Below are 983,176 nucleotides of genomic sequence, written 5' to 3'. Positions count from 1 at the left end.
AATAGACCCTGGCCATGAAGAAGGTCCTGAAATGCCCATAAACTTTCAGAAAATACAAGAAACATTGACCATGCATGTGAGCGTGTGTAACTAGATTCTACCACAATGACAAAGGTCACTGTTCTTAGAGACAGATGAGGAGACTGGAACTCAGAGAGGTTAAGTGATTTGCCCAGGCTGACAAATAATAAATATTACAAACCTGGACTCAAACCTCAAGTTTTTTTACTCTTAATATTCCTTAATGGGGAATTGAGAATATAATATAATTGAGAAAATGTATTCAGTAGTTTAAGTTTGCCAAGTTTACAAACTCAATCCTATGTTCAGTTGTTCACAGAGAGGTTCACATTTGGAACTGTGGACTTCTGAATATGAGACTACTTAGCAGTGTAAAGAACTTGATTAAGCAGAAGAGAAAGGGATGTGTGTAGATGAGTTAGGTCAATTCAGGGTGGGGAACCTGTGACCTCAAGGCCACATGTGGCCCTCTATGTCCTCAAGTGCGACCCTTTGATTGAATCCAAACTTCACAGAACAAATCCCCTTAATAAAAGGATTTGTTCTGTAAAACTTGGACTCAGTCAAAAGGCTGCACCCAAGGACCTAGAAGGCCACAAGTGGCCTTGAGGCTGCCCCTGATTCATCTTGTATGGTTGTGAGTATGTAACATTTTCAAAGTGAAATTAGGCTTAAATGAGTATCAAGAGTAGCCTTGAAGGATAGAGAAGTCACTGAAATAACATACAATCCTAAAGTTAATTAATCAATGTGTGTATGGTAAAGAGAAATATATCTAAAGGGCAAGGGAAGGAGCCATCTTTTGTGGAACAGATAAAAGAGGTTGATTTATAAGGTTATTGTATGGCTGTTTTTCTGCAATCTCCCCAAATGCTACCTAGTAAGGAGATATATTCTTAAGGAATATGGATGGGAGGCAGAATTCACTAAGGTAGCGATCCCTGTTGGGGAGAGATTGCAACCCAAAAGATCTGGGACTGAAATAGAGTAATATGGGCAGAGTAGAATAGGTAAGGAACTGGAGAGCCAACAGAAAATACTAGAGAGAAGGGTATAGAGAAGGCAAACATTATAGAAAACATTTGGATAAAGATAAAAAGGAGGAGAAACAAGCAATATGGCGGTGTGTATATACTTACAGGACTGATCAAACAGAAAATGGATGATAGGTTGGCACAGAGAAAACAGCTATTCAGTGATGTATTTATTTTCTAAAGGTCTCATCATTAAAAACAGAACTAATAAATTCTTGACTTTTCTTGCTAGCAATCTATCTGTTAGAAAGTATTCTAGACCTAATTCTGGCCAGTTAGGAGGAAATGGTTCCTTAAGTTGAAGTCATGAGAACCTTGGGAGGAAGAAACCACTAAATATACCAAATATTATTACTAAATTTAGTAATATAAATATAAATTTAGTACTAATTACTAAATACTAAAGTCTGTGAAGGATAAAAGGGGATTGCTAGGCACTGTCTGATACATACACTAAACCTCAGGATGGTAGTTGCAAATAGTTCAGGGGGCAAAAACAAGCATCTCACAGCCTCAGAATTTAAAAATTAAATTGACTCATGAGGAATGGCAACTGCCAAGGGCTAAATCCTGATAACTCAACCGCAAATGATTCTGAAGAAGACAGAAAGGGGGAGGGTGTCTACAGATGCTGAGCTGGCTTTTTAGGTAGGTCATTGACTCATTCACATTTTGAAATGACTTGTACAAGAAATGGAAGCAAAGGAGTAAAGTGAGCAGAACCAGGCGAACATTATACACAGTAACAGCAACACTGTGTGATGATCAGCTGTCACTGACTTAGCTCTTAGCAATACAATGATCCAAGACAACTCTGAAAGACTCAGGATGGAAAATGCTGTCCACATCCAGAGAAAGAACTACAGAGTCTGACTGCAGAAAGAAGCATACTATTTTCATGGGTTTTTTTTGTGTGTGTGGCTTTTTCCTTTTGTTCTGTTTCTTGTTCCACAACATGACAAATGTGGAAATATATTTACGTGATTGCACATGTTATGACCTATATCAGATTGCTTGCCTCTTTGGGAAGGGGGGATGGGAAGGAGAAAAGATTTGGAACTCCAACTCTCATAAAAAATGAATGTTGAAAACTATCTTTACATGGAATTGGAAAAAATAAAATATTACTTGCCTGCATATATATATAAATCAAAAAGAAGTGCAAACAAGGACAGTTAAACTAAGGACAAATATGATAGAATGCCATCATCTTATAAGAATAGTGCCTTAGCCTCAAGACAATGCTCTTCCGCTACTGTCCTAGAATAGTCATTGTGTGTTTAGGGTAGAATCAATGAGTTTTGGTCTTTAATGAACAAGTAATGTTGGGGGTGGGGGAGAGAATAGTGCCAGAAAGGCTAAAACCTAGTCTAGCAATAGATGAAGGTAAGGAGTGTTTTGCTGAGGAATAAAACTGCTGTTCTTTCTACCTCTTAACCTCTTTCAGGTGGTACCACTGTTCTCAACTCTCCAGTTTATAGACTCTACTTTCTCTCCAGTCTTTCGCCTGGGGAGAGGGGTTGGGGAGAAGAAAGGAGGTTCCTTTAAAAAGAGAGAGAAAATGGCAAAGAAGATTGCCTGAGGTCACCGCTTCTGACAGCCCAGGACCAAACCTCCTCCCTCCAGAAAACTGCTTGGCTCATCTTTTCTCCAAGTCACTTCAGATTTATTTATTCTCCTTTGCTTTTAGGGAGCTATAATATGTACCAATATAATCCCCTTTGTTTTGAGGCCCCAGCTGGTATTCCCAGTAATTAAGCAGAAAGTCTATTTCTCTCTCTCTGACTACAGTCTTCTTCCCATCTTTATTTAATCCCTCACGGGACATATACACACATATGCACAATAAATACCTAATACTGGCACAGTACAACCCACCCCATGTATTTTTGTACAACTGTGAACTAAGAATGGTTAAAATTGTTTAAAAAAAAACCCACCAAGGATACAACAATAACCACCACCACCACAACAAAACCAACCCAAAACAAAACAAAAACATTCTTAGTTTGTAGACTATATAAAAAAAGATAGTGGGGCAGATTTGGCCTATGAGCCATTGTTTACCAACCCTTGTTCCAAAAGAAATTAGTTTTTATATTTTAAAAATTATTTTATCTTTCCTTTTAATTAATAAGCATTTAATTTTCTCTTCTTCTCATCTCCTCTTCTTGGGAAAAAAAAGGAAAAAATCAACCTTGTAACAAGTGTCACCTCAACGCTGGAATATTAATAGCCTGGTGGTATATCTGCCTGCCTCAAGTTTCTCCCCACTACAATTCATTCTCCATTCAGTCACTAAGGTGATTTTCCTAAAGCAAAGTTCCGTTCTTGTCCCCTTGTTGTTATTTAGTTGTTTTCAGTCAAGTTGGACTCTTCTCCAGCTCATTTTACAGATGAGGAACTGAGGCAAATAGGATTAAGTGACTTGCCCAAGGTCATGTAACTAGTAAGTATCTGAGGTCAAGTTTGAACTCAGAAAATGAGCCTTTCTAACTCCAGATCTAGTGCTCTACCCACTGTGCCACCTACCTGCCTTTCCCTACCATTCCCCCTTTCCCTAAATAAACTCGAATGGTTTCCTATGGCCTCCAGGATAAAAAAAAAAAAAATGCTGTGTCTGGCCTTCTGAGTCCTTCATAACCTAGCCCACTCTTACCTTTCCAGTCTTCTTCAGAGGACACTGGTCTCTTGGTAGTTCCATGAACAAGATATTGCATTTCTTGGCTCTGGGAATTTTCTCTGACTGTCCCCCATGCTTGGAATTATTGTGGTTTAGGAACCCTGAAATGTAAAGGCAAAGGGCACAGGTTTGCATCAAAAGAATTCAACCACTCAAGCCTTCTTGTAGTTCAAATTGTACATTAAAACACCAGTTTAGGTGGGTAGGATTCCTAGTAAGTCCATGCATTTGGTAGGGACAAGACTGACTTTTTATTTTTATAGGGAAAAAGGTTTTGGGAAGATTTGGATGGGATCAAGAAGTGGCAAATAGCCTGGAGTGATCTGGAGGTAACAGACAATGAAGAAATGAACTGGATCAGAGCCACAAGGAAAGGACAGTTGAAAGGATTATTGAATATCTAGGTGGAAATGCATATGAAAGTTCAGAAGCTGGATTAAATTTTTGGTATCCATCCCATACCCCAAGAGAATGCTTTCCCTTCTTAGCTCTGCTTACTGATTTCCCATCTTTTACAAGAAGCCTTTCCCAACCTCTCAATTCTAGTGCCTTCCCTCTCAATTTTTTCCTGTCTCTCCTGTATATAGCTCACTTCATATATATTTGTTTGCGTATTGTCTCCCCTAATGGATTTAAGTTCCTTGAAGTCAAAGACCATCTTTTGCCTCTTTTTATATCACCAATGCTTACCACAGTGCCTGACACATAGTGGGTCCTTAATAAATGATTATTGATTGATTAGGAGTGCATGAAGACATTCTGTAGCTTGTTCCCTTCATCTAATCAATAGGGTGAAGACAGATTGGTGAACTGGAACTTAGTGAATTTAAAAAGCACTGACAAAAATGCATCTTTTCCTGCCTGGCTGCCTTTGAGAGAGACATGCTTTAAGCCCTTGGAGGAGACAGGGCCTCCAGTCTCCCCACCTGTGGCCTCTGTACTTTCCCTCAATGTGCTTATTTCTGCTTTAGGTGAAGGAGTATTGGAGATGACCATGAATTTGTAAGCTTCTGGCTCCCAGTTCATGCCTGGATTCCTAGAAATCAGATCAACAGCAAAGTCTTCAAGAATCTGTTTGTTCCAGTATGGAGGAAAGGCAGTCAATAGACAACTGTAGTAATTCATTGATTATGCTGAATTCAGAGGTGAACTTAGTGGGTCACATGACCTGTAGAAACTGCTTTGGGTTCACTCTCTCCAGGGCTCAAGGTAATTCCTCAGAGGAAAGTGCATCCCTAGCTGTTGGGGGAAACACTATGTAACTTCTGCTTTTACTATATTTTTCCAGTGTAACCCAGCTTTTAAGTGTGCCCTGATTTGCTTAAAGAGGAGCAGGTCATGTCTCTATGGATGGGAGTAGCTTCCTTGATTCACTGCTGTGTCTGCAACCAAACTGTTTGTTCTCCTTCCAATATCTTCTTGGCTATGCCCTTTTTGATTACTCATAGCTACTACACCCAATGTGGACACCATGAACTGGACTGAGTGAAAGGGGAGGAACTTGCTTTCCCCTGCTTACCTCTCTTTTATAGTGGTTTCTATGCTGGGCTGGCTCATTGCAGTCCAATCCCATTTGCAATTCTGACTCCAAGGTAGCCATGGTTCAAACTCTAGGCCTGTGGGGATCTCCTCAGGCACCTAAAACTGAAGACAAATAGCACAGAACAGAAACAAACACCCAGACTCATTTCTCAGAGAAGTTGTAGGGGAGAAGTGTTACTCCTGTCCCAAAGCCCATTGGTTTGGGACTCTCTCCTTCTTAGTAGAGGAGAAAGCCTTGCTCTGCCTGACAGTGAGTTGATGAGGGGCTCTTCTTTCAATGTTTCTGGTTTCCAGCTTCAAGAGAGAAGATGGAAGTGACCAACTTCACTCCAGGTTGCTAAAGAAACTGAGAAAATATGAGGAAGGGGTAATTTTCATCATGTCCCTACACTAGACAGGCTTCTCTTTGGGTGAGACCCAGGACTCTCTTGGTTGAGCTGAGTTATCTCCATCCCATTGGGAGAACTCTTTCATCATTCTGTATTGTCTGGTCTATATTCTCCTGTATAGACCTTCTTTGATTCCTGTTTTGCTACAATTGAGATAAATGGGGTTTTTTTTTTGCTATTTACTATATGTGTTCATTCTAGAAATGGCATTTGATGGCAAAAGAGTCAAGCCCTGGATATAGAACTTGGGGTTCCTCTTCATCTCCCCAAGTGACAAAGCAATCTGAAGTTAAATGGAATCTGATCATATCCCTTAGACAAACTTTTAAGGGATATCATGTTAATGGAATATGAAGATCTTCCCCGTTCATTAATAGGCCTATATGATGGATGTCTTGCTGCTTTGAATTCCTGTCCAACCATGATACATCCTGAGTCACTTAGAGCCCATTGTGGGAGGAACTTGCTTAAGGAGGAGCTTGCTTAGGGGAGGCTTGTTTGTGGGAAGGCTTTCATACCTTCTGGTACTAAGCTAATTGGGCACTGAGTCACGAGGGTTGTGATGCCTTCTGGTTCTATTAACCAAAAGTGTTTATATATTCTGAGGTGAGATTTTGCTTTGGGGATTCACTTATGAGAAGAACCTTTTGATTCCAGTGGACTCTGAGTAGCTGTTTTTTAAGAGTCCTTCCCCAACCTCCCACCCCCAGCCAATACTCAGAAGCTTGAGCTCTTCTAGTCTGGTGATTTATGTAGGTGGTTGTATTACTTTGTTCAGACAGTAGGAGCCCTGTTTGTTGAATATCTGTGTTAATTTCTCTGCTTGTATTTTTTGCTTATCTGTAATTAAAGTGAGATTGTTGACCCTTTTAAAGTTGTCTTTCCTTTAGAAAAGCAGATCAAAGAACCTATACTAGCAGGCCATCCTGGGTGTGCTAGGGTACTATCTAATACACAGGAGCAGAGAAATATGCTTCTAGCTCAGTACCCCCTCTCCCTGAGGAGAACAGGAGTGGTGATCTCTGGCTCCAACCTCTTGCTTCCCCTCCTGGCAGGAATGAAATTTTTCCTTGGAGAAAGGTGGGGGGAGAAGAGGCTACAGATATCTATTTTACCTCCCTTTGAGCCACATGCTACAATAGCCCCCTTCTTCTTACATGTAGGGTCCTCACTACATACATGGGACCCACTTACACACTCCTCTATCCTTACAGAGGTAAGCATAGGAAGGCAAGGCCCTTAGTTCAGTTCATTACCCTGCATGCAGCAGCTAGGAGTGGCCATTCAGTAGCACTACTTTCAAAAAACACAAACAGCCAGTCAAGGAGGTTATCCCCACCTACATAGAGGCATTAGAGTCTGTAAATATTCTTTTGAAAAGCTAACTGATGTTAATTGGTTAAATGATTTTGTGGCACTAATCACTAATGATTAACATTGGGGAGAATATAAAAAATGGAGGCTTTAGATGATTACATCAGAAATGAGCCACCCTTACCTTCTAGAGGTACTCTTTTAGAAGTGTGAATAGAAGATTTAGCTAGCCTAGGTTTGGGAATTCAATATGTTAGTAGGAATGTGGATTAGGAACAGAGGTGTGCTGATAAATGTTTAAGAACTGGCTTTCACATCCTAAAAGCTTTTCAGTTGTTGTTACAGTTGTAGTCCTTACAAAAGTATGCTCCCTGCATTGGGGGTACACTCTCTCCTTACTCACATGTGGTCCCTAGGGAGATCGGTGAAAAGGACTTTCAGTCACCAGGAGTTGTGAATATTTGCCCACATATTCTCTGCACATGTAACACAACTTCAGATGACTGGAAGTCTTCCTCCTACCCCCCATTTAGTGTTTATCAAGTTCCCTGAGTATAGCTCTCTGCTAGGTTTTTAAGATGAGTGCCTTGGCATATGTTTCTCAGGGAGACTTCTTAGTCAACCTCCCAACTCTGTTGGCCCCTGCTGCTATTTCCAGTGTACTGATACAGACTCTGGTCATTGCTTGTACTTTTGATAGGGTCTTGAGAGCTTCTGAATTTCCATGGTTACCTAAGAGAGATGGATTCTTTCTTACAAATTTAAATGGAACTCTTTTGCTACTAGAGTGCCTCAGAGGTGTATGGGGTGCTCAGGAGGACCAACACTTCTGGTATAAGGGCTGGTATGATAGACCCTTTATGGACCTGCTCATCTGTCTTTGGTGTCCACTTGTCCCCTGACTCTCACTTATGGCTCCAAGAAGCTGGAGCATGTTCAGTGGTCATACTCTGGTAAAACTGTATCAGTAGATAGGTTCAACCAGGATGAAGCTAACTGATGGGCCCCAAACTCATCAGTCAGTTAGGGGGTGGGTAATGCTTCCTCCACTAGAGGAATGGGCAGCTAAAAATGGCCATGAAGGTGACTGAAGCAGGTGCTATGGGTCTCTTAGACTTTGGTCAGACATTGGGGACATCAAGGTCATCCACTGTATTCTGAGCCATCGCCAGTCATCTTGTCTTTGTCCTACCACAGGATTGGGATGTGATCTAGACTCTGGTGGCTCTGGAAGAAAGAGTGAGGCTGACAATTTTGTGCAACTCTGTCTCACTTAAATCAAATTCACATGCAAGTCAAGACATCATCCTGTGATGTCATTGGTCCTTTTTGAAAATGAGTGATGAATAACAACAGATTGACCACCTGCTAGATGGTGCAACTCTGAAATGACTTGCTGTTTTTAACCTAGGTACAGAGGTATGTCTTTCGGTCACAAGATGGTTGTGGTATGATATCATTTATCTTTATTCAAGGATCAAAGCACCTATTTCCCTCAAACTGATTAAAGACTTGTTTTTACCTAGTTAAAAAAAAAAAAAGAACTGGCTTGCAAAAAAAAATTGGGCACTCAAGTTTTATCTGCATTATTAAATTTTTATTTATCACTTTCTTTTTTTCCTTTATAAATGGTATTTTATTTTTTTCCAATTACATGTAAAGATAATTTTTAGCATTCATTTTTAATAAGAGTTTGAGTTCCAAATTTTTCTCTCTCCCTTTCTCCTTCCCTTCCCTCTTCCCAAGACAGTAAGCAATTTGATATAGATTATATGTGTGAAATCATGTAAAAACCATTTCCATGTTAGTTACATTGTGAATGAATAAACAGAGCAAAAGGAAAACAACTACCAAAACAAAGAAAATGAAAATAGTATTCTCTGATCCACATTTGGACTTCATTAGCTCTTTCTCTGGATGTGGATAGCATTTTCCATCATGAGTCTTTTGGAATTGTCTTGGATCGTTGTATTGTTGAGAAGAGCTAAGTTGATCATAGATGATCATTGTACAAGGTTGCTGTTACTGTGTACAGTGTTTTACTGGTTCTGCTAACTTCACTCAACATCTGTTCATATAAGTCTTTCCAGGTTTCTCTGGAGTCTGCCTGCTCATCATTTTTTATTGCACAATAGTATTCCATTACATTCTTATGCTATTGTGCATGTTTCTACCTAGATACTCAATCCTTTTAATTGTTCTTTCACTGTGACTCTCTGACCACTTAACTCCTTTCACTGAATGCACCTGGACCATCATAGGCAATTGGTTACTCCTTAATTCCATCCAGATCTTCTCACTGTCTTTTCTTGTATATAAGGACCAATCTTGCCCCAATTTTGCACAGATTCTCTTAAAATCTCACCAGCTTCTAATGGCATCACAATAAACTTGCTGCTTTGGCTAGTCAAATTCTTTCCAGGCAGACCCTTTACATTTCAGGGTTCCCAGCACCCTAAACTACAACATAAGAAGATTTTGACAAATTGGAATAATGGATCAAATCTAATAAAATAAAATGTCTGAGTCAATTCTTTTGAAAATCTTTTTAGTATTAGAGTGAATACCCCTTCTACAAATCTGTAACTCAACCTTTCCATACCTTCATGAGTTACTGTGAGGAAAAGCCCCCAAACAAAAAATCTCACCATCTGGTTGTTCACTGTCTCATGGGAGACTTGCTTGTTATAGGACACCTATACAACTCTTTGTTAGGCCAGTTTGAAAAGCATTTACAATTTAGAAGAGCCTAACAGAGGTTACGATTTACTGGCATAGCCTTTTTGAGAACACTGACTATTTGTATTAACCTACTTCATAAGGTCACCTCCATGGCCTATTGAGGCTTTGGAATAGGACTTTAGGGGAAGAAAGTACTTTATAAGTGGGTTTTATTACTACACAAATAACTGCATTAAATCGATCCATATTCCAATGTTTTATTTCTTCCATATACATGCTGCCCAATAACATCATTTCCATGCTACAGAGTCAGCCAGCTGTGAATAGGAAATGGAACATTTGTACAAGTCCCAGCATTTGGCACAACTTTGTCTTTAAAGAGGTGGCAAGAAAGCAGTTGTTTACTCCAGGCAAGATTTGAAAATTGCACTCCTTGTTGTATAACTGTCAGTCAAAGACTTTGAGTCTTTTCTGTAACACATAAGATTTGGCTTTTCACAAAATAAATACTGATGTGCCCTGGGTTTTCTGGCTTTTAAAAAGATGCACATTTGTCAAAGACAAAATAGAAATATGTCCCTTGTTGTCATCTCTCCTCCACCCCCTGTTGTACTTATAGCAGCTGTGCCTACTTTGTTCACCCTTTGTTCCATTTCTAATGGGCTGGCATTTGGAAGCTTCAATCAGCTTGAAAGAGCATTGAGGGAATGCAGAAAACCAGTTCATCCATGATGAATTTTCCCTTCACTCAGTGTGTTTTTCCTTGGCTCCTGTGACTCTTTCATTTGCCCTGGTAATATTCCATTTTAGTCCTTGCTTTGGTGTGGTGGGGTGGAAAGAGTGCTGGATTTGAGCTCAGAGGACATACATTCAGTTCCTGGCTTCTACCACTTACAAACTACGTGACTGTAAGCAAGTCATTTGACTTCTCTGATTCTCATCTGCCAGCTGACCACTAAGGCCCTTCCAGCTGTAGATCAATGTTATGGGGATGACTCTACTATTGTCCCAGTGTTCTAGCTCCTTTTCCTTTCATATCATTTTCTGGGACAGCTTCATTCTTGATTTTCTCATTTATTGACATTCTGTATTGTATCTACCTCATAGCCCTCTTGGCTGTCCATCTGACTTTTGTTGTCCTATCATGCAACACCTTGCTACCCAGGAGCCTGGCATCCTAATACAAAAAATCCTAGCCACTGAAACACCATGATGAACCGTCCATGATGTTATGATGTCTTTTGGGCTTAGGCTTGGTCATAGGCTTGAAATGACAATGTGCTCTGAAAGAGGTTATTGAGTTTTTTCTTGAAGACTTTCAATGAGGGGGAATCCACTATTCCCTGAACCCAATGGGGCCTCAGATACTTACTGTGTGACCTTGGGCAAGTCACTTAACCTCTGTCTGCTTCAGTTTTTTTCAACTGTAAAATGGAGGTAATAATAATAATAATACCTACCTCATAAGGTTGTTGTAAGGATAAATGAGATGATATTTGTAAAGTGCTTAACACAGTAGTGCCTGGCACATAATAGGAGTTTTAGAAATGCTTGTTAGCTTCCTTTCCTTTCCCTGATGGTTCTTATATATTATACTTTGAAAAGAATAGGACATATGACTGCACTTATCTGAGACAGGAATTTTTACAAGATCAAAATGCCTGAAATGGAACACAAAGGGAAGAAGGTCTAAGGGGCTCATTGGACTGATTGTTACCCAAAGGAAACTGGAACCAGAGTTTTTGCTCTTTGAGCCCAATGGTAAATGGAAGATATCCCCATGGTCAAACAACAGCCTTTTAATCTATGGTATTAACTGAAGTGTTTATCCATGGGCGGATTGAAAGAGAATGGATTCTGATGGCGGAGTAGAAAGACGCACATACACATAGCTCCGAACCCACAACCCACAGAACAGCTAGAGGGGACCAACTCACGGTGAATTCTGCACCCAGAGGCCACGGAATATTGGAGCGAGGGAGAGTTCTGTTCCGGAGAGACCTGCAAACCTCTTGCGGGGGGTCCTTGGCGCTGCGGACTGGGCGCCGGGACTGGGAGCAGAGGGCAGCCCTGCAGCGGCCGCGACACCGTGAGGAAAAGATCTGAGAGGGCTACGGGGACGGGATCTCCAGTGGCCACATGGGTCCCTCCACCCACAGAGGGACCTGCAAACCTCTTGCAAAAGGTCCGTCGCGCTGCAGACGCGGAGCCCAGCCCAGACCTGCGGGCGGCCTCGGCTCCGAGAGGTACAGATCCGAGCAGGCTTCAGGGACGGGATCTCCAGCGGCGGCACAAGCCCCTCCACCCACAGGTGACGGGGGTCGGTGAGAGAGTCTCTTTGGCGGGTCGAGAGGGGAGTGGGGTGCCCCCATGGCTCGGGCCCCCCCGGGAGATAGAAGCTGAGAGGCGGCTGCAGAGAGGGGCTCCCCAAGCAGGCGGGAGCCTGGATCCATTGTGGAAGGTCTCTGCATAAACCCCCTGAGGGAACTGAGCCTGAGAGGCAGCCCTGCCCCGACCTGACCACCTGAACTTAATTCTCACACTGAATAGCAGCCCTGCCCCCGCCAAAAGCCCTAAGGCGGGAAGCAGCATTTGAATCTCAGTCCCCAAACGCTGGCTGGGAGAACCAGGAGGCGAGGTGGGTGTGAGGAGAATATTCAGAGGTCAAGTCACTGGCTGGGGAGAATGCCCAGAAAAGGGAAAAGAAATAAAACGATTGAAGGCTACTTTCTTGGAGAACAGACATTTCCTCCCTTCCTTTCTGATGAGGAAGAACAATGCTTACCATCAGGCAAAGACACGGAAATCAAGGATTCTGTGTCCCAGCCCACCCAATGGGCTCAGGCCATGGAAGAGCTCAAAAAGAATTTTGAAAATCAAGTTAGAGAGGTGGAGGAAAAACTGGGAAGAGAAATGAATGACATGCAAACAAAGCATGAAAAACAAGTAAACACCCTGCTAAAGGAGACCCAAAAAATGCTGAAGAAAATAACACCTTGAAAAATAGGATAACTCAATTGGCAAAAGAGGTTCAAAAAGCCAATGAGGAGAAGAATGCTTTCAAAAGCAGAATTAGCCAAATGGAAAAGGAGATTCAAAAGCTCACTGAAGAAAATAGTTCTTTCAAAACTAGAATGGCACGGATGGACGCTAAGGACTTTATAAGAAAGACAGATATCACAGAACATAGCGAGAAGATTGGAAAAATGGAAGATAATGTGAAATATCTTATTGGAAAAACAACTGACCTGGAAAATAGCTTCAGGAGAGACAATGTAAAAATTCTGGGACTACCTGAAAACCATGATCAAAAGAAGAGCCTAGACATCATCTTCCATGAAATTATCAAGGAAAACTTCCCTGAGATTCTAGAACCAGAGGGCAAAATAAATATTCAAGGAATCCACAGAACACCGCATGAAAGAGATCCAAAAAGAGAAACTCCTAGGAACATTGTGGCCAAATTCCAGAATTCCCAGGTGAAAGAGAAAATATTGCAAGCAGCTAGAAAGAAACAATTCAAGTATTGTGGAAATACAATCAGGATAACACAAGATCTAGCGCCCTCTACATTAAGGGATCGAAGGGAATGGAATAGGATATTCCAGAAGTCAAAGGAACTAGGACTAAAACCAAGAATCACCTACCCAGCAAAACTGAGTATAATACTTCAGGAGAAAAAATGGTCTTTCAATGAAATGGAGGATTTTCAGGTTTTCTTGATGAAAAGACCACAGCTGAAAAGAAAATTTGACTTTCAAACACAAGAATGAAGAGAACCATGAAAAGGTGAACAGCAAAGAGAAGTCATAAGGGACTTACTAAAGTTGAACTGTTTACATTCCTACATGGAAAGACAATATTTGTAACTCTTGAAACATTTCAGTATCTGGGTACTGGGTGGGAGTACACACACACACACATGCACACACGCACACATACATAGAGACAGAGTGCACAGAATGAATTGAAGAGGATGGGATCATATCTTAAAAAAAAAATGAAATCAAGCAGTGAGAGAGAAATATTGGGAGGAGAAAGGGAGAAATTTGAATAGGGCAAATTATCTCTCATAAAAGAGGCAAGCAAAAGACTTATTAGTGGAGGGATAAAGAGGGGAGGCGAGAGAAAAACATGAGGTCTACTCTCATCACATTCCACTAAAGGAAAGAATAAAATGCACACTCATTTTGATAGGAAAACCTATCTCACAATACAGGAGAGTGGGGGACAAGGGCACAAGCAGGGTGGGGGGGAGGATAGAGGGGAGGGCATGGGGAGGAGAATGCAATCCGAGGTCGACACTAGCGGGGAGGGAAAGGATCATAAGAGAATAGAAGTAATGGGGGACAGGATAGGATGGAGGGAAATTGAATTAGTCCTATACAACACAACTAGTATGGAAATCATTTGCAAAACTACACAGATTTGGCCTATATTGAATTGCTTATCCTCCAAAGGGAAGGGGTGGAGAGGGAGGGAGCTAAAGAAGTTGGAACTCAAAGTGTTAGGATCAACTGTAATGTTCTTACCACTAGGAAATAAGAAATACAGGTTAAGGGGTAAAGAAAGCTATCTGGCCCTACAGGACAAAAGAGAAGATGGAGACAAGGGCAGAGAGGGAGGATAGAAGAGAGAGCAGATTGGTCACAGGGGCAATTAGAATGCTTGGGTTTGGGGGGGGGAGGATAAAAGGGGAGAAAATTTGTAACCGAAAATTTTGTGAAAATAAATGTTAAAAGTTAAATAAAAAAAAAAAGAAAGAAAGAAAGAAAGAGGATGGATTCTATGTCCTGACCCAGATTTCCAGACTATACTGTACATGATTCTCTGCCAGCAATGGGCTTTCTAGGGCATGCACTGGTAATAGAAACAGATGATATTATTAAGAACTTGTGTTCATGAGTGGGACCACTTAAGGGAACACTGCTCTAGCCTAGAAAAGAACATGAACTTTTATGTGTGTGTTGGTGACTCAGTAGCAATGCTCTAAGAGAATCCCATAGGAGATGGAATCACATTAATTTAAAGGAAAACTGAAGTGATAAAAAAATACTCGTGTTAGGATTGTAGGACAGAGGGCTAGAGGGAGGGGAGCCTTAGTTATCATCTCGTCCCAAGAACATAGACTTTCAGAATTGGATGGGACCTCAGATGACATTCAGTCTAACTTGTAGGTAACTAAGAATCATGTTTATAAAATTCTCTGAAAAAGATTACCAAGTTTTTTCTTAAAGAATTCTGATGAGGGGGAACCCACTATTTTTAAAATTTTTTTTAAAAATTATTTTATTTGTTTTCAGTTGTCTACAATCACTTCCATATATCTTAGATTTTTTCCCTTCCCTCCCCCTCCTTCCTCTCTCCTTCCCCCCTCCCTCCCTCCCCAAGACAATGTGCAGTGTTATATAGGTTCTGCACGTACATTCTTATTAAATACATTTTCACCTTAGTCATGTTGCATAGAAGGATTAAAATGAATGGGAGAAATAATAAAACAAAACATAACACAAGAGAAAATGGTCTGCTTCATTCTATGATCCAATTCCATAGTTCTTTCTCTGGATGTGGAAGGTATTTTGCCTCAAGAGTCCATTGGGAATTTTTTAGGCCTTTGCATTGCTGTGAAGGACTACGTCTACCAGAAAAATTCCTCACACACTGTGGTTGTTACTGTGTATTGTGTTCTTCTTGTTCTCCTCCTTTTACTCAGCATCAGTTCATCTAAGTCTTTCCAGGCCTCTCTGAAGCCTTCTTGTTCATCATTTCTTATAGCACAATAGTATTCCATTATATTCATGTACCATAACTTGTTCAGCTGTTCCCCAATTGATGGGCATCCCTTTGATTTCCAGTTTTTGGCCACCACAAAGAGTGATGCTATAAATATTTTTGTACATGTGGGACCCATCCCCATTTTTATGATTTCTCAGGGATACAGTCCTAGAAGCGATATGGCTGGGTCAAAGGGTATGCACATTTTTGTAACCCTTTGGGCATAGTTCCAAATTGCTTTCCAGAGTGGCTGAATCAGCTCACAGCTCCAACAACAATGAATTAGTGTTCCAACTCTCCCACATCTTCTCCAACATTTATCATCTTCCTGTTTTGTCATGATAGGTGTGATGTGGTATCTCAGAGTTGTTTTGATTTGCATCTCTCTAATCAATAGTGATTTAGAGCATTTTTTTCATATGACTATAGATAGTTTTAACTTCTTCCTCTGAAATTTCCCTGTTCATAATCTTTGACCATTTATCAGTTGGGAACCCACTATTTCTTGAGCCCAATCTGGCCTCAGTTACCTACTAGCTGTGTGATCCTGGACAAGTCACTTAACCCTGTTTGCCTCAGTTTCCTCATCTATAAAATGAGATGAAAAAGGAAATGGCAAACCATTCCAGTATCTTTACTAAGAAAACCCCAAATGGTGTCAGGAGGAATCAGACACTGAACAACAACTGTTGGGAAACTTTTCTTCCCTTTGAACCTAAATCCTTCTCTTTGTAGCTTTGGCCACTGGTTCTAGTTCTGTTCCTTGACGCCAGGTGGGACAAATCTAATCTCTCTTTCATATGACAGTTCCTAAAATATTTGAAAACAGCCACTCAATTTGGGGTCAAGTGACTTGCTAATAAGTGTCTGAGGCTGGATTTGACCTCAGGTCCTTCTGACTCTATGACTAGTACTCTATCCACTGCACCAGCTAGCTACCCATATCTCTTCAATTCAACAAACATTTATTAAGGAGATAGTATTTGTAACACATTTCTTTAGGTAAAAAGGATACAAAAATACAACATGTATCCAGTTCAGCAAATGCAGAGAATATAAAAAATTATTTCAAAAGGGAGAGAGCCCCAACACCTAGAGAGAATCCAGAAAGGCCTCATGTAGGAGGTGGCATCTGAACTGTGTTTGAAGGAAGCTAGGGATTCTAAGAGGCAGAGATAAGAAGGAAATTCATCCCAGAAATGGGACCTAGAAGTAAGAAAACATAGACCTAGAACTGGGAGGGACCTTAGAGACCATCTGTCTCACTTTACACATGTGTAAACTGAGGTTCAATACTTGCCCTAGGTTATGGAGGAAGTAAAAAAATCAGAAGCAAGATTTGAACCCACAGCTCCTGAACCAGCACTCTCTTTTCATTACACTTACGTGTGAGGAACAGAATTTGGTCATTTTGATTGGAACACTATAAAATGAGACTGGAGAGCTAGGTAGGTGCCCACTTGTGGAAGGTTTTGAACGTTGAAGATTTTGTATTTTATCCTAAAGGCAATAGGGAGCCACTGAGGTTTTTGAGTAGAGGAGTGATGTGACCTGATACATATTGTAGGAATATTGATTTGGCAGCAATTTGAAAAATGAATTGAAAACAGGAAAGACAAAAGCAGAAAGACCAATTAGGAGACGATTGCATAAGTCTAGGTAAGAGGTATTAAGGGCCTAAACTAGATTAGAGTCTATGTGAATGGAGAGAAGGAGATGGATAATAGTAAAAGCTAATGTTTAATTGGTGCCTAGTGTGAGTCATGCACTGTACTAAGCACTTTACAGTTATTATCTCATTTGATCCTCAAACAACCTTGAGAGATAAGTGCTATTATTATCCCCATTTTACAGATAAGGAAACTGAGGCAAACAGAGGTTATGTGATTTGCCCAGCTAGTAAGTATTTGAGGTCAGATTTGAACTCAGGTCTGCCCTGACTGCAGGTCCTATACTCTATCCATTGGAATCAACAAGATTTGGCAGTTGATTAAATATGGAATGTGAGGAAGAGGGAGGAGTCATGGGGAACTCTAATGTTGCAAATCTGAATGACTGGTAGGATAGTATTGCCCCCAACAGAAATAGGAATGTTTGAAGGAGGAATATCCTTTGATATCTGAGGAAAATATCATTACTTAGAAAGCAACAGCATGGAATGATGGATAGAGCTGACCTTGGTACCAGATGGTCTGGGTTTAAATTTTCTCTCACAGATGTTAGTTGTGTGACCCTGGGCAAGTCACTTAGTGCCTCATGCTCTAGGCAAATCTTTAAGGTTGTAACTTGTGGAGAAAGTGCTGATCTGCTTTGATACAGGGAGTTTCTTCAGCCAGGAGTTCTTATCCCTATCCTGTCAATTATTTGCTTTGTCTGATTCCAAATCAACATTCCTTCCATTGCCTTTCTTCATGAGTGTTAAGTTGTGATTTCTTGGTATCAGATGAGATTGGGCTTGTGATTTAATTGGTACAGGGAAATTCTGAGGAGGAGATTCCATTATTCATTACAAATCTCTCCAAAAAGATCTTGCCATGCATTGGGGTGGAAGTATGAATGTGAAATCCAATAGAGTTATCTCTATGCAGTCTTATACCTGAAAATAATAAATCAACTTCTCAAGCATAGGATGGGGTAAGGGATGGATGGAAGGAAGTAAATATGCATTTATTAAATACCTACTCCATGCCATGAATTGTGCTAAGCACTTTATAAATGGTACTTTATTTAATCCTTACAACCTTGGAAGGTAGGTGCTATGATTATTCCCATATTACAGTTGGGGAAACTAAGTTAGATGTCAAGAGCTTTGCTTAGGGTCATGCAACTATTAAATATCTGAGGCCAGATTTGAACTCAGGTGTTCCTGTCTCCAGGTCCAGAGCTCTATCCACTATGTCATCTAGTTGCATGGATAGACAACAGTTTTCCTGAAAAAATTGTTTTTTTAGTGGACTGCAAGATAATGCAGTCTTGGACTCCATCAAGTGGGTCACAGTTTATAGAACTAGGGAGAAGATGACCCCCCCTCCCCCCGTACTTTGTCCTCTTCAGACCTCAATCTTTAGGCACCACAGTTTAAGAACACTGTTAAACCGGAGAAGGTCTAGAGCATAGGTTCCCAAAGTAGTGGATACTACCCCCTCGGGGGGGCACTAGAATGATCAAGGGGGTCAGTAGTAGCCTCAGGTACAATTGGGGGGCATTGAATAAAAATAAAGGGGCAGTGGAAGCATAAGGAAAGAAGAGAAGAGAATTGGGAAAAACCATTTGTACATGTTTCATCTCTTGTGTAACAGTTAAAGTCATAGTTATTACATTATTTTCCAAATAAACACACAAAATGCAAGTTATGATTGATCAGTGGTTAAGTCTGCCAACAGGTCTTAACAAGTAAGTGCTGACAGGCAAGTATGTCACCCATTGTCAGGAAGTCCAGCATTCATCAGCAGGAATATGTGCATGTAATGACTTATTTACATTTTAATGACATAATATTGTGTCGTTAAACATTTCAATGCAGGAAAACCCCACAAATTTACAATAAATTATTAAATATAAGATGTGTCATTTAAAAATTATATATTTTTTGAAATGACAGATTTTTAAAAAATCATTAAAGGGTTAAAGAAGGTAGATTTCAGGGGGGGCACTGAATACTTTTTTTTGAAAAAGGGATGATAGGTCAAATAAGTTTGGGAACCTCTAGTCTAGAGAAAGGCAACCAGATGTATTCCTTGCCTTGAGTCCATGACATAGGAGGTTGATGGTACTAGGCATGTTTAGTGTACAGAAAAAAACTTGGGGAGGAGGATCATGATGGTTCAAGTACTTTAATGGCTATCATATGGAGAAAGGATGAAGTTTGTTCTGTTTGGACCCAGAGGGAGGAACCAAGAGCAAAGTGTGGAAGTTACAAAGAGGCAAATTTAGGTTTCAAATCAGGAAAAACCTTGTAACAATTATGACTGCCCAGAAATTGGAATGGAAAGCTCCAAGAGGTGGTAGATTTCCCCTTCTTGGAGGTATTTGAGCAGAACTTGGGCAATCATTTATCAGGTATGTTATAGTGAGGATTCCTTTGATTCATGAATTAAACTAGATGATTATTGAGGTCCTGTCTCAAATTCTGTTATTCTGTGAGCTACTTATGGGACAAAAATTTAGAAATGTCCAGTAGACCAATGGCTATTAGTTTCCCAAGTCTTCTTTTCTTCATGATAAACAGATCTATCCTTCTTGTTTTATAGATGTGAAAATTGAGGACAAGAGAGGGTACATACTTTGCCCAAGTTCACCAAGGTAAGAAGTAGGGCAGTCAGGATTTTAGCAATGATTTTGGATCTCTTTCCACTACACTGTAATGTCTTTCTCTCATTTTCCTGAAGGATCCAAAGTCCTGACTCTCTTCTCACACAGAAGACCTGAGAGATATGCTTATTTCTCTCTTGTGTTAATCACTAATTATTGAATCAGGACCAAGATTTTTCTCCTTTTCTACTTCCCATCCAATAATAAACCAGTGTGGGAAATCTTTCTAAAAGATTTACCTAGGAAAATAAATTCTAAGTTTAGGCTAATGAGTGGGACCCTGCTCGTTGTATTTACTCAGACAGGTCTGGGAAAATGTGGATTCTCACTTTTGTTAGACAGGTGATATGGAAGTTCTTTGACCAAGAAGTGGGTGATCCAAGTCACATATCCCATGACCCTCTTTGGAATATAACCCACCTCTCATTATAATTCTCATTCTCTCATTAATTTTTAACCAATCAGAATTGATTGCCACCTTCAGGAAAACCTATTCTTCCAAGGGCATATAAATTGTGAGACTATCACCATGAAAGGTCTTTGGCTTTTAAGAGTGCTTTTGACCTTTTTTTTTTTTTTTATGAATAACATCCTAGCCCTATTAATAAAATGATTACATTGCCCAGAAATTATGTCTCTCAAGCTTTTTAAACATCACATACCTCAGGTTTTCATGGAGTTGATTGTATATGGTAAGCCTAGCTCATATTGCTTTCTATATATAAGGGTGCTAAGACATTTTCCCTGTATGTGTACTAATTACTGGCTTTAGACTCTGAGTTCTGTTCTGAATTTTAAATTCTGGTAGTTCTTCACTTACTTTCTCTTCATTTCTGTCAGTTAGTGAATCTGTATGGCTGATCACCAGAGAAACACATTTCATTTTGCAACTGTACTGTCTTTAATGAGAAATTCAGGGTGTAGTATGATCACTGTGTTCTTCTATTTAATTGGGTATATATGAGGGGAAAGGGAAGAGGTATTTATATTGAAAAGCTCAGGTCATGATCTCCATCTCTCCACTACAAATTGTTGTAGAAATTAGTAATCAATTTTGAACAGCTCTTATTATAAGCCAGACTTTTAAATAGTTGTTTTTCTGGCTTGCTAATAAATGTGTGTCTGAGTAGCTTGTTAATGATTCAGGTTGCTAACCAATTTTTTCCCCCAGGTACCTATTGATCTATCTTGAAAAAGCACCACATTTGCTTTCTGCTTATTTACAGAGTTATTATACCTTGTTACTACATCCTATGCTCTAGATCCTTAGCAGCCTGACCAAAGTGACAGAAGTAAAACAGTATCCCATGACTCCTTAGAAATCATGGACCCAAACAGGAAAGTGTCTCAAGAATTCTCGGAGGTCAGGTTTTAAATATAGTATTTTCAGTCTTCCAAATGAATCCCATGTCTATTATAACCAAATACAAGTAGGCTTCCTTTAAATTGTTTTTTTTCCATTTGCTTTCCACTTTCAGTAACACCATGATTTGGCTGAATTTGCTCATGAAGTCTCAGGTGTTTCCTGTAACATCATGATTCACACTTGAGAAACCTACAGTGTCACATTCACTTGGTTTTTAAGACTAGTCGAGTCATGTGTGTTAACTGGGCATGACAGGGATAGTTATATAAGCCCAATTTCTTTGAAAGTTCTCCATTTTGTGTTATATGTCTGAAAAAAGAGATTTTGGTTAAAGCCAAGAGGTTGATTTTAAAGAGGTAAAATACATTTCTTCCAGGCAAAGTCTCTTGGCAACTTTGATTAGACATAAGACATAAAGAGGCAGCTAGGTAGTGCAATGGCTAGAGCACCAAGCCTGAGTCAGGAAGACTGAGTTCAGTCTTAGATAATTGTATGACCCTGGGCAAGTCACTTAATCCCTATTTGGCTTAGTTTCTGATCTGTAAAATGGGGGCAACACTAAAGTAGGAAATGTCAAAACTACTCCAGTATCTTTGTCAAGAAAACCCCATGAATAAGGTGTCATGTGGAGTCAAATACAACTGAACAATAACCAAGACATAAGGAATTGAAGGTAACGTTTTAGGAAAGAAAATCAAAGAACCTTATGCCAAAGTTAGAACAAAGATTTTTATTTTTGGTATATTCAATCATAACTTTTACAGTATTTGGTGAAAGGCTAGAGACTGGCTAAGTATCCCTGATGAAAGTGCAGGAATAGGATCATAAGATCATAGATTTAGATCTAGAAAGGACCTTTGGTTGATGACCTATGTATTAAAGTAAAGTTAAAGTATTTTCATTTTTGAGAATAATAGGAATATTGTTGAATTTGTTGTTTTTGAATTTTCTTGTTTTCCCTTGATTGGGACGACAGACAGAACAAGTGATTTAAAGTAATATGCCCTGATAAACCAAAATTCCACAGTTCATTAAAGAGTCTCTCTGATTGACTGAGAGATCTATGGAGTATACAAGTAGGTTCTGATTAGCTTGAATAATGATTTCCACAAAGTGGTTGCATTATTCTAATTTGCACCACAAATTTCCATTGGTCTGGAATCATATTTTACATAATTAAGACTTCATATAGAGTGAATCCAAATACATACAACCACTTCATGGGATTATTTATTAGCCCTAATTCAGACCTAGTTATACAACTGTGAAGTGACCATAGCCTCCCTGAAGACTTCTTATGCATCATTCCCCTCCACACACTTTACAGTGACGACATTTTAGTCTACTCACATACAACTCTCCATCTTCTGCTTTTGTACTATTGTCTTCCATGACTGTCTCTTATGTCTAGAATGCTTTTCTTCATCTCTGCCTCTTGGAATCCTTGGTTTCCTTTCAGTACTCAACTTAAGTGTTATCTTCTGCATGAGGTCTTTCTGGCATCACCAACCCCCAGTTTCTAGTGCCATCCTCTTCTAGGTTACTGAGTTGCTACTATTTATGTATTTTATTTATACCTATGCAATGTCTGTTTCAAATACCTTGTTTACAAAGATATTTTTACTATTGTTACTGTAGCTTTAAGAGCCAAATGGAATGCTACAGAAATATCTGTGTTGATGTGAAAGCTGAAAAATATCTTTCTATGCGGCTTATAGAATATGAGAGAGAGAGAGGGAGAGGGAGAGAAAAGAGAGAGAAACCTTTTATATGTCTATGAGATAAAACGTGGATGAACAGACTATTGAGAATGATTACTTCAGGGTAACTTAAGAGACTGTTTCCAGTCATGACTGGGAAGAAGCTGGAGAAGGTACAAGAGAAAGGAGATGGCAAGATCTTTTGTGATGAAGAGGTTTTTACCTTTACCTTGCAAATAGTACTTTTGAGAAGAGACTTTGTCTAGTATCTTGAGAGAAATTGAATGACAGGACTGGTTTTCACAGGTAAAGAGAAAGCAACTGACATTACATTGAAAATTTGAGGTGATACTATAACCCTTCACATAGTAAAAATATTATAAATGATTATGCCTTCATGTTTGTTATTTATTTCATTATTAATAAATTATATGTTCAGCAATTTTGATATTTATTTGTTGTAAAAGTTTAAGCAATTTATTACAAGGAAAAAATAGGTGTGCTTTTGGGATAATATATCTTCAATTCATTAAACCTTATATGGATAAGATCACAAATTAAAACATCTAAGATTTAGAATGGAAGTCATGTCGGAGGCCATTGAATCCAACTCCCTTATTTTACAGATAAAGAAATTAAGACTCAGAAAAGTTAAGTGATTTTCTCAGAGTCATGGAGCTAGTAAGCATCTATTGTCTATTACTGCATAAACTTCTTGAAGGCTGGAACTGCTCAATTTTTGTTTTTGTGTTCCCAGAGCATAGACTTAATAAATGATTGATTTTGATCCAGGGTATCCATGTGGGTAAATACCAAAACTGTCTTGGGGGATATTCTCAAATGGAAAATGTTATTCTTGTTTGGAGTCCATGGAGCACTCAGCCATTTTTTAAGCTTAAGGGAATTGAAATGGGCCTTGCTGTTAGGCAAGATGTGTAGCTAGACAGATTACTTTAGGAATTGTATTCTCTAGTTTGGGATTAAGAACTGTTCTGTGTGTTTCTAATAGCCTTACCCTGTTGTATTACTTTTGAATGTGTATATTCTTTTATTCATTTGTAAAAAATTCCCTTCAAACATACTTCTGTGGTCTGAAATGTACACCTGGGTTAAGAAGAGAAAGAGGAATAAATGTTGGAATTAATGCCAAAAGATACTGTTAATGGTTAATGGAGACATGAAAGAAAGATTTTGTAGTAAATAACAGAGCTGTATCAAAACCCTTGTCTTCTGACACCAAATCTAATGCTCTATTCAAAACAGCATATGAAAAATGGAATCCATGGGGCCTGATGTAAAAACTTTCTGGACAGGTTCCAAGAGGACAGCTAATGTCTAAGTCAACTGACTCAAGTTAAACACTTAGGATCCTTCATTCCTTTCGGCTTAGAGTCACTATACAATGTCAGGGGGCTGAGTGATGGAAATGTGTGATATGGAGAAAGTAAAGACTACCCTTGGAATTGTTGAAGCAAAGTAGGTTTGAAATCCTTTCTTTAAAGGGAGGGTTTGACTTGACTAAGGTAAAGGTTGGACTAGATCTAGGCTTCTTAGGTTTCTCAGATTTTGTCATTTAAATAAGCTACTTCCCATGTGCCATGGCCAGAAACAGGCTCTTAGGTTTTTCTCAGAAGTAAGACCATCTGTTCTTACTTGGGGAGAGAATGGGATGAAAACTGGACACCTCCACCACAAAGCATTAAAAGATGGGAATTCTTACTGTCAAGTCAGACCTAAGATTCAGCCCATCATTTGTTTTTCTTTTCTTTTGTACCATTGGCTTTAAACATCTAGTGTAGCTCTTTTGTCTTTCCATTTAAAAAAATGTCTTTAATTAAAACAAGGAAGAGGAAATAATACATTTACACTTCTAAGGAATCACAAAGTTCAAGAGTTCAACACGGCAGCAGCTTTGATGGTAAACAAAAAGGGGCAAGTTCATGTGTTTCAGAAATAAAAGGATTTGCTCCAAATGAATGGCATCATGTCTTTCAAAAGACTGATGTACTCTTAGAAAGTACTTTTGTTATGCAAAAATTAAAAATCCTGGGTAATTAAAAGTTCTCAAAATTCATTGTGTCAGTTAGAATCTGCTATTCTGTAATTCAGAATCTTTCCTAGCTAGCCAAGAATTATTTAGTATTTCTATGTCCTGGTTCTTTCTAATTATGTGTCTTCCAGAAGGTGTATATATAGGGTCAGGGGGACAATGTGAAAGGGAAAAAAATGTTCTTCTTGTGCCCAATTAAGAGAAATGAGGGAACCCCCCATAATACCAGCTCATCAGATACTTTCCAAAGCTAATGTGCTGGTCTATCTGCCTCAGCTTCTGCTGCTCTAATGATTAAGATAAAAGGGCAGTTTCAGTTCACATAGTTTGGAGATTTCCTGCTCTATATGAAAGCCATAACAATCTCAAAATTCAGGAAAGCCAGGTAATGAAAATGAAAGAACTTTGAAATATTTTATTTCAAAATATACTTATTTATGATGCAAAATCTCTGTATTTGGTCAGTGATTTGCAATTCTAAGAGGCAATTACTTAATTTTCATTAGTACCTTGTGCTTCGCATATAGTTAATTGCTTAATAAATATTTGTTGGATGAATATTTCTACAATCTAGTGCAACACTTGAAAAATTGAGAGAAAAGACACAAAATTTCTATGTAGCTACCTAATTAACTGTTTCAATTAACTTTTTCTTTGGTCTTAAATTATTGATTACAGATGGTATTTAAACTTATTATGAAGACAGTTAAATACATCAAATGCATTTTTAAAGAATTTTATGTTTTTGGTCACGTGGGCAGTTTATTGGATTAATATATAGGCAAATGTCATAGATCTAAGGTTGCAGAGGTTTATAGAGCAGGGTCTAGAATAGGAGGAAATGGGGCTGGGCTGCATTCAGAAAATGGCAGACCACTGTCAATGAACCATAGAATCACAGAGTTGTAAATAGAGATGGAAGAGATCTCCGAGGTCATTGAGTTCAAATCCTAAATTCTACAAATGAAGAAAGTGAGATTGAGTCACTTGCTCAGGGTCACACAGGTCATAACAGAGTTAATAGTTGAACCCAGGCACTCTGACACCAGATTTAATGCTCTTGCCACTGTGTCAAAGGAAGGCTCATGGAAGAAGCAGCTTGGCATGTGTCTATACACAGCTCGGTGATGTGGTGAGGAAAGACACAGGAGGCAGGAGATGATAGACCAACTCTGTTTATTGATCTGAGGGTCTGGGTATTTATAGACAGAAACTGCAAGCCTATGTGACATTCTGCTTGTCGCCTGCCCTAGTGATTTAATCAGTCTTAAAGACTGTGAGCCTAGAGGGCATCTATTTTACATATCCCTTGTTTTCTGTAATTCTCTTGTTTGTCTTAGGGAGACACCAACATCTGGGGGGGGGCATGGAGAGCCATTCCAGATGATAAAGAGCACAGTCTCAAAGAAGAGTTTCCCTGGAAGGTCCATCCTGATCTTGTCAACTGCACTCCACCCTGGCCCTCAACTATTCCCCCTTTCTTTTGTTGTAACTGGGAGATAAAGTACTTGGGTTTGAAAAGCTTACCCAAGAGAGAGAAGGCACCTAAGAATAGGTGGTCATACAGAAACAAAAAGAAACAAAGGGATAGATGTAATATAGATATGAGCCAATGGAACAGGGATGCAAAGGGATTTGTATTAGCAACATAATCCCAAATCATGCGTACAGCTTCCTGGGGGGTCAAGATTTCCCTTGGAGGCCTGATCTATAAATCATGTATGGTGGTATTATAATGGACAGGAGTAACACAAATGGCAGTGAACCTATAATCACATCTTATGAACAATCTTGTTTCAAAAATATCAATTTTTGTTTCCTACCATCACGTTTCCCTTAAAGTATCCATTAAATTGTATGTACGGATATAAACCAGTTGATACAGAGGAAGTCAATGCTGCCACAAAGCTTATAATGCCTAAAATAATGCAACTTATACATCTTTTTAATCTTCCTTTCAACATTAACTGATTAAAAGTTTGATCAGATACAGATATATACTAGCCTTCACTTTTGATAGGCATTAAAGCAAACCTAGGACACATAATTATAGATATAATGATAGGGTTAGCTATATGAAAACCAATGTATTCAGTGATAGTACAATGAAAGCATGTTGTTTCCCAATCATAAAAGCAAAAATTCTATCTCTTTCAATTTGTTTCCCAAAAACCTTGGACCCATATGCTACCATAATTACCTCCTTTATCTTCCCTCCCTATTTCACCCCTGTAACCCAAGGTGGATTATGTACAAAAAGTCCATCTATCTTCCTCTCAATCAGTTCCCTCTGCTGCAGTGGTGAGCTGGAGGGTGCCCAGAAGCACAATGAGTGTCTTCACTGTCCTGTCAGTCCCACGATGGATTCGTTGTGGTCTTGACTTATTTTTCTTTCCTCTTTTCCTCGATCCTTATCTTGTCCAATGTATGGCAGAGGTCGGATATTTCTTTCCGGTATCTGGATCGTTTCTTCACCATTTCCTGTGGAAATACAAGTATACCCTCACCCCCATGTTAACCCAGAGCCTGTCTTTGTGTTGTTCCATTTCACCTTCACTTATTATTTCCAATCAGTGAGGTGTGTTTTGCCTTTTTGAAATTTTTGAGCAGGCGTAAGCCACTCTCTGTCTGGTGTCAGGTATACAACACCATGTCAGCTCTTCTCCTTATTCTTTTGCCTTCTTCTCCCCCTTTCTTTTGTTTTGAGGAGAGTTTTTATGTCATGATTGTGATGTTCTACAATGGCTTGACCAGTAGGATTATATGGGATGCCAGTTCTATGCTGTATTCTGTATGACAGACAGAACTTAGTAAAGGCTTGACTAGTTTAAGCTGGACCATTATCTGTTTTTATAATTTGTAGAATACCTAGAGATGCAAAACACCTGAACAGATGATCAATAACAAATTTCGTTGATTCCCCAGTCAGTGGGTGGCAATAGTATGACCTGAATGTGTGTCTAGTCACATGAAGGTATTTATTCCTTCCAAATTCTGGGACACATGTGACATCCATTTGCCATATTTCAAGAGGATTGCATCCTCTAAGACTGATGGAGCTGACAAAAACGGAATGCAATGTGGACGTTATTACAATGCTTCTTGCTTGCTCTCTAGTAATATGAAATTGCCTTCGAAGCATGGAAGCTGACCGATGAAATTGGTTGTAGGAATGCTGTGCTTCTAAAACTGTCAGTGTGAGCAAGCTGTCTGCTTGTCTATTTCCCTCTAAAATAGGCCCTGGCAGTTGTGTATGGGATGGGACCCAAGATCTTTTGGGGTAAGGGATGAAGGTCTCAGCTTCTGAAATTGCTTCCTGCTGAGATTGGATGTAGAACTGTCCCTGTCTTGATGGGTCCTATTCAAGGCATACGTAGCCTGAGCAGTTATCTGGAAGTTGCTGGTTTGCACTCTGAAAGAGACAAACCTGGCATGGAGGTTAGACAAAGACCAAACAAGCACAAAAGGAATATAAATAAAGGACAATTTCCCTGGTATAACAAAGGAAGGCCAGGCTAGGCCAAGGGTAACAGATTTGAATACGAAAGGACAGATTAAGTGGGAAGATTCAGGAAGATCTGGCTACAAATTTGAGTATGAAAAGCCAGGTTAAGTGGTAAGATTACCATACCATAGACAAGATAGCTCACAAGTTATCACTCTTCAGTAGCATAACTGTATTGTCTTAAACAAAAGAGATTTCAAACTTGAACCTTACATCTGAATAGATGTACATCATTGTTTCACATGCTAGTTTCTCCTTCTCTGATTATATTTACTCTGGAAGAAAAACTTCTAGAAATTAAGTTGTTAATAAGTTCAAACACTAAACTTTTGCTTAGGCCATGGAATGACTACAAATTCAGATTAAAAGAGCAAGATCTTTTCTGCTTTATAGATCATTACATATTAATTTATCAATACATTGTCTTGAAAATGAAAATGTAGTAGGCTTTACAAGAGATTTTAAAACATTTCTTCTAAAAGTGTTTTCTTTTGTTTTAAAACAGTTTAAAGGTTGTCCTGATGTCACTAAACTTTTATGAATAGTTGAAAACCTTTAAAATGATAGTTCTTTTTACTTTGAAACAAAAATAAACCTTTAAAATTAAAATCCATTAAAGTTTAGTTGGTATGAAAATGTCCTTAAGTGATATGAATGCCCAAAGTATTACAACAAATCAAATTCTTAATTATCACAGAATTCCTAGTTAACACAAAATGCTTTAGTCAAAAAGGTGCAATATATACTCTCACACTGATAACAGAGACTGATTACAGAAAAACACTACTTATAAAATTCTTTGAACAATGGGGATCTTAGGTGAGTCTTAAGTAGTTTACTTAGATTGCTGAACATACTCTAATTTCAGATAAAAATAATATTAGATTTCCCAGTAAGATTACACAAAAGGGGCTCACATGTTTTGGTCACTTGCTATTGATCATAGAAATTTGCTATAGAAAACAGGGACATGTGACATAGCAAATATGACAGAATAAAACATCCTTGACTTTATTTGAATTCAGATAAGAGCCAGACTCAGGAATAGTCAGGTGGGAAATATTCCCCTTGAGTAGCTTGTGGTATTTCTCTCAGATACTGATTTAACGCAAACAACTATACTCAAATTCAAACTCAAAACAAAAATATTTATGGTCTCCAATGTCTTTTGCTTCAAACAGCAAAATTCACTCATCAGCTCAGAGCCAGACAGTCATTCCTATTCTCATGGAGTTAGGTAAGCAATAAAGATTTATCAGGACTCATGCATAAGGGAATTCCATCAAGATCTTTCCTTTTCAAGTTTAAAACTTGTCCAAATATAAAAGCCAATTGCCAAAAATCCTCTCCATATATTACAACTTCTGAGCAAGTCCTATTCATTGTTTATACTTTGCATAAGCCAATCAAGTTTCTTTCCTAGAGTTGATGACTGTACCTACAGGAATGGTTTCCTAGGGGCCTTAGCAATTTTACAAAATAAAGGAGATTGGTACCACACCCATGCCTGCCAACAACAAGCATACAGGAGGACTGTTCTGAATGGGCACATCTAAATAAAGTTTTCATTCAATTCCTTTCTTTCTACATACAGTAATCAATTAACAATTTTAGGTTTAGTATTAAAACAGTTACTCCAAATAACTTAACAATCTTACAACTTTTAAAATGATAGCCAAATTGTTTTAACTGAAACTTCTTTAACAGGCAAAGGTGAAAATATCTGGTTTTCTAAATGACAATTATAGAAACCAAAACTTTATAAGACAAGGTTAGCAGGACTAATAAAATTTAAAATAACATAACTGGTTTTACACGATTTTCCCAACATCTTTTAGCTTCAACAAAATTAAAATTAGAAATTGATTTCTCTAACACTCTTTCTGGATTGTAGGGGTTACTCAGTTTTTACAATACAAGACTATAACACTTGAGAAGCACAACAGTAACACAAATAGTGAACCTTAGGTGCCATTAATTACATTTCCAAACCATCACATATGAATATTATTAATATAAGACTGAGCTTACTAAATGTAGGGGCTGGTTGGTTTATGATCTCATACTGCGCAAACCCAATCCCTACCCTCAGGGAGGGTAAATTAAATTCCCTACTATTCTTTAGCATTTTCTTCCCTTGTTCTAATCTGGGATGATAAGAGTTACAATTCACAACAGTCCTAGCTGTATGAGTTGGGAATGCAGGGCAAAAAACTCTTAATAGTTCTAACCTTTACTCAAGTAAATTTTACTTCGGTGTCTACTCCTTAAGAACTTCTTTGAAAAAGAGGGCTTTTGAATCTATCAGCTGAAGTGAGGGAGACTTCTGGACAACTATCCAGTGGCGCGAAGTCCCCTCCATTCTTCTGGAGAGTTCAAAAGCTTTATCTCTGCTGAGGTGTCTCTTTTTCAGATCTTTTGCCTTAGTGCCAAGTAATATAACAAATTTAGACCTGTATTAAACGCACAGTTAGGAGTGTCATGTTTCACTTAAAATATGACCAGAATAACTAGTTTTTGGTTATTTCCCATTATACAAAAACTTTTCTCTTTTAGATGAGGCATGAGATAATTAAAATGCTAGTCAGCCTGCCTCTCTGATATGTGGAAAATACTTTCCTGATTTCTTCTTGTCTTTCTCTCCACCTTCCCAACCTGTCCAGGGTTAGAAGGTAGAAAGAGAGAGAGAATTTTAGTAACAACTTTCCAAAACTTTTATGCTTTCCTTAAAACTGCACATGCGTTATTTCCTTGTATACCTTATCTGAAACTGCCTGTAGCAATATAAGATTAGTTTCTCTCTTTCTCCCATACTCCTCCCTGATGCTGCAATCATCAGAGAGAAGGGATGAGGGGGAAAGAAAAAACATGGGAAAGAGGTGAACACACAAACATACTCACAGAGAACATAGAGACAGAATACATATACAGACAATAAAAAAGAATTCAAAAAACCGAGAAAAGATTGTCAGAAATCCTCTGCACACATTAGCTTTATGACTTGATTTCTTTTACTTTGTTCCAAACATACTTTGTGAAATTCAAATGTCCACATTAAGTAATCTCCTTCAAGAGTGGTTTTATCTAAATTACACCAATCAGTAGGGCATAGGGCTGTCTGAGAAATGGTGTCTAGAAGAGACTCAATGTAAGGATTACTTGGTCCATAATTGATTGCCCTTTGTATTAATTCCTTTAAAAATTTAAAATCCAGACGGGTGAATTCTCTTGCAACTCCTCCTGGGTTAATGGGATCTGGGGTTTCTGGAGCAGTATAAAATGGCAGCGGTTCTGTGGGAGCCGGGTTTCAGGGGTGCTGAGGCTTCCTCTGACCAGGAATCCACCTCTTCTCTCCCCCTTTCTCCTTCACCGCATCCGCCTCTACCTGAGTGTTTCTGCCCTTAAAAAGTTATCTGACCCATTGTTAACCTCTTATGAACAGAATCTGCGTTTTGATTCTGTTAACACAGTAAGCTGTCCCTGTAAGCCTGCAATTGCTGAGATTTTACTGTGCCTGTGTGAACCTCAGACAAAGTGAAATGCCCCTGCAAGGGTTCTTCGAGGCTTCCCCTTATCTTAGTTGCCTTGTCACAACTCGGAGTTCCTTTCCAAGGGGCCAGTAGCCAGATGTAGCAGACAGCCTGCGTCCCTATACTGCTCAGTGATGTGGTGAAGAAGATAGACACATTAGACAGGAGATGATAGACCAACTCCGTTTACTGATCTGAGGGTCCGGGTGTTTATAGACAGAAACTGCAAGCCTATGTGACATTCTGCTTGTCTCCTGCCGTAGTGATTTAGTCAGTCTTATCTTAAAGACTATGAGCCTAGAGGACATCTATTTTACATATCCCTTGTTTTCCGTAATTCTCTCATTTGTCTCAGGGAGACAGCAACATCTGGGGGGGCATAGAGCCATTCCAGATGATAATGAGCACAGTCTCAAAGAACAGTTTCCCTGGAATGTCTATCCTGATCTTGTCAACCTCACTCCACCCTGGCCCTCAACAGAATAGAGCACTGGACTTAAAGTAACAAAGTAGAATAAGGAAGAACATTTTCCAATCTTGCTTCAGACACTTACTAGCTGTGTGACCTTAGGAAAGTCACTTAAATCCTCTTAGTTTCAGTTTTCTCATTTGTAAGACAAAGATGACAATAACCAGCCATATGTGAGTGGTATATGTGTTCTACTTACCGTTTAGAGTTGTTTTGATGATCAAATGAGGTAATATATGTAAAATGCTTGACAAACCCTAAAATGCAATTTAAATTCCTGTCACCACTATTACTGTGCTTTGCAAACATTTTTGTTGTTTAGTCATTTTTTTACTTGTATCCATCTTTTCATGACTCCTTTTGGGGTTTTCTTGGCAAAGATACTGGAGTAGTTTGCCATTTCTTTCTCCAGCACATTTTGCAGATGAGGAAACTGAGGCAAACAGGGTTAAATGATTTGCTCAGGGTGACATCGCTGCTAGGTGTCTGAGGACAGATTTGAACTCAGGTCCCCTGACTCCAAACCCAGCACTCTATCTAGTTGCCACCTAGTTGCCCTTTGCAAACCTTAAAGAGCTGTATAAATATTAACTATTATAATTGCCTTGCCACCTTCCTTGAGATAGTCATATCTCAGCATTACAAAAACACCATGAACACTGAAGGTCTCCTGGGGTTGCTTTCCTGGAATGTAAAGATCTCAGAAGAAGTAAAATTGCAGCTGACCCTTATGGATGTGAATGGTGCTATAGCATATTGGCAATAGTAACATGCGAGACGAACAAAAATTGTGTAACAAAAGTTGTCATCATAGCTCTCTATGAGAAGAGGATGAGGGCCTGGGCAGGAACTGGACTGGTCTCCATAAAATACCTTTGGTATTTCCCAAGCCTGCATGCAATTTGAAATAATTAAAGCTTAAAACTCCGTGAAGACTGTAGTGTAAGAATTAGATTGTCCTCTATTACTTTGGACTGTATGTTTGTCCTTTGTTTTTGAAGAGGACCATGACATCAAGGAAATGATGACATGATTTGCAGTTGTGAGTGAGGGAGGACTGTGCAAGGTCACCAGCCTCACTTTCTCCTCCTGAGTCATCTGGATCCAGTGACCAGATATTCTTCAGGATGACTAGAGATGGCCCAGGATGCAATGGGAGACCCTTGCCCAGTACTTTGGGAAGATCCTTTATGGAGGATGTATTGAAATATATGAATGAGAATCATATAGAAAGAAAAAAAATTTAGTTCCACCAAAGCCTTATTTTACTAATGAGGAAACTGAGGCTCTTAAGTGACTTGCCTAAGGTCAAAAGGCAGGCGTGATCTTTTCACTGTTCTGTGTAGTCAAAGGTGTGGGTTGGTTGTGATCTCCATTAGAGGAGGCAATTTCCAGACAAAGAAATTTCAACTCCATGCATGTGTAATCTCTGCATTGGTGACAAAGCATTTTGATGAAAAGTTGAAAAAAATCAATCATATGGATGTGTTTGTTCTACATGATGTTAAACATCTGAATATTTGTAAACATCTTCAATATTCCTGAACTTTGAAACATCTGGATACTTGGTATAGAGCAAACATACACACACACACACACACACACACACACACACACACACACACACACACACACATTGTTTGGGCCCTGATTAGCTCAGAGTGAACTAAATAGCAGTTGTTTCTGTTTTGGGCAGAAACACTGAAGGTCTTTCACCCCTAGATTGACTTTTTTTTTTTCTGATTAGGTCAAACAGACCATTCTCTGCCTCATTCCTTACCTACCTTTACCTAAACTTTTGTATCTTCACTGGAAGACAGAACCATGAACTCTAAAACCTCCATTTAAGGAGGGGGCCCAGAATAGTTTCTCCATTTCTCATCATCTGCACTGCTTTGGGATGTTTCTGGACTTCATAATTCTAGCAGGTGATGTATCTCCCTTGTCTTTTCCCATTAGATTATAAGTTCCTTGAGGTCAGAAACTGTCTTTCTTTTTATTTATATCCCAGAACAATGTGTAACACATAGTAGGTGCTTAATATATGTTTATTGACTATGCACTGCTCCAATTTTTAGGAAATTCTTCCTTAATTTGAGCAAAAAAATCTGTCTTTCTATGACTTGAATCCTATACATATACATACATACATTTAAATAAGATAGAGAACTCTCTTAAGGACCATGCCTTAAACCCTAATCACTGGTTCTCATAGATTTGTCAACTAGGTCCTAACCTCACCGCAGGTCATTGTTTGGTCCCTGGTGGCTCAGAGTGAATGTAAATACTAATTGTTTTTGTTTTGACCAAAAACCTTGAGGATTTTCCCTTCCCAGATTTGTTTTTTTTAGACTAGGTAAAAAGAGGTCATTTTTTACCTCATTTCTTACCTAACCTTAATTGCTGAATGAGTATTGCCTCAGTCAAACTGAGACCTGTGAAAGACCTTAGTTTAAAAAGGCCAAGTTCTCCCACTGCAGCCTGGGCCATCTCCAGTTGTCCTGATCTATATCTTGCCGTTGGAGCCAGATGACTCTGGAGGAGATAGTAAGGCTGGTGATTTTGCATGATCTTGCCTCACTTAAATCCAATTCACTTGCATGTCATGGCATCACCTCCTTGATGTCATGGTCCTCTTAGAGAATGAAGGACATATAACAACAACAACAACACCTTTGTGCAGGAAAGTGTGGGATGATGTTCAAAAAAAAGTAAAATATTTTCTGTTCCCTTGAGTTAGGTGGCATTGTCTGATGCATGAAAATGTGTTGAGCTACTTATCACATTTTTCAAGTGTTCATTTAAAAATACAAGAACAAGGAGAAAGCAAATACCTAATGGTAATGAAATGGTAAAAGATTTTTAAAATCTACCAATGAAAATATTTAGGAATATATTACAGCATGAAACATTATTTGAACTGTTTACTACAGCTCTAGTAGCTACTAAAATTCCTCCATTCTGCAAATATGTAATTCAGGAAGGAACTAAGTGCTTCAGATTCTACAAATGTTAAGACCTATGAGAAGTCTAGGTATTTTTGGAATAGTCAAATCAAAATGCCCAAAGCAAGTTTATTCTTAATTTGGTTCTAATAAATACAAGTAAGTATTTTCTCATAGTTTTCTAATCTATTGTAAAACGGTATTCTGACTAATAATTAGATGTGGGTGGCAAAATTGAAAACTGCTTCTCTCTGGATATTTCATGAATCTTAAATTTTATTTTCTAATCTCAAGGACAGAATACCTAGGTCTATATCTATATTTATAGCTCCTGAAAGCTATATAGTCACACATATGCATATATTTTAAAGCTATAATTAAATTAAAATATACTTATAGAATATATAGATACGTATCTATAAACATGTATCTATCTATACCTAATGTTCTCTTTCTGTCCGTGTACTTTTTCTTCTATTTAAATCCTGTTATTCTACTGTTGTGACATAGAGGTCTTAGAGTATTAAAAAGTTTTTAAAACATCATTTGTTTCTGCACCACTATCATTTCCACATTCATCTTTACCCCTTACAAGGAGCCATCCCTCATAACAAAGAATGAGAGAGGAGAGAGTTAGACAGACAGATAGACACACACACACACAAGCAGAAGGAGAGAGAGGGAGAGAGAGAGACAGAGACAGAGACAGAGAAAGACAGAGATAGAGAGAGACAGGGAGACAGAGGGAGACTCAACAAAACCATTTAATGCATCAGCCAAGTACTATAATACATGAAATGCTCCTCACTCATAGTCCTCAACATCTGCCATGAAGGAAGAGAGATGCATCTCTGCAAAGAGATGGTCTCATTGAAGGCACTTTCTGATAAGATCTTGTATAGGAAGAGCAGCAAGCAGGCCAGTTTGGCAATGGGGAGAATGCATGAGGGGAAGTGACATGTAATCAACCAGCAAAGATAAACTGAAGAGAGATAATAAAAGAGTTTTAAATGCCAAACAGAGAAGTTTGTATTTTACTCTAATGGCAACAGGCAACCATTGAACCTTCTTGAGCAGAGAACAGAGCTAACTTCCTGGTCTCTAGATAAGTGGTATATTATTGTACTTATTTGTAAGAAGGAATACATAGTGCAATAATACTTATTATTGATTAGATATTTTCCTATAGATGCAGATGTGCATATTAGCATGTAAGTATTGCTTTGTATTATTATTATTATTATTAATTAATTAATTTTTAGTTTTCAACACTCATTTCCACAAGATTTTGAGTTCCAAATTTTCTCCCCATCTCTCCCTTCCCCCACCTCAAGACACTGTGCATTCTGATTACCCCTTTCCTTAATCTTTTATCCCCATCTTCTCTCTTGTAGGGCAAGATCAATTTCTATACCCCATTACCTGTATTACTTTTTTTCCCAGTTGCATGCATAAAGAATTCTCAACATTCATTCCTAAAACTTTGAGTTCCAACTTCTCTCCCTTCCTCTCTCCCTACCCATCCCCACTGAGAAAGCAAACAATTCAATATAGGCTATACATGTGTAGTTATGCAAAAGACTTCCATAATACTCATATTGTGAAAGACTAACTATATTTCCCTCCATCCTATCCTGCCCCCTATTTATTCTATTCTCTCTTTTGAATTTGTTCCTCCCCAAAAGCGTTTACTTCTAATTACTCCATCCTGCTATTTGCCCTCCCTTCTATCATCTCCCCCACACCCCACTTATCCCCTTCTCTCCTACTTTCCTATAGCGTAAGATAGATATTCATACCAAATTGAATGTGCATGTTATTGCCTCCTTAAGCCAAATATGATGAGAGTAAGCTTAATGTTTTCCCTCTCAACTCCACACTTTCCCCCTCTATTGAAAAAGCTTTTTCTTGCCTTTTATACTAGAGATAATTTGCCCCATTCTATTTCTCCCTTTCTCCTCCCAATGCATTCCTCTCACCCCTTAATTTTATTTTTTTGATATCATCCCTTCCTGTTCAACTCACCCTGTGCTCTCTCTCTCTCTCTCTCTCTCTCTCTATATATATATATATATATGTATATATATATATACATATATAGATAGATAGATAGATAGATAGATAGATAGATAGATAATCCCTCCAATTACTCAAATACTGAGAAAAGCTTCAAGAGTTACAAATATTATCTTTCTGTGTAGGAATGTAAACAGTTCAACTTCAGTAAGTCCTTTATGATTTCTCTTTCCTATTTACCTTTTCATGCTTCTCTTGATTCTTGTGTTTGAAAGTCAAATTTTCTTTTCAGCTCTGGTCTTTTCATCAAGAATGCTTGAAAATCCTCTATTTCATTGAAAGACCATTTTTTCCCCTGAAGTATTATACTCAGTTTTGCTGGGTAGGTGATTCTTGATTTTAATCCTAGTTCCTTTGACTTCTGGAATATCATATTCTAAGACCTTCAGTTCCTTACTGTAGAAGCTGCTAGATATTGTGTTATCTTGATGGTATTTCCATAATACTCGAATTGCTTTTTTCTGGTTGCTTGCAATATTTTCTCCTTGACCTGAGAACTCTGGAATGTGGCTACAATATTCCTAAGGAGTTTTTCTCTTCATATTTTTTTCAGGAAGTGATTGGTGGATTCTTGAAATATTTATTTTACCCTCTGGTTCTAGAATATCAGGGCAGTTTTCCTTGGTAATTTCATGAAAGGTGATGTCTAGGTTCTTTTTTTGATCATGGCTTTCAGGTAGTCCCATATTTTTTAAATTGTCTTTCCTGTATTTATTTCCCAGTTCAGTTGTATTTCCAATGAGATATTTCACATTGTCTTCTATTTTTTCATTCTTTTAGTTTTGTTTTGTAATTTCTTGATTTCTCACAAAGTCATTAGCTTCCAATTGCTCCATTCTAATTTTTTAAGAACTATTTTCTTCAGTGAGTTTTTGAACCTCCTTTTCCATTTGGCTAATTCTTCTTTTTGAAGCATTCTTCTCTTCATTGCCATTTTGGACCTCTTTTTGCCATTTGGGTTAATCTCTTTTTAAAGGTATTATTTTCTTCAGCATTTTTTTGGATCTCCTTTAGCAAGCTGTTGACTCACTTTTCATGATTTTCTTGCATCACTCTCATTTCTCTTCCTCATTTTTCCTCCACCTCTCTTACTTGATTTTCAAAATCCTTTTTGAGCTCTTCCATGGCCTGAAACCACTGCATATTTTTTTGGAGGTTTTAGATACAGAAATTTTGACTTTTATGTCTTCCTCTGATGGTATGCATTGTTCTTCCTCATCTGAAAGGATGGAAGAAAATACCTGTTCACCAAGAAAGTAAACTTTTGTAGTCTTATTTTTTCCCCTTTTTTGGGCATTTTCCCAGCCAGTACTTGACTTTTGAGTCCTTTGTCAAGTGGAGGGTATACTTTAAGGACCTGTAAGTTCTCAGTTCCTTCAAGGTGGCACAGTCAAGGGAGAGGACTTTACTCCTCTCTTGGCCTGCACTCTGGTCTGGAAGCAACCACAAGCTTTTCTGCCCAGGATCTGTGAGTAGAACTCCCTCTCCAGAACTTCCACCAGCTCCACCACACCAGAGCTCCTCCTCACCCCAGGGCTGCCACTCAGGACTGAGACCCAGACTGGCTGCTTGATTCCCCCAGGGGCTTTAGGCCCAGGGCTCCAAAAATGGAGGCTGTGCCCCAGTGGCTGCTGCTGCCCTGGGCCCAGGGCTAGGACCAGACCCAGCTCCCTTCTCACCCAGGTGAAAGAGCTTTCTCACTGAGCTTTGAAGCTGTCTTTGGCATTTGAGGGTTGAGAAATCTGGGAACCACAGCTGCTGCCTATGATTCCATGCCCTGAAGCCTGCTCCAGTCCTGTCCCCACTGTGCTGCATGGCCAAAGTTGGGTTGCCCTCTGCTCTGAGCCTGGTGTGATAGATCTTTCCGTTTGTCCTGCCAGGCTGTCTTGGGCTAGAAACCTCTTTCACTCTGTTGTTTTGTGGCCTCTGCTGCTCTAGAATTTCTATTATTTTTAATATGTATAGTATTCATGGAATTATATTGTCTTCTCACTTAAGCTTCCATTGTTGACTAGAACATTGCTTTGCATTGTTTTTTTCCCAACATTTATTTGTTTTCATGCAACAATCACTTCCATAAGTGTTAAATTTTTCCCCCTTCCTCCCCCCTCCCTCACCAAGATGGCATGCAATCTTATATGGACTCTACACATGCATTCTTATTAAACACATTTTCACATTAGTCATGTTGCATATAACAATGAAAATAAATAGGAGAAAGCATGAGAAAAACTAAATATAACTCAACAGAAACAAAAAGAAAATGGTCTGCTTCATTCTGTGTTCCAACTCCATAGTTCTTTCTCTGGATATAGATGGCATTTTGCATCATGAGTACTTTGGAAATGTTTTAGGTCCTTGCATTGCTGAAAATTGCTAAGTCCATCAAAATCAGTCCTCACACACTGTGGCTATTACTGTGTATTGTGTTCTCCTGGTTCTGCTCACTTCACTCAGCATCAGTTCACATAAGTCTATAAAAGTATTTCTGAAGTCCACCTGTTTGTCATTTCTTATAGCACGATAGTATTCTATTACATTCATATACCACAATTTGTTCAGCCATTCCTCAGTTGATGGGCATTCCCTTGATTTCCAGTTCTTAGCCAGCACAAAAAGAGCTGCTGTAAATATTTTTGTACATGTGGGTCCTTCTCCCATTATTATGATCTCTTTGGGATACAGTCCTAGAAGTGGTATTACTGGGTTAAAGGGTATGAACATTTTTATAGTCCTTTGGGCATAATTCCAAATTACTCTCCAGAATGATTGGATCAGCTCACAGCTCTACCAACAATTAAACTAGTGTTCCAATTCTCCCACATCTTCTTCAACATCTATTATTTTCTTGTTCTGTCATGTTAACCAATCTAATAGGTGTGATATGGTACCTCAGAGTTGTTTTGATTTGCATCTTTCTAATCAATAATGATTCAGCATTTTTTCATATGACTAAACTGCCCATTCATATCCTTTGACCATTTATCAATTGGGGAATGACTTGTATTCTTGTAAATTTGACTCAGTTCTCTCTATATTTTGGAAATGAGACCTTTATCACAGATACTAGTTATAAAAATTCTTTCTTAGTTTTCTGCATCCCTCTTAATCTTGGTTGTACCATGTTTGTTTGTGCAAAAACTTTGCAGTTTAATGTAATCAAAATTATTCATTTTGCATTTCATAATGTTCTCTATCTCTTGTTTGGTTATAAATTCCTCCATTATTCATAAATCTGACAAATAAACTACTCCATGCTCCCCTAATTTGTTTATAGCATAAGCCTTTATACCTAGATCATGTACCCATTTGGATTTTATTCTGGTATACAATGTCAGGCATTGCTCTGCGCCCAGTTTCCATCACACTATTTTCCAGTTTTCACAGCAGTTTTTGTCAGTGAGTTCTTATCCCAGAAACTGGAGTCTCTGCATTTATCGAACAGTAGACTGCTATAGTCATTGACTACTGTGTCATGTGTACCCAACATATTCCACTGATCTACCCCTCTATTTCTTAGCCAGTACCAAGTGGTTTTGGTGATTGTTGCTTTATAATACAATTTAAGCTCTGGTATGGCTAGGTCACTTTCTCTAGCATTTATTTTTATTAATTCCCTTTATATTCAGGACTTTTTGTTCTTCCAGATGAATTTTGATATTATTTTTTCTAGCTCTAGAAAATTGTTTTTTTGATAGTTTGATTGATACATATAACACTAATGCAATATTCACAGAGCCTATGGTGGCTGTAAATATCCTGGAACAACTCTGAATCGTGAAAAACAATAGACTCTCCATATGGAAGACAGAGTCAAAACATTTATTTAGACACCTGAAAGCCAAATCCATCATAATCTAGACAGAATAACAATGCAGAGGACAGCACCATCCCCAAGCCTTCCCCCTGGTAGGCTTCTCACAAACTAGGTCCATTAAACAAATCACAAGCAGGCTCCCTTAAACAAAGTCACAAACAATCTTTTTCACTCATATTAGCCAGATACCTGCTTGCCTTCATCCTACCTACCTCTGACTGCTCTAATTAACTTCCTCTGTTCTACTCCACCCTTCCTTTTCTACCCATTCTGCAAGTTCCTCCTACCACATGTGACTTAGGCTTCCATGTGATTTAAACAGGTCACATAGACCTATCACTGAATGGGAAAGATCTTCCCAGTTAAATTACCATTACAATATGGCACTGAATAAGTAAATTAATTTAGGTAGAATTGTCATTTTTATTATATGACCTTGGCTTACCCACAAGCAACTCGTGTTTTTCCAGCTATTTAGATTTGATTTTATTTGTGCAAAAGGTGTTTTGTAATTGTGTTCTTATAGTCCCTGGGCTTGTTTTGGCAGGTAACCTCCCATGTATTTTATAATGTCTATGGTAACTTTAAATGGAATTTCTCTTTCTATCTCTTGCTGTTGGAATTTGTTAGTAATACAGAGAAATGCAGGTGGTTTATGTGGGTTTATTTTGTAACCTGAAACTTTGCTAAAGTTGTTTATTATTTCAAGTAGATTTTTACTTGATTCTCTAGGATTCTCAAAGTATATCATCATATTGTCTGCAAAGAGTGATAACTTATATTCTTCTTTGCCTATTCTAATTACTTCTATTTCTTTCTCTTCTCTTATTGCTAAAGCTAACATTTCCAGTACCATATTGAATAACAATGATGACAATGGACATTCTTGTTCACCCCCAATATTATTGGAAATGCATCTAGCTTATCCCCATTCATATAATGCTTGTTGATGGTTTTAGGTAGATGCTACTTATTATTTTAAGGAAGGCTCTGTTTATTCCTATGCTCTCCAATGTTTTCAATAGGAATGGGTGTTGTATTTTGTCAAAAGCTTTTACTGCATGTATTGAAATAATCATATACTTTCTTTCAGTTTTGTGTTGATATGATCAATAATGCTGATAGTTTTCCTAATATTGAACCAGCCCTGCATGCCTGGTATAAATCCTACCTGATCAAAGTGTATTAGTCTTGTGATAAATTCCTGTAATCTTTTTGATAATATCTTATTTAAAATTTTTGGATCTATCTTCTTTGGGGAAATTGGTCTATACTTTTCTTTCTCTGTTTTGATTCTTTCTGGTTTAGGTATCAGCACCATATTTGTATCATAAAAAGAATTTGGTAAGACTTCTTCCTCGCAATTTTCCTAAATAGTCTCTAAAGGATTGGAATTCACTGTTCTTTGAATGTTTGATAGAATTTGCTTGTAAATCCATCTGGCCTTGGAGATTTTTTTCCTTGGAAATTCATTGATGGCTTGTTCCATTTCTTTTTCTGAGATGGGGCTATTTAAGTATTTTACTTCCTCTTCTGTTATCCTGGGCAATTTATATTTTTTTAAATATTCATTCATTTCACTAAGATTGTCAAATTTATGGGTATAGAGTTGGGCAAAATAATTTCTATTTTTTGTTTTAATTTCCTCTTCATTTGGAGGTGAATTCACCCTTTTCCTTTCTGGTACTGGTAATTTGGTTTTATTTTTTCCTTTTTTAAATCAGATTGACCAAAAGTTTTTCAATTTTATTGATTTTTTTCATAAAACCTGCTCTTAGCTTTATTTATTCATTCAATAGTTTTCCTAATTTCAATCTTCTTAATCTCTCCTTTGGTTTTCAGCAGTTCTAATTTGATATTTAATTGGAGATTTTCAATTTGTCCTTTTTCTAGCTTTTTCAGTTACGTGCCCAATTCATTGATCTCCCCTTCCTCTATTTTATTCTTGTAAACATTCAGAGATATAAAATTTCACCTAAGAAGTACTTTCACTGCATCCCATAAGTTTTGGTATGTGGTCTCATTATTTCCATTCCCTTGAATGACGGTATTGATTGTTTCTATGATTTGTTATTTGACCCACTCATTCTTTACAATTAGATTAATTAATTTCCAATTAGTTTTTGATCTATCTTTCTATGGCCCTGTATTGCATATAATTTTTATTGCATCATGATCTGAAAAGGATACATTGACTATTTCTGCCTTTCTGCGCTGGATTGTGAGATTTTTATGCCCTAGTACCTGGTCAGTTTTTGTATATGTGCCATGTACTACTGAGAAAAAGGTATGTTCCTTTCACATTCTTAACTTCTTTCTTATTTATTTTGAGGTTAGATTTATCAAGTTCAGAGAGGGGGAGGTTGAAATCCCCCATTAGTATGGTTTTGCTGTCAATTTCTTCCTGTAACTCTCTAAACTTCTCCTCTACAAATTTGGATTCTGTATCACTATATCACTTTACATATGTTTAGTAATGATATTACTTCATTGTCTATGGTGCCTTTTAAGAGGATATAGTTTCCTTCCTTATCTCTTTTGATTAGATGTATTTTTGTTTTTGCTTTGTCTGAGATTAGGATTGCTACCCCAGCTTTTTTTTTTTAATTCAACCGAAGGATAATATATTCTGCTCCAGCCTTTTACCTTTAACCTGTGTGTATCCCTGTGTTTCAAATGTATTTCTTATAAACAACATGTTGTAGGATTATGATTTTTAATCTATCCTGCTATCTGCCTTCATTTTATGGGACAGTTCATCCCATTCACATTCACAGTTATGATTACTATCTGTGCTTTCTCTCCATCCTATTTCCTCCCTTGTTTATGTTTTTAATTCTCTCTTTTCTCTTCCCATCCTCAAAAGTTTTAACTTTGACCAGTGCCTCCCTCAGTATTCCTTCCCTTCTGTCAGCCCCCTCCCTTTTCTTTCCCTTTTCCCTTACCATTTCTTCCCTCCCTTTTAGCCACCCTCCCCTTTCTTTCCCATTTCCCCTCTCACTGCCTATTGTGCAAATTAGATTTGTACACTTAACTGAGAATGTTATTCCCTCCTTTAATCAAATCTGATGAGAGTAGAGCTCAAACAAAGCTCATCTCCCGGCCCTTCTTTCCATTTACTATAATTTGGTTTTGTGCCTCTTTATGTGATGTAATTTACCTTTTTCTGCCTCCTCCTTTCCTCTTCTCCCTCCACACCCCTTATTTAGGTTTTTTATCACCACAGTATTTAATTTATACCTACACACTCTATCTATGTATATCCCTTTTAAATGTTATAATAAATATGCAATTCTTAAGATTAACAAGTATCATCCTCCCATATAGGAATATAAACAGTTTAGCCTTATTAAATAACAAGTTTTTTTTTCTTTTTTTCCCTGTTTACCTTTTCAATACCTCTCTTGAGTCTTGTCTTTGAAGAGAAAATTTTCTATTGAGCTCTGAAATTTTCATAAGGAAAATCTAGGAATCTCTTACTTATTGAAAGTCCTTCTTCTTGCCTGAAAGATTATCCTCAATTTTTCTGGGTAATTAGTCCTTGTTTGTAGTCCAAGGTCCTTTGCCTTACAGAATATCATATTACAACCCCTCCTATCTTTTGATGTAGAAGCTGCAAGGTCCTGTGTGATCCTGACTGTAGTTCCTCAATATTTGAATTGTTTCTTTCTAGTTGCTTGCAATATTTTTTCCTTGACCTGACAATTCTAGAATTTGGCAACAATATTCCTCAGTGTTTTCAACTTGGAATCTCTTTCAGGAGGTGATCAGTGGATTCTTTTGATAATTATTTTTTGCTATGGATCTAGGGCCTCAAGCTGGTTTTTCTTGATGATTTCTTGGAAGATACTGTCTAGGCTCTTTTTTTCATTGTGGCTTCCCAGTATACCCACAATTCTTAGATTTTCTTTCCTAGATCTACTTTCCAGGTCTGTTGTTTTTCCATTGAGATATTTTTATTTTCTTTTATTTTTTTTATTCTTTAGATTCTGTTTAACTGATTCTTGATGCCTTATAAAGTCATTAGTTTCTACTTGCCCAATTCTAATTTTTAACATATTGTTTTCTGCAGTTAGCTTTTGTACCTCCTTTTTAAAAGAATTATTTTCTTCAGTTAGGTTTTGCATCTTCTTATCCATTTGGACAATTTTACTTTTTAAGGAGCTGATAGTATTTTTAAAATCATTGGTCAATTTTTCTTCTACCTCTTTGATTTGGCTTTTAAAATTCCTCTTGAACTCTTCCAAGAATGTTTTTTGGGTTTGAGACCAGTTCATACTCTCTTTTGAGATTTCAGATGTGGATATGGTGTCAAGGCTGTCCTCTTCTGAATTCGTATTTTGTTCTTCCCTATCCCCCTAATAAGATTCTATGGTCTTTGCTTTTTTAATTTGCTTCTTGCTCATGGTGGTTACCTGGCTTTTAAAGTGAATCTCTGCTTCTGGGGCACAGGGAGCTCTGTCCCATTATTCTTGTGCTGGGAGCTAGAGTCCTGGTTACAGTATACAGGTTTTGTATACTGTAGCCTCTGATTCTTTCAACTAGAAGTTATATAGTGCTGCAGTTTACTTGGTGCTGAGCTGGCTGGTGTGTGTGCCAAGCTCGAGGCCAGGTGAAGTCTAAGTTTCCCTGGGGTTACACTGAAATTCACAGTGTGAGGTGTGGGAGAGGGGTGGTCTGGCTGCTGGAGATTTTCTCCTCCCCTAGGGCTGTACTAACCCATCTTTGCTGGTGTCTGCCCAATTCTTCTGGCTGTGTTATGGCTCACCTGGGGTCCCTGTATTGGTGCTTACTGGCTCCACCCCCCTGGGGCTCAGGATTTCCTGATGATCTGCTGTGGTGGGACTTGCTGGGATGCTTCCAGTCCTGCACTCGTCCCCTTCAGCCACAGCAAGAGGGACCCTTCCTGGTGATCTCCCTAGGCTCTCTGAGCTATAAGATTGCTGTTTTCCTTGTGCTGGTTCCTCTATTACAGGATTTTTCCTGGAGCAATATTCTCTGGGTTTTTCAAGGTCTGCAAGGGAGGGTGAGAGCACTTACAGTTTACTCCTTCTTGGCTCCCAGAAGTTCAAGTAGGTGACTTTCAAACATTTAGTTTGTGGGTTGATAGCCCCAGGAGTAGCTGCTGCCGCTTCCAAGAGCCCTGAGTTTCTCTCTCACTCACTTCTGCTGGACTCCAGCCTTATGCTGAGTGATTTGGGAATTCAAACTGCCACTGGTGATTCAGCCTGCCCAGGCCATTCAGCTCCGCTATCACTGCATCTGCACTGGTGCCTCCTGGGTGCTCTCCCCTCCCCCAGCCCTGTGTAACAGATCCTTCCCATCAACCTTTTGGGCTGTCCTAGGCTAGAAATCTGCGATACTGTCTTCCAGTGGATTCTGCCACTCTAAAATTCATTCAGATTCACTTCTTAGGGGTATCTGAAGGAATTTGTAGATGAACTCAGGTGAATCCCTGCTTTCACTACACCACTTTGGCTCTGCCTCTGTATTGCTAATCAAATCAATTCTACCATTGCTTCCGGAAAGGGAATAACAACTGAGGCTTTTGGCTCCACAGGTCATTCCCTCCCCTGGCCACCACTTCCCTCTATGCATTGTCTTCTTTTATTAAGCACTTTGAGGGTAGAGATCAGAGATATGCTGGTAAATGTTGGAATAGCTGGCCATCTTGGAAAAAAAATGTATAGAGGACATACCTTTAAGTTTATTCTACACCCTCAACATTTTCTGCATTACTTTATAATATATGGGTAATAAACAAAACAATAAATCAAGCCTTCCTCTGTAGTGTTTGCTAATTTCTGAAGGGTAAGTGCTCATACCGAGCATTGGTCAGTCAGCTCTCGCAGCTTACCTCTGGTTGAGTCTGGGTTTTATATTTGTATCCCAGTGCCTGACACAGTACCTGGTACGTAGTAGTTGCTTAATATATACTTTTCATTCATTCACTGAATATTTGTAAACATCTTCAATATTCCTCAGCTTTAAAATATCTGAATTCTTTCTATAAAGCAAACATCCAGTTGATAGGAAAGAGCTTATTTCTTTTGTCATTTCACTGTTGAAGATCCATCACAAGTCTCTATCGCAAGTTAAGTACTAAAGACAAACTTTATTTTTTATCTTAATCTCACATTTTATTCCCTCTACCTTCTCAATTTCATCCCCCACTATAACAACTTTAAAAAAATCAGTCACAGTTAAACTGTTCCTGATGGCCTTTGGTTTAATGACTATTACCATTTCAACCATAAGTCAAAAAGATCAACATAATCTCTACCAGAAGAACTATGATTAAAGTCTCAACTAGATTGGTATCTGACAACCCTCTACTAAACTTCTTGCTTGCTAAGAGCCAGGGTACAGGAGATATCCTACTTTTATTCATACCCATATTATTATGCAGACCTACAGCTACCTTTTCATAATGAGCCACTAGATACATCCCTTACATCGTAGTCAAGAAGTGCATGTTTTAAAAAGTGATTCTTAATCTACTATAATGTCCTATTTCTATATTCAAAAGTCACCACTACCAACCCTCAGGCATTTTTTGTCACATATACTTTCATCAGTCAATAAACATTTATTAAGCACCTGCTAAATGTCAGGAACTATGCTAAGTGCTAACTTTCATCACTTAATTGATCACTTCACCATGTAGATTCTGCCCATTCTTTGGAAGGTTGCTTGAAAGCATGTGTCTTCCTGACCCACTTGGTGTCAGTAGACTCGATTATGGCTCAACAACTCCTATTCCTCCTGCATTGGCTAAGTCATTCAGCCAATGAATATTAATCAGATTTCTACTGTTAAATAAAGCTTCTGGTTCTTTAAACCTCTTTCCAATAACTCAGGTGATTTAACTGTCTAGGAGTTCATAATGAAATCACCAACTTTATCTGAAAATAGTAGGGAGCAGAATACTAAAAAAACCCCAAAAAACACAACAGTTGTGGATTAGGGGGAAACCATGTGTCAAATTTGTTTTCAATGTTGTTTAAAATGACAAATAAAGTGGAAATAGGATTTAGGATTCATCTTGATAAAAAGTCTGATATTTCTATGTCACCTTTGTATATAAAGGCTTGAATCATCTACAAACAAGTGTGTTTATCAGTATACACCAGACTGCAATAAATGCAATAAAGGCCTATTGAAAATTTTCATTGGAAAGCCCTGTATGGGAATGAAATTCCTTGAGAAAGTAAATAGGAACCTCTCTTCTCAAAACGTCATTGTGAGGAGAATACCAGAAAATGTTTTTCATCCTGACTTGCTTATACTTGAGTTTACTTTATAATGTATTTGAAGCAGCATGAGCTAGGAAAAAGGATATTGGCCTAAGAGTTGATGCTCAGTTTCTAGTCTAGTGTGATTTTCTATGTGACATTGGTAAAATAATTTAACTTCTTTCAACTTCTTTGCCTGCCAAATGGAGAAAAAGTCTATTTAACAAGGCTGAATTTTGGTATCTGTTTTTGTATGAGTCCTTTGATAATATCAGAGTAGGGATTCCCTGGTGAAAAATTTTCTAACAATGAAGAGTCATCATGAAGGTCAAATACAATGGTTTATAAAAGATTTGAAAAAGTTTAAATATAAGGTGTTATTGTTTGGAGAACTTTATAAAACATGGAGGTACCTTATCCCAAATCCCACTCATACTGACAAGGAAGGTCCCCAAGAAAAAACAGTTATTATGTCTCCCTGAGGATTCTAAAGGTATTCCTGAGGAGTCTATAGCACGTCTTTCTGTTGTTACTGACTAAAGTCTCCCATTCTGGTGTGTTTTCCACAGTATTAATCATTAATTACAGTTAATATCTTCTCTATTTCATTGATTGACCCAATGTATAATGGCCCAGCATCATTTAATCAATTCATACCAGTTAGCTTTTGCAAAGGAATATTTAGTTGGATGGCTATATTGGCTATTTTTGACATATTCACAAATAGAAGTTATGCAGTATTTTCACCAATAGTAGGGGCACCCCCTACTACTCCCTTATACTATCTTGATCCTTGAAAAGAGCAGGGTCAAAGGAGTTGCTTCAAACATTCCCCCAGTCGAGTCTCACTTCTGAAGGTGGAAGAACTACTGTTCAAATCACTCCCTTACTATAGGACATGGCATTTGAGCTGATTGATTCATGGGCTGGATCTCGAAGGATGCTCACTCCTGAGGGTTATGCTGGCATCCTTCCAGACTCCACTACCAGCAAACTCTGATGTAGGCTCCAGTTCCTGAACCTGTTTTGACTTTTCAAAGTTTATAAGGTCACAACCATCTCAAGTACTACACCTAAGAGCATGAAAAGTAGATATAAAACAGAAAAACAGCTGGGCCACATGTTCATGGGTCGCATGTTGGCCTCTGTAGAGAGGATCTAAGATGCTCCCCACTCAGAGGCTGAGAGTATATCTTCCTTTGATGACCACTAGGAAAGAGAGAGATCGATGTGGCCTGTTATTGTCTTTTGTAAGCACATGAAGTCTGGGCTCAGCAGCCACTCTTAGCAATACAGGGAGCAGATGGAAAACAGTCTCTGAATGCTCCAATGTCCACACGGAGTTTCATTACTCAGAAGAAGTTGAACATGCTGCTAAGGCCTGGGCTCTCCTTAGCCGTTGTTATGTTGTTCAAGAATTTGCAGACTAGGAAGTGAAGGCCAAAATCTGGCTGCTACTTGTTTTTGTATAGCCATCCAGTTTAGAAGGACTTATACATTTTAAAATAAAATGAAACTTTATTTCAAAAATGAAAAAAAAAACATTTTAGTTCAGTAGTACAAAAACAGACAGTAGGCAGGATTGGCACCATGGTTTGCCAATTCCTGACTTCGACAGCTGGCCTAATGAATGGAGGGAAGATGACAAGCATTTATTATAGTCTATGATATGCCAGGCATGTTGTGTTGTTCAATTATGTCTGACTCTCTGTGACCCCATTTGGGGTTTTCTTGGCAAAGATACTAGAAATTTGCCATTTCCTTCTCCAGCTCATTTTACAGATGAAGAAACTGAGGCCAGGAGGATGAAGTGATTTGCCCAGGATCACACAGCTAGTAAGTATCTCAGGCAGGATTTGAACTCAGGTCTTCCTAACTCCAGGTCTGGTGCTCTATCCACTGAATCATCCAGCTGCCTCCCATTCTTTACTCTGGCTGTTCTTAATTCCTTATTGGTTATGTGCACTCATATGCCATGGACCTCTCTATTGCTTTCTGATAACCAATTTAAAGTTTTCAAAGACTGTAGCAATCTATGTAGAGGCACATGCCATCATCGGTATCTATATGGACATTACTATGCTGAAAAATATGTTTTTTTAAAAATAAAGTTATGTTGCTGTCATCAAGCATGACTAAAATTGTTGCATGACCAGTGATCATTTCATGTCCATTAGATACTATTTCCACCAGTGATCAGTGATTTGCAGACACAGTGTGAGATTTTTGTGTAGAACACATAGCTTAATACAATATATAGCTCAGCATAGTGCCTGACACATGGGAAGCTTTATCACTGACTGAGTAACTGATGTAGTACACTTTTCAGTAAATACTCTTCCTAGAACCTGCCCCTGTCTGGCCCATTTCTGGTCATAATACACCAACTTGATCCATGGGCCTTGTGTCATGGCTTGACTTCCAGCTTTAACTTTATGCTTGCATGATTTGGTCCCCACAGCACTTTGTCAAGAGTTGCCTTGTCATTCTGTTCACTTCTGTTTAGCATTTTGCTATGCAGACTTGCAGAGATCCTGTTCTCTGCTATTTTATAAACAGGTTCAGCCTCAGATCAAGGATACCTTGTTTAGCCAGAGTTGATTGTCCTTTGAGATATTATAGTTAGGGTAGAATACATTTTCCTTTGGAAGGGCCTAATTTCATAAGGTTAGAAAAAATGAGCTTAGATAATTTAGCATAAATTTATCATTTTCAGATAAGGAAACCAAATCCCAGAGAGTAAAATGACTTGTCCAAGGTAACAACATAGCTACTTATTAACAGAGTTGGAATTTGAACCTAGGCCTTTTTCAACAGTATAATTCATGTCCTTTCAACTCTAGATATATTGTTCCTTCCTATCAACAGGCCTTAAACCTGATGGGGAAGTAAATATTTTGACATAGGATACATGCATCATTACTTTCCTCCACTGAAGTTCACTCCATCCTTCACTATCACCCTATCCAGATCCTAGTGTCTGTTTTCTACAATAGCTCCTAGATAATTTTCTTTCTTTTCCTAAGGAGTTCAGCACCAGCCTCATATCTTCCTTTATTCCTCAACTACATGAGGACTTAAATTTATGTATTAATGTTTCCTTCAGTATTCTTGCTTGGAAGTTCCTTAATCTCCTGAAGTCTCATGATCTACAACTTCACTCCAGTTGCCATGGATTGGCAAGTCATTGATTGATGAAGTGTACCATTTCTATTAGCCATAGTTCTTCTATCTGACCACATCTGTCTGTCTTTCCTATGCCTTACTTCTCCTAAACCTCTGCATCCTTATCACAACCCATGGGTCCCTTGTAGTAGCACTGAACACAGGATGGGTGCCTACTACCCAGTTCTGGATCTCAATTCCAGGGTTGGGAGTAGTAGTAGTAGTCATGAGTGAGTAGGGCCCTACCTGTGTAGAGAGCAGAGGACAGAGTAGGAAGGCAGTGACCAGACCTCTCCTAGGATCACACCATGTTGGAAGCACTGAAAACTTACAGACATTCAATGAATTGTAAAAGTCTTAGAAGGAAAGGACACAAAAGAGAGAAGTTTGGGTCAGACATGTCCCCCACCCTCAGAGGTAAGCATAAAATCTAAAGTTGATAAATAGGCTAAAAAAATGACCAAGCAACAACAACAGAACCCAACCACAAAAAGCTATTAGGGTGACAGAGAACCTCAAACTCAGGCAAACACACTACAGACAATGTCTGAAAGAAAATGCAGATTAGACACAAGCCCAGTAAGAATTCCTAGAAAAGCAAAAGAAAGAGATAAAAAAAAAAATCAAAAAAACTTTTTGCAATCAAATAAGAATGGAAGAGGAAAAGATGGAGGAGGGGGAAGAATGAGAGCAATTCAAGAAAGTTATGAAAAAAAGAATTAACAACTTGATAGAAGAGCCAGGAATAATACTGATGAAAATAACTCCTTAAAAATCAGAATTGGCTAAATGTAAATGAAGTATACAACTTTACTGAAGAAAATAATTCCTTAAAAATTAGAAATATTTAAGTGGAAAGTAATGACTCCATGAGAAATTAAGAAACAATAAAACAAAGAATGAAAAAGAATAAAAAAATAAGAGAAAATGTGAAATATCTCACAGGAACAAACAACTTGAAAAACAGATTGAGGAGAGACAACTTAAGAATCACTGGACTACCTAAAAACCAGGTAAAAAAATAACCTAGACATCACATTTCAAAAAACTATGTAGCAGAACTGCCCAGATAGCTTAGAACCAAAGAATCCACCAGTCACCTCCTGAAAAAAGAAAGATTACAAAATAAAAACTCCTAGGAATATAATAGTCAAATGCCAGAGTCCCTGGTCCAAGGAGAAAATGCTAAAAGCAGCTAGATGGAAACAGTTCAAGAACTGTGGAGCTGTAGCCAGGATCATACAAGATTTAGCAGCTATCACTATAAAGGAGTGGAGGTATTGGAATATATAATGTTCTGGAAGGCAAAGGAGCTAGGATTACAATAAAAAATAATCTACCCAGCAAAACTGAGAACAATCTTATTGGGGAAAAATGGACATAATTTGAATCCATAGTTAATTAGTTTAATGTTACATTGTCTTTTCCTCTTGATTATCTTATTCCCCTTTTCTTAAACCCCAGTCCTTGATTACTCCCATCAACTGCCTTCTTGGCTCCTACAATCCTTGTATGGTACTGAATGCTGATGGAAGAAGTCATACAACTTTGATGGCTAGGATAAGGACAAATTTGTGTTATGTAATTTCATCCTTGCTCTCCTTGCTAATTCTGAGTGAGCCTTCATGCCACTTTCCTCATTGTTCCACACTTTCTCTCCTTTCACCATCTCTTTAGTAAAGGACCTCACTAAATACTTTGTCAAAAATATGAAACCATTTGTTGCAAGCTCTACTCTTTCTAATTCTATGATTTAGATTATTTAAATATCATCTCTCACTTTGCTCTGGTCTCTGATAAAGTTGGTGGACTTTCTCCTTGATAACATCATCCCCTCTGTTATACCTTTGATCCCATCCCCTTTGTTTCTTCTGGGAATGGGGCCTTTTGTTCATTCCATCCTGATCCTAATGTTCAATCTTTCTTCAGCCACTGTTTCTTCCTCTTGTCTAAAAACATGCCTAAATATCCCCATTGTTAAAAAAAACACCCAACAAACATAAAACTTTCACTTGATCTAGCAGCCCCTGAATTAATTATTCTAAATATTTCCTCACTTTAATAACCAAACTCCATTGGCTCCACTTCCTTGTCTTCCACTCATTTCTCAGTCTTTTGTATTCTGTCTTCCAATCTCATTACTCAGTTGAAACCTCTCTCCAAGGGTTACCAATGATCTATCGATTGCTAAAGCTCATGACTTTTTCAGTTCTCATCTTTCCTGACTTCTCTTGCAGTACTTGGCACTGTTGACTAGCCTCTCTCTCCCTCTTTTTAAAAATTTATGTAACTTTTCAACATTCATTTCCACAAAATTTTGGGTTCCAAATTTTCTCCCCGTTTCTCCCCTCCCCTCACCCCAAAATGCTGAGTGTTCTAATTACCCCTATCACCAATCTGCCCTCCCTTCTAACATCCTTCCCTTCCCTTATCCCCATCTTCTCTTTTGTCCTGTCGGGCAAGATAACTTTCTATACCCCATTACCTGTATTTCTTATTTCCTAGTTGCAAGAACAATACTCAACAGTTGTTCCTAAAACTTTGAGTTCCAACTTCTCTTCATCCCTCCCTCCCCATCTCTCTCTTTTTTTAAAGAAACTCTCTCCTCTGGATTTTCATCTCTTCCTATATATCTGACCAATTCTTCTCAGTTTCCATATGCTGTTCCCTAACAGTTGATTTGACACTGGAATGACGAGAAATGACAAAGGACATTGAGTCCTGCAGCACCCGAGCTGTGAATTACCTGTGCCTGGTGTGTTTTTCATGTGCACACCTATTAGTGTACTTAATGGATGTGTCTATTTTTTCCATAGGTGCTGCATGTAGTTGTATAAGATCATGCCTCTAATTTATGGGGAGGGGAATACATTGCTTCTGTTGGTCTAATGATCTCAGTAAATGTCTCTACTTTTATTGACTTGTAATTACTCTTTGACTATTAAAGAAAAAATGCTACATTGGGACTAGTTTTAGGATATAGACCCACAAAGTAACTTGAACCTGAGGATAGTCACTCCCTGGTGACTTAAGCTTCAAGTATGATTTGGGAGGCATTCCAAAAGAGGTCATATAAATACAAAAGTTAGAGTCTCTTTCCTCAAGGAGCTGACATTTTAACAGGAAGCTAAAGACATGAGGTACCTTTGTGGGGGGAAGGTATTTGTAGCTGAGAGGATAAGGAAACACCTCACGCAGAAGGTGGTGTTTGATGTAAATCTTGAAGGAAAGCAAAGAATCCAAGAAGCAGAGGTGAGAAGGAAATGCATTCTAGACACAGGGTACTGCCAATGCAAAGGCACAGTGATGAGAGACAGACAATTTGGCTGGATGGCAACGTGTATAGAAGAGAGTAATGTGTAATAAAACTGGAAAGGATTGGATAAGCCCAGGTCGTAAAGAACTTTAAATACCAGAGGCATTATTCCTAGAGGTAAAATAGGGAGTTAGTTAATGGAGCTTACTGATGTGGTCAATCATGAACTTTAGGAAAATCATTTTAATAACTGTGTTGAAGATGCCTTAAAATGCGGAGATACTTGAGGCAGGAAGACCAATTAGAAGACTGATTCAATAGTACAAATGAGACATAATGAGGACCTGAACTAGGGCAGTGGTTATCTGAGTGATGATAATGCTTAGCATTTATACAGTACTTTAAGGTTTGCAAAATGCTTTATAAATATTATATCTTTTTATCCTCACAAAAATCCTAGGGGGTAGGTACTATTATTATTCCCATTTTATAGATGAGGAAGCTGAGGCTCAGAAAAGTGAGGTGACTTTATCCACACAGTCAATATTCCAATTTAGGTTTTCTAGACCAAAGTTTCTGAAACTTTTTCCGCTCCTGATTTTTCACCCAAGAAATTTTTATGTAACCCCAGGTAAATAGGCACAAAAATAGATATACAAACATTTACTGATAATAAATCATAAAGAAATTTATTTTAAAAACAATTGTTTGGTATACATATACATTTACCACTTATTAAAGATGAAAGCAAATTTGCATAGTAATGAGTTGGTTGTGCTTGTTTATTTTTATATAAAGAATTAAATCTTGGTGGAATATTTGATACTGCAGGGCATAGAGCATCTTCAACGTTTTTCAGAGTTGATTGATATTTTGATTTTATATTTATATTTTGTATTATATTTATATCTTGTTGATGCTGAGAATGCTATTTTGCATAAATACATAGTACAAAATGGTAGAAGTATATTTAAGGTCATTTCAGAAGTTGTTGGAAATTGTCCTGATCCCAAGCCAAAATTTATTTAACAATTTTTTAGGAAACTCAAGTTTTAAACCTGTTTGCCTGATAATTTGGTAAATTCTTCTTGAAATTTTAATAGCAGGTGGCTGATGTTTTTTATTTCAATTGAGTATGGTTTATGAACCCAACTCAGTTTTTTAGAATCAAAATTTGAAGAGAAGTATTTCTGAAACTATGTCTCCAGGTACTTTAGATGATCAATTATAACTCTTGCAAAGAAATCTTTGGGACAGTTATTTTTAATTATAAAAACATCTGTAGCAGTAAACATTTCTAAAGAACTATTCCCCCCCCCCCATTTTTCCACATGTTAACCTTTTTAGTAAAACTTTCAATTTTATCTTTTAACATAAAATGTCACAAATTTTTCCTTGAAGGGACATGTTTAAATCATTGAGTTTTTTGAAAGTATCTGACAAATAACACAGTTTTAAAAGCCATAAGTCATCATGAAAAAAATTAACAAAATGGATTTCAGCTCAGTTAAAAATATAACAATTTCATCTTTCAATTTCAATAATTTGTTTAAATTTCATCCTCTTGAGAGGCACCTTACCTTGGCATATAGTAATAAGCTTTTGTAATATAAGCCCATGTCTTTCCCAAGGTTTGAAAACAAACAACTGTTAAGAACATGGCTTTTAATGAAGTTAATTATTTTGATAGTACTGCAAAGCACAACATCTAACTCTGGTGATATGTTTTTGGCTATGTTTGCCCCATGATGGATCATGCAGTGAGTAAAAGTGATATATCCATTGCCACCAGCTTTAACTTTTGCTACAAATCTAACATTCTTGCACATTATTTCTCCAACACTGTTTGTACAGACTCCAACTCAATTTTTCCACTGTAATCTTTCTTTCATGAAAAATTCATTGACTTGAAGATTATATATATATATATGTGTATACATACACACACACATACATATCTTCTTCTCTTGTGTGCCTTTACAAAGGGTGACAAAACAATAATTTCTCATGTATACTTCCTTCATAAACATATCTTACATAAAGTAACAACTGTGCCATGTTAGAAATATCAGTTGTTTCATCTAACTGAACTGAAAATTTTGGACTGCCCTTAAGCCTGGTAAAAAGCTGCTGGAATTGGTCATTACTAATTTCAGAAATTCTTTTGGAAACAGTATAATTTGATAAAGGAATTTTATGAATTTTGTCCTCAGACTTTTTCCCATGAACTCTTTCTGACATTTTAATAGCAGCAGATAACATGAGATCTTCTCCTATTACACAGGGCTTTATAGATTTTGCAATAAAATATGAAGTTTCAAAAGATGCAAGTCAATACTTTTCATCTACAGTAACAAATTTCTCAAAACATTGTTTTTCTTTATTTGAAAATTTTAAAAGTCATTCAAAATATTCCTTTGGTTTATTGCAGTACTCTGCATGCTTGGTATTAAGATATTGTTTTAGTTAGGCTGGTTTCATGCGATCTGAAGCCAAAATTTCATTACAAATTAAGGAAAGAGGTTTTTCTACACTATGATCGTTATTAGAAGTAAATTCATATTGCAAAGATGATTCAACATATTTTGTTTTTCTTGTCAATTTAGGTGTACTACAACCTGGTAGTGAAGACTCTGCTGCATTGTCATCAGTATTTTTACCTCTTCTGTCTAAATTTAGCCACTGATCCATAACCGAAAAAAGATTTTTGTCCTAAAATATGAATAAATGTTGCTAATAATTTCTCAAATAAATATTAGTTTTAGTGTATGAAATCACATTTGTTTGTGCTTCATTTAAAAAATTGATATTCACACTTAAATACACATACGATGGTGATGGTGGAGAAATATTATTAAATGGCTTTTCTCTTTATTTTCTGTAGAAGAAGGAGATAACAGTGACTATAAAAATCAAACATTCTAACACAATACAATCCAAAGATATACTAATCTGATATTTACGTGATGAAGAATGATGGTAGGAAAATATTAAAAGTCTTTATTTCCTGTGATTAAACTATTATGTTTCTATAAGAGCAGAAAACTTTATATGTGCAGTGTAATTCATAAACAGTGCAATTCATAACACAACAATAGTGTAGAGTCTGAGCGTAGGTGTCTCTGACAGCATTCATTGTCACTGCATGGCATGAAGGCACAAACAGAGCAGTGAGCATGTTGTGTGCTCAGAATCAAGGCTGTAGTAAAGTCACCTGATTCTACATGGGCAAGCACTGCCAGAAAACACCTAGGATTGATTTTGTATTAATTTTTTGTCTTTGCAGGTTCAGAAACCTTTTACTGTTGCCAAATTTTTCATGACCCCCACATTCAGATACATGACCCCATGTGGGATTTGACCCACAGTTAAGGAAGTGCTGTTCTAGACTCTGAGGCTAGAACTTTAAACATTGCCACCTAGCTGCGATGGAGATAATAGGAGGCACTTGATTTTGAAGAGCTAACAATACCAAGATTTGCTAACTTATTGGATATGGCAAGTGAGAGGAAGAGTTGTTGAAAATGACAGAGATTGGAGTAGCTATAAGAATAGTGGTGTTCTAAACAGAAAAAGTGAAGTTCAGAAGGAGCAGGTGGGTCTTTGGGGGGGGGGGATTACAATGAGTTCTACTTAGAATATGTTGATATAGAGATGCCTATAGGCCACACAATTTGGAATATCCAGTAGACATTTGGGGAGAAGGACTAGGGCTTGGAAGAAAGATTAAGTCTGCGATTAGATCTGGGAGAGAATTAAATCCATGAGAGTTGACAAAGTCACCAACTGAGAAAGTGTAGAGAGAAAAGAGAAGATGCTCAGGACAATGTTTTGGGGTATACCTATACTTAGTATACCTTATATTTAGTGGGCATAACATGGATAGTGAACCAGGAAAGGATACTGAAGAATGGTCAAACAGATAGAAAAACAACCAAAATATACATATTTTGTATTTTGGTATTCAGTTTTCTATGTGTCTATTGTCTCCCAGGTCTCCGTCCTCCATCCCCCAAGAATATAAACTCCTTCGTAAGACAGGGACTGAAAGGCTTTTGTTTTTTGTGTTTATGTCTCCAGATGCCAAGCACATCTTACACACATGAACTTCATAAAAGTTTGTTTAAATGGATGCATTCAGTAATTAAAGTGGACAAGGCTGAAGACAATCAAATGCTGTTACATGATTCCATTATTTTAACTGTTCTTTAAAAAATCCTAATTGTTGTCATGGCTGCCACAGAGGTTACCAAACTACCTGCAAGTGAGGCTAAAAACGTAAAAAGCAAAAAACTACCGGGAGAGTGACTGTTGGCAGTGACGACGAGTAAGGGGTGGGGCAAAGGGTCTTTGGAGCAAAAAGCAACGTTGACAGCCCATGCCGTGGTGATCCATAGACTGCAGTGGTCATGAACTTGGCAAACAAGGTCTGTTTGCAGTAAGAATGAATGAAACCCAATGGGAGATCTACTGCAGGAGGGCGACAAGCTTGTTCTGCCGATCGTTAAGAAAGCTGACAATTTTCCTGCAGAAGAGAGTCTGCCTCGAGAGATGACAGCAAGGAAACTAACACTCCTTTGCAATCTCCAAGACAGACCCTTCCCTGCCTCCTGCTGCAACGTGAGGCATGCAGGCTCATATATCCATTCACCTCAAATCTCCTTTGAGCGTTTAAGGCATTGCCTAGGACTGCACACACAAATGAATGGGGGAAAGGGGATGGGGCAGGAGGGGGAGGGGGGCAGTAAATGAATGGAGCTCGTGAAAAGGATTTTTTTTCTTTCAAATTACGCTGACTTGCTAGGGTGAGACGAAAGGGAAAGGAGGCCCGAGGTGTGATGTAGAAAGTAGGATATGAAGAAAGGCAAGCCGACAGTGGCTGCGTTGTGCAAGGATCCCTTAACTGTGCGCTGTTGTATGTAACCCAATCCAGACCGGCGGGCTCTGCCTCTCAGCTTGGGGAGGGATCCTGCTTGGCTAGCTTGGGGTATATGGGACAGGACGGCAGCTGTAGGTGCTTGGGGGAGAGGTTACAATCAGTAGCTCCTGGTGCTGCTTGCCCATCTGGGTTAATAAGAGCGCCATCACGTCCCTCTCTACATTTATTTGGGGCGGGGCTAAGAGGGAAGAAAGGAGAAAAGAAGGTTGAGAAGGAAAAAGAAATAGAGGAGAAGAACCAGGAGGAGGAGAAGGAGAAAGAGGTGGAGTTGGGGCTCTGGAAGGGAGGAGATAGCAGGCAGAAAAAGAAACAAGCGACAAGTCCGGAGGGCGGGTGGGGCTAGGCGGGGTGGGGGTGGGGGACTGCTCAGCCCGGAGGCCAATGGTGTGGGGAGCTCCGGAGAGGGCGTTGCAGGAAAACCCTGGGAGCTGACAGCCGAACTCCCCAACTCCGCCTTCCTCCTGGCGCTGGCGATCCGGGAGCGGGCTGCCGCTGCTGCTGAGGGCGAAGATGGCAGAAGAATGAGGGGGATGCCGATCTGGCGTGACTCCGCCGCTCAGCAACGTGGGACCCCCACCCTGCCAGGGGAGCCCGGCATCCTCCTTAGCGAGCCTCCTGGTGGCCACTTCGTTCTGGCTGGTTTTGTTACTGGGCGACGAGGATAACGAGAAGACAGAAGCAGATCCACCCCTCGCTCTGGAAGGTCGCAAGCTTTTTGCTTTTGGGGGGCGTTTGGGAAGCGAGGGTGGGTGGGACTCGCAGCCGCGAAGACAGACGGGCGCGTGTGTAGGAGGGGGGAAGCCGGGGACCTACCCACCGCCCCCCGGGGCCGCAAAGGTGGGGAAGCTCGGCGGCGGAGGAGCTGGAGACGGGATGAGCCGGCTATGGAACTGCCCGAGCTGTGCGCGCGGAGCTGGCTGCGGCTGTGGCCGGTGCCCAGCCTGAGGCGGTGCTCCGCTGGGCAGCGGGGCATCTGCGTCTCTGCGGCCACCGGCGGCAAGGGCGGGAGTCTCTGGAGCCGGGTGCAGCAGCGGCAGCAGGAGGGACTGTGAGCCATCCACGGCATCCCCCAACTCGGCTCGGCGCTCCAGATTTCTTGCGCGGCGCACGGCACCCGAGGGAGCTGTCTGGGGCTGCAAGGTCCGGAGTCGGGGGGGTGTATGTGTGTTCGACCCGAGATCCCAGTGGCTGCACTGTTTCGCAGCCATGCTGCCCGGAGTGGGCGTGTTCGGCACCAGCCTCACGGCCCGGGTCATCATCCCACTCCTGAAGGACGAGGGCTTTGCGGTGAAGGCACTGTGGGGCCGGACGCAGGAAGAAGCCGAGGAGCTGGCCAAGGAGATGAGCGTTCCCTTCTACACCAGTCGTATCGACGAGGTGCTGCTGCACCAGGATGTGGACTTGGTCTGCATCAACCTGCCTCCTCCTCTCACCCGGCAAATCGCAGTCAAGACCCTGGGTGAGTGAGCCCTCTGCCCCGGCGCCTTCCCATGACTCCTGCCTCTGAAGCCATGTGCCCTTTCTCCACCCCTCTGAGGTCTCTGACCTTCTCCCCTCCCACCCAACCCCCCTTTCCACAGCCTTTGGGGGAACCTACGTACCCAGACCGTACCAGATACTCTCTCTGCCTCTGTACCCACATTTTCTACCTTCTCAACCCCCGGAGCCTTCCCTTCCCTGGCACTAAACTCTCTTCCTCCTACACGTGTATTAAGAGTGTGTGTGTGTGTGTGTGTGTGTGTGTGTGTGTGTGTGTGTGTGTGTGTGTGCTCGTGCAGGCGTGTGTTGGCGTGTGCAGTCCCAGAGAAGACTGAATAAATGACGCCCCACGTGTTTGGGCTTCTTCTGGGGGGCTGAGAGTTTTGCTCTATAACTCCTGCCAGCACTTTGCCCAGGTAGTTTGTTTTTTCCCCCATGCTGGGTTTGTTTGTTCATAGAGACTTTAGTGTGGAGACTTCTGGGATAGGAAAAGACTGGAGTTATTCTAGTCTGAGCCCTTAGGTAGGCGCTGGAAGGAGATAGGGTGTCTTCCCTGGAGTATTTTCAGGGGCTTTTTGAGGTTAGTCAAACCCAGTTGAACTAGCAAGAAAGGTTTTGGTCTGACTATATATTTATTTGGGCGGTGATAAAGCTACCATTTTGGAGCTATTACATTCTTTTGGGTCATAGTCAAGCCTCAGATTGGGGAATCCAGATAACTGCTCTAAAATTTTATGAGCATGGAAACTGTGGTGTCCTAAGCATAATTCTTTTGTACCCAGGAAGGCAAAAATCTCTCTGATTCCTTTTGAAAGTAGTTGTTGTTTCCTTTCCTAATGTCTTTCAAAAGCGTTTCTCAAGCCTTGCTGTTGAAAGGTTTGATGGTTGATGTCATCATACTTTATCATCCCAATCTCCTAGATTAACATCTCCTTCATACTCTGGAGGAAAAATAACACCTCATAGGACACCGTATTGTTAATCTGGAGTTTTCCCAGGGACACTGCCTACTGTTTACTGGTCCTAGAAAACAAACATTGTCTGATGTGCCATCAAAGGGGTGATATATTTCTTGAATATTGGTTTTTAGTGGGAAACGAGACAGAACATGGTAAAATGATCTCTTACTAACAGAAAGTTGGAGGGAAAAATAAAAAAAAAATACTAGGAACCATTCTACCTATGAAGATTAAGCAAGATCACATTCAAAGAAGCACCCCAGGGGAAAATATTTTTTAAAATAATCCTGGATTCACAACAGGTGAAGGTTGTATAAACTGTGAGTAAAATCATAGACTTATAAGTAGGTTGTAAAAAGCTTTCTCCAGGAAAGAAATCATTTTTACTAGCACATACTAGTAGATATAGTAGGGGTTCTTGGAATTAGAAAGATGCAAGTTCAGATCCTACATCAGACACTTAATAGTTGAGTGACTCTGGGCAAGTCATTTAACCTTTTAGCCTCATTTCTTCACATGTGAAATGGATTTAACAATAGTACCCATCTCACAGGGCTGTTGTGAGGCTCATAGGAGATAATAGGCAAAGTCCTTTGCAAACCTTAAAGTGCTGTATAAATATTAAATACTATGGATAACAGTTTGTATTCAGGAGGTAAGGAGTCTAAGCATAGGATCAAAATTTTTTTTCCTTGTTTTTAAAATATATGCTATTGCAGGACATGGTAGAATGAATGTTTGACATGAAATTAGGAGACCTGGGTTCAAATGCTGACTCAGACTCTATTTACTAGCTGTGTGGACCTGTGCATGTCACCGAAGGTCCCTTTACTTTAGTTTTCTAATCCATAAGAAAAAAGATGATACTAGTACCACCTTTCATATAGGTTTGTTGTGAGGAAAACACTTGAGAGTTGTCATATTGGGGAGACAATTAAATTACTGCTTTGGTTCTTTGCATACCAACATGATAACTGTGTGATGACATAATGTACAGAGGTAGGAATTTGGTATGAAGACTAGTCAATTTCAGGCCAACAAAACTGGTCCATCTAGGAGGAAGTAAAGCTATACCAACAGAATTCAACTTCTGATATTCAATTTTTTTAAAAAAAAAGCATGTGTTAAGTGGTAACTATGTCCCAGGCACTATACTGTGGATACAAAGATAAAAATGAAACTGTCCCTACCCTCAAGAAGTTTCCCTTCTCGTGGGGAGACATGTCCATATGAATACATAGAGAACATAACATCCATGTCCCAGAGTGGGGAAGGAGGTGACAGAATATCCTCTCCTACTAAGGGACTTCATCTCTGGGCAGTTGGTGAGAACCAAGCAAAGTTCTGCAGGGAGAATGAACTCTGCAAGAGAAGGATGAGGAGATGACAGGTTTTATGAAACTGGAGGATATTTGAACTAGAAGTTCACTGGTCCAGCCACTGACTGACTCTGTCTTAAGTCTTAGGACCAAACTAGTTAAGTTCTGGGCAGCTCCTCACTAGGGGCCTGGCCACCAGGTGGTGAAGACTATAAAAGAGGAACAAAAGGATTGTGATCTTTGTTAGTGGAGGATGCATCCATACCCATAAAATCATGAGTCCTTGAAGTCTTAATGTCAATGTTGCCACAAGTATTCAGAGACAGATTTAAAAAAAAATTCAGCTTGTGATTTTAGTGATGTAGGGAACCCCCAGTAAGGAAATTGCCTCTTTTAATGCTGACTGGCACTTGCTCTCTATCTCATAGCCAGTAGAGAGATCCCTAGAGACACTTAGGGGTTAAGTGATTTGCCCAAGTTGACAAGGCCCAAACTTATATTTCTTCAGAGACAGAACTTGAACTCAGGTCTTCTTGACTCCATGGCTAGCTCTTCTCACGATTTCAGGATGGGGGAACCTGTGGTCTCAAGGCCACATGTGGCCCTCTAGGTCCTCAAGCGTGGCCCTTTGACAATTCAAACTTTCTTAATAAAAGGATCTGTTTGGTAAAACTTGGACTCAGTGAAAAGGTCACACCCGAGGACCTAGGAGACCGGATGTGGTCTGTAGGCTTCAGGTTTTCCCCCCTGCACTATTCTATATAGCCTCAACCTGGTGTGCAAAATGCTTCACATACATTGTTCTCTCTCTCGAGCCTGGCAACCCTCCCCCACCCCAAGTAGGAACAACAGTTATGTTCCCAGTTTTATAGAGGGATGAACTGTTGGTCGTAGGGTTGTAGATTTTATAGCTGGAGGGGACTTCAGAGGCCATTTAGCTTAGTAGTGTCAGACTCAAATAGAAATGAGGCCAGTACTGCCTAAATACACATCCTTCGGAGCTGCATATTGGCATTGTTTAAAAACGTAATATTATCTATATTTCATTGCATTTTAATTTATTTTGTTAAATATTTCCCAATTATGCTTTAATCTGGCTCAAAGGGTTGGGGGTGGGTTGCATTTCTGACACCTGATTTAGTTCAGTCCCCTGATTTTTATAGGATTATACCTCCAGGGTGGGAAGGGAGGCCTTCTAGTTCAACCCTCTCATTTTACATATGAGGAAACGGAGGCTCAGGGAAGTTAAGTGACTTGCCTGAGGTTGCGAAGGCAGGATTAGAACCGAGGCCAGATTCTTCAGAGTCAGCATTCATTCCACTGCCAGTTTGGAAGTTCTACCAGCAAGGGTAGGATCTAGGCCTCTCTGATTCTTAAATCCAGCGTTCTATCTATCCACTTTTGCTGCCTGTGCATATAACATCATTCTGTTTGATGGTGTAGATCCCAGGAACAAACATATACAGGGAGTACAGTGGTGATTTGGGGGTCCAGAGCTATTCTGTTAGCTGACATGACCTGATACTCAAATGTATCATGATGTATCTGTGTGGGCATGGGGATGGGTAAGGTTATGTTGCCTCTTGATAAATAAAACAAACTCTGTTATGCATCAATAGTACTTCTTTTGTCATAAAAAAAATCCTAAACAAATATGGTGTTTGTCTTCTTAAAGAGCTTCTTCAAACCCAACATTTAGCAGCTGGGTTTACTGCAGCTCAGAGAATAGAAGGCCTATCCATAAAGCACGATTTAACAGAAGTTGTTGTTCGGGTTTTTTTCCAATTTATCTGTTGTCCTGGTCCTTTTCTTGAGCCTTGCTACATCTCTTTAGTGCCAGTCGGGTTGGAACGCAAACCTTCACTTTGGTGCTACTGGTTTTTGGATGTGGGATAAAGTTATCAGTGCACCTAGATTGGAGCTGGACCTTGCTGGGGTTAGGTCTTGCACTGCCTCAGGAGCCAGTCCTTTTGCTTTCTGCTTCACCACAGGGAAATCCAAGGAACAAAAGCCATTCTTTCAGGAGCACCTGCAGAAGCACAATGAGGTTTTCTTCTTCAGTTGACTCTAGTCACAGTTGGATCTCCAGTAAACACAATGTAGTTAATGAATGCAGCAAAACAGACATTATATTACTCGAGATGGTCTGGGTTGTGCTGCACTCCGCTTGTTTGTATTTAGTGTTGAAATTAAAGTAGACATGGCTATTTATTAGTAGTAGAGTTGTTCTTTTTTGTATGAAGATGTCAGGGCTGACCCACCATCAACAAACAAGAAGCTCTTAGTTGTTTATCTAGAAGGGTTGTCTAGGTCATGCTTTTTTTGCATGGTCATGCAGAATGACCCTTTGGGGGGAATTATAGTCTGGCTACATAGTTATCATTTACTACTACTACTACTACTACTACTACTACTACTACTACTACTACTACTACTTCTACTTCTACCACTACTACTACTATTACTGTTACTACTACCACTGCTACTTCTACCTCTCCTCTTTTTTTCCTCCTTCTCCTGGGAAAGACTTTAGTTTAAAAAGGTCAGTCTCCCACTGCATCTGGGGCCATATTCAGTCCTCTGGATCTCTATCTTGCCACTGGACCCAGATGGCTCTTGAGGAGAAATGAGGCTTTCTTTTCACAGCTCTGCTTCACTTAAATCCAATTCACTTGCAAGTGATGGCATCACCTCCCTGAAGTCATGGTGCTCCTCCGGAATGAAGGGCAAATGATAACAGTACTTTAAAATTTGCAAAGCCTTTTACATATGTTAACTCATTTGATCATATAGGAATCCAATCTTTGATCAATTTTATTATAATTATACATTAACTAATTGTGCTAATTAGCCACTATAACCAGTATTTATCACATTCCCACCACTTAGTGATTTTTTTCCTTATGGAGAGAATTCCGGTCTTCCTAAGTTGGTTATTTACAATACAGGTTTCTTTCATAGAACCCCGTTATTGATAGAATGTGGAAATCAATGTATGTACTGTGGTCCTTTCTGACTTTTGCTCAGTAGACATCCAAGGCTGAATAATTGAGATTCAGTGTTTATGTGCAGGCAGTCTTCGTTTCACTTTGTAAATTATTCCCAGAGCTGCATTGGTAAGCCTGTTTCATGAAGACATGAGAAGTCCTTTCATTAGGATATTAGAATCTTTCTGGCCTGCAGGAGGACTGTTTGTTGTTAGTAATTTGTGTCCTCTGGAATAAGTCATCCTAAACTGGATTTTATTTTTCTGTATCTGCAAAGACGAGGTGGTCATTTCCTCATCTTTTACAAGTGTCTGCAATGCCCTTTGGTATCATCATAGAAAATGTTGCTTTACAAGTACACCAATATCACGATTGGAGAAAAAACAGTGGCTAGAGCCAGCTATAAGGGCTAGAATTAATGAAAAAGCATTTATTAATCACTATTCTAATACTGTGGATACAAATATAAAAATCAGATGGTCCCTGCCCCAATCATAGTCTAATTGAAGAGATCATAGACGTAGGGTGGTCAGGATGAGTGTTTTAGTTTAGAAAGTCTACTGAGTAGTCCATGGAATTGTGGAGAAGTATTCTGACACCCCCTTTTTAGGGCCTGGGCTGGTATTGAGCAGATTATAGTTGTGGTAGGAAGGTAGGTGTTTGGGTGCAAAGTGAAACATGGCTGGGACTATAGAATAGAATGAACTATGTAGGGTACTCACAGTCAAGGTGACATTGGTCTTAGGAGTTCCTGAGTTGAAAATGTTGTCCGTCAGTCAATAAACTTTTATTAAACACATATTAAATGCCAGGCAGCTAGGTGGCACAGTGGATAGAGCACTGGACCTGGAGTTAGGAAGACTCATCTTTCTGAGTTCAAATCTGGCCTCTGACTTAGTAGCCATGTGACCCTGGGCAAGTCACTTAATCCTGTTTGCCTCAGTTTCCTCATCTGTAAAATGAACTGGAGAAGGAAATGGCAAGCCACTTCAGTACCTCTGCCAAGAAAATCCTGAATGAGGTCATGAAGAGTCAGACGTGACTAAAAAAATGACTGACCTGTAACAATGTATACCAGGTACTGTCCTAAGCTTTGGGGATGCAAGTTAAAACAAAGATGATTCATGTCCCCAAGGACCTTACAGTCTAATGGGGGAAGACTGCACACAAAAGGAAGCTGAAAAGGACATGGAGGATAAACCTATAAAGGAAATTGAGAAGAATTGGTCAGATATGTAGGAAGAGATGAAAATCTAGAGAGGGGAGTTTCTAAGAATTTGAGTCAACAGTGCCACTAGAAGTCAGGAAAAGGGAAAGGAAGGTGTGAGGGGGTAGTTCAAAAGGGGGAAAAAACTGTGCTGAGGCCCCTCTTTAAGACTTATCAGATGCCCTAGAGTCCATGGCCCTGCCCTCAATTTGAAAGGTTCGGTCAGAGAGGCAGAGGACTCAGTGAGATTCACCAGACTGATTTCAGTCTTGCAGGATACTGAGATTTCTTGGTGATGGACTTGAGGAAGGAAGACTTTGATAGAGAGATCCAAAGAGGTCCAAAAAACAGGGGGTTGGTGGGAAATTCAAATGGGAAGTGCCTGGTTTGGAGGGTCAATGTTAAACGTTTGTAGGGAAGGAAAAGACATATTAGCTCTGTCTTTAGATAATTATATATTGCTAGCTGCATGACCCTGCGCCAGTCATGTCATCTCAGTTTGCCTCAGTTTCCTCATCTGTAAAATGGGGACAATAGCAACACTTACCTGCCAGGGTTGTTGTGAGAATCAAACAAAATAATAATTGTAAAGCGCTTAGCACAATGCCTGACACATAGTAAGGCTTATATAGATGTTAGCTGTCATCATATCACCAGAGAACAGACACTAAACTGTGGTAGTGTTGGAATCTAGAGCACAGGGAGTGAGCTCTTCCTTAAACCATTCACTAGGCTGCCTGAACTTGTCCCATGGCACAGCCCTTGGAATAAACTCTTTGGTTGCAGAATAAATTAACTTGGAGAAACTGAGCCCTTCTTGCTTGGACAGAAGGAGAGTTTTTCAGAAGCAAGAACAGAATTTAGGACTCCCCTATTCCAAGTTTTTGAGCTTTTGTCCCTGGAAAGCTGACCATATGCCATTTCTCTGCCTTTGTTTTATGTTGTAAGCTGTCATTGAAACCATGTCAAAATAGTTGTTGCCCTGTGGTTAAAAAGTGACAGTTTCTGTTTTTCTTTGACAAAAGATCATAAAAACTCTTGTCCATAGATCTCTTTTAGACATGCCAGATTATGGTGACCAAAAGGCTCCTTTGGATGCTCATTAAGATTTTTAGGGCTTCACCTGAGCTTTGATCTTGTTGCATATTGAGGCCAAGCCAGCCTTTGTCCTAACTTGTTTGAGTTTACTTAGCTGGGAATTTCAAGCTTCCTGTCTTTCCTATTCTTCCTCCAATATTGTCAACAGCTGCTTGAAGGTTACTGCTTTGAGGATCTTATGCTCCCAGAGTCTGGGACAGAAGATGAGGAAGTAGACTGGGTTCAACCCACTAGCTATCACTGTCAACAGCAGAGATGTCCCAGAAAAGGAAAATGCACCTGGATTTTAGTATATTTTCCTTCTAGCATGGGACACCAATGCTGGATTTTCCATGCCTCTTTTAAGGTCCCCTGTGACCTCCTTCCCATGTTCTGTAAATAAATTGCTTGGAAGCATTGACAGATACTAGTAAAGTTCAGATATGTGAAATTTTTAGAGAGTATGAAACAAAAGAAGTTACTGTAATTACTTCAAGAGTCATTAGATAATGTTATCCTCATTGTGTAGAACTGAAATTTTGTTCATTTGAGCCATTACTAAACTGAAGATTTCTGGCTTTGAAAACAAAAAAACCACAATTCTAAAGAACTTGAAAGTTAAATGGAGATGCTGCAGATCTTTGAATTCCTCAAAGTGAAGGGGAAAAAAATCCAGATGATATATTTTGTGGTTCTTACCAGGAAAGAATGAATAGATAGTCAAATAGATGTTTTCAATGACACCGGGGCAGAATTTTATTTAGATGGTGTACATCGAACTAAGAAATTAGATAAGATCTAGCCTACTCTATTACAAAGACATACATTAAGCCTATGCAGAATGCCGTGAGAAACACAAAGCTTAGCTGGTAGTCCCTGCCCTTAACTATAATATACTATTAACTCTATTATTATAACTATATTCTACATGCAAATATATCTATATATAATGACTAACTATATGATATATTATACTACTAACTATGATGTTAGTAGACAGGCTGAAATGAGATAATTCTGCTTAGCAAGATGACCAGTAGTTAAGGCACATTTCAGAATGTCTTAAGGATATCTATGTTTTCTAAACTTTCTCCTCCAAATTTACAGAAATATGGTTAAGTTTTTTTTTCCATAGAAAGAGATTTTAGCCTGTCTGAATCTCTTGAGATTTGGAAGGAATCAGTGGTGATGAATTCAGGAAAGGAGCTTGGGCTGGGGTGAAAAGTCAATGATACTCAAAGAAAATCCTGAAAAGCCCAAGCCTACCTTTATTATTTCCTTGCAGAAAAGCAGTTTCATTTCTAATCTTTATTTCTATTATTTGCTACCTTCATTCCTTAGTTATATTTAAAACAATTGGAGTCTAAGAAGAATGAAGACTGTCTAGTGCTGGTCAGAGAAGCTGGAGTGCTTTACATGGTATGGAGAGTTATATTGGGAGTTGCAATGAACTGAGAACTAGAAGATTGGCTCATTCAATCTCCCCAGGCTTCAGTTTCTTTATGTGTTAAATGAGGAAGGTAGACTTAGGGTATCAAGATGACCCGTGGCTGGGGGGTGTGGGGAAGAAATTAGTTCAGGCTAAGGAGGAATCTTCTAATCATTAGGTATGTTCAAACATGAAAAGATTTGACTTGTGAGGTAATGAGTTCCCTGTCATTGGCAGCATACAAGCAGGGAGAGGTTGTATGCCTCCCTATCAGGGACACAGTAGCAGAAATTACTGAATTGGGTGACTTGAAGTTCAGACTTGATGACTTCTAAGACCATTCCCTTACTCCCAGAAGGAAGTACAGGTAGATTCAGCATGGGTCAGGTCAATAATTCTAACACTTTTTTTCTTTAAATTTCCAGCAGCACAATGTTATTATTGTTCCTTGCCATCAAGACCATCAGATTTTTCCTGATGTGTTTTTAATTGCCACATCTGGGTTTCATACAATTCTCGGGAGATATATGAATGCATATGTAGTTCCAGATATAAATTCCATATGATTTAGGGCACATCTAGCTGATGCACACCCTTTGACAATCACTAGGTTAGACCCCATAGAAACCTGCTTGTGCTCACCCATATTCTAATATCCCATTGCCATAAAACAACACTGGTAAAATGTTCGTATGGAAGAGGTAGGCCTTTGTTTTCATAGGAAGCTTAGAGTCTCATAAAAAATACTTTCAATTTCTTTTTTTTTTTAAATTTATTTGTTTTCAGTTTTCAACATTCACTTCCATAAGTTTTAAATTTTCTCCCCCTCTTTCCCCTCTCCCTTCCCAAGACTCTACACACACATTCCCATTAAACACATTTTGCATAGAAGAATTATAGTGAATGGAAGAAACTATGAGAAAAACAAAACATAACAAAAGAGAAAATAGTCTGCTTCATTCTGTATTCTGACTCCATAGTTCTTTCTCTGGATATGGGTGTTATTTTGTATCATGAGTCCTTTGGAAATGCTTTAGGTCCTTGCATTGCTGAGAAGGGCTAAGTTCATCAAAATCAGTCCTTGCACATTGTGACTGTTACTGTGTATTATGTTGTCCTGGTTCTCCTCCCTTCACTCAGTATCAGTTCATATATGTCTTTCCAGGGTTTTCTGAATTTTGCCTGTTTGTCATTTCTTATAGCACAATAGTATTCTATTACATTCATATACACAACTTGTTCAGCCATTACCCAATGGATGGGTGTCCCCTTGATTTCCAGTTCTTGGCCATCACAAAAAAAGAGCTGCTATAAATATTTTTGTATACATGGGTCCTTTTTCATTTTTATGACCTCTTTGGGATATAGCCCTAAAAGTGGCATTGTTGGGTCAAAGGGTTTACTTTACAATTTGTTGGAAACACTCATCTCCACTCTGCTCCTTTTCAACCTTAGGACCAGCTTGTTGTTCATTTGTGTGGCCTGTCTAGTAGTGATGCACGCTCTATTGGATGAGTTCTCCAGTTGGTCTCTCCAAATACAACTTGAGATCTTTGCCATCTCACAACTCACTGAGATATAGAGAGTATAATAATAACCTATTATGCTTCTCATTTGTGGATTGTGAACAAGGATTTCACTCAGTAGAACAAAACTCTGTCTCATGTGTTCTTTTTGATAGTAGTTTTCTATCTGATAAATGTGAAAATCATTAAGAATTCCTTAGAATAGAAGTGTCAAACGTATAACCTTGGTCACAAGGACTGATTGAGAAATATTTAATAAAATAATAAAAATAACGCAACACAGACAATGTTAATTTTTGGTTTTCTGAGAATTTGCAGCTCCATTTCTGCTTGTTTGATGTCACTGCCTTAGAAGATATAACAAGAGAAGTAAACGTATTTAATGGTCCTCTGATAATAAACATCAAGTCAGGCATAAAACAGGAAGACATATGATTGCCAAAGGTACTGACTGGCAGCTGTGATGGAGGAGATCCAGAGTAGTCTAGGTTCTTTATCTGATCATCATCTTTTATCTTTCCATCTTTTCCTATGCCTCACTCTAAACCTACTCTTTATTCTTACCATGACTTCCATTCTAGCAGACATCAAATTCCAGGTTATGTTTGTGCTATTGTAAAGGTGAGATTAGACCTTTTGGAAATGCATTTGCTGCAGTTATTTTAAGCAGAATAATTCATTTTTTTGTGTTCTTTTTGAAATTTATTTGATATCTTTTATTTTAAAATCACTTATTTCCAAATATAGCATATCTCAAACGTCTTCACTAAGACTTTTGGGACAGCCTATATGTTCTTCCCCTCTATTCTCCACAGATTGCCTTCCTTGTAACAAAGAATAAAAAATTAAGAGGGGGAGAAAAAACAGTTCAGTGAAACTGAGCAAGATATCAACCAAACCTGTTCCACACAGGTCTCCAATTTTTGCAAATAGGTAGGCGCATTTTTTTTACTCCTCTGTATCATACTTGCTCATTATTCTTGAATAGCATTTAATTTTTGGGGGGGGGGTTGCTGTTCTTTCCATTTCCATAGTCATGCACACATTTTTTTTCCTGTTAGTCTTATCCCCAGCATTTAGCACAATGCCTGATATCATGCTTAATAAATGTTTATAGACTATCTCTGCTTACTCCACTTTGTATCAATTCATATAACTTTTACCGTGTTTCTCTGTAATCATCTTAGTCATTGTTTCTTATAGCATACTAATATTCCATAGTTTGTTTAGCCATTTCCCAATCGATGGGCATCTACTTTGGTTCCATTTCTTTGTTACCATAAAAGTGCTACTATACATATTTTGATATAGAATTACTCATTTAGAAATATTGAGTGGCATCTGTCAAATGAGGGTTCAGGTTTCTCTAAAGAAAAGACCTTACTGGCTCCTCTCTGATGTTACATGTAGAACCATATAGCTCTATATGCTTGGTTTTGCATACAGATCTTGGAGGAGAGTCAGGATCAGAATTTATCTGGATGAATGTTAATTGCGTATGCACAACAAGTGGTGAGACACTTCAAAGACAGGTGTGAGTCTAGAAAGGAGAACTGCAGGTTTAGTCAGCTATTCATGGTAAGCTCAGAGACAAGGGGTGGGTCCTACAGGAAACATGGCTTCTGAACAATTCTAAAGACAATTTTGTCCAACAGAAGGATGTATATGATTGTGGATAGGCAAACGTGTGTTTATGTGTGTGCATATATATGTACATGTATATGAAATTATTTTCCCATTATATTTGTATGTTGGTACTGATTTCTTTTTATTTTCTATTTAATTATTTTTAGTTTTCCATATTCACTTTTATAAGATTTTGAGTTCTAAATTTTTCTCCCTTTTCTCCCCTCCCCCTATGGCAGGCAATCTGATAGAGGCTATACATGTGTGATCATATTAAACATATTTCCACATTAGTCATTCTGTGAAAGAAAAATCAGAACAAAAGGGAAAAAGTAAGAGAAAATAGTATGCTTTGATCTGCATTCAGACTCCATATATTTTCCTCTGGAGATGGATAGCATTTTCCATCATGAATCTTTTGGAATTGTCTTAGATCATTGCATTGCTGAGAAGAGCTAAGTCTACGTAAGTTCGTCATCGAACAGTGTTGCTTTCACCATGTCTAGTGTTCTGGTTCTGCTCACTTTCACTCAGCATCAAGTTCATGTAAGACTTTCAAGGTTTTTCTGAAATCTGTCTGCTCACCATTTCTTATAGAATAATAGTATTCCATTATATTCACATACCACAACTTATTCAGCCATTTCTCAATTGATGGATATTGCCTTACTTTTCCAATTCTTTGTCACCATAAAAAGAGCTGCTATAAATATTTTGGCACATGTGAGTCCTTTTCCCTTTTTTATGATCTCTTTGGGATAAGGACTTGGTATATCCATTTGGTCATAGATCCAATTGCTCTCCAGAATGGTTGGATCAGTTCACAACTCCGGCTGGTGCTGATTTAAAATGAGATATAGGAAGATTGTCAATCACCTGTGGGTAATACCAATAAATATATTATTCTTTCCAGTCCAGCTACTCATTTTTGAAATTGTGGGCTTCCCATCAGGGTGTTTGGACAAGTTAGAGATGCCTTGGGTGGTTTGGATTTTTCTGGGTTATTTTATACAAAAGTAAGGCTGCTGGCCCCTGAAAAGAAATTTTTTTTCTTTTTTTTAACACTTAGCAAAAACTTCTTAATATAGTAGAATAATATAAGTCTCTATAAAATATTTGGTTGTCTCCATTCACCCTCTTGCAGTTTAGTTAGCTCCTGGCAATTTGCAGATCTTTTGCTTTAATTAGTCTAGTTTCCACATGCTGTCCGCAGGACCTTAGTCTTTTGATTTGTGCATTTCCCAGTTTGGTTGGTATTGTGGTACCTGTCCCTCATGGTAGAAGTTTTCCAGATGTATGCGCGCACGTGTGTGTGTATGTGTAGGAGTGGGACTTAGCATTCAAGACTCTTATTAAACCTCCTTTGAGAAACCTGGTATACTTAATTTTCAGAGTTCATAAAGAAGGCAGCCACGAACTTTGAAGGTGTTTCTCTTAGAGGAGTGTGTAAGAAGCCTATTAACCAAGTGATTCAGCTGGTTGAGGCAGATACTTAATTAAGTGGTTAGAGGCTTGACATTTGTAGACAAACTAACCTTGGACTCCGACAATAGATTCAGTTCTCAGTGAGTTTAGCTTTTATAGAATAACCGTGCTTACCTCATCTACTCATCCTTAATCATTTTCTCAGCCAGACATGAGTGATAGTACCATCGTACATTTCCATAAAGCTTTATGGTTTACAAAGTGCTTTGAGATTCTTATGATGAGCTTGTTAAATAGAAAGGATAAGTATTATTATTCCAGTTTTTACAGATGAGAATACTGAAGCTCATTGGGATTAAAACTTGCTCAAGGTCTCACAGCTAGTGATAGAGAGATGACTTTCCATTTTGAGTAACACTACCACCACTCTTTTATTGGCTTTTCATTTGTTCAACAAAATTTACTGAGCTATTGCTATAGACAGAGTGCTGTGCTAGGCACTGTGAGAAATACAAAGAAATATAGTCTTCGCCCTCGAGGAGTTTATAACATAGTACTATGCTATTAAATTCTTTAAAAAAAAACTAATTTATTTATTTAGGACATGTTTGTTTATTTATTAAGGACCTGTTAAGTACAGAACACTGTGTTGGGGCACTAGAGGAGATATGAAGTTTAGGTAATACCTGGCTTACAGCTACATAAGGGTTATGGTATAATAGAGGAAAAAGACCCAGAGACAGAGATAAGGCAAAAAATTACATAAGTGCATTAAAGAATTGGTGGTGAAGTGGACAGAGTGCTGGGCCCAGAGTCAGGAAGACTCATCTTCCTGAGTTCAAATTTAGCCTCAGGCACTTAATTGCTGAGTGACTCTGGGCAAGTCACCTAACCCTGTTTTTGGTGGAGAAGGAAATGGCAAACCACTCCAGTATCTTTGCCAAGAATACCAGTCAGAAAGAGTCAGACACAATTGAAATGACTGAACAACAACAAAATTAGAGATTTGTAAATAATTTCATTGTGAGGAGCAAGGTATTGGGGTGAGTGAAGATTGTCACGAGCAGGGAGAATCAAAGAAGGCTTCACTGATCTCCTGGCTCTGCTGCTGACCCTCTGGACTTCTCCACCATGTCGTAGCTGCCTTCTCACCCTGAAAGCCCTGGTCTGCTCATAGGGGAGGAGAGTGCTTTCCCTGCAGCTCCCTTATCCCATTGGCAAATTCCTGGAACCTCCATTTTGAGGATTTGTGAAGACCAGCCAAACTTACTCTTTCACTCCTTTCCCAGTTCTGTTGCTGACTGTCCAGACTTCTGAACCCTCTCTTCTCGCTCCTATTTTTTTAAGATCTCTTTTATGTGTCTTCCCCCATTAGAATGTAAACTCCTTGAGGATTGGACTTTGTTTTGTTGTATTTGCTGGTATACTTGTATTGCCAGTACTTAGTGCAGTACTTGCATATAGTAGGCACTTAATAAAAGATTGTTGACTTGATTTCTTGGAAGAATTGGCTTTTGCATCAGACTATAGTAAATAAATAGAAATTGTGGGCAGTTAGGTGGCACAGTAGATAGAGTGCTGGGCCTGAAGTCAGAAAGATGTATCTTCGTGAGTTTTAATCCAGTCTCAGACACTTACTGGCTGTGTGATGCTAGGTAAGTCACTTAATCCTGTTTGCCTCAGTTTCCTCATCTGTAAAATGAACTGGAGAAGGAAATGGTAAACTACTTCAGTATCTTTGCCAAGAAAACTTGATGAAGAATAGGATATGACTGAAATGACTGAAAATAGCAAGAAGAAATTCAACAAGGAGAACGATGACATTTCAGACACAGAGTACAGACATGGAAGTAGGAAGGTGTGGGGTGTATTTCGGGAGCAGAGAGTGGTCCAGTTTAGCTGAAGAATAACATGAATAAAAGTAACAGCAAAAAAGCCTAAAAAGGTAGCGTGGCACCAAATTGTTCAGGGCCTTGAATACCCAACAAAGGAGTATGAACTTTATTTGGCAGGTCATGGGGATCTACTAAAGATTTTTGAGCAGATGCACAAGATGACAAGATTGATTCATAAGGAGGATTATTCTGGAAGCAGTATGTGGATGGATTGGAGATAGGAGAGAACAGAGGCAGAGAAACCTCTAAGGTATATAGTCCAAGTAGATGGTAATAAAGGCTTTTACCAGGGCTATGATAGTGAGAATAGGGAGTAGGGGATAGATGCAACAGATATTGAGGAGGTAAAAATCAACAGGGTTGGTAACTGATTACATATGAGAAATGAGGAGTACTCTTGTGGACATGATGGAGAATTGTGGATTGGATAGTTTTCTAAATCAGTGGATTCAGAATTACCTGAATGAATAGACCTAAAGAGTAGTAGCCATTTCAATCTGGGAATGTTTCTTGTGGGGTGTCTCAGGAACATGTGTTTCACTCTTTTGTTTGAATGCATGAATGAGTGAATGAGTAAACAGGTATAGGTTAAATCCTTGCATTGTATGTGCCAAGCCTGTGCTAAGGGCTGGGGATACAAGTATTTTTTATCAATGACTTGGATAGGTGCAGATGACATGCTCCTCAAATTTCCAGCTGACACCAAATGGGGGAGGGATACTTAAGAAGGGTTAAATCTCCGTGTTCTCAAACTAAAGTCCTTTCTAGTTCCAACATTCTTTGATTACTCCCATTTCTACAGTTATGGATAAAGTCCAGATGGAAGGGTTGGTACCCTGGCAATTTTTCAGCGGCTCCTAACTACCAGGGTTTTCTTCCTGATATCAGAAATACGAGCATTCAAGGAACTGAAACTGAGCAAAGAACCACAGATGGATTAGGATTAATATATTCTAACCTTCCTCATCCTTCATTTTTTTCTTGGAGATCAAACAAGCTTTATAAAAGTGATTTCATGGATTTGCTCAGGCAGCTAAGTGATACAGTAGATAGAGCACTGGACTTGGAGTCACAAAGACCTGAGTTCAAATTCAGCCTCAGACATTTATCAAGTGTGTGAACCTGGGCAAGTCACTTAACCTCGGTTTGCCTCAGTTTTCTCAGCTATAAAATGGGTATAATAATAGTACCTACCTCCAAGGGTTGCTGTGAGGATCAAATGAAGTGCTATTTGCAAAGTACTTAGCATAGTACCTGGTATATAAGTATTTATTTTCTCCCTTCCTTCCCTACCTATGTAATGTAAGCACAAATAAATGGAAGGCATATTTTCTACATCGTATAGGTGGGAGAACTGATGTTTAACAAGATGGCATGCTTTGATCCCAGTTTAAGAGAGTCTAGTACAATTCTCATCCTTCATCACAACTACCTCCTCTTCCTCATCAATTCTTCTGTCCCATTGTTTCTCAAATAGAGATAATAACAAAGGGCATAGTTATGTAGGAGGGAAATAAAACAGCTCAGCAAAAAGTTGAAAAGAATCTCAATGAGAAAAGCTTATAATAGATGCAAAAATTTTATGCTACAAGAAAAGTTAAAGGACAAATGCTCTCCATTCAGGGAATTGAAACTGAGCAAAGAACTACATAGATGTATTAGGTTTCGTGTACTCTAACCTTCCTCCTTCATTCTTTTCTTGGAGATCAAACAAGTTTTACAAAAGTAATTTAGTGGATTTGTCTAGGCATCTGGTCACCTAGTTTGGGCAAGAAAAGGGGTTATTAGATTAGAACCAATGTAATCTGAGAAGGTGATGATCCAAACATTACTCTGTTAATGGTTTTGTACGTAGTGGCTAATGTGGAGTGAATCTGGATTGGATGCCTAGTCATTTTGCTTTTTCTAGTTTAAGAGCTGCTGTTGGAATGAAATCGTAACTACTAAATAAAAGAAGATAGAAGTTCTCCACCAAGGAAGAGATGTCCAGGGAAAGAATTTTTCAATAATCTTATCTTTGTTTTTCAGTCGTTTTCTCAGTCCTGTTCAGTTCTTTGTGACCCCATCTGGGATTTTCTTGGTAGAGATCTTTGAGTGGTTTGTCATTTCGTTCTGCAGCTCATTTTACAGATGAGGAAACTGAGGCAAACAGGATTAAATGAACTTGCTTAGGGTCACACAGCTAGTAAATAAATGTCTGAGGCTAGATTTGCACTCAAGAAGATGAGAACCTTGCCATCTGTAAAATGAGCTGGAGAAGGAAATGGCAAACCATTCTAGTATCTTTGCCAAGAAAACCCCAAATGGGGTCACAAAAAGAGTTGGATACAACTGAAAAACAACTGACCATAACCTCATCATTAGGAGGTGACAGTTAATGGAATTCATATAACAGATGGGATGGAACAAAGCAATGCACTGACTATTTAGCTCATGTAAAGCTTGGAAGCTTAATTTTGTGAAAAAGGTTAATATTAGGAAAGGGACACATCAGAAGGCCACTGAATGAGAATAAATGCTCATTTTCAGTAATGCAAGAATCACTGGGGCCCATATTTCAAGTTAACATTCCATATCTTTGTACTGGCTCTGTTTTTGACTTGGAAATCTGGGACTGTTTTTCACTTTTCTTTGAGTCCCCCATACTTAGCACAGTACCTGGCACATTGAGGGTACTTATTAAATGCCTGTTAACTTGATTTAACTTGTATAATATTAAAAAATAATTGATACAGGATTGACTTGGTGCAAAGTATGAACTCATCTGCCCAGGTGGCTTCCATACTATTTGAAAGTGAGAGATTGAAGTATTTTTCTTTTCAGGTAAAAATCAAGGTAATGTATTCCATTTTTAGGGCACTGTAAGGTTGCTGCAGGTTTTATTTTTGACCTTCAGTGTGAGAAGATAGTGAAAATATTGGCAGGTATGCTAGTTAGCCAATATTGATCAGTCAATCAATCAATCCATCAGTTAACCAACCAGCATTTCTTAAGTGCTTACTGTGCACTATGCAGATGATACAAATAAATGCAGATGATACAAATACAGTAAATGAAACAATCCCTGCCCTCAAGGAGATTATATTCTAATGGCAGAGAAAAGATATATATATATATATATATATATATATATATATATATATATATATATGCATGCAGAATATGTATATATGTGTCTATCTATATGTGTGTGTGTGTATATATATATATGTATATATATACACACACACATATAATATATAATTTAAATAAGTACAAAACAGCTAATACAAAGTAGTTTGAGATGGAGTGCACTCCAGATTGAGGGGATCAGGAAAGACTTCATGTAGAAGGTAGTGCCAGTCCTGCATTGTGAAAGAAGAGAGGGATTTATGTGAAATGGAGGTAAGAAGGGAGTGCATTCCAGGCATGATAGGTAGCCAATACAAAAGCACAAAAGTGAGAGATGGAGCATTGTATGTGAGGAATAGAGAGAAGGAAAGTTTGGCTTAGACTGCAGAATTTGGGAAGGAAAGGAACATCTAATGAGGCTGGACAGATAGGTTGGGGCCATGTCATAAAGGACGTGGAAAGTCAAACGGAAGAGCTGGATGAAACAAGTCATTCTTATCTCATCCAAATTGTTCTTTGTTTGATTATGTTCCAGATTTTGCCAGGTGTGGAAACTATATCTTAGTAGTTGTTGGTTCATACAGGATGGTTTTGTAAGGCATAAGATCTTTTGTTCCCTCTTGCTTTTTCCTTCTCTTTCCCTTTTCCCTCTGTGTTAAGACTAAATAGAGCAAGTTTTCAGTAAATAGAGATTCTCTGGAATTAGAATTCCTTAACACTCCTCCAGTTGTTATTCCTACCATGCTAGCTTTGTGACATGGGCACACATTAAATGAACTTGCTTAGGGTCACACAGCTAGTAAGGATGTGAGGCTAGATTTGCACTCAAGAAGATGAGAACCTTGCCATCTGTAAAATGAGCTGGAGAAGGAAATGGCAAACCATTCTAGTATCTCTGCCAAGAAAACCCCAAATGGGGTCATGAAGAGTCAGATATGAATGAAACAACAAGAAGAAAATGGAGATAACCATCTCTGCACCTATTTCACCAAGACTTTATGAAGAAATTGCTATATAAACTTTAAAGTATTGTATACATATGAAAGAAGCTGATAATAATTTTAGCTCTAAGTACGAAGAACTCTCCATTACTTATGCTCTACTTAGTAGATTCTCCTTGATGATCTGGGGTCCAGTAAAGTCAAACTTACTAGGGGCTTAGTGTTAGGGCTTAGTGGCTGCTGTTAATAGGGAGTGAGGCAGTATGTATGTAAATGAGAGTGCACACACATGCTAAGTGTATGTTAGTGTGTGCTTCTTAATTTAAAAGCCAGTTTAAAAAAAATTATTGTATTTTATTACCCACAATTCTCATTCCTTCATTAGAATGCAGAATCAAGAATGGATTGGATAAAAATGTCATTACCCTTTCCTAACATTCTCTTCAATCTCCCTCCCCCAAACTCCCCCACAGCCGAATAAATACATCAGAGGGGAAGAAAAAAGAATCAGACAGAAAATGCATTCTGGGCAGAAATGTCTGTGCCATGTGCAGCCTCCTCAGTGCACGTGGCTGTGTTTGCCTGAGACTCACACAGCAACCCCCAACCCCCAGTAGAGCCCATATGGGAGATTTGTTTATACCCATGATGCATCTCTCTTAAAATCCTGGGGCCCAGGTTTACAGCCATTTGGGTATGTAGTTCTCTCGGACTTAATGTGCACAGCTGTTCACATCAAGGGCACCAAGGCAGGCTGCCTTTCTCCCTCTTTGCTCACGTGCACTACATGGTTTTGTCTTGGTAGTTCTAAACAGTCTTTTCATGCTTACACAAATTGGCTTACAGCTGGCAGGCAATGTGTTGCTTTCTCTAGGCTGCATTTGTAGAATAAGTTCTGTCCAGAGTGCAGTCTCTTATTCTGTGATAAGGGATTTAATAAGGACAGTTGACATCTGTTTATTCTTTTACATCTCCTTTCCCCACCCCCAATCCTCTTACTGCCAGGTAGGCTGGCTTTATACAGTCCTGGGGGAAATCCAGGGAGCTATGCTGATATACATCCCTAGGTCGAATTTGACTATTAACCTATTTATTTATTTTTAACTTTCTTTTTTCAACAAATTCATTCAGCAAAGATTAATGAATACCTACTGTGTGCAAGATACTATGAAGGATTGCAAAGAAGAAATGGAGATGGTCCAACCATAAAAATATTTCTAAGATTGTACTGTGGGAATGTGATAAATTATTCCAAGCACATACATCATTTCATTCCACTGAAGAGGAGCTTTGTAGCTTTGGGTAATGCATGTATCAACCAATAAATATTTTCCCCCTAAAAGACTGAAAAGTTGAACAAGTGCTAATTATCTTCCTTTCTCTGCTAGCTTTGAGTACATTTAAATAAATCCTAAAATTGGAAGCCGATGTATTATATAGATGGTATGGAAAAAGGGAACGTGAGTCTTTTGTTTTTTTTTCTTATTTTGGGCTTAAGATATTTCCTGGGTAAAAATGTAAGGATATATTACACACACCCCATTTTTTCACACAGGATTAACTAATGATAAGAGCGGGGGCAACTATGTGCCATAATGTATAGAGTACCAGGCCTGAAGTCAGGAAGATTCATCTTCCTGAATTCAAATCTAGTTTCAGACACTTACTAGCTATGTGACCCTGGGCAAGTCACTTAACCCTGTTTGTCTCAGTTTCTTCATTGGTAAAATGAGCTGGAGAAGGAAATGGCAAACCACTCCAGTATCTCTGCCAATAAAACACCAAACGGGTTCCCAAAGTATCAGACACAACTGAAATGACTGAACAACCACGACAAATGGTAGATTGGAAGGGAATAGGTGGTAGTAGGGGGGAAAGGGGTCTTTGCCCCTGGTATATAGTCCAGTTGCGTACCTTTAGGACTGTTACTATGACCTTCTTTCTCCTCCCACAGACAGATTTTTGGGAAATCTGTAAACATGGATATATGTCCATATTTCAGTATAACACTCTGATGTGTTGCTGTTTCAGAATCAACCCTTGAGCTTATGAAATCGAGTGTTTGAGCCATCTTCACCTCACCTTGTTCACCAAGGCTTCCCTGGACACTGAAAGAAGAATCACAAATTATTGGAAGTAAAAAAAAAATCTGATTATGCTCCCAACTTTTTGTTTACCATCTCCTTATAATTAGCTCCATGTCACACTTTCATTTAATCATACTTGCTCCCTGAACAGCTAACATGGAAATGACATCAAAAAATGACACCACTTCTCTTAGAAGAAAAACTAGTCTAGTTGGTTGGGGGAACCCTCTCAGGGAGAGTTTTATATAATAGAAAGAATGCATGAATGAAAAAATATATATTAAGTGCTTACTTCTTTATGTGCTTTACAGATATAAATGCAAATTACTTGCACTCAAGAAGCTTATATTTTATTGATGGAGTAATGCATACACAAAAGTAGGGGCCAGGAAAGGGTATTTTGGTTTGGAAAATTATAGGGATGGTAAGTGGAGCTGTGGGGAGTACATTGACACACCCTTTCCAGGAGCAAAGAGAGTTGCTTTGATTATGATGCTAGAACTGGAATGGAGGATGGTTGGTATGGGGAGGATACCCAGGCCATGGAGCAGTAGTTGGTTGAAGAGTGAAGTGAAATATGACAAGAATCTAGTTCAGATGTAACAGATGACCATGTTACTTGTTATGATAGTTTGTGGGGAGGTCCCCTTCAAGTGGCTTGTGAGAAGATAGCCAGTGGATGATGAGGTGAAGCATGGTTGGAACAAGGAAAGAACCCAGTACTGATACCTCACTTCCAATTAACAGTAGTTGTGTGACTTTGGGCAAATCATTTTATTTTTCTCTACTGGTTTTCTCACCTCTAATAATACTAGCTGACATTGATACAGAACTTCAAAGTTTGGCGACAGCTTTACTATAAGTATCTCTTTTGAGCCCCACAGTAACCCTGAGGTAGATCTCTGTTTTACAGATCCCCATTTGACAGATGAGAACAAAATCAGTGTCAGAGATAAGATTTGAATTTAGGAGGCCTTCCTGAGTCCTGCACTATCTTGCATGCCACATTGCTTCTTTGCAAAATGAGGAGGTTGGAACAGATTATCCCCAAGGTTGTTTCCAGACCCAGTGTTTTGTGACTCTGACAAAACCCTTCACATCTTATAAAAATGCATGATTAGCTGCTTTATTTTCTTCATTCAACCCCTATCCTGTTTTCCAGTGTTAGCGGGGCATTTGATGGGAATGAGTACAAGTCATTTACGGAACTATTATGTGAGTGCACACAATCATATTTTCAGTTTTAGCTTAAAAGTTCATTTTTGTTTCAAGTCTGATTTTTTTTTTGAGGGGGGAAGGGAAGACATTTGGGGTCAGGTAACTTACCCAAGACCAATAGCTAGTAAGTGTCAAGTGTCTGAGGCTGGATTTGAATTCAGGTCCTCTTTATTCCAGGGCTGGGACTCTACTCACTGCACCACCTAGCTGCCCCCAAGTCTAATTTCTTTAAGGCCCAGCCTAGCTTCTTTTAGACCATGGGTCCATTCTGGTTTATGTCAGTGCTTTTGAGACATCATTCCGGTTAAATCATTCACTTATTCATATTCTCTCTGTCTCTCTGTCTCTCTCTCTCTCTCTCTCTCTCTGTCTCTGTCTCTGTCTCTGTCTCTCTCTCTCCCTCTCTCTCTCTCTGTCTGTCTGTCTGTCTCTCTCTCTCTCTCTCCCTCTCTCTCTCTCTCTCTCTCTCTCTCTCTCTCTCTCTCTCTCTCTCTCTCTGGCATTGTGGTAGGGGCTAAATTAGATACAATCCCTGCTGCCTGCTGGAAACTTGGCAAATCATCAGACTACTTAATCACTAAATCACAAGATTCCTTTGCATCTCCTCAGAGTTGATGCTGGAAGGGACCTTATTGATCACAATATTATTGATCTTGAGCCAGAAGGGACTTCAGAGGCAATATGTTCCAACTCTCTCAATTGGCAGATAAGAAAAGTGCCTTTCATGGAGGCTGAGCAACTAGTTCAATTTAACACAGGTAGTACGTAGCAGAACCTGGATTTCAACCCATGTCCTCCGGATCCTAATCCAAGGCATTTTCCATTGCATCATGCTGAATATACTTGTACCTTTTTCCTTGTGCCATGTAGGTTTGTTTAAAAACAAAATCAAAAAGCCCCCAAAACTTACCACTGGCTGAATAGGTCTACTTAATGCAACAAACATAACTTTAAAGGCTCCCTTAAAAAAATGTTTTTTTCCTTTTCTGTTATACCTGCTGTATCCCAGGAGAACATTCTTCCCTTTATCTTCCAGGGAGTAGATACATTCCAGTAGAATGAGTGGTATTTTGGAAGGTGGCCAGCAAGGTAGCTTGTGTGCATGTGTGAGCACAGACATTCATGGTTGGTGGTGTGGGGGCTGTGGCTTTTCTGAATTTGTAGGTGCTGCTGGTGTCATTGAAATGTTAAAGGTGTCGTATGTCATTTCAGGGCTGCGGGCATCTGAGGTTTGTTTTCTCTGTGGGCTGCATTGGACAGGCTATCCTACCTGGCAGTTGGGAAGGATGCAGCTTTGCCAAAGCACAGGTATCACCCTGTTCGCTGAGGAGCCAAAGAGATTTCCAGGGCCTGAATCTATCTTTGTAGTAGCCAAATTCAGAGGAAGCTAAGGGGAGGAGGGAGAAAGCAGATCTTAACCCTGCCAGGATTGAGTAAGCGACTGGGTGCAGCCATCTTTCATGAGCTGACCTGCCTGTAACCGGTTCTTTCTGCACTTCATTATCCTACCTAACAGAAAGTAAAACACAGAACACCAAGTTAACCATCACAGTTCGGACACTACTCTGCCAGACCAACCTGAAAAATAATCGCAATGAAATTCAAACATTGACTAAGTACCTACTGTTTGCAAGGTTTACACCAAAAATATGAAATAATTTTGGAAGGATTTTGAGATTCCACTTCCTTAGGAAGACAAATTTTCTCTCTTATTTTCTCCCATTACAAGATTCATTGGTTGTTTTTAGTTGGTGGTAGATGATAAAGCTATTAAGGCAAAATGTCATCTATTCTTTATTTACCAACTTCAATTAAATAAGTAACTGAAAAACCATAGTACCAAAATGGGACTCCAGGGGATTGAATTCAGTGCTTTACCTCCACATAAGACAACTTATAGACCAACCTAGGTAGATCACCAGGTACACTGTTCATGGAGATCTCTGAAGAAGACCAGGTCATAGCTGCACTTGCTATTATAAATACTAATTCAACTATTTGCCATTCACTACGATCAGGCAGTATTTCCTAATATCTAACTTAAGTTGAACTTGACTTTTTTTTTCATAGAAATTTCTATTTTTTTTCTCCCAGATAAAACAGACCTATTGCATCATCTGTAGTTTGGGTAATTTGGGTATTCTTAGCATTTTTGACATTAAGGCACATATCCTGTTTTTCAAAATTCTTGTTGGGAGTTAGGAGATTTGGATTCTAGACCTGGCTCTGTCAGGAACTATGTGACCCAAGACAATTCACTTCATCCTCCAGGGCCTTAGTTTCTTTACCTATAAAATGAATTTAGATTATCTGAGGACTTCTGCAGCACTATGATTCTTTCTTCCCTTCTCTCTCCCTTCCTTCTCTCTTTCCTTTCTCTTTTTCTTTCTTCTTTCATTCCTCTTTCTCTCTTCCTTCTCTCTTCTTCCTTTTTCTCTCCCTTCTCTCTTTCTCTCTTTTTTCCTTCCTCCCTTCTTCTCTCCTGCCCTTCTTCTCTTCTCTTCTTCCTTCTTTCTTTTCCCCTTCTTTCCTTTTCTCTTTCCTCTTTTTATTCCTTCTTTCATTTCTCTCTTTTCTCTTCATTCCCTTTCTTTGCTCTCCCTTTTTTCTCTCTTTTATTTCTTTCTCTCTTTCTTCCCTTTTCCTCCCTCCCTCCCTCTCTTTCTTCTTTCTTTCTTTTCTTTCTTTTCCTTCTTTTCTTTCCTTTCTTTCTCTTTTTTAGCACAAGCCAATGGCCTTTGATACCAAGATTCATTTCTGAGCACTTGCAGCCCTCCTCAGAAGCTGGATGCTGCTATCTTGGCACATTTTCAGAGACAGAGAGCGAGAGAATACATGTGTTTGTGTTCACAGAACCACCCTTCACATAATTTGGAGAGTGAAGCTCAGCAGACAGCCTTTGTCCTCCTTCCTTTCCATTGCTTAATGTCCTTCTTTAAGCCACAGGGTAGGGCACTGCAGTTTGAAATTGACACCAGGGAAATCGCTCCTATAGTTCTCCAGACTTGACCTCCCTTGAGCTATTGATGTTGGCCCTAAATACTCCACACGGTCATTTCATCTAGCTCAGATACTTTGTGGAGTAGCCAGGTAACCCAGGAGAGGATGGAATCTAGCCTAGAAGGCCAAGGAGTCTAGATTTTCCTGGTTCTTTGTAATGACAAACATTTTTTGAGAACTGGCAGGGTTTAGTAGGTTGGAAGAAATTTGATGTTATCCAAAGAATTAGATGAGGTCATTTGAATTGGTTTCACTTCTGAGTGGCATGGTCTCCTCTTCCTCTCACACTTGACCAAAGAGAAAGTATGTTGGACATGAGACTTGTGATTCCTCAGTTTGTACTACTAAGCCTGGATGTGATCTGAAAGAAATTAGTAATGCTTGTTTGAGGCTTGTATGAACCAATCTGTCACTATGGTTGTACAACATTGCAATTTGTGTGATCTCAATCCCCCTGCTAGATTATAAATTTGGGAGGCAAAGGACTATTCATTTCAATAAACAATTAAGATCTTACTACATACAAGGCATTGTGCTGGGCCATGGACAGGTAAAGACAATAAACAAATTAGTCTCTGGCTTCAGGGAGCTTTCTTCTGCTCGGAAGGGTATATATAGTGCGTAGATGACTTTGTGTCTATGAAGTAATTTGAGGAAGGAGAAAGCATGAATACTTTGGGGGGTGGGGAAGGCTTCATGTGAAGCAAAGGTACCTGAACTGAGCCTTGAAAGAAGATAAGGAACCTGAGAAGCAAAGATAAGGAAGAAGAATGTTTCAGGCAGAGAGGATGGCTAGTGCCAATGGAATGCCAAGTATGACTAACAAGTAATGGTTCCAATGTAGAGAACATGTAGTGAAATTAAAGAAGTTTAGAAAGGTAGATAAGGGTTAGATAGTAGATTACTTTTAATACCAAATTGAGTAGTTTGTAGTTTTTTCTAGTCAGTGGGAAATAGGAAACTATTGAAGATCTTCTAGCAGGGGAATAATATAGTTAGACCTGTGCTTTACAAATGTTATTTTGGCAGCCACATCTTAATTATTTTCCACTTCTCTACCAGGAATAACCTGGTGACATATATTTTACATACTTAATAAGTGATTATTAAATGATTTGATGAATGGATTCTGACAGGAGCTTTTGGCAAATTAGTTGATTATCTATAGGACATACCTATCCATATCTATTTATATCTAGCACAGCCCTAGGTTGGTTAAAGGAGCTGGTTGATGTTTCTTTTTGGATTTTTCATCATTGTTCAATGATAAGCCCAGCTAGATGGTACCGTGAATAAAGTGCTAGGCCTGGAGTCAGGACTCCTCTTTTGTGAATTCAAATCTGGCCTCAGACACTTACTAGCTGTGTGACCCTGGACAAGTCACTTAACCCTCTTTGCCTTAGTTTCCTCATCTGTAGAATGAGCTAGAGAAGGAAATGGAAAGCCACTCTTAATATCTTTGCCAAGAAAACCCCAAATGGGGTTGTGAAGAGTTGGACTTGACCAAAAAAAATGACTCAAAATTAAAAAAAATTCATCATTATTCAATCAGGTGTCCATCCGAGAGCACTGCTGGTTTATATGTAGGAAAGCTTGGCTCTTTTTATGGCCTCTTATGCTGCCATCTTAGCCAGAAGTCCACACATAATTTTCAGCATAGGTACATGAGCGTGAGTAAGTAATTCTTGTCACTAAAAATAAAGAGCTTAAATTTCATAAATATGTGTGAATTTTGGACTTTTATTAATTGTATCCAGACTTGCTCACTATTTTTAAACTATGATTCTTACATGTTGTTACCCTGAGATATTCACAGCACCAGAGAAAGGCTTTTTTAGCAGGATTAGCTTTCCTATGGAGGCTTAATGGAAAAACAAAAGAAAACAAAACTCCTTTATGTAGAAGTGGAAGCTCTGCATTGGTGGTAGGAATGCTCACATCAGTGAAATCAGAGCCCCATCAGATTATTAGTCCCTTGTAATTGAGGCACAGGGTTTTATTTATTTTTTTAGCTGATTCTAACTAGTTGCCATCTTTCATGATATATAAGCAAGTGTGATAGAAGTCAGAAGACTTTGACATTAGCCCAGACACTACTGTGAGGCCCTTATTTTCCTTTCTATAAAAAATAGGGATAATCATTCCTATCCTGAGGATGCAACTGGATTTTACACACACACACACACACACACACACACACACACACACCCCACCTTACAAATGTGAGGCACTATAATTAAAGATATTACTTTATTAATGAGCATGCTAATCAATTCTGTGTGGCCATGTTTGAGTAGTAGTCTTAATAGACTTAATTCCACTATCCAGAAAATTCCATTCTCCATCATTCTGGAAGAATTTGAAGTTTTGGTTAATAAAATATTCTAGTTTTTTCTTTCCCTATCTCCACCATGCTGGGTCACTCTCCTCAACAAATTAGAATACAATATAAAGACCTCAATAGGAAAACTGCTGGACATAATTTAATCTTTCTATGATGATTCAGAAGGGATTTACGGATTTTGCAGTGACTGAGGGTCATCATGAGAACTATAGAGATTCACTATTCATCAAGTCTGGGAAGCAGTGGTTAATAGAGTTTCACTAGACTGCTCAATAACAAAGGGTTTACAGTATGTGAAGCCCAAACTGCTTTCAACTCCTACTGACTGTTTAACAAACCAGGAAAAACGAACACTTTCTTTTTGGCCTAGTTTGAAATACCATATATCTTCTGTCAGGGGCTCCCAACCCAAATGGTGCCCGAGGCAAGAAATTCCTTTCCGTTTTAAATCTCGATGCAGGATTTGCATGGATGATAATGACTCTGACACAGAATCTCATATGTTGGCTCACTAAAATCTGGGACTAGGTTTTTATTTGCCTGGTGAGAATAAATTTGTTGCCTCTTAAGCTTTTAATTCTTCTAAATATCTGAAATAAGAGGTAGTGTGGGAGAGTGGAAAGATCATGAGGTTTGGATACAGAAGCCTTGAGTCCATGGTTGGGGCTGGGTCACTTACTTGCTATAAGACACCAGTTAATCTCTTTGAGCCTCAGTTTTCTTATCTGTTAAATGGGATTGATCATATTTACATTATCTGCCTTCAGTGTTGGGAGAAAGCCTCAAGTTGAAAGAAGCCTAAAGTGCTATTAATTCATTATTGCCATCACCTTCATGCTCATCTTTAAGATGGAGCTCATTATCCTTGCATTACCTTCTTCCCAGGCTCTTGCAAAGAAAGTGAAAACCAGGGGTGTAAATCATAAAAGAGCTACATAAATATAAGCTATATAAGGGTTTTCTAAATATAACATTAATATTATAAATTTGTGTAAAGAATTTGAATTTTACAAAGACAAGCACTGCAATAGGTAATAGTCTACCTCCATAATCTTGGGCCCATTGCCCTACCTTTCTAGCCTCCAAATTTTTCAATCAATCAGCAAGCATTTATTAAGAACCTATTATAACTCAGGTGCTGTGCTGGGTACTATGGATACAAAGACAAAAGTAGAAATTCTTACCTTCATAGAACTCACATTCTATTGAGGGGAGACAACATTTTTCAAGGTATGTGTTTGTCCTTCGTTGCCGAAGAAGACCATGCCATCAGAGAAATAATGACATGACTTGCACTTGACTTTGTTTTGAGTGAGGGAGGGCTGTGCAGGTCACATATAGGAGAATGTACACTATATACAAAGTATGGTGGGTAAAAGATGAAATGACCAAAGAAACAAAGGTTTGCTCTCCCAAGCAGATTGATTGTTTTTTTTTTAAGCAATGTGTTAGGCGTGTGAATTGCCTAACAAACTAGGACCAGATCTCCTCAGCTTAGGCCTGGACCCTGAATACAAGGGGACACAAACTTCTATACATTAAAGACAATCAAATAAGACTAATTAATTAAAAGGAAACAATACAACATTGGGTAAACTGATTTTTAATTGGATGAAAGATTAGGGACTTTGCAAGTTGGGAGGGGGCAATCCAACAGGTACAGTTCCCTGAATTCAAAAAAAGAGGTATCCCATACCTCCCAAGTGTCTGTAAACAATCAAAGGAGTATGGAAAAAATAGCTGACCATCAGTACAGGGCCAGGCATATGGGTTGTTTGAGATGTACATTTGTGAGAAAACTCTTTGCATCAATTTTTGAATTTGACTGGGTTTCTGGGCAGCATAACCTAGGTCCTTGGTTAAGGGTCTCTAACTAAGCAGCCAGAGAGAGGTGGTCCATTCAGTTTCATGCAGGCTAGGTTCAAACAGTACAATATGGTTTTCTTCCAGTTTCTACAACCAAATAAACTTTTCTCACCAGACAGAATTTGGATTAGACCCATGACTGAATAGAAATGGAACTGAGGTAACTCCAGAACTGAGTCACAAGATGGTCTCCCACAATTTCTGAAATTAACAGCTTGCTGTTCTAATCCCCTTAATTCTCACAAAAGTAAATAAAGATCATTTCAGAAAATGGAAAGGAATGATGAAAAGTTGGAGGGTAGGACCGTGTCATGATTGAGGTCCTATCCAGCTGTAACATTCTATAAATCTGAAACACATTTTCTGAGTCCAAAAGGCAAACTGTTATTTGATTTCATCACATCCTAAGACCATTATACGCTCTTATTATGTAGTAGTTTACAGAACTAGAGTCCATACGCACAGCTCATTTTGCTTGTACCTCAGGAGCTTAGACCCCTCTCCTGTATTTCCTTTTTTCCACCATCAGGGTCCCAGACAAACTAAGACTATCCCAGTCTACCATAAATGTGAATTATTAATTAAAAAAAAAAATACACAGTTAGCAGAAGGAGACACAATCAGTTGAGGTCCTCTATAATCAGTTCATGCTCTTAATATTATGTTGGTTATTTGGATTTGGGATTGACATAACATTAAACCAAAGGGCTCGAAAATATCATTTTAGCATGCATCCTCAGCACACGGAGATTTGGAAAGCCTAGATTAGCCTCTGAAAATGTGGCTCCATTAGATGAACACTCTCCTTCCACTTAGGGAATCTATTTCACTTACCTAACTCCACCACATTACCTGGCCCAATAATGATTGTTTGAATTAATGGAGTCACTTTCTTCAGAGAGTTCAGAACATTTTCCAGACATTATAATCACATGCTTGATCCTTACAAGCCAGCAGGGAATGGGTCTCATCACCCCACTTTATAGACCTTGGGGCTACTTAAAGCTTTCTTGGATGTAGTAAGTACTGTTTAGTATTTTTTATAAATGTTTCCAATTGCTGCTACTTTCTAAGAAGGACTGAGTCTGGATTGAATGAGTTGAAACATTGAGGAAAGGATAACCTTCATCGTAGGGTCTGTGCTGGTCCTCACGTTCATCACCACTGATGAACACTTTCTGCCTGTGAGTCAGGGGCTAGGCAGTGGTGGTCATGAGCTTATAATCTGCCCAGTTTTATAAAATTAATGTAAATATAATATGAAATACAAAGAAACTGTTACAATGAAGGCAGGCTACCATGAATGCTAGGTGAGTTGTAGAGACTAAAAATCATTTAGGAGGTTATTTCCTTCCCTTTGAAGATCTTTTATTACCTCTACTAGACACTAGTAATGGATGGGTTGACTTCTGAGAATGCTGCCTAACAAGGAGCCTGTCTCTGGAGTCTAGTGAAGGTTGTGAGTCTCTATTCTCGATACTTGACTCCCCAGAAAAAGGTCTCCCTTTGAGAATTGATGGAAGAAGGTGGAATGTCTCCTTTTCTTCCCCTTGTCCTCTCTTTCCACAACTAAATAAAGGCCTATTGGTAGCATCTCTTTAAATAATACTCTTCAGCCGTCATCCAACTCATTCATTCCTCATGAATGATTCAAACCTAGATTTTTTTTCTTTTGTGTAGGGAGTATGCTCACATGACTCCCTGACCCTTCCAAGGTTTACCTCTTTGGACAGAGGGGAGGATGAGGTTCTCACTCCTTGCAGCCTGATGTGATTAAATAAAAAAAAAGATGTGAAATCAGAGAAGGAAAAAAATGATTCCAGCTTCCATTAATTTGGCCCCAACTTAGACCTTCCTAGATAATCCTAGGACTTCAGCTTTGTTGGATGAAATGTGCTTAGAACAATTGGGAAGGAAAAGGAATCATATTTCTGGGTCATTGACTCCTTGCTGAATTTCTAGGAATTGCATTTGAAAGCTTGTATTCCTACCTACAATTAAATTGCTGTACTTCGAGGGAATCCTCATCATGACTTAATGCTGACTTAAGGCTATGAGAAAGCCCGACTAGAGAAGAAAAACAACAGCCCTCCCTTCCCCCAACGAATCTAATTAAATTGAATTAAAACACGCAAGTTTCACAGACTCGCTGGGCAAAAAACATGGTAATCAACTTTTAAAGTGAAGAAAAATGTGAGAAAATGTGACTTTAAAATCAGGCAATACAATTCTCTCGTAGCAGTGATAAGCTAGGGATATTCATGGAAATGTTTATGCCATGGAATCAGGAAAAATATTAGAGTTGGAAAGGGAACATTAAAAATCATCTTTTCCAATCATTTGACTTAAAAGAAATTATTATGAACTAGAAAAACATTAGCACACATGAATATTTTTATATGCAGAAGAGGCCAGGAAAAGTAGATTGCATATGAAACAATAAATCTATTGTATATAGCTTATTTTAGAAATGTAGATACACACCAATATATATACATACACATGTACATATATGCATAAATACATGTGTGTATAATATACGCATACAATGTGTATATGTATATATGTGTATGTGTGTGTATACACACTTTTATTTCATAGTGCCAACAGTGCCTTGTTTGTTGTTTACTTCTGAATCTTTTTACTCTTTTCTGTACATTTCTTTAAGTGTTTCACTGACCTTTTTTCTTTAACATCACTCTTACTATCCTCACCAAACTCCTAACCATCCTGCACTCATCCCTCAAAAAGAAGCGGATAAGTAACGTGGAGCAAAACAAAACTGTACTGGTTGTGTCTGAAAATTTGGGTCACGTTAAATAATCATGGTCTACCGAGAAGTGGAAGAAATATTTCCTATGTTGTCTTCCAGAGTAGGAATTAGTCACTGCCTTGATTAGAGTTCTTAAGACTATCACAGTTATTTTTCTTTCCAGTGTTGTGGTCGCTGCATATACAGCTCTACTGGCCCTGCTCATTTTATTCTGTGTCAGCTCATATGAGTCTTCCCAGAGACTCTCTATCTCTTGAATCATTTCTCATGTTAGCCCCCTTATTTTACAGAAGAAGATTTGGAGGCTGAGAGAGGTGAAATTGATCGATCAAGATCATCCCAAGGACATACATAGACTTCACTAAGCTAGCCTGGCAAAGGCAGGAGAGTGCTTAGCTCAGACATCTCCTCCTTGCTCACCTGGCTGTGCTACCTGAGGACTTCTCTCACGGACTTCACCATGCCCTCAGGATCACTTCCCATCTTTCAGCTTCCTTTTGTGTTTTCTCTCCCCTCTTTAGATTTTAAACTCCATGAGGGCAGAGACAGTCTTTCTTCCTTTCTTCTTTTTTAAAAATATGTATTTGTATTGCCTAGCACTTAGCACAGTGCCTTAGCACATAGTAGGAGATTAATAAAAATTGATAAATTGATCCCAGTCCCATGCTTTTTCCATTTTATCAAATTGATTGTCATTAAAGAGGATTCCCAGTTTCCCCTCCCCTGAGCACATGTTCTTCTAAAGAATTGCTGCTATACAGCTGAAAGTACTTGTGTTAAATGTGTGCATCACATGTGTAGGAATATATATGTACATGTATATGCACTCTATCCATATGTCTTGTGGGAAGATAGCTAAAATTATATGAGGCAGAATTGCAGGAACATCTAAGGAAGCAGGAAGCAGATATTCCTGCAGTATGTCAAGCAGCGTCTTAAAGTAGGATGGTCCCTTTGGAGTTAGATTAAATGAAATGAGCCCTTTGAGAATTTATTGCCTAGTACTCTTTAATCATCTCTTTTGCCTGCTCTTGTTAATTATTTTATATCTGCAGCATGATGTATGGGCAGTTACCCCATATACTACTATATAACAATAATAGGTGGGAGGCCAATGCCTTTCTCCCATGGCACTGAATCTTTGTACAGAGAGGTCAAGTGATTTGGCCAAAGTCATTTAATCTGTTGGTGCAGCCCTGTACATAAATCCAAAGAAAATTTTCTCCCACCTGGCTTATTTTTACTGGCTTCCTTTCCTTGATAGAAGTTTCCTTATCCTAATAATAAAGAAGAAAAATTCTTACCTAATATAAATTCTTACTCACTCTGGGCCAGTGGTAGGTAGTTATTATCAAGGCTGTATTAATGGTAGAGTAGGTTTAGAATACTCCCTCAGCCCTGGAGTTTCAAGTCTATATATAAAATTACTGAGCCACATGGAATGCCAAGGTTTAATTACAAGCAATGGATAACATTTGGAAGAAAATGCCAAATCTCCATTGGTTCCATTTTTATTGGAAGGAATCCACATGCAGATGACATGTATCCCTCTGGGTTGAGAAGATCTTCATAAAGCTGGTTCTGACTTCCATGTAGGAGTTGAGTGTCTAGAGAAAGCTGGCAACAATTCTTTATGATCAGCTAGTATTTGTTGAGCAGCTGCTGTGTGCAAGGCACTGTGGTCCGTGACTGAGACACTCATTTGCTGTTGATATTCAGCTGTATCAGTGGAAAAGTAAGGAAAGTGAAGATTACCCCTAAAGTCACTGAGCTTTGTCTGTTTGCCACTGATGTTGATCTGAATCTGAGGGTATTGAGTGGGAGTGGAATTGAAAAGAGAAATGTGTGGTGTGCAGGCTTCTGTCTATTTCATGTGAAGATAGATGCTAATTTCTCATTGAGTGGTAAAGCCCCTATTTTCAGGTCTTGATACTGTTTTCAGCATTGTCTCACTGCCCTGAAGGGCAGCCTGGTACTTTGGCTCTGAATGAGCCACTCTGACTTCATTTGTTCCAACTTGGTCTGGACCACTAAAAGTCATCTGGCAGTTTGACATGGAGGGAGGAAAGAGAAGAAGTGTAGATGTATTCCTCCCCCAGGAGAGCATCTGATTCACTGAACTGTATGGAACAGCAGACTTTAGAAAATGCCATTCTTTTTTAGATTATTCTTATAGTAAAAAACTTGGGTTTTTCTGCTTCCTTTGCTCTTTCTTGCTCTGAATCCATTGGCTAACTTGGAATCATGAAGTATGAGGAGACTTTTTTAATCTATTAAGACTTACCTCCATTAGGAACTTCTCTCTCTCTCCAAGTTTCAGCTGAGTTCTATATTGGGTTAACAAGAAAAGAATGCCTGTATAAATGTTTATTTTCTCCTTTCCCCTATTCCTAACTAATAGACAACTTGGTAAAAATGAATAATAATAACTACCGTATATAGAGTGCCTACTATGTGCCAGCCACTGTACTAAGTACTTTACAAATATCTCTTGATCTTCACAGCAACTTGGGGAGGTAGGTATTATTATTGTCCCCATTTTACAGATGAGGAAACTGAGGTAAAAAGAGGTTAAATGACTTTTCCTGGATCACCCAGCTAATAACAGTCTGTTTTGAATGGATTTGAATTCAGGTCATCCTTACTCCAGTCGTAGTACTCTATCCACTGTACCCAGGTAGGTGCTTGAATTCAGTCAACAAATAAATTTGTGCATTTCTCAGTTAAAGAGACTTAAAAATTAGGTCCCTTCTGCTCTCTCATTTTTACAGGTGAGGAAACTGAGGTCCAGAGTTACTCAAGTGAAGAGACTTGCTCGGTAATGCAGATGATGATTAGGAAAGCTAGGATTCCAACCCAACTTTTAATCAACCCAACTGTGGTTTGATTGTGGCTCAAGAATGCATTTGGGGTTAATTTGTTTCCCTGACCACCCCTCCCCCCAGTTCTTTTAGTGTTCCAGTGAGTGAGTTTATGCATTTTTAAGTGAAGGAAGATGACTGGTGGTACTTGACCTTCTGTGTGCTTAACTCTGCCTTGATATGGGTCTTTGTGTGGGTGTTTCCCATTAATTTGACTGGGCTGCTTCTCGTCTGAATCAGCTTGTTTAGATCTAGCTAGGTTTGCAAGCACAAGATGAAACTAAATATCACATTTGTTGTTGGCTGCTACTTGGACTTCATGCTTGAGGTCAGCCTTTTCAGGCTGCCCGCCAAGCTTTGTGACATTTAATGAAACATCTTGTGACTTTTAAAAAACTACCTTTCATTCCATGCCCTTCTCATTTCCTAGTGCCCTCTAAAAACTACCTTTTCTGCTGAAGTTTGTTTAATTCAATTGCACAGATGCTTATTAAGCACCTACTATGTGCAAAGCTCTGGGGAGATAGGGTATGAAGACTGAGGAGTCATCATACAGGTAGAAGGAGAGCCAAGAGAGAGCACCATCAAAGAAGCTAGGGGTGGGCAGACAGAACTTAGTTGTGGGGAAGGAAGATTGAGTAACTTTGTTAACATCCTTCTGGCTGAGTCCAAAAAAGCCTTTTAGAGCCTGAGGCATTGGCTAGAGATGTGAGCCCTTGAGAATGTGGGAGTTACTGTTGCCCCTTGGAATTCCCTTCTGAGGAAGATCATTGAAGTGGCTGTGAAGCTAGGATTGGCTTTCTCCCAGGAAACACAAGCCCCAGTGAGCACTGACCAGGAGTCTGGAATTACCTAGGTGATCTATTGATAGCAACTTCTGAAAGAATTAGTTCTAGCATGTAAAACTGAGTTCAGATCAGGTTAGAAATAGGACACACATGTGACTCCTAGGAATATATTGTGCCTTGGGATTCCCTTGCCTTCCAAGATCTATGTGCTTCCACTCAGAAGCACATAGGGACAGGTACCCACTGAAGGATGTATCCTGTATATGGGTCCATTTATTTACCACTGTGCGTGCCTGTCATGCTACAAAGTGATAGATAGGGCTCGAGGTCAGTTATTAAGATCAACCTTGGCAGCACAACAGAGCCTCATCCAGTGGCAGCCAACAGTTCACTATGATTGACAGCAGGAGGCAGACAACAGAATTCCTGAAGGCCTCAGCTTGCCCACTCAGGCATGACCCTTAATCCAACCTATCGGGAATGCTTCTCTCAGCATGCAGGAAAACTAAATAACATGAATATTCATCAGGAACTGTCACTCTCAGTCCCATGCTGTTTCTGAATCATAACCATGCAATAAGCACACCTCCGCCCAAAGGAGTGTTAAGAATCCAGTCAGCAAACCAGTCAGGGAGTGAGAAGTTTCAGCTCATCTGAATGTGTGGCTGTTTGCATATGTATAGGGGCACCAAGTCTCACCCTTAAGAGGATACTGTAAGCAGGGTGCTATAAGGAGGTGACCAAGGAAAGACCAGAAGATGCAAAGGCAGGATTGGGGGATATGATGGGAAGGCATATGTTATACCTTATTGTTATTATGAATAATAATATAAATATGAATTGTTATAAATATTATAAATAGTAATTAGTATGAATGCATGAATAATGAATAATCCTTTAGTGCTCTAAGGTTTACAAAGCACTTTGCATCCGTTATCTCATTTGCGTTCCCAATATTCTTAATTAACTCCTGCTGTTTGCCACTTTCCTTCTTCCTAAGTGGATCCTTTTACATGTGTAAGGTATTGATACTGTGTATCGGTAGGGGTGTGGTACAAGGAAGGGAAGGGAGAATGATGCCTCGCTGTCATCACCCTTGTGCTTATAAAATTACTTGACGAAAATCTAATTTATTTGCATATCATGTCATCACCTCCCTGATGTCATGGTCCTCTTCAAGAATGAAGGACAGACAACAGCTGTAAAATGAGCTGGAGAAGGAAATGACAAACCACTCCAGCATCTTTGCCAAGAAAACCCTAAGTGGAATCATGAAGAGTTGGACATGATAGAAACAGCTGAACAATAACAATATTTGCTCTGCCTTATTTTGGCCATTTTTGAAAAGTCTAATTTGATAATAACTGCCATAATATCATAGCTGATATTTATGCAGAACTTTAAGGTTTACAAAATGCTTGACGTATATTACTTTATTCAAGGTAGTAGTTCATAAGATCATAGATTAAGAACTGAAAAGACCTTAGAAGCCATCTGATCCACCCCCTTGCCTTTGAGAAGTTCACTGAAATAATTTAAAGAGCTCTTCAAAAAGTAATGATTATAATAACCATATAACTAAGAGCTATAATAAAAGTTACCAACAACTCAGCTATTACCCTCTTCCAACTGGCTCAGGATCATGAGACCTGAGTTTGACTTGAGGCAAGTCACTTAACCTTTCTTAGGTCTCAGTTCCTTATTGAAAAGAGGGGCTTGGATTTGGTACCCTCTAAGGTCCCCTTCATCTCTAAATAATTCTATAAATAACCTTAAACCTAATACCTCACTGTCTACATGCATAAAATATAGTTCCCACCTGTTCTCCAATTGCCCAGGACCAGTTTTGACTGTTGTTGGAATCTGTCCTCTCTTTTAGAAGGAAAGAACCCTCTCTTCCTCTTAGAATACATGTATACCTACTCTTTTTTTTAATTATTATTTTTTAATGTTTAACAATCACTGCCATACAATTGAGATTTTATCCCCTCCACGCCTACCCCCCACTACCCCCCTCCCTCCCCATGACTGCATACAATTCCGTATAGGTTCTACATATACTTTCCTATTGAGTATGTTTTCACTATAGTCATGCTATGTAGTCAGACTAAAATAAATGAAAGAAATCATATAACAAATCAAAACATGATTCACAAACACATACACATACACAAACATGATCTGCTACATTTTGTGAATGACTTCCATATTTCTTTCTCTGAGTGTGGAAGGCATTTTGCCTTGACAACCACCTTTGGGATTTTTTTTTTTCTATAAGAAGTTTTTGCGTTATTACAAAATTCCAAGTCTACCAGAATAAACTCTCGCACACTGTGGTCGTTGCTGTGCACAAAGTTCTCCTGGTTCTGCTCCTTTCACTCAGCATCAGGTCATATAAGTCCTTCCAGGCCTCTCTGAAGTCTTCTTGTTCATCATTTCTTATGGTACAATAGTACTCCATTACATTCATATACCATAATTTATTCAGCCATTCCCCAATTGATGGACATCCCCTTGACTTCCAGTTTTTGGCAACTACATAGAGTGCTGCTATAAATATTTTTGTACATGTGGGACCCTTTCCCATTTTTATGATCTCTTGGGGATACAGTCCTAGTAGCGATATTGCTGGGTCAAAGGGTATGCACATTTTTGTAGCCCTTTGGGCATAGTTCCAAATTGCTCTCCAGAATGGTTGGATGCGCTCGCAGCTCCACCAACAATGAATTAGTGTTCCAACTCTCCCACATCCTCTCCAGCATTTATGATTTTCTTGTTCTGTCATGTTTGCCAATCTTATAGGTGTGATGTGGTACCTCCGAGTTGTTTTGATTTGCATCTCTCTAATCAATAGTGATTTAGAGCATTTTTTCATGTGATTATAGATATCTTTAATTTCTTCCTCTGAAAATTGCCTGTTCATATCCTTTGACCATTTATCAATTGGGGAATGACTTGTATGATTATACATATGAGTCAGTTCTCTATATATTCTAGAAATGAGGCCTTTATCCCCGAGCTTAGCTGTAAAAATTCTTTCCCAATTTACTACATCCCTCCGGATTTTGGTTGCATTGGGTTTGGTTGTGCAAAAACTTCTCAGTTTAATGTAATCAAAGTTATCCATTTTGCATTTCATAATGCTTTCTATCTCTCCTTTAGTAAAGAATTCTTCCCTTCTCCATAGATCTGATAAATACACTATTCCTTGCTTCTCCAGTTTATTCATGGTATCAATCTTTATACCTAAATCATGTACCCATTTGGACTTTATTCTTGTGTACGGTGTCAGGTATGGGTCTATGCCTAATTTCCACCACACTGTTATCCAGTTTTCCCAGCAATTTTTGTCAAACAATGAGTTCTTATCCCAGAAGCTGGGGTCCTTGGGTTTATCAAACAGAAGGTTGCTATATTCCTTGCCTACTGCATCTTGAGTGCCAAGTCTATTCCACTTGTCTACCTCTCTGTTTCTTAGCCAATACCAAGTGGTTTTGATAATTGCTGCTTTATAGTACAGTTTGAGGTCTGGTAGCGCTAGGCCACCTTCCCAAGCATTTCTTTTCATTAGTCCCTTTGATATTCTGGACCTTTTGTTTTTCCAAATGAATTTTGATATTATTTTATCCAGCTCTAGAAAATAATTGTCTGATAGTTTAATTGGTATGGCATGTATACCTACTCTTAACATTTTTGTCTTATTGTCATCCCCTGGCCATCTTCAAATGGCAGTCCCTACACTGAACTGGCACACAATGATGCGTGTGTAAGGAATAGCTGTGACAACTTAGATATGGCTTGCATTATAGAGAAACATGGACACCAACTCAAGGAACCATTGCCTTTGAGATTGACAAAAAGCTTGATAGGATGTGGGGAGAGACATAGGTTACATCACTGCATTGCTCTCTGCTGTGATCTTTGTGGCATTTCCAGAGGCATAGGTAACTTAGAACAATTTCCTTAGAGTAGGACATGGCAGGGATAAAGGATTGTAACATTTTAAAGCTGGAAGGAGCTTTGCAGGTTATCCAATACCTTCTTTTAAAAAATTTTTTTGTCATGGCTTTATTTTTTCATTTAATATATTTTATTCCCCCCTCCCCCAATTACACGTTACAATACTTTTTAACATCTCAAAAAAGTTTTGAGTTCCAAATTCTATCCCTCTCTTCCTCCCTTCTTTTATAAATAAGGATACTGATGCCCTGGAATGCTAAGTGGCTTGCTTATGGTCTTTATAAAGTGCTTGTATAGTTTTAAAACTCTTAAATATTAATAACTTGAGTTGAAGGAATGATAGAAAAAAATGTGAGCTTTCTTTTGATGACTATCAGTTAACCACAGGATATAGTTTTCTTCTTAGAGACAGTCAGGTGGCCCAGTGGATAGAGCCAGGGACTTGGAGTCAGGAAGATTTGAGTTCAGATTTGACCTCAGATACTTACTAGGTATATGATCTTGGGCAAGTCATTGGTCCTTTGTTTGCCTTAGTTTCTTCATCTGTAAAATGGGAATAATAGTAATGTCTACCTCCCATAATTGTGAGAGTCAAGTGAGATCATATTTGTGAAGAGTTTACCACAGTGCCTGGCACGTGGTCATCATACACGCACATGCGCATGTGTATGCACATGTATGTATATGTGAATACATATATGTATACATCTGCATATACATATATGTGTGTGTTGGTTATTATTAGTAGTAGTTGTAGAAGTACTAGTACAAGAAGTTGTAGTCCTGAACTTTAACTTAGTTTTAACAATCTCTTTTAAACAGTATTTGTAGACTGATTCTGACACATCCATAGATTAAGTTATTATGAAGTGTCAAGGTACATGAATTTTTTTATGATGATTTTGTAATTTTCTTCCTGGTCTCTGGTTAGAGGTGTGGCTGCTTGGCAGATGTGTTGTGGCCTCTGTCATGTGACAGTGCTGCCATGGTTACAGAGAATTGTGTGGCAAGGAAAACATCTTGCATTCCTTTGAAGTAATAACACAGTAGAAGTGGGCTTTGTGCTCATCCTTGTTAGGCAGCTAGTTGTGCTTCCCTGTAGAGATCCCCATACAACTCATAATCTATATAAGAAGCCTACTGAGTAAAGTTCAGAGTTACATACGCATGCATACTTATCATTGCTTCAGAGCAGTGTAGCCTGAGGTTGGCCCACAGGTAGTTTCTTTGGAATGGACCACTGACTCCTAGAAGTATTACAGTTACAATTTGGATCTGTCTACCTGCCCCTTTGCCAGCTAGGTTGTGCAGTGCATAGACCACTGGGCTTGAAATCAGCAAGAGTCCTCTTCATGTGTTCAAATCTAGTCTCAGGCACTTACTAGCAGTGTGACCCTGTGCAAGTCACTTAACCCTGTTTGCCTCAGTTTCCTCATCTGTAAAATGAGCTGGAGAAGGAAATAGCAAATTATTCTAGTATCTTTGCTAAGAAAACCCCAAAAGGGGTCATAAAGAGTCGGATATAACTGAAAAGGACTAAACAAAAACCACCACAGTGACTCCCTATTATGAAGAGTGCTTACCCATTATGCCTTCCTCTGACTTTCACTGCTGGAGCACTTCATTCTGCAATTCTACAAGCATTTGCTGAGTTCCTACTTACTATATCTAGCACAATGCTAAGTAAGGGAAGTCCTTAAACATAGTCCCTGTCTTTGTGAAGCTTATAGCCTAGTTGGGGGAAGAAAGACTAAGGCATGAAATAAGAGACATGGATGGTACATGATTAGGTACTAGAAAGGATGGGGAATAGATTACTGAACTTCAGAGAAGGGATATATATATATATATATATATATGTACACACACATATATATATATATATATATAGAGAGAGAGAGAGAGAGAGAGAGAGAGAGACAGAGAGACACAGACAGAGAGACACAGACAGAGACAGAGAAGCATTGTTCTGCTATGGAAGGAGCGCTGACTGATCGAGCCATTAGAATTCAAGCTTCTTGAGAGCATGGTCCATCTTATTTTTTGTTTCTGGATGTGTATGCTGTCTCCACAACCTAGGACGATGGTTGGCACATAGTATGTATTTTATCTTCTTTTTTCCACCCAAATTTATTAATTTGTTTTCAGTTTTCAGCAATCGCTTCCATAAGTTCCAAATTTTCTTCCCTTTTCTCCCTCCTCCCTCCCCAAGATGGCATGCAATCTTATATATGGGTTCTAGACATACATTCCTATTAAACACATTTTCATATTAGTGAGCATATGGTATGTATTAAGTAGGTATTGTTGAATGAATGAATGAATGAATTTGGAGCTAGAGGATTTATGCTCAGAACTTGCCTCTGGACTTCAGTTTCCTTATCTGTAAAATTTGGAGGGAGAAGTTGGACAAGATCTTCAGATTTTCCTCTGGTATTAGATCCATTGATCCTATACTATTGGTGTGACCATGGGAGAAGAAAGCGTGGCGGAGGTGAAACCTGAGCTGGGCCTTCAAGGACAGCTAGGCTGTTATTCTAAGAATGACCATCAATCAATCCTAACTTGATTTCTCCCATCCCCTGTGCTTTCTTAATCATCTTGCTCAGTAAACAGCATCTTGTTATGGAGTTGGTCCATTGGAAAGGTTTCAAGCTTATGTCAAGCCCATCCCAAGATACTCAGGCCTTCAACATGCAGTTGTGTGATATTTATTTGGTGGTGTTAGAGAGGACTGGTAGATGGACAAGCTATATTGAAATGATAACAAAGTGGAAATAGGTTTAAAAGGTATGTGTGTACATATAAATATACATATATACACACATATGTTTATATATATACACGCATATACGTACCTATGTCTGCCTGTAGTGGAAAGTACTTTGCTTGGATTCAGGAGAGAGCTGGGTTCCAATCCTAACTGACATTTATTAGTTGTGTGACTGTGGGCAGTGACTTAATCTCTCTGATCCTCAGTTAAGGAGAGGGTAATATGTGATGGAATACTACTGTGCTATAAGAAATGATGAGCTGGTTGATTTTAGAAAAACATGGAAAGACTTGCATGAAATAACGAGTGAAACGAGCAGAACCAAGAGAATGTTGTATATAGTAACAGCAATGTTGTTCAAAGAATAATTGTGAGCATCTAAGTCATTGCGAATGTCGTACTCAAATCAACTACAAAGGACCTCCAAGGGAAAGAAGGAATAAATAGAAATATGCATAGTATGGTCTTACGTATTTACATATCTGTGTCCAATGGTGGGCTTCTCTAGTGCAGTGTGGGGGGGTGAGGAAACCAAAAAATAAAATAAAACAAAAGAGATTAATATTTGCAATTCCTACCTCAGAGGATTATGGCTAGAAAAGAACTTTGCAAACTTTTAAAGCACTATGAAAAGGAGCTCTTCCTTTTCTTTTTCTCCTCCTCCTCCTCCTCTTTCTTTTCTTCTTCTCCTTTTTCATTACTACTACTGTTGCTGCTGCTGCTAGTACTACTACTACTACTACTACTACTACTACTACTACTACTACTACTACTACTACTACTACTACTTCTCCTGTCTTCCACACAACCAATCCATGTTTCATTTCTCTGGTTAGTTTTTAACTCCATCCCACAGCAGTATGGTTGTTAACATAGAGAAGTAAGTCTGAATAACTTAGTTATTAGACCTTTTAGGACTATAGTTCCGCTTGTAATGATGTCCTTTGTTCATATTTTTGTAGAAAGGGGGGAAATTCTCTTTGGAACCTCACTCAAGGATTTGTTATAAATTTGGAAGAAATAATTATAGTGGCAGTTTTTTTTAATAGGAGGAAGTCTAAGGCCCCAGTGTGTTCGTTATGTTCAGCTTTTACCTCTTGACAATTTCCAAAGCAGATATATATATATGTGTGTATATATATACACACACGTATATATGTATGCAAACACATATACATATGTGTATATATGTGTACATGTATGTGTGTGTGTGTATATATATATATATAGTCTCACAGCTCATTGGTTTAGAGCTAGGAGGGACTTTCAAGAGCATTTAGTCTAACTTCTTAATTTTATAGATGATGAAACTGAGGTCTGGACTGAGGTCCAGAAAAGTTCAATTATTAGTTGTTACCCTAAAATCACACAGTGATAGAGCTGGAATTTGAATCAAAAATCTGTTCCAAACTGAGCATTCTTTCCAGTGCGTAATAATACTCAAAACAATCCTGGGTGTTTGAGAGTCAAACTATTATTATCCCAGTTTTATGAATGATGAGACAGAGAGATTAAATGACTTACCTTTAAAGGTCAGGCAATTTTTGAGTGTCAAGGCTTGGATTGGAAACAACTTTTTTCTGATTCCAAGGCCAGTCCCTGTTACAATGTGACAATTTCATCTAATTGGCCTGCAGTGTTCTGTTGACCAGGAAGTAGGAGTTTGCACTGATTCTGTGGGGGGCCAGAGAACTGTATTATCCCATATGGATGCTACATCCCAGATGGAACAAAAGAGAAATATCCCAGCATGAAGATCCTTAATCAGCATCTCTCTTTCCCTCCCTCCCTCTCTCTCTCTCTCTCTCTTTCTCTCTCTCACTCTCTGTATCTCTCTGTCTCTGTCTCTCTCTGTTTCTCCCTCTCCCTCTCCCTCTCCCTCTCCCCCTCTCCCTCTTTCTCTCTTTCCCTCTCTCTCTCTTTCCCTCTCTTTCTCTCTCTCTCTCTCCTTCTCCCTCTCCCTCTCTCTTCTTGTCACTCAGCCTAGCACTGACTGGCTTTTGCTACTCAAGTGGCTGGGGATTTCATTCACACTCCACAAGCTGACTGAGGTAATCAACTGCCTTTCAGATTTGTTGTTTAGTCATTTTCAATCACGCCTGACTCTTTATGACCCTCTTTTGGAGTTTTCTTGGCAAAGATACTGGAGCAGCTTGCCATTTCTTTATCTAGCTTATTTTATAGGTGAGGAAGTGAGGAAAACAGGATTAAGTGACTTGCCCAGGGTCACACATTTCAGATAATGCCTTTCAAAAATGAACCTTTACTCTTGAGAGAGAGACTTGGGCTCTGGGTCCAAAATTAAAGCTGAAGACGTTTAATAGTTCTTTCTTTCTTTTTTCATTTTTAACATTGTTTTATAAGATTTTTAGTTCCAGATTTTTTTTCTCTCTCCCTCCCTTCCCTCTCTTCTCCCCAAGGTAGCACACAGTATGATATAGGCTATACATGTATAATCATATGAAACATATTTCCACATTAGTTATGTGAAAAAAGAATAAGAAAAAACAAAAAAGAGAAAATAGAATGCTTTGATCTGCATTTAGACTTCATCTTTCTTTGGATGTGGATAGAATTTTCCATCATGAGTCTTTTGGAATCATCTTAGATCACTGTATTTCTGAGAAAAGTCAAGTCTATCAAAGGTAAACATCATGGAATGTTGCTGTTACTTGTACAGTGTTTTTCTGGTTCTACTCACTTCACTCAGCATCAGTTTAGCATGTCTTTCCAGGTTTTTCTGAAATCCTCTTGTTCATCATTTCTTATAGCACAATGGTATTCCATTACATTCGTATAACCCAACTTGTCCAGCCATTCCCCAGTTGGTGGGATTCTCCTCAATTTCTACTTCTTTGCCACCACAAAAAGAGCTGCTATAAATATTTTTCTGTACATGTGGGTCCTTAAGAAATTCAATATTAAACATAGAGGCATTTTGAGCTTTTTGTTACATGTTCAGTTGCTGCAAATAGAATTCTGAGACTGCTTTGAAAATTGTTTGTAAATTTAGTTACTTCTCTGAGGGTTTAAGATGCCAACATGGCCTATATGCAGATCTTTAAATGACTTCTTAGCTTCTGTATTTGGAAAGACAGAAACTATTTTGAATCATCTAACTCTTTCTAACATGGTTGGCACAATGTAGTCAGTCTGCTCCATTTTGGGTTTAGGAAGGATTTGGAATGTGGCATCTGATCATTTGCTGTTCCTTGCACCAGACACTCCTCCTTTCTCCAGGCCTTCTCATTGGCTGTCCCCCATGTTGGAATGCTGTCCCTCCTCATCTCCATACCCTGACTTCCCTTGGTTCTTTCAAGTACCAGCTAAAAACTTACTTTCTACAAGAAGGTTTTCCTGATCTCTTAATTCTAGTACCTTCTCTATGAGATTATCTCCAGTTCATCCAGTATATATTGTTCATACATAGTTGTTTATATTCTGTCTTCCCCATTAGACTGGGAGCTTTTTAAGAGCAGGAACTGTTTTTTTGTAATGTTTGTTTGTATCATGCTTAGCACAATGCTTGGCACAAAGTTGGCCCTTGATAAATGCCTGTTGTTCTTTCATTTTCTTTTCAGCTGATATTTACAATACTTCCACTTCCACTGAAAGGCAAAATGAGACTTGCCCAGGATAGGACCTCCAGTGCAATGAAAAGTCAGTCAGTCAGTCAACAACCATGGTTCCTTTGTTTCACTGGAACAAAAACATGAACAAGGGTAGCAGTTAAAAAGCATTTAGTGTGCGTGTACTACATGTAGAATCATATATTTATTAAGCATTATGGAAGGATGCAAAAGAAACAGAAGAAATGGTCTCTCTCTTTAAGAAGCTCTTATTTTTACTGGGGAGGTGGACACCATTTTAAAATAGTGACTGAAATACAATTACAAAGCAACATATCAGACATGGCAATTAACAAAGTATATAGATGGATTATGTGAGTGCTGAGGGGTGCATTGTAGAGAAGTCATTAAGAAGCTGTAATAGCTGATATCTAAGACCCCATCTCTCCACCACCAATTTCTTTTTTCAGGTGATAAACGAAGCTTCTGGAGAGTAGTTTGAGGTCAGTTTTGAAAAAGGGGAAGGACGTGGATTGGTCGAAAAAATAATCTTAACACTTAAGTTCTCTGGCGAAGAAAGGGTTATAAGAGAGCTCTGGTGGCTCCATGTATGGTTTAGGGGTTGGGATTTGAGCCAGTGGATATATAGCAGGAGCTCCCTAGGTTTTCAGGGAAGTAGACATCCTTGTAGTGACTTCTCCCATAGAATCTGATTAGCCATTAGACTAGAGGGAAATGGGAAGAGGGGTTCTCCAGGAAAAGAGAACAAACAGAGGGGCCAGAGTTGGGCTTCCCAAGACATTGGCTCTCTCAGAAGTAGTTCTGGATTCTATAGTACTATCTCTCTCAGAAATGGGGTGGAGAAACATGGATGGGTGGATGTGTGGATCCTTCATTAGGGAACAGCTAGGTGGCATAATGAATAGAGTTCTGACCCTAGAGTCAGGAAAACTCATCTTCATGAATTCAAATTTGTGCTCAGACACTTAGTAGCTGTGTGACCCTGGGCAAGTCACTTAACATTTTGCCTCAGTTTCCTCATCTGTAAAATGAACCGGAGAAGGAAATGGCAAACTACTCCAGCATCTTTGCCAAGAAAATCTCAAATGGGGTCTTGCAGAGTCACACATGACTGAAATAACTGAACAACAAAAGCCCTTCATTAGGCGAGGGTTCATTTATAAGAAGCAGCCTGTATCGTTATTTTCGTAGCATAAAATCTTAGGGTTGGAAAGAAATAATTTACTTGAACTCTTTCATTTGATAGATGAGGAAACAGGCCTAGAAAGATGAAATAAATAATTTGTCCATGGTCTTAGTAATTACTTAGTAATAGAACAAGGATTTAAACCCAGGTCTAGTCCAATATGTTTTTCCATTGCCTCATTTTGCCTTTCTTGCTAGAAGCCTATATTTGGAATGGCTTTCTTAAATTCTTTTGTTAAGTTTGTTAAATGTCACAATATGCTACGTGTCAGTATTATAAATAACATTCAAAAGTCATGAATTATGCCAGTTCCTTTTGTGACTTCTTCCTCCGAGTTGCCTCTGATGTTCTTTTAAATCTTTATTTCCACTATAAAAATGCTGAGGAGAAGGGGTGGGGAACCTACTCAGTGTGACCTGTCCCAGGTCCTGTTGTTTATTATGGATGGTCTTATCTAATATCACTTGAAATGAATCTCTAGGATGCAGAGGTAGCCGTTAAATGATCTTGCTGTGTTTGACTTTGCCCTCTGGCCAAGACTTTTTGCTTCTCCCCCTCTCCTAAAGTTCAAAGCCTACTTTGTTCATTAAATGGGTCTTCTCACAGGAACGTTTAGCTCATATGTGGGGAGGGGAAAGCTGTGCTCCACACTGCAGACTCCAAAGTGGGAGATCAGAATCATGGAATTAAAAGTCCCAGATTATCTTCTATTTACATTGTGTATCTCATGTGTGTACACAATTGTTTGCATGTTGCTTTTCCATTAGAATGTGAGCTACTTGAAGACAGAGACCATGTTTTTGCTGGCATGTACTAAGCACTTTGTAAAGTGCCTATTGACCTGATTTGGTTTTAGTGCAGTGATTTAGTATTTTAGTGATTTAGATTTTGACATCGTGATTGTTGTCAAAAAGTCTAGCATTCATTGCATCTAGATGAGCATTACTGATCTAGCTTTTTTCAGAGTTTAGATCTGTGATTTCATTGGCATAGAGAACTCCAGGAGAGGAAAACCTTTCACTAATGCAGAGTGTCACCAGTTCTGCATGTTATAGTTTCAGAGAATTGATAATATACTGAGATTAAGTGACTTGCCCAGGGTCACACAGCTAGTATGTGTCAGAGGTGGGACGTCAGCATATACATCCTTGATGTATAGAAGTATATCAAGATAGGGACTGGATTTATGATTTCATTAGTGTAAGGAACTCCAAGGTGAGTAGGCACTCTCTTCCAGTGTAAATTGGTACCTTCTTTGAAACTTATAGTCTTAGAGAGTTTCCTATATCACTTAGAGGTCAAGGGACTTGCCCAGGGTCATGCAGCCAGTGTGTGACAGAGGCAGTCCTAATGACTTTGAGTCCTGAAGCTTCTCGTTATAAGACCCATGTCTTTATAACTGGAGGGAGGATACCAAGGACCTCCTGATAGCCATCTTAGTACGTCAGTATAATGAATTTCTCAGGTTAGCTAATTGTTATCTTAGGGAAAAAGAAGAGATCTTAGGGGGGAAAAAAGAGTGCAGACTACTCCATAGCGTAATGGATTTGGATAAGATGTGGTAGGAGGGAACAGGGCTATTGAATAGGAATAAAGACTAAAGAGAGGAAGCCCAAGCAGATGCCATATTGGGAGCATTATGTTTGGAACAATGGGGTGTAGATTTGGAGAGCTTAAGAACTCTAAGTCTGAGCTCTTTTTAATTTGTTCATCAGTATGAAATGAGTTAACACAGAGGTTATCCATTCAGCTTGCCTAAAACGCCCTAGGTATCTGCTGGAAAAGTCCATAAACAGGTCACGGCCCACTTGAAGTAGGAGTTGGGGAGCTGGTAGAAGAGAGTGGAGTGCAAAGGCCTCCTGAGAGCTCTCCTTGGTACTGCCTTAGACCTCAGTGCTCAGGTCTAGCCTATTCTGCTAGTTTTGTCCACATCTGTTTTCAACCAGCTTGCCTTGTTTTTACCAATCCTACTTTGATATCTGTTCGTGATTTGAGACAGGGCAGTCTGTGCAGGTTGTGCAGTGGCTGGAATCGGACCTACTTTATTCATCTAAAGGTGCTTATATTTTATGAAATGGAAAAGATGATTCCCATTCATTGGAATAATGTAGTATTCCCCCAACTGAGGCTTCCAAAATGTTCTGTCCAGAACTTGTTTATGTTTTTAAATTTTTGATAAACTAGCATTTTTTACTTTATCTTACAAGCTCCCAGTATAATAACCGTTGAATCCCACTCAGTGTGCAATACACAAAAAAACCCAAAAAAACCCCAAACCGAACCTTCTGATCTAGTTCCTTTTCTTTGGATAGGTATATATTTATAGCACGAGGTTAAAGCCAAGGTTGTGGCATGCTGCTTCAGTGACTTCCTTTTTTCCTCCAACATTCTCCTTGAATTTTCACTGCCAGTGCTTAGAAAAAAAATTCTTTTTGTATTTGAACAAATTCACATATAAATCTGTCTCTGTCATCCAGTGCATTTCATCTAATCAAGGCAACAAGCTGCATGCTTCCTTTTGTTGCGATCTCTTATATGGCCTCTGAAGTGCAGTGTACAGCATGAGATGTTCAAGCTTGCGGTAATGGCCAAATTTGTATGCTGCGTGACTCTGTGGGAGAGATCTCTGCGGCTCCTTTCTATTAAACGTATCTTAGAGGCTGGGGCTGTTTGTGCATTTTTTCTCAGCAGTGTTCAGATTACTTATCTCAGAAATCAACATCCTAATTCTAGGGAAGTAGGGAGAAATGATGGTTTCTCTTCAGAGCATTTCTTTCAGGAAGAACAGAAATACCATCCAACAGAAAAACATATGCAAAATTTCCCCCTTAAGGTCTTCCTTACCTGGCCTTGGATATTTCTCTAAAAGTGTATATTTTGGGTCTGCCAGAAAAAAGAAACAGGTCATACTAATGACTACATTCAGATTATATTCATTTGCCTTTGGCTTGGAAAATAATAATAAGATCTTATTTTTAGAAATAATTATAATTTTCTAGGGATTCTGATGGGGAGAAGGATATTTTGGCCTGAAGATTTTTAGAAAAAAAGACCTAATCTAATTGCAGAGGGCTATTATTATTGTCATTATAGGAGGCCATATGGTCATATACAGTTAGCTGAATGGTAACTCTTAGTTCTTTATTTAGATCCAGATGTATATTTTCTTCAGAATTTAAATATATGTATATGTATGTACACATATATGTATATATTTCTTTTCCCCAATAATTACTTCTATTTCTTAAATAGAAACAGTCATATTTATATATACTAATATGTTTATAGTTATGCATATATTCGTATATTCACACATGTAGACATACTCATATGTGTGTACACATACATATACGGAGAGAGAGACACGAATGGGTAAAACTGGAAGATTGCCTTCTGATATCCTTTGCAAAATTCTGAATACTTTCCTCTCTCATCCATTCAACTCTAAGGAGGCTGGATACTGACTTGTGACTATCTACTTTGTTTGAGATCTCTCTTCAAGCACATGCAAAGTTTTTAGTGTTGAGCTCTCTGAATTTCAGGTTCATGACATGGTATTTAAAAAATTTCACTATTATCCCTATATTAGTATATTAAATATAGAAAGATAGAATTATATTTTAGAAGGTGATGGGAAAATATTAGTGGCAGTGGTTTTAACTTAAAATTTATTTTAAAAAAATAGGTTATGTTTTAAATTCAGATATTTTCCAATATGCTGTTGGCAGAATTTATTTTTGTAGGCTATATCATCCGCAAATGATGTTGTCCATATTTAGGAGGCCTATTGTCTGCAATTATTTCACATTCTTTGCTCTCTTAGAAGCTTCTCACATCAAACCATGAATTCAATAAAGTGGAAATTTAAAATAAATAGCGCTTCATACGGACAAAAATAGGCATGAGAGGGAGAAAGAGAATATTCGGAGATGATAGACAAACCTAAAAAAGACTATATACAGTGTGGAAGAAAATGGAATGACGTGTCTTTCTGAAAGGAATATGACTGTTTCTAGTTAAGAAATAGCAGGAATTGCTAAGGAAAAGATAAATGTTCTTGATAACATGAAAATAAAATGTTTTATACAAAAAAATAAGAAAACCATTTAAGGCAAATATTTCAGATACAGATTTAACAACTAATACACACATATTATTTAAGATCAACAATCCTAGTTTCTAATGGATAGTCAGTGGTTATGAACAGTTTACCAAAAAGAAATTTAAATCATTAATACTCACTTAAAGACTTCTCAGACTCATTACTAAGCAAGAGGTGCAAATTAAACCCATTCTGAGGCACCATACTAGACCTACTAAATTGACAAGAATATTTAAAAAGCACTGTCATTGAATGCCACTGTTATGGAGAATCAGGCAGACTCATTCATTGTTGGTAGAACTCCAAACTGGAGGGTTATTTTTAGAAAGCGATCCAGCACTACACAGCTAAAATTTTAAAATGATTATACTGTTTTATCCCATAATTCCATTTCTGGTGCTAGAGTATGAAAATGTTATTTTTTAAAAAGCTACTCAGAAAGTTTTTTTAGTAGCACCCCTTATTTATGGTTACAAAATAAAGGCAAAAATATATCCAAAAGCAGCTTTAATGTCCAACTACAGGAGAATGTATCAAGTTGTGATACATTAATGTGGTGGCATGGAATGCAGCTAGGTCCTGATTAGCATGAACAATTGATCCCCTGAAGTGATTTCATTTTTCATATCCTCATTTCATATTTCCAGTGACCATATTTTGCATAATTATAATTTTGAACAACATAAACCTGAATACATTTGACCATTTCTTGAGATTCATCTTTCACACTAATTGAGAACTGCCTACAATTAAGATTAGGAACTAAAAAGATGGGGGGGGAGAGAACAAACATTTGTTATTGAGTACCTACCATGTGCCATGTACTGTGCTAAGTGCTTTATAAATATTATCTCATTTTATTCTCATGACAGTCAATGCTATTACAGTTGAGGAAACTGAAGCAGGCAGAGGTTAAGTGATTCGCCCAGGGTCAAACAATTAGTAAGTGTCTCAGGCTGGATTAGTGACTTGCCCAGGGTCAATTAGTATCTGAGGCTGGATTTGAATCTAGGTCTTTCTAACTCTAAGCCCGGAGTTCTATGTCCTCTAGCTGCGTCTGTATGGAAAGGGAATTTCTATGAAATAATTAAAATTGAAAAAAATCAGAGCCAAAAGAATAGCACATAGAACTATGATTGTATAAAAGGGTAGAGCAAATGGGAAATGAGTGGATGAAGAAACCTGGTGCTTAGAGGGAATGACTGAAAAGTTAAGACATCTTATGCACCAAAATCCATTTATTTAAATTAGATTGTGGCAGAGATGGTTTGAACAAGTAGAGATATTTAATATCCAGTTTATAATATATCACTAAAAAGGAAAACAAAGAATATTCATATATGGTCACTATATACAATTTTGTAGAATCAGAGAATTTAGAAAAGGAGGAAGGGACTCGGAGGATCATTTAGTCCAACACTTGCCTTTTTGTGGATGAAGAAAAAGAGCCCCAAGGCCGATGAGTGACTTCTAAGGCCATATACCCTGTTAGAGGTAGAGATCTTCTGCATCCCTTCACCCCCTCCCCAAGTCCAGTGCTCTTTTTAGAAACTTTTCATAAGCAAGTAATTTGGTACACACCAGTTTGTTGGGTTACTGACAAAATGAATTCACGTAAAAGAAATATCGTCATGTCTCTTTTGCGGGTGGTCTGAGCTGAGATTATCAGTCCTACTGATGATCGGCTTCTTATCCTCTCAGAGAATGTATTCCTTTGGTGCAACAATGTTTATTCAGTTGTTTGATGCACCTTTGATTTTGCTCTTGTGGACACTGTCTCCAGCTGTGTAGACAGATAGTATGCTATGGGGTCCTCCTCCTCATCTGGTATGTGTGCTGGGTAGGTATGCTCCAGTGAGTGGAGCGCTTGGCCTGGAGTCAGGAAGACTTAAGTTCAAATCTAGCCCCAGATAGTAACTGTGTGACTTCCCGTTTCCTCATCTATAAAATGGGGATAATAATAGCCTCTTCCAACCAGGGTTGGGAGTTTTAGATGAGATAATATTCGTGAAGCTCTTAGCACAGTGTCTAGGCACATACTAAGTGCTTGATAAATACTTCTTTCCTTCATTCCTGGATCCTGTCATCCTATTCATCCTGTATTCTTCCTAGTTTAGAGAGGTATTCCTCTAGGAAGTTATTCCTCTGGTACCAGTGCACAGACCGTCCCCTTGTCATCACCTGCTTTAACAATATGATTGCCCCACTTCCTTGGTTGGCCATCCATTTCCTCAATGATACCCTAATGCTCACAGATTATTGTGGGTAGTAGGATATAGTCCATGTAGGCTCATTATACATTTCTTGCCTTTGGGACTTCTCCATGCAATTTTGGTTCTTTGGAGATTGTGTTTCACCTTTGCAGCTATGTTGGAACACCAGAAGAGTATGGGTGTTTTTAGAAAATGGGAGCTGCTTGGGATTGTTGAAAAGAATTCCCTAAATGGAATCTTACCCTCCTTCTTCAATTCAGTTCAGTTTGTCCTAGTCATTGAACAATGAGCTGACCAGCATTACTTATTGTTAATGAATGTTGAGGCCTCACTGGGCACACACAGATCATAGTGACAGGCACTATTGGGAGTGAGGGGGGGAAATGGTTTCATTTAAAAAAAATATATAATATTTGTCTGTTTATCATTTAAACCTATTAACTAAAGTCCAATTTGGACACCACATTGTAGCATACAGGTGACCCTGGATTTTTCCACGCCTAGCTGTAGACTCCAACTTCAGAAACATAATACAAAATGGAAAGCTTCAACTCTAGGCTTAATGGTAGATTTGATATCTATTGACCAAGAATCAGCCTAGGTAAGTGAACCAATGCCCACTACATACATACACACACACACACACACACACACATACACATTCATAACAGTTCATAAGTAGCATCTGGTAAAAGGACCTTATTTTACAGATAAGGAAACTGAGGCCTGGAGAGGTTAATTGGTTGTTCATGGCCATAAGTGACAAAGTGAGGATTCAAATCTAAATCCTCCAACTCTAGGTCCCACTCTGTTTCCATCACTGTATTTCACTGCCAATTGTAATCTATATTGGTGTAAATTTTATCCATGCTGACGAAATTACAGATTTATTTTTGAAATGTGATCTAAATTTATTCACATAGATATGGACTGTCTCTGCATGGTATAAAAGGGAATGGATTGTTGGCAAATAAAGAGTGAATTTGAACCTTATAGTTGAAGCAATCTGACCAAGGCCAAACCATCTTAATTTTCATTCAGTGCATGTCTGGATTTTTCAGATAATTGCAGAAGCTCTCAAATTAGCTTGTGGAGAGAGAGCCACAGAGAAGAGCTGTAACTAAAGGTGTAATAGGAGAACAGAGGTATACTGAAGGAATGTAAAATTCTGACAAATGTGAAACATTAAAAAATATTTAAACCAATATTTAATGCCTTAGCAATGAGAGGAACTAATGATCATCTAATCATCCAATTACTGTTTACATTGAAAGCTGTTCCCTGATTTAATGGAAAACATATCTGGTTTTGATTTCAGCAGACATTTGTTAGCAAGATTGCTGCCAGGAGACCAAACCAGTCTTGGAATAAAAGGGAGCCTTGTCTGTTGATTTTTCTAGGAAAGTGTAGAATGTTTCTGTTGTGTCAGAGGTAAGGTCTACACGGAGAGGAATAATATGAGTTATCCTTTTAAAAGTCTTGTGTGTTTAACAGTCTGAATTAACCTGATATCTCAGGGAACATATAATAATAGCTGAAATTTACGCATGCGCCAGGTTTTTTTTGGTCTTTCAGTATTATGGGTATATATGGGTTTTTTGGGTATATATGTGGGTATTAGGACAGCATAAGAGAGGACTATCCCTTTGTTATCCCATGTTCTTATCACATTACCTGACTACTTCCTTTTCTAATCACATCTCCTGATCTTTTATGGCTTTATAAAGCTGTATAAATGCGAATTCTCTTGTTTCTCCTTTTCTTCTACTTCCCTTTATCACCTTTCTTTCCTCCTTTTCCCTTCTTCTCCCTTCTTATGATATGTATAGTACAATTATTATGCCTTCTATATCATGGGGGTTTGGGGAATGGTGCCCCACCCTCATCCCATGACTTGAAATATCTGTGTAAAATTTTTTGGCCCTTCGTGCCATAGAAGAAATTGAATTATTATGGTATTAAAAGATAAAATATATTGATATTATATAATACTATACATACATTTTATGCATTTCTGAGTTTCTAAACTTTTTCTGTGTCATCTGCTGGTCTTCATGCGTTTTCTGTGACTTCCACAGAACGCCTCCAAAATTCCCATTTAATTTCTAATGTCATCTTGAGATATAGCATAACCAAGATGGGGAAAGTCATGATGTGGAAGAGATGACTGTAGATAGGCATGCTAGAGTGAGCAAAGAAGGTGAGTGTCAAAGGTGACAATGATGACCATGACACCAATGGCGTTCCCTTTGTGATACAAAGATCATATAACAGCTTTCTCTCTTCATGGAAACGTGTCATTTAGGTGTCATCCCTGTTCTCCAAAACTAGCATCATGACAGCATAGTAAAACCAGTCTATCAAACAATAAGCATTTATTAAGTACCTGCTATGGAGGGGAGGGAACAAGGATTTATTAAGCACTTACTGTGGGCCACTCTGCTAGGCACTTTACAAATATTATCTCCTTCTATCTGTGCAACAACCCTGGAAAGTAGATATGACTAAGATCTCCACATTACAGTTGAGGAAACTGAGGCAGACAGAAGCTAATCTTTGCCTAGGGTCATACAACCAAAGTGTCTGAGGATGCAATTGAACTCAGATTTTCCTGACTCTGGCCAGTGCGCTCCCTTTCTCTCTGTCTCTGCCTCTGCCTCTCTCTTTCCACACACACATACACACATATTTATATACATCAATGTATATATGTGTGTGTGTATATATATATATATATATATATATATATATATACACAACAAAAGTGAAACAGACCCTGCTTACGTTTTATTTAACAGTATTCTATAAAGTACCTGAGGAGACTTGAGTTCTAGACCTGAATCTGATACTAACTAGAAAGTCATTTTTCCTCTATAGGCCTCAGTTTCCTCATCTATAAAATGGAGAGGGGATTTGGACTTGATCCCTTTTTTACTCCAACATTTTAATTTCATGATGTCCCAATCTTTATTATTAGATCTGGTTTTGGGGGTTGTGCAGCTTCTGTTCCTTATTCACTCCCTTCCCCCAGCTGCTGTAAAAGAACAGCATGATTATCCAGTAGGGTCTAGACCCATAGCCTCTGCAGCTCAGCAACTTTGGAGAGCTCTGCATTTCAAAATTAAATGAAGAGATGAGATAATGAATGGCATGTGTTCAAGAGAGAGCTTCTAATGGATTGTTTGTATCCAGTATTGTAATGTATATTCCTCAGTATGCCCAATGTTATCTTGAAATTTCTCAGTGAATTTGTACCTTGTTCTGAGAGTAGCTACAACCACTTTTCAATTCTTCAGATGGTGATTATCTATATCTATTAGGTCCCATGAGGACTGATTGTGAATGTATATCCTAGAGGAGAGAGTGCTTAGGGGGGACGTTATAGCTGCCTTTAAACATTGTACTAGAATATGGAAGGATTAGATTTGTTCCTTTTGCCCCCAGAAGGTGGGACCCAAACTAGTGGATAAAATTTTCAGAGAGATTGATTCCACCCCCCCACCCCCCCACCCCCGCAGTACAATGAAAAACTTCCCAGTGAACTAAAATGGGACAGACAGGCTCATGAAGTAGTGAACTTCTTGTCAATAGAGGTAGTGAAAGGCTTGATTTTGGGAAAGATGCGGGGAGGATTTGTGCATCAGGGAGGGGATTAGATTAGATGTCTTCTAAGGTCCTTTACAACCCTGAGCTTCCCTGATTATAGAAGAGGCTCAAATGACTGGAGTTGCCCATTTGCTCTCTTGCCCCTTGGCTTTGGGACCTTTTGATGGCTGTGTAAACTTTCTTGCAAACAAATGGCAATGGAAATTGGAGGTATAACTCCAACCAGTCCATTGCTTGTTCACTGCTCTGGTAAGGGTTTTGGTTGGGAGAGGATCTAGAAACTATTGGTTAAAAAGTAGTAGCTATGAATTTCACTTATTTGTGTGTGTACTTCTAGTCACTTATCACTGAAGATAATTAAGTAGATGCAATTTTTTATTTGCTTATTATTGTTATAAATACATTTATATATAAATACATTTCTTATTTTGTTTTGCATCCCAAAGTGAAATTTTTGTAGAACAGAGTACATGGCTTTTTGGACAGTAAAAATACCTTCATGCTAGAGCCTGTGAGCACCTTGAGAACAGAGATTGTCTTTTAGCTTTCTTTGTATCCCTAGTGCTTAGTACTTGGGCACTTAAGAAATGTTATTGTAGGCACTTAATAAATTTTTATTAAGGAACACAATAGGCACTTAATAAATGGTAATCGAGTGTCCATTTCAGCAGGGTATGAGTGCATTTCCTTCCCTAACCAATACCTAAACCTTTAGATTTACTTCAAGTAGGTTGTCAGGATAGGTGCTAGATAGATGCTAACTACATGCTATTGATGCACATCGAGGCACTGATTCACTTTAGAGCTCCAGGGGCTTCTGATAACATTTAATTCTCTGCTTAGTTTTGTATTTGAGTGTTGATCATAGTCCATTTAAACACTGACTTCTAGGAATTCAGCAGTGAGTCAGTCAGCTAGTTGTTATGGGAGATGCAAGAGAAGTTTAAGATTAATGACTCTCTAGCAGCGTACAGTTTGCTTTGGGAGATATGAAAAATGGTTAGAGGGTGTGACAGAAAAAGGATAATAGTGGACTAAATTGTATGATAATCAAATGATCTGTGAGTTCAACAAATTCAATTAAAATACATTTTTAAAAAATTCGGAAGAGTGAAGATGAACTCTGTTTCAGAGAAGTGATGGGATTAAAATCCAGAATGGGACATGTATATTTGTTTTGCTAGATTCTTTGTATTTATTGTGAAGGTTTAAAAAATTATCTTATGGAGAGAGAGAGAGAGAGAGAGAGAGAGAGAGAGAGAGAGAGAGAGAGAGAGAGAGAGAATAAACAGTTTTAAAAAAAAACTTTATGCAGCAGATTGAATTTGAGTGGGACCTTGAAGACTGGAAAGGATTTAGAAAGGTGGAGAGGAGAAAAGACAACATTCTAGGTGACGGTAAGCAAAGTCATGGACACAAGAATGACCGTGATGCTTGGTTGGCAGGGGACGGAGAGTGAATGTCCTTGTTAGATTAGCCATGCTATAACATCTTCCTCAGCCTTTCCATCTTGGAATAACTAACTTAACCAGGAGTGAAGGCGGGGGGAGGGGGGACTAGGTAGTCCCTACATCCTCTTCTAGTCATAACCAGTTAATGAAAATCACATTGATTCGATTAGTCCCTCAAGGGCAGGGACAGTTTCATTATTGGTATTTTCAAAATGGATATCAATGCTTTGTGTATTATAGGTATGTAAAATTTTTGTCAAGTTGATTTTTGTTGAATTGAAGTAAAAGCATACAGTGGCAGAATATGGGAAATCTTGATTTATTTTTATTTTTTCTATAGAGCTCATTTTACTCAGTTGATATATTTTATTATGCAATTATTGAAAGTATTCATTTTCATCCCAGGTCCCTTGGCTTTTGGGCACTTCATTTAACCAGTGAAAGGGCTGGTAACTATCCCCATGGAGATGACTTCACTTGTCTTGTTTCCTGAGTGAGACAGTTACATACGTGTAACTTATGTGTTATGACATACTATTGCTCAGGGAGTACTTGGTGGCCATCTGGTGTGGTATGAGGTTCAGGTCAGGGCCAAGTCCCCTATGAATAAAGGAACTCTTCCTTTCCCAGAGGAGCAGAGCATGGCTGCAGCTGGGGAGGAAATAGCCTTCACCTCAGTGTCTACATTTGAGTTGGAGAGAGGTGATTTTTCATGAAATGTATCATTAGAGGCAGCGGGAGGTGCACATTAAATTAGCTTCTGTCAAGCATCATGTTTTGAAGGCAGGGGAAGAGTATAAGGAATTCTGGGAAAGAAAGTCAGAGCCTTTTAGCTGGCCAAGTTGCATATCCTGTGGCAACATGGGGAGAGTATGATCAACAGTCATTAAACATTTACATTAAAGTGCTGTGATAACTGGTTTGAGATTTTTCCTTATAGTTGGATGAAGGAATTGTTCCTGAAGTATGACTTCAAATGATGAATTATAACCTCAGATGTGTCTAGATATGCCTAGGTCACAGAAGAGGGGACATGCAGGGAGACCCAGGGAATATGTCTTTCATTAATGAGTGCTATGCCCTTCCATTCCACCCTCTGCCCTACATATACCTGCAGGGTCCAGACCTTTTGGCAGACTGGTAAAGCCTGTGAACCCTTTTCAGAATAATATTTGTAAATGCATAAGATAAAATATATAGGATTATTATATTTCAACTTATATTGAAAAAGTTATCAAAAGTTTACATACATGTAAATATATGAATATAGAACTATAAATGCATATGTGTACATGCACACAAATATATCACAAATGTAGTAATAGAAATATATACATCTATATTTCAATATTCTTTCTCTATGTAACGTGGTAACTTTAAAAATGTATATATGTGTGTATATACATACACATACATATGCACATGTGTATGTATGTATATATGCATATACATGCACACATATGTATATGGCAGCTAGGTGGTACAGTGGATAGAGTACTGGGTCTTGAGTCAGTAATACTCACCTTCCTGAGTTCAAATCCGTCCTCAGACCCTTACTAGCTCTTTGACGCTGGGCAAGTCACTTCACCCTGTTTGCCTCATTTTCCTCATCTGTAAAATGAGTTAGAGAAGGAAATGGCAAACCTCTAGTGTCTTTTCCAGGAAAACCCCAGATGGGATCATGAAGAGACATGACTGAAAAGTGACTGAACAATAAATACGTAATGCACGATACACATATATAAATATATATAGTAAGAACATAGACACCAGAGGAAGTTCATGAACCCCAGTTTAGAACTCTTGACCCAGATACAGAAGCAGAGGGAGGATAACAATAGTGAGAGCTAACATTTATATAGCACTTTATATACATTATCTCCCTGAATCTTCCCAGCAACCCTGGGAGGCTGAGATTATTATCATACCTTCCGTTGTTGTTTGTTATTGTCCAGTTGTGCCCAATTCTTCATGTCCCCATTTACAGATCAGAAAACCAACGCTAGGAGAGATTCTTACTTGCCCAGGGTCAATGTAGCTTGAAAGTGTTTAAGGTAAGATTTGAACACAGGTCCAATACTGTGCCTCTAATAATCAGGTCTATTCCTGAAGAGAAAATACAGCTTTTTGAGAAAACTTGCGTAAAGTTATACATAAATTATTATGCCGTGTGTAGGAGGGGGAGAGTGTAGTGGTATGTTTTCCCATGAACTCACTGGAAAATGTTACCTAGGAACAACATTCCAGGGAGATCCCACAGTTCTTCTATGAGCAGCAGTGACACTGTTGTGGTTGGTATTGAGCACTTTGTATCCCTTACACACTGCTGTGTTTATACTGGGCTGATGTGGATATATAGTTTTGCTGTTGCTGCTAATTCCCACGAAAGAGAAAGCCAACCTGCAGGATCCCTCTGGGAGCATTATGACTGCCATGCTGGAGAGCAGGGTAATGAGGAAGGTGGGCTCATTCCCTGTTTTTCTTCTGCGTGAGATCATTTCTATACTGTTTTTCATTCTCTTTGAAGAAAAACGTCTTTAGTTCAAATGGAATAAAAATGACACAGGTTTAGAGAATCATGATATTGTGGAAAGAGTGTTGGACCCAAATCAAAAGACCTGGGATTCCACTCTTGGCTAACTAGTTGAGTGATCTTGGGCAGGTTAATTAACCAGTCTAAGTTTTGATTTCTCCATCTATAAAATGAAATGATTTCTAAGGTCATAGGTTATAGAGCTGGGAGGAACCATGGAGATAAATTAGGTCTGCTGCCTTCGTTTCATAGAAGGACAGCTGAAACTTAGAGAGAGGATCATAGATCTAGAGTTGGAACTGACTTGAGACCTGGTATCTAAGGACAAGAGTTAATTTAAGTGACTTGCCCAAGTTTTCACAGATACTAAGTAACAGAATTGTGATTCAAACCCAGGCCTTTTGATTTGGGATGTAATAGCAATAGTGGTGGTGGTGGAGTAGTAGTAGTTGTAGTAGTGGTGGTGGTGATAGTGGTGGTAGAAGTGGTAGTGGTAACATTCATATAGGTGGTGGAGTGGATAGAGTGCTGGGTTTCAGAGTCAGGAAGACTCATCTTCCTGAGTTCAAATCAATCCTCAGATACTTAACTAGCTTCATGATTCTGGAAAATCATTTAATCTGGTTTGCCTCAGTTTCCTCATCTGTAAAGTGAGCTGAAGAAGGAAATGGCAAACCATGCCATGAAAAGCCCAAATTGGATCAGCAAGAGTTGAACACAAGTGAAAAACGACTATACAACAAAGCAACAACATTCATGTGCATGTTAAGGTTTGCAAAGTTACTTTACGTATATTATACCATTTGATCTTTCCCACAACTTTATAAGGTACATGGTATTTTAATCCTTATTTTATAGATGAGGAAACTGAGGTAGGAGTGGTCAAGTGTTCACCCCTAGGGAATACACAGCTGCTAAGGCAGTTTTTGAACTTAGATCTTCCTGATTCTTAAGGCCAGAACTCTATATCCATGATGTCTTCCTTTCTCATCTCTTTTAATGTCAAGACCTAGGTTTATATGAAACCCTATCTTAGTGAATCTAGAAAACCACATCCTATTTATGGTGATGAATTGGGGTAGAGATCTGTTCATGGGAACTTCAGCCTATCTTTTTCTTCTTGCCTGTCTTCCTGGTGTGAAATGGAGTGAAAACTTTGCCAAAAAGAAATCTAGCTTCAGTATAAAATAGAGATTACTCTGGTGTGACATTCTCACCCTCTCAGTGAATACAGAGAGGCTCAGAAACAGAAGAGAAACCTTAAACAGAAGTAGCTAACTCCTATTCTTCCTCCCAGGAGGCAGCTAGGTGGCTCAGTGGGTAGAGCTCTGGGCTTAGAGTCAGACCTGAGTTCAAAACTGATCTCAAATACTTGCTAGCAAGTTATTTAACCTCTGTTTGCCTTAATCCATTGGAGAAGGAAATGGCAAACTCCTCCAGTATTTTTACCAAGAAAACCCCATGGACAATATTGGCATGCTATGGTCTATGGGGTCATGAATAGTTAATCATAGCTGAACAACTCTCTTACTCACTGCTGTCCATGAGTAGCTTGAGGCTCAGGGGCTACTGGGCCATACCATTGAATCCTTGAAGAAATCCTGGCAGGCTTTACTGAGTTATTTACCTGCCTTCGTAGCTCCATACAAGCCCTGGTCCCAAGCTCTGTCTCTAATTTCTTTCCTCCTTTCTGACTTGGTGACATTTTTTTGGATCCAGGCGCAGTGTACTAGAAAATCCTGCCTATGTTTACCCCTAATAGCTAGGATCCTGGATCTCAGTGGTTAGACCTTACAAACATACATTTTACTTGAGGAGGAAAAAGCATTACATAGTGGATAACTTATTGGAGTTGGAGTCAGAAAGACCTGGGTTCAAATCCTCTCTCATGGTCTTACTATGTGTGTGACCCTGGGCAAGTCATTTAACCTGTGTTTGTCTCAGTTTCCTCATCTGTAATAGCACTTCCCTTACAGAGTTGTGAAGACCAAATGAATTAGTATTTGCAAATCACTTAGCACAGTGTCTGGCACATAGTAAGCACTATATAAATATTGGTTATTATTATTATTAAATATTCCTAGGTGTGTGCTCCAGGGCAAACTGATTAACTTTCAAGGGGATTTGGGTTTTCTGGAAGTTCAACAAATTTGACTAAATAAGCATTTATTAAGCATACACTACATATAGTTATGTACAAAATATATGTGCTTCATATGAAGATATTTGTCTTCTTGTGTAACATGTGGAGGTTGGACCTGTTGGCCCTAAAGGTGCGTTCTAGTTCTCATTTTATGATCCTCTTATTGAGCAAATGGTTTATCTGTCATAGAAGTCCTGATGAGTTTATCCAACTCCTTTATCTTTTAGCACATAGGTGCCTCATGCCTTATTGATGAAATGATCATTTTGGGTGGCACAAAAGCAATGAGGCTGAACGTACCACTTGCTGCCATAAGCCTTTCTGGCACCAAGGTCTAGTTCTTCCTTCCAGGGCTAGGGGTAGGGAACCTGCAGCCTCAAGGGTACACGTGGCCTTCTAGATCCTTGGGTGTGTCCATTTGATTGAGTCCAGGTTTTACAGAACAAATCCTTTTATTAAGGGGATCTGTTCTGTGAAGTTTGGATTCAGTCAGAGGGCTGCACTTGAGGACCTAGAAGGTTACATGTGATCTTGAGGCTACAGGTTCCCTAACCCTGTTAAGCAGTCTGGGACAAAACTCTTAAAACGATGACAAGAACTCAGCTCCCAGAGAAGTGCCTCCTGACTGGACTCTGGAAGTACCAAGGCAGATTCGACATGCTTTCCCAATCTAAACTTTTCCACTTTAGCAGCAATTGACACACTCTTGGTTCTTGCCCAGCAGTGCTGGGAAGTCAGATGTGGGATGAAGCCGCCTGTTTTCTCACTATCAGAGAGGAGTGTGATTCACCCACTACATAGCACAAGCTGTGAAGTCCTCCTAAGGTTTCTCCAGAGATCAAGCGGTTGACATCTGTAAAACTGGAGCAAAGTGGAAGTGCATGCTGGGTATTAGCATGCAAATGAGCAAGTTAGTTAGTGACATCCGGTGGCCATCTCACATTGGAGCCAGAGGCTTTTTTGGACAATGCTATTCCCCCCTCCACACAAGGATAGCTCCGTGGCATCCCTGTAAGAAACTGAGAGAGGTTTCTAACTCATGAGACATGGTGCCTTCATTGCCTTGCCCTCCTAGAGCAGGTGTTCCAGGTTTCTGCTCCACTGGCTTGCTGGGTCATGAATTGGCCTGTGTTTTCCCCTGGGCTCGTCTTGGATGCCACTGGTCACTCATCAGTGCCTTTCTGCTGTAATTTAGTTTATCTGATGGATGAAGTAGCTCATCCATCATACTTTTGGCCTCATACCTTTGCATGGGGGAACATTTAAACACTCAGATGGTTTTGTGCTCTCACTGATGTAGCTTCTCCCTTCAGGGATGATGCTCATAACCTCAATGCCTACTCCTCTCGCACTCGTCTTATTCGTTTGCCCATAAGTTTGCCATAGTCTACCCATTGTAATGGAGGCTTTCCTTTTTCTCCTTTGATCTCACAGAACACATGATTGTTGTTTAGTCATTTTTTAAGTCGTGTCTGACTCTTTGTGACCCCATTTGGAGTTTTCTTGGCAAAGGTACTGGAGTGGTTTGCCATTTCCCTCTCTAGCTTATTTTACAGATGAAGAAACTGAGGCAGACAGGGTTAAGCGACTTGCCCAGGGTCACACAGCTAGTAAGTGTTTGAGGCTAGATTTGAACTGAGTCTTCCTGACTCCAGGCCTGGCCACTACACCACCTAGATGCTCCAGAACACTTGGGCTATCCAACAAATCCTGGACATTTTTATCCCTTGCTCTTGCTATAGGAAGATTTCACAGTTTGTTACTTTTCCTTTGCTTTCTCTCTATTACTCATCCTAACCTGGGAGACTAGAAGGATGCTGATGCCTTTGACAGAAACAGGGAAGTTTGGAAGTGGGGAGGGTTGTTTTTTTTTTTTTTTTTTTGGAAAGTTGAAGAGTTCTTGACACATTGATAGCTAGAGCATCCAGTTTGAAATGTCCAATAGATGATACAGGGCTGAGAGAGAGACAGGCTGGAAATCAAGATCTGTACTGTCACCCTGTTCCTCTCCCCTCTTGGGATAATCTTAAGAAATGATTTCAGTTTACTACTAGGATATGGAGATTGGCAAGTGTGAGAATGATCCATAAAAGAAGCGACAACTGAAGATCATATTCTCCTCCCTACCCCAGAAGGTTCCTCTGATATAGAGGGAGTGCCTCTCTTTTCTCAGTGAAGCTTTCCTGTGCCCTTTTTGGCAGGAGGAGAGGGTGTTGGTGGTGGTGAGGCAATTGGGGTTAAATGACTTGCTCAGTCATACAACTAGTAAGTATTGGGTCTGAGGTTAGATTTGAACTCAGGTCCACCTGTCTCGAGGGTCAATGCTCTATCTACTGCAGCAGCCAGCTGCTCCGAGGTATACTTTTTAAAGAGCCTGCCTGTGGGCTTTGCTTTAGGTTTTTCACTATGTTTAAAAGCAAGTCTGCTTCTTCAGTGGATCCTTGAAATGCTGTGTGCTATTAAGACACCGTTAGGGGAAAGTCAGGCATCTTGGGTTATCAGAGACCGATAAGTGACCTGAAAATGAAGCTTGTATTTCCACTGATGGTTGCAGTTTCTTTTCTCTTGTTTCTCCCACATCCTCCCCCACCTTCCTCTCTTGCTTCCAGTTTCCTTCACAAGGTAGTGACTAGTGTCATTTTGGGGTGAGTAATGCTCATGTTCTTCTGAGACTGCACTATGAGGCTGCTGGGTGTGGAAATAATTACTAGGGAGCCACAGATTATTCTAGGGAGGCTGAAAATGAGGGAGATTTGGAAGGGGCAGGGAATGGTGTTAATTTCTAACGGAGAACTCCTAAAATGAGAGGGCCAGCTGGTCTAGTACATGCCTCACACTGATAGTTGCAATTTCTTTAAAATCTCTTTTCAGATTTTGCCCTGGACTTTCTATCTAATATATGACCTGTCATTATCATTTTGTGTTTAAGTGTTTATGTGGTATTTATTACCATTATGCCCACACCACATCGCCCTACTGGAAGAAATCTGAAAAGGGGGGAATTAATTGAAATTCACTAGGCAAAATATTTACATGATTTTTTTTTAAAAGATAAAGATATTCACTATAGGGTTCCTGTGACAAGGATTAAGCTTTCTAAAAAAAAAATTGTTTTATTTTTTTAAATTACTAGAAATCTATTTTCTCTCCATTCTACTCCCTCATCCTACTGAAAAAAAAAAAAGTTTGTAATAAATGCGTGCAGTCATACACATCAGTTTACCTCGTTGACTATGTTTAAATCATGTGCATACAAATATATTCACAAATATATACATATATACATACATGTGCTTACATGGCTCTGGAGTCAGAGGACTTGGTTCCAAATCTTTCTTCTGAGGTCTGCTATTAATGTGACCTTGAGCAAATTATGTAGTTTTTCTGGGCCTCAGTTTCTCAGTCTGTAAAATGAACAGGTTGGGCTAATTTTTATTAAGGGGGTTTGTTCTGTGAAGTTTGGATTTAGGCCACACTTGAAGACCTACAGGGCCACATGCTTCCCACCCCTGATCAGGACAATCAGCAGAACAATAAATCAAGCCCTGATTTGTGGCATCCGCTGATTTCTGAGTTGTGAATGCTCAAACAATGGGCACTTTGAGCCTTTGGAGCTGGTGTCAGGGCACCCCTAACACATAGGATCATAAGTCTAGTGCTTTCTAGCCCAACTTGTCCATTTTACAGATGAAGGAACTGAGGCCCAGGGAACCTACATAGCTCAAGGTAACACTAATAGTAAGGATCAGAGGAAAGATTTGAACCCAAGCCCTCTGATCCCAGAGTCAGTGCTTCTTCCACCATAAGAGGCTATTTAAATCAGATCACAGAAGTGTATGCTCTCAAAAGAGCTGAAATCAGTTTCATTTCCAAGTACTATTCACCCTTTGAGGCACTGGAGTCTCATCTGCCATATTCCTAATGTCATGTATGACCATCATGTCTGTTCTGAGCTTTGAGGCATGTGGGTTTGCTCATATTAGTATCTATCACTTAATCACCAAACATTTATGTGTCAGGTTGTGAAGTCCTGGAGAGACATAGATTTTAAAAAAATGAAAAAGTTCCTGGCCCCAGAGAACTTACATTCTGCTGGGGAAGACGAGCTCTGCTTGTATAAGCGCATGCACATTAAATGCAAAGTAATTTTTTCTGGGGGATTAGAAAAGCTGCTATTTTTGTTTAGCCATTTCAGTTGTGTCCAACTCTTTGTGACCCCATTTGGGGTTTTCTTGGCAAAGATACTGGAGTGATTTGTCATTTCTTTCTCCAGCTCATTTTACAGAGGAAGAAAATGAGGCAAACAGGATTAAGTGACTTGCCAGGGTCACAGAGCTGGTGTCTAAGGCCAGATTTAAACTCAGATCTTCTTGACTCCAGACCTGGCACTTTATTCACTGCACCACCTAGCTGGCATCTGAGCTGACTTTTGAAGGAAACTAGGAATTCTAAGAGGCAGGGGTGAGGAGGAAGTACATGCCAGGCATGGGGGCCAGTCAATGTGCCAGCATAGATTTGGAGATGGAGTGCTGTGTGTAAGGAGCAGAAAGATGGCTAATGCGACTGACCTGTGTGGTGTTTACTGAATAGATTATCAGGAAGATTTTAGGCAAAATTTCCCAATGAAATCTTCCAAACAGGCATTCATTCAAGATACGCCAACTCCTGAAGCGTGTCAGAGCTTCCAAGTGGCTTTAAAGGGCCAGGTACTTGGAATCCAAGAATTTAGAACTAGGAAACACCACAGAGAGCATCCATTCTAGAACTGTCCCCTTCCCTTACTTTACAGATGAAGGTACTGAGGTTCAGAGAGTGAAGTGACTCTCTAGTTAAGAGTCAGAGTCAGAACTACATACCTGGCTTATAATAAATTTTTAATAAATTTACTATACTGCACAAAAACACACCCTTGTTTAAAAAAACAACAACAATACATTACTACCTTCTCTTCCCCTCCCCCCATCTTTACACAAAGCATTTATCACAGGGTTACTTTGAAATTACTTCTTCATTAGGTTGCTGTAAGTATCAAAGGAGGTAACCAGTGTGAAAGTTTTCTTTGGAAATTACAAGTGTTATAGAAATGTAAAGTGTTCTTGTTATTACTAGTATTAGTGAATGCAAAAAGACCTTTTAAAATAATAAGATTATAGATTAAGAGATGGAAGGGATATTAGAGGTCACTGAGTCTGATACTCTTACTTTACAAATGAAGAAATTGAGACTTGAAGATGTAGTCTAGGCAGTAAGGGACAAAGCTGGGTTTATAAAAATTTGAAAGTGGTTAACTCACTTTGGTTCAATCTCCTGTAAACCAGTCAGGCATCACTGTGGAAAACAAGGTGGAAAAGGGACCCCTCAGCCATGGGCTGCCTGCCTTCCTGTTCTTTTGTTTGGCGCATTGACCAGAGAGGTTTTTCATCCCACTAGGAGACTCTCTGGTTGCTTATTGATTCATATATGGATTGACCCAGGGTTTTTGTTTACAAATCTCCAGGTGAATTGTCTTCTGGGGGAAGCATTCATTCTCTGCTCTGCATGTTCCTCTTGTGCCTGTCTGTGCAAACAATTCTTCCCATTATAGCCGCCTTCCTGCTAGACACCCGCTGATCATTCACTCAGTTTCACGAAGAGCAGAAGCCAGACAGAAGGGGCTCCAAATGGGGCAGGAAAATAGTTGGGCTTCTTGTGGACCTGCTGCTGCTGGCCAGTCTCTGCCACAGTTGTTTGGAGGAGTGAATTTGGTGCTATTCGGAAGGGAGTGTACTTCTGTGTTCTGTGCAGTTAGGAGCTTTTCGTTTCAATTCATTTGTCATGACCTGCCCTCTGACCCAGATAACACAATAAGTGACCCATGGGATCAGTCCAAGGCCTGGGATGCTGAGCAGGGCAAAGTAATGTTCCTGTGGTTTCCTGGCATTCGTTTCTTCTCTTGTAAAGCCAAATCAAGCTGTACTCTCTCCTCTTGTGTACAGCATTCTTGCTTGATACGTGTGGCAGGATTTTTTGTTGGACAATTGTCAACCCATAAAAACAAGCTGGGTCCATTGTGTGAGGAAGGAGGCAGAACTAGGCTGTCTGTTTACTTTCGCTAATTTCTCCCACTGAGTGGGTGCCCCTCAGCTTTGTGGCACCCATTTCCTGCCAATTTTATCTCAAGGGTGTGTAAGGAGGAGGAGCAAGCTGGGGTATGGTGGTCCCTGCCCATTTTAGCAGCTATAAAACACATCTAAGCAAGAGTGCTCAGGCTCTGCCTCATCCTTACTTCTGAAGGGACAGGAAATGTATATTTTAATTTTCTTTAGAGTGACCAACCCAGGGAGATGGTCAATTATTTTATTTTCTTTCTAGTGAGCTTTAGCTACTAATGGAATAAAAGAGTCGAGGCAGAAAATACCGTTGTGTAATGTCAGCTCTCTGACGACAGGAACTAGGTTTTTTTTTTCTGTTTTGTGTTTGTAGCAGCTAGTATGGTGCTTTGCATATACTGGCCACCTAATTGTTGGTTGAATAGTCAGGAGAGGGTCAGGAGAGAAATTTCAGCTTTTTTAATCATTGAATGAGGACCCCTGACACAGAACCCCAAAATTTTAGATTAGTTCTTCAGCCAGATTCTACCTTTTTGAAATATTGTGAACTTTTGTTTGTTTCCAGGTCAGAAATTGGGAACATATGGATAGATCTACAACATAGATCTATGGGATGTGCTATGTTTAGTGTAAGACCAAAGTCTTTTCACCTATAAAGGTAGTTTAGTAAAAGCCAGAATTTTTGAGCTAAAAAGGGATTTTCTAGGGCAGACTTAGGAAACTATATATTCTTTTTCATAAAAAGGAGACTCAGGAGAAGGATGATATTTCTCTGCCTGTGTTTGGAGTGATTTTATGGAAGTGGGAGTAGACAATATACTTGGACACAGAGGGCAGAAAAAGGACAAATGGGTACAAGTTCCAAGGAGATAGATTTTGGTACTATGTACATAATAGAGAATTTTGGAGCAGAGAGAATGGTGAGTTTCCAGTCATTGGAAGTGTTCAAGGTGAAACTAGATGACTGTTGATCAGGAATATCACAAGGGAAATTCTGCTGTGGGTGGGAGATGGGTACTTTCCAACTAAGATTCTCAGGAAAAGTTGACTGCCTGTCTCAAAAATGTGCCATCTTGATGCCTTAGGGATGAGTTGCAGCTGCTTGTCTCTAAAAGCTGACCTAAATTAAGTGCCAATTGGGACTTTGGGATTATTCTTAATACTCTTATTATTTATATCTCAGGAGAAGAGTTTCTCCCTAGGAGACTAGGTGATATATTACTAATGAAATAATCAGAGAGAGTAGAATGTGGAAAGTGGAACGGCTCTTCCTGGGCTATGTTTTACCTTCCCCTGTATTTTTTTAGAAATAGTCAATTACAGCCAGATAGTTCCTTGAAGGCACTAACTTTTTCATTTAAGTGTTTGTACCCTCAGTATCTAGTACAGTGCCTGGTACATAGGAGGCACATAATAATGCTTGTTGATTGATTTTAAAGTTATTGGTGTCCCAGGGGTCAAGAAGGCCCAAGTTCAAATGCAGTTCCATCCACTTCCTAGCTGTGTGATTCTGTTATTGATCTCTGTGTTTCAGTTTCCTCATCTGTAAAATGGGGATAAAATATCACCTACTTCCCAGGAGTGTTGTAAGGATCAAATGAGGTATCGGTAAAGTACTTTGAAAATTGTAAAATGCTATATGATCAATCAATAAACATTTATTAAGTGCCCACTGTATGCCAGGCTGAGTACTGGGTTTTATGCTAAGCATACACACCCTAACTATTATTATTATTAATTGGGAAGGTGGATGAGAGACTAGAGGAAGGTAAAATAACTTGTCTTGCATAGTCTACACAATTTGTTTGGATTTAGTAACCGTTGATTGCAAGTGTAGACTGGTACAATCTCAGAGCCATGTTTTCTTGGAGAAAATTCCTCCTAATGAACCATGCATGGGTGAGCTCAAGTCTGCAAGCTTCCTGAAGCTTTCAGGAGAAAGCCTGTTATTGCTATCTAATCTATGTGTACGCACTGTGTTCCATGACACTGGAGCCTTGCGTGCCTGACTCCCTTCCCTAACTACCTTATGTTTAAGTACATGGTACTACTTTGTATGAATTGTCTTTGTATTTATTCTCTTTAGACTTATATATGTACTCATTGTTTCCCTCATTTCTTCCTTTTGATTAGTGATTGTTTCTTGTTTTGGCTTTGTATCCACAATGCCATGCACAATGTGGCACATAGTAGGCACTCAGGTGATACCTATTGATTAATGGATCTAGTAGGCGTTTAGTAAATGCTTGTTGATTGACTGTCAAAAGCATAATTCACACCCAATTGCAGAATTTCAAAAGGGAGAAACTATTGGGTAGTAATTGGGACATAATAAGTATGAGTGTTCCTTGTGAAGCATCATTGCTAACTACTGTTGACTTCTCTGAGCCTTAGTTTCCTCATCTGTAAAATGAAACGGTCTGACTGGATTGATGTTCTTTAGAGTTTCTCAAAATTCTGAAATTCTATGATGAATTTTATTCTCATAGGTTTATTGAGATTCAAGGTATACACAGCTCACCTACAGTTTCAACTATAGGTTCTCTTGACATTCCAGACCTCAAGAGCAAATTCCTAATGTCCTATTAATGCTACCAGAATTGAACCTAAGGATTGAATTAGTTGTAGGAATGTGTATTTTGAAAGAAAGGAAGATTTTCACGTCTGTGTCTGTAGAGAGGCCTAAAGAAGATGTTCCATAGGATACCTGGGTCATAGTCTGTTTTTCAACAGTCTATTGGTTTATTTTTTTTTCTTTCTTTATTTTTTCTATAGAAATTGTGACTTACAATTTCTGGTTCTAGCCAGTTGAGGCTTCTCAGGGGGAAGGAATCAGCTGTTGAAAAATCAAACCATTATGGATTTCTGTGTCAGATTATAGCATTAGCTAACCAGCCCTGGGGGAAAGTTCATGACTGGCCAGCAAAGCAGCCTTGACGCTTTTGAAAAATCTACTTTCTCTCTCAGAATGTCCCTGTGGCAAAATGGCCTGGGAACTCTTCTGAGACTGTCACAAATGGGTCTAGAAGGGTTCTTTAAAACCATGAGAGAGGTGGGGAGACCAAGCATGTGAGTTTGATATGGATCATCAATCATGATGATCATGGTAAGTGTGCAGGAGTTAATGAAGGGTTCCTATAAATACAGGTGTATACACAATCCTCTGTTTAAATTCTAGTGTTTCAGTTTTCCTTTGACCCAGAGTTTTGTGTTTGAATGGCAGCTTTAAGAAAAGAGACAAAAAAAGGGGAGGAGGGATGGTTTGAATAATTTCGAGATTTCAGGATTTTACTGGTATATAGCCAGTTATTTGGCCATATGTTGGATAAATCTGTGGAGCTAGCAGGGGAAGGAAGAGAAAATTGTGCTTCTCTCATGGAAGGTTTGTGACTCAGGATCAATGCTTTGTTGAATCATAGGGTTGACCTTTTACCATGGTAAAAAGAAGCCCTGAAATTTAAGAAAACACACACACACATACACACACACACACACACACACACACACGCTCCCAAGATTTAAGGGCCCAGCTCTGACTGTTTTACTTGATTGTCACTTGACATAAATTGCCAGGCAGAGTATTTCAACAAGAACACTGAAAAATGCATAATAATATATGCTATTTTTTTGTGTGTGTCAGTGAGGGTGGGTTCGTGGTAAAATTAGTCCAATATTCAGTGCTACTGCTCCATGGAGGTGTTTGGTGCTTTTGATAAGGCTCTGGAGTCCTCCTTGCTTCATTAAATCTTTTCTCTTTCCTTTCTTCTGTTTCCCCTTCCCTTCTTTTCCCCTTAAGTAATTCCTTTGACATTCTAGCTGTTGCTAGGGCTTCTCTCCTGAAGGATTACCAAGAGTACTTGGCTAAAAGCGCTGAGCACTCTGGGAGATGCAGTGTTAGGCCTTGGGTTAGAGGGAGCTTTAGGTGGCGTTTGTCACCCTCTGGGAGACTGAAGTGAGTTCTGTTGCTTCATCAATTTTGTATGGAGACTCAGATTATTTATAAAGTGAGTCCCATGTGTATTTATTGTGCCCAGAGGGTGTTAAAGAAGCTGGAGGCCACACTGGATTCTAGTTTTCAAGCAGAAATTTTGTTGATTTACTCAGTGACTTGAATTCTGGGTACCATCACATGAAGAGAATGTTTTCTCTGTCGGCCCCCTCTTGGCATCTTAATCAGAATGTCAAGTCAAGAGGCATTTGTGAAGAGCTTACTATGTGTCAGACGCTGAGAATACAAATGCAGACCTGAAAGAAACTGTATACCCACTCTCAAGGAGTTTACATTCTGACGGGAGAGACCTACATATGAAAGGGAGATGAGAAAGGATGGAGGGAGAGGGACAATAATAGTATATTATGTTCATCAAGTTTATTATTAGTTTAATTATTAATATTTGTGATTGTCATAGTTAACATTTATGTAGCATTTACAATGTATTAGGCACTGTGGTAAGTTGTTTTTTTTTTTTAAACAATTATGACCTCATTTGATTCCTGGGAAGTAGGTGCTATTATTATTCCCATTTTACAGATTAATATACAGAGGCAAATAAAGAGTAAGTGACTTGCTCATGGTCACACAGCTAGTAAATGTCTGAGGTCAGATTTGAACTGGCCTGGTACATTGTCCACCTTGATGCTGCATGTGTGGGCATGGTGGAGAGAATCCTGGAGAGTCAAGAGTGGAACTTGGAGAGGAATGATGACATGACCCACTTGGATACTTCCCTTAAAATGCACTTCTCTTAAATTGGAGGTTCTGGGAGGAACCGACCAATCAGAGGAAGGGACCATAGGGGTGAAGGGTACCTCCAGGGTGAGGAGGTCACAGGGAAAGAATGAACTTAGAGGCTGAAGTCCTACCTTCTACACAAAGACGTTCTTGGCAATCACCACTCTTACTCATCTCCCCTTGTTGAACTCATAGAGTACTTTCAGTCAGTACTTTGAAACTGGTTGAATGACCAAATCCACATAGAAGTCACTCATGGATCTATATCCTTTTCTCTGTCTTTGGGTTTTTTTAGAGCACTTTGTCTCATTTCCTTTTTTGCTCTCATTGTTTTCTTACTCCTTATCTCATAATATTCTGAAGGTTGGTTGAGATTTTATAATTTTTAATCCTGGCATCCTCAATGTTAAAGACAGTATCAGAAATAGAGTGGATACTTAATAAAGGGAAAGTCTCTAGTAGAGTGCCTCTGGAATCAATAATTTAAATCATTGACTTATAGAATCATTTAGATTTAGACCTGGGAAGGTTCTTAGAGGCTATCAAGTCCAGATCCTTCATTTTACAGATGAGGAAACTGACGCACAGAGTTGATGTGACCTGCTAAAAGTCACCACCTACCTAGTATGTGGAGCAGGATTCCAACGTAGGACTTCCTGCTTCTAAGTTTAGCACTCCATCTCTCCTGGCTATGCTTCTCACTTCCTGAACTCTACTATCATGACTCAACTGTCTCATTATCCTGGAGCTTCCATAAGTACCAGGAGCCTCCTCTCTTGTCCCATTGGTTAGTTTCTTCCAGTACCTCCCTTATGTGGTTGAGCTAAGTGGACTATATTTTATTCCCTTCCCAGTTGGCTTCTAGGGCTCTCTAGACTTTGTCCCATGACCCCATCCACCCCCACCTCTCATTTTCAAGCTCCATGTTTTGGTGTTATTGCACATTTCCACCCTCCTTCTGTCCCCCCTCTCCCTGCACATTAGAATATAAGCTCCCTGAGGGCAGAGTTTATCTTCTATTTTGCTTTTATTTGTATCCCCAGTGCTTAGTGCCTAGCACACAGTAAGCACTTAATAAATACTCTTGCCTTGCCTTGCTTTGTCTATCTACTCTGCTGCCTAACTGGCTCGAAACAAATATGGTACGCTTACTAATATTTGGATGACAGTAAGGATCCAAAAGAATCTCAGTAAGATAGAATAATGAGTCAAATCTGACATGATGACATTTAATAAGGTAATATGCATAATCCTATGCTTGGGTTCAAAAAATCAGCTTTATATGAACAGAATGAGGAAAACATGGTTAGGGTTAAATGAGATAATATATACAACCCACCCTTGTAACTGAAAAGTACTATAGACATACGAATGCTTGGATTATTAGCATTTCTTCTCTCAAGACATAGCTGACTGGGGATTCTGCCCTCCTAGCCATCCTGACAAATCACTAAGGATGTATTTGGTCTCCTGAGGACCTAGAATAGTGCCCCCTTTAAGACCATGGTCCTTTACCTTCCTTGTTTCAAGTCTGAAGCCATAGAAAATGGACCAAATGAAATTCGTTTGAATAATCTTACAACAGAAACAGAGTACAGACTGGGGCTATACTGAGAGCAAGTTGATTCAAGGCCTTTGCTTTCCTTAGGGCACAGTGTGGATGGATCACATATTTACCTCCTAATTGAGTAGATTGTCATTGCTGTTGAGTTGTTTCAGTCCTGTCTGACTCTTTGTGACCCCTTGGCTGGTTTACCATTTTCTTCCCCAGCTCATTTTATAGATGAAGAAACGGAGGCAAACAGGGTTAAGCGATTTGCCCAGGGTCACACAGCTAATTAGTGTCTGAAGTCAGATTTGAACTCAAGAAGATGAGTCTTCCTGACTCCAAATCCAGTGTTCTATCCACTGGGCCATCTAGCTATTGAATCGATTAGGGCATTTCAAACACCAGATCGGGGAATTTTAAATGCCAAGCACTTATAAAACACATGGGCAAATTAGTATCTATAGACTGAGGGGGTTGGACTAAATAATTTAATAAAATTGATGAGCAGAATGCTGTCAGAAAAACCTGGACTTACATGAGCTTTTGCAAAGTGAAATGTACTGTGTAGGAAGTAACAGCAATATTGTAAGATAATCAGCTGAATGACTAAACTCTTCTGAATAATAGTGATCCAAGAAAATTTATGAAAAATGCTATCCATCTCCAGAGAAAGAACTGATGGTGTCAATATAGATTGAAACATACTTTTAAAATTTTATTTTTCTTGATGATTTTTTTTGGGTAGGGTCTGTGTTTTCTTTCACAATATGACTAATATGGAAATGTCTTGCATTATTACACATACATAACCTATATAGAATTGCTTACTTTCTCAATGAGGGGTAATGGGGAGGGAGGAAGGAAGAGAATTTGAAACTCAAAATTTTTACAACAAATGTTAAACATTGTTTTTACATGTAACTGGGGAAAAAATAAAATAATAAATTTAAAAAAATAATTTCTTAAGATTCCTTCCAGTTCTGACATCCTATGGTTCTAGGATTCAGTTGTAATGTGTAGTCACAAAGCAGGAAATAACAAGTTTGTCTACTTCCTCCCCATTGTAAAGAGAGTGGTCTAGGGTAGGGCTTAAGCCTTGTTCACTTATGAAACTTCAATTCTATTTGTGACCTATGTCGCCTTTCCTGTGAGGTCTTTGGTTATAGACTCATAGATTTAGAGGTTGGACGAACCGCAGAGACCTTTTCACCCTAACCCCACCTCTTTTGACAAATGAGGAAATGAGACCCAAGGAGGTTAGCTGACTTACCTAATATTGTTGTTTGTTATTCAGATATGACCATACTGTCCTTGGGGTTTTCTTGGCAAAGATAGTGGAGCAGATTAAGACATACAGAAGCTAAGTGACTTGCCCAGGGTCATACATAAGTGTCTGAGGTTGAATTTGAACTCCTGTCTTCCTGACATCCTGAATGCCCAGCATTCTGTCCACTGAGCCACCTAGTTACCTAATGTCGCACAGAGGTGATAAGTATCAGAGTTGGGATTTGAACTAAGTTCTCTGACAAATAGAAGCACCAGTCCTTTCTATTGACTTCCTTAGGGAGCGTGAATACAGCCTTTGTTATCATTTGAGTTAACAGCCTAAAATCAGAGATCTTCCCATATTAGAAGTAACCTTGTCATTAGTAACCTTGTCATTTGTGGCATAATGGAAAGATACTGAACTTAGAAGACTAGGGTTTTACATATTGGGTGATTATGAGGAAAATGCTGAAAGCTCAAAGCTATTGATATAAATGCAAATTACTGTGACTAATGAGAGCTTCCTCCCTTCCTAGTGACTTGCTTAAGGGCAAAGAGCTGTTTAGGAGCTGGACTGAGACTAGAATCTAGATTTCTAGAGTATGAGTCCTCTACTCTTTTGCATGTGTTTTAGGATTGAATTTCTTTGTAATTAAGTTATATTCCTCAAGCTATATTTTAACATGCATGGGGAAACATGAGTATATGGCAGGTGGTCCTATGCCAGCATGAATCTAGTGACATTATATCCTACTTGACTGATCTGTTTAAGAAAATTGGGAGACAGAGTGAATGACAAAAGTAATTGGTGAAGAACAAAAGGTTCAACTGCAGCATCATGGAATTTTAGAACTAATCGGGACCATGCGGAGCCTATAGTCTAACTAACTTCCCTATTTTTAAAGGGAAAAAGATTGAGATTAAGTGACTCACCCAAGGTCATACAACAGTCTGGTGCTGGAGCTATGAATACATTAAAGACTGGAAGAAAACATTTGTGGGGAATAAGAGATGATGATATGTTCATCAGCTGAACTGACCAAGTGGCAAAGGCAGCACCACAGATAGAGGCTAAATGAATTCCCAGTTTTCTGCACTTTCCATTATACCAAACAGTCTCTTTCAATAGGAGCTCTTAAAACTATAGCTTTTCTCCAAAGGCTCCTTGTTAATCACCTTTAGGGAAATTGCAGTAAATAATAAGGTGCCAGATGTGGTGGTACATGATTATAATTCTTTCTGCTAGGGAGATTGAAGCTTGCAAATCTTTCAAGCCTGGAAAAGCCAATGATCCAGTGTCTATACCAAGTCCAACACTAATGTAATGAGCCCAAACAATTGGATGGCTACCAGGCTGTTTAAGGATGGGCAAACCAGTCCACATAGGGAAATAGAGCAGGTTAAAGCTTCTATTCTGATCAGCATTGGGATCAGCCTGTAGGAGACTCTTGGCACTTGCTGCCTGAGTAAAATAGGAGACCTCATCTGTTTGTCTCCTTCCTTCTTTCCTCTTTCTTTCTTTTCTTTCTTTTTCTTTTTCTCTTCCTTTCTTTTTCTTTCTTCTCCCTCTCTCTTTCTTAATTCTCTCTCTCCCTCAATCCTCACTCATACGTACATATGTATACACACAATCCTTACACACATTACTACATATGCATACATATATAGAACCTGAATAAGATAAGGAGACCTTGTCCTCTTTTCTCTCTCTCTCCACCCCTCTCTTTTCTCACTCTACAACATATATATCTGCACATACTTACATGTACATATATATAGAACACACATATGTATACACACATATAGAACATGTACATGTATATACCTATATACACCTATATGCTGTATATGTGTGTATAACTGGTGGGGGAGCCATAAAATGGGGGCAAAATCTCAATATCTCTAAGGTTCAATGACTTTAAAAACATTAGCGGTGTTTGGAAGAAAACTGTTGTGGTAGTAAAGTGGAAGATGATGTACTAGCAGCACTAAGTTGCTTGCATCTGTAAGAGCAAGGCTGAAAGACACCCCCATCCCACCCCCCTCGATAGGCTAAGTGAGATCCATTTTTAAGTTCTGGCTACCCTGCCATTGATTTCACAGGTCTTTGTGAGAACTGAAATAACTGTTTGGGGCTTCAGTTTCCTCCTCTAAGAAAATAAGAAAAATTAGGCTGAAGAGGACTGGGGGGCAAGGGAGAGGTCCCTCTGGTATCTGCCCAAGGGTTCTTGGCAGCTTCTTACAGAAAGGCGATTCCATAATAAAAGGTGTTTAGTTATATTATTATGATGTTTACAGAGGACACCATCTCTTTGTAGTTTGATAGCGAGTACAAGCCAGAATATAATAACTGACTTTTATATAGATCATTAGCTCATTTTCCCCTCAAAGCAGTTTTGTGAAGTAGGACTGCAGAAATATTGTTCTCGTTTTGCAGATGCTCAGAGAGGTTACATGATTTACCCAGAGTCACATCAATAGTAAATATGTCAGGTAAGATTTAAAATGAAGTCTTTCTTACTCCCAAGTCTAGCCCTCCGTAGACCGTGCCATGTTAAGTCTCATAGACCAAAATGTGAATGTATTTCATCAAGCGAGAGTGACTATGGGAAGTTCAAATCTGACTTCAGACATCTACTAGCTATATGACTCTGGGCGAGTCACTTAATGCATGATTACCTCAGCTTCCTTATCTGTAAAATGGAGATAATAATAGCCCCTACCTCCCAGGGTTGTTGTGGGTTAATAAGATAATCATTGATTGTAAAGTGCGTAGCAGTGTCTGGCACTTAGTAGGTACTACACAAATGTTAGCTATCGTTATTACTATTAGGATAAAACTTCTAATTTGTATGCAAGCTCTGTCTCTGGGATGCGAAAATATGGTCATTGACACAGGAACATGTTAGTGCTCTGTTTCCTCTTAGGCATGTTTCTGAGTCTGTCTTCTGTTTAAGCCAGAGGCAGAAATGCATAATGTTTTGTGTGTCGGTCCCATTTTGGATAAAAATGCTACATCCCAATATGGGAGCAAACGGTGGGGAGATCTTCCTCAACATACATTCTTCCACAGGGAACTTCGTTACTCATTTGTTCCATTATGTCTGACTCTTGGTGACCCTATGGTCACAGCAGGCCAAGCCCCTCCATCTTCCACTATCCCCTAAAGTCTGTCCAAGCTCATGTTCATTGCTTCCATGACATTATCTATCAACTCTTCTTTAGCTGTCCTCTTCTCCTTTTGCCTTGGATCTTTGCTAACAGTGGAATTTTTTCCAATGAGTCCTGCCTTCTTGTTATGTGACCAAAGTATTTAAGCATCATTTTCAATATTTGTCCTTCCAATGAGTAGTTTCAGTTAATTTCTTTATGTATTGACTGATTTGATCTCCTTGATGTCCAAGAGATTCCCAAAAATCTTCACAGGAGAACCCAAAATCTCAGATGGAGGCGATTCTGCTAATTCTGATTTGTGCTGAGGCTCCTATTGGGTGAATAAAGTGCTCAGCTTATTTAAGAATAAAATCAACAGTCAATAGCTAATAAATATTCCAAGAAATTTCACTGAGGAGGGCACAAGCAGCTGGAAGAATCAAGGTGGACTTCTTGGCACTTGAGCTGAACTTTGAAGGCGAGATCAGGACTCCAGGAGGCAAAAGTGAGGAAGGAGTGCATTTCAGGAGTGGAATATAGCCGATGCAAAAGATAAAGAGGTGGGAGAGGAAACAAATTATATTGTATACAACATGTATCCAGTTAAGAACAAATCCCTGAAGTTTGAATTCAGTCAAAGGGCTGCACTTGAGGAACTAGAGGGCCACATGTGGCTGTAGGCTGCAGGATCCCCACCCCTGCTCTAGGTTCAAGGGAGTACTCCCTAAAGACATTGCATCTGAGCTTGGACAGAACTTTGCTCGAGCCTAGAGGTCTTTCTTCAGGAATTACACATTTGGCATTTTAAATGCTATTGCTTTCTATGGCTGGGCCACATTTATCAAAAAGTGGGAAAGCATAAAATTTGAAGAACATGGTTATATAATTGTCCTTTCTCATTTTCAAGGATAAAAAAAAAAAAATTTGATCTCCTTTGCTAGGATTTCAATATATATGAATTTGTCCTCTTTGTAGAGTTTCTTTATCCCTTCGTAGGGTAAAGAGAATGATTCCCTAGGATTTCTTCTTCTCCCCCTAAGGATTAGCCTGTCCTCTCCTATAGCAGCCTCCATTTCGTTTTCTGTCATCCTTGGTTTTGTTATGATTTATTATCCAACCTGTCCCCCACAGTGGTTTCAGTGGAGAACTGTCGGGTGTGGGTGGGTGGCTGGCTTCCAGAACTGACACATGCAATTCAGGGCCAGCACTGGCACCAAGGCTGTTGTTTTGTGTAGCTGAAGCTTCCAACTACCCCTCTCTGTGCAAATGGAAAGTTCACAAGCTCTTCTTTTCTCACACGTGTGGGATAGAGAACCCAGATGTCAGCAAGTGAGGGGGATATCAGATGAATATGGTCTCATAACATCTGTTGTTGTTCACTTACTTCAGCCATGTCCAACTCTTTGTGATTGCATTTGGGGTTTTCTTGGCAAAGCTACTGGATTGGTTTGCCATTTCTTTCTCAGCTCATTTTACAGATGAGGAAACTGAGGCAAACAGGGTTAAGTATAGGGTCACACAACTAGTAGTGTTTGAAGTTGGATTTGAACTCAGGTCCTCCTGACTCTAGACTCTATCCACTGTGCCACCTAGCTCACCTTAGTTTTTAAAATATTACTGATGTTTTAACATGTTAAAATGATCCTCAATGCAATATTAAAGGTGTTAGTGTTCTCAGAATGTATTATTATGGAAGACAACTGCAATCACAATGATAAACGATATGTTGGAAATGTGGTCTTTAGTATATATTCGTCTCCTCCTCACATTCTTGTAGTCCAGCTGTCTGCTCTCCTTGCACATGACATTCTGTCTCCTGGCCTTTTCACTGATACCTTCCATGCCCAGAATTCACTCCTTCCTCACCTTTGTCTCTAAAAATCCCTGGTTTCCTTCAAAACTCAGCTCAAGTACCATCTTTTTTCTACATGCAACCTTTCCTTAATTTCAAGAGCTACTAGGGTCTCCCCCCGCCGAATGACTGTATTTCTTTTGTGTGTACATATACATATATGCATGTGTGTGTTCTCTATTTGCCCTCTTTCCCTGCCCTCTCGCCTTCAAAGAATTCTAACTCTGTTAGGGCAGGTGTTGTAATCTCAGAGCCTAATGCAGTGCCTGATGCTCATAGTGTGGCCTTAATAGCTGGGTCTTGATTGATTATACACACAGCTTACATTGTCTTCCCAACTGACTCATATTCTAGAGTTCTTTAGCTCCCTTTTTTGTATTATGGACACATTTGACAGTTTAGTAAAGCATATGAACTCTTTTCAGAATGTTTGTCTACAATTATAATGGAAGGAAATACTAAATTTCAGTTAGAGGTTAGTGAAAATAAAGATGTAAATTTTTTTGTCATGTACAAGGGTCACAGACTCTTCTGAAATCTATTCAGAGACCTCTTTTTAAAAAAAAAATAACATTTCACCCTAATTACATGTAAAAAACAATTTTTAACATTTGGGTTTTTTTTTTAAGTTTTGAATTCCAAATTCTCTCCCTTCTTACCTCATATCCAGGGACTATTTGTGTGGTTTGTATACCCCAAGTTAAAAACCTCTGATCTTGACATATTTTGTGCTTCATATTCAGAGACGATGCTGATGATGAATACTGTATCTATGACAACAGCCCGTGCTTTCTTTACTACGTGCATGTGATGACTATCCTTTGGCCCAAGGCTTTTAAGTGACTGTTTTTAGGTTGTCATTCATTGTCTTGCTGCTTTTCTTTCCAGGATGCATGATGAATTTGCTTTAAAAAAAAGGCCCATAAACCAAGCTATGTTATCTCCCATTATTGTACCTCAGCATTCACCAGCTGTGCTATTAGAAATTATACTTAACTGCCCTTAGAACTTCTCTTTCCTTCCCTCTGGTGGGCAGCATGACCGCCTTCAGCTATGAGTCATAAAGTCACAGAATATAAGCACTAGATGAGGCTTTAGAAATCACATTTTATTTTTAAGTGCCCTGCATATAGGAGGTGATCAATTCCTAAGAGTTAATCATCCAGTTTAATTGCCATACTTTGCTAGGTGCTAAAGGAAAGGAAGAAATTGATGTGCACTGGAAACTTTTGAACTTGGAAGTCAAAGGATCTGAGTAGATAATATTAGTATAAAATGATATAATATGATATAATATAATGCAACATAACATAACATAGCATAACATAACATAACATAACATAATAATAGTAGAATTTTACAGTTAAGGTTAGCAAAAAGATTATCTCATTTGATCCTCACAACAGTCCTAGGAGGTAGGCTCTATTATTATTATTTCCATTTTACAGATGAAGAAACTGGGGCAGACAGATTAAGTGACTTGCTCAGGCTTACACAGCTAGTAAGTATCTGAGACCATATCTGAGTTCAGGTCTTCCTGACTCCCAAGGGTAGTGCTCTGTCCACCTGGGTAGAATCCTAGCTTTATCTATCACTACTTGTGTAACATTAAGCAATTCAGATATCATTTCTGGGCCTTAGTATCCTTCTCTTTAAAATGGGGGAATTGGCTTAGATGACATCTAAGGTCCCTGCCCCCTCTTGATCTAAGATTCTTCAATATGAAAAGATCCCATAGCTTATTCTCCTTGAAGTCAACCAATGGTAGCCTCCTGACCACACTGCTTTTATTTCCATGTAGAATCTTCTCTACAGAATTTGAGAATCTCTGAGAGCATCTAGTCTAGCACCTTCATTTTACTGATAAGGAAACAGGCTTGGAAGCCTTGTTCAAAGCCATTCATTTAACTACCTGCTTCTGTGACTGTGCCTGAGACATTTTCTGAGCTCCTCCCATTCCAATCCTCTGCTCATTTCTCTCTGACTCTTCCTATTTTGAACCTCTATTAAGGCCCAGGCCCTTTTCCATGTTACCCTTTTGGAGACAGCTCGATGTTACGGTAAATGAAGCTCTAGGCTTGGGGTGAACTCAGGAAGACCTGAGGTCAAGTCTGGGCCTCAGACACTTACTAACTGTGTGACTACAGGCAAGTCACTTAACCTCTGCCTGCATCAGTTTCCTCAATTGTAAAAAAAAAACCTGTAAAAAAAAATTGTAACAGCTTGTATCTTCAAAGGTTGTTGTGAGGATCAAATGAGATTATGTTTGTAAAGCACGCAGCATATTTCCTGGCACATAGTAGGCACTTAATAAATGTTTATTTTCTTCCCTGATTTCTGACCATTCTGACTGATAGTGTGACCAGAGCAGAGATCACTGTGGGCTGGAATGACCACTTCTCACATTCTTATCTTATCCTCAGGTTCTTTACATTCCTTACATTCTCAGCCCTTTACATTCCTTTCAGGGTTGCCTTCAGTGTTTGATTGGTATGGTTATGATGTCAAGTGTTAGTTACAGTTTTTAGGTCCTAAGAATGGAGTTGATGGGGATGCCTTAGGTACCACACCTGCTGGAGGCCTGTGCCTCAAACACCCCCCCACCCCCCTAAAAAGAAACTAAGACACCATAAAGCCACTCACTTGATTTGAAATTTAATGTCTTAGGAATGGTATTCAAAATTACCCAGACCAGACACTGGTACAGGAAATGGATAGAGATCTTCACCCAGAGGAAGGATGAGGGATAGGATGATTCAGAGGTTGGTTGATACCTTAAGAGCTAAAGTCTGCCCTCTCCAACCCACACTCCCTCACATCCATTTTTGAGACCTTCACACTCTCATGTCTGCAGGCAAGAGAAAGATTGTTTAAAAATACCAGGAGGGGATGGGTAGATGACTCAAATGTGGTGGGAGGTGCCATTTCAACCACAGTCATTTTGTTCCAGTGGGAGCCTTTACTAATCACATTAAACCCTCAGAGAAGCTGGTTTTGAAGAGGGATTGGTAGCAGGAAAAACAGGTCAGACAGAAGCTGGAGGGCAGGACAGACAAGGCTATTCTGGTTTTTGAGTAGAGCATAGAGTCCCAAGAAGAGGACTGGATTTGGAAACAGAGGACCCTGGCTTGAGTCCCAGATATCTGTGTGAAATTGAGCAACTGACTCGTTTCTCTCTGGGCCTCACTCTTCTCAGTAAAATGAGGGGGTGGGACTTGGTGATCTAGCCCCTCCATTCTCAAGAACCTAGAAAAGTAGCAGAAACAAGGTTGGAAGAGAGAAAGATTGAATTTGCTGGCCACAGTTTGCCCTAGTGCAGGCCTGTAAAGTGGTCTAAGTATAAGAAAGCAAAGATAAAAATATTTGCTCAATAAAGATGAACACCCCTCCTCAGACCTCCATGGGCAACACTGCTTATTTCCTACCTTGGGGCTTTTACTCAGCTGCCAGCCTTTCTGTGACAGGAGGATTGATATGCTTTCCATTCAGCACTCACACACTTTTGTTTCTAACTCAGAAGCAGCCTGTGCTAAGGTATCATCGATGTTTACAACTTTGGCTGATCACTAACTACCATATTTATTAGACTATTTGACCACTTTTGTCGCTTGGAAAAAATGGGCTTACACTAAAGATTCTCAAGTCCACAAAATTACTTTATGTCTTTTAATCTGACTTTTGACTTGAACTGAATGAAACATGGAATCATTGAATTTTAGAGCTAGAAGAAACATTATAGATTACAGATTCTAACCCCTCTTCATTTTATAGATGAGGAAATGGAGACATCTGGCAGGCAAAGCAATTTTTCCAAGGTCCAACGTTACATCTTGATTCCTGGTGTTATCTTAAGAAGCAACCCCCATCCCCCTATGGTATTCAGTTATACCAATGATCAGACAGTTCTTATATAGTAATGACTTACATTTTTATGGTGATTTAAGGTTTACAAAGTGTTTTCCTCACAACCACCCTGTTAGGTATATGGTACAAACATTCTTATTCCCATTTATATATGAAGAAATTTCGTTTCAGAGAGGTTATGTGACTTCCCCAGAGTCACACAGCTAGTAATGACAAAACTGGTATTCAAACTATGTTTTCTTCTTAATACTGGTCTGTCTTATCACTACTCAACAGAACCAGATAGATGGGAAAAGTAAACCTTTGAACTATTGCTGGTTGATTGAGTTCAGTAGGTAAGATTTGTAGTGGCATTAGTTGGATCTTCTGCCCTCTGAATTCTCATGGTGCTTGTTGTCTATGATGTATCCTATCGATTTATTCTATACCATCCTGTATTTTTCTCTTGGCATTTCATGGAAGAAAGATTAGACTTGTCCTTCTTGACTCCAGAGGTAAAATTGGGACAATTAGGTGGAAGTTATGGAGAAGCTGATTTCTGTTTGTGCAAATTGTGTGCTAGTAAAATGTTTAACAATTGGCTCTTTCAGAAAAAAATGTACACATAACACATTTGCAAGTTTAATCTTCATTATTATTTTCTCCACTTTTGTAAGTCTAGACTACCAATTAACAAACAAGTTCTGATTGGTACCATTGCTGATTTCTGAGGTATTAATGCTCATACTGAAAATTTAACAATCAGCTCTTAAAAGCCCTGGCTCCAACATACATTCAAAAATATGTAAAAACTTTTCAACAATTCAGAAAGTAATGAGTTCACCATCACCAAAAATCTTCAAGCAAAAGCTGAATGACTACGTACATGTTCAAGATGTTGTGGAGGGAATCTCTGTTTGATAGGCATCTCCTTGATTTCTAGTTGTTAGCCACCATAAAAAGAGTTACTATATTTTTGTCCAAATAGGTCTCTTCCCCTTTCCCCACCTCCCTTTGAGATACAGCTGTAGCAGTGGTATTGCTGGACCAAAGGGTATGCATATATTTATAGAACAGGCAACTTTCAAAAGAAGAATTCAAAGCTATCTGTGGTCATATGAAAAAAAAATGTTCTAAATCACTGTTGATTACAGAAATGCAAATTAAAACAACTCTGAGGTACCACCTCATATCTATCAGATTGGCTAATATGACAGAAAAGGAAAATGATAAATGTTGGAGAGGATGTGGAAAAACTGGGACACTAATGCACATTGGTGGCATTGTGAACTGATCCAACCATTCTGGAGAGCAACTGTGCCCAAAGGTTTATCAAACTGCAATGTATTTGGCAATATAACACAATATAGTTGTGATACATTTGACCCAGCAATACCATTAGTAGGTCTGTATCCCAAAGAGAAAGAAGAAAAAGGAAAAGGACCTCTATGTACAAAAATATTCATAGCAGCTCTTTTTGTGGTGGCAAAGAACTGGAAATCAAGGGGATTCTCATCAATTGTGGAGTGGCTGAACAAGTTGTGTTATATGATTGTGATGGAATACTATTGTGCTATAAGAAATGACAAGCAGGATGGTTTCAGAAAAGCCTGGGAGAACTTATATGAAGTGATGCTAAGTGAAGTGAGTAGAACCAGGAGAACACTGAACACAGTAATGGCAATATTTTAAGATGATTTGATGACCAGAACAGAGATCACTGTAGAATGGAATGACCACTTCTGTGTTACCCAGACCAGATACTTCTTACTACTTACTTACCAGAACTTAGTTACCCAGACCCAACACTAGTACAGGACTTAGCTGTACTAGTTTTCAGCAACATGATGATCCAAGGCAATTCAGAAGGACCTATGATGAAAAATGCTGTCCACTTTCAGAGAAAGAACTAATAGTGTCTGAATGCAGATCAAAGCATACTTTAAAAAAAATAGCACTTTATTGTTTTTTGGGGGGGAGGGTTTGTTGTTGTTTGTTTTTGGTCAGGGCCAGCTAGGTGGTGCAGTGGATAGAGCACCAGTGCAGGAGTCAGGAGGACCTGAGTTCAAATCTCACCTCAGACACTTGACACTCGTTAGCTGTGTGACCTTGGGCAAGTCACTTAACCTCAATTGCCTCATCCTGGGTCATCTCCAGTCATCCTGATGAATATCTGGTCACTGAACTCAGATGACTCTGGAGGAGAAGTGAGGCTAGTGACCTGCACAGCCCTCACTCACTCAAAACAAAGTCGAGTGCAAGTCATGTCATCGTTTCTCTGATGGCATGGTCTTCTTTGGCAACGAAAGACGAACACACACACCTTGTTTTTGGTCTGTGTTTTCTTTTATAACGTGGTTGATACAGAAATATGTTTTGCATCTGTATCAATATAGATTCTATATATTATATATATATATATAATCTCTCTGTTTATAATCTCTACAAAATGTGCTTGTCTTCTCAAAGAGGGAGAGAGGCAAAGAGATAATTTGCAACTCAAAATTTTAAAAAATGTTAAAAATTGTTTTTATATGTAATTGAGAAAAAAATAAATTTAAAACAAAAACCATCCTATGGAGTGTTTCACAATGGTATTAGTGAACCTTTCATCTCTCTTTTTTTTAAATAGGATTTGTTTGGTTATCTGTTAAGTAGCTAAAAGCCTCTTCAATGGGAATTCTGTTTCTAATTTTTGGGAGGGCATTTATGCCTCAACAATTCTCTGAGAGCTGCATGTGTTCTCCTTTTTTTGGTATCATTTACCCAGTCATTTGCCCCTTCAAGATGACAGATGTCCCTATAGACATCAGGAAAAAGGAGATATTATACACTGGAGTCTGTCACTGGTTCTGGCTAGCCTCTTTGGTCTTACTAGCCTTTCCTTCCCTCCCACCCTCCATTCCTTCCTTCCTCCTTTCTTCCTTTCCATAGAAGGTAGCACTGTTGTGATGATCATGCACTGGGTGACAGCCCTTAATTCCACAGCACACTCTGTGGGCCTGCTTTCTTGAGGGAAATCGCAAGGGTGGTGACTTTCCCTCAGTTTGGCCAAAAATGTCCAAATGGACATTCCTTCCAGTTCAGCTCATTCTTGGCTTACCTTAGAATGAGGGTGGGGGATGAAGTGAGAGTCAGGGGACTTGGTGTCCTTGGTTGTCTGAATGCCTTTTGTTCCCTTTTGGATACCCTCTATCAGAAAGGATTTTTTTGGCCTCTTAAGCCAGGTTTTTTTCCCCCTTTTTCTTTTTTCTCCTTCTTTGGAGTGGAGAATTCATGTTGATCACTTACTATACTGCAGGCTAATTTTGACTGGTGCTCATATCTCTGGTCATGCCATCAGACAAAGTCAGTCATCAAACAGGCATAGGGCAGTGTTGACTTTCCTCTGTAGATCAGAAAAATTACAGTCCCATAATGCCAAATTCTAGACAGATTTGGGGAGGACTGATTGGCCCATGAGATCTTGCAGTAGAGGCCAGATGGTACTAGGGTAGAAATCAGACTTCAGCTCCAGTGTTACTTTGCCTCTCTTACTAAATGGCAATATAACTCTGGATAAATTATTTCTTGAACCTCAATATAATAACCCATAAAATGATGGGAAGGGCTAGAAGATCTCTCTCAGATCTTTTCTAGCTCTAAAATTCACATCTTCCTTCATACCTACTCTTCCTACTGCTTCTCTCAAGTAATTATAAGAAATATAGTTTGTCTCTGACAAATAATCACTTGCCCACTCAAGCCATCTGGGCCCATATAAAAATGTTGCTTTGGACAGAGAATGGAGGATACAAGTTGTTTCTGAAGTTTGAGTGAGGAAATTCTAGGGAAAAGTTTATGGAACTGACTAGTGTAAGGGAAATACCCATTGAGAAAGTGTGTTGAGCAAGAAGGTCTCTAGCCATTGACTTAGCAGATGGTTTATTGAAGATTTCTTCTTTTTTCTTTGGGCCTTTTGTTTGTTGGTCATTAGTAACTGACCGCTTTGGATGAGCAGCACAATGCAAGCAGAGCTGTCCTCTAGCTGCTTTGTCATGTTGAGTCATTTTTCAGTTGAGTCTAACTTCATAACCCCATTTGAAGTTTTCTTGGCAAAGACACTGGAGTGGTTTGTTATTTCCTTCTCCAGCCCATTTTATGTTTGAGGAAACTGAGGCAAACATACTTGTCCAGGATCACATAGCTAGAAGTGTCTGAGGTCAGATTTGAACTCAGGAAAAGGAGTCTTTTTGACTCCCAGGCCTGGCCCTCCATTCACTCTTCCACCTCACTGCCCTTGTCATGATTGCTTAGGGGTAATAAAATTTGACCTGAAAACATAGATGTGTCACAGGTGTTTTAAGGTGGAATGGGATTTGAACAGCTCTAAAAGTGTCTTGCAGTTCATTAAATCTCATCAGCCAGCCTGGCAATCAGAAATTTGTCAAGATTTCAAAGAGAGGTTAAAAAACATTACATGGAGCTCTGGGTTGGTACCAGGTGTGGTCAATATGAAAGGGAAGGGGACAGAGTCTGGTGGAAAACAAAGGACACATAATTGCTTTCATTCCAAAGCCTCAGAGGTCCTGACAACAGATGAGGCACTAGGCAGATTCTAGAAAGATATTTGGAAGATAATGTTTCCATTGGTTGAAGATGTCTCTTAGGCCTATCACATCTGTAAGGTTTATAAAAGCACTTTGTGGGGCAGCTAGGTGGGACAGAGGATAGAGTGCCAGCCCTGGAGTCAGAAGGACGTGAGTTCAGATCTGGACTCAGATACTTAACTCACTGTGTGACCCTGGGCAAGTCACTTAACCCTGATTGCCTCAAAAACAAACAAACAAACCTCAAACACAAAAGCAATTTGCCAGGATGTCAAGATGTAAAGCTGGAAAAGACTTTAGAGATCATCTTGTTCAAATCCCTCATTTTCCATGTGGGAGCTGAGGGACGTTAAGATTGCTCAAGGGCGGAGCTAGACATGGGATTTGAATTTGGGTCATCCGACTCCAGAGTCAGTGTTCTTTCTGCAGCGAGCTGGTGTCTAAAAGCAGTCAGGCCTAATTCTTGGTCTAAAAGCAACTCTTAGGTGCTTGCTTTAAACAATACTTGTTTAAATACAGATTAATTTTCTGTGATATGTTATTTTTGAAAAAAATTTCATAGAGTTACAATTCTTAATGGGGTCTTTCCTTAGACTTCTACTAGTTCCTTGGGTTCTTTATTCTTTGGAGTGTTTCCTTAGGAGTCATCCTGTTGCTGATAGGCTACTCCAAGGAATTCCCAAGGGTTTCTGAAGTGCCTACAATGTGCTAGGAACTGTGCTGAATTCTGGGAATACAAAAAAAAGTCCCTTCCCTCAAGAAGCTTATAATCTAATGGAGTAGGGGGAGACAACATACAAACAAATGTAAACAAAGCAAGTTATGTACAGGATAAATAGGAAATAACCAATAGAAGGATGGTACTGGAATTTTGAGGGATTGGGAAGGCTTCCTGTAGAAGGTGGGATTTTAGTTGGGACTTAAATGAAGCTAGGGAGGTCGGTAGTTGGAGCATCTACTATGTGCTTGGCTTTGTGTTAAGTGCTGGTGATGTGAATTAGAAAGACAGTTCCTGACCCCAAGGAGCTTACATTCTAATGGAAAATAAAAGGAAGCTGACAAAGGAGAGAGGAAGGGAAGACTCTTTATTTAAGGGCATTATGGAATCCAAAAGAAGTAGAGCTGAGTGGGAAATAACAGATTCAAGCACATGTGCCCACATTTGCTCTTGGCACAGGGACTTCATATAGTGATTAATAATAACTCATGTTTCAATAGCACATTAAATGTTTCAAAGTGCAATCCTCCTAGTAATTGGGCCACTGGGTGGTTACAATGGATAGACTTGGATTCAGGGAGCTATGAGTTCAAATTTTACTTCAGATATCTGCGTGACCCTAGGCAAGTCATGTAATTGCTCTGAACCTCAGTTTCCTCTTCTTTAAAATGAGGTAATAAAAACTACCTCAGGTGGGATCAAATGATTTAAAAATAAAATCACTTTATGGTTTGTAAAGTGCCTTCATAAATGGCACTTGATAATAAAAGTTAGCTATTTTTCTCCCATTTTATAGAAGAAACCAAGACCCCAAAAGTTGACTTGCTAAGTTACATGTCTAGCAAGTAGAAGAAACTCAAAACCTGAACCCTAGTGTTCAGGCTCCAAATCAAATCGTTTTTCCCCCCATATGCACTGCAAACTTGAAAGCATAATATAAATGTTATGATGATGATTAGCATGAGGATGGTGAGAATGATGCTTCATTGATGCCTCCTTTTCGAGTTGTTTCCTTTCACTGAAAGCTTGCTCATTCTACCGCTGATACTATAGCTTGATTTCCATTCCAAGGTGGGCTATGGGTTGAGATGACAACTTATCCAAGATAGGATTGTCTGGGAATCCCTTCCTGACGAAGGATAAGGGAATGTTCTCTTTTCTATGTATGGAGCAGCCAAGTGTGTTTCTTTGGCTCAACATCTGGAGGAAGCAGGTTTCCTATTAGAATTGGATTACAATAGGCTGCTGATTTTTGTTTGTTTGTTTTCACACATTAGGGAGGGAGGCAGAACTGAAGGCAACAGAAGATCTATAATCGTGTCAGTGCTTCTAGGAGGACCATTTTTTTTTACCTAACCTTTGAGTTCCCTTCTTTAGTCTTTTTTTCCCCTTTTTCTTTTCCTTTCACTCAGAAGTTTGCATTCCACTTAACAATGAAAGCATATTCCAACTAGGGTCCTTGGCACATTCTGAAATCTGAAGTAACCTACATGGTGCAATTTCCTATTTGCAGGGCCCAGGGCTCTTTTTTTTTTTAATGAAAAATTAAAAACAACTCAATTGGGTTTTCTTTTTTTTTGAGACCTTGTACTTGATTTTTGTCCTTTATAAGAATTCACCACTGTTGGAAATGTTTTCCTCCCATTGTCTCCTTACCATTCTGCCCCATTCACTCAGCAAGCATCATTGTTTATTTTGGGATTTGGCTTAATAAATTGCCTGGTGGAAGGGGAGTAGAGAATGAAGGAGGGAGGGGAAGGGTAGGATGGAATTTAGTTTTCAGTACCAGGATTATGAATAATGCCTTAAAAAATTTTTTTTCTCCTTTTCCTCGTTGGATTCCAAACAGGGAAGGGCCTACATCCAGTGTATCCTGTTTGGGTCTATGAAATTGTTCTCTGATTTCCTTTCAAATTCCCAGCCTTTCTAGGGTTCTGGGAGTCTAAAACCCCTCCTTGTCTGTACTAAGCCAAGTGGGCCACCTGTGGTTGAAGTATTCAGTCCACATGTTGTCAGGAAGTGCCAAAGGCTGTAAAGAATGGACTGTATCTAAAGGACTGGAATAGTCCATATGGCTGTGGGGGGCTCTTTCTCCTCCACTGAGAAAAACAGAGCAAGGTCTGGACAGTAGCTTCTCAGCCACACTGGGGTTTTCAGTATCTCTATAGATAGTGTGCCCCAAAACTTTGTTTTAAAGTAGGTGTTGGTGTCTTGTTTTCCCAGCCATTACCCATTCTACTGTCATTGGCCTTGGTGTTTGCCTTGGGTATCTGACCATTTTTTCTTAATTCTGTCTGGTAACAAACCTCCCCATAAGCAACTTAATTCCAGGCTTACAAATCCATCCAAATAAAAAGAATCTTTCAGTCAGTTCCTCTTCTTATGTAGTGCTGCCAAAACAAGAAGGTAGTTCTTAGTTCATTTTATTTAGATATAAGAAGAACCTTAGGGATTATCTAGTCCAAAGCTCATTTTATAGATGAAACTGAGGTTCGAGAGTTTTGAAGTAATTTTCTCAAGGTTACAGAGATCCTGTTTTACAAATATGAACTCAGGTTGATAGATTAATTGGCTTACTATTAGAGATTTAGAGCTCCACATGTGGATGTATTAGATTTTAAACATTTAAAAGTCCAATTATAGGACTTACTGTCCTCACAAGGCTGTGAAGACAATGATTTGTAAATCATATATTTATCATACACACACAAATGCGCATATGTACATATATATGTACATACGTACATATATATTTGACCATACTTGTAATTTCATCAATGTAGGGAGAAGGTAAAGAACTACCTCTACCATTATACATAAGTACTTCCTCTGTAACTTGTACTCTTAGAGACCTGCTTAGGGCATTGAGAGATAAGTGACTTGCCCACGGTCAAACTAGTATATGGCAGAAGCAGGGCTTGAACCCAGAACTTCTTGACATGAGACCAGTTTTCTAAAATCATCAACATCAAAATAATAACTAGCAATAAGTAGGAGCTTTAAAGTTTGCAAAGCACTTTACGAATATCATCTCAGTTGATCCTCACAGCCCTGAGATGGTGTTATTATTATTGCTATTTTACAGATGAGGAAACTGAGGCACAGAGAAGTTAAGTACTCATTTAGGGTCAGTCAGCTGTCTAAGTCAAAATCAAATCAAATCTCCAATCCACCTGCGTCTAGTGATGGTTATAATATTGTAAATCATCTCAGCAAATAGTATTGAACATGTATCATGCCTGGCATTGGGGTTCAAAGTTACTGCTGTTTTGTTATCTATAAAATGAGAGAGTAGAAGGTCTCAAAGGGTCTTTCTCATTCTACATGGCTGATCGGATGGGCCCATCGAGGATTCCAAATCGATTGCTTTCCGCTGTATGCCACACACTGTGCCTGATAATAAGAATGAGCAGGCTGAAGAAATTGTGCCTCCAAAATGCTCTTTTCTATGCTTTCCTAAAACTTGCACTGGTTTGTGACCTGATTTCTCCCAGACCTCTTAGCCTCATTTCCCAGACTGCCCTCCACACACCTGCGCTAGCTAGTTTGCATGGCTACTGTATCCTTTACAGCATCGCTACACCAGCAAACCTGTGAAGGGGAAACAAATTTTCACCCCAACGGCTCCATGCCAGGGACCTTTGGGGCTGCAGGGAAAACAACATCCTTCCCATGACTAACATTGTTTCTGGGCAGAATTTTCCCAGTCGTCTCCAACGCCACCCACCCACTTTAAAACAACGGGAGGAACCACAGGGAGGCTTTTGCCTCACTGACTGAGATAAGGCACTTGCCATATTGGGAAGAAATTTAATTAAGCCAAGTGAGACAATTGGAACAGCATCCTGCCCCCAGAAGGAAAGGGAATTAACCTTTGCCTGCTGCTGCTGTGCCCAAGGTCACGTTGAGTCATGTTATGATCAGACTTGCTCCTGAGCTTGAGGGCGGATGCCAGCTGATAAGCTGTCCCTGTGTAGATGCAGGAGACGGCCCTTCTCACTGGGCTCCGGGCTTCTAGCCTTTCTTCTTTTGCGATGTTTGGTCGGGAAGAGTGTATTTCTTGCGTCTTCGGCAGAGGATAGATTGTCTGAGAACAAAGCCAAAGGCTTCTAAGCTGACCTGGGAATCCCTCTGGTGGCTGTCGATCTCTGGTTAGGTAAAGTCAGAGGCAACCTCTATTTCATCACATGGTTCATGTTGAACAAATAGTAGCAGACTCTCATAACAGGACTCTTGATTTTAGAAAGCTGTTTCTGTATAATAAATGTAATCCTCACACGTGGTCAAAATATTTTTTTTAAAGCAACCTTTTGTGAGGAAGATTTAATGAGCATTATTATCCCTATTTTATAAAAGGGGAAATTGAGACCCCATCAAGGGAAATGTTCTCCAAATGACATGCAGTGGTGATTGGAGTGTCCCCATTCTGATCAATACAACACAAAATAAATTACGTTTACGTAGAGACCTCAAACCTGAAGGCTCTAAGTAGCAGTTGGTTAAGAAGCTGTTTTGTTGTGGCAGAAGCAATAGGGCCTAGCTCATTCATATTCACTAGTTCGCCATTGCAAAATCTCTCAAATCAGTAGGTTCGTCAACAAGCATTTATTAAGCATCTACATATGAGGTGCTAAGACCCGAGAACACAGAAAAATACAAGCGAAAAGTTAGACAGTCTCTACCATCAAAGAGTTATGTGGTGATAGAAGACGAAGGAAGCTGAAAGGGGTGAAGGGACTTGGTGGAGAGGTTCTGAGTGCAGTCTAGGAAAGAGTTTGCTGACCTCATGGACCCTGCTGTAAATGGAGGCTCTCAGATGAATTAATCAGAGGGAGAGATCCACTGCAGAAGGGTACTTCTGGTGTGTAATTCCAGGACTGAGGTGATCTTCCTGAATAAAGAGGTTAGAAAAGCCCGTTAACACTACAAATGAAGGGCAGCTCCAAACCCGAAAAAAGAAGGCAGCTGACCTTGGCTGAAACATTTGAAGGCCTGTTGTCAACTGTCAGTGAGCTTGTCTGATAAAGATTTCCTTGTTTGGGGTGGGGGATGGGGAGGAAAGAATTGTATTTACCACAGGTGCCTGCATTTAACTCTCAGAATTTCCTCTTCCCTTCAAATCCTGTGTCTGTGTCTCATATCAGTGACCCTGGGCCATCTAAAGCTATACACCTGGAGCTCCATCTCTGATAGAGCCCATCAAGCTAAATGTGAGTTGAGTACTGACCCTTATGGATTTGTGCCTCCTGTCTTAGACCCCTTTACCCAAAGTTCAGAGGGGCTCCTTACTTTTCTCTGACCATCAGCTGATAAAGAACTCCACAGCTCCTAAAACTGTCTCCTATGGAACTGAGACAGGGTTAACAGTTTATATTAATGGGAGGGAGGGCTCACACCAAAGATACCAGGGATCCCAGAAGAGTAGGAAAGTAAAAATATTTCTGTTTTCTATGAGAAGACATGCAATTCAACTCAATAAACCTTTTTTTAAAGTATCTGCTCTGTGTTGAGCTAAGTGCTGGGGGAGATACAAATTCCCGTCTTTATAGATGTTATAATCCAGGTATAGTATGTGATATTTGTCTTGATAACTATCTCGAATCAATATCTGTAATTCTATCTGATATCAATAACTATCGTTGTGATTGCATTGGTGTGGTTCCAATCCATCGTAAAGCATTCTCTTTTATTTTGACGCAAGCAATCTTCTTTAAAAGATTTTTAAAAAATAAAACAGACGCTTGCCTAGGGACCCTGGGTAGGTTACTGCCTGTCTCAGTTTCCTCATTAATAAAATGGGGATCATAAGAGCACCTATCTCCCAGGGGTGTAAAATGAGATTAATATTTATAAAGTACTTTGCAAACCTTAATGTACCATAAAGATGCTATTATTATTATTGCCATAGTCAAAACATTCATTACTAGTGGTCAATCTTTTGCTGATTGCCTCTGAATACTTAGCTAGGCTGATGCTTAGATAATGGCCATATATAGCAGTTTCCGAGTCTGTGCTCTCATGAACTTTACAGCTTGGAGGACCTCCCAAAACTTTCTTTGTGCTGATACAGTTTTCAGAAACCCAGGGCCACCCTCATGCCATGATGAGGTATGAAAGTAGGGCTTCTGTGGAGGGAAAAAAACCAAACTTGTAGACAAACAGACCTCTCTTTTCCTTTTCCTTATTTTTGCAACTTTTCTTTTCTAAACATTTAAAGGGAAAACTAAGATATACTCAAAGTCTGACCAGGGACAAAGACGCTTTTGGCTCTAAAATATTGTCCGTCTTCTGAGTATGCCTCATAAAATATGATATTGTCTCAAAGACTTTTTAGGGGCAAGAGGAGCTCTTACATGAAACTGCAAAGAAACAGCAAATGCATGTTTGATTTTCCATTAGCTAGGGAGGCATTTTATTTCCTATAGAAATGGTAGCAGACGAGAAAGCAATTAGCGTTAGTGGGTTTACAGTGACGTCCCTGGAGTCGTCATAATACTTGGACCAGATGTCTGTGCTTTACTGGTTCTCTGTTCAGAGAACATGTCAGAGTTATTTCTAATCCTACCCTGTCTCCCACCCTTCTCTCTTTCATCTCTCTCCTCCCTCCCACCCTCACACACAGCACCAAAATAACCCAGTTAAGAGAACAAAATATTCCCTGAACAGCTGAAGAAAGGCTGTTCTTTGGATAATGAACAAGCATGCAGCATTTTGGGAGAGGAAGTCAAGAACAGGGAAAATGGACTAAAGGGCTGAGTCACTTAACAGCCTCGCCTCCTAATTCATCTCCCTTCCCCCACCTAATGAATCTGACCCAAGGGTTCCTTCATGCCAAACTTATCTGGGACTAGATCAGGGGTGGGCAAAGTGTGGCCTCGAGGTCAGATGTGGCCCTCTAGGTCCTCTGGTGGCCTCAAAGTCACAAGGTTTGGATTCTGTCAAAGGGCTGCACCCATAGACCTAGAGGGTCACGTGTGATTGAGTCCAAGTGTTACAGAATGTATTCTTTTGAGGGGATTTGTTCTTTGAAGTTTGGGTTCAGTGAAAGGGCCACACTTGAGGACCTAGAGGGCCACATGTGGCCTCAAGGACACAAGGTTTGGATTCAGTCCTCAAGGCCGAAGGTTCCCCATCCCCGGACTAGGTCTTAAGGTGGATTGTAGGGGGAGAGCAGGAAAGGAAATGTTATATTTCCCTTCTTTGTGTCACTCCTCCTGTCTTCTAAAATTCTCAACCTGCCCCCAGAAAGGAGAATTGAGAGCAAAACCAGGAAAGAAAAGGTGGAGATAGAATGAAGCAGAGAAAAAAGAAAAAGATGAGAACTTTTCCTACCCACATAAACCCCTTAAAGACTTGGAATGCAATTCTAGCTTCTTCATCATTTCAAGTCTTTTTGGCGACCACGAAAACCATTGGGATTAATGAATTTAACTGGCCTGTTTTAGACATTCATTCTGAAGTGGCACTGTCACTTCTTCCAAGATCTGGTTTTCAGTGATTTTCAGGAACATCATGAATCTGTGAAAAATCTTAATAATGACATATTCATGTAGCTTTTTTCAGATACCACATACTTTCACAGAAATCCTCATCTGAGAATTTGAGTCATATGAGTGTCACATGTAAGAGCTATTTAGAGCCAGTATTAGTCTTCGTTTTACAGATTGGGAAACTAAGGCTCAGAGAGGTCATGCAACTTGCCCCAAAGTCATATGGTTAGTAAGTTAGCCAAAGTAGGATTCAAACTTGGATCTTCTGATTCCAAATTCATTATTCTTTTCCTTATCCCCTTGCTGCCTGTTTAGTGAAAGGTTGTAAATCAGAAAGTTTGGGTCCTCATTCTTTCTCTACCCTTTAGCTGTGTGACCCCAAGCAAGTTATATAAATTTTTTGAGCCTCACTTTCCTCACTTATAAAAGGAGAGCTGAACTAGATAATCTCTGAAGTTTCTTCCAGTTCTAAAAGAATATGATCCCATAATTCAATGAATATAGGCAAGAATAGGACTACCCTATACTACAGTGCTTTCTTAATTTATCCCTGCTTTGAAATGTCCAACAACCTCTCCCTCCCACTGTTTTTGTAGTATACTGACCCAGGAGATTTTTAATATTTTCCATATTGAATTCAAACCATCAATGCTCAGTGGTAATAATTGTGTATTGTAGCAGATGCAATGACCTCACCTAATCTGGTCTTTGCTATTCAGTTACTCATTCACTCATTCATTCATCTGACAATCACTTATTTAGCATCTTTAACAGTACAAAGCACTGCGCTAGGTCGTGATACTGAGGCAAAACAAAAGCAGTCTCTGCCCTGAAAGAGTTAATAGACAGCTGCTAACTGACAAGAACACCTGATGTGGAGTCAGGAATTTCAGAGTTCAAATTTTGCCTTAGACACTAATTAACTATATGACCCTGGGCAAGTCACATAATCTGTCTGCTTCCATTTCCTCATTTGTAAAAATGGGGATAATAATAACACCTTCCTCCCAGAGTTGTAATGAGAATAAAATAATATTTGCAAAGCAACTTGCAAACTTTAAAATATAATACAAATGTTTGCTATTATAAGTATTACTACTGGGAAATTTCCACTGATAAATTTGAGGGAATTGGAAAAGTGAGATAATCATATCAAATATTGAAATCAGAACTAGCTCCCCCTAGGAAGTATCATTATTTTTAAAAAAAAAGATCAAGAAGCCACCATAACCACCAACCTGTAGGCCTAATTTTTTATTTTATGAGAATGATCTTTGCTTGTATCCAGACCATTGATAAAAATATGAAAAAGACTCCAGAGCAACTTTCTGCAATAGATATCAACTTCATAGTTGCACTCTGCTGTGTGGTTGGTTATTGTTTTTAGAAGCATTTGACTCTGTAGAGGTAAAAAGGGTACTTGGGGGGCTTTTTGATATCACTGGGATGGGTGCTCCTGACTGATACAGATTGGAATCCATACACGTAGTTTTCATTGTATGAGATTTTTGTCATTTCTCATAAATTTTCCAAAGTTTTACCCCAAATATTCTTCCTCTTGTTTTTTTACTATCCCAGGGGTACTTTACTTAGATTGCCCATCTGTTGTCTCTCATCTCAGTATGTAACTGGCTCACTTTCTTTCCACTGCTTAATAATACTTTGCTTGATGTGTGTGCTCAGAAGATGGCAGAAGGATGCTATCTGTCTTCATATTCGTGTCCACCATAGAGTCTTGTACGATTTTGCCATATTCATGGATTACAGGCTTCTCAGTCTAGAACAGGAAGAGACTTCAGAATCCATCTAGGCCAACCCCCTCATTTTGCAAATAAGGAAGTTGAAGCCCAGGGAGGTTAAATTATTTGCCCGCTTCCTCTCTTGGGGAAGCCTTCAAGTCTTCATTTTTGTCCTGTCAGGTCAAATGCCTTCATAAAATCAGTAGACATTGAGCACAGAAGCATCTTATTTCCTCTGTCTGTCAGTTGAAAGACTGTTTCTGATTCAGTCTGTTGTAGAAAATTGTCTGTAAAAGTGTACCTGTTCCCTTCTCATGTTTTCATTGTGAATGCCCTCTAGGCATGCAGAAATGATTCTCATAAAATTACTTTGGAATAATTTTAAATTAAAATATGTTTATTTTACATTGTCCAGATTTTCACATCTCTCTCCCTTTCTTCCTCCCATAGAGCCACCTCTAAAACACAGTATTTTTCTTTCAAACAGGAAGAAAAAATTTGAGCAAAGTTAAGCAATAAATTTTAAAAAGTCTAACATTATGTATAATGTTCTGTACCCATGGACCTTCCTTCACCTCTACAAAGGAATGCAAGGAGATATCTTCTTCTGTTTCTTCTATGGGGCTTAATTAAGCTTTTCTTTGTAATTTTGTTAACATTCATTTTCTTTTTCTTTTTTGTGTGTGGTTCTTTCCATTTGTATCTACTTTGTTTCCAGTTTTTTTCCTACTACAAAAAGTGCTGCTATAAATATTTTGGTGCATATGGGTCCTTCCTTCTTTTCTTCCTTTTAAGTGCCTCTTTGTTTGGTTAAGAATTCATCTAACTGTAGTTGTGAAAGTGCTATGATCCATTTTCCTTCTAATTTTTTTTCTGGTATGATCTCTAATGTTTAGCTTTCATTTTCCATTTTGAATTTATTATGGAATATGGTTTAAGATGTTGCTCTAAGACTAACTTCTGCTAAGCTGCTCCCTAATTTTTATGATGAGTAGGGAAGACTTTTTACAATCTTTTCAAGACTGACTATTTACATTTTTTGCAATTTGAAGAATGTGAAATAGAACCTCACCATTGTTTTAATTTTCATTTCCCTTATTATTAGTGTTTTAGAGCAACTTTTCATGCGCTTGTGGATAGTTTTTTTAAATAGCAAAGAAAATTTATCAGCACTGTTTACTTGCCCCAGTGGTTTTGTGTTTGTGTGTTGCAATTTATTTTCTAAAACATGTAGAAAATTGTGCTGTGCATTTATTTTCATTTCTTTTTTAAAATTCTAAGTTTCCTAAATGTCATTTTAAAGAAGCACTTCCATATACATAGTAGAACCAAGAGTACTATACATGGAACTTTGAAATTCTTCTGAAAACTCTTTTATTTTACATTGACCAGTTATCTATTGAGAAATGGCTCTTGGTTTTTTTTTATATTTGCATTCATCTGATTGATCTGGGATAGTAAACTTTAATCAGGGATATTTGAGGCAAACATTCTTTCACAATTGACAGTTTCCCTTCCTATCTTAGTTTTTAAAGATTTTCTTAGAGCTTAAAAAGCACGCATAGTTGCTGATGTCTTACATTTTTTTGTTGTTTGTTTTTTGATTTTGGTGTGTGTATTTGTGTATGCAAGCAAGCTTTGTTTTTTTTTTACAAGCACTATCTTTGAATTGCTCTATGCTTTTGTGGTGCCTCCAACACAGATGTCTTCAGCATGTATTTTGTAAATATAGTCTTTATCAAGAAATTTGTCTTTAATGTGGTCTCAAACCTTACTTGCTACATTTGCACAGAGAAGACAAAAAATAGCTGAGATATTTTCTTAGAAGGAATTTCTTTCGTTTTCTGATTTACGGTAATAGATTAGAGACAGTGGTATAGTGGAAATGTCATTTTAAATCAGACCTCACAGGTGATCTGACGCTCTCTTCCTTAATAACCTCCATGGCCTTTGACAAATTACCCATTTCTGGACCTCATTTTCCTCAACGGTATCATGAGGGGTGGGACTAGAAGATTCTGAAGGTCTCATCTGCTACTAAGTCCTATGACACTTCCATTGAAGTGCTATTGCTTCTCTGATAGAGCACTAAGAAAGAGAGACCTTTCTTAGTGGAGGTACAGGAAAAGACCACCACTTATTTGTTTTCCCTGAAAGTGCTTCCAAGACCCATTGTTTAGCAGAAGGACAACAGCAGACATTACCCATTTCCCTTCTGGTATGGGAAAGCTGTTCCCCATATGTCCTTATCATTCTTATACTCCTTGGATCTTCAAAGCATTTTGTAAGTATTAGCTCATCAGCACAAATGCCTGTGGTGGAAGGAGATTGTGATTCATCCTGTTTTACTTGGGAGTAGACAGCATCAACTCCAAGGAGTGATTTAGAGACTTCGGATTTAGACACTACCTCCAAGGTTAGCATTGGATGTTGAGCCATCGAAGGCATTGTATTTCTCAGTTGTATTGCTGAATTCAAATCACCAGACTGAATTTTCTCCCTAGATTTCCCAAACTCTTACCTTCAAAGTGCAGAAATAAAAGCTAGACTCAGTTCTTCAGTTGGGTCCTAATCAGTAATGAAGACAAAACTACTTAGCTCCTGTAATGCCTTTCAGATCCCTGTAGGGCACCAGAAAACAGGAATTGATGATTGACTCATGTTTAACTTGTAGCCTTCTATGCCTCTCAGATTCCACCCCACCCTTTTTTTGCTGTATTCATGCTTAGTCATCTGTTCCCTATTCTTTATTTCTACTTTCATCTTCAAGTAGACTACCGTTCATTCTTATTAAATTTCTCAGAAACCTTCACTGATATCGTATTGATTAGAGAATAAAATAAATTTCCTAAGTCTGTCATCCAGTCAAACTCCAGTGCATTTCAAAACCACCTACCCTTCCTTTTACTCAGTCTATATATAAGCCAAACTTGACCACTTGGATTTCATTATGCCCTCTTCTACCTACGTGCTTTTATAGTCATTATCTCTGATTTCTGGAGTGTTTGCCTTTAACCTCTTTATCTGCTAAAGTCTTTGAGTTCTTTCAAGGCTCAGCCTAGCTACCCCCTGCTACTCGTTGGCCCAGCTACAAGGAATCTCTCCCTCCTAGCATCTCTCATTCCACTGTGTTTGAACTTTTCTTATGCAATTACCATAATTCTGTGTGTATGTATGTACTTCTACACTCATTCCCTTACTAAAGCATAAATACCTATGGAGCAGAGATCAGTCTTGTTTGGCTTTGTTTTTCATCTTTGATTCCTAAATCCTAGTAGAATACCTTGCATCCAGTGGGTGCTTAATATTTGTTGATTTGAATTGAATTCCATAATGATCATCATCATTCCAACAAATATGCTCCAATCATTCTCTTCTTTTTTCATCTTTATTTCTGTGGAACTGGCTCTATGCTCCACTTAGGCATTGGAATAAAGAGACAGTGGTATTATTCTCTTAGACATCAGGGAACTTTTCCTTCAAAACACAGCCTTATGAAGAAATAACTGTGAGACTTCGCAGGGCATAAATTTTTTTTTTAGGATAGAAGTTCACCTTCTTGGAAAATGAATAGGGGCACATATGGCTTTTAGGAAGAGTCTGAAATAATCCAACTGAGTATAAAAAAAAGGAACCCTGGCCTAGAAACAATACCACCTTTCTCTTTTTAAACACATTGTTAACTGTAACTGGCTTCTGATGGAGTGTTTCCAAGATTGGAAGGGATGAATAAAATTAACTTGTGTCCATAGAATTATTGTGAATGGAACGTAGAGATGAGCTCAGGAAAAGGGCTCAGTTGGTGTCCAGTAGGACTATGAGTCTCCTAAATGTCACTCCTTGTTCTCATCCTTGAGTGTTTGTGCTCAGGAAGCAATTCCAGCTGGTGTTAACCCAGACCAGGAGACAGAAATAGTTATTCATATCTAGCAGAAGCAGCGAGCTGAGTGGATCCAGCTATGAGGGCCTCGTTCAACATAGAGCAATGCACTGCCCCGTGCCTCAGATGGAATCTAGTTCTAAATATGTGATCTTGGCATAAAGATAAGCATCCATCTTTTTTGGGGGGGGGGAAGGGGAAGGTGAATTAGACACTGAAGTTTAAAGGTTCTGTTTGTTTTGTCTGTCACAGGATTTTAAGCTGAAAGGGAAGCTCTGAGACCACCTACCTCTCATATTCAGGCTTCTACTTTCTGATGGTATGGCATAATTGACCAGTGCAGAAATCCTTCAGAGGCCTGCCTAGGACATGGTATATAGAACTTGAAAGTAAAATGGGAAATGAAAAGAGATACAGTGATGGGCAAGATAATCTTATCACAGCAGACTGAAGAATGAAAGGAACAGCATCATTATATCTTCTTCTTTGGGGACCTGTGTACCTCTGCTCCTTATAAGCTCTGACAGAACTGAAGGGGCAGGGTGATGGACAGGGCATGGTTCGCCATTAGCTGTGATACAGGTGGTGACCATCTCCTATAAGGGCAATGGGTCTTCTTATAACTGGGTTCTCAGGCCAGTGAAGAAACTGATTTTGAGTCTTCAGAGTGTGCTCATGTGAAACATACTACACCTAGAAATTCTTGGCCTTCCTTATTCAGTGATAGAGAGAGAGAGAGAGAGAGAGAGAGAGAGAGGAAGGGGAGGGAAACCCCTTCTAAACTCCTTAACTTAAACTGCTGGCATTTAGAAACTGTTTCAGTTATCCTGTATTTTCGGTAGATTTGAATATTGGGCACTGTTGGAAAAGAGGCTTGGGTAAGAGGGCCCTCTGCCCACAAGGCTGAAGGTTAGTATGGGTACTTTGCTTCTTTGGGACACATGATGTCAGCTTTGAAAGATGCCAGCCCATGTGTGCTGGGCATGGTATTAGAATTATAGAGGAGTAGGATGTTAGAGATCAGAGAGATCTTAGAGTTCGTCAGGTCTGCCCCCCTCATCTTTTCTAAAGCCCAGAGTGTTCAGAGGACTTTTTCAAAGCCATGCAATGTCTCTGTAAAATATCAGCTTTACTCTATTTACATTTAGAAATCTTATATAAGCAATCTTATACCAGACATAATATCTTACAATGTTATGCATCTTATGTTATAACAATGTATTGTATATAACATGTGTAATTAAATATTATATCTATATTTCATTGACTTGTTTTATGACTTGATTGTTTAGAGTCAGCCTTTCTCATGGACTAGATCATTTCATATAGGCCTATGTAACAGATCATAACAGACCTGTGAGCAAAGCTCTGTGTAATTTTTAAAAAAAGGAAAATAGAATTAGGAGATTTGGGTTCCAGTACCACCTCTGCCATGTATGAACTCTATAATAATATGTCCATATTTGCCTCTCAGAGACTCAGTTTCCTCATCTGTGTATATGGAAGTTAATAAAATTTATTCTGCCTCTCTCGTGAGAATAGAACTTCGAAGTTCAGCCCTCTGTGAACTTTAAAGCATGATGTAAATGCGAATTATTATTTATTATTAGCTTCATTTAAGTTATTATGGCCTCCCCAGACAAACTTGGACCCAGCAGTGATAGATCACTTTATCATTTCATACACCGATTTGAGTGTAAGTCTCGGGTGCAGGCAGCTAAAAAACCTCAACTTTCTTCTTCCTCATTCTTCTCTAGCACCTACCATACAGTGGAAACTCAATAATTGTTGAGTGACTATTCTTAATGAGTAAAAAAGAATGTGATCTTGCCTTTTAAAGAGTTCTGTGGAGTTATACAATATTATACATGCAAATGTATACAAGCAAATGTTCCTGAGAGTCCAACTGTGCAGAGAAACAAACACTATTGATTTTTCTTGGTTGCTTTGTGATATTTAAACCACAGACTCCCAGTGTTTAAAGATCTGTAATGATGGAAATATAGGTTTACATGGAAAAAGATCAATACGAGTTAGCATATGTCAATAGAACCTACAGGGGAAAGTGATTTGCTAATTCAGCCTTAATCCTTTCTCTGCCCCAGGAATTATAGGTTAGAATATAGTATGTAGCTGTAGAGAATATGCTGCATGTTTAGATTCCTGTGAATTTCTAGCCATTCCAGTGAAATAAATTTTAATACATGTTTATGTGAGTGAGGGTGGTTGTGACTATAGGACATGAAATTGTGTGTCAACTCACAAGCACAACTACTGTGCTATATACTTAAGGCAACAGGCAGGCAACAAGCATTTGTTTTTTATATGTATTTTATTTCTCCCCCTTCCCCCCAATTATATGTTAAAACAATTTTTAACATTTGTGGGGTTTTTTGAAGTTTCGAGTTCTAAATTCTTTTCCTCCTTCCCTACTCCCTCTTTTCTTTCTCCTGTCCCCAAGGTAGTAAGCAATGAGATATAGGTTATGCATATGCAATCAGGAAAAGCATTTCCATATTCATCATTTTGTACAACAAAATGTAATTAAAAGAACAAGAATGAAAGAAAGTGGAAAATAGCATGCCCTAGTCTGAATCCAAACACTATTAGTTCTTTCTCTGGAGGTGGATAGTATGCTTAATCATTAGTCCTTTGGGATTCTCTTGAATCGTTATATTGCCGACAATACCTAAGTCATTCACCGTTCTTTATCACACAATTGTTGCTGTTACTCCGTACAACATTCTTCTGGTTCTATTTACTTCACTATGCATCAGTTCATGCAAGTCTTTTCAGTTTTTTTCTGAAATCATCCTTCTTGCCGTTTCTTGTAGCACAATAATATTTCATCACAATCATATATACCATAGCTTTTTTCAATCATTCCCCAATTAATGGGCATCCCTTCAATGTTCACTTCTTAACTATTGACAAGATAAGATACCAGACACTGAGGTTCTTTCTTGAACTGGACTGCCAAGCATTCAAATTCTACTTCAGAGAGCACAAGTCCAGTGCACTGGCCATGTGTTGTTTGAATGCAAAACATACGCTTGCCAAAAAGACTATTTTATGGAGAACTCACACAGGGCAAGTGTTTACATGGTGGTCAGAAGGAGTGATATAAGGACACCCTCAAGGTCTCTCTTAAGAACTTTGGAATTGATTTGTAACATGGGAGACACTGGCACAGGATCACTCAGCATGGCGTACCCACATCAGAGAAGGCACTGTGCTTTATAAGCAAAGCAGAATTGAAATAGCTCAAAGGAAACACAGGATGCACAGATTTAGAGAATCCACCCCAAATGCTGAAATGGACTATTTGTGCCTGACCTGTGGTAGAGCATTCCGAGCTCATACTGGTCTGATCAGCCACAGTCAGACATACTGTAACTTGACTCTAGCATAGTGATGTCATTTTGGTCCTCTTTGAGTCAAAGAACAACAACCCACCAACCGACTTAGCTACCACATAGCTACTATAAATATTTTAAACAAGCATTTACTTTAAGCATTTACTACATGCCAGGCACTATACTAAATGCTGGGGATACAAATACAAATCAAATGAAAGATGGTCCCAGCCCTCAAACTTACATTCTCACAGAAGGAGGGAGAAATAAGCATTTATATAGTGCTGGACCCTGTGCTAAGCGCTTTGACAAATTTTATCTCATTTGATCCTCACAGCAACCCCATGAAATAGTTGAAATTGTTATGCCCATTTTAGAGTTGAGGAAACTGAGGGAAAAGGTGAGGATCACACAGCTAGTAAGTATCTGAATCTAGATTTGAACTCAGGCATTCCTAACTCCAGGTCCAGTGCTCTATCCATTGTACCACCAGCTGCTTCGGTTTCCCCCCAAGAGGGGAAGACAACACATTAAAAAAGAACTGAGAAACTGCTGTGGGACAGGGAAGAGAGGGGGATTAAAGTACCCCAGCAGAGTCATGACGGAGAAGGAATTCTGGAGAATCCCACACTGTCCTAGATATTTAGGATATAGGGACAAAAACAAAACATTCCCTGCCTTCCAGTAATTCTATTAGAGTAATATAGTATGTGCACAAATAGATACAGTACAAAGAATATTTATGTGGGGGGAAGTACTAATGACTGGGAGGATCAGAGAAGGCTTGCCGGAGAAGATGGCGCCTGAGATGAGCCTTGAAGGTAGACAAGGATTTTGAGAAGTAAAGATAAAGAGGGATTTCCTGGAGTGCAGCCATGCACAAAAATAAACAACATTGATTTTACTTGATTGTTTTGTAATATTCTAACCCCATACTGTTCAGCTGGTACAAAAGCATGAGGGTGGGTTATGTAGTAATGAGTTCAGAAGACAGTTTGTAGTCCAATTTGACTGGAATGTAGGGGAATAATATGAAAAAAATAATAATGATAGCTTGTGTTTATATAGCTCGTTAAGGTTTGCTGAGTTCTTTACAAATATCTCATTTGATCTTCACAATAACCCCCTGAAGTTGGTGCTATTATTATCCTCATTTTACAGAGGAGGAAACTAAGGTATGCTGAAGTTAATTGACTTGCCTAGGGTGACAGAAGTGGTAAGTATCTGAGGTTGAATTTGAACTCAGGTCTTCTTGACTCCAAGTGTGACATTCTATCCACTGTGGTACCTAGATGACTTTAAGTAGATGGGAGTTAAGTTGTGAAAGGTCTTAAATACCAGAGGAAAGAAGTTTGAATGAATAAATTGTGACCTTTGAAACAGTAGTTGTCCCTCAAGCTCCTCCAAGTAGTCCCAAAGCTAGAATGAATGAATGAATGAGTGAATGCATAGGGTAGAGAACTCTGGTTGCCCAGCAAGCTTCTTTAGGTTTTATTTTTTTTCAACTAATCTAAGATAGAAAGGAAGCATATATTGATGCCTGGGTAAGTTTTCTAGTCTAATTCATGGAGAAGAGAGAAAGATTGTTTAAGTGGCTTTTTCTGCTAATGTATCTTGAGGGTATGGGTAGTCAACAAGATGCTACTGTCACTTGAATAAAGAGCAATGAGGTTGGATCCCATTGTCTGATCTCCTATCTAGACTAAAGTGTGGGTGACTTTCCTATAGACTGATGGAGGATAAAGGGAGTTAGGGTAGGAGAATGATGAAAGTCCTTTGGGAGTAGGTCTTTTTTGCTCCTTGTCCCCTCTCCCCACCTATGGAATGTGTACGTGCCACTCTCTGGCTCCTGTCTCTCTAGTTCTTATCTGTCCTCTTCCTGCAGCCTGAAGCAAAAACATGAGCTAGCTAAGGGGAAATTGAGTCAAAAGGTCACGGCCCAAGAAAAAGAACTTTTCATTGTGGCAAGAGGAAGTGAGTTGGGTAGATAGACAGTCTTCAGGATGGCCCTTCTGTGTCTAATCAGACCTGTTCTGAAATTACCCAGGAAGAATAACCACATGAGTCTCTACCCATTTTCCAAGAAAGAACCTTCTTTGATAATAGATTCTCACAATAAGGAAGTTCTTAGTTCGTAATCTAACTGTCTACTTGCTATAATTTAAACTAGTTCTCTTTTCTGTGGTCTTCAGGGCAGTGAAAAGCAACGCCCCACCATCACCTGTTCCATTTGCTTTCAGATGCTGGAAAGTTGTAATTATGTCCCCCTTTGCCATTCTTCTCCAGCTAAAAAATCCTAGAATGGTAAAATGAAGATAGCTAAGACTATCTAATCATAGTTAACATTTATACAGCACTTATTATGTGCCACATTCTCTGCTAAGTGCTTTGCAGTTTCAGTTTGTCCTCACAACAACAGTAGGAGCAAGGTGCTGTTATTATCCCCATTTTACAGATATGGAAACTGAGGCAAAACAGAGGTTAAGAGACTTGCCCAGAGTTACACAGCTAGTATGTTTTTGAGGCTAGATTCAAACTCTGGTGTTCTGGATTCCAGAGCCAGCACCCTATCCACTGTGCCTTCTAGCTGCCTCTAAGTATAGCATTGAACTTAGAGGAAGAAGATTAGATGTGCAGTAGTGTGACCCTTGGAAATCCTTTTGTCTTTTGGCCTTAGTTTTTCATCTGTATGATGTAAATAATGATAATAATGTCCTTAAAGGATAGTCTGTGAGAAAGCATGAAGAGCGCTATGTAAGTGGGAGCTACTTTAAATTTCCTCCTAGGACTAATTTTACTCAAAAAACTTTTTTTGAATACCTGATATGTTCAAGAATATGTAAGCACAAAGGGCAATACTACGGATTTTGTAAGATACAATCCCCATCCTCATGGTTTATGTAATTTAGCTTTGCAGTGAAACATGGACACATGAAAATTAATTCATAATACTAGGCCATAAATGCTAAGTGCCAAAAGATCAGTACAGAAGGGGATAATTAGCAGCAATGTGTGATGGAAAGCACTGGATTTGGAGACTGAGGACCAGGATTGGAATCCTGACTTTGTTCCTTACTGCCCGTGTTACTTTGGGCAAATCACTTCAATTTCTCAGGGTTGGGCTAGATGCCCTCTAACACTTCTTTTAGCTCTAATGTGATTCCATGAAGAAATGGCATTCCAGATGGGAGGCAAGCATGAGCAAAGGCACAGAAATAGAAACAAGCAAAGTATATTCATATCAGCCTCGTCAGAATAGAGTTCCTGTTTGACTTTCATAAGCAATGAGGCTAGAATGGTAGGGAGGCCCCAGGTGGTAGGTGCTTTGACCTTTATCATGTAGGCAGTGGAGAATCACTGGAGGTTCTGTGACTTGGGAAGAAGAAGGTGTAGCAGCAGGATGTAGAAAATGAAAGAAAAATTAGGAGTCTGGTGCCATGTTTATAGAAATAGAAAGGGAGGAACATTAATGTAAGAGAACTTAGAAAGGAAGCATTGACAGGTTTTATTGACTGACTATGAGAGGGTAAACAGTCATGAACAACTCCAAAATCAGTCCTATTCTTGTGACATTGTTAAAATTCATGTACTGTTCCATCATTTTTTTTTTAAAAAGATATAGTACGTTTTGTAAAATAAAAAACAGGATTGATCCATACTTCAGCCCAGACTATTAAAAAGACCCATGCTTCCAGTACTGGGATGAGTTGATTAGAAGCCCATCATGCTGACCTCTTTCTTGACCTCTTCTCCATAGCCTATCTTTTACTGCTCCGGTTCCCAGCCAGCCACAGTTGATTCACAAAACTGGAGGGATGGAAGTGGCCATTCCTGTGCAGACGCTTTCCCCAAATCTCTTTTTCTTGACCTCCTACAAGCTTGGAAGTGGCATGCATTGATTTCATTAAACAGTATTGTGCTGAGCTCTGGAGACTCAAAGACAAAATGAAGCAATTTCTGCCTTCAAGGAGTTAACATGCTATTGGGGAAAGACACCCTGAACACAGAAAAGTAAATGCAAAATTGTTGTTTGTTGTTTGTTCATGAAGAGGACCAATGACGTCATCAGGGTGATGTCGACTTCCAAGTCAAACACAAAATATATGTTCAAAGTAGGCACAAAGTTAGTTCCAAGGGTAGGGAAGGGCCCACCTACTAAGAGGTTGGGGATGGGGACAGAGAGGGAAGAGCTTAGGATGGCCTTCCTTTGGGAGGTAGCCTCCCTTTAACCTGAGGTTTGAAGCAAACTGGGGTTTCGAAGAGGACATAGGTATGGAGATGAGAGATGAGAGATGTGATGTCATGTACAAGGAACAGTAAGTAAGCTGGAGAAAATGAACTGTTGGCCAGGTATGGTGGTGTGTGTCTACAATCTCTGACACTGGGGAGACTGAGGCTGGTGGTTTATTTGAGCTCAGGAGTTCTGAGATGCAGTAGGCCAAGCCCACTGGGTGTCTGGCACCAACATAGTGAGCTACCAAACTGCCTAAGGGAGGCCCAGGTTGGAAATGGAGCAAGTCAAAGCTTTGGTACCAGTCAGCAATGAGATTGGGCCCTGTAAGAAGGTGCTGTACTTCTAGCAAGGGGGAGATAGTACCCCTTCCATGCCCCTGCAAAAGAAAGGAAAATAGACTTTTATATTCATTATCTATTGCAGTAGAGCATGTCCAGATAAAGCATACTTCTGGTTTGATTTTTTTGTTTGTTTATTAACATTTTTAAAGAAAAAGGTCTAGGCTCTGGTTAAACAATGTTTCTGAAATATACCATTTAATATCCTTCTGCCTCAGGAAGAGGTGTTCATAGTGTTCTCTTATATTTATGTGTCACTTTTTGTCCTATTTGACCATGTCACCCTCTTATTCCATAAACCAAAGTGGCTCCCTATTACCTCCCAGGATCAAACTTAAAATACTCTGAAATGTGAAGCCCTCCATAGCTTGGCCCCTTCTTCCTTTTCCAATCTCCTTGAGTTAACAAGATAGTGACAGGAATAGTGTCCTATCTCTGAAGCTTGTGAAATACATCACATCCAGGGGTTAGAAATTAAAATTAAATTTGAAAAAGCCCTAGAGTTGAATCATCCAATCAGTTTCCCTCCCTACCTCCACCAAAGTAAGGATGTGCTTGCAGATGAATCCTCTTTAAATCTCATCCCACTTTTAAAAACCCATGCCCCTTTAAAACAGCAGCAGCAGAAACAAGAGTGATGAGCAGTGGAATGAAGGACATGTTTTGGGGAGTAATCAGGTGAAATTGGAAGATCTCTGCAGGCAGCGGGGCATTGACCTGGAAGTGTTGTTGTTTTTTACTTTGGTTTCTGCCTAATGGTCGAGCTTCTCCCAAAGGACAGAGGCTCCTCTGCCTGGGGGACAGTTAGTCTACTCCTCCATTTCTGAGGAGCCTGGGTAGAGGTGTCCTGGATTAATTTTCAGACACTTGATTTAGAACTGCTGACTCATAAACCTCAGTCCTTTCCCTCATTATTGTTGTTCGGTCTCTTCAGCCAAGTCCAACTCTTCATGACCCTATTTGGGTTTTCTTGGCAAAGATACTGCAGCAGTTTGCTTTTTTCTTCTCCAGCTCATTTTTTGAATGAGGAAACGAGGTAAACAGATCAGGTGACTTGCCTAGGGTCTCATATCTAGTAAGTGTCTGAGGCCAGATTTGAACTCAGGTTTTTCCAAGTCAAGGTTGGGTGCTTATCTCAGCCTATATCAAAGGACATTTATATAGAACTTTGCAGTTTCTATTCATTATCCATTGCATTGGAGCACATCTAGGTAAAGCATTTTATTTTGTTTTGTTTATTGACATTTAAAAAAAAAAAGAGACCTAGACTCTGCTTAAACATTCCTGGATAGCCTTCTGGGTCAGGAAATAATGCTTATGATGTCTGACATTTCCCCCCTTCTATTCAATAAACTGCAGTGGCTCCCTATTACCTTCAAGTTCAAACATAAAAAACTATGCTTGGCATTCAAAGCCCTTCATAGCCTGGCTCTTTCCTACTTTTCCAAACTTCTTACACCTTCATAATGCCCCAGCCACCTAAATACATTCTCTGTGAACCAATGATACTGGCCTCCTTACTATTCCTTGCACAGGACACTCTATCTTGCTTCTCTGGGTGTTTCTGCTAGCTGTCACCCATGCCTAGAATGCTCTCTCTTTTTGTCACTGTGCCTTGGCCTCCTTAAAGTCCCAGTCAAAATCCCACCTTCTAGAGGAAACCTTCTTTGACTCCTACCCACTCCCAACCCCAGTCCTAGAATCTTCCCTCTGTTAATAATTCCCACTTTCTCCTCTACTTAGTCTTTCTGTGCACAATTGCTTGCATGTTTTTCTTCCATTAGACTATGAGCTCCTCGAGAGCAGGGACTGTCTTTTGCCTTTTGCTTTTGCCCTATCCCTACTGCTTAACACAGTGCCTGGAACACAGTGGTGTTTAATAAATGCTTATTGACTGACTATATGGTTTTTATCTGTGTCTGTTGCTAGGGCTCCTCTTTAAGATCAAGTTCCTTTACCCTTCATCTCTGACTACCTAAATCCCAACCATTCTTCAAGGTCCGACTCAAGGCTTTCCTCCTCTGAACCTATGAAAGTCATTCCCTTCTGAGCTCCTATTATTACAATAGAGTCAATCTACACTTCTATAGCACTTCACAGTTGACTTTATATCCACTATTTACCACGCTGGAGCTTCACAACTACCCTGCAGGATAAGCAGGGTAGGTATTATTATTCCCATTTTGCAGAGGAGAAAACTGAGGCTTATGAAATTTAAGTAATTCATCTAAGGTATCAGAGGTAAAATTGGAACTGAACCAATCTCTGATCTTCTGGTTTCAAATCTCTTGTATTTTCCATTATACCATATTGGCACTTATAGCATTTACTATCTGGGGTACTCATTTCAGGGCAGGTAGGTGATACAATGGATAGAGTGCCAGGAAGACTCATCTTTGAAGGTTCACCTCTGGTCTCAGACACTTACTAGCTGTGTGACTCTAAGCAAGTCCCTTAACCCTGTTTGCCTCAGTTTCACCATCTATAAAATGAGGTAGAGAAGGAAAAGGCAAAGCATTCCAGTTTCTTTGCCAAGAAACAAGAAACTGAACAACAATAATGCTCATCTCACACTTGCCAGTGATAACCCTGGCATTTTATATTGTTATCTCATTCATTGTTATTTAACTTTTTAAAAGTTAGAAGGCATTGGCTTCTCAGGTCAGCTGTTTGAAGGAAGGTCCTTTTTTCTTGGTTCTATCCTATTGAGCGCGTTGGGTCTGTAGCAGGGGAAGTTGAATGAATGGATCAGTGAGCATTGGCAGAGCTGCTTGTTAAATCCTTAACTAGGTAACATCACTCTGGATCCCAGATTCCTGAGGGGATTGAACTTGATCCCTAACATTCTTTCCAGCTCTAAATACAATGATTTTATAATAGCTACAAGAGTGAGAATTGAGCAAGAACAAATTGCCTTTCATAACCCACAGTTATAGACTCTACTTTTTTTGCGCCCTGGAAGGAGAACAGAGCAAGCTATGTTCCCTTTTTTCTGTATGATGTTTTCAAGGACAGCAGAACCTTTTTGCCAACATGTTGGCCTTTCCAAAATAATAAATAAAAATTTAAAAAATACCTTCAGCTCTTCTACATAGTGGACTTCTTTCAGGTTCTGATACAATCTAGTTATATTGGAACAAAGTAGCACCTAAGGAGAGGCTCAGCTACATATTCTATCTTGATAAACTAGTAAAAGGAAAGGCACATACCTGAGATTAACCCACATTAACATTATAACATTACAAACCCCTCTTCTGGTCTTTTGGTGCCATGAGCAATAGCAGTTGCTGGGCAACTAGATTATCTGTATTCTCCCAGGGTGGCAGAGTAGGGCTAGGCTGTTCCTGTTGTTTGAAAAGTGCCAGGTGTAGGAAATCCCTCAAGCAGGAGGTTAGAACAGTGATACTGTTGCCAGACAACTGGGTATCATCCTGTGGGTGGACTTTCTTTAGAAGAAAAAAAAAAGAGTTTCTTTGTGTAGGTTAATTAGACAGTGGATCAAATCAAATTTTGACCTAAAGGCTTGATTTACTGGGATGAAAAATAAAGATCATCATCACTGTCATCATCATTGTTATTAATTTCCTACCTAGCTGCTCCATTGAACCTTCTCCGTTGTCTCCAGAAACTCATCTTTCTAAAAAAATCAAATCAACTCTGCACTGCCTCAGTATTCCTTGTCCTAGGACCTCTCTCGCTCTTATACCCTAGAGAGGGTATAAGGTAGATATCAGAGAGCTCCTCTTGTATCCTCTATTTAAGGTGGGGACCCAGCTGGGTAGGCACCTCATCATTTCCCACCTGGCTGTAGGACTTCATCATCACCAGTAGATTGTGACCTCCTTGAAGGCAGGATTGCCTTTATCTTTCTTTGTATCTCCAGGGCTTAGCATGGTGCGTGGTACATAGTAAGTAGGTACTTTATAAACGTTTATTGACTGATGGACTATTTTTTTTTTTTTTACTATTATTATTTAATGAGGTGTTCAGATAATACTTATGCTGATGTGGAAAGAGTATTGAGTTGGTAGCCAGAAGACTGGGTTCTAGTAAATTCAATTCAACCAATATTTATTAAATGCCTACTATATACTGGGTATAGAAAGGCAAGGTGATTTAGAATTGGCTCTGATTCAGGAAAAACTGAGTTCAAATGCTGCCCCTGGCACATAGTGGTTGGGTGACCCTGGATAAGTCATTTCACTTCTCAGAGCACTGCCCCCCACTCCCACCCCCTTGCCCCTGCCACTCAAAATTCTAAATTGTGAAAGAGTGGCTAGTTTATATTGGTAGGTGTTATTCTCTCATGTGAAAATTTCCTTTACCAATGAAATCACTTGTGGTGTTTTGGTCTTATCTCTTCAGGGTTCAGCACACAGGTGTTTTTTCATTTGTTTTTTGGTTTATTGTATTTTTAGTTTAGATGTTTGTATTTTTAATTTATAGCTTTTAATTTTTAAAAATACCTTTTACTTTTAGTTTATACATTTGAAAACATGATTCTGAAAAGGAGTCAGTTAACTTTACCAGATTGCCAATGGTATCCATAATATGAAAAAAATTAAGATACTCTCCTTGAAGATTATAAGGTACGGAGAAGCTGATACACATCGGTCATTTGCATTACCTCATTCAGGACTTTCCCTGATCAATGAAATTATAGATTTGTTCCATATCCCTGAAAAGTCCAGGAGATGTCTGATATTCCTCTGATTTGCACCCTACGCAGACCTGAGATTCCTCAGTAGGATACAACAACATTATACAAATACATACGGGTAACAGACTCCCATCCCCTAGACTGGTAACAAGAACCACAAATGGAAAATATTGCTGCATTCAAGGGAGTTGGAATGTGGCTTATTTATACCCTTGGGAATAAATCTTGTATAAAACTATTACTCCATATCTGCAGATAACCCTTGGATCTTTAATAGCCCCAAATGGGCAGAATCCAGGCTTTCACATCAACTAAACAGATATAGAAAAGTACAGTAGTATTTTATTGAGTAAATGAATTTTGTGTTTCATCGAGTATATTTACTGTTTATTTTGAGTGTATTTGTTTTATGTTATTGAGTACACTTATTGAATTCTGCAGTAGGTTTGTTTTTTGTTTTAGTTTAGGAGGTAGTAAAGTATGATCATTCTCATTTTACGGATGAGAACCAAACTTCAGAGCCATGGTGGTCATGAACTGTGAACTCAAGTCTTTTGACCTTCAAGACTAGGGTTCTTGCCTCTACAGAAACACGGAAGCTGAGAGTAGAACACTACTTACCTAGGGCGATTTTAGGATTGCAGAGAATGCTTAACATCATTGCTCTTCAGTTTCCCCATCTGCAAAAAGGCAAGAGCGTTAGACTAGATGTCCTTTGAGGTATCTTCCAGTTCTAAATTTATGATCCTTTGTTGCTGGAGGAGAAGAAGGGAAATGAGTACTGAGCGGGGTAAGAGGGAGAAAAGAGCCATTCCTGAGGGAGGAAAGTCAAAATGGGGGTAAGATAAAGGGGAGGCCAGAAGCCAGATAGACAAACTTGACAGCTTGGCCTCGGGTTGTCCTTATAAGGGAGTAGATTATATGACTTTGCCTTAAGCAAGAAAAATGTAGCTAGCATATGGTTTGCAAAGCACTTTACAAGTGTCTCATTTTATCCTTACAACAACTCTGGGATGTAGCTGCTATTATTATCCTCCTTTTACAAAAGAAGTACTGAGGTTCATTGAGTTGATGTGACTTACCCAGGGTCATAAAGCTAGTAAGTCTCTGAGGCTTTATTTGACCTCAGGTCTATCTGACTCCAGTGCCAGGCTTCTGAATATTGAAAGGTTTCTCTTTATGAATTGGAGAATCTGTGTCTGAGTTTAATCTTTCTTTTGAAAACTCAGAGGATACACCTTTGCATGTGCTTGTCCCTGGTCCTTCCTCTTTGCTTACTCCCTTCTACGGGCCCCATGACAAGGGCTGGGAATTAGATTTCAGTATCCTCCACCCTTTGGCGTAGTGACTTGCTCATACTAACTTTAATATTCAGAAAGGTCTTTAATCTTACCCAAGCAGGAATTCCTTCTACTGACACTGATTACAACCACAACCTGTCTTAGTCGACAGTCTTCTTAAAACACAGTGGCCTCAGTCATCAATTGGCAGCCAACCTGCCAATGTGGTGCTTTTTCACATTGGTAGGTTCTTGTAGGAGTTTGTGATCGATTGGCACAGTCACTGAGAACAATGCCATGTTCATGGAGCATCTTAAGGTTTGCAGTACACTTTTCTGCCACCAGCAGCAGCAACAGCAACAGAATGCGACAGTGGTGCAGAGAAGATGCCACCAGAGCTGGCTTTTGAAGGATAGAAGGAGCTTTAATAGGCAGAGATGGAGAGCAGGAAGAAAGAATAGGCCTTCTGGGGTCCCCAGAGACAACTGAAAGTCAGGGTCACCTGTTCCCTGGAGAGTTACTTCTTTCTAACCCTCAGGCACCTCATCTGTCATATGGAGGTAATAACCTTCTCACTACCTCTCAGGGTTGGTATGAAGAGAGCATTCTTAAATCACTAGAGAAAGGAAAGATCTTCCAGGCATCATGATGCAGTGGAAAGAACATTGGATTTAGAGTTCAAGAACCTGGGTTTGAATCCTATCCCTGCTACTTACCACCTGTATAACTTGTAGCAAGCTACTCCTTAGGCCTCAGTTTCCTCATATGTAAAACAGAGAGGATGGACTAAAACTTATAGGTTTTTTTTACCTGGAGTCCATGAACTTCTTCAAAAAAAAATGGTTGATAACTATATTCTAATATAATTGGTTTCCTTTGGAATCCTATGTATCATATTACATGCATATAAAAACATTATTCTGAGAAGGGGTCTATGGGCTTCACCCAGATGCAAAAGGAGTCCAGGACACAAAGAAAGTTTCCAGTGCTTTGGACTAGATGGTCACTGAGGTCCCTTCCATATCTAGAGCCATGATATTGTAAATCCTGTGAGGTAGGTAGTATGAGTATTATTTTATACTCATTTTGTAGAGGAAATTTCAGCTCTGAGAAAATATGATTTGCCCATGATAACACAACTAGTAATTATTAGAGGTAGGGTTCAAACTCAGTCTCCTGAATTCCACTCTCTACCATAGCATGCTTCCTCTGAGTGAGGACATAGTCACCCCTCTTACATAAGGCATGGAGTATTAGTACAAGGAAGAAAGGAATGAGTGAATGAAAGAATGAAGAAAAGATTTGTGTAGGAGCCTCAGGTGAGCCTTTTTTCAAATTCTGGCTGGACACAACCTCTCTTTCCTCCCTTACCTACAACCAGTGAATGAAGCCCTCTTTTCCCCAGGAAAGCTACAGCTAGATTTAAAAAATGGTCTTAGTGGTATGCAATGCTGCAGGCAGGGAAGATATTGGATAGTCTGGGGTTTGCTGTGTGCCTTCATGTTGATCTTTCCCTCTGATAATCAGGTCATTGTCTGAAGGAGTTTAGTGCAATGTCCCCCCACCCTTTCCTGACTACTTCCCTATCTGTAAAATGGGGATAATCCATCCTCTGTCACTGCCAAGAAGCGCACAGGAGTATGAGAATCTTTCCATCAAAGGTGCTTGCAAAGGGTAGCCTGTTTTAAATTAATTCCAAGAGAAAAATAGGTTTGTCTGCCAGGTTTTACTGCTTAAAAATAGTCTATATTATTTGTAACTGTAACAAGCTGAAGGGGAACACAAGCCAGTCCTTGGGGTTGGTGCTTTACATGACTCTCTCTGCAATGGAGTGAGCGATAAGCCAGCCTTTCCTTCTGCTGGGAGGGAAGAATTGGGTGGCTTATCGCTCTTGGCTGAGTGTGTTGTCATCAGACCCGGCTGGTAAAAATGAAGGCTCTATCTCCTTAATACAAATGGTGGCAGGCAGGAAAGAAGAAAAAAAAACCCACAAAACCCTGATGTGGGGGGAGGAGAAAAGGCTCGAGGGTGAGCTGTCAGGGTAGCTTGTAAACTGTTCCTTGTTGAAGACTTGGCTGTCTCTGTCATTTGGTCTCTTTGCTGGCAAGGTTCTCAGCCCACACCAGGCACAATGCTGATGTCTAAACATGAGCCCAATTCATTATGCAGAGAGGACGGAGGATTGGATGTTTTGTTCTCTGGGGAGACAGGTTCTGTGTCTCACCAAAAGAGCTGATGCTAGACTTTATTTACTCATTTACCTGGAGTAGTATTATATATTTATTTATCTCAAACAGCTAATAAGGAACTCATGCTGATGGCAGTGTCTTCCTGTTTTTCCTCTACAGTTGTATGTGCAGAAGATACATAAAAGAGATATTTCCCACTCCCGCTCTTCATAACCTATTCCAGTGAACTGGAATTGATCTGGAATTGCTGCACATCTTTTAGGTAAAAATGAGTAGTGGCCATTTGAGAGCTGATGGGCCCATGTTCCCAAAGCCCAGACACCACTTTAGGCTAGGCATAGAGTTATGGAGGAGGAACTATATCCCAATGCCCCTTGTCCAAGAAGAAGGAATGAAGGAAAGAAAAAAGGGAAAGAAATAAAGAAGGAAAGAAAGAAAGAAGGAAAGAAAGAAAGGAAGAAAGAAAGAAAGAAAAGGGGCTGTAGGAGTTACTCTGGCCTCATGGACACAAGGCCAGGTGCCTCTGCCTTCAGCTGTCTTCCATGCATTGTTTCCATGCAGCCTGGGAGGCAGGTAGTGCAAGCCAAGCTTCCCATTTCCCACTTCCCTTCCCAGGAGACAGCTGGGGATTGGGAAAGCACAGTTGTCATTGATGGGTCTGCCCTGGTAGCTTAATTTGTGTCTTTCCAAGTGAAGTCAGAAAGTTTAGGTTAGAGACACTCAGACCTTTGCATAGCACATGTTGCATGTAGCTATGATATTAAACATTTGTATGATACTCCAACAAGTCCCAAAAGTACACGGGAAAAAGCCCAGACCCCTTTTCTGCTAGAGTGTGGGATGAGAGCATGTTACCAGGGGTAGGCGGGGGTGGCAGCATATTTTCTCAGTCTTTGTAGAGGGCAGTGTAGGGTTCATTTTTAAAATAGACTTCTATCTTTAAAAGTTGAGGGGAGGTGTGGATAAAGGGCATGGAGGAATGTGTCAATATGTTAGAGGGTCTGTATTTAAAAAAAAAACCCACTAATTTAATATAAAATTGCCTCTTTTTGAATCCTCAGTCCTTAGCACAATGTCTGTCACATAGTAGGTACTTAATAATTGTTTACTGATTGATTAATTAAAAATGTAACATGAAAACAAAAGGCAGGGGTGAAGGTATCAGTAAACAGAGAATGCCCTCCAGGCAAAACTCTGGTGTGGACATAACTTTGGGATTTTTCTTTATCCTTTTTTCAACTTCAAGTGTCTCATGTTTAGTTTTGAGATTCTTGGCATAGTTCTGATGCTTATATTTTATCATCTTATTCATTCTCCACTCATTAAAATTTTGTTGTTGTTGAGTCGTGTCTCAGTCATGTACGACTCTTCATAACCCCATTTGGGGTTTTCTTGATAAAGATCCTGCAGTGGCTTGCCATTTTTTTCTCTAGCTCATTTTACAGCTGAGGAAACTGAGCCAAACAGGCTTAAGTGACTTGCCCAGGGTCACACAGCTAGTGAGCGTCTGAGGCTGAATTTGAACTTAGGTCATCCTGACTCCAGGTCCAGTGTTCTATCTTTTGTGCCATCTAATTAATTAATTGCCTCACTGATTAAAATAGCACATTATAACTGTGGGAAGTTTTATCCTACCCAAACTGCTTTTACATCAAGACCTCTCTATGTCCTCACTTCCCTTCTTTTCTTTCCTCCAGTCTTAACAGGTAAATGGCCTCCATCCTTGCTGATCCCTCTACTTGTACCCTTAATATTAACTCTCATTTCTGGAAGCAAATCTAATGGCATTCTCTGTCTTGATCCTTGACATACCTGTAGTATTTGTCACTGCTGACCAGCCCTTCCTTGAAAGTCTCTCTTCTGTGGGTTTCATCATCATTACTTTCTCCAGGTTCTCTTATTGGAGAACCTGTCTGACCTGCTTCTTTTTGTCTCCTTCACTGGCTAATCTTCTTCCTCACACCTACAAGTGGGTGTCTCCTCTAAGCCTCTAACCTCTTACTTTTTCTCTTCTCTCTATACCAAGGCAGCTAGGTAGCACAGTGGATAGAATGTTGGACCTGGAGTAAGGAAAACCTAAATTCAAATCCGACCTCAGACACTTACTAGCTGTGTGACCCTGGGCAAGTCACTTAGCCCCATTTGTTTCAGTTTCCTTAGCTATGAAATGGGGATGATAATAAGAGTATCTACCTTCCAGGGCTGTTGTATGGATCAGATAAGATATAATTTGTAAAGAACTGGGCACATAGTAGATGCTTAATAAATGGTTGTTCCTTTCCTTTCTAGCCTCCCTTGTGGCGATCTCATTCACTTTCATGCTTCAATAATCACCTCTGTTCATTTGATTCCCAATTTATATAAAGTGCTTTGCAAATATTAAAGTATTATGTTCATAAGGCAGCTAGGTGGTGCAGCAGATACATGTTGTTATTCCGTCATTTTCAGTTGCGTTTGACACTCTGTGACCCCATTTGGGGTTTTCTTGGCAAAGATACTAGAGTAGTTTGCCATTTCCTTCTCCAGTTCATTTTATAGATGAGGAAGCTGAGGCAAACACTGTTAAGTGACCTACCCAGGCTCACTAAGCTAGTAAGTGTCTGAGGCTGGATTTGAACTCAAGAGGATGAGTCTTCCTGATTCCCACCCAAGTGCTCTATCCATCGTACCACTCAGTTGCAGATAGAGTGCTGTACTTTGAGTTAGGAAGATTTGAATTTAAATGGGAAAGATTGCTGCGAGAATAAAATGAGGTGATATTTGTAAAGTGCTTTGTAAACCTTAAAGAGTTTGAAAAATGGTATTATTGTTATCATCATCATTCCTCAATTCTCATTCCTGAGTTCCAGGTCTACATTTACAACTACCTGCACAACTTTCTCAGACAAATGTCTTTCTACCACTTTAAACTCAACATATCCAAAATAATTATGATGGTGATGGTGGTGATATCTAATATAGAGCAATTTAAAGTTTAAGCTAATTTGATCCTACTTTATGAGGTAGAGATGGAAAAACTGATGCCAAGGGACTTTCTCAGGCTCACACAACTAGTAAACATATCTGAGGTAGGATTCCTGACTCCAGGTTCATATTAGCCAACCCCTTTCCTGGCTCTTCCCTTGACTTCCCTATTTCTCTTGATGACACTGACATCTGTCAGTTACTGAGGGTCAAAGCCTTTGGAATCATCTTTGCCTCTGCCCTTTCTCCACCCCTCCACCTAATCAGTAGTGGAGTCTGCCTCCGCAGCATTCCTCCTCTCCCCATAAACTGCCACCATCTTAGTTCAGGTCCTCATGACATCTTTCATGGACTGTTGTGGTCTTGTTCTCTCCAGCATCCAGGAGTTCTGTTATTTTGTTTTTAACATCTTTGTCTGTGAAGTCCCCTCCTTGATACTGACCTTCCCCCCTCAATTCATTGTGAACTTTCTTTCCTCAAATTTTATTATAGCATCTTGCTCATCTCTCTCCTTTATCCTTCTTTCATTTTGCCTTATATCTCACTTATGTCTCTGCTATATTTTCACTATTGGACTGTAAGCTACTGAAGGGCAGAAACTGTCTTTCTTTCATCTTTGTACCCCCACTGCTTCCCAGAAGGCTGTGATTATAAGAAGTTTTTAAAAACAATTTATTAAGTTGCAAACATTATTTCAATTGTTATTCACCAATCTTGTGAGGTAAATAAGACAAATGTCATTATACCTATGTTGCACTGAAGAAACAAATTCATTCAGAGTGATTTGATGATCAGACCAAGACAGAACCTGAATCTCCTGATCTGTCTTTTCTTTTACAATGGATGTCACAACCTTTCACTACCTAAGACCTCTCTGACCATTTGACGTCCACCCCACCCAAGTTCTCTTGGGTCCTGTCTTCTGTTGGACTCCTAACAGGGATAAACTCTAAAGCACTTCTTCTAGCTCTTGATGCACAATCCTCTGAGCTGAGAGAAGATGTCATTTTTTATTTGGAACTACTTAAGGGATGATTCCATGTTGCTTTCTTAGCACACACTCAGGATTAATAGAATGAGCAAAGTTGTCCCTTCCAGGGCACAGCACCAGGGCCAAGAGAGCACGTGACTTGGAGTTAAGTGAACTGAATTCAAGTCCCAGGTCTGATAATGGGAAATCCGTTTAGTCTCTCAATCTTAGTTGCCTCATCTTTAAAATGTGAATAATATTTGTAAACCTACCTCAAAGAGTCATTGAGAAGAAAGCATTTCATAAATTTTATGAGTTATTTTAAAAGGTTTTAAATTTTATTTTATTGGTACAACTAACTATAAATTAATGCCTGGTGAGTGAATGAATAGGTTGGGATCCCTTTGGCCCCCCAGTTCCCCTGATATAAATGTCCTCCTAAGTTCTAAATTAGATAGTTCCTTATTTCTAACTACCCACACCTTCTTTCTCCAGTAATTCCTTTTCATGAAATTAGACTGTGCCTAGGGGATGGCGTGCTGTGCTTGAAACCAGGGAATGTGGGCTCTGTTGGTTCTCCTAATTGCTGTTGACTTACTTACTGGTTTGTCAGCACCAACAAGAAGAGTCTTTGTGTTGGAGGCTATAAAGCAGATGTGGGTGATACAAACAGTTCACAAAACTAATTGCTATTTGATGGGCCCAGAACCAGGAGGGGGAAAAGAAAAACTACCTCTTTTGGTGGGTGGGGTGCCAGAAGTGTGGTGGATGGCCCTCCCTCCCTCTCTCTAAGAGAGCCTTTTGACTGCACAAAGGTATCCTTCTTTCTGATGGCCGAGTCCTGCCTGGACTTTGGCAGGCTGCTTGTCTTCAGGCAACACCTCAAGTTTCTCTGACAGCCAGCTCACTGCTTTCATAGAAGGTGGAGCTGTGTGGCAAGTCGTTGGCTGGTGAGGCCCTTTCTGTGGTGTGTGGTATTTCATTGGGCATGAAACTGGACTCGTCTGGGAGGCTTTGCTTAGGGAGAAGCTTTTATGGCTGTGTCAACTAAAAGTAGATTCTGTTTGGGTATGGAGAACTATCTATCATCTATCTATCTATTTATATCTATCTATCTATCTATCTATCTATCTATCTATCTATCTATCTATCTATCATCTTTCATCTATCATCTTTCTATCATCTATCCATCTATTTATTCATCCATCCATCTATCCATTCATCTATTTCCACACCTATATATATATGTATGTATGTGTGTTGTGTATATATGTCTGTGTGTATACACGTATATAGATACATACATACATATATACATATTTCTTTGACACTATCTCTTCCAGTTCCCTCCTTTTGCCCTTTGCCAGTTTCAAACACCCTGAGTATGGGCATTCTGACCTTGAGATGGTCTCTGCTTCCTATCTGTTCCCTGATATCCCCTCAGTTGATCTGACTACATCCAATACCATGGGAGGCTTGCCCTGCTCTGGAGACAGATCTGGGACAGCAACCATCATAGCAACCTTTGTAATACTTTGTGGTACTTCCCTTTCCCTCTGGCACACCTGCTGCTCCTACTTGGATGCCAGCCCTGGTTACTTCTGAAGCGCCTTTGCTGAGGTCTGGAGGAGCCTGAGGGAAGGGTGATGTTTCCCCAACTCACCTTGTGTAAGTCAGGCCATTTGTCTCTTGTTGAAATGCCCTGGTCCTACCTTTCCAATAGCAACAATAAAATGCTGATAGTTTGCTAGACTGAAAATAAACCTCTTTCTTCCTGGGCAATGGCCAGAGGTCATATAAGACATCTTGGTCCTTGGAAGCAGAATTTTCAGGAGCTGATTTCAAATGAACTTTTCCACTCTGTTACTAGGTCAGAGAAGTCGATAGCACCTATCTCAAAGGCAAACATCAGTCATATGGTTTTGTGCAGCTGAAAAGCAATAATTATATTGTATTTAAAGTCAGGAGTCAGTCAGTCACTCACTCACTCAGCAAGCATTTATTAAATGCTAACTATATGCCAGGCATTGTACAAAGATACAATACAGGCAATGCAAAGAAAGGCAAAAACACAGTCTCTGTCTTCAAGAAGCTCACATTCTGAGGTAGACAACATGCAAAAAACTCTCTTCATAGAGTGTAAAAGGAAGTAATCCCAGAGAGGAGACCCTAATAGTATGGGGGATGGGGAGGAAGGAGGAGGTGGGAAAGACCCCTTGCAAATGTTGTGATTTGACCTGAGTATTGAAGGAAGCCAGGGAAACCAAGAGTCTGACTGAGGCCAGGAGAGAGAGCATTCCAGGCATGGGGGACAGCCCGTGAAAAGGCAGGGATTTGGGAGATTGAGTGTCTTGTGGGGGGCCAGTGTGGTGGTATCAGACCATATGTGAAGAACAAGGTATAAGGAGACTGCAAACAGAGGAAGGGGCCAGGCTGTAATGGGCCTTCGATGCTTAAAAGAGGACTTTATATTTGATCCTGAAGGAGATTTTGGTTCTGGTGTTTGGTTCCACCGCTAATGCTCTGTGTGCCCTCGTGCCCTCCGATCCAATCTCACTGAGTCCGAACTTTGTCAAAACAGATAACACCAGTCCTTTCTACCTCCAGGGGTTAGCATAAAATCCAAATGAGAAAATGCAGCATGAAAGCCACTCCCCTGGGAGCTATTTCCTTCTCTGAGCCTCAGTTCCCTCATCTGAAAAAATTAGGAGATGTTAGATTAGATAATCCCTAACCTCTCTTCCAATGTTAATATTCTATGATTGATTGAATAGATTGATTGATAAACATTTAAGTAGTTATGCTACAGGTGCTGTGGTCGGCACAGGTGATGTACGCAGTAAGAAGTTACCAGCCCTGCCAGTTAGGTGCTTACAGTCTAGCCAGGGGAGATAATATGCCCCTATACCAGCATAGACCAAAAACATAATGGTTGTTTGGGGAGGGGGCAAGGGAGGAAAAAGCTTCATTTAAGAGGCAGCAGTTTAGCTGAGCCTTGAAGGAAACTAGGAATTCTGTATGAGGAACAGTAGAAGGCCAATTTTGCTGGACTATAATGTGAATGGAGGAGAGTAATATGTAAGAAGACTGGAAAGGTGCAGTGCTGCCAGGTTTTGAAAGTCTTTAAATGCTAAACAAAACAGCTTATACTGGATCCTAGAGGTTATAGGGAGACTGAGGTTTATTGACTAATAAAGTGACATAATCAGAGTTGAGCCTTAGGAAAATATTTTGGCAACTTTGTGGAGGATAGATGGAAGTTGGAAGAGACTTGAGGCAAGAAAACCAACTACTACAAAAGTTAGTAGTTAATAAATAATAGAAAATAATAAAAACTATTACAATTGTAATAGCATTGGCTATGATGATAATAGGCCAGGGAAGTGATGACGCTAACGATAGAAAAATTCTTTGAAAATCAGACAGTACTGTAAAATGTAAGACATTATTAATATCATGGGAAACCATCCTGATTTAAGGATTCAAAATTCCAGGTTTCACATATATTCTGTGCATGATAACATGGTTGAAACATTGTTATTTGCCAGAGCTGCTTCAGGCCCTCACCTCTCTCCCCGTCCTGTGTTTGTGTCTCTATAGGGAGGATATGAACAGGCTTCTGTTGAAAGGGAGATTAGCAGGCATTAAAAATGTATTAGCATCTAATTAGGATGTTCTCGCTGCTATAATCAGAAAAGCTGAAAAAGCATAAAAATGTAGAACCTTGGAGATAAAAAAAGCAGGCAACCATATGAAAAATGACAGGCTCACATTTCATAGTACCCAGAGGGTAGCAGAGGACTTTCTTCCCAGCAATCCTGCAAGGTAGTTAGTGCAAGTATTCTTATTTCTTTGGATCAGAGGGGTCCTTTGAAGCCATACCTCAGGAATCTGTATTTGTGCATTGATTCTGATAAATCAACTCAAATACATGTGAGTTATTATTCTTACAAGGTCTTTCCAGCAGCACCAGTTAGAAGGATCAAGCACTTTTTTAAAAGCTCCGCTTTTTAAAACCCACTTGATTCTGACAAATTTCAGATGAACTTGTCTACTATGCAATGACTGGGCTTTCACAGACCAAGAGGATCAGAATTTTGAGCTGAGAAGGATCTTAAAGATTATATATGTTCATGCCTTATTTTTTACAGAGGAAGAAACTGAGACCCAGAGAGTGCCCACAACCAGTAAAGAACAGAAGCAGGATTTACACCTAGGTCCTCTGACTGCAGCAGGAGCTGTGTGAATGAGGCTAGTTTTCCTCTATAGCAAACTCATCCCAGTCTACCCTTCTTCACATGGCGCTAGGAATATTAGGAGCCTTGGCATGTAGAGCTGAATATAGGTCATGGTGACCCATTTTCAGTTTTAGGTTTGAAATGAGACTAGAGACTTAATCAAATTGCTTTGGGATTTTTGTGTTTGGTCTCAAGCTAAGAATCAGCATAGCTCTGTATCTCATCACAGTGTGCAGTATTGACTTTGGACACCCCCAGTGATCTGTGTGTGGTAGGGTGTGCTTATATGTGCATGGGTACTCACCTCAAATATAGAGATGCCTGTGCTTTGACTCCTAAACTCCCCAATTCTCTTTTGAATACTTAAAATTCAGACATGACTTTGCCCATGTATCATCACTGAAAATAGTGAAATACAGGATAAGTTTGCTCTAAAGGAAGGCTTGCCTTCATTCACATGATTCCCATCAGCAGCATGATAGAAAGCCTTGGTTTCAGATAGAAGAGATTCCAGTCTGATTCCCAGCTTTATTATTTCTTGGTTATAGGGAAGTTATCCTGCCTCTCTGGGCTGTGTATTTTCACTGAAGATAAAGACATGGGAGTTCATTAGGTTCATAAAATCAAAGAATTTTAGAGCCAACGTCATGATATCATGGAAAGACCTGAATTTAGTCAGAGAAGCTGGGCCCAGATCTCAGCTTTGCCACTTATTCCCCATATAACCTTTTGCTAGTCATTTCTACTTCCTGGGCCTCAATTTCCTTATCTTACCCTTTGTATACCATGCTTTCCTCAACTGTAAAATGAGGGGGTTAGAGTAGGTGGCTTTTAGGTCTCTTCTAGCTCTAAATCTATGATCCTAAGGTACCTTAGGAGAAGGAAATGACAACCCACCCCCATATCTTTGCCAAGAAAATTCCAAAGGAGTTCACAAAGAATCACATGCAACTGAAAGTATGACTGAACCAACAACAAAAGGCATCTTAGAGGAAAGTGGAGTCTACAGGAGGTCTAGGTGATTTTACCCAAGGTCACAGAGCCAGCTAGTGGCTGAATTGGATCTGAAACCCATGGTTCTAATACCCAGACCATTATGCCATAATGGTAAGAGTTTAGCTCCAAGAATAGATCAGATTAAGTGATTAAGAGTCTTGTTTGCTATAGGAGCTATAGGGAGCAGTGCTGGAGGGGGGGGGGGGGTGTCCCAACTCCAGCACTATGGGATTTTAGGTGAGTCACTTAAACTCTGAGGCACAGTGTCCTCATTTATGAGGATACTGATTCTTAGGATGCTTTCTTTACAGGGTATTTGTGAGAAAGAAGTATGAAATTAAAGGCATAATGAAGAGGGAGATAGCTTTGGAACCAAAAAGTTTTGGGTTCAAGTATTGTCTCCGACACTTAAGTTTATGTAACTCTTGATGTAATGCTTAACTTGTCAGTGACCTAGGCAGCTCTCTAAGACTCTTAAGTTGCAGAGATGACACTGAGCTTATAGGACTGTAGATTTAGATATAGAAAGAACTTTACAAGGTAACTTGTCCAAGCCTTTCGTTTCATAAGAGAAATTAACTGACTTGCCCAAAGTCACAGGATAAACAAGTGGCACAACTGGGATTTCAATTGATAAATACCAATCGATTTTTTAAGTGCCTACTATGTTCCAGGCAACGTGCTAAGCATAGAGACACAGAAAGAGGCAAAAGACAGTCTCTGCTCTCAAGAATCATACAAAATTTTTTTCTTTTTCTTTCTTTTTCTCTCTTTCTTTCTTTCCTTCTTTCTTTCTTTCTTTCCTTCTTTTTTTCTTTCTTTCTTTCTTTCTTTTTCTTTCTTTCTTTCTTCTCTCTCTCTCTCTCTCTGTCTCTCTCTGTCTCTCTGTCTCTGTCTCTCTCTCTCTCTCTTTCCTTCCTCCTTCCTTGGCTTAAAATTAACTCATTTATTAATAACTCACATTGTAAATCATAAAACACTTTCAGTCTTGCAAAACACGTTCCTCACAACAGCCCTGTGAGGTAGGCAGTGTAGATATCATTATTTCTGATTTGCAGTTTAGGAAAATGAAGCCCAGTGATGCTAAGTGATTTTCCCAAGGGGTTACACAGCTAGGGAGTATCAAAGGCAGCAGCTGAATTCCAGTCCTCTGACCACAAGCCTCTTTACACTTACAAATGCAATATTTTCCAGTCACATTTTTATAGTGCCACTGAATTGTTTAATTGTTTTGTGTCCCAATGACCAAAAAAAATTGTCACCTAGTAGCCTACCTACTTGTAAAAAGCTTCTCCAAACTGAGCTAGGTTAGTCCTTGCCAGTAAATTCAAGTCTCTTTTAAAAAAGCCGAATTAAACACTTATTTAATTCACCAGGTTTGGCATCAAATGATCCCCCTCTCCTCCAATCTAAGTCCTTTGATTCTGAATCCAGTCCTTTATTAGCAAAGAATCCCAAATTCAATCCTTATCCCTATTATTTTTATTACTGAAGTCACTGGCTGATATAGTACTCATTCTTCCAAGCAAAACATGGGAGATGGCATCAGGGTGCTCCATTGTTGAAATTTGGGGAGGAAGAGTCAAGTAGAATAGACTGAGAACGGACCAGGAAGTTCAGATGTTTCTGCAAGTGAAGTGAAGGACTGATTGACTGACGTGAAATGTGAATGTGTGTCTGGGCAAGGTTATAAAAAAGGTTTTATCTGTTCAGCCACAGCTTCTGCTATAGTCCAGAATCTATTCCTTGCTGTATCACCTTGTGGTGGTTCTACCTCTGAGAGAACATTTGGCAAACAAGACCCATCTTGCTTCTGTATTATCCCATCTGCAGGAAGGTCTGTCTGGTCAATGAAGATTTTCATCACCTGCTTAGGCTGAAGATGGCCTTGGCTGGAGCATCCCTATAACTGGGAAAGGGCTGGGGGGGAGAGGCCATACCTGATTGTGATTTCTTGTGGAGAAACACAGCTGCAAGGCCAAGCTGGCCCTAAGTGAACGTGGAGTGAGGACTTGTGCATCTGATTTGGCTCCCAGAAGATCTGTGGCTGTCAACAAAAATGGAATGATAAGAAGGAAGGCTTGGGGATGTAGTGGTGACTTTGCAGATTTCTACCATTGATTAGATAAGAAAATGTGTAACTGGAAATGTTCCAGTGGGGAAGAAAGGTTGTGATCATGCACTAATTCTTTTAAGGAATTGCTGGAGCCCTGGAATGTTGTATTGATAGCAACACTGTGGATGACCAGTGATAACCCCTGAGTCAATGGGCCAATGGCCCGTTTGCTGCTATTTGGCATTTCCTAGGAAGTATAATGGAGGAGACCTTTTGCAGATGCTCTCGGAATCTTCTTTGTATCTCCCTGCATAGATTTGGGCTTTCTCCCAAATTTCGTAGTTGTTAACTAGTGGACAGTGAGATAGGTAGCAAGTGGTAGAAGGGTGTTGGAAGTGTAAACTGATAAGGGAAGGGCTACCTATTAATATTCTCTTATCCACTCTCATTCCCAGAAGCATGAGGAAAAAGACATGGCAACAACAACCAGCTTGGAGTTCAACCAAAGAAAGCTTTCAGATCTAGTCATTGGTTATTCTTGCTCTACAGTGAAAGTCCTTAATCTGGAGTCCAAAGAATCCCTCCTCTCTCCTCCCCCTGTCCCTCAACAGGTCCATGGATAGATTTTAGCAGGTCTAAGAACTTGGATGAAAACACACACACACACACACACACACACACACACACACACATGCTCTCACATACACACTCACACTTACACACACCTCTCTTGCTCACTTTATTTTTATGTTGAAGAACTTCTGCCTCACAGTGTTAAAGATAATACTCATCTTTTATGGTGGACTCTTAGCACTCAATGGGCATCTAGGTGGCACAACAGATAGAGTGCTGAGCTTGGAGTCGAGAAGATAGATCTTCCTGAGTTCAAATCTGGCCTCAAACACTTATTAACTGTGTGACCCTGGACAAGTCACTTAACCCTGTTTGCCTCTGTTTCCTCATCTGTAAAATAAGCTGAAGAAGGAAGGGGAAACCACTCCCATATCTCTGGCAAGAAAATCCCAAATGGGGTCATGGAGAGTTGGACACAAATGAAACTGTAACAGCAATTAGTGCTTAAACATTAAGGTTTGACATTTAGTTCAGATCCAGAAAATGAATTAAAACAACTCTGGTTAAATACTTAACTGATCCTTGAGTGGAGTCTTTGCAGGTAGCTAACTACGTCACAAGAGCAGGATGAGTGTATTATTGTGAGGTAGATGATGAAAAGGGCAAATAAATCCCTTCTGAAATTTTGTAAAGTCCTGAGATTAATAACAACCCCAACACTGATAATAATAGCATGGAGAGTTAGGACATCTGGAGAATCTGGGATTAACTTCCTGTGTGACCATGGACAAGTCACTTCCCCATCTGGACCTCACTTCCTTGTGAAGAGGATGGACTCAATAATCATTTTGGTTAAGCAGCACCAGTGATGGACTTGAACTCTGCATTCTGTGTTTTAGACTCTGTTTTCCCACCTGTAAAATGAAGGATTTGGACAAGAAAGGAAAGGGGAATTTATTAAGCACCTACTATGTGCCAGGCACTGTGCTAAGCACTTTACAAATATTTTCTCAATTTGAGCCTTAACAGTAGCCCTGGGAGGTCAGTGCTTTTATTATCCTCCTATCCCAGTTGGGGAAACGGAGGCAAAGCAAGGTTAAGTGACTTACTCAGAGTCTAGCTAGGAAAGGTTTGAGGCCAGATTTAAATTTGTCTTCCTGACTCTGTGCTCTAGAGAGGCTTTTTGGGAGGCACCTGTTATGTTCCAGGTATTATGCTAAGGGGATGAGAATCCAAAAGGAGGATAAAAACAGGCCAGGGGAGCTCTCAACTGTCTTCAAGTCTCACATCCATTGGTTGTCATTTCTTTCATATAGCACTTGAAATTTTCAGGGGGTTCGTATTTATCTTACTATCACAGTTTAGGAAAAGAATCTAATCTTGTGATGAACGTAGTGAAGGCATTAATGCTGTCATTTTGTGGATGAGAAGAGAATGAGGTTTATACTTCATTTTATTTGAAGACAGATGCCTAATGAGTGAGGAGGGAGCAAGCAATGGAGAATAGTGAAATGTTATTGACTGATTTCCTTTCTTTTTCTCTTTTTATTTCTATTTTTTCTTAATTTATCTTCCTTTCTCATCCTCTCTCTCTTTCTCTCTGTCCTCTCTCTTCTCTCTCTCTCCCTTCTCCCTCCTCCCTCCTCTCTCCCCGCTCATGATTCCATCACTAAAGGGAATTCCTGTTGAGATAACCAATACAAATTTGTAACAACTTATACTCTTGAAGTCTATTTCTTCATTTTTTTAAATTAATAAAAAGATTGACCAACACCAGAATCCTGGACAAGATCTAATTTCTGTGGGAATCACTCATCCCTTACCAAGATGCATGTAGTCTGTGACAGAAGAGGGAGATGAATGAGGCAGTGAATCTTGTGGCAAAATGGGGTAAAATGGGTACTCGTGTTTTAGTAGGAGGTCATTTTGATGAAATCCATTGCTTAGGAACAGATTATTTAATTGAACACAGGGTGCCTGAAGGGAAATAAATAACTTCTTGTATACTTAGCTCACAAACATAAATGAATCAAGGGTCACAATGTCACAAGGGTCTACTTGGGGCAGAGTTAATGCCATTTTCTCTGATCAGTCAAAAGTATTTATTAAACAACTTTGACAAAAATCACCCTTGTACCAGGCATTTGTGTTTGGGCTGGATACAAAAGGAACTTAAAATGTAGTCACTGCTCTTCAGGATCTTACACACCATGGACACGAACATACCTAAATCTAAACACATGAGCACTTGGAAAATCCAACATTCACATCAGCGCAAATACGTATCATTCAGAGCTAGTATCTTAGTATTCAGGAGAGGATAAGAGAGGGTCAGAGCCAAATGCTGAGTCAGGTTGGGGGTACATTCTATCTTCTGTGCTATCAAGAACTTTAAGTTGGGTGAGGGTTTGGGGGAGATTGAGGGAGATGGCTTCAGGAAATCCATTTCTGAGTGGGCGAGACACCTACTTAGGTATCTCCAAAGAGTGAATAGGAGAGTTTATGGTGTGACAGCTAGTAGAGGCATATCATATACTAAGCACTAAAGAATAGTGCTAATCTTTTAAAATCATAGTGGCAGAGCAACCAAAAAGCCCCACTTGTTGGGGTGAACAGAGCTAGACAGTGTGGGTTTTTCTAAACATCTTGAGCTACTTTGGAAAAGTTTGGGGTTTGGCAAAACACAAAACACTTTTTCTAAAAGCCTCAATCTTTTTTTCCCTTTTCCATTTTGTACTCATGTTTATTTGGAGGGAAATAAATGTAATCCATATGTTTCAGATTCTTTCATTTAATTTTATGCAGCACTGTTTTCTCTAGGAGCTATTTGATGTTTAAGAAGCTTTTTGATCTTTTGTCTTAGGAGGAGGAAGCAACATTTTGTCATGAAAGGATATAAAACCAGATCCCCAAAGTTCTGCCTTTGCTATAGAATTGAGACATCTGGGAAAGAGCAGATTTCAGACTGGATCCTTTGGATTCGTTTTCAACCTGTTTCTCTAAAGCCTTTCCTCCTGTGGTGAGAACTCAGAGACTGTCCTTAGACTTGGCACAAAGGAGGGAAATATAGTTTTACTTTATCATTGAATCCCATAGTTTTACCACTGTTCAGCTAGAACCGTAAATCATAAATGGTTGTCACTTGGAACTTTCTGAACTCAGGAAGGGATGCTCTACCTCCATGTCAATTTTTAACCAATCAGAGTAGCTCTATGGGAGAATCCTATCCCATAACTCTCTTATCCCTCCAATCATGAGAGTAGTTAATCATCTCTGTGGTAAAGGTAAGAGCTAGTCTGTTCTTAACTACAATTCAAAGGAATATCATATCAGGTTCATGGCTTTGAGGGGGTATGTAGAATGTGTGTGTATATATATATATATATATATATATATATATATATATATATATATATATATATATATATATATATCTATTAGGGGGGAGTAGGGATGTGAAGTTGAACAGTCTTCCTTTTCCAGGTGCATGAAATGGAGTGAATTTTTCTTCAAAGAGCCAGTTTTGCTATTCTTCTTCCCTCTTTGGGTTGTCAACAGGTAATCACAACTTCATGAAACCTATGTGAAAACTGAGTTTATTACAAGAGAAATGAATATGTATGTGGAACCCAAAGGGTTCATAGTTCATCGAGAAGTTTGCATTTTTATAACAGTAGAACAAAGGAAGGAGGAGGTAACACACGTCTCCACCAAAAATGGCATGACACAAGAAGGGGAAAGGTGCAAGAAAGGTGGGAAAGAACAAAACCCCTCCTGAAGGAGAGGAGCAAGGCTATGTCAAAAAACACATTCTTTTCCCTTGGGAACTATTGGACTAAAAAGACAGGATGGTCTGCTTATCTACAAAGGTCTCAGCAACATAAGCAGTTTCTCAACCTAGAGCAAACTAACTGGAGCCTGTATTGACTCCTAAGGGCACACAGGGAGTCCAGCTTGGGATGCAAACAACACAATGTGTCACCTCAGTGGGGATTAGCACACATTCAGAGCCTGCTTCACACTCTGGATTAAGTGTTTTTGGAAACTATGACAACTCAAGAAGGCAAGTTCAGGAGAGCCCTCAACAACCGGCTATAGGAAGAAATCTTGGTGTGTTAATCATAATTACATGTGTGGAGATACTAGAAATACCTGTAGTATTGACTCAATAGTGATCTAGATTTATTGAAAAATAAAAACAAATTGGAAGACAAAAGACTGTTTACATGTCCTGAGAAGAAAGTTGTCTCCACAAGTTGTGTTTTCTAGGTTGTAGAGACATTTGACTTCAGGCAAAAAGAGAGAGTAGACCAGATGGGAAATTTCAGGGAATCTTGGACATGTACCATGTTCCAAACTATACCTTCCCCCACCCAATCTACAATCAGAGCTTCTTTCCCTTGACTTAAGTCTTAGAGCTGAAACCTATTTTGATGGTGGTGGGGCTATTTGTCGAAGTACGGCATTTGATCAGAATATAATAATATCAGAACATTAGATAGATGGAGGAAAAGAAAGACCAACTGGAATCTGATGGTCCCAAATCCAAGTTTCACCTTATAGTATTGGAGAGCAGGTACCAACATGATTAGCTAGTGATGAGTATTGGATTTTTTTAAAGACTTGAAGACAACCTCTTTCTACCAACAGATCACTAAACATTTCAAGTAGGGTCTTCCGAATGCATGTTTGGAGCCTCCTTCTTCCATTCTTCTTTAGAGTCAAAAAAGCAGGAGGATTCAGTGAAAACTCTGGTGGTTTGGATGAAGTCTCTGATGCTTAGGTGCCATGGGAAGACAATGGAGGACTATAGTCATTATTTCTCAAGATGAATTGAAACATAAAGATCATATATTGAAAAATGGTTCTTGTTCTAGTCTAAAGGAATAAATTTCATATACACATACATACATACATGCATATATAACATTGTAACAAAGATTTAAAAGGAAATAGAAAAACATAGTTTGGCAAAACCAACTAACACATTGACTGAATTTAACAATATTCCAGTTGCAATATTCCACTCTCATAGTCCACCATCTTTGTAATGAAGGGAGGAAGATGCATTTTCTCCATTTTTCTCTGCTACCAAGTTTATTCATTATTAGCAGTTTACAGCTTTATGTTTCATTTTATTGTTTTTCCTGCCATATTGTTGTTGTCGTTGCATATGTTGTTTTCCAGATTCTGCTTGCTTTTTTCTGTATCAGTTTGTCTTCCCATACTTCTCCAGATCCTTCATATCCATTTGGAAAGCATGAATTTTGCAGGAAAGTGATAGCAGAGTCATAGGGAGGCAACTTTAGACAAAACTTGGGGAGCACCTGCTGGGAGCAGAATATAGTAACATTTTTTACCTTAGTGGGTGCTATGGGGACCAGGGATACACAAATAATGGAAGAGCCAATAGTCACCCTTGGTGGGTCACTAACTTAGAAGTACAGAATTTGAGGGCTAGGACACTAGCTTCTTTTCACCTTCACCCCCACAACCCATTATATAGATGAAGATTCTTAGGCCCAAAGAAATCAAGTGACTTTCTAAGATCATAGAGCTAATTAGTTCAACTCCATCATTTTACAGAAGAGGAAACTGAGGCTTAGAGGGGTGAAATGATTTGCACCCACAGCATGGAGTCATTGGAACAGGCATTTTCACTTAAGCCCTTTGGCTCCTGCGCTGTTTCCACTGTACCGGGCGTTCCTTACCATTTGTTTTTGGCCTGGACCCTTTGGCAGTCTGGTGAAATCTATAGATGTCTTCTCAAAATGTTTTGGGATGCATAAAACAAAATGCAAAGGATTGCAAAAGAAAGCAATTATATTGAAATGTAGTCATCAAAATATGAAAATACAAGTTCATGGACCTCAAGTCCTATCCTCTACCATGCTGGTTCTTTGACCCCGATTGACCTAAAAATTCTTCTGGCTAATTTCCTGAAAAGTCTAGAAGAATGTAAACTCTTTAAGGACCAGCATCATTTTTCATTTGACCTCTGGAGCTTAGTGTAGTTTCTTGTTCATGGTAGGTACTTAATAAATGCTTTATTGATGTCTGTATTCTCTTCAGGGTTCTCTTCTTTTCCCAGTTCATACTGAGCTACTGGTTAACTCTGAGTCTCTAACCTCTATTGGACTTTTTCTTTCCTTAAAGTAGGAACATTTAACTTTTTTTGTTGTTGTTTCCATCCTGGACCCCTTTGACATTTCTGGTAAAGCCAGAAATTTTTTGGATTTTTTTTGTTGTTGTTGGTTTGTTTTGTTTTTTAAAAGGCAATTGGAAATTTAATGACTTGCCCAGGGTCACATAGCTAGTGTCTAAAGCCAGATTTATTAAAGGGGATTGTTCTGTGAAGTTTATATTCAGTCAAAGGGCCACACTTGAAGACCTAGAGGACCACATGTGGCCTTGAGGCCCCAGGTTCCCAAAACCTACTCTGCCTCCTAACTAAATCCTTGAGTTTCCCCTTTGATCTATTATTCTCTTTAAAAGTCTTTTAGTTTTTCTTGAAAGATTCAAAGAACAAATATTTATTTCTCCTTTATGGTTTAATAATAAACCCTTAACTACTATGCAATAAATATATGTACTGTACATATATTCGTGAGGTCACATAGAAATCTGTGATTTTGCTGGTATGGAGAATTCCAGGGAGAAGGAACAAACTTTAACAATGCAGGTCAGCATTTTGTCAGCAACAAATAGTCTTAGAGAGTTGTCTAAGTGCAACTTAGAGGTTAAGTGACTCACCCAGGGTCACATACCCAGTAAGTGTCAAAGGTAGGGCTTGAACCCAGGTCTTTATGATTTCAAAGCCAACTCTCCATCCACTATTCCAGTCTGCTTCACAGCATTACGTAAATGGATAGAATGATGGACTTTGAGACATGTCATTGAATCCTACTTCTAACACTTACTACCTATGTCATTTAGCCAGCCTCAGGCTGCTCTCCAGGACTTACCTACAGAGTTAAAGACATATTGTGTCCTATGGATGGAGGAAGTTCCCAAGCTTGGGAAAGGTTGATTTCTCATGATTAGCCAAAAATATCCCTACCTCCTCCAAGTCACATTTAAGGGAATGAGGAGACTGTTAGCAGTGATAGCACCTGATAACCTGATCTATAGAATACGTGATCCTTCACCAGCAATAAAAAACTTCAAAAACATACTAAACAGTCATTGATGGTTAGTTAGTGCTCATCTAGATTTGTCAAAGAAACAACTGAAGAGACAGCACGGGAGATGAAGTCCTTTAAAAATATTCTCTTTACATTGATCCCTTTATACTCATGAAAATACCTTATAAAGTCATCTGAGTCATTCTCCCAAGTCCAACAATAACTTTGGGAGTATCAATGCTAATGGTATTTCTCATGTCCAGTTATACTTATGACCTCTCACATTCTTTTTCCTTCCTTAAAGGTATTGGGAAGAATGTCATTTGTGACCGAACAGCCACACCCCTGGATGCCTTCCGGATGATGTCGGCTGCCCACTACTACCCCAAACTCATGAGCATCATGGGCAACGTCCTGCGCTTCCTGCCTGCCTTTGTGCGTATGAAACAGCTTATCCAAGAAGGTTATGTAGGGGAACTGCTGGTGTGTGAAGTCCAGGTGCATAGTGGGAGCCTCCTGGGCAAGAAGTACAATTGGAGTTGTGATGATCTGATGGGAGGTGGGGGCCTGCACTCCGTGGGCACTTATATCATTGACCTGCTCACCTTCCTCACCAGCCAGAAGGCAGTGAAAGTTCATGGACTACTCAAGACCTTTGTGAAGCAGACAGACCACATCAAGGGCATCCGCCAGATCACCAGCGATGACTTCTGCACCTTCCAGATGGTGTTGGAGGGTGGTGTGTGCTGTACTGTAACCCTCAATTTTAATGTGCCAGGGGAATTCAAGCAGGACATAATCGTAGTGGGTTCTGCTGGGAGGCTTATGGCAGCTGGCACTGATCTCTATGGCCAGCGAAACAGCGCCCCACAGCAAGAACTCCTGCTTCAAGATGCTACTCCCGTCAGCAATTCCCTGCTGCCAGAGAAAGCCTTTAGTGACATCCCCTCCCCATACCTACGGGGTACCATCAAGATGATGCAGGCAGTACGGCAGGCCTTCCAGGACCAGGAAGACCGAAGGACCTGGGATGGGCGGCCCCTCACCATGGCTGCCACTTTTGATGACTGCCTCTATGCCCTATGTGTGGTAGACACCATCAAACGGTCCAGCCAAACAGGGGAGTGGCAGAATATCACCATCATGACTGAGGAGCCAGAACTGAGCCCTGCCTACCTGATCAGCGAGGCCATGCGCAGGAGCAGGATGTCTCTGTATTGCTAGCATGGGTTAAGGACAGTGGTGGCCATAGGAAATTTGGGGATGGCAGTGGGGCAGGGTCATTGTGGAGGTGGAAAAAGAATGCAGCTGAATACTTTTGGGAGGTGGAGGAAATGAAACGCTTTATTTGCTGCAAAAAAAAAAAAAAAAAAAAAAGGAAACCTAAGGGTATATGGGGAATGGACCCCAAAGAGGATTCTTTGTGGACATGAACTAACCACATCCTCTGGGCTGTACTTGCCTGGCCAGTAGCCAGGAGTGGTAGCTGGCTGAGCTCAAAGTGAAAATTCCTATATGGTTTATCTGCCTCTTTTGCATTTACTGTGAAAGGTAGAGGGCTTTTTTTTTTTAACCTTCCCTGCCTTCTCTTTGCATCACTTTTCCCTAAATGTGGCTCTATACCCCACATACACATCCATCCCAACTTTCCTTCCCAGATACATGGTGCTGTTAGATCAGGCTGCATCCAATGGTTAGCTCTGTTTGCTGCTGGCATGAATGACTTTTCTGATACCCAATTTTGGCTCCATGTGGTCCTGCAATCTCACATTTCTACATATGCCCATTTTCTCCAGAGGAAAAGGACGAGCAGAATATGTGTGTGTGTGTGTGTGTGTGTGTGCGTGTGCGTGCGCGCGTGTGCGTGTGCGTGCGCGCGCGTTCCTTTCCCTCTCTTCCCTTGCAGGTTGTCATTGAGGGTTTTTCCAAAAATTGGCTTACACTAATAGGTTTCGCCCCTCTCTCCCCTATCCCCTCATAACTTTGATTAGGATAGTTTGATGAAAAGCAGAAAACAGAGCTCACTTTAATTTTTTTTTACAAAGTGGAGGTAGGAGAAAGGGCTAGAATTGAAGAAACCACCTGAATCCATCAACAATTTAAATAACCATACTGAAACCTCACTATAACACTCATTAGATTTTAGTGTGAGGTTGGATTAGGATTTATGGATATCAGAGAGACCACAAATCACTCTCACAAGGTATTGTCTGCCAAGGTGATTGCACAGCTCAAACCACAGATGCATGCAATATTACAGAAGATAGCGCCCAGTGAGGTCCAGGTATACTTGACTAACAGCCCCATCTGCTCTTGGTACCGAATGAGAAAAAGCAGGTGACTTGACATCATAGTTTAACAATGCAGACTGAATTTAAAGCTCACAATACTGTTAGAATTGTCTTGAGCTGTATTAAATCTCTTTCTCTGCACCTGGAAAGGTGAAGAAAAAATGTCCCAGAAAAGTTGCTCAGATTTTTTTTTTTCCTGTGGGCTCGAAAGGGGAAGAGCTGGTTAGTTCTACATATCTCTTTAAAAGAATCCTTTCTTCCCTGCTTCCTTAGAGAAGTAAGGATCATCTGACTTGCCTTTTTTCCCAAGATCTAGGTCAGCCTCCTGATGGATTTTGGGTACGACCTTTTAAAATGAAATCAAAGGGCATAATTTTCAGTGTTTTCTTGATTTGATGGGGTTTGTGACCCTCTGATTTATAACTACCCCCTATCGAAATACTCTGCCTTGGACAAGTCACTTAACCTCTTTGTGCCTCAGTTTCCTATTTTATAAAAGGAAGGGATTGGACAAAATGACATCTATAGTCCCTTCTAGCCCTAAACCTATGATTTGGTGATTCTGTGGGCTGAAGTTTGAAAGTCATTGATAAGATGTTGCTTCCATGTCTGTCACAGACCCATGCTGAGGGAAGAAAGCTGACTTCAGTGGGTATCGCAAGAACTTTGAGCTACTTTTCAGTTAACTGAAAGTAGAATTAGAAGAAATCTCTAGAAGGCATTTGGTACAGTCCGCTGCCACTGAGTAGGTGTGTGTCTAAACTGACTGAGATCATTAGCTTCTTTTCTCTCCTTTTCCTCCCCACCTCTGAAATATACTGTGGATCCCTGGGCTATTATAGTATATTCAATATTAAAAATAAATTGAAATCCTACTGGAAATGTTCTACTGTTTCCAATGAAAAGAATTAAGTTTAAGAATCCTCAAGGTTGAAACAATTCACCCTCTCTGTTGGGGAGCCTAACTGTAGCATTCTGTACATTTTGGTCACTGACCTAAAGCTGTATAAGGAGTTCTAGCCCCTTGCCGCAATAGATTCAAAATGAGAAATTTGGGAGGATTTAGAAATCACCTTGGAATCACGTTAGACTTCTTTAGGAGCTCCATTTCTTTCAGGCATTCATCTGTGGCAGGACCTCCAATCTTTCTTTTCCTGTGTTTTAGAGCTAGGTGGAAAGCTTACCTTTGGGTAAATGGATTCTGTGGGTCTTGAGTGAAAAAAATGCTTAACTCCAAGCCTATTTGAAAAGACATGATTATCAGTAGGGAAAGAGGGAAAGGTAGATTAGACAATTGTCTTTGTTTCAAAGTTCCAAATCACGTGCTAAAATTAGGAAAATCCTTGGGAACTCACCATAACAGTAGATAGATATTTTCAAAGATTTTATGGGAGAAATTCAGGGTCCTTTTTAGTAGCCTGTGAGTGCCCCTTTGAAGATGGAATATGGAAATTTCCTAGTTAAGAAATACATAGAAGTAAACATTTTATCCAAGAAAATCCCAAAGAATGGCTCCTGGGATGCCTCTGGTGCAGGTACAGGAAAGAGGAATGACTAAAGGTAGGAGGGCTCTCTTAGTTAAAAAGTCAGAAATAAAATCCAATATGACTCAGTTCTTGGGTCTTAACTTCTGCCTCAGTGCCAATTAATTCAGAGTCTTTGTCGATGGGGCTTTTTGTATTCATTTGTATATATACTCAAGAACATGAGCCCTGGGGAGCCTTGATCTGAGTTTATCGTACTGCTTTACCTGGTTCTTATCACAAAACTGTTTTAAGCAATAGCTTAAAAGAAAGATTTGTATGGATAGCTTTTGTTTTTACATTGCCTATACTTCCCCTATGAATGTTCTTCCTCCTTTTCCCCACAGAGCTATTGCTTATAATGATGATTTTTTTAAATAAAGGAAAAGAGGAAGAGAAAAAAAAAACAGATCAATAATTTTAAAAAAATCTGATGTATACGTAAGGTTCAGACATGAATCCAAACCTCTAACAAAGAAGCCAGAGGAAGTCTCTTTCCATAGCTCTAAATTCCCTGGTAGACTGGGACTAGAACCCCAGAGGCTACTGGGGCATCTCCTAAACCTGACCCTCTTCTGACTGCTTGCAGTGATACCAGGGGGAGGAGGCTGCCCTTCCGTTTTGCTCTACTGATTTGCCTCATCCTAGCCTGTGCCCCTGCCCAGTTAAGAACTGTGGAATAATACAAAAGACTTCATCTCCAATTATTTTATGGGAGGAAATGGGATTCTGCCACCATAGACTGAGACTGTGAAGGCACCTGTGCATTTATAGGCTGGATGCAGAATTCCCTGACTGAGGGAACTGGGCTACTGCTGCTAGTTCCAAGCTCAAATTGAGTTCCCTGGGGGACCTCCACAATGACTCTTGAAGATCACAGAATGCCAACTGGAAGGAACTTCATTGGCTATTTAAGCCAGATCATACTCAAACTCAGATTCCTTTTATAGCATCCACAAGTGTTTTTTTCCAGCCTCTTCTACTTGAAGACATCCAGAAATGGAGAACTCACTACCTCCTAATCCAACCAACTTCAGCTGTAGAGAGCTCTAAATAATAGTTCTTCCTTTGCATTGAACTTAAAGCTTTCTCTTTATATGCTTTGCCCATTACCTCTAGTTCATGGTCCATCCCTTCCCCTTCTCCACTTTTTCTTCATTTTAATCATTCCCAGTTACTTCAATAACCAAGTCTTTCTATGGCATGATTTTGAGTCCCTTTACCACTCTGGTCACTCTTCCCTGGGTTTAGTCCAGGTTGCCAATGTGATTCCTAAAATGTAACACTTACAAATAATAACACTCCAGATAAGATCTGACTAGAGCAAAGTGAAAGTATTGCCTGTCTTGTTCCAAACATCGTATTTCTCATAATATGGTAGAAGATAGCATTGAATATTTTTGGTTGTCATGTCACATAGTTGGCTCATATTAAGTTTGTGGTATAAACAAAAACACCCACATATTTTTTTCCATATGAGCTATTGCTAGCCATCTTATAAACTCATTCAAATGAATTCTTGAACCCAAATGTAGGATTTTACATTTATTTATCACTATGAAATTTTCTGTTAATTTCTGTTAATTTGGTCCATTTCTCAAGCTTATCAGGATCTTTTTTGCATCGAATGTATTTTCTATTCCCTTCCACTTAATACCATATGAAAATTTGAAATATAATATTTGTGCCTTCATTCAGGTCACTGATAAATATTGTTAATTTGAACAGGGTCAAGGATAGAGCTGTAGAGTGCCACTGAAGACCTCTGTGATCTCCTAACCATCACTTTTTGGGCACACCCTTCACCCAGGTTGCCAGAGAGTTTACTCTCAGTCAAGCTCTTTCTACCTTGTCTCAAGGATATCATAAGACACTTTGCCATATGCCTTGCTTGACCCAATGAGATAACAGATATAAAGAGTAAAATTTTCAGCACTCCGTAAATGCTGGCAATAAATTATCATTTATGATTTCCCACTGAACTTCCAGTTGAAATAACCAAACAGGGCAATTGAGGTTAGTCTGACTTAACATGCCCTCAATGGAACTTTGCTGCCTTTTAGTGATTACACTTCTCTAAATGCTCAGATCAATTCATTTCCCCACTCTGTAGGAGACAACCTTTCATTTGATATACTTGAGTTTTTGGAATGTAACATCATTAACCCAGGGCGGGAAGAGATCTAGGAGGCCAGCTAGTATAACCCCCTCCTTTGACAGTTGAGGAGACTGAGGCCCAGAGAGATTAAGTGATTTGTTCAATGCCCATGGGTAAGTGGGAGAGCTGGGATTTGGGCCTGGAGTCTCTGATTCCACATTCTGTGCTCTTTCTGCTGTGTTATGATGCCTCTCAGGATTGTGGCACTTTTATCTTTGACTTTGTTTAATGGAGCAGAGATCACTCTCTTCCTCTGATGACTTGATGATAATACTTTCCTGTCTGTTCATATATGAGTGATTAAGGCATCTCTGTACTAAACGGTGACATACTTCTTCCTGTTTTGTAGGATACAGCGCTTGACATTGGGCCAAAAAATTATTGAAATGCAAAAAGAAGTCAATTTTTTCCTCCTTTTAAAATGGAAATGTCACTCCCTTTAAAATTTTACTTTCTGAGTTATTTTTGATTGCAGATGACGTAAGAAACCACAGAGCTAGGCATTTTTGAAAGACTCATGATTGACGTATTGGATTCTTTTATTTTTCAATCTGTTTTGTTCTGGCCTAGGTAAAATAGAAAAACAAAAGATCTTGTCTTAGTGAATGGGGCTTTTTGTATTCATTTGTATATATACTCAAGAGCATGAGCCCTGGGGAGCCTTGATCTGAGTTTATTGTACTGCTTTACCGGGTTCCTATCACAAAATTGTAGCATAAGGTTCTAACCAGCAGCTGTGTTCAACAGGGCTTAAACCAAACCAAGAGGGATCTCTCACAAGGGGGGATCATAGACTATTAGAGTTGGAAGGGATATTTAAGTTCATTTAACTTTACTCTTTTATTTTACAGATGAAAAAACTGAGGCTTAAGTAAATGAAGTAAGTTACCCAAGGTTGCAAAACTTATTAGTATCAGGAGTGACACTGAAACTCAGCTCTGTCAACTTCTGATCCAGAATTCTTTGAGGTCTAATGTTGCTTCTATGATCTGGTCAGTGCTTTTGAATAGGCATAGGGCAAAAAGATTAAGGAGGGTGGTGGTGGTGACCACTTAGGGAGAAGATAAACCTGTTTGCAGAGACCAGCAGATAAAAAGATATATCTGTATCATAGTCATAAAATCTTACCACTGAAAAGATACCTTTTCAAGGTCAAGAAATTGTGTACTAGAAAAGGAAAATGACTTGCCCAAGGTCACTTAGATATTGAGCGACAGAATTAGAATTAGAACCCAAGACTCCTGTCTTCTTGACCTATCCCTTTCACTATATCATTCTGTTTCCTTAAAAAGTTACACATAAAACATTCTTCTCTTAGCTAAATAATACCCTATAATGATAGGTTTAGAGCTGAAAAGGACCTAAGAGGCCAGGTGGATCAACCTCTGCAATTTGTAAGTGAGGAAACTGAGGCCCAGGGAAATTGAGTGATTTATCCAAGGTCACACAGGTCGTAATCAGAGGTAGAGTTTGAACCTAGGACTTCAGACTCCAGAACTACTGCTTTTCCACTGTACCAAACTCCAGCTTCATACATCCCAGGAGTGCTTACTAAAAGTCCTGCTTCTGTTCCTACCCCCCTCCCACCCCTGTCATTGAATAAGGAGATGCAGGTGACTGTGTGCATGCGCACACACGCACACGCACACGCACATGCTCTCTCTCTCTCTCTCTCTCTCTCTCTCTCTCTCTCTCTCTCTCACACACACACACACACACACACACACACACACACACACACACACACACACTCACTCACTCTCACTCATTTTTCCTTTTAACTTGCAAAGCTATGAGATTTAAGGACTGCACTCAAATTGCCTAAGAGCTAGGAAACCAGGGTTTGATACCCAGCCTTGCCACATATTGAATGTGTGGAAGTCATCTTATTTCTCTGGGCCTCGGTTTCCCAATATATAAAATGAAAGTTTTGGAGCTCTTGCATTCTATATTTTTACATTGGATGTCCCATTAGAGTAACCTTTCCTAGCCCCCCTTTTTTTAAAGTCCACAACTCAAAATGTCATGTTTCTTTTATACTTATTTTTCCCCCAGGGTATAAGGAGCAGTGAAATAAGATATCTAGATATCTGTAGATTTACAGGGGCATGACCATTCCACAATCTGGAACTTGGCTTTCCTGTTCTCTCCAAACCTATAAAGGTGTAAAGGTCCCAGGGAGAATGAGCTGATTTTCACCATCCTGGGCATTCACTACTGATAGATGGGTGAATTGGTCACTGGTTTTGTCAACTATCAAACGGCTGGTGCTGCCCTTAATATTAGTAGGAACAGTTTCATGTTTAAAAGAAATGAGGACAATGAAGGGGAATGGCCTCTGAAATTAGGTTAGCATTATATCAAAGTGATTAAGTCACTAGAATGGAGATGCAGGCAGTAAAGAAACCTGTTCTCTCCCAAATGGATCAGCTTTCCATTGCAGGGAATAACCGTCAGGTCTTTTGTTGAAGTTGTATTTCAAGAATAGTACATTCTGGAAATTCCTATATCTGTTGTATTTTCCTTCTCCCTTTCCCCCAATATCCTGATTCCCTCAATAAAGGGTAATAAGAACACGATGCATGCTTGAAGTGGGGGGTGGTGGTGTGGAGATGGTGTTGGGAGTGTTGGCTCAGTAATCAAAAGGGTTGAACTGATGTAGATGATCTAAAACACAATTGGGTTTTGACTCAACTGCCCTTTTCCTTAGTTCATTCTTCTGTTGATATCTCTGGATGACCATCTTTCCCCTTCCTCTCCCCACCCTCTCCAGCCCAATCGTAGAGCTAAGCTGCAGAGATGAGTCAGTAGCCCTCAATCCTTAGCCTTGCTCCAAAGCTGCCTTTAGCTCCAGGTTTGGCCAATTGGGCAGGATGAGTGATTTCTGATACTGAGGCTAGTCCCCCATGAAGGGAATTAAATAAGAGGAAGTGATCCCACCAGCCTCTTGACTCATCCCCTTTTCCTTCACATCTCTGTCATTACCATGCCCGGTGCCTTGTCCTAGGGAAGGACTGAGCCCCTTGCAGCTTCTCATTCCTGAATGCTGCCTGGTGCTTTTCCAGTACTGCCTTTGTTGGAGTTTCTTTCCTTACCGACAAACCTCGCATTCATTTTGTTGCTGTCTCATTGTGGAGTATGTATTTATTGTGTTTTACATGTATGCGTACAAATACAAACCTATATATATATGAAAAATGTCAATGCATGAACATAATGTACAATAGATATTTTAAAGAGCTATTTATCAAAAAAGATGTGTGTTATAAAGTAAACAGAGTCTATATTTTATATATGATGTAGATAGAAAAAAATAGCTTTTAAGTTATAGAAGGAATTTTTTTTCTTTTGGTAGCAAAAAAGGACAATGAATGTGGCCATTCTTGGTGTTTTGAGTCTATGCTCTGTGACTGCTTGTTGAGGAAACCTTTCTTCCCTCCCTGGCTTCTCTGAGGCCACTTGCTGTGCTCCGAGGAGGGGCTCTCTTGGCACTGCTCTGGGGAATGTCGCTTGCCTCACTCTGCCACCTGGTATGTGATGCATAAAACATGGTTTCCAGCTGTTCTACATGTTTGCATTGTTGGGATAAAGGAACTCAAAGTGGCAAATAAAGACATAAAAGAAGAATGTCATTCTAGCTGGTTTCCTTTCTTCTATATTGCATGCTATTCCCCCACCATAACTTACCATCTGCACTGGGGGACTAGAATTCATTCCAGAGGTCCTTGGGGAGTGGTTTACCTGGCCAGAACAGGGCTGTGTGATTTTCATTCTGAGAAGAGGAAACAAGAAATGGGAAGTCTCTTTCTGAGCAAAGACTAACACAAAGGCCAGTATCATGAATTAAGTGATCTTTAAATTTAGGATCACAGAATATTAGATCTGCAAGGGAGATCATTGAGGTGACCTCCCTCATTTAATATATTTAGGGAAACTGGGACCCAGTAAAGTGGAAGGCCCTACGTGAAGTTACATGGGTAGTAAATGGCAAAGCTGGATTTGAACAGGTCCTCCCCATCTAATTCCAGTGCTGCTCCCACTACACAGTTGCCTCTATGCCTTCTTATGATACTATAGGAATGTTAATTATTTCAGGCTTACTTGTCACTTGTTAGAGGTTGGTCTGTTTTGGACCAAACCCCTTGGATTAAGGTTGGGACCAGGTCAGTCCAAGGCTATCCCCAGGGAGTATCTGGAATTCCTCTGAGAACCCCTGAGAGATGGGTTAAGTCTGTCCTTCCTAAGGATATGATTCCTGTTTAGTCAGCTGCAAGGTCCGGTTTAATCTGGGAAACTTTAGGGTCACTCTAATGATGACAGCTCCATACTGCCCCTGTCACTCCAGAGACCTCCAGTATAACCCAGGGCTACCTACCCAGTTAATAACTCAATATAGAATATGTAGCTAACACTGAATCAGTCTATAACTGTAAGGGAAAAAAAGATCATTCAACAGGCTACATTTTCTTGTAAAAAGGTAAGAAATTAGAATCCTATCTGATATTAGAAATTCAACCAACCATTCACCCTTGAAAGATAATTTTTAAAAAATAATGTTATTATTTTTTCCAGTTAATGAGTTTATTTTCTCTCTCCAATATTCCCCTACTCCCATTGCATAGTAAAGACGACAAAGAAAGTCCTCATAACACATATACATAGTTAAGCAAAAAAATTTCCACATTGATCATGTCCAGAAATGTAGGTCTCGCTCTTCATTGCAAGACTGTCATCTCTATCAGGAGATGGGGAGCAGCATGTTTCATTTTCAGGCCCCTTGAATTATGGTATGTCACTGCATGGCTCAGAGTTCTCAAGTCTTTCAAATCTGGTTTTCTTTATATTTTTATTATAAATACATATATATTATATATTAACATATATATATAAATATATATATATTTACTATAGCAGCACTCTGTGCCAGTTCATAAAGGTCTTCTTGGTTTCTCCTGAAAACTGCCCATTTCATCATTTCTTATGGAATGATACTATTCCCTCATATTCACATGCCATATTTTAGTCAGCTGCTTCCCAATAGATGAGCAACCCCTTAGTTTCCAGATGTTTTTCTTTTTTGCTACTATGAAAAGAGCTACATAACTATTTTTGTATGTATGATTCCTTTTCCCTTGATCTCTTTGGGGTCATGAAAGATAACTTGTAGCATCATAGCATTGTAAGGTTTTTGAAAAATACTTTTTTCTTCCCCTAAATGTATTGAAGTATAACATTTGTCAATAGATAGAATTCTAGAGTAATCTTTAGGAGAATGAAATCCAAATTTACACTAAATGGGCCTTCTATCTTTCTTTTGGCAATCGTATGAATAATATTAGGGGACATAGGAACATAAAAAAGATTTGTCTATGCTATATCTCAAATCGCTATTTCCCTCAGACTCTTTAAAAAAAGTCACCAAAGAGCCATGCCTATGTTGGACGTTTCTTTATAGGGATGACGTGACGTTATTGCATCTCCTGTCTAAATCTGCACCAAAACCAGTAATGCATAGGGCCTCCAGCCAAATACACCCTTTTCTTGTAGAGTAACTCTAAGCAAGGTGAACTGAGAAGAGACTTTTGGTCTTTTGATAGATAACATGATCTCACTAGCGTGGGTATGCATTCCTTCTCTGATTCAGATAGTAAGCCTTCTAGGCCTTCTCATCCTGGAGGGATGGAGACAATGTGGTGTAAAGGACCTGTAGCCAAAAGACTTGGGTTCAAATTAAAGCTCGGCCCTGGATTGAAATCATAGCAGATCACTTCCCTTTTCTAGGTCTTATTCAATAAAAAATCAAGGGATTGGACAAAGTGACATTTGAGGTCCCTTCCTGCTCTAAATTTATGACTTTTACTAACCTTGCCTTCTGACAAATCTCCTACGGGGACCTTCCCGACACATCATAGGCTTTCCTCTGCTTTCAATGGTAATTTTTGTGTTCTGATGATTTGAGCTGTCTGTCTACTCTCTTTTGTTCTCAATACATGATGAACCACTTTTTTCATGATGATATTATGCATCTTTATATGTTTTATGATACTTCTCCATGTGAAATGTAACTTATCTGATGTAGCTTTTCCTTGGTGATTATAATAAGGACTGAAATACCACTAAAGGCTGACATTTCTTATAAATCTTGCTTTTAAGAGAGAACTCTTTATGTTTATTAAAAAAGAAAAGAAACCCAACACCTCTACTTTCTGTCCCCAGACCAGCTGTGGTACATTCCCGTACATTTTCCATACAATTCCTAAAACATTCACAGAGATACAAGGGGGATGTTTGAGTTCCCTGTGACCTGGCAGAGTTATTGATCTTGAGCTGTTCTCTATCTCATGTAACAAACACCTGCACAGAACATTGTAAACCACAAAACCCTGCATCATCATAAACTGTCATTTTTTTCCTTTCTTTGTAAACCAGAGATAATCATGGTTTCTATCAATTCACAGGCATGCTGTGAATAATGTATTACATAAAGTGTTAGAGCTCTTGATTAAAAATAATGAATAATATTTTACATCTTCCCTTGCATGGACTTTGCATTGTCTGATCAAATGCAAGAAGATACCTTTAAGGTCTGCATATTTTTTCCCTCCCTTAGGAGGCATCTCCTTTCTTGTGCAGGCCCTTACAACCTCTTCTTATCAGTCCTATTGCAATTAACTTGTCTCCTGTCTCAAGTCTCTCCTCATTCCAATGCATCCTCCACTCAGCTGCCAACGAGATTTTTCTAAAGCATTGGCCTGCCCATTCAACCTTCTTGCACCATGAGCTCCATGAGCTCCTTATTACCTCCAGCATCAGAAATAAAGTCCTTTATGTGGCATTTAAGGCTCTTTATAACCTGCCCCCTTCCTACCCTTTCAGTCTCCTTCACTCGACTCGCTTCAATCCAGCTACATTGACCTGCCTCTGATGGCCCTCCCACACCTGGAATGCTTTCCCTCCTCACTCTCTCCCTTCTTCATTTCCCTGTTCTGAGACTCATTTCAAGTCCCCTAAGCTATTCCTATAATTTCTCTGAGATTGTTCTCCATCCACTCTGTGTAATTCTTGTAGTATCTAGTTGTTTGCATCTGGTTTCCCTCATTGGCAGGGACTATAGATTTTTCTACTTGTTTTATCTTTTTATTATTTTTTTAATTATAATTTTAATTTCTGGGCTTAGAACAGTGCCTGGCTCATATTATCTATTTAAGAAGGGCTTGCTGACTGACATCCCCCAAATCCTTCAGCATGTTTGTCCAGTTCAGCCTCCAATTTTTCTTCCTTCCTAGTGCCTCTGTCAGTTCTGTTTCATGTTGGGATGTCTCAATGTGGAGAAAATGACTCGTGTGGTTTTACTGAAATGTGACTGCTCTTGACAATTAGAAGGATGAACTAGATGGCTCTAAGTTCATATTGTACGAGTGGATGAAATTATTCAGGTTCCCCTAAATAACACAATGATGAGGTTCTCTATTTGCTCAATCTATTTACCCTGTTCTTGCCTGAGTGAAAAAGATTCATCTGTATCAGCCTCAGGTTATAGCCCCTCCACTTGGCTAACAGCCATAGCACAGTACCTTCAAGGGGTAGGTAGCCTCACCAGAGGATCTCTAGTCCGTCTAGACTGAGGAGATGAAGTAGACATACTATCTCATAGAGTTCAAGTCAGGTCATGATCAAGTGCCCAGATAGCACTAGATTTTAGCTGAGCCAAAACCTCAAGTTCAAAAATAAAAACCAATTGATGCTAATTGAAACCTCTCAAATACCGAGTACAGATGAGTCAGGCTTTCACTTGAATCTCATTTCTGATTCTTGATCTGTGGAATGAAAGTCAGCCAGATTATGGGATTATTCAGTTCAAATCGGTAAACATTGATTATGTGCCTACTGTATGCAGAACACTATGCTATGTTAAAGAGAGAACGGTCTAGTTTGGCTGGAGCTTAGAACACACAAGGGGAGGGGTATGTGATAAAGTTGGAAAGACAGTGTTTCTAGTTAGTGGATACCCTCACATGCCAGATAGAACAGTCTGAATTTTACCCAGCAGGCAGTAGGAAACCACTAAAGATCTGTACACAGAGGAATTATGTGACCAGATCTGTGCATATAGAAGATGCCTGGCAGTGATGTTAATAAATAGTCACAAATGTTATAATAAATACTTATTTAAAATAATATAAATACCATATATATACAATAAATACATATACAAATAATGGAAATAAAATGCTTTAATATAATAAAATACAAGCACAATAAATATTCATTTATTAAAGGCCTGCCGTGTTCCAGACCCTGTGCTCAGCACTGGAGATACAAAAAGAGGCAAAATACACTCTCTGCCCTCAAGGACTTCACAATTTCTAATGCAGGAGACGACAAGCGAACAAATATATACAAAGCAAACTTTATGTAGGTTAAATAGGAACTAGTGGACAGAGGGAAGGCATTAGAATTAGGAGGGGTTAGAGAAGAGTTCTACTAAAAGATGGTATAGTAGTTGGGACTTAAAGGAAGCCAGAGAGGACAGTAGTCAGAGTAGGAGAAGGTTGTGTTTGTCCGACATTCTTGAAGAGGACCATGACATCAAGATGATGACATGACTTGCAGTTGACTTTGATTTGGGTGAGGGAGGGCTGTGCAGGGTCACCAACCTCACTTTCTCCTCCTGAGCCATCTGGGTCCAGTAGCCTGATATTTATCAGGACGACTAGAGATGGCCCAGGATGCAATCAGAGACCCTGGCTTTTTAGGCTGTGGGCTTACCAAATTCTCACTTTGAGTGAGATACACCCATTCAGTGAATAGGACTCTTTAAGTAGTTACTCAAGGGAGGCCCCTATTAATAAAAGAAAAAAATACCCTAAAAAATCAAACTGGGAGAGGAAGACCCTCTGGGTTCCTGGGTAAAAGAGAAACAGTTACTATTTAGTAATTACATTCACTCTGTGCTAGGTGGGCGGGAACCTGGTGTCCAATTGATGTGCTCCAGGGTAAATTGGTCTTGAGTATTCCAGGTGTGGGGGATGGCCAACAAGAATGGCAGAAGCTGAGACATGGAGAGTCTGGCTCATGGAGCAGCCAGGAGACCAGTGTCACTGGAGGGAAGAGTATGTGGGCCAAGTTATACAACTGTCTGATCACAGTGGCTATGGTTGGAGGAATGTATGACTGTAAGAACTTCAATAGTTTAGGTTAGTCCAGGCTGGATTCCTCTGGAGCATCCATTTCATCAGTACCAATGATTTCAGAAGTCCAGATAACATTCAAGTCAGATTAAATACTTTGGGGAACTTCTTAGGGACTACAGATTGCTCTAGTAGGTATAAGGTTTATAACTAAATTAGGCGGAGATACTGTGCAAGATGAGGAGAAGGGATCTAGAACTCACTTAGTCTCCATAGAACCTTGAGACCAAGACTAAGGGAACCCTCTGATACCTCTATTGCAGAATACAAAGAGAGCATGAGAGAGGAAGCCTCAGATTAGAGTCCCAACTGAAGTCAGGGAAAACATCATGTGTAAAGCAGGCTTGTGCAACATACAGCCCACAGGCCGTTTGTGGCAAACCAAAGGTTTTTGGGAGGCCCCCCAAAATGTAAATTTGCCACTGCATACTCTGTCCTATTTGTCACATGGCCTGCAGCAACCAACCCTTATCAGTCTGCCTCTAATCTAACTTATCTGTGACAGGAAGAAGTTTAGCCTACTTTAATTCTAATGTCAAGTAGTGCAGGTGTGGTATAGAGGAAAGACTATTCTCCTGAGAATCTGGACACCTACCAGCATGAGCAAATTTCTTTTTTATCTCTGAACCTCAGCTTATTTGCCTGTGAAATGAGGGGAAAATGTCTGCATTTCCTGTCACATAAGATTGTTAGAAAAATGATTTAAAAAAACTTAAAATGCTTCAGAAATGTTATTTTAAAAATTATTTCTGCAAATGTTAACATCAGAGTTCAAGTTGTTATATAAATGTTCAGTGGCTGCCTTGTTAGACCATATGGCTTTTTTCTCTTTTAAAGAGTACTTGCTTTGGAAATCTGAGGATTTGGATTTGATTAAATCCCACCTTCATGGCTTACTATTTGTACACCCTCTTGTTTCCTTGTCTGTAAATGAGAAATTAAACTCAGTTATCTCTGTGGTTCTGGAAGAATTTATTGGATTCCTACTATGTAGGTAGGGCTATACTGGGGGTCATAGGAAAAAACAAAATCAACAGATTTCTTATTGAGTCCCCAAGAGTCTGGCACTACTGAAAGTGACCGAACAACAAATGTTTCCTACCTGTGTGACCTTCAGCAAGCCATTTAACCTCTCTGGGCCTCAGTTTCCTCACCTGTAAAGAGATGAGTTTGAATTCAATGACCTCTAAGTTACCTTCCCCCCTAGCTCTATGATTCTGGTTGAAAAGACAACATATTCCTGTGAAACAATGTGAGAACAGCTTTAGTTAATCATCATATTAATCATCATATTGAGTACTCATTATGAGCCTATGGTAAAACACTCCCTCACTTGAATTGGAATGATGTCACTCAGTATAAGTTGGAAATGTTTTTGCTCTTTTTGAAACAGTAATGATAGCATTCTGGACCACCCTTGGTGGCATCAGGAGTAGGTCTGAGTGATGTCATCAAAGAGAACTTAGTGACTTATACCAGGAAGACTTAACCATTTATTGTGACCAGACTAGATTAGTCATCTCTGTTCTGGGAATGTGATAAGAGCTGAAGCTCTTTCCTAGGAGGAAGCAAGTTTAGTATATGGACCAAAAGCAAACATGGATTTTTTTTCTATTAAAATCATATTGATACCCATTTAAAAAATACCAGTCATTCTCCAGTATTATGCAAATCCCATGTAACAAAGAAAAACAATTCAATAAAATCTATCACGAAAACAAATATGCCTGAACATTTCTGCAATATTTTACACCCTTAATTTCTCACATCTCTACCAAGAAGAGGGAAATGTGTTTTATCATGTTTTTAAAGGATCAAGATTTGTGGGGAGTATGACTTTTAAAATAAGAAGAGACAGGACATCTGCTTTTTGTGTTTGAAGTAATATGATGCCAAGCTAAACGACTCCAGGTAAAAATGGAACCACCATCAGGTTGCCAACAGGCTGGTATTTATCACAGTTGCTTCATACCAACATGGAGTTCTATGACTATTTCATTTGTTTTTTATATTGTTGGTCTAGGAACATAATTAGTAGAACAATAAGGTACTAGCTTTCGTGGGGGAAAGTAACCCCTAGCTTAAATTTGCCTGTATTTCTACTTCCCACTAAATGCTGGTTACAGAAAAGACCATCCCAAAAAATGAGGAGCATTTACGCAAACAAATAGCATACAGAAATCAGAGAAGTTATGAGATTAGAATGATACCAGAAAATATGAAGAGGGAATGAGATCTTCTGCTGGGAGCAAGATATAACAGCTCAAACCAAGCGAGAGAGTCTCTGATCTCACCCAAGAGGAAATTCCCTAGTCTCCAAGAAACCACGCTGGAAATCAGAGGTATGTGGAGAAGTCAGCCCTACCTGTCTGTAGTTTCCAGTCTCTCTCCTCACATGTCTGGAACTGGTCCCCAAGAGAGCCTGGCACCATGTCGGTTCTCTTGAAGACTGCATGAAGAATGTCTCTCTTCTCTAAAGACCTCACATTAATTCCTCCTTCTGCGCAATCACACTATGTCATACCAGCATTCTCTCCACCACATAGGAGAGTCTCATGCAAAATGCCCCAGATTTGGCTATAAACCCGGGTTTCATGACATAATTAAAACAATGTTTAAGGAGGACTAGTGTAGCAGTCTTTCTTAATGTGGTTTAAATGAAAATCGGGATTACAAAGTGAAGGATAAGGAAAGGCAATCATCTTCCTCAAGCGACATCAATTATGTTGCTAGAAGAGGAACCCAAGGGGCACATGGTTCAGATAAATCCTCTAGTCACAGTGGGGGAGAAGGGGTAGGCCTTATCATCAAGGCAAAAGGTTCCCAGTTCAGCCCTTATGTTCTTCATTCCCCTAGAAGTGACCTGAGAGGTAGATGTGGCTACTAAGACTTTTAGTTCCAAACCTGGTGAGCTTAGAAGCTGATGCTTCTAAGAAGTTTGCTCATCTGTTAAATGGCGGTAATAGTAATACCTAACACACACAGGGTTACATGAGATAATATGTAAGCATTTTGCCAACCTTAAAATATTATATAAATGATGTATCAGAGAAAGGACTTGAATTTGACTCACTCACTTTTATAATTGGGTTTAATATTTCATTGAAGCAAGTTATTTGCTACAATATTTTTATTAAGTGCTCCAAACCCTCAGTAGTCTACCTGCAGGAGTTTCAGCTCAAGGCTTCCTTTCTCTGATCATATCCTTCTGATTTTTAAAAGTTTTGGTAGTGCCTTTTTTTGTTTCATTTTGTTTTATAGGCTGCATCTCCCTCTCTCACCCTGGGCTAATCATGGGGCAGGTCTGATGCTGATTAATATAGGAAGTTTGACCTGCTTTATTTCTGATCTGGGTTACTTCACCTCCTCCTTAGGCAGCCTGGTAGCCACCCATTCCTGGGAGCTTACCATATTGGTGTCAGACTTAGTGTGGACACCCAGTGAGCTTAGTCCTGCTGCAGCTCAGAACTCCTGAGCTCAAGCATTCCACCAGCCTCAGCATCCTTGGTAGTTGAGTTTGGATGTGTTCCACCTTGCCCAACAGTATCCTTATTAGTATTTTTTAAACATTACAACCATTTCCTGATACATCTTCTACCCTACTCTCCATCAGGGAGTCTACTATGTAATAAGGAAAAACAGTTAAACCAAACCACCCACACAGTGATCACTACCACATGTGACTACATATGCAGTATTTTGGACTCTTGGTTCCCAACATTTCCAAATGAAGAAGGATTGACCACAGTCTTCTTATTTTACTGTCAATCTCTCACCTTTATCCACCCCATAAACCTACCTAATGGGGCCATCTCAGAAGAGACCCCCTGCTACTCTACCCTGATCATCAACCTCACTCTGTTCAAGTCAATCTAATTCAACAAACTTAAGAAGTTTCTATGTGTAAAGTACTGAACTAAGCCCTGGGGACACAAAAATAGATCCAACACATACCTTCTCAAGGAGTTCAAAGTTTAATAGAGAGGAAAAGACATGTATACAAACAATTGTGAAAAAAGAAGTAAAGTGGTATGGGGTGAAGGAAAAGTGGTCACCAAGTGCTCTGCTCTGCTGGTCTCAGCTGGGTTCACTGGATGCTGAGCTCAGCAACTTCACTGTAGGCTTTCCCCACAGCCTGGATTCCCTTAGCTACACCACCACCAACCTTACAATGAATCAGATGTCTCCCTATCCTCCCACATCCAATCCTGGTTCATTCCTATCCTCTCTTTTCTTCTCTCCTACATCTATGTAGCAGAGCATAGCTAGAGAAAAATCCCATAATAATTGATTATGGTCTAAATGTTCACCAAAAGAGAGAGAAGCAGTTCAACTCTCCCTCATCTACAAGGTAAAAAACCTAAAAAATGTGTCCAATAAAATAATGTTCAGTAAATCTAGCAGAAACTGTACCATATGATTTTATGAACTTCATAACTGCCCTGCCCTCAAATCATCTAGAAGCCCATAGACAATAAGAGAGGGAGCCATTAGAGAAATCAGTAACTAAGCTATGACAAACAAGCAGGAGGACTCCCGGAACAACCAAAGACACTCATAAGCTTCCAATGTTTAGCCCAGTGCCTGGCACATAGTAGGTGCTTAATAAATGTTTATTAACTGATAATCTGCAAAGTTCCATATCCCAAAGCAGTAATAAATGACAGCTTCCCAAAGCAAGTCCCACGTTGTTGGAAACTCACAGTGAGGACCTTGGAAGGGGGTTGGAAAGACAGGAACTGGGAGAGACCAGTCATGGCAAAGTCATTCACTGCATCCCAGACCATTGCCAGATGTCCTGACTTTTGTCCTGCCACTGGACTTGTATGATTCTGGAAGAGAGAGCGAGGCTGATGACTTTGTGCAGCTCTGCCTCACTTAAATACTGTTCACCCACAAGTCACTTACGATGCCTTTCATCCTCTTAAAAAATGGACAGTGAGCAACAACTTCAGTGTATACATTGAAAAACATTCTTTTGAAAAGGCATCCATAGGTTTAACAAGATGTCCAAGGAATCCACGACACACACAAAGGTTAAGAATTCATTGTTGTTGTCCTTTGTTTCCAAGAGAACCAAAATGATATCACTGTGCTAGAGTCAAGTTTCCATGTGTCCGACTGTGGTTGATCAGACCAAACCAAGCTCGGAATGCTCTACAACAGGTCAGGCACAAATAGTCTGTGTCAACATTTGGGGCTGGATACTCTAAACTTGCATGTCCTGCATTCTCTTTGAGCTGTTTCAACTCTGCTTTGTTCATAGAGCATAACACCTTCCCTGATGAGGGCGCCTGCAGGTCATCACAAGCAATATTTCAGTTGACCAATTAAGGGGAAGTGTCTCTTAAATGTTGGAAAGGAAATTTTCCTCAAAAGTCTCCCAGAATCACAGAGAGGGCCTGAAGCAGTCCAGCTCAATCCAGAATTCAAGTCCTGCCTCAGAACCTTATTTATTGTGTGACCTTGGCCAAGTCACTTAACCTCTCAATGCCCTGGTTTCCTTATCTGTAAAATGGAGATAATATTAACTTTTATCTCATAGGTTTGTAGTATATACATATAGTTTGGTGTGTGTGTGTGTGTGTGTGTGTGTGTGTGTGTGTGTGTGTGTGTGTGTGTGTATAAAGAGAGAGAGAGAGAGAGAGAGAGAGAGAGAGAGAGAGAGAGAGAGAGAGTGATTCCCAAACCTTAAAGACCTATATAAATGCTGGATTTTTATCATTTTAGAGGTAGCCAGATATCACAATGGAGGATACTGAACCTGAAATGAAGAAGATCTGAGTTAAAATTCAGGCTCAGTGGTTGTCTGATCCTGAGCAAAACATTTAATCTCTGTGTGCGTCAGTTTCCTCATGTGTAAAATGGGATGATAATAATGCTATCTACCTCCTAGGGTTGTTGTGAGAATAAAATAATATTGGTAAAGCACTTTGTAACTTTAATGCCATGTAAATGCTATTATTATTCTTTACTTCATGTTTACTACTACACTCATTTTTACTACTACATTCATTTTTACTTCAATTACTTCCTTACGTCTTTTCCTTCATATGTTCCTTTTTTTCTTGGAGGTCTTGGGCTAGTTGTTTCACTTCTCTGGGCCTCAGTTTCCTCACCTGTAAAATAGATGGTCACTAAAGTGATCCAGCTCTGAATCCTATCCCCTTACACTCCTTCATCTGTCACTTTTTTTGCCCTCTTCTCCTTCCACAACATCTCCAAGGAAAAGTTGTTCTTCCTCTTTCCTAAAAGAAAACTCCTTTTTCTTGTGTGCTGAATTTCCATTGCTTTCTAGTTTTCAAGGGGCCTTGGTCCAGTTTACACCATTTATACCTTCTTTAGTATCTTCAGTCATTTGCTGTCTCCTGGCTGTTTCCATTCAGCCTTCAGATGTGCACCCATAAACCTTTCCCTTGACATTACCACCCATTCAGTTTTCATTTAATACAAAACAAAAATAGTGTATTAGACAGATGGTTTATGAGAAAAGAAAATGGCACCAGCATGAGCCAGTTTAGGATTCCTCAAAGACAACTCACCTCAGACTAACCTCATTTTCTTCTGTGAAAGGTCATTAGACTGGTTAATCAGGGAAAGGCCACAGATTTGTACTTGAGGAAGGAATTGAACTGTGTTTCACAATGGCCTAGAAGAGAAGATGGTGAAATATGGGTCATCTGGTTGGTTTTGGGACTGGTTAAACAACTGGAATCAGCATGTTGTGAAATGGATCAATGTCAGCTAGCCAATGTGTTGTAACTGATAGGAGTGCTTGAGGTCAGGAGACTTGGGTTCTGATGTCACCCGAAATACTGGCTATGCGGTCATGGCCAAGTGATCTCACCTCTCATCAGATTCCTCATCTTCAAGCAGGGATTCTTTACCTTTTTGTGTGTCCTGGACCCCTTGGGCAGTGTGATAAAGCCTTTGTACTTCTCAAAATAGTGTTCTTAAATACATAAGATTATGAAGGAAAACAATTATATTAAAATAAAGTTTTCAAGTTAAAAAAATAATCACAGACTCCAGGTTAAGGTGTTCTGTATTAAAAGCAGCCTGACTCACAGATAGAGTATTATATTTAGAATCAGAAATATCTGTGTTTAAACACTGCCTCATCTACCTAGTACCTGTATGACCCTAAAATTCTAATATGCCTTATATACTTAGTAGCTGTATGACCCTGGGCAAGTCATTTGATTTCTTAATTTCTCCATCTGTAAAATAGGGATAATAATAGCATGTACTTCACTTGCTTGTCAGGATCAAATGAGATAACGTAAATTGAGAGCCTTGCAAATATCAGCTATTATCAGTCAAATGGGGATAACGATACTTTTATTACTTTTCTCACAGCTGTATTCCAAAAGTACTTCACGAGCCTTAAACCACTCTACAAATAATAATAAATAATAATATCGATGGTTATTATCATTACAGCTAGTATTTATATATCACTTTAAAGTTCACAAATCACTTTATAAATATTATCTCTTTTGATCCTTCCAGAAACCCTTAACGATATGTGCTATTATTATCCTCATTTTACAGATAAAGAAACAAACAGAAGTACAAATTAGGGAAGATCTGGCATTGCAGTTCATGTGAAAAAGACTGGATTTTTATTTTTATTTTTTTAGCATATCGTAAGATCAATATGAGTCAACAGCTTAGAGTGGCAGGCCAAAAGACCCACAAAAACAAGGAAAAACCAAACTTCTCTGGGGTAAGGGAAGCAATGAATCCAATTTATTAGGGTCAAACCACAATCAGAATGTTTTGGATAGTTCTGATGGTTTGTAGATAGTTACCACATATGTCAGAGACAAGACTTGAACACAGATCTTCCTGATGTCTATTCTTACACTCTTTCTAGTATTCCAGTCCACATTTCCATTGGTAGATAATGACATAATTTATGTGGATTAACGTTTTCTACCTGCTCATAAACATAACGTATTTAAGGATATTTAAGGATGTTGCCAAGTTGGAATATATCTAGAGGAGAGTAAAGAGAATAGTGAAAGAACTCAAAACCATGTTATATGACTGACTGAAGGAACCTAGGGATATGCAAACTCAGGAAAAGACTGAAAACAGAGATATGATGTTTGCCAGATCTAATAGCCCTTTGGCTACTAACTATGTTACAGGCTTTGTACAATATCTGAGTCTCAGTCTCCTCGTCATTAAATTAGGAAACTGAAGTAGATATTCATTAAAGCCTTTCTAGCTCCAAGAACCTAAGTTTCTAGCTAGTGGGAATCTAATTTAAAAAATGGATAGACAGTTCTCATTCTAAAATTACATTCTTATTAAGCTTTAATCACTTTATGGGCATTGCCTCAGTGAAAGACCTCAGTTTGAAAAGACCATTGCATCCTGGACTATCTCCAGTCATTCTAACTTACATCTGGCCACTGGGCCCAGATGACTCTGGAGGAGAAAGTGAGGCTGGTGACTTTGCACAGCTCTGCCTCACTTAAATACAATTCACTTTCAAAACATGGCATCACCTTCCTGATGTCATGGTCCTTTTCTAGAATGAAGGACAAACAACATTTTTCAGCATTAATTCAGTTTGGGGTGCAGGAAAGGGAATACACACACACACACACACACACACACACACACACACACACACACAACACCTACTATGTGTTAAACAGCTCAATGAACTGGAGAAGAAAATGGCCAAGAGTTCCAGTGTCTGCCAAAAAAACTCCCAATATGGTCATGAAGTCAGACAGTGACAGAAAGGACTGAACGACAACATGTGCCATGCACATTACAGTTTGTGTTTTTGTTTCAGTTTCCTTATCTGTAAAATGGGGATAATAATAGCACATATCTCTAAGGGTTGTTGTGAGGACTATGTGAGATAATATTTAGAAAGTGGTTTGTAAACTTTAAAGTTCTATGTTAATGCTAGCTGTCATGATAACTATTGCTTGATTATTATTTATTATTATCATTTTCATAGTGGTTTAAGACTTAACAAAATGCCTTTGGAACAAACCTATGGAGAAAGCAGTACAACCATTATTATCCCCCAAACCCACACTGTTGAGGTAGGTAGTATTATCATGCCCATTTCATGGTTGGGGAAGCTGAGGTAAACCGAGATTAAGTGATTTGTACAGAGTCACACAGCTAGTAAACATCCAAGACTGCAACTGAGCTCAGGTCTTCCCGACACTAAGCCCAGTTCTCTATCCACTGAGCAACCTAGCCGTCTGTGCCCAGCTAATTTGTTCTTAATTCAGGCTGTCTCAAAGGCTGTGGTAAGGATGAGATGTTTGCTTATCCAATTACTAGGGAAATGATGGATGAAGGAGATTTCAGAGCCTGTGGTTCTTGCAGAACCAAAACCTAGATTTAAAAAAAAGAAAAAGAAAATACCAGTCAATTAGCAAGCCTTTATGAAGCACCTGTTGCATTTCAAGAAATGTTCTACATGCTGGGGATTCAAATCCAAGAATCAAAGAGTCTCAGCCTTAAAGGACCTTACATTCTATAGGGGAGAAAGGAAATGGTGGGGGGTGGGGGGACAGAATGTAATAAAGAAACCCTTATTCTTTTGATTATGAGCATATAAAGAATATTAATCCACACAAGCTGTGCCATTACCTAACAGTGAGAACATAGATGAGACTATTGCATAGAAGAGAAGTTTAGATTCTGACATTCTATAAGTATATGATAACCATGAGTAAAACCATGGGCATTTGCCCTGTCAGTGCTCTAGGCAACTTTCTAATACTATCAGTTGCAAATGAGTTGCCTATTTATATTTGTGGAGAGCGTGTTCACAGCAGGAATATCCCATACTGATAAATCACTGGTCTGGACAAAAGGTCACCCACTTGAATGTTGTGTCCAGGGATTCTTAGAAGGGATATTGGAGCCAGCTCAGACAAGTGAGGGAGAGCCAATTGTATGGTTTTCAAAGTGAGCATTTACACCTTGGAAATCAGCAAATGCTACAAGAGCTTGATTTTTCATGTTGCAGATTTCTAGACTGAAGAAAGTAGTATAGAAAATGTTCATGCAAATTAAACAGTGTGTTATGCATACCTTTTTTTTCAGAGAGCTGTTCATTAAACATTTACCAATACACTTCTCCTTACTGGTTTTCAAAAGCACAGAAATGATTTTTTTCTTTTAAATAGTATTTTGTGTTTTCTAATTACAAATAAAGACAATTAATATTCGTTTTTAAAGTAAAATTTTGAGTTCCAATTTTATTCCCTCTCACCCATCCTTCCTTACTTACTAAGATGGTAAACATTTTTGATATAGATTATAGATGAAGCACAGAAACGATTGTTTGCAACCAGTAGAAGTGGAAAAAACCTATTCACTTTGAAGAAAATTAACCTTAGATGAGTAAACAAACCCTTTCTGAAACACAAAGAGAGAAAATTGGCAATTCCTTTAGTTTGTAAAAGAATCAGGGTATGTAAACCATTCAGTATTAACACCAAACAAACAATGACATCCTGTTTTCACTTTCTCTCCTTCTTGCCCAGTTTAAAGGTTGTATGGACACTTCAATTCTGCTATTGCAAAAAAAAGTAGTTGCGTGGCTAGGCTGCTGCTGACTCCCCTGGACGCTGCTCCAATCAGAGGGACTTCCTCCTAATCCCCATCACAATGGTATTAAGATGTGAGAGGCTTATATAACAATTTTGACTATAACAGTAGTATATATTTAACATGAAGCAAATATTCTGAAATCTTAATTGACCTCCTCAGTATTCCCTACTCATTATTAGGTATCTTGGTTCTTTTTCAATCTAGTGCCTTCCCCTTACCTTCTGCTCTCTAACTTGGAGACAAAATGACACAGATGGGAAGATTGCTGGCTCTAAACTAGCGGTCTTTAACCTTGTGTGTGTCTCAGATTAATTTGTTTTCTATGTTCATAGTTGAAAAAAATGTTAAATATAAGTTAGAGAGAATAAAAACATTTCTTTTTTTTCTCAACCAAGTTCATGGACCTCTGAAATCTTTCCACAGAATCCTTGGAGATCTGTGGACCCCAGGTTAAAAAAACAACAACCCTGTTTTAGAGCCAGAGTTCAAATCCTGCCTCTAACATTTACTATCTGTATGATCAACATTGGGTAAGTTCCACAATCTACCCTGGGGCTCAGTTTCTTGATCTGTAAAATGATGATTATGGTGAAAAAGAACTAGAAAGTTGAGAGGATGTCCATCAATTGGGGAATGGCTGAATAAGCTGTGTTATATGACTGTGATGGAATACTACTGTGCTATTAGAAATGATGAGTAGGTTGGTTTTAGGAAAACATGAAATAATACAGAGGGAAAATAAAAGGACCAAGAGATTGTGGTATACAGGTAACAACAATATTATTTGAAGAGTAACTTGAATAACTAAGCTGTTTTGAGGAATATGATCGTTCAATCAACTATAAAGGACTTGGGAAGAAAAATGCTACTCACCTCTGGAGAAAGAGTTGACATATAAAGGTATGTATTGTATGGTTCTATATATACATAGACATAAATAAATAAAATTAAATGGTGTTGGAGTATGGTTCCATGTATACATAGACATATAAATAAATTAAATAAAACAATGGTGTTAGACTAGAGGACCTCTGAGGTTTCTTTCTGCGCTGACTCTGTGACCTATGTTAATGCCCATTTAGTTTGTGAGCATCAGATATGCACCTCTGTTCTAGTCTGTGAGATGCATCAGCCTTGCTCATGTTCTTTTTCTTTGTTGTTGTACTGTTTTGATGCATTGCTGAATCACATGGGAACGTGTGTGTGTGTGTGTGTGTGTGTGTGTGTGTGTGTGTGTGTGTGTGTGTAGCCCACAAGCTCCTGGCTGCTTCCCTTAGAAAAGCAGTGACCAGCAATACAAAGAAAGCATGGGTGGGAGGGTATAAAAGAACTTCAGAACTTGACTGCATCCAAAGCTCGTCACTGCTTTCCCAACCTTACCAGGACATTTGCTCCCACATTCTCACATAGACAAGATGGTGAATAAACACACCAAACCAGCAAGCTTGACATGTATATACCAGTGCCGACTGCAACACAGACCTTGTGGAAACACCCTCTCCTCTCTAGTCTTAGTGCAGGTGGAACTGCTGGAGTATGAGGTCCTTGATATATTTTTCTACCTCCATACTCTTTACCCTGTATGCCCTTGACCAAGTTGCTTCGTTTTCCTAGGTATCAGGTTCCTCATCTGTAAAATGGAGAGGCTGAGCTAGATGATCCACAGTGACCCACTCATCTCTAGCACTCTCAGATTCTAGGCTGCTAAAATTTTCTTTTGCCTCATCTTGATGGCCTATGGACCCCAGGTTCAGGGTATACCGTAGTTCAAGTAGCTTTTGAAAATTGAGTGGGTCTGATTCCCATCTGCCATCTTGGAGAGGTTATAGAAAAAAAGACAAATTAGTATTTCTTTATGAAAACAAGTTGCATTTTTGTTGTCTCAGAAGCTATTAAAAGAACTCTAGTGACTAGAAAGGATTTGTCTTTTCCTCTGACCACATTGGATGTGAGTAAGTAGATCGATGGCATTGCCACAGACAACATGGTCATGATAATGAATCCTTTTCAATTCTGGAATGTTCTCAATAATAAATAATGTCAGACATCTGTAGAGGGATTAAAGGTTAACAGAACAGTTTACATATATTACTTCACATGGGTCCAACAGGTACCATTCCTATTTTGCAGATGATGAAACAATTTCAGAGGGGCATACTAGCCAATTCACCCTGCTTCCCTGATCGATTTCCCACCTTCTGAACAGGTAGAAGCCCCCACTTCTCTGGGTTATATCTCTGGGGTTACTCATTGTTTTTTCTTCTGGCTTATTGGCTGCTGCCTTTTCATGAATTATACACTTATGCTTCTGTCTCCCATTCCCTCCTCTTGCCCTGGATTTCAGGTTTTTTATCCACTCACAAACTGTTTCCTTTATTACAAAAGCCTACTTTTTTTTTATCCAACTGGTTTGTCCATGGATGTCTCTGCTTTGGGTCATCTTTTAGAAATAGAGTCAAAAGTTAACTATGGATGAGGGCTAACAGGTTTGCCCTCATGGCTGTCTTCTGCCAAAAGTTATATCATCACCTTGTGCATGGGTCATCAGAGTATTTTTCATTTTGCCAATTAAATAAAACTATCTTTCCAAATGTCATTTCATGAATAAAGTTCTGGCAACTTCTTAATGTGGTAATGAGTGTGAGATAAATGATACTAAAGGGTAGAGGTTGATGTAGTCCCTGGTAAACTTGTTCATCATAGTATGGTGGACAAATTCTGGAGTTCAAGAACGTGGGTTCAGATTCTACTTCCGATGCTTATTACCTTAGAGACCTCGAACAAGTCACAACTTTCCTGAACCTCAGTTTCCTCATCTATAAATTGAGGGGGCTGGATTAGATGGCCCCTGAAGTCTCTTTCAGCACTAGCTGAAACATTTGAATTTCATGATTTTCTCTTGTATGATACCCACAAGAAATTATTAGAAACACCTTAGAGACTCATTCCAAGACTAAGGTGTTTATTTAAATATTCAAGCAGACCTGTGACCGAATCTCCTCCTTTAGTTTTATTTCTGTTTTTCTTTGGGATTCCTTATTGGTTATATCTTCTAATTTGCTCATACCTGATTGCACATCCATTTGCTCTAACTGCAGGCTGCTGCAACGGAATAAGCCCTGGTTTTATAATCAAATGTCCCAGATTGGATCTAATCGGTGGGAGTTTCACAAATAGCAAGACTCTTAGAGTGAAAGTGACCTGAGGGAATCCAATCCAACTCCTACCTGACCAAGAGTTTCCTCCATGATAGTCCCTATGAACAGGTGGTCCAGCTGCTCTCTGGAAACCCCAGTGCAAGAGAATATGAGGCAGCCCATTCCACATTGTGTGGCTCTAAGAATTTTTTCCCCCTACCCAGATTTGAAATTAGCCTCTCTGAAATTTCCACCCATTGTTCCTAGTTCTATCCTCTGGAGCCAAGCATAACAAGTTTAATTAATCTTCCATGTGATAGCCCTTCAAATACTTGGAGAGAGCACTCCTATTTCCTTTTCCTCTAAGTCCCCTCTTCTCTAGTGTAAACATCCCCAGTTCCTTCAAATGAACCTCATTATGCCATATATTCAGTCATTTCTTGCTCCACTGCCAATCCCCTCTCCTCATCCTGGTCGTCTCCTCTGGACATGCGTTAGCCTGTAAATATCCTTCCTAAACTGTGGCTCCCAGAACAGAACAGAGTGATACAGATATGTTCCAATCAGGGTAGAGTACATCAGGAACATCACCTCCTTTGTTCTGTACACTATGTTCTCAGTCAATGTAGCTTAGAATGAATGAATGAAAAAGCATTTTATGAAGCTGATAAATCCTGGGGATAAAAATACAAAAGCAAAGATAGTTCCTGCCCACAAAGGAGATTATATTCTAACAGGAGGAGCCAACATACAAATGGGGGGCAGGGAGGGATATTTTGATTTAGAGAGTTGCAGAGATGGCAAGTGAAACAACAAGGGAGACAGAGTTGAACTGATTAAGGCTCCAGAAATGTAAAGGTGGGGGAGAGGAGGAATAGGAATGGAAAGAACCATGCTTAGGGCAGTATGTCAGCTGGTGAAGAAATGGTAGGAGAGAGAAATGAAACATGGCTGGAGCTCATGAGTGTCTGAAGAAATCACCAGTCATGACTCTGGGGCTCCAGGGGTGGAATTCCGAGCAGAAAAAGTAAAGTCTTTGCAGTTGGGGGTTGGAGTGGGGCTCTCACTTTAGCTTAGGAAAAGAGGACATTTAGTTCTTAATTCCAGTCTTCACATGTCCAAAATCAAGGAACCATTATTATTTATTATACCCAAGTATGATTATGATCATATTAAGATAACAATAGATGGGCCAATATGGTCTTAGTAAGAGCTGCTTTCTTATTTTCCCAGTTCCCACAGCACTCTCTTCTGGGTAATTAATAAAGTTTAATTAATCAGCAGCAAGGCGTTACAAGTTACAGAACACTGCCCTAAGAGACAGCAGACTAAGGTTATTTATTGTTCCTCTTGTCTAATCACCTGCTTTATGGCCTTGGAAAAGAAACTCAGATTATCTGAGTCTCTATGTGTTTATATAATGATGATTAACTAACTTGAATGTAGGAGAACATAGAGTCTGTTCACGTTCTTTTTAGTTCTGTAATCTATGATTCTAAGTGATTACTGAAGATGCTCCTTGATCATTATTTGTTTTGCCACCTGTGGGATGGACTGACAGAAAGTTCACTGAGTTGATCAATTCTGTTTGCAATCCTGAGCAACTGGAAAATGTCAGTGCTCCATTATCAGCCACATTGTTCAATGATTAGCTGTGATAGACTGAGCTCTTCTCAGCAATACAGTAATCTAAGACAATTCCAAAGGACTCATGATGGAAAGTGCTATCCACATCCCGAGTAAGAACTATGGAGTCTGAACGCAGATCTAAGCAGACTATTTTCACTTTTTCTTTTTGGCTTTTCTTTCTCATGATTTTTCCCTTTTGTCCTGATTCTTTTTTTACAACATGACTAATGTGGAAATGTTTAATATGATTGTACAAATGACAACCTATATCCTATTGCTTCCTGACTTGGAGAGAGGAGGGGAGAAAAAGGGAGGAAGAAGAAAAACTTGGAACTCGAAATCTTATACAAGTGAATATTGAAAACAGTCTCTACATGTAATTAGAAAAAATAAAATATTATTGTTTTTAAAAAAAGAAAATTCCCTGCCCATCAACTGGGGAATGGCTGAACAAGTTGTGGTATATGAATTAAAGAGAATACTATTGTACTACAAGAAATGATGAGTAGGCAGACTTCAGAAAAATCTGGATAGACTTATATGAACTGATGCTGAGTGACGTGAGCAGAACCAGGACAACATTATACACAGTAACAGCCACAGTGTGTGAGGACTGTTTCTGATAGACTTAGTCTTTCACAGTAATGCAAAGACCTAAAACGTTTCCAAAGGACTCATGATGCAAAATGCCATCCACATCCAGAGAAAGAACAAAGGAGTCACAACGCAGAATGAAGAAGACTATTTTCTCTTTTGTTATGTTTGGTTTTGTTTAGTTTTACTCATGCTTTTTCCCATTTGCTTTAATTCTTCTGTGCAACATGACTAATGTGAAAATGTTTTTAATAAGAATAAATGAGTAGAGCCCATATAAGATTGCATACCATCTTGGGGAGGGAGGGGGAAGGAGGGGAAGAAAATTTAAGACTTATGGAAGTGATTGTTGAAAATTGAAAACAAATAAATAAATAAATTTGGAGGAAAAAAAGAAAATTCCAGTGCTCTAAATAGGATGTAGTCTTAAAAACAAAAACAAAAGTAACCAAAAATGCTATTAAGAAATTAATATTCTTATACTAAAGCCTATTTAGAGATGGAAATGGATCTGTGACCAGCCCATCATCTCTTGTCATTTGATTCCCAGATTACTTCCTTCCATCTTCTTCAGGATTCCTCTTGGGTTATATGTTGTAACCTGTTCACACCCAATTACTATGGCCCCAAACAGTGGAATGGTTTGGGGGTGGGGAGGGGGAGGGAATTGAGGAGGAAGAGAAGGGAATAAGCATTTATATGGTGTCTACTACACATGGTTTGTTTGTTGTTCATCCTTCATTTTTGAAGAGGACCAGTGACATCATGGGGAGATAATAATTTGCTTAGGATTGGAGTGAGGCAGAGTTGCACAAAGTCATCAGCCTCACTCTCTCTTCCAGACTCATCCAAGTTCAGTGGCAGGACAGAAGACAAGAAGACTGGCAACAACCTGGGATGCAGTGGATGACCTTGGCATCTTCTATGTCTGACGAAGTTCTAAGCACTCCACAGTGCCTCCAAAATGTTCTTATTTGCTCATTCCACTGGGGGACATCTTCACATGCTTGAGATAGACAAATCCCTAACTCACTTACCAGTTTCAGGCCTTACTGGCTGCCTTCAATCTGGGTTAGCTTATTTGCTAAGACAGTTTTACCAAGTGTGTGTGTGTGTGGGAGGGAGCGGGGTATACGCCAACTTCTTGGAGCCCTAGGTGAGGTAGGACACAACTGAAGAGAAGAAAAAGATAATAAGGTTGAACTGAAGAAAAAACACATACTAGATTGCAGTCTGGAAATTACTTTTAATGACCCCGTAGACCCTTTAGAAACAAAGGTCCACTAGAAATGAACCCTTGGAAACATAGGTCCATTTTTAAATATGGTCTTTTATACTATATATGTACTACAATTATAATAATGTATATAGTGCCAGGCACTGTGCTAAGCACTTTACAAATATTATCTCATCATTGGGTTTGGAGTTAGGGGGTTCAGGTTTGGATCCTAGTTGCTATTTGAGGTTCAATTTTTTCAACTGTAAACTGAGAAAAGGCGGCATCATAGAGTGCTGAATTTATAGTTAGAAAGATCTGAGTTAGAATTCTATCACAGAAGCTGACTAGCTGTGTGACTCTGAGCAAGCCACTTAAACTCTCTTAGCCTCAGTTTCTACCTCCATAAAATGGGGATAATAATATCTTCTCTGTAAAACCTCTATAAAAGGAGAATAATAATCCACTTCCTTACAGGGTTGTTGTAAGGATCAAATAAAATAATCTAGTTAAGTAACCTGCCAACATTACAGTGCAGTATTAAGTCAACTAATACAATGGAAAATATAACATAACATAACATGACATATATAATGGGCAGGGAGGAGACTCAGTGAATAGAGTGACGGGCCTGGAGTCAGAAAGACTCATCTTCCTGAATTCAAATCTGGCCTCAGTTACTTACTAGCTGTGTGATCCTGGGCAAGTCTCTAATCCTGGTTTACCTCAGTTTGCTCATGTGTAAAATGAATTAGAGGAGGAAATGGCAGACAGTTCTAGTGTCTTTGCTAAGAAAACCCCAAATGGGGTCACAAAGAGTCATACATGACTGAAAAACAACTGAACAACAGCAAAAAATATTCATATAGCACATAAAATTTGCAAAGTACAATATTTTTTTTGTGTGTATGTATCTTTGCCAAGAAAACCCCAAATGAGGTCACAGAGAGTTGGATATGACCAAAAATGACTGAACAACAAAATTATTATATAAGGTCCTTCCAGTTCTATGTCCTACGATCGAGGGAAATGCAGATTAACAGCCTGTAGTTATTTTCAGCCAGTCCACAGAATTCTATAGTTCCTGTCCACATCTATGATCCTACCATCTTTCCCTACTAATCCTCCTCCCCTTTTCATACTATACCCTTCACTGTTCTTTATATTTTTAAGTACTTAGAAAATCTCTCTTACACCAACTGCTTGGTTTTCTTTAAACTAACTTCCATATTTTCTGAAAACTAGGTTTGGCTGTGCCCCTTCCGTTTCCCCCTCCCAAGCACACATACACAAAGAGTATAAGTGAAGGGTTTGTTCTAGAGAAAAAAGATGACAAACCATTTGAGAGTGACTCCTTATCAGGGGTAGTTAATAAGTGGTAAAATGAACCTGTCATGTCCAAGAATCCTTCAAAAAGAAAAAAAATAGGAGAAGAATGGGAACACTGCCAGGGAGGGGAGCCAAGCTTTCCCAGCCCTGTTTTAAGTCACCATAGAGACAGCTGAGAACACAGGACATTATGTTTCACCCTCTAGTCCCCACCTACTGACTTTCTCCACTCCCTTCCCTCACCTCCCAGCCCCCACCCATTCTTTATTTCTATAATCAAAGAAACATCCCTTCTCTGGAGGAAATTCTTGGGGACAAAACTTTTATCAGTCACTCATCAGCTCAAGATCTAACTAGATTTAACTGGCCACCCATTCATTCACCTCCTTGGCTCAAGTCTGTAAGGGCAACTGGCAAGGAACTCAAATCTTGGTTTCTGTCTGGAGGAGATTAGGTACGCTTATCAAGATTAAGTTCTTTTATTTTGTTCTACATGTTATCTTTCACTTGTTGGAGATGGTACTATAGCCAAGGCACCAACCTCTTGAGTTCACCTGGTGCCACTCAGAAGGTTTCTTAGGACTTAGGCAGATCCCCAAATAGTATAAGCTCCAAGTTTGGCTTCTTGGTATTACAGGGAATTATTATTAGTACTGGTGCTATTTTTTCTTAATATTTTTGTTTATAATTTCCCAAGAAAGAAGATCTTTTATGTCTAAACTTTCTGGGTCTAAATTTGGTTTTAAACAACAAAAAAACTGGTTTTAAACAATGTTATATTGTTTAATATACTGTCCAAAATAAAAATTCCTGATTTTAAAAAATAAATAAAAATAAATATGGAAACAGCTCCATATTGATAAGTGTAAGTCCTAAGGTCTATATTAAAATAAAACCATTCTTTTGTATATGTGGAGAGAAGGCTGATCTAAAAATTGTGGGATTTGAGCAACATTGTCAAGGAAACATCCCAATATCTTACCAAAAGGAGACAGCCCAGAAGTCTGAACTCAAGAGCCATGGGATAGCAGAGTTTACAGTCTAATGCCCTTACCTATTATCCTGGGAGGAAATCTGTGTGGCAATGTAGGCTGGCAACTGCTCCTGCAGATACTCTAGCAACAGCTAATGAAGACCCAGAAAAGAAAGTTCTTGTCACCAACGTCTTTGGCAAAGTGAAGTGGTTCAATGTCAGAAACTGATTAAACCAAAAGTATTACCACCCACTTTCCTGTGGCACCATAAGCACTATTGGACCTTTCCATCTGACTTACAGCTGAAAACTTCCACATTTACAATCTCCTCTATTAGAATGTGAACTCTTTGAGAGAAGAGCCAATCCTATTTTTCTGTGTATCCTCATCCCTTAGCACAGTGCTTTGCCTATTGTAAGGATTTAATAAAAGTTTCATTCATTCATTCATCTTCCCACCTTTGCATATAGCTAAAATTCCACCATTAGAGCTTCATTCTTTTGGTTAATATATTGCATTCTGTGAAAATACAAATGCCCCTGGGAGTGGTAACATGAAAAGTCTTTCCAGTCAGTCATTTGCATCTTGATATAAATAGGATGATCCATCACTGAGTCATTTCAGTTGTGTCTGACTTTCTGTGACCCCATTTGGAGTTTTCTTGGCAAAGATATTGGAGTGGTTTGCCATTTCCTTTTCCAGTTCATTTTTATAGATGAGGAACTGAGGCAGTTAAGTGACTTGCCCAAGGTCACACAGCTAAGTAAGTGTCTAAGGCTGGATTTGAACTCAGGTCCTCGTGGCTTCAGGGTCAGCACTCTATCCACTGAGCCACTTAGCTGCCCTAATAGGATGATCCATTCTTTCCAATGTGACAATAACATGATATTACCTCCTAGACCCCTTTCTGAATCCCTAGTGTTTCTCCCTATTCCTCCTATCTACTCCCAGAGTTCTTTCCCTCTTTTAGGTTCACATAATACTTTGTGTTGATTTTTTTATGCATCTCTTATCTTCTCTTTCGTAGAAGTTTTGCCTTATCCACTAGATTGTAGATAACCTCCTCGTGAGCAGGAGTCAGATCTTCTTTTTCTAACTCTCTCAGTATCTATCCTAGTCTTGGCCTGTTTCTTCAACCTCTCTGTATCAAAAACTACTCTCAGCTCAATGTCTTCTAGAAGAAGATCTAATTAATGAGTGAAGTCAAGGTGCTGATGATCAGCAAAACTTAAAGTATTAAGTCCTCCAGTCTTTGGGTCAACCAAGGGAAGCATGAGAGCATGGGACACTGAGGAGTGGTTGGCATAAGTACCATATGGTAGGATAAGAGAGCTGCAGGAAGGGGAGGGAAAGCACCAAAAACAAACTTCAGCTAGTCTAAATAAGTTTCAATAATATTTTACAATCTTGCCCTATGATGAATACAGGTAAAACCCTTACAATTTTGTACTGAAACCTCTATCTAGATACCTTAAATGGTACATTGGAACCATCAAAGCATTAAATCAACCAGAGAAATTATAAAAGCTCACTTTGAAATAGCTCTTTAAGATTATATGTGTATATATATATATATAATGTGTGTGTATGTATGTGAGAGAGACAGAGACAGAGAGAGACAAAGAGAAACAAAGACATAGACACAGAGAGAGACAGAGACATAGAGACAGAGAGACATCCTCAGTCTGGCAGATTTAAAGACATAGGTATATACATATATACATACATACATACATACATATGTGTATATATATATATATATGTGTATATATATATATATATATATATATCCAGCTACACAGTCAATGGAAAGAGGCTGCCCCCAAACATGTGGCGGGCCAAGGCAGAAGACAGTGCTATACCAGCTGTCCTGTCTCCCACAAGCCAGTCACTGGCATCTCCCATGTGGGTGCACTTCATCTTAGATAATCTGGGCATCACCAAACACTTTACACTATATAAACTGGTTTGTTTTTTTTTTTTAAAGAAGGTAAAGTTCTTCTGTCCTCATGGACCATTTATACCTGTGGGTTCTGTTATGATTATGGCTGTTGTTTTTGTTCAGTGATGTCCAACTCTTTGTGACCCTGTTTGGAGTTTTCTTGGCAAAGATATCGGAGTGTTTTGCCATTTCCTTCTCCAGCTCATTTTTACAGATGAGGAAACTGAGGCAGACAGGGTTAAGCAACTTGCCCAGAGTTACACAGCTAGTACACGGCTGAGGTTAGATTTGAACTCAGGAAGACGAGTCTTCCTGACTCTAGGCCTGGCATTGTATCTATTGTGACACGTAGCTGCCCATACAGTTATGGAACTGGGTTGAATGAGGACCTGGAGAGCTCCCCTCATCAATACTGAGTGTTTGAATTTAGTGAAAGGGTTTTGAAAATCATTTGCTTCCTTGCTTCACTCTCTCCAGAACCTGAACTTGCATTTGGGCCAGCCTGTACCTGGCCTAAGGCAATGATCATTTATAGTGATAGTTACCCGAGCCTATGTGCCTCTGATACATAACAGCTATGCGGCCTAGACAAAAACTGAAGACTCTAAATTGCTAATTTGCCAATATACATCAGCAGAGGGAGTATCCATACTGGGAATTTCCTATGTAATTCCAGTTCTGGAATAGCAATAGTAAAGAAATTGCTTATCTATATTGTGTTTATATTCTTAGGAATCCTTAACTAGTAAAGTAACTTTCATTTTACTCAGGACAACTGGCTTGAGTGAATGTTGTTATGGATACCATTTTTGCTGCAGAAGATGATGGGAGAGAAAAGAGAAGGACCCCCCAAGGCCTCAGGCAAAGGCAAAAGTGAGAGGGAGGCCCTCCTTCCATTAACAAAGGAATCTCACTTCTGCCCTTCTCAGCTGGTGTCCCATTTGCCTCTCTAGTGCAGAAATGATCTCTCTTGTAATTCAAAGAAAAAACGTAGAATCAAACCTGAGAATGAGAAACTGGTTTGGACCAACCTAGAGCAGCAATGAATCCAACCTACTAACTCCCCTCCCCCACCCAGTGGTATTTTTCAATAAGAACTTGCTTTTATTGGTATAAACCCCTCACTGCTGACTTGAACTGGAACTCAGTTATCTACTCAAGGCTGGCCTTAGACAATATCGTGGAGTCTTTGAGTTTTGTCTTCAGTATTCCCAGACTCTCCATTCGGAACTTTCTTTGCACCTCAATGGGAAAAGATATTTGTAGCTCTAATTGTTTGTCTGTCTATGGAATATTTCTACCCTTACAAGTTTTCCTCTGGTAAAGTAGCTTTCATCCCGTGTCTCCCCTCAGGACTAATTTTTGTTTTTCTGCCCTTTCAAATTTATTCTGAGGAAAAAGAACATCCATTCCCTTAATTCTGTGGATGCTACCACCCTAATTCAGTTCCTGGACTGCCATAACAACTTCTGAAGTGCCTTCCTTTCAATCTCTGATCTCTTTCCTCCCCAATCTACCCAAAATTCCCAAAGTAGGCATCCTAATATATAGGTGTAATGTTAATTATTTTAAAGAGGGTTAAAGATCTTCCCCACCCATTAAGGGACCGCCCATTAAGGAAAGCTTGATTAGGAGAGCTACGTTTTGTAGGAATGTCCACACCTTTTGTTAATTTCTAAAGAAGTACTGATTCTCAAGGGTTCTGATGCCCTCTGGTTCTAAAAAGTGTATATATACTCTGAGGTAAGATTCTGTTTGGAGGCTTACTCTTTGGAAATGTTTGGTCAGATGAGACCCTAAAGTAACCACTAAACGCTTAGTACTTAGAAAACCCAAATATTGGTACTTCTTTCTCTCTGGTAACTATGAATGTATGTAACGGTCAGATACTTGGATCTGTGATGTACGTATTGCTTACAGTCAGGCAGTTGGAAGCCCTGTCTGTTGATCTTTATTTCTCTATTTGTATTTTCTCTGAAGTTCAGGGTGCTGACTTTTCCTCCTGAACTAAGTGAATGATATATGTGTTTGATTAAGGTGATTGCTGACCCCTCAAAAATTGCTTTCCTTTTAGAAAACCAGATGTAAGAACCCGTACAGCGAGATCTCTTGTGTATGCCAGGGTCCTTGCTGTTACAACGGGTCTGGTCACATAATTTCCTTGATGTGTCTAGCAGAGTGTTGGGCACATAGTAGTTGCTTAATAAATGTTATTGATTTCAATTGAACTGAAAAGCTTCCGCTGGTTCCCTAGTAATTAGAGTACAAAGTATAAACTCTTTAGCATTCAGGGCCTTCCATAACCTCTCCAACGTTCCGTTCTGGCTTAATTTCGGATCCTTACCCTTCATTCACTCTATGTTCTAACCAGATTGGACTAGCAGCTGTATTTCCATAATCTTCCAGCTATCTCTTGCTTCTGTGTATTTTCCTATCTCTGGAATGGTTTCCTTCTGCATTCTTCCCTTTTGGATTTCTTCTCTTCCTTCCCAAGCCAGGTACTAACTTTTCCATAAGGCCTCCTGCTCTGAGAAGAGCTTGCCCTACTTCATCTCTTACACCTTTCTCCTATGCACTATTTTCAAATGTGCTTCTCCTAAATCCTCTTTTTATTTCTTCTAAGTATATAATATATTCAAAATATGAGGACACCTCTTGCCCCAATAAATTATAAGCACTCTGAGGGCAGAATCTATTCTGCTTTTTCACCTTTGAATCCCCAGAACCCAGTACATAATAGAAACTTAAATGTTTGTTGAATTTGACCTTGTTGAACCTGATTCATGCTGAGATGTTAATGACCAGTGGGATTTAAAGTATTAACCTTCTAATATATCCCAGGGGATAAAGGTTTCAGCCAAAGGAATGGATCTCTAATTGCGGAATTTCAGGAATTAGTTCGTGAATTTCAGGAATTAGTTCGTAAGGTTGTTTTTGGATCAGGGTGCCTTCCTTGAGAATTACACCTTCTTGGGTGGCTGCCTAGTGTGTATTCATGTAAGGCCAGCCTTGGGCTCCTAGCAGTCTGAATCAGACCTGACTAGAACAATTCAGATTTGACTTCCTATAGGAATGATGTCTTTTGCAGCTAAAAGAGGACCTTGGCTCTCTTTCCCTTTTCCCTTCCTCATACCTCTCTTTTCCCCCAGGGCTCTTCATGTGCTCTAGCAAGGCCTTTTCTCTTCTTCTTGAAAACATTCCCCTTTTGCAGGGGAGCTTCTTTCATAACCTCTAAAATGAAAGGGAAGGGGAAAGAAGGCCTAGGTCTGTGGGAAGGCAAGCAAGCTGGCAGGAGGGGGCTCTGGGAAAGATGGGAGAGTGAGGAGTGGGGTAAGGGCAAAGGGGGCAGAAACTCCCAGGCCATATGAAGGTTCCAGGTAATGAGAGTGATGGCCTCAGGGGAAGTTGTGAGACTAGGAGGCAGAGACTTTGGTGACTGCGGATGCAATGTTGTGAAAGCTGGGAAGAGGAAATATATGCGAGATAGGACTTGGGTGCTGAGGGTAGGTAAGTAAGGGAGAAGGGCAACTCCTGTAGGTATAGTTTGACCTACCTACAGGGTACAGGTCCCTGGTATAATCAGGAGGCCCTGCTATTAGAGCTGAGAGAAGTAAGAGTGAAGTAGAAAAAGCATCCTCTTAAGGAGTGAGAAAACTTAGATTTTATCCCTACCTCTTCTGTTTAACTGTGTGTGACTTCGGATCAGGCACTTTGGGTATCACTTTTTTTCATCTGTAAAATGGGACAAGCATGGGGATTCAGCTGATAACTTCTTGTTTTAATACCAAAGATGAAGCAAGGCCACAGTAAATTTAGACTAGGACTAAAGTGAATGATAAATATGTCGCACAATGCAATGGATGGAGTATTGGTCAGAAAGACATGGGTTCAGATTCTGACACTTACCCGCTGGGTGACAATGGGTAAGTCACCTGAACCTTAGTTTTCTCATCTGTAAAGTGGGAGTGATGATACCCTTAGTACCTACCTCACACAGTTGTTATGAGACTCAGTCAAGATCATGTATATAAAATTCTTTGTATACTCTCAGTTTGTTATAAAACCGTTAGATATTATTGTTAATAATAACAGTAGGATGAGGTTGGTTTTATCACTGAGAACCCTTTAGTGTATTTGCAGTCCTGATAACAGTTCACATTTAGATGGTACTTTGTAGTTGGTTGGTTGCATATGGACGTATGCATGGATGACTTTGCATCCTCCTTCCCAACACAGTTCTGTTCATGCTGGTGTTTAATAGGTGTTTATTGAACCAAAGCTGAATTATTAATAATAGCTCATATTTCTATAGTACTTTCTAGTTTACAAAAAACCTCCCTCCTAACAATCCTGTGAGGTCAATGATGATATTGCCTTATCTCTAAGATCAGGAAGTCAAAGAGGGGTGAAGTTACTCATCCCAAGTCACGTTGACTAGTTAAGTGGTATAGCTGAGACTCAAAGACCTGGTCTTTTGACTTTAGACCTGGTGCTCATACCACCACCTCTCCTCCCAAAGAGTACTTTTGTCTCTAAATTCTTTGATGTGGTCCAAGAGAATGAAATATGAAGTTGAAGATGGGTAGGTAAAGCTAGTCTGGCTAGTCTGACAAAGATCTGGAGGTTTTAGTGGCCCACAAATTTAATGGCAATCAACAGTGATTCATCAGCCAAGCAAAGTAATGACTTATTAGGCTGCATTGAGAGAAACATGGCATCCAGCAGTAGGGGGTTGTGGCATTCTTATTGTAAGAGCTCTGCCCTTGTGAGACCAGGACTGAAGTACAGTGTTCAATACTGGACTTATTTCACATTTAGGATATAATGTAGAGAGCATAGGGGCAGCTAGGTGGTACAGTGGATAGAGTGCCAGTGTAGGAGCCAGGAGGACATGAGTTCAAATCTCACCTCAGATACTTGACACTCACTAGCTGTGTGACTTTGGGCAAGTCACTTAACCCTAATTGCCTCATCCTGGGTCATCTCCAGTCATCCTGATGAATATCTGGTCACTAGATTCAGATGACTCTGGAAGAGAAGCGAGGCTGGTGATGTGCACAGCCCTCCCTCACTCAAAACAAAGTCAAGTGCAAGTCATGTCATTATTTCTCTGATGGCATTGTCTTCTTTGGCAACGAAGGACGAACACACACACATAATGTAGAGAGCATACAGAGGAGGGCAAACAGGATGATGAAGGGCCTTGAGTTCTTGGGATATAATAGCTAATAGCTTGCATTTTTATGTAAGATTTTAGAGCTTTATTATAATTATTATTATAATATAATAATTACAGAGTTTTAAGGTTCGGAAAATACTTTACAGATATGATCTCATTTGAGTTTCACAACAACCCTGGAAGGTAGGAGCTACCATTATCCCCATTTTACAGGTAAGAGAACTGAGGCCCTCAAGAGTTTAAGTGACTTGCTCAAGATCATACAATTAACAAGTGTCTGAGGTCAGATTGGAACCCAGGTCTTCCTGACTCCAGGTCCTTTGCTCTATTCAATGCACCACCTGGTTGCTATCTAACTAGGGAGAATCAGTTGAAGGAAACAGGAACTTTTGACTTAGAGAGAAAGCTCTTTTCAAGTATATGAAGGGCTGTTATGTATAAAAGAGATTAGGTTTGTCCTGGTAGGGTAGAATCAAAAGAGGTAGATTTAGGTTTAGGCTTAGATATTAGGGAAAACCGCCTAGCAATTAGAGGTTTTGTGTGTGTGTGTGTGTGTGTGTGTGTGTGTGTGTGTGTGTGTGTGTGTGTGTTCATTTATTCAGGGGTGGTGGGGGTGTAGTAGAGTCCTTCTTATTAGAAGGCAGAAACTGGAAGACCACTTTTTGGATATGTTGTAGGGGATTTTTCCTCCCCAAGTATAGATCAGATTAGATGGTTTTTTGAGGTTCTTTATAATTCTGACATTCAGTGATTTTACAGAAGAGGCCCCTGAGAGGTAGGAATACTCACACAGCCATCTTCACAGGGGTTTTGTGGAGGAAGTGCTTTGTAAACATAAAAGCAAAATACAAATGCTCAGAACAAGAGCAAAATATAAAAGTTCAGAACAAAAAGAATATAAATTATAAGCAAATATAAATATAGTCCAGCCTCTGAATTTTATATTAAAGGAAACAGTCCAGAGAGTTGCTGACCTACCCAAGTTCTCATAGATAGTAAGTAGCAAACCTGGGAATCAGACCTGGATTATTTCATTGAAAATCTTATAATTATACTATTCTGTCAAACCCTTCCTTGGTTAATCTCTTTTTAAAAATTAGCCACCAACGATAACCTAAAAGTCCCAATGTCCTTCCCTCCCCGTTTGCTTCTAATTGATTAGAATAGAATTCCCTTTTGCATCCCAGAAAGAGCCAGAGAAAAACTTAGAAGGCCATTACACTTAGAACTAAGAACTCTCACAGACGCTTATGGACACCAAGCAGGCACAGGCGCCATCTTTTGGTAAGGTGCTTCCATTGCTGCATGTGGTTTACAAGAAGGTATCCAAAATACCAACCTGCCCTCTGCTGTTATTGTCAAGAATTGCATCACAGAGTTCAGACTTTTCTAGCCAAGGTTGGCACAATTCAGTCCTAGGAAGTGGGGAAAAAAATTCCCAAATAATTAGTAATGATTATAGTAAATATTCTATATTTTATCCTCATAGTAACTCTAAAATGTTTTCACATATTTACTTGTATGTGTGATGTCTCTACAGATCAAATACAAGTTTTCAGAGGGCAGAGACTATTTTATTTTTGTCTTTGTAACCCTAGCACAATACCTGACATGCAGTAGGGTCATAGATCTAAAGCTACGGAATTCTCAGAGGTCACCCTAGTCCAGGTGCTTAAACAAACATGTTGTTTTAACCATCATAGTTATTCAAATCTCTTTAGCATTAATAGATACCCATAACATAGGATTTCATGTGGAAGAGGGATTGGACATCTTCTATTTAACCCCAGATGATAGAACCAAGAGCGATGAGGCAGAGTTTTAGCTTTGGAAGGAGAAACTTCCCAAAATTTAACATTGGGCTGGGCGTGGTTGTTGTTTGTCCTTTGTCCTTGAAGAGGACCATGACATCAGAAGCTGATGCCATGACTTGCAAGTGAATTAGATATGTATACCTGCAATTCCTGCTACTGGGAAGGCTAAGGTTAGTGGATCACTGGAGTTTAGTGGAGCTGCAGTGCGTTAAGATGAATGAGAATCCTCATTAAGTCCAGTACTAATATAGCGAACCCCTAAGAGCAGGCTTCCTAAAAAGGGGCAAACTAGCCCAGATCAGAAACAGAGCAGGTCAAAGATCACATGCTGACCAGTGACTATCTGCTGTACTTCTGCTCTAGGCAAGATAGGAACAGCTACTCTTAAAAACGAAAAGAAAAAGAAAAGAAAGGAAAGGAAGGAAAGAAGGAAGAAAGGAAGGAAGGAAAGAAGGAAGGAAGGAAGGAAGAAAGGAGAGAAAGAAGAACTTTGCACCAGTAGAATGGGCTGCCAAAGGATGTGGTAGATTCCCTATCACTGAGGTCTTCAGGCACACTCTAGATGGCAATTAGGCAAGGATATTGCAGAAAGGATTACCTGTTCAGATACAGGCTACACTAGATGGGAGATGTCAAACACATGGCCAAGGGCTGGCAGCACTCCTGAAGTGCAACCTAACCAGATTAAAATGTAACTGAGAAATACTTGACAAAATAAGTAAAAATACAATAGAACACAGATAATGTTAATATATGATTATCTAAGTCAATATGCATCCTGCAAAGATCCTTGTGTACATTTAGTAGCCTCCATTTCTATTTGAATTTGACACCACCAAACCAATGAGATTTATTCCAACTCAGTTTCTGTAATATTTTGATTTACACCTGCATGGAGTTCAATGAGAGTTCAGTTTGAAGTTTTAACATCACCTCAAACTTCATTCATCTATAATTAAACCAATCATCCTTCTTCATTCTCCCAGATAGCTCATTGTATAATTTTCCCATTTCTACTGACATTACTGCCATTCTCTGTTAGCTAGGCCCCAAACTTCAAGGTGGCTTCTGACTTTTTCCGCTTTTCCCCATGTCCGATTGTAGTTGATTCTTCCTTTATATTGTCTCTGTCATCCCTCTCTCCCTTTCTATATAACTCCTAGCAGCAAAAAGCATGGAGGACCTTGGAATTTGAAGACCTAGCTTTAAGTTTTGGTTTTGCCATTTGGCATCTTCAAGGAAGAAACCAGGAAGAAAGAGGATTGGAAGAAGCTGAGGAGGATCCTGACTAATCTGAGTCAGGTGGTTAGAGGATAGAAAACCACGTGGCACAGAGAAGGAGGGTCAGAAGAACATGGAAGCCAGGTATTAGGTCTAATGCTCTTCCTGTATTGGGGATACCTGAAACCTCCCACAAGAAAGCAGCTTTCTGTGCTCTAAGGATTGAAGATAATGCTCTGCACCCACAGAAATCATCAGGAAAGAAGTCTTCCAATGATGGATGGAGGAATGAATAGTAGGGGAACTGAGATGACTATACATTAAGCTAATAATAATAATAATAATGAGGAAATCTATTGTCTTCTTAGGGCTTGTGTCCAGGACATAGCAGAGAATCTGCCTTGACTTCTCAGACCTGATCATCCAAAGAATCATGGCTTAGTGGAAAAATTTTTGGAGTCAAAGGACCTAGGTTAGAATCCAGGCTCTGCCTAGGAATCCCTGCCTTCCTTCAAGTCACATCACCCCAACAGTCCTCTGTTTCCTCTTCTATAAAATGCAGAGATTAGACTCTGAGGCTCCTTTTAGCCATGAATCACTACCTGCTCATTTATGTGGAAACAAGTGCTTTATCAGAAGAGAACCTACCTGGCTTTGCTAGAGATCATGAAGTTCTGGGAAAGAAACTAAGTACCTCAGGTACACAGATGGTTTTTAATCTGTGGTACTGCTTGAAGGGGGCAGCTAGGTGGGGCAGTAGATAGAGTCAGGGGCCTGGAGACCTGAGTTTATATTTAGCTTCAGACACTTACTAGCTCTGTGACTCTGGGTAAGTCACTTAACCTCTGTTTACCTTGGAGGCACCCAGGTGGTTCAGTGGACAGAGGGCTGGGCTTGGACTCAGAAAGTTGTTTTTATTGTCCAGTCTTTCCAACTGTGTCGGAGTCTTTGTGACCACATTTGGGTTTTCTTGGCAAAGATACTGGAGTAGTTTGCCTTTTCTTTCTCAAGCTCATTTTACAGATGGGAAACTGAGGCAAGCAGGGTTAAATGACTTGACCAGGGTCACACAGCTAGGAAGTGTCTGAGGCTAGACATGGCCTCATGAAGAGGAGTCTTCCTGATTCCAAGCCCAGTACTCTATCCACTGTGCCACTTAGCTGCTTGCAAGGCAAGTAGAAATTAAGCTAATTAAATTATGAACCAAGTGTTCATTTGTAGATTGTAGATTTCTGAAGTGGTAAATACTCACATTGAAAATTTAAGAATAGGCTCTTAAAAATATTTATTTAATTTATGGAATAAAACAAACATTTCTATAACATATAATAAAAAATATGATTGCACATGAAACTGCAACTTTATTACATACAACTTGCTCTTACTTTTAAATACATAATAAAGTTATTATGTAACTTTCTTCTTTCCCCCTTTTTTCTTCCCTCCCCTTCCCCTAACCTAGAGATGGCTACCACTAAACATGAATATGTATCTAAAATCATTCTATACGTACTTTTATTTATCAGTTCCTTTTCTAGGTACAGATGCTATCTTCCTTCATATGTCCTCTGTGGTTAATTTGGTTATTTATGATAGTCGAAATGACTTAGGTGCTAAAGTTGGTATTTTTTAAAAAATTTATTTTATTTTTAATTTATGGAATAAAGCAAGCATTTCCATAACACAGTATAATAAAAAAAGATGATTGCACATGCAAGTGAAAATCTATTATGTACAATTTGCTATTCCTTTTCAATATATAATAAAATTATCATGTAAATTCCTTTTTTTCCCTTTTTTTCTCTCTCTCTACCCCCAGGTGGCCACATTGGACACAACTAGGTATATATATATATATATGTGTGTGTGTGTGTGTGTGTGTGTACACACACATATATACCTATACACACATATACATATATGTACATACATATACATATATGTAAAATTATTCTATACATACTTCTATTTATCAGTTCTTTCTCTGGATGCAGATAGCATCTTTCTTCAGAGGTCCTTTGTAGTTAATCTGGATATTTATAATAATCAAAATAACATATTCACTCAAAGTTGTTCTTAAAACAATATTGATGCTATTGTATACAACGTTCTCTAGGTTCTGTTCATTTCACTCTTCATTGTTTTGTGCTCGTCCATCTGTGCTTTTCTAAGAGCATCGAGCTCATCATTTCTTATAGCACAGTAGTATTCCATCATGATCATACACCACAACTTGTTCAGCCCAGCTGGTTCTGACAGGCCAGGTTAGGGGTGGATCTAGCATTCTCCTGCAAAGACAGGATGTGAGAACAATCTATAAGTAATTGAAGAGCTGCCCCATGAAACTTAGTTATGTTTGGCATTGTGGTGATTCCCTCTCATCCAGTTTTTGTGGTTTTCCACCTAGTGGGGCCATCTGCCTATTGGTCCTGTCCTTACTTCAAAGGAAATACTCCCCTTATATGTCTGTGAGAAGAAGCTCCTTCAAACTCAAGTTTAGTGTCAAACTTTTAACACCAAATTAAAGGAGACTACAAGGAGCTACCTTGCACAACTAGGGCTAAGGGGAGAATATTAACTAAACACGGGATAGGTACTTAAGTAGCATAATATGTAAATAGTTGGATTTGGAGTCAGGAAGATCTGAGTCCAAATTCTGCCTCAGAGATTTAGTAACTGAGTGACCTTGGGCAAGTCACTTCATTTTGCATTCGGCTACTTTCCTGGACGTATCTCCAGAAACCCATCCAGCAACATGACATCAGTTTGGAAACTCAAACTTCCCTGCCCCTGGGCTCCTCTCCCTTCCTCTGATTGAAGAAGATGGAAGATATACATGGGAGGACTACTCCCAGATGCTCTATCATTTAAGGAGGGTGTCCAGGGAATCCACCTCATTGTGTTCTGCTTGACTGCTTCCCTGGATTCCAGGATCTCTAGAGACTCATCATTTTGCAAGATGAAGTCCCTCTGAAACTCGCCTCTGCAGACATTGCCCATCCTGCCCTCCCAGATGACTTTTCTGCTTTAATTTATGTGTTGTCATCACCCATTATATTGTGAGTTCCTTGAAGGCAGGAACTGTCATGGCTCTATCATTGTATCCCAGCACTTAGCACAGTCCCTGGCACATTGTTGTTCAGTCATTCAGTTGTGTCTGACTCTTTGTGACCCTATGGACTATTTTTTTCCATGGGGTTTTCATGGCAAAGACCCTGGAGGGCTTTGACATCTCCTCCAGTGGATCACCTTTTTTTTTGGTTAGAGTTCTACTCTATGACCTCTGTCTTGGACAGAGGTAGGAAACTCCATACAACATAGTTCTAAGTTTCATTAAGCTACACCAGCCCCTCTGTCATGACTAGGAAGGGATCCAGGAGGGGCTTTTTCTTCCTTCTTTTTAGACAAATAGGGGCTAAGTGATCTGTCCAGGGCAAATGCTTGAGGCTAGATTTGAATTTAGATCCTCCTATCTCCAGCACCAGCATTCTATCCATTTTGCTTATTGACTTAACCAATCAATGCCTGATTCCTTTGCTGTAAAATGGGAATGGTAACAATTAACAACTACCTTACTGATCTGTTATGAAGATCAGGTGAGATAACATACCTTCAAGCTCTATATAAATGTTAGTTATTAACAGAGATGACCATAGAAGATAAAGTAGACAGTTGAGATTATATAAAATTTTCAAGTTTTTTCATGAACAAAATCAATACAACCAACATTAGAAGAGAAGTGGTTAATTGGGAAAATATTTGCATATGTTAGTCATTAAGGTCTGCTATAAAATATATACAAAGGAAAGGGTGCCAGAGACATGAACCATGAAAGTGCTGGAACTTTGGACAAAAAGTTGCCAATGACTAGATGTGGCACTCAAAATACAAACAATGTTAGATAAGTGGCTATTGGTCAGGAACTGTATTCACCCAGGAAGATGGAGCAGCCAAGCTCTTTATAAATGTAAACACTGGAGCAAGAATATTCCACATAAAGTCTTACTTTAGATTCTAGGAGACTTACACATACTTTATGACAATCTTTTTCCATTGCTGGGGCTGGGAATATCCTGGTTATCAGACCATACTAGATTAGGACATCAAAGTGCAGCAAGTACTGGTGAGTGAACTGTCTGTATGACTCAACTTGACTCACCAAACTTCAGCCTGTTTATAGTGGTTGCTTGCATTTCTTGTACCCAACAGGTTCTGAAAGGCATGTATAGTATTAGGGAGAAAAGGGGTGGGGTGGTTCTTCAAGTCTATTTGGACTCATTTGGTAGGTAATGGGTTCATACCATCATTTTTTGATGGACTCATATCTTCCCCAAAGCTGGGATTTCATTATTGGTTATATCTGATGGGCAGTGCACTATTGATCTCAAGATAGTTCCACTCTGGGCCATGGGAAGCTGTTTAAGGTCTTTTAAGTGGTTGCTCAAGATTTTCAGCGGCCATAACTGTAACAAGATACTATCCTTTGTGCCTAATTTTGTTAAACAGGTCCTTGAGTGGAGGGCCTCAGAATAGCCAGCAAGTTTAATGCAATCCCCGACAACTCCTTGTTGGCCTTGGGTGGGAGTTATGCTAGATTTCATGATGGATCTGCCCTTGGCCTAGGGTTATGGGGCTGTATTTGTAGTATTAGAGCATTCAGATCTAGATGGCTCACTTTCTTCCCTTCACTGGACTTCTCATCAAAACTGAGGTTGCTCATAATGTGTCCTCAAAGGAATTTTCCTGTTTCACAGTATCCCTTCTCACATCACCTCCAATAAAAGTCCCCAGCTTATCTCATTCAGAGACTGCCCTCTTCATGACCCTCCACGGAAAAATTCACCTTTCCATGTATATCATATTCAGGGTGATAAGCAACCAGAGCATGCAGTTTAAACTGTGGCATACCATTTCTGGTGCTACACCTTCTATACACAGGGATTATTATACATCTTTATATCTGATGACAGCTCTGGGGTTCTGTCTGAGCCCATTCATCTACCTAGCATGTGCCCTTTTATGTGCACGATGGCTTACATGTGTAGGTTTTCTGTGCATACTGTCATTCTCACAGTTACAGACTCCTTGGGGGTGTGGAGAGCCTCACAGGTTGATTTATAGCACACCATTTGTGCAGCCAAAGTAGGAAGCTGCCTTTCATTGCACCGGAGGGAGCGATGAAGTGATGAGGATCAATGTTTAGATATCTTTCGGCAACCTCTGTAGCCACAGGCCTTGCTAGAAACTGGTGTATAGTTGGCAGCTGGAAGAGAAATGAGACTTGTAGAAGAAAGCATCAGAAAGAGAATTTATAGTGTGCAAGTTTCATAACATCACCAAAATCACATGCTAAAAGTGAGACCAAAGAGAAGCCAATGATTCTAGGAGACAAGCATTAAAAAAACAAAGTTAAACGATGGAAAAAAATAGAATAAAATGTAAGGTATTTCATAGAAAAACAATTGAATTAGAAAACAGGTTGAGAAGATCAAAAATGTAGGAATCATTGGATTCCCTGAAAACAAAGATCAAAAACTCTGTTTCAAGAAATATTTTTTTAAAATTTCCCAGACCTCTTCGAAAAGAAAGAATCCATCTGTCACTCCCTGAAAGAAACTCCCAAATGAAAATTCCTAGGCATATCGTAGCCAAAATCCAGCGCTTTAAGGTCAAAGAAAAAATACTGCAGGCAACCAGAAAGAAAGAATTCAAATAATGAGTAACCAAATTCAGGATCATACATGATTTAGTCCCCATCGTTATAAAGGATCAAAGATTTTGAAATTCAGTACTCTAGAAGGCAAGTGATATAGGCTTACAACCAAGAATAACTTACCCAGAAAAAGTGAGTATAATCTTACAGGGTGAAAAATGGCTCTTTAATGAAATACATGACTTCCAAAGACTTGTAATGAAAAGTTCAAAGCTGCAGAGAAACTTTAATGTGCAAACATGAGATTGAAGAGAAATATAATAAGGTAAATATGAACATACAATAATAAGGGAATGTTTTTCCTTCTAATAGGGAGAGATGATACATGTGTCCCCTATGAACCCTAATACCATCAGGGTCATAGTGGGAGTCCAGTAAGACAGAAGGCTTGGGAATGGTTCTGGTATCACTCAATGACATTAAAAGAATATTGGAAAGGGAAGGGAAGAGGAATATAGTAGGGGACGAAAGGGAGAAAAAGGCTAGGGCACATTATCTCACATAATCAGGATAACGCAAACCAAAGTTGATACAAACAAGGATTGAGGGATGGCGAGAGCTGACATTTGAACCTCATTCTCATCTGAACTAATCAGAGAAGAGAAGAATACATGCAAAATTGGGTACAGAAATCAATTTCATTCAGCAGAAAATAGGAAGGAAAGGGAGGAAGACATAGAAGGAAGGTAGATTAGGGGAGAGATCAGTCCTAAGCAGAACAACCTCTAAATAAGGATGGATTTATAGTTATATATTTTTAACTCTTTTTCATGGTGGTAATGAATTGGAAATTGAGAGGTTACCTATTAATTGGGGAATGGGTAAATAAGTTACAGTATATAAATATGATAGAATATTATTGTGCTATAAGAAATTATGAGGGGAATAGTATAAAAGACTTGATGAACTGATCCAGGATGACATGAGCAGAACCAGGACAACAATGTATACAATGATAACAATTGCAATTTACAATATTGTAAAGATAAATAACTTTGATAGACTTAGGAACTCTGTTCAGTAAAATGACCAACCCTGATTCCAGAGTTCTGAAGATGAGACATGCTTCCTCCCATTTAATAGAGAGGTGAAAGGTTCAGAATGCAGAACGAAACTTTTTTTTAATGTAGTCAATGCAGTATAATACAATATTGTGATTATAGGTATCCTCAGTGTAGTTTATAATCAAATGGGTGATGGTAGGTCTGGCAGGGGTGGGGGGGAGTGGAGGAGTTGATATTGTGGTAAAATAGCACTGTATATTATCCAGTCAGAAGAAAGATATAAATGATAAGTTTTGAAAACAATTCAGTTGAATTCAACAAACTTTTATTAAGTACTTACTACATGCAAGATCTTATGCTAACTTGTGTTTGTCCTTTGTTCTGGAAGAGGACCATGATACCAGGGAGATGATGACATGACTTTCAGTGGACTTGGATTTGATTGAGGGAAGGCTGTGAAAGGTCACCTTGCCTCACTTTCTCCTTTTGAGCCATCTGGGTCTAGTAGCCAGATAACTATCAGGATGACTGGAGATGACGCAGGATGGTCCATTATGCTAACAGCTGAGGATATGAAGGCAAAAGAAAAAATAGCATGTACACAGATGAACATGTTACAAGGGATGATCTGGGAATGTAGAGTTGGATTTATACTCTGCTAATCAACATTTACTTTACTGAGATAACAGAGCAAGTGAAGTCAAAGTCAACAAGCATTTACTAGGCACTTACTATGTGTCAGGCACTGTGTTGAACACTGGGATACAAACACAGTCAAAAAGAAAGACAGGTCCTACTCTTAAGGAGTTTATATTCCAAAGGGGGAAGACAGCACATAAAAGAAAGCTAAAAAAGGGGGTGGATGGGACATAGTGGAGAGTCAGGAGGAGGTCAGAAAAGAAAGATGGATGGTTGGAGAACTTCCTCAAGATGGAGGCTCCAGGAGGAAAAAATCAGTGGGAGGAAGAAACCACATGGGCAGAGGGATTTTCCAAGATGAGATGGCCACAGAGAGGTGAGAAAGCATCTGAGAGATGATGGTGAAGTCTGGAGATGAGCTGGAGATGGAGATGATGGCTAGCCTGAGCACTTCCTCAGACTGGAGGTAACACTGATTGATCAGGCAGAAGTTGTGTTGACTGCTAGTGTCTATCTTCATGATTCATCAGAGTTCTTCCTCTCAGTTTCACTTTTCCACATCATCTTTCTTGTTGCATGAACTTTTACCATACCTCCTAAACCTCTTTGGCATTGATCTAAGAACTACCTAATCTACTTCTCTACTAGACACCTATCTTTGGGGAAGCTGAGGAACTCTGCTACTGCTGTTGTCATGCTTAGTTGTGACCCCACTGGGGGAGGGGGAGAGTCTTAGCAAAGATGCTGTAATCGTTAGCCATTTCCTTCTCCACCTTATTTTACAGGTGAGGAAATTGAGGCAGACAAGGTTAAATGACTTGACCAGGGTCACCCAGTCAGATTTGAACTTCCTGACTTCAGGTCCAGCACTCTATCCACTGACCCCCTAGCTATCAGTCCTAGAAGTAGGTAGTGCAAATATCATTAGTCGCATTTTACAGGTGAGGACTGAGGTTAATTAATCACATTTCCTCTTTTTCTTTTTTTTACTAAATACAGTTACTAGCTTGCTAAATTAGGGCAATGCTGTGGAAAGAGTACATTCTTTCTTTCTTTTTTTTTTTTTAACATCAAGACTTCTTCCATTAAGGCCCAGTTCAGTTGCCATGTCCTCTCTGAAGCCTTCTCTGAGCCTTTTCCCCTTTGACTCAATTACTTCCTACTTAGTATTATGGTTATCTTTTTTCCATTTATCTATCTATTTATTTATTCATTTATTTATTTATCTATTTTTATTTACCAATTATTTATCTACTTTTAAGTCATTAAAAAACTCTGGTTTCCAAATTCTCTCCTTTTTTTCTGCCCCTCTCTATTAGAGTTATCTTTTTCCTTCCCCTCTACCTCCCCTAAAATGGAAGCTCCTTGAGGCCTGGGAATGTCTTTAAAAAATCTTTGTATTATCAGAACTTGGTAGAGAGCCTTAGCCATAGTAAATACTTAATAAAAATTAGTTTAATATCAGCAAAACATTTGATGAAAACTCTTATAATATCCCCACAGAGAAGAGGCAGACTGGATAACAGTAAAGTTTGGAGGATTTGGAATGGGTTCAATTACTAGATTAGACCCAAAGAGGTCTATTGGATATGGACTGATAACAGACTGAGGAAGCAGACCTCAAGTGCAATTTGTCAGGCATCTTTCCATGGCTTAGAAGAATAGCCAAGACTCTGAATGACAGAATTTCAATCCAAAAAGATATTGACAGGCTAGAATAATGATCTTTGTGGAAGAGATGTCAATTGAGCTGCGGCTGGAAGGACTGATGGGTTTTTTAACAGGTAGAGATGGATTGGAAGCAGGCAAAAAGATACATCTTGAGAAATGTCATGGGATCAAGAAAAGGTAGGACAGAGCTGGGCTACACCTTTCTAAGTTTTGAAAGGGCAAAGAGGTATAGAGGATCATGCACTGATATGTCTAGAAAAGTTGTCACTTTCAAAGAGCTCGATTGCAGCGTTCTTGATAATTTATAAGGGGAAGCTAGGTGGCACAGTGGATAGAGTGCTGGGCCTGGAGTCAGGAAGACTAATTTTCCTGAGTTTAAATCTGATCTTAGATACTTTGTGACCCTGGGCAAGTCACTTAACCCTGTTTGTCTCAGTTTCTTCATCTGGAAAGTGATGTGGAGGAAGAAATGGCAAGCCACTCCAATATTCTTGCCAAGAAAACCCCAAATGGGGTCACAAAAAGTCAGTCTGGATTGAATATGATTGAACAACAACCACAGCAACAACATAAGAATTTGTAAGAACTTAAACAATATTGTCCAATGCTTTACTGATTCAATAACTCATTTTTCTATATATTTGAGAAATGAGATCTTTATCAGAGAAAACTGTTGTAACAATTTTTTCACAGTTACGATGACTAACTTTGTATTTCTCTCCAACCTATTTTCCCCCATGTATTCTCCCTCCATCTCTCTCTCTCTCTCTCTCTCTCTCTCTCTCTCTCTCTCTCTCTCTCTCTCTCTCTCTCTCTCTCTCTCTCTCTCTCTCTCTCTCTCTCTCTCTCTCTCTCTCTCCTTTCATCCTATCCATCCTCAAAAGTGTTTCACTTCTGACTTTTACCTCCCCCAATCTACCCTCTCTTCTATCAATACCCCACTCCCCTGTTCTCTTATCCTTTTCCCTTACTACTTTCCTGTAGGGTAAGATAGATTTTTTTACACAACTGAGTGTATATATTATTCCCTCTTTGAGCCAATTCTGATGAGAGTAAGGTCCACATGCTCCCTTTCCCCCTCCCCTATATTGTAAAAGCTCTTTCATGTCAGATAATTTACCCATTCTATCTCTCCTTTTTCCCTTCCCAGTACATTCCTCATTTTTACCCTTTAATTTTATGTTTTTAGATAATCATCCCATCATATTCACTCACACCCATGCCCTCTATCTATGTATATTCCTTTTAACTGAATTAATAATGAGAAAATTTTAGGAGTTACAAGTATCATTTTCCCATGTAGGAATGTAAACAGTTTAACCTTATTGAATCTCTTATGATTTCTCTTTCCTGTTTACCTTTTAATGCTTCTTTTGAATTCTGTATTGAAATTCAAATTTTCTATTTAGCTCTGATTGGTCTTTTCATCAGGAATGCTTAAAAATCCTCTGTTTCACTGCATAACCTTTTCCTCCCCTTGAAAGATTATACTCAGTTTTATTGGGTAGGTGATTCTTGGTTATAATTCTACCTCTTTTGCCCTTCAGAATAACATTACAACCCTCCTGATCTTTTAAGGTAGAAATGCCTAGCTCTTGTATTAAACTGCCTGTAGCTCCATAATATTTGAATTGTTTCTCTCTAACTGCTTGCAATATTTTCTTCTTGACCTGGGAGCTCTGGAATTTGCCTATAATATTCCTCTGAGTTTTCATTTTGGGATATCTTTCAGTGGGATTATTTCAACTTCTATTTTATCCTCTGGTTCTGGACTATCAGGCAGTTTTCTTTGATAATTTCTTGAAAGATGATGTCTAGGCAATTTATCATTATTTTTATTATGGCTTTCAGGTAGTCCAATAATTCTTGAATTATCTCTCCTGTTTTTCTAATGAGATATTTCACATTTTCTTTTTTTCCCATTCTTTTGATTTTGTTTTATTGTTTCTTGATGTCTCATAAAGTCATTAACTTTCACTTGCCTAATTCTAATTTTTAAGGAATCATTTTCTTCTGTGAACTTTTGTAGTTCAATTTCCATTTGGTCAGTTCTATGTAAGTTCTTTTCTTCAGTGATTTTTTGTACCTCTTTTTCCATTTGGGCAATTCTGCTTTTCAAGGCATTCTTCTCTTCCTTGGATTTGTATGCTTCTTTTACCATTTGGCCTATTCTGGACTTTAAGGTGTTATTTCCTTCAGTTTTTTTTTTTGTGCCTCCTTTATCAGGCTGTTGATAATTTTTTCAAGATTTTCTTGCATCACTCTGATTTCTCTTCCCAATTTTTCCTTTATGTTTCTTATTTTTTTTTTAAAAAAAATCCTTTTGAAGTCTGCTATAGCCTAAGACCAATTCATATTTTTCTTTGAGGCTTTGTATATAGCAGTTTTGACTTTATTGTCTTCTTCTGACTTTATGTTTTGATCTTCACTGTCATCATAGTAACTTTCTACAGCCAAGATCATTTTCTGTTGTTTGGTCATTTCCCCAGCTTATTTATTTATCTTTATCTCTATGCTAAAATGTGGCTCTGCTTCCAGGGTGGAGGGAGCTCTGCCCCAAGCTTCAGGATTTGTGTGCAGCTATTTTCATAGATAATTCTGAGGATATGCAAGTTTTTGGTTCTTCAAAGTGGTATGATTTAGGAAGATGTATGTTTATTACTCTGTGCACTGGTCTGTGAATGACCACAAGGGCTTTTTTCTGCTTTGCAACTGTGACCAGGGTCCTTGCTCCCCTACTGCTCACAAACTCTGGTATACTACAGAACTGCATCTGATTATGGGCAATACAACAGAGTCTTGCCCCCAGTGACAGCAAAGGGGCCCTTGTATTTTCCTTCTGACTAGTTGTCTGACACCCTATGGGTGTCAGTCTGTGGGCTGAGAGCTCTGGAAGACATCACTGCTGCCACTGATTCAGTTGCCCTCAGGGCCTATTGTTAGTTTGCTGGGGGCTGGTCTGCCATGGTGCAACCTGCTCTGGACTGCACTCTACTCTCACTCTAGGGCAACAGATTTTTCCTGCCAGCCCTCTAAGTTGTCTTGAGCTCGAAAATTGTTTTATCCTTTCATTTGGTGGGTTCTGCTGCTCCAAAATTTGATTTGAGGTATTATTTAAAGTGGTTTGGAGAGGAAATTTGGGAGAGCAGACAAGTTCCTGCCTTTTCTCCACTATCTTTGGAAGATTATTTCTAAGGAACCTCCCAGATCTAAATCTTATAGCCTTTTAAGGTTGTCTTAATGGTAATCCATATTATTTTTTAAAGTTTAACCACCAGAGGGCAGTAAATTTTAAAACCATTTATTACTATGAAGCCTGGCACATTCTATTGTTAAATCTAGAAACAATTCAGTTTTACAATTAAGGATGCTCACATCTAATTATCCAGCTTAACCTGTGTTGTGACCCTTCAGTCACATCTCCATATGTCTTTTGGACAACTTGAACTAGATATCCCTTAGACATCTTAAATGCAATGTGTATCTTTCCTTCTAACAGGGGTGGAGAACCTGTGGCTTCTAGGCCACATGTAGCCCTCTAGGTCCTTGAGTGTGGCCTTTTGACTGAGTCCAAGTTTTACAGAATAAATTCTTTTATTAAGGGGATTTTTTTCTGTGAAGTTTGGATTCAGTAAAGGGGCTGCATCTGAGGACCTAGAGGGCCATGTGTGACCTCAAGGCCAAAGGTTTCCCACCCCTGTGTAATGGTAATTTAAGGTTAATAGTGGGTGGGGAGAAGAGTTAAAGATCTTCCCCACCCATTAATAAGCCAAAATACCTTTTTGTTATTTTTCTATTGAGGCACTGGGTCAGAGGGTCCTGCTCTGGCTCTGAAAAGTGTATACATACTCTGATGTGAGATTTTACTTTGGGGCTTACTCATTAGACAAACATAGAAGTTTGTCTGGCCAGATGAGACTCTGGGTAGCAGCTAAGGAGGCCCCTGGGCTTTGAAAACCCAGATATTGGTGCTTCTCTCTCTGGTAACTATGTATGTATGGTCAGACAGTTGGATCTATCTGTTGATCTGTGATGTATGTATTGCTTTTGGTCAGAAAGTTGGAAGCCCTGTCTGTTGATCTTTATTTCTTTGTTTGTATTTTCTCTGAAGTTCAGGGTGCTGACATTTTATTCTGAACTAAGTGAATGAATGATATATGTTCTCGATTAAAGTAGATTGTTGACCCCTCAAAGCAGATCTAAGAACCTGTACAGCAAACCCTCCTGTGTATACCTGGGTCCCTGCTGTTACACCCTGAAACCTAAATCTTGCCTCTTCTTAACTTCCCTTTTACTGTTGAAAGTGCCATCATCTTCCCAGTGACCCAGGCTTGCAACCTAATCAATCAGTTTCCAAGTCCTGTTGATTATACCTTTGTATCATCTCTCCTTTGATACTTGTTACCACCCTAGCCTTCATCACTTCATGCCTGGACTATTACAGTAGCTTGCTGGGTTGATCTTCTCCTCTCAAGTCTCTGCCCACTCTAGTCTATTCTCCACTAAGCTATCAAAATAATCTTCTTAAAGGGCAAGTCTGATCATGGTCACTCACAAACACTCCCTCCCCCTCAATTCAATTGTTCTCTGGTATCTCCAAGGTCAAATATAAATTCCTCTATTTGGCTTTCAAAACTCCATATACCCTGGCCCTTTCCTATCTTCCCAGTCTTTTGACATCTTAGTTCCCTCTTGTTACTGTGTGATCCAGTGGCATTAGCATCCTTACTCACATTCATGCATGATAAACCATCTTCCAATACTTGCCTTTCTAACTAGCTGTCCCCTATCCCTGGAATTTTCTCCCTCCTTACTTCCCTGGCTTCCTTTAAGGCTCAGATAAAACCCCACTTTCTACAAGATGTTCCCGACCTCTTTTTACGCTATTCTGTTTTCTACTTGAGATTACCTCCAATTTACCCTGTATATATCGTTTGTACATAGTTGTTTGCATGTTGTCACTCACCAATGACTGTGAGCTAACTTGAGAGTATGGTTTATTTTTGGTTTTTACCTCCTCGTGTTTGGTACAGTTCCTGGCACATAGTAGGGACTTAAATGTTTGCTGATGACTATGACTATAGTTTAATAGTAACTCATTTCTAGAGGTGTGAACAAGTACTTTCCTTACCCCAGATCTGTGAGGGAGACAATGTAAGTATTTAATCTCCATTCCACAGGTAAAGAAACTGAAGCTCTTTGCTACATAATTTTAGGAATGATATAAATGATGTCCTTTCCCTTGTCCGCAATCCCCTCTTCCCCTTTTCCTGTTCCTCTCAATCACTTTCCAAGGTTCTGCTTTCTGGTTCTGAGATGAAACCCCAATGATTAAAATTTTAAAACTTTTCTCTAACCTGCCCATCACATCTCTACGAAGTCTCACCATGCCTGTGGTCCCTTGGAAGAAGGCTCAGGCTAGAGGTTCCGCCCAGGGGGAGAGGGTGCACGCAGAGACTCAGGCAGATGGATGCCTGCGCGGGGTACGGCTGGCAGCCAGACTCCACACCTTGAGGATGCTGAGATGCGGAAACCCGGAGGGGAAGGACCTGGGCTGGGGCTGGATGGGTCTGGGGAAGGGCTGCTGGGGCTCCCGTGGCCCCGCTTTTCTCCATTCCCATTCAAGGACAGAGAGCAAGCCAAGAAGGGCGCAATGTTCAGCTACCACAAGCAGTCCACAACGGTCCCTCCCCGCGCCCAGCCCATTCATTCAACCGTGACTGGGCGGGGCGAAGAGGGGCGGACCTGGCCCAGTCTTCTCCTTCCCCTAGCCCGCCTCCTGTTCTCCGGCCAGCCCCCGGAGCTGCCGTCACTTCCCCCAGCTGGTCCTGTTTCTGCTGCTCCTGCTTCTCGGCTTCCTCGGCTTCCCCGGGCCGCTGCCACCCGCAGGTGACCGAGCCCCTGGGGAGCTGTCCCCTGTCCGCCTGCATCCCCGACCCTCTCCTCCGCCAGGTGAAGGATGGAGCCTCTGAATTCCGAGCGCGTCTTAAGTCTCCCCTTCCCTACCTGCTTTCCTGCATCTGCCGCCGCTCCTTCATTTCCTGTTTATTGCCATGCTCTCTTCCCCTCCGTTCCCTTTCTTCTGGGTTTTTAGTCGCGCGGGTACTAAATGAAATCTCCCTTTGGTCTGCCCCTGTCCGTAGTGTCCTTGGTTAATTTCTGTCCTACCTGATTGCGTACGGCCTGAGCTCCGCAAGTGGGAGCTAGTTTAGTATAATTTTGGGAAGGTCTTCAACATGCTCTGTTAACGTTAGATGCTTTCCCTTAATTTTACCTCCTTGTCTAAAGTAGATGACACTTTTAACTGAGAGGGCGGGGATCCCAAGGAAATGCCTTTGGGGATGGGCAGCTATTTGGGCTTTAGAATTCTTAGGATCATGTATTTGGAGGTGGGAAGGCCCTTCAAGGTCATTTAGTCCAACCCCCTATTTTAGAGTTATAGGAAACTGACACCCAGTGAGAATCTGTGACTTGCTCAAAACCGTACAGATTATTAGTGGCAGAATGAGAATTTGAAGTCAAATCTGTCTCTTTCCACTACTACCTGTGGCACCTTGGGACTCGGAAAACTGCTGCACATCTGGATTTTCCTTGAGAAAATCCTATGATCTCTTTCAGAAGAATTTGGTCATTTTTGTTCCTCTGGAAACGTTGATCATAAAATTCAGAACTCTTAGGTGATCTTAACGCAGTGGCTAGAGCGCTGACTCAAGAAGACCTGATTCAAATCCAATTTCAGATGCTTACTAGCTGTGTGACCCGGCAAGTTACTCAATCCTGTTTGCCTCAGTTTCCTTATCTGTAGAACGAGCTGGACAAGGAAATGGCAAACCACTCCAGTATCTTTGCAGAGAAAACCTCAAATGGGATCACAATGACTGAAATGACTTAACAACAGTCATTATAAATGTCATTTATGTACTCTAGTAATTCATAGGACCATGGGAAAGAATTTTAGAGACTGTTGAGTACAATACTCTCATTTGACATTTGAGAAAACTGAGCCTGAAAGAAGTTAAGTGAATTACCGAGGATCACACAGCCGGTTAGTATCCAAAGCAGGATCTGAATCCATCTTTCTGCTATGCCGCATTGCAGAATTACTGTGTGTACGATACTGAGACAAGGATGAAGGATTATTCCCCAGGGGCATTGACTTATATGCGGGGTATGTATGTACATATACTAACTACGTGACCCCAGAATACTTTTTCAGCTTTTTGAATTCTCAAACGTGCTTTTTACAATTTTTGTATCTCTTCCTTCCCAGCTAGCTGTCTCATTGCTTGCTGCTCACATCAGATTTGCCTATAAGCAATCTTTCTATCTCCTTTTAATTTTTGGTGAGTTTGGAAACTAGATATCTATTAGAATTGTGAGTAAAGTAATAGTAAGTAAGCTTTCACTTCATAGAAACTCTCCTCTTGACATTGACTTAATTAATGTGTGCTCTTTGAAAGGGGGAAAAGCTGTTTTTTTCTGTATATAGGCCTATATAACAATGAACAAATTTATAAAATATCACTGTTTTAGAGTGTTTTTACATAAAGATATTTTTTCTTTTTTATCATCACTTTATTTTTCATTTTTGTCACTTTTGCCAATCTCTTTTTAAGAACATTGTTTTTATCAGTGGCATTAGGATTTTACATGGGTCAGATTTGGAACTGAGAGTCAGGGAGTAAGGGGAGCATAGCTTATATTTGGACTAATAAGGTATATGTTTATGTATATATACATAGATATGTGTGTGCATATATGTATACAATGTATAAATTAATACAATAATATATTATGAATGTATTATATATCATAGATTATATAGCGTGTATATGAATATATACATATGCACATACATGCACATTTACACATATACATCTGTGCATTATCTATTTATATATGTAAATAAATATATAAATATATGTGTTATTTAGATATGTGTATATATATGTGTGTGTGTAATGTACACACACACACACTCCCTGGTTTGAGGTTGCTCTGCTGCAAACTCTGACCAGCTCTGTTCCAATTTGCACCAGTCTGCCTCCCCGTAGGCAGCCCACAAGCACCCTGACTCCAGACAAATGCCGTATTGTCACCAATCGACCTTCACTCTACTACAGATCAGATTCTGAGCTCCTAAGATTCACCAGGCTCAACCTCCCAGTAACAGGTATTATAGTTCTGTACCACCATGTCCGGTAACATAACTACATATAAATGTAAGTACCTGAGGCTTCATCTCACACCCATGTAATTAACAAAAATAAGTAAAAATGATAAAGCCCCATGCTAGTGTGAGTCTGAGGCAGCTAGAGTGGTACAGCAGATAGCACACTGGGCTTAGAATCAGGAAGACTCATCTTTCTGAGTTCAATCTGGCCTCAGACGCTTACTGGCTGTGTGACCCTGGGCAAGTCACTTGTTTAAAATGAGCTGGAGAAGGAAATGGTAAACTACTCCAGTATCTTTGAAAAAGAAAAGTATTTTTCACCAGTCTTTTATATGGGAGCAGATATTTTATTATCCTTCAATTTGATTGCAAAGATAAGTTAGTTAACATACAGTCTTCAGTCTCTTTATTTTCTCTTCGTATGACTCTTTTTCTCTCCAATGCTTCTGTCCACTCTACCACTCTTTTCTCACAGAAAGCATGGCTGAAGATTCTCAGAGAAACTTTCGTTCAGTCTATTATGAGAAAGTTGGATTTCGTGGTGTTGAAGAAAAGAAATCATTGGAAATACTCCTCAAAGATGATCCTCTGGGTGAGTTTTAAAGGCTGATTCAAAGAAATATAGATAAACTATCCAATGAAAACCTTAGAAAAGATCTGGCCATAATTGCCACTTGATATGTTTTTGAATGGAAGGATGGGCATGGGTTTGTATCTTAGAGGAAAATCTGAATGGTTAAACTTTTATTTTTAATCTTATTTTGAGGCAGAATATAAATTTTATTTTTTTAAAAGGAACTTTTAGGTTCCTTTCAAGTCCTTTGTTCTTTCTTACTAGACTATTGTATTGTTTTCATTTATCTGTTGTACCCATTGCCATTGCATCTAGATATATACTTTCTTTCTTTCTTTCTTTTTTGGACTTGGGTTTCCCTGGCCAGAAATATAGGGACTTCTCACTCTGCTCTTTATGGGATCATTGGCCTTCTCTGTTCTCCAACTTGCGTTGGTTTGCCCATTTTCAGGAAACCTAGTGGGGCCCCCTTCTCACTCCCAAGGACTTACCTATTAATTTAGTGAGGACACCTGATCAACTTAGCCCATTACAGACCTGAACTCCTGAGCTTATGATATCCTCCTACTTAAGCCTCCAGGAACAGAGATTATAGGTATACACCTCTACACCTGGCTGGACATCTGTTTAAAAAAAGCTGATCTCTAATAACAGTCATAATACAGACATTAACGACTAAAGAATAAGATCTATCACATTCCATCTTTATGGTTATATGGAGACATTATTTTATGCTATTGTAGTCACTTTGTAGATTGATCTTTTTCCCCTTTATGTTGCATTATTTATATCTGAATATTTTCACATTTGCCATTCTTAACAGTAAGTTAGTCATAATATGGCCAGCTTAGCCATTCTCCACATACTTGGTATTTGGGGGACACACACACACACACACACACACACACACACACACTTGCTTTTGTAAGACAGCCATAATGAGAGACAATAAGTGTGGCATTATGTGTAGATGGACAGCTGTGAAGTCAAGAAAACCCTTCTCAAAGGTTCTCTTTCTGGCATACACTGTTTATCTGACATACACTGTTTATCTGATACTCTTCTGCCTTAGGATTACAAATTACAGATGATTTCTCAGGCTGAATTGGTAAAGGACATTTCCTTGCTAGAAATTCCCCATATTGATGAAATTAAAACACACATACAAACCCAAAACCAAACATAGCACCCCTTCACCCCAACCATGTGTATAATATAGCTGAAAACATCTTTGTAAAATTGGTCTTTACTTTTTTTCCACTTGGGCTGTACCCTGCAGTAGGGTTACTGATTCAAGGATGTGACTAGTTTTATGATTCTTGCTTGGGTGTTGCCCGTATGTGATCCTGTGAATCTGGTAGAGTAATCCCCAGGCAGATGGCTACCTCCTCTCTAAGACTGTTCTAATTTGTACAGTCACCAGTCATAGATGAAAAAATGAGCATTTTTCATCCCTGTCCTTGCCCCAGTCATGGTTACTACATCATTTTAGTTGTATTCAACTCCTCATGACCCCATTTTTGGGTTTTCTTTGCAAAGATACTGGAGTAATTTGCCATTTCTTTCTCCAGCTTATTTTACAGATGAGGAAACTGAGGCAAACAGAGTTAAGTGACTTGCCTAGGTCACACAGCTAGTGAGTGTCTGAGACCAGATTTGAACTCAGGAAGATGAGTCTTTCTGATTCCAAGTCCAGTGCACTATCCATTGTACCACCTAGCTGCCTCAGAGTCACACTAGCATGGGGCTTTATCATTTCTACTTATTTTTGTTAGGGGCAGCTAGGTGGTACAGTGGATAGAGCACCAGTGCAGGAGTCAGGAGGTCCTGAGTTCAAATCTCACCTCAGACACTTGACACTCACTAGCTGTGTGACTTTGAGCAAGTCACTTAACCCCAATTGCCTCGTCCTGGGTCATCTTCAGTCATCCTGATGAATATCTGGTCACTGGATTCAGATGGCTCTGGAAGAGAAGTGAGGCTGGTGACGTGCACAGCCCTCCCTCACTCAAAACAAAGTCAAGTGCAAGTCATGTCATTATTTCTCTGATGGCATGGTCTTTGCCAACAAAGGATGAACACACACACATGTTTTTATTAGTTACATGGGTATGAGATTCAACCTCACAATACTTTAATTTGTATGTAGTTGTGTTGCTGGACATAGACATGTCCAGTCTATGGACTATAATATAGTCCAACTAGGAAGTTGAGGCTGGTGGATCTTAGGAGCTCAGGAATTTAAATCTGTAGTAGAGTGAAGGTTAATTGGGAGTCTGTGCTAAGTGTGGCAACAATATGACATTTACTTGGGAGCAGGGGCCTTTGGGCTGCCTAAGGAGAGGCAGACTGGTGCAGACTGGAAAGAGAGCAGGTCAAAGTTTCATGCTGAGTAACAGTGGGATCACATTCATGAGTAACTGCTACACTTCTAACCTGGAAGAGATAGAGAGACACAGTTTCCTTTTACCTCCCCCTACACAATTACTAGTGATGTTGAACATTTTCCCAAGTATTTATTTACTTTTGGTGCTCTCTCTTTTGATTTTTTCTTTTTTCCTTGGGAGATTTGGTATTTTGCTTGTAAATATGTAATATAAGTTCGCAATAACAATGTGAATTTGTAGTAACTCTTGTGGTGACTTTGAAGTAGTAAATCCAATGTATCACATGTCATTTCAGATCCTATCCAAGCAGCATTGATGTGCATGGTTTTTTTATAGACTAAGAATTCTTAATATGTGTATGTGTGTGTGTTGGACTTATTGGATACTCTTGCAAAGTCTATGGATCTCTTCAAAGAATATTGCTTTTAAATGCATAAAATAAAATATGTAGACTTTCAAAGAAACAAATTATAGTGAAATAACTGTTATAAAAATAGTTTAGTAAAGAAACAAGTTCATGAACCTTTGGTATAGACCAAGACAAACAACACTACTTATACCTTACATTTTTTCAGTGCTTTAAAAATTTCAAAAGACTTCCTTGCATCTCTGATCTTATATAATACTAACTCTCTGAGTGGTTTGCAGAAAGTAGTAATTAACTCTATTTGGGCAATATGAGAGGCCCAGAGAGGGTAAGTAGAAGACCTTTTTTAAGATCTTACATTGAAGGGCAGAGTGGGGGTTAAAACTCAGTTTTCCTGACACCCACTGCTGTTCTCTTTGCACTGCCTCATGTGGACTCTCTTAGATTTAGTTGACCACAGAAGTAGACTTAGAACAGGGTGAATGAGATTTTTGGCTCAGATTCTACCCTTGATTCTCCTGTTGTGGAGTGTTGTATAGATTAGGGTGGGGAACAAGGCAAGGAAAAGAAGAGTACACCTTTTGTTCTATTAGAGAGCTTCCTGGAGATACTTCTGTCTTCCTGATCCTAAAGGATTTTGTCTTTTTCCCAAGTTTTGCCCTGGAGGTTTTTCAGAGTGTATGATAGCCTAAGAAACTGAGAGTTGGTCAGCAGAGCTCAGTTGGAAATGTCATGGATTGCCAGGAAGGTGAACTTCAGGGATCTCAGATTTTCTCTAAGGGTTACTACTCCAGTTTACCCCCAAAAAATCAGTTTTCTTGGATGCCAGATTTGAAGAAAACATTGATCTTATCAACTAATTGTCATGAATAATTAATTTACAAAGGAAGCTACAAGAAGATCAATTCTTCTAGGGGGAGAGTTGGGCAGCCTCCACAGCAGTGACCTTGTAGTCAACTGGGATCTGTGTCTGCCCTGAATGTACACACACAATTGGACTGGTGTTCATTGTAATATCTGCCCTGAGTACAGAAATTCTTAGTTCCATCACTAGTTGTCCAAATAATATCTCTTTATCTGAGAAAATGGGTTATTACATTCTCAGTTGTTCAAAAAAACCAAATCCCTTCTTTCATTGTTATCAACCTCATCTAAGTCTCATTCTAATTCTTTTTTTGTTTTTCTCCTCTTCTAGACATTGAGAAACTTTGTACATTTAGTCAGCGGTTCCCTCTCCCATCCATGTACCGAGGCTTCGTGTGGAAGGTGCTTTTAGGTAGGACTTCAAAGGGCTGCAAGAAACTTAACCTTGGGAGATGTTGGGCACTAAGATAACTTGTAGAATATTTCAACTGCTTCATTAGGTGCCAGGGGTTGCTTGGTGCCAAAGTCTTTAGGGAGCTGGCTAGTTTTCTTCTTAGTGAGAGGAATGTTTTCCTGCCTGAAGTATAGTAAACAGTTTTGATCCTTGATATACTTTTGGGACTCTTCCAGGACTATAAGTCCTGGATCTTCAGTGACTGAATGGGAGGGTAGAACTTTAAAGGCAGTCTGCTCCTTGTGCAAGAAGGGTTCTTTCATAAAACTGTAAGTAATGACTAGGCTTATAGATATTGAGCTAAAAGGGACATCAAAGGTCATCTAATTTGTCCACCTGTATTTTACAGATGAAGAATTAAAGCCCAGAGAAGTTAAATAACTTACCAAAGTTACATAGGTAGTAAAATGAGCCAAAATTCTAACTTAGCTTCTCCTTATAAATCTGTCAGTCTTCACTTGTACAGTCGTTTTCAGTTGTGTTTGACTTTTTGTGACCCCATTAGGGGTTTTCTTGGCAAAGATAGTGGAGTGATTTGCCATTTCCTTCTCCAGTTCATTTTACAGATGAGGAAACTGAGAACTACATGACTTGCCTGGGGTCATATAACTAGTAAGTGTCTGAGGATGGCTTTGAACTCAGGAAGATGAGTCTCACAGACTCCAGCACCACAATTCTATCTGTTGTGCCATCTAGCTGCCCCACTCTTTCCACTGCCCTGAGAGAATTCCTCCAAGGCCAAGTTGTGCTCATGAACTCTTACCACTGTTAGATTTATAGAACATCTACCCTTCCCCTTGCTAACTGTAAGCTGAAGGAAGTAGAATTCTATGAAGAAGATGAAATAATTGGCAATAGTGTTGGAAAATCTTGGAGGAGACTGGAATTATAATCTTTAGATTCTGGTACATAGTGTTAATAAAACAGGAAATGTTCAGTTTGTATTTTGTCAGGCCTTTGAAAGAAGAATCACTGTTAGATTTAGTTACTCAAGAGTGCTGGGTGTATGACATCTTTGTGAATGACAGACAGTAACAGAAATTTTGGCAAGTGACAGACATCACTAGTACATTTCTGGGCCAAGTGGTAATTAATTTCAGAACAGTACACTATTGTTATTATTTCTGACTCAATGATGGATAATATCATGCCTGCCCAGAGTCTTGTCAGAGACCAGAAAGATTAGGACCCTCATTTTCTGTCATAAAATCAATTACTTACAAAGCTGAAAGAAATGCCCCTTCCCAAGTCTAATTTATGAACACATAGGAAATATGTAGAAAATACATATTTGGGGTGGAAACATCTTTTTCATGTGTTTTAAGTCGTAGATGGAGAAATGTCTCACTATTTACCAGACAGGCTGACTCAACTCTCTCTGCAAAGGATAGATTTTTCGTTATCCAAAGACTGATATTTCTTCTTCATGAAGGTTTCTCTAATTTGAGTTAAGCTACAAAAGAGACAGTAAAGACTCAGCACTTAACAGCCTTACTATCTATACACAAATAGTACTTTGTGTGTGTGGGAGTGGGGTGGGTGGGCATTTGGATTAGAGGTTTGGGGGTTAACTTAGGGAAGTCATCTGCCCTGTTGGTATTATGATGGAGTTCAAATGAAGCTTTTTAATCTGTATTAAGCCAAACTTAAAAAATACTTCTTTAGTATTTTTTTGGCTTAATCACAACTTGATAAAATGTCACAGGTGAGTAGGGTGAATGAAGATTATATCAGGCATAGGAACATCCAGAAAATGATTGCCCATAGTGGTCAAAAGTAGAATCACAGATTTGGAATTTGAAGGCACCATGGTTCCCTTTCAGAGGTGTAAGGAAACTGAAGAAATGATTCGTCCCTTGCCAAGGATTACACAACTAATTAATGACAGACCCAGGAGTAGAACCCAGGTCCTGGTGTACCCTGGCCAATTTTATTTCTTCTTCTTATTTCTTCTCTACCATATTGTCTTTCATTCCTTTCAGTTTCTTTTTATTATTGGCTTTTATTTCATATACCAACACCAGTTCCTGATATATCATCTTCATCATTGACCCTTTAACTCTAAGAAGGACAAACATTTACTCAACAACAATTGACAAAATGACAACATAGCATAAGCAAATTTTGGCTCCCTGTAGACCTCTACTTTTATATACTAAGAGAAGAAAATATTTTTGGATAATTTTTTTCATAGCGTTTATTTTTACATCACCTACATATTCCAATATGTCTCTTTCCCTCTTCTAAAAAGTCATCCCTTATAATGAAAATATTTTTAAAAAGAGAAAAAAACCCAGTTCAGCCAACATAACCAACATAGCTAATAGGTCCATCATTATATGTAGGATTTCAATACCCCTTATTCTCCACTTCTGCAGAAAAGGAGTTGGGGGTATAGTTTTATCTCTTCTTGGGAGCCAAGCCTATTCACTATAAATTGATGGCATTGTGTATTGATTGTATTATTTTATTCTTTTCATTTACATTATTGTAGACATTGTGTGTGTATATATATATATATTTCCAAGTTCTGCTTTTATTTTACTTCACATTATATGTCTTTGCATGTTCCTAAGTACTCATCATATATTTCTTATAGTTCAGTAATGTTTCATTAAAGGGCTACTAGATGGCTCAGTCAATAGAGTCTGGGGCCTGGAGTCAGGAAGACTGATCTTCCTGAGTTCGAATCCAGCCTCAGATATTTACTGGCTCTGTGACCCTGAGCAAATCACATACCTTGTTTAGTCATTCCCCAACGGATGGGCTAAAATATTTTACTATATTTGAGAACATTTTTTAAAGTCATTGATTTTCTTGGTATATATAGCTAGCAGTGGGATCTTTGTATAAAAGGGCAAGGCCATTTTATTCACTTTCTTTGTATAACTGCAAATTGTTTTCTAGAATGTTTGGACCAATTTATAACTCCACCAGTGGTGCACTAATGTGCTTCTGGAAAATGTGTTTTCCTAATATGTTCTATGGGATCAGGATTGATTATTGCAGTTGATTTGAGTTTGCCTGTCTTTTACTGTGTTCCCTTGATTCTACTTCCTTCCCTCTGCATCAGTTCATATAAGTCTTTCTCTGAAATCTTCATATTTGTTATTTCTTATAACACTGTCATGGATTTTCCATGCTCAGTATTTGAAGAGAAACACCTGAATTTTGCTCTGAAGGAAATGATAACCTTATTAAATATATGTATATATATTATAGTATATATTATGTATATATAAAACCACTTTCAAAGATTAAGATATATGAATAGAAGACCAAAAGAAAAATTGGAGAAAACAGTATAAAATACCATATTCAAGAATTTTAAAATCTTAAGCCTGTCCTTCCTCTTAACTTTCCAGTTTTGTGGAGAGTACCACCATCCTTCTAGTCACTTAGGCTCATAGGCTTGGATTCATCTTTGACTCCTCTCTTTTCATCGCTCTACATACCTAATCAGAAGCTAAGTCTAATTGTTGCTCGCATAACAAACCTTGTACCTATCCCCCTTCTCTCCATCTACCACTACCAAAGTTCAGACACTTTTCATGCTTGTCTAGATTATTCCTAATTGAATTGGCTCTAATCTCTCCTTTCTAATTCATTTTCTACATAACTGCCAAAATAACTTCCCTAATGCTCAGATCTGACCATTACATTCCCTTAAAATCCCAAGAATCTTTAATAATTCCCCATTGTCTTTAGGATAAAATATTCCTTACTTGGCATTTAATAAAATAAGTATAAATATTTAATATATAAAATATATCATATATAAGATTTGCAATCTGTTATATATATGTAAATATAAAAATATTCCTTATTTGGCATTTAAAACCTGTCATAGTCTGATGTCATCTTAAGTTTCCAGGCTTTTTGTACATCATTCCCCATGAAACACACATTCAAGCCTCAGCAGGCTTCCTTGGGGGACCCAGACTCAACATTCTATCTTCTTTCTCCATGCCTTTTCACAGCCTAATCCCATGCCTTTGATGTACTTTTCCCCCATCTCTTGGAATCTCTAGCTTCCTTCAAGGCTCAGCTTATATACTATCTCTTACTGTAGCTGTAAATGGCCTCCAGCTGTAAATGCTTTCTCTTGCTTCCTCAGATTATCCTGTATATGCTCATTTGTCATATCCTGTAAGATCCTTTTGAAAAAAGAATACTCTGTTTTTGGTTTTGTTCCCCCTAATGTCCAGCACACTTTGTCTATAGTGGGTGTTTAATTTTTGTTGGTTAGTTAGATGAAAAGAGTGTTATATTTGGAGTCAAAGAATCTGACTTTGAGTCTGGCTCTACCTCTTTTGACCTATGAGACCTTCAGCAAACCACCTGAACCTATCAGTACCTCAGACTCCTCACCCATTAAATGATATATATGGGTTAGATAGCCTCTAAAGCCCCTTCCAACTCTAAATCTATGATCCTATGAATATGTCAATCAATCAGTATTTATTAAGCACCTACTGTGTGCCAGGTGCATTGTGCTAAGCACTGGGAATACCAAAAGAGGCCAAGGGCAGTCCCTGTCCTCAGGGAGCTTGCATGTGATCTTTTTGGTGTCATGTAATTTCAAGCTTATACCAGCAATGATGTTATTAATTAATGCCTCAGTGCTTTAAGAATAGGAAAAATGGATTCTTGTAGATAACCTCCTAAGAGTGATCCTCCACAGTTATAAATGTGGTTCTTTTGTATGGACCAAGCTAGCTTTTTTGTTTTCATGGCTTTCTTCTCCTAGCAGCGCCTTCATTAGATAAGAAGGGTTTGGGTTACTGCCTGGCTTTCTCCTCTCTCCTAGGAATCCTGCCTCCTTACCATGAATCTCATGCTCAGGTCATGATGTATCGGAAGGAGCAGTACACAGACGTCCTGCACGCCCTGAAAGTCATTCGTTTTGTCAGTGACTCTACTCCACAGGTGGATGTCTACCTGCGCATGTATCAGCTAGAATCCGGAAAGTTACCTCGAAGTCCTTCCTTTCCTCTGGTTGGTGTCTGCTTTGCTCCGATGTTTTGATGCTCTTGGCCATCCCTCTGCCATCTATAAACAACTAGGACTAGTCTTAAGGCCATCACAAAACTAAAGTCACTAAATAGCAAAGGCATTACTATGCCAGTTTCCTAATGGAGTAGAGGCATAATTGTGAAAGTGTTACAATAATTAGATTGTAATGGAATGCAGATTAATCTTTCCCTCAAATATTTGTGTCCATATTTGCAAGGTAAGTCTTTTTAAGGATAGGGTTTTCTTTCTTTTTCCTTTTTTGAGGAGTGATAGAGCAAGAGAGGGAAAAAAAATGAAACCAGGTAAGGGAATAATGGGGGAAGATTTTTTCTTTCACCTTTAAAATATAATTCTCTCAAAAACATATAAATTATTTTTTTCCTTCCTCTCACAGATTGAATTGCATAATCACTGGGAGGGGAGTAGTTCAGGGCCATTAAATGCAGTGATTTGACTATCAGGTTCAGTGTAATCTAGTATTTATTTACATTTTTAAAAATGTTAAATATTTAAATTTAAAATTCAATTTTAAATGTACATTTATATTAATATTAAATTTATTTAATTTAAATTTTACATTTAGATAATTAAATATTAAAATAGATTTACCATGATTATTAACCTATTGAATGCTTGATATTTGGGTTTTTTTTGGCAAGGCAATGGGGGTTAAGTGACTTGCCCAGGGTCACACAGCTAGTCAAGTGTCAAATGTTGGAGGCTGGATTTGAAGTCAGGTCCATCTGAGTCCAAAGACCAGTGCTCTATCCATTGTGCCACCTAGCTGCCCCGAATAGTTATATTTAACTTGTTCTTTATTTGTAAAATTAATGATGAAGGGTGGCTGATAGACCTTACAGCTAATGACAGTTGCCCATCTTTATTATTTTTGTCAAGGGAAACAGGGTTTCTTTGGAAATAATAGGAATGCTCAAAAATCTCCATTAAATTTCACTTAGCATTAATAAAATGAAGTTGACACTATTGCATAGCTTTTTAAAGATTAATTTATTATGAGTAGTACATATTTAGTACTAGATAGACCTGTTATAGTTTCTGTTACAGTTTTTGATTTATCCCCACTCAAAATTCCTTTTCTTTTATATGGTCCTATGGGCTTTGAACACGGAGCGCTCTCTATTTCTGCACATAGACTCCTGTCAGAAGCAAATCCCTCTTCCCTCCCCCCCACCTTTTAAAGTGAAAAACTGTCTTATGGGCATGTAATTAAGGATTTAGGAAAGTTGTCTTTTTTTGGTTATGACTCTTTGTTATATGCACCTAAATTTGTATACAAGTCAGAAACACATTAAAAGGAGGCCTACAGATGAAAGAATGAAAGAGCTGGAAGTTTTAAAGGACTTAATATTTTCCAAAATAAGAAGATAATATTTAGTTTGGTTTTAACTTTGAAGCATTACCACTGCTTAACTCAGATAAGATTCCAAAGCACTTTCAGCAGGGGGATAATATTTGAGAACAAAAGGCTTTCATGCACTCTTTAATGCCCTCAGAAGTTTTTGGTGAAATTTACTTGAGGAATTTAGCTCCATGTTTTGAATGGCATTTTGCAAGATTTCAAAATGATTGTTTTTTTGATCTGTATAATTTTGGTTCTAGGGCATATCAGATCAAAGTCACTTTAAATTGGTTCTTAAAGGTAGAATAAAATATTGAAAGGCTTTACTAATACTTAGAAGTAGAGCTTTTAAAATATTATGACTTATCCTCTTAACAGTATATAGTGTTCCTTGGTTATAGTGTTGATAACATAGACCGTTTGACATAGTGAATGGAGTGCTGACCTTCAATCAGAAAGACCTGAATTCATCAAATCATAGATTGGAAGAGACCCTTGAAGTCGTCAGGGCCATTGCCCTCATTTTACAGAGGAGTAAGCTAAGGCATAAGAGGTTGAGTGAATTACCAGAGATCACATGGCTAATAAGTATCTGAGGTGGCCCCTGAATTCCTAAATCCAAGTCCATGGCACAACCTACTAGGTGACTTCACTGGCATTTATTAGCAAGTTGAGTCATTTAACCTTTATGTGATTCATGTAACACCCTAGGACTTATTTACTGATTTATAGACTGTTGTAATCTGCATTGGTGGATGGAGTTCAACATGATTAAAAAAAATCATAGATCCTTATTGTATATGTATATTATGGGAACAGATACTTTCAGTTGTAATTTTCACATCCCTTTTGATTAACATCTATGGTCTAGGGGTCCTTAACTCTCTGTATTGTGGTAAAGTCTATGGACCCCTTCTCAGAATAATGATTTTAAATGCATAAACACATAGAATTACAAAGGAAACTGTTGAAATATGGTTATAAATTTTTTAAAAAAAATCAGGATTACACTCCCTTGGTTAAAAACTCTTGATATAGTGTCATTCAAACTTTATACCCTAGGACTCAATCAGCAAGTATTTATTAAGGACTTGCTGTGTGCCACAGATAGCTAGATGGCTCAGTTGATAGAGTGCTGGGCCAGGAGTCAGGAAGACATCTCCCTGAGTTCAAATATGGCTGTGTAACCCTGGACAAGCCACTTAGCTCTGTTTGACTCAGTTTCCTCACCTGTAAAATTAGCTGGAGAAGGAAATGACAAACCACTCTAGTATCTTTGCCAAGAAAACCATAAATGGGGCCAAGAAGGGTTAAGCATGACTGAAAACAACTGAACAACAGGCACTGTATTGGGGATACAAAAAACCTCCCCCAAAACCTGAATGCTTTTCTCCTCAAGCAGCCTACATTGTGTTGGGAAGAAGTATATGTATGTAGGTAAACATAATACAAAGAAAAGAAGATTACATATGGTCTGTGAATCATAAGTGAACTGCTGATAACTTTTCTGGGGTAGACCTACCATAGAACATGTACTAGGCTCACTGAGTTCAGTGAGCTTCTTTCTTAACTGTCTCAGACTTCCATAACTCGTAATCCTTCTTACTCCCTCCCTCAGCTATTTTTTAATGTTGAATTTGATGTGAAGAGTTTCTTATTAACACTATTAACACTTATTAACACCCAGCTATAGCGGGCACCAATCAACCAATGACTTTACCCAAAATGGGATCAACTTCCAACCAAAGCCCTCTGATTTGAAACATTTCTCTACCAATCAGATAGACAAAAAGAAAACATTAATATCCTGCTTTACTTTTTTCATTTTTAGCCCATTTGCTGAATTTTGCACATATTTATAACAACTATTCTATAAGGTGGGAGGTATTAAACTCAATTGGGATTAATTGTGCATAGATAAATATTATGCAAATTTATCTTTAATTTAGTTGGTGATAATTTAGACTATACATTTTAACAAAATACAGTCAATAAATATGTGGAACTATGGGAAGACTCCTGGATTAAAGAGTCAGAGGACCTGGGTTCAAATCCCATCTCTCTTCCATTTACTACTGATGTGATATTGGGCAAGTCACCTAACCCTTTTGGACCTCTTATCCCTCTGAACTAATATGGTACTTTGGGCCTCTTTCCTTGGGGTTGAATGGTCATCCTCACACTTTTCTGTCAGGGTCAGTCTTCCAGAAAAATGCCATTTCAACCCTCTTCCAGCCCTAATTCTGTGATCCTATAAAAAAGAAATAGACAGAAAATAGATTTACCTTGTGTGCCCGTCAAATTCATCTCAAGTGCTATTTCTTTGTGCCTTGTTATCTTTTATTTTTTAATAGTGGTGCTTTTTCTTTTGCTTGTTTGTTGATATTCTTCAAGTCTTTCCATGTTTCCTTGTATTCTATATACACATAAATTTTGTGGTAGCATATAATTGTATTACACTAATATGCCATGATTTGTACTTCCCGTCCTTTAATTGTTGGACATGTTAGTTGTTAAGTTTTTCAGTTATATGGCCATAGCCATGGATGTTTTTTCTTTTGGACAGAAGGTCAAAGGCATCATTTTAGGGGACTTTCATACATGTATTTCAGGAGGAAGATGAATGGCCAGCAAAAGAGACAGAAAGGAGTAGGTAGAGGGTTAGGAGACTCATGATATTGTATACTGTCATAGATGTTTGGAGACTAGAAGAAACTGTCAGCAGTATCAAACGTGATTTAGGTTTGCTACTGGGGCAGCTAGGTAGAGCAGTGGATGCTCTCACTGGGCCCCAGTTCAAATGCAGCCTCAGACACTTAGTAGCTGGATGACCCTGAGCAAGCCACTTAAACTGTTTGCCTCAGCTTCCTCATCTGTAAAATGGGGATCAATAATCACTTTCTTAAGTTAGTTTTCCATTTTTGCCACTAGAGTGTAATTTGATTTCCAAAGAGATCACATGCTTCCTAGTTTTAAGCATTTCTGTCATTTCTCAAGTGTATCTTCTGTAACAGAAATGTATTTGGAATGTTTTTCTTCCCCCTTAGAAATTATAATTCTTAAAATATTGTTTCTTTTAAAATTCTCACAAACATTATATGATCTAATCAATTGAATAATGTATATACAATTGACTTACCTCTCAATAAAAGCTACTTACGTATAATATACACATATACCTACATACATGTATGCAGGTGTGTGTTTATATACCTGCATACAGGCATGCATACAATAGGTATATGTATACATGTACACATACCTGTCTATACACATGTGCATTTACAGACATATATGTAATATATGTATATACATATTTGCTTATACATATAATATGTGTATATACACATAGGTATACAAAGCATATATACATACATATGGGCAACACAATACATGCATGTACATATAATCACATGCACATAGGCACATATATTATGTCAATACATTTATACATGAGTGCACATACATTTACATGCTTACATGCACATACATACAATATGCTTCTGCACATATTCATGTATCTATATATAACACATACACCACAGCTACGCACATATATATCCACCCAGTACACATGCATATACACACTTGTGAACACATATTCATAAGGCATATGGTACACAACACAAATACATGTGTTCATACAACCTACATATCTATACAAATATACATACATGCACACATGTACATTTACACATATACACATATCATTTGTTGTGAGGATCAAATGAGACGATGTTTGTAAAGTGCTTAGCAGATGCCTAGCACATAGTCAGTACTGTATAAGTGTTGGCTATCATCATCATCGTCATCATCTATAGTGAGGTCAAAGAGCATGAAGACTGTAAACAGGCTTTTAGATTCTGCAGTTTAAAGGTCATTGATCACATTAGAAAGAGCTGTTCAGTGCAATGGCAGGGATGGCCTCTCTCTTGTTAAGAGCATCAGAAGTGAATGTGTGGTAGAGATTTGGAGGTAGAGAGTAGATGCTCTGACAGGGAAAAGAGTGAGAATGAAAACTCAGTACCAAAGGGAAAGCGTACTGTCAACATACAACTTGAGAGGCCCAGTCTTGGAGAAAATACAGTCTTATTAAAGAAAAATACATTCTCTCCCTCCTCCCCATCTACTCCCAAATTAATTTGTTCCTTTTCTTTCAGGAACCAGAAGATGAAGTATTTCTTGCCATTGCCAAAGCTATGGAAGAGATGGTTGAAGATAATGTTGACTGCTATTGGCTTATCAGATGCTTTGTGAACCAATTAAATAACAAGTTCCGGGATTCCTTACCTCAGCTGGTGAGAAGTATTTTTTTTATTTTTTTGTTTTGGGCGGGAACAGGGAGCAGGGGGAAATACTGGGGCTAACAGGTGTTCTAGAGCAACTATGATCCTTTAGGGTTGTTTCTGGTGAGAGTTGATTCTCCCCAATAATCATTATTTGTGGCACACATCCAAGTGCCTATAGAAGGGGGCTGAGTGGCCGCCTTTGTATTGGTCAAGATGAGGAATGCTTCTTTGCTTTTTCTTTTTCATAATATCATGGTAGCTTAGGTTAGAGTTGGTAGGGTCTTTGAGGTCATCTAAGCCAGAGCCAGATCAGACTGATGCCTGAAAAACACCCAAGTGCAGGCTGAACCAGATTAAAATATAATTGGGAAATGTTTAAAAAAAATAAAAATACAACATAGATAATGTTCATTTGTGGTTTTCTAAGTCATTCCACTAGGGCAGCTAGGTGGCGCAGTGGAGAGAGCACTGGGCTTGGAACTGGAAAGACCAATCTTCATGAGTTCAAATATGGCCTTAGAATTCAGGGATGGGGAACCTGCCCTAGATACTTAGTAGCTGTGTGACCCTGGATGAGTCACTTAACTCTGCCTCAGTTTCCTCAACTGTAAAATGAGCTGGAAAAAGAAATGGTAAACCACTCTAGTATCTAGCAAAATCCCAGATTGGGTCACAAAGAGTCAAACACAACTGAAAACGACTCAGTAACAACAATATTCCAATGCTAAACCAACCCTCTTATTTTACAGTTCAGAAAACCGAGACCCAGAGATATTGAGTGACTTGCTCAGAATGATATAAGGAATAAGAGGCAGAATTAGGATTTGAACCCAGGCCCTCTGACTTAAGAACCATTACTCTTTCCATTACATCATGGTGCTTCCTTGTTTCTAATTACTTTCATTTTCTCCATTTATTCTGACAGCTTTTGAGGAGTGACCCAGTCACTGTGTATCAGGATATATCTATACGTATAAGGATAACAAATAAGGATAAAGATACTTATTGATTTGATTAAAATAAAACTTTAAGTATTACCTTGATGGAATTCTTACTTCTTAATTCAATTATAATCTCCAGAATTTTTGCCAAGGCTTCCCTAGATGCTCTCTCTGTGTACTCCATTGACTTTGGACAGTTCACTGTTAACTCAAGGTGAAGCACTGGGTTGTGGACCAACCACATTTAGGATGCTTATTCTTTATGATTCTTGAAACTGATATAATGGCATAGTCAGCACTTTTAAAGGAAGAACAGGGAAAAGTGCAGTGCACTTGTATCCAGTGGTAATTTCATTTTTGTCCAAGGCATTTTACAGGTTTCAGATTTTCTATGGAATCCAATATCAGTAGAACTAAATAGTTATGAGATTTTTAGAAAAATCTTTGCTAAGCATAAAGAAAAGCTAACCAGCGATTGTGCTGATATTTGTCTTTGTCCTAAATTCATTCATTTAAACTTTTCTGTTTGGTTAAATAGTATGAGATTCTTTTTTCTTAAACTTATAATATAGATTTTTCCTATTCATCCTCTTGTAAATACAGAGTTATCATTATCCTGTCATCTTCTCAGATTTTTAAAGCCTTGCCAAACAAAACTGCAATCACAAAGCAAAGATCATTCTAAAATCTTAAGGAAGTAGGCACATGATGGATAGAACAAGGACACTTTGGCATCAGAACAAGGACAAAACACACCTGGGTAATGAGTACCCTAAGCATATTTCAGTGTTCTAATTCACTGGATCCCACTAACACCTTCTCTCCCCTTCAGAATGTTTGCTGAAATCTTGTTCTCTCACAGATGAACCCGGTGCCATATACAAAAGAATTTTGTCAAAATAGCATAAAATTATAAGGCACAAAAGAATTTCATAGGTAATCTAGCTCAGGGCATTCTTAACCTAGGACCCTTAAAGAGAATCTTAACCTATAAACCGTGAACTTTTCGCCTCCATATTTTGATAATTTCACTTCAGTGTGACTAGTTTCCTTTGAAATCTATGTATTTTATTTTCTGTATTTTTACATGTATGTTTTATGCATGTATTATTCTGAGAAGGAGCCCACAGTCTTTACTACACTGTCAAAGGGGTCTATGAAACAAAAAGAGTTAAGAACCCTTGATCTATCCCATCTTAGATTATATAATGGATAGAGGTTGCCTTCTTTTTGGTATAGCTATACCAAATCTTTAAAGATTCCCAAGACAAAAAAAAATTTTTGTAAACAAGTTTATTGACCTGTTTCTAGTTATATTCAATAAACATTAGGTCAGCATTATTGTTCATGGTATTATACTAGTTATGCAGGAGGAATATGAAGATGGGTGAAAGTTCCTGTTTATTTTCTACTAGCTAATGCAACATGGGCACCAATATGTATTGCATAAAATAAATAGTAAAGTAGGCAGGAGAGAAATCAAAGTTCCTCATACAATTCAAACTATTTCCTGTCTTCTCCCCCTCCTCTTCCTCCTTCCTTGTCCCCAGCCCACTCGTTGATAATATGGCATAATGGATAGAGATCTCGAGGCAGAAAACTCTACATTAAAATTTTGCTTCTGATACTTAGTGGCTATATGATCAAGGATAAGTAATTTTATCCCTCTGAGAACCAGTTTCCTCATTAATAAAACAGGGCTAGATTTTTGTCCTCAAAAATTTTGTTCTCATATATCATGACAAAATGAGATTAAAATATGTAAAATACTTTGTAGAACTTGAAATGCTATATAAATACTTGTCATTATTAATTCTTATTATTGCTATTATTATTAACAATGATTATTATTGATATTGATATAACTATTTTACATACCTAAGGGATGTATCGTAAGGCTGAAGTAGGATAACGTTTGTCAAGCATCCTGAAAATGTTAAAGTGCTTGATAAGTATCAGATATGATTGCTTTCCTAAATTCTACTTATTCCTTCTTCCTGGAACTGTAGACATATGACATGGAAAACCTGTGCTGAAATTGTACTCTACTGCTTCCCAACGATGTGGATTTGACCTTTGGTTCTCAAAGGCCATGCTTCTCAGCGGAACTCAGTGATGAAATTTTGCTTGCTCAGGAAACTGTTGACTAAGGCCAACCTTAGTGAAGTCCCAGTGACCTGTGACCAAATTCAGGCAGTCTTTGAAAACATGGGCGACGTCACTGAGACCATAACAAATATAGTCTTACAACAATTCTCTGTTGATTGACCAAGTTAGGACTTTAAAATGTGTAAATTTTAATGTTTTCAAGGTTATGATTTGATGTCTTTTTTTTAAAATTTGTGGTCATCATCATAACAATATTTTAACAATTCTCTCTTCCAAGTCTTGCTGACTTCTGCTAACCTTTGGTGTTTTTTTTTTTGCATTAATTATAACTAAGAAACACAAATTAGGGTCATAGAATTGTAGAGCATTTTACAAAGCATTCTATATATTTTAATTTCATTTTGTCATGATATATGAGGACAAAATTTATGAGGACAAAACTGAATCTCAGAGGGATAAAATGACCTACTCATGATTGCATACCGTAGTGATCTATCATTTTGTAGACTGGGAAACTGAAGATCTGAGAGGTTAAGTGAAGTCACTTAGCTAGTTGCTTTCTGAACTGGGACAAGGACCTAGGTTACCAGTGACCCAGTAGGATGTTAGGATTATAGATTTAGAGCTAAAAAGGATCTCAGAGGTCATCTGGTCCAACCATCTCACCTTATAGATGATGCTGCTGAGGCTAAAACAGGATTCTCCCTACTATGTCTTTTTCTCTTCCGGTTTTCCCAGATCTCCCTCCTCATGTCCCATTTCTTCTCTTTTTCTCTTGTGTTTTCTCTTCTGTACTGTTCCTATCCTTCCCCTGGTCCTGACTCTTACAGCTTAAAAAAAGGACTGCTGAATCAGGTTAGCATGATTGATAGATTTTTGCTTGAAGGGACTATGTCTGCCCAGGTCTTGAGTGTGTACAGTATTAGATTTTTAGCCATTTGTAGCACTTGCTTTTATTTAATACTTAGAGGATTTTCAACACATCCTATATATCAGCTGATATATTTTATATCATTGAAAATTTCTCCCATCTCTTTCTGTCTCCTTTAGCCAAAGGCTTTTGAACAGTACTTGAATCTTGAAGATAGCCGTCTCCTGAAGCATATGAAGACATGTTCTGTGGTAACCAAACTGCCTTATGATCTCTGGTTCCAGAAGTGCTTTGCAGGTTGTTTACCTGAATCCAGTTTACAGAGGCAAGTATTTCTTTTGAAGTTCTTGAAGGCTTGGGTTCTGCTGTTGATTAACATTACTAGCTTGTACTAGGCATCTCAAACTCAACATGTCCGAAACAGAACTCGTCATCTCTCCTCTCAAACCCTTCCCATGTCTGGATTTTTCTTTCTGACAAAGGCTTCTTCCAATCCCCTCAGTTCGTAACCAGCATTATCTTCAACTCTTTGCTCTTTCTCACCCATATTCTTAGACGGTTACCAAATTTCACCAATTCTGTCTCCACAATGTTTCTCTTACAAATCTTACCCCTTTTTTCTACTCACACAATGACCACTTTTAGCTGAGCTCATCATCATCTCTCATCCGGACAATTACAACATGTCCTACTAATTGGTCTCCTGGTCGCAAGTCTTTATCTACTCCAGTCAATCGATCAATAAAATTTCTCATTCAATAAACATTTAATAAACGCTTACCATGTGTCAGGCATTGTGCTAAGCAATGGGAATACAAAAAGAGGAAAATAATAGTCCTACCCTTATGGAACTTACAGTCTAATTGGGGAGACAACATGCAGACAAATGTACATAAAGCAAGCTACATACAGGATAAATAGGAGATAATTAACATTGGGGAGACCCGAGAATTAGGAGGCTTCCTGTAGAAGATGGGCTTTTAGTTGGGACTTAAAGGAAAACATAGAGGTCAGAGCAGAGAAGGGAGAGCGTTCCAGGCATGAGGGACAACCAGAGAGAATGCCCAAGCTGAGAGCCGAAGTGTCATATTTGTGGAAGAGCCAGGAGGCCAGTGTTACTGGATCAAAGAGTACCTCTTGTTGAATATGGTGTAAGAAGATTGGAAAGGAGGGGAGCAGGTGGGTAGGTATGGGTGCTAGGTTATGAAGGGCTCCAAATGCCAGAGCATTTTGTATTTTGGTCTTGGACACAAGAGGAAATCACTGGAGTTTATTGAGTTTATTGAGGTTGACATGATCAGACCTGGGTTTTAGGAAAGTCACTTTGGTGGCTGAATGGAGGATGACTTGGAGTGGGGAGAGACTTGAGGCAGGCTGACCCATCGCAGGCTATTGCAGTAATCGTCATGAGGTGATGACAGCCTGGACTGCAGTGGTGGCTGTGTCAAAGGAGAAAGGGGGAAATATTGGAGAAATATTGCAAAGTTGGAATTGACAGGCCTTGGTAACAGCTTGGATGGGGGAAACAAAGAGTGAAGAAATTAAAATTGATTTTTCTTTGGTGCAGATCTGACCGTGTCATTTCCTTACTCAATAAACTCCAGTGCCTGTAGGATCAAATATAAATGCTTAGCTTTCAAAGGCCTTCACAACTTTGCCCCAACCTGCTCTTCCAGTCTCCCCATCCCACACTTGGGGAACCAGCTCCAGTAGCCTCCTCTCTGTTCCTCATGCCATACTCCATCTCCTCTTTGCCTTTGCTCTGGTTTTTCCCCTATGCCTGGAGTGCACAGTCTGCTCGCCTCTACCTCATAAAGCCCCTCGATGATGATGATGATGTTAATAATTACATAATAACCAGACTTTGCACTTTAAGATTTGCTAAATGCTTTATAAATATATCATTAGAGAGAATAAAGATTGTTTCATTTCTAGGCCACTAGGTGGTGCTGTGGATAAAGCACTGGAGTCAGATTTCCATTCCAACCCTGCATGAGATCTTCACTAGCTGGGTGTCCCTGGGCAAGTCACCTCTCTCATTTTCAGGATCCTCACGCGTAAGAAGGGGATGTTAATAACAGCAGTTACCTCCCAGGGTTGTTGTGAGCATCAAAGGAGATTAATATCTGTGAAACACTGTGCAGACTTCAAAGCAACATATAAATGGTAGCTATTACTATTATTAATAGCAATATTGCTATTAATAAAATAAGGAAATAGTAATGTAGCCATTCAGATTATTAATTATTATTGGCAATTATAATCACTAATTGTGTATGCATCTCCAGTGCCAGAAATGTCAGGCGTAGCGTAAGTGCTTAATAAGTAAGTCATTGATTGATTGAATAAACTCCTCAGAAGATTGTTTCTTGTACCTCGTATCTTCCTCATCACCTGGTACAGTGCCTTGAACACAATGGGCACTCAGTAAATGTTTACTAAGTGAATGAAAGAATAAATAAATGAGAAGAGGATAATAAACCATACTTTTCCTGCTCCTCCAATTTTTCTTCTTGAGAAAAAGAATGACTTGAAAACGTCATCTTTTGCAAACAACAAAATGGCACTATTTCTTCTTCTTCTTAAGATAGTATAACATTGCACGATTTATTGTGGTTTCTTATTTGAGGACCCTCAAATCCTAAAGGAGGTGGCACAGTGGATATGGTGCTGAGTCTGAAGTCAGGAAGACTCATCTTCATGAGTTCAAATCTGGCCTCAGATAGCTGTGTGACCCTGGACAAATCACTTAGCTCTGTTTGCCTTAGCTTCCTCATCTATAAAAAGAACTGGAGAAGAAAATGGCAATCTACTACAATATCTTTGCCAAGAAAACCTCAAATGGGGTCATGAAGAATTGGACATGACTGAAAGAACTGACCACCAAATCATAAAACTCACAATGGACACAATTTTTAAAGACTTACGTAGAAAAGCTGCTTTTCTTACTTATGTATGCAGTAGAGCTCAGTTCTGAGAATGGATTTAGAGATGTGTAACTTCACTGCAGTGTCACTATGAGCTGGTTTATAAAGAAAATGAATTGAACATGAGGATGTACCTCCAAACACTATTCCAGTCAATCAACAGATATTGAGCTATAAACCTAATTTTTATTGGTATCTTTTGCTTTTACAATACTTTTATTTCTGACTATATTCCTTCCCCTACACAATGATGCATCTTTTGTTGCAAGGAATCAAAAAAGAAAGATTTTCTAAGAATCATTTCAGCAAAATTAACTCACACATCAACAACATTGGATGGTGTGTGTAGTATTTCACACTTAGTGTGAAGGTGTGTTTTCTGAACTCTTCTCTAAGGCCAGGCTGTCATTATAATTATACAATTAGTTTTATTTTTATTCCCTTTTGCCTTGTTGTAGGCATTGTATGTATTGTTTTGTTGGTTCTGCTTGCTTCACTATATATCTGTCCACATAAACCTTCCTATACTTCTCTGTGTTCTTCATTTAATGTGGTTTGGTAATATTCCATTATATTCATGTATCACTTGTTTAGCCATTCCCAATTGAGCATCTACTTAGTTCCCAATGTTTTGCCCTATAGAAAAGGTTTCTATGAATATTTTGGTTTACATGGGAACTTGCTGCTATTGACCTCTGTGGGATATATATTTAGCAATGAAATCTCTGGGTCAAAGGATATTGCCTCTTTATTACCTTTCATAGAATAAATTTAGGCACCAGATTCTTGTTTTGCATTAATTACATTCAAAAAATAAATTTTATTATTGTCTTTTGTTTTATATCACCTCTATTTCTCCATACATCCTGCCTCCTCTGTTACAGAGAACCATCCCTTATAACAAAGAATAAAAAAGAGGGGGGAAATCTTTCATAAAATTAACCGACATACGGGAGAAAATTCTGACCTATACAATGCACCACCCCTATAATCTTCCACTTTTGCAAAGAAGTGGGGAGTGGTAAATCTCAAATTTCAAAGGGAACATTAGAGATGAGGTTTTTGCTAGATTTATTATAGACTGGCATATCTTGATGGTGTTTTTCTTCTATTCCTTCCAATTCCTATTCATATCTAAGATAAATTCAACTGAACTTGAAATGCTTCATGAATGTCAATTTTGAAATTTAATGATGATTCTCTGACAAAATTACTAGTTAAAACAAGGAATAATTTTGGATTTTGAGGAAATTTCAATAACTTAAAATTCAGTAATACCAGTTAAATGTTTTTATTTTTGTAGAGTTTGGGACAAAGTTATAAGTGGTTCCTGCAAGATCCTAGTTTTCGTTGCTGTGGAAATTTTATTAACTTTTAAAATAAAAGTAATGGCATTGAACAATGCTGAAAAAATCACGAAGTTTTTGGAAAATGTAAGTGCACTTTATCTTTATTTTCTTGTTTAGCAACTATTTTATAGAATTATAGGGGCACGGATAGAGAGATGGAAGCAACTCAGTGAATAGAGCCCTGGACTTGGACTTGGGAGACCCTAGTTCAAATCTGGCCTCAGACACTTAATAGCTGTGTGACTCTAGGCAAGTCACTTAACCTCTGTTTGCCTTAAGCTACTGGAGAAGGAAATGGCAAAGCACTCCAGTATCTTTCCCAAGGAAACCTCAAAGACAGTATTGGTGCATTATGGCCCATGGGGTCATAAGAGTTGGACACAACTGAATAACAAAAGACAGGGAGCTAAAAGGGGCCTTAGAGATACTCTGGTCCCACCCTTTTGTTTTACAGAGGCATTTGTTTTATTTGATCAATAAAACAAAGTAGATTCTCCACCTAACCAGATTCTCCCAGTACACTATAACTCCCAATAATAAATTGTAGTGTTTATTGGACAATTAAGTATCTAGTCAAGGGGAAGGCTACAGATATTACAAATCTGATTTTCAGCAAAGCAGATGACAGAGTTTCTCATATTATCCTTGTGAACAAGATGGCAAGAGGTGGGCTAGATGATACTACCTTTAGGTGGATTTGAAATTGGTTGAATGATCAGTCCCAGAATATAGTAATGGGTCACTATTAGATTCATAAAGGATCATAAGTGCATTGTCCCAGTGCCCTCTTCTTGTCCCTACAGTGTTTAATGTTCATATCAAGTATTAGAGGAAGGCATGGATCACATTGTTAATCAAATTTGCAGATTTCACAAAGATGAGAGAGAGAGCTAGCATGTTAGATGACAGAGTGATGATCCAATATGGTCTTGACAAGCCAGAACATTTGGCTGAATCTAATAAGATGACATATAATAAAAGATAAATTTGGATGAATAGAGGGCTGAATTTGCAGTCATTGAGATGCTGGCTCCAGTCCTGCCTCCCATATTTACTAGCTGTGCAGCCATGGGCAAGTCCCTTTCAATGAACAATGCCTTTACTTTGATGGATGGAATTCCTCCCCACTTAGATAGAATCACAGATGCTTGATGTATTTATGTAAATGTAAACTCTTCTGCTTGGGTTAAAAAAAGTAGCTTCAAGACATATTATGTAAAATAAAATGCAATTTCCTAATGCTCAACAAAGGAAAGCAATTTCACAAGGATCCAGATTATAGGGGTAGGGAACCTGTGGCCTTGAGGCTGTATGGGGTCGGCTAGGTCCTTGGGCGTGGCTGTTTGACCGAGTCCAAGTTTTATAGAACAAATCTTTTCATTGAGGGGATTTGTTCTGTAAAGTTTGGATTCATTCAAAGTGCTGCTCTTGAGGACCTGGAGGGCCACATGTGGCCTTGAGGCTGCAGGTTCCCCACCCCTGAGAGGTATGGCTGGATAACAGTTCATCTGAAAAAGATGCAGGGGCTTTAGTGTACTGTAGTCTCAATGAAGTCTGACTTGTTTTTATTCAGTCGTTTTTCAGTTGTGACTAACTGTTTATGACCCCATTTGGGGTTTTCTTGGCAGATACCAGAGTAGTTTGCCATTTCCTTTTCCAGCTCATTTTGCAGATGAGGAAACTGAGGCAAACAGTAACCAATTAAATGACTTGCCCAGGGTCACATAGCTAGTAAGTGTATGAGACCAGATCTGAGCTCAGGAAGATGAATCTTTGTGACTCCAGGCCCAGCTCTATCTACAGTGCCACAACTACACTCTACCCCTTTCCCTCCTGAAAAAAACACACCCTAATTTTGTCTTTGGGTATGTTAAGAGAGGCATAGGGTTTAAAGAAGGAAGTAATAGTTTCATTGTACTCTGCCTTAGGTAGATCCCCACTGCAATATGTTTAGCTCTAGGTATACCTTTTTTAGGAAGGACTTTAAGCATCCATTCTGGATGGTGAAGAACATGTGGATCATGCTATTGGAGCATCACTTGAATGTATTGGAGATGTTTATCCTGGAGAGGAGGTGATTTGTGGATGGCATACTAGTCAATTATTTGAAGGGCTGTAATGAAAGAAGGTTAGATTTATTTTGCTTCACCTGAAAAGGCAGAATTGGGAGAAGTGGTTGAAAATTGTAGAGAGGCAGATTTCACTTTCAGGTAAGGAAAATCTTCTGACCATTAGAATTGTCTCCAAGTGGAATGGACTGCCTTAGGATGCCATGGGCTCCCCTTTCATTCTTGGCTAGGAGTTCTTAACCATTTTTTGTCATGGACACCCTTTCAGCAGTATGAAGCCTGTGTAGCCCTCTCAAAATAATGTTTCAAATGCACAAGATAAAATATATAGGATTACCAAGGAAACCAATCATATTTTAATAGTAAAGAAAGTTAAAAAAAATAAAACTAGTAAGTTTTCAGACCCCATATGAAGATCCCTACTCTAGATGCCTTCATTTAAATACTAGATTGTCCATTCTTGAGGACATTTAGAGGGGGTTTCCAGATATGGTTGGGACCAGATGGCATCTGAGGAAGTTTCTAATGCTGACATTCTGTGATTCTTCCTTGACTTCCTCGCTCCTCTCTCCAAAGGAAACTTGGTATAAAATTGACCTATGTCTTAGAATCAGATTATACATGGCATCCTTTGGAAGTGATGTCCTGAACAACATGCAGTCATGGATTTGGGGGCATGCAAAATGGTAATCTTTGTTTACAACTTGAGGGGCCTTGGCACAAAAAATTTCTTTTAATGGAACAGGAATAGTTGGAGGTTCAGTAGAGTCTAATGGAACAGGAATCATTGGATATTCAGTAGAATCTAATGGAACAGAAATTGTTGGATGTTCAGTACAGTCTAATGGAACAGAAATCGTTGGAAGTTCAGTAGAGTCTAATGGAACAGGAATCATTAGACATTCAGTAGAGTCTAATGGAACAGAAATTGGTGGATGTTCAGTAGAGTCTAATGGAACAAAAATTGTTGGAGGTTCAGTAGCGTCTAATGGAACAGGAATCATTGGAGGTTCAGTAGTGTCTAATGGAAGAGGAATCATTGGAGGTTAAATAGAGTTGGGAGGGATTCTTCAGGTCCTTTACTATTTCTAGTTTATTAATAAGTCAAAGCCAGCATCAGTTAGGAACTATTGAATCCCAAAGAAACACATGGTATTCCTTTTCTCTGTTGCTCAGAATTCCCTATAGTTAGGTAGCTTCACAAGGATCTGGGAACCCTTCCCTTTTTTGCATGGAGATTTCTTGGACCATCTTATTTGATCCTACTTCCCTTCCCTGCCCTCCCCCTTAGTAGTAATTAAAAGCCTGTTGGAAGGAACTCCATACCACAGTGAATAGGATTTTTCATATTCAGTACTGTGATTGCAAGCATACAGATTTCCCAAGGACTCTTTATTTCTTTCTACTCTTTCACAGATCCCCCAGGACAGTTCAGATGCCATTGTGAGCAAAGCCATCGATCTGTGGCATAAACACTGTGGGACTCCGGTGCATTCCATGTGAACCCTTCCTCACCTATTAAACATCAACCTCGTGCACTCTGACTGAATATGTACTTTCCAGAGGCTGATACAGTTCACTGTAAACATTCTCCTGAGCTGACTAAAAATGCTTTGGGATGTGTTTTCATTTTTTGTTTTTGTTTTTTTATGTTCTAACATGGAAAATGTAAATATTTTTTCAATAAAACTATTTAATTAGAACACCTGTTATTTCTATGATATAGATCAGGGTGCTTTGGGGGGAGCTCAGATACAAATTCAATTCCCTTTGGCAACCTAGGATTTGCAGCTACACTGTGCTAGGTACTGGGAATAAAAGGTGAAAAGAGACATAGTTCCAGCCCTCATGCAGTTTACCTTTCACTAGGGACAATATGCTAAAGCCTAGTGTTGAAGGAGTATTTTTCCTCCACTTAATAGTATTTTTTTTTCCAATTACATGTAAAGATCGTTTTCAATGTTCACTTTTACAGGATTTTGAGTTCCAAATTTTTTTTCTCTCTCCCTCTTTCCCTCCCCTCTCCCTTCCCTCCTCCCCGACATGACTAGCAATCTGATAAAGGTTATCCAGGTATAATCATATTAAACATATTTCCACTTAGTCATGTTGTGAAAAAGAAACAAAAAAGGGGAAAACCAATGAGAAAGAAAAAAAAAGAGAAAATTGTATGCTTTGATCTGCATTCAGACTCCATAGTTCTGTCTCTGGATGAGTCTTTTGGAATTGTCTTAGATCATTGTTTTGCTAAGAAGAGCTAAGTCTATCAAAGTTGGTCATCGCACAATATTATTGTTACTGTGTTACATTCCCCTGGTTCTGCTCACTTCACTCAGCATCAGTTCACGTAAGTCTTTCCAGGTTTTTCTGGAATCTATCTGCTCATCATTTCTTATGGCACAGTAGTATTCTATGACATTCATATACCACAACTTGTTCAGCCATTCCCCAATCAATGGGCAGCCCCTCAATTTTCAATTCTTTGCCATCACGAAAAGAACTGCTATAAATATTTTTGTATATGTGGATCCTGTACCATTTTTGTGATCTCTTTGGGATACAGACCTAGTAGTAATATTGCTGGATCAAAGGGTACGCACAGTTTTGTAGCCCTTTGGGCATAGTTGGAAGGGCATTTTTTAAGAGCTTCTAGGAAACAGCCCAGTCAGAATGGATGCATTAATAAGCAATGCCTCTCTGATTAGGATCAAGCCAGTTACTTTCCAAGGTCTATTTCAGAAGGGGAGAGTCACTTCCTTTTATTAATGTTTCAGAATTTGGCTCTTTGTTGGTACAGTGCTTGCTTGAGAAAGAGCTGGCTCTCTCTCTAAGTTTCATCTTGCTAAAGATACTTTTTTTAAAATAGAAATTTACATTTTTTTTCTACTCAGTTGCAGAATGAAACATCTACCAAATTAGCTCTGTCTAAATTTACTTTTTTGGAAGAATATGTAATCCACACAACAATAACCACCATGATAGCTAACATTTCTATAGCATTTTATGATTTGCAAAGCACTTTGCAAATATCTCATTTTATTTTCACAACAACTCTAGGAGGTAGGTGCTATTATTGTCCCCATTTTGTTGATAAAGAAACTGAGGCTGACAGAGGTTCAGTGACTTTCCCAGGATCACTCAGATTTCCTGACTCCAGGTCTAATGCTCTATCCACTAAGCCACCTAGCTGGTGTTTGTCCAGTTTGAGACTTTCTATTGATAGATAATTAAATACCCTGAGTTGTAATAGCATGTACTGAGAATGAAAGAAAGCAAATTAAGTTTAATAACCCTTCAGTTCAGTGATGCCTATGGTGACTGCTGTGCATTGAACAGGCTTCCCAGATCATGAGACCAGAGTTGAATGAAAATTTACTTTTTCTCCCTTCAGACTTGGGATGGAGAGGAGAGAAGGGAACAAGAAGTTATTAAGTACCTAGTATATGGCACTGTGCTGAGCACTTAGAAATATTATCTCTTTTGATTTTCACAACAATCCTGGGAGGTAGGTGATATTATGATCTTCATTTTATAGTTGAGGAAACTGGGGCAACCAGAGGTTAAATGACCTGCCCAGGGTCACATAGCTAGTAAGTATCTGAGGCTGGATTTGAATTCAGATCTTCTTGAGTGTCTTACTTGAATCTACCCTCCACTCAGTGCTCTATCCACTGTATTACATAGCCCTCACTAAGTATAAGAGACTTGGCATAAAAGATCATAGCCATATAAAAATATCAAACCAGCTATCAGATACGTGGTAGGCTGGATAGTCAAATTGTTTCTACCAAAAAAAAATGTGAACTATTTGTGCTCAGCCTATGGTAGAGCCTTCCAAGCTTGTATTGGTTTTGTCGGTCACAGTTGGATACACTGTACCTTGACTCCAATATAATGAGGTCTTTTGGCTTTTTGAGAACAAAAGACAACAAATCAATAAAAAAAAAAAACAAAAGAAAGGAAGAAATAAATTTTAAAGGGAATACAAACTAGATTTATCATAATTCTTCTATATATTTTCCCCTACAATGATATGCAAATGACTGCTCAGAAAGCTGACAGAGAGGAACAGAGTGTATCAAAGCAGCTGTTATTTCTGAATGTTATCATATGTCAGAGTTTTGTATTTGTTAAAACAAAACAGGGAGTTAATTGCAGAAAAATCTCATTAAGTATCTAACTCATGACCCAAAATGGCATCCCTACCTCAAACTTAAGTAGACTATCTTGGGCTCAGCTCTAAAAGATCATTGTCTGTCTTCGGCTCATTTTATCCCTCCCCAAAATTTACTCTGGGAAAATATAGTTTGTGTTTAATTTGTGTCCAAGTCTTCTTCAAGCACTCAAATTAACAACGCATATGTCAGGTACAGGACAGCCTTTATATCGCCTCACAGAAAATTCAAGTAAACAATACAAAGGATGCATAGGAGCCCATAAACAAAGCAGAAAACACATAAAGAGACTTACAGCAATTTATAAGCAAACATCAGACTTTTCTCCCTCTCTGAGGAGGGCTGCTGTCTCCAGGGTCCTAAAATTTTTCATACTTATGTCACCCTGTGGTTTGGTCTTGTCTCACAAGGTAAATGAACTTGGTACTTCTAGATAGGTAGCACCCTCATATTCTGATAAATCTTATTTACTTTGTCCCAGAATACCAATACAATCTTACGGTATTATTGTGAGGTCTTTCCATTGGACGCATACCATCTGATTAACAGTAACAGTAGAGACCAAAATTTGGTCAGTCAACAAACATTTATTAAACACTTACTAAGTGCTAGGCCTAAAAATAAAGACAAAAACATGGTCCCAGTTCTCAAGAAACTCAGATTCTAACTGAGGAGAAAACACACCTATAATTATATACATTATAAGATATATCCAGTGTAAAAGGAAGCTGATTTCAGAGGGAAGGCCCTGGTGGAATGGATTAGGAAAAAAATCATCAGGAATCTCCTATAAAACATGGATATTGAGCTAAGTATGTTAATAATATTTTCCCCCAATTATATGTAATGACAGTTTTTAGCATTAATTTTTACAAATTTTTGAGTTCCAAATTCTTCTCCCTCTTTCCATCTCTCCCCTTCCCCTTCTTAAAATGGTAAGCAATTTGGTATAGGTTCTATATATGCAATCATGTAAAACATATTTCCATATTAGTTATAGTTCTGAAAGAAGAAACAGATCAAAAGGAAAAAAAATCCATGAAAAAAAGTGACAGTAGTATGCTTCAATCTGCTTTCAGAGTCCATCAGTTCTTTCTCTGGGTGTGGATAACGTTTTCTATCGTGAGTCCTTTGGAATTGTCTTGGATCATCTCATTGCTGAGAAGAACTAAGTCATTCCTAGTTGATCCTCACACAATGCTGTACTTATTGTGTACAACCTTCTGCTCATTTCACTTTGTATAGATTCATATAAGTCTTTCAAGGTTTTTTTTTGAAATCTACCTTGAGCTAAGTATTAGAGTAAGCCAGGGTAGCCATTAGAGAGTAGGGTGAGGAGGGCATCGGGGACAGTCAATGAATAAACATGGAAATAGGAGATGGAGCATCATGTGTGAGCAATGACAAGGAGGCCAATGTAGGTAGATCTTAGAGAACATGGAGGGGAATAATAAGGTGTAAGAAGACTGGACAGGTAAGAAGAGACCAGATCCTGAAAGCTATTGGGAGCCAATGGACTTTATTGAGTTAAGTATGTGATTTGGTCAGACCTATACTTCAGGAAACTCAGTTTGGCATCTGAGAGGAGTATAGATAGGAAGATGGCAGGGAGACCAATTAGAAGACTATTAGAAGAGAATGAGCAGAGAGAAGATGATGTATAGGAGAGATAGAAAGATGGAAGGACTTGGAAGTCTGCCAGTGGCTTGAATCGGGGATGTGTGTGCAGATGAGGAAGTGAGGATGACACTGAAATTGTGAGCTTGGGTGACTGGGAGGATGATCAAAATAGAAAAGTTGGGGAGAGGATTTGGGGTGAAAGATACGGAGTTCTGCTTTAGACTGAGATACTTAGGGAGCATCCAATCTGACATGTCCTAAAGGAAGCACCTGAACTCAGGAGCAAAGTTAGGGTTAGAAATCATCTATGTAAAGATGTTAATGGAACCCATGGGAACCAATGTGTTTGTCAAGAGGGAAGAGAGATGACAGGTCTGGACAAAGCCTTGGGGGTTGCCTACAGTTAGACTGTGTGAACTAGATAAAGATCCAGCAAAGGAGAACCAGGAAAGAGTAATCACAAGACTGAGAGGCTTCTTCCAATACTGGAGGCCTCAAGGAGTAGCATATAGGAAGAAATTAAAAAATAGATGGAAGACTTGGTCAAAGTGATGGAAAGTGACGAGAGGGGATCCAAAGGAGCTGCTGACAATCCTTGTGTCATTGAAGATGGCTTGAAATGACCACAAGACTCAGCGCGGGGACAATGAGTGATTCTGGGACTCTCTTGTTCAACTGAGAACATGGCAGCCTTCCTTTCTTGGTCCAAATGGTAAATTACCAAAGTATAGAGTACTATGAGCTTGGTCTCAGTCTCTCTTTTGTGCTAGTTTTTCACAACTGTGCTATTTTAGGGGGACTATACTTCATGGCTTATGTGCATGTTTATGTTTGTCAGCAAAATGTATCCATTAGAAAATGCTTTATTTTTACTTTGTACTGAAAGGGTATCTGTTTTTCAGTTTTTTCTATTGTTCTGTTTTGCTGTCACACTGTAAGGGAGAAAGATAGTCTCTGAGGAGTTGGTTGGGGGTAAGGTATGTTCACTGTATGCCCAGAGGGAGATTCTTTGGAGGAAAAGGCTGAAACATCTTTGACTTCATCTTCGTATAGTAGGAGTGAGCGGCCAGAGGTGAAGGGAGGGCTTCTCTTACAGCTTCTCTCAAAGATTATAGGAAAGAGTTTTCTTTCCGTTTAGAAAGCTAGAATCCTAATGGCATATAGAAAGATAGATAGATAGAGATAGATAAAGATATCTCTGTATATCTACTGCATTACAGTTTAAATCATAAATATACTCCTTATGTTAGATTGGATGAGTGACTGACAGGGAAATCCCAAACAACAAAATTCAGAGAAACACATAGATTACATTATAAATTCATTCATTCAGCAAGCATTTATTTAAAACTCTACTAAGGAATTCTTAACCTGGAATATATTGATTTGTTTTTTAAAAATTATATTAACAATTGAATTTCAATATAATTGATTTTCTTGTAAATCCTATGTATTTTATTTTATTCATTTCAAAACAGTTCTTTTAGAATGGATCCATAGTCTTCACCAGACTGCCAAAGAGGTCCATGACTCAAAAATGACAAAGAGAAGCTGGTCTACAATGTTCTAGTCACTGTGTGTGGGACTGGGAAAATAGACAAAGTGAAAAAGGTATTCTCAAAAAGCTTAGTCTACTGAAGCCAAGAACGTGACAGTTTTTGGATTAGTCGTTGATGGGGAAATACCAAATCATGTGATTCAGAGACTTCCTTAAACTTTTGTTACCTTCCTCTTGAAAGCATGCTTACTATATCTTTGATTGCTTAACGTTTCTCACAGACTGCTAAATTTATGCAATGTGACAATCTTCTTTTTTTATAGGGTACTTTCATATGTAATCTGTGAGGTAGGTAGTACATATATTATTGACATTTTACAGATGAGGAAACTGAGATTCAGAGAGGTTAAGTGATTCACCTGAGCAAAGCTGGGACTAAAGTCCATTCTTTTTCTTTTCTTGTCTATTTAAAAAATCAACTTTCTTGTATCCATTGCAATCACCTCCCAATTTTCACTCCACCTTTCTCTTCCTCCCATAAACTCCAGCCTTGCAACAAAGAAATATAGTCAAGCAAAATAAATCAATGTATTATCTCTGTCTGACACTCTGCCCCTGTGGTCAACTACCTTTCTGTGGAAGGGAGACCTGTGTTTCACAATATTTAGTTCTCTGAAGTCAAGATTGTTCACTAAATTCATCAAGTACTGATGTCTTTCAATGTTACTTTCATTTACATTATTATAGTCATTGTATAAATCATTTTCTCGGTTCTGTTTACTGCATTCATCATCAGTTCTTCCAAGTTTTCCAAAGTTTCTCTGGTTTCTTTGTATTTGTTGTTAATTATGGTATAATAATATTCCACTTCCAGTGTTCTTTCTATGATGCCCATTTTTCATGATGTCGATATTTTCTTCTTCTATTACTTTCCTTGGCACTTTCAGTTCAGCAACTGCTTATTAGATTCTGACTAGGAGAAATCCAGAGTCTTGCTAAGAGCTACTACAGACAAAGAAGAGATATGAGAAGATAGATCCTCTAGCTCCTTTGCAAAGGTGGGGATCCACACATATGGAACAAAGTGTATAATGTCTAATTTTTCAAAGCATTTTTGGTTTTGCTGAATTTTTCTCTTATTCTTATTAAATTTATTTTTGGTTAGAAGAGCTAGCTTTCTGGGAGGAGGGGAGGGTAAAGTAGAAAAAACAAAAGATACCAATTAAAAACTATTTTTAAAAAAAGAGACTAGATATTTACAAAGCTCTATGTTAGTTGACAGAAAATTACAAAACATGGTTTTTGCAGAAGTTGTAGAATTATGAGAGAGAATATTCAGGCTCATGATAAATGTATTCCTTGTATTAGATCTTTGACTATTAAATGGTAGGGAAATTCCATGTCATAATATTAGACAAAGAGTTACTTCAGTCTTTGTAACCCAAGGCTCACAGAATGCTCCCTGTCTTTTATGATGCACGTTCTGTCTCCTTATGTAATATAATCATCCTGTTTGTCTAGTTCATATAGCAGAATTTTGTCACTCTCTATGAGGACAATGCAAGTTGGAGAAAGTTTGTTGGAAGAAGAACCACCTCTACCTTCATTGGAGCTTAAGATACGTCTGTGATCCCCAGTGAGACAGACATATACCTCGTTAAGGTTTAGATCTATAACCACAGGCTGCTTCTCCTGGTCCAGAGTCAGACTCAGCATTTGGCAATGAATAAAGTTCAGGTCCTGTTAACTTCAGTCAGAGTTGCAGACAATGGGGCAGGTATACACAGTCTGCTTTTGCATTTTGCACTAGCCTTCGAACATACAGTCTTTCAAGATTAACAAGATTTTTGGTGTTTGAAAAGGAATCTGCTTTTCTTTGTTTTCCTGGTTGGAAAAAAAATTAAAAAGAATTTTTTATAGCAAATGCCACCTTTCTGCCCCTGGCATGTAAGAGATGAAGGGAATTTTTATAGAAGAGTTTAGGAGAATTCCTCTTGTTAGATGAAACAAAGAGCATTTGCTCCCTGGGAGTCATGGCCAATTGAAACTGGTCCGTGGCTGTTGGAACAAACTATATCTTTCTAAATCAAATGTTACTTTGCCAAAGTTGATACTTCTATGATTGGCTCAGAATATAAAAAGAGAAGAAAAAGGGATTGATTACTTTCTACTCCTTTCCTGTGAGTTGTTTAATATGGCTGAAATATTCTAGAGACAGAAGTACTAGGGTAACATCTCAACTCCAGCACTTACCAGTTATGTGACTACGGACAAATCACTTTATCATTCTTATTTGTTAGTATCCTCATCTGCAAAATGGGAATAATCAACTTGTGATGCCTTCCTTGCGGGGTTGTATTGAGGAAAATACTTAGTAAACTTAAAAGATTATAATAAAATAACTATTATTGTTATTATTTCTCTCTCCGTGGTACTGAATAGAAAGATCACCCCTTGAACACTCCACTGGAGACCTCCTTCCAAGTTCACATTGGACCATACTTGGCTATTCTTTGGTTGCAATCATTCAACCCTTTCTCATTCTACCTAACCCTACTGTCAAATAGTTTACATCTCTCTATCTTGTCCACATAAATAGGATGGGACAGATTTTGTTAGGGAAATATAGGCATCTTGTGCCTATAACATTTCCTTGATCTTCCAGCCTAATTATTCTGTTGAAAAAAGATAAGGAGGTAAGTTTGGTATGAAATTATATTATCTCATAGGGATCACTGCTTCTCATTTTCGAACCTCCTTTTTCCATTTGGCTAATTCTGCTTTTTAAAGCATTCTTCTCCTTATTGGCTTTTTGAACCTCTTTTGCCAATTGAGTTAGCCTATTTTTCAAGGTGTTATTTTCTTCAGCATTTTTTTGGGTCTCCTTTAGCAAGGTGTTGACCTGCTTTTCATGCTTTTCTTTCATCTCTCTCATTTCTCTTCCCAGTTTTTCCTCTACCTCTCTAACTTGATTTTCAAAATCCTTTTTGAGCTCTTCCATGGCCTGAGCCCATTGAGTGGGCTGGGATACAGAAGCCTTGATTTCTGTGTCTTTGCCTGATAGTAAGCATTGTTCTTCCTCATCAGAAAGGAAGGGAGGAAATACCTGTTCACCAAGACAGTAACCTTCTATAGTCTTATTTTTTTTCCCCTTTTCTGGGCATTTTCCCAGCCAGTGACTTGACTTCTGAGCGTCCTCTTCACACCCACTTCACCTCCAGATCCACCCAGCCAGTGCTTGGGGTCTGAGATTCAAATGCTGCTTCCCAGCCTCAGGGCTTTGGGCAGGGGCAGGGCTGCTATTCAGTGTGAGATCAAGTTCAGGTGCTCAGGTGGGGGCAGGGCTGCCTCACGGGGCTCAGTTCCCTCAGGGGGTTTATGCAGAGACCTTCAACAATGGATCTGGGCTCCTGCCTCCTTTGGGAGCCCTTGTCTGCTGCCACCTCTGCTGCTGCCTCCTGAGGGGGCCTGAGTTATGGAGGCACCCCACTCCCCTCTCGACCAGCCAAAGAGACCCTCTCACCAACCCTTGTCACCTGTGGGTGGAGGGACCCGCGTGGCTGCTGGAGATTCTGTCCCTGAAGCCTGCTCGGATCCGCTCCTCTCAGCGCTGCCCAGCCAACTCAGGGCTGGGCTCAACTCCGGGTCCAAGGTGCGATGGACCCCCTGCGAGAGGTTTGCAGGCTCTCTGGACCAGAAATCTCGTGTGCTCTGTTGTTCCGTGGCTTCCGTTGCTCCAGAATTCGCTGACACTGCTTTTCTACAGATATTCTATGGGCTGTGGGTTCAGAGCTAGCGCACGTATGTCTCTCTACTCCGCCATCTTGGCTCCACCTGCTTCATTTTCGGTACTCATAAAATGTTATGGATTAGATTCAATGGTCATTAAGAACTGTTCTGTCTCTGAAGTTCTGCAAGTTTTGTGAACCATACCATTAATTTGGTCAGGAACTGGAATCAATCTCTCTGGTCTTCTTAGTTTGAAGACTCCATCCTCTTTCCTTTTAGGAAAATTGTATCATTTTCCCTTTTCCAGTTCTATGTCATTGTCTTTTTTAAAAATTTATTTATTTAACTTTTAACATTCATTTTCACAAAATTTTGGGTTCCAAATTTTCTCCCCATTTGTCCCCTCCCCTCACCCCAAAACACTGAGCATTCTAATTGCCCCTGTCACCAATCTGCCCTCTCTTCTATCATCCCTCCCTTCTCTTGTCCCCATCTTCTCTTTTGTCCTGTAGGGCCAGATAACTTTCTATACCCCTTTACCTGTATTTCTTATTTCCTACTAGCAAGAACAGAACTCGACAGTTGTTCCTATAACTTTGAGTTCCATCTTCTCTTCGTCTCTCCCTCCTCACCCGTTCCCTTTGGAAGGCAAGCAATTCAATATAGTCCATATCTGTGTGGTTTTGCAAATGACTTCCATAATAGTCATGTTGTGTAACACTAACTATATTTCCCTCCATCCTATCCTGCCCCCCCCCATTGCTTCTATTCTCTCTTTTGATCCTGTCCTTCCCCAAGAGTGTTGACTTCAAATTGTTCCCTTCTCCCACTGCCCTCCCTTCCATCATCCCCCCCCACCCTGCTTATCTCCTTCTCCTCCACTTTCCTGTATTGTAAGATAGGTTTTCATACCAAAATGAGTGTGCATTTTATTCCTTCCTTGAGTCATATGTGATGAGAGTAAACTTCATGTTTTTCTCTCACCTCCCCTCTTTTTCCCTCCACTAAAAAGTCTTTTGCTTGCCTTTTTTATGAGAGTTTGCCCCATTCCATTTCTCCCTTTCTCCTCCCAATATATTTCTCTCTTACCCCTTAATTTCATTTTTTTAAGATATGATCCCATCCTATTCAATTCACTCTGTGCTCTGTGTGTGTGTGTGTGTGTGTGTGTTTGTGTGTGTGCAATCCCACCCACTACTCAGATACTGAAAAATTTCAAGAGTTATAAATATTGTCTTTCCATGTAGGAATGTGAACAGTTCAACTTTAATAAGTCCCTTATAACTTCTCTTTGCTGTTTACCTTTTCATGCTTCTCTTCATTCTTGTGTTTGAAAGTCAAATTTTCTTTTCAGCTCTGGTCTTTTCGTCAAGAATGCTTGAAAGTCCTCTATTTCATTGAATGATCATTTTTTCCCCTGAAATATTATACTCAGTTTTGCTGGGTAGGTGATTCTTGGTTTTAGTCCTAGTTCCTTTGACTTCTGCAATATCATGTTCCATGCCCTTTGATCCCTTATTGTTGAACCTGCTAGATCTTGTGTTATCCTGATTGTATTTCCACAGTACTTGAATTGTTTCTTTCTAGCTGCTTGCAACATTTTCTCCTTAACCTGGGAACTCTGGAATTTGGCCACAATGTCCCTAGGAGTTTCTCTTTTTGGATCTCTTTTAGGTGGTGATCAGTGGATTCCTTGAATACTTATTTTGCCCTCTGGTTTTAGAATATCAGGGCAGTTTTCCTTTGTAATTTCGTGGAAGATGATGTCTAGGCTCTTTTTTTGATCATGGCTTTCAGGTAGGCCCATAATTTTTAAATTGTCTCTCCTGGATCTATTTTCCAGGTCAGTTGTTTTTCCAAAGATATATTTCACATTATCTTCCATTTTTTCATTCTTTTGGTTTTGTTTTGTGATTTCTTGGTTTCTCATAAAGCCATTAGCCTCCATCTGTTCCATTCTAATTTTGAAAGAACTATTTTCTTCAGTGAGCTTTTGAACCTCCTTTTCCATTTGGCTAATTCTGCTTTTGAAAGCATTCTTCTCCTCATTGGCTTTTTGAACCTCTTTTGCCAATTGAGTTAGCCTATTTTTCAAGGTGTTATTTTCTTCAGCATTTTTTTGGGTCTCCTTTAGCAAGGTGTTGACCTGCTTTTCATGCTTTTCTTTCATCTCTCTCATTTCTCTTCCCAGTTTTTCCTCTACCTCTCTAACTTGATTTTCAAAATCCTTTTTGAGCTCTTCCATGGCCTGAGCCCATTGAATATTTATTTTAGATGTTTGGGTTATAGAAGCCTTGACTTCTATGTCTTTCCCTGATGGTAAGCATTGTTCTTCCTCATCTGAAAGGAAGGGAGGAGATATCTGTTCACCAAGAAAGTAACCTTCTATGTTCTTATTTTTTTTCCCTTTTCTGGGCATTTTCCCAGCAGGTTACTTGACTTCTGAGTGTCCTTTCCATACCCACCAGGCCTCCAGATCCACCCAGCCAGTGCTTGGGGTCTGAGATTCAAATGCTGCTTCCCAGCCTCAGGGCTTTGGGTGGGGGCAGGGCTGCCTCATGGGGCTCAGTTCCCTCAGGGGGTTTATGCAGAGACCTTTGTCAATGGATCCAGGCTCCTGCCTGCTTTGGGAGCCCCTGTCCACTGCTGCCTCCGCTGCTGCCTCCCAAGGGGGCCTGAGTTATGGGGACACCCCGCTGCCCTCTTGATGAGCCAAAAAAAGACTCACTGACCTTTGGTGCCTGTGGGTGGAGGGGACCTGGGTGGCTGCTGGAGATTCTGTCCCTGAAGCCTGCTCGGATCTGCTCCTCTTGGTGCTGCACGGCCAAGGCAGGGCTGGGCTCTGCTCTGGGTCCAGTGCCCAATGGATTTTTTGGGTCAGTTTTTCAGGGCTCTCTGGAACAGAAATCTCCTCCACTCCGTTGTTCTGTGGCTTCTGCTGCTCCTGAATTTGTTGGGAGTTCTTCTTTACAGATATTTTATGGGCTGCAGGTTCGGAGCTAGCATAATGTGTATCTTTCTACTCTGCCATCTTGGCTCTTCCATGTCATTGTCAAGGTTGTCATTGTCCTTTGTTCTTGAAGAGGACCAGGACATCAGGGAGGTGATGGCACTACATGCAAATGAATTGGATTTAAGTGAGGGAGGACTGTGCAGTCAAAAGCCTCACTTTCTCCTCTGGAGCCATCTGGGTCCTATGGCAAGATATAGATCAAGACAACTGGAGATGACCCTCTCTGGTCCTATGAGACATTCCTCTGTTCTCCACGATTTTTCAGAGATCAAAGATAGTGAGTATATAATCATACTGTTCAGTTTTTTCTAGACCCTAGGATATTGTTTGTCTGACCTGGTGAATTGAACTATTGTGGGTGGCTAAGTGTACTCTTGCCATCTTTATACCTATTGTGACCTCACTTGACAAAGCCCACAGAAGAAATAAGGAAGCAAAATGAGAATTTCTTATTCCCCAGACTTTTCCACCATGCCTCAGATGCTTTCTCTCCCTGGAATATTCCCAAATTTCCCTTTTCTTCTATTAATGAGTTCCTCCTGGAGCCTTCATTTTGAGAAGAAAGCCCCTAGATCTGACATCCTTCATTCATCTTCTGACTCTGTGGACTAAATTCCCATGATTTCAGGTAGGATTTAGAATTGGAAGGAACCTTAATGATCATCTAGTCTAGACCTTTCATGGTAAAGATGAGAGGCTCACAGAAGTTGGGTCATTTGTCCAAAGTCACACAGGTAGCATTTAGCATGATCAAGCTTTTAACCCAGGTCCTGTAACTCCAAATCCAGCATGCTTTCCCTAATTCTCTGGCTCTCACTCATTCACATTAAGATGGGAATGATTGAGATCTGGTCTTTTGTACACAGCTGCTTTTTAGATGATTTGAACCCTGGGCTCTTAGAAGGAGGCAGGATGCTGTAGAGAGGGAAAGCAATGCAGAAACATGAAGGTACTGGTAGCAGGACTCACCAACTTGAAAGTTCTGTTCTGAGGGTGTCTGTGATTTTTAAAGAAAGAAAGAAGTGGCCAAATTGTCCAGTACACATTATTCTTGTTGAGGTCACTTTACTTCCGTAGGTCCATTTCCTCATTTCAAAATAGGCCTTATTTCTGAGACAAGATGTGGGAACTGGGTAAAGGTTCTGAAACAGCCCTATCGAAATAATGAAAGCCATCTTGACGAGTAATAGACCTTGGAGTCAGGATCATCTTGGTTCCCATATATACATTTGTACACTGGCTATTTGAGCTATAAGGGACCTCAGGGTTTGTGTAATCTAAACTCCTTGTATACATGACGAAATTGAGGGTCAGAGACAGAAGAGATTTCTCCAGGTCACATAGAAAACGTATGGTCCTCCAGCTGTTAAAGTCTTCCCCACCCTTGCCCTCCCACGTTAGTTACTTTCTATTTGCTCTGAATGTGCATTGTAGCATACTATATATGTGTGTACGGGCTTCCTTGTTATAATGTCATTGCCTTGAGAGCAGGGACTTTTTCATTTGCCTGTATCCCCAGTACCCTTCTCAGTGCCTGGCACATAGCAAATATCTAATAAATGCTTGTTGATTGATTGGTTTGTGGTGGAGTTGGAGCTCTAGTAGAGCAAGCTGCCTGAGAATACTAGAAGTTTCCTTGTCTTGACTCTTTCTTTCCCACCTGGTGAGAAGTCCTCTTTGGATTTCTTCATCACACCCTTGTGCCTGGTGCCTTGCCATCTCTCCTGCATCAGCTTCTTTTTATATGTTATCTTCTCTTATTAGACTGTTAGCTTCTTTCTTAGAAAAAATTTAATTTCTAACTTACAGAATTTATTAACTTCTTAAAGGCAGAGACTGCCTTTTTTTCTGTATTTGTATCCCCAGAACTTTGTATAGTGCCTGGCGCATAGTAGACATTTAATCAATATTTATTGACTGTTGATTTTTTTTTTACTCCAATCAGTTGTCCATTCCTAATTTCATAATGTCTCTTGAAAAGACCCCCTTCTCTCTGACACTGCCACACCCTCGTGCAGGATCTCATCATTTCACGCTTGAACTATTGCAATAACCTGCTGATTGGTCTCCCTGCCTCAAGTATCTCCCTATTCCAGTGCATCCTCTACTCAGCTGTCAAATCCATGTTCCTCAAGAGCAGGTCTGATCACATCACCCCTCCCCCCATTCAATGCACAGCCCTCCCTCACTCAAAAAAAACCAAAGTCATGTGCAAGTCATGTCATCATTTCTCTGATGGCATGGTCTTCTTTGGTAACGAAGGACGAACACACCCACCCACAAGCTGCAGTGGATCTCTACTACCTCTATGATCAAATATAAGATTCTCTGACTTTTAAACCCCCCCACCCCTACCCCCAGCTTCTCCTTCAAAAATATCCCTCCAAGAGTTTTCTCATTAGACAGATAGGGCATAACCCTCAGAAAAGCCTCGGCCCCACTCTTCCATCATGGTGCTGTGGTTGTAGCTCAGCTTGGACTGGGAAAGGTCTGCTGCATACAAGATGCGTTTGTTGTGACCAATGGATGAACAACAGCCATAGAATAACTACATGGAAACATTTCCTTGTCTGGCTTATCATGGTTTGGTGCCCATGCTCATTTCTCTGGCCAGCTGTTGTCTGATCCGTTGTTACGTATGTTAATAACAGGTAACATAGGGTCTCCTTGCCCCAGAGAACACGGTCATTTACCAAATGGAAGGAGGGCAGGGTCTATATTCTGGGTACTTTTCTATAGAGACAAAGGATAGCAATGACCTGTTGCCTCTGGGGTGACAGCCCAGTAGCTTGGCATCCATCACTGGAATTGCCCCGGCCTGCTTTGGGGCAGTTGACTTAACCATGCCAATGATAATGGAGTTAAAACAAAATAAAAACACAATTAACCAGCAACAAGGAAGCCTTGTTGTCAAAGTCACTTTGAAAAGTGAGAGGATGGGGCTGGGCTGACAGAGAACATAGTAAACATTTTAATGAAAGCTTGGAAAAGTGGCCCCAACCCTGAGGCAGTGCTCACTGGAGCCTCTGAATGAAGGCTGTCTCTCCTACAGTACTTAGGTCAGACTTAAACTTGCTATTTTAACCTGTGGGTTTCCTCCCCCAATACCACAGGGCCTTTGTTTATGCTCCAGGGGCAATCCAGAAAGCCCAGGTGTTGCTGAACGAGCAATGGATGGTTCTCTAATGCTTTGTGGTTTTTCTAATGAGCACTGCTGGACAAACTGAAAAGGAAATGTGTAGCTGAAAGGAACCAGGATTATCTGTGGAATCTCTAAGAGAGGAAGGAAAATTTGACTCTGGCTGAGCCTGGGAGTAGATTTTTTTTTTACTGAGATAAATTTTACAAAAATATAGCACGCTTAAGCCACATGGCTGCTGTTGGCCATTCCTTATCAGAACAAATAGTATTAATTTATATATGTTTGCCTCCTGTAAGTTGTTAGGATCCGAAGACTGATACTTTATGCAGCATTGATCCTCTTCATAGAAGACCCTGAACTACAAGGGCTGGAATTGGCTTGGGAGTTAGGGATATGTGTTCAAATTTGCCCTGTGATGCTCAGTCACCATGTATATGACTTTGCACATGTTCCATCATCTGGAAAATGATAGGGTTGGAACAGATGTAAATGTGATCCTTTTGGCTCTAGATCTATGATCCCAAACACATACTATGCTCCTTGCTACCTACCTATTCTTTGTCTTTAAAAACAAGGAGACTAAACTACTGAACTAGTCTCTCATCCAAAGTTATTACTCTTATGTATCAAGGGTGGAGTCAGGATAGGGCTCCAGCGTCCTCAATCCTGAACTGGTTGTTAATTCATAAAAAAACTTTGGCAGATCACCTAGACAAAGAGGCTACCCAATGCAGCAGACCCTGCAGTAACACTCAATAGGTGACCTGTGAGACTCTGCCTGAACGTTGCCAGAAATGATTCATAGATTTAGAGCTGAAGGGACTTTAGAAGTCATCTGTCCAATTTTCTGATTTCCCAAGGTGTCACATAGGCAGTAAACTGCAGAGCTGAGATTTAAACCCAGGCCCTTTGTCTTTGCAGTAGATACAGCAATAGGTTTGGAATCAGGGAAATTCATCTTCATGAGTTCAAATTTGGCCTCAGACACTTATTAGCTGTGTGACCCTGAGCAGATCACTTAACCTTGTTTACCTCAATTTCTCATCTGTAACATGAGCTGGAAAAGGAAATAGCAAACTACTCTGGAATCTTCATGATGAAAACCCCAAATGGGGTCACGAAGAGTCAGACATGATTGATATGACTGAACAGTAGCCTCTGACTTCAAATCCAACCCATTTTCCATTGCACCTGATAAGGGGGAACTCACAACCTTGTAAGAGAGTTTCTCTCATTGGACAGCACTAATTGTTTGACAGTGCTCCATTATATCTCTATCTTCTTTCTTGACCAATGTTCACAATAGGGAAGTTAAATGAATACATTCGCCAGCTCTGAGCTCTGCTATAAACTTTCAAAGACTAGTTTATTAGTTAATTTCATTGAAGTCCTTTCTCTTGGCAGCGTTATTCAATAAATATATTTGATGATTCTGGCTCCTTGCTAGGAAATACAAATAGCCTTCATTTGTACTAACTGCATGTAGTCTGAGTAAATCCTTGTATTTACATGAGCAGACAATTAGCTTTAAGAGTAGAAGTGGAAACAGAAACACAGCTGAACAATCCGTGAGTTGTTCTTCTTTGTTGAACGTTAGCCAACATTCCTTTCTTAGCCCGACTCCCTAAACACCCCATAAGGGGGTTGCATTTAATTAACGTGAATGCTTAATCTATGCTTGTTTGACATGAATAATTGTGGAAGTTTCACAACCTGTCCATATGTATGCAGCTAAGGAGATGGGTCAGGTGCTAGGTAACCCTCCATTAGAATCAAAGAATCTCAATGTGAAGGGGTCTTTGGAGGTCATCTCCACCATCTCCCACCTGAAGCATGAATCCCTACTATTACATCCCTGAAGCAAAACCATCCAATCTTTTCTTGAACTCTCTCACTAATGAGAAATTCATTGTCTTTGGAGGTATTCATTCTACTTTTGAAGGCAAACATGAAGTCTTTTCTAATATTAAGGCAAACTTTGCATCTCTACAAATTTAACCTTTTTTCTTTCTTTCTAGTTTTGTTTTCTGGGGTCAAGCAGAACAAGTTCAATCCCTTTTTCACAGACTGCAATTACTTAAATAAAGTTACCAGATGCTCCCTAAGCCAAATACCTCCAGTTTCTTGGAGCTTTCTATGACCTGCTTTTAGTTTCCCTACAATTATGGCCACTTTCCTCTGGATAATCTCCAGCTCATACATGCCCCTTCTGATATGTGGCACTGAAAATTGGACATATGATTCCAAAGTGATCTGACCAAGGCAGAGTTTAGTGGGACTATAACTTCTTTTATACAAGGCAGTATTCTTATTATATTAAGGCAACCAAAGTTCCAATTATCCTTTCTACATCTTGGGGGTTGGGGTTGGGATTAGGGGGCATGGTGCCCTGAGATCTGGAAAATCCATGTGAAATACTTTGACCCTCCTTCTGTACCAGAGAAGAAGTCTGAATTTTTTCTTTTTCTTTTATGGGGTGTTTAATAGTAACTTATTGCAAAAATTGGGTTAAATACTTGGTCATAGACTGCATTATCTGCTGGCCTTTGTATGTTATATGATGCTTCTATAAAACTCTCCCAAAATACTCACTTAATAGAAATTATGCTGACTCAAAATATATCTAAACTGCAATCAGGAAAGTCACGATGTGGAAGGAGTAACTGTGTTCTTTTGGCTGCCATATTATGGTGTTGATTCATCTTGAACTTGTAATCTATAAAAACCAGCAAGAAGCAGGCCTAGCAGGAGCAGTATGATGAAAGCTATTGGTAGCCTTGCATTATCGAACACATGAATTATCTTTACAGATATGTGTTGTTACATAAGTTTCCTACTTATTTTTCCCTCCATTTGGGCAACCTGGTAGCAGAGTGGATAGAGTGCTGGGCCTGAAGGCAGGAAGACTCATCTTCCTGAGTTCAAATCTGGTCTGAGACACTTACTAGCTGTGTGACTCTGGGCAAGTCACTTAATGCTGTTTGCCTTAGTTTCCTCACCTGTAAAATGAGCTGGAGAAATGGTAAACCAATCAGGTATCTTTGCCAAGAAAACCCCAAATGGGATCATGAAGACTCTGAAAAGATTGAGTAACAATAGCCATTTATCTTCCCAAGATGTGCATGCCTTTCTATTGATGATGTGGGCACTTGTAGGAGAATAGGTCCCAGGTTTATGCAGGAAATACTGTATTATTGCTTTTATTGCTATGCTATTTCATTAAATGCTTTTCTTTTAAATTAGTTTTATGTTTTGCCTGACTTGTAAAGAAAGCACATTTATTGGGGGTTGAGACTGTGGTTCTGAGTGCATAGAAAAGTCATACATGGAAGAAGGGGGTGCTCTGGTGATGTACGGATAAGGAAAGAAAGGCAAGAAAGGAAAGGAACTTGTTCAAAGTCACAAGGTATGTGCCAAGGGGCTGGTCTTGTTTGGGTCAAACCCACTGGGTTGAAGATCTATACCCCTGAGCTAGTGACTAGCAGCTAATGAAAAGCCTTTCTGAATTATTCATTAGTAAAGTATGCCTTCTCCCAAAGCAAGTTTCTGATATAAAAATTTCATACATAACTAGTGGCAGAATAAACAATGTGCGGAAAACCCCCACTTTCTTGGACATCACTTATCCAACATCCTTATTTATCTGGAACATAGTTGGAAATATATGTCTGCCCCATCAAAAAAAGTATCTCAATAGCCAAAATAGTTAGCACAAAGCCCATGCACTTTACTGCATAGGCCAAACTCTCTGATTTCCATTTAAAGAATGAAAATACTAACCTTAATTTATATTTTAAATTTAAATTTAATAATTTAACCTTAATAAATTTTTAAATTAATATTTTTAGCAATTTTATAATTTAAATAAATTTAATTTTTTGAAGAACTCAGATGTTTATCTGGTTCTTTAGTCTCTGCATCTAATATGGAAGTGAAAGGGGGCTGGTTGAATAGTCAAGCAATAAATATTGATAGCCTGGCTGCAAGGGAGAAGGTTAAAAAAAAATCCTATAAAAACATAAACTTAAAACTTGAAACACCTAGTATTATGGGGCCATATAGCTAAGTTCTTTCTAGCTCCAAAACTAGAATTTTATGGTTCTGGAGTATTGCTTGACACAGTAGGGTGTGTGTGTTTGTCCTTCATTGCCGAAGAAGATCATGCCATCAGAGAAATAATGACATTTCTTGCACTTGACTTTGTTTTGAGTGAGGGAGGGCTGTGCAGGTCACCAGCCTCACTTCTCCTCCAGAGCCATCTGAATCCAGTGACCAGATATTCATCAGGATGACTGGAGATGACCCAGGATGAGGCAGTTGGGGTTAAGTGACTTGCCCAAGGTCACACAGCTAGTGAGTGTCAAGTCTCTGAGGTGAAATTTGAACTCAGGTCCTTCTGACTCCTGCACTGGTGCTCTATCCACTGCACCACCTAGCTGCTGACACAGTAGGGAGAGAGTAAGAGAAAGAGCATTTATTAAGTTCCTACTACTATGTCAGGCATTGTTCTAAATACTTTACTAATATTATCATTTATAATGCATTATTTCAGTAAAAAGCAAGTGCTCATACTGATGTACTGAAACATCAAGAAAAGTTTAAATTCTGTTCCCAATATTCAAAGATAGGAGGAAAGAATTACAATACATTTTAGAAGTTTCCATCCTGAATTGTATGAAATGTATATACATATATACATATATATGTATATATATACGTATATATATTTTTAAAGGTAAGCTTCAGTTATCTGGGTCATTTCTTTCCCTGGGAATGTTGGATGAGTTTTCCTATATCTCTCCTTTCACTTGTATCATTTCTCTACTAATGAGAGGAAACCCTATGAAGTTAGAGAGCCTGGGCTCAAATCTTCTGATATTTATTTCTTGTGTGATGTTGGACAAGTCACTTAATACTCCTAGGCCTCAGTTTCCCCACCTGTAAAATGAGGGTCTTGGAGTTGATGGCCTTTGAAGTCCCTTCTAGCTCTAGAGTTACATTCCTCTCATCCCCAGGGCTCTTAACTGGGAGTGGGGTGGCAACTCTGGGAATTTGTTTTTAGTATTTTGGTACCTACATTTCAGTAGAATTGGTTTCCTTTGTAATCCTGTGCATTTTATTTTATTCATTTGCAACCATTATTCTGAGTAGAGGTCCACAAGGCTTCCCCAGACTGCTAACAGTTAAGAACTCCCTCTTAAAGTATCGAGTGCCTGATAGGTATCTTCTGCTTAAGAATGACCCAGTAGCTGAGGAAAACATAGACAAGAGACTGAGACACTTTTTTTTAAAGCCTTTTGTTTGGTTGTTGTTAAAGAAACTGCATACATCATCAGAGACAAACAATAATTTAAATACCATGCAGTTTCTGTATGTACAAAACCCAGGACACAGAGATCCAGTTTAATTGTTCTCCTATTTACAGATAATTTCTTGTTCATGATCTGATCAATTACAATACTTGAAGAGCACAGGATTGACAGCCACCACATTCACTCCTATACAAAGACGAGCTATGTACAGACACTGGGTTAGCAACTGGAAAATGCAGCTGGTTCTGGATTTAACAGACACATGGGAAAAAGCCATTTCAGGTGCCCTTGGCTAACTCTCTGTGCATGAAGGAATGTTAAAGATACCATTCTTTTGAGTGTGTGCCACCATATTGGTTCTGCAGTTTGTAAATGCTTTCTCAAAAAGGGAAAAGAATGAAACTTTGACAGCTGTTTCTATTTCACTGATGATCATGCTGTGAAATTTCTCTAACTGAATGGAAAACCCCAGGTTCAGGGGATCCACTCTGTCCTTGGATACAGAAAAAATATCATTTTTGTGGTGTAGTGCCTGACTTGGAAATCAGGAGGCTTAGGTCCAAATTCTGGAACCACTCTTACTTCCTATGTGACTTACTATGTGACCTAGGGACCTCTCCGAGTTTCAAATTAACGGTTGAAGCTATATGATTTTAAATGTCCCTTCCAATTTCAATCTATTTTAATTGAGGATGAACTGGCCTTACAATGAAAAAAGTAGAAATATACATAGCAATCTTTTTCTTCCAGGACTTTCTAAGGAAAGTCTAGTTTGGTAAAGTTAACCTTGGCTAGAAATATCACATCTTCCCTTCTCCCTTCTTAAAATAATTCAAATTTTCAAATATTTGTTTGGAAATAGCCCATCTTTTTTTTCTTATGATAATCCATATGTCCAAATAGATTTTTGAGTACAGGGAATTCACATCACATAAAAGAAGGCTTCATTTAAAAACCACAGCTTCCTCGGAAGAGGGATGCAGTTTAAACTGAATCTAGGCTACTCCTCTTCTGTCTGAATTGGAATCAAAGTCTTACACAGTAATGTGTATTGGCTCAGTTGACATAGCAATGTGGTAAAAAAGAGAAGACAGATTTCCACAGAGAACTCAAGGTATTGCAAAAACAGTCATAGATTAGAGGGCCTCAGGCTGCAGTCCATATTTGCTACCCATGGCAGATGGTGGGAGTCAGGTGGGTGTAAAAACCACATAAATGAAGCTGGAAATAGCCCACCGTGGCTCTGCAAACACAGTTCCCACTGTTGTCAGAGGGCTGTGAGGATACACATCTGACAGTGCAAATGATGCCTGGGAAAAAGGTGCTTTGCAGGAAGGCAAAAATAAATTTGGTTAATCTTCCCATGTATAAAGTAGACTGTAGCAGTTGGGCACTTGGGGGAGAAAGCCCAGGTATTCTGCTGGTTGGCTCCTTGTGAGGTACAGGAATATTGTGATATCCAGTCCTCAGAGGGCTTAAAAAGCAGAGTGAAGGCATCAGTAAACCCTGGTGGGAGGGGTCTAGTCCACAGAAGATGCCTCCCACTACTCCAGGAGTAGTGTAGGTGTACTGTATCTCATGAAGAAGTTACTGGAAGTTACCGAACATATTACCAATTCCCCTCCATCTGAAAACCAATACAACAGCAGAATCTTCAATACTGGGTATAGGAGTCAAACAGTAGGGCCCTAAACATTTCATCAAGTCACTTACACATTCACATGTCAGTAAGCCTTTTCAGAAGATCTTATTTACAGCAGTATTTTAATACTGTATTAAAATCCTAACACATTCTCCCTGAACCAGATGTCTCCCCAAGACGATAAATAGTGGAACTCAACATCTGAATAAAGACAAAAAGCCTCAGGAATAATATACACACCACGATGGACCCCTGGAATGCTCCTTCCTGATGGCATGGAGGAACTCATGTGTGAAGGTTCCCTAGCTGGTGAGCTCTGCCCTGAGGAACTGCCCTGAGCTGGCCCAGATACATGCCGACCCCCCGAAAGCAGCATGACCCCAGCTGCTGGCAGGAATTCAAAGAAGGACTTCCTTCTGCCACAAATCAAGTACAGTGTGTATAGTGGTGGTGGCTGGGGACAGTGATGGGACTACCTCTCTTTTTGTCTGTGTGAAGGTCTAGTCAGTTTACCTCTAAGCAAAATGTACATGAGGTGGAGAATTCAAAGATCACATTAAGTTATTAGAGTGAGAGGCAAATTTTCATAGATATCTTGGTAGAGCTTTGCTGTTCAGGACTTATAGGATCTTTCAGAAACAAAACTAAACCAAATAGAACTCCCTTGGTGACAGTAACTGCTATGTCCATTGTCAGGGATTAGTTTAAGAGTTGCCTTTTTCATCATAATGCATTGAGAGATCCATATTTTGTCAAGATCAGTGCATTTTCTTTTTAGTGCCCAGATCAGGCCAACCATCTCATAGATAAACTAATTATTATGTGCATTATGAAAGAGATGAAAAAAAATCATGCTGGTTTTAATGGATCAATAGGGTGCACCGTGGGATGGCTGGTCTTCATAGCTGTACAGTTCTGATGCATGCTGAGCTCACATAGAATCCCCAATGTGCCTCCAAGTGAACTCTTCAAAGCAAAAGATGAGAGAATGGAAAGCCACCAAGTGTGGTGATTTTGGAGGAGAGGCCCATCTGTTATATAAGGAACAACGTCAGTGGCATAAACGCTTGCATCCAGCCTTCAAGGTTTGGTGCTGCGCCCTATTCACTTGCAAGGCACATACAACCTTAAAGTGGTGCACATGACAAAAACCAGCATTAGAGCACGTTAGGAAAATTAAGGACACTAGTCAAGCATAGTAGTTACTTAGGCCATTGTGCTCTCAAAGCAGGTCTTACATGTACGTGCCTACAAAGTCATCGTACCTTAATAACATTCAGAGGTGCGTGCATGTGTGTGTGCGTATGAACCCCAGTGACATTCTGATTTCTTAACACTTGGGTCATCTCCTTTGCGTTAAGAAATAAAAATGCCAACTTTATTCATTCTAAGCAAGTTTTGTGGGAAGGAGACACAGCTTTGGTCTGAGGTGATTCTATCAGTTACCCAGGATGAACTTTCTATTTCTCAAGGCGCACACACCTCTTGTGACCAATAGTCGATTATAAACTCAGAAAGAAAAGGGCTTTCCTTTGTGTTTAGTGTATGGAGGATGGAGACAGGGATGGAATGGAGGGAGTGTAGGGAAAGGGGTCACTGAGAGCAGCACTCCCTGACTGCTTTCTCCTCCTAAGGTGCTCCCCAAAGCAGAAGCCACATTTGGTTTGAGTGCTTGGGACTTTACTTAAAAGGCCAGTCTGAACTTTTTTACTTTGTACAGTCATTCCCAGAAAGAAACCCATTGCCTCAGCTTTCTTTGGAGTTGAGTGATAGACGCTTGCGAGGAGAGGATGAGCGTGGCTGAAGACAGAATGAATGCAGTTACCAGCTGGGCTCGGACAAATAGAACACATCCACATGCCAGAAAGTCTTAAAATGAGGACGCCAAGCTGTTGTCCTTGGCCCTGCCAGGGGTGGGGTGGGGGGTATTCACTGTCAGAAGTTAATGTCAGCAGGTCTGATGACTGAATGGTAACCATCAAGTTTACAGATATGTATAATATATATAATCCTCATTATGTTTATTTTTTCTTCTTTTCTCTTCTTTTAAAAAAAGGCAGTTCAGAAGATTTACATGGTAATGGGAGAAGTGAATAATACCAGCACTTATGGTTCTTATAAATTCATGTTTTGAAGACAGCATAGCACTCAGGTGGAATTCAATTACTACGGTCGATGAAACCTAAGGAAACAAAAGAAAAAAACAAAACAGGAAATTGAGTGGATAGACAGGTGATGATATGACCCCTCACCCCTCAAAATTGGGTCTTCAGGCACACTTGTCTTATTTGTAATTCTGCCTTTATAACATCAATTGGTCAGCAAATATTTGTTAAATGCTTACTATGTTCCAGGCACTGAAGACATCAAGTCAAAAAAATAAAAGTTTTTCCCACAGGGAGTTTATATTCTAAAATCTCCAAAAAGTGGTTATCCAGCCTCTGAAGGCCTCCAGTGATGAGAATTTGCACTTAACTCTATTGGACCATAAACTTCTTGAGGATGAGGACTGCACTTTAAAAAACTTTTTATATGCAGTATCCAGTACAGTTCTATGACATAGAGGGTCTAATAAATGTTTGTTGAGTGTAACTGAAGAGGAAAGCATACACTGACGCTTTATGTGAAGCAAGGTCAAATACCCACAGGGGATGGCAAAGAAACTGATGGATGGCTCTCAAAGAATAAGGTTGGGAACTTCTAACACTAAATACCTGATGAAGGCATTTTTATCTGTTTTTTTCCCTCCTTTGTAATTAAAGACAAAGAAATGGACCAACTATCGGTTTAGGTTCCAAGCAGTGAAAGATGCTGCCTCTGTGGGCCTCAGCTTTTCTACGGGTCACACAGGGATGATAAATATCTACTAGCTCTATCTCAAAGGACCATCCATAATAAGCCTTCTGCTTCTCTGCTGTCTTCACACCCGTCCCTAACCTTGGGATGGATTATTAATCTTGGATCTTGTAGTTCTTGTAGAAAAACTCTCATCTTGTTGGGAAGAAGGATTCCACACCGCTTCACTGTTGTCTCCTAACCATATCACCCTCTCCCCCAAACTTCTGGCATTTATATTTTATATTTATATTTTGTATATATTTTATATTTATATTTTGTCTCTCAATACTAGAATGTAATATCCTTGAGGACAGAAACTATCTTGATTGCTTATATTTATATCCCTACAGCTTAATACTAAGAAACAGTAGTATCTGACAAATAGTAAGCATTTAATAAATGCTCCCTCGATATCCATCCATCCATCCATCCATCCATCCATCCATCCATCCATCCGTCTGTCTGTCCGTCCGTCCATCCACCCACTTACCCACTCATCCATGCACCCACCCTGCCATCCATCTATCCATCCATCTATCCATCCATCCATCCATCCATCCATCCATCCATCCATCCATCCATCCACCCACCCATCCATCCACCCCCCCTCCCATCCATCCATCCATCTAGATCTCTATATCATCTATTGGGAGAGTCAAATTAGATTAAACTTTGGAAACTGTAATGTGCAAGCCAAATCAAAGGTCATGATCCTTTTCGGTATTTGGCTTTCCTTCTGGGGAACTCTGATAATCAAATGAGTAGAGATGATTATTTTTTCCTGCTTTTACCTTTTACAGGAATAGTGTTATGCATGCCTGGAAATGAAATAAGCTAGGTATTTAGATTTCTAAGGTATTTTGGTAGCACTCCAGCATGTTTTTGAATTGTGGTTTTATGTACACCTCCCCTTCTAGAGATGATGGCCCAAGAGTAGACTTGTTGTGGATGGCCTTCTGATGCAGTCCTGGCAGTTGTTTATCACCACTGTGTGACATGTAGAAAAGCTGAAGGCCACAGAAGTAGCGACTGGTCTGTGGCCCACTAGCTAGTTCTAGGACTAGAACCCAAGTAAACGAAAATCTAAGGTTCCCATAAAATTGCTTTTAGCTTACATTTGACTTTTTCCACTGAAAAGTATGACACAGTTTCACATCCCTAGAGAATAATCTAATGTTACATTCTTTCTTTGATCCCTAGTCCAGAACAGCAGGCTAGGAGTCAGGAGCCCTGTGGGTCAGTGTCTAGTCATGGATCCATCATTATCTGGCAATGTGACCATGTAGATAAGTCACTTGGCCCCATTGAAGCTCAGTTTCCTCATCTGTAAAATGGGTGATAATAATAGTTGTCTACTTCCTTCACAGGGTTGTTATGAGATTATGTTACAAAACTTCACAGACAATATAAATTCTCATCATTATCTGTTAAAAAAAGTGAGTACCTGTAGACAGGATTTTAGTAAAGATAAAATGAGTTATTTTCAGAGTATTTTGTAAACTCTTAAACACAAAACCAACCAAGTCTACGTGAGGCAGCTTGGCATGGGGGTTAGAGAGCTGGACTTGAAGCCAGGAAGACCTGGGTTCAGATCCAGTCCTGAATACTTCTAAGTCATGTGACTGTGAGCAACTCACTATATCTCAGTTTCTTCATCTGTAAAATGTAGATAATGATACATCATTACAGAATGCTTTGTTCCTTCATCACCTCTGTTTTCCTGCCTTTCTTCCAGACTCCACTCAAATTCAGCCTTCTGCAGGACACTTATTCTGATTTTCCCAGCTGCTAATGGCAATTTCCCTTTTCAGACTTACTATATATCTTATATGTAACAAGATATTCACATGTTTTCTCTCCCATTAGAATGTGGTCCCTTGCCTTGCCTTTCTTTGCATCATTGGTACTCAGAGTAGTGCCTAACAGGTTAAAAATGCTTTGATAAATTGCTTATTGACTGACTGACTCAAAAATGTTTGTCAAGCAACTCTGCAGAGTTTAAAGGGCTGTATGCTTTAAATACCAGTTATTATTATTAATAACAATGATTATTATCATTCCTCAAAACCACACCAAGGACATCAATAATGAAAGCAGGAAAATTGTCTAGTTTAGAAGCTGACATTACTTACTGGCAATTTTTAAAAGTTCTTAAAAAGCATCTACCACCCACCTTGTTAGATGTCTACTTAATTCATGAACTTCCATTTCAGTGCTTTTAAATTCATTGAGCTCCTTCCGAATGGCAGCCTGAAATGAAGAGTGGCCCGTAAATATGTAAATAAGGAAGATGGAAAGAAATACATTATTTTTATTTCAAACAATAAACTTTCTTAACAATGGAAATAAAAGGGATTTCTTTACCCAGGGAGGGAAAAAACTGAACACTTGAGAAGCCCCTTTAGAACCTACAAAAAAACACTTAGATTCTAAATTGCAAATCATGGAGGGAAATGCAATTTCTGGAATTCCCCTCTACCATCTCCCCCTTTTTTTCTCTTTTTGTCTGTTTTTCTCTCTCCCTCTGTATCTGTCTGGCCATCTCTGGCTCTGTCTGTCGGTCTGTCTCTCTCTCCAGACGTGCTACATACAGTCATCCAATCAATAATGGATGTCCATCTCCACAGATAAATCATGACCATGCTCAGGATCAAGTGTCAACCTTTCTTCTTGCTGAAGTGAGTAAACAAAGTTGTTCCCACGTAACTAGGATTCCTTCAAAAACAAATGCAAAAATACACTGAGAAGAGCAAGAGCTCACTAGCTGTCTCCCACTGCCTCCCCCTCCTCGCCATTTTTTATTTATGAATACTTTCTCTTATTTTATCAGCTTTAAGGTAATATACTGTCATCAGCCTCTAGAAGCAGGTATATCTTATGGGGAAAAAAATCACAATATTTTCTCCTCTACTTTTGATGTGTTCATTCCCACTTCCCTGTCCAATGGTGAAGCTAGAACAGAGAGTGCTCAGATCCAGGTGATGTTGGGCACAGTGGGGAGAGGGTAGGGTTGAGCTTGGGAGAGGTCAAGGGTGAAAATAACAGTGAGAAGTTCTCACTTTTTCTTAGGGGACAAGACTTTAACATGAAACGCTACTATAATAGATGCATATTTCATTTTATAGAGTCATATTTCATTTTATGGATAGATTGAGTGGCATGGAAGTTCAAGGTTGGAATACCACCAGGTTCTCAATGACAGCAGATCCACAGGGAAGGAGAAAGAGGCAGAGAGGGGAAGGAGGTGGGGGCAGAGAGAGCATTGTCTTTCACTAGAAAGCTGATTTTGACAAATATATGCTCATCCGTCAGGGTATTACTGTTTCCTCTTCTGTTTCCTGTTCATGTTTGTCTCCCTAGCCAAATGGACACATTTTTGAGGAAGTAGGTTATCTTATTGCTGAAACAATTACACATCATCTTATCACTGTATATTCATAAAGAAATGTCTATATGATGACATCAATGACATCAAGGCTGTTCCTGAAGGGTGCTTTTCCTAGATTTGAAATGACTAATCATGCTATGCTGTGGCAAGAATACTGGACTTGGGGTTATTTGATGGTCTGAGTTTGAGACTAGATTAGACCACTTACTAATAACTATATGACATTTAGTACATCACTTCCTTCCTTGGCTGTTTGCTTTTAAATCCTCATACTATCTATCTTACAAAGTTGTTGTGAGGTTCAAATGAGATGATATTTGCATTATACATTATAGTCAGTGAAATAATTGAAAACTTCCATGCTAGATTTGGAGACAGGGGACATGAGTTCTAACCTCAGTTCTGCTATGTGACTGTTACCCTCTAGGACTTCAATTTTATTATTTTTAAAATGAAGGGGTTGGATCAGACTTCTGGGATTCCCTCTAGTTCTAAACATATGATCCTGTCTTATGTGAGCTCTTAGTATCCTTTGGTAAACTAGCAGTTGCTATACTGATGGAAAAATGAGAGGAAGGAACACAGAGACCTGTGCACTGAGTAGCTCAGTTTTAATACCTGTTCCAAGCCCAAGTGCCATATTAAGAAAGGATTGTTGTTTAGTTGTTTCAGTCTGACTCTTTGTGACTCCATTCTTGGCAAAGATACTGTAGTGGTTTGCCATTTTCTATAGCTGAGGAACTGAGGCAAACAGGGTTAAGTGACTTTCTAGGGGTCCCACAGCTAGTAAGAGTCTGAGACTGGATTTGAATTCAGGAAGATGAGTCTTCTAGAATCCAGGCCCAGCACTCTATTTGCTATCCACCTAGTTGTAAAAGACATAGACCATATAAATTTCTTTCCTGATGTGGAAAGGAAGTTATTCTGTTCTGCTTTCATAACTATCCATTACAGAGCTGTAATTAGAAATTTTACACTTAGGGAAAGCATCAATAAATTCACCTAGGAGAAGGTACAAGAATGGTGGCCCCTCATGAAAGCTTATAATTCATGGTAAGGAAATAATACAAGAAGCAATTAAGATAAATCCAACTTGACTATGTGTGGGGGTAGGTAGGGTGAGAAAGTGGAGTCAGTCACTATACTGGCTTCCATGCTACTGAAGGAGTGCATGTGCTAATTTTTTGCACTCTCTAAATGTTGGTGCACTGGGACAAAGCCTTTGTCCTAGTTATAATTCTGGTCCACACAATGACATCAATAGATTAGGGCCAGGAGAGACAGGTACATGCAGAAAGTACTGGCTGCCCCTTCTACTGCCATGATCATGAAGAAATTCCTCTTGAGGAATTTGTTATAAGATACCCTTCAAAGACTCATGGTATGGAACTACTTTCAGAAGCAATGGCCCAATTTGCCTAAATCTTTAATCCCTTCAATGCCAAGTAGAAATATGGAAATTCTTTAGAAAGACCCAAGAGGACGTAGATAAAAATAAGATTTAGATGTTGCCATTCTTATCAGCAAATCTTCTACAATCCTTTCACTACACCAGGACATAATGAATAGTGAGTATCCTCTCTCTCCCATCCTTTCTTTGTCTCTCTCTCTCTCTGTCTCTTTCTCTCTTTGTTGAATGAAATGTGGGGAGTGCAGGATATATGAAGGGCAGTACCTGGAGCCCAATCCTTGGCAAGAATGTTCCCACTTATGTAGTACTTGGGACTAGTAACCCTTGGCTGTTCTTCAGAAATTATTCCTCTTGCCTTCAATCTAATGGAGAAAGTAGGTGCTAAAAGAGAAGGCAGCAGCAGGAAACGTTTTTTAAGCCCCTACTGTGTACCAGGCACTGCGATAAGTGTTTTCCAAATGTTATTTCATTTTAGCCTTGCAACAGTCCTGGGAGGTTGGTGCTATTATTAAACCCCATTTTATAGTTGAGGAAATGATGGCAGACAGAAGTTGAGTGATGTGCCCAAGGTTACACAGCTAGTAAGTGTTTGAGGCTGGATTTGAACTCAGGTCTTCCCAACTCCAGGCCCAGTGCTTTATTCATTAAGCCATGTAATTGTCTTGATGAAGAAAAGGACCAGACTAACCTTAGCACAGATAGAAAAGTGTTGCAAGGCTAATGTGCATTGATGCTTCAGATGTCTGTGGGACAATAAGTGATTGGAAGTCTTGTAAAAATAATGAATTTTTAGTCAGTGATTTATAATTCAACTTATTTAGAAGTTACTAAGTACCTACTAGGTGTCAAGTATTGTGTTAGGTGCCAGAGCTACAAAAATACAGAGAATGAAACAACCCCTGTTCTCAAGGAACTAATACCGATTCCCTGAAGTTGGGACAGATTGGAGTTGGCACCAATTGTACAATGCACGCTTTCTGAAGAAATCACTCTAACTTGCTTTATCTTTTAAAAATAGGGGTTGGGTTAAGGGTATGGCCAAGAGGTCCACTGCTTCAAGCTGATTCTAAGTAATTGCCTGTCGCTGACTTTATTCAGAAGGTTGGCAAGAAGAGAGGAGGGCAGAGTGCGAGGAGTGGTGCTGGACTATCGGGGACCAGTTGTGAGGAATTAGGATGCCTACCTCTTTTGGAAAGTGTAAGCTCCTAGCCAGCATATCCTTTCATTAAAGATCAACTTTTGTAACAACTTCTGGCTTAGTGTTAGATAAGGAGTCAAAAAGTCTTCAAGTTTAAAAACACAGACTTTTGAGCTTCCTTGTATATACACATAGGTATCTATCTATAAATATAGATAGATATAGATAGATACCTATGTGCATATACAAACACACACACAAGTGTTTATACCTATGAATTTTTAATTGATTAAACTACATAAAATAGGAGGAAGGTTTAGGAGAGTCAGGGTCATATCTTATGATTACTATTAAAATTGCAGTAAAAATTCATTGAGTTTCCACTAATTAAAACTAGTGTTAATGAGGACAGAGGATGGTTTAAAGTTTTCAATCAAACAACCAAACATTTATTAAGGCCCTACTATGTACCGGGCACTGTGCTAAGCCCTGGGAATGCAAAAAGTGGCAAAAAAAAAAAAAATCCCTGCCCTCAAAGAGCTTACAAATATGCAAACATATATACAAAACAAGTAATATATAGAATAAATAGGAAATAATTAAAAGAGAGAAGACACAGGAATTAAGCGGGGTTGGGACAGTTTCCTGCAGAAGATGAGATTTTAGTTGGGGCTTTAAAGGAAGAGCGGAAAGTTAGCAGTTAGGATGGAGGAAAGAATGTGTTTCAGGCACGAGAGACAGTTTTCACTTTTGTAACTCATTGTGTTCAAATAAGTTTAAGTTTTGCAAACTAAAAAGTACTATTGTAATTGCTAATTATTGTCATTATTTTTACTCTATTTTAAAAGGAGTATACTAAATGCAGCAGCAGGGCAAATAAGAATTCAACAGGAATGTTAGTTTTTTGTTTTTACTACCCATAACCATTTAGAATATATATCTTAATTCAAATATTTATCACAAGTGATCTCTACCCCTTTATTAAAGCCAGTCCCCCAAGACCTCTGGTTCCTAGTAGTAACTAGCTTTGTTACTATATCTTGGGCAAGTCATTGAATCTTTTAAGGATTCAATGTCATCCTCTCTAAGACAGGGATTGTAACACTTGATTACAGCCTTATAAGGTTATTATGAAGATCAACTGAGAGAATGTACATAAAAACGCTAAAATACTATGTTGGCTAATTATCAACTGTTAAGAAGGGCACCTAGATTTATAATATTAAATTTTTTTGTGCCAACTATATCAGATTTTTTTCTCCCTTTCTCTCTAGTTAATCCCAAACAGTGAAGTTTAACTTCAGTTATGTACACATTTCTGCTCTGTGTGCTGTTACACATTTTCTTACATATCTATTATGACCAGGCTGTCATTTCTTTAACTATAAAGGAAGGTAACCCATCAGTTACCTCTCAAGTCATCAAAGACATAAATACTGCCTTCAAACACAGCAGGTGCTACAGCCTAGAGCATGAAATGCCAAGTTGGAATTTGGATCATTATCTTTTCTTCAAAACTGGCTGATTCTTAACTTTTCCTATTTCTGTTATTTCTGGAACCATATTTTAATATTATTATGTATTGTCAAATTTATGTGATATATTTTATATTATTTATATCATATATTCATATTTCTGAAACCAATTTTTCTCAGTCACTTAAGCTCAGAACTTTCCTTTTGTCTCTGATTCTTCCAGCTCCCTCATTTTCCACACCCAGTTGCTTACTACATCTTTTTAATTATACTTCACAGATAAATGAAAGAACTGGGCAGCTGGAAAGAGGACTGCAAGGAATATACGGTCCAATTCATACCAGCAAAGGAATCCTTACTGTATTACAACTGATGAGTGGTCATCTGGCCTTAGCTCAAAGACCTTCATAATATGTCAATTAGTCATTAAAAATTAACCTATATTAATAAATAATAAGCTTATTGTATAGCAGGGCACAAGATATTATTATTGTGGTGGTGGTTGTTGTTGATACTATTAGGGCAGCTAGGTGGCATGGTGGATAGAGTACCAGACCTGTTTTCCTAAGTTCAAATCTGACCTCAGACACTTCCTAGTTGTGTTACCTTGGGCAAGTCACTATACCTTATTTGCCTCAGGTTCCTCAACTGTAAAATTAACTGGACAAGGAAATGGCAAACCACTCTAGTATCTTTGCCAAGAAAATCCCAAATGGGTTCTCAAAGGGTCAAGACATGATGGAAACTGAACAACAACAAATTACGGGCCAGGCACTGTGATAAGTCTGGGGATACACAAAGTGGCAAAAGACAGTCCCTGTCCTCAATGAGTCATCCTTTCTGACTCCCATAGCCACCAATCTAGTTCAGACTTTCACTATTTACCTAGACTTCTGAACTGGTCTCTCCCAGTCTCCAGTATCTCCTCCTATCTAATTCAAATTGTTATCAAAGTAATATATTTCTTTTTTAAAAAAACAACCCTATTATTTATTTTTAAATTAAAAAATATTGAGTTCTGAATTCACTCCTTCCTTTCCATTCTTCCCCTGCCCATTGAGGTGAGAAATATGATATCAATTATATAGTGAAATCATCCAAAACATATTTCCATATTAGCCATGTTGAAAAAAAGCAAGAGAAATAAAGACAGTTTAAAAATTATGTGTTAATCTGTACTCAGACTCCATCACTTTTCTTTCTGGAAGTGGACAAAATTTTTTGTTTTAAGTTCTCTTGAATGTTATTGTACTGATCAGAATAGCTAGGTCAGTCAGAGTTGATCATCACACAATACTGCCATTGCTGTGTACAATGTTCTTCTGATTCTTTGCACTTTACTTTGCATCAGTTCATGTAAGTCTTCCTAGTTTTTTTTTCTGAAACCATCCTGCTTATTATTTTTTATAGCACAATAGTACTCCATCACAATCATATACTACAACTTGTTTAGCTATTCCCTATTTGATGGGCATGTCCTCAAATTCCAATTCTTTGCCACCATAAAAAGAGCTGCAGTAAATATTTTTGTACATATAGATCCTTTCCCTTTGATTCTTTGGGATACATACCTAGTAATGGTACTGCTGGATCAAAGAGAATGTATAGTTTTGTAGCTCTTTGGGTACACTTCTAAACTGTTCTCCATAATGGTTGGGTCAGTTCACAATAAATTTTTTTACATTCCTTCCAACATTTGTCATTTTCCTTTATGTTATATTAGTCAATCTGATAGGTGTGAAGCAGTACCTCAGAGCTGCTTTAATTTGCATTTTTCTAATCAATAGTGATCTCTAAAAAATAGTGATCACTATTTTTTTCATATGACTATAGATAGCTTCGATTTCTTCTTCTGAAAACTTCTTATTTATATCCTCTGACCATTTATCAATTGGGGAATTACTTGTATTCTTATAAATTTGACTCAGTCCTCTGAGAAATTTGAAAAATGAGGCCTATATCAGAGAAACTTGCTGTAAAATTTTTTTCCCCAGATTCCTGCTTTCCTTCTAACCTTGGCTGAATTGGGGTTTCTTTTGTGTGCAAAACTTTTAAATTTCAATGTAACCAAAATCATGCATTTTACATCTAATAATGCTCTCTGCATCCATAGATCTAATAGGTAAAAATTTCCATGCTCCTGTAATTTGCTTATGATATCACCCTTTATGTCTAAATCGTGTACCCATTATCTGAATATATGCTGTGAGATGTTGGTCTATGCCTAGTTTCTGCCAAACTGCTTTCCAGTTTTCCCAGCAATTTTTCTCAAGTAGTGAGTTCTTTTCCCTGAAGCTGGGGTCTTTGGATTTACCAAATACTAGATTACCATGGTCATTTACTCTGTACTGTATACCTAATCTATTCCACTGATTGACCACTCTGTTTCTTAGTCAGTACCATATTATTTGATGATTACTGCTTTGTAATACATTTTGAGATTTAGCACTGTTAGGCTGCCTTTCTTCACAGTTTTTTTTTCATTGATTCCCTTGACACTCCTGACCTTTTTTCTTCCAGATGAACTTTGTTCTTTCTTCTAGCTCTATAAAATAGCTTTTCGGCAATTTGATTAGTATGGTACTAAATAAATTAATTTAGGTAGAATTGTCATTTTATTATACTTTATATTTATAATATTCATATATTATATTGTATTTTTTTATCATATTGGCTTGGCCTACCCAAGAGCAATTAATATTTCTCCAATTGTTTAGATTTGTCTCTATTTATGTAAAAAGTATTTTGTAATTATGCAAAGTAATGTTTCTAATGGACAGGTCTAACTGTGCCATTTCTCTGCTCCAACATCTTCAGCAGCTCCCCAGTACCCACCAAGTAGGTGACACAGGTCATAGAATTTAGTATTGAGAGGAATCTTAAGGACCATCTACTCGGTTCCTTTTATTTTACAGATGAAGAAACCAAATCATAGAAAAGAGAAGTGACTCATATTTCCCAAAGCAAGTAAACAGCAGACTGTGGAGTCAAGTTGAGTCCCTGTGAGTTCACCATAGGTGCTGCTTCTGCTACACTCTAGCATTTAAGGCTCTCCTCAATCTGGCTCTAGTTTCCTGTTTCAGCCTTTTTTTCACACTTCTCGTATTCATGTATCCTACATTTTGGGCCAGACTGGATGATTTGTCAATTCCTACTCAATTCTACCTCCACCTTCTTCTGCCTCTGTCTTTGCATGCTTGGAATGGCTCTCCCTTCTACCCTGCAAATCTCCTGTCTCTTTCCTCAAGAACTAGTTTAGGGGCTACCTCTTTCATGGAGCCTTCTCTAATCCTAGACAGGAGTGATTGATTGTTCTCTCCTTGAATCTTGTTAGAGATTATATGCATGACACATATGATTTCTCCCATGGATTCAGTCCTATTTAAATATCACACCTACGGATACTTTATTATCTGTATGACCTTGGGCAATGTTACAACATCTCTGGGAGAAACTGGGGATTGGATAATATGCCCTTTGAAATTCCCTCTCCATTTACCTGGTTATTTGGATACATATCTTATCTTCTCATTAGATTATAAACTCCCTGAGGTCTTGGACTCTTATTTTTTTTCACCTTTATAATTCCAGCACTCAGATATTTTGTAAAAAAAAGAATCAGTTTAAGAAACTACCGAACTGATAAATCCTTGCCCCATCCCACCCTCCTTCCCCTGCCATGTGCCAGGTACAAGTTAGGTGCTGAGGATATAAAGACAAGAAAACAATCCCTAATTCTCAAGGTTTAACATTTTATTGGGAGGACACAACATCCACAAGAAGAAGGATGCATAGAATAAGTATATGTATTTACATACACTTAAATGTTAAAGAAATACAAGAAGAAGCAGGCAGTGGTCTGTGACCCTTGGCATCTCCCTCTTCTTTTCTGTGGAATCAGCCTCCTCTTGCTTCCTGTATTCCCTTCTGTAAAGTGGGTGTGATTGTATTCATCCTTTGTCTATAACTTTCCTAGAGTGGTGAGAATTAGCTCCAGTGATGATCAAAGCTATTTGGAGCTCTGGTAGAAGGTGTGATGGAAATAGCTCTATTATTTTCCCAGCTGTTGGACCTCCCCACCGGTATTCCACTGCCAGCTGAGATTGTGACTAACACTTTGGGGCCTGTCTCATTAGAGAGCTCCCTCACACTAAGTGTGAAATGCAATAACAAATTCATCATCCCCAAGGCAGGAGCCAGACTCTGGTCTCCAGCTATTTTCTTTCCCTCTCCCTCCTTTATGGCTCAGCTTACTTTGTCCGCAGCAGTGAGTCGAGTCCAGGGCTTGTCTGCTCTCCTGTCATAATCTTGAGCATCAGCCACTTCCACATAGTCACTGAAGCGAATGAGAATCTTCCTTTCACGGAGCTCTTCAACCGTGGGCCTCTGACTGAGCTGTAAGGGAGGGGGGAGAGATTAGGTACCTTGTCACAGCATCCAATGCTTTTTAGCTCTGGAAGGGACCTCAGAGACCCTCTGGTTTAATCCTCCCATTTTACAGATGAGGAAACTGAGGCCCCGGGACATTTAAGGGACTTCAAAGTCACATAGGGAGTAATCATTTGGTGGAGTGGAATGTGAACCTAGGGTGAGTGCTCTTTCCTGATACCATGCCTCCTCTGTGCTGACTTATCTAAGGTCATAATTAGTTAGGTCCGGAATCTTGTGCAAAATCTGGGTCTCCTGATTTATAATCTAGAGTACTTTACATTATACTACCAATAAGTGCCATTTTCCATTCTTTAGGCTATTTTTCAGGTTCCGTAACTATGAACACATGCATCACTGAAGTCAGAACATTAACTGTGCAAAATAAACAAATACATTCCAGGGACTGTTCTTGTCCGACACCATTCTGGTATCATGTGGTTCTTGGCTAGGGCTGGAAAGTTTGTTCCCTACTACCATTTGGAGGACATAGGGGAAGCAATGGGCATTGTATGGAAGCCAAATTGGGTAACAAGCTTGTGTAATGCTCCTAGGCCAATGGACCTGGGTAGGTCTAGGTCGAAGGGGTGGAGAACCTATAGCCTTGAGGTCTCATGTTCCCTACCCCTGGAGGTCTCTGGGGTCTAAAGCTGACCTAGAATGCCAGGAGATTATATGCAGGAATAGCAAATGTTCTTAACCTGGATTTTATGAATTTGGTTTTCTTAAAAAAAGGTTTTTGGTAACCAATTTCAATATAATTGTCTTTCTTTGTAATTCTATGCCTTTTATTTCATGCTATTTTATAACATTATTTTGAAAAGGGTACATAGGCTTTGCTAGACTGCCAAAGAGGTCCATGAGAAGTAGCTAGGGTGGCACAGTGGATAGAGCATTTGGCCCCTGAGTCAGGAAAACCTGAGTTCAAATATGACCTCAGATACTTACTAGTTGTGTGACCCTGGGCCAGTCACTTAACCTCTATCTCTTTTCCATTTCCTCAATATTAAAATGGGGATAATAATAGTACCTACCTCCCAGGGTTGTTGAAAGGATCAAATGAGATACTATTTATAAAATGCTTATAGTTTCTGGCACATATAGGTGATGTGTAAATGTTGATTCCCTCCCTTTCTTCCTCCTATGACACACAAAAAAGGTTAAGAACTCCTGGTCTAGAGGGTCCTGGAGATCACCCAATCAGATGAAAATGATCTCCCTAGAGAAGCTTCAGATCAGCTCCAGTCTCACTTGGTTGCCTTAAGACGTAGGGCTGAAGCAGGTAGCATGACTTGATGTGGTGTGCCTTGTTGCAGAAGGCTGTAAGGGGAAGGGGTGGCATTTGAGGTGTCCCCAATTATAAGTTTATTATTATATGATAAAAATAAAGCAAAACATTCATTAAGGTCCACCACTCTTAGAACAACTGAGCAGAAAGGCTTGTGGAGACTCTAACTCCTGTTGTAAGCTCCCTGTCACCATTAGGGCTGCAAGTAAGCATCGCTTTCTTGGCATTTATGGAATTGGTAAGGCTTTCAATGTCCAATTGCCCTGTGATCCAAAATGTTGCATCCACCAAGCTGTTTGTTGCAGGCTTTTTGGCATGAATGGTCAGCTCAGTTTAAAAGCTGATGATGGGAATGGGATCTCTGCCTTTAGGTCAAACAAAAGTCTGAGCAAAGCCTCTTGCTGTGTGGAGTCCATGTAATAAATGGATACAAAAATCTGTCATTACTAAAGATTCAGTTCGATGGTGATAGGGAGCTTAACAACAGGAGTTATAATCGCCACAAGCCTCTTAGCTGTTCTAAGAGTGATGGATCTTAACGAATGTTGTGCTTTACTGCTTTTATCTTTATAATAGGAAACCATTATAATTGGGGACACCCCGAATGCCACACCTTCCCCTTACAGCTTTCTGCAACAAGGCAGGTCACATCAAGTCATGATACCTGCTTCAGCCCTGTATCTTAAGGGGACCAAATGAGACCAGAACTGATCTGAAACTTCTCTAGAGAGATCAGTTTCAGTCTGAATGAGGACTGGGGAGAAACAACTCTGTGTCTGCAGTTGGCTACACACATGGTGTTAGGCTGAGGGGAAGGGAGTATTGGGGAGAGGACATATGGGAGGGAAGATGTACCCATAGCTACTTTCCGCATCACCTGAGGGAATTAGATTTGCCTCCAAGTTCAGGTCTGTGGGGAGCAGTGGGGGCTAGAAGTAGGTCAGGGGGTAGGAGTAGGTAGCAGTTTCTTTCAACTTGTGGGTCTTTACAATAAAAATGTATAATTTCACATGCACCAAAGCCAGAAATTCATTGAGATCAAAGTGCTGCTAGTTTCTAAAAGCCAAAACCAAGACAAGGGAGAAAGGAGGAAAGGAAGGACCATTGTTTTCTCTCTAAGTTTGCTCTCTGGACACAACCAAACTAAAAATCTACCTTACTCAAAGTGAATGTTATGATGGAGGCTGCTACTGCTACCAAAAAGCCTGCTGGGTGCTATATCATTTGCTTTCCTGCCTTATAGAATATTAAAATTAAGTGGGGGTGATTTATTGAGGAAAGCAGGGCTAAGGGGAAGGTGTCTAATAAGCAGGAGTAAGACCAGCATCTGGGTTGTCTGTGATAAGGGCTCAAAAGAAACAGAACTGTGGGACAGGAAGCAATGTAAATTCCCCACCCTGCTCATCAACTTCCTCACCTCTGCTCAGCCTCTCAGCAGTTTGGGGCTGCAAATGGAGATACGTGACCACACTATATTCAGGGAAGATGCCTTCTCATTCTTCCCTCTCTCACACCACAATGTACAAAGTTGTCCCTTCACTCAGACAACCACAATTTAGCTCTCAGGCACCAGTGATAAGCATTTGAGGGTGGCTAAAAAGGAAATGATGACGCAAGAAATGATTTTCTTTGGGAAGTTGAGAGGGGGTTTAAAATCTTGTTTTAGGCGCTTGGAAAAATGATCACAATACTGCTTTTTAGGGTTGTTTCCTTTCGGATTTGCCTGGTCCACCATGAAAAATTCATCATTGTTGGCCTCGACAATGCCAACTTATTGCTTAGGTGTTTACCCTGAGATTCTGTAAAGTTGTGTAAAGCTTACCTCACTTTTTCAAACAAACTTGAAATTTTAAGGAATTGGTGGGTCCAATCATGACTTTTAAATTTTAAAACTTCTTCTGAGTTCCTAAATTTTTTGGGGGGTATCTTAGGGAGCAACTAGTATTTTCAATTATTTCAATTAAACTGTTAGGCTGTACCTTTTAGAGATGTAAGCCAACTTGTTTTATTTGCTACAAAGGAGACCAAGGAAGGGGCAGAATAGAGAACCCAGCGGAATGGGTCCAAGCTGCTTCCTGGAAATAGTTTATGTTTGGTTACCTCTTTAAACTTTTTGCAAAATATTTCCCTCCCAACAGTTTTTTTTGAGGTTAGCAGTGAAAATACTATCATTCCTATTTTAGTGATTAGGAATCTGAGTCTTCAAAAGGTTAAATGGCTTGCCAAAAGTTCATTGAGCTTCATGGGATCTATGATCTCCTTATTAAGTAGGAGATCCACCAGTCAGTCTACAGTCCAAGGTCACGGGGTTAGAGCTGAGCAGGCTGATTCAAACCCAAGGTCCCTTGAATCTAGGCTCAGTTTTCTTTCCACTATATACCACACTGCCTCTCCAATAAGGACTGACATTTTGACAGAACAGTCAAGTAGTGTCAAGTAGTAGTCAAGTAGACTAATGGGACAGGGAATTGTGGTTTGTACTATGTGAGGATGGCAAATGTTTCCAAAGTCTTCACTTGAGAATCTGGCAGAGTTTGATCTTCAAAACAATGGATGAGAATTTAAAAGATTCGAGGCCCTGTTTGAAAGTCTTTCCACACATGTGATACTGAGCAAGTCATTTGTCTTTTGGGGGATGCATCTTCTCTGTTAAGATGGTTTGGCACCATATATTTGGAAAAGCACTAAGGGAAGGTTTGTAAACACAAATCATAATTTTTTAGTAAGGATGATTTTCACAGGATCTCTAAACTGCCTTAAGATCCACTAATAAATATGAAATATTATATATAAGAATATATGTATATATAAATATTAAAAATTAATTTTAGACAATCTCCAAGATTTGGATATTGATTATCTGAAAATGCTGACTATAAAAGGCTAAGGATGTTATGTTTAACAATAATAATAAAAATAATAAAAAATAACTGCTATTGTAAACTTTCACAGTTTACAAACTTTAAATGTGATCCCATTTTATCCTGATAACAACCCCATAAGGCAGGTGCTATTATTAACCTCATCTTACAGATGAGGAAACTGAGGCAGATAGCGATTAAGTGACTTGCTCAGGATCATACCTAAGTAACTGAGGGAGGATTTGAACTCAGGTCTTCCTGACTCCAGATCTGGCTTTCTATTCCTCTATGAATGTGTTTTTTTAAATCTTCTTTAGTGTCATAGATTCATTACTCTTTTCAATATCACCAAAGAACTAACCGTGAATAACTCCATGAAGGGTCTTTATTGTTAAAGAGGTCACTCTGATGGTTTTAAGAGGTTTTATAATTAGCACATATTTTTACAGGCATTATAATACTTCAGTTGCCAAACTATTGAACTGAATGCTTTAAAAACTTCAGGTATTTTTTGATCAATTTACTTAAATCGGGGCCTTTGATATTCCTTCCTTTGACTGAACTCAATATTTGTACTCTTTGAGTAATTCAGTCTGGATGGCAATATAAGTACATTGACAAGAAGGACAAGAAATCATATCACAACAATGGAGAAATCCACAGTCCCTGATTACTGGAGAATTCAGTTTTCTATCTAGATTGGTAGTTTTGAGAGATCCCTATTGAATTAGATTAAGGGCTCATAAGAGTGTGTTGAAAATTTCAAAACATATTTTTAAAAATTCTCTTGAATTGAAAATAAAATAGACAGGAAGTGCCACACCCTCCAGGGGTCTCAGAATCACTAACCTAAAAAATTGGGTGCAGGACCTAGCCAGAAACGAGGGCTGCCCTTGCTAGTGTCATTGAATGGTCACCAAATGACCACTGAAAGCAATGCCAAGGCCCCATAGAAGGAGGAAAGGAGCGGCCTGGCCTCCCCAGTGCAGTGCTCCAGGGTTATCAGCTGGTTCCCTCTCACCTTTCGAGTTAGTCTCCTCTTGATCTCTCGTTTTTCTTCTTGTTCTTCTTGTTCATTCCGAGCTGGAAGAGATATACATACAAGATTCTTTTGATTGTTGGTAAGTGGTCAAAATAGAGGCGTATCATAGAAGATTTATTTACAGATTTATTTCTTATATACTACTCTTACAGGGCACTGCACAGTCCATGAAAAAGTTCTTCTGAGAGTAGGATGGTCCCTGCCTCCAATCTCTTCTGGCCTTTTGCCTTTATTTCATCATATATGCTAGGAAAGCTTTCCAAATTGCCTGTGCTCATTCAGTGTGGTCTAAACAGTACTTGCTGAACTTCTAATTGTGGTTTCTTTGGGTTGCCAGTCCCTATGCAATGAGTAAGTCTGTTAGCCTGGGTATCAGAGGATGAAAATAATCATGATGTTACAAGAAACACATGGAAAACTTTTGAGTAGGCTTTGGGGAAGAAACAGGATAATTTTCTTCCTCCAATGTGGCTGCTGGTTTGCCTAAATGCCCAGACATCCCATCCAGAGTTACATCTTGTAGGTTCTGCTGCCTCACAGAGACAAGACTAGGGCTCATTATGATGTGAGTCTTTTCCCTAACTCAGCAAGGAGGGGCAAAATTGAGGGTACCCATAAGGGATCACCTGCTACAGAAAAAAAAGAAAAAGCAAAAAAAGTGAAAACTGACACTATGATTCCAGTGGAGGTCAGATAGGAGAAATTCCAGAAACTTCTACTTTCAGAAATTCCCTGAATAAACCCTTAGAATTATCCAGATAACCAGTGTGGTGTTTCTGGGTCCAAGCTGTTACAAAGATGTATGCGGTAGCATGTATATCTCTTCATTCTCATACGAAGTGTTCCAAGAAGCTCAGGAAATTAATTCTTGAATGAGCCACTGTAGGGTGAGTGAGTTAGAAGGATTACTTGCTCATTTTTAAAGAACCAGATACAAGATGGTTGAGGAAAGAAAGCCCAGGCTTGGAGGGCAGCAAGTCTTCCTTCTGGTTCACTGAAGGCCCTTACTAAGTAATCCTATCCTAGAAGTCAGTGCAGAACTATGGAGAGAGCACTGGCTCTAAAGTCAGAAGACCCTGGGTTCAAATATTACTTCAGTATGACCTTGGGCAAGTCCCTTAACTCCTGGGGTCTCAGTCTCCTCACTTATGAAATGAGTGGGTTGTATTAGATAATTTCTGAGTCCCTTCCAGTTGCAGCACTAAGATTCTATGATTGCTTGGTACACTTCCCCTCCCCAAATTTTTTGACCAAACCTAATAATTAGCAAATTGATTCTTTCCCACTAGCCTGACACAATGTTTGAAATGACCATTTTTAGGGATTATATTGGATTTAAAGATTATTTTCTATGAGTCACACCTTTCAAAATGTAATATGCCTCTTGGAAAGAAAATACATTAAGCCACTACCAGTCATTAACATAACTTATCATGTATGAATTATTGTTTTGGAAATTAGGGTTACTTCCTAAGGCAGGAGTGACCATGAAAGGTGAGACACTGGAGAGATAAATGCTGAGTGAGGAAGGACGGACGGAAGGGAAGATCAGTAGCACTCTGACCTTCTAGGACAGGTTAGGCATGCATAAGGTGTCCCCTTAGGTATTAGGGGTTTGGAGTAGGAGGACGGAGAGCTTCTGAAAAGATATGGTGGAAACAGAAGAGCACTGGATCCCCAGACCCCTGGCTGTAGAGGCAATAGGTTGCGGTCAAAGTCAAATTTCAAAGAATCACAGAATGCTGGATACCTTAAAGATAATCTTGTCCAATCCTCTCATCTTACAAGTGAGAAAGAGGTCAAATGACTTGTTGAAGGGAGTATAGGTAAGACAGGACTCAGGTCTCCTGATGTCCAGGCCAGCAGTATTCTTTTTTATACACCACATTGCCTTCACTAACCTTGTGTTTTTTGCTGAGAACTAATTAACCTTGCAAATGATTATATGGGACAAATCTCAGGCTAGAAGTTAACTCTCTCTGATTGCCACTGACCAGTGCCCAGAAGCCATGGGGTAGACATTCCATGAATAGCATGGTGGGCTTGGGAATCTTAGCTGGGCCACTAACAAAGCTCTTGAAATAAAAGCCAAAAGTCCTCCCTAAGATTGCCTATAGTCACCTCTCTAGATAAAACACTTTCTGAACAGGAGGGATGTAATAAATACAGGAGTTGTCACAGGGTGGGTCAATGACCTCATTATAATGGTCAGTACCAGTTAATAGTGTTCATTATGTGCTCATATACCTAGGATGCTGCTGAACAAAAAGCAAGAGAAGGGGGTTTATCACTGGTTGAGGCTGACCATTATTTATATATCTCTTAAAGGTTTGCTAGGGTAGCTAGGTGGCACAGTGGACAGAGTGCTGGGCCGAGAGTCAAAAAGACCTCAGTTCAAGTCTAGCCTCAGACACTTACTAGCTGAGTGACCCTGGACAAGTCACTGCAACCTGTTTGCCTCAGTTTCCCTATCTGTAAAATGAGCTACAGAAGGAAACAACCTTATATGGAGTCAGGAAGAGTCAGCCATGCCTGAACAACCACAGCATAGGTTTGCTGAATGCTTCAAACTCATTTGATAACAGTCCTGGGAAGACTGGTCTATAGATATTATTAGCTCCATTTTCTAAATATTGAAACTGAGGCTGAGAGAGGTTGTTGCTTCCTCAAGGTTCACAGATTTGGAACTGAAAGAAATCCAAGAGGCTATCTTGCCCAATTCTCCCATTTTACCAATGAGGAAACTGAGGCATAGAGATTAATTAATTTAGCTAAGGTTACACAGGAAGAATATGATTCAGGTAGGATTTAAATTTAGATCTTTCTAATTCCAACTCTAGTTCTAGAAGTTCTAATTGAAGATTTTGGGCTTTAAAGCCAGATCATCTTCTCTTTTTTCCCCTCTCTTTTACCATAATAGTGACAGTCAACATTTATAGAATGCTTTAAGGCTAATGAAGTGCTTTGCATATTATGCACTATCTCATTTGATCCTTAAACAAGTGCAAGTATTATTCTCACCATTTTACAGATGAAGAAACTGAGACTCAGAGAAATATAGTGGTATTTTCTAAGTTGTTCAGTCATTTTTTTTAGTTGTGCCTGACTGTTCATGACCCCATTTGGAGTTTTTTTGGTAAAGATATTGGAGTGGTTTGCTATTTCCTTCTTCTGCTCATTTTATAGATGAGGAAACAGAGAAACAGGGTGAAGTGACTTGCCCAGGGTCACACAGCTAATAAGTGTCTGAGGCCAGATTTGAACTTAGGAAGCTGAGTCTTCCTGACCAGACTGGGCACTCTATCAACCGTGCCACTGAGCTGTCCCTAAGACATATATAGCTAATTTACACACAGTTAATATAGTGTCATGGTCTGTGCTCAAACCCTGTACTTTGGATACTACAATCCAATTCCTTTTCTCCTTTACTTTGTGGCCCAAGAGGACCCAAAGCATATGGAAACAACAACTACCACCACCACATCTGTCTGAAAGACAGAGAATTCTTTATATTTAAAAAAATTAATTAAAAAAATTCTGCCAGAGTTTTGTCCCTCATGGTTTGGGGTGAGCTGTAGAAAAGCTCTGGATTTTAGAAAATATAAAAGGACCAAGACTTTTGAATTTTGTCAGGCATTGCTTGAGGTAGCAGCGCTTTTGAGGGAAAGCTTCATTTTGAGATGTGGGGTAGAGAGCAGGGGAAAGAAAGTTAAAATAAGCCCCCTTTTTTCTCAACCCCAGATTTCCTCATTCTGTAGCAAAATCTCTGCCGGTTTCAGGAATGGATGCTTTCCAAAGTCCAGTCTTCCAGGCTAGTCTAAGTAACAAACGTCTCAGACAGGTAATAAGCATTGGAATTAGGAAGACAGACCTGGATCTGAGATCAGTTCCTAATTGTGGTACCACAGACAAGTCATTTAACCTCAGTGTGCTTCCGAGACGGGCCTGACTTGCTGTCAAGCTGGGAATCAGAAGGGGCTATGGAATTTTCATCCCCTTTCACAGACAGCCTTTCCACTGCTTCTGAAAGAGAATGCCTACCAGGCTGTTGGACTTGGAATCAGTATTTGAATTCTACCTGAGACACTTAGCTGTGTGTGACTCTGGGCAAGTCACTTCACATCTACTAGACTCAGTTTTTTCATCTGTAAAATGAAGATAACATCTGTCATGCTTTACCTCATGGGCCTGTGAAGGTTGAATGAGATAACACTTCATAAATCTTAACTTGCTGTATAAATGCCAGGAGTTATTATTGTTGTCATGTGGAAAGTAAGCATTTCCACGGAGGCTGTCCCATTTTGCTCAGAGGCAGCGTGATGAAAGGCGAAAGAGAACTGCCTCCAGGGATAGAGGGCCTAGGTTTAAATCCTGTCTCTGACAATACTTCCATGACTTTGGCACAACCTTTAACAGCCCTGGGCTTGTAGGTTCCTTATCTATGAGTTGAGATGCTTTCCCTTGAGGGCCTTAGAGATCTCTCCCAGTTCTGGCTCTATGATGCTCAGCTAGGCCCAGGTGGGAAAGGCTTACCAAAGGGACACTCAAGCTGAACGTTTTTCCTGCAAACTCTGAAATCTCAAAGTATGTGCCAAAAGATGAATATAGTCTTCAGATTTGGGGCCAAGGGAGAAGAAGAAGAAATGGGAAAATGAAGGTGGCTTGCTTATATTTGTGTCTGTTTGATTTCTAAGATAAATGGGAGACCTCGAGCAGGTTCATTATTTCGCTGTCTTTTCCTATCTCTAGTGTACACAATGACGAGTATATAATGGATCAGAGAAGATCAGATGGGAGTGGAAGGGCCCGCCATCATCTCGATGGAAATTTCTCCGAAAATGAAAATCACTTAGAAAAGATTCCAATTCTCTCTTAGGAAATATTGCTTTTACCTCTTGCATTCTAATTTCCCATTCAGAAAGCAACTCAAATACCAGGAAAATAGAAGCTACTCCCTTGCAGTGTGGGAAGCACTGAATGCACCATCAGAATAAACTGAAAGAGAGGAAGGGGGTGGTGAGGAGAAGCCATGTGGAAGGGGGTGAAGATATGATGCTTTGGGACAGAGTTAGTGTGAAAGATCTTTGTACTAGACACTCTTCTCATCTTCCTATGTCCACCCACCTCAGAGAAATCTGGACTGATCAAGCTACTTCATTAGATCAATAAGGAGTTTGATGGCAAAAGTAAAATCAAAGAATTTACAACATTAATGAAAGAGGGAACTCCTAGTTATTAAAATTGGAGGCCACATGTTTTCCCTCTCTAAACTCATATATGTAGACGTATAAATTTTTCTTTTTCCTAGAGGAAAAAAAATTAGAATGTATGAGAAAGATAGCAAAACTACAGAAAGTTTATCTTTTGACCCATGTATCGATATACATACATATTTTGCACACATCCATACATATATATCTACAAAGACATCTGTACAGTATATGTATATTGCAAATGTATATACATACATACAAAATAATACATATACATACATAATAATACATATAAATATACACATGCATAATACATACACATACATATCTGTATATAAATTTCCTGGGGAGACTTGTCTTATGTCCATATGAGAATCACCAAGGCACTTTGGATAGATAATGAGACTTGGCCTCAGAAAGACTAACCAGGGTTTGAGACAGTTACTAACTGTGGTATCATAGGCAAGTCATTTAATCTCTCAGTACCCATGTAAACTCTCTAAGAATATAAATAACAAATGAATTGTTGATTTGCATTCATTGAGGAAGTTTCCATTCTTGGTGTTCTTTATTTGGATAGAACCATTTAGATATGCACACACACATATACACATATATACGTATATACGTGCATACAGACATATGTATATGTACAGTCCCAGTCATTATCGCATGTACATATATGGTATTCTGCACATGCATGTGTGCATATGTATGAATCTGATTTTTATTTATTTACATATTATATTTATATTAAATATTTTATATTCAAAATATCAATATTAAAATATAAATATTTTACATTATTTTAAACTTATTTACATATTTTACTTATTTATCTACATTTATCTGACTATGTATCTATAGACATATACACATGTTTGTGGTATATGTGTATCTATGTATGCATGTATACATGTATACACATTATATAGAAAGATCATACACAAAGAAAGAGTCACATGAAGTGAGATAGCTAATATGACAAAGACTGGCAGTAGATGATGTTGGGGAAGGGTGGAGGGAGAGATAAATTTTGATTTTCTAAATGTTCCCTATGCATTACTACAATGAAAGCTATTGGATTTCATGAAGTAATTGCCTCCTTTATCTTTAGCAGTACATCTTTTAAAATATTTTAATACTAAGTGACTGTTTTCAATAAACTTCATATATTTCTTTGCTTGATCTAAAGTGCTTATTTATTTTAAAAATCCACTATTACAGAGAAAGTAGGGCTTTCCCTGAGGTTCAGCATCAAGCAGGAACATCCTAACGAAGTTGTGGGAATTTGAAGAAACACAGAATCAGTACTTTTCGACACATCTGGTAATACTCTCTTAGGCTCCAATTTGAATGGTCAAAAAAATGAGAAACTTTATCTGTATCAAAATTTCAACCAACTTTACTCTCTCCCAGCTGTTCAGCAGAACCAGCAGGTGGTTCTCTTATCTTGGTGATCAATATTGTTCTCTGATCCCTTTTTAGTTGATTATTGATGTTTTTAAAGTGACCCTCTAAAAAAAACAAAATTCTTTTGCTGATGATTTATTTTCTTCTTCTATTTTACTTGGTATTTCTGGCCATAAGACCATAAGTAAAATTACTGCAATAAGAAAATGTTCACATTTTGTAAGGTTCTAGTGAGGACAGCCACTGATGACTTGCTGTGTTTATTGGGAATTTGTCTTTAGTATGCTCGGATTGTCCCTTAATTTTGAGAATACTCGTCACTACTGGCTCTACCTAGTCAGAGTTGTAGGAGAGAGAGGGAGGGAGGGAGGGAGGGAGGGAGAGAGAGAGACAGACAGAGACAGAGACAGAGAGAGACAGAGACAGAGAGAGACAGAGACAGAGGAGAGAGACAGAGAGAGAGAGAGGAGAGAGAGACAGAGAGAGAGAGACAGAGAGAGACAGAGACAGAGACAGAGGAGAGAGACAGAGAGAGAGAGAGAGAGAGAGAGAGAGAGAGAGAGAGAGAGAGAGAGAGAGAGAGAGAGAGAGAGAGAGAGAGAGAGAGAGACTACAACAGCCTCCAAAGATCAGAGCTCCCTAGGAGTCACTTACGTTTCAGAATGTTCCTTTGCTCCAACTCCTCAGCAGTCGGCCTCTGGCTCAGTCGCCTGCGGAAAAAATCCAGGAAAAGTTTTTGGACCATATCACATCCTTCTGAATAATGGCTATTCTTCACTGACTCTTTTTGACACATGAAACAGGGGGTGTGGAGAACATGCTTGGTCCATCGTGTGTTCTGAAGAGCTGAATCTCCCCGAGTACACTTTTCTTCTCAGTTCCTCTATTTCAAACCCCAGGAAAGGCACAGTGTGTTGGGTCATGGTAAAGCTGACCCTCCTCCTTCCTCCTTTCATTAGCCCCTCCTTCCTTGCTCCCTGCCCCCACCCCCTCTGCCTTCTAGGCAAGTTGAGTGAAACTTAGACTAGACCCACTTCTTCACAGAAATTTCCTTCCTCTCACTGCTGACTTCCCAACCAGGTCTATGACTTCTCTTCTCCCGTTCGATGATGTATCCAACTTTGAGCCCTGTGCCCAGTTTTCTCAGTCTCAGTTGAAACATAAAGAAATTCCCAGTCAACAGAGACTTCACAGGGGATGTCTCAACTACTTAATACAATGGGCCTTCTTTTTCTTCTGGTCTCCACCCCACCACCATCAGGGCTTTATTAAACTGTGAAATGACAAAATGAACAGGATCAGAAATGACACTCTTGTGCCAGGCACGTACTTTATTTTTTTTGCCTTAGCAAATAAAACATCACCAAGGGCCATAGGGTGGTATGACCTCAAGCCAGCAAGGAGAAGAGTAGGAAGAAAAACCTACACATAACTTGAGTAGCAATGACTGGAATGAGAAGTATTAATGGCACCCAAGGAGGTACCCACATACTTTCATTCTTATAAAAAGGTCCAGGAATAGCACTTAACACAGAGCAAGTGGGCATTGACGGAGAGGCTTGTATTTTCTCAAGCTTTTAGTGATTATGAAATAAGCCTGCAATTATCAAGAATTCTCCACTGCCCTTTGTGATGAAGTGTTTATAAGGAGAAAGTTCTGGAAGCAATGTCAGGCTTCCCAGAGTCTTCCATTGGGATTTAGTGATGTGTTGAAATTAATGGGGTTCTAGAAGCACAAATGCTGTTAACTCCTACTGGTTACCAACTTTTACTGCTGGCAAGATTGTTAGCCTGGACTCTGGAAAGAGTTTCTAATGAGAAATTTCAAGCCATGAGGAGTTCTAAAGATCTTTATCAATATCTCTTTCTCTATCTGTTGCCCCAGTATAGATGCCTGGAGGCTATCCCCATAACTAGGCAGTGTGGACAAGTGGACAGGTCTTATCAAACAGGAAAGACTACAGATCTAGATACAGTGATTGATTGTATATTTGTTATCTGAAGACTATCTACATTCAGAGAGACTTAGAGTCAAGGTGTTGGGAGCAGTGATATATTGACTTTACACCACTGCAACCCATGGAGGCTGTGAAGTAAGGCAAGGAGGGGAATGCTTTCTGTACTGGTGGAGGGTATATCCACCCACACTGATGAAGCCACAGATCTTCAGCTACATCTATTCTTACTTCTTTGGATAATCAATCATTGCTTTTAAGTTTTAGTGATGTTAATCCATGATTTTATTCAGAGATGCTGAGGAGAAAAGTAAATTCTTAAGAGAAAGAATTTAGGTTAAAAATAACAAAAAAAAAAAAATCAATTGTTAGTCACTAACTTCTCTGGGTCTCAGTTTTTCTCATCTGTAAAATGAGAAGTTAGAAGGGACAGAGGCCCTCGCATTTCTAAAATGACATGATTCTATGATAAAATCAAGGCGAGAGAATAGAAAAATTGGGTTTAGGATCCACATTTGTTGACTTTTTGCTTGGGATTCTTGTCTATTCCCTTCTCTAGTTTTTATCCTGGCTCCATTTCCTCAGTCCAACCTTGAATGTTTCTTTTCATTTTTCCCTCTTTACATCAGTTTTATTTAAGACACAAATATGTCTTTCTGTGCAATGACTAATGGTTCAAATGATGCTGAACGTGAAAATAACACCTCATATTTATATTGAATTTTAAGGTTTGCAGAATGCTTCGATATGCTACCTCATGTATTATGTACACATATATGTACACACATACAGATTACATATATATGTCTGTAGTATGACACACATGTAATTATACCCGGGACGGTTCTAGGAGTTGGGAAGAGATTTCAGATCTAAGTTGTATGAAGGGAGAGCTAAACCAACCTCTGCTATTGGCAGATTCTTCATGGTTTTGGGTGGTGAGTAGAGAAGGGTGTGAGGAGGAATCATTTGTGGCTTGTGCAAAATATCTTACTGTGATTCCATTACTACATCTCCTTTCTGTCATGATCTTTTCCTCTTTTTACTACTTTCTCTTAGGGCTCATTTTGCTAGGAATAGGGATGGGAGAGGCATAGAATCACTTATCTCCATAGGTGTCGATGGGGTTCAACCAGGGGTCTGCTGGTAAATGTTGGACAACAACCAAAAAAATGCAGGGCAGGACACACTTTAAAATTTAATCTGCATCATTAACATTTTCTTCATCACTTTCTTAAACCTAGACAATCAACAAAACAGTGAATCAAGCCCAGATTTGTGGTGTTTAGTGACTGCTAAGGTGTATATGCTCCCACTGCAAATTTAACAATTCGCCAGCTGTTTGGAGCTGCCTCCATCCAGAAATTTTGTGTCACAAGCAAGACAATCTCAAGGAAAACAGAAGAAGCAAGGAATAGCCCCTCCCCTTTGTCTCAGAGTAATAATTCTGTTGATTACATAGGGATGTCTGATTAATACCATTAATAGCAAGGAAATCATTTCCATAAATCAGATGATGTCTGCTCAGTATAAACCAATGCTAAACGATTCACATTAAAATCAATCTGGAAAATCACTTGTTTCCTGATTTAAATGCTACTCAGTGTCATTCACCATAAGTGGCTTTTCTTTTTCAAATGGAATTTAAAATATGAACCTGGCTTGTTTACCCTCAATTTGGATACTTTGGGCTGTGCTAGTGATTGAGTGAACGAAACTCAGCCAACATATAATTAAATACCTACTATGGACAAAACCCTGCTCTAGCTACTAGGAGAAATACAAGGATCAAATTAGACACTGTTGCAGAAATGACTAGAGTACAAAATGGAACACATTAGATCAGTCAACAAGAGAGATATCAAGGGCAATATGAGCTCTACTGAAGGACTGTATTCAAAGGGAAGGATGAGAGCAGGGGCAGCAGAGGGGATGGTGGAAGAGCATTTGAGCTCAATCTCAAAGGATGGCTAGGATTTCAACAAGCAGAGACTGAGGAGGCAGTCAGAGGGAGAGAGTGTTTCTGGCTTAGAGAATGGTGCAAGCAAAGGTGCATAGCTGGGAAGGTACAGAGCTCTAAAGAGGAAGACTTTCATTTAGGATAAAAACCGTTCGTGGGTTATATCCACCCTTTTCATTTTTGATACTAGTGATTTGGCTTTCTTCCCTCTTTTTAAAAATCAAATTTGTTTATCTATCTATTACCATAAAACCAACTCCTAGATTTGTTCATTAATTCAGTTATGTATTAATTCAATGGTTTTTTCACTTAATTTTATTAATCTCACTTATAATTTTTAGACTTTCCAAGTTAGTGTTTAATTGGGAAAGAGGAGAGTGAATTTTGGTGGCTCAAGAGGACAATTTTTCAAAAAGAGATGATGCATTCCCCTCAAGTATTTGGAGTTTGCTGCCACAGGGGATGGGAGGAAGGTGGGCACCAGAAGGGAAGTACTACTACAGTGGGATGCTGGTTGTGGTTGCATGAAGGAGATCATACAATAGCATTATGGACCAAGAGCTGGGATGGCAATTGCAGTGGGGAGGGAGAAGACTACCCTGGATATTGGGCACAGGACATGTTTGGGGGATGCCAAATAATCACTCTGGTTGGAGTATAGAGTACAAGGAGATAAGGCTACCCTTTAAGGTTAGCCTGGAACCAGAAGATAGAGGGATTTAAAATCCAGGCAGAGGTTGAAATGGGGGATCATTAAAGAGGTATCCTCCCTGTCTCTCAGCTTTCCACCATGAAACAACGAACTGAGTTTAACAAAGTCTGAATATCTCTTCCTTAGCATAAAAGGACCAAAGGAGAAATGGAGAGACAATATTCAGCTGGGAACACCAGATTGCTTATTGCCTGAATCCCAGATATAGCCAACATGGTAGCAGAATGGCTTAGACACAGATAGAACCTTTGGAGCCAGAAGGCATTATCTCTCTCTGTAGATTACACTGATGCCCTAGCAGTCACAAAATCCTTATAACCTCCCTGGTAGGAGCACTGAACACTGTGTAGGATCAGTGTGATTGTACATGCTCATGATGTTTCTGCTTGTTTGACAACAGCAAGGTCACAGCTTTCACTGACACTTAACAACTGTTTCTGTTTTTGCTGCTCTGAATTTAAAGTTGGGTTCTCTGCTGCACCATCAGAATGTGCCAAGAAGAAGGAGAACGAAACTGAATTGACCTTCTGCATATAAACAGCAGAGTGATGTACGCAGCCCCCCTCACAGAAACCATGGGTAGGAAAGTCCCAAGAGGCTGCTCAAGCCTGACAAAAGCTGTTCCCCCAAACCACTCACTTCACAAGTAGTAGATGAAGTATGATTTCCTAGTAAACAACCTGACCCAGTCATTACCCACACCTGCTTTCAAGCAAAGTCTGAGACGGCCATGAGCATGCAGGGAGAGATGACTCCAGAGACAGAATTAGGAGCAATGGTGGAAGTAGTAGACAGGCAAATTTCAACAATGCCTTCCTAATAATTAGAGATGAATGAAATAGAATGGAGAACCCAAGGAGTACCCAGTTACCCTTCAATGTTGTTGTTCAGTTGTGGCCAACTCTTCCTTACCCAGTGGACCATACATGGAGTTTTCTTGGCAAAAACAGTGGAATGGTTTGCCATTTTCTTTTTCAGTGGATTAAGGCAAACAGAGATGGTTTGCTGGGGTTACACACCTAGTGTGTGTCTGAGATTGGATCTGAACTCAGTTTTCTTGATTCCAGGCTCAGGGTTCTATCCACTGAACCACCTAACTGTCCCTTCAGTAGCAATCTTCAGACTGAGGCTGGAGGACACTTCCTTGGATATGCTGCAGCAAGGATTCTGGGTTAGGCATGGGTGAGACTAGATGGTCTCTGAGCATTTAGATCCAGTAATTCTGTGAAACTAAGCATATAGTAATAAGTGTGAAGAAAGGACTTCGTTCTGAATATCTAATAATGATGGTTAACTTGGGACCCTTTGAGAAAGCTTATAGTTTCCATGGCCAGAGGCACTATGTCTAGTAGAAGTGCCAGCCTTTCATTCATTTTTAGTAAGACTTCTGTAAAATATTCTTTCTTTTCAGACTGTATCCACCCTCCCGCCATTCCCTGCTTGGACAAGACACACATTCAACATGAGCAGATCCGCTATGGACTTTTGAAAAGGAGTCTGGGGACCATCAGGCTAAGGTCCCTCAGGGAGGGTAAGCAGCTGGTTGATTTTCTCTTGACTCTGGCTCTATGACCTTCTGCTTTTTCTTTCTCCAAACTAAGTATACCATCTGTTTCATCTCTTTTCATATTGATACACACACTCCAGTTCCTTCCATCCATTTTGGTCATGAGAATCAACCCTTATTCTTGGTAAACTTTTTGCTTTAGCTGTCATCAAACAGCCAGATATTTCCAACTTTTTATTGAATCTCTTTAGATCAAGCTCAAAAGACCTATAATGGAACTTGTCTTCTCTTCTTAGAAACCCACCACTCTTCCTGACTTCTCTGTTTCTGAAAACAGTGCCACAATTCTGTCCCCAAGGTTTATGAACCTTAGAGATACATTAGACTCCTCCTTTTCCTTTAGCCTGCACAACTAATCTTTCAAGATCAGTCAATTTCATCTCCACGAAATCTATCCCATTTTTCACTGACCTCTAACTGAAATGTAGCATTTCCTTCAACTATGAACTTTAAAACAAAGCAATTGAGCTGGAACTCCCTCTTTACCCTTCTCATTGCCACCATACTGATTCAGGCTCTCAGTATCCCTTACTACTGGACTATTGCAACAGCCATCTAACTTGTTACTTGGTCACCAGTCTCTCTTTCTCCTAATCCATCCTGCATTCTGCTGACAAATTAATTTTTCAATTACATATCTCAGATCACATCACTCTAATAACATCAGTGGCCTCATATCTCTTGCTGAAAAAACAACCAAACCTGTAATTTTGACTATCAAAGTAATCACATTTAGGATCCAATCTATCTCTGCCTACAACACCCTTCACCACTGCCTTCCCTCTTTCCCATTTCTATGTGTTAAAATCTTACCTATCTTTCAAGTTCCAGTTTAATTGCTGCTTCCTCCATGAAAGTTTTCCCTCTAGAGTAGGGGTTCTTAAGTTATTTTTGTGTTCTGGACCCCTTGGACAGTCTGATGAAGCCTATGGAACCCTTCTCAGAATGATTTGTTTTAAAGTTCATAATTGAAGGAAATGCTACATTTCAGTTAGAGGTTAGTGAAAATTAAAAAAAAAATGTATTTTTCCCCATCCACATTCATGAACCCCCTGAAATCTATTCCCCTAAGAAATCTATGGGACTAGAGTTTAAGAACCTCTGCTCTAGATAGAAGTGAATTTCTCTCACCTATGAATTTTTATGGTATCTCATTCACAACTCTTCTATGCACCTATCAGATTTCATTTTATAGTACAGTAATCTGTGTATGTCTTCATTCTAGTTTTAGATTTTTCAATCCCTTCAGGGGAAAGGAAACTTGTTATTCACATTTGTATCTTCACTGGCACTTAGCACATTTCCTGGCCCTCAATAATATATAGTTGTCAAATAGATAAATGAATAGACTAGCATTTAAAACATCTGGAATTTAGTACCACATCTGTTTCCAACTAGGTATATGACCTTAGAGATGTTGCTTAACCTTTTTGGGCTTGAGTTTTCTGATATATAAAATGGATATCCTCATCCCCAAGGGTTATAATGATGATGCTCATGAGATAATTGCCATGAACAGTACTTCATGCTTAAAAAAAGCATGCAAAAATAAAAATAAAACAAAATAAAAAAGGATAAAGTGCCAACACAGTTGAGTATTATTCAGCAACTGGGGAAAAAATTCACTCTTCTCAAACTGGAGAGTAGGCAATTCCTAAGTGGAAACCTTTCCTTGACCTTCCCCACGGAGAAGGTGGGTCAGGGTTGTGATCCACACTGCTGGAAGACTATTCACCCAAGGGAAATTCCAGACCCACCAAACGATGAATTGTACAATTTGGCAAAATAGGCAGCTGGTGTGTGCATCTGTTGGGACGTAGCAACTTCCTTCCCAGAGGGTCAAGATGCTTTTTAAATGAACTTCCTTCATTTGACTTCATCCTGCTCTTCTGAGAGTTAGAGCTTCACTGGCTTCAGAGGCCAGTGAGTCAGAAACAGGATATACATTTTCCTGATCTCTCTGTCATTTTCACTTATTTTTCAAATGTATAGTTACAAGTTGGAAGTATTAAGTGGTCACAGATTGGGGCAAGGCATAGAATACAATGAAGGAAATTAATGTTGTGAAATGCTGAGGCCACAGGAGAAGTGGAAATAGTGCTGGGCCATTCAACTAGTACAGTGGAGAAGCATTTATTAAATGCCCACTGTGTGCAAGACACTACGACAGGTACTGAAATGGAGACTTTAAAGGAATAAGACATGGTCCCTGTTCTCTGGGACTGTAAGAGTCTAGTAGAGGAGATATTATCTCTCTATTGCTATTTCTAGGTTTTTGCTTTTTTTGGTGGGATAGGATCTATTATTTCATCAGTGAAGGAACTCCCTTGACTAATAAAGACAACACCTGCTACGTAACTTCAAGGCGAAGTCAAATGACTTGACCAGGGCTGGATTTGAACCCAGGCCTCCCTGATTCTAAGTCTACCTTTTTATGTGTTATGTTACACTGCCTCACATTTGCCTCTTTTTTATCTGTACATCTATATCTATTTGTATTTAACAAATAAGGTGTGTATCTCTCTGTATTGACATATAAACCTGGAATACAAGGAAGAATATTCTAATAAGTTTTTTACTTCAATTACTGAGAGGAAGAGAAATAGCTCAGACAATGCTGTCATCTCTCAATCAGCTTGCAGGCAGCTATGTGACATTCTGGATAAAATACTAGGACTGAGAGTAAGGAAGACTCCAACTTCAATTCCCATCTCACTTGAAAGCTATATGACTGATCACTTAATTATTTCTCACACCCTCAGTTTCCTTAACTGTAAAATAGGGACAATTTGGGAGCTAGGTGGCATGATGGATAAAGTGTTACACCTAGTCAGGAAGACCTGAGTTCAAATCCAACCTCAGAATTTACTAGCTATGTGACCTTGGGTAAGCCACTTAATTTCTGTTTGCCTCAGTTTCCTCATCTGTAAAATGAGGATAATTATAGTTCCTTCCTTCCGTAGTTGTTGTGAGGATTAAATAAGATGAGAATTGTAAAGCGATTAGCACAATGCAGGCACATGCTATATAAATGTTAGCTGTAATAATAACAGCACCTATATTATAGGCTTATTATAAGGATCACATGAGGTATATTTGTAAAGTGCTTTATAAACCTTGAAAGTTATTGTTCTTCAGTCATTTTTAAAATTTGTGTCTGACTCTTTGTGACCTCATTTGGGGTTTTCTTGGCAAAGATACTGGAGTGGCTTGCTATTTCCTTCTCCAGTTCATTTTACAAATGAAGAAACTGAGGCAAACAGGGTTAAGTGACTTACCCATGGTCACACAGCTAGTAAGTGTCTTGAGACAGGATTTGAACTCAGGTCTTCCTGACTCTAGGCTTGGTGCTCTATCCACTATGCTTACCTAGCTGCCTGCTGAAAGTTATATAGTAATGTATAAATTTTAGATATTAACCTTCCCTCTTGATTTCTTATTTTCTGGAACTTGAATGCTTCATATTAAAAAAACCCCACAAAATCATTTTCTCAGAATGGAAAATGTCAGCACAAAATCATTAAGGGAATTAAAAAAGGGGATGTCTGAGTGCATATGCAAGAGGATAAAGGGTAGGAGAGGCATGAGCTTCATCTTCAAGAGAAGGAAACTGCTCTTCCAATTCCCTCACCTGAGACAGTGTGGAGACCATCAAGGAGTTATGTGGGGCTATTTGGTCAGACCTATTTTAGGTCAATGAGTCTTTGTATGTAATTCTTAGGGTAGCATCTACCTCTTTGCTGAGTTTCTTAGATAAGACAGCTTTCAGATCTCAGAATCACCTCATAGGCAGACATATTCAGAGCATCCTCCCCGAGCGTGGCAGCTCTGAGGAACACTGGTTCCAAAGGATTGGTGGAAGCAATGCTGGTCAGCCTGTGTTTTGACTGTCGGATTGCATCCAGGCTGTTTTCTTTATGTATAGTGAGTCAATAGTCTCTATGACTACTAGAACTGATGAAGGACCCTTAGAGAATAGTAATAGTAAACCCCTCCGGTATCTTTGTCAAGAAAACCCCATGGACAGAGGTCTATGGGCTCACCAAGAGCTAGACAGGACCGAAATGACTGAGCAGCAGCAGCAGCCCACCGCCGTATCAGTGGTGTCAAACAGAATTGGAAACACAGGTGCTGTTCAGAACACTGTATGGAAGGATCCCTGCAGGTTACATATTAACATAGAAAACAATGTATTACCATTATCTATGTTCTATTGTGTTTTTATTTTATTACATACTTTCCAATTACAGTTTAATTGGTTCAGCCCTGCTTGGCAGCAATGCAGGCCAGTTAAGCAAATATTTGATGCCTCCGATGTAGAGAACCAGATGCATGATTTCCAGGCAGTAAAATCAACATGAGTTTCCAAGCCCTAAACTAAAGTGAACAAAACGGAATTCCCACTAGTCCAAAATGATTTTGTTCTCCAAACTGCCTCCTACTAGGAATATAAGGAAACACTTCCTTAATATCAAACCATTAATTTGTGACAATCACTGTATAGACAACCAGAAAAAAATATTTTAGAAGTCTGAAGCATTAATATTCCAGAAGACTGAGAGTGAAGAGGAAAAAACAAAGAGTTGAGGGACAAGAGAATTGCTTGAATCGAGTGTCTCTTTTTCTCGGCGACTAAAGCAGAGAATTCTTAGAATAATACAATTCTCTGACCTTTAAGAGTGGTGGGCTTCTTCAAGCCTAAGGCATGTCTGAGGCTCCCAGCAAAGTTGCAGTGAGATGACTGAGATATGGCTAAAATGCCAGCGTTAAATCTTTGCTTTGAACCGCAGCCACATTCTGTGCAATTCAGGATAACATAAGAAGAGACTGATTCTTCTTACAATTTTCTCTCTCTCACTGAAGAAAGAATTTTCTATGCTTTGAGGTTAGTAAGTAATTAGCCACCTAAAATTTAATATTCCCTATCTGTCAAGATTTTTCATCTTTTTTTTAAAGCTCTGTTCAACTGTAGTTTAGCTGTAATATCTTAGATGTCTCCTCCTACTTGGTGCACTAATTACAGGGTTGCTATGGAATGCTAGTCATGTTCTTTTAATGGCAGCATTCCATTGAAATGTTTTCATTTCAATAAAACCCCAAAAGGTATCATGGGAGAGGACCAAGGCAGTAATATTATTCTTAATGTACTTTTTATATTGGTAAGACATTGCTTAAGTAGACAAGGGAACTAAGAAGCCATCTAGTACATCCCACCACCCTCTTATTTTACAGATTAGGAAACTGAGGCCTGGTGAGTTTTAGTGATTTATCCAAGTTCAATTAGATTAGATTAAGTAAACATTTATTAAGCACCCACTGTATGCCAGGGACTGTACTGCCAGATAGGAAGCATCATAAGGATTTGAATCCATGTCTTCTAACTCTAGAGCCCACAGGCTTTTCCCACTGTACCATGCAGATATTACATTTTGAGAGGGTTCCAGGGCTGTGTTGGAATCAGCTCATAGAGCCAATAGTTAAATTTTCAGTGTGATCATTTATACATCAGAACTCAGTAAGTGTTACAAATCAAGGCCTGATTTATTGTGTTGTTGACTGTAGACTTAAGAAAATGATGGAGAAAACTTAAGATTAAACTTAACAGTACATTGTGAGTGATAGAATCCTATTAAAGCTGCCTCCAGCCCCAATATTCTAACTTCTTTATAGGCCCCACTGAACAGCAGGCCCACTGCCCCTACCTAGCCATTCATTCTTCATATGTGCCTCACAGCTCATTAGAACAACAGGTGTGTCCATGAGCTCATATTTCTCACAGAACAGCAGGCGTGTCCATGTGATGGGATCCCAGCCATTGCTTCTAGCTAGACACCGTCCCTAGATCCATTCTTCAGTCTTCCCACAGAAACAGCAGGTAAGTCTGTGCACTGAACCACAGCACAGTCACATCCATCTAGTCTCAGACATGCCCACAATAGCCAGTCAATCAGAAAGCAGGACCACCAAGATGCCCAAGTAGCATGCAGACCCCAAAACAATAGAAGGGACTCCCCAAGTAGGCACCTGAGCAGTAATAGCCAAGAGCTGACCTAGAGTAAACTTATGATGTAGAGAGGCTTATTATAATATCATTATCATACATAACCCCCCCCATGGGTTTTTCTGTATATATTGTGGGTAATCTCATGCATAATTCCACTGTGACTGGGACCCTTCCCCTATTACCTAATCCCTTAACAAAGCCCTCTTGCCTTTTTAATATTCATAATTTCTGTTCTGTACTTGCATATGTGTCCTATAAAAATCCATCTTGCTTTCTCTGAAATTGCTGGTTCCTCTTGGATCATAGCCTGCTTCATGAAAGGTGTCAATCTCAGTAAATGTCTATACTTGGATTAAGGTGGTCTGACTCGGAATTCTTTGAGATGGTTCCATCACAACACATCATGAAACTGTAACAGTGAGTACATTTTTTTTTTTCTTGGAGAGCTGGTTGTTAAACATTTCCCAGCACTCCTGGATAGTTCTGTCAATATGGATCAGATTACCTTGCATCTACATTAAATGTATCTTGTACATTCTCAGGTATTTGTATGGTATCTTCCTCTTTAAAATATGAACTATCCTTGAGAGTAAGGACGGTGTTATTGCTTTTCCCTGTATCTGTATTGTGCACTTAGCATAATGAATGGCACAGAGTAAAAGTCTCATGACTGAAATGCTGAATTTCTCTTTATCCTCCATTCTGTAACCCATTATTTCTTTTTCTTTTCTTTGGTGGTAATCAGAGTTAAGTGACTTGCCCAGGGTCACACAATTGGTAAGTATCTGAGGTTAGATTTGAATTTAGATCCTCCTGACTCCAGGGCTGGTGCTCTATCTATTGCACCACCTAGCTACACTGCATCATTTCTTACGAATTACTATTTAGGGACAATTTGGCCTTTATAGTCTTGGAGTGGTTATAGTCTTGGAGTGGTTTGCCATTTCCTTCTCCAGCTCATTTTACAGAGGAGGAAACTGAGGCAAACAGGGTTAAGTGGCTTACCCAGGGGCACACAGGCAGTAAGTGTTTGAGTCTGGATTTGAATTCAGGTCTTCGGGTTTGGTACTCTTATCTACCACACCACCTAGCTGCCTCTTTGTTTCCTTCCTTCCTTCCTTCCTTCCTTCCTTCCTTCCTTCCTTCCTTCCTTCCTTCCTTCCTTCTCTCTCTCTCTCTCTCTCTTTCTCTCTCTCTCTCTCTCTCACACACACACACACGCACACACACAATGTCGACATTTTATATTATTATATATTATTTATATATATAAAATATATATATAGTATTATATATATATTATTCTATTGTATTATGCCATTCTTCTATGTAACTCCAGATTCATCCTTAGTGTGATTTCTTGTAGTAATAGCTGGGAGGTCCACACTACATACTTACCCAAAGCCTGTGATTTGTGTTGGCTCAATAAATGGGAAGCACTAGCAAACACCTCTCACAGCGCTCCTAATCAAAGTCACTTGAGAAGTAGTCCAGTTGGACATTGGCTCCAGCCCTTTTATATTCTTCTTACTTTCTCCTCCCATCATTTCCCCTATTCCCAAAGTTAAACATGGGCCTTGGCTTTCTTCCCATTAGGGTCACACTTAAGGACCTAGAAGGCTACATGTGGCATTGAGGCTGTAGGGTCCCTACTCCTGGCCTAACCTATACCTGGACAAGAATCCTCTCTACAACACACTCAACAGATGGTATTCCAGCCTTTGCTTAAAGACCTCTTAGAAAAGGGGCCCACTGCTTCTCAAGGCAGGACAGAGCTGAAGGTGTGAGCTTAGCAAAAAGCCACAACTCTCCTTGGCTTCTAAGCAGGGCAGCTTAGGGGGAACATTTTTGTAAGCAGCAGGGAAAACATTCAAGCAGAGATGTCTTTTGACAGATTACTTTGAAAAGTTTTTTGTACGTCATATTACAGAATACCTTCTCCACTCCAGTCCCTCCCTCCACCCACAATATTTAGTATTCTACTTCTAATTTGAACCGAAATATGCTCCAGGCCAAGTAAATGAATACTTTGTTATCCTATCAAAATCTATATGCCTCTCGGGGCCACAAAATCCCTACATAAAATATGCTTCCTAAATAATAGAGAATAAAGAAAAAGGCATAGCCAGACATATCTGCTTTATTCTAATGTTCATAAGCTTTTAGGTAGTCTAAATAGTCTTTGATGATCTCTATACAAAAAATGGCACATCTTCTTTTTTTCAATAAAACTTGGCTAGATAGAGCTGTTTTGTTTTCACTTTTGTTTTTTCAAATGTTATAGACTTTACACAGTCAAGTATCTTCAGCTATATTATAGTGAAGAAGGGAGAAAAAAATCAGGAATATAATGACAAGAAGATGGAAGGAGGGGTAGTAGCTTTGCATCACTACAGGACCTAGAAGTTTCAAATATTTGTTATCTTGTTCATAAGCAAAATGAATGAAGTTGATGATACATTTCTGCCTTGTCTACCCTACTGAATTTGCAAATTCTTGGACAGAGGAGATTGTATCTATTCTTAAATGCCTAAAATATGGTAGATATACGATAAATACTTAACCACATAATGGACTGGTCTCAATGAACATTAGTCCACATTCTTTCTGTCTACCTGTCTCCCTCCCTCTGTCTCTCGTTTTTAGCCCACCCCTCCTCCCTCCCTCCCTCTCTCTCTCTCTCTCTCTCTTTTACACACAGAAACACACACACACACACACACACACACACACAGGGAAACTCAAGCTTAGATTAGCCATAGGAGGATGGGGCAAGCAGCTGCTCAACACTGAAATACACTAGAAGACATTTACAGGGGTCACTTGAAAAAGCAGCATGTTCCCATGTCTGGTTACGTCTTATTTGAAATAGCAGCCCAATCAGATTCCCCTGCCTGCTCCCATCAGCATCTTACAGGACAGGAGCTGATGGGACAATTCTGCCATACTAAGTAGAGGACAGTTTTCTTAGCCCTTGCCCTGAAATAGCTTTCTCAGTATTGTGACCATGCAGCTCTCTCCTGTGATATTAATCTGGAACTGAGCTTGCCTAGATGAGGAGCATCCTTAATGGTACAAGACAGAGACACAAAGACCTTTTCCACAGAAGAGAATAACAAATAGCAAAGCTTCTGGAACCAGACTGAGTGTGATTACCTGCCCTGAGCACCCATAGGCACCATAGACTTGTTGTTCTGTTGTTGTTTCTGTCAGTCCTTTGATGAGAACCATGACATCAGGGAGGTGATGCCATGACATGCAAGTGAACTGGATTTAAGTGAGGCAGGGCTGTGCAAAGATATAGATTAGGATGACTGGAGATGGCTCAGGACACCTTGGTCACTTCAAGCCAAGGTCTTTAATAAGTCTCAGTTTGATTGAGGCAATACTTCTCCAGTGATTAAGGCTAAATAAGAAATGAGGGAGAGAATGGCTTCTTTACTTAATTTCCCACCTCCCCCCCCCCCCAAACCTCTAAAAATCAACCTGGGAGGGGCATACTCTCAGAGATTCTAGCCAAAACAGAAACGCTTGCTATTTACATTCCTTCTGAGTCAAACAGGGCCCAAACAATGTCCGAGCAGAGTGCAAGGGTGTGATACCCTATGTGGACAGAGGGAAAGAAAGAGGGAGGGCGGAGAGAGAGAGGAGAGAGAGAGGAAAAGACATAGAGATACAGACAAAGAAAAAGAAAAGACAGAAAGACAAAGGAAAAGAGAGAAGAGAGAGAAGAAGAGAAATAGAGAGAGAGAGTGAAAGAGAGGGAGAAAGTCACATTGTCTAACTGGCCGTTCCAGTTTGATCACCAGTAAGCATCTTCTTTTTTACCTGCAGAGGTTGTTTGTCCTTCATTCTCCAAGAGTACTGTATATCAGGGAGATGATGACATAACATGTAAGCGAACTGGATTTAAGTGAGGGAAGGCTGTGCAAAGTTACCAGCTTCACTTTCTCCTCAGGAGCCATCTGGGTCCCGTGGTCAGATATGGATAAGGTCAACAGAAGATGGCCTAGGATGCAGTGGGGGACCTTGGCCTTTTAAAGCTAGGGTATTTAACAAATCTCATTTTGACTGAGGCAATGCCCATTCAGTGATTTTTGATCTGAAACTTAACGTATCCAGAACAGAACTCACCTTGCCCACTAAACTGTCCCCTCTTCCTATTACCATCAAGAACTTTGCCATCATCTCAGTCACGTAGGTTTTCTACCTCAGTGTCATTTCATTTCCTCATTCGCATGTACCCCACACATATCCTTTCATGATATCTCATCTATGTTTCCTCTCCACTAACAAAGCCACTACGCATTCAGTACCTTATCGCCTCTCACGTGGAGTGTTGCAATAGTTTTCTAATGGGATCTTCTGGCCTCAAGTCTTTCCCCACTCAAATCCATTCTCTCTTCAGCTGCCAGATATTGATTGTTACTAAATCTGGGTGTGACTGTGTTACTCCCACTACTCAGTAAGCTCCAGTTACCTCTGGGATCAAATGTAAAATTTTCTGTTTGGCATTTAAAGCCCTTCACAACGTGGCCACTTTCTAGCCCTGTATTGTACTTGCCTTCTGATGGGGTGATGGGATCTGTTCCCCATAAAGAAAAGACCATGTCTTTGAAAGCAACCAATCCCTGAATTTTCCCATACACTTCAGCATCTCAGCCTCAGCCCAAGGTACCTGGCTCACCCCACCTCCACCACCTAATTAGCCTACTTGACATTCCTTCCCCTGTTGCACCTGGCCCACCCCAGAGCACTTACTACTCCTTAATCCCACTCAGATCCTTTCACTGTCCCATTTGTATATAAGCATCAGCCTCTTGTTTATTAATGTGTAGGTTCACTAGGAATTGGTGGTACAATACACTTTGCCACTTGACTGGAAGACAGTTTGAGCTCCTTCCAGGCAATTCTGCCTCGTACCCTGATGTTCTCAGGGGTTTCCAGCACCCCCAAACCCCATCACTTCCAGGAACTCTTACTTGCCTTTTGTTATTATCGGCCTCCTTGTCATTATTCATTCACAACTCTCCAAATTTACCTCCCCTTCTACTTACTATCCCCAAAGTCAAGAACCCTCTCCTTTGCTCATCTGTACCTTCCAGCTTTTTGTGACCTTCAAGACCCAGCTGAGATCTTACTTTCTTCAGGGAAATTTTTAAGGTTTTCCTTCTTTCCTCCCAGTTCATTCCCTCTGATGTGACCTTCTATTCATCAAGTACGTCTCTTGTGTATACATGATCATTTGCTTTGTCTCCCTCATTAGAATATAAGCTTCCAGAAAACAGGCACCATGTTTTACATTTCTTTATCTCTCCAGGATTACCACAAAGCCTTAGTAAATTCTTAATAAATACTAGTTGACTGATTGTGTTACCAATAGTGCCGGGAGTATTCTTAGCCATCTTATTTCTCCATATAGAAGATGATCATTCATGAGTTCTTAAAAATAAAACCTCAAAGCTCCCCAGACAAACAAAAAGGAGGGAAAAAATGCTTTCTTCACAAAGCAAACATCTTCCGGTTAGCAAATTGAGCATTTTGTATATTTGTATATTTGAAGTTGCGTGTAAGCCTGCTCCCCTATGTCTTGTACCTCCTCACTGGGAATGTGACCAGCTGTTGAAGATTGCATCTGTTGTTCATCTTCTCTTTAACATCCTACACGTCATTTACTCTTTGGCTAGTAACTCTGGTTGACTTCTAAAAGCTATTGGTGGATCTTTGTTGTTATTCCTGTTTGGTTGTTTCAGCCATGTCCAACTCTTCATGATGCCATTTAGAATTTTCTTGGCAAAGATACTGGAATGGTTCACCATTTCCTTCTCCAGCTCATTTTACAGATGAGGAAACTAAATGAAACAGGATTAAGTAGCTTCCCCATAGTGTCAAGTGTCTGAGTCCAGATTTGAACTCAGATTTTCTGGACTCCAGGGCCCAGGACACTATCCTCTACACTACCTAGCTGCCCCATTGGTAGAACTTAGGATCATAGATTTGGAGACAGAAGGGAGTCTTTAGAGGCTCATGTTACAGAGATGAAATGATTTGCCCAAAGTCCCAAAGGCAGTGAGTGACAGGGTTTGGCTTCAGGTCCCATGACTCCAAGGTCAGTATTTTTTCTACTATACTACATCTAGTAGGGTTAAATTTTTTTTATTTAGATGTTTTGGGGAATTAATTCAACATTATTTCTTTCATTTGCTGCCTTCATAGTTCTGTCTGGCAGATTCTGCAACTCACTTCACTCCCAGCTAATTCAAAGCTTTCTTTTACCTGGCCCAAGTCATCTTTATCCTCTATTTGTCTGCGCAGCTAGTCACTTTCTTAACCAGCCATGGCTTTAAATGGGGCATCGGCACTTCGCTGAAACATCTCTCCAAATTTCTCAGTGAATGAATCTTAAATTTTAAAGGAGAATACAAAGTAGAATACAAAAAGCTTTATGATGATTCAGAGTCATACTCAGAGTTATGACAAAAGTAAATGAAATAATTGTGATTAAGGAACTAACTTAGTGCAATGCTAAACCACAGTTCTGTGAAAATGCACAAATGCCACTTGCCCTCTTTCCCCACTATCCCAATTTGAAGCATTGTAGTTCATTCAGGATTTGGTGCTGTATCCTCCCTACTGACCCTGGTCTCAGGACTGGAGTTTCCCCTCTCCCCTGCCCCACTCCTTTCAGGAAGGATGCTGACAAAGCTGGAGGGTTATCACAGAAACAAATCCAAGATGGCAAACAGAATGGAGCTATCATTTGAAGGAACTGGGAAGAGTCTGTCTTGGAAAAGAGAAGTTTTGGGGGAGGCCATGGCAATTGTCTTTAGATATTTGAAATGATATTTGTCATTTTGGAAAGGGATTAGACATGTTCTGTTTAGCTCCAAAGGGTATTACTAGGAACAATGGGTGGAATAATAATAGCTAAAAGTCCCATTTTACAGATGAGGAAACTGAGGCAAAGAGAGGTTAAGTGCCCTGCCCAGGGTCACACAGCTAGTAAGTATCTAAGGCCAGATTTGAACTCAGGTCTTCCTGACTTTAGGTGTGGCCCTCTATCCACTGTATCACCTAGCTGAACAGTCTCGTAGAAGACAGATTTAGGGTTCCCAATCATAAGTGCTGCCCCGAAGTGGAATGGGTTATGAGTTCCAATTCACTAAAAATCTTTAAGAGAAGACTGGATGGCTACCTCTAGGTGATTTTATTGAAGGAATTTTTGTGTGGGATGGGCAAGATGGACTCTTGAGGTTCTTTACAAATGAGCTTCTTTGATTCAGATCATGTGTGTTCATCATTCATTGCCAAAGAAGACCATGCCATCAGAGGAATAATGACATGACTTGCACTTGACTTTGTTTTGAGTGAGGGAAGGCTGTGCACGTCACCAGCCTCACTTCTCCACCAAAGTCATCTGAATCCAGTGACCAGATATTCATCAGGATGAACTGGAGTTGACCCAGGATGAGGCAATTGGGGTTAAGTGACTTGCCCAAGGTCACATAGCTAGTGAATGTCAAGTGTCTGAGGTGAGATTTAAACTCAGGTCCTCCTGACTCCTGCACTGGTGCTCTATCTACTGCACTACCTAGCTGCCCCTGTGATTCAGATACATGCTGGACAAATGCAATAACCTCCCAAGTTGTTGGTGGATAGGATATCCCATTTCAAAGACTGGAAAATCATGATCAGTCACTATGATGTTTAGGGAATAGTCCTAACCTGGAGGGAGAAGTATTTTATAACTTACTGTCTTTTTTTTTTGAGCTTCTGTGAACAGCCTTTAAATTATATTAACCCCCAGGGGATGGATTAGTTGCTTAAGTAATTAGCCAAATGAAAGATATTTCCATTTTTTCTGGAGGAAGTAGGGGAAAGAAAAAAGAAATGGAGATAGTCATTCCCTCCCCCAGCTCCCATTTTTTGCCTTGTCTCTAATGAATCATCACAAAAGATGTCAAAGGTTTCTGAAAAGCCCATCTCAAGAAAATTCCAGCCACTGGTCTAGCATCAATGGAATTCCCCAGGCTGCCACAAAGAGCAGTTCCATTTGGTCAATGAACGTGAAGAGAAGGGGAACTTTATGACAAACCAACCAAGGTCAAAGGAAATACTTTAAGGACATATAACTGAGGCAGTGTGGTGGTATGGAAAGAAAGCTGCTCTTGGAGTCTGAAGGCCTGAATTTGAGACATAACTTTACGATATATGTGTGCTCGATAACTGTGTGCAAGTCATTTTTCCTCTCTAAGGCTCAGTTTTCTCAACTGTAAAATGGGGATAGTAGTATTAGACCTCAGCAACTCTCTAAGACCAGGAGTTACAGGAGAGTTGCTCATCTGCATCAGTGGAGGGAATTTATATACTGGGAATTCTCTCACACTAATGAAATCACAGGTCCAGACCGTGTGTGTGTGTGTGTGTGTGTGTGTGTGTGTGTGTGTGTGTGTGTGTGTTTGTATTACCACTAGGTACTTGAGAGAGCTGTGAGGAAAGGATATTGTAAACTGTAAAGCACTTTCTCAATGATCATCCTTCTCCTCTTCCTCTTCTTCCTCCTTCTCTTTCTCCTCTTTCTCTTCCTTCTCCTCTCCCCTTCCCCCCAAACCCTGACTTTCCAGTACAAAATAAACAATAAAATCAGATGACTCATTAGTCACCATTCCTTACCAAAGAATTTTTGACATTCATCACCCTTAAGTTAGAGGTGAGATAAGTTCCCCAAGGTGTTAGACACAAAAAAAGCTGTGGACCTCCCAAAGAACTCAGGGGAATAAATGTTGCCAGTTTGGCATTAGTTACAAAAGCCTTTGATGATCTTTCACTTTGATTTATAGGTAACAAATGGGTAGATGAAAGGGTGAAGCCCAACTTACCATTAATATCATCCCCATAAATAAGAAATCTGCAATAAATCATGTCTCTTATGCCCTCAACCCTTAGAACAACCAATTCATGGAGCTAGAATGGGTCCTAGAATTTATTTTGTCCAGTCTCTTCCATTTTACAGCTGGGTCATTTTAGAGTGAGCATTGTTAAGTATGATGTAAAAAATGACCCTCACAAGTTATTTTGTGTTTATTCCCATGAGGCTTCATTCATGTGTCCTGTGTTCTGGAGATGCTTTGTAGAATTCCTGCCCTCCTAATGAAGTGATATGATAATTAAGTCACAGGGCTGTCTGCTGTCAGATCAAATTTGCAGGGATTGGATGAAAAGCCTGCTTCTGCTAATATGATTTATTGCCCCATTTATTAATTGACCTTACTAATGTGATTTATTTCCTTTACTACAGTTCAGTCTCAGTGCTTTATTCTGAACTCAACAAGAAGGTGATATGATACACACAATTGAAGCAAAAGTATTCCCCTAAATCAAACTTCTCTGTTAACACTCAATTTGAATTACAAGTGGAAATGAAAAACATTTTTGATGACCAAAATAAAAATGACTTCCATGTAGCTTGTATCTTTAAGGAAGATCTCTAAAACATGCTACATTTATGTAATTTTTATTATTTGTAAATTTATAATTTAATGTCTCTCTAAGTGCAGAAAGCATACACATGATATGGTAAGTCAGTATGTCTTTAGTCAAGGCACATTACTTCTCAGTTTCTCATCTCCAAAATGAAGGGATTGGACTCAGTGGCTTCTCAGGCCCTGTCCAGCATTAAATCTAAGATTTTATGGGCCTACATAAGGCAGTCTGCAGGTGATAAATTTGTAAAAGCAAATTCTGGTTAATTTGTGCCATGCTACACTTCTCACATTTATCGTCTTCCTTCCTGAACTGAGATTATAATTGCTAACTCCCTCATGGGAATTATTCAAGTAAATGTCTGATCCATTAACTATTGATTAATCAGTCACTAGATAGAAAGGTCTGAATCTGGCTGGCTTGAAATTTCTCTGGGGGCCACTATATCCATAGAATATTCTCATAAAGAAGTTTCTTCATTGTTAAAAGCATGTCAAGAGAATGGACAACTTTACGATGAGCTAATAAATAAAATAAGCATCATTGTATCAGATGAAGTGGTTTAAGGACACACTAAGGTAGAGTTATATAATTTTTGTGAAGGCAACTGGACCATTAACAAAGTGTGGCAGGTACCCTCCTTCTTTAGGGGCATTCATCCTAGAAAGGGTAGTAAATTTTGAAGTATTGTATTTATGAACAAAGAACTTTCCTTTTTTTTTTAAACTGTATTATATGGTGTAGTGTTAACTACCTTTCACTTTCTTTTATTTTCTTGGTGTCTTATTCCATTTGGCATATAGTAGGTGCTTAAGAAATGTTTATTAAGGCTCTCTAGTTGCAGCCTCTTGTAATTTCTAGGATAGTAGTACACCCTCCACCTCCTGCCCCCTCTCTAAGTAGTTTCACAGCAACAAAGCAGGTAAAGTCCTATTTATCTCTTACCTGTTTACTGATACCAGACACAACAGTCAGTTTTTTTTTTCAAGGGGGTACTCTGGAAAACTATTGCATTCCATTTGGAAGGGAGTCCCCTTCACTTCACTGTATTCATCCTTCAAAATTCAGTACTAATGTCATCTGTTCTGGAGAGCATCTAACATTGGGCAACCATTGGTGTGGGAAACTCTCAGCGTGGGAAATCCCTTTCCTTATGCATCTTGGCAACTGTCTGTAACTTCTCAAAGGATCATAGATCTACAACTGGAATAGAACTTTCAGATTCCATCTAATTCAACCCCTACATTTGGGGGGGATGAGGAAACAGAGGTCCAGACATGTTAGAAGGTTGCTCGTGCTTATATAGCTAGTGCCAAGGGCAAGATTTGAACCAGGTTTTCCTGACTTCAAGTCTAGTGCCTTATCCACTATACCTCTTAAGAGTATATTGCCCAAGGATGATTTCAGAAAAACTTGGTAAGACTTACATGAACTGATGCAGAGTGAAGTGAGCAGAACCAGGAGAACACAGTACACAGTAATGACAACATTGTGTTATGATCAATGACTCTCAGCAATACTATAATTCAAGACACTCTCAGAGGACTCATGATGAAAAACACTATCTGCCTTCAGAGAAAGAATAGATTCTGATCTCTCTCGCCCCCTCCCTCCTCTTTCTTTCTTTCTTTTTTCTTCCTTCCTTTTCTCTCTCTGTCTCTCTCCTTTCCTTCCTTCCTTCCTTCCTTCCTTCCTTCCTTCCTTCCTTCCTTCCTTCCTTCCTTCCTTCCTTCCTTCCTTCCTTCCTTCTTCCTTCCTTCCTTCTTCCTTCCTTTCTTCCTGTTTTCTTCTGAAAAATGACTAATATGGAAAAAAAATGTTTCCACGATTGCACATGTATAACCTAGATCAGATTGCTTACCATCTTGGGGAGGGGGAGTGGAGGGAGAGAAGGAGAGAATTTGGAACTCAAAATAAAAAAAAAATCCCTGAATGTTCAAAATTGTTTTTACATGAAATTGGGGGAAAATAAAATATTATTTAAAAAATAAAATAAGATATATTTAAAAAAGAATAATATTGCCTGGGGAAATGAAGTTCAATGATTTATCTATGGTCACACAGCTACTATGCATCAAAGGCAAATGCTACATACACATATTTGCCTGCACATATACATACTTGAATCTAGGTCTTCCTTGCTCTAGGAACAGTCAGTACTCCATACTGCCTCTAGGAAGCATTGTAGATGTATTATATTCAGATAGATAAAGCAATGAAAAGTCTAATAATCAAGGAAAGACTGAGTTTTTCAGTTAAATTCTTTCCACCACAGTTTCAATATATTATCTTTTTTTTCTTCTTTCCTGAGCTCTATTCCTGGTTCTCCAGACTTCCTTTTACACCACATCATAACAGCCTTCCCATTCTAGAAGATACTTTGGCCACCATGATCCCACATAGGGTTCCCTTGCTTCTTAACTTCCTTTTGATGTGTTGTCTTCCCCCGTTAGATCTTAACCTCCTTAAAGGCAGGATTGTATTTCCATTTGCTTCTATTTATGTTTTTAGTGCTTAGCCCGGCACAAAGTAAGTACTTAAGTAAATTGACTTAAAGTTATTTTTAAAATGATCAAGTCCCAACAATTAACATATAAAAATTTCACAAACAAACTTCCCAATTTGGAAGCTTATTCTCTGATGGATGATGTCCCTTATTTAAGTTGTCTAAAAATTGCTACTTGGTTAACCATACATGCAACATTTATGGATATTACCAACTCCTTGTATGATAATAAGTCAAAGAAATGAAAACATAAAACAAATCTAATGAATACTTCTCAGGCAACATGTTGTGTGAGATTAGAAACATATTCCAGATTTAAAATAAAGATACATGGAAACACAGGCAAAACTGCTACCTTGTACATTTCTCAATTACAAAACACCTGGGCTCAAAATATTCAGCATCATGATGCACGTTGGGCAGGAGTTACAGAAAAGCATACAGAGGTGAAATTAACAAGAGAATTTGCTGGTACAGGGGACCATGACTCATCCTGGAAATGATGCTGGTAGAGAACCTGGATAACCTCTTCACTACTGCAGTATGGATTAAGAGGCTGGTTCTTAATGACCAGGAGTGACTCATGTTTCAATTTTATATCTCATCTAAGAGGCAGAATTGTTATAAAAACCAATGTGACTACCATTAATTTTCTTAGTCTCATGAGGAGATGGAAAGTTAGTACCTTCTTAAGCAGCTGGGAACAATACTTTGTCTCCAAGCTAATTCCAAATCCTTCAACTTTTCTTCAGCAATCTCAAAAGAAGCAGCGTGGTAAAGTTTTTGGAGATACTGTCTCTGGGTCAGAAGAACGGGGATCATGTCCTGCCTCTGATATATTCCAGCTGTGCTACTCTAGACAAGTCATTTAACCTATAAGAGGGTGATTTTCAAGTGGAAGAGATGTTTAGCGGTATTGGTAAAGGGAGTTTCCTAAATCAATGAAACCAATGAGGTGCAGTTCAGATCCCATCCTTAATATCTACTTTTATACATTTATTTAGCTTGGTTTTCTATGACTTCCTCAGGTTTTTGACATCCTTTTAAAAATGGAGATGCCTTACTTCATATTCTCCTTCCCACACTTAGTCAAGATTGGATTATTGATCATTTCCTGAAGACAGTCTAAACTTTTCTCCTTCTAGGCTTTGGATTATTTCATTCTATTTGGAAGAGAATCTACTTCACTCTCTACCTGTTGAAACTGTGTTCATCCGTCAAGAATCAGTACATATGTGATATGCTCTAGACTTCTTAAACTTTTTCCACTTCAGGACCTTTCAGCACTTCTTAAACTGTGGGTTTGAGACCTCACTGGGGTTGAGAACCACACTTTAAGGAGTACTGCTCTAGAGAGTAGCAGCAGAGGGCAACTAGAATAGTGGAGGTCCTTGTGACCCTGTGAGGACTGGATGAAGGAACTGGGGATATTGGTCAACATTTGAAACACAAGATATTCTTTTTTAGCTGGAGATGGATATACTGATATACATCCTTTCTCATTTAACCAAACCTAAAACCAAACAGGGTAGCTGCTGCTAACATGGTCATAATCCAGAGTAAAGTGTGCCACTCAAAAATTCAGAGGCATCTCCAAGTCGTAGACAGCCACCTTGTGACTTCCACTCCTGTAAAAAATTATAAGATATGAACAACTATAAAACATTAACCCATACATGAAGAGAGGACCATTCTCTGTTCACATTGACCCTGAATGGAGCTTGTGCCTTCAGAGAACAGAATGCCACTTAAATAATTAGCCAATTCAAAAGGCTTTTTTTGCCTTGAGATATGAAACCCACTAAAGAATAATACTTATCTCTCAGCTGCTTGGTTTTTCCCATGAAGGACACTTAAAAAAATCTTTGTGAATTTAAACACTGAGATCAATTCTCTTTTTACTGGGTGAAAGGCTACACTTATATGAAATTGCCCTTACTACATCTCTCAGAAATGTATGGGGCAGTGAGGCAGCTGGCCCTCACAGAGAAACTGGGCTTCTGAAACACAGGACAAGCTGGGCCTTTGTTTCTGAGTATCAGGCTGTAAGCCCCAAAGTAAAAAGGCTCATGTGACGGACAGAAACCATGAGGCATCAGGTCATGGTTCCTGGTTTGTCACAGGTCAGCCTTCAGTAGTGGAGGACACAGGACCAGGGCTTGCTCCATTTCTCAGATGTAGTCCCTTGATGAGAGGACAGAACTGATGCTAAGATATGTTTATAAGACCCATGTCTATTTTGTAGATATGGTATAGGCTTAAATACCAGAATCTCTACTTGAGTGATTTGGAAATAGTGGATAGAGAATCATTACTAGAGCCAGGAAAGACCTGGTTTCAAGTCTTCCTTCTAACACATATTTGCTGTGTGCCCCTCAGAAAGTCACTTAACCTTTTAGTGCCTGCCGGTGACTGGGAGCTACAGAGGAATTACTGAGCTACATTGGGAGAGGGATATTTTTGCACCAGGAGTTTCCACACCAATGAAATCATAAATAGGTCTGGACCAAAAAAATTACAATCCTGCACCCAAAATGCATCACACGGTACACAGTATCTCATCCGACTCCAATAAATTCATTTAGACAGCTACCTTTTTTTTTTAAAGCAAGAACATTTCCATCTAATACCCTGTCAGTCAAAAGGCAATGTATCCATTGCTCATATCAGCATCTTTAAGGAGATGTCAGCCTCGGCCAAATCATCTCCTTGAAGAATTTGATTATCTTTGATTATCTTCTATTTTACTGTGCATCCAGCTTCAGAGAGATGTCCAGTGATATGGAAGTGGCTCAGTTATCCAAACAGAGCAGGCATTTGTTATGCAAATACTATAGGCTTACTCAGAATGCTAATTCTGCTCATACTTCAATATATGTGCTTGTTCCTTTCATACAGCTGTTCACTGGAACTGAGGGCTTGGTTTCTGATTTAAATTCCATTTCTTTTTGGCCTTAGAGTCTAGAAAAAAATTTTTTAAGCTAAAGTTGGGTTCTTATCATTCATTCCTCAAGGACATAAAGATTATTCAATGAATTTGCATATTATTTGCATCTGGCCTTGTTCAACCTCTCCCTAGTCTATGTGACCTTCACATACTAAAAGACTATCAGGGATAGAGAGTTGCAAGTGGCCAAGAAAGCTGAAAAGCTCTTCTAAAATCTTGGGGGAACGTATTTATTTTTCCAATAATAATAACAATTATATAGAGCTTACAATGTGCTAAGTGATGGGTTATCTCATTTGACCCCCACAACAACCCCAAGAGGTAGGTCTTATTATCATCCCCATTTTACAGATGAGGAAATTGAGGTAAACAGGGTTAAGTGACTTGCCCAGGATCACAAAGCTGACAAGTGTCTGGAGCTAGATTTAAATTCAGATCTTTCCAACTGCAGACTTGGTACTATTGTAGCATCCACAGTACCACCTAGCTGTCCCACACATAGTGATTCTACATGCCATGCACAGGGGAAGCCCTGAAGGGTTTGAATTGAATTTATAGAATAACATGCTATTCAACAGAGTAGCTGCATTGTGGAAAGCACGCTGGTATCAGAGGCATTTAAGATGAAGTCTAGCTTGGCTTCTTACTAGCCTTGTGTCCTTGGCCTCTCTGGCCTCAGTTTCTGTATTTGTAAACTAAGAATAATGACAATACTACTGCCTACCTCCCAAGATTGTTGAAAGGACCACATTTCTTTCTTTCTATCTATCTATCCATCTATCTATCTATCTATCTATCTATCTATCTATCTATCTATCTATCTATCTATGTGTATGCATATGTGCATACATATATGTATATATATATACATATATATACACACACATACATATACACATAACAAGCAGCTAGGTGGTTCAGTGAATAGTGTGTTGGCCCTGGAGTTAGGAGAATCTGAGTTGAAATTTGGCCTCTGAAACTTCCTAGCTAAGTGACCCTGGGCAAATCACTTAACCCTGTTAGTCTTGGTTCCTCATCTGTAAAATGAGTTGGAGAAGGAAATGGTGAACCACTCCAGTATCTTTGCCAAGAAAACCCCCAACAGGGTCATGAAGAGTTGGACATGACCGAAGTGACTAACAACAACTCACACATGCATATGTGTACAGACATGTAATAATAACACAATTACATATATATACACACATACATATTCACACACACACACACATAGTGCTGAAAGGACTATATTTTGTATTTATATATCTGTGTATAACATATATGTACATAGACATATATGTTATATAGAGACATATGTAAAATACATGTATATAGGAAGGATGTATATATACATTCACATATTGTCGAAAGGACTGAAAATTTATATTTGTGCACATTTATGCACAATACAATACATATAGGTAACAACATATCTCCATACCATTACATATATGTATATGCACCCATATAAACAATACATATTATTGAAAGGACAAAATTATGTATCTATGTATACATACATAATGATTATACATATTACAGATGCATATACATACATGTTGAAAGGAACAAAATTTTATGTGCATATATGCAAACATATACATATATATGTAATGATCCTTCTCTACAGCATTATGTATGCTTGTATATACATACATATACATATTATTGAAATTACCAAATTATATGTGTATATATGTATACATGCAATTATATATATAAACTACACACATACACATGCTTATAGATTTACATAGAATTACACATTGCATACATGTAAATATATATCCACATATCATGATACACATGTACATGCATATACATACATAAAACAGCATTTTGTAACTGTATAAATGGGAGTTGTACTTATTTCTGTTTGAAGGCAAAATTCTTCATCTCACAGGGCTCACTTGACTCTTCTTATTTGTCACCCTAATTCCTGGGAGTCCTCCAGCTGCCCCCATGACTAGGAGTCAATGTGGCACTGGAGTATGTCTCTGGCCAAGCAGAAACCATCTCTTGCTGTGGCATCTGCTCAGTAGTCAATGCTCCTGTACTCCCATAAGGTCATGCCTAGGCTTTCAGTACTTTATCTTGCCTTGGGCCATAACATAGCAAGAGTAAAGTCAGGCTTGAAGTACTCTTTTAAAAAACCCAGTCTCTTCAGTGGGATGGGACTTCAGAGGCCATTTATTCCAAATGACAATTTTCTTTATAACACACTTGACAAATGGTCTCCTGTCCTTTACGTGAAGACCTAGTAAAGAGGAACCCACTCCCTCCAGGGGCATCTCATTCCACTTATGACCAGCTCTAATTATTAGGAGTTCTTCCCTACATCAAGCTTAAATCTTCCTCTTTGCAGCTTCTGCTCACTGTTCCTGGTTCAGCGCTCTTGAGACCTCATTGCTCTACATTCTGCTTACCTAATGAACTATATCCCAGTGTGAACTCATAGTACATAACAAAAGGATCAGAGCAGTCCTTTGGTATCTTAAAGAACTGATTTATCAGAAGGAAGAAAAGCATACTGGAATTTGTGGGGATGAGACTATCATCATATATCTGTGCTTTCCGTCCCAATTCTGTACCAGCAAGGACTCTAACATACACAGGAGGGTCTGCTGTACAAGTTCTCAGATCCGCTTTTCTAAAAGGAAAACAATTTTTGAGGCAGTCAACAATCACTTTAACCAAGTACATCTATATCATTCACTTAGTTCAGGGGAAAATGTCAGCACCCAGAACTTCAGGGAAAAAAAAATAAAGATCAACAGACAGGGCTTCCAACTGTCTGACTGTAAGTCATACATACATCACAGATCAGCAGACAGGGCTTCCAACTGTCTGACTGTAAGTCACACATACATCACAGATCAACAGACAGGGCTTCCAACTGTCTGACTGTAAGTCACACATACATCACAGATCAACAGACAGGGCTTCCAACTGTCTGACTGTAAGTCACACATACATCACAGATCAGCAGACAGGGCTTCCAACTGTCTGACTGTAAGTCACACATACATCACAGATCAACAGACAGGGCTTCCAACTGTCTGACTGTAAGTCACACATACATCACAGATCAGCAGACAGGGCTTCCAACTGTCTGACTGTAAGTCACACATACATCACAGATCAACAGACAGGGCTTCCAACTGTCTGACTGTAAGTCACACATACATCACAGATCAGCAGACAGGGCTTCCAACTGTCTGACTGTAAGTCACACATACATCACAGATCAACAGACAGGGCTTCCAACTGTCTGACTGTAAGTCACACATACATCACAGATCAGCAGACAGGGCTTCCAACTGTCTGACTGTAAGTCACACATACATCACAGATCAGCAGACAGGGCTTCCAACTGTCTGACTGTAAGTCATACATACATCACAGATCAACAGACAGGGCTTCCAACTGTCTGACTGTAAGTCACACATACATCACAGATCAACAGACAGGGCTTCCAACTGTCTGACTGTAAGTCATACATACATCACAGATCAACAGACAGGGCTTCCAACTGTCTGACTGTAAGTCACACATACATCACAGATCAACAGACAGGGCTTCCAACTGTCTGACTGTAAGTCATACATACATCACAGATCAACAGACAGGGCTTCCAACTGTCTGACTGTAAGTCACACATACATCACAGATCAACAGACAGGGCTTCCAACTGTCTGACTGTAAGTCACACATACATCACAGATCAGCAGACAGGGCTTCCAACTGTCTGACTGTAAGTCACACATACATCACAGATCAGCAGACAGGGCTTCCAACTGTCTGACTGTAAGTCACACATACATCACAGATCAACAGACAGGGCTTCCAACTGTCTGACTGTAAGTCACACATACATCACAGATCAGCAGACAGGGCTTCCAACTGTCTGACTGTAAGTCACACATACATCACAGATCAACAGACAGGGCTTCCAACTGTCTGACTGTAAGTCACACATACATCACAGATCAGCAGACAGGGCTTCCAACTGTCTGACTGTAAGTCACACATACATCACAGATCAGCAGACAGGGCTTCCAACTGTCTGACTGTAAGTCATACATACATCACAGATCAACAGACAGGGCTTCCAACTGTCTGACTGTAAGTCACACATACATCACAGATCAACAGACAGGGCTTCCAACTGTCTGACTGTAAGTCATACATACATCACAGATCAACAGACAGGGCTTCCAACTGTCTGACTGTAAGTCACACATACATCACAGATCAACAGACAGGGCTTCCAACTGTCTGACTGTAAGTCATACATACATCACAGATCAACAGACAGGGCTTCCAACTGTCTGACTGTAAGTCACACATACATCACAGATCAACAGACAGGGCTTCCAACTGTCTGACTGTAAGTCACACATACATCACAGATCAGCAGACAGGGCTTCCAACTGTCTGACTGTAAGTCACACATACATCACAGATCAGCAGACAGGGCTTCCAACTGTCTGACTGTAAGTCACACATACATCACAGATCAACAGACAGGGCTTCCAACTGTCTGACTGTAAGTCACACATACATCACAGATCAACAGACAGGGCTTCCAACTGTCTGACTGTAAGTCACACATACATCACAGATCAGCAGACAGGGCTTCCAACTGTCTGACTGTAAGTCACACATACATCACAGATCAGCAGACAGGGCTTCCAACTGTCTGACTGTAAGTCACACATACATCACAGATCAACAGACAGGGCTTCCAACTGTCTGACTGTAAGTCACACATACATCACAGATCAACAGACAGGGCTTCCAACTGTCTGACTGTAAGTCACACATACATCACAGATCAGCAGACAGGGCTTCCAACTGTCTGACTGTAAGTCACACATACATCACAGATCAACAGACAGGGCTTCCAACTGTCTGACTGTAAGTCACACATACATCACAGATCAACAGACAGGGCTTCCAACTGTCTGACTGTAAGTCACACATACATCACAGATCAACAGACAGGGCTTCCAACTGTCTGACTGTAAGTCACACATACATCACAGATCAGCAGACAGGGCTTCCAACTGTCTGACTGTAAGTCACACATACATCACAGATCAGCAGACAGGGCTTCCAACTGTCTGACTGTAAGTCACACATACATCACAGATCAACAGACAGGGCTTCCAACTGTCTGACTGTAAGTCACACATACATCACAGATCAGCAGACAGGGCTTCCAACTGTCTGACTGTAAGTCACACATACATCACAGATCAGCAGACAGGGCTTCCAACTGTCTGACTGTAAGTCACACATACATCACAGATCAACAGACAGGGCTTCCAACTGTCTGACTGTAAGTCACACATACATCACAGATCAGCAGACAGGGCTTCCAACTGTCTGACTGTAAGTCACACATACATCACAGATCAACAGACAGGGCTTCCAACTGTCTGACTGTAAGTCACACATACATCACAGATCAGCAGACAGGGCTTCCAACTGTCTGACTGTAAGTCACACATACATCACAGATCAGCAGACAGGGCTTCCAACTGTCTGACTGTAAGTCACACATACATCACAGATCAACAGACAGGGCTTCCAACTGTCTGACTGTAAGTCACACATACATCACAGATCAACAGACAGGGCTTCCAACTGTCTGACTGTAAGTCACACATACATCACAGATCAACAGACAGGGCTTCCAACTGTCTGACTGTAAGTCACACATACATCACAGATCAGCAGACAGGGCTTCCAACTGTCTGACTGTAAGTCACACATACATCACAGATCAGCAGACAGGGCTTCCAACTGTCTGACTGTAAGTCACACATACATCACAGATCAACAGACAGGGCTTCCAACTGTCTGACTGTAAGTCACACATACATCACAGATCAGCAGACAGGGCTTCCAACTGTCTGACTGTAAGTCACACATACATCACAGATCAACAGACAGGGCTTCCAACTGTCTGACTGTAAGTCACACATACATCACAGATCAACAGACAGGGCTTCCAACTGTCTGACTGTAAGTCACACATACATCACAGATCAGCAGACAGGGCTTCCAACTGTCTGACTGTAAGTCACACATACATCACAGATCAGCAGACAGGGCTTCCAACTGTCTGACTGTAAGTCACACATACATCACAGATCAGCAGACAGGGCTTCCAACTGTCTGACTGTAAGTCACACATACATCACAGATCAGCAGACAGGGCTTCCAACTGTCTGACTGTAAGTCACACATACATCACAGATCAGCAGACAGGGCTTCCAACTGTCTGACTGTAAGTCACACATACATCACAGATCAGCAGACAGGGCTTCCAACTGTCTGACTGTAAGTCACACATACATCACAGATCAGCAGACAGGGCTTCCAACTGTCTGACTGTAAGTCACACATACATCACAGATCAACAGACAGGGCTTCCAACTGTCTGACTGTAAGTCACACATACATCACAGATCAGCAGACAGGGCTTCCAACTGTCTGACTGTAAGTCACACATACATCACAGATCAGCAGACAGGGCTTCCAACTGTCTGACTGTAAGTCACACATACATCACAGATCAACAGACAGGGCTTCCAACTGTCTGACTGTAAGTCACACATACATCACAGATCAACAGACAGGGCTTCCAACTGTCTGACTGTAAGTCACACATACATCACAGATCAGCAGACAGGGCTTCCAACTGTCTGACTGTAAGTCACACATACATCACAGATCAGCAGACAGGGCTTCCAACTGTCTGACTGTAAGTCACACATACATCACAGATCAACAGACAGGGCTTCCAACTGTCTGACTGTAAGTCACACATACATCACAGATCAACAGACAGGGCTTCCAACTGTCTGACTGTAAGTCACACATACATCACAGATCAACAGACAGGGCTTCCAACTGTCTGACTGTAAGTCACACATACATCACAGATCAACAGACAGGGCTTCCAACTGTCTGACTGTAAGTCACACATACATCACAGATCAACAGACAGGGCTTCCAACTGTCTGACTGTAAGTCACACATACATCACAGATCAACAGACAGGGCTTCCAACTGTCTGACTGTAAGTCACACATACATCACAGATCAACAGACAGGGCTTCCAACTGTCTGACTGTAAGTCACACATACATCACAGATCAACAGACAGGGCTTCCAACTGTCTGACTGTAAGTCACACATACATCACAGATCAACAGACAGGGCTTCCAACTGTCTGACTGTAAGTCACACATACATCACAGATCAACAGACAGGGCTTCCAACTGTCTGACTGTAAGTCACACATACATCACAGATCAACAGACAGGGCTTCCAACTGTCTGACTGTAAGTCACACATACATCACAGATCAACAGACAGGGCTTCCAACTGTCTGACTGTAAGTCACACATACATCACAGATCAACAGACAGGGCTTCCAACTGTCTGACTGTAAGTCACACATACATCACAGATCAACAGACAGATCCAACTGTCTGACTGTAAGTCACACATACATCACAGATCAACAGACAGATCCAACTGTCTGACTGTAAGTCACACATACATCACAGATCAACAGACAGGGCTTCCAACTGTCTGACTGTAAATCATACATACATCACAGATCAACAGACAGATCCAACTGTCTGACTATGCATACATAGTTACTGCAGAGAGAAGTACCAACAATTGGGTTTTCAAAGCCAGGGGGCTGCTTGGTGGCTTCCCAGAGTCTCATCTGGCACACAAACTTTCTTCCAAAAACTAAGCCCCAAAGTAAAACTTCACCTCAGAATATTTATACACTTTTCAGATCCAGAGAGCATCGCAACCCTTGAGAATCAGTGCCTCGTTAGAAATTAAGAAAAGATGCAGGCCTCCCCTAATCAAGCTTCCCTTAATGTGCAGGCCCATCAATGGGGGGGGGGGGGAATCTTTAACTCTGATTAACATTGCACTCTCACACACACTAAACACAACTGAAGGTCCTCTTTCAGGTATATAACTACATGATAAATGTGCAGTTTTATGTGCAATCATCTTTTTTATTATACTATGTTATAGAAATGCTTGTTTTATCCCATAAATTAAAAATAAAATTTAAAAAAGAATGTAAGTTCCATTTTGACTTTTTCTTTTGTATCTCCATCTCTTAGCACAGTGCTTGGCACATAGTAGAGACTTAATAAATGTTATTGTTTAGTTTTAAAAAAAGAAAAGAGAAGAGAAGGGAGGAGAAAAAATAAAGAGAAAGGATTTGGACACCATGTCAAAGGAAATATCCTATTTCTCTGGTCAATATCTAGTTGATTTTTTTTAAGCATCCCTGAAATGATTCAATTTTCAATTTGGCAAACATTTATTAGTTGCTTCCCTGTAGGCAAAGAACTGTGTTAGGTACTAGGCATATGAAGATGAAAAATTCTAAGTCTCTCTCCTCAGGGTGCTTAACTTCTATTAGGGGAAAAATGGAAGGTGAACAGAAGCATGCCGTATATATTACAGTGTGATGAGGTCAAATGAGACAAAATGTTTACTAACAAAATTGGAGAATTGGAAGAAATATTTTAATTAAAGGGAGGCTTAAAGTTCATGAAAACTTCATGGAAAAACTGGCCACTGGACTAATAACACCTTGTAGGAAAAGAATGATTTTAAATGGATCAAGCATCATGTGGTATCACGAATAAAGCTCTGGCTGTGCCGTAAGGAATACTTGACCTGAAATCCTGCCTTAAATGCATAACAGCTGTGTCACCCTGCGTAAGACATTGACCCTTTCTGAGCCTCCATATCCTTGTCTACAAAACAGGGTTAATGATATAACCTCAAAGAAGTCTGAGGTTCAAATAAGATGGCAAAAGTAAAGTACTACAGATGTGTTTGATATCATTATTATGAGAAGGGAGTGCAATTGCAAGCTTGGGGATAGGCTGCCCATATGTAAGGAGGCTGGATATGACATGTTGTTGCATGATAGGTGATGCGTTTTCTAGTTGAAACTATGGATTCCCACCATTCAAAGGTCACTGTGCTTCAAACTTTATTCTCTATCTGACATTGAGGAAGCAAGAAAATTGGTGCTTCCTTCACTGTAACTTTCAATTATCCTAACACTAATTTGAAAAGTCACATGTATGCATTCTAAGAAATACTTAAATGATGTCTGAAGCTTCATCATGACTGCTCAAAGACTGAGGCACAGTATTTAATAAATATTCTTTATAGGAATATGGTGTTCTTATCTCAAAGATCAAGCCAAAAAACCTGATGATAACAGTGAAAATAGATTTGGATCCTACAGGAATTTGTTTAGAAATGCTCTATACACAGATTTTTATGTGCAAATGTTTCTTAAAAAAACCCACCAAAACAACTTGGCTTGATTCCTTACTGATCTGTGCAATATTATCAATAACATCCCTGAATATACAGCAAGTGTGATAAAGAACGGTTCTGTGTCTCTCTTTAACATTACCCCAAGTAGTTCCAACAAAATCTGTATCTTTCTTTAATTAACTGGTAGAAGTGTCATCTGGAGACCTAGTAATTCTGAGTTTGCTCATGGTAACATGAAAGCAGCAGAAAGGAGGAAATGACTCCAGAGGTGGGTGGCTAACAAAACTAGTAAGTCTGTCCTGGTACCCAAAATCTGTCTGAAAAAGAACAAAAAGGAGAAGACTCAATCCTTAAAGCAGATTTAGGTAGTTAACAGCTTCTCCTGATGGATAGTTTTAGATTTTGAGACACAGGGGCTGTGTCTGTTTGCAACTCAGGTGCGCACTTGATAAATGCCAATGGGCAGTGATAACAAAAATGAGGAAGGTTATTCTTCCTCTTGGGTGGGGAGTGTCTAATGCTTCTGTTGAATGATCACACCAGTTGGGATGGAATTCCAGACTGACAGAGCATGCCTCTCAGTCAGAAGAGTACCTCCTGCCCCTCATCCCAAAGCTTCATTTAGAATCAAAAGGCTTTTAGAAGCTGAGAGGGTTCCAAAGAGGGTTTGGTTTACCTTCCCTACCTTTCCTTTTCTGTCAAATGTTGAAACCCGTAGGAGGTATTAGGCAGCCCTGGGCAAAAGGTTCCCATAGGCAGAATCAGATATTGCTTGGACAAGAAGGAAGAAGTAGAACTCAGCCTCTCTCTAAGTGATAGCACTCAGATTACCACTAGTCATTAGAAACTCCGCTCCCAGAAGTTTTACAGAATGGTTTGCTATCATGTAGACTCTGCCCAGTTGTCTAACCCTGTCAATCCATCAGAGCCCCATGTTGGAAAGTAGAGTTGTTGGGAGATGCCATCAATGGCTGACTAGGTAGGTAAAGGGCAGAGTTCTCATGTTCTTTGAAAAAAATAATTGATTTTGGAAACATGATTTAAAATGGATGGGTCTATATCTGGAGAAAGAACTATGGAGTCTTTCATTTGTTATAATTCTATGCAACATGAAATGTGGAAATGTGTTTAATAGGAATATATGTGTAGAGCCTATATCAGATTGCATTCCAGAATGCTGGAAACTAAAAATAAATAAATAAACTAATAAAAAAAAATGGATGAATCTAGGTGGGGGAGGGGCAAGGGAGGAAACCTGCTGCCTCAAGGCCACACATGGCCCTCTAGGTCTTCAAGTGTGGTCTTTTGACTGAATCCAAACTTTATAGAACAAATTCCCTTTAAAAAGAGGATTTGTTTTGTAAAACTTGGACTCAGTCAAAAGACTGCACCCAAGGACCTAGAAGGCCACATGTGGCCTCAAGGCTGTAGGTTCCCCTTCCCTGGAAGCCATGAAAGTAGGAGTTTGATTGAGAAAAATAAGAAAAAAGAAAAATAAGAAAAATAGCAAACTTCCTGGTTAAATGAAGAATGTTAAGAGTCACCACTACCGAGAGGTGTGACAATGGTTATAAACTTTTTAAAGCTGATTCTTTTTCCTAGCAGCCTGCAAAGCCTTGTGAGAATATAGAGGACAAAGAACTTTGGAGACCATAGAGTAGTTCCAGAGGACCCTGGGGCCCTACATGCTTCCCTTGGCTTATAGTTTTGGGAATGTAATGACCTAGGGCTCGTAATGACATAATGTCATTCATTATATTACGCATAATTCACCCCCAAAGGTCAGCCACCTCTGGATTCAACACAACAGATGGAGTAGGAAGAATGAACTGACCACTCCCTGTGCCAATCAGCCTCAGCTCAGTGATAGCACACAGCTCCTTCCTAATTCACTGACTTATTTTAAGCTGCTCTTTTTACTCGACAGTCTTGACAAGTTACTGAAAGAAGGTGAAAAAAGTCATCTCAATGATACTATGAGAAAGGTTTCCTGTGGGAATAATTCCTCTTGCTTCTGTCTTTGAGCACTGGGGCTTATTCTGCAGATAATCTCTCCCCCTTTCACCTGTCAGCTTTTGCATTCCCCCTCTCCCCCTTTGGGATCATCATGGGAGCCCTAAAGATCCTCACCCTTCAATCAAGGGTCTCCCTGAAGGTGGGACAATTGGCTGCGTTCTTTTCATTGTGTTGAGATTTCCAGAGTTGCTTCAGAGGGCAGAGAACAACTCTGAAATTTCAAAAGTGCAGTGTGACAGAAGACTTACATTTCTCTTGGTTCCTTTCTGTGATATAAAAGCAAAACATTTTGTGCACAGTAATTCCCAGTCAACTTGGCATATCCCGTATAGGGATTTGAGATCAGCTAGTTTGTTCCCATAAATCCTAGAGATCAAAGATTCTAGGCTTTTATGGATGGATGGTACTCAAGTCAGGGGGACAATGGACATAAAGAAAGATAGTCACCTTTCCCCTTGGTTTCCTTCTCATAAATATAGCATGCTGGTGAAATGCCGATGTATCATGGTGATAGGTAGTATATTCAGACAGAACATATGCTGCTGTCTACAGAATCTGGCTAGACCATCTTTTATTTCTCAACTTTGTTCTTGATTTTTACTTTTGTCTGTATGGCTACAAGTACTGGGGCTTGATTTTCATTCTGGGAGAAAATGTCCTAAAACTTCCTTTTTTTTTTTCTGGGGGAGTATGATATGCTCTTTTATTGGCATAGGGAACTCCCAGTAAGTATATTCCCCCCATGAATGCAGGTTAGCACCTACTCTCATTTGATAGTCTTAGAGGGTTCCTAGGGACATTGAAAAATTAGGTGACTTGTCCAGAGCTACGCAGCCAATATGTATCAGAAGCTGAACTTGAAGCTGGTCTTCCTAACTTTAAGACCTATTTTTTTATTCAGTGGTGCCATATTCAAATAGAAATAGATCCCTGTGAGCAGTTGTGAATTTTTCATGCCCCATGGACCCCCTGTGACTTTGATATCTCTGTACTAAATTACACTGCCTACTTATAATATCTACTACTAGTAGAATACTACTACTACTACTACTACTACTACTACTACTACTACTACTACTACTACTACTACTACTACTACTACTACTACTACACTACCAGCTAGCATTTATACAGTATCTACTATGTATCAAACACTCTTCTAAATGCTTTGTGAATATCTCATTTTATTATCTCAACAACCCTGGGAAGAAGGTGTTATTATTATCCCCATTTTAGAGTTGAGGAAACAGGCTAAATGCCTTCCTCAGGGTCACACTGCCATTAAGTGTCTCAGGTCAAATTTGAATTCATGTCTTCCTGGCCCCAGGCCCAGGTCTCTTTCCACTGCACCAACTACAACAACAGTATATTAGCTGTTCATGTGTTCACTGTTCATATAGTGCCTTAGGCTTCGAAAAGCATTTTAAACCATTATCTCATTTGATTCTTACATAGTGAAGCACACTATTTTTATTCCCATTTAATAGATGAGGAAACTGATTCTCACAGAAGTTAAGAGACTAGCTCAAGGACACATAGCTAGCAAATGTTTAATGTGGAATCAAAGCCAGGCCTTTTTGACTCTAAGACTAGGGCCGTAGCCACCATGCACACTTCCTCTACATGCAAATAATAAAAAACATACCCTCTCCCACCAAAAATTAAAATGAGAATCTGGTTCATCCTCACTATTTTCCCACTTCTATACAAAACAGCTGTTTTAAATCTTTATTGAATGTTCATTGCCTAATCAAGGTGACCTTACTAGAGGAGACACACAGATGTGCCGTGTTGGGTGAGCAAGCAAAATTCTAACAAAGCAAAGTTATTAGTAAGCATATCTGGTCAGATAGTCACATTTTGGCTGTACTCACCATCTGCCCCACCCCTGAGAATCTGTGGATTCCCCTGCTTTATTTCTTTCTGTCTGGAATGGAGAACAAGGCAGAAGAATATATATATCATAGCACACCTTCACGGGACCAACTGGTATTACTCCACTTTGGTCACAGAATCCATACCACCATGGGAATCCCTGGATTTCTGCTGGTGTGTGGAACTGAATGAATGAATGAATTAGTGAATGAATGAATGAAAAAGCTTTCATTTAGCATCAAGCACTGTGTCAAGTTCTGGAAATACAGAGAAAAATGAAAATAGTATTTGTTCTAAAGGAGTTCACATTCTAATAGAGAAAGGCATAACACATGGATGTTTTCAGCTGGGGAGGCATATGGAAAGTCCACTTAAGACCCTTTACTTTTCCTCATTTGTTTCAGGTCCCATTTAACCGAGAGCTCTGGTTATTTTTTTAAGTGGCATCCTGTGAAGTCTGAGTATGATGAATGTACAGGCACAGTAAACAAAGTGTTTATATGCTCAGAGGCTGCTATAGAAACCAGAAATAACTTCTGGTGCATGGTCCTTAGCACAGTATTATTCTTGTTTAGTAATTTTTCAGTCAAGTCTGACTTTTTGTGACCTCCATTTGGAATTCTCTTGACAAAGACACTGGAGTGGTTTGCCATGTCCTTCTCTAGCTTGTTAAAACTGAAACAAATGGGATTAAGTGACTTGCCCAGAGTCACACAGTTTTTAAGTGTCTGAGGGCAGATTTGAATCAGTAAGATCCCAGGTCTGGGTACTCTACCCATTAAGTCATTTTAGTACAATACTTGGCGCTTAATTAATGTTTTTTCATTCATTCATTCATCTATAAATCTGTTTCTGGGTTTTGTAGTTTCTATTTCCAACTGGTGAAAGAAGGGGAATATGTATGTTGTGGTAGGGGTGGTGGTCCTGGAGTAGGGAGTGTCTGGATTTAAATCCTGCATCTGACACTTGGTAGTCACTTACCTTCTTGGAATCCCAGAAGACTTCCTAGAATTCTAAGTTTTTGAAAGGTGGCATTTTGTCTCTGTCAGGTGCCATTGCTGCATTGGTTCTCCATGGAACTGAGAGTAAGGAGGATGATATTCCCCCTGACCTAGGAAGGTTCTGGTATAGATGACTTGCCTGGGAAGTTAGACCAGTTTACATTGTATAAATGTGAGTAGGCTGAAACAAATAGGGAGAACAAAGGCAGCTTGGCAGCAGAATGGATAGAGTGCTGGCTTTGGAATCAGGAAGAAGTGAGTTCAAATCATGCATCAGATCCTAGTTATGTGATGTGCATCTTTGGGCTTGGATTCAGTTTCTTCATCTGTAGAATGGGAATAATAATAGCATTTACCTCATTATGGTTGTTAGGAATGAAGGAGATAATATATATGAAGTGCTTTTCAAGTCTTAACATGCTTTGTAAATATTACTTATTATTTTTGAAATCAGAAATGCAAAGTACAAAGTAAGTACTTGGAAAACAGTTTATCACTTATTTCCACATTAGGAAAAATTTCATACTTATAGACCCTGTAAAATAAATACCAATCCTGCCTCACCTCCTTCCAAAAAAATCTCTGACAGCTGCTGCTTGAGACTAGAAGAGAGGTTCTTAAACATTTTTATTATGCTACTTTTCCGGGGCTTTTAAGATCTCCTAATTATTGCCTCAGTCAAACTGAGACTGGGGAAAGACCTTCCCTTAAAAAGGCCAAGTTCTCCCACTGTACTCTGGACCGCTTTCAGTCATCTTGATCTATATCTTGCCACTGGACCCAGAAGGCTCTGAAAGAAAAAGTGAGGCTGCTAACTTTGCACAGCCCTGCCTCACTTAAATCCAATTCACTTGCATGTCATGGTATCACCTCCCTGATGTCAGGGTCCTCTTCGAGAATGAAGGACAAACAGCAACAACTACCACCTCCCTGCTTGCCACCAATGATGTCCTGAATACTTGGTTGGGGCATGGGGGGAGAGAGGGACATGACTGTAAGGGGAGGAAGGAAAGAGGAAAAAGATCATCAGAAAGCTCGAAGCATTTGTAGGCTAGAGCATCAGCAGCAGCCCGGGAGTCTCCATAGGACTAGCTCCAGGAACATGGGGATCAAAGTGGTGACTCTTTCACAATTTTCTTATTTCCTCCATTTTGGGAATCCCTGCTCTAGAACCACATCTAAACAACTCTCAATGCTGTGATGGGTGTGGCACCTAAATTTCCATCCTTCCTCTACAGCTTTCCTAATGTCCAGCTGACATTTTATTCCTCTAATAGAAACTTTCTTCTTTTTTGCTCCTGATTGCCTGCCTACTATATTCTCCTACCTTCCCCTCCCCCATTGTTTGTCTGACATTTTACCTATGTTCTTCTTTATGGAAGTGCTCCTTCTGAAAGCCGTTGACCCATGCAGAGACATCCCTCCCCTAAAGCAGTCCCAATATTAATCCTTACTTCATTGGTTAACCTCAACTTCTCTTGAGATAGAATTCTTCTCAAAGCTCAGGTCTCCTTCTGTCAAGAATACTTGAAAACTCTCATAGTTTGAAACCATTTGGACCAGTTAGTTTTTAGTTGAGTTTCTCTGCCTTCCATATCTGAGAGCTTGGTGAGAGGATACAGGAATGGGAAGAAAAGATGTCAACTATGACCTCTTTCTATTTACTTTATTGTTGTCTACAAGGGTCCAAGTTCATTTCAGAGGTCATTTTCTTCATAGGGATGAAATCTTAACTTGGGAATGGTAAGGAGTACAAGTTTCATTGATATTCATTATTAGCTAGCCTAAGTGCAAGAGCTAGTCCAAATGACTTTCTTCTTAATCTTTCACAAGATTTGAATACACCTTGTCATTTCTGATACTTAACTCTTCTAGTCCTGTTTATTTATTTATTTATTTTGTAGATTAGGTCTCCTTATCTAAGTTGGAAATGCAATGGCTACTCAAAAACCCAAAGCTATTACAATCCATATAGCAACTTAAACCTGCTGGTTTTCTGACCTAAGACAGTTTTTCCCTCCTTAGGCAGCCTGGTGGTCTGCTGATCCTTGGGGCATACCATACTGGTGCCACATTTAGTGGGATTCCCAATTGGCTTCAGGTTATTGCAGCTTAGAACTCCTGAGTTCCAGGGATCCACCAGCCTCAGCCTCCCCTGTAGCAGGGATTACAGATGTGTGCTAGCATGCCTGGTCCTCCTGATCTTTGCACGACAGAGACTGCAATATATGGATACTGTAAATAGCACAAAGGAAAGATGGTGGTTGAATAATCTTTAGGTTCAACCCATAATTCTCAGGACAGAAGATTCAGAACAGTATTCATTCCTGAGCTTTCCTTAGAAATCCTCATATTTCTAGGCTAATATTAAATCAAGTACTTCCTCTCAAATCCCATTGGGTTCCTTCTAACCCAGCTTGAAAAAGGACAAAAAAAGGAAAGAGATGGGCATCAGAGAGGCCAAATCATTTGGTCTTGGAGATAAGGTTATACCACCTTGACACATCAAAATATGACATGCCCCAGGGGATAAGCATATTATTAAAGAAAGAGAAGTTCTACTTACGTATACTGAAATAACTTAGTCTACTATACTGATGGAAGAGTGTGTTACCTGCCCATCCTTTGATAAAACAGAATCACAGAATCCCAGAGTTGGAAAGAACATCAAAGACCACCTAATCCAACTTCTACCTGAGCAGGAATCTCTTCTATTACATCCCCAGCAAAAGTCATACAGTTTTCACTGGAAGGCCTCTGTTGAGGGGGAAATTTCTGACACTCATTCCACTTTTGGACAGATCTAATCCCTAGGACATTTTTCCTTACATCAAGCTTTAATTTTCTTCTTTTAATCTTCTTGTCTCAGAGTTTGGCTCTTTAGAACAAAATAAAACAAGACTAGTCCTTTTTCCAAATGACATCCCTTCACATTTTTGAAAACAGTTAACTAGTTTTCCTCCTTAGGTTAAATGATGCCAGTTCTTTCAATTAATGCACTTATCTTTATTGCTTCCTTTAGGGTGTTCTCTAGCTAGTCAATATTCTTCCAAAAACGTGCCCAGAAAGAGATCAAATAATGTAGATTCAGTTTAGCCTAGGCATGTCACCTCATGATTATCATCTACGTTGGTCTGGACACAACACTTCTTAATGCCACAGAGTTCATAGTAGTTCCCTTTTTTTAGAATAACTCAATAAAATAAAATATCCGTTGTTGTTAAATAATATGTTTTACACATATTCAAAGAAACAAAACAAACATTTAAAAACAAAACAGAACAAGGAACTTCAAACAGCAGCTTCATAGATAAAGAAAAAGAAAGGGAAAAATGGAAAAGAAGAAAAACAAACCCTTTTATTTTTGACTTTCCAACTATCAACTAACAAATCAATTGCTTATTTTATAACTACATGTAGATACACACACAAAAGTTACTGGAATGCTTGGAATAAAATTGTGTTTTATCATTTTTTTTAAAGCAAGTTTCTTTCCCTCCTTAGAGATTGTTAGAAATATGATCACAACAAAGGAAAATCAGCAGCAGGATAGAGAATTTATCAAAGGCTACTTAGTCATTCAAAATCATGGAAAAATGACTGACCACCCCTAAAATATGCACAAAAATATAAAATCTAAATAAAAATACCCACATTTTTCAAAAAGAGCTTTAAAGAAAACAAGAGCTTTAGAAGTTTTAAGTCCCACCCTCCCACTTCCTGTTGGTATTTCTCATCATGGTCAGTAATCACCAAGATTACTTTGCAAAACCCAGTAGGGTTGGCCTCTCTATTTGAGGGGGACCATGTTTACATTCTGAGACAGTAGATTGAGGGTTAATAGGTCATTGTAGCCTTTTCTTTCTCTCTTTTTAAAAATTAACCCCCTCTAAAGTCTAGTTATCTTATTGATGTTCTGCTTTTTTATTTCACTAGCCTTTTCCTCCTCATCTTCAGCTGCTTCTTGGCTTCCACATCCTCATCTCCATCCTCTTCCTCATCATTTTTTTCTTAGTCCTTTTCATCTTCCTCATCTACCTCGTTGTCAACCTCCTCTTCTCCATTTTTCCCATTAATGTTACCATTAACTGCTTCATTTCTGCCACTCTCTATGTCCTCCATGATTTCCTTCTTCTCCCTTAGGACCTTGGTAGAACTGGTGTCCATGGCTATGTCTGACACTTTAAGCAAAGAAGAAACAGTAGGAAAAGAGTGAAAATTTTTAAAAGAGGGTCAGTCTGGATGCCAAGGAGCACCATGGACAGGGGCAATGAAGCAGTCTGAAGCCCAGGGATAGGAGAAGGAAACAACGAAAAGCAACAGCAGTAACACAGAGCAGTGGACAACTACAGTCACACCTAGAGTGGTAAATTCCCAGTGTAGATAGCAGCCTAGGAATTGTGCACAGAGAGCCTTTGAGAACAGCCAGTGGGGAGACCAAATGAGTTTGTCAGGCTTGGCCCGATTTACTCATATTGAGCCTGAAGTCCATGAATACATCTCAACTCTCCACAGGAATGGTTTTCTAGTCACATCTCCTCCATCTTGTACTCAAAGAGCTGATTTTTTTGAACACAAATGTAGGACTTCCCATTTATTCCTATTCATTTTCACCTTATTAGATTTGGCTCATTATTTTAACCTAGTCAGATATATTTGAGAATACTAACTCTATTAGGACTTTGTTAGTTATCTGTCCCAGGTTTATGCCATTTTCATCCAAGTAATTAAAAAATGTTAAATAACACTGGACAGCTCTTGGGGTTGCTTCTTCAGAGACCTCTTTCCAGGTTAACAATGGGCCATTCATTCAGTTTGAAATTCTTCTAACTGAGGTATCATCTAGCTAGCCCAATGGATCCCAACCTTTCTGAATATGAAGATCTCTTTTTAGCACAAATAATTGCATAGATCTATTATAGAGAACCCATATAATGGTGGCACCATTGGCTTCACTTAATTAAGAAATTACATAATGACAAAATGATAATGTTTGATATGTATATTCCTAGATACCTTACACAAAAATCTTTGACTCTCCCAAGATTCCATGTGCTACAATTTAGGAATCCCTAATCTAGTTCACATGTTTCCACCTTGTACCAAGGATACCAGGAAAGACTTTGCCAAATGCTTTGTGGACATTAGTAAACTCGTGTCCACATCAGTTTTCTGGTATATTAGTCTAATTTTTCTGATATGACTTGTTCTTGATGAAGTCATGCTAGCTCTCAGTGATTCCTGCTTCCCTTTGATGCATACAAACCTTTTATTTAATAATGTGTTCTAGAATATTGTCAGGAATTAAAGTTAAAATCAATGATGTAGTTTGCAGCTTGTTAGCATTATGAAACACAAAAAAATCTGTACCTTATACACATAGTACAAAACCTGTATTTTATACATCAAAATTCAGATTTATTGGTATAATTTGTGTTGATATGATATATATCGATACATAGATATATTTTGCATATTTATTATATAAATACACATGTATGCATACATATATGTATTTGTATATATACATATATATAGATATATATGTTAATATATATCTATATTTAAAAGATCTCTTACCCTGAAAGAGGCATGTTTGGTTGAGATATGCAGTGATTTGTGTGTCTTTTAATGTGGATGTTCTGTATTACATGTTACTACATTCATAAAACCTTCAAGTACAGGGGATGTTTTTTATTTAATTATGTTTGTAAGAAAACACAAAAACAACAAAACATGGTTCCACATTCATGTGAGCATGCGATACTTTTTGACAGGGCTGACTTTGCTACAGTGGCTACTCACTGCTCATTATCTGTACACTAAATGGCTTTTCAGGTGAGAATGAGGAGATGATTGGAATAACTGCCATTTTCTCATGGGTGGATTTAAAGTCAGGTCTCTGAAAGGAAATTCTTCTTCTGTCACAGATAGTGCTTAACTTACCCAGTGGCCAAGAAAATATAACTCTCCTTTGTGGTGTCACTGAGAAATGAGAATGGGTTGTCTGACATCCCTACCTGGTAAGCTTGGTACCAATCTGCTGCCTCAGTTCCAATCTCTCCTCATCAGTCTGCCTGGGCAAAATGTTTTTCTCTTCTAACTCTCGCTTGGAGGGCCTGTTGCTCAACTTGATGGCTAAGGAATCCTTTCGGCACACCTTCATAGCCAGAGAACCTGGAACAAGACAAAATAAAAAAATGAACTTTTACCCTTACAAACACCTGCATTCTCTCCCAACAACTAATAAGTGCATGATAATATTGGAAAGAAATAGCCATAAAGAACTTAATACTTAAAAGAGTTTTAGCTTCAGCTCAAAGGTAGATTGATAAATCAAGGTGTTATCGATAGTAGAAATGAGGCATGATCCCTGCCTTCAGAGAACTTATAATTTATTGAGGGTGACAAAACTTACGTTCCCATAACGATTCAAGGACAATGGAATGCTAAAGTAAGCGGAATGGGGCTCAGCAAAGGGAGAAGTTAGGGTAGACTTTGGTAGCTGAAGTAGCCTTCATTAACTTATGAGAGTCTTCAAACGATGGGTAGAGGCAGTAGAGAAAATGGCATGAGTAAAGCTACAGGAATGAAAATGAGTGTGTTATGTGCAGGCAGCTGTGCAGATGTTGGCCTCATTTGATTTGAATATCAATAAAGAGGGTAGACAAGGGGGATTTAGGTTATGGAGTACATCTTGTAGGGAATGGTCTTTGATAGCAGTTTACTTTTTAAGAATTAGTGCAAACAACTACTCAGAGGCTACTTGGCACAATGGATGAGGACTGGATTTGGGAAGTCCTGGCTCAGATAATTAATAGTCTGTGTAGTCACAGTCAAGTTACTTAATCTTTCAGAGTATTAATAATGACACTCCATACATTACAAGGTTGTTGTGAAAGAATTGCTTTGCAGATTCTAAAAGCTTAATTTAAATGAGATATTATTTGCAACCAAAGGAGGCTCCATATGAGTAGGGTTTGATTTTTCATTTTGCGAATTACTAATACCATTGGATCACTGGTTCTTCCCTCACTTATGACCATCATTAACATTCTTATCAGAGACCCTTCAATCATGCTGTTCTCTCCTTGCCTTTGCAAGAAGAAAGGAAAAGAGAAGAAACTCAAATGAGACGGTTCTGCTGGTTATCAGCAGTTCGGTTAAATGGTTTAGAGGGAAAGGAAATTGAAGCTATTGGCCAGCAAAAGTTTTGGGGATTTTCTGTGGATTTTCTTTGTCTTCTCTTTCTCTCCTTTTTTATCTCAAATTAGCAGGACTATAGCTCATGCTACATTCAAATGAATGCCATTTTAACAAGTATTTATTATTCAGGCCTAGAATGATGGATTTTGAGCTTTCCTCTCCTTTCTGAGCACATTTTAAGACACCTAAATAGGAAATTTAAATTCTGGTTTTCCAAAGTTGTTGGTATCTGAATGAAAATGAATAATTACATACACAATGGTTGGCATTAATTACTGAGAATTCTCTGTGACTAAAAAAAAATTATGGTGATACAGTTCAGCCTCTTTAAGAAGATGAAGTATGGTTTCATTTTGTGTTTTCCTAAGCTTTAAGACAACAACAGAAAAACATTGAGGAGGGGGGATCTGGTGAACAGTTTAGACATACTAGTGTATAATGAGCTGTCATCATCTTCATCTTCATCCTCATCCTCCTCTTCCCTTGTGTAGAGGCAGGAGGAATCTTCATAATCAGACTCATGAGGCACGTTTTCTTTATTGTCATCACATTCAATCACAACAGTTGGCACTTGTCTTAGGTCTGGAAGGCCCATGGGTCCCGTTTTTGTGATGCCATCACCAGAATGTAAGCTAGAACTGTGATAGGAAGAAGAACAGGGCACTCTCTGGTCAGAACTAGAAGAAAAAAAAATAAGAACCAACTCAGCCACAATTTGCCATGTGTGTCAAAACTTCCCAGGTTTTTTTTTTTAAAGTAAATAACTACACACAAAAGAATCATCCCACATTAAGAAATTAAAGTATATATAAATTTAGAAATTCATATTTCTGGGGCAGCTAGGTCAAGCAGTACATAGAATACCAACCTTGGGTTTAGGGGGATCTGAGTTCAAATCTAGCCTCAGACACTTACTAGCTGTGTCATGCTGTGCAAGTCACTTAACCCTGAAGGTCTCACAAAAAAAAAGAAAGAAAAAGAAAGAAATTCTTATTTCCAGGCTAGAAAAGTCAAAGATTGGTCAGGCAATTAAAACTACTTTTCTAGCATGCTATTATGCAATGAGCATTCATTAAGCATTTGCTGTGTTTGAACACTGTGCTAAGCTGTTCCCAGAACATTTTTTTTTTATTGTTCCAGATACATGTTTTACATATTGTAGAGAGCCCTTTGGGGGAGGACTCCTGCTATGAAACTAAGAAGCTAAATGATTTGCTCAGGATCAAACGGCCATTAAGGGCCATTATGCGTTAAAGGCTGAACTTGAAGTCAGGTCATTTTGATTCAAAGACCAGCTATCTTTTGGTGAGAATGAAATAGTCCCAGCATTCAAAGAGATTACTTTTTATATACAATATGTACGCAAATAAGTCTTTAGGATGACAGTGCTGAACAGTCTGAATGGTCTGGAATAGGAGGTTTCAGGCCTTAATTTCCTTTTCAACAACAATAACAGTAATTCTGGAACTATTTCTGATTGATCTTATTATCTCCAAATGATGAATAGGTATATACTATTATTTGCTTTGGGCAGCTAAGTGGGGCAGTGGATAGAGTGCCAAGGTTGGAGTCAGGAAGACTCATCTTCCTGGGTTCAAATCTGGCCTCAGACACTTAGTATCTAGGTAACCCCAGACAAGTCACTTAACTCTGTTTCAGTTTCCTCATCTGTAAAATGAACTGGAGAAGGAAATGGCAAACCACTCTAGTATTTTTGCCAAGAAAATTCAAACAGGGTCATATAGAGTTGGACATGACTGATAAATGACTGAGAGACAACATTATTTGTTTTCTACTTGATTCATAGCAAATGGTTAATTTGCCACTATATTGCTTAGAGATCATGTGTTGGATAGCCACTTCATCAAATTTCATCTTCCTGCCTCTATTGCAAAGCACAAGTAAATCTCACTGTAAAGTAAGATAAGGGAATGAGGGACACACTAAAAGTGATACCAGATAGTAATTGGAGACTTCTGCATTGTGTAGTGGCAAAAGGGGTAGGAATAGATGGCTGGAGCTACTGGTAAAAGTTAAAAGGAGGAGGAAAGCTAAGGATAATCTAGGATCCAAACTACCTTTTCTAAGCTACAGTCTTCTATCTTTCAAGTGTCCATCAAGGGTACCAGGTAAGGACAATATTATTGGTTGAATGCAGAGTGAGGAAGGTGCAACGGTGAAATTTTTTTATTTCTCTCTAAAGCAGAAACCACCCGGAAAAAGCAGTTACCTTCTTAGTAAGGTTCAGAGAATGGTCAGGTTGATTTCTGAAGTTCCATATTTCCTATATGATCACAAGCTGAGCAGTTTAGGATTCTTTTGTAAAGGTCCTATATAAAACCCAGCAATGACGCATATAGCTAACTGTCATATTTCTGTAGTTTAACACAAAGAAGGATCTACATTCTTAATTTTTAGCCTAATGATCAAAAATTTTAATTTAAATTAATTTCTACTTCATATATATACATATGTGACAGTTTCCACAGTCATCAAATTTTGGCAATTTAAAAACAAGCAACCTTGTATCAAACAGTGAAAATGTTAAAGAAAAAGGTAGTTTACAGTTTTATTTTTTGGACAAAATATACACACATATGTAAATATATATATACTTATATGTGTACATATACATCCATGTATATATATGTGTGTATATATGTGTACATATGCATATATGTGTGTATAAATACACCCATACTTTAAAGGCCTGCTTCCCCTTGGTTATATGAACTCTAATTTCATGCAACTGAATTTTAAATGGACAAATTATTGACAAATTTTAAAAATCATTTATTTCTTCAAGATCTGCAATGTTGTCATTACACATCTGTCTATTTCTCCTCAAGTACATCATTAATGCCATCCATAAACTATTCTTGAACAAATATTTTATCCTTCACTTGATTAAAGGGGCCATCCCTTGACTCATTTCTTAAAGAGAACTAGGCCTATTTGCTGAATGAGTGTTGCCCCACTCAAAGTGAGAATCTGAAAAGACCTTAACTTAAAAGGACCAGGGTCTCTTATTGCATCCTGGACCATCTCCAGTCCTGATGAATATCTGGTCACTGAACCCAGATGGCTCTGAAGGAGAAAGTGAGGCTGGTGACTTTGCACAGCCTTCCTCACTTAAATCAAAGTCAATTGCTAGTCATGTCATCATCTCTCTGATGTCATGGTCCTCTTTGAGAAGGAAGGACAAATGACACAATTATTTTGCTCTAAAAATTTTGGTCATTCTTATGTTTTGTTCAGTGTGTGTGTGTGTGTGTGTGTGTATGTGTGTGTGTGTATGTGTGTGTGTATGTGTGTATGTGTGTGTGTGTATGTGTTGCTTCCCACTTTTCTTTTTCATTTTCTTCTCTTCCATTTTTTCTATTGTTGCTTGACTTAATCTGATTCTAATTTTTAGTTTATGTGAATGTTTTTCAACAAGTTTTCCAATCTCATTTGGAAAATTATTTTTTAACCCTTTCCCCCTAATTTAGTGACAACAGGCAGATATTCACAATAGTCTGTTGGTAATGAACAGATTCTACAGAGAAGGACAACCGTTAAGGAATCATCATCTAACTAGATATTGTTTCTTAGGCATCCTTTGCAGTTAACAGAAGTGGATTCAGGATAGTGTGCAGCCAACTCAGTACCCTGCACTCTCAGGTAGTACTCAGTGGCTACTGATGTAGCTCTGATGATTTCTGAGATGTCCTGTCTTAGTCCCATGTACCCGCATCCTCACTTAAGTTATTCTTGAAATTGAGAGATTTCTGAAAACAAGAAGTCAATTCATCTCAAGATAGAATGCATCTTTCCTACTCAAGTGTATATGATTAATGAGGAAGTGGGCAATCAAGGTATATATTGTATTTCTAACAAATTTTACTTTAAATTACTTTATCCAAAAAGTAATTTTTTGATGTATTAGGAAAAATTTCATTGTGCATCAATACATGATGGCTTTCTTTAAAACTTTCAATTATCTTATAACTTAATGATATGTCTTACTTTTTTCGATTCAGTTAATTTTCTTCCTTTGTGAATAAATGTTTTAATTACTATCTGCAGTTCCTTAAGCAACTATTCATGTTCTCTCTCTCTCTCTCTCTCTCTCTCTCTCTCTCTCTCTCTCTCTCTCTCTCTCTCTCTCTCTCTCTCTCTCTCTCTCTCTCTTTTTCTCTGTCTCTCTCTCCCTCTCTGTCTCTCTGTCTCTGTCTCTCTCTTTCTCTGTTTCTCTCTGCCTCTGACTCTCTCTGTCTCTCTTTCTCTCTCTCTGTCCCATTTTCTTATCTCACTCAAGCTAGAAATATACTGGCCAATATCAATGCTGATCAGTACAGAAAGTTTATTGCCTTGTTATTTCTGACCTAGGCGGTTCACCTTTGCTTAAGCAGCCTAGTGAGCGCCCTGCTTCTAGAAGCCATATTTATATTGATGCTAGACTTAGCGTGGACCCCCTAATCAGCTTCTCCCACTGCAACTTAGAACTTCTGAGCTCAATAGATCTGCCCTTCTTAGTAGGAGTGTTTCAGATGTGAGCCCCCAAGCTTGGCTACTATTTTTTAGTGACAAATAAATCATTTAACTGGGAAACTAGGTGGCACAGTGGATAGAGTGCTGAGTCTGGAGTCAGGAAGACTCATTTTCCTGAGTTCAATTCTGGCTTCAGACACTTCCTAATTGTCTGACCCTGGGCAAGTCACTTTAACCCTGTTTGTCTCAGTTTCCTCATCTATAAAATGAGCTGGAGAAGGAAATGGCAAACCACTCTAGTATCCTTGCCAATAAAACCTGAAAAGGGGTCATGAAGAGTTGGACATGACTGAAAAATGACCACCACCACCACCACCATGTAGTTTAGTCACTACACGGTACTGACACCTAATGCAAATGAATTAAAATAAAACAAAATCAAAAAAGCCCATTTACTAGGTGAGCTTTTTTAAATTCTGTTTTCTAGATATGTCAATCTTTATTAAATATTGGAATGTCAAAGAGACCCATACTCCATGGAGTTTAATATACAGCAAGAAAATGGACTGCATAAAAGTTGACCTTCAAGGGTGAGCAAAGAATGAGATGCCTAAAAGGCAGCTTTAGAGGTAGGTCAGGTTTCCATTATGTTGGATGTCCAATCTGACAAATGTCAATACTAATTGCATCTTAATTGTCTAGAGTAGAATATTAGGACTGTGTTTGAAGGAGATTAAAAAAAAGACAGGTTCTCTACCTTCATCCTGCTTCCAGTTGAATTAAGAAGTGAAACGTACAAAGGTACAGAACTGGGGATTAGGAAAGTATGTGAATGACACACAGATGGAAGATTTTCTTGGTTATCAATAAGAGTCTGTTGGGAAATAATTAGAAATGAGGTTTGTAAAACTGGGGCACAGGATCATGTCCCTGAGGGCCAGGTAGAGGAATTTGGATTTGGCATGAAAGGAAACAGGGAAGCATTGTAAATTCCTAATCAGTTCTTAATAAGAGGGTGGAAAGAATTATGGTTCTAGAGTTAGAAGTCCTGGGTTCAAATCCTATCTCTGATGCTTATGGCCCTTTGTATTTGGCAAGTCATTCTTCATCTGTAAAATGTGGGTGTTGGATTACTGAGGTCTCTTTCAGCTCTACCGTTATGATCCTATGATCCTAAGCCTTTGTGGAATTTGTATTTCAGAGAGAGGAATAAGAAGAGAAAGTAAACTGGAAACTCTGGCAGTGATTTATTGGTGAGATGATGAGAGGCTGGCTTAGGATGCTGATACGAGAAACAGAAGGGAAGACATTATGCACAAGAACCAGAAAGATTTTTTGATGGGTTGAATTTGAGGGGGGAGAGAAAGAAATTAAATATGGTTCTAATATGTTGAATCTGGAGGACTGGGAGAATAGTGCCTTTTTTCCTTTTTCCAAAATAATAAAAATTATAGCTTGCAATTGCTTTTTTTATTTTTTAATAATATTTTATTTTCCCCAATTACATGTAATGACAATTTTTAACATTAATTAAAAAAATTTTTGAGTTCCAAATTTTCTCCCTCCTTTTTTCATTAAGATAGTAAGCAATTTGATATGGGTTATATATATGCAATTTATGATTGCTTTTAATAGGTATTTTTGTCACTACCGGTTTAAGCCCTTGTTTGCAATAGATAGCTCTGCACAAGAATAGAGACCCTTCTTCCCAATCTGTTGTCATCGTCTCTTTCAAAAAGAAATTGAGGCAATGCTCTAGAACTCAGTGAATGGGTTATTTTCTAGAAATTGAGGTCTACTTCAAAGTTGACTGGGCCAGATTCAATCTAAAGATTGTAAGGGGGAAGAGGGAAGCTTACATCGGTATCCCAAATTTCCATGTTAGCCAGTCCATATCACAGAAGTCTTTTAAATGTTATACTCTCTTTTCCCCCCTTTCATACCAGGATTAGGCTCTGCTGTTTTTTCTCTGATTGTATTTTGTTAGACAACAATGGGTACAGAATGCCCTAGCTATGGCATCCTAAGGGCATCCACTGGAATATCGAAATGAGAATCCTAGAGAGGATTAGGGATTTATGTTGGCTGAAAGAAATCTGACCTGCTGAGTTTACATCTAGATGAATTTCACATCTGCTAAGAGATAACATTTACAGACATGGGTAACATGTTAGTTTGTTCTGCTTGACTTTACTTATTTGTTATAAGGGAGCATTTCTATTTAGGAGAGGGAGGGAGTGGGTAGTGATAAAGAGGTGAAAATAAAATAAATCAAGAACATCAATAAAACATGAAAATATACACAGAAGAAAACAAAGTTCTGAAGGGGACCTAGAAAAATGGTGATTCTGTTATTACAGTGTTAAAATTTAACACACACTAAAAAAACCCCAACAACTAGGTAATGGAAAAGTGGTTTTATAAATAATTCTCTTTTGTTCCTCTTTGTATGTCTGTGTTTGTTGATGATCATTTTTTAAAATTGTAATTAATTAATTAATTTTTAGTTTTCAACATTCAGCTCCACTGAACGCTTTTGAGTTTTAAATTTTCTCCCCCTTTCCCTTTCTCCCCCCTCCTCAAGACAGTATGCAATCTGAAATAGGCTCTACATTGTTGATGGTTATTAAATTCATAATAAAAAAGAAAATTTAAAACACAATTTTTGAACCTAGCAAGGCAGAGAATCCCTGTCTTTCAGAGTACCATTCAGTTAATTGTTAGCTGCCTGGCCCTCATCCCTTCCACAGTCATGCCAACAATGGAAAATGCCCAAAGAGAGCTATATTTGGTGAAACAGTTTTTCTCATGATGATATCTTGACCTAGAATTTATTAAATAATGGCTAGAGTGAGTTACTACACCTTTCAAAGTGCTTTCTTAACCTACTCCCTAGGGATGAGCAAATTCTTCAAAAGAGATTCTTAAAACTACTGGGAATCGGGAACTAGGGTCATTGAGAATGCCAAGTTAATTTCATTCTATGCACTTGTTTTAGTTATGCTTCCTGTTAGGAGACTAGGAACCAAAACCAGTCAACCATTTGTAAAACAGAAGGCAATTAGGCATTTGAATCTAGGCCACTAGGAATGGCTATATTACGTTACCCATCACTTTTTGTTTTTGTCATCACCAGAATGGCTAAAATGATTTCCCCTGCTTGGTTAAAAATTCTAGTAGTGGGGAAGTATTTTCATGAAAGTAGAATGAAAACATTTGAAGGCAGTAATCCACAGCCCCCTCTCTGGAAAATAATCCAAAGCAATAAAGCATAGGTAACCCTGTACAGAAGATATAATGGTACCAATGTGCCATCCATCCTAACCTATGTAAAGAAAAAGAAGAAATTACAGGGAAACATTTGTGCTTATCACGATATTTTTCAGCTCTGCATTCGTGGCTGTCAGACCAGGCCAATTGAAAACATCCATCAGAACACAGGTGAGAATCAGGTGTTTTTGTTGTTCATCAATTAAAACAGACACCAGAAGCATTCATCTTCACTGTATAAGAGGCATGCAAGAAAAGAAGAATGGAAGGACTTTTTGTTCCTAATTCTCTTCAGTTAAAACCAAAGTAATTTTCATGACATAACATACAAAGGATGAAGGTGCTGTAGGTGAAGAGTACTTTGTGACACTTACAGCAGATCTGACAGCCAGGCCATTAGGATTACTTCCATATTTTTTTTTTTGTCTCCAATGAACAAAATAGCTCAAAAATGCAGCACGGAAAAAGCACCAATTTGGATCACAGAAGACCTGGATTCAAATCTTACCTCTGATGCCTATCATGTGTACGATCTTGAACAAATTACTTGAACTTCTTGGGTCTCAGTTTTCTCATTTTTAAAATGGGGCTTGCAGTAGATGGATTCTGAGACCCTTCCAATCCCAGAGCTATTTATCTTAGTATGTGAAAGCAAGGCTCCCCTTGTTAAAATTGGTGGTCCTTACCTTTTCCTGCATATGCAAATGTTTCATGCAAATTTATACCCTGAATTGAATTGCACCCAGTAAATATGGAGTGTGATTGCACTGCTTCCAATTTTGTCAGGCTTAACTCACTCTTCCCCAACTCATTTAGGAACTTGATTGAATTTCATCCAAATAAATGAGAAAACATCCACTGGTGCTTAGAGCTTTCTGAGCATGAGGTAATCGAGTTCGAATGTCATCAAATTCCTATTTCAATCTCTAAGTTATACGTACACGTGTTATATTTACCTTTATCTCTTGAGTTCAGATATCACTCTCTTAAAAAATGTCTTACTGCTGCCCAGTAGTTTTACATCACAGTAATTTCCAGATAATGCTTGTCACTGAGGCCTCCCTTTTAACAGAGGGTTAAAGAAAACCAAAAAATACAGCCTCAACTGATAGTATACACAACATTCCAAACCCACAGTCCATCCTCCCATCTTGCTACTGAAACGAGGAGGTGAGCTTCATACTTTTTGACATAAATGGTGATGTTCTTTTTTGCTGGGAATACATTATTACTTATTTGGATAACACTCAACTCATAGGATCCTAGATTTAGAACTAAAAGGGATCTCAGAAACCAGCAAGTCTAACTCCTGTTTATAGATGAGAAAAGTGAGGAACGGAGACATTAAGTAACTTTCCCAAGGTCACTCAGACAGTAAGTGTCTTAGGTAGGTCTAGAATCCAAATCTTTTTGACTCCAAGTCCAGCACTGATTGACTATACCACTTTCCTCCCCCTAGTAATTCCCAGTTTGAACAGTTGCTCAAAGTATTCCAGAAGGAGCCAGTTTGGAGTGGATACTATATCACATTAACAAAGAGGACAAAGGAGGTATACCTAGCCTAGTGCCCTTTAGATAATATGTATAATAAATATTGAGTTAATATTATTGAAAATAAAGGTTGTTATTCAGTCATTTTTTCAGTTGTGTCCAGCTTTTCTTGACCCCATTTGGGGTTATCTTGACAAAGGTACTGGAGCGGTTTGACATTTTCTTCTCCATCTTATTTTACAGATGAGTAAATTGAGGCAAGAAGGATTAAGTGACTTGCCAAGGGTCACTCCGCTGGTAAGTGTTTGAGGCTGGATTTGAACTCAGGAAGATACAGTCTTCCTGATTCCAGGCCCAGTACTCTATCCACTGCATCACTTAACCAGTACAGAGGACTCAGGAGATACAAAGGTTATGGCTAAATCTGAAGTAGTGATGTCAATGGGAAGGCAGAAGTTAAAGGTAAGTTTTAATTTTCTTCTCTACTCAATTCTCTTATCTCAGTTTATACTCCTTCCACTCTGAAGTGTTTGGCAGGGTAGCCTGGCATGGAGGGAAGTTTTTCATAGAACATGTCATTAGTGGTTATATTAACCACCTGTCAATGCAATTCATCTCAATTTGGTGAGCATTAATTAAATACCTGTTATGTGTGAGGTACTGTACTAGCTATTGGGGATAAAACAAAGTCAAAACTGCTCTCAAGGAACTTACATTCTATGAGGAGAACAGAATATGTACCATAAATAGGTAGAAGTTATTTATACATATATATTATGCACAAACTAATACTGGCAAGGGTAGAGAATAAAGCAGAAAACATTTGTTCCTCCTGTTCTGTCTGACTTCATTAGGGCCAGTTTCCAGCAAAATTTTCATAACAGGTGCTTAATAAATATTTTTTGAAAAGAGAGAAAAGGGAGAACTGCTAAGCTAGAGCATATAAAAGTTTTCTCTAATATCCTTTTCTCACCTTTTCCTCAACTAGGGAGATCAGTTTGTATTTTAAAGACTGAGAAATTGGCAATCCTTTTTTAGAGCTTCCCATCTTTGTCATTTCCCCACCCATCACACTGGGAAAGGTAAATAGCCATATTGATAACTGACATTTACAAAGGTTTTCATGGTTTACAAAGCACTTTCCTTATAATAGCCCTGTGAGGTAGAGAGTACAAATGTTATTATTCCCATTTTCTGACTGAGGTAGACGGTGTAAATATTATTCCCAATTTACAGGTAAGGAAACAGACTCAGGGAGGTTCCACAACAATATGTACTGTACCTCAAAAATTCAATCACTCCCCCATGCTGCCCTCCATGACATTTTAAAGCATGAGGAAGTTGAAGGCTAACTGATTTAGGAAAGGAGAGGTAGATTTTGAGTCATTAGAACTGCTGGCCATTTTATCAGGTCATTTTTGTCAATGACCAGCCTGTGGTCTTCTTCAAAACACAGTGAGGATGAAATATTCAACTTAATTTTTAATGAAAAATATATCAAGAAGGAATATTACTTTCTGCTATCTTTTTCAAGTATAGTCATTGTTAAAATGAGGGGAAAAATACGCTAATCTCTGCAGAGGTAGAAGCAAATTTATTATCTGAAAACATGGCAGTGAAAATCAAATTAAACTTCAGCAGATGAGTCTTTTGTAATTTACTCTGCATCTGTTATGAAGAGAGTGGCTGCTTTTTCAAGGGAGGGAGCAAGCAAGAGGGAAAGCAATTTTTCCTCTTGGGAACCAAAAAGTGTCAAAGATTGTGTTACAAATTGCAGCTCCTGAAGCTGAAATGTGACTGGAATAACTATGGGAGTAGGAGGAAAACAAGAAATCATCCTCTTCCTCAGAATGCCTAGCCTCTGTGCTTATATATTTGCAGTGTGTTTTTATGGCAGCCTCTGTCTAACCTTCTAAGAAAATCAATAGTGTCACCATTGTTTTGATGCTTGCCATCCTGATTAAGATGCTTCCTATGTATGGAACATACTGCTGCCCCACTCTCAATGGGGTCTGTACTTTGAGCTTCTTCCTTGTCATGGTGATGGTCATGCTCTCTTAACTGATTCCTTCTATGACCAGTAACACATGCTTTAAGAATAGATGGTCAGGGTTGAGATGTAATGAATAAAAAATGCCACACAGTCAGATGTATACATCCACAAAGTGTCCTGCACATAGTCAATACTTAGAAAGCATTTGCTACAGAAGGCAATATGTTGGAGTGCAGGGAGCGATAGAGCTAAAATCAGAAAGACTTGAGTTTGAATCCCATTTGTAATCCTAGATACTTATTGGATTTGTGACACAGGGAAAATCTCTCTGGCTCAGCTGACTCGTGCAAAATGATTCCAATGGTAGTTATCTCATGGTTGAGAAACAAATGAGATAATGTCTTTAAAATGCTTGGCAAACTTTGAGGTGCTTTATAAATGTTAGTGGTTATTATTAAATGAATCCTCCGTCCAGATACTTATTCTGTTGTTACTGCCAGTGGTATCAATGAATGTTTTATAGGAGAAAAAAATGATTTCCCCTCCAGACACTTTTTTTTAGAGATTATGTTTGTTCTCTGAACAGTCTCGATGTTTTTTCCAGCTCTTCCTTTAACAAGCCATTATGGCTCTGTTTTCTCAAGCTTCTTGAAATTTTTATGTTTTGGGCTTGCATAAGGTTTTAGGGCACCAAATTTCATAAATTGACTCTTATGCTGTGTAAGTAATCATCTCAATGAGCCCTGAAGGAGTGAAAGGAATCAGCATGAACCTGGCATGCCAAACTACTACTACCACCTCCCCCTCATACTCTGGTGAAACCAACCCAAAATCCTGTGCCCAAGACCTCTGGAAATAGCAGTGACACTCAATGCCCTTGTCCTGCTTCCAGGAGCCAGAGTTACCTGCTGTTGTTCAGTCATTTCAGCTGTATCTGACTCTTTGTGGCCCCATTTGGGGTTTTCTTGGCAAAGATATTGGAATAGTTTACCATTTTCTTCTCCAGCTCATTTTACAGATGAGGAAACTGAGGCAAACAGGGGTAAGTGCTATTTCCTTCTCCAGCTCATTTTCTCAGCCATTTTTCAATCAGGTCCAAATCTTCATGACCCCATTTAGGGTTTCCTCAGTAAAGATACTGGAGTGGTTCGCGATTTCCTTCTCCAGCTCACTTTACAGACGAGGAACTGGGGCAAACAGGGTTAAGTGACTTGCCCAGGGTCACACAGCTAGTAAGTGTCTGAAGCTGGATTTAAACTCAGGAAGATGAGTCTTTCTGACCCTAGGCCTGGCGGTCTATCCACTGTGCCACCTAGCTGCCCTAGTCACAGTTACTAAAAATCCAAAAAAGTAAATTCTAACTACTGAGGTCCTTGGCATTGTCAAATAGTTCAATGTTGGAAATAAATATGATGTTTTAACATGCATATAACTATGTATGTAGTATAGATGGTGTAAATGGGAGGTAATTTTAGAAGGCACTGTGGAGGGTGGAGGTAGGGAGACGGTGATGGTGAAAAAGGCCTCCAGCAGAAGATAGGATTGGAGCTGAGTCTGGAAGGATGTTATGGAATTCAGAAGGCAGAGGTGAGATGGCAGAGCATTTCAGGAATGGGGGATGCTAATGGAAAGGCAGAAGGGAGATAGAGTAGCTTGTAAAAGGAAGAATGAATCTCTACTATCCAGTGCGGCTTGCTTGTAGAATACTTGGAGGGGAGTGAAGAGGAAGAGAATGGGAAAGGTAAAAGAAGTTAGGTTGTAAAGAGTTTTCAACTCCAAACAAAAGATTTCATATTTAATCCTGAAGGTAATAGGGAGCCACTGGAGTTCATTAAATTGGGGAGGGTGGGATGATATGATCAGACTTGCCTACACTTTAGGAAGATCACTTTAGAGGTTGAATGGAACATGAACTGGAGTTGGGGAGATTTGAGGCAGCAGATCAATCAGAAGCCTGTTGCAATAGTTTAGGTGAGAGCTGATGAGGGCCAATGCCAGGGCGATGGAAGCAGTGTTGGAGGAGAGAAGCAGATAGGTAGAAGAGATGTTGTAAAGGTCAAAAATGACAGAACCTGGCAAGAGATTGGAGCATGAGGAGTCAAGGATGACTTTCAGGTTGGGAGTCTGAGTGACTAGGAAGATGGTACAACTCTCTATACTGAAAGGAATATTCAGAAGAGGGAAAGGTTTGGGATGAAAGATAAGTATTTCAGTTTTGGGCATGGTGAATCTGAGATGCTTATGGGACATTCAGTTTGAATACTCAATAAATAGTTGGTGATACAAATATAGATCTCAGGAAGGAGGTTGGGGTTTGATGTTTAGGTCTAGGAATCATTTGCATAGGGATGATAAATGAAACCATGGTTGTTGATGAGATCACCAAGTGAGACAGTGCAGAGGAAAAAGACAAGGGGGCCCAGGATGGAGCCTTGGGGGATACCCAAGGTTAATGGATGGGACCTCTATGAAGACACAGCAAAATGACTGAGAAGGAGAGGTCACACAGTTGGGAGAGATTCAAGAGAGACAGGGTCTTAACAACCTAGAGAGGAGAGAATGTCCAGGAGAAAAGGCTACCCAATGGTGGGCACAGGTGGCAAAAAAATAAAACAAAAGGCTTAGATTAGATTTGGCAGCTGAGAGATCATTGGTGAACAGGGATAGCAGTTTCAGTCAAATGATAAGGATGGAAGTCAGACTGTAGCAGAGGGTTTAAAATTAAGTGAGAAGAGGAGTGATGTCATTGGTTATCGATGACTTTCTCAACCACTCTATGATGTCACTAATAATTGGTCACATGGTTAGGACTTATGGAACAAACATGAGAACATTCCAACTAATGAAAAAAACAGTAAAATAAACTTATTAATACCTAAATTAATTAGAAAATAATAATTTAAGGAAATTTATGGTAGGTACCTGTTATATTTGTATGTAATAATAATTACAAAATAATAAAATAATTAAAATACTAAAATAATAACAATAAAATAATAAAATAAATAATAATAATAACAGTAGACAACATTCAAGAAGTAAGTTGTCATCATGATTAGAGGACTCCCCTTGGAAGCAGGAAGACTAGGAACGAGTCTTGTCTTGGACATTTAACAGCTATATGACCTTGGGCAAGTCATTCAATCTCACAGGGTCTCAGATAACTCTCAAAGACTATGAATCACAGAGAAGGTACCGATCTGAATTGGTAGAAGAAGTGACTTATGCTGATGAACTCATAGGTCTAGTAAAAAATAAAAAACCACAAAAATTCCCATTGCTTATGATTCCCTTAAATTTCTCTTCTTTTGGTTTACATCCAATTCATTTAGGCATTCTATCTAGGACCTGTTTTCACTCCAGAAATATACACAGTACACAAAATTACCTATAACTTGTTTTTTGGATCTACCCACCTATCTATTCATGGATTCTGGGCTTTGACTAGGTAGGATGAAAATTAATTTATTAGAAATGTATTTCTTTTCTTCAGAGCCCTCGATTTAAAGAATAGATGCTTTAATAATTTAACTCAACAGTATCATATAAAGCATTTAAACATCTCTAAACCAAAAAATCAATGTGAGGATGAAACATCAATTTTAATAATAATGGATTGTTCGCAGGTTCGATAACAATAGAAATTTAAATAGCAATAGAAAAGTCACTGATTACATTTTTACAACAAAAACTGCATGAAAGAAGCAGTGTAAAATTTTTTTTTTTTTTTAGAGAAATGCATTGTTGTTCAGGCCTGTCAGTTTTGTCTGAGTTTTTGTGACCCCTTTTGGGATTTTCTTGGTAAAGATACTGGAGTGGTTTGCCATTTCCTTCTCCAGCTCATTTTATAGATGAAGGAACTGAGGTAAATAGGGTTAAGTATCTTGCCTGTGGTCTGACAGCTAGTGTCTGAGGCCAGATTTGAACTCAGGAAGATGAGTCTTCCTGACTTTAGGCCTGTCACTCTCTCCACTGCTACTCCTGGCTGCCCTTTAGAAATGTATAGGTCTTTAGAGACAGAAGGGGAATCTCTTGACTATGTAGAAAAGTGACTCATGACCTTGTATCACTCTCAGATCTCCCTGGTCTCCCAGAAGACAATGAGAATGTTCAGAAAAACTTCTTTTTATCTGGTCAGGAAGGTGGCCTCTTTTCCCCTTGAGGAAAGATCTTGTCAAAATGACACAAACATTTGTTCCATCTGTCCTAAACAGATTATTAAAACCTACTTGTACCCCTGACCTAGTCTAGACAGCCAGACAGAAGCAGGAGACAAAGCACTTGGCAGTGGTGACACAGAGATTTCTGCTGTCTTGCTTAGAATGTCTGATTCACATCTGTGCTCTGGGCCCATTTCCTCTTTGACACCACATTCCATTTAAGACCCTGAGCCTCTCTAGACTTGCCCTCACTCCTTGCATTAACACAATCAAGACAGATAACAAGAACTCGAAGACAGAAAGGATAAATGGGGGAGGGGAGTGGGACTGGTATGGAAATGGTCACTCATGACTTACACACACACACACACACACACACACACACACACACACACACACTCACTTGCACACATATGCACAAACTGATCCTTTTTCCTTTAAGGAATTGCTTATAATGAAGGGAGAATGGAATTAAACTAATCAATTGGCACCATTCAACACATCCTTTAACCATGTCCATAGCAACGAAGGAAGCAGATGTGCATCACATAGGAAGGTGGGACCTTATGGGCCTGCCAGAAAATACCCATTTCATGGAAAAGAAATGTTTACTTCCACAGCAATAGAAACTAGGAATCCCAGAGTAAATAATTTCTGTCCCTCTCATTGGTCAGAGAAGAGGACAGGGTAGGAGGAATCAGTCAATGCATTTTATTAAGTGCCATGTGCCAGGTACCAAGACAGGCATGACCAAACCAAGCTAATCCCCAACTTCACAGAACTTATATTTTATCAGGTAAGGCAATACATTCATGTATGAGTACATAGGAAAAATATACAAGATCATTTTGGAAAGGAAGCCATTAGTGACAGGGGGTTTAGAAAAGGCTTCACGATGCTGTTGAGTTGTGTTTGACTCTTCATGACTCCATTTGGGGTTTTCTTATCAAAGATACTGGTTTGTTTTGCCATCTCTTTCCTCAGCTCATTTTACAGATGAGTATCCAAGGCAAATAGCGTTAAGTATCTTGCTCAAGGGCATACAGCTACTAAGTGTCCAAGGCTGGTTTTGAATTCATGATGAGTTTTCCTGATTCCATCTATTGTGCCACCTAGCTTCTTCAAGGTTTCACATAGGAGGTGATATTTAAGATAAATTTAGAAAGAAACTAGAGACCCAAAGGGGTAGAGATGAGGGGGAAATGGATTCCAAGCAAGAAAGGCAGGCTGTATAGAAAAATGACCATTTTGACTGGATCATAGAGTACATGAAAATTGGTAATATATTAAAAAAAATCTTCAAAATGTAATCTAGATCAAGGAAATTGATGAGATTACTATCTTGGTCCAGAGGAGAGTTGAAAAGGATCTCAATTAGTGTGATAACCATGTAAGTGGAGAGAAAGGGATAGGTATGAGATATGCTGTAAAGGTAGAATAAACAAAATTAAATTTTACTGTGGAAAGAAAAGTGACAATAAATTTGATCAAGCAATGTTGCCCTTCTATACTTCAGTTTGCCCACATGGGAGGAGGCAGGGCATGCTCAAGAGATATTACAGTTATGGGAAAGATGTTTAGGCTTTCAGCTCACTTTCAATAATTCACTCCTCCCTTTTATGCTGGAGGATCAAGAAACTGACCCAAGAATTGTACTGGGTGGTGGGAGTGCTTCTTTAGGGGAAATGAATGAAATAGAGCCAAGGGTCAAAAAGACAGCAAACTGCAAATCAGAGGGACATCAGGACTGCAGGATCATAGGATTTTAGAGCTGAAAGAGGCTTTAGAAACCATCTAGTGTAGGGCTTTTTAACTTCCATAGATCCCCAAGAAAGATGTGGATAGATGTCAGGCAGTTCATGAACTTAGGACAAAAGTTACATCTTTATTTTCACTCTTTTAGAACTCTTACAGAAATTCAGCATTTCCTTAAATTATGAATGCAGGCAACAAACCACAGTCAAAAGAGTCTATGTCAAAAAAAAGTTTATAATCTATGAGCCAATCTAACCCTCTAATTTTACAGATAAAGAAACTAAGACTCATACACGTTAAGTGTTTTTGCCCCAGGTCATATAACTAGGTTTTGTGTGTGTGTGTGTATATGTGTATGTGTGTGTGTATGTGTGTGTGTATCAGTATGTGTGAGTGTGTGTGAACTAAATCAGAGAATTAGCCCCTAGACAAATAAATAACTTTGCAATTAGATTAACAACAACAGCATATAGTTAGCCCATATTCCCTTTTCTTTTTACCAAAGAAAAGGGGAAGGCTTCTCCAGTCATTCCTTCCCCCCTCTCCCTTAGGCCAACTCCCATACTGCTTCCCATGATTTCTTCAAGGCTTGCTTTTATTTTACTTGTATAAACATCTTTTTTAAAAAAGCATACTGTGTTATATATTCTGGGCCCTGAACTCCCTTAAAGATGGATCCTGGGCACAAGAACCCTCCAGAGATGATTCTGAGTGCTATGCTGCCCTCGGGTCAGCTCTAAGTCTAGACCCACTATGGATGGTCTTCCCCTCGGTGTATATAGGAAATCTGACATTACCTTTCCAGTCGCTGCATGGTCATAGCCAGTGTTTTATTCAATTCATCTATCATCCTGCAACCTGATGGCTGCATAGGTAGTGGGCTGGAGGCAGAGGGGAGGTGCTGGCTGTGGCTGCCATACTGGAGCTGGTGCTGCAACTGGGATGGCAGGACAGTATGGTGATGTTGAGCCATGGTCTGCTGGGCACTCTTCTGGGCCGCGTAGGAAGCAAGGGAGAGTTCTGGCCCTCCTAAAGGCATGCAAATCATGACTTTCTTTGGAGGTAGTGGAGGAGACAGTTTCACTGGCAAACAAGGCAATTTCACAGGGGCACCAGGATCTACAACAGAAGGAAGAAGGGAAACATGACTGTTAGGCCTTCAATGACAGCATTTGTGTACTACAACTCCGATATCATACTGCTCCGAAGATGACATTAATCAGTGACGGGTAGCTTGGGACTTCCTCAGTTGTGCTGCTTGCATGTAGAATTCTTTAGATAAATGTCAGTACTACAAGATGCAAGGAGTCTTGGGTAATGGCAACAGATGCCAATGAATGTGCATTACTACCCAACTCCTTCTGATCTCCTCCTTTCAAAGCATAGTTTGGGGCAAAGGACTCTTGGGGACTTGTGTATTCTAAGTACAAAGAAACAAAATTGAGCTGCCTTGTCAGCCAGGGGGCTTCAGCTGTCTTTACCTTCCTTGGAACTCACCATGCAAGGTCAAAACCTCTCCTAAAAGGCAAACAAAAGAGAAAGAAGAAACTAAAGATATTTTAAAAGAATGATCTATTAGAACAGAAGAAAGGCCAAAAAGGATTACAGCCAAACAGGACAGTTTTGAAAGCTACAGGCTGCATTAATTATGTACTTCAAAATAAAAGCAAATTATACATAACAGAGATCTTCAGTTTCATGAACAATCTTATTTTTCTGTTTAGAACAAAAAGTTCAGAATAAAAATAAAAACTTTTTTTTAGAAGAATGATCTTCTCATGTGAGTGACATTCTCCCATCAAACATATCTGCTTTTAGGGTGAAGCAGGCCAAATAAATTGCCCATCTGAGTATGGTGGAATTATTCTTTCAAAATATCTAGATTCTTTCTAAGTATTATTACTGATCTACTCAGAATGATGACAAGGAACTGCTTTCCAATGCCAATGAAAACACAGGTTCAGATACTCATTCATCCTTCCTGCTCTGAAACCAAATTACACCAAACCAATCAAACAAAAAGAACTTTTTTTTTTGAGGCAATCAGGGTTAAGTGACTCAACTCAGGATGACACAGCTGGGAAACATCTGAGGTCAGATTTGAACTCAGATCCTCCTGACTCCAGGATTGGTACTTTATCTGTTCTGCCACCTAGCTCCCTCTCAAAATAAACATAAACAAACAAAAAGGAAAAGTGTCTATACTAGAAGAGTGCTTCAGGGCAGATCTAGTATGGGTCCCCCTGAAAGGTCAAGAGCACAGATCTAAATCTCTTTCTCATTTCGTGCACCATTTTGCTCTTCCTGTGGGAAGCAGTCCGGATTAGATCAGACCCCAGGTAGCTTCTCTCATCAGGTATAGTCCTCTCAGAGAATGAGATGAAACATCCCCAGCTGCTAGGATCTATGAGCCCTGTTGATCGGATCCATACTTGTCTGGATCACTTGTCCTAATACACAGGCACTGGCCTTAAAATGTTGGAATCTCACGTTGAGGGAGGGGCTGGGAGTGAGACTTCAAAACCATATCTTGTAACTCCAGGCTTTATTGTCCCCTGGGAATATGAGGCTACTGATTTTAACCTCCAGTCTTCTACCTGATTTCTCTTCTGTGAACAGGATTTGGCAAGTGGGATTTAAAGCTTGATCTTTCAATTTTCCAACTGACCTCTATCACTTTTGCTAGGTAATCATCGTCATTTGGGATATTCTAGATGGAGAAATGAGGCTAAGTCTGTTTTAGGTTTCTAGTATAATCCATCTGGGGGAGTCAGAGTTAAAGTATGGATCCTAAACTGAGAAGCTGAAACTACTCAGCTGAGGTGAAGTTATTCAACTGAGAAGTTAGTCAGCTGTGTGGCTAATGGATGGCATGAAGGACCCGGAGTCAGGAAGACTGGAGTTCAAATTCTGCTCAGATTCTAAGTACTTCTAGGCAATTCTCTAAGGCTCAACATTGAAGAGCAGTTGTCATCTGCATTGGGAGAGGGGGCTTCCTCACCCAGGAGCACCCACAGTGATGATATCACAGACACAGATGAGAAAAGAAACGATTGCAATGCTGTGTGTGGCAGACTTACTTTGGATCTCACTCTCTTTCAAGGCTTACGCTCAGTAGTAACTGACCCAGAATGATCAACTCCTTTAAAGCTTGGTGATTTCAGCCCAAACTCAGCACCTGCACTGTGGTGAGTCAATAGTCCACAGGTGGGATGGGATGTGCCTCCTGCTGGGAGCACCTGCCTGCCTTTGAGTCTCCCAAGGCAGCTGGTGCTTCTGACTTGGCCAGCCCTAATCCTGACAATCTGACCAGCACAAGGCCCAGCTAGGAGGGCTCAGGAATTGTTTCTCTGAGTGCAGAGTCAGTAGTGCTTAGAAATTAGGTTCATCTCATCACAAGCGGCTGTGTGAAACCCACCTACACACACACACACTCTCTGTCTCTCAGTCACATGCATACTCACACATGCAATCTCATACATACACATCCACTCAAGATGGAGCCATGTAGATGCATAGGGCAATCATACACACACGTGCACTCATGGATGCAAGCATAATATACTCATATAAACATAACACACATATGTGTACACATACACACATTCATAACATTTCTACCCCACTAAAGTACAGCTATAGACAACATTAGTTTCTGAGTGTTTTGCTCAACTCAGAAAAGTTCTCTTTGTATCATCATGGACTCCACAGACATATTTAAATGAACTGTCAAAACATATGCAAGAAATAATCACTAGAACTGAATTAGAGTAGATATTTGCTATTTTTTTCATAGTAGAGGGGTGGTGGGGCGTATCAATCTGTCATTTTATTGGTGTAGAGAATGCTTGTTAAGGAAATATTCTCTACCAATTCTCTCTGTAACTGTTCTGCTACTTATATTCTTAGAGAACCATTTGGGAACACAAATGGGTTAAGTGACTTGCTCAGGTCTTCTCGAAACTGAGGCCAATTCTCTATCAATTAACAACACTGCCTCTTTAGCTGGACATACTCTTATTTAGAGCCTTTGAAACCCCCAGACTGTGAAGAACATGTTGAACGGATCTTCTAGGGAAAGTTACAGGAGGATATGGACAAGAATCCAAAAGGACGGGAATTTGTTGATAGGTGGTAGTGTACACCACTGAGAGGAGAATCCACACTGAGTAGATCCTAGATCCAAGAAGAACTGACATACCATTTTCCAAGTTCTATATTATAATAGAGAACCATGGACACTCTTCTTCCAATCTTCCACCTTGATCTTCTTTTGGATTTTCCACTATTTCATGACAGAAAATGAGCAGGGACAGTGAGAAGAACATAAACTTAAACTTGGTTATTTTGTTACTTGGTTTGCATGGCTTGATGCCCTCTTTGGGTGCAGTGCTTTGGGAATAGAAAATGAGAGTAAAGTTCAGTTGTGCTCAGATAACTTGTATACGAAAGAGGCTGACTTCATAGTTCTTATCACTACTTGGTTTGTACTGGTACATTCTGTAATGAGCAACAACAATGGTTCTACTAGCCTTAAACCCATGTACACCTGTCCAATGGCCCCATAAAGGAAGGAAATCTAAGTCAAGTATCAATTGGTTAGTCAGGTGACAGCATTTATCAAGCATTTACTACTTGCCAGGAATGGTGCTAGGTTCTGGGGATATAAAGAAAGGCAAAAAGATGGCCCTTTGCCCTGAAGGAACTTACAATTCCATGAGGTCACAATATATAAATAAATATGTAAAAAATACATGAAGTATTCCAAAAGTCTTAGTAGCTTAAAACTTATTGTTCAATCCTGTCTGATTCTGTGCAACCCCATATGGGGTTTTCTTGGCTAAGATACTAGAGTGTTTTGCCATTTCCTTCTCCAGTGGATTAATGCAAATAGAGGTTAAGTGCGTTGCCCAGAGTCACACAGCTAGTGTTCCAAATTCAGTTACTATCCATTGAGTCAAATAGTGAGACCTATATGAGGTACATCCCAGGGTACCAAAAGTAAATGTTGATGTGATATGACTGTTGATCTTTAGAGAACCACAGAAAGGGAAAAGTGCCAGAAAGGGAGATAGGCAAATGTTTTCAAAAAGTGAAAGAAGGTGGATTCTTTAGCCTGGAGGTTGGCAAGACTGATTTTGGTTCCTGATAAAATATTAGGATATATTTTAAAATGTGCCTTTTTTGAATATTTAGAAAGGGAAAGGGAGATCACTATATACTAGAATGCTAAAGGAATAAGTCTTAACAGAATAATCTCATTTCCCTTTTTGGCAGGTTTACTAGATGGGACTATCAGAGAAAGTCAAAGGAACAGTACTCTGGGTTTGAGCAAATCATTTGTTAAAATCTTTCATTATATTCCTGTATAAAAGATAGCTATGGGCTTAATGATAGTATACTTAGCTAAGTTACAAACTGGCTAAATTACTAAACCCAGATAATTATAATCAATGGGTGGACATTAATATGTTATACTTGTATATATGTTCATCCTTTGTTGCTAAAGAAGACCATGCCATCAGAGAAATGATGACATGACTTGCACTTGACTTTGTTTTGAGTGAGGGAGGGCTGTGTAGGTCACCAGCCTCACTTCTCCTCCAGAGTCATCTGAATCCAGTGACCAGATATTCATCAGGATGACTGGAGATGACCCAGGATGAGGCAATTGGGGTTAAGTGACTTGCCCAAGGTCACACAGCTAGTGAGTGTCAAGTGTCTGAGGTGACATTTGAACTCAGGTTCTCCTGACTTCTTCACTGGTACTCTATCCACTGTACCACCTAGCTGCCCATATGTTATACTAAAAGCCTTGTGAAGGTTGTAAGATTGGATCTTACCTCAACTCTCTCTCCCTCAAGCACCTAGTACAAGGTTCTATATATAATATGGACTTAATAAATATTTATCACAATAAATAAACTATGATGGAAACACAGACTCAGAATAAAGGAGGTTAGAGCCCCATCGAACTCTTCCCTTGCTATATCACTGTTGGCATGTGATGTTCATTTCTGAGAACCATATTTTAGGAAAGATTTTGTTGTTCATCTTTTGTTTTCAAAGAGGACCAGTGGCATCATGGGTGATGTCTTGATGTGCAGGTTAGTTGGATTTAAATGAAAAAGAAGTGCACAAAGTCATCCGTCTCATTGTCTTTTCCAGAGTCATCCAAGCCCAGTGGCAAGACAAAATTCAGGATGACTGGTGATGGCCTGGGGTGCAGTGGATGACCATGGCATCTACAATGTCTGATCAAGCTCTAAGCACTCCACAGCACCTGCTTCAATCACATTCATGGCCTTTGGAACAAATTGTTCTCATCTGCTCATTCCTTGAAGGTAAGTATTCACATGCTTTGGGTAAGATGTTTCTCTAATTCACCAGTGAGTTTGAGACTTCTTGGTTACCCTCAACCTGATTCAATCCATACACCCAGATGGATTTACTAGCGTGGCTGCTCTATGGCTTCTTGGAGTTACAGGTGAGAGTTGGGTGAAAGGTGTACAGTAAAGCTGATGAACAGCCCTGAAAAGGATTCAGCAAGTCTTCATACCAGAGGTGCTCCTCTGATCCTCCCTGAACATCCCACATACTCCCAAGCAAGGATATTGAAAGACATTAACAAGTTGGAGCACATCCAGAGGAGACAGGCTGATAGGATGAACAGACACAAAACTATGCCACCTGGGCATTGTATAAAGACATGAAGAATGTTTTACCTGGAAAAGAGAAGATCTAAGAAAATAAGACAGTTTTGTTCAATTATTTGGAGGGTTTTCCTGAGGAAGAAATATTAATTTGGTTTTTTTTCACCTCAAAAAACAAAACCAAGAGCAATGGGCAGAAGCTGAAGAGAGGCAGATTTTGACTCAATAAAAGAAATAATTTCTTAACAATTAGAATTGTGGAAAAGTATAATTGTATGCCATGGGACATAGTGAGTCTCCCTATAATTTATATAGATAATGTGATGTTATGAAAATATTATCAGATGAGTAAGCTGAAAGCTTCTGGGTTTTCTAACCAAGGATCGCAACATCAATGAAATCATTGGAGGACTGAACAGCCAGCCAAGTATGGTCCTTTTGGGAGCTATGCTACTGCTGTATTCTCTCCAGGAAAAGAACATGATGCCCTATGTAATGCATTGTGAAATGTACAAATATATTATAGAGCAGGTGGCCTGATTTTGATTATATACAGATAGCTTTTGCCACATCTGTGAGAATCTATCTGTTCAAATATCTTTCCCTTCTAGATGATCAAGACTGAAGTTAGGGAGCAGCAAGGACATATTTTTATAGTAGTATGGCTGTATCATGAATGAATGAAATAGCATTTGTTAAATGCTTACTATGTGCAAAACAGAAAGTGCTCATGTGCATAAATCATGCACAAACTAACCATGCACATTACAGATCCTCCAACCTAAATGCATAATCAGGAGCTGATGTGACCAAATCATCTCCTGGCAGTGAACTCATTGGTCATGACCTTCTCACCACTTGGCTATGCTGATTTTCACTGGGATGAATAGGCATTACCAGTCTCAACCTCTAATTCTTTCCAAGTTGGTCACACCATTTCTTTAACCTAGCCTTCGACAGTCCATGCTCAAGGTCCTGGTTTGATGAAGCATTGGGGCAGGGTTTAGTCAAAGATATTATATAATATAAAAATCAGTAAAAATGTTTTCAGTTGGAAAAATCATAGGAGGCTAGAAGTACAAGAAAGTCTTGTTACAGACAAGGAAGCTGATGCCCAGAACATTCCAAGGTCACACAGCTAACTAATGGCAGAATTTGGACTAGAACTGACACTCAGCCCAGCATTCTTTCCATTAATCCACTGTCTAGTCTTCTCTAATGAATCAATAAGTACAGCTTCGATGATTCTGAGTGGTACATATTGACAAGTTTTAATGTTTGTTGAAATAAAGGAGTAGAAAAATAGCTTAGATTTGGAGGTATAAATGTGATGCATTCTTCTGATGGAGCATTTCTACTGAATGGGGGCATAGTAAAAAAAAGAGCACTAGATTTGGATCCAAGGGAAGGGTCAAATTGCTTTAACTAGTTGTATTTTATTTCCTCATCTGTCAAGTAATAGAGCTGGATGAAACAATCTCTAAGAATCCTTCCATGATTGATCTATGTTTGACTCTATCACCTAAGTACTAATCCTGACTCTACCCCTAGCCGTTTGGGCATGTCTCACCCTCTGTGGGTCTCAGATTATTTATCTCTAAAATAGAGATAATAATATCTGAGCCATGTACCGGGAAGGGCTATTTTAAAGGTCAATAATGTCACTGAGAATACAAGACTTTAAATTCAGTAGATACAATGTTCATTGGCTGATTGATGTAGAATATTGTGCACTCATAATCCTGGTATTATTAATGATGATGATAATGACAAGAGAAGAAATACAAACTTGGCTTGAGGATTTATGGAAAATGGATGAGTCCTCTGCAGTGACACTGAACAAGACTCAGTATATTCATAAAAATGTCTGTGCTGATGGAAGAGAGGAAACAAAACCTCCTGTTCTAGAAATCAAGGAAAATAAACCCAAACTGTGTTTTAGAGGGTGATAAAAACCCCACGAGGGCCATATTTCCTACCTAAGACATTGCCCGTGCTTCCAACTTGAGGAGTGAAATAAAAAGCCTAGATGGCTTCATCAGTCTGTTATCCTCCTAGATTGTAGCAAACACACCAAATTATTTTGGATAAAATTATTATGCCCCATTGTCTCTCCTCGCACCTTCCAGGATGAAGACTGACCTGTGTCCTGGCTGTAAAAAGTCATTTATAACTAACCGATAGCGGCTTATGAGCCCTTCCTCAGTGGAATAGGACTCAGGGTTACGATGACCAGCCCGGCTATAATTCTGCATCAGTCACTATCTAGAAGATGGAAGTACTGAAAGCTAGTATGACTGTGTGCCAACAGCGTGTCTCAGGTGCTAGGTACCAGCAGAGGCAGAATTTAAAGCCTGCATAATTGCTCCCTTCCCTCAAACACTGGGTCAGATTGTTCCAGGGAAAGGAAGGCACTAAATAATTGATATTTGCATTGTACATTAAAGTTTGTAAAGCACTTTCCATGTCCTTATCTTCCGTGAGTGCATTTAGTGTTAGCATTTACATCTTGGAGATCATCAAACTCTGTCAATCAGAGCTTGATTTATTGTTTTGCTGATTTTCTAGATTTAAAAGAATTATGGAAAAATGTTAATACAGATTAAACTTAAAAGTGTGATTCATTTTTCCCCCTGTAGAGCTCACTATTAAACATTTACTAGCACACTCTTGAGTAGAGCACTAATAAAGTTACACATTACTGTTATTGTTAGTACCAATATGATTGCATTTAAATAGCACTTTTACTATTACTTAGTGATATTAAATAGCACTATTTATTATTACTATTATTACTAAGCAACACATTTACAAAATCCTTTACAAAACCTTAGAAGGTAGGTGCTATTATTATTCCATTTTAAAGATGAAGAAACTGAAGCTGACAGAAGTGAAGTGATTTGCCCATGGTCACAAAACCAGTAAATCTGAGATTAGATTTAAACCCAAGACTTTCTTACTCTAGGTCCAGCATGCTATCCACGGCACTACCTAGCTGTTATTTTATAGAACACAAATTTAGTTGTCTCTATTAAGGCAGAGGCAGCTAGGAGGCTCAGAGGATAAAGGGCTAGGCCTGGAGTTAGCATAGACCTGAGTTCAAATTTGGTCTCAGACATTTGCTAGCTGTATGACCCTGGGCAAGTCACTTAACCTCTATTTGCAAACCACTCCAGTATCTTTGCCAAGAAAACACCATGGACAGCATTGGTGTGATCATGATCCATGAGGTCATGATGAGTTGAACACAAATGAATAACAAACTAAGCCAGAAACTACCCTTTTCACAAGTAATAAATAACCTATTGATGATCAACAACTTTATGATTTTGTAAATTATACACATAAGAACATATGATACTATTATCCTTACAGGTTTTTTGGTAAGTATTTTGGAGCAGGGGCCAGGGAAGAAAGTAGTTCCATATAGTGGCAAAAGAGGTAGGGATTTGAATTGATAGCAAAATTTGCCTGACCTACTATTAGCCTATGAATCTGGGCAGACATGAGACCAAGAGAGTGCACAGATGTTGTTAGCTATAATAACTGAAGAGATGGGGTGGATCAGAAAGAGCACTGCTTTGTGTGGACAGACTAAAATGAGCAGGAATTATCAGACTGAACAAGCAGTGACTGAGATGAGGTAGGAGCAAGGTGAATAAAATCATGACAAATACGTTTAGAATGAACACAGAATTTTTACCCAATCCCAGAATACCAGAAGTAGAAGAAAGTCCTACCCCTTATAGCCACTAGAAAGTTTAGAGAATTCATTATTCAAGAGTTTTATAGGATGAAATGACAAATTCTTAAAAGATTTTAACTTTGTGGATGTTAGAATTAAAACAGATTATTGGGGAAGATAGGAAATAGAATTTTATATTTGGAAAGATTTTAGAGTTTATCTTGTTCAATTCCCTAATTTTATAGAAGAGGAAAGTGAGGTCCAGAGAGATTAAATGTTTTACCTCAGGTAATACAGCCACTTGGTATCAGGGACAGGACTGGAATACACATTTTCTAACTTCCATTTTGGGCTGCTAGGTGGTGCAGTGGATAGAGCATTCCTTGGCCCTGGAGTCAGGAAGATGAGTTCAAATCCAACCTCAGACACTTACTAGCTGTGTGACCTTGGGCAAGTCACTTAACCCTGTTTGCCTCAGTTACTTCATCTGTAAAACGAGCAGGAGAAGGAAATGACAAACCATTCCATTATCTTTGCCAAGAAAATCCTAAATGGGGTCATGGAGAATTGGACCTGACTGAAATGACTGAACCACAACAAACTTCCAGTTTGGTACTTTTTCTAATATACCACAGACGTATGATTTCAGGATCATAGGTCCATAGATTTAGCACTGGATGGGGCCTGAGGGGTCAGGTAAGCCTACTCTTTCATTTAACAAGAGGAAACTGAGGCCCAAAGAAATTAAGTAACTTTTTCAAAGTCACTCAGGTAGTCAGTGGTAGAACCAATATTTGAACCCAGATCATGTGATTTTTTTCTGTAATGTATTACAAGTCCCTACATCTAATGTCTTGAGATTGTTATCTGCGTGGTTACTATCCCTTCCTCTAGCTTATTCCATGTGCTGCAGTAGCAGCTAGGTGGCACAGTGGATAGAGAACTGGGTTTAGACTCTTGAAGTCCTGAGTTCAAATTCTGCTTCAGGTACTCAGTAGATGCATAAGCCTGGGCAAAATCATTTAAACTCTGTCTGCTTTAGTGCCCTAACTTGTAAAATGAGCTTACTAGTAATAGCATCTGCCTTTTAGGGTTGTGAGGAACAAATGAAATAACATATGTAAAATACTTTGTGAAGCTGAAAAGCACTACGTAAATGCTAGTTATTATCATTATATTTAGAACTTGACTATTGACCTGGTTGGACCATGGGTTTGACTTTGGATGACAGCTTACATTCTTTTGAAAAACAAATAGTGTTACCAAGGAGAGAGAGAAGCAGAGACAGAGAGAGGGGGGAGAGAGACATACTAAGACTGAGAGACACAGAGAGGGACAGAGAGACAGAGGAAGAGGGAGAAAAAGAGAGAGCAAAGAGAGAGAGGGAGGGAGAGAGGGAGAAACGGAAGGGACAGAGAAGAGAAAGACAGAGAGAGACAAGAGAGAGAGATGAGAGAGACAGAGAGACAGAGAGAGAGACAGAGGGAGAGGGGGGGAGAGGAGAGGGGAAGAGGAGAGAGGGAGAGAGGGAGAGGGGGGAGAAAGAGAAAGAGAGAGAGAGGGGAGGGGGAGACAGCAAGAGCTGGAAGGTTATCTAGTCATTTAACCTTTTAATACCTTAGTTTCCTCATATGTAAAATAAGGTCAATAATACATGAACTACCTTCCTCACAGTGGTCATTGTGATGATCAAATGAGGTAATGAGATAAAGCACTTTGTAACTGAAATGACACATAATTAATTTGTAATTATTTGTCATAAAGTTTGTGGTTTTTTTTCAGGCTTAAGAGGGTAAATGTTGTATTTAGTTTTTCAGTTATGTCCTACTCTTCATGACCCTACTTGGGGTTTTTTTGGCAAAGATACTGGAGCAGTTTGCCATTTCCTTCTCCAGCTCATTTTATAGATGAGAAAACTGAGGCAAACAAGGTTAAATGACTTACCCAGGGTCACACTGCTAGTAAGTGTCTGAGGTCAGATTTGAACTTAGCTAAGATGAGTCTTCCTGACTCTAGGCCACTGTGCCACCCAGTTGCCCAAAGGGGGCAAACAAAACACAATCGAAAATATGGAACAACCCCAATTTCTCCACAGCTTGTAACATATATTAGAAAATCATAGAATTTAGAACTAGAAGGAACTTCTGACACTATCTTATTTAATCTCTCCCTTACATAGTGCAAATATTCTTTCTGCAGAAACCTGACCATCAGCCATCTATCTTCCCACCTGAATTCTTCCATCAATGGAGAGTTTCTTCTCTCAGAAAGCAGCTCATTCCATTGTTAAATAGTTCACCAAATTCTTTTTTTCAGCCTCTCTTTATAATGACATGGTTTCTGGACCACTTATAAGCCTAGCTGCGGTAGGACCGATATCTACCACGGTTCTCCCTGTCATTGTCACCTTGCAATGAGAATTAGTTGAGATCACTGCCTTCCTTGAGGCAGAATCCTGGTGACTTCTAAGCATAAAAGTTCCACCCACATGGAATCAGGGCCCCCTCCAACTTGGTGGAGGTCTGAAGATCAACTGAATCACCACACCCTTCCTGCTGATGAGTCACAAGCTTCCATATGGAAAAAAGAGGGGCCATGCCTCTGGAAGCTAAGGGACACTGTATCCTTGTTGCAAAGTCTTTCTGTGTTAGGCACCATTACCCTCATTTCAATAACTGTTCAATCATTTATGAATGGTATCATTTTACCTCCAAATCAAACCTGCTGATTTTTTAAAAAAAATTATTTTATTGACTATTCTTCCCTGGATACAGTCCAGTGTGTCAATATCTCCCATACAACATGATCCCTGAATCAAACAGAACTCTCCAGATATTGTCTGACCAGCTCAGAGTATAGAGGACCTACTGGTTCCCATACTCTGAATATAACTTCAATATGTTGGTGGTTCAGTGATCTCATTAATATGGGTACTCCCTCCACAGGTACAGATTAGAAGCCCCATATGCTTTCTCGTATTACATGACTCTTGTTTACATCATCTGATAAGTCCTCCATAGGAAGTCCATCTAACTTGCTTGGAGGCCTCTACATTTCTTATTATTAATATTACATGGATGCCACCATAGTACCCAGATTACAACACCAATTATCTCTTGCCCTTGCTGCATGAGTAGCTCACCTATTTTTCCAGGATTCTACCTCTCTGATCACAGTCTTTCCTCTACTTCTTCATGATTCTTCATGATTAAGATGTTAAAGCTTATTCATGTCTCATGTCTTTAGGTTCCCTGAAAGTTTAATTCCTTGGAGATTTTGGTACTCTATGACTCATAGTCATATGGCATCATAAGAATGATGATGCTAAAAAACCCTTGGTTTTACAGTGAAGCTTTGGGCCAGTAAACACTAAGCTATTTCCCAAAACCCTTTACTCTTTTCTCCTGAATTTTGGGTCTAATTCAGTGACCATTCATAGTCTGTCCAAAGTATGTAAGAGACCAGCTCTTTGAGTTGTCTGTTAAATTAGCTGACATGGTTTGGACAGTTAGCATTCTTCATTCCCTTAGCTTTTCCTATGTGTATTATTAGGCTGGATTCTTTTGAGTGATCAAGACTTTCATTTAAGATGTTCTACAATGTTTTGAGTCTGGATGTAATCAACACAATGTCATCTGAACACAGGAGTATTGGGAAGAAGCTCACCATGTAGCAGGAGTTCTTAGCCTGGGGTTTGTCATGTTACTTTAAAATTTTTTTTAATTGTATTTCAGTTTAATTGGTCTCCTTTGTAATCTTACGTACTCTATTTCATGCACTTAAAATCATTATTCTGAGGAGTTCATAGGTTTCACCAGATTGCCAAAGGGGTCTATGATACAAAAAGAGCTAAGTATATTCTTGGTCTATAGGGAACCTTTCTTCCATTTGGACTCTGCAATATTAGATTTTGTTATTTTTCTCAATAATCATATCACACTGTTGACTCATTTCAACTTTGTGATGAAATGAAATCTTCAGATCTTTTTCACATGAACTGCTGCTAAGACTGGTCTGATCCATCTTTCACTTTTGCAACTGAATGAAAAGAGACGTTGTATACATGGCTTTACATTATCCATTTAAAGTTTTGTTTTTATTATTGTTACTTTGGTTTGAAGCTCAGTGTCCAACTTGTTGAGACTTTTGAATTTTGATGGTGGTAGCCATTTACAGTAGTAACCTCTCTCGTCTTTTTTTTAAACTATAAATTTGATAAACAAGTCTTCTGTTTTTTTTTTTACAAGTGATTAATAAAAATGTTCAACATGACTGATTCAAAGATAGAGCCCTATGGCACTCGAGAGACCTCTCTCCACACTGATTAATATACTCCAGTTACTGTTGTTCAGCAAGTGCAAATCTAAATCTATAGGCACTTAGATGGCATAGTGAATAGAGCACTGGGTCTGGAACCAGGGAGATCTGAGTCCAAACCTAGCCTTAGATATTTTCTAGTTGTGTGACCCTGGGCAAATCACTTAACATTGAGTCATTTGCCTCAGTTTTCTCAACTGTAAAATACAGCATTTACCGCTCAGGGATGTTGTAAAGATTAAATTAGATAATATTTGTGAAGCCCTTAGCATGGTGCCTGGCACCTAGTAGGTGCTATATAAATGTTTATTCCTTCTCCTTCTCCCTAAACAATAGGGTTATCATCCATACCTCATTGTACCATCTAGCGTACTTCAATTCATTTCAGTTCAACAAATAACACATCTTCTCGTGGAAGTTTTCTCAATTTTCTGGCTGAAATCAAGACTCACTCTATGTCTGTGTCATTCTTCTGATTTCTAACTTAATGGTTCTATCTAAAAAAAGCAAGCTAGTTTGGCATGACTTATTCTTAGTAGATCCATATCCATCCTGGTTCGGATAACATAGGACAGAGTTTTAAGAAAGCCTGTGGGCTTTAATTCAGGATTAGCCATTAGGAAGTCCACATGGAGTTCTGATATATTAACTTATTAACTTATCTTCTGCATTTTGAAGGGAGAAAAAGCAAACTCAAAAAGCAAAACTCGAAAAGCAAACTCACTAGCAAAATTAAAAACTAGGTTTTCTGGATCACAAGAAAGTGCTGTATACTTGTATGTATAGGGGCCTCCAGGACTACCATTACTCTTTCCCTACAGCCAACCTTTCCTATTAACATGGTAATAATGTCATTATTGATCTACAACTGAGAGTGCCTAGTCCTTTGTGGTGATGTCATAATGGCTGTGTCAACAATCCATCCCTCATTCTATCACATCTTTTATCACCATAATATACTTGAGAAAGAAGACAATTTACAGCCAGAGTGATTAGATCAGAAGGACAGGTTCATGATCTTTCTAAATCATATTTGGTCATTGATACCTGTAGTTAGGCTGAACTTGGAGCATAGATAGAAACCATGATCTTACATGTGACCTGGTCAGACAAGAAATTGGCTGAAAAGTACCTTTGGGTAGATCTGAGAGTATGGATGTGTGAGGTTGTTTAACAGCTAGAGTGTTAAGTAGAAAATACTTCTGAAGTTATTTAAGTTGAAGAAACATCATGCATGCCTCTCTTCCTCATGGGTGCCTGGACTGGGTAGGATTAACTTCATTCTCCCTTTCTTCTGGACAATAGTACAAAGTAGAAAACGCTGTTTTTCCCTCTCGTGTCTCTGTTCTTTTTGTTGCACAAATAGACAAGGTGTGAGTTGGTTCCCAACTTTCAGGGCTAATTTCTGGCATTGGGATTCTATTTTGACTCAATCCAATAAAATCCTGTGGCAAAGGGGAGTTTAGGTTGTATCTGAAACTTTAGAGTTAATGATAAAAGGTAGAATCCTAATTTATAATTAATATTTTCAATAGATGTGCATTTTAATATTAGACTAGGAAATATGAGTGTATTTTATTTGGGATTGAGGCCTTGGTCTTCTTGACAATATCTTATTAGACAACTGTAAATTATACCAAGGCTTTTAGGAAACTGACTATAAAGAATTAAAGCCATTCTTCTCATTCTCCTATTGAAGAAGGGGGCAAAATTCCAGGTACCTGCGGCCCAATTTCCAGCTTCCCTCTTTCTGTTACAGTATAGTGCTGGTTGACAATGAAGAGACTGAGAAAATTGGGATATGTCTTCTGGGGGTAGAGTGGAGAAGCACAGACCCTTGGGGTTGGAAGGGACCTCAAGTCTAAGAAAAGAAGGGGGGAGAAAATAAGAGAAAAGAAGGAAAAAGAAGAGGAAAACTGGGAGAGAAGGAAGAAGGGATGAAAGTAAAACAAAGGAAGGGAGGGGAGGAGAGAAGGAAAGAAAGGAGGAAGGAAGGAAGAAAAAAAAACCAAATGTATAGTTTTGACTATGTAACCTTGAGAATGATCACATAGTTTGAGAGACATATATCTCTGTCTCCATATCTATCTATGTATCTATAACATTAGAAAAATTACCTCTGGTTTAATGGGAATTGGATAACAGATTCTCATTAAACACACTTAAATGCTGGAGTTAGAAATACTAGAGGTGAAAGAGACTACTTGTCAGATAAATTTGTAGTTAACATTCTAACCAACAATTGACCATGTTTTGATAATACAGTAAGTGTCTCTATATAGATAGCACAGCTCAGCCCAGGGCAGGTCCACATTACCCAAAAACCTTGTTTACAAGAATACATGACGGTTTCCTTCCATAGCTGTTTTTTTTTTTTCTAATTGCAGCCAAGTGTTCCCCATGTGATTTGTCCCTGTTTCTCAGCTGTTGTTTCTGAACCTTACAGGCCTGTAATCAGGAGAAATCTTCTTTAAAATTCGAACACAGCAAAATTCCTTCTTTTCACAGACCAACAAGGCTGAGCACTACCAGAACACTTTCTTTTTAAAAGGACTGTATACTGTTTGTCTGAAGTCCAAAAACAAAGGGAAGGGGGAGATTTTTGATTTTTGGAGAAAAGCATCCACCAGTCAGGGTAAAGCTTTGGTTTCAGGAAGACCTGGGTTCCATTGTTGACTCTGACATACACTAACTGCATGACCATGAACGTTAACCTCTCCATTCCCCAGGGCAAATATCTAAAACAGAAATAACAGATGAGTTGCTGACCTTTATCAGTGGAGGGAATTCTTCACACTGCTAACTTTTTTTTTTTTTATAAAAAGAGAGAGGAGTTAGGGTCAATAAGGTGAGGAAGGGTAAAGGGCTAGGAAAGAGGAACTCTTCTCCAATTGGATGAAGAATGTAGAAGGAACTGGTAAGAAAAAGAATGTGCCCCTTTCCATTTTCATCATTTTCATGACAAAATGAAAAGGAGAGCCAGATCTCAGAGACACTTCTGTCATCTTCTCATTGGTCACATACCTGGAATGAAAACCATTCCAGGAACACATTTCCTCTAGAATGCTACCAGACCATTAACCACTGTCACTCTCCATTAGCGATGCTTGGTGTCTCTTAATCTGTCCTCTGTCCCCTTTTCAAAAATGTCACTAGAATAGCAGACACTGAAAACACACATGCATTGGAGAAGTTATGAGTCTCTATACAGAGGTCCAGAATCCTTCCTTTATTAATTCTTTCACTCACAACCTGCAGATGTCTCTGGAGTAATTAGCAACAGAATAGGGCTAATGTAGTTGCCTCATGGTGATGCTGATTCACTATGACTGACTGCTCACTTACATAGATTATGCAAGTCTAATTAAGTGAAAACCCAAAAGGATAGCAAGAGACACGCCACATGTAGATACCTTTCTCTCCTCCCTCATCTTCTTTCCACCATATTTCTAAAGGCTGCTCAGAACATTAGGATAAGCCTATTACCCTTTAAATGTTTTGGTTCATTAAGGCTGGGTATGTAGAGGTAAAGTTTACAGATAATAACAACTTGCTACTCCTGGGAAAGAATAAATTAGGCTGGAGATTTGGGGCTAATTTATACTTCCCTAGTCCTTTTCTCACTTCAAAGAAGACCTGTGTGCACCAGAATGATCTTTGTCAGCAACTGTCTTTCTTCAGGGCTTGTACTTAGAGTAAATCTATGCCCCTACTTATACAAAAGTCCAATGAGCAAAAATGTGCATTTGTAAGACAGAATAAATGACACCAAAATTCATCCAGGAAGTCCTGTGAATTTTTCCTTTGAAATGTTTTTTTTTTTTCATTTCCAATCAGTTCCTTCTTTTTCATCCCCACTGCCACCTCTAGGCACTTTGTCTAGAATAGTTTCCCATCCTAACTGGTCTCCCTGCTTCTGGTCTCTCACTTGTTCAGATTTCATCTTTCTAAATCACTTTCATCATGATGCTCCCTTGATTGGAAAAAAAACCAAACAAACTTAGTGATCTCCTGGGATATAGGAGCATTAAAGGATAAAGTTCAAATTATTTGGGTTAGAATTCAGGTCTCCTCATAATTTGATTGTGTCCTATTATCAAAACTTAGCTTCCATTATTCTCCAACATGCAGTCTTCCACCAACCAAACCATCATCTCCACTGTACTTGGAAGATAAAATGTTTATTCCTAACTCAAAGCTGTTCTCTTCTTTTAGAATGACCATTTTCCTCTCCTGTACTTAGCCAAATCCTATGCAGATTTCAAGGCCTGGGTAGAAGCCCAACTCTTCTATAATACCTCATATAATTATTCTAGCCCACAGCAATCTCCTGCTTCTCTCAGTTACTAATATGCAATGTGTCTGTCACTCATTTAAGGATTTCATCAAATACTGCCTTATATTCTTACTTAACTATTTCTTGTCTGAATGTCATATCCACAACTAGCTTGTAGAAGTCCTGGGCTACTCTGCAAAATTTTAGAGCCTATTTAGATGCCTACAGTGTGAGGCAATCTTTTTATTTTTTTTGATTGCAGGCTGATGATTTCACTGGTGTGGGAAAAATTTGGCATAGAAATACCAATGCACACTATACTGGAGGAGGGGGGAAGATATGTAAATGTTTTTTTTTTTTTAGCATTTAAATAATTATGTCAATATAGTTGATTTCCTTTGCAAATGAATATATTGCATTTTACATATTTAAAAGCATTACTCTAAGTTCACGGTCTTCACCAAACTGCAAAGAGGTCCATGACACACACAAAGGTTAAGAAGCCCCATCTGAATATTCCTTGGGGGCCAATGAGATGTCAAATGACTTCCCAAGATCACACAGTCCACAGTATTAGCGACAGGACTTAAAGCTAGGTCCTCCTGACTATGTCACATTGCATCTTGTATCTTGTCCTAATCGTTTACCATCATAGAGATGCTAAATATCTGTCTGATGAATCAATCAATGAAATTGGGCTCACATAACTTTTGGGAAATACTGCTATTACATAAAGTGAGTTATAATTGTAGAAAAATAGCCTCTTGAAGGAAGTTCAGTACTTTTGGAGTATCATTCTGCCCTTTGGAATGGCATCCTCAGCAAGAAGCTGGGAAACAGATGGGCAAATGATGTTAGCTTTTCTGGTGAGCTGCTATTGGTCTAAAAAAAATCAATTTTCCTGCATCTTAGTTTATTCCATCTGCAGAATAAGTGAATATTGTCCTCCTCTAGCTTAATTTATCTAAAAAATCGCAGTAAGTTGCTTAGACACTATTCGTAAAAAAAAAAAAAAAAAAAAAAAAAAAAAATTCTTGGCTTTTACTGACAAGGGATTTACCTATATAAGGCAGTCTCATCAACAGTGCAAAAACAACTCTCAGAAGTCTTTTTCCCTCACCAATTACAGTCTATTCCTAGACCATAAAGTGATCTTCCTATTTATTTGTGCAGCACAGTTAATTTCTTTACAGGAGTATTTTAATAATTGTAGGCATATTCATTTAGTAGCACTTAAAAATGAAAATGTAGAAAACATTTAGGTGTACATTTCAAAGTCTATTCTCTGTTAAAATATAAATCCCCAAGCCATTTCATCATAGCTTGCTATCTGAGATTAAAAAAATGGAGAAAGACAATCTCATGATAAAACATAATATGGAAAGTAAACTAGACTTTCAGAGCAAAATTTGAAACCCCAAACATTATTGCATTAAAAAAAGAAAGGTGGAAAATCTAGCCAGACTCCAGGTATTAAATAGAAAGGGACAAGAAATCTGTCTTATCTTTGTAAACCTTCCCGAAACTAAATGGAATAAACCTAGAAAGGAAAACACTTTGGGATTTTTCCCATGCATACAAAAGCGCACATTGACAGGTACAAACATGGAGGGGCTCCCTAACATCTTGTGGAAGACTGGTGTGTGTATGTGTGTGTGTGTGTGTGTGTGTGTGTGTGTGTGTGTGTGTGTATGTGTCCATGCTGATACACGAATCCAGACCCTCAAAGCAAGGGACTGATACATATGGAGATATGTCTACATTCTGAAGAGCAATTGCCCAGGAGAGACCCATTCAAATCTCCATGTGGGACTATACTATCCCTTGAAGGGAGGGGGTGGCCCTGGGTCCTTGAGAGATAGTCTTTACTTACCCGTCAAATGGTTGGTAATCCTGGCAATGGGTTTAGGAGGCAGGGCAGGGGGCTGCTTGAGAAGGGGCAACTGTTTCACTGGGGTCTCCTCATGGTCTCCAGGGAAAGCAGCAGTTTTTTTGGGGGGAAGTAGCAGGACTGGCTTAGCTGAAGGATCTTGGGACAGGAGGGCTCCGGACTCACTGGCTGAGGGGCTTTCTTCAGACACTGGAGGGCACAACCACATTATACACACAACAACGTTACAAGCAAGGTAGCAGATACCAGCAGCAGCCAAGACAAAGAACATAGCACATTGTGGACACGTGTTATCAACACACTAAGAGAAGAGAGAACACTCAACTTCATTATACATACCTAGAAAACCAAGAAAAGAAAAACAAAGCTTTGTTGAAAGAAAAAGGAAGAGAGAGGATAACTAGAGGAAGGAGAAAAAAGGAGCAAGAAAAAAGAGAGAGAAGAAAGAAGAGAATGGAAAAGAGAACAAATATTTTCATAGCACCATCAAAAAGGCCCTCAGATTTCCATCTCTATATTTAGAAGTTCTTTGGATGTATTGCACTGGAGTCTGACATCGTCACGCTGGCTGATGGTTATGAACTAAACAATGAGGACACTTCTCAAACCCTAGGAGTTACTCAGAGGTGTCTGTCTTTCCCTCTGGTTTGTTGATGCTTTCAGCAGACAACAGGACAAAGTGGAACTATTACTGACTTGTTTTAGCCAATCATTCCTCTCCTCTCTTTTTCTCTTCTCCCTTTTCTCCTCTCCTCCCTTCTTTCTTCTCCTCTGCCTCTGTCTCTTCTCTTTCTCTGTTCCCTCCCCCTCTCTTCTCCTTCTCCCTCTCTTCTCCTTTTCCCTCTCTTCTCCTTCTCCCTCTCTTCTCCTTCTCCTCTCTCCAGGGCTCTAGAATGGCAGGTTATGATAGTTAGAACACAGAAGGGAGACTCTGCTACCCATGCTGCATATCACAGGCCTATGGAACCCAGTTAGAGACACTCTTTTAGGACCATATACAGTGATGGCTGAATGTTAGCCACTAACTTGGTAATTTAGATTCTCAAGGAGACCAACCTGCCACATGCTTGCTGTCTTACCATCCTAGGAAAGTCAAAAGGTACAAAATTTTCTCAGTGAGCTAGAATCTGGATCTGCAATGAAACCTGTGGGTGAGACAAAATCGTCGGACCAGAAATTGTAGAGTCATCTTTGGAAAGTTTCATTGCAACTTTCCTCCTGTTTTTTATCACTTAGCCACAACATGACCTCATAGAAATGATTTCTTACCCCCTTTTCCTTTATTCAAGCTAAGGTAGTTTAATGTATTAAATTAGTTCAATGTGTCAATAAGAATGCTAAATTATCTCCTTATGTTTAGTCATATTATTGTCATCAGTTCTGGTCATGCAGATGGGAAAGGGAGTCATCAGGGTAAAAAATAAGGCACCAGAAATTCATTTTTAAAAACACACTTCTCTTTTCTCCTGCGGTATCTGCTCCCAAACTGCTTTAAGCTCAGTACATGATATAGAGAAAGATGCTCTACTCAAGTATCACACCCTTTGAGAGGTCCTTCTGCTTGGTCTAGTCCTTGAGGGGAAATGTTCCTTCAAGTGCAAGAATGAGGAACCTATCTGGACACTTAGGTGGATTCTGGACATTCACCACCATCTCTATAACCCTTTAAAAGATGGGATATTTGTACGCCAACCAACATCAGAACAAAACTGAAGCTAAAAGGCAAGAGTGAGACATCCTTCAAGTTATCTGTTAGCAAACTAAAAACTTGAACACCATGAGAAATTATTTTTGGTCCACTTGGAGGGGATTAAAAGTGCATTTCAATGGCAGTGAACATGGCAAGAATAGAAGGTAGAGAGAGCATATTATAAATAGTAAGATCCTAGAATTCATCTGCTCCAAAATAACAGTAGAAATGATTAGGGAAACAAACTATCCCATTGACAAATACTAATGTTGTCAAAAAAAGGAAATCCATTCTTAAAGAGAAAAAGATTTTAAAAGATTAAAAAAAAAAACCCAAACCCCAAACATTATTGCATTAAAAATCTATGAAACAGAAATACTCAAAACCAATACTGTTGCAAACACTAGAAATTAAAACTTTTTTTGCTCCAATATATTGATTAACTGATCGTTCAAGACTCATCTGCATTTCCTGGTTCATCCTCAGTAGTATGGATAGAAACGTGAAGCAAGTCAGGATAAAGAACCCATGCACCATACTACTGAGACACCTTTGCCACCTTTGTAGCCTGATTCTGACCATGACAAGGAAGGCATTACCTGTCCCATCCATGATGTCTGAGGGTTGGAGCACCTCATAAGAGCAGGGATCCCTGGGCATCGGAACTGGTTCCATTTCTGATAGGGCAGGAAGTGAAAGTTGACTGGAGCTCAAGGACTGACCATTCTCCAGCGATCCTTCTTCACTGGATATAGAAAGTTCTCCATCTGGAAATACAGAAAAGAATTCAGAGGCCATTAAAATAAAGGAAGGGGTTTTTGCTAGGAGGAAAGTAGAAGCATCAAAAACCTGGAAGTAGACTTCAATGCTCTTAAACAATCATTATGAAGATCAAATAGAATTTAGAAGAACACAGTGAATCATATGCAGGTTTTGTGTGGATTTTTTCTCCTCCCCTCCCCCACTCTGGGAAACAAGCAATCAAGGCACAAAGGTAGTAGTTCCCAATATTTCTAGGTATGGAAACTTGAGGCAGCTAGGTAGTGCAGTGGATAGAGCACCAGTGCAGGAGTGAGGAGGGCATGAGTTCAAATCTCACCTCAGACACTTGACACTCACTAGCTGTGTGACCTTGGACAAGTCACTTAACCCCAACTGCCTCATTCTGGGTCATCACCAGTCATCCTGATGAATATCTGGTCACTGGATTCAGATGATTCTGGAGGAGAAGTGAGGCTGGTGACGTGCACAGCCCTCCCTCACTCAAAACAAAGTCAAGTGCAAGTCATGTCATCATTTCTCTGATGGCATGGTCTTCTTCAGCAACAAAGGATGAACACACACACAGGTATGGAAACTCAGACTGGTTATTTCACAATCTCTCTTCTCCTTTCTGCCCCCCCCCCCAACTAATATTTTGCAAATATTTGTTTGAAAATAATTTTTGTTTTTCAATTAAAAATTAATTCCATGCTATCTTTTGAAATGACTGGACATGCTGGGGTGTTGTTAAATTAGGTTTGGGAATCCATGAACTTGGGAGAAGAGGGTTGTTTTCCCCGAGAAACCATCGTCAAGTGAGCATACATAGTATTAATTCACAAAAAAAGTCCTTCAGTTCTATTGTCTTCCCCAACAGAATATTTGTCTAGTGTTCTCAACTTGCTCTAAATTGCAGCAGCCCAAGGAGAACCTCTCAGTCATGCAATCCTCCTATCTAGAGATCAGCCAGAAACTGCAAATGTCGATTCTTTATCTTGTTTAAGTTTCCCCTTGCATAAAAGGCAGCTAGTTAACACCAGAGGGTAGATCAAAGTCTATTCCACAGTGGTCATTTATAACATCAAAATTCTCCCAGTGTGAATTAATCCTGGCCCTGAGGAGTACTAGACAACCAGACATAAAATTCCAATGAATTTTTAAAGAGTCCTGAAAGCTGTTCCAGTCAGATGATTACACAAATGAAAAGCCTCTAACTTAGGCCTAGGCCAGAAGCTAGTCATGCAGTTATGACTATGGAAGGGCCAGAGAAGAATTGAATGATGACTTGTTTGTAGAAAGAGAGCACCACTGTAATTTTAACATTAATGCTACCTTACTGACAATTTCCTTTTGCTCTGTTTTCCCCAGTATCATTTATTAGATATGCTGCCAGTGATAAATTGTAGCTGATAATAATGATAGCTAATATTTATATATTAAATATACATTCGAGTAAATACCACGTAGTTTATATTTATATACATTTATAAAAGGTGGCAGCTAGGTGGCATGGATAGAATGCTGGGCCTGGAGTCAGAAAGACTCCTCTTCTTGAGTTCAAATCTGATCTCAGCACTTACTAGCTGTATGACCCTGGGCAAGTCACTTAACCCTGTTTGCCTCAGTTTCTTCATCTGTATAATGAGCTGGAGAAGGAAATGGCCAACTACTCCAGTATCTTTGCCAAGAAAACCATGAAAGTTGGCTATGGCTGATATGACGCAACAACAACACATTTATGTAAATGTCTTATATGAAACATTTGTGATATATAAAAAGTATAATAGCACTTGAGAATTTGAAAAGCATTTTTCATATGTTATCTCCTTTTATCCTGAGTAGTTACTATTATTGTCCCCATTTTATAGATGAGAAAACTGAGACTAAAAGAGGTTAAGAGACTTGTTCAAGCAGAACATTGTTTTCCTGAATTCAAGTCCACCACTCTGAACACTCTATCACCTAGCTGCCACAGTAGCAGAAAACTTTTTGCCTAATTTGAATTATCTTTCTTCAATTCAATTTACTTTTATTTGTTTATTTATTTAACTTTTAACATTCATTTTCACAAAATTTTGGGTTCCAAATTTTCTCCCCTTTTGTCCCCTCCCCCCACCCCAAAACACTGAGTGTTCTAGTTGCCCCTGTCTGCCAATCTGCCCTCTCGCCCTCCCCACCCCTTCCCTTTGGAAGGCAAACAATTCAATATAGGCCAAATCTGTGTAGTTTTGCAAATGACTTCCATAATAGTAGTGTTGTGTAAGAACTAATTATATTTCCCTCCATCCTATCCTGTCCCCCATTACTTCTATTCTCTCTTTTGATCCTGTCCCTCCCCATGAGTGTTGACCTCAAATTGCTCCCTCCTCCCCATGCTCTCCCTTCCATCATCCCCCCCCCCCCCCCGCTTATCCCCTTCTCCCCCACTTTCCTGTATTGTAAGATAGGTTTTCATACCAAAATGAGTGTGCATTTTATTCCTTCCTTTAGTGGAATGTGATGAGAGTAAACTTCATGTTTTTCTCTCACCTCTCCTCTTTATCCCTCCACTAATAAGTCTTTTGCTTGCCTCTTTTATGAGAGATATTTTGCCCCATTCCATTTCTGCCTTTCTCCTCCCAATATATTTCTCTCTCACTGCTTGATTTCATTTTTTAAAGATATGATCCCATCCTCTTCAATTCACTCTGTGCACTCTGTCTCTATGTGTGTGTGCGTGTGCGTGTGCATGTGTATGTGTGTAATCCCACCCAGTACCCAGATACTGAATAGTTTCAAGAGTTACAAATATTGTCTTTCCATGTAGGAATGTAAACAGTTCAACTTTAGTAAAGTCCCTTATGACTTCTCTTTGCTATTTACTTTTTCATGCTTCTCTTCATTCTTGTGTTTGAAAGTCAAATTTTCTTTTCAGCTCTGGTCTTTTCATCAAGAATGCTTGAAAGTCCTCTATTTCCTTGAAAGACCAATTTTTCCCCTGAAGTATTATACTCAGTTTTGCAGGGTAGGTGATTCTTGGTTTTAGTCCTAGTTCCTTTGACTTCTGGAATATCCTATTCCACACCCTTCGATCCCTTAATGTAGAAGGTGCTAGATCTTGTGTTATCCTGATTGTATTTCCACAATACTTGAATTGTTTCTTTCTAGCTGCTTGCAATATTTTCTCCTTGCCCTGGGAACTCTGGAATTTGGCCACAATGTTCCTAGGAGTTTCTCTTTTTGGATCTCTTTCAGGCGGTGATCTGTGGATTCCTTGAATACTTATTTTGCCCTCTGCTTCTAGAATCTCAGGGCAGTTTTCCTTGATAATTTCATGAAAGATGATGTCTAGGCTCTTTTTTTGATCATGGCTTTCAGGTAGGCCCATAATTTTTAAATTGTCTCTCCTGGATCTGTTCTCCAGGTCAGTTGTTTTTCCAATGAGATATTTCACATTATCTTCCATTTTTTCATTCTTTTGGTTTTGTTTTGTGATTTCTTGGTTTCTCATAAAGTCATTGGCCTCCATCTGTTCCATTCTAATTTTGAAAGAACTATTTTCTCCAGTGGGCTTTTGAATCTCCTTTTCCATTTGGCTAATTCTGCTTTTGAAAGCATTCTTCTCCTCATTGGCTTTTTGAACCTCTTTTGCCAATTGAGTTAGCCTATTTTTCAAGGTGTTATATTCTTCAGCATTTTTTTGGGTCTCCTTTAGCAGGGTGTTTACTTGTTTTTCATGCTTTGCTTGCATGTCACTCATTTCTCTTCCCAGTTTTTCCTTCACCTCTCTAACTTGATTTTCAAAATCCTTTTTGAGCTCTTCCATGGCCTGAGCCCATTGGGTGGGCTGGGATACAGAAGCCTTGATTTCTGCGTTTTTTTCCTGATGGTAAGCATTGTTCTTCCTCATCAGAAAGGAAGGGAGGAAATGCCTGTTCATGAAGAAAGTAACCTTCTATAGTCTTATTTTTTTTCCCTTTTCTGGGCATTTTCCCAGCCAGTGACTTGACTTCTGAGTGTCCTCTCCACCCCCACCTCGCCTCCAGATCTGCCCAGCCAGTGCTTGGGGTCTGAGATTCAAATGCTGCTTCCCAGCCTCAGGGCTTTGGGAGGGGGCAGGGCTGCTTTTCAGTGTGAGATTAAGTTCAGGTGCTCAAGTCAGGGCAGGGCAGCCTCACAGGGCTCAGTTCCCTCATGGGGTTTATGCAGAGATCTTCAACAGTGGATCCAGGGTCCTGCCTGCTTGGGGAGCCCTGGTCTGCTTCCACCTCTGCTGCCGCTTCCCGAGGGGGCCTGAGTTATGGGGGCACCCCACACCCCTCTTGACCCGCCAAAGAGACCCTCTCACCGACCCTTGTCACCTATGGGTGGAGGGACCCGCACGGCTGCTGGAGATTCCGTCCCTGAAGCCTTCTCGGATCTGCTCCTTTCGGCGCTGTGCCGCTGAGGCAGGGCTGGGCTCTGCTCCGGGTCTGGGGCGTGAGGGACCTTTTGTGAGAGGTTTTCAGGCTCTCTGGAGCAGAAATCTCGTCCGCTCCATTCTGTGGCTTCTGCTGCTCCAGAATTTGCCAGTTGTTCTTTTCTCTACAGGTATTTTATGGGCAGTGGGTTCGGAGGTAGCATATGTGCATCTTTCTACTCCGCCATCTTGGCTCCGCCCTCTTCAATTCAATTTAAAAAATGATTAAGGGTCTACTATGTGCAAAGCACTGGGGATAAAAAGGAAATTATAATTCATACAGACTTTCAGGGGATTTATAATGCAGGTAAAGCTATGTACACAAATGTTATGGAAGAAGATAGGGTGCAGGGACTGCCAGTGAACCTAGTCCCTTTGCGGGCATGTGCACAGGGCTTCCCAGGCCACCCCCATATTGCTTCTGATCTGCTAACTGCATGAGGAACAGGAGCTTTCTCAATGGCTGCTGAGCCAGATTGAAGAATGCATTCAAAAGGCGCTCAACAGGCTGAGGCATTTTCTTTTCTCTGTCAGGCTATTTTAGAGTGAGGCTAAGCCTCTGGCTGGGGGAAGTGGCCACAAACCTTTGCCTCCTCACCTGGGCACTGACTTGTGGCCCAGGAATTCGGTGCTAAGCTTTCGCTTCTGTTTCTGTTCTCTTTCTTGTGCTTACCAGTAGTCTGCACCTCTGTGAACTCTGAAAGATTAAGACAGTGAGCCACCATAGGTCAGGGAATCAGAATCCAGTGCAGAGGTTTTGGTCAATAGTACAGCCCTGAAGGAGACCCAACCCAGTTGTAGATTTACTCTGCAGCCAAAATGCTAGGTCCTTCAAGAGGAAATGACCCATGAATTGGGAAGTGAACTTTGTGGGGCAGAGGTTTTGTTTGTTATTCAGTTGCTTCTCAGTTGTGTCTGACTTTCTGTGACCCCATTTAGGGTTTTCTTGGCAAAGATACTGAAGTGCTTTGCCATTTCCTTCTCCAGCTCATTTTACCGATGAGGAAACTGAGGCAAACAGGTTTAGGTGATTTGGCCTGGGCCACACAGTTACTAAGTGTTTTAAGACTGGATTTGAGTTCAGGTCTTCCTGATATTAGGCTCAGTACTCTATACACTGCTTTGTATGAACAGTGCTTTAAGTTTGAGTCCCCAAGAGATGAAGTGGTATGGGGAGCATATAGCCTCAGGTTTGGGGGCATGTGTTTACAATTATGATCTTGTTAGATCTGCTCAGTAAATACTACCTTATAAAACTAATAGATGCTGATTGATTGAATGATACTGGGCTGCTAATTACTGTAGGCTATCAATGACATAAGGGAGATAACTATTATTGACAATTAACATTGGGGAGAGCTCATTGGAAGATGGCCTGAAGCCAATGGCATTAAAAAGAATCAATCTGATCCCTCACTGGTGCTGCTAGAACCCTGAGCGGGGAGATGTAGCCTTGTCCTGGGGGACCTGACCTGACTCATTAGTATGAGTATGTGAGAGTTGGAACAAAGATCTTCAAAGCCTTATAATTTATTGTTTAATAATTTCCAGTCATGTCCAACACTTTGTGATCCTTTTTCTGAGTTTTCTTGGCAAAGATACTAGAGTGGTTTACCATTGCCTTCTCTGGCTCATTTTTACAGATGAGGAAACTGAGGCAAACAGGGTTAAGTGACTTGCCCCAGGTCACACAGCTAGTAAGTGTCTGAGACTGGATTTGAACTCAGGTCTTCCTGACTCCAGGCCTGATGCTCCCAAGAGCTTTATAAAACCTGCACAAATAATGATGATACAAAGGAGAGGAAATAGAAGTGAATCCAAAACATTAAGAAGGCAATGGTTCATTGAGGGCTACATGCTATTTGACTTGAATCTGATGGAGACACAGATAGCAAAGACTGAACTGAGCTACAAAATGAGTGGTACCCTACTAGCAAGAAGTATCCAGAATATTTGAAGATCAAAACATAGGAACATGGACATTTTTGGTGCTCTTCTCCTTGAACACCATATTAGTGGCATTCCAAGTTAATGTGGAAGGTAGTATGGTCAAGTAAGAGTAGAAAGTCATATGGTCAATCAAATACCTTCTCTGAGCTAGGCACTGTGCCAAGTGCTGGGCATACAATATCAAAAAATGAAACAATACCTACTTACAAAGAGGTTATCTTCTAATGAAAGGATGAGATGCTATATTGTCTAGGTTATGGAATGAAATCTGAGACATCAGTGGTGATAAATGAGTAGCTACAGTGATGTGCAAAATGTAAAAACAATTTCCATGAAAAGCATCTTAGTTTAAGTTTAGACTCCAGTTATTTGGCTGATTGGTGCATCTGACACTTACTTTATTCCATACACCTACATTAAACTACTCTTAATTTTGGCACCAACAATGCTCAGAAGCTCTGCTAATTATACTTTCCATTATCTACTACAATATGTATATATCTACAGATAAATATCTTTGTGTAACAGATATATGTGTGTGTGTGTGTTACACACACACATCCTGTTGAACTTTTTATCAAATGTTCAAATCAAATCAAATCAAGTGAAATATCCCTGTCCAAATTTATTTTTCAATCACGATTGAATTCCAGAATTTATTAAAATTAATTAAGAATTCTTCTTGGTTATATCACATACACAGGTCATGAATTAGTTTGAACTTTTGCCATTCTTTGGAAACTCAGAATGTAGACAACTATACTCTGCTGAAAGCAGCTAGGTGGTGCGGTGGATAGTGTCAGAGCTAGACTCAGGAAGACTCCGGCCTCAGACACTTAGTAGTGATGTGACCCTGAGCAAGTTACTTAATCCTATTTGCCTCAGTTTCCTCATCTGTAAAATGAGCTGAAGAAGAGAAAGGCAAAGCACTCCTTTATCTTTGCCATGAAATTAACAAAGGGAATCATGAAGAGTTGGAAACAACTGAAAATGATCTAACAACAAAAAACAGCAACAAATACCCAGGCATACAGTTCTTAGAGGACATAGCTAACGGTGCTTGGAACAGGTGCCATTTCTTTGCTTTTGAGTTTGAGCCTGAAGAGATCCACAGAATTCACCTAATCCAACCACAGATAATAAAATCGAGTTTCAGAGTGCTTTTCGTCCAAAGCTAGGAAAATAGTTGTAGAATCCCAATGGCATTCCTTAGTGGGTCGCTTGGAGGGTGACTACTCTGGGGGCAAGGTGAGTACCTTGGACGTATACTCATAAAACTATATGTCGTGAGCCCCTGCTAATGTATTTCCAATAATAGCCAGAAGATGCAGTTAGATTAAAGCAAGGTGTTTACTAAAACTCCCTTAGAAGAAAGACAGTAACAAAACACCTCCCCTATCAATTGTAGGGCGCACTTGGACAAAAGTACACCCAGCACCAGTGCATTCTTAGAGGTCACAAATGCAGAAAGGCACATGTAGGAAACGTATTTGGCCAAGGCACACGTGGGGAGAGCCATACATTCAGGGAACATGTGTGGCCAAGGCATGAGCAAGGAGGGACAACTCATGCCTCCAACAGGTTCACTAAGGACTTCATCCTGAACTGGTACTCTTCTTTTCTGTTGTATACCTCTTGTTGTTCGGTCATTTCAATCATGTCAGACTCTTTATGACCCCATTTGGGGTTTTCTTGGCAAAGATATTGGAGTGGTCTACCATTTCCTTCTCCAGCTAATTTGACAGATGAGAAAACAGAGGCAAACAAGATAAAGTGACTTGCCCAGGGTCATATGGCTGAGGCCAGATCTAAACTGATGTCTTCTTGCCTTTAGGCCCAGTCCTCTATCTACTATGCCACCTAGATGACTGTGATGTATATTACTGACTGCTTTTTAGAATTATTCTCTACCATTCCTTCAGCTGTTGTGATAGCCAAACCAACCCTAAGCTAGTGTCCTGCAATGGTCTTCTAGAAAAATCAGGAACCCTTACCCAAGGATGTGCATAAACCTTCCTTCTTTCATTTTCTCACCAATTTCTGGCCCCTCAAAGTGTGAAGGCTATTTATTCCCTACCCTTACATTTGACTTTATGCTCTAAGTAGAACATACCTAGAAACCACATGAATTGTCTTCTTCCTTTTTTAATCATTAAGATCCATTGATTTTCTCTCTCTCTCTCTTCTACAGCAAGTGCCTGGAACTCTTGACCTCAGAAACTCTTGACCTTGAATGCCTGAGGCAACTTTTGTAACTGGTGCTACCCCAGAAATCTCATCTCTCTGCTAGAAGGACAGAGTCTGGGGTCATATTTTGTGGAGAATTCATAATGTTTCCTCCTTTGTGCAGAAAGTTGGGTTTCAAGAAGCAATGTCCTTGAATTCCCTCCTAGGCTTCATGCAAGCATTGTCTCCCATAGCAAATGCTTATAACCTAAGTCACCAATACTGGTTCTGATTGGTGATTCCCTAATCCCTTACCCCTATACCCCTTGCTACACTAGGAAAGATGCTAAAGGAAAAGGTGAAGAGCTGAGACTGTAAGTTTTGTGAGACTAGGTTGTTTTTTGCTTTTTTAGTCCATAAGGGTGTGACTGATTAAGGTCAACCAACACCTAGAAATACCTTCCGTTCCATTAGTTACTTTTATCTAATGACCAATATCTCTCTCAAGTTGAAGAAAGAAGTTCTTCATTTTAATCAGCAGCTAACATATACTACCCTAGAGTGGTATGTGGTTTAGGAAACCACTTAATTCGACCTGAGACTCCCTTGATTCATCTCCTTTACTTAGTCAGTAACAGAGTTGGGATTCTCTCTTTAGACTCTAAATCCAGTACTCTTTCTCTTGGTCCTAGGGAGTATCTGTTACCTCAACTTAACCAATGAATGATGAACTTGGGTGAAACTCTAAGGGTTCACAGTTTCAGAAACAGAGACCAAGCTTACTCTAGAAGAAGAAGTTATATTGTGAGAATTATATGGATCAGGGTCTGAGGTCCCTGAGTCATGAGATTTAGTTTACAGGGGGAAGAAGCAATTTTAACACTAAGGACTCTTCCAACTAGGAAAGACCCTGCTAGAAGAAGGCTCTTCAGGTGGGTCAGAAAAAAGTCAACATAAAACAGAGAACAGTTTTCACTGGCCCAGGGAGGGGAGATTTTTGGACAGGTATGATCTATCATCTAGGCAGAGATAACTCTGACCTCCGAAAGGGAAAAGTGACTGCCATTGGGATTTGAGAATTGAAGTGGGAGAGTAAATACTTCCTCAGACTATGACTGCAGATTGGGTTGAAGTAGTAAAGAAGGGTATGATTAGGTCCTAGATTCATATGCCCCAAAACTGAGGGCTAGAGGGGCAGATTTCATCCAAAGTGCTGATGCAGTGACCTGAATGGTCAAATCCATGGCAAGGGAATTAGAATTGAATTAATAATAAGGCTAAGATGGGGTTCAAGGTTAAGCAGGAGGATTCTACGAAGAATTATATTAGCAACCACCCTAGCACAAAGGGTGGGCTGCTAGCACAGGTTCTTTGATCAGCTTTGCTAAAGGAAAGACAATTTTAAAGGGGTCAACAATCTGACTTTAATTACATATAAGTAGAAAGAACTGAGTATAGAAAATACAAGCAGATAAATTAGCACAGAGATGCAACAGACAGACTGTCTGAACAAAGTACTACAAGCACCTACATATACCACCTGACTAGTAGAGCACCAACATCTGAGTAGTAAGGAGGCTCTTAACAAATGGCGACCTAGAGTCTAATCCAGGAAATCAAAAGGTCCTTCTCATGAGTGAACCCCCAAAGGAAAATGTCAGCCTCCCAGAATATGTAACAAAGACTCAACTCCTGACTGACTCAGTCAGAAGGCATGAAACCTATGTGACTCAGCACTGTGAATTATCAGGGTTCAAAGGAGAGTAATCCTTCAGATGTTTACAATTTAACCTGAGCCTAGGAAACTGAACTCCAGAAAACAAAACAAAACAAAATTCCACATTGCTTATGTTTATAAGAATGCACAGATACCTTAGAGTTGGTACCAATGACCAGAATAAAAGTATAAGAACTTTTACCACTTAAAAAGCTATTAATTCTTCTTCCTTCTTTCTACCTCCATGTTGTATTTTCTCTGTAGTACATTTTATACATCTCTTTTCTGAATCACCTAAGGGAGTGGTGTAATGTGGCTTTACCATAAAAATGTAAAGGGAGATGGGTGAAGCCATGTATGCTTGCCTTCACAAAGTATTCAAGGTAGGTAGGGGAAGTGGTAATGATAATGATTCAGCAGAAATGTCAGCTGACTAGGTTTGGGTCTGAGTGGTTCTATGCAGTATCTTAGGGCTAAAGGCAGCTGGCAGTATGCCCCCTTCTCTGCAGATCAAAGCTACATGGCATCACAGATATAGACAGAACTATACAGAACAGGGAAAATTAGAGAATACAATGGTATATAATAAAGTGCTTAATGTTTGATAGAGACAACAGGTGCAAAAGGAATTTGGAAAGGCAAAGATCAAAGTGAGTTGATGTCCAGGGAAGAAGTCACAGAAGAGATGTGACTTTTTCTAAGACCTAAAAAATGAGTTAAGTATGGGAAAATGGAGAAGAAGAAGGAAGATGTTGCAGGAGAGGGAAAAGCAGCAAAGGCCAGAGGCTGGAAATGTATTGTATGTGTATGGAGGGTTGAGTTGGGGAAGGGAAGGAAACTAATTTGATTAGAGCTTAATTAGAGTTTCTGTTGGGATATAATAGAAAGTAAAGTTAGATACAACGGCACGAGCTTGTGGAGAACTTAAAAAGACAGTTAGATTTATATAGTAGATTTAGAGCAGAGTGGTTCTAATGAAAATGGTGTTTTAGGAAGGTTAATCAGGCATTGGTATGAATGGAATGACTAAGTATGGGCAGAATATTTAGAAGTGAGGGATTGGGGCTAGGATTAGAATTAGTGGAAATGGAGAGTGACCAATGTCCCCTCCAAGAATCTTAAAAGTCAACAAGGAAATAACAGACTGATTTAAAGTGAGGAAAGAGAAGAAAGAGTTGGAGGTCACAGGATTATAGACTTAAAGCTGGAAGGGAATTTGGATGTCATGCAGTTGAATAATATTTTACACATGAGAAAAACTAAGGTTCAGAACAATGACTTGCCCATGGTTACAATGCAGCAAAGAGTAGCCCCAGGAATCAAAACCAAGCAAGTCCTCTGACTTTTTAGTCTCTTTCCACTTCCCCATGTTGCCTGCTTCCTAATGGTGACTTCACAGTATTGAGGCTGGAAGAGGGAAGGGGCTGTTGAAATACATTTTTTAAAAATTTGTGTCTAGGAGGCGGAGCCAAGATGGCGGAGTAGAAAGACGCACATATGCTACCTCCGAACCCACTACCCATAAAATATCTGTAAAAAAAGAACCACCGGCGAATTCTGGAGCAGCAGAAGCCATAGAACAATGGAGCAGAGGAGATTTCTGCTCCAGAGAGCCTGAAAACCTCTTGCAAAAGGTCCCTCGCGCCCCGGACCCGGAGCAGAGCCCAACCCTGCCTCGGCGGCGTGGCGTGGAAAGGAGTGGATCCGAGCAGGCTTCAGGGACAGAATCTCCAGCAGCGCGGGTCCCCCACCCACAGGTGACAAGGGTCGGTGAGAGGGTCTCTTCGGCAGGTCGAGAGGGGTGCCCCCATAACTCAGGCCCCCTCGGGAGGCAGCAGCGGAGGCGGGAACAGACCAGGGCTCCCCAAGCAGGCAGGACCCTGGATCCATTGTTGAAGGTCTCTGCATAAACCCCATGAGGGAACTGAGCCCTGTGAGGCTGCCCTGCCCCCACCTGAGCACCTGAACTTGATCTCACACTGAATAGCAGCCCTGCCCCCACCCAAAGCCCTTAGGCTGGGGAGCAGCATTTGAATCTCAGACCCCAAGCACTGGCTGGGCAGATCTGGAGGCGAGGTGGGGGTGGAGAGGACACTCAGAAGTCAAGTCACTGGCTGGGAAAATGCCCAGAAAAGGGAAAAAAAATAAGACTATAGAAGGTTACTTTCTTCATGAACAGGCATTTCCTCCCTTCCTTTCTGATGAGGAAGAACAATGCTTACCATCAGGAAAAAAACGCAGAAATCAAGGCTTCTGTATCCCAGCCCACCCAATGGGCTCAGGCCATGGAAGAGCTCAAAAAAGATTTTGAAAATCAAGTTAGAGAGGTGAAGGAAAAACTGGGAAGAGAAATGAGTGACATGCAAGCAAAGCATGAAAAACAAGTAAACACCCTGCTAAAGGAGACCCAAAAAAATGCTGAAGAATATAACACCTTGAAAAATAGGCTAACTCAATTGGCAAAAGAGGTTCAAAAAGCCAATGAGGAGAAGAATGCTTTCAAAAGCAGAATTAGCCAAATGGAAAAGGAGATTCAAAAGCTCACTGGAGAAAATAGTTCTTTCAAAATTAGAATGGAACAGATGGAGGCCAATGACTTTATGAGAAACCAAGAAATCACAAAACAAAACCAAAAGAATGAAAAAATGGAAGATAATGTGAAATATCTCATTGGAAAAACAACTGACCTGGAGAACAGATCCAGGAGAGACAATTTAAAAATTATGGGCCTACCTGAAAGCCATGATCAAAAAAAGAGCCTAGACATCATCTTTCATGAAATTATCAAGGAAAACTGCCCTGAGATTCTAGAAGCAGAGGGCAAAATAAGTATTCAAGGAATCCACAGATCACCGCCTGAAAGAGATCCAAAAAGAGAAACTCCTAGGAACATTGTGGCCAAATTCCAGAGTTCCCAGGGCAAGGAGAAAATATTGCAAGCAGCTAGAAAGAAACAATTCAAGTATTGTGGAAATACAATCAGGATAACACAAGATCTAGCACCTTCTACATTAAGGGATTGAAGGGTGTGGAATCGGATATTCCAGAAGTCAAAGGAACTAGGACTAAAACCAAGAATCACCTACCCAGGAAAACTGAGTATAATACTTCAGGGGAAAAATTGGTCTTTCAAGGAAATAGAGGACTTTCAAGCATTCTTGATGAAAAGACCAGAGCTGAAAAGAAAATTTGACTTTCAAACACAAGAATGAAGAGAAGCATGAAAAAGTAAATAGCAAAGAGAAGTCATAAGGGACTTTACTAAAGTTGAACTGTTTACATTCCTACATGGAAAGACAATATTTGTAACTCTTGAAACTATTCAGTATCTGGGTACTGGGTGGGATTACACACATACACATGCACACGCACACGCACACACACATAGAGACAGAGTGCACAGAGTGAATTGAAGAGGATGGGATCATATCTTTAAAAAATGAAATCAAGCAGTGAGAGAGAAATATATTGGGAGGAGAAAGGCAGAAATGGAATGGGGCAAAATATCTCTCATAAAAGAGGCAAGCAAAAGACTTATTAGTGGAGGGATAAAGAGGAGAGGTGAGAGAAAAACATGAAGTTTACTCTCATCACATTCCACTAAAGGAAGGAATAAAATGCACACTCATTTTGGTATGAAAACCTATCTTACAATACAGGAAAGTGGGGGAGAAGGGGATAAGAGGGGGGGGGAGGGGGATGATGGAAGGGAGAGCATGGGGAGGAGGGAGCAATTTGAGGTCAACACTCATGGCGAGGGACAGGATCAAAAGAGAGAATAGAAGTAATGGGGGACAGGATAGGATGGAGGGAAATATAATTAGTTGTTACACAACACTACTATTATGGAAGTCATTTGCAAAACTACACAGATTTGGCCTATATTGAATTGCTTGCCTTCCAAAGGGAAGGGGCGGGGAGGGAGAGAGGAAGAGAAGTTGGAACTCAAAGTTTTAGGAACAACTGTCGAGTACTGTTCTTGCCACTAGGAAATAAGAAATACAGGTAAAGGGGTATAGGATAGAAACAAGGGCAGAGAGGGATGATAGAAGAGAGGGCAGATTGGCAGACAGGGGCAATTAGAACGCTCGGTGTTTTGGGGTGGGGGAGGGGAGAAAAGGGGAGAAAATTTGGAACCCAAAATTTTGTGAAAATGAATGTTAAGGGAGCCAAGATGGCGTAGTAGAAAGACGCACATACACATAGCTCCGAACCCACAACCCATAGAACAACTACAAAGAAGTAACTCACGGCGAATTCTGCACCCAGAGGCCACAGAACATTGGAGCGAGGGAGATTTCTGTTCCGGAGAGACCTGCAAACCTCTCGTAAAAGGTCCTTCGTGCTGCGGACTGGGCGCCGGGACTGGGAGCTGAGTACAGCCCTGCCGTGGCCGCGGCACCGAGAGGAACAGATCCGAGTGGGCTTCAGGGACGGGATCTCCAGCGGCCGCACAAGTACCTCCACCCACAGGTGACGGGGGTCTGTGAGAGAGTCCCTTTGGTGGGTCGAGGGGGGAGTGGGGTGCCCCCATGGCTCAGGCCCCCTCGGGAGACAGAAGCTGAGGGGCAGTGGCAGACCAGGGCTCTCCAAGCAGGCAGGAGCCTGGATCCATTGTTGAAGGTCTGTGCATAAACTCCCTGAGGGAACTGAGCCTGAGAGGCAGCCCTGCCCTCACCTGAGCATCTGAATTTAATCTCACACTGAATAGCAGCCCTGCCCCCGCCCAAAGCCCTGAGGCTGGAAGCAGCATTTGAATCTCAGACCCCAAACACTGGCTGGGAGGATCAGGAGGTGAGGTGGGTGTGAGGAAAATATTCAGAGGTCAAGTCACTGGCTGGGAAAATGCCCAGAAAAGGGAAAAGAAATAAGACTATAGAAGGTTACTTTCTTGGTGAAAAGGCATTTCCTCCCTTCCTTTCTGATGAGGAAGAACAATGCTTACCATCAGGCAAAGACACAGAAATCAAGGCTTCTGTGTCCCAGCCCACTCAATGGGCACAGGCCATGGAAGAGCTCAAAAAGAATTTTGAAAATCAAGTTAGAGAGGTGGAGGAAAAGCTGGGAAGAGAAATGAGAGACATGAAGTCAAAGCATGAACAGCAAATCAGCTCCCTGCTAAAGGAGACCCAAAAAAATGTTGAAGAAAATAACACCTTGAAAACTAGCCTAACTCAATTGGCAAAAGAGGTTCAAAAAGCCAATGAGGAGAAGAATGCTTTCAAAAGCAGAATTAGCCAAATGGAAAAGGAGATTCAAAAGCTCACTGAAGAAAATAGTTCTTTCAAAATTAGAATGGAACAGATGGAGGCTAATGACTTTATGAGAAACCAAGAAATCACAAAACAAAACCAAAAGAATGAAAAAATGGAAGATAATGTGAAATATCTCATTGGAAAAACAACTGACCTGGAAAATAGAGCCAGGAGAGACAATTTAAAAATTATGGGCCTACCTGAAAGCCATGATCAGAAAAAGAGCCTAGACATCATCTTTCATGAAATTATCAAGGAAAACTGCCCTGAGATTCTAGAACCAGAGGGCAAAATAAATATTCAAGGAATCCACAGAACACCGCCTGAAAGAGATCCAAAAAGAGAAACTCCTAGGAACATTGTGGCCAAATTCCAGAACTCCCAGGTGAAAGAGAAAATATTGCAAGCAGCTAGAAAGAAACAATTCAAGTACTGTGGAAATACAATCAGGATAACACAAGATCTAGCAGCTTTTACATTAAGGGATCGAAGGGCATGGAATAGGATATTCCAGAAGTCAAAGGAACTAGGACTAAAACCAAGAATCACCTACCCAGCAAAACTGAGTGTAATACTTCAGGGGAAAAATTGGTCTTTCAATGAAATAGAGGATTTTCAAGCATTCTTGATGAAAAGACCAGAGCTGAAAAGAAAATTTGACTTCCAAACACAAGAATGAAGAGAACCATGAAAAGGTGAACAGCAAAGAGAAGTCATAAGGGACTTACTAAAGTTGAACTGTTTACATTCCTACATGGAAAGACAATATTTGTAACTCTTGAAACATTTCAGTAGCTGGGTACTGGGTGGGATTACACACACACACATGCACACACGCACACACACATAGAGACAGAGTGCACAGAGTGAATTGAAGAGGATGGGATCATATCTTAAAAAAAAATGAAATCAAGCAGTGAGAGAGAAAGATATTGGGAGGAGAAAGGGAGAATTGAATGGGGCAAATTATCTCTCATAAAAGAGGCAAGCAAAAGACTCATTAGTGGAGGGATAAAGAGGGGAGGTGAGAGAAAAACATGAAGTCTACTCTCATCACGTTCCACTAAAGGAAAGAATAAAATGCCTACTCATTTTGGTATGAAAACCTATCTTACAATACAGGAAAGTGGAGGATAAGGGGATAAGCAGAGTGGGGGGGGATGATAGAAGGGAGGGCATGGGGAGGAGAGTGCAATTTGAGGTCAACACTCATGGGGAGGGATAGGATCAAAAGAGAATAGAAGTAATGGGGGACAGGATAGGATGGAGGGAAATATAGTTAGTCCTATACAACACAACTATTATGGAAGTCATTTGCAAAACTACACAGATTTGGCCTATATTGAATTGCTTGCCTTCCAAAGGGAAGGGGTGGAGAGGGAGGGAGCTAAAGAAGTTGGAACTCAAAGTGTTAGGATCAGCTGTAATGTTCTTACCACTAGGAAATAAGAAATACAGGTTAAGGGGTAAAGAAAGCTATCTGGCCCTACAGGACAAAAGAGAAGACAGAGACAAGGGCAGAGAGGGATGATAGAAGAGAGAGCAGATTGGTCATAGGGGCAATTAGAATGCTTGGCGTTTGGGGGGGGAGGGGAGAAAAGGGGAAAAATTTGAAACCCAAAATTCTGTGAAAATGAATGTTAAAAGCTAAATAAAAAAAAAAAAAAAAAAAAGAAAAAAAAAAAAAGAAAATGAATGTTAAAAGTTAAATAAATAAATAAATAAAGTAGAGGGCCTAGAAAAAAAAATTGTGTCTAATGGTAGCTATCTCTGGGGCAGGGGTAGGGAGGGGAGAAAAAAAAGGAAAAAAGTTTACACAATAACTTTATTATATATTTAAAAGGGAAAGGCATGTTGTAAACAATAGAGTTGCATTTCATATGCAATCACCTTTTTATTATACTATGTTATGGAAATGCTTGTTTTATTCATAAATAAAAAAATTAGTTAAATTTAAAAAAAATGAAATTTTTTACATAAAATGAGTGCCTAAGGGGAGTTCCTTGTACATAAGAGGGAAGTCATATTTCTTGAACTGAGTTGAAAAATTGCAGCATCAGGATAAGGAAAAGCCTCAAGATCATGCTACATGAAGACTGGTTGAAAGAAATCAGAATTACTAGTGTGGGAAGTCTTAGTAGGGAAAGGATGATTCTTTACATATCCAAAGGGCTGTCATGTAAAAGGTGAGATCACCTTTTCCCTTGAACTTCCAAGGGAGAAATGAATGGATGTGGTATTAAGGGAAATTTATTCCTGATGCCAGGGAAAAACCTGCTAATGGTTAGAACTGTCCCAAAGCAGGATGGTTGGGTCTCCAGAGGTGCTGGTGACCTTCTTTGAAGGTCTATTATACAAATGGAGGGGTTAGTTACGGAGTGTGAGACGACATTTATTTTTTTGAAAAAGACTAGTGCAAAGGAGGAGAAGATGTAAAGCCATATATAATGTAGGGAACACTGAGCACAGCATCAATGGGGGGGGGGGGTAGTGGGAAGGAGGGAGTTGAGTAAGAGTCCAGTAATAATGAAGACTCTAGAGGGAATGAATTGAAATAGGTGAGTTCAGAGCAGGTCTTCAGCTAACACAGAAAACAGCATCACTCACAGAGATGGAGCACACATTACAGTGGTGAAGGTGAAAACTGGGAGGGAAGAGAGAGATAGAGGAATGAAAATTGAAGGGATGGTAGGTATCATACATGGGCCAGGTGCAGCAGTCATGCAGGAAGGAAGAAATAGCTCATGGAGGTAGCAGATAAGGTTGTGAAGCAGCCATGATATGAAGAGAATGATGAAGATGGATGAGTTGATTCAAGGAAAGAGAATGATACTAAGTAAGAAGGATGTGGTCTGAAAGGGACTGTAGTGAATCAGAGATCTTGGAAGTAGACATTGTTTTGTCATGGTGAGGTCCATAGTGTGTGTGGTTAATGTAGAGTGAGGTCAGAGAGGGTTCATCAGTCTAAATGCCAAAGTCACAAAAGATCATGACAGAATGGGATGGAGACAATTAATGTGAACAAAGTGCAGGAGTCATCTGGGAATGTAGGGCATGGGGGGTGGGGTGGGTGGCAGGCAAGATTAAAAAGCAGCAGCATTAGGAGAATGCTGCTGATGGATGGTGTGAATGTCAAATAAAACAAAAGAAAGGTGATCCATAATCCAGAACTGACAAAGATTGAAGAGAAACCAAACTTCCTCCTGTTCCATTTCCAATGAGAGTGGAAATGGAGGGAAAGGTGAGAACACCATGGGAGACAGAATCTTCTGGGGGAATTTCAGGTGTGTGCTAAGGTGGTGAGACTGAGGGAAGAGGAGAGAAAGAGATTAAGGATAAAGGGGAATCTGTCCACAACTGAATAGGCATTCTATAAGGCACCGTGCAAGAGAATAGAGACATGGAGGCTAGAATGAGCTGGGTACAAACTGGATAATTGTAAATATTTGGGGGGGAAACAGCTGGAATGAGGATCTAGACCAGGTGAGGTAAGAAGTGGTTAAGGAGATGGGTGAAACACACACATATGTATAAAACATATATACGTACACATACATACACATATGTAAGTATATATATGTGTGTATGTGTGTGTGTGTGTGTGTGTGTGTCTATTTGAAGCAGGACTGGGTGTATGTGTATGTATGTATGAAGTCCACATTTATGTAGCACTTTTGGGTTTACAAAGAGATATCTCCACAAAAATTTTCCCTAAAATATAGGTGCTGCAAGTTGTATTATCCTCATTCTATGGATGAAAAAAATGTGACTTGTCCAAAGTCACATAGTTAAATACATGAAAATTGGGCAAAATGAAAAAGTTCTAAATAGACAGGGAAAAAATATTTGAAAGCAACCATCCAATTACAACCTAATAGTTCAGAAGTTATTGTATGTAGGTTTTTCAGGCAAAATGTTAACTAGACATTAGACCTCGTGTGTGTGTGTGTGTGTGTGTGTGTGTGTGTGTATGAGAGAGAGAGAGAGAGAGAGAGAGAGAGAGAGAGAGAGAGAGAGAGAGAGAGAGAGAGAGAGAAACTTGCAATGAATTAATTTCAAAATGGATGTTTTGCTTTAATTTTTGGCACCATGGAAAATGGTCACTGAAGGGCCTGATGCTAGATTTTACAGTCACCTCTGTAACATTCACTTGTTTCTCCTTTTCTTTCTTGTGCAGGAGATGGGCCTTCAGGGACTTTATAAGGCCTTAAGAACGTTTTGATGGTTACAAACAAAATACACAGATTGTGAACATGGATAGTAAACCAGCTTAACAAACCCCAAGCTGTCAACTAAATGACATTTTCTCAGATGATACTGAAATACAGTACAAAAGAAAAACATGTTTTTAAAAATTCCAAAGGGAAGAAAAAAAGGAATTTACATGATAATTTTGTTGTATATTTGAAAGCAATAGCAAATTGTGCATAGTAGATTTGCAGTTTCATGTACAATCATTTTTTTTGTTGCACTTATATTATGGAAATATCTATTTTATTCCATAAATTAAAAATAAAAAATTCTAAAAATTCCTTTTTTTTTTTGTTAAATAGAACTTAAAATGTTATAGAATAAAAATGAGAAAAAAACTTATTTTCTTTTGAAGACAGGAGTTGGCAACACAAAGAGAGGAAGGTTATTTTTCTCCATCTAGAGGCAGCTTGAAGGCATGGTGGATAGAGCACTGGACCTGGAGCTCAGGAAAACCTAAGTTCAGATCTGGCCTCTGATATTTACTTGCTGTGTGGCCCTGGGCAAGTCATTTTACCTCTGTCTGCCACAGGTTCCTTAACTGTAAAATGAGGACAATATAACAGTACCTACCTCCCAGGGTTGTTGTGAGGATAAAAGGGGACCCTATTTTTAAAGTTCAGTGCTTGGTATACAGTAGGTATTTAATAAATGCTTGTTTCTTTTCCTTCCTTCCATGTGAAGTGATAAATACTTTGTAAAGGAGTAAAAAATAAAGGTTCACACTTCCATAACACTTTTTTTGATTTAGTAATCACTTTGCTCACAATAAGCTTGTGAGCTTGGTAGGGAAGTATTAGCATCCCCATTTTGATATGAGGAAACTGAGGTTCAGAAAAGTGAATTAATAGCCAGTGTCACCAAGCTAGTCAGTGTCAGAATCCAGATTCAAATGCATCTTTTGGTTCTGAGTCCAGTCTGATGACAGTTAATAGAGAAGGTGGTACTTTAAACAGGGCCTGGAAGATACTCAAATAAGACAATGGGGATGTATCATTGAGGATAACTACCACCATCCCTGACAGGTAGCTGAGAACAGGCTGGTGCACACAGTGTATTTCTTCCAGGGATGGAAATAAACCCTAGCACAGGATGTGAGTAAGAGAAAAATTACAGTGTAAGCAGCAGAGAACATTCTGGATTTCCAAGTTTTTCTTTCCTTGTTAAACTTGGTTCCATCTGAGCAGTTGACAGTGATAGATAATTAGAAAGTGAAGCTAAATAATGCCTGTCTTGTTTGTGGCCAAATTGTTTATTTAAAAAAAATAACCACTGGTGAGTGGAGTAATTGGTAAAGCTGGGTTTCCACACTGGAAGAAGTCTAACTAGTAAGATGGTGCTTTCATTAACAGTCAATCTATCAACCAGTATGCATTTATCAAATGCCTGCTATGTGCCATGTACTCTGTTGGGTGCTACAGATATCTACATGAAAACTGCAACAAGCCCTACTCTCAAAGCACTATCATTCCCCTGGTGGCAATAACCCAACAGTGAAGTACATAAAAGTTCCTGAAAGCCTATCTCCCACCTAGGGAAGAAAATGAAAAAATAAGAGGATATCACTGAAGTAACTGTAAACCTTGAAATCACGCCTCTTGGTGACCATTTTCCAAGAAGCCAAAATTCAGGTGGTCTGGTATTGAGGGGCTAAAATACCTCGGGAGAAGGTAAACAAATGTCACGGGGTTTTTCCTGAAACTTTCAACCTTAATAGGCTGAGTAGATGTTACATGTATGTACTTAATTACCGTGGTGATCTCTTTCTGGGTATTCCTTCCCATGATGTAGACGCTAACCCATCCATACTGGCCCATGGTTGAGCAACTCTTGGCCATGGCTTCTAGGAGTAGTGTGAAGCCTCACTTTCTCTTAGCATTCTAAGAGTACTGGTGGACCCCTTTGAGGATGCCACTGGTATCCTTCACCATGGTCATAGGACCAACCTGTCTTCTTTCTCCATTTCATATTTACATGATGTCAAGAGTACCTACCCTCAAGTCAGAAAGACTTGAATTTAAACATAACCACAGATTACTAGCTGTGTCACCTTGGGGAAATCATTTAACTTCTCAACCTATTTCCTCTTCTGTAAATTAGGATAATAATAGCACCTACCTCCCAGAGCTGTTGTGAGGATCAGATGAGATAATACTGTTTAAAGCGCTTAGCAAACTGCCTGGCATATAAGTAAGCACTATATAAAAGTTACTATTAGTGTTTTACTTCAAAGTTCATTTGTTATGTTGTGACTTACTCAAACCCATCATGCACCTCTCCATTGTCTTCTGTGTCATATTCTCTTTCAGTTCTTAGGAAATTGTTGTGTTGTGTAGGTGGCACAGTGGACACAGTGCCAGAAAGGATGACCTGAATCCAGATGTGGCCTCAGACACTTAGAAGCTATGTGACTTGCGGTAAGTTAATCTATGTTTGCTTCAACTTTCTCATCTGTAAAATGAGGATCTTTAATAATAGCATTTACTTCCTATCATTGTTGGGGGTATTAAATGAGAAAATATTTGTAATGTGCCTATTAGCACTGTGCTGGTATGTAGTAGGTGGCATACATATGTTTTTAGTATTATTCCATATTGCTTAGTCATAGAAAAATACCACTAGAAGATTGATATTAAAATATATCTTTTGTGTCTGGGAGAATTGGGGGACATTAAAAGGGCTTTGCAATTTCCTAAAGGCAATAGAACCTGCTTTTCTCTTCTTGTTTAATTTTGGGACCAGCTCACTGTCAATACGTACTGTCTGTCCTGTATATGCACACTGAGGGACAAGCGCGATAGCATGCCATAATTTGAGTGATAGACTCTTCATCCACTTGATTTTTCTTTTGTGAATGGTCAGTCTAAACTCTTCTGAATCACTAAGGACATCTTCTAGCAGACTCTGCAATGTTCTGAGACTTAATGAATTTAGCATGATGTTATCTTCAGAATGAAGCATCTGGAGTACCTCATCATCCCTAAATATCCCTTTTCAGCTTTGACTAGAGATCTCATATCACAATGGAGTGGGGGTTCTTAATCTCTGTGTGTGTGTGTGTGTGTGTGTGTGTGTGTGTGTGTGTGTGTGTGTGTGAGAGAGAGAGAGAGAGAGAGAGAGAGAGAGAGAGAGAGAGAGAGAGAGAGAGAGAGAGAGAGGCCCTTTTTCAATATGGTGAAGCTTATGGGCTCAGAATAATGTTTTTAAAAACATAAAATAAAAGACATTGACTCACAAAGGAAACCAATGATGTTGAGATAAAATACAATTTTTTCCCATTGAAGTTCATAGACCACTTCTAAATTTATCCATGGATTTCTTGGAAGTCTACAGTCCCTACATTAAGAATTCCCTTTGAAAAAAGATTATTTCTATTGTTTTTATTTCTGTGTAGGTTTTTTTCTTTACTGTGTTTATTTATCACAGGGGAAGGATATACTGGGGCAGGGAGGGATATACTAAGGGGGCAAGGGAAGGGGAATCATGGGAAAGTGAGTGATATAAAAGAGCATCAACATTTTAAAAGTGGAAGGGGGTGGGGGGGAAATCCATTGTTTGAGACCCAGCACCAAGATGTTCTGGTGAAATAGAAAAAAGAATAGAAAACTGAGAAATGGGTTTCCTTTTATTTTATCTGTCTGGTGTGGACATTGCTGGGTGAGTTGGCACCATCATGGTATGAGGAAGGAGCCTCATCGTTGAAGAGTCAAGCATCATAGGCATGTGGCCTCCCATGAGTATTCTCATGGCAAGAGGCCGCCCCATAGTCATCATTCCAGGAGGGAGAAGGCACTTCCTGCTGAGGTGAGATGGTGAGATCAAAGACCCTCCTAGTGGAGGAGCTGAGAACAAGTTGGGAGGAATTCTTCTTGGTTGAAATGCAGTGGTCGTTTTGTCAACCACTTCTAGACTTGTTCTCCCATCCATTTTTGATAACAGTCTCTCATATCCTCTTTGTACTTTCTCCCACTACAGTGTGTCTTCCTCACAGATGAAGCATCATGGATGAGGTATATATGGCAGTAATCACAGTTATGCCTTTCTCTGTCCAAGGTATCTTCGGAACAGACTGACTGGATTCCTCACCTCTTCACTGTATCTCTTAACAAGTTGTTTGCATATAAAGCTAACTTCAGGATGCTCTTATCTGACAGATAAAATGGAACCCACCTCTTCAGAGAGATACCAAGCAGTGATCATAAAGGATGGACTGACCCCAGCAAGGAGAAGACAAGGGCACACCTCACCAGTTGCCTGCAGTGCCTGGTCAACCATGGGAGGAAGAGGAGGAGAAAGAGAGAAATAAAGGGATAGAGGAAGAGGGGGAGAGAGGGAGGGAGAGGGAGAGGGAGAAAGCAACAGAAACCTAGAGGGAACAAGTAACCTACCCATTTCTTTTGTTTTTAAAGGATTTTTGGATGATTCTGATGTGTGAATAGGAGATACTTTATTGAAGGCAAGAGCCCTTACAGAAGCATCTTGCCTGCATCTCAAAGAAATCAAAAAAAGAAGAAAAGGTCTTATATGCATAAAAATATTTATGGCAGCTCTTTTTATAGTGGCAATGACTTGGAAATTTAGGGGGTAACCATTAAGCTGGAGAATGGCTGAACAGATGATGGTATATGAATATGATCGAGTACTACTGTACTAAAAGAAATGATGAAAGAGATGGCTTTAGAGAAGACTGGGAAGACTTGTATGAACTGATGCAAAATGAAATGAGCAGAATGAAGAGAACAGTTTATACTATAATAACAACATTTTACCCTACCCAATAAAATGCCTTTATAAAATCAAGACAAAAAAGAAACAAGTGGGACCCTTAAAAATAAGAAAACAAGTTTACATCTACAGAGTCCAATATGTCTGAATGTATAAGGAATTTAGCTAAAGCAAAGTGTCAGATATAGACATCAATAATATCTGCAGCACAAAAGAACACTAGAAACATTGTGGATCGGGATTCTTTTTATTATTCTATTTCAGAAACTACTACTTATGTGACATTTCATACGTTGATTCTATAAGAATTAAAATCTATTAAGCTATTTCTGGTCTTTGTTGATCATCTGATACATTCCAATTCAAATATACTTGTGAAAAATCAGATTGTTGGGCACAACACGTTTGATCAAGGCAAATAATCTTAAATAAAAAAGATTATCCTGGCAATAAAATGATAAACAGGATCCAAATTAGCAAAATTTCTCATTGTCCTTGGACATTAGTTATTCAGACTCTATGCCACCAGAACTACCTTTTTTTTTTTTGTTTTGTTTTTTTTTACTGAGGTTGACATCCTCAGAAGGTCAAGGATGCTTTTGACTGTGTTTTTATTCAAAGCAAAGGACTCACTAATATTAATGAATTAGAGACTTTCTACAATTTCTTATTTGACATTGATTTACTTTCTTAGAGAAAGGAAAAAGTGAGAACAAGTACATTTTTTGTAATTTGCTAAAACATGATTTGAGAGCTCTAAGATACTTACAAAGGTTTCTGTCAATCTCAATAAGCTATTTAATTTCTATAATCAAAGCCATTTATGCTGTTCCCATTTTCATTAAGGTGACAGGGAAAAATAACCAGAAACTTCATTTGTGTACAGATCACATTAATAGATTAGAAGCCTGAAAAAGAAAACAGTGACAACCGATGGGCTGTAACAGGATGATGTCCACTGACCTCCTTTCTGAGAGAAAAGAACCCAACAGTCAGCCCACATGCAAGTGATCAAGGCAATACAAATGCTGTAAGAGATCTTGAGAGTTTTTCTTACACAGGGTCAGCAGCCCAGGTCACATGGAAGAAATCCAGAGGGAAGCATGAAGGACTCTCTGCAATCTCTCTTTCACACAGCCACCCCAGTCATATTCGTAAAGCCCAGGTCTGACCATGTCATTCCCTTACTCAAAAAGCTTCAGTGATTCCCCGTTGCCTCTAGGCAGGATGAAACACAAACTCCTCCTCTCTTAGGCTTTTAAAGTACTTCACAAATCTGTCTTCAAGTCACTTTTCAGGCTTATTACATGTTATTTCCCTTCATATACTCTACCTCCCAGTCAAACTGCAGTTATCCCTTCTACATCATGACTTTTTCCGTTACTGTTGTGATATATTGCAGTTCAGCATAAGAAATTAAATGAGATTTTTGGGGGAGTTTTGAGGAAGCTGTAGACAACACAGAAAAAAGTTTAGAAACTCAGAAATGCAGAAAATATATACATAGTATTGTAAAATATAGCCTATGACCAAATTTTGCAATAATGGAAACACCCCATAAAAAAAGAAAAAAATTCAGACCTCTTCTGGCACAGAGGGAGAGTCAAAAATTTTATGTGAATTTTCCAGATTGGGGGGCGGGCTCTGTACCCCTAGCCTCCTCCCACTCTGCCCCCAACAATGTGGAAGGGATAACTGTAGTCTATCTGCTTCTCCTCACAGAGGACCTTCTGTTTTCTATCTTAGTTCGTTCCTTTGCCCAGGCTAATTTCTATGCCTCCTCCCACCTCTACCAGCTAGAATTCTTAGCTTCCTTTAAAGGTGAGCTCAAATGCCACCTACCAAATAAAGCCTTTTCCAGTCCCTTCAGCTGCTACTGCCTTGTGCCGCAAATTGCCTAAATAACTATTTACTTATTTGCGCATCTGTTGTTTTCCTCCAATGGAATATAGGCTCCTGGAGGGCAAGACTAGATTTGTTTTTGTCTTCGTCTTGGACACAGTACACAATGCTTGCTAATTAATCAATTGATTGATTGGCAAACAACGGAGCCTCTCACGTATAGCAACTTAAACCCTACAAAAGATAGATGAGCTTGACAAACGTACACCGGCATTGACTGAAGCATGCATTGTAAGCTTAAATATGTTCTCTTTTGTGACCCAGGTACAGACAGAGCCTTTGGAGTCTATCTCTCAGACAGCCCTGGCTGTGGTCTTCCGTGCTCACACGCATTGTTAATACTGGCATTTGCAGATTCTTAATTAGTAATTGCTTCAATTCAGTCAGATCTGTTCTACAGAAAAAACATCCACGTTGTGTTATATTTATATAGCACACTGTTCACTTTTGTACTAAGAGGAATGACCAGCTCCTTAGCATTCTATGTAGTCCACTATAATGTGGCACCAATCAGTGGGTCTAAACTTATCTCACCTTATTTTCCTTTATGCCTCCTATGTAACAGTTAAACTGGACTACTAGCTATTCCTTGAAATCATTAGGTCATCTTTGCCTTTGAGCAACTCCCCTGGCTAATTTACTTCATCCTAATCTCTGCCTTTCAGAATCCTGATCTTCCCTTAAGGCTCAGCCCAGGTAGTCTTTCTTTCATTAGGCCTTCCTTGATTCAACTGCCTATTAGTATTTTAGGTGTCCTATGGGCATCTTAAATGCAACATGTACAAAATTGGACCCATCATGTTTCTCCTGAAACCCATTCCTCCTCTAAATGTTCCTATTTTTGCTGAAGGCAACACCATTCTTCTCATCATCCAGGTTCTCAACATCAGCATTATCCTTAAATCCTACTCCACTTTACTTTACATACACAGTCTAATTTCTATTTCTACAATATCTCACATGGATGGATATTACCTAAATTCAGATCCTTTTCACTTTTTTCTTGGGACTATAAACTCCTATATTGGTTTTAAAGGCCTCTCTTACCTAACCTCAACCTACTTTTTTGAATTTATACATTTTTCCAATTTCTACCCTTCTATGGAGGGGCAGCTAGGTGGTGCAGTGGATAGAGCACCAGTGCAGGAGTCAGGAGGACCTGAGTTCAAATCTCACCTCAGACACTTGACACTTACTAGCTTGTGTGACCTTGGGAAAGTCACAACCCCAATTGCCTCATCCTGGGTCATCTCCAGTCTTCCTGATGAATATCTGGTCACTGGATTCAGATGGCTCTGGAGGAGAAGTGAAGCTGTGACCTGCACAGCCCTTCCTCACTCAAAACAGTCAAGTGTAAGTTATGTCACTATTTCTCTGATGGCAAGGTCTTCTCTGGAAATGAAGAATGAACATACAAACCCTTCTATGGTCCTACCAAATCTTCTTCTTGCTGGTCCCTAAATATGACAATCCATCTTCTGTCTCTTTACCCTTGCATTTGCTGTATCCCTTGCCTGGAATATGTTCCTACCTCACTTATGTCTATTAGAATCTCGTTTTGATATGAGACCTTTATCTGAGAAACTGTTTATAAAAATCCTACCCCCTCCAATTTTCTGCTTTCCTTCAGATCTTGGCTATGTTTGTTTTATTTGTACAAACCCTATTTAATTTAATGTAATTGAAATTATCCATTTTACATTTGACTTTGTTCTCTATCTCGCTGATTCATAAAATTTTCACCTGTTCATGAGTCTGGTAAGTAATATGTCCCATATTCTTCTAAATGTTGGCTATCTCTAGGCTGGGGCAAGGGAGAGAAGAAAAAAAATTGCATGATAAAATTGTTTCATATTCAAAAGGAATAGCCAGTTATACATAGTAGATTTGTAGGTTCGTATGCAATTATCTTTATTTTTATATTATATTATGGAAATACTTGTTTTAGTTCATAAATTAAAATTCCTTCGCTTCCTTAGGAACACTGCACAACATTTCCATGAAGCCTATCCTGACTCCATTGGATGTTTGTGCCCTCTCTATCCAAAATTTGCCTTATATTGATTTTGTATACAGTTATATATGGATATATTTTGTACATACTTATACTGATTTTACATATACTTATATATATATGTGTGTATATATACATACACACAAATATGTACATACTTTGTATATACATGTTGTCTCCTCCAATATTCTATGAGCTACCTTAGGTCAGAAACTATATCATTTTAATCCTGGAATCCCAGTGCCTAGCATAGTGTCTGCTCCATAGTAGGGACTTGTTGATCACATTGGTTGATCATTGGTGGATTATTCCCCTCACCACTTCTTCCTGTTCCCCAATAATTTCTCCATTCTCAAAGATTCTTAGAGCACTTCATCTTTATTACTTCTGACCTTGAATTATGCTTATCTGTATTCACATTTTATCCCTCCAATGGGATTTATATTTTTTTGGAGGAGCAGGATGATGATGATGATTCTTTAAACCCTCAGTGCTTCCTGTAATTCCTTGTAAATAGGAGGCTTGTAAAATGTCAATTCAAGCCAACCTTTTATACTACTTAACCCCATATGTGACATGTCACTCTACTCTGGTTCTTCTTAAGTGTATAAACAGATTTAATGTCCTACAGAGTTAAGTGTTCAGATCCTCTCTGAATAAGCTTGCTTTTTCTAAGCCTAATCAGCCCAGTAAGGTTCTTATCCACATTCAGATGATGCTCACTACCACGATGGACAGAAGATAATAAGTTCACATTTATATGTTGATTTACAATTTATAAAGCCCTGTAGATACATTGTAAAGTCTGATAAAATGTAAGTTTCTTGAGGGTAAGGAGTGTTTGACTTTTGCCTTTGTTTCCCTAGTAAGCAGCACTGTGCTTGTCCCAGAGTGTGTGCTTAATTAAGGCTTACTGATTGATGGGTCTCATCTCATTTCCATCATAACTTTGTCAGGTAGGTAGAGAAAATATCTTTGCTCTTTTACAGATGGGGAAACTGAGACTCAGTGGCATAATGATTTATCCGAGGTCACAGAGCTAGCAAGTTATGGATCTGTGACTTGGACTCAAATACTCTGGCTATAAATCTGGTTTTCTTTCCATGGAAGGATACTCCAGAGAGGCTCAATAAAGTGCAGTGAATAAAGGAGTGACCTTGAAATTAGAAGGGGCAGTTAGGTAGCACAGTGGCTAGAGTGCTGAGCCTGGATTCCGGAAGACCTGAGTTGAAATCCAGCCTCAGACACTTACTAGCGGGGTAACCCTGGGCAAGTCACTTAAGCCTGTTTGCCTCAGTTTTCTCATCTATAAAATTAGCTGGGGTAGGAAGTGGCAAACCACTCCAGTATCTTTGCCAAGAAAAGCCCAAATGAGGTCATGAAGAGTTGGATATGACTGAAAACTACTGAACAACAACTTGGAGTTAGAAAGACTTAGGCTCAAGTCCTAATTCTGACATACTAGCTGTATGAACATGGGCAAGTCACTTAACTTCTCAGAGTTACAGGCAATAAGATTAGTTGACACAGATGAGTTGCTGATTTGCATCAGTGAAGGTATTTTTCACATAGATTGATCTGGATAAAATAAACAAATCATAGAATTCTTCTAGATCAGTGACCCTGCACTTGTGGAGAATTTGATCTTACATTCTTTTTTTTTTTTTTTAATTTTCTACTGTAAATCTGGAGCCATACATTTCTTCAGGTTATTTGGACTTGTACAAATTCAAAATCAGTTTCAGAAAGCACGTGCTATTTTCAGTCTGACAGACATTTGTGTAACTCATAGTCTCTTTCTTCAATGGCAGTTTTGAAAGCCAGAACAAAAGACATTTCAGATAAATGATCAGTTGTTAAAGAGATGATGCAGATAGGAAAATGAAAGTGGATTTTTTATTTTCAAAATTAGAAATTGTTTTGGAAACAACTTAAATTGTAGTTTTAAAAAATTGTTCTTGAGATTATGAAATAACCTTTGACCAAAATCATTAAGGAGTTTACTTGACTGTTCCTTAAGTATACAAATGTGACTGTTGGGAGTCAAGCACAGCAGAAGACTGTAGTCTCCAGATTTGGATGTTACTCTTATGATCATTTCTTGGATGATCTTTTCTATGGTTTAAAATTTTATTTTTCATCTATTTATTTACTTAGTTTTTAACATTCACTTTTATAAGATTTTGAGTTCCAAATTTTTTTTACCTCTCTCTTCCCTTTCTCCTACCTTCCTCTCTTCCTTCCCCAAGATGGCAATCAATCTGACATAGGCTATACATATACAATCATATTAAACATATTTCTACATTAATCACGTTGTGAAAAAAGAATCAGAACAAAAGAGAAAACCAAGAGAAATAAAAACACAAAACTAAAAAAAGAGAAAATAGTATGCTTTGATCTGCATTCAGACTCCATAGTTCTTTCTCTGAATGTGGAGAGCATTTCCATCATGAGTCTTTTGGAATTGTCTTAGATCATTGTATTGCTGAGAAGAGCTAAGTCTATCAAAGTTGTTCATTGTACAATGTGACTGTTACTGTATACAGTGTTCTCTTGGTTCTGCTTACTTCACTCAGCATCAGTTCATGTAAATCTTTGGGATGGTGTTTTCAGTGGTTGCTGCCATATCATAGTCCAAAACCTCCTTTATTGATTCTGTTAGCCCTCCTCTGAGTACTGCATTGGTGCAAATTCTGATGCAGCCATTTTCCCTGAGCGGTTTCTCTTGTTTAACTTGGCTGTGTAGAGATCCTTCCCCAACCTATATACACACTGCCATGTGGGTGGTTTGCTGTGCTGTCACTCTGTACCACTTCTACTCTATCCTCATTGCCTTGAAATCTAGCTTCTGCCCCAATAGTTCTGTTGAAATTGCTTTCATAAAGGGCACTTAGGACCTCCTAATTATCATGATCCTAAAGGCCATGTGCTGTGGCCTTTTTAATATTCCTAATTCTCATTGCCTGTCCTGTAAAATCTTACAACAATGATGACCTATTTCTGAACAGTCTACTTCACTTAACCACTCAATCAATAAGCATTTACTATGTTCCTACAAGGTATGCTGGCTGGTGGCACAGTGGATAGAGAGCTGAGGCTAGAATGAGGAATACTGAGTGTAAATCTAGGCTCAGACACTTACTTAGCTATAGGACTCTGGATAAGACACTTAACATTGGATTGCCTTCATTTTCTCAAATGTAACACGGGGATAATAATAGCACCTACCTCACAGGGTTGTTGTGTGAATCAGTGGTGGCTATGAGAGTTGAGCGAGAAATTAGATGTGTGGACTACTGTGGAGGAAGAAATAGCAAGATTTGGCAACTGACTGAATTAGTGTAGTAAGGGAAAGTGAGTAGGTAAAAGTAATGCTGAAGTTATCAACTTAGGAGACTGAGGAAATGGCCATGCTTTCAGCAGATTCAGGCAGGATATATAGGACTACAGATTGTCTACACAGAGATGATAAACCCATAGGAGGTGACAAGACCACTGCAAGAATGTAGAAATTGAAGAGGGAAAAAGAGTTCAGAATGGAGTTTTAGGGAGTACCCATTGGAATGTATGATTCATATGATTAACCAACAATGGAGACTGAGTAAGAGTAATCAGGTAAGAGGAGAACCGGGAGAGATTAGACTCCCAAAAGGCCAGACAGAAAAGTATCCAGGGAGTAGAAGGTGGTCAATAGTGCCAAATACAGCAGAGGGGTCAAGAAGGATAAGTACTGTCAGAACATAATTAGACAATTTATAGACTGGCATTAACTTAGAGCAGAGCAATTTCAATTGAGCGATGGAGTTGGAAACCAGACTACAAAGGGTTGAGATATAAATGAGAGGAAAGGAAGTGGAGGCAGTGAGTGTAGGTGGACTTTTCTAGGACTTTGGTTGAGAAAAAGAGAAAATATAAAGGATGATGATTTGAGGAGATGATAGGACCTTATGAAGATTTTTAAGAAGAGGAAAGATCAAGATATGTTTTGAAGGTTGTAGAAAGAAACCAGCAGATAGGGAGAGATTAAATTTAGAGGAAAGGCCATTACTTGCTGGTGGGAATCAGAGAAGGCTTCATCAAGAAAGTAGCATTTGAGTTGTTTCTTAAATGTGACATTCAGCAAGTGGAAGGTAGAGAGGGCATTCAAGGCTAGGGAAGAGGATAGACAAAGGTGCAGAGTTGGAGAAGAACATAGCATAGACAGGTATCTGGGAGGCAAGAAAAAGGAGCACATGTTAAATGACTTCAGTTTCCAGTACAGTAAAATCTGAAGCCCTCAGCTGAGGGCAGGCTTCAGGAGGGGCTAAGACCAATGTTTCTTCTTCTTCCATCTCTTTAAGCATTTATTTCTCTGTGGTCTCTTTTGTAGGACTCTTTTATAGGTTCTTTGTTCTTTTTCAGAATCCTTAAGGTGAATGTTCCCCAGGTTGTAGCTCCAGATCTCTTGTGTTTTCTCTCAAGAGTTCCTCCCAGCTCTTCCTCTCATTTCTTCCCATGGATCCAACAACAGCTTCTATTCAGACAGTCCCAAATTTGTATTTTTCAGCTCTGCCTGCTCTCTGACCCTCTAGAGCCATATCTCCAGATGCTTATAAAACATCATCTACCAGCTCCTCGAAATTCACTCACCTCCTCCTTAGTTTATTTTTTTAAACTCAGAACTTTCCTTTATTAATTTTGTAAGCAGCACCATCTGTCACTATCTCCCAAGTTCAAAACTTTGAAGCTATTTTTTATACTCTTCCTTTCCCTCATTCCCTTACTCCCAACTTAATTACCTGCCAATTCCCGTCCTATCGACCTTTGCTGGTGGGAATTAGGGAAGGCTTCATGGAGAAGGTAGCATTTGAATTGTTTCTGAAATGGTGGTTAGCACAGGTTCATGTGCTAGCAGGTCATCCTGAGTGTGCCAGAGTGCACAATATCATATTATTCTCCAACTCTGCCTCTTTGTTTATGTTCTTCCATAAGAGTGCCTTGAGTGCCTTGTCTCCCTTCCATAAGAGTGCCTTGAATGCCTTGTCTCCCTTCCACTTGTTGAATTCCTAACCACCAGTAGGTAATGACCTTTCCTCTTTTGGGCCTCACATGCCATTCAGCTTGCACTGCTTTTACATATTTACCATTCATGCTCTTCTATTTTAGTTACCTCTAGCTCTATCTTTCTGTACGTATTTATATATCTCTAACTAAACCATAAATTCCATGAAGAACTAATAGTTTTTTTCTCCTAAAATTTGTGTCTTTTCTAACATTTTCCCCTCCTATCTAGCACCTACCATAGTACACTGTGACTTACTAAATGTTTGGAAGATTTGTTGAATGACCCACCCTGAGCAACTATCTTGAGCATAACTGACATGAACAAAGGTTTGTTATCATAGGATAATTTATCCTGACTCTTGATAGAGGTTTGGCATGTTGATGTGACAAAGGAGAGATAGAAGTAGATAACCACTGTGCTGGGGAAAAGAATAATAATAGTTAACATCTATATCATATCTTAAGGCCTTTGCAAAAGACTTTGATCACAACAACCAAGTATTATTATCTTGATTTTATAGATTAGGTAACTGAGATTAAATGCTTAACACAAAGTCACAAAGATAGCAGGGGTCACAGTCAAGATATGAACCAACATTTCTTATCTTCAAATTTAGCACCCTTCCTGTAGCCATGTTTGTCTCCAAATATACATATACATACATGTGTATACATCTATGTTGCAAGATATGTACGTTTATATTTTACAAAATAATTGATAAATACACATGAAGGCGCAAAGTGTTGTGTGAGGATCAAGGGGAAAAAGATAATAACTGTTTGGGAAGGCAGTAGTGGATAAAGCACTGGGTCGGAAACAAGGAATAACAGTTCAAAGCTGGCCTCAGTCACCTACTAGCTGTGTGACCCTGGGCAATTCACTTAACCTCTATCAGACTATTTCCTCATCTGTAAAATGGCGCCTGCTTCTTAGGGTTGTGAGGATTAAGTGAGATACTATTTGCAAAGCACTTTGCAAACCTTAAAATGCTATATAAAGGCTAGACTTTAGACTCACAAAAATGAGAAAACCTCCTCTGAAACAATGAGTACATGATGGGTTTTATTTGGGATTTCTAACATGCTTTTTTTCCCTAAGGACTTGAAATCCTTTAAAAATGTTTTTAGGGGATCAGGTGTCAAATTAGAGTTATCCTTTAAACTTGTCACATAATCCTTTAATAAAGGAGCGATGTTTATTATCCTATATTTTGCTCCTAGATGGACTTCACTTGGGAATGGTTTTCTCAAATTAAACATAATACATTTTTAGATCTGAAAGTAATTGATTTGTTCATGGATTTTGGTACTAGACTCAGTATATTATTATTTAGAAAAGAATGAAATTTCATATTCTATCATGTAATGAAGTTTCAAATTATCCTAGATCTTAGAAAGTTAGTGCTAAAAGAGATATTGGGGATTACTTGTTGAATGCAAAGTCTCAGTGTTAAAGTAATAACTTGCCAAGATGGAGTCAGGGCAAGAAGGGGCTGAACAGAGAAACTCCTTTTATTTTTTGATTTACTAATGTCTCTACCTTCATTCAATCAGCAAAATGGAATTTAGAATTTTATACTTTACAATTTCACTGCAATATTTGGGTCCCTTCCCAGGGTGCTGAGATATGAATACTTTATTTGAGCTACTCCAGAGCAGGGATTCTTAACCTGTTTTGGGTCCCAGACCACCTTGGCAGGCTATTGATCCCTTCTCAGAATAATGTGGTTTTTTTCAATCACAGAAGAAGAAAATGGTAAATTTTAGTCACAGGTTAGTGAAAATAAGATGCAACTTTTTTGTCCCATCTCAGTTTAATGACCCCTTGAAAGCTATAATATATATATATTATATATAATGTAATAACTTCTGCTTTAGAGGTTAGAATACCTGAGTATTGTGAACATATAGGCAGAGCTGGCTAATAACATAAGAGGATCAGATATTAATACATGGACACCAAAGTCCTCCCTAACTTTTCGCTTTGTCCACTGTCTCTGCTGACTGATTCCTAAAATCCCCCTATCAAAGATTTAATCATTCATTTTGTGGATTTGATCATTATTAATATGTAAATACCCTTGGACAGTCCAGCATTTGTCATCACCAAAATCAGTTTGACTTGGATGCCCATCAATTAGAGAATGGTTGAACAGGTTGTGGTATATGATTGTGACTGAATACTACTGTCCCATAAGAAATGATAAACTCAATGATTTCAGAAAAAACATGGAAAGGCTTGCCCAGAATAATGAAGAGCAAAATAAGCAAAACCAAGAGAACATTGTATATAGTAACAACAACATTGTTTTAAGAATAACTTTGAGTGAATGTTATTTTGTCTCTTATAAATACCCAAATTAACTATAAAGGACATATGAAGAAAGACATTGTCTGCATCTAGAGAAAGAACTGATAAATAGAAGTATGTATAGAATGATTTTACATATATCTATATCTATTTGTGTCTAATGGCAGTTATTCTCTAGGGCGGGGGTGGGAAAGAAAAAAGTAAAAATATTTACATAATTTTGTTGTATATTTGAAAGTAATAGCAAATTGTGCATATAGATTTGCAGTTTCATGTATAATCATCTTTTTTTACTGTGCTGTTATAGAAATTTTTGTTTTATTCCATGAATTAAAAATAAAATAAAAAGGACTTCCCTCTAATGACTGATTATTTCCTCACAGACATCATGCCTACAATTCTGGTAGCTGCTACAGATGGTGGTCCCCAATGGAGAATCAAAAGAATTATGAGACTCTTTCTTCAGTTGTGATCAGTCAAGAGGGAAAATATTTAGCACAATCAAATGCTTTTTTGTCTCCAAGAATATGTCTCTATATCAGTGGTTCCCATTTAGTAGTTTACAAACATATTTGAGGTGGAGGGAAGGGAAGCTGAAAGGGATTACTGCTGAAAAATTTTTTATTACATCTTAAGCAGCAAATAATGGCAGAATATTGAGAAAAGTATATGACATTACCCTAGGGTTCACAAAACTTTTTAAAAATATTGTTGAAAGGAATAAAAAGTGGTTTTCATGGAATGTTGTTCAAAAAACATTTGTTCATGGAACAAAAAATGGTAATAACCATTTTGCTATATTAAAATAATATGGATTATTAAAAATATGGATTAATTAACTGTAATGTATATGAGATAAGGAGAGAAATAGTAAAAAGCCAAGATAGAGGATAGAAAAAGAGACTGGGCTTATGATTTCACTGATACACACACACACACACACACACACACACACACACACACATACACACACACCCCTACACATATACATATATATACACAGACATACATACTCACATATATGTATATATACACATACACATATACACACATACACACATATGTATATATAAAGAAACTCCTACTGATACAGGCAAGCATCTTCTCTGAAAGACAATTGCTTAGAGCACTAAGGAGGTGTGACTTGTTCATGGTCACAAAGCTAGTTATTTATCAAAGGCCTTTGAAAGAGTTAGATTCAAAAGAAACAGAAATACTCTAGCACCTGCACATCCTCCAAATAGTATTAATTCTTGCTTAACTTCTACTTTCTCTTTAATCCTCTCCCAAAACTCTTTAACTTGAAAGCATCCCCAGATATGAACTATCTATAGCTATCTATAAAATTCTTATCTTTCTAGATAGGTGTCATTAACTTTCCCTCATTATCCCTTATTGCTTTTTAAATTATTTATTGAGGAATGTTATCCATCAAGAAAGCTTCCTTTACTTGACCTTTCTGGCCAAGGAATTTTGGATGGAATAGAAAGAATCTCCTCTCATTGTGATGGCAATCAAAATAGGACTTTGTGCTGTTTTTGTTTTAGTACAATCAAGTGCCTCTGATTGAATCTTGACTTTATCAACCCAGAGTCTTTAGGAGTAAAGTACAGAAACAGTATCTTTAACTAGAAACAGTATATGTATTTGTATTGTTAATTATTTTAATGTGATTACAGATCTTTCCCACACATTGATGGGCCTGCCCATTGGGGGAAGCTTGATTAGGGGAGTTGTTTTGTAGGAGGGTCCTAAGTACCTTTTGTTTTTTTCTACAGAGGCACTGGGTCAAAGGGTTGTGCTGCCCTCTGGCTCTAAAAAAAGATATAAATACTCTGAGTTGAGGTTTTACTTTGGAGCTTCGTTTTTTGGTAGGAAGGTATGAGGGCTAGATGAGGACTCTGGGAAGCTGCTAAGGAGCCCGCCTCCCTCTCCTTCCCTGACCCTGCTTTTATGTTGTGCTTCCCTCTCTGGTAACTATGGTCAGACAGTTGTGGTGCAACTGTCTTTTGAATTCAGGCAGAGGAATCCATGTCTGTTGATCTTTTGATTTCTCTGTATTTTCTTTGAAGTTCAGGGTGCTGACTCCCTGAACTCACTGAATGATATATGTACTTGGTTAAAGAAATGATACATGTGCTTGATTAAAGTGACCGTTAACCCCTTGAAAACTGCTTTTTTTTTATGAGTGCAGATCTAAGAACTTGTGATAACAGACCCCCTATATATGTTGGGATGTTTACTGATATACCCATTCAGTCCCTCAAGTTGTAAAATTTGACTTTTTTGCTCTCCTTGGTTAGGGGATAAATCACACAGAGCCCAAGCATGTGTTTCCTCCATGGCCTCATCTTTCAATCAGGATCTGGTTTTCTAGGTGACTATTTATTGAGGATTTCCCATTCTCTACCACCTACTTATAAGCATAGAATTTAGACTTGAAAGATACCTTGGGGATCATCTCATTTTATGCATGAGAAAATGAAGACCCAAAGAGTTTAAGCAATGGCTCCACAGTCACAGAGCTAGTAAGTCCCTCACTAGTTAAGCTAGTAAACACCTAGAAGGTACATGTAGGTGACTGTTGGACATGAAGTCAGGAATACTCATCTTCTTGATTTCAAATCCAGCCTCAGACACTTACTAGCTGGGTGACCTTGGGCAAGTCTCTTAACTCTGCTTGCCTGAGTTTTCTCATCTGTAAAATGAGATGGAGAAGGAAATGACAAATCTCTTCAGTATCTCTGCCAAGAAAACCCCAAATGGGGTCATGAAGAGTCAGACATGAATGAATCACAACAAGAATCAAGAAGTCAACTTTTACTATAAGATATATTTCTGGCATATTCTCTTCACAATGGACATGCCACTGACATTTTGTGATTATTATCTGTAGGCAGAACTCTTATGTAACTGTTAATCAGAGGTGTTTCTTAAAGGGGCCAAATTTTCCTTTCTGAATCTCTAAAAATTTATCTTGAATATGACAACAGATTATTTTAATATTATATAGAATATAACATATCATATAGAAGAGAATATAGTTGTTTTATCACAGAGAGGCATCACTGTAAGGCATTATTACATTGAAAGCATCACGCTGTGGTATACAGAAAGTCAGCTTTGGAGTCAAGATGACATAGCTTTAAGTTTTGTCTTTGACACACCCTGGCTTTAACTACTCAGCAACTACGAATATTAATTATGAAAAATTGCTAGTTTGAATTGGTAGAAAAAATTTCCTCATCAGGTGGCTTCCTACACTGAAGAAAACATAGGTTCCAATTGAAAAAAAATCACTATCTTAGTATGAGTAAATAATCTGAGAGGTTTTAATAGAGGACTTGGGGGGAAAAACATAAAGAAACTGAGTATCTGAGTTGGACTATGTTAAGGGTACCACCAAGAAAAGGGAAAGACTAAGAACAGGTAGGCTCTGGGTTTACTAGAAAACTCCCACAATTTGCCTAGGTATAGCCTACTTATGGGTACTTTGCCTATACTCCTGAAATAATGAATGTTCACTAAAATGTTGGAATAAGGATTGCTGCTTATTCATGGGATGAAAACAAAACTGGTTCTTGAGCTTCCCAAAGACAATGAAATCACTTTTTTTCCCTAAAAGTCTAGCAAAGAGACAGTTAGGTGGCTCAGAGGATACAGCACCAGTCCTGGAGTCAGGAGGACTTGAGTTCAAAAATGGCCTCAGACACTGCATGACCCTGGGCAAGTCTCTTAATTCTGCTTGCCTCAGTTTCCTCAACAGTAAAATGAGCTGGAGAAGGAAATGGCAAATCACTCCAGTATCTTTGCCAAGAAAACTCCAAAGGGATCATGGAGAGTTTGGAAATGACTGAAAAGAAACCATTTACAATAGCAATGTATCTTGAAGATACTATATAACACCATGTGCCACGGTGGATATTCCACAAGGAAATATAAAATAAGCCCTGGGTTTTTTTAATCTATTCTTTAAAACCATACATCATCATAATGAAATAAGGTGAAATAAACAGGGCAGACAGTAAACTGAGAAAAAAAATCTTCCAATATTTACATATGGAAACATCTGTCAAGATTGTGACAAAACATGCTGTTTCCTAGTTTTGTAATTAATCATATAACTAGATGGCAGAAAAACTGTTATTATTTGTGAGGGATTTTTGTTGATTATGGCAATACAATTATTTAACAAAGCCTCCTATCATAGGATAATCTTTTTTGAGGGGGGGGATTGGGAAAAAATAGTACTTCTGGGAAGCTTGCAATAATTTCTCCCCCTTGTTATCCTTTGTATAACTTGTCACTTTAATCTTGTTTATTATATAACTTTTATGAGATTAGTTGGATCTGGGTGCTATGTAAATGATTATTTGTAACTGATATTAAAGGTATAGATAGTTTGGTTTATAACCTTCCTTTTAGTATCACCCAGTTGTATTCACCCACAGTTTCAAAGATAACTTTTCCTAGTAAGACATCAGAGAGTAGTAAACATCGTGGAGGGCTAAAAATGTGACAAATTTTCATGCCTGATGAAAGATGTGGTAAATATTTTCAGTTGGTCAGTCAGTCAAAAAGCAGTTATTAAGCACACATTATGTATATAAGAAGTTCTGAGAATACAAAGAAAGGGGAAAGTCCCTATTTTCAAGTTGTGTTTGTCCTTCATTGCCAAAGAAGACCATGCCATCAGAGAAATAATGACATGACTTGCACTTGACTTTGTTTTGAGTGAGGGAGGGCTGTGCAGGTCACCAGCCTCACTTCTCCTCCAGAGCCATCTGGATCCAGTGACCAGATATTCCTCAGGATGACTGAAGATGATCCAGGATGCACTGGAAGGCCTTAGCCCCTTTAGGCCAAGGTCTATTCAGGCACTCACTTAGGGTGAGGTAACGCCCATTTGTTGAATAGGCCTGTTTCAGAAGTAGCCAAGGGAAGGTCCCTTTAATGAGGTAAAGAGAAAGAAAGACATCAGTGTGCATTCCAATGAGGGGAATGACGTATACAAGTACTACACCAACATACGCCCATTATATATACACACGTATACAAGTACTATCTACATATACATATATGTATATACATACTATAAATATGCGTATATACAGTGACAGAGAGAGAAACAAAGTATTCTTAGAGGTAAAGGCAGGTAGGAGGCCAGGAAAGACGTTCTGCAGAAGGTTAGGGTTTGAAATGACTGTGGAAGGGAGTCATTGAAACTAAAAAGCAGAATGAGGAAGGAAGGAGAGGATTCTAGGCATCAGGGAGATTCAGTAAAAAAAAGAAACTGAAATGGGAAATGTAGGAAGAGCTACAAGCAGGTCATAGTAGCTGGATCACAGAATGCATGTAGGAAAATGAAGTATAAGAAGACAGGAAAGGTAAGAATGGGCCAGATTATTAAGAGCCTTAAAAGCCGGAAGATTTTATGTTTGATCAATTCAATTCAATAGACATTTATTAAGCACCTACTACGTACCAGGCACTAATCATGGAAGCTGTTGTTGTCATTCTTCCTTCATTTTCAGGACTGATCAGAGGTTGATGTCTTGACGTGTACATGAACTGGATTTAATCATGGGGGTAATACTGGAGTGTACTGAGTAGGAGGGGCGATGTGGTCATACTTTATGAAAATTATTTTGACAGCTGAATGGCAGATCAATTGGAGTGGGGAGAGGCTTGAGGCAGACATATCCATTAGATGTCTATTGCAGTAGTCTAGGCGAGAGGTGATGAAAGCTTGGGAGTAGGGTAGTTGTTGTATGAGTAAAGAGAAGGGGCCATATATAAGAGACACCGTGAACGTAGAAATAGAAGTATGCGAGGTGAGTGCAAGTGAGGAGTTTAGGATGACCCTGAAGTTGTGGGAAATAAAGATTTGATAATCATCTGCAAAGAGATGATCATTGAACTCATGAGAGCTGATAAGATCATCAATTGAGAGACAGCAAGGATTTTAAACCTAGAATCCATGAACTCTTTTTTTTCTTGAAAATTTTGATAGCTGTATTTCAATATAATTGGTTTCCTTTGTTTGTGACAAGGTATTGCAGGTTAGGAGAGGGGCTAAGGCTAGATACATTGATCTGAAAATCATCTATATAAATTATTTTTCTTATTAAAATATTTTGTGCAATGTAATAATGAATAAACAAAGGAAACAATTTTTAAAAATCTTGATCTTTTATTTTTATATCATCTTTATTTCCCAATATATCCCTTCCTCTTCCCTGACAGAGAATGATTGCTTATAACAAAGAATGAAAAAGAAAGAAAAGAAAAGCATATTAGCAAAACTAATCAACACATCAACTAAATATGGCAGTATATTCAGTGTTCAACACCTATAGTCTTTCATTTTTGTAAAGAAGGGAGGGAGGTACATTTTCAGATCTCTTCACTGGGGCCACACTTGGTCATTATAATGACAAAGTGTTGAGTTAATTGTGAAGTATTCAACTTCAATGTTTTAATCATAGTATATATTGTTTTCCTGATTCTGCTTATTTTACCATATGTTGTTGCTCAGTTGTTTCAGTTGTGTCCTACTTTTCATGACTCCATTTGAAGTTTTCTTGACAAAGATGGAATGATTTGTCATTTCCTTTCCCAGCTCATTTTAGAGAGGAGAAAACTGAGGCAAAGAGGGTTAGGTGATTTGCCCAGGTTCACATACTAGTAAGTGTTTGAGGTCAGATTTGAACTAAGATCTTCCTGACTACAGGCTGGGTACTGTATTTACTGTATAACCTAGCTGCCTTTCCCCCATGTCAATTCACATAAGTCTTTCCCCTCTATTCTTCCTCTCTTCTTCAGTCATCATTTCTTAGAGTGAAGTAATATTCTATGGCCTTCATGTACCAAAATTTATTTAGTTATTCCCCAATCCACAAACATTAAATAAAGAAATTTAAAGAGATGAGAATCAGGATGGTATAGTAAACAGAGGGCTGACTTCAGATTCAGGAAGATCCCACGATGTGGTGTCAAGAGCCATGACTTGGTATTATAGGACTGGAATTCAAATCTGAGCATTAGTACTTCTTATCTTGGACAAGTCACTGAAACCCTTTGGGACTCAGTTTCCTTTTTTGTAAAATTAGGGAATTGGACTAAATGACCTCTAAGACTCTTTCTAGATCTATGGTCCTAAATTACAGACAGTTGCATAACTGCTCTGGTAGAGGTAAACTCCATACTAGAAGGTCCTTAAACTACTTAAATAACCTTAACACTGTCTGATATAAATACAACCTATTTACATTTTTAAAGATGATGACTTTTTAATTTAAATATCAAGCTTTTTCCTTTATAATAGCAATAGGAAAAAAATGCAGCCTCTGCACAAAAGTTGTGCATTTCTTGTGATTTGTATTTGTCCTCAAAATTAAGTACAGTATCTCCAAAATGATTCTCTAATTTGCTAACAAAAAATTCAAAGCACCTTACTGTATTTTATTAAATGTTTTCTCCATTTCCAAGTGCACAATGGAAACAAGACATTCATTTGAAAGCAATCAGCTCTATTCATTCTTTCCTTGGCTATGTGCTCTCAACTCATCCTCCTCACTTGTGAGAGCTATGTTTGATCACAGGCAGGAGTATGCTGGAGTTAGCTCATATTGGCTCCTGAAAGCTAATAGTTAAAATTTCAGTGTGAGCATTTACACCTTAGAAATTGGCAAAAGTTGAAAATTGAATTGATTTATTGTTTTGTTGATAGTCTCTAGACTTAAGAAAGTGAAGAAGAAAATGTTAACAATACAGATTAAACATAGAAGTGTGTCCTCCCTGCACATATAGATAGACAGACAGATAATTTGGATAACAAGTTGTTAAGCACTTACTAGCAAACTCCTGACTGAGAGGGAAATTATGAGATAGTTGTAGAAGCCTAAGCTTGTCTCCTGAAGAAGAAGAGGAAGAAGAAGAAGAAGAAGAAGAAGAAGAAGAAGAAGAAGAAGAAGAACGAGGAGGAGGAGGAGGAGGAGAAGGAGGAAGAGGAGGAGGAGGAGGAGGAGGAGGAAGAAGAAGAAGAAGAGAAGAAGAAAAGGAGGAGGAGGAGAGTTTGATTTTATCTTCTTTCCCTGTTCTTAATACTGTAGAAACTACAGGAAATACCATTTTATGGAGTGTAGAAAGTGTAAGGACTTAGCGTTAGGAAAGGTTTAGGAATCAAGATACCCAAGTTCTAGTATGGACTTTGCCACTTAATAGGATTATGACTCTGGGCAAATCATTTCATCTTCTTGGGCTTTGAATTATAAAAATGGGTTAGCCTGAGAAGAAAAAAAGTGTGTTCTATTCCATTGCTTTGCATTTATTTCTATTCTGATCCTTATGCTGGTTCAAGAAATTATCTTTTTTGTTGTTGTTCACTTGTTTTTGGTTGCGTCCAACTCTTTGTGACCCCATTTGGGGTTTTCTTGGCAAAGACACTAGAATGGTTTGTCATTTCCTCCTCCAGCTCATTTTACAGATGAGGAACTGAGGCATATTGGGTTAAGTGACTTACCTAGAGTCAGACAACTAATAAGTGCCTCAGGCCAGATATGAACTCAGAACGATGAGTCTTCCTGACTCCAGACCTGGTACTCTATCCACTACACCAACTGGCTGCTGCTACCCATGTACATGGTATACTGATACTTATCCTTGTCTCTATATCTAATATTACTTACCCATTTGCTCATTTTCCCTGACAAAATTGAGGGGTGAGAAAGAGCACTGCACTGAGAAGGGAGAGGTGGAATGGGGTAAAACCTCATGTGAAGATTTACAAAAGACCTATTACAGTGGAGGGAAAGATGGAGTGGTGGTGGTAGGCAAAACTTGAACCTTAATCTCATCAGAATTGGTTCAAAGATGGAATAACACATAGAAGCAGAGACCTCTTACAGTTCTCCCCCCAAACCCCTCAAAAACCCTGAAAAAAATGACTCTAAACAAATTCTAGAGCAGCAGAGGCCACAAAATGACAGACTGAAGCAAATTTTCAGTTCAAGACAATACGGAAGGTCAATGGGAAGGGTCTATTGCACCAGGCTGGGAGCAGAGTGAAGTTTGGCATCGACCTGCATGGACCATGCTTGCATGGACAGAGTGGGTACAGGTCTTAAGGGACTGAAGTGCTGGCAGCTGCTGTGGATTCCAGACTTCTCATCCCACAAACACTCAAGATAGCTTCCAAGGACAGTGGGAAGGATCTGTCACCAGGTTGAAAGGGGAGCATGGTCTGGCTCCAGCCTCAGTCCTAGCACCAGCCTCAGCCAGGTCCCAGTCTCAGGGCAGCTGAAGCCACTGCTGAAGCTTCTGGAGGCAACCACCTAACAAAGTTCAAAAGTCAAGTAATTGGCTGGGAAAATGAGCAAATAAGGGGAAAAGAAACAGACTATAGATTCTTACTTTCTCCAAGAAGAGGTATTTTCTTATGTCATTGATGACATAAGAAAAATCAAAACATACAGTCAGAAGACAACAACAAAGCCAAAGCTCCTGTATCCAAAGTCTCTAAGAAAACTATGAATTAGTCACAGGCCATGGAAGAGCTCAAAAAGGATTCTGAAAATCAAGTAAGAGAAGTGGAGGAAAATTGGGAAGAGAAATGAGAGTGATGCAAAAAAAATCATGAACAGCTACACTAGTAGGGGACCTTAACTTCTCCCTCTCAGAAGTAGACAAATCCAACAACAACAAAAATATAAACAAGAAAGAAGTTAAGGAGATGAATAGACTTTAGAAACATTAGATATTACAGAATTCTGGAAAAACTGAATGGGAATAGAAAGGAATATGCCTTTTTCTTTGCAATACATGGTACATACTAAAAAGTCAACCCTGTATTAAGGAATAAAAAAATTCACAACCAAATGCAGAAAAACACAAATATGAAATGCATCTTTTTCAAATCATAAGACAATAAAAATTACATTCAATAAAGGGCCAGGAAAAGATGGGTTAAAATTAATTTAACACTAAATAATCTAATTCTAAAGAATGAGTAGGTCAAAGAACAAATAATAGAAATAATTAATAATTTTATTAAAGAGAATGACAACAGTGAGACAATTATCAAAAATTATGGGATACTGTCAAAATAGTAATACTTAGGAGAAAATTTATAGCTCTGAACCCTTATATCAATAAAATAGAAAAAGAACAGATCAAGAATTAGGCATGCAGCTAAAAAACCTAGAAAAAGATCAAATTTAAAATCTCCAGTTAAATACCTACTTAGAAATCCTGAAAATCAAAGGAGAGGCTAATAAAATCAAAAGCAAGAAAACCATTGAATGAATAAATAAAACTAGAAGCTGGTTCCATGGGGGAAAAACCCCCAATAAAATAGAAGCTATTGGTCAATTTGATTAATATAATTCATTCAATAATAATTCATATAAATTGCATAGGGAAACCAAGCCAATACAGTAAAAATGACAATTCTACCTAAATTAATTTACTTATTCAGTGACATACCAATCAAACTACCAAAAAAATTATTTTATAGAGCTAGAAAAAATCATAACAAAATTTATTTGGAACAATAATAGGTGAAGAATATCAAGGGAATTAGTGAAGAAAAAATGTGAATGAAAGTGGCCTAGTCATACCAGATCTCAAACTGTATTATAAAGCAGTAAACATTGAAACAATTTGATATTGGCTAAGAAATAGAGTGGTGGATCAGTGGAAAAGATTGGATACACAATAGACAGCGGCAAATGACTGTAGTAATCTAGTGTTTGATAAACTCAAAGACCTACGCTTAATTAAGGTCAAAATAATTATATAATTTAGACATAAAGGTGATGTCATAAACAAATTAGGGGAGAAAGGAATAGTTTACCTGTCATAGCTATGGATAAAGGAAGAAATTATGACCAAATAAGAGACAGAGAGCATTACAAGATGTAAAATGGATAATTTTGATTATATTAAAGATTCTGCACAAACAATGCCAATGCAACCAAGACTAGAAAGAAAGCAGATAGTTGGGGAAAAAATTTTTTTACAGCAAGTTTCTCTGATAAAGACCTCATTTCTTAAATAGAGAACTGAGTCAAATTTGTAAGAATACAAGTCATTTCCCACTTAATAAATGGTCAAAGGATATGACCTTTTCTTAAATAGAGATTTCTTAAATGGAGAACTGAGTCAAATTTGTAAGTATACAAGTCATTTCCCAATTAATAAATGGTCAAAGGATATGAACAGACAGTTTTCAGATGAAGAAATTGATTAATTGTCATACAAAAAAAATGCTCTAAATCACTGTTGATTAGGGAAATTCAAATTAAAACTCTGTGGTACCACCTCATACCTATCAGATTGACTAATATGACAGAAAAGGAAAATGACAAACCTTGGAGAGGATACAGGAAAATTGGGACACTAATGCACTGTTGGTGGAATTGTGAACTGATTTAAACATTCTTGAAAGCAATATGGGACTATGCTCAAAGGGCTATAAAATTTCACATACTCTTTGATCCAGCAATACCACTAGTAGTTATATATCTCAAAGAGATATGAAAAAAGTGAAAAAGTCCTGTTTATACAAAAATATGTATAGCAGCTCTATTCGTAGTGGCAAAGAGTTGGAAACTGAGGGGAAAACCATCACTTTGAGAATGGCTGAACAAATTATAGTATATGATTGTAATGGAATACTATTGTACTATAAGAAATGATGAGCTGGCAGATTTCAGAAAAACCTGGAAAGACTTATATGAAATGACACTAAGTGAAGTGAGCAGAACCAGGAGAACATTGTACACAGTAACAGCAACATTGTGTGATGATCAGCTGTGAATGACTTAGCGATTCTCAGCAATACAATCATCTAAGACAATTCCCAAGGGCTCATGATGAAAAATGCAATTCACCTCCAGAGAAAGATCTGAGGGAGTATGAATACAGATCAAAGCATACTATTTTTCACTTTATTTTTTGTCTTGTGTTTTGTCTTTTTTTTTTTTTACAACATGATTAATATGGAAATATGTTTTACATGATTGTACATGTATAACATAGCAAATTACTTACTGCCTCAGGGAAGAAATAAGGAAGGGAAGGAGCAAGACAATTTGGAACTCAAAACTTTAAAAAGAGAATGATAATTCTTTTAAAAAGTAAATGGGAAAAATATTATTCCCAAAAAAAAGGCAGAGGTTCTTAACCTGGGATCCATCAATAGATTTCAGGGGGATGCGGGGAGTGTATGGAGAGGTCTAGGAACACAGAGGGGAAAAATATACTTCTTTATTTTCACTAACCTTTTATTGAAATTATCATTTCCTTCTATTGTGCTTGTATGCAACACAACATTTATTCTGAGAAGTGCCTAGATTTCACCATACTGTCAAAAAACATTAAGAACTCCTGTTTTAAGTTAAGAACAGGACTTTGGGGGCAGAATCAGGATGGTGTTGTAAAAACACAAGGGCTCAAGATACTTGGGTCCTCCTCCTAATTCTGCCAGTGTAAGAATAGAATTCTCTGGGCCTCAGCTTCCTCATCTCTCAGTGATTAGATGATTTCTAAACCTTGTTCTGATTTTGAAATTCTGTGCTTTCATTCAATTAGGTTCTGTGCTATATAACATTTAGGGAGCCTAGTGTTATTTACTATATATACTTAAGAGTAAGTAAAATTATATTTCTTTAAAATATTCTATAGGGTAGTTTTTCCACTAAATTAGTTTACTCCTATTAAATCTATAAACTGAGTGAATTATTAAAGCTGGCAAAAAGAAAAGTTAAGGGAAAAGCAGTTATATAACTGGATAAGAGCAAGGATGGTAATAAATAATTATAGTTTAAATTTGTATGGCGTTTTACAGTTGGTAAAGCACTTTACAAACACTATCTCATCTTCAAGAACATTAAGGGCCATTATACATCATTACACACAGTTAGTTGTCCTTTCTCTCTTCTAAGGATAGAAGAAGGAAAAAAAATTGCCTAGTAGGATGGGGGATTTAAGTTAGACTTTTAAAGAGGGCTCCAAGATGATATAAGAGCCCAGGGAGCTGGGATGAATCAATGAGATTATGATTTGTTCTTGGGAGAGCTTTTAGTAACAACATAAACACCCCTCAGGCTTAGGTGGTTTTCAGTGCTGTTCTGCCTCTAGGTAAGGGGATAAACTCAGTTTCCCTTGAGATCTCTTTTAGTCCCAATAGTCTATAATAATTTAAGAAATTACCTTAAAATGTTGGAAATTTCCAATCTACATTTAGCTGTAATTTCATTCTATCACTGAAGGAGTTGCTACTTTGTCATTTACTTGTATTTCTTTTAGGCAAAGTAATTGTCAAATATTCCTCTCTCTGTCTCTGTCTCTTCTTTCCTCTCCTCTCCTCTCCTCTCTTCTCCTTTCTCTCCCCTCTTTCATAATTATTCATACTTAAAATGTAGGAATTGCCCCCCAACCCAATATCTAATCTATAATGATATTTCCAGATGCTATAAATTTTTAACATTTGTTGCAGGAAGCTTGTGCCAACGTATCTCCCCCAAAGCAAAACCAATTGAATTTCAACCCAGCAGTGCCTAATCATTTCTTTTACCACTAGATACTGAAAAATAAAAGCAGGTGAAGCTTATTATTCTCTCTAGTAAAAATGAATACATTACATATAAGATGAGTATATGGTCTCCATCAGTACTTACAATGTCCTTAAGAAATTCCTATATTTAAGAAAACGTAAGAGAGCCATGAAGCAATTTCCATGTTAGCTATATCGGAATCACAGATTTCAGAAGTTGGAAGAGACTAGTAGCTCAACACCTATCTCAACTATTATCATCTCAACAGCACTTCTAACAAGTGGAATTTACTCTGACTAAAATTTTTGAGTGGAAACCCACTAATTGCCCAGACAACATATTCTACCTTTCAGTAACGCCCCAAGGTCTCCCAGTGCATCCTGGGCTATCTCCAGTCATCCTGAGGAATATCAGATCACTGGATTCAGATGGCTCTGGAGGAGAAGTGAGGCTGGTGACTTGCACAGCCCTCCTTCACTTAAAGCAAAGTCAAATGCAAGTTATGTCATCATTTCTGATGGCATGGTCTTCTTTGGCAACGAAGGACAAACATGATGATGATGATGACCTTTGATTTTTAGATAGTTTTTCTTTACAATGAACCTGTAGCAGCCTCTCTAGAACCTTTACTTACTGTTCCTAGTCAAGCCCTCTGTGGTCAAGGAGATCCCCCATTCCCATGACAACTGTTAAGATTCAGATTGCTCTTTTTCATAGTAAACACCCCCACTTTCTTTAATTGGTCCTCAGGAGGTCCTCTTTAAAATATTAATTTTGAATTATATTTGCATCCCAAATACTTAATACATATTCTAATTTGGTTGGAATTCCCTATTATTGCCCCCAGATTTTCCCCATTTCCTTTATTCTGTGTTAATTCTTCCTATCCTCTAAGGTCTTCCAGGCTAGCATTTACGGGTTCCATCAGTATATTCTAAGTCCCAAAATATACTATGGCCTAATTAGTTTGTATAATTCTTATCCATATGAATAATAACCATTTTTCTATTCTACTATCTTATTAATATTTAAGCACTGTAAATTCTTATATAAAGTAACCTGACCAAATGAAACTGACTGGCAAAAGATGCATGATGTCATCAGTATGGGAACTGCTTCCACTGACAAAGATCACAACCTCTCCATGCCTCAAGAGGCACCATCCATGAGTTGTTGTGGCTAGAAAAATTCATCACTTTGGCCAACTTTCTGATAATAAGCCTCTCCAAACTTTGCTTATCTAGTCCACATTGATGCTTCGTTATCAACCCTGAATTTATAAATTTTCACAGCATTTGAGAAGTCAAGGTGAGATAGTTCCACTGTGCTCTCTCCTGGTCAGATTGCATTTGGACTCCTGTTGAATTCTATACAACATGCTTTAGAGCATTTATAGGCTAGAGCTTACTAAGAAAAAGGTCCATATGGCATCTGAAATCATGTTATAGGAAGACTGGTTGAAAGAAACTGACTACTCTGTGTAAAAAAGGAGACAGTTTTCTGGAAAAAAATTGTTATCTTTATATCTTTGAGACATCAGCATGTGAAAAAGGGATTCAATTTGTTTTGATTGGCCCTGGATAACTAATGGATGTAAGTGGTTAAAGGGAATATCATGACTCATAGAACCTTAGATTTAGAGCTTTTGGAGGCCTTTTTATAGAAGAGAAAACTGAGGCACAGAGAGGTTGAGTGACTTGCCCAAGGTCATGAAATTAATCAATTTATTAAGTACCTACAATGTGTCAGACACTGAGTAGTAAGTATCTGAGGTGGGATGTGAAACCGTGTGTTCACAATTCTGAAACTAGCTCAATATCTATTACTCCATGTTGCCTTTTGACTTAACAAAAGGAAAAACTTTCTAAAAATTAAGCTCTCCAAAAATAGTATGGATTGTTTCAGAAAAAAGTGAGCTCCCTGTCATTGGCAGATGACTGTTTAATCATCAGAATGTTATAGAAGGAATTCATGTTTCAAGAGTGAGGTGGATCATGTGACCTCTGAGGTTCCATGAAAACACTCCACACATGCCATGACTCCATTTATTAGTTGGAAATAAGACTGACTCCTCTTACCTTTATCATAGATTTCCTTCAAGACTCCTCGCTTTATGAGCTCCTCTCTGCTTTGTCGCATTGATATTTTTCTTTCCAGGGCTATAAGGAAATGACAGAGAAACAGGTTTGAATTGGCACAAGCACATTGTGAAAAGTGATCCCATTTTAACAATCTAAGTTCAGCACGTCAATTCATTACTCATTGCTCCTGCTCATGATATCTCTTCACAGATGGTGTTTTCCTTTGAAACCTCTAGTACATATGCATTATTTCTCACTTAGTCCATGCTTCCTTCTCCCCTGCCACCCCCTCCCCCATAGTTTGAAAATTGATGTGGAAGTGTCAACTCCTTTGTTTCTACTTTAGTGGGTCAGGAGTGAAGTCCAAGGGTAGCAGGAACGGGTAGAGGAACACAGGCCCATGGACTGTCCCACCTGTAGCTCTCCTACTATTTGACTCATCTTCAGAGCAACTGGGTGTGGAATGAACTGCATGCCATCATAAAAAGCTTTCACCATCACTCACCAGAGCCAGAAATTCAAGGGAGCTTGTGAGTAGGGGTCAGGTAGGGAGAGATGTTCCCCTTGGAACAGTAGGAATAACAGAGATGAATTCAAGTGGGAAAAAAAGCCTAGGAGTGTGAAGCTTGGAACAAGAAAGAAGGGCAAAGCATGGCCAAAAAGCAGGGGGACAGCCTGAAAGGAAGCCCTGAGGCCATGTTTTAAACTGTGGAATAAAGAAAACTGTGCTAGCCACTGCCAGAAGGGGCTTAGAGTGCTGAATGTGATAGGCATTTTGGTTAACTTTTTTTCTTAGTCTTAGTTACTTAACAACTTTTTTTTTTTTTGAGGCAATCAGGGTTAAGTGATCTGCATAGGGTCACACAGTTAGTTATTCTCTGAGGTCAAATTTGAACTCAGGTCCTCCTGACTTTGGTGCTATACCCACTGCATTACCTAGTTGCCCCACAAGTTTTTAAAAAGCAGTTAGCCTTTAACAAAAGTGACTTAAAATGACAAAGGAAAATGACCTATTTAGAAACAAGATGGAAAAAAGAAAGAGTAAATATAAAAAGACCTACTTAAAAGCTATTTTCTTGGGAGGCAGAGTCAAGATGGCAGAGTAACAGCATGGACTTGATAGAACTCTCCCCACAAACCCAGCTAAATACCTGTAAAAATGACTCTAAACAAATTTTGGAGCTGCAGAACCCACAGAATAATGGAGTGAAGCAAATCTTCAGCCCAAGACACCCTGGAAGGTTGCTGGGAGCAGAGTCCAGTCCAAGGTGGGCCATGCCAGCACAGACAGGACCTGAGCAGGCCTTGGGGGGGACTGAATCTCAGGCACTTGTGGTAGTTTCCAGACTTCAAAACTCCAAAATGCTGAAGACAAATTGGAAGGTCAGTGGAAAAAACCTGTGGGACCTGTGTAAGAGAGTAGAGTGGTGAGGCCCCAGCCCCAGGGTGTCAGAGAGGATGGAGGAGCACTCTGAGGAGGAGCCCATGGTAGCAGCAGCAGGGGAAGTGGCAGCAGCAGCAACCATTTCTGGAGCTCTAGGCCCACAGATGGTGGAGGGATTGAGCAGCTAGCAGTTCCCCCCAACCCCCACTGGAAGCAGAGAACTACCTGTCAAGTAAATAGCTGGAAAAATGAACAAAAACTGGAAAAAGAATCAGACTACAGAATCTCACTTTGGTGATAAGGAAGACCAAAGCAGAAGATGACAACAAAGCCAAAGCTCCTGCATCCAAAGCCTCCAAGTAAAATATGAATTGGTCTCAGGCCATGGAAGAGCTCAAAAAGGATTTTGAAAATCAAGTAAGAGAAGTAGAGAAAAATTGGGAAGAGAAATTAGAGTGATGCAGAAAATCATGAAAAATGAGTCAACTGCTTGCTAAAGGAGACCCAAAAAATGCTGAAGAAAATAAGACTTTAAAAAATAGACTAACCAAATGGCAAAAGAGATCCAAAAAGCCTATGAGGAGAAGAGTGCTTAAAAAGCAGAATTGGAGAGAAGGAAAAGGAGATCCAAAAGCTCTCTTAAGAAAATAATTCCTTAGATTAGAATGGAGCAGATGGAAGCTAATGACTTTATGAAAAATCAAGAAATTATAAAACAAAACCAAAGGAATGAAAAAATAGCAGACAACATGAAATATCTCATTGGAAAATCAATGACCTAGAAAATAGATCCAGGAGAGACAATTTAAAAATTATTGGACTATCTGAAAGCCATGATCAAAAAAAGAGTCTACACATCATCTTTCAAGAAAATTATCAAGGAAAACTGCCCTGATATTCTAGAACTAGAGGGTAAAATAGAAATAGAAAGAATTCACTGATTACCTCCTGAAAGAGATCCCAAAAGGAAAACTCCTAGGAATATTGTAGCCAAATTCCAGAGCTCCCAGGTCAAGGAGAAAAGATTGCAAGCAACCATGAAGGAAAAATTTGAGTACTGTGGAAACACAATTAGGATAACACAATATCTAGCAGCTTCTACATTAAGGGATCAAAGGGCTTGGAATATGATATTTCAGAAGTCAAAGGAGCTAGGATGAAAACCAAGAATCACCTACCCAACAAAACTGAGTGTAATACTTCAGGAGAAAAAAAATGGAACTTCAGTGAAATAGAGGACTTCCAAACGTTCTTGTTGAAAAGACCAGAGCTGAATAGAAAATTTGATTTTCAGGCACAAGAATCAAGAGAAGCATGAAAAGGTAAACAGGAAAGGGAAATCATAAGGGACTTACTAAAGTTGAATTGTTTACATTCTTACATGGAAAGATCATATTTGTAACTCTTGAGACTTTTCTTAGGGCAGTTGGAGGGATTAAATACATATAGGCAGAGGGCACAGGATGAATTGAATAGGTAGAGATGATATCTAAAAACATAAAATTAAGGGGTGAGAGAGGAATATACAGGGAGGAAAATGGGAAAAATAGAATGAGCAAATTATCTCACATAAAAGAGGCAAGAGAAAGGTTTTTCAGTGGAGGGGAAGGGGGAGAGGTGAGAAGGAAAGAGTGAACCTTACTCTTATCACATTTGGCTTGGGAAAAACATGCATACTCAATTTGGTATGAAAATCTATCTTACCCTACAGGAAAGTAGGATGAAGGGGATAATCTGGGAGGGGTGGGGGGGAAAACAGAAGGGAGGGCAAATGGGAGGAGGGGACAATGAGAAGTAAACACTTTTGAGGAGGGATAGGGACAAAAGAGAGAATAGAATAAATGAGGGGGCAGCATAGGATGGAAGGAAATGTAGTTAGTCTTTCACAACATGACTTTTATGGAGTCTTTTGCATAACTACATATGTATAATTTATATTGAATTGCTTGTCTTCTCAGTGGGGATGGGAGGAAAGGGGGGAAGGGAGAGAAGTTGGAACTTAAAGTTTTAAAAATGAATGTTAAAAATTATTTTTACATACAACTGGGAAATAAAAAATACAGGCAATAGGTGTAGAAATCTATCTGGCCCTACCAGAAAATAGAGAGGATGGGGATAAGAGAAGAAAGGGGAGTGACTGAAGGGAGGGCAGATAGGGGGAAGTGTTAATCAGAATGCATGCTGTCTTGGAGTGGGTGGAGGAGAGAGATGGGGATAAAATTTGGAACTCAAAATCTTGTGGAAGCGTCTGTTGAAAACCAAAAATAAATTAATTTAAAAAAAAGCTATTTTCTTACAATTAGTTCAAATAGATGGTAATAAGGATGGTAAAAGGTAGTAATATCCTAACTCTGAATCTATATCACAGCATTATCCTAGCAATTAGAAGACCTACTTTGAATATATTTTATATGTAACTAACTAGTTATTTACATATTGTCCCCCCTATTAGAATATCACCCAATTAGAATATCTAGAGGTCTGGTACTATTTTTTTGCCTTTTTACCCCAACATGTAGTATAACGCCTGGCACAAAGTAAGCATTTAGAAAATGTTTGTTGACTAGATAGGTTCCAAGCGTTATTAGCTAGTGTGACCTCAGACAAGTCACTTAACTTCATAGATTTGTTTCCTCATGTATAAATAATGATCTCTAAGCTTTTTCTTGTTGTTGAGTGTTTACTTTTAAATCATAAAATTTAAGCCTGGTATCATATTTTTATGGGAAAACTTGCATTCATTTAAGCTAAAATATTTTTTTCTCTGTACCCTCTGCTCCTTGGAGATACACCTAAAATTTCTTTAAACTGAATGAATGCCACTGAGTAGTGTGGGGGTGCTAATGGCAGTGGCAAAGAGCCTCGTCTGCCAAGGAGGGCAGGCATCCCAGTGACCAAGAGAGTCTGGCTTTTGCCCCCATAGCAGTTGTGCTTACATATGTGTATTGAGGGAATTGGTCCACATGACATGCAGTACAATGATGAGACACTAACGTAGAGGACCAGGGGCCTGCTGAAGTCACGTGGTAGTAATAGAGATTGACAGATGAAGGCTGAAATGTAGGAAAACTAGTTTCTACAGCAAGAAACCAGATAGAACACATGTTGGGGCCTCTCTGTAGTCACTGTTCTCCTGTCCCCATCCTTATTCCCACCTATTTGAACTTTCTATCAGAAAATAGTTTCTAAGTAGGCCTTCTTACCTTCACTCTTTCCCCTTCAATCCACCTTTCATCATGGTACCAGACTAATCTTGGTCACGTATATATCTGGGCATGTTACTCCTTGGCCCTCAAACCTTTAAGACGGGTCACTATTTTTTACTGTTGTCTCTCCTTGCCAAAACTGTCTACCCCATCTTCTCCTGTTTCCTGGAGAAGTTTGCCCTGTCAATCACTCTTTCTCTCTTGGCCATTTTCAATCTCTTCCTATCTACTGACTCCTTAACCTACAGACATGTTCAGACTTCTTAAAAGATTTCTTTCAAAATGTTCAGGTAAACTTACCATTCACTCAGGCTGTCAGCTTATATCTCTCCTTTCACTGCCAAACTCCTAGAAGGAATTGTTTATCCTTACTGTCTCTAGTATTTCAAAACTTATTCACTACCCAAGTTGTCACAATCTGACTGCCAATCCCACTACTGAAATAAAATTGCCCTTCCCAAGATCACCAATATGCAGTTATTATTCCCAGTGACTTTCTCCTCTCTCTCCCTCCTCCTTCTTTCTACTCATTCGTAGCTAATTTTCACTTTATTATTTAATTTGACCTATTGTTCTAGTCTCTTGAGTTCTTTTTGATCTTGCTTCAATTATCTAACATACAATATGTTCCTTTCCCAGTTTAATGTCTTTAACATCGCTTTCCATCTAAGGTAGTTCACACTTCTCATTTCAAATAATTCACACACAATTCTTATCTTGTGATACTATTTTCAGAGCCACTTATAAAATTACAAAATAGCTAATTATTGTAGCTTCCAAGTCAACATCACCACTGCCCTGAGGATGGACATAAACCAGCGGCAAAAAAAGAGAATCTAAGTCACCTACTTCGGAATATTTTAAAGGAATATTAGTTTGTTTTTTTAAACACAAAATAAAGGGGGAGGAAGACTTGGGATGGGGAAGAAATAAACTATGATGGTTACCATCCTGCCCAGGCAAAACAATGGTAATCTTCCTGTCCATCCTGAAGAATATTTGCTGTCCTAGGACTTTGGGAATGAGGTCTAGTTTCTGGCATTTTTTTTTTTTTTGGTATATAGAACTTAATAGATGCTTATTTAATTAAATTGAGGAGGAGAAAAAACTGAAGAGAAAAATATCAAGTCAACAAATTTGTAAAATGTCTACTACATATCAGGGACTGGGTATGGAGATAGAAACAAGGTAAAAAATAATAATCCCTGCTCTCAAGGAGCTCACAGTCTAACAAGGTAGAAGAAAAGAAGAGTCTAGGGGAAGGGGGGGGGGAGGTAAAAAGGGAAAAGCAATGTATTTGGCACCTATTGAAAAGGAGAGAAGCTGAAACCAACTGTCTAAATAGGAAAAGAAGTTCTTCTACCCACTCTGGGAGTGAGGGGGAAATGATAGTGATTTGATGTTGAGAGAGAGGGTGGAGTTGGTTCTGGCAATCTGGCATGTGGGAAGAGAAATGTGTGTAACAGATAAGGAGGCTAAAAAGAACTTTCCATATATATATATATATTTTAAGGCTGAAAATCATTCTAAAATGCAAGCATTACTTTAATATTATACTTTGAAAAATAATACCCAGAATCATATGGAACATGATGACCATTGTATGAACAGATGTCCACTAAAGGACAATGAAATGTGTCAAAAAGAAAATGAAATTAAATTGGCTCCCTTAGAACAAAATTAAGACAGCTAATCAAAACACTGCAAATTGAAGAGGAGAGGCTCACACTAAAGTAAGAGTCATGATTTATAACCTCCCAAATAAAAGCAACCCCAAATAAAGGTACTTGAACAACTTTGAAAAATAATTAACCAGAGGAACCACAGTAGAGAAATTAGAAATTTGATAGACCAGATGGTAGGCGTGCAGTATTAAAAAAACAACCCCAAACCTCTCTCATCAGGAAAGAACTAAATTTCCAGCCTGCTGAAGGCAATTTGTAGAACAGACTGTAATATCAACACAGATAAATAAACCGTCAGCAAAGCATGAAACACACCATCTCAAGGGTCATCCAGAAAAAAAACATCTAAATCAAGATAAGCTGATCTTAAAAAAACTGATTCTATTTCAAGGGTCATGCAGTTAGGAAAAAAATCTAAATAACAGATTACATCATATGTACATACATAAACCTAAACACATACACATATATAATATATGCTGGTCTTTGAATTTATTGTACATTAACATTGGATAAAGAATCATTTTAATGACATAATTTTTTTAACTGAGAAATATAGATATTTGCATGCCTATAGAATGAGATTTACAGGCACCTGAATTGGTTATATGGTCCTACTAGAAGTAATAATATATTTGATTCATATTAGAGATTTAAGTTTAAATAGTGGCTTTCTGTCAAATATTTTATAACATAGGTGGTAAAAGAGTTATTAAACTTTAGAGGTAGGATTCAAATCCAGACTCCAAGTCTAGTGCTCTTTTCATTATAAAACATTACCTTTCCCTGGGTGTTGCTGTTCAGTTATTTTTCAGTTATGTCTGACTCTTCATGAACTCATTTGGGATTTTCTTGGCAAAGGTGCTGAGTGATTCACCATTTCCTTCTCATTTTACAGTTGAGAAAACTAAGACAAACAGAATGAAGTGACTTTCCCAGGGTCACACAATTAGTGAGTGTCTGAGGCTGGATTTGAACTCAATTCAAGTTAAGCGCTTTATCCACTGAGCCATGTAGCTGCCCATAGCTTACAAGAATACCATACAAATACTAGACCCAGCTGGTGTTAGCGTGGATAAAGTACCTAGCCTTGAATCAGGAAGACCTAAGTTTAAATACATCCTCAATTACCAGCTGTGTGACCTTGGTCAAGTCTCTTAATCTGGGTCTGCTTCAGTTTTCCTCAACTGCGAAACAAGGAGAATAATAACACCTCCCTTTTAGGGTTGTTGAGGGGGTCATAATAGATAATATTTGTGAAGTACTTAGCAGAGTGCCTGGCACATAGTATGTGCTACATAAGCATTTATTCCTTCTTCTTCTCTTCTACAGTGTATTGGAAGAAGGAAAGAGGGACAAAAAATGCAAAGGGAAAACACATTGTAAATTTTAAATGATACCCTTACTTCAAAATGCCATTTCCTAAAGATATACATATATGCACATATATACACACATGCACACACACATACATATATGCACACACACACACACACACACACACACACATATATATATATATATATATATATATATATATATATATATATATACTCACATACATTATAATGTATGTGTGTACATATTTTTTTCCTGCTGTTTAAAGTCCAGTTTCCTGGATCAATATCAGAAAAAGACCAAAGCCTACTGTCATGTGACCCAGAAAATGAGATTTATATGTGTTATTGACATTTTGATTTCTACCTAACTTGGAAGACACCAGACAGCCCCATGAAGATCTGGGATATTTGATGAAATATTGAGCAGCTATAAACAAGGAAGGTCTTACACAGGGCATGAATAGCAAAAGGAAATAAGCAGCCATTCCAGAGAGAATTCCAGAGATTTTTGTAGTTAGGGGCCATTTGGGAATTAGAACAGAAGGCTTGCTTAAGTGAACAGGCTGGAAAATTGGTCAGTTTTACTTTTCAAGGTTGAATCAGTATATATTCTCAATGCACTGGAAAGAAAGGGGGAAACCACAAAAACCTTTTCAAACAAGAGGAAGCTAATTTCATTCAGGAGAGAGTACCTGTGTCTCTTATCACAAGAAAAGCTGCCCATAGCATAGGAGCTGCTCTTTTACTCAGTAAAAACAAATAATTCAATAACAGCAAGAACACAACTGGTGCTATTGTTTACAGTCTGGACTATAGCTCAAAAATTACACCTAAAATACAGTGTTCTCATATTTATAGCTGTATTTCACTGGCTTTAGACAAGATACATCAGTGAACATTCTGCTGCTTAAAAGTTATTTCTAATATTTGGAATTCAAGTGAGAAGCTTCTTAGTATATATGAATCACAGGATAGAGATCTCCTGTTTTCTGGATGAATTAATTTGAAAGGTCACCCAACTTCCCCAATGCCCAGTTTCCTCATCTGTAAAATGAAGAGATTTTAAGGGGGTCAAAGACAAGAAGAAAGTTCAATATATGTGCTAGACTATTCATAGCAGCACTTTTTTTTGTAGTGGTAACTGGAAATAGTGTGGAAGTTCATTGATTTGGAAATTGTTGAACAAACTCCAACATATGAATGTGATGGAATGTTATTATGTGGTTTGTTGTTTAGGTGAGCAGTTGTGTCTGACTCTTTGTGACATTATTGAGTATTTTGGTGTCTTTTTTTTTTTGGACAGATACTGGAGTGGCCTGCCATTTCCTTCTCATTTTACAGATGAGGAAACTGAAGCAAACAAGGTGAAGTGACTTGCCAAGGGTCATACAACTAGTATGTATTGGAGGCTGGGTCTGAATTCAGGTTCTTCTGACTCCAGGGCTGGCACTCAATCATTTGTATCACTTTGTTGCCCCTATTATGCAGTTAGATATTACAAATATGACGAACTCAAAGAAGTTTGAGAAGTTTTGCACGAAGTGATGCAGAATGAAATAAGCCAATATAAATGACTAGAGTAAATGAAGTCAAAGTCTGAGTCAAGTTGTGATAACCAGTTTTGATTCTGAAAGAAGGGCAGAGAATAAAGGGAACAGAATATTGCATACATTATGAGATATGGCAAGTACATTTGCTTGTTTTTACCAAGATATTTTCACTTATTATAAAGAATGATTAAATTCAGGGGCATGGGGAAGGATAGATATTGATTCAGGAATGATTAAGCAAAAAATCAATGAGACATTTAAAAAAATAAAATGAACAAAATGAGAGAGTTGGATTTCCACTTTTAAATCCAATGATCTTATATATTAAATATACATGATGGAGATCACTATCATCACCATTCAATAAAATGATAAAGAGGCTCTAGTTAACAAGGTTTTCCTATAATAACTCTTATTTATTTTTTCCCTTTCTAGAGTCTTTTTTAAAAAAAGTATTTTTTTCCAATTATATGTAAAAACAATTTTCAGCATTCATTTTTTGAAAAAATTTGAGTTCCAAATTTTTCTCCCTGAAGTTAAGCAAGTTACAGGAAGAAATAGACAGTTAAATTATATTTTTGAGGGACCTCAACCTCTCCCTCTCAGAACTAGATAAATCCAACCACAAACTATAAGAAAGGAATTAAGGAGGCAAATAGAATTTTAGAAAAGTTAGATGTGATAGCCTACTGGAGAAAACTGAATAGTGATAAAAAGGAATATACCTTTTTCTCAGTAGTACATGGCACCCACTCAAAAATTGACTGTATTAGAGCATAAAAATCTTACAGTCAGATGGAAAAAGGCAGAAATATTTAATGAATACTTTTGGGATAGTGATGCACTAAAAAATATATGCAATAAAAGGTCATGGGAAAATAGATTAAAATTAATTGGAAACATTCTAATCCTAAAGAATAAGTAGGTCAAAAAGCAAATCATAAATGACAATCAATAATTTCATCAAAGAGAATGACAATAATGAAACAACATTCTAAAATTTATGTGATGCAGCCACCGCAGTACTTGGGGAAGTTTTATATCTCTAAATGCTTGCATCAATAAAATAGAAAAAGAGCAGATCAATAGATTGGGCATGGAACTAAAAAAGCTAGAAAAAAACAAATTAAAAATTCCTAATTAAACACCAAATTTAGAATTATGAAAATCAAAGGAGAGATTAATAAAATTGAAAGCAAGAAAACTACTGAATAAAATTAAGAGCTGGTTTTATGAAAAAAATCCAATGAAATAAACTTCAGGTTAATTTGATTTAAAAAAAAGAAAGAAGAAAACAAAATTATCATTATCAAAAATGAAAATGGCAAATTCATTACCAAAAATGAAGAGGAAATTAAAGCAATAATTAGGAGTTATTTTGCCCAACTCTATGCCAACAAATCTATCAATCTAAGTGAAATGGAAGAGTATTTACAAAAATATTAATTGCCCAGATTACTAGGAGAAGTAAAATATTTAAATAAATGCATTTTAGAAAAAGAAATTGAACAAGCAATTTTTCTCCCTTCTTCCCTTCCATTTCCCTTCCCCAAGATGGCAAATAATCTGATATTGACTATACATGTGCAAACAGAATAGATGGAAAAAAATACAAACTGACACCTGCCCACCAATGAAAATACTGTGTTTTAATCTGCATTCAGATTCCATCAATTTTTTCTCTGGGTGTAGAGAGCATTTATCATGAGTCTTTTGGAATTGTCTTGGATAATTGTATTGCTGAGAAAAGCTAAGTCTCACAGTTGATTGTTACTGTTACCGTATATGTTTTCCTTGTTCTACTCACTTCACTTTGCATCAGTTCATGTAAGTCTTTCCAGGCTTTTCTGAAATCCTCAAAAATCCTTATAAAAGCAACAATTTAGGCCTGTCCATTGGGAGGGTTTCAAGGTGTCACGTATTTGTCAGTGACAGGAGGTGATCTAGCTATTAGGACCCATTGAACGTCATGGGGCTGTCTCCTTCCTCTTATCAATCCACATCCACCCACTGTTTCATGTGGAGTCCTAGGCTAAACCAGCAATGCTCTGCAAGGATTTTATCAAGACTCTAAGGCTTACTTCTGACTATTTTCCACTAATCCTAAATCAGGTTAGAACTTCGGTACAGATTTCTATTTTGAATGGTATCTTGGATCCTTGTGAAACAACATGGTGTAGTAGACAGTGGGCTAAGCCTAGCAATCAGGAAGATCTGGATTCAAGTCCTGCTTCTTTGTGACCACAGGCAAATCATTTAACCTCCTTATGCCCAAATAACTCTAAAAGTTGCTGATGAACTAATTATTAATTTTTAATTAATTTAATAGTTTAATAATTGTTAATTTTCATTGGTAGACAAATATTTCTACATTCATGAAATCACAGACTTGGACCTCCTCCCCCCAAAGAAAACCCCAGAACAAACAAACCAAAAAGCCTTTGGTTTCTCAACATTTAATAATGAGCATAGAACAACTGTGTTCTCAGAGATCCTCTATCAGCAAAGAATTAGTGACTCATATGATTTCTCCAAGTTAATTCGACTGGAAGGGTAGATGTCCTTAGATTAGGGATGGCAGATGTCCTTAAATGTAGGGATAGCACTACAAATATATTCAGACTAATAGGTTTCTATATCAATGTGATTTCATATTCAGTTTTGAGTAGTGGTTCTCTACAGAAATCCACGATGAAGCATATCTTTTTTGTCATATTGACCCCCTTCTTATGGAAACATCACGGCATATGCTTACTGAAACAAAAGAAATGGAAGGGAATTGACAAGTTCTAGCCACCACCTTATCTTCACATTATTAGGAAATTTTCATTGAAGGTGCCAAGATGCCTCTGGAACAATAAAGGATGCTATACTTTGAAAAGTTCAGTGTTTTGGGGTTTGTTTCTCTTATTTGCTGGAGAGTATGTCTAGTTTTTTTTATAATTGTGCTCAGAACTATGATTCACATTTCGACCACATTCTCTGTTGTTTAGGACAATAACCAACATTCCCTACAGGAATATAGAAGAAAATCCATTGATTTGGGACTAGTTAAGTGGGTTTCTCTTGCTAGATGCGGGAAACATAATGATGTGCTGTATTTCACTCTGGACATCTAATTATTATCGATTGTTTGAGAGGAAGTGTGCTGCCTAAAGGACCCATGAAATAGATATATAAAATTCTACCTAGCTCTGTGTAATCCATCCACTTCCCATTTCCTGGTAGGTAGAAGAGCCTTATGCCTTTATTTTAGTAAAGAAAGTGCAGATATAAGCTTGCATGTTTCTCCAGAACACTAGATTAGTCCTGTTGAAATACAAAGAAACTGGGTGCTGGAGCAGGAGGGGTGAGGCAGATATGGGGCAATAGAAAGAACAATTCACTAGGAGTAAGGAGACATAGGATCTGGTTCTAGTTCTGTGAATTTCAAGACAATTCATTGATATTATTGAACTTTGGTCTTCATAAAATAGGGATAGATGTTAGGGTCTTCTCTTGCCCTCTGCAGGTGCCTAGATGGAAGACACTTTAATATATGAAGTACTGAACAAAAGATCAGATTCAAAACAAAAATACTGTTGCAAACAAGTTAACTTGTTTACTACAACTATAGAGATAACATGCTTGAGTGTCTAGAGGTTTGGGAGAATTGTGTCATTGGAAATTAAGGCCACAAACAAACTTAAAGGCATCTTTGTCCTTTTTCCTCCCCCTCCATGTTCCATGAAGCCCCCATGGAGTCATAGAGTCTAGGATACTTAAAGAAAATTTTTCACAGACCTCAATTAAAGCCATGAAAATGGACTAGAAAATTTGTAAAGAAAATCACGTGTGTAAATCAGATTCCCCCCTTTGTTTTCCTTTTCTCCCTTTTATGCATTTTCAACCAATTACAATGATCAGAAGTCTCAAAGCACAGATGGGGGAGCAAGGCAACAGATAATACCATGCCTTTGTACCAATCGCTACACCAAGAATTTCATTTACGTAGTTTCATTTATGATTTCTTGAAATAAAGTACTGGAAAACCAGGCTTTGATGGAGCCCATTGCGATTCAGATGGAGCTTCTTGACCTTGCCTTAAACCCAAAACATTTTGGCTTTCACTAACGAATGGTCCCAGCCCAAACCTACTTGGTCATTGTTTGGGTTTTGATGGCTTGGAGTGAATGTAAATAGCAATTGTTTATGTTCTAGACAAAAACCCTAACAATCTTTCCCTCCCAGTTCGACTGATATATTTTTTTTTTGAGCAGTCAAACTAGGTCATCTTTTGTCTCATTTCTTACCTATTCTTAAATCGCTGAATGGGTGTTGCCTTAAATAAATTGAGATCTGGGAAAAACCTTAGCTTAGAAAAGCCAAGGTCTACAACTGCATCTGAGGTCACCTCTAGTTGTCTTGACCTATATTTTGCCATGGACTTAGATGAACTTGGAGGAAAGAATGAGGCTGGTGACTTTGCACAGCTCTGCCTCAGATCTGATTCACTTGCAAGTCAAGACATCACTCTCCTGATATCATTGGTCTTCTTTGAGAAGGAAGAACAAATGACAACAACAACACCCCAGGATACCTGGAAAGAAAGGAAAACTGGTGATCACTGGCACACATCAGTGATGGGAACCTTCTTGTATAAAATGGGAAAGTTGGGAAGTATCTTTGGTAATGTCAAATGACCATGTGCTGATTTGACAACACATGGTCCTCAGTTTCCACAACAGTCAATGAAAACTCAACTTGAGACATGGTCTAGGAGGTCTACAGAACCAGTCCTCCAGGGTGAACGCTAACATAACAGAATACTGCAAAGAAATTAAGATGGACAGCTACCAGTAAGACAAAGAAATTGGGAAAGAACTTTATGAAATGATGTCACATTAAGTAAACAAACAAACAACTCTGGGATCAGAAGAATGGAACAGAGACTGTGATCATGAGGAAAACCAAATGAGAAGTAACAGAAAAGGAATTCCAATTTGGAACATAGAAAGAGGACCTGAGAAAGTGCTCAACAATTCTCATTTGCTTCCTTTAGGGTTTCAGAACTATCAGAAAGCCTTAAGGATCCAGAGGCATTCATGGCTTGCAATGAAGAGGACCCCCATCTAGTTGAGCTCTTGGACGGAAAGATGAGAGTTGCAAAAGGTGATGGGAACACAGAGATCAGGGTCTAAGTACTTGCTCCATTTTGGGACGAGACTTTAAGACTGGTGAGTGTTTACTCTTGAACAACAGTTATTTGCTGGCCCAGATGCCTGTTTAGAACTTTCTGTCTTCTTCTACATCCACTTTCTATGTCCTTATACCCTTACTGTTTGGAGCAATAACCTGTAGAAGTTGATGCCATTGAGCTTACATGGACACTTATGAGTCATCATGAGATGGCAGGATCAATTGATTCTCTTCCCATTTATAGCCAGCCCCTGCCCCCTTCTCATCTCCTTAACCCTATGATCCAGAACTAATGACAGGGGCCAACTATACATTTATAAGAACCTTTACTCTTAATCAGCTAAGATTCTTCAATCAGGTTCTTTGCATGTTAATGGCCTCTGAGAGAAATGATTATTAAATAACAGATTATTGAGGAGATCCTAGCTTTTTTTCCCTTCCTATATCCTCTTTCTCTACTAGGTCAAGCTAGCATCTGCAGGACATCCCTGATAATGAGATTGGGTTAACTTTATCATCAACCTTGTTCAACCCCTGCCCCACCCCCAAGTAGGGAAGTCCATTTTGCTCTACTCAGGCTTGATGGGGAAGAGGAGGCAGAACCTTCCTCTAGATTGACTGAGGCTGGGGGGGGTGTCTGGGAACAAGAAAAATCAAAGTTAAGTCCCTTAGCTCCTAGTTGGAATGGGTCTACCTCTCTTCATAATATTCATTCTTCTCATTAATTGTTAACTAATCAAAGTTGATTGCCACCCTCAGAAATACTTACTCTTCCAAAGGCACATAAGCACTGAGTGAGTTCTATAAGGGTTTTGACATCTGAGAGTTCCACTGACCCCTTTTATTAATTATTCACTAATATAATTAATAAAATGATTAATTAGCCAGAAATTGTCTCGAGTTTTTTGTCACATACTGTATAAATGTATATATGTATGTATCCTGACAATATAATAAAAGCTCCATTATGAATGGAATGAAATATCACAACATAGTAAAAAAATTCTTTAGTTTTCTAGATTGGCATCTAATAAGGTAGTCACTGTGTAATATTTTTCTTTGAATCCTCAAAATGCCTAGCACAGTACCTTGTACAATTGATAATTAAAAATGTTTGTGGAATTCAATTGCATTGAATTTCTCAAATGGGGGAACTATTCTACTTTGATATTTGTTTTATAGTTCTATCTAAATTATTACATGAAACCAATAAAAATTGCATATTAAAGAGAAATCCATCATACTCCTTTGTGCCACAAGTAAATCAAAATTATAAGAAACTTACAAGTTTATAAAGCTCTTTGAGCATAGCAATCCTTTCAATTTTTTGGTCTTTATATTCCCAGTGCCTGGCACATAATAACAGCTTACTAAATGCTAGTTGATTGATTGATTGGGTTATTGAAGGAAAAAAAAGAACTTTCTCTTCTACACAGTGTATCATGCTTCATTTATCTGGTTCTCAAATTTCATAACTAGATCTTTTGTTTAGAAGCATGCTTTGGGTTTTGGCTGTCATTTTGGCATATTCTTTAGCTAATGGTGATGACAGTATATAAAACAATACCATCTTCAAACAGGCATCACTCTCGATTTCTAGGAGGGTAAATTTATACCGTACATATGAAATCTGTAGCATTCAAGTATTTTGAAACACTAGCAAGTGAGTCAAACAAAAACATCTTACTTAAGTCCAACTGGGGCGTGGAGAGGAAAGCAAGAACAGAAAAAAAAAACACCCAGAAAATATATGACATGTAGTAGAATGATTTGTGAGAGCTTTCCTTCAGGCACTGTTTGCTCTTTTCCAACGTCATCAAAGCCATGCTGTTACAATGGGGCATTGCCAAATGTTTCATGCATCATATTACTCACATCACAATTCCTTGCCTTCCTTGGCTTAGGAGGAAATCATTAGTTTTATGCTTTGAAATTCTGAGTTATATTTCTGATGGATGCTTTTTCACTTGCTTCAAAGTGAAATGTAGTATGCACAGCTAAGCCAGGCAAATCAGTCAGCCTTAACTAGAGTGAAAATATAAGATTCAAAATTCCATGATTTGATTGAGATTCCATCTATTCACATTACAAATGGACTCAAATAACTCAGCATAGTGCAATAATTTCTCATTCTTTTTCCTTGAATTGGTTTCCAATAAGGTTATACATTGAATGTGGTTTTTTAAGGAATCTAGGCAGCAGTTTGCCAGTTAAGGAAATATGGTATGAAGCAAAGCATGCTGGATTTGGACTCTGAGGACCTGGGTTTGAATTTCAACTCTGTCACGTGTATGGCCTTGAACTTTGTCACTTGGCCACAGTTGCCTCATCTATAAAATAAAGTGATTGGATTGTAATTCTTTTATAAGGTTTTTCCTGTCCCTCAATTAATACTTCTTTGTGCCAATTGCTTGAAATAATCTCAGTCTTTGTCTTGGATGTTAGTTCTGATGAGGACGTAGCTGATCACAACGGAGTACAAAGGAAAACATAAATATGATGTTTTTCCTTCCAAACTGTGCTGCTGGGACTGTACAGTCCCCAGCAGACAGTTTAACAGAAAGCCTTGCCTGAGGCTATGTTTACACAGAAATGCAAGATCAAGAGGGCTGACTGGGAATTGAATCAATGATGATTACCAGGACCCTTAAATAGGGCTTTAAAGTTTGTAGACACTACATTTATCATCTCATTTGGGTTTACACATATAAGCGCGCATATTTACATCAATATAAAATACACGTTATATATACATCTACACATACATAATACATATACATAAGCAAACACAAAAATACACACAAATTTTTCCTGAACCTGTAATTTCTTTAGGTAGGGAACTCCTAGTCTGGAATCCTCCCTTTACAAATACAAATCAGAAATTACTCATCAATGAATAGTCTTAGGAAATTGTTTGAGACCCTGAAAGGTTCTGTAACTTGTTAAGAGTGTCATAACCATCTTTCAGATACAGGACTTAACCCTAGGTATTCTTAATTCTGAGATAAGGCCAGCTCTCTCATCTGCCATGTTGCTTCTCCTTTGAATTTTATAATAGAGGAGATTTCTTGGGCGGAGCCAGCCTGGGGATTTGCTTCAAGAGTAATCCTAAAACCCACAAAGCAATAATAATTGCATTCAGTAAAGGGCCTTTGAAGAAAGGATTAAAAATTAATTGGAGGCTAAATAATTTACTCTAAAGAATTGATGGGTCAAAGAATAAATCACAGAAACAAAGGAACATTTCATTAGAGAAAATGACAACAATGAGATAATATACCAAAACTTTCAGGGTGCTGCTAAAGCAGTGTTTAAGGGAATATCTGTATCTCTAAATGATTTCGTTAACAAAATATAGAAATGAAAGATTAATGAACGGGGGATGCAACAACAACAGAAAAAGCTGCAAATCCAGAGATTCCAACAAAACATTAAATTGGAAATTCTGAGAATCAAAGAGGAGCTTAAGAAAATTGAAAGAAAAAATCCATATCATTGAAGAAACTCAAACTGTTTTTTGAAAAAAATTCTAATTAAATAGAAAAATAGCTAGTTTGACTACAAAAGAGAGAGAACCAAATTGCATTTAAAATATTAAAGGACAATTCCTAAAGTAAACTATGGGCAATCGTGAGTCAAAGAGACCCTATGGGACCAGAGATCATAACTGATGGTTATGATCACAAGGCTCATAGGCTACAGGTTACTCCTATCATGCTTCCACTCTTTAGCTCTGCTTTTTAGCATATCTTGCTTCATTCCAAGTTCAGTTCATAGACTCATCATTGCTCTCTGTTACTGTTGAGTCATTTCAGGTATGTCTGACTCTGTGTGACCCCATTTGGGGTTTTCGTGGCAAAGATACTGGAGTGATTTGCCATTTCTTTCAGCTCACTTTACAGATGAGGAAACTGAGGCAAAGTGAGTTAAATGACTTGCCCAGGGTCACATAACTAGTTAAGTATCTGAGGCCAGATTTAAACTCAGGTCCTCCTGACTCCAGGGCTGGTGATGTATTCACTGAGCCTCCTGGTTGCCCTGTCTGCCTTTTCAAACATGTTTATCTGTTTACTGTTTCCCAGTAACATACTAGCCCTTTGAGAGCAAATAGTGTTTTAAATTTTTCTTTATATCTCCAGAATCTAGCATAGTGTCTTATACAAAGTAGATACTTAATATATGCTTATTAAATTGAATTGAAATCTAACTCCAATTTTTTTTTTCCTTCCTACTCTTGCCTTTATGCATGTGCACACATTATCCCTATGTGAAATAGATTCTGTACCTATCAACATACTGCTCTTTCTTCAAGGTCAAAGTCAGATGTCTACTCTTTCATGAAAATATCCCAGACCCCAAACTACCACCTTCCTTACCCACACCCAGCTAGAAGTGATAGCCTCCTACAATTAATCTTACTTGTCTCTCTGTTTGAACTTTCTTACACACTTAATTATATTCTAACTTGTATCATAGATATGTGTGTGTTTCTCATCTTCTCTTAGGAAATTATAAAATCCTTGATTAGGATTGAATCTCCAGAATTCCAAATTGGGAGCTTAATAAATATTTGCAGATTTGAATGTAAATTCAAATCCTGAATATAATTTTTATTTGAATAAGATATAAAAATACTCATTTAGTAGAAGAAATTAACATAATTTTCAGAAAAAAAAACTTTTTCTCTGGAAGAGAGAAATTATGAGGGACTATAAAGAATTAATAAAGCTGCCTTAGCTCAAATTGTGGAAATGTCACAGAAACCAAAACCAAAGGACCTATTTTTGGTGGGAACACTAGGCAAAGGGAAAATAAAGGATGAGAAGATGGTTTTGCCCCCCATGGAAGGAAATAGTGTGCTCTTTGCAAAATAAACATTTTTTTCCCCCAACATATTCTTCTCTTGGTACATTCTTGCTAAAGATTGTAATGAAAGCAATCTCATCAAACAGATACATAGTACTTCTACTTGTTTCAAGAGAAGGCTCAAAATATGTCTACGCAATTACAGGAATTAACTTCATGCTTCAGTCCAGTAGGAAATCTGGTTCTGTGCATTGTCTGTCTCTTTCACAAATCCTTGTGACTTGAAATAATCCAGTCCAGGTTTACTATTCAAATGAAAGTATTCTTAACTTTTTCAGGGAACAATTGACACTGAAGGCAGGTACAAGTTTCACATTTGTTCTTGCCCTGTGATTTCATTATATGGAAACTATAATGGGGCACATAATTGCTTTGTGAAGATTCACAAGAACTCAGGGGAGGAACCATGAACATGGGCCTTTTTTGGCAGGTAGTTGAAGGAGGAACAGATTTTCAAACCTATGTGTGTCAGGATACTAACACTACCCTGCTGATATGGTTTCTTTAGACGCTAAGTATCAAACTGTGGCTTTCACTTAAGACTAATGTGTTTCATCTGCTCCATGTGGTGTTCAACCTTCCCATGCAGAATTGAAAGAAGGGCAAAATTGGAGAAGAAAAAAAATTAGATTTAGAACCTTGAAGTCTGGCTCCTCCTCACTAATCAATATTCTCCTTTATATAAAGAAAGAACTCAGTTTTATAGAAAGAGATGAAACCTTAGTGCTGGCAAGTTAACTGGCAGATGTATGGTTATTGCAAAAGAAGACAGGGAAGAGGAAGGATGTATGTATGTGTGTCTCTGTGTCTCTGTATGTGTGCACATATGGGTGCATGTGCATGTCTGTGTTGGGGCGAACAGTAAAAATCATGATTACTTTTGAGAGAACAACTTGACATGCTTTTTTACTCCTGATGTTAGGCAAAGAATGCTATCTACACATTGATTCTCTCCATAAATATAAATTGGTAACCTAAACTAGAAACATGGTAGATCAATGGTTAGAGAATGGCTAAACAATCTATGGTAATGAATACAGTGGAATATTAATTGTGCCATATGGATAAACAAATATGAGTAATGCTAGAAAAAAACCCCAGAGTTTGTTTGTATATGCAGATAGAAGACAGCAGAACTAGACCAATACACACCAACCACTACAACAATATGAATGAAAACATTAGGAAAAAGTAGGAGAATGCAAATTAAAAGCAGTATTTAATCTTGGGTCTAAAGAATAAATGATGAAACATGCTTCATTCCTCTTAGGAGAAGGTCAGGGGACAGCACAGGTGCTGAGCATTCCATGCACTCTTAGATGTGGCCATTGTATCAGTAAGTTTTAAAAGAAAGTTTGATGATGATGATATAACAGGTAGTGATTATGTCATGAAAAACAAAAGTCAGAAAAAAATTAAAATAATTTATTAAAGAACTAGAGAGAAGGCTATTTCATGTTCAGATGTACTTATAGACTCACAGGCAATGTGTCATTTCAGTAGTGAAGAACTGATTATGCTAAGCAATGTTATGTTCCTTGTTGGCTTATGGCAAATTGCCAAATTATAGTTTAAAATATAATTTCTTCTTTTATACCAATTAATGGAAGAAATATAAAAACAAAACACCTTATGGCACAGCCTTCATCCTACATTATGAAATGATGACACTCAACACAGTATCCAGTGCATAGTAAGACTCAAGAAATATTTGTTTGATTGACCCTCCAACCTCAAGAACTGCCACTTCCATATTTTTTTAGGCATTTACAAAGTAATTGGATGAGAATCAGTTATTCAAGAATATAATCTTCCAATTTTGTTTTTCAATTCTCTCCTGCGCCCTCGCACAATCCAAGACTGACAGGTCATATCAAAAGTGCTGTGTTTGAGATAAAATTTTAGTCTTTCTCCTCTTCCTTCCCCCTGGAATACCTCATGGGTACAGACCCATCCAATAGTTTGAGACTGACTGCCCAGTCTGAAGTGTGATGAGGGGAAACATATACATATTCTTGACTTCCCTAGTGCATTTCTAAGGATCAGCAACTCAAGAAAAAGATATCATGCCATTCAGAAAGTCTTTTAAAGATCCTAATAACACAGGCACACCTTTCCTGAACCATAGAGTCTCACATGGCTAGGAATTCAGGGGTCAGTCTTTAGTGACCTGCAGCAAGATCCGTTTTCTCCCCTTTACATTTCCCCTACCCCCCACCACATACAACCTCTATATTCCCATAATAAGGGTGCCACACAGCTTTTTGAGAAAGACTATTTCAAATGGATCTCAGAATAATTTTGATTTGAGTCAATTCTCAACGGCCTCATGACCCCCGTCCAGGGTGCTGAAAATAAATAAACATTAACCCTGTTACATGGTTAGAGTGATTCTTAAAATTTGGGTCCAATACTTCAATTATTTTTTTTCTGTTTTACTGCAGAACACAATTATATCCAATAGCTCTTACAGGCTCTTTGTGTAAATAACCTCTTATTCATAATTAGTAAGAACCATGTATATTACTAAGTAAATAAAACATGACTCTAAGGCTCTAGAACCAGTTACCATATAAACATCATCATAAATAACAGCAAACAGTTATCTAATGCTTGCTAAATGCAAGCTAATGTGTTAAGCACCAAAGATACAAAGAAGTAAAAATACTACTACTACTACTCACTGTCTTTGAAAAAATACGTGACCTAGTTGAGGAGGCAGGGTTTACATTAATAACATTCCACATTTATATAATTTTCTAAGGTTTACAAGGCTCTTTCATCCATGACACACATAAAAAATGAAAGATAAGTTAATGAGGCTAGATGAATGGTATAGGCATTAAATATTATGAAAGTTCAGCAAAAAATTATGCTAGACTGCAGAGGAAGGAAGGCTTCTTTGAGGAGGAAGAACTTGGGTTAGACCCTGAAGGATTTATTTAATGTTAATATGAGTCAGAGTATATCCCAAATTGATTAGTTTCTTCCCTGCTCAAGTCTCCCCTAAACTTGAAAACCATCTCATGGAAATTATTCTATTTCTCCTTGAGTCTGGTAATAGTTTCCCCCCCCCTTTTTAATCTCCTCAAGCCCCCAGGAAACCCCTCTTCACCCTTTACAAGTAGAGGACTTAACCTCATACTTTGTTAGGTCAACTAAGGCTATCAAATGTGAGCCTCCTCTTTTCCCCAATTTTACACTTCAAATCCCTTCAGGATTATTCCCCATTTTTTTGCCCTTTTTACCAGTCTCTGAGGAAGATGTATCTCTTCTCTTTCATAAGACCAACTTGTCATTTATGCCTTTATGCTCATTCCTGTCCATCGTCTTCAGGAGCTTGACTCTAATCATCCCCCTTCTTGCTAATCTTTAATCTCAGTTTATTTTATTTGTTGCCTACAAACTTGCTTCAGTTTCCCTTTTCTCTAAAACCCAACATTTGATTTCCCAAGCTATGGTCCAATATGTGTGTCCTCCTTTCACAGACATGCTTCTACTAAAAGCCTTCTCATTGATTTCTTTGCCTCCTCTCCTCCCGTTCCTCTTTTCAACCCCTTGCAACCCATTGCCCAAACTTCAATACTGAGCTAAAACTGCTTTCTCTAAGGTTACTAATAATTTACCAATTGCTAAAGCTGATGGCTCATTCTCAGTCCTCATCCTTCCTGATCCCTGCTCCCTTTGACACCGCTGACAACTTTGCTTCTTGACACTGTCTCCTCCTTGGTATCCCTGCTAGTATTCTCTGGTCCTGCTCTTCTCTGCCCCACTGTTCCTTTTCAGTCTTTTTTGCTGGAATATCACTCATGTTCAGGTCAACTCTCGGATCTTCTTTTCTTTCTCTACATCATTTTACTTAGTGATTGCATTAGCTTCCATGAATTTAAATAACGTCTCTATGCAAATGACTCCCAAATCAACATATACAGTCTTAGTTTACTGAGAACTCAAAACTGAGAAATCCATAAATACTTGCAGAAACTCTCTCCTGTAGACATCTCAAATCTAGCATGGTTAAGTCATTATCCTCAACTCTAACCCAAATCCCACATTCTACCCAATTTCCATATTTTTTGACATACAACTGTTCTTCTAGTCAGTCACCTAAGTTCATAATCTCAGAGTCATCATCAGATTTCAACATTCCCTCAACCTTCATATCCAATTACTGTTAGGACTTGTGTATTGTGTGTCTCCAACATCTTTTCTATCATTCACAGTTCCAGTATTGTTCCTGACCTTCCATGGACTTCAAAACCTTGTCCCCTCTACTGCTGACACAACTTGGAACTTTCCTCAGTACCTGTGCCTTCTGCCCCTAGAACTGTCTACCATCTCCCCAAGGAATATCCCTCCCCAAGGCCTGCATTCCCTTTCCCCATTGGTGTAGTTCCTCTTGTAACTTCCATTTTATGGAGGAACCTAAGATGGCTTGTGTATTTTTATTTCCCTTCTAGCCCTGTTCCTGACTTTCTTTATATATCAAAAACATTCCTTCATGCCAGTACCTTCACCCTCCAACCTTCTCCCCCCTTTTCTGTGTTCTCTTCTTCCACTGGAATGTAAGTTTCTTTAGGGCAGAGATGTCCTTCCTTCTTTCCTTCCTCTTTTTTTATTTGTATCCCCAGCATTTAGGATGGTACTTGGCATACATCAAATCTAAATACTTCCTTCCTTTCTTCCTTCCTTCCTTCCTTCCTTCCTTCCTTCCTTCCTTCCTTCCTTCCTTCCTTCCTTCCTTCCTTCCTTCCTTCCTTCCTCCCTTCCTTCTTTCCTTCCTGTTCCTAGTTCTCTATTTACATGGCCACTGCCCTCATCAATCTCATTTGGACAAATATGTTGACCTCCCAACTGATCCCTTAGAATCTATTCTCTTCCTATCCACCCACAATAACAGCCAAATATATATTCTTAAAGCATAAGTTTGGCTGAGCCACATCTCTGCTCAAAAAGCTTTGGTGGCTTCCTGTTACTTTAGGGAAAAAAACCATACAAACTCCTCTGCATGTCAAGAAAGCCCTTCCCAGTCTGGCTCCAGACTTTCTTTCCAGGTCATTTTCATATTCCTTTTCCACAAACACATTATGTGCTAACTCAATTGTCCTATTTGTTGTCTTTAGTATATAACATTAAAAAATGGTTTTAAGGGAAGAATGTCTTAATTTCTTTTTTTAAAATAGTACATTCCATTCTAAATCCCTCCTCTCTACCCTTGCACTGACTCTCATCTGAGCCTCAGAAACTCTTTCTTTTCCCCCGTTCCTGGAGTCCCTACTCTCAGTTCACATGCCACTTTCTACATAAGATCTTTTAGGCTCTACCCAGTTAGGACTCCTCATCCAAATTTTTTGTTTTGCATACATTCCATATTTACTTATCTTATGGTATTCATAGAAGTAGAATGTAAGTCTCTAATGAGAATTGATTATATTTTTTTGTCATTGCCTAGAATTAAATGTTTATTGAATTGAATTTGGACTAACACACATGAGTTCAAATCCTGTCCTTGCTACTTACTGTGTAACTGGATAAACCATTTAAATTCTGTCACTTTTGGGAAGACAGCATGGTTTAGTACATGGGGAACTGGGTTTAGCATCATGAAGACCTGGGTTCAAATCTTGTCTAAGATACTTACTATCTGTGGAATGACTGGTAATCCACTTAACCTCTCCATGACTCTATTTTCTCATCTATAAAATGAGACATTGGATTCAATGGCCTCAAAAGTCCCTTCTAGATCTAAACCTACTATCCTATAATCTATCCCATATAAGTTATGTTTTTAAAATATTTAAATGGTTTACAGGCTTAATTAGGCACTCTTATGAAAGTCATTACATATTTTATGATTATTCAAGAAGGATGTCACATCTTCCTAAAAGTAAATGAAGGCGAAAGCTCACACAGTTTGAAACAGTGAACTATAAAATGAGTAAATTTTACAATGACATTTAACTAGTACTTTAACTTGCAATTCCTCAATCTAGGTAGGTATCATCTCCATTTCACAGGGAAAAAAAGAATATGAATAACTGACATTTAAAGAAGACTTTAAAATTGGCATAATGGTTTTTATACATACACTATTACTTTTTATCTTCCCGATAACCCTGTAAGATAGGTGTTACAGATGTTAATCTTCTCATTTTACAGGAAAGAAAACCAAGACTCAGAGAAGGTTAAAAGACTTGGCTAAGGTCCCATGGCTCAGAAATGTCGAGTGGTAGAATTTGAGCCAAGGAAATGTTGAGCCAAAGTCCAACGTTCTATCTGCAAGGCCAGACTTCCTCTCAGAAACTAAAGGTCAAAGAGGTCAAATATCATAATACATAACTAGTAAATGGTGAAGCCAGAATTTGAACACAGACTTCTTCTAACTCCAAATCAAATGTGTCTCATGCTACGTCACACCTTTTTCTGATATCAGATATTCAAAACTGGTCTAATAGCATTCAACTAGCAAGTATTTTTTAAGTGTCTATTATGTTCCAGATATTCTGTTGACACTTTTTCACATGCCCAGGGACACCTTAGAGGTGCTTTGGACAGGATGCTGATAGACCTTTGGAGGCAAAGTGTAGGTTCCAGAGCACAGTCTCATCTGAAGCTATAGTAGAGGGCTGTTCCTTATTGTGGGAGAAATCAGCCCAGTTTCCTATGTACTGAAGGCAATATTGTTCAGATTAAGATTTAAAATCATTCAGAAGTATTGTTCTATGATGGAATACTTGGTTTGTTCTAAATCAGTGATCAAATTTGAAATGAGTCCTCAAGTCAATTCAACAAACCCTTCTTATCTAATAGGTCCCTTGTTTGAAGAAAGGTTGCAGCCTTATTCCTTGGCTTGAAGAACATGTATTATTTATTTTCAATAAAATGTATTTTTGAAAGTTTTTTTAAAAAAAGAAACACATTTATTTAAGCTTACAATTCCCACATTAAATTGTTTACCAATATTTAACCTAAATTAGCTCATAGGAAAAAATTGCATGACCCTTTTAATAAATAACTCTGAAAAGGTTGATAAGAAGCGACTGTAACATCAGAATGCTTCAATATAAGAAGCTAAGGAGGGATTTGCAACTGAGGCAGAACTAGACGATGTTTATTTTTAGAGAGAACGTTAGCCTTAAAGAGAAGGCAGAGTAGAAGGCAGTATGAATTAAAGACATTGCGACTGTTAGTAACATAGTTAATAGAACATAATTGAAGAGCACCAGTAGTCTACTATTGAGAATAAAGACAGTCAAAAGAGGGATGAACTTAATTAAGAGGCAAAACTAAACCATCTCTCTTTTCGTTCTTGCCCTGGTTTAAAAAATATGATCTCCTTTGAATTATGGAGTAATCTTTCTATTTGACTAGTGAATTCCCTACTTATTAATGGTCATGAGGTGGAGTAACAGAACTACTGACCTTTGTATTGGAGACCTGCCTCTAACATACTGGATGTGGTGGCCCTGAGCAAGTCACTTCACTTGTCAGTGCCCAATCAACTCAAAGACTCTAAGTTGGAGAGTGGGTATATTTGGTGGGCATTTTAGAAGCATGAAATGAATTAATGGAAGATCTCCAAATTCATACTGATCTAGAAAAATAAAATGCATGAATAAAAATGCTTTTTGAAAAAAATAGAGCTATGGATAATAAATCTGTAATATTTTTCATATATTTCCCAATTTAAAAAAGACCTTCCTTACTAGTAGAATAGAAGAAAGCAAAGATCTGATTATATTTGCTTGACAGCTGTCTAGCTACATGAGCTAGAAGTCATTCTCATTTTGATTTGAGAGATCCCATATTTCAAAAAATGAATGCATAAAGATTCCATCTATCATCGACAAATGTTATACATTTGGTTTTAATCCATGTGAACGAGAATTGTTAATAGACTTGTGATAATATGCTGAGATAAATATTTAAGTCAGAAATCTTATTGTATTTTGGCTAAGAATGAATAAAGAATTCACTTATCAGAGATACAAATTTTTATCATCATTCATAACACCTTATTTACACAAAAAGAAATTTTCTGTTGTAGCTACTACAAAGATAAAATAAAAATTCTTATTAGTGGTTAAAATAAAATCATATATAGCAATAATATTAGTGACAAATTTCAAGAAACTTGGTGCCCCAAATCAAGTCCACCCTACACACAAATGATAATGTTATAATTATTATTTTATGAGTTACACATACAAAAAAAATTATAAACAACTTTACCAAGAAGATTTGTGTATATTATGTTGTTTTTATTGTATGTTTAAGAGTTCTTTGTGTTATCATGCAAATTGTAAGAAAGTGTACACTAAGACAATTATTTACACAGATTATTTTTATGAAACTCATGGGAGAAGTATGATAACTATTTCGTATAATATTTGTAAACCACTCTTCCGGACTGACATGGCTGTATTAATCAATACATTTTAGGCTTGGTCAGCCAATCAGTTCCAAATCCACCTAACTTAACTCTGATCCAGCCCCCATATGCCCACCTTTCCTATTAAATGAGATGTTTGTAAAGAGCATTTGGTACCGTGCCTGGCACATAACAAGTACTATATAAATGCTTTTCCCATTCCCTTTCCCCTTTCCCCTCTCCTTTTCTCTTTTCCCTTTTCATTTTTCCTTTTTCCTTTCCCCTTCCATTAAAAGGGCTGATCAAAGGGCTGGCTGAAATCCAGATACACTGTATCTGTCTTTGGCATTGCTTCAATCAGTTAGTCCAGTAATACTGACAAAAAACAGACTGGAAGTGTTTAGGTTGATGGTTTTATTTTTTGCTTTTTTCTACAATTAAGGGGACAGTGGGAAGGGCAGATTATATTTTTAAAAGAAAACTGAAAACTGAAAAACAAGTCATAATTTTTCTATACAGTTTTCTTATCTGTAAAATGGGAATGATAACGTTTGTACAATTTATAATGGGAAAACAGCCAAGAGATAAGAGCTGTCCTTAGTTAAATAAGATGACCATAGTTAAATGACTGGAGGAAGAAGAGTTGGTCAAGGAAAAAAAGAAAGAGCTATCAGAAAAAGGACTTACCCACAATACTAGAGCAATTTAAAATGGGGATACAAACCTGTTTCACAGAAGGATCGTGTAACTACTATTGACAAAGTGAATGAAATTAAAACTGTCACTCAAACACCAAGTGTAATTTTCCTCCTTTGTTTTTATGTGTTTCATTTAAATTTCTTTTCATTTTCTAATTTGCATAGCCTAGGTAAGGTGTCATTATAATTTGTCAAAATGATAAGAAAATTACACATTCCAAAAAACTTGTGTGGAAACTCCATTAATGAAAATTGCCTGCAATTCTTTTTCTACAGTTGTAATAAAAGAACAGCGTTTTCTTTCAATTTGGCACCTGGAAAAATGTACAAAGAGGTACCTAATTTCAGATTTCCTAGGTTCGGAAAATGATCCATGGAAATAAAAAAAAAAAGGTTAACCCAAATCAATTCATTTCCCCTAGGTTTGCAAAACTAGCATTTGAGTTTCCTATAGGATGGTCATTAATTAAAAACACACCTGCACTTTCATTTTTAATTACAGGGGAAAGAGCTCACTCAGGTTAACATTTTGAATAGAAGTTATTTATACTATCTCTGAAATGAGTAAGACATCAGAGAAGTTAGTAGAGTGATGAAGAAATAAGGGTACACAGCATGTTGACTTTGATTCAGAAGACATAAGCTTCAGTCCTGGCTCTGCCAATTATTAATTGTGGGACCTTCAGTCCTACTTCACCTCCTTTGGTCTCAGTTTCTTTTTCTGTAAAATGAGGAGGTAAATGATATCTATGTTCCCTTGTAGCTCTAGCATTCTATGGCTTAATGCCCTTTGTAAAATAATCTCTATATTACTTATTGATTTTAAAATTGATTAACCAAGCAGATCTGCCAAAAAAGGTGAATTTTCAAAGTACTTCAAAAGGCTTTGTGTAGTTTTTTTTATTGCAATAACATCTCACTTATCTGACAATTTTTATTATTTGAATCTGAGCAAAATATATGCCACAAAGTTCAGACAGTAAGGTTGTAGATTTTACTCCCGAGAAAACCTCAAAATGGGTCACAAAAGTCATAGAATTGAAAAATGACTAAACAACTCATGAATTACATTTAGCATACTCCACTAAAAAGGCAAAAAGAGGCAGAAAGGCTTTCATTTAATACAGTAAAAACAACCAATTTTAGAAAACAAAAGGGAAAAATTGGGTTATCTGGGAAACTCATTTCTATGGATCAAATTATGCTAGATAATGTTGGCTACATGAAGCATTTACTATATTAATATTAATGATGTATCATTATCATTATTCACAAAGTTATGGGGCTATGGAGCAGCAAAAAGATAGAATAACTAGCCCCAAAGAAAGGCACAGAAGCATTAAACAGAACCATCTAAATCTTAAATTTCTAAGTTGCAGTCACAAAGGTTTCTGATGCCTGTGTCTCAATCAGTATCTCTTTAAGAGGGGAAGGAACAGCTCTAGGCCAACGGCCAACCCTTAATCTTGGCCTCTTGTTCATGAATGAGAAGATGTAAATTGAGAAGAGGTATAAGCCATTGACTTTATTACTCAAACTAAAGAATAATAAATAATGTTGTTAGTCACAAGTATAAAGTAATATCCATACATGCACAAACATAGCAATACCAACACTGCACATGCCATCCACATCTATTTGAATGTGTCCCTACACTGAATTTATCTAAAGTGAAAAATTCATCATTCTCACAAAGGTAATTTTTCTGGCAGTGTGCTTAAAGGGCAATGTCGTTCTCTTTTCCATTATCGCTTACTCACTTCATTTGAAGTAATATAGTAGGAGTTTTATTAAGCGCATTATGATAAACAGAGGAAATGATGTGAAGGGTGAGAAGAGCAGGAAATTCCAACAGTTATTATTCCCAAATCTGCCAGAGAGGAATGTCTACCAAAATCTAAGGAGCTATGTATGGTAGGCGGGTTTTCTCTTGCATAATATTTCCATATGGTGTGTTAAATATCAAAACTTTTACATTACACATAAAAGTAGTTTCGTATATATCACCTCAATTCATTTTGTCTCCTTCCTCTTCTCCCTACCCCCACAAAGATAATAAGATACATGGGCAGCATGGTGTATTGGAATGATTACTGGATTTGGAAAAGGAAGACCTAAATTCAAATACAGTCTCTTCAATTTACAAACTAAGTGATTTAGGGCAGGTCATATCACTTCAATTTCTTTATCTGTAAGATGAAGGGTTTGGATTAGTTGATTTTAATATTCTAATTCCTAAAATCTTAGAGTGAGCAGGTATTATTCATCTCCTTGTAGATTAGGAAACTGAGTCACAGAGAGACTAAATGGATCAGTTCACTGATTAGTGACAAAGTCACTATTAGGAATCCAGGTCTTGTGATTTCTTGTTCTCCATGCTAATTCTATTATAGCAGGGAGTCTTAAGCTGAAGCCCATAGACCTTTCAGCGGTCTATAGATAAATTTCATGTGATCCATGAACTTGGGTGAGAAAAATCATGTCTTTTTCCCCCCTTTAATTGTGGGTTTTTTTTGTATTTTGATTTTCTATGTTTTTTATGCAGTTAAAAACATGATCCTAAGGAGTCCTTAGGCTTCATCAGATTGTCAAAGAGGTCCATGACCCAAAGAAAGGCTAGGAATCCCTGAACTAGAGCATGGTCCAGTTGACCAGTATTTGACCATTTACCATTATTGAACAGAATATAATGAACAACTATAGTTTTGTTTTTTTTTTTTTTTTTGCACATTAGTCAAATAAGCTACCTGCAAAGCAAAAGAAATATTTTCCTCTTCTGTGAAGCTAGCAAGTCTAATAGAGGCTCTTTACCCATGATGGGATCGATTTCTGTATCAACTAATTTGGCCGTTTTTTTAAAATCAGGTCAACCAGAAACTAATGTTAGCCAGTTTTTCTGGCTGAATTAAATTAACTCTGCTTGATTTGGTCGCATAACAGTTCAGAACTGAGCTCACTTCATCTCCTAGCTAGCTTTCCTGCTAAGGTGGCTCAATAGATAAAGTGCTGAGCCTAGCTAGAGGCAGGAAGATTCGAGTTCAAATTCAGTCTCAGATACTTAGTAGCAGTATGACCCTAGGTAAGTCACTTCACAGCTGTCTGTCCCAATTTCTCCAAATGTAAATGAGGATAATAATAGCACCCATCTCTTATAGGGCTGTTGTAAGACTCAAATGAGATAACATTTGCAAAATGTGCTTAGCACAGTTCCTAGCACATAGCTGGTATTTATTATTTTCTTTCTGTCCAGAGGTATTAAGAACACAGCACACCCAAGTGAAACCTGAACCAGATTGAAATGTAATTGGGAAAGTATGTAACAAAATAAAGAAAAATACAATAGGACACAGATAATGTCCACATATAATTTTCTAAGTTAATGTGTGGCCTGCAGTGATCTTTATGGATAGTTTAGTGCTTCCCTTACCCTGCAATGAGTTTGACCCTTCTGCTTTGTCCTCACTGAAATCTACCCTTTCTAAATGGTTTCCAAAGTATTCCTTCCAGTGTACCCCTCTGGTCATGTCACTCCTCTACAGAAAACCAAGAGAATGAAAAACCAAAATAGATCAAAACAAACCTCCGAACTTCAGTGGTTTCTCCATTACCTGAAAAATCAAGTATCACCTTTCTTCAAGGCCCTCCACAAAGTGCCTCCACAGAACTTCACCTCATAACCCTTTCTCCCATGGACACTATTCTATATTCCTTCCAAACTGTACAACACAGCACAGTGGAAAAGAGTACTTTTAGGTAAGAAGGCATAGGTTCAAATTACAGCTCTTTTTTTTACAGCCTGTGGGGCAGCTACATGGTAGAATGGATAGAAAGCTGGGTCTGGAGTCAGGAAGGTCAGTTCAAATCAGACCTCAGACACTTATTGGCTATGTGACCTTGGGTGAGTCATTTAACCCTATTTGTCTCAGTTTCTGCATCTGTAAAAAGAGCTGGAGAAGGAAATGGCAAACTACTCCAGTATCTTTGCCAAGAAAACCCTAAATGGGGTGATGGAGAGTAGGACAGATAGAAAAACAACTAAACAATGAAAACAATTCACTATCTGTGTGACCTTCAGCAAGTCACTCAACCTGTCTGGAGCTCTTTCCTATCTGAGATGACAGTGCTGTAGTAGATGGTCTTCCAAGTCTTTATTCAGTTCTAGATCCTATGACCGTTCTCTGTTCTAGCACTGCCTACTCTGGTTTCAATGACTGTTTATTATTCTCCATATCTGGAACACACTTTTCATCCTTGTTCTTATCATCATGTGCTAAAATTTTTGCCTTTCTTCAAAGTCCAGGTGTTGTTCCACTTCCACCACAAAGTTTTCCTTGATTCCTCAATTGAAAAGTATGCTCTCTTTCTTCACATTTCCCAAGAGTTTTTGCCTGGCCATCCCTTTTCCAAGGCAAGTTATTTGTGTAAACATCTTACCTCTCAATTAGACTGTAAGCACATTGAGGACAAGATCTGTGCCTTAGTTCATCTGTGTATCCCCAGTGAACAGCACAGTACCTTGCACATGGTAAATGAAAATTGGATATATTTGCTTAATTGTGAGAAATACTTAACATATTAAAATTGCTTAATGTTAATATAAAACAAATAACTGGACACAGATGTCTCAAATGGACTTCTTCCATGTGGAAATATATCTGCTATCTTAGCACAAATGGCATTAGATCAACTTGGATATTATTTAATGTAATGTTTTAAAAACACATAAAGTATGCCAATTAATATTGTTGAAAAAAATTCAGATTCAAAGAAAGATATTTCCCTGTAAGAAAATGCCATTAAGTGAAGTTTTGTAGTTAATTAGGACTGATATATTAGTCTGTCTTTGAGGAGTACCAGCAGGTAGGGGATCTGTAGTGGTGAATTTCCAGTGGTCAGCCTTCCTCTGGAGGGGTCATTAATAAGATTTTAAAATACAAGGCAATACTTAGGAAGAAATGTTGACACTAGCCCCTGGATCAAATCAAGCTGTCAAGAAATTCGTTATAGGAAGACAATTACCATGTTTATCACCCACAGCACCAAGAATGTGAAAACAAAATTAGAATACTTGTTTCTGTGATTTATTCCCTGATCTATCCATTTATTCAGGATTATTTTTCTTAGTCTCCACTTAGGGCACCATTTTTGACTCATATTTTCTATTTCTTTCTATATTACGGTTTATAAAGAATATGTTACTATGTCTGTCTTTTTATATTTGTCTGATTCTTTTATGCCCTAACTCTGTAATGTTAAGGGAATATGAAGATCTTCCCTGCCCCTTAATAAGTCCATGTAACTTCCTTTGAGCTCCAGCCCAGCCCACAGCTTAAGACACATGAAACCCATGGTGGGAGGAGCTTGCTGAACAGGTGGAATAGGAAGGGTACAGCTGAGAGAGAGTGAGGTGGAGCTGAGAGAGAAAGACAGCTGGCAGAGTAGAGCAGAGCAGCTAGCCTGTGTGAGAGAGGGACATCTTGCCTAAAGGAGCTTGTTTGTGGGAAGGCCTAATGGAGGGAAGGCTTGAGGATAGCTGAGCTCCCTTTATTGGTAATGTGTACAAACTTCCTTGTTACCATGGTAGAATTGACTTTCTGCTATCTGAATAAATATTTTGGTTTAATTTTTTAGGAAGAGAGTTTACATTTTACTAATTTACCCTGGAAATACGCCTGCATATCCATAGCAGCTTCTGTGAGAATCGCATTGGTGCTACAAACCCACAACTGATCTCTTATCTGATTTATCTTATTTATGTTGAGGTTCTTAAGGCTTCACTATTAATTGTGCTTTAAATGTTTGTTCCCAAAGCAGTCATTGTTGTGGGTCTATGACATTCACTCCCCTCAAAATCTTTTTTCCATCAGTGTTTACTTGAATATACACGTGAGTCTATTTTTTGACTGGAATGTTTGGTCCTTGATATTTGGGCAAATTGGCAGTGTGCCATTTGCTTGGCACTATGGGATGACAGAAATAGGTGTGTTCCTTAAAAATCATTACAGTTCATTCAAATCTAAAATCAAGAATGCCAAAATAGGGGTGTAACCTGTTTAGAAGGGAAAAAAAAAGCACAAAACAAACCAGAGCTGAAAAATCAGATACAGTAGTGGGAGATTATTCTTATTAAAGAAAGGCTTCACTATATTCTACTTTAAATGCTGGTTTTCTTTAGGGCTTGTAAAATGGAATTTCTTTTAAAAAGATTTTTTATGAGCATATATATTGTGTAATGTAAGGCATATCTGCATACCCACATAAACATCTGCATATATGAGCATATACACACTCAGAATAATTTCCCTTCAAGTAAGATGCTGGCTCTGATTTAACAAATGGAATCAAACCCTTAAGAGGTAGAAGGAGAGCTGAATGAAAGAAACAGATTGAGAGAGTCACATACCTTAATCATATTAAGAATAATTCCATCAGAACTCTGAGGCTAGCACCACAATGACTGTAAAAATTGACCAGAGCCTATATAGCAATTCTACAAGTGGGTCCCAGCTTGTTGTTAATATTTTTCCTTTTATTTCCTTAAAAAAAAAAACCAACAAAAAACAACCAATTCAGATGGAAAAATGACACCTGCTGCCAGAAGATGATAGCTTAGGGAGACATTCTATGGAAGGTGTAACTCACTAATTATCACTGTCTCTAACTTGTTTTCCCTGGAGAAGTGATGGACAGGGATGTCATCCACAAGAGTGAAGGGAAACATTATCTTTTGGTTACTTGTTATAAACAGAGAACTTTCTCTACACCAGTCCAACTCCAAGACCCATAGACCAGTAGGAAACATGGCAACTCTAGCAGAGTAATGGTTTTCAAGCATGCAGAGGCTGTAGAATGTCTCCACATTGTTTGCTGTGCTATTTTTAGGGTTAGCCCTGCAGACAGCTGCATAGATAGACTTAATGCAACTAGCTCAACTACCTATCATTTATAATGTATCTCTGGCAATGAGCCTTGGGGAACCCCGTAGAGGGCATCGAAAATGACTCAGAGCAATGCAGAATGTTGCTGCTCATATATGGTGTATCCTACATCCCAAAGAATCCTTGGAACATCAAAATGGTGTCATTTTTAAAAATATCAAAATCTGAAACACAGAAGTAAGTTTTCAAGAAGAAATAAGGGGCTCCAAAGTATTCTTGAACTCACCAAGGACCATGGACACACAACTTTAGATTGCTCTGGATGGTTTGGAGACACTTGCTCATCTAGGGGCCTCTACGAAAGAAATAAGTCTTTTTTTGGTAGCCTGGAAAGTCAGAGAGCCCTGTGAGAGAAGGATGCGGATTGTTTGGCCACCACCCTCTGTCACATTCCTTCCCTTCATCTGGAACTACAGTGAATCAATCAGTCTAAACTCATGATCACATTATCTGTTGTCTTCATCTTAATCTTTGTTACTAGAATAATCTCAATCCTGATCCCTAATTAACTGTTCTGAACCGTAAACCTTGGACTATGAAATACTGAATCTGAAGCTACTATAGAATGAATGAAAAAAGCACTCATTAAGTACTTATTATACGTGGCAAGCACTGTACTATTTGCTGGGGACATATATCCAAAAAAGGAAAATAACTTCTGCCCTGAGGAAATTAGATTATAATTAAGGGAGCAGAAATATAAGGAGGGATATTTTGGTTTGGAAAGGTACAAGGATGATGAATGGAGCCAACGGAGAAAAAACTGCCATACCCTTACAATCACAATGACAGTATTGACTTAATTATGGTTCCAGAACTGTAAGTACTTATATTTCTGTGGTCAGGTAGCAGAGAATTCTGTGGTCCTCACCAGTCTATAGCACTTGCTTTAAAATGAAGGCATGGAACTGTGATTTCCATTGTTGAAGCAGGATTGATGAACAAAGCCTATGAACACTTCCTAGCTTCCAACTTGTTAGACTATTGTCTTTTTTAAGAAGAACTATGAAGAACTGTTTTCCTTCTTACTCTCCAAACTATAAAAAAATTCATGTTTTCTAAAATAACATTCATCACCATTTTTTTAACTTTTCTTTCAATATGGTAAACAGGAAATGGTTGTACATAAAGAAAAGATGTTAATTTGACAGGAAAATAATGATTTTCACTTTCTTTATCAAAGCTGAGTCTGAGCTACAAAAGGACTGAGCTACAAAAGGATTTCTTATGATAGGGTCCCTTAAATATGCCACAACTGGATAAGTCCTGATATATTCTTCAGTTTCTGAAGTCTTCCAAAGGTGTTTGATAAATAAGCTTGCAAAACTTCTCATCAATAAAGCTATTACTTTGGTGGAATTGACCTCTCTTAATTTGAATTTGTATAATTCTCAAAAATAAGAGATGTATATTTGACTTAGTAGATCACAAGTTTTCTTAGCTTTATCTTTCATCATACGGTAATAACACAATTATAAAATTGCTTTGGAAGATTTGTATCACCATTTCTCATGTTTGTAAAACTATAACTTCACCTAATTACAGCCATGAGCAGTATATGGTATGTTTTCTGGATTTAATCATCAGCAGTTTTTGAGAGAGCTTATGCAACCTAATTAAAAAGAACTTTAGACAGCAGAAGAGACAGTGAGAGTGAAAGAAAACTCTAGCCTAAGTCTTTATTGGTTGAAGTTGTTCAAAAGGGTTTTCGTTTTCATCAAAGAAATTGCATAGTTTATACGTTTCCTGCATGTTTTTCATAAAAACAAAACAAAACAAAACATGATTTCCTAGGTGGAGTGAGGTTGGAAATTGTGCGATGTTTGAATCATACTGCTCTTAGGCTAAGCAGAAACAGACATATGGCTACTTAAAAGTATGTCCATCCCCAAACTTTCATTTTTCATTTCCCAGACCAACCCAGTCTAGAGCAGGGTATATCATATTGGCTGATAGGAACATGGTATATACAAAGTTGGGTGATCATGTAGCTCTTACAGCATGATAAAAAATTTGGGCCAGTGGAATCAAAGCGCTGTGAATTTTAGTGGAGGGAAGGGATTCTCTCTCTCTCTCTCTCTCTCTGTCTCTCTCTCACACTCACACACACACACACACACACACACACACACACACACACACACACTCTCCTTTAAAAATGTGTAGTAACAACCTCTGCCAAAGCCCTCTGCATCTGATTTAATCTTTCCCAAAGGGGTCAAACTCATAATACAATAATTGCCATCAATTAAGAAGGTCATATTTAATACCCATATTGAGATTTTGGTCGCACTACAATTCAATGGACTTCCCCACAGTTCCTGAGTGAGAAGGAGAAAAAAGATGTTTTCTTTAGTCGCTATATACATTTCCACAGCTATGATAGTCAAAAACCAAAAACATAAACAAGCCCCAAACCCCAGACTATCTCCTCTAAATTAGTTCTCTTTGCAATGTTTCCTGCTGTGGTCTGAAGCAGACTGGCAACATTTTTGAATTAGTCGAAGTGCTCTGGCTCTGAGCTTGACTCATTTGTGGATATAATTTTCTTATGAACTCTCCCTGCTGAACATTCAAATCTCCTCTGTGAGCTGTGTGGATTTAAGACGTGCCTCACAGTCACACTGAGGGGGATTTCATTCTGAAATTCTGTGGGGTCTTCTGCTTTGGTAGTTTAAGTATCTTTTTTAAAACATGAAAGCAGGCAGAGAGAGCTAAGATTGTGAAGGGATGCTGCTGAATCACGTATAGCCACAATCTCCCTCACAGAAAAAGGAAAGGCCCAGGAGAAAGCATTTTTATTCAGCTTACATATCCTGCAGGTTTGGAGGATGGGACAAAATGGATTGCTGAGGAAGAGCAATGAGAAGGGTAGACTATGAATGAAGTGCAGGAAAGCAAACACCACGCAAACCAGCAGCTTGTGGCAGGTGAGGAATAAGAAAGAAGCCCACTGTGCTTAGAAAATCATTGTGTAAAGAGGCGTAGGGATGAAGTCACTCCACACCATTTTAGTTCTGATAACCTTAACTAGATGAGAACAAGTTTTGTTCACTCAATCAAAAGACTTTAGACTATGTATGAAACATCTTTGAAAAGTATTTGATGTGAAATGATGCCTGTGAAAAGAGGTCAGTTTCAACTGGCTGGGAGATTTCACTGTGCCCTCTGGGTAATATATAAAAGCATCCCTTTAGCTGGAATGGGAAAAGCTGAAGGGAGTGTGAAATTTTAACTGAAATCCCCAAGACAGAGCTATCCAGAAAGGAAGGAGAGGCCTCCCCTTTGACCTTGACCAGGTCTCTGTCTCCTTCCCATTTGACCAGAGGAGGACCTCTTTGGATCTTTCTTCCCCTTCCCATCAGTGTCCTAAATGGTGTCCATAGATCAGCTGGGGAAGAGTGTTTGCTTGGGGAGCAAAGGGGAGGTGGAGAAAATTTGCTGTGTTTAAGGTGAGTTACCCCTCTTCCATGTGCGCCTTCTAAGCTTGAGCCCACTTTCCCCTAGACTTTATGTAAACTTCTGAGAGAGTGGGTTAAAACTTTTGTGGGAATATTTTGTACTGATTATTTTTTTGTATTACCTTAAGTCTGTCTAACTAATTGATTGTCAATTGATACTCTTAGGGAAAATCACATTGGTAGAGGTTTAGGACAATAGCATTAAAGGATTATTCTTGACCTGAGGGAAGGAGGATGTTGGAGGAGAGAGAGATGTATTTTTAAAAATATGACAGAAGAAATTTCTTATCCCTGAGGAAGGGTTGTTATTAAAAACATACCCCTTATCCCATAATTCTGCTGTAAATGTCAACTCAGCAGCTTATTCTTGGAAAACTATACTTTTGTCTCTTCTCCATGGCTCCTTAAGGGTTCCCTTCCCACTTACCTCAGCCAAGAGTCAAGAGGTTACCTCAAAACCTTGAAGGAGTATATCTTTGAAGAATACATTGACTTAAACAATTAGCTTTGGGGTCTCTTCTCAAATAAATGGCAAATCTGTCATAAAGGACTGCTGGTGGATCTGGCAGTCAACTTTAGGTAAGAGGAAGCCCTGGGCATCTCATAATGTTCCTAATGTGCCTTTCAGGGGAATGGAATCATTAAAAAAAAAGAATTGCTTTTGACCTCCAACATTTACTCCTACAGGGATGAGGAACCTGCAGCCTCTAGGCCACATGTGGCCCTCTAGGTTCTCAAGTGTGGCCCTTTGATTAAATCCAAATTTAGTCGAAGGGCTGAACTTGAGGACCTGAAGGGCCATATGTGGCCTCAAGGCCACAGGTTCCCCACCCTGGAACCATTAGGAGGATATGTTGCAGTCTTCCTCTGGAAACTCAATTTATTTGTGAGAGTAGCCAGAGCTTAAATTGGCTATAAGTATTTGCTGTTGGCATACTGCGATTTCTATTCAAAAATATTGATTCTCCTAGAAACATAACTAGGAGAAAAGTGAAAAACTAGGGAACATGAGATTCAGTTGTAAGACCTAGACAGAAAAGGACTAAAGAATAAAGTCTAAAACCTATGCATGTGGTCCCTGATACCCTTTACTAAATACCTTGACAAGGAACCTGATCATATGATTTCCACTTCGGGAAGCTGATAATAAAATCTGAAGGCTCAGTAAATTCTGGGCTTGAATTTGGGTTTCCCTACAAACTTTGGACTCTGAGTACTCTAGAATAATTTCTTCCTTCATCAAAAATTCAGATCCCAGAGAGACACCATGATGAAGGCAATAAGGTGCTCTGGAAAGAGTCCTGTATTTAGAGATAGAGAATCTGGGTTCATATCCTGGGATATGTTAAATGAGGGGGTTGGGTTGGACAGTTCCTGAGGGCCCTTTCACCTTGAACTCTATGACCCTAGGATCCTATAAGAACTGTTGGTAAGGATATAGTCAAGTCAACAAGCACTTATTTAGTGGTTTCTATGAATGAGGTACTTTTCAAGCAATGGAGACACAAAGAAAGGCAAAAAGAACCCTTGCTCTCAAGGAGGCAATTTACAGCAAACAGTTGCAAATATAGTTTTGCAACAATTCAAAAGTTGCGAAAACTTAAGAAAAAAATTTTTAAAATAATGTTAAATATGAGGTTAGAGATCAAAAGTGTTTATACTTACACAATAATCTTGCCAGTTAAGTATTTCTAATTTGCTAGCAGCCTGTATTTTCTACTTTACATAATAAGTACAAGTTAGCCTGGCCTAGGGGTTGGTCTGAGATCTGGAACCACTGGCAAATGCAACATCTCCTCCTTCACTCCTGTCCTGTCTTAGGAGGCAGCTAAATGGTCAGGTTGATAGAGAGCTGGATCTAGAATCAGGTAGCTTTGAGGTCAAATCTAGCCTGAAAAACTTTCTAGCTGTGTGACCCTGTGCAAGTCACTTAACCTCTGAACACTACCTACCTCACAGAGTTGTGAGGAACAAAAACAAAGAATATTTGCAAAGTGCTTAGCATGTGCTTGGCACATAGTAGGTGCTTGATAAATGATTATTCCTTAGTTATGGCCCAGAGAAAGTAGTTTGGGTAAAAGGCAAGATTTCCAGAACATAAAAGGTATATTTAATTTGAGGGAAGATTTGCTTTCAACCCTAAAATGACATCATAATAATGCTAATAACATATGTAAATAACAACTTAAGGCCCCCAAGATCCTTTGTGTACATTATCTTACTTGCTCCTCACAACAACCTTATGAGCTAAGTGTGATTAATTTATTCAGTCTTTTTCCAGTTGTGTCTGACTCTCTGTGACCCTATTTGGGATTTTCTTGGCAAAGATACTGGAGTGGTTTGCCATTTTCTTCTTCGGCTCATTTTACAGATGAGGAAACAGAGGCAAACAGAGGTAAGTGACTTATCCAAGGTCATACAGCTAGTTAGTCAAAAACTAGATTTGAACTCAAGTCCTTCTGACTCCAGGGCCAGCAGCACTCTTATCCACTGCACCACTTAGCTGACAATCCCCACTTTATAGGTGAAGAAAGTGAAACTACAAGAGGTTAAATGATTTGACCAATGTCACAAATGGGATTTGAACTAGGGATTTCCTTACTTCAAAACCAGTACACCATTTACCATGAGCCAGGATAAACCATAGGATCATGAAAGTTGGAAGAAACATTAAAGACTATTTAGTCCAACCTCCCCTTTTATAGATGAGGAGACTGAGGACAAGAAAATTTAAGTGATTTGGTCAAGGTCACAGGGATGGGATTCAAACCCAAGGTCTCTGACTCCAAATTCAATGCTCTTTAGACTATACCACACTGCATCGCTAGAGAATAGTTCTTATGCTTCCCAATGCTATTATCTACGTTAGAGATAAGAAGAAATGTCCGATTTGAGTTATTATTTCTTTTCCATGTGAAAACCACAAACTAAGTGTTGAAAAATTTTGTTTTCTGAATAATTTAGTCCTAATCTCTATTTGGGCAACTAGATGACATGGTGGATGGAGTCTAAAAGTCAGAAAGACTCTTCTTCTTGAGTTCAAATCTGGCCTCAGACATTTACTGGCTCTGTGACCCTGGACAAGTCACTCAACCCTGTTTGTCTCAGTTTCCTCATCTGCAAAATCAGCTGGAGAACGTAATGGCAAACCACTCCAGGATTTTGCCAAGAAAACCCCGAAGTCTGACCATGACTGAAAATGACTGAGCAACGAAAACAATCTCTATTTGATTAATCATTTCAAAGCAATGATAAAAAGTTCCCCCCCCCCCCACTTTTCAATTTGAGATTTCTTTTTTCTACAAGAAAAACATTCTTAGTTTTGCACCAAGTCAAATTTGCCATCTTTTACACAGAACTGAGAAAAGGTAATAGAACTGAGGAAAGGTAAATTTAAAATCCATCCTATTCTATTCCTAAGGGGGTTCAGAGCAAGTACTTATAGTTGAAGTACAGATCTAGGTGTGAGTGATCTGACAGTTGGGTGAACTGAGGAAGCTGAGAAAAAAGCACTGGTGATACAAGTATCATATTAACGAATTGATGAAGGGACGGCATTGTAGTTTGACAAAGCACTGGACCTACCAGGGTGAAAGCCCAGGCAAGAAACTACTTAGTTCTTGACCTCTCAGAGGCCTTTTCATTTTCAATGTAAGGCTACATTGTTCACAGGAGCTCTGGGGCCTGAAAATTATTACTGGGATATCTAAGATTCTTAATGAAAATATCAGAAAGCCCGAAGGCTCTTGGACAGTAACATGAATTTTAATGGTAAAAGTTTCACAAATGAGACTTTTACTTTTGTTTGCAATATTAAAGAAGTCTAAATTTTTGCAGGGTTTACATTTCAATTTAAAAGTAGTAGTTGTTTAATCATGACCGATTCTTCGCAACCCCATTTGGGGTTTTCTTGGCAAAGATGCTAGAGTGGTTTGCCATTTTTTTTCTCTAGCTCATTTTACAGATGAGGAAACTGAGGCAAACAGGGTTAAGTGACTTGCCCAGGGTCACACAGATAGTAGATGTCCAAGGCCAGATTTGAACTATTTGAATTGAGGAAGATGAGTCCACCTGACTTTAGGCCTAGTACTCTATCCATTGTGTCACCTAGATGCCCATTGAGATTACTTTCCTTTTAACGTGTATATCTTGTAAATATAATTGTTTGCATGTTGTCTGTCATTGGAATGTAAGCGCCTTGAGGGAATGGCCTATATTTTTGCCTTTCTTTGCATCCCTAGCTCTTCAGCACAGAGGTACTTGGGGCACATGAGAGATGCTTAATGAATGTCTGGTGACATTGATTTTAGAATGACAGAGATTTAAGTCCATCGAACACTACTGGTATTGAAGACAATCCACCTGCTATTGAAACTTAATAATTGAATGGAAATAACCTGTATGTAGCTAAATCTTAGTCAGGATCCAATTTTGTGGGTCCAGTTTTTAGGAATATGCTGTCATTTAGCAAAACTGCTGAAATACAGTTAAAATGAGGAGCAGCGCCTAATTAAGTCTGAATCATTACATTCTATTTCTGCTTTTATAGTAATAATTAAATAGACTGTAAGCTCCCTGAGGTTGAAGGGTATGTCGAATTCATTTTTTCATTCCCCAGATAAACTACAGTGCTTTTGATATTTGTTGAATGGATAAATGAAAGACATATTTTAATTTCTGGGAAAACAAAAATTACAGAGGATTTACTCACTGACAAGTTTATCCATGTCCTCCACATTATTTGATGATTTTTAGGGTCAATAAAAAATTCTTTCCTTTTAACTAAGAATTTTGGACCTTTGCTTTTGTTTCATGGGTGACTGTCTAGGGCCATCCATGCATCCAGCTCTTGTCTGACCAGTCAAACATATGGAGTCATGATGCCAGCTTCTTCAGGTTCCATATATGAACCAGAAATGGAATTAGGTTTTAAACAATATGTATTTATGTACTATCTTCTCAATGTGATAGTAGGCCCTTTGAGAGAAATTCTTGTAGAGTTGTTTATATATTTTCTCACACTCCTCGTCACTCAAACTCTGCTGAGTGCTGAAGCTGGAGTCTGAAAGTCTGAAAGACCTGAGTTTAAATTTGACCTCAGGTACTTGCTAGTTATGTGACCCTGGGCAAGTCACTTAACTGCTGGCTGCCTCAGTTTCCTTACTTGTAAAATGGGGATAACATCTGCCAGTGTTTCTTTAAGGGTAAAAGGTGATTTTATTCAGTCATGTCAGTTCAGTGGGCAGTGGGAAAACAACAAAATGACCAAATAAAACTTTTAATAATTGGTTTAAATCCTTGATATATCATATTAGCTGGTATGTATATAGAGTTTTAAAGTTTTCAAATTACTTTTTCATTTTATCCCATTTTATCCTGACCATTAAGGAAATTGGTCCATAATTTTCTTTCTTTCTTCCTTCCTTCCTTCCTTCCTTCCTTCCTTCCTTCCTTCCTTCCTTCCTTCCTTCCATTCTCTCCCTTTCTCTCTTTTATGTGAGATAATTTTCCCCATTCTTCCTTTCTCTTTTCCCCTTCTACTAGGGCATTGCTTTTCCTCAGTGATCCATTTTTTTTTAACATCATCCCAATGTAACTGACTTACTCCAGTGCTATTTATCTATGTAAAATCCTCCTAACTGCCCTAGTAATGATAAAGTTATTACAAGTTGCATGTATCACCTTCCTATAGTGAAATGTAAGCAATTTAACCTTATCAAACCCCTTACGTTTTATTTTTCATGTTTATTTTTATATGCTTCTCAAGTTTTGTATTTGAAAGTAAATTTTCTATTCAGCTCTGGTCTTTTCATCAAGAATGCTTGAAAGTCTCCGTTATTTTTTAACTTGAAGAATTATACTTAGTTTTGCCAGGTAGATTATTCTTGAGTATAATTCCAGCTCTTTTACCTTCTGAAATATCATTGTCCAAACCCTCTATTCCTATAAAATGGAAGATGTTAAATTTTTGTGAGTCCAACTGAGGTTCTTCCTGGTTGCTTGAAGTATTTTCTCTTTGACCTGGGAAGTCTAGAATTTGTCTATAATACCAATTTTATATTGGGAATTTTCATTTTGGGATTTCTTTCAGGTGGTGATTGTAGGTTCTTTTAATTTCTATTTTACCCTTCAATTCTAGAATATTGGGACAGTTTTCCTTGATCATTTCTTGGAATATGATGTCTAGGGTTCTTTCTTTGATCATAGCTTTCTGGTAATCTAATAATTGTTAAATTATCTCTCCTCAATCTATTTTCCAGATCAGTTGTTTTTCTGATGAGGTATTTTATATTTTCTTCTATTTTTTCATTCTTTTGACATTGATTGCTTCTTGATGTTTCATGAAGTCACTAGTTTCCACTTGCTCAATTCTAACTTTTAAGGAATTTTTATTCAGTGAGCTTTTTGTACCTCTTTTTGCATTTAGGCAATTCTGCTTTTTAGGGAATTATTTTCTTCAATACTTTTACAACTTTTTCATTGCCTTTTCATAATTTTCATCCTTTGCTCTCATTTCTTTACCTAATTTTTCCTCTACTGCTTTTATGTGAGTTTGGTAACCATTTTTTAGCTCTTCCAGGAATTCTTCGTGGGCTTGTGTCCAATCTTCCTTTTTTTCCCCCATTGAGGTGTTGTGTATAGCTGTTTTGACTTCATTCTTTTGAGCTTGTGTCTTGATCTTCCCTGTAGCAGCTTTTTATAGTGAGATTCTTTTTTGTTGTTTGCTTATATTCCATCCTATTTCTTGATTCTGTTAACACTGGGCTCTCTTCCCAGCATGGAGAGAGAAGGCCCACTCTCCCAAGATTCAGGTTTTTTTTCCTACTACTGTTTCCAGAGCTATCTCTGGGTGTTTGGAAATTTTCAGTGCTTCTTAGGTAGTGGGACCTAGGGAAAGGTGTGGTCGCTCCTCTCCTGGTCTGTGCTCTGGTGCTTATCCAAGAAGGGCTCCTGATCCCTTGGGATTGCAAGCAATATTTCTCCCCAAGGTTCCTACTCCTTTAGGACTGGATGTGATATTATTCCTCAGGTCCCATGACCCCTTGTTACTGAAAATGATACTGCTCCTGTTCCCATGACACAGAAGTGTTTCACTCTATCCTTGAACTGTAATCCAGAAGAGGGTATAAACGATGAAGTTGCCCACCAGCATCTGGTTCTGCACCCAGCGCTAGCACAGGGGTCCTCTGTAATCTCTTTCTGACTAGTTGGTTTGAGAGCTTCTGAAGCTGTTGCTGCTTCTGTTGCCGGCACCTACTCCTACGACTGGTTAAACTATGTGTGTGTGTGCGTATATGTATATGTGTATATATATACATATATGTATATGTATATATATGTATATACACACACATATATATACACATACATATAAATAAAAATTATATATATGTATGTGTGTATAGGTGTATGTGTATACATATATAGACATATTTATCTGTGTGTGTGTGTGTGTATACACATATATTTATGAAATATAAAACTGACAGCTTGAAGTCAGGCAGGATAGGGAAGCTGTGGTCTAAAGTTCCTTGACCTTGCTCTCTACAGTGAACTCAGGTCAAAAAAAGTGGAAGTGAAAACATCTCACTAAACATATAAGTAGCAGCGTGATATGGCAGTCAAAACCACTAAGAGAATTTTAAGCTACATTAAGAGAGTTCTAGCTTGCAAGAATAAGGAAGGAATTGTAAATCTTGGTGCATTCTGTATGCATAAGAGAGAGTGATAGCTTTAGAGATGGAGACCTGGATTCAACTACTGCTCCTGATATTTCCTAACTGTGTGATCCTGGGCATGTCACCTAACTTTTGGAGCCTTGATTTCCTCATCTATAAAATGAGAGTATCAAACTAGATGATCTCTAAGGTCTTTTCTAGTTTTAAATCTATGATTCTATGAAGTAGGCTCTCTCCATAAATGGTCATATTTTATTTACACCACTCCTAAGTGTTAAGTAGTCATTAAGCCTCTGTTTGCAGACCACTGATGAAGGGCAACCCATTACCTCCCAGGGTAACCCATTCTACTTTGAAAAGTTCTAACAGGAAAATTTTCCCAACATTGGATCTAAATTTGCCTTTTAACCCCTTCTACCCATTGTTCCCTCTGAGACTAAAGAAAAAAGTCTAACCCATTTCCCACAGGATAACTCATAAAATACTTGAATATAACTATCATTTCCCCCTTGAGACTTCCCTTCCCAGTATTAAACATCACCAGTTCCTTCTAACAGTCTGTCAATGAAGCATGGACTTAAAACCATTTCCCATCCTCACTGCTATCCTTTGAATACCCTCCATTGTGTCAATGGTCTTCCTCTGGTAGTGCTCAGACTGACCACTATTCTATCTGTGGTTTGACCAGGGCAGAGTACAAGACAGCTATTCTCTTTTTATTTCTCGAATCTAGGCTTCCTTTAAGGAAGTTCAAAATGGCATTCAGTCTTTTTGACTGCTCTGTTACATTGGTATTTGTATTTAGTGAATTGTTTTTACTTCCATTTTTTTATTTCAGTTTATTAACTAGAAAATAGGGTCAAGAAGATTTTATAGCACAACTTCCTTAGTATAAATGACATCAGGCTCCTTAGATGTCATAAAAAATTTCTAGCTTACACTAAGCTAGACATAAGGGGACTTCTTTGGAATGGTAACTTCATATAATATTTAAAAAAAAAAACCACACCAATATTGAATAGGTTCCTTAAGAAAGAATGAATTTCTCAATCCTTTAGGTCTGCCTACCCATCTGTAAGGAGTTTTGTGAAATGGATACCTTCCTATCCAAGTACAGGTCAGAACCGATGACTTCTGAAGTCTTTTCCAACTCAGAAAATCTAGGATTCTAAGGCCTTCTGCTTGATTCTGGCAATGCAAAGATGGAAAATAATTCAGCTGTTTCTTGTGCTCAAGGAATTTACAGTCTAATTGGGGGAATAATATAGGCATAAAATGATAACTTCTGCAGCTTCCAGCTTCTGTTGCTCATACTTTACTCTACATCTGCTTCAGGTAGTGTGTAGATGGCTCTATTCCAACTCTGTACTTTGCTAGCTGTGTGACAAAGCACTTCTCTCGTCCTATCTTCTTTTATGGGCAACCAGATGATTCTGTGGATAGAGTGGTAGGCCTGGAGCCTGGAAGACAAAGCTTCCTGAATTCAAACAAGGCCTCAGATACTAGCTGTGTGATCCTGGGCAGGTCACTCAACCCTGTTTGCCTCAGTTTCCTCATCTGTAAAATGAGAAGGAAATGGCAAGCCAAGTCAATACCCTTGCTAAAGGATGTGACCCAAAACGGGTCACAAAGAGTTGGACAAGATTGAACAAAATCAATCTTCTTTTAAAAAAACAGGGAATTAGGTAAGATCATTTCAATGGTCCTTTCCAGTTTGAAAATTTTATGATTTTAAGGACCTCAGGATTACAAAAACCTGGAGATGATCTAGCTTAGAATGGGTGGGATAGTTAAACCGAAGAAAACTAAAAATAGCATTTGTCTGCACTGAACCTTTAGTGACTGTACTAAACTGTGTCCCCTCTGTTATAAATGCTTATTCTGTGATCTTTAATTTAAAGGTATATTCAGGAAATTTCTGAGTTCTGCATGACTTCTAAGAAAAGGGGCATAAGTCTTGACCTAGCAATTGTTCCTAACTGCATAGGTTTCTGATCATGGGACATTCTTCCCAATTTGCTTGACTAGATAAGGGTGGGTCCTTTTGAATGTCCAAGGCTCTATGCTTTTGTGCATATCCCCTCACTTAGCCTCCACTGAAGTCTGGATTATCTATGAGGCTCTCAGGCACACTACTTAATTGCACCACCTATAGCACTATGTATTTTTTGCTTTTAACCAACCCAAATTTTAACCAAAGTTTATACTTTAAACCATCATTCTTTTGGTGGAATCTTTTCCTTGAAAGAAAAATCTTTTTTATTTCTATATTCACTCTGTTCTCTCTTTATCAGTAGTCTCATTGGCTTTCATTATTTCACTTATTATTTCTTTGAGGATAAAAGGATATTCACCCGTTATCTCATTCTTTAATTTCAATCTCATGCCACCAGCTGCTTCTAGAAATTCTCCCTGGATGTCCAGAACTTCAATATCTCAAACTCAGTATGTGCAAAATGAAACTTATCTTCTTTTCTATACCTGCCATGGCCCCTAATTTCCTTATTACTATTGAAGATACTTCTATTCTCCCTAGGTTTATAAGTGACTGCCTAGGTTCAGAGAGTGACCTCAAAGTTACCCTTACTTGACTGAAAAAAAATCCTTATGGCCCACATACAATCAGTTTTCAAACCCTGGTGATTTTACTTCCACAGTATTTCTTGATCTGTTCCCTTCTCTCCTCTCACACAAACCACTAATTGACTTTGATCATCTTTTGCCTGAATTATTATAAGAGCTTCCTAATTGATTTTCCTGCTTTCAGTCCCTCTGCTTTCCCACTCATTCTCTACAGCAGTTGTGTGAAACTCAAATAGAAACAGGAGCAAGTAAATGTTATGTAAAGATCCCAGCACTGTGCATATGGAGTTAGAAAACCACAAATTGACACTATCTATGTTTTATTGCATTTTTATTTACTAGGTTAAATATGTCCCGATTATATTTTAATCTCATTCAAGCCCAACTTGGGAGTGTTGCAGGCTGTGTATGACCTACAAGCCCTGTATTTGACACATCTGCTCTCTGTGGTTACCAACATAATCTTCTTAAGATACGTATCTGAATATGTCACTGACTTACTCAGAAATCTTCAATGGGTCTCTACTGTCTCTAGGAAAAAATATGAAATTCTCAAAAATGTAAATTTCTCAATTCCTATGCCTAAACTATTGTTTCAGAATTATTCCTCATGTATTCTTTGTGTATTATTCATTATAAACTGTCACCATAACTTAGCATTCTGTCTCATGACTCCATGTATTCATGATGCTCTCTCCCATCCAGGTCCAGGATTCACTCCTTCCTCCACCTCCATCTACATCTTACGCTCCTTAAGACTTAGTATGGGGGTGGGGTGGGTGGAGTCAAGATGGCAGAGTAGAAAAACACACATATTCTAGCTCTTCCCCCACAGTCCATAAAATACCTGCAAAGAAAGACTCTTAACAAATTTTAGAGCAGCAGAAGTCACAGAACAATGGAGTAGAGGAGATTTCCAGCCCAGGGTGACCTGGAAGGTCAACAGGAAAGGTCTGTTGCACCAGATGTAGAGCAGAGCACAGCATAGCCTTTATCACACAGCAAGAGGAGGAGTAGGACCAGAGCAGGCTTTGGGGACAGAATTCCTAGGAGCTGCAGCAGTTTGAAGATCCCTTAATCCACAGTTGCCAAAAGTCAGTGAGAGGGCTTTTTCAACCAGAGCAAGAAGGTAGCAGGGTCCTCCCCTAGCCCTGGCCCCAGGTGGCACCTGCAGTGGTGGCAGAAGCAGCAACAGGTAGCCTGGCCATGGCAGGGAGCAACTGGTGTCCATTGTTCCATTGTTGGAGCACTCAGCATAAAACCCCTGGGGGAACTGAGCAGCTAATCTGAATCTCAGCCCTGAGCATGGTCCTGGGGGGTGGGGGAGCTGGAGGCCCCTGAGGAGTAAACTCCTCTCCCTTGATTGTACCACCTTGGAGGAACTGAGAACTTACAGGTCCCCAGAGTATACCCTACTCTTGACAAAGGACCCAAAAGTCAAGTAACTGATTGGGAAAATGCCTAAAAAAGGGAAAAAATTAAGGCTATAGAAGGTTACTTTCTTGGTGAACAGGTATTCTCTCCCATCCTTTCAGAGGAGGAAGAACAATGTTTATCAACAGGGAAAGACATAAAAGTCAAGGTTTCTGCATCCAAAACCTGAAAAATAAATATGCAATGGTCCCAGACCATGGAAGAGCTCAGAAAGGATTTTGAAAATCAAGGAAGAGAGGTAGAGGAGAAATTGGGAAGAGAAATGAGAGCAATACAAGAAAATCAGGAAAAGTAAGTCAACAGTTTGCTAAAGGAGACCCAAAAAATGCTGAAGAAAATAACCCCTTTAAAAATAGGCTAACTCAATTGGCAAAAGAGGTCCAAAAATCCAATGAGGAGAAAAATGCTTTAAAAAGCAGAATTAACCAAATGGAAAAGGAAGTTCAAAAGCTCATTGAAGAAACAGTTCTTTAAAAATTAGAATGGAACAGATGGAAGCTAATGACTCTATGAGAAACCAAGAAATTACAAAACAAAACTAAAAGAATGAAAAAATAAAAGATAATGTGAATATCTCATTGGAAAAAACAACTGACCTGGAAAATAGATCCAGGAGAGACAATTTAAAAATTATGGGACTACTTGAAAGCCATGATCAAAAAACCTGCCTAGATAACATCTTTCATGAAATTATCAAGGAAAACTTCCCTGATATTCTAGAACCAGAGGGCAAAACAAATATTGAAATAATCCACCAATCACTTCCTGAAAGAGATTCCAAAAGAAACTTTTCTCAGTATCTGGGTGGTTGAAGGAATTACACACACACACACACACACACACACACACACACACACACACACACACACACACACACATAGAGAGAGAGACAGAGACAGAGAGACAGAGAATACAGGATGAGTTGAATAGGAAGGAATCATATCTAAAAAAATAAAATTAAGGGGTGAGACAGGAATATATTGGAAGAAGAAAAGTAGAAATGGAATGGGGCAAATTATCGCTCATAGAAGAGGCAAGAAAAGCTTTTCCAATGGAGGGGGAAAGGGGGGATGAGAGGGAAAAAGTGAAGCTCACTCTCATCACATTTGGCTCAAGGAAGGAATAACATGCACACTCAGTTTGGTATGAAAATCTATCTTACACTACAGAAAAGTAGGGAAGAAAGGAATAAGTAGGGTGGGGGGAATGATGGAAGGGAGAACAAATGGGAGGAAGGAGTGATTAGAAGTAAACACTGTTGGGAAGGGACAAGGTCAAAAGAGAGAATAGAATAAATGGGAGGCAGGATAGGATGGAGGGCAATATAGCTAGTCTTATACAACATGATTATTATGGAAGTCATTTGCAAACCTACACACATATATCTTATATTGAATTGCTTGCCTTCCCAATGGGGATGGGTGGGGAGGGAGGAAGGAAGAGAAGCTGGAACTCAAAGTTTTCTTCATCTACAAAAGGGAGATAATAATAAGTTACCTCAGATGATATTTGTGGGGAATCAAGGAAACAGCATACGTAAAGTGCTCTGCAAACTTTAAAGCAATATATGAATCTCAGTTATTTTCACTGTAGACGCTCCCCCACCCAAAGCTAATACTGTATTAGTGTGTCATTGCACAGAGTAGGCACTTCATAAGTAATGAATAAGAAAAACTTCAATATCAAATTGTTTGCCTTCTCAGAGAGGGGGTAGAGGAGGGAAGAAGGAGAGAATTTGGAACTCATAATTTAAAAAAAAGAATGTTAAAATGTTCGTTTACATGTAATTAAGAAAAAGTTCCTTTTTAAAAAACAGGTAAACTTCAATAAGGGGAAAGAGCACTATATTCAGAGTTGGGAAACCTAGATCATAGGAAAATAGATTAGGACTTAGAATTTAGAGGTCATCTGACATAGTCCCCTTCACTTTACATATGAGGAAAATGAAGCACAGAGATGTCAATTTCACACAGGTAGTGCCTCAGTTTCCAAATCTGTAAAATGAAGGAATTAGGGAAGATATGTGCCTATATGTACTCTCCAGGTTTTGATTCTACATGCAATTTTTTATTGTCAAAGCCATCAATTCAGTAGTGATGAGACTTTAGTGCCATTGCCTGTTAAATCTGTGAGTTATTTATGTGGCATATCTTCTCTTTTGGCAGAATTATAAAGATATTTGTGAATCTTCAAGTGAGAGGGTTGTTTTGGGCTCAATTTGTGTCTCCAAATTAATGGGAAGAGAAGCAACATCCTAATTTCCATGTTCTCTCATCAGTTCCCACTCCCATAAAAGTTTTCTTTAATTTCCATAGAGTTGGGTCTTACTCTTGAGATCCTTTAGGAGGTAATAAAGATTTTATCCCTGAATTTTATGCTGTGGCACAAAACTCCTATTTATTGCCTTCACCTTAACCCAAAGGGTGTGATGTTGCTTTTTGCCTCAAGTATCTATCACTCTTATTCCCCCCATGGAGTTCTCAATCGGAACCGTCTGTGCTGGATAATTCCCATTCTTTCCTTACTCAATTTCTAGCTGTGAAGAAAAAGCATTGGCTATGTATTTAAATAATAAATGTCTACAGGTCACCAATTCCTTGTTTCCCTCCTTACTTTAGAGACATCATTTTTGGAAGTCAAAATTGTGACACATTAAAGTTTCAGGAAAATTCAGAGGCAAATCTAATCAATTTTGTTTCCTCCCTTTCCCAAATAGTATATATCATTAAGTTGGACTCATAAAAAAGGAAAGTCTATCAAATATGAAAAGTCTTCTAAAGGGGAGGGACTAGTTCAATCAATCAATTCATCAACAAGTGGTAAAATTCTCTCATTCTATATACATTTTTAAGCATCTTCTATGTACTATATATCATGACAGGCACTAAATTAATTAGAATTACAAGGAGTTTTATTTGAGTAACATCCTCCTATCATTTCTACCATATTAATTTGGACTATGCAAAATATGGACAAAGGTAATCCATGTTAGTCAGTAAACATTTATTGACTGCCTACTATGTGCCAGGAGGAAGGTATATTGTAAAAATGTGCAAAAATACAGTCGTTACACTCTGAGTTCATATTTCTAATTTACCTTTGCTAAGCCAATCATTTTTTCATAGTGCAAAATACTAAGAGACATACAATCTTAAGAGGAATGTTTATGTGAATAAACTCTTTTTCTGCAACCTCAAGAAAGTTACAAGCATTTCCAACACTTTAATGGATTTTTTTAAAAAAAATCTCATCAATATGGATACACTCTCAAATAGGACAGACAACTCATCCAAAAGGGGCATGGTCTCTCTTATCCATGTCATCTCATAAATTCAGTTAGGCATTCTATCTTTTTTCCTGTTCTCCTGACTTCAAGAGGATAGGGACATCTTTTATGGTTGTCATTTTTTCAGTCAGTCCAACTCTTCATAACCCCATTTGGGGTCTTCTTGGCAAAAATACTGGAATGGTTTGCCATTTTCTTTCCCAGCTCATTTTACAGATGGGAAAACTGAGGCAAAATAGTGAAGTGATGTGTCCAGGGTCACACAGCTAGTAACTGTCTGAGGCCAAACTTGAACTCAGGAAGATGAGTCATCCTGACTCCAGGCCCAGCACTCTATCTACATCTCACATACAAGCAGCACATACACTAATTACAAATCACCCTTATTTAAGGATTTGTAAAGTTCCTCAAACAACTATTAAAAAGAGTGAATTGCTAATTTATTTATTACTTCACGTGAATGAAAGTAAAAGAACTTTGTTTCTTTCCAAAATTCAAGCTTTTTGACTAGTTTAGACAGTCTTTTCTGTTCAATTCAATTTTCCTCATCCATAAGATGAGGAGCAGAGTAGGATAAAGGAAAGAACATTGTAATTGGAAGCGGAGGACCCAGATTCAGATTTTTACTCTGTCACTAAGCTTGTGTGTCCTTTGGCCTCTTATCCTTTAAAATCCCAGAATAAAATCATTACCTCCCAGAAGGGTCTCAAGAGTTTCTGTAATATGATGGAGTTGGACAAGATGACTTCTAAGGTCCTCTCCATCTAAGTCTGTTATCCTGTAATCAGATGACTCTAAATCTCTGTTACTATGAATTAAACAAATTTTTATTAAACACTATTTGCAAAGCATCATGATGGTCCATGAAGAAACAAATACAAAAACAAAAGCAGTCCTCCTGCTCAAGGGAAGAGGACCAGTGACATCACAGGTGATGACTTGACTTGAGTGTGAATTGGATTTAAATAAGGTAGAGTTACACAAAGTAATCAGCCTTACTCTCACAGTCACTGAAGTCCAGTGGCAGAACAAATGTCAAGATGGCTGGTGATGGCCTGGGATGCAATGGATGACCTTGGTGTCTTCAATATCTGACCAAGCTCTAAGTGCTCCACAGTACCTACTTCAGCCACCTTCATGGTCATTGGAACAAATTGTTCTCATCCTCCCATGCTGCTAGGGAAAGTCCTCACATACTTGGGGCAGACACCCCATCCTAAAGTTCTTTTAATTTAACTCACATGAAGCAATAAATAAGTTAGCAATTCAGGTGGGTGGTAAGGATATAAAATGTTTCCAGAAAGTGAGGTTTAGTGATATGAGGATGATAGAGTCACAGATGAGCATGAATATTGACAGTTTTGTCCCATCTCTATATGGCTGAGTAGAGATCTAATCTTCTACATTGGATACTGATGATGAGTTACCTATTTTTCTTAAACAAATACATATAATTTCTTACCAAAATCTCTAAGACATTAAATACACAGAAGAGTAGATTTTTTAAAATGTTGATTAATTTTAATTTTATACAAATCTTATCATACTTGTCACCACAATCACATCAAACATATCTTATAAGGTCAACTCATTTTAGAAAGAGCCAAGAAAAATCACAAGAAGTGAGCATCTGCAAAAGTGCTAATGATTGCAGTTTGCAAAACACTGTAATTAGCCCTTATTTTTTGCATATAATTTCATATAAGGTTCAAGATTCAGATGCCAACCTATCACTGAAATTGGTCCATACTTCACATAAAGCATATAAGGCACAAGGTCATCTCTAATTTGCATTGCAACCCTAATTATACCTCTGACTACAGAATATTAATGTGCTGGCTATGAAGAAGGCAACAACTGAGGAGCAAATGATTACTTTCGCTACCTGACCAAAAACAGCTTTTGAATTTTTATACATTAAATTGCACTTGCTGTAAAGGAAAGAGCATGGGATTTGGAGTCAGAAAATCTGGGTTCATATCTCAACTCTGCCACTTTCTAAGTGATTTTGGACTTTTCTCTTGGCTGAATGTCTTAAGATACTTGTCGGGCTTTTGTTTTTTGTTTGTTTATTTTTTTCTGTAAAATGTGAGGGTTGACTATTCTAGAACACCATCTAGAAGAATGAGACATATTTTTGGACACACTCAACACAAGAACTTTTGGGTTTTTTTGACTGGATATTTGTTTAAAGGGTTTTGTTTTTCTTTTCTTTTCAATGTGGGGATGTGGGAGCAAGAAAAAATAGATTTTTGTTAAATGAAAATTAAAGTAGATTTGAACAATTCAATAAAATAATTGTAATAAGTAGAATGCTGTTCATTGAAAATTAAATAAAAATAGAGACCAATCAGTGAAACCTATTAACTATACAACATACTGAAGCAAATAAACCTATTAAGTGGAAGAGAAAATAACTCCTTGCTAATTTAAACAAGTATAATTTAATTTAGAATAGAAATAGTAGTCAGATGTCCTTTAAGTTAACTTCCAGCTCTAAATCTATGATCTTCAGCTTATCTGTACTAAATAGTAACAGAAATTAAAAAAATAGAGATTTATCTTTTTTATTAAGGTCATGTAAGCCTATCTCTAATGAAACTTGAATGCAATACAGGTGAAACATCTTAAGTTTTAGGAGAAACCCAGAAGTAAAACTAAACGTAATTTGCTTAAGTAAGCTGTGGGGTTGCTCTATTACCAACCATGTGAATAAATGATTTGGATGTGAAGTATGTGCAAGATAATGCTGTGTATATTTTCAGTGTAAACATTACTGGTATTGCTCCAGAATAATTTCAAAGCTCCATTGTACAGTATTATATGGGGCAGCTAGGTGAAACAGTGCATAAAGTGCCAGGTCTGGAGTAAGGAAGACATCCTCCTGAGTTCAAATCTGGCCTCAGACACATACTAGCTGTGTGACCCTGAGCAAGTCACTTAACCCTGTTTGCCTCAGTTTCCTCATCTGTAAAATGAGTTGGAGAAGGAAATGGCAAACCACTTCAGTATCTCGGCCAAGAAAACCCCAAATGGGGTCATGAAGAGTCAGATATGACTGAAATAACTGAATAATAACTGTATTCTAAGGGACAATTTTTAAAAAATGCTAGACTAGATGTCAGAAGGCTTGGCGTCCATCCTATCCTTCTCATTTGCTACCTGTGAGACCTTAGGCAAATTAATTAAACTCTCTATGTCCCAGTTTTCTCATCAGTAAAAGGGAAAGCTGGACTAGCTGGCTTAAGGCTCTTCCATCTCTAAATATATGATCTTGGGATCCCACAAGACTTTCTTAACATGAAATAGAATGTTTTTCCTTCTTAAAAATGAAAGATCTCCCAACCTGAGAATAAAGATTTGCTCACAGTTCTTTTTTTAAAGCTCTGTAATATAGACGTTTAGCTGAAAAAGAAAAGATTGAAAGCTCTCCTTCCTCCACTAGAATTTATAGTGATTTTTTTCTGTAGTTACAGAGAGTAGTTTATCTTTAACAAGCTCTGCTGGTTCTGTCCTCCACCCCAGATCACTTCACACGCCATAGCTTTTATTGCTTTGTCTTTCAAGAGTGGAAAAAGACCCTGAGCTCCTGAAGCACAATTATTCATAAGACTGGTATGTAATTGACCTACCCTTCTTCCAGCAGAACCAACACAATCTCCTTCCAAGATAAATGTGGGGGATGAAAAAATTTGAAATGAATCCCCCGAACTGTTGAGTCAATGTTGACTGCTGTAAATTAGTTAGACTCAAGTCTCTGAAACTTAATTATATTTATTTCTCCACTAAACCAATCAACAGATCTTTTCTTTGAGGTTTGTTAGAAACTAATTGTGAAATACAGTGTCCAGACCTACATTACCTCCGGGAAAAAGAGAGGTGCTTTTTTGATTGCAAGGGTGAAATCAAGGTGGAAGCATAAAGCCAGGGTCTTCCCAGGGAGCCAAAGGGGACAAGTACCCTCTGCTTCCTGAAGAGAGCCTTTGTTTAGATGTAATACAAATTAGGCTATTTGATGCTTAGAAAGTCATATGAACTTGTTGGCAAACATGGCAGATACAGAGGTGAAATCCTAGTTTCAGAGGTCTAAGTATCAACTTGGGGTTAGAGAAGCTTCCAAGAATCATAAGGTAGCACCTTCCTGTCCCCTGGTTGATATGATGCGTTGTTATTTTTAGAAAAATTGGATAGTTGAAGTTTTCTTCATGAGTGGCACCCTCAAATTTTCTCTTCACAGAGTTTGGCTCATCATTTCTGGGTCAGGGTGGTTTTCTACTCCCCTCTTGGGTGGGTGTGTGGGGGAGAGGATAGAAGAGACTTAGTGACTGAGAAAAGTCTTTTATTTGTCCTCTTACTATGTTTTGTACTTGACCTAGACAAATGCCACTGATCATCTATGTGGACTCTCACAGAAAAATACTGTTGAGAGCTTACTACTCAACACCTGATGGAGTAAGACATACTCAATGAATAGCTGTTTGATCTAGTCATGCCCCCTTTTTTGAACTGTGTGGATAGAATTAATGCATGTACCCAGATATACTGCTGTTTTCCAATTCAAGTCCCACAAACACATATACTTACTGAATGCCTCTATGTGCTTGGCACATAGTAGGCATGTAGTAAATGCTTATTGGATTGGACATGCATATCACGGTGTTAGAGAGAGCAAGCGATATAAAGAAAGATAGTATATAGGCTCTGTTCTTGAGGAACTTACAATTTAATGGGGAGAAGACACAGGTATATTACTACTAAAGTAAGAATGGAAAAGGAGGAAGGAAATGAAGTAATAAACTTCTCTGGATGACTGGATGAACCATAGTATTGGTCTTTAAAATAGTCTTCTCAATCCTCGACCAGTCTGAAAAACTTGGTAGGAGTAATGTGAGATGTGTGAGTAATGAGCAGGTGGTATGGAGGATAGAGTGCCCAGCCTGGAGTCAGGAAGACTCATCTTCCTGAATTCAAATCCAGCCTTGGACACTAGCTGTGTGACCCTGGACAAGTCACTTAACCCTATTTGCCTCAATTTCCTCTTCTGTAAAGTGAGTTGGAGAAGGAAATGTCAAACTACTCTAGTGTCATTGTAAAGAAAACCCCAAATGGGAGCATGGAGAGTTGGACATGACTGAAAAATGATTTAACAACAGAACAACAAGGAGCAACGAATGCTTGAGCGCTTTTTCTTGTCCTTTCAGACCCAGCCAGGTCTGTATTAGATGTTCAATTTGTTGCCTAATGGTTGTTTGATCGATTCAACTCCTAGAAATTCTTCCTGCTGCTGTTGCTGCCACTGTGCCATAGTTTCAGTTAATGCTGAGAAAAAAGATTATGGTGGCCCACTGGGGTGAATTCGTAGGCACACATTCAACAGAGGCACAAAAGGGAGAATTTCTAGGTAGAGATGTGTGTGTGTGTGTGCGTGTGTTTGTGTTTGTGTATGTGTGTGCATGTGTACACCAAGGAAGAATTATGTAAAATTGCAAAATTACTGACTTGGGGTTTTGGCAATGACTTTAGAGGTTATTTAATTGACCTGCCCATTTTACTCATAGAAAATTAGGCCTAAGAGAAGGAAATAAACTTGCATAAGAGCAAACAATTGGAAAATGTTACAGAGGGGAACAGAGTCTAGGACTACTAGTCCACAGACCATCAGCTTTTTCCATTGTCATCACAGAGAGCAAGCCCAAGAAGGACCCTTACAGACCAACTAGATAAACCGTCACATCACAGAGGCCCAGTGAAGTGACATCATTTACGCTAAATCACACAGCTAGCTGATGACAGAGTTGGGATTAGAATTAAGGTCTTCTGCTTCCTGGCAAAAGCTAATTCAATGCAATTCAATAGTCATTTAAGGGATTATTCCGTTCAAATCACGAACGCTGTTAGGAATACAAGTTCCTACTACACCACAATGTGTGCATAGATCATGGAATTTCAGAGATGAGAGAGACCTCACAGAACACTTCATTTTCATGTATCCACAACAAGTGGTTATCTAACCCTTACTCCAGTGACAAGGAATTCATTACCCCCTGAGCAACTCATTCCCCTTCTGGACATTTTCAATTGTTTGATGCCATTTTACTGAATGTGAACAAAATGACTGTACATGTTGAACAATGTGGGGAAAAGATGCCCTTTCTTTCTATCCCCTCTACATAAAGGTCATGCGTTTGTGATAGCTCTATCTTTGAGTTATTACATTTTTCTGTTTTCAGTTTAGAAGTATAGCTCTCCCATATATTCTGATTAAGTTTTCAGTCATTCTTGGGATATCAGGGTACTACTGTGTTTTCAGATCATTTGATAAAAATTCTACATCTCTGAGTTGCAGGGGGCTATGCCAATTTGGTTTCTATACTAAGTTCGACATTAATCTGGGGAACTATGCATATTGGAGGGCCACTAAGTTGCCTAAGAAGAAAACTGGTCCAGATCAGCAAAAGAACAGGTCAAAACTTCCACTCCATAATTAGTGGTATTGAGTCTGTGAAAACTCTTGAAATTCCATTCTGGGTGACACAGGGAGACCCAATTATCATTGTCATTGTTGCCATCTTCATCATCATCATTATCACAATAAAGTAGGAGATAAAGCCTTCAGTACATATCAGAAGAAAGTCAAATTCCAGCTGAATTCATGGGATTAGGTTTGAATTGGGATGAGTGCTTCACGAATTGGTCAGTCACCAATTAGTTCAAGGATCTTAGAAAGATTGAATTAATTATAAGTTTCCTCTGAGATGGAGGTAACTATCCTGAAACTCCAAGGAACTAATTCTTTACAGCAATGGTCTCAAACTCAAATGAAAATGAAGTTCCCTAAACCATATGTAAAGATCCCTGCAGATCTCATATTGACTTAGAAAACCACATGTTAACATTATCTATGTTCTATAGTTTTAAAATTTTATTTTGTTAACTAATCACACTTTAATCTGATTTGGACCTCAGTCAGGGGGTGCTGGTGCTGGCATGTTTGACTCTGTTCTGTATTATTCCTAGGAACCATTTCAATTGACATAAATCTTGGTAAAAAACAGCCTAGACTCAATTTGGCCTCCTTGGTGAAAGTGTAAGGAACTGGGATGAATCAGGCAGCGTTGGTCTGAAATTTCCTAAAGTTGTCCACAACAGAGCAAACCCTATGTCTCTCTCTCTCTCTCTCTCTCTCTCTCTCTCTCTCTCTCTCTCTCTCTCTCTCCATATATATATATATAGTTATCAGTTGGAAATAAAGGTGAATATATCCATAAAACCAAGAACATTTAGTTATTTCCATAGACATGGACTCATATACTCCTTTTACTGACTGACAAGAATTCAAATATTGTATTTAATTTGGCAATTATTTACTAAATGCCTACTATATGTTAGACTCTCTACATACTAGGTATATAATATACTCCGTGGATCCAGTTCAAAAGTAGAAAATAATCCCTAACCTTAAGGTGCTTCCATTATATTGGGAAACATGTTTATCTTCATAATTTATTTTTACCAATTTTTCAAGAATTAAGTAGGGAAGGATTCAGCACAGAGTTATGGACTCTCAAAGACTCTAGTGCAAGAAGTTTGATAGGAGAACCTCATATTCTACCAGGTGATGGTCTTTTCTGATGTCACTTGATATTTTCTGCTATGGACTTAGTAAATGAAACACCAAAAATATGCAATATTTCATAAACCAAGGTGGCACTGTGTGATCATGGCAACCCATACCTTCTTGGACATATGCTTTTGAACTTGTTTTTGTGTAGTGATGGCTCATTGGACAGGGTCATTCACACTCTCTTGCCTGTTCCCTTAATTAACTGTAGATATGCATTTGTGAGGCAGATAGCCAGAGTGAGAGATAGATTCAATGCCCAAGAAACAATTTGTCTCTAAGTAGCTAACTGATCCATATATGGATCATACCAACTACAATAATCAAATCACACTTTCAGGTTGAATGATTCATTCTCAAGTGTGAAAAGTACTCAAACACCATCAATAATTGGCATAACAAAACTGATTTTTTATAGATAAGCTTGGATTTGCATGCATATTATTTCCACTGAAATGGACATGACCTTGAGAAATACAACATTTTACTTTTTACTCCTGTCTCTAACCAGGCAAACTTTGTCAATTCTTGGTAGATGGGCAGCAATGTCTCTGAGCTGCAGAAGTACCTGGAAAGCTTCAGAGGCATTGGCATGGACCTGTCAGCATCCTTTGGTTGGAAGAAGTTAAATGTTCTGGAATAGACGTATATGAATGCATCAGAGAACTTAGATTAATAAGAAAACTATCCTTCCCCAAGTTCTTTGTGGCAAACTACACCTCATAAATTTTGACAGCAAAGGAGAGGGCTGTCTCTTCTTTTCATTGTTATGCTGAACACTCCCTCAGCACCTAGTTATTTATGTGCTTCACCAGCTCCACACTTGACCAAGGAGACATACTCTCTGTCTTATCCTATTGACTGGTGAAAAAAATGAAAGGCAGGCCTTAGTTTCTCCTGTTTTGAGGTCCTGTCTCATTGTTGGCAGAAATTAAATGCTTCTTGACTCTCTCTTTTGAGCTGAATTGGCTCTGCCTGCTCCTGTCCCCAAGACACCTCTGTAGACACTAGTTCTCATTACAAGCAAAGGATCATTAATTCTTTGCTCCATGGAAACACATGGATTTGCTTAAGCTATTGACCCACAACCAAAATCAGAATAAATTTCTTAAATTGTATAGAAAACTCAGCTGTGACCTGAGGAGTCAAAATTCAAGCTAAATGGCTTATTAAAGAAGAAAACTCCAACAATGTTCTAATATTGTTAGATTCTTCATTTGTATTCTTCCTGACAGCCTCGGCACACCGAATTCTGTAACATTCTTAGGCTTTGCCCTTGACACCAGTGCTTTTCTTCTCTGCACTGAATGATGACATCCTTCTTTTGTGGCCATAGCCTCTTAGCATAATTACTGATATCAATCTGGACTCACATGTCATCAAGATTTAATTTGCTGCCCCTTGGAGGCTTTTTCGGTCTGGATTCCCCAAATTTCAGAAAGTAGAAACTGAGATATCCATGAAAATGGTCAGCTACATCTAATTTCTCCTTTCCTTAGCTTCTCTGCTTTCTTTCTAGGGCTTTTCAGCTATTTTCTGATCAACCAATATAGATTCTAGAACACAGTCAGATTCATGCAAACCTCTGTCACATACTCCACTCAGAAAAGGAACTCAATGGCATTTTAGGATTATCTTGCAAACAGGCATTCACATACTGGTTAACCCCACAATCTCTCAAACAACAAAACAATATCTAATCTAAACCACTCACATCTAATAAACATTTAATAAACTTCTACTATGTGTCAGGTACTGTTTTAAATGTTATCTAATAAGAATGATAGAGTCTGGTGCTCTGATTCTAGAATTAGTGTTCCTTTCATTAACCAAACCAAAAACATATGTATTTTTAAAATTCTGATTCATTCCCCTTTACTGGTCAATATAATCTACTGGGAAATACCTACTATGTGCCAAAAAGTATTTATATGGATGGGAAAATTTTTTAACTTCTACCCCTGCCTAACAATATTATTAGCTCTGGGCATTAAAAGTATTCAATAAAGCATAAAAATTCACAATGGGACCTTAGTTTCAAAGACAAAGCAATAAATAAGTGTAATAAAAAGCAAAAGAAGTTCATTTGCAATTAAAATTATTTCAGAGGGCAGCTCTGGGCATAAGGAAGGTAGGTAGAGTGAGGGGCAGAGACCAGAACATCATAAGCTTTCAAATGTAAGAGTTCAAAGGTCATCAAATTCAATCATCTCGTCTTACAAACAAGGAAACTGAGGTCCTGGAGCTACATGGAGGTGGGTTTGAATCCAGCTCCTCTGATTCTAAGTGCAGTGCTCTTTCTACGACATCATTCCTATGGCACAACTCAGTCTCATATTTTTTTTCATGGGATGGCTCTGTGTTGACCATTTTTTCTAGTTCATCTTTTCAGGTCCCCATCACTTCCTCTCTGCTGCCAGACCTTTGAATCTCTCATGGTTTTATACAAGCCTCACAGGGTGTGAACAAGCCCTTCAACCAATCTCAACAAGTTTCCTGTCAAACCTAGAGATGTGTCAAAGTTATGTTCCTTAATTTACAGCTCTAACTGACTGACTCGTTCAAGATGAGTTCTCACCTAATAAAGATGCCATCTCCTTTATCTTGTTAGTTACTTTAAATAGATGTGGGGATGATTTGACTGACTCAACTGCCCTCTACCCCAGCTATATACACATATACATACATAGACACACACATGCCCTCACACACACACACACACACACACACACACACACTGCGATAATCTCTATAGATTGACCATTTAACTTCATTTCATAACTTGAGCAATAGGCATTCTTCATTCACTTGGATTTTCTTGTGAGTATAATTAGGTTGAACACTTTTGAGTTATTATCATTCTCCCTTAGGAGGTTCCATAACATTTCAGGGCTTGTAGCAATCAACTCAACATCATCTCCAACTACAAATATCTATTTCCCAAGAAAAATGCTCTCTTAACACATCTCCTCAACAAGGTATCACCCACTACTGCATGTTTCAAAATTATACAATATGTGCTCAAGAGATATAAAGTAAAAACTGTCTAATTTGTGTTATTATCAAGGAAAACTCATCTTTGACAAAGGTGTTTGCCACTGTCACAAAGGATGTCCTGTCCAGAGTCCAAATGGGAAAGAGATTTCTCACAGGTAAGAGGGCATCTCAGACACTCTACCCATGGATAGGTGTTTAATAAATTATTGATTGGTTGAAAAACTTCAACTATTTCTCTGTCATTTGATATCTTTAAATAACATATGGCAAAGTAATAATATGTTAAGAGAACATCAAAACCCAAATCTACCCCTTGATGAGCTCAAGTAATATAGTTAGCATTAAGATAAGACTCTAATTCAGAAGCAAACTTTGAAATAGTCAATTGCTTTTGTTATAAGTATAAATTCATGTGCCAATTACTTTTCAGTCTGTTTAAATTATCTCATTCTGTTTTGTCTTATCTACTCAGTTGAGTGTGGACAATCTTAGACTGGTTTTTGTTTATTCCCATTCTATTTTCTGAACTGCAATTTCACAGTGAAATTATAATATGATGAGGTTTACACTTAATTATCTTTCTACTTCAAATGATGGAAAACTCACTAGGACAGGACCTGACCTGTGAGTTAAGGAATGAAAACGCATTTATTAAATGCCTACTACATCTAGCCTACTATGAGCTAGGCTTTGTTATAAGTTACGTTGCAGATATACATGCATAAATCCTGTCCAGCAATAGTTTCTGTTCTCAGGGTAGGTCACATTCTAAGTAAAAATGACACATACAAGAGAATGGTGTTCCAGGAAGGGAAATTTGGTCCTGGAAGTCATCAAGATGGTGAATGGAGATAGAGATCACTCACATTATCCCATAATCATTCATTTGGAAATATCTGCCACCAAATGAAAGACAGAAAATAGGTTAGAGAAATCATGTCCAAGAACAACTTCCTCAGGGGTAAATGGCTGTGGAAGCTAATTTTTATTTGTGTAGCATCTTGCATGGTTCTGTGTCTAAATGTGCACTTGAGAAAATACTGCAATAAAAAAGTAATGTTGACAAATTAATGAAATGTTTTGTTTCTTAGAATGTTCAGGTTAGGAAGACATGGAAGCTTTTTGCATTATAAGAATCTAGGGGTTTTGCAAAACAAATTAAAGGAACACTGAAGATGTCACATATACAACCAACTGGCTTTGTGTGCCCAGGGCGATGTTGAAAAGGGGGTTCACAGTGGTTGAGATATGGTGTGTATTTATTTCCAATACTGTAGAATGTGGAGGTAGGAATGATACAAATACATTATATATGTCTCCCTGAAGTTTGGCAGCAAATTTTAATAAATTATTAAATTTATTATTGCTATTTTAAATTAATTTTTCATTATTTATTAATTTTTAAAATTAATTTAAATTAAATTATTTAAATGTCAGTGCTGATAAGGTTTTTAAAAAATTTGTCCTATAGTACCATCAAGAACATATATAATATATATTATAGAATATATATACTATATTATATATTATATATAATAATTCTGGGTCTAGCTAGATCCCTAAAAAGCCATCTACTTCATTCCTTACACTCACATGATGAACCTTAAACTAATTCAAACCAAGGAAAATATTTCTTATTCTTCAAGACCCAAGGAGAAGAGTTTTCCCAGAATACATTCCATGAAAATAATGATATTCGCCAGTAAAATGTGCCAGGAACTGTGTAAATGCTTTACAGATATTATCTTGCTTGATCCTCACAATAACCCAGTGAGGTAGAGTAGCTCTTAATATCTCCATTTTACAGCTGAAAAAAAGGAAGGTAAACAGAGATTAACTGACTTACCCAAGGTCACACATTTGAACTCAGGTCTTGCTGACTCCAAGTCCAGTTCTCTATCCATTCTGCCATTTAATTGCCTTAATTAGAAAAGCATGATGGATAAAGACTTGGACTCAAGAGGGCCTGGGTGGGAATTCTTCCTCATACATTGACTAGTGCTGGGTCATCTCCAGTCATCCTAATGAATATCTGGTCATTGGATTCAGATGGCTCAGGAGGAGAAAGTGAGGCTGATGACCTTGCACAGTCCTCCCTCACTCAAATTAAACTCATATCATCACCTTGATGTCACGCTCCTCTTCGAGAATGAAGGACAAACACAACAACAACACCGACGAGCACATGCTCATCTTCATTTCTTGCATCTAACCCCTTTTTTTCTATTCACATAACACCTTATCACCTCTCATTTAGACAGTCTCCTAATTTGTCTCCTTCTCTTCCCATTCCGTACTCAGCTGCCAAAGTTATTTTTCCCTTAGTGAAATTCTTGCCATGTCATTTTTTTGACTCAATAAACTCTTAGTAGCTTCCTATTCAACCTCCAAGATAAAACAAAAAAATAAATGAAAAAAAATAAAAATAACAATAGCATGTATATAACCGTTTGGAGTTTGCCAAGTGCTTTATAAATTTTCTCCCTTTTATCCTCACAATAACCCTAGGGAGTAGGTGAGATTATAATACCCATTTTACAGATGAGAAAATTGAGGGAGACAGAGACTGACTTTGAATTCAGGTCTTCCTAACTCTGAGCCTAACACTATTGACTATACCACCCAGCTGACCCTGAAGAGACTTGTTTGACTTTCAAAACTAATTTTCTCCCCAAATTTTCTTTCTAACCTCTGTATGTATTATATCATTCTCTTTTCTATACTCTATGGTCCAAAACAACTGTACTTAATTCTCACTCAGCATTCCCTCTTCATCTCCCCTCTCTTTGTTTTTGTACTGGTTGTTCTCCATGCCCATGTATGCATTCCTCTTTGCCTCTGCCTCAGAGAATCCTTAAATTCTTTCAAGATTCAGTTCATACAGTCACCATCTACAAGATGATGCTCACTTCATTCTACACCAGTTTATACAAATCTTCGTAGGTTTCTCTGAATCCACCTCTTTTGCCATTTCTTATGGTGTAATAATATTTCATTACATTTATCTAGCATTATTTGTTCATGCTCACAAACTAGATCTTGGCATTAAATGTTCCAGTCCTTAATTAGAAACTCAGCCGTTATACTATCTCACCATAAGCTCTCCTTCCTATCTCAACCTCCTGGCTGCTAAAATCCCACCATTTGCAAGAAGTCTTTCCTTATCCCACTTAATGCAAGTTGTTGTTTAGTCATTTTTCTGTCTTGTCCAACTCTTGATGGCCTCCAAGATACCTTTCTTGATTTGCCTAAGAGTTGGTACCCTAACTCCCATATATGTATTTTGAATTTATCCCATACATATTATATTAGTGAATGTCATATTCACTGTTAGAATGGTAAAATGATCCATTTTTTGGTGTGTTTTTTTTGGTCTGTGTTTTCTTTCACAACATGACTAATGTTGAAATATGTTTTGCAGGACTGGACACGTATAACTTACATCAAATTACCTGCCTTTTCAATGGTGGGGTGGTGGAGGGAAGGAGAGAAAAATTTAGAACTCGAAATTTTAAAAAGCAAATGTTAAAAATGTTTTCATATGTAATTTGAAAATAATAATTAAAAAATAAAAGGATGCAATAGAATAATATATGCCAAAAAGAAATTTAAAGTGGTATCTGAAAGTGAACTATTTATCATCATTGTCTTCATCATCACAACTCTGACATTATAATTTGTTTCAAATCAGTAAAATAGATGATCAAAATTCTTAGTATAAAAATATTCTTTGACTAGTTAAAGAAGCAGCATCTTCATCCCAATCAATCATCTGGGCAGCCACTCTGGTGCATTCTTCAGCTGGGGACTTGAGCTTATCTATGACCAGGCAGAAAGGAAAGAGATTCCCATCTCTCATCCTTCTCTTTCCTTACTTTCTGAAGAAATGAAACCAGAATCATGAGTCCAGAAGTCAAATCACAGTGATGGCTAACTAGTGATACTCTGTTGAGCCAAGCCTGGTTGCCTGGAGCTACTTAAGCTGGAGACAGTTTTGATGGAATGAAAAGAGACAGCTTTCCACCCTAGCAAACATGGTGACACTGCTCTGCTCTACTTGACTTCTTTTGACTCTGAGCTTCTCCAATTGCCTGCTCATAGCCAGCCATAGATTCCAAGTGACACATCCTATTCTTCACAGGAAAGTTATTATCTCACATTTAGAAGAGACCTAAGTGGTACAGGGGCAGTAGGCCACATGTATTCATTTTCCTTCCCCTTTCCACGGTACCTTCACTTTGTCAAAGAGACAATCTTTTTTTTCTGTTTTATAACAATGACCTCATAAATCTTCCTTGAAATGGCTCTATTTTATTTGGCAAAACATCTGGAATCCGTGGGAATGTACTAGATCCATATTACTGCCAGGGATGGTCTAACTCCATGAACTGGATCACATGACTTCCTTTTATGCCAGCCCAGTGGGCAGATTTTCCAAGGACAGATGACTTCTGCTGCTTAATTAAACCTACTCTCCTTGCCCCATTAGCAACAGGGTTGTAGCATTAATTGTTAAGTAATAAATGCCCATTCCCCCAATTAATATTTTGTGTCTAATGATGTGCTTTTATGAAGAGAAAAAAGGAAGAGAGGAAATAAACATTTTTAAAGTGCCTACTATGTACCAGGTAATCTGCTAAGCATTTTACATACAGTATCTCATTTCCTTGCACTAACTCCAGGAGTTAGGTGTTAATATCCCCATTTTGCAGATGAGGAAACTGAGACATAAGGAGGTTAAGTGATTTGCCCAGGTTCACACAGCTGGTGTTTGAGGTTAAATTTGAACTCCAGTCTTCCTGGACTCTGTCTACTGTTTAGCACTCTATCTATTGTGCCAATTAGCTGCTAGGGTTAGGTCCTATAAGGTAGGCATTAAAAGTGCCCACTTGATGCATGATTGCCACATAAAGTTCTAATACCTTAAGCATGATGCCGTGGAAAGACTACTAGATTTGGAATCCAAGAACCTAGGTTCAAATCTAGCCTCTACCATTTGCTTCCTATGTGGCTTCGGATAAATCATTTAACTTCTCTGGGACTCGGTATCCTCATCTGTAAAATGAGAGGGCTGGACTAGATGGTCTTCTAAGGGCCCTTTCAGCTCAAAATCCATGATCCTATGATCTCTGTGAGCCAATAATCAGAGACAGTAAAGTTTTAATAGACAAAGAGGGGACAGAAAGAGGATGATTTGATTCGGAATGGAGGGGGTAGAAAGGAACAGTCTTTCAGGGAAATTTTTCTGGGCTTATAGAAGACAGACTTGCTGAAGAGGTATGGGACAAAATTCAGTAAAATAGAAATACCAGATTACAACTGAGATGCCGACAAAATCTACTTTGACTTGCACCCAAGAGGCTCCACCTAAAATGATCATCATCATCCCAGTGCACAGCCTTCCTACTGCCGTGCTCTGGTTCAGTCTCCCTAAGGCTGTGATGATTTGCCTTTCTATTTCTGGGACTAGAAATCCAACCTATCCTCAAAGATCCAGCTCAAGTGTTACCTCTGCCACATTACAGTACTAATCAATCCCTTATGAACAAAATCATTTTCCACTTGAGCCCATCTTAAATTTTCCTCCTTATCCAGGCTCACAACTGTGGAGAAGTGTTCCATGTTTGGTTTGGTGTCATCAGAGACAATAGAAGATTTGTTTCCCAGAGACAGCATTCCTGATTCAGGAGTAAAACAGTTTTTCCCTGAAATATATACTGCTAGGTATCACAAATGCTATGGTTCTCTGAAATAAAAATTAGCATGTTACTGCTGTTTTTAATTCCACTTTGTTTACTGAACCTTAGGAAGTGTCTCACAAATTTGGAGGACTTTGGGGAAAGGAAATAAAGTGTACCATTTATTTGTTTATTGATTTAGTTTGCCACCCTGACATTCATTTTTACCCTATTTACCTTCCTACAATTAAGACACCTGAGCAAAAATGTGCATCTGGTTAATTTCACTAGCTAAGCAATTTCGTGTTCAGTGACTTTTCAGGCTCTGTGCAGACATCTCTGGTTCATTCCAGAGTTCACACACACATACACACACACACACACACACACACACACACACAGAAAAAGAAAAGAAAAGAAGAAAAAAGAAACAAGTTTAAAATGCCCCCAAAGCAATTTAAACACTTTAAAATTCAATGACTGAGGTGTACATTGTTGTGTTTGTCCTTTGGTTTGGAAGAGGACCATGACATCAGGGAAATGAGGTGTACGGGGGTAGGGATGAGGATTCAGGGAGAAGAAGGTGGAGGGAGGGTAGGGGTAAGCAAAGCCCAGTACAGCTAACACAAAATGTGAAGGAAGAGCTGAGTCAGGATTCTATAATGATAAAATTTCTATATGGCATATAGTTCTTACATAAAGCAAGGTACAAATGCAATCTGGCGCACATGTGGTCAGAAGGACAGGTGCTAAGCAACTTTTCTTCATTTTGTCACAAAACAATCTCTAGCTGCTATGAAGAGTTTTGTGAAGAAATTCTAGAAAAATAGATTTTTAGAGCTTTCTAAAGGAACTTGATCTAGTTTAGCCTGTTAGTGGATAGAGTCCTAAACATGTAGTTAGGAAGACCTGAGTTTGAATTCTACATGAGGTACTGAGTTACTAAACCTCTGTCTCAGTTTCATCATTTATAACAGGAGGATAATAATATCTCCCTCTCAAGGTTGTTGTAAGGATCAAAGAAGGTATAGGTTGTCTCCAAAGTCTGAGTGCAGTTTTAAGTTATTAAAATTGAAAACTACACTTCAACTTTTGGGACAGCTTATGCATAAAAAGTTTTGCCAGCTTCATTATGAAATATAAATGTTAATTACACCTATTCCTACTCTTATTAACAACTCTCATATAAAACCTTATAGTTTGTAAAGTACATTCATTCACACATTATCTCATTTGATTCTCACATCAATCTTAGGAAGCAGGTATTACCATCTCCATTTTAGAGATGAGGAAATCAAGAAACAGATAAGTTAAATGACCTATCCAAGCACATATAGCTAGATAATGATAATGGTAGGATTAGAACTCAAGTCCTATATTCTTTATACCCCGTCATATTTTTTTCCTGTACAATGTCATATTAGTTAATGGCAGAATGGGGACTGAAGCCCAGGTCTCCTCACTCCTAGTCTAGTGCATTTCTGGGCTTTCTAAACAGACATACATTTCAAAAGTTAAAAGAAGGAAGAGGACAACAGAAGGAAGATTTTCAAATGTTCACAGCATAGCTGCATAGCACTGTATTTCCTAGGTCCCTGATTTAGAATATGTTGTTGCTGTCACAAGGTCTCATAGGGTCTGCATAATTATGGAAGAAGCAAACCTTCTGATATTGGGTTTTTCACATGTCCAAACGCCATGGGGTATGTTACTGTGACATCTCACTAGGATGCTACAGTACTTTGGCTAAGCATTTGTTGGCCTATACTCCCGATGTTGTAGATCTGTGAGTCTCCAGCTGGGAGAGGAGTGAAAAATTAATGAGGAGCTGGGAAAAGCTCATTTTCAGGGCCCTAGAAGTTGGAAGGGCAATGAAAACTGGAAGTAGAAGAAGGGTTTCAAACTCTCAATCTCAAGCCACTGAAAAGCATATATATGAAGTGTATGTATAAGTTAACACCAACAGAACCATGGAAATCAGAAATACTGAATCTGAATTTATAGGCACTAGAGAGGCAGAGTGCATTTTTTTGAAGGTTCTCATCTCTAGAGGGACCTACCTCCCTGTCCATTCTGTCCAAAGGTTAAGCTTTTTTATGGATGATTTGTGATACACATTGAAGCACCCACCTTAGGTTAGCATCTCTTTCTCATTAGGGCTGGGTCCCTTGACTGCCTACACATTTGTTCCATTGGTGACATCTAATTAGACATAATAACCCACAAACCTTTGGGAGTTAGAGGCATTTTATTTGCAAAGAAAAAAAAGATTACCATAAAAATGCTTTTCCCCTACATTTTTTTTTTTTTTTTACTAGGTAGTGAACAAACCCCCAACTTTTTATCAAACAAATGACCAAGTCCTGTTTTGAAAGATATTTTATTGACAAAGTTGGACTACCCCAGGTACCATTCTCACTGTGGGCAATAACCAGAGTACTATTCTTTCCCAAGAAGAAATAAACGTTTGTTATTTTCCCTGCCAAAGATGAAGCAGGTCAGCTTGGTCTTCTTTACTTTGTGAACAAAAGAGCAGTTGTATCTTAAAAAGACTGGTTACTTTCTTCCTTCTTCTAGGAAAGACTGGGAGTTTTATAACCTTTCTGTGAATGCTAGGAATTCTGACTTCAGACAGCACTGTTTTCTTCCCATCTTGGGAGACCGATTGTCATGGGAGTCATTCATGGGCAAGCCACTGTTGACAAGAGGACAGGAAGACTGATTCAGGACATTGCAGTGGGCTTGGCTAGAACAATCCAGGGATTACATTTTACAGATGCCACCAAAAGCGAGGATGAGACACAAGGAGAAGTAAGTCCTTTCCTAAGTCATTCTTCACCTCCACCTCCTAAAATTTATTAGCAGAGAAGGCTACAAGGATATGGTGAATGCATGCATAAAAATACTCCTGCAGTATCAAGGGCTTCTGCTTACATTTGCATTTTGTGGGCTATTTCAGTTTAGAGACTTGTTTCCATCTACTTTGATTCATGGCAGAATGGAGGAGGGCACTGTCCCCTAGAGACATTTCACTAGCCTGAGGAGAGCAGACATTCTTGCATGGGGTCACCTTTCTATGAAATCTGAAGTTTATTTTTTTTTTCAGGTCTCCAACACGGTACAAGGAAAGATCCGAAGAGGGATGAATATTACTCATGTGCTGACATTTTCTTGCTGATAGAAAATATTTGCTAGCTCAATAATGGACTGTCATCATATCTCATCTGTTATTGGCTTCTCTCTCTCCTCCCTCCTCCTCCCTCTTCACCTCCCCCCCTTCTCTCCCTCTCTTCCTCCCTCCCTCTCTCTCTTTCCTTCCCTTCCTCTCTCTCTCTCTCTCTCTCTCTCTCTCTCTCTCTCTCTCTCTCTCTCTCTCTCTCTCCCTCCCTCCCTCCCCCCATCTTAAATAGAATTAAAACAAAAAGATCCATCCATCAACTCCCTCCACCTCTGGAGACTTGAGAAATAAAAAATAATACTATCTCCAGGACAAGGGTTTTTAACTTGGGCTCCCAATACATTAAAATAAAATACACAGGATTACAAAAGAAATCACTGTTATTGAAATGGTTTTATAAAAATATATATTTTTAAGAATTCATAAAAACCCCTTGAAATTTATCACAAACCCCTTTAGAGTCTAGGGACCCCTGTTCTGGGGAGAGTATTTTTTTTTTATTTCTAGAGTTTCTAGGGTGGGGGTGGAGGTGGGGTGTGTGTTGATGAATCTTTTAAAAAATCTATTTAAGTTGATTACATTAAATTGAAAAGTTTTGCACAACCAAACCCAATGCAACCGAGATTAGGAGGGAGGCAGAAAACTGGGAAAGAACTTTTGCAACTAGTGTCAATGATAAAGGCCTCATTTCTAAAATATATAGAGAACTGAGTCAAATGTACAAGAATACAAGTCATTCCCCAACTGATAAATGGTCAAAGCATATGAGTAGGCGGGTTCCAGAGGAAGAAATTATATTTTTCATATAGTCATATGAAAAAATGCTCTAAATCACTATTGATTAGAGAGATGCAAATCAAAACAACTCTGAGATACCCCATCACAACTATGAGATTGGCTAACATGATAAAACAGGAACATGATAAATGTTGGAGAAGATGTGGAAGAGTTGGAACAACTAGTTCACTGTTGGTGGAACTGTGAGTTGATCCAACCATTCTGGAGAGCAATTTGGAATTACGCCCAAAGGGCTATAAAAATGTGCATACCCTTTGACCCAGCAATACCACTTCTAAGACTGTATCCCCACGTGATCATAAAAATGGGAAAGGGTTTCACATGGACAAAAATATTTCTAGCAGCTCTCTTTGTGGTGGCCAAAAACTATAAATCAAGGGGATGCCCATCAATTGGTGAATGGCTGAATAAATTGTGGTATATTAACGTAATGGAATACTATTGTGCTATAAGAAATGACGAACAGAAAGACTTCAGAGAAACCTGGAAAGACTTACATGAACTGATGCTGGGTGAAAGGAGCAGAACCAGGAGAACTTTGTACAGAGCAACAACCACAGTATGCGAGGAATTTTTCTGGTAGACTTAATACCTCATTGCAATGTAAGGACTTAAAAAAATTCCCAGTAGTCTCTTAAGGCAAAACGCCTTCCACATCTAGAGAAAGAACTGTGGAATTCGACTGCAGAATGAAGCAGATCATTTTCTTTTGTACTATGTTTTGGTTTGTTTAATGACTTCTCCCATTCATTTTAATTCTTCTATGCAACATGAGTAAGGTGAAAATGTATTTAATAGGAATGTATGTGTAGAACCTACATAAAATTGTATTCCACCTCAAGGAAGGAGTGGGGTGGTAGGGGGGAAGGAGGGGGAGGGAGGGGAAAAAATCTAAGATATATGGAAGTGATTGTAGAACACTGAAAACAAATAAAATAATAATAATATAAAAGAGGCGATCAAAAAACCAAACATTTCAGCAAAAACATTTATTTAAGATAGAAAGGGTAGGATGATGATGAGGAAGGAAGAGAGTAAACTGATAAAAGAAAGGACCTGACAACCCTTCCTTTCTACCTCTCATTCCACAGGTCAGTCTATGAGGAAGTATGAAGTCAAGAGGCTGTTGTTGAATTGTATCTCAATCTTCATGACCTTATTTAGGGGTTTCTTGACAAAGATACTGGAGGGCTTTGCCATTTCCTTCTCCAGCTCATTTTACAGATAAGGAAACCGAAGCAAACAGGGTTAAGTGACTTGCCCAGGGTCACACAGCTTTTAAGTGTCTGTGACCATATTTGAACTCAGGAAGAACAGTCTTGCCTGACTCCTCACCTGGCACTCTATCCACTGTATCACCTGGCTGCCCTAAGAACGGTGAGGAGAGTAGCCTAAAGCAAAGTCAGTGAAAGCTAAATATGTGCCTCCAGCCTCCCTCCCACTTCTCTGATTCTTTCATTGTTATTATCCACAATCACTTCCCTAGGCAAGAACCCTTTCTTACTGCTTTCTTTTTCCATGTTTTCATTTCTATTCAACTCAACCCTCTTCTAACCTCATTGTACCTTGTGGAAACCCTGTCCCACTGCAACCAAACTCCAAGATATTTTCCAAAATCATCCTTTCCATCTTCATTTCAATTTAACAAACACTAATTATGTACCTACTATGTGCAGAGCAGAGTGGCTTTCCCTCATGCCAATTCCTTGGGAACTACTCCAAAAGATGCCATTGCCTCTCCATCTCCGGTTTCTTAGAAGACAAGGAAGAAGGGTTGGTGTCAGCCCTTACTTCTCACTGCTGCTTCTACATCATTTTTTTTTTTATGTGCTGCTGCTGTCCTTCAGATTACTGTCTTCTGGGTCCACATCATCTGCTTCTACCTTCTTTGCCATCCTCTGACCAATCTCCAAGATACTCTCCCACCTTCCTCAATGACTTCAGGACCTGATTTAAAGCCCTCTTGACCTTGCTCCTAGCCATAATTTTTGAAGTCTTCAATATCTACCCTAACAGCCTTTCCCACACCCTGGTAACACAGGCCTTTGACCTCCTCAACTCCAATTACAGGCATATGTTAGAGAAATTGCAGGTTCAGTTCTAGACCACCACAATAAAGCAAATACTGCAATAAAGTGAATTACATGAATTTTTTGGTTTTCCAGTGCATATAAAAATTATTTTTACATTATACTATTGTCTATTAAGCGTGCAATAGTATTATATATCTACAAAACAATGCACATACTTTAATTAAAATACTTTATTGTTAAAAATGCTGTCACCTGAGCTTTAAGTGAGTAGTTTTTTTTTTTTTGCTGATGGAAGGTCTTGCCTTGATGGTGATGGCTGCTGACTGATCAGAGTGGTGGCTGCTGAAGTTTGGGGCAGGGGACAATTTCTTAAAGTAAGACAGCAATGAAGTCTGCTGCATCGATTGACTCATCCTTTTACTTGAACACTTAGAGACCACTGTAGAGTTATGAACTGGCCCAATTTCAATACTGGTGAATATTTGGAATATGGGGAATAAGGAAGCCGAAAAGAGGGAAAGAGATGGGGAAACTGCCAGTCAGTGGAGCAGTCAGAACACACACAACATTTATCAATTAAATTTGCCATCTTATATGGCAGTGGTTCATGGCTCCTTCAAACAGTTACAATAGAGCACCACGACAGATGTGATCATAATGAAAAAGTCTGAAATATTGTGAGAATTACCAAAATATGACACAGAGAAATGATGTGAGCACATTCTGTTAGAAAAATGGTGCCAACAGACTTGCTTAGTGCAGGGTTGTTACAAGTCTTCAATCTGTAAAATGGGAAGCACAAGAAAGCAGTCTAGTTCAGGCACTTTAGACTTTATCTTACTTAGAATTACTTCACCTCAAAGCAGCTTTATGATTCTGATGCAAATGGGGCTGGAGTTGAAAGAAGAGAAAAGAAACAGAAAATGTTTCCGTACTGGTTCTAGAAGGGAAAAGCATATCTTTCCCTGATCAGGTCATGCCCCATGGAAACCCAGATTTTCTGTAAGAAACTCAACTGCTGACTAACCAGTGTATTACATATCTCAGTACGTTTAGTATGAATAATAGTAATATGGGTAGACTGTTTGAAAGAGAACCTGAGTTCAAAACCCTACTCCATCAATTTTTATCTAAGTCAACTTTTGAATAATCTTTCTAGATCTTACTTTTTTAAACTTATTTTTACTTACTACTTATTTTTAAAATGAAGAAGGTTGATCCTGAAGATCTCTTTCAGACCTCTATCTATGAGCCTATGAATCCCTGAAACTGGATCAAGGAATTTAGAGATAGAAAAGACCTTAGCAATTCACCTGGTTCAAACCCTTTGTTTAAACGTAAGAACAGAGGGCCATTGAAGTGAAATGCTTTGCCCAAGATCACCTAGTAATTAGCAGAGAGAGGAATTAAACTTGTGACTCAAATTTCAAAGCCAATATTTTTCCATTACAAAAATAGTAGGAAATAGCTTCTAATTTTGAGCTTGAGAACCATAATAGCACCGAATAATAATATTGAATTGATTATCCCAAAAACAAATGAATTTGGTATTTGGATAAATTCAGTAACAATCATATTTGGATTCTATTCCAACTAGATTTTAGTTTTTATTATTATTTTTAATGACTTACTTTTAATGACTTACCACAGCTTATCTTTACCGAAAGGATATGCATGTGAAAACATGCAAATTGCCTCTTTTCAGGATGATCTGATTATCTCATAACCAGGAATTATTTCTGGATAACATCTAGGTTTTTTATCCTGTTTTCCTGCTGTTACTTGCTTTCTTTTTTAGGATTTTAATCTTAAGTATATTTTAAAAAATATTTTTAAAAAGTTTTTGAGTTTCCAATTCTCTCGCCTTCCCCTACCCACTAAGAGGGTAATGTGATACCTATCATAGATGTAGCCCCTACTTTCCAAAGGTATTCAAATATCCTTTGATGTTTGCATTTTGTTACTACAGAGACAGTCTACTTGGGGGTGGTGTGGGGGAAAGTATTGAGTTTAGAGTCAGAAGACCTGAGTTTGAGTTCTTACTCCTGTACTTACAAGGTATATAATCTTGGACAAATCATGACCTCAGTCAGCCTCCATTTCCTTAGCTAATAATAATACCCAAATTTCATACATCCCAGGGTTCTTGTGAGAAAAAAAAAATGAAATAATTTTGCACCCAAGTCCACTTCACAGAATCAGCATCGTTCTTCAAAACATATTTTACAAATATGGCAATGTTTCTGCATTTTATAATGCAAAATTTTACACTGCCAAATCATGTTTGCAGAATAACAGTCCTTTATTCCTTTCTCCTATTAAATGTGACCTTTCCTGAACTTGTTATTAGCTCTCTCCCCCTATTCAAATAACTTCACACACACACACACACACACACACACACACACACACACACACACACACCGCTGATAGAATATAAGCTCCTTGAGGACAGACTGTTCCATTTTTGCTTTTGTAGCCACCAAGCACAGTGCCTAGCCCATAATAGATACTTAATAATTGTTTGCTGAATTAAATTGAGTCATGTACAGTCAATTCTCAACGTGAGGTAACATTCCTAAAAAAACAGAGTCAAAGTCAAAGCCAAAAACATGAATATTGATAATATTGAATCTATGGGAAATTAAGGAATTAGATTCCTGTGACCACCAAAAACCATCTTTTGTGGCTGACAGCAGCTGCAGACATTCCAGTAAGAAGTTTATTTTCTTACTAAACTGCATGAGTACCTTTGCACATGTGAGCTTAGAACCCAAAGGACTTGCTCTATGTAGTGGGGGCATAATTGCAATACAAAATTAATTGTAAAGGCAAACCATGAAAATATACCACAAATGCCCAGGGAGCTCTTTATTTTACAAGGTGGGGTGAACAAGATCAGTAAAGCTTCTAGTAGGATACCAGTCACTCCACAAACTTGAGCTTATGGGGTCTCATTTTTTTCCTACTGCGTATGGCTGTGAATGTACACAGTTGCCAATGTGAAAATGAAAACGAAGCTACTAATAAAAACAGGCAAATGCTTGAAGTTGTGAAAGTTAAACTCTTGAAGGCTGAGGATTTACTGCATTTGAAAGTGTTTTGTAGCCTTAAAACAATCCCTGCGTAAAGGATAGTTATTGTAATTACATGGATAATTGCTTGGGTCATTAAAACAAAAATAATCAGCACCTAATTGCACTTGTTGCAGCATTACTACAAAAGACTTACATTCATCTAAAAAGAAGCAGAGTCCAAGTATGATTAGACTATTAGAGGTCACTGATTGAATCATACTAATTGAATCCCAACGTAGTCTAGGGGATTTCTGCTTCACTTATTCCACAGAGGGCAATGCTCACCCATAGTGAGGAGAAAAATCCAGGAGAAAATTCCAAGTATCTTATTCAAATTCTTCATATTTTTTAACAGTACTTGATAAATTTCTACCTGGTGATGCTTCTTGGCACTCATCAAATGAAGGGTACATTCTTTAAGTGATGTAAATTCCAACACTGATTTTTCAAGATAAATGACACATAGCCTAGAGTCTCTATGATGGACTGTTATATATGTAAGCGTGGGCACATATATATATATGTATACATATATATATATGTACATACACACACATATATTTCACAGGAATTCGTTGTGGTAGAATTATGTTGCAGAATTACAGTTCAGGGCTGCTTCACATAATCTTCACAGCAGCTGGAAATGTAACCAGCATAAAAACCAAACTGTCTCATTAAACATCCCTTTTCTGTGTATAGAAATGCATTAAACGGCCCTTTTCACAAACCCTCCATTAAAACAGTGTGCAGTGGTGGTCAGGGGGCCAGTTTGGCTTCACAAGGCTCTTTTAAGTCATTGAGGAAGTTGGAAGTTAGGCTGTAGAAATATGGTAAGGAGCAGTCTCTAAGGAGGCACAAAGATGCTGCTATGCCAGGGAATAAATATCCATTTTCCTCAGAAATTAACATTTTAGTGATTTGAGTGCAAAAATAGACTGATGTTACAATAGTCTTCTATGCCAAAATTACATCCACAGCCAAGCACCATCCAGCACCCTTCTGACTTCTATTCCATTTAAACACACATGTACAGTTTCTCATATTTAATTATAGAATCATCAGAATTAGAGATGAAAAGTCCTCTGAGATCTCTCCAGTTATCTACTCTATGCTGCCTTCCCCCGCTTCTAGTATACATGCTTAGGTTCATTGAGGGTTAGAAAGGGAAAGGACTTTAGAGATCATCTAGCAAAGTCCCTTCTTTTTAATCCCAGAGAAAGTAAGACCCCTAGAGATAAAGTGACTAGTTGGTGCCAAAGCTGGTAGTAGAACCTGTGTCTTGCAGTCCTTCTGTTTAAAGAAGATTCTGCTAGTTAGAAATCAAACCCATCCACTCTTGAACCTGAGATGCATTAAATCAATCAATCATCCAATCTTTGTGCTAGGTGCTGGGGATTCAAAACCAAACATATAGCAGTCAATGTCTTTTGAGATATTTTTTATTGTTATTCAGTCATTTTCCAGTCATGCCTGACTCTTTGTGATGCCTTTGGAGGTTTTCTTGGTAAAGATGCTAGAGTGCTTTGTCATTTCCTTCCCAGCTCATTTTATAGTTGAGGAAACTGAGGCAAACAGGATTAAAAGAGTTGTCCAGGGTCACACAGTTGGAAGGCATTTAAGACTGGATTTGAACTCAGGAAGATGAATCTTCTTGACTCTAGACCCTGTGCTCTGTTCACTGAACCACAATGTAGTGACTGAGGAAGCTAGCTCAGTAGCACAGTGGCTAGAGCACTGGGCCTAGAACTAGGTAGTTCTGAGTTCAAATCCAGCCTCAGATATTAACCAGCTGTATGACCTTGGGCAAATCATTTGACCTGAGTGTACCTCAGTTTTCTCAACTGTTAAATGGGGAATACCTATATCACAGGGTTGTTGTGAGGAACAAATGAGACAATATTTGTGATACGCTTAGCATAATGCCTGACGTATTATTACTACCGAGGAGAGGACAACATATATGGATGCATATATGTTTATATATATATGTATATATACATGTGTGTGTATACACACATAGATATGTAGTTAGGTGGTGCGGTGGGATAGAGCACTGGGCTTGGAATCAGGAGGACTCATCTTCATGTGTTCACATACAGCCTCAGACACTTACTAGTTGTGTGACCCTGGTCAAGTCACTTAACCCAATCTGCCTCAGTTTTCTCATCTGTAAAATGAGTTGGAGAAGGCAATGGCTAGCCATTCCAGTGCCTTACCAAGAAAACCTCAAATAAGGTCATGTGGAGTTGGACACAGCTGAAAAATGACCGAACAACAATATTAACAGCACTATATACACAGACACACCTATATATAGGTGCATAAACATATATATGCATATTCAAAATAGATGTAAAATATTTGAGAGGGAAGGCACTAGAATGGGTAGATCAGGAAAGAGTTCATGGAGAGCCTTGAAGGAAGCTAGGGATTCCAGGAGGCACATGGGAGGTGGTAATGCATAAAGACAAAAGGGAAACTATGAACAAAGATAAGAAGATGGGAGACACTTTGGATAGACTGCAATAAACATGAAGAACAGTCATGTGTAATAAGGCTGGGAAGATATGATAGGGCCAGGTTTTGAAGGGCTTTTGATGCCCTTTCCTATTTATATATGATCCTAAAGCTAATAGGGAGCCACTGGAGTTTACTGAGTAAGAGAGTGATCCACATCACTAGAGCGGCACAGTGCAGGGCGGGGGATGTTATTGCAAAGTATGCCATTACTTGTATATTTAAAGAAATAGAACTCGCGGAATCCTGACTGAAGAATATCAGTGTTCATGACGTCTCTTCACTATACCTACTTCTCTTTGTTTTCCACAGAAAGTAGGGAGTCTTTCTTAATGGGACAATTACTAACCTCCTTATGCTAACCTCTTGCAGTGTGGTATTGCCTGGGGAAGTCTTGGGTTACAGTCACCTAAATGGATACAGCCAAAGACTGAGCTGAGTAATTCTGCCAGCATACACAGAATCTGGCTGTCCTATATTCCTCCCAAGAGGTCATCATTCATTTGGAAGATATTATTGTGCGCTTATGAAGTGTCAGCCAGTCTGCTAGGTGATATGAGCAAAATAAAGATGTCTAAAACAGGCTCCTGCTCTCAAGGGAATTACAATACACCAGAAGCGATAAGCCAAGAAGCAATAACTATAATATTAAGTTCTTGATTTCTTAGAGGCCAGGCAGGGTAGTTAGGGAACTAACTCCTAAATCTCAGAAAATGTAGTTTTTGTTGTCTGTCCTTTGTTTTTGAAGACGACTTGTATGTGAATTAGATTTAAGTGAGGCAGAGGTGCATGTTGTAAAGGGGTAAGGAAAAACCCAAATGCCTCTTGGAATGATGGATACTTTTCTTGCCACCATCAAAAGGGATACAAATATAATCATAATTATTGAGAATATTGGATCTTTTAAGGATGAGATAACCAAGTGATAAGCTCAAATTGTTGACTCATGGCAGACACAAGATAAACAAGGACACTGTCATCTGCTGAACATGATCACCACATAAGCATCATCCTGTGCAAGCCTACCTCTTGTTGATATTACTCCTTCCTTCTTGAAGGGGACCATGGTACCATGGAGGTGATGCCATGCCATGCCATGCCATGCCATGCCATGCTATGCCATGCAAGTGAATTGGATTAAAGTGAGGGAGGGTTATGCAAAGTCACCAGCCTGACCTGCTTCTGTAGACCACCAATATAGTCCATAAAACAAACTTGAGGAGATCCACTGGACTACATCAGAGGTATTAGTGACCAGAAATTTGTCTTCTCCCCCAGAGAGGCTTAAGAAGAAAATTGGGGGAGTGAGAAAATAAAACGCTTTTCCTCTGTTTCCAGGAACAGATGCTGCTAGCTTCCTTCCAATAAGAGAAATTTGTATTTATTGTTTGTTTTGTTATGTTTTGTTTTTAAAGAGGACTGGTCTAAATGACTTCTTGTTTAGAAAACACAAACAAGAAATCCCTAAAAACTAGTTAACAGATCATTCAATCATTTTGTATTCCATCTGAGAGTGAAAGACCCTCAGGCAATATAGTTAAGAAAGAAAATCATAGCAGTACATCATCAGGAAAAAAGAGATTTGACAAATGACTGAGATTTAAAGAAATTTAATAGATGATTGGGATTAAAAGATAATCTACCCCTTGATGAAATGGAAAGCATCAGGATATAATGATAAAACAATATTAGGGTGGGGTAACAAGAAGCCACTTCTTTGTCACAACAAACCAACAAACTTGAATCAACTTTTTATGACTGATTAAAATTTTGATTGCTTTCCTATCATTCTCCCCCTCTCCAAGCTTATAGAAAAAATTGAGAGCTAGAAGGGGCCTGAAAGCTCATCTCTCCCCATGGGTTCTTAACCTTTTTAGTAACGTGGATGCCTTTGGCAAGCCTATGGACTTCTTAGCACAATCATGTTTCAAAATGGATAAAATATATTACATAGGATTACAAAGGAAATTAATTATATAGAAATATGGGTATCAAACTTTTTTTAAATTCATAAACTCCAAGATAAGAATGCATGATCTAATCCAATCCCCTCATTTTACAGATGAAGAAACTAAGGCACAAGAGTTTATGGGGCTTTTTCAAGATCATGAAGCTATTTTGAGGCAGAGCTGGAACCAGGATGTACATCTCCTGTGCACATTTTCTGACCATGAAGCATTTTTCTTTGTCTCTGTTAGCTAACACCACCTGTTCCAGCTAAACATGTAGGGTGTGGGCACCTTGAAATTCCAAACAAAATCTGTTTCATCCTTGAAAGCAGGGTGGTTTAGAAGAACACTGAAAACAAATGAATGGATTACTCAGTAGATATCTATTTATTCTTCACCTGTCTCTGAATGTGACTGTGAACCTAAGGTGATGGCAGGTAAATTCTCACCAAATTCCATATCAGTCAGTTGATTAAACTACAACTGGCATTGTAAACACAGCAGGCAAGTCCCCAAAGCCTGAAGAGCTCGTTTCATTCAAAACTCAGCGAATGAGTCAACACAGTTTCATGTATTGTGTACTAAGTTTAGAGAAAATGACAATTTCATAACAATAGAAATACTTGGTTCTTTCTTGCAAATCCTAGAGTGAAAAGGCTAGAAGGAAGTTTGAATGGGCCAAGGTTTCAATTTCTATGTCCTGACCAGGGTCTTTTGCCTCAGCCCTCAAGTAGGGCTACATCCAAACCTACCTCTTCTTCTCCCTTTGCCTGGTGAGAACAGATCCTTTTGTTTAAAAAGACTTTCTGGGACAGCTAGGTGTTGTAGTGAATAGAGTACTGGCCTTAGAATCAGGAGGATCTAGGTTCCAATCTGACCTCAGATACTTGACACTTATTAGCTGTGTGACCCTGGGCAAGTCACTAAACCCCAAGTGCCTTGCCTTCTCCCTCAGGAAAATAAAAAAGAAAACCCAACAACTACCTTTAAAACTTATAGAAGTAAATGTTGAAAACAGAAAATTAATAAATTTTGGGGAAAAAATAAAATTAAAAGAAGGCTTTCAGAGAATTAGATGAAGAGATACAGTCAGATGTTTCTACTAATATTTTACAATGGTTCAAAACCTTCACTGTCATGAAATTCTTTAATTTGATCTCACATAAATACTTCATTATGGAAATTTATTCCATGTCTCTATGTCCTGACCTCAGAAGAGGAATACTAGTTGCATCTTCTTCTGTATCTTATATATGTATATATATGTGTGTGTGTGTGTGTGTGTGTGTGTGTGTGTGTGTGTGTGTGTGTGTGTATCTTATATACCTGAAGGTCATTCCTAAGTGATCCCTCAGTATTCACTTCTTAGGATAATGAAGCCAGGTGTGTCCATCTGTTTGAAATCTGCTTTGTGCTTTTCACTACAAACTATAGATATTCTCATAAGGACTCTACTTTTAACAAATAATATATATCCTAACAGTACTTTGACATGCCAAAAGAATGTGCAATGTCAGTGATGCAAGTTAGTGAATAAACACATCAATGCTTTAAGGACCCAGGGTCTTGTTGGTATGAGTAGGGAGGCAACATGGTACAGTATAAAATATATTGTCTCTGGAGTCAGAAACTTGGATTGAAATTCTAATCTCTGATGCTGACTATTGTTGCAAACTTAGGCAAGTACAAACCTTTCTGAATGTGGGTTTTCTCATCTGTAAATGGGGAGGGGGATGGTGGATGGATTAGACGGCCTCTAAAGTCACTTTTAGTTCAAGATCAAGGATCCTAGATAGTTCTTCTCTCTGTGTATATCACAACACATATTTACCTTAGTCAGTAGTTTTTATGATTCACTGTAGCTGAAAAAATTAAGCACCCAATGGCCAATCTTATTGAGACCTTACAAGTTTCCAGGAGTCATTTCAAAGACAAGACAAAGCTTTGGAATAAAACTCTGACTTTCAAGCAAAATAAATAAACCACCATACATTTCCTTGCAATGGCAATTTTCTTAAGTAGAAAAAGCAAACGTGCATGCAGACAGAGAACTACTTAGCATATGATTTTAATAAGAAATAATCAAACCAAGTTTAATTGCTTTCAACAGCTGCCAGATCATATTCTCCTTGGGGACTGAAATTTTCATATATTTTTAGAGAGCACAGGCAGCCAAAGTATAAGTTCACGTAGGCATCCTCTATGACTATATCCCCATTATGACCTCCAAAGAAGACTATCTAGGGACAAAATGGCCATGAATTTATCAACGAAAGTGGGAGATAATCTCAGAAAGGGACAGTTAGGTGGTATAGTGGATAGAGCACTGGGCTTGGACTCAGGAAGACTCATCTTCATGAGTTTAAATCTGGCCTTAGACACCTACTAGCTGTGTGACCCTGGGCAAGTCACTTAATCTTGTTTGCCTCAGTGGACTCATCTGCAAAATGAACTGGAGAAGGAAATGGCAAATCACTCCAGAATCTTTGCCAAGAAATCCCCAAATGGAGTCATGAAGAGCTGGACAAAAATGGACTGAAAAATAACAACAAATCTCAGAGAAATGCTTGGGGTTAGGGGAAGGTTGGGTGGAAGGAAATTCCAGAAAGGTTTCTTAAATCTTTCTTAAACCTTAAACCTTTTTTAAAAAGATGGAATTTGAGCTGAATCTTTAAGAAGGTCAGGGAAGCCAAGAGGTGAATATGAAGAGGGAGAACATTCTAGGAACAGAGGACAGTTAGTGGAAAAGAACACAGTAGAGAGGGAGCTTACCTTACAACCAAGACACTTAGTGATTATATAATTATGGGCAACTCTGGGCAAGTCACTTGACCTTTCAATATTCTAGGCAAATTTCTAATACTTAATTTTAAAGAAGATACTGACTTGGATTGGTAGAGAGAAACCAATAATAAGTCAAGTCCCTATCTCTCTATGTATTAAGAATTGTAGGGACATAGTAAGGGTGTGAAAAATCCAGAGTTCTGTCCTTCAGCAGCCTGTCCTTGAGCAACCACACTTTGGGTTCAACGATATAATTTGGCTACTTAGGTAACTCACTTTGGTAGCATTTCAGATTAGATTGTGAAACATTTGTCCAAGAAACCTGATTCTGTCCTCATGGTTAGAAACTCAATGTCATGGCCAATGCAGAAGGGTAAGATTTCATTTTTCTGATATTTAAACAAATGAAGTTCATCCAGGTACAGTAATAAGGAGGTGATAAAGTACATCTGGAGTATCACAGAAGTTCTAAGTGCAAGGGTTTAGGAAGGCCATTGATTAAAAAGAAAATGTCCAGAGGACGGTAAACAACATGATGGGATTTTTAACAGCATGGAGGGAAAAAAAGCGTAAGAGGGGATGGGATAACTTACTTTAAGTATTTAAAGGATTGCCACATAGTAAAGGGATTATTCTTATTCTATTTGCCCAGAGGAAGTAGAACTAGGAACGAGCAGAAGTTTTGCAAAGACATAGATTGAGGCTTGATTTCATGAACAATTTCCAAGCAACTGAGTTATAAAAACTTGTATGAGCTACCACAGGGAGTAACGGCTGGGTTCCTCCCCCCTGGGGGTCTTGCAGCAGGGCCGGGGTGACCCTTTCTCAGGCATGTTGTAATGGAAATTCTTCTTCAGATAAGGGTTGCATTAGATGGTGACCAAGGTCCCTTCTAAATTTCTGTTTCTAAAAATGAATTTCTATGAGCTGTTAAAATAATATCCTATGATGTTCTCCCTTCCATGACCTATCTGATGTTTACTCCCGGAAACTCAAAAAGCTAGATTCACAGTGAAGATGAAAGCACACAAAGTGGCATCCTAAAAGCCTGGACACAGTGAGTTATTCTGACCCTAATCAAATGAAGCCTTCAGTTATTCCACTTTGTGCTTCCTCCTGAGCCCCATATAAATGACTACATGCTCACAAATGTGTAGACAAACGGATAGCAATTATTTAGCATTTGACTTTCTTCTACTAAATACAATTTTTGGAGTAGATGGTAGTTATTTTGGTTATTATATAATCATCAGAACTAGTTCTATAAATGAGCACAAACCTTACATCACTGAGCTATACCACGATGCATGTGATTGGACCTGACATCTAAAAATAGGAAGATAGCATCTCTAGAAATATATTTCTTTTTCTCTTTTGTAAATATGAAAGCATGTTACAGCAAGGAAAAGGAGCTTCACATTTTAAACACTGGAGTAGGTCATGAAATAAAATGGAAACCTTCTAGCAGTTGTGTCATAGTTAGACAATGCTCATGTTCACAGCAGTAAGAACTTTCTTTGAATAAATATATAGAATTCTGACCTTGGAGAAGGTTGACTATTCCAAAGGAAACAAACAAACAAAAACCTGTCCACAGCATATTCTACAGCTCCTCACAATCTGTTTAAGCTTTGAGACTTTCATTTTTGGCATCCTCAGCAATCAACAAAGTGCCAGGCATGCAGTAGATATTTCATGAACGTGTCATGAGTGATTGATTGTTTACAAAGAGCTAAGCAATAAACAATTAGCTAGAAAGGTAGCCTGGCATAGTGAATGGAGGTATTGCATGCTCTCTTCCCTTCATACTTTTTTCACTCTTACCAAGACACCTAAGTTTTCCTGTCTTCACCCCCAATACTAGTAATCATCAATGCCTTTGCGTGTGAGTTTCTCCTTAAGTCTTCCACTTAGCTTAGTACCGGCTCATCTTCCTATATTTTTCTTTCTTTCACTTGATCAATCTTTTGGAAGCAAATTTGCCTTTTATCTGACTGAGCGTATTCTTTCATATATCACTTGCCTTTCTTTTTAATCTGTCCTTCTAATTCTGATACCTTCGTATTTTCTCATATATCTCCTGCATCTATTTCTTTTTACTCTTTCTCAAAGATTGAATTCTTAGAGAACTCACTCATTCTTAGGAGAATTCATTCATGTTTAGCTCTAGCAGGCACTTCATATGTTTATTGATTGGACCGATCTCTGTGCTGATGGCTTGTAAATCTATATGTCCACTCCTGACCTTTATCTTGCTTTTCAGCTATTTCCTAAGGATTTCTACGTGGTTGTTCCCTGATTGAGAACATAAAATGTTTCTGTTGCCTCGCCTCATTGTTCAGTGTCCTCCATGATCTGGTCCTATTCTAAACCTACCTTTCTTTTCACTACTATTCTCTCATATACAAATTCTACTTCAATCAGGCTGTTTCTCTCTTGGTACTACTTACTATACCACAGTCATTTCTTCATACTGTAATAACTCTTAACTAGTATCCTTCCTTCCAGTATCTCTCCTCTCCAATCCATCCTTCACACAACTGCTGGAATAACCTTCTTAATGTACAACATGGCTAGAAACAAACCAAACATTTTCCCTACCAAAAAGTTTCCCTTTCCAATATCTTTGTCTCTGATTATTGTGTTACCGGAATCTCCATCATTCCAACTCAAAACCTAGCAGTCATCTTTGACTCACTCTTTTCCTTCATTCCCTGCATCACTCCAGTCACCAATCACTCTTGATTGTCTCATCCTTTCTCTCCTCTACCATTCTTCTTACCATTGCCCTAGTCTAAAGCCTTATAACCTCCTACCTATATTACTGCAGAAGCCTCCTAGCTCTCCTTGATTTCAGGTTTTCTCCTTCCAATCTATTCTTCAGGCTAGTGTCAGACTGTTTTCCTTAAATACTAATTTCAGCTTATCTCCCATTGGCCCTTTAAAAGCATACAATAATTCCTTAAGCCTCACTAATTAAAGCCACAATCCTCCATCAGTATTTCAAGACCCTTCATAATCCAGTCCCATACTACTATACAATTTATTTTGTTTTCACAAATCTCCCATAAACACATTCTATTCTAATTATGCCAGTTGTCTCTCTATACCCAGTACTACATATAAAGGCAAACACACATATACACATATAGATAGACATAGAAATGTAAATAATATATTCCTATCACAACTATATGTATTATATGTACAAAACATATATATAACATATTATAGTTTTTCATTATGTATTATGGAAAATTCAATATATTACATAATATAAATCTATATAAATAATATATTTAAGGGACAATGTATCACTTGACATTTTAATCATCCTTATTATTACCCAACATGTATTATGTTCATTTCTCTATATTATAATAAACCCTAACTGCCCTGCTTCCCACCTCTTCAAACAACTTCAAAAAGTTGCCAATATAACTATCTTGATGCACAGGTCTAATTTTTTTTACTAAAGTGCTCTAAAATCTTTGGTAGCTCCCTATTGCCTATAGAATAAAAACCAAATTCCTTAGACTGGCATTTAAGGCTATCATGACTTGGCTCTCAATTTTATTTTATATTACTCTTTCATATCCCAACCACATCCCACAGCCATATCCCACCTCCCAGCCACATTTTACTGCAAGTGATCCCCAATCTAGTCCTAGTTCTCTGTGATTTTGCCTAGTCTAAGGGGCAACTAGGTGGTACAGTGGACAGAGAACCAGCCTTGGGGTCAGGAGCCTCAGATACGTACTAGTTGTCTGACCCTGGACAAGTTACTTAACCCAAGTTGCCTCAAGAAAAGAATAGCAATGTTTTTACACAGACTAGCTCTCATTGACTGAACCTAATCAGACTAGACGCAGCTCAGGAGCCAGCTTCTTCATCCAGACTTTCTTGAGAAGCCCACCTGAAAATGATCTCTCTCTTTGAAGATTTTCTTGAATGTTCTGCCTGAAACTCTCCTTTTGTCCTATCACATACTACCATACACCTTCCTCATCTGTTTAGACAGTGCATATCACCTGCTCTCTAATTAAACTTTAATGCTGAATGTGAATGCTCACTAAATTTAAAAGAAAAAAAAGTGAGCTATTATTATTTCTTAATTATAGATACTGCCATTTTTTAATCTTTGCATTTCCAGAACATAGTACAGTGCCTGGAACACTGATTCAGAGTTACAATTTTATTGGTGTAAGGAACTCTGGAAGAAGGAATCCCCTCGATCAAAGCAGATTCACAGCTGCTCAATAACTTAGACCTTCCCAGTCTTCTCTACTCTCCTTGACATATTCAGTCATGAACCAATCAGCCTGGTCTGCTTGCTCTTCCCTGAACATGTCACTCCATCTTTTGACTTTGTCTCTTTATTGGCTATCTCTGCTGCCTGGAATGCTCTCCTTCCTTCCCTCTGCCTCCTGGATTCCTTGAAGACTCAGTGACTCCTATATCTCAGATCCCAGTGACTCCTATACCTCTTGTCTCTGAGATCTCCTTCCATTTACAGGCTATGTGTCTTGTATGTACAATACTGAAATCCTTCCTTCAATGCCCAGCTCAGCTAAATGATCTCATGTTTCCATTTTCTCTTGATCTCCAAGAGCACTGAGAGAAATAACTGCTTCAAGAGTTCCCTTTCATTCTGGGTTAACATTAAGCAGACATTTGTTTGATTTTAGGCTAAAAAACAATACAGTCAAACCCTTGCCTGCTCTTCATATTTCTCAAAATCTCTTTTTCCCCTTTTCCTACAAGTCTTTCAATAACTCTTATAATCAAGTACTTAGAAATACTTTTTAAAAAGACTTGAAAATGAAATGTATTTAAAAGTTTAGAATGTTTTCTCAGCTGATTAACTGTCAGTCTAATGGATTCATTTAGCTACTCTCTGGAAATGAGGTGGAGAAAGATCCTGGGATCCGGTAACCCAATAATATTTAATAAATTGCCACTTTGTGACACTATGCTGTGTGTGCATTATGAAGACCAATAATAGGAGGCCCCTACCCTCCAAAAAGTTCCAATGTATTTGCTAAGAGAAGCCATGCAAAGTAACTATAATACAAATCAGAACCAGGTAGATGCATAGGAGAACTAAGCATTATCAGAATGATTAAGACAGAAAGGTTTCTTCCACTGGAGTAAGTGGGGGGGTGGGGTGGGTGGGTGGGGGAAGAGATCTGGGAAGTCTTAGCTAGATCTTAAAGGATAACAATCAGTAAAGGTTCCATTCCTTATAAAACCCATAAACTTTCAACCAACTCAGGGAACTGTATTGGCGTAAATATAATGGGGATTCAAAGGAGACTAGTGAGTGCTCAGATGAGTGTGCCAAATCTGAGGGCAGCCTTTCCTAAAGACCATCTTGAAACTTTTCATTTCCCCTCACGATACACTGGTCTTTTTTCAAATCAGAAATAAGATGGTAGAAAATTTCGATAAAAAAAAAGTGTTTATAGTGCAAAGAATTGTACAATCTCATACTAGAAAAGAATTTCAGTATAGTATTTTTTTTCTGAAATGTGATATTTGGGGTTTGATTTCCCACATCAAAAACTGAGATATGTTTTGTGGAGGGTGAAATAGATGCAGTTCTATGAGATGTTGTTTCACAATTGTGTTACAGGGGAATAAGGACATTATCTTCCATCTTTAAAACCTTAACCCATAAGGGAATCACACATATTTGCATATATATACACACACATCTTTATCTCTCTATCTGCATGCCTATCCATATCTATACTTTATATCTATGTATCTGTTTACACCTCCATCTACATGATCTATATCTATCTATATCCATCTATCCATCCATCTATATCCATGTAAGTACATCTCTCTCTCTCTCTATATATATATATCTGTCCATAAATCTATCAATCCTCCCCTCCTTTCTATTTATCTGTCTGTCTGTCTCTATCTTAGATATCTATCTATCTATCTATCTATCTATCTATCTATCTATCTATCTATCTATCTATCTATCTATCTATCTATATCCTGACTCAGTTGAAACTAAAGTGAAAACCAGAAGGCATACTTCCTCTGTGTCAGTGAACTTTGACTTCCTTCTTTAGATCAAAGAAGAGTATCTAGTACAGAAAAAGAAGATATTTGAAGCTAATTCAACCTAATAGGTAATAAGGTTACCATTATACATGAAGAGTCCCTTTTTCTTTTGCTGAAAATGACCCACTAAATTGACACTCTTTTTACAAGTTCTGTATATGTTTGTCTATAATCAAGTGGGGTCCTTTTCCCCATTTGTTCTAAGTAAAATATGACACATTTATTGCTCTGCGCAAGGGATTTTGCTAAGTTATTCAGTAAACACTTGCTGACTTCACTCTTGCAGTCCCACAGGGACTTTTGGCTCCCTCTGTATTTCCAAGGCCAACCCCTACAGCTGATGCTCGCTTGTCAAGACTGAATAAAAGAATGACTCTGTGTATCATTGTGGCTTTTTCTTTGCCAATTTCTCTTTTCTATAAATATAATCCTTATTTTCAAGGAACTCTGGATAAGATTACTGCATTTAACTATTTTGGGGAAGCACTGTCTGTTCTATGTTGGGACTGGGGGGATGTTCTCCTTTGTCTCCATCCCTGTGGCAGTGCAGTGATGGGACGTGGGCACCCTGTTGGAAGATTTCATAGAGTGGCTGGGTCTGGGAGGTTAATTTAGAAAATGCTATACAAGAAACTAGTGAGACAGATGGACTGAAGCAGAGGTAGAAATCATACGTTGGAATATTCTATCACACTGTTTTCTTATCTGCTATTTTTTCCCTTTATGTATGTGATAGCAGTTGTTTGGTCTTCCAGATTCTTTCATTGTGAATGGGATTACTCTTCTGGCTTCAGAGGCATCATAAAAACTGATGATTTTTCATGTACCTCCGTTGCACAGCTAGGGGGCACAGCAGATAGAGTACTGAGCCTGGAGCCAGGAAGACCTGAGTTCAAATCTGGCTTCAAACACTAACTAGCTGTGTGCTATGGTGAACCACTCCAGTATCTTTGTCAATTTCAAATGGGGTCACAAAGAGTCAGCCACACTGAAAAAATTAAAAAGAACTATAGATAACTACACAAATAACAGGCTACAAACAGCAGGGACAGAAGATTTCTATCTTGAAATCATATCACTTCTGATGTCAAACAATGAACAATAAACTGATATTTCCCAAGTCAGCTGTTTCTTGCCAACATACCAGGTACAAAACAAGGATCTCCTTATATACCTAGATAAGCCTTTTTGAGAGGCTCTGCATGATATATAGCCCTGAAAAAGAAGAGGTCATCACAAACCATGATAGATCCTATAAATGATCAATTAACATGCTGTCCTTCAAATACATGGATGTTGTTACTAACCCATCTTTAGTAGTGAACATAACTTGAATTGTTTTTCTAGTAAGTGGTGGTGGACGTCACCCAATTCAATCCATCAGTATGAAAACCTCTCATACTAATGCAGTTTCCAACCATTCTAGCAGGTTGGCTTATAGGCTCATGGGATAAACTTGTGAGCTATCAATGAAATGTTTTTTTGGACACCTAATCAATATCCCACATTCCTCTTGGCAACATGGTGATATAACCTTGACCTTGAAGGCATCATAGTCTAGAGAGAGTCACAAGAATAATATGCTTGAAACATTAACAAGTAATGTAACATATAAAATAATAAAGATAAGTATAGTAAATATAAAATACATAACAGATATATTCAATTATATATGCACTTGTATTATATATTTATATATGCACATATAACTACATATAGCTATGCATATAACTGAATGCATGTTATAAATATATATACTACATATATAATATACATGCATATATAGGGAGAGTATGTATGCATATATATCATTGAATATATCTGTGCATATATATATGTGTGGATATATATATATATATATAGACACATACATATGTATGTATACACACATCCAGCTTTTTATACATACATGCATACATATATATGCATATATACCTCACCCCCATATATATGTATACACCCCCACACCAACACACACACAAGCACACATACACATACAAATTGTTTGGGGCAGATGATAAGCATTATAGGACTTCAGAAATACAGCTAAGTGAAGTCTTCATGGGAGAGGTAGGATAAGAGTTGGTCCTTGAAGGATGGATTAGATTGGGCTATGGGGAAAGGAGAAAGAACTACAAGGTTACAGGAGTTACAAGTGTGACTGTCCTGACTAGGGGCACAGAAGAAACCTACCCCTTTTTTTTCCAGTCAAACAGGTAGGTATGTCCTTGATAGAAGCTAAGTGGCTCAGAGAGCCCTGGGCCAGAAGTCAGAAAGGATAATTGCCCAAAGTATGTTTCTGATATGCGATCTTTGTCAGAAGTCATCTCCTTTCCATATGAGACTGTGGTTCTGAATCAAGGTAGGTACAAATGGAATGCTGGGGTACAGATATACTGACATTAGTGAACTGGAGTGGCCTTAGAGTCAGTTATAGATACTATGAATCTCATCTAACAGGATCTAGGGATAATTTCTTCTTGGTAGTATTTTTCCATCATAGGGCCCTAACTTAGGGGTTGACTATCTTTGAAGAAACACTAAACACCCCACTCCCTTAAGACATCATTGACAAATACCCAATGCCTAACACAGCACCGGGCATGTAATAGGTCCTTAAGAAATACTTATTGATTGAATGATTGACGTATTCATTTAACTTGTACTAACCTGTTAAGAAATATTAATGACAAAAACAAGGTAGAAACTTTTGCTATCACATATATCATACTGTTCCAAAAGAGAGAATTTCATGAGAAAATTGTTTATTTTACACTTTTTCTATGTGTATGTGTGAATGTGTGAATTTCAAGGTCCATGGATAATAATGCAATTTCTTTGTGCTGCTATTTCTCAAAAGACAACTTTTCCAGTATCTGGCAGGTCTGGACTCATCAGTCTGGTGCCTTGTTGTGTAAGCAGCACTGGAGTCCAAAGGTCCTGCCAAATTGTAGATGAAACTCTTGATTTTCTAAGTGAAAAATCTGTCCACTCATCTATTCCCCATTATTCTTGGAATCAAGCTGATGTATGACAGTAGGATAAATTTAAACCTTCAAACACATTTTGAATATTACAGACCACTTTTTCCTAGCAAAGCTAGAGAAGTATTCACTTGAAAACAGGAGGCTTAGATGGATCACCTAAAATCTTTTGGAGGATGTATCATTATATCTCAGCCTTTTTCCTTCTGTCCAATCTTGCAATCAGCTTTTTCTACAAAATAACTTTAGTTATGTTGACTGCTTATTTCAAAGTAATGAACCCATAACTTGGCTTTTACTGCAAATATTTCTCTTTGAATGATTTCCCAATTTCCTTTCTATCAATAAGCAACAACAATGATGACTCATGTTTATACTGAGCACTTTAAAATTTACAGAGAATTTACTTCAAAATAATTCTGTGAGATATATAAAACTAGTAACTGTGTAATAGACTGGTCATAATGATAATCATATTTCTACTCTTGATTTTTAGGAATAATCCTCTAAAATCTAAAAATGAATACTCTTTCTTCCATGTTCTTAGCTACCAAAGACTAAGATGATTTTGTTTTGCTTTGTGCCTTGATTTCCTCTTGAACTGATGGAAATGAGCAGTGAGAATTTCTTCTTTAAGTAGAGGAAATAGGAGCTATGATTTGTCAATGCTAGAAAGAGGATAACTAACTATGGGTAGTCTCCCAGGAGAATTCAGTGCTTATCCTGAGGTAGGTGAAGGCAGGGAGAGTATACAACTTTGGACACACCATTTTATTTGTGGGTACCAAACAAAAATGATGATTTCTTATTTGATTTTGTTTAAAATGTCAATGAGACATATAAAAAAAAATCCCACAAGATGTGAAAAGAGAATGAAAGGGTTATTCTCCACATGAAAGCATTTTTAAAAGTCACTTTGGTTGCCCCCAGTGGCAGAATCAATCAAACATCAGGAGTCGACTTACCTTTCAGAGTCATCAAGTCTATAGATATCCCAGTGGGAACAAGAAGTCCTTACCTGCTGACGTGTGCTTGAATTTTTCACTTTTCTTCTTCCTCCATTTCCATGGCTTGAAAATCCTTCCCAGGTTGGCAAACTTACTCCTCCTTCGGATTGGTGGGGTGTGGGTACCAGGGACCAGGGAGTCAGAACGCATTGCCGCCAGTCTCTCCACTTCCTCAGCTTGTGTTTCCCCGGAAGAAGAGAAGAAATAAAGAGAGAAGAAAGCGTTAAAAATTAAAGCCCAGATGGCCACCGTTTTCCATGGTTACAGATAACAGAAACCACATGACAAGAGACTTTTTTTCTTTTTTGCCTTTTGGAATGGGACCTACACCTCATGGTGCTATGTTAGCTTACCCTTCAGCAAAGCATTATAGAGTTCAAAACTGAAAGAGGTTTTGACCACTGTAGCCTAATCTCATAGAAAGAGAAGCCTTTTTTTGGCAAGTCATAGGCTTCCCTGGGATGGCGTGTGTGTGTGTGTGTGTGTGTGTGTGTGTGTGTGTGTGTGTGTGTGTGTGTTGGGGGTAGGGAGGGAGCTGGGATGGAAAGGGGGGAGGGGAGGAATAAATCAAGAAGAGCCAAATGAGGACATCAGACCAATTGGGAGTCCAATAATCTTTCAAGCAAAACTTGGCAGATGTATGTACTTGACTACAATACCGTCTGCTGAGAAAAAAGGAGGGGACAAATATTTCCCCAATCATCTACTTCGGTACCAGCTCTGCTTCCACCTACTTCTCTCTGCCAACCCTGCTTGGTTCAGGAACCTCAGTGCTGAAATGTATCTGCCAAGTAGTCATTCTACCTGAGGGCTAGGAACCAATTTTGGCATCCTATACTCCTAGAAATTTTTTCTTCTATCTGTGGAATAACTTTCCTGTTTTCCTCAAGTTTCATTTGTTGTAGGTATGTTTTTATATAATAAATTCATGTAACTGTGTCTCTGGAAAAGGTTTTGGAGGTCATAGAGGGAGACTCCCTCAGTTTATAGATGAAGAAGCAGCTTTTATCCTAACACAAAGAGAAGTGGTTCCTAAGAAGCCCCAATTATCTAATTTTCTTTTTTCTAAAAAATCTCAAATGACTCCTCACAACCTCCCAGTGAGAAAAAAATATTATACAGTCTGAATTTTTCAGATAAGGAGACTGAAACTTAAAGACAAGAAATAATTTACTAGATGAAGATGTAGTAGAATCCACTTTTCTACACAGAATGGTGAAAGGGAAAGGAGCAAACATTTATTATGTTCCTAACATGTGCCAAGGACAAGCACCTTGTCTCTTGGAAGTGTCATTCAGTATAGGGTATCTGCAATTATTTTTTTTGCCATCCTTTAGTGACCCAGGCTTTACCTCTAACTGCCTGGTATTCTTGCCCTGAGCACCATCCCTCCTTCCCCCCTTTCCACCAATAGTTGTAGGAACAAGCAATAAACAAATTTAACAACCATTTCTGGAATGTATATGTTAATAAACTGACATAAGACTCCTCTCACCATCCCTTTGAAGTCCCTGATCATACACACTCCCCTGTTTGTGTTTTATTCCCCTAGTACAATGTAAGGCTCTACGCTGGGAGGAACTATTTTGCTTTTATATTTGTATCCACAGCATTCAATACAGTGCCTAGAACATAAGTACTTAATAATGACTTTTCATTCATTCACTCCTCTATGTGGCTGACTTTCAGATACTTAAAGGCAACTATATCTTCACATTGCTGCTAAGTCTTCTCTTCCTCAGGTTAAACATATGCAATTCCTTCAACCAGTCTCCATATAGCATGGCTTTCATTCTTTCCATAATCCTTGTCACTCTACTTTTTGGGGCAGCTAGGTGGTGCAGTGGATAGAGCACCAGGGCAGGAGTCAGGAGGACCTGAGTTCAAATCTCACCTCAGACACTTGACGTTCACTAGCTGCGTGACCTTGGGCAAGTCATTTAACCCCAATTGCCTCATCCTGGGTCATCTCCAGTCATCCTGATGAACATCTGGTCACTGGATTGAGATGACTCTGGAGGAGAAGTGAGGCTGGTGACCTGCACAACCCTCCCTAGGATACTCAAAACAAAGTCGAGTGCAAGTCATGTCATTTTTTTCTCTGATGGCATGGTCTTCTTTGGCAACAAAAGACAAACACATACTCTCCTTTGAACATATTCCAGGTTGTTTATGTTCTTCTTAAATTGAATTGAATGTTCCAGATACAGGCTAGCAAGGACAGTGGAAATGCTACTAGTGCAATCTAAGATAATTTTTAAAAAATTAGCTACCATGTCACATTTCTGACTCATATTGAACTTGTAGCTATTAAGCCTAAGATATTTTTTATACTAACAATTATCTTAGCTACAGCTTCTGTATTTATAGAAGTGATTTTCTGAAATGTAATTAATTTTATATAAGGTAATATCCATACTTATATATTTTATATAATATCCCTTTTTATATTTGTCATTTATTTTATATAATGTAATCTTTACTTGTGCAATTGTTTTTTTGAGCCCAAGTGAAGGACTTTACATTTATTCCTATTAATTTTTAATCTTATTAGACTTTGTCTACCATGCTATCTTAATAATTATGAAACTGTTTTCGAAGATGCCTAACCAGAGATCATCTACTTGTACTAATATTTTCAGGTATACTTTGGTTCTTTGAGGGGAAAATACAAACTATGGTGGAAAAGAACAAAATCTTTGCTTTCTATAGGAAATGATTTAGCTAGCTCCCATAGGCAGTTGAAAACAAACTTTATAGAGCTAAAACTGTGGGCTAATTTTTTCTATGCAATGCTCCTTTGCCCAAGGCTCAGAATAATTTTTTTATTGCTGGAGTTGTTAACTCAGATCGCTTTTTGTTGCTGGAGTGGGGAGGGAAATAAGATGAATAAAAAAAAAGGAGATGGAATCATTAGTATTGATATTAGGAAGTCAAACTCAGCTCATAGATTCAATCAGTAAAGTAAACGAATGTGAGTATTCTTTACAGCTTTGTGGAAAACACTCTTGTTCCATAATCACTTCTATATTAAATGAAGGAAGAATTCCTCAGAAATAACCATAGTTAAGTAACCATAATATAAAATTAGGAAAGCCTTTATGAAATCTGAAATGACAAGGAACTGAAGAATTGTTATTATGGCATAATTATAACCAAGTAGTTAAATGGACTCCTACTAAGGGTATTATTGATTCAACTTAAGTTATTCAGCTGCTAAATGCAGACTACATCTCTAGCCTTCAGTGGCCTGTGAGCATAATGCATTAATTAGATTCAATTGGTTTATTTTTTTTAATTGTCCAAATTACTTTTCTTTTGTAAATCCATTTGCTTATAGGCCTTGGCACTCTATTTTACTGCTGTATCACAAAAGAATAATAAAGGGCTGAGCTTGATGAGGAAGCACTGATCACTTCAACTAACTGTGTTGGCAAGACAGATGAAACAGAAGGAAGACAGAACAAAGTGATGCGCTTCACAGAAAGCAAGAACCATCAGAGAGAAAGGGAGGAGGACAGGTGTCAGAGGGAATAGACAAGGGATGTTTATGATAGTTTCTTCCTTTGTTTTGAAGAGGCTTTTCCCAGAGTAGATACTACCCAGAAGCAATAGTTTTGCGCAACCAAGGAAAGGCGGGTAGTGGCAGAGAGGATGTTCACTGAGCCACAAGGCAGAAGTAAGATCATCTTGCCAGAACCTAGGATGGTTGACCCAAGGGTAGGATCAGACATTGCTTTGCTAAAATCAATGAGAGGACCGGACCAGATCATCTCTTGAAATCCTTTCCATCTCTAAGGTCTAAGAAAATACTCTTCTAAGAACCGGGCAGCTCTGTTCCCCTTTGACCTTAACAGAGTTTGCAATAGCTGTGTCTTGGGCATGACTTCACTCTCCCTTTGGAAGAGAAAAGATCAGAGGAAATCCTTGATTTCTGTCTCATTTTAACTGCCTGAGGCTGAGGAACATTTAACTGCTTAAATTTTGACTCCATGCTTTTTGGATGGCCAGGGTGGGGAGGGGTTGGATCTGAGTAAAATCTCAGAGAATACAGAGAGAAGTGGTTCAGAAAGGAACCTTTGACTAACATAAGAAGAGATACCTTTCTATTTAACTTTCACATTTCTGTTTATGGCTAGAGTTCATTTTAAGGCTTTTGCTAACAAAAGTATCAATGCCTGGGTCCCACTGAACTACTGAATTAGACCATACTGAGTAGGAAAGCATCCTCTCTCACCATTTCAGGAAGAGTGATCCAAGGATTTCTGCTCTGTCTCATCTGTGATTTAATGGAAAGAGCACTGGACTTGGAATATGGTGATGCAGGCTCCAACATCTAATAACTGTGTGACCGTGGGAGAGTCACCAAATTTCTCTGAGTTTCAGTTTCTTCCCATGTAAAATGGAAATAGTTATGTTAGTATGACTTACCTCATAGGGTTGTTGTGAAAACAAGCATTTTTTTAAACTTTAAGCTTCATTTTATCATATCTCAGCTGTTTAATGCTTTATAGATCACAAAGTTGTACATATGTCCATATATAAATAAATGAATAAGCATATAGTGAGATTCAAATTATATAATTGTATTTATATGAATTATATAGTATATGTAGCAATATATAGTATATTACATAATTCATACAAATATGCGTATATACTATATTATATAATTATATATAATGTAAACATGGATGAAATTATATACATAAACATGTATATAATTATATAGAGAGAATTATATCATTTGAACCTCACAATACCCTTTACAGTAGGTAGTAGAGCATTATTACCCCCATGTTACAAATGAAGAAATTGATTCTCAAGAGGCTAAGCGACTTGCTCAGAGCTAGTGTCAGAAGAGAGGAAGGGAATAACACAGTAATAACAATATTAATGTTAATGATAGCTACCATTTATTTAGTACTTACTCTATACCCAGCACCATGCTTTACAATTACTATCTCATTCGATCCTCACAACAACCCTGGAGAAAAGTGTTATCATTAATCCATTTTACAGACGAGGGAACTGAGGCAAACAGAGGTTGCATTACTTGCCGAGGTCACACAGTTAGTAAGTGTCTGAGACCAGATTTGAATTCATGAAGATGAGTCTTCCCAGACTCTAGGCCTGGCACTCTATCCACTGCACCACCTAGCTGCCACCTTGGATTGAACTGGATTGCATTGGATGATCTCTAAGGTTTTTCCACCTCAATATTATATGTTTCTATCAGAAATATTCCTGACTCTGAAAAACCTGTAAGTTCACTTTTCTTTCTAACCTCATAGTAAGCATTAAGCTCTACTTCCTTTCATACTAATAAGCACTGGAGTTCAAAGTTGGAGAGATCTCAAAGGTCATCTGGTACAACTCTATATACACTTTACTAGAGATGGAGAGCAGAATTAAAGAGCCAAAGGCGGACGACAGGGCTTCAAGAAAAGGTTTCTATAAGCACTTAAGACCAGCTATTCTGAACGCCAAGTGTGTTTGTGCCATGATTATCCTGCATCCTTCAAAGATTAGATGACTTCTATTTAAATGGAGCTGCCAAAACCCACTTGGCTCTCTTGTCCTCTGTGTCAAGATTATCTCTTCTTTGAGTCGCAAATGCCACCACAAAGCAAGTCTAACCATTTAGAGAGGACCACTTATTGGAAGAATATACTTTTTTAGGCACCATACAATTTTGCAGAGTAAACTTGCCTCATGAAACTTGGCAGTTGTTAGGTGGAATTGCCTAGTATATGAAGGTAGACTTCTTTTTTTTTTTTTAATTTTCCTGTTCCTTTCTCCAAGACAAATGATCTCACTGCCATATTAAAAGTCCACTTATAGGGATATGATTTTGACTTGGAAGAGACCTTGGTGGTCATGTGGTTTAACTATTCCATTTTGGAAATTAAGTGACTACTCAAAGTTACAGAGGCAGTTAACAGAGGAGGAATTTGAACCCAGATTCTTTGATGCCAGAGCCAGTTCTCTTTCAACTGTACCACACACTCCATGAAAACAGTACCTTCTCAGGCTATAGTGTCTGCTCATCCTAGGACTGAGATCTGACCACAAAAGCATGTTAAAAATCAACGTTTTGTTTCAAGATTCCAGACCCTAGACATAGCAACTGCCTTCTTAAAAATGGTAGCTTCTACTTGCAGTTTCTCTGCCTAGTATGGAGAATACATACTATATATATATACAATACACACATATATGTATATGTATATACACACATACATGTATACATATATATGTATATATGCACATATACATATATACTATACATATATATGTATATGTGTACACCTATATAGAGAGACAGAGAGACACATAGAGAAACACACTAAGATAGAGACAGAGACAAAGAGAAAGAGAGACACAGAGATAGACAGAGAAAGACAGACAGAGATGCACACAGAGAGAGACAGAGACAAGGAGAGGGTTTTGAACTGTTATTCTAATTTCAAAGAAACAAAAATGCAAAAATGATACATCAAAGTGTAGCGGTATGACTAGTTCTAAGCAAAACTGTAAAAAAGGTCGATAAATTGTGGCGCTTTTATAAACACTTGGGTAAGAAATGCCTTCTTCCTTTCTGAGACATTTCCCTCCAAAATACATACATACAGAGAAATGAAGGATTTCTATTATTATCTAATAGTCCCTGAGGGAGTGGGTTAAAGTAGGGGATCAGAGTTCCATTATCATTTATAGCTAAGGTGTTAGTGGCTGGTAATAGATTTCTGTTACTGATCTGCTAAGTCATTTGCATTTTAGGAATGATCTACAATTTTAATCCAAATGTCAGTAATGTGGAGATTTAAGGAAGCTGCTGGAAAGAAGATGCGGGTGTCAGTGCTTCTTAAATCACCCCCTACAGGTCTTGTCTCTGCCTAATCACTACCAGGAGAATCACCAAGACTTTACCACAAAACACCACCACAACCTTCAAAGAAATCGTAACTGAAAAACAAACACAATCAAAGACAGTGGGACACTTTACAAATGTCTGCCCAATAGGTGAGAAGACAAGAAATACAACGTTTCATCATCTAACGGAGTGCCTTGCATACAACAGATGTTCAATTTGTTGAATTCAGTGTTTGGTACATGCGTTGCAGTCTGTTGTTACAGTCCTCAGTAACTATAGGAACTAAGTTACTGCTTAGTCCTTTAGTAACTGCTTATGAAGGTTATAAATTGTACAAGAAATATAAATAGCACTTGTGCCATATAATGTAGTCCTTTTGGGGGAGAGAGGAAAAACCAAAGATACATTTAAATAAGATGCCCTTAGTTTTTTGGCAAATCTTCTCCATCACTTGGCCAAGTTTCCTCTTTTTTTGTGGCTTCCAGAGATTTTTGGCTGGGAGTGGGCAGAGCCACCCACTCCCAACAGCAGACTCCATGGGACACTTTCACAGCCTTGCTCTTCTCCCCCCAACCCCCAATATATACAGTACTTATAGTCTTGACTGCAAACAAGCATAGTTCTGTCTTATTTACAGATCAGAACAAGAAGGGGAACATACCAGGACCTCTGGGCATTGCTACCAACCTGTCCTCTATCAGGATTGGCAAGGAAGGAGCTGAGAAAAGTGCCTAGCCCTACCCTGAGTCGTGATTTTGTAATCTTTATTTTGTAGTAGCAGTGGCTGAATTCTAAGATGAAGTTGTGCATCTGTCTCCCCTCCCCAAACCCCAAGCTTGCCGGCATTGCTAAGAGAGGCCCATTCCCTGAACAGCAAAGGTACATGTCACTTTGTGCTCTAGAATCATGGATGGTTATACAGAACAGGAATGCTCCTTGGACTAGCCAGAAGTATTTTCTCTCCATAGAATGAGCTTTCATAAAAATTCTACTGACTACTATCAGCTTCATGGGACTGAGAAAGAGAGTCTAAATAAGGTCTGAGTTGCTTTATTCTCCAGTGGTGAAGAACTGGCCCCCACCAACTCACATACACATGAGTGTGGCTTGCAGAGTTTTCATCTAGCATGCCAGGAAACTCTAGGAGAAAAGATGGAGCTGCCTAATTATAGCCTCAGTCTTTCTAAGGATAATTTTCCCTCTGTGTTAGTCTAGCTGTTTTGAATGCTTACAAGGTGACTTAATGAACAGAGGAGTGGATTTGGAGTCAGGAGGCCTCGAGTTCAAATCCCACCTTAGACACTAACTGTATGGCCCTCGACAAGTCATTCATCCTCTATCACCTTTAGTTGCCTCATCTACAAAACTGAGATAATGAAGTTACCTACCTCAGCAAAAGCCCCAATCAGATTAAAAATATAATTGGGAAATATTTAACAAAATAACCAAAAATACAACAAAACATAGATAATATCACATTTTAAAATTAATATGAGGCCCATAGACATCCTGATAGATAGATTCCTGGCACTCTATTATTTGAAGTTGATACCACTGACTTTCCTCACAAAGTAATTGTGAAAATGAAAGGAGATAAATGTAAAGAATTTACAATCCTTCATGTTAGCAAAATGAGTATAGGTGTGAAGGAGTTAACGCATCACCAGGAATACTATGAATTTCTTCCACTGCACTGAAGGAAAGTGGGGCTTAAGGATGTACAGAAACTTTGAAGGAATGGTTGAGGGGAGGAAGGAGGAATGTGATACTCTTCATAAGCCACAACAGAAATGTACCTTGGAGGTGCTGATCAGTTAGGCTCCCTGAGGTTCCATGCACATGCCAAAGAGTCCAGCCTTGGACAAGTCCTCTCTGGCTCTTACTAGAGTTAGAAGAGAACATTCCATCTCCTAATTAGAGCTACAGTGTTACTGGATGATACTAGTTTCTGGCACTATCATCATATAATACTTGCATTTTAAGAAGAGTTTTATTACCCTCATACAGAAAACTTGCTGCATTTAGCAAATGCTCTACAGTATGCATTCCCAAACCAGGCAGGCTGCAATTTGCATTCTAATGGGAGAGAGTGCACACAGCAATTTAAATGGCACTAGAGAAGTTTTGAGAGTCTGAACTGAACTGAGACCCATTCCTTCCCCAACTCTCCATTCAGGGCCTTTGAGGACTAGCCTGGAACCTTTTTCAGGGGACTTTGACTTTCTGTCCTCTCAAAGTTCTAGCCTAGAAGGCCATTCAATACAAGGATTCTCTGATTATATTTACAATCCTCATGTGGTTGTAGGGTGTGTGCATGGGGATCAATTACAGCCCAGAGGAGTGACTAAGTCAGACATGTGGAATGATCACGTGTATGATATAACTGCATATTCCCGTACAGTTGTTGTTCAGTCATGTCCAACTCTTCGTGACCCCATCTGGGGTTTTCTTGGCAAAGACTGTGGAGCAGTTTGCTATTTCTTTCTCCAGTTCATTTTACAGAGGAGGAAAATGAGGCAAACAGGGTGAAAGGACTTACCCAGGGTCATACAGTCAGTAAATGGCTGAGGCCAGATTTGAACTCAGAAAGATGAGTCTTCCTGACTTCAAGCCCTGCACTCTGTCCACTTTGCCACCCAACTGCTTGGGAGTTGGACTAAATGATCTTTAAAATCCTCTCTAGCTTTAGATTTATGCGAAGATCTCTTAGTAGAGAGAGAATTCTTATCCTGCTGAAACAGGATCGCTTGTTATAGTCTTGAATTTTCTAAGCTCATGACTGCACAGCTCTGCCTCACTTGAACCCAATTCACTTTCAAGTCAAGACATCACCATCTTGAGGTCATTGATTCTCTTTGAGGACAAAGGAGAACAACAAGCAAGCAAAAGTGTTGGGTGCTACCCCAAAGGTCTCTCACTCCTTAGAGCTAAGAGTGTATAAAATAATGGACAATGGCAAGATCCTATAAGCTTGGACCCTGCAAGGTTATCCAGAACCTCAACCGCTCCCTTTTCCTGCCTTCAACAAATGCGAGAGAAGGACCACAGAGCTCGTCTAACTCCTACTCCTTTGCCTAAGTATGCTTTGAGATCTCATTAGGAAGAACAGTTTCCTGGGAAACTGATACAAAAACCAGTCTGGGTGAGGAAAAACTGAAAGAAGTGTCTACTTTTCATCTTAGCCATGACCAAAAGGACCGTGTCACTATCACTAGACAGAAAAGTAAAGCTAAGGACATTTGAATGATTCACTTTGGTATTTTCTTTCCAAAAGAAGTGTTTTCATTGCTGAACAAATTCTGGAGGTGGGCCATCTCAGCCTGCTCTGCCACAATCGTCTCTCGCCAGCCACCAAACAGGGCATCTGGAGGAAGGTTTTTAAGGCTTAATGACATTTCATCAAGTTGTCTCCCATTCCCAGATGCTGCTGCTGTGTGGGACACTTGAAATTCTGGTATTCTCTTATTAAACTTGAAAATCAGAGACTCATTTGAACCTCATGACAAACCAGTGAAGAAAGCAGGTCTAGTATCATAAGTCTCATTTTAAAGAGAAGGGAGCTGAAATGCTTACAGGTGAACTGTGCATGAAGAGGGCCATGACATCAGGAAAGTTATGCCATGGTTTGTAAGAGAATTGGATTTAAGTGAGGCAGGGCTGTGCAGAGTCACCAGCCTCACTTTCTCCTCCAGAGATATCTGGGTCCAGTGGCCAGATATGGATCAGGACAGCTGGAAATGGCCCCGTTGTTCAGGGAAACACAAGCAGTTATCTGAGTTGTAGACTGCAGAAATGCAATATTCCTGACTGATCATCACTCTATCTTAACCTCTTCTACTCTCAGTCCAAATGGCAGAACTGGGTTACTCCTCAGGAAGGTCAAATAGTTCATTCTCAGGGTTATAGAAAGCTTGTGGGTGACTCCATCCAAACTGTTTTAATTGTTCCCTCCTGTGGCTGGCAGGGTCAATACATTAGCATCAGTTCCCTGCACCTATAACAATAGCCCCTCAGATTGCCTATTGAATAGCACTGACAGATAACCCTATGAATCTGCTCACTGCACAAAAGAATAATTTTCTCTGTTTCGGTTTTCTTTATTTTTAAATAATTACATTTCTTTCTCCTTCTCTATTATAGAACCGTTTCTTGGACTCCCATTAAGTATCATGATCACACTTTGCTACTGCTAGCCTTTGAAACAGCTCAATGGTGCAGCTAGATGGGGTCAGAAAACCCATTATTATTAGCTATGTGACCCTGAGTATGTCACTTCTGCCTGCCTCAGTTTCCTCAACTGTAAAATGAGGATAGCAATAGCACATATCTCGAGTGTGATTGTGAGAATCAAATGAGATTAATGATAATATTAATAATAATAATGATGACTAATAATTTTAAATTTATTTATTTTATTCTCAATGTAAGAAATAAAACAAAATGAGGGGGAATGGTTGTGTATGAGCCTAGAAGACCTCTGAGGCCCCTTCTAGCTTCAAAGCTAGGTTCCTTGCTGTTTAATGGCCAAACTACATTAATTATTAATAGTTACCCCACGACAGAAGTTTTGTTTCTTTCTTGGATGGAGGAGAGCACCTAGTTTGCTTTTGGAATTCCTTTCAACTTTATTAGCTGTTAGAACTTTTCAGGGTCTTTGTTTCTGTTTTTAATTTCTAAATAGCAAGTTCTCATTTTGTCCCCTGGCTAGTTATTTCATCCTTTCTAGGAAATATTACTTTACTCTACCCTGCCCCTAATCCCCTCCCACTCAAATCCAGGTCAGATATGCACGGAGCAGTGGCAGAATGAGAGAATCTGGGTTCTTTCATTTCAATTCCATAATTTTCTACCTGTGTCAGCTTGGAAAAATCACTTCCTTTGGGCTTCTGTTTACTCATATGCAAGACAAAGGTATTTGACTAGATGAGTTTTTAAGAAATCTCCCAGAGCTTAATATTCTATGATTCTCTTGAACAGATTCATTCTCTGACTCATGCAATTCACAACCTCTTTTGGCCTGTTTTATTCTCATCTGCAAAATGAATGGGTTGAATGAAGTGGTCTCTAAGGTCCATTTCAGATCTAAAAATTCCAATGTAGAAGGTTCATTCCTTGATTCTTTTCATTTCTCTCTATTGTAGCTGATGTTTGTACTATTTTGGATCTGTTTATTGGGCATATGGAAGTGGGGAAGTACTTTTGTCTTAACTGAGGTCAGGGCCATTTGAAATGTGATTGACGAAGGTTATATCCTCATTCAAGAGATTATGAAAAAGTAGAAAACCACTGGTTTCAGTAAGAGGTCAATGGAATCGTAATTGATCTATCCCCAAAATATTGAGGTAGAATGGATAATTATTCAATTTGACTTGGGACAGAGGTATCTCCAAGACTAGAGTTATCACTCTCTAAAATACTTGCTTCATAACAGCTGCAGTGGGCTATAAGAATGTGAAGAAACTGGGGATATTTAGTCTTGATTAGAAAAAGATGGATATCATCATGTATTTGAAGGGCTGTCCCTAGAAAAGAGATTAGAATTGTTTTGTGTATTTCCAGGGGTAGACTGAGGAATGAATAGTAGAAATTACAGTAGGAAGATTAGACTCCTTATATGGAAAAACATCCTAAGGAATTACAGCTGTCCAAAAGTGGTATCTACTGTCTTTGTAGGTAGTGAGTTTTCCATCACTGGAGGGATGTAAGTGGAGGCTGTCTTACTCTCTCTTCTAGAGTCACTGAAGTACAGTGGCAAGACAAAAGTCAGGGCAACTGGTGATGGCCAGGACACAGTGAATGACCTTGGCATCTTCAATGTTTGACTAGGCTCTAAGTTCTGCACAATGCCTGCTTTAGCCACCTTCATGGTCATTGGATGAAATTGTTTATCTGTCCTTTCTGATCACACTTGGGGTAGACATCCTTCTACGTCCCCAACAGGTTTGAGGCCTGTCAGTTACCCTCAACCTGGTTTAGCCTGTCTGCTGAGATGGTTTTACTGGGGTGCTGCTCAGCATACTACAGCTTCTGGGAGACACAGGTGAGAGTTGGGTGGCAGGTGGACACAAAAGGTGGATGAGTAGCTTGGAAAAGGACTCTACAAGCCCTAACACCAGAGATACTAGTTTTCCTTGAATACCCCACACACCCTGTGTCTGGCACAAAGTAGGCATTTAATGAATTCTGACTGCCTATCAATCTTCAAACATTAATTAAAAACCTTCTATGCCCATTCATCTCTACTCCACTATTTCCCCAGAATTTTAGAACTTAAAAATCCTTAGGAATCAACCAGCAGACTCAACTAGCAGATTCATTTATTCCCTTATCCACTCATTCAACAAAGATTTAATGGACTATACTAAGATGAAGTGGCTACTCTGTGCACTGGACTACGTACTGTGAGAAAGAGACAATGTGACAAAGGTATAGGACTTGTCATTTAGAAACTTTCAGTTTAGTGGAACTAGTAAGACATGCACACAAATGCTGGCTGGAGGAAACTGAACCCCAGAGGGTTTAGGTGACTTAGGATCACAGATATACTGCTGGAAGGTACATTAGCAGTAACTATCAAGCAATCAACAAGCATTTCTTATTTGCCTACTATATACCAACTACTTTGCTAGGCACCATTTCATCTCATCTTGCAATTTTAAGTGTCTTCATCAATGCCACAGAGAAGGTAAATTGTAGAGTCAGGATTTGAATCCAGGTCTTCTTGGCTCCAAATCCAATACTCTTCCACTACATTCTCCCAAACTTGCTCAAGCTAACATACTGTGCAGCAGAGCCAGAACTTGAGGGCCAATTTCCTAGCAGTTTACTCTTCTTTCAACACACTATGCTATCTCTTTTCCATTAAATATTTCCAAGTTCCCTGGAAGACAGACATGACCTAAATATCTTTCTGGGTACCTCTGAGATTACCTGGTAACATAGGGGCAGCTAGGTGGCACAGTGGATAGAGTGCCCTTGTCTGGGGTCAGGAAGACTTGAGTTAAAATCTGACCTCAGACACTTACAAGCTGTGTGGCTTTGGCCAAGTCACATAATCCTATTTGTCTCAGTTTCTTCATCTGTAAAACGAGTCAGAGAAGGAAATGGCAAACCACTCCAGTATCTTTGCCAAGAAAACCTCAAATGGGGTCACAAAGAGTTGGACATGACTGCAAAACAACTCAACAACAACAACAAAGCCTATAACATTGTTTTGATAAAGATACTCTTTGATACTGTTGGCTCTGCCAATCAGGATAAACTTAAAATATCATTTCTTTTACAAACCCATGTGTTGTATCCATTCTAGAGCCAAAATTCCCTTTGTTAAAGATCATTCACATTAAGCATACTTTCTCCTAGCTATAAAAGATACCTCTTACAGGTTATAAAGAACCTTCTTTCCCTCTACTGGATCACAAGAAGCCTCCAGCAGAAGAATCAGACACAGAAGCTTCCAGCAGAAGAATCATGTAAAATGCTTTAGTGGCTTTGGATTAAATTTCCTGATCACCCTTTAGATAGCTCCCTGATAGGATCACTCCTCATTTTCTATTACCACTGAAGGCCACACATTGGATCACTAGTAATGAGAACATTACTGTAGAGCTAAGTAGTACAGTGGATTGAGTGTTTCACCTGGAGTAAGGAAGACCTGAGTACAAATTGGTTTCAGATACTTACTAGTATCTGTGTACTAGTACTAGCTCTGTGACCCTGAGTAAATCATTTAACTTGTTTGCCTCAGTTTTCTTAACTATAAAATGGTTCCTTCTTTCCTACAGCTATGGCAGAATGGCTTAGCACTTGACTGAATGTAATTTGCAAGCTCATATGGGATTTAAACACACATAATGCAACACTTAATTTTCCTCAGCAGAAACTATTCCATGTGGAATGATAATACCTACCTCTCAGGATAATTGTGAGGATCAGAGGAGATAATATTTGTAAAGCATAATGCCTAGCACATAGTAGGTACTTAATAAGCTCACCCTTCCTTCCTTCCTTTCTTCTTCCTTTCCTTCCTACAGCTATGGCAGGATGGCCTATCACCTGCCTGAATATCAATTACAAACCACACGATAAGGAAACTCATATAATGAAACCTTTAATCTTCCTCCATCAGAAATCATTCCTTGTGGAAATGCTTCCTTAGGAATCATAGACAGTAAGCAATACAGATAGCATTCTCGTAGCAGAGCTATGAAAATGTTAGTCACTAATTTCAAGCTGCTTCTGAAAGACAAATATAGATTGCACAATAGCCCAGAGAAATGTCTCTGAAGGTGTTGAAGTGAAACTACCCAGAAGGGACCAGTTGTGACTTAGAGGAGAAATGGTGTCACTGAGCTAGGGAAATCAGCCTTAAAGGATCTTACAGATTTCCCCTGACATTCCAAATGATAAAAGTAGACTTTCAACACAGCTGGGTAGCAAGAGTGTTAGAGGAAGGTAATTCCAAAAAACAAATGGTCAGACAGTCACCACTGTTTAGAGAGGGTCCCTGAACATCCAACAGAAACCCTGAGTACATAGAAGACCAATAGTCAGAGAACTGAATAGGTAAGACTAAGACAGGGTTAAATCTAACTAGTGCAACGTGATGTTGTAAAAGTCATAACCAGGGTTATGGAAGTATAAATGGAATTATTGAAATTTGTGTGACTTGTGGGTATTCCTAAAACTTTGCCAGGATCAGTGGTGTCTGTTTCACAAAAATACATATTCTTGGTTTTGGATGTGCCTTTTTATGTGGGCAGAGAGGATATCTATAGTTGAGCCAAACTGGCCTTTTGGTTTTTCTTCACATAAGACACTCCATCTCCCATCTTGGCACCTTTGCATTGGCTATTCACCATGCCTAGAATACATTCCCTCTTGAACTCTGCCTCTTGGAACTCCTGGTCTCCCTTAAGACTTTATAAAATTATACTATGTTATGGAAATTCTTGTTTTATTCTATAAATTAAAAATAAATAACAATTTAAAAAAAGATTCAGCTCAAGCATCAGCTTCTGCATGGAGCCCTTCCAGTTTTCCCAGCTGGTAATGCCTTCCCCCTCCCCTCTTACTGTCCCCCTCACTGTCTCCTTGAGAGCTGAGACTATGTTCTATTTCCTTCCTAAACTCTCCAAATTTGCCAATAATTTCTCAATTACCAAATATGACGGTCTTTTTCTCAGTCCTCATGCTTCTAGACGTACCTGCTGGATTTGATACTGTTAACCAACTTCCCTGGATTTCTGCAACTTCACACTCTTCTGATTCTCCTTTTACCTGTCTGTGCATTTGCAATCCTTTATTTTTGCTGACTCATCATCCATATCAGGCAATGTAATTGTGTGTTCCTCAAGGTTCTTTTCTCTTCTCCCTCTAAAGTCCCCTCTTCATAGCTTCATCTCTGTTCTTTGTTTCAGTTCTGGATCAACAATTGCCTATAGGACATTTCAAACTGGTCGTCCTGAAGAAATCCCAAACTCAAGTCCAAAACTTGAACCTGGTAATTTTGACTTGAAAATCTCCCCTCTTCCAAACTTCCCTATTACTATCAAAAGTACCAAAATCCTTCAAGTCTCTCAACTTCATAATTTCAGCATTGTCCTTGGCAACTCAGTATTCCTTACCCCACATATTAAACCAGTCGCCAAACCTTGCCATTTCTGCCTCTGCAACATTGTTTCCCATGACCCTTTCTCTCCATGCACAACAGCTACCACATTAGTTCACTTCTTATCTAGGTTCAAAACAGTCCCTTAATTGGTCTCTCTGCTCAAACTTTCACCCCTGCAGTCCATCCTACACACTCCTGCCAAAGTAATTATCTTTACATACAGATCTGACCTTGACTCACCTACTCAATCAACCCAAGGGGACTCCTATAGTCTCCAGGATAAAATATAAACTTCATTGTTTCCCATTTAAAGCCGTGTACAAACTGGCTTCAACCTTCGATTTCTGTCTTCTTTGGCTACTACTCCCCTTCTCGTCTTCTGTGATTCAACCTAATTGGCCTTTTCTCTTGCTCACACATTCATCCTATGTGACAAGAATGCACTCCCCCCTTACCTACACCCCATAGGGCTCTTCTTCCTCAGTCATTTGCTTCTCATGAAGCCTTTCCTGTTTCTCCTAAAGGTAGTGCTCCCCCTCCTAGACTACCTTGTGTTTCACTCTTTTATACATACTTAGTTTTATTAATTTTTACTTATGAGGTATATATATGTATATATATGTATGTGTGTATGTGTGTTATGTGTATATATGTGTGTATTTATAAATACATATATGTATGCATATTTGTACATGTTGTTTCCCTCCTTAGGATGTGAGTTTTTTGCACATCGGAATTGTTTCTGTATTCATCTCCTCAGAGCCTGGTATTGTGTGTGTGTGTGTGTGTGTGTGTGTGTGTGTGTGTGTAACATAATAGGTACTCAATACTTGATTCACTATTCAATACACTGATATGCCTGGCACTTGAAACATTAAGAACATAGTAAATACTTAAGTGCTTAATAATTGTTTATTGATGGATTCTTAATTGCCTGATCATGTTGTATTATGTTGTAAGCTGTTTCAAATCCGCTTAGGATGTAGGTAGGTTTCTATCGTAAATATATGTAAGCAATAAAAACATATTCCCACCAAGGATAACTCTGGTTATATTTCCTCCATCCTTCCAGTTCCCTTCATACCACTTCTTTTCATGCCCTTCGGCCTTCTTGGTTATGGTTCCTGCCTGTAAGTCTAATCGTCTCCCATACCACCTCAGCTCAAGCCATCACCTAACTTGTTATGCCCTATTCCGCTGCTGCATATAACCTGTCAATTCTCTTTTTGAAAGAAAAAATCTGCACCCCTGACTCTTGCTTAAATGAAGATATTAAAAGCCCCAGGCTTCTAAAAAACCTTCCTGGCTTTAATTGCTCTAGCAAGGAACCCTTTCAGTGATTGCTTTCACTTAATTCCAGTAAATGTCTTAAGTTGCTTTATCCTAAATCTCAGTCAGGTCTGTGACTCTTTCCTCTTCCATGATTAAAAACAAAAATATAGGACAGATATCATAGCTATGTGCATACTGCATTTTTTCTTCAGCCTTTCCCCCTCTCCTCCCAAGTTAAAAATTATAGAAAATAGTTTCTATCTCTTTCTCTCTGTCTTTGTCTCTCTATCACTATCTGTCTCTGTCCCTATCTCTATCTCTGCCTGTTTTCTCATACATTTGGTCTGCATTTGGGTGGCTAAGAGACGTAATATCCTATTTTCAAGATAATTCAACAAACATTTATTTAATGTTCATTAAGGGTAAGCCAGTGTCCATCCAATGCTGAACACTTCAGCAGGTTCTCCTTCTTCCAAATACAATGCTAATTTTTTAAAGATTCGACTCGGAAAAACAAAACTGAATTTAGCTTTCAAAAATATATTAAAATGGAATACTGCTTTCTTTGAGCTGCCTTTTGGGGGGCATTCTTTTTACAGCCCACTATGGGTATCTCTGGGAAAGAGAAAAGATGGGATCTTGCTCAGTTCCAAGTATCTTTTCCCCTTTTTTGAAAATCAGACATTTAGATAATAGGCAGTCAAATGGTAGATCCTTTTCCTCACCTGGCACAATCCTGTATGGAATGAGAATTAGGGTGTGGGATTCAAAGCCTGACCTCCACGCTTAACCTAGAAGATACACTTGTACATTTCTTTTCATATACTGGGGACACTGGGAGCCATAGCTTTTCTGAAAACAATGCCTCCAATTAAATGAATTTTCATGGACTATTTTAACTTATTAACTCATTAACCTTCCATATTCATTACATGCTATTCTTTAAAAAATTTGTTCCTTTTTAGTAAAGGATATCAGTTGACACATTGATTTTCAGTTAAATCCACTATTTTGAAATTAAATAGCAGCTGATACAAAGTTTCAAACAGACATATTTGTAATTAATATTTCATGTTTTTCAGTGTAATGAATCACTTGCATGGGATGGAGTTGGAGAGGTAGGTCATAGTAGTGAGGTATACATTTCACAGCCTACTGTATATAAGTATATACTTATGTAAGTATATAAATATACTGCATATAATTCTGTATGTAGGGCAGCTAGGTGGTGCAGTGGATAGAGCACCAGGGCAGGAGTCAGGAGGACCTGAGTTCAATCTCACCTCAGACACTTGACACTCACTAGCTGTGTGACCTTGGGCAAGTCACTTAACCAAAATTGCCTCATCCTGGGTCATCTCCAGTCATCCTGATGAATATCTGGTCACTGGATTCAGGTGGCTCTGGAGGAGAAGTGGGGCTGGTGACATGCACAGCTCTCCCTCACTCAAAACAAAGTCAAGTGCAGGTCATGTCATCATTTCTCTGATGGCATGGTCTTCTTCAGCAGTGAAGGATGAACACACACACAATTCTGAACGTAATAATACTGTATATAAATTCTCTATCATTTTTATTACTTCACTATGAGATAAATTCATCTCTCTACTACCCCCAAAATAAACCTTAATAACATTGATAGTTTCCTAAAATTTTTATTTTCCTTAGTTGATTTGAACAATTTTTGCATCTCCATTCCCCATTTTCCTGAAGTGGTTGAGGTATGGATTCTCCTGTTATTCAAAGAACTATAGCTGCCATATTGTACTTTCTTTTAACACTTTTTATCAGTGTTTATTAGGTACTTACCACATGGACATGCTACTAGAGGAACAGAAATTTATTAGTCTTGTTATTTTTTCCATAAGTGAAACCAGAAGATGGAACATTATTTCATGAGATATCTGGTCATTTCATATCACAGGACTCATAAGTATTTGCAAGAAAATAACAAAAGGACATAATCAAAATTATTGTAGTCAACAAAAGAAGAGAAACCTGAGGAAGAATTTGGTATCATTCTTGAAATTCAATCATGTCTTTTGATAGTAGGTTACTTTACTGCAAAGTCAGAATTTATTCAAAAACAGTGAAAAAATATATTTGGGAAATGTCCATTAGGAGTAAGAAAAGAGAGAGACCAAAGACTTTCAGACTGCACAAAAGTCTCATACCTATATGGATATTTTTCTCAAGAAAAGAAAGGAAAGAGTCTAACAATGGCAAGTATCAAATAACAAGCCAAAAATGGTTACGTTTTAAAGACATGACATGACTCCTCACTGATGCTGGGGTCACTCATAAATCAGCAGTCACTGGGTGAACATGCCATCAATTGGCTAGTATAAAAAACCAAATTGATATGAAAATAGAATAATGAAAACAAAAAAGACCTAGTAGAAAACTAAAACAGCTGTAGCCTGATCTTTTAAAACAAGTTATTTATGCCAAAAATGTGATGTTGTGTATACATACGCACAGATGTTCCCAATTATCATATTCATATGGAAGTTTAACCTATATAGATCAACTGCCACAATGAAGAGACCAAAGAACTTAAAATCAGAACTTGAAACACCAAAAACAGCTGTATTCAATCCAGAACGCCCAGTAGAGGTCCATGTTACAGACAATACAATTGCGAAGATGTTGAGGAACCGATTTTTCTACAAGTCTGAAGAATATATCAAAAGTATGGTGAAAAAAATCTTTAATCTATTTCTACCCCAAAATGAAAAAAACTAACACTGAACATCAATAACTATTGATATTATTTTATTAATCGATAAGTACAGAAAAATATGGTAGATTTTAAGCAGTATCACCTCATAACAGAAAAAAAGGACAGAGAAAAGCTCAGTTAAAGAAAGATTAGTGGGAGACTAAGCTAAGTAGAGCCAATGGGAGAACATTTAAGAATGAGACTGGAAAGAGAAAAATGATCAGTAAAAAAAATGAAAAATATCAAAGAATTTCATGACAAAATTTTAATGCTATCAGTGAGTGGAACTATCACACATGAACTCTAGCAACACAATCCTAGGTGTGCCTGTAGAGAAGAGATAGAAATGGTACTGAAGAGATTAAAGATAGGGAAAACAGAAGTATTCAATCCAGAATGCCCAGTAGAGGTTCATGCTACCAACAACACAATTGCGAAGTTGTTGAGAAACTGATTTTTCTATGTCTGAAGAAGAAGATTATACTAAAATTATGGGAGAAAAATCTTTGACCTATTTCTACCAAAAAACCCCAACAAAACAAAACTGAACAGAGAACATCAATAACTGTTGATCTACATGCTTACTTTTCCATTTTTATGAGAATAATCTACATATGTAATGAAAGCATCCTTGATGAATATACTAGTTATGGATGGTCTTTCACAAGAAACTCCATATGCAAGACCTAAGCATTTTCTTTGGTTCTCCCCAGTGTCTGGAATGATCTCCCTCCCCAGCTATACCTACGGAATTCCTTGCTTCCTTTTAAGTTCCAGCTAAAATCCTACCCTTTATAGGAAGCCCTTAACAACCCCTCCTCATTAGTGCCTTCCCTCTGTTAATTATTTCCTATGTATCCCATATATAGTTTGCTTTGCATATATGTACTTGTTTGTATATTGTCTCCCTCATCAGATTGTAAACTTCTTGAAGTCAGAGACTGTCTTTTGCCTCTTTTTGTATTCTGAGTGCTCAACTCAGATGCCTGACACAAAATGTCTATTGATTTATTGGTTCCACAGAAGATCATATTTTTACCATTACCCAACTAACTAAAAATGTGTGGAGAATGCCAGATTCCACTACACTTACTGTGTGTTGACTTTTCTTTTAAAGAGTTGTTGATTTGAGCAAAATGCCACCTTAAATGCTCTCCTCTAACAAGTTATTTTCCAAGTTAATGTCAAAATTCTACAAGAATCTCTGAAAGATATTACAATAGGGATGATCTTGTTTGACTTTCTGATCATTAATATTTAGCAAATTGTAAAATAGGGAGATATATGCTTATCAAAACTGTTTTCTACTATCATGGGAGAGAACCAGTGTAGAGCCCAAGTTATAAAACATCTTACAGATACTCCTCTTTTCATATGACATTACACTGATTGCTTTAAGTTCCATTACACTACAGAGGCTCCTGAAAAACATCTATAGACATTCAAAAAACTTTCGCCCAATTATTCTATGCAGGAAAAAGGAAAGAGGATGAAGAATGTCTACAATCCATACTATGATATACAGTTGGATCAAAAACCTAGAACATCAGCTCATACACCAATATATACAAGATATCCCCCAAATCTTAATGCACTAAGTTTCTGGCAAAGGCACTCTATTTTGCATAGTCACTGCAAAAGGATAATGAATTGGATTTAGAACTGAATAGCAGGAAATTTGCAAAGTGCTTTTAATGACCACAAATTTCTCCCTAAAATACTTAACTTTAAAATACTAATATTCTTCTGTTTATGTTGTATAACTATGTGCTTGTATCTCATAGTGTTTGGCACATGATAGGTGCCTAATTAATAATTTTTCATAATTCATTTATTCATCACTCATTAATTTATTAGTATCACAAAGTGGGAAAGCAGACAACGCTTGGTGGGTATAAATTATAACCCATTACAAACAAAGAATTATGAAGACAAACACTAAATAAATTTAAAAGAGAAAAAAAGATAGGTTTCTCAGCATCCCAATGATGTCCAGAAAATGTATGGAAGATCCCCAATATATTCAGTGGATTATGGGAGAACATGAACAAGAGTCGTATTGGATAATGATGATGAGGAGGAGGAGGAGGAGGATGATAAGTAGCATTTACAAGATTTGAAGAAGCTTTACATTTTTTTTGCCATCTCATTTGATCCTCATAACAATGCTGTGAAACATTATACTGGGGGCGGAGCCAAGATGGAGGAGTAGAAAGACGCGAATACACATAGCTCCGAACCCACAACCAATACAACATCTGTATAAAGTAACTCACGGCGAATTCTGGAGCAGTGAGGCCACAGAACAGTGGAGCGAAGGAGATTTCTGTTCCAGAGGGACCGGCAAACCTCTCGCAAAAGGTCTGTTGCGCTGCAGACGCGGAGCCCAGCTCAGACCTGCCGCGGCTGTGGCACCGAGAGGAAGAGATCCGAGCAGGCTTCAGGGACGGAATCTCCAGCGGCTGCACAAGTCCCTCCACCCACAGGTGACGGGGGTTGGTGAGAGAGTCTCTTTGGCGGGTCGAGAGGGGAGTGGGGTGCCCCCGTAGCTCGGGCCCCTTCAGGAGGCAGAGGCTGGGAGGCGGCGGCGGACCAGGGCTCCCCAAGCAGGCAGGACCCTGGATCCATTGTTGAAGGTCTGTGCATAAACCCCCTGAGGGAACTGAGCCTGAGAGGTGGCCCTGCCCTGACCTGAGCACCTGAACTTAATCTCACACTGAATAGCAGCCCTGCCCCCGCCAAAAGCCCTAAGGCTGGAAGCAGCATTTGAATCTCAGACCCCAAGCACTGGCTGGGCGGATCTGGAGGCAAGGTGGGTGTGAGGAGAATATTCAGAGGTCAAGTCACTGGCTGGGAAAATGCCCAGAAAAGGGAAAAGAAATAAGACTATAGAAGGTTACTTTCTTGGTGAACAGGCATTTCCTCCCTTCCTTTCTGATGAGGAAGAACAATGCTTACCATCAGGCAAAGACACAGAAGTCAAGGCTTCTGTGTGCCAGCCCACCCAATGGGCTCAGGCCATGGAAGAGCTCAAAAAGAATTTTGAAAATCAAGTTAGAGAGGTGGAGGAAAAGCTGGGAAGAGAAATGAGAGACATGCAGTCAAAGCATGAACAACAGGTCAGCACCCTGCTAAAGGAGACCCAAAAAAATGTTGAAGAAAATAACACCTTGAAAAATAGGCTAACTCAATTGGCAAAAGAGGTTCAAGACTCCAATGAGGAGAAGAATGCTTTCAAAAGCAGAATTAGCCAGATGGAAAAGGAGATTCAAAAGCTCACTGAACAAAAGAGTTCTTTCAAAATTAGAATGGCACAGATGGAGCCTAATGACTTTATGAGAAAGCAAGATATCACAAAACAAAACCAAAAGAATGGAAAAATGGAAGATAATGTGAAATATCTCATTGGAAAAACAACAGACCTGGAAGATAGATCCAGGAGAGACAATTTAAAAATTATGGGACTACCTGAAAGCCATGATCAAAAAAAGAGCCTAGACATCATCTTTCATGAAATTATCAAGGAAAACTGCCCTGAGATTCTAGAACCAGAGGGCAAAATAAATATTCAAGGAATCCACAGAACACCGCCTGAAAGAGATCCAAAAAGAGAAACTCCTAGGAACATTGTGGCCAAATTCCAGAGTTCCCAGGTCAAGGAGAAAATATTGCAAGCAGCTAGAAAGAAACAATTCAAGTATTGTGGAAATACAATCAGGATAACACAAGATCTAGCAGCCTCTACATTAAGGGACTGAAGGGCATGGAATAGGATATTCCAGAAGTCAAAGGAACTAGGACTAAAACCAAGAATCACCTACCCAGGAAAACTGAGTATAATACTTCAGGGGAAAAATTGGTCTTTCAATGAAATAGAGGACTTTCAAGCATTCTTGATGAAAAGACCAGAGCTGAAAAGAAAGTTTGACTTTCAAACACAAGAATGAAGAGAAGCATGAAAAGGTGAACAGCAAAGAGAAGTCATAAGGGACTTACTAAAGTTGAACTGTTTACATTCCTACATGGAAAGACAATATTTGTAACTCTTGAAACTTTTAAGTATCTGGGTACTGGGTGGGATTACACACGCACACATGCACACATGCACACACACATAGAGACAGAGTGCACAGAGTGAATTGAAGAGGATGGGATCATATCTTAAAAAAATGAAATCAAGCAGTGAGAGAGAAATATATTGGGAGGAGAAAGGGAGAAATGGAATGGGGCAAATTATCTCTCACAAAAGAGGCAAGCAAAAGACTCATTAGTGGAGGGATAAAGAGGGGAGGTGAGAGAAAAACATGAAGTCTACTCTTATCACATTCCACTAAAGGAAAGAATAAAATGCACACTCATTTTGGTATGAAAACCTATCTTACAATACAGGAAAGTGGGGGATAAAGGGATAAGCAGGGTGGGGGGGATGATGGAAGGGAGAGCATGGGGAGGAGGGTGCAATTTGAGGTCGACACTCATGGGGAGGGATAGGATCAAAAGAGAATAGAAGTAATGGGGGACAGGATAGGATGGAGGGAAATATAGTCAGTCTTATACAACACAACTACTATGGAAGTCATTTGCAAAACTACACAGATTTGGCCTATATTGAATTGCTTGCCCTCCAAAGGGAAGGGTGAAGAGGGAGGGAGGTAAAAAGTTGGAACTCAAAGTGTTAGGATCAACTGTCGAGTAATGTTCTTGCCACTAGGAAATAAGAAATACAGGTAAAGGGGTATAGAAAGCTATCTGGCCCTACAGGACAAAAGAGAAGACGGAGACAAGGGCAGAGAGGGAGGATAGAAGAGAGAGCAGATTGGTCATAGGGGCAATTAGAATGCTTGGTGTTTGGGGGGGGGAGGGGATAAAAGGGGAGAAAATTTGTAACCCAAAATTTTGTGAAAAGTTAAATAAATAAATTTAATTAAAAAAAATAAAAAAAAATAAAAATCATTCCAGCAGGTTTTCAATTTTGAAGTACAATAATCCTCTTCTTACACAATTTAGACCTGAGTCTTATTAAATCAGCTATGTGTCTATCACCATTTCAGAAACTTTTTCCTTTTTTGTCTTTGTAACCCTGGTACCTCAAACAGTGCCTGGCCCGCAGGACAGGGATAGAAACTGGATCTTATGATTTCACTGAAATAAGGAACAGGGAGGAGATGCCCTCTCCCAATGCATATCGCATTTTTTCCACAACTGTCTTAGAGAGCTCCCTAGAACACTCTGTGATTTTTTCAGGGTCAGACACTCAGTACGTGACAGAGGCAAGACGTGAATCTAGGGTCGTCCTGGCTGAGGCTAGTTCTCTGTCCACTATACCAAAAGTGCCAAATTCACTGCCCAAAGAAGTCCCTAATACTGGTGAATAAGAATGAAATTTACTGGGAAATGTTTAACAAAATAAATTTAAAAAAAAAAAGAAACATTATACCCATTTTACAGATGAGGAATTGAACCTAAGAGAAGTCAAGTGACTTGCCCAGGGTCACATACCTAATACATGTCTGAGGAAGAAACTGTACTCAGATATTTCTGATTCCAAGTTCAACACTCCATCCATAGTATCACTTAGCTATCCAAGCAAAAGGCAGAAATGGGTGGTTTATGATCTGTATCTTCAGAGAGAATACTTATATTGATGAACTCTCTGATCATTTGAGACTGAATATCATCTGTCCAGCACTATTTGGGGAATATAACAAAGCATAGAACATGGTCTTTATCTTCAAAGAACCTATGATTTAGTAGTACATGTACAGGAAGGTGGTATGATAGAGGGTCAGTGTCGGTTTCTGTGTTAAAAAGATCTGGATTTTAGCCCCACTTCTAACCTCTATTGGTTGTATGACCCCAGAGTAAATCATTTCACTTCTCTAAGACTAGAGCCCTAAGCAATAAAGCCTTAAGTTGCTGAGAAGGTGCCAACCTGCATTGGTAGGTGGAGTTTTCTCACCTAGAAGCTCCATGTATCAGTGAAAGTACAGGCCCATTCCCTTTCCCTAACCCAAATGTATCAGAGAAATGTGAATGAGGTTGTAGGAAATGGTGTTATATCCAGAATTCTAAAAGTGCGTTATAATTGTCCATTTGATTTCATGTAGGAAGTGAGGTTTGACCTAGACAATGAATGACTATTATAAGCAGGAAATAGTTGAGGAGGGTATTTCAAAAACCCTCAGTTTTTAACCTTAAAAAATATGGACTTTTGGATCACCTTCAGCTGACCAGGAAATTACTTTTAATTCTGAAATAGCTGAATACATTAAAAAATAATGGCATATACACATTATAGGTGGATTCTCCTACATAGAAACATATTCTTTGAAAATTCTGATAATAATTAGTAAAATCAAAGCAAGAATGGGGTTAGTAGCAGAGGAAATTAGGGTTGCAAAATGAATCACACAAAAACATGACTCACTTTACCAAAAGATTCAAGTAATAGCCATGTTCCGGAAAATTGTGAAAAATGAGGTTGGTCTCCTGTAACTAAAAAAGAGAAAAGGTTCCCTTTCAGGAGCACACTAGAGTAGATTTCTGCTTAGTTTGGTGCTATGTCAAACATTTCATTTAGTGCTTTGTTGCTGTAACTGACCAATGATGTGAACAAAACAGTCAATTATCCGGAATAATATGAAACAAATATCTTTTCAGGTTGTGTTTTCTATAGGAAAACAAAACAATTTCTATCTTTTTCAAAAAAAAATCTGTAAACAAATTGAATGAAAAGGAAAGAATAATTAGAATGTGTCCATCATGCTATCCTATATGGTAGGCCCTCAATAAATATTTGATTAAAAAAAATTCCTCTCTTCTGTTGGCTCTTAAATGGAGGCTACTCGAGTTCTGCTGTGAGTCTATTCATGAGTCATTTGGGAGTTAGATATGAAGTAGCCAGTACTTTATTACAGATTTTCATACTGTTGTGTGTCATCATGCTTTTATGTTTGCTGAAGTGTACTTCAATGACATTTAAAGTTATTGCTTACTATGTCCTGGCTTCTCACTAGCTTTAAAAAAATCTGTTTTCCAGTTTCATCTCTCTCCCCTTCTTTTCCCTAAACACTCTTCTGACACTTGAAAAATTTGACGAAGTCTAGAAGTTACTCTGGGGAATGGGAGCAGGGGAAGGTGGTATCTTCATCTGCAGAATTGAAATCTAAACCAAAACTCTGGTTTATCAAATAAGAAAGCAAGTGCTTTCCATAGCATTCAGATCTTCATATTGAAAAAGAGGAAGCCTTCAATAACTTGGAGGTGTTTGGAGTTTGTTTTTAATTTCGTTGAGTTGTTTTTTGTTTGCTTTTTAATTAGGGTACCTTTCTTGTTTTAGAAAGTAATGGGGGAGAAATAGTCATTCACTGGAGGTTCTTAAATCGCTGAAACAGCAATAACTGGGCCAGTGATGATCTAGAATCATTGGAAGGAAAATGTTTTGTAAATCAGAGGGCTATACAATGTGAGTTATTATTACATCCTCACAAATAACAAAGGGCAACTAGATGGCACAGTGGATAGAGTGCTGGGCCTGGAGTCAGGAAAACTCATCTTTGTGAGTTCAAATCTGGCTTCAGATGCTTACTAGGTGTTTCCGCATCTGTAAAATGAGCTAGAGAAGGGAATGGTAAACCACTCCAGGATCTTTGCCAAGAAACACCAAAATCGGGTCACAAAGGGTCAAATATGACTAAAAAACAACTTCAAAAGAAATAATAAAACCTTCAAAAGGATAGATACAGCAGCGATCATGGAGGAAAATGGTCCACATAAAATGCACTAAAAAACACACAAGAAACTCAAAACTGTACTACCACTTCAGAGTCTTTTATGAACATGACTGAATGTGGGAGTCTATAGCTATATCTTTATATCTAGAGATATAGCTATAAGTGTAGAAATTTTCCTATCTCACCCCCTCCCTTCCTCCTGCTTTCTAAACACTGTTTGGACACTTGGAAAAGCTGACTAGCTCTCCTCTCCTTTCTTCTCCTCTCCTCTCTTTTCCTTTCCTCTTCTTTCCTTTCTTTTCCTTTTGTCTCCTCTTCTCTTCTTTCCTCTTCTCCCCCTTTTCTTTCTCTTCTCTCCATATACACACATATCTACATACATATGTGTATATGTGTGTATATAGATGTAGATAATAACATACTATTTGTATCTATACAATGTGTTCTTATGCATATGTGTGCACATGGGTGTATACAAGCATATATGTGTATGCTTACATACAAACCAGTACAAGGTTGTGGCACTCTGAGGACAAAGCTGAGCTTCGAGACTTCACTCTCTGAGAGTTGATAATGGTTTGCAATCTAGAGTAACACAGGTTGCCCAAACTGCTCCCAGGTCTTGTGCCAGGGGCTGGTTCTGTATGAATTAAGCTTCTAAATGTTCTGTAGAGCACATCAGTTCCAGATACCCTCTCCTTCCCTTCCCCACCCTCAGGTCTGAGGCTTCCTGATAATAACCGTATAGTTACCAAATTCCTAAGAGAGTCAACATAACCAGACAGGAAAAGCATTGTAGCTTGCCTATCTTAACAAAATGAATTTTCTGTGTGAGTTCAGTGATAACAGACATGTTGTACTGTTTATGGAAAGAAATGATGACCTGTTTGGAGCCATTAGTGTAAATGGGGGCATTCTGGCAGAATGTGTATATGTTACGTTGTATCTATAAAGCACCTCTTGTCTATGAAATGGATACTAATTTTATTTTTATAGTGCCACCATGATAATGGCAGCTCGCTTGGCTTTGTGGCAAGTGGTATAAACACTGTGGCTTGAAAATGAGAAACTACCCTAGAGTTATTTCCTTTATAGGAGCAGGGATTGAGAATCAAGAGGAAAAAAAAAAGGACATTTTTATAACTTTTACCTGAACCCCTTCCTAACCAGATGTGTTCTCTAAAAAGTGGAAGTGCTGGATATTACTGATTCATGCTGAAACAACCCATCACTATGAATGAAATGGAGATTAGGGTTTATTGGGAGTCTTTTCTCCCTTTCCAACTTCCTTAGCTGCTTAGGGGAGTGGATATTTGGAGCATAATCTGGAGTAGAGTATTTTTGCAATCTGGAAATAAAAGCTAAATCTTTTCAGCTTGAATGTTTGTGTGTTATTCTGTAATGAGTGGGGCCTAAACAAAGGCCTTGACAAATTGAGGCTAGTTTCCTCAGGAGGATAGCCATCAAGGACATATTTATTTTTCCATCCAGCTTCTTCTGCTACCTTTGCTGTTAATAAACTATTGTTCTCAGAAAAATCACCTAATATATTTTGCTGTAAGCTAATACTGATAGTTTCAACTTTGGTTGAAAGTTGAAAGCACATGGAAGTACAAGGGGAGGAGAGAGGGGAGAAGTTATAATGATTCTCATAGGTTTTAAGAAGAGTTTTCAAATTAAAATTATTCTTGAAGCTTCACAAACTATATCAACCTTCTCAGCCTGGACAGTTTTGACACAAAAGAAACCAGTCATTTCACAAAGTCATCAGCCAGGCTGCCAGTGACAAGGGCTAGTTATCAAACATCTCACAAACACAGAAAGCTTGAGGATACTCTCAAAATACATCAGACAAGAAGCCAGCAAACCTTCCTTGAACATCTCACAACAGAGTTTATCCTTGTGAATAATTTAACTAGGATATAGCAAATAGAACCTGATCTGCTGTGATTTCAGACACTTTGCCAATTCAATTCAAGGCACCATGCTGATAACTCAAAATTAACAGAGGTTCATTGTCATTTATTCATGCAGTGCTACTTCCACGGTCCTAGTACTAATGGACCAAAATAGGAGAGCAAATTAATGCAGTCCTGTATATTATCATAGGTTCACAGCTTCAGAACTCAAAGAAATTAGGTTGGGTACAAAATAAATTACACTCTAGGAAAATAATAAGTTTAATAAAATTGAAATTGTTAATATTAATACAATGGTCTTTTTCACAGATTAGAGATGCTCATAGTCAATGCTTTTAAGTAAAGGAAGGACTAGGAAAAATGTTGTAAGCTAATGTGTATATGTACACAGACATGCATCTACATGTGTTTATATACACATGTATATAGGCAATATATGCATTGAAGATATACATAAATAGATATATCCATGTATAGATAAATGTGTCTATACATATACACATACATGTATGTATATATGTGTATATGTACATGTACCCATACACATATATTTGCTAGCTTTCAACACTTCCCCTAAGACTTCCCTTTCTTTTGCATTGTATGACTATGAATATCTGCATGTGTGTCTATATGGAGAGATCTATATCTATATATACACATATAAATATACCACATGTAAGTATATATATATCAATATATTTCTATATATAATTAGATTGTGAGCTCCTTGAGAACAGGGACTTTCTCTTATCTCTTTTTTTGTATTCCCAGCCCTTAGCATAGTGCCTGGCACATAGTAAATGCTTAATAAAATTTTAATGACATACACACACATACACTTGTGTATATATGCATATATACACATATGCATGCATGCATGTATGTGTGTGTGTATATATATATATGCATGTATATGCATACAAATGGTCTGAAATGTATTATAAAATATTTCAATGGCTTAATTACTTTAGTACTTTAGAATAAACACCATGTTCCCAAATCAATCTATATAACAGTGAAACTGGTTGATAATGAAAGTTTAGTCTTGATTTAGGTTAATAAATTCTAATAGAAGTTCCAATGGTGTGATGGCCAGAACAGAGTTCTGTGTGGTAACTATGTCACAACAAATGTTATCTCTTAGAATTTCCCAGGGAAATTTTAAAGACTGTCAGTGTCCTCATAGAGGATTAAATGAGGTAAAGCACTTAACTCACTGTCCAGTACATAGTAGGTACTTATTTAAGTGCTTTATTCCCTTATTTCCCTTACAGATTGCTTACTCCTAAGGCCATATTTTGATTGCAAGTGGGAAGGGATTCGGATTTTGTTTCTCATATTTCTTGAATGTTTTTAGGGTAAAGGTGGGTCTGTCTTCTGACATTGACCTTGGATTATTGATTTTCATGGCTAGGTTAACACCTCTGTTTTGCAAATGAAAAACAAAAACAAACAGTAAAAAATAAAAAGATAAATTACTTTGCCTAAGCCAATGGAGGAAATGTGTCGGAAGTCAGAAGGGGATAAATATGAAGGTTTCTTATGCCATTGTGTATACCATCCAGCAATAATTTGTCTTCCCTCTCATTTTACAGTCATTACAAAAATTACATGTAACTGATATAATTCGTCATTGTAAAGGAATCCATTATTCTCCCTTTTATATGCCTTAGTACTTAGAGAAGGAAACAAACCAAAGCAAAACGTCCATTCCTGCAACATAAAGTACTAGTTTCCAGTTGCCCATAGGAAATCAGCTTCTCCTAGGTTTTGTTTAAATTCCAGTAATGAGTAGCTCATATTGTTCTTAAACAGCATTTTTAGGACATAAATATGATCGTGACAAGGTATGCACGTAGGTTAGGAATTTCATTCTATGAATTAATCAGATTCCATCTAGTATTTATTTTAACTTCAAATAATTATAACTCCACAGAGATATATAAAATATGATATTTCCAGGCCTTAATGCATATATCAATCCATGACCCAATATATTATAAGTATGCTCTGGATATAAGGTCTATACCCAAGCCAGAATGTAATAGAATTTCTCAGCCTTATCTGACTGCATTCTGAAACTTTTTCCCATCACCATCATTGATCAAAATAGTTCCAAAGAAGCCAAGTCTAGTTGAACAGATTCTGTGCGACCTTGGGCAAGACGTTGGATTTCTCTGGGATTTTGTCTCCTCATCTGTAAAATGAATGAGTCAGACTAGATGAGATCTAAGGCCTCTCCCAGTCTTAGACCTCAGGCCCATGATCTTAGATTTTCGTTTCTTTTCTTTTTTGGGGGCTTGTAATGGTAAATGATCCTTGAACTAGTGGAATGTCTCGCTTCACTGAATCATCATCCTGTTTAAGAATCTATGCTAGGCTATCACAACTAGTCCACACTTGTCTCCTTGGTTTGTAAAGTTTCACTCTACTTATTCAACTTTATCTTGTACTTCTCAACATGTATCTTCTAAAAATGTTGGCCTGTGGCATCCTTGTCATGGCAAATCACCACATATATTTCTGCCTTTTTGCCTTGACTTATATTATTCCTTATACCTGGAGGACAATCCTTCTTCGTTTCTGGCTTGGCAAATCTCATCTGCTCCTCAAAAGAGCTGGATAAAGTGTCCTACAATTCGAATATACATTGATCTCTCCCTCCCTTGAATTCCTGCTTAACTTGTTAGTACCAAGGAATTTTATTATTATTTATTATTATTTTATTGTTTTCTCTCTTTTTTAATGTGTGTATGTTGTCAGTCTAACTCCTGGAAGATAAGATCCTCTGTAGCATTAAGGCTGACATTGGGCTTCATTTTGTTAATTTGTTTAGTCCTCAGCACCCATTATATGAATAGGCACATAGTAGTCCCCTGGTAAGTACTAGTCAATTGACAAATGGAGTGAAATTGTCCATTATGCAAATTCACAACCAAGGAACACTTAGTTTATGCTCAGATCTGTTGCAGCTAATACAAGGTGAGGATACTCAGAAACACTGACACCTACATCTCCCCTCTGACTTGTTGAATTGCGCTAGTCAAGAGTAGATGAGAAAGGAAAATTTTAATTTTATCAGTCTCACATTTCACATTAAGAGTCATACCAATCCATTCAATAGTTTAATATGAAAAGGATACCTCTGATGAATTTAGAAAGCATAAAAATACTAACTAGCATTTAGATTTTAGAACTTATGTACAGGTGAAAGAATTAATTTGCTAACTGTTATTACCAAGAGTTTGCAGAATCTTACAGTCTTAGAACTAGAAGACACTTTACAAATCTAGGCTAACCTCCTCATTTTATAGATGAGAAAAATGAGGCACAAAGAGATTAGGTCAATTTTCCCAACGCCGTGAAATCAGTGCATGATAGAGTGAGAAATAGAGTTAAAGTGTCATGACATGGTCCAATGTCCTTTCTTTCCACTAAATCATTAAGATTTATTTCCCCCAAAATACATTCAAATTTCTCATATTCCATATGCAAATATGGTTTTCTTCATTAATTCAGTATATATCATGAGAAAAGTAACGTGCTAGTCACTTTGGGGGGAAAATATAAAGATAAGTGAAACATAGTTCATTGTCTCATGGAATTTACTATTTGGGGGGTGAGGGTGGAGGACAGGGAACATAACCAAATATACAAAAATTCTACAACTATAATTCTGAATGGTATATTATGAAATATAAGTCAGCATAGTATGCAAAACCAGAAGAAAAGTTCAGTTCTGACTGGAGGTGTACTGAAGATTTCATAGAGAAAGTAGCATTTGACTTGGTCTGTGAAGAATGAGTAGAATTTCAAATAGAAAAGATAAAAGGAGGACATTTCAGGGACAGCAACCTGGAATGAACAAAAGCAAAGGGATGAAAAAGCAATAAATGTGCTCGAGGAAGGGCAAGAAGAATAATTTGGCTACAGTGCAACATACAATGCAGAGAATAATGAGCTACAGGACCAGAAAGACTGGAAGGTGATAGGTTGGAGTCTTGCACCTAAAGCTAAGAATTTTGTACTTAATTAAGGAGATAATAGGGAGCCACGGAAAAATTTTCAGCAAAAAAACAATGTGATCACAAAGAGGTATAAGGAAAATTAATCCAGCAGAGCTAGAAAGGAAAGATTAGAGGAGGGAAGGGACCAGACATTAGAAGAGTAGTTAAGAGACACATAAAATAGTCTAGGGAGAGCTTCAGTGAGAGTCTTTACAAAGGTGGTGATAATAAGACTGGAGAAGAAAGAATAGATGTGAAAAGCAGAGGAGAAGTAGGAGCCAAAGGATTTGGTGACTAATTAGACATGTGAAAGAGGGAAAATTAAAGGAGAGTGCCAAGATTTGGACATGGATGGCAGCAGGGATGGAGATGCCAATGAAAGGAAACATGCAGTACAGTGATCAGAAGTCAGTTTTGCTGAGAGTGCTATGGTCAGTCCACCAGCTTTGTTGAAGGTAACTCTGACCCTGGAAATGAAGCCATGGATATGTGGCCCCCTTCCTTTGCAGAACAGAAATAATATCCTCTAATAACCCAATGGATCTATGATCTCACTGATCAGGGTATGCCCTCGAATGATGCTGTGCTAGCCACTTTGGGGGAAAATACAAAGATAATTGAAACATAGTTCATGCTCTCATTCCCATTCATGCCTACTCATCTTTTTGGACTCCTGCCCATGTTGTTCCATAAGATAATAAATAATTAACAGACAACATACAGCTTATCCACATCAGATAGCCCATGGTACAATATTATTAGCAGAACAGGTTGGAAGAACCAGCTCAGTCTTGGGAACAAGAATGGGTTTAAATGTTTAAGGATCTTTCATTTAACACACTTGGGAACTGAGGGGATGTCATATTAAACAACCCCTATCTCCACAGTCCATGTAGGTTTGATTGGTTGTTGTCCTTCATTCTTGAAGAGGACCAAAATGACATCACTATGTTGGGGTGAAGTTATACTGTGTCCAATTGTGGCTGATCAGACCAATATAAGCTTGGAAGACTCTGTCACAAGTCAGACACAAATAGTCCATACGAACATTTGGAAAAAAGATAGCTCTAAATTTGTACATCTCACATTTAAGCCAACAATTTTTAGGATACCTTCATCATGCTAGTAGATGAGCACTGCAGTCCTTAAAAAAGGCTTCTCAGACACTTGGTGTGGGGGTGCTGCCAAATCCCACTGTTACCCTGGTCCAGTGAGAAGATGACCCTATGGCTTGGGCTGCCTAGGTGCAGAGTTGTGACAACAGCTCCAAGGGTATCTGTACCTGCTGCTCCATCAATTACTCACTGCCACAGGACTTTGAGGTAGGTAAAAATAGTAAAATGGTATGCGTGATATCGTTTGACTCATGCATAAATTGGATTTAAATGAGGCAGGTTGTATAAAGTCTTTGGCTTCACTCTGTCTTCCAGACTCATCAAAGTTCAGTGGTAAGACACAAGTCAAGACAACTGGCAGTGGCTCAGGATGCAGTGGATGACCTTAGCACATTTGATGTTGAACCAAGCTCTAAGCAATTCACTTTGCCTGCTTCAGCCATCTTCATGGCCATTGGAACAAATTATTGACATCCACCCATTCCACCAGGGGAAGTTTTCACATGCTTGATTCCCTGATAGATTTGAGGTCTCTCAGTTACCCTCAACCTGGTTTAGTCCATTTGCCAAAATGGAATACTGAGGTGTGACGATTGTGCATGCTATAGCTTCTTGGAGCCACAGGTAAGAGTTGGGTGGCAAGTGGACACTAAACATGGAAAGCAGTTCTGAAAAGGGGTTGGCAGACCTCACACCAAAGGTATTAGTCTTCCCTGATACTGTGCCAGTGAATAGAGTACCAGGTCTGAAGCAGGAAGACTCAACTTCCTGAGTTCAAATCTGGCCTCAGACAATTACTACTTGTGTGACCCTGGACAAGTTACATAACCCTGCTTGCTTCAGTTCCTCATCTACAAAAATATGAACTGGAGAAGGAAATGGCAAACCACTCCAGTATCTCTGCTAAGAAAATGCCAAATGTTATGAAGAGTCAGACAAAACTGAAATGACTGAATCTATCTGGGGTTCAGGTATATGCTGAAAGAAATTGAATTGGTTGTCCAAATCAGGCCAGATCTATCTCCTTGTTGTCAAGACACTGTCCTCTGTCATATACATTCACAGAAATGCAGAATTTTAGATTTGGAAGAGACCTCAACAGTCACCCAGTTCAGTTCATGCCATAATTTTGCTCTAATATCATGATCAATGTGTCCCACATTTCCTGAATGCTCATTGTTTCCCTAGCTAAGTATGGTCTCACCTCCTTTTGTAGCTAATAAAAAATGTGAAGTAGAGGTATGAAAGAACTAGTCCATGGTGGACAACATATTACTTTCTCTTTCCATGAAGAATGGATTTCCATGAGGAATGGGTCTCCATGAGGAATGGCTGTTGGGTTGAAGGAGAGGATGGTGATGGAGGAAAGCAATACCTAACCATATTCCTACTCCAGTCTGTGATTGTGGAGTATCTTGAATGTCTGGCTAAGGCATTCATATATCTATGCTTACTTTTTGGCAGAATCTTAGGCCTTAGGGATCCTGTTCTAAAATCCCCTTCCCCCTTTTCACAGATGAGGCTTAAGCTTTGATCTATTGAATGATACCATGGAAATACCACAAAACACCTGAGTTCTAGAAAAGGTTTTGCCACTAACAAGTTGCATGACGTTGAACAGGTGACTCTTTCTAGGTTTCAGTTTCCTTATCTATAAGAGGGATTTGGACTAAAAAAACACAATTATTCTGACTTGAGTTTTAAGCTTACCCTAAAGCAGTGTTTTGATCAGCCACCTTTAAAAGATAGGTCTTAAATCTCTTAAAATAGTAAAGGCATTTAGTGAGTAAATGAGCATTATGTCCTATTGCTATTGAAAATAACATTATTGGTACCTCAACTATTTCAGGGAGGTCTTCTTATCTACCACCAATGACCATACTTCAGAAGGGTTCAGGGAAATGAGATGACCTGACAGACATGGGTGTTTTCTTCCAATTGGCCTTTCCTCTCTTTCTGTTCTTCTACAAAAAATAATGATATTTTTTGATACCTTCATTTTCAAATATGAAAATTTCCTCTCACCATCAAGAGACTATCCTTTATAACACAGAATAAGAGAGAGGAGAAAACAGTGCAGCATAACTAATCAATACATCAACCAAATCTAACGGTATCCTGCACCTATAGTCCCCAACCTCTGCAAAGAAGAAAAGTTCATATTTTTGTCTCTTCTTCAGGGTCAAGATTGTTCATTGTAATTATAGTGGCTGAAGTTATTGTATATTTTATATTATTTTCCTACTTCTGCTTAGTTCACTTTCCTACTAAAGGTTTGTAAATGTGCTCCATTAGTTTCCGAGATTCCCATCAGGCCATTGTTGGGGAGAGGGAGCAAGCACAGAAATGTATTGGAATGGGGAAAGTTACCATGTCCTTTGCAAAATCTGGTTTTAGGATCAGGGTAAAATATAAATACAAACCAATACAAGTTGGGTGAGGGACTTTGGTTTAAGAAAAGTTTTGGAGTTTTTATCTTGTTACCTGGAACTAATCCCTGTTCTCTAATTTCTAAGATAGCCTTCTTATTCTGTGTGTCGAGAGCCACGTTCAAAGCACACATTGCAGTTAAGTTATTTTCAATGGCAAAGTTTTTTTTTTCACTAAAGGACCAAAGGAAAAAAAAATCATTTTATCCTAGCTCGAAGGGCGTTAATAAAGGTCCTATTGTGAAGAGAAAATAAAATAATTTATTATTTCAAAGTACTGAGCTTACTGGGGAAAAAGACCTTTTATTAAAATATTAACTGAAATTACTCCCTACCAAAAGTAAGAGCTGTGTAATTTGTACATACTTGTGAAAATCTACCATATTATCTCTGGGTAAAGACTCTAATTAAGTGAAGAAACCCTTTGTCACCCCATCACTCATTTAATCTTCTTTACAAAAAAAAGAACAATGTTTGATCAAAACCAACAAACGCCAGAGGTATCATGGTGCGTTGGAAAGAGCCAGAGTATTGAGCTGAAATTGTTGGACACAAATTCAAACCCCAGCTCTAGCAGTGACTACCTATGTGATCTTGGACAAGTCACTGAAGCTGGGCTTTGATTTTGTTATCCATATAATGAGGGCATTGGCTAAGATGGCCTCTGAGGTTCCTTTCAGCTCTGGTTCCAAGATCCTATGCTTCTGTTGACAACATACAGCATCTGTGGTCTCCCACCTCTTTACTGAAAGGATGGAGAAGTGTTTCACAAATCCTCCACATCTTCATTAGACAGATGTAAAAACAGACTTTGAGAGATTAAACAACTGGATGAGGTCATAGAGATAACAAGGAGTAGAACTAGGATCTGAGCTCAAGTCCCCTGACACTTAGTCAACACGATGCCACCTTGTTATAAACATTTGGCAATTGACAAGGCTACCCTGTATCATTATTAATCTTCATATTTAAGTATTTTGCTCCCCTAGCTTGACTATAGGCCTCTAAAAGGCAAGAAAGATTTCCAGCATCTCTTTGTAGCCCTAGTACTCATTGCAATGGTCAATACATAACAAGGGCACAAAAAATGCTTGTGGATGATAATCCATTTATCATCTAGCTGGGGCAGTAGATAGAGCACTGTACCTGAAGTCAAGAAGTCCTGTGTTCAAATCTGGCCTCACACACTTACTAGCTGTGTGACTCTGGGCAAGTCACTCTGCCTGTCTCAGTTTCCTTATCTATAAAATGGGGATAATAATAGCATTTACCTTTCAGGATTGTTATCAGGATCAAATGAGATATTTGTAAAGTGTTTTCTAAGTCTTGAAATATTATATAAATTATAGCCATGTTATATAGTGATATATATGTGCATATATATGCAATACATATGTAATATATATGGAATACATATATGCACATATATATGCAACACAGATAGGTGCTAGCAAATAGCAATACCCAAGGACATGATGAAATTAATTTGATACCTATACATTTTCATTGGAATAATTTTCACTCAAATATATTAGACAAAAGGCAATAGAAGCAGTGATTTTCTTTTTACCAGTGATTCTTGAAAACACACACACAGATTTCCTGATGAAGTGAGAGTCATGATTTATATCTGAGGCTGCATGTGGCTGTCAATGTGCCAGGACAATCCCATACCACAGACATACTCACTCGCCTTCCAAACTCTTCACCTGGACAGCTACTGCTATCCAACATCAAAATCTCCGCAGACTCTTGTGGCAAGAGCTTGGGTTATTAAGTGAGAGCCAGACTAGACTTTTAAGAAGTGTGATATGAAAAGATGCCTGTATCTTTCATTTTCCTCTCTCAGAGAGGTAACAATCACCTTAGAGTGAACATGTTTGAATACCAGAGACAATGATCATCCTGCATTTGTACAGTAGATAGAATTCCTTTTATTAACAGTACCCTCAATTTCAGATAGCAAATAGGGTGTGAAGAGAGTGGTGTCAGTATTCATAATAGGCCCAAAGTAAGTCACAAGCATTACTTTTTATTCATCTCCCTAGCTTTCTCATCCCAAATTCTGCTTTACTTCAAAACTATTTTCATTAGTGTGGTGGGTCATTTCTATCCATCAGACATTTATTAAGATGTGCCAGGCACTGGGCAAAGAAAAAAAGAAATTTCCCCTGCCTTCAATGACTTTAAAGTGAATTAGGATAAGCAACAGGTATCTCAAAGAGATCAAAGAAAAAGGAAAGGAAATTATATATCTAAAATTTTTATTTAGATATATAAACTTTTTCTGTAGTGGCAAAGAACTGGAAAGGGAGGAATACTTATCATTTGGGGAATGGCCGAACAAATTATGACATAAGTATATAATTGAACTATTATGCCCTAGGAAATGATGAGAGGGATGTGTTCAGAGAAACCTGAGAAGACTTATATGAAATGAGCAGAACCAGAATGATGTATACTTTAACACCATCGTAAAGACAACTTTGAAACACTTGAGAACTTTGAGACATTCATTTTCAGACACAGTCAATGTAGGAATTTGTGACTAACCATATTCGTTGCAAGAGTTTTGTTTTTCCTTTTTTTCTCCTTTTAAATGGGGGAGGGGTAAAAAGGGAAAGAAAATAAATGTTTATTCATTAAAAAATAAAGTCTTATTGTTTTTCCCCTTTCCTAGAAGTCAAGATTCCAAGTGTGGGTGTCTGGTCAATTCTTCACTGCAGAAAGGTAATAACCTTTGTATAGAGAGAATAGTGAATACTTGAGGAGTGTAACACTTTCCATCTCTTTTCTCTCTGTGAAGACAGTTTAACTAGTCCCATCTGCCTCTCTGTGAAGACAGTTTAACTAGTCCCATCTGCATATAAGAAAGTAAAAACAGGACCTCAGGTGTTTTCCAATTTTTCAAACTTTTACAAATAGCACCTTAATTCTTTCAATCCTCTCCTGAGACAAAGAGTAATTAGCCCCCGTCCCCTCCCCCTCAAAATTCACACTCCAGTATATGGCATAATAGTTAGGGAGAAGTTAAATGATCTGCCCAGGGCCAGAGAATGCCAAGGTCACTTGAGATTGAAACAAGTTCTCGATTCCCAGATGTGCCTTGTTTTTCCATCTCATCCTCTCTGCTGCAGCACTAAAGATTTAACTTTGCGAGTTTTTCAAGACAGCCTGGTCTAGGGGGAGGACCCTGGATTGAGAAATGAGATTTATAAATCCAAGCTCTACCACTTACTAGTTAGTGAGTCACTGTACCTTTCAAGATTTCCTTTCCTTCTCTCTAAAGTGAGAAATTTTACTTGGGCAGTTCCTCGAATGCCTTCAAGCTCAGAGATGCTATGATCCTAGGTTTTAAGTCCTGTCTAAATCCCCAGTCTCTATTTATGATGAGTTAAATCTCACGATTGGATGACAGTATTCGATCATTCCAATGAAGCCAATATATATTAAGTTTCTATTCTGTGTCTGGCACTGCATTAGTCATTAGAGGAAACATAAACAATAAGGAGGTAGTACCTGCCATCAAGGACCGTGTGTTCTACTGGGAATACAATATGTACACAAAAAAACAACACAGTACAAAGAAAGGGAGGAGAAAGGTTTCACAGAAATTTGTCCCACTCTGTCCACTGAAACTGGTCATGTAAAATGAACCAGCTGCTACAGTTTCATCCGAGATGCCAGATAGCACATTGTATCTCACCAAACCGCACTAGTGCATCCAGCAGTGAAGTAAACAGTGAAGTAAACGAACAGTGTTAAGGAGAGAGTGCAGGGTGCTGACTACCTCTTCTAGAGGCCAATACTTTCTAAATGAATGTTATTCCTGACCCACGATGCCTGCTACTGCAAGTTTGGACACGTCTCTGGAAACAGTCTCAAGCCACAAACATGGTATTACCCGTCTCTCACACACTGTGCAACATGACTCTTTCAGTGTATACAATTTCCAGGTCCCTATAAAGCTGGTTGCTCACTGTATTTGCATTACCAAAATGTTTCCTTGTGGTAACATTGTTACTTAGGGTAAATGGCATGATTTTCCAGTTATGAAAAGACGTTTATATCCCACAGTTATAAAAACCATATTTTCCTATGTATTCCCCCTCTGAGTTCTTTATACTTGCTCTAAATACCTTCTAGCCCATCTTTTGAAATGTCTTCACCTTTAGACTCGGACTCCTGCATATTTTTACCTAGGATTTTCCTCCTCCTCATATATCATTTTCCCTCCTTTTTTGATTTCTGAACATTATGGCATAGTCATACAGGGCTACTGGGTCTAGTGAACATGGCATGGCGCAAGTGCGCACACACACACACTCATATTCACCCCTCCCCTGAACCCACACTATTCCCACCCCATTACTTTGTAACTGTTGGCATTCTCTCTGGTTCCACTTTATAAAACAAAAGCTTATTTTCCCAAGAGAAATGCACACTCCTAGCCAGAGTATGTCCTCCAAAAGCCCTACTTCACTCTGGAAGCTGGCTAGCTTTTACTCTTTCCAGATTGCTCCGCAGGGTTCTTTCATTGTACCACCTTTCTTTCTGAGTCAGGCACATCTCAATGCTGCAATGTCTTGGGCTATACACAGTTTTACTGTGGGATGAAGCACCTTGACCATGGGCTGTTTAAGAGTGAATGAATTATTCATTGTTCTAAAAATACAGCCTTCTATTCATCCTAGATATAAAAAATTTAGGGTCTTGGACAACCAAGGAGGTTTGTTTGTGTGTTCATTTTGGGGAGGATGAGTTTCCCATCTTGCTGCCTTGGGGGAGGTACGGGGAAGCGGCATATAAATCAGTTTGTCCCTTGAATCTAGAAATTGTGATTCTTGAATATATGACAGATACTTAATGGTTACTGTCATAAGGCTCTGCTTTCTCTATACATTCTTCTTACTCTGTGCAATGTCCCGGCTTATCAAAGGGCTGACAGTTCTTCAAACATATAAATAAGCCTCATCCAAATCAGTGGTTGGATCCACCAGACATACATACACTCACTGAGAAAGATTTTAAATCACTCAAGAAATCACCTAATTCTGATATATGCCCTGCCTGTCAAGAGAGGATGATTTCTCACTGTGTACCAGATTTCACTTTTCAACCCCTTCTAGTAAGTATTGGTGCCAATTCTTACTGTAACTACTCCACAGAGTCTAAAGGCCATACACTAAAAATTCAACCTCTATGAATTCAGACTCAGTCATAAAATACTGTGTGCATAATTCTTCTTCTCTTTTATTTTCATTTTCTACAAACCCAAGGTCTGATATGCCACTTCCTCTACACCCAGCCCTCCTCTTCAGCACAGTTTTGAGTGTGTAACATGACAAGGGTCTTGTGGTCCCCCATAAATTACTATTGTCTTGAGATAATAATAGAGTTGAAGTATGGGGAGGAGGACAGGAAGGGGGGATGATTATATTGAGGCTTTAAACAATGAGAATTAAATGATGGGAGATATATTTATTTATTTATTTTCCCAAGAGCCATTGCTGGGGTTACATCTTATTTAGAACATAATCATTTGATTTTATAATTACTTTTGTGGGTTGCAAAATAATTACTGAGGAGGCAAATCTCCTCCGTGCTAAAATAGCAGGAGCCATTGTTTCAAAGTTCATGCTAAAACAATAATCAATTTCAGATTTTTAGGTGTTAGGTGGGTATTGTAAGAACTCTTTTCTCTTTTGTAAGAGATGTGAGCCTGAAGCTAACATAGAAAGAGTGGGGAGGGGGGGAAAACCAAGGAAAATATATAAACAACAAAACTCAGAGCATTCATTTCTTTTTAGTTGGAAAAGAACATTTTTAAGTTGTTCCAAAAGGGAAGGGAAGCGAAGAAACATTTACTATGTGCAAGGCATTGTGCCAAGTGCTTTACAAATATTATCTCGTTTTAAGCTGGTATAGACTTGGGTGAGTGATCTCTCTCTCTCTCTCTCTCTCTCTCTCTCTCTCTCTCTCTCTCTCTCTCTCTCTCTCTTTCTCTCTCTCTCTCTTTCTCTCTCTCTCTCTCTCTCTGTCACACACACACACAGTCACAGACACACACACACACAAACACACACACACACACCCTTGGAGAATGTAGAAACTGGAAACAGGAAGACCAATTAGCAGGCAAATTGTGAGGCAGATTGTGAGGGAGAGATGTTAGCCAGGTGGAGCTTTCAAATCCATTGATAGGGAAACACTTGTGACTGTATTTCTCCCTCATGGCCTATTTATAAAACTCTGATGCTTCTTCCTAAAGAACGTCTCTAATATCAATTCTTTCTTTATTAATCTGAGGACTAGATCTTTTCTCCAAATCTTAGTTCCCTTTTGTCTGTATTATTACCACCTTTTCTACTACCATCAGCAACTTTACCATGAGTCATAATTGCCTGACAAACACATTCCTTCCTAATCTAATTCCAACCTAGTTACTTATCCCCCAAAATATAAACTTCCGGAGGGCAGGGATCGTTTTGTTTTGTTTTGTTTTTGTTTTTGTATTTTGAAGGCAAACAATGGCACCTGAAGCACAGTAACTATTTAATAAATGTTTGTTGACTAAGTGAGTGACTGACTGTTCCTCAATGGCCTCTTCCCTACTAATCCCCTAGTTCCCTATCTTTAGTCACTGAAGTTCCAATCCCCAAGTCTTGCACTTAAGAGTGTTAAATTTAAAAGCTGGCATGTTTATATAGTTATCAAACTAAAAGAATGAATGTTGGATTTGTAATCCATTATAGGATATAGGTACTGATGCTTTATCTAACTGAGGGTCATGAATTTATAATATCCTATTAATTCCAACTAATTCCAGCTAATCTCTTTTACCCTTTTAGCCACTTGGGTAGAACAATTTTAAGGCATTATATTACATGGATTTTCAGATGAACATAAATTTAAAAATAAGTCAATATTGTGGATATTCAAATATTGCCTTTAAACAGACAGAAACACTTTAGAAAGAGCTGGGAAATTATTATCTATATGAAGAGATAGCAATGATTCATATTCACTTTTATACTAAAAATTCAAGTGGAGGAGATTATACATTTTGACCAAGTGGAAAAGTCCTTCATTTCACCCCATGACCATAATGAAATTTCTGATTCTTTGACTTCCAAGATGTCTTCTGCTACAAAGGCCTTGAGACTTCCAACTTGGGGCTATGTCCTTGGGATCACAGCCCTTTAAGCCCTTACCTCTCCTCCTCAGTAAATAAGCACTGATAGCAAAAAACTCTGATCAACTGCCTTGGGTGCAAAGGAATTTCCATTTACCCTTAGTTCCCTCCTCTATAAAGTGGAGATAAATAATAGTAGTACCCACTTGCCAGGGTTGTTATGAAAATAAAATGAGATACAGTCTTTTGCCTTTTTTGTGTCTTCAGCATTTATCAGAGTGCTTGGCACATAGTAGGTGCTCAACAAATGCTTGTTTAAATTATTTTTAAAGGTAAGTTCATTCAGAAGGATGAAGAGGACAGATAGTATATTATAGAAGAGAGAGAAGAGGACTTGGAATTCAGGAGCTAAGAGTTTCATTCTGGCACTGTCAATATTTGGTAGCATCAATTCAATTCAGTTCAACAAGCGTTTATTAAGTATTTTTATGCACTGTGCTAGAAGTAAAGGAATATAATAAACAATAAGCTGATCAAGAAGTCAGGAAGACCTAGGTCCAAGTCTCACTTGTCCCACATTAGCTGTATGATCGTGGGCAAGTTCACTTAATCTCTCAGAACCTTAAGCAAGTTTCTAAAACTATAAGTTGCAGAACAGTTATGGATCTGCATTGGTAGAGTGAGTTTCCTCATTAAGTGTGATGAAATCACAAGTCTAGTCTCCACCCCTTCATATACATACATATATATATGTATGTATATATATATATATATATATATATATATATATATATATATATATATATATATATATATATATATATAGCTAGCTAGATAGAGACATATAGATATCTATATCTCTCTATCTAGAGAGGTACTAAGGATATAAAAGACAAAAATTACAAAGTTTCTATCCTCAATGAGTTTATAGGACAAGTCATTTCCCTTCCATTGGTCTGAGTTTTCTCAACTGTAAAATGAGGAAGCTGGATAAGGTAATTCCTAAAGTCCTGTATAGTTCTAAAATTCTATATTTCTAAGTCACAAAAAGAATATTCCCTCAAAGGATATTAAAAGGAATGAATCTCAATGAAAGCATTTCAGTAAAATTCCAGCATAATGATACTAGGCACTGCTGTATCTAAAAATATCCATATTGGAAATTATTTTGGAAAATATTTTAATAGTGAAGTCCCTTAGAAAATTGCATTTCTAAAGCTGGTAGGACTAAAGAATGAATTAATGTGTTTATAGATAGACATTTGTAAAGTATGTGCCTAATTTTTTTTTTTATTGGTATAGAGACAATCTTGTGCTGTTGTATAATCCATAGGTAGCTAAGTCTCAGCAGTCTAGATTTACAGAATTCAGCTTCAGAGTTGGAAGGTGCTCAGAGGCCAGTAAAGTCCCACCAGAAGGCAGAAACAAATTCCTATATCAGTTTACTCTGTGTGGGTCATCCAGCTTTTGCTTGACAACTTCCAGTGACTGGAAACCATTATGCTTGGAAGCAAGCCATTCCATTTTTGGATAACTCATTTTTAGCAGATTTTCCATGACAAGTTCTGCCTCTCTGAAACTTCTACTATTGTCCCTAGTTCTGCCTTCTGGGGCCATCTAGAAAGAGTGTAATGTCTATTCCACATGACTGACCATTCAAATTTATATTATGTCTCCACCTAGTTTTCTTTTGTCCAAACTAAATATTCCCCACACATTCAGCCAACATGCAGCCCACTAAACTTGCAGCCCTAGATATTCTTCATCCTAATTACTTATTAATAGTGGAGACATCATTCTCCATCATTTTGTATTTGTACATTTGATTTTTTTAAGCACAGGTAGAGGATTTTAAATTTATCCTTGTTAAATTAACTTTTAAATGTATTGGGCCATTATTCTAGCCCATCAAAATCCTTTCAGATTCTTACTCTGTCATCCCAAATGGTACTCAACTTCCTAACTTTCTAACCCTAATCTACAACTTTCAAAACCATGCCCTCTATATCTTCACCCAAATCCACAAAAATGTTCAACAGTACAAGTACCAAGGACAGATCCAACTTCCTGACTGGAAGCTCCACCCCCAATGGAGCCAGCCCATAGAGGTTTTTCTCTCTAAGACAATGACCAGTAAAGACTACTTTGGGGTTCTAGTCATTTAACCAGTTCAGTTGCCTCATCCTGGGTCATCTCCAGTCATCCTGATGAATATCTGGTCACTGGATTCAGATGGTTCTGGAGGAGAAGTGAGGCTGGTGACCGGCACAGCCCTCCCTCCCTCAAAACAAAGTCAAGTGCAAGTCATGTCTCTGATGACGTGATCTTAGGCAACGAAGGACGAACACACACATTTATCTGGCCAACTAGTTAAGAATAATTTTTAGCATTAGCTCACAAGATGAATTAAGAACAATTTTTACATTTTAACATACAATGAAACTTTATTTTAAAATAGTTTTATTTTTTAAAAAACACTCTTATTTTTTAAAAAAAGTGGCTGAACAAAAGCAGACTTCTGGGAAGATCTGATCTGCAGGGTCTTTTTTTTGCCAGTATCTGGTGGCCTATATCTCTCCATCTCGTCAACAAAAATATAGGAGACTATCAAATGCTTTGCTGAAACTTATGTATGCTATGCATAAATACACTATATATTTTTCCTGATTTTCCAATACAATAACTTTGTTATAACCCTGTTAGTAAAAGCTAATGAAGTTAGTTTGGCATGGCTTGTTCTTAATGAATACAAGATGGCAATTAATAATTACTTCTTGAGTTTCTAAATGTCTACAAACCTACTTAATAGTATGCAGAAAACACCAACCAGCAATTCTACCACAATCTACCTTGCTTTCAATTATATTTTTCCCTCTTTAATATTTATTATATGTATACATAATTTTAAAATCATTTTGTATAAGTGTATGCATACATATACCTACGAAGAAAGGGAAAGAGAGAAAGCAAGATGTACAGAGAGGGAGAGAGAAAGACACAGGGGAGGGTAGGGGAGAGATACCAGTTCTTACAAATAGTTTTTAAACTTCAGGAAGAATTACATAATCATATGCTTAGAATTTTATTTCCTTTTCAAGCTATTTGAATTTGTATCAATTAAGTTTAATCCATAGGAGAACAGGGCCAAGATCATAGGCCTTGAAGCTAAGAGCATGAACTGAATCTCAGCTCTGACACAATGCTTTATCCAAGCAAATAAAACATTTAACCTTTCTCAAGCTTCTTGCCTTTGGTCATGCAGCTAGTTAGTATTAATGGTAGAACTTAAGCCCTTGTCTTTCCTTATTCTAAATTTAGCCTGTATTCTAGTAGATCGTATTTCCCATTTAGGTGTACCTTGCTTAATGCAAAAGATGCATTTCTCAAAAATTGTTTGTAAATGCCATTACATTTTCTTTGACTTCCACTATGCTTTCATAGATGATCTATCTTCATTTATGATTTTTTTGAGAGACAAAGGAGGCTCCTAACCCTTCAACTTTCACCAATCCTCCCCCTTCATACCACTTTTTTGTCTCAATTAAATTCAGTTAAATTTAATTTTAAAAAACTTTTCCTGCTGGCCAATTGTGTTAAGTAGTAAATAAACATTTAAAGGTACCACAAAAAGTGTCTGAAGAGAAAAGACTTCCCAAGGAGATTAGTAATGCTCTCCAGTTATCTCTTTTGTGGGTCTACTCCTTTAAATATCAGATTTTTTGAAGTTGAACACACACTATTTCCATAAGCATTGAATGTATTAAAGTTGTGTTCACCCTTCGTTTTCAAAGAGGACCATGACATCAGAGAAATGATGACATGACTTGTACTTGACTTTGTTGAGTAAGGGAGGGCTGTGCAGGTCACCAGCCTCACATTCTCCTCCTGAGCCATCTGGATCCAGTGACCAGATATTCATCAGGATAACTGGAGAGACCAGATATTCATCAGGATCACTGGAGATGGCCCAGGATGCAAAGGGAGACCTTGGCCTTTTAGGAGCATAGTATTATGTTATTTTAACATTGAGGCTATTGGATAGTATTATGTTATTGGAACATGAGGGTATTGAGGTACAATTTCATTTTAATGAATCTGACCAATCAAAAAAGTGGCTTTGTCCAATTCAAGGGTCATCCCTTAAACTTAAAAAAACTTTGACATGCCGATGCCCCTTAGAACACTCTGGCTTCCTAGATCATCAAATCTTAAGACTCCTATAGCTTCCATCTTCACTTTATCTCAGATACACCCAGGGATGGTCATATCCTTTATCTGACCATCACCCAAAGCATTTCCACTTCCTGGTTCCAGAAAGTTAAAATTCCTCTCCTATCAAGACCTCATATTTTTTAATCTCTCCTTCTGCTTATTTTCCTAAACCTATTCTTCATACTCACCATGACCCAAGTCCCTCAGCTTTCTATATTCTCCCTGTCCATCATCCTTGCTCTGACCACATTGCTATCTTCAGTCTTAACATCATGGTTGACCATTTCAACCATATTATCAGCTACTCTTGAATCCCTTCCTCCTTTTCCTATTGCCAGTCACAGATGTCCAAGCCCCAACTTTGGGTTAGCCCCTTATTTCACCTTCTTCCTATTCACATGTTACTAAACGTTGCTGGATGAAGTCATGACAACACGTCACCAGGCCCATTACAAATTGATGTCATCTATTCTCAGCTGGGCCTTCACTGCCTTCTGCATGGCATTTCTTTTATTCTTTTCTGATTGGATCTATAAAATTCCACATAGTAGCTATTATAAATGTTGTTTTTTTCATTTCAGATCTTTCTGTTTTAGTAGAAAACCTTGGTTTCTATTTTACTGAGATAATAGAGCCTATCCATCATATGTGAAGTACATTGCAAACCTTAAACACTATAAAAACCCTAACTATATTATGATTATTCCTCCCGCTTCAAATCTCTAAACCTTTCTTTAATATGCCACATCCTCTCATCCTTCGCTTGGTTTCTAAGAAAAGACTGTATCATTTTCTTGCCAAGGAAAATCCCTTCCCATACCTTGCATCTTGATTCCATTTAGTTACTTAGAAGAATTTGCTTTCTTGTTCATTCCCTATTTCCCTCCTCATATTTAATCTCTCTTCATCCACTATTTCTCCACTGTTTAGGAACATGCCTGGGTCTCTTCCATCCTTAAAAGAAAGCAGACATCTCTTCATCCAACACTGCCATTTCCTTCAGATATTATCTGCTATCTTTTTTTCACTTTCATAGCCCAATTCTTCAGAAGCATTACCTGTACTTAGTGTCTCCATTTCCTCATCTTCAATTCACTTTTCAGTGCACTGTAGTTTGACTCATGATGCTACCACGGCTCTCACAAAGTGACCTGTGATCTCTTCCCTTCTAATCCAATAGCTCTTTCCCAGTCCTGATTATATCTAACCTCTTTGTAGCTTTGAACACTGTTGACCATCCTCTTCATCTAGTCTAACACTTGTTTTTCTTAGTTCTACTCCTACCTGTTTGGAAGTGCTTCATTTTCCCTTGCTGGATTATCTTCTTCCTCCAACCCCTCAAATGTGAGGGGTTTTCTCAAGGATCTTTGTATACTCTCTTTGTAACTTCATGAGATCCAATGAGTTCAATTATCATTCAAATGCAAATTAATCCCAAATCTCTCTCTCTCTCTCTTTCTCTCTCTCTGTCTCTCCCTCTCCCTCTCCCTTTCTCATTCTCTCTCTCTCTCTCTCTCTCTCTCTCTCTGGAAAAATGGATGGATAGATGCCCACACAAGGTCTTCACTTCTCTCTTCAACTGAACTCCAGTTCTGTATTGCCACCTACCTTTTGGACATCTCTAGTTGCATGTCACATAAGCGTCTGAAACTCAACATGTCCACAATGAAATCTATTGCATTTCTTCATAAACCCATCTTCCCTTAAAACTTCTCTATTTCTGTTGAGGACATTCACATCTTTTGAATTACCCATATTAGTAACCTTGAACTCTTCTGCTTACTTCAATTTCCACATGCAGTCATTTATCAAGTCTTTTCATTCTTACTTCTCTCAAATTGTTCTCTGTCCCTTCTACCCTAGTTCACCTTCACCTATGTGTAGGAATCTTCTTGCCTCCAGGCTTTCCATTCTCCTATGTATTCTTCATACCACTGCTAAACTGATATTCCAAAAACACAAATCTAGCTATGTCACTCCACACTCCTCATCCCCACTTTAAAGTTTTCAGTGGATTATTATTACATTCAGAATAAAATACAAATATTTCAAACTGACATTTAAAATCCTTGAATAACCTCACTTAACCTTATTTAAGTCTTATTTCCTACTTCTCTCCTTCCTATACCCTCTTTTTCAGTCCAAGTAGCCTGTAAACTATTCTCATACACAGAGTTCTGTCTCCCATTTACTTCTGGGTTTTTGCACAAGTGATCCTCCATGCCTGGGATGCACTCCCTCCTCATTTCTGCCTCAAAATATCTCTGGCTTCTTCAACACACAGTGCAGGAACTACCATAGGCATGAAGCCTTTCTGCATCATCCCCAATTAATGTCACATTCTCCCTCTTGAAATGTTCGTATATGACTTTGTAAATATTTCATATTTACTTGTTTTTATATATGTATTATATCCTGCCAATAAAATAGAAGTTTCTTGAGGGCCCGAATTGTTGATTTTTTTTTTTTTTTGGCTTTGTATCCATGATACCTGACATGTAGAAGGTGTTGAAAAAAGATTTAAGTAAATAACATCTAAGCCACTCACTATACTACAGGAGTGGAAATAATGTTGAGTTTGTGTGTGCCTATTCTAAATAAAATAAATGTTCACTTTGTATTTTCAAACAATAATATTGCTTTGAAAGTTTGGGGTCACTTTTGAAGTGTGTATGAATGTGTGTGTGTGTGTGTGTGTGTGTTTGCGTGACTTTTCAGAGATGAGGAACAAACACTGACAAGACAGTGGTCCTTTGTCAATACTCATCTGCTTTAACTTATGCTTATTTCTATATTCACAGATAAACCTCTGGTCCCTGTATTATTACCATATACCCATATCCCCATGTCCACTACTCCTTTTCCTTTCTTTGCTTATCTAACTGGCTTTTTACCCTACCCATCTCTACCACTATAATCCAATACTGCATTTATATCCAATATTAAAATTCAAATTATGAATTAAAATCATATTATTATTAAACAGACGAATGAATACATGGCAAAGAACAGATAAATTATCTCCTTTATAAGGTTTTTTTTTAAGAATCGAAGGAAGGCCAGCAATGCAGTGTTACTAGGTCTGGTGGATATTAGAACTATTAGACAACTCTAGGTATTTTAACAAACTAAGCTTGTATGTGTGTGTGTGTGTGTGTGTGTGTGTGTGTGTGTGTGTGTGCGCGCGCACATGTGCATGTGCATGTGTCTGCATACGGATACATGGAGAGAAATAAAAGACCAAAGAGAGTGGATTGGAAAATGCTTCACTTTAAATGGTCCCAGAGTTCTCCCTGCTCCCAAGGCCCATTTTTTTCAATATTAATGTTCTTTTGGGACTCTCTATGACAGCAGATCCTGGCCTACCATATTCTCAGAATGGTGGGCATAAGCAAGTTGCAGCAAATAACCAACTATGACTTGGACACAAGTACCACTGTGAAAGATACTATAAAGATCACATATGAATGGAAATGGAGGTAGACCATTCACAATGAGACTGAAAGATAGAAAGCCTCAGTATGGCATTGGCATCCATGAAATGATAAAAGACTCAGAAGAAGACCTTTAGGATTCTAGGTAAATCCTCCATGGGGATTTATGGAAAGACAGGGACAAAAATAGCACAAAACATGAAGGCATGGTTTGGTTGCAGCCTGTACACATGGGAGCTTTTCTATAAGATCACAGACTCATCAAAACACCAACACAAAGACATATGCGCAAACATGCAACAAACCTTGATGCTTTTTTGTTCTTTTATGGCAATTGATGGTATGTAAGACTCATGATTTTGTCATGGATTGCTGTTTGAAAAATTCCAGAATACTTTAGGAAAATTACTAACATAACTACTGTTTTATGAATGAAGAAAACTGCATGAACACCATACTTGTAACAAAGTCAATGGGTTCAGCAATGGACAGGGTAAGTATAGAACCAATGAATCTGCTTAGAATCACAACGAGTGGCATCTCATTAAACGGAAAAAAAAAAAACCCAACCTCTATTATTTTTATACTGTTGAGATCAGTAGCAAAAATGTGTTTTTGCTGTCATGGGTACAGTACTCTTTCCTCACAAAGCTCAGTCCCAGAGCTGAATAACATATCAGGTACATTCTGAGCAGCTGGAATAATGGATCATTGGGTGGAATGTAAGATAAATGGATCTGAAGGTGTGTATTCCCTTAAGAAAACATGCTATATGGAATGGTTAATGTCAGAGAATCCTAGGTTTTGAGAGTGAAAAAGAATCTTAGAGGTCATCTTATTCAAAGGTGTCCTACATGTAGCCTGTGGGCTATATGTGCAGCTGGAATCAGGCTAAAATGGAATTTGGAAATATTTAACAAAATAAATAGAAAACAATAAAACATAGATAGTATAAGTCAATATACAGCCCACAGGGATTCTTATAGTTTAGCATCCCCTTTTTATGTTTGAGTTTGACATCATTGATCTAGTTCAATGTCTTCATTTCACAGAAAAAAGAAACTGAGTGCTGGAGAGGTGATATGAATTACCTTAGTTCCAGAGGAGGGAGGTTATTTACATTTCTAATGAAAACTCCCTGAAGGCTTAAATATTGAACTCTCCTTGTTCCCTTTCAATAGGATTGTAGTTATAAATATTCAATTTTCCCAGAATATTTTTTGGGGAAATATATCTATGTTTGCTGCCTACCCAACTTATTATTAGAACATCATAAGGTAAGAGTTATGATATGTAGGGATACCTTCAACAATTCCATAAACCTTGTTTGCTTTGCAAAAAAGCCAAGTTTATTTGTATTTATTTAAGTTCATACCACATAAACAGATTTTTCTTGAGGACTCAATCACCTGCACTTTTCCACTAAAAGCAGAAGGGTTAAATTTTTGACCTCATTCTCTTTAAAGGTTAAAATGAACTCACTACATGTTTAGGTAGGCAGCTCCATCCATGCAAAATGATAACTATAAGACATCTCAGTGTTCCTTCAGAGGGAAACCAATATAATCTCCCCTGTGGTTAGACTCTTCTGAAATTAAGTACTTTCATATCAAAGGAGGTATCCTTACCTCCCTAAATCCTTCTGAATAATTAGAGACTGTAGAGTCAATGCAGATAAGAAGAAATTCCTGCTGTGAGCAGTAAAAGCTATGCCTCAAGAGTACTAGGAGTGCAGAAAACAGACAGGCACACACTAGTGTACATGCAGTTAGACACATATAAACACATGCATGAGTAAAATTATATTCCTTTCTGGTTATGTGAAGATTTAGAAACACTAAATTGAGACAAATCTGTGATGGCTGTTGAGAGTTTTTCTTTAGGGGGATCAATTTAGCTGAACAGCATGAGTTTCTCCAGGATGAAAACTGTCTTACTCTGCATCCCAATATAATGCTTTGTGCTTATATCATAAAGGACTTGATTTGTAGTCACTGAGACTGTGGTCACTAAGAAATAGTAAGAGTAAGAAATTCAAAATTATGCAACAAATCTATGTGGCACCTCTTTCCCCTAGTCCCAATACTAAGAGTTAGTAATGCCAGAAAAAACATCCTTTCCAGTGTAGTCCCAGGTTTTCTCTAGTCTAAGCTGAAAAGCCATTCCACCCAGTCTCCCTGGCAGTTTAATCAAAGAAAAGTATAATTACACTAGCAGGACTCTAATTTTGAAGAGACATTAGTGGAGCCCTCCTCACTTCATTACACTGAACTCCACTGGTTGACAAAACAGAGTTCTCTGTAATCTGCTGCTCTGGTTGGAACAAACTAACCCATCTTTCCTTGGGTGAAATTTTCCCTCACCAGAGAAATTGAGCAGGTACAAAAGCAGAAAAGAAAAGGAGCTTCTTAAAGCTAAGCCCTTATGGTAATGGCTAATGTTTTCATCCTCATATTTGCTTCCTAAAACTTTTCTCTGACCTTCAGGAATAGGAGATATGTTCAACCAGCTTTAGGCAAACCCTCCACCCCCTCATAGCCACAATGAAATGTCATCATATTTGGTGACAACCTGTATGGGAAAGTGTCTGTTTGGACTACTGTAAGTCAGTCTTACTCAATTTCAAATACTTTTTGGTGATTGATTCTTGCAGAATTAACCTCTTTTTAATTGCTCTACTCAAACTTTGATAACTGGGAGGGGCCTTGGGTGGACATAGGCACGGTTGCCCTCAGCCTGCCAACTGAGGTGTCTCTCCTCCCCATCCTTCTGGATTTGGGATGTTTGGTTCCTTTAAAGCTGTCGCTAGGCAGCTGTCAAAAATCCAAGGCTACATTTCACCCTCCTGAAGCATCATCCCATAACTCCACCAGCCTTTAAGCAGATGAGCTCTCACCCTGGGGTGCAGCCACCACACCCCAAAGCCATTTTGCAGAAAAGCCAACCTCCCCTAACAGTCAAGCTCAGCAAAGTCCACTTCCATAAAGGGTGAAAGTTTGGGGTGGGGTGGGGTCAAACCGCACGAATAAAAAGAACCCCAGCCGCCACAAAACTGGCCAAGTCCAACAACCCTCCCCACATAGTGATCGAACAGAGTTGTCTGGCTCTTTCACCTGCTTCACAACCTTATTTCCAACAGCAAAGAGAAGGTGCTACTATTCCTGCCTTCTCTCTCTAACGCTTCCTCGAAGTCCTCCGAGTGCTTTATTCTTGGGGTCTTTCTGTGTGCCCCCGCAGCCAGAGATCGCAAGCTAAGCACCCGGCAGATGCCAACGTGCACGCCTGAGGAGGAGCGGGGAAACACAAACAAACCTCCCGGTCTTTCCAGCCGCTCCCTCTCTTCCCTCTCGCACAAATGCCTGCACGGAAGACATCCCAGCACTCACCGTCCCGGGTGTCCTCCCCGCGACTGCAGTTGCTGCAAATGTGTTTTATCTCTTTGCCTATGTGGCAATGGATCACGAAGGATACATTGTTGTTAGGCGCGGGTTCCTTCAGAGGTCTCATCCTCATCAAATAAAAAGCTTTCTTTTTCGGTTTCTCCAAGCTCGGCTCTGGCCCCGAGCCCTCCCTGCAGCCCAGTGAAGGCAAGGCAAACATCTCAGGCTGCCCTGTGGGTGAGTGATGTGCCATCCGCTCACTGTCCGCTGAGCGCTGATCTGTCACACGGGCAGGGACTCTCTCCCTCATACACACAGACACACAGACACAGACACACAGACACAGACACACACACACACACACACACACACAGACACACACACACACACACACACACACACACACACACACACACACCCCTTTCCTCCACCAAGGGATTTATGGCTCTAGTTCTACCTATTAAACGGGAAGGTAGGGAGGAGGTTAAGGGGAAAGCTGGGGCGTGCAGCGGGGAGGAAGCCCTAACAAAGTCTGTGTGACCTCTATGACCTATCTGCCTTAACCAATCCCCAAAATTTTAGCTGGAGGTTGCCCCCAGCAAGTTGATTTCTCGAGCCTACCTGAGGTGCTTCTCACCTCCCTGGGTCTCAGATGCACAGATTTCCCCTACATTTCTTCCCTCCCCCTCTTCCCAACTTAAGCATTTTCAGCAGCAAATCAGATTGGTCCTCTTTTCCCCCTTTCTCCAGCTATCTTTGCATTCTCCAGGCTCCCATCTCCCTCTCCTGATAAGTATCATCACCCAGAAGCTCACTGCCATTATGAACCCTCTAGAGAGAAAGAAGGTGCCCAAGTAGCATCTGTGGAGCAGGGATAATCTTCCATCCTCAAGCCAAGTAACCAATAGCACATTATTTCTACTCTAGCAGGCAGACAAGACATTTCAATATCACTGGCATTTTACTATATCACTGACACTCAGATAAAACCTGCAGCCCCACCTTCTGACAGGACCCAAGGTGCCAGGCTTTTGAGGAAGATAACTGTCAGCCCTTCTATTCTGTTCAATAGGGATACCCCTCCCCCCTTTAAAGTTAATATTTTCCTGCCTTTAATTGGGTTAATTGAAAACCCCTCAGGTTATGCTAGTATTACTGATAAAGCTCAGTAATGGTAAGTGACACCAAATTAAATTTCTAAATAGATGACAGATTCTTAAAATAAGGCAAATCCATGGCTCACTAAAGAGGCATTATTAATTTCTAGCTGAAAACCATAGCCTTTACCCTCATTGTCTTTTCCATTAAAGTAGCTTCATCTAAAGAATCAATGTTCTTGCCAGTTTTTCAAGGTTAAATAGCCTTGTAGGGCAGGTTAGGCAGAATCTAATACTAAAGATCGAGGAAGCATTTCTAAAGGTGGCCTTGAATTACTGCCCCCTCTCTCAAATCTGAAAAGTACAAAATATATAGGATATCACACAGATAAAGAGAACCCACTATGTAGAACCATAACTAGGGCAGGGTGAACAGGACTTTTTGGCCACAATTTAGAGGGTACAAAGGTACTTGCAGTATTTTATCAAGCAGGAAAATAATATGCTTAGCAAAAAATAAGAGAAAGGGACTCGACCTGGGATTTTAGTGGTATGAACAACTCCCTCCACCAATGCAAATCACCACTTTTCCTACGACTTAAAACTTTTAGAAAGTCTTGGAGAGAACTGGGAGGTTAATTGTGACTTGTCCAAAGTCACAGAGGCAGTAGTGTCAGATGTCAGTCTTGAACTGAGATCTTGGCTTAGAGATTATCTCTCTATCTACTACTTTTTCTGCCTTTCAATTAACAAGAATAATTTGTTAAAATAAAGCAATAGCCCATTTCTATCTTTGCCAGTCCAAGGCCACCTCCAAGTAACTGCACTGACTGCTCTTCAACCAGGATTTACCACCTTCCCTATTGTATTTGTTTCTGAAAGTTGACTTGAGGGTGTACTGTGTTTCATACATTTTCTTTTTGCCTCAGTTTCACAAATATGTCTTGTTGGAGGGTGGGGCTGGGTTGTCTCAACCTACATCTTCTTATTTTACCGATATTATGTAGTTGTAAATTCCCATTACTTAGACTACTATCATCTGGAATATGCCATGCCCAAATCATATAGAAAGCTTGGTCTAGTGACCAATAGGAAAACAAGTACAAATTTTCATTATTTCAGATTCAGAGAACTGCTGGTGACCAGATTCTATGACCTACTGAAAAAGAAATCTTTCAGGGAGAGAAGAACTTCTCTTATATTCATATATAATTTGACATTAACTCACCCCTTTTCTTTAGCTATCAGGGGATTGAATAACTTCTCACCTTTAGTCTCTATTACTAAACAACTGCCTAATGACTTTTCAAACTAGCCATAGCTAAATCTCCCTGTAATTTGCTCCTGGCAGATTTATGTCACTTAATTCCTGACTAATTATAAACCTGAATTCAAGCATGGGAAAGGTCCTATTTGTCATGCAGCTTGAATTAAGCAGAGGCAGATTAAGGCCTTCTGGGGGCTCCAAGCACCCATAGTTTGGGAAAACTCAAGAGGTCTTTTATATTCTTTTGATATTCTTTTGTTTAAAAAGCAACTATGGTGTCATACTCAACAAAATCCCTTTAAAAATATCATATCATTGAAAAATGTAAGAATTGTTTTTCTGTCATATTATTTTAGTTTTTTATTTTAATTTCTATTTTGTTTGTTATTTTAAATAAACCTTTAATACTGCTCTATTTTTATTTTTAGAACATAAATACTGCTAGAGTATTGAAAACTGGTTTCATAAAATCGAGAACTATATGGATTATAAATTAAACAAATATAAAAATTGTAGCAAAATAATTGGAGAAGATGTGACAACTATTAAATTAAATGAAAGAAACAACCATTAACAAAATCATATGTTTTTCATAATTTAGCCTTCCACCCAAATAAGAGCAGGGAGAACTATGTAATGATCAGTAGAAAACCTGAGCCTAGATTTTTAGGAAGTAGCCTTGGGTTCAGGCTTGATAACAGCAAGGAAGATCTCAGAGGCTAACAGCACTTAATAATGGGAGTATATGCACTGTGCTATTTCAGACTTCAGATATAAGACATGTGTGGCACATCTTCTAATACTGCTTAATAAGGATGGTAGATAGAATATGCCAGTAAAGCACATCTAGAAAAGAAATAACTTGAAACATATACTGTAAAACTACTACCTATGGAATCTCTTCTAATCTTAGGAGCTCTTAGTTATATGTTGAGAGTAATTATGGGGTAATCTGGCACTAGATATAGGCACCTGTTGTATTGTACTAGATTACACAAAGCATATTCAATATTATTCTTCTCGTTTCACTGTCTTCCATGATACAGATACATAAATATATTATACAAATTCACATATATTCTTATCAATCAGTAAAAATACCCACTATGTATTTAGGCACTGAAACTGAGGCTAAATACTGAGTATACAAAGAATGAAATAATCTCTACTCTCAACAAATATATACAGAATAGACATAAAGAGCATATATATGTATATATATGTGTGTGTGTGTTTGTGTGTAGGTATATATATGTATTATATGAAACCTTTTACTTAATTTAATGTTTGATATATAATTGTTTAAGAAGTTATGTACACATATATAAACAAGAATGTACTAGTAAATGTTTAACAATCAGGCTCTCCAAAAAAATAGCCTATGCATATACTTTTAAGTTTAAGATATATTATTAACACTTTAAGTATAGACAATCAAGAAAACAAATCAAGCCTTGATTTATATTGATTGGATGTTTCTGAGGTGTTCGCACTGAAAATTCTGAATTTGACTAAATTAACCAATGATTCCTTGCTCAGCCTCAAGTGTTAAGAGGAGCCCGAGTTTTTGAAAAAGATAAAGCATAATAAGAACAGATCAGATCAGACACAGAGAGAGAGAGACAGACAGACAGAGACACAGATAGAGACAGAGAGACAGATGCAGAAAAAAAGAGACAAAGAGACAGAGAGTGTGTGTATTCCGATGAAAAATAATATGCCTTTTTTTTTGGTAATATAGGTTCAGTTTTATTGCTCTGAGTTTGAAGCAACTGTCCCCAATCCCTCTTCTTGGACTCAGGGAGAATTCTATGTAGTTTCTAGAGCTAAAAAACACTTTGTCTTATTGTTAGAAGTGAGGGTGAATCATAGAATCTTAAAGTCAGAAGGTAGTTCAGATGCCATCTACTTTATTAGCCTCCCTACCAGACTTAATAAAACAATCAAAGATCCTATATTTTGTCCCTACTATGTGCTAGACACTGGAAATAGAAATACAAAGACAAACTTAAGTTCTATTCTCCTGCCCATCTTTTCTGAAACATTGGACAAGGGAGGGATCAAGAGATTCAGTATTTCTTCAACATCTCTGGATACTGAAACCTTTTTTAATCCTTAGGGGCCCATTTCAGGTGCAATGAGACTCTGGGGGAAGGCATAACACAGAGGATTCCCTGGATTTGCAGTCAAAGGACTTAAATATGAACCTGGCTCTGTTCTTAATAGTTGTGTGATCTTGGGTAAATCACTTAATGTCTCCAGGCCTTTTTCTTTAGTGACTACAAAATAAAGGTTTGAACTAGATGCCTTCTAAGTTATATGGATTTACGTCTCTAAATCTATGAAAGTTCTACTCTAGTTCTCCTCTGCACTTGTTGAGTTGTTCAGTCATTTCCAACTCTGTGTGACCCCATAAACTTGTCCATGAGGTTTTCTTGGCAAAGATACCAGAATGGTTTACCATTTCCTTCTGCAATGTGTCTCCATTTTGTAGATGAGGAACTGAGGCAAATAGGGGTTAAGTGACTTGCCTAGAGTAATAGAGCTAGTAGGTGTCTGAGGCCAGATTTGAACTCAGATCTTTCTATCTCCAGACCTGGTGCTCTACCCACTGTACTACCTTGCTGCTCTGAGTATGATCACCCGTCACATTCATTTATATATATCTTACCCCTTCTATTAGATTATAAGCTCTTTGAGGGAAACACATATCTCATTTTCCACCTTTATATCCCTAGTGCCTAGCATAATCCCTGGCACATAGTTGATAATTAATATGTGCGCTTTAGAGCTGGGTATCTTTTTGCCCTTTTAACAATTTCCTGTTGCCAGTTCTTAACTGGACCAATAAGAGGAGAAAAAGAAAGTCCTCCCAGGTCTTGTCTCCTAACATGCAGGTGCCTTGTGTACTTAGAATATAGGTTTCCCTTAAACCATCTGCCAACACTATTCTACTATAACAAGCCAATGGCATTCAATGCCAAGATCGTCTTATAAAGAATCTGCATTTGCCTCAGCCCATAAGACAAAAATATGTTCAATTATGGTCTACATAATTATGGCTAGAGCCTGCTGTTGCTGCTGCTAATCAAACTCCTTGCACAGATAATGGAAGGAAATTTGCATACTGCAGTACTCCTAGAGGGAAAAAAATTGTGGTCTTTTTTGGCTTTTAAAAAAAGAAAAAGAAAACAGAAGGGACAGACAACAGCAGCCATTGATGAAGCACTATGAGAGTCTAGAGAGAGGCAAAGTTTGGAAGTCACATGCTGGGATGCGGCACCTGCTTGTTCTGTGACACCTTCTAAAACCTACCAGCAATCTGAGGCTGTCTCCTCCTGCAGGTGTATAAAGCTTGGGCAGTTGCTGTAGATACACATATTGATGATCAACTACATGAGTGCTGAGGAGAGGGATGAAAGACATATGACATGATTCCTTCCAGGAGCTTAAAAAGTATTTAAAGAGAAGAGGAACATACACGAGGGATATCCATGGGGGACACATCAGGGCAGAGCCCTTAGCTGAAAACTACACCTAGTGCAGTGTCTTACACATGGTAGGCCATCTAGCTGCCAGCTATAACTTGAATCAGGCCTTAAAATACTAACGATGATCTTGGGTGAGACAGGCAAGGCAATAGATACACTTACTAGACCTGGTTTTGCTCTTGACTCTCTGACCTTCAGATGATGGTTGTTTAACTCCAATCAATCCATCATTAATGACCTTCCATCCTATTGATTCTATGAACAGCTATTAACCTTAAAAACAAGATTGAGGATTTAAATTAGGAAATGATTCTGGAGTGCTTTGAAATCCAATAAGAAATCCTCTAAAGGCAGAGGAGTATGATTATTAAACTCAGTCAGAATCAAACTATAAACTCCATGATGAGGTTAAGGAGTTTAGTGGTATTCTCAGAACTATTAGCTTATATACACTGAATTGTTGCCAGAAAAGTTTGCTTTTATCCATTTTATGCTCACTCATATCTTTACACTGAATACATTGCCCTCTCCCCAAGTTTGGAGTATTAAAAATAATAAGACATTGTATGGATTAGGGGCAGATGACATAGTAGCCTACTATAAACATTTGTCCACATAAATATCTGTTAATCGAATACAGGGGGATTATAGAAGTAGAAGTCAGTGGATAAACTTGCAACACATATCACTAAACAGGACAGAGGTTTTAAATCTTGCCACAAAACAGCAAAGATTTTTTTCCACTTAGGTGGGGTCTGAGCTAAATAAGAGAAAAAGATTTTCCTCTATAAAGTTTTTCTTCTATAAAGAATTCTTCTGTGCTATTAAATAACAGAGACAGAGAAAGCACGCAGTTTGGGAGTGTTCATCTCTAAGCTACTGAGCTTCAGTAAATGAGATGATTCAGGTAACATTGATCAATAATTATCTGGTCTCTAGAATAAGGGGTAAAGTAGAGGTATGAACCAAGAGAAAGTCATACCCCTTGGACTGTCCAGTGAGACAATACAGCCTTGGAATAGTGCCAAATCCCTCTAGGGATAATTCAAATTCCAAAGGTGAGAGGAAAAGGAGAAAGTTTTTAGTTTCTCTTATATGACCAAACCATGCCTAACAGCACCATCTATTGGTACATCGATATTAACATAACTCCTTTTACTAGGAATTCCACCCCAACATTTATGTAAATAATTGAGCATAAAAATGGTGGATGATATGGCATGTAGGAAGAACACTCACTGGTCTCTAAACTGAGTGCTAATTTTATTTCTGACACTTGTTGACACCCAAGAGAAGTGGTGATTTAAGAGACAGATTTAATCTCTCTGAACTTCATTTTCGTTATCTGTAAAATGGAGATAATTATATCTGTACTACTTATTTCAAAAATCTATTAGTGCTGGAAGCAACCTCAGAGATCATAGTTTTACATAATTTTACAGACAAGGAAACTGAGACCCACAGAGGCTAAATGATTTGTCCACTGCAATTCAAATGTTAAATTCTGGATTTGAACCCAAATCCTCTAACACTAGAACTAGGGCTGTTGTAAGGAAATGATTTTGAAAATCTTAAAGCACAAAATATGTTACTGGCAGCCACTTCTCCAGAATAGAATTCTTGATTTTTAATGAGTTGTTTTGAAAAAATTCTGATATAGCACAATATTGTCAAAAAAAATTCTTTGGCACATACTTTAATGGCCTTAGTCTGCCACTCAGAGTGATTTGCTTCCAAATATGACTGATCTCATTTAGGATGGTGCAGTGTTTCTAAGGAGGAGACACATTGATCATGTGCTGTTCAACCAAGTGAGACTCTCCTTTTTCAGATTAGGCTACATATAAGGATTAAAAAAAGGGTACAAATATTTCATTGTACACACAACTCTGTACTTTTTTTTAAAAGTAAAACAAAAACACCCAGTAAAATGGTATTGAGTGCAAACTCAATGGCAGTTGGTGCTGAAGAAGACAGAGACAAAATGAACAAAGGAACCTCCTTAACTTCTTTGCAAAGGCTGAGGATAGTGGGGGTGGGGTAGTGTATGGGTATGGAACACCACCTATACCATCTATTGTCAATCAGTCGATTTGTTGATTTGATTTGCTGAACTGTTCCTCCCCTCCCCAATTATATTTTATTCTTTGTAAAAAGGTACTACTCCCTGCATAAAGGTGGAAATGATGATGATATTAAAAAAGATTTTAAAAATGTAAACAAGCAAAAAACCCAAATAAAAATAAAATCTAAATTCTTGTTGAATGCAAAGTATACATTATGCCCTAGTAATCACCTGTTGGTGTATTTCATTATGTCAAATAATCTTCCATTATAGTATCCATTAAACTATGACTTGGGAACTACTACAATGACCCAGTAAATGGTTTGAAGGCTTTTTGGGGCAGGAAAGGCAATCTTGTCTTTATCTTTCATCCATTTCTTTTTTCTAAGAGTTGTTCTCTGGTTCACACTTTTGGCATGGAGGCCTTGAATGGATGAGACTGGGCAAATGTGGAGATGCCCCAGTTTATATTTCTATTTAAACATCCTATTATGTTCTTTTGAAAGGTCCTTTTTAAAATGTTATTTTCCAGTACAGCTGAGATTTTTATATGACTCCAAAAACCCCTTAACATAAAGTGCTTTTGAAGTTCATCTCCAGCTTGCTTTAGAATGTGGACCTCAGAATCAGTCCAGTGGAACCCTCTGCTCTCCTAAAAAGTAAGTATGTCTGGCAGCTATTTGGAAAGTTGTAACCATGAACTATTTGATAATATGCCACAACTGTTCATGGCTTGATTTTCTGCATTCATTCTCACTGAAACTTAGTTTATTATAAAGAAAAAGTTTCACCTTTGTTGCTGCCCTTACCCTGTTATCTGTAACAGTAATAAACATGACACAGCTTGCCTCTTCTCCCTCCTCTTAATTGGACTTTCCATACCACTGGCATGCTGAGAATTATTCTGTCTTTTTTTTCTTCTTTAGAGGACCCCCAGTGCTATTTTAGGACAGCAGCATATGGCATCATAAAACATGACGAAAAAGGTTACATGGCTAAAGTTATAGGATGTGGATGCTTTGCTTGCCCTGCTGAGAACAGCTGCTGAGGAAAGTGAATGAGATAAGAATAGGAAACTGAATTTATCCTATACATTGGCAGGTCCTTGTCCTGTTGATCTGTAAGGATACTCTCAAATAGAAAATATGAATACCTATTTGGTTAACTTGAGGGCTGGGGGCATGTGTGGGGATCAAATAAAAAGTACTCAGCCTGGTACTTATGGCCCTCTATATTCAGTTCCAAACTACCTTTCTAATCTTATTTCCCATGGGTCCCCCCACCCCACCCCGGCCCCTTTTTCATTTGACATTCTAGGTAAGTTGGATAACCAATTGTTCCTCTATATCAATGTTCTATCTCCTGCTTATCTGTATTTAAGCCATTTCATATGACAAGAACTCATTTCCTCAACATCTCTGCCTTTCAGAAATCTTACCTGCCTTCAGGGTTCAGTCGGGGGCTACCTCTTTCATGAAGTTTTCACTGATCCTTCTGGTTGTTAGTTCTCTCTCCTTCAAATAACCTTGTGCCTATGTATTTCTGTACTTGTAATCTCTCTCCCTCCTTCCTAAAGTAGAGTGCAAGATCCTTTTGAGCAGGGACTATTTTGCTTTAGGCTTTGTATCCCAAGCTTCCTAGCTCAGTGTCTTGTATATAGTGAATCATTAAGAAACATTGATTGAATTGATCCTCATCAGATTACAGATGTGTCATGACTATATAATAAAAATCAGTCGTAGCTGGTAGTGAAATTGAACACAGAATGACACTGAATACCTACATAGGCTGGTCCTAGGGGAAAGTTAATAGGATGATGTAACTTTGGCAACAAATTCAGGCTAGCCATTTTGCCAAGTATAAATAACTATAAATGCCACATTACAAGGGAGTGTGATCATTTCTTGAATCCAAGCTGTGTGTGGGCAGTTGTGGGTAGACTGAAATGGAGAAACTATTAATGGGTTTTACAGCTATAAGAAAAGTACACTATCTCTAATTCTTACCTTCAAGAAATGTGAGGTAGTATTCACTCAAAAAGGAAAAACATAATCAACTACGAGAGGCAATATGGAATGCAAGAAGGTGCCCTGAACTTGTCAGAAAACCAATGAGAGTTCTGTGTCAGCTAAGTAATGATGGGTAAGTTATTCTCTGAGTACTTCTCTGAGCCTTACTTTCATCATTTATAAAATATGAATTATAGTAATTGGACTATCTTCCTCCTACGGTTATTATGAAGGAAGACCACTGTCAATCTTGAAGTACCACATAAATGTGAAAAGGGGAAAATCAAGCTATATATCTGGGGTTCTACTATTTTCAAGTTTATTCCATTTCAGACAAATTAACATTTAATTTTCTGTCTATAGAGATGACTTTGAGTCTTATTGATAGCCAAGAAGGAATAGTGATTTGGAGCCTAATCTTCAGCAATAGGAAGGAGTAATATGTTGAAATAGGAATTATGCGAGTATTACAGGGAAATGGGCACTCCATATTAGAATTTGTGGTAGAGAAAGAGAAGAAAATTTGTACTTTGGGGAGCAGGTTTCAATGGGTTCCAAAAAAGGATAAGACAGAATGCCATGGACTGAAATCTTTTGAAGGAAATCTGCCCAGAAGCAGTGGGATATGCTAGGAATGACATTCTGAAGAAACAAAAATAAATAGCTCTGTTGAGGAAGAAATAAAAAAGACTGATGTGAATGCACAGGGAATTAACCAACCAATGTAGATGTTAGTGTTAGAAAAGGCATATATAGATGATGGAAGTGAGGACAATAATAGAGGATTTAATTCAATTCAAGAAACCTTTATAAAGCACCTACTATGTGCATGACACTGCGCTAAGCACTGGAGATTCAGAGGCAAAATGAGATTTGTCTTTGTCATCAAGGAACATACATTCACCAGGGAGGATATAACATGTAACATGGGTAAGGGAATACAAAATATACTCAAAGTAAAGGGAAGATAGAATATGCTCAAGGCATGGGGATCTCTTGGGCAAAAGGTGGAGGTGGGGTGGAATTTCAAGATTGTGCATTATGTATGAGGAGTAACTAGCAGGCCAGTTGTGCCGGAATGGAGAATGAATACATGAAAGGCCTTTAAAATTGAATTAAAAATAGAAAAAATATGGCGGAGCCTGGAGGAATATCATGGGGAACAATAAAATGCAAAATGAGCAGAAGTTGGTGAGGAATATTAAGGACAACAAAAGGCTCTTTTTTTCTTACTGAGAAAATGGTCAAAGATTAAAGAAAGAATAGGACCTGGTGGTGCTCAAGGTGAATAGGATAATGATGAAGACTGATAGAGGGAAGACAGAGCTGCTTAATCCTTACTTTGCTCCTGTTTTCTCCCCTATGAAGAATAATCTCTCTTGGAAGATACAGAACAAAAGACTGACAGCATATTTAAAGTCAAGAACAGGGAGATAGTATAAGAAAAGCTGTCCTAGTTAAATTCACATCATTGGATCCAAGAAACTCCATCCCAGTATAAGAACTAATAGTAGATATTATTGGGTAACTATCAATGATATTTAAAAGTCTGTGAAGAATAGGTAACATGCTTTAGCACCAGAGAAATAAAAATGTTGTCCTGAGTTTAAAAAAAAAATAAAAAGCACTGGTAATGTTATTCTCTAGCTAATATATTCATAAGCTCTCAGGGTGCATGTTAATATTCTTTAGATATTAGAATTGATTAATTTTTAAGAATGGTGCTTCGTAAGTCAATTGTGAGTACCATAGGATGTTCCATACGCAATTTGGGAACATTACCTATCAAACAGTCTATCCTGAAAAGGCTAGGTGTCATATCTAAAAAATGCCTCTAATTTTGGCCACAACATTGTCACTAATAGATATGACTTTTTGCCCTATGTATCAGGAAATTAAATTTTAGACATGTAATTAATTATAAGAGATATGGGCACTGTCACGCAAAAAAATGCTTTATGATTTAAAATTTTTTCCAGATTTAGTAAGTGTATCTGCAGTAGGAGATTTCCCCCAACTATGTGTATGTGTAAAATAAGCCCCTGGTTATTTTCTTCGGAATAAACATTGGGACTTTCCAATGGAAACCTGTCTACTAAACCAAGGAAACCTGTATCTTATGCTTCATTGTATAAGGTGGCAGCTTGCCAGAATCAGGAAAGAAATTAGCTAGTGCAGCAGGAGTTTTCCCAACAATTAATATGTGAATATTGGTTGCTAAAAGAGAAGAGAATCATGTTTTGTGAATTTACCCTGAGATACAGCATTCTATAGCAAACAACACTTTGGAGCTTGAATCAAGAAGACCTGGAGTTGACACCTATCTCTGTCTCTGACACCTCTTGGTTGTGTAACTATGACCAAATTATATTAACCTCTTGAATTTTTTTTTTCCATGTCTGGAAAATGGGTATAGTACTTTACTCACAGTTGTTGTGAAAGTCAAATAAAATAACGCACACATAGTGCTTTGCAAACCATATGATGTCAGTTGGTATTATTAAAAAAGAACTGACTGTCAAAAAATAAGAAAAAAATGAATGGTCCAGAAAGAAAATGATCCATCATATGGGGATGCCAAAATGGTAAAATGTGAATTAGTAAACAAGTCTACTATTGGTAAATAATAACCCCAAAGACCCAACACCTTGGCATATTAGGTGCTTAACAAAAACTTTCTGATTGAGTGATCGTATTCAGATCAGAAATACCAAGAAAAATGGATAAACTGATCAGAACTACTAAAAAATCAGTAATTGATTTTTAGATGCTGCTAGATAGGTGGCTCAGTGGATTAGAGTGCTAGACCTGGAGTCAGGAAGACCTGAGTTCAAATCTTGCCTCAGCCATTTAATTAGCTGTGTGACACTGGGCAAGTCACTTAATCTCTGCTTGCCTTAATCCACTGGAGAAGAAAATGGCAAACCACTGCAGTATAGGAAACCCCATGGATAGTACTAGAGTGATATGGTTCAAAGGGGTCACAAAGAGTTGGAGACAATTGAACAATAATGAAGGAAGCCTACCTGCTAGTAGGTGCTTAATAATGAATGCTTATTGAAACCATTATTCTTTCTACTCTCATTTCATATTTCTATCTTGTAAATTAGCAAGATATTCCTTGGTGCTAATGACACTTTTGAGGAACTGAAGGGTCAATTGAGGGGACTCATCAAAGAGCACCACAAGTATGTAAAACAAAGAGCAGTAAGAAAGCAGGGGACCAAGGGACACTTTTCCAATAGAACAAACTAAAAATTTGATCTCCCTCTTCCACTATGCCATTTGAAATATTATTTTTGATCCACAGCAAAGAAAGAAAACTGGAAGGATTCATACTTTCATTCTGACAGAGATATAACAAGGACAATATAACTGAACTAAGTCCTGAGGCACTGAAATTTGGAGGGGCTGACACCTCCTGAAGTCCTTCATCAGCATGGAAAAAATTAAGCTTATTATATAAATAAGAAGGCATTTAGGTGGTTCAGTGGATAGAATACTGGACTTAAAGTTAGGAAAAGATGAGTTTAAGTCCAGCCTCAGACTCACTAGCTGTGTGACCTTGGGCAAGTCACTTAACCTTGTCTGTCTCAGTTTCCCCATCTACAAAATGAGCTGAAGTAGGAAATGGCAAACCATTCCTGTATCTTTGCCAAGAAAACCTCAAATGGGGTCACAAGCAGTTGGATACAGCTGAAAAATGACTGAACAACAACAGAAAATAAGAAAAGTCATTTTTACTTACTTTTGATAATACTTGGCTGTGGAACTGGTGAAGAGTTAGGGATGTGCATGTGTGTGTGTTAAATGTCAGCTGGTATGTCTGAAATATAAGGTAGTCCAGATCATGCTCATTATCCTCTTGTTCAAACTAGTCCTTTTTCCGTGTCAACTGCTTTTTTTTTTTTTTTGACAGTAGCATCACCATTCTCCCAGGTTTGAAACTTTGAGTTATTTTTGATAGCCTTTATCCTGTATATCCATTCACTTACTAAATTAACTGGATTTTTCTTCACTAAATCCCTTCTATTTGTTATGGAAAAAGCATAAGTGGTACCAGTGCTGGGGTGAGGATTAGAGAGAGAAGTGCAAATACCTTAGGACAGCTCTTATGCCCAGCACCTCACCTCCAAAGTCTTCTCTTCCATAGGCTAAACACATGTAGTTTGTTTAAGCTTGATTGATGTAAAGCCCTCATTATCCTGTTCATCATCCTCTGGATATCCTCCAGCTTATCAACACTGAGTCCAATTCAGCACCCAGAACTGAATTCAGTACTACAGAAGTGCTATTTTCAGGGAAGAATACAAAGGCAATAGAACTTCCATCACTCTGGAAGCTCATATTTCTGTTAGATTTAGATAAGATCTCAGAAAACAACATGGCTTAGTTACATGATGAACTTGGATTCAGGTCACTGGGAATCAGATTCAGTCTCTGTCACTTACATGATATGACATGTCATGGCCATGTCATTGCATGACCATCGGCATACCTGCTATCTCTGAGTTTTTTGGATCCTTACTCTGCATATCTCAGCTATCCCTCCCAGATTCATATAATATTTAAAAATTGATAAGCATACTCTCTATACTTTCATTCAAGCCACTGATAAAAATATTGAATAGACCCAGACCCAAGATATACTAACACTATCTCCTTCCAAGTTGACATTGATCACTCTGGATTCTTTCTGTTGGTCAGTTTTAAACTTAACTATATGCACTATCATCCAGATTATAACTCTCCATCTTTGTCAGGAGGATAACAAGGGAAACTTTGTCAACTGACTTACTGAAGCCCATAAGTGCTACTTTTATCTACTAGTCTGAAGACATCTAGGTGGCACAGTGTTGACCCTGGAGTCAGAAAGCCCTGAATTCACATCCAGTCTCAGACCATCTCTAGTTGTGTGGCCCTGGTCTAACCTGCTTGTCTTAGTTTCATTATCCGTAAAATGGGGCTAATAATAGCACCTACCTCCCAGGATTATTGTGAGGATCAAATGAGATAATAATTACTGAAGCACCTAGAACAGTGCCTGGCATATACTAGGCACTCAGTTAATACTTATTAATATTATTAACATTAATTTATTGTTATTAATAGCCTAAAATATACATTATTAATATTAAAATATTGTCAATAAAGTAAATTATGTCAGAATTACATGATTTGTTTTTGATGAACCAATACTGGCTCATAGTGATTGCCTCTTTCCTAAGTGCTGAGAAATGATACCTTTAATAATCCTTTCTATATTTTCATTACTTCTTTACATGGTATTGTTTTAGCTTCAGTTATCTTCCCCTGACTCTCCTTCCCATACCTAGAATAACTTCTCAATCTCGATTCAATTTGTCACAACTTTTCTCCTCTAAAGCCTTCATTAAGAACGTTTTCTAGAAAACCAAATGGAGCCAACTTAAGTAGAAAGATAATGCTTTTCACAGTGAGTAGTAAAAGTCATTGATATACTGCTAAGTTATTGCTATTTTATAGTTACTTGAGATACATATTATCTGAGAATGTTATAATGAGGAGAGAAAAAACATAAGGAATTGATTAAGTTTAAAGGGGAAAATGAGAATCCAGTTAAATGTAATAGTTTCTGGTGAGCACTTGAGCTTTTAAGCCACCCAGCCTCTATTCTACACTTCTAATTTGGATGTGATATGGCTTTTATTAAAAAGTTCCTCATAATTTGGCATTTCCAAAATCAATCAATGAGTGGGTTAGTCAAACTATTTGATCTCTAAAATCCCTTTCAGCTCTAATAGTCTAGAATTCTGCAAACGTGATGTGGAACAGAACAGGAACTGAAAAAGTGGAGGTGCTATGAAATAAAGACTATTAAAAATCAGCCCTTAGTAACTCAAATGGTATCTCATTTCACTGTTCATTGTTCTTAAGTTTTTAAATTCTCTCTCTGTCTCTCTTTCTGTGTCTCTCTCTGTTTCTCCTTTTAAATCATTAAAAACTTTGTGTAAATTAAATAATTATATCTAAATTCCTATTGCATGAATAGCACAGGTCCTATATATATCTTTAGACTACCTAAGCATGCAAAACCTTGAAACGAGGACAGGAGTCTTTTGACAATTTAATTAACATCTTTCTAAGTCTTCTCTTTCTATGAAATACAGGGGTGCCTCTAAATGGTAGAGAAATTATTCATTTTTAGTTTGTTTCTAGTCTGAAGAAGGTACATTCTGATTTTTTCCCTTATTCTCTATGACTGTTATGTATGGAGGGTCTAGAATGGAGCATAGAAAACACAAAGTGGAGGTTAAGGCTTTGGTGTTTTCCTTAATCTCTTATTTTCATTCTCTTACTTTTCCTCAGGTTAGGCTCAGGTTCATAGACCATTAAGTCCAATCCATGAGTTGGCAGAGGATATATGTAGCAGGCAAGAACAGATAGTTTTCCATCTTTAAAAGCCTCAAAAAACAATCAACAAAAGAAATGGCAAAGGAATTTGAAGACACAGCCCCACAATCAATTACACCTATGGATTCCAATCTGAAAGCTGCTCAGCATTTTAACATCTGTTGCTCAGAATGTTTTTATAAGCCAAGATCCTGATCTGGCTTTCAATGAAATGTGTTTAGAAAATGTCTTTCATATGAAGGAGATATTTTCTGAAGTATACCAGATTAAAATAAATCCATTTATGCTCATGTTTTTCTTCTGTGTTGCTTATTAACAAAGGCAGTCAAAATCTCAATAAGGCTTCTCACCTCACAGGTCCACCTGTTCATTCCATTCCATGTGACAATGGAGGGTTGATGATGTTATCACTGAGAAGTTCCAAAAAGATTTGTATTGTGACAAAAAGAATGAGATGCAGGATCAAGCCTTTGTCACAGCATTAATGAAAGGATGGGGGCGGCTAGGTGGTGCAGTGGATAGAGCAGGAGTCAGGAGGACCTGAGTTCAAATCTCACCTCAGACACTTGACACTCACTAGCTGTGTGACCTTGGGCAAGTCACTTAACCCCAATTGCTTCATCCTGGGTCATCCCCAGTCATCCTGATAAATATCTGGTCACTAGATCCAGATGGCTCCAGAGCAGAAGTGAGGCTGGTGACCTGCACAGCCCTACCTCACTCAAAACAAAGTCAAGTGCAAGTCATGTCATCATTTCTCTGATGGCATGGTCTTCTTTGGCAACAAAGGACAAACACACACACACACACACACACACACACACAATGAAAGGATGTTAAAGACTGAAAGTTTTTCAGTGAATTTCAGAGTTTAAGTATCCATATGTGTATGCATGTATATAAATACATACATATATACACACATGTGTACAGTATAGATAAGTGCATATTTATGTATATATATATATGTATATATAGGTGTGTGTTTCATGTTCACTGTCAACAATATTTGTATAATTAACTAAACTGAGAAATTAGCACAATAGTAACCTGACTGTAGTCTTCTTTTTCCACTTATTCATCACTTCCTTTCCTGCCTTCTACATAAGTCTTAGTCAAATTGGCTTTGTGCTTATTCTTCACTGAATGCATTCCATATTCCTCTACACTGGCTATTTTCCATTCCTCAAATATTCTCCCTCCCTGCTTCTGCTTTTTGGAATTGCTGGTTTCCTTCAAGAAAGAAATAGGTCAAGTAAGGCCATCTACATCAAGCTTTTCCTGATCTCGCCTTTCCCCAGCCAACTACTAGTACTCCCTCTACATATTTATACTTTGTATCTATTTTGCATACATATTGACTATGCTTTTTAAAAAAATGTATGTGTTTTCTATGTTGATAGAATATAAACTCCCTGAGGGCAGGGACTATTTCATTTTTGGTCCTATATCTCTAGCATCTGGCACAGGGCCTAGAACTTAAAAGGGTCTTAATAGATGTTTGTTGACTGATAGATTTTATATGTCAGGGTTTTCCTTAAGAAAATTTTCTCTAGTGTAAATATTCTAGTCATTTAATTGAATGAAACTTTTGTTTCAAAGGAAATTCTCTGTCCTTTGGCATCCTGTCATCAAATAATTTAAAATAATTTATTGCTTTTAGAGTAATAGCAACTACCTCCCAGGGTTGTTGTTAATAACAAATTAATATTTACAAAGCTCTTTGTAAACCTTAAAACAATATATACATGCTAGCTAATAATAATAATAATTAATAATAATAAAAGCAATAACCATACTGTCTTGATTATAAACTTCAATTTTCTTTCTGGTCTGAAAGATGTGTGATAAAATACAAAGCTAGAGCCTTTCTATATCACAGTAAGGGTCTTACAAAAATGTTACTAAGTAGGCCATTCAAAATTTGAAAGTGTATGGGATCTCTGCATCTGAATTATACTTAATATTCATAATGTTTTGAAGTTTGAATTACATAGAAAAGTATTTTTTCCAAAAATATCAAAGCACTTTGAAAATATAATCTCATTTGATTTGTATGACTCTGAATAAGTCAGTCTAAAAGAAGTGATTGTCACTTAACTTCTCTATCTCTCAGTTTCTCCATCTGTAAAATAAAGAAGCTGCATTAGATGATCTCTAATGCACCTTCTAGTTCCAGTAGTCTATGATCCTTGCAAGGTCCTCACAATAAAGCTGTGAGATAGGTGGGGCATACATTATTATTTCCATTTTAAAGATGAAGATTTGGAAATTGAAAAGTGAAGCGATTTGTTGAAAGTACCACAGTAGACTTTTGGCAGAGCTAGGACTAAGGCAGATCTTCTCATCAGCTCATTGCCATTCTCTATAAACCACATCGTCTTCCCAACATCACCACTTCATTCTATCCTGGTGACTTAGGCTCTTTAACTTAGTGGAAAGGAGGGAAAAAAAATAGCTTACTTCAAAACAGAACTGTGAAATCCCCAGGATAAAATGAGTTGTGAAGGTGGTTGAGGAAGTATTTTTTTCATGATTATCTAATGGACATCTACCCCCCTCATAGTACACCACTCCCAACAGCATTAATGAGGATTACAGGAAAGGATCAAAAAGAAAACTGCTTATTAATAGTTCATTATGAATATTTAATGTGTTATCTAGCTACTTCTACCTTTTACACATTGTCCCCTGGATAATTGATAATTTATGCAATGTAGTCTCTTCATATGCAATAACATTTTACACAAAGATGATTTTTGAATGAAAGCTACAGAATGTATATCCTCCATGGCAATTCTTTCTCCTCCTAGGAGGTTCTAAAATAAATACTGTCAGTATTTTTGCTGTTTCCTCACCCCCAAGCAACATGGATTGCAAGTTGATTGTAAAGCATTTAAAACCCCTTAATTTAATTCATTTTATTCTTTCAGGTGATTAATACATAGCTTATACAGGATGTTGTTGCAGGTTTGATTCCTGTAAAAGTCATCTGGCTGTGCTCTGTTGCGCAACCTGAACCACAAACCTTGGTCAGAGGTATGGAAAATGTGTATTACTTATTATGGGTCAATAGTAGATAGGAATTTATGGGGATATATATCCAGAGAAAGAAGGTGTCTTTCCAACCAACTGGTCCAATCCCTTTCTGCTTTTATAGATGAAGAAATTAGGCTTGAAGGGAAAATGTGGTTTGTGTGAGATGTGAAGGGATTAAAACAGCAGTTAGGATTCAAATTCAGTCCCTCTGGTCTCTTTCCTTTATGCTACCCTGCTTCTAAAGTCATACTCATTTTCAATTTTTCACATTGTTGGAACAATAAAAAGGCCCCTCTAATAACTTCTGTTTTGTTGCTTTTGGTCATGTCCAACTCTTTGTGACTACGTTTGAGATTTTCTTGGTAAAGATACTAGAATGATTTGCCATTGCCTTCTCTGACTTATTTTACGATTGAGGAAACTGGGGCAGTACACTGACTCAGTGCTGGGTCTGAAGTCTGGAAGACTCATCTTCCTGAGTTCAAATCTGGCCTCAGACACTTACTAGCTGTGTGACCCTGGACAAGTCACTTCACCCTATTTACCTCAGTTTCCTCATCTGTATAAAGGAGCTGGAGAGAGAAATGGGAAACCACTCCAGTATCTTTGCCAAGAAAACCTCAAAAAAGATCATGGAGAGTCAGACACAACTGAAAAACAGGCAAACTGGGTAAAGTGACTTGCCCAGGGTCACATCACTAGTAAGTATCTGAGGCTGGACTTGAACTCAAGAAACTGAGTCTTCTTGACTCCAGACTGGGCACTCTATTCACTGTTCCATCTAGCTGACTCAATAACTTAATTAACTAAGATTAATTAGTCCCTTAATGTAATCTCTCTGAGGAAAATGGCAAAAACTACTATTTGTTAATTTGAAAATAAAGCAAAGGTATGTGCTCCCAATACAATGACCAAGCAGCTAGTTACCACTTGTAGCATGTATTGATTGAAATAATTCTTTATTCTTTCCCTCTCCTCCTTTATTGGTTGGTTCTATAGCTTTATCTCAGGAATGAAAAACGACTGCTCTTCTCTATCAATAGTAGTAGCTCAGATTTTTATTGTTTCAATGTTTACAAAGTTTATACCATAACCATATGAATTGACAGATATTATCTTTATTTTACAAATGAGAAAACCACACCCAGAGAGGTTAAGGACTTCTCCAGAGTTCAGCCTAGTAACTAGTTACCTAGTAGCCAGTCAGTTGCCATAGACTTCCATTCACTATTCATCTGACTTCTTAGATCAAATCACACCCCCTGGCTAACATTCCTCTATTTGTGCTGTCTTTCTGTATCAGAAGGGAAACTCCCTCAGGATGGAAACTGCTTTACTTTTTTGTATTTGTTTCCCCAGTTCCTGGTACATGGTAAGCACTTAATAAATGCTGTTCATTCATTCATTCTTCTGACTTGGAGACTGGTAAACTTTCCACTCTACTACATTGCTTAGAGAAAAATAGGGGTTGGACATATGAAGAATGGAAAATGAAGGCAGGAAACCATTGGACAGTTGTTTAGTGTAAAGACAAGTTAAGCATTTGATGGTTATCTCAAGGCTGCTCAAATTTTTCAGTTGAGGAGTAGAGGGCCTTCCATGTTGGTCCAAAGAGAAGAAGGCATCACCCTTTCAAAAGAGAAAATGCCTTGCCAGATACAGCAGAAAAAAAACATTTAAACCATTCTTTTAAGTAAATTCATTTTTTATCAGTTTCTAGAAAAGAAGTGAAGCCATTTTTTCACACCTTTCCACTATATTTGGTTAGGAAATATCATACATAGGGAGATGAATTTGAGGTAAAGTGTCCTTAAATACCTGACACTCATTATGCCTAAAACTGTGTTCATTCTCAATTGCAGATTGATTACCAATCTCACATTGGCCATCTCTGTCCATGACAGGACAGTTTACAGTCAACTAGGACTGAAACTTTGAAATTATCCTTAAAAAATTTCTATTTATTCTTAAAATAAAAAAGCCAGTCCTCCAAAGTGTACATAGTAGGTCAGGTACATTGACATACATCTGTAATCCCTGATATTAGGGTGGTTGAAGCTGGTGGATCATTTGAGTTTTGGAATTCTGGGATGCAGTAGGGTTAAAAACAAACCAGTGTATACACTAAGAATGGTACAAGAATGGTGAGCCCAGGGAGCATGAAGGCCATCAGATTGTCTAAAGAGGGGTGAACGAGCTCAGGTTAGAAATGAAGCAGGTCCAAGCTGCTTTGCTGATCATTGGTGCATTGGGGCTCATGAGGACCCACTGTATTTCTAGCCTGGATGAGACAAGGAGAACCAGGATAAAAAAAAAAAAAAAAGTGAGCATAGTAAGTACATAATAAATCCTTTAACTTCAGCTAAGTAAGTTTTATCATATTGGTGCAACATTTATCTCTTGATTTGAGCTAGGTAGATTTTGTCAAATTATGATTTATGATTTCTAGACACATCACAGTTCTGACCAATGTTTTTACAAGAGACCCTGCTTAGCCCTCCCTCATCCTCATCTTACTCTGGATGCTTTTGCCTACCCATTGGAAATCATTCTTTGCATTTAGCTTTGTTTCTGTTTATTGGATGCACATATCAGGTTCCATTTTATATTATAGAAATATGTGTATACAGCACAATTTCCTACTTGACTATATGTTCCTTGGGAACAGGACCACTTTTACTAATATCAGCATTGTGAAAATGGTGTAATCTCTCTTTCTATGTAATATGTAATACCTGTAAATATACATACACATATGTACATATGCATATATACAAAAGGACATATGCATACACAAGGCTTATACATATATACATGTCTATATATACAAACACATGTATCCAACATACATATTTATACATAGACACACTTTTTGAATTGACTCTTACACTCTTAGTAATCATATTCTCCCTGGTCTGTTCCTATTTTTTGTGACACTATCCCCATGGCCCTTTTGTTATTAAAGTCAGTGATCTGCAAACTGTCCACAGGTCTCTCTGTTGCAGCAGAACATGGAAAATGCTACCAGTAACTGTACTGAAAGCAACATCAATTCAGTCTCTCACACAAAAGATTCTAGCTTAAGGCTAGAAAAGTCACCCATGAAGAGTCTAAAATCTTATTTATTTTTGTATTTCCTATAACACCCAACACAATATATTACATTTTGTTGGTCAGTGATTTTCAGTCATGTCTACTCTTCATGACCCCATTCGTGGTATGCTTAGCAAAGGTACTAGAGTAGTTTGTCATTTCTTTCTCTAGCCGTATACTGTATAGAGTAGGCATTTAATGAATGTTTGTTGAGTAAACCTAATTTTGTTCTATACATCCATTTTAAAGACTACCTCTTCTTTGTTCTAGCCCATGCCAATTGCCATAGCTAAGCTCCAAAGATTGATTTTTCATTTGGAGCTAAGGCTTCCGGTTAGCCTCTGGAGATTTAGTCTTGACCTGAGGAATCTTTTGGATCATGGGAGCAACTTATGGGGGGTCAGTTCTAAGCCACATGAAGTGCCACATGCTGCTGCATTTCAAAGTACTATTTAAAATGTATTCTTGGAGAGATGACAATGCTATTTAACCTCACTGTTATATGAGTAAAAATTTGCCTTAATGTTATTTGAATTGGATGAAGATTCAGCTCTGTACACCAATGGAATTTTGTGGTTTAGATGATGTCAGCTGAAAGGAAAATTCATTTCTCCCTCAAACATATTAATAGTTTCAAAATGTATAAGTTAGAAGTTTCAAATCAAAAATGGCTATTTTAGTCATTTATCCTGGGCTAAATTCATTTCCTACATTTCCATTAAAGCACTGTCAAATCCTCCACATCTCTCTGACACATTATGCTGATCTCATGAAATGATAACTTGGGGATCCACCAAGGTCTTAGAATTGGCACTGTCAAGATTCCAAGGCATAAGGCAACTTTTCAAGATGACCTAGGCTGAGGAATGTCTGAACACTGAATACTTTTTACCCCCATTATTTTATGTAGCCAAAAGTATTTGGATATTAGTTTGAGCAAAGGTATCTATTGAGCCAACCCAAAATATAGCCTGGTTAGTCTTCCCAAGTGTTCAGATCCAAAGTACTGATGTAATAGAGAGATTTCCTTCTTAGTACTCCTGGAAACTAGTAAAAGAAACTAAAAACTAATGCTGATGAAAACTATGAAGATGAGATTATTCGGCTTAATTTGTATGGATAATTTGGTGCTGCAAGAAAATTTGTTAGATGGAAAGTTTTTTAAAAATTATTTTTAATTTATGAACTAAAATAAACATTTCCATCAAAGAAATATTTTTTAAAAAGGATGATTACACATGAAACTTCAGATAGAAATTTAGAAGACCCAGATTACTGCTCTTTACTATATGTCCTTGGGTTTATCACTTAGATTTCCTCAGTTCTCTATTCTATAAAGATATTGGACTAATTCAAAAGTTCTTAACCTGTAGCTTAAGCTTGCTTTCTTTTTTTTTACTTTGACAACTATTTCAATATATTTTTTTCTTTGTAATTTTATATGTTTTATTTTATGCATTTAAAGACATGTTTCTGAGAAGGGGTCTGTAGGCTTTATCAGACGAAACTGCCAAAGGGATCCATCACACACACACACACACACATAGACACACACACACACACACACACACTCACACACACATACACATGCACACAAAAGTTAAGACATCTTGGACAAGATGGCCTTCTTTTCAATTCTAAAAATCTATGATTTTGATAGACTGGAAACTACTTGGAAGTAAGACTCTATTGTTTTTCATTTTTTCATGACCAACACTTAGTATGTTGCCTCAAAAATAGATAATTGTAAAGCTTTGTGGAATTGGGTTCTATGGATAAATGACAAAATTTGATTTTTTAAAAGAACTTGTGCTGAAAACTTGATCACCAATAATAATTTTGTTCTAAATGCATTTGCTGCTGTTTTGTTACAAACTGGAAGGGTTTAATGCATGCAAATGTAAATGTGGACTTTGCATAACACTACAAAGATGCTTCTTTTTTTCCCTTGGGTTGCTATTACATTGTGATTGGCCATGCAGCAGAAAGGAAAGATCCAGATGGATGCTGTATGCTCCATTGGTATCCATGTCATATTATGACAACCTGAGAAAGACCTTCAATGTGATGGGCACACTCTCTGTGGAGAATCTAAATGAAGGTAGATTTGGTTCAGGTTGAGTATATGCCAGTTTTCTGGAGAGAAGGAGGTAAGTCAAGAAACAAGCTTAACAGGAGACATCATGCTCTCCCTGAAATAGTCAGAGAGCCTGGTTCACTCAGCATACGCTGAGAACTTAATTCTCAGGACACTCCTTGTAAAAGAGGTCTAATGACTTTTGGCTCCTTCTCTTTGTCTTGGTCTTTAGCTTATAAAAATTTGCTTACTTTTGTCTGCTTTCTTGAAACTGATAAATTTCTCTATCCTGACCTCTAGATTTTAGGTATTAGGAGCGTGAGGTTCTCAACTAATTAAATAAAACTCCCACAAATTCCTGTATTCTATCCCCTGAATCTACTTTTACTTTCTTAGTGCTGAATTGTCATCCCAATTCTTTTTTTCATTGTGCATGGATCAAAATAGACAAAAGGAACAGTTCTTCGGAGTCAAAGAGCCTAGCAAAAGGAAACTTGTCAATGAAGCTCTAATAGATTCCTGGGAAAGTATTTCATTAATAAACTTCCTTGAATAAGGATTAGGTGATTTTGGAAAGGATAACTTTTGAACTAGAAATTGAGGATCTATATCTGGACCCCATGATTTGGGCAGCTAGATAGCACAGTGGATAGAGTACCAGGTGTGGGGCCAGGAAAACTCATCTTCCTGAGTTCAAATCTGACACTTATTTACTGTGTGACCCTGGGCAAGTTTGTTTGCCTCGGCTCCTCATCTGTAAAATGAGCTGGAGAAGGAAAAGGCAAACCACTCCAGTGTGTCTTTGGCAAGAAAATTCCAAATGGGGCCACAAAGAGTAGGACACAATTGAAACGATTAAACAAACAACAAAAAAGAAATAATTGCATCTTTCCCTAAACTGGGATGTATGTGATGGAAGATCCACCTGCTCTGGGATAAAACAGGTTTGACTTCGAATTGACACTACATAAACAGACTCAGGCTGGATTTAGTACTTATGCTGTGTATTAGAAAAGTGACTACCTGTATGTAAGTTTCATCCTATAATATAAAGCAGCTTCATACGACTACTGGCTGACTAGGCATGAAATAGAAGGAATATAGACTAAGATAATCATTTTAAGATTGCACTATATAGAGTGAAAAACTCACCCTCAGTTCCATGAATGGTGGCAGCAAGTTACTAAAAGTAATATTTAATAATAATAACTGGCATCTATATAGTACCTTAAGGTTTGCAAAACCCTTTAAATATATTATTTCACTTGGTCCTCACAACAACCTTATAAGGAAGGGTTATTATCCCCATTTTACAGATGAGGAAACTGTAAGTGATAGAGTCTATGTGCTCAGGATCACACAGCTAATAAGTGACCAAAGCAGGACTCAAACTGAGGCCATCTTGACTCCAAGTTCAATATTCCATCCACCGAGCTACCTGGAAGCCTACAACAGAGATGAATAAAATCAAGTGTCGTCTGATTGGGATTGTCCTAGGCAACATCACCAACTCATTATCACAAAAATCTTTCAGGTCTGAGCTTTCTCAGAATGTCTGTCTTCAATTAGCCAGAGAGGGAAGATATCGTTTTCAATTGAAACCCTTTGTACTCCTTCATGGTAGAAACAGTTGCACTTCATAAAATGGTTTTTTTTTTTTTTTTTTAGAATAGTTTGCTTTCTTGGGGGAAAAGTTCAGAGTTTTAAAATTGAATTTAGCAGCTTTTCTTAGGTTACTTTCTTTTTCTTTTTCCTTAGGCTACTTTCAAAAAAACAAACTAACATTTAACAACTGCTACATCCAGCAACTTTACTCAGGAAAATTGTGCTTTTGGCAAGTACAAAACCTCCCATCCATCCAGTGTAAAAGCCAGTGTTATCACCATTTTCCAAAAGGCAGAACCAAAACAGAAAGATGAAATAAATCAAATGGAAGTTTCCACAGAAACACAGCATTAAAGGAGAGTTTACAGCTAAAGAATTTGGGTTCCCATTGATGTTTGTCTGGTGAGTATTTCCCTTAGTAAACTTTGGTATTACTTAGTAACATAGTTAGGGCACTGGGCAAGTGTCCTATTTTATCATCCAGCTCCTCTATCTAAGGCAGAACCAACCCTAAGGTATCTCAATACCTTAATAAAGGACATAGGTAACTTCAGCCACGATCAATGCTTTGCTCGACTTTACTTATTTATTGCAAAGGTGGACTTTATTTAGCAGGGAAAAGGCAGGCAGAGATAGAAATGGGCAAAAGAGCACGATGAAAATATTTTTAAATGTACAGAAGAAAATAAAAAGTAGTACAGAAGGGACAGATAAAACAATTTATGACTATTTTGTTAAATTTCATCCATGGTTATGAAAACTATACATTAATAGATCATAGTTTCTTATGAAATCTTCTTTCTAGTTTTTTGTATATTAAAATGCATGTGTTTCCTGATGATTGTTAACTTCATAATAGAAAGAAAATTAAAAAATTTAAAACTCAAGCCTCCTGAGCTTCAAAGGAACCCCCATGCCCACTCTTAGTGGGACTTTATGTTCTCCAGTTGTTCTCTCTGCTGCTGAATCTAGTACATTGCCTAGTACATAGTAGGTACCTAATATATGTAGATCGATCAATTAATCATATTATCAGAAAAATACTCTGATGACTTATTAAAGGTCAACTCTAATCAATGATTGCCAACCCAAATTAAGTTTATTATCTCAAGACTATCCACCAAATCATTCCATTCTCAAGGAGATATACACAGATAATCAATCATATCTAGGTTTTGGACTAAATCGTTATATATACATATATATGTTATATTATATGTGTGTGTGTGTGTGTGTGTGTGCGTGTGTGTGTGTGTGTGTCTTCTTGAAATATCCAGCTATGTTTCAGGAGTTGTCCTGGTTGCTAGGGTCATGAAGACAAAAGTGAAATAAGTAGGGAACTACCAAAGAAGTATTACCTTCTCCTGGGCATAAAGGATCAGACTCACTCTTTCCCACTCACACCCATCAAACCCAAGATACTGGCCCAGAAGGAAACACACAGATTCAACACAAGAGAGAAAGGGCCTGTTCACCAGATGCTAGAGGGTAGGTAGAACATAACTATCCACAAACTTCCCTGGTAGTGTTCCTTCTCTCAAAAACACAATTCTGCATTCCTCCTCCCATGAGTTGGAATCTGGTCAGAATCTCTTCACTAGAGCAGAAATCGACCTAATATCACCATGCTATGCTGCCATCTCCAGCTGTGGAGTTGCAGGTAGACCCCATGCTACTAGAGATCTCAATGTAAAGAATCACATTTTACTTCCTGGGTATGCCTAAAGCTTTTTAGAAAGCAAATGTTTGCCTAGCGTATGGCAATGGTAGCATCTATCTTACAAAGAATGAACTGATTAGATAAAAGGAACAGTGGATTAGAGTGTTCTGTCAATAAGATATACTTACATGATTACATCCATGAAAGAGAAAGAAGCATAGTGAAAATAATTTGGATGAGGAAAAATGGAGGGAGAAATAGAAGGACTATTTTGGTAGGGTATACTGTAAACCCTCTGTAAAGGAGAAAGAAACAGATGAATTTCTAAATCAGATCACAAAATTGTCACAAAGCCATACTGTGGCACTGATGTGAGACCTCGACTATATAGAAATCTGTTGGACATCTCTCTTTACTAACGGCAGAGAGTTGAAACATTCTGGACTTGCTTCTGTAACAATGTCATTCTTCAAGAAGCTAAAGGGAAAAATAAAGGGGACTAATTCTAAACAGTAAGGAGGAAGGTGTTCCTTAAGTAGAAATAAGAAACTTATGGCAAATGATCCTGTCACCTTAGTTTTTCAATGGAAAAGGAAGAAAGAGGTGCAGCACGATGGACACCCTCAGTTTGGGGATGGGATATTTCAAAGAGATGAGGAAGGATAGAAAGGGTGCCATAGCTTAAGATACATTGGAGAAAGGTATTTCAAGAGGGTAGCATTCTCTCCACAAATTATTATGAGACATTTGGTAGTCGTGTGGTATATTGAATAGTTTTGGACTTGATGTCAGGGAGACCTGAGTTTGACTCTTGCCTCAGACACTTAACTGTGTGACCTTGGGCAAGTCACTTTACTTTTTTTATTCTCAGTTTCCTCATCCATAAAATGGGGAGAGTAAATAGAGCCTCCCTCACAGTATTGTGAAGATCAAATGAGATAACACACATAAAATATTTTGTAAAGCTTCAAACTTTCTATGAATATAAAAATCACATATAAATGGTGGATATTATAATTGTTGTTAAGAATAATAGCACAGTTTCCCATGAAGAAAGAAATGGGGTACATTATAAAGAGATCAGTTGAGTTATACAGTGAAGTCATTGATCTGTTCAGATTTTTAGAAGACATGTACAGTAAATGATACCAGGGACAGGCAAACTCAGAGTAAATACTCCAAAAAAGTCCAATTCTTTAAAGATATTGCTAGAAACATGAAAGTCTAGAATGAACTGAGACTTGCAATGAAAGCTAAGGACAACAAAACGGGATTTTGAAAGAAACAATGATAGGGAAATGGTGAAGAACAAAGAAAGGGGTGGATGGGATGACAACAATGGATGAAAGAGACAGAGAAGAACTATTCAGCCTTTATTATGCTTTCGTTTTCTTTACCAAGAATAATAATTTTCAGACTGAGAAGGAGAAAGCAGAGATGTTTAATAGAAAATTCAAAAACCGAGGGAAATGCAGTTTCAAGAGTTGATTCTCTAGGCTTTGATGAAACATAGGGAAGGGTCCTGAAAGAATGGATACATGTGTTTACTGATACATACTACTGATGTTGTTTAAATATTGGGGGAAAACAGCAAAGGAGCCACCCCAATGGAGATAGGCAAATGTTGGTAAAGGTGTTGAAATGGATGAGAAGATGAACCAAGTAACAACAAACAAATGTGCTTAACCTTGGTTCCTAGTAAACTACTAGAATGTATAACTAAATGGGTGGCCTATGAGCACTTAGAAAAGGAAATGACTATCTCTATATTCAAACTAAAGTAATGCTTTTTTGACAAAGTCATGATAGACATTATATATTTGGAATTCCAGCAAAGCCATAGATTAAAAACTTTCATTATATCCTCATGATTGAGGGATGTAGGCAAGGTGGTAGTACTGTTGGATTTGAAAATGGTGGAAGCATCAGCTCTAAAGAGTAAATTAATAAGTGGGATCAATGACAGTCTGTCACAACAACATAAGGCAGATCATTTTTTTGAATAACATGAAGCTGAGTAGGATAGCTAACATATTGGATGAAAAATCAGTCTTCAAAAAAGATTTTGACTGATAATTGTATCTGGAACTAAAGAGACTGGGATCTCAGGCAAATATTAGGCAAAGGCCTAATAATGCTATGAGTTGGGCCTCAGATGTCAAAATAAACACCAGAAAGACCAGGACCTCAGACATTAAACTTGACATAGTCAAGAGCATGATACAAATGTGGAATGTCTTTTGTGGGCCACTAACCCTGCCATCTTGTTTTCTAAGGACTATGCTCAGGCTGGTACCTGGTAGCGAAAACTATGCCTTGAATTCTCTTTCTGCATCACCCTCAGCTCCTGGGTGTCATTGCCTCAAAGCAATGACTGAATGCTGAGAAGTAGAGACTGTAACCACAGCTGTACCTATCCTAAGTCTATAGCTATCAAATTTGTGCCTACTGCTATCCTAATTTCAGTGATTCAGAGTTGTTAACTCCTAGTGACAGACCCTTGTCTTTTCTCATACCTCTCACCATACTGCTGTCCCTATCCATTCCAACCCTAATACTTCTAAGTCCCTTTCCTTTTCTGCCCTCTTTTCCCATTATACTTTCTAAAACTCCATCCCATCACTATAAACAAACTTCCTTATGTTTGAACCTGGTAAATCTCAGCTGAACCTGACCTTTAGCATGAAGGTGTCAAGCAGGATGAAGATGCATCCCTGTATGTCTGCATCATTTGTATACTGTTCAAAAAAAGGGGAGGGGGAGTAGGCGGAGCTATGAACACTGCCACACAAGTTTATTTTTAAAGAGATCAGTGTGGGCAGACTCCAAACTTGCTTGGAAAATCTGACAATTGAAAGTGATGACTAAGGAAAGGTTTCATAAAGGTATATAAATAACTGCAATAATACCTCTAGTCTAGCCAATCTTTGGCCTATTCTAGGGTTTTTAATGGTAGGAGAAAGAAAATCTGCAAAAAAGAAAAAAATTAGAAGACAGCTTCATAGAATTTTAGGGACCTTAAAGAACTGACATGCTTATTTTACAGATGAGGAAACTGAGGCCCAGAGAGATTAAATAACTTGCCTACACATGTATTAAGTGACAGAACTGGAATTTGAACCCATGTTCTTTGACTCCAAATCCCATGTACCCATGATGGTTCTCAAGCAGAGAATACATACAGGTATAGCAGAAAAAGTGCTGGACCTGGAGCCGGAAGGTGTAGATTCAAATCTAAGCTCTGAATGCCTACTAGCCATGTGACTCTGGGCAAATCCTTTTTACCAGTTTTAACCTCAGTTTCCTCATATGTGAAATGAGAGCAATCAAACTTACACCATCTTCCTGATAAGGTTGTTTTAAAATAAGTAGTTTGTAAGCACTTTAAAGTGCTATATAACTGTGTTATCATATGATTACTAATGGTAAAAAGAATAAGGATTTCCTATGATGATGATGAAAAACAACTCACTATTTTCCTAAAAACAACCACAAGACACACAGGGTTAAAATTCATGCTAAAATACAGTGCTGAGTGAATTAAGACTCATCAAAATTCCCATCCTCAAAAGTTCTACTGTCCCTCTATAGGAAACAAGAGAAACTTGTCTCCAATTTTTGTTGTTCAGTTGTTTCAGACTCTTCATGACCCCATTTGGGGTTTTCTTGGCAAAGGCACTGGAATAGTTTGCCATTTCCTTCTCTTGCTCATTTTACAGATGAAGAAACTGAGGCAAAGACTGTTAAGTGATTTGCCCAGGGTCACACAGCTGGTAAGTGTCTGAGGCCAGATTTGAAGATGAGTCTTCCTAACTCCATGCTAGCACTCTATCCACTGTGCCACCTAGTCCCCAGTGCTTTCATAGATCTAACCAGTAATTATACAGCCTGTCACAAATTCAGGTGTGTGTGTGTGTGTGTGTGTGTGTGTGTGTGTGTGTGTGACAGAGACAGAAAGACAGAGAAACAGAGAAAGAAAGGGGGTGGGGGAGGGAAAAAAAGCAATGAATAGCTCACCAAAGTTAGATGCAGTTCTGCCATCACCTCCCACCAGCCAAAAGATGACAAAGGAATGGGGCAGGGAGAACAAACATAAACCATGATAGCAGGGGAAGGCAAGGTCTGGGGATGTATAACTGGATGCTGCGGGAGAATGATAGCTCAGGGCTTAGTGAGGGCATGAAGTATGATAGTGACTGTAGTATAAGGTTGATGGAAGAGTACAAGTCATGAGAATGGTGGGCTGGAGAAGTGAGACTGGGGGAAGCACCCACATCTGATGCTGTGGCTCTGGAAAAAGCCCTGGTCATCCAAAGCTTAGTTACTATTCTGTCTGCTACTAACCTAATACCTCCAATCTTCAGTGAGATCAATGAATCAACACACATTTAAGAAATGATTACTATAGTGTCAGACAGTGTTCCAGGCACCAGGGATTTAAAGAAGCAAAGTGAGACAATCAGAGGATCATAGACTTAGAGTTGAGGGGATCTGAGAAGCCATCTAGCCCACCCCTCTCATTTTATATAAAGAACTAGAGTAAGACAAGTTATATGATTTACTCAAGGGCCCCCAGTGTGAAAAGACAGAAAGAGACAAAATCTGAATACAAATTCTTGAACTCCAAACCCAACAGTCTTTCCATTGTAGCATTCTTCCTCTCTACCCTCAAGAAATTCCAATTCCACAGACCAGGAAAAAGTGGAGAATTCCCCATTTTCCAAGCAATTCTGTTTAAGTCGAGACCACCCCAAGAATAAAAGGAGGAAGATTCAGGAAGCCAAGAAGAGCCAAAGCAGAAACACTATCAACCATTGACAAATGGCAGGAACATAAAAAGTTTGGTATCACTTTAAGTCACAGGATCAGATACAAAACATTATTTGAAGTTGAGTTTGTCAGTAGCCTTATTTTCACTGTGACATATAGATAACATGCATAGACACATAGATAATTTTACAGGCACACACATACAATGTCTTTTCAATCTATAATTTAGTGAAGAAATTTGTACTGTATCCATTAGTGGAGAAAGTTATTCAAACTCTCTCTCTCTCTCTCTCTCTCTCTCTCTCTCTCTCTCTCTCTCTCTCTCTCTCTCTCTCTCTCTCTCTCTCTCTCTCTCTCTCTCTCTCTCTCTCTCTCCCTCCCCCTCCCCCCATCAATCCTCACCTTTTGAGGGAGTAATGTTTCTAAAAAATGGCTGTGAAAAGACAAATGATGATGTTATTTCCCAGAGTCACACAGCTAGTGTCTCAGATCAGATCTGAATTCATGAAAATGAGTCTTCCTGACTCCAGGCCCAGCCTTCTATCCACTTCACCCACCTAGCTGCTGTACCTTTCACTAGAGACTGCTGAAAATGCATTTTTTCTGTATGCAATTCTTTATTTGAAAAAAGAACGCAATACACATTATTTCTGATAATATACACTTTTCCTAACACTATAACCATGAAATAACCCATAAATGCATGGGAAAGGAGAGGCAGTACTGGAAGGACAGGGAAGGGCAGCAATGTCAAAAAGAACTCTGAGGTAAAAAAGGGAAAAGGGCAACCTGCCATCTCTAATCTCCCTTTTGGCCCTGTGGTTGAACTGTTCCCTCGAAGAAAAACACAAGTCTCTGGGTCAGTCTTGCCTCCAGTCATGGCCATCTCAGCCTTGCCTGGTGTGGCTTTCCATTGAGCTCTGCTGCTCAGTGCTGCCCAGAGGCATGGACAGTACAAGGGTGGGGGAGGGGTGTGAGGAAGGGACACTAACTTGGTCACACAATTACATCTCTAATTTTTTCCTCTATTGCACAGCCTTGAATGTGTGTGGTTGCCAAATGAACGTGAAAATGAGGTTACTAATAAAATCATGAAAATGCTTGAAGTCCAGAAAGTTAAATGGATGAATTGTTGAGGACTGACTCTCTGCAAGTGTGTATACATACATATATTACATTACATATATACACACATATTTCTCTTACATAGCAGAATGAATCCAATCCTCTTGTTCATGACAATCCTTTAGATATGTGAAGATGGTAACGTTACTAAGTCTTTTCTAGGGTAAATGCCTCCTGTTTAAGTCATGTGTCCTTGACAGCCTAGTCCTCTTCCTCTGAAAAGACTCTTGCCAGTGTCCTTTCTAAACTGGGTCACCCTGAATGGAATACAGCCCACTTGAGGTGGTCTTGTTAAGGCCGAGTGTTGTTATCACCCCTTGCTCTGAACACTACAGTTCTATCTACATATCTAATATACATGTATATATACACACATATATATCATATAAATGATATATATGATGTATCATATATTATATCACATATATTAGATAACTTTCTCCACTAGATGATAATATGTCTAATATAAAAGTGACTTTATTCTTAGCAAAAGAAAAAGTACAATTCAGAATGTTGTGCTTTGGATGGGAAACAAGTCTCCTATAATCAATCATTCTAAATAATTCAAATTATTTAGGAAGTATTTGACAACTGATGAATGAGAGCTTTTTTTTTTTATTGTCTGAGATAATACCATAGTGACTTGTGGATTTCCAAAAATACACTACCACTATTTGTTTAACTCATGTTATTTGGGTCATTTGCTTCAAAGAAAAGCTCAATGCATTGGGCACCCTTGATGAATACCCATAGAACAGACCTTCTTGTCTTTTCCAGGCGAATGATGATAATAATAGAGCAGTAGTGTTACAATGCACTCAAGTGAAATGCTGCCACGATGAAACATTGCATTCAGAGAGCCATGGGATGGAGAAACTGTCTGTCCCTAATACTGAACCTCTGACTCTCCCAAATGAATGGGTCATAACATTTGTATATTCATTTCTGAGCACACAGTGGAACACAGGCAGACCTAACCTTTCTTTTAGTCATATAGGAAGGCATCTTTACTATTTCAATCAACAGTTAATTAATCAATCAATCCATCAACACACATTTATGAAGCTAGATGCTGGAAATACACAGGCAAAAGTAAGACAGTTCCTATCCTCAAGGATCTTTTGAGGCACTTCGATTCCTCTGGGGTCCAGATATTGTGTTCAGATAGGGCCTTAATACGTTCCCATAGCTGTTTGATGACAGTGAGTGTGATGATAGGTCATCTTAAAGTTAGAACCCTTAGATCCTAGGTGAATGCACCTGAGTTGTATGAAAAAAAGCAGATAAAAGTATGGAATCCTAAGATGAATTTCCTTAAAAATATTCTCAATAATTAAATTCAACAAGAATTTATTAAGCGTCTACCAAGTGCCAGGCACTGTGCCAGATAAGTAATTGTCTCATTTCTGCTTGAACATCATTAGTAACGGGGGACTCACTACCCATCAATGCAGCCCTGACTGTTAATAGCTTTAACTTTTAGAAAGTATTTTCTTAAATTAAATCAATCAAAGTGCATTTTTTAACTGAAATTTCCCTCTCTGTTTTCTTGCCATTGCTCTTAAATCTCTTCTGTAGTAGAATAGGTCTAATTCTCATGTTCCTGACCGTCCTTTCAATATTTGACGAAGGCAATCATGTCCTTTCTAGTATTTTCTAGGGAAAATGCCTCCAGTCAAAGCTATGGTTTCCTTGACTTCCAAAGCTATGGACATCCTTGACAGCCTGGTCCTCTCCTCTGTATATACAGTTGTTTGTGTCCTTTCTGAAATGTGCCACCCAGAATGCAACACAATCCACTCCATGTGTTCTCATTAAGGCCAAAGTGTAGTAAGCACCTCCCTTGCTCTGACCACTAGACTTCTGTCAGTCAATAGAATTCAAGTGGTCAACACATATAATTAATGGGTGGTCAGAATCCTCTCAAAGGAATGCACCTTAGCTAAAAACAGGGACCATGTATATTGATCAATCAACAAACATGCATCCCTTCATAGAATCATAGTATTTCAGATTTCAAAAGAATCTCTGCTGTCATTTAGACAAAGCAGTATCATACTTTGTCTCCCATAGGGAGATCAATGCCTTGTATATTTCCTTCAGAGTAGTCCCCATTCCTCATTCCTTAGTTTCCCTTAGCTAAACATAGCCCATGTTCTTCTTTATAGTTAATAAGGATGAGGCTGGAGCACAGAGCTAGTCCTTGGGTAATTACCTGTTCCCTTCTCTCTCCAAAGATGATGACTCTCAGTTGTTGGGTTGGCAAATTACAACTGCTACATGGGAGGAGATGGAGAGGATTAGGGAAGTTTCCTATCTAGTCATATTCTTTCCTTTATGTGTCATCACATTTGTGATTTTCTGTTTCCTTCTTCAGGAAATGATGCAGAAATGATGACTGCTTTTCAGCACATTTTGAAAGACAGGGTTAATTCTTCTCCCCTGCCTTGAAATACCTGTCCACACATACATAAATACACACATGCATATACACATACACATTGAATGTGTGTATATTTGTATATACCATTCACACGTACATAACACTTGCAATTATGTATGTCTGCTATACATGTATATATGTGTGTATGCATGCTATATATATGTGTGTGTGATCTACATACACACACATATCATATTACACACAAGGGACTTGAGAATCCTTCATTTTCTGGCTTCATCCTACCTCTGAAGACCTATGGAAAAGGGTGAAGAAAGAATGAAAAGTGCTTTACATATTCATGGAGATTAAAGACATAATAGCTATTTTATACTTCCAGTTTTTAGGAGGGAGGAAGCAGTATATATTAGCAGAATCATGCAATGTGAGAACTGAAGGCATCTTAACTGTCATTTATTCTTAACCCTCATATTACAGATCAGGAAACTGAGGCTCAGGGAGGCCCTTGCCTCAACAGCTAATTTGTGGTAGAACCAGAAAGACACTGTGATAACAGAAGGAACACTGTGCTAGGAGAATGAAAATGGGGATTTTAATCCTGGTTCTACTTGTAATTAGCTGTGTCAGCTCCAACTTAAAATCTCTCTGGACCTCGGTTTCCTTTTCTGGAAAATGAAGAGTTACCAATAGATTACTAAGAACTCTTATTATTTCTAAGTTCCATGTAAATTAAGCCCTGTTATGAATTTAGTAAGAGAAACTCAACTTTTCATACATACGGTCAGGTGTACCCAAATCTAATTTTATTAAAATACTGTCTATGCTACTCACATAGGGCCTTTTAAAGTCAATCTAAAAGTCAGCAGTCCTGGTCTCTTCCATTGAAATGTAAAATTATTGAAGTTTAAAATACCTTGGGCAGCTGTCTCCTTCCTCCCCACTTACCCTCCTGAGTGATGGATTACTCAAGCTTCTCCCACACTTCAGAGGAGTTGGAAAATCAGGAGCTCAGCAATGAAGTCCAGAATGGAGAAAAAGACCTTTCATTAAGTAATGCCATCCTGCTCACCCTACACATTTCTAGAAACTTCTCTAAATGCCAGACTTCATAAGGAGTAGCACTTGAAGAACCAATTAGCTCAGAATGTGTATACTTTTGCATGTACATGGATAAGCTCAGACTAACTAAATAGGATCTTTGATATCAAAGATACCTGATGAAATGGAACTCTCATTTCTGTCTTTGTATTCCCAGAATTAAGTCCAGTACTTGGCATCTCTATGCCTCAAGTTGTTTTTCAGTCATGTTCAATTGGTTTGTGACCCCATTAGGGTTTTTCTTGACAAAGATACAGGAACAATTTGCCATTTCCTTCTCCAGCTCATTTTATAGATGAGGAAACTGAATCAAACAGGGTTAAGTGACTTACCCATGGTGCTACAAATAAGTATCTGAAGCTAGATTTCAACTCAGGTTTTCTTCCTGACTCCAGGCTTGGTACTCTATCTATTGTGCCACCTACCTGCCCACCTGGCACCTAGCAAATATCTAATAAATACTTGTTGATTAAGTGAAAGCAACACTATAGTGTTGCTGTAGAGAGCTAAGCCATGAAGAACTGGATTCAAATCCTGTCTCAGACACTCACTAGCCATGTAACAGTGGAGCTCATAAAATCTCTTAGATACTCACTATCTTCATCTATAAAATGAGTATGATAATATATGCAAATCCAACCACATGGAATTCTTGTAAGACAGATCACATAAAGTGTGTAAAATGCTTTAAACTTTAGGATACTAGGTAAATGTCAGTTTTTAAAAAGTAACTTTAAATCAGCAGTTTTACTTGAATTAAAATCATACTGTGACACTTTACTCATCTTTGAACAATAGGCAGAGAGGAAAAAAAAGGTCTAGGAAAAGTTTCTGTAGCATAGAATTTTTGTAGTATTATGTATCACAAATTACTGGGCATACTTCTACCCTCTTGGTATGAGAAATCTGACACTATAGAAGAATTAGACATTGGGCTCTCTCTCTCTCTCTCTCTCTCTCTCTCTCTCTCTCTCTCTCTCTCTCTCTCTCTCTTTCTCTCTCTGTCTTTCTGTCTCTGTCTCTCTATCTCTGTCTCTCTGTCTTTCTCTGTCTCTGTCTCTCAATTCACCAAAATAAATTTCAAACTTCAAAAGACTTGTATATTTCTATCTTTTAAAAAAGAATATCTTAAATTATTATTTGATCCCTTTGTGCTCTGTTTCTTAAAAAGCAAAATTTAGAAATGTTATGACAGCCCAGATTAATTTGCATCCAGAAAGAATTCACCATACCACAGTTTCCCGTCAAAACAATACTATACAACCCAGGCTTGAAAGCCTAGAATGCCAGTCACAGAGTTGGTGAACCCTACCTGGAGAGTAGGGTAGGATACTGGAGAACAATGCTTTTCAGTGTCCAGGACTTTGAATAACTGAACAAAGCTTTTTGAACATTTTGCTGGTGTTTGGGGATACAAACACCAAAGTGAGAAGCTATTTACCTCAAGGTGACAAATAATAACAGTAATTCAGATGCTGAATCACTTTTCCCATTTCCTAATTTAGCACTTCCTCAACTTCCCATCTCCTTAACCTCTATGTTCCCAATGTACATAGATATATGTATATATATATATACCCATATGTATATATATGTATGTCTGTGCACATGTATGTGTGTGTGCACATATGTGTATATTTGTCAGGCAGCTAGATTGTGCAATGGATAGAACGTTGGGCCTGGAGTCAGGAAGACTCATCTTCTTGAGTTCAAATCTGGCCTCAGACACTTAGTAGCAGTGTAATCCTGGACAAGTCACTTAACCCTGCTTGCCTCAGTTTCTTCATCTGTAAAATAACTTGGAGAAGAAAATGGCAAACCACTTCAGTACCTTTGCCAAGAAAACCCCAAATGGGGTTGAGGGGATGGGCATGACTGAAACGACTGAAAAACAACTTAGCATTTCTCAGATTTCCCCTTTCTCTAATATCTATATCTACTCAAAGGAATCAAAAAGTAGTTTACTTGACCTTAGAGCCAGAAAGACAGGACCCCTGGAGGTCAACTAGTCTAATCGTCTCATTTTACAGATGATGAATGTGTGACTTAGAGAAGCAAAGTCAGTTGTTCAAGGCTTTATAGCTATTTACTCACAACACCAAGTCTCCTGATTAAGACCTATGATGAGTTAATCACCCAGGATGTAATGTAAATAGTGTCATCACATCTAACTGAATTAAGTAGGAAGAAATTGGTTTAGAGATGAGAATCATGTGTTGAAGGTAGTAACAGGAACTACACAGAGAGATAATAATCAGAAATGTAAATATAGAAGAATCCTACATGAATATCTGAATAATCTATGATTTTTTCAGCACATGGAACTCTCATGGGCTGTGAAAACTTGCAGTAAAGCAGATCACAACTTATATGTATTTTAGACACTAAGTCCTAAAGCATAGACTCAGTCACATTCTCAGAATCCCTCAGCTACAAAGTATCAGAAGTGACATTTAATCCAAGGCTTCTAGACCCTAAGACTCAGCACTCTATCCACTCTACCAGGTTACCTAAAATACAGGAAAGTTGCATGTAAAAGTCAAAAGACAGTGACTAACCCATCTTTATGAGCCAAAGGTTGATCATCCAGTGTTCTGCCCTTAATATCATGAGTACAGGGAAAGGTAAGAGTCCTTTCTGCTCTCTACAAATTAATATGAAAGAATCTATTAAGCACTATGCATCCAGTCACTAAGCTAAGAGTTGAGGACAAAAATATTAAAAAGAGAGAGACAGTTGCCATCCTTCATCAGTAGATTCAGGACTTTAAATAGCAGTAAGTGCATGTTGTCTCTAGATTTGTACCCTGAATTACACAGGATTCAACCTTGTCTCATGACCTATGGTTTTATTCTCCAATTCTCTATTGTAATTAGGTACCTTCCTCTGTTTCTTGACATTTGTAATTTACATTTGTTGTTGTAGGAGTGTAATACAGTGTTAAATAAACATAGACACCCACACAGCCAATTTTTAGAGAAAGACATGTGTCTTTTTGTCTCTAGAGTAGTGTTACAAGGTCATAATTAAGTCTGAAAAGGAATCATGGAAGAGAAAGCATTAACATTCTGAGTCCTGCTCTCATTTATAGGATTTTTGTATTCTCCTCTCACGTTATCACTGAGGTCTTGACATACTGGAAATTGTCCTTTAATTTAACAGTAATAGGAGACAGACTTCAAGGGAAAAGTTCATTTCTAATGTATTATGGGGTTTGATTTATTTTATATCCCTAAGGTTTTAAATAGAGGGCATTTGAACTGAAAAAATAAACAACAAATAATAACTATTATTTCATGCTTATCTTGTTGTGGTTATGATAAACACAGACACACATACAATAAAATTCCAAGCTCAGATTCAAAGAGAAAAATAGCTGAATATATATACATATATGTGCAGATATACATATACATAAATATATGTATACACAAATGTATGTTATATATGTGTGTGTTTGATGTGCATCTCACCTATATTTGCTCTATCCCTAGATACAGACATTTGAAAGGAGTAGCTTGGAATTAATGTATATAAATATAAACACACATGTATATGTATATAAAACAAATAATATGTTTGTACGCACATGTATCTATGTGTATATATGTGTATATATGTACGTATATTAGTTCTAAACTACTCCTTTCAAATATTTGTACCTAGGGGTGGGGCAGATGTAGGTATTATGGCTGGAAGAAATTGACACAGAGGTCAGCTTTGTATGTTGCTTCTGAACTTGGCACATCTGGTTACATATCTGTGAACTGAATAACATCTCTGGATATTTCACATGTGATAATTTGCCAGGTCCCTGACAGTCTCTTGCAAAACACAACTTGGAAGAAGACACAGATTCCAGGGACAACACCAAAGACACCCCTCTCATTCCCTACTGCCCAGGGCTCATTTAGCATAAACAAGCATTATCCAAGCAGGTTATGCCAAGTGCAGAAGTCAACAGGCTGGGCAAGAGAAAATCTTGACTAGAGGGTTTTTAAAAATGCTAATGGAAGTTATTTTTTAAAAACACACTTTTATTGAGTTCAAAGATATCAAAAGTAAGTAAAACATAACGACTAAGGAGTCCTTAGTGCAGGATTTATGGTTTGTTTTTTTAAAATATTTTTGTATTAAATTGACATAAAATGTCAATATAAATTTTTTTTGTAAAGAAAATATTTAAAAAAAACTTATGAGTTTTAAAATATTATTCTGAAGAGTTCCTTGGCTTCATTAGGGTGCCAAAGGTGTTTATGACATTTAACATGGTTAAAAATCCCTACTCTATGCCTACAATGATTCTTATCCATAAATTCCTTATAACACCAATGTATTTTATAGGACATGATTTGGGGCATATTTATTTAAGGAAAGAATTCTATTTCACTAAGTCAGGGGATACCATCTAATTGAAACTGTAGATGGACAAAATCATACAATTTGAAAATTGGAAGGGGCATCATTTACCATCTTGTCCAAGACACATGAAAGTGTAACTTGAACTCCTGAGATTTTTATGTAACTTGCCATGAAACCATTATGATAAAAAAAGATATCTGAGAATAAATGAAAGCATTTTCAAATAAGATTCCTAGGTTAAGTGCTCTCAAATGAGTGGTTAGATGGCACAGTGTTAGTGTGCCTAGTTAGAGTGCTAGACTTGAAAATTTCTCTTCCTGAATTCAAATTTGGTCAAACACTTACTATCTCTGTGACCCTGTGTAAGTCACTTAACCCTCTTTGCCTCAGTTTCCTCATCTGTAAAATGAGCTGGAGAAGAAAATGGCAAACCACTCCAGTAACTTTGCCAAGAAAACCCTAAATGGGGTTACAAAGGGTCAGACATAGTCATGTCAACAGGTCTAGAATGAGGACAAGCTTTGTCTTTTTTTCTTAAGAAAATCTATTCAATAACCAGTTCCTTTACCCATGTTTGGCTGCTCTTTGCATATGTTTTCTTTAAAACCACAACTTCATATTTTCCCTCTTCTTGTAGTTTCATATGTCCCTTTTGGTGAATTCAAAATGTTATTGTCAACAAAAGCAAAAATATTAGTTCTTATTAATTCCTAACAGTGTTATCTTCAAGGCAATTGCAAAACCTTGAGTTTTTCTCTGGGCAGCACCGAAACTAAATCTTAGCTTCCTCATCTACAGGAAACCAAAACCTCCTTACCCAGGAACTAGAAAAAATAAATAAATGATTTCCAAAAAAGTTCACTGAATTATTAGAGAGATTAGTGCTACCAAAATTTAAAGTTTCATTAGATGGACCTAAAACATTACTTTCCTGCCACTAATGACACTGATTTTGTCAGTAAATAAAGAATATATTTTCCCTTCCCCTCTTCCTTGTACTCCTCAAGACAGTTTTAAAAATACCTGTTTATTTTACCTGAGTCTTTTTTGTCAAAACACTTTCTTTGCTATAACATTATGTGAGAAACCCATTTGAGCTTAGCAATTTTTAATGTCCTCTCAATTCTTCTACTTTGAGTTTAATAAAATATATTCATGGAAAGTAAAGAAAAGCCTATACTTACTTTTCTTTTAAAATGAAATAAAATAAAAGGTAATTCAAAGCTAACTTTGAGGGGCTTGACGTTAGATCATTATTCTCCTCAGTGAAAAAAAGGAAGAAAAAAATAGATGAATGAAAACTGTCAGACAAAACTATTGTTATATGTATCAGCAATCTCCATGTTGTTAAACAATAGGAAATCTCATTACTGTGGCATAACAGTCATTTATAAAACCCAAAATTTAATATGTAGTTCTTCAGATTGATTAATTCACTACCATTTTCAGAGGAATGTGTTCTACATTTCTGGAACATTTTGATTTGTTGTCTGTGCTTAGCACAAAGTAAAGAAGGCAGAGTGAGAAAACAGAAATGCCTAAAAGAGATGGTAGCTATCACTGCCACCAACTACCATTTTTTTTCAGCGGGAAAGGAGAAATGGTTTTTAAAAGGGGTCTTTCTGCTGCTATATTCAAATCAGCTTTTGAAACTTAAAGAAAGAATTATTGAGCTTATTTGGAACACAATTTCAAAACCAAGCTTATCATCAGATACCTTGCTGCTAAAAGAATGAAGCTTTAAAAAGAGGCAATTTGGAAAACTATAATAATATAATTTGTAGAGTATATCAAAGGACAGAAAGCAAACATTCTACATCTTGTTTCCATTGCATACAACTACTCAGAAAGCATTAATGTATTTATCAAATTGTTGTTGCTGTTGAGTTATTTCAGTTGTATCCAACTCTTTCTGACCCCATTTGAGGTTTTCTTGACCAAGATACAGGAATGCTTTGCCATTTCCTTCTCTAGCTCATTTTATAAATGAGGAACTGGACCCAGGACTTGTCCAGGGTCACAACACTAGTAAAGGTTTGAGACTGGATTTGAACTCATGAAGATGAGTCTCCCCAATTCCAGGGATGGCACTCTGGGCCTGGCTGACTTCAAATTGCTGCAGCAAAACCTAAACTATAGGCTTGATCAGGACGGGTCTCTTGCTGCTCTCTGATGTATAGTGGTCCAGCTATAACAGTTTTATAAATTTCAAAATTTCATTAATTTCAAATTTATTGATTTTTTATAATTACTCTAGAGAGTAAGCATAAGGACCCAAAGTATCAGAAATTCTAGAATGGATCATTCAAAAAGTGATTTAAGAGCATTAAAAAAATAAAGTGGTGATTCCCTGGAAGCCAGGATAGGTCCATTAAGAAAAAAATCTTACAAAATAAATCTTTATATTTTGGATGGAGTTATATATATATGTTCATATATATTATGTGTCTGTTTATGTATATGTCTATTTATGTATATATTTTCTCTCTGATTAGAATATAAACTCTTTAAGGATAAGGAGTTGTTTTCTTTCTTTTCTTTCTTTCTTTTCCTTTTGTATCCCTAGCATTCAGTTCCTGGGTACATAGTAAGTGATTAATAAAATTTTGTAGAGATACTGTTTGAAAATTGAGGGGAAATGCTATGGAAAGTGTTTCACAAAACATCTCATGGTACTTTCTGGATGTGGTAGAATAATGTGAGCTGAAGTTAATCTGGTTGAAAAAAATATATAGCTAAATATCGATAAATTAGTGTCATTTTGAAGGACATCCCTAGTGGAAGTCCACAGGAATCTGTACTTGACCCCATCTCAGTCAATATTTTCAAATGAAGATAGCCACAGATTCTATAGCGGATTGCTAGATTTTAAACTTGAGATTTCAATCATTGTTTCCTCCGTATTTAGCATAGTTCTTCACATACTGAATACACACATATACTTGTACCTATACAAACATACACATATATCTCAAATTTTGTTGAGTGGCATGAATTTGGAAGGGATAACTAATTCTTTGGATGAAAGAAAAAAATGTCAACAATAGACCAGAACAAACCAGATGAAATTTAATGGGAATATATGAATAATGGGAAAAATAGGAATAAAGTTCTAAATTGAGTTTAAAAATAACTTTTAAAAGTACAAAATAGAAGAAAAAGCTCAAGCGCCATGAATGTAAACAATTTTGATTGACCCTGAACTAGCATTACTAGCTTCTCTCCAGTCACTTAGCCATTTCCCTATTTCTGTGATCATTTCTTGCCTGGACTATGAATTCCTGAATGGACTCCTTGCTGTCAGTCTATTGCCTCAGACAAAATACAGACTCCTCAGTTGGGCAATTAAAGCCTACTACAGTTCACCACCAGCCTTACCTTGTACATAACTCCCCTTTACCCTCTCTCTACTCCAAGCAAACAGACCTAAGTGCCATTCCCTAAACTTAGCACTCCAGTTCCCATCTCCATGCTTTTACATAGACTTTACCCCAACTTTTAAATTCATTCTTTCCTTACCTTTGTTTAATATTATATCTAATTTCCTTCAAGATTTAGCTCATGACACATTTCCTCCAGAAAGATTTTTGTGAACCCATTTGCTCTTAGAAATTTCTTCCTTTTTCCTCAAAATATATCTGTTTACAAATTATATGCTCCAGTAGAATCTAACCTCCGTGAGGGTAGGGATTATTTTACATTTTGTCTTTGAACACCTAATGTTTGGCATAGGACCTTGTACCTAGTAGTCACCTAATAAATGCTTGTTGGATTATTAGACCTATATGGCTTTTGAAAATGCTAAAACAGTCTTGGGCTTCATTAATGTAAGTATAACATCCAGATTAAGAGAAGGCAATAGTTTCACAGTACTCTACAATGGTCTAGAAATAATTGTGATATTTTCTTCAGTTCCGGTCACTATGTTTTAACAAAGGAGTTGGCAAATTGGACACCTCTAGACAAAGGTGAACAGGATGATAGTCTCTCTGGAAACTGTCATATAATGAACTAGAATATAATGGAACTAGGACAGATAGAATGTAATGAATTGTCATGTCATAAACTAAAGAGGAACTAGCGATTCTTAAGAGGCGATTTATTGAGGATGGGACTGCTTTCTTCAGATAGTTGAAGTGGCATGCTGTAGAAGCAAGGTTACATGTTTTTGTGGTGTTCCAAAGGGTTGCCATGTCAGGGAGAATTTTCTAGTAATTAACAGAGTTGCTTCCTAGAGTAGAAAAGGACTTTACTTTCAAAGTACTTAAACAGAAACTCAATGGTCACTTATCTGTTGGGGGCAGAGGGTGCCACTCAGGAAATGTCTGCAGGCACAAAATTAGATGAGATGACAGCTTAGGGCCCTTCCTATGATTTTAAGATTTGAGAAGGTTTAAACATAGTTTCCTTTTAGACTCAAGGTGGCTAGTAATTAGAGGTCCAGGGTCTGGCCCTTGGTAACTAAAGCAAAGAGCACACAAAATTGAATTTGGTTGGTAAACTAAAGTTAGGGAAATAGAGAATGTAATTCAGTTCCAGAGGGGACTACCATTTCAGGGCTATCCTAGAAGGCTAAAAAAAAAAAAAAAAAAAAAAGCAGTTTTGCTGAAAATATATATTACTTTTGTCATTTGAATGTGCTGATACAGTGGGGGAAAATGTCAGCCCCAAGATGAATTACAACATTAACTTTGGTGAAATCCAGAACAAGACGGAAATTCCAAACTTTCTCCATTTAGTCCCTTTTTATCCACTCTAGGTCATACCTGAACTTGCAATTAGTCTCTAATTAGTCTCTGAGCCTCCAGTCTTTCCTCCTCCCATTCATATTCCATAGGGCTGAAAAAAAATGATATTCTAAAAAATGTATTAGAACATGTTATATTCCTGTTTAAAAAGCTACAATGTCTCTTTATTGATTTTTTCCTTTTCTTTCTTCTGTCCTGTCCTCTCCCAGAACCTTAAACTTACACTCTGAAACTGGAAGGCCAATGGGCCCCTGCCTAAGGGATCTTCTGGTCCCTCCTAACTTTAGAGTGATTATCAATAATAACTGTTGCTGTTCCCTCCAGCCTGAGGTCTTTCTTTTCCTTGCCTCATTAAAGGGGTCATGCCCTGGCTACTTCTTTTTTTTTTTTTAATGTGTGCTATAACATGCTTATTTATTCTTTTTTTTTAAAATTTATTTATTTAACTTTTAACATTCATTTCCACAAAATTTTGGGTTCCAAGTTTTCTCCCCACTTGTCCCCTCCCCCCACCCCAAAACACCGAGCATTCTAATTGCTCCTGTCACCAATCTGTCCTTTCTTCTATCATCCCTCCCTTCCCTTGTCCCCATCTATTCTTTTGTCCTGTAGGGCCAGATAACTTTCTATACTTCATTACCTGTATTTCTTATTTTCTAGTAGCAAGAACAGTATTCAACAGTTGTTCCTAAAACTTTGAGATCCAACTTCTCTTTATCTATCCCTCTCTCCCCACCCATTCCTTTTGGGGAGGCAAGCAATTCAATATAGGCCATATCTGTGTAGTTTTGCAAATGACTTCCATAATAGTCATGTTGTGTAAGACTAACTATATTTCTCTCCATTCTATCCTGCCCCGCATTGCTTCTATTCTCTCTTTTGATGCTGTCCCTCCCCAAGAGTGTTGACTTCAAATTGCTCCCTCCTCCCACTGCCCTCCCTTCCATCATCCCCCCTACCCTGCTTATCCCTTTCTCCCCCACTTTCCTGTATTGTAAAATAGGTTTTCATACCAAAATGAGTGTGCATTTTATTCCTTCCTTCAGTTGAATGTGATGAGTGAACTTCCTATCTTTCTCTCACCTCCCCTCTTTTTCCCTCCACTAAAAAGTCTTTTGCTTGCCTCTTTTATGAGAGATAATTTGCCCCGTTCCATTTCTCCCTTTCTCCTCGCAATATATTATTCTCTCACCCCTTAATTTCATTTTTTAAGATATGATCCCATCCTATTCAATTCACTCTGTGCTGTCTCTGTGTGTGTGTGCATGTAGGTGTGTGCGTGTGCGTGTATGTGTGTGTGTGCGTGTATAATCCCACCAACTATCCAGATACTGAGAAGTTTCAAGAATTACAAATATTTTTCCACGTAGGAATGTAAACAGTTCCACTTTAGTAAGTCCCTTATGACTTCTCTTTGCTGTTTACCTTTCCATGCTTCTCTTCATTCTTATGTTTGAAAGTCAAATTTTCTTTTCAGCTCTGGTCTTTTCATCAAGAGTGCTTGAAAGTCCTCTATTTCATTGAAAGACAATTTTTTCCCCTGAAGTATTATACTCAGTTTTTCTGGGTAAGTGATTCTTGGTTTTAGTCCTAGTTCCTTTGACTTCTGGAATATCCTATTCCATGCCCTTTGATCCCTTAATGTAGAAGCTGCTAGGTCTTGTGTTATCCTGATTGTATTTCCACAATACTTGAATTGTTTCTTTCTAGCTGCTTGCAATATTTTCTTCTTGACAAAGGAACTCTGGAATTTGGCCACAATGTTCCTAGGAGTTTCTCTTTTTGGATCTCTTTCAGGAGGTGATTGGTGGATTCTTTCAATATTTATTTTACCCTCTGGTTCTAGAATATCAGGACAGTTTTCCTTGATAATTTCATGAAAGATGATGTCTGGGCTCTTTATTTGATCATAGCTTTCAGGTAGTCCTATAATTTTTAAATTGTCTCTCCTGGATCTATTTTCCAGGTCAGTTGTTCTTCCAATGAGATATTTCACATCATCTTCCACTTTTTCATTCTTTTGGTTTTGTTTTGTGATTTCTTGGTTTATCATAAAGTCATTAGCCTCCAACTGTTCCATTCTAATTTTGAAACAACTATTTTCTTCAGTGAGCTTTTGGACCTTCTTTTCCATTTGGCTAATTCTGCTTTTTAAAGCATTTTCCTCCTCATTGGCTTTTTGAACCTCTTTTGCCAATTGAGTTAGCCTATTTTTAAAGGTGTTATTTTCTTCAGCATTTTTTTGGGTCTCCTTTAGCAAGGTGTTGACCTGCTTTTCATGCTTTTCTTGCATCTCTCTCATTTCTCTTCCCAATTTTTCCTCCACCTCTCTAACTTGATTTTCAAAATCCTTTTTGAGCTCTTCCATGGCCTGAGACCATTGAATATTAATTATGGATGTTTGGGATACAGAAAACTGGACTTCTATGTCTTTTCCTGGTGGTAAGCATTGTTCTTCCTCATCAAAAAAGATGGGAGGAGATATCTGTTCACCAAGAAAGTAACCTTCTATGTTCTTATTTTTTTCCCCTTTTCTGGGCATTTTCCCAGCTGGTACTTGATTTCTGAGTTTCCTTTCCACACCCACCTCACCTCCAGATCCGCCCAGCTAGTGCTTGGGGTCTGAGATTCAAATGCTGCTTCTCAGCCCCAGCCTCAGGGCTTTGGGCAGGAGTGGAGCTGCTATTCAGTGTGAGATTAAGTTCAGCTGCTCAGGTGGGGGCAGGGCCGCCACAAGGGGCTCAGTTCCCTCAGGGGGTTTATGTGGAGACCTTCAACAATGGATCTGAGCTCCTGCCTGCCTTGGGAGCCCTTGCCCACTGCCACCTCTGCTGCTGCTTCCCAAGGGGGCCTGAGTTATCAGGGTACCCCGCTCCCCTCTCAGCAAGCTGAAAAGACCCTCTCACTGACCTTTGGCACCTGTGGGTGGAGGGACCTGCACGGCTGCTGGAGATTCTGTCCCTGAAACCTGCTCAGATCTGCTCCTCTTGGTGCCTTGAGGCCAAGGCAGGGCTGGGCTCTGCTCTGGGTCTGGTGCGTGACAGACCTTTCGCACTGGTTTTTCAGGTCCCTCTGGAACAGAAATCTCCTCCACTTCATTGTTCTGTGGCTTCTGCTGCTCCAGAATTTCCCTGGCTACTTCTTAAACAGACCTATTCAATAAATGGGCATCACCTCACCCTAAGTGAGTGCCTGCATAGATCTTGGTCTAAAGGGCCCAAGGTCTCCCAGTGCATCCTGGGCCATCTCCAGTCATCCTGATGAATATCTGATCACTGGATTCAGATGACTCTGGAGGAGAAGTGAGGCTGGTGACCTGCACAGCCCTCCCTCACTTAAAACAAAGTCAAATGCAAGTCATGTCATCATTTCTCTGATGGCCTGGTCTTCTTTAGCAAAGAAGGATGAACACAACAGTGAAATATGAAATCTGCTGCCTAGTGTTTAATGCTTACTCCAGTCTGACTCCCGTGTAAACTTCCAGTCTTATTCTACACTACTCACTTTGCTACCTCTTCATTCCTGCCAAACTAATCTATTCATTAACTGTTCCTCACTTGCTATATTCCATGTCCCACATACTAGCTTGGGTGACTCATAGAGAAGTAATTAAAATCCCATTAAAATGTTGGCTAAGACATAGAAATAATAAAAACCAAAAAAGAAGTAGTTAGGTGCCTCACTGGATAGAGTGCTAGACCTGGAGTCAAGAAGACCCACCAGGGCCTCAGACATCACTAACTGTGTAACCTTGAGTAAATCACTTAACCCTGTTTGCCTTAATCCACTAGAGAAGGATATGGCAAATAGCTCCAGTATCTCTGTCAAGAAAACCCCATGGATACTATAGTCCTTAGAGTAATGTAGATTTGGACATGACTGAACAACTGAACAGCAACCAGAATGTAAAAAATGTAAAATGTAAAAATGTGAAAACTTGGGACTTCTATGTGCTCCTTTGAAACACCCTTTGGACTTTTGAGTGTGAACATGTGTGGCAGTCTTGGTGTCCCATTTTTTCAGCAAGAAAGGAGAAAGATTTCTGTGTGATAGTATTACTACTGCCTCACCTGGGTTACCTAATATATAGGTTTCACACATGAGTGCATGCATATTAACAATATCCTGACACCCTTATTCTCTCTGATATTAAACACCAGTCCTTGTCCTACTGTCTCCCCATTTGTTTGCATTCTTTTTCTTCTTTCCCCACCCTATTTTGTAGCTCTTGTGTAAGAGACAAGGACTTGAGTGAAAAGAGAGAGCAGAGAAAAATGAATAATCAAGAAATTACATCCTTGAAGATAGTAACATTGAGAGGTTTCTCTGATACTTTCTTGCAAATAGACTCCCCTATTTATAGATTTATAACTCATAGGTAAATCATGTACTAAACAACCTGTGATATACCCCCTTCATAAAGTGAATATAACTCAAGGGAATTTTAGTAGAAATCACTAGTCTATACAATTGTTCCAATCATTTGGGACAAAGTGAAAGTCTACTTTGGGTTTCAGCTACACGGATGGTTTTTTCTATGTTGCCACAAGTTCATTGCATAATAGTGAAAGTTTCTGTATCATTTTTACTATTCATAACAAAACACAGTAAATTTGGAATATAAAAATCAGTCCTCATAATTAAGCTACTGACCAGCATCCTCAAGTAATTCATAAGTGCCTGGAACGGTCCCGAAAGAAGGGACTATGTATTGTGAGAAAGCAGGGATCATAAAAGCCAATTTCCAATTCCATTTTTACCATTTACTAAGTATATGGCATTGGGAAAGTTATCAAAGTTGAACCAATTTCCTCACCTATAAAAACAATGACAGGGATATGGATTGGACTTATGATTCACTGACATAAGGAATTCCTAGATAAAGAAATAGCTTCTTCCAATGTAGGTAGGGTGCCTTTTCTGTAACTTAAAATCTTAAAAAATTGCCTGGGGAACTAAGAAGTTAAGTGACTTGTTCAGGGTCAGAAGCAGAACTTTAACCTAGCTCTTCCTAGTTTTAGGTGGCACGGGGCATAGAATGCTGGGCTTGGAGTCAGGAAGGCACATCTTCTGAGTTCAAATCTGGTCTCAGATATTTTTTAGCTATGTGACTTGTCCAGGCAACAAGTCACATAGCCTCTGTCTACCTCAGTTTCCTCATCTGTCAAATGAGCTGGAAAAAGAAATGGCAAACCACTCTAGTACCTCTGCCAAGAAAACCCCAAAATGGGGTCATAAAGAAATTTCTATAGTGCTTCAAGGTTTATAAAGCACTTTACTACAACAGCCCTATTAGATGGGGAGTGAAAGGATTTTCATCTCTATTACTGGTAAGAATATTGAGATTTAGAGATGTTAAGTAACTTACTCAGCATTACTTGGACATACTTAATATGAAAATCAGGACTCAAAATCACATTGCCTGGCTTTCAGTTAATCACAGTTTCCCACTAAATCTGCCCTGTCTGGTTTAGAATTCTGTGGTGAAAATCAAAGTGAGATGAGTATAAAAATAATTATAACTGTAAAGTGTTACACAAATGCAACAATGACCATTTTTGAAGTGTAAATTGGGGTGAGGGTTACAGTCCTTGAAATGTCACTAAAATGATTTCAGGATCCATAGCCATAAGAAACTTCGCTAATAACATGTAACATTTATGAAGCATTTACTATGGGTCAGGACCGGTGCTAAGCACTTTACAATTATTATCTCATTTGATCCTCACAATAATCCTGGGAGGGTGGCACTATTATTATCCCAATTTTGCAGATGAAGAAACTGAGGTAGACAGAGGCTATGTGACTTGTTAAGGGTTACAGTAGGTAGTAACTGTCTGATTTTAAATTTGAACTCATGTCTTCCTGATTCCAAGCCTAGAGTTTTATCCATTGTACCATCTAACTTCTTTAGTTTACCAGAACAAAACAAAATGAAATTCAACCAGGAATGTTTTCTTTGATACATAAGGTAAAAAAAGGAATAGATATGGCTCCTCTATGCCATTTTTAGAACAAGTCTGAATATTCTCTAAGTTGTTCAGAATCATAACTTTGTAATATAATTTCATAAAGTTGTATAATTTACAGTTGTAAGAGATCTTGGAAGTCTTTTAGTTACACAGAGAAATTTAGTGTTTGATGGGACCTTGGAGCCTGCCTAGTCCCAACCAAAAATTAATGAGAATTCTCATGGTAATACATTTGACAAGCAGTCATTCAGTAACTCCAGAGCATGAAGAGGAACTCCCTACCTCCCAAAGCAGCCCATTCCATATTTGCATCTCTCTAATTATAAATATTTCCTTGCATCAAACCTAAATCTTCCTTTCTAGACCCATTGTTTTGAATTTTGTCCCCATTACTTATTAGAAAGACTTGAATTCCTCTATTCTGTAATGCTCCTTTGAATACTTGAAGAAAGAAGTCATATTTCCCCTAACCTTTCTTTTCTAGAAAAAGTTCTAGAACTTTTCTAGAACAAGGTAAAGATTTTTGGTTTCTTTAATTGATCACAGTATGACATGATCTTGAGGTGTTTCACCACCCTGGCAACCATCGTATGGATGCTCTACAACTTACCAATGTCCTTCCCAAAATGGAATGTGCCAGAGATGAGTACAAAACTACAAATCTGGTTGGACAAGAGGAAAGTATACTGAAATTGTCAACTCTTTAGTCCCAGATACCATGCTTCCCAAGGTAACAGGAGATTGTATTTGAATTTTGGGTTGCCACATCATACTGTTGACTTATGTTGAGCTTATTGTCAACAAAACAATCCAAATCTTTCTTTGTTTCATGGGTTGCTATGGCTAAAAATCCATTACGAGAAGGGATGTATCTTTCTATACTTAGCCTGTTTCTCAGAAAGCACATGTGATCTGTTGCTCGGATTACATTCAAAACCTCAGAAGGTCCACCCAATGTGCCAGGGACTTCCATGACTTCTGCTCAACATTGTGTGGGTATAATAGGGAAGGGAATAAACATTTATATAGTGCCTTCTATCCATCAGGCATTGAGCTAAGTGCTTACAAAAGGGCGCTAAGTGGGTTGTTCATTGGTTATGTCTAGCTCACGCTAGACCACCTATTTTTGCTCATACAGCTCTTCAGTGACATCTTGTAAAGCCACTTTTCAATGTCCTTTGTGTGCACCTAGAATTATGATTATGTGTTTTTCCATTGCCTTTGGGTGATTCTTAGTGTTGATTCTTCAGGGACTGCAGTATTCCATGAGTCATGAGTTTCATGGTTGTTATTCAGTCATTCCAGTTGTATCTGATTCTTCATGACCTCATTTGGGGTTTTCCTGGCAAACATACTATAGTGGTTTGTCATTTCCTTTTCCAGTTCATTTTACACATGAGGAACTTAGGCAAAGAGAGCTAAATGATTTGGCCAGGGTCACACAGCTAGTGTCTGAGGGCAGATTTGAACTGAGCAGGATCAGCCTTTCTGACTCCTGGCCTGGCCCTCTAGCTACTGTCCTACTTAGCTGACCCAGGTTTCATGGAGTCCTACTCTAATGCTTCACCATAGTGTAGAAGTGATCCCGGGTCATTAAAGCCTATTCAAATACAGATCCAACTCTGGCAAGTGCGCCATAATGGAGAAGTTTTGAATATGGTTCTGGCAATAGACTACATCTATTTTCTGAGAACTAGTTTTGCAAAGTAGAGAGAGGCTCATCTTTAGAAGGTGAACTGTTTGGTGATGAATATTTTGACCACTTGAAAAAACACATTTAGAAAAGAAAACTACAAAAAGACCCCAAGTTCTATTTGCCCTCCTCTTGCTACTGTGGTAATGGTAGGAGATGAGCAGAAAACAGGTCAGAGTATTAAGAATCCTATTTCTTTTTGGATAACCTATAAATATTAACTTGGCTGTAAGAACCATAAACATGAGGACCTTGTTCAGTGGCAAAAAAATATCCACACTACTAAAGAAATGGAATTATATCAATTTTGACATTCTTGCTATAGACAAAATTAGAAGATAAAATGAAGTCATAACTAAATAGAATGATTTTTTTCATTCATTCTCCTTGGACAAGTAAATAAAGGAGCTGGAAGAGTTGACTTAACCATGCATCCAGAGGCAACAAAAAACATCATTTCTTGACAGATTTGTTCATTTCACATTTTGGTGATAAGTATTTGCAAAAAGACCATAATGAAACTAACTGAAGGTTATGCACCAATATCTACTGCAAAACATGAAACAGTAAAGAATTATACTCCTCTAATTAGATCAACATATACAGTAATACTCAAGACTTCAAGGCAAAACAGTCAATACACAAGGATGGGAAAGATGTTTTGGAACAAATGGTTTAGGAGTAGGGAATGAGTGAGTCCACATAAATCTCATTCTTTACATAATAAATAGTTTCTTTGAGAAAGGAATGAGAAGTATTAGATATGGCAAGAACTAAACAACATCACAAAAAAGCTGATTATATTTTAACAGGAAGGAAACTATTTGTTACTGATGCAAGAATCATTCCTGAATTATCTGTCTATAAAGTCATTACCAATTAGTTAAAGAAAAGGTCAAAATTAATGTAAAACTGGGAAATAAAAAATTAGAAATATATACATATATATACACTATGAATAAAATAACTTTAACCTGAGCAATTTACATATGTTATTGATGTTAAAAATGGGAAATAGACAAAAAAAGGATATCAAAATTGATAACAAAAAGAAAATTTAACTTAAGTAAATAAATTGTGATAACAAAAAAATTGAAATAACCTAAGAACTTCCTTAGCCAAAACTACTTCATCTATCAGGTTGTGAGATATGGCAATCCAGAGCAATATGATTTAAAATATGAATTCTCTCGTTACATCTTTAAGAGATAGACAGTGAGAGATTATGAGTAGAATGGTTTCACGAAAGAATGAAAAGCAAAAGAGGGGCAATAATTTGAAGATCATATATTGATCCTGTTAAAATTCATTTTGTTATATTTGGGCCAATGTTCCACATTACAAAGATCATTTTGAGTCCTAACTCTGTTATCTGCTGGGTTCTCTTACTCTCCCATCTTTGTGAGATGTACAGATTTGTCAAGGACACTATGTCTTTATTCAAATCATTGATCAAAATACAAGTCAGTGTAAGGTCAAGCACAGATACCTGAGGCACTCAAACTGAGACTTTCAAGGCCACACCAAATCATTAATGACATTCTTTTGGCCTGTTTTAAATTCACCTACTGGAATTATGTGTTTCACTATCCTTTCTACAAGAAAAGCATGAGGAAATTTGTCAAATTAAATTAAAATTAAATTAAAATCAAATTAAAATCTAGGAAACCTATATTTATAGCAAACCCTTGATTTACCAGTCTAGTACCTCAGTTAAAAAAGGAAATGAGGTTAGTTGGACATGACATGTTGTTGATGAAGGCATGCAGGCTCTTTGTGGTCACCATATTCACTAACCATCTCCTCAATAATATGTTCTAAAATTCTGTCAGGAATTGAGGTCAAGTGCTAGCTTATAGTTTGTATAGTCTATTCTCTCCTTTGAAAATGAGACAATTTGCCTGTCTCCACTTTTACAGTACCTTTACTTGTCTTCATAATCTTTCTTTCTTTTTTTAAAATTTATTTTATTTTTAATTAACAGAACAAACAAGAATTTCCATAACATGGTTTGATAAAAAAAAAAAAAAAGATGAAATTGCAGGGGTGCCCAGAAATTGGGGAATGGTTGAACACATTGTGGTGTATGGTTGTGACAGATTATTACTGTACTATAAGCAATGATGAGCTCAATGATTTTTAGAAAAACATGGAAAGACTTGCATGAAATACTGATGAGCAAAGTGAGCAAAACCAAGAAAACGCTGTATACAGTAACAATGATATAGTTTTAAGAATGACTTTGGGAAACTAAGTAATTTTGACAATTACAAATATACAATTTAAAAATAAAGGACATGTAAAGAAAGATTTCATCCAGAAAAAGAACTGATAAATAGACATATGTATGGAATAATTTTAACTCTATATACCTATTTATGTTGAATGGTAGCTATCTCTGTGAGAAGGAGGGAAGAAAAAAAAGGGGATGGGAATTTACATGATAAATTTGTTGTATATTTGGAGGGAATAGCCAGTTGTACATGGTAGAATTTCAGTTTTGTGTTCAATTGTATCCATAATCTTTCAAACATCACTGAGATTAGCTAAGTAGCCACAACTGTCAGTTTTCTCAAGCCCCAGCAATAGAGTACATCTGGATCTGGCCTCTTGAATTGACCAGTGACATCTAGGAACTTACTATATATCCTCACTTATCTTGCATGTTATTTATCTATTAGCAAATTTTTTATATCATACTTTCAAGGACAAAAATCATTCACTCCAACAAAGAAAATGGAAGTAACACGAATGAGATTATCTTCTATCTGCATCAATCATTACTGTCCTATCTACTCATATTACTGAGTTCATTCATTACTTATCCTTTCCTTTTTTTCTTCTAAATATAGCAAAAACTCCCTCCCTGAACTCCAAATCACCTTTTTTGGAACCTAGTTTTTCTTGCCAGCCATAACACATTTTAAATTTTAGCATTCCTAACATGATTTTTACCTTATATTCAACCTCCTATTCTATTACCTGCCCTTGATTCCAACCATCTCGTTTTAGTGGTGATAACACCAAAGCCCGGGGAGGCCTGTAAAAGCTCACACAGGCTGTGAGTAGTAGAGTGTGGATTTGAATTCAGGCACTCTGGCTCCAAAACTGCTGTCCCCCGTATTATAGTACTAAATTTCTTTAACGAAGATATCACTTAAAGAGATCTATTTACCTAAAGAAAAAGGTCCCTGTAAGGGAACACAAAGTTCATGAAAGGTCCCAGTGCTTGAAATATTTTTTGTTTTACTTTACCCAAAGGACTCACAAATTTTTAGTATTTAAAGGGACTCTAGAGATCATCTGGTTCAACCTTCTTACTTCACAAAGAAGGAAAGTCCAACGCCAGGCAGTTAGTTAGAGGGAAAACCTAAACTACAACCCAGGCATCCAGAAAACCATGCCACTGCCCTTTTCTCTTAGCAACACATGGACAGACACACCAGAGATTCACCAAAGAGAACTTAAAAATCTATACTAGGTCTGTAAATTATTCAGGACTTCTGTCATCAAAACCAGACCCATAACCTGCATTGCAAAGGCCTATTTGTTCTTGGCAAAAATGGACTTCCTATTTTCACAATGATGTTTCAAATGGCACATAAAGAGGTTCTTGGACATAACTTACTCTTGCAAAGCAATCTTTTGAAGATTAAATTATAAATGAATCAGAGACATATGGAATAAATTTCCTACAGGTTTAGCAAACCATGTTCTAGGTTTTATTCCATTCACAATGTTTAAAGATCACTTAAGAGCATTCAATGAATTCAAAAATGGCTTAACTTCATGAAACTACATTCCATAAAATAACAATTTATTTTAAGTAGAGAGGAAAGGTATCTTAAAGCGATGAAGATTTCCCTGTTTTCTTGTGTGTATGTGGGCGTGTGTGAGTTCTTAAATAGACAAATACCTCTTCTTACTCAGAATTTATTCACTTAGGATTCCAGCTTCATAATAATATCATACACTGCTGTTCTCCAGCTGTCCTAAATATCTTTTTCTTTTGGTCCCAGTATAGTCAAGGGCTTGCCTTTAGATCTATGAAGTTACTTTTTTTTGAATTCTTCAAAAAAAATGGAACTTTTATAGATGAACTCTTTTCCCACTTACCTACAATGATTCAAAATAACTGCTCTTTTCAGGGAATTCCAAATCTGTACTCCAAGGGCAGAAGCTTTTTGATGGAGAGTGTATGGGCCCTGGAAGCATGTTTCATGTGGTTGGACAGAATGAGTACTTTTATGTCAGCTCTGAAGTCCACTGAAAGAGAGTTGGTGCTTAAGTGTCTGATAGTCCCCTGAGCTATGGACTGAGCTTTTGTTCCTTACATTGATGAAATATTTGTGAATATAATAAAATCCTGTGGCCTTTTTTTCTTTCTATACAGAAAAGGCATAAGGTCATAAGAGTCTGGAACTGGAAAGGGCCTTAATGGATTCTCTAGATCAAGTGCAAGAAACCCTACCCTGCTTATGATGGATAAGTATCTGCCTGAAGACCTCCTTTGAGAAAGAACTGTTTTCTACCCAAGGTACTACACATAATTAGATCTTATTGCTAAGAAATTTTTATTTTTGTTCAGTTAGAGTCTACCTTCTTATAACTTTTCCACATTTGTTCTATTTTCCCTTTAGGAACTTTGCAAGTATATCTAAACATTCTTTTAAAAGGATTTCGATTAAGCCTCAAGATTTCTCAGTTAAAAAAAAAAAAAAACATGCATAATAAACCATCCTTCTCCCAGTGACACTGCTTACCCTCAATGTTAAGATGGCTATGTGGATCAACAAAGTTCAAAAGAGAAATGTTTTGCATTCTATTCACAACCGCACATTAACCTCACTACAGTGATAGACTAAGATAAATAATGTTGATAGGACATTTGAATTCTTATCATTTCAGCCACATATGCAAATAATTTGTAATGGTATTGATGGAAAATTGAATTCAAAGTCAGGAAGCTCTGAGTTCAAGTTGTACGTAAGAGATTTGCAATTTCATGTGCAATCATCTTTTTTATAATACTATACTATGTGAATGATTGTTTTATTCCATAAATTTAAAAAATTAAAATTAAATTGAAAAGCTTGGCCTCTGACATATATAGGCTGTGTGACCCTGAGCAAATCACTTAATCTCCCAGTGCTCTCTCTCTATTTAACTTTCCAAGACTGTGGAGAAAGTGCTGACCTGCATTGGTAAAATGAATTTCCTCACCAGGGAATTCCCTTAGTAAACCTGTAGATCAAGTTCCTATCTTTATCCTGTGGATTGGGAAAACCTAAATAGAGAAATTCCAAGTATCTGTTCCAAGGGATTAGCAGATATCTGTGTTAGAGATGAGAGGGGAAATAAGAAATATTAGTTCCTGGTTCAAATTATCTAAATCTAAGAAAAAACAAACAAGCTTCATTGAAATAAATCAATATTTATGTGCCAGATGCTGTGGATACAAAGGCAAAGTAGGCTTACTCTACAAATGAATCAGGTGACGCATGAGCATATATATTTATACATATATATATACCACAGAGGTTAAAGAGATCTTGAGCAACAAGGCAGTAGCTGGGTGAATGGGAGAGTTAGGACAGGTTACATGAGATGGTAGAACTTGAGCTGAGCCTTGAAGGAAGTTGGGGATTCTACAAGCTAGTAGGAAGAAAGGCATACAATCTCAGCATAGAGCACAGCCAGCATAAAAACATGTCTATAGGAGATGGAGTTCCATATTCAAGGAAGAGTGAGAAGGTCAGTATGGTTGCACTATAGTCTGTATGGAGGTGAATAATGCATAATAAGACTGAAAACAAACCCCATATAACAAATACATTTCAAATAGCATTAAGCTGTATTGTACCAAATTTCTGAAGCAACAATACCAATCTTAAATAGCATTTTGCTACATGAAAAATGACTAGAAGAAGTCAGCTTGATAATGGACTGATGCATTGAACACAAATAGTAGCTATGATTATATTTATGATGAAATGTTTGAGATTTATAAAATGTATGATTCATTATATGTATAAACAAACTGACTCTAAAAGTAGCTTCTAATTAGTTGGAAAATTCAACAGGGACTGAAACGAATTTCCTTGAAATCTGGAAGAAATCAGTTGAAGTGAGAAAACATTGAATACCCACTGTGCGTAAGACACTGAGCTAGATCCTTCTAAAGTTCATTTGAACAATTTGCTCCAGGAAGGCATTTGGCTGTCTCAACCTTGTAGACTCTTTTACAGGTGAGTTGCAAAACCTTGAAATAAGGAGTAAGGCAAGTATGAACATATCCAGGATAATATTACAGTAGTTTTATTGGAATCACTCTAGTGATCCCAACGGTAATACTTGATACTTGGATGGAATGGGCTGGAATGGAATAGTCCATCTAAAAAGACCAGCGTGTGTTGCATTTGAATGTCTCATTTCCTCTTTGACTGGAATACATAAGGCAATTGTGTAAGAAGAGCCTATAATTCTCTCCAGGCTTGCTGAAGTATTGCCAGCAATCTTCTATATAGAGTTATTGTACTTGATAAATAATTTTATTTATTTTTTATTATTATATTTAATTTTTAAAAAGTAAAAAAATTTGAGCATAGTCTTAAAAGCTGCTTTCCTAATTATACTCATTTGTCTATCATTCTCCCAACATCTTCTAAACCCCCACCACATATTTTGAGAACATAGAAAATGACTCAACAAACTCTTAGAAAGTACCATAAGAACTTGGAAGAGTTCAATATAATTATCTAGACTAAACAAATCAAGTGAATGAAGAATGCTTATTGCCCAGACTGTGATGTTCAGTGGGTGGACAACCTATAGAGTTGGTCCTTCAGTATATATATCTTAAAGAATGGTGAATGGACAATGGGCCAGTTCCACAATTGGAACAGGAGGAGCAGACTGGATTGCCAGTAAGAATTTTGGATGGTACTTTGGATATCTCCAAGTTTCTCCTAAAAACAAAGATCCCTCTTTGAATATATATATATTCTTCTGACAATACTATTTGAATGAGTCATGAATATCACAGTTTCTAATAATTGAAGCTTGAGGATCTCCCAAAGTTCAGTGGAGAGTCACAAGGTGGGCATAAGTAAAGTAAAAGACATCGTAACACTAACCAAGAGTTACACGAAAGAAGAATGTAAAGACTATCAGAAAGTTTTGTGACTAGAAAAGAAGGTGGACTGGCCATATATAGCAACATATTGGGGAGACGTGGGAAATAATACCAGCAAACAGAATAAGCCTTTAAACCTCTAATGAGGACTATGTTTAAATTTGTTTAAAAAAATGCAAAACGTAGATAAAAAAATCTATCCATTGCTAGAATCAATAGGTTGAAAATTCAAGAAAGCTACTTTGTTACTCTACGACCTTTGAAGCATTACTGGATGCCGTTCTTCCATTACTGTTATTAAAATCAGTAATCTTGATAATTCTCATTTATATAGGACTTTAATAAGTTTATAAAATTCTTTCCTCATAACTGATCTGTGCAGTGTCGCTCTCTGTTGTATAGATGGGGAAAGAAATTCAGCGGAGTTAGATGACTTGCCTAGGGTCACATAGCTAGAGTCAGAAACAAAACTGAAGCCCAGAAGAGCACTGGCTCTTTTCAATATATAATAGTGAAGAATACTTCCACTGCCCATATATGGATTATCTACCATGACTACTTTAAACTAAGAAGGTAAATTTAGTTTAAAAAGCAAACATTTAATTATTTTTGGAATATGCACGAAAACCTTTATAACATGATTCCCTTTCAGTGGTGATAAATATTTAAAAATCAGTTATCTGAAAATGTAGCACACATTTTTAAGCTTAAACTACATTATTAAAATTTTCTCCATCACTTTCATAAATTTAGTTTATAGAAAACTGAGGCCAGTGGACGTTAAGTGACTTGCCCAAGGTTACACAGCGACTAAATAGCTTAGTGGGGCTTTGAACTTGGAGCCAGTACTCTTTCCACTATACTGTATTCCCCTCTAAAACGATGAAGCACAGTAAGTACTGCACTTTAACTCAGGAGACATGAGTTCAAAGTCTGCCTCTGATATTTATCAGCTGTGGGATCATAAGCAAGTAACTTAATTTCTCTGGGCTTTAGTTTCCTCATCCATAACACGAGAATGAGGATATATGTGGTACCTACCTCAGAGGGTATTGTGAGAATCAAATGACAATGTATGTAAGGTGATGTACAAATAGTAAAGCAACACACAAGTGTCAGGTACTAGTATACATATAGATCATGTGAGTTACTAATTTTCAACGAATTAAGACTATAGAAAATTGCAGTTAAAATTTAAAGTCTACAGAACACAATCAAATCTCTCTGATAATTCAGGAGGCACTGTGGGGATATTACTGTTACTCTAGGCCACCATTATGAATATCCATTATCATCAAATTAATGAACTATTGAAATACTAGTTATTAGAGCATAGTGCCAGACACACTGTAGGAGCTTAATAAGTATTTGTTGATTGTTTGAGAGTTCTATTGAATAACATGTGGAAAACTGAGTTACCTTTAACTAGTAATACATATTTACTCTACTTCAATTTAAAAAATAAATCAACCAATATCAGTCTCATGGGTGGTCCATGGATACTTTATAGTATTAATATTTATGATCAGATACTTTGATTTTTTGCATTAATATTTAATTTATAGCTCTTTTCTTCTCTATCTCATGGGCTAGTCCTTTTGAAGCAGCTGAGGTTTATTTTTTTGCAGCGATTTTAGGGAGTGGATGGAAGAAACTGGTGATCCCCTCTCTGGCCTCCCCAAAGTGGTCCATGGATTCAAATGGTTTGAGAATTCTAGGACCAAAAGACTTCTTCTTTCTAATGCTTCCCAAACGCTATTTTATCTACATAAACAACATTTTAATTTATGTGCATCAAATATGTGACATTTCCAGGGATTTAGCCAAACTTTAAAGCAGACACAAATGCACTTCAACCTCATTCAGAATTTTACCTGATAGAGACATTATTATCTTTTGGGTTTCAGGTCATAGCGTATGTCCAAATTAACCTAGTAATTAGATCTAGATTTTTTTCTGAAGCCATAATACCTCATTCTCTTTCCCAGGCACAGCCTCCTACTGTCTTAGTTAGGGGAGCAGGCAGGGAATAAGCAGGTACTACATGGTGAGATTTCCCGTACGAGCTGTTGAATGAATGTGAGGTCAATATACCATATTGATTTATCTCCATGCAGCAAAATGTCACAGCCCTTGATGGGACCCTACCATACCTGGCCGATTTCATTTTCCATCCTTTCCCCTCCAACTCACTCCAACCCCACCCCCATCCCATTCTATTATAGAAGCTTCTCTGGAAATGAGTTGCTAGTTTGATTTCCTTCTTTTTCCTGTCTACTGCCAGAAACTTCCTGAGATTTTGGAGAGCATCAGACTCAGCTAGCGAGCTACCCTTTACAGCACGTCTCCATTGCAGTGAAATCTGCAAGTGAATATTCCTGATCTGAGGGGGGGGAAAAAGAAAAAAGCAACTAGCAGCTTTTCAGTTTTCAGATCATTTGTTGCTCTTTCCTTCCTGTCTCCAGTCTGACTTTGGGGCATAAGCAATGTTCATGCAGGGGTGGCTCCCATAGGGATTTAGGAAAATAATTTGCACTAAAAGCATCTGAGTTGAATGTCTATGCTTACCTGAGAGCCTTCACTTAGCTCTTTTCCTATACATCTACCCTGCCCCTCTGGGGCTATCTCTGTCTCTGAAACAGCTGTGCTTTCTTAAACTGAGTAACAGTCTCTTCAAGTATTAAGGGCTGAAAATTCACACACACACACACACACACACACACACACACACACACACACACACGCACACACCATAGATACACACCCATTTGCAGTATCAGGCAGCCCCTTTCCCTCCCTTTCTAGTCAATCCTAAGCAAGTTCCAATTCACTGGCCACTGACCAACTCCTTCACAGAATAATTAGGGGATAGGGGAAGCAAAAAAAAAAATCAATGAAATTAGCTATTGAATACTGGCAAAGCATTTAGGTGACTCCTCTCTCATTTCGTTCTCTTTTCCCTTCTCCCTCGTAAATCTGTCACATGGATGATTTTTAAGTCTCACTCAGATGCCAGAATAGTGAGCAGGCATTCTGATTCTTGCTTCTGTCTTGCCTAAGCCCCAACCCAGAAACAAAGTCATTTGTCTGTGGCAGCTCCCAGTTTGTGAGGAGAACCATTCCCTCTTACCTTCACAAAGCCACAATTCTCAAGCGCTGATTAGGGTCTCCAAGGGGCCATTCATTCTGTGTGACATTGAATGCAGCTTGTTTCAGAGGCAGACAACATAGCAGGGGTGAATCAGGAAAGTCAACCAGTAGTTTCCAGCAGCCAGCGATACCAGTGATAACACTCCCCCCCACCCCCCAACTAGCACGTGTCCCCTTCCCAATCTTGCCAGCCAAGTGCTGCTTTGCTAGTCGTGACTGAGACTGCTAGGCAACTGTTTCAGTCTTTGGTCAATCCGGATGAAATAGCATGGACGGCTGAGTACTATTTAACTGGATTTTTTAAAAAAGAGTGTTTGTTGAGCTTTTTAACATGCAGTTTGTCTCCTTCTGCAGGGAATTACTCAGTGAGCAGTCCATCACATGACTCACAGCAGCACAATTATATAATTCAAACCCTGGGATTCGAGTTCTGATCCGAAAGCCACCCCAGGTAACAAGGGATGCCCACCACATGCCGTAAACTGAGAATTAACCTCTTGTGAATCCATCAGAAGGTGACTATTTCTAAACCTCTGTTTCTTTTTCCTTTCCTCTGTTGGCCCTCTCTTGTAACCTCACAGCAAAGTTATTGAGGATTTCTCAAAAGAACTTCTCAACAAGTTCCCTTCAATCCCAAATATCCATGATTTGGATGAAATCAATGAATTAAGTTTCCCAACTTAGGTTAAAACATTAAATTAATCAAAAAAGCCTGCTATATTAGAAGAGCTTAATAAATGCTTATTGAGTGACTGATTAGCTGACATATGCATAGAGGAGTAATAAAAATTAACAAAAACAAAAATAGCCCTTCTCTCTCTTTTAGTGGGCAATGGATTGCCTTTCATGGTATTTGCAACATGTCTGGGGTGATGATAGAATAGGAGTCATCTCAATGTGTCTTAATTTCTTGGCATTCACAGGTATCCTTTAAACCAAAGAATTATATGATCAAATTGGAACAATCTTCAATAATTTGAGAATCAATGTGGAAATGCCTTCTACCAATGTAGATCATGACCTCATACTCCTCAGCAGATGCTCTCCATGGGTCACTCTGGAAATAATTCATGATTTATATTAATAATTCAAATCCATTCATGAAATAATCACTTGATGGCCAACATTCTGGAGAAGGGTTTCTCCAAGCTTAGGTAGGTCCTCAAACAACAAACATTCAACAGAGAGGCCATTAGCAAGCCTGACCTAAAACTTTTTCAACCTGGAAGATGTGTCAGAGATCATTGAAGAACCAAGGTGACTTCTATATTATTATGGGACATTGGGGCAGGTAGATAGATATATAGTAGATATAGATAGATTAAATAGATAAATAGATGATAAATAAATGTAATGAACATTTATTAAGTACTTACTGTGCTCAGCAGAACCTTCATATCATTTGTTATAAAACACTAAAAACTAAAGAACCATCCCATTAAAAGACTTATCTTTGGGAGCAATGTTAGCTCTAGTAGTATAGAAACAACTTTCCCTCTGAAAAGATTGTTTATCTAGTCTGTCAATATCTTCTATGTAGCAATCATCTACACATTGTCTCTTCCATCAGAGTGTGAGCTCCTTGAAGGTAGGAATTAATCTTGCCTTTCCTTGTACACTCAGTGCTTAGGACAGTGCCAAGCACAGGGCAAACACTATGCTTGCTTATTATTGATGTATCAGAAATTAACATGAAAATGGAGGTCCTGAAAAAGGTTAACTTTTAATATATCTGGAGGACTAGTTCACAGATTCTCAAACTTCTTTTTTTTTTTTTTTTGCTTATGGTGACTCATTATATTCTTTGTACGGAAGAAAAGAAAGTACATGAATGTGCTTTGTATGTACACGAATAGGCAATTGCAAATGCAAGCCCCGTGTAGTTCCTGGCACATCTAGCAAGAACTCCCAGCATCTGAAAAACACTGGTTTAGAATCTACAGAAAAAGTGCTTTCAGGGCTCTCTTTCTACTCTTCTAATAAGCATGGAAGTCTCTATTAAATGTTGGAGAGACATTAAGGCTAAGAATCACAGCCAATGGGAACTGGACTTTGTTTCTACTTTCTCATCCTTCTAGGTGATTTTCAAGGGAATTTCCCTTCTCCCCACCTGTTTTCTTCAGGATACTATTAAATAATATCAATACATCAAAATATGTAATTCTAGAATGATACCTTATTCCAATCACAGAATCCAAGCATGGGAAGGGACTTCAGAGGTCCTAGTGTGCAACCTTATCAAAGAAGGAATTCCCCTCATCCCCAGTTCCCACAACATCCCCAACAAATTATTAGTCATTCAGCTTCTACTTGAAGACCTCAGTGATAAGGAACTCACTCCCTTCCATGGCAGCCCATTTCACTTTCAGACAACTCTAACTCTTAGTATTTTCTTATATTAAGCGTCTGATACCTTCCTCTTGGAAACGTAAAGAACACAGGGTAATAATTTTAGAGCTGGAAAAGAACAGAGTTCATCTACTTCAACCATCTCATTTTACAGATAAAGAAACTGAGGACCAGATATATTTATGCAAAGTAGACAGATAGCAAGTAGCACAGCTGAGATTTGAATCCATAACCTCTGAGTTCAGATCCAGTACTTTTTCCACTGAAATGAGCTGCTACATCCATTGCTCTAATTCTTCCCTGTGAAGCTAAGCAAACCAAGTCCAATGCCTTTATGATGACTTTTCAAATACTTAAAGGCGGCTATCAAGCTTGTCATAATTCTTCTCTTCTTCATGCTAAACATTCACAATTACTTCATGTGATCCTCATGTGATATGGTCTGTAGGCCCCCATAGTCCTAGTTACCTTTCTATTGATTTATTCCAGTTTCTCAATATTCTTCTAAAAAATGGAGTGCCTAATATATCAGGTGTTTTGCATAATTTCTTTTCTTTGTTATAAAGGAAGGTTTAATCTGGGGACAGTGGAAGGGAGTAAGTACAGAAATAAATATGATGTAAAAAAGTCAGTAAAATAAATAAAATATATTTAAATGTATACGTATATATAAAATAAAAGAATAAATGGGGTGTCCAACTAGTAGACATTAATTCTAATGAGTCAAAGAGAGAAGATGAGGCCTTACATAGAACAAACTTTTCATGACCCTTTTTGTACCAAAAACTTGGAAACTAGGGTAACCATTGATCAGAAAACCATGGCATATGAATGTAATAGAATATTGCTGAACTCTAAGAAATGCTTATTGTGAGGAATTCAGAGAAAGAGAAAGTCTTGTATGAACAGATGCAGACTGAAGTAGGTAGAACCAGAATTATAGAACAATGACTACAGTAGTAGAAATGAAGACAACACTAAAAAGTAATTGAATTGATTAAGTGTAATGACCAATCTTGGACCTGGAGAACTGTTACTGATACATAGCTGCCCTCACTTAGGAGAGGTGTGGAAGACTCCGGATGATGAATGGTTGTTAAGACATGATCTCTGTGTCTTCTGTTTTGGCTCAAATGTTTTTCTTTATTGTGAAAGTTCAGTGAAAGAGAGGGATTTGAGGAGAAATAACTGGAATTTTGAAAAGTGACAATAAAATTTTGAAAAATAATAAAGTAGGCTCTAAATTGAACAAAATAATTCAGATGTCATCTGAACAGGCCAGGGTACAGTAGAAGCATTACTTTCCACTTTGATCTGGATGGTATTCTTCCATTAATGTAATCTAAAATTACATGAGTATTATTTTAGTAGCCACATCACATTGTCGATTCACACTGAGTTTTCAGGCCACGAAAACCCTATCTTCATAGGCATTTGCAGCCTGCAGCAATGCAGTTAATTCTTTGAACTCAAGTTTGAACTTTACATTTATTTATACTTTGATGAATATGTGAAATAATGAATTCTTTCCATTGGTACTGCTATCAATCCATCTATATCTTTTTCAGCATGTATGATTATTATTGTTGTTCTTGCTATAAATCATCTGTAAAGGATCTATCTGAATTTTGATAGAAATTTGGTTCTGGTTTAAAAAAATCATACCTCCAATGTTGTCCCCAACCCTCGATCTTACCACTTGAATGGCCTAACTCCTTTTCTTGTCCTTCATGATACGTTTTGTGCCACTTCTTGGATACGTCATCTTTGCTAATATGCTATAGACAGGTGAATATTGTATCATTCCACTGATCCATCTACCATTTTGATTCTTTTGGGATGATGAGTATTCTACAATTTATTGCCATGTAGCATCATTATATTTATCTCTGATTCATTTAATCTCATTTTATTCAACCTGCCATTCTAGTCTGAAGAACAACTTTGTGACTTTGGAGAAGTCACTTAATATCCTAAGTCTTAGCTTTCTCAATTACAAAAGTGAGGAGATTAGACTCTGTTGATTCTGAAATCTCTTCCAGCTCTAGGTCTAAGATCCTCTGAACTTTCTTTTTTAAAAAAATGCTTTGTAGAGGGGTGGAGCCAAGATGGCGGAGTAGAAAGACACACAAATGCAAGGTCTCCCCACGCAGCCCATAAAATACCTGTAGAGAGGGACTCTCAACAAATTTTGGAGCAGCAGAAGTGGAGAACAACAGAGTGGAGGAGATTTCCAGCCCAGGGTGACCTGAAAGGCCCATGGGAAACATTGGTTGCACCAGACATGGAGCAGAGCCCAGCCCAGCCTTGGCCAGGTAAGCACATGGCTTGTGAACAGCCCTTGGGGGTGGAATCTGCAGTCTCGCAATCCCCAGTTGCAGCAGCAGAGGGTCTGCAGATCCCTCAACCCACAGGCACCAAAGGTCAGTGACAGGGATTTTTCAGCTGTCTGGGAAGGGAGAAGGGCCTTCACATTGGGCAGGCAGCAAGAGTTCTCAGGCAGCCCCTATAGCAGCCCTAGACCATTGCTGGATCGTAAAAACCCCCGGGGGCACTGAGGGAGCTGGTCTTTATCTTGCACTGAATGGTGGCCCTGCCCCCACAGCTTAACTAAATCCCACTCCCCTAGTGCTAGCTTGGTGGAACTGGAGGCCAGGTGGCTGTAGAAAGGAAATTCTGCTAAGATTTTGAGCACAAAATCCTTCCCTGTGCCCAGACCAGTACACGCTTGATTGTGCCACCTCAGAGGAACTGATATCTTACAGGTCCCCAGAGTATACTCTACTCTTGACAAAGGACCCAAAAGTCAAGTAACTGGTTGGGAAAATGCCCAAAAAAGGGGAAAAAAATAAGACTATAGAAGGTTACTTTCTTGGTGAACAGATATCTCCTCCCATCCTTTTGGATGAAGAAGAACAATGCTTACCATCAAGGAAAGATATAAAAGTCAAGGCTTCTGTATCCCAAACACCCAAAATAAATTTTCAATGGGCTCAGGCCATGGAAGAGCTCAAAAAGGATTTTGAAAATCAAATTAGAGAGGTGGAGGAAAAATTGGGAAGAGAAATGAGAGAGATGCAAGAAAAGCATGAAAAGCAGGTCATCACCTTGCTAAAGGAGACCCCAAAAAATGTTGAAGAAAATAACACCTTGAAAAATAGGCTAACTGAATTGGCAAAAGAGGTTCAAAAAGCCAATGAAGAGGAGAATGCTTTAAAAAGCAGAATTAGCCAAATGGAAAAGAAGGTCCAAAAGCTCACTGAAGAAAATAGTTCTTTAAAAATTAGAATGGAACAGATGGAGGTTAATGACTTTATGAGAAACCAAGAAATCACAAAAAAAAACCAAAAGAATGAAAAAATGGAAGATAATGTGAAATATCTCATTGGAAAAACAACTGACCTGGAAAATAAATCTAGGAGAGACAATTTAAAAATTATGGGACTACCTGAAAGCCATGATCAAAAAAAGAGCCTAGACATCATCTTTCATGAAATTATCAAGGAAAACTGCCCTGAGATTCTAGAACCAGAGGGCAAAATAAGTATTCAAGGAATCCACAGATCACCGGCTGAAAGAGATTAAAAAAGAGAAACTCCTAGGAACACTGTGGCCAAATTCCAGAGTTCTCAGGTCAAGGAGAATATATTGCAAGCAGCTAGAAAGAAACAATTCAAGTATTGTGGAAATACAATCAGGATAAGACAAGATCTAGCAGCTTCTACATTAAGGGATCCAAGAGAGTGGAATATGATATTACAGAAGTCAAAGAAATTAGAACTAAAACCAAGAATCACCTACCCAGCAAAACTGAGTATAATATTTCAGGGGAAAAAATAGTCTTTTAATGAAATAGGGGACTTTCAAGCATTCTTGATGAAAAGACCAGAGTTGAAAAGAAAATATAACCTTCAAACCCAAGAATGAAGAGAAGCATGAAAGGGTAAACAGGAAAGAGAAATCATAAGGGACTTACTAAAGTTGAACTGTATACATTCCTACGTGGAAAGACAATATTTGTAACTCTTGAAACTTTTTTCAGTATCTGGATAGTTGGTGGGATTATACACACACACACACACACACACACACACACACATGCACACACACACAGAGACAGCACAGAGTGAATTGAATAGGATGGGATCATATCTTAAAAAATGAAATTAAGCGGTGAGAGAAAAATATATTGGGAGGAGAAAGGGAGAAATGGAATGGGACAGGTTATCTCTCATAAAAGAGGCAAATAAAAGACTTGTCAGTGGAGGGAAAAAGAGGGAAGGTGAGAGAAAAAACATGAAGCTTACTCCCATCACATTCAACTAAAGGAAGGAATAAAATGCACACTCATTTTGGTATGAAAACCTATCTTACAATACAGGAAAGAGGGGGAGAAGGGGATAAGCAGGGTGGGGGGGATGATGGAAGGGAGGGCAGTGGGAGGAGGGAGCAATTTGAAGTCAGCACTCTTGGGGAGGGACAGGATCAAAAGAGAGTAGAAGCAATGGGTGGCAGGATAGGATGGAGGGAAATACAGTTAGTCTTACACAACATGACTATTATGGAAGTCATTTGCAAAAAACTACATAGATATGGCCTATATTGAATTGTCTGTCTTCCCAAAGGAAATGGGTGAGGAGGGAGGGATGGGGAAAAATTGAAACTCAAAATTTTAGGAACAACTCTGTTGAGTATTGTTCTTGCAACTAAGAAATAGAAATACAGATAATGGGGTATAGAAAGTTATCTTGCCCTACAGGACAAAAGAGAAGATGGGGATAAGGGAAGGGAGGGATGTTAGAAGAGAGGGCAGATTGGTCATAGGGGCAATTAGAATGCTTGGCATTTTGGGGTGGGGAGAGGGGACAAATGGGGAGAAAATTTGGAACCCAAAATTTTGTGGAAATGAATGTTGAAAAGTTAAATAAATAAATTTAATTAAAAAAATGCTTTGTAAATGTATTCTCATTCATTTAAAAAATATTCCTTTTAAACTAAGGAGGGACTAATTATTATTCCCACCATATAAAGCAAATAAGGAACACAGAAGCAAAGCTAAGGACAAGAAAATCACATAGTCTGTTGCGGACCTGCAAACAGTTGATGTCTCAGTTCCCATGTTCAGTTATGAAAGAGAAAATTCAATTTGAGAAACATGAAGGAAATTATGAATGTGTAAGCCTGAATAACAGATTGCTGTCTGTTTATATTTCTGCCTCTGCTATAGTAAATAAAATGTGTTGTGACAGTTGCTATGGCAACTATTCCTTCCTTAATGAGAAGAGGGGTAAAAAGCAAAATCATATGGGAAAGGGGAAAAAAGCTTCTGAGGAATAGTAATCATTAAGGGTATATAAGTTGTGCACCATGTTGACATAACTTCCATTTAATAATGACCCCAGATCACAGGAACCTTAGTCCCCTGGCTATATTTGGATATTTTTGGGTTGATATTTACTTAACTTGGAACATTTGAAAAAATAAATGGCATTTGGTTGGTCCAGGCCTTCTGGAATAACTCAGTCGTGTTCTTTTGAGTGGAGTGGAAAAAAATCAAATAAATTTGGAAAGTAAAATGGCACCAAAGAAAGTTTATTAGGGTAAAGAAAATAAATTTTCTTTATTTCTAAGATAAAAAAATACACAATATAACACACATTTTCATCTTTCACTTTTTTCTATTGTCTAATAATATTTATTGCAAACACATTATGTACATAGCACTAGTTAAGTATGTAGAAGTTTATATATAAGAATGTGTTTTTTTAAATAAAAGGAAAGATGTTTTTCCCTTATGGAGCTTCTATTATAAACAGGAAAAGAAAAATGTAAAGAACAAACATGTATAACATAAAGCATTGCCAATCTGACTGTAGAAAGGCATTCACAAAGTGGACTGCTTGGTACTGTGGAAAGAACCTTGGACTAGGAGTCAGGAGAGGCCAGGATTTGAATCCTGCTTCTGGAAATTACCATCTTTGTGACCATAGACAACGCATTAACTTTTCTAAGATTTAGTTTCCTTTATCTATAAAATGAGGTTAATGGTAATTGTAGGGTTTATGTGACCGGGCTGTTCCAGGTGAGGGAACATATATAAAGTGCTTTGTAAACTCCAAGGTGCTAAATGAAAGCTTTGAATGTTATTATACAGTTACAATCCTGAGGGTAGATGAGGTATTTATGAGACAAGGGTATTGCATTGCTTTTGGATAAAATCCTGGCTAACCTGAGAAAGCTCCATGGAAGAGATGAATTTTAAATAGAGTTTTGAAGTCACTAGAGAGGGGGTAATATGATGTCATGGGAAGTATACTGGCCAGGCCATCCAGAGACAATAATAATAGCTGATATTTCAAAGAATTCAGAATCGCAGCGTCGGAAGAAACACCAGTGGTTGTATAGGTCAATCCAAACCTGACTAAGTATTTCCTCTACAACATACAAGGGTACCTAGGTGGCATAGTAGGTAGAATGTCAGACCTGAAGTCAGGAAGACTCATCTTAGCTAAGTTCAAATCTAGCCTCAGGCTCTTATTAGCTGTGTGACTCTGGGCAAGTTACAACCCTATTTGCCTCAGTTTCCTCATCTGTAAAAGGAGTTGGAGAAGGAAATGGCAAACTACTCCAGAATCTTTGCCAAGAAAACTCCAAAAGAAGTCTCAAAGGGTCAGATATGACTGAAAATGACTGAACAACAACAAAATTGGGGCTGAGAGAGATTGACTTAGGATCGCTAGTAAATACCTATGGTAGGATTTGAACTCACACCTTCCAAATTGCAAGTCTATCTACTCTACCACCCACCTGCCACACCAAAATCTGCTTATTAGATCAAAGCCATACGATTGAATCTGACATTCAAAGTCATCCATCAACTGCCCTCACCTTATCAGCACAAACTCACTTCTCCTTCCTAATACTCACTCTGTTCCTAATCAGATGGCTTCCTTTGTATTCTTCCCATAACTTTCTCTCTCTATCAAGTTGATTCCTCACTTTCTTGCCAATCCCCATCCAAGTCTCTTTTCCCCCCCACCATCTTCATCACTACCACTCTCCAATCTGGATGCTCTCCCACCAGCATAGCCCACTGCCGCCTTGGAATTCTCTGCTCTTTGTTTTCTGTTTGTATGCAAGAATGCATGCAATTAAAGACAAGAAAAGGGGTTAGGCCAGTCAAGTAGTAAGATCAAGAGTTGGACAGCATTGGTGATGATACACACACATATGCATATACATATGCAACACATACATACTTAATACACATGCATATATACATGTATATGTGCATACATACATACATACATATATAAATAAAATCAGAACAAGATTTCTATTCCAATTCAGATAGCCTCTGTATGGAACATTTTTGGTAAGAACATAAATAAAATCACACATCTTGAAAAGGTACAGGTGGCTTGATGCCAAGAGATCTGGCCAAGTTTCAAACATAGCTAAGAAGGCTTTACTTCTTTGATGGTTCAGATAAAAGAAGTGATGCTGTTTGAATAGCACGGGAATGATGATTTTCCCACTTCCTGGTTTCAAAACAGGAAAAAATTAGAGAAAAGGGGAGAAAAGGCTGTTATGGGTCCCAGAAACACATGCACTAGAAGAGACACAGGAGGGTCAAATGATTATGTTACTGAAGTGGTACCTGCTCCTATTTCTTTACTCATTCACTGTAGTTACACTCAGAGAAGCAAGAACCATACCTCCATGTTAAAAGTATATCATAAGATTTGATAATTTGTCAATCTCCGGAACCAGTTTTTTTTTTCATTTAAGTATATTTGCAATACATTGATTTATCCTTAGCTACTCTTGGCTAACTAAGAGTCTTTGCATGAAAGACCCAGTGCCAAAGTTGCATTGAGCTTACCATATGTAGCTAAATAGAGACAGGCCTGTTTCTCTTCTCCCTCTTGGAAGGCTTTTGATATCATAAACAAGAAACGTGTGAGGTCAAAAGAACTCTCTCATAGAGGAAAGGTGGTCATTTTGCATGGAGTTTACCAGAAGGCAGAAAAGCCTGACAGGAAAGGTCTCTGAACTTCCAACGCAATCTATCATGGAGCAGCCAAGATGTCCCTCTCTGCCAACTTGCTGCCACTGCCAATCTCAGAAACCATTTTTCAAATCTTATTTTTGGCCAACTCAGCACAATGTCAATATAACAGTTTTACTCTAGGAAGACAATATAAAAGGGGAGTTTCCCAGAAGGCCAGGCAGTTTCCTCCCTCCCTGCAACTCAACCCCTATAATGATGTAGCACTACTACAATACTTTAAGGTTTGCAAAAGGCTTTACAAATATTGACTCAATTTATCCTTACCGCAACCCTAGGAGGTAGGTACTACTATTTCCATTTTACACTTGAGGAAACTGAAGCAGTTACAAGTTAAGGAACTTGTTCAGGATTATATGGCTGTTAAATATCTGGATCAGGATTCACATTTAAGTTTTCCTGATTCCTATCCATGTTCTCTATCCATTCTGGTATCCAGCTACCTGTAAAGAACCACAGGAAGTCCATGGAGAGCTTTAGTTAAGAAATTATCAGTAGTCTGTCCTTGATTTGTGATATGGGTTATCTAAACTACCTTGAGCACCTGGGAAATCCCAAAGAAGATGGAGTATTTTGAATAATATTTCCATTTTCTCCTTATAATTGGGCCACTGAAAATGGTGTCTGTCAAGGGCTAAAAGCCCAAAGAAGCTTCAGGTTGGGATGCTGATGATGGCTACAAGCAGAGGATACTATGGTCCCAGCCCCCTGGTCAAGTCAGTGACCATTATTTCACTCTCATAGGGCAATATTAGAAAGGTTGATAAGGCCCTCTGCCTTCTCTGAGTCTTTTCAAAATCCCTCCCTGCTTTTCCTGTCCTCAGAGTGCTTGGTGCTTGTTGATTGTATGGAGTAGGGGAGGAAGAAGAGAAAAGGGAGAAGAAGGAATGGTAGCCAATTGAACTGGTTCTTTTAGAAGTGATCTATGTATTTCATATTTGTCACATCCTGATTGCTGAACATTAATAAAATCACACTAAATTTGTTCCTATGTTTAGCATTATGATCAAATTGATACTCAAAAATATACTGATAAGAGTTCCATTTGAGGATGCAAAGTACTTCTGATGAATCTTCTTTGTTTTCTAACTTGTTTGTTTATCGACAGAACTCTCTTCTAGATCTAAATCTGTTCTCCCAAGGTCCTACCTACTAGGGCTTCATTGTTTCCTGGAAAGCCAGCCTCACTCATTTTGACCCCTCTGGTGTATAGAATCCTTAAATATTCAGCATCACATTTTCCTGTTCTAGGAAATCTTTCACAAATAAGTATTCCCCTCATGTGCCCCCCTCAACACAGTCCCCAATCACTTATCCATTATTCAGTGAACACTTACACTTTAGTTTGTATTTTACCCTGGACAGACAGTTCCGTAATGCTTCCAGAATCTTTTCCTTTGTTTATTCACTATTCCAACAAAATCTGATTAAGAACCTACTGGGTGGGAGGCACAGCTATATGCTAGAAGTTTGTAAATTATTAATGATTCTAGCATAAGTGGTTCTCAGGATTGTTAAGGGATCTGTATTTCTCTGTTTTCTGTTTCTGAGAAAATATCTGTACAATGCTTAGCACAGTACCTGGTACTTAGCAGACTCTTAATACATATGTATTTCCTTCTCTTCCTTCCCTTTTATAACTCCTGATAGTACCTGCTACAATGTGCTCCATACAGTAGGTGCTCAGTACACCCTCACTAACCTCACTACCATTAACCTCTGGCCTGGTGGCTTTTAAAGATTCTTTAAAACCTTGCCTTTGCTAAAAATAAACATGCAGAGAAGATATCATACTCTTCTGCTTTAAGTCAAAAAAGAAACTACTTAAGAAGACTTCAGAGAGGCCTGGAAGGACTTATATGATCTGATGCTGAGCAAAAGGAGCAGAACCAGGAGAACTTTGTGCACAGCAACAGTGTGAGAGAATTTTTTCTGGTAGACGTGGAACTTCGTAACAATGCAAGAACTTAAAAAAAAAATTCCCAATGGTCTTCTAAGGCAAAATGCCCTCCACACTCAGAGAAAGAACGATGGAATTCATTCACAGAATGTGGCAGATCATTTTAGTGTGTGTGTGTGTGTGTGTGTGTGTGTGTGTGTTATGTTTTGATTTGTTATATGTTTCTTCCATTTATTTTAGTTCGTCTACACAGCATGACTATAGTGAAAACTTATTCAATAGGAAAGTATGTGTAGATCCTGTATGGAACTGTATGCCATCTTGGGGAGGGAGGGGGGTGGTGGGAGATAGGTAGGGGGGAAAATCTAAGTTTTATGGTAGTGATTGTAGAACATTAAGAATAAAAAAATTAAAAAAAAATTAAAAATAAAAAAAACATTATATACAAAAAAAAAAAAAAGAAACTACTTAAACATCTTGGACCCTGATTGATAAGTGGACAAAGAATATGAATAGATCTCCATTTCAGATGGAGAAATTAAAGTTATCTATAGTCACATGATAAATGCTCTAAATCACTCCTGATTAGAGGAATGCCAATCAAAACAGCTCTGAGGTAACATATCATACCTATCACATTAGCTGACATGATAAAACTGGAAAATAATAAATGTTGGAGAAGATGTGGGAAAATTGGGACACTAAGGCATTGTTGATGGAACTGTGAACTGATCCAACCATTCTGGAGATCAATTTGAAACTATGCCCAAAGGGCTATAAAACTGTGCATACTCTTTGATCCAGCAATACAACTTTTAGGTCTGTATCCTAAAGAGATCATACAATTAGAAAAAGGCCCCACATGTACAAAATTATTTATAGCAGATCTTTTTGCAGTGGCAAAGAATTGGAAATTGAGGGGATGTCCATCAGTTGGAGAATGGCTGAACAAGTTGTGGTATAGGAATGTAATGGAATACTATTGTGTTATAAGAAATTATGAGCAGGCAGACTTCATAAAAACTTGGAAAGACTTATATGAACTGATGCTGAGAGAAGTGAGCAGAACCAGAAGGACACTGCACACATTAAAAGCCACATATGCTATGACTAACTCTGATAGCCACCTCTTCTTAACAACACAAGGATCTAAGACAACTCCAAAAGATTCATGATGGAATATGCTGTCCACATCCAGAAAAAGAACTATGGAGTCTGAATGCAGATAGAAGCATGTTATTTGTTCTCTCTTTATTTTCTTTTTGTTTCTTTTTTCTCGTGGTTCTAATTCTTCTTTGCAATATTACTAATACAAAAATAGGTTTAATATGAATGTATATGTTGAGCCTATATCAATTTACATACTGTCTTGGGGTGGGAGGAGGAGAGAGATGGGAAGAAAATTTGGAACTCAAAAATCTTATGGAAGTGAATGTTGAAAACTAAAAAGAAACATTTTTTAAAAGAAACATCTTGGAGTCAGAACAATTAGATATAGATTTGGTAATGAAACCTAAGTTGTTGTTCTTCAGTAGTGTCAGAGTCTCCATGAGTCCATTTGAGATTTTTGTGGCAAAGAGAGTGGTTTGCCATTTCCTTCTCCAGCTCCTTTTACAGATGAGGAAACTGAGGCAATCAGATTAAGTGACTTGGCCAGGGTTGCACAGCTAGTAAATGTCTGAGGTCAAATTTGAACTCAGAGCTTCTGGACTCCAGGTTCGGTGTGCTGTCTATCTACTATGCCACCTAGCTACAGCAATTCAAATATTTGTTTGGGGGAGAATACCTTGCTTCTTAGAAGTATTAGATCTTTCTTAGATTTAAGATCTTACCTGTCCTTTTGCTATCACTTCCTAGTTCTCCAAAAAAAAAAAAGGGGGGGGGGGAGAGGGGGAAATGGTCATCAAGACATTATGGAAAAGGTTTTTCCATCTCAGTCCCTTGTTGGGCTACCCCCCTAAGCAGGATGAGATTAGAGTCGCCACAAGCCTCTGTTGCTGGCACTTTTTAACTTCTTTCACTTTTATTAGTATCCCTCTGAGACAATATATCTCAACCTTTTGTGCTAATGGGTACAATCATGCAACATTGTTACAGACAATCTAATCAATCTTTTCTGTCTGGGCCAATGCATAAATATGCTGTCATCTGCCTTGGTACCCCTGAGGTTCTAGAACAGAGGTCTTGTCATCTGCCTCTGCTATGCACATTCAACACAGCAATCATTGCCTGATGGATGCTGCAGGATCCATAGACCCATTAAAATGAATGCATAGCATGACCCACTTTGTCTAAGAGTCTGTCAGGTAGCTTATGTTAGCTATTCCTTTAGTCTTTTTCTGGCCAAGAGTCCCCCTAGTACTTTGAGAACTATTTCTCATTCATAGGTCTGTGGAAAGTTGGAGTGGGAGGAAGGCTGAGAAGGGAGAAGAGAAAATAAGGAGAATTTGGCCTTGACTTTTAGATACTCAACTAAAGATAACCAATGGTGGATTATTGAGTATTGGGGCTGATGGAATCTTAAAGATCACTTAGTTCAACCCTCTGATTTTATAGTAAAAAGAAGTATGAAGAAGAAGTGACTGATCCCATGGTCACATAAATTATTGGCAGAACTAAGCCCTGCATGAGGATCTCCTAAAATGGATTAAATTCCCTGTAAAAAGAACTTTTAGCTCTACAAAACACTCCTCCCACCCCCCAAAAACAGATCCCATGAAGTAGGTGGTGCAAATATTATTATCTCCCTTTGAAGATGAAGGAACTGAGATTTTAAGGTGAAACGACGGCCTATGGCAAGCTGCTAGCTAAATGCCCGAGCTGGAATAGGAACCAAAATCTCCATACTCTTTATGGTATTAGCTCTAATATATTATACAGATTAATATAATATTTCTTAACTCTAAAACTGATACTGAGCCGATGGATCAATCTTACTAGTTTGAATTTTCTTTACATACTTAAAAATAATTTTATACTTTGCCACGTTTTTCCCCTTCACTAAGTATACATAGTATTACTGATTTTGAATTTCTTCAGGGAATATCTTTAAATGTGATAAGCAATTGTCACTGAGCCACCTCTCTCCTGATCAATTAGAATAAACATCACAGACCACTAATACCATCAGAGAAAGACAGATGCAAATATTCATGTGACAAATTTACATTTAGGCAGCAAAAGTAATATGCTTCATGTGCCTTCTTTCAAAAGTACTTTAGAAAGATCAATAGCTTTTATTTGCAGAAGAGTAGCAGTCACTAGCAATTTTGGTAGCAGCAAAAATCCACTCTTAAATCAACTATGTAATTTATAATATGAAAACAATATAAAAAGTAATAAGACAAATTCAGCTGAATGGGAAGGGAGCCATCAGTTACTATAGCACTGTCTCATGCTTTCAATATTCATGTTCTGGAGATCTATCTAGGTTGTCACACCTAGGTATGGTTTTACATTTGCAAAATTACACAGTTAGAATGAGTTTGAGTCGTGTGTAGATTGTGGTTCAGCTTTGCCCCAGTTTAAAAGCTGGAGATGTCAAATGAAATTCATGGCGACTATTCATAACAATATCGTCATAATAAGGCTGTTGTCTTACATTTGAATAGTGCTTTTAAGGTTGAAGGCTACTTACTCTATTCCCTTCATTTTGTAGATGAGGAAACTGAGGCACAGAGAGGATAGGTGACTTGCTTAAGGTCACTCAAGTAACAGTGCTGGATTTGAACTCAAGTCCTCTGACTCCAAACCCAGCATTTATTTTTTTTTAAATTACACAACACATTGCAAAGAACACATGCTCCATCTCTTGAAAATAGAGCAAGTATTATTATTCCCATTTTATTGCTGTGAAGATGGAGATTTCAGAGACAGCAAGCAACTTGATGAAAGTCACACAACTAATAAATTATTATATATCTAAGATTCAAATCCAGACCTTCTGACTCCAAGTGCAAATTACTATGCCAAGCTTTTGACTCCATTTTGCTATATATATATATAATACAGTTCAGATGAAAGTATCTGCCTAATACAATCCACTTGATCTATGACTTTGTGGGGGAGAAATATGGTCTGTCCAAACATGCACAAAAAATCTTAATCCAGAATTTAAACAAACAAAATCTTAAGTATACAAATCAAACAAAATCTATGCATACTGAGTTAAAAAAACACATTTTAAAAAATTACTGAGTTAAACTTTCACCAATGTCCAACTTCAGTGCTTCAATGTGGCATGAATGTGACCCTGGGTTCTCAAAGAATGTTCCAGAGGAATACAAACTTTGGCAGGTCCTAGCAAGCTGAAAAGGATTGGAGTAGAAGCTTAGCATTAGACTGTTTATCTGCTGTCTAAGGTCCAGTCCAGCTGTTAGGACAAGCTCTTGACAAGACTGGCCATCAGACGAGGCTGAGTTTTTTTGGGCACAGGGATTCTTGAAGACTATTTACTACATAGCATGGTGAATCACAATCTGTATCTGCCAGTGTATGGAAGGTATACCCACACCAATGAGATCATGGATCATTGAAAGACAGAATTAAAAAATAGTGGGTCTACTTTACCAACTCAATTTCTTTAAAGTGACTTTTAAAAATCAACATAAGTATGTAAAGTTTCTCTCCTCCCACTTTTGCCAACTGCCCTCACCTTATTTAAAACTTCTTTTTAAATTATTAGAAAGGCAGAAGGGTGTAGTACAGGGGATTCTTAACCTTTTTTTTTTTTTTTTGTCATGGAGCATTAGAAACCAAGATTGCAGACCCCAGATTAGAAATCTCTAGTAGGGGAAAGAATGTGGGATTTGAAATAAAAAATGCTGGGTTCTAACCCTGACTCTACCATTGTGTAGTTAGCAGTATGACCTTGTATGACATCTTTGAGCTTGAGTCTCCCTCATCTGTAAAATGGGGATAAAATAACACATGCTCTGCCTACTCTATAGGTAGAAGTTTATATGTTCTGAAAGCGTTGTGGTGAATTGCAAAGGTTCTGCAAATATAAGGTGTCATTTTTATTTTATCTTCTGATGTACTTTGCAGTTAGACTGGTTGCTATCATCAATTTTCCATTATCAGGTCAGACTGAAAATGGATCTAAGGTAAATATGAATGTCCTCCCTACATACATCTCTTTTTTGAATCCCTGATTTCTTCCAAGGTTCAACTAAAGCATCACATACAGAAGCCTTTAATGATCTCCCCTACTGCTACCGCCTTTCTCCATAATGACCATATAGATGTTTTCTATATGCCTATACCAAGATGCATAAGCTTTCTTCCTCATCTAGAATAGAAACTCCTAGAGGGTAGGGGCTATTCTGTTTTTGTATCCTCAGAAACTACATAAGAGGCAATAAGTAAATGCTCGTAGAATTGAATTGGATTGAACATTTAGTTCAACACCTTCATGAGGGAAACAAGAACTAGAGAAAAACCTTACATAGCTTGCCCAAGGCTATATAGTTAGTTAGAGGTAAAGAGCCAGGAGTAGATGTAGGTTTCTTGGCTCCCACTTCACAGTAAACGTATATAATCTTTCACAGGGCTGAATACATTTGATCCCTTGTGCATTAAGGCTGTTTGTTTGCCTGGCTTTCTTTCCTTGACTCCTGGAATTCCTGTTTAATTATAAACCTTTGTATTTGTCATTGTCTGTCACTGGGAGCAAGAATGGAAGCAGGGGAGTAAAGGGGTGGAGAGAAAAGAAGGGGGTTTGAAATGATCTGTCTTTATCTTACTGCAAGACAAAATTCAAATCCTCTAACAAAGGGATACTCTGTAGACCTCACATTGGGGGATCTTGGTCCTCGACCACGAACTTGACTCTCAGAAATAAGTAACTGTTTCTTCTTCCAGTGCTGTCTTTTTGCTATTAAAACCAGCCCTGCCCTTTGTTATCAGTAGAGCAGAGGGTAATGTCTCTTAAAGGGCAGAAGGAAGTCATGTGAAAATAGTGAGGCTATTACAATTGTTTCCAATTAATCCCACATGCAGTTTACTAAGGTTAATATTCCATAAAATGACCTGGAACTTAAATATGCAGAACAGGTATGCTTTACTACCATCATTTTTCTAATATTCCAGTGAAATTGAGTGAATTCTGTCTTGCCTCATTGTCTAAGTCTACTGTTGACTTCTGGTAGAAGAAATTCTTAAAGGACTGCACTATATTCTTCCCTTGTACCTGCCAAAGCGCTGTGCACAATAAGGGTGACACAGAGCTAACATTGCAGAAACATTTATGCATTGATCGGTGATTTTACCATGGTAGTTAAACTGCCCCACCAAAGGACAGTGGCGTGATGAAGGAAAACATGAGGGTTTAAGGACTGGTAGATTTTTAAAAGTTAAAAACCTTTGAACTGATAGAATGATCTGACTTTGCTAGAGTTTGTCTGAAGAATTACATCAAAATATGTGTGAATGGGTAGCAGTAACAAAAACAGTTTATGTTCTGAATGTCAAAAGATACTTCTCTTTTAAGCTACTCACCTACCCCTTTATCAGAAATTAGGCCATCTTCATTAATTCAAAAACACACACATCTCACAAACTTCTACTAAGTAAGCAATAGACTTTCTTTTGGTGAGGCAATCAGGGTTAAGTGACTTGCCCATGGTCATATAGCTAGTAAGTGTCAAGTGGCTGAGGTTGAATTTGAACTCAAGTCCTCCTGACTCTAGGGCTGATGCTCTATCCATTGCCCCACCTAACTGCTCTAAGCAATAGACTTTTGGACAGTGAGGTAAGTCTGTGAATGCTCCCATCCTCCCTGTGTCCCTTCATACCTTTCAGTCAATCTTTCCTCCTGTCTACATTGATGAGAGCAGCTGCATAAGAGAACAGCTGGGTGAGTCTGGAGGTGCTAGGAGGAGTGAGTATGCCTGGTCTTTAATGTCAGAATTTACCATCAATAGCTGTTCCCTCCTTTTTTAGAGTTTAGTTTCTCAGGCTCCATGGCCATGGCAATGTTTAGTTTTCAAGTGTTAGATAATAACTCCAAGAATAGCCCCAAGGATCCTAGATAGTAATTCTTAAAATTGAAATAGACAATCCTCCTAAGACTGAGCAGTGAGATATAGGGGTGATATAATGTGATATTTACTATGCTATCTCTGAATGATGGTATTGTTAAATTTAACCTGTGAGCTTAGTGTTGGAAAGATGCCTTCTGTGTCTGTTGCCCTATAAAGCAAGAGGGCATTGGTCAGTAAGCAGGGGAGTCCATCTAGGATTTAGGTAATGCAAAGAGGAATTCATGTACCTACCTCAAGCAGCTCCTATTGAGGCTTGAGGGGAGGTAGGGGAGTGCACAAGCTGGAATGTCATGCGTGTCTATATTGACCCCATCAAGATGTAGGAGTGGTTGCCCCCACCTTCAGGCTGGCCTCTGTGAGAAGGGTGATTAGGGAATGCCTTAGGACTTAGTGTTTCCACTATCAGCAACCCTTTTGATAAGAATAGACTAGAATAAAGAAAAATTATCAACCCCTCCAAAGCCATCTTCCTATCTGATCAGATCAAGAGTGAACCTGTTAGAGGTTGAAGTCCAAAAACTCCAGTGCCTCTGTGTGTTATCTGTGAAACATCACTGCATTGACTATATTTCCCGTAAAAAAGTAGTCTGTGCCAAGAATAAGGTTATAGGAGAAGCCCCTGGCTGAGTCTGAGTCTGGGCTTAAGTTTCAAGAACATCTCACTGTATTCTAAATGTTCTGTGTTGACTATTACTGTCCCTTGTTCTGCCTGTCTTGAGCTCTGACTATTACACATCTCTCAGATTCTGTTTCACTTCTCTCAGTGATCAAATTTAGCCAAAAGTTTGGAAACAAAAGTACTTTGCTAATATTTGGTTCATTTGTCCAAATACTCTCCTTGTAGTCCTCTGCTGTCCCCACCCCAGTGTTCTTCAGAAACAGGCTAGAGTTGGGGAGGGCAAGAAGGAGGACCTGTAAGTAGGGAGTCGTAGGTTTTGAGCTGGAAGGGATCTTGGAGGCTCTCTAAAGCAACCATTTCATTTCTCAAATGAGGAAACTGAGGCACATTGAGGTTAAATGACTTACCCAAGATCACATAGGTGGTAAGTGTCATATGTGGGATTCGATATGTAGAGGGAACAAAGCAGAAAAGGGAACAGAATGTTTATCTACCAGCAGCCTGGGCTCATCATTATTTGAAGTTCTTGAGAGAAGACGTTATTATACATTTTGTTTTTATATCCCTGGTACCTAGCACAGTGGTTTGAAAACAATTGGTGCTTAATAAATGCTTTCTGAATTGGGTAAGATCAAACTCAAAGTAGAGCATGCTGAGGAAATTCCATTGGGTAAAGGAATTCTTTGCATTTCTTTTTTGTTGCTTTGTTGTTCCTGTTTGCTCCTGTTCACAAATGCGATTAGCTAGAAAGACACATCACCTCCCTCACAGAGGTGATGCACGGCCTATCAAATGGTCATAAAGTGCCGTTACAACTCTAATTGGTCAAGCAATGGCTGCCATCACAAATGTATTCTCCTTGCACCGCACCACAGAGATTCCTGATGTAGAATGCAGGAAGCTGGTTAAATATTGCATCCTGTGTACCTGTAATTAATCTGACACAACCCAGGGATCCTTCTTGGAGAGGCCCTCAGAATTGATTTCCTTCCTCCAGCACCTGTCAGTGCCTCTGGTGCTAATACAGTACAGGCAGCAGGTGCTCTCCTAGCTGCTTTTGGGAATCTGTCAATTATTGGGCCCATGTGGCTGTAGCTGCAGCATCATGTACCGTGGAAGTGGGTTACCAGCAGTATAGAGCTGTCTATCCTCAGCCTAGGAGAATCAATTCATGTGATGACTTGACCTCTGTAGTTTGAGACCCAGACCACATGTTCTTGCAATGCTGGTTATTGTCTCTATTATACAGACACCTAATCCCCTCCTACCTTTCTAGTCTTCTTACACTTTCCTCCCCAATATGTACTTTTCAATCCAGTGTCACTGGCCTCCTGGCTGTTCCATACTCCATCTCTCAACTCCATGCATTTTCTCTGATTATCCCCCATGCCTGAAATATTCTCCTTCATCCTCTCCTCCATTCTGACTACTGACATTCCTGGCTTCCTTTAAGTCCCAACTAAAATACCACTTCTAGTAGGAAACTTCCCCCAACTACTCTTAATTACAATGCCTTCTCTCTCTTAATTATCACTTATGTATCCTGTATATAGTTTGCTTGATACATGTTTTCATGTTGTTTCTCTCCCCCCCCCCACCCCATTAGACTGTAAACTCCTTGAAGGCAGGGGCAATCTTTTGCCTCCTTTTTCTTAGCACAGTGCCTGGCACATAGTAGGTGCCTAATAACAATTGAATACAATGGCATTACATCTAATTGCTGATTATCTAGTATTCCTGCACTAGTATAAGATTTCAGAATATATCCTGTCTTAGAAGATGCTTCTCCATCATCCCACTCATCCAACCCTCTAAAGGGACAAAGTCCACCTTCATTATAACATATAACAAGAACAAAAATGACCGTCCACAAATTTCTCCTCTCAGGTTCTCAATATAGACAGTCAAGACTTTTAATTTTCCTTTTCTATTTATGTACATCCACACCTTCCAGTCATGCAACTGAAGGTACTTTGCTTGTCTATGTTGGTTCTTTTCCCTAGAAATGTCCACATTAGTGAAATCAGCTGAATGGTAGTCAAATCAACAGGCATTTATTAAGCATTTACTGTATACTGGATGCTGTGCTAAGGATTGACAGCACTTGGCAACGTAATGGATGGTGGGGGAGTTGGTTGTGAGAAGGAGAAGTATGATAATCCTGGGTGACTGGAGATAGGGTGATACTCTCAACATAACAGGGAATTTAAAAAGAGGGGACAAGTTTTGGGGAAAAGATAATGAACTCAGTTTTGGACTTGTGTTTAAGATGTCTATAGGACATTCAGTTGAAATATCAGAATGACTGTTGAAGAAGCGATACTGGAGGGTAGGAGAGAGATTAGGACTGGAGAAAGGGATCTTAGAATTATCAGCACAGAGATGGCAATTGAATCTGTCAAGGAGTTCATGAGGTCACTAAATGAAATTATATATATATATGATTGAATATAATATGAATATACATAATATGAATATAAATGAAATAGTATATATGGAGAAGAGAAGAGGGTCCAGGACGGGGTGTTTTGTTTGAGGATCACCCACTATTAGCTATTAGCTAGTGCAGTCTAGATAGTTAAGTACATCACTACTTCCTCACTGGAAATGGAGGTAAGTGAATAGTTTTTGATGGCACACCCTGATGCTAATAAAGCAGGTTTATTTTTCCCAGTGCTTCCAGACCAGAAGTGGGGAATCTGCGACCTCAAGACCATGTGCGGCCTTCTAGGTCCTCAAGTGTGGCCCTTTGACTGAATCCAAATTGCATAGAATAAAATTATGGATTTGTTCTATGAAGTTTGCATTCAGTCAAAGGGCCACACTTGGGGACCTAGAGGGTCATATGTGGCCTCAATGCCACAGGTTTCTTGCCCTGATCCACTCATATCTGTTAATTCTACTTTTCCAGTATCTCTTATCAGATTACCTCCACCCCTTCTCTCTTTTCTGCCCATGACACCACCTTAGTGCAGGCCCTCATCACCTTGGGCATAGAATATTGCTTTGTTTTTTTAAAATTCATTTGTTTTCAGTTTTTAACAACCACATAAGTCTTAAATTTTTAACAGTCACATAAGTCTTAAATTTTCTCCCCGTCCTGCTCCCCTCCCTCCCTGAGATGGCATGCAATCTTATATGGGTTTTACACATACATTCTTATTAGACACATTTTCACATTAGTCATGCTGCATAGAAGAATTAAAACGAATGGGAGAAACCATGAGAAAAATCAAACCAAACCAAAACATAACACAAGACAAAATAGTCTGTTTCATTCTGCATTCTGATTCCACAGTTCTTTCTCTGGATGTGGATGGCATTTTGTCTCAAGAGATCTTTGGGAATGTTTTAGGCCTTTGCATTGCTGTGAAGGACTAAGTCTACCAGAAAAATTCCTCACACACTGTGGTTGTTGCTGTGTACAAAGTTCTCGTGGTTCTACTCATGTCACTCAGCATCAGTTCATATAAGTCTTTCCAGTTGCCTTGACTATTGCAACGATGTTCTAGTTGGTTTTCCTGCTTCAAGTCTTTCTCCATTATAGCCAATTCTCCACTCAGCTGCCAAAGTTATGTTTTTCAAGTGCAGGTCTGATCATGTTACTCCACCCTTCCCACTTATTCAATAAACTCCAATGGCTTTCTATTATCCCCAGGATCAAATATAAAATCTTCTGTTTGACTGTTAAAGTCCTTCATAAACTGTTATCCATCTCCCTTTCCAGTCTTCTTATAGTTTACTGACCTCTTGTACTATAGGATCTAGTGATCCTGCTCTCCTTGCTGTTTCTCCCACAAGATACTCCATCTCTTGACTCCAGGCATTTTCATTGGCCACCCCCCATACCTGGAATTTTTCTTCTTCTCATTTCCACCTTCTGGGGCTTCCTTGGTTTTCTTTAAGTCTGAGCTAAAATCCTACTTTCTGCCCCAAATCTTTCCTAATCTCCCTTAATAAAAATAACTATATACAAAAAAAAGGTAATACAAGATAACTGAGGCAATCTCAGAAGGAAAGAACAAGCATTAAAGGAGACCAAGGAAGGTGCTGTTTTTGTCTTTTGGGGGGGAGGGGCACAGGTCATATCCCCAGTGCTTAGCACAGTGCCTGGCACATGGTAAACAATAAATGCTTACTGACTTGACTTTATCTCCTGGTTCAAGCCTGTCTACGCTAAAAGTAGTTCTATCCTTGAGCAAGACTATAGGATCAGAAGGTTATGTTCTGGTCATTAAGCTATGCATGGCTCACTCTTTTTTCTTCCTATGAGTTTTGTATGCAAACTACCATATCACAGATTCTGAAGCCTAACAGAGGCCTACCCTCATTCCTCATCATGGCTTGGAAGTATGACCTTAGATTCTTAGAGGCTTTGCTACTGGAGAGCAGGCTCTGGCAGGTCCTACTGAGGTACAAAGTCTTCAAATCTGGGCCTTGAGATAAATCTGTGTTTATCATCTGAGGGTAAATTGAGAAATGCCCATCAGAAGACTGACCATCTCAGGAAATCAGCTTCCAATGCACTGGAAATATCATGTCATTGGAGTATGATATCAACCCCAGATTTTTCCATCAGCCTCTGAAGCAGTTCTGACTCTGGAGAATATTTACTGCCCTAATCAGAAACTCTTAGTTTGGTGAAGAAATTGTTTATAAGAGGAATCACTCCAAATAAATTTATTAAGGCTGTACTGAATAAAACATCAACTTCTCCTTGCTTATGGTTGTAAAAATGCATCTTTTCATACTGGAAAATTAATAAGAATTCTAAAGTGATTCACATTCTAGTCAACACCTTTAGGAATTTAAAGAATTGAAATAACAAGACCTTGAAACAGCAATCATTCTTTAATTAGGCTACTACTTAGAGCCACCGTTGCTAATGTGCGATTTGAGTGGATGCAAAGGGGTGTATTCTTCCAAAGTTGTACCGCACAGGCCAAGAAGCCTTTCAGGTTTGATTCTTAAAGTGTGGATAATTATAACTTAAATCTACTAACTGCCAGGCTGGGGATAAGTGTATCATTTCTTTCTTTCTCTTTCTTATTAGTTTCTTCTTTTTTAAAAAAAGATGCTTCTTTTCTACTGGCATCTACCTAGATTGCTAGGTGCTACCCTGTGACATGTGGCATGGGGTGGGGGGTGAAATACCACTGACTCATAGTGCCTGCATCATCTAGTAAACAATTACCCAGAGGATTTTGTCCTTATTTGTTGAAACATGACAAGAGACATCATGAGCACTTAAATAGGTATTGCATTATATAAAACATTTTTAGAACCAACATGATGCCATATTCTGTAACTATGAGTAGGGAGAGAACATCTCTGAATTTTGGATTTTGGAGGGATCACAGTGACAATTTGGTTCCACCGGCACCTTAACAAGGATCTCTTCTATAATTCAAAGAATAAATGGTCAGCAAATCTTTGCTTGAAGACCTTCAGTGAAGGATTGGAGGGGAAGTCATCATCATTTGAGGTCAACTACCTAATCTTTCAATTTTTATCAAGAAGTTTTTTTCCCTGACCTCACATCTAAATTTACCTCTTTGCAATTTCCACCCATAGCTCATCTTCTGTGACCAACTGGAAAAAGTCTAATCTCTTTCCTAACACAATAACCATTTGAATATTTGAAAATAGATACATTTCAGTTCAACACAATTAAAAATACCTTTATTAGGCACCTACTAGGTAGACCAAATTGAAACAGTCTCTGCTTTCAAGGAACCTTACATACCTTCAGCAGGACATAGCATGTATAGTATAAAAAATGAGGAAGGAGCAGCTAGGGGAGAAAGAAGGAGGGAGAAAGAAGAGGAGACAGAGAGAGGGTGAGGTTAGTGGGGAGGGAAAGGGGGAAGGAAGGGGAGGAAGAGCAGAGAAAAAAGAAGAGTTGGAGGAGAGAGTAGAAGAGAGGGAGAGAAAGGTAGAAAAGGAGGGAAGGGAAGGGAGAGGAAAGGAAAGAGGAAGAGAAAAGAGTAGAAGGAAGGGAGAGGAGAATAGTAGAAGAGATATACAGGGAGGAAGAGTAAGAGGGAGGAGAGTGGAGGGAGAGGAGAAGGGGAGGAGTGAGGGAGGGAGACAAGGAAGGAGAGAAAATTGAGAATCAAAACATAGCGAATGAGGATCAGGCAACTGACTCAGGTGATGAAGGAAGAGAAGAATTCTTGGGAGTGGAGGTGGTAGGGATGGGGAAGATATGAGCAGAAAATGTATTCCAAACTCAGGGATTGGCTTACGTGAGTAATTGGAAGCAGAGGATGGAGTATTAAGTTTGGAGTATGGCTAATATTTGGGCTAGAATGCAGCTTATGAAGAGGAACTACCAGGTGGAAGCCAGATTTTGGAAAAGAATAAGACTAAGATTTAGGAGTTTGCATTTTATTCAACAGGCAATGGGAAGTCAAACAATCAAATACTCAACAAACATTTATTCAGCTCTTACTATGTGCCAGGACCTGTGCTAAGCACTGATGATAGAAAGAAAAGCAAAAAAATAATTTCTGCCTTCAAGGACCTTACATTCCAAAGAAATGAAATAACATCTAAATAAATACTTTATCTATTGCAGCTATTACCATATGTGTTTTATATGTGTATATATATAGATATATACTTATTTTATATACTATTATAGAATAAAATTTTATAATATATAATTATATATTATATAATTTTATATATTTATATATAATCAATAATTTTATATTATATAATTTTAATATATTTTATATAATATAGACAAAGCTTTATATGTGTCTATATACATACAGATCTATATACATTGTATCTATAATATACATACGTGTATATATATATATATATATATATATATATATATACATAGAGAGAGAGAGAGAGAGAGAGAGAGAGAGAGAGAGAGAAAATCTTAGAAGGGAAGGCTCTAGCAGTTAGAGTCTGAGAAAAGCCTCTTTTACAAAGCTTTTGAGCCAAGTTTTGAAGGAAATCAGAGATTCTAACAAGGTGGAGGTGAGGGGGAAGAGCATTCTTGTCATGAGATACAGCGAATGAAAATCATGGAAACATGAGGTAGAATGTCATGTAGCCCACACGAATTTCTCAGCAAGAAAGTGACATGGCCAGACCTGAGCCTTAGAAGTTTATTTTGTTAGCTAAATAGAAGATGGATGGGGAAGAGAGAGACTGTGAGGAAGGAGATCAATTAGGATACTATTACAATAATAAGTCCAGGAGACATATACCTTGAGTCTTTAGGCAATTTCTGTAGTTAATAATTGGGTCTTATTCATCATTTCAGCAGCAGTGTGAGAGACCTACCTAACAGAGGCCTAGAATTAAGATTTATGTAGTTTTTTGTTTTCATTTTGTCTAAAATTTACCAAAGAGGGAGCAGAGCCATGATGACTGAGTAGAAAGATGCACATACTCTAGCTCTTATCCCACAGCCCATAAAACACGTGTAAAGAATGACTCTCAACAAATTCTAGAGCAGTAGGAACCACAGAATGACTGAGTGGAGACTTCCAGCCCAAGGTGGAAAAGGTCTGTCACACCAGATGCGGAGTGGAGCCTAGCCCAGCCTTGATCACACAGTGCAGGGAGGAGGACTGGAGCAGGCCTCAGGGATGGAAACCTCAGTGACAGCAGTGGGGGTTCACAGATCCCTCAACCCACAGGTGCCAAAGGTCAGTGACAGGGTTTTTTCAGCTGGCTGAGAAGGGAACAGGGTCCCCCTCATAGCTCCAGCCCCAGGCAGTGGTGACAGAGGCCTAAGCAGGCCGCAGTGGCTCCCACAGTGGGCAGCAGCTGACATCCATTGTTGGAGGTCTCATCATAAAGCCCCAGTGGGATTTGAGCAGCTGATCTGAATCTCAGCCCTGAATGTTGTCATGGCAGAACTGGAGGTGAGGCTGTTGTAGAGGAAATTCTGCGCAGATTCTGGACACAAAAGTTGCTGGTTGCTGCCAGATCAGTGTGCAGACTGGACTGTGCCACCTTGGAGGAATTGAGATCTTACAGAATATACTCTGCTTTTGACAAAGAACCCAAAATTCAAGTAACTGATTGGGAAAATTCTCAAAAAAAGGGAGAAAAAAATAAGACTATAAAGGTTACTTTCTTGGTGAACAGGTATCTTCTCCCATCCTTTTGGATGAGGAAGAACAATGCTTACCACCAGGAAAAGACACAGAAGTCAAGTTTTCTGTATCCCAGAAATCCAAAATAAATATTCAATGGTCTCAGGCCATGGAAGAGCTCAAAAAGGATTTTGAAAATCAAGTAAGAGAGGTGAAGGAAAAATTGGAAAGAGAAATGAGAGCAACGCAAGAAAATCATGAAAAGCAAGTCAACAGCTTGCTAAAGGAGACCCCAAAAATGCTTAAGAAAATAACACCTTTAAAAATAGACTAACTCAACTGGCAAAAAGAGGTCCAAAAATCCAGTGAGGAGAAGAATGCTTTAAAAAGCAGAATTAGCCAAATGGAAAAGGAGGTTCAAAAGCTCACTGAAGAAAATAGTTCTTTAAAAATTAGAATGGAACAGTTGGAGGCTAACGACTTTATGAGAAACCAAGAAATCACAAAACAAAACCAAAAGAATGAAAAAATGGAAGATAATGTGAAATACCTCATTGGAAAAACAATTGACCTAGAAAATAGATCCAGGAGAGACAATTTAAAAATTATAGGACTTCCTGAAAGCCATGATCAAAAAAAGAACCTAGACATCATCTTTCATGAAATTATCAAGAAAAACTGCCCTGATATTCTAGAACCAGAGGGCAAATAAATATTGAAAGAATCCACTGATCACCGCCTGAAAGAGTTCCCAAAAGAGAAACTTCTAGGAACATTGTAGCCAAATTCCAGAGTTATCAAGTCAAGGAAAAAATATTGTAATCAGCTAGAAAGAAACAATTTGAGTATTGTGGAAGTACAATCAAGATAATACAAGATTTAGCATCTTCTTCATTAAGGGATCAAAGGATATGGAATATGATATTCCAGAAGTCAAAGAAACTAGGATTAAAACCAAGAATCACCTACCCAGCAAAACTGAGTATAATACTTCAGGGGAAAAAGTGGTATTTCAATGAAATAGAGGACTTTCTTGTATTCTTGATGAAAAGACCAGAGCTGAAAAGTAAATTTGACTTTCAGACATAAGAATCAAGAGAAGCATGAAAAGGTAAAGAGGAAAGAGAAATCATAAGGGACTTGCTAAGTTAAACTGTTTACATTCCTATATGGAAAGAAAATATTTGTAACTCTTGAAACTTTTCTCAGTATCTGGGTAGTTGGTGGGATTACACACACACATGCACACACACACACACACACACAGACAGAGCACAGGGTGAGTTGAATAGGAAGGGTTCATATCTATAAAAATAAAATTAAGGGGTGAGAGAGGAATATATTGGGAGGAGAAAGGGAGAAATGGAATGGGGCAAATTATCTCTCATAACAGAGGCAAGAAAAAGCCTTTTCAATGGAGGGAAAAAGGGGGGAGGAGAGGGGAAAAGTGCTTACTCTCATCACATTTGGCTCAAGGAAGGAATAGCATGCACACTCAATTTGGTATGAAAATCTATCTTACAATACAGGAAAGCAGGGAAGAAGGGGATAAGCAGGTTGCCGGGGCGGGGGGGGGGGGGGGATGATAGAAGGGAGGGAAAATGAAAGGAGGGAGCAATTAGAAGTAAACACTCTTGGGGAGGGACAAGGTCAAGAGAGAGAATAGAAGAAATGGGGGGCAGGATAGGTTGGATGGAAATGTAGTTAGTCTTACACAACATGACTATTATGGAAGTCATTTGCAAAACAACACATATATAGCATATATTGAATTGCTTGCCTTCTCAGTGGGGATGGGTGGGGAGGGAGGAAGGAAGAGAAGTTGGAACTCAAAGTTTTAGGAACACATGTTGAGTATTGTTCCTGAATACAATTGAGAAATAAGAAATACAGGTAATGGGGTATAGAAATTCATCTTGCCCTACGGGACAAAAGAGAAGATGGGGATAAGGGAAGAGAGGGATGTTAGAAGGGAGGGCATTGGTGGAAGGGGTTATCAGAATGCTTGGCGTTTTGGAGTGGGGGAAGGGGAAAGATGGGGAGAAATTTTGGAACTCAAAATTTTGTGGAAATGAATGTTGAAAACTTAAAATAAATAAATAAATTTTAAAAAAGAGAAAAAAGAAAATTTACCAAAAAAATGACTAAATTTTACCCAGAAACTCTCCTTAACACTGCACTAAACAGAATCCACTTACTACAATGCAAAGAAAAATGGATTTCAAGTCAGAGGACCTGGTTTCCAATTCTGGCTCTACTTCTTACTACTACCTATGTGTGTGATCTCCCCTAGTCACTTCCTCCTTTGGAATTTAGTTTCTTCATTCATAAAATGAGGGTGCCAGACATAACTCCTTACAGCTCTCAATACTAATTCCACCCCAGAGATCCCCTTAATATCTTGGCCATTTCTCAGTTCCGGAGATGGAATTCTTGAGAGGCAGCACACAGATATCCCCAACTGGTAGAGCCTTCCCTTCTAAGACTCTCTCTCTCTCTCTTTCTCTCTCTCTCTCTCTCTCTCTCTCTCTCTCTCTCTCTCTCTCTCTCTCTCTCTCTCTCTCTTTCTCTCTCTCTCTCTTTCTCTGTCTGTCTGTCTCTTGTCTCTTTGTCTCTTTCTGTCTTTGTTTCTCTCTCTCTAAGTGAGATTTCCTAAAATCTCAGCTTTGTGGAGGACCATTAAGACTTCCCAGACCTAGTCATAATTCAGGAGAGTAAGACTTGGATTTTGCGTACAGTACTAACATGAGTTATTTGGACTATACACACCCAATGGGAAATGGTCTTAGGTTTGTTTCCTTTGAAAGGAAATTGAAGCCTTTAAGGCAGTGAGTTAGTGTAGAGCTGGTGGATTGTAGAGGTCACTGAGGTGGCAAGTTAGAGAATGTGAGATCACCTCTCAATTTGGAAAGTCTGAATCCTTATGGTATTACTTAATTATATAATTAGTTAATTATTACTCATATTTAATCAACGTAACTACTATATTATATATATTATACTATATATTATAATAATTGTAATATATTTATATTTATATAATAATATAATTATATTTTGTATATTATAATATATTATAAAATATATAATAATAAAATAATATAATTTCTATATTACTACAATGCTATTGACCTTTTAGGTCATTAGGGTTGAGGCACTTCTACTACTCAACCACTTGATTCTTCTATCTACAAATGCAATCTCCTAATCTGAGGGGAACTTGGTAGTGTATGCAGAAAGGTAAGCTCTATTTGGACCTTAATCACCCAAGTTTGTTCTCAGGTCTCTGGTCTCTGATCTGTGCTAAACTCCTTTTAGCTCTTTCTGACTAACTCCAACAAGTTTATCCACTCTCTTCTGTAAGACCAATAGAAAGGAATAGCACCAGTTTATAATGACCTGAGTCAAATATATGACACCCAATGATGAGACTTGATCATTGAGTCAATAAATATTTACTAAGTACTTACTATGTGCCAGGCACAGTGGTAACCACTGGAGATAAAAAGAAAGGTAAAAGGCAGTTCCTGCTCTTGAGAGGACCACAATCTCTATGGAGTTGTTGTTCAGTTCTTTCAGTTGCGTCTGACTCTTTGTGACCTCACTTGGGATTTTCTTGTCAAAGATACCTGACTGGTTTGCTATTTCATTCTCCAGCTCATTTTACAGATGAGAAAACTGAGGCAAATAGGGTTAAGTGACTTGTCTAGGGTCACACAGGTAGTGTCTGAGCCCGTAATTGAATTCAGGTCTTCTTGACTCCAGGCTATCCACTGTGCCACATAGCTGCCTGCCAGAGCTCTCCCCACATAACTAAAATCTGAAATGAGCTTCATTTTAAAAAATATATCAAGTTGACTAGACCCTACCGAGTAATCCTTGATGTGTTTAAATTTCACCAGCAATAGAATTTTCTCTTCCCCACTGTCTTTCCTCTCTTCAATCACATGCTTCAACTCAATTTTGGCTAAAATTGTAAAAAGTCAGCAAATTCTTCCATGCTAAGGGAATTCTGCTAAAACATTTAGAAGTATAAGGGATAGTCTTTTAAGTAATAATTTACTTGTTGGGGTAGGTTATGAGATTCCATGATAACATACTTTTTAAAAAGAGCAACAAACCCTGAAAGGGGTTGGCTGGGTACAAAGCCTGCTTTGATTTTTAGGTCTTTCTAGTTTGGGAGAGTGTGGGGTGCACATGTTTGCAAGAGGTGCAGAGGAGGAGGGTAGCAAAGAGAGTGTTTTCATGCAGGGTGATGATAAAGCTTTGGGGGACTGGAGGAGAACAAGAGAAGGGAAAGGTAGTAATTGTCCCATAATCAATCAATAAACATTTATTAAATACTTACTATGTGCCAGGCACTGTGCTAATCACTGGATCTACCTATATATATATTTATATATATATATATATATACACATATACACATACATATATGTATCTATGTAACTATGTATCTATCTGGCTAGCTAGCTAGCTTTATATATACAGGATAAATAGGAAATAATAGAGAGAAAACCCTAGAATTATGAGGGGTTGAGAAAGGCTTCCTATAAAAGTTGGGATTTTAATTGAGACATAAAGGAAGCCAGGAAAGAGATATGTTTTATAGCAGGCACTTGTCCAAGTAGCAAAAGCTCTGAGAGGAACAAGCCAGCTGAGAGAAGGAAACTGGTAGGTCCCATCCTGCCCTAGCCTCACTTTTGTCTGTTCCTTAGGTTTCTCTGTATTCCTTCATTTTCAGCATGAGGGGCACTTTGAGTCTTTCCTAGCACAGGACTGGGAGTTCAACCCCCAGCCCATTGTTAGAGAATTGTGGTCTCTAAATGGGGGAATAAGTATGAACCATTTCCTAACTACTCTCCAAAGTGAAGAATGCTATGAATATGGGCCCTATTTTATAAATCTGCCTCCTAGATTAGAGTCAAGTTACATGAATAAGATGTATTAATATATTAATAGAGGACAGAATTCACTCATATATTGATAACAGTAGAAAGGCGGCTGTTTTAGTAGAGAAGGTGGCAAGTACCCAGGATCTTTGCTTAAACCTGTGTAAGTATATTCTTAATATGTAAATAATGATAACACACAAGATGATGGAGGTTAGGTGGGAGTGGGGATTGAGAACAAAGTTGACTAGAGCCCCTTGGACCTAAGAGAATATTATAAAGTCGTAGAACTTTAGATGGAAATGGGATCAGAGATTTACGAGTCTTGCTCACTTACTTGACAGATGAAGGAATTAAAGCTTACTTAGATTTTGTGACTTACTCAGTCAGAGTTTTGGTTTCATTTTTTCTTCCAAGACTGGTGTTAGCCAAGAAGCGTGTTCTCTTTCACCATCTTCTATCTCCTCTACTACCTGTCTCTGTCACCCTCTCTCTACTCAAGGGGAACCTCAGATTTCTGGAATGTTTGCCACATGCTTGCACATTCTATGACAGGCTCACTTTCTGGGAAAGTATTTTGAATACTGACATTTAACCCAATAAAATAATACCAGATAAAATGGGCTGAGGGAATGCAAAAGAACCAAACTTTCTTCTTTGGTAAAGAGTGGAACTTTTAACATCATCAGCAGAACCCGTAAGTTCAGTTGCAAAGTTTAGGACCTGCAAGAAAAAAGAGTTCCTTTCCAAGGTCTAGCCTAAAATGTCTTTAATGTAACAAACATGTTTTTGTTAGTTGGGTGAGTAATTTTCCAGAGGATCTACATATTTATGAAATTTGCTTTGGAGTTTGGGAAGCTAGACAATGTTTAAAATGCTACATTTCCTCCCTCCTCCAATTTACTCAATTATTAATGTTTTCCCCTCAATTACTTTGCATTTATGTACATAATTTGTATTTAATTATCCATCTATATGTTTCCCCCAGTAGAACATAAGCTCCTTGAAAGCAGGAATTGTCTCACTTTTGTTTTCATATCATTAGCATCTAGTACAGGGCCTGCACCATCATAGGGACTTAATAATTGCTTAATGTATTGAAAGAATGGGGATGGGAAGTGCTTTGAAAACTCTGCTCCCCTCCCCCCCTTCCTCCTGTCCTCTTCCCTCCTTTACCTTCCTTCTATGTCTATCTGTCTGAATCTCTTTTACTTTTGAGCCATTTTTATTAATATTTAAAGAGAAGTCAATGAGGAAAAAATTTAAAAAACACATAAAAAAACAATAACTTGTAAAGGACATCTGTATGAAAGTGATGAAAGCTGAAAGTCTTATTTTTTGTTTCCTACTCTCACACAAAATCCTTTATTTCTATGCAAGGATCACAGTTTTAATAAATTTTGAATTTCAAAAATACAAGACTCCTTCAAACTTCCCAGAAGCCTGTTGTTCTCAGTTAGATCCACTGCTTCTCCTCCCACCTCACCAGAGGTACTTTTTTTTCTTATCTCCCCTCCTTGTATAGATTAAGAGGAACTGCCTCCTATTTTCATCTCATTTCCATCTCAGAAAATCCAAGTTCTGCGACTAATCCCTGAGGACAGAGTAACTGGGCACATGCCCTGCTTTCCTGAAGAACGTAAGGATGGTATGTATGTGTGCTCATCCTGCCCCCAACAAGAAGGGGCAAAAAGGTGGGAAATGTGTGTCCTTCTCTCTCCCTCTCCCTTTCCCTCATCTCTACCCCCTTTCCCCAACCCCAGCCATTACCTCTGAAATCCTCTCCATTTTAAGATGCTGAGAACAATAGAAGCCAATCTGTGACTTTCTTTGTGCCTTCTTAGTAGATATAAAATAAATATCTACAAATGCTGATCTTATAAGGACATTATTGCAGTTCTCTTTTTTCCTCTCATTGTCTTTTTTCTCCACTCCATTCATTTCCTCATTTTGTATATAGTTTCTTTAAAGTTGTATTAGAAACACAGCTGTCTAGGACATTGATGCACATTTACTTTCTTCTACAACCTAAAGAGAAATGAAATAATACTTATTCCCAATGGCTTTGAGCAATGGCAGTCAGTTCCCTTAAATAGAATAGTCCTGACTAAATAGGATTTAATTTCTGTAATCTCAAATAGGCACAATGTGAGTGCATATGCTTTTGTTTTTGTCAGAGTTGTGCTTTTTGCATTACTGGTGATGGACCAGTGACATTTGCTTGGACTATGGCTGGTGGAAATTTCATTATTAGGAAACTTTACATTAGTTGAAGCAACAGCGCTCCCTGAAGGTGAGACAAAAGGCAGCAAGTGCCAAGCAATTCAAACCACCACAACTACATAGACTGATTTTTGCTTGGACCCTGATGGAGACAGCTCAGTCCTGTAACTTAAGAGCCTTAAAAATAGCAATATCCCCCAAGCAGTCAGACTTGCTTCTATCCTCGGCCCTGTAGCCACTACTGAGGGGAGAAGTCTTCGTGGAGAAGGGGCTTATTTTCTTCATCAATACTAACTGCCACAATGAGATAGTCATAGAAGCCCTGGGAGTGGCCAATCCCCAGACTGCTGATCCTGTTTCCAGCCCAGCTGTCACAGTCACCAAATAAGGAGAGAACTCCTGTGGAAAAGGGCTCTACTGTCCCCACCAGTGACCAACCAACTCCATCCACAGGTGAGACAAGCCAATCTGGCTGAATCAACAAGGCACCCTGAGGAAGAAACAGGAGGCAGCATATACCAGGAAAGTTGCCACTTTTACTTTCATCTTCCTTCCAGACACTAATAGAGACAGCCCAGATCCCTGACCCAAGATCCTATGGAACAGCAATTCTTCCAAAGTAATGTTTGCAGTCGTAATCCTGATAAGCAACCCCTGTGGAGATACAATGTGTGTACTACTTCTGTAGATGCTACAGCTACATCTTTTGAAGACCCAAGAAGAAAGTTCTTGTCACCAGTCTGTTGCATTGTTGAATGATTCAGCATCAGAAACTGATAGGATTTTTATCAGTGGGAATGACAACAAAAAATGGGCTTTATCATTACTTTGCCACGACATCGTAAGAACAATGACATCTTTCCCTTAGCACAGTGCTTGGCACATAGTAAATATTAATAAATGTTTCATTCATTCATGCATTCATTTCTCTGTTCCAGATTAGGATGGATAGGAAGTATGATTCAGTGGGAAAAGTTCTGAATTTGGAGTCTGGAAACTTGGGTTCAAATCTAGGTTTAGAATTCTAGCAATATAGTCATAGAAGAGGCATTAAACTATCTGAATCTGTTTCTTTAAAATGGGATATTAGTGACTATCGATTTCATAGGGTTGTGATGGAAAATTGTTTTGCAGGTCTTAAACTGGAATATAAATTCTCTGAGGGCAGGCACTCTTTTTAAATAATTTTAAACTTTCTATCCCTTGTGCTTAGATCAGCTTCCTTGAACTTAATAAAGGCTTGTTGATTAATTGAGAATTTATCAATGTTTCTATGTTCTAAGTGGCACAATGCATAGAATCATAGGTTTGCAATCAAGAAAATCCAAGGTAACTTCCTGTCTCAGACATAGTAGTTGTGTGACCCTGCGCAACTCAGTTAACTTCTCACAACCTCAGTTTCTTCATTTGTAAAATGAGAGATTTGAACTCACAGATCTCTAAGGCTCCTTCTAGCCTTAAATCTATATTTTCATATATTTATAATCCTTTCATGATTCTACTTGAATATGTTATATGGAGCACTACAGTCTCTGAAGAATCAAAATTTTGGATGACCCATGGGATGATGTAGAGATGTATGGTATAGGTCAACTGCAACATATTATTAATGATGATTTCGTGTAAGAAATGGCATAAGATATCATCCTGGAAGCATTTGATCAAAAGAGATGGTGGGTCAATCAGAGTGAAAGGAAAAGTGTATTTACAGACAATGTGAGCACTGTACTAGTACTTAGAAATGTTCAAAGACCTAAGGGAATTCCTTTTAGCACATTGGGAAAATACTGTATGGTGGACTTATGGTAGGGAGTGGATGTAAGTATTATACAGGATAGTACCATGATACTTTGGGATTAGAAATACAGAACCTGGCTTTGTGACTCTGATTTTATAAACTTAAGTTTTCTGACCTCAGTTTCCTCATCTGTAAAATGAAGTGGTTAGACTCAATGATCTTTTAAGGTCCTTTATAGTTCTAGATCTATGATCCTAGTATGAGAAGGAACATGATATGTGTTCCTGGAGAGATTATTACAGCAACATTACCATACATGGAATGATGAATTCATTGAAGTTTGTTATATGCATGTTTCTGTATGTTCATAGTACACGCAACTATATTTTCACCTTAATATCATGGGACATTGATATTGGGACTTGATTTCAGATTGTGAAGTAGATCTCATCTCTCTTTAGAATCCCATCCCAACAAAAGACTTTATAAATAGGTTTTTGTCATTAACATTTATCATATTTTAATCTGTTCTTATTTCTCTCATGTGATCTGTTTGTCATTGTAATTGAAATTTAATTATGTATTCAGACACTTGAGACCTTAAGGGCTTGATTAATTAATTATTATGAATATTGCTATTATTACATCAATGTAGGTGTAAGTAGCTGGGTGTTCCCTGAAAGCATTCTTGTAAGTCTGATTAAATAGAACCTACCAGTAGAAAATTAATTTGGTCTGCTTGGAAGACTATATCTGTATATACATAAATATGAAATATATATTATCAGAATATAATTATAGTATATTATATATTTATACCCACTAGAAACAGAAAAGCCAAATTAAAATCTTCTAGATCCCATAAATTGAACCACGAAACCATTTTTATGAGTCAATATAGCGTAATATATTTATAACATATTATGGTATATAAGACAATATTATAAAACATTAAATTAATATATCAATGTATGTAATTAATATAATATGTGCTAGTATGTTATGCAAAAATATCTATTTCTATTGCCAACCTTAATTATTGTGTGGGATTGTGTATACATGCAAGTTTCTTCCCTTGATGTTACATCAATAAAATGCTCTTTGCTACAGATATTCCTCCTTTGAAAGTTGAGAAGATCAGTCTTTTTAAAAAAATCTTCTTTTCTTTCCCATTTCATCTGAAATCACAGGGAGTCAGACTCAATCAAAGCCATTTCATGAGGATATAATTTGAGAAGATCAAGAGGACATTGGTTTCCTGGGATAACAATCATCTCAGTAATAGAATAAGAACTTGAACCATCAATCCACCTTTTGATTCACAAAAAGGGTTTCATGGTTCAGAGTATATGGGATCTAGAAGACTTTAATTTGGATTTTCTGCTTCCAGTAGGTATAAAGTATGCTTTATTGACACTCAGTTAAATGCATTCTAGCAGCCATGGTGACCAGGTGACAGTAGAATGTATAGCATTTAGTTTAGCCTTACTACTTGCAGTTTCTTCAGGGAAGATAAAACAAAAAAGATTTTATCTCATTCCATGCAAATTAGCAAAGATGAAAGAAGATGCAAATAGTCAATGCTGGAGAGGCTGTGGGAAGATAGGCACACTGATGCCCTGTAGATAGAACTAAAAGGTATTTCAACTTTTCTGGATTCCAAGTTGGAATTATGCACTAAAAGTAATTAAATTATTCATATTTTTTGAGCTCTTGATCATGTGCCCAAAGGAAATCTGAGCAAAACAAAAGTCTAATATATACCAACATGTTCAAGTCTCAATTCTTGGCAGTAGTAAAGAACAAACACAATGAAAGCATCCATTGTTTGGGGAAAGGCTGAAAACTCTATGGTGTATGAATGAAATGGAATATTAATGTGCAATAAAAATGATAAATATGAAGAACGCTGAGAAATGTGAGAAGATTCACAAGAACTGACATAGAATGAAATAAGTAGAACCAAGAGGACAATGCGGGTGGTGATCACGGTCATAGAAACAGACAAGTCACTAAAAGGAAGATGAACTCTGAATGATGGACAAACCAACGAAGGCTCTAGGGAAGAGATAAGGAAACATTTGTCCTTCCTCAAAGCAATGATGGGAAACTGGTAGAACAGAATAATGTACAGATTGTTATTCATGGTTTCCATATCTATTTTTTTGCTTCATTTTTTTCTTGTCACAAGGGTAAATTAGTTTGGAGATGATTGTAACGTAGAGACAAAAATATAGATAAACTTTTATTTTTAAAGATAAACCAGAGTTGAACTTGGAGTTAGGAAGATCTGAGTTCAAACTCTGCCTCTGACACTTGCTAGCTATGTATCATGGGCAACCAGTCAATCATTTATTAAGTGAAAACACTGTGCAAGTCATCTCTGAGCCGCACTTTCTTTATCTGTAAAAATAAGTTTGGCCTAAGTAGTCTTGAATGTTCTTTCCAGTTCAGAATCAATGACCCTACGATTGCATGGCTAGTTATTTTTTTATTTTTATTTATTTATTTTTTTTAATTTTTAATGTTCTACAATCACTACAACAAAACTTAGAGATTTCCCCACTCTCTATCCCCCCACCCCCCTCCCTCCCCAAGATGGCATACAGTAATATATAGGATCTACACATACATTCCTATTGAATACGTTTTCACTATAGTCATGCTGTGTAGACAAACTAAAATAAATGGGAGAACTCATATAACAAATCAAAACATAATACACATACACACACACAAAAATGATCTGCTACATTCTGCGATCGAATTCCATAGTTCTTTCTCTGAATGTGGAAGGCATTTAGCCTTAGAAGACCATTGGGAATTTCTTTTTTTATGTTGCATGGCTAGTTATTGATAGAACTGAGCTTAGGGTCCATGTATCCTGACTCCATGCTAATCAGTCATTCAACTATTTATTCACCAAATAGTTATTGAGGCCATAGTAAGTGCTGGTGATTTGGGGTAGAGGGAGTGTCAGTCTAGACCTGTGATTTCATAAATATAAGGAATTCCCAGCAAGGAGATGTTCTCTCTATTCCACTGCCAATTAGTAACTCATATGAAACTTAAAGTCTCAAAAGAGTTGCCAGGGGCCCTGAGTGGTTGTAACTTGCCCATGGTAAACCCAGATCTTTTAGCCACCAAGTTCAGCTCTCTGTCCATTATGCCAAGATGTCCACAGCTAGGTGCTAGAGATAAAAATAATATGGTCCCTGCCCTCTAGGAGCTTCATTGCTCTTGATTTGGAATGGTTTTTGACTATATCACACTTCTGATGGACTTATACTCTTGACCGATTTATTGACTTTATTGATTTTGTTTCCCTCTACTTTTGCTCCTGGTTCCTTTGAATTTTAGTACTTTAGATTACGGTTTACTTAACAGTTATTGTAGTTGCATGCTGCGGTTTCCATGTATGCTAAGGGAAAGATGCTGTCATTTGTCACGAGCATTTTTATTCATGCAATCTCTGGGGTGTATGCTGAGATCTGTGGAAATAGTTATTGAGTTTGCTGTCAAATTTGAAACATCAGTAAAGAATATCAAGTTATCTATTCACTAGCAATTAGATTAAGTAATAGACTTAAAGATGGATATAAAGAAATAGATTTCGATAAAGAAATAGGAGTCTTTGTCTCTCTTTTTGTCTCTATCTATCTATCTATCTATCTATCTATCTATCTATCTATCTATCTATCTATCTATCATCTACCAATCTAAGGTAAATCTAAGGTCCAGCTGCACTGGCCACTTGTTACTTTTTCATCCATAAAGCTCCTGTATTATCTCATATCTTTGGCTTTTCCTCATGCCGGGAATTCTTATTCATCTCCTAGTTTGCCTTACTAGATGCTGGAGTACATAGAGACCTGGGCTAGTGACAAGAATACCTGAATTTATATCTGCTCTCAGACAATTACTAGCTGTTTGACCCTTGGAAAATCACTTAACCTCTCTCTCTTCCTACTTCAGTTTCCTCATTTATATAGGAGATCATAATAGCACCTACCTTTAAGTATTATTGTGAGATATTTGTAAAACACTTAACATAGTGCCTAGAGCCTAGAAGACTCTTAAGGAACGTTTTTTTTTTTTTTTTCCGGAGTGCAATACACCATCTATAGAAGTCCTTTCCCTTTCTTCCATCCTTCTCTATGAGATTACCTTTCATTTACTCTAGAGGTATCATGTATATACATCGTTATTTGCATGTTGTCACACTCATTAGAATGTTTGCTCCTTGTGATGAAGGACTAAGTTTTTGCCTTATTTATTATTATTTATGTCTCTATGTCTCATTTCATAGACAACTACCTGAGTTCTTGAATATGGTATTTGTGTAAAGGAACGGCAGCTCATCTTACTCAAGTGAACAATTGTCAGTAAGCTCATGGGTTATTGGAACTGGAATTTTCTCATCGGGGAAGAGAATAAAGTGAATGCCAACTTTCTACAGAGATGTGAAGGAGCATCACTACAAAATCCTTCACCCTGCTGACTTTCTGCAATTCCTAACCTACTAAATTAACTTCAACTTTGGGTAACCTCCACCATCTGGTTTCTTCTACACCCAGGCTGTGCCTAGAGAAAACTACAAGCTCCTACTGGTTTCACCCATTACAAATTTATGATGCATAAACCTCAGCTGTGACCTGAATGCTGCATGACAAGCTTTCTTTTTGATACTGTATCTCAAACTCGATTAGTTATTTCGTACCTTTTCCTCTTTCCTTAATTCCCTTCAATTCTCACCCTGAATATTTGGAGCAGCTTGACAAGACTGAAGCTGTCTGACAAATATTTCCGTCAGATCTCCTTTTCTGTATTTCTAAAGCCAATCCTTGTCTATTAACACCCAGAGGTGAGTATAAAAGCAAAGCAGAAGGTATGGCCTTGGCTTTTTATTCTATTGGTATATAGGCACTTATTTGTATGGGTCACTACTTTATTTTAAATGTTTCAACAAACATTTGCTTTATATTTTGAACTGGCCACTGTTCTAGGTGCTAGAAACCAATCAATGAATCAATAAGTATTCATTAAACTTCAACTATATGTCAGATACTGGCTTAAATATTAGACATATGAAGGAAATAGTTCTGCCCTCTAGAATCTAACATATAAATGGGGACAACAACATGTACATCTACAGGTACATACAAGATACTTATAAAGTCAATACAAAGTCACCTTGAAGAGGGAAGCATTAGCACGTGGGTGAGCACCAGGAAAGGTCTCTTGCAGAAGGGAAGGACTGAACAATCTTGGAAGAAATCAGGGATTGTAAGAGGTAAAAAATGAGAAGAGAGAACATTCCAGGCACAGGGTAGAACCCTGTTAAGGCAATGGGACAGAAGAGGGAGTGTCATGTTTGACAAGGAGACTAATGTCAAGTGTGTGGAGGGGAAAAAATAGAAGATTGGAAAGGAATAATTCATGCCACACTAATCCCATTTCCTTTTCTATAGTGTATCTGTACTAGTGGGCAGGTGGGTGGTGTTGTGGCACAGGGCCTGGAAGATTTGTCTTCCATGGGTTCAAATCCAGCCTCAGACACTTAGCAGCTATGTGACCTGAGCAAGTCACTTAACCCTGTTTGCCTCAGTTTCCTTATCTGTAAAATGAGCTGGAGAAGGAAATGGCACACCACTCTAGTATCTTTGCCAAGAAAACCCCAAAATAGGATCATGAAGATCTGGAAAAGATTGAAAAGTGACAAAATCTGTTTTGGTAAATCAGGGGAGGGCATAGACAATGATCTCAGAAAAGAATATGACAGTTTCCTTTCGAATAAGATGGGGAGATGTGGGTCAGATGATCCACTAAGGTAGACTCAGAATCTGGTGAATGACTAGACCCAAAAAGTAAATAGGAGATGGAACATTGAGAAGAATACAACGATAGATATGGGACAAGTAATCTTCTCAAAGAATTCACAATTTATTTAGTCTATCCTTCTTAGCCTCATCTCACACACATTTGGGTTTAAGTCTCTGGATATGGGTATTAATTTGCTTGCTTGGACTTGATACCTGTTTGCCTCTTTCTGGTTACCACAGCACCCCTGGACTAGATGCTTAGCTCTCTCTTGACTTCTGGCACCTCTGTATCTTTCTCTGTTTCTTGACCTCATGATTGCCAGGCATACACATTATTTTCCAGACCCCTCTAACTACTGAGAGTTCTGGCTGATACCCACAATCGGGACTGAAGAGCTAAGAAGTGTTAAAAATCAGATATACTCTTCAGTAAACACTGATCTTGAGATATTGTCACCATGGGAACAGGAACGACACTTTGGAAACACCTTTGTTACTCTATTAATTGTGTGAATACCACCTTCAGGTCTATGGGCAACACTCCCCTTTCCTCCTTGGTACCTCTTCCTCTCTTTCATCTCCCTGACTGAAGGTGCTCTGCATCTTAAAAAATGTGTTACTGTTCACTGGGGAAGTTGGAGAGTTCATAAACTAATTACAAAGCATTTTTTAAATTATTTAGGTAAAGTGTTTCAGAAACATTTTACAAGTAATGACAGTGAACCAGGAACACGGGAAGAAATGCTTATGCAATTTAATATGAGAGATGACCCTGAGGGTACCTCTTTTGCCTTGAAACCTTTAACTCATCATTAGTTAACCATGTGGGGACAGAGCTTGTGAGATCATGAGAAATTTAAAAGAAAATTAAGATTATTGCTTTTGACAAGCATGGATAAAGAAAAGATCCCAGTGGATGTTGAACAGTTAGAAACTATTTACAAGTATGTAAGCCAGGGATCATAGATGCATTCTTCAAAAGTGAGAAAGGGAAGCAACAAGCCTTTATTAAGTGCCTACTATGTGCCAGGTACTTGCTAGGTATTTTACAAATACTATCTTGTTTGATCCTCACAACAACCCTCAGGAGTAGGTGTCATTACTATTCTCATTTTACAGTTGAGGAAACTGAGGCAAACAGAGATTAAGTGACTTGTCCAGGGTCTGAGGCTGGATTTAAACTCAGATCTTTCTGACTCTAGATCCAGAGCTCTATCCATTGTATCACCTAGCTGCCTCAAAGGAAAAAAAAAAAACTTCTACTACTCTTTCCTGCTTTTGTGCCCTTGAACATGATGCCTCCAGGTCTGATTTCTCCCATCCCTTCCACTCCTTACAACTTTTGAAACTCTTCCCTTCTTTTTAGGTCCAGATTAGTTAGAAGTCTTTCCTTATATTCTTGAATCAGAAGTGATTTTTCCATCTTGGAACCTCTTGGGTCACTCTGCTGCATCTTTCTGATGTATTTCATAATTTCCTAATCTGTGCTACTAGAATTTGTGTACATGTTTTCTTACTTCACTAGAAAGGAAACTCCTTGAAGGCAGGTGTGTGTGTGTGTGTGTGCGTGTGTGTGCACGCGCGTGCGCTCAGTGCTTAGCACAGGGTCTGGCGCATATTAAGTTCTTTAAAAATGCCTTTTTATTGATTGATTACCGTATTTTCAAACTAGGCACTGGAAGAAAAAAGATGAAAACATACATGACAGTCTTTTTTTCTCTGCCTTTATATCCCTAGCATTTAGTCTAGTACCTCTGGCACAGTGGGATGCAATAGCAGCCAATGTTTTCTTGAATCAAAATGAACTCCACAGACATTTTTGGCAATGAACTGGAGAGCTGCATATGAAGAGCTCTCATGGTAGAGTACTTGTATCTGCAACCAGGCCAGGCATTTCGCAGAAGAAGAATATGGTGGTGTCTAGATGTGTGACTTGAACACTGAATGAATGATTGACCATCCAAATGATGCCCCACTGATTCTTGACATATGTACCATTAGTAACCAACTGAGTAGGCAAAGCCATTATCTTTTTTAAAAAAATTATAAAAAAATAAATATGCTCTCTCACCTGAGATATTATCTTTATTTTTTCATTGTAAACATATTTATCCATTATATTAAAATAATTTTATCATTAGTACACATTTACTGAGCACCTACTATGTGCAGGGCACTATGCTAAGCACTAATGAGACAAAGTAGTAAAAAGTTCATAGAGAGAGAGAGAGGTGGAAGACCCCTTAGAAGTCACCTAAAGACAAACTCCCCTAGTTTTCAGGTGAGAAAGCCAAGGCCCAGAGAGGATAACTAGCTTGTCCATGGTCAAGCAGATAAATTTTGGTATTGTGCCTGATATATAGCTGACATTCAGTAACTATTTACTTGATATATGAATGAATGAATTGTTTCTTGGTTGACAGAACTTTTATTTTGCACATACAACTTATGCCAAAGGGCAGCACTAGTTGTATTTGAAGCATCAAAGCCTATAAAATGTAAATGAGATTCAGGTTCTTTTTCTAATTCCATTCAGGCAGGTGAGGGTCTAGAGTAGGAACAGAACTTTTTTAAGCAATAAGGATGAAGGCAAAAATTAATACTGTCATGCTCGCACTATTTTACTTTTTAGCTTTCCCCTTTCTATTGTTTTAAGGATTATTTTATCTACTCTGGAAGTGTAGTAGCCAATTCCACTGCTAATAGGCTCTGATGTTTAACTTGTTCTGGTTTCTGACCTGTGCTGGTTTACTTTTCCTTAGGAAGCCTGAATACTCTTCCCTCCCAGGAGCTCATCATTTTGCTGCCAGACTTAGTGTGGAAACCCAATTGGCTTGAGCTTCACTGCAGCTCAGAAATCCTAAATTCAAGCAATCCATCAGCCTCAGCTTCTCCCAGTGATGGGGATTCCAGTAGTGTGACAACATGCCCATGTAAATTGTCATCTTTTAGGAAAGGTTGTAGGAGCATAGATTTAGAGCTAGTGGGGTACTTAGAGCTCATTCAATCCAATGTCTTTATTTTATTGTTGAGAAGCTGGAGCCCAGAAAGGTTCAGTGAATTGTCCAAGGTCACACAGAAAATAGTAGAGGATTGTCAGAAGAAACAGCAACATAACTCAATATCTATCCTCTATAATACTGTGATTTGATTTTAAACTAGCTTTAGTATTAAAATAGATGGCATGTTCAAGTGTCTGGAAGTCTTCACAACTACTTTGAACATCTCTAAAAAGAGTTGCTCTGTTAAGGAATCTTTTGCACTCCTCCCCACCACAGAGATGTAAAAAGTCATTTTAAAATGATGGTTCATCCATTTAAGTTCTTCTCTCCCTCCATCATGATGTGTCTCTCACACCTCTATTCAATGAGGATACTTGGTGAAATAAAAATCAGACATCATAAGTTTGGCGATGAGGCTGAATTTTATATCAGTCATTTACCACTGGATCTTGATAAGATAATTTTATAACTCACATAGCTGGGAAAAGGATTGGGCTGAAAGCCAACTGGCTGAGGTTCAACCTAGGTCAAACATTAGTGAAGCTGATAGGCAAGAGGAAAAGCTAAAGGGTGCTGTCAACATAACTTTGGTCCTGGAAGCTGAATGGAGTGTGTTAACCTTGGGAGTCTTCTCATGCTTAGACAGGACCTAAACTGATGACAGGAGCCTGAGATTTCTCTTTTCCATTTTCCCTGAGATTATCTGAGAGGTGGTCTGTAACTGTAGAACAGCTATGGTGGTAGTATCTGTGGAGCTCATCACTCAAGTATTCAAAGAGAACCCTTGTCTCATCCATTTTCATGGTCCTTCCAAATATGCAGTATACAGATAGCACTCTATCCATACTTATCCATTCCCTCCCATAAACTCATCACAAAAGTCCACCCAATATGCTAGTTAGCATTTCTTTATTTCTCCTGACATTACAAAGATTCCTGTGGTGCAAATGGTTGTCCACAGTTGTTGTTTACCTATGTTCCTTTACAATCACATATTTTCCTCAGGTCATCTTTTATTTCTGGTTTTCTAAGTTCTTCATTTGTATCATGCCCCCTCTACTGCCCTCTATGTAATACTTATTTTCATTTCTTTCATTTTATACATACATATACACATATGTATATATATATGTGTGTGTGTGTGTGTGTGTGTGTGTGTGTGTGTGTGTGTGTCCACACTAGCAGCATTTGGTGTACCAGCTACCCTGGTGCTCCTATTATTACCATTTTATAGATGTAGAAAATGAGGCAAACAGCTTAAGCCCAAGATCACAGAGACAGTCAATTTTGGAAGCTCAAGTTGGAACTCAGGTTTTCCTAACTGTAATTCCAAGGCTCTATCCACCATACCACCTAGCTGTACCTACTTCTGTAGTCTTCACAGGACCTAGTATGTTACTGCACACACAACTGATGGTAGATAATTATTTATTAATTTATAGGTTGTCTGGTTTGGAAAAATATATTTAGATTAAAAGAAAGTATGTGGACTTTTTTACTTTCAACCAAAGCGTATATGCATTCAAATGCCAATTGGTTCTATGAAAATACAAACTTAGATGAAATACATTACAAAAGAGTAGTTCCACCAGAAAGATCTTATCCATGTAATAGTAAGATGAGGGAAGATTCTTGGAGTTTGCAATGCTAAAGGGTTCAAGTGATAACTAATTTTCATGTTGGGTGACTGGATAAGTAATATTGTAGCAGAGTTTCTCAGCATCAGGAGTAGGGTTTGGTGAATTTCTGACATTACTGTGAAACAATACTAATTTGAGTGATGATTTGAAGAATATGACTGTTCTTATGACTTATTCTGGGCACAACTCATTGTATTAGCAAATCAATTGGATCCTTAACAGTAGGGATGATAAAGATATTGGGAGATGTTTGTATTGAAAATTGCATCATAAATTCCCTAAAAGATATTAAATTGTACATGAAATACCAAAAATATCTGTTATGGGGACCATTAAGCAGCCTGCCATCAGAAAAGCAGATGCCAGGGATAAATATGCAACTTCAGTTGATAAATCCAAAAGAAAATCAAATAGCACAAAAATAAAGCACCCTGGCATAAGGGACATTTTCCTAAATGATTTTTCTCATAAGTGATGTGTAGTAGATTTCAACATAAATAGAAATGACTGGGGAAAATGGATGTATTTCAATTATAATCATCAACTCATAATGCAAATAGGAAGGAAACAATATCAGTCTATTTTCAAGACATGTACTTAGGGGAGTAGGAAATGGCATAAAATTAATTAACCCAGAATAGCTATAATTTAAGGATTGCAACTCAGCTTCCATCTCATTTCGAACTACTGAGAATTAGAATCCAAGCAGACATGGTAAGTCAGGACTTACCACCCTTGCAGATTTTACTTTAAATGTCCTCTCCTCTCTGAGGTCTGTCTCAGTGGTCTCCAGCTAGTAAGAATCCTGCTACCCACAGACCTTACAGAGCCATTGCATTATTATTGCTCTCTTATACACATAACTTGTACTACGTTTAATTATAGTTGTTTGTGTGTTAACATCTTACATTCCCCCTAAATTTTGAGTTTTCCAGGACAGTGACCAGGAATTTGTTCATCTTTGAATCTTTGGAAAGAGAAGAGGCTGTTAACAAAGGACAAGAAGGCATTAGCACTGACACAGGCATTTGATTTTCTGAAAGGGTCTAAAATAAAAAAGAAAAGGAGTGAGTCCAAAGTGTCTCAAAGGGTCTAAGTTAAAAAAAAAAGGAAAAGGAAAAGGGGTAGGATGTATGAAGAGCCTCTTAAGGAAGTTTCCTTACTATTACTGTGTTCTTACTCCAGGGACAGGAATATAAGGAAGAATCCAGGGGTGTTGGCATCAACTTCAACCTGCTTGAGAGAGTCTATTGTTAAATTTTCAGTGTGCAAGTTTACACCTAAGAAAATGTCAAGTGCTACAAATCAGAGCTTGATTTTTTGTTTTGTTGATTGTCCAGATTTCAGAAAATGATGGAAAGAATATGAAAAGTGCAGATGAAACTCCAAAGTGTGTTGTGGGTACATCCCCCTCCCAGTCCCTAAGAACCAGTTGTTAAATATTTACTGGCATATATCTGGATGACTCAATCAATTGCTCAATCAACAATCATTTGTTAAACACTTGCTATAGGTCAGACACCTGGATACAAGTAGAAATGATAGGAAATTTTAGTCTGTTTTTCAGCTTGATCAGGAAGGGAGCAAACTCTGTTTGAAAACAAGCAGTGCTGAGGACCTTGAAGGTCATTGCTGATTTTGTGTCTGTTGTATCTTCCACAGCACTGAGAAAGGCTTCTGAATGTCTAAGAGATGCTTAGCATGTACATGTATACAAAGGGAGGACGCTAGCAGCTGGGGACCATCAGGGAAACCCTCACAAAGAAGGTGGCCCGGGAGCTGGAGTCCTACCTCCACAAAGTCCCTTTCATTTATTCTGTAGATATCCTGTATTGGCTTACACATGCACACATTGCCTCCCCTGTCCACAGGTAAGCTTCTTAAAGGCAGGCATTGTTTCTATTTTGTCTTTCTTTCCCTAATGCTCAGCAAAGTGCCTGGGACAACGTAGGTGCTTTATAAATGCTTGTTAATCAATGAATTAATAGGATATCATGGTTTATGCTGCCAGGAAACTGTGGTCTCCAGAGCTCTTTATTCTTTAGGTTTTACAGACTCTGACCCCACTGTTCCTCACAGAAACCTAATCCTTCCTCCTCAGGTCTGTCCCCAGCCAAGGCCCAGTTGGAGCTCCTGTCTCTGATCATGGGAGCTACTGATGGGGTGCTTGGACCCCAATTCTAAAATCACATTTCTCTTTAAAAATCACATTTCTCCTTAGCCTCAAAACACTACCCCAGGCAGTTTCTCCCCAGCCCAAGGACACAGCCTGCCCCAGAAAAACTGTTATCTCTTTTCCTGATATAGAAGCCATCTGTACCTATAGAACTTATTAGTCTGAACCAGCTGTGTACTGGCTGAGCTGGCTGTGCACTGGGTCATAACGACATTTACTACTCTCTGACCTATCACATATATCCTAGACTCAGACATGCGTATGCTCTCTTACATTCATCTTGTCTAACAAGACATTGATGGGAACAGCCTGGGTGTTTCTCTGCCAGCCCTGACCATTAGCTGACTTAGTGACCTTTCAGGCCTAAAACCACACCTCCATGTAGCCCCACCCTTGGACTATTTCCCAATGAACTCTGGGTAAAATACCTGTGAAGTAGATACTAAGAAGCCATGTTCCTTTAAGAACTAACTACTCCTTAATCACTCCCTAATCCCTCCCTGAATCACCTAGTTAGCATATTTGGCACATGTTTTACTATAGGATATCCTATATTAACTTTACCTGTACCCCATTCAAATGCAGGTTCCCTAAGAATTCTTGCCTGCTGAAAAGCGTAACAAATCTTTACCTTGACTTCAAGAATGCTTGAGTCCTCAAACCCATTCCAGGTGACCTGCCCCTGGTACTCTGGTCTTTACAGGGGTCTCATTTCCCCCCCTTCTAACCCTTATCACTACCACCAGTAGCTTGTAGCTGGGGGAGTCATCATTTTTGCCAAGCAGGTAAGTGAAGAGATAGTATCTAATACTACTGCTTGTGTGTGTTGGGTGTAAGGGAATGCTTTTGAATATTGCATTAGAACTCAGTGCACTTTTCCCAGTGTTACATTGGATGATTAGGCTTTATAGTTCTACTAATCTAATTCTTCAGCAAAGGTGTATCACTCAGGTAGTTGAGTATCAAGTCCTGGGATGAGAAGCCAGGCCCTTAGATTCCAAATCCATCATTCATTTATATTGTCCATTAAACCATGTGGTACTTGAAAACAGGGACTGTCTTTTGTCTTTACCTCTATCCCCAGTGCCCAGCACATAGTAGGGGTTTAATAAATGTTTATTGACATTTAATAAGGGTTTAATTGATGGTGTCACCCTGGAAATTACCTCGCCAGCTCCATTTATAATTTTGCTTTTGACTGTCAGACTATTCAGTGGTACAAGGGAATCAGGGACGATAGCAAGGCTTGGAATACCTAAATGCTTTAGCCTTTTTTTTCCTTTTAAATCCATAGGAAAATCAAAATGCTCAAGTCCTGTAATCATTGTGTCTTTTCAACACTTCCCTGCAGTTTTCTAACAGTGAGAAATCACTAGACGGCACCTGGTCTCCAGTACTTTTCTCATATAACTGTAGCCTAATGTTACCAGGCTGTTACATACCTTCCTTCAGCTCAGCCTATCGTAACTTCAGGAGAAAAATTCCCCCAAAGATTTTTCCTTCTAGGTGTGTGTTGGAAAAGTCATCCTGTTAATTTCGAGATTACCCCCTCCTGAACATGATTTTCCTGATAGCCTCTGGAGTCAAGTGGAACCTCTGGGAGTATCCTATATCAGTGGTCTTCTGAAGTCCTGACCAGGACATATTCCTTAATATCAAAAAGATTATTCCTTAAAATGAATATTCATTTCTATCAAACCCACCCAAGGCTATTTAAGGTATAAACCAAGTCCTTAATTCCCTCCCTCATTGACTTTGAATTGATTTTGTATATGGGGATAGGGACCTGGGATTTCTTTGTTATAGAGGTTTAATGAGGCCACTGAGAAAATTTCCCCTGCAGCATCTTCTTTGCAACTAATAGCCTTAGAGAGCTGCCTAGAATACTGAAGAGAGGTTAAGGGACTTGCCTGGGGTCACACAGCAGAGGCAAGACTTGAATTTAGACTTTCCTGGTTTTGAAACCAGCTCCCTATCCACTTTGCCATGCTGCCTTTAATTTTCTATATGTCCTATATTTACTTATCTGTGAACATGTTTTGTCCCCTACTAGAAATGTAAGTTCCTTCAGGACAGGGACTGTTATATTTGTATCCCTAGTACCTTACTCAGTAATGGACATAGAGAGTTGCCTATACAGTAACAGAATCTAGCATTCATTAGCATTAAATATTGAATTATTTATTAAAACTTAAATACTCATAAGTTATCAATAAAAACTAATCATTAATTTGTCTGGACCAGATACACAGTGCCCTCAGATAGTTGGAAAAAATTATTTATGTTCTGCTAAAAACCTTTATGATGTTCTTTCTTTTTTTATATCTGTTTTTGATGTTTCAACTAGAGGTCAGCATCTTGCTTTAGGACAAGGAAGCCATGTGTCCAAAATATTAGGTTATAACATCATAGGTACTCTGTTTAAGTAAGACACATCAGTGCATGAACTCTCTCCATAATGATTCTGGAGTGCACATGCTTCTCACAAATGCTATTTCACACTCAGAAAGATGACAGAAGGTAAAAGATATGGGACAGGTTGGAGACTTGAGGACAGTTTGGGGACAAGATAATTTTGTTACATGGGCACCTGACCCTTCATTGGTGCTATTTGATTATATTAAATTATAAAGCTTCAAGGATAAGCTGAGAAATGTGTCAGCCCATAAAAACCTTCCTCAAAACAAATAAGAGCAAAAGCCAGTCCTGTGTCCGAGTAACCCACTCTGTGTGTTACAGCTAATAAAATAAAATGGAGCTCTCTTGGGTACTCCTGATTCCCTCCCCCCATAACTTACAAATAGCTTTAGGCATAGTGCAGTCTACCTGACAGGGAGTAGTTGACAGCTTTTGAGATTAAAGACCTTTTGGGGAACGCAAAAAAGTCGTAATTTTTTTCTTTATCCTGTATTTGTCTTTAACACATCTTTCCTGTCTAGGAGGGTTTCAGGATGAAAGTTAATAGAGATTTGCAGTAAGGATTTCCAGGCAGTATTGCACTGATTGATTTTTAGATGAGAGTTATTATGGCTTGTGGTACAAAAGCAACCACAAGAATAAATTATGCCATCCCTTAAAAATTGTGGGAAACAGTGTAGATTGGTGGCAAGAGGACTGGGTAGGAATCTTGGCTCTGCTACTTGGGTGACTTAGAGCAATTCGCAATGAATCACTGTGCCCCAGTTTCCTCATCTGTGAAATGAGGGGTTTCCACCAGATGATATCTAAGTTCCTTTCCAGTTCTAAATCTTAATTTTTTTTGGACACAATGGGGTTAAGTTACTTGCCCAGAGTCATAGAGCCAGTAAGTATCTAAGGCCAGATTTGAGTCTTCCTGACTGCAGGGCTGGGAGTCTCTATCTGGCCACCTACCTGCCTGTCTAAAACTTAATCTTAAAGGTTGCTGCCTACTAGCCAAGGTTCCCATGGATTTAAGATTCTTGACTTTCCAGGCTCATGTGATTAAAAAAGAAAATGAAAGTGACGTGCTTTGAAATCAGAGAATATAACATCCTTTAAATATCTGGAGTTCCTGACTTTATGGTCAAATACCAAACAAATACAGTATATGTCCATGTTAACCCATAGGAATTCCACTCCACCTATCATTTAACAAATGCTGCCCCCTAGCAGTTAACACAAAATTGCATGAACTTTTATTTAGGAGCACTTTTTTTTTTTTTTTAAATCAGAGTATCTTCTGGCAGCTCTCCAGGAAGGTTATAAATTCTCATCAGTTGTAACCACTGATAAGTTACATTACAAGCAGTATATTTTCCCTAAGGGAGGAATTCCAAGATGAACTACCAGGCCAGAGAGTTGATTTCCTCCTGGCACCTGTCAGAGACATAACCCTCAGCCAAATGATGCACCCAGAAACTGGGTGGGAGGCAGAGGGGAAGGGGTTTGGATCAGGGGCGGGGAGCCTGTAGCCTTAAGACCACAAGTCACCTTCTAAATTCTTAAGTGCTGCCTTTTGACTGAATCCAAATTTTACAGATTAAATCCTTTAGGATTTATTCTGTAAAATTTGGATTCAGTCAGAAGGTCGCACTTAAAGATTTGGAAGGCCACGTGTGAACAGGGACAGGGACAGGGACAGGGACTTCTTGAGGACTCTAAGACACTTCAGATATCAATAAAAAGCATGCTTTGCTGCCTTATGATAATTCATTTATCTAATAAAATAATAACAAATGAACTGCTATCAATAACATTTCCTCTGCTCTTAAATATCTCCTGTACCCAGGCCTATAAGCCAAGTCTGGTCCTCTTGATCGATTAGTTTGAAGTTATGACAAGGTAAAAGGAATATTTTTTTTTAGGATAGGGGAGAACTGAGCATGTTTATAAACAGTGGGAAGGAAGCAATAAAAAGGAAGAGCTAGAAAATGAGAGAGAGAGACAGAGAGAAACAGAAAAATAGATAGACTGAGGCAGAGAAAGAAATTAAAACATAGGCATGATTAATTAAGCACGGAGAAGGGAGAAAAGAGATTAATTAGCCAACCAGTAAGATTTTATCCAGCATTTAATATGTTCTAGGCATTGTGCTAAGCACAATGCAAAGGATTAAAATTAATAAGCAGGAGGCCACTTATGAGTCTGGAGAGGAGAGGCTGGACAAAAAGGACATAGTAAAAAATCTTAGGAGCAGAGGATGAGATAAAAGGTATCATAAAGAATTTCATGGTATCCTAGAATCTCAAAGTTGTAAGGGACCTTAGAGGCCATGTAGTCTAACCAATACCTGGGTCAGTAAATTGTGCCTTCCCTTTGATCTAGTGCCTCCAACACCACTTTATATCAAAGAGATGGGAAAAAGGAAAAAGACCCACATGTACAAAATTATGTATAACAGCTTTTTTGTGGTGCCAAAGAACTGGAAACTAAGGGGGGGGCACCCTTCAAATGGGGAATGGCTAAATAAATTATGGTACAAGGTACGTGAATGTGATGTAATTTTATTGTGCTAAATAAATGATGAAGGGGGTGGTTTCAGAGAAACTTGGGAAGACTTGAATGAACTGATGTCTCTCCACTGATCTCCAACTGTCCATTGGATATCTTGAACTGAATGTGCGGTAGACATCTTAAACTCAACATGTTCAAAACTGAAGTTATTCTCTTTTCTCTCAAATCTTCCTCTCTTCTTTATCTGTTGCCAAGGCTTCTCAATTTTACCTTCATGAAATCCCCCTTCTCTCCTCTGTCACTTCTGTGATTCTGATATGCTCCCTCGTCACTTCACTTGTAGATCAGTGCAGCAGCCTTTTTGTGAGTCTCCTTGCCACAAGTCTCCCTCCACTTCAGTCTATCCTCCACTTAGCTGCCAAAGACATCTTCCTAAAGTGCAGATTTGACTATGTTATCATCTCCCCACCCTGCCACGTTAATTAACTCCAGTGGCTCCCAATTACCTCCTGGATCTGTTTGGAATTCAAAGCCCTTTATCACAATTCTTCAACTTCTTTCACAGTCATCTTGCACCTCGCCAAGTTCTACCCCAAAAGTATTCTGCAATTCAGTGACACTGGCCATAATTATCTCCCAGATCTGGGTATTTTCACTAGCTATCTTCCATATCTGGAACTCTCTCCCTTTTCATTGTTGCTTTCTAACTTCCTTGGTTTCCTTCAAATCTTAACTGAAGTCCCATCTTCTGTAGCATGCCTTTGCTAGTATTCCTTAATCTTAATGCCTTCTGAGAGATGATTTCCAGTTTCATATACATATATGATATATATCTATATTTATAATCTAGATATAGATATATACACATATGTGTATATATATACACATGTGTGTATGCATATGTATCTCTATCGCTTTATCTATCCATCTATTTATAACCTTTTTGTACATTTATGTACTCTCTCCCTCATTAGTCTGTGAGGTCCTTGGGAATAGGGAGTATCTTTTACCTTTTTTTTTATCTCAAGTGCTTGGCACTGTGCCTTGCACATACTCAGGGCTTACTAAGTTTGTATCAAATGAATGAATGAATTGCAGAAAATTGATGTACACAGAATGAGACATATTTTTTGGACACAAACAAAATGTGAATTTCTTTCACTTGACTGCATATTAACACATTTTCCCCATCTCTTTTTCAGTGAAGAGAGATGGGATGGAAAGATGGCAGATTTTTTAATTAAAAAAAATAAAATATGATAAAAAAACACTTGCATAGGAATTCCCTCTGTAAGATTTGTAACACATGGTCATCAAACTTATTTTTAAAGAACTTTAGTGATGGGAAACCCACCAACTCCTGGGACAATCTTTTCTACTTCCTGATAGGTCTAATTGTTATTGAGCATTTTTATTTATCTTTAGTCTTTCTTCCATGTTCATGTTTCTGCTTTCTGGGTCAGCAGATAATTCTAATCCATCCTGCACATGACACTCCTTCCTTCAAATAACTTGAACATGGCTATTACATTTCTCCTAAGTCTTTTCCAAGCTAAACATCCCTGGTTTCTTAAACCCTTCATTGTATGCTACTCGATCTTTCATTCTAGTTGCCCACTTCAGCACACTCTGCCGACATATCCTTCTTAAAATATGGTGCCAAAGACTGAAACTAATCTTCTAGATGGATTCTAGTTAGGCAAGAGCACAGAGATATTATTACTTTCTACTTTATACTATACCTCTCTTAATGCAACCTAAGATCTTATGAGCTTTTTTGATTATTATATTGTATTTTGACTTCTATTAAATTTGAGGCCCACTAAAATCCTTTGATCAGTTTCACATAAACTATTATCTAGCCACTTCCTCCTATCTTGTACTAATGATGCTGATTTTTGTACCCTAGTGTGGCACTAAATTTTATTGTAGTAAATTTGGCTCACAATTTTAACCTGGTGAAGTACTTTTGCAATCTGTCATTCAGAGAGAGTAAACCATAGCTCCAAGCTTTGTGTCATTTATAGTTTTGATAAATATGCCATCTGTATCTTCATTTGAGCCACTTACAAGGATTTTGAATAGCACAGGCCCAAGGACAGATCCCTGGAGCACCCTATGAGGCATCTCTTTCCCAGCTGACATAGATCCATTAATGAATACTCCCTGGGTCCAGTTAACCACATAGTTCTAAATCTGCATCACTGCCTCTGTCTCTCTCTCTCTCCTATCTATGTATCTATCTACCTTGTCCAGAATGATGATACTAGCAAGGATTTTATCAAATGCTTTCTTGAAATATAGGTATCATGTCTACAGTGTTTCTTTGATCTACCATCCAAGCAATCCTGTTTTAAAAGCAAAGGAAATTAACTTGTTGGTTTAATAAGAGCCAAGGTCAGCTGTTAAGTCATTAACTCAATAAGCACGTATTAAGCAGCCATGATGTGGCAGTCATTGGTTTGTATGTACAAAGTCAAAAGTGAAATTAATCTCAAGATGTTTAGTTAATGTTGAGAGGCCAGGTGCTGAGACTTAAATGCAGGAACAGACTGTCTTTGAGCATTTGGGAGATCTCCTTCCCCAAACTATTACTGAAGGCAGGAAGATGAATAGAATGACACCCTAACCCCCCCCCCCGCCCCCCCCCAGTTCTCTTTATCTGATTGATTTATTCACAAACCACAAAACTGAAAGTTGTATTTCATTATCTATTAGCATGTATTATAGTGATACTATTTTGTTTGGGGTGTGTGTGTGTGTGTGTGTGTGTGTGTGTGTGTGTGTGTGTGTGTGTGTGTGTGTGTGTCAGGGAGAGGGATGACTACCTTTGCTCAAGTTACCCTGGGGACATCTGGGAAAAGAAATTATTTGTCTCCGTCCATATTCAACCTAGATTGTTTCAATAATGTCCTCTATTCTTCACCAAAGGTATATCTCCAGAAGTGAAAATCAATATCATCTATCTCTTCCTTATTATTCCCACTACTACGCCCACTGGAACTAGGAATTCTAGGTGCCCTGGAGAAATTCAGTTTGGGAAGATATGCAGAGTCTGATCTGGCCAGGTTCAGTTGAGTCAAGGTGACGGCTGGTAGAAGAAAGCCAGGGTAGGGATTGGGGGAAAGGGTTATGATACAATGGGGAGACAGGGCCATAAGGTCACTTGTGGCATTGAATGTGACTGTTGGAGGAATCAGAAGCCCAGAGATAATAGGCTAGAACAACATTATGCGAAGAAGCACTATATGTCCCAGATGATAGCAGCCTAAGGCATGCCCTGAATACTCTGCCCTGGTTATGGCTCTATTACCTAATTCATTTCTCCATGCCTGGAATTTTGTGATAGCCTACTTAAATGTGCTCTGTGCTTCCATGTTCTATGATTTCCAAACAATTTGCAAAGTCACCAAATTAACCTTCCCAAATTACTGTTAGGATTCTTTTTCCTCTAAGTCTCCCAAATAAAATCCTCATTCCTCAGTCTGACCTTGAACTATCTCTAAAGTACGGCCTCACTTCCAGTCTCGACTCTGACTACAATCCTACATGTACCCCGTACTGGTCCATCCTCCATTGTCCTAACAAACCCTGAGCTTTCTCACCCTGATCTTTAACATACAATTCTCTTTGCCTTCAATACCCTTTCCATGCTTCTGTTTATCTTTCAGCATTCCCTGATCAGCCTATTAGGAAGGTATCACTCCTTCCTCTGAACTCCTATAGCTCTTTGTTCACATTACTTTTCTGTTGTTTAACACATACTGACTTATGTTTAACTTATATATGCACAGTATCTCACACTGAATTATAAGATCCTTGTTTATAAGAACTGTATCTAAATCTTCTTTGTGTAAGTCCATTCTCCCCTGATTGTGGTTTGTACCTAATAGGTCCAAGGGGATATTAACTGACTAATCACACATGGAAATTGGATCATGAATTGTTTCATCAATATGCATTTATAGAATTTTATCCTTTGACACAATCTTTGAAGGTAAATCATACAGAATTATAGATTTAGAGCTGGAAAATACCTGAGAGGTCATCTAGTCCAACCCCTTTGATTTATAGTGAAGTCCAGAAAAGAACAGTAACTTAGCTGAAGTCACACACTAAGTAGCCCATTTGGGATTTGAATCACGGTTCTCTGGCTCCAGATCTGGGGCTCTCTTTTTCACGGTATCTAGTCTGTAACTCTAACTGAAATATGAATCTTTTCTCCAACTTCTCTAATCTAATCTCCGCTGGAAGACCTCTAGTGACAAGAAATTCACTACTATTGAAGACAGCTCATTCCATGTGGGGACAGCTCTAATCAACTTTTCTGTAACTTCTGCCCATTCATCCTAGTTCTACTCTCTGAGGCAAAGCTGAATAATTTTTTTTTTATGTTGCAAACCTTCACATACTTCAAAACAGTTAAGAGGTTCCCTTTATGTCTTCCTATGGCATGGCATCACTTTTATTCAACATTCTAGTTCCTTTTTTTTGTTTCGGATTGGCTTCAATTTCAATCAATAAACATTTATTAAGTGTTTATTTGTGCTAGGTTTCTCAGAAAATAGAGTATCTGAACTCAATATTCTACATCCATATGTGCCCACAACGGGACGCAGTATTCCAGATCTGTTTTATTAATTTCTTTCATCCTTGACTTTCTGCTTCCATTAACGCAATGTGGGACTACAGTAGCTCTTTTGGCTGACCCATGTGTGAAGGCTTATTGAGCTCGAAATCTATTAAACTTTTCAGCATTTTGCTGTATGAATTACTATCCATGCATCTGAAGGAAAGAAAGAAAGGTAGAAAGGAAGAAAAAGGGAAAGGAGATCTCAAAATAAAGAATAAAGGAAGAAAAAGAAGTAGAGGAAGAATAAAAGAAAAAGAAAGGAGAAAGAACAACGAGAAATAAAGGAGATAGAAACAGGAAGAAACAAAGGATAAAGAAGGAAGGAAAGAAAGGAGGGAAGAGAAAGAAAGAAAGGAAGAAAAAAGAAAGGGAGGGAGGAAGGAGGCAAGGGGGGAGGATACTATGCTTACCTAGTATTTTGTGGTTCATAGTTTGTCATATCAAAGAAAAATATGTCACTGGGTGATTATGAGAAATCACTAGACCATTGCTGGTAAGTGCATTTTGGGGTACCTGCTGACTATCTTGGGGGAATGCACACGCTGCTCCAGGCTGAGAAATACATATAGTATACATAAATGAATTTGTTGTTTTGTTTCCCTTGTTCTTTTGTTAATTGATTTGTTAACTGATAATTGATAAACTCAAAATTTATCCAAATGTATACTCTATTTGAATATAAGAATTCTGAGATCATGGAATTGATCAGGTTATGAAAAGGAGCTGGCCATGTACACAACAATCCATTTCATTCCATTTCAACCCCCAGAAGGAATTCAGGAATGGTAGAGAAAGGGTTGGAAATTGTGATCGACTAGGTTCAGGAAGGGTTGGGGACATTTGTTGTTGCCCTCAACAAAGATTCCACATTTGCAAAAGACTTTGAATTGTCATCGACCTTGGAAGGAACATATAGGCCATTCTATTTACATCCATTAGTACAAAATAGCAAAGTCCTCTTTTCAACTAATAATGATCTCCCTAATCTACTAATTATGCAGGCACTGCATTAGACTTGATGCCATACCCTCTGATAGTTTTCAAGTTACTTCCATGTTCAATTAATATAATTATACAAGCTAGTCTCAAATTGATGACTTGCATATAATTATAGATGGTGCAAATCAGCTTCTGCAAATAAAAGAATCCATACTTATTATGACAATAGATTCTCTAGCAATATGAAGCAGTAATCTTAATTACAGTTAAGACTGGGTGGCAGGGTTCGGTAATTAGTGACACAATTATTATTTTAAAGCAATTAAACTGCAATGCGGGCAAGAGGACCATTTATGGGATCAAAGAATTAGAGACGGAAAGAATCTCAAGCTCATCTAGTTCAATCTGCTCATTTTACAGATGAGGAAACTGACAACAAGAGAGGTTTAGCATTTTGTCTGTTACTGCACAGGAAGTGACAAAGGAGGGATTTTTTAATCTAGCTCCTCTGACTCCAAATTCAGTGTGCTTTCCATTGTACCATTCTGACTCCAGGTGATAGGTGTTTCCTAAGTGTCCAGACAAAGACAGATAGAGGTTGGGAGAGAGGGAACTAAAGGCTTAAGAAATAAAAGGAAGACCTGTTCTTCCCTCTCTGTATCTCAAAAAAAGGAAAGAAAATGAGATATGAGGAAAAAATAGAAAAGAAGAAAGGAGGAGAGAGGAAAGGTTAACAAAGGGAGAGAAGAGGGAAAGGAGAAGGAAGGAAGGAAAAGGAGAAGAGGTGGAGAGAGAAAGGTGGGGAGAAGAGAAGAGGAGAGGAGAGGAGAGGAGAGAAGAGATGAGAGGGGAAAATGGAGGGGAGAGGAAAAAGAGAGGAGGTAGGGAGGAGAGAGGAAAGAGGAGAAAGGAAAAGAGGAGAGGAAAAAGAGAAGAGGAAAAATTCCACTCAAGTCAGTTTTAGTACTGGGGTTCAATTTTTGCATTTGACATTTAGTATTTATTGGATGTGACTAGATCGATGTTCTGTGGCTACTGGGAGGGGATTAGGGTGGGGAATCTAATCCAATTTTGCTTCCTCGATTTCCTTGAGTACTTTCTCATTCATGTGACATGAGGTAAGATCACACGAAAACAGGAAGCTATAAAGCCCAGTAGAAAAAAATCACAGGACTACATACATCTGGATTCTAGTCATTTCTCTGTCACTAACTAGATATATGACTGAGTGCAATCATTTCATTTCTCTTGGTGGTTGTTTCCTCATCTCTAATATGAGGGGTTTGAAATAGATGCTTTCTAATGGCCCTTCACCTCTCTGATTATATGGTCCTATTAATGAAATTCCTGAGTGTTGCCAGGATTCTAGGTTTTAGCAGAATCTGATTTATTTTAATTCAGTTCAATTTGGTAAACACATGTTAAGGACCTACAATGTGTGTGTGTGTGTGTGTGTGTGTGTGTGTGTGTGTGTGTGTGTGTGTGTGTGTGAAAGAGAGAGGGAGAGACAGAGAGAGAGACAGAAACAGACAGAGATGCAAACTGAATCACAGATAGGGAGAAATTACAGTGAGACGGACAGAGATAAAGGGGGAGAGAGAAAGAGAGAGAGAGAGAGAGAGAGAGAGAGAGAGAGAGAGAGAGAGAGAGAGAGAGAGAGAGAGAGAGAGAGAGAGAAAGATCATCTTAAAAGAACTTACATTCTATTTAGTAATACAATAGCTATACAAGTAAATACAAAGTAGCACAGTATAGTTTCTTTCCTTTCTGGTTTGGGGGGAGGCAGTTGAAGTTAAGTGACTTCTCCAGGGTCACACAGCTAGTAAGTGTGTCTGAGCCTATATTTGAAGTCAGGGTCTCCGGATTCCAGTGCTGGTGTTCTATTCACTGCACCACCTAGATGCCCCAACACAATATAGTTTCAAGAGAAAAAGAGTGTTAATAGTTTCAAAATGAGGAAAGGCTTGAGAATGAGGTAGCCCCAAGGTGTATTTTGAAGGAAGCTTTTGATTCCAAGAGGGAGATATAAGGAAGGGGAACTAACTCAGTTCTATGAAGCTGGCCATAAGCAAATAATATGTAACAGTTGGAAACTTGCTGCCCTGCCATGAAAAAAGAGATAGTAGAAACAACATAAGGGCATCATATCAGGCAGGGTAGATAGCAATGGCACAATTTTGAAGCTTGCCCTTGGCTGCAGGCTATGTATGGATTAGTCTCTTAGAGCAATGTTTCTCAAAATGGGGTCTGTTAAGAGTCCTCGAGGCAGTATGCTGGCTGTTGTGGGGCATGAACACAGGCTGTGCTGGCTTCTGAATGAGGTTACTGGCCCCTGCAGAGAAAGGGGAAAGGAGAAGAGTCCTTGACTTTACTGTCAGAGATTGTATTGACGAGAACTCCTGCACTTCAGCTTGAAGAGTATGGACTAAGTAACCTGCCTGATGCCACGGAAGCTGGAAGTCCTTCCATTCTACTTCCTGTCTGCTCTGCACTGAGAGTAAGTCAAGGAAGGTCACCCTTTGGTATTAAAGGGTAGTGAATGGTAGAATGATAAGTGTATAGGGTCTTACTGAAGATTATATGGAAAACTGAATACTATACCCCTTTTCTCCTATCCCAATTACACATTGCCAATGGCCTAATTTCTTGTCTTCATAAAGCCATGAGTTCAATGGTTCTAAAGGTGCTTTGGGGGTTTTTCTTTCATAGTAGAAAATGGAACCAAGTAAGATAGATCTTTTGCCTTGATGAAGCGATCTATAGGCAAAAGGTTTAAAAAGACCTCTATGACTTTCTGTAGCCACAATTTATAATTTGAGGGATATTGATCATATATTCTGGCGAAACTCTAAAATATAGTTAATGTCATAGAAACCAGAATTACAGCTGACCAAATTTAACATAAGATCTCCTTTGCTTAAGGCATCAGTGTCTTGTTTAGTGGTATCATTGTTCTATCCAACTCCCCTTTCAATTCTTGTTTCCTCTGCACTATGCCATGAAGTCTAATATCTTTCTTTGAGTGTGGCATGATAGAGCATTGAAACCGAGTCAAAAGTTAGGAAACCTGGGTTTGAGTGCTACGACTATCATTTCTTACTTGTGTGACCTCTTCTTTAAATTAAGAAAATTGGATTAGCTGATGTCTGAGGATTTTTCAGGCAATGATGTTCTGGAATCAGCTCCTACTGACTCCTGAGAGCTGATTGTTAAATTTTTGATGTAAGCATTTATACCTCAGAAATCAACAAACACTACAAATCAAGGCTTGATTTATAGGGTTTTTGAAAAATCTGTCTAGACTTGAGAAAGTGATGGAAAAAATCTTAATAATGCAGATTAAATTTGAAAGTATTCCATATATACATTTTTTCAGAGAGCCAATGGTTAAACATTCACCAGTACACTAATGCCTCTAGGTCACATGTTCTATGAGTCTGAGATGGAGAGAGACATGAGCTCCCTCAGCTCCTCCCTTCCACATTTCAAAATCTCTCTGTCTTCATCCGTAGTCTCCTCATCTCATTCTGCCTCAGAGAAATCCTTCCTCTGGGATACTAGTTTCAAGATATTATGGAGACAGTGTCACATGAACTAAGCTTTGAAGGATGGCAAGAATTTTAACAGTCACTGGAAAGACCAGTATATTGGATTAATCTAAGGCCCATAGGTGCTAAGGAGGGGGTAAATAGTTTGTTTTGACTGCAGCATAAAGGACAAGAGTGAGAGTAATGGTTGGAAAGACAGTTTGGAGTGGGCAATTGTGAAGGATCTCAATTTTGTGTACATTATTTTATTTGAATCTAACAATAATCCTGTGAGGTAAATGTTTCAGGTATTTTATTCCAGTTTCACAGAGGAGTAAACTGAGACTCAGAGGGTTAAAGTCACTAACCATGGTAACAAAATGAATCATCATTTCATGTCTATGGACCTGTTTCTTCACCTGTAAAATGAGGTGGTTGACCTTCCAGGTATAAATCTGTGATTCTAAGTGTTGGAGTTAAGATTTGAACCTGTCTCTGAAATGCAAATCTAGCTACTTTTGTACTCTGCCATGCTGCTGGGATAAGGAGTTTATATGACTGTCAAGAGGGAGTCCTTGAAAGTCCTGAGGGGAGGAGGAATATAATTAGATTTTTCCTTATGGAGAATAATCTGGCAGTGGCAGGTAGGACAGAATAACAATGTGAAGAGAATGGAAAAGAGAGGATGATTAAGATTCACAGAATCCAAGTCCTGTGGCTAGAAGAGGCCTCAGAGATCACTTAATCTAACCCCTTCATTTTATACAAAAACTGAGAACCAAGGCAGCTAGGGGTTTTCCCAAGGAGTTATTGTAACAATCCAGAAGAGAGGGGATGAAGGAAGGGTAGAAGAAATGAAGGAAAGGAAGGGAGAAAGAAAGGGAGGAAAGAAAGAAGAAAGTAGGGGGAGGGAGGGATAGAGGGAGAGAATAGAGAAATAAAAGAAGAAAATGAGGGAGGGAGGCAACTGAATGAATGAATGAGTTAGCTAACTTAAAATATGTATTAAGTTTTATTATCAGCCAAGTATAATGAATGATAAAACCAGGGTCATGACAATAGGATCATAAAAAGGGGAATTAATGGGGTGAGAGATGGTGAATGTGGATTAGAGAAGATCTGGGCACTGATTAGATGAAGTCAATTAAAAGGAGGAAGAAGTCAAAGACTGTTCAAATTTTTCTCTTGGATGACTAAAAGAATGGTAGTACTATTAACAGAAATTGTGAAGTCTGGGGAGGAACTTTGGGAAGAAACAATGAACTTGATTCATGTTTAACTTGTGGTACCAATGGCACATTCAAGTAGAGATATCCTGTAGATGGTTGGAAAGATCCTTCTGGAGCTAAGGAGAAAATTCAGAGCTAGACAATGAGACTTTAGGATATGACCTAAAGACTGAAATGATAGGTAAAATATAAGAAATCATTCACTGCATCAGTTAGAAGTGGACACCACAACGCGGGGAGCAATTGATATTCTGTATTAGCAAATGGTATCACTGAACATAGGACTGTTTGAGATCTACCATAAAACACATACAGGTGAACTAGACACTGCTTTTAATTCAGCTTGAAAAGAACCCGTAATAGTTTGTGCTAAGGCATACAGAATTATACTCTACAGTGCACATAAAAAGCTCTGAAATCAGAGAATTATGAATTAAGATTTCATTTTAAGGTGTCATTTCACCTTAGCTAATGATTTGAAAGAATTAGTCTACTGTCATTTTTATGATCATAATTGTACATTATGATTATAATTGTATTTATTGTATTTATGATTATAATATGTACCAGTTTAAGGTGTTTAAAGAGGTTTTTGGAACTTGTCTTTTTGCTCAGGACCTCCCTCATGAGCTAGATAATATTAAAAAGGAATCTGAGTAGGGAGAGAGTTACTTCTTGACAATTTCAAAATTTAAGAATGATAGGTAACCATGAAGTGCAATTGCCGTAAACTTCATCTATTACTGTGTTGAGAGTGGTAGTATACCAAAATAATTAATTTCTTGCATAATTTTATACCTTCATCCACTAAAATGACATGATGTAGATACAATGATTAAAAAGAAGCTGAGTTCCTTAATCATTATAGCAATAAAAGTCTAACAATCAATATCCTTGTCTTTGGTATTTGCAAGTTTATTAGGACAACTCACCATTAAAGACCACATTACATTATTCTAAAAGATTTTAGAAGAGCAATTTGCTGTCATCTAAATAGAGTTCCTAGGGATATCTAATAAACAGTATCTGTAAAGCATCCTCTCAGGGACAGCAACTGTTATTTGCATTGGTATGTGCCTCCAAATCCATATTTGGCTGAAAGTTAGATGAAGTCTTCCAAATGAATCTTAGGACTTAAGAGTTTTGTTTCCAATTTAAATTTGTTGGTGGTACTGAATGGCAACACCAACTTCTTTCCTTGTCCTCTTAAATTGTATGTAAATCATAGGTATAAAAAATGTCTTGCAGTATTTTTTATAAGACTTTACCGAAGAGTTTATTGAGGCCCCACATGATGAGATGAAGTGCTGCTCTGACACTTATGGTAGCCAGTCCTAAGGGTTAGGCTATATGACTTCTGAGGACCTTTCCAACTCTGTAATTCTATGAATATAGAATTCATATAAAATATAGATTATAAAATTCCATATGATGACCATTCAGAGGAATTATAGAGAGAATTCTCAGCCAGATACACATTGGAGAAAATAGAACCTATGATTATAGATTATAGGGTCATAAACTTAGAGTTGGACCAGATCTTAGAGATTATTCTGACCAATTCCTTTCTATTACATATGAAGAAACTGAAATCCAGAGAAGTTCTATAACTTGCCTAATGACACACAGATAATGCCTAACAGAGGCAAAATGGGCTTTTTGCAGTAATTGATTAGTTCCCCACATTCAGGTGAAGGTTGGATGACCACTTGTTGGGGTTGATGTAGTGGAGATTCTTTTTCAGGACCAGGTTATACCAAATGGCCTTTGAAGGCTTTTCCAGCTCTGAGATGCTGTGGTTCTGAGTACAATCCAGGACACTGGCTCTGTGAGACTGTGTACTCAGTCTTGTATCATTCTAATGTTTTCTTACGTCTTGTGTGAATTTTATAACACATGGCATATTTTGTTGTCAAGCTTGGTATAAGCCCAATTAGCTCACTTTCTTCCCAACACATTAAGGGAGATCTCTGATTTTAAGGGAGATCTTTCAAGATTGTGGCAGGGCATATCTTGAGGAATGATGTCAGCAAAGTGGGTGGAGAAAATACTACTTTGAGGTAGTGGTTTTAAATTTTTATTTCTTCTGCTCATTGAAGGAGCAAAATATTTTTGTCTTTATATCCCCAGTGCCTGGCATAGGGTGGCTACTTAATAAATGCTTGTTGATTAAATGAATTAAAAAGCATTTGTTACATGCACACATTGTGATAAATAATAAGGATATAAATACAAAAGTGAGACCATCCAAGCTTACCTGGAATTTAGATTCTACTAGGGGAAGCAACATATAACAGGGAGAGGTAGCCAAGGAAGAGTGTTCTGGTTTGGGGAATCACAGGGAACATGAATTGATCAAAAATAGCTAATTAAAATGATGTTTCCAGAACCAATGTTAGTATTAATTTTATTGTTGTGCCTGCGGGATGTGTGTGTGTGTGTGTGTGTGTGTGTGTGTGTGTGTGTGTGTGTGTGGTGGTAGTGGAGAAGGTAGGGTGTATTTGGAAGATCTTAGAGATAATTAAATCCAGTTTCCTCATTTCTGGAAAGAGAATAGTTGGGACTGAATCATTTATATGTATGAATTTATTAGTATCTGCTATGTGCCAGGGGCATAAAAGGCAAAACTGAAATGGATTCCTCTCCCACTCAAGAGAGTGGGACAGGACCTCAGAAACTATCTAGTTCAAACGATACCTGAACAAGAACATCGTCTCCACCCTGACTGAGAAGTGGGACCCCTTACTTCACAGGGCAGCCCGTTCTGTGATTGTATGAGGGCAGAAACTTTTCCACTTATTAAGCCTTTGTATTCTCATCCCCCAGCTCACTGCAAGGGCTTAAAAATGCTTGTTCATCAAGAAAAAATAAACCAAATACTGTGAAGATAGTCAGGATTTCACAAGACCTAGCAGCTTCTATGCTAAAAGGCGGTAAGTCTTGGAATATTATATTTCAAAGAGCAAAAGAACTAGGGCTGTATCCAACAATAACTTATCCAGAAAAACTAAGTAGAATCCTGAATAAAAAATAAATGGACATTTAATGAACTGAGAGACTTTCAAGTAGTTGTAACAAAAAGATCAGAACTCCATGGAAAATTCAATATAAAAGATCCAAAAGAAATATAAGGAAAACATTAAAGAATAAATTATAAGGTACTTAAAAATTCAAAAAAAAGATTATTTGATTGATTTACCAGTCTCTGCACATTATGTCTCTAAGTTTACTTTGACGACTATAATCCCAGACTCCAAGAAATGTATAGTTACAAGGAATCTTAAAGTCCCTCTACTGTTACCCTCACAATTTACAAATGAAACAATGGAGACTAACAGTAATGATAAATACTTCTGCAAATAGTTATGAAGTACTGTCTATGTCCAAAGGTAAGTGCTATGGAATACAACACAGTACTGTGGGGGTAGTAAAAAAAGGATTATGTTTTGGCTCATCGGTTAATAATATCCTATTACGAAAGATTGTCTAAGTCCCATCAGAAACCTCTTTGAGAAGATACATTTTAACTCTGACTTATTAAATATATCAGATTGCTAATGAAGTCTCTTGGGATACATCACCCTCCTCAACTCCAATTGTTCTCAGAAACTGCTTTCAGAAACGTACCCTCTTCTTTATGATAAAATTAAATTTCATACTTTTCTTCTTTGTGTCTCAATTCTTTACACTTCCTGGGAATACAATATAGTCAAATTTGTGATGATCTGAAACTGAAGCCAATAACATTTGGAGTATCTTAACCAGAGACACTTACTCCTACAGCCCAGTTATAAGGATCTTTGTAGTCAATCATCTGGTCAGATATTTGGGAGATGTCTATTACTTCCAGCAATCCATTGGAGAAGAAAACGGCAAATCACTCCAGTATCTTTGCCAAGAAAACTCCAGGACACTATGGTCCACTGGTCACAAAGAGTCAAACAGGACTGAATGACTGAACAATAACACATTGCTTCCAAAAGAGGGCACAAGCATGCAGATATTACATTAGCAAAAAGGAGATTAAGTCTGGCTGTAGCTTTCCTGTTCTCTTCAGTTGAGGAAAACATAGATTTAAGAAAAGCTTCTCCTAAAGCAAATGCAAGTTAGCATCTGGATTTCATTATTTTTACTATCTAGGCCAACTTTCCAAATCTGTCCCTAGCACCACAGGATAGCAAGTGACCCAATTTATCTGTGAATCCTCTCAACAATAATATATACCAGAAATCTGATTGAGAATTGGCATCCGGGTCATTAGGAGGCGGCCAGAGAGAGCTTCATAGCCTGGCTTTAGTTTTACCCCATGTATGTTAGCAAGAGACATAGGATGATCTCTCTAGGGTTTCAGGGATACAAAGTAACTTAGTGGCCAGGTGGGGTGTCTGTGTGGGCATGTGCATGTGTATATGGAGGTGAGGAAGAGAAAACAAATCCATTATGTGAGAAGGAAAATGTAAAATTCTGCCTATTTTCTGTTTTTACATAATTCATATCCTAAAGGGAAAAAAAAATTTTGAGGGATTTTTCTTAACTAAAGTATCCCTTTTCTGAGGTCATCCTCCAGTTCTAATTGGAACTTCTCATTCAGACCCTAAACTTAGTTTCTTTGCCAGCCATTCTGTTTTCCCAGGTGTTACTTGATGGACATCTCATCGAGGAGGCAGAAGGGTCTAATAGTTTTTGGGGGCATGGGGGAAACAAACCATCAGAGACTCTAAGAATCCCTGAGGTGGAAGGAACCTCAGAGGCCATTTAGTCCAACCTGTGTCTGAACAAGGATGCCCTTCACCATACCCAATAAGCGGTCATCTAGCTAGGAGGCCAATGTCCTGGTCATGAGCCATTCCATCTGAACTATGAGGTTATAAAAATGGATACTCAGTCTGTTTGGGGTCTGCCCTTGTGATCCTTGCTGTTTGGTACGTATGATCTGCCAGAGCATGGGCCAGCCTAGCTTTTGAGAATCTAGAGTCCATCTCTAGGATTTGACAAGGAATTGGAAGAGAGCTTGTGTAGAACTATGAGGTTATACAAATGGATATTCAATCTGTTTGGGATCTGCCTCCTTGATGGTTGGTATGTATGATCTACCAGATCATGGGCCAGCCTAGACTTTGAGAATCTAGGATGTGACAAGGAATTGGAAGAGATCTTGAGTAGAGAATTAAACCTGATTTAAGAGAAGTTTGATCAAATGGAATCCCAGCCTTGGGCGGTAAGGACACCTTCATTATGCAGACTTTCTGTATTACTATTCTACATCATTATGTACTCAGCGGAACACAATTTGGCCTATATAGAAATTGAAATCCACAGTATGGTAAAGCACTTTACAATAGACATACATGGTGTTTATGATATACTCTGAAATCAATGACATTCTGAGGCCAGTAAAGTATCCTGTATTCACACTTTTCTTCCTAATTCTCCCAATATAAACCCCAGTTGGCAGAGTTAGGGGATTCAAATACAACTGTATAGCTTCAAAACTAAATCAGCCATATAATACATCAATTCAAAAACATTATATTCACTACAGAGAAACAGAGCAACTGACAAACACTTACTGAACCAACTGCTGCCTCTAAGGGGTTTATATTCTGTTGGAGGTTGGGGGGAACACATGTAAACAAGTATACATCAAATGAACACAAGGTTATTTTGTTGGGGAGGAACTAGTAGCTGGAGGGAACCAAGAGAAGTCTCATCATTAGGAAGTAAGGTATTTGAGATCACGTATTTCTCTAGCACCTAGCACAATGCCTGACATATAGTAGGTGCTTAATAAATGCTTGTTGATTGATCCATTGATACAGTACATGATGATTGAGATGAGCTTTGGGAGAAACTAGAAATTCTAGAGATACCAAACAGACTCATCTTGGATCCTTTCTAAAATGAATAATAATTTTAAAAATTAACCATAATAAAAGTAGTTGGAATTTATGATACTTTAAGGTTTGCAAAGGGCTTTCTGTACATTAACTCATTTGATTCTTCAAAGATTCCTGTGAAACAGATAGTATTATTCTTATTTTGGAGATAAAGAAACAGACTCAGAAGGGCAGAAGTTTTTTGCCATAGTCCCATGGCTAGGTACGGGTTAGAAGTGGGATTCCAACTTATACCTTCCCTGTCTCCAAACCCAGAATCCCTCCCACTACACTCTACTGCTTGAGGCATCACTGCTGAGGACATGGTGTTGATACTGAAACTCCTGGACATTTTTTGATGATGATGATGATGGTCTTTAAGGTTCCAGAGAGCATGGAAAACTTGTATTCATAGATGCATCTTTTTGTATTCAATCCAGGGTAACTGAGTACTTTCAGATAGTTTTCCCTGTACATGAATGAATAAGGAATGACTCAATGAAGCTGGTATGATACCTGGATAAGAAAGAACTTTGATTTCACTCCCCTTCTCCCTGTCTTACAGCTGCGAAGGGAATAGGGAAGGTAGTGGTGACCCATTAAATACCAGGATTCATATTCTTTAGCAGCTGAATGCTCTTGACACAGTAGAAAGTACAGCATGACTCTAATGCTGGTCATAACAACCACACCGTAGGAGGAGGGACTCTTCTTCATGCTTTCCAATGAAATGATTTCTTCCTTGAAACAGAACAAAAGGTCAGGGGTGCAGAGGCAGCTAGCTACCTCCAAGCACAGAAGATGAAATGTTTTGGCAAGATAACTTGTGTTATCCCTGCCTGGACTTCCTCAAGTGCAATGTTAAAAATAGCCACAAGGGGGAGGTAAAGATTTATAAGTGATTGAAGGGAAAAAAACCAAACCAAACCCCAAACCCCCAAAATATGACAACACCATTTGCATGACCAAAACTAGGATGTGTGTTATTGTGCAAATCCCCATAGAGGTACTCTAATTGGGAGCACATGTTATCATCTGCATGGGGACATGTTTGTTCCCCAGGCTGGATCGGGGGGGCCAGGCCTCCAGTTTACCTTGGGGAGCAAAGTTCTCACTTGCCTCTAGCCAAGATGGGGCCAGACCTCTGAATCCTGCCTTGAAGACAGAGGGTAATAGATCGGAGGGCTCTCCTAAGCTTTCTCCTTTCCTTGTCCTTGTCCTTTCCCTATCTGGCCAGTCTGGGTGCTTTAAGTGAACCGCTGACTAAGTATGAGCATGGAAATGGAGCGATCTATAATAATTACATTATCACCATGCAGTTCACAAAAGCATGGGTTTGAGGGGAACACACTGAAGCCACAGAGGTGGGGGGAGGAAAAAACTTTCCTTTTTTTGTTAAAAAGATGAAAAAGATAATGGATTCAACCAAGAGAGTAAAATATAGAGGAGGAGTTCTTAATCTTTTTTGTATCCTTAACCCTGACTCCTCTGGCAATCTGGTGAAGCCTGTGTATCCCTTCTAGGAATCATGTTTTTAAATACATAAAATACATAGGATTGCAAAGAAAATCAATTGTATTGAAATATTTTTAAAAAACAAACAAACAAGTTCATGGGCCCTATTCAGGTTAAGAAACCCTGGAATAGAGGAAGAAATACTGAATTTGGAGTAGCAAAAACTGGGTTCAAATCCCAGCTCTGTTACTTAACTACTTGTATGACCAATTTCTTTTCTAGGCTTCAGTTTACTCATTCATGAAATGAACAGGCTGATTCTCTAAAGTTTATTGTAGCTCTCAATCCTGTGATTCCAATTCAAGGAGTGATCATCTAATTTATGTACTTTTTCCCCTGCTGCTTTGGATCAGACCTGTGATTTCATCAGTGTAGGGAAATTTCCTCCATGAATGCAAGTTAATTTGCCCATAATTTATAGCCTTGGAGAGTTGAAGAGGGACCCTGAAACTTTAAGTGACTTGTTCATGCTCACACACCTAATTAAGTGTCAGAGACAGAACCTGAACCTAGGTTTTCTGATTTCAAGGCAAGCCTGTTAACTGCTGTACCATTTATGCCATCTCTCTATCTCCTCCTGTAAGTTGATGCCTGTCTGTGAACCGTCTTGCTCTCACTTTCTCCCAATCCTTGACCCTGTCATCTTATCTACCCACATCTCTCCAACATTACTTTGTGTTTTCTATGTATTTTGTGTTTACTGTATTTGTCCATTGTTCCTCCCAATGGAATTGTAAACTTGTTGAAAGCACAGACTATTTCTTTTTTGTCTTTGAATCCGCAGCATCTAGTACAGTACATGGCAACAAATGCTTAATTAATAATGCTTGCTGATTGATTGACTTATTGATGAACAATTCTCTGTTTTTTCTCCATAACTCTGGTACCTAACACAGTCTTCTTTTCTCCTTCTTCCTTGTCTTAATTCTTCAAGATCTATGTTGACAATCTATTACCTTGTCTTCTTTCCATCCTATGACTTCCATCTTCCCTTTATCTCAGCTATATACGAAGTTGGCCATATCTTCAATGTCTTATACTAAAAAAAAGTTCAACCTCCAAGATTTTGAACTCTGAAATTCTTCCCTCTGATCATAATCTCTTCCTCTACCTTTCCACTGACTTGCTCCTCCTTTGGTTACTATAATCCCAGATTCTGTTGTTTTGTTCTCATTTCCCTCCCTAACCAGCCTTGACTCCAGGGTCAACCACTTTAATAATGTCTTCACCATTGAATTAAAAAAAAAAATCACAAAAGCTTTGTCTTGAAAGGACCATATATTCCAACGTATGATCCCTTTTATGCCACTCCAAACAACTATTCAGAAAGTCTTTGTTTGAAGACTTTTATTAAGGAGGAAACCATCCCTCCCAGGGGCAATCCAATTAATTTTGGGACAGTTGTAGTAGTTAGGAAGTTTTTTTCCTCTTAAATCAATTCTGGATCTGCCCATCTACAATTTCCACGCATTGTTTCTAGCTTGCCCTCTGGAGCCAATCAGAATAAGAACAAACCTAAGATATACGGCGTCCCTTTAAGTACTTGAAAACAGCTATTAACCTCCTTGTAAATCTTCTCCAGACTTACCTCCTCATTTTCTTCAATCAGCCTTTGCATGATGTGGTTTTTGGTCCCTTCATTATCTTGGTTGCCTCTTTCTGTATACTTCTACTTATCAATTTTCTTCCTAAAATATAAAACTCAATACCCAATGCAGCATTCCAGGTCTCATCAGGTAGAACACAGCAGGACAGTTAGTACCCTTTTGTGGGCACTACATTTCTTTTTGGACTCAAAGCTTTCATTATCATGTTGTTGATTTTTTAAAATCCTGAATAAGAAAGAACACTGCTTTCACTCCCTCCCCTTCTCCCTGTCTCATAGTTGTGAAGGTAACGGGAAGGTATTGGTGACCCATTGAATACCAGGATATATATTCTTTAGCAGCTGAATGCTCTTGACACGGTAGAAAGTACAGCATGACTCTAACGCTGTTCACAACAAGCCTGAGGGTTTCCCTTACACATGCAATTTTGATTTTTTTAATCAAAATATCATTTATATGGCCAATTGTTCTAGTCTACTGAGACCTTTCTGAACCTATCTTATCCAGTGTTAGCTATACTTTCCAGCTTTATGGCATGTGAAAATTGGATAATCATGTCATTTATGCTTTAACCCAGGTCTTTGATCAGATATTGAACAATGCAGGACCAAGGGCAGTACTCCCTGAGGTACTCCATTAGGGACTTCCCTACAAGCCATTAATGACGACTCTCTGGAATCAATCATTCACTCAGTTGCAAATATTGTACTATTATCAAACTTACCTATCTCCACCTTTTCCAAAAAGAATAGCATGAGAGAATTTGCTAAATAGACTGCTGAATTCTTTATATACTACTCTAACATTATCCTGAAATTCTAATCAAGTAACCCTGTCTAATGAGAAAATAAGTTTAGTTTGTCATAACCTGTTCTTGATGAAGCCATGATGACATTAAGTGATCACTGCTTTTGTTTCTAACTATTCAAAAGTGTTCTCTTTAGTAATATATTCTAGAATTTTTAGGTAATTAAATTTATAGTTTGCAAATTCTATCCTCTTCTCTTTTTAGAAACAATTTGACTTTCTCCAGTTTTGTGGCATTTCTCTTATTCTCCAGTTTCTCAAACACTGCTCAGAAATTCAATTCAATAATAAATACTTATTAGGTACTTGCTATGTTCAAGGCACTCTGCTAGGAACTATGTATACGCATTAAAAAAAACAAAGGAACAAAAAAACTGTCTCTCCCTTCAAGAAGCTTACAGTTTAATGAGGTATAAAATATGTAGTAAAAAGAAAATAATTTGAAAAAAGGAAGAAATATTAACAATAGAAGAGATTAGGAAAAACTTTGAGTGGGAGACTAAGCCTTGAGAGAAGCTAAAAGCAACTAGGTAGTATAAGGTTAATTAAATCTTCCCCACCAATTAATAGGCCTCAAGTACCTTTTATTAATTTCTATTGAGGTACTGGGTCAGAGGGTCCTGCCCTCTAGCTCTGAAAAGTGTATAAAGACTCTGAGGTGAGGTTTTACTTTGGGGCTTACTCACTGGAAGTGTTTATTTGGCCAGATGAGAGTCTGGGCTGCTGCTAAGGCTTTGAAAACCCATACGCTGGTGCTTCTCTCTCTGATAACTATGTATGTATGGTCAGACAGTTGGATCTGTCTGTTGATCTGTGATATATGTATTGCTTACGGTCAGACAGTTGGAAGCCCTGTCTACTGATTGTGATTTCTCTGTGTTTTCTCTGAAGTTCAGAGCGCTGACTTTTTCTCCTGCACTAAGGGAATGATGTATGTGCTTGATTAAAATGATTTTTGACCCCTCAAAAGTTGTTTTCCTTTCAGAAAAGTAGATCTAAGAACCTGTACAGCAGGCCCTCCTGTGTATGTCAGCATCCTTGCTGATACAAGTAGCCAGCGGAGAAAGTGCTAGACCTGGAGTCAGGAACTCTGGAGTTCAAATCTAGCCTCAGATACTTACTAGCTGTGTGACCCTAGACAAGTCACTTAACCTCTTTCTGCCTCAGCTTTTTCAGCTGCAAGAAGGGGATCATAATAGTATCAACCTTACAGGGTTGTTGTGAGGATAAAATGAGCTATTTGTAAATCTCTTAGTACAGTGAATGGTATATACTGTGTCTAAAAGCCTATTCATTTCCTCACTTTCTCCCCTTCTCTTCTCCCCTCCCTACCAATGATTCTAAGAAACAGAGATGAAAAAGAACATTCCAGGCATAAGACAACAGCCTAGGCAAAGTCAGGGATGTGGGAAAATAGAATGCTGAGTTCAGAGAGTATCAAATAAACCAGGTTAGCTAAAACTGAATATGTAAAAGGAAGTAACATGAAATAAATATGAAAACGTAAGTTAGAGCCAGACTTTGAATGCCAGGCTGAAAAATTCACATTTTATCTTAGAAGAAGCAATCACTGAAGATTTGGGGGCAGGGGAGTGACATTGTGAGCAGTCTTAGACCTTTTTTGAGGCAGCCAGGTGGCTCAAGGATAGAGCACTGGCCCTACAGTCAGAAATTCCTGAGTACAAATCCAATAGTAGATACTTACTAGCTGTGTGACCCTGGGCAAGTCAATTACTTGTAGTTTGCCTGTATTTCTTCAGTTATAAAATGTGGATCCTAACAGCATTCTACCTTGCAACGTTGTTGCAAAGTTCAAATGAGATAATATTGTAAAAAACACCTAACACAATGCCTGGTTTATAGCACCAAATAAATGTTTATTTCCTTTCCTTCTTAAATCTTCCTTTTGATCCCCATATAGCTCAAAAAAAGAGACTGATACCATCAAACCTTCAAGCTTTTATTCACTTTCTTTTTTTTCTTCACTTCCAAACTTGCAGAAAAAAACAGTTTTCACTCATTGCCTCTACTCTCTCCTCTTCCTCTCACTCTGCAAGACCTTAATCAGGATTCTGTGTCGTTACCTCCCTTGCACTCCATTCCACACTCTTTCCTGACTTCCCTATTTCCTTTAATGGCATCCTCATCCTCTCAGTCACCCTGGTTCTTAACCCAGTAATCACATTTATCTACCCCTTTTCCCTCAAATTCCCATGTAATCAATTGCTAAAACAATATAGTTCATTGTGTCTGTCTCTTGTGTCAAAGAACCTACATACAAATCCTGTCTTGGCTACTCTCTACCTACATGACTTTGAGTAAATTATTTTCCCTTTCAAGAGTCTCAGTTTCCTCATCTGTAAAGTGAACAAATTGGGTTATTGATCTTGTGATCTACAACCCTTTCACTGCTTTTTGTGTCACCTATGATTTATTCAAGAAGTAGCATAATGTAGGGGTTAGTACAGAGTGCTGGACTAGACGTATGGAAGACCCGGATTTGAATCCTAACTCAGACAGTCACTATGTGATTCTGGACAAGTGATTTCTCTCAGTTTCCTCATTATAAAATGAAGGGCTTAGACTCAATAACCTCCAAAGTCTATTTCAGCTCTCTAAATAATCTTACAGATTCTTTCTGCTTAGCGTCTACATGAGTTGTTATACTGATCTTTTCTCAAGGGGATCATATGATTTCAAAATGGAAGGGAGCTTAGTGACGATCCCCCTCAAAGAAAAGCTGAAAGCTGTCAAGTGGCTTGCCAGAAACACAGCAAAAAGTAGAACCAGTATAGCTTCAGTGTCCCTTCCCTACAACACACCAACTTGGATCTATGTTTGCCTTGACAGTGACTGGTACATCGCCTTGCACATGATAGGTGCACTGACAGGGGGAAAGAGAGCAAACCTTAAATCAGTCCATTATGGCATTTGTTGGTATTGGTGATGAAAGATTTGGTGGGGGGGGGGAGGGGATATTGAAACATTTGACCAAATGAAATGTCTTATATTATTTGTGTACTTCGTAGGTGTTTTCCCCCCATGTTTTCCCTTATTATCATGGATAAATAAAAATATGACAGCCCTACTGAAGAAACTGGGGCAGTTAGGTACTTTTATTCTGCCTTGTTCCTCTATTAAGCACAAAGTATAGTCAAAATAAACAACGCTATGTTTTGCAAATCTAATTATTGACAGTCAAAAAATATCCCTCAGTTTGAAAAGATTTTCAAAGATAATTTCATAGAAAACCTTTTTGTAAATCCATGTAGGTATATAAATATTAAAAACCAGCCCAGCATAGTGGATAGATAGCCAGCCTTAGAGCTGGGAAAGACCTGCATTTAAGTCCCATCTCTGATACTTATCAGCTATATAATCCTGGGAAAGGCACTTCCCCTCCCAATGCCTCAGGCAACATTGTAAAATGATCAGTTCCAAAATTGGTGCTAAACTGCATTGGTAGAGGGAATTTTCTTATATGGAGGTTCTCAGTACCAGTTCCTAGTCTTATATAAATATTATGATTTCCCTCCTAGATACCCATAGATGTAGCTCTCTCAGAGGTTTATATGCCTAAAGAGCTATTATTAAAACCACAATCAGTTATGCATGTATAATATCTTTCTTGCACATTTTGCAAAGACTTTACTAAATGTTTGAATGATAAATAGTTTGGCCACTGTTCTGCTGCCATTAGTTTTACAAAGTGTGCATTTTTCTACAATGAACTCTTTTGGCTAAATCTTCTCTTGTTGATAACTAAGTACCAACTCATTTGAGCTCTTTCTGTCTTTTGAGATCACATCTCCTCCTTCATCCCTGCCTCACGTGAAGGTATGCATCTTCTTGCCAAGCAATCACCTTTATGACATACACAAGTGATCATATTCCTTCTTGTTTTCTTCAGCAGATTGCCCCCTCTATCACACCCACTCTTTAATTTGTCTTTTCCTTTCTGTTGGCTGTTTCCTCTGCTACCTACAAACAGGTCCATAGCTCTCCAATCCTCAAAAACAAACAAACAAAATCCCCCAAACCTCCCAAAACCAACATTCTCATTTGATCCATTCATCTTCACTAGCTATTATTGTTTATTCCTCCTCCCTTCTTAGGTAATTTCATTCAGAAAATGGTATACAATTGTGTCTGCTTTCTCTCCTTATGCTCTGTTCTAAACCCTCTACAGTTTGGCTTCTAACCTCATCATTTAACTGAAACTTCTCTTTCTCTCTCTTCAGTTATGAATGATTGACTGACAAATATGATGTAATTTTCTCTATCCACATCCTTTCTACCTCTGTGCTACCTTTGATACTGTTGCCTACTTTCTTCTCCTAGATTTTTATGAGGCTACCCTCTCCTATTTTTCCTCCTACCTGTCTGATGACTTCCCAGTCTTCTCTGCTGGCTCTCCATTTATATCTTGCCTATTAACCACAGTTGCTCCCCAAGGGTCTTTCCTGAGTACTCTACCCTTTTCCCTCTAGACTCTTACTTGGTGATCTCATCAGCTTCCATTGATTCTATTGTCGTCTCTATGCAGATGATTCTCAGATTTATTTACCAAGCCTTAACCTCTCTCTTGACCACTGTTCTCATATCTTCAACTGCCCATTGGACATCTTGTAGTAAATAACCTGTAGACATCTCAAACTCAACATATCCAAAATAGAATTCATTAAATTTCCTGTCAAATACTATCTGCCTTCCAAACTCCAAATTTGAAAGTGTGCCACCTTATCAGTCATTTAGGCTTGTACCCTTGACTACACTTGCACTCACCCTGGGTGTTCAGCCTATTGCCAACTCTTGTCATGTCTACCTTTGCCACATCTTTGATGTGTGTCCTCTTCACACAGCTCCTGAGGCAGACCTTTATCACTCTCAGTCTGGACTATTTGTTATAGCCTGTATTTGGTCTCCTTACCTCAATTATCTCCTTAGTCTCATTCATCTTCACTTAGCTGCCAAAATAAGATTTGACTATATCACAGCCTTCTCATTAAATGCTAGTGGTTACTTATTATTTCCCAAATCAAATATAAAGTCTTCTGGCTAACTTTTAAATCTCTTTACAACGTGATTGCTTCTTACCTTTGCAATTTTCTTACACTCTTACTTTTTCATGAATTTTTTCGTGTATTGAAATATATTGTCACTTTTGTGTGCCCAGCTAACTGGATTTATGGGTCATTTTATCTAGTTTAAAATAAATTGCTAAAATCCTCAAATGGACCCGGGATTTATTCAATTTGGGCACTGCTTTCAACAATATACAACATAACTCATCTATGCTTGTCTGTTCTGTGGGACTATCTACATCTTCCCAAAAGTCCACTACTTGGGGTTCATCTAATATGCTGAAGGCATACTTTCAATTTGAAGGTACTGGTAGAACCCTCTGCCTATTCACCTGTCACCCCTCCCTCTTGCCATGTGACCAGCCCATCTTTTCTTCCTATCAAATAACTAAACTAACCCTCATTTAAAGGCTGTAGACGTGTGGCTCGGAAACATTCCTACAAAGAAACTAAAGATTAAAGGCAATGTTAATAATGAAAACACAAGCAAACAAGAAAATTGTAGAACTGATCTTTCTACTCCTAGTATGAACTTGTCATCAGGCACGTTAAATAAAAACATATATGTTAAATGAAAAAAAAACAATGATTATCTAATCAGATCTTTCTGGGATTTGGTAAAAGATGAGAAATTATTGCAATTATTTGAAATATAGATTTGCATACTCTATCATTAGTGATGAAGCCTACCATAAATATAGATAATGGATAATGATAACATGAAACCATCATGATAGAAAAGCACATTTATAATATTAGCTTTTGCTGTTGAAAATGATAGAGGCATGTCATCCATAAAAACCTTCATATCTCAACACTTTAAAAAACCCAGAATATTCTAATCTATTTAAATATTTCCAAAGACTTTTAGTGAGTTTTAAACCCATTTGTTTGAATATTTAATTCAATACTTTTGGATTAGTTTGCAAGAACAATTAACTGACATCAAGGAAGATGGAAATTTAATAGCTGGATTTTAACAGAAACCTTCACGTAAATGGCAAATAGGATTGAACAATGAGTATTGATTTAGTAAGTGCTGTCAATCTTCCATCTGGATATTATACCTTTGTGAAACTTCTTTTTCATCTATGATAGTCATTAAAACCAAGTATCAGAATAAACCAAACTTAGAACCAGATTCTCTAATCACTTTAAACCAAGATATTAAAGTATGATTTTAAAAAAAAGATAAAGCAAATCTGATTAAATATTAATAGTAATAATATCTTTAGTCAGAGCAGAAGGGATTTTGTATGATTTAATAAATAAAAGAAAATTTTAAAATTCAATAGTTTATTCTTTTAATTTCTGTTTTGTATCTTTTATAATACATAGAATACGTAGTGCATGTATATAATTTATAAATACACGTACACTCACTGGGGATTCATGACCAACAATTATGTTTGTATATAGCCATTGGAAAGGGGTCATGAAGGAATATAATCTTGGTTCTGGACCAAATCCCATTGGGAATATAATTATCTTGACTTAGATATAGTAAAATGTTCTCCATTTAGAAAACAGTACTTGGAAATGTTTATTTCTTAAAGCATAAACTTCTTATTTTAATGATTTTAGATAAAATTATTTCTAAAATGTCTTACACTTTTCCTTGACTTCTCAAACACAACATAATTATGACAAATACTGACACCATGAAACTCAATTATTGTACTTAAGAGTAACTGGGTGGTTCAATGTATCGAGTTCTGGGTCTGGGCTCAGGAAGACCTGAGTTCAAATTTAGCCTCAGATATTTACTAGCTGTGTGACCATTGGGCAAATGACTTAACCTCTGTTTGCCTTAGCTTCTACATCTATAAAATAGGAATACAAACAGCACCTGCCGCGCAGGTCAAGTTCATCACCCCTAATATCACCACCAAGCTGGTAACTCAAGACTTGAGTGACACCAACTCCTGCAGCCTCCTCTCCCATCTGATCAAAGGAGCAGTGGGTAGAGTGCCAAACTCCTCCCAGTGCCTTCCTTTAGGGAGGGCAGAAACTGGAATTTTCGGGCTCACTCAATTTTGCATCTTATCTCCCCACCCCTTTCCTGTCATCTTTTTTATTCTCTCCCTCCTCCATTAGACTGTAAGTTGTTTGAGGGCAAGGACTGTCTTTCTTTTTATTAACTACATCCCCAACACTCAGCCTGGTGCCTGGCACAAAGTAGATGCTTAATAAATCCTTATTGGATTTGATTGGAAAGTTAATATGTCTTCATTTGACAAATGTTAATGTCCTTTTTAAATTTTGTTTTTTCTAGTTAAATTCTAAGACAATCTTGTATTTGTCAGTGACAGCTTTGTGAAGGAATTCATCCTATATCAAAAGAGAGATAACAGGACTAATAAAAAGATCCCAAATGTTCTGAGCTATTTATTCATTGTTCAAAGTGTTCTAGAAAATGGTCTGCTTTCTTATTCACAATTAACTGATGCTATTTTAAGAAATATTACATGTAGGTGTTATAAGAAAATCTCTGACTTTATTGTAATGGGGAGCCCTCTCTCAATTGCAAGTGACTGTAAGTAGCTCCAATAGAGCTGCTTGAAAGACACAGAAGTTAAATAACTTTCCTAAGTTCCATGGCTATTAAGTATAACAATACTTAACCCATGTTTTTCTGATATCAAGTCTCACATCCAACCACTATTCCATGCTTCTAGGAAAATATTGTATAAATATATTTATATATATATATATATATAATTTATATAAAATATAGCTATGCAATAAGCTCACTGTATGGACCATGTGGTTATGATTAAATCATCATCAGTCTCTGATGAGTTTGTTCTGCCTTTAAGTTAGCTGATTGAAACTGGAAGGCAGAATGTCATAGTAGATAGAGAGCTGACCTTGAAGCCAGGAAGAACTGTTTTGATGTCTTGACTTTGACACCCACTGGCTGTGGGACTCTAAGCAAGGTACCTCTTAGTATTCTAGGCAACATCTTATGTCTATGAGCTGCAGAGAAGGTAGAGACAAACAGTAGCAGGAATGGTTTCCTCCTCCAGGGAGTATGCCACATTGCTGAAATCACCGTTCGCTTCCAGCCCTTATCTGAATTTAGAATTCCCTTGAATGCTGATTTCACAAACCTGTATGTATGAGTCTCCTTGGTTGATTGGCTGGGTGTCACCAAATCAAACTATGAAGACAGCTACCTTTATAAAAGCCAATATGTCTTTGGCCCCACTGTGGATAATCAAGAGCTGATGTATTTATTGCTGAAACATTGATAATTCCATGGATAGAAACTACTGGGTAGTGGGGGGGTCTGGGTTGGTAGTAGGGGAATGACAGGAATGAATGGGAGAGAGATGAAGAGACCCCAGCTTTGCCAAGACATTCTGAACTAGACAGATCTGAGGGAAAGAAGAGCAAAATCCATCTGCAGAAGCATGTGAGCTACATTCTCTGCTTATGAAAAATAGGCAGAAAGCTGTAATGTATTAGGCTTATTTTAACTTCAAAACTTCTCTTCGCCATCTTTAGGCGCCAACCATTCTAGCATGAAAAGTCACTGCCCTCAGTGTCTTTTTTCTGTTCCTTTTTCTTCTCTCTCTCTATTTTTTGTCATTGTTTTAGTGCCTGCCAAGCTATTGTTTAACAGGATGGGGGAATTTCTGTAAGAGAGGCAGTTGGAGTTGAGTTTCAGGAGCTCAGGAAGAGGTCCTAGTTCCTTCTACCAAGGGAGGACCAAACTAAAGGAAAGTAGAGGTCCCCTAGTGCTGGCAGACAGTGATCACACATGGCTCCTAAGGAAGAGCCAGAACTCGTTTAATAAAAATGTATCCATTCAGTCATCAGATGCTGCCAGCTTGTCCTAAATCAGGAGAGATGTTATGGTTCCTATGGATTATTAGATCCATTTTTCCTCCTCAGGAACAGCCCTGTTCCATTTTGTGGTGACTGTCGAAGTCACTTTGGATTGCAGTACCTCAAATTCTTCTTCAACATAGGAGTCCTACACACCTCAGAGAGAGAATAGACAGGGTCCCAACTAAGGATCATTATAGAGTTAATTCTCATCCCTCACATCATAGACTAAGTGCTGAAAAGGGTACTGAGGGTCATTTAGTCCAGTCCAATGTTTTTAGGTTTGTAGACAAGGAAAATAAAGCCCAGAGAAACTATTTATTTGGGTGGAAGGGATTGGATTTGAACCCAGGCTCTATGACTAAAAATATAGGGTTCTTTCTCTTGCGCTACTCTGCTGTAGCCTTCCTGCCTCACTGAGCCGCATGATTACCTGCTTAGACATCCCTTTTAGATCCCCACCCTGGCCACTGGACTTGGGTTTGAAGATACTCAGGCTTAAAGCCGGAATCCCAAAGAAATGATAAATGAATGGCACTCCTCCTTTCAGTCTTTCTTTTCCTTCCCAATAAGCAAGGGGATATTTTTCATTAAAGAATGAGACTTCTGTGGGTCCCCTTAATGTATACAGTGCTCTTTTCACTATGAGGAGTGTCATTTAATTTTATGCAATAAATTTATGATATCTTCATGCTTTTAAGGTTGTTTTATATCGCTAATCAGGCAAGATTTTGATTCGTGTGATCAGGTGTGTATGTGCGTGTATGTGCACATGCTCATTTAATTGGATTTCACAAAAATCAATGATGAGTCGATTTCTTAGGTTCATGATTGAATGGTAGTTATCATTTCTATTTCATTAAGCAGCTCACATGTGGTTATTCCCATTAAACATCACTCTGTCTCTTAAACAACCAATGGAGCTCTTTTAGTTTCTGATCTCTTGCTGCAGAACATTTGGCAGGGCTGAGAGTGGCTGCTCTATAGCAGCCAGATGACCCTGCTTGCCAGTCTTCTTTAACTGCAGGGATGAAGGCCATTTCCATCTATGTGATTCATACCAGAGAATGTGATACCCCAAGTGAAACTGTCCAGTTACCATTCTTTTGGTGAGTTATGGAGTCACACTAAGAGACACAGGGAAAATCCATCTTTGCCATTTGTTGAATCAGAGGGCAATTGACAACTTCAAAGTAAAACCAGACAATGATAATACTAAGAAATCCACAAATACCATCTCCACACCCTCAAACAAACATTATTGGAAAAGCAGCTTTTTAGATAATGGGAGTTCTTTAATCAAAAACATGTTCATTTTAAATGATCCCATTTGTTGTTTTAAATGAAAACTGCTTGGATTAAACACATATGAGTTAATAAATTCAGCAATTGTGGTTTTCCTTTTTTTTTTTTTACACCAGCAAGTGATTTGCTTGCTGATTGAGGGCAAAACTTAAAAAAAGGTCCACACGAAGGTAAATGAATGTGGAAGGGGTTCTTGGACCTGGATGAAGGATTTATTTACATTATTCTGTCTTTCTGGGTAGGAGGCCTGGAAAATCCTTAAAGTGATTGCTACACTCCTACGGATGTGTGACAACTTTGCCTCAGTGTTACAAAATAAAGCTGATCTCAGCTCACTTCTTAGGCTGCCTCAGGTTGGTAGAAGGATAATAAAATTAAAAATTAGAAAGGGTCTAAGGGCTAGAAGAACAGACAGAAGAGGTGTCATTTTGGGAGGTGAAAATAGTTTTCAGCCAATCAACGAGGATTGTTATTTGTTTCCATGAAACATGAAATGAGCCTTTGATTTGGGGTCAGATAATCTGAACTTCTGCCCTGACTCTGCCATAGAAGATGCATAGAATAGGTGGAACCTTTGTGGTTATCTTGGACAATCCTCTCATTTTGCAGATGAGGATATAGGTTCAGAGAGAGGATAAATTAATTATTACCATTTAAGTGGCAGAGGAAAGATTCAGACAGTAGGCACTTAATAAATGATCTTGCCCTGAATTGTCATGGATCCCAAGTCCAGCACTTTCCATTTGCACCACATTACCCCATTCATGTTTTCTGTGACCTTAGAGAAGTTATTTCATCAATTTGTGGCTCAATATTTGCATCTGTAAAATGGGGATGATAATAATAGATACACCATCTCATAGGATTGTTACAAGGAAAGTTGACCCATACTCTAGAGCAACAAAAAAATCATGTCATCACCACCACCACCATCATCATCATCATCATCATATAGTGGAAAGAATGTTACAATTAGAATAAGAAATCATAAATTCATGTCCCAGTTGGCTATTTATTATCTGAGTTCCTTTGGGCAAATAATTTGATCTCTATTGGTCTTCAATTTCAATCTATAAAATGGAGATCATAAAAGCAAGATAGTAAAAATTCCACTGGTCCTCTATTACCTTTAGGATCAAATACAAATTGGTCTGTATGGTATTCAAAATCCTACATAATCTAGTTCTAACCTCCCTTTCCAGATTTTTTTTTGTATATTACTTCTCTTTTAGCACTGTAGGAGTCAGCCAAATTGACCTTCACTCAGCACTTTCTAAGGCCATTACCCTGATCTCACTAGACTTTCTTCCTCCAACTTCAACCCAATACTAGCTATTTTAACTCTACACTGGCCACTGCCCTCTAATCCCTGGCATCTTTATCCTATTGTTGTACATTCCTTGCCAAGCCTCAGTCCTGGATTACTCCAACCATCTGGATCCTCCGATACTATTCGCATGCTGCTGAACAGAACTGGAGGAAGTCATATAACCATGTTGACTGAGTACATTATAAAGTTATGTTATCCAACTCCCTAAATGTAGCTAGTCAATCCTTTTATTTTTTCCTAATTGATTCCATATCTCACTTCCCACAAAAGCTTTCCCAAATCTTCTATTCTCTCCTCAAGCCTCTTCCCTAGTTGAGGACCTTACTTCTTAGTCTACTGATAACATTGAGGCTACTTGACATGAGCTACCTCAGTTTCCTTTTAATCTCCTTACTATCATCCCTCCACTTTCTTCTTTCTTTTAATTATTGACAGAGATGGCCCTTCTCCTTGTCATGACCTCAGATGCCCTTGATCCCATGTGTACCCATGATCCCATTTCCTAGCATCTTTTCCAATAGATTGCAATCTTAATCATTTTCTCCAAGTCAACCTCTCTCTATTAATGGTTCCTTCCATACTATCTCCAGACACGTCCAAGTTTCACCCATACCCCCCCAAAATGCAAAAACCTCTTCCTTAGGTCCAGTATCTCCTTAAATTATTATCCTACATCTTTCCTCCCTTTCTCTATCAAACTCTTAGAAAAGTCTGCTGACATTTACTATGTCCACTTTCTCTAACTTTCAATCTGCCTTTGGATTTCATCATTCAACTGAAACTTTTCTCTCCAAACTTATCAATCATCTCTTAGTTTCTAACTCCTGTTTTCTTTTTTGCAGGCCTCATTCTGCTTGACCTTTCCATTGCATTTTACACTGCTGGCCACCCCTTTCCCATCCTCTATAGTTTTTTGATGACTTACATCTCTCCTGGTTCTCCTCCTACCTGGTTGACTACTCATCAACTTTTGCTCAAGGATCTATCCTACACATTGCTATAAAAATAATTTTCCTTAAGGGAAGATCTGGCCTTATGAGTCCCCTGTTCTAGGGGACTCCTATGGACTCTGGAATAAAATATAAACTTTTCTGTTTAGCTTTTAAATTCCTTCACAATCTGGCTCCAACCTGGCTTTCTTGCCTCATTATATATTACTCCAACTTCCACACTCTGGGATCTAGCCAAACTATTTTTTTCTTTAGTCCTCTTTTCCAACAGTCCATCTCTCATCTCACACCATAACCCTTATGTTTGGCAGATGATGAAACTGAAAAAAATCTCAGAGTCCCTTGTCTTGGCCAAAGTCACACAGAAAAGAAGTATCAGAAAAAGAATTTGAGTCAGCCCTCCAACTCAAAATGGATTGCTATTTGCATTGACTGTTAAGACCTGGAATGCCCTCCCTCCTCACCTCTGCCTCAAAGAATCTTTATTTTCCTCCATGATGTAGCTAAAGTGCACCATATATATAAAAACGTTTCTGATGCCACCAACTTCTAGTGACCTCTCTCAGGCAGCCTTATATTTAATTACTTTGTATTTCTTCATTTTACATTCATTTTGCATATTCACATATATAAGTAACATATCTTTCTATCTATATCTGTCTGCTCATCCATTCAGCTATGCTCTATCTATCTAGCTATTTATCTATCATCTATCTATCTATTTCTTTATTAGTGTCTTATGGGTAGATATGTTTAATTCTTTATATTTATCTCCTTACTGCTTAGCACATTGCCTGCATGATAGACACTTAATAAATATGTGTTGACTAACTGATTTATTGATTGGCTCTTGCTATGCCTCCCATAATGGCATTCCATTTCTACACCGAGAAGTAGCGTGGCTTAATAACTACAGGGCTGGTACTGGAGCCAAGAAAGTTTGAGTTCAAATCCTACCTCAGACACTTCATAGCTGTGTGATCCAGGCTGAGTGATTCAGCTTCAGTATTGTTATCTGCATAATGGTGACAATAGTAGCCCCTAACTCACAGGGCTGCTGTGAGGGGCAGACCAGATCATCATTAAAAACCTTAAAGTGCCATGTGCCCTTTAGCTATCACCACTGTTACTATTACGTCCTTTTTCCATTCCTTTGCCTAGACTAGCTCTCACGCAATTGAAAATACCAGTTTTTTTCAAAGTTCTGTTCAAGTGCCACCTTCTCCATGAAGCCCTTCTTAATCCTCCAGCTGCTCTTGCCCTCCCCACAAATTGCCTTCTATTCTGTAAATGTTTACATATGTATATGTTTTCTTCCCTGACAGAATATAAATGCCTTGAAGGCAGAACGTTTTAATTTTTATTTTTGTATCCCAGAGGACTACTGCTATTTTTTATATAGCAAAAGTATATCCTGTATATAGGGACATCAAGATGGCACAATGGATGGAGTGCCAGGCCTGGAGTCAGGAAGAGTCATCTTCCTCAGTTCGAATCTGGTCTCAGACACGCACTAGCAGTGTGACTGTGGGCATCACTTAACCCTGTTTGCCTCAGTTTTCTCATCTGTCAAATGAGCTGGAGAAGGAAAATGGTGAACCACTCTAGTATCTTTGCCAGGAAAACCTCAAATGGGGTCACAAAGAGTTGAACACAACTGAAAAATGACTGAACAATTGAATATCTTATGTATGGTTATATAGATGCATGTATATATGTATATATATGTACATATGTGTGTATGCATATGTTTATGTGTTATCTGCTTCATTATACTGTAAGCTCCTTGAGGGCAGGGACTGTCTTTTGCTTCTCTTTGTATTCCCAGCACTTAGTGCAGTCCTTGGTATATAGTAGGTGTTTAATAAATGTTGTTTGATTAATAGTATGAAGTGCACTAGATTTGGAGTCAGGGGACCTGGGTTTGAACCCTGACTGTTCTAATTGCTGTTTATGTGATCTCAGGCAAGTTACTTTGCCTTTGGGTTCAGTTTGCTCATCTGAAAACTTAGGGGCTTGGGCTAAAATGATCTCTAATGTTTCTTCTACTTGTAAATCATGTGATCATCTCACAGTACCTTACAAGGTTGTTGCGATGATGATATATAGTGCTTGTCTTCAAGGGGATTACAATCTAATTGGGGAGATAGAACAAGTAACAAAATAAACCAACTTAAAAGATAAGACTATGCCAAATGAAAAATTTAGAATGGAAAGAGAAGAGTTATGACTGAGGGAAAAACGACAAGGAGAGAATTCAGTGGCTGACTGTTTTGTAACATTCAGAAATAAAAGGGATGTATGTACCATGAATCTATGAGCTAAAGCCCGGAGAGAAGGGCCTTATACAAGGTCAGACAGCTTTGAACCTGGGCCCTCTATCTCTAGATGTATTGCCCTTCCAGAGTTTAGCACAATGCCTGGTATAGAGTAGGAGATTAATAAATGCTTCTTGATTTCTCTCTGTATCACATTGCTAAGCATAATCAAACACAGGCTAACCAGCTGTACAAGGACGAGAAGAGCCAGAGCTCACAAGGCAAAATGGAAACTTGCTGACCTTGGAGTTCCTTTTAATGTGCATGTTCTGGTTCTTTCCAACCCTTTCTTCCATCTCAGTGTCTTGTTCTCACCCCTGGCCTTCTTTTTTTTATTCCCTTTGGTGTATTTGAGCTGTCTTTCTTGGTGATTCCCATTCTCTGCTTCTCTGATTTGCATCTGACCTTCATAACACTGACTATGGCTCTCTGTATCTTTGCTCATCTCCCTGTCCTGTGTCAGACAGCAGCTCTACTATTAACTCTTTTATGGCTGGCTAACTGGACAGTTAATATGGAAAATTAGAAACAAAGCTAAGAAGAAAGAAGGAAAGAAAGAAAAGAAAGAAGGAAGGAAGGAAGAAGAGGAAGAAAGAAGAGAAAGAAAAAAGAAAGAAAGGAAGAAAGTAAAAGAAAGAAAAAAGAAAGAAAAGAAGAAAGTAAAAGAAAGAAAAAAGAAAGGAAGGAAGGAAGGAAAGAAGGAAGGAAGAAAACTGTCTTCTTCCCTCAAAAGGAGTGATGGCCATAGGAAACTGACAATGGTTCTAGAATGCTGAGTAAGGTGTAGGGAGGAGTGAAAATGAAGAAGAAGATAATGGGAAAAGGGATGGAAAGAAATTTTTGCTTGGATTAAAAACAAAAAAATGTATGTTCTTCCTTTTGAATCCACATAGACCCATGACTTTGAGTAGGTTTCCAGGCTTCTCAGAAAGTGCACAGAAGTGCTCCAGGAAATAGTTTCCCCTACCTTGAACTGAAACCCCTCAGATACCTCCTGCTTCTACTGGTGGCTGCTGCCAAATGGAATCTGCCAACTTCCTGAGGATTTGGGGCACAAACAAATGGCAACTAGCCTCTTTGCCCACCAAGGAGAGTTTACTTGTGATTAGGGAAAGGGTTGGAAGTTAGTTCTTTAAAGATACGATTATCCGTGACCCCTCCAAGTGTGGCCTCATTCAACATCTCATTCTGGGCCCAGATGTGACCTTAACCTGGAAGAAGATCAACCTGCTCATCATAAAATACTAAAGACTAAGGTTTCCCAGAATGAGTGTAGGATAAGGTTGAAGGGGGATGAATTTTGGTTTTTCTGAACTGTGTTGGACCATTCCCTAAGTGACAAGATTTTTCTTTTCAACAATTTCCATGAATTTTTAAAAAAGTAATGAAATGTTTTTAAACTCCTTGTTGTTATATATGCTTTCAGAATTAGCTGAATTCTTTCTCTGTCTCCATCTTTCTGTCACTGTCTATCTCTCTGTGACATTGTCTCTGACTCTCTGTGTGTCTCTGTAGCTTGCAACTTTCTTGTCATCCTCTCTCTTCATAATCCTGGCCTTCCACAATGATAAGCTAGGGTTGCCCCCTTGATGTCAGTGTTTGAATACTACCTAGGGCTACCCTCACTATCCCTAAGAGCCATTAATTCTCTTGCCATCTGATTTTGCTTTCTAAACAGGTGCTTCAGAAGACCTTTACACAACGAGGTGGAGACAGATTAATCACCACATGATAGGTGAACACAAAGAAGTCTTGTTATGTCTGCAATAATGAAATCACTAGCAAGACTTCTTATACCCTTTGCATTCATTTGATAGGGTCCCAAAGTTTGCAATTCTTACCGACACTTTCTAATTAATGTGCTCAAAATTCTTAAGAGAGAGATAAAGAGCAAAGATGTATCCTTATTTCACAGAATAAGAAATTGGGACACAGGAGAAATAAATAGCCTACTCTACCCTTCTCAAAAGAGAACTGGTCTATGCCTAAGCCAGAAATCCAACTCATTCCTTCTGGCCAGTTTTAACTAATCTGGTCTTTTCTGCTCATTTTTCACATGTTGCCTTAGATGATCTATTTTGGCTTGAGATTTATTTTAAACAGATAAAACTATGTAATTTCATACTGCAATTGCATTCATGATCCCTTGCTTATATGTATTCTTCCATTTTTATTCAAATCTCTCTCCTAAACCATTCCTACATAATGCTGCCAGATCAATCTTCCTTATGCATAATTCTTACCCTATCATGAACCTCTATGGAAATATGCGATGAATCCTCTTCTAATAACATCAAAACTGCTTAACCTGACATTCAAGGCTCTTAACACTCATTTCATTTTACCTTTCCAATCTTCTTATGGTGCCCCTTTGTATATATTTCATTCAAACTGGGTAACTCTCCATTCCCTGAATGTGCTCTGTACCATACAATCCTGTCCTTGTATCTGTGCATACATCATTGTCTACACATAGCATAGTCTCTCCCTCTTTTTCTGCTCCTAATCATTAATACTTATTGAAATTTATCTTATTTTTTAAAAAAGAACTCAAATGTCACTTATTAATATAGTCTACTCTCTCCCACTTAAGGTAATTTTTCCCTTTTCTCTGAAATATCATAACATGTTCTTTTTCTTTTCTCTTGCATCCATCAGACACTATTTTTATCATATGGATGTATTATATAGATATTATATATATAGATTATATAGATTATAGACATATACATATCTTAGTTGCATTAATAGTTTGTAAGCACTTTGAAGGCCAGAGCTATGTCTCAGTTCTAGTTACACCACCCAATCGCCTCCAAGTTCAGCCTCACGCCTTGCAGATGGTGCAATAAATGTTTGTTGAATCAATATGTATGAGGATGAAACTGAAGTATTAAGACTGATTTCTGTAACTTTATAGTTGAATCTTTGTATTTGTCAGGTCTTCCCTTTAACGACACTGGAAGAGGGAGTGTGGCTGATGACTTTGTGCCTCCTTTAAATCCTTTCTGCCCACCTGAATTATTCTTATTTTTCAAGGCCTAGAAGAAGTTTCCCCATGAAACTTCCCCTAGGAGTTTTTCCCTTTGATTATCGCCCCCCCCATCTCTGATGTTCAGTCTTTCCGTATCCACTGACTCCTTCCCTGTTGCCAATAAACACTTCCACATCTCCTTTATCCATAAAAGACATTTTCACCTGATTCTCAAGATCTCTTCCTATACCTCTCTTCCTAAAGACAATGCACATTCCTAGAAAAATCTATCTATCCTTGTATCTCTCAGTCACTTCTCAACTCTTAGCAATCTGACTTCTAACCACAGCACTTGATTGAAACTGTTGTCACGAAGGTCACAAATAATGATCTCTCTCTGTTTGTCTGTCTCTGTCTATCTGTCTGTATGTCTTCTGCCTCCCTCTGCCTCTTTGTCTGTCCTTTTCTCTATTTCTGTCATTCTCTCTCTGTCTCTGTTTCTCTCCTCCTATCTCTTAAATTATATCTTTTTTGCTTTAAATCACAGACATTTCCAACCAACCTCCTCCAGAATTTATTTTCCTTGGTGCAAAGGAAAATAATTAGGCAAAAACATCTAATACAGAGACAGTCTTGACAATGTACAAAATATTCTGTCCTTTTAGTTCCCTACCTCTGCTGTGAGGGAAGAGGTATGTTTCATTATCTCTTCTCTGGGACCTTTATTGGTTTGTTAATTGCTCAGAGTTCAGCTTCCTTTTAGTGATCTATTAACTTACATTATTGTACTCAAGGGGCATGTTGTTCTCTGGTTATGCTTATTCCTCTCCACATCAGTGCTTATAAATCTTCCCGTGTTCACCAATGATCTCTTAGTCACTAAATTCGTTTGTCTTTTCTCAGTCCTTGTCCTCCTTGAATTCTGTAGTGTATGACAAAATAGACTACTTAGTTCCTGAATTCTTTATTCTCCCTGGTTTTTTTCTTAGTTGTGATGACCTAAATTTCCTTTTGTAAAAAAATAATAATACTAAAAAATTAAGCTTCAAATTCTCTCCCTACTTTCAGTCCCCTCTCCTATACTCTTTCATACATGTTAAATATATTTCTTTATTAGTCATATTGCAGAAAGAACAAACAAAATGAAGTGAAATAAGTTTCAATCTGCCTTCTGAATTCATCGGTTCTCTCTCTGAATGTGGATAACCTTTAGAATTGTTAAGCCTTTCAGTTTATTTCCATCACCATATTGCTGTTACCATGTATAAGTTCTCTCGGTTCTGTTCACTTCACTTTGCATCAGTTCATATAAATCTACCCAGATTTTTCTGAAGCCACCCTCTAAGTCATTTCTTACTGCACAATAGCATTCTATCACATTCATATACCATAACTTGTTTAGCCATTCCCTGATTGATGGGTATCCCCTCAGTTTCCAATTCTTCACCACCACAAGAAGAATTGCTATAAATATTTTTGTACACACAGGTGCTTTTTTTCCTCTTTGATCTTTTTGGGATACAGACTTAGTAGTGGTATTGCTAGGTCCAAAGGTACGTACAGTTTTATATCCCTTTGGGGAAAGTTCCAAATCATTCTGCAGAATGGAGAATGGTTGGAATAGTTCACAGCTCCACCAACAGTGTACTGGTGCTTCTATTTTCCAACATCCTCTCCAGCATTTGTCATTTTCCTTTTCTGTCAGTTAGCTAATTTGATAGGCGTGAGGTGGTACCTCAGAATTGTTTATATTTCTCTATTTAATGGAGAGCTAGAACATTTTCTCATATGACTATGGATAGCTCTGATGTCTTTTTCTGAAAACTGTCTGTTCAAATCTTTTGATCATTTTTTAATCAGGAAATGGATCTTATTTTTAGGAATTTGACCATTTATATATTTGAGAAATGAGGTTTTTATCAGAGAAATTTGCTATAAATTTTATCCATTAGCCTTCTACTAATTGTCCTTCTCATTTTGGCTTAATTGATTTTGTTTGTGCAAAACCTAACGTAATCAAAATTATCCATTTTGCCTCCTGTGATCCTCTCTATCTCTTGTTTGGTCTTTCCAGAGGTGGGGAACCTATGGCCTCAAGGTCACATGTGGCCCTCTAGGTCCTCAAGTGAGGTCCTTTGACTGAATTCGAACTTCACTAAACAAATCCCTTTAATAAAAGCATCTGTTCTGTAAAATTTGTAATCATTCAAAAGGCCGAACCCAAGGACCTAGAAGGCCATACGTAGCCTTGAGGCCTCAGGTTCCCCACCCCTGTAACTCTTTCATTGACAGTGTTCTCTCTTGATTCACCTCTTACTTGTCTGGTTGGTCTCCCTACCTAAAGGTACTTCACATGTCATTCAGCCACCAATATTATTTTCTTTAAGTGCAGGGCTAAAATGTAACCCCATTCAAAAAATTGGCTCCTTATTACTTCCAAAATCAAATATGCCATCTGTTTGCCTTTTAGACCCCTTTATAACATGGCTCTTCTACTACCTTTTCTATCTTTTTTACACTTTACTCCCTTCTATGTACTCTGAGATTCAGTGACACTGGTGTCCTGGCTATTTCCTGAACAAGATCCTCCATCTCCTGATTGGGCTATTTTACTGGCTCCTAAGTCTGGAACAGTCTCCCTCTTCATCTCTGGCTCCTAACTTTTCTCAAAGAAACCTTTCCTGATCCCTTGTTAATACTAGTTAACTTTTCTATGATATTCATCCAAATTTTCCTGTATATATCTTATTTGTACATCGTTGTTTGCATATTGTCTCCATCACTCAATTACAAGCTCCTGGAGCACAGAGGCTGTTTTTTTCCCTTTCTTTCTATTCCCAGAACTTACCACAGTGACTTGATAGATAATTAATGCTTGTTTACTTTACTTTACTTGATGACTGATACTTCTCAGTCTCTGACACATAATTATTAGCCATATTCCATTATGTATTAGTCTACTCCAGGGTTTTGTCCCTGAGTCGTCGTCGTCTTCTTCTTCTTCTTCTTCTTCTTCTTCTTCTTCTTCTTCTTCTTTTCTCTCTCTCTCTCTCTCTCTCTCTCTCTCTCTCTCTCTCTCTCTCTCTCTCTCTCTCTAATTTCAGCTCTCAGTGGATTTAACTATCATCCCTATGCAGAAGAGTCATAGATCTAAATATCCAGCTCTTATCTCTCATCTTCTGGATCATGGCCATCTCAAACTCAGCACATCCAAAACAGCATTCATTTTCTTTCATCCTGAACCTTCTTTCCTCCCAACTTTGTTATTTCTGTTAAGGGCATCCCCATAGTTCCAGTCACCCATGTTTGCAATCTAAGGATACCTTTAATTCTTCCCTTACACTAATCCAACACATCTAATCAGTTATGAAGTTCTGCAGAGTATACCACCAAAACACATCTTATATCTATCCCTAGAGTCCCAGATCAGACTCTCATTACCTTCATATAGACTAGATTGCAATATTCTTCTAATGGGTATCCCTATCTCTTACTTTCCTCTCCAAATCATCTTCCACACAGTTTCCAAGTTGATATTCTTAAATCATGGACCTGATGCCATCACTGAAAAAGCTTCAGTAGCTCCCAAACGCCCTCAGAATAGGAAGGAACATGAAGATATAATGCACCTGAGGTATGTGTCAGGAGACAGTAAAAGGGGTTAGTGAATACCAAAGACCAATGTTATCTATACCATAGTTCTATTAAAGACAGAGCCTTTTGAGAGTACCAATGCGTGGTTGGGCTTGGGACCTTGCCAAGGCGTATTGTTTAAGTTTTTCTGGGATTTGTTCCCCTAGGAAAATAAGATTCACACTTTAAGTGTATCAATTGCCCCTGTTTGTCTCAGTTTTCTCATCTGTAAAATGAGTTGAAATACCAAACCACTTTAGGATCTTTGCCAAGAATACCCCAAAAAGGGCCCCAAGGAGTTGGACACAATTGAAAATGATTGAACAATAACAACGATTCAGTAGGAGAATTGACCAGTTAATCTCTGATAACCTTTCAACTTTAAGATTCTGTACTAAATGTTCTAAAACATTTTGTGAATTATTCAATCCTAGAAAGCATGTTTTAAAATTTATAAAATTATCATTTTATAATCCCAAATACCATATATATATATGTACATATATATATATAAACACATGCACACACACACACACACACACACACACACACACACACACACACACACACACACATATATATATATAATGGACAGAGTTAGAAACTGACCATAGGATCATAGATTTAGAGCAATCAAGTTCAATCCATTCATTTTATAGATGAAGAAACTGAGGTCCAGATGGGTTAAGTGACCTTCCCCATGTCTCTTGGGGAAATAGAGGCAGGAATCTGTACTTAATCTTTCTGATTCTAAGACTTGCACTCTCACGTTTATACTATATCACACTGACGACATAGCCATTTGGGTTTCTAATTATTTCACGTGTTTTCCCAGATGAAATATAAGTGTTTAGGTTCAGAAACTAGGTATTCTGATTTTTTTTAATCCTTCATAGAACCAAAATCAGTGTTTGGCATATAATGTGTCTTCATAAAAGTATTTCCTGGATCCTGCTACATACTGGAGATCTTCAGTTACATAGCAATTGTATCTGCTTCTGAATATTTCCAAAGTAGCCATGCATTCCCTCTTCTCCTACTTTCTAGTTCAACTTTTTAAAGTTTTATTTTTTCTTTAGTTAAAGACTTCAGGTTTATTATTTTACAGGTACAAATATCAAGCCTTGTAGATTTATTTCCAAGGCCCCAATTTCCATGCACCGTATTCCATACAGAAATAGCCTAGCTTCCTGGTTTTATTTTTAATGGTGCTGCTATCCCAGACATGAATTAACAGCACCTTGAAAGTGGATGAGCAGGAAGGTGTAGCATAATCAGATGAGGGATGTTAACATGTGAGCAGATAACCTTGTGGGAGATCTTTGTTTGGGGTGCTGTATGGCTAAGGAATTTGGTATGATACTCACATCCTAAAGCTAAAGACCAGGGGAGTCAAGGCTATGCTGGGTTGCTTTTTCCTTTAAATCCAGTGTTTCTGTGACTTAAGTTCTGTATCAGTCAATTGATAATAGATGATCATGAGTTTGTGCCATATGGGTCCATTTATAAATTCTACAAATCTAAATGCTTTGTGTCCCAGAAGTCCTCAAAACAGATGACTCAAAACAAACCAGTCCTCAAAGACTGACTTAAAAGATGACTTAGAAGAGATGGTTCTCTTGCCCTCAGTTTTCTAACTTCAGATGTTAACTCAAGCTTTGGAGTTCACCCTTCACCCTTAGAAAACTTTGTACCACCTTTGTTTTTTACCAAGTAGGATAAAATTTTCTATTTTAATGGAGATTGAGGGCTAGAAAATGAAAGAAAGAACTAAGACATACGAAGCACTTTCCATACCAGCCTCAAGTACATTTTTCAGCCTTCTCTCTCTGGCATAAAAGAAGGAGCTCTTTATTTTTGCATAAACCCTGTATACTGGCATTCAAGGCTCTTCAGAAACTGATTCCAAATTACCTTTCTGGTGTCATTCCTCATCACTCTCTTTCATGCAACTAGGTTCCAATTGTATTCATTTTCTCAGTGTTTCCTAACTTTTCTTCTGTCTTGCATATTCCCATCTCCACTCATTGTCTGGAACATACTTTTCTCTTCATGTGTTTGCTAAGTCAACTTTGAGGGGCAATGAATAGAGAGCACTGGATCTGGCTTACGGAAGAGCTGAGTTCAAGTCCTGCCTCAAACACTAATGAGATGTTGTTGCTTTCAAGGAGTTGTCACTTAAACTTTGTCTGCCTCAGTTTCTTTAACTATAAAATGGGAATAATATTATTACCTGCCTCTCATGGTTGTTGTGAAGATAGAATGACATAATATTTCTAAATAACCTTGATAGCCTTAAAATGCTATATAAATATTAGTTATTATTATAAAAACCTCTCTCTTCCTTTAAGGCCCCATTCAGCTTCTATCCCTCCAAAAAGCATTCCTTGATAATTCTGGCTATAAGCACTCTCTTTTTCCTCAGACTTTGCCTGGATCATCTCTCATTTGTCCTTACTATTCTCTTCTTTGTATGATATGTGGTGGACATGGTGTATCCCTACTAACTAGATTCTTTTAAACTCCTTGAAATCAACAACAGGCATTTTTCATTTTTGTGTGTTCAGTACTCTCTATACCTTCCATATACTCAAATGCTGAATTTGCTTCCGTTCAGTCATTTTTCAGTCATGTCTGACTTGTTGTGGCCCCATTTTGGTTTTTCTTGGTGGAGATGTAGAAATAGTTTGCCATTTCCTTCTCCAACTAATTTTAGAGATAGGGAAACTGAGGTAAATAGGGTTAAGTAACTTGCCTGGTGTCACACAGGTTACAAATGTCTGAGGCCAGATTTGAACTCAGGAAGATGAGTTTTCCTGACTCCAGACTTGCCACTGTGCTACCTACTTGCCCCATTAGGTGCTAAATAAACATTTATTAAATTGAATTGAAATGTTGTTTGTTAAAATATTGTACGATCTGAGATCATAGTTAGGTCCTTTGAAAGTGTTCTTATTCACAATTTCCCCCTACATGCTGGTCTCTTATAAAGAAAAACAAAGGTTCTTTACATGGGATTAATGAATTTAGTTTGTTAAAAATATTTTTATAGTTATTTCAATGTAAGTTGTTTCCTTTATAATCTTAGGTATCTTATTTTATGCATTTAGAAGAATGGTTCAAGGATTTCATAGACTTCAACAGCCTGGTCAAGGGATACATGATTCCCCCCAGCACCAACACACATAGAGTTAAGGACTCCTGTTACATAAAAACAGCTTCTGTAAACTCAGGAGGAGGAGATTGAGTTGGTTTTCCAGTAGTGATCATGGGCCATACTTACCTTCTGTCCAGTATTTACCTTTGGGAACAAAGGCATTCAGACTGTGATAGCTGGCTACACTCAGAGCTCAGATCTATGGTCAGGGAAGAAATCAAAACCAATGATCTCTGTAGATTCAGTCCACAGCTTTGAGCTTGCTTGCATCATCCTCTAACCAACTGAACTCTTAAATCAACCATGAAAATCACTGCTCATTGGGGGAAGGTTTGGCATCTCATAAATGCCCTGACTTATGCAAACAAATTCTCTTGCCAAGTTCTTCTTGTGAGTCCTAGCACATATCTGGAAGGTGGCTATATCCAAGAGCTTCAGCTGGTTAGAAATAATTTCCTATTGGTTTTCCTGTTTACTCTGACATTAAAAGAAAAAGAAACAATAAATAAATGGAAAAGTGAAAATAAATCCTTTGGGATGAGACTATTGCTTCATGACTTTTGGTCTGCAGTTTCTTCAATAGAATGTCAGCACTTCCTGCCGTTCTCCATCCACTTCCCCCACAGTCTTGCCAATAACCTTGCTGCCCACACCATAGAGCATAGTGTGGAACTTCAATCCTGGGTCCTACTTTCCTGATTGAGAGTTGCCTCTCCAGTACCACTATTTCAGCAAAGCTTAAATCATGCTTCATGTCACTCCTTAGTCCAAGATGTCTCCTCCATAGTCTCCACAATCTCCTTGTCCTACCCCTTCCACTCACCCCATGCCCATCCATAGAGTTCTGGAACCATGATCAGCTCCACCATTGTTCTTGAATGGAGTGTATCAGTGTACTCAGCTATAGCTCCACTCATTATCCCTAGAACTGTCCATGGCTCTGGTCTCCCCTGTTAGAATATCAATTCCTTGAGGTCAAGGACTGTACATGATTTTGTATTTCTATCTCCTGTGTGTGGCAAACAGTGCCTAATAAATGCTATTTCTATTCATTCATTTATTCTATCATAAAAAGAGTTTGATTTAAGTGGCTATTCCTCTTATAGCAGTGGTTCTCAAAGGTTGAACTATGTGTGCCATATCACCCATAGCTAAGTGTGCCATGAATTTTTTGGAATTTACACCTTCAATCACATGAGATAATCCTCCCATGCATTATATGGAAGTCATGTGGAACATGCAAAAACATGTGTGTATGTGTGACTCTCCCATCTAGTACATGTGTGCCATGATTCCTCATGGGAAAGAATAAAATGTTGTTCTGTGAAAGGAAAAAGTTTGATAACTATGGGTATATAGGATTAAATACAATCTCCTTCACCATACAATCATTGGTACCCGCCATCTTGCTCAAACCTACCTTTCCGGACTTATTTCACATCACATAATAATAATAATAATACCTAGCATTTATACAGTACCTACTATATATCAGGTGCTGTACCTTTACAATCACTACTCACAACAATTCTGGGAAGTAGGAGCTATTATTATCCCCATTTTACAGATGAGGAAACTGGGGCAGACAAAGGTTAAAAATATACTTTCTTGTTGAAATCTGTATCTTCCTTTAAGGCTCATTTCAGTTGTCATCTTCTCTATGATGTCTTCCCTGATCCCTAAAGGGAAAAACTTCTTCCCTTCCTTAAAATTTTCCTAGATCATTTTATTCCAATATGCTCTACATTATGCAATGTTTATTTGTGAACATCTCACATGCATCCTATTATTTTGTAAACTTCTGAAGGAAAGAAGTACAATTTTTCTCTTTTTAACTTTATAGAATAGGTGCTTAGTAAATGCTTCTTGATATAACTGATCTCATTCAGTATTTTGGGTATCCTGAGAAAAGCTTGCAAGATTATTGTATAAAGACACCAAGACTTTCCTACACTTTCCATTCAGTTGTATTCATAACTATTACTCATGTTAATGTAGCACCGCAACAGCTCTTGTACTGTTGGTAATTAAAGCATTAGGGTCAACATTTTACAAGTGAGGATACTCAGGCTCTAAGAGGTCAAATGTTCTATCCATGGTCACATACCTAGAACAGTCAGGATTTGAACCTAGTGCATAAGACTTCTTGCTATTCTATTGCCTCTTAAGGAACTGACCAGGAAAGATAGACTAGTCTATGTAGTCTTTCTAGTCTAGATTTCTATTTACTTCAACCTGAAACTGAACTGAAATAGGCTCTATAAGAACCACCGTACCTGTGAGTATTGATGTTAGGAGAAAACACACACACACACACACACACACACACACACACACACACATACACACTAACTGAATAAATCTTTTCCTCTTAAAGTTATAATTCTTAGTCAGTGTTGTGCTGCATTGACCCTCTGGGTTCTGCTCTGTGATTTATAATGTGCCTTCGAAGAGAAAGTAGTTGCAAGTTCATTCTTTTATACATTAAATTTTAGAGATTATCTCCTCTCCACCCCAATTTTTTAGATGAAGAAACTGAGGCATAAAGCAGCTTGCATCACTGATCACTGGCAGAGCAGAAGCCAAATAATCTGAACCATCATCCCTTATATACTCTTTTCCTACTCAGGACTCTAAAGTTACAGTCAACATTTCTAACAGTGCAACTAAATTCCATCAGTCCTGGAGAAGGCAAACACTTAGCAGTCATAACGTTGAATAAACCCTTTTCCCAGATATTTTGAGTATGATAAAGTGAAACACACACTGTATCAAACATATTTCTTATCAAATATTAAGTCCATGTGCGTTTCCAGGGAAATATGGCCCTTATGGTTCTGATTCACTTAAATTTGACTCATCTAAATATTATTTTCAAATCTATTTGATGTCCAAGATGTCCTTTAAACCGAATATTTTAAAAGTCTTTCTACACAGATTGAGGAAGTCTTGCTTTGCCCAAAAGAAACACGTGTGAATACAAGAAAGCTTTAAATTTCACTTCAAACTCAAGAGCTATTTTTTTTTTGGTTTTGTGTTTTTTGGTTTGTTTTTGAAGACTGGGTCTCCTTTCTTACCCAGGCTAGAAGTATAGCAGTCACTCATGGTTAATTAGCACAGTAGCTTTGACTACCTCCATTTCTGACTCAGTCTGCTTTGTCCCTTGCTAGGCAACCTAATGGTCCCCTGTTTTCCAGGACTCACCATATTTGTACCAGACATGTAGACACCCAATTGGCTTTAGCCCTATTGGGACTCTCAGCTCCTGACCTCAAAAGATCTAGCAGCCCCACTTACCTCCTATAACAAGGATTATAGGCGTACTCCACTATATTCATCAATACCTGCCAGATTTAAGTGGATTCTTAACCTGATCAATACATACACAGGCACACATGCACACACACACACACACACACACACACACACACACACACACACACACTATCACCACCACCATCACCACTCTTCTCACTTCAATATGCTCAACCAGTCCTATTGCCAGGAATAGAAAACTAGGAATCAACTCATTGTGCTGGTAGGAACATTCCCATTTTATAGGAACACTCAGAGAACACTGGAAAGGGGTGGGTGGAAATCAGCAGTATTATTTTGCTTGTCAGGGTTCAGCGATCTAATAGATTTGCTATTTTTGTTTCATTAGACATCTTTTCAGTTTGACACCATATTTGGGAGTGTTAGAGAACCAAATGACTTTGACCATAAAAAGGGAGAAGAGTGGGTAGATAATAATGCTTAGGGATAAGGTACATGATGGGAGCTTCCAGTAGCTGACCGATTAATTAGCCAGCAAGTCAATAAAAGAAGGCAAAGATGGGATTATGTCTTCTAATTGGCAACAAATTATAAACAAAACAAAACAGTACTGTACTTCTTCACGAGTCTGTTGTGAGGAAGAAGGAAGCAGGTTATTGTTGGATATTTTGAATTGATAATTCAGGTGTCATTCTTCAGCTTTTCTGAAAACAGAGTGTATCAATCATGTTCTTATATATTTCATCAAGCTGTTCCCAAGAATGAGGGACAGATTTCTAAGTTTCTGTTATGTTCAATGGAAAGAATGCCAAATTTGGAGTCATAGGACCTTGGCTTGAATCCAATAGCTAGTGACTTCATGCAAGTCATTTGTCATCTTTGAGCCTCAGTTTCCTTACCCATTAAACAAAGGACTAGATGACCTGTAAGGTCTTTCAGGGCAAATCCAAATTCTGTGATCCTAATAAATTAGGCCTCATGTGCAAAGATTCATTCAATGATACAGTAGGAGGCTCAAGAAAATATCAACAGTAACTGGTTGTGGGGCAAAGCAGATGATGAAGTCCATGTGGTTGATTATATTTTCTAAATGCAAGTTAAAAATTGAACTTGGGTCATCAGAAAAATAGGGAGGATTCTTGATGGCATGATGGGAAGTGGACAGACCTCAGTAGAAGTGTTACGACCTCACATATTTGGGACAGTGCTAAACACTGTTTTATAACAAATAAGCAGTCAACTTTGTTATTCATTTCTTTTGTAGAAACAAACAATCGGATAGCTGTGGAGGAGCCATGGAGTGAGGGAAGTGGGAGGCCCTATATGACCTTCAGTTCATCATTAGATTTTACCCCTTTTTTCAGCTCCAATGTGTCTTACAGGTAATAAGAGAATATCTTTCTGCCTTTGGAGGAGACAGATTGATTGTCTCCAAATACAGCCTGAGTTTTTGCTTAGTCTTCCAACCTGCTTCATCTTGATGAGTTTTTATGGAAAAGGAAAACACTTCTTTCTAAAGAAACAAAGAACTAGAAGGAAAGTGAGTAACCCTCAGTTAGGGAATGCCTGAACACATCAAGGTAAAGGAAGGTAAGCACACTATCATCCAGCTAGGTGGCCTGTTTGTAGGTCCTCACACATGACCTCCCTCCTCAACTCTAAATCCCAGCTTCCTGGCCTTCTTTTAAGACTCAAATGGAATCTCTGCAGAGAGAATTTTGGGGATTATCTGTTTGTGACTAAATCACCAATACTCAAAAGTGACATCATCTGATTCAATCATATAGATCAGTAGCATTTGACACTTCTGACCATCATCTCCTATTAGGTGCTTTTTTTCCTCTTTGTTCCTAGGTTTTTGTTCCACTGCTAGTTCTTTCTTTCTGTGTAATCCAGAGGGTCCCAAACTTATTTGCCCTACCACCTTCTTTTCAAAAAAAAAAATTAGTTGGCATCCTCCTGGAAATCAACTTTTTTTAATCCTTTGATGGTTTTTTTTAATTCATATCATTTTTAAAAATATAAATTTTTTTAAAATGACATCTTAAATTTAATAATTTATTGTAAATTTGTGGGTTTTCCTGCATTGAAATTTTGATGAGGCAATATTGCATCATGAAATGGTATAGTATTGTATTTTAAACGAGTCATTACACACACATATTCCTGCCGATGCATGCTAGACTTCCTGACAATGGGTGACATACTGGTCTGCCAACACTTGGTTGTTAAGACCTGTTGGCAGACTTGACCTCTGATTGGTTATAGTTTGCATTTTGTGTGTTTATCTGGAAAATAACTATGTTACACAACATATGAAACAGGTATGAAAATTTTTCAAAGTTTATCTTCTCTTTTTTCCTTATGCTCCCACTGCTCCTGTATTTTTATTCAATGCCTTCTAAATGCACACAAAGCTACTACTACCCTCCCTGGATTTCTCTAGCCCCCTTTGGGAACCTATGCACTTCATTTCTCTCTCTTATCCATTGGGCATAAGGGTACCCTGAAATTTAGAACTTAGTAACTTAGTGCCCTCCTTTTCAACTCTTCAATCTCTCTCTCTCTCTCTCTCTCTCTCTCTCTCTCTCTGTCTTGTTCTTTCTCCCCTCTATACTTCCTGCTTATTCTCACCTTCTCTCATGGTATCTCTTTTTTATGTCTCTCTTCCCCTTTCTCTTAATCTCTGCCATGCCCACTATCTCTCTACTTTGTCTTTTCACTCTTTCCAACACTCATTTTGTTTTACTCTTTTTTGTCTCTCGCTTTCTCTAATTCTCTCTCCCACTCTTTCTATCTGCCTTAGTCTGTCTATCTATCTTTCTTATCCTGGATATTTAACTGAATATCATGAGTTTTTTTTTCTTCATTTTGCTTCATAGTCTTATTTTGCTTGTCTATCACATCTCCAACCCTTTTGATATACATAGGGATTTTGTCCTGAATTAAAACCAGAAGAAATGACAAGTGGAAAAAGGGATAACTCTTTTCTCCCAGGCAGGTCTTTGGTCTCATTTAGGACCCTTGGAGTCATCTTAGGAACAACTTATATAGTACTAGTCATTTAAAGGATCCTCAGAAGCCATGTAGTCCACCTTCCTCATTTTACATCTGAGGAAAAGAAGGAGCTTGTCCAAAGTCAGCCAGATGACTGGAGGCAAGATGTGAACCTAGGTCCCCAGAGTCATTGCTCTTTCAAGGGCTAATACACCGCTCCTTTACCCAATATTTTATGTCCTCATCTCAGCCCTGCCAGTTGCTTCTGTGCTTCAACATGTCAGAGTGTTGGGTCTTAATTCTCTGCAACATTACAAGCATAGCTTTAAAGATAAAAGTGACCTAAAAGGAGGGCGTCTAGTCTAACCTCCATTATTTTATAGGGAGGGATCTAAGTGACTTACCCAAGGTCATACATAGTAGACAGCACCATTGAGATAGGAATTATATCACATAAACCCAAAAGCATGATGACTTGATAGAATTGAAAAGGTTATTCTTACTATAAATGAATTGATTGTATAGAGGGGAGGTAAGAAAGGGAAGAGGAGGAGAAAAAAATAGTCCAGAAGATATGCAAAACCTGATTTTTGTTCTTTAAAAATGTGATCATCTGTACTGCCATGATACAGCCCCTTCACTCACCAGCTACACAAAAAGCCCAGCCTGGAACACCTATGAGTCAATGATAGTTCCTGGCCTACCTGCCACTCATCAGCATGTAGTCATGGGCAAGTCACCATACCATCTCTATAGTTCCTTTTTACTCTGAAAATGAATAAGATGTATATTTCCAGGGATTATAGAATAATATATTTAGACCTGCAAAGGACTTTCAAAATTATTTTATCTAAACCCCTCCTTTTACAGATGAGGAAACTGAGGCCCAGAGCAATAAGTGTTTTGGTCAAAGCCACACAAGGTCTTGAAAAAGGGAGGATTAGGATCTAGGTTCTCTGAATCCAAAGTCATTTTAAAGATATTGTTTTTAATTTATCGAATAAAAGAATCATTCCCATAATGTAGTATAACAAAAGATGATTGAACATGAAACTGTAAATCTATTATGTACAACTTCTATTCCTTTTAAATCTGTAACAAAGTTATCATGTAAATTTCTTTTTCTTTTCTTTTTCTTTTTTTTTTGTTTTTTTTCCTTCCTCCTCCTCTCCCCCACTCTAGAGATAGTTACCATTAGACACAAGGGTCATCAAGCTCTTTGTCTTATCTCATTCTCCTGAAAAGAAACACTATCATAGAATTTGGGTACCATCAATGAGGATGAGATAGTCAAAGATTCTCCCACAACTGCACTCTTAAGTTCCATATTTCTTATTAGGTCTCCAACTTTAACCTTCACGTTAAGTAAAAGACAGGAGGGAAAACAAGGGAGAAGGCATTTGTGAGATGGGAGGTCAGCCCAGTACTCCACAAGGAACCAAATATTTTCTTTGTAAAGACTGCAGAAACCCTCATTTATGCTAAACTTCAGGGAGAAGCACAAGGACCATTTGGGTATTTGTGGGTTCATTTATTGTTCCTAACGGTATTTCATGGAAAACACCCCCTTCCATTGTTGATACTTATTTCCTGTTGCCAAAGTACATAGCCTGTTCTCAGCAATGCCTTGAAAAAATAACTTGAATAAAATTTAATAGGAAGGAAAAAGTTAGGGATCATGCTGAGGTAACTCAGTCTTCCTGAATGCAAGTGATACATTTTCTATACACCTCCTTCATTTCTTCATCTCAGCAAACAAAAAAGTGACATATATGTGGGAGGGAAAAGAAGTCTGACAAAGCTCTGAGGTTTAGGTAGCAATTCTGCTAGATGCAAAGAATAAAATCCAGCCTGCAGGGGGTGGGAGACACCCTCTTGTGGCTGTTGGGTTTCTGGCATGCTTAAAAAGGGTAGAAGTGTTATTGCCCAGGGTAATTTGAGAAGGAAAAAAAAAATGATTTATTAGGAAGCAGATGAAAGAGAATACTGACCTTGAAAATTAGGTGCAAGTTTTTACCAGTTAAACAATGGAAATATTTTTGCTAGGTCTTCTTGCCCAGCAGGAGGACTCTGGGGGTTACCATAATTGAAATCAACTTACCCAATATAACCTGATTTTTTTCCCCAGCAAGCAAGAGAACAGTCAAGTGCAAAAGGCTTCCAGTACATGATCATAAATAAGTACCATTCCCTGGGATTCACTGAGGATTGCTCATTTCATCCCCTTGTTCAAAATTCTTCAGTGGCTCCCTATGATGTCTAGGATAAAATGGTAACTTCTCAGCCTGACATTTTAAGCCATGTACAATCTGACTTTAACATACCTCTTCAGATTTACATCATATCATACACCTTCATGTAGTATAGCCAACTTAGTCTACAGGCTTTTTTCTGAACTTGGCATTCAATATCCTGCCTACACACGTATACCAATTGTCTTTTTTTATCTGAAATGTACTTCATTTCATCTATTCCATCTATGCTTCCTTGATTTTCTTAATTATTAGTGCTTTGATACTTCTCAAATTACTTTGTTTTTACCTACCTACACTTCTGTTGTGTAATGTAAAGTCTTTGAGGCCAAAGTCTATTTAGTAATCACTGACCAAGTACCTAGGTCAGTGCCTTGTGTATAGTAAGTACTTTAAATAAAGTTTGTGGACTCAATCAAGTGAAAGGTGAGATCGGATTTGGCATTTTTCAAAATAATCCTCCAACATCCTTGCATCCTAGAAAGTTTTGCACACTTTCTCCAGTTCACAAACAAAGCAAACTGCATTTTGAAGAGGTACCATGTTTTTGCCCACAGTTACTCAGACAGTGAGAGAATACAGACTTCTCTGATTTCAAGGGGAGAGCCTAAGGTGGAGGAGGATATGTTGCTTAGCATGAGGTTAAAGGATAAAAGAGACTGAAGGGAGGGTGAAAAGAGATACTTAAAATTTCCCTACTAATCAAATATTGAGTGGAGGTCAAGAATAATAGAATTTTCAAGTTTGAAAGCCTTAAAGTTCATCTAGCTCAGACTTTTCATTTTATAGATGAGGAAACTGAGGTGAAGGGAGATTAAATTACTTACCCAAGGTTTTAGTGGTAGGCCTGGCATATAAAGTCAAGTCTCCTGCCTTCTTTTCCATCTCATTATGCTGCTGCCCAAGAAAATTCATTTTATTTCTTTGTTGTCTTTTCTTTAAATGATTTTTTTATCTTAAGGAAATGAAATTCTGTTCATTAGCTATATTGAATAGACAAGAGGAGTTCTGTTTGAATATGCTTGTTTAGAAGTTGTCATCCTGATGGATGCTTAACTCAACTAATTGACTTTGGGTTCAAAAGCTTCCCCTTTCTCTTGTCTCTGAATGTTTCCCCTCTTCTTTAGGTCATGGGGCATTCCTCATTCAGAAAACATCTGTAAGCACTGCTCCCTTCCTTCCACTAACCAATCCAATCCAAGAAACATTTATTAAGAACCTACCAAGTACCACCAGACACTGTGGTAAACACTGAAGATACAATGAGTAAGAAGAAAATTCTAAGAAGAAAAACAATGCCTTCCTTCAAGGAACTTACAATCTAATGGGGAAAAGATAATATACAAAAGGAGTAAGAAAAACCAAGGGAGGGAGAGACCAGGGGATATCCAGGAGAGGGGCATCTTATTTTGTCCCATGGAGTTAAAACCAGACAGAGCAGGTGATACAAAGTGGAGTGAGCTGAGAGTTCAGTTTCCACCCTCTATAAAAGGAAGGCAATGGGAGGAGTTAAATGAACTGTAATCCATAAACAAACAATAGATGATAAACTCCAAACAGGTTTCCTCACAATAGCTTATAGGTTGACTAGCACAAGTATTGTTATCTGAATATTGCAAATGAGAAATAATTGAGTCTCTCTTAGAGGCTGAGATTAGTTAACATTTACAAGGTGATTGATGAACAGAGCCTAGATGCAAAATAGCATTTTAAAAAAAATCAATTCAATGACCTTCTCATTATGCCACGATGTCACTCATAAACAGGGCTCTGAAATAATTATAACTTATTTAGAACCCATTATATGACAAGCATTGTGTTAAACATTTTATAAATATTATCTCATTTGTTACAACAAATTATGATACCCATTGTATAGTTAAGGAAACTGAGTCACACCTTTTGGCCTTAACATTAAGTGACCCTGGTACTAACACTATCACTTGGAGGGAACTTGCCTGAGCACGCCCCAGATAAAGGATATCCAATACATGAAGTCAAGGGAAAAATCAAAAACTAAGGGCAGAGTCATGAAATCTAGGCAGCTGAAGTCAACCATGAAATCCTTCAAACTACTGAACAAACTCATAATAGCAACTTAGTCCTTTGTTTCATCAGGGTATTCCGCATGCTAATCACTTAGATTTTGAACAAATCAGCTCAGAAGGATAAAATAGATGGAGCGATTTTTACTGCATCCTAAGTGGTGGGGTGTGATTTCTTGTGAGGTCTTCCTTACTAGTAAGAGCAGCGCCAATATGGGGTGGGGTTGGGGAAGGAGATTTCTTGTCCTGTGTCTTCGAAATAAATTCTTTGATTTCTTTCCTTGGAATCCAGTTTGTTAAGCAAGACACCTGGACAGTTCCTAGATCTTTTTCTATTTTTTTTTCAGTGACAGTTTGTGCTGAGAGGGGGCAGTTTTAGAAGTAAAGAGGAAACAGTTAAATGAAAGTACTGCATTTGGTGCCTTTCTTCATCAGATTACTTCAATTTGCTCAGTCTGACCCAACTGTGTTGGAAACATCCATTCAAGGCAATCATGAGGCTCGCTGGTTATTAAGCATTTCATAACCTCCTCCTCTCCCCCATTCACTGCCTCTCCTGCGATAGATGAGCAATGTGGACGCTCTTACAAACCAAAGGACAGTTGGAGTTACAAATTTTGGAATTTTGATGGCCGCTCTAAAATTTAATTTCAGAGACATACAGCCTTCTAATTCAAGGAGATTTATATTCCAGGTTGCAGTAATTAACTGGCAATGAAATGTGCATGGAAGAATCTTTAGTCCTTAAAGGATAGTAGTGACACATGCAAACCAGGCTTACTGCTGCTGCTGCCTTCCTTCTCCCCATGCCCCAGGCCCTGCTGAACCACTGAAAAGCATAGTACAATGGCATCTCTGTGCTGTATGTTAATGAGGCAGAAGTGGTCAAACACTGTAGGACTTCTTGACAGATGAATGAGTGATAATGAACCCCCTTCAACTTTCCTTCTGGCAGAGACATATAGCCCCATTATGACTGGAGGAAAGGAAGGAGGGCTAGGAATGCAGAACAGCCTTAAACACCCTTCTAATAATCATTATTACTACTACTACTGGCATTTATATAGTGCCCACAATGGGCATGACATTGTACTTAGCACTTTACAAATATTGCTCATTTGATCCCCACAACAATCCTGGAGTGTAGGTGTTGTTATCATCCCCATTTTACAGATGAGGAAACAGGAATGTGGAGGTTAAGTGACTTCTCCAGAGTTAAGCAACTTGTAAGTGCCTGAGGCTGGATTTGAATTCAGGTCTTCCTCACTCCAGGCCCAGCATTCTATCCACAGTGCCACCTAGCTGCCTTTAGTACTCAGCTCATAATAGTACTCATGTTATGGATATCATGGAAAGCTTTTCTTATGTTCAGTATTTCCAGGTAATTTTTAAGATGATACTCATTGCAAATTCAACTTGGCAGAAATGAGATGCTTGGGTTTAAGCCAGTTTTTGACTGAGGCTAAATTTTGGCATTCTGTTTCTAGCCAGAATTATGATACAGAGGCTCAGATGTCAAATGATTCATGCTTTATTTGACCCAGCAATACCACTGTTAGATCTATATCCCAAAGAGATTTAAAAAAGGAAAAGGACCTACATGTACAGAAATATTTATAGCAGCTCTTTTTGTGGTGGCAAATAATTGGAAATCAAGGGGATACCCATTAATTGGGGAATGGCTGAACAATTTGTGGTACATAGTTGTGATGAAAGACTATTGTGCTATAAGAAATGATGAGCAAAATAGTTTCAGAAAAAGTTGGGAAGACTTGTATGAACTTGTGCAAAGTGAAATGAGCAGAATTAGGAGATAATTGTATAAAGTAACAATGTTGTATGATGATCAACTGTGATTGACTTAACTATTCTCAGTAATACAATTATCAAAGACAATTCAGAAAGACAATGAAAAATGTTATCTACTGCCAGAGAAAGAACTAGTGGAATCTGAATGCAGATCGAAGCATACTTTTCAAAAACTTTCTTTTTCTTTCCTTTTTTTTTTTTGGTCTGTTTTCTTTTGCAATGTGGTCAATATGGAAATATATTTTGCATACCGCACATGCATAACCTAAATTTCTTGCCTTCTCATTGAGGGGGTGGGGGGGAGTGAGGGAGATAGTTTAGAACTCAAAATTTTAAAAATCAAATGTCAAAAATTGTCTTTCTATGCAATCAGAAAAAATGAAATATAAAAATTTTCACTTGAGGAAAAAAGGTCCATACTTTTCCAACAATGTGAGGAATCTGGCTTATAATTGGCAAATAAAGAAACATGGAGAAGGGAAGAAAAGGCAAAGGGAAGGAAATGCCATATTAAGCTGTATGCTCCTAACTCTTTAAAAAATGAAAACTACTTTCTTTTTCATCCACTCAAGTTCCCCTCCACCCACCCCTGAGGCATATGTTGCTCTGAGTACAGGCAGACCTATGGTACATGGTAAAATATTGGGTCAAAAGTAACCCAGTGGCGCTATAAATGCCAGATCTAGGACTCATCATTCATTCTCAGTTCAACCACTATTCTAGGAAATAAAGCCCTAAAGCAAAGAAAGGGGCATCTAGGTGGCACAGGGTATACCATAATCTATTCCAGAGCACTGACCAGGAGTTGGGAAGACTCATCTTTCTGAGTTCAAATCTGGCCATAGATCCTTCCTAACTGTGTGACTCTGAGCACACTGCTTAACTCTCTTTGCCTTGGTTTATTCATCTGTAAAGTGATCTGGAGAAGGAAATGGAAAACCACTTCAATTTCTTTGCCAAGAAAACTCTAAATGAGGTCATGAAGAGTCAGACATGACTATAAAATGACTGAACAAAACAAAAGAAAGACTCTGAAGATCATACTTCAATCTTCATATCAAAAGTTGGTATAGTGGAAAGATCAGAGGACCTGGATTCAGATCCTGCTTCGCTTACTTACTACCTGTATTATCGTGTAAAAATTGATTTTCTCATCTGTAAAATCTGATAAGGTCTTTTCATCTCTAAATCAATAAACCTGTGTAACCACTTTAAATTCTATCAGTTCAGAAATATCCCTGTCAATTAGCAATCATTATGTCCCATGTGGCAAAACATAGATCTTACCCTTATTACAAATGGTAGGTGAGAAATTCAAGAGCTAGCCCTTAAGATTTGAGAGTTATGGTGGCAGCTCAAGAAGTATGAGTTATGTCCACTGAACTAAATTCTGATTGAATATTTTGATTAAAAATATATCACAGAAAGTCATTTCCTAATTATTGAAGAGGGCAGCTAGGTGGCACAGTGGATAGACACTTACTAGCTATGTGACCCTGGGCAAGTTACTTAACCCTGTTTGCCTCAGTTTCCTTATCTGTAAAATGAGTTGGAAAAGGAAATGGCAAACCACTCCAGTGTCTTTGCCAAGAAAACCCCAAATAGGATCACAAAGAGTCAGACATGACTGAAATGACTCAATACTAACAATTATTAAAGTGAATACTTTTAGTTGACAAAGCATAAGCAAGTGGTGGGCAACTTTTCAAGATCCTTTGTAATCCGTCTAGGAAAGCAGCAATGTCTGACCAAGGGTCAAAGTTACAGATGATTGACTTGCCAGTGTTGCCTCCCAAACCCACGTGTTTGTGTAATACATTGTCACTTTATTTAATGTAGTTACTTTTAAAGACATCTTCCTTTGGGTTACTGTGAGAGAAGATCTCTATGGACCTTAATACCCCACACAAATAAATATGAGCTGTTAATCTTATTGTTTTTGTTGTCATATGTGGGGCAATGCTGTATTAATAGAGGCTTGTATGTTAACTAGTTCTTGAGTTAGAAATTTTGTTCAAGCTAGAACATGGTTGCCTCAACTCCTCTTTCCTTGCCTAGGCAGCTAGGTGACACAATGGATAGAGCACCGGTCTTTGAGTCAAGAAAACCCAAGTTCACATTCAGCCCCAGATACTTACTAGCTGTATGACTTTGGGCAAGTCACTTCTTCTTTAGTAGACTCAGTTTCCTCAACTTAAAATGGGAATAATTACAGCATCTCGGGGTTGTTGTGAGGTCAAATGAGATAATATTTGAAGCCTTTAACAACAGTAGTTGCTTAATAAATGCTTGTTTCCTTCCTTCTAAAACGGTAAAAATAAACTAATAAAAAAGTCATCTTCTGTATTTTAAAAGAATCACTTTGTAAAAGTTTTCTTAGGAAAATTTGTTTTGTTCAGCATTTGGAGTCAACATCTGTTGTCCTCATGCTTCTGAGGTCCTTGGCTTGTGAATGGCAATGTGTTGGCCTTGGGCCAGGATACAGGGGGGGTAGTTGGGGACCCACCCTAGGCATCCAGACCAGGGAGTCAAGCATTTGCATGGCAGCTAGACCAGCATTCGTGGGTGACAGGCTAATTTATTGCATTGCTGTCTTAGAAGTCTGTCTATATGGTTTTTGCTCCTACTTCTAGCACCTGTCAAAAACAGTCCTGATTTCCATCAACTCTTTGTCTCTGGGTATTTGAAAATAGGAAGTCAATCACTGAGGCTGATCTAGAATGTGTATATTGTTGGCCTTGGGATTTATGATTCCTATAAACCTTTTAAAGGATCTACCTCAATAATCCGGGAGGGGGAGAGAAGGGAAGAAGCGATTCCAACTCCAGGCACATTAGCATTCCACTGCTATTAAATGGTTAGCCTAACTAGAGATGGGCACTGGGCAATTATTTCACAAATACAGATGAACTAGTTCAGTTTTCAGAATGCGGGAAAATAATTGATGAGGGTCATATGGTTATAAAGGAACAATGTGGTTAAAAAAATGGAATAATTTTCCACCAGCCATTTCTTGCTGTATAATACAGAGTAGGCCACTTATTGAAGGGTGTTGAGGGGAGGAGCTGCCTCTAAGCTCTTGATTTCAAAATGAGAGATCCAGGAATGGGCAGGTCCATGGAGCAGAAAAAGAAGTAGAGAAGTAAAACATTCACACCTCCTGCCAGGGATGCAGCATTCCTCACAGGGATGGCTGGACAAGGGGAGTTGTAAGTCATGTTTAATTAAGAGAGAGGAGAGAGAGAGAGAGAGAGAGAGAGAGAGAGAGAGAGAGAGAGAGAGAGAGAGAGAGAGAGAGAGAGAGAGAGAGAGAGAGACAGAGAGACAGAGAGACAGAGAGACAGAGAGACAGAGACAGACAGAGAGACAGAGAGAGAGACAGAGAGAGAGAGAGGGAGAGAGAAGAAAAGCTCTTCTTGTCTCATAGAGTCACAAAATCATAGATCCAAAGCTGAAAGAGAATATAGAGGACATAAAGTCCAGCTTTCTCTTTTTACAGAGGAAGAAACCAGAAAGGTTAAATTTGGAAGAATAGGTTAAATGATTTGTCCAAGATCGTAGAAGTAGGAAATGACAAGAGGCAGAATTTGCACCTAGATTCTTCTAGCCAGAGCCAGTGCTCTTTTCACTGTATCACTCTCTTAGTTTCTTCATATCTAAAATAAGGATCACAAAGCTCATGCTTCTTACTTTATATGGCTATTAGGAATAAAATGAATAAGTACTATATAAATGTTTCTTTCCTTCCTTCATTCTTTCCTTCCTTCTTTCCTTTCTCCTCCTCCTTCATCATCATAATCATGATCATCATCACCATCTTCATCTAGTTTTAAGTACCATCACTTAGTTCCTTCCCTAGGACAATACTAGGGCTAACTTTATCTAGGAAATTAATTTCCATCTACTCAGGCCACTGAATCAAGTTATAGATCACAGGGAATATAAATCATAATCCAGGAAAGGAAATATATCAATGTCTTCTCTACCACTGACCCCATCCCAACAAAGCCTGCGAAGCTGTACACCCAACTGCTCCCACCTTTGATGCCTATGAATAAAACCTTTTCTTCTGGCTCCTAAGTTTTAGTGGCCACCATACATTCTGTGGCCATCAGGGTCTATATGGAATCTAGCATTCCTCAAGTAGAGAAGAAGCTGCCCTTTTAGCAGAACAAATAAAATGAATTTTACCCTACAGGTCTGATGAGTCTTCCCATATACAGTCTTATTTTAGAACCACCACCATTGTGAGTCAACTCAAGATTCAAGTATACCTCAGCCACAGCTTAGTAGCTGCTCCTGGCCAAGAAATTCCAAAACTATTAAATCTAATTCTACTCTATATAAAGCCACATGCCTGTGGAATGCAGAGAAGCCTGAATTCATCCAGTGATGCTATGGATACTTTAAGCACAGTGTAACAGAAATGATATATAATTACCTGGCATTACTATCTGATGGGTGCCTTTGTCCTAATGTCATTTCCAGATATAAGCCAAATGCAAAAAATAGGTAAACAACCCAGCCCTGAACCAAAGTCATCCATCACTCTCTGACAGTTTCCCCAAGTCAAGTACACTATAAAGTGTTCCACTGGGACCAGAAGAAACACAAACAATAGTTACAAGGTTTAAACACCTGCTGAAACAATGCAGTGTTACCAAAAATACATCCTATTTGTTCTGTCTCCTGCCCAGCATCTGGCAAGATGAACTGAAAAAGAAATAATTGTATTTCCATGGGAAAATGTTTCATATGATCTTGGTAGAGTATTGACAAAAGGAGTTTTAAAAACCTCTTTTAATCTCTATTGATCTATTTATGAGAAGAAAGAGAAGAAAAAAGATGAAAGGGGAAAAGAAAGGAGGAGGAAAAGAATGAAGAACCAATCAATTAAACAAGCATTTATTAAGTACCTACTATGCACCAGGTATTGTACTAGGCACAGGGTACATAAAGAAAAAATTAGTCTACACCATTAAGAAGTTTCTGTTCTATTGGAAGGGGGAACAACATATGTATAGACGAGTTTCTAGAAAACATTCAAAATGATTTTGGGGAAGAAGGCACTAGAAATTGTGGGACTCAAGAAAGGCTTCATGTAGAATGTAGAATTTGGTCTGAGTTTTGAAGGAAACCAAGGCATAAGGATGGGTGCACTAAAACATGGGAGACATCTTTTTTTTTTTTGAGGCAATAGGTGTTCAATGACTTACCCAGGGTGACAGAGCTAGTGAGTGTCTGAGGCCAGATTTGAACTCAGGTCCTCCTGACTCCAGGGCCAGTACAGTATCCACTGTACCACCCATATGTCCCAAGACATTTTTTGCAAAAGCCCTGTGATGGTTAATGGAGTGTTATTGCACAAGGAATAGCAAAAAGGCCAACTTGGCTGAACACGGAGTAAAACATAATCAGGTCAGAAAGATAGGTTGGAGTGAGGGCTGGGCTAGGCTTTAAATGTCAAAGAGAACAGATTGTACTGAGGAATTAGGGGACTGTTTACTTAGTGACCTGGATAGTGATATAAACAGATCTGCATTTTAGGAAAATCACTTTGACAGTTCTTTGGAGAGTGGCTATTGTGATGGTTCATTTGAGATGTGGTAAGGGCCTGATCTAGGCTGGTAGCTGTGTGAGTGAGAAGGATTTGTAGATGTTTGTAGGTGTAGAATGAACACAACTTGGCAATTGATTGGATATATACAGGAGAGGGAAAGTGGGGAGGGTGGGAGAGAAATAGACAGACACAGACAAAGACGGAGACAGAGATACAGAGACAGAAAAGAGGACAGAGAGAGGGAGAGAGGAGAAAAAGAGAAATTTAGGAGTCATGGACAAGTTTATCTTGAAAGAAGAGAAAAAGAGGAAAGAAAAGAAGAAAAAAGAAGAAGAACTCATTCATATAGTGCTTTAAGACTTACAAAATAGTCTCCTCTATGAGGTAGAGAATACAAATATTATTAACATTTTACAAGAGAGGCAACGATGCTTAGAAATTTGCCAATGGTCATAGAGCTAATAAGTTTAGCTGGTTATGAAACTCTGTCTCCTGAGTTTCAGTCCAGCATTCTTTGCATGTAGAGCTTTGGTGTAATGAAAGAGTTACATCTCCTGGTCTTTGTGGTGCCAGAGAAAGCTGAAATGGGGGAAATTACTTTTGTATATATTCAAAGACTATGACAGCAATGTTGAAAGACAAATACATTATGTATGTCTCAATAGAAAGAGCAATGAACTCTTGGGAGTTCAAGGGAAGGAGATCTGGATTCTAGTCCTAATTCATGAATTCAAGCCAAAGAACTTGACTTAGGATGGATAATCTATACACTTCTTTTAGTTTTTTCATCACCAATCAAAAGTTTTATTATAGGGTCTCCCAAAGCAAAGAAATCAGAAGAGAAAACCCTGACAGGGAGAAGATATGACAAATTTCCGATTGCCAGGATCAGTGTTCTCCAGAGTAGGGCAGCACGCCCTAGGAGGTGCAGGGGTTATATTTCAATTCTTCAAAAGATCGATCATTTCAGCATTTTAAGACTCCCTCCACAGAAACACATCATAGTCCTTCCGTACTTTCTAGATAGTGTCTGAGTTTTCACGACCAGAAAAATACTTTATGTGTTGGTCAAACTTCTGACAATATGGTCTCTTTCCATCCTTAGTGAGGCTGGTCCTCAGATGATAGATACAAAGGCGGTTGTCAGGTCTGTATGAGGAATTGCTCTTGCTTGGTAGGAGATGCTGTAGTAGTCACAATTCTGGCATCTCTGTTGCCATAGTCTTCAAAAATCTAAGGGTTATCTCCACTCAATGAGTCATGAGAGAAGGCAAAAATAATATTAGAAAAAGGAAAATAATTGGGAGGTAGCATGGTGTGGTGGGAAGAACCCTGGAATTGAGTAAAGAGACCTAGGTCTGAGATTTGGCTCTGTCATTGCAAGGAGCTTTACAAATGTTATTTGATTTGATCTTTGTAACAACCTGGGAGGTAGTTGCTCTTATGATCTCCATTCTACAGAAGGAGAAATTGAGGCAAGCAGAGGTAAAGTGACTTGACTACACAACTAGCAGGTGTCAGAGGCAGGATCTGAATTCAAGTCTTCCTTACTTCAGACCCAATACTCTATCCATGTTGCTGCTACTAACTAACTAGAGCAATAGAATATAAGCTTCTTGAGAACAAGGACTCTTTCATTTGTCTTTCTATCTCTTAGGAGTGCCTGGAATGCAGGAAGTGTTTAATAACTCATTAATTGCTGACCCATTAATTGTATGACCTTGGACAAGTAACCCAATTTCTCTGAGATTCCATTTTCTCATTTACAAAACTGAGGAAGTTGCATCTTGAAGCTCTTATCTGGTTTTAAAATTCTTGGTTTATGTTTGGTGCTGCCTGGAGATAAAAGATGTCCTCAACAGTCTCTGGAATTTTACTTCTCAGTCTAAAGAATTTATTGATTATACATGTATAAGCATTATTTATTTTCATTATGAGTCGTTGTATTGGGGTTCAACACCAAAGAAGTCTTTTCTTCAATCAAATACTATATGATTGAAGAATTTGACTTCCTTCAGAATGCAACCATTTTTGGAGTCCTAATGTTTCCTTTTTTCTGGTGGCAGCTAGGTGGTACAGTGAGTAGAACAGTGGCCCTGAAGTCAGAAGGGTCTGAGTTAAAATCCAGCCTCAGACACTTGACACTTACTGGGCGACCCTGGGCAAGTCACGTAACCCTAATTGACTTGCAATGGAAAAAAATATATATTTTCCCTTTTTCCTCTTTTGCCTGAAAATGTCTTACTCTCCCATTCATTGCTCCATTATGATACATCTATTCCAGCAATCTTTCAAGAGTCTTTTTTCAGATCCATTGGAACACAAATTTTAGAGCATTCTATTGAAGTTTTCTGAGTTCCATGGGACCATACCCAGAAAGATCACATAGTTCTGAAGCTAGAAGGCAATATTTTAGAGATATGATCAACCCCACCTCCATGCCAAACCATCCTTCCTGCTATTCTTCAGTTCATAACATTCCACAGGCCATCTTGGCATGGGCAACTCCCAGGCCCTCAACGTTCCGTATAATCTGAAGATTCCTTCCCATATCACCTCAAATGCTACCACCAATACAAAGATGTTAGTGTCTCCTCTCTGAAATTATGTATGATGTATTCAGTTTATAGACTCATACATAGATATATATTTTCTCCCTGATAATCCTTGAGAGCAAGGACTAGATGTTTCACTTTTGTCTTAATCTCTAGCACCTCACACTGTGCCAGGCACATCTTAAGAAGTTAATAAATGCTTTTTGATGGATGGACACATGAATTGCCTAGGGCTTGAAATATATTGAATACATGAGTGTTGGGGGAAGGGGTGGCAAGAGAGAATATGGAATACCCATAGGACCCAGGAGGGAACATATGGAGCAAAACAGAGATTAATCTGAGCTTCACTCTACTGACACTGCCACATGTAATAAATAATTGTGTAGTACTTACAAATTTTTTGTTACATGTATGGACAAATTACATATATTTTCATGCATGTGATTTCAGAAAGAAAATGTTTTAGCATTGATATTGCTAGTTTATAAGATAGAACAGCTCTGCACATCCTGTGGCCTGAGAGTCTCTTATGGTCAATGGGCAAGCCAAAGGATTTCAGGTGGTTTGCAAAAAATGTATAGGATATTTTCCTCTACATTTTTCAAGGATCACCCAGAATTCTTTGGTGTGCTACAAGTGGTCTTCAGGCTGTAAGTGGCCCATCAGTCACAGGTTGTACAGGCCTGAGACAGACAGACAGACAGACAGATAGATAAACAGATAGATAGATAGAAAATGCCATTAATATAGGAATTGACTTAATTACTTGCCTCTGTAGGATGGATTGGGGCAGCAGAAGAGGGGGAGAAGGAGGGAGGGGAAGGAAAATGAGTCTGCCTGAAATAGCTGTGTAAACAGCTGACTTTAATTAGGTAGACATGGGTGCAAATCCTGTCTCTGACATATACACATATACTCTGTGGCCCAAGGCAAAGAGATATAATGGTTGAGCATATTTGTACATAAAGTTGTTGAAGTAAAATTTGTGATCAACCTTAAACTTATATGAAATGTGTGGGTGTTTGGGATTTGCAAAATCCAGTTAGAGGCATGGGTTCTCTATGACAGTGGGCATTTTTCATACATGCAGAATTCTATTATCGAGCAACCAAGCTACCTCCCACACTACCTCCCATTCTTCTGGGATCATTTTGAAAGTCTATTTTCAAGTCACGCATATGTCTGAAAATTTCAATGTAAAATGAGTTCCCCTCTTCGATGCCAAGCAAATTCAAAACCACAAAGTCCTTTTCTGTACCTCAGTCTTCCTAACTGAAAACGTCCATAACTTCTCTATGGATATTTCACACAAGGTAAATTTTGGATGGAAAGTTTTTGAAAGAACATTGTGTCTATTTCTCAGTATAAAAATAAAGCCTAGGAGTCCAGCAGTGCTTACATTCAAGGATCTTTAAATAAAGGAAAGTATTTTAGGCAAACAGGGAGTTTTAGCAAATCACACATGTTGGGTTAATTTCTAGTTTTTCTTCCTGAATGTCTAAAGGAAGTATGGGTGGGAAATGGATAGCTTTTTCTTTCTGAAAATTTGACTCCTGGAAAATAACTTTTATAAGGGACATATCATCAAAAGGTAGCATTGGGTCTAGAGTCAGAATCAATGAGTCATTCAGCAAGTATTTATTAAGCACTTACTCTAAGCTAGGCATAGAGTTAAGTGTTGGGGATATAAAGAAAGGCAAAAAAAGTCTGTCTTCAAGGACTTCCTATTCTAATGAGGGAGACAAATATAGAAATATCTAGGTACTTACAAGATATATACAGAGTCAGTGGGAGGAAACCTCATGGGGGAGGCATTAATAGCTAAGGGATAGGGAAAGGTTTCCAACAGAAGATAATATTTGAAGTGGGTTTTGAAGGAAGATAGAGAAAGAAAGAAATGGAGAGGGATGCCATTCTAGGCATGGGTGACAGTCAAAGACGTGACCATTGATTCCATTTGTGAGGAATGGCAAGTGGGCCAATGTAGAACATATAAAGAGGAATAAAGCATAAGAAGACTGGAAAGATAAGGAGGAGCCATGCTATATGAGCTTTAATTGTCTAAGGAATTTAAATTTGATCCAGGAGAAAAGAGAAAACCAGAGAGTTCATTGAATATTGAGTGGGAAGTGGGACAGAGGTTGGAGGGATGTCATGTGTAGACCTCCACTTTAGGAAAAGCAGATTCATTGGTAGGTGAGTGGAGAATGGACTGGAGTGGATAGAGATGAGCTTAGGAGTCCAATTAGAAGATTACCGCAATAGTCATGGCATGAAGTGATGAAATCATGAATTAGAATAGTTAGTGGAGGAAAAAGGACTTATATTATAAAGGCAGGACCATCAAGAATTGTCAATGAATTGGATACTAGGACTAGTGAGAGTGAGGAGTCAAGTAGTTCACTGAAGTTTTGAACCTGGGCAACTGGGGAGGGGGGGATAATAGTGCCTTTGACTGTGACAGGGACATTTGGAAGAGAGGAGGGTTTCAGGGGATAAAATAGGATTCTATTTTGGACATGCTGAAATTGATGTCCGAAAGGCAACTGGTAGTGTGGAACTAGAGCTCAGGAAAAAAAGATTAGGGCTGTGGATAAATTGATCTAGGAGACATCTTTATAGAGATGAGTTTTGAACTAATCGGAGCTGATGATGTTGTCAAATAAGATACTATAGATGAAGGCCTTGGACAGAGACTTTGGGGACATCTTCAGTTAGTGGTCATGACATGGAGGGATAACCAGTAAAAGAGACTGAGGAACTTATACAAGTAGGAGGAGAACTAGGAGAGACCAGTTTCATGAAAAAACTAGATAGGAGAAAGCTTTTTCATGGGGAGTGGGTGACTAGTGTCAAAGTTTCCAGAGAGGTCAGGAAGGATAACATTTGAGAAAAGTCCACTAGATTTATCATTTAGTAGATCATTGGAAACTCTGGGAAGAGCAACTTCCAATTGAGTGAGAGTTTACAAAGCTGTTCACAGAGGTTTTGGGGGAGAAGGAGAGGAGACAAAATGGAGATAATTGGTGTAGATGGTTTTCCTTAAGGAGATTAGTTGAGAAGCAGAGGAAAAATATAGGACAATAGGTAGGCAGGATAATGGAGTCAGATAAGGAATTTTTAAGGATGAAGAGACATGAATACATTATTTGTAGAAAAGAGGAGAGAGAGAGAGAGAGAGAGAGAGAGAGAGAGAGAGAGAGAGAGAGAGAGAGAGAGAGAGAAATGGGAACAATCTACTGGAGAAATGGGAGGGATGAAGGCCAAGAGTTCCCTGGTAAGATTTGGTCTTAGTAAAGAGAAGTCACTTCTTCATTGGAGACCAGATTCAAGGAGGAGATAGTGGGGAAAGGCATGAGGTTAGGAAAAGATAGAAGACAAAGGAGCAGTTGGCAAATGGCACTCAGCAGAGTGAGGAGGGTAGGACTGCTATGACAGGACTGAAGAAAGACTAGAACAAGAGATTCAGTTCAGGAGAGACAGTGATTCTATCAGGAAGGAATGGTTGCTTTGATAGCAGTGAGGGCCTAGGTCAGATTAGATAACAGAACTATAGATGACTCCATCAGTGTGGTACTATGATTTCCTTCAGCCCTATTAAGCAATAACTGAATGGGAAGGATGGAAGTGAGTGGTAGAAGCAACACAGAATTCAGTTTTAGCAAGGCATAAATGGTGATAGGACAAGGGGGGTTGAATTGGTTTAGCAAAGGGTTTAGATGGGAAAAACAGGAGACTTTAGCCAGTGCAGGGATGATTCATGATCTGGCTCTGATACTTATAAGTTATGTAACCTTGAAAAAGTCTTCTTTAAGCCCTTGATGGGTGGCCCAGGGCAAGTCACTTAACTATTCTGGGTCTCAGTTTGCACTTATGTAAAATGGGGGAGATTGGAAAGCTGACTTGGAAGGCTCTTTCCAACTCCAAATCTGTAATCCTTCAGGGCTTCCATTTCCTTAAAATGAAGTTAATAATTGTTTAGGGTTATTGGGAGGAAAACATTTTTAAAAAGGTAAACCTTTAAAAGGTGCGGAAAGTTGAGTTATATTAATAGCTGCCAACTCTAAAGTCCATGTATGTGTCAAAGTGTTTCATATGCATAGTTCATCTCTTTTGATCCTCACAACCATCCCTGCAGGTAGATAAGACAGATACTATTTCCTCCATATTATTGATGAAGAAAGCCATGGACAGAAAAACTTGCCTCACTTTGCCTAAGGCCACACAGCTTTTGTTTGAAACGGAGGTGAGAGGATGCTGCTTTAATTGTATTTTCTCTTCCCCAACCTAGCTCTCTGCTCAACAGAGCCAGAGGTGACTTTGTTCTTTGGTCCACTGGGGCAGGGCCAACAACATTAAGGAATGGTTTCACGGAGCTTGCCAATCCCCTCAACTTTGATGTCACTCTGAAAAGGTTTCAATCGATCTGTCCCTCTGCTCCCTGGAAGCAGCAGTGATTGCCATCCTCCACTCTTGCTCTTCTCCGGGGGTGGTTCCTTGTTAATTATATGCATGTGTTGTTTTAGCCTAGTTAGGTCTCCATTCACGTAAACACCCTCTCCTCTCTATTTTCCCAGCAGTGGCCATCCATCTTCCAAACATTTCCACTTTCTCTGATGATGGCTTCAAAGGCAGCCTCTCTTTCTGCCCCACTAGCTCATCTGTTTCCAGCTGTGGTACACAAGTCCCCCAAGTCCCTGAGTCATTCCAGAGGAGCTCTTTCTTGCTTTTCTGGTCTTCCCACAGGTGTACCCTTAACTTCCCTTGCTCATTTCTGGCAGGTGTTCTCACCCTTAACTGATCAGGTCTACAACAGCCTTTGCTACAGAGCTACTTAGCACAAGTCTCCCTCAAGTGGTTCATATTCACAAAATCAGAGGACCCAAAAGTGGCATCTAGGTATTAAGTGGATAAGGTATTTGACCAGAAACCATAAATACCTAGTTTCAATCCTGTGCCAGGTACTTATTAGCTGTGTGACCCTGAATAAATTACTTATCCACTCTTGTAGGCTCAGAGTTTCCTCATCTGGAAAACAGAGATAAAAAAAATCAAACCTACATTTTCTGGTTAGGATGAAATAAGATGAACCAGTGTTTTGCAAAACACTTCATAAATGTACAATATGATTACCATCATCCTTGGATCCATTAATCTTTGTTAGTCCAGTCATTTTTCCATTGGCAAAAAGTAATATTACTTCTATGACAACTAGGAAGAGAATGAAAGGTTTTAGTCACTCTTAAGAGGGAAGTAGCATTCCTTACGCAGAATCCTATCGTACCATCACATAGTTAAGGGGAGCAGGGCACAGGAAGGGCCTTTTATAAAGTTGTTAGTGGGCTAACTCCTTCTTTATAGGCTAAGAATGTAATACCAGACTTTAATTGAAGGTAGGAATGATTTCAGGGACCATAATTTGATTTGTAGAATATTCAAATTCATGTAATAATAATGAGCCGAGTTGTAAGCTGGGTTTCCCGTAAGAAGCTTTTATTAATCTCACTACAGGGATTAATACTAGGTGCATAGAAAATGGAAATAGGAATGGGGAAATTTTAATATATGGAATGTTATAAAATAATTCTCCATTCATTTAAATTAAATTTTATAACATTTATAATAGAAAATATTTTATGTGCATTATGGAAAGTAGAGCTTTTTATTTTTTAAATTATAAAAACATCAGAATGCATCCCTAAGTGTCTGGGTCCTGATTTTTAAAAATAGAGAAACATTAGAAAAGTTTTAATTCTTTGCCCTGTGTTTTCAGATTTCTATAAGAGACAGAGGGAGCTTTTTACCATTAGCTGTGAGAGGGGGTTTTCTTCCCTCAGTGATTTAGTTAGAATGCTCTTTTCCTTTAGTTCTTAAGCAGGTACCTTTCATGGGTTCTAGATCAGAGCCACCTCTCATTTTGGCTTATGTTCTGTGTCACACATTTGGAAATTAATCTTGTCTATCCTACACAGCAGATAGAGTGCTGGGCTTGGAGTCGAAACATTCATCTTCTTGAGTTCAAATCTGGCTTCAGATACTCACTAGCTATGGGATCCTGGATAAATCACTTCACCCTGTTTACCTCAGTCTCCACATCTGTAAAATGAGCTAAAGAAGGAAATAACAATTCCAGTATCTTTGCCAAGAATTCCTACTGCAATCTCCATTTTGAGGAAGAGTCCAGAGCATGAGATTTTACTGTCTTATCTTTTCTACTATTCTACCAATCGCGCCTTTCACTAGAACCTGGATTTGCCTCCCTTTAAGTGAAAAGAGAATAAGAGCCATCACCCCAGCTGGTGGAGTGTTGTAGTCTGTGAGGAGTCATGGACTGTAGTATAGGGGCAAATAGTATTGGATTGAACATGGGGAGACTTAGATTCATAATCCTACCAGTGCTACTTAATACTTGTGTAGCTTGGGGCAAATGATTTCCCTTCTCAGGGCCCCAGTTTCCTCATCTGTAAAATGAGTGGATAAGACTAGGGCTCTATGACCTAAAATGAATGAGGGAACATCTACAAAGCACCTGGAGTGGTGAGAAGAACTTTGATGACATCTGTCTTGGGAACCCTGAGTGGAACAATCATTGCTCATTAAAGACACACTCAGGTAACGTATTGCTTTGAGAAGTCGCAACCCCCCCCCCCCCTTTCTTTTTATATTTTCAATGATGTTGATAATGAGAATTCTTTGATCCTCAGCAGTTAACACAAAACCTTAGTGCTGACTGTACTTTATGTCTTTCTGCTTTTTTATTATTAATGGGCTCCTTTAGTCTGTTTAGGTATATTTCTTCCCTAGAGGACTTCATTTAGTTCTCTGTGATGATAGCAAACCATTTTTCTCCCTCGGCAATTATTTTATTTTTTTGTAAATAATTAATTTATTTGTTTTCAGTTTTCCACAATCGCTTCCACAAGTTTTAAATTTTTCTCCCCCTCCCTCTACCCTCTTTCCCCAAGATGGCATGCAATCTTATATAGGCTCTACATATACCTTCTTATTAAACACGTTTTCACATTAGTCATGTTGCATAGAAGAATTAAAACAAATGGGAGAAATCATGAGAAAAACCAAACCAAACCAAAACATAACAATAGAAAATAGTCTACTTCCTTCTGTGTTCTGAATGTGGATGGCATTTTGCCTCAAGAGTCCTTTGGAAATGGGGGGCAGCTAGGTAGTGCAGTGGATAGAGCACTAGTGCAGGAGTCAGGAGGACTTGAGTTCAAATCTCACCTCAGACACTTGACACTCACTAGCTGTGTGACCTTGGGCAAGTCACTTAACCCCAACTGCCTCATCCTGGGCCATCTCCAGTCATCCTGATGAATATCTGGTCACTGGATTCAGATGGCTCTGGAGGAGAAGTGAGGCTGGTGACCTGCACAGCACTCACTCAAAACAAAGTCAAGTGCAGGTCATGTCATGGCATAGTTTTCTTTGGCAATGAAGGACGAACATACACACACGCACACACACACACACACACACACACATACACACACCCCTTTGGAAATGTTTTAGGTCCTTGCATTGCTGTGAAGGGCTATTATAAACAGTCCTCATACACTGTGGCTGTTACTGTGTATAATGTTTTCCTAGTTCTGCTCATTTCACTCAGAATCAGTTCACATAAGTCTTTCCATGTTTTTCTGAAGTTTGTCTGTTCATCACTTCTTATAGCACAATAGTATTCCATTACATTAATATGCCACAACTTGTTCAGTCATTCCCCAATTGATGAGCATCCCCTCGATTTGCAGATCTTGGCTACCACAAAAAGAGCTGCTATAAATATTTATGTACATGCGGGTCCTTTCCCCATTTTTATGATCTCTTTGGGATACAGCCCTAGAAGAGATATTACTGGGTCAAAGGGTATGCACATTATTGCAGCCCTTTGGGCACAGTTCTAAATTGCTCTCCAGAATGGTTGGGTCAGCTCACAGCTCCACCAACAATGAATTAGTGTTCCAACTCTCTCACATCTTCTCCAACATTTGTCATCTTTCTGTTTTGTCATGTTAGCCAATCTGATGGGTGTGATGTGGTACCTCAGAGTTGTTTTGATTTGCATCTCTCCAATCAATAGTGATTTAGAGCATTTTTTCATATAACTATAGATAGCTTTAATTTCTTCCTCTGAAAACTGCCTGGTCATATCTTTTGACCATTTATCAATTGGGGAATGGCTTGTATTCTTGTAAATTTGACTCTGTTCTCTATATATTTTAGAAATGAGGCCTTTTTCATGGATACTAGTTGTAAAATTTTTTCCCCAGTTTTCTGCTTCCCTCCTAATATTGGTTTCATTGTCTTTGTTTAGTTTGTGCAAAACCTTTTCAATTTAATGTAACCAAAATGACTTATTTTGCATTTCATAATGTTCTCTATCTCTTGTTTGGTCATAAATTCCTCCATTCTCCATAAATCTGAGAGGTAAACTATTCTGTGAGCAGTAAACCATTTGAAAAGAAGTCAGATACTGTCCACTTTCTTTCCTCATTGCTGTTCGTTCAAGTTTCCACATCTCATTTTGAGATTGGTCTGCTAATGGCGAAATGTTTATCAGGATATGGAAGCGAAACCTATTAAATGTCATTTGAAGTGAGATCATCTTTAGACCTGTCACAAACGCTTTGTTTAGAGTCTTCTTCCAAAATGAACTGCTAGTAAATTTCCAAATGAAAATCTTTACAAGTGAATTCTCTCATTAATAGAAACTGGACTAGCAGCCTGAGAAAGCTTGGCAGAGCTGAAAGGGGCTTGGAGAATGAAGTGAGTAGCAGAAGCAGTGCAAAAATTGTCCTGATATATATTGTCCTGATATGTGTTTTCTTAGTGGAGTAAGCATAAAGCAACACTTTCACTAATAGAACTCTTCAGTAAAGTCCTCTTTGGAAGTGTCATTATGGTGTGAAATAAACCCTTTTGACTTGTGCATAAATAAATTGGATTGAGGACCTATAGAGGACCCTTAGTTCTTAAAGGCTACACCAAGGACAGAACTGTAATGAACATGTAGAAACACAAGGCAGGTAGCATAGGAGATAGGTGGTAGTTAGATTACTGTTGCTAGAGGGAAGGATCCTTCTTGGAGAGAAGGGGCAGAAAAGGGTGGGGAAAAGCTCACCTGGCATATCACTACTGTAACAAGGAAATATATACCATCTTACTAGAGACATACCAACATCAGTTGTTTCTGTATTGCTATATACTCTAAGGGCTGTCTTGTTGAATTCTTTCAATTATGCCTGACTTTTCATGACCCCCTTTGGGGTTTTCTTGGGAAAAGACTGCAATGGTTTGTCATTTCCTTCTCCTGTTCATTTTACAGAGGAGGAAACTGAGGCAAACAGGATAAAATAGTTTGCCCGGGGTCTCACAGCTAGTTTCTGATGCCAGATTTGAACTCAGGAAGATGAGTCTTCCTGACTTCAGGCTTGACACTTCACCATCTAGCTGCTCCTGAATTCTTAATCCTGAATGACAACATTGCAATCTCTAATTTGGCTCCCACTCAACCCTTTGTAGCTTAGACGACATGCTAGCACTCTATTGAAAGAGATGTAACCAGGGTAGGGTAATGGGTCTTTGTCACTGGATGCTGCAATTTAGAGGTCCCTGACAGCCTTCAGAGGCAGCTAGGTGACCCAGTGGATAGAGAGCTGGGCCTGAAATGATTCAACAACAAGATGACTAATTTTGAGAGGTAGTCTCATTATCATTTTGGCTTTTAAAGATTATGTATTAAATTGGATAGGTATTATGATCTGCACTGGTAGATGGGGCACTAGAATAATGAAATTATGGGTCCATGAAGCATTCATTAATGTGTTTGATCCTTTGGCTTCCTTATCTATAGAGATTTCTTGGAACCATCATATTAATAATGTTAAAGTTATTCTTAGATGTCTTTAAAAAAATCCATTCTCTGCTAAATTTCAAGTAGACAAGATTGCCAGATAGCCAAGTGCCACCCTGTGATGAGTTACCGTAATTAATGTTGATCTTCATTTACAAATATGATGTGATTGATTACAGAGGATTATGGATAGCATCATATGGTGGAAAGAGATCTGATATGAAAGCTGTTAAAATGAGTTTAGGTCATTGCTCTGAGAGCTATTGGCAATGTGACTCTGGGAAAGGTCCCTTAACCTTTCGGTGATCTACAGCTCTCTAATTTTTATTAGAATTTATTATAATCTACAGCTCTATGCCTTTTTTCAATAGAGTTCACTTGAATAGATAGAGGGAATTTCCTGGGAGCCCATGTGTTTGGTTGTAGCTGAAATGCTCAGAGCATCTTTAACATTTCCCTCCACAATGTATAATGTTAGGTCTAATTTTCAGCTGGTTGCTGCAGATAATTAAATTGCTTTGTTTGCAGCTGTGTCTCATAAGCCAGAGCTGCTGCACAAAAAAAGACAGTGTGTTCTCTGTGACGGTGAAGATTTCACAAAGAGAGAATCACTTATCATCTTAAAACAACAGAGTTCAAAGAGACTTGAAGCCCAACTCTGAGCCCAACTCTGAGCCCAAATCGTGAATCCTGTCTACAACATTCCTGACAAATGGCAAGCCAGCCTCTGTTGAAAGATCTCCAAAGGCACAAAGCTCATCACTCCCTTGAAGGAACTCATTCCACTGCCCATTGGGGCAGCTCTAAGTGTTGGGAAGGACCGCTCTGGCTGTTAGGATTTTATCATTCTCTTATCTTAGTTTTCCTAAAATAGAGAAGGCAAAACTCACTGAATGGTAGAGTTCTGTGAAACTCAACTATCTGAGAGGTTAATTTGCAATACAGACCCAGAAGTTCCAGATTTATCACACCTGATGAAATCTTTCGGTTTATTTAATGTGTTAAATAGCACTTTGTCTATCTCAGCTGTGAAAAATTCCAAACCTAGCACTCAAAATAAATTAGTTTATGCTAAAAGAAATGCAGCAATATATGAGTAGGGAGGCAACATGATATACTAATAGAAGAAATGTAGTGATTTGGATTTAGGAGAGACCTGGAGTCAAAGTGCAGTTCTGATACTAGCTGTGTGACCATGAAATGATCACTTAGCAACTCGGTTTTCTTCACCTATAAATGAAGAGAATATCTGCCTCTCAGGGTTACGGTAAGGACTGAACAAAATTACATACAGAAAGTGCTTTGAAAGTCTGAAGTTCTTTGCTATCACCTTGATTGTCATTATTGTAGAGTCTCACAAGACTCTAGCCCTTTTTTTATATGGGAGAGCCTAAGAAAACACCAGCCCTGAAGGGACCTTTGTACCATGTATACCAACCACTTCCTTTTGTAGATGAGCAAATTCCATCTCAAATAAGTGATTTGAGTTAGTTGAGACCAACAAAACAATATAAATTGGTTTTGAGACAAATTCCTATACACTTTGATCATTTGAGTTTTTAAAAGTTCCTTTTCCCGCATATATACAACTCAACCATTGGGTACTCTTCTTTGTTTCCAGTCGTATTTCATTATCGCATCTTAATATGGCCCCAGAAACAAGTACTGTTTTGGTTGTCCTTCATTTTCTAAGAGGACCGTGACCTCAGGGAATGATCCTGACATGACTTGCAGTTGACTTTGATTTGAGTGAGGGAGCGCTGTGCAAGATCACCAGCCTCACTTTCTCATCCAGAGCCATCTGGGTCCAATGACCAGATATTCATCAGGATGACTGGAGATGGCCCAGGATGCAATGGGAGACCCTGGCCCTTTTAGTCTAAGGCTTTTCAGGTATGCATTTCAAGTGAGGTAACATCCATTCAGTGAACAGGTCTCTTTAAGAAGTGAGTCAAGGGATGGCCCCCCCTTTTTTCTAATTAAAGATATGCTAGCAAACAATCAGCAACTATTTATTAAGTGCCTACCATGTGCCAAGCATTGTGCTAGGCACCACTTCTAAGTAAGCACTTTTTGGTTTTACTCAATCCTTTTGGTTACATCCAACTCTTCATGACGACGCTTAGGGTTTCCTGGAAAAGATACTAGAACGATTCACCATTTCCTTCTCTAGCTCATTTTACAGATGAGGATAAACTGAGGCAAATAGGGTTAAATGACCTGTCCAGGGTCAGGCACCTTATAAGTGTCTGAGGCTGGAATTGAACTCAGGTCTTCCTGGCTCCAGGCCAAGTTGTGCCACCTAGCTGCTCAGGTAATAACCACTTACCAGAGTCTAAGTAAGAACCCAAATGGCATAAACTTACATGGACTTGATGACATTTTTGCCTCTCATGGAAAGTTTTTGCTCACTTTCCCTTTTCTTAACTTAAATATTATTGAGTTTGTCTTTTCTCTAGATAAGTAAGGAATTACTCTGCTTTATTAAAGCACAAGTGCAAAGATGTGTATTCTTAATTTCTGAATTAGGATTTTCTAATTTCATTGGAAATACTATTGGAAAAAAATGTCTTCAATTCCACGAACATTTGCTGAGAAGCAGCATAGTGTGAAAAGGTTGACTCATGCTCCCAGAGCCAAATTGGCTGTAACCCCCCACTTAGGGGTAGAAGCCTTAGGAATATCTCTGATTATGAATTTCAAGAGGTAAAGATTTGCAGTGGTAGAGGAAGTCCCTTAGTTGTAGCATCTCCTACTGATGGAGGTTCATATATGTCTATCTATCTGTCTATCTATCTATCTATCTATCTATCTATCTGTCTGTCTGTCTGTCTGTCTATCTCTATGTGTGTATACATTTACACATGTACACACAACATACATAACCATACCCATACACTCGTATATGCATTTATATGCACATATACATATGCACACCCATGTGTTCATCCATACACACAGAGTGCACACATGTAGGAATGTACGCTTTATAACACACAATCCATATATGTACACATGTACATACATGAAAATGTATGCATACATACATATGTACATAGGCATGTATTATATGTGCAAGTATCTACTCCATTTATGTTGTGTTTAATACATAGCAAAGAGAATTGCTCCCAAGGTTTTGCTCATTTGGCTGCCAAAGATGACATGTTGATCAGCTATGCAGCTCAAAAATCCTCATCACGATTACACCTCCTTACTCCAGAGCCACCTCTAGTGTTTGGAAAATGTAGATCACCTCAACATGACCATTATTCTCCTTATTTCCTGACTCAGGCATATATACAGGATTACATTTCAGCAAAGGAGTTAGCTTTGGATCAAATGGCAAGGAAGGAAGGAAGAGTACCACAAGTTGTAATGGCTGTGTAAAGTTTGTAGACAATTAATTCGCTACAATGACAGGTATAATATCGTGAAGCAGAAGGAGAGAGACTTGTTATGAGGGAGCAAAAGTCATTTTTGCAGAAACTAAAGGAATGCTGTCTTGCAAGAATATCCTATGACTAGATAAACTGCCTCTTAAAAGGAGCAAGACCACATGAACTGCCATTATGCATGTGTATAATCCTACGGCAGACAGGCAGAAGGGAACTTAATAAACTGAAAAGATTTGGAATGCAGGCATGCCGGTGGCAGGCTAAAAAGATGCATTAACCTTGGTAGTCATTTTTCTTTTGTGATATTTTTTAGTGCACAAAAGCCATATATGTGATAATAATCTCTGCAAATTAGATTTTCTCAAGACGAATCTAAAATAATAACCTTTATGGGAAAATGCCCATTACGCCATACATGACGGCAAGCCAACACTAAGCTAAAGGAATACTTGGTGTTAAAGTGGACTTTGAACAATGACATCCTTGACATTTTTATCTCCCCTTTACCTGGAAGTGGATGAGGTAGTTTCTGACAACAGATACCAAAAGGCAAGGCAGAGAATGTGGAATAATTTGTAAGTGGTCGGTGGCACATAACAAAATTGATACTCATATATCATAAGATCTGGGGAAAACGATGTAAGACAAATATAATAGGATGTTTTTTCACCTAACCAATAGTTATATAGAGATTACTATGCATACTAAGTCAAGGAACTTAGGATAAATGGAAACTGCACATTGAGAGAACCTGTAGAACTTTCAAGAAACGTACATGCATGCAGAGGTGTCCATTTCCTTCTGGTTGTATTGCAGTGATTCTCTCTCATCCACCCTCCCACTGTTGTTTTAAATTATCCTACCTGCTTGATGCTGAAAAGCAGTATGGAACCAAAAGCATACCAGAGTTCTCCTGGAGACACCATATGACTGTGAATCGTGGTACAAGACACTGTAACTATATTTATGCTGCATCTCCTGCTCTGACCCCAGGAAGTCTTTTCTTTCTTCATTTTCTGTCTCCTATTATCTTAACCTGGGACATTGTAAGTCTTCTCTAGCACAACACTCTCTACATTTTTGCTCTTTTTTCTGTCCTTTGGCTACTATAGCAGACTCTGTTTTCTGTCTCTGTGCTCCAGATTTTTCATTTTAGCATGGATATTCTCCTTCACATAGCCCTCCTGCCCCACCTTTCTCCTTATTTCTCAACCATGACTGCTCTAATATCCTGGCCATCACCTCTGCCTACCTGATGATTCTTACTGATTGATGAATAAGCATTTATTTAGCTGTTACTACGTTCCAGGTAGTTTGTATCAAGGCAATTGACTAGCAGGAAATATTTCTCAAGTATATGCAATATGTTAGACACAGGACATACGAAGACAGAAATGAAATAGTCCCTTACTCTCCAGGAGCTTACATTTTCCCATTTCATTATGTCTTCCTCATAGTTACCTGATATACATCAACATTTTGAAAGTAACTGCTGTAGACTTCCATTACATTTTAAAACTACTAAGATCCCACATTTGTCTTTGAATACAGGGACCTCCTGTCTAGTTTGAGGTATATTTTGCAAATCTTACAATCTCTTTTTTAAGGAGGAGGTATTTCAATACCAAGGGATGGGAATTAGGAGAAAATGTACCATTCTGGATAAGTAGAAACAAACCTTCCTGTTTTTGTTGTTCAGTCATTTTTTTAGTCCTGTCTGACTCTTTGTGACTCTCCTTTGGGGTTTTCCTGGCATTTTCCTTCTCCAGCTAATTTTACAGATAAGGAAACTAAGGCAAATAGGGTTAAATGTCTTGCCCAGGGTCAGATAGTCAGTGTCTGAGGTTGGATTTGAACTCAGGTCTTCCTGATTCCCTGCCCAGCACTTGATTCACTGCATCACCTAGCTGCCCTCCTAAGATAGCCTTATTAATGACTTTTGTTATGGGCTCATACAGGAAGAGCAGTAACATAGTATGAAAAAAAAGCCTCAGATTTGAAGGCAGAAGATTATTCTTTCAGTCTAAGCCTGACTAGTTACTAACTCTAGCACTTCTGGTGAGATAATTATCGAGTACAAACCTTTTCCATCAACTGGTTCTGGGGAGTCACATAAAAGAAGAATAATCCCTCTCATATATGACATTCCTTCATTGAGTTTTGAAGAATTTCAGAGTTGTAAGGTATCTCAGTAGCTCTATAGGCTAATCCATATCTGAAAAAGACTGTCATATAAACATACTTGACAAGCGGCCCTGCCACTTTTGTACGAAGATCACCATTGAGGGAAACACCACTGCCTTCCAAGGCTGATCACTCTGCTTGGGCATAGATCTAATTTTTAGGAAACCTTGCTTGACTTTCAGGCCTGAATTTGATCTACAATTTCTAGCGAATGCTCCAAGTTTTGCTTTTTGAGGCCAATTGATTAAGTCTAATCCTTCTACATAACAGCTCTTGGAATTCTGAAAAACAGCATTCAAGGCTCTTTCCAAAGTCTTTCCTGTGGCTTTTTGTTATTGTTTAGACATCTTCAACCAAACTAGCGTCCTCACTATTACCTAAAATGGCTTATGAGATTCCATTTCTGGGCCTTTGCTTATACTGTTTCCTTGCCTTGAATACTCTCCCCATTCTCTCCACTAATCCAAATTCATCAAATCATTTAAAAACTGTATCCAACTCTACCTACCCCCGAAGCTATCCTGGCAATCCCAATGATAAGAAATCATGCTGCTAAAGTCATAGGATCATAGATCAAGAACCTGGCAAGTCATTAATCTAACTCCTTCATTTTATAGTTGAGGAAACTGGGAGCCATAAAGATTAGGTAATTTGTCAAAGGTCACACAGTATATACATAGTAAGAGGGCAGGATTGGAACTCATGTTCTCTCCAAATCTCAGTGTTTTCCACTCTTCCATGCTACCATTATAATCATTGTCCATAACAAACATACAGTAATTAAGATTAAGAGACCTAGAGATATTAGGGATGATAGACTCATAGATTTAGATTTGGAAAAGACTTTAGAGAACTCAAGTAACATGTCTAGGGTCATACAGATAATAATAATCATGACTGAGATTCGAATTCATGCCTTTTGACTCTAAAGTCTTTGTACTTGTATGTCATCCTTGTCTTTATATAATCAACTCAATTCCATTCAACAAATAATTTTTAAGTACCTGCTAGGTTCAAGGCACTGTATTGTTTCTAAATTAGTTTTTTTTTCTATTTTTAATGAGTAAACTATACATACCAGCTTTAGACAGATCAGATTTATGATATACCTGCTATCTTTCATTATGTGCTATACCTAGGTCGGAGACCCCCATATAACCAACTGTATAATATAGTTGTATTCATTTTATAGGATTTGGAGGATGATTACACTCTTTGAAACTGTTGAAGAGATTTGTAGCCATGTCTTTACTTTACTGACATATTATTGGCCATACAGGAAATTTATTTCATGGCAAACTCTTGTTCGGGAACATCAAATTGTAGCATTGTTCCTTTGGGAAACTATGAGCTAATTTACAACAATCCACGGTACAATATGATTTCCAAGAAAACATTCTGACAAAATGCAAGCATTGCCCAGAGAGTATGGGCTGCTTAAGTGAAATATATGTCACATGGTAGCACTAGGTTCCAAATACTATCCTAGAAAACAAAACAAAACAAAACAAAACAACAAGATTGACTTTGCCAGGCCAGAATGAATGCAAGTAAGCCATTTTTATATTCTGGGAAATGATTCAATTGACTTTTAAAGGAAAAGTTGCACAATTTTTTTCCTCCTCAAGTACATTTTCCCATTATTAATTCAGGATGTATCTTTTATTCTTTTTATCTGAATAATTATTTTATGAAAGGGCCTACAACAGAATTATATGTTAATTCATCTTAATGATCTGAAACTTGTCCATTCTGGTCCTATAAATAATCAAGTCATAATCTGCTTTATGTGTTAGAAACCTGAAATAGATTGTCAAGACAAAACCAACAGTTTCTAAAGAATATCCCTTTATTTTAAGAATAAAGGTGTTAAAAAATTCCTGAGGCAATTGGAATAAAGTTCACTTAATTAAGAGATAAGAAAGTAGAAAAGAACCTTGTCAAAGATAATGGCTTCCCGCTGTAAGAAATATCGTGAGGCAAAGCAGAATCTTTATCTGAAAGATAATCTGATGCAAATTGGAGATGTTTCAGGTTCAAATTAGACAACAGTCCCTCTTGATTAGATTTACATGATGCCAAATTAGAGATATTGTAAGCATTTAAAAAAGAACACATTTCAAAACTATTGTGACTAAATAGATTTTCTACGGTCCTATAATTCAATAAAGTCAATATGGAAGTTTCATTTTTATTGTTGTGGCTAACAGCTTCCTTCCATGAAACACTGATTTCCAAATCCACTTGCAATGTGATTCTGTTTCATTTCACATGTGCTTCTGGTACGATTGTGACGAAGCATCTGTTCATTTGCACTAAGTGTGCAAATCCAAGAGGTGGCATATTTTTCTGTCTCTGTGAAAGTTATGATGCTCAATGTAGAAAGAGAACTGAAATGGGAGCCAGGAGATGTGGATTAGTCTCCATTTTACCACTAATCAGTCCTGTGACTTCGGTTACTTAGGCATCTGGGTCTCCATTTTTTCACCCATGCAGTGAGGGCTTGCATGGTATTATCTCAAATTTCCCTTCCAATATTGACATTCTGACTGAAAAATATTTCTCCATGCTCTTCCCCAGGTAGATTTTTGCAGAATGGCTGGCTAGCCTTAGTGGAGGACATTTAAAGTAACAGCGATATGGATACAAATAACCTGAAGGTACCCTAAAATCTCTTCCCCTTATCTTGAAATATCATAACTTCATCCTTATCCTGGACCATAAAATTCCTTGTCTCCCCCCAGCATGGCTCATAAAATTTCCCCTATCTCCTTTATCTTGTGTCATCCATCTTCTTCATCCCGTCCCTAAATCTCCAACCCCCATTAGTAACTGTAAAAATTACATCATCATCATATAGGTTGTAGAGCTTTCTGTTTATATAAGTCTGGTACTTTTGCTATATCAGTACCTTTGTTTAGCTCCTTGCTAAATCTCAGGTCTGTGTGTGTTTGCATCAATAAAGCTCCTATTGGCTAAAGAAAAGGTCTAAGTGAATTCTTCCAAATCTGAACCAACTCTTCCAACTCTGACCTCAACTATAGGAACAGGATTACACTATGTGGGCCATGCATATTCATCCTTAGAGAGATGATGAGGCTCTCCAGAAGGTCTTCTTTGCAGGTGACATTGTGCTAATTGCATTAAGGACCAGAGTATTTCAAGGCCCCAATGGTATCCATAGCCACTCCAAAGAAAGTGAACAAAAAATCCTAACAAGAAAAACTAAATGGATGATGACTGCCTGTGACATAGATTATGATACAGTTAGCTATTGACACAGTCTATCATTATCTTGGAAAGGTTTTCCATATGGGCAACGACTTGGGTCCAGATTTTAATAGGACAGGAAAACAACTTAGACTACATTTCAGAAACTTCACAGTGTTTCAAATGATTCCAAACTGATCCTTGGCAAACACACACAACTTTGTATGACTAATATTCTCCCATCCTACATTAATGAGATAATAGATCCTTTGGAGTATGAAGTAAAGTCCATGAATTTGGGTTATATTCTAATTGAGTTAGTGAGACACAGATAATTTACAGGTATTGTTCTTCTTAAACTGGAAAAATATGAGACAAACTAAAACCTAAAGAAAAGGTAAGGTTTGAAAGGTGGGTAGACAAAGGAGAGGAAATGTGTGCCAGGCACATTTTTTCATAATGTGCAAACATTAGAATCTGACTCTGACTTGAGAATGGTGTGTTCAGAGAATAGTAAGGTGATTAACCTGAAAGGAGTGGAGGGTTTAAGAAATGTAAGATACTTGTGCTGCAGGCGCCTTGCAGCCAGGCACTATGCATGTTTTCAACCTGGTATACTTAATACCTAGCCCAATGCCTTGCTTTTAGTGGACATTTAATGAATCTTGACTTTATTTGAATTAGATAAGAGATAATTACTACCTCTCAGGAGACTAGATTTTTTGTTTAGTCTCCAAATAAAGCTAATCTCCAATTTAGATTAAAACAGATTTGCATTGGCCCCCATGGTCTTTTAGACATTTAAAATAATCCACTTTGGGAGCTAGGCTTTAATCAGCTTCAGAAACTCCAGGGTCGTTCCTCCTGTCTTTTTCCTCTACCCAAACAACCAAAAACCCTCGCATTTGTGTCATCAAGAGCTTCCTAACACATTTATTGGTAGTCACTTTAGGACAGACTTCCTCAAACTGCTAGATCAACGTCTGGTTCTGGCCCTGTCCTTCAAGGATGGCTCTAGAGAAGGAGTTCTTAATGTGGAATCCTTGATTTTTTAAAAAATCGATAACTTTGTTGTTGTTCCACTATTTTCAGCTGTGTTCAGCTTTTCATGACCCTATTTGAGCGCAACAAAGATCTTGGCAAAGATCCTAGAGTGCTTTGCCATTTCCTTCTCCACGTCATTTTACAGATGAGTAACTAAGGTAAACAGGGTTAAGTAATTTGCCCAGCTAGTCAGTGTCTGAGCTCAGATGTGAACTCATGAAGATATGAATCTTCCTGATTCCAAACCCGGTGTTTTATCCACTGAACTATCTAGCTGCTCTGTTGGTAACTGTATTTCAATATAATTGACTTCCTTGTACTACTTTGCAATTTTTTATGCGTTAAAAAACAGTTTTCTAAGAAGTTTCTATAGGTTTCACCAGAATGCCAAAAGAGTTGATATCACACACACAAAAAGGTGAAGAACCCCTTCTCAGGAAAACAGGAGTGTGATCAGGGACTCAAAGACCAATTAGATGAGACCATAGGGTATTTACTACGTTTCTTCAGATTCAGTAAGCATCCATCAGTTAATCTACCAGTCAACAAGTGCTTACTATGTGACAGGCATTGTATGTAATGCACAGAAAGGACAAAAGCCAGTCCCTGCCCTTAACAAGCTCACCTTCTAATGGGAGAGACAACATGCAAATTAGCATGCACATGCAAGATATATTAAATGATTATAGATGAAAGCATTCTTAGAGAGATGGCACTAGTGAGAGGGACCAGGAAAGGCTTTTAGCAGAAGGAAGGAGTGGAGATGTTTTGAAGGAAGTCAGGAAAGCCAGGAGATAAAGATGAGAAGGGAGAGCATTTCAGGCATGGGAAACAGCCAGTGAAGAAGTATAGTGTTAGGAGATGTCGTGTCTGGTGTGAGTTATACCAAGTAGGTTAATGTAGCTAGATTGTAGAGTTAGTTAAGGGAAATAAAGTGTAAAAAGACTGGAAGGGTAGTAAAGAGCTAGATTAAGGGCTTTAAAAGCCAAATAGATAAATTTACATTTGATCTTGGAGGTAATGGGAAACCATTGAAGCTCTTGGAGCAGAGGAGGGTCATGGTCAGACTTGGACTTTCAGATAAATTTCATGGTTCATGGGCCAATCAATAGAGCATAAGCACAGGAGAGAGAGGGAGGGAGATCTCTCACTGGCTTTTGTTACACTAAGGTGGGCAAGTTCCTCTAGTTCATCTTCCCTCTTATGGGGAAGACAATAAAAACCTGCTCTATTCCTTCTCCAAGATGTTGATAATAGAGCAGAGGAGGAGATATCGCATAGGTGCTCTGAGTTCCTTAGAGAAAAGTTCTGTACATATATGCAGGCTATCATTAGAAATCATTTTAAGCATTTTTAAATCATAAGCATTTTAAGGAAATGCTAGGCTTGTATAACTAGTTCTGCCTTCCTCGTAACTAAGAGGAAAGCAAAATACCTAATTTAGACTTCTCACAATATTATACATACTGTTGAGCAACTCTGACATCTGAAGATGGAGCCCAAAGATAAGTGAACTTTTTATTGGGGTTTCTAATTTCTCTTTATAACATTCTTTATCATATCCATTCTGGAAAATTTGCAATGGTGATGCCTTGATTAGTTCTCCTGGGAGAACTCTGAATATTGTCTTCACCTCTGAATATTGCTTCGGGCCTCCTCCTCTAATATCCAACCTAATATCCTTCTTATCAGGCTAATGACAGCTACTTCTAGCAAAGAGAGTCAGGAAAGAACTAAATACCCAGCACACACATTTTCTAGAAACAAATTACCATTACCAATGAACATTAAGTACTTACTATGCTCTATTTTCAAGAGTAAAGTTGTTGTACACCAACTTTTAAATTCACCAAGCTATCTGCAAAAGAATTCAGATAAACCACTAGCCCATTAGGGAAAGAGTTTTCTTGATCTACAATCTCTCCTTTTTATTTAACTGAAACTGAACTGGGGTAGTCATACCTAGCCCTGGTCAGATAACATCTAGTATACTATGTTCACATTTGGGAACCATATTTTAGGAAGGAAGTAATAACAATAGTAATGACATTGATGATAATAATAGAAATAATAAAAACACATTTATGAAGCACCTTGAGGTTGACAAAGCATTTTCTTCACAACTCCATGAAGCAGGCAGGGCAAATGTTAACATTTCCACTTTCAGATTATTCAAGTGAGGCACAAAGAGATGAATTGACCACTGTCATGTTACCACAAAGTATTTCAGGTGGAATTTAAATGAATTTCCTGACTCTGGGACACCATGTTGCCTCCTAAGGCTACTGCACATGCAGAGGAAGGCAATCAAAACAATGGGAAGATTTTAAACTAGTAAATAAAAATTTGTTGAAGGGACTGAGGAGTATTTAGATTGGAGAAGACTGATAGAGATTGGGCATGACCATAACTTTCAACTATTTTAGGGTATCATGTTGGAAGAGGATTTGACTTGTTCTATTTGGTTCCAGAGGGTAGAAATAGGACCCACAAGCAGAAGTTACAGGGAAACAGATTTCCAGTTAATATAAGGGAAAAAAATCTTAAAATTTCGAACTATCCAAAAACAAAATCAGCCATCCCATAGTATAGTGAGTTCTCTGTAATCAGAGGTCTCCAAGATGAAGATGAGTGATCCCTTGTTGAGATGCTGTGGAAAAGAATCGCACATTGCAGGGGGCTGGACTAGATGACCTCTGATGTCCCTTCCAATTGTAAGATTCTACAGACATTTGTGTATAGCACTCATAAGGTTATTACTAGAATAAAGCTGCTATCTGGAAGGACAGATTTGGATGCCCTGTGAGCTGCTTGGGATATGCCAAATATGCCTTTGGAGAAGGGTTATTCTCTTCCTGTGTGCCAGGAACTTGAATAGGAAATATAGTTCACATTTCAAAATGTCCTCAATGATTTACAAAGTATTTTCTTCATGTTCTACATATCCTTTGAAGTAAGTTTTCAAGTATAATTTTGCAAGTATTTCATAGGTAAATGAACCAGCACAGAAACATCAAGTGACTTGCCCAAAGTCACACTGCTAGTAAGCACCAGAGCTGACTGTGTACAATCATATATGGTATCTAATTGCTTTGGAGACTTTCAGAAAATTAGTTCATTCAGAGTTTCTTTGACAAGAATCCTCAGAGCATGAGAAGGAATATGGGGGATGGGGAGGAAAGGAAGGGACTTCTTTTTTGTCACCAAATTCTATTACATTCTGGGGATGTGTATGTGTGTGTGTGTGTGTGTGTGTGTGTGTGTGTGTGTGTGTGTGTGTGTGTTCCTCCTTCATTGCTGAAGAAGACCATGCTATCATACAAATAATGACATGACTTGCACTTGGCCTTTTTTCTTTTTTTGAGTGAGGGAGGGCTGTGTAGGTCACCAGCCTCACTTTTCCTCCAGAGCCATCTGAATCCAGTGACCAGATAGTCATCAGGATGAGGCAATTGGGGTTAAGTGACTTGCCCGAGTGTCAAGTGTCTGAGGTGAGATTTGGACTCAAGTCCTCCTGACTCCTGCACTGGTGCTCTATCCACTGCACCACCTAGCTGTCCCAATATGGTGTGAAAGAGAGACTAGTGGGGATGGGGGAAGAGACTGAGAGAGAAGCGAATGACAGAAAAGAAGTAAGAACAAGACAAAGGTGAGCAGAGGGAGAAAGTGAGAAAAGCAAATCTGACAAGCCTAACTTAGCTTGATATTGTAAAGCACTGTGGGTTATTTTCAGATCCTTTTAAAATCCAGTGGAAATTGATGACTTCCTGATAGGTTTTAGAAAGTAATTCATATTGGGGAAAAAAACCCATAGCTCTCAATTCAGCACTCCTTCTTTCAGTATTAAAAGACCTTCATGTCTGACAGGGCTTCATAAAGAAACAATGCAGACATAGGGGTTTTAAAACTTCTATTTAAAGGCAAAAGGCAAAGAGGCATTTTGGGATTTAACACTTTAAAATATTTAGAAGAGATAAGTGTATGTAAAGGTAATCCAACAAGATTTGTGGTCATTTTTTATCTTTGCCTCTTAGACCTTTTTTTTTAAACCTACATCCAGACTGTTCCCAAGTTCCGTCTTATCTTTAAGATTTACATCTTCATCATCCCCATTGTCCCCTTCCTAGTACTAGACCACACTGACTTAAGTATGGAGCACCTCAAGAGTCTCCCAGAGGTTAGCCTATACTTCGGCTTGTTATATACATGTGTGTGTGTTTACATATTTATGTAAAATAGCTCATAGAGTGGTGAGGAGTGTTAAGATTTACAAAGCACTTTCTTCACCATAGTCTTGCAAGAAGATAGTATGTAGAAGGGTCTGGATATTGAAGTATACCCCACTGGTGGATATGATGATGGGCCTGCTGGGGATATCTCACAGGATATTCATAGACTTGATCTGAACTCATTTGGCTTTTTCCAGAGACACATATGCTTAGTGCTGAAGGATTTGATGTTTTGGGATCATACAACAATTACTTTGAGAGAAATGATTATTAATAACCAATGATTTGGGGAGAATCAGAGCTCCCTTTTTCTATTTCTAAGACCTCAGTTTCTGAAGGTTGAGTTAACCTTCTCCTGTATCCAACTTCACTCTAACCTTACAAGGAATCTCTAGTCTAAGGTAAATTCCATTCAGTCAAGCTTGGGTTACAACAACCCCTTTTGTCTAAACTGTCCAAGGCTGGGGATAGCCTGGGTATAAATAGTCTCCTTGTTCAACGGTGACATGATGTCACTCTCAGCTCCTCATTGTAATATTCATTCTCCCATTAATTGTCAACCAACCAGGGTTGATTCTTCTCCTAGGGAACCTCTAGTCTTTGAAATGTATGTAAACTGTGAGTCAGCCACCAGGATTGTCTTTGGACTAAGAGAGATGGCCAATGACCATCCTGTTACTAATAAATGTGCTGGCCATATTAATAAAATGATTAAATTACCAGAAACTATTCCTCTCAAACCTTTTTAATCACCATACCTTGATGCTCTATTAGAGCAGAGAAAAGGGGAAACCTTGAAGGGGATTTGAGTCCATTGTCAAAGCACAACCTTTGAGGTTGAAGGGAGAAATGTTGGGGTACTTTTTGCCTAGGTCAGCAAATATCTATCTTCAGCATCTTAATCTTGAAAATGCTAAGACAGCATAACAGGGAAGAGTCTAGTCATCCTCATTTTAAAGACTTGGAAGTGGAGACTCAGAGAGTCCCACAAACACTCAGCTGCTAAGTTATCAGTCATGTATCAAAGACGGATCTTCTGACTTTCTGTACAGGGTTGGTTCTTGCCACTCTATCATGATACTTCTCAAATATCTTGAATATCCAGATTAGTCTACCTATTTAGAATTTACTTAGCTGGGTTAATTCTCTGTTCTCAAAACTAGATTTGCTTCCTAATTTATAAAACCTCAAGCCCAAGTTCCTCTGCTCAGCTTTCAGCTGTTTCCACCTAATCTATCCAACATTTTTCATAGGCCTCTTAACTGCTGACCAGGGAAATGGTATGGTTTCCCAATATGCCCACAAACCAACCAACCAACCAACCAATAAAATTACCCTGGAAGTGCTTAGTTTTAACAGGGGAGAAGTAGCTACAAAGATCAGGTGGAAGAAATTAAGTAAAAATAGATTAATACAATTAAAATAAGTTAGTTAATAATAATATTACTATAAGAAAATAAAATAAGTTAGTTAGCAATAAATAAGAAGAGTTAGAAATTAGAATGACAGGGAATTTAGAGCTGAATGGATCTTAGACAAAATAAACCCTGGTCAATGATGTTCTCCAGATGAGGACATTGAAGCCCAGAGAGGCTGTCTTCCAAGATCCTCAGACAGCTGATGGTAAAATAAGGAGTGGTAGACTGGTCTCAGAAGTAGCATGGTACTGTTGAAAGAACACTGGATTTGGAGTTAGACAACCTTAGTTCAAATCCTGCTACTGATACTTCTTTCTGTATGATGTAATCAAATAACTTCTACTTTCTGGTCTTCAGTTTACCCCTCTGTAAAATGAGGTGCTTGGTTTGGACGCATTTAAGGGAAATCTCTGACTTGAAATCCTTTGAATCCAATTCAAGAACCCAGGTCTCCTAACTTCCAGTTTGATGCCTTTTTTACCTCTTGTTGTTATTTTAGCATTTTTTTTTTTGTATGTAAGCCCTTCCCCAAAGTCCATTGGTATGGGGCTTTTTCTTTATTGGTAAGAGGCAAATTAATGTTTGATGAAAAGTTCCTAAAGGAAGACTGGCTCAGGACTGACCCTCTTGTATTTATCATCTCTTATCTCCCCCTCAAGCAGAAGAGGGCCTTCATCTCTCCCAATAAGGTGGGAGTCCCATAGCAAAGAGCTTTGGAATTGGGGTTAAATATACAAACTTTCTTCTTCACTCACATAGCTACCACCACACTTGAGCAGGTTCTCATCATTTTTCATCTGGGATATTGCAATAATTTCCTTTTTAGTCTCCTTTCTTCAAGTCCCTATTCATGCCCGATACAGTGAAGCAATTTTCCACCAACATAATTTTGGCGAGCACAGGTCACTTTTCTGCTCAATAAACTTCGATATCTCCCTGTCATCTCTAGAATTAAATATCAATTTTCTATTTGACATTTAAGTATATTTAAAGCCTATCTCCTTCTTTGCTTTCTATTCCTCTCATACATTTTTCCTCTCGATTTTTCCTCACTGTGATAGGCAATTGTATAGCCAACCCATAGAACTGGTCTACTGGTCCCTGTTTCTTTACCAGAAATCTTGAATGAACAGTGACATGGATCCACAATGTAATCAAAGATATCAGTTAGATTGTCCTTGGGAATTTGGGAAGTACCTTTTACCCCCTCAGGATCCTCCCGGATTCTTCCCATAATTCTGTTATGGTTGTGAGTCATGGAATACCATAGTCTCTGAAGAACTTGCAGGTCACTCAAGAAGCAATGGAGAGTTATATCATAGGATGCACGAATTACATTGCTAATGAATAACTGGAAAAAACTGTAAGGCTTTATATTTACATGTGTGTATATACACAAATGAACTAGTCATGTAGTAAGACAGAGGGATATCACTAGATTATCTACAAGCTCTGTAGATATCCACATGATGCAAAGAGACATAAAGGACCCAGAATTTTTTTGGGGGGGTTGGTCTCCCTCCTTAAAGAGTCTTTATGGGATGATGTGGAGAAAAAGTTTCATTATATATTTAATTTTTCATGTGCATAGTCTTTACTTCCAATGTAACGTAAGTTTTCTCAGGGCAAAGAATTCATTTTTTTCCCCTTTGTAACTTTAGCACCTAACACAGTGTCTCTCTAACTTCTGCTAGTATTTAATAAATGTTCATTAAACTGAGGTGACTAGGTGGCACAGTGGATAGAATGCCAGGCCTGAAGTCAGGAAGACTCATTTTCCTGTGTTCAAATCTGGACTCAAACACTTATAACGTAAGACCCTGGGCAAGTCCCTTAATCCTATTTGCCTCAGTTTTCTCATCTGTAAAATGAGAAGAAGACAATGGCAAAGTACTGCCATATCTTTGCCAAGAAAATCCCAAATGTGATCACAAAGAGTCAGACACCACTGAAAAGGACTGAACAATTACAACCTATGCCAGTCACTGTGCTAAGTGCTTTACAAATACCTCATTTGATCCCTGGAAAGCAGATTCTATTATTATCCTCATTTTACAGTTGAGAAAACTGAGGCAGATAGAGATTAAGTGACTTGCCCAGGACCTTACAGCTAGTGAGTATCTGAGGCTAGATTTGAACTCAGATCTTCCTGACTCCGGGTCCAATGTTACAACCACTGCACTACCATTCTTCCTAGTAGGAAGATATGAGGCAAATGTCTGAGAAGAGGAGAGGAGAGGAGAGGAGAGGAGAGGAGAGGAGAGGAGAGGGGAGGGGAGGGGAGGGGAGGGGAGGGGAGGGGAGGGGAGGGGAGGAGAGGGGAGGAGAAGAGGGGAGAGGAAATAGGAGGGGAAAGAGAAGGGGAGGGGGGAACAGAGACAGAGGAAGAGACAGTGACAGAAACAGAAAATTAACAAATGGAAAGATCAGGGTAAAGTTTCACTGAAAAGATGACATTTGAAGTGAGATATGAAGGATAATTAGCATTCTGAGAAACAGAAATGGTGAGGGAATGCACTTAAAGCTGAGGAAACTGTGCAAGGATCCAGATGTGGATTCTGGAACAAAGAAATCAGAGGTCAGCTAAAAAGCCAGTTTGTTTGGAAAAAAGAGCACATGAAGGGGAGTCATTTAAAATAAAACTGGAGAGGCAAACTGAGCCCAAATTATAGAGACATTTGTATTCTTCTCCCACAGGCAATAAAGAAAGAGCCACTAAAAGTTTTTGAGCAAATCAGACCTGTGCTTTAGAAAGATTATCATAAGAGCTAGTTAGGTGATTAGTTCGAATGTTGGGAGAAGGGGGAGAGAAGCAGAAGGGAATTCTAGCTATAATTCTACAGATATTTAGAGAAGCTGATTGTTACAACCTGAGGTAAATCTATTACCTTTCCCTGAAATACTGTATAGTAGGAGCCACCCTTGGCCCCATCTGGAGGAGCTCCTGTGTTTCATGATTAAGTTGTGGGTGTGTGTATGTGGGGAGGAGGAGAGCAGAGCAGTATGTCTCCTGGTTCAATGTGCTCATGTATTTGCAAAGTGATACTTTCAGTCAAGTCCTCAAGAACTGGGATGCCAACAGTTCCTATGGAAAGCCAAAGATTTCTCTGAAGCAAAGCCATGCATGCATACTGTACTCAAGTATTCATATGCATCTGTGATCTCCTAAGTTTAAAAGTTCCTTCCAGTGACACAGATCACAGCCCATCTGTGCCTGCTTATCCTGTAAAGCTCTCACCCAGGTCTCTCCATCAGTTTGCCACAGGAAGTCCACCTGATAGGCTGAGAACCTTCCTTTCTAATTTATACTGACAGGAATTCTAATAAAAATGGTTCTGTTTATCTTGGTGTAACTGATTAGTGAGATTGTATGTACCCTAAACTTGACTTTACAGCTCTCTGCTGCATTGTTCTCTGGAGGATAAAAAAAACCAAATTATAGTCACCTTAGGAGCCCAGCTGCTATCCAAAGAGAGAAAATGTCCCCATCCTCTACTCTGTTGATGTTGGTCACCAAGACACATCACAATTACTCAAAGAGGATATGGGAGAATACTCAAGTTAATTATTTTTTTTTATGAAAGAAAACAGTTTTAAGACAAGTTCTTCCCAGTATTTTAAATATATTTAGATACTTCAAGGCATATGGGACTTCATTGATGTAGATATACTTTCCATTGGTATAGATTGCACACTAGTCAATTCAATTCAATGTTGTTGTTCAGTGGGGTCTAACTCTTTGTGACCCCATTTGGGATTTTCTTGGCAGAGACACTAGAGTAGTTTGCCATTTCCTTCTCCAGTTCATTTTACAGATGAGGAAACTGAGGCAAATAGGGGTAAGTGATGTATCTAGAGTCACACAGCTAGTTAAGTGTCTGAGACTGGATTTGAACTCAGGAAAATGAGTCTTCCTGATTCCAGACCTGGTACTCTATCCACCTCATCACCTAGCTGTCCCATCTGGCATATAGTAATCACTTAAAAAATGCTCTTTTATTTCCTTCTATACTATGAGTTGTTACTGTTTTCTTCCTCCTTTGATAATCATGTATATATTTAGACAAGAACTCAAATTCTTTGGAGACAGAAACTCCCCCCCACCCTTTGCCTTTACTACAACGCCTTGTGTGTAGTAGGTGTTGAATTGGACTGAGGTCCCCTTAGAAGCCAAAATGGCCCTCAGTAAGAACCTTCAACTTTTACAACCTGCCTCTTATACAAACTGCTTTTTACTGAAGGGCATTACATTTAAGCCAAACTTTTAGTCTTCATTTTAAAGGATGTTCATGCCATGAAATAAGAGAAACAATAAATCAATAAAAAAGGGGCAGTTATAGATATAAACATTTGGGAGGCACCAGAATGCAAATGAACACTACTATTAAGCATTGGAAATCCTGTCCAAAGTCAAGTTAGGAAGCTGAGTCAAATCCTAGCTCAGACATTCAGTAGCCATATCACTTGGCCAAGTCACTTTCACTCTGACCCTTGGTCTCCTGGTCTCCTCATGAGAATGAAGAGGTTGGCTTAAATGTCCTCAAAGGTCTATTTCAATGTGGTTCCACTGCTTTTATGGCCAGAAGCTATATACATTTGTGGAAATTATTTAGAAACATATTGTCCAAATTTGCTTCTATTTCTGTGTTCTGATACGTGTCTTATGCATGCTGGACAAGCATGACTGTGCTAAAGAAAATTGATCTACATCAGTCCCAGTCACGTGGAAGCAGGTAATTGCAAGGAGCTGTGACAATTCCTATTTAGAAGTAGTTAGCGTGGATAGGCAAAATGTTCTGTTCTAAGCCCACAAGTTTCATAATCTTCTATAAATAGACCCTCTTGCAGCACTGGCATCATATAGAGCATAATCACAGAACTACAGTTCTATTGCCTACCCACTCAGCCCACTGTGATTGGCTAAGTTTCTGTAGGTAATCAAAGCCCACAGTTCCTTCTTTGTACAACTAATCCCAGCTCTGATTAACCTGACAATCACATTCGGAAATTAAGTTTTCTGATGAAAAGGGAAAAAATTAAGCAACTGTTGAATACCAAAATGATTGTGCGATACCAAACCAGCCTCCCACCACCATTACCACGTGATGACTCTAATTCCTTCTGTCCCCTGCCAACCTTTGCCCATCAAATGTCTCTGACAACAGAAGGAAAATTAATCTCTGTTTTAATATTCATAGTTATACGGTATGGTAGGGAGGTAGATATAGGCTTGTGGAATAGATAGTGCATTTATTATCATTCTTATTTTCTAGGTAAGGTTACATGATGCGTCTATACCTGCACAGTCAGTAAGAATCAGAGTTTGGATTTGAACCCAGATTTTTCTTGCTTCCCAGGTGAATGTTTTATCTCATATTCCTCAGTAGAGGAAGCCAAAACATGGGCTCCTGCTCAACTTCCTAGATAACAGTAGTAGGCCACTTATTGAGATGAAGTCTTCCCAACAGGGTTTGGCAGTCTTACTCTAGGCTTTGATTCCACAGAAATACTAAAATTAGGTACTCTGAGAATATCACAACAGCAAATACGAAGTTCTGCCAAACCTAATAAGTTGGATCTGCATCCATGGGGAGTTATGTATTTCTTTTTTGCATCAATGAAAATCTCCTTAAAGACTTTTAATTCATATTAATTTGGGGACATATCAAATAGAGTCACAGGGCTAGGTTTTTCCAGATAAGGGCTTTCATTGGTAGAATGAATATATCAGCATCACAGGTGCCAGACAACTAGAAATAGAATAGATAGAGTGCCTAGAACAAGGTTGAATTTCACATTAGGTTTATTTAATCAAAGGTTCAGTCACCCTAGATTTGTGTACAGAGACATGAAATGTCACAGAAGGAAGGAAACTGAGAGACCATCTAAGTCTAATTTCTACAAAAGTGAGAATTCCCTCTTCTGACATAACTGACAAGTGGCCATCCATTTTTTACCTTGAAAACTTTGAACAAGCCCACCATTTAAAGCAATCCATTTCATTTTTGGATGTCCCAGTTTCTAAGAGTGGACAGCTAGGTGATGCAGTAGATAGAGTATTGGGCATGGAGTCAGGAAGACTCATCTTCATGTGTTCAAATCTGGTTTCATACCTTACTAGTTGTGTTAATCTGGGTAAATCACTTAACCCTATTTGCCTCAGTTTTATCATCTGTAAAATGAGCTGGAGAAGGAAATGGCAAACCATTCCAGTATCTTTGCCAAGAAAACCCCAAATGGGTCACAGTCAACTTTGAAAACAACTAAATAAAAGTCATTAAGAAGGTTTTTTCCTTATGATCAAATCTAAATCTTTGTCTTCACACCTTCTACACACTGCTCCCAGTTGTGTCTTCTGGGTCAATCAGATTCAGAGTGACCCTGGGCAAGTCATTTAACCCCTATTTGCCTCAGTTTCCTCAACTGTAAAATATGGATAATAATAGCACCTCTCTTATAGGGTTCATGTGAGGAAGAAATAAGATAATAATTGTAAAAACACTTAGCATCACACCTGACACACAGTAGGTGCTAAATAAATGCTTATTCACATCCCTCTCTGAGCCTTAGTTTCTTCCATGGTAGAATGAAGAGACTGGAAAAAAAATAACCTCTAAGTCCAGATGTATGATCCAGTGATCCTATGCTTAGATGATTCCCAAAGCCTCCTAACAATTCTAATATTCCATGATATTATGAATCAACACTGGAGACACAAAAGGAATGGTCAGATGGGTAGGAAAACGATGGAAGCCAAGAGAAGAGAGACTATACAGAAAGCTCGAGTGGTCAACAATATTGAAAGTTATAAAGACATCATGGTGGTCTGGGATATAGAAAGGATGAGGCTTTCAGAAAGCCTGGAGAGAAGAGTTTCAGTGGAATGATGGAGCTGGAATTCAAAGGGGCTGAAGAGTGAGTAGCTTGTAAGGAATGCAAGGAAATGAGTATAGCCTCTTCTTCCTAGAAGTTTAGGGGAGAAAGGCTATGAGATTAACATGTCTTTTTTTTTTTTTTTTTTTTACCATTAAAGAGGAAAGGCCATAGTGGTCTGATTCCAGGACTTTCATTGAGGATTTGCTCATTAGTGATGAAAGAAAGTGTACAGCAGTGGCCAATTCCATGTTCTTGCTCACACTGTGGAAGGTTTTTAAGGTAGGTAAATGATGGAAAATTAGGAAGGAACCAGGAGAGGAAGGCACACCTCTAAGTTTCCTGCATCTTTTGAATACAACTTTTACAATAAAAATGTGAAAACATCAAAAAAAACTTTTCCTCACTGTTCTTTCACAATCATTGATCATGGCTACTCTGGGTTTCCAAGGACCTTTTCAAATAGAATTAAGATGATAATAATGATAATAATATCAAGGAAAAGCTGACATTTATGTAGCAGTTTGAAGTTTGTGAAGTACCTACATACATTTTCTTATTTGATTCTCACAGCCACCCATTGAGATAGGTACTATTGGCATTATTGTTCTTGTTTTACAGATGGGGGCACTGAGGCTCAGGAAGGTTCAATGACTTGCTTAGGGTCACACAGCTAGGAAGTATCTTAAACAGAATTTGAAACAAAATCTTCTCTCTGTTAGTCATATCATCTACTATGCCACACATAGATTACCTAACATCTATGATTCCCGCAAAGTCTTTCATTTTTTCTTTTGTTTCCTTCCTTCCTTTCTTCCCTCCTTCCCTCCCTCTTTCTTTCTTCTTCTTTCTCTCTCTCTCTCTCTCTCTCTCTCTCTCTCTCTTCCTCTCTCTCTCTTTCTCTTTCTTGTCTTTCATTTCTAACCTATAGAACTGAATCCAAAACATCAGGGAAAACAGCACTGCATGGCTATGTTGTTCAACAATGGACCAATTTAGTCAAAAAGGAGACTGGATAACTGGGTTAGGCCTAGTCAAAACTAACATTCTCAGATTCATGCATATTAATATCACTCCCATTAAGTCAAACCTCAGATCTCAAATGTTACTGTACCTGTTGAAAGTTTGTGAGTTAAGGAGGAAGCATCTATAATGGACAAAAAAAGCGCTCTAAATTTGGAATGAGAGGATGTGTGTGAAATTTCATGATGCTACTTATTTTTTGAGTGACTTTGGGCAAACTACTTCTCTTTTTTGGGTTTCCTATTTCCTTATATATTAACTGAAAGGACAGGAAATCAGTATTTCTTAATCTTAGTGTCTTCCCTCTGAGATTATACCCAATTTATCCTGTATATATTTAGTTGGTATGTAATTGTTTGCATGCCATCTCTTTCATTAGGCTGCAAGTTACTTGAGAACAAGGATTCTTTTTTTTCCTCTCCATATCTGCAGAATTTACCACAATGCCTAACACATAGTAGGTATTTAATAAATGACAGGTATAAATAGTAAAAGTAAAAATAACTGAAATGCTTCTTTCTCTAGTCCCCATGACTCTATCACAGCAACTGAATGCTCTTAATTCCATTCTAAACCTCCTTCATCCCCAAAGAAAAGGAGAAAACCATTCTATGAATCATTAGGCCAAAGATCCTCAAAGAGAAAAGAAAGCAGGTTACTGAACAGAGTTCTACATTAGTACCATTCAAACATTCTGCCATGTTGAAAATGTCACATGTGTCAGATTCAGTTCCTTGACAAAGAACACTATATGAGGAGCCCCAAGCCAACAATATTTAAAAACAACCCTGGTGGAAGCAACAAATAATCCCAAATGATTAATGTGGTTTTGGTTACACTTGTTTGTGGAATTTTGTGGTTGTTTATAGACAAGATGAATGAGCATTATGTAGGTCAGGGATAACTTTAATTAGAAACCTTTAGAGCAGTGGTAACCAATTTTGTGCAGTTACAGAAACAAAGTATTCAGATAATACAATGGCAATAAGTGAAAATAGAAAATGAAATTGAAACCCACAGCTGCTGCTGGATCTTAATAAGGGCAATTAGCATATTGTGGCTCAACAATTAGGCTTAAGGCATGGGTAGAGGTCAGTTTGCCCATAGTTTAGAGACTATGCAGCTTGGGCTCCTGGGCTGTGTTGCTTGTTCTATATAGTTTCTTTCACTAAAGACACCAACAAACATTTATATAACTTCTTTCATGATGACTTAGCAATTCTCAATAACATCCAAGACAATTCCAAAGGACTCACAATGAAAAGTGTTACCCGCTTCCAGAGAAAGAACTGGTGAAGTCAATGCAAATTGAGGCATACTATTTTTCACTTTATTTTTTATGGCGTTTTTTTTGTTTGTTTGTTTTTTTGTTTGTATTTCGTTTCACGACCTGACTAATACAGAATGTATTTGTTTTTGTTGAGTCTTTTCAGCTGTATCTAGCTCTGTGGCTCCATTTGGGATTTTCTTGGCAAAGATACTAGAATGATGTGCCATTTCCTTTTCCAGCTCATTGGACAGATGAGGAAACTGGGGCAAACAGGATTAAGTGACTTGCCCAGGACCACATGGCCAAGGCCGGATTTGAACTCATGAAGATGAGTCTTCCTGACTCTAGTATCCACTGTACTGCCATCTGCACCTCTTTGCACATATATAACCTATATCAAATTGCTTACCATCTCAGGGAAGGGGAATTAGAGGGAGAGAGGAGAGAATTTAGATTTTGATATTTTAAAAAGGATGAATGTTAATTTTCTTTACACGTAATTGGAAAAAAATTTTAAATTAAAAAAAATTCTTTCATGGCCTTATACAATTCTCCTCTTCCTTACCATCACACCCTGTAAAATGGATCTGTAAATGTCTGGAGAGATGGCATTAATAATCCAAAGAGTGCTGGATTTAAAGCCAGGGGATTTGGCTTTAAATACAACTCCAACATCTACTAGTTGTGAAACCACTAGGAAGTCTGAGCCTCAGTACCCTCATCTATAAAATGGGGAGTAAAAATGCCTACTTAATTTATCTACTGTGAATTTCCATAAGCACAAGGTGGTTGAAAGGAAAGTCATCAAGAAGGACTTTGAGTCTTCACTCTAATAAATATCATATAATAATAATTATTATAATAATAATAAAAACTCGCATTTATATAGCACTTTAGGGTTTGCAGATCACTTTACATATATCTTATTTTATTCTCAAAATTCTGTAAGGTACATGAGGAAACTGAGGCAGACTGGCCTCAAATTATGTCTTGCCAAGGGTTACCGAGCTGGTAAGTGTCTGAGGCCAGATCTGAACTCAGGTTTTTCTAATTCCAAGTCCAGTACTCAATACACTACACCACTCAGATATTGCCTTTTTCACACACAAAAAAGTTCTCATGTGTCATGGAGAGGGGATTAAAACTTTGCATATATAGAATGTTATGTTAAAACGTGTCCTTTGCTGTGGTATCCCGGAGTGTTGCAGCCTAAATAACTACCAGCTTTGCCTGTTGTAATCATGGCTCCGGCCAGGCTTACTGCAAAGTGACTATTCAAGTACAAAAAAAATGCTTGATTTAAAACTTGCAAAGGAATGAAATGAAATGAAATTAAAAAGAGTAAATACAAGTTAGTCAAAACTGAACTTCACTGATTTTTTTTTAACCTTAGGGTTATTGCTCTTCAACTTGCTATCAAAAAGAAAGCAGGAGGTGTGAGGCATACAATACTGGACAGCTTTGTTTCAACCTTCGTTGAATATGAAGGAAACTTTCAAAATAATATTAAATCACATAAGCTCCTACATTATAGGTTACTTCAGGGCAAGGGGACCATGTCTTATTCTTCTTGTTATCTAGTCCAGGACCTTTCACTTAGCTGGCTCCGAAGCAAATTAAATTACCCCCTAAGGCCAGAAGGATGATGTCATCTTGCTTGGCTGTGACAAAGCTTTAGCAGCCCAAGGTCAGAACAAAGCAAGGATCAGATGCTGGAGGAAGTTGCTTATCATATGAATGCTTTTTTGGCTAAAGGAATGGGAGAAAGATAGGAGAAAGCTGGACACGTTGCTTCTAATAGGATGGTTTTCTTCAAGTATTTTGCAAGGTACAGATCTATTAATGTAGATTCTGTAGATTAGAGACAAAAACAAAATGAGATTTAAGAGCCTGGGGGAACTGAGAGTTAATAGGGACCTCAGTTTAGCAGGGTGGGGCAAGCCTGTAATCCTTGCTACTGGGGAAGCTGAGGCTAGTGGATCTCAACCTGAAGGTTTCAGAGCTGGAGTACTCCTTAAGCTAAATTGGGCATCCACATTAAGTCTGGCACCAATATGCTGAGTCCCAGGGGACTCAGGAGGACCATCAAGCTGCTAAGGAGGGGTAAACCAGCCCAGCTAGAAAAGGGAATTGGTCAAATCTGCCATGCTGGTCCATGGTTGGGTCATTCCCATGAGTGACTGCTATACTTTTTTATATTGGATAAGAAAGAGAAATCTAGTTCCCACTCCTCTGACACAATATAAAATAAGTGACCTCGAAGGCCATCTAGTCCAAACTATATCTGAGCAATAATTCTCTCTATAACTGACAAATGGTCATCTGATTTTTATTTTAGTTTCTAATGAGGAAGAACGCATTACCCCCAAGGCAGTCCATTTTGTTTTTAGGTAGCTGTATTATTAAGATTTTTCTTGCTAAAAAATGAAACCTAAATCCAGTTCTTCTTTGCAAACTCCACTCATCCTTCCAATTCACCTTTCTAAGGCCAAACCAAAAAAAAAAAAATGTAATTTCTTTTTCATATTACAGCCTTTCTAATGATTGAAAACACCAATTAGCTGTGCTGCTTTTATTCCCTACCCCTCATTATTCTCCTCTCTAGTTTGAACACCATCGGTTCCTGCCAAAGGATTTCAATAATACATTCAATTATATTATATTCAATAATATATGATAAATAAATGTATGAGTAATTTAAATTCATAGATGACAATAAATAAAAAATCCAACGTCTCTTCTAAATTGTTGCCAGAATTCTATTAAACATAAGTACTAACTCATAAAAATCCTCCTTTGATGTCTCATCATGGTTTAGATGTGACCCTTGGTTCTCAAAGCTGAGCAAGTGGAACACAAACTCTTCAGGCAGATCCTCCCACTGCATTGGCAAGGCTTTATGTATAGGACTGATCTATCTGTTATCCCAAGTCCAGTCTCGCTAAGTTCAGAAAGGCTCAAAAATACAAAATTGATGGGAAACTGATTTTTTTTTGGGGGGGGGGGCTATAGCAACTCTCAAAAAGCGTTCTTGAAGGTAACCTAGCATATTCTCTGCATATGCAAGAGGTCTATAATAGATAAGTACATGTTGAATAGGAGGCAGCTGTGTGACTCAGTGAAAAGAGCACTGGGCTTGGAGTCAGGAAGATCTGAATTCAAGTTCAACTCAAATATTTACTAGCTGTGTGACCCTGGGCAAGTCACTTAACCACTGTTTGCCTTAGTCCAATGAAGAAGGAAATGGCAAACTACTCTAGTATCTATGCCAAGAAAATCCCATGGACAATATAGTCCAGAGTCATGAAGAGTCACACAAGACTGAAATCCATGTTGAATAAGAGGCAGTTAGGTATTATAATGGATAGAACTCCAGCTCTGAAGTGAGGAAGTTCAGATCTAGCCTAAGATAATTACTAGTTGTGTGACTGTAGGTAAGTTGCTGGCCCTCTCAGCTTCAGTCTCCTTAACTGTAAAAATGGGGATGATAATAGCACCCAGCTCAGGCTTTTCAATGAGGTTCAAATGAAGTAACTTATTCAAAAGCTTTGTAATCCTCAAAGTATTATGTAAATGCTGCAAATTCTATCATGATTAAGCAAGTCTAGTAGGTCAAAGAAGGGCCGTGCTCTGCATCCTTAGAGGAAGTACTTACATGGCTAAAATTACAAACCGTTGTAGTGCTGAAATAAGGAAAGTAGCAGAGAATGGCCAGATACCTTTCTAGCCTTCTTACACATTATTCCCATCCACATTCCTTAAACTCTATGGGGTCCAGTCACAGCGACCTATCTGCTGTTCCTTGTGCATCATGCTACATTTCCTCTGTCTCCCCCTTCCTTGGAGTACTCTCTCTTGCCCTCTACCTCCTGGAATCTTGGGTTGCCTTCAAGACTCAGATTTTGCCCATTGTCTTCCCTATTCCTAAAAGTTGCCAGTGCCTATTACATGTATATGTACATATATACATATATATGTATATACACATATATTATGTATATCTAAAACTGTACCTGAATCTATCTATATATACATTTATAGCTATATCTGCATAATATGTATATATATATATATATATACATATATACAATCTATATCTCTATATCTGTATCTACGTGCATTTAGAACAACCATTTATTAAGTCTCTAAGTGCTTGGAAGAAGATCAGGGAGTGCAAAAATAAAAATGAGTCCCTGCCTTCAAGGAACTTGCATTCTATTGGTGGAGGGAGATGCAAGAGAGGGGGAGTTTACAGTTTAGAGAGTGGTGCTTCTGATGATCTCACCTCCTGGCGACCATGGTTTGCATGGTTTGCGTGGTAAGCAAATACTTAAAGAAGCCTATTCACTGAATGCGTGTATCTCACTCAAAGTGAGAATGTAATAAGACCTTAGCCTGAAAGAGCCAGGGTCTCCCTTTGCATCCTGAGTCATCTCTAGCTGTCCTGATGAATATCAGGCCACTGGACCCAGATGGCTCAACAGGAGAAAGTGAGGCTGGTGACATTGCACAGCCCTCCCTCCCTCAAATCAAAGTCAAATGCAAGTCATGTCATCATCCTGAGGTCATGGTCCTCTTCGAGAACAAAGGACAAACACAACAAACGGTGAGAGCAGACTAGGTAGTTGCAGTGTAGACAATGGCATGGACAGAGTGTTTCCTCTACTTGCCTCTGCCTGTGGAGTTGAAACTTATAACCTCACTAAAAGATATTCTAATTTGGCAACAGAGTTCCTTTGGACTTCAAATATATTGACAGGATCCTAGATTTTCATTGTAGAAGGGAATTAGAGGCCACTAAGTTGTCAAATTTCATTTAGAGGGTCTGAGGGATATGTAACATCACTGGGATAAAAGGGTGTTGGGGAAATTTTGGAGCAAAAGAGAGGAAATTGAAGCTATTTCTATATTAAAAATAATGCTGAACATATATACATAATTCCGTGATTAATATTTTCAGAGAGAAAATATCACTAGATACAAATTATCTCATGAAACCCCTATTCATGCTGTATGGAACATGAGGGCTTTATGGAACCCAGGTGGAGAAACACTGCAGAGCACCTCTTTTTTCCCCCTGAGTGTGTGGGAGATGGGAGGGACCTATCCAGGAACAATGACAGAAAAGCCCAAGCTACCCAAGAAGTTGGTTATTGTCTCAGAAGAGAATAACAATGGCAGCTTGGTTGGACATAGTCATTCTTTACTAGTTTCATTTTCTCTTTATTAACAGATTGATCTTGGAGAACTGCATTGGAGCTTTGCTATTACAAGACTGGCTGAGCCAATAAATTCAGAATCAGACTTTTTTTTAGGTTCATTCCAAAGGGGTACCAGAATGAGAACTTTATGTGTGCATACACATAAATATATACACATGTAATATACACATGCATAAAATGTGCATATGTAGATGTAGGTGTATATATGTAAATGTGTATATGTACGTGTGTATATGCATGTGTGTATATATTTGATACATATATATCCTTATCTGATTTCCAAAAGTTAGTTTCATTGTGAAGATTGTGAATATCCTCATTAAGTTTGCCATGTAAAGAGAAAAGAAGGCCCTGTCACTTCCACATTTCTTAAGGATAAACCATATGTGTTGAACTGATTACACGTGTGTATATATGTATACATGTGTGCGCATATATACATGCATAAATGAGTATATAAATACACAAGTATTTAACCATATATTGAACTGATCATATATATGCATATACATGTATACAACTATATACAGATATGTACTATACACACATTTATTGAACTGATCATACATATATACACATAACATATTGTGTGTATATGTGTATACAAGCCCATTTGCATGTTTGTGTATATAACAACACATTTATGTGTGTACATTATATATGCACACATATATGTGCTATTGATCTATGATTAGTTTGGTTTAACTTCAATAAATGAGGTAGTGAGGAAACCCTTTATTTATTTTTTTAAAGTTTCCATGGAAAATCTAAGGAGGATGTTCCCAATCTTCCCAATGAAACCCGAGCTCACAACTTAGATAAGGACCTGGATGTGAAATCAGAGGTCCTGGGTTCAGACCTTAGCTTTGCCATTCATTTCTGGTTTGATCTTGGGCAAGCTACTCTCTTAACCCTCAGTTTCCTCAACTGTAAAATGAAGGGTTTGTATTAAATGACCTCTAAAGTTCCATCTAATTCTAATTCATGGTCCTCTGATAAAAAAGTAAAATACAAATAAAATAATAAAACACTCAGAAGTATTTCCTTGTTCTCATTAGAAGACCTGATGGTCTTTCTGCAAGTAAGACTGCTGAAGTTTTCTGCATTATGACTTCCTAGTCATCTTAACTCTTACTAGTGGACAAGTAGGGGACATAGTGGATAGAGCACTGATCAGAGAGACTCATTTTCCTGAGTTCAACTCTGACCTCAAACACTAGCTGTGTGACCCTGGACCAGTCACTTAATCCTGTTTGACTCAGTTTCCTCATCTGTACAAGGATCTAGAGAAGGAAATGGCAAACCACTCAAGTATTTTTGCCAAGAAAACCCCAAATGGGGTCAGAAAGATTGAAGTGATTAAACAATAACTCCTAATGAGTTAGGAAAGACTAAAAAAAAAAAAAAAAGGAAAGGGGAGAAAAATGCCCACAGTATTCCTTTCTGCCTATCTTCCTTGGTTCCGTTACAAGATGGATTATAAAACAATAAAGTGTACAATATTTTCCATGCTCCACAAGTATTCTTACAAATTAGTGACACTTTTCTGTGGAAGAAGATAGGAGAACATGTCAAACATGACTTCATTGGCAAATATCTGCATCATGATGTAACCTAATGCAAAGCACTCAAGAATAAAAAAAAAGCCTCATATCCCAAGAGCAATAATTTCTCCCTGAAGATTAAGTCTAATCAGGTTCCATCTATTCTTTGCCTTAAAATGGCTTATGAACTCAGATCCAAATAACATCTGCATGGATAATAATGCCAGATTCTACATTACAACATGCACCCAAGATAAGAAGGAACAAAAGAGTGAGAAAAAAAAATCCATTCTTGGGAGTCCATAAAGAATAGGCCTCTCCTTTCAGACTACCAAAGCATCATTTGTGCATTTGAGAATTAAATTAATAGACTTCTTGGTACATTTGAGGGGGTAGCCAGATGGTATAGTAGATAGAGAGCAAGCCCTGGAGTCAAAAAGACTTATCTTCCTGAGTTCAGATCTGGCCTCACTAGCTCTGTGACTCTGGGCAAGTCACTTAACCATGTATGTCTCAGTTTCCTGATCTGTAAAATGAGCTGAAGAAGGAAATGGCAAATCACTCCAGTGTCTTTGCCAAGAAAATCCCAAATGAGGTCACAAAGTCAGACACAACTGGAGAAAGATTGAACCATAACAACTGGTACATTTTAGAGAGAATTTATGCACCTTCACATTATTGATCTCAATTTTTAATTCATATTGGCACAGGATTATTTAAAATGTCCTGGGTGAAAATTGACAAAATAACCATGTGTTCTCTTTGGTGTGCCAAGGAATGATCCTAACTTCAGTAGGCCATGCCTTTTGGATTATTTGTACTATAGTAGAGATGAAATGCACTGAGTCATCTGTACTCTCTTGCTTTTTTTTCTTTTTCTTTTTGGAAGTTTAATCTTAGTATTCACTAGTGACTGCCCAGACAAAGAAACACCCCTTGTTTTTTCTTAGAGTCTAACTTAAAGAAAAAAGATGAAAAAGAATGAGATTGAGGAGTTGAAAGAAGAAAGGTCGTAGAAAGGATAGGAAGATTGTTTAAAACCTAATAGCTTTACCTAGGATGAGATCTCAGTATACAGGCTTCTTTGGAGCTATCAGAATACATACTAATCCTTTATAGAGAGCTTGAAAGTCTACAAAACCTTTTATATGTTCTATCTCATTTTAGCCTCACAATAGCCATAGGATGATTCCAATTTTATTTCAGTCTTTGGCTCAGAGACAGGAAGTAACATCAAAATAGAATTTAAATGATGGCCCTCCTGACTCTGAGTCCATCACACTAAGGAGAGGAGAAGGGAGAGAAATTGTGAGGAGGGTGATTGTCATTAGAAAGTTAAAAAAAGGGGAAAATATATAATTAAAAAATGGGAATCCAGAAACAACTAGTGAGAGGTAACATATTTATGAAATTTAAAATGGACATCACTGAGTTAATAATTTGTATGTAAATATTTAAATATACATTTAATACATAATCAGGTCTCTCTTTTCCACCTTATTCAACATTCTTAAGGCCCAAGCTCCAGAAAGGTGTTTTTTTTTTCTAAAACTACTATCTAGTTGGCAAGACTTCACAACCAATTAGAGAAATACATAGGCTTAATAAATTAATTATTAAAATTCATTTCTGCTGTTGTTCCCTCAGTAATACTCATGAATATTCAAAACACTTTCTCTCATCAATAGTTTAAACAGAGCTTGGAAGAATCCTACCTTTCCTGCTGTACATCTAGGCTGCTCTGAGCATGGATTATGGCCATTTTGTGCAGTTCAATTGTTTTAGTCTCCCGTTCAATGGAAAGCTAACTTCTCCCAAATGAAATCCCATATAAATTGTGATAAGACTTGTAGCAGTTAATTTGAATAGTAACATGTTGATTTGAAAAGAGTGAGGGCTTCTTGAGGAAATGCCTGTTAGCTCCCTCTAGCATGATCGTTTAGGGGACTTGTTGAGTACTCCCTCACTGTGGAGCTAGTGGATGAAGTCACAGAATCAGGGTCATTACACAGGGTGGGGGAGGAGTGAGTGGGATTAGCAAAAACATGGGGAGGAGAGAGACAGAGAGAGAGAGAGAGAGAGAGAGAGAGAGAGAGAGAGAGAGAGAGAGAGAGAGAGAGAGAGAGAGAGAGAACTGGCCATGTGTCTATACAAAGGCTGTCTGTGACCCTTTGTTGCTTAATGAGTGAAATTCAAACTTGCCTGTCTGGAGGTGGCTCTCCTCACTTCTCACATGGATTATTGTTATGACCTTCTAATCAGTCCCACTACTGCAATTTCTCTTTTCTCCAACCCATCCTCCACACAACTGCTATGATAATCATCCAGGCATTTGTCACTCTTCTGCTTAGAAAGCCTTCAGCGGCTCTCTATAGCCTCTAGAATGAAGCACAGACTCCTCAGCTCGATCTTGGAAGCCCTTTACATTTGGTTCAGCCCACCTTTCTAGGCTTAGTTTACATTCATCTTAGATTTTTTTGTCTCCTTCCCAGCTACTTCTCCATCAGCCCCGATCTAGCCAGATGGCTTCTTAGGCTCTGTCTTTTGCTCAGTATCCTACCCCATTCCCCAGAGGCTGCCCTACACCAGATTCACCTCCACCTACCAGCCCTTGCCTTCTCTCCTTTTATATCTTCACTTCCTCCAAACACTTCCTGCTCTGACCTATTGTGTGGGTGCATTACATCCCTACAGCTTTAGGATGGACCAATCATTTGCCTTTCTCCCTCAGTCTCTTCAGTCAATGATATTCTGCCTGGACTCATTCCACAGTGGTGAGCATGTTCCTACCTCCTTATACTGTCTCCATCCAATGATTCTTAAACCCTGTCCATTACACAAACCTCATTCTTTATCCCCCAATGCTGCTTATTTACTGTCATGTCTCTTGATCCTACCCCATAGTACCCTACTCTATATCTATCTGCCCCTTCCATGCTCTCTTGAATACCTGCTCCAAAATTAGCAAACAATACTCCAACCTGTATCTTTTCCTTTCTCCTTCTCTCTGTCCACTGGCTCTCACTGAGAACTCTTTCCCTCCTATTGACACTGCATAATGACCCACTACACACCCCCCCCCCCTCCCCTGCCCACGTATACATATGTGTAGTGCTAACTGTACTTTCATTCATTCTCCATGTACTCCCACCCCCATTCTGGTCATGGAGAAGAATCAGAATAAACCTGACTCCCAGTGCCACTTCATATTCTCTCTCTCTCTTTCTCTCTCTCTCTTTCTCTCTCACTCTCCCTCAGTCTCTTCACTCCTTTGAGATTCATTTAATTCAGATTTATCAATCAATCAAGATTCTAGGAGCAGTTATCTCCTATCCCTGACACTTTCCTTCCTTAAGGATCTCAGCACCTGGCTCACAATCTTTCTCTTCATCCCAACGCCTGCCCTTATACTGGTAAACTCCAATATACCTATTGATACTTCCTTAAATACCCCATCTTCCCAGTTCCTTAGTTTACTTATTTTTCAAGACTTATTCCTCCTCTCCACCTCAACCATACACTTAATATTTTTAGGTTTCACTTCCCTCATTTGTAAAATAAGAATGTGGTACAAGATGACCTTCAAAATCTCTTCCACATCTAAATTTATGATCCTAAAATGGAGAAAGGATAAGAAAGGGGGTATTCTGGCTAACAAAGTTGCTGAGCTTTGGAAACAGGAAAACAAACCTGCATATCCACTTCAATTCAATATGCATTTATTCACTGCCTTCTATAAGCAAAGTGATGCACTCATTTAAAACAAGCTAAATGATTACATACCCTCAGCCTATGAGCAGAGAGCCTTTAGACACCAAGAAATTCCACCACAAAACCAACCATGCATTTCTTCTAGTGCTTCAAAGCCACCTTTTTGAACCAAAATTTTTACTTATTTTTGGAGTTCAATTGTTTATTGTTCCAGTTGAAATCTCATAAACCATTCAATAAAATATCTTGCTTGTCATGCGCAATACTTGACATGCTTTTTCATTATTTACTTATTCATTTTTCATTCATTCCTTCTATATATGAAGTAAAGCAATTCTAAAAATGTCTCAAGAATATTAAGCAGGACAAACACAAAGAAGAGAGGCAATATTAGGCACTCCTTCCCACATTCCTCTTGTTATTGAATTATTCTGGTTAAACCTGACAAGAGCAAACAAACTGAATCCTTTGAATTCTGAGAGTTAGCCTCTTTCAAGCCCCCATCATTGAGAGAACATATTTATATCATTCCCCAGGAGATCAAAACTTGATAGGGAACAGTATCTCTCCTTTGCTTAGGGGGAAAAATAACACATCAGGAACATAAGCGAAAATGTCACAAAACAGGAAAGAGTAATAGCCATGGTGATTACTAGTAATAAATGACTAGTAATAGTTGCTCAGGGAAACTTTCCATATTGCTCTGCAGGAGATGATTTCACATCGATGGCATTTTGAAGGCTACCTAAAATTGGAGAATCATGCAGCTTACTCAGAGAATTGATCTGAAGAAAAGTTGGCAAGAAAATAGTATTCCCATGGCAATCAGTTATAGGGCATTCCCTAAGCACTTTTACCAGACTTTTGTTCTCATGATCCCTCTTTCTCTATAAACCACCTCACTTTCAAATTGTAGACAACTTTAAAAATGGCAAGTGTGAAAAATTGACTGTGGTAAACTGAGTTTTCATAGCAGTTGTTGTCTCTGGCTAAGTCACTTAAATTTACTGTGTCTTAATTTCTTCATCTGTTAAATTGAGGTAGGGGAACCTAAACCTATGTGTGGTTCAAACTTTCCTTATGAAGTTGAGGAGAATAGGTTTGGAATCTTGGAGTCATCCTTAACTCTTTCTTTTCCTCCTATATTCATCCAATTAACGGCCAAATCGTGGGGGATTCTATCTCCAAAATAACTCTTGTATCTGTCCCCTTCTCTCCATTTATTTGGCTATCTCCCTAGTTCAAAACTTCATGAGCTCTCTCCTGCATTATTATAATAGCTTCCCAATTGGTTTCCCTGTTACCAACATCTCTTCTTTCCACATTGCTGCATTCTCCACCTAAGGCAAAGGTCTAGACAAGCCTCTTGGCATCTTGAACATGCAATCTTGACCCTTTTTTCATCAGACTCTTCATTTTCCCTTTTAGGACTATAAATGCTAAATGGATACTGAGCTATGGTAATTTTGTAAAAATACATTAGATCTATCAAAATAATAGCACTAAAATTTAAGAGGTTGGTAATAAAAATCTGTTGCATAGGTCAGCAATTAGCACGCTCTCTGCATATGTGATTATACTGAAATCACATTAATACCACATTTGGAACTATGTGGGTAGCAAAATGCTTTCTTTAAATATAAAAACTTAATGGAGAAGTAACCTGCTTGTCACGATCACCTTGACTCATTAGTTTGGGTCAGGACTCCATACATCAAACTCAATATTTTAAGAATATGTGGGAGAAAGCTATGGAAAAGCTAATCATCTTTCAAGGGTAAAGTGAATGACTCTTACATCATGGTCCAAAAATGTTCCTGTCTATAGGTTGAAAATTAACAACAGAAGCAGCTTGGTATAGGGTACTGTGTGTTGTACTTGGAATCGGCAAGATCTTGGTTCGAGTCCTGGTTCTGACAAATGCAGCCAAATGTGTCACTCTGGACAAGTCCCTTAAACTCTCAACCTCTGAGGCAACTCTCTAAGAATGTAAATTTCAGAGCGATGGTTGATCTGCATGAACAAAAAGAGTTTCCACACTGAGATGTCTTTATTACAATGTAATCAAATTTAAAAAAAAAAAGAGAAAAAAGTAAGTCTCCAATTTGTGAAGTATATGAAAGGTATTTTTCAGCAATTGGTTTTCTTCATGCAACTAATATTTGTTGAATACCTCCACTGCAAAAGGCACCATGCTAGGCACTGCCTACTCTACAATGGTATCTCTTCCCTGGCATGACCTCCCAGTTAACCTTCCAGGAAACAAATATATATGTATATGTGTGTGTATATATTCAGGATTGTATGGTAGAGTGCACTCCCACACCCTTCACTGTGACTTCTTCTTGCCTAGTGGCTCTATATTCCAAGCGGTCCTTAAAAATAGAGAGGATACTTCTAAGTTGGAAGAGAGCAAGAGTTGTCATTGTCAACTTCATACTGCTGGGTGCTTAAATAAGATTTCTAGTCAATTTAAGAAAAGACTAACAAGGTAGTCTGTTGGGGACTGGAAAAGATTGGAAGCTAAAGGGCAAATAAAATGCTCTCATAGGATTTAAAGCCAGGATGAGACCTCAAGGCTCAATTAATATAACTCCTTTTTTAGCCAGTTGAGGATAGTGGAGCACAGAGAGTCAGCAATTTGTTCAAATTGCTTGAGTAAGTGGAAGGTCCAGTCCTCTTTCTATCATAGTACCCTTTTCCTGTGGCTGCTCCTCTCCCAAGATTATATTATTAAAATGAAACCAAAGAGTCTAAATTTGAGGTTACTCAATTTTCCTCAGTTATTTTTAAAAATGCATATCACCAGCTCCATATTAATGGAATAATCACTCCATGCAAAATGTTTTTTTTTTTAAATGACATAGTTAAAATTATCATCTTGTAAAATTAGAACCTTCATGTTTTAAGAAAACATTTGTTTGCCAAAATGCTGGAGCTTTGGAGGATGAAATACAAATGTTTTTGTTCTGAACCACATCTGTTAAAAAAAATCATAAAAAATAATCTTGTATGCAATATACTTTGTTCAATTTGTCATTTGTGGGATTAAGGATAGTAATTCTCAATTATATCTCTACTATAACCTGAATCTCTCTCTCTCTCTCTCTCTCTCTCTCTCTCTCTCTCTCTCTCTCTCTCTCTCTCTCTCTCTCTCTCTCTCTGTCACTGTTCTACATGGTGTGTTTATGAAGAAATTTGTGGTCATACCAGTGGTCATAAGATTGAATCTTATTTCAGATCCAGTTTATAATTAGGCTTGCTGCCATTAACTGGTCAGCAGTCATGATGTGGCCCCACAGTACAGCAACATTGCATCATTAGCTTGGCTTAATACCCTGCACAGTATTATTTCCAAGAAATGTTTTAAGAAAAGCAGAAATCTATAAATGTTTTCATAAACTATGAAATGGACATTTTAAAGACACATTTACAAAGTTAGTTCTATGTCTTCTATGTTCTAAAAGTCTCATTTATAGTACATAAAAAGCATGTATCATGATGTATCCATTAAGTAAAACCAAATCAGCCAAGGCCCAGTGCCACCATTTAATACCTAAGTGACTTGAGTTGGATTGGAGCCTGGGTATGTTCCTAATGAACTGAATATTATCAAACAGAGGTCTATATTAGGCAACTCAGCAGAACGCAGTAAAGAAATGCCCTTAATCTACTTGCTAATAAAATGAAAATATATCCATTGTCTAGTTCCATTCATAACCAGCAGAAGAAATTACAAAAAGGTGAAATGTTCAACCATTTATAGTTATAGGAAAGAATACAAAGAAATGACCTCTATTGATATATTATTGAACACAGAAGAAAGGGATGAAGGAAAATGTAATTAAAACACTGCCTTTATGCTGTTCAGTTGTTTCAGTCATGTCTGATTTTCTGTGGTTCCATTTGGGGTTTTCTTGGCAAAGATATTGAAGTGATCTGCCATTTCCTTCTCATTTTACAAAAGGAAACCGAGGCAACAGGGTTAAGTGACTTGCCCAGTAGTAAGTGACTGACACCAGATATGAACTCAGGTAGGTCAGTCTTTCTGATTCCAGGCCTGGCATCAATGCTAAATTTACTTCTCTTGTTCCTGTGATCTGTGGATGGTATGTCCTCAAAATAAAAGGTTATCCACTCAATATTCAATGTTAGAGGGGCTGGGGAAAGGTAGGCGCTCTAATGAATTTTTGGCAGAGTTATGATTTAGTACAGACATCTTGGAAAGCAATTTGGAATTTTGCAAATAAAGTGACTAAAATGTCCACATCCTTTGTTTCAGAGATTCTGATACTAGGCATATATCACAAGAAATTCATTGATAAAAATAAAATTGTTCTTCAGCTGCCTGTTCCACATTTTAATACTGAATAGACCAGACCTATATCTCTTTTAACGTTTGTAATATTTTATATTAAATTTATATTAAATTAAATATTTATATTTTATATAAAATATATTTTATATTAAACATAAATATAGAATTCCAGGGTTGTCACAGACTTCCTGGGTCCTCTACTTCAATCGACATCTGAAAAGGAATCCTCACATCAGCTTGAAGACCTCTAATGATGGGGGAAATTTACTATCTCCCAAGGCAGCCTATGCTCTAGAAAAGCAGCAATTTTAAGGAAGCTATTCCTGAAATCTAGCTGAAATCTTAGTCATTGCAAATCCTATTGACTGTTCCTTATCCTGTCCAGTGGGCCCCAGAATAAATAGTAAATATATAATAACATTATAATAATATAAATAATAAATGCAGAAAACCAAATCCAATTCCTGTTCTAGATTCCAGCAGCTTTTTCATCTTGGAAGATTTGTGAAGTACTTAGCATGGGACCTGGCACACAGTAGGAACTTAATAAACGCTTATTTCATGCTCTCCTTCCTCTGGACCTGGCTTCTGACTCTCCATCCTTTTTTTTTCATCATGGTGCAAGAACCCTTTCATTCTGGAACATCTCTCCTCCCCTGTAGCCTTCTCACTCCGGAAGGTCTCTCTGCTCAGTGTGATCCATTCCTCTGATTATTAGTCACTTCCTTCCAGAATTGCCATTTTATTTATTTATTTTAGTAATATTTTATTTTTTTCCAATTACATGTAAAGATAATTTTCAACATTCACTTTTTTCTTTTTCTTTTAAATTTACTTATAACTTTTCTTTTAGTTTTCAAAATTCATTTTCATAATATTTTGAGTTCTAAATATTTCCCTCTACCTCCCCTCAATATTTCCCAACAGGGCATACAATCTGATGCAGGCTATATTTGTAAAAACATATTAAACACATTTTGATATTAGGCATGTTGTGAAAGAAGAATCAGTAAATAAGGGGAAAAACCATGAGAGAGAAAAAAATATAGAGAAAAATAGTATTCTTTGAACTGCATTCAGAATCCAGAGTTCTTTCTCCGGATATGGATAGGATTTTCCATCTTTTAGGGTTTTGGAATTGTCTTTGATCATTGCATTACTGAGAAGAGCTAAGTTTAACAAAGCTGGTCATCTCAAAATGTTGCTGTTGCTGTGTTCACCTGATTCTGCCCACTTCATTCAGCTTACATTCTTGCAAATCATTCTAGGTTTTTCTGTAATCCACCAGCTTATCATTTCTTATAGAAGAATAATGTTCCATTACATTCACACACCACAACTGTTAATCCATTCACCAAGTCATGGGCATCCCCTCAATTTCTGATTCTTTGCCAACACCAAAAGAACTTCTATAAATGTTTTTGCACATGTGGGTCATTTCAACATACACTTTTCGAAAGATTTTGAATTCCATATTTTTCTCCCTCCCTTTTTCTCTTCACCCTCCCCAAAGTGGCAAGCAATTTTATTTAGCTATACATGTGCAGTCATGTAAAATGTATTTCCACATTAGTCCATGTTGTGAAAGAGGAAATAGAACAAAATGAAAAAAAATACAAAAAAAGTGAAAATAATATGCTTCGATCTGCATTCAGACTTCATCAATTTTCTCTGGATGTGAATGGAATTTTCCATAATGAATTTTTTGGAATTGTCTTGGACAGAGGTGGGGACCCTGTGGCTTCTAGGTCACATGTGGCCCTCTAGGTCCTCAAATGTAGCCCTTTAACTGAATCTAAATTTCACAGAACCAATCCTCTTAATAAAATAATTTGTTGTGCAAAACTTGGACTCAGTCAAAAGGCTGCACCCAAGGACCTGGGAAGCCACATGTGGCCTAGGAGGCCTCAGGCTCTGAAGAGCTATGTCAATCAGAGTTGATCATCACACAATGTTACTGTGTACAATGTTCTCCTGGCAAAATTTCCGTTTTATGGAAATGTACCTTGTCTGGCCAACTTTCCTCTTATATTATTCCAAGATCAGATACTGACTCTGAAGACTTAACCTCTTGTCTCCCATTCCTTTTTCAGCTTCTTTTATAGGTTGTTTTTTCTTATTAGAATATAGGTTACTTGAATGCAGGGAGTGCCTTTTTTATTCTGTTTGTACCCCAGTGGTTAGCACAGTGTATGACATTCAGTAACTGCTTAGTATATACTTGCTGACTTTTCCATCCGGCAGCTTTTCAAATAATTGGAGCTATTATTACCCACCACTACTGACCCCTAATACTCTAAAAAAGTTATTTTCTTTCCAGTGCTAACCTTCTCTTGTTCCTTTGATCCATGGACGGTATGTCCTCAAAATAAAAGGTCATCAACTCAATGTTCAATGTTGGAGGGGCTGGGAAAAGATAGGCACACTATTGAATTTTTGGTGGAGTTATGATTTAGTACAGACATCTTGGAAAGCAATTTGAAATTATGCAAATAAAGTGACTAAAATGTCCACATCTTTTATTCCAGAGATTTTGATGTTGGGTATATATCACAAGAAATTTACTGATAAAAAAGAAAGTTCCTCTATATACCAAAATATTCATAGTATTACTTTTTTCTTTTTTTGTGGTAGCAAAGAATTGGGCACAAAGTAGAAATTCATTGATTCTACAATGGCCAAAACAAAAATGTATATGAATGGAATGGAATATTACTGTGCTGTAAGAAAGAATGAATATAGAGAAGAATGGGAAGACTTAAATGAACCCATGTAAAATGAAGTAAGCAGAGACAAAAAGCAATATACATAATGACTGTGACAATGCAAGTGGAAAGAACAGCAATGACAATATAATTGAAAATGCATGTTGAAAAATTACAAATAATCCAATGATGAGACATGACTGGGCACTCTTTCCCCACTTCTACTATTTTGCATAGGTGGGAGGCCTATAGACGTGTAACATTTAAATTATTTTAAAATGCCTTTTTGTGTATTAATCAGTTGTGCTGATGGTTTTTCTCCTTTTAAAAAACATTCTTTGTTATGTTGGGTGGCTTTCTGGGAGTGAAGGAAAGGAAGTTTATTGGGGAAACTTAGGCAATATAGAAACAAAAAGTATCAATATTTTTTTCACTCAAAGTGACCTTAAAAGCCATCTAGCATATTTTATAGATGAGGAAACTGAGGTCCAGGGAGGTTAAGGAATATGTCCAAAGGCTTTCAGACAGGAAATAGAAGAGTTGATATTTGAACAAGGATCCTTTCACTCTTAACACTGGACAATGTATTTCACCAATATAATACATGGAGCAATGCACAACATTTTAAAAAAATAAGCAAATGCATTTCATTTTGAGGTGGTGAGTTCCTATTGTACAGTACATCATACCACATCATAGAATACTCCTCCACTCGGCAGGGGTGGGGAACCTATAACCTCAAGGCTACATGTGACCCTCTAGGTTCTCAGTTCAAACTAGATTCAGTCAAAGGGCTGTACTTGAAGACCTAGAGGGTCACATGTGGCCTTGAGGCTGCAGGTTCCCCACCTCTGGTAGAATATATATACAAATCTGTATGGTATACAGTATTGTATACCATAGTCCCCTTCCCCAATTCAGGACAATCCTGAATTCAACAAAAGTGTAGTTTTAAATGTCTTTGCAGAAAAGGAAGTACTTCCATCAAATTTCCTTTTTTAATTAGCAAAACATATCTGTAGGATCAGTTAGAAAGCACATCAATGGAGGAGATTTTTTCACCAGATTGGTGGCACAATCTTTGAAAAATTCATGAACTACTCAGAAAAAGCGTGTGTTTGGGCAAATTCAGTTGTACTGCCTTTAGTACAAAAAGCAGGTTCAGAGTTAGTTGCTTGACTTTTTGACCTAGGAGAACTTTACTCTTTGCTTCCAGAAAGCCCTTTTGGGGGAAACTGCTGGAAAAAAGGCAATAAGCAGTTCATAGCTTTAGGGGAAACCAAGCCCATTTTGCAAACATAATTCCCTGTCTTTGTGACACAACTATGCAGAAGAACTTGTTCATTTTCTTTTTTCTGAAGGGATCAGACAGACACAATCTTCTGAAGCACATACCACTGTAATAGACAGGCCCTTCTTACAATTGAAACAGCATGCTAGAATAAAGGGGGGATTTATTTTATTGGAAGAAAGAAGTCACTCGGCCAACTTTGAAGCCCTATATCATCCTCAGCGCTCCCCCTCTTCCAGATGCTTGTCAATTAGATCAGACAGCAATCAGTGAAGGTTCCTGTTCTGTTTTATGATGGCCCCCTTGGAAAGTAATAATTTGGAAGTCTCTAGGGAAGACTCAGCCTTGTGCTATGCCTATTAGCCGTGTGGCACAAACAATTTCTACATAATCTCTGGAACTAACCCAAACTCTTAACCGACAAGATCTTGTTTAATATGGCATTGCATTATATATTTATAGGGACATAATTTTTGAATAATTAATTCCTAGCTCTTTCCAATGCTTTACCTCTCAAAGCAGGTAACCACAACAACACAATGAACTGATAGTTCCTATTTACATAAGCACTTTAAAGTTTACTATTTTTTCTCTCATTAATCTTAACAAAAATGTTAATGTCTTATTTAGCAGATAAAGGAAATGATGCTAAGAAAGGTTAAATGATTTGCCCAAGGTGCTGGCACTGGAAGTTCAGCGTGGGTTCTACATGTAAAAGTGAAATGGCACGTGGCAATTAGCTAATGGATCTGGGTCACAATGGCCATCGGCAAACCAGGTCATTTAGGATGAATACACACATGTTTATATGTATACACACAGAAAATCATGGGGTTGGTACTGAGAATTAGTTTGCAAATAAATTCCACAGCATGTTTATTGAGAAGTTTGAAATGTGGCGTTTTCTGTAAATAATAGAAACTCATGTTTTAGTACTTTAAAATTTACATATGTTTTAGAGACTCTTCTAGGCATTGGTATGCAATACAAAAAGTTCTCTGAAGAACTTTGGAATCACTTGTGAGACATGGGAGACACTGGCAAAGGACTGCTCAGCACGACATGCCTACATCAAAGAAGGCGCTGTGCTTTCTGAGTGAAGCAAAATTGCAGTAGCTCAAAAGAAATGGAAGATGCACAAATTTAAAGACAACTCTATTTCATATGTCCGTATGGACTATTTGTGCCCAACCTGTGAAAGAGCCTTCTGAGCTTGTACTGGTGTGATCAGCCACAATTAGACATACTATACCTTGACCCTGACATAGTGATGTCAATTTGGTCCTCTTTGAGAATTAAGGACAGCTACAACAACCAACAAAACGTGAAACAATCCCTGTTTTCAAGAACTTTAAATTCTAACAGGGAAGACAAGAAGTACTTATGCAACTGTATACAGAATAGGTAAAGAAAATAAGACAAAGTCATTACATTCAGGGTAGCTAAGGGGAATTGTCACTGGTGGTTGGGGAATAAGAAAGACTCTATGCAGAAGGTGCTTCTGAAAGGTAGAGAAGATATCTCTGAAAGAGAGATGAAGAGGAAGTACATTCCAAGCACTGAAAGAGAAGGTGTGTGGCACAAATTAGAAGACTGAGGCTCTTCTGAGATGGGGTATAATTTGCATACAAAGTCATGTAAACAGTAAATGCTGGTGATAGGATTCAAACCAATTCTTAAGTCCAACACCATATCCATTTTACCATATTGTTTTATAGTAGCTTGGAGAAGTAACTTTTTTTAAGAGTTAGAATTTCTAATAACTAAGAAGCTAACAATAGGTTTTTAAAAAAATTTCTTTTTAAATGTTAAATTAATTGTGGTAGAGTAGAAAACAAATGTTAGCTCAGTAGTCAGAGAAATTGGTTTCAAATTCTAGCAGACTTAATGTGACCTTAGGGAAGCCCCTTCAGGAAATTTAGTCACAGACCTGGGCTAGATGACATTCCTGCCAACTCTCAATCCCATGAACTCTGAGGTCATATGTAGTATATAAGGTAGCTGGCCTAGATCAGGGGTTCTTAACCTGGGGTCCATGACTCTATTTAAAAATATTTTGGTAATTGTATTTTAACATAATTGATTTTCTTTAAATACTATTTTTTTTTTATGTCAAAAACAGGATTTCTCCTTTCTCAAGGAATTTGGCAACAGGCTCACTCTATTCCTTTCCACCCTTAATGCCTATTCTTGAACTAGGTAGTTTCAACATACAAGCTAATGTTCTTTCAAACACACTAACCTAACAATTTCTCAATCTCCTCAACTCTAGTAACCTATGTGCTCTTTCACTCTCGCAATGTGGATAGACCATTGTGATGATCACACCTCTGATCACATCATTGTTCACAAATGATCTGCTTCCATGATCAAGAATTCTGATTTTTTTTTATCTGACTATAACATTCTATCTTTCCATCTCTCTCTATAACTCATCCCTCCTAAAACCATTTTTCACCCTCATTGTGATCTTGCTTCAGTGCCTTTCTGAGCCTGTTCTGGTTCCAGTATTTTCCCTTCCTAGTCTTGACCCTATTTTCCTCTGCTTTCAAATCCCTTGTCTCCCGTCCTAACCCTACTCATGCCTTACCAAACTCCAATCCTGTATTATATTAAATATCCACCTCCTCTACTCCAGATCACATGATGCTAAATAATATTGACGGAAGCCACATGACTGTATTGATTGCTTCTGCTTTAAGTTTACATTATCTAAGTGCTGGACATTTCAAATTGGTGATTCTGCAGGCATCTTCTTATGTCTAAAACAGAACTCACTCTCTTTACCCCCTCAAACTCTTCCTTCTTCCAAGTTTCCCCAGTTCTGTTGGGGATGCCACCATCTTTCCAGTTACCCAGCTTGAGAACCTAATTCATGGTTGACTCTTTGCTCTCCCTGACCCCATATATCCAAATAGTTGCCAAGACTTACTGATTCTACATCCATTTACCTCTCATCAGTCCCCTTCTCTCTACTCATCTATCTAGTCACCACCCTAGTTTAGGCCCTTATTCCCTCTTGCAAGAATTATTGAAATAGCCTTCTAACTGTACTCTCTGTTTCAAACCTCTCCTCTCTTCAATCCATTCTCCACCTAGGTGAAAAAGTGATATTCCTAAAGTAAAGGTCTGATCATGACATTCTCCTGTTCCATGCATTCTGCTGGGGTTCTATGACTTCTAGGATCAAATAAAAATTCCTCTGTCCGGCATTTAAAGGTCTTTACTACCTGGCATCAACCTACCCTTCCAGGCTAATTAGACATTACTTCCCTTCATGTATTCTTTAGTCCAGTCAAGTAGGGGTTTTTTTCTGTTCCTCATATAATACATTCCATTTCATTTTTCCTTTGTAAATGCTGGTCCCATGCTTAAAACGCAATCCATCTGCATCTCTGCTTTTCAGAATACTTCATTTCCTTCAAAGCTCATCCTAAGCACCAACTCCTACACGATGCCTTTTCTGATTTTCTGTAGTTGCTAGTGTCTCTCTGACAGAAATATCTTGTATGAGAGGCAACTAAGCTACACAATAGATAGAATACTAGACTTGAAGTCAGGAAGTCCTGAGTTAAAATCCAGTATATGACACTTACTAGCTTTGGCAAGTCATGTAACCTTGTTCTGTCTCAGTTTCCTCATCTGCAAAATGGGTTTAATAATAGCACTCACCACAAAGTGTTGTTGTGAGGATAAAATGAAATATTTGTAAAGCACTTTGCTAACCTTAAAATGCTACATGATGCTAACCATTATTATTAATAGTATTATTTATCATTGTGGCACATATTTTGAATATTCTTTTATATATGTAAGCTCTTCAAGGCCACGGTCTCTTTCATTTTTATCTTTATATGCCCAGTTCCCAGCACAATGCCAGACCCAACAGAAGGTCACCAAATGCTTATTGGTTGATGGATTTTATTATAATAAGATCTTCATATTGTAGGAGAGTGCCTAAAGGTACTTAAGGCAGAGATAAAACAAGCTTGGCATAGTTTTCTAGTTCTTGATTGGAAGGCTTTCTCCAGAATTGGTGAAAATAGCTCTAAGATATCTTCCATAAATTTTCTCAGTTTCTCTCTTTCTCCTATTTGCTCCTCTGACAACAAGGCATTGAGAAAGCTGAGAATAGTCTCAGTAAGGGAGCGGGGGTAAGGAAAGGGAACCATTCTAGCTTCTCTTTCTACCCTTATTTCAAATTGAGATAGGCCCTCCTGGCAGGCTCTGAGGCCCCAAAATTCTACATCTTATTTGGTGGCATTGCTTACATACAGTGATTTAAAACAAGAGAATACACACAGACAAGTGACAGAATAATGAGGTCAAATTAAAGCAGACTCTGGCAGCAGGAGAGACAAGCACTCCTAGATCCTGTTATGGGATTACAGTTACATTACACAAGTTCTGGAGGGATGAGTCATAGAAACCTGACATTCTGACACTACTTGCACCTTAATTATGTCATAGGAGAAAAAAACAAAAACAAGTGACACACAAATGCAAAGGATAGTAATGCTTGAGCATAGTTTATTTTTGTTATACTACCATGTAAATGAACTGAATTAGTTTTATTTAAAAAAGAAAACTGAAGACCTACACTGATACAAGCCAGCCTGATTCTGTGCTCTATCCTAGCTCTCTACTTAACTGTCCAATTGATTTTTCTTATTTGCTTTGCCAGAATCATCATCCACATCTCATCTTTTCCCTAGTTATTGGCCCTCTCCTCTCCTCTCCTCTCCTCTCCTCTCCTTTCCTCTCTTCAAGTCTGCTATCCTCTCAGCTCCTCACCCCTCCTTTTCTCTCCTTGTTTCCCCTCTCCTTTTTATTGCCCTCTCCTTCTCCCCCACAGTTCTCCCCTTCTCCTCTTCTCTCCTTTCCTCTCAACCCATTCTTTTCACTTCCCTTTTCTTCCTTCCACCTCACCACCCTAATCTCATTAGCCTCCAACCATTGGTTCAACTCTATGTATGAGTTCCAAATCTCCATATTCAATCCTCATTTCTCTCCTCACTTCCAATTCAACATCTTTCACTGCCTTCAGGGGACGTGTGCTCACGGGTGTCCTCTAGGTACTCCAACTTAACATATTCATAAGAGACCTTCTTTTAACTTTTTTGTCTCAAAGTATACCATCATTCTTCCAGCAACCCAGGCTGCCAACCCAAGGATCATCCTTGAGTCTTTACCCTTAATCATCCCTCACTAGCTGCCAATTTTAGTCAGTTCTACCTCCACAAAAGCTCTCCTCTCTCCACTCATACCACAACTTATCATAGTTAAAAATCTTCCTTTCCTCTTACCTGGACTATTATAATAACCTACCACCTGATTTGCTTATTTCTTGCTTCTCCTGATTCCAATGCGTTCTCCATATGGCTGCCAGTTAGTTGTTATTCCCCAAGCACAAATCTGGTCATATGATCACCTTACTGAATTAATTTTGCTCACTACTTTTTGCTTACAAGCAAAGAAAGAAGAAAGGGAAGGAAGGAAAAGAAGGGGGAGGAAGGAAAAATTTTACTAGTCAGGAGGCACATTCTTACCTGCTTTATTCATTTATTGGACCTGATCTACAGCAATCCTTTATACTTCAGAGTATTTAGTTAACAAGCATTATCCAAGTGCTAGCTATACGGACAGCTAGGTGATTAGGTGATTTATTGAGCTTGGAATCAGGAAGACTCATCTTCCCAAGTTCAGATCTGGCCTCAGATACTTTAGTAGCTGTGTGATCCTGGGCAAGTCACTTAACTGTTTGCCTCAGTTTCCTCATCTGTAAAATGAGCCAGAGAAGGAAATGGCATGGCAAACCACTCCAGTATCTTTGCCAAGAAAATCCCTAAATGGGGCCACAACTAAATATGACTGAACAACAACAGCTATATGGTAGGCATTGTGCTAAGAACTGGATTTTTGTATGCATCAATCTATTGTCCTGGCAGAGCTAGCTGACTCCTGGTTCTTCCTCACCTGCGTCATGACAGCTGTTTGAATTACGCCAGAAGAGGGGAGCTTAGGTGACTATATTGCAGACGTACATGTATCTTTTCTGTATTCCTTGGGCTGATATCAATAGATTATAGTTAGATCAATTCTCACAATATGAGCAGAATCATTCTCACTTGATTCTGAAAACAAACTGTAACACACACTTGGATTTTTGATAATAACATACTTCCCACTTGAATCATTTTTGAAATTTTGTTTATAAATGTAATCATATTCAAAACTAGCTAAACTTGAAGTGAAAGCCTTTCAGGTTTCAAAGAAAATAATCATTAGATGAAAATGTCACTATTTCTCATCTTCTATAGCTTTTTAAATCTGTGCTTGAGTCTAGGTTTACACATACAGCACAGCTGTTTACATATTAAAAGAATGACAAATTGAGGTTATATTCATGCTTTTGTTCCTGGGACTAGTTTGCTTTTTTTTTCTTTTGATGTGCTAATAGGGACTAATAACCCCTGATATTTATTTGTTCAATAAACAGCCCAGGACTAGGGAAATAGAACAATTCCACTAGAAATTAGAATGCACTGCCCATCCTCCATATTAGTTAGGCAGTAAGTTTAATTACAACACTCACAAGTGAACATTTAGAACAATTCTCTCATGTTTTAAAGTGTGTGGGCATTTAAGTCTATGCAGTTGTGAGAGATCAAACTACCAAGCATAAACCTGGTGTGCTTTGTGTGTACTTCAAAGATCTTTGCTTACAGAACTGAGGCAGATGAGGCACCATCTTGTAACAGAAAAATTAGTCTGGGTACCAAGAAGTCTGGGTTCTTATGCCACTAACCATAATTCACATTCATATGAAACTTGAAGGTTTATGAAGCAATTTCCTTACAACAATCCTAGAGAGTAGGTAATATAAATATTGTTATACCCATTTTAGAGGTGAGGAAAATGAGGTCTAGCATGTTGAAATGACTTAACCAATGCTCATACAGCTCATCTCAATCCTTGGTCCCATTGATAACACCTTGATTTTGTGAAAGCTTTCTGGAGGAAGGAAGGACATTGAGGCCCTCTGGTTCCAGAGTTGTGAGTTGCCTTGACTTCATGTGCTCCTTATGCGTGTATTTCGCAATCATTGTATTTTGAGTTATTTCCATTTTTCTCCTTCAATGAACACTGTGTATGTTAGTGAGAGAATAAACTCCAGTTTTGAGGGGGGAAATGCTTTGTAACTAGCATGCTTGCTGTGCTGTTTGAGGAAATGTGTTTGAGGAAGAGTTGGGTCTATTGGATGATTGTTAAGGTGAAGTACACTGTTGGGAGCTCTTGAGCTACAGATTAGGAGAAAAACCACCCCCAATGTTACCCTATGACCTTGGAAGTAATAACTGTCCTCCATTCTGGAGGTCCAACTGCCAGTGCCTGTGCAAAGTGGGGAATGAGTTCAGAGCTAGTGCTACAAGATTTATGGTCTCTTTTGAGTAATAATTCTGGGATGGCTGTCCTTTGTTCTTGAAGAGGACCGAAATGACATCATTATGTTGGGGTCATGGCACGATATGTCTGACTTCCACTGATAAGCTTAGATGCTTCTGCCATTGGTCATGCACAAATAGTCCACATGAAATACCTTTTTAAAAGAAAAAAAAAACTTTTATTCAAGAGGTCTTGTTTTTAAAAGGATTTTTTTCTCTTTATAGGGAATCTTTTCTTAATTTCCTGAGCTTAATTCAATCTCTTAATCCCAACTAGACTCCTTTGATAATGATCCTTTAAAATTCTAAAGTTCTACAATCCTGAGATTCTAATAAATTCCTCCTTCCTTAGTGTTTCCCTCCTTAGTTCCTTCTTTACAATTCATTCCTTCCCCTTCTGATACCTGATATGGCATAGTTGTTATTTAGCCAGTAGGCATATTCTGTTCTATTCTTTTTTCCTCCTATGAATCAGCCTTTTCAATTATTTTTTTTTGCTTCTCTTCTCTGAACTCCATCCAGTTTGCCTGCATTCTTTTTTTAATAATGAGATGCCCAGAGCTATATACATAGTTTGATGGGTAAAATGTTGCTGCAATCTGATGTAGCTCTGAGGTCCCTGACCATAGCCTAGAACTGCATGAGTCACTTGGCTGCTCTACAAAATTGCCACCATCTATCTATTGAGTTTGTTTTCACCTCCAAACAGACAATCTTGCATTTTCCCAGGACTGATTGGCACTGATAATTCCAAATCCTTTGCATATTGTCTCTCATCTGAGTACCATAAAATTCCATTAATGTGACCTACCCCTTCTTCCAAGTAATTTTGCCAAAATAAATAATCAGTTTCAGGGTGCTAATCATTCCTAAATTTGTAGGTATGTAACCCACCTGTTTTATCCATTGTCCAAATGACTTTAGCACAAATTCATAGGTTAACACCATCTTCTTCCCCTTACCCCCAATATGTCACCATTATATTCGACCTATTCAGAAACCTCAATTTCCCTAAAGTATTATACTAAAGATATTCTCTTCACATTTTTAGGGCATAATACATTAATACAGAAGCTGGAAGGGACCTAAGGAGATGACTTGATCCAATACCACTTTTAAGATTACTGTATTCAAGCTGATATAATCATCTAGATTCACCCTTTTTCAAAGACAAGTTAGTTTTTTTCCCATGATATACCCCCCAAATGAAAAATAGAACCATTCTGTCAACATTTATAAAAGAATGTTCATGATCAGCCTCAATTTATCTGACCCAGGCTAAGAAATGCCAACTGTATAAGGGTGGTCTCTTTTCTCTTACCATGTGTTGCCTACTGAATATTCTTGGCTTGGAACTTATTGGTGGTCTGCCCAGATTGAGAGGTTTTGCTCTCACACATATGGAATGATAATCCTTATGTTTTAAAAAAATTTTATTTGAGTGTTTTGACCTTGTTTTTCATCCTAACTGGAAGAAAGAAAAACATCTGGCCATAAAGAGGATAGAATCAAAGCTGATTGTATAGATTTAATTAATAACATTCATTAAGTGCCTACCATGTACAAGGTCCTATACTAAGCACTACCCACTGAGTCTGTTTTGTCCACTGCCATTGTCTTGCTCTGCCTACCAGCATCACATCCAGCTTTCTTTAATATCCTTTCAATATCTCATGCACTCTCAGGCAGACTGGCCTGCTCGTTACTCCATCTCCTACTTCTGTGCACAGTTTGTCCTTTATACCTGGCATGTGCTGTCACATCATCTAAGCTTCCCAGAAACTCTGACTTTGTTCAAGGCCTTGTTCATGTGCCACCTCCTCTAGGAAGGCTTCTCTGATCATCTAGTTGTAATATTCTCTTTTCTTAAAGTATCACGTATACATTTATACATTTACATGTGCATAAATGTAAATTCCTTGAGGGTAGGGGCTGTTTCTGCTTTTGTCTGTGCACCTCTAGTTCCTAGAAGTGTGCTCTGCACATAGCAGGCTCTTAGTATATGCTTATGGGGTCAGATAATGGTTACCTGTAGGGGGGAGGGGAAGAAAGATCTACTATAAGAATCTAGAATGATATTACATATATATCTATATGTATGTCTATCTATCTGTCTATTCATTTGTCTAATGGTGGCCACTTCTAGGATGGTGGGGAGGGGAGAAAATAAAGAAGTTTACATGATAACTTTATTATATATTTAAAAGGAACTGCAAGTTATACATAATAGATGAGCAATTTCATGTGCAGTCATTTTTTTATTATACTATGTTATAGAAATGCTTGTTTTGTTGCATAAATTAAAAATGGAATAAATAAAATTTTTTTTAAAAATCTGGCTTCCCTTTATCACTTCCTAAAGGAGGTTCACCTCAGGCCTTAGGAGAAAATACTCTCAAAGCCATAATATTGGAGAGCTGGGTCACAGAACTGTATAAGAAAAGGAAAATTCAACTTTCATGGATCTAGTTCTACTAAGATTTTGTTCACATTAGCAACATGCCAAGATTAGCAGATGACATCTGCATTAGGATGCCTAGGTTGTTTTTCTGCTGGGTTTCATTTTTAGCCAAGATAAAATTTGATTAGCGTACTCATTTCTGCTGAGAGGATTAGAAGCATTAAAAATAAATAGATCCTCCAGCATTATGAGAGATCCAAACTTGGTAGCATCCTGCTAGAAGTTTTGCCCATTAGAAGCAGTGACACAGTATGTACCAGTTCCTTCAGAATCATAATATTTGAACACTTATTCATATCAAAAGCTAGCATTTATAAAGTGCTTTAAAGTTTGCAAAGCACTTTATAAATGTTCTCTCATTTTATCCTTATAGCCACCTTGGGAAGTAGGTGTTATTATGCTCATTCTACAGATGAGGAAACTGAGGCCAACAGAGGTAAAAGTCTTGCCCAAGATCATACAGCTAGTCAGTATATGAGGCAGGATTTAAACTCCAGGTTCAGGGCTTTATCCACCATACCACCTAGCTTCCTCTGGGTAAGACACCAGAAAAGGTTCTCTTCCTTTGAAAAATTATATTGTCATAATACTTTTAGAATTCTGATTGTTATATATAAAAAAGAAAGTAATGGTTGTACTACGAAAAGAAGACAAAGTGATTTTATCCCCGTATATTTGTAATCTGGACTCTGACTGACTTTTGACCTCTCATTTCATCACAACTTTGTATTTCTAACAGTGGTTCCTTAGAGATAGTTCACCGAATCACTGGATCTAGAGATAATGCTATTCTTCATGAAATGCTATCCTCTCTTTATCAATCTACATGAGGAATGTTAAATTGAGTCACATGCATCCAGCACGCATAACAAAAAGGTTAAAAGGGAAAAAAATGCACCTCGCTATTCAGAAAGTGACTATGGCAAAGCCTGACATTTTAGAGTTGTCATTCAGTCTTTTCACAATTTGACACAAACATGAATTTGGTGAGAAATGTATTCAATTTGCTATGTGGGGATCAGAATAAGTAAAAGCAAAGGAATAATGTCACTCTTGAAAAAATTCAGATGTTCTGAATATTATCAGTGTTTTTATTAATAGGAACAAAGCATGGATGAGGGAAGCTTGAAATCAATTAAACAAACATTTATTAAGGAACTACCATGGGCAAAGTCCCACACTGAATACTGAGAACCAAGGCATGACACAGATTCTCCAGGCTTTGCCTACATCATGGTTTGTTACAAAGAGTGTGAAAGCTGGAGTCAGAAGGCCTGGGTTTGAAACCCAGCTCTACTGCTCACTCCCTTTCTGATGTCAGACAAGCCATTTCTACCTCTGGGCTTCAGTATCTTTACCCATAAAGACAAGGGGACAGAACTGTGTCATCTCTAAGGTTTCTTCTAATTCCAAGAGCTTAAAGAGAAGAATTTTTGTTAGTGGTGGGGAGGAGAGCAAAGCAGCCCAATCAGGCACTTAGATGAAGGGATGGGTATTGAGAGGACTTAGACATATTCTTGCTAACTTCACTGCTATCTCTTTGGAATGTATAGTCTTTTTAAAATGTTGTTATACCATAGATATCTTTTCCTTTCAAGACACATTTTAAAATCTCTCTCTTCCTCCCTCTCTCTCTCTCTCTCTCTCTCTCTCTCTCTGTCTCTCTGTCTCTCTCTGTCTCTCTGTCTCTCTGTCTCTCTCTGTCTCTCTCTCTCTCCCCCCCCCCATACTCCCCAAAGAGTCATTCATTCTAACAGAGAAAAACTAAGGAGGGCAAAAAAAAGCACTTTAGCAAAACTAATAAACACATCAAGTGAATATGGTGATACATGCCATATTTCATACTCATAGCTCTCCACCCCTGCAAAAGAAGGGAGGGAGATGCATTTGATCATCTCTACTTACAGGATTTCTTAGGGGACAAACTGAGTCATTACAATTACACAATATTCAATTTTGCTTTTTCAAATTTCCATTTACGTTCCTATAGTCTTCACTTTGCATCAATTCATATAAGTCTCATAAAAATTCTCGGAAATTTTTCATATTCTTTGTTTCTTGCTTAGCCTTTCCTCACAGGGCATCTATTTTGTTTCAAGTTCTTTGTTACTACAAAGAACAGAGTTATGAATATTTTGGTGTAGACCCCATTTATTTTTTTATAGGCATTTTATCTCAAAACATACAAAGTAGATAGGAAAGAGTTGGTTGATATAATGGGAGTTACTAGAAATTAATAGGGAATCCTGAGAAGGTCACAGGAGTACATAGTGAGAAAAGTCCAGATCAAGATGGCCAGAACTGACTCAGAAATACACAAAAGTCTTAGAGTGCTGTTATCAGGACCATAGAGAAATACCTCACTATTTATCAAGGTAAAACTAAAAAATGGATATGGGGTCAGGAAAGGCGTGTGTGTGTGTGTGTGTCTGTGTGTCTGTGTGTGTGTGTGTGTGTGTGTGTGTCTGTGTGTCTGTGTGTGTGTGTGTGTGTGTGTGTGTGTGTCTGTGTGTCTGTGTGTGTGTGTGTGTGTGTGTGTGTGTGTGTCTGTGTGTGTCTGTGTGTGTGTGTGTCTGTGTCTGTGTGTCTGTGTGTCTGTGTGTGTGTGTGTGTGTGTGTGTGTGTCTGTGTGTGTGTGTGTGTGTGTGTGTATTAGAGGGAGGGAAATATGCTAATTAAAATATCATGTATGAGAGAGAAGGTGATTCTAGATTGTATTTGTACAACAAACTTCCTCCCTATGGTAAGGCAGCTAGGCAGAAATACTACATAGGCTCTGCTGGATCAGTTAGAAAGGCATGAGTTCAAATGTAGCCTCAGACAGTGCGCTGTATGACCCTGACGTGTCACTTAGTGTATTCTGCCTCAGTTTTCTCAACTACAAACTGTAAAACAGCGCCTACCCCAACTGGGTCATTGTGCCCATTAAATGAGATCATATCTGTAAAGTGCAAAGCACAGCGCTTGGCACGCAAGAGTAACTTAGTAAATGTTGATTCCCTTCCCACAGCTCTTAGCTGGAGTTTTGTGGACTTCATAATGTACTTAGATAAATCAAACAAGATTGAGTAAGACCTTGAAGAATGAAAATGACTGGTTGGTGTTGCTTCTCAGCCCTCCCTCCTCCATTATGACTTTCTGCAATTGAGGAACCCTTAATTTATCCAAGCATTTTATTAATCTTGAGCTCATTATCAGGCCTTCCCTGACAACCTCTTCTGAACCCATTTCATACCTGAGCTACACGACCAATACCAGGCAACCTCTTTTCCCTTTTCTCCTTGTGCTTTGCCTCCATAGTCAGTGTTTTCTGATTTAACCATGGCGATGATGAATTGTCCCAAGCTGTGTTTCTTCCTCTCCTGTGGGGCTGACTGATCAAAGAGTAGGGATCTGTTAATTCAGTGATTAAACTTAGAATTATGGAAGACCCATTCAATAAGTACTTTTCTTGACAAGTAGACTCTGTGAAGGTCCATGATATAGTAGGTATGCCACATCAATCAATATTCTTTTGAAACAAGTAGAAATCTCATAAAATTGTCTGGGACACTGAGATTAAGTGACCTTAGAAGGAGGGCTTGAAACTAGGTTGAACTAAACCAGAAGTTGGCTCTATCTGTCTCTCAAAGCAACATGACATGGCAGGTGGACAATCAGTTACTGATTCTGGGTAACCTGGGTTAAAGTCCTGTCTCTAACATATATTGGCTGTGTGACCCTAAGTATTTGACTAACCTCTTTTTATTCTAGACTCTCTAAGACTATGAATCCCAGAACAAGTGCCATCTTACATTGGCAGAGGGAATTTTCTCACTGAGGAGTTCTCAAAACTGATGAAGTCACAAGTCTGGGTAGAAGTATCCACATAGTCATTCCTCAATTGATAAATGGTGAAAGGATATGAACAGGGAGTTTTCAGAAAAAGAAATTAAAGCTATCTATAGTCATATGAAAAAATGCTCTAAATCACTATTGATTAGAGAGATGCAAATCAAAACAACTCTGAGGTACCACATCACACCTATTAGATTGGCTAACATGACAAAACAGGAAGATGGTAAATGCTGGAGAAGATGTGGGAGAGTCGGAACACTAATTCATTGTTGGTGGAGCTGTGAGCTGATTCAACCATTCTGGAGAGCAATTTGGAACTATGCCCAAAGAGCTACAAAAATGTGCATACCCTTTGACCCAGCAATACTGCTTCTAGGACTGTATTCCCAAGAGATCATAAAAATGGGAAAGGGTCCCACATGTACAAAAATATTTATAGGAGCTCTCTTTGTGGTGGCCAAAAACTGGAAATCAAGGGGCTGCCCATCAATTGGGGAATGGCTGAATAAATTGTGGTATATGAATGTAATGGAATACTACTGTGCCATAAGAAATGATGAAGAGGAAGACTTCAGAGAGGCCTGAAAAGACTTACATGAACTGATGCTGAGTGAAAGGAGCAGAACCAGGAGAACTTTGTGCACAGTAACAGCCACAGTGTGCAAAGGATTTTTCTGGTAGACTTAGTACTTCCTTGAAATGCAAGGACTTAAAAAATTCCCAATGAACTCAAGGCAAAATGCCTTCCACATCCAGAGAAAGGACTATGGAATTTGATCACAGAATGAAGCAGACCATTTTCTTTTGTATTATTTTTGTTTTGATTTGTTTTATGATTTCTCCCATTTAATTCTTCTATGCAACATGACTAAGGTGAAAATGTATTTAATAGGAATGTATGTGTAGAACCTATATAAAATTGTATGCCGTCTTAGGGAGGGAGTGGGAAGGGAGGGAGGAAGGTGGGGGAGAGAGGAGAAAAAAACTAAGATATATGGAAGTGATTGCAGAACGCTGAAAACAAATACAATAATTTAATTTAAAAAAAAGTACCCACACAGCCTGGTTATTAGCTATAGTTATTTAAGTACATTTTTTTGTACTTTGTGTATAAAGTATATATGCCAAAATCAATACCTGCCTTCATGGTGCAATACTACATCATGGGAGACATGGTAGGCATTCTCTTGTCACACTGACTCAATACCATTATCCAATGAGGTGGCTAATTGGCTCAATTCAGGATATCAGGACAGTCCACCAAATCCTTCTGTATGCCAAGTTTTAGGAAGGATCTATAACATATTTACTCAGTCTCCCCCCCTCCCAATTATGTTTACTCAGTATCCTTACCCATTGCTGCTGGCCCATGGTGTTGAATGCTTCATGACCTTATATGGGGCTTTCTTGGCAAAGATACTAGAATAGTTTGCCAGGCATGAATTATTGTCTCCTTATTTCTTAATGCATTTTCCTAATAGTTCTTAAGGCAAGCATTGTCCTTGTACTTCGGTTTCATAATACTCATACCTACTCTTACCATGTCTCTCTGCCCCAATTCTGTGGCATAACACTTGTTTTGATTGCTTTTTCAGGGGCTTGAGAAAAACTCCTTATTGATTGGCAGGCATGTGGGGTTTTGTGCCAATAATCAACATAGGACTATATGTTTGCTTGAGGCATCAGAAAAACCACTAGCTGGACCTCCCTACTAAGTGCTATCAAACTTTGCAAACTCTTGTTTGAAGGGGTTTGGTTAAGCTTGATGTAGCCATACAGAAGCATTCTGTAGGTGCTCAGTTAATTTCCAATTCTACTACAGTAAATACAGAGAGGTAAAAGCAAGAACAGAGCATTAGTAGGCACCAAACAATGTCCTCAAAATACACATGGACACACATAAATAATGCAGGGGAAAATCCAGTGCTGTCAGATCCAAATTGACTTTGTTCGTGCTGGTTATAAAATAAACACTATCCACGTGTTTGCTAAGGCCAAAGGGCAGACATAAGACCATTCCCCAGAATTCTTAAAAAAATATCCCATCCAGTTCTAATATTCTACAGCTCTATCATTTTATTTTACTTAAACACTACAGCATTCACATCATAAAGACCTTACCCCAAGCCCTGAACAAAACAACAGCTTTGTCCTCTTCTCTTCTTTCCCAAACCTTCTTTTACTTTTTCATGCCTAACAAAAGTAAAAAACTATTCATGATGAGAGGCAAAGTTGGACCAAGTTCACCCAGTATTAAATCTTTGGCATCTAAAGAAAATGAAATCTTGAACTTGGAATCCCTTATACTACAAAAATCCTTCAACTATTAAACATTTTCAATGGCCAAAAAATCTTTTAGCTTTTTTTTTTAACTTTAAACACAATAAGTCATGTTCTTTCCCCCTAACTTTTGGATCCAGAGTTCCAAAGTATAAATTCTTCCTAAAAGCAGAGATTAGCATTCTGTCAAGATTTCTTCTTGTGAAAAATTCTATTCTTCTCAAAGAGAGATCATATTAATCTGGTTGATTGGCTTTCCTCTTTAAAAAGTCCAGAATTGTACTGCTGACTACTTGTACAGATCCGAAAAATTATGAAATTTTTGAATTCTTATGAGTGCCACTAATATTCTACTTCTCTGCTTACCATCTCAGGAAGGGGGGGAGGGAGAGATAGAATTTGTAACTCAAAACTTTAAAAAATGTTTAAAAATTGTTTTAACATGTAACTGAGGAAAAATGAAATATTATATAAAAATTGTACTTCTCTTAAGGTTCCTTCCAGCCTTCAATGTGTGATTTATGATCCTGTCCTTTAGCCCCACACCAACCAAACAGGACACTCAATACAGATTATGGATACCTTAATACTTGGTCTTATCAGCCATACATCTCATCTGTACACAGATAATTTTCTTACTATTCAATTCAGCTCCAATCTCACTTGGTCACCAAGTCCCTCTTATCCATTAACGACAAATCAGACAGATAATTGCTCAAATATGTCCATCCTTCTGATAAGAATTAGTGAATTTCCTCAGCAAGGTAAAGCAACGAAGGGTCAATAGCATGCAGACGTCTCCTTTTCTGCTAAATAGACCAGGGTGTCCTACATGCTTCCAAAGAGGCTGCATTCTAAGTGGTTAACATTTTATAAGTACAGCAGATACAGTACTGGCTTGTTACTTGTACTTCCCTATCTCTTGGCACTGAGTGACATAGTCACTAATACCAAATAGTGGTTTTAGAGATGGGGAGTGGAAGAATTTCATTGCAGTATATACTGTTGTTTTATCAAGACAAATTATAAAGGAAATGCATACAAGGATAGACGATAAATCTTTAGGGTAACAGAGGCTAGTGGTAAAAAGAACACTGGCTTAGGAGCCTGGAGTCCTGTATTCTCCCCCTAGTTATGACACCATGACCATAGACAAGCCCTTTGTGAGCCAAAATATACACAGATGTAAAATGACGGGGTTAGATTAGGTGACTTTAAAAGTCCCTTCTGGCTCCAAATATATGATGCCATAAATGAAGGCTGGCAGCAGTGATGCAGTGACTGTGGAGTTCCAGGACACACAGGGAAATTCCTACACCAAGTCTCCTAGAGATAAAGGAGGAGTTTCTAGACAACGTCAAGTTCCTGGAGCAAGCACAAGCGAGAGAACCAGATAGAAGCTGGAGCCAAAGAAGAGACAGGAACAGAATCACAATGAGGAGAAATAGAGATGGACCTTGTTTTTGTGAGATACTATTAGTCACAGACAAGAGAGGTGGCGCAGTAGAGTGCTGGCCCTGGAGTCAGAAAGACTTGAGTTCAAATCCAGCTGTGTGACTCTAGGCAAGTCACTTGACCCCATTTGCCTTAGTTTCCTTAACTGTAAAATGAGCTAGAGAAGGAAATGGTAAACCATTCTAGTATCTTTCCTGAGAAAACTCCAAATGGGGTCACTAAGAGTAAGGCATGACTGAAATGATAAAGGAACAAATGATTATCCAAGTATGGAGGGAAAATGTTTGACACTCCAGCAAGCCTTTCCAGATTTCTTCTTAAAGAAGAATTTCAACTCTAAAGCAGTTCTTTAACTCTGGAGGGCTGTATAGGCCCATGGGGTGGGATGGGGGAGGTAGAGGTCTACTAGAGAGGGAAGTAAAGTCATTTTGACTATTCATGTGGATACCCACTTGGGATGGATGTGAGTCTTTATGATTTGCACTTTTAGTTGAACTAAACAAAAAACTATGTTTAATGTGTTTTTGGCCCAATTGCTAAGGTTCCTCCTCCCCACTTTTTTTTGTAGAAATAGATGCAAATTAAGTTCTAAGACTCCTAGGTGTGGATGTGGACCCCTGGATAGAAAATCCTGGATGTGGGAACATGGTTAAAGAGAAAAAATTGAAAAGTGTCACTGAGACTGGCCCTACTACGTGAAGATGTATTTGGGACCATGGTTTTTCTTAAGTATTCTTTTATCTTTCAGAACTAAAAGCATAAAACAGAAGTAAAGCATATTGCTTTTCAGAGGCAACTAGGTAGTATAATGGATAGAACTCTGAGCCTAGAATCAGGAAGACTGTTCTTCTTGAGTTCAAATCCAGCCTCAGACATTTATTAGCTGTGACTCTGGGCAAGTTACTTAACCCTATTTACCTCAATTTCCACATCTGCAAAATGAGCTGGAGAAGGAAATGGCAAACCACTTCCGTAACTTTGCCAAGAAAAACCCAAATGTGATCATGAGGAGTCAGAAATAACTGGATAACAATAACTACTGCTTTTTACCTTATCCTCCTGATTAAATTGAAAAAAAAAATTAAAAAAATAAAGTAACAGGAAGGGAATGCATGGTATAATGAGTAGAAAAAGCACTGACTTTGGATTTGGACAACATGGGTTCAAATTGTGTCCCTGATGCTTGCTACCCATGTGTTCTTGGGCAAGAAACTTAACCTCTTTTGGCTTCAGCTTCCTCCTCTGTAAAAAGAGATGTTTGGACTAGCTGACCTCCAAGGTTCCTTCCAGGTTGTAATTATTATCTTGTGATCCTAAAAAAGTTTATGAATCTGAAATGCCATCTTGTAAAATCTCTTGTTTTTGTGCCAAGAGCTCAGGAAAAAAAACAAGTGAATCTCAAAAAAATTCCCAAAGATGAAAGAAGAAAGATTACATTCAAAGCTCCACAGTTACAAGGTTTTATAACCCAATAAACCCCCAAAGTAGGCACTACTGAGAATCAGTGCCAACTCTTTGGCATAAGGAAGCAATCGACATATGTTCAGTTTCACGTTAAAAAAAAATGCTCAAGAAATACAGACTTCATAATCTACACTGGAAAAAAAAATTTTATAACAATTGAAGTAAACCCTTTGTGGGATATTTAATCATAAGGGGTAGGGAAAGAGGGAGGGAGGGGAGGGTGATAATCATTCAGATGTTCAGAAGACAAAATTAAATTGACAAGCCATATGAAGTTGACTGAGAGCAAACAGAAGCTAAGATCTAAGTTGGGTCTTTGACTGCAAGACAGCTTACTAAAAATAGCAAATATGTAGGTGGAGTCAAGACAGAAAAGCTTCATGAATCTTTTGATGATAATTTTTTGAGGGAAGAAATTTAGGCTACCATTAAAGCAGAAGCATTAGTGGCTAGAATAGAATAGTAATTAGTAATTCTTCAACTACTGGATTCTATTTAGCTTATATATTGACCCCGTAGTTAACATATTCAATTTTATATTGTCCTCTCCTTTCTAATCCCTTGCCCCCCACTGCTTTATTCACACTAATGCTTTTTAAAAACCCAAAGCTGGATCATTTTCAACATCTGACTCCTAAATTCCTACTCAAATGCTGCTGAACAATGGTGAAGGAAATCATGCAGCCAGGCTAATTGGGTCTGCTGCATATTTCGGTTAACTAATCACAATTGGCCTTCACTGCAGCAAGGCAATTCTTTAAATCCTCCTTAATTGATTCTCTATCCCACTCCTTCCAAGGCTATTCTCTCTCACACCATCCCTCCCCCACCCACTCTTTCAGATGAGTACCCCTCCCTCATATTTTACTCAAAAAATTATATATAGATATTTATATTTATATAGACATGTATTTCTATATCAATATGCATTTATATATAAATATACACAGATACTCTCTAGGTATGTGTGTATATACACACAATAGACACATGTGTATAAACATATATGTGCACATGTACATATATACATATGTGCATGTATATGTGTATGTAGGCATACATACCACACACATATCCCTTTTCTTCTATTGTCTATAAATTCAAACCTCTTAACATGATCCTGTATCTCCTCCTTTACTCTAGTCTCTGATAAAAAGATCACCTTTTTCCTTGCCACAGCCAGTCAGCTCTTCTACAAGTACCCTTGATCCCATCTTCTCCTGTATTCTCCAGCCCATTGCTTCCCAGTTCTCTGCCTCCTATCTTAAATTTCTTTCCAAGCATTCTTCCCTCAGTGCCTATGAAGACACCTGAGTCTTTTTCATTTTGAAAAAGCAAAGTAAAACAAAACAAAACATCAATAGAACCCTACAAATCCATCATGATCGTGGATATCCTATGCTTTCCCTCTTTTTCATAATCAAAACCCTAGAAAAAACTCTCTAGACTCATTGCTGCTAATTCTTCTCCTATCACTTGGGAAGTGTCACAGCCTTTTATAATCTGACTCCCAACCTCATTCAAATGACACTGCTCTCTCCAAAGATAACAAAGATCTCTTCATTTCCAAATCTGATGGCTTTTTCTCAGTCCTCATCCTTCTTGCCCTATGCATAATTTAACACAGTTGATCATCTTTTCTTGAATAGTCTTTCTTCTCTGAATTTTGTGATATTGTCTTCTCTTGGTTCCCCTCCAGTATCCTTTACTGATTCATCACCCATATCAGAGGTGGGGAACTTGTGGCCTTGAGGTCACATATATCGTGATTCTCAATTGTGGCCCTTTCTGCACTTGAGGACCTAGAGGGCCACATTTGGCCTTGAGGCCACAGGTTCCCCACCCCTGACCCATATCCTCTTCCTAACTTTGGCTGTCCTATAATGCTCTGTCCTGTATCCTCTTTTCTCTCTCCACTCCCTAATTTAAGGGATCTCATCAGTGCCAAGGAGTTTAATTACCATTTCAATACAGATGACTTCCAGGTCTATATATCTAACTATCATCTCCTTCCAAAGCTCCAGTCTTGTAATATGTCTATTGAGTATTTCACACTGGATATTACATAGGAATAAAGCCTTCACAATATGGCACCAACTTATCTTTCCAACCTTGTTATACATTACTCCCTTTCCTAAAGTTTATAATAAAGCCAGACTGGCTTCATTGTTATTACTTATACAGACCTCCATACCCCATCTCTCTGTACTAGCTACCCCTTGTTTCTAGAACACATTCATTCCTCATCTACAGAAACTTAGTAAATGTTTGTTGATTGATCAATGTGAAGAAATTGATTTGCTGATAGTTTCTGATCAGCAGTATAGGTCAAAGCAGCCATTTACCAAGTATATCACATGGAACTCATTTCTCTCATTTGTAAAATAAGGGGGATGGAATGACCTCAGGGATCTATTCTAATTCTAAATCTATGATCTTATCATCATCATAAGACCTCCATTGTTCCATGAGGGTCCCTGAAAATAAAAATAAAAAAAGTCACAAGGGTGAACATGCTCCCAAAATAGATTTCATAAAAAGTATGAAAACCATCAACATTTTTATGGATTCGACATTGGTAATATGGACATCAGTTTCACTATCTATAAGATTAAAGGGTTGGCTTAGATGATCACTAAGGTTCTTTCTGGATGTAAATCCAATATCTGTGTTTGAGAAGTTTCAACAGCTATTCCATTGCTATGGAATAAAGTTGATATTCTCTAGGATAAAATGTATACTCAGGCTGGTATTCTGATACCTCCACATAGTCTGATACCTCCACAGATCAAATGGGGATGGTGGGGCCAGACAGTCTTACTACTTTTCATTAGGAACTCTAAATTTATATATATATATATATATATATATATATATATATATATATATATATATATATATATATATATATATATATATATATATATATATATATATATATATATATATATATATATATATATACATATATATATAATATTTATATTATCTTTTATATATATATATATATTTATATTATCTTTCCACTGTAGCCTGGAAGACTGATATTCATTCTTGACTCTAAATTTTTACTTATGATGTTCTCCCTACAAGTCATACACTTTCCCCTCCTTTATACCTGTTCATATTGTACTAATTTTCCAATATCCCATTCAAATTCCATCTGCTTCATGAGGTGTTCCCTCTCAGAGTTTCCTTTAAATTCTCTAGCCCAGTAATTTAGTCATAAACCCTCAGATTATTCATGTGGAAATTGGAAGGAATGATCAGAGCCACCATACAATAGTGAAGTCAAGTCTGGGAGAAAATTTCCTCTATGAAAGGCAAAAAATACACAAATCTTAATAAAATATTCCCTCCTCTTGGCCTCAGCAAATTCCTTGTAAGGTTTTCATTCACATTAAATTGCTCTTTTGCCCTTTCATTACCTTTGAACCATCCCTTGCTTTGCATGTTTCTATATCTCTCATTAAAGAGATGGATGCAAACTATCTCAGCTACAAAGAGTAGCAGTATCAATCTTGCTAATGGCAGAAATTCCAAAAAAGAAATAACACTATCAGCACTGTTACCCTGGGAGATGAAGAAAACACCATCAAATATATTAACTGGAAATAAAAATAATAGGGTTAGCAGTGTCCACAAACTAATTCTGCTTAGGTTGTGTTAAGGTCCACTTGGCCATTGACTCATCCTTGGGACTCCATAACTGACTCCAAATCAGCTGTCATTATAATCTGCTCCTGGGACCACCTGGGGACTACTGTTCTTCCCTATAATGGTCTCTTGCTTTCTCTTAGGTCCATGAGAACTAGTGACTGGTTTATCACTGCCTTCTGAGGCAGTGGCCTTCAAGGTCAACGAAACAGTTTGTCTGGTCCTCCATTAATTCTACCAAGACGTTGTGGAAAGAATACTGAATTTGCCATCAGAACTGGCTTTGAGTCTCTTTTTGCTGCTTACTACCCATGTGACCTTGGGCAATTCATTAGACTTCTCTGTGCTTTGGTTTCCTTATTTGTAAAACAAAGTAATTGGACTAAATGATCTTCTGCGTCTAAATCTGACCATAACAAGATACAGTCACTGATTCTTACAAAGATTTTTGGCTCTTCTGGAAGAGGGAAATCAGGCAGTTCTTAAGTCAATCTGTTGTCAGGCTGGGCAACTTGCATATTTTTCTGCTTCCTTCCTAATCCTTGTGCAGAAAGCTTCTCAGATCTAGAATAAGGTTTCAAAAACATTTCCCGCATTCTCTTTGTTTCATTCTTCTAAAAAACAAATTATTATTTAGATAGATAGGATTTTCCTTTTGACCTTTTGACATGATTTGGCACATGAACCCATCCCTCCTTGCTTCCCACCCTTTAAAACCTAACACAGCTACCACCTTTGATTAACAGGAACTGGGGTGTTTGCGATTGTGTGTGTGTGTGTGTGTGTGTGTGTGTGTGTGTGTGTGTGTGAGAGAGAGAGAGAGAGAGAGAGAGAGAGAGAGAGAGAGAGAGACAGAGAGAGACAGAGAGAGACAGAGACAGAGACAGAGACAGAGATAGAGACAGAGATAGAGACAGAGAGAGACAGAGAGAGAGACAGAGAAAGACAGAGAGACAGAGAGACACAGAGACAAAGGCAGAGATACACAGAGAGAGATAGAGACACAGAGAGACAGATATAGAGACAGAGAAACAGACAGAGAAACAAAGAGATCAAGAGACAAAGAGACAGAGAAACAGAAAGACACAGAGAGAGACAGACAGACAGAGACAGAGAGACAGACAGACAGAGACAGAGAGACAGAAACAGAAACACACACAAAGAGACAGAAAGAGGTAAATGTTGAAGAACTATTACATAAAGAAAATGCTGTGTTTAACAACTTGATTTAAAAATGTAAAACCATGAGATCAATTGCCTACCTTCAATATTTTTAAGTTGACTAAATTTTTTTATTGAAATGATCTTTGCAGAATCTTTAACTCAGCTGAGTGCTACTGAGCATATAAATGAAGCTGCCTTTATAGCATACGTGAGAGCAAGAAATATTAATCTTTATGTATACATAGAGAATATATGTAGAATAGATCCATAAATATGAATATATATAAATACATAATGCAATTATTGATAAAATAATTTTTTTACAGAAATACCTGGAACTAGTACTTTTATCTCAATTAACTTATATCCTCCTATTCATCACCATGTTGTCAAAGACCCCACAATAAATACAGGTGCCAGGGTTATAGACGGGGCTATGGATGACACTCATGTAAGAATTATGTAGTCTTTATAACATACTGTGCATATTATTATCTTAAAGTGCTATTTTGGGGGAACCTAGAGTCATAAGAAATTTCACTTTGGAATTTATCATATGGCCATATATTTTGTAACCTTTTGTGAGTGCACAGAAATGTCAGACAAAGCTCTTTCTGATCCACAAGGGACTTTCTCACTGCAGAGGTCTCATCCTATTATGATATTAGTGGAATGTCAGCGAGGATGCTTTGGATGTGGAAAGGATAATGCTTTTCAGTAGTCACGACAGTACATATTACCATTTGGGGAGAGGCAGTAGACCCAGGTTAAATTGCCTCATGGGATCCCATCCACTCAGCTCTAACATGGCCAGCCTCACTTGCCTTTAATCTTGTATCTAATAAGGTTTTTAACTAGAGAGACCATGTTGCTGTGAAGAGAGCCCTGGCCTGGGTTTGGGGAAGCCTGAGTTCTTAGCTGTACCACTTATGAGCTACATGAGCTTGGTTAAATCTAGGAGTCAGTCTCTTTATAGGATGAAATAAGATACACTCTCAACCAAAGTTGCTGTGATCCAATGAAGTGTCCCTTTCAGTTCTGTCCTCCATCAGGTAGGTAGTCAGTGCTTGACCTGTAATAAGACTGCAACATGAAGAGAAGCATTAGGCTAGGTCTTCTCTTTGTAAGCCTTGAAAGTCTAGTTACAATACTTCTAGACTTAAAAATGTAGCCATTTCTTTTAGGAGAAAAAAAAGCATTTCCCTCCCAAATTTTGCAAATGAGGATATTATTCTTGACTATTTAAAAAAATAATAATGGAAGTCTTAACATTTATATAGCATTTTAAAATTTACAAAGCACTTATAAATGCATTTCATTTGAACCTCACAATAACCCTTCAACATAAGCAAAGTTGCCCTCAATGTTCTTTTTGTTCAGTCATTTCAGTCAAGTCTATTTAACTCTGTGACCAACCCCTTTTGGGTTTCTCTTGGCAAAGATACTGGAGTGGTTCACCATTTCCTTCTCCAGTTCATTTTACAGATAAGGAAGCTGAGGCAAACAGGGTTAAGTGACTTACCCAGAGTCATATAGCTACTAACTGTCTGAGGCCAGATTTGAGCTCAGGAAGATGAGTCTTCCTGACTCCAGGCCTGGGGTTCTATCTACTGCACCACCTAACTGCCCTAAGTGCCATTTTTGTCCTCATTTTACAGATGAGCACATTGAGGCTGAGAGAGGTTAAGTTACTTGCTCAAGGTCACACATCTAAATATTTGGGGCAGGATTTCAACTCAGGTCTTCCTGAATCCCAGTCTAGTGAGGAAAGTTTCCTTTCCTTATACAAAAATAGTGAATACTTCATTCTTCTGGTTTTGGTTCTGCTTAGGAGGTCAATCAACTATTTCAGAAAGTCATTGCTCCACTCAGAATGTTTTTGGAACTCCCATTGGAGTTCCAAACTCCAATATAACTGTCTTTATAAAGTTGTAGTTAAAACACTAAACAAACAAGTCATATCTTTTTATAATTGCTTAGCAACAAAAGATTATATGACCAGGAGATTGGTGGGAAAGTCTTGGGGAAAATGTGCAATTTCTATGCTGTCTGTGCTTATGGTTACTAAAGGCTCATGACCCACTGATGAAAAGAAAGGTCAGTATGAAGGCGAGATTTTCTTGTTGGTGTTTGCTTGCTTGTTTTCCAGTTCCACCAGAGGTAGGCTCAAGAAAAAGGAAATCCTTAAATCCTGAATGCTATTCCAGCTATAATACAGTATTCGGTACATTAGGCATTATACTGAATAGATCAATCCATTAAGTGATGTCAGATAAATATGTGTTGAATGAAGAAAGCCATAATAAAATAATAGGGGAGGCAGTACGGCACAAGAGAAGTGTTAAGATCCAGAATTAAAGGATGTGGGTTTGACCCCTCCCCCTGCCACATGGTAGCTCTGTCATGCTGCATAAGGAATCTTTGCCAAGAAAACCCCCAAATGGGGTCATAAAGAGTCAGACATGATTGAAACAATTCCACTACAACAACAAATAAAATAAGGGGGCTGGGGTCAATGCTCTCTAAGGTTACTTTCTGCTCAAAATCTAAGATTTTTATGACCAATGATCTTACTATAACCCTTATGACCTTGGATAAATGAAATTAACCTCTGTGGTTCTTATTTTTATCATATGGAAAATGAATTTTTGTTGTGCCATTTACCAACTGTGTTACCTTGAGCAAATCACTTAACTTCTCTCTTCTTATTTTCTAACCCATAAAATGAATAGACTAGACTGATTCCTCTCCAAAGTTTCTTCCAAATTTCAATCTTTGATCCTGTGATTCATTTTTACTGGAAATGAATAATAATTTAATTCTCAGAAAAATGACCATGTGAACTTGTAGCATTTCACTGGCCAAATCTCTTTCTAGTTTCCCAAAGCCTCTTCCACTGTAATTCAGAGGCAGCCCTGGCTCAAAGAGAATTTCAAAAATGTTGTTTCTTTCTTTGTGAAAAATATGCAATGCTCTCCATTTCCCCTGTAGTCAGTCATTAGCCTGGAAATGTAAAACTCATTAGTCAACCCTCACAAATCTTTTGAAAGGCTCTTAGAGAAATTTTGACATAAATCATCATTGCTGTTTAGGGTTTCCTTGTCGAACACAATAGAGGCAAGATACAATTCCACATGTAATTATGTACACATATGCAAACATACAAATACACACATGCAAAATGAACTAGGAAATATGTGTATCCTAAAGTATGACTGGACATAAATCCAGTGGTTTTTAAAGTTACATACATGTCCCTGAGTGACATAGAACACTTGTTTTTATGCTTAACTTCTACGTAAAATTCAATTTTTATTGTCTCTCCTGTCTCTGCATTTGAAAAAAGAACTTCTAGAGAACACTGATCATATGTATCATTTTATTTCCTCTCCCTACAAGTCCAGTATATGTTAATTAAATATTATTCTTTAAAAAAGATGGAAAAATCGATCTCATATCTTTCTTCCCCAGACACCTATAGAACTAAATGCTTCCTGTAAATGTTTCCTTTCTAGCATTTAAAAATATATTTTCTTACCTTGCTATTTTCCTGTTTTATGTATATATGTCTCTTCTCTCCAGTAAAATGTAAATGCCTTGAGGAAAGAGGCATTTTTCTTTATATCTTCAGCCCTAAGAAGTCTCTTAAATATAAGAAGCATTTAATTCATGTTTGCTGAATTACAAACAAAACAAAACACTGCACTATGTACCAGGTACTAGGCTTATAAACACAATGAAACAATTCCTAACCTTAGGAGAGCTTACATTTTAATGGAGAAAACAAATACACCTATTAGGAGAATAAGTAGAACAAATAGAAATAAATGCAAAGTATTTCAAAAGGGAGGGCACCAGCATTTAGGAGGTTTCATGTAGAAGATAATGACTGAGCTGTGGTTTTAAGGAAGAGAGGGATTATAGAGGGAAAGATGAGGAGAAATTACTTTCCACCAGCATGAGGAATGGCCCGTGCAGAGGCTGAAAGGAAGGCTGAAGATGGAATTCCATTCATGAAGAATAAAAAATTCAGTCTACAACATACACAGTACACAGTAACAGCAATATTGTTTTAAGAAAAACGTTGAGCAAATAAATCATTTTGACTATTATAAATATCCAAATTAACTACAAAGGACATATGAAAGAAGACACTACATCCAGAGACGTGACTGGTAAATAGAAGTATGTATAGAATGATTTTGCATACACACATGTGTATATATAATATGTATATGTATATACATGTATATACATATACATAATATGTATATATAATATATAATACACTTACACACGTGCATATATATGTGTATATATATATAACATATATATGTATGCATATATACACACATACACATATTTTGTCTGATGGTAGCCATCTCTAGGGTGGGGGGAGAAATGGTAAAAGAAATTTTATATGATAACTTTATTATAATTTTAAAAGAATAGCAAGTTGTACATAACAGATTTGCAGTTTCATCTGCAATCATCTTTTCTTATTTTACAGGGTTATGAAAATGCTTGTTTATTCCATAAATTAAAAATAAAATAAATTTTAAAAAATAACAAAGATGGCCAGTTTCATTGAATCATAGAATGAGGGAGGAGGAATAATGTACAATGAGAATGGCAAGACAGTATGAAGCCAAGAGTAAAGGGATTTAAAATCTAAAAGGTGAAATTTTTTATTTTATCTTAGTAGAATTAGGGAACAAACGGAGTTTACTGAGTAGGAGAGTAAAATAATCAAGTCAGTGTTCAAGGAAAGCTCACTGTGGCAGCTGTGTGGAGAACAGACTGGATTTGGGAGAGACTTGGCACAAGGAAGTCCAGTTAAAGAGCTCTTGGAATAATCTAGGTAAGAGATGAAGAGGACTTGTAATAAAGTAGTAGCCTTGTGGATGGAGCAAAGAGATCAGGCATAAGATGATAATATTTGGCAACTTATTGTAGGTGAGTTATGAAGGAAAAAGAATAGACTAAGATAAGTCTAAGATTTACTGATAATACAAGTTGGAAAATGGTGGAATCTTTAACAGAAATAGAGAAATCTGGTGTATTTTTGGGAGGAAAGAATAAATTTTGTTTTGGATATGCATGTTGACTTTGTCTCTGGAACATTCAACTGTAAATGTCCAGTTGATGATGCAGGATTTTAGTTCAGGTCAGAGACTGAGGCTCGAGGGATATTTAGTTCTGGGAGTCATTCTCAGAAAGATGATAATTCAAACCGTGGAAGATGATGAGGAGAGTACAGAGAGAACTGAGAGGGGTATGGGATAGAACCCTGGACAATCCAAAATTATAGCATATAGTATGGAAGATGAGCCAGCAAAGGACAATGAGAAAGAATGATTGTGATCAGACAGGTAGAAAAGGGAGTGAATAGAAAACCTATAGGGGAGAGAGTGTGGCTGACAGTATTAAATGCACCTCAGCACTCAAGGAGCATAAGGCTAAGAAAAGAGCACAAACATTTTGCAAATAAGATATTAACTGATAACTTTGGAAAGAAGAATTTCAATTAAGTGATAAGGTCAGAAGCTAAATTCCTAAGGAGTAAGAGAAGAGGAAGTAGGGTCATTTTTTTAAAGGAGGCTGTGTGACCCTGGGCAAGACACTTAACCCTGTTTGCCTTAGTTTCCTCATCTGTAAAATGAGCTGGAGAAGGCAATGGCAAACTATTCCAGCATCTTTGCCAAGTAAATGCCAAATGGGTCAGGAAGAGTCTACATGACTGAATAGCAGTGATAATAAGTCAGAACCCAAGTCTTCCTCATCCCCAGGGATTGCTGCTGCTTTCTATATACCGTTTCATTCTGCCTCTAAAAGAGTTCATTCAGTGTTATAAATCATTTTTAGATTATTGGAATCTCTCCCCCTCTCAAAAATAAAAACAAGATACTTTATTTTCTTCATTCTACCTCCCAACCATTCTCAGGTAGATGAAAAGTACACAGATATAAGAAAATCAGTCACAAAATTGCCCAATTTTATTCAAGCAGTTTCTTATTTGCATGTGTAAACCATATGATCCTTTAAGCAAATAGAAGCTTTGTGAAGGTTGTGTGTGTATCCAAGAATTTGACCCTTGAGGTATGCAATTTTTCCACCCACAGCTCCTTCCTTATTCAGGAATCTGCCAAATAGATACACTGCATAATAAATGTCCATAATCTGCTAAGTAAAATTGTCACAGACAATTCTGCTGTTCACTTTCTGAAATTCCCTTTGAAGCTAGCAATCGCATAGAAACAAGTATTCACTTTCCAACCAGCAGCTCCTGAGGCACAGAAGACAGGAATCCTGGCTCTGCAGAATGTATCAGAAGTCACACACGTGGCCTGGCTCACCTACACTAAGGGCACAGTTTCTCCAGTCCATAGAAATATACTCTGAAAATAGGTTTTTCTGCTCTCCCCAGGTCATCCATGGAATTTAGATTTTAAAATTAAACAAAGTTCAGACAGGTTTTCAAGTGCTGAGTTAATCTGAAATTTGGTATCTAGAGGGCAATAAACTTTGTTGTATAATGCTAGGGTGATGGCTAAAATATACATAAATCTTCTTTAATGTTTCTTCATTTTACTAAGCAGCCAGCCTAGCATGTCAGCTACCCAGCCTCTGGAATCATGTAATCGCTTCTTCGGGAAATCAATGTCACCTCAGGGACAGAGGGAAATGACCAGCAACTCGTTAACCTCTGCAAAGCAGGTGTTCTTAATCTGGGGTCCATGCACCCATGAATGGCTTTCAGGGGTCCATGAACATGGATGGGAATAAAATTACATCTGTATTTCCATTAACTGAAATTTTAGCATTTCCTTCAATATTTACAAATATGATTCTAAGAAGGGTTCCATCAGCTGCTCCAGATTGCCAAAGGCTGCAATGACCCTTAAAGGTAGAGCTGAAATCTTGTTCATTTTGCGGTCCCCGCTAACACATGGGATGGTGTCTTGCACATAACAGATATTCAATAAATGTTTGCTAAAATGGAGCTGGAGGAGATCTTGGAGAATGTCTAGGCAAGCTTCCTTATTTTATTCATTAGGGAACTGAAGTTCAGAAAGTCAATAATAAGTCAACATCAGACTACTAGTTTGAAACAGGACTGAGACTAGAATCCAGATTACTTGACTTAGACCAGTGCTGCATTGAGTCACATCTAGGCTTTTCTTTGGAAGATGATCATTTTTGGAAGAAGCATATATAAAAATCACCATTTAAAGGACATGAAATTAATATAGACTTTTTGCACAATTTTATATATCTCATGAATGAATGAAAATGTATTAAATTAAAACAAAATGTCTAAAGCATTTCACAAATTTTAAAGTATTATCCAAATGCTAATTCTTATTATCAGGCACTGTGCTAGGTACTCATTATGCAAATACAAATGTGAGAGAGTGTCTGTTCTTAAGGAGCATTCATTGTAACAGGGGAGAGGACACATACAGGGGAGCAGTATCCAAGCGAGAATGGCTTGTTCTGGAGAGTCATAGGGATTGTGGGTGGAGTCACAGGGCAGTAGTTTGTCATTCCTTTCCCAGTAGCAATGAAGTTTCAACAGGAAGGTTTAGTTTCAACACAAGAATTTAGGGCTTGGAAATAAAAGTGAGAAATTCCCTTGGAAAACAGTATTGTGAAATGAAATCCTAACTATCCTTTAAATTAGCAGAAAAAAATGATACCCTGGTCCTCTTTATGTAGAAATTGGAATTCCTAATTCTGTCTAATCCCACTCTCATTTTCTTTAGTTTATTTCTTATCTATGTAAGCAGTTTCTTTTCCAAACACAAATAATATGTTTTATTCATTAGGGAAAAAATAAGTCTGAAAATTGCAATTGGCAATGAGCAAATTGGTTACATAGTAGACGTTTCTAAGCAATAAACTTTGAGTATTTGGGGTCCCTATAGTCTGCAAATGGGGCCAAATGACTCACATTTCAGAACCCTGTGCATTTTTTAAGGTATATATCATTACCCAATGGGTATGAAGGACAAAATAAATCAAGAAGAGCTTTCATAAAACTCACAATTCCTAACTTGCACCTTTGCTATTGGAAGAGCAAAAGAAGATTCTCCTAAAACAAACTCAAAACCATTTTAAGTTTCCCTAAAGCTTTCTTGATTACTTCCAGGCTTATATCAGCCATTTCCCTCATACACTGTCAACTTTGTCCCAGGAGTGGCATATTTCCCAGAGGTATTTGCTACCGTCCTGGAAGATACTCTGCATAGCTTTCAAATGGGAAAGACATTGATTACATAAATGATGAGATCCTCTAAATTCTTTGGTTCACTAATAATGTGTTATTGGATCAAACTTTGGAACTAATTACAAGGCTTCCTCTTGAGGTCCATGATTATTCAAAAGAGATGGGTTGAAAAATCAAATGAAATAATGTAAATTAAACAAATAAATAAATAAATAAATAAATAGATAGATAGATAGATAGATAGATAGATAAATAAATAAATAGAATGAAAACAAATAAATAAAAAATAAATAAATACGCTTTGCGGTCCTGAAAGCATCATATAGAACTCAGGTAATATAATTATTATGGATTCACATAGAAAAATGAAATGGATGAAAAATAGCTATTTTCTAGCCTTGGTCATAGAGCTAGTTTTCTAGTCCATTGATTTAGTGCCTTATTGCTTATATTTGGGACAGGCATTGCAGATGAACAGTGAACTCGGCAGTTAGTACAAATTAGATTTCATTTGGAAAACTGAGGTGTGTTTTTAATAATTCCAAGATGCTCTCCAGTTCAAAAGCTCATTTTTAAGACAAAGGTTTTCCTAGTGATATTATATGGTTCTGAATCTTAGAACGTTGCAGGTATTCCCAAGGTCAATATAGAGATGCAGGGGGGTGGTACAAGTAAACTACACAGAGGCATTATGGTCTCCTGGGGTAAGTGGTAGACCCAGAGTAGAGGATACTTGGTTTTCTAACCCTGCTTCTGAGACTTAAGAATTGCGTGCCCTTGGGCAAGATAAATGGCTTGAATCTGAGTTTTTCATCTGTAAAATGGGAATAACAAATACCTGTAGCACCTACCTGGTCAGGTTGGTTTGGTGAGGTTCAGTAGATAGAACGCTGGGCCTGGAGTCAAGAAGATTTGAGTTAAAATCCAGCCTCAGATACTTACTAGCTGTGTGACTCTGGGCAAATCATTTAACTCTGTTTGCCTCAGTTTCCTCATCTGTAAAATGAACTGGAGAAGGAAATGGCAAACCCTTCCAGTATCTTTGCTAAGAAAATTCCAAAAGGGGTCATGAAGAGTCAGACACGACTGAACAAAAACAACAACATGGCCACTGTGAGACTCAAATGAGGCTGAGCAGTTTTGTAAGATTAAATGGCATACCCAGAGGCACACAGCTAGCCTCAGAGGCAGGATGTGAACTCAGGTTTTCTTGATTCCAGGTCCTGTAATCTATTTGCCATTCTGCTTTTCACAAAGGTCCCAGGCTAACGATCCTAGGAGTGCCAAAGCCAAGCTTTACCTACTTTATGTTACTATCTGAAGGACAGTGTATGTATCATCATTTGAAGTTACCAGAGAGATGTGGGCCTGGAAAATAAAAGTAGACAAATCCTGTGGCCAGAGGATATGGACAGTTGGTCTACTCCTTTGGTAATGATGGAATGTAAGGAAAAACTCAAGACATTTAGGCACCCTGTGGCAGATCTTTAGAAGGACAGAGACTAGAATCCTACAGTTCAGATAGGTGTGGATGGGTCACCATCTACATCTTTGGAGAAATTACACATGCCAATGGACCACTGACATATGAAAATCAGAGCCCAAATAAAAGTTGTGAGCATCATTACTTCCTTCCTGCCCTTAGACTAAAACAGCTAGGTGGGGTCATAGATATCAACATATTTTTTGACATGGATCCCCTGAAAATATACACTTAAAATTGTTCCTGATGGCTTTAGTTAAGAAAAAAGAAGAAAAAAAGTCTAACATCTTTTCCCTAAAATTTAACTTTAGTAGACAATAGAAATCTTTGAAAACTTTTAGGAATTGTTGAAAATTTTATTAGATTTTGATTAAAGCTTTGAGAAGCAAGAGAGCAAGCAATTGGAAAATGCTTATTAAAGTATTTGTTAAAGTAATTAATAATAAAAATGTGAATGACAAGTTGCTCTTGAGTTTCTTAGCTGGAATAACATATATAACGTCTTTCAGAGTGAATTAAAAAATACTGTGATCTTATATTTTCAGCCCAGTAGATTTTAAGCATAACTTCTGGACTTAGAATTTGGACTTTCTGGATTCAGGACAGACCTCACTGCGGTTAGCAGTTGCTTAGAAGCTAACATATTTCTATTTTTTATGTATCTTCTCTTGATTCCTGACCTGTTCCTATTCCCATTTCTACCTCCTCTGTCACTTCTACTTGCACAAAGTTCTCAAGGATGAAGAAGCAGTCTCAAAATGATGTTTAAAAACACATTTAGTAAGGTCGGGCAACTAAATGACACAATTACAGCCTGCACTTGTAACTAGATCACGTGATTATATCTCTGTTTAAAATCCCCAACCATATGGGAGAGACTTCAGTTCTCTTAAACTATCCTGGCTTTGCCATTGACTACTTCCTGTGAGCTTGGATAAACGTAATCTTTCTGGGCCTCAGTTTTCTCATCTGTAAAATGAGGGCACTAGACTAGGTAGATTCTAAAGTCTATTTCAGCTCTAAATCTATGATCCTATGACATAGAAGGAAAGATGTCATTTAAGAAATATATGTGCATATATGCAGCATATGTACTATATATAATATGCATTATATATGTAACAGGAAGGAATTCTAGATGGCACAGGGGTAAGAACACTAGATATGTAGGCAGAGGACATAGGTTCCATTCTTAGCTCTGCTAGATAAAACCAGTTTGACTTTGGCCTAGTCAATTCATCTTATCTTGTTCAGTGATAAAATGAGGGGATTGGATCATGTATCTTCTAAAATCCTTTCCAGCTCTGAGTCTACCATCTTATGTGCCTACAATTATGACAAAACCATCAAACCCATAACTTATCCATTGAATAAAAATGTAGAAAATATAATACTTAGGAAAGACACTCAGAAAGGATTTTAATCAATGCAGCAGAAAAAAAAGGAAATGGACGCAGGATCAGTTGGCAGAAGCTGCAAAGGAAGCAAATTTTGACTTGATGTCAGGAAAAGTTTCCTAATGATTTGAACTATGTAGAAGTAAAATGATCTGACTCAAGTGTTAGTGATATTCCCCTACAGCAAAAGGCTGGTTCATATCTTGCCAGATGTATTGCAGAGAAGAGTCTTTGTCAGGCATGGGTTTGACTAGAATGCCCCTAAGAACTCTTCAAACTCTGAAATTTGGATTCTGAATGGGAATAAAATTAACAAAGTTTTCTGAAGTAGGTTCTAGGTACCACTGTATGTGTACCTCCTTCGTTGCTGAAGAAGAGCATGCCATCAGAGAAATAATGACATGACTTGTGCTTGATTTTTTTTTTGAGTGAGAGAGGGCTGTGCAGGTCACCAACCTCACTTTTCTTCCAGAGCCATCTGAATCCAGTGACCAGATATTCATCAGGATGACTGGAGATGACCCAGGATGAGGCAATTGGGGTTAAGTGACTTGCCCAAGGTCACACAGTTAGTGAGTGTCAAATGTCTGAGGTGACATTTGAACTCAGGTCCTCCTGACTCCTGCAGTGGTGCTCTATCCACTGCACCACCTAGCTGCCCCCTAGGTACCCTAGAAAGCTTCTAAATAGCATCTAGTACTACATTCAGGATTTACTATTTTAGGATTTTGGGATTATAGATTTAGAGCTATCAGGAGTCTTAGAGATCCTTTAATGCAACTTACTGATTTTCTACGGAATAAAGGTGGGTTTTCCGTAGTGGAGGTGCTCAGTACAGCTTCAGGCCCACTGAGACCCAGAAATAACAGTGGTCCCCAAAGTTATGCAGCAAAGTCAAGACTAAAACCTAGCTCTTCTGACTCCAAGGCTAGTTACTATATGCCATAGTACTTCTCATTACCATAGACCAACAGCATCAAACGTAAAAGGCTAACTTTTCAAACAGAAAAGGGCTGTCACTAAAGATTTCTCCCACCACATACTGACTTAGAAAACTATATATAAAAATCATCTGTGTTCTATTATATTTACTTTGCTAAATATTTCCCAATTACATTTTAATCAGGTTCTGGTCATACTAGGGAGTGCTTTGTTTGACACTTCTATCATATTAAAAACTATCTTGTTCTAGGCACTACATTGTGAGAGGGTCATTAATAAACTGAATTGGAGTGTGTCTAGTGGAAGATGACTGCACTAGTGAATTATTTGAAAAACACATTATATTTTTTTTTAAAAGGCTGTTGAAGGACATGGAGATATTGAAACTAACGAGGAGCTTCCTAGGAATCTGAAAGCTGTCTTCCATTATTTGAAAGGCTGTCAAACAGACAAGAGATTTGATAGTGTTTGTAAGCCTAAAGGACAAAACTAGAATGGATGGGTAGAAGTTTTACTTGGATTAATATAAGAAGGAACTTTTAATAATTAAAGCTGTTTAATTTAAAAGAAAGAAAGTATGCTTTTGAAAAAAATACAGTCTACTAAGAAAAAACACAGTCTACTTCCCCTCAAATTGCTCTGCTGCATTTGATCATGTATATTAGCATTTCATAGATATCATGCCAAATTAATTTTGGTGTCTTTTGTTACTTTTATAAATATGTAACTGTTCTTTATTGGGTGTTATTGAATCCAATGTACATTGGATTACTCCAATGTGTGAAGCATTACTATTTTTCCAGAGGTTTTCCCAAGGTCATTGTTAACATGCTCATCTACTGAAAGTATTACTAACACTAAGCACTACTGCTTAGTGTTAGCATGCTCATTCATTGGAAGATGTCTGATAGTTAAGGTCTTGTCCACCTTGTTGCTCTGACTGCTGGTTAATTTTAAGGAAGGTCATATATACCAACATGATATTTGACAATAAAAATAGCTAGAATTTTTATAGAGCTTTAAGTTTACAAAGCTCTTAAAAATATTATCTCACTTGATCCTCACCACAATACTGGAGGCAAGTGTTATTATTATCCATACTTAATGGATGAGCAAATTAAAGGAGGAAGAGGTTAAGTGACTTGCCCAGGGTCACACAGCTCGTAAGTGTCTGAGGGCAGACTCTTGACCCTAGGTCAGGAGCTCGAGCCATTGAGTCATCTAGCCACCTCTATAAGAAAAGACACAATGTCTTATAAGAAGCCATAAAACAGAAAAGTTGTCTAAGTCTGAGAATTTCTGGTGATCTTTCCTGTATCATTACCCTGGTCACATCTAAGGATATCTAATTAAGCCTGATGACTTAGCAGAAGACAGGGAAAAGGGATGAAGGGAATGAACATTTATAGAATCCTTACTATGTGTCAATCACTTTACATACATCAAGGATTTCATTTGATTCTCACGACAATCTTAGGAAGTGTTTTTCTTTGGCTGTTGTTCAGCTTTAGTTGTGTGCAATCTTTTGTGACTTCATTTGGGGTTTTCTTGGCAAAGATACTGGAGAGATCTGCCATTTCCTTCTGCAATGGATCCAGGGGATCCATTTTGTCCGGCAATCATAGGTTAAATGACTTGTCCAGGGTCACACAGTGATCAAGAACGAGTTTGTGGCTGAATTTGAACTCGGGTCTTCTTGACTAGAGACCCAGTGTTCTATTCACTTGAATTGCCTCAAGTGCTGTTATTATCCCCATTTTATAGTTGAAGAATCTGAGGGAAAGAGAAGTTAGTGATTTGCTCACATGGTTAGGAAGTGTCTGAGGCTAGGTTTGAACTCAGGTCTTGACTCTAGTCCCAACACTGTCCACTCTACCATCCAGCTCCTTGATAGCCCTTGGGTACAGCCACTAGAAACAGAATGTAATTTTCCAAGATTGTCACATATCAGATCTCCACCCAGGAAGTTCTATAGTTAAAAGAGAAGCAAAGCACCTGTTTGTGGAGTCAGCATATGCCCAGAATGTGTTTCATTTAATTCTGTAGTTTTTATGTCTAGTTTTTTAAAAAAAAATTAAAGCAAAACAAAACCAAAAACCAGTTGAATGAGCAGATTTTCTCAACCCAGGTGAATCTGAAGAGATGAAAATAAAATTGTTGCTATCCTGTCACCTAATTGGTAAAATGGAAACTCTCCAAATTAAAGTCCCCAGAAGTAGCCACAAGCTTTTTGTTACTGATAAGAAGCACCACTAATGGAATAGAGTCCCATTAGGCAAAAAGATTAATGACTTCAGTGAATGGCAACAGATTTATTTTTTCATATTGTATTTACTATATTCTCGGTTCACTCTGTGGCAACAGATGGCAAAACCCAAGTTACTTTAAATAAGTGGATTGGAGCACTTTTAAAAGCATTTATTTTAAACATTTTGTATAGGAAGAATTTGAAAGGAATGTTTTCCCCCTACATTCTACCATTTTACTTACATAAAATCATCAACATGGGGTACCTCCACTTTCTCTCTTCTCACTTTCTTCTAAACTCTCCCCTGTCTGGCTCCAGATCTCTCTCTTTCAGTCCCAAGATCTGTTCCTAAGAATGGTTAAAATTGAATCTCACCATTTCCCACAAATATTCTACTACCTGAATTAGAGACCTTGACTTTCCTTTACCTCATTATATCCTCCTAACATTCTATCTCTCCATATGCTACACTTCTACTAAACCTATTTTTCATTCTCATTGAGACCTTCCAATCTTTCCACACCACAGCACTTTCTTAAGCTATAAGTCCTGCTTTGAATTCACTTTCTTCCCTTTCCAATCTCAACCCTGTAGGCAAACAATTCAATTTCTGAATGTCATTCACTTTCAGATCCCACACTCTGCCTTATTTTTTCAATGCTCAGCTCTTGCCAATTCTCAGTCCTGGATTACCTCCACCATCTGCCTCCTTTGCTCCTACTCACATGTTCTTGTCTTCAAACATGTTCAAATTTACCTCATCCTCAAAAAACCTTAACTTCACCCCAGCATCCTTTCTAACTAGATCTCTCCATCCTTCCTCAGCCAAACTCTTTGAAAAGGGTGTGTACACTCCCTTTCTTTATTTTCCCTTCTATTATCCACTCCTCAGCCCTTTGCAATATGCTTCTGACCTCATTACTCTCCTGAAACTGTTCCATCTAAAGTTACCACAACCTTTTAATTACTAAATATGATGGTATTTTCTTAGCCCTTATGCTATTTGGCCTCCCTGAAGCATCTTAACACTGATGACTTTTTACCCTTTTATATTTTCTGTTCTCTAGGTTTCATGATACTGTTCTCTCCCAGTCCTCCTCTCACTAGCCTGCCTGTTTCTTCTTAGTTTCTTTTGCTGATTTATTACCCATACCATGCTACCTAACTGTGGAGATACTACAGGCCCCCTTTCTCTACTCCCTCTCTTAGGACGCTTATCAGCTCTTAAATGTTCGACTTCCATCTCTATGTAAATGACTTGCAATTACATCTATCTCTATATCTCAATGGATATAAAATTCTCTATTGGTCTATATATTTATCTATCCCTCTGTATCTCTATCTATCCATCCATCTATCTATCTATCTATCATCTATCTATCTATCTATCTATCCATCTATCTATCTATCTATCATTTATCAGTCTAGTTAACCAGCCCCAGTAACTCCTCTGAGTTTCATTGTCTCATCACCAACTGATTATTAGACATTTCAAACTTAATCTGATGAGTTTGAGGTATCTCAAACTCATCATGTTCAAAAAGGGAATTTATATTCTTTTCTTCCAAATTCTCTCCCTTTTAAACTTTCCCATTTCTATCAAAGGCCCTACCATTTTTTTCTAGTCTTCCAGATTTGTAAATTCAATATCATCTTTAATTCCTCGCTCTCACCCAATATGCCCAATAAAGTGCCATATATTGCTGTTACTATCTCCACAATGTCTTTTGCATCTAATTTCTTCTGTCTACTCACACAGCTCACATCTTAGTTCAGACCCTTATCATCTCTCACCTCAGTTATTGCAATAGTCTCTTTATTGGTCTCTTTGCCTCAAGTCTCTCCCCACTCCAATTCATGCTCCTCCAAACTAGAAAAGTGATTTTCCTTAAAAGTACATCTAATCCTATCACTTTCTTACTCAATGAATTTAACGTCACCCCATCACCTTCTAGGATAAAACACAAACTCCTCCACTTAGTTTTTAAATCCCTTTAAAACCTGGCCCCTACCTATTTCTCCAGACTCATTGATCCACCATTGCTAATTCTCTCCCCTCTAAACTACGTTGCACTAAACTATTTATTTGCTTTGTGTTTATGCAGTATATGTTCATAATATGCCACATATTTCCCAGTGGAATTTAGTATCTTCAAAAGTAGGGATTGCTTTATTTATTCTTTGTATTTCTATCTATAGTGCCTACCACCAGTTAGTAGCACACAGCAGGTACTTAATAAATGCTTGTTGGTGGATTGTTTGATAGAATTTGTATGACTATAAAGTTATGAGAATTGCATTTTTGTTTCTGGAAGTCAGTCTCATTGATAGTATTAGATGCGTGTAGCTACATGCAACTTTTCCTATGGAGCATAAATTTGTTTGCCCAAATTTACAGATGTTCATTCAACTTGATACATAATTCAACTCACAAAGTTATTATACATATAAATGTATATGATAAAATACTAGATGCTAGAGTATATGAAAAAGGTTTTTAAATACTTTATTGATATTTTTAAAAATTGTTTCCATAACTACCTCCCCAAATTGCTCTCTACCACCATCAACCCACACATTCCACTTGAAGAAAGGGATATTGGGTGTCAAACCAATGGATATATAGACCATATCTGATAGTATATGACTCTAAAAGACGGGTAGGCGTCAGTAGCTGGCAAGCCAGGGAAACGGAAAAGACTTTCTAGGCATAGAGGAGGGTATGAAAAACAAAATGGAGTCAGAAGAATAGGGCATTCCCAGAAGACAGTTTGACTGAAGGACAGATAGTATCAAGGAAGGGGGATAGTACAAAACGAGATCTTACCTGAACACATTTTAAAGTATTTCACCCAAAGCATGGTCCTATGGAAATCCCTTCTTTGAAATCCTTATCTTCTGGTTTCTTCCCCTCACGCTGCCCTTCTCTAGTTTTACACACATAGTTTTGTTTATCTTACAACAAAAACTAAAAGAGAAAACTACACTAAATTCTAGCACTATAGTTTGTTGGATCTGGAAGGGATCTTAGAGATCATCAGATTTAGCCTACTCATTTCACAAATGAAGAACCTGAGTCCCAGATGGGGGAAACAATTTGCTCGACATCACACGGAGAGTTAAGAGCAAAGCTGCGACTCAAACCCAGATCTTACTAAAGCCAGGGTTCTTTCCACTGCCCATGCTGGAAGTTTTGCTTTGAAGTTTCTGAAATAAAATTGGGAGAGGTTTTCTGGGAACTAAAGAATAAAACCCCAAGGGGAAGAAGGTCTAATCTGAAAGAAAAAAACTATATAAATATCAGGCAGATGACAAATAGGGTCCACCGATTGTGAAACTTTTAAGAGAACAGCAGATTCTCCAAACAGAAGGAGATTTCAGACTGCAGGCAGGGGAATAAAAAGAAGGAGAGTTTGATTTTTTTTTCCTGCTTTGAAGGCAGAAAAAAATTCTCTGAGAAAGTGAAATACCCAAGTTGTTTTAAAGATTTTTTAAAATGCCAAATTGATGCTGCAAGCCAATTTTCATACTTCAGTTTTTTATGAGATCCGTGAGATCAGAGGTTTATAATTAGACTTAAAATGTCTTTAACTGGCAGCCTTCTGGCCCTACTGCAGAAAAAAATAGAGATCATTTATGTAGCTCTTTCAGTTTTGTAAAATGCTTTACAAATATTATCTTAGTTAATTCTCATAACAATCTTAGGTGGCAGATAGCTATTAGTGTCCTCACTTTACAGATGAGGAAACTGAGGCACAGAAAGGTTGAGTGACTCACCTAAGGGTCACACAGTTAATAAGTCTGGGTTTCATTTCAGGTCTTCCAGATTCCTGCTCCATTGCTCCACAAAGCATAGGGTTCTTATGGCTGAGGCTGAAATACAGAGTTTTCTGAATATTTATGATTAAATAAAAAAAAAACCAAGTTAAATTTCTAATCTTTCCCTTCATAAATATCTAAAATGGTGAGAAAGTTACGGGAATCAAGTGAAGCTAAGTGCTCTTGGTGAAGTCGAGTTGGATGGTAAAGCAGGAAAAGATAATTCTTTTGGTAAATTGATTTGGTGGAAGGGAGAGGGGTCCTGCAAACCAAACACCAGTTTGGTGAGGTTCCAAAAGGGAGTATACATGTATACAAACCGCAAAAACTCAAATAGGACTTAGTTGCCTAATTTTCCCAAACAAACTTAATTGGGGGAAAGGACTGTTGGTCCTAAGAAGGCCAAATAGCCATTCCTTGATTTATTGATTCATTAAATTCATTCAATAAGCATTTATTCTGAATGAAGGGAAAATCTTTAGTTAATAGGAAGCTTATGTACCAAACTCTTAACCATGTAAACTGTAGACTATGTATATTCTCTGAAGTTACTAATGATCTCTTAGCAAATCTAATGCCATTTTCTCTCACCCTTCTTGATGTCTTTGCAGGCTTTGGCACTGTTGGTAAACTTCTTTTCCTGAATACTCTCTCTTCCCTAGGTTTTTCTAAAATGATTTCCCTAATTCTCATCTCACCTGTCTGACTGTTCTGTCTCATTCTCCTTTTCTACATCTTCATCCAAAACACCAAATACTATGCCTGGAATATTCCCCAAGGCTCTCTCTTGTATCCTCTTCTCCCCTCTCTAATTTCTTGCTTAGTGATATTATCAGATTCCACAGATTTAATTATCATCTAATACAGATGACTCAAGTCTATCTGTCCACTCCTAACTTCTCCTTTGACCTCCAGTTTCATATAACCAGTTGCCTCTTGGAATTTTCAGACTGGATGCCAAGATACCATAAATTCAACATGAACAAAATAGAACCCATCTTTTCTCCTAAACCCTCCCCTTTTCTGAACTCATTTCTTTCAAGGGCACCATCATTCTTCCAGTCACCCAGGCTTTGAATACAGGTGTGATCCTTGGCTCACCCATCCCACATATCCAATATATGGTCAAGTCTTGGTCTTTGCGACATTTCTCACTTTCATACCTTTCACACACTTTTCTCACCTTTCTCTTCACTCTCACAGCCACCACCTGGGTATAGGCCCCCATCGTCTCACACTTGGACTACTGCAATAGTTTGCTGGTTGGTTTCCCTTCCTCATCTCTCCCTATTCTAGACCATTCTCTATTTAGCCACCAAAATAATTTTTCTGAAGCACAGCTCTGACTACTCTGTATCCTCCAGTGACTCCCTTCTATCTCCAAGATAAATTATAAAATCCTCTCTTTGTCTTTTAAAGCCCTTAATAACCTGAATGCTTCCTATCTAGCTAATCTTTACTCCCTGTCTTGTATCCTATGACACACGGACAGGGGTCTTCTTGTACCTCCCACAGATCACACCATCCTCCAGCATTTTCAATGGTTGTCTCTATGCCTGGAATGTTATGTCTCCTTACTTAGCCTTCCTTTAGACTCTGCTCAGATCTCAGTGCTCCTTCATTCTCCCTGAGATTGCCATTCATTTACCTTCCATATATCTTGTATGCACACACATTTTTGCATATTGTCTCCACCAGCAGAATATAAGTTCCTTGAGGGCAGGGACTATGATTTTGTTTTTCTTTGTATCTCCAAACATTAGTACAGTACCTGGCACACAGTCAGCACTTAGTAAAATCTTTTTGACTAATTGACTATATCTTGTTAGGGAGAACTGTCCTCTTTACTTCCCACCTCACCACCAACTGAGTTTGGCCTACTTAAGAACCAGGGTATGGCAGATCAGGGAAGAAGGACCTCAGGAGAGGGCCACCAGAATGAAGAGAAACCAAAGGTGGCAAAGGCAGTCAGGGGCTATTGTGCAAAACATCAAGGACTGGTGGAGGACTTTAAGGATCAGGGACAAGAATGTCCCTAAAACATTGTACCCTAATTATAGTCTTCCTGGATGAGAAAAGAGATAAGAAGCAAAAGTGTTATGTCCTCCAAAGACTTCAAAGATTAAATATTCAAAATGAAAACATTACCAGGTACAAATTTAAGAGGCAAAGCAGGCTTGGAAAGTTTTTCAACAGATGAACATCCATTAAGAACCCTGCATAAAAGTGCATGCAGCTCTAACAACTTTATTATGTGGCATTCTATAGACCTTTCAGTCAGTTCACAGAGAAGGGTACCCAGGGTCTCATGTGCAACCACCACATTGCCACCATTCTTTCTCCCATACAAGCTTGTAACCAAAAGGGATCCTCTGCTTAGTCATATTTCATTCTCCTATCAATTATAAAAGCAAATTGTCTAGTGTGATAGGTTTCTATGAATATCAGATATAGGCTGCCAGGGGAAAAAAAAACCCTGTTGCATTTTTGGGGACCAATTTTCACTTTTGAAATAGGATTGAAACTGTGGCCCAGAAAATAAATGAGTTCCTTTACATTTCTGTGGAGGCTGTGGCCTACTTCATCCCAAAGACAAACAGAAATCTAAAGAAGAGGTAGCAACAACAGCGTGAACAGATAGCTAGGTTCCAGTTAGGTAATTTCTTAGACCCTATTGATGCATGAATTCTTTTTTAAATTTTTTAAAAATTTATTTATTTTTAGTTTTCAACATTCATCTTTATAGGATTTTGAGTTCTAAATTTTTTCCCTCTCCCTCCCCTACCTCCTCTCTAAGACCACATGCAAGCTGATATAAACTATGCATATACAATCATATTAAATATATTTCCACCTTAGTCATGTTGTGAAAAGAATCAGAACAAAAGGTAAAAACCAAGAGAAGGAAAAAACCAAAAAGCAAAACAAAATGAAAAGAGAAAATAGTGTGCTTTAATCTGCATTCGGACTCCAAAGTTCTTTCTCTGGATGTGGACAGCATTTTCCATCATGAGTCTTTTGGAATTGGCTTAGATCTTTGCACTGCTGAGAAGAGCTAAGTCTATCACAGTTGATCATCGAATAATGCTGCTGTTACTGTGCACAATGTTCTCCTGGTTCTGCTCAGTTCACTCAGTGATGCACAAATTTTTATCAAAAAAAATTTCATCTCTTCTTATTTAAGGGATGGGAATAGTGGCTAGACTTGTGATTTCACTGGCATAGGGAATTCCTGGCCAGGGAAACCTCCTTTATTTATGCAGGTCAGCTCCTTCTCTGCAATTTAGAGTCTTAAAGAGTTGCTTAGGGTCATCCCTAGGGTCTCACAGCCAGCCTGTGTCAAAAATGGGACAGGAACTGAGGTCTTCTAAGCTAAAAGGCCAGCTCTCTGATCCCTATACTTTGCAGTATCTCAGACTCTCATGGAAGACAGGCTAAAAGGGATATTGTTTTCCCTTAGAAGTTCACTCGCAGAGAGGGTACAACTGAGCATATTCTTTGGTGAAACACCTCTTTTCCCCCACTCCTAAAGTATAGTTTAAAACTAACTCTACAAAAGGAGGAGCATATGGTCTATTATTTCTGATATAGGAAATGATAGTCAACAGATGAATGTGGGAGAGAGGCCAGAAAATGTCACTGGTTTCACTTGGAGCCAATACATTTAGAGAAACGAGTGTTTAAAATGGCTTAATAGTATTTCAAATTCAAAATAAATTAAAGAAAAAAATTCTATGAGAACTCAATGACTATTGAGTGAATGACATGCTTTTTTTAAGAGTTGTCCTGGACCACCATCATTTAATTTCATAGCACCTGTTGTCTTCAGCTTTAGTGTGTATGAACACAGTATGCACATATACACACGTGTACGCACATTCATGTGTACATCGATATACATGTGCATATCTATATTATAGGTATTGGGTGCACACAATTAAGTGTGCATATGTACTGTATATATATACATAAATATACTATAATATATAACATATATACTATATACTATAAATATATACATACACATGTATGTGTACATAAAGGCAGCGAGAGGACTCTGTGGATAGAGAACTGGGTCTGAAATCAGGAAGAACTGAGTTCAAATCCAGCCTCAGACACTTACTGGCTGTGTGACCCTGGGCAAGGCATTTAACCTCTATTTGCTTTAATCCACTGGAGAAGGAAATGGCAAACCACTTTAGTATCTTTATGAAGAAAACCCCATGGACAACATTGGCATGCAATGGTCCATGGGGTCACAAAGAGGCATGACTGAACAACAACAACCACACACACACACACACACACACACACACACACACACACACACACACATACGCAGTTTGCATGTGCATACATAATAGCTGAATTGTATAGCCAACTAGCACACTAAATCTCTTCTGCCTTTTGTGGCTAAACTCCTTAAGAAGGCTGTCTACACTAGGCACCTCCACTTCCTCTTCTCTCACTGTCTTCTTAACTCTTCTACATTCTGGCCGCCAACCTACTCATTCAACTGAAACTTCTCTCTCCAAAGCTACTGAAGATCTCTTAATTACCAAATCCATTGGCCTTTTCTCTTGACCTCCTTTTAGCCTTTGACTCTGCCAATCACTCTCTTCTCCCTAGGTTTCTGAGATTTCTAGTCTCTTCTGGTTCTTCTGCCTGTCTGACCACTCCATCTTAGTTACCTTTGTTGCCTCTTTACCCAAGTCACATCTGCTAACCATGATGACCTGTAGGGCTATTGTAGGCTCTCTTCTCTTCTCCCTTTATATTGCTTTATTTGGTTATCTCCTCAGTGCCCATGAATTCAATTATCACTGATGATTCTAAAATCTCCCTATCCTACTCTAAACTCTGTGCTGATCTTCAGTTTCACATCTGCCTGGGAGACACCTTGAACTTGACTTCCTGTAGGCATCTTAAACTCAACAGTTCTAAAGCTGAATGCATTACTTCCCCCCCATAACCTTTCCCTTTCCGAACATCCTGATTGCTACTGAGAGTACCACCATACTCCTAGTGCCCAAGGATCACAGCCTAGGATCCTCAACTGCCTTACTATCTCTTCCCACCATATCCAACCTGTTGCCTATTGATTCCACCTATGCAACGTTGCTCAGAAATGCCCCCTTCTTTCTTCTGATAGTGCTACCACCCTGGCTCAGGCTCTCATCTCCTCCCTTCTGGACCACCACAACAGCCTGCTGCTTGGTTCACCTGCCACAAGTCTCCTGCTTTAGTTCATTCTCCATTCAGCTGCTAAAGGGTTTTTTTTTTTTTTTCCTTTTCTATACCCCTCCCCCAAAGAGCAGGTTCAACCAAGTCCTGTGCCTGGTCAATAAACTCCAGTGCCTGTTACCACTCCCAGAATCAAAATTCTCTGGCATTCAAAATCCTTCATACCCTAGCTCTCCCCTCTATACCTTTCCACCTTCTTTCCTATTATCGTTCACCTCCCTCCCCACCCACCCTATGAACTTTGTGATTCAGTGACATTAGCCTCATTGCCTTAAACAGGACATTCCTTCTCCACACTAAGCATTTTTTTTTTCTGGTTTTTCCCCCATACCAGAAATGCTCCCCCTCTTCCTTTTTGCTTTCTAGCTTCCCTGGTTTCCTTCAAGTCCCAGCTAAAATCCCTTCTTCCCAGTCCTTCTTAATTGTAGTGCCTTCCCTCTGTTGATTATTTCCTCCCTATCCTGTATACAACTTGTTGTACATAGTTTGCATGTTGTCTCTCCCTTAAGAGTGTGAAACTCTCAAGGTCAAGAATTGTCTTTTGCTTTTGGATCCTCAGCACTTAGGCCCTTAATTAATACTTAGTGACTGACTTGAAACGTCTCTTGTACCCATCCCCTTATTTCCACTCATTTGGACATCATTTTACTTTAGACTCTTGTTTCCTTTTTTTTAATACCTAAAAAAAGATTAACATTCATTTTGAAATTTGGGGTTCCAAATGTTCTCTCTCCCTCCAGTCCCTCCCCCATGCATTGAGAAGACAGCGATTCTCATTTCCTTTTTCTGGAGCTATTGAAATAGCCTTCTAATTGTGTCCCTTGTTTCTAGTCTCTTGTCCTCTCTGTAATCTTTCCAAGACAGAAATGACTCTGCCACTTTCCTCTCAAAAATCTGTAGTGACATAATTTGGCCTTTATCAATAAACTTTTATAGACATATGATTTTACAAACAGCTTTGTACAATGATATATATCATCATATATTATGTGTATACATACACACATATATTATGTATGTTATATATGTATGTGTATATATACAATATATACATGTGTATACATATATATTACATATGCATGTATACACACATACATGGATATCAAGGTCTATTTCATATAGCACAAATGGCCCTGAACTTAGATTCAGATCTGATGAAAATTCTCACAATTCTTCTAGCCATGTAACCTTGAACAGTTACTTAGCCTGTAGAAGTATCAGTTTCCTCCTCTGTAAAATGGGCATAAAATTAATTCAATCAATTAATATTCATTGTTCTCCAATGTTAACAAAGTGATTTCTCAGAACAACACTGGGAGGTAAATACTATTTATTTTTTTACTTTTACTAAAAAGAACATTTTTTGCACTTTTACAGAAGGAGAAACTAAGTCTCAGGAAGATTAGGCAAATTTTCCAAAGTCAAACAGTGCCAGCCAGAGACAAAATTACCTTTGAGACTCATGATGCCAAGTCTAGTATCCTAGATACTATACTGTGCTTCCAGGGGTAGTTCCAGGGAGGAGAGAGTTAGAATAGCTGCATTACCTTGCAATAGGGTTGTTCATGAGATACAGTGAGAAAATATATGTAAAATGTTCTGTAAACCTGAAAGCTATGAATATGTGAGCTAAAATATTATTGCTATTATTATAACTGTAGATATTTCTCACTTTCTCCCAACTTCTCCTAGCACTTACAAACTATATAAAAATGCTACTCAATACCAGTTTCTAGGTTAACTCTCTACTAGTGTAGTGGAAAGAAAATAGGTTCTAATTGGGTTCTGATCTGTGATCTGTCATTTGCTAACTGTGTGACCTTGTAAATGTCATTACCTCAAAAGGCCTTAGTTTCCTCATCTTTAAAATGGGACATTTGGACTGGATGGCCTCTAGTCATCTTTTTATCATTTTAACTTTAATTCCTGTGATCATATCATCTTCCTACACATTCAATTTGAATTAAATACTGGACCTTCTACCTGCCTGATGAGCCTGAGTTAAATGACTACCTAAGTCTTAACTAAAATTGCCTGAGAATTCCTACCTCTGCTCAGTTAACACTCTGACCTGTCCTCCCAGGAGACCTTGTTCTGGACAAAGTCCAGCACAGGAGGTTAGAGAGAGTTTTCCTCTGAGCTTTCTCATCAGCTTGATTCAGAAGAGAAAAGCAAAGTGAAGCCATGACTCACTCAGAGATCTTGCACCTCAGCCAGCTGGCTCTGGCCACTGCATCTGCCTGCTTTTCTTCTCCCAGCAGGTGCTAATTCACTAAAACTTATTAACAGCCTGTGTTAACTGGAGGAGAATTCAGCCTCATCCCCAGGAGAATACTCCTCCCATACCAAAACAGAAGCTCTGTTAATGTATGTGAAGGAAGAAACAATAAGAAGTAGACTCTTTCTGTCTGTTTTTCTCTGTCTCCCTCCCTCTGTCTTTCTCTCTCTCCTTCACTTTCTCTCTGTCTATTTCTGTCTCTCTTGCTGTTTCTCTCTCTGTTTCTCTCTGTATCTGTCTCTGTGTCTCTGTGTCTGTCTCTGTCTCTCTGTCTCACTCTTCCCCCCTTTCACTCCCTCTAATAGTGTTCTAAAGGCAGCTAAAGACAATCGCCAATGAATTTGTCTTCTGAGAACTGTGGCTAAACACAGGGTATTTGGAAACAATGACCACGTTTCTAAGTAATTCTCCTGACTGAAAGGAATAAAGCTATTGTGACCGATCAAACCTGACTGGACAACTAGAGAGTTGGCGGACTGCCTAAATCAACATCCCAGGAGGCTTACCCTCCCTGCCCACAAAGGCCAGTGCTCTAACTAAATCAAAGAGGAAGGGGAGAGGCCATTGTTTGATAAATTCAAGTTCAATACCAGTTAAATTTTTTTTATCTGACATTAAACTGTGCTGAGACCAATTATACTGAATCTGTTAGTGCCTTTTATATTCTCTTTTGTCATTTTCCCTGGAATTTCCCACACCTTATTGTAGGGCACTTTAATTTCCTTAAGTAGTTATCCTCATTCAAAGTTGTATTCTAAGCTTCTTTCTAAAAGCCTAAGTACCCAGAAATGATTAGGGAGAAAAAACTTAAAGACTCCTTGAAATGACTATTTTTTTCGTCTCTCATAAACTGAGTCCCTCCCTCTGCTACAAAGGCAAGGCTGTCATTTGAAGCCTTAGTGTGTAAAGGCTTTCTCTTTTCTAATTGTGGTGGGACCCACACACACTTGAGGATTATAAGAGGGAAGGGGAGGAAGAGGTTGACTTTCTCTCCAGCAGCTTAGTTTTCCTCTGGGACTCCCATTTGAAAGCAGATTGCATGATTGCCATAAATTTACAATTTTATAGCGAAATAAAACAAAACTTCAATGCTTTCTTTAAAAACTTGGTGCATTTGCCTACCTGAAACCAAGCACATTATGGGAAAGTTTCCTTTGGAATGCCCCAATATGGTAATCCCCCACCCCACCTTCCTGGTAAGTAATGATCGCTGTGACCGGGGGTGGTCAGCTCTCTAGGATCTGACTTCAAGCTTTTAGGAGTGTGTTTGCAGCTTGTAAGGATAATGAGGACTAAGAAACTGCCTTGGCATTCCTTCAGTTGCAACAGAATTCTTAATACATAATTCATTAGGATGGCCTTAGTTGGGAAATCTTTGGAGGGCTAGACATAGATTTTGGAACACCAAACAATTTGATTTAATGGTGGAATATGTTACGAAGAAATCCTTCTTTGCAAACTCATTGGCATCCAAAGAGACAATGAGAGAGATCTTTCCTATACGTAAATTAATTTAAAATGTCTGTGAGTCAAATTATGCATCTTGTAAAGTTAAAAGATTATTTCTTATAGGATCGCTTTTTAATCCAAGTTCCAATCTTTGTTAAGTTTTTCTTTAGGTCCTTTCATTGTAGCAGTAAAATAACTCTGCTTATGAATATAATAAATTGATCTTTTGAAGCAAATAAACATTTTGTTGGCTCAATTACCAAGTCAGACCAGGTGAGGATATTCTGATGATCCTTCCTAGACATTTTATGCTTCCAATAAAATAAGCCTACATGACTTATATTTACAAATACATTGTCAGTCACAAATTGATTATATGGCTCTCAGGTCTTATTCTGTAAATTACCAATGATTGGTGGTCTTGATTCATATGGGTTTTCCCTGGAAGCTGTCTTTCTTCTCAGGGTCATAAGGCATTTGGATTTTGAATTTAAGGTAAGAGCAATTAAAACATACCTCAGAAATAACTCACCCTCCCAAACAAATAAATGAAAACCTCTGTCAATGTCTTCAGATCTAAATATCTCAGAGGCAGCTCAATGGAGTGGAAAGAACATTGATCTAGATACAAAGGAAATCTATGAATAACTGGCTCCAGTATTTATTCTCTCATATTTATTTACTTTGTGCATAGGTACGTGGTTAAATGTTTTTTATCCTCTAATAAAACAGGAGCTTGTTGGGTGCAGTTGCTGTTTCACTTTTGTCTGTTTGCCTAACACAGGGCCTGGCTCATAGTAAGTTCTTGTTAATGCTTATTGATAGATTGTTTGAGCTTAGGGAAGTCAGCCTCTTTTTCCACGTTTATAAAATAAAGAGAGTATAGAGATATAGAAGATGGATTACAAAGTTCTTTCTAGCTCCAACATTCTGTGACTTTCTTTTTTCTTAAGGTGTCAGTATTACAATGGAGCACGAATCACAAAAGGACTAAAAAATTTGGTTAGTTTGAGGTCCAAGGGTATTGTCTCAGTATTATGGAAATGGGCATAGGATGGGGTGCAGTGCATAGAGTGCTAGGCATGGAGTCAGAAAGACTCATTTTCCTGAGTTCAAATCTGACCTCAAACACTTACTAGTTGTGTGACCTTGGTCAAGTCACTTAACCCTGTTTGCCTCGATTTCCTTATCTGTAAAATGAGATAGAGAATGAAATAGCAAACCATTCTTGTATTTGCCAAGAAAACCCCAAATGAAGTCATAAAGAGTTGTGCATAACTAAAAAAAAAATTACTAAACACCAATAAAGGAGTGAGCAATTCTTGGTCTTTTCAGTCAGTTTTCATTCTTTGGCAGTTACAAATCTTCAGTTCACATGGTAGTAAATGGTAAGCTTAAATAGTCTTTGCATGACCCTTGAGGAACACATGGGTTATTCCCCACTGTGGTTGGGGAGTGTAATGTTTTTAACACAAAGAGGAGGCTTTACCAACCTAAGTCTTTACATTTCCATGTTGGACACAAAGGCACCTTTAGCCCCTGGAAAATTTTAGTTAATTTTAGTTAAATTTAGTTAATTTTAATTTAGAAAGAATTAGATTCTTTCCTTATTTTCCAGTACAATACCAATAATCCCTTCTAAGGACAACAGTTCCTACAATGGAACCACTTGGAAAAAAATCACAAATTAAATTGACAAGAAAGACTTCAATACTTCAAAAGGTCTCTGTTTTCTTTGATGTAGGCACTCTCTTCACTGACGTTGATAGCGGCCTCTCCACACCTTTATGGAAGCTCTATGACTAAAATCAGATGTATGCATCCCAAGGAAAGACGTGATTCCTACTTACCATTATTCTTTCTTCAGCTGCTTCTCAGTGGAGAGCTCTGAAGTCTACATCAGTGGAAAACAGTTTGTTAAATCCCAAGGTGAGTACAAGAATGTGATGTGGAAAAGTGATCCAGACCTTAGGACCCACCCTGGAGAAAAATAACTTACTTCCAGGAACAGGTTTGTGCAAATAGAATGTTTAGGGAGAAGAATATTTTTATGGGACAATATAAATGACTGCACTGCATTTCTTGAATCACCAAAGAACAGAAAGATAGAGATGAAGTTAGCTATTACGTAGATAAAACCCTTGAATGATCTTCAATTCTTAGGAGCAACTGAGCCTTATAGGAGCTTTCAAAATGCAATAACAACTAGGAGCTAAAAGAAAACAACTCGAACACACACATGTGGTAGCACACTTCTTTCCACTCTGAGCTGTCCTTAATGCCCTGAGTGACTTTACACATGTCACCAGCTATTTGATGGAATGCTCTACTTTCATTGAATTCAGCCCAAATATTTCCCAGGAAGGAACTACTAACTCCTTTAAACTACACAGATTGGTATTTGCCTTTGAAAAGTTTCCATTTGAACCTTCTCTGCTAGTTGCATTGTATTGCCTTTAAGATTGTTGCTTAAATTTAGCTAATTAGTAGATAATAATTGTAAACTGTACTTGAGCTTGCAGAGTGCTTAATATGTATTATCTCACTTGATCCTTACATCAACCCTGTGAGCTGTTATTCTCATTTTCCAGATGAGGAAACTGAGGCTCAGATTCTTTCAAATAACTAGTAAATATCAAGTCTAGATTCAAACGGGTCTTTCTGACTGCAAGGATAGTGTTGTCTGCACTATACAAACTGCTTCTTAATTTGGCAAAGTATTCTGTGATCTGCTCTAGTTTCTCAAACTACACAATAATTGAAAAAACAATGGGAAGATCATTGGGATAAGTGCCATAATACTCTGATTCAAGTTACTAGTTATATGAGCTGGGGAGAGTTACTTAATTTATCTATAAAATTAGATAACAGTTGGACCATTTGCTCTCAGACTTATTTTGAAGAAAGGGCTTTGAAAACTGTAAGTTCTAAGTTAGAATCTCAAGAATTGAAGGGACCTGGGAAATCACCTAGTTTATACCTGAGCAGGAATTTCCCTTATGTCACTAACAAGTGGTACTCTGGACTTTACCCTCAGACCTCCAGAAATGTTGAACTTGTTATATTCCGAGGCAGCCCATTCTATTTTTGGACATCTCTAATGGTCAGAATTGTTTTCTTTAATAGACCTCTCCGCAACTTCTGTTCCCTGCTATGGCCACATAGCACTTATCATCACGTCTTTCATAAGTGTTTTCTTCTTTTCTCTAGGTTTAATCTCCTCATGGCACTTAATTGTTCCTCAAATAGCCTGATTTCCATTCTGGTCACCATTGTCTGAATGCCCTCTAGCTTAGGAATATCTTTTCTAACTTGTGGCACTGAAAGTCAAATAAGATGCTCTAGATAGGCTCTGAGCAGCACAGAATCTGGCAGGATTGTTGCCTTCTCATTCTGGATACTATAATTCTGTCACCTTCAGATTACAGAGAGGCAGAATGGATAGTGTCAGAAAGTCAGGAAGAGCTGTGTTTGATTCCTGCTTCTGAGGAAGATTGTCTTTGTGACCCTAAGCAAGTCACTTAACTGCTCAATGCCCCAGACAACTCTAAGGCTAACAAGTACAGAGTAATTGCCAGGCTACTTTGGGAGAGGGATTTTGCTTGCTAGCAGTGAGAGAACAGAGATTACACTAGCTTTTTTTGGCTGCCATATCCCATTAATAACTGTTAGAACTTGTAGACTAGAAAAACCTCCAGCTTTTTTTTTTAACATTAAATATTTTCCAGGTATATTTTCTCCTTCTCTATATGTACAGTTGATCATTTTTCTAAAAACATCCAAGTATAGGATTTAACCTTTGTCCCCTGTAAATATCATCTCATTAGATTAAATATTAGCACCCATGGAGGTCTTGTTTCTCCTGATTTTTAACAACCTTTGCTAGTTGATTTGGTTTTACCTCTCTGAATAAAGATCATTCTCTTGGTAGAAAAAATGAAGGGAAAGTTATGGTAAGCAGTGCTACATTCTCTCTGTTATCTCTTCTCACTATCCCATTCACCCCAAAGTGCAATTCTATCTTTCCTTTGATGTTCTTCTTTTCCTCACCATAGATTAAAAAAGGAGAAAAAATTGTCACTGTTAATATTTATTACATATATCAACTTATCTTGATACTATGATCCTGCGATTCTTACAAGACCAGATCATTCCTTTGTATTTAGCCTCAATTACCTGCTCATTTTATCACCTTCTTAACATGCCTTTTAAAAATCTAATCTGAATGGTGAGAGTTTATAATCCTACTGGGGAGAAAGACTGGCAGAACTCCAGAGCTCTGGACCAAACTGTAGCACCAATTGTTGTCTGTTTAGCCTAAATACAGTGAGCCCCAGGGAATGGGGGGGGGGGGTATCAAGTTGCCTTCAGAAGGGTGAACTAGTCCCGGTTGAAAATGGAGCAGTTCAAAGCTCTCATGCTGACCAATGGTACAATTTGGCCTGTGAGTAGGTCTTACACCTTCAGCCTGGGTAAGATAGAAAGACCTACAACAGAGGTGTGGAACCCATGGGTGGCCCTCTAGGACCTCAAGTGAGGCCCTTTGACAGAATCCAAACTTCATAAAACAAATTCACTTAATAAAAGGATTTGTTCTGTAAAACTTGAACTCAGTCAAAAAGCTGCATCCCAAGCACCTAGAAGGTCATATATATTCCCTATCCCTGATCTAGAATTTGAAAACATTATTATCATCATCATTCATCATCATTATGCACCTAGGTGGAGTAGTGGATGGAATCTCAGACCTGAAGACAGGAAGAATAATTTTCTTGAGTTCAAATCTGTTCTTAGACACTTACTAGCTGTGTAATAATGGGCAAGTCACTTAACCCTGTTTGCCTCAGTTTCTTTATCTGTAAAATGAACTGGAGAAGGGAATGAAAAGCCACTCCACTACCTTTGCCAAGAAAACACCAAATGGGGTCTTGAAGAATTGGACATGACTGAAAAAATCTTTTAATAATCTTCAAAAAATATATAATCTGAGCAATTAATTTTCTATGCATCCACATCTCTTTATTTCAATAATCCATTAATCTTTTTTGTTAGAATAAAATATAATTATGTGATCAAAGTTTCATTCTTGAGATCATGATGTGTTTGTTGTTTTGTCATTTTCAGTTATGTCCTACATTTTTGTGATCTCATTTGGGGTTTCTTTGGCAAAGATACTGGAGTGGTTTGCCATTTCCTTCTCCACCTCATTTTACAGATGAGGAAACTGAGGCAAACAGGGTGAAGTGACTTGCCCAAGGTCACACAACTAATAAATGTCTGAGGCCAAATTTGAACTCAGGTACTCCTGACCCCAGGCCTGACACTCAATCTACTGTACCACCTAGTTGCTCCTGAGATCATTATATACCTTTTGAAAACCCTTTTCTTACAGAATTGTAAGTCATGGAACCCATCCCTTCTTTGAACTGTCAGAAATCTGTATTATCAAACTCTAATGTATATCTCAGATTGTCTGGCAGTTGTCTAGCACAAAATCTAAGATAGTATGTATACTACTTTTCAAGGTGCCAGTTTAATTTCTCTTTATCAACTAATTCCTGTTTATTGGTTACCTGCTATGAGCTATGAAAGTATATTTCTGCTGGTCAATTCTATTTTCTGAAAGGACAAAGTGATCAGCAAGGCCTGTTCGATATTTTAGTAGAGGAAAACCTCCTGAATTTGTCTAGATGACTGACATCTCCCTAACTTTTGTGTTTTACTTCTGTGTGAGCATTAAAATATCCTTCCATGACTCACTCATTTCTTCCTTCTGGCCAGTGGCTTAGAATATAATCTTACCATAACATCAATTCTATTGCTCTGTACCATATTGTCTCTCTCTGGTTCGTGGATTTCATGCTGAAATGTATTTTATTGTCATGTTATGTTGTTCTGCTTCATATTTTATACAATCTTATTTTATATTAGGGATATCTTTTCATTGCTACATTCTAGTTATGAAACACATACTATTATGTCTCAGTGATGCCTTTGTAGTTCTATGTAGCTCCCTTATAAGTAGGTCACTATATTTTTTAAATAGCTATAATTATAATATAGAGTAATAGAATATAAAGGATGAGGCTATATGGTCAGCTTAAAAATAAGACTATAAAGTCACTAAATCCAGGCACATGTGAAAATAAAGTCCATTCTAATATGGAAATATGTTTTGTATGATTTGCATGATTTGATATCATAGTGCTTGCCTTCTTAGGGAACGTGGGAGGGGGTTGGATGGAAAGAAAGAATTTAGAACTCAAAATTTAAAAAGAAAATAATTGGGGGGCAGAGCCAAAATGGCAGAGTAGAAAGACACACATACTCTAGCTCTTACACCACAGCCCATAAAATACCTGTAAAGAAGGACTTTCAACAAATTCTAGAGCAGTAGAAGTCACAGAACAACGGAGTGGAGTAGATTTCTATCCCAGAGTGACCTGAAAGACTGACGGAAAAGGTCTGTCATGCACCCAGAGGCGGAGCAGAGCCCAGCCCTGCCTTGGCCAAGCAGTACTGACAGGAGCAGATCTGAGCAGGCTTCAGGGACAGAATCTCCAGCAGCAGCACAGATCCCTCAACCCACAGGCACCAAAGGTCAATGAGAGGGTCTTTTTGGCTGGCCAAGAAGGGAGAGGGGTGTCCCCATAACTCGGGCCTCCTCAGGTGCCAGCAGTAGAGGCAGCAGCAAATGGGGCTCCCAAAGCAGGTTAAAAAGAAAATAATTCATAACAATAATAAAATGTTTAAAAAAAGAAAATAAAGGCCATTGCTTTAGATCTTGACCTTATACCAAAAGACACGTAGAAGCATGAACACACTATATAATAATGATAGCTAGCATTGCTTCAAAGTTTACAGAATGCTTTGCAAAATAAAATAAAATAAAAGATCCCAATCATTACAACAGTCTTGGGAGATCGTACTATCCCTATTCACATTTTATAAATAAAAACTAGGACTGAGAAATAAGTGATTTACACAAGACCACATAGCTAAGTAAGAGTCTAAAATAGGATTTGAACTCAAGTGATCCTGAGCCAATGTCTAGAGCCCTATCCACTATGACACCTAGCTGCCCCTACTATAAACATAAGGTGGTATTGATCATGTAGACATGGAATCTTTGGAAAGGACTTTAGAGATCATTTAGCCCTGTCACATAATTTCATTGTTCCAGATAGATTATGACATGTTAATGTGTTCATCTCATAATAATAGCACATAAGAATCCAAACAATATAGAATTAAGATTTCTTAAGTTGTTAGGATAAATTATATTCATATATGTTAGTTCTTAATTAAGGTTTTTATTCCTATTTACCAAACACTGCTTAGATGTCTTATTAAAACTAAATGACAGAGATTTAATGCAGATCTTTCCATTACTTTATCTGCCTCGAAAGCATTAAAATATACTTGTTATTTCTTGCCTTTAATGCACCAATACATTAATGAATTTGTGAACCAATTAATATGGATATTACAGTAGAGAGTAACCCTTTCTATGGTTTTGCATGAAATTATTGTCCATGTTCTCCCATGGATTTTTCAGAGAGATACTCCCAGAATTCTAGAAGTCTTTTGAGGCCATCAATTGCTAGTGTCTTTCCTCTCAAATTACCTTATATTTTAATATATTGAATATGTTCGTCTTTATATTTGTGCTATATTTTTAATACGTACTTTTGATTCCTATAAGAATGCAAGATCCTTATGAGTGGAACCTATTTCAGTTTTTATATTTGTATTACCTTTACCTGATTAGTTGATTGGTTTTTTCTAGGTATTTAGACATTTTTATTTTCTAAGAGTAATGAAACCAGCACAGTTTTTTGTCTTGATTTTAGACAAAAAACATTCTCTGACTGAAGCTGTATGTTTGTAAATTTTGGGCCACCACAATCTCTAAAGATTTAGTATTGATTTCCCCAGAGTTCAATGGAGATAATGTATAGTAGATACAAGTAGGCTGCAGCATATCTCCAATCTCTTTTCTATCCATCCAAAATTCTTCATCAAATCCTGCTTTCATGGCTAAAATCTTTCACGCATCTACCTACTCTATTTCTTTATTCTTATTTAATGTGACATTTCCTTAGGTGATGTTAATATCTGGTTTTATCTTATTTACAAAAAACTAGTGAATAATTTGTTGAAATGTAGTTTCAAAATATGTACTAGTTTCTGAAAGATGCCATGTGAAAATTATATATTGTGACTGTCAGAAACATAATCTTTATTTTTTTAACTTCAAAAGTGCATCTAACCACATAACAAGGTCTAATCTCTCATTCTTAGTGAGATTTGATAAAGACATTTAATTTATAACGAGGCTACCTCATCCTGACTGTCCAAAAAATCCGTGTTCTCAAGGTTACAGAAAGAAAAATTTGAACTTCTTAGATTGACACCTGCCAATCTCACAATGCTTCAACTGAAGTTCTTTCTTACCATGTACAAAGCACTAAGAATTTACCATCCAAATTTTCCCGCACATATCTTGTTTTTAAACAACCATTTGCTTGCTCTTTCATTATTAAATTGTAAGCTCCTTGAGGGTGGGGACTGGGTTTTGTTCTTTCTATTTTTTTTCTTCTTTGTATTTTTTTATAGTCCCAAGGCTTAACAGAGTGCCTGACACATAGTAACTTATTAATAAACACTTGATGATAAATTGATTGACTAATAAGAATTTTTCTTATTCTGAATCTTTGAGCAATATTTTAAAAATCATAGTCTTCACAATGAAACTTCTACAATGATATTTTTATTTTATAGGGTTTGATCACTGGCATGTTGTTCTCTTTCCTTCCCTCACTTTTACTGCTCCCCTCAAAGGTTTTGCTATATAAATGAGCAGTGATAAAAGGGACTAGATATAAGTAAGCCAAACTCAAATGCCTATAGAATTAATTTTATAAATATTATCATATTTCAGAAGAAAATAGATGTGGAAAAGCACAGAAAATAGACTTACAGAATGTCACCTACTTAAAGAATTTTTTTTTGGTATGACAAACCACCTATAACATACTAACCAGTCAACATGGCAATATGATAAAATTAAAATCATTCATGATTGGATGAATGTGCCAGACTTTTCAGTGCTCGTTAAATATAGTCTTTGTTACCTTTCCTTTGTTACCTTTGTTTCTTCTAAATTATCTTTTATAATGTGGAATAGGAGAGAAGATGGAATAAAGATATGAGAGACAATCACTCTGTGGAATTGTTCGCATAACTGAGTTTATGAAAAGATGCTATAGATGACATATGTCTTTATGAGGAACTAATGCCACAGAAAGTGATCCTCGATTTTCTATTATACGAGCTGCTACACAGAGGCCCTATGAGGTAACTTTAAAGTTTGGTTTGGGATTATTTTAGCTCACTTCTATGTAACTTTAAAGCAGTCTTCAAACTGTTGTTGACACACACAAAACTTGTATTGAACAGATTCTTTACAAGATTAGGGTCTTGTTTTTGTTAGTTTGGCAAGAAAGGAACAAACCTTTTGTTTCCAAGGATGCAAATGCCATTTAGGAGAAATGAAAGGATATTAAGGGTCATGCAGATGCAAATATGCAAATTAACTCTGGCATATGAGGAAGATTTTTTCTAATTAACTGAACAAACAACACAAACATCATTTGTATTTATGTCTGACAATATCAGGAAGTTGTTGCAAAACACTGGAGATATTCTAGTGGTGGGTGATAAATATAGTTCTCCATGGGGAGCTGGGGCCAGTATCTGCTAAAATTTCCAAAACCTCACTAATGATTTATTTCTATAAAATGCAAATGGATTTCTTGTTTGAATAGAAAAAAATAGAAGCTACTCCAGGCATTCTGTAACTAGGAAAAATTTTAGCCATTCTGAAGTTTTGGGCAGTTTTAATAATGTATCAAGTGGTTAATTTGCTTATAAACTATTAAGCAAATGTCTCTTTACATCAAAGTACTGTAAAATACACTCATAAAATCATATTGTATCATGAATTATGTATAATAGGCAGATAGTGATTAACTGAAACTTGCTGTGGTGTGTCATATCCATCATGGTTCCAGACTCAGCTTTTGAGTAAAATATTCACTTAAAACTTTCCCTTTAGAACAAAAACATGTATATTTCTGAGTATCTCTGAAAATACTAAATCCTTAGTATCAACAGAAATAACTGATTCTCATGTTTTCCCTGGCTGTTGTTGTTTTATTTCACAACTTCTAGCTGTCAAAATATTACAACAAATAGGGAGCATGCAGTGGATAAAGAACTAACCTTGGTGTTAGGAAGCTCTGGGTTCAAGTCTTGCCTCTGACACATTCTGGCTGCGTGACTCTGGGTAAGTGACCTTTCAATGTCCCCTGGCAACTCTCTAACACTAATGTAGGAAGGGTTCAGATCTGCATTGTTGGAGGGAGTACCTCATGGCAATGAAACTATATGTCCAATCCAAACAAATGAATGTCAGGGTAGAGATTTTATCTGCCATTGGTTGCATTTCAATGCAAGTTAAATGGTAGGCACACATGGTCAGATCTTGCATTGCAGTGGTATAAGTAATTTCATTTACTTAAAAGCTAAGAAGATATCTTCACATAACTGCTTCTTAAGGTCGATATTTTAAGGATCCCTAATGTTATATGAGATAAATTTTGGACTCCTCTACAACTTTGTGGATGATCTCTAAGAGTTTCTGTGACCATTGAATCTTAATTAAATATAGTCGGGCAAGAAAATTTCTCTGGAGGACACAGCTGTTCAAATTGTGGAGTCAGAATACAGCAGCTGGCTTCCCAAATATGCAAACACTACAGTCTGTAAATGGGAGGTGATAAAGCTCACCAGATAGTGACTGTTCCATAGGGGTGGGGGGGGGTGTATTTTAAGACTCTCACCCCCAAGGGATAAGGCTCTATCCTACTATTCAGGTATTGCCTACCATAGGTTGAAACAACTAGTCTTCTCCTCAGTGAGATCCCTTCATATAGTTTGATCTCATATAGAACTTTAGTTAAAGGCAAGTCTAACGTCCCATGTAATGAGATGCCAACTGGTAGCAAACTCATTAATTACTATGGAATGCTAATGTGAAGAGCAATCTGTTTTTGGCTTACGTAAAGTCTTGTGATTTCACTGGTTCAGGGTTTCTATTAGGAATGTCTAGCAATGAATATCTCTACAACTTAGACTCTTGGAGAGAGTTTCCTGGGAGCATTAAGAAGTGAAGAGATTCGCTCATAATCACACAGTGTTTTAAAGGCTGGACTTGAACCTAGCTCTTCTTGACTGAGAGCAGCTCTCTACACCACTACACCATATTGCTTTTCCCTTCTGCCTTCTTAAGCATTGTCTACATACAATTATAAAACAAGAGCCAGTACATTTCATGAAATTCAATATTTGTGGAATTATAAATAGTTGTAAAATTCAGGCATATGATCTTTTGCTCAGTAAGGGTCATGCCTACTAAAGAAATCCATTTTAGGCAGTGGAAGTATATGATAATTGAAGTATAAATAGGATCTTAAGTAATGAATTTGTTAATATCAGAGTTTTTCTTTCTGAGTCATTCATTTAAGTTGGATCTTTAATGAGTTAATAGAAAAAAATCTTGTTTTAGGATTATAGACTCTATAACCTGTCTGTCCTTTCTGCTTGAGGAAAATCTTTAAAGATTACCTTAGTACTTAAACTCTTTCTATTGGGGTTAACTTCTTATCGTGGAAGAATTAAACGTTTTTCTTGAAAATCAAAAGACAAAAGAATCAACAAGGTCCCTGTGGATTTTTTATCAATGTAGAAGTAAAATGGCCCACTAAGATCAAGAAGATCACTAGATCCTCTAATAGGCTATTCTTTTCACACCCATCTGACTCCTTACCAAATATTTTGTTGACCAAGTCATGAATTCTATATCAGAGGATGTATTATTCTCAGTGGGAGCTTTTTTTTCTTCCCCATTAGACCCACTCCCAATGAAGCTGGCTTACCTTCATCTTTTGGAAGAGAAAGTAAGACTATTTTTTTATTCATACTGTAACCTGGCAAAGAAAATGGTGCAATTAAGCAACAAAGGAATTAGCTCCTTGTGTGTGTTCTCAGATCTGTAGCTGTTTAGCCCACTGTCCTAGTGTATAGAACATTCAATAAAATGAAATGTGTATGGTAGAACCTAGAAGTACAATGATCCTAATTTGTAGCACAAAGATGTATGTTCTATACATGTCCAAATTCATCCCTACATCCTCTCTTCTCTTTTGTGTTTTCTCTCTTAGGCTGATAATCAGATCTTGTAGCACTCACTCCGAGCTACAGGAGCCAAAATTGGCTTTTCCCTGCAGACACATGCTTCTTGTAGGCAGGAAAAGTTCCCACATCTGAGCAAAGGCAGTTAGAGGAGATGCCCTAGAGCATTAACTGCCAGAGTAATACATTTCCTAAGTCCTACCCCTTGCCATGTCTGCCACTGGAGCTGACTGTGCCAATGCCCATTTATGAAAACTCATTTTCCTGCTCCATCTGCAAACGTGGAATAGCAGAGTTGGAGAAACAGTTCCTACATGCTTGTATAGGAGCATTTCTAAACTAGTCAAACATTGACTTTAGTTTAAACTGATTAACTGGGGCCCATTTACATGTCAATGTGATTGGTGGAGATGGAGATTATAGTTAACATTATATCTATGTTTCTATAGAGAGGACTTCAAATGATGAGTTGATTATGAGGTAAAATAAAAATTATTTAGGAAGAACATATAATAGATATCAGGAAAGAGTAGTGTTGTGTAGGGAGGATTTAGAAGGCCATCATCAAAACAAGGAAGATCTCATCTGAGTCCTCTGATACATACTGATAGTATGACCATTTCAAGTTAACTTCTCAGTATTCTAAGCAATATTCTAAGACTATAAAGTACAGAGAAGTTTCCTCATCTAGAAGTTCCCTATACCAATGAAACCACAGATCCAATCCCAATCATTAGCCCTATCTGCTGCCAAACATATGCCTAAATACAATGTAGAATGCAGAAGAAAAACTCATGCTTTTTGATGAAAGGATTTGAATAACCTGCTGCTGGTAGGATTATTTCTTGGACATGTAAGTATGGCCATTAATGATCAGTTTGTGACCAGTAGCTAAGTACCTACTGGTATATAAAAAAAATTTAAAATAACTACAAAGTTTTGATTATTCAAGTTGCATTAGGAGACTTACAAAAGGACAGTCATCATTCAATAAAGTTGTAAAATTGATTTGGTATTTTGTTTAAAGATTCTTTGTAATATAAAGGCCTTGCAGTTATAGCAATTAAAATGACAAGAGTTCACTTTTTTGAGCTTAGTTAGACTTTCCTGAATGCATCATGGAAAAGTCAATCTTATCAATGAAAATATAAAAATGCATTAAAATATGAAAATATTAAAGTGCAAGGCATCTAGTTTTGCTATCTGTGAAACAAAAACACCTATAAAGAACACACACAGACACTATCTGCATCCAGAGAAAGAACTGATAGATACAAAGAATAATTTTATATGTACACACATGTGTATATATGTGTGTATATGCACACACAAGTGCATATGTGTATGTATATGTATACATACATATATGTGTATATATACCCATTTGTGTCTAATGGCAGCCATCTCTGGGAGTGGGAGGAGGGATAAAAAGAAATTTACATGACAATGTATATTTGAAAGGAATAGCAAGATGTACATAGCAGATATATAGTTTCATATGCAATCATTTTTTAAAATTATACTATGTTACGGAAATGCTTGTTTTATTCCATAAATTAAAAATTAAAATAAAAAATAAACAAAAACAATTATTCTTATAAATGGGTTGTTTAGGCTCTCATGAAAAACAAACAAACAAACAAAGCAGATTGGTTCCAAAGTATATAGTTTCTAATCACTTCACAAGGCAGGAGTCTGCAAGTTGTCACTTGAGATCCAAATCCACTGGCTACCTGTTTTTGTTGGGGTCATCAGCTAAAATGTTTTTAATATTTTAAAATATAATGGAATTGTATTTTAAAATAAAAAAGGCACTTTTTGCTTGAGGGATGTAGTTTTACAGTTCCTGTTTTATAACGTAAGAAAAATAAAGCCATTCTCAGGAATTTTTCTATCCTTGTTTTGCACTGAGTAACTTTCAATGTCATCAGCTTCTTAGGGGAGTGATTCTACCTTTTTTCCATTTCTCAAGAAGTATCCGCTAGCTTTCCTACACAGGAAAAGAGTCTATGCAGTTGGACCTCATCCTCTATTTCCATAGCTTATTTTTTAAAGTGTTTGTGCTCAAAATATCAAAGATAATGGTGTATGACTAGGGTTTTTTTGGAATGGTATCTATCCCAGCACTCAGTGGCATTAATCATGGTTATTAGGTTTAATATTGCAATATCCTAGGCATAAAGAAAATTCATTTCCTCTGTGTCTAGAACTTTACTCATGGGACTCCTTCTACCAATGTAGGTCAGCAACTTGATGGCAAGTAGGTAAGACCCACGGAGTTTCCTAAAGCTCGGAGAGATTAAATGACTTCCCCATTGTTACGTAGGTAGCATCAGAGGTAGGATTGGAATTTATATGTCATGCTGTTTCTACAATGTACTACATCAAGTGCAAAATACATATACATTTCACTCATGTTTGTTTTGATCCAGAGTTTGCACTTTCTTTGAGGCAGATTTTGTAAGAAAGAAAACCAAACCAAAGCCCCTTTAATTTATAGTTATATTATGTAATAAATACCCTGTTGCTAACTATTCTATTTAAAATTTAAAAAGGATACATTTCAATTTAGTTGTACTTCAGCATCTGGTATACATACATTTATCTACATGGATAATTTAAATGGATTATGCAACAGGATGAGAAAAACAATGACTCGTTTCCTCTTACAACTCACTACAGAGCTATAACTAGCAATTTTTGCACCTGGAACAAGGGACACAAAACATAGGATAGGCAAGTGACTTAAAACTCATCTTTTATTCAGTAGGGGAGAGTGATGTAGGAGAGAGTCAGGGAGACTGCGTCCAGCAAAGGAAGTGTTGAGTAGAGCAAGGAAGAGCTACTCAAGGGAGGAATTCACCTGGAATGCACCCATGGGGAGGCAGTGGGTAGCTTCCTATGTCAATTAATTATTCTAATGTGGTGCTAAACTCATTTGTTTCTACAATGCCAGGGAGGGTTGGATAACATAGTCTTTGAGGTTCCTTACAGCTTTATATCATGATCCTATGGTTCAAAGTTCTTTCAGCATATTCTTTAAATTCTTTAAATATGGACATTCTGGCACAATGTTCCAATTGGCTCTATCCTAGTTGTGGCTATCCGTGAATAGTATGGATTTTTCTTCTATTAAGATTGTTTAAAAAATATTGCATGTATACTAATGCACCTATGAATACACAAAATCATCAGACTTTAGAGATGGAAGGGACCTCAAAGGCTATCCAATCTGCCTTAAAAAGGAATTTCCTTTACAATATTTCTGACAATTGATCATCTAGATTTTGCCTGAATACATCCAGGGAGATCTTCAGGTCTTTACATTTTATTTGTCTCCCTATAGCAAGAAGCATTTCAAAATTTCTGACACATGATTTAGATAATTTAAATTCTAGTTACAATTGGGAATATTTATATGGTAGATGCTATTTATAGGACTATCATAAAGTCAACTATAACTAGAGCCTGTCAGAAGCACAAATGCACTTTCATGGATAGTGAGATTTATTTAAAGATGTTTTTAATGGTAAGGCATCATAGTGATTACCTGGTTAATTCTTTGTTTTCACAGATGAGGAAACTGACACATGGAAAACAATTTTCCCAAGATCACAGCTAGTTAATAGCAAAACTACAACTACAGTCCTGCTCTGTTGGTACCTAGTTCTTTGCTTCATTCATTTATTAGGCCACACTACCTCTTGCTCTCCACAGGCTAAATAATCCAAGCATACACCATCCTTGGAAATTTTATTCTGTGGATATATGGGCAAACAATTAGAATTTAAATGTTTAGCCTGTCTCAAACTGTGGCCATTCTATTTAATGAGCTGAATTGTTCACAACTTTTTTTTTCTTTAAACCAATATAACAGGCTTTAAAAAGAATTCAATAATGCCTAGATCGAAAGTTTCAGGAGTATTTAGTCATTTAATCCATTTCATTTTTATTTGTTTTGGATGATTCTGAAATGGTTTTACATACAGTGTGAGCTGATTATATAATGGCACGGCAAGCAACTGTGTTAAAAAGTCATTAGCGGGAGAGGTGGTGTAGAGTAAGTGGATAGAGAGCCAATACCAGAGACAGAATGCCAATGTCAGGAAGACCATTGGAGAAGTCCTACCTCTGACATATTCTAGCTGTGGGTAAGTCACTTAACCTCTCAGTGCCCCAGGGTGAATCTTAAATTGCAAAGAAATTGTATAACTGCATTGGTAGAGGGCATTTCCTCTGTGGAAGTGCCCCCCTCCCCAAAGAAATAGAAGATCCAGTTTTCCTTTTCCCAAAATATTCATGGGGAAGGATCATCTTTTCTTCATGTTAATAGTAATATTTTTCTTCTTTTTTGTATTAAAAACTAAAAATTCAAGATGACAGCCTGTGCTAAAATTTGGTTCTGATGCTAAAAAAGAAAGAAGAAAGATTAGAGGTGAAGTAATAGAAAGTAAACTCCTAGAGAATAGGGATTTTTTTTTATCTTTGTAGCCCTACCAAGCAGCACATAGCACAGCATACAATGGGTGCTTAAAATGCTGCTTGCTGATATCATAGGACAAAATGAAACTAAGAAAATGTCTTATTAAAATGACTTTTTGTTGTGTAAACCCTTGATAACCACTCCATGGATCTTGAAGAACTGGAGCTCATATATCAAATAAATAAAAGAGTTTAAGGTAATTGCAAGGCTATTAAATCATAGTCTCATGCCCTCTTCCAATACCTCCTCAGTTCCCCAGGTGTGGATCTTTTCTTATTAGAGAAAAGAACAGAGTTGTCTTTGTGAGGCAACCTACCACCTGATGCCAAGGCTAGTTGTTTACTTCTTGAGTATGTCTTAGTGGGGAATATTTTTAAGGCATGGGTAGGATTCAGTGGTCCCTTTCAACTTTAAAATTATGTGGCTTCATGATTTTACAACTATAGGCAGCCAAGGAGGATTTAGGATGGGGTTCCACTAGTTTGAGGTGGAGGGGAGCATTGAAAAGAGAATGGAAAGAATTGACAAAAAAGAAACTTCGAAGATTTACTTCACAATTTTACCTAGAACCTGCAAAAGCTGCTAAAGTAAAAAAATGTCACATTCTTTAATGCTACTTCTTCAAATCATGAACTCAGTAGAGGAATAAGGGCCTTCTTTCTTAACTTAGCAAGGATCAATAGTCAGGAAAGATTTCCTTTGGTTTCCACCTTACTGGGAACTGATATTCTTGCAGTTAACCAGGGTGAGCCATTTCTGACTGTCATTGGCCTCTAGCCCTAACAGGAAGGAAGAGGCTAGTAGTGGTCATAAATAACTATCCTTAGATAACCTCTGGAACTAGAACAAATTTCATCCTTCTAGAGAAGATGAATATGTCAAGACCTTCTTATACTGAAGAAAATAAGGACACCAATAAGGATAAACTTTTATGACACTGGATGATTTTCTTCCACTTTTCAATGCTGGACACTGTTAATTCTCTCCATCTAACCTCCCTCCCATACACACAGATACACACACACACACACACACACACACACACACACACACACATACACACACACAAGAAAGAACTAGATTATGAAACAAAGGTCACTAGGATAGCAATTCTGATCTCTTTTGACTTTTAGGAGAGAACTTTGAATGCAAGTACTACTTTATGTTCTTCCTTTTTTTCCTGTACCAGACTTTTATTTCAGTCATATTTGTTTCAATTATGTAGACCCATATGTTCTCTGACTGGATAGTTCAGATAAGCAGCAGCAAAATCTACCTCTTAGCTGGGTTTATGGTGTACAGAAGTGAGTGAATGTCTTCATGAGGCAATGTGGTTCTTTACAAGCTAAATGTCAATGGTGCTCATTACTAAATGAGAACACAATGACACTTCCTAATAACAGTGAGAACATACTCTTCTGTTGAAAAACAGGACATCTTTTGTACACATTTCAACTTCTGAAAAAGAATCACTTTAAGTGATTTTTGATCTACATTATTTTGGGCAAAAATGAAGTTAATTTCTTAGAACAATAAAGATTTATTCTTATGATTCATATACCTTTCCTGAGGTTGAACAGTAACTATATGGTCTGTTAAAACTAACGTGGGGAGGTTTGCATATAAATAAAACCAAAAGTATGCAAAGTATGTAAAATTTCTTCTTTCTTCCTTAACTGTGGGGGAATATTGGAAATTACAGTATTTTGGTGATGTTCTTTATTTATGGATATAGGTGGCTGGGTGCTAGTAAGATCTGAAGTTAAAGGCAAAAGGGAGCATACCTTATTCTTGCTATGGTGCTACTTCTAATCTAATATATTAAAAATCACACTTGAATATGTGTGGACCTGGTATCAGAAGATCTGAGACTTGGGCTTGAGTTTTGTTTCTGCCACTTAATAGTTGTCTGATCTTCAGTGAATTATTTGAGCATTCTCTCTAAGCTTCAATTTTTTCATCTGTAAAATGGATATAATACATGTCCTACCTGTATTTTAGAGCTTTTGTGAATAAAATACTTTATAAATCATAAGGTACTATAAAAGTGTGAATTAATTAACATAATCATAATTATTGTTATTATTCAGAAGAGCACTATACATTATGCACTTTATAGACAATCAAAATGTGACCAAGTCACAAATATTTCTAATACTTAAAACTTTAATCACTGATTTTATCTATAAATGATGGGTGTGAGGAAGCAGATATCCAATAGAAATAACTAAAATCAGCTAAGCATTTAACTGTGTTATAAATAATAAAATATTGGGGGGAGGATAAAAGATACCTTGTTTAATTGTTTATAAATCGTTGAGAAGTAGACCAAATCCTCTCTCTACTCAAATGATGTAATTTACTCAGTGTGTACAATATCAACTTTTCAGCAGTACAGATAACATCACTAATAGTTTAATTACAAGTTGAAGCTCAAAGAGATAAACATGGCTGTTTCTTTTACCCAGGGGTTACAATTACTTTTAAACATAGGGGAAAGGCATGTCTGTGAGAAGAGCTTACTTTGTCAAAAAAGTAACCAGCCACCAGCTGTAATATAAACAGCCAAGAGAGGAAACATCCAGAGAGAAAAGTACAGCTACATGTAAAAGTTGAACAGTGGAGAAGTAGGAATGAGACATAGTAAACACGCACCAAATGTAGGTGGGTAGGGAAAGGAAAGTTTTTGGTGCCCAGATATCCTGCATTTAATGACAATTCTGCCACTGAATGGGAATGGGCACCTCCCCAAACTCTCCAAATTATCTTTATTTGTCAACAGGCCTTTCATTTCAGCACCATGGAAAGGGGGACAGCGCTCTTGACAGTAGAACACTGGACTACTTCCTTTTATCAACAGAAATATTCTCCAGAGTATTCTCCTTTCTTTCCTTTTTACTTACTTATTTATTTGGCTAATTAGTTTTTAGAGGTGAGAGGGAGAGCAGGACACATATATGATGGCACAGATAAATATGAAGGGAATAAATGAAACACTTTTGTTTGTTTGAAGAGAAGATTGTCCTGAGTCTTCTTTTTCACTTGAAGGTGGACAGTAGGGCAGTGGAGTCAGAGTTGTTTTATTGGAATAAATAGTTTCAGGTTACTGGGCTTAGTTTTGTGAAGGAAGGTCTCAGATTAACTCATTGATAATTGAGAGCTATGGTTCCTTTATTCTGCTATATATTGTTGTTTCGTGGGGAAAGTAGCAGTGAAATGTAAATAAACCATGGTCAGTAAAACTGTCCTACTCTTTAACTACAAAATTAAGCAATAAACATTGCAAGAGAGTAACATGAATGAGTTAAAGGAAAAATGACCTGATATTCCACCTTCTTTTCTTTCTCCCTCTCTTAAAAAAATAATTTTGTGAGGATCCAGGAATAGTTTATTAGCAATGATCTTATAGAAAGGTACATATTTAGAGTTTCTCAGGATACACATAACAATCATAAGCCCAACCTGAAATACTCAAGAGAAGATCTGAGTATATGTTACATTGATTATTTCACTGAATACTGAAGTATGCTAGAAAAGCTAACATTGTTTTTCTTTAGGCTTTCCTTGCATTAAAGAGCTAAATTACATGTAGGATCATAAAACCACCAATTACACCCCAAGGAAGTTGAGTACATCGAAAACACAAGGTGGGAGATTTTATTTGTTGACAACTAAAGAGATGGGGATGATAGTTTTATCAATATTATAATAAATGCTATTTTTAAAAGTTTATTTTACTCCATTTTGTCTTAAAGAGAGGAAAGAAGGACAACATTCTAGAATTTACCAGGTAGAAGCAGAGCAATGGAGTCAGCCTAAATAAAGGCTTCTTAACGTTACCTGTAAGGTACTAACAGCACCAATAGTTGACAGCTAGCTGCAGTAGATGGGCTCCACAGTAAACCTTGAGCTTGTTCTATGGAGGCACTTCCAACTTGCTGAGTTCTTCCTGCCTCTTCCTTCTTCCCTCTTTCCCTTCTTTCTCAGCCTCAAGTATTATTTTCACTTATTTCCATTTAAGCCCCTTTGGTCACAGGTTAGTGACAATCACCAAAAAATTCCTCTTACACATGGAGTGAAAACATCATTGCCATCATCACCATCGCTAGTATCCTTATTTTCCCACAAACTCCTTGGCGAAACATTCATTATAATCCCTCAGAAAGCCGACATGCAGATAGGGGACCAACACTATAGCAGTGGTTCAACTGTCACCAAGTTCTGCCCTATGCTGGACCCCACGAAAACTGATCTCTTCAAAGCCCTTCTCACTCAACTCACGGACTGCCCCAACCCTTTTCTAAGGTTATTTTTATTATTGATACAATTTTCCCCCTGTTTCATAGGAAGATATGATTAGGTAGGAAAAGCCATGTGTGACACTTTCAGAGAATGTCATATTTCACATGCTACTCTACCCCCTCCCCCTCCTCAACACATACACACACCACACACCCTCTTACTCTGGCGACACAAAGAGAGTGAGTGAAGGAGTGAGTGCAGGGCACTCTGCCTGAGCAGGTTGGGGGGCGGGGGGTGGGAAGGAGAGCGCAGCCACGGGGAGAGGAGTGGGAGATCACTAGAGGGGGCGGGGGACTGAGCGGAGGAGAGAGGAAGGGAGCAAGGGGAAGGAAAGAAGCTCGTTCTTACCTGCTCCTAGGTTAAAGGAGATCCTAGCCTCGGCGAGATACGGGGTATCGCTCTTGGACCGGACTCTCCTGATGGGCCGCCGGTCTATATCATCCTCCGAAGATGCCGCCATTAATGTGGGAGGAAGGAGCAGGGTCGCCCGGCGAGCTGAGAGGGAGAAGGAGATGGAGAGAGAGGCGGAAAAGAGGAGGAGGGGAGAGGAAGGGACGCGCACACATAGAAAGGGGGATGGGAAGGGAGGAAGGGGGATGAGAAGGGAGAGGGAGGGGGATGGGGAGGAGGGGGAAAAGAGAGGGAAAAAGAAAAAAAAGAGGGAGAAACAGAGAGAAGGAGAGAATAGGGGCAAGGGAGAGAAAGAAAATCCGTTAAGGATCTATGGACTGGAGCAGAGATCAGGAAATCACTCCTTTCAGTCCAGTCCCCCCACCCGTCGCGCCCCTGTAGCCCTCTGCCACAGGGCAAAGGGGTTCAGTATCCTCTACTGACCCCCACCCCTATCCTGATCCTCAGCTGTCAGCAGAGATAGGAAGCCACAGGCTTGTCCCCTGGAGGGGAAAAATAAAATTCCAAGGAAAAGATGCCCAGTCAGCAGTGTACATCTCTCCCTGCCAAATATACTTACCGTGTTCTTTATGTGTGTTCACACACTATTATCTCAATAAACAATACTGTCCTTGTTGAAGGTGTTCTGGGTTGTTTCTCTGCACTTGCTTTCCCTTATTAGACTCATTAAGCTGTGGTAGCCTAGATCATTGACCATAAGGGAAGAGGTGAAAGCTGCCGCATTGGGTACATCCCTGGGTAACACTACTCTTCACTCAGGGTGTTCAAGGGAAAATTTGACCTTTTCTGAAAAGTACAAACTCTTTTCCTCCTGATTTTTTTTTTCCAGGTTGGGGGTGAAAAAAGGCTGAATTCATCTATTTCAAGTTAATTCATTGCAATAATGATTTATTAATTCAGTAGACATTTATCAAGTACTTATTAACTGCAAGTATTGAAATTAGTATATGCAAAGCAATAGTCTAGGTACTGGAGACAGAAAGACAGAAAGGAAAAAGTCCCTGACCTCAAAGAGCTTATATTGTGCTATGATGACCCGTGCAAAAAGTAGGCAGTGAGAGGGGGAAGGGAAAGATGAAATGGGCAGAGGAAAAATTGAGAATGGAGAAGACATTCATAAAAGGCAGGAAATCAGAGCAGGCTTTCCAGAGGGACTAACTCTTGAACTGAACCTTGAAGATCAGGATTCCAAGTCCCTTGTGGGAGGAAAGATAGTTTTTTGCATTTTGCATTTTGCAAGTGAATGGAAGAGAAGTAGGGAATGTTTGATTGCAGGGAGAGTGAGTAGTATGGTTTGAATAGAGTGTAGAGTGTATGAAGATTTGAGATGGATTGTAAAAGGTCTTAAATGTGGAGTTTGTATTTTGTCTCAGGAAATAGGGGATCATTGAAGATTTTTGAGCAGGGGAGTGACATGGTCAGAGCTGAGGCTTAGGAAGATTATTTTGACAACTGTGTGAAGGGTGAACTGGGAAAGAGGATAGACACCAGGAGAGAAGACTAGTCAGGAGATGTTTACTATAGTCAGGGCAAGAGGTACAAACTATCCTATATTTAGAATATACTTGGGTGAATGTCCTAGATTTTATGCTTACTACCTATGTGAGATGATAGGTTTAACCCCTCTGATTCAGATTCCTCATCTGTAAAATGGGAATAATTTTTCTACTTCCTAATTTACATAGTTGACAGGAAAATATGCTTTATAAATCTTGACACATTAAAGAAATACTATATGAATAATTGTAATATATTTCCATAACCATCAACTTTGTTCAGGTTCTTATTACCTCGTGCCTGGACTATTGAACTACTTTCCTAATTGGTCTCCTTTGTCTGGTTCATTCTGCACACTGTCACCAAATTACTTTTTCTTAAACACTTTCATTGTTCCCTTGCTTTAAAAAAAACCTTCAATGTCTCCATCACCAGCAGAATTAAAAATTCCAAATTCCAAAGCCTTGCTTTCAAGGCTTTTCAACAATATGTTCTGCCTACCCTACCATTTCAATCTCACCTACAATACCCTTATGTATTGCTAACCTATAGGTCTCAGTTTCTTTATCTACAAAATGAGAGAGTTGGATCTGGAAGGTTCATTCTAACTCTACCAGACTACAATGCTACTAATCACTCCAATCAGGCATAGTTCTCTCAAACTGCCTTATTCACCCGTTCCTTTTCATATCCAATCCTTCCAATTCTACTCTTCCACCATGAAGCTTTCTACTTAGAGCACCCAAAGAACATATTGACACCTGACATTTGGCAAGTTGTAGGATGTAGTATGGATCAATGGAAAACATATTGGCTTTGGAATCAGAAACCTGGGTTTGAATCTTCGGATCTGGCACCTTAGGGACTTGGGCTATTTACTTTTCCTGGGCTTCAGTTTCTTCATCTGTTGGAATAGATGACCTCTAAAACTGCTTCTAGCTCTAATTCTGTTGTGTATTGTCTTAGTAGTAACTAATGATATGTGTTAGTTTTCTCTGGGCAATGAAGTTGAAAGCTCTTGGAGGGTAAAGACTACATATTACACTTATCTCAAATTTCCCTATCCATGTTATGCACTCTCCCTCACTTCTGCCTCTTTGAATCCTTGGCTTCCTGGGTTCATGTCAAATACTACCTCTGAGTATAGATAAAGGAACTAAGACCCATATAGGTTAGTTGAAGAGTCCAAGTAAGGGAATTGTAGAAGGTGAGATTGAAATGGTAGGGTGGAGACCTTTCCTGATATCCCAGCAACTGGGACATGTCCCCTTTCACACTACTTTTTGATATTTCATTTTTCATATACTTTGCTTTTACTTATATTGCTACATTTCCCTCCAGAAAATGTTGTTTCAAATAATAAGGAAGTTTGAGGGAACAATGACTAGTTAGAGTGATTAATAGTTTTGTAGCCTGTTAGAGCTGGCATGAACCTTACAGATCCAACTCTCCCATTTTGTAGATAAATAAACTGAGACCCATATAGGTTAGTTGAAGAGAACACATAAGAGAATTGGAGTTTCATTCTAGTAGAATGTAATTTCTCTAAGGGCAGGGTGTGTGTGTGTGTGTGTGTGTGTGTACATACATATACCTATATGTATATATATTATATATACACATATATATAAAATGTATATATATAGGTATATGTAAATGTGTATACATATGTATATGCATGTATATATATAATTTATTTTTGCACCCCCAATGTCTAGTATATAAAAGTTTCTCAATAGAAATTTATTAATAAATGCTACATAAATGTTTTTGAATTCCACTTAGTGCCTAGTTGACTGTCATGCATATGGAAGTTATTTTTAGAGCATTGATTGGTGGTGAAACAGCTAGAGTTCTGGACCTGAAGTCAGGAAGATTTGAATTCAAATCCAGGCTCAGAGACTAACTAGCTGTGTGACTCTGAATCAGTCTCTTAACCTAGATGTGCTTCAGCTTCCTCATTTGTAAAATGTAGCTAATAATACCAGCCATATTCCCAGGGTTATTGTGAGGGTGAAAAAATGAGATACTATTTTTAAAGTGCTTTGTAAACTTTGAAGTGCTTGATAAAGGCTGCTACTTCCATTGTTATTGTTATTATCATTATTTGAAGTTAACTTTTATTCTTTATGTCCTAGTTCTTCATGGTGAAATGTATGTTTCCTTACCTGAGCATAAATGTGAAAATATACCTAAGATGGAAAGAGTAAAAGCAGCCCCTATTAAATCCTGCTATGAGATTCACCTTAAAGGTGAATTAGCAACCAAAAGTTGAAAAGTTTGATGTGTCAGTGTTGTCATTCTCTGCTCCTTCTATAAGCACAGCTATAAAACAGGAACAAGTAACTGGAAGGCAAGATTAACTTTCATTGGTGTACTTTGAACCTACTTGAAATAAGACTTAATATACTTACTCATTCCTTTATTTTTCTGTTAGATTTCCTATCTGGATTTTTCCTATGAAAGTTTCTTTCCTTTCTGTGGTGGTTGTTTTTTTATTTTATTGACTAATCTGTCAACCTTTTGAGCTGGTGAAAGGTGTATTGGATCAGTCATGACCAACCATTTTTCCATCTTGCTGGAACTCAAACACAAGTTATATAAGAGAAAAATTTTCTTCCACTTGAGTTCCCCATTCTTTAAATATTCCACATGTTTAGGAAAATAACATCCTCATCCTGGCTTTCCTCTTTTTTCTTAATAACTTAATGTATTTTGCTGTATATTGTATTCATCTAGATAATTTTTTTAGTGCAGTCATGGATAACTTTTAAAAATAATTCTTGAAAACAATTGCAACTTCCATGTTCATCTTAGCTTTTAACAATTTTCCATTTCTTTTGGTTACTTTCTCTTCTTCCTTCAAAATGATAACATAAAATTAATTAAAACTGAATCTTCTTAGCTTACCTTCTTTAATTTCTCTTCTCTCTATTATTTTTACCCAGTCCCCTTACCATAACTTCTTACATTTATTTATCCATGATTCTATATTTTATCATTTCTGACCATCTTATTTCTTAAAAGTTACCTATTACAGTTTATTGTTTAAGTGTAAATCCTTCTCTCCTCTTCCATTTCTCTTCACTTGGGGTTACAATCCAAATATTTCTAAACCTTTTGACCTCTGGGATTCCATTTGTACTCTTGAAAACTTATCATGAAGCATCCTACAACATGGAGTAATGAGTACCTCATTAGCTTTGGAATTAATGAGCCAGACCATTTCTATTTTAAGGTTCCTTGCAGTTTGAAAAGACATTATTTTAAAAACTTCTTATGATATACTCTAGTCATATTTTATTCTCTAAATCTTTCAACTTCATCTTCTGTTTGATAAATAATTGGCCAAATTAGATAAATCATATTCTATCCGCATTCCTCTCTAGAATTGGCCTAGTTTTTCTTTTTAAAAATTAGCATACACATATATAAATGTGTACATGTATATATATGCATATTCATATTGATGTATATGCATACACACATATAATTTAAGGTTTGCAGAGTTTTTTATATACATTCATTATTGTATCTGGTCTCACATTTTCTTGAGAATGAGATTACAAAAATTATAATAACCATTTTATAGATTAAAAAATGAGGTTTAAAAAAGTCCAGTGGCCTGCCCCAGGCTTAGTGAATGACAAAAGAAGAGTTTGTATCTATACCTTTGATATCAACTTGAATTTAAGCAGTGGTGGTCTGTAGATTAGTATTCAGTGCTAGAGGAAGAGAATGAGAAGCAGCCAGTGGCATGTGTACATTGGAGTTGAGAATGGAAAGTGGCATGTGGTTCATTCTATAATTCCTCACTTTTTTTGGCACTTTGAAATGTTGCACATAGATGAATTTACCAAATACATAAAGTTTATTCTTTAAATACTAATTTTACCTGTTTTTTTATGAAAAGCTATAAATTGCATTATAGTCTTACCAAGCTTCCTAAAACAGAATGATTTAAACTCTTCGTAGCTCAAGGTTATTATCATGATCATCAATTGTCTCACCATATTGTAACTCAGTATTTTTCTATCTCCTTTATATTGTGTTATACCATACCATTTGTTATTTCTGCTTTTTGTACCTGACTCTAGCCTAAGCCCTTCCCTTACTAGTCTACTGTAGTCTGAACAATCACATAATCAGTACCATTAAAACTGTTAGTAAATAATGAGTTAATAAGCTATTCAAGCTATGAATAGATTGAGGGATCCTTCTGGGTAGTAAAATATAGGAATTTTATTGCATTTTTGTGATAACTATTTTAGTATTTAAAGGACATTAAGAAAATCCTTTTTAACTTCACGAATTGTGTCCTGTATGGCTGAAAGTGATAGAAGGTTACCCTTTGGGTAAATGGAGTATCCCTGTAAATGATGATTTGATGAAGATGAAAGATAAAGTCTGTGTCTCTACACACTATCTGGCTTGGTTCTTGACTTTTTAAAAACAAAAATATTTTTAACTGACTTTGTCAGTCAAAATATAATATTTCTATAGGCACAACTGAAGAGCATCCCTACTTACTTGCATATACACATGTAATATATGCTATAATATATGCATATATGCTAACATAGGGCAGCTAGGTGGTACAGTGGATAGAGCACCAGTGCAAGAATCAGGAGGACCTGAGTTCAAATCTCACCTCAGACACTTGACACTCACTAGCTCTGTGACCTTGGGCAAGTCACTTAACCCCAACTGCCTCACCCTGGGTCATCTCCAGTCATCCTGATGAATATCTGGTCACTAGATTGAGATGGCTGTGGAGGAGAAGTGAGGCTGGTGACCTGCATAGCCCTCCCTCACTCAAAACAAAGTCAAGTGCGAGTCATGTCATTATTTCTCTGATGTCATGGTCTTCTTTGGCAACGAAGGACAAACACACAGACATAAGCTAACATGTATGTATGCATACATACATGCATATATATGTATATTTGAAAGTGTATAAAGGGATTACAATATGTTATGTGATCCGAGGAGAAATCACTTCCAAATGAGAAGGAAGAGAGGTACCACAGGAATAATGGAAGACTTCAAGGAGAAAATGACATTTAACTTGTGCCTTAAAAGTGGAAAAGAGTCAATTGATAGAAGCCAACTTTATCCAAGTCAACAAACATTGATTACGTATCTACTTCATGCAACTCTCCATATTTTGGGAGAAAAGGCCAAATAACAGTAATAATGGTAAATATGTATACGGTGCTTACTATATGCCAGGCACTGTGCTAAGGACCTTACCATTATTATTTCTTTTGATCTTCACAACTACCTTGGGAGGCAGATGCTTTTATTATCCCAATTTTACAGGTGAGGAGACTGAGGCAAAAAAAAATGATGTGACTTGCTCAGAGTTATACACTAGTAAGTGTCAGAGGTCAGATTTGAACTCAGGTCTTCCTGATTCTAGACCTGGCACTCTATCTACTGACCCACTAGATGAGCTACCTAACTTCAAGGAACTTAGAATGAGTTGACAGAAAAGGGACCGTATAGAAAGTATAGTTTAGGGAAAGGAATTATGGGATAGCATTCCACTATATGTGTCTGAGATTACCTTCAGAAAGACAGCTGAGCCTATCCCCTTCATTCTGAGTAAGCCAAAATTTGGGAAGGTGCAACTTTCCTCTTTGGAGTAGTCTGACCCTAGTTTTATATGTGCTAGCTTTAAATTCTTATAAGAGTAACTCATGCTTAATAGACGTATTGAGAAAAATTGAAACCTGAGGTTTTAGGATTTTGGAGAAGTTCCAACAATAAGGTCTGAAGTGTTGGGCACTGATAATTTCTTATCCTTTCTGGCAAAACCAGGAAATTGCATTTGAATCTTTACTTTGTAATGCTATAGAAAATAATAAAAAAATAATTAAAAACATCTTCAATTACAATACATATAATCTTAATGTCAGAGGAATATAATAAATAAATAATGATAAAGCTTTCTTGGGGCAAAGCATGATATGTGCTATATTATAGAAACAAGGCATTGAGTAGTTTTTTTTTAAATTATTCAGGAGTTCCTTTATTCATTCACCCAACTCCATAGAATTTTAGAAATTTAAGGTCCTAAGAAATCATCTAATCTAATCCCTTTATTATAGGGAATAATAAATCCAAGCCCAGAAGATGGTAGTAACTAACTCAGGGCCATTTAGCTAATAAGTCTGATAGATCGGACAAGATCTCAGCTCTCTCAATTCCTAGGCTTAGGGATATATCAATTTGCATCACTGGAAGGAATATGAGCAATGACAGGGCACCGGATCTTTCCATTTTGCTCATTCCATAGGAAACAGATGGGTATGCAGAGAATTGTATTGTACCCTCTGAAAGTTAAGAAGCCTAGAGGAAAGCTCCCAGGCTTTCAGAAGGGCTTTCTAGATTCACAGAAGGATGTGGGAAAGGGAGAAAAGATGTAGATGATTTTGCTCTTCAGTCTTGCAGGAAGTAGCTACATAGATAATATCATAGATCCATCAGAGTTTTGAAGTATTTGAAGTCTGTTTCTGGGTGACTTCCCTTCTTCCTCCATCATTCCTCCCTTTCCCTTTCGTTGACCTCAGGCTGCTGAACCCCAAACAAGAACATGCACATGGAAATTCTCAGTTCTTTTCTCTTATCAGAGGGAAGCATTCATGTGAATCATTTCCCAAAGCATAGACTCTCTTGCTTCTCTCCATTAGTCAGAGTATCAAGAAAGTTAGGTCTCAGAATATCCTGGGCATGAAGAGAGGGAAAATAATATTTCAATATAATATGTTGATTAGTTGGAAACAAAAATAAAATATCCTCATATTTTATATGCTCAAAATGACCATTTGTGATATATGATTCATGTCCCCAAACTTATTCTTGGATATTTTAAGTAATAATAAAAATAAGTTGTATTCTCTGATTTCTGTGCTTCTTACATGAATAAACCTTAATGGAGTGACTATAATTATTGAAATATTATTAGTTTCAATTTTGAAGATTAAAAGCTGAATCCTAGGTTGGATTAGCTGGCCTCAGAGCCTCCTTACCATTTAGAGATAGATTCTGTGATATTTTAATCTCCGATCATGTAAAAGTTTCTTCATATGTACAAGTTGTGACTTGTCCTTAATACTATTCTCCTTCTAAAGTGTGTTAGGCTGTTGTGTTAGTGTGTTTGTAAGCAGTGTATTGGCATCCTGGCCTGCGAACAAGAGGCAGTGTGCTGGAATCTCGCCTAGGATCCTTCTTAGAGGAGCCTGCACTGAGTAATCACCATAACAGCTAATTTGATATAATACTTGACATGATCTCATTTGAGCCTCATAACAACACCATTGGACACTGCTGATAGCACCATTTCCATTTCACAGATGATGAAACTGAGGCATAAAGGGATTAAATGAATTGTTTTTGGTCCCACAGCTAGCAAATGAAAAAGGGAGGCTTTAAATTTAGTTCTTCTTGACTACAAGTCCAGAACTCTATCTGCTCTATCTGCCTCAGTGAGAAGGAGTACACTAGACTTATTATAATCAAGGGATCTGGATTCTACTCCTGACTTTGTCACCAACTACCAACATGAATTTTATTTCTCTAGGCTTCATCTCACTTTTCTCATTTAAAAATTAAAGGATTTTGACTAGGTAATTATTAAGGCTACTCCCAAGTTGAAAATTCAGTTATTCTGTGAATTATTCCTTTAAATAGAAGGAAAGTCTGACCAGCATTTCTGAGCATATAATAAAGTTTAAAATGTTACAAGAAGAAACAATGCAGACAGGGAAAAGGTAGAAATACATACATTCATACTCATATGTGAGCGTGTGCGTATAGGACAGAAGAGCTGAAATTAAATCAATTCTTTTTATTCTGTTTTAAACTGCACTGACATTAGATTGTTATGATCATATCATAAGGTATAAGTCAAAAATACTCTGAGGAAAAATATGACTTGGCAGACTATTAACCATTGATAAAACTAGTGAAATAGTCTTTTGCTCCTATGGCTGATATTTTTCCCTTTGAGCAAAACATGGTAGAATTTGATTTTGTCGCACTTGTGTCATTATTTCATAAATGTAACCCAATCATATAAGGATGGAATGAGTTAACAAATGCAAAGTGCATTGCAAACCTTACAGCAATGTATAAATACTAGTTATTAGTCATGTAGTGAATAGAATACTGATCCCAGAGACAGGAAGGCCTGAGTTCTAAACCTTTCTCAAACACTTACTATCTGCGTGACCCTGGGAAAGTTACTTAATCTCGGTCTCAGTTTCCTCAACTATAAACTAGGAAGAATAATATAACTTACCTCCCAGAATTATTGTGAGGATCGGGTGAGAAAAGATTTATGAAGCATTTAACAGTGACAGGCATATAGTAGGCATTTAATAAGTGTTTTCCCCTTCCTTGCCTCCATTGTCTCCCCCATTCCTCTTTATCCCTCTTTTTCTTCCTTCCTTCCTTCCTTCCTCCCTCCCTTCCTTCCTTCCTTCCCTCCTTCCCTCCTTCCTTCCTTCCTTCCTTCCTTCCTTCCTTCCTTCCTTCCTTCCTTCCTTCCTTCCTTCCTTCCCTCCTTCCTTCAATCCTAAACCCTAAAAACTATGTAAACTATTATTATGTCATTGCAATGAAACCAAATTATCTAAAAACTAAGTTCATATTTTGTTTAAAATATTCTCCTGTGAGAAACATGATTCTTGCAGATTGTTGATAACTGAAAATCAGAAAGTTACAGAACTTGTGTGTAACATGAAAGGATAAATTGATCTTAAAGTTAGAGAAAAAGCAGATACGGTGTATAGTGGAGGGGGGAGTTCTCACTTACACTCTATTCTTTGATTTCTGTCATATGTAGAGAAAAGGCAAGTTCCAGATGACAAGACCTAGATACCAGCCTCAGCTTAAGCATTTCCCAACGGTAAGATATTGAATAAGTCATTTAATATCTCAGAATTTAATTTTACTCATCTCTAAGAAGGAAATAATAGCATTTGTACAATATAGATGACAAGGTCATTCTTGGTAACCACACAACTTTTAATAAATATGATAACGATCACTCACAGTTGAAGAGTTTTATAAAACAATACTGTGGGATGGATGGAATAAATATCATCTTCATTTTATATTTAATAGTGCTGTTACTCAGAGAGGTAAATTGTCCTTGGTCCTTGTCTCACGTTAAACCAAGGTAATTTGTAGAATGAGAACTAGGAAGTCAGATATTCTGACTTGATGGTTAGTACACTTTTTGCATTAGACTATGTTGCCTCTAATGGAAAAAAGGGTTTTTTTGTTTATAATTAAAATATACAATAAAGCTAGTGCTTTATAAGTTGTGAAACACTTTATGAATAACTTATTTTATCCTCACAATAATCCTAGGAAGCAAGTAATATTATTATCTCTGGTTTATAATTGGGAAAACTGAGGTAGATGGAAGTTAAGTGATTCATTTAGGGTCACATAGCTAGTTCATTTCTAAGACTGGATTTGAGCTTCAGTTTTCCTTATACCAGGTCCATTGCTCTATCTCCTGTGTCACACAGATGCATAAAATGATGATATGTATATTGAGATATTTGAACAAAGATTCCTGGCTGACTCCCTTGTAGGTTCTCCTTGAGATACACAGGTGAGGCACTATGACTTTGCTAATTCCCTTCAGTGATGCATATCTTAACTCATCCATGTCTTCTATGTGGTTAATTCTTATCCATGCTGTCCCAAGGACTTGTCACATGTTGTCTACCCATTATGCTGAGGTATTCCTTCAGCAGCATGACGGTATCAGTGAAGCACTTTGGTAACCATCTTCTATTTCTGTCACAGAATTTCTTGATGGTATACTTTGCTCCTGTTTTACCTTGGAGTTCTTCAGTCATGTGTGACAGACTATTTTCACTTACTTCATTGACCTCTATGTGACATACAGCTTTAGTTCATCAGAGGAAGGGATGCTATATAGCTCATTGCCATACAGTAACACTAGAAAAATGTTAAGATTGAAAAAGATGGGTTTTGGATTTCATAAAAATTTTGGTATTAAAAAAAAAAGCTTTATAATTTCCTGAAATTAATCCATCTTGGTCTCTTCTTCCTTTCCAACTCTGGGCTAATCTCATTATACCTTTATACTTTCTCAGATATACATACTGTTGGACAAGCTTTATAGACTTTCCATCTAAATGCAGGTTTGAAATCTTGGCAATGGATGTTATTTATCCACTTGGTGTTTAATCTGTGGATGGGTAGGCAAAACGTCTTGAATGATTACAGATATAGTTCAGGAAGCTCTACAATATCCTGGGAATTGATATAGTCAACATAATGTCATCTACAAAGAGGATCATCTTTAAGACCTCACCATCTCCAGAACACTTTGCCTCAACCTGAACTCTGGCCAAGATTTCCTTCAATGGAAGGAAAAATACTTTTGGTGAGAGCATATCTTCCATCCTCTGATTTTGATTATGAGTGTCATTGAACATGGTTATGTCTATTGTTAGATTATACAAGGAATTCTGAATGAATTTGATGTATAATTGGAAGGTATCTTCCTTTAAAAATCCTAAATGGAATGTTTTTTATAATTGATAAACCAATTTAGAAGCATGTATTAATCACCTACTATATGCCAGGTACCATGCTAGGTGCTAGAAATTACATTCAATAAACAAAAAGAATCCCTACTTCCAAGTAACATATTCTCTACATCTTTCAATTAACTATAAAATTTGAAGATATGATCCATTATTGTATATTGTTGACTTGTTCTATAAGCCAGATGTTTATCTATTAATATTCTTATCAAGGATGCCTTAAATTTGTATATAGATAACTCTCATAAGTATTTTGTACAGATGAAAGAGTAGCCACTCTCATTTATCCTTTTTCAGTACTAAATCAGTGATTTCTTCCACTGTCTTTGATATCTTTCCCTAATTCAGATACCTTATATACAAGTATCTAAATGCCTTCACAATTGAACTGCCTTCAGCATGGATTTCCATATATATTTGGTCCAATTTGGCTTCTTTTCCATCTTTGTTTACTACCCTCCTCCCCCATATCTACCTTCTCTTTAAGTAATTTCTGAATTGTGATGTTAGGGTCCAAGTATGGTAGTTCCACTGTCCTTGATGGAAAATTCAAATTTGTTGAAATTACTTTTGCAAATCTTTTCTGTTTTTTCTTAGGTTTGCAGTCCTTCTATTTTTATCTTGGAATGCCCTTGGAATGCCTTTTCTTGTTTAAATATCTTACCACACTTAATGGACTCAGCCCTTCCTAGCTTCTGCCTGCCATGTGATACAATAGTTTTTATCATCGTTCTTTTTAAGATTTTGCAGACCGGTTTACATTCTAAACTGGTGTTGCCTTTGGCAACTATTTCTTTCCATTTGGCAAGTAAGTTAGATGTTTAGTAACTAAGATACTTTCTGGAATCTTTTGATCTTCTTGTTGTGGCAATTAATTTACATTTGTTATATTTCTGGATAAAAGTATTACGGTAATTTTTGATGTCAATTTAAACAATTGTTTTTTTAAAATTACTTCAAGGTCTAATTATTTTAATTGAACTAAATATTCTTTTTTGTTCTTTTTAAAAAATATTCCTTTTTTTTTATAAATTTGAATCTTTGCTATGATATGATCTGATTTTACATGGTAAATAGCTGACACAGACAATTCCCTCATCAATAATAATTTTTTGAGAGAGGTAATCAAGCTTTTTAATGGCTAATAATTGTAAGCTTATAGATTCAAATGACAGAAATATTATACTTGTATTTTAAATCCCAAAATGTATAGAAACATAAACAAATATATGTTCCTGGGCACCTTTTTCTTTCTTGTTCTCTTGTCCTCTTGACCCCAAGGAGTACACACATACAGAGATCATGTACTGTTACAACGTTTATGGTAAGTTTTCTAAATACTTTCTGTCAATTCTGAGGCCAACATTCTGGTCTTGATTAAAAGAGGAAAAAAGATTAAATTGTACTATGCAAAGCAATTTCTTTCCATGCCTGTCACCTATCAAATTTAGTCACCAAACAGTGTATAAACAACTAAATGTAACAGAAGATCTTACAGTGTGGTTTCAGAAATAAAGTAAGATCTATTTTTAACCAGCTCTGCCTGAATATTTCCCCCCTTTTTTATTCTGCAACATGCTATGATTCTGTAGACTGATCAAGCTACATTTTCCCCAACTTCTTTAGAACAACTATTTGGGTAGAATTTGAGTTTTGATGAAAACAAGCTAGAATTTGAAACAATATTGGTACTTTCAAAAGTTCAATTTATGCAAATATTTCAAGTGGACTTGCAATTCTTTGGAATCCATAAGTACTCTCAGTGTAGTCATCAGGAAAAGAAAAAGGAAGTTAATTCATTTAAATAAACCCATATCCAACCAAGGTGGGGCCAAACTGAATTCACTTCAAATTGAATTCCTTTTTGAAGCATATCATACTATATCAAGACTCTAATGTAGGGAAGCCAAAATGGCAGAGTAGAGTTAACAGCCCAGCTGAACTCTCCCAACATTCCTCTTCAAACAACTTTAGAAAGGCACAACAAATAAAATTATGGAGAGACATGGCCAATAAAGTGACAGGATGAGACATTTTTCCAGCTGGAGACAATTTAGGAGGTCAGCAGGAGAAGTCTGTGACACTAGAGAGAGGGCTGGCCTGGACCATATATGGCACCAATATTAGCAATAGGCCCTGGAGGCAGTCACAGCAGTAGCAACACCAGCAGTGTCCAGAACTCTCAGCTAATATATGGTGAGGTTATTGGACAATTGATCAGAAAGAGACTATAGGCAATTCTAAGCCGATACCGGGTATAGGACCTGGCACTATTTGGAAACTTCATTGTTCATATACAGTTCTTGGTCACAACCAGAGAGAAATGCTGGTAGTTGATCAAAAGAAGCAGGGTCCCTGGTTACACTTCTAGGGTAGAGAGGAGTGCTAATGCTTATGGTTATAAGGGAGCAGGGGCCCATCCTGGGTAAAGACCAGAGCACAGACCAGGTGAGTTGTAACCATATCTCTTTCTAGATCATAGCACCTTGGAAGCATTAAAAACTTTCAAACTCTAAAAATTAGATCTGAAAACAGCATCATAGAAAAACACTGAATCTTGAAATAGTGCCTAACACCCATCCAGGCAAGCAGAGCCCAACTTTAACATAAAGTTCATATTCATTAAATAGGCTGGAAAAAATGAGCAAACAACAAAAAAGAAACCTGACCATAAAAAAACTTCCAAGGTAGTGGGAAAGATCAAGACACAAACTCAGAAGAAAACAGTGTGAAAATACCTACAAGCAAAGGTTAAAAGAACATATGTGTGTGCATACATATATGTGTGTGTGTGTGTGTGTGTGTTGTACATAAGTGTAATGAAAATTCCTGGAAGGGTTAAAGAAAGAGACATTAGTGGTGGAAGAAAAATTGGGAAAACAAATGAAAGTGATGCAAGAAAATTAAGAAAAGAGAATTAACAGCTCGGTAAAAGAGATACAAAAAAAATACTGAAGAAAAAACACCTTAAAAAGCAGAATTGGCCAAATGGAAAAAAGACATACAAAATCTTAATGAAGAAAATAATTCCTTAAAAACTAAAATTAAGCAACTGGAAGATAATGACTTCATGAAGCAGCAAGAAATAATAAAACAAAGTCAAAAGAATGTAACAATAGAAGAAAATATGAAATATCTCTTTGGGAAAACAATTGGCCTGGAAAATAGATTGAGGAGAGATAATTTAAGAATTATTGGGCTACCTGAAATGTATGATAAAAAAGGATGTAGATATCATTTTTCAAGAAGTTACAAATGAAAACTGTTCCAGTGTCTTAGATCCGGAGGGTAAAATAGACATTCAAATAATCCACAAATCACCCCCTGAAAGCAATCCCAGAATGAAAACTCACAGAAATATTATAGAAAATTTCCAGAACTCTCAGATCAAGGAGAAAATATTTCAAGCAGTTGAAAAGAAACAATTCAAATATCATGGAACCACAGCTTCTGTGTAAAGGATTAGAGGGCTTAGGAGGACATTTCAGAAAGCAAAGGAGCTAGAATTACATCAAGGATAGCCTACCAAGCAAAATCTTAATATAATCCTTCAGGGGAGAAATGGATGTTTAGTGAAATAGAAGACTTCCAAGAATTCTTGATGAAAAGACCAGAGTTGAATAGAAAATCTGACAATCAAATATAACTCAAGTGAAGCACAGAAAGGTCAATATGAAATTTTAAGGCACTTAATCAGTTTAAACTGTTTACCTTCTTAAGTGGAAAAATGATAAATGTAACCCCTAAGAACTTTATCATTATTAAAACAGTTAAAAATCCACATAGTTGGATGGCATGAATATGAATTGTTTTTTTTGGGGGGGATGATCTCAAACAAATTAAAGGGTAAGAAAGAAGGATGTACTGGGAGAAGGAGAAAAATGGGGGAAATTATCTTACATAAAAGCGGTGTGCCAGGAAGAGTTTTTACAGTGGAGAGGAAAATGGGGGAAATTAGCAACACTTCAACTTCACTCTCATCAGAATTAGTTCAAAGAGGGAAGTAATATCAAAATTTGTGTAGCAAGTTTCTCTTATAAAGGCCTTATTTCTCAAATCTGTAAGGAACTGAGTCAAACTTAAAAATAAGAACTATCCCCCAACTGTTAAATGGTCGAAGGACAGTTTTCAGAAAAAGAAATCAAAGCTATCCGTAGTCATTTGAAAAAATGCTCTAAATTACTAAAGATTACAAATTAAAACTCTAGGATACTGCTTTATATCTATCAAACTGCTAATATGAAAAACAAATAAAATGACAAATGTTGGAGAGGATGTTGAAAAATAGGAACTCAAATGCACTCTCGGTGGAGTTGTGTACTGGTCTAGCCATTTTAGAGAAGAATTTGGAACTAGACCCAAAAGGCTATAAAACTGTGCATACTCTTTGATTTAGCAATAATATTATTGATCTGGATTCCAAAGAAATTAAAGAAAAAAGAAAAGGACTTATATGTACAAAAATATTGGTAGCAGTTTTTTTTGTGGTGTCAAAGAACTGAAAATTGAGAATGTACACCAATTGGGGAATGGTTGAACAAGCTGAAGTATATGATTATGATGGAATACCACTGTGCTATAAGAAAAGATGACTGGTATAGTTTTAGATAAACCTGAGAAGACTTCTATGAACTGATGAAGTAAAGTGAGAAGAACCAGGAGATCATTGTACACAATAACAGCAATCTTGTAATGATGATTAACTATAAAAACTTAGCTGCTTTGATCAGTTTAATGATCCATAACAATCCCAAAGCATTCATGATAAAACATACTTCAGACAGAGAACTAACAAACTCTGTGTGCAAACTGAAGTATAGCTTTTCCACTTTCTTAATTTTTCTTGACTGTTTTTGGCAACATGGCTAATATGGAAAAATGTTTTGTATGATTTTGCATGTACAATTAATATTCTGTTGTTCTCCTTCTCAATGGGTGGAGGAGGGCCTGAAAGGAGAGGATTTAGAACTCAAAATTTTTTTTAAAAGTATGTTTTTTAAAGTGAAGAAAAAAGAATCTCATATTGCCTCAAAAAATCCCCATAAAGTAATTAAGAACAAACTTTATGTCCTTCACTGAAGTCCTTCTCTGATGCTTCATAGCAGTGGGAAATGATCCTGAGTTCTTGAGGGCCCTGCTCTAGTAAGTCCAGAGGCTTCAAGGGAAGCCTTGAAGGATTCAGGTATAGGACTTAGGGAAAAATTATCACTCGAAGAGCAGTTTAACTGATTTCCAAGACCCTCAGTACCATAAAGTCTCTACAAAGTGATCATTTATTTTAGACCACAGAAACTCAGAAGTCAACTAAAGGCATAAAGGATCTGTGATTTCTGTGTGAATAGAGGAAATACCTCTAGCTATCTGGACCTGGAGTCCAGATCTGAGTTCAAATTTGACCTCAAGCACTTACTAACTGTGTAACCCTGGAGAAGTTACTCAACACTGTTTACCTCAATTTCCTTATCAGTAAAATGAGCTGGAGAAGGAAATGGCAAATCACTCTAGTGGCTGCCAAGAAAACCCCAAATAAGGACACAAAGAGTTAAACAGGACTGAAACAACTGAAGGAACAGAGGGAATCCCATACTCAAAGAGTCACAGATCCTCAAAGTAATAAAATAGTATAAATCCCATTCTCTAGAATATAGCTTATCCTTCATTATAAATATTGGACAAACAATGCAAATGAATCCAGAATTGAATAGGAAGAGGAGAGTAGGTTCGATTTCTTTTAGGAAATTGTGAAACTTCTTTAAAGTCCTCAGACTTCTCATAGAAAAAAATAGATTCACCATTTTATGCCAATATTCTGCCAGTGTCATTGTAAGACTGAGAGTCATAGAACACTGTAGTCTCTGAAAAATTAAAATTGACATTAAAAAAAGAGCAATGGAGAGGTACCTGGTGGGTGTAAGCAGGCTGCAACATGTAACAAATAAAGAACATAGAAACCAAACTAAAATAAAGGATTCTGTCACAGAAATGAATAATATAAAGGGGGAAGGGGTGTGATTATGAGGTGAGACTGAAAGATAACCAGTGGATATACTATGTACTCCATTAATATTCTTGTGATAACTGTAGAAAGTGAAGAAAGGTCAACCAATCAATATTAAGCACCTACTTTGTGTTAGTAGTTAAGTGCTACAGATACTAAAGGATCATGCCCTTAAGGAGCTTACCATCTAATGGAGGAGACAACATACAAGCAAATATTTACAATAGATCGAAATATATACAATGCAAGTGATATTCAGGTTAAATAGGAAATTATTAAAGGGAAGGCTTTAGAATTAAGAGGGCTTGGGAAAGGCTTTCATTAAAAAATGGGATTTTTGTTGGGCTAAGAGGAATCCAGGAAGGTCAGTAAGTAGAACAAAGGAGGGAAAGTATTCTAGCAATGGGAAACAAGCAGAGAAAATGCCTGGGGCCAAGAGAGGGGAAGAGAGGGAGAGAGAAAGAGAGACAGAAAGGGATAGAGACCAGAGGGCATAAGAGAGTGAGAGGAGAAATGTGGAAGCACCTATTGTAGATGACCTTTTCAAGGAGTTTAGCTACAAAGGGCAGAATAGATATAGGAATGGAAGGATCAAGTGAGAGTATTTTGAGAATAAGGGAGATATGGGCATGTTTTAGGTGGTAGATCCCAAAAGATGGGAAGTTTGAAAATGAATGAAAGAGGGTATGACAGAGGGAGTTATCTGTTGGATGAGGCAGGATGGACAAGTAAAAGGGTTAGCCTTGGTAAGAAAAAATATTGGGAGAAGGCACCTGAGTGATAGAAGAAGAGAAAGAGGGTAAAAGAGGGAGTTTATGGTGAATGACCTCAATATTTTTCTATAAAATATGAAGCAAGGTTCTCATCTGAGAGAGATGGCAAGTTTGAGGAAGGATTAAAAGGTTTGGAAGAGTCATTATGGAGAGTAGGCTTGTGAGTTGATAAAGGAGGTATGGTAGGCTTGCCTAGCAACAAACTTCTGGGAAGACATAGACATGAGTTAGAAAGGGAAGAAATGAATGGGTTACTCTGCATTGATGGAAGAAACATCCACAATTATGAGATAATAAATTCAAGAATATTTGAATACTCCGCCAAATGGAAAAAAAATAGGACAAAGAGCTTGAGTAATGTGCCAAAGGACAAATGGTAAATATACATGAGAATTTGAACTAGGGCTCTGTCAGTCTAGTGTTCTAATGACCACTCTACACCTTTTCCCTTGGACAAAGTACCTGTTACATGTAAGGCTTTGTGTTAGGTGAGGTAAATACAAAAACAAAATGAAAAGCAGTCCCTGTCCTCAAGGAACTTAGATTTTACTGGAGGTGGTGCAAGACATACACAAATTACGAATAATGCATTATACATGTGTTAATTTAAGGATGGAAAGGATATTGATGACTAGGACAAGAAAAACTTCCATGGATGCCTCTTTATTTGTTGCAGGCAAGATGATTAATGATTTTACCTATTTGTCAAAATAATTATTTAAACACACAGATAGGGTCTCAATACCATCTGAAGATAATGTATATAATTTACACTGTTGACAAGTACTCATCTGTATGATACACATTCTTTAAATCAGATTGTATTCACCACTTACCTCTTGCCCTGCTTCCCCTAAAGCCAAATAATGTTCCACACTCAGATTCCTAATCCACCATAGATGTGAGGCAGTCAATGGTCAATAGAACATCATTTGTCTAAGAAAAGGACTGAGACTGTAAAATTAAAGAGCTGTGCTCCATACATATATTAAGTGCTTAATATATAATTGCTGAATTGGCCACAAGATAATTTATGAATTAAATCTAAGAGCACCAAGAAGACACTAGGATGTGTTAATTTTACAGCTTAATAGATGAGTACATGTGTGGAGAGCTATAAAAGTGGGTTGCCTTTATCAAGGAATCAGCAAGCATTTAAGTGTCTTTTGTGAGCCAGAAATGTGTCTGGGGATACCAAGACAAAAATGAAATAGTCCTTTCCCTCAAAGAGCTTATATTCTAGTAGCAAGGTAGGGATGACCTGGAAGGAATATAATTAAAAAAAAAAAAACCACATTTATTTTCTTGTGCTCAGAAAATTCTGATTTTAATATTTCTTGCAAAATTAGACCTTACTTTGAAATATATATGTAATGTATATGTATTGAGAAAGCATGGAAGAGATATATTCAAAAATTTAAATTATATAGGAAATTTTTTTTAAAAAAAGAAATAAAACCTTTAAAACCTACTTCAGAGAGTTACCATGAAGAAAGTGCATTATCTCTATGAATATAAGCTTGAAGATGTGTTTTAAACTGCCTATTCAGAAAATCTTGAAAAGAGTGAGCTGCCCTTTAGGTGCTAGTCTCTTCCACACATGGCCCTGCCAACTCTCACACAGAGGGTGACAATGAGAGATTTTTTTTTTTCCAGAAAGCAGATTTGTTTGCGCAAATGATGAGTAGGAATTCTCTCCTGAGCACCTGTGAATTGTTTATGCTAATTGGGTTATGGCTGATGATTGCTGTGTGGGTGAAATTTTAATCCACTATTTCTTGGATGCCTTATGAGAGAGTAGGTGTTTATTAATTGATTGGAAGTATTTCATTGTGTTTCTCTGTCATTTTCTCTCATTTTTATTTTTCTACTTCTGAATCCTGAATTGTTGCAAATAGCAAAATAGATTCTTGCTGGGGCCAAGGAGCCAGAATGCCATAAAGGGTTTTGTTTGGGTAAATTGCAAGGCACCAGAGTTTTAGTCCAACAATAATGTGCAAGGCACAAAGCATTCTGTTGGCACAGTGGGGAGCCCTGGCATGACCCTGTGTATTATTGACTGATTGGCTAGTCTAGATATTATTTGTCATCACCTCCCTCCTCCTCTTCTCCCCATCCTACTAAACACCCTATTCTCTTAAAGATGGGATTAAAAAACTGTGTGTGGGAGATTGGAAATCTAAAACAGAATAAGTAGGAGGACAGGGCAGTAGGCTAGTTAGTGTACTTGTCCTATACATACATAAAAGATTGCACTGTACTTCCCAGATAAATTTGCAGAGAGAAAAATGTATTTTGGTGTGGGAGAGGAGTGGGTCAGTGATTTGTTGTGAACCATGCAAGTGAAGCTGGAAATTTAATTTTCAAAGTAGTTTGAAGACCCCCTCACCAAAGTAACTAGATGGGAAACAATATATAGTCAATTACAAACTAAATGGACAGTAGAACAACAGAGAAGGAGAAATTACTATCCCCCCTAAAAAAACCATCCCTCCTAATTAAATTTAAATGTTCTTAGGTGTCTCAATGATCTGTAACATTATTTTCATAGACACTACCTCCAGCAATGAATATAACATCTGAGACATACTTGTGGTTCATTGCATCTCTTGAACCTCAAAAGTACCCTCTGCTCCTGGGGCCCCTTCCTCCTATTGGAGGATGGAGTGGTACTTCTGGGCCCTCTATTAAAGGAAGACCCCAGGCCAACCATCATTTCATGTCCCACCACGCTACATTCCTCTAGACATCTCCCTCAAGCCCCCGCTCTGGGTAACTTCTCTTCCTCCCTAGCCCTCCAATTTCTCAGCTTTCTTTTTCTGTGTTGTCTTCCCCCATTAGAATATAGCTTCTCACAGTCAGGCACTGTTTTCCTTCTTGATGATATTTATATTCTCATTGCTGAGTATGATATTTGGCAAATAGTCAGCACAGAATTAATGCTGTTGACTTGCCTACATGCTGCTGTCACCTAACATACAGAGATTTTTCACGATATTTCACTGATATAAAAGAAACACTCACACCATCCTTCAGGTGGACTCACCTGTTGATTTTCCAGTCACTCATCTGTCTGCTTACATCTTTAGGCCACTTTGGTCTCACAGTTCTTACTTAGGTGTGTTAGAAATCAGCTTATGCCCACCATTAACTTTAATGCCATAAAATAATTATTTTATTTCCATACATATTCCATATAGCTATAATGTATATGTATATTATAGGTATACAGAAGACTAACCTTGGAGTTAGAAAGACCTGAGTTCAAATCCAGCCTCAGACACATACTAACTTTGTGATCCTGGACAAGTCACTTAATCTCTGTCTCAGTTGCCTCATCTGTAAAATGAGCTGGAGAAGGAAATGGCAAACTACTCTAGTATTTTTGCCAAGAAAACCCCAAATGGGGTCACAAAGAGTTAGACATGTCTGAAAACCCCTAAACAGCAACAATAATGTGTGATAACCATGCTGTGTTTAGGATTATTAAGTTCATAGATATAGCCTGGAAGGGACAATAGATACCATGTTCATCCCTCTCACTTTATAAATGAGCCATATGACATCTGCAAAGAAGAAGTGACTCCCCCAAGGTCACCCAATATGTAAGGCAGAATTTAAATCCAGGACTTCCTGACCTTATGATAAGCTGTGATCAAAAGGATGGGCAACTCGTTATTAAAGAATCTCTCTGAGTTTAGGTAAGTCCTCAGGTACTAGAAATGCAGTTTATCTCTGCCATGCTTTAAAACTTCCCAGGTCACAGACTTAAAGATTTAGAGGTGGAAGAGTCTTGAAATGCTGGTCAGTGCAACTCCCTCATTTGACAAATTAGACAACCGAAGCTTAAACAGCCTCCCTGGTTCAGAGACAACATGGCTAGATTAGTGCCTTTGACCTGGAACCTAGGACAGAGGCATCACCTTTACTCCCATCTGTAAATTGGGGATGAAATGCCCACTCTCTCTTCCCTAATAAGCATTTTAGATGTGTAAACATCTGACAGAGACCTGCTGGTGTTCCCTGAAAGGTAGAACATTTGAGACATGATTACTGCCATTTAGGAGTTAGATAAAGATATCCTGATTTCCCCAGAGACAGACATTATTCCCATACTCTATTTGGGGACAATCATTATTGTTCCCATTTAAAGTACTGGCAAGCAGATTCCCAGAGGATAGAATCATTGATCTGGACCTGCAAATGACCTCAAAGGCTATCCAGGGCAGGCTCTTCATTTTATAATTGAGGAAACTAAGTCCTAGAGAGGTTAAATGATTTGTCCAAGGTTACATAGATAATAAGTGGCAGAGGAAGGACTTGAATCCAGGATCTCTGACTCCTGAGACCCTGTTCCTTCCCTTGCATGTACCTAGTTTTCCTGTTACCAAGAGCTACATTCTTTTTTATGGAATGTATTATTAATTCACTAAAGGAGACTAACAACTCATCCAAAAACAATAGAGGCAAAAATATGAACTCAGTCTTTTGGCTTCCAGTAGCTCCTACCCAATCAAGGTTTCTTATTCCCTGCAATGCCTTGCAATTTACCAAACAAAACCCTTTACGGCAATGCAACCCAAATGACCTGTCACTTTCCAGATCTAGTTAGCACTCATTACTAAAACCTAATTTAGTCTATGATAAAAGAGCATATGAGTAATAATATCAGCAGTAGTTCTTGAGGGAAGGGAATCTTCCATTTGAGATCTTACCAGAAACGGGCTATTTTTTGCAAGATTGTATGAGTCAGAGTTTTCCTCTTTTCTTATCATGCAAGTGGCTCTGGGCATTAATGGGAAAAAGGTTAGCAATCTTTACTTAATACCCATTTTCAGACTTGTGAAGTCTACCTTAAAGTGGTAGAGCTTTAACCATCCCATTACCACCAGTGATCCTAGGCAAAAGTGTCAGAATTTTCCTGCCTTTTCCCCATATTATTACCTTGAGCTCCTTGACTGTAGAACAGTCTGTGAGCAGATTCAACATCCAGAAAATAATCCATCTTTGGGTAATCCATCGTTGATGTTACAAATGTGCTGCTTCTTTAGTTTCAAGAGCAAAAATTCAGCTCAGTTCCTAGAGGAGGGAAAAGCATTATATTTACAGAGTCAAGTATATCAAAAAAAACAAAAGAAGGCAACAACCACCACTCTCTGTTAAAAAACATGCAGTTATTAGAACATCCCATCCTCTCTCCCCAAATCCCCATTTCCAAAGCTTTCCTATCAGGAATTTAAAGATTTGAACAACTAAATGAATATAATATAATGTGGTAACAACAACCTCAACAACAAAGAATTAGCCAAAGGAAGATAACAACCTACCAGTTCTTCCTTGCTATACAGTTGCCTGCCGATGGACTAGAAATTCATCAACTACTGAGTTTTTCAAAGGACTGTTTGATAATCAGCATCATTAAAAGAATGCCAGCTGTTCTTATCACTGAACTTCAACTGAGACAAGCAGGCAGACTAAGCATTCCCCTGCAGCAGCCAATGTGCCTTTCCTGTGAGTAAGAGACTCCTTTCAAAGACAACATTGCCTTTATGACACATAGTGTGACATATTCCTTAGAGGAGTGCTGGGCATGTCATTCCCTTCCTGACATTCCCTCTACCATCTAAGATTAGTCATTGAAGTATACCAAACCTCATTCTGTGTTTAAAGAACTATTTGGAATTTGCTCATCAGAAACAATTAGCTACCTATTGTAGAAGACACACTTAAGCTACCTGTTATTGAAAGCTAGCCCATCATCAGCTAATAAACTTCATTAAGAAATAATCAGCCTGTTGATTTTCTCTTTTAAGCACTCTTAGATGGTCCTTTGCTATTTGCATGGAGTCCCAATTTCAGTAATACCCCTTTGAAAGGAATGAATAAGGTGCAGTCACACTTAGAAACACCATCCAATTGCCTTTCCCCACCAGGAACAGGAGAAACTTTAATTTAGGAAAGCAATTTTGATGAGAGAGAACTTTGAAAATCCCCCTAAGCTTCAACTTTTGCTTCATTACCTACCCCCAATGCAGCTTCTCTGTACTGCCCAAGACCAAGAACTGACTCCAGGCCAACTAGCAGAGACATCCAGAGGAGTTCCAAACCAGGCTTCTTTGATCTCACTAAATAGCCTCAGTGTAAGTAAATAATCGTGATTGTATGATTGGAACTATGATGAATAATGCATGTCATCTCTCCAACTGGACTTCCCTCATCAGAAAAAAAAAGGGGCCAGAATGTTACCTTAGCAACAGAAAGTGATGCTAACATCTGCCTTCATATAGCTGAGGTTACCAAGAAAAATCATCTTTTTGGTTTTTAAAACTTTGTCCAGAAAAAAAATCATAAAATCTATAGCCCAGTCATCAAATAAATCCATTTCTTACTCTATTCCCCCCCTTGCAAGCTAGAGTTAAGAAGCATCATTATGGCTAACAAAAGGATTTTATTGTATCTAATAATTTACTTTTATTGCTTTAAGCCCTTTCTATGACTTGCAATTACAACCCAAAGAATGTGGAATGATTTCACAGCAAACATAATGGAAATCCTATCAAGAAATGGTTCACTGACCACCTGTTCTTGTCTTTCGATAGGCTATTTTAACACAAGTACATTAAACACTTTCCTTCTATCATTAATACACAGATTAGCCATCAGCATCTCATACAGCCATAGGATTTTCTTCCCCTCTGCAGATCAGTCACTGCACAAGAGCTTTAAAAAGCCACTGGATGGTTCCTAGTCATTTGAAAGAGAAAATGCAACACACATCTCTTAAATGCTTCCCCCCCTGAAAAGAAAAGACACAGGAAAAGAGATAGCAAAGGAGTCTTGAAGTTAGAAGGTACTCACCAGCAGTTATGGACCCCTTTCCATCATGCTGCAATGCATGGAACAGAGCTTGCTGTGTACTACACCGGAGCCTGCCAGCCAAAATGAACAGTTTCTAATTTTCCCTTCAGATGCGATCCAAGAGCACTGAGAAAAGAAAAATGATGGATTTGCCTATTTTATATTATGATGAAATGCAACCTTTAAGTAGAGATCTAAGCTGAACTGCTTTTTTGAACACATTAGACTGCTAATTTGGGAAAATGGAAAGGTTTTGTTTTACTGTCTTTTATATATTCTCTCTGCTACCCCCTCAATTTAATTTGCATTTAAAATTATTCTTGTGTCTCCACTCTTCTCCAAGGTGTGGAGCATTTTCTAATCACGATGGATGTCGGTATGGCTCTGTGCAATGCCACTTTCTTTCTGAGCTGCTAAACAAGGTGAATAATTATAATTGCTAGTTATTTTCAAAGGTGAGGCACAAAGCACATGCCCCTCTTCCCTGACGTGCCAGTCTCTTTCCCTTGCTTGGTCAGAATTTTACTGCCAATCATTTCCTAATGACCATTTAGCCATCCCTCTGACCATAGCTGAAAAGACCTAAGTAACTTTAAGGAGGTGCCAGAGAGCTAACTAAGCCTAGGGAAAAGCCTGTCACTCTGTGTAATCACCCACAGAGGCAGAACTCAAAACTATGCCATTTGACAGCAGATCCAGTGCTTTCTCCACTGTACAACTCTGCCTTCCTTTCCTTGAGTTGTTGAAGCCCATCCTATTCCATATGCTCAAGACCAGACCAGCTGGAGATTTTTTACGAACTGATTTACCTTTTCTTTGCCTACTGAATCTGGTTTCAAGGGAACTTGATATTTTTGAGAAAAAGCTACATTTTAGAAATCTCTCCAAGAAGAGTGTCATGACTGTCTTAAGCAGTGGCAAGTGTACCAGTTACCTGAGGCTTCCTGCCTGTCCTTGAAGCAAATCCCTGGCTGGGCAAGCTTGTGGCCCCCTAGCCAATCAGAATGATTTATGTACCAGGCTGGTGACTATTGAGATAAGAGTAAAATAGCCAATCACAAGCCCCCTTGTGGCATAGAACAGATATGGACTCAGAGTACTTAAGAGTGTTGCTTAGGGTCCAAGGACTCGATTTTCAGCCAAAAATTGAGACATACTGAGCACTTGACATTTATAAGACAAAAGAGCTGTCTGCTGGTTTCTTTAGCTTACAGTAAGGTGTGGGCGACAGGTTTTGAACCCTCCATTGTGAATCTGAGATTGTAGTGACTCATAGGAGAGAGGGGAGAAAGAGAGAAATTGGTGGGGGGTGGGGGGTGGAAGGGGTGGTATACCAGAGCTGCTGGCAAGCTGATAAATGCAAAATCTTAATGTGAATGTAAGTGAATGTGCTATTGGAGAAAGGAGGACAAATGGACAGTAGAAAAATAGAGCTTTTTTCCCAGATGCAGTGTATGTGGTGGGGGAGGAGAAAAGGAGAAGAGAAGAGCTGGTTATGTGTACAGATAAAGAATGTTTGATCCAAATTTAAGGAAAACACATTATAATAAAAGTAGGCCACCATAAAGATGCACTTTTATTTAGAAAGCTTTCATATACAAAAATCTAAACTTGTGATGTAAACACTTTTCTTACAAGTAAAAGATGTACAATGTTTTTGTTTTCCTTTTTTCTTTTCCTCCCTCCCTCCCTCCCTCCCTTCCTTCCTTCCTTCCTTCCTTCCTTCCTTCCTTCCTTCCTTCCTTCCTTCCTTCCTTCCTTCCTTCCTTCCTTCCTTCCTTCCTTCCTTCCTTCCTTCCTTCCTCCCTTCCTTCCTTCCCATCTATCCAGACTGAGTCTCCCTTTCCTATTCAAGCTGAAGGTGAAGGAACTACTAATGAACCTGGTGCATTAAGCTGCATGAGAAGAGTTACTTGCTCTGTTTCTGACCTAGGCTGCTTTGACCCTACTTAGGCAATCCTTGCACCCTGGGGCTTACCATATCAATGCCAAACAATGTGGACCACCCTATCAATTTAGTTTTCTTCAGCTCATTACTCCTGAGCCCAAAAGATCCACCTGCCTCAGTCTTTCCTAGAAGCTGGGATCACAGGTATGTGTCACCATGCTTGACTGGTATGTTCTTTTAAATAATGGCAAATAGCATTTTATATGCAATTGGAATTATACTGAATTACATTGAAATACATCATACGTACTTCAATCTCCCTGGGAGAAAGGCTCTATTTTTCTTTTCTCTCTTTGTCCTTCCTTTCTCCAGTAGCACATTCACTTGTATTCACATTAATACTTGATGCTTGTCAGCTTGTTTTTTTGTCTTTTGGATTAGAAGTGAGTATCAGTGTTAGGAAATACCAAACTAGCTGTAAGAATGAGCTCAATAGTTGGTCAATGTAACAACCTGTTTAGTTGAGCTCATGAATGTAAAATGCCTTTATTATAACCAAAGATAAGGGATACTAGGGTTTATTTTGAATTGCATTGTCCAGTAATAGGACTGGAAACATAGAAAATGCAAAAATACAATGTCATTTTAAATGTATATACTACGTAATTATTCTAAAGCATTAGAATTGTACTTATATAGAAGCTAGTTTAGCTGTAAACTTTTCCAAGACATCATCATCCATTAAAAAAAATTAACCTGGCTTTATTTTGTGAATGTCTGTACTCAAAAGATAGATATAGATCTAAAGATGTAGGTATTGACAGGTATAGTGATGAAATATATATATATATATATATATATATATATATGTACACACACATACACACACACATATATATGTAGAGTGAGAGAGACAGAGAGAGAGAAAGAGGGAGAGAGAGCCTATATGGATTGCATGCTGTCTTGCTGAGGAGGGATGAGGGGGAAGAGAGGGGGAGAAAATTTGGAACTCAGCTTGTAAAACTAAATGTTGTAAACTGAAAATAATAACTAAATTTAAGAAAAAAATTGGCAAATGGAGCAAATCAGAATTTGTTTTATTGTTTAGTTGATTGTCTTGACCTAATCTATAGCCTCAGGTGTGAGGAGCCAGACCTTTATCTGACCATGTACCTTTCAACTTCTGCTACGTATGTTTCCAAAGGAAGGGCTCAAGGATGATGGGCCACTTCCCCCACCCCAATGTGACTTGACCCTGAGCAAAGTCTTCTACTTCCTATCTGATCTACAGCTGGAGGTGAGAAGAGTGAAGACTTCCTCTGATCTGTAGCCTTCCTTGTCCTGCTGCCCTTGAACAGGAAAGGCTGTTAGTGTGCACTGGAACAACTTCCATCCAAGCCAGGACAAGGCAGTTTCTGTCTCCTGCTGCTCTCCTGATCTCCCACCTGGGATTGCAGAATGTCTGGTGCAAAGAGGAGCAACCTTCTTTTTGACCTCAGACCTGCCCTGTGAGGGAAAAAGAGGAGTTGATGGGAATTTGGACTTCCATTTCTTACTGAGCAGTTTCTGGCCTAATCTCCTGCCTTCAGAGGGAAAAGGAATAATGAAAAAGGGCTTTTCATCTTACCAGCTGCCTTCTGTCTCCTGCTCTATTTGTGCCCACTCTTCTTTGGGAAGCACTTTCCACTAAATGATGAACACCCTCATACCTGATCATCCCATACACTTCCCAGTGGCAGTGAACACCTGCATGTCACCCTCCAAGTCCCATTCCCCAACCCCCTCAAAGTTCCAACCAAATAACACCCACCCCTTCCCCTATGTCTTCTGTCATGCCTTCTCCATAGGCAACAAACATCTCTTCATTCTATCTTGATCTTCTCTTACTTCTTTGATCTTCTATTACTGAAATGAAGATTCCCCCAAATGATCTCCTTGAGAATCATTAGCATAGAGATAGTAGTTTCCATGGGAGCTGATGAGGTCATCAAATGTAATAGTATAGAGGAAGAAGAGAAGAGAACTCAAGACAAAACCTTGGGGGACATTCTATGGATAGGGGTAATGATCTAGATAAGGATCCAGCAAAGAAAACTGAGAAATAGCAGTCTAATAAATCTCCTTGACCACCCTTTTCAGTATTGACTGCACCTTTACTCATGTCCTGAGGCTTATCGATCAAAGTGGGAAAGTTGGAACACTCCTTGCTCCCAATTTCCACTTCTAGGTTCTCTTCTATCTCCATCACTCAGCAACCTCTCCTCCTTTGAAGTTCATGTCTACCGCTCAACTAAAATCCTGGTTGCTGTTGTCTACAGAACTCCAGGTCACTCCTCTTCTTTCCTCAAGGAGTTTGGTGCCTGACTCACAATTTTTCTCTCCTCCCCAACTTCTGCCCTTATAATTAGAGACTCCAAAATGCATATTGACTCTTCCTAAAGCACCCAAAATACTCATTTTCTCAACCTACATACTTCCTATAGCCTATTCCACCCCACCTCAGCCACACACAATGATGAATACACCTTTGATTTTGCTATCATGGACAAATACACCACCTTCATGTTCACAAATTCTGAAATTATCTTGTTGGACCATAAATGATTGGATTTCCAGCTCCTCCTCTGACTTCTCTTTACAAACTCTGCTCTTTATATATACTGTGACCTAAAATCCCTGGATAAGTTCTCTCAAAGGCCATCACCCTACACCAGCCATTCTCTCCTCTTTGGCCTGGCTTGACCCCTTGGTGAACTAGTTCATTTCTACACTGTCCTCTTCTCTTGAATCCCTAGTCCCTTATAATTGATGATTGCTCCCTGCCAGGCTACAGCCTTGGATCTTTTCAACCATCCATTGTTTTCACTCCTACACATCTGGTGCTGAATGAAGATAGAGAAAAATCACACAACCATTCTTATTAACTAGGTCCTCACTGCTTTGAGACAATCCTGCTATAGATTCCTTATCAACTCAATGTCTCACTCTCCACAGTTCTTCCAAACCTTTTCATCCCTCCTGAAAAGTTTCCTTCATTCTTTTATGAAGGCAAAGTAGACCATCTTTTACCTCAATTCTTACCTAGCCTTAATTACTGAATGAGTGTTGCCTCCTAGGAAAGACCTCAGCATAAAAAGGCCTTGGTCTCCTACTTCATCCTGGGCCATTGTCACTCATCTTGACCTATATCTTCCACTGGACTGTGATGACTCTGGAGGAGAAAGTGAGGCAGGTGACTTTGCACAGCCCTGCCTCATTTAAATCCAGTTCACTTGCAAATCAAGACATCACCTTCCTGAAGATCATGGTCCTCTTTGAGAACAAAGGAGAAACGACAATAACAATATTTCCTCCTCCAACATCTCCCCTCCTCCCCTCCCTCCCTCCTCTTTGCAGAGAACCTTGCCTCACCTCTTGCAGAAAAAAATGAGGCCATCCACCATGTGACTCTCTTGGTCCTTTTTTCTCATCTTATATCCCTCATATGTCTTCTTCCACCATATTCTCCTTCACCCCTGTTTCACATGAAGAGGTTACTCCTTACCAAAGTTAACTCCTTTACCTTAACAAACAATCCCATTCCATCTTGTCTCTTGCAATGGATTGCCCCCTCTGTCCTCTCCACTCTCTTGGTTATCTTTAATCTCTCCCTATCCCCTAGATCTTTCCCTATAGCCGACCAACATGTCCATGTCCATGTACTTCCCTCATCCTTAGATAACCTTCACTTGATTCTTCCATCCCTGCTAACTGCCCTCCTATATCTCCTCTGACCTTTGTAGATAAACTTGAAAATTTTGTATTCAGTAGGTGCCTCCAAGTGTTTTCTTCTCACTCAGTGCCTATTTATGCCTTTATAATCATCTTTTCAACCTTATCATTCCACTGAAACTGTGCTCTCCAAAGTTACTAATGATCTTTTAGTAGACAAATCCAATGGCTTTTTCTTTATCCTAATTCTCCTTGACATCTATAGTTTCAGACACTGTTGATCACTCTCTTCTCCTTAATAGTCTCTTCTTTCTTCCTCCTGTTCCTCCTATTTATTAGACTGCTATTTCTCAGTTTCCTTTGCTGGATTCTCATCCAGATCTCTCCCTCTAACCATAAAAATATCCTACATATCTGTCTTAGATTCTCTTCGTTTCTTCCTCTATACCACTTCACTTGATGATTTCATCAGCTGTCATGGAAATGACTATCTCTATGCTAATGATTCTCAAATCTACCTGTCCTGTCCTAATATCTCTGCTGACCTCCAGTCTCACATCTCAACTGTCTTTCAGAGATCTTGTACTGAATATATAGTAGGTATCTTGAACTCTACATGTCCGAAATGGAACTCATTTTCTTTCCCTTGAAACCTTCCTCCCCCCACACCTTCCCTATTGTAGAGGGTACCTTCCCAGTCCCTCATGCTTGAAACCTAAGTACCGTCCTTGATTCCTCACTATCTTCCCCCCCCCCCAACTTTTCCAAGTGATTGCCAAGGCTTGTCAATTTTATCTTTACAGCTTCCCTCGAATACACTCCTTTTTCTCTTCTAGTACTGTCACCACTCAGATGCAGGCCCTCATCACCTTGCATTTGAACTAATGCAACAGCCTGCTGGTGGGGCTACTTGCCTCAAGTCTTGCTCCACTCCAATCTATTCAAGTCAGCCACTGAAGTAATTTTCTTAAAGCAGAGGTCCTATCATGTCATCTCTTAACTCAATATACTCCAAAAACTACCTACTGCCTTCAGGCAGAAATACAAAAGCCTGTTTAGAATTCAAAATTTTTTCTAACCTTCCAGTCTCTTTATGCTTCACTCCCTACCACATATTCCTCAATCTATTATCAGTGGTCTCCTTACTGTACTGTGAATCAGACACTTCATCTCTCACTTCCAAGCATTTTCCCTAGTTGTCCCTCATGTCTAGAATGCTCTTCCTCTTCATCTCTCTCTTCTAACTTCCCTGACTTCCTTTAAGTCCCAACTAAAATCTCATCTCCTACAAGACTCCTTTCCTAACTCATCTTAATTCTAGTGTCTTTCCTCTTTTATTTATTTCTTTGTCTTGTGTATAGCTTGTTTATACATATTTGTTTGCTTGTCTCCTCTATTATATTGTAAGCTCCCTGCGGGCAGAAACTCTTTTTTGCCTCTTGTTTTTATTCCCTGGGTTTAGCAGAGTGCCTGGCTCACAGGAGACCCTTAGTAAATTTTTATTGATTGAATTACTGAAGAAAGTGATAGATAAAATGTTAATAATGCCGATTAAACTTAAAAGTGTGTAATGTGCATTTTTTTGCCTTTGTGTGTGTGTGTGGGGGGGCAGGGAGACATTTATCTTGTGGGAATTGAGTGAGCAACACCGACTCCATCTTGTGATTCAATTCTGGATCTAGCTCAGTTCCTTTTCTATTTAATTATGGGTCTAGTCCAATTTCTGTCTAGTGAGAAAACTTTATTCAATTGTTGGAACTGTGAGAAAACCTTATTGCATTGTTTGAAAATATCCCTGTGTTGCTGGGAGCCTGGATCACCTCTCCCTGCTGCTTAGAGACACTTAACTAAGGACCAATGTTATGGTAACCAGAAACTCACATCCAAACATTGATGCAAAGAGTTTTCTCACAATTGTATATCTCAAGCAATTCATAAGGCTCATATGAAAACTGCCTCCATACTAGTCAATCAGTTGTTATTTTGCGTCTATCTTTGAGTGAATACAGTCACTTATGGGGAGTGGCACACCTCTTTTCCTGATTTCAGGGAATTTCACCTGTTGACTATTCCCCTCCCAACTTGGAAAGTCCCTAATCTTTCTTCCGATTAAAAATCAGATTTCCTATTTTTGTATCCTGGTTAATTGTTTTCTGCATATATTTGGAGAGGTAGCCCATTGAGCTAATGAATGCATCATTACATATATTTTGCACAACTATTTCTGTACTACTTGCTGTAGTATTATTGTGAGCTGAAACCTCAATTAAACAGAAAGAAAAGACCTGGATCACATCTAGCTGATAAAGTGCTGGTCTGAGAATCAGGAAAACCTGAGTTCAAATCTTGCTTCATATGCCTGTTGTCAGATCTTCCCAGTTCCCAGACCAGCACTCTATCAACTATAGGAGAAATCTATTCACAGAAGTCCTCAGTAAGGAAGGATTTATGTTGTAGGGCAAAGGGTAGTTGTCATTTCTGAGGTCTGACACTAATAATTTCTGAGACTTTTTGCTTTACCTTCAGTCTTGATACAATCTAGGTTTAGCCAAAAGGCACTTAATAATTTATCTTTTTTTTAAAAAATCAGGCATTTTTACTTTATTCTTGACACAATACAGTAAATTTAGACAAAAATTTAAAAGGTGGCAGATGGTGGGTCTGAGCAAGCTGTAGGACAGTGAAAATAAGCAATTATTTAAGAACAACAAGTTAGGCTGGTCTAGAGGGGAGAAAGATATGTAAAGTGTATGTGCTCCATTGGCATCCTCTAAATGTCAAGAGATGGTCAAAAGTCTCAGGACACTGAATAGCTTAGTGTCCCTGTGACATACTTATGAAAAGACATGGATAATACAGACATGCATGAATAGCAACCAGCATCATTGGAGGAAGAGCCCCTGTAGCCGACCTCACAGAGTATCTTGGGAATGTCAGAGTAATTTCACTATAATTAATTTTTCTTTAAGCAAAGGTTGGATGAGCACTTGTTGGAATGGTGTAGTGGGGAGTACTGATAAGGCATTGCTTAGGTCCCTTCTAACTACAAAATTCTGACTTTATAAATCCAAACCCATTCCTCATTCCCCTGATTTTTTCCATCGATGGGTCAGGGGTCTGAATTATGTTTTCAATGTTGTAATCTTGAAAATGATTTGCGAAGTGACTTTGAGTGAAGTCATAATAAAACCATGATGGCTTTTACTGACCATTGGTAAAAACACTCCTTTGCCCCTTGATGTGTATATTTATAAATACAAATGACAAGTCCATTCTATGTTGTATATTTTGTGGCTAAATTTCAGGAAGCTGATCATATCTACCAACACATGAAGAATTCCATCTCAATCTCATTGGCTTGGCCAGTAGTGTTTGAATGGAGAGGGTAAGAAAATGTTCCCAACCAAGTAGTTCTCAAATCCCTCAGCAGGAAGCAAAGGGAAATATGTGTTTAATGGAGGAAGAAATAGTTTGCCATTAATATCATCTTTAACTAGACTTCAAGGGATAGAGTAATAATATTTGACTTTGTATCCTCAGGAAAGAAGGTTTGAATTGCCCAGAGCTTCTATAAATGTGTATACATGTAATTTATTTTCTACTCACCCCAGGGAAACTGATAAATTAGTCAGAAATTCAATCCCATTTTCCTGTTTCTTCAAAAGAGCCTGAAAAAAAATCAGTGGAATAGATTAGACATTAGAAAGAGAAAGAGGTTATCACCAAGTGTCCAATGTGTGCTAGATATTGTATAGAAGCTATAGAGTGGAGTTTATAGGGGTTTGCTTTCCAAGAATAGGGGAAATAGAACTGAAAAGGACAAGTATTTTGTTAGCTGCCAGATGGAGGAAATAACATGAGTCAAATTGGTAACTGTTTCATTCTATCTAGACTTTAATCATACTAAATTTCAATGTACGTCAAGAAGCAAGCATTTATTGTTAACATTGTTTTTCTTATGCATATATGCAATATTATTTTACATATCTTTGCATAATAAATATTTTTATTGCTATTCAGTGGTTTATTTTTTCTTTTTGATGGAAGTTAAATGCCTTTGGGGTATATTATCTTCAGAGGTTACATAATATCTCTGGGATCACATTTTAAAGTTGGCACTCTGCTTCTGCCTGAACACTGAAAATATTGTTAGGTCAAATTAGAAAAGAGGACAAAAAAGGAAATTGACACTCATGGGAAGAGACATGTGAGGACATGCACTTTTGGTAGAGCTGTGGATTGGTCCAACTCTTCTGGAAAGCAAAATGCTCCTGTACTCTAAAAGTCATTTAACTTGCATATCCTAGAACCAGGGATATCATTCTTGGGCATATATCTTAAAATATCAAAAAAAGAAGAAAAGGGCCAAAATTCTGAAAAATACTTATAGGAAAGATTTTTTGTTGTAATAAAGGAGTGGAAATAAAGTTACTGCCTCTAAGTTTATGAATAATTGACCAAAATATGAATGGAAATAGGAGAACTGTTTGTGATCGTCCTTCGTTGCCGAGGAAGGCCATGCCATCAAAGAAATGATGACATAACTTGCAATTGACTGTTTTGAGTGAGGGAGGGCTGTGCAGGTCACCAGCCTCACTTGGGAGAACTGCTATTTGACCAGAGCATTATAAAGACCTGTAAATGCTGTAAATACTTACTTCAGTGTTCTCTTCCCCTGTTAGAACTGAGATTACTGTATTCTTTCCATCTTTAACCCTGGTGCTAGCGCAGTTAGAGCTTAATAAATATTTGTTGATTGATTGAATGCAATGGTCAATTACTACTCTAGATAACAGATAATGAAACATGCTTCCCACTTCTTAGTGAAGGGTGGATAGAATGCAGGTGAAGAATGAGGCAAACATTTTTAGACATGTCCATTACAGCAACTTGAACACAATATTTTGATGGTTGTTTTTGTTCATAATAAAAACTAGAAGAAAGCATTGGTAGATGCAAATTACATTTATAGATGCCTATAAGTCAATGTATCAAGGGCATGATTTCATAGGTGAATTTTCCTCGATGAGAATGCTAAAGCCTAAGTCTTAGAGATTTGCCTAAAGTTCTGAAGTATAGTGACTTGCTCATGATTCCTTTCAAACACATACACACACAAAAGAAATATTCATAAACTATTAAAATACCATGTTATGTCATGTCATATGATATCACAGTATGTATATTACATTATATTATACTATGCTGTACTATACTATGCTGTTATGTACTTTCTAATACTGTGCCATACCATATTTTGTCATACCATAACACACAGTGTATCATATCATGCTATGATAATTTTATTATATTTTATTATACTATATCATATAATATAAATTAATATCATGTCACATCCTTTCATCTTAGATTGTATTATTTCACATATGTCACAACATATATGATCAATTATATCATATCACAACACATCAATGCTACATCATATTGTGTCATATCATATCACAACATATATCAAATATCAAATCATATTGTACTATACTGTACTATACCAGACTATACTATATGCTATAATCAGAGATAACATGGAGTGACATGGCTGACAGAAGACTTATCTGGGTTCAAGTCTTATCTCTAATAAAGTAATTGTTGTATGACCATGAGTAACTCAGTGAACCTTTCAATACAAGATATATAAATCAGAGAAACAGCTGGAACAAATTAAAACATCTTATCAGAGTTTTCATAGAATATTTGAAAATATAAATGTTTAGTTTTTTAAAAGTTCTAGCTAAACATCACTGTAATTAATGAATTAATTGTGCTTTATTTTATTTTTATTTGTTTGTTTTCCATGACTATAAGTTATAAAAGAGTTACTCAATTTGCAGATGAGATTCTGATCTGCATTGATAGAGACCCAATGCATAGATGTATGCAGATGTCACAGTGATGTATGCATAAGTGTGCTTTGTATATATATTTGCAAAATATGCATATGTACATATTTAATAAAGACCAGAATGTAGATATGACTGTCAGGACTCAACAATTGCCTGCAGGTTAAAGGAGAGTCATAGAATTATCTGCCTAAAACTCTTGGGGGCAGGGAACTTGAAACTATTGATTATTTGGACAAAGAGAGGCCACTTTTATTTAATCCAATCTTCATTTCTTGCAACCCTTATTACCATGCATTTCAAGTGACTTCAAATTTAGATACTCAAAGTGCTCAAAAAAAAATACTTCAGGCAGATATTCTAAGTTTATAGATAAAATCTCATTTATATACATAAGGCAAATGAGAAGAAAACTAGCCCAGGGATCCAGGTCTCTAGAAGAGCCAAGAATTTAAAATTCAAATCTCTGAGCTCTACTTTGTCCCCCACTCAACCATAAGGATTCATGCTCAAGTGTTTCTGGATGGGATTTGGTTAATTTGCTACCCAGTTAGCTAGGCTGGTTTGTAAATGAGAGTCTGAGCTAAGAGAGAAAGACACTCTGAGGCAGGGCTGGTAGAAAATCTTCAGCAGAATGGTTTGGTAGGCAGAGTTAAACAGTTAGAATTTGACACTACCCAGTTGGTCATTTCTCCCATCTCAGCTGGCTCACTGCTTTTTACTTGTGTTAATGTTATGGTTTCTGACAATGAGTAAGAGAAGATAGTGAGCATCCCAAGTGCTTCCTGAATCTTCACAGTAGCATCCCAAAGGAAAAAAAAAAGTTGGTGTTTCATTACTACAAACTAACAATTGATTTGGTATTTTTTTTTCCTTCGGGCCTTTTCCCCCAAGGATTTGCAACATTAGACTGAACATTTGAGCTAAGCTTTGGACATGGTGGTGATAGTGACTGATGGTAACTCAGATTTATGAGTACTTTGAAGCTTACAAAGTGCTTACCTCAAAATAACTCTATCAGGCAGGTAATTCAAGGTTTATTATAGTTGTAAGCTTGGCTCCCCCTTTCATCTTTGACAGCTGCCATCTTTATGCAAGATAAAAACATCCCTTCCTAGACACTCCCTTTCATTGTGAGACCTGTTGCTACAAACGCCTCAATGTAATTCTCTCACTGAGTAAGGCAGGCAAATTTACACCATCAAAATGTCCAGAGGATTAAATTCTTCTGTGTTAGATGATATCTGATATGTTTAACTTCTCTACCACTTGCATAATGTAGATGAAAATTCCTGGCAGAGAGACAATAAAAACGTTTACTGTTTAGGTCCATGCAAAGTGTGTAACAAGAGAAATGATGCTCTCCTAATAGAGCTTTGAAATGGTGAAGAAAGAACAAAGTGGCTGATGAAAGGACCATAGGGCTGATTATATAGCAGGAGAGGGAGAGAAGAGGAAAGGGAGAACAGAGAACGAGAGGGAGGGAGGGAGGGAGGAAGGGAGAGAGAGAGAGAGAGAGAGAGAGAGAGAGAGAGAGAGAGAGAGAGAGAGAGAGAGAGAGAGAGAGAGAGAGAGAGAGAGAGAGAGAGAGAAGGAGACTTGTTATGTTTTAATGAACTACCTTTAGAAAAATCAATTGTTCTTTGAAAACAGTTTTAATGACTTGTTTTATTTATTCTACTAGGGCAGTTTAATGATGATTGCCTAGAATGATTTATCACTCATTACAGTCTTTGCTATTTTTTTCCCCAAAACTCTGGAGAACCGTAGAGGGTTATTTCTATACCTGAAGCCAAGGACGACAGTGGGGACACATTCTGAAGTAGGTTTCTGCCTTTACAGATGCTGTAGTCTTGGCAGGGAGCTGAAGATGACATTTTCTTGGTTAACATAACCTCCTCTGTGTGTCAGAGGAGAGAGGAAATTATATTAAACATCATGGGCAAAACAATGCACAGTCTTTAAAAATATTCTGTCACTGTAAATACCAAGAATTCACTGGAATATTTTTTAACACATGTAGCATCAGAGGAACCATCAGTTAAAACCCAAGTCTTCCTATTCCTATGGCAACCATCAAGAAGCATTCAACTAATGAGACATCCCCCTATGTTACCCCAGCATAATGTGTTCTTACCACCCCACCTCTCCTTTCACTTTGCTTTAATTAAAAAAAAAAAAAACTCACCCTGACCTGTGGAATCTATTCTGAAAATGCTCTTTGCTGGTCAAGAAGGGCTGGCATCCAATATCCAAGAACTCAAATGTGCAAGCATGACAAAGATAGTGTCCATCTCAGAGGAGAGATAACCAGACCTCAGGGGAGAGTGCAACCCCCTTCCCAGACAAATGCCTTATGCTTCCTAGATCTGTGAAGTTGAAGAGCCATTCTTTCCAAAGCCAGACTTGTCTCTGTGAAGAGGTTCCCTTGAGTTACAACTGTGTTCAGTAGGAACTACTATGTGGGTGCCATATGTGATAAAAACTGAGCCAATTCTTACCCACTGTGCTGGGAGTGAGGCTCCAGGAACATTTCTAACATATTCCCAGGAAGCTACAGCAGTTAGTCAGAAGTACAGAGAAAGAAAAAAAAAAACCTTCCAAGCACCCCATGGAAGCTGGGTGATAAGTATAATAACCCACATTAAGGTTTGTAAAATGTGTTTTTGTATAGTGTCCCAAAAGCCTTAGTGAAGTTTTAAGCTTTAAAGATTTTCAGTCTCATATAATATTTCATTTAGTCTTAATGACAACTCTATTAGGTAGGTACTAATGATATTCTAACTTTTGCCCTGGGTCATATTTGTAAATATTTGAAGAAGGATTTAAACTCTAGTCTTCTGAATTTTAGTCACGTGATCTAATCTCTACTTCACAGCACCTATAGGCAATAGAGTGTGCAGAGGGCTAAACTTGGAGGAGTTAATTTGATGTTATCAGATCTGAGTTCGAATCCCTTCTCTGTCACTTGCTGAATGGCCTTAGGCAAGTCATTTTCACCTGAGTGGGTTTCTGTTTGCTCAGGTGTAAAATGACAGAATTGGACTAGATAAATCTATAATCTCCTCTGACTCTAGAGACAGGATGGAGAGTAACACTCAGATTTCACTCTTCTGCAAAGACTAAATAGTTTACCTTCTTTCCCTGTGTGCCATTATTTGGAAAAGTAGGAAACTGAGGAAAGAAAACAAAAGGCTAAATGCAATTCAGTATTACTACCTGCTACTCTTGTTCAACCTTTAATAAAGGAGATGATCTTGCAGGTAACAGTGGCCAAGGATTCGTCTGAGCAGAGAGCCTACTCTAGCAATATAAGACGCTTACACCAAGGATATCAGAGAACTCATTTACTTTGTTGGAAGCATTCAGCTGACCCTTCTGAGTCATATAGAACTATGGTAATCTATCTGAGTCCGGATATCTGGTTTGTTAATAATTTTAGGTTGACTGTTGCCATGAGAATTATACAAATTTGTTGTTGTTGTTAAGTCATTCACTCATATTTGACTCTTTATACTGTCCATGGGGGTTTTGTGGCAAAGATACTAGAGTGGTTTGCCATTTCCTTCTGCAATGGATTACGACAGATGGAGTTACGTAATTTGCCCAGGATTATATAGTTAGTATATATTAGAATTCAGATTTGAACTCAAGTCTTTCTGACACCAGGCTTAGCATTCTATTTACGGAGCCATATAGCTGTCCCCAGAAAATACAAACAGTGATTCTTCAAATAGTAAACAATAAGTGGAACAATTTATTGAGCTCAGATCTGACTGATTTACTAGCTATGTGACCCTGGGCAAGTCACTGTTTGCCTCAGTTCCTTATTTGTAAAATGAGCTAGAGAAGGAAATAGCACACCTGTCTAGTATCTTTGCCAAGAAAACCCCAAATGGGGTCACAAATATTCAGATGCAACTGACATGACTAAATAGCAACTACAAATCCAAATAGAACACAACAAGCAGGCGTTAAGAAATGAGGATTCTGGTCCGGATTCTGCCATTACTTTGCTCTGTCACAGTAGACAAATTGCTTATCCATTCTGAGTCTTTGAATCCTCCCTTGTAAAATGAAATCTTTAGACTAAATGTTATCTAGGAACCCTGATCTATAATTCCACGATTTTTAGAACTGAGATCAACTGAACCATTTAATTTTTTAAAAATATCAAAGCTCTGTGACTTTTTTTTTCACTTTTATAAGTCATGGAAGTAATTTGTCATTTGATTTTGAAGTTCCAGTAAGATTCTATAATTCTGGGTTAGATAATAATTGCTTGATGGCACCATGAGGGTTATGATGTAGTGTTATGATAGAGGTAGAAATTATTGCATTTAAATTGGGAAAAAGGCAACTAGTCTCATAGTTATTCCTCAGCTGCTTTTTTTAAAAATTCAGGTTTGAGATATTTGACTTTCTTAAGCAAAGTGACTCCAGGTTAGTTGTAATCTATGTAGGACTGGGCG

At 38.4% G+C, this 983,176-nt stretch overlaps 3 protein-coding genes and 2 long non-coding RNA genes across 24 annotated transcripts; 3 read left to right on the top strand and 2 right to left on the bottom strand.

Moving 5' to 3' along the window:
* Positions 1 to 60,260: 60,260 nt before the first annotated feature.
* GFOD1 (Gfo/Idh/MocA-like oxidoreductase domain containing 1) lies at positions 60,261 to 210,761 on the top strand. 2 transcript variants are annotated; one of them, XM_072603858.1, is made up of 3 exons: positions 182,421 to 197,052; positions 197,517 to 197,591; positions 201,462 to 210,761. In XM_072603858.1, the coding sequence occupies exon 3, from the start codon at positions 201,518 to 201,520 to the stop codon at positions 202,379 to 202,381; it is 864 nt and encodes a 287-aa protein (XP_072459959.1). In that variant the 5' UTR covers positions 182,421 to 197,052; positions 197,517 to 197,591; positions 201,462 to 201,517; the 3' UTR covers positions 202,382 to 210,761. The 2 variants fall into 2 exon arrangements, with proteins under 2 accessions (XP_072459958.1, XP_072459959.1); XM_072603857.1 differs by lacking the exons at positions 182,421 to 197,052; positions 197,517 to 197,591 and adding an exon at positions 60,261 to 61,263.
* LOC140500850 (uncharacterized) lies at positions 202,515 to 230,460 on the bottom strand. The gene is made up of 4 exons (XR_011965912.1): positions 222,863 to 230,460; positions 217,423 to 217,474; positions 210,817 to 210,901; positions 202,515 to 204,904 (listed from the first exon to the last, which is right to left on the bottom strand). It is a non-coding gene; the product is annotated as an uncharacterized lncRNA (long non-coding RNA).
* A 30,298-nt stretch (positions 230,461 to 260,758) lies between these two features.
* Positions 260,759 to 290,437, top strand: TBC1D7 (TBC1 domain family member 7). Of its 7 annotated transcripts, XM_072603850.1 has the most exons (10): positions 260,789 to 260,936; positions 262,083 to 262,152; positions 262,255 to 262,327; positions 263,633 to 263,749; positions 267,681 to 267,761; positions 272,614 to 272,801; positions 278,340 to 278,477; positions 282,569 to 282,714; positions 286,620 to 286,749; positions 290,151 to 290,437. In XM_072603850.1, the coding sequence occupies exons 4-10, from the start codon at positions 263,638 to 263,640 to the stop codon at positions 290,235 to 290,237; spliced, it is 882 nt and encodes a 293-aa protein (XP_072459951.1). In that variant the 5' UTR covers positions 260,789 to 260,936; positions 262,083 to 262,152; positions 262,255 to 262,327; positions 263,633 to 263,637; the 3' UTR covers positions 290,238 to 290,437. The 7 variants fall into 7 exon arrangements, with proteins under 7 accessions (XP_072459952.1, XP_072459950.1, XP_072459953.1 ...); XM_072603851.1 differs by lacking the exon at positions 262,083 to 262,152 and having other exon boundaries at positions 260,759 to 260,936; XM_072603855.1 differs by lacking the exon at positions 267,681 to 267,761 and having other exon boundaries at positions 260,788 to 260,936.
* A 22,533-nt stretch (positions 290,438 to 312,970) lies between these two features.
* On the bottom strand, positions 312,971 to 981,095 carry PHACTR1 (phosphatase and actin regulator 1). 13 transcript variants are annotated; one of them, XM_072603838.1, is made up of 18 exons: positions 980,893 to 981,095; positions 976,453 to 976,514; positions 970,309 to 970,641; positions 967,248 to 967,373; positions 965,334 to 965,468; positions 941,461 to 941,607; positions 576,152 to 576,316; positions 479,775 to 479,855; positions 428,200 to 428,367; positions 425,893 to 426,099; positions 405,886 to 406,207; positions 388,376 to 388,623; positions 386,761 to 386,917; positions 340,015 to 340,070; positions 332,714 to 332,775; positions 327,370 to 327,510; positions 317,877 to 317,953; positions 312,971 to 315,047 (listed from the first exon to the last, which is right to left on the bottom strand). In XM_072603838.1, exons 5-18 carry the CDS (start codon positions 965,407 to 965,409, stop codon positions 315,032 to 315,034), a joined length of 1,923 nt encoding a protein of 640 aa, XP_072459939.1. In that variant the 5' UTR covers positions 965,410 to 965,468; positions 967,248 to 967,373; positions 970,309 to 970,641; positions 976,453 to 976,514; positions 980,893 to 981,095; the 3' UTR covers positions 312,971 to 315,031. The 13 variants fall into 13 exon arrangements, with proteins under 13 accessions (XP_072459939.1, XP_072459940.1, XP_072459947.1 ...); XM_072603839.1 differs by lacking the exon at positions 980,893 to 981,095 and adding an exon at positions 980,491 to 980,591; XM_072603846.1 differs by lacking the exon at positions 425,893 to 426,099 and having other exon boundaries at positions 980,893 to 981,091.
* LOC140500847 (uncharacterized) lies at positions 450,439 to 453,190 on the top strand. The gene is made up of 2 exons (XR_011965911.1): positions 450,439 to 450,556; positions 452,294 to 453,190. It is a non-coding gene; the product is annotated as an uncharacterized lncRNA (long non-coding RNA).
* Positions 981,096 to 983,176: the final 2,081 nt, after the last annotated feature.

This window comes from Notamacropus eugenii, chromosome 4 (assembly GCF_028372415.1).
Source record: "Notamacropus eugenii isolate mMacEug1 chromosome 4, mMacEug1.pri_v2, whole genome shotgun sequence".
Lineage (NCBI taxonomy): Eukaryota > Metazoa > Chordata > Mammalia > Diprotodontia > Macropodidae > Notamacropus > Notamacropus eugenii.
This window is presented reverse-complemented; position numbering and strand designations above follow the sequence as displayed.

Excerpts from the sequence above, each read along its gene's own strand:
- TBC1D7 (XM_072603851.1), top strand. The coding sequence starts at position 263,638 with ATGGCTGAAGATTCTCAGAGAAACTTTCGTTCAGTCTATTATGAGAAA. Across the intron at positions 282,715-286,619 it reads CCTGAATCCAGTTTACAGAG|AGTTTGGGACAAAGTTATAA; the intron begins GCAAGTATTTCT and ends TTATTTTTGTAG. Across the intron at positions 286,750-290,150 it reads TCACGAAGTTTTTGGAAAAT|ATCCCCCAGGACAGTTCAGA; the intron begins GTAAGTGCACTT and ends ACTCTTTCACAG.
- GFOD1 (XM_072603857.1), top strand. The coding sequence starts at position 61,011 with ATGCTGCCCGGAGTGGGCGTGTTCGGCACCAGCCTCACGGCCCGGGTC. Across the intron at positions 61,264-201,461 it reads AATCGCAGTCAAGACCCTGG|GTATTGGGAAGAATGTCATT; the intron begins GTGAGTGAGCCC and ends CCTTCCTTAAAG.
- PHACTR1 (XM_072603835.1), bottom strand. The coding sequence starts at position 632,298 with ATGAGGGAGAGAGTCCCTGCCCGTGTGACAGATCAGCGCTCAGCGGAC. Across the intron at positions 576,317-631,994 it reads CGGGGAGGACACCCGGGACG|CTGAGGAAGTGGAGAGACTG; the intron begins GTGAGTGCTGGG and ends GGGAAACACAAG. Across the intron at positions 406,208-425,892 it reads GATTACCAACCATTTGACGG|ATCCTGGTGCCCCTGTGAAA; the intron begins GTAAGTAAAGAC and ends CTTCTGTTGTAG.